The sequence below is a fragment of the Ostrinia nubilalis genome, chromosome 1, assembly GCF_963855985.1.
Source record: "Ostrinia nubilalis chromosome 1, ilOstNubi1.1, whole genome shotgun sequence".
In the NCBI taxonomy this organism is placed as follows: Eukaryota; Metazoa; Arthropoda; class Insecta; order Lepidoptera; family Crambidae; genus Ostrinia; species Ostrinia nubilalis.
In genome coordinates, this window is record NC_087088.1 from 15760473 (window position 1) to 16904390 (window position 1143918).

A 1143918-nucleotide genomic window follows, 5' to 3' on the forward strand; every position below is an offset into this window, starting at 1 on the left:
TACTTTGAACCAAAAAAAGCATATTCAATTTGCTACAGATGAGATAGACAAGTTTTTCTATAAATTGTATAGTTTTCGCGGCATCTGCTCTAGAAGGTCTGTAATATTGGAAATTTTATTTTTGTCTTACATGTTACCATCAGGAGAAAATCGACTAAATCAACATTGAGCAATTATTATAGACATGCGGGAGCATGTTAAGCCTAGTTCCAGCGAGGGGACTACACCGTGCGTATATTTAGACGAATCACTTTGAGCCACTTTTGAGTCCTCATCACTCAAAAACTACTGTGCATTAACACTTCAAATTTGGCTCATGTGTTGAGACTTACAAGATATACATCAGTTTCAAATTTCATAAATCTGCCTCAAACGGTTCTTTAGATATTGACGCCCAAAAATCTACATGTCTGACCTATAGACCAAATTCTAACCACTTCCAGATGACCTCGAAGGTTCAAATTTGGCATCCAAAAAGGTAGTTATGTAAATACAAAGGAACAAATAAAAAACCAGTAAATTTTAACATTTCACATGTGATAGATAGATAGTAGTGCTCTAAATATCGATTTTTGAACGTCAATACCTAAATAACCGTTTGAGCTATATTTATGAAATTTGAAGCTGATGTACATCTTGCAAGTCTCAATACATGAGCCAAATTTGAAGTGTTAATGCACAGTAGTTTTTGAATGATGAGGAGTCAAAAGTGGCTCTAATTGGTTCGTCTAAATATACGCACGGTGCAGTCCCCTCCCTGGAACTAGGCTTAACATGCTCCCGCATGTCTATAGTGTTTGCTCAATGTTGATTTAGTCGATTTTCTCCTGAAAGGAACATGTGAGACAACAATAAAATTTCCAATTTTACAGACCTTCTAGAGCAGATGCCGCAAAAACTATACAAGATATAGAAAAACTTGACTGTCTCACCTGTAGCAAATTGAATAAGCTTTTTTTGGTTCATAGTAGTCATGTCACTAGGACGCATAGTTTCCGAGGATTAAGCGAAAAACCGAAAAGTGGTACCTTTAAACCCCCCTCTCCCCGCCGGCTCACGGTGGGCTGATATTAGAGCTTCATAGACTTAGCGTCGCTCAAAAATCAAGTGCCTAATTTTGACAAAATAAATATGCCAATGTGTTCCTTTACCAAAAAGGAATATTTTATGTTATGTAACGTTTCTTGATAAAGTTATTATTTAATAAGTTATTGACAATTTCCTTTTTTTTTGTATGGAGCTCAACATTTATTTTTATTTTATTCGTTATTCTTAAGCTTTCTTAAGAAATTGACTTTTGTATTATGTAATGCAACATTTATGCTATGTTATCGCCAAGTGTCGCATTTCGGAAATCTTCGGAACATTGTCATTTTGGACTTTAAAATAAAAAAAATAAAAAATTGAAATAACTGCCAAATTTTGTAAAAATAACTACGCCAATGTGTTCCTTTGCCAAAAAGAAATATTTTTTGTTATGCAACTTTTCTTGATAAAGTTATTATTTAATAAGTTATTGACAATAATAACTTTTTTTTTGTATGGAGCTCAACATTTATTTTTATTTTATTCGTTATTCTTAAGCTTTCTTAAGAAATTGCTTTTTTTATTATGTAATGCATCATATAAGCTATATTATCACCAAGGGACGAATCCCGGAAACCCTCGGAACATTATCATTTTCGACTTTAAAATAAAAATAAAACGAAAAAAAATAACTGCAATGTTATGTACTTTCTTCCGTACTACCCTAACGAGGTGAAGAACTAAGCACGTTTTTTATAGTGGTGTTCCCAGGTGGCCTAATCCACTTGTAAGATTATTAAAATATGTTTTATGGAAATTAAGCCAGTGTGAAGTTAAGTTTATTGGTTATTCAGAGTCAGTTTCTGAACCGTGAAATAGGCTAATATCTGATCATCATTTAAATATAAATTGATCATTTATTAATTAACTTTTTGCTGCTGTTGATAAAACTTTGTGTTTTCTATACTACGTACTGATTTTCTATACTACGTGATGATTCTAGCGTTTTAGGGCAACTTGTAAGTGCCCAAATTAACGTTCGGTTTGATGTCTCCAGATAAAATGGATAAGGGAAAATAAGGTTTCTAGCTCCACTTTTTACTATCGACTCATTTCTTTTTCAAATTTATGAAGGAAACCCAATTTTTTTTATTCAAAATAAGCTGCATTTAATTATTGTCGACCTATTTTAATGTTATCAATGAAAAAACATAATGGACGCGGAAATTGAAAATTTAATAGATCGTAATTCTGGAAGCAAAACAATCTCGTAATAACTGATTCTCACTTGATAGATAGAAAAATAATATCGTTGATAAATGGCAGCTCTGCACAAGCAGCGATGTGATATTTGTAAAGCCATATCAAAAGAAATGAATAATTTAGACGTAATTGCCATCAAGAAAGGTTTTCAACACCACCAAAAAGTCCACTATATTAATGATCAATTTGATGTCTAGGCTGATACCGAGAAAGAAAGCTTTCCTTGTGTAGATTCAGAAAGTGTCTCTTGAGTCTAACCAATAAACTTAACTTCAAACTGGCTTAATTCCCATAAAACAAATATTATATTTTTGTAACCTTAGTAATCATGTGGATTAGGGCTCCTGGGAACACCACTATAAAAACGCGCTTAGTTCTTCACCTCGTTAGGGTAGTACGGAAGAAAGTACATAACATTGCAGTTTTCTTTTTTGTTTTTTTTTTATTTTAAAGTCGAAAATGACAATGTTCCGAGGGTTTCCGGGATTCGTCCCTTGGTGATAATATAGCGTATATGATGCATTACATAATAAAAAAAGCAATTTCTTAAGAAAGCTTAAGAATAACGAATAAAATAAAAATAAATGTTGAGCTCCATACAAAAAAAAGTAATTACTGTCAATAACTTATTAAATAATAACTTTATTATGAAAAGTTACATAACAAAAAATATTTCTTTTTGGCAAAGGAACACATTGGCGTAGTTATTTTTACAAAATTTGGCAGTTATTTCAATTTTTTATTTTTTTTATTTTAAAGTCCAAAATGACAATGTTCCGAAGATTTCCGAAATGCGACACTTGGCGATAACATAGCATAAATGTTGCATTACATAATACAAAAGTCAATTTCTTAAGAAAGCTTAAGAATAACGAATAAAATAAAAATAAATGTTGAGCTCCATACAAAAAAAAGGAAATTGTCAATAACTTATTAAATAATAACTTTATCAAGAAACGTTACATAACATAAAATATTCCTTTTTGGTAAAGGAACACATTGGCATATTTATTTTTTTTAAATTAGGCACTTGATTTTTGAGCGACGCTAAGTCTATGAAGCTCTAATATCAGCCCACCGTGCGGCTCAAGGGCTAAGGGCGGGGACTTTTGCTATGTTCACCACCTAACTAGGCTAAATAAAGTCCCGAGGTCAGAAATTGTGTTCCATGGTTTTCTCTCTACACCGTCGTTAAGGCATTCATTGACTGGACTATATCCTTAAACTTCAACTTGCAAATGATTTCCAAGAACTAAGATTACCTGTCATCTCAGTAAAAAAAACATAATGAATCATTTTCAAAGAACTCCTTAGATTTATTTCTAAAGAGGCCCAAACGTTTTTAAAAATATACATCTTTTTCATGATAATATTTTTCTTAATCATCACCTGAAATGCAAGTAAAAAAACATCGTTTGTCAAGCTGCACTGCCACAGGCATTGCTTGATTGATCACTTATGATTATGCACTGCGCGCCCTATAATAAGACATGTCAATCACGCGAACTGTCTCACACGCGGGATTTCTCATGGAAGAAGAATCAAGAAACAGTAGAGTAGAGTGCTACTACTAGTACTACTACCTATTAAATATGCTACATTCGATACGAAAAATAATAGGTATACCTAAATCATTACTATGTTCATTGACATTTCTGTTGGTTTACCTACATTTCATTTATAGTCAGATGAAGAGTGTTTACGCAAAGAAAGATGGTTCCAAATATAAACAACACCGCCAAAAGTTACGTGCGTTACGCGGAATATTAAGCAAGTCCAAATACAGAGTTTATGCTAATGCATGACCCACAGACTCGACACGCCTTTGTTTGTTAAGTAATCGGGAGGCTGCCGCTAGTGCTAAAATTACCACGCATTTCGTAGATAGAGAGAGTCGGCAATAAAATTATCGTGCGTTTTTAATCGAAAAAATGAAGCTAAAAGTAAACAAGGTATTAATAATGGTGCTGAAAGAGCGCCCGTTCAGTTCTGATCGCCTCATCAGACCCATTGTTATTTCCTTACACATTGTTTGTGTTATGGATGTAAATAATGATTTTTTCCAGTTATTTGTGATGGCGTTACATTGGTTCTAACATTTACGTCTCAAGACAAATCATCATCAAGGCAATATCGCAAAAAGATAGATGCCTCCTCCCCTATGACAAAAAATAATGTAATACGCTTTAATTTTGAAAAATTGGTTAAGCCTATGGAAAATTTAACTTAGAGGCTTATTCTACTATGAAAATTGCTACTCAGAGATGGACTGTTTGCACAATACTACGAAGATGTAAGCAAATGAACCCGCCGACTGTACTCGCACAATATTGTCACTTAGCAGAAACATTCGCCTCAGTAGAATATTTGCACAACACAGCTCTGAGCAAAGAATGTAGTAAACCGGTGGTGTTGCATACCGCATGCTCTATTACATACTTGCGGTATGCCTTCCGAATCCTTTGCGTAACGGCGTTGTTATTGTGCTGAGATTTAGCCTCGTCTAAAAAGGCGGTAATGCATCGCATCGACTAACGCCCGATTCCCATATTCAATCCTTGTCCAAATCCGGATTACAACTGTCAAATTGAATTCAGTTTTAGATTATATTTCCAAAATTTTCGATGCTTTTACACTTTAATATTGTTTAAATATACTAATAAACAATATAAAAATGTAAAAACATCAAAAACCGCAGATATTTTGGCCAAAAACATATTAAAATTTGACAGTTGACAATCCAAATCCGTATAATTTGGATTAGGATTGAATATAGAAATCCAGCATATGTCACTGACTGATTGACTGACTCACTTACTCATCACGAAATCTCAGAAACTACAGGTCTAAATTTTTTCCTTTTAGAACGTAGGGCGGCCGCTAGTACTTTAAGAAGTGCATTAATTATGGAGTTATTTAAATAGGGTAAATGCTACAGGCAACAGCCAATGACTCGCGTTCTCATAAGACTCATTTTTAGTGGGTAAGAGTACCCTTTTCGTAGAGACAGCCCCACATAATCCACTAGCCGCCCCCGCGGCTGGTGGGTACGCAATTTCATGCATTCTCCAGACAAGAAGAAAAGAAAGATAGGGACAGAACTAGATAGAGATTATAGGCAACTTCATATACTGGTTCGTGAACCAATGTCCGTATTTTCAAGCTCATCTGGCGCTCTAGTTTTATTCAATACTAGCTGTGCCCGCGACTTCGTACGCGTGAAAACCCGTTTTCGCAACATTTTTCATTGTTGCTCTGCTCCTATTGATCGTAGCGTGATATTGTATAGCTTATAGCCTTCCTCGATAAATGGGCTATCTAACACTGAAATAATTTTTCAAATCGGACCAGTAGTTTCGGAGATTAGCGTGTTCAAGTAAACAAACAAACAAACAAACTCTTCAGCTTTATAATATTAGTATAGATCTCAGGACATGTAGAGCTACAAAAAAATATATAACCTGATATAGGTTTCATGTTGAAACGTAGTGCTACGATTACTTTTACTACGATTTATAGAGTTCTTAAGAAAAAAATCGAATGACATGACGCGAAGTTCTCGCCTTTTTAACACTTTTTAACAATTAATTAATCCAAGTTATTTTTGCACTGGTAAAGCAAAACATGCAAATGTTGATGCACATGATATTAACAAGTAGGTATGTACCTACTACGCATGGACCAATGTGACGTGTAGTTCGTAGCAGACCTTCAGTCTACAATACATTTATGTCGTATTGTATCTTGTTTAGGCATCTAGTACCTAAGGATAATTGATTTTAAATTATCTAACCTATAGGTAGTACCTACCTAGACCTAGAGCTATTATCGTCTACACGTTCCTACGTAGTACTAACTAGTTTGACCTTTATTCTACGCCGACCAAACTTCTATAAACTACGTAAAATCACTTACAATCGGCCTTGGCATAGAGATAATTACTGTCCAACGTTGGTCAAGTTGACGATCGTTAATTTATTGAGAACTTAATCGACTTTCTGTTTTTTTAGGTATTTTATTAGGTACGTACCTACTTACTATTATTTTAATTAACAGGTACCTACATGCGAGTATGCGTCCGAATTTAGTAACTGACAAAGTAAAATTTTGTATTTGCCCGTTTTTTGTCTCCATTGAACATGAAAATATATTCAGGTATTGTTTTCCTACATTATTTTCACTTTAAAAAGTAAAGTATGGTTTAATTGTAAATGTCACTTCACATCAAACGTCAATGTCAATGTTATATTAATTTGACAGGAACCTTGAAGTTTGAAGAAGGTAAATGAAACACGCAGCAACAGATTTCAAACCTACATAGGATTTATTTTGAATGAAAACTTGACTCTACCAGCAATCGAACCAGTTTGCAATCTATCTTATCAAAAAATCATTCATTATTCACATAAGGTTCATATTATGAGAAATATTTTAATATTATTAAAATATTTTCATTCATAAATGCGACAAATAAAATATTATAATGCTATTCCATATATTATGCTAAATTATGCATTACTCGCTAGTCTCAACGGCTCTTCAGTTCTTCACGAATGCCATATTAAATCATATCATATAAATAATAATTGTATTTCCACTGTCGATTCATAATAAATAATATAATAAAAATATTATACCTGGCTTTCGTACTATCAGTACTCCAATATCTATTAGTCTAGCTCAATTAATACCATTGACAGCTAAAATAACAGAAATAGCTAATACTGAAAGAACTAAAATTCTTGGTACCACAACAGTTATACCTGAAGATGTCTCTATAGAAACTCCCGCATCCACAATAGAACTTTTCCATCCATCTTTAAGACCCTCCATCAATTTTCAAGAAATTTCCTCCGCTGAAGATGTAGATAAATTAAATACTAAGGAATATTGGCAAATTTATACAGATGGAAGCAGACACGATGACAGAGTAGGAGCCGCGTATGTTGTAATACATCCAAATAACGACTGTTCTATCAAAAAACTAAAACTCCACCATTACTGCTCAGTTTTCCAGGCCGAACTTTTTGCAATGGAAAAAGCTTGTAAATGGATCATCGACAACCAAGTCAAGCGCGCTATTATCTTTTCAGATTGTAAGTCCGGGCTCACCGAAATTTCTAATCCTAACACTCGAAATCAGATTGCTGTTAATATACACCACTTAATCCATAAAGCTCAAGTTGCACGATTAACCATCGAGTTTATATGGGTCAAGGCTCATGTAGGCATTGGTGGTAATGAGGCAGCTGACTTGGCTGCTAAGGCTGCGGCTTCATTAGAGACAATTCCCGATTTTAATAAAGTTCCCATAAGCTACATTAAACACAAAAATAAAATAATATCAGAACAGGAATCCAAAAAACTCTACTCTACACCAGATAATTGCGCGTACACTAAATCCTGGCTCCCTTCGTATGAAAATCTTATCGAGTTCATATCATATATCAAACCCTCCTTTTCTATTACTCAGTTACTCACAAACCACGGATACCATAAAGAATACCTCCACAGATTCAAGATTACTGACAATGACACATGTCCCTGTGATAATATAACCACCCAATCAATGTTGCATCTCGTTCAGGACTGCCCAAGATTTCAATCAACAAGACTTAGCCATAATATAAGTAGTTTGCCAAATTTACAACATCGACCCATTCAATTTCCAACAAATTATAACCAAGCAAGATTCCATAACAACATTTACCACCCACATTGAAAACATAGTTAGCAACCTAAAATCTTTCAACAATTAAAATTCTAAATCACGTAGGAGAGAGCAACGCGTAAACCGATAGCGCCGCGCTCTCTCTGAAATTAAAAATGCCCAAATTAAAAAAAAAAAAAAAACTACCTAGCAATGAAGTCCAATTAAATGCTTCCAATTTTGAACCAAAAATATACACGTTTACCTCAATATAGAGTGCATGACCTGATGATACCGTAGAATGGGGTTACTTTGAATCACGGGATGACTTTGATCGAAACTTCCATTTTGTATAAAATCACGAATTGCGTAAAACGAAACGCAGTTTGGTAGTTTTTTTTTTTAGATTAGTAACACTGAAGAACTGTCAATTCCTTTTTTGAGAACACGCGGGAAATTCGCCTATTATTTTAATTAAAAAAGGTTAATATAATGTTATTCTCTATTTATAGCTAAATAATTGTGTTGCAAAACTTCATGTGTACTTATTTAGGTGATAGTAAAATGAAATTTCTAGATATACTCCATCATGTGGCCTATGATCGATTATCCCATACAGTGCTTAATGTTTTTCTAACTTCAAAGATAATGGAATGACTTGAGTTTGTTTGATGCGGGGTGTCATTGATAGGGTATATGGTGCGAGATTGATCAAAAATGATCAAATTATCCCCAGAGACTATACTCCTCTTTAAATGGTAATATCCACTGGTAGTCGAAGGTTTCAAATTTTTGGAATATAAAAAAGAATTCAAATTGGTTCGCGATGATATATCTGAAATTAGGAGAAGTGAAATAATTAATCTACCTGCCAAAACCAAAGCCTTTTGCAATTCTGGATAGTAACGTTGAATGTGTCCAATTTTTTTTATATTGATATTGCAGAACTTGTATGACTTAAGTGAATTTATATGACTTTTCTTATTGTTTTGATGCATAAATTTAATATTATTGATTTTTTTAAGACAAATTATTTTTTAAATTTTATTTTGTAAAGTTTAACTATTTCTTAGTTCTTTTCGTTCGTAAAATCAATAAATAATACTGCTTGAATGCTAAAATTTTAATACCAACATTTTAGTAACGAAATACAGTTAATTATTTGATGACTTTTACTAGATCAAAGTTACCCCATATGACAAAAATGTCAATAACTATTTATCCCGTTGACGGATTTTGATTTTTTTAAATCTATTGGTATTATAATTGTGGTTACTTTCTATTTACGCAATAAAATCTGGGGGTATCAAAGTAACCCCATTCTTCTTTTAGCTTTGATCACATACTTTTTATTTTTTTTCTCAAAATTGAGCTATATTTTTTCATTTTTTATTACACGAATCGAGAGTACTATAAAAACCGATTATTAGACTTTTTTTGTATTTTTTTACACCCACAAATTTAAAAGATATGGACCTTAAAAGTTCAAAATTGGCCAAAGTAACCCCATTCTACGGTACCTATTTTATGTAAAATACTAGTGTTGACATACATACTTATAGCAAAACACGACTCTCACTTAGATTGTCTGACACAAAGGGAAAAGTGAAGGAAGGACGTCACTATTTCACGAACTCAATTGACTGGCTGGCTATCTATGTATTTATTTACTTCAAGCTAGATTCTGATTGTTTAATTTTCTGCCGATTAAAAACTAATTTGGTTTTCACGCCTTTAATGAAGTTTTTCTATAAGTTGTGTCGTGTTACAACAGTTAATTGCCTCTCGTCTCGTCTGTCTTATTCACACAATATCTATACTAATATTATAAAGCTGAAGAGTTTGTTTGTTTGTTTACTTGAACGCGCTAATCTCCGGAACTACTGGTCCGATTTGAAAAACTCTTTCAGTGTTAGATAGCCCATTTATCGAGGAAGGCTATAGGCTATACAACAGCACGCTACGATCAATGGGAGCAGAGCAATAATGATCAATATTGCGAAAACGGGTTTTCACGCGTACGAAGTCGCGGGCACAGCTAGTTGCTATTACTGCAGACAAAATACTATACCGGATCCAAGAGCCACACCACAAGTCATGGCCAAACTGCAAAAACTGTTACCTACAGTAAAACTCTTACGAATTTGCAACGGCCTTGGGATTCAAAAGAGATCCTTCAAGTCTGCCTACAAGAAAACGCAATAGTTAACCATATTTGCGAATTTCAATTTTAGCGCGAACATTCGCGATTCTCAATGACACTTGAGGTGTGGCAGTGATGTAAGGCGTTAGTTTTGTAAGCAAAACTAATGTAACCATCGCCTCTTGACAATAAAAAGTGAATTAATATTCATTGTGCTGCAAAATGTTACTTGTAAGCTGAGGATTGGCTGTACCCAGTAGCAAACTACCTAACAATAGGAGGTACTTTATCCGATGGACTTCAGAAACTCTACGTAGAGAAACTGGATTATGTCAACCTGTTACGGTTATTGTTGTTGATCTTTGGTTATTGTTCTTTCTTGATCTTATGAGTAACTAGCGGCCGCCCGCGACTTTATAAGCGTGGATCCCCTAAGGGTGGAGTTTCGTAAAGTCCGTTCTTAGTGAGCACCTACGTTCTAAAAGTAACCCCATGCAAAATTTGAGACTCCTAGCACTTGTATTTTCTGAGATTTTGTGATGAGTGAGTGAGTCAATCAGTGAGATGTTATTAAGGCAATTTTTTCTATCTTTACATCTTTTCATGTCTGAATACCATGCTAATCCCATTCATGCAGCTGTTGATAGCGCTTGCGTATGCCGAGCACGATCAAATTGATAATTCCAATGAAATTGCCCGTTTTATTGGCTGCGAAGTTATGTTTCTTGTGCTAATTTCTGTTTTTGTAACTTACGCACGTTCTATGCTGTTGCATGTGTTTGCGACGCATAAGTTGCAAGAAATATGAATTTAAGTTACACAAGATGTTGGTACCGTAACGCGTAATAACTGTCTAATTTTTTTTTAAAAGACGACTTTTCTTAATTAGTAATTTAACTAATTTACCTATATGTATGTAATCTTGCAACCAAAGAACTGATTTGTTCGGCATCTTTGCAAGTAAATAAATTAGTTAAAATTTACTTTTAAACAACTAAGTCCAAAGTGACAAAAACAGGTGATAAATGTATAAATAATCGATGATGTCATTTTAACGGCAGACAAATACTTAACGTATTCGTAGAATGGTGATACCTTGCAAAGTCTTCATCCGCATTTATGCGTATAATCAAATGTTTATGTCAAATGTTCTCACGGAACCGTAGCGCGTAGTTACGATTTCATTGGAACCTTTAAGTAGCTAGTTCATCAGTCCTATCTCAAATCCTTTGCTTGCGAAATCCCACCAATTACAATAGTCGCTATAATACACTAGTTTTTTCATAATTGACGTGTATTGGTGGGTAAGTTTGACGTAGTACCAGGCCTGTTCATCTCCGCGAGTTTACATCGAAAACAAAACACGCACGATGGCCCACCTACAGGATACTATTCAACAAGGCCTCACATACGAGCGAACATTGATTCACGCACGCGTATTCTTGTGTATGATGGAAGAAAATAAAGAAAATGGTGTACTAAATACTGTGCAGTATTTAACTGTCTAAATAATAATAAAAACACAGAATGTACTTTTTAGGTTGCCTCAAGACACTGAGAGGTAAATAAGTAGTTAATATTATTCATGATAATTCATGCTAAATCATGTATTTCCTCCGCCATTTTCCGCAGTTTGGCACCTCACGTCACATCATTTTACCGAAGTCAGCCCTATAGCTTCGGCGCAGTGCCGATCACTGACGTTTGTCAACAAAATAGTGCTTGACTCTTGAGACAGGCTAAATTACACCATATTGTTAATGACATTGAGCATACATTTTTTTAAATACCTTCGCGAAGTAAAACTTCTGTACGTAGTACTTATTATTATTCTGTGGTAGTACGTACGCCATTGACTTAATCGACAGTCATCATCATTATAATTTGTGGTCCTTCGACTTTATATTAGAGTGGGGCGTCGCGAAAAGGGCATTTCCCATATTTTGAACACATTGCACGCAAGGGCTGCGTTATGAGGTACAGTTGACTTCAAAAATAGTTGCACACTTTTTCCCACACAGTTTGAAACCGGTTTGAAATGGTCGCGTCATGTGTGGTCTCTCAACGGAATCTGTGGCAGAAACTTAAATGCAACTCAAAAGTAACTAGAAGTTGCAGTGTCGTTGCAATTGCGTTTCACCGTGTGTTTTGGGCCTAAGTCTAAATATACATATTTGTAACTCAAAGGTGACTGACTGACTGACTGACTGACTGACTGACTGACTGACTGACATAATAGTGATCTATCAACGCACAGCCCAAACCACTGGACGGATCGGGCTGAAATTTGGCATGCAGGTAGATGTTATTACGTAGGCATCCGCTAAGAAAGGATTTTACGAAACTCTACCCCTAAGGGGGTAAAACGGGATCCACACGTACGAAGTCGCAGGCGGCCGCTAGTTATTTATATGCCGACTGTACACTAATATATTGCGTGTGCTGCACCACTAGGTATACCCAATGATTATGGTAGACATTAGGTCGTATTTGGGATGATTTATTGACTCTGACAAAGTTGTTAGTACGCAGGGTTTTTCCCAATTTTTATGGGGACTGACTAATGTATGTATATTTTGTATATTATAAGTAGTATGTCAGGGCACGTAAATCATGTTGGAATATTTATTAATGGCCAAGGTTCGGTGTAGGTACCTACATCATAATTATGACAAGAAATAATTCAAAATGATAATTTGATAAAATATGAAAGATTTTTTCTTTGAATTTTCTTAATTAACATATCTGTGTTATCTCTTCTAATACCTTATTCGCAAATACATTTATGTAGAGTCACTTAACTGTTATGGTTAATTTACTTGTATTTTAATTCAACTAATAGGTCTACTTAGAATAGAACCTACCAATTAAAGTATTTATTTTACTAAAAATAAACTGAAAAGACTAGTTTCCCATCATACTTGACTTGCTTGACCCTCGTGCGCTCGCGCATCGAATCCGCGACACTTTGAAACCGCCGCTTCCATTGACCTCACTTGACCGCGCTGGCGTAACCAGCCCCTCTGTTACATCCGAAAGTTGCAAAAGTTTGCAAAATAGATATCACTTGACATACTCGTATATGCGAATAAGAATTTCCACCGAAGCGAAGAGAGGACATGTGTTTTTACAACACCTTAGATTTCGTAATTTTCTCATGTCACCTCTTCTCTCAGCTTTGAAACGGAAATCTTATTCATCATCATCAATTCAGCCATAGGACGTCCACTGCTGAACATAGGCCTCCCCCAATGATTTTCATAATGACCGCTGGTAGTGGCCTGCATCCAGCGCCTTCCTACTACCTTTATGAGGTCGTCGGTCCTCCTTGTGAGTGGACGTCCTATGCTGCGCTGTCCGGTACGGAAATCTGATTGGTTCTTATGATTATAAGAAGGAAAGATGATTATCTTTCCTCTCCGCTTTGATGGAAGCCAGGTCTAAAGGCAGTGTTGCCAGTCTTGCCAGTATGTGGCATCACCTGCGAAACATTTTCCTCGTCATCTGTCATAGCGTTTAATTAATCTGTAGCCGTGGGTTCTTGGCTTTATGTGCCTTGCTCATTGCCACTTCGATTAATTATAACTTAACTTGCTATCCTCTGGTGTAAGGCTATCTATGTCGACGACCTTAGTTCTTCTAAAATTTCGCAACGATCTCGTAAAGGAATCTAAACAAAACCTACGTAATACGAGTACCTAATAGCCTGAAAAACATTTTTACGATTAAAGTTATTAAATATCATCGTTACTAAGTTCAAAACGATTATGCAATTAGGACAAACATCAATATGCCGACCAAAGTGCTTATTGTTTGAGAGCACTTTTGGAGACACCATTTAGGACTACAATCGAAACGTCTATGCGACCTCCATATCAAATTGGCCAATTGTTTAATGTGTGCCAAACTCTAATTAAATGCAGTTACCTACCAGTTGGAAATTATATTGGTTATACGGTGTGTCAGTGCCTTTTTCCTGTGATGCGCATTTCGGCACACGTGCGGATTTGGGCCGCACGCGTGTAAAATCATGCTGCGCAGCTGGTTGCACGTAGGACAAATATTTCGTATTGTGTGCCGGCAGCCAATCCGCGTTCCGCTTACATGTAGCCCGCATAATAGGAAAAACATGATGTATGAAATAATTATATGTGGGCAGCCGAAATCCGTTTCACAGGGAAAAGGCATTTGTAATCAAATATATTTTTTTATGTTATCTCGAATCACAGTCAAAAGTTAAGACTCTCAAAAGTATTCGAATGTATTCCATGATAGGTCCTTTTATGTTTCAAGCTCTATTTTTACAGTATGATAATCAATTCTCACAGTAATGCTAGTTCTCATGTTCTCTACGATCGCCTTTACTGCAGTACTTAGTTAACGTTACTGCTATTACATTGTTATCCTTGCATCTAGTGTTTGGGTAGCCTAGTTTTGTTCACTTGCAGTTGGCAGGTTGGATTGGAAAATTTTTCTTAGGAAATGTAATTAATACTTCTTCTACTTATAGTGTCGACAACAAACCTACACAGTGTCAGCCCGAAACTTCGCTACAAGAGTGGCGTTGTCAGCAGCATTCATTAAATCCTGCATGCAGTTGCTCGGGCACTCACGGCACGACATCATGTGCTTCATCGACTGGGGAACAAAACCGCACCTGCACTCTATTTGGTTTGAGCCATCCAAGAATCCCCTGAATCTAATAGTTTAATAGTTGTTTCATTATGTAGAGTTTGTAGAACGTGATCGCTAACTTGTAGAACTTAAGATTGTTTTATTCATTTTTTTTTTCATTAGTCATTATCGACTACTGTTTAAAATAAACCATCCATAAAACCTCTATGTAATTACTAGAAAGGCAGTTAAATACAAAGGGCCTTGTAAATATTAACTTAAACAGCTGGTCGAGACGCGCACTATAAATATTTGATGCCACCACGTGGGAGTCACTTTGGGGTTGTCACGTAGAAAAACCTACACTCTTATTGCACATAAGTATAAGGTAGAAAATAAACATTGTTGGTGTCTTTCAATCGTCCTATACCGAAATCGATCGACATTTCCGTCTATTGACCTAGACTCACTACTGACATTAGGCGCGTCTTGTTTACTCTACTTTTAGGATTTGAATAGTGTTAATTAGCATATTTTATACATATTTGAATATATTAAGATGTCAAGATTAATACTTATCAGCTTATCTAGATTATACTTTGAGTTTTTATGGTTATTTACGTAGACCAAAAATGGTTTATGCTTTTGATGTATGATTTACTAGCTTTTGCCTGCGGCTTCACCCGCATGAAATTTATTTTGTCACAGATCGTCATAAATTATAGCCTATATGTTATTCTGGGTTATAAACAATAATACTGTAAAGTTTCATCAGAATCCGTTCAGTAGTTACTGCGTGAAAGAGTAACAAACATCCAGACATCCAAACTTTCGCATTTATAATATTAGTAGGAAGTCCCTGATAGCTGATCAGCGATCTTTAAGTTCAAAATTAAAGTGAAAATGCCGTATTTATCTGCTGCATGATAATTTTTAAATATTGCACGACGTCATCCTCTCATCGGCAATATAAAAAGCTAATAATAGTCTCACAGACTCGAAATTTTCACATTGACAGACCATAATCTTATATTCCAATATTTCATACTTAAAATGATTAATTTATTTATATGGCGATAACTTCAGTCCCTATAAAGTTTGGTAATACATGGAACACATAATTACAACCGCGAAGGCGTGTGTCCGCCGATTGTTCAAAACCTTTAACAATAAATCAGTCGGCTTTATTGTTGCCGCTCACCGCATCATCCACGCCGCCTTATCACAAAGGCACAAAGCTCAAAATTAATCGGATTCTCCCCTAAGCTGCTTAGAAATTCAAGCTGCATGAAACCAATTCCAGTGCACATAAAAACTATGGGCTATGCATGCTTGAGCCGTAGCTGGCAGCGGTGAGCTCGCAACTGTCATAACTACGGGTTAACTGCCGCAACTCGTATGCCAAACAAGTGAACAGTTAATAGTTTACAAGTTAAAATGTTAGTTAGTTAATATACGAGACTTATACTGCTCGAGTGACGACCACGAGCCGGAAACAGTGTGGGGGGCAGGGCAGGCCTCCCACTAGGTGGACCGACGATCTGATGAAGGTTGCGGGAGGTGCCTGGATGCGGGCGGCACAGGACCGGTCTTTGTGGACATCATTCGACTGAAAAGAAAGAACGAACTACATATACTGCTCGTATAATTCTTAGCTCTTATTATGTTTTCTTAAATGACGTCATCTAACTTTAAATTAATTGTAAAACCTGAAACACTTGCTAACTTACATAGTTTAATAAGTACCGTTCCTCTTTTTACCTGTATCATACGAACCACTATAGCACTAGTTCCTGCAAGTGTCCTATTAAAGCTACACTTAACGCCCGTATTCACAAACACTACTATGAGGTCTCACAGTGCGCGTGGACGCACAGGGTGACACACGAACCAATCACAGAGCTCTATTTAACGCCGTGCGTTCGATTTGCTGCTTCACTTATGCAAGTTTAGTTTGTGAAAACGGGTGTAAAACCTCACAAGTTGCTCTACCATAAGCGCCTGCGTTCGTACAGGCGTCATATAAGGCGTCGCACAGTATTGTGAGCTCGTTAAAGCGCCATAATGAGAAGCTAATTGAACACAAAAAGTCCAGCTCTCTGTGTGTTTAGTGTCTGTTTCTACGCATCATGTCAATCAATGTTTCCTCAATTTGATTTATTGACAGCCATTCTTGGTTTTTATTGGTGTATTTGTTGGCATCTTAAGCTTAATGATTTATAATCGTGTTTACGTAATGAGCGTTATTTATTATAGAAAGAATGTACTACATACTACATTATATTGAGAGCTATAACTTCTTATTCAAAATTACCAACGAAAATTCTTTCCAACTCTACATTTAGCTTATTTAGGACTAATGTTCTACAGTAATGTGTTCTGTGTAGTATTCTGCCTTTTCACAGTTAATTATCTATCTCAAATAATTATAACCATCATTAAGTATTGCATTAAGAATCATTTTAGAACACCTCTACATTTTTAACTCAAGCTTGAAGCTATTTAAACTGCCGTAAACGCGCCTCTAACGAAGGGCCAGTGGAATTTGGAGGTTATTTTAACTTTTCTAGTTCTCCCACGGCTTAACCCGTGGGCGCGTCCAGCTAAATATTTAGGTTCTCCTCCCACGCTGTTCTACATACCTTATACAGCATGCTAATGCAGCCATAAGCATCAGAATAACTGATTAATAGCCTTCGGTGTTGCGAATATTATGTTAAGCGGAATCGTTAAAACAGCCACAAATGAGCGGGGGCGAGTGCTATAGCGTTGACTCGCTTATACGACTATAAGTATTTTTAAAAAGCATTTTATTGCAACAGGAAATCGTATAGCTAATTTTATTTATTTATCCTGTCCAAATAGACATTAATGATTTAATTGCTAAGTCTTGAGCAAAACACAAAACGCACTAATAAAATTACATTTACTGCGTTCCATGTTCACTCGATTTTCATTTTTCATTGTAAAGCAAAGGAAGTTCTGAGTGTATCAAAGAAAGAGTTCGTTTGTAATGTTAATCGGCTTCGGCGTCCGTCGGAAGTTATTCTTTTGTGGTTTCGAATAAAAAGCGGCCATTAACGCATTGTCTAGTCGATTACTTACGGCAATAACGATAACAAAACGCTTTCAAAACGATTGACACGATTTTGCCTCAATATCCGCAGTCAGCACGTGTGTTTCGTGGAGCAATGAGTAGGCAATTATAAAAATACTAATAGCAGGTATACATTAAACTACTTAGATTCTTTTTAAAAGGTCTTTGCCTTTGGCTATCTCAAGCAGCGAATCCTTAGAATTTATTGAATTATGTTTCAATAAATTCTAAGGATGACATGAAGTCTTGTTAGGATTCCTATCAAGTTTTAATAACAGTATGGCATAAGACAAAGAGAAAATAAAAATGTAGAGACGATTTTTTTATGTTTAGGCAAGCGATACCACGACTTTTACAAGATTCTTTGAACTCTCTTTCGAAGCAGCTTTTTCTCTCAGTTCCTGAACGTTACACTGATACTGACCAACAAAGAGACTGACAAACAAGTATGCGGAATAGTGTTGTCGCTTTGGCGGAATAGTGTTGTCGCTTCGGCAGTAGGTACTGCGCAATGTTATTGTTACATTCACTTGTCAACCACCTCGAACTTTGCTGTCCTACACGATTGCTTTGTACTGACTGATTGTGTTGTTATCATCACCATACATAAGGAATGTTTTTAGCTGCATTTTCGATGAAAGTGTCGATGGTTCGGTCCCTGGCTAGGTCTTCGTGTAATATCCTATATTACAAATCAATTTATGTACGAGTATAATTAAATGGGTGAGTGTGACTAAATCATCAAACAGTTTCTAATGTGTCCAATTCACGTCGTCTAGTTCGTTTTTGTTGGCAACGAGTCTGGTGCAGGAAACCACGTCATATACCAGGAGGCGGTCACGCTGCAAAATTTATTTAATCGCTTCTCTGTACCGGCATTGCACGTTTACTAGCAACTGCGCAAGTGTTCCAAGCCACCGCATCTAAAGTTGGAAATACCTATCCCTATACCTTTACGCTTGTAACAGAAATATAAAACTTTTCATGCTTGTGCTACGAGCCCACGATACCTACATAGTGAAATGGGGTGTATGTGCATGATGCACATAATCCAGCTGGTAATTTTTACCGTAAATACAAATTAAAATTGCTGACAACTGTTAAAGCCTGGTCCGTGAGCACGTAGAATTTTTCCAATGACCCAAAGCTACCCATCCTTATCGCTCGCGCGTAATTATGTTGCTTTCGCGCTCGCACACTTACTGCGGGCGCCCGGCGCACAGTCGCGACAGCAATATAATTACGCGCGAGCGATAAGGATGGGTAGCTTGGGGTCATTGGTCAAAATTCTACGTGCTCACGGACCAGGCTTTAGAAACTGGTGCAAGATGTATTTCATCTGGCAAATTACACTTTACACGCCTACTATGGCAATAAAATCAACTTTATTATCACTTACTCTATTAAAGTTAGTTAGTCATATAATAAACTAAAAACGTCTATAATAACAAGTAGATGGCTTGTTATCAGTGCGATCGTGTTTCCTTAGCGCAAGGCGTGTCCAGTTAGGGTTGCCAGGTGTCCGGCTTTAGCTGGACATGGTTGGCTTTTTTACTGATGTGTCCGGCTAAATATGCTGTCCGGCTTTGGTTACGTCAGGTTAGGTTTTTTATGTGGCTGCAGGACCTTATGTGCTAACTTTTGAATGACGCAGTAGATACTGGCTAACACAGCAAACACAAAACGAGCACAAAAAAATAGCTAGTACACAAAAAATATTTTCCGCGAATTCAAGAAAATTCCGCCCATGAATGTCCGGCTTTTTGGGTAAAATGTCCGGCCAAATGAAGCACCTAGTCCGGCTTTTGTGTTTCTGGACCTGGCAACCCTATGTCCAGTACCGGCGTCGCGTGCTGGGTTCCACTCGGCCGCGCGCCTTGTGCAAGCGAGTGCAAGAACACGCGCCATTGTTGAGGCGCGAGCCAGTGCAGTCAAGAATTAAGACTGATGTATGGGCCGAGAATTCATCAGGCAAATGTTTGTGACCAACGTTTGTGGATGTTACCAATAAAATCGTTGGTTTGTTACTCCAAGTTTTGAATACTGAAAAATATTTCAGCAGTCAATGTTTTTCCTCACAAACATTCAATAAGACTAGACAAGTACACAATGATTGCATTGAGAAACATGATTCTTGTTGAATATGTATATGTAGGTACAAGTGGTAAATTGAACTTCTATCCAATCAATTCCAAAAATTCATGTGCTATGTGAGACTCTACCTTTTTGTTGCAAAACAAGCTTTTACAACTACATATTGTGACGACTAATCTCATAAATGATGACATCGAATAATGTTCTTAACTTCTGCAACCTCCCTTAAATTCTTTTCTGATCTTATCATTAATTCAATGTTTGTTTTAGGCACTTCGCCCCGTACCAGGATTATGATATTTTATTCAACTTTCAATTTTACTTTTGCTTTTGCACGAAACTGTCTGTTGTTGGGCAGCGGAGATCAATACTGGGCCTGGGAAGGACCGGGATTCCGGGAACACCCACGTTATCGACTCGGGCGCCCCTAGCTTTGCAGCGTTGATAGGGGTAGCCTATTGTTTGATGGCTAAATACTCGGATATAAGTGGGGGTGAAGTTTCAAAAATGCGGATCGATTCGGCGAACATCCGATGGTCGGGTGACTTATTTAACCTTTAACTACTGACGTGGGGGCCTCTCAGGCCTTGCAAAAGTCAAATTGTTGAATTTCTCCTCTCCCACGTGCACGACACACGCGAATCTTTTAGTACCTTCAAGTTTCATTGCACCGAGGCTGTCAACAACGGTTCACGTGATGGCACGCGCAATTTCAGTAGGTAAATTAATTTTAAAGTTTCTTGTGGGCCTCTCAGGCCCCCACCTCAGTATTGGCGTAACTTTTTTTGTCTATAGTTTTCATTTAGGTGTCGTCTTTTCTTGAAATAATTTGAAAAAATCTATAATATGGAGCCCACAGTACGTCGTCCGAGAGAAAGCGGTATCTCGGAAGTAAAAATAACCAGCATTTAACGAAAAATAGAAGAACAGTAGTTTTTGGCACGTATGGTAGGAAATGATAAGCCTGTACCTGTCTATCAAGATTTAAACGATGAAACCAAGTGCCATACATGTATTTTGAAGACTCAAATGCAATCTACATTTTAAAAATATGTATGGCTTCCTTCACTGAGCAAAGCAAGTTTATCCAGACTGTGTTTAATTCGCACTATTTGATGTGTGTAATTTTTTTCCCCCTTTTTCATATTAGGATTACTGATATATCATTAGCTAAAAAGACTATTGAAAATTAAGATTCTAAGTTGATTTGTTGAATTTATGAATATTTTTCATGACAACTTTGTAAATCATGATTTCATGAGATGTTTGCCAAAAAATGCTACATGTTTTCTAAATATTGAAATAATACGTACTTATTAACAAATAATTTACATAAAAATCGTTTTATTGTATTGAAATATAACCACTATTAATAATTATTAAATATAAAACCCTAAAAATATTATATATTTTTAAATATAAGCACACATATGTACGGGCCTCTCAGGCCCCCACGCCAGTGGTTACGTGAAATTAAATCCACCTCAGTAGCTAAAGGTTAACTACGTATCCTACCCCTCGCTTATTTCTTTATCCTGTGCTTGGAATTTGATCGTACTGGTATTTGATTTCTTTTCACCAAATTATGGAAATGTTAATCACTTAGTAGGTACCTACTATATGAATTAACTTTCTACTAAATATTAATGGATACTACCTTTTTCATTCACTTTCAAGTACTACTGAACCAATTAACCTGTCTGAAAGCTGTAAATCTCATCATGCGTCAGCTTTGATGTTTACATGCACATCCTGGGCGCTTAGAACACCCATGCGGATCATAATTGAATGCACGCCGCGCAGGACCGAGTGATTGTGACTTCCTGCGCGCGCGCAGCGAGTCGTCGACTCGTGTGCGGTGCCAAGTATCGCCCGATTCGATTCTGATGATAACATTCGATTCTTCGACTTCTGTTGACGACATTCGAGACACAGGTTTTGTCTGATGATTAAGGCAAAGGCCATTACTATAGCGCGGAATGTGCAATGTGCCAAGTATAGAGCAATGACTTTAAACAATGGCGGCCTGAAACTTAACCAAAATTAGACAGTATTTTTTTCCTCTTTAACTAAATTAACTTTCTATGTCCAACTTTGAAGGAAACTACTCAACCATGATTAGTGAGTTGACGGCCGCCACTCCGCAAGTGACCGTGTATTGATCGCGTCGGATCGTAATTGTGGCTTCCTGCGCGGACGCGATGACTGTTATACTCAGTGTCAAGTATGAATAGTCGTTTAAAATACAGTAGCATCTATAAATAGACTTCAATTTAGAAATTTTTCTTTTATGTAACCAATTGTAGAGATACGTTCTCGTTCAATCGATTCGTACTTGATGTTCAGTTATTTCCAATTCCTCGAATGCACGCATTGTTGTGATGTATTCAAACATCGAAAAGCAATATCGGATCTTTAGTATCCGATTCCAAGAGTCGCGTCACATCCCTATTGTACGCGCAGCAATGCCGTACTGTTACGAAAACAATGCGCTGTTACGCGAACCGCTGATTGTTCTTAAAGAAATTGATGGATTATTCTGTCGCAGCGGTGTGGGCACCACGCTGACTCTGCAATTTGAGAAAATGTGTTATTATTAACATGCTAAAGAATGAAAAACTGTAGTTTATCTCTCTATGTATAACTGCATCCCAAACCCATGAAGTCGGTGTGGGTAGAGGCGAAATCCTCATTCGCCTTTAATTCATTAGAGAGGGTTGTATACCTGAAATGAAGACTAAATTGCCTGATGAGGATGATGTATAAATGAAAACTGACACGATGTCAATTTTGTCATCTATTTCTCTGCAGAACGCTGAAACGCTCTTCTCTACAATCGTTTTCCAGGGTTATGCAGATTGGAAAAGTACAAGGAAAATCTTGACCAACTTTCATTAAATTATACCCTTTGCCCCCAGGATCCGACCGCAGACACCAGGCGAGGTGCTCGAAGGTTGCGGCGTGTGCGCACGAGCGGGGGGTGCCGCGGGGGACGGGGGGGTGGCGCTCGGCACCGAGCGGGCCTTCACCTTCGACTACGCCTTCGAGCCGTCGGCGGCGCAGCAGGATGTCTACGACACGTGCGTCAGGAAGCTGGTGGAGGCGGCCCTCGATGGCTACAACGCCACTGTACTCGCGTATGGACAGGTAAGTCTTTGTCTAGCTTGCTCTTTATACAAATCTGACTGGGCTAGGACGGGGGGGTGGCACTCGGCACCGAGCGGGCCTTCACCTTCGACTACGCCTTCGAGCCGTCGGCGGCGCAGCAGGACGTCTACGACACGTGCGTCAGGAAGCTGGTGGAGGCGGCCCTCGATGGCTACAACGCCACTGTACTCGCGTATGGACAAGTAAGTCTTTGTCTAGCTTGCTCTTTATAACAATCTGACTGGGCTAGGACGGGGGGGTGGCACTCGGCACCGAGCGGGCCTTCACCTTCGACTACGCCTTCGAGCCGTCGGCGGCGCAGCAGGATGTCTACGACACGAGCGTCAGGAAGCTGGTGGAGGCGGCCCTCGATGGCTACAACGCCACTGTACTCGCTTATGGACAAGTAAGTCTTGCTCTTTATAACAATCTGACTGGGGTACAGAACTGCAGATGCGGTCTATGGTGTAGCCAGCTTGCTCAAAAGATGCTTGTTCACTCGTTACTTGAAGGACTAGGCCAATTTGATAAGTCGAGTCGTTACTGAATGCTCTTAATACCAATCTCACTGGGGCTAAAAAACTGCAGATGCGATCTATAGTGTGGCCAGCTTGCCAAGAAGGCCTTACATCCATTTGTTAAGTAGAATAGCTCTTGATCATTTTATATCAGATTCCCCATTCGCAATTTTTCGCCATTCGCATCGGAGAGTGCGGAGTGGAGAAAGGGTTATAGGCATTGGGCATCGAACAGTTTTAACCAGTCCTGCTCTTAAGAATCTTATGCGTCCAATAGTCGCAAATTAAGCAAAACATAATTCCCTTATGTCCCTTGCTACATAAAGAATATCAGATAATTACTACCATCTGAGTCGAACGCACCATAATTGTGGTTATGACTTTCCTTTTGCTACGCCAACAATACTCTACCGAATATGTACCCTCATAGCATTCTTAATTCTTTGTTCCATAACACTGGGAGCCAATGTTGACCTCATTCGACTAAAAATATGTCTGCAACAGCTGTTCTATAACGATTCTCTAGGCTGGCAACATTGCAGCCTGTTGTTCTGGCACCATATACGGGTGGATATTCACCTAGACTGAAGGACCATTAGAACAAGAATGCGTTGTATTTAATCATAAGTCGGTAATCGCATAGGATATTATGCATTCGGTGCATAACACGCTTGAGCCGCAGAATCAAACATCCTTTTGTTGTTTGCATCTGAACTGGAATAACTACTAACTTGGATAATTTTGATGTTGAAGATACAAATCTTATAAGATCGCAATTGGAGAACGCATAGAAGTAGAAACGTCATAGTTCTTTAAAAAATTTAGTTATTATAACGAACCATTGTTAAAAGCAAATAAATCCTTATCTGTCACGCTAGTTCCTATCCTTTTCATCGTACCTATTTGTAGATGTTTGTTTATTTGAAGTGGGTATTACATCTGCACCGCACAGCAAACCGAATGTCCCTTTTCCATGTACCCTCAATTTGACGTCCTTCCACGATCTCACAAGATCATCATCGCTCCCCACGTCGCCGACACGCATTAGACACGATGGGCCGCTCTTTTATTTGTACGTTTGTGCTGGGAACGGATATGCGTCGTCCATGTTAGTTTGTAATGACAATTTTCCAAATGGTTGTTGAGAACAGAGGCATGTAAATAATTGACTACTTTGTATTAATAAATTGCCTGTTAATTCCTTAATTCCTGATAGAGACACGTTCAATATATTCCGCGAGAGTGAATAGGCAGATATTCACCATCCTAGACTGCATTTCACTTAACACCAGGTGTGATTGCTGTCAAATACCTGCTTTGTGATGCATAAAAAAAAGAAATTCCAAATTACGTTCTTCATTGTGTCATTTTTCAAACTTTATGAAACAAAAATGTGCGTGCGCGCTTAACAGTATTGCGTGTAAGTATAATTTACGCGTTTCTATGATACAATTACACACAAGGCGCTAACTTTACTACTAAAGGCGCTAAGTACGCCCAGTGCCATACTGCTAGCGTTATAAAGTTACGCCAGCGATCCGATTAAACACCGTGAAGGCCACCAGCTGACTTTAATTGCCCACCTACATGATCTTTGGCTTCTATTTCACACCAGTTGAAGAACACCTGGCTATTTATTTGCTTAATTAAATAATCTAAATGCAGCATTAAAGGCTTAGTGATTTAGAAAGATCTACTTGCGTGCCTTATTCCTCGACCATAGCAAAAATTGCAGTCGGTTTCTTGTGCAGTTTATTTTCTACCGGTTTGCATTTACCATTAGTAGTGTGATATGTTTACCACTATACGTAGTAGGTATACGTTTCCCAGTTAACAATCCTAAAATGGAATAAAATTTAATCACATACAGCAGTAGCGGCAATTATAAATCCTGTTTGATTGTTTATAGTATACAATACCTATCGTGTCAAAGGCGTGGTGTAACCTTTAATTAACATCTAATCGCAGTTACTTATAGAAGGAAACTTGCGTAAGAGCACTGACATGGGATTAATCTATAAGAGCCATAAAACTGTCTTCAGATGATATGTAAGAATATCGTTCAAAACATTTGAGTTCCAATTTATAAGAACGCCATTTCTTAAAGTAATTCTGCAACATACAAAAACTAATCACGTTGATAGAGGAAACAACCTGAGTACTTATCATAGATGAAGTCATGAAAATTACAGAAAGTTACGAGATTTTCTGAAATACACGAACTGAGGTCACGGGAGGTGCCTGGATGCAGGCTAGGGTTGCCAGATGGAAACTTACCAAATCCGGGACAATCCTACTAGGACAACGGTGTTGGGACTTGGCCATAGTAAAATATCTTGGTTTCTCAAATGATTTAATTTGTATTTTAAAAGAAAAATGCCATTTATTTTCAAATACACACTTTTATTAAATAAGTAATGTACGTCAACGTACATAATAGGACTCACAGGCAGACCAGCCGTGTCATTTGTTATTACATATATTAGTTTATTTTGACACAAAACTATTAGGTTTTCGGAAATCCGGGACGCGCAGGACCGGTCTTTGTGGAAATCCTTGGGGGAGGCCTTTGTTCAGCAGTGGACTTCATTTGGCTGAAACGATACGATACACGAAATGAGCAACTTGTGTAGGTACAACTTCATCAATCTCGTTCATGATACTCCATGCGTGATAGTGTCGCGTGGGCGTTTGACATTCCTCAAATATCACAGAAATTCGTGTTCTGAATGTCCAACGAAGCCAACTTGACCGAATGATGGTTAACGAGCCACGTATGCAGGTTCATGACCTGAGAGTGACATATCACCGCACATCGCGTGCCAGAAACTCCTTAGTACAGTACAGCGAAGGAACATAACTTTACGACTCTTAACGTCACGAAAATAGAGTTTACATGTCATTTCACTAGCAAATTTTTCCGTTGACTGTAACACCACAATTACCAAATTGCGCACTTAAAACATGAACTGGTAACTACCATTGTTCATGGAATAATTTCACATACGAAGCAATTATGTTTCTAACTAGTCATCCAAATTAAAGTTTCAGTACGCTAGACACGAAACTACCAGATATAAAGAATGTCTTATATTGCTTCAATAATATTGGAACTTATTGGAAGTAACACGGAAGTGCTTGAACTTTGAATGGTCCACAACATCTAATCAGCTCTAATTACCATTCAAATTAGTTATTTTTCGCTATAATTTAATTAAACGGAATCGACATTCTTGGCAATTAAATTTTATAAATATTGCCATAATTTCAATGTAAATGCCAACTAGTCACATTTTGGCGTACGTATTAAGTATTATTTTTGTCCAAATGTTGACCAGCAATAAACGTTTTTATTATTTCTATATGAAATGTTTTCGGGTTTTATTTTGTTAAAAAGAAATTGCAATATCTTATTAATGCCGGCTGCAGATCAAGGCATAAAAAACGAATTACACGTAATTTTTGCTGTCTCATTACAGTCATTCGGAATGAAGTGGAATGACTTTATGGCAGGCTCACGGGCAATTTGTCTCGGCTCAGTTTACTGCAGTGCCGCTACAGTCGTGTAAAAGTAATGCACTACATAAACATAACATGGGTACAACACAGTAGGTACTCTACCAACTCATAGCAAAAATAGTAAGAAGTTATAGCCCAAAGGTTAATAAAAATACTTACTTATTTAATGTTTGATAATAGAATAGTGCAAAGGGCTACCTATTTTAACTAAAATACTTGGCGACATATCATAATATGGCGGATTTACACTGCGCGGAAATTAGCCGAGTCAAGTCAAAAAAACAGTGGAGTGGGGATGAAATAAATTCATTTTTTATCCCCACCCCACTGTTTTTTTTACTTTTTCTTTTCTGTCTGCTACAATGTGATAAGTAATTCGAGGCATGTCTTCAAGCTTGAGTGTGAGAGGGCTTACCGAATTTAAGCAATTGCGGTAATGCAGAACCGTCCGCCCACTGCTTGTATCAAGTCGCCGTTGCAGATTATATTGTTAAACCAAACCGGCGAAATAAGGCGCTATTTTACAACCAATTAACCTCTGCAAAACTGCGTTATTTTCTTTTTGTTCTTTATTAAAAAGCCACATTATCTTCATGGGAAATTTGTTAATATTCTGAGATATTTTAATTACAGTTCAGTAAAAACCTGAAAAAAGTCATCAGTTCAATGAGCTCTTATTATTATTTTTTAACTTTCGGAAGGCTGTAAACCCAGCCGCAAAAACAGTCATTACTAGACGACATATCTCAGAATAGCTGGAAGAAGGCGACAATAACTTAGGAAAATAATACGCATGCTCAGAGCGTCTCTCCTTTGTTTGAAATCGGGACTCTACTTTGGAAGACCATCCATTAGTGGGATAAAACGTCGATGGCAGTGCGTCGAAGCTCTACATCAACTTTACTTTGTTAATTAATTAATGGCAAATACATTTATGAAGTTATGTTTAGTCACTAGCGCCAGTGACACGTAACCTTCCTCAAATCATTGAGTAATATTCATCTACAAACCTAATACAGCAAACACTATAGCACACTCGCAATCCAGTGCCCAAATTCCTGCACAGCCCACGCGGTTGTGTTTAAATGTGTACAAAAACGACTATCCAATGGCAGGCGATTATGATTTGCATGTAACCAACAATATAAAAGGTGACATGTATAAGGTGCGCGGGCGCAGCCGAGGTCCTGCGCGGCCCACGCGCTCATTCGGCCTCAAATTGCGATATTGCTAATTATTTTGTAACATCCGACTTATAAATATTTCCAATTAGCATCAAAAGCGTTAATCTACCGATATGGAAACTATAGAAAGGCTTTATGATAAAGAGACTGATGCATATTAAACCTTTATTGTAGTAAGATCATCTCCGAATCCATGTGCATATTCATAGCTATTGGTGTTTATAATGAGTGTTTTTTCTTAAATATAATAATTACTTCCATAAAAAAGTTTTTCATAATAAATAAAAGATATGAGCTGAGAGCGGCAATCGCAGACGGTAGAGCAATAACCCTGTAACTTTTTGCATAGAATCGAACAAAAAATTTAGCATCTTTCTATTTATATTGAACGATTATTTTTGTAGACTATTTAAAAGTCAAATTATTAAGAAGTCTATGCATGCATACACCATGTTCCTTTGCCGTCGCGTGCTTTATGATTATAAACGTGTACGCGCATTAAATAACCTTAAAACTAGTTAAAAATAACTCCTGCATAATTTATATTTAACTACTATGCAAATTCACGTTCAGCTCTATTAGATGTACGATGGAAGTATGTTTAAAATATTAGCATTTCAATTGCCGTCCATATTATGTATTTAATGGATCAAATAAGCAAACATATGGTCAATTTTAATGGTATTTATGCCACCTGTTTCTACAAGGTGTTTAATCAGCGATCTGATCTGTTATTATCCTTATGACCGCTAATTTACCTGCCAGATAAAAGTGAGCGTAATCTTAATTAACCATTAACAACATTTGAACTTTAAATCTAATCTTTTCATGACTATACCTAAATAGGTACTGGCCCATTTTTTGTCCTGAAGCAGTGGTTGGGTTAATACTGGGACGTGTAAAAGTGCTTTTTAAAAGCCTACTTGCATAAATAAATGAGTTTTATGAGTTTTTTACAAACTTGAATAGCAATCACTAAATATTTTTAACATATTGAAATTCATGTAAGGCACTTTATCTAGTAAGTAATTATACCTGTTGTACTTACACTAAAATAAGACGTAGCTAGTTTCTCTCGCGGAAAATCGCACAATGACGAAACATCAATCTCCTTTCGGAAGTCCGAATGCGGCAGGGGTCAACCGACCCAGTTGTAATGTGCAGTCACCTCGAGGTCGGAAACCGGCACCCGGCCATTAAGGCGGCCACGTAATTGGCTAGATTAGTGCAGCAGATCGGAGATGTGACGAATGGGGTTTTTGAACTACGCGACTGGACTAGTGCGGGGTAACAAGGTCGCGACGATAATGCAAATAATGTAACGTGCAAATCTACATAAAATGTGTAATTCTTTATCGGTAAATGTGCAAATGCATGATGCCATAAGGAAAAAAATATATCGAAAAATAAGAAGGTAGTAACCGTGATCACTGGTGAAATTAAGTGCAGATAGAATACTTAAGTAATATTCGTAATATTTATTCATTAAACTTACTTTTATATTCAGGAGAGAGATCATTATTCCTGTAATAATGTTATTTTGATCTTCATTATTTGATCTTGTGTCTCATGTCAAATTAAGTTCTTCTCAAGCAAGGAGTGAGTTTACATTTGTAGATGTTGGTCTAAGTAATATACTAATGTATTTTCTGGGATGATCTTTCTCACATCATGTATGTATGTCGTTCATTTGTGCGTGCAGAAAGTTTCGGCCTAGTTTCCAAAACATTTCGCCGGTCGTTGCCGAATGAGTGATTCACCTGAGCATCACTAGGAGTCCGTTTTAACGAGCTCCCACGAGCACAGACAAACCCTGTTGTCTAACTCGCACAGCGAACGGTACTATTCAATCGCGTAAACTTTCTACTCGTTATGGTAAACTGCCACTAACATTGAAACAGATAAATTAATTTATATACCGTGAAAGTGTTCCCTTGAAGCTTTGTAGAAGCGAAAGCATCGCGTCAACACGAATGCAACGTGTATAAATTGACGCTCTTCATTTGTTCAAATGTTTGACCCAACAATGTAAAACTTATCCAATACATGGCCAACATTCACTCAGTTATTCTGCTTCCTATTGGTTAAGCACAGATTATAAATAGCAATTAAACCTACAAAATACAATAGATTAATATTTATTTTGTCTTATTGCTCACACAAAATGTTTACAGTGATTAGATTATAACTGTTTGACAACATGCATCCAAAATAAAAAATAAACTGATAAGTGTCGTTATCTACAGTTTATAGTCATTAAATAACAATACTATGCATTATAGCGAAATATTTCAGGACTAGGTACCTATTTGAAAAGCTAACTCAAGTAACTAGAATTAACCGTATTCACAAACGATGTTTGCTTAAGTGAAGCAGCAAATCGAACGCACGTCGTTGAATAGAGCTCTGTGTATGGTTCGTGTGACACCCTGTGCGTTCACGCGCACTGTGAGACCTCATAGTAATGTTTGTGAATACGGACGTAAGACTATAAACTATCTCACTGAGCTGTTAGAAAGGGATAATTGAAAATGGAGAGAAGCAGAGGTGTTAAATTGAACGACTACCTTATAAAGCGCTATGGACAGATTACAGTATTTACTTAGAGCTTGCAGCTACATAGCGGTGATATTGAGTAAATTGAACACGTTTATTTTATGGACTTAAACTTAATGATGGAATAAGGAATTACTTTTAGAATTTCAATGAGGATATAGATAGTTCTTTTTTAAACTACGATCTAAAATAATATACGTCTAAAATATTAAGTAGAAAAACATAAAGAGAGCAATGATAAATTAATAGAAGTCAATTAACTGTTTTAGTGTCCAGTAAATTGACGTGTATTAATTGAAAGACTGATCCACAAGCGCATTAGCAGCAAACAGTCAATTATAGTGACAAATTGGCTGCAATACATTACCACAATAGTTACTCATTCTTCTGTTATCAATACACTTATCACCGGAAATCCGATACATTAGCCGATGCTACTAGTCATTTTGAACTACAAAGGCTTTGTAGACAATGAAGGAAAGGAGTTAAACGAATTCTAAAGAACAACGCTCCCTATTTAATGTTATGAATGCGAAAGTAACTTTTTGTTACGCACTGAACCGAATTTGATGAAATTTGGTATAGAGATAGTTTGAGACCCGGCAAAAGGACATACCTACGCTACCCTATTTTTTTATGCCGGTTTTTGACAGTCAAGATTTCACGCGGGCAAAAACTATTTAAGTATTTAGCAATACAATAATCCTACTAATATTATAAATGCGAAAGTTTGGATGTCTGGATGTTTGTTACTCTTTCACGCAAAAACTACTGAACGGATTTTGATGAAACTTTATTGTTTATAAACCAGAATAACATATAGGCTGTAATTTATGACGATCTGTGACAAACGAAATTTCACACGGGTGAAGCCGCGGGCAAAAGCTAGTTTTACTTAATTTGGTTTTATAACGAGGAAAAATTTCGCCAACGTCTATTTCTAAATGATATTTTTTGCGAATTGTATAATCAGTGATTTTATTGATTAGACGTGTTTGTTCAACGGTTTTTATAGTAACTCGTTTAGGAAACTGGATATCTGAATGGCGGTTTTTAACAGATACTATGCGTGTTTTATTAATTTACGCAAATTCCTTTTTAGGAATGCGAGGTCGATAAACACATACTTATAGTAATAAGATTTTTTGATATGTAAATATATCCACATACTTACTGGTGTTTCACTTCCAACTAAAAGAAACGCGGTTTAGACATAGAATAGCGACACACAACCCACCCATTATACTTACCTAGACATAATCAACAAAATTGTCACACTCCATCATTTGGCTTTAAAATATTAATGTATTTAATTATACCCTTCCTATGTTGTTATTTGTTTGCAATGAATTACTTAATAACAACTCGCTTAACTATTTTCTTTATGATTTGTAACTCAAATCGGAGGACTACCTTAGACATAGTGCAGCTATGCACTATCTTTAAAATATCGTATTCATCGGAATATAATCTCGGTAATAAAATCAGGCACCTAGACGATTTAGATTTCGTATGTTATCATTCCAATATCTTCATCGCAGATGACCTTGTAACAGTGTGACATGCATTGATGTAGTAGGTAATACATGGTAATACATCAAGCTAAAAACTCTGGCATGTGGTCATAATATAAAGTAATGTAGTCGTCGTGACTGAAACTAAAATGATTTAACACATAATAAGGATATTCACACGACTCTCAAGCTGGCCTTGCATATAATCAACACTCCAAATAGGATGTGACTGTTAAAGAACTGAAACTAGGGGCGGGAACATTTGCGAAATGTCTAGTTTACTCCAAGACTTGAATACCGCAACATTTTGCCAAACAGCAGTTATACTTACTTGGCGTTTAAAATAAAATTTATTGTTAATTCAAATGCAAAAGCAAAGGCCAGCTAATTATGAAAGCAGGACATTGTGATGCGACAAAAGCGGCGCCCATTAGAGCCGTATTAGCGCCGTTCGCTGTATAAGGGCGGCCGGCGCGAGCCTCTGATCTATATCGGCTGCAGCGCATGCCTTCAAGTTCCCGGTGCTAAGGAAACTTTACATTTGAAGCAGCTTTACAACGCTATCACGGATATTATGAAGTCGTTACTATAGCTCATAACTTACAGCTAGTGTCAAAGAAGAGAGAATCATCTGATTAAGTAATTCAGGAAGCCAGAAAACATAGTATCTCAAGGCATATAGAGAGCTGAAGACACTTTGGTTCACCATTTAAATCTTATTCGCAGTGTGGGGACCTACGCTAATCATGACCGAACGTTGTGGATTTATTAATACACCACCTTTAGGTTTAACGTTAAACATATCACAATGTCATAAGTAGGTACTTCCATTATGTAAACTTTGGTTACCGTTTCTAAATTTGTCGTGACGTCATTTCGGCGTGACGGCCGCTATCGCACGTGTGTACTCGCCACAAGCAGAGTTATTTGTCCGCGTTGACTCATTGCCTAGGCAAAGGCGCGCTTTGTGCAGCCTAGGTCAAGTCTGTGGCTTCCATAAACGACTTGACATGTTTTTGTCGAGCTTACTGTACGAAGCTGTTTGCCAACCGTTTTAACTATTTCCTGGAATGCAGCTTTAAGCGGTACAACAGTCATAACGTGAAATACAGACGCCGTGCGCCGTTTGTTATCATAATATTGGGATTTGTCAGCTATTAAAGAGTATTTATTGATTAACACCTCGATCGTATCTATATTTATTGCATTAATGGTAAATTTATAATTAAAACATAATGAAGCAATATTACGAATTATTTCTAATTATAAAAGATTCCTAGCTTTTATTTGATATCTTTTTCAAGTTTTTTGTCTAACAAATGCCACTTCGGATGATCTTTTAGTGACTTAACACAACAATAAAGTACATAAATAATATAATCGTTTCTCCATCCGAAACACGCGTCGTTCGATGCGCGGGCTCAATTTGCGTTGTCATTAAAATTAATTAGCTCTGTTTGATAATTGGGCGGCGTTTTCTTTTCACTTTCACGAGCTATTTTAGAAACCGATATAAAATATAGTGCTAGTATAGAAATATAGTCGTATCACAGTAGGCTAGTGGGCGTCGATAAGGTGTATCGACCGCTATCGAAGTGCTACTAGTGAGATTAGCACGGAGATGTGAATAACACTGATAATATTATTATTATTTAAATACGCAAATATTCAAGGAAACAAACGCATGCATGCACCTTCCTATTTGACTATTCTCATAATGAAGGCTTTGGTATAATTATATTGATCATGTATGATACCTATTCATTTTGGTATAACGCTATAATATTCACACAGCAGCTCAAATCTTTGGACTTATGTTACCTTTTAAATACTGTAGAATAAAAATAAGATAGAGTTGAACTTTTTAGTTGCATACTAAAGAAGAACGAAGCTGAATGCAATTGAGAATGTTACTAGGTATGCAAAATCACTTGAAACCTATGTTACAGTTAGGCTTTTACATTTACAAATACATTAGTTTTTATTTCATTCAAAAATACCCAGTAGTTATGATTTTATAGGCATTCAAAGTTCGCTTAAATATTGAGTCCCGCCGACGGTCACGTGACCCCGCGTGACGTACATTCACAGTATCCGCTCACTAGAAAACGGATATAAACATACTTAAATACATTTTTTTTTGTAAATACAAACTTATTATACATATTAACACCCAGACCCATCACAGAAATTAAAATTGAACCAAACCCAAATTTGATGCGATTGTGTCGTTTTATTGCGAATTACCTTCCAGCTCCATCATTAGACCCTGATTACTATATAGAATTAAAGTACTCGTCAATACAAAACGAACGAACCCAAACTCGATGGATTTAAGTCGTTTTATTATAGAGTTCCTATGGCCACCTTCCAGCTCCATCATCAGATCAGCTCCATGTCATCATAATATTGCATGGTCATCCAAATCACATGTGTTTGCGAAATTTCAGCTTAATCGGTTGCCTGGAAGTGGGTCTTAATTCAGCTTGCAAGATTCCACCCATACAAATATGAGCCAGTCACTGTAATATGACGTCACGCGCATAAAATGGCGGGCCGGCCGCCGCCCGCACTTTTAAAATTCAATATCTTGGAAACTAATTGACGTATCGAAATAATTCTTTCACGTGTATTTTTTATTTTTTACAGAGAATACAGAAAGCTAAAAAACAAAATTAGTGAACATTCTTCATTGTAAGCATAGATTTTAATGTTTCGGTTGGTTGAATTTCAATATTTAAACCAATTTGGACGGGACGATAATTCTATTACTGAGATTTAATATAATTCTTCTTAGGGCACGAGTCGGTTAAAATCTCTCATTTAGCCTCGGCCCTCGAGGCGACTCATCTTACTCCCTCAAAGAATAGAACTTGGTTTTGCACTATTATCTGTTGTACTAAGGTACACTTTTTGGTCACGTACCTAATCAAAGTACACAACACTAATAGAAGTTGCTTTGTGCGAGCAATTTAAATATAAAGGTCCGCTGTTACCTATATGGTCAGTGTGACATCACCCGCGAGTACCTGCACTATTTATCTGCGAGATTAGTGTGTGTATGTTCAGATAACAGTTTTGGCGCCTCACTTGTCATTGATAAAAGTAGTCCTTGGCTATCTTGTTTGTGATATTACTAAAGACAAAACCGTTTATGATGAACATGAGATTTTAGATAACAAAAAGCGTTATGCCACAAAATGTTATGCTCTAGGTCAGGGATGGCGAACCAATGGCACGCGTGCTATCAATGGCACTCGCCACAATATTTATGGCACGCCACCAATCACAAACTGTACTATAATATGAAAAAAAATAGTAAATAATGTGTTTAGATTATGGGCTATCGTATTTGCCCTCATCAATTAGTGCCACTGTAGAGTAAGGTCCTGTCACTTGTACGATACTACACCTCATTGATAGCATTAGGTGTTATTTTGATGGCACATCTATGACTACATCAAAAAATATTTAGAAAGGTGGCACGTTGATACATAAAGGTTCGCCATCCCTGCTCTAGGTTCTAACCTAGAGCATAACACATGCTGAGTGGCTGCGATTTTGGTTCAAATTAAACTAACTATGTATTTTATACTAATATTGTAGTCTAAGGATTTTGGATTAAATAAAAAATATTTCTTTCTTTCTTTGAATAATAAGTTATATTAATAATGATTCCGAAAAAAACACATCTTACCTAACGTATATCTAAGTAACAAGGTACATGTAGGTATTTACCACCTCTATCACCAGCGAAAGAGAACAAAGGCAATAAAAGCCAGTCAGCTCTTAATTGCTAATGTCGCGAACTCCCAATACATCACTTTGAATGTCATATACGAGAAGGTATTAAATGCTCGGTCGTCCTTATTGTATTACAATATTAAGCTGCTATACTCGTAGGTAAGGCAATAAGAGTTATAGTATACAGTATAATTTTTCAATTTAGATTACAAACCATCATATTGTACCTATGCTGTTACTTGTAATTCATATTGTAACTACGTCTAATAGCATAATAACAAATCAACGCTCTTATGTCATTGTCTATGAAATTCAAGGTGAGGAGGTAATTCTCGGCGCTATGGTGTCTCTATCATTTTGCACGGTGACATCAGTACGCAAACATTATCTATGCTCGCGCACCTTAACTCTACCTTGGTTTGGTCTGAGTGACACGTTAAAAGCGATTGGCATAAATTTATTATACGTGAATAGAGAACATTCTTTGCAACTACAGATCCAATAGTACTAAAATTATTTCACCAATAAGACGATATGTTAAATAACCAGCCATTGATTTATCATTTCAGGAGTATTTCATACATTTTCCGGTAGATACCTACATGAAGGCCCTTTATTAAAAGGGAAGGGAATGTTGCATCTCCGCGCACGTCGACTTTGATGCCGTCTTATTCCTTCATAATTAAACAAAATAAAACGGTCCTTAATTTAAAATTGCATAAAAATTGGGTACCTAATCGTATACAGCAGTGGACTATCGGCTAGTGGTCTTTCGGCTGAAACGAACGAACGAACGAACATTATTTGGTGGGAGTACAGTACAATATTTGAGTCAAATTGACTGAATTTAACAATAACTGACCGGTCATTTATGGTTTATGACAATCGTGACTGGTCAGATTCAGTCATTTTACATCTCTATGTTAGTGTATCAATTCTAGACCCAATTCACCTGTCACATATTTCAGTGACCCAAAGTATTTATCGCTTGTACCAGATCTAGTATTACGCCAGTATTAAGTCACAACACAAGCCAAACGGCCTGTAAACACGTTATTAGTAAAAATATCGTCCACCTTGACCTTGGCTCGTGTCAAGAAACAGTTAAATTTATTCGCATTCCATGTTATGTATTTAACGAATTGATTACTTCCCTGTGTATTCAAATGATTTAATACTTAAGCCCACCCATGCACTTAAAGGTTGTAGGAACAGGTATGGCCAAGGTTCATCGTCTTTGAGGGTCCACGCATTTTTATATCCATATCCGATATCTCGATTTCAGAAGATGCATCGTTAATTATGTATCATCACTGTTATGATCACTTTTATGATCGATTGGTCGATTTATGTCATAAGTTTAATACATAATTACCTAATAACCCTGTAACTACATACGTTTCAGAATTATTTCCTATATTTGACTAACATACATTCGCCGCAGTTTGTTAATAGGCGAGCAAAGACGCGTGCTGTGTCGTGTTTGCTGATTCAATTAGACGTTTGCATAATCGTGTAGAGTCAATCTTGTGATGTTGTATAATACGTGCATTATTTGTCGCAATAGCTACACTTCAGCATTTTGAAACGTAGAAAATGAGCACGATCCAACTAATAAACCCAATTAAGAAACTTGGCATTAGAAACTTAAAACGAGAAAGCCCAGCACCCAACGTTTCTAAAATAATTACTAATATATCAAAGACAGCAAAATAACCATCAGACCTACTTGACCTTTTTTATTTTCTAACAAATCACAAGGAGCTGGTTACGGGGCTATAATTTCCTATGGTTACGGCATGTCTAACTGTAACTGAAAGTGACAATTTCCGTGCCTGTGTTGCATGATTGATCTACCTTCCCCCCTCATCCTGAGAAATGGGACAATGTAGGTCAGTGGCACGCCCACCTGGGTCTTCCCTGTAGGTGTTTTCATATAAAACACGGATGGCTTGAAGGCCCCGGATATTATGTCAGCCAGTCTTCTAAAGTGAGGCAACAATCATGTCATCGAATGTCAATACATACATTTTCTAGTGTTTGATTTTGACAACAGTCAGAATGTATGGAAAAACTGAGCCAGTGCAGTTAGTCTAGTTCTGAAGTGCCTCACTTTTCTTGCGCTTACTCGTTGTTAGGTGTTATAGTTCTATTGATTTTGTCCAGCACAAAGCAGGTATTTGTTGGAATATTTGTATTTATAATCCTCAATAGGAATGAGATATTGCCACAGATCACCTAAGTTACTTAAATACGCTTTGATTTATTTTATCAGTGACCTACGTTGATATCAACAAAGGTCCATGTTGCTGGCTTATTTATTCACTATAACTAAAAAGGTACATGGGAATAATGCCGTTAAAATCTAGGTCAGTTAGGGCCGCGGCTGATGTGGGTCTTCCCAGTCAGCAGAACTTGTCAAACATAGTTAAAGAACTGACCAAAAGTTTGTGATAGGTAGCATTTGTTGTACCTTTACGTGATTAGTCTTTTGTTTGTTGTATCAATCGAAGAAGATTTCACTCGTGTCTACGATTTGAGATATATCCCTCTTGTACAGGCGTCTTGAACTTAGATTTTTATTCTTATAGACCTAGTTAACATCATAAAAGCAAAAGAAAACCTATGTTACCGTCATAGAACGCACGTGGAACTGTGTCATTTCCCAACAAGATGACGAAAGAAAGGAGAGTTGGTTGTGTGCTCAACAGAGGGCTCTACAAGGCACTCTACTCAAGATGTTCCCGTGGAGTTTATTCCTATGTAGTGCCTACAGAGGTGAAGACGTAGAGTCGTTACTTGAATTACGACAAAATAAAGTTTTCTACGAGTATAGTTTGTTAGGTGTATGACTGACCTTAATACTTTGACACGTTTATTTATTCCCAGTGGGGTAATTAACATCACTTTTATGAGCTGGCAAAACGCGACCTCCCATAGATTTTATTAGTCTATGACGTCACTAATAAAGTTTTCAATGTTACTACTAAAAATCTAATTTTACAGCAATTCCTGAAAGTCGGCCACAAAATAATTATATCTGTCACATTTCTCTAAAAAATCTTTTTTATAGCTTATTGCATTTAATATATCTATCTCTGATTAGTGTCGCTCGAGCGGCCACTCTCTCGGCACATTGTAGCGACTCAGTTCCAGTTATTAAATGGAAAATCTAGACAGCAGCTGTAATTCTATGCTTCTTGTATTTCTAACGCGATCGTATTCGTAACTCAGAGAAAGCCGCACATCACAAACCAAAACTAATTGCCAATTAGTCCTTGTTTATTTAATCTAAATTCGCGTTGCCATAACTTACGAGATAATTCATTACTTTATTGGCGTTAATGAAGTGAGAAAAATGCAATTACAATACCAGAGATAAAAGCTGTTTAAAAAGCAATTGAAAATAATGACCATTTTAAAGCAAATGTCGAAACCTCATAAAATTCATTTTATTTTTGCAAGAGGCTTTTAAAACGCACTTTTACACGTCCCAGTATTAACCCTACCACTGCTTCGGGACAATAAATGGGCCAGTGTTGAGAAGAAGCAGCACAAGAAAATCACACAAACATTGCTATGAGGTCTCAGTGCGCGTGGACGCACAGGGTGACACAATCACAGAGCTATATTCAACGCTGTGCGTTCGATTTGCTGCTTCACTTAAGCAAGTATCGTTTGTGAATACAGGCGTTAGTCACTATAAGCCCCAAGTGTACTAATATTACAGCATCCATCTCCTGCCGTGATATTTTAAGACGGCTCTCGTTATGAATCATCTGCCGCTAAAACTGTAACGGCAATAAAATTAAATGTCAAAGTTGATATGCTCCTTCAGTATGTCAGTCACGATTCGACGCGCGGCAGACCGACAGTCGCCCGGGGCACAGCTCAAATATAACAGTCTAATCATAACCACAATCATAACTATAATACTTACTAGAATTAATTAATTAGAGATTATTAAAAATAATTTTAGAACAATCTTTGTTAAAATAAAAAAATCGATAAATAAGGGCTGATATTTCAATAACTTTTAACTGTAGAATAAGTTTGGCATATTGACAGTTTCAGTATGGGAAATATGTGAAAAAGGACAAGTTTATTCTTCAGTTAAAAGTTAACTGATGATTGACAAATCAGCCCTAAGTCTAATTATGTATTTATTTTCCATACAAAGATACTTAAACGCTTAATCTTTTTCGTTTCTAATCGGATTTCAGTACTTATTTTACAGAAATTCTAGTATTTAACTAAAGTGTTTGTTTAATAATCATTTTATTTAGTTTTCATCCTCTTACTGTACTAGCTGATCTCTACCAACTACCGTCGCTTGTATATTTATGGCGTACATTGCTAATCCCTGCGCGTACGCAGAGCATCCGCGTTTATTTATTCGTTAAAGGTAATTAAGTACAACAGGATGACGCTCATTGTCGTTTGCAGACGTTCCTTCTTGGAACATGTTCTAAACGGATTAGTATTATTTGTGCATACTTATTTGATTACGCTATGGATATTGAAGGTAAAATGTAAAAGTTAATAGAAATATAATAAATAATAATCATAGGGGTACGCTATGAACCCGAATAAATAGATATTGTTACTAAACGCAATAAAGTAGGAAATTATATAACTATTGATCGTAAAATTATGTAAAGCGTGAAAACAAGTTATTACTTTAAGTACCTACTAAGATTACTTGTAGTTCTTAAGAAAATTCCAGACTCGGAATGATGAATACATTGTTAATGTTTTCATCGAGTTCATATCATCTTGGAATTACTTATTAGGTACGTTACACTGCAAGTTAATTTTTTTATTAAAAGTGACTCATCAAAAATTCAAAATCGCAAAAAAATGTAGATGAACATCATAATCGCTGAGAAAAAGTGCGCTTTCTAAGCACGTGAAGTATTAATTTGTAAACATGCAAGACGCGCACTTTCGGTTTTCTAATTATACGTAGTTGGGTTAGAATCACTCGATAATCTCCAGTGACGTGCAAAATCTCGAGTGCCCACGTTAGTGATTTTATCGAACGATAAAACTTCAGTTTTGATGCAGATAGTAGATAATTAAGGAATAAAAATGTATTCAAACTTACTTATGCCAAAATGACCATTATGATTTATTGGTTTTATTTCCTTGCTGATTTGTGAAACATCCAGGCTTACCGTAAATAATTAACCTCCAAGTTTTTCAGTACTAAATTACCTAATATGTATAACTACTCAGGTTATTTAGTATTTACTGTATATGAAATACAACAGTTTTAAAATTTAATTGGTTTTTACTTTAATAATTACACTAGAAGAAACAGAAGATAATTATCTAAAATAACCGTAATATTAAATCTCATTGCTCACATCTGCCCCTTATCTGTGTAATTATAATCCTAACTAAACTATCGCTGCAGTAAAAAATGCCGTGCCACTTACCTCGTTCAGTTACTAAACGTTGCACGTAATTGGCGACTCACTCAGACAATTGGATTATTGTACACCAGTAATGTCGGCAAAATAGTTGCGTCACACCGTGACACCCTTTGTGTACTTTTAAACGGGAAAGCTCTTGGTGTACGCTGACCTTTAGAGCCGTGCATGATGGAGTGAGCTTGCATAATACCTCCTTGGCTTGGATTAAAATAGGTACTTACTGATTAAAACGCTTCAGGTTTATTTGTATCTTTGTTACAATTTTGTCTTGAGGCAAAATTATTACTTTTGACTGTCTACCGGAACGTAACAGTAGGTTAGTACCTACCTAATCATTTTGTTCTAATTCCGCATAGTACTGTCCATATGTACAGTTAGACAACAGACAAACAAACGATTACTTTCTCATACAACAAGATAACATTACGCTATGCTGTTCTGCTTTAGAGAAACGGTCACGAGTTAGAAAGTGAATTCGGCAGTCCGGCGGGCGTGACCGTGGGAACTGGTGACGTCACTCTACCTAAACTGAAGCAGACGTTCTTATATTTTTTGGAGCAAGACACCTTTTTGCCGATGGAGTTTTGTAGAAGGCATTGCATTGTAACAAAGGTTAAATAAACCTGCCGAAAAGGTTAAAGCTTTTGGATAAAAATCATAAAGATATTGACTTAACCATTTATTTGTTACATCAACAAGAGTTTATTTATACTCACGTTTAAAACGCAATCAAAAGTCCATTGTGAAGTAACCAAAAATTGGTATCATCATCGTAAGTGTAAATTATTCTTCCAATATATTTTCGATCTGTAGATTCACTTTATTTTCACCAATTAAACACAACTCAAGTCTCTTGAAAAAATTATTTTTTTAAGATTATACCGGATAAATAAATTATAATTACATTAATTTCCTATTACCTGACATTTAAAACTATGAAGGAAATAATCGCGTGAGCGAATTTAGTAAGGATATCAGGTTTTTAACTTCCAGTGACATTTCGATTTAATCGCATTACACACATTTATGATAGTATTCACATTTGCGCAATCAAAATCAAATCGAAACCAACCATTAAATTAACTGTTTAGTACGAAAATTGGAGTTTAGTTTTTATCCAATTTTCGAAAACGGAAGTCTATAACTTTAAAAAAAAACCGACTTCAAATGCGTGAACACAAATAATACCTATTCAACAAAAAAATAATCGTTCAAATTGGTTTATAAACCGCGGAGATATTGCGTATAAAAAAGTTCATCCCCAATTTTCCACCCTTGGGGGTTGTTTTTTTTATTATTAAATTTAAATGGGACCACCCTTGAGGTATGTATTACCTATACGCCGAAAAAAGATTTGTTCAAATCGGTTCATAATTGGCCGAGTTATCGCGTAACAACATAGAGTTATTAACCAATCAGGAGTAGCAGCGCGCGTTTATTTCCATACAAAAAATTTCGCCATTTCCTGAGGGGGACGAGGTAATGACATTTGTGTAACAGCTGATGGCGCTGGGACACTATCGATATTTTTGTCGATGAGAATCATTGCTCTATGGTTCATAGTCTATGGTTTTTGTTTTAAATAATATGAATTAATTTATTATCATAAGGAAGATTCAATGTTTCAGATCTCTATTTACAGGAAAATACGCAGAAGTTTGGCATTTCTTCCTTAGCACCAATACGAATTGTGAAGTTTATGAGTTACATGAAAAAAAAACTAAAAAGCCATTTATTTATGCAAGTAGGGCTTTTAAAAAGCAATTTAAAACGTCCCAGTATTAACCCTACCACCATTACCCTACTACCCATGAAATAGGTACCTAATATTTATACAACGTGTAACCTTTTGATATCCCATTACTTTAAGGGTTTATTCTGTACATAAAAATAATTTATAATGTCCAAGAATCATGTGTCCCAAAATGCATATTTTCGAAGATAATATCATCATTTTTAGTTCTTAAAATGTCACCGCTATGACTGGTTTTTATAATTGCGACGTTTAAATAATTACACTAGTACATACCACAGTACAGTAAGTGTAACCGTTCCAATGCAATATGCGCTTTTATTTTGTAGGAGATAAACACGATTTTTAAGTCAACATGTCGTGAGGTTTATTTGTGTTCATAGTTTTCATTGATTAGTTAGATCATTCATAATTTAAAAGAAATGTAACGGTGTTTTACATAATAGTCGTATTTTTGGCGAATGAATTTGCATAAAAATTGAAAATGAAAAAGAAATAATGAATTGAAAAATATTAAACATGCCATTCGATCCTATTATGTGATCATAATGTGGCCCTAGAGTTATGGGATATCAAAAAGAAATATTTAATTATTTAACTATAAATGTTTAACTTCTGATTTGGTTAGTGAATTGGCTATTTCGAAGAATTTACTAGGAGATTTAAATCAGGAGATAACAATACTACAGTCCACACTAAAAAGAGAGGTCGGCCCACAGAGAGCGAGATAGAGATAAGTATAAGTAGGTATTTGACTCAAGTTTTTGTTCCAAGTCTGGCCTTCATTTTTATCTTTAGCTTCATGGGAGTGGAGTGGCGATGTGCAAATAAGGGAATCTGTTAAAAGTTACCGTAATCGGGGCTCAGATTGGTTATTCAAAAACTTTTCTGCTCTGCTCTGCCTTAGTGTAAACCGGACCTTAGAGGATGAACAGAAGGTGGTATTTGGAGTACATTTTAATTCTCTTTCAATATTCAATATTGAATTTCGACGTTGAGAAGGGTAGCTCAACGTCGAAATTCAACTTTAAAAGATGGTATGGAACTCTGTTTCAATTTTCTTTTGTTCGGTTTATACGTAAAATTATTTACAGGAGAGAAGTGTGACTCTTACATTTTTCTAACAATACATTTACCAAGTCGATGTCGATATCGATATTTCATATTGTGCTGTACCACACTAAAATTTCCGCTGGGTGGCCAGCGTATTGAAATAAAAATGTACACTTTTGGGTTACCAAACACTGACCGTTATGTAATAATGAAATAGGCAGATTCGACGAACATTGTTTTATTGTATTATTACAAACGTTTGGACATAGGATTTATTTACATTAATTAATTAGTATATTGACCAAATAAAAAAAAACAATTATTTTCCAAATACTTACTTCCTGCCAATAGGTAGGCAGTATCAAATTTTTAACATAGAATTTCGATTATATTCGTAAGTACACAATTCTTAAAAATATTACAAAATTAGGAATTTGTGCTTTCCAGTGGCAACACTTCTTGAAATTTAGTTTTTTGCAAATTTAGTGTATTAATTAATGTAAAATAAATAAAATAATATTTACTGATGGAAGGTAATATTGTCCTTTTCAAGATTTGAAGTTTCAGATCTCTTTTTACAATAAAATACACTGCAATTCACTATTTTTGTCTCAGCACGTTACTCATCAATAGCGACATTTGGAATATGTCATTGGTGGCGCTGCAACTAGTTTTTATAAACTGAGTGAACCACTGGTCTACTTACATTGCTAGAGGGGATTGCCTGTCAGTTCCACTCCTGGGTTAATAACTCTATGCGTAACAAACATAGAAATAAATAAATAAATAAATATCTTTGGACAATCTCACACAGCGCCATCTAGCCCCAAAGTAAGCAATTAATATGCTTGTGTTATGGGTGCTAGCTTAACGGATATACTACTTATATACTTTTTTTTTTAAATACATACATATTATACATAGTAACACCCAGACCCGTCACAGAAATTAAAATTCATCATTTCAATTTCTGCCCGGCCGGGAATCGAACCCGGGACCTCTCGGCATAGTAGTCCGTTCTGAACCACTACACCAAACGGGTCGAATTGAGAACCTCCTCCTTTTTTTGAAGTTGGTTGAAAATGGGGGCACGCTAGCGCCACCTGGGGGCGTTAACGAGGTAGCGACTACTTGATGTCGATCCGCCGGTATGAGAAGACGCTTAAAACTGCCATGCAGCTATTTCTGTTTATGATAAACGTGGTAATGAAAGGTGCTTTTGAGATTGAACTTGATACCTTTCAAATTGAACAAGGTACTATTTGAAACGCCCTCACGCACGGCTAAAATAGCACTCCGTGCTCAACATTTTGTAATAAGTCGCTATTTAGTGTTTAACAATAACATAATTATTAATAGTGTCTACAACATAAAGTAGTAGAGTATGCGCTTTAAAAGCATAGTAAGGCAGATTTCGTAAGAATAATTGAACTAATTTATGTAACTAGATTTTATATCATTACAAGTGTAAGACTGGTTGAGAGAAGATGGTTTAATAAACACCTCAGAAGAAGATCATCATTTGTATTGATTCATCCTCAAGACTCAACTTACTTCATGGCGACCCTGCCAGGATTAGATGACAAACAATTCAAATTACTAGAGTCATAATGATTTATTAACACCACTATTCCTCACACGAGCAACCATGACAACACTCATCAACCAGGTGCCACTAAGTAGGTTACGCCTACGCCCAGGGCGCGAGACCGTATGAATATGCACCGCCATAACGACAATCGGCCGACTTTTATAGACCAATAACACACCTGGCCTCAGGATTTTAGGTCAAAGTAATAAAAGGATAAATTGGTAACAGGCTCTTGTGTATTATTGGAATTTTAGCGTGGTAGAACTAAGTAACCAAGGAGCAAAGTAGTGAAATAAATATTGGATAGGATACCTAACTAGGTTTTTTTTAAACAAACTTAATAGAATTTCTGTGATCGTTCTAAATAACATATTTTATTTTCAACTAGCTTCAGCTAGCTGCTATTCCTTCGTTAATCATTTACGTAATAAAATACATCCCATCCCTTCTGGAAAAAGTTCAACACACACAGTGAAATAATTTTTCAAAATAGGTGCAATACTTAGTCCTGAAGATTACCACCACCACCCTTGCTATCTTTTAATTCGATGTAGATTAATGCTCTCAGAGATTATCATTTTGGCAAAACGTCCACTGTCTTTCAATGCAGATTAAATGCTTTCAATTTATCGATAAAATGCCGCTCATATTGTTTTTAATTCTGTTGCTCCAACGACTCTAACCAAATCCTTCTTTCCAGACGGGGTCAGGCAAAACTTACACCATGGGCAGCGGCTGGGAGGGCGAAGGCGACGGCGACGAAGACCGGCGCGGGATCATCCCGCGGGCGATCCGCGACCTCTTCGCCGGCGCCGACCAACGGGCCGAGGAGGCGCGCGCGCAGGGTCACCTCCCGCCAGAATTCTCCGTGCAGGCGCAGTTCATTGAGCTCTACAACGAAGACATTGTGGACCTACTCGACCCGGCTAAAGACCCGTTCGCTAAGGTAAATGATTTTTTTTAAGAATGTTAGCAATAGGGCGAGGGCGATGAGGACTCTGCGGGATCATCCTGCGGGCGATCCGCGACCTCTTCACCGGCGCCGACCAGCGGGCCGAGGAGGCGCGCGCGCAGGGTCACCTCCCGCCCGAATTCTCCGTGCAGGCGCAGTTCATTGAGCTCTACAACGAAGACATTGTGGACCTACTCGACCCGGCTAAGGACCCGTTCGCCAAGGTAATTTTCTTTTAAAGAATATTAGCAATAGAGCGAGGGTGATGAGGATCGGTGCGGGATCATCCCGCGGGCGATCCGCGACCTCTTCACCGGCGCCGACCAGGGAGCCGAGGAGGCGCGCGCGCAGGGTCACCTCCCGCCAGAATTCTCCGTGCAGGCGCAGTTCATTGAACTCTACAACGAAGACATTGTGGACCTGCTCGACCCGGCTAAAGACCCGTTCGCTAAGGTAAATGGTATTTTTTTAGAATATTAGCAATTTGTTAATACACTCTACTTACTGATAACGCCTCGTGGTAAGCTTAGGATTCACCACAATAGTCCAGCGGCGGAGTTCGAACCCGCGTTTCTCTACCTCTTTCGCTTTTGCTATTATGCGTGACGTGCTTAGATCCTTATCACGTCATAATAGCCGAGATTAACATAATGTTTCCGCGATATCTCTCCCGATGAAAACTACCTACAGCCACTAATTAGAGCCGTCGACCAACCATGCAAGAAAACAAACATCGTTGCCTAATTACAAGCACAATGTAAATGAATGCAGATGAATTAAAAAAGTACATTACTGATGCCCTCTACGCGCAAAAATTCCAGAGCGCATACACTCGGCGTCAAAAAAAAAAACGCACCACCCGTGACTAAAACTTTCAGGCGTATGTATCCCCACTTCCCACCAATATTGAAATCATTTGAAAATTTTGAAAGCCCAGTTCTAAACCTGATTTCATTACAGGAAAGGTTAGTACCCTAAAAATGGGTCTTTACAAGGATTCAGTATTGCTTCTTAAAGCGTCAGGTAGTTCCAATATTAGTAGAGCACTATGTTTGTGTTAGAGAACAATCTGTAAAGTTGTTGTCGTGGGAGGTGCGATTTTTTGATGCCGGGTGTATTTTCACGCGTATGATTTCGCTAGCTAATATAAGAAATATTAGACGTTTATTGATCGTCTGAACTTTAGTCGCGTTTTACGTACATTATCTGGTCCTCGCGTCACCAAGAAGAATGTTGCTGGCTCTTAAGAGTACATCTTCATCAGCCCTATTGCATCTAGTTCCATTGTGGCTCAAGGCTGTAGAAAATTAAGCCGTCACTGTGGGCGGGCAGTTTTAATTAACAGTAGTACGGCGGCCACTCGACCGTGGTATCGATGTACCTACCGACTGTCATTATGTCCTTTTACATTTTTGACTTGGGGAAGTAATCCATTGAGTTTTAATGCATTTTAACCTCAGGATTATCGTGTGTTGTTTAAATAAAAGGCCAAGTTTAATAAAAAGCTTAAGATCAGCGTTTATGTAATGTAAATTAAAACTTGGCATTTTGTCGAAGATGTCATGTTGTCCAACAAAATAAACAATACTTAATAAGAGTTATCATAATTCCGTTGAATATGTCGGTAGCACATTTCCACGACGAAACTATAACGAAACAACTTTAATATACATATCGGCGTTTACTTTCCCTTAAAGCAACGTTTTGTGGTGAGTGTGCTATCGGCGTAAGTCCACATATCTCAAGTGTCATATCCAACAGAGTCCACATATCTTAAATGTCATATTATTATCCAACAGGGCGCGTTAAGGATAACAGAAGACGGCTGCGGCGGCGTCCGCGTAGTAGGTGCTTCCATGCGGGCAGTCCGCAGCATCAAGGAAGCCCTCGGCGCCCTTCGCGCTGGAGCCCTAGCCCGGACTACGGCGGCCACCAACATGAACTCATCATCCTCACGATCCCACGCCGTCTTCACCCTGCTAATGAGGCAGAGGAGACTCGCTGCCGATCTGGAAGTCACCGAAAAGGAGGTCGACGCGGAAGCGCCGGAGCAGTTTGAAACGCTGACGGCCAAGTTCCACTTTGTTGATCTGGCCGGCTCTGAGAGACTTAAACGGACAGGTGATTTGACTGTTTACTTTGTACTAGCTAGAAATTTTGTGCGTGCGGAAATTATTCTCCAGTCCATTGTCATGTAGAGCTTGCACTTCAGTCTATCTATCCGAAATAAAGTGGACAGATTTTAATTTAGGTATTATATCCTATCAAACAAAGACATGATAGAACAATACAAAGAAACTGCACAAATATGCATGATTTAAATCTACCAATGAACATTTCAGTTAAACAAAGCAAGAAATCCTTCAATTTCATTTAATTACTCTGCAATTAATTATTCTGCAAGTGCAAACCGTATGCAAATCGCGTTACATTCGTTAGGAAATAAGATCTATAGCAGACTTTAAAAAACCTCTCACGATAAATAAATACTTTGAATGAGATGGCACTTCAGATGCAAACTGATTTGCAACAACAAGAGAATACTAACGTTCATACATTTGCATAATATTATGTCTATTGTAAACTTGGCCCACATAACTGCGTGCCTCATTTGCATAGCGCGCGCTACGCAAATAACAACCATGGCAATCAAAATAACAACAAACTTATGTTTGCATCAAGAAAGTTGTATGGAGTAATGATTGGGATAATGGTTCCTTTTTCTCCATACTTATTTTATGTAATACTATCTTGATACTCGTATTACATATTAATTTGGCTTTTAGGATTTCTGTTCTGGTATTTACAAGTTAATATTAATGTTGGAATTTTAAAATACCAGCACCGATACTTTTTGTGTAATCGTACGCTGATGCGATCTATCACAAAATGTCAAAAATCCTTTATAGATTTTGAACCATCAACTTTTGTTGACAGCAAGTTGTAGGTTAAGACCTGACTTTAAGTTACAACTCTGCTGTCGACAAGACATCATGCTGAATGATGTCCACCAGTTGGCGCCACTACTTTAACCACTAGCGAGTGAGGACCTTACTCTACCTGACTCCAACTGGTAAGGCCAAACACTCTTTTATTTAAGCTTTTTTTTATTTTATTTCAGGGGCCACCGGTGAGCGAGCCAAAGAGGGGATATCCATAAACTGCGGGCTCCTGGCGCTCGGGAACGTCATATCGGCCCTCGGAGACAAGTCGCGGAAAGTCCTGCACGTGCCCTACCGAGATTCCAAGCTGACGAGGCTGCTTCAAGACTCGCTCGGAGGTAATAACAGCAGAAACTGATCTCGAATTTTAGACGTGTTTTTGAAATTGATTTAAAGATAGAAACAGAAATAAATTATCAGATCCTCCATAATTTATATGGATAACTAGCAGCCGCCCGCGACTTCGTACGCGTGGATCCCGTTTTACCCGTCTTCATCTATCTTACGCGGTTTAGATTTTTTCATACAAATGTTTTTTCCCGCTAACTCCCGTTCCCGTAGGAATTTTGCAATATCCTGTTGTAACTAAGCTTTAAGTTTACTAAGGTACATGCATGCCAAATTTCAAGCGTCTAACTTAAGCGGTTTAGATTTTTCATACAAAAGGATTTTCCCGCTAATTCCCGTTACCGTGGAAATTTCGGGAATTCCTTTCTTAGTGCACCTCTACGGTACCTAAGCTACGTCCCTTCCAAATTTCAAGTACCTACGTTTAGCCGTTTAGGCTGTGCGTTAATATGTCAGTCAGTCAGTCAGTTTCTCCTTTTATATATTTAGATAATAATTAGAAATTATTACGTTGCAATTTTTTTAAATTTTGGGATCCATGAGAAAATCTACCAAAAATAAATGAAAGCAGCAAAACAGATTCTTGACTGGTTAAGCTTCACATAGACGATTTTTTGCGAACATTATGTTCTAGAGACTAAACAGCAGAAAACTTAACTCATACTCATTTTAATATAATTCAATCTAATTATTATCGTTACTAAGCTTGATAAAACTCGTATTTTCCTCAGGCAACAGCAACACAGTGATGATAGCGTGTGTGTCGCCAAGCGACAGGGATTTCATGGAGACGCTCAACACATTAAAGTACGCGAACCGAGCTCGGAACATCAAGAACAGATGCGTCGTCAACCAAGACCTCACGTCGCGCACCATCAACCAGCTGCGGCAAGAAGTGGCGCGGCTACAACTAGAGTTGGCAGAGTATAAACAGGTACGGGGAAACATCTTCTTCAGGTCATTTAGTCTTCATCATAGAGCAAGACTAATTTACCAGAGGCAACTGGAGGATAATGCTTCCCCACCGAGCTCGGAACATCAAGAACAGATGCGTGGTCAACCAGGACCTCACGTCGCGCACCATCAACCAGCTGCGGCAAGAAGTGGCGCGACAGCAACTGGAATTAGCAGAGTATAAACAGGTACAGGGAACTAACACAATCATCATGTCTGATCATTTAGTCTTCATCATAGAGCAAACTAATTTACCAGAGGCAACTGGAGAACAATGCTTCCTTACTGAGCGCGGAACATCAATTACAGATTCGTCGTCAACCAGAACCTCAGAAGTAGAGTTGGGAGTTCTCATCATCATCGTCAGGTTATTTAGTTCCGCCGCTAGATTAACAAGACCCACTCTTATTTTCCAGACGAAAATCATAATAATGTATTATTAAATGCTATAGAAATGTAAAATAAAAAACATTAAGCCTCCCCAACCAATCTGGAAAGGGAACGAAGGGAATCGTAGTATCCACCATATATGATTTTGTTATCATGAATAAGCGATACCGAATAAATATTTTTCTATTTTATAGGGTAAACGCGTGATATCAGAAAACGGCGAAGAAGGCTGGAGTGACGTGGTTCAAGAGAACGCGATTCTAACCGGCGAGGTGGAGGCGCTCCGCAGACGCGTGAAGGCCATGCAAGGCACCATCGAGCAGCTGTCGGCGCGGAACAGCGAGCTGGCCGCCGAGAAGGCGCTGGGCCACTGGGCGCCCAAGGACGCCAGCCCTGATGCCACGGACTGCTCGCTTACCGCCCTGGTCCAGGTCAGTTAGAGGAATAAGGCTGGAGCGCGTTGTGCGAGGAACCCCGAAGTGTAGGAGCTACGAAGACGTGAGAAGATGGTGCCTGACGCCTGAGACTGCTCGGTCTTCGCCCTGATCCAGGTCAGTCAGACGTGGTGCAAGAACGCGATCCTAACGGGCGAGGTGGAGGCGCTCCGCAGACGCGTGAAGGCCATGCAGGGCACCATCGAGCAGCTGTCGGCGCGGAACAGCGAGCTGGCCGCCGAGAAGGCGCTGGGCCACTGGGCGCCCAAGGACGCCAGCCCTGATGCCACGGACTGCTCGCTCACCGCCCAGTAGGCCTAAGATGCGCGCATCGACAATGACATGATATGATAAGACAATTTTCGATCACGTAGATAATTTTATCATTTTCCCTAACATGGGACCATCGATAGAAAAGTCTATCGACCGCTATCGCGTGATAACCGAATTGTTGCCATATTAAGAAAAAATTGCGTTATTATGTTGGCCAACCTTGAAATATTTTAGCTCATTCGTTCAATCTCGTTCATTTCTGCTACTAATTCGGCTAAAAACACATATCTTAAAGCAGTGAGAACGTCATTAAAAAAAAGTTATGTCAATTTTGTTGACATTACATGACTGCTTGATTGTATTTGTTTGTGTTTTTAAAATTGTATTTTTATGTTTCCAGTCTTATTTTTAATATTTCTAAAGTACGGAAAATATCAAACGAAGAGATAACCAAGTTAAAGAAAAACAATGAAGAATTCCTAATCATACCGATAGTATTAAAGAATGAAGTCTTCAAAATTAACAGAATAACCGAACTCCACTACCTACCCCATAATGCGAGGTTTACAGTAATTATTCAACTTACATGAAGCAGTCAGAAAGTTTATTGAGATTTGAGAAATAAAGTTACACTCATAAGTAGCAAAGTAAGTACCTAAAGTCTAAAATATTAGCTATACTCCGCAGATCTTGATTTTCATAAGTAACAGCACCGGAGAAAAGGAAAAATATCTTTATTCCTACAAATAAGCTTTCACCTTCTTTCCTATATTTATTTCACATAGTTCTTTCACCGTGTAATAATACTGTGATTAATATTTTGTATGTAAACTTAAAATACAAATAGGATTAAGTAAATGTTTCTATTTATGAACTGTTTATGTAATTGTAATATTTATAATTGTGTTTAAATAATATTCTTTCTTTTTTCAGACAGTGGATGAAGAAGTGTGGGATTATGAGTGATTATTTCATTCTAAAGCAGACATAATCAAGTCTTGCTCAATATCATGAAAATTTACAATAACAATCAGCAAGAAAAACTTCAAGGGTACTGGCTAGGCTAACCAATTCATGGAATTCTGTTTGTATTTGAAATTATAAATAGCTATTGTAAAACAAAAGTTTTCCAAATAAAGATTTTGTAAATAATGGTTGAATTATTTTGAAATTACACTGCAATAATGAATTTATTGCCTGCGTCCAGCGCCTTTCTGCTACCATTATGATGTCGTCGGTCCACCTTGTGGGTGGACGTCCCACGCTGCGTATTCCGGTACCCGGCCTCCACCCCAGAACCTTGCTGCCCCATCGGGCAACATGGAAAGCATTGGGGGAGGCCTAAGTTCAGCAGTGGACGTCCTATGGCTGAGATGATGATGAATTTATTATAATGGAATAAATTGTACAAGATTATCATCCTGTCACATTAAAGCCCTTAAAAAAGACCACATGGAGGAATTAGACTGATAGTAATGTGGAATGTATGTATGGTATCACCATCAAGTTATAAAATTAGTAAAATTCATTTATTCTCATTGTTATTATAGCAAGTTTGATTACACATCCCACCCAATGCTAATTTCTGACAATGACCTTGCCACTGTTTGATGTAGGTAGACACAAGAAGCTCGGTCACCACATTCCGCGCCATTTTCAATAATTTTACAAGATTATGTACAGATGACAGTAGGTACTTAAATCAAGCTAAACACTGTGGGGTATCTCACGACATTTGCAACTTAATATGTATTGTCTGATGTACTGTTGACTGCCTACCTAAGTAGGTAAGTAATGGTTATTTTACAAGGTAGGTAATGTAATAATTAATATGTGGGTGGGACTGTGGGAGCACTAAGATTTTGCAGCTAGCGATTATAAACTGTCGCAAGATTCGCCTCACACTGATAAACTCTTGAACTAGAACTCAATCTCCACCTAGAAGTAAAAGTATCACAAAGGTGCTAGATTCCTTTCTTTGAATTTTACTAGCCTCAAATTAGTCGTAAAATGTCATTTACCATTATAAATGATAAATAAATAGAGTTAAAGTAGCTTGCAAAAAAGTTAATCTCCTATCGTCTTGCTATCGTGGGCAAGGATCGAGGACGATAAAAACACCACATCCTATCCTATCGTGATGTCAAAATATGATATAGTTAGCGCTTCATGTTAGGGCTTGCCAGGTTTATCACAAAAAAAAAAACAAATCTATCACTATCACATTTTGACAGATGACATGATAATTTTCGGGGTGCCATGTTAGCGCCGGTAGATAAAACGATATAGTGACGTCAAAATCGATATAACGCCGCGATAGCAGTTTATCACGGCGCGCATCTTAGCCCTGCTGGTCCAGGTCAGTCAGAGGAAGAATGCTGGAGCGCGTTGTGCGAAAGAACACGATTCTAACAGGCGAGATGTAGGCTACTGACACGTGTGAGGACGCCAGCCCCGACGTCTGAGACTGCTTGCTTTACCTGGTCAAGGTCAGTCAGAGTCAGGACGAAAGCTGGCGCGCATTGTGCAAGAGAACGCAATCCTAACTAGTCACTCGCTCGCTAGTGGCTCGCCACACTGCTGGTGTGGTGGTGGCGTCAGCGTCGCGCTGTCACCGTCGCGTTAGTTGAGCGTGATTTCTAAAGCATTTTTAAGCTGACTGTCATCTACTCTTTTTTTGCTCTTTTAATGCTTTGCGCATACCTACTGGCCGATGGGGACTGTCAGTAGGTTATGTGGGACTCTCCGACGGTGTCCTCCGGGGCCATTGAAACGAAGCCGCAAGTTATTGTCCTAAAATTGGACATTCGTCCACGGCTCCGTCTCAAGCTACGGCTCGCTCTTGGGGCTTCGAGGGGAATGGTGGTTCCCCTCGGGTCCGCTAACGGCGCACTGGACACTGGTGCTTGGTCATGATCTTTACCAGCTGATTCTATTTGATCTCCTCTCACTCAGGGCTACGTGAGCGAGATAGAAGACTTGCGAGCACAGCTGATGGAAGCGACGGCTCTGTACGAGGCCAGCCGCCGCCGCGAGCAGATGGTGGGCCGCACGCGACACGACTCCGTGCACGATACGTCCTCCGTCATAGACGACGCCAAACGGGAGCTCTATAAGGTACAGTTGGGCTTCTTGTCAAGTGTTTGCTTTCATAGGTTGTGTCGGTAAAAGTATTTTTATGTAATTGATCTTTATTCTCATATATCATTAGCATTTAGTATCTTTAAGGTGTAGTCGAAGTGTTTCACTTTACGAGCTCCAATTACTTTTAAGTTTTTTTGCACTATTTTAAACAACTTTAAATTAAACTTGATAGGGGCATGTTTCTAACAGCAAATGCAAGCTATCGCACAGGATTTCAATTCGCATGTTCCATTTCAATGTCGTATTAGCAGTACATGTTGATTTATCATTTATAATGTAGACACTACCTACTGCTTTTTCTATTTATTTATATCAACCGACAGACAGTGGTGACTGAGTGTGTTGCGGCGCTTCTTCTCAGCACTTCCCAAATGTTAAATTAATAGAATTAGAAATTTTGACTTAGACTTTATCGATGCAGGAAAAAGAGCTTCTAGCCCGCAGCATGGGCGAGCTAGAATTCCAGCGCAAGCTCGAGATGAGCGAGAGCGTGACGAGCGAGCGCGACGAGCGGCCCATCGGCGAGCGCGAGCGCGCGGAAGGCGAGAGCGCCGACGACTCCGAGCCCTCCGACGACGACGACACCGACGCCGACGACGCCGAGACCAAAGGTGACTGCCGTAGATATAGAAGCTAGCTAAGCGAGCTAGAGTTCCAGCGCAAGCTCGAGATGAGCGAGAGCGTGACGAGCGAGCGCGACGAGCGCCGACGACACCGAGCCCTCCGACGACGACGACACCGACGCCGACGACGCCGAGACCAAAGGTGACTACCGTAGATACAGAGAGCTCCTAGCCCGCAGCATGGCGAGCTAGAGTTCCAGCGCAAGCTCGAGATGAGCGAGAGTGTGACGAGCGAGCGCGACGAGCGGCCCATCGGCGAGCGCGAGCGCGCGGAAGGCGAGAGTGCCGACGACTCCGAGCCTTCCGACGACGACGACACCGACGCCGACGACGCCGAGACCAAAGGTGACTGTCATAGATACAGAGAGCTCCTAGCCCGCAGCATGGCGAGCTAGTTCCAGCGCAAGCTCGAGATGAGCGAGAGCGTGACGAGCGAGCGCGACGAGCGCCGACGACACCGAGCCCTCCGACGACGACGACGCCGACGCCGAAGACGCCGAGACCAAAGGTGACTACCGTAGATACAGAGAGCTCCTAGCCCGCAGCATGGCGAAACTTCCTGCCCCGTACAACCAAACTGTGGAATGGACTGTCGTCTGCGGTGTTTCCGGATGGATACGACCTGCAAGCTTTCAAGAGGAGAGCGCATCTTCACCTTAAAGGCCGGCAACGCACCTGTAACGCCCCTGGGTCTGCGGGTGTCTATGGGCGACGGTAATCACTTACCATCAGGTGATCCGTCTGCTCGTTTGCCTCCTGTCACAAAAAAAAAAAAAGGCTAGAGTTCCAACACAAGCTCGAGATGAGCGAGAGCGTGACGAGCGAGCGCGACGAGCGGCCCATCGGCGAGCACGAGCGCGCGGAGGGCGAGAGCGCCGACGACTCCGAGCCCTCCGACGACGACGACACCGACGCCGACGACGCCGAGACCAAAGGTGACTACCGTAGATATAGAAGCTAGCTAAGCGAGCTAGAGTTCCAGCGCAAGCTCCAGATGAGCGAGAGCGTGACGAGCGAGCGCGACGAGCGCCGACAACGCCGAGACCTCCGACGACGACGACGCCGACGCCGAAGACGCCGAGACCAAAGGTCAGTGCCAACATCAATCTATCGAGGAGATAGCGAGTCGAGGAGCAGTCGAGTGTGAATTAATTCAGTGTTAGAAGCGCTAGTGTAGCGCGTCAATGAATATCAGTTCTTATCCTATAAACATGTTTAAAAAGTTGAACTGACTCCATTGAAAAAAGTTATCTGTTGTTATATTTTGATATGGTTAGTGAGCATGCTTATCCTGATAGCTTTCCGAATTGCCATTCCAAGATGCTTTTTTCTAATGTGAAGAACAGGTAGTCTCTTTATTTTCAAACTTTTATTACCAGACAGACAGAGATAGGTAACACATGATTTGACAACGTGCCTACTTTTATCTTATCCCAGGGCAACGCGACCTCACCGCTCAGCTGGCAGCCTTGAGCGAAGACATCGACACCAAAGCGCGGCTCATCGAACAGCTGGAAGTGTCGCAGCGCAGGCTCACCGCCCTAAGGCAGCACTACGAGCAGAGGCTCGACACCCTGCACCACCAGATCAAGGCCACCAACGACGAGAGGGATAAAGTTCTGGCGTCCTTAGGTATGTTATTGTAGTTAGGTATGTGTAAACGCGCTGGTATTCTTAGAGCGCTTTCACATTTAGGCGACTTTAGCAGCATGACAGACGCGCTGCCGATAATTTCATACTATGTGACAGCGGATGCATGCCTTCACATTATAAAAACGCCGCTGCCGCGCTGCTGTCGCGCTTCTCACGCCCTAATGTGAAAGCGGCCATAACGTTCCTTTTGTTTTAGTCCAGGTTTCCTCGTTTCAGAGCGAAGTAGAAAAGTGTTTTAAATAACCAATCAGAATTCATTATTTCCACATCTCTTCGCTCCGCTGCGGTGGAAATGGATCGCGCGGAGAAGAGAGAAGGGTCGTGCTGACTCATTTTTCTATAGAATTTGACAGCGGCGCCGAGCGGAGCTGTGCGGAGTGTGTTTTCCTTTCATAGATAGCAATAGAAAGAAGAAGAAAGAAAGAATCCTACTAGCTCCGTCGCACATCTCTCGTCTCCATTCCGCTCCGCCTTGATAGAAACCGGGTCTTAATTTCTTCTTTATTTTTCTTACATACGAAATTTCTAAAATCAAATCTGCACTTTCATTTTGTAGCAACGCAGGCATCCCCACCAAGTGAGAAACTGAAGCGCGTCAAAGACGAATATGAACGACGGGTCTCTGCGATGTCCCGCGAGCTGCGGCGGCTGCAGGCGGCGCAGCGCGAGCACACGCGGCTGCAGCGCTCGCAGCAGCACACCACGCAGCAGATCCTGGCCCTGAGGAGCGACCTCCAGAACATGAAGCGGGACAAGGTACTCCCCGCAGCAGTGTCCCGGTGCGATGTCCCGCGAGCTGCGGCGGCTGCAGGCGGCGCAGCGCGAGCACACGCGGCTGCAGCGCTCGCAGCAGCACACCACGCAGCAGATCCTGGCCCTGAGGAGCGACCTCCAGAACATGAAGCGGGACAAGGTACTCCCCGCAGCAGTGTCCCGGTGCGATGTCCCGCGAGCTGCGGCGGCTGCAGGCGGCGCAGCGCGAGCACACGCGGCTGCAGCGCTCGCAGCAGCACACCACGCAGCAGATCCTGGCCCTGAGGAGCGACCTCCAGAACATGAAGCGGGACAAGGTACTCCCCGCAGCAGTGTCCCGGTGCGATGTCCCGCGAGCTGCGGCGGCTGCAGGCGGCGCAGCGCGAGCACACGCGGCTGCAGCGCTCGCAGCAGCACACCACGCAGCAGATCCTGGCCCTGAGGAGCGACCTCCAGAACATGAAGCGGGACAAGGTACTCCCCGCAGCAGTGTCCCGGTGCGATGTCCCGCGAGCTGCGGCGGCTGCAGGCGGCGCAGCGCGAGCACACGCGGCTGCAGCGCTCGCAGCAGCACACCACGCAGCAGATCCTGGCCCTGAGGAGCGACCTCCAGAACATGAAGCGGGACAAGGTACTCCCCGCAGCAGTGTCCCGGTGCGATGTCCCGCGAGCTGCGGCGGCTGCAGGCGGCGCAGCGCGAGCACACGCGGCTGCAGCGCTCGCAGCAGCACACCACGCAGCAGATCCTGGCCCTGAGGAGCGACCTCCAGAACATGAAGCGGGACAAGGTACTCCCCGCAGCAGTGTCCCGGTGCGATGTCCCGCGAGCTGCGGCGGCTGCAGGCGGCGCAGCGCGAGCACACGCGGCTGCAGCGCTCGCAGCAGCACACCACGCAGCAGATCCTGGCCCTGAGGAGCGACCTCCAGAACATGAAGCGGGACAAGGTACTCCCCGCAGCAGTGTCCCGGTGCGATGTCCCGCGAGCTGCGGCGGCTGCAGGCGGCGCAGCGCGAGCACACGCGGCTGCAGCGCTCGCAGCAGCACACCACGCAGCAGATCCTGGCCCTGAGGAGCGACCTCCAGAACATGAAGCGGGACAAGGTACTCCCCGCAGCAGTGTCCCGGTGCGATGTCCCGCGAGCTGCGGCGGCTGCAGGCGGCGCAGCGCGAGCACACGCGGCTGCAGCGCTCGCAGCAGCACACCACGCAGCAGATCCTGGCCCTGAGGAGCGACCTCCAGAACATGAAGCGGGACAAGGTACTCCCCGCAGCAGTGTCCCGGTGCGATGTCCCGCGAGCTGCGGCGGCTGCAGGCGGCGCAGCGCGAGCACACGCGGCTGCAGCGCTCGCAGCAGCACACCACGCAGCAGATCCTGGCCCTGAGGAGCGACCTCCAGAACATGAAGCGGGACAAGGTACTCCCCGCAGCAGTGTCCCGGTGCGATGTCCCGCGAGCTGCGTTTAAAAGCCGAAAACCGTTAAAAAGAACATAATACCAGGCCTGTTTATCTCCGCGAGTTTACATCGAAAACAAAACACGCACGATGGCCCACCTACAGGATACGATTCGACAAGGCCTCACATACGAGCGAACATTGACTCACGCACGCGTATTCTTGTGTATGATAGAAGAAAATGGTGTACTAAATACAGTGCAGTATTTAACTGCCTAAATAATAATAAAAACACAGAATGTACTTTTTTAAGTTGCCTCAAGACACTGAGAGGTAAATAAGTAGTTAATATTATTCATGATAATTCATGCTAAATCATGTATTTCCTCCGCCATTTTCCGCAGTTTGGCACCTCACGTCACATCATTTTACCGAAGTCAGCCCTATAGCTTCGGCGCAGTGCCGATCACTGACGTTTGTCAACAAAATGGTGCTTGACTCTTGAGACAGGCTAAATTACACCATATTGTTAATGACATTGAGCATACATTTTTTTAAATACCTTCGCGAAGTAAAACTTCTGTACGTAGTACTTATTATTATTCTGTGATAATACTAACAGTATTTTCCAAACCGGTTTAGAGCTTTGCCCCGCAGCAGTGTCCCGGTGCGATGTCCCGCAAGCTGCGGCGGCTACAAGCGGCATAGACAATTCTATTCTAATTTAAATATTTTACAGGTCAAGTTGGTCCAAAGGATGCGAATGGAAGCGAAACGCCACGCGCAAGCTGAAGCCGCGAGAGCTAAGGAGGTAAGCATTCATCTTATGACAGTTGAATCTTATACAGTCATTATGTTTCTGTATTGTGCAGACTAACGACAGTCAGTAACTAGCACATTCTACGATACAACCACTTCCAGATTCATAAACAGCCTGATAGACAACTACTTTATCTGTCCTAGAATTTCATGTAACATTTTTTTACAGGTAGCGCAATTGCGAAAAGAATCAAGAAAGAACGCGAATTTGATCAGATCATTAGAAGCAGAAACGAGGCTGAAAGAACAGGTAAATGAAATAGTCTTAAAGTTTGCTAGTTAGGGACATTCATTCATTGTCAATCTGCACCAAAATATTAAATACAATGTTTTGTTTTTAAAGCTTTAAATAATGTTGTTATTTCCTAAGGTACTGAAACGCAAGCAAGAGGAAGTGTCGTTACTTAGGAGAGGCCACCGCGATAAGCTTAGCAGTCGCGCTGCGGGCAGATTGCATGGTACGTATTAATCAAACTTCGAAAAAACCATAACTATAATCTTCAGGTGTCAGACTCCATTGCAGGAGGAGGACTCTCCAATTAACTAGAGGAAAATGGAGGCCATTCTAATAAATTAGAGGCCTTTTCTGGCCAAACAATTTTGTAATGCCAAATGGGAAAGTACTCTTAAAATAATACTGTAGATAAAATGTTTTACTCAAAGAAAACATTCCTTTATTTTTGAAAAGAAACAGAACTGCATTCAAAGATCGTCAAAAGAAAGTCGATCGAAAGTCGCCTTTATGTCGTGTTGTCGTCATCTACCTACTCTACCGGAAACACCCGACAAATGGTAATATAAAAAAGTCCAGTTTTAAAATATAAATAATTTCAGATCGCAACCGCAAAAACAAAATGGCGCAATGCCGCGAGGCGTGGTCCAAGCTCGACTGCTGGGTGTCCCGCGTGTGCGCCGCGCGGACCACGCTCGCCGAATTGGAACACGCGCTCGAACAACAGCTGCGCCAGCGGGACAGCGCCACGAGGGCCGCGCGGGACACGCGCGACCCCGACAATGAGCAGCTGCTGCAGTACTTGCGGACTGCCATAGCTGACACGCAGACGCAGATCATGCAGATCGAGGTAGGTGATGAACCTTAAGGGTTTCACTATTAGGTTCATTATCACACAACTGGCTTGCGACCTAGTTAACAGCTGCGCCAGCGGGACAGCGCTACGAGGGCCGCGCGGGACACGCGCGATCCCGACAATGAGCAGCTGCTACAGTACTTGCGGACTGCTATAGCTGACACGCAGACGCAGATCATGCAGATCGAGGTAGGTGATGAACCTTAAGGGTTTCACTATTAGGTTCATTATCACACAACTGGCTTGCGACCTAGTTAACAGCTGCGCCAGCGGGACAGCGCTACGAGGGCCGCGCGGGACACGCGCGATCCCGACAATGAGCAGCTGCTACAGTACTTGCGGACTGCTATAGCTGACACGCAGACGCAGATCATGCAGATCGAGGTAGGTGATGAACCTTAAGGGTTGCACAATTAGGTTCATTATCACACAACTGGCTTGTGGCGTAGTCGACCACGCTATCAGACTAGGAACACGTGCTCGAACAACAGCTGCGCCAGCGGGACAGTGCTACGAGGGCCGCGCGGGACACGCGAGACCCTGACAATGAACAACTGCTGCAGTACCTGAGGACTGCTATAGCTGACACGCAGACGCAGATCATGCAGATCGAGGTAGGTGATGAACCTTAAGGGTTTCACTATTAGGTTCAATATCACACAACTGGCTTGTGACTTAGTAGACCATGCTCGCCGAGCTGGAACACGCGCTGGAACAACAGCTGCGCCAGCGGGACAGCGCTACGAGGGCCGCGCGGGACACGCGCGATCCCGACAATGAGCAGCTGCTACAGTACTTGCGGACTGCTATAGCTGACACGCAGACGCAGATCATGCAGATCGAGGTAGGTGATGAACCTTAAGGGTTTCACTATTAGGTTCAATATCACACAACTGGCTTGCGGCGTAGTCGACCACGCTAGCTGACTTAGAACACGCGCTGGAACAACAGCTGCGCCAGCGGGACAGCGCCACGAGGGCCGCGCGGGACGCGCGATCCCGACAATGAGCAGCTGCTACAGTACTTGCGGACTGCTATAGCTGATACGCAGACGCAGATCATGCAGATCGAGGTAGGTGATGAACCTTAAGGGTTTCACTATTAGGTTCAATATCACACAACTGGTATGCGACATAGTAGACGCGCTCGAACAACAGCTGCGACAGCGGGACAGCGCCACGAGGGCCGCACGGAACACGCGCGACCCCGACAATGAACAACTGCTGCAGTACCTGAGGACTGCTATAGCTGACACGCAGACGCAGATCATGCAGATCGAGGTAGGTGATGAACCTTAAGGGTTGCACTATTAGGTTCAATATCACACAACTGGTATGCGACATAGTAGACGCGCTCGAACAACAGCTGCGCCAGCGGGACAGTGCTACGAGGGCCGCGCGGGACACGCGCGACCCCGGCAATGAGCAGCTGCTACAGTACTTGCGGACTGCTATAGCTGACACGCAGACGCAGATTATGCAGATCGAGGTAGGTGATGAACCTTAATGGTTGCACTATTAGGTTCAATATCACACAACTGGCTTGCGGCGTAGTCGACCACGCTAGCTGACTTGGAACACGCGCTGGAACAACAGCTGCGCCAGCGGGACAGCGCTACGAGGGCCGCGCGGGACACGCGCGATCCCGACAATGAGCAGCTGCTACAGTACTTGCGGACTGCTATAGCTGACACGCAGACGCAGATCATGCAGATCGAGGTAATTTTCACAACTACATACATAGCCTGACTGATTATCAAGCTGAAGTGGTAATGGGCAGGGCATATAGTACGCAGAACTGACGGTCGAAGGGGCAGCAAGGTTCTGGAGCGGAGGTGGACGGACGACATCATAAAGGTAGCAGAAAGGCGCTGGATGCAGGCCGCCACCAACCGGCAATTATGGAGACCTATGTTCAGCAGTGGACGTCCTATGGCTGAAATGTAAAAAGTCGCCGGGGACGAGGGGCATAAGGGATCAACTATTTAGGGCCGGTGTTTTGAAATTTTAACAGTCACAACTGGCGGTCTGATCGTACCATAAAGTTAATATTCCTTCTGAATAGAGCAAAAACCATAAGCTATCAAACGAAACCGATTTTGGATGACACTGGATATCATTTGCGTAATCAAGCACTGAACCAATCACCACGTTTCTGAAGCACTATTTCTCTCAAACATCCACTCATTTCACTCACGTAAAATCAGAAAAATCTCAGAGCTCATATATTCAGCGTGCCAATAAGTGCTAAGGAACTGACGAATAGTTGCAAAAAACGGTTCTGTTTTTAGTAACGGCGACGGCATCACGCATCTCTTTTTATCACACGGTGTTGATACTAGCAGGCCTGTTCATCTCCGCGAGTTTACATCGAAAACAAAACACGCACGATGGCCCACCTACAGGATATTATTCGACAAGGCCTCACATACGAGCGAACATTGACTCACGCACGCGTATTCTTGTGTATGATGGAAGAAAATAAAGAAAATGGTGTACTAAATACTGTGCAGTATTTAACTGCCTACATAATAATAAAAACACAGAATGTACTTTTTTAAGTTGCCTCAAGACACTGAGAGGTAAATAAGTAGTTAATATTATTCATGATAATTCATGCTAAATCATGTATTTCCTCCGCCATTTTCCGCAGTTTGGCACCTCACGTCACATCATTTTACCGAAGTCAGCCCTATAGCTTCGGCGCAGTGCCGATCACTGACGTTTGTTAACAAAATGGTGCTTGACGCTTAAGACAGGCTAAATTACACCATATTGTTAATGACATTGAGCATACATTTTTTTAAATACCTTCGCGAAGTAAAACTTCTGTACGTAGTACTTATTATTATTCTGTGATACTAGTGACATCTCGCTCGCTCAGTTCTTTGTTGCTGTATTCCGCAACTTTATGAATCGTACATCGCGCATTCTCCCCAGGAGGAGAACGACGAGAACGAGCTGCCTCGACTACTGGAGCAGATCGAGTCTGTGGAGGCGGCGCGCTACGCGCTGGAGCGGCTGGCCGCGCTGGCTGCGACGCACGCGCACGACGCCGCGCGCGCGCGAGCCTTGCTGCAGCACACCGGCGCGCGACTCAAGGAGGTCAGCCCTAGACTAGAGATGTAAACTGACTGAATCTGACCGGGCACGATGGTCGAAAACCGGTAATAAACCGGTCATTTACTGTAAAATTCAGTCAATTTGACTCTAATATTACTGTACTGCCACCGAATAATGTATTTTAATTAGGTACCCAATTTCTACCTTACTATAGTTCGTTTCATCCACGAAGACGCGCGGGGTCGAGGTAAGCGGGGGGTGCGGGGAGTTTGATCCGACCAATCCGAGCGACATTGTTGGCATTGGCAGCGTTGCAATTGGATAGTTGTCCCTATGTGCACGCGCAAACTACAATGATGTCGCTCGGATTGGTCGGATCATGCTCCCCGCGCTTTCCTCGACCCCGCGCGTCTTCGTGGATAAAACGAACTATATCTATCTTCTATCTTACTATTATTATTATGATTAAGAATTCGATCGTGTCCCCCAGCTGGAAGAGAACTCGGAGCGCGCGGCGAGCGCCCTGCGCGCGGCCGGCGACCACAACCTCAACCCCTGGGCCGTGCCGCCGCACGCGCTGCACGCGCTGCTCGCGCACGTCTCCTCCGGCTCCTCCACGCGCGCCGTCTCGCCCACCGACAGGTGCGTGGCGCCGCTGGCGGGTCACACTACTGTAGCGTGTCCAGCTGGAGAGAACTCGGAGCGCGCGGCGAGCGCCCTGCGCGCGGCCGGCGACCACAACCTCAACCCCTGGGCCGTGCCGCCGCACGCGCTGCACGCGCTGCTCGCGCACGTCTCCTCCGGCTCCTCCACGCGCGCCGTCTCGCCCACCGACAGGTGCGTGGCGCCGCTGGCGGGTCACACTACTGTAGCGTGTCCAGCTGGAGAGAACTCGGAGCGCGCGGCGAGCGCCCTGCGCGCGGCCGGCGACCACAACCTCAACCCCTGGGCCGTGCCGCCGCACGCGCTGCACGCGCTGCTCGCGCACGTCTCCTCCGGCTCCTCCACGCGCGCCGTCTCGCCCACCGACAGGTGCGTGGCGCCGCTGGCGGGTCACACTACTGTAGCGTGTCCAGCTGGAGAGAACTCGGAGCGCGCGGCGAGCGCCCTGCGCGCGGCCGGCGACCACAACCTCAACCCCTGGGCCGTGCCGCCGCACGCGCTGCACGCGCTGCTCGCGCACGTCTCCTCCGGCTCCTCCACGCGCGCCGTCTCGCCCACCGACAGGTGCGTGGCGCCGCTGGCGGGTCACACTACTGTAGCGTCTCCAGCTGGAGAGAACTCGGAGCGCGCGGCGAGCGCCCTGCGCGCGGCCGGCGACCACAACCTCAACCCCTGGGCCGTGCCGCCGCACGCGCTGCACGCGCTGCTCGCGCACGTCTCCTCCGGCTCCTCCACGCGCGCCGTCTCGCCCACCGACAGGTGCGTGGCGCCGCTGGCGAGTCACAGGACGACTACGGTGGCGTCAGCTTAGCGACTGCAAATGTCTTTCACCATTCACTAATATTGTCTCTTACTAATATCATTCACTACTAGCGACTACTAGGACATGATTCTAGCTCCTCCACGCGCGTCGTCTCGCCCACTGGCAGTTTACTGACGCCGCTGGACAGGACTTTTTACTGTGACTCCATCACTCTAGTGACTGCGATTTATCGAATCCTCCCGCTCCTTTCTTGGCGCTCGCCAGTTGGCGCCACTGTCTGAGCCACTGGTGAGTGACACCGCTGGCGGGTCACAGGACTTAACAGTGGTGTCATCCTAGTCACCTCGGATCCTCCTCCTCCGTCCTCCAACCAATTGGCGCCACTGTCTTAGCTTTTAAGAACATAAATTGAACATTTAAAAAACATAAACCTACAAAAAACAGGCCTTTACGCCTGTTTCCCATATTCAATCCTTGTCCAAATCCGGATTTCAACTGTTTTTAATTCAGTTTTAGATTAAATATCCACAATTTTCGATACATTTACACTTTATTATTGTGAAAATAGTACTGCCTTGTCTTGCATAAAAAAAATATTTTAAACAATATGAAAATGTAAAAACCGCACACATTTTGGCCAAAAACATATTGAAAGACAGTTGACGGTCGGATTTGGATTAGGGTTGAATATAGAAAACCAGCAATAAGGCCTTTTCAAACCTGAGCGATATTCGCTGCCGCTGTGGGTAGAGGTACCTACATACCACGCGGGTTTCGCTCAGGTATTTAGTATCAAGTACCGCGGCTAGAGCGATTTCTCTGCCGCAGACGGTAGCGAATACCGCTTAGGTCTGAACAGTATTATTACCGCATACCCACTGGGTTTTCTCTGCCGCAGACGGTAGCGAATACCGCTTAGATCTGAACAGTATTATTACCGCATACCCACTGGGTTTTCTCTGCCGCAGACGGTAGCGAATACCGCTTAGGTCTGAACAGTATTATTACCGCATACCCACTGGGTTTTCTCTGCCGCAGACGGTAGTGAATACCGCTTAGGTCTGAACAGTATTATTACCGCATACCCACTGGGTTTTCTCTGCCGCAGACGGTAGCGAATACCGCTTAGGTCTGAAAAGTATTATTACCGCATACCCACTGGGTTTTCTCTGCCGCAGACGGTAGCGAATACCGCTTAGGTCTGAACAGTATTATTACCGCATACCCACTGGGTTTTCTCTGCCGCAGACGGTAGCGAATACCGCTTAGGTCTGAATAGGCCTTTAGTTGTAATTTGTAATGGTTGTTCTATAGCACGCTGCTGGAGTTGCGTCGGCAGCACACGAACGGCGTGCGCGAGGTTGCCACGGCGCCCGCCTCGCCGCCCGACGAGCCCGCGCCATTCCAGAGGAACACGTGAGTATACAATGTTATGATCCACACGACACAGCACCTTTGACGTGATACCACAGAATAATAATTAGTACAAAAAGTTTTCTTCGCGAATAGGGTTGCCAGGTCCTAAAACACAAAAGCCGGACTCTCATTTGGCCGGACATTTTACCCTAAAAGTCGGACATGTCACGGAGGGGGGGGTGCAATTATTGTCATAGCTTACGAGTGAATTCTATAATTCTATCATCATCGGTTGCCCAACATCCTGCGTGCGCTTGATATTATTCTGTAGCTCGACTTTCGCCTGGCGCGGCAACCACACAAAAAACCTTTAACAAAAGCCGGACAGGCCGGACAAGACAATTATTACCCGGACACGACCGTAAAAAGCCAAACATGTCCGGCTAAAGCCGGACACCTGGCAACCCTATTCGCGAAGGTATTTTAAAATGTATGCTCAATATCGAGTAACTTAGCTTGTCTCAAGAGTCGAGCACTGTTACGTTGACATACGTCAGTGATCGGCATTGCGCCGATGCCATAGGGCTGACTTCGGTAAATTTATATTTGATGTGCAGTGCCAAACTGCGCAAAATGACGGAAGAAATACATACTGTCTAAGAACTATTGTCGTAAATACCCGCATGTGCATTGCTGATACTGAATAAACTATTTGAATTTGAACACTGTTGGCAGCGTGCGACGCGGCTCAGTGCGACTTCGCGACCTCGGCGTGTACGGGCGCGACGACGACCCCATGACGCAGTCGCTGGTGGAGGCCACGCCCCCGCGGCCCGCGCCCCTCGCCCGCGTGCCCAGCGCGCCCGGCAGCCTGCGGTGAGTGTGACGTCACGCGCAGGCGCAGACATGACGCAGTCGCTGGTGGAGGCCACGCCCCCGCGGCCCGCGCCCCTCGCCCGCGTGCCCAGCGCGCCCGGCAGCCTGCGGTGAGTGTGACGTCACGCGCAGGACCAGACATGACGCAGTCGCTGCTGGAGATGACGAGATGCAAACGGGAATTTGGCTAACCAAACGGGCAGCGGATCCCTGATATTGGCCTCAGTCGCCTATTACAACGACTCTCAAAAAACTTCTAAGAGGAATAATGTTTTACTCGACAAAATGGCAGCGCACAAGTCATGCAAAGCCAATAACCAAAAAAAAAAAGAGTAATGGCAGGATATGTTTTGACGTGAGCCAAATGGCCATTGTGGGGGAGGTCTATGTTCAGCAGTGGACGTCCTATGGCTGAAAAGATGATGATGTTTGACATTGTTCACCGACGCCTAGCTTGTATTTTCAGAGGCCTAAGTCCTCTGGGGGGCACGGGGGCGCAGTCGCCGGTGTCCCCGCGGCGCGTGGCCGACAGCCCGCGCCTGCCGCGCCGCCAGATACCGCAGCCCGTGCATAAGCCCGCCTCCTTGTACGTATCACCATGTATGACACACTCATAAAGTTAATATTCCTTGGGAATAGAGCAACAAACACGAGCTGTCAAACGAAAACGATTTTGGATGACACTGGATGTCATTTGTGGGTCTAGTGTCAGGATTATTTCATTGTTTTGTACAATAAATCAATCACGGAATCAGTCACCACGTTTCTGAAGCACTATTTCTCACGATTTTACTTACGTAAAATCTGAAAATATCTCAGACTTCAAATTTTCAGCGTGCCAATAAGTGCTAACGAACTGTCAAATAGTTGCAAAAAACGGTTCTGTTTGACATCACGCGTCTCTTTTTATCACACAGTGTTGCTGCTAGTGACATCTCGCTCGCTCAGTTCTTTGTTGCTCTATTCCGCTAGGTATATTAACTTTATGGACACTACACTACGGACGCATTAGGATATCACACACCCATAGGAAACACTAGGGCGCATATGCCTACAGTAAATAGAAGTAGCACACGTTTGAAAAACAAACAAAATTCAATTACATATAGCTCGCAAAAAAAGCGCGAAAATCTGCTGTTGTGCTCAGTGCAACATTTAGACTGCTATAGGTTAAAAATAACGACACTCTAAAACCTCGCCTACAGAATATACTAGACTGAAAGAAGATAAAAGATTAGAAGCATACATAATAAGAAAGCCAATTGGGACACACAATACGTGCCTGCGTTAGAAACAACACAATTCAATATTCCTTTTTATTCACAAAACACTTCTCATTTTATCATACGAAATCAACAAATGAGAAACTGACACAACTTCAGTAGTTGAACACGATGCTATAAGCGCTCTTTCTTTATCTGAAAGTTCTAGAACACTTTATTATCTCTCTCTCTCTCTCTACTCTCTTCCCTCTCCCTTCCGCACCTCGGCGTCCACCGCGTATCTGCATGTACACAGCTTGGGTATAGTATACAGGGTGGCCAAAACAGTGAGGTCTAAAAGAAAAATTTAGATTCCTTACATCAAGGTGTACCTAAATCACCCCCATGTATATTATACGATTGTGCTTAGTTTAGGAGATAGAGTTAATTTTGTGATATTTTAAAATTTTATGACCTAGTAGGCTTTAAACATTTTTATCTTTTTTTTGGGTTGATTTTTTTCAGATTTCTTTTTTTCGACAGATTTGTTATGAATTGCAGATGTTTGAAAAAAATAATCACCTTCCTATCTTTGATTCAAGATACAAAAGTTTTGATAGAAACATTAAAATTATGCTTTTATCAGAACACTATCAAATTTTCAACTTAAAAGTTTAAGTAAAAAAAAGAACTTCCATAGGTCCAAAACCATTTTAAAAACTGCGCCGTTTCCTGAACATTCATAATAATACAAAAAAACATGTACTTAATAGGCCACTATTTCCTGTAATCGGTCCACTAAAGTGGTAAGTCGGAGATTTCGTTACATGTTTTTGACTTTCTTAGAGTGAATTAATATTGGGAATCCTCTAAGTTTACATTACGTAGAACAGATTTAAAGCAGTAACTGGACAGAACATGTTTTTATTCTCAACGAGGAAGCTCTTGCCCTTCATCACACCTGGTGGAAACTGATGATTAGGCTGAAGGTGGAAGGGAACTTCAACTACAGAGGAACTATGGCTTCCTACCTCCAAATGCCGGAATTAGGGCATGCATTATTCGTTCGATATTGGTATTCGAATATTTCGAATACTAAAATTTATGGTATTCGAATACTTCGAATAAAACGATTTTTTCGAATACTGCTATTTTCAATATAATGTAAATTAAAAGAAACACTTTTTTGTCTATAATCATTTTAATAAAGATCAATTTGCTTAATACAATCATCCAACTTCAATAACTACCTACTTGAAAAAAAAAACGCTGCTATCGAAGGTATTCGAAAAAATACTTTTCAAACGAATGAAGCCCCACATCGGTGATCTGATACTTGAACACCAATTTGGTTTCCGGGAAAGACACTCCACAACTGAACAGGTCCACAGAACCATAAACATCATCTCAGAAGCACTAGAAAAGAAACGATACTGCTCAGCTGCGTTCTTGGACATTAGTCAAGCCTTCGACAAGGTCTGGCATAAATAAAGGGCTCTTATACAAACTGAAACAGAACCTCCCATGTCCGTTCTACGAAATACTTAGGTCGTATTTGAAAGACAGATGCTTTGAAGTCAGATCTGGAGACTCTTGTTCTGCCCTATGCAATATAACGTCCGGTGTAGCCCAGGTTAGTGTCTTGGGGCCCGTGCTATACCTATTGTTTACCGCAGACCTGCCAACAACTGCAAATACATTCACAGGAACCTTTGCTGACGACAATTTAACAATGGCAACACACGACGATCACTCTCTCACTCTATCTCCAGGAAAGCCTGACGGAAATGGAGAAATGGTACCATTCATGGCGTATTAAAGCGAACGGAGAAAAATCTGTGCATGTTTATGTAACCTTCACTCTCAGAAGAAACTCCTGCCCACTGGTTAAACTTAATGGAGAAAGCATATTATAAGAGGTAGCAAAATGATGGTCTACATAACTATCCTTAAACCTATCTGGACCTACGGGATACAGTTGTGGGGAACAGCTGCCAACTCCAATCTCGACATAATCGAGCGTTTCCAGACAAAAGCCATACGTTTGATTTACCAAATCCCGTGGTATATCAGCAACAGGCTCATCTATCAGGACTTGCCATTGCCCACAGTCAGAGAGGAAATAAAGAGCCACACACTCCGCTACAAGCAAGGATAAACTTTCAAATTATCCAAACTCATCAGTCCAACAACTCATGACCATTGAAGGCTTCCTATTCAGCAGACTGCAAAGAGCTAGTGTCAGGAGTCTCCTTAGTAGATTCCAGGACAGTTGAGAAACCATGACCACTGAGGGCAACTGAGTCACTGGTCTCCTGCTGATTTACTACGAACAAAAAATCTCATTACAACAGGAGATAACTACACCATAACACTAGCACCATCGGAAACCATATGCCTAGCACTTTAACCTTTTTCGCGAATATTGGTTGGCACTTGAAGGGATATCTGCGATTGCGCGCACTTGTCCATTCATCTAACCTTACCGCTAACTTCTTGCCTGCAGTTTTAAGTTTTATTAAGTAGTTTGCGGTCAGATATTTTTACAAGTTTTTAATAGGAAAGACGTATTCGTATTGTTCGAAAAGACCGAATAATTATATAGATGCTATTCGAATAATAAATGTGGCGAATATCCGAATAATATGGATATCCGGATATCCGAATTGCATGCCCTAGCCGGAATACAGTAATGCTATTAACATTATTGTTTTAGTGACAGACTTAGGAAAATAGACTTGCTAGCCAGGCAGACTTAGATCAAACCCTACCACCAACCAAACCGAGCAGAAAATTTCACTTCCACTGGGAATCAAACCCGGGACCTCTGAAGCTTACCTCTTACCACTTGAAGACAGAGGCAGTTGTTACACTTTACTATTACTCTTGAAATACCTACTACAGTGAGAAGAAGAAGGAGGGATATTTGGTTTATGTTCATCAAAACTTACTTGAAATAACAATGTGTTCCGGAATTTGGAGGTAGGAAGCCATAGTTCCTTTGTAGTTGAAGTTCCCTTCCACCTTGAGCATAATCATCAGTTTCCACCAGGTGTGATGAAGGGCAAGAGCTTCCTCGTTGAGAATAAAACATGTTCTGTCCAGTTACTGCTTTAAATCTGTTCTACGTAATGTAAACTTAGAGGATTCCCAATATTAATTCACTCTAAGAAAGTCAAAAACATGTAACGAAATCTCTGACTTACCACTTTAGTGGACCGATTACAGGAAATAGTGGCCTATTAAGTACATGTTTTTTTGTATTATTATGAATGTTCAGGAAACGGCGCAGTTTTTAAAATGGTTTTGGACCTTTGGAAGTTCTTTTTTTTTACTTAAACTTTTAAGTTGAAAATTTGATAGTGTTCTGATAAAAGCATAAGTTTAATGTTTCTATCAAAACTTTTGTATCTTGAATCAAAGATAGGAAGGTGATTATTTTTTTCAAACATCTGCAATTCATAACAAATCTCTCGAAAAAAAGAAATCTGAAAAAAGTCAACCCAAAAAAAACATAAAAATGTTTTAAGCCTACTAGGTCATAAAATTTTAAAATATCACAAAATTAACTCTATCTCCTAAACTAAGCACAATCGTATAATATACATGGGGGTGATTTAGGTACACCTTGATGTAAGGAATCTAAATTTTTCTTTTAGACCTCACTGTTTTGGCCACCCTGTATGTATGTGCTACACAAGTAGTTGGCTAGTTGGGATGTAGTTAGATCTTTTTAATACATATTACTATTACTTGTCTATGCTTTTTCTTCTAACATCTTATGGCTAGCGATATTTTTAAGGTATCTTTTTCAATCAATCAAGAATAGACATCAACATCTGTAGGTGTTATTGATGCTCTTAACCTCAGTTAGCCATAAGGTTTTGATCAAGCAAGCACTTTATGATCTGCATGACACTTCACTTCAACTGATATTAAATCATAGACAAGTAAGATTTGCTGTGAACGTCTTACAAAAACATAAGTAATATTGATTTAAATAAAGTTTTCTTTGTAGTTTTGTGAAGCGTTTACAATATTGTAGTTTTGGGAAATAGTTTACTTTAATAGCTGGGTGATACATGTATAGATTGCGATATAAGAGCGCCACGTGTGCAATGCTAAGCGATTAAAAATCTGCTTTTAGTGTAGTGACGTAGGACTGTTACGTCATCATTTGAATAAAATACGTTATACGTGTAGAGAAGCTAAATCGGTTACTTGTTATAGAAATTTAATTCCTAATAGTCCTGTTTTTCAAGAATGAATTAATATTTTGTTAATGTTGATATGGACCTTATTTAATGTTGATATGGACTCAAGATCTTGCCATAAATAAAAGAAGTGAAAATTCTAAGTTTTGTTGACTGGGCCAATATAAACTACGCGTTCAACTTTCGTCCGATGATTGTCTCGCATTGCACACGTGGCCGCGGTGCGAGCGAGACCGGAGGGAGCGGTCGCTGCCGGACCGGCATTCTTATTGCAGATCTTAGCAACCGGCTGCTAGCACAATAGCAACGCGACTGCCACGCTAACTAATGACAGCGCCGCGTAGGCATGTTTCCTGCGTAAAAAATAAGAGTTTAAATTAGTTAATCAGTTAACTTGTCAAAAAACACTAGACACGTATTTTTCATTTTTACAAACTATTGAATATTAAAAGAGATAAAGCGCGCCAAAGTTCAAAAGAGGCCCGTGACGTCAAGGAGTACTTAAAAGTGGAGCACTTTGTGACGTAGCGAAACTTCAACTTATCATAACTTCGTAATTACTTGTTTGATTGACAAATACAAAAATGACTTACTTGACTTATGGTCCTATGTCCCCTAGATGGGGCAGAGGGCGTCCACAACAGTCCTCCATCTCGTTCGGTCTTGTGCTTCAAATACAAAAATACGTGTCCAATATTTTTTGATAATATAATTGATGGACTAAAAGTTTTTTTAGGAAACTAGCCTATTGCAGGTGGCGCTAGTTTCCGTACATTTTTTGCAGTCGCGATGCAATTGTCAAGCAACCGGTTGCTTAGATTCGTAATAACCCCGCGGTTGCTTGCAGCCTGCTGACTGATCTCAACATAGTCGAGGACTGACGTTCGATGACTGACATCTGACGTCGCGCCGGGCTGCGCTAGAGAATACTGGGGTTGCGGACGTACGTCGACGCTTGCCGTGGGTCAATGGAGACGATTGTACTTTGTTAGAAACTAACTTTAATTAACAACACTATCAAATTGAGCAGTGAACTTATATCCTTTAAAAATATCGAACAATCAATCTCGCATATTTTTTTAAACGCTTGTATTTTTTTTTTTCAATTATTATTTGAAGACGTTTCTCTCGAAATAATGATATGCTTTTGGCAATTCTCTATAGTTTATTATTTCTCTCCATTGACCTTACGTTTATAAATGAAGTAGCCTGTCCAATCGGTGTGCCAGTGAAGATATGCCGCCCCGCGCTGTATTTTATGTAGCCAATATAATATAAGCCTGTTGCCTAACTTTTGCCAAAAGTGTCAATTAATCTTTTAAAGATCTGCATCAAATGCTTCAAATTAATATTAAGTTATGTTATTTTAATAACCTTATTTAAAATAGCAGTGAATAAAGCAGTTTTTTCTTTTATTGTAGTAGATGTAAACAACAGTGAAGCCAGTGATTTTTAAATTTTATTTAATTAATTATCAAATAAAGAACAATAATAAAAAGACTAATCTAATCACTAATCGACCAAAGCTAAGAGAATATTATATGTCGGCTCGTCAGGGATTCGAACCTCAGATATTGTGGGCGAAATAGGGTATCATGCAATGAGAATGAGACTTGTGTTCGAACACTTTTAATAATCGTCAAACAGAGTTCAAAATCAGCTCTTAGTTCTTAGTACTACAATCTAGACTTCGTCGAGCGATAAAATAGGCACTAGGTGAAACGTGGGACAGTTCCGTGACGATGTCTTCTCTTGTCGGCGTCCGGAGCGAAAGTGAGTTCGATCCGTCCCGCCGTGACCGTTACGACTCTGTCAAAGCGCGCCAAAGCGGTGTTGCGCCGATTCGCCGCTAGGTGGCGCACTTGCGTTTCACTTTAGTGTCCGTACTCATGACCGTCTGCGACACGGCCATCCTGCGTGTCACACGTCCTCGTGTGATCATCTGAAAAAACCAAAAGAACAGCACAGTATCCGCTCGGCCAATCCTATTTCAAGCAACTTATGTGCTTTCACAAATGAGGAAACTAAACTTTCAGTACTACTAGATACTCTTTCTACAACTAGTTACTCTTTCTACAACTAGTTACTCTTTCTACAACTAGTTACTATATTCTATCCACTCTTCCAAATAAAAGCCGTCCAAATAAATGTCTAGTGTTTCTAACTAGTAACCATAGCTATCTATTAGAAACTACCTAGTTTTTAGGAATCCAATCACTACTATTCACAATTCCTAATAATTGCTACATTGAAGTCACTAAGACCATGTGGTAAATCATCATTACCAAAAATTACTTCAAAAATTGAATGAGTCCCAGGTATCACAATCGCGGTCCACATTTTGCTACCCTACCTCGGGAGCCTAAGTCAATCAACCAATGACTTTATGATCTTAGCTACACACTGCCAGATCCTACTGCACCACCCAGAACTATCGCACTATCGAATTCCCACGGACTACTCAGAGCAGATACCAGTTTCTAATAGGCTACGGCTACGGCATCCTGGTACAATCTCCGACCAAATAATTGAGAAACCTGTGCTTGTAATTAATTAGATGGAACTTAGTCATCCAACTCGTTTCCCTCACAATCTCAATAGGTACTGGGCCTTCAGGGGTCTTCCTAACACGATCATGTGAATACTCAATACACGTTTGTTAATTAGGGATCTTAAAACATAACGGTCACCATCACAGATTTCCATAATTTGAAACTAAGGTAGATGGGTTGACTCATTATAAAGTGGGTCAGACATGGCGGGAAAACTCGAAATATTAGTCTCTATTTGCAGTATAGACGTCTATTCCCACAATCAATTAGAATTTAATACGAAATAATCAACGATCAGTTAGATTTTAACGGATGACTATTCGGAAACGCGGCAGGTGCGATACAGCGAGACACGTACCACACGTACGCTACTATGTACCTAGCGATCGCTTGATACATTATCAAAACACAATAGAGATTAAGGTCCATCAAAACTCAATAAACTACATCATAATAACTAAGGTCACCAAAGCAGTAAACAATACTCTTCATCTCCATCCGATTGTTTCTTACACCATATTATCACAAACATGGGCTACCTCCATCCGGTACCCGAATACAACACATCATGGGCTACTTTCATCCAGTGCCCAAATAAAACACAATCATGGGCTACCTCCCTCCGGTACCCGAATACAAACAATCCGGTGGACACACAGCGATCGTTTACACCTCCCCGCCAAACGCATGCCATTCACAGTCATGGCCGCACTGCTACGGGAAATCAAGCCCGATTTACGCTTACGACTACGAATGCACGGGAGATGCAAGCAATCTGAGTGACTTGCATACTACGATACTGAGAAAAAGAACTTTAAAATAATTGAGCTTTGATCGACTAATCCTTCAACTGGTTTAAGGTCCATCTCCATATGAATGTAGGGGATTCATTATCATCCATGAAAAATCAATGTACCTCCATCAAGTACACTCATCTACCAAATACTTTATCTAGCATTTTTGTACTACATTAGACACGTCTACCTCAGGCATTCTAATTTCATTGCAATCCAATGTTCATAATTACACTACCAATCGCTACCATAATCACTGCTATTAAAACATGAAAGTAAACTAACTCAATTCTAATTATTTTCTAAAATCGACACTTGATACATTATCAACTCTAATAACATAGAAGTAGCCAGGGCTATGTAACATGATCATTAACTTCAACACTTCAATAATCTTAGTCACTAATAAATTCGTAGGACACTCGAGTATCTCCATATGCCACAGTAATCACCATTACTGAAACTGTACCATTAAGTACCATCACAACACTGTGTGCATCACCCACGGACTACACACTACGGTCTACCAAGACCACGTCCTCTGCCACCGTGTGCATCACTCACCGACTACACACCACGATTTACGGCTCAAGAGCAAACTCGAGTTCCCATTACAGAAAAATAATCATCATCACCACAACTGTGATCAGCATGTACCTCGACTTCAACTTTAGACTGGTACATAACCCTATGGCATTCTTCTCAATTGATCATGAATAGTAGGTACGCAAGTGCAAAGTGGCAAGGCTGCTACTTTCCTAAGATGAAATCTTATTTTAAGCTCACCGCCCGTATTCTACTAAACGAGTACCTACAAGGTAAACCGACAAGGAATTCAGGAAGTCTATTTAAGCAATTCTAATAGTTTTAGTCTATTTACATCCGTCACGTACGTCCGTATCGATAATATTCACATCAGTGGTGAACCTACCACCTAGGAACCAAATAATTTACAATAACATCTTCATTCAAGGTAAACTCAGCGGTCACGCGTGATTGAGCACGTGACGTAATTTATTGCATGTTCTTAACGGCCCCCTTTTTTTGATACCATTTGTACCACTGAGCCAAACCAAAAATTATTTTGAATTAAGATTAAATTATCACTCGATTGGACGTAATACTAATTGGCAAACAACTACCTTCTACCAGATGGTAAAACATGAAAATTCATCAACTGAAAACTACCTTTGTCCTATAAAACGTACTTTAACGAAAATACTAGAGAAAAGCCAAAAAGTACAAGTGCCTTTTAGTCAAATTTAAAGAAATCATCATGAATAGTAGGTATGTAAGTGCCACAACTTTGAAAGCCATCCCTGTGACTCTCAAAATGAGTGAATGTTATCCCTGTAACAATCACTAGTAATCATCCCTGTGATTACAATTGCAATTATCCCTGTAACTGCACAATACCCAAGTCATCCCTGTGACTATAGGTTTCAAAATAAAGTAATCATCCCTGTGACTACTATTGCAATTATCCCTGTAACTGCACACTACACCCCAAGTCATCCCTGTGACTATAGGTTTCAAAATAATGTAATCATCCCTGTGACTACATTACTAATCGCAATCATCCCTGTGATCACAATATCGTCATAAGTCGAAAGTCTATGGTCCGTCATCAAGTCAAAATTATGTAATCATCCCTGTGATTACATCACACATCGCAATCATCCCTGTGATTACGAACATAGTGGTAGTCATCCCTGTGACTATCACTCAGTGGCCTCTACATCACTAATATCATTACTCAAATCAACGTTATTACTAATCAATCGGCACTCGACTGATGGGCATTCCTCCAATTCGATCGTTAATCATTACACAACATTTAATGTATTCTGTGCTGACTACTTGTGTTTGACCTATACCGGTCATTACAGTAACATTATATGTCTGCCACTCAATCTTGGCGACAATATTTAACCAACAACAACAAGTATTCAGCAAAAGAATCAAATGAAAAACAATATCGCTCACCCTTGTGATCCAAAGTACTCGCGGGCAACCTCGTTCCGCGCCGCGCCGGTCCAGTGTCCTCCACTTAACCGCCGCCGCCGTCCATTGCTGTGAACTTGACCACCACCCCGCGCCAGTCCAATGCTGTGAGCTTGACCGCCGTCCTGCGCCGGTCCAACGCTGTGAGCTTGACCGCTGTCTCGCGCCGGTCCAACGCTGTGAACTTGACCGTCGCCCCGCGTCATCTATCCTGATTCTTCATTCTTCTGGCCAGTTATATTCCGGGCATACCCTCAGCTCGACTTTGACACCACTGTTCCGCCCTCAGCGCGGTACTAGCCCACCGGGTGAGACGACATTGGTCGAGGCCCAGTGAACGACCAGCGAGCGAGCGGTTCCTGGATGCCAAAGGAGCTTGCCGGTAGTAGGTATAGGTAGGTATGTTCTTATTTTGTTGGTCCAAAATAGCACGTCGCAAATGTTGGCCTCTTCATTAGTGTGTTGGTTCCAATATCGTTGAAAGTGATCTCAATTGCACGATTCGATCCCAATTCTGATGTCGGCTCGTCAGGGATTCGAACCTCAGATATTGTGGGCGAAATAGGGTATCATGCAATGAGAATGAGACTTGTGTTCGAACACTTTTAATAATCGTCAAACAGAGTTCAAAATCAGCTCTTAGTTCTTAGTACTACAATCTAGACTTCGTCGAGCGATAAAATAGGCACTAGGTGAAACGTGGGACAGTTCCGTGACGATGTCTTCTCTTGTCGGCGTCCGGAGCGAAAGTGAGTTCGATCCGTCCCGCCGTGACCGTTACGACTCTGTCAAAGCGCGCCAAAGCGGTGTTGCGCCGATTCGCCGCTAGGTGGCGCACTTGCGTTTCACTTTAGTGTCCGTACTCATGACCGTCTGCGACATATATAATAATGTATAAAAAATAGTTAGGATTAAATATGATGGGGTATTTTAGCTTTCAACGAATGGTATTTCAAAGATCACTTAGTGAAGAGATATAATTTATATTAGCTTTAGAATATCGCAGTAAACAAATGATATCTAGTTAATTTAGCATTTTTAATTGTGTAGCTGTTGTATTATTCGAAATGCATTTGGTTGTATAAGTAGTGAATGGTCACAATGTAAGTTGTAACGTAAGCTTTAACCGTAGCGTACGCTGTATATGGGTGTTTCTCTGCTATTTGGAAAATCGTCCATACAAGACTGTCCTGAAATAATTTTATTAAATGTTGAGAAATTTTGTTAACGAAATTCAGGGCAATAGTAATTTAAATACATATCTAAAAAAAGCCCACACATTTTCCCCTTAGTTTTTGAGTTATTGGCGATTTTTCGCAAAATTGCGACAGGGGACTGTTGCAACCACCCAGGGGAATGTATTATGGACAAAAACAATTAGTATTTTTCTTTGAGTAAACAAACTCTTTATTTTTCTTTGCCATTATAAAAATATGTAAGTTTTTGAAACAAAAAATATTATTATTAAAACAAATATTACTAATTTATAATGACTTTTCTTAAGCCTAATAACAGTAGCATTAAACTTAACGAACAATTAAGTTTTAAGACTTAAATTGTATGACACTAAAGTCAGTCTTTATAATAATCAAAAATGTAGTATCCTGCCTTTTAAAACAGAACCAAAAAAATACAGAAAGTAATAAACAAAAAACATTATTACTGCTAATTTTTGTTTTTTGACCCCGTTTCTGGTGAATGTAATATTGAAACGCTATTCTTGTTATTTCGTGTTGGGTCAGATGATCTTAAAGGCGCCTGATGTTCTTCTGCGAAATCTTCTGAATCAGATGTAGGTATTTTCCCTTCCGAAATTATTTGTTCATTATCATCATCATCATTATTTCAGCCATAGGACGTCCACTGCTGAACATAGGCCTCCCTCAAAGACTTCCATGTTGATCGATTCGTAGCGGCCTGCGTCCAGCGCCTTCCTACTACCTTTATAATGTCGTCGGTCCACCTTGTGTACCGTAAAACGCAGCGTGGGACGTCCACGCGGCCTCCACTACAGAACCTTGCTGCCGATGGGCCATCAGTTCTGCGTACTATGTGCCTTCCTATTGCCACTTCAGCTTGCTAATCCGTCGGGCTATGTCACCGACTTTAGTTCGTTTACGGATTTCCTCATTTCTGATTCGATCTCGTTAAGAAACACAAATTATTTATTATGTCTTCATGACTTTCTTTTTTGCACGAAACTTAGCACAGTGCTCCCTCCAAACCTTTTTTACAGCCTTATGCTCACGACAACTCATATCTTTAACTGATTTTATTTAAAGTTTTTCTTTTTTCTTCTTTTTTTCAATTTTTCTTTTAGGGTAATGTTTCAAGTCGATGATATCATAATGGCACAGCTATACGTTTTTGTTCTATAAATTCTTCTCATGTTTCGCGTAGCTTCTTTTTCGGTGAAATTTTGAGATAATACCTACTAAAAAGACGTTATTTTAGTGGTCAAAACCTAGGAAAACAGTAGTATGAACAGTCCCCTGTGGTATGAACAGTACCCTGTGCTATGAAATGACAGGGGAATGTTCGCCAGGGGAATGTTATTTTTACGTGAATACTTCATAAAACAATATAATTTAAAAACATTAAAATAAACGCAACTTATGTGGCTACATACTAGAAGATTAATTAATTTAAACAAATTGTCGTTATTAAAACTCTTAAAATAGTAAAAAAAAGGCTCACCAGGGGAATGTTTTCACTGATGGCCGAGACGCGTGGTTCACCAAATGACGCAGTAGTAGCATTAAACAAAATAGCGGCTGCCCACTAGCTACACAACTGAACAACCTTAACACCTATTGCGTTCCGTTTCGCGATCTAAGTGCTTTGCGCCAAAACTAAATATGACTTTAAACCGGTTTTTAAATTTTAACAGGGGAATGTTTTAATAATTTGAGGACAGCATTCTCAGAAGGATATTTTGATTAAAATTATATTGTAAACATTGTTTGTGATGTATTAAGATGCTAACTGTTATTGTTAATGTATTTGGATATTTTTTATTCAAATATCAACAGCAATATAATAAACATTTGTAACAATATGTGTAATTCTGGAAAAGGGACGTACCAGGGGACTGTGATTTGAGACGTTTGAGGTTATTTATTCGAATATTCCATGATTAAATTACTAAATATGCTATGTCATGCTAAGAATACCTAATTCTATGTCGGTATTGATACAAAAACCTCAGAAATTTTAAGGTTTACTACATAAATTTAGCTTGGGACAGCGATTTTCCATTTAGTGGAGAAATGCCCATATACGTAGGCTAATAAACTGTTTTGAGTAAGCTTGTGTTTGTCTGCAATCGTGGTTGCATCCCGCGTGCATGTGCACCTTATTTGTTACCTTATTTACAGCATGAGTTTTGTATTTTGGTTTGCCAAATGTGCTAATACAATATACAGTTGACTAACTTATCTGTGTTATTATGACAACTACAAATATATGTTAACGTGAAATTGTGAACTCCGTCAGTTTATAATTTAACGCGTTAGATTGTAATCTAACTACGTCAGATTATAATCTGACGGAATTCACAATTTTAACGTGACGGTATAAAAATGATTTGCGTAAAAATTGTCAACACAGATAAGTTACAACGATTGAAAACTAACATTGTGTTAAGTTTGTTTAATTTGAAATATTTATGATTTTGGAAGAATAATATAAACTAATAAAATAATTTACATAGTATTGCCCTTATAGATATTTTTGTGCGTAGAAAATAAGTGAAAAAAACCATTTTTCACAAAATAATTTGAATATAAATGAATATTAAAATTGAAAAAACAATGTGAGTATTTAATAAATAGTTATTTAGTTAGAGCGCATTAGATTTGCAAGAAGATAAGTAAGTACCTACAATATTTTTATATCTTTCCGTTTGCACCACTGCATGTTTTTTTCTAGTGTGCTAGCAACTCTAGAAATAGTTTTTTAGCTGCTTTTGCCAACCAGCCATTCCCTACACATTTCACCTAAGGTTAGGTTAGGTTAGGTTAGGTCACATGGGAAATTGGCAAATCTTGTCACAGTAACATTATTTTAAATTTTACAACATTTTCATCATATTCAGCCACCATAATAAACATTGAAATACATTAAAATGTTTAATCGATCAATCGTTCATAAATTTTTAAAGATACGAAATTTATTTATAACAAAACAGTAATACATTTTCGACCTACATAAAAAACTGACTGACAATTCATGAAGGATTCCATGTGTATGAAAATACTATTCAAACTAACCGCGCCATCTACAGCGTAAAGGCGAAAACATACTTAGCAAACATAATAAAACGTGTACCTTATTTGCAACCGATCACAATGTGTACGGCGAAAAAATTTACAAACTAAATTCTAAAAAATATATCTATACTACTTAATCAGTAAGTTGGAAAATATTTCCGACATCTTTTAAACGCGAAATTCTCAGTAATGTGCCGTTCTCGGGACTGTCTTAAGGTGGGAAATATTCCTGCTATCTTTAAGTCAAAATTTTCCGTTGTTTTTGGACCTTAAGACAAGGGAACAAGGGCCCTATTTTTTTATTTGCCCCAGGGCCCTTGGTTACCTAGCTACGCCACTGGGTGGGAACAATCCCAGTACCGTTTTATAGGCTCAAATCATTCCACCTCGATTGTCATATGTTTTCGCCTTGCCCGCCATTGTCGTGCCACGCTTCGCTAACGCGCGCCGCTAACGCAGAGAGGCCGCACGCACGCCGCCCGCGTCGCCCGGCGCGACGAGGCGCGCGCGGGACGACGACGTGTTTCTGCGACTCGCCGGCGCGCAAGACACGCTGCCGCAAGGTGCCGTCAGGGAAATGCCGCTCAAGGTACACTGTATTTTATTGCTCAGTTATTACAGTCTAATTAAAGTATTTTTCACCAATCATTTTCTATAGAGTATGTTGCATTAGGGCGGCGCTGCAATGAGCGTCGCTGCGCACACTGCACAGTTGCTTCGGTCATTTCAGCCGAAAGACGTCCACTGCTGGACAAAGGCCTCCTACAAGGTTTTCCACAATGAACGGTCCTGCGCTGCCCGCATCCAAGCACCTCTCGCGACCTTCATCAGATCGTCGGTCCACCTAGTGGGAGGTCTGCCCACGCTACGTCTTCCGGCTCGTGGTGGTCACATTAAAAAAGTTTCCTGACCCAGTGGCCATCAGCTCTACTAGCTATGTGCCCTGCCCACTGCCACTTGATTTTAACGTTTCTGCGGGCTATGTCAGTCACTCTGGTTCTCCTACGGATCTCCTCATTTCTGTTTCGATCACGCAGGAAAACTCCGAGCATAGCACGCTCCATCGCCCTTTGGGTGACCTTGAGCCTTCTTATGAGGCACAGTTGCTTACAAGAGAATATTTTGACGCGCAGTGCAAAGCGTAGCGCCGCGCAAATGCGGTCCGACCTTAAGAGCCTGTCCGGTAGACCTAGGCTTCGCGCCGCGATAAGATTTTATCGCGTCATTTTATCGATTTTACGCGATAAGCTCATACGTTTGCCGTCTAAAATCATCGATAAGATTTTGTCACGGTACGCGTCCTAGCCCCGTAGAGGACGCGTTTTTACTCGGGAGTTTTGAATCGTGCGATAGTGAGGTCCACGAGGTTCATACATTCTGTCCACATGCAGTCGCGCGTTTCGCCTAAGAATCTCAATGGCGCGGTTCAAAACGGACGAGTTAAATCGCGTCATCTGTGTGCTTAGTGCGAGTTTGCATTGAACATCATCGTTAACGAGTGCGTCAAAAAATCTATGAAGATTTTAGTTCTTGAAAGTATCCGCTAGTTGTCATTTTTTTACGCAGTCGCTAGCGAAGACGTTTGATCTAAACTCGTATTAAGCTCCCTGGACACGGCCTAAATGAGCTGTTGGCACAGGGTCGGCCGACGGCAGGCGGCGGCGGCGCGGGCTCGTCGTGGGTGCAGTGCACGCACGTGTGTGAGGGTCACGCGGGCGCGGCGCTGGCACTCGCCGCCACTACGCATCTGCTCTACAGCGGCGGAGTCGGTCAGTGCTAAGGCAGGGTATTCACCTGCCATGTAGCACGTAACGTAGCATGTAACGTAACCAACCTTCAAGTGAGTACGGCTCGTCCACGGTCATCGCGTATCTGGCTGCGAGCTCCTGGATCCTACTGCGAGCCGCCTTTGTGCTCGCAGTGATACCGCCACTCGGCGGGTCGCTGCGATCTCCTTGCGAACCACGCGTGAGCAGCTCGCAGCGGGCTCGTGCCTATGTATTCACTTGATACAGTATCTGATACATTACATGCTACACGGCTAGATGAGTACCCTGCTTAAGGAAACGGGTTTTTTCTATGTAATATTTAATGCAATAGGTATAGGTTAGTGTCTGTCACTCCCACTCGGCACGGGGCACGCCGAAAACCAGCGTCGTGACCTTCCTCATTGCACCGTGGGCCACGGCATATGCCGAGCGGGCATCGCTGTTGTGACAGGATGGCACTGCTCAGGGGGCGTAGTGTGAGTTTACGTCAAACGCAATCGATTTCGACTGCGTAAAAAAGTGACATTAAATGTATGACGGATTGTACAGCGCCCCTAGCGGAAACTTTCCAGAACTAAAATCTTTATATAATTTTTAAACGTGCCCGCTAGTGAAGACGTTTGCGTGAACTCACACTAAGCCCTCAGTTCACTTTCTCTTCTATTGTTATGCTTCTATTATTAAACCGGCAGACAGTGGTGACTGAGTATGTTGCGGCGCTTCTTCTCAGCACTTGCCAAATGTTTGTCTCGAAGCGCTGGTAGGGCAAAAAAAGAATGAGACATGTATAGGCTCCTTAAGAGCATTTGACGATTTGCAAGTACTAATTTAATTAGTCTAAACAAATAGAGATAATTTTTGACTTTTTGTGTTACCTCTGTCTTTTTATTTATCTTTTTTTTCTTTGTGCATGAAATGTTTCTTTCTAACACGCCTTGCAGACCGCTCGGTCCGCGGCTGGGATTTATCCGCCGGTACCGAGGCGTGGCGCGGCTGGTGCGGCGGCGCCGTGAGCGCGCTGGCGGCCGGCGAGGGCGGCGACGCGCGCCTCGTGCTGGCCGCCGCCGGCGCCGCCGTGCGACTGTATGACACGCGCAGCCGAACGCCTGTCTCTACCTTGTGGTCAGTAGCATAACTACTAAAGTCTAGTCGCGTTGCACGTAGAATTTTGTCCAATGACCCCAAGCTACCCATCCTTATCGCTCGCGCGTAATTATATTGCTGTCGCGACTGTGCGACGGGCGCCCGCAGTGAGTGTGCGAGCGCGACAGCAACATAATTACGTGCGAGCGACAAGGATGGGCAGCTTGGGGTCATTGGACGGGATTCTACGTGCTCACGGACCAGGCTTTACCAGAGTAAATACAAATGAGTAGGTCATCTTCATAGAAACGCCCGAGCGCGGTTTGTATGTGAGCGCGCCAATACGTATGCGGCGCGCAAGCACTGACAAAATTTAGAGTGGATTAGCGGTGAGTTGCCCCGAAGTTTGTCAGTTTGTGCGTGCGCGCCGCATACGTATTGGCGCGCGCTCACATACAAACCGCGCTCGGTGCGTTTCTATAAAGATGACCTACTCATTTGTATTTACTCTGTAACTACTAGTCCGGTCGCCGAGCACATAGAATTTCGTCCAATTACCCCAAGCCAATAATTACGCGCGAGCGATAAGGATGGGTGGGATTGGGGTCATTGGACGAAATTCTATCTGCTCGGCGACCGGACTTTAATAATACATGAATTGACAATAATTAAATTTATTTACATATTTATAGAAACCAACAGAGATACATAGAAAAGTAAGATTAATGATAATTAAAAGATTAATTGAATGTGCGTATTTTCATGAATGCTAAAATTCATGGTTAGCGAATTTCACAAAGCATTCACTACTTCATTTGTTATAGGTGTCACGAACTATTTGACGCATACTGTATAGTCGACGGCGCATAGGCTATGATTTTTTACAAATGGCACCAACACCACAATTTGTGACGTAGTAGTAAGACAATATAAAGCAATGTATCTAATATTTGAGAGTTCAGTAATAAATCATATTCAATACGAGTAACATCTTTAATTAGCCTCGTCCCGTCCCTTACAAATTACTTAATACTGGTGTCTGACGGGCCTCAGGTCGAGCGGCGTGAGCGGCGCGTGCCCGTCGAACCGCGGCGTGGGCGAGGTGGCGGTGACCGCGCTGGCGCTAGCGCACGCGCACCGCCTCTACACCGCCGCCGCCGACAAGCTGCGCCTGTGGGACCTGCGCATGTGAGTGCCTCCGAGCTCTAGCGACGTCACGCCCGTGACCTGACGGGCCTTAGGTCGTGCGGTACGAGCGAGGTGGCGGTGACGGCGCTGGTGCACGCGCACCGCCTCTACACCGCCGCCGCCGACAAGCTGCGCCTGTGGGACCTGCGCATGTGAGTGCCTCCGAGCTCTAGCGACATCACACTCGTGGCCTGACGGGCCTCAGGTTGAGCAGCGTGGTGGACGGCGCTGGCCTTAAAGTCTTTGTATAAAAATAAACAGTTGGAAATTATCGATTTTCTCAGCAATTTCTTCAGTCACGTTTTGACTCGCAAAATTTATCTATTGACTGTGTTAAATTGCGCATACCCTTTGCCCTCGCTGGCTAGCACGAAGTGTACTTTTTATGAGTTGTCAAGACGCAACTGTGTATCATCACATTCATTACCATTTTTCCCGCGACTGATTTTAAAACCGCGAACGGCGCGCGACAAAAAACCGTGCCATTTGTAGCCTATAGAATCAATACCGCGGTAACCGCGTGTGGGTTTCTATTATTATTTGGCAGACCGCGCTGTAGTAGTTCGAATTCTTTTTTTCTATTTCTGTTTCAAGGACAATATTTTCAAACTGTGAAAATCTTCGCCATATTCGCAGTTTTTATGCAGTGTGTACGTTTCGTGCAGTTTGTCGGCTTACCGCTTGCGGGAAAAAATCCTAGTGCTAACTCAGTCTTAAGTAGTATCTTGTGCGCGCAGGATGGAGTGCGTGTGCAAGGTGTGGTCGGGTCACGCGGCGGCCGTGATGTGTGTGGCACTGGGACGAGGCGCGGCGGGCGAGCGCGTCGCCACCGGCTCCAAGGACCACTACGTGCGCACGCTCGACATGCAGCCCGCCGACACCGGTATGTGACGTCACACCAGCTGGGGCGCGGCGCCACCGGCTCCAAGGACCACTACGTGCGCACGCTCGACATGCAGCCCGCCGACACCGGTATGTGACGTCACACCAGCTGGGGCGCGGCGCCACCGGCTCCAAGGACCACTACGTGCGCACGCTCGACATGCAGCCCGCCGACACCGGTATGTGACGTCACACCAGCTGGGGCGCGGCGCCACCGGCTCCAAGGACCACTACGTGCGCACGCTCGACATGCAGCCCGCCGACACCGGTATGTGACGTCACACCAGCTGGGGCGCGGCGCCACCGGCTCCAAGGACCACTACGTGCGCACGCTCGACATGCAGCCCGCCGACACCGGTATGTGACGTCACACCAGCTGGGGCGCGGCGCCACCGGCTCGAAGGACCACTACGTGCGCACGCTCGACATGCAGCCCGCCGACACCGGTATGTGACGTCACACCAGCTGGGGCGCGTCGCCACCGGCTCGAAGGACCACTACGTGCGCACGCTCGACATGCAGCCCGCCGACACCGGTATGTGACGTCACACCAGCTGGGGCGCGTCGCCACCGGCTCGAAGGACCACTACGTGCGCACGCTCGACATGCAGCCCGCCGACACCGGTATGTGACGTCACACCAGCTGGGGCGTGCCGACACCGGTATGTGACGTCACACCAGCTGGGGCGCGGCGCCACCGGCTCGAAGGACCACTACGTGCGCACGCTCGACATGCAGCCCGCCGACACCGGTATGTGACGTCACACCAGCTGGGGCCCGCCGACACCGGTATGTGACGTCACACCAGCTGGGGCGCGGCGCCACCGGCTCCAAGGACCACTACGTGCGCACGCTCGACATGCAGCCCGCCGACACCGGTATGTGACGTCACACCAGCTGGGGCGCGGCGCCACCGGCTCCAAGGACCACTACGTGCGCACGCTCGACATGCAGCCCGCCGACACCGGTATGTGACGTCACACCAGCTGGGGCGCGGCGCCACCGGCTCCAAGGACCACTACGTGCGCACGCTCGACATGCAGCCCGCCGACACCGGTATGTGACTATAGTCTGGTCTGTGAGCACGTAGAATTTTGTCCAATGACCCCAAGCTACCCATCCTTATCGCTCGCGCGTAATTATGTTGCGCTCACTGCGGGCGCCCGTCGCACAGTCGCGACAGCAATATAATTACGCGCGAGCGATAAGGAAGTAAGGTAGCTTGGGGTCATTGGACAAAATTCTACGTGTTCACAGACCGGGCTTTAGACACCAGCTGTCTGGCGTAACTATAGGCAGGGCTAGCAAAATACCACCGGCCCCCCCGACTTGAAGGGGCCCCTGGCCAAGTCTCTAATCGTACTTATATACGTAGGTAAACAGATGCGAAAACCTGGGTCAATTGAGATGACTGCTTTAGTCGAATCAATTCACCTGGGTGAAATGGTTCCGAGGTGATATGACGACACTAAATGGGTATATTTAGTGGATACTTTATCACCCAGGTAAACCAAGTGGAATAATCCTTCTAATTTAGCAAACGATCGAAAAGTGGCAAAAGAGGTCCCTAATTCGTTGTGTTATGAGCGGGCCTGCCATAGGACGTCCACTGCTGGATCAGTAACCAGTTTTTTGATATCCTACTATCCTACTAATATTATAAATGCGAAAGTTTGTGTGGATGTCTGGATGTCAACATGTTTGATACTCTTTCACGCAAAAACTACTGAACGGATTTTGATGAAACTTTACAGTCTTATTATTTATAACCCAGATTAACATATAGGCAATAATTTAGACCGATCTATGACGCTAAATTTCACACGGGTGAAGCCGCGGGCAAAAGCTAGTCTTGTATAGTTTATAAATGTCACCGTAATATTGTGAATTCCGTCAGATTATAATCTGACGTAGTTAGATTACAATCTAACCTAACCTAACCCACTGTTAGTTTACAATCTCACGCGTTATGTTATAAACTGACAGAGTTCACAATTTCACGTTGACATAAATAATCGAGTGAGATCTCTTCTCGTTTCCACCCTATATTGTATAAAAACGTGTTAAGTGGTGGTTAACCCTTTCTTACCGGCAGGCGCGTGGGAGGCCAGCAACCGGCGCCTGCTCGAGCCGCCGCACTACGACGGCGTGCAAGCGCTCGCGCTGCGAGGAGACGTGCTCTACAGCGCCTCGCGAGACTCCAGCCTCAAGCGCTGGACGCTCGCCGACCTGACCCTCACGCACGTGAGTACCGCGGCCACATCGCAGCAGCAGCGCTTCATCTCTGTGCGGATATTGACTGATTGAATTTGTGATATTACATTGCTAAAAAATAATATTCGTAAAACACCTCGCGCGACTTCAGCTTCAAGCGCTGGACGCTCACCGACCTCATCCTTTCGCACGTGAGTAACGTAGCGGCGCATCAATATGTGGAAGCTGCACTTATTGACTGATTGAATTTGTGATATCCTGACCATTGCTAAAAAGTAACTTTCGTAAAACACCTCACGCTACTCCAGCCTCAAGTGCTGGACGCTCGCCGACCTCACCCTCACGCACGTGAGTACCGCTGCGGTGCCGCATCTTTGTGTGGAAGCTGCACTTATTCACTCATTGAATTTGTGATACCTGACCATTTCTAAAAAGTAACTTACGTAAAACACCTCACGCGATCCAGTCTCAAGCACTGGACGCTCGCCTACCTGACCCTCACGCACGTGAGTACCGCAATGGCGCCGATTGTGTGGAAGCTGCACTTATAGACTGATTGAATTTGTGATATCTGACCATTGCTAAAAAGTAACTTTCGTAAAACGCCTTGCGCGACTCCAGCCTCAAGCGTTAGCATCGCGTCGACTTTTTGATAAAGCGCACGTGAGCATGTGCACTCGGCGTTGGTATAATCAGTGACCAGTAGGCCTAAGATGCGCGCCGCGATAAGAGTTTATCACGCCATGTTTAATACCATAAAGTAATAAAAAAGAAGAAAATGTCATGTCATCAACAGTGTCACGGGAGAATTGTTTTTTGTGAAACTAAATCAAAATAAAGGATATTTTATCATCAAATACATTGTTGGACTTTATTCATGGTCCTTCGAGCCGGATGATAATGATGAAGAAACTAGTGAGAAGTCAAAACGAAATCTTCAACCGAATTAACAAATCCAAAATAAATTTTGCCAAGTCTCCAAGTGTCAGAATAACAACTAGTTACATCGAAACAAAATTAGAAAATTTATCGGAATTGTGGCAAAACTTCAACAAAACTCACGATACAATTATTTGCGAAGTAAGCGATGCTGAGTACCAAGAATCGGAATATTTCACCGAGGATTTTTTCAGCAAGACTGAGGAATTATACACCGAATATAAGACCGAACTAAAAGAAAAATTGAAAAGGTGCATTCAGGTAGAAGTCAGACATCAGGAAACATCACAAAGTGAGGGGGAGCAAGTCAGAGTGCAGCTGCCCAAGATCTCCATACCCTGCTTTTCTGGAAAATATGCCGAATGGATCACATTTCGAGATCTTTTCTTGTCACTTGTCCACAACAACAGCTCCTTACAAAAGGTACAGAAACTTCATTACCTGAAAAGCTACCTAACTGGTGAAGCGGAACAGTTGGTGCGTCATCTACCAATTACAAGTGACAATTATTCTGTGTGTTGGAGCCTTTTGGAAAGTAGATTTAACAATAAGAAGTATGTAACTAATTGCATTTTAAAAAGGTTTTTCAGTCAAAAGAACATTGCTCAAGAAAATTCAACAGCGCTTAAAGAGTTGTTTGATACTACTAATGAATGTCTAAATGCATTAGCTAACACAGGTGTAAAAACTGAAAATTGGGACATCATTCTTATTTATATTTTGTCTTCAAAATTAGATAATGAATCTCGCAAACTGTGGGAAGCAAAAATTTGTGACCTTACCAATGATTTACCAACATTAAAGCAATTTTTAGATTTCATAGAACATCGCTTTAGGTCTCTCGAATTTTTGGATCCCAAAGTTATGAAAAGTACCCAGTCCCATCATGTAGTAGAGAACAGCCCTAGCAAAATATCGGTTTCTTGTTCATATTGTTCTGACAACAATCATAAACTTGGCAATTGTAAGGAATTCGCAAATGAAACACTATCAGCTCGCCGCAACTTTGTTCAAACCAACAATTTTTGTTTTAACTGCTTAGGCGCGAATCATTCGGTTATGACTTGTCGTTTGCCTACTAGATGTCGAATCTGCAATAAGAAGCATCACTCTTTATTGCATTCAACCAATAACAACGTACCATCCAACAATGTTCAAACAACACAATCAATTAACCCATCAAGAACCAATCATGTCGTTGCGACAACAGCAACAACATCTGATGACATTGACCAGCAAACCAACATTACCACTTGTTTCTCTAACAACAAGAGTCAAGTTCTTTTAGCAACCGCGTTGGTAAAAGCTGAAACAAACAATGGATCGTTCATAACACTTAGGTCTTTATTGGACCAGGGATCACAGGCCTCGTTCGTGACGGAGTCTGCAGTCCAATTACTTGGGCTGAAGAAAGTAGCAAACAAAAGTGTTATAACTGGGGTAGGGAGTGATTGTAGCTCATCAGTCAACTCTAAACATGTGGTTAACATCAAACTGCAATCTATCTACGATCCGAACTTCACAATTAGGGTGAAAGCTCACGTTCTTACCAAACTTACCACATTTCTTCCTGAACGACAGGTTGATTTGAAACTTTGGTCACACATGCCTGAAATGAAGTTGGCTGATCCAAAGTTTAATGTTCCAAACAAAATAGACTTGCTGTTAGGTGCAGAGGTGTATTGTCAGATATTATCTGAGGGACTAGTTAAGGGTCCAATAGGGTGTCCTATAGCTCAAAACACCAGACTCGGCTGGATATTATCTGGTCAAGTATCTGAAAGTAGTAAAACTGAACCAAGCTGTAGAAACATCATGACAACATTACACACTCAAGTTGTTGAAGAAGAGTTTGATCTTAAACGCTTTTGGGAAATAGAATCTGATCAGTGTCTTCTCGATAAACGTCACCACACACCTGAAGAACAAAAATGCGAAGAATTTTTCAAACAAACAACCACAAGAGACCCTTCTGGACGTTATATTGTGAAACTGCCATTTAAAGAAGAAAACCCGAACTGTAAATCAGGCAACTCGCGAGAAATAGCTGTAAGCAGATTTTTAATGCAAGAAAGACGATTATCAAAATCACCAAATCTCAAGGATCTCTATTCCGATGTTATTGCAGAGTATCTGGAGCTGGGTCACATGGAAAAAGTACCAAACGACGAGATCGACAAATCAGAAAGTGTGTACTTACCTCATCACGCAGTAGTGAAGCTCAATAGAACAACAACCAAACTGAGAGTCGTTTTTGACGCTTCATGTCGAGACAAGAATGGTGTATCTCTCAACAGCGAATTGTTGGTAGGCCCAAGGCTTCAATCAGATCTTCGTCATTTGGCGATGAGGTGGAGACTGCATCCTATTTGCTTGGTGAAGAATTTGAATTGAAATGAAGATATTGAACATCTGCGATTGTTGCGAGTCACTTTTGGCACTGCCTCAGCCCCATATCTTGCAGTCAGAGCATTGCATCAAGTCGCGTATGATGAAGGTAAACAGTTTCCATTGGCAGCAGAAAGAGTCCTAAATGATTTTTATGTGGATGATCTACTTACTGGATGTGACACAGTTCTGGAAGGAAAACAAATATTTCAACAAATGAATGAGTTACTAAGCAAAGGGGGATTTGAACTTCAAAAATGGTCAAGCAGTAATGAAACACTGTTAAAGGAAATAAGCAAGGATTCAGAAACAACAACAAGCAATTTGGTACTCAAAGTAGATGAAATTATCAAAATTCTTGGACTTACCTGGAATATGATACACTTCATCTCTGGAAAAGTGGACCTGCATGGTTAAAAAACATAACCATAGAACACGACAGAACGGACATGAAGGACGCGAACTTAGAAGAGAAAGAAAAGAAAGCTTACCATGTAACCAAGGAAAATCGACAAAACATCATCTGAAGCGAGTGATCGGCACAACCCTTACCTATGAAGAAATATCTACGTTGTTATACCAAATTGAAGCGTGTCTTAACTCAAGGCCGTTAACACAGATCAGTACCAATTCACAAGATCCAACACCTCTCACACCAGGTCATTTTATCATCGGTGAACCTTTAGTACTTGTGCCCGATAACAATTATGAAACGTCAACAATATCATCTTTGAAACGCTGGCAGCTAACTCAACAAATGTTCCAGGTCTTTTGGCGTAGGTGGTCAAACGAATATTTAACTCAGTTTTTGCAGCGGTACAAATGGGCAAATAAAACACCAGAGCCTAGAATTGGGGATGTAGTTTTAGTCAAAGAAGACGATCTTCCTCCTGCGAAGTGGTTAATGGGCATAATTATCGAAAAGCACAAAGGTTTGGACAACCTTACGAGAGTTGTTAGCATAAAATGTAGAGATACCATTATTAATAGGCCTGTTGTAAAATTGTGTGTTTTGCCAGTGGCTGAATAGAGCTATTTTATTTTTTATATCATGTTTAAGTGATGAGTTTTGTGGTTTTCGTTTTGGTTAACCACTTTGTGAACAATTAAGTTGTTAAGTTATCTTAGAATAATATCTTTGTATACCTATCCATTTATGAGGATAAACTCTAACTATTGTTTTGTCATCTAGTCACCATGATTTAACCAATTTAAATTTCTTATAATGTTTTGTTTTGTTTTTTACCTAATTATACAGTCCACTCTTTCGTTGGTGGTTAATCATGGTGGGCGGAATTATGACCATTCCGGTCATGGTGGGCGGAATGTTTAATACCATAAAGTAATAAAAAAGAAGAAAATGTCATGTCATCAACAGTGTCACGGGAGAATTGTTTTTTGTGAAACTAAATCAAAATAAAGGATATTTTATCATCAAATACATTGTTGGACTTTATTCACGCCATTTTATCGATTTTACGCCGTAAGCCATTTTTACTTATTTTACGCGTTAGTACCTACATTTGTGTCTAAAATTATAGATAAGATTTTATCACGGCGTGCATTCTAGCCCGGCTGAACATGAATAACTTTTATTGTCTCCAATAAATAAATTTTGAATTTGAATTTTCGTGATCGCATTCTTTTATACAAACGTAGCGGCGCTGTTTTTCCATACAAAAAAACTATCACAATACCGTTACGAGAACGATCATTCGCGCTCTCAAGGCAAAGTTTATTTATTTAGAAAGGTAAACCAACAGTACATGTATACTTACACTATTAAAAAGTACAGACATCACCTATTAAAGGCGTACACAACATGACAGATAATCCATTAACATAGTATAACCAGGCCTGTTCATCTCCGCGAGTTTACATCGAAAACAAAACACGCACGATGGCACCCTACAGGATTACTATTCGACAAGGCCTAAGACATACGAGCGAGCATTGACTCATGCACGCGTATTCTTGTGTATGATGGAAGAAAATAAAGAAAATGGTGTACTAAATACTGTGCAGTATTTAACTGCCTAAATAATAATAAAAACACAGAATGTACTTTTTTAAGTTGCCTGAAGACACTGAGAGGTAAATAAATAGTTAATATATTCATGATAATTCATGCTAAATCATGTATTTCCTCCGCCATTTTCCGCAGTTTGGCACCTCACGTCACATCATTTTACCGAAGTCAGCCCTATAGCTTCGGCGCAGTGCCGATCACTGACGTTTGTCAACAAAATGGTGCTTGACTCTTGAGACAGGCTAAATTACACCATATTGTTAATGACATTGAGCATATTTTTTTTTAAATACCTTCGCGAAGTAAAACTTCTGTACGTAGTACTTATTATTATTCTGTGGTATAGCTAACGTCACGATCGTTGCAGAGCGTGATGAACGCGCACAAAGGCTGGGTGACGGGCGTGTGCCTACTGGGCGCGGGTGAGGGCGAAGCGCTAGTGTCGTGCGGCCGGGACGCGGCGCTCCGGCTGTGGAGCCCGGGCCTGCGTGCTGCCGCGCCGCCCGCGCCGCTGCCGGACGCGCCGCACGCGCTGCGACCGCACCCCGACCCAAGGACTAGGACGCTCTACACCGCCGGCAAGTAAGTAAATAAATAAGGGCTGATTTTTCAATCGTCAGATATCTTTTAACTGAAGAATAAACTTGTCGCATTGACGTATTTCTCATACTGAAACTGTCAATGTGCCAAACTTATTCTTCAGCTAAAAGTTATCCGACGATTGAAAAATCAGCCCTAAATCTAATAAATAAATCTTTGGACAATTTCACACAGCGCCAGCTAGCCCCAAAGTAAGCAACTTAATGCTTGTGTTATGGGTGCTAGCTTAACGGATATACACTACTTATATACTTTTTTTTTTAATACATAAATATTATACATAGTCACACCCAGACCCGTCACAGAAATTAAAATTCTTCATTTCAATTTCTGCCCGGCCGGGAATCGAACCCGGGACCTCTCGGCATAGTAGTCCGTTCTGAACCACTACACCAAACGGCCGACTAAAGTACCGACAGAATGGGCCTTATTACGAAAAATTTAAGGACGAACTCTGGTTTAAAATGACATTTCCACGCTAAATGTCAATTTAAACCAGGGTTCAAATGAGAGGAATTTGTAATAAGAGGGAATAGGTCTAAAATAATAACGAGTCGTCGTAACGCGACGTTTATTAATGAGTTACATTTTGTTTTATTAATAAACGTCGCGTTAAGTCCCGTGTCTTAATATTTTAGTTAGCCGAAAGACTGGACCGAATTATACAGAAACACAGACGAATACGGTTGAGTGCTGTGACGTATTATTAAAACTTATGGACAATGACATGTATTAAAAAATACATGTTATCTTTTAAACTGCCTTATTTTGTTCAAGAATTGTATTTGTACCGTGGGTTAATGTGTGATGTGTTGCAGCGGCGGCGAGGTGCGCGCGTGGCGGCTGAGCGCCGAGTGAGCAGGTTGTGTCTCCGACGCTAAAGCCTGGTCCGTGAGCACGTAGAATTTTGTCCAATGACCCCAAGCTACCCATCCTTATCGCTCGCGCGTATTTATGTTGCGCGCTCGCACACTCACTGCGGGGGCCCGTCGCACAGTCGCGACAGCAATATAATTACGCGCGAGCGATAAGGATGGGTAGCTTGGGGTCATTGGATGAAATTCTACGTGCTCACGGACCAGGCTTTAGGCGAGCCTCTGTTACCCACTCTTATAACCCTGCTGCACGTCAGTGCCGTCTAATTTTCACACTCCCGCTACCACTTATAGAGAAAGCATTCCGCTGTTCACTTCGTTGTAATAATCTTCGTGTTTAGAAATGAAAAATTTGCTCCCAAAATTTTAACAATGAGGCTCGTCTAACTATTCGTAATCAACTAGTGCCCTATTCGAACACGCCTCTATCCCTGTCACTAAGCCGACGAACTCGCCTGATCTTAGCTTCCAAAGTTGCAAACTGTTTGACATGCAATATTCACGTATTTTCATTCTAGAATGGTACTAAACGTTGCGAGATTGTAACCAAGCAATTATCCCGTATTTGACTGACATTCGCTTGCAGCACGCGTCGCCGCCGCTTCACCGAGCCGCAGCGGGCAAAACGCTTCGTCCAGCGTTTATTGCTCGTGGTGTCTATGGCTTGCAGATGACTTAGTTTTAAAGGAATACAAAAAGTAATTTCAGCGGAGTAATATGTATTTACATATCAAAAAATTCTCACAAGGGCATTTCAGAACTTCCATCTGCAGGTCACGTGGACACTATATTTTCAAATGTTTTTCCTGTGTGCTTTTATGTTCCACTCATATGATTATCATCGTAGATGTCCAACCAAACTAACCTTGTAACATGAACTAACCGAGCTTTCCATGTAGTTCTCGTCGATCCCTCACATTGAGCTTTCGTTGTCGTTTGTAGCGTAGTGACTAACTCACGGGCACTATAACGGTGTCCTCGTGTTTTAATGTTTAACAGCTTTTTCTGTGCCATAATTCAATCATTCATCAAAAAGTACAGCGAGGTCTTCATCGAGGAGATCAGAGGTGGAATTGTGTAAAGCAATAGTTATCATTTGACAGTTCATAACATACGAATTATTCTGTCAAACGCTTTGTTTAACTGACTTTATCGTACGTTATGAACTGTCAAATGATTACGATTGCTTTACACAATACCACCTCTGCTCTCGGATCAATCACTTTATAGCAGTAGCAGTTTGAAGTCATCAGGAGGCGTTGAAGTCACTTACGTGCGATTTGTTGCAGCGACGGGCGCGTCCGTGCGTGGCGCATGCGCCTGCCGCGGTGACCGGCCGCGCCCGCGCCCGCCAGCCCGCGCGGCCCGCGCCGTGCTTGGCGGTGACCGCGGGGCCCGACCACCACGACGGACCACAAGCCACACACTACCGAAACCCCACATGAACCTCGTCCTGCGAATCCCCTTTATCACTGTTCGGATTGCACCGACTCGAGCCGTGTCCGCGACTGTTCGCAGGTCCTGGATCTGTCAATAGGCCGTATAGGCTGCGGCCTAGGGGCGGCAGATATCAGCTGACGCTTACTCGATTTCAGAAGATAAAAGTTAAATAAAGATCCAACCCCACCCTAGCCTACGGGCGGCAAAACTGTTGTTCGCGTGTCCCGCCCGGATCTCACAAAATTGCTCAATCGACGCATGCTTGCGAGCTCTGATTCGTTAATCGATGCATTCGCAACTACGATAGTATTCAATGTCACCTCAAATTAACGAGCGGCAGGTGAAGTATCTCATTAGATAGTTTAGGGCCTAAGTGTGACGTAGCGAGTTAATTCGTCTCCGACGAATGTTAGTTAAGGTGAATCGTAATTTGTAGATCGAAACTCACTCATTTTAAAATGTAGCCGAGTTCACGTATACTGCTAGATTCGCAACAAAGGCCTTCATACAGATAATAAGATGTTATATTCGACCGAGCTATCATTAGGTAAGAACATTATATTCTATGTATACAAATTAGACGATGTTAAGTCTGAATATTAGCTTAGCGGCTTTAGTTCCTGTGATTATTTGAGAATACCTAGTAGAACGATAGAGAGCCAATGCCTTATTGCCAAATTTTAATCATGCGCACAATTACTGTCTTTATCAGCTCCTCACTAGTGGACCATGTAAGACAACAATTTGTAAAAGACACATTTATTTCGTTACTTGTCTGAATTAGTATAACTTACTACTATCTATTATGTGCTAATAATACTGGATGTCTGTTACCACAAAAAAAAAAACAAGTATTAAGCCAGTTTACTAGGCATGGAAATGATTGCTATTTTTCATTCATTTTCATTCTATGAAATGATGATTTTTTTTCATATGATTTCACATGCGAAATTTCACAGGCAATGATTTTTATTCGCAGTGTTTTAATGTAGCTCTTTCATATAATGTGCTACTTTTAATTAAGTATGAATTATGATGAAGGATTGCTAATTAGCTAAAATATGAAATGTAACAATATCTGTTGTTGTATGTCGCACAACAAAAAACAAACAGTTTCACAGCACATCAATAACCGCGCGACTAGTGAAAATCATTCATTTCATCTGCCTGCTATCTAATGAAATCATACGAATGATGACAAGGAAATCTAAACCTTACACCTTTGAGTTTAAAGTTCATATTTAAAATGCCCAGTTTAGTCCGTCATCCGACATCTCTTGTCCTTTTCTAACACGCACATGATCAAATCATTCCTTCTTACTCGCTCGGTCGCTTCGCAGAGCTGCGCTCACGGACTTCGCTCGAATGAATGAATGAAATTCATGTGATTCGTGATTTCGTTGACTGTGAAATTATAGCAGTCTATGTGAAGTAAAATAGCAGGTGTGATTAATGAAATTCATTTCATATGATTTTTCATCTGCTATTCATGAAATGTTCCATGCCTACAGTTTACATTTAGGACTATACAACATTTAGAAAAAAAAAACAGATGAATAGCCACAGTAAACTGCAGTGTGAATGATGTATGAAATATTCCAATTTGGTAGTTTTTGAACATAGGTATTATTAGCACCCAGTAGTTAATATTAAAAAAAGACTTACTCGAACAGAAGCAATTAGAAGATACTGTGATTTTTATATATTTTTGTACATTCCTGTGCTACGGGTAGACGCCAGAATCATACATTCACATTTAGCTATACAGGACATAGGATATGATGGCAAAAATTTGAACAATATAGTCTGATCGCTGCCTATAATGTTGTTTTTTCAATTTCTTCTTTTTTCACTTCTCAATATTTTTGTTCTTCTGGTGTTCCAGACTTTGTTATTATTTGTTAATAATCAATAAATAAACAGGTTTAATAAAGCACTGTAATATCTTGTCAAGTTTTTGCCAACAGCTACCTTGTGTATATTTAATACCTTGTAGAGTTATATCGGTCGCGGTATTAATTGAATTGAATTTTTAAATCAACTAATGTCCAAATATTAACTTTTAGTTTTAAGTATAACATTATTATTAATCTACGAATTTTAGTGAAAATATTTTATACACTTGCGAGCAAAAGTATGGAATCACTTACATGAAGTTGTTTCCACGCGATCTTGTGTACTAACCAATTTGTTAGTAACAAAAAAAGTAGCACCATTTTAAAGATTAAACTTTTAACTTTAAATTGATACCAAATTCATTTAAATCACACCAGTATTTAAAAAGATATCCCGGCTGATGTGAAAAAGTAAGGAAAAAGGCATGTATCAACTGTTTGATACGTCGCGAGTTGCGGCCTATTTACCCCCCATAAAAGCAAGTGTTTTCGGATTTTTGCTTTCACACGTTGATCCATACACATCTCCGCTTCTTTTGACACTTTATCTGAGATTCTACACCTTCAGAAGCAGCATAAATCGTTGCACTATTGCAAGAAGGGCTCAGCCAGCGGGCTGTCGCACGTCAGCTCCACATAAGCCAGTCCTGGGTTTCGAAAGTTTTAAGACGCTTTCGGGATACCGGTGGCTTTATCCCGAGACCAAGTTCTGAACATTGCCGGTGCACATCGCAGAGGGAAAACCGTTTTTTCATGTCAACTTCTCTACGAAATCGTCATTTGACTGGTTTGAACGTCCAGCAAGAGCTCAGAAATGTTCGTAGGATAGCTGTTAGCAAGTGGACAGTTCGTCTAAGATATAAACAATAGAATTTGACTCCAAAAAGGCCTGCCACAGGCTTGAAACTGACGGCAGGTCACCGATAAGCAAGCTTTCAATTTGCTCCTACACATCTCGATGGGAAGTCGAGCAAGCCATCCCCATAAGCCAATGTTTTAGCGACCCAGCACTGCACAAATCGCTCCCCAGGCCGTCTATAGACCCGACCTCTTCGACTGCTGCACTGCAAAAACAGTCTGCATTCATCGGAGAACAAAACTCGCCTCCATTACTCGCCTTCCGAGTGCGAGCTAATTGAAAGCGTGCTTGTCGGTGACCTGCCGTCAGTTTCCAGCCTGTGGCAGGCCTATTTGGAGTCAAATTTTATTGCTCATATCTTAGACGAACTGTCCACTCGCTAACAGCTATCCTACGAACATTTCTGAGCTCTTGCTGGACGTCGATACCAGTCAAATGACGATTTCATAGAGAGGTTGACATGAAAAAACGGTCATCCCTCTGCGATGTGCACCGGTGCTGTTGAGAACTTGGTCTCGGGATAAAGCCAACAGTCTCCCAAAAGCGTCTTAAAACTTTCGAAACCCAGGACTGGCTTATGTGGAGCTGACGTGCGACAGCCCGCTGGCTGAGCCCTTCTTGCAACAGTGCAACGATTTGTGCTGCATCTGTAGGTGTAGAATCCCAGGTAAAGTGTCAAAAGAAGCCGAGATGTGTATGGATTAACGTGTGAACGCAAAAATCCGAAAACACGTGCTTTTATAGGGGGTAAATAGGCCGCAACTCGCGACGTATATCAAACAGTTGGTACATGTCTTTTTTCTTACGTCTTCACATCAGCCGGGATATCTTTTTAAATACCGGTGTGATTTAAATGAATTTGGTATCAATTTAAAGTTAAAAGTTTAATATTTAAAATGGTGCTACTTTTTTTGTTACTAACAAATTCGTTAGTACACAAGATCGCGTGGAAACAACTTCATGTAAGTGATTCCATACTTTTGCTCGCGAGTGTATTTGTTTTGTCCTTTCTGTTTTTATTCTTAGTATTACTATGTGTATCACTTCAGTATTAACACGCATACCTTCAAATAGTTTGTAGTAGAATAACGCGGTCACTTTAGCACTGATGTCATTAGGTACGGCTCGGTTAAGTTAAAGTCCAATCACTAGATAACTTTTAGAGGTAACAATACGTGAATTGCGCTGTTCTATTGACATCAGTGCTCTCGTTCCCGATCGTCAGGCTATGATGATGCTGGTAGCTTTATTAATAAACAAAGATGTTATCGTTGTTAATTTTGTCTCAAAATAATAATAAGCTTGAATCTAGTTAACGATAACGAATTATAAATAGAAGAGACGTGTTATTACTTCAGCGTTTTATTTAGAGTTCGTACGCCTAGTCAATATTATTCGGATTGCGTGTGTGACCACTGTTTGTAACTTTTATTCAAATTTATTATACTATAGTTGTTTCCATTGATCAATATGAAAATATGTTTAAAAATGCTTTCATTGAATTTTTATCATAATATTTGGAGCAAATGAAATTATTGTGAAACGTTTGAGATTAATTATTATCGTTTTGAGTGTCGTTTATTTTACGTAGTATCAAATTTTATTTTTTAATTAGGTATCAATAGTATCTTTTTTACACTGATGATGATATAACTTAAATACATTTTAATTAAAAATTTACGAGTCGTTTCATTTATTAATTCACTTCAGTTTTAGCGACAGCGCACACTGGGCGACAAGCAATTTAATTTCATATAATATTATTAGCTTGTAAAAAATTTACAAGTCGCGGCGTCTATAGTCTGGTCTGTAGTCTGTAGTGCGTCTATAGCACGTAGAATTGACTGATTGTCGCCCAGTGTGCGCTGTCGCTTAGGTATCGCTAGTGAACGTCGAGAGTAACTCGCAAGTCGTTTCCTCGTGGTCATACTAGTTTGTCATGAACTCGCACTTCACACGTCAATATAAAGGAGTCGGAGGCGAAGTAGCAAATTAAAAGACATCGTATCAGTCGACAGAATATATTTACAATGAACGCTGGCTCAACGTCGTTTCTCTCGGGCGGGCTCAGTACTTGTACTTAGCGTGCTTGGGATGTTTGCGGTGGTGGTGGGCGGGCGGCGTGGCGGGCGAGCGGCGCCGACGCTCCCGCTCCCGCGACCTCTCCCGCTCCCGCTCCCGCGAACGCTCCCTCTCCCGTGACCTCGAGCGAGACCGCGATTTTCTTTCGCTGAAATCCAATTGTAATATTAGAGCGCTTTCACATTAAGAGTATGCGCACACCGTTGATTTTTCGTCGGCCGACAGTTTAGTCGGGCAGTTGATCAGTATGGGCATGTATGGGAGTGCGCACACTGCGCCGATTCGATTTGGCCGATTCTTCATACAATTTGAAATCGGGCACAACTATCGGCCAACTAAAAATCAACGGTGTGGGCCTACTCTTAGGCGACTTTAGCAATGCGACAAATGCGCAACAGACGCGCTGCCAATAATACTCACTTCACTCCCTAATGTGAAAGCGGGAATGCTCATCTTAGTCTTATTAATAACTTGAGCTTTTTTTGAAGACTCGAGTCGTTTAAATAAAACTTAGAGCTTAAGTCCTTTAGAATTTTTTGTCTTTTGTAAAAGACTCGAGTCCTGCCAAGTATAACTTAGGACTGAATCTTTTAAAAAAACTCATGACAGTCCTCTAAATCCATAAATCAGTAAATACATATGGATGACGATATAAATAAAATCACCCATTTTTACCTATTATTTATATAATTTCCCTACTCAAATTATGACTCAGCTTAAAGAACTTAAAAGACTCAGAAGACTCGAAAGGACTCAGCCTCATGTGACTAACGAGCCCTAGTCTTGAAAATAGAATCGAGTTTCGAAATGAAGACAAAAGACTCGAGTTTCTTACAACTCTTGCTGCTATTGAATAACGAGATTGTTTAGAGTAGGCGCACACCGTTGATTTTTAGTTGGCCGATAGTTGTGCCCGATTTTAAATTGTATGAAGAATCGGCCCAATTAGAAGTAGAAATCGGGCACATGCCCATACTGATCAACTGCCCGACTAAACTATCGGCCGACGAAAAATCAACGGTAGTGCAAATCAAATTAAGAAATAAAGTAAGATAGGTATATTGTAACATAGATAAATATTCTAAAAAAGAAAGAAACATTAACAAACTTACCTATATCGAGATCTCTTTTCTCGTGGTGGCGATAATGAGGGCTCCCGAGATTTCTTTGATTTTTTTGATGATGTTCTGCAAAAAATAATATAGAACAATGGAGGTATGTCATGTAGCTTCATAGATTTTTTTAACGCGCTCACTAGTGACGACGTACTTTGATGTAAACTCACACTATGCAGCCCTCAGATCGATCATTTAGAGCGCTTGTAGACGTCCGTTTTTTTCACCGGATAACGGACCGTCAAAAAACGATATCCTTTGTTTGCTGTCAATTTTCTCGCCGGACCCATGTCCGATGCATGTGCACACGTTCATTATAAACCATACGCCACCGCGAATCCGGCAAAAAACACGGTCCGTTATCCGGTGAAAAAAACGGACGTCTACAAGCGCTCTCACGCGGACTGTCAGTGCGGATCGATTTGCACAGCCGATCTGTATGAACTGCTAGGGAGCGAAGCGGTTCCTCCGGACCGCATTACTCTAAAACGCTCCCTAGAAGTTCATACAGATTGGCCGTGCAGAGCGGGTCCTCACCGGACGGTCCGCGTGACCCTAAAACCAGCCATAATCCGAGAGGCAGGCAAGGCAGTACTGAACAAACAAGGCTGAAGAAGTAAGTAAATAAGGTTCGAATGATGGCAACATAAGGTTTATACAGTGTGGAATTTTGTAATGCCACCTGGCGGGAAAGTACTCTAAATACTGTCTATAGAAAAAATTACTGAAAGAAAACATTCCTTTATTTTTGAAAAGAAAGAGAACTGCATTCAAAGATTTTCGAAAATTTTTCGAAAATTCTCTACCATACCATACAATTTCCTGTAACTTAATTAAAATAATTTAAGATTTCTTGGTTTTCCTTTCATTTGATTTATCAAGTTTGTTATAGAGATTTCATGCTTATTAGAGATGGGCCGACTAGTCGGGAAAGCCGACTATTCGGCATCATTTGTAGTCGGCCGACTAGTGATGACTATTCGGCAAAATATGCCGATTATAATCGGCGCATTACAAAATTAAATATGTGAATGAAATAAAACTCATAATCACCATGAGAGATGGGTAAGTGCTAATAATCCGATTAATAGCAATTGGCTAGTAACGGATTAAAAGCAGTTATTAGCCATTAATAGCCAATAATAGCCGATTTCAGATGGTAACCCTGCTATTAATGTTATACTAATGATTAAACATATCCCTTCATAGTTTACAAATGTAGCACTTGAAATTTGGAAGGGACGTAGCTTAGGTACCGTAGAGGTGCATTAAGAAAGGAATACCCGAAATTCCCACGGGCACGGGAATTAGCGGGAAAATCCTTTTGTATGAAAAATCTAAACCGCTTAAGTTAGACGCTTGAAATTTGGCATGCAGGTACCTTAGTAAACTTAAAGCTTAGTTACAAGAGGATATTGCAAAATTCCCACGGAAACGGGAGTTAGCGGGAAAAAAACATTTGTATGAAAAAATCTAAACCACGTAAGATAGACGCTTGAAATTTGGCATGCAGGTACCTTAGTAAAGTCAAAGCTTAGTTACAAGAGGATATTGCAAAATTCCCACGGGAACGGGAGTTAGCGGGAAAAAACATTTGTATAAAAAAATCTAAACAACGTAAGATAGACGCTTGAAATTTGGCATGCAGGTACCTTAGTAAACTCAAAGCTTAGTTACAAGAGGATATTGCAAAATTCCCACGGGAACGGGAGTTAGCGGGAAAAAACATTTGTATGAAAAAAATCTAAACCGCGTAAGATAGATGTAGGGGCTAAAACGGGATCCACGCGTACGAAATCGCGGGCGGCCGCTAGTCTAAATATGTAAAAGGAGAAACTGACTGACTTAGTGACATATCAACGCACAGCCTAAACGGCTAAACATATGCACTTGAAATTTGGAAGGGACGTAGCTTAGGTACCGTAGAGGTGCACTAAGAAAGGAATTCCCGAAATTCATACGGGAACGGGAATTAGCGGGAAAATCCTTTGGTATGAAAAATCTAAACCGCTTAAGTTAGACGCTTGAAATGTGGCATGCAGGTACCTTAGTAAACTTAATGCTTAATTACAACAGAATATTGCAAAATTCCAACGGGAACGGGAATCAGCGGGAAAAAAAAATTATATGAAAAAATCTAAACCGCGTAAGATAGACGCTTGAAATTTGGCATGTAGGTACCTTAGTAAACTGAAAGCTTAGTTTCAACAAGGAATTCCCAAAATTCCAACGGGAACGGGAATTATCGGGAAAATCCTTTTGTATGAAAAATCTAAACCGCCTAAGTTAGACGCTTGAAATTTGGCATGCAGGTACCTTAGTAAACTTAAAGCTTAGTTACAACAGGATATTGCAAAATTCCCACGGAACGGGAGTTAGCGGGAAAAAACATTTGTATGAAAAAATCTAAACCGCGTAAGATAGATGAAGGGGGTAAAACGGGATCCACGCGTCGAAGTCGCGGGCGGCCGCTAGTACAGTATGAGTCTTGACTTGAGAAAGTGCATATATGAAAATAGGCGGAACTACTAAACCTATTTTTATCGATAAAAAAAGTCAAAAAATATCTGAGTTTTTATTATTTATTGACATTTTCTGGGTATTTTACGTATTTTTTTAGTATCGCCTGTTATTAAGCACTAGCGGCCGCCCGCGACTTCGTATGCGTGGATCCCGTTTTACCCCCTTCATCTATCTTACGCGGTTTAGATTTTGTCATACAAATGTTTTTTCCTAACTCCCGTTCCCGTGGGAATTATGGAAAATCCTGTTGTAACTAAGCTTTAAATTTACTAAGGTACCTGCATGCCAAATTTCAAGCGTCTAACTTAAGCGGTTTAGATTTTTCATACAAAAGCATTTTCCCGTTAATTCCCGTTCCCGTGGGAATTTCGGGAATTCCTTGTTGTAACTAAGCTTTCAGTTTACTAAGGTATCTATATGCCAAATTTCAAGCGTGTAACTTAAGCGGTTTACTTTTTTCATACAAAAGGATTTTCCAGCTAATTCCCAATACCGTGGGAATTTCGGGAATTCCTTGTTGTAACTAAGCTTTAAGTTTACTAATGTACCTACATGCCAAATTTCAAGCGTCTGACTTAAGTGGTTTAGATTTTTCATACAAAAGGATTTTCCCGCTAATTTCCGTTCCCTTGGGAATTTCGGGAATTCCTTGTTGTAACTAAGGTTTAAGTTCACTAATGTACCTACATGCCAAATTTCAAGCGTCTAACTTAAGCGGTTTAGATTTTTCATACAAAAGGATTTTCCCGCTAATTCCCGTTCCCTTGGTAATTTTGGTAATTCCTTTCTTAGTGCACCTCTACGGTATTTAAGCTACGTCCCTTCCAAATTTCAAGTGCCTACGTTTAGCCGTTTAGGCTGTGCGTTGATCTGTCACTAAGTCGGTCAGTTTCTCCTTTTATATATTTAGATTCTTTATAACTAGGTACAATGTCGTTTATATAAATTACATTGATGTTTTTTAATATTTTAGTTCTTTTTTGTTTCTTCGAGTAATATTTGATTTTAATGTTGATTTGATTTTAAAGGTGGAAGAAAAAACGTAAGAAACTATTAATAGCAGGGTTACTAGCCAATGGATGGCTAATAATGGCTATTAATAGATAATAATCAGTTATTATCCAAACTAGCTGGCTACAAACCCATCTCTAACCATGATAAATGAGGCGTTTATCTGAACCACCTTTGATTGCAAAAAATCAGTAAAAAGTGGTTTCACCTGATTTAAATTTTTGGCAATCAGTTTAAATTCATACAAAGTTAAGATTAGTTAAAATTACCAGGAAATCATCAAAAATGTGCAAAGTTTATGTAATTTGTCCATATAAAAATTAAGTACGGACAAGTAGGTATTAGAATGATCGGCATTGCCGATTAGTCGGCCGACTAATCGGCAATTTGAAAACCGATTAGTCGGCTAGTCGGTTAGTCGGCAAAGACCATAGTCGGCCCATCACTAATGCTTATACTTAACCCTAACGATCGATGCAATAAAAATACAGGGTGTAATTTTTAACAGATTTCAGTTGGTTCGAATCCCGGGTGTGGCAAGCAAATTTTTGGAAATCTTTGAATGCAGTTCTATTTCTTTTCAAAAATAAAGGAATGTTTTCTTTGAGAAAAAAAATCTATCCACAATATTAAGAGTACATTCCCTCCAGGTGGCATTACAAAATTCCACCCTGTATATCACTTACGAGTAGGCGTCGTCGTCCGGCGAGCGCCGGCGCGGTTCCGGCGAGTCGCGCGCCTCCGCCGCCGCCGCCGCCGCCGCCGCCGCCGCCGCATCCTTCGCCTCACGCGCCGCCTGCCGACATCAGAGTAGAGTACTCGTAAAAACGGAATCAAATCAAATAATTTATTTGTAAAACATAGGTACACATGTATAGGTAGTACATAAAAATGAGTAGAGATCTATGAGTGGCGTACAAATGGAGTACAAAATCTAGTGAGACCCGCTGGGGCCCAGTGGGGCCAGCTGGGATCTAGTGGGACCCTCTGGGGTCTAGTGAGACCCGCTGGGGTCTAGTGGGACCCGCTGGAGTCTAGTTGGGCCCGCTGGGGTCTAGTAGAACCCTCTGGGGCCTAGTGGCTCCCGCTGGGATCCTCTGGGGTCTAGTGGGACTCGCTAGGGACCTAGAACCCGCCGGAGGCAGAGGTGGGATGGGACCCACCTTCTTGATGAGCTTGCGGCGGTAGTGTTGCACTTGCTGCGTCGTGGGCAGGCCGGCGCCCGGGCGTACTTCATACCTCATCACAGGCGGACTGGGGCCTAGTGGGGCCCGCTAGAGTCCAGTAGGTTCTAGTGGGGCTCGCTGGAATCTAGTGGGACCCTCTGAAGTCTAGTAAAACCCTCTGGGGCCTAGTGGGGCCCGCTGGGATCCTCTGGGGCCTAGTGGGACCCACCTTTTTGATGAGCTTGCGGCGGTAGTGTTGCACCTGCTGGGTCGCGGCCAGGCCGGCGCGGCGCGGGCGAGCACCGGCCTCCAGCTCGTCGGCGTACTTCATACCTCATCACAGTGGGACCCGCTGGAGACTAGTGGGGCCCGCTAGGGTCCAGTAGGTTCTAGTGGGACCCACTGGGAGTCTAGTGGGACCCGCTGGGAGTCTAGTAGGGCCCGCTAGGGTCCAGTAAGTTCTAGTGGGACCAGCTGGGAGTATAGTGGGAATCGCCGAGAATCTAGTAGGACCCGCCAGGAGTCTAGTGGGACCCGCTGGGGTCTAATGGAACCCGCTGGAGTCTAGTGGGACCCTCTGAAGTCTAGTAAAACTCTCTGGGGCCTAGTGGCTCCCGCTGGGATCCTCTGGGGCCTAATGGGACTCGCTGGGTTCCTCAGGAACTCACCACCTTCTTCCCAGCCTCCAGCTCGTCGGCGTACTTCATACCTCATCACAGTGGTAATCGCTGGGGCCTAGTGGGGCCCTCTAGTGTCTAGTCCTGGGACCCACCTTCTTGATGAGCTTGCGGCGGTAGTGTTGCACTTGCTGGGTCGCGGCCAGGCCGGCGCGGCGCGGGCGGGCTCCGGCCTCCAGCTCGTCGGCGTACTTTATACCTCATCACAGTGGGACCCGCTGAAGCCTAGTGGGGCTCGCTGGAATCTAGTGGGACCCTCTGGGAGTCTAGTGATACCCGCTGGGGTCTAGTGGGGCCCGCTAGGGTCCAGTAGGTTTTAGTGGGACCCGCTGGGAGTCTAGTGGGGCCCGCTAGGGTCCAGTAGGTTCTAATGGGACCCGCTGGGAGTCTAGTGGGACCCGCTGGGGTCTAGTGGGACCTGCTGGAGTCTAGTGGGACCCGCTGGGGTCTAGTGGGGCTCGCTGGAATCTAGTGGGACCCGCTGGAGTCTAGTGGGACCCGCTGGAGTCTAGTGGGACCCGCTGGGTTCTAGTGGGACCCTCTGGGATCTAGTGGGACTCGCCGGGAGTCTAGTGGGACCCGCCAGGAGTCTAGTGGGACCCGCTGGGGTCTAATGAAACCCGCTGGAGTCTAGTAAGACCCGCCAGGAGTCTAGTTGGACCCGCTGGGGTCTACTGGGGCTCGCTGGAATCTAGTGGGACCCTCTGAAGTCTAGTAAAACCCTCTGGGGCCTAGTGGGGCCCGCTGGGGTCCTGGGACCCACCTTCTTGATGAGCTTGCGGCGGTAGTGCTGCACTTGCTGGGTCGCGGCCAGGCCGGCGCGGCGCGGGCGGGCGCCGGCCTCCAGCTCGTCGGCGTACTTCATACCTCATTACAGTCGGACTGGGGCCTAGTGGGGCCCGCTAGGGTCCAGTAGGTTCTAGTGGGACCCGCTGGGAGTCTAGTGGGACCCGCTGGGAGTCTAGTAGGGCCCGCTAGGGTCTAGTGGGACCCGCTGGGTTCTAGTGGGACCCTCTGGGATCTAGTGGGACTCGCCGGGAGTCTAGTGGGACCAGCCAGGAGTCTAGTGGGACCCGCTGGGGTCTAATGAAACCCGCTGGAGTCTAATGAAACCCGCTGGAGTCTAATGATACCCGCTGGAGTCTAGTAGGACCCGCTGGGGTCTAATGAAACCCGCTGGAGTCTAGTGGGACCCGCTGGGGTCTAGTGGAGCTCGCTGGGGCCTAGTGGGGACCGTTGGGATCTAGTGGGACTCGCCGGGAGTCTATTGGGACCCGCCAGGAGTCTAGTGGGCCCCGCTGGGGTCTAGTTGGACTCGCTGGGGTCTAGTAAAACCCTCTGGGGGCTAGTGGGGCCCGCTGGGCTTGATGAGCTTGCGGCGGTAGTGTTGCACTTGCTGCGTCGTGGCCAGGCCGGCGCCCGGGCGTACTTCATACCTCATCACAGTCGGACTGGGGCCTAGTGGGGCCCGCTAGAGTCCAGTAGGTTCTAGTGGGGCTCGCTGGAATCTAGTGGGACCCTCTGAAGTCTAGTAAAACCCTCTGGGGCCTAGTGGGGCCCTCTAGTGTCTAGTTGTGGGACCCACCTTCTTGATGAGCTTGCGGCGGTAGTGCTGCACCTGCTGGGTCGCGGCCAGGCCGGCGCGGCGCGGGCGAGCACCGGCCTCCAACTCGTCAGCGTACTTTAGCACGCGCACTTCGATCTCGCGCAGCGTCTCTCGCTTCAGCGACTGCTCCTCGCTGCGAACCAAGTTTCCGAGTTGCTTATATCGAGCCAGAGATAGGTGTGAATGGGGACTACGCCGTCTAAAGCCTGGTCCGTGAGCACGTAGAATTTTGTCCAATGCTAGCTTGGGGTAAGCTACCCATCCTTATCGCTCGCGCGTAATTATGTTGCTGTCGCGCTCGCACACTCACTGCGGGCGCCCGTCGCACAGTCGCGACAGCAATATAATTACGCGCGAGCGATAAGGATGGGTAGCTTGGGGTTATTGGACAAAATTCTACGTGCTCACGGACCAGGCTTTATTCACCGTCACAAATTACACGTCATTCATATTTAATTAAATTAACAGAACGAGATCAGACTAGTTATTCAAAACATTTCTCTGTTCCGCTCCGCCTCGGTAGAAACCGGACCTTAAGGACGTCGCACATTTATCAACCCGGAAAGGGATCGTAACCGTATCACCTCGAGGCGGTCAGTATTTTTTGTATGAAACTCCATATTTCGAGTTGATAATAAGTCTGCTATGAGCTTTAATTAAATATATGATACTCGGCGCAGACTCATGGCAGGCGGTGTCATAATAAAACAGTGCATATTACGCTTTCTCTCGCATTTACACTGGTTATCGGTGACGTAACAGAGGCAGGCATAGCGTTATTTAAAAGTAATAACAGGCCTGTTCATCTCCGCGAGTTTACATCGAAAACAAAACACGCACGATGGCCCACCTACAGGATACTATTCGACAAGGCCTCACACACGAGCGAACATTGACTCACGCACGCGTATTCTTGTGTATGATGGAAGAAAATAAAGAAACTGGTGTACTAAATACTGTGCAGTATTTAACTGCCTAAATAATAATAAAATCACAGAATGTACTTTTTTAAGTTGCCTCAAAATACTGAGAGGTAAATAAGTAGTTAATATTATTCATGATAATTCATGCTAAATCATGTATTTCGTCCGCCATTTTTCGCAGTTTGGCACCTCACGTCACATCATTTTACCGAAGTCAGCCCTATAGCTTCGGCGCAGTGCCGATCACTGACGTTTGTCAACAAAATGGTGCTTGACTCTTGAGACAGAATAAATTACACCATATTGTTAATGACATTGAGCATACATTTTTTTAAATACCTTCGCGAAGTAAAACTTCTGTACGTAGTACTTATTATTATTCTGTGGTAATAATTAATAAAATATATGCGAGTGTGCATCTCTGTTTCAAAAATTACTTATGGCTCCGCCTGCCACGAGTCTTAGGCCGTATACAGAAATAAAGCTGGAAATTTATAAGCGTTTACCGGCGGTAACCCGCGCAGGAAAATATATGAACGTGCGCCGATAAGTTTCAACACGCGCTGGTCAGCGCTGGACGCTCCCATTTAAAATGCCATTCAACTCGCTTCCTTTGTGAACGAAGCGCTTATAAGTTTCCAGCTTTCTTTCTGTATACGGCCTTTGCGTGGAGTATAAGAGTAGGCGCACACCGTTGATTTTTAGTTGGCCGATAGTTGTGCCCGATTTCAAATTGTATGAAGAATCGGCCAAATCGAATCGGCGTAGTGTGCGCACTCCCAAACATGCCCATACTGATCAACTGCCCGACTTAACTATCGGCCGATAAAAAATCAACGGTGTGCGCCTACTCTAAGGCCCTTTTCACACGTCCCGGTTGCCGGCTAACCGGCGCCGGGTATCCGGTGGTGAAGTGTATGGGCATGGTACGTAGCTTTCACATGTTCCGGCGTAATGAGGGCTATCGTTTTAGCGCTCACCAGTTAGCGCCACTGTAGAGTAAGGTCCTGTCAATCGCCAGGGGTGCCAACTGTTAAGTATAAAAACGATAGCCCTCATTGATTGGTGGTGTCAACATTGAATCGCAAAATGTGTTGGTAAGCGCATAACTCAATAACGCGTGGACCAATTTTACTAATTATTTTACGCGGGCGAAACCGTGGTCCGAAAGCTAGTTTTTTTAAAAGTCCAAGGATGGTTTTTAGGGCGAGAAAAATTCGAATAACTTCGGGGAAAACTCTAAAAACAGCTATTCTTAAATATACTAAAATGCTGCCATATTCCAAAATTCCATATACAGTGTGAGTCACGTTAAAGTGTACATATGAAAATAGATGAAACTAGACCTATTTTTATCGACAAAAAAGAGGTCAAAAATTTTTTGAGTTTTTTTTTAATTTTTTTATAGAATTTTTAGTCTTCTAATTACTTATTGTTTAGAAAACGTAATAACTTTTAAACTAAGCGGTATATCCTGATAAAATAAAAACAGTAATAATGCTAAATAACAGGCGATACTAAAAATATACATAAAATTCACAAAAAATGCCAACAAATAATAAAAAATGATACTTTTTGAAAAAAATCTGCTTATAAATTCGTGTTTTTTTGGTTATTTGATAAATTTCTCCAAAAAATGCCCCTATAACCGGTGGTTTTTATTACTTTGTATTATTCTCTATCGTATTACCTTTGTAAAACCAAAAATCGCATGTCTCTATCCCTATCACAACGATTGCAATGATCGTTTGAACAAAGGCCTGCCACAACATTATTCTCCGCTACAGGTAGAGACAATTTTAATTTTAACTAAAATGCTTATTTTACTTCGAAATCTTTTGTGTTTATTTGAAATCTAACTTGTCTTTATCAAAATTACAAATCTAGAGCCATTTTCAGTTTCGTTGTTAACGAAGCGTTGAATGGCGCGCCCGGAGTGGCTTAGTTCAAACGATCATAGCAAATGTTGTGATAGGGATAGAGACATGCGATTTTTGGTTTTACAAAGGTAATACGATAGAGAATAATACAAAGTAATAAAAACCACCTGTTATGGAGGCATTTTTTGGAGAAATTTATCAAATAACCAAAAAATCACGAAATTAAAAGCAGATTTTTTTCAAAAAATATCATTTTTTATTATTTGTTGGCATTTTTTGTGTATTTTATGTATTTTTTTAGTATTGCCTGTTATTTAGCATTATTACTGTTTTTATTTTATCAGGATATACCGCTTAGTTTAAAAGTTATTACGTTTTCTTTACAATAAGTAATTGGAAGAAAAAAAAATCTATAAAAAAATATTAAAAAATCTCAAAAAATTTTTGACCTCTTTTTTGTCGATAAAAATAGGTCTAGTTTCATCTATTTTCATATGTACACTTTAACGTGACTCACACTGTATTTTTGACAGAACGAAGTCAGTCGGGTCCGCTAAAGCCCGGTCTGTGAGCACGTAGAATTTTGTCCAATGACCCTAAGCTCATCCTTATCGCTCGAGCGTAATTATGTTGCTGTCGCGCTCGCACACTCACTGCGGGCGCCCGTCACACAGTCGCGACCGCAATATAATTACGCGCGAGCGATAAGGATGGGTAGCTTGGGGTCATTGGACAAATATAGTAAATTCATAACAGGACTAAAAAAGCTATTAACTACGAAATGCTATTACACCATAAAAGAATATTTAGACGATAAAATTCATTAGCGATGTACCTTAACTATAACTTTCTATAGGGTGTTAGGTAAATGGGTATATGAGCCGACACTAGCCCATGTTAACATATTATTATGCATATAAATGGTATGGTGAAGTCAGAAATTTGATATCATCTCTTTAATTTTTTAAATTTCATACAAAATAAAATTTATAAAATCCGATTTGTAAGAAAATTAAAACAATTAAAATGAAGATATCAATTTTCTGACTTCACCATACCATTTATATGGCCATGTTAACATGGGCTAGTGTCGGCTCATATACCCATTTACCTAACACCCTGTATATAAGATAAAAAGAAGCCTCATCTCTTATACATAGATTTTTAGTTTGCAGCGCCCAACAGGGTCCTTAATGATTTCCAAATATAATTATGTAACACCTAAATGTACTATTAAGGAAGCAATAAACATATTGAGTATTGAAATTTCTACGTGCTCACAGACCAGACTATAGTAATCAATAAAGATTTGTTACCTGTCGGTCTGCGCGGCGGAGATGGCGGGCGGCGGCGGCGGCGGCGCGGGCGGCGTGCGGCGTAATGTTGTGTTCGGGGTTGTGTTGTCGAGATATTTGTTTTTATTCGCAAACGAAATGTTTGAACAACGGCGACAATTTTATTTCGATTCAAATTTATTCCTAACGCTCGATTTATTGTGGGCAAAAGAAGGAGTGCGCTGCCCGCTCGTTGCCCGCTCAAGCGCCGCTGCCCGCTGCCGCGCCGCTGTTTTCGAGAACCGGTCTATTTGATTTTACGCATAAGATCCTGCCGCTCCCGCGCCGCCGCCCGCTAAACTCGAGGCTGAGGCCTTAAAACAATAAAGATTTGTTACCTGTCTGTCTGCGCGGCGGAGATGGCGGGCGGCGGCGGCGGCGCGGGAGCGGCAGGATCTTATGCGTAAAATCAAATAGACCGGTTCTCGAAAACAGCGGCGCCGGAGCGGGGCGGCAGCGGGCAACGAGCGGGCAGCGCACGCCGCGCGAGCTGCCCGCTTGTTTCGAGAACGGGTCTGCGTTGCCCGCCCCGCTCCCGCGCCGCCGCCGCTCCCGCCCCACTGCCCGCTAAACAACACTTCAGAAGATTAAAGCTTACATTTAAAGCTACGAGTATTACTACGAGGTTTCGCGTGTGTCTGCGTCCTCCTGGGGCATTCGATACCCCGGTCTGCGCATTCTCTACCAGGGAACGTTCGTTGCCACGCTTGTGTATGCTGCGGCGTGTTGGTATGAGCGGGTCAAAGTCCAGTCGGTAGGCGGGATTGTCCTGAGGGGGCAGAGGCCGGCACTCGTGCTGCTGACGAAGGCCTACCGGTCTGTCAGCACGGCCGCGCTCCCGGTCTTGGCCGGAGTGTTGCCCGCCGACCTCGAGGTGGAGTATGCTGGACGGACGGCTGTACTGAGGACGCGCCAGCTCGCGACCCTGGACGAGATGAGCAGTCGAAAACGCGATATACGGGATTCGGTGATCGTATTTTGGCAGCAGCGTTGGGAGCAGGAGACCAAAGGTCGTGAGCTCTATCAGTTCTTCCCGGAGGTGGCTGGTAGGCTCAGCATGCGCTGGGTCCAACCGGACTATGTGACCTCGCAGATACTCACTGGACACGGGTGCTTCAATAAAAGGCTGAGCGACATGAAGCTGCGAGAGGGGAGTATGTGTGAGTGCGGCGAGAGTGAGGAGGACAGGCACCACGTTCTGTGGTACTGTCCTCTGTATGAAGACCTGCGGTGGGAGATGCTGAGTGGGATAGCGCTCTCGGAGGGTTACGGTCCTGCGTGGTACCCCGATCTTGTCAGCTCGGAGGCGAACTTCGCGCGGCTGCGAGGTTTCGCGCACGCGTGGCATAGGAGGCGGAACGGACAGACGCCTAGCGGCCAGGCACCGGATGGTGCCAACGTGCCAGTAGAGTCCATGCCCCAGAAGGGGGAGAGTGGCAAGGGACAAATGGACAAAGATTAAAGAACTTGTAGAGAGTCAAGAATTGCGCGCGGTGGAGTGCAATCTGCCGTAGGCAGCCGCAATTCCGCGCGCATCTCCCGCGATTCGGCCAGTTATAACCGCAAGGTTGGCATGGCCATGGGTGGTGATGGTTTGGCCGCTAAACTCGAGGCTGAGGCCTTAAAACAATAAAGATTTGTTACCTGTCGGTCTGCGCGGCGGAGATGGCGGGCGGCGTGGGCTCCCGCGCCGCCGCCGCTCCCGCCCCGCTGCCCGCTAAACTCGAGGCTGAGGCCTTAAGTATAAAAACGAGCCCTCATTGGTTATAAAACATTTCTACGCTCCGCTCCGCCTTGGTGGAAACCTTAAAGGTAGCATTCGGATCATGACGACCGCGACTCGAGACCGCGACCAGCGACCGCGACCCACTGCTTTATATGAATTAATAGGAAGTGCTGACGGATGCAAGCAACCGAGTCGCGCGACGTGTGGGCGTGGCCTGCCGGCTACTTGCGTCGCGCGACTCGGTCGCTCACAAGGCAGTGCCGTGACGCGACAGATGCAAAATGGCCGTGTTTTCTTCGCACGAAGACGAAATTTTAATAGAATTAGTAAGTTTCGTATGGGTCGCACGACTCGTGTCGCGAAGATTCGTAAGTAGCTGTCGCCCCGCGACCTGCGACCGGTCGCCTGTCGCGGTCTCGGATGGTGGTCTCTCGTCGCGGTCGTTTTGATCCGAATTTGTTACCTGTCTGTCTGCGCGGCGGAGATGGCGGGCGGCGGCGGCGGCGGCGGCGCGGGCGGCGTGGGCTCGCGCGGCGGCGAGCGCCAGGCGGCCGGCTCCACGCTCTCCCAGCGGGACGGCACGAGCGCGCCCGCCGGCGAGCCGCCGCCCGAGCCGCCGCCGCTCCCGCCCCACTGCCCGCTAAACTCGTCGGAGGAATCGTGCTCGAGAGACCCGGACCTGCCTGGTACTCTGATCTCGTCTCTTCGGAGGCGAACTTCGCCCGGCTGCGCGAATTTGCGTACGGCTGGCATAGGAGGAGGATCGCTAGCGCTGCACGGCACCAGATGGTGTCATCCGTGGAGTGATCGTCAGGCCCCAGAAGGGGGAGAACTGTATCATAGGGACAAGGACGTAGATAAATAACTTGTAAGGATTCAAGAAGTGTGGCGCGGTGGAGTGCAATCTGCCCTAGGCAGCCGCAATTCCGCGCGCATCTCCCGCGATTCGGCCAGTTATAACCGCAAGGTTGGCATGGCCATGGGTGGTGGTGGGTTGGCCGCTAAACTCGAGGCTGAGGCCTTAAAAAAATAAAGATTTGTTACCTGTCGGTCTGAGCGGCGGAGATGGCGGGCGGCGGCGGCGGCGGCGGCGCGGGCGGCGTGGGCTCGCGCGGCGGCGAGCGGCGCCAGGCGGCCGGCTCCACGCTCTCCCAGCGGGACGGCACGAGCGCGCCCGCCGGCGGCATTTGTTACCTGTCTGTCTGCGCGGCGGAGATGGCGGGCGGCGTGGGCTCCCGCGCCGCCGCCGCTCCCGCCCCGCTGCCCGCTAAACTCGAGGCTTAGGCCTTAAGTATAAAAACGAGCCCTCATTGGTTATAAAACATTTCTACGCTCCGCTCCGCCTTGGTGGAAACCTTAAAGGTAGCATTCGGATCATGACGAAGTGCTGACGGATGCAAGCAACCGAGTCGCGCGACGTGTGGGCGTGGCCTGCCGGCTACTTGCGTCGCGCGACTCGGTCGCTCACAAGGCAGTGCCGTGACGCGACAGATGCAAAATGGCCGTGTTTTCTTCGCACGAAGACGAAATTTTAATAGAATTAGTAAGTTTCGTATGGGTCGCACGACTCGTGTCGCGAAGATTCGTAAGTAGCTGTCGCCCCGCGACCTGCGACCGGTCGCCTGTCGCGGTCTCGGATGGTGGTCTCTCGTCGCGGTCGTTTCGATCCGAATGTGTTACCTGTCTGTCTGCGCGGCGGAGATGGCGGGCGGCGGCGGCGGCGGCGGCGCGGGCGGCGTGGGCTCGCGCGGCGGCGAGCGGCGCCAGGCGGCCGGCTCCACGCTCTCCCAGCGGGACGGCACGAACGCGCCCGCCGGCGAGCCGCCGCCCGAGCCGCCCGAGCCGCCGTCCAGCGGCACGCCGTCGATGTCCTCGTCCACTGCGGTCGAAAGTCAATCATTAACTTCTATCAGAGTAAATACAAATAGGCTTGTATCCACAGTGAATAAATCTGCAGTATAAGATTGTATAACTATTAAGATAGTCATGTAATTAATGAAAAAAGAAACTACTTACAAAATAATAATTAAAGATTGTTTATATTTTTAGTAAATAAATTCGGAAAAAATGGCCCATAAGTCACGTGACAGCAAACACCAATCAGAAAGCGTTACGTCACGCCGTGCAAAACGTCAGTCAAATTGTCATTGCCATTGAGCCTAATAAGCAACCGCGACTGACCTGGCACGCCGTCGATGTCTGGGTCAGCCGGGCGCGGCGGGCAGCCGCCGGCCGGCCGCCGCCACCCTCTCACTCCTCTGACGACGACGACCGGCCGGCGGACACCAGGCCTGCAACGATGCGACTGACCTGACACGCCGTCGATGTCTGGGTCGGCTGGGCGCGGCGCGGGCGCGGCGGGCAGCCGCCGGCCGGCCGCCAACCGGCGCAGCGCGGCGCCGTCCAGCGGCCCGGCGCCGCCGCCGCCCTCCCACTCCTCGGACGACGACCGGCCGGCGGACACCGGGCCTGCAACGATGCGACTGACCTGGCACGCCGTCGATGTCTGGGTCAGCTAGTCGCGGCGCGGGCGCGGATGGCAGGCGCCGACCGGCCGCCAACCGGCGGAGCGCGGCGCCGTCCAGCGGCCCGGCGCCGCCGCCGCCCTCCCACTCCTCCGACGATGACGACCGGCCGGCGGACACCGGGCCTGAAACTATGTGACTGACCTGGCACGCCGTCGATGTCTGGGTCGGCCGGTCGCGGCGCGGGCGCGGCGGGCAGGCGCCGGCCGGCAGCCAACCGGCGCAACGCGGCGCCGTCCAGCGGCCCGGCGCCGCCGCCGCCCTCCCACTCCTCGGATGAAGACGACCGTGCCGGCGACGCCGCCGCCTCACCCGCGGCGCCGGCCGAGGCGGCGCTCTCCTAGGACGATACGGCGGGTCAAGTGAGTGACGGGACCGTAGGGTTGCCAGGTCCATAAGGTCCAAAAGCCGGACATGTGGTGGAATTAGTGTCATATCAGGAGTGAGTACTATCATCATTGGTCGGTTGCCTAACATCCTGATACGTGGGCTTGATATTAGCATTACTTTCGCCTGGAACGGTAGCCACATAAAATGCCTAACAATAGCCGGACAGGACGGACAAGCCAATATTTGGCCGGACAAGACCGTAAAAAGCCAAACATGCCCGGCTAAAGTCGGACACCTGGCAACCCTAGACGGAGGACAGGGTTTGTATGTATACAGGGTGTAATTTTTAACAGATTTTAGTTGGTTCAACTCCCAGGTGTGGCAGGCAAATTTTTGGAAATCTTTTAATGCAATTTTATTTCTTTTCAAAAATAAAGGAATGTTTTCTTAGAGTAAAATTTTCTATACAGTATGAAGAGTACTTTCCCTCCAGGTGGCATTACAAAATTCCACCCTGTATATGTTAGTCGAAACCACTTTTGACTGCAAAAATCAGTCAAAAGTAGTTTTGACCCTTGGTCAATATCTCTTTTGACTGATTTTTCCAGTCAAAAGTAGCCACTTTTGTTTGACTGCAAAAAAATAATTAAAATTCATACAAAGTTACTATAGTGAAAATTACTTAGATTTTGAGACTAACACAACACTGCACAGACTGTTTTTATTGCAATAAATAAATCTTCGTCATTGCCTGGCCGATTCCTATTTTATTTGGGGTCGGCCCTCCGTATCATGCGTCTCCGTCTTCAGTCCTGGGTCGTCTCGCTGTTTACTTGGGCCTCTTTACGGTCCTTATTTGCTACGGCCTTTATTTAATACTAGCTGTGCCTGCGACTTCGTACGCGTAAAAACTCGTTTTGGCAACATTTTTCATTGTTGCTCTGCTCCTATTACTCGTAGCATGATGGTATATAGCCTATAGCCTTCCTCGATATATGGGCTTTCTAACACTGAAATAATTTTGCAAATTGGACCAGTAGTTCCTGAGATTAGCGCGTTCAAGTAAACAAACAAACAAACTCTTCAGCTTTATAATATTAGTATAGATTGCGATAAATACATAATATTTAAACAAGGTCGGGCTCACCTTCTCCTGGCCGAGGAAGACGTCGTTGATGTGCAGCAGGAAGTCGGTGGGGTACACGGCCCAGTCGGCCCACGCCTGCAGCACGCGCGTGACGCGCGCGCGGAACCCCTCGCGCTGCAGCCGCGAGCCCAGCGCCTGCCACGCCGCGTGGCACGCACGCATTACGTCCGCCAGGCGCGGCTGGAAACTGGGAACATTCATTTTTGGATAGATCTATTCTGTTGCAGCCAAAACTACTTTTGACTGATTTTTGCAGTCAAAAGTGGTTTGCCCTTGCCTTGGTCAATATCACTTTTGACTGATTTGAACCTGTAATACTTCTTATCATATTTTTAAGAAATCTAGGTATTTGTCAGGCAAATATAAGTAAAATCATTACTTTGTTTGAAGTTTCAGAGTAAGCGCACACCGTTGATTTTTAGTTGGCCGATAGTTGTGCCCGATTTCAAATTGTATGAAGAATCGGCCAAATCGAATCGGCGTAGTGTGCGCACTCCCATACATGCCCATACTGATCAACAGCCCGACTAAACTATCGGCCGACGAAAAATCAACGGTGTGCGCCTACTCTTAATCAGGCGAAAGCACTTTTGACGGATCTTTGCAGTCAAAAATGGTTTTGACCGATCATGAGTGTTGACTGTAACAGATCGATACCATTTGTGAGAGCTCGTGAAGCACTTTTAGGCCCAGAACAGACTGTGAAATGCAACTGCAACGAAACTGCAACTTTGTGATGATTCTGATGAATGAAACTGAAACTGAAAGTTTCAAACTGGCCGCGTCATGTGTGGTCTCTCAATGGACGCTATGGCAGAAACTTAGATGCAACTCAAAAGTAACTAGCAGTATCGTTGCAGTTGCGTTTCACCGTCTGTTCTGGGCCTTAGGATCAATAAATCAGTTCTACGATATCTAATATTGTGTGGCTATACTAAATGTAAGCTGGAAACATTTAATAAGATCCAGTTTATTCTATACTCTATTATAGATACTCAGCGGGTACTCAGGTAAGTACTCACGCGCTGCGGAAGGCGCTGGCGTTGGTGAGCTTGGCGCCGGCGCTGTGCAGGATGTCGGACAGCAGGTAGAGGTGAGTGGTGGCGGGTACTCAGGTAATGAGTGGTGGCGGGTACTCAGGCACAGAATAATAATAAGTACTACGTACAGAAGTTTTACTTCGCGAAGGTATTTAAAAAAATGTATGCTCAATGTCATTAACAATATGGTGTAATTTATTCTGTCTCAAGAGTCAAGCACCATTTTGTTGACAAACGTCAGTGATCGGCACTGCGCCGAAGCTATAGGGCTGACTTCGGTAAAATGATGTGACGTGAGGTGCCAAACTGCGAAAAATGGCGGAGGAAATACATGATTTAGCATGAATAATATTAACTTCTTATTTACCTCTCAGTGTCTTGAGGCAACTTAATAAAGTACATTCTGTGTTTTTATTATTATTTAGGCAGTAAATGGTTTACTAAATACTGCACAGTATTTAGTAAACCATTTTCTTTATTTTCTTCCATCATACACAAGAATACGCGTGCGTGAGTCAATGTTCGCTCGTATGTGAGGCCTTGTCGAATAGTATCCTGTAGGTGGGCCATCGTGCGTGTTTTGTTTTCGATGTAAACTCGCGGAGATGAACAGGCCTGACTCAGGTAAGTACTCACGCGCTGCGGAAGGCGCTGGCGTTGGTGAGCTTGGCGCCGGCGTTGTGCAGGATGTCGGAGAGCAGGTAGAGCCGCGCGATGCGCTTGTGCGCCGCCGTCTGCTCGCCGCTAAGGGACTCGGCCAGACACGCCGCCACCTGCCACCGAAACCTTGATTTATTTTTTCTTTCTTCTTGATAAATACAAGGTGTCCCAGAATGGGTGAATCAAACTGATAGGGGAGGTAGTTCTACTAATGTACTATCCCTAAAAAATATAACAAAAAATAAAGCGCATAAGGACACATTTTTTAAGTCATGTTAGCGGTTTTGTTTTATTTCCTTAAATTCGTGTTTGGGCGACTATTAATGTGTAATAATGGTGGATTATTAACCATTAAGTGTTCGTGAACGTGCATGAGTGTGGGCGAGTGAAGCAAAACAGTGCATCGTGATTCTTCTGGTTCTCTCAAGTTGTCCATAGGAGGTCTCAGTAAAGCACCACAACTTTACTGAGACTCAAAGGGTGGGAAAGGGTATCATCTATCATCCTTCATTATATCATTACTTGATCAATGAGTATATAAGTATACTTGAAAATGGCACAAATCAACTCGACCTCGACGTGTATTGCCAACATCATCAAAAAAGAAGAAGAAGAAGGCTACTGCCATTGGCCTGTGATCGCGCCGGCGATGGCGGTTTGCACGCGTTGGTGTGGTTGAAGCATAAGTATTAGCGAGTGTAATGACGTCACCTCGCCGGCCGCCTCGGCGTGCTCGAGGCACCAGGCCATGGCGGCGCCCACGCTGGTGCGAGCCGGCGTCAGCCCGCGGATGAGCTCCTCCAGGCGGTCGCGCTGGCTGCAATGGTTACAATTTGGTTAAAAAAGTTTTGTAACACAAATTGGAAAGATCATAAATTATAAGTTATAACAAAAGTTAACAAAACGGCTATGTTTTGAAAATGGTTACAATGTTGTTATTTAATTTTTAGCAGTAAGAAGTATCTCAACTATGTAATTTGAAAAAATCGAACTGCCTAAGGCAGGATTCACATGGACCGGCGCGAGTCGGTGCGCAACGCATGCGCGCGTATACGCGCGTATCCGCTGGCATCAGCCAAGTATAGTGTCGCATCGCAGTTAGTCTAGTTTAATAACTCCTACTGTGTGGTAGGAGTTATAATTTTATTATAAAATGATGGAATGGGGTGTTATTCTCTTAGCAATCGCATCGGAAGAAAATGAAAATAACCAAAATAAAAAATCCGAGCGTATGCGACGGGAGCCGACTAGAGCCGACCGAAGCCGACGGCGGCTGAACGCAGTCGCTCGTGTTCCGAGGAATACGCTCGGAGCCGACCGGCTTCCGACGCATACTCGCGCATCCGTCCGGATTGAAATGTATCAGTTGTAAGCAATGACGACTCTAAGCACTGTTAATAAAATACTATTTTTTTACGGCCGTGTAAGTGCGCTCCGACGCGCGCCGGTCAATGAGAATCGTCCCTTAGGCGGGCTGGCCGTAACAGCGTATTACACTTGAAAATTTCGACAGGTTCATCCACTATCTAAGTAGCTCAGATGGAAGAGCAGTCGCCCGGCAAGCGAAAGGACGTGGGTTCAAATCCCGCTAAGAACTCACGGCGCAAATTTCACCCGCGCCCGCGGCGGTTGTGGAATTGCGGTTTTATTTCAAAACTCACGGGAGCGGTTATTTGCGCGGTTATTCTAAGAACTCACGGCGCGATATAAAATCTCGCCGCGCGCTAAGTCACTGGTACAAAATAGTCGCCCGCCGATCGGGAGCGGGACCCGCATACAACCGCGCCCGCTGCGTTCGAAAACCGCGTCGTGAGTTTGTGCATTAGTTTTTACATAAGTATCTGCATTCTATAGAAGCTGAGGGCGCGGGTGAAAATCGCGCCATGAGTTCTTAGCCTTAGGGAGTTCAATTTTTCAAGTTTTTGATATTGCTTGGGTTCCGCACGGTGTACGTACTTGTTGGAGAGCGTGCCGCGGATGTTGTCCTTGGCGTCGTCCTCGTCCACCAGCTCGTCCGGCATGCCCGCCGTGTACAGGTTCATGACCGGCGGCCGCCACACCGACCCGCCTGCAACAACGACGTAATATGACAATACACTATTTCACACCATGCCAGGCCTCCGTCACTCGCCTGTGCCGGCCGAGATAATTAACTACAGCGCGCGACAACTCCGAGTTGCAAATCAGTCGGGGCCGCCACGCCCCTGTGTACACACGCTCGGCCGATCATCGTCGAAATTAAGGTTTATTGTTTCAACAGCACTGGTTATTCTTCTTTTTAATGGAAAATCGTAATCATTAACTGTAGTAATTTAAATAATTAAAAAACACTTAATTTTTTAAATTATTTTGAAATACTTATCGACAAAAAATGTAGCAAAAAAAATATTTTAGCTAATAAAAACATTGACTTTACTTCACCGTATCTATTTATCGACACTACACCTTTTAAAACTGTTTGTCCAAATTTGAATTATCGCAACACTGAAGTTTATTGATAGGTACTTCGGAGATGACGAAAAATAAACACCACTAGATTAAAGTTTACCAATCGTAAATACAATAAATGTTTCTTAAAATTAAGTTTTTATTTATTTTACTTTGCTTATACAACCCTGACGCTTGAGCTGTGAGGTAGATCAATTCTGTATACAAAAAAATTGCGGTCTTGTGAGGGTAAGATGCGATTTCGAACGCACCAGGTGCGTTGGTAATAATAAATAAATAAATATCTTTGGACAATCTCACACAGCGCCATCTAGCCCCAAAGTAAGCAATTAATATGCTTGTGTTATGGGTGCTAGCTTAACGGATATACTACTTATATACTTTTTTTTTAAATACATACATATTATACATAGTAACACCCAGACCCGTCACAGAAATTAAAATTCATCATTTCAATTTCTGCCCGGCCGGGAATCGAACCCGGGACCTCTCGGCATAGTAGTCCGTTCTGAACCACTACACCAAACGGTCGACATTAATATTATTATTACAATCGACAGTAATTTTGCATTATTATTATTATTACCGTTAAAATGTCGGAATCTGATCCTGATCAAAGGAGTGCAATTTCTGTTGCTACTATTATGTATTCTGTGACCATTCCCCAATCATTCGAAATCACAACTTTTTTAAAGAGACACTAAGGCTGACATCACACGGACTGCACCACAACAACCGCACGCAGTCGCTATATTCAACTGCATGCAGTTGTCTGCTGACTTTCTCAAAGAGACAGGGTTCAAAATATAAAATCTATCATGAACTTTGTATGGGAGGTGTCCAAAGATTTTTCATATTATGTCGACCCACGTTTCTTTGAGCAAGTTGTTTAGTATCACAGTTTGAAGTCTCTTTGAGAAAATCAGCAGACAACTGCATGCAGTTGAATATAGCGACTTCGTGCGGTTGTTGTGTAGTCCGTGTGATGTCAGCCTAATGCTCGTTTTCACCGTCTAAGTGACCCCTATAGTAAAACTTATCAGAGAGCTTAGTGTGAGTTTACATCAAACGTCGTCACTAGTGACCGCGTAAAAGTTTAGTTTTTAACAAATATAATTAAATGAATGATGGATTGTACAGCGCCCCTAGCGAAAACTTTCTAGAACTAAAATTTTCAGGTGCAGCAGTAACAAAAACGTCACTATACCTTTGATCATGTGTATGTGTTGCCAGTGATGGTATATGTATCAGAAACGTGGTCGCTTACTATGGGCCTCATAAGAAGGCTCAAGGTCACCCAAAGGGCGATGGAGCGGGCTATGCTCGGAGTTTCCCTGCGTGATCGAATCAGAAATGAGGAGAATTTCTCGAGTGGCGACCACGGGCTGGAAGACGTAGCGTGGGCAGGCCTCCTACTAGGTGGACCGACGATCTGGTAAAGGTCGCGGGAAGAGCCTGGATGCGAGCAGCGCAGGACCGTTCATTGTGGAAAAGCTTGGGGGAGGCTTTTGTTCAGCAGTGGACGTCATTCGGCTGAAACGAACGAACCTTTGAACATGCGGAAGTCGTTGAGCGCCCACTGCTTTGGCGAGTCGCCTTGCAGCATGGAGTACAGCTTCCAGCGGTAATACACGTGCGCCGGCGACTGGTTCTCGAACAGGAACCGGAAGAACGGGTTGCTCATCTCCTTGTTCATGATGATGGCCTCGAACATCGGGCCTTCCCGGATCACGAACTCCACCATCCGGTGGATCAGCATCAGTATGTTTCTGGAAGGGATGCAGTATTTTGATAGTGTTTATAGTCTGGTCGCCGAGCACGTAGAATTTTGTCCAATGACCCCAAGCTAACCATCCCGACGGGCGCTCGGAGTGAGTGTGCGAGCGCGACAGCAATATAATTACGCGCGAGCGATAAGGATGGGTAGCTTGGGGTCATTGGACAAAATTCTACGTGCTCAGAGACCGGGCTTTACCAATCATTGCAAGGCGTAATCTACACTAATCTACACTAATATTATAAAGAGGTAATATTTGTACCTATTTTTGTATGTTTGTAATGAATAGGCTCAAAAACCACTGAACGGATTTTGATGAAACTTTACAGTATTATTGTTCATAATCTAGAATAACATATAGGCTATAATTTATGACGATCTGTGACAAACGAAATTTCACGCGTGTGAAGCCGCGGGCAAAAGCTAGTTATTTAATAATAAAACACACACATTAGTCTGCGGGCACGAAGCTGGCGACAGCGGAGCGATGGGCGGGACTACGCGACGCGGACCGGCGGCGATGAGGAATAGTATTGCGTATTGTGCTTTGTAACAAAATATTTTAAAGTATTGCGTCTAGCGCCATCGAGTGTTAAGTTGTGGAAACATGTTGACATAACTGGTTCTATCTATACTAATATTATAAAGAGGTAAAGTTTGTGTATTTGTTAAATTGTAAGGGGTAACCTCGGGATCTACTGAACCGATTTTAAAAATTGTTTCACCGATAGAAAGCCACATTATTGCCACAAAATATAACAGAAAGTAAACTCATGTATGTACCTCGCTTTGCATACCTCTCTCGCTCGCACGCTCGGCCGTCGCGCTAGGGTTGTCTTGTCATGTGTTGCGTTTATTTCGATAAGATAGAAAAATGTTACTCTTAATACTATGCAAGAAAGACAATAACAAATATCCACGTATACTTATTTATATTTAGTACGTTATTATAGTAATAGTTTGCAAACAAATACACGAGAAGGAAGTAGTATTTAGTTGAGTGACACTATTATCCATCCAACTAATATTATAAATGCGAAAGTTTGGATGTCTGGATGTTTGTTGCTCACTCACGCAAAAACTACTGAACGGATTTTGATGTAACTTTACAGTAATATTGTTTATAACCCTGAATAACATATAGGCTATAATTTATGACGATCTGTGACAAACTAAATTTCACGCGGGTGAAGCCGCGGGCAAAAGCTAGTTATCCAATAATTCCTAAAACCTCTCTAAAACAATTTGATATTCCTAATAATTGAGTTGGCTTTCAATTTCAATTGAAATTCAAATAAATAACTTACTTACCTCCCCGAATCAACTGGTAATTTAAAAAATGAAAATTCGGTATTTAATGATGAGTTTAAGCAACCAAATACCCAACAATTATAATACGACTTTTTCTGTTCACTCATTTTCGTCAATTTCGCAAAACAAAATAATATCACAGGCGGTTGACCGGCGCGTGACTCAAGCGAACCACAGCGAACGTGTGGCGAACGTCTGTCGCGCTCGCGCCACGTCGCGCTCGCATTCGTCCAAGACAGTCTTGCTAGAGCGGTGTCTATGTGTGCGTGGCTCGAGCGCGTTTAGTATGGAGTTTGTCTTCTGTTATATTTTGTGTTATTGCTGAGTGTCATAGGTTATATAAAATCCGAAAAATTCCACGCGGGCGAAGCTGCGGGCGGAAATCTACTTTAGCTAGTTAGCATTTAAAATTATTTCATAACTCTTACCTTTCTGTTGGCACCACAACTTTGACTATTGATTGAGATAAGATCTGCAAAGCAAGAAGATTTTTATAATTTTTGTAACAATAATAAGGACAAAAGTATCACATCAATTTTAACACTGTGAGTGACGTCTTGTCTCATTGTAATATAGGCTATTGCAACAAAAGATTATAGTCAGTTCAATATAATTAAAGCGTAGCATACCTGTTCATAATCTTTCCGGTCATCAGGATCACTGGGATAGTAGTCGCCGGGACGGACTCGCGGTATCTTAAAAAGTAGATTTAAATATTTAAGTACTTAAAATATTATATAGGTACAATAATTTTATTTCATCACTGATTTCGACTCATTTTGGACGAAAGTCAAACAAATATACATCCGTAAGCTATAGCAGACAGATACCTAGTATTATATTGATTTGAATGTCGCGTAACGTCACTATTGAGTAAAAAAAAACTTAACTACTCAAGCGTGACGTAACGCGCCATTTCAACTACATGTAGCACTGTTATTATTTAATTATGAAAGACAATAAAAAATATGAGTAATATTTTCTAATCTGTCTGACGGACAAATAAAATTGAAATAGTGTCATCTAAGCCTGGTCCGTGAGCACGTAGAATTTTGTCCAATGACCCCTAGCTACCCATTCTTATCGCTCGCGCGTAATTAAGGCGGTTATCACACTGCGCGACAGATTTAATCATTGTATGCAAGCACCTCAGTTTGTATAGAAAAAACGCGCGGCACTTCACACTGACAACGCGTCCGCGCGCGTGATTTCTTATATGAAAATCACGCGCTCCGCGGCGGAGCGCGGCGCAGTGTGATAACCGCCTATATTGCTGTCACGACTGTGCGACAGGCACCCGCAGTGAGTGTGCGACTGTGCGAGCGCGATAGCAACATAATTACGCGCGAGCGATAAGGATGGGTAGCTTGGGGTCATTGGACAAAATTCTACTCGCTATCGCTCAGACTATAGCCTATTGTGGGGTACCTTGTTGATGAGGTGCTTGGGCGGCTGCGCGTTGAAGGGCAGGCCGGAGGGCGGCGGCGGCTTGCACGGCTGCTGCAGCGCGGGCGGGATGTAGATGGGCACGGGCGGGATCACCACAGCCTTGCCCCAGCCCAGCTTCATCTCGTAGCTCATTATCTCTTTGCCTGCACGGTGCACGCCGAACCACACAATAATAAGAGTAGGCAAATGTTGGTTGGAGGGGCACCCGCTGAAAACCAGCGTCGTGGCACGCGTGGCTCGATTAATGCTGAGCGGGCGCATTTTTGGCACAAAATATGCGTGTAGTTTTAAGTCCCTTTGTTCTGTTTTTTTTTGTTTTCTTTTGTGTCAAATAAAGTTTTTCTTATTCTTATTCTTATTCTAGGCGCACACCGTTGATTTTTCGTCGGCCGATAGTTTAGTCAGGCTGTTGATCAGTATGGGCATGTATGGGAGTGCGCACACTACGCCGATTCGATTTGGCCGATTCTTCATACAATTTGAAATCGGGCACAACTATCGGCGAACTAAAAATCAACGGTGTGCGCCTACTCTAAGTACTACCAGGCCTGTTCATCTCCGCGAGTTTACATCGAAAACAAAACACGCACGATGGCCCCCTACAGGATTATTCGACAAGGCCTCACATACGAGCGAACATTGACTCACGCACGCGTATTCTTGTGTATGATGGAAAAAAATAAAGAAAATGGTGTACTAAATTCTGTTCAGTATTTAACTGCCTAAATAATAATAAAAACACAGAATGTACTTTTTTAAGTTGCCTCAAGACACTGAGAGGTAAATAAGTAGTTAATATTATTCATGAATTCATGCTAGCTAAATCATGTATTTCCTCCGCCATTTTCTGCAGTTTGGCACCTCACGTCACATCATTTTACCGAAGTCAGCCCTATAGCTTCGGCGCAGTACCGATCACTGACGTTTGTCAACAAAATGGTGCTTGACTCTTGAGACAAGCTAAATTACACCATATTATTAATGACATTGAGCATACATTTTTTAAATACCTTCGCGAAGTAAAACTTCTGTACATAGTACTTATTATTATTCTGTGGTACTACGTACACGCGAAGTAGAAAACGTAGCGTCTGCAGGCCTCCTACTAGGTGGACCGACGATCTGGTAAAGGTCGCGGGAAGAGCCTGGATGTGGACAGCGGAGGACCGTTCATTGTAGAAAACTTTGGGGGAGGCCTTTGTCCAGCATTGGACGTCATTTGGCTGAAACGAACGAACGAACTACGTACATTTTCTTCGAAGATTTTCCTCGCGAAGGTTTGAACGTTTCCTGCTAGGGGCGCTGTACAATCCGTCATACATTTGATGTCATTTTTGACGCGCTCACTAGTGAGCGCGTTTGATGTAAGCTCACACTAGGCCCTCCGTACCACTAAAACGTACTTCGCTAAATCGACCTTCGCCACTACGTTACGGGACCTGTTTGTACAGGGTGTCCCAGAATGGGTGAATGAAACTGCTAGGGGAGGTAGCTCTACTAATGTACTATCCCTAAAAAATATGAAAAAAAATAAAGCGCATAAGGACACAACATATTTTTTTTAAAGTGAAAATAAATCAGCTTTGCCTAAGTATCTGGCTATAATTGCTGCGTTTGGAGTTTATTTGTACTTTTTTCTTACTAATATTAATTGTACATGATCGCTTCGTCTATCTGTAAACAAACTTTTGAAAATAATGACTAGATTTCGAGTTTAGAGCACTTTGTTTAAAAAAATCCGAACCCAAAATTATTTTTTATTAGTAGAGCTACCTCCCCTAGCAGTTTGATTCACCCATTCTGGGACATCCTGTATAATAAATATACCGTTGATACAGCGCAGCGCCCGCTCGCCGTCCTTGCGGCTCATGAAGGCGACGAACCCGCAGTTGCGGCCGCGCGCCTTCTCCTCGTCGGAGCGCGGCCACATGATCTTGATGCTCGCCAGCGGCCCGTAGCGCCCGAATATCTCCATCAGCTGCTGCTCTGTTATCTGTAGCAAGGCAGCAGCACAAATACAGGGTGTTAGCTAAATGGGTATATGAGCCGACACTAGCCCATGTTAACATAGGCATATAAATGGCATGGTGAAGTCAGGAATTTGATATCATCATTTTTTTTTTCATACAAAATAAATTTTATAAAATCCGATTTGTATGAAAATTAAAATAATTAAAATGAAGATATCAATTTTCTGACTTCACCATACCATTTATATGCCCATGTTAACATGGACTAGTGTCGGCTCATATACCCATTTACCTAACACCCTGTATAGAGACTGTAAAATTAAAATTTACATTGACTCGCAAGAGGGCATGGACTCAGGCCCCTCTTTCCCACTGGGCACTTTGGGCACGTGCCCAGGGCCCCGCGACCGAGGGGGCCCCCGTCTGCTCGAAAGACCTTTCTCCATATGATAAGGGCCACCCTTGATCCTTAAGATCCCAGGGCCCCTAGTAGGTTAAAGACGGCCCTGCATGGACTTATAACGTTTAAACTATGTCTGGTCTGTGAGCACGCAGAATTTTGTCCAATGATCCCAAGCTACCCATCCTTATCGCGAAACGTCAGGCAAATACAGGTAATATTTTAATGTTACCTATCCACGTAACGCGTTAAAACCTAAAATAATTCAAAAATAAATGTGTTTATTATGGCTTACTCCACTATTCCCCATTGACAATCCCCGTCAACGTTAGCGCCAATGAGGGTTTTCGCGAATGAAAGATCCGCTAGATGGCGGGACGTGGATGTGGGGTCTGGCTGCTGCGTGATTGGTGGATTTTGACATATCTGTCAATGTCATGTCAAAAATAACCAATCATGCAGCATTTGGACCTCGGGTCTACGTATTGCCATCTGGCGGATTTTTCATTCGCGAAAACCCTCAATGGAGCTTATAATGTTAAAAATAAAATTCTAATATAACGGGGAATAGTGAACAAAAAGTTCACTAATCCCCGTTGACAATTCCCGAATAGTGGAACAAGCCTTTTTTATGTGGCCTCAAGAACAAACCTTGGGGTTCAAGTTGCCGAGATACAGGTTGGTGGTGTTGGGGTCGCCGGTGTCGTAGGAGCCGATGTCGGCGATGGCGTCGAGCGCGGGCTCAGGCGCCAGCCCGCCCGGCACGCGATCGCGAAGCACATTCTTGTACTTGTGGCGCTCCGAACGCTCCTCTTGGATTCTGGAAAGTTTAATTTAAAGAAAAGAAAGAAAGAAGAAAGAAAAAATGTTTATTTGGCACCAAATTTAACCTACACAATATTTAACTTATTATTCTAATACAAAACAAAAATTATATAAAATTTTAAAAATAATAATAATATTGGCACCAAATTGGGCTTCGCTCAGTAAAGGCAGTGACGGCGCAGAGCTCGTCACGGCGACTGGAATTCTGCCGAGTCCATTTGCAGAGGAAAAGAAGGCGCATAGCCTCAGCACACAGACAGCCGACAAATTATGTGTGACTCAATGACTCAATGACTCAATTACACTAGGCCTTCCCGCAACCTCGCCCGCGTATAACATCAGTAGGGGGCAGAATGTTAAGTACCGGTATTCTTACTTCAGCTTTTGCAAGTTTAATAAATATTTCTTGTATTTTACACGGAAAGTAAAAACGGTAGGGATAACTAATGCAAAACAGAATAGACCGACCACCCTGGGCATGTTGTTTAGTGCAGGTAGTTTTGCACGATTTACAGGTCAATAATAAGTTGCACAAATGAAACTTATGCTTTTTCAATATTAAACAGTTTCATTTGTGCTGCTTTTGCAATATTAAACAGTTACTAACTGGCCCAAAAAATAGCACCAATTTACAAAGCATCTGAATAAAATTAAAATTGATTAAGATTGAAGCCACGATATCCGAACGGTGAAGGGGTCGGACTGGCCGACTCGTGATCCGAGGAACGCGGGTTCGGTCCCCGCCGCCGTTCGACTATTATGGTGGTGACCTCACTCGTGATACAAGCATATTTAGCTTAGTACGATGGGCTAACGGGACTATTAGTAATTTGTGTAATTACTAGTAATCTTTATTAAAAAAAAAGTGATGTAAAGATCACATTTGACAAGTGATTTTGGGTGAAAAAAATTACCATCCTTAAATAATTTAATTAATACAGATTTTGTTGGTTACTATGCATTTCATTCATATTGCTTTACAAGTGGCACTTACTGACGAAGTTCCTCCTTGAACAGCTCAAGATTGCTTTTCTTCTTATCCTGACCCTTTTGCTTGGATCGCAGGCGGATCGGTGGCTCAGGGCGCGGCGCGAGGCTGCGAACTATGTCAGCCTCGGTCCCGCCACGCTTCTCATCCAGGCGGGACACTGGCTTGTACAGTTTACCACGCTCAGACGTATCTTCCTCTGCAAAATACACTCTGTGATATGATCATTTTCTTTGCTTTTGACCTAATAAGGACCAGAACACACGGTGAAACGCAACTGCAACGAAACGTCGTGTGGTCTCTCAACGGAATCTATGGCAGAAACTTAGATGCAACTCAAAAGTAACTAGAAGTTGCAGTTTCGTTGCAGTTGAATTTACGATGTGTTCTGGGTCTAACAGAAAGTAGACAGTAGTAGCATCAGAATCAACAGAACTGGGGCATAAAATTGATCTGAAAAAGAACTCGTACTCGTTTTCAAGTCAGCTTTTAAAAAGCACTTTTACTTTTTAAACAGTAAATATTAATATTTTCAACATTAAACTTTCTATTTACATTTCATTATTTTACTTTAAAAGCCAAATGAATAGTTACAACTTACTCCTTGCTCCTGCATCGTAGGTGCCAGCCTTTACCCAAACCTTCGATGCGGTGCTCGGTACTTCTTGAAAGGTTTCTACAAACTCCTTGAATACCTGACAACATAGTTAAGGTTAGATTGTTATTGTATTCTGCATATTACCATAGATACTCAAGAAAAAATATGACTATAGGTATTATCCAGAGAAAACAAGGCGACTATGTTTGTTGTATGGAAAAACAGCCCTTGTGTTTCTTCTTAACATTGAATGTTATCATGAATGCATTTGTTAGCAGCGTTTAATCGCCTGATAACAATGTTAGGGCCATGTAACAAGTTCACGCTTTATTATTATTTGTCTGTTTAGATAACTATACTTAACACCAATAATGTATTTCTGTAATGTAATATTGTCACACATGTTCTGTAAATAAAAATATCTTTACAATTTCATTTAATATTTACCAAAACCAAAATATATTAGGGTTAACGAAACAAATTACAGTATCATAAAATCAAAGTATCATAACCTCTTTATATTACTTACATGGGCAGCCGCTTCTTCCTCCTCCTTTTTTCGAAGATCTTCAAGCTCCTTCTTCGATAAATTTCTAGAACTCATTTTAGAGCAGGAAATTCTCGACGACGATATATTAACTCAAAAATATCATAATTCGCAGCACTTATTTACTGACTCGAAGGCCAAGGTTATGATCAGTTTTGATTAATTTATAAAATTATTAACATTTAAGTAAAAGCACTATGTTTTGTTGTTTCCAAGGTGTCCAAAATCAGTACTAAAGTGCAACAGAATAAACATATCCAAGACGAGAAACAGTTAAAAATAAAAGCGAAAACAACCACAACAAGAAATATCGTCGGCTGAAATGAATGACATTTTGTTTTTTAATTTTTAGTAATACGACCGCACCGGGCCGCACTGTTTTAGTCAGTTTTTTTCATGGAGGAGTAGTTTTTTTTGTGTTTAAAAATGGCTTCGTGCAGTTTGCACATAAAGCTTGTCTCACTCAAGTCATTCTCAAGTTTTATAGCCCGACCAGAATTTGATTATTGATGAATAATAAAATAAATCTAGCTCGATTGATGGTTTCTTTTAATTTATTTAAACCAGGTTACCTATAATAATATTTTTTCGTTAATTTATGAAAATATCAAATTAGCCCGTAATCCTGAATCCTGATACATACAGTTAGCCTACTAATTTAACACAGGTACGACTGTACTCAGTGTTGCACTATCAAATGCAATTGACGCGCCTCTATGCCAGGGTTTTTATGTTCCTGCCCCCCTAGACAAAACGCACTTTTTGATCGAATCGAAAATCGAATCCGTCAAAACTCCATACAAAAAAGGAGCTTTTCGACCACTTTGCGACTGGTTTGCGATTATAATTTGCACTTTGTCTAGACCCACTGGTCAGGCTATAAAAAAATGGTCAAAGAATCATTATTAGAAAAAAGTGCTACTATGCCGAGAGGTCGTGGGTTCGATTCCCGGCCGGGCAGAAATTGAAATGATGAATTTTAATTTTTGTGACGGATCTGGGTGTTATAAATGTTATGTATTTACAAAAAAAAATCTAGGTATGTTTATATCCGTAGTCTAGTACCCATTGTACGAGTTGTACAACCTTTGCTTAGTTTGGGACTAGAAGCGTAGTGTAAAATGTCCAAGGATATTAATTATTTATAATATTGCAGTCGGGTTGTGTTACATTCAGCCACATAATGCGTTTAGAAGCTACCTGCTACCTTTTCATTTAAATATCATACACAATATCTTGGAAAACCTTGGGGGAGGCCTTTGTCCAGCAGTGGACGTCATTTGGCTGAAAACGAACGAACGAACACAATATCTGTGTACACAAGTGTTAAGCTCCTCATGAGCTCTTCTATAAATACGGCTACTAATATTCGCTTTGTTCAAGTGTAAAATATTCCAAGTAAGTTAATAGAAAAAATAAAACACAGCTTTGATTAATATATATTTATTGAAAAAAGTAAACATCAAAAAGATTTTTCGATGTAAAATTAAAAAAGAAATGTGTAGTGCTGTTTTTGCATAGTCATGGTTGATGTCTGTTGTGTTGTTGTGCTGACAGTCGCCGTGTAGGCCCAATCAATTATGTATTTACAGTTCTAGCTATATTTATTTACAAAGTAGTACAGTCGGCCAGTTGTTGGGTTCTTCGTGCACTGAGCGCAATAAATAAACATAAATCTTGTGAAAAGTACAGTCAACAGCATAATGTTCTTGGATAAAATGACTGAATGTCATCAAGGAATAACTACTACGATACGCTTGTTGCAAGTAAAATTGTGTAAAAAATGATTTGGAACTGGTTCATTTTGCCCTCTAATTTACTGGTTTTTATTTAGAGTAGATCAAAACTATGGCTCGTATTACGAAGCATAACTCGATAAAATTTCAAACGAATCTTAAAACCCGATTCAATCACGAGGATAGGTTTTGGCGTTTGATTGGATGAACTAAAGTATTTATGCCAATCACAAGACAGAAACTATGACTGACTTGACATTGAAGTCTATTGTCGAGTGTGTATAATACGGGTTTTCATAATACGAGCATAACTGATTCTTTCGACATTCATGCAGTATTTAATTACTAGCACATTGTAAAATAACATAACAAATCCAGTAAACACAATACGAGTACTACACAAGTGTGTCTAGACAAGTGGCACATTTTGATCGAATCGAAAATGGAATCTGTTGTAACTCCATGCAAAAAAGGCCTTTCGACCATCTTTCGACATTACAACTGTCACATTTTGCCACTTGTCTAGAGGGTTACGCCCTCCCTCCAAAAATTACTTTTATGTCTGTTTTCACCATCAATGAGGGTTTTCGCGTATGAAAAATCCGCCAGATGGCAATACGTAGACGCGAGGTCCAAATGCTGCATGATTGGTTATTTTTGACATGACATTGACAGATATGTCAAAATCCATCAATCGCGCAGTCAGACCCCACATCCACGTCCCGCCATCTAGCGGATATTTCATTCGCGAAAACCCTCATTGATTGATTGTGAAAACGGGCATAAGTCGTTTGCGGGCAAATAACGGGCAAAAGGCGGATTAAAATGGATGCATTAACAACGTCAAGTTAAAATAAAAATTATCATTTGTATTTACAGCGCGAAAGAATACCCAGAGAACGATGACATTTTAGTCTCATAAAGTATTAACACAGGATTCTGTAAATTTCATTAGCTTCACCATCGTAAATTGTTACAATTCATTAGTTACATGTAACAACAAATTTAATTATATATTTAATCAATTATTACGTGGAATTATAGCTAAGCATTGCAAAAAAGACTCGGGCATATTACAGAACTTATAAACGAGTAAAAATAACGAGTTTCTGTAAAAGTAGCTATTCCATTTGGTTAAGCTACTGCCGGTTTGCATTACAATATCTGAATAAAAACAGAAAACATTTAAGATTTATGTAACAGTTGGTCTGTAACAATTGCCTCATGAGAATTTATTTTATCTCACAATATTTGACAAATATGTAAATATAAAATTTTCCTAACAACATTTTAAACGATTTTATTTAAGACTAGTACAAAGTATGTAAAGGCCCAATACTAACATCAAGGTATTATAATAATGAATAGAGTTGTTTGTGTACATTACATATTACCAAAAAACCTTACACCAAATAAATGTAGACGATCAACTGTGCAGCAAACAAATGTACACTCACAGAGTAATCTACGTTCAGAGTAAGTATATTAATCATAAGACCTTCGTGTACAACGCCACCGACAACGGACATGCATTTTTAGAGTGCTTCATTTACCATTCACCTTACAATACTTTGTATAGTGCAGTTACAAAATGTTATTCAGATTCAAAGCTGCAATTTCAAATTATGTACATCGTTTGCAAATGATTTTTGCAACTGACTGTACAAAAAAGAAGCTCTCGATAGAGGAAATTTCAAATGCCGTAAGGGTCGAATAAAATACGATAAGTTTTTGTCCCGTACGGCGTTTCAAACTTCGACCGTCGTTTATATTTACAAAGATAAATATGTATAAGTGTACAAATGTTTAAACTGTTATTTTGTACATCAAATTCAATGACATGGAGTACATAAAAATATTTCATCTGCAGATAAAAATCATTGAGAATGTGCGCAACTTTTTTATAAATATTTATACAATATTGCTTTAGATAATTTTCTATCGAGTTTAAAGGCCACAGGCGGAAGTTCTACTCGTATTATCTTCTCTGGTTACCTGTCATTCCTGCTTTTCCATCTTCATAGCTATACTAGTGTTATTCTGTTCGATTTCTATTATTTATAAAAAAATACCAACTCTTTACATGATCGCAACACAAAATGTCTTCTCCTACCTATGTAAGTATATGTTTTATCTATAATTTTCTAACAATATGTATTTTAATTAGGATGATAATACAGGCCTACTCTTGTATACGTCTACCAGTTCTTGAGTTGATTTTCCTTTGCTCAGTTTTCTTGTAAAAACTAAAGCCTGGTCCGTGAGCACGTAGAATTTTGTCCAATGACCCCAAGCTACCCATCCTTATCGCTCGCGCGTAATTATATTACTGTCGCGAGTGTCGCGACTGTGCGACAGGCGCCCGCAGTGAGTGTGCGAGCGCGACAGCAACATAATTACGCGCGAGCGATAAGGATGGGTAGCTTGGGGTCATTGGACAAAATTCTACGTGCTCACGGACCAGGCTTTAGTAGTTTATATTCTTTACTAAGACAAAATTAAATTTAAAAAATATTTTAGCCATTTTCTCTATGGGAACAACATCAAAATCTTTGATCTAAGGTTATTATTTAAAATAAAGCTTAATACTAACTGAAACAATAATGTAATAATTTTAATATTTGATAAGGAGAGGTGTGATTTTTTCTTGCAGTGGTGGACGGCCTAGCGTCTTATTCATACCTTTTATACGCATTAACAACAACTGTAGGTGACACGTATTTATTTACCTATTCCTGCATTCTCAAATATACAACAGTATAAAAAGGTGACTTATGGCACGCGGTATCTCTTTCTCGACATAGTATTTGTAAACCTCAACAATAAACCAGTTAAAATACACCGCTACCCTCAAAAGGAAATCAAAAATTACAGACGTACAAAAACAAGTTTATTCTATTAAATGCATGTTGCCGAATATATTGTACTATTTAATGACAAATCATCGCTCGCTCATGATTCAATAATAACATGTAAATATGCTAAATAAGTGAACTAATCTTGTACTCGTTTAATTTGATCAATAGACAACTATTAAAATAATTTTCACATACAATATACATTGAATATTATATAAAATTTTCATGTACGCTAACGTTTCGCGATCGCTCGACCGAACTCTGAAATCTGGGAGACGTTATAAAAATACTAATGGCAAGCATAGCATTCTAAATAGTCAATTACTCAATCTGAAAGCAGCTTGATGATGAATAGAACCGAAGTAAGCTTCAATAAGCAAAGATTCAAGCTTGCGATTGGTCAAATTACAAAATATCTGATCAACCACAGAGTCGGGTATTCGCTTTAATTTTGAGAACCTTTTCAGATCGGCCTATTCCACTTTGATCACCCATGTATAAGGTCTGGGTGATCAAAGTGGACTCCAGTTGAATTATTATTTTAGTTTCCTTTGATCACCTATAAATAAATCACAGCTCCACTGAACAGTAACATGTCCAATTGTTGTACTTACATATTTTGTTTTGTAACATTTTTGATGTTTTCTAAAAACCGCAACTAACAAATTGGACATTTATGTGACTATACAGAGGTGTAATTTATTTATAGGTGATCAAAGGAAACTAAAATAATAATTAAACTGGAGTGCACTTTGATCACCCAGATCTTATACATGGGTGATCAAAGGATACCAAACTGTCGCTGGAGTCCACTTTGATCACCTGGATGATCAATAGAATAGACCTTCAGACAGACTTCCCTCTTTCCCACTGGGCACTTTGGGCACGTGCCCAGGGCCCCGCGACCGAGGGGGCCCCAGTCTGCTCGAAAGACCCTTCTCCAGATGATAAGGGCCACCTTGATTCTTAAGACTAGGCGCAGACCACCGATTTTTAGTTAGCCGATAGTTGGGCCCGATTTTAATTTGTATGAAGAATCGGTCAAATCAAATACATGTCTGTACTGATCAACTGCCAGACGAAAAATCGATGGTCTGCGCCTAGGCTAAGTGCCCAGGGCCCCTAGTAGGTTAAAGACGGCCCTGCCTTCAGATCAGGAGCCTGCCTAGATTTTTCTAGATCATGTTTATAATGCTAGCGCCACCTATCGTCGCGTCCCCAGAAAGGAGAGTTCGAGAGTGCGGCCGCGAATCATAATATAGTGAAAGTCAAATCCTCTCAACAAGATACACTGTACAGGGATGCAGACTCGAGCAGGCGTGCGGCGACCGACCTCTCGCGGGACAGGTCTCGACTCGTTTGTGCTCGTCTTACTCTAGATCTAAAGCCGTCTCGCATGCAACTTTTATAAACCAAACTTTCGTATTCAAAGCTGTAGACGACAGCCGACAGCTTACAATAATAATGACAATACATTTATTTCCCATTGATTCGTTTCAGTCGCAGGAGAACCGGCTTTATTTGTGCATTGATTTGCAATATAATCAAAGAAATACGCTCATGAGCTTTTTGGTATACACTATTTTGTTTTACAAAACTTCACAAATGAAAATATACAATCGCAAGCCATAAAGCATTTTCACTTATGAACAAAAAATCGTATTGTACAGTTTTAATACTTTAATAAAATTAAACGGAAATTAAATTGTGAATGTTTGAATAAAAATGATATCATCAATGAAATTGAAGTATCAGTCGTATTGTGCTTATTTTATAAATTCACATTTACTTACAATTACCGAAAATTATATTGTACCGCTTTGTTTGCATGTTTAAGAAGTATTACGGAGCTGTGTCCCGCGGCGACTGGAGACTGCGGCTGGTACCAGTCCCTTCGATGTTTCTACCAGAGAAACAAAGTAACATTCCAATCCAATACTAAAAGAAAAACAAGGGAAAGCCAGGCATTGAAAAGTATTTGGAAATCATAAAGTTAATTCCGCTAACTTAGCAAGAAATTCGTCCAAGATCACATGATCTCCAATTTAACAATAATACGTGAACTTCAAGTAAGCTTATGAACGCTTTTTATTGTACTACAAATTAACTGCTGGTTCTACAAATTAAAAATATTATACAAATTATCTAAATGAAGTACGGCTGTAGCACTGCAATGCACCGCACTATTACAAGGTATAAATAAAAGCACTATCCGATTCGAAAAAGGGCGATTCTATTGCTAAAATATATGCATTTATGCATATGGGACATCGACATTTAAAAAAATATAATCACTTCCACACGGTTTATCGGTCAATATTAATGGTTTTTTTTTGTATCGATGTTGATCCTGTACAATAAATTATTGTATTTGAGTGCCAGAAACATCCCTTTTCAGATCGGAAGTTTCAAAGTTTTTTTTTATACATTTCAGCTGCATTTCATTCCCCTTGTCTATCACAAGTATACATTCCTGTAGGCCTAAGATGCGCGCCGTGAAGCAGTTATCACGCCATTTTATTGATTTTGCCCATACATTTTAACATCGATCAAAGTTATCACGGCGCGCATCTTAGAATAGGCGCACACCGTTGATTTTTAGTTCGCCGATAGTTGTGCCCGATTTTAAATTGTATAAAGAATCGGCCAAATCGAATCGGCGTAGTGTGCGCACTCCTATACATGCCCATACTGATCAACTGCCCGACTAAACTATCGGCCGACGAAAAATCAACGGTGTGCGCCTACTCTTCCTACTCTTAGGCCTACAGGTCGATGCTACTTTGTTTCTCTGAGTCGTAAGTTTCGTTTCGGAGCAATGTCACTGTCTACTGTCTGCCTCTGTTGTCCGCGCGGCGCTCAGGCGTCGGACTCGGCGCCCTTGAGCCGCAGCCGCGCGAAGTCCTCGAATATTATGTCGTCGTCCTGCTCTTGCCCGTTCTCATCTCTGTGGGGGAGAGAGATAGCACATTAGCTTATTTGCGCAATAAATATGCAAGGCTAGTATTGCATTCTAACATTTTTTTTAATTACAAATCTCAGAGCTCATATTTTCAGCGTGCCAATGAGTGCTAACGAAATGTCAAATAGTAAAAAATGGTTCTGTTTGACGAGACGGCGATCACACAGTCAGTGTTGCTGATAGTGACATCTCGCTCGCTCATCTTTGTTGCTCTATGCCGCTAGGTCTATTTAGTTATGGATTGTTTTTTTAAAGGGACGCGCGCTGGTAGCTAAGTACTATAGGCCGTATCAAGCGCTTAACGGCTATTACGGGTACTAACACATGAGCTATGATACTAATCGTCAGGGGCCAAGCCCGCCCTGGAAAAGAACCCTAGATACGCCAATACATAAGGCGCCCGATAACCCAACTAGAGGCAGGCCTGGCTCACTCCGCGCGGTACATCCGATAATTACCTACAGCGAAGCGCCCCGCCGGCGGGTATTATATCAGTCGAGTGTCACGCGCGCGCCCGTCAGGACGCTGGCGTGCGTTGTAGTATGATTATAATTCTATGATCGAAGTATTATTTAAAAATGGACATAAAGAGAAAGAAATATTGTGCGGCGTTCGGGTGTTTAAATTCGAAAAGAAATCTACCGGATTTATCTATTTTTTTCGCTTCCCAAAGATGCTGAAAGGTATGTTGGTCATGTAGGTAATCAATAATTCTTAGGATAATATAGGAACCTAACCTACCATGACTACTGTTCAGAATTCGTTCGTTCGTTTCAGCCAAATGACGTCCACTGCTATAAAGGCCTCTCCCAAGGTTTTCCATGATGAATGCATACTTACCTACATACGTACCTCATTACAAATATGTAGATTAATTATTTTTTCACTAGACAGCAACCCTAACAGCGTAAGAAGAGTTTAGAGGCACGCGATAGAAAGAGACAAAACTTGTAGGTGAATAAAATTGTAGGTACGTAGTGCTGTGCGAGCTGAATTCCACTGTATCGCGTCGTAACAAGACTCGCATTTATTTAAATCGTCTTGCGGAGTAATCCTTCTGTACCTGTACTATTACTTATTCTGTGCTAGAGGGTGTGGACCGAGGCCTACGGCGGGCTCACTCTAGTGAGCCCGGACTAAGGGTGCCACGCTTAACTAATGCAAGCGTCCGCACTGCGGCTTTTTCCCGCGTATACGTTTCGGGCGGTCTCGCGGTATGGCGGTTTACCGCTTGCGGGAAAAAACTGTAGTTCGGACTCAGCCTGGGCGGTACTGACGGGGTGCCTCCTCGTGGTGCACCCTGGGCAACGTCCGCGTGGTCTGTTCACGCGGGCGGCTAACTTCTCACCTGCGCGGCAGGTCTTGGTGGTCAGGTCACAATTGAGTGGGCCGGGGCCGGGGGCCGTCGAGGCATTTGCCCGGGCCACGATGCAGAGGACATCTTTAAAAACCGCTACAGTTGGGGGCTGGCGGGGCGTTTGCCCGGGCCCATTCTTTGGAGGGCCGCTCTCGGTACTTCTCTGATCAGCAGAGCTGACTGAGGGGTCCAGTTGTACACGGGCCGCGAGGAAAAAACCTCTTTAAAAAACCACTGGAGGAGGGGATTGTGGGTTCCCTCGAAGCCGGAGAGGCTCGCTCGTGAGCGAAACTGCGGACGAATGTCCAACTAGGACAATAGCTCGCAGCTCCGTTTCTTTGGGCTCTGGTGGAAACCGTCGGGTTTTAGTGGGTAGGCCCCGCCTTTAGTGGGTAGGCGGGGGAGTCCCACATAACCCACTGGCCGTCCCCATCGACCAGTGGGTATGCAGCATTTCCCGACGTAAAAAAAATGGGTGGTACTGACGGGTGCGGGTCGAGCTGGATGAGGTCGTGGTCGGCGGGCGCGGGGTCGGGCGCGGCGCGCGGCTCGTCGTCCGGCTTCGGGTGCATCAGGATGAACGGCAGCTCCGCGCTCAGGTCGCTGCAACATTCACAACACTATAATCCGACCGTTTTCAAGGCGAGAGCGAATACGCACTTAAAGTCGGATTCTTTAGAAATTTCCCTATATGTAAACAAATATGGCCAACTGACATTAAAACATTTATAATCTGTGCCCTAGTGAGGCGACAAAACCTCTCGTTAATCGCGGATTGAAATTATTGTAGTACTTACGTACCTACCTATAGAAAGAATTTATAATGCTTTATAAAGCAGTGCACTAAACAATTAGTAGTACATTCAATGAAGAAAAAATACATTGTTGATTAAGACCCTATTTAAATCTATTTAAATGCAATCAGTAATAAAAATGATTGAATAATTGAAATAAAATCGATTAAATTTACCGATTATTGTCTATGACTTACAGGTTACAACACTGATATGTCAGAGACAACATGGAGATAACACATAATTTTAAACTTCAAGTCAATTTGACAAGTCTCACAAATTTTCAACGTCCACATTATTTTGCTAAAATAATTTGTTTAAAGATTGATTCCAAACTTGTATAATCGTGAGAATAAAGTTGGTTTCATGGGCTTGTGAAATAATGTGTATGATATTATGAACACGTAAGTGATTATGGTGTTATTGTGTGCACAAGTGTTTGTTTACATTTGAGGAAATTTCTAAAGAATTTAGGTATAGGCGGTTTTAGAATCACGCTGACAGCTCGCTGATCGTCGGCGCTGACATATCAATATGTATGTAATGAGGGCTATCGTTTTAGCGCTCACCAGTTAGCGCCACTGTAGAGTAAGGTCCTGTCACTTGCTAGTAGCGAAGACAGTGGCACCAACTTGTGAGCGCTAAAGTGGTAGGAGGACTATCGCATTTGCACTTATCAAGATGGCGCCACTGTAGAGTAAGGTCTTGACAATCGCCAGGGGTGCCAACTGTTAAGTATAAAAACGATAGCCCTTATTAAAGGGAACGTTCCTGAGTGACGCTGATCGCTCGGCGCCGACGCTTCATACATTTCGGCTGTCAGCGCTGACGGTCAGCGTGCGTCAGCGTGACTCTAAAACCATCCTTACAGGGCAGATATGTAACATCCTAGACTGCATCTCACATAAAAATGTTTTTAAGTGCTTTTAAAAACCTACTTGCATAAATAAACGAGTTTTGACACAGGTGCGATTTCGGTCAAATACCTGCCTTGTCGTGCGTTAAAAAACAAAACAATCTATAATAATATTATAAAGCTGAAGAGTTTGTTTAGCTAACTCAGAAACTAAGGATCCGGGCGGAGCAGTAATAAAAATGTTGCGAAAAACGGAAAATTGTGTAAATAATTATTTGAATTAGGATTCGCGGGCACAACTAATTTACTAATAAGGGTCATAGCACATTTATCAACTACAAAACGTATGCCCACTGTAGGAGGAAGACAGACGAAATGGAGGATTTGACCCACACTTCCAGTGAGCTATGCTGGCTGGCGATGCCTTTTTAAACTTTATTCATACATAATTGACTTGATTAAATAATACGATACTCACCCTCCTAATGGACCGAGACAAAGTTTCACTTTCACCTTGTATTGAACTATGATACCTAGATTTTCACGTTGCGAAGGGTCAGCAATCCTGAAAAACACATCATCCAGTTATATTCAAAGCGTAATTATTTTTTTTTACAATATAAGGGCGCGTATACATAAAACGTCTAATTTTACAGGATCCTTTTTAACTGATCAGTCGCTACTGGAGGTAATATTCACAGTATTTACTTAAAGGACCGATTTTGCTTGATTTTGCTGCTCATTTTGTAGGATCAGTATTTTTTACTGGATTCGGAATACTGCTACTACTTTTGTTTGTCACCTGTCATCCGCTTTGCAATGGAGGGAAGTCGAACCTATATTTCGAACTCCTATGTTCTTCTGATTAATTTCGTTCCAAGGATCAATGACAGTTTATCTTTCCCCCGGAACAAACTTGACCTACCCTGGTTGGGTTTTTATTGGCGGTCAAGCTGTAGAATTAGATCCTGGCTACGCAGGAGTTGGGTTGGGAATAGTCCCGTTATCTGCCGGTTGATATAAATACACTCGCGAGCAAAAATATGGAATCACCCTATTTATTCCGAGCGATCATAAGAACTAAATGACTAATAGAAGTTCAATAAAAATGGTACCATTTTAAAGGTGATATTATAAGCTTAAAATTGATACCATAGATACATACAATACGTAGTCATTCAGTTCTTAAGACCGCTCGGAACACAAAGGGGTGATTCCATACTTTTGCTCGTAAGTTTAGAAGTAACGGCAGGCCTGTTCATCTCCGCGAGTTTACATCGAAAATAAAACACGCACGATGACCCACCTACAGGATACTATTCGACAAGGCCTCACATACGAGCGAACATTGACTCACGCACGTGTATTCTTGTGTGTGATGGAAGAAAATAAAGAAAATGGTGTACTAAATACTGTGCAGTATTTAATTGCCTAAATAATAATAAAAACACAGAATGTACTTTTTTAAGTTGCCTCAAGACACTAAGAGGTAAATAAGTAGTTAATATTATTCACGATAATTCATGCTAAATCATGTATTTCCTCCGCCATTTTCCGCAGTTTGGCACCTCACGTCACATCATTTTACCGAAGTCAGCCCTATAGCTTCGGCGCAGTGCCGATCACTGGTGTTTGTCAACAAAAAGGTGCTTGACTCTTGAGACAGGCTAAATTACACCATATTGTTAATGACATTGAGCATACATTTTTTTAAATACCTTCGCGAAGTAAAACTTCTGTACGTGGTACTTATTATTATTCTGTGGTAACGGTCCCGGGCTGGGTACTCACAGAGTGCTGGAGGCGAGGTTGGTGTCTTCGTGCTTGAGCTGTCCGTCGAGCGCCAGCCCCCACTTGTCCTTGTTGTTGGCGAGCAGCGGCGTCAGTGTGAACACCTTGCTCAGCGTGAAGCCTGGCCCGACGGGGCAGCCTTCCCTGTACGAATGCCACTTGTAATGAGGGCTCTCGGATTTATCCATCAACTTAATATACCCAGCGGAATAGAGCAACAAAGAACTGAGCGAGCAGATGTCACATCACTAGCAGCAACACTGTGTGATAAAAAAGATGCGTGAAATCGCATCGTCGTCGCGCGCGTCGCCGTCACGTCCAACAGAACCGTTTTTTGCAACTATTTGACAGTTCGTTAGCACTTATTGGCACGCTGAAATTTGTATAGATGACCTACGCTGAACTGTCCCACGAAACTCAATGACAGGGGGGCACTACCATCGTTCAACTATATGGTTTCCTCCAACATGGCAAAAATCGGAACCAGCGATCCGGTATTGACGGTGGCGCCCCACTGTCAATGTCATGGATAGGACAGTTCAGTATTTTGGAACTATACTCAGATTTTTTCACACACAAATGACATTCAGTGTCATCCAAAATCGGTTTCGTTTGACAGCTCGGGGTTGTTGCTATATTCCGAAGGAATATTAACTTTATGGTTGGCACTGTCACTGGTGAGTGACGGTAGAGCCTTCATATTAGAGGCTCGAGGGAGCACTGAAGTGGCGCCGGTCTTCATACAACTTCTAGAAGCGCAACAGCCACACATCTTTGTCATGGTAGTGGCACTGCAAATGCGCTTCTAGAAATTGTATGAAATCTATTGGCGCTAACTCACGCTAATTTTACGCCTCTACCTCCTTATTAATAAAAGTTACACCCTAGTTGAACTCTGGTTTAAATTGTCATTTAGTATGGAAATGTCATTTTAATCCAGTGTTCATCCCGGATGTAACTTCTTATTAATAAGGGGTTAAGAGTCACTGTATACGGAGGCGTAGCGTACGCTTGGTGCGAGTGCTATAGTTCTCTTACCGCTTCAGCGCTTACCAGTTAGCGCCGCTATTTTATCCACTTGAGTGACATTGGCTCCAACTGGTGAGTGCTGAAGCGATGGCCCTCTTTATTTATTTATTTATATTAGGAAGACCAACTTATACTTCTTCTTAGGGCTGATTTTTCAATCGTCAGATATTTTTTAACTAACGAATAACCTTGTCATTTTGACACATTTCCCATACTGAAACTGTCAATGTGCCAAACTTATTCTTCAGTTAAAAGTTATCCGACGATTGAAAAATCGGTCCTTAGTCTATTAAGTGGGCTGATCTGTTTGTTATCGAATAAGGGGAATCGATTTATGAAATGTTTGCTAAGTAGGTATAGTTAACAGGTGTTTTAAAATAATGTGGTTTGTGTGGAAAAAGAGAAAACAAATATGACACATAAAAGATGAACTAAAAATGTTAATAAAATAGGGAAAGGTTTAGAAACTCGTTATTTAAAAACGTAGGCTTATTATAAATAAATATGTAGGTATATTCACAACAAACTTATCAACAGTAGGATAAAATAAGCGATAATGGTTTTAATGGGATTAATTAGTAACAAGTTTTGCCATTGATACTGTCAAATGTCTATAATTAAAAACGGTAAAATGCAAGATAACTTGCCAGTATAGTTATTTAATTTTTAGCGTTAAGAGTCGTGGGTTCAATTCCCGCCTTAGGCAGTTCGATTTTTTCAAGTTATTTATAATTTTCAAACTTGCCAGTAGTTTTTGAGTTGAGATACCATAGAATCGATGGCTTATTTCTTTCCACTACTCAAACTCATGCGATTTAGTATGGGGAAACAAAAGATATCGACGTATGGTCGTGTAGTTTTTTATATTTCAGCACGAAAATTACCTAATATAAAGAAGTAGGGTAACTATAAAAGGGTCTTGTGGACAATTGTATGCAATCCATGCACTCACACGCAAACATTTACTTACAGCGATTGCATTTTTAAATTCTTACTGAACAGCTCAATGAAGGGGAATCTATACACTCTCTTCTTCGACATTGCCTCCCTGAATCAAAAACGATTTGTCAGCTTACAGCACCATGTCTGCGTGGGAACACGTTTCAAAGTAGGTAAAGGGAAAAATTGAAGATTAATGTTATTGCGGTTGAAATAAATAAGGAAAGGTGCAATAAATAAGTTATGTCATATAAATAATTCATGTATAAATAAAGATCATAAAATAGACTATTATGAACAAAAATAATTACTATTAAAGATGAGATAGACAGAGGCAAATGTCGGCCAGTAAACCAGTGATGCCCGTTTTCACAATCAATCCCTAAAATTTAAGTGACCCATAACACTAATTTTGTTTTCATAGGGGTCACTAAAAATTAGGGATTGATGGTGAAAACGGGTCATGAGTCTCCCGTTGTCCTAGGTGAGCGACGGAACACGACGTAATGAGACCAATGTCCAATACGTCACGTCATGTATGACACACGTCATGACACGACTACCTACGTAGGCCATTAATATACTCGTATACAACGAACTACTCGATATTTTAGCATCGGGCCGCGTTCGTCGTTCACCTATTAAGACAACGGATCGACACTATAGTCTGGGTCCGTAAGCACGTAGAATTTTGTCCAATGACCCCAAGCTACCCATCCTTATCGCTCGCGCGTAATTATGTTGCTATCGCGCTCGCACACTCACTGCGGGTGCCAGTCGCACAGTCGCGACAGCAATATAATTACGCGCGAGCGATAAGGATGGGTAGCTTGGGGTCATTGGACAAAATTCTACGTGCTCACGGACCAGGCTTTAGTTGTTACTGTTGTTAGCCGAGTGTGTCGGTATAAAGGCGCGCACTCACTCGCTCTCCGCCTCGGCGACGGTGCACTTGTACTGCGCGGTGGAGAACAGGCAGATGTCGGCGAACTGACGCACCGACACCTTGATGCGCTTCACCGACCGGTTGGAGTTGTTCGCTATGTGCACGTTCACTGCTATGTTCTCGCCGTGGTGATAAAGCTCCTAAATAAACAATATTATTTAAACATGCTGTTCCGTCTGATCTTACCTAAACATGTTATGTACTTTCGAACTGTATGTAATATCTCAGTGAGAGCGTCTCAAAAATTGCAACCATTATAACACTGTTTACTTATTTGATAGAAGGTATAAACTCGTGTGAAAGTACTTTCAAACATCAAAGACAAACACCAAAACCACTCGTCCATTATTCTTCCTATTAACCTGTTGCATGTCCTTTGGCCATACAGTTTGCAGACGGGCGTATTTTTGAGCCAATGAAATGGAGTCACGTCACGAGTAAAGCTCATAGCAGACTTATCAACTCGGAAAGGGATCAACACCGTATCGCCTTTCGCGAGCTGTCATCGCCTTTCGCGCGCTGTCAATCGCGAGGCGAGGCGTTTACGTTACGGTGCGGATAAGTGTGCGTCGCAGTATGGAGTTTCATACAAAGAAAACTGACCGCGTCGAGATGATACGGTTACGATCCCTTTCCGGGTTGATAAATGTGCGACGTCCTTTATTGTACTAAAATTGGACATTTGTCCGCGGCTCCGCAATTTCGAGACTAAACTGACCTTATCTAAGGAGGCTTCCAGGTACAGTTTGTTGGGGCTCATCATGAACTCTTTGGAGACCTCGACGGACGGCTGCTCTCCCTGCTTGCTTGGCGCGTACATAATCTTTCTGATAGCGAGCCGTACTGAATTTCTGGAAGGCAATGCAAAACATCATTAGTGTACAATGGGGTACAGACGTACAGTTGACTTCATCTGCCGTTTGGCAGTGACAGTAGTAAGACGCTTAAACGCTTTGCATTATGATCACTGGCAGGTATTTTGACATTTAAGATTTTGGACTGTAGCATGTTCAGAAAAGTAATTTAAGAACGTAAATAAAAATAAATAAAATAAAATAAAATAAATAAATAAAATAGGATCTTAACATCTTGTGACCTAGGTTGCCCGGTCCAATGACTCTTTTATCGGAAAAAGAAAAGAAAACAGGATTTTGGGACTTTGGCGGTAGAAACATTAAAGTAAATGTGAATACATATTAAAAAAACAATATGATTGTTTTTCACTTTGTCGCGGGAACATGCAAAAACGCGACACTTTGGTGTACTTTGATCACCCATGGATAAAAAGTCCACTTTGATTACCTACATGATCTTACCCATGGGTGATCAAAAGGACACCAAATTGTCGCCTGGTCACTTTGATCACCTGTGTGATCAATCTGTGCATGGGGCCCTTGGCGTATGGTTATTTTTCAGGGGGCCCCGGGACCATCTCCCTGAAGCAGCGCGAGGGTGGTGCGCTTACGGTCTTGGGCCCGGGCCCTTTCGGGTCGGGAGCCCGTGACATTTTGGCAGCACTGCCACCCTATAGTTACCCCACTGCAAAGTGGAATAGACTGCAGAAATTCGGGAGAACCCCGACAAATGTTAACAGCATTGTTGTGTTCCGGCAGTAAGAGGTAAGACAGCCAGTTCCTCCGTGGTTGAGGATTCCGGGTGAAGCTCGCTTCCACCTTCGGCCTGATCATTGATCATCACTTACCATAAGGTGAGATACAGGCCAAGAGCTTCCTCGTTGTGGATAATTTTTTTTTTCGAAGGGACGCGCGCTTGTAGCTTGAGGAGCTTTTCCAGCTTCACCGGGCAGAGTGGCGAGTACAGAAGGTACTCTAGCCGTTTGGCGATCGTCGGTCGCAGACCGACGTTCGCGATCGGGCCGTATCGAGCGCATAAGGCGCCCGATCGGTGGCGAACCCAACTAGAGGGTTGCCCACCGCGGTGTTGGACCAAAGTCCAGCCTACGGCGGGCTCACTCTAGTGGGCCCGATCGAGGGGGACTACGGACGCGGCCTGAGGGCGCCACGGTAGGCTCGGACCTCGGCTCAGGCCGTGTCCGGGGGACGGATAAGGGAGAACCGGCCCGGTACATGTCTGTGCCGTCCGAAATGGAAAGCAGGGCCTCGTACTCGCCGGCGAGTACGGTGTAACGAGCTACTGTGTTGTGGAGTAGTTGGCGTGCTTAAGGCAGTGATGTCTGTCTGTGTTAAGAAATTCGGTAATAGGATCGTCCGGGTCGTCTAGGACATGCCTAGGTCGTCGGTATTGGGCAGCGACATCTTTCTGGGGTGTATACGTGGCGGCGCTAACGATAAGAGGGTTCTTGTGGTTGATCGCTTTATCAAAGTAGCGGCGATCAACCGAGCCTACCTCTTGTGCGGCTTGTCATCCTGCGCGTCGGCCACGAACGCCTTGAGCTCGTAGTCGACACCGCACGGCTTGCCGGTGTCGCCGGGCGCCGGCTGCAGCGTGACCGACGCGGGGCAGTGCGGTGGCAGCTCGAAGTAGAACGGGTGCGCCGCCGGGCCCAGCTTGCGCACCAGCCGCTCTTGCAGTCGCGTGAGTGGCCGCTTCGATGTGTTCGTCGGTGGGTAAATCTGACGACAACGCAAACGCTCACGTTACAAGCGCAACCGGTGAATATACAGGGTGTTAGGTAATGGGTTTATAAGCCGACACTAGCCCATGTTAACATAATATGCATATAAATGGTATGAAGTCAGAAAATTAATATTATTTTAACTTTCATACAAATCTCATTTTATAAATTTAATTTTTTGACACCATTTTCCCCAATAATTCGAAATCTCAACTTTTTTTAAAAGACACTTCGTTCTTGTCTTAAATACTTAATTAATTTCAAATTACCTGTAAATTACCATTTTTGATTGCATTGTAATTGAAAAAAGTAGTTTAATTGAGTTGACAGAATAGTGACGTCACTTGCTTGTCAATACAAAATCTATGGGAGAGTCTCGTTTCGTTTTGACAGTTTGAAAAAATACGTCAATTGATTGGTGGTGTCAACACGTCTATTCTCCTTCTTTCTCTTATTTACACTTTTATGAAGATAATGTAGTACTTATTGTTATCTATACGGGTTTGCTGCAACTAGAACTTTTAGAACAATTACAAAAAGTTAATAAGTTGATAGATGCCTCAACAAGGTTGTCAGTTGGATCAATTGAAGATGATCTAGTTGTAGCAACAGGTCACTTTAAAAAAAGTTGATAAATTAAATGCTTCAACTAAGTTGTAATTTTTCTAAACTTAAGTTGCTATTCGTCAAATCGTCAATCAATTTAGCAGGAAATGGCATGTGGACTACATCAAGCATATGTAATTCATTATTACTTTAAGTTCTTCATCCTGTATTTATAATAAGTCTTCACCCTTACTATTATTATCTTATCAGTAATACAGTCTTGCAAAACATTATTAATAATTCATTGATATTTCACCTAATTGCACAGTGATTCGAGTAGAACAAGCTAGCTGGACAATATTATTTTTTTACTTTAATGGGTTTAATACACGCATTACTTACTTTTTTGTGCAATTTAAGATTAATTAGGCTTGTTATTATAATTATTATAGGTAAGTTTGAAAAAAAAAATTTTTTTTAGAAATAAAATATTTATTTCCTAAAATCAAGAAAAACAGACTTAAAAGGAAAGAAGAAACTAACTTAACAGTATAATAATAATTAGTCTTATGATGTATTAAGTGTTAAAGTATGAAATTCCCGTTTTTTATGGAGAATTTAATGAAAATCAATATTTCGATATAAACATTTTTGCGATTTTTATGGAACAAAGAATCTCAGTTTTTTTTTAATTTAGTGGGTAGACTGGGACAACATTAAGCTATCGGATATACTTTTTTTAAAATTGATACTTACCTGTAAAAAAAACATATTTTTGTAACGGGAAATAAACACCAACTTAGGACGAGCCATTTTGAAGATTTACTTTAAGTGGAAAAAAATTAACATAATTTTTTACGTGAATATAAGTCCTTTAAATAAAGTTTTAACTAAAAAGAGGATGATAATTATGGACATAGCTACCGTATAAAAGAAATTCTACACTAATTAATACTTAAGAGCCATTTCACAAAAATATTCCGCGCGAATTTAGCTACAAACTGTCAACGCAAAGACAAAAGAGTAAAAAGAACGCCGATATGGACAAAAAAATCTTGAGCCGTGACCGTATTAAGACTTGATATAAGTTATTAATTTTTAGGTAGAATAAGGTATTAAAACATGAATAATTAATATAAAATTTTAATCGAGTTTAGGTATTTAGTCTTTCAAAGATTTTTATATTTCGATTAATAAATGAAACACGTATAGGTATAATATGTAAAATATATATTATAGCCCGACCAGGAACATAAAAAGCCTCGCCATGTTGCGGAAAACTAATGGTACTAATTTCTTTTAATGGCAACAGTAACTGAAAACTTCATTGACATGTCACCTTGCATGTCAATAATAAACTGTCTATTGCTGTCAAAGTGTAAACAAACTTTATTTTAAATGTGTGCAATGGATTTGGGAATTAAATTGCTAAAAACTTTTTATAATCGTGAAAGAAAACTGGTTCACAATGTGTTAAATTATTTGTCTAAGAGAAGTACTAAGGGTTCGGACAATATTTTCATTGAATAATGTTTCCGACAAAGGTTGTCAAATTGACTGACATGTTTATCGTATAGTATAGTCCACTATGAAAATTAGCTGTGGTTTGTTTCAACTACCTATTTTAAAGATTTTTGTCACTTTGAAAGTGTTGAATTTTATGGAATTGGGAAAGAAGTACCGAGTTTGAAGCGTTCATGAGCAGACATTGCAGTTCAATATTCAAGTTCTGAATTTGATTATTGATGAATAATAAAATAAATCCTACTAGCTCGATTGATGGTTTCATTTAATTTATTTAGACCAAGTTACCTATATAATCTTTTTTCGTTAATTTATGAAAATATCAAATTAGCCCGTAATCCTGAATCCTGATACATAAAATTAGCCTATTAATTTAACACAGGTACGACTGTACTCAGTGTTGCTCTATCAAATGCAATTAACGCGCCTCTATGCCAGGGTTTTTATGTTCCTGGTCGGGCTATAAGTAAAAAATAAAGACAGTGACATAGTGAAAAAAAAATTTGCCCCCTTACAGCTCCATCATCGGACCCTGGATATCATTTAGGGACGAAGTATTCGTCAAAGCGAATCACACAAGCCCAAACTCCATAGGGTTCTATTGTTTTGTTACGGAGTTGCAATGGAGGTGGCCATTGCAACTCCTCCAGATCCATTATCAGACAGAGCTAAGAAATAAATAAATAAATAAATATTATTATTATTAAACAAATAACTAAAATAATTCATCTAACTATCTTAAATCTTACTAGTCTTACTAATATTATAAATACGAACGTTTGTGTGGATGTCTGGATGTTTGTTACTCTTTCACGCAAAAACTGCTGAACAGATTTTGATGAAACTTTACAGTACAGCAGTACTATCACTCGGGTCGGACGTTCCTATCGCAAAACCGTTGGTTCACTCAGTTCCGATACGACTCTAGTGCTGTGTGTAATAGGGATGATGACTGGGTAATGAAATCGAAATTCTGTTTAGTCCGTCGTTAGCCGTTTTATCTTTTTATTAGTATTCTTTCCATTAGTATTCTTAATAAACGTAGTCTTATCATCCTTACCGATTTCCCGCCTTTTGTATTTATCTGTGCACTAATATTACTATTTATGTATGTTTATCTAGACAATTTTATGCAGCTATTTTATTTATTTTACCAATGGTCCGTGACCCTCACTCGGCATGGGGCACACTGAAAACCAGCGCCGTGGCCTTCGTTACCGTGGGCCACGGCATATGCTGAGTGGGGTCCCGTTGCAGTGGGCATCTTGTTGGTGAATGGGTGGCACTGCTCAGTTTACTCTTGTTTTAATTTTTTTTTTCTTCTTTTATTATTATGTGCCACTGTCATGTCTATGTAATTGCCTGTATTTGTGTGATGTCCATTGTAATAAATGTATCTTTCTTTCTTTCTAATTACAGTATTGTATTGAGTTGAAATGTCGCGTGACGTCACTTTTGAGTAAAAATTCTACTCAAACGTGACGTATCGCGCCATTTCAACTCGATGTAGCACTGTTATTATTTAATAATGAAAGAAAATAAAAAATATGAGTAATATTTTCTAAATAACTGTCTGACGGACAAATAATTGAAATTTTGACATCTAGCCTATTATTCTCTACGAGTGGATTTAATTTTGCCTGAGACCTATGCCATGAACCCTGAACCAGAAGACCCTGTCGCCAGCGACAGCGACGCTTATCCATCCCTAGCATCGACCAGAATTTTATTGTGCGCATACTCTGGAGCATGCTACATACAACTGGCTGTCGAAGAAGCATAGATTTCCCTTGAGTCTACTCCCGCTACCATATGGCACTCCGCTAAAACTCGTGAGGGCGCCAACACTTGCTTTTGTATCGAAAATTAGTATGAGCAGCGCACGTAGTTGCTCTATGCAACCACGCTATTTTAAACCGTGGCCCCTAAGCATGAGATGGGAAACTGCACTCCCTTGAATTCTCTTGAATTTGATGGTGTTAGGGGAATCCTAGGAATGAATACATACCTACTTTCTAATGGAATTACCTCATCAATGTTACGTTTTCACTTGTTATTTTATTGCGATCTGTCCTTGATTTTTCAAACACGTGTCAAAATAAAAAAATAATTTAAATCAAAAACACTAAGGAATATTTAATTTTTTATTGATATCAACCTCGATGCAAGCACAGATTACAGAAACTAAAGGGAGATGTGACAAGGGGGCGGAGCCGGTGTCGCAACAATATGCCCAAAAACAGAACATATTGCTTGTGAAAGCAATAATGACAGCAGCGACGACATAATGTAAACAGTTTACATTGCTTGCATAGTACTAAAGATTATTCGAACATTAAATACTAATACCGCAGTGGATAATGAGCACATATTTTGACTTTGTGTGTGTGAATTCCTAATGCGACACTGAGTTTCGAACTCAGCGCATTACTAAGCATCTCTCTATAAAATATCTCTATGGAAGCAAGTTATCTCCAAAATAACATTCTACACCTATAGAACCTAGTCAGGTAATAATTTTAATAAAATACGAAGCACGTCATCTATCAATAGAATATAATATATTTTAGAAGTTAATAAATATGCATAAAATATAAAAACTTTAGTTAAATCATAGAATTTCTGAAAAACTAGTACTAAAATCGTACTGGAAACAAAAAAAAAATAATATGTTATTTATTAAACGTCCAATTTATTAAAGATTTTGGACTAAACTTTTTAAAAATATTTTATAGCCTACATAAAATACGAAAACATTTTGAATTCTAATCGTGAAATAATTTTTTTTCGGAGCCTATTGCCTCCAAACAAACAAATTAGTCCGTTTCAAACCACTACACCAAACGGCCGACTCGAAACAGGGACCACTCGGCATAGTATCAAATGTATTTGGTCGCCGTATAAATCACCGCTTCACGACACGAACGCACGTAAACGTCATGGCGGGAAAAGTGACACAGGTCCTGCCTTGACGGGCGCTCGCGCCATACTAATCGATGTCGGCTTGTGCATTGTAATTTATACTGATATTCACATCAATATTTTGACAAAGTGGTTACTAATATTAAAACAATAACTGTAGAAATCAATACTACAATGAATATTCTTCATTTTGGGATACTTTTATTGCAGTTATTGCTGTGTTTTTAAACTAAAAACCACGATCAAAATGTGACGTTAATCTTCAAATTTGCCAAATTATTTTTAGATTTTACTCAATAATGGTAATGAAATTCAAGAATCTATTTCATTAATGGACTACAAGAATATATGTTTGATGATTACTATATATTTTTAAGCTTATTATATGAGCATAAATAATAGATACAGGACTTTGAAATAGAGTCTGCGGCAATTTTTCCGTAAAATGGTTGTGGGAGATGGGGCACTGAGAATTAAGCAAAAGAGTTTTAGTAAATCCGTTTCATTAATGGTCAACACCAAGGATCGACCTATCTTTCGCAGTTATTAAATAATCTCTGGGTGTTGCTTAAGATAGTAATTCATGCTTCCAAAATCTTAGAAATTCGCACGAAAATGTAAAATGGCTCTTAAGAAAATATCTCAATTTCATACTTTAACCCTATCATTTACTTCACATTTCTTTCTCTTTACATTTTTCTGGACTTTCGTTTGCAGTTTTAATGACTTGCCAAGTTGCTGTGGCCAGCAGACATTTGCACTGCAGCTTCAGCAGCCGTTATTAGTTCTCAAGTACTTCTTGAGGAAATGAGGTCTAAAAGTCTTCTTCTTTTCGTCTTTTTGCTGGACTCGTCGAACTCCTTGAGTGGTCGTCCAGGTGTAGAATCTTTCGACGTGGAAGACTGAACTTTATAAACAGAAACATGTAACACTATGGCTCCGGGAATCCACTCAGTTTTGTTTTTCATGAAGCGTTCCCTGTTTTGCCGTATTTCGTCCATTGAAATGAAATTTAAATGCGACTAATGCTATTCTTCAACTCTCTTAGCGAATTTTCGTGATCCCAATACATCACATTTTGAAAATATAAATTGAAAAATCATGCTATTCTGGTCACTTTTCCAATGTTTTAACCATTCATCAAAAAACTTGATTTTTGATTAATCTGAAAAAATAAAATTGTTGTGCAAAAGTGTGCAAACTGAAACTGGTATATTTGAATACTAGAGGGTTACAGCTACAATATATATAAATTCCAGACTGGGGTCAAGTGGGGGCATACAACTTCTAGTCTTCCAAACTTAAAATTTAGAGAAAAATATAAAGGTCAACATTTCGCCATACTTTTTAAAACTATGTGCATTATTATGCACCTTATTGTATAGAAAATAAAAAGTACTTACCCTTATCTTCAAAATCCATCACACAAATATTTGGTCACCATAGTAAAAAATAATGTAAGGTGTTGTCGAAAGTCGAGCAAAATTAGGAATTTAAAATTACACTATCCTCATATCCTTACTTACCATGTTAATTACTCCCGACTAGCTAATTAACAAAGTATAAAATTGTGGAATCCTTAATAACTGGGATGTTGTTTATCGTTTTTTATAAACGATAATCAGAAATTCAACAATGACTTTTGTCCAGCTAGCTTGTTCTACACGAATCACAGTGAATTGGAACAAATATCGAAACTTTGATTGGCACATCCGGACTAAATAACAAATTGCAACGCAATAAATTATTAGACTAAATGCAATGTTATTGTTATTTTAATTATATTCATAATGCTATCACTTTTCCGCGATAAAATGTTTTAATTGTTCAAAATTATTAAACTTGCTTATTAATATTTGTGAATAAATTAATATGAATTACTGTTGAAAACTTCAGCTCAATTAAACTTTGGTTGTGAAATATAAACAAACATGTTTTGGCGCACAAAATAATTATTTATACAGGGTGTTAGGTAAATGGGTACCTATATGAGCCGACACTAGCCCATGTTAACATTATCATATAAATGGTATGGTGAAGTCAGAAAATTGATGGGTATATCCCATTTACCTAACACCCTGTATTATTGTGAAGGCTTCGAAGCAACCGCTGTCAAATAATTCCGATGCGAGAACTACTAAATCAAGGCAGTCTATGTATATTAAAAGGCTTTTGAATTAAAGGCGGCGGTTCGCGACGCGACCGTGACGGGACTCACGGGAGACCACAACCGACTTGATTTAGATATCTAACTCGTGTCTCTGCTTCGCTCGCGAATTTATTCTTTTTATACATTGTCTAAAATCAAGTAACAGTCGTGGTCCCGCTTCGGTCTCTTCGGTCGCTTGTCTCTATCGCGGCGTAAACTGCCTTAAGGTGGTGCTTCGCGTACATTGCCTAACGTCTAAAGCCCGGTCCGTGAGCACGTAGAATTTTGTCCAATGACCCCTAGCTACCCATCCTTATCGCTCGCGCGTAATTATATTGCTGTCGCGACTGTGCGACTGGCACCCGCAGTGAGTGTGCGAGCGCAATAGCAACATAATTACGCGCGAGCGATAAGGATGGGTAGCTAGGGGTCATTGGACAAAATTCTACGTGCTCACGGACCAGACTATACTACGTCTAGTAACAGTCTCCTGTCTCTGTCGCGGTGCGAACTGTCGCTTATACATTGTCTAAAGTCAAATAACGGTCGCGGGCTCCCGTTTCGGTCTCTTGTCTCGGTCGCATATCTCTGTCGCGACACACGCAAACCACAGTTACAGTCCGCGCAGTTTACACAGCGATAGAGACAAGCGATCGAAGAGACCGAGGCGGGACACCGCGACCGTTACTTGATTTATGCCGGTTTTCACCATCAATCCCTAATTTATAAGTGACCCCTATGGTAACACTTGACAGGAATTTTGTTTTCGTAGGGGTCAATTGATGGTGAAGACGGGCATTAGGTTTCTGTCTCGGTCTCGCACGCAAACTGTCGCTTATACACGTCTAGTAACGGTCTCCTGTCTCTGTCGTGGTGCGAACCGTCCCCTTTAATGCTTCAACCACATCAACGCGTGCAGATCGCCATCGCCGGCACGATCATAGGCTAATGACAGGTCGCGCGACCCATGACAGTCCACGCGACCTGTCATGATGGCGATCTGCACGCGTTGGTGTGGTTGAAGCTTTAGAAGCGAGGTCAGCGGTGTGATGACGTTTACCGTTTTCTTTGTTACCTGTTCGGCGGCCAGGTACAGGTCCTTGCGGAAGGTCAGCCCCAGCACGTCCAGGTCCTCGCGGCCGTACCTGAACGCGGCCAGCACGTGGCCGAAAACCTTCCTCTCCTTCACATACTCCGGGTCGATTAGTACCACGCCGTCTGCAATTCATATTTGACATCTGTATGTAAAAGGCAACAGGGTCAGCGCAGACCAGGTAAGGCATGGCGGGAAGACCAAGGAGAAAATAATTTAAACAAAGCCTATTTTTTATGCCCTACGGTAGAAATGATATGCCAAAGCCAAAATTAACGGTTAGCAAGCCCCGTCAAGCTGCCACGAGAGCTACTACTCCTGGTGGTGCCGCTCAATCCGTGGCATACGTCTGCGCTCATGCTTTGCAAACAGAACCACGCTTCGCCGCCCCAGATCTGCGCTGACTGAATGAGTTTTCCCAGTTTTAAAGATTTCACCCCCCTAATTTAAAAATAATAATATCTCAATGTAAATAACGTTTCGAAGGGAAACCCCATGTGAGAGAGTGAAAGCGTTCCACGATAATAATTAATTAATTAGATTCAGGTAATATTTAAGTTAAAGGGTAGGATGAATAAATTAAAAGGGAGAGATAATTCAGTTTACATAGTAACAAGCATCCATAGCAAAAGTTAAGATTTCAGCTGCCTTTTTAAGGAATCATGGTTGTACTTGTAACTTTAATGATCGAACTTCAAAGATTGTGTCAACTTTACATCGAGATAATGACAGAAATGAATAAAAAAGGTTATCATTCGTGGTATAAATTTCCCCCAATTGATCCCCCCCGGTTGTCCGCTCACCTTCCTTGATTATCGTGTAATCTTAAGACGAGAAAAGTCAAAGCCCGGGAAATTATCACCGGCGGAGACAGATGACAGGCGTTCGATAAAAAGTGGATTATGGCGGCTTAAGGCGGCCTCCGCGGAGCGTGCCCCAGAATAACGCCCGCCCTGTTTTTTCAAGGACCGTGACTATTTTCAATTGCTTATTTAAAATTATATTTCTAAGTAACATTTTTTTGGTGATTGATGAACTGTTCATTTCAAATTTAAAAGAAGAAATAATAAAAGTAGGCACTTCAAAGCTTATGGCGATAAGACCACCTAAATGGTGTATCTTTCGTGAATTTCTCTCTTTTCTTCACTGGTCTTGTGTGGTGTACAATAATAAGTGTGTTATTTTCTGTTCAGTTCACTCATAATTTGTCAACAAATTAATTAATTGCAAATAAGGCTCGTAAGGGCTGTGCACTAAAATAAGTCCTCTACCTACATAACAATAAATCTATTACAAATTAAAGTCACTATTACAGATTTTTCAATCTTTAAGTATTATAATTGATAAACTTACCAATCGGGTCTACATGTGTTATGTGGTCTACGAAGTCCCTCTTCCCTAAATATACTGTTATCTGCAAATTAAAAACAAAACTTTTATGTAACAAATTCATGTCAATTCTTCCATATAAATATTCTAGATTGAAGATAACACACAACCTATCTATAGAAACAATACAGGGTAAAATTAGATCGACAAAAACCATTTTGGACAATTCTTATAGTTGGCATTGTGTAGCTAACCTATCTATACGCCACCAAAGTTCGCGTGTGCGTGCGTGTCGAAACCATAAACGTAATGTAATTGAAAAAGTAACCGTGTAAACGGTGGTATTGTCATGAGGAAAAGTTAATTACTGCCTACCATTTTTAATTGCGGAGGTTTTTGTGGCAAAAAACAACAAATTGACTTTTTTTTGTAGGTCAGCCCAATTTGGAGATAAAAAAGAAATGTCTTCGAGAGATGCATCGACTAAGTGCACAAGTAATTTTATTTTATTTGGGTCGGGAGCGAGAAAAACCGAAATAAATTACTCACGGGTTTAATAAAAGTTTTAAAACAGGTCTATAAATTATATCACTGATAAATAAATCACGTTTTACAGGTTACTGACATTAACTGGGAAAAGAGTTTAGGCAATAGGGCCAAGTGTGCTTCCCCACGGTATGTCATAGGCAAGTGGGGGACTTAAATCGATCACGGATCTACGACTTTTTCTAACCAGGGCAAAAAATTTTAGTAGCGCCTATTTGAGATGCCTCTTAAAAGGTCGACACGCTCAAGATTTTGATGCGCGAGTCAGTTGTTTCGTACCAACTAGGTATCTGGTCAAATAATAGAATAACTTGTGCTTTACGATACGAGGCGCTAAGTGTTTTTTTTCTCAAAGCGCCCCCTTAGATAGAAGTCTTTAGTTAGTCCCTGGCGGATTACCTTTCCATTGGGCGAGCTCTTCTTGAAGACGCGCGTCGCCTGCCGCTGCTTGTTGCTGCCGGCGTCGTCCATCCTGCCGCCGCGGCCTCCGCTCCACTGCCGACCACAATTTATACATAAATATACAATTTATACTACAAACAGCACGCACTGCTACCAAGAGTTACAGGTTGGAGTAGGAAGATAAACCACATTGTGGCAGTTAAAGGCTTTGTCCGGATTCCCATAGTTCTTCCCACCAAGGCGATCGACGGAGCCGGGGTTATTTATGTCTCATCATTTTGATGAGGGGAGCCCCACATATAAAATGCATTAAATTGCATAGGAAAGACCGAGGAGAGTTGAAACAAAGGAGAGTTGAGACGTTGACGATTTTTTGGAACTTATTAACTACTAGCTTTCCGCCCGCGGCTTCGCCCGCGTGGACTACATAATATAGCCTATAGTAGACCCGCCTATTTTTTCCAAAATAAAATTTTGCCTATGTTACTCAAGGATAATGTAGATTTCGAATGGTGAAAGAATTTTTAAAAACGGTCCAGTAGTTTTTGAGCCTATTCATTACAACCAAACAAAGTTTTTTTTTATGCATAACAAGGCAGGTATTTGACCACAATCGCACCTGATGTTAAGTGGGATGCAGTCTAGGATGGTACATATCTACCCTGTAAGTGTCTATTCACTCTAGCCTTGAAGAGGCCCGGATAATAGTTTTCGGGAAAGACAGCAGCAGGCAACGAATTCCAGTCCCTAGCAGTTCGCATCATAAAAGAGTCATCGAAACGCTTAGTGCGAGCTGGTGGAATGTCAACAATATAGGGATGGTACGCTAACCTGCGTCTGGTTCCCCGATGATGGAAGGGGTGGAATTAATTCATGTAATTCTTTCGCACATTCTCCGAAGTTTTCCTCTTTATAATATTAGTGTAGACTAGCGAGCTCGTAACAGCGCGTGCTTTTTATTTCAAGTCTCGAGCTAACAAATTACTTGCTGTTGCGAGCTCTACAACTCTTCTCGGTCTCCCCTACCCACCCTGCAGGGACAGGGTAGATACTTATGCAACTTAATGCATTTTTTCCCCAAAAAAAAGGAAGATAAATCACAAATCGAGCAGAATGTCACAATCAAAAGGCTAAGTGCGGTTTTCGATTTATTTGCAAAACTAACTACACTCAACATCAAATAAACCGCACCTTCCGCGACGCGAACTTTAAAGATTTTCTTCTGACAAACGTATGGTACCCCAACAATATTGGTGTTATTTGAAAGCCCAATAAATATCCTTAAAGAAAAATACATTTCATTTCTAAATAAATGATTAACATATACCATAAATGTGACATGAAAATAGACCTCACTTTGGGCTCACCTCTGGGATCAATTAGACCAATTTTGATGGTTATAAAACCAAATAAAGATCTCACGTGTCCTCTTTAACAGATGGATAGCGATTAATCCTAACTTAACAGTTTTATAGTCATAAAAAATGGCTATAGCGTAACTACCTATTTTTTGAAGAAGTGACTCTGGATCCTTGTAAAGACACATTTTTGGGGTAAAAACCTTTCCTTTAATGAAATGAAGTTTAGAACTAGGCTTTCAAATGGTACCAATGTTGGTGGGAAGTGGGGATGCATACGTTTGATAAGTGCTTGTCGCGGGAGGTGCGACTTATTTGATGCCGAGTGTATGTAATATCAAATAATAAATTTACTCACGCGGGCCCTTGTGGGGCTCCAGGGTGCGCGCTACCGGCACAGTCTATCGCTGCGCAGCCGCACCGCCCTAGAACAACGGAAAAAACAATTTATTGACTGCGCTGACGGCCGATGACACATTGCTTAAATAAAATGTCAGTAGCAGTACAGAATACAGGATATTTCAGTTACTACTATTGATACACATTAATATCTTCTTCTTTTTTATGACGCATACCTTTTTGAATCCTTTTCATATTTAATACATTACTGAGCCTTTGACCTTCATTAATTACATTTTGATAGAGATACAAGGAAGTGAATATTGCGAAATTAAAACGCAAAAGTAGGCGTAACCTATTATCGCATCGTATTGAATGAAAGAGAGCTATAATATTACTGATACTTGTGCTGATATTGTAATAATATCATCGTACCTTTCAATGGTAACTTTTAATATGTAATTTGTTCTGTATCTATTGGTTCTCTACTACTATTAATATGCTTCGTTCTCAAGCACAAAAGTGTTCTACAGGGTGTTTGGCGCATCGTGTGCCAAAATGATTTGGCGGATAGAATGGGTCATTTCCTATATTTTCAGCCCCCATAACACGTTCCATGCCAGGCGGCTACTTTTTTATTAATTTTTTTAGTAATTTCACCAAAATACCCAAATCGCATCATTTAATTTCGATTTAAAAAAAACTACTAGGCGTAGCCTCAAAGTAAATATTTTGTTTTGACGTGCATTGATGTAGGGTTGCATCAAATCTAAATGTACTGGCAAATATGATCTAGTTTTTTTTAAATTCAGCTTTGAAGTTTTCCGAAAAGTTAAAAATGGACTGAACATTTAAGTTTACATGGATATAAAAAATAAATTAAAAGAGATAGCGATCTTCGGATTTTATCAAAACTTCTCTAGTCTATCCCCATTCAAACGGTATATTAATCTTGTTTAAATAATAACAACAACTTCACAAATTCCTTAAATTAGTGCATTGACTCTACTCGGACTGATTTGCGAAATTTGTGTTTATAGCCCCTTTTTGTGTGAATAGCACGTTAAACACCTAACAGGTAAAAATTATTTATCTTATGCAATGTAAAAACCTTTACCCCATCGTTTTTCAATGTGAATTTCTTGAAATTAAAGACGAAAATAATTATTTTGATCGTTTATTAATTATTACAAATTTTGTTCAAAATGTCCGCCTCGGCAACGTATACACTCACGACATGTTCTTCTAATTTTGACTGTTGTCGTATGCAGCCACATTTCTTTTTTTATTACTACAAAGGCGTTTTCTACTCGTGGATTGGAAGAGATGGCCCTATACAGTGGCCTGCATGTTCCCCAGACCTAATTCCGTCAGATTTTTACGTCTGGGGACGAGCTAAAGAACTGGTGTACGTAACGGATTCAAACATTAGAAGAACTACAACAACGAATAGAAAACGCCTTTGTAGTAATAAAAAGAGAAATGTGGCTGCATACGACAACAGTCGAAATTAGAAGAAGATGTCGTGAGTGTATATGTTGCCGAGGCGGACATTTTGAACAAAATATGAAATAATTAATAAACGATCAAAATAACTATTTTCGTCCTAAAATTCAAGAAATCCACATTGAAAAACGATAGGGTAAAGGTTTTTACATTGCATAAGATAAATAATTTTTACCTGTTAGGTGTTTAACGTGCTATTCACACAAAAAGGGGCTATAAACACAAATTTCGCAAATCAGTCCGAGTAGAGTCAATGCACTAATTTAAGGAATTTGTGAAGTTGTTGTTATTATTTAAACAAGATTAGTATACCGTTTGAATGGGGATAGACTAGAGAAGTTTTGATAAAATCCGAAGATCGCTATCTCTTTTAATATTTTTTTTATAGCCATGTATACTTAAATGTTCAGTCCATTTTTAACTTTTCGGAAAACTTCAAAGCTGAATTAAAAAAAAACTAGATCATATTTGCCAGTACATTTAGATTTGATGCAACCCTACATCAATGCACGTCAAAATAAAATATTTACTTTGAGGCTACGCCTAGTAGTTTTTTTTATAATCGAAATTAAATGATGCCTTTTGGGTATTTTGGTGAAATTACTAAAAAAATTAATAAAAAAAGTAGCCGCCTGGCATGGAACGTGTTATGGGGGCTGAAAATATAGGAAATGACCCATTCTATCCGCCAAATCATTTTGGCACACGATGCGCCAAACACCCTGTATAACATAATGATTTGCGTATGTATACTTATCAGTCAAAAATTTAGCTATTTTAATGGCTAAGTATTTATTTACTGTGATTCGAGCTTGGCACAGACTTCAAACAGATGGCGTAGGGAGAGTAAATATTGTTGTCTTTTGAATTTTGTGATTGAGATTTTTCACGCTATTTTATTTACTTTTTTATATTGTTATTTTTAGTTTATTTTAGTGCATGTAGGTAGGTGTATCAAACAAAAAATCTCTCTATTTATTAGTTTCTATTTAATAGGGTTTTAAAATGCGCTTTCACACGTCCCACTTCAAAAACAAGTAAAAACAACATTAACCTTAATCCCGAACAAGCACGTAGTTACCAAATAGTTATCCCGTAATTACGAAACTGCGAAGGCAAACATTGTTGCTTTGTTACGTTTCCTTTGACTTGTTGTGATAACATTTTTAATTAATCTACTGAGGGTGGATTCGACCAAACAAGAGTAAATATTAATCTCAGATAAAATCGTTCGTTATTCGACATTTTAACATATTTCCCATACTGAAACTGTCAATGTGTCAATTATAGGAGTTATTCTCGGATAAAAGTTTGATCGAATCGGGCCTAAGATGAATACCCGGCGATAAATATTGCACATCGACCTTTAGAAAGAGACAATCGGCTAACTTCGGTTTCGTAGAGCGTTATCACTGTCGCACTTGAACAACGACTGACAATGACGTTATGTCAAAGTGTAAACAAACTTTATTTTAAATGTGTGCAATTGATTTTGTGAATTAAATTGCTAAAAACTTTTTATAGTCGTGAAAGAAAAGTGGTTCACAATGTGTTAAAGTATTTGTCGAAGAGAAATACAGGGGTTCGGACAATATATTCATTGAATAATGTTTTGTCAATGACGTTTTGTCGAGTTTGTCAATCGTATAGGTAGTGTGCGACAGAGATAACGCTCTACGAGCCGAAATTAACCGATTGTCTCTTTCCAAAGGTCGATGTGCAATATTTATTGCCGGGTACTGTAAAATTACCAGCTGGGTTAGGAAGCGGGTCGTTATTATTTTAGTTAGACGACAAACGACGATTATCGCGATAAAAGCTTCTGATATAGTAAAAGCTTTACCATATTAATATATGAAAGCAACATTGTATGTGCTGATGTGAGCTGACATATAATAATTGGCGTGTTCCGTGTCGTGGACTCGGTGACATAGGACCGACTAATCGAATTCCGTCATTCCACTCGGCCTTGCGAACACCATAACTACGGCACCCCATGAGACGTTCCCTGCGTATAGCGGCGCAGTTGATTTTAATTAGATTACGATGTCTGACGTACAGTTACTGGTCTACTATAAGTAATGTATTTTTAAACTCTATCTAAATAATAACGAGGTAAAAAAGATAAATAGAGCTAGATATTCATCCATTTCACTAAGTACTCAGAAGCTTATTAAGAACTTCTGTGTTTGGAAATCTGCCTGGGCAACGCCAACCAATGTTAGATATTTCAGACAACTATCTGAAACTAAGCCTCATCATATTGCCAAACTAGTTAGGCCATAGGGAATTATACATATGTATATCCCCGTAGCCAAACTCTAATTAGGTACTGTACTAAAATTACAACCAGGTTGGTTCTGAGATTACAGTGGTGACTGAGTTTGTTGCGGCGCTTCTTCTCAGCACTTGCCAAATGTTGGTCTCGAAGCGCTGGTAGGGTAAAAAGATTATGAGACATGTAGAGGCTCCTTAAGAGCATATTTTATGACGATTTGTAAGAACTATTTATTAGTCTAAACAAATAAAGAAATTTTGACTTTGACTTTGATTAGTAGAGGCCTTATAAGACCAGGGGACGAAATTTCAAAAGTAGTTTTCTATTATAAGAGAATTTCACGATTTGCATATTTTTTTAAAGATCGTAATATTGTCTTAATTGTAGGTACCTATTTATCTAAATAGATATAACTCAAAGATGACTGACTGACGGACATAGTGATCTATCAACGCACAGCCCAAACCACTGGACGGATCGGGCTGAAATTTGGCATGCAGGTAGATGAATATAACGTAGGCATCCGCTAAGATAGGATTTTAAGAAACTCCACCCATAAGGGGGTAAAACGGGATCTACGCATACGAAGTCGCGGGCGGCCGCTAGTTTAAAATTACTTGAAGGACGACATGTAGACTTCAAAATAAATTACTGCTTGTGAGATTTTAGTTCTTGTATCCCAAATTACCAATCTCATTTGTATACTTGTGACGGTAGAAGCACAGAGTTTCCGCAGATATGACTAAATATATTTGCCCGTCTGTTTAGACGGAGCCCGCCAGCAAGCGACAGGGGCCCGGTAATCGGATTTCCGTCCAGGGCCTTGCGCCATTATTATTACTTATACGAGAGGAACCTCTATGAATGTATTGTACACAAGAATACCCTAATGGAATGAATGAACGCGGGTGTAATTATGATTTATTGGGTGACATATTATGTCTGAAAGTTACCTATATTCTGTACTGTTGTGCTGGTAGTGCCAACTGCCAAGTCCTTATACTTAATCATCTTAATTCTTCATTTTATTTTTCAATACATTACACTAATATTAGCTAAGGTACTAGTTTTCCGCCCGCGGCTTCGCCCGCATGGATTTTTTTCTGTTACAGGAAAACTTTATCGCGCGCCTCCCTAAAAACTATCCTATGTCCTTTTCCGGGACTCAAACTATCTCTATGCCAAATTTCATCAAAATCGGTTCAGTGGTTTAGGCGTGAAAGCAAGACAGAGTTACTTTCGCATTTATAATATTAGTAAAGATGTGCTATTCTGATGAAGGTACTAACTTTTTTCTGTGATGCGGATTACGGACTCTTTCGGATTTATTAGGTCCGCGTGCGTGTAAAATCAAGCTGCTGGTTGCACGCAGGACAAAGATAATCCGCATGCGGGTTGCCCACATTTAATTTTCATTATTTCATACATTAATGTTTTTCTTCTTACGCGGGCTACACGCACGCGGAAAGCGGATCGGCTGCGGCACACAATAGGGCGAAGTGGAAGTAGAAGTCATTGAAGTGATGATGATGAAGTTATACTTTACTATGTTAGAGTTGAATTACACAAGTTACTTTACATACGTTTTAAAAATAAACTATTCATTGCTGATCGAATCACGATAGTTAGTGAATAAATAATTGAATATAAATGGTTCAACCGATTATAGACTAAGAGCTAGTGAACGCCAGACCTACGTTATTTTATAAAGGCTGAAAGTTTGTCAGCGCATGCTCCCAACATAGCTAAGAACCATGGCCAAACATGAAGTTTGGGCTGTGGTGGCTTTGGCAGACAGACGGTGCTAAAGGTGTGTAAAATACCAACTTAATTACGTCAAAGTATAAAGGCTGATTTTTTGATATTTCCTTCAAAATGTTATTAGAAATGACGTCATTCATTGACAGACACCTACCATGGTGGCAGCCCTTAGCCAGACACCTTAAAGTTCATGAAAATGTAGTTCTACTTACGTCATACTATAAAAGCTGATATTTACATAAAATATTTGAACTATCATTTGATGAAGTTTCCTCATCAGCCAGACACTTCTGATGGTTCCTTCGCCTTGCCAGACAGCTTTTAGGGTGGCTGAAAGTGCGAACGCGAGGCACTATAAATATTGTTTATTGTACTTTTTCTTAAGTTACTCAAGTATTTGAGTCTGTAAATCATCGTCTCATGTTGATGAGCTGACGATGGAAGGTAAGTACAACTTCTTAAGGCTTAGGAGTTGGAGGACAATTCTTTAAGCAGTATAAATAAGTATAGTTTCTAAAGTTATTTGGGTGTTTGCATCGGCTAGTCATCATCCCATGTTGATGGAAGGTACAACTCCTTAACGCTTAGGAGTTGTAGGATAACTCACGTCATGCTCCCCGGCAGAACTACTTTTGATTTAACTAGTGTAAGTTTCTAAAAGAAATCTATGAAATTTCTATAAAATTATAGTCCTATTTAAAAAAAAAACGATGTCTCAGGTTTCGCCGTATTTTGTTATTGAAAGTGGTTGCGCTGCAAAGTATCCTTCCAGCGAAACCATCACTATATATCTATTACTATGCATAGTATAATCAAATTTATAGTATCAAATAATTCCATAACAATTCTATATTGAATTAGGACCCCCAAATCCTCACTAGAATTTATATACACGGAAAATATGGTGCCACAAATTTTCTCTTCGAAATAGTTGCTAAACGCCTAGAGTAAAGTTCTTAGCAACATTAGCATTAACATAGGTAATGCTAATGTTGCTAAGAACTTTACTCTAGGCAACTTTCAGAGGTAATCACTTTAAAATTAGGGATTACCTACCTAAGCCTTAAGGAGTTGTACTTACCTTCCATCATCAGCTCATCAACATATGATGATTTACAGACTCAAATACTTGAGTAACTTAAGAAAAAGTACAAAATACAATATTTATAGTGCCTCGCGTTCGCACTTTCAGCCGCCCTAAAAGCTGTCTGGCAAGGCGAAGGAACCATCAGAAGTGTCTGGCTGATGAGGAAATTTCATCAAATGATAGTTCAAATATTTTATGTAAATATCAGCTTTTATAGTATGACGTAAGTAGGACTATATTTTCATGAACTTAAGGTGTCTGGCTAAGGGCTTCCACCATGGTAGGTGTCTGTCAATGAATGATGTCATTTCTAATAACATTTTGAAGGAAATATAAAAAAAATCAGCCTTTATACTTTGACGTAATTAAGTTGGTATTTTACACACCTTTGGTACCGTCTGTCTGCCAAAGCCACCACGACCCAAACTTCATGTTTGGCCATGGTTCTTAGCTATGTTGGGAGCATGCGCTGACAAACTTTCAGCCTTTATAAAATAACGTAGGTCTGGCGTTCACTAGCTCTTAGTCTATTAGTAAGATTGGAAATTATCGAACGAATTGAGGTAGTAGAGGTTTGTCCAATAAAAATGTATTAGTTTTGTAGATAAGGCAAACGTAGAGAAAACAGCATATCCAGCTAAACATTGTGGCATCTTATACATTCTAATAGATAGTACTCTGCAACAAAAATGTGTCGGTCTGATGTGCTCGACAGCATAATATAAACAAAAATCCGGTGTCTTTGTTATCATTCCACTGTCTCGCTTATTCTGAAGACAATTAAGTTGACATCAACGTGTGTTCTAAGTTATGACATACCTAATAGGTCGCGCGTTTCTGATCGATCGAAATCGTAGTAATTAACGGGTTAAGGTATTACCATTCCATATACAGCAATCTAATTATGACTCACGATGTTGTATCAATAGGCATTCTAGCCTATAATTTAGCTTTGTCTATAATGTACAAAATCATAGAAGTTCATTCGACTAGCTAGAAGAATCACAATACAATTCTCCATTGAAGGGACGAGAGTGTGGGTAAAATAACCTCAAAAAGGTCTTGCACTTTCCGCCCAAGATAACTTTAATAACATTAACCCTTAATAATATTTATAACAGAATATCGAATACGAATGCGTACCCAGTGAGTGTTAAGTGTGGGGAGGTGGAAAATGCGGAGATTGCCTGTGGAAACGAAGTTGACACGAGCCGGGAATTTCTATAGCATTCCACGAAACATAATAACGTTTTTATTGAATCCACCTTGACGTCGTACATTTACGCTCGGATCGAATGAATTTCTTGGATACACAAAATATTTCGTACGACAAACATCACATGTCATACAAAAGATATTTAATAAAAGTTTACAACGCTCTTTCATAGAAAACCTCATTGTGAATTCACGTGACTCGTCGTAAATATAAATTCACGAGACGACTTTTGACGTTTTCAACGAGATACACACGACGAGGAAAATCTTTCCCGCCTTTCGTGTTACGTTTTAAGAGCTATCGCACTAATGAAATCGTTGAACATTTGGAAAAATTGTAGTGTTTCAAACATGAGACCGATGTTGCTGCATAATAAAACAACTTGGAATGCTTCTGAATGCAGGTCTTGCTTAAGGCATCAAGTAGTCATAATCCGGCACTGAATAAGTCAGCGGAATTTGGTGTTTTTTTAGGTCCAAATTTCTGGAATCTGGTGGAATTTTGCTTATGATCTAGCGCTTTAATAAAATCCGAGGTGGTAACACTGAGAAGGAAGGGTTTTGACAGACAGACAGAAAGTAATACTTTAAGGGTTCAATTTTTTCTTTTATAAGTATGGAATCGAACCCCAAAAACGACTACCGGAGTTCACAGAGCTAATAAAATAATAATTCGTTGGGCCTTTTCCATTCTCAGAAGTCAAATAGATTCTGGCCGAACCACTAGTTCCATACATGAATTTGTACTTCAGAACGCCAAGTTTTTAACCTGTTAGCCGCCAACCCACATCAAAAGCGGTGTCTCACACAATAAGGAAATAAACAAAGGCTTCTATTTTTAATTACATTTCTATTTTAAATGTAACTTTATGGTTATAGACAATCGTAAAAATACGCACAAAATAAAGAAAGCATTTGTTTATGTATTTTTACTAAAGAGCTGTTTCAATCTTCTATAGAACACGTAGCGTGGAGGGCACGCAGACGTTTGTCTTCTATAGAAGACTATGAGCATTAGGAAAAGATTTGCCTAAATAATTGATCCCTGGGGAAAACCAGTCTCTATCGAATGATTGAAACAGCTGTACCTATTTCTCTACTTTAAGTCAACTCTTACTGGAATGAGCTATACAGGAGCATTAGCTATGTAAAATCCTGAAAAATTGGAGACACTATGTTATTTATCATTTTCATCATAATTCATTGAGATTGGAGTGCGTGCAAAAACACTGTGACATTTTATGTAGTTGTTTGTGTTGTGATAATATAAGTAATTTTGTTGCGTTGTTGATGTGAATCAATGGGAAAGGTTTTCTGTGGATATTCGATGGTGGTCATCGCAGATAGGCTGCATCATACTCCATGTTGTATTAAGTAAATTTAGTAGGGAAATCTTTAGAAGATCGATCAGGCAATTGCAACTATCACTTAGAGATTTAAATTGCTTAAAAAGTTAGATTTCGAAAAAGTTTTAAGAATAAGTAGCTTACGAAGGATAAATCAGTAAGTATACCTTCAAACCCGCGCCCACAAGGCAACCGTCGAACGAAATATACGAAATGAGGGTTTCGCGACTCGCTGGTTCGTCGCAATTCGCGCTCCAGGAAAATATTTAATACATTTCAGAGTGATCGATTGGGCGGTAATGTAATAAATTATGAGGAAAGCGGTAAAATTACGCAAATTCCAATACCCAAATAGCAAAATAATTTATTGATAAAAATATCCTTTAAAAACATTTTTTTGAAACAGACGGCGCGTTTGACCAAATAGTTACTTCAAACATGTTTATTTAGCGGTTAGCGTAACATGTTTTTTTTTAAATAAAACACGTCTGCAATACCGCTTCAATAGACAAAAATATCTTCATCATATCGAGAATTTGACGATCGAATCATGTAACTATTGTCACATGATTCGATCGTCAAGTTCTCCATTATTTTGGGTCGTAAAACGTTACATGTCCATAAAATAATGTTTTAGTTACATTATATGATATAATCAGTCTCCATATCTGAAGCTCACAAGCACAACACAACAAAGCATGCGGCAGTATCGCATTACGCTAGTTATCGCATCGACCGAGTGCCCGGCGATAATGCGTGATATAATGCAGCCTCCAAGCCATGAGCGAAGCCGTTTCTGATGTGCCCCGCTCACAAATAGGTACCATCTCACCGGTATTTCACGGTCTTTTACGCGTCAAAGACCTGCTTTATATCACAGAAAATTTATTATTCTTCAAAATTCAATATGACAATTTAGATAAATAAAAAGTCGCTAATGAACTCTGTGTTAGTACAAGATTTCTTTACAGTTCAACCTTTTTATATGACTTCATTAGGTAGCGTAGTAACCCTACTCGTACAGGTGGGCATGCCTGTAACTTTTCCCGTGCGTTATTCGTGGAATCGATTGCATTAGAACAAATTGCTTGATCGTTACTCGTGTCCATCTATCATCCCAAACGGACTTCTCCCATGTAATATTTGAAAATGACAAGCACTTCATACCGACCGCGCTCGTGCTAAACGAATATCATGCTTGCTGGAAGGAAACCTACATACTACATCGATGTTGAAACTTGAAACGTCTAACCCTTTATTGCATATTCGCGTGAGAACGGCCAAAAGGTTGCCGACGAAAATAAGACAGCGAAATCGCATTACTGTGGCACAGAGCGTTGAATGAGCGATATGTACAGAGAGAACGCAGTGAACAGTAAACAGCACTATGTTTATGATGTTTGCCGTTCATTACCAGTGTTTACGAGCATAATGCGGGATTACTGCGCGGCCGATCCTAAACTGACGATAAACTGCGCGCGCCAGAATAAAAACTCTATAGGTAGCTAAGATTCACTGCCTTCGATACGACGCGGACGGCTGATTGACTTGCGGTTTGACGGAATATTATGCGGCCGGTGTGGTATGATGACCGCAAGTCAAGACAAATATTGTGGCGTCTATCCTAGCTACTTCGTTGTAAGAGCCAAAGCACACGATGCCCGGCACACATTTTTTTGTAAAACGACGAGGTGACGCAACGACACACATCGCTCCGATGGCGTCGTGTCGCCGCAACGCATCGTGTGATTTGGCTCTAAGATAACATTTCGTTATATTTATAACCCCACGCAATTTTTTAGATTATATTTAATGGCATAATTACGGTCTCTTATCTCAATTTAACGCACTGCTACCTGCGCGTGAAAAAGTTAACATTCTTAAATACCAACTCACCTTAACAAATCACAAAATCTAAAACAAAACGCATTTAATCTAAACTCTGATTTTTAATTCGACGGAATTTTGACATTTCAGAAGTGTTGCCAACATTGAAACATTCCCACTAAGAATGGAGAGCATTCTTACAAATTAAAAAATAATCCTTTCTTGAATTTAAGGTTTCACTTAAAAAGCTAAGGCTTAAAAATGTACTGATCATATCAAAATGGTTATTTGAATTTTCATTATCATATTTTTGAAGTTACAAAAAAAATTGGGAAATTATTTTTCTATTACTGGACTCCCTGGCCAATAGTCCATGGGTTACAAACCTTTTTTATGAAAATCCTTTTGTTAATAAAATCTTAGCTTCATAAAATAATCAATTTAACAAGATGCCAATTTTATAATCCTAGTTGATTATGATTATTGATGTGCCGTTCCCGAGAACGCTCTCTCAACTGAGAATATTCTCGGGAGCGTTCCCGGGAGCGTTCTCCTAAGTGAGAAAGGTTGAGAATCATGTTTATCACATGGAAATAAACAAACTTTCTTAAGTAAAATAGTATTAAATTAAGTCAATAGATAAGTGTATATTAAACAATACACTCTATTTGCAGTGAAAGGCTATATTCTCAGTGTTCCCGAGAATATTCTCGGGAACTTTCTCGGCAATATTCTTGGCAACTGCACCTTTATCATATTTTATTTTTTTCGTCGTGATATGTCGTTTTAATGATATGTAAGATGACAGAAATTTCTTTTTACACGTAATTAAATAATGTAACTGTCCATTTTTTCGTTTTTAACACGCTCTTATTAGGTCGTCGTGTATGTAACTAACTATGTAATGGAATCTTAGAATCTGAATTACACGCACTTCTAAGTATTGTATCATCATAAAACTTGGCAATTATATGTAGATAAGAAATGACAATACAATATTGTGGTACCAGCTGGTCTGATGATGGGACTGGAAGGTGGCCAAAAGAACTCCTAAACGAAACGGCGGAATCACATCGAGTTTGGGTTCATTGGATGTCTTTTCGAGATCTTTAAGTGCTAGATAATGTTCAGGGTCCTAATGATGGAGTCAGGAGGTAGCCATAGGAACTCCTAAACGAAACGGCGGAAACTCATCGAGTTTGGGTTCGTTGGATTTATCTTTACCAGCACTTTAATACTAGATGATGTCCAGGGTCCTGATGATTTTTGGCTTTTTAGTGCTGTTAGTAATTAAAAGCGTGTTATTAGTTTTTTAAACTATTCTTATTTGACATTAAGGGCATATTTCACAATCGCTTAGTAAGGGACTGTTTCGCCACTTCTGGATAAGTTGTGGATAGCCTGTCTGACGGATCATTTGACACATTTTTATAGAAAATAAGTGCTAGCTAGATTGATCTGACACTTAGAAGAATGGTAATACTCCTCTTCAAAAAAGGTGAGAAAACCTTGTTGAAGAATTATAGACCCAATTCGCTTCTGAGCCATGTCTAAAAGCTGTTTTCGATAGTCATTACGAATTGTCACGCTAGCAGGCTCGACAACTTTCAGCCCCCCGAACAAGCCAGTTTCCGAAAAGGCTTTAGTAACTACCATAATATACCATAATAATATACGCAACGGCAGATTATACGGAAGATCAAGGAATATAATCAGCCACTTTGCGTTTGTGAACTATGAGAAAGCCTTCGATTCGTTTGAAACATGGGCAGTACTTCAGTCTCTTCAACAGTGCCAAATTGACTATTCATCTATATATATAAAAATGAAACCCGTTTTCCGTTGTCACGACATAACATGAAAACGGCTTGACCGATTTGGCTGATTTTTTTTTTGTAGTTTTCTAATACTCTGTACAAGGTTTTTACGGAAAAAAATATATAGAAAATCTCTACGCTAAGGCGGTACGAAGTTCGCCGGGTCAGCTAGTACATTATAAAGTTGAAAGGCTTGTACAAACACGCCACAGTGACAGTCCGTTTTAAGATCAGGACCCGAAACCTATCCAGTTGCAGCGAGGGGTGAGACAGGGAGACGGCTGGAGCGGATTCAGCATAAATATCAACGGCGAGTACATCACCCAGACATCAGACGATATCGTAGTCATGGCTGAGATCGTGGAAGATCTAGGCACAATGCTCGATGGCCTCAACAGAGTCTCTTAACAAGTGGGTCTCAAAATGAACATGGACAAGATTTAAAAATCATGTCTAAAGACCGTGTTGCACCCACTCCTCTATAAGTTGGAGACTCTACACTCGAGGTTGTTGACAATAATGTATACCTGGGACAAACAGTCCAGTTAGGTAGGTCCAACTTCGAAAAAAAAGTCAATCATCGAATCCAGCTCGGCTGGGCAGCCTTTGGGAAGCTTTACGATATTTTTACGCGGCTTCTCCGTCGCGTAGCCACTCCGCTTTAATTCCACTTTGAATCCGCTTTGAATCCGCTTGCAATCCGCCAGGGTGGCAAGGGCCTTAGAACTCAGAGGCACACTGATGTTCAAATACCGTAGCCGAGTCCTAAAGCCGCGGTACGCGTTCGCCACGAAAAGAGTGAGCAAGACAGCAATATCTCACTCACACGTTTCATGCCTTGTTTATAACGACTAGTCTTAACGCCCAGTTAATAAAACATCGAAACATTACAGATAATATCACATATAAACAACAAAATTAAAATTAAAACTAAATGCATTCTGTCGAGAACACTGAGAATATTCCCGGGAGCGTTCTCGGTACTCGAGAATATTCTCACTGGGAATATTGCCGGGAACGAGAACTTTCTCAGCGGCACATCTCTAATTATGATGACGATAATGATGATTGATGATCAATACATATTTTCGTTTATGTTAATATGTTGTTTTACTGTGTTAAAAACACGTTTTTTTCTATTTAATTTCTAAAATGTACATAATAATTAGTGTACATTGAATTCACAAAACAAACAATAGTTCATTCTTGTAAGTTGTATTTGTTGAAATTTCATTTCATATTATTTATTATTAATTCAAAGCAAAAAAGGCTTATTACATCTGAATTGTCAAAAAATGACAGCTGTCAGAATTCCGTCGAATTAAAAATCGGACTATAAATTTAATTAAATCGTCAAGAATAGATAATAGTATTCTAATACCTATTAAGGCATTATAGACACCGTTTCAATGAGGCGCTCACAAACTGATACCTACATAGTAAATAAATATCTGATGTCGTTACACCAATGAGTCGCGAATTTCAAATAAGGGTGGATTCGACCAAACAAGAGTAAAATATTAATCTCAGAATAAATCGTCAGTTTTGACATATTTCCCATACTGAAACTGTCAATGTTCCAGTTATACCAGGAGTTTACTCGGATAAAAGTTTGGTCGAATCGGGCCTAATTCGTATATTTATTAGGTCTACATACCCAAAAAGCAGTTCACTGGGATTCATTTAACTTTGCGACAGTCCAAATAAAAGGAGAAGTCGGGGGAACAAAATCAGAGTTGTGTGAGACGTCGACCGGGTTTTGAATGGAACCAAAGAAATAATATTACGTGCACCATCCATCTCGGGTGTTGAAGGGAGGGGTCGCCAGGCGGGGTGTTTTCAACAACACTTCCTCTCTTTCATAGCAAACAAAGCTCTATTGAAGCGTAATTATGTCAATATTCCACACAATTAAGGATCTTTACGGATCTACGGACCACTTATTTGTAGAGCTCGGGATCTTTGTGTTCAAAGTTAATACGGTATAGATAGGATGTTAAAGGAATGGAAATCCGGGATTAATAAATGGTAATTGTTCTGAGAAAACGTAAGGCTTTTACTTGTAACTAATTAAATGATAGTTCAAATAAGCTTCGTTAATTTCTACAAACAAACAAAAGTAGTATTTGATTCAAATAAGCTTAGTTAATATTATTTCCCTATAGACAAGAAACAATTAGTGCTACAAGTATTATCGACAGGCATTGTTATAATTTCACTGTAGGACGGTACTAACTCTACGTGCGAAATTAATTGTTCTACATTGACATAGGATTCGACAAAGGTGCCTGTTTTTGAAAAGCTGGTTAATTAATTAGATACCAAAACAAGCCATTAAAAGAGAATTCTAAAGGCTTCGATAAACCTGTATACATAGACATACATACATAGAGCTTCTTCTTATTAGTGCCATTCATATTTGTTTAATTTATTTATTAATACACACATTCCCAGACTTAAATAACATGGCAAACACTTGGTGGGTGGATATCATGATGACCACACTCACGAGTAATCCATCGAATAACAGAAATCACTCTTATCCTGTATTACTTGTATTATACATCTACAGTAATACAAATAAGATCCGTAATTCTGTACCCCCAGTGAAAAGGGATCTAACTCGACTTAGATCAAAATTGACTTTATAACATAATGTGAATCTCTGAAAAATTAGCTATTTTTGTATCTAATCGGTATGTTTCTACGACGTATAGAAAAGAAAATAATTTTGTGCCAAATGATACAAGTAAGGCTTTGTGAAACAATTTTGAGTTTTCTTTCGTGTATATTGATACATGTCTACTTTTAACAAAGTGTACCGGAGGCTTCTTTCAATTTTTTATTGTGTCAAGAGGTACGACTCGTGTTACTACTTTTTACACGATTGAAGTTGTTCAGATTGAATTTGTGATTAACAATATAAGATGACTCATATTAATATACACAAAAAAAACTATGTATTGTATATGTTGGTTGGTGAAAAAGAATGTAACTTAATTTATATCACAAAAAGTAAAAGACAAATGATTATTTATTTTGTGTATAATGATTCAATTAGACTAATACCATTATCCACAAAAGTTTCGTACATGTGTAAAATGTTATCAGTTACTTAGATCAAAAACATTTGAAAATCGCAACTAATGATTTGGTTAATTATTTGGTGTAAAATGATATAACTTAGCCCAATTGTCAGATTAAAGGAAAACATAATGCGTAGTTTATAAATCAAAGAACTTTAGTTAATAGTTTTAATAAATAATGGTTAACATCTACTAGTAAAACATATAATTGAATTCATAGTGCCTAACGTTGTCAATAAAAGTACTTAATAAGTGCATTATAGAATTTACAAGAGCTCCAACTACCAGAACTCTTTATAAACAAAACTCATCACCTTAGACAATAAATTGAACTGGGCGAGTCATGTCGAGAACAAAATAAAAATGGCCTGTATAGCATTCCATCAGTGCAAGAGACTCATTGGTAGTAGATGAGGTCTCAACCCAAAGATAACACTGGCTCTACACGTCGGTTATATGGCCCTCTTACACAAAATATTATAGATCACTTGTGTGGTGGCACAGAACACAACTATCAGCAGCAAGATCAAAACTCCAAAGCCTGCAACGCCTAGTAAGCATAGCGGCCACTAGTTGTATGAGAACCACTCCATCGACATCACTTGAGTACCTTCTGAATCGCAGATCTTTAGACCTCATCATTCAGGAGGAAGCGCAAGCAGCCGCTCTAAGACTTAAAGGTAACAACGGCATATAGAAGCAAAACAAGGAGACAGGACATTCCACGATCCTGCACAAAACCCTAATAAAAGAAATACCTCTCACCGAGGCACCTATCGGCAGAATTCCCTGTGTTCACTCTTCGACTGAAGATATAATATCCAGCTTACAGCGGAAACGCAAGATTGCTCTGGAATCAATGAAGTTAGGATATTACACTGACGGCTCCAAAACCCAAAAAGGTACGGGAGCTGGTGTCTTCTCGAATTACCTAAATATACTAAGAATATCAACAACACTTGATAAACACAATACAATTTTCCAAGCAGATTGCAATCAGAGCAGCACAGGCGGTTGCAACCATAGACATCCGAGGTCTGAATATAAAAATAATCTCAGATAGTGCAAGCAATACAAAGCAACTTAATATACTACATTATAATACTTATATTGGAATGCCATGACGCGCTCCTAAGTCATTGCAGATGGAAATGGCGTTACCCTGCACTCCTGAAGTGGATCAAAGGACACAGTAACTCCTTGGGCAACGACGCAGCAGATGAACTGGCCAGAAGGGGATCGTACACGACGGTATTTGGTCCGGAACAATTATAATGCCGATACCATAAGCACAGATCAAGACCTGGCTGCGCTCCAAAATAGAAAAATAACACCACACAGAATGGAAAGATTGTGAAAGATGTAGGCAAACAAAAGATGCAGTTGTGGATATTATATCGAAAAAGTTAAAGACTCATAAGACTTAACAGGGACAACATCCGCAAGGTCCTAAGTGTAATAACAGGTATGTTAAACAAACACCTACACAGTATAGCTGTACAGACAGCCTGATGTGCAGAAGATGCATGGAGGCAGAAGAAAAACCACAGCACGTGCACAAGGAGTGCAGAAGCGTAGCAGATCAACAGGCTCAAATTCTCCAATCACCAGGGTCGCTGCAGAAGGCCTGTAGAGACCTAGATAGACTGCTGCTACCTGGGGGGATCTGGAGCGGTTGGAATAGGAAGATCAAATAGCGCACAATGGTCTAATCAAAAGGTTAAGTGCAATATTCGATTGCCCTGCAAAACTAACTACGTAAGTCCTTATGAATGGATACTATGTATAAAGTAAATAATTATGTAAATGGCATGTGTTGCTGGACTTTATCTGCTTAGCTCGCAAGTATAACATGTCTTGTTAATCATGTCTCTATTGATTTAAGAAGATTCCCGTCTTAGGCAGTTCGATTTTTTCAAGTTATTTATGATTTAAGAAGAGGCTGACAAGGGTGGCTAAATATCTTGCGCTGCTTCTTCTCAGCACTAACCTATTTATGTCCCAAAATAAAAGTAGGGTTCAAGTGATACTAGGACGTGTTAAAGGGCTTTTTAAAAGCCTCTTTGTTGAAAACAAATGCATTTTATGACTTTACTTTTATATTATCCTTCTGTAGCCAAAAAGCAATCAATATAGCTTGACATCATCATCTCTGGTCCAGAGTTTGATTCCAAATAATGTAATTGTAGAAAACAAACTTTTCTCTGTCTCCTGTCTAATTAGTTGATGTGAAACCATTGTTGTTTCTGGTCTTTATTACCCAATTGCTTCAACTAATACTTACTTTAAAATAGGAGATAATGTATGTGATTTAGGCCGATATCATTCATGGTATATGGTGTAATAATTAATAAAATAGTAGTTTCAGATCAGAATAAACATTTAAGGAGTAAATAATTAGAATCCACTCTAAAATTCTAGCCTTATTCCTTTACAATCGCCACTTATATCACTTTACACATAATTATTAGGATACTTAGATCGCTTTTATGTTAGTTAGATCAGTTTACACATTTTTTTTCTCATCACAAAATTGGTGTATATTGATATAAGTAGAAATTTTTGGACGATTTACCCTAAATAACCTGAAATAATGATTCCTCATAGTGTAATTACTAATGTTTGTTTTACAACTTTTTCTAAAATTAAAGAAACAAAAAAATATCAACAGAAATGGCGTAAAATGTATCACTTTACACTTGTTAGCGGGTGGTCAATTCAGTGTGGTGTAAAATGATTTATGTCCCATTACATCACTTTACACGAATGTAAAGTTGCCGTGCATGGCGATATAACTGGGTTTTTATTTAATTACGAAAAAACTACATGCTATATTTCCCAAACTGGCACACTGCCTAATTATATCTAACATTACCTTTCACCTAAAAAATATTTCACCAAGTTATCTCTAATAGCGACGAAGCAGGATTTTTTTTAACTTCAAATGCGATTTCCCAAAAATCACCATTTTCGACTTAACTCCGTTTTCACTGGGGGTACAGAATTATTAGCTCAGTGTTTATCTGATTTGAAACAGTCCCATCCAGTCACACCCCTACTCGTTAATCTGTATATTCTTACTTGTACATTGTTTCTTTATAATGAAACCTTCCTCTTGAATCTCTCTATCTGTTAAAAAAATCGCATCAAATTCAAAATCCGTTGCGTAATTTCAAAGATCTAAGCATATATAGGGACAGGCAGCGGAAAGCGACTTTATTTTATAATAATAACAAGCAATAAAATATTTTATACACAAGCCTATATCTAACAAAGTATAATGTTACTAAAGTCACAGTGTACAGTAGTTGCATCGCAGTTGAACGAGGTCTCAACTTCGCTCGTAATCGGATTATTATCGCCTGTTGTGTTTGCAATTTGCATCCCACATGTTTTAGTTAAGCACGTGTTGGAAAACTAAATGGTGTGCTCAAATTAACACTAAGTTCTTATCTTAATCTTATGCTATGGTTTTGACTTGACACATTGCACATTTGTTTTTTCTATGCCTCGGGGCTCGAGTTGGCCTTCTTATTTGTTTTTCTACGACATTAGTCATAGGATAATTAAATATAATGCACTTTTCTCGCACTGATACTAAAAGAATAACTTTAAAAGGTATTTTTTCGTGCTGTAAAAATCCTAATCGATGCAGAGGTTTCCCAGGACCCGCCCGAGTAAGAGTTTACTTTTTGCATAAAGCCGCTGGAATGGTAGATTTTTCGTTTTCCCTTAAATGCCAATGAAATGATAGGAAGGATTAATAACGTGACGCAAACCAAAATAGCATAATCAGGTGAGCAGGTTATATTCTAGGTCGCACAACGAGAGTTGAGGCCATCAACACAAGCAAAGATTTGTATCTGTCTGCAAAGTCAGAACCGTCCCAGCTATGTCATTTACAGGAGAACACTACTCAATACTGGGTACGCGTACGTTTCAGAATCGTTTAACTAACTACGAGTACGATTGTTGCGTTGACGTCTTGCGTATTCTGGCCTGTTTGTGGTTTCTGAATTCAAATATCACATCAGAGTATGAGTGTTCGCCTCAATTTTCATTGCGCGATCTATAATATTCATTTATCGTACCGATGTATGGCGTGATCGGCCAGTTCGAGTTGAGAGAAGCTCTTGCTGCCGTAGCTTGTTCAGGCGCACGAGTGTCTCGAGAGCCATCAGCCATCTAGCTCGCACGGTAACGAGCGCCTCCCTCTGTTACACGTGCCCGCCTCATACATATGTGACGAGCTGATGAATAATATCGGTGGGTTCACTTAAAACATTTCTAAACGAGCTGGTGCAGCATCGAACAGCCTTCGAACCGTACCTTAACCGCCTAAAAACCTTACCCCATCTTGAATAGAGGGCGAAACACTTACTCAGAAATTAGGACTCACTTTCAAGATTTTTACAAGTACCTACCACAGCATAGGGTTCATAGAATCCTACAAAGTTGGGAATATTTAATCCGTCAAAAAAATATACCTCAGTATTGTGTACTTAATATTAAATTGAAAATATTTGGAAACCAAAACACAACAGAAAGCTTTTTAAAGAATAAAAGACAAACTTCCTCCAACCTGCAAAACTAGTAGCACAAAGTGTGTTTACATGTAAAGTGTCAAAGTAGTGTCTGCACTCGGCAGAGTGAGAGGTCACGAGGCGCGTCAACGGGAGCGACCCAGGAATAGCGAGCTAGGAAATTAAACGTCTAAAGTGAACGCTTGTTTTGAAACCTTTCAACGGAGAAACCAGATAATTATGTTTTTTTTCCTTCTCAAAACAGGAAATACAGCTAAAGATATTAAATACGTAAAAGTAGCGTTTGCCGTAGCTTTTTTGAAGTGTTGTGGAGGAAATGTTAATAAATAGGTACCTACTCATATATTACACTTGATAGCCTGATTGATACCTATAAAGATAAATTTTTAAGTAGTTTAGTAGAGTCTAGTGCACAAGTTGTGGTTTTTACATCCCAGAAAATGATATTTGTGAATAAAGATAATTTATTTATTTATTATTATTTATTAGTTGACTCATTTCAGTGAACTTAACATACAATTGTGAGGTTTATTTATCGTCGTATCCAAATATGACGTCATCTGCGTTTACTGTCATCAGTTGTATAATAAATTATTATGATATACAAAACTCAATATTGCATTGGACGTGTGACGTCAGTGACGTGTCTCATATCGCGGGCAATCTGTTTTATGGCCGCTAAGTAGGTATAACGAACGGCCTATTTAGAACCAAGAGTTGAGGCGAATGTTTATTTATTTAAAGACTTTATTGCACACACAACAATGTTCCGTACAAAAAGGCGAGCTTAATGCCATACGTCATTCTCTACCAGCTGACCTTGAGCAAAACAGAGATATTGAGTAGGCGGTGCTAAAAAGCTACAAAAATGTACACAATATAATACATAAAATATTATAATATATATTTATACAAAATATATACATAAATACATACATATAAATTATATAAAATGGATGACGAGAGGTAAGGGAGGATAGGAGAGGATAAGGGAGAAAAGGAGAGAATAAGGGAGATCAAGACGACATGATGCGTTCAAGAAAATGTTTGCGCACAGAGTGTTTGAAAACAAACTTACTAGGAGCCTGCCTGATGTTCAGGTAATGTTTCAATACTGTTGGGACGCTACATCTTAATATTTTATTACTGTGCAAATAGTCAAAAGTGAGCATTGTTTGCAGCCCAGAAGTGCTCTAACAACCAGTCTGTCCAGTATTCTACACACTAAAATTATGATAATGTGTCACAGATTCACAATTTACAAAAAACTAGATCCCAACTATCGGCCAACTAAGTACCTATAAACAAACTATACTAATGCTGGTCTAAAGAATTAAAGTTGCCTCACTTTTCTTGCCGCTACTTTATTAAGTAATCTAATGGTTTTGAAAAAGTTTTTTTTCTCTGATTTCGAATCAAATTGGTAATGTTACATACCTGTTCCAAAAACATAGTTTGTGTACTGGAACTTTAATTACATAGAATTATAGAGCGCATACAATAGAAACTGTAATATCGCTAAGTGGATTCATACTTTGTATACGCTACGTGTGCCAATTGGTTAAAAGGAAACCAACAATGCACTCCCGCCAACATTGTCAGCGTTTTAAGCCGAAATTAAGCTCGGATGATCCTCCTTCCATTAAACTTGTCTTGAATGGTTCGTCTTCTCTTCCACGAGTCTTTCCAGAAGTAAGTTTATTTTGGGGATCATTTTTATATTTTCAGGATTTTTATATTACATGAACTGTAAACTGTCTGGAGAAAAGGACAGAGTCATAAATAATCGGGAAATGGATGTATATATACCGAAATACAATATTAGAGAGGAGGTAAGAAACGTTGGGTGGTAGCTGGCGGAGCGTAATCTGTTTACTGAAATCACACGCGCAAGTTCACCGGCGGATCAACCGCGTTACCGGCGTTCGGGGCTCACGTCTACGCCTCTAGATACGTACGTGTAACATACCCTACCTATAAATCTCGAATGATAATTCTCCAAACGTCAAACATACGTTAAGTAAATTTAAATTATATTGATGTAACTGTATGTTTCCCAAATATAAATAAATTAGCTTTCCGCCCGCGGCTTCGCCCGCATGGAATTTGGTCTGTCACAGAAAAACTTTATCGTGCGCGTCCCTGTTTCAAAAACCGGGATAAAAACTATCCTATGTCCTTTCCCGGGACTCAATGACAAATTTCATCAAAATATGTTCAGTGGTTTAGGCGTGAAAGAGAGACAGACAGACAGAGTTACTTTCGCATTTATAATATTAGTATAGATAAATACGTACGTATACACCTGTAACATGGTGTGTTCCGTCCGTTATAGCACTGCGAGTACTCAGTGCTCCACAGTTCACATCAGTGAGAGTAAAATTTGTATCACAAGATTTCCGACAAAACTCACATGGCCTATTAACCTCATTTGAAAGTTATTAATTAACAGGTCAACAGTGAACACGTAATGCAATAAGCGGACCAATGAAATCACCTAATAGCACTTGATAATGGTAGAATGAGTATTAGAGGCTCAAAAATTTACTAAGTAAAACGAACAGGATTAAAGGGAAAGAAATAAAAACAATTGTGCGCGTTGCACGCATAATTTGATTATTTATGGTCCACAGACACGAGTAGGTACGATGATGAAAATGTCTTGGGGCCGTTCTCACGAAATCCCCAGAGCAAATTTACCCAAAGTAATCTCGGAGACCATTCCAACAATTTAAATAATTCTTTGGAAGGCAAATAGATATTAAACTTAGGCGATAACGTTATAAGCACGAGCTTCTTGTTTAAAGGACGTTAGCTTTCTACTATTATAAAGGTATTCACTTACTACCGAATACAATAAATAATAAAATAGCTTTCCCTTGAATATGGCTGGGCGTTTATGACCTGTAATTTGCCAAGTTGAACTTTGTGATAGTTATTATGCTAATAGCATTGTGTTCGGCTGCATACTTATTTACTACTAGCTGCTGACCCGGCGAACTCTGTTCCGCCTTAAAGGCAGTAAATAAGCAAATTTTGACCTACCTTGGACTTACAACAAACATTTTAAAACCAAAATCAGCTCAATCGGCCCAGCCGTTCTCGAGTTCTAATCAGACTAACGAACAGAAATTCATTTTTATTTATATCTAGATAACGTCCAGAATCAGAACATTATGTAGGTATGTCATCAATAGTCATAGTAAATACAATGACATTGGTTGAAAATATTGTCGCATCAGCTGCGTAGCGGGCGGACGAGCGAATTAGTCACGGGACCGTGCCGTCGGCAGCGATATAATACGCGTCCGTCACGACGTCGATACGTATCCGCCCTTTTGATAGCCCGAGGCGGTGGAAGACGCATCGATGCTTAGTCTAAATCAGGGTTTCTCAAACAGGGGTACGCGTACCCCTAGGGGTACGCCATTCGAGGGCAAGGGGTACGCGACAACATTTACGTAATGGCGGCTCTATAACTGGAAGGCGCGCATGACCGACATGCATAGCGGCGCGCGCGCGACTGACTGAATTCGTAGCTCGCTCGCTCTCGCGCGACTCGCGCGCCCCGCCGCCCTCCCCCGCCGTTTACGAGTACTTACACTGTACTCCGTTTTTGATTCATTTGTTTTACTTTAATGTGTGAGCATATGCGCTTTTTTCGTTGACAGTAAAATAATAAAATAATAATAAAAATAAACTTTTTTAAAAACAAGCTTTTATTCTGAATTTCGAAAGCTTGTATCGCGCATGGAATTTATTCCTCTTTTTCTCTGTTTGCGCTACAAGCTTTCGAAATTCAGAATAAAAGCTTGTTTTTAAAAAAGTTTATTTTTATTATTATTTTATTTTACACTTTTTAGTTATATCTTAATCTCAGGACCCTGGACATTATCTAACACTAAAGTGCTCGAAAAGACAAATCCAACGAACCCAAACTCGATGAGTTTCCGCCGTTTTGTTTAGGAGTTCCTATGGCCACCTCCCGACTCCATCATCAGACCAGCTCAATGGTACTATAATATTGCATTGTCATCGTACTTACATAAGTATACCAAATTTCAGCTCAATCGGTTGAGGAGAACTGGTCTTAAATTCAGTTGCAAGATTTGTCCCACACATACTAACAAGTGAAGTCAATATAAAGCTTGTAAAAACAAAGTACTTTCAATACATTCACGCGGTTAGCTAGTTTTCAAAATGAATGAGTGGTTAAAAACTGGGTCATTACGCAGAAAATGTCCAAGTAATACATCCAGTTCGCAACCTGCACAAAGTACATTTACTCCAACTGCGTCTACTTCTGCTGAAAGTTCAGTTTTAAACGAAAATCCTGCGACATCGAGAGAACAAGAAAACACAACATCATCGACAAAAAAAAGGAAATATGACGAAGATTATCTGAAAATTGGATTTACGTGCAAAGAAGAATCTCAGTACCCAGAGCCACAGTGTGTAATATGTTCAGAAGTTCTCGCAAATAGCGTGATGAAGCCATCATTGCTGCGAAGACATTTGGAAACAAAACATCCGCAGTATGTAGACAAACCTATAGATTTTTTTGTTCGAAAAAAGAAAGAGTTGGATTCTTCGAAAAAGACTATGAAAACCGTTTTGGCTACTAACTCTGAATATTTACGTGCGTCTTTCCTTGTGGCATATAAAATTGCAAAGACTGGCAAGCCATACAATATTGCTGAAGAGTTGATTTTACCAGCAGCTAAAGATATGGTCAGTTGTGTATTGGGAGATAAATTTTCGAAATTGTTGGATAAAATACCACTTTCAAATGATACAGTTGCACGTCGCATTCATGAAATGGCACATGATGTTGAACATCAACTCGCGCAACGATTACAAAATAATTATTACGCGATTCAAGTTGATGAATCAACAGATATTAGTGGATTACCGAATTTACTTGGGTTTATTAGATATGTGTATAAAAATAAATGTGAAGAAGATTTTTTATTTTGTAAGACCTTGGAGTCTACTACGAAAGGAGAAGATATTTTTAACACTATTCATGATTTTATTGAAAAACATGGCATTGATTGGACAAAGTGCGTTGGCATATCCACTGACGGTGCAAAGGCCATGACAGGAAGGATATCTGGACTAATATCCAGGATTAAAAATCTCGCTCCTGAAGTCAAAAGTGTGCATTGTGCGTTGCACAGAGAAGCATTGGCGAGCAAGAAAATACCTGATGATTTAAAAACAGCGCTTTCAGAGGTCGTCAAAATAATCAATTACATAAAAGCGCGACCGCTAAATTCAAGACTTTTCGCATTATTATGCCGAGACATGGGTAGTGAACATGTTTCACTATTGCTACACTGTGAAGTTCGCTGGTTATCAAAAGGCAAGATATTAGCTCGGTTTGTTGAACTTCGTCACGAAATCTATATATTTTTGAAAGACAGTGACTTCAACCTTAAATTCCGATTTGAAGATGAAACATGGCTTGAAAGAGTAACTTATTTAGCTGACATTTTTTCTTGTCTCAATGAGACGAATGCTTCTATGCAAGGATCCACGTGCACTGTATTCACTGTGCACGACAAAATAAACGCACTTATAAAAAAAATAGAATTTTGGAAAACCTGCTTGAGATCAAATATCTTTGAATGTTTTCCTCTTTTGCATGAATTTATCACAACGAACGCCTTATCCGTGGATTCCGAAACGAAGGCTGAAATCGTTCTGCATCTTTCTCAGCTCTCCGACGAACTGAAAAGGTATTTTCCGGATATTGATAATGCTCAAGATGGCTGGATTCGTAACCCGTTTGCGGTTACGAACGAGAGCATAATATCTAGTTTGACTATCAAGCAACAGGAGTCATTAATAGAAATGTCCGCGGATGAAACTCTTCAAGCTGATTTCAAAACGTTGCCTTTGATAGATTTTTGGGCAGCTAGACAGTCAGAGTATTGCGAACTCTCACGCAAAGCGGTGAATTTCCTTTTACCCTTTGCTACAACATACTTATGTGAGAGTGGATTTTCACACCTGGTCATGATAAAAACTAAGTACAGAAATCGACTTGATGCCGAGTCAGAATTAAGGTTAAAATTGACCAAAATTACACCTACAATTGAATCCCTTTGCAACAAGAAACAAGCACATCCATCACATTAATATTAAAAATACATTTCTTTTGGCACTATGTTTCTTACCTTTTATTTCAAATAAAAACCTTATTTTCTTCAATAGTCAATTTTATTATTTCCTTGGGGGGGGGGGGGGGGGGGGGGGGGAGGCAATTAATGAGTTAGGGGTACGCTGTCACCTGGAAATTTTAACAGGGGTACGTGGTGCCAGAAGTTTGAGAAACCCTGGTCTAAATCGATTGTTGCGTACCATCTCCGACAATTTCTTGATGGCTAGCATGGATCGAGTCATCATAAAAGTCAATATCGACATCGAACATGGAATTGTTTATATTTATGTTGTTAGATTCCTTAAGAGAAGTATTCACCCAGTATGTGTTAATGCACAGTTTGTGAGTTAGAGTTGAGAATTAGAGCTAAGAGTGAAAAAAGTGCCAAAATTTCCCAGTTTTTCGAGCACCATCGGTAAACTTCTCTCAACGAACCAAACAACATAATATTAAAAACATGCGCGTTTGCAATGTTTGCCGTTAATTGTGTCGATATTGAAGGACTATCATAACATGGATTACATCCATGTTCAAATTAGAATCTTCTCTTGACAATGATGATGATGATCGCGATCATGATAGATTCAACGCGAGTGAATTTATGTTTTTGGAACCACAAACTACGCTTACGAAACAATGGAAATTGTATTAGAAATGCTCAACAGATATTGTTCGACGAGGCACGTGTTTGGACTGTGGACTCACTCCAAAGTGGAGGGCGCGCCCTGCCCTACGAGAGGAGCACGTGACCTAATAACGGTTAAATGGGAGTTGTCAAAAAACAAGAAGCCTCTTTTTTCAATAACCCTTATTTATTAATAACTTTTGCCTACGGCTTCACCCGCGTGAAATTAAATTTGTCACAGATCATTATAATTATTAGCCTATTTTACCTAAAATATGTTATTCTGATGTTTAAACAAATACTGTAAAGTCTTATAAAACCGGTCAGTAGTTTTTAAATGAAAAAGTAACAAACATGTTGACATCCACACAAACTTTCGTATTTATAAATATTTGTTTCTTTTTTTTTTCAGTTTAAAAAAACATATTCCTAGAAAGGTATAAAGTCAAACTAATTCAGGCATCCACGAAGACATTACCCAGAGACCTGGGTTTTAAATTATGCAATTTACGACTGTGCCGTTGTATCCCAGTTTAATTATGTTCTCGGGTTAAACACCGCACGAGGGATTTGTCATAGACGTAAACGGGAAAAGTAATCCAATTCTGTCAAACTGGTTTATTGAAACAAGGTAACAATGTTCCCAGCTTTAACTCACAGTTACAGTGGGTCTAGACAAAGTGCAAATTATAATCGCAAACCAGTCGAAAAGTGGTCGAAAAGCCCCTTTTTTGTATGGAGTTTTGACGGATTCGATTTTCGATTCGATCAAAAAGTGCGTTTTGTCTAGGGGTACAGGAGTAGGTAACACTGTCCTGACACCTGTCATCTGCACTTGAGATGAACTTTTGTAGCGTGTATTCTGTAGTGACAGTATTCACAATGGCGTGCCTATGCCGCCTAATAATGATACAGTAGGTGCTGTGTACAATAGACATGTTGACACCACCAATCAATTGACGTACTTTTTAAAACTGTCAAAACGAAACTCTCCCATAGATTTTGTATGGCACTACAAGCAAGTGACGTCACTATTTTGTCAACTCAATTAAACTACTTTTTTCAATTACAATGCGACCAAAAATCGTAATTTACAGTTAATTTAAAATTAATTAAGTTTTTAAGACCAGAATGAAGGGTATTTTTAAAAAAGTTGTGGTTTCGAATTATTGGGGTATGGTGTAAAACTGTCTATTAGAAGAGTTTTCGGAATTATCCACGAATATTTCGGTGATAAAATATCTAAGTTGGTCGAGTCTGATTAAGCCACGACAGGCGCCTATGCATGCAGCGTGATGCCAGAGATGTAAACTCCGTTGTGGAGATGATATCTTTAATCAAATGAAATTGCGACTAAAGCCTGGTCCGTGAGCACGTAGAATTTTGTCCAATGACCCCAAGCTACCCATCCTTATCGCTTGCGCGTAATTATGTTGCTGTCGCGCTCGCACACTCACTGCAGGCGCCCGTCGCACAGTCGCGACAGCAATACAATTACGCGCGAGCGATAAGGATGGGTTGCTTGGGGTCATTGGACAAAATTCTACGTGCTCACGGACCAGGCTTTACTGACCATATTTTCCGATTAGGTAAAGAGTTACAAGTTACAACAATCAATATTTGATTTAGAAGCCTCTCCAAAAGACAAAGAGCCCTATGAAATGTAAGTAATGTAACCCTGCGTACCATTCAAGAAAGTGGAATTTGCGTAGTAGTTCTATTTTGAGCTGGCTGGCGTCTATCTCCAGTATCTCGTAAGATATACTATATCCGGAAACGAGGTCAGTTTACAACAGGGCTTGGTTAGCTAAACATTCTCGGCGTTCCCACGCTCAGTCTGTGGCCGTATCCTTTATAGCAGTTAATTTGTTATACTAATAAATAGCCGCCATGAAACCAGTGTTGTGCAAATGCGCAGTGCATACCTACTGTGTATTCACAAAAATACATTGGACCGCAAAGAAAAAGGGTCGACCAGTTCTAAGAGGTGATTAGGAAAAAAAAGTAGTCCTTTGGGTAAAATGGGACGAACACGTTCGATATTCACGAACCAAACTATCAATTCTATTCAATCGAAAACGTTGCAAGTGGTCCATTAGATCAATAAGTTTGGGAGCCTCTTACTAAAGGTATTCTGTGTCTTACTTTAATTTCAATAAAAATATAGTCACAAATCAAGTACCCACCACCTTACTTTTATTATTATTTTTTCAAGCAACAATTTAATGTTTCCAGCTTCCAAACATTTGGTACCAAAGATGAGCCACATGGCACTCGTATCTTGATAATAACATAGCAAGTAAAGCCTAAAACCAATGTATTCCATTAATAATTTTCAATAAGAATGCAATTTACGAGTTACAAGAGCTTATTATTTTCTTAACACTTCTAACATTGTCCGTAGTGGCTTCCTTTATGAATGGAAGATGATAACATGGAATTTTCGGATAGATCCAATTTAATCTGTAACATATTATTGATACCGGTTCATTGAGCTCGCGAAGCACTTTCAGGATCAGTAAACAGTTTTTTGATACCTTGTGTAGTTCAGAAATAATCGAGCGAGATCATTTATCATTTCCATCCTGTATGTAGCATCTATACAGTTGTAATAGGTCTATGCTATTTCTATTTTGCAACAAAAATTTCCGAGGTGTTATTTGAGGCACGAGATAGTTTCGTAAAAGAAATTAATGGAGAATACCCTTGCTAGTGAATGGAGTGATTCTACGAAGGAACGCAATTGAATTATGTATTTGAAAATATCTCACGGCACCCACTCCTGAGACGTCAATTCCATCCGAACCTTTACTGCTTACATTTTAATCTACTTATTAATGGGATATTATAGTTATTTTGACCTTTAATTTCAAACACTATTTATGTATTATTACACAACAGCAATGGAATAATATTTTTTACCTGTATTTAGTAAGCACAGAACACAAGCTTAGCGGGCATTTGAAGTAAACGACACTTCAAATGCTCGCTAAGCTTGATGTGTTCTGCTTACTAAATACAGGTAGTACAGATACTAGCGACCCACCCCGGCTTCGCACGGTTGCAATGTTGATATGCATGTTTCCTCTTATACTTGAATCACTATATCTATTAAAAACCACATCAAAATCCGTTGCGTAGTTTTTAAGATCTAAGCATACAGCAAAGGGACAGACAGCGGAGAGCGACATTGTTTTATACATCATAAAAAATAAGAACTTCTTTTAATAAAAGTTTCGGCAAAACATTCAAAGACAAAGACATTTATTTGCAAAGAATAGGTTGATACAGATAGTATTGTAAATACAAAGTGCTCCATTCTGCTAAAATACAACATTAACATGCAAAATTTTTGTCCAGAAATTCCTGAACACTGTAAAAGCAGGAAGTGGTCAGGCATTCCCTAAGCTTTCTGGTCATTACTTTTACAGGACCTATTTTAAATCTTTCAGGAATTTTGTTATAAACCTTAATGCACATAGAATAGCAATTTTTATGACAAAGTGCGATTTTTGGGCAGAAGTCAAATATTAGTCTATTTGCTGACCTTGTGTTTCTCGGGTATACCTCAGTCAGCAGCACAGTTTTAAACAATTTTGGATGTTCATTCGCGATTGAATATAAAAGAAGAAAGTAACATCGCAACACAACCCTGAGTTGGCCCGAAATAAGTAGACATTGACAAAACATTTATAATTTAATTCGAGGACTGCAGTAATCTGGCAATTTTCCATTTCATGTTTCCTTAATGTCCAGGCCAATGAGGGTTTTCGCGATTGAAAAATCCGCCAGATGGCAATACGTAGACGCGAGGTCCAAATGATGCATGATTGGTTATTTTTGACATGACATTGACAGATATGTCAAAATCCACCAATCATGCAGCATTTGGACCTTGCGTCTACGTATTGCCATCTGGCGGATTTTTCAATCGCGAAAACCCTCATTACGCCGCGGCTCATGATTACTTATGATGTTAATTCATTTGGTCCTTTCGTAAGAATCAGAAAGACCAAGCAAAAACAAACTTTTATTTTTAAACAATGTTTGTCTTAAAAAGAAATGTCTCTTTTTACTTAATTTGAGAATGTTTTTGTCATACTTTGGTTTAATTACATTGGAAATTATTTAAAGTTTATGGCCATGATAATGTAGTCACCGGCTGCATATTTTCTCTATTAATGTAACAATTGATCACATTCGATTGACATAATCTTTGTAATTTTTTCATGGCGTAGCATATTTGTTACGGTAAATGTGATAAATTGAAAATTATGAATAATCGCCGGTTATTATGAATAATTAGCGACAGTCGAGGTAAAAGTGATAAATTAATCACATTTATCAGTGATTATTTAATAATGTAACCTTAATACTAACAAATATCATAAAAGAGAACAATAGAGAAATTTAATAAGCTGTAATGAATCAGAACAGAATATTATATTCGTGTGTATTAATTACAATTTTATTGTAGAGGTGCTAAAATATTTGCATGCGAAAATTCAATTTCAAAATTACCCGTAACGCTGTAACTGTAACAATGCCAATTTGCGTTAACTTTAATCAAAAACCAAGGCACGGTGTTCGTAGCAGCGCGAGCGGTGTAATTAAAGCCAACAATATACGCTACAAATGTCACCTACGCCGTAGCAGTTACTACGAACGACCCGGCCACAGGGCGGTTATAGAATTGCCCTACTTCCTCGCCAATGATTACAGTGTAATTTCACTTTCAGCGGGATTCCTTTAATGAGCGTATTCTTTATACATGGCCAACTTTATTTTCGCAGTAACATACTTTTCTTTTCGTTGCCGACGCGAGTGTGGGAAATGTCGAGAACGCGAACGTAAAGGCAAAATTATATTTCGTGATGTTATTTTTGTTGTTATTACATTCTTCGTGATTCGTCGGACCTCTCTCTCAAGTTAAAAGCAGGATAAAAGATATGACTTTTCTTGTGATTGAATTCAACGTAATAACGTATGCATGAATTCTGAATATTTTATGTTCTAAATCTATGTCAATATGTGCACATAAGTGTTACTACTAAGCTAAACGCTATCACTATAATGTATAAATACTGCTTATACAAAAAGTTATTAGCTTAAGGTACTTTTGATTCAGTAAGTATTTATTTACTTACTTTATTTTTTTATTTATGGCACAAAGTATAACAAACTTTTCAGATTAGTTTCAGTTTTAAGCTCTCTAAAATTAGATTACTATTTCTTTCCTCTTACTAAAGTTTGAGTGATTATTTACACGCCATCGTAGGTAATGTGTCTCGTTTTACCCTAATCACATATCAAGGGACAACAGGGATTTAAATTAATCATGAATGTAAGTATTGAAAATTTTACAGCTTTGTCTTTTATACTGATCAGTGTGCTTGTGTAATATGTCATATTATTATTATGAGTATTTGTATTTTTATATTTTTCCATTTTGCTCCAGATAAAAAGTGAAAAATATCAAACGATTTTTGAGTGAAGGAGTAAAATCAATCAACGAATTTCGAGTCATAACCTGAAAACTTTAAGGTGATATAGATCTCAAGTGAGGAAATTCGATTTCAGGCTCGCAAAACAGCAATATCCGGGAGAGCGGTGGTTTGTGTACCCGGCCGGAAGCGGCGAGGTTCCGACACCGGGTCTGCCTGGAGGGCTACTACGAAACGCTATTTACGTAAACTCTGATTTTTAATTCGACGGAATTTTGACATTTCAGAAGTGTTGTCAACATTGAAACATTCCCATTATGAATGGAGAGCATTTTCACAAATTAAAAAATAATCCTTTCTTGAATTTAAGGTTTCACTTGAAAAACTAAGGCTTAAAAATGTACTGATCATTTCAAAATGGTTATTTGAATTTTTATTATCATATTTTTGAAGTTACAAAAAAAGTTGGGAAATTATTTTTCTATTACTGAACTCCCTGGCCAATAATCCATGGGCTACAAACCTTTTTTATGAAAATCCTTATTTAATAAAATCTTAGCTTCATAAAATAACGAATTTAACAAGATGCCAATTTTATAATCCAAGTTGATTATGACGACGATAATGATTATTGATGATCAATACATATTTTCGTTTATGATAAATATGTTGTTTTACTGTGTTAAAACATGTTTTTTTCTATTTAATCTCTAAAATGTACATAATAATTAGTGTACATTGAATTGACAAAACAAACAATAGTTCATTCTTGTAAGTTGTACTTGATGAAATTTCATTTCATATTATTTATTAATAATTCAAAGCAAAAAAGGCTTATTACATCTGAATTGTCAAAAAATGACAGCTGTCAGAATTCCGTCGAATTAAAAATCGGACTATAGTTTCGGCTCTGTCTGTCACCGTCGCTCGTGCTAGCATCTCGCTTTGCGTGAGAGGGATGGCAATTGGCAACATTCGAAACTTCGGATAACGTTTTTCGGAGTAGCCCCGCTGGGCCGGCTCAATCAGCCGGGCGTTATTGCGAAGGGAACACTCAAGGTGTGTTATTTACTCCCGTATTAACAAACGATGCTTGCTTAAGTGAAACAGCAAATCGAACGCACTGCGTTGAATAGAGCAGTGATTGGTTCGTGTGTCATCCTGTGCGTCCACGAGCAATGTGAGACCTCATTTAATGTTTGTGAATACGGGCTTTATTTTCTGCTTGCTTTCCTTAAATTGAGTTGCACCACCTTACTTTAACCGTAACGATAACCCGTAAGATGGTGCAGCCCAGCCTTAGAAATGATAAATTATACACTGGACTGCAAAGAAAAAGGGTCGGTTAGGATCTTCAATATCTTCAAAAGTACCTGACCTATTTTTATGAAATACCATAAAAATACTAATCGCTTTTATTGTTAATGAAAAGTTTCAGGGACATACTTTCGATGATGTAAAAGATTTTCTAACCAGCCCTTTTTCTTTGAGGTCCAGTGTAGTGTAAAAAAAATGTCAATGATAAATCTGCCTGTATTCCTTTTTCAGAAAAGCTAGTGTTGTGTATTAATTTGATTCAATAGACTACATTATTGTGATTATGTGTTTTTAGAAATGGTTTAGTTTACACATAAAAAGCTCCTGCCGCCTGTTAGCGTTAATAAGGGCGTAGGATGTTGAAAAAGTAATTAACCTAATCAAGAAAGTATTGTGTAATTAGGACAGCTTCCGTTTCACTTTCAAGTTTGTACCCGTGTAAAACTTTATTGTTGAAAAATACCTAATTTAAGCCATAAGGGAGTAGCCCCAGGGCATGGTTTGGAATTCGTCCATCGCAGTATCTGATTAGGAAAAATGTTTTAATAAGAAATCAATCAACCGACGACCTGCTAAAGGAAGGCGCTGGATGCAGGCCGCTACGAACCGTGCGATGTGGAAGTCATTGGGGGAGGCCTATGTTCAGCAGTGGACGTCCTGTGGCTGAAATGATGATGCTGATGATGATGAAGAAATCAAGTGGTTTATGGTGTTGAGTGAAGTTGTGGGAAGAACCATGGTATTTGATGAAAAATTAAGGCTGAGTTGCACCACCTAACTGACTGTACTATAAAGATAACCGATGTTTTTTCATTTTTGTATGGAGTTTGACAGATTTTTGACGTTTGTTAAAGTATGATGGTGCAACCCACCCTAAATAACCACAAGAAGATCGGTAGCGCTACTTTGGTAACCTGGTGTGAAACGGGATCAAAATATCGATGCTCAAAAGTACTCGTTTATTCATAATCGGATTAGCAATACTCGTACGTCTTTCGCGCTCGGGCGGGCACTCTTCGACTCCTTCAGATTAATTTACTGTTTAATTACGCCGCTTATATTTAACATTGGGATTACGCAGCTACTACCGTTTCCGAGGGCGTTAATTACTTGTCGGTAAAACTTATTTTCGTGGAAATTAGGACGTGGTGTTTGAACAGATTTAGTTTCGATTTCGACGTCATCTTTCGATTTCAAAATTAGTTGTACAATGCTAACGAAAGTAAGGACGCGAGGCAAGGATATTGAATATTGAATACGATATAATCGTTGAAGAGAAGTGATTTATTTTACGCTCATTTTTAGGGTTCCTTACCTAAAGAGTATTTAAATTTAGGGTCCAGCAGGGTTAGAGACAAATTATAGAAAAAAAAACCCTACATTTCTTTCAGCACGTTATGCATAGCGAAAAAAATATATTTATCAAAATACCGTTATCGAGATTAGCGATAAAAATAAAATATCATTATCTCAAAGATATTGATGACACGTAGGAGCTACGGTCACAGCAATTTTTTTATTACCATTGGTTAGAGTTGAGTCCACTAAATGATGTACAGACACAATATCAAATTGAGACGTGTTCATTGTTTTGTTGCAAAATTAACAACCAATTAACACTACATTACATTCATGCCACTGTAAAGCTTTACGTGCCCGCGACAGGCAAGTGGCTGGTTTCCATGGCAATCTTTCTCGTTAACTAAGTGCGAGTTAAAAGGTCGCCCTGTAACGGTATAATTGAATCGCGTTCGCGAAGTACAGACGACGGCACGTCAAGTTAACCACTGTGGGTTCTTGTGCAGTTGTAATAGGGGCGAGTTTGCAACAAAAATGGGTAACCTGATGTGCCGTACCTACCCCGGGCTCTTCAAAATAATGATATTTATATGTAGGCGTAGCTCCCGCTCACCTCTGCGTAGGTGGTAAATGTGGTAATCCGACTGAAATATTAAATTATCAAGATTCCCGAGCTACTTTCGAGATTTTTCGTTAACACCAACACTATTCCAGGAAGGTTTTTAGGAATTCTAATGAATTCCTAAAACTTCTCATGAATTTCTCATAAAATCAAACTTAGATGTACATACTTATTCTATTTTGCAAAAGGAAAACTTTGCCTAAATATAGCGACCATGAACTCGACGAACCAAAATTGTAGACGTCCAATAGAAAATTAATTACGATTTTCCGAGATAATTTTGGTGTTATTTCACGTTAATCATTAGTAGGTAAGTAATGATTAACGTGAAATATAATAAGCATTAGAAAATATTAATCAAAAATTTTTGTTTGAATCTTTAAATGCCATGTTTTGTAATTTCAACTGTACATGACATAATGTACGACTGTTGTTGTTGTACATTCCGGTCAAGTTAACTACGCACCTGGCAGCCGTGACGTCACATCCACGCTCTGTTACGGGAACGGGGCGAACGCGGAGAGGTGTGCGGGTAAGAGGGAGGTGAAGCGCATTCAACGAGGTGCGCAGTTAGCTCTAACGGGTTGTACAGTAGAAGCTGGATCACACAGACACCGGTCCATAGTCCATACTAACACAATAACATGTCAACGGTGATTGATGGGGCCGCATGTGGCAAGTGGCAAGCATTACTCCAACAGTCATTTTAGGGTTCCGTACCAGCGTTGCCAGTTTTTTTTTTTCGCCAAGTCGGGACTTAGGTACTTTTTGAGTGAAAATAGCGGGATTCTTCCGTCAGAAGCGGGACATAGTAAAAAAACGTATATACTCAAAGGTTTTTAAATATTTATCTTTTTATTTGACTTAAAATTACGTTTACGTGACAATAGATAGCAAAAGTAGCCATAGAAAATGTATTTTAACAAAAAAATAATATTTTAAATTAGATTTACTCTATCGTTAAATTCGTCTTTAGAATAAAAAAATAAAAAAAAATATTCTTTAGAATAATATGGCGTTTCAAACAATAGTCTGGTGAAGTGAGTGTCTCTCTCCGAAAAGCGGGACCGAGCCTGTCCCGCATTTTTAAATTTGATTTAAAAATCGGGACGTCCCGCCAAAATCGGGACGTCTGGCAACGCTGTTCCGTACCCAAATGATAAAAAGAACCCTATTACTAAGACTCCACTGTCTGTTTGTTTGTCACCGCTAGCATAGCGCAACAGAACAGTGATAGCTAGATAGGTGAAATTTTCACATTTCTGTGACACTTGCGTGAAAAGAACATCCGTAATCTGTAAAATGTTCAAGGCTCAAGGCATGTTTCGTGGGCGTACTATGAGTGATCTCACGACACAGCTATCTCATGGACGTAAACAATTCGCCCAGTTGAACTATAACTAGAGAAGGCACAGAAGATCCAAAATAGCATGGACGACAACGCCGCGACGGCGTGGCATGGGAGTTTAAATTCGCATACGAAATCACGCAAACCGTATTGAATTCCTATGCCATCGGTGGTAACTCATGTGTGAATTTGAATTTTATTGCTAGCTAAAAGTACAATATTTCGTTGCGATACTCACTCTTAGCATGTATGTAGTCAAAATCTCATTACTTAAACGAGGTCCTTTCTTAAGATATATTTCGAGTAAAGGAACCAAAAATAATAAGCTCACAGTTTTGAAGTAGTCTTATTAATACACTAGAGTTTCAGGAAATCAAAAGGAGTTGTATAGGTCTGAAATTTTTGTATGTACAAGTACTTACTTAAGTAAGAGTTCTGAAATCTGATTAGATACACACAGACCTGCTAAGGCTTTGTTCTTACTGCGTCTGTTTTCATTGCACTTAAATAAAACCGTCGAGCCATGGAAAGAATTTGGAGGAAAAAGTTGGAAAAGACGAATTCTTCTATTTATTTGAAGTCTAGGAATGACGGTAACCTTTGAACTTTGAACCATGAATCGAGAACGCGTGCTATTTTAGACAAAGATTCAATTTACGGTTAGTAGAATAGAAATACAATAAAAAAAGTCATACTTAGTAGCATCAATTATACCGAATTATAAGTGTGATCTGTGATTTGTTTATCTGTAAAACAAGGATTAGATTTCTTTATGTATAATAATAATTCTGCGAGTTATTTGTGTATGTATGTATGTCTTCTTTTCAGCCAAATGACGTCCACTGCTGGACAAAGGCCTCCCCCAAGGTTTTCCACAATGAACGGTCCTGCGCTGCCCGCATCCAGGCTCTTCCCGCGACCTTTACCAGATCGTCGGTCCACCTAGTAGGAGGCCTGCTCACGCTACGTCTTCCAGCCCGTGGTCGCCACTCGAGAACTTTCCTGCCCCAACGGCCATCGTCTCTACGAGCTGTGCCCCGCCCACTGCCACTTGATTTTAGCAATTCTGCGAGCTATGTCGGTTACTTTGGTTCTCCTGCGGATCTCCTCATTTCTGATTCGTTCACGCAGGGAAACTCCGAGCATAGCCCGCTCCATCGCCCTTTGGGTGACCTTGAGCCTTCTTATGAGGCCCATAGTAAGTATGCCCATAGTTAGTAAGTATGTATGTACTTACGTTTTATCAGGCGGCTAGGCGGCGCGATGGGGCCGCTTTAGGTTCTCGCGTGATGAATTCATTCACCTGGAGACAAAGAAAAAAAATTAAATACTACAAATCTCTATGGTGCGTCAGAAAAAAAATCCTGAAACGTTCATAAATAATAATAAAATCAGATAATTGGTAAGACTCAAGAACCTATCTTCAACAGTTCAGGTAGTGAAACGAAACAAATAAACAATAATATTTACAATTTACAAGTAAAATACATTACGCTAAAATAAATAAGCATGAAATGTATTGTTTTGATTACCCTCATAATAACATAAAACCACATCCTATCTGTAAGTAGTAACACAGAATAATAATAAGTAGGGTAAACCACCCAATTATTGGCACTTTAAGCAGCTACTTCACAAAACCGGTAAAATTTACATGTAAAAATATGTTTTATCAAAGATAAAAACATTTATATTGGTCTTTTAATCTTTGCAGAATATTATAAAGTATTTATCATTAATAAATTAAATCATTTATTCAATATAGTGTACCTTTTAAAAAATTACCTCAAAATACCAGTTGTTGGCATAGCCAAACCTTTTATTGGCAGTGATAATTACCTATTATTGGCACTGTTCTCGCAAGACTGAAAAATAGCTGCTAGGTCTTATGTAGAGGTTTTAAAGAGATTCATGATAGAAATAAACAAAATAAAATCCTTTGTTAAAAGAAAAGTAACATTTTTTTTGTATAGGAACATACCATACCAGTTCAAACGCTTATATTTAAATATGGTTTTAAACTTTCCATAACCACTTTTATCAAATCTTCTTTTCTCTTCGGAAATCCTGTTTTGCTACTGATTTTTATTTTATCCAGTCAACAAAAAGCTGTTCTTCCTCGTCAGTTAAAACTGTGAACGGACCGGTCTTAGAGCGATGATCAGGATGTTTCAATCTGAATTGTATAGTAGACCGTGGCACCACTTTCAAAGCCTTTCACAGGCTTATTCCACTAATCCCTGTCAACGGGGATTAGTGAACTTTTTATTCATTAATCCCCGCTAACGTCAATGGAGCTTATAATGGGGATTAATGAACTAAAAAGTTCATTAATCCCCATTACTTTATTTTATTTTTCTTTATTCAGAAAACTACGTTAAAAAATAAAATACTAATGTAAGAATCATGTACCTTCTATTTATTATTGGATAACAACTCACTTATTGAATATTTTTATAATCAAATTTAATTAAATTTAAGCCTGATTACAAAGCTATTAATTTACACCATTTTTATCTTGTTACATTTTGGGCCAAATTTGTATGTAATCGTTTCCATCTTCTTTTAAATGATGAATGAGAAATAACGATTCAATATCCATAGTGCTTTTGGTTAATCAGGTAAGTGTTAATTTTTTTTAAGTATTGTAATCAGTCTTAAATTTAATTTAATTTGATAATAAAAATAATAAGTGAGTTCTTATCCAATAATAAATAGAAGGTACCTGATTCTTACATTAGTATTTTATTTTTAAAGTACTGGGGATTAATTAACTTTTTAGTTCATTAATCCCCATTATAAACTCCATTGGCGTTAACGGGGATTAATGAACAAAAAGTTCACTAATCCCGTTGACGGGGATTGTCAACGGGGATTAGTGGAATAAGACTTTGAAAGGCTTTGAAAGTGGCTAAAAAGATAATATTTTTTATTGGCACCTTTTTAACCAATGTTTGACACCCGTGCCAATAAATGGATTTTATCTAATTGGCAGTGGGCCAACATTTGGATTGGTGTATCCAAAACGTTAGAAAATATTTTAAATGCAATTTTAAACTCAATTTTGAGACAAACAATGTATAATTTTTAATAAACTCAAATTATTTTAAATACCCTTTTATTGGCATGTGTGCCAATAAAATGGATAAATAGATTTTACGCATACCAATTGTTGGCATACTACAAATAATTAAAAGTTGGCGGTTAAATTATAAAATAATGTTTTAAAAAGGCAGTTAATATATTCAATAATAAGACAAAATGATTATGTATAAGAACAACAAAATAGATTTGCATTTTTTAAAAAGATTATGATAGCTCTTACCTTAGTAAAAAACGAATATTTCGATTGTTTTATTCGCACAGGTCCCGGTTTGTCAAACAAATGGTTGAAGCGCCGCGATGTTTGAAAAAATAAAAAACGTGTGTAGCCAGTTGAGTAATAAATGATATTACTCTTCAATTTCTACCAAAAAATATAAGGTTTGGCTACAAAGAATCTTAATTTTCTTAAAAAACTGGAGCATGCCAATAAATTGGTAGAGTGCCAATGATTGGGTGGTTTACCCTACTACGTACAGAAGTTTTACTTCATGAAGGTATTTAAAAAAATTTAGGCTCAATGTCATTAACAATATGGTGTAATTTAGCCTGTCTCAAGAGTCAAGCACCATTTTGTTGACAAACGTCAGTGATCGGCACTGCGCCGAAGCTATAGGGCTGACTTCGGTAAAATGATGTGACGTGAGGTGCCAAACTGCGGAAAATGGCGGAGGAAATACATGATTTAGCATGAATTATCATGAATAATATTAACTACTTATTTGCCTCTCAGTGGCTTGAGGCAACTTAAAAAAGTACATTCTGTGTTTTTATTATTATTTAGGCAGTTAAATACTGCACAGTATTTAGTACACCATTTTCTTTATTTTCTTCCATCATACACAAGAATACGCGTGCGTGAGTCAATGTTCGCTCGTATGTGAGGCCTTGTCGAATAGTATCCTGTAGGTGGGCCATCGTGCGTGTTTTGTTTTCGATGTAAACTCGCGGAGATGAACAGGCCTGGTAGTAATGCATAATTTGTCATTCATACATTAGGTTTTTCTTTTTCGTAGGCTTATTGTTCAGGTACCCCGTTTGCGACACATTTTCAGCCCCCACCATAAGCATAACTCCGCCAGGGGACTTAGAAGATAGAATAGTCATATTGTGCAACAAATGAAGCCAATAAAACCTTTTGTAGAGTAAATCCGATTTTAATTATAATTCTACTGGCCTAACACGCGTGTACCTGAATTAAAGAATTACCCCTTGTGAGTTGGGCATATCATCATACATAATACATTTCAAATAAATAAAACTGTCTCTATCTCTTGTTTTAACACATGAAGACCAACATTATGTAATTAGGCAAACAAAACAAAATATTTGTATCACGTTTACAGCTCTTACGAGAGACGCAATCAACATTCCACGGCGATATAGGTCGGCACGTGAGCGCTACACCACGGATCGTTTTTGCGTCTTATTTCGGGTGCCTAATATTGGTTTCAACTCAACAATTTAAGTGTGTCAATTATGTAGTTACTTTACGAAATATTATTTACTTTCATTCATAACTTTAAAGATCCTGTCTCTACTCCGCAAATGTTCTCAATGTGACAGACTAACCGCTAGCAATACAGACTAAAACTTGGAGTAGTTTATTACACGTAGAATGTCTAAACTCAGACTTTTGTGAAAATAATCGCAACTGATTTATGTTGTTTTCTATACTCGTATTGTTAACTTGTTTAAATGGTGTAATTGGTACTACCGTTCTTCTGAATAGAACGTATTACCACAGAATAATAATAAGTACTACCACAGAATAATAATAAGTACTACGTACAGAAGTTTTACTTCGCGAAGGTATTTAAAAAAATGTATGCTCAATGTCATTAACAATATGGTGTAATTTAGCTTGTCTCAAGAGTCAAGCAAGTTTGTCAGAAGTTTTGTTGACAAACGCCAGTGATCGGTACTGCGCCGAAGCTATAGGGCTGACTTCGGTAAAATGATGTGACGTGAGGTGCCAATCTGCAGAAAATGGCGGAGGAAATACATGATTTAGCATGAATTATCATGAATAATATTAACTACTTATTTACCTCTCAGTGTCTTCAGGCAACTTAAAAAAGTACATTCTGTGATTTATTATAATTTAGGCAGTTAAATACTGCACAGTATTTAGTACACCATTTTCTTTATTTTTTTCCATCATACACAAGAATACGCGTGCGTGAGTCAATGTTCGCTCGTATGTGAGGCCTTGTCGAATAGTACTCTTGTAGGGGGCAATCGTGCGTGTTTTGTTTTCGATGTAAACTCGCGGAGATGAACAGGCCTGGTACTACGTACAGAAGTTTTACTTCGCGAAGGTATTTAAAAAAATGTATGCTCAATGTCATTAACAATATGGTGTAATTTAGCTTGTCTCAAGAGTCAAGCAAGTTTGTCAGAAGTTTTGTTGACAAACGTCAGTGATCGGTACTGCGCCGAAGCTATAGGGCTGACTTCGGTAAAATGATGTGACGTGAGGTGCCAATCTGCAGAAAATGGCGGAGGAAATACATGATTTAGCATGAATGGACAACACGCATAAGTTGTAATATTAAGTTAAATTATGACTTAATTTAAAGTTTAGATCACACACATTACACTAGTTTTTATTTCACCTCGATCCATCCAGTATTACCGAAGATAGAGCCTCGAGAAGTTTACGGACATTTTAAAATTTTCAAAAATTTCCAATATTCGCGCGTGACGTCACAACATGATTTTGCTGCCCCCGCACGTTAACCCATTTACCACTTTTTGTCTTTTTCCAACTAAAATAAAATTTTACCTAACTGACAACTGTTGTTAGTTGTCATCGTTCAATCACATTTCAAACTAGGCGTTAAAAAAGTAACCATTATTATGCCACCTATTGCCAATTTTGTGCACTATGAAGCCATTTTTACATTTATGCACTTAAATATAAATTTTCTGGAAAAATAACCAAGTTTGTGTCTCTGTGCTCAATAACGAGTAAATAGTCCAGTTATTTGTTAATTTTACTTGGAAAGTTTTCCGGAATTTTTGAAAATTGGTGAATAAATAGATTTAGCTATGTTCTTTCCGAATTTTGTGACCTCGTTTATAGACGCGCGCGCGCCCGCCTTACTGAAAAAAATCCGCCTTAAAAAGGTTTTTGACAACTACTTTTTTCATTTTATAATTTTTGGGACATAGACAAGCTAAGAAGCTTTGATAAATGTGATAAATTTCATGTAATATAAGTTAAATAGATTCAGAGTTGTGAAACAGTCAAATTAAGGTACCTGCTAAATTGCGAGTTCTTTTTTCTTTGATCATGGCAGGACACGCTGCCGGGTGTCCTAAATATGCTGAAGTATAAAAAAATTCGCGTTGCTGAAGTATACATTTTTTTTGTCTTGTTTGTTTCTACATTACATAATTGTATCCTACTAATATTATAAATGCGAAAGTTTGGATGTCTGGAAGTTTAAAATAAAGTAAAGTAATGTTTATTTCTCACCAATATAACAGATAATATTATGATAACAAACAATCAGGAAAAACAAAAAGTAAGAATGTTGGTGGGTTGATACCTGAACTAGGAAGATTCCTGTGTCTCAGGTTTGTTACTCTTTCACGCAAAAAGTACTCAACGGATTTTGTTGAAACTGTACAATATTATTGTTATGTTTGTAACCCAGATTAACATAATAGGCTATAATTTATGCCGATCTGTGACACTAAATTTCACGCGGGTGAAGCCGCAGGCAAAAGCTAGTCGTGAAATAAATAGGAAAGTTTAAGGTTCTGAAACGTGGTCGCTTACTATGGGCCTCATAAGAAGGCTCAAGGTCACCCAAAGGGTGATGGAGCGGGCTATGCTCGGGGTTTCCCTGCGTGATCGAATCAGAAATGAGGAGATCCGCAGGAGAACCAAAGTGACCGACATAGCGAGCAGAATTGCTAAAATCAAGTGGCAGTGGGCGGGACACATAGCTCGTAGAGACAGACAGAGTTGGGGCAGAAAATTTCTTGAGTGGCGACCACGGGCTGGAAGACGTAGCGTGGGCAGGCCTCCTACTAGGTGGACCGACGATCTGGTAAAGGTCGCGGGAAGAACCTGAATGCGGGCAGCGCAGGACTGTTCATTATGAAAAACCTATGGAAAACCCAAAGGCCTCTCGCCTTTGTCCAGCAGTGAACGTCATTTGGCTGTAACGACGAAATAGGAAAGAATGTAACTATCAAAAATCTTCTCTAAGGCAGCATTTTTCCAATTTCGCAACGAGCGCGGCAATCACACTTAACTAACAGAGAGCATAGCGAAATCTATTTTAATCACCAATTTTCAAAACTCCCGGAACACTTTCCAGGTAACCACGTTAATTTGTACCAAACGACTGGACTATAATTAAATTGATATAAAAATTTGGGTACATCTTCTCAAAAACAAAAGAACTGGTGCTAAAAGGGTTAAGTGACGTTTTGACATTTGTAGAGGACCTTGTAGAAGGGGAGGCTATGGTGCTGAATGTGGATTAACTCGAGTGTCATAGTAACTTATTAGACTGCTAAGCTTGATGATAAAAAGAAAAATATTTTATTCAATGTACATAGTCTGGTCATAAGTTCTGTCATATGATAATAACTTTTGAATTTTGAATGAAGGTTTCAAAAAAATTTCTTACTGAATTAGAATTAAAAAGAAAAAATGTGCGATAGTTCGAATTTTATTGTATGTGTAGTGGACGCATAAAGAAGTCCGAACTGCAGTTGTCACGTTGCATTGCTACGCGCCAAAGCAGATTTTCGTTGTGCTGAAAAAGTTTAGTTTATCTTTTCATTAATTGATAGGTATAGGTGTACCAGAATCTCATGGCAAACAAAAATATTGGAAAAGTGTGTCTTTCATAATATGGCAAATGTCTATGGCTTTATTGTCACCTGTCAAAGTAAATCAAGTGAACTGTCAGTCGCTGCAGAAATTTTGTAATCTCTTCATGCCTATTTGTTATTTTTGTGAAAAAGTCGAAAAAGCTCAAGCAAGTCATATTGTTTTCAATGTGTATTGTAAAATACGGCATAATTCAAAGTCAATCTTTGATTTTAAAGCGCGTCGTTGAGTTGACAGTAAGTTGGAGTGAAATTGGATACATTTAGTTTATTACCTAACTGCGTCAGAAGGAGGGTTTTTTTTAATATTATTCTTATAATAGCTGCTTTATCGGGGATTTCAGGTGTACGTACCTCACAAATTGGTGCAGAGGAATGGTGAAAATGTTATGACCATGTAAATAAAATTGAAAAAGATTTCATCAAGTAAGATGTAAGATAGAATAATTGAAATGGTGGAAGAGCAATTTATAATAAATACCTCTTTATCTTGATCATCTATTGAAGAAAAGTGGAATCCTTGGAATCGTTTTCTAGTTCTGAATGAAGTGATTAGTTATAAGTATGATACATAATAAAATTAGTTACATAAAGTAATATACGATTTACTTATTTTTCAAGGCATTTTCCTATTATTATTACTGACGGGATTGCTACCATGTACCTTAGTTTTGAGTTTACAATATTTCGGCACTGTTGCAAGCGCCATGGTCACGGAGTAACTGAAGAAATTAAAACCAGACATCGTTCAGATGTGCGTTCAAAAGACCTGAGATTTAAAAAAATCCCACGTTTTGTTTAAACAGTAAGCGAAAAAAAAGTGACTTGAAAATGGAATACAAAATGATAAGGTATGGTAAATGATAAGTCTTTATCAATGAAGAAGCAGAAGTTCAATTTCATGTGTCCTCCATCTAGGCTAGTTTCCATCGTCACTCAAAGTTTGGCTGCGGTCTCAAATTTGGGCTTAATTGAGGTATTTTTTGGGTGAGAGGCATAAGAACTAATGCCGTTTTATATCAAAAATTCATACTTAAAGGTAATCAACCAGGTACAAAGTATTTCCTTGTATGTTAGTCTGCCACTCTTTATTAAGTCCCGAAATCCCCGCTTCGGCTCCCCTACTAACCATTCTAACCATTGTACACAGATAATATCTTACATGCAGCTTTTCATGTTACTACGTCACATTTTCAAAATCCGCGCGGAAAATCGCTCCTAGCGGAAGAGCGCACTTTGAGCTTGAATATATATTTCAGTCATTTTTAAAGATATGAAAAAAGTAAAAATACAGTATTCATTCTAATTTTTTGTAGTTTTTTTTGGCATCTTCAACAAAAATTGTGCGCCATGTCCATTATCATGAATAATATTAACTACTTATTTACCTCTCAGTGTCTTGAGGCAACTTAAAAAAGTACATTCTGTGTTTTTATTATTATTTAGGCAGTTAAATACTGCACAGTATTTAGTACACCATTTTCTTTATTTTTTTCCATCATACACAAGAATACGCGTGCGTGAGTCAATGTTCGCTCGTATGTGAGGCCTTGTCGAATAGTACTCTTGTAGGGGGCAATCGTGCGTGTTTTGTTTTCGATGTAAACTCGCGGAGATGAACAGGCCTGGTATTACCACCAGTTAATAATTAAATTTACTGTTGCTAAAAACCTCGTATTACAGGAATCGGAACGTTTTAGCGCCACGCCCCACACTGGATCGAGCCCATACAAAGCGTTGGACATCGCTTCCTTACTCAGTGTTTTTAAAATAAAATGAGATTGCGTCAACGTAGTAACTTCAAATTTTTACAGTGTAAGGTTGACAAGTTTATCTTTCTAATGTGATAGATTTTACTTATTAGATGGCAATTAATATAAGTGAAAAAAAATCTTAAAATATAGTGATGAAAAACTTGTATTTATTGTTCAATTAAAAGCAAATACTCACTCATTTTGGTCTGTTTCCATATTTAAAGAGTAACATAGTCTAACAATACTCTAAATTTATTCTCATTAAGTGTTAAAATTATTAAAGAAATATTTTTGTAAACGCCTGATTTTTCATTGCACACAATCACTTTGTTCGATTTTGTCGAGCTTGTTTTCATATTCTGTTAACTGTTAGATACATAATCTAACAATACTCTAAATTTATTCTCATTAAGTGTTAAACTTATGAAAGAAATGTTTTTGCAAACGCCTGATTTTTCATTGCACACAATCACTTTGTTCGATTTTGTCGAGCTTGATTTTATATTCTGTTAGCTGTTAGATACATACTAATGCAATTTTATAGGGACTTAGCGGACTACAAAACTGACTCCAATCAACAGATTGCCTAAGCCAATCTACGTTTGTAGCTAAAAACTGGTGCTCATTATAATGACACTACTTCTTCTTGCGACAAACAATGTCAATGAAATTATTGTTTTTTTTTTATAGTTATCTGATAAATAAAATGTGTAACTCAGTACCTACCTAACACAATCATAAATGAAGAAAAAAATACATACAAAATGTATGTATGGTATGTACTAAATTCAACGACAATCTTTTGAGATGATGACAATATATGATTTTTTTACTATATCTGTTTTATAGTATTTCTTTATGTTCATAAAGTATTAACTACGTTAGTACTTACCTCTGTTTATCTGAAGAGAGTGTATGCGAAAACAGCTCTAGTATCCTAGCTAAAGAACTAGCGCGATCTTTCATCGTGGTTTTTAATAATGCATACAAATCTCTATTTGACTTGAGGTTTTTCATTTTAATGAGAATTTTTACTGAATTGCACACGATAAACAACTCATAAACCAAAATAAACATCTTTGGTTTACCTGACATTATTTTAGTGTAACGAATTTTACCTAAGTTAATTTTGCTATGCGGAAAAATGAGGCGCTTTTATTTAGTTTTTTGTGATTTTCTCGAAAATAGGGATGAATAAGGGTCTAAAAACTGAGTAATAATATCGCCCACGTTGTCATCTATCATCTCTCATTCATGGTTTGTTAAAGATCGCCCAAGATGTCAACTAAAACACGCAGTTTTCATTAAAAAAAATACCTTTTAAAAATACGTCAAAATAGCCAAGCTAGAAGTTTTTTAGGCACTCATTTTAACACACAGATTAAGATAAAGGTATAAGATAATACATTAATAAGTAATAACATAAAACCAGTGAACGAAATTGGATAAATTGACAATACAAACAGAAGTCAGAAAATCCATGATTTTGACTTTGTTCACTTTACGGTCGCACCACATAACTATGATAGTAGATCATGACTTGATATTAGTGATATTTGATAGAATGAAGTCTCATCTTTCAATTTATATGCAAATCAATCTTGTTTTAAGTAGTTGCATTTAAAGCACCATGTCCAACACCTTGTATGGGCTCGATCCACCGTGCGCCCCCGTGGAATCTTTAAAAAAAATCTGTAACTTTTTGCCGCTCTTATTCTTGACGATAACATGACAACATTTTGAAAAGAAAAACTACAAGTATTAAAAAAAGAGAAAAATCATGGGACAGTTTAACCATTTGAGAGTCGAGTGAAATTTTACCGCCATAATAGCATTCGTTATGGCAACAGATTGGATCAATAGAAATGTGTGCGGTGGGTGTTCGCCCCGCGTACGTTATTAGATCTTCATTACTTGTTACCGGTGCGATGGGCGGATGATACAGAAATTCTACAAGTATGGAGTTTCAAAGGTTATATATTTGGCAAATCTAATAGAATATCGCCTGAGTCACGAAACGAATAGATTTCGTTAAAAAACTACATACTGAAAAATCTGTTTTCCGTTTTTGTACCCGCGGAATATAGTTGTTGTCATGAACCAGTAACAAAAAGATGTTCATCATAACATTGAAACTATGACTTTGTAAATATTTTATGCTGCGTTTACACTGCGCGGAAATTAGCCAAGTCAAGTCAAAAAAACTGAGGAGTGGGGATGAATTATGAATGAATTTCATCCCCACTCCTCTGTTTTTTTGACTTGACTCGGCTAATTTCCGCATAATGTAAAAGCAGCATTATGTTTAGTTCACATAAAGAACTACAGTCTACATTTTATTTTATTTAAATTTTTATTAATTAATCCAAATGTAACATAGACTTTACGGTGTCTAGTCTTAGCACTCCCAGGGGGCAATGAAATTGAAACTAATGGTACCTTGACTTTGGGGTTCTCTGCGGAAATAAATAAGCAAGCCGATTTGTGTTGCCATGACACAGGTACGCGTGTGCATATACTTCTGTACTAATAAAATCCCTAGAGAGAAAACGTGCTCCGAGCTTTTTCATAACAAAACTATATTATTATCGTGTTCTTAATCCTGTTGTGTTTTTAATTCATTAGATCCTAAACAAAGTGGAAACACCAGTATTAACTCGAAGCAGTTCAGAGCTTAAGACTAAAAATCAAAGAAATTTTAAAATAACAAACTGTATTGTAAAATAACAACCTTGAGAAGATAACATTCAAAAATTTTTTCTCTGGCAAACAACACGTCAGAAATATAATACGTAACCCAGTTGTAACGTAACAGTGATAGGTACCATTTTACGGATATGATGTACGTCTTCAATAAGCATTTACTTACTACAAATATGTATGAGACTTCTCGCAAATAAAGGCATAGAAGTCTTTCAGAGGCCTATGGTATGCGTATGGCTTGCTATAATTTGACAGTAACTTGGGCAATCTACGAACAAACATGTTGCGCAAAACGAAACTGCATGCATCATAACAAAGTGGTGGCCTTGTTGACCTTCAAAATAACAAAGACGAACGTGTAACAAATTTTCATATTTAATTTTACACATATATTTTTTGCTGTATTTACAGCAATGATATTACAGAACTATAGATATGTTACGTTCATAGAAATTACTATTTTAATCCGTGCCGAGCTATTCCAAATTGCACACATTGACAAATGTAACTGATAAGTGAAACAAAAGATACGAAATAGCACGCAAATGAAAGAGATAGCTATAGTTTTAACGATTCTGCACTAACTAATCTATGTCCGCAGCGCACGCATCCTTATCGCTCTAACGTCAAAACAAGATCGCTTTCTCTTTCTTAACTTGAACATGGCGCATGGCGCGATGGCGTCTTGATTGTTTGCATAAATAATTGAAAATATAAATACTAAATAATTTTGCATAATCACATGTGGTAAGAGATCCCTTGTATTTTGTTTACTTTAGAGTCATAATTGGTACACACACGATGGCATTTTTTATTTATTTTGGTAAGAACACAGGAACTTACGGTGTGGCACGCACGCGATTGCGCACGACGCAGGCCACACGAAGACTAAACACAAGACGTCCCAATTGGGACGTATTTGAGTATTCACAGCGCGAGCGCTTATAACATATCTGCTTTTGTTTTTATATAATATCATTGATTTACAGTAAATTGAAAAGTATTTATTTATCAGGCCTAGAATGAAGCATATTTCTTAAGGTGAGTATAGATTAGGTGGAGCATTTACGTGTAACATAACAACGAGCCGCCCTATGATATGTTTTACTGTATCACCCTTTCACGAACCAAACGTCGTAAATTTTTCCTGTATTGAACCATTTGTAAGAACGTTACATTACATAGAAATGCTCGAGAAAATGCTCTAGTTTATACTAACCTTTATAGATGTTCATAGAATTGATTGTCTATCTATGGTGTTTCATCTACCCAATAGCTCAAGACAGCTTTTTGGCCCCCCTTTATGAAGATTTAATTTGTAACTTTCAGAAAGTGATACTTAGTCTTGTGGAACCCATAAACGTCACTCAACCATCCATGGTGGATTTGGGAAAAGCTCCCAACACATCCTCAGAAATGTTTCACCCAAACAAGGTAGAAGAGCGAGCAACTTGATGGTCGCCTAGTTGTTAGCTGTAAGAAGGGAAGGGCACTTGTATGTGGGGGCAACAATAGAAGATTCTGTAATAACACGCGCATTTCGTACACAAACTAAATAGTACGAGAGCCCACGACCAAAACCATGTCTCATAGCAATACGGCAAAAACCCTATAAAATCGTTAGATTGTATGATTCTGAACCCGACTAGGTGTGTAGTAACGGTCGAAAGTGTAGCAACTGCGTGGGAGGCCATTTCTGCTGTGTCAAAAAAAAAAGACAGTCGGTATTATAGCAATACGTCTGATAGTGAAAATGTACATAGATTTTATAATTGTATTACGAAAAAGTTTGTTTTCAGACAATTTGCGCGTAGCATATAGCCTGAGCGCATTTTTGAAAATGTCAACAAATTTAGCCGACCTGTATCATAGCAATACAGATAAATTTTTTTTTCAACTTTTCGTATTGCTGCCATGATTACCAAAAACCGGTTTTCAGACACTTTAAGTGTATCAAAAAGTTGTATGATAGAGAAGGTGCTACACTTAATTTGTCTGATATAAATTTTTTGCACATGTGGACAACTTATTTTATCATGTCCAACAATTTTCAGACATATTGCTATGATACCGATCGGTAAAATTTGTTAACATTTTCAAAACGGTCTCAAAATTTAATGCGTTCACATTTCCGTCTGAAAATTGTTTTGTTCGCATCAAATAACCAAAATTTACTAATAAAAAAGATTTTCAGACGTATTGCTATGAGACATTTTTTTTGTCTCATTTTTAATTTTTTTAAGTGATTTTACGGGTTTGCGCTACACCACTAACGTCTGAAAATAATGTTTCCGGTATCTCAGAACTATCATTCAACTACAGTCTGCAAATCAGACATATTGCTATGATGCAGTTCGGTAAAATTCTTTGACAATTTTGAAAATTCGGTCAGATCAAACGCTACGCGGAAAATGTCTGATATTGGTATTTTCGAGTTCAGGATAATCGTATCTATCGATTTGATGCGGTTTTGGCCGTATTGCTATGAGACAAAAATTTTGGTCGTGGGCTCTCGTACTAAAAATCATGGGTTTGTTACTTCCAAATATGAAAAAGCTCGTGAATGCCCTGGTAGATAATAATAATACCATGCTACTCGCACGTCGCACGTAAGGGAAATAATTAAAGAATGTGAAGGTCACCTATATTTTGCTTCAGAAACGTCTCTGAGCCTGGTGCGCCATAGATCTATGACAGCTAAAGGACTATGTAGTTACACGATGAATAATGCAAACGTCCGCGGGCCGACACTGGGCTGTATGTAATGCACGTAACATTCCGTAGGCCCTGACGAGCACTGACGCACCATAGAAACATACACGTGGCCATACTACAGGCATACAGTAGCGCATTGGTTCCCAAACTTATTTGAGACGCGCCCCCTTTCGACCATACAAAAAATTCCGCGCCCCACCCTCCTCTATTCAAGATTATTTAATGGTCGTATCGAGAAGTCTGGAATGCATTCTCTCAGCGGTCGCAGGTTTTTTATAATTAAGTACACAGATGGCCCGAGCCCCCCACTTTAGGAACCAATGCAGTACTTAGCGCATAACTGAGTTTGTTCTTGCGGTAGTGCAGAAGGCTGAAATTATCCTGAAGTGAGCGTCCAAAAGGGTGACAAATGGACAATACAATAACCCCTCAAGTGAACCTACTTGGAATGTAACTAAAGGGCTGCTTTATGGTGCAGTCCTGTTGTCCCCCCTGCTTGGCCCCCCTGGGGGAGCCAACAGGATTTCGAAATCCTGTTGTCCCCCCTGGCTAGGGGAGACAACAGGACTAGATTTTTAATCAATGATTTGAGGACTGTTGTCCCCCCTGGCAAAAAATATTTAAAAGCCATAAAATTTTATAACATAGGTATAAAAAGGACTGGAGTATCTGAATGAATGCCAAATTGCCAAACTGAATACCTAAACGTATGTCAAATAATAATTAATAATTAACATTTGGATAACGAAAAAAATATAAGTTCTTGGTACCGGTAGTAAGATTATTCTGCGGTACCGGTACTATTTTAGACTATTTCAAAATCTGCTTTACTTGCTTTTAACAGATCGTTATGAATTATCCCACGCCTAAACCATTGAACCGATTTTGATATTTAGATAGTTTTGAGTCTTGGGAAAAGTCGTTGGACAGTTTTTATCCCGGTTTTTGAAACAGTGATGCGCTCTATATTTTTTCTGTGACAGACAAAATTTTACACGGACAAAGCCGTAGGCAAAAGCTATAAAGTTTATTATCTACTGTAAAGTTTATCAAGTGTAAGTAAAAATCCGTTTAAAAGTTTTTACGTGAAAGAGTATCAAACATCCATGTACTCACAAACTTCCGCATTTACTTACGACATTAGTAGGTAGGATGCTAAAACTGAATAATTTTAAATTAATCATAATATTCAACAAATGACTTGCTCAGTGACAGTGATTCAACTAGCAGCCGCCCGCGATTTCGTCATATTATTTATTTTTTCTATCCTACATATTATTTTCTATCCTTTAATAAATAAATTCCGTTCTTAGTGGACGTCTACACCCTATAAGGAACCTACCTGCCAAATTTCAAGGTTGTAGGTGTTAGTTAATACCGGCCGGCACCAATACCTATCAAAATTGTAATTATTACCTACTTGACAAACATTTAGGTATTCAGTTTGGCAATTTGGCATTCAGTCAAATACCTACTTCAGTTTTTCATAAATTATGCTATAAAAATTTATGGCTTTTAAATATTTTTTGCCAGGGGGGACAACAGTCCTCAAATCATTTATTAAAAATCTAGTCCTGTTGTCTCCCCTAGCCAGGGGGGACAACAGGATTTCGAAATCCTGTTGGCTCCCCCAGGGGGGCCAAGCAGGGGGGACAACAGGACTGCACCTTTATTACTACATTACATTGTAGTCAGTTAGTAGGGGCGCCGTAATAAGGTGTCTGAAAAATATTTTGACTTTGTAAATCAAGTGGTTAAGTCTATTTTTGTTGCATTAAATGAGAAGAAGTACAGCACTACTTTTTTCAAGGTTTTATTAGTAACAAATTAATTACTAATGTCCCTGATAAACCTTTCAGCTGTCGACGGAGATTGGACTAGCGTTTCTTGATTCTTGAATCGGCAGTCCGATGCAATTGAAATTTGATACCACGCGCGCACGACTAAGATAGTAATAAATCATTTGTATCTCACACGTAATTATCCATATTCAGACAATGCTATGACGCTAACAACTCGTGCCATCCGTACCTCATGAATAATTTATTGAAATAAATATAGCTTAGCGCCTGCGTCACGGATGGACAATATTCACATGAGGGATAGGTTCAGTATACTCACGTGTCTGTCGCCGAGAAACAAGTGACACTCGGACCAGGCATTGAACACACGTTCACGGAGCGATGTAACTCCTCCATACAAATAACAAACGCCGGTTCTAAGGCCTTCCGACATTACAACTGTCACGTTTTGCCACTTGTCTGGGGGGCAGAAATGCAGAGAGTGCATCGCACTGCGGTTAGAAACATAATTTCACTATCCCGCTTATACTGGAAAGGACGTACGAATAACGAATCCCAGAAGAAGCGTAGAACGAACAAATAGCATCAAAGAAATAGCAACCGGATTTTGAAAAAAAAAAAAAAAAAAGATCGGCATTGTGCCTTGATTTAATGAAGATCTGTTAGGTATAAATTCGGATAAGGAGAAAGTTCAGACGATAGCACATCAGACTATACATTTTCGTTGCAAAGTCGCCCTTATCGCAACTACGTAAGATACCACAGTGCTTACGTTGACGTGCGGTCGACTGTACCTAAAAATTTCAACTCTTTCTGTATGTGGGCGAATTTACCGCCCAGTAGGCTAAGGCAGCAAATTCGGGGGTTATTTGTCTTGCGTAAAATATAAAGATGTACCTACCTATGTTTGATCGTACATGATTAGAAACTCAGACGAACAAGGATAATTGAATTACTAAAAATAGTGCATTTGCAGCAAATGAACAAACGCTTTTCAGGCTTGGTTGCCACAATAATCCAGTTCATAAAGAAACTCATCTTAAATGTCGCGTTAAGAACCGTATCTTTCTATTTTAGTTTGAAATGGAACGCGACCCTTTAAAATCATAAACCCAGTTCATATACTAAGAACCCACTACATCCAAGTCTACTGTGGACACATCGTGCTGCACATATCTGTGGAACAATGATAATTATCATGTCAACGCATGACGGCGATCTCGACTCCTGATAACTAAAGGCTATATTTCACCGGGACACCATGGCAGCGCAACCAGTCGCCGGCTACCAACAAAATGTATGCAGCTTTGCGCAACCAAACGGACACCAGGTGAGTAACTCTCTATAGAACTGCATACATTTTGTCGGTAGCCGCGACTGGTTTCGCCGCCATGGTGTCCTGGTGAAATATAGCCCTAAAGGTCTGTATTGACTCGACACTGTTTTATCAGCACATTATAGGTAGAATTTTATTGGAAAACCAGTTCAATGAAAACTTGTGTGGCAATTTATCTATGGTGAAGTATGGTGTATTGTACAATACTCCAGTCAATGAAGCATGATTATTGCATTTATTTGTGTGTAGATCATATCTTTTTTCAATGAGAAATTGTAGACCGTATTTGAATAGCCTTCGTATAAACGTAAATAAATGCTCAGATATTATAAGCCACAACAACACATACCTAATGCACACAATTTTACATACCAACTAAAAACCACATTTGGCTACTGAATTCATTATGGTATGGTAATCTGTAACATCTTAATCTTAAGAAAATGTTTGCCATAAAATATGTGATTTTAATCATAGTTTATCTATCTGTCATTGACAACTTTTTAACAATATAGGTAAGTTAATTAAAAAACGTTACTATATTTATTTGAAAGAAGCAACCTGTGAAACAATGCGGTTATTAGGTCTCAGTCGAGCTGGCATACCGTATGCATTAGTGTCATCAGAGTGTACTGTTGGGTGCAGGTACATACATCACTCAGTACCACAAATTAGTTAACCAGCTGATTACATAAACACCACGGAACCCCCGAGAACTCATGCAAAATTTCCACTCGTTGAGCCGACCCGAAACTTATAATGGTCACAGCCACAGCAAACTATAATTCCAAACAGATTTCCAGTATATTTCGTTCGTTCGTTCGTTTCAGCCAAATGACGTCCACTGCTGGACAAAGGCCTCCAAGGATTTCCACTAAGACCGGTTCTGCGCCGCTCACATCCAGGCACATCCCGCGACCTTCACCAGATCGTCGGTCCACTTAGTCCTACCTGCCCACGTTACGTCTTCCGGCTCGTGGTCGTCACTCAAAAACTTTCCTTGGCGTAGAGATAGTTTGAGTCCCGGGAAAGGACATAGGAAATTTTTTATGCCGGTTTTTTAAACAGGGAGCAGGGGCGCCACCCTTTAAGGTTTTTCTGTGACATAAAAATTTCACGCGAGCGAAGCCGCGGGCGGAAAGCTAGCATTATATAACATAATAGGTACGAAGTGGATAGCTAGGCTGGCTTATTCAGCGCTACACACTTTTAAACAAACATACTACACGCAAACATTCCAAGCAATAATTTACCTGCACTGTACGTGAATATGTGCGTTTACATACAAAGTGTCAGTGTGGGTGAATGCTTGCGTAACAGTGTGGTAACAGTAACACGGAGTCTTTTATTAACCTTATTGTGTGTCCATTATCGTACTTGTATCCTCGCGTATATTTACACATTTTTAGCCCTATTGCTATCGCTCATGAAAGCAGTTTGCGGTGTTAGCGCAGGGTTTCTCAAAGTCCCCCCGTCCTGGGGGGCCTGTCCTGGGGGGCCTGTAGGGCCCGCCGTGTAGGCGGGCAATCGCCGGGAGGGACTGTGGTAGTGAAGGCTTTGTCCTAGGGTTTCTGCTCGAGCCTTCTCGAACTCGAGAAAACTCGAGAAATTTGGCTTCATTCGAGACGAGAAAAAAATTACCGAAGCTCGAGAATTCTCGAGTTTCGATTTTGAAGCTTTAATATTCTTGAAAGCCTGTTTTCTTAGATAAAAGTAAGTTTTTAATTATTTAATAGGTTAACGATGCTTTTAGACTGGCCTAGTCTTCCTTTTTTAACTGATTTGATTTGCAATAATGATCTCAATCGAAACTAAGTAATAATGTTTATCTACGAGTATTATGCTATACCTATTTATTTAACTCTGACTGATTTAAAGACTGAAAAATTTGTTAACTATCTTTTAGGTTAGGTAGTCGTGCCTCCTCGTAAAATTCAAGTCGTTACCCTAAAGAAATTTTAAAAAATATTAAAAAGTAGCTTTAGTAAGTAAGTGTTTTTTTGTTTATAAAAAAAAACTATTTATCGTAATTTTGCTATTTGGACTTGTGTCCTTTGGAAAACAAGTGATTCAATAGGGATGTTTTCTGGGTCAAAAAGCAAGAGTTTTAATTAGTCCGTCAGTTAACTTATCAAAAAATACTCTACACGTATTTTTCACTTTTTCAAACTAACGAATTAAAGAGATAAAGCGCGCCAAAGTTCATAAGAAGAGGCCTGACGAGAGGGTGACGTCAATGCTTGCATAAAAGTGCCGCACGTTGTGACGTCGTGCGGAACTTCAACGCACCATAACTATGTAATTATTTGTTAGATTGACAAATAAAAATATATGTGTCTAATATTTTTTCATATTAAACATGACGGACTAAAAAAATTTTTTTAGGAATCTAGCCTATTGTAGCTCCAGATTTTTTATTGTTATTTATCCTTAAAGTACACGCGACTTTATGACTTTTGTTCCTTTGATTAATAACTAAGTTATGATTATTAGTTAATATGAATTATGAAAGAAGATTTCATTTTTTCTTTGTTTCCTTACCAAAATAGGTGGTACTAAATTCTAATATTGATTGTTGTGCATTAAAGTAGGTATATTAGATTAAAAAACCTGTGTTTTTATTAAATTTCTACCGATTTCAACAGTTTTAATTAAAAGACTCGAGACCCGAGAAAACTCGAGACTTTCGCCTCGAGAATTCCCGAAACTCGAGAAAAAAAATAGGTCGAGAAATCAGAAACCCTACTTTGTCCGGAATCCCACAGTTCCTTCCCACTTAAGGCGAATGACGGAGCACCGAGGTCTTTTAGTGGGTAATGTGGGTATGCCTTGTCCTTCTGATTTGGTGAGCCCTACATAACCTACCCTGTTCCCGTAGGGTAGGTATGCAATTCAATGCATTTTTCCCCGAAAAAAAAAAAAGGGTTTCTCAAAGTGGTGTACGCAAACCCGTTCGCCAATCGACGGTAGGTGGTAGGTAATGGTGGAAAAATTGACTCCATTGGCTACAAGAAAAAAATCACATTAATATTGTAACTAGGGTTTGTACCCGGGTAATCCCGGAACCGAAAGAACCGGGAAAACCCGGGTTTTTTCGACAGCTTAAGAACCGGGTTTTAAAAATTCAAAACCCGGTTCTTTCGGTACTTTCGGGTTTTGCATATTTATCTAAAAATCTGTTATAGGTATTAGGCATGAGTCGTAACAAGAACATTGCGAACGTATAGAGAACCTAAAGATATCAGATTAGCTACTAATAAAGATTACCTACTTATTGGTTTTGTATTTTGTTTTTTTTATGAGATAAGTAAATATTTTAAGCATTTTTCTTACAATTTTTAAAAATCACTGGCATATTTTTGTTTGCGCTTACGCTGCGACAGGTTATACAGAATGACGAGTATAACTTGCCACTATGCTTGGCGTTCGTAGACTATGAGAAGGTCTTCGATTCGTTCGGGTCTTGGGCAGTGCTTACAGTCTCTTCAGCGGTCCCGTATTGACTATCGGTATATCGAGGTGCTGAAGTGCTTGTACAAAAACGCCACCATGTCGGTCCGAGTACAGGAGCAGAGCACGAGGACGATTCCTCTGCAGTGAGGCGTTAGGCAGGGAGATGTTATATCTCCTAAACTGTTCACCACTGCATTGGAAGACGCTTTCAAACTCCTTGAATGGAAAGGATTCGGCATAAACATTAATGGCGAGTACATCACTCACCTTCGGTTTGCCCACGATACTGATTGTGGTCATGGCAGAATCGTTGTAAGATCTTGGCACAATGCTCAAAGACCTTAATCGAGTTTCCTAACAGGTAGGCCTGAGGATGAATATGGACAAAACAAAGCTTATGTCCAATGTCCATGTTGCGCCCTACCCAGTTTCGGTTGGGAGCTCAATCCTCGAGAATGTTGACGATCCAGCTAGGTAGGTCCAATTTCGAAAAGGGAGTCAATCGTCGAATCCAACTCGGCTAGGCAGCGTTCGGGTAACTACGCAACATCTTTTCATCCAAAATACCTCAGTGCCTGAGGACGAAAGTCTACAACCAATGTGTGTTACCAGTGAAGACTTATGGCTCGGAAACGTGGCCTCTCACTATAGGCCTTATACAGAAGCTCAAAGTTGCACAGCGTGCTATGGAGAGGGCTATGCTCGGTGTTTCTTTACGAGATCGAATCAGAAATGAGGAGATCCGTAAATGAACTAAAGTAGCGACTTTAGTTCAATTACGGATCTCCTCATTTCTATGTCAGCGGATTCAGCGGACATAGCCCGACGCGGACGCAGAACTGACGGCCGATGGGGCAGGAAGGTCCTGGAATGGAGGCCGCGTACCGGAAAACGCAGCGTGGAACGTCCACCCACAAGGTGGACCGACGACATCATAAAGGTAGCAGGGAAGCGCTGGACGCAGGCCGCTACCAATCGATCAACATGAAAAGCATTGGGGGAGGTTTATGTTCAGCAGTGGACGTCCTATCCTATGGTTTAAAATGAAATGATGATGATGATGATATTTTTGTGTGAGAGTTGGCAACACTCCTTCTCCTTTATTTGCTTTGCATCTGACAGTCAATATATAAATAGTCAAATATATCGATAAGTTGGATGAAAAAGACTGATTGTGGTACCTCAATTGAAAACTAATTATTTTACTTTTATTTTATTTTTGGGAGTAGAATTTAGTAAAAATAGAAAAATATTGTAAATCATGTTTGTTGATTATTCCTAGTCTATTCAAAGAAGTGTTATTTCAATAAAAAAAACATCATCAAAATATTGTTTTTTTGGAACCGAAAGAACCGAAAAAACCGGGGCTCCCGGTTCTTATGACCACCAGACCCGAAAAACCCGGTTCCTCAAACCAGAACCGATTCTGCATTCCCTAATTGTAACTGACATTTGGCACTTTATTTGGTACCTTTTATTGAAATTAAAACCATATTTTCCTTTCTTTTCTTCAATAGTAAATTTTAACAGGGGTTCGTGGAACCGAAAGTTTGAGAAACCCTGTTTTAGCGGTTCGCAGTACAACACGTTAAGTAAACAGGGCAGATGGCACCTAAGGGTGGCAGGTGCGCCCGCGCCAGTGCCAAGGTCCGCGAGAGAGCCTGGTGGGTTACTCTGAAAAACGTTATTCGAAGTTTCGAATGTTGGCACCCCTCTCACGCAAAGCGAGATGCCAGCATGTGTGACGGTGACAGATAGACCCGAAACTACGTAAACAGCGTTTCGGAGTAGCCCTGAGGGCTGAGTTTATATCAAAGGTCCTCACTAGTGAGCGCGTTAAGAAATAATTAGTTCTTGATAGTTTCCGTTAGGGGCGTCATTTTTTTACTCGCTCACTAGTGTGGACGTTTGATTTAAACGCCTTTGCTATGCTGAACGGCAGCAAGCTCGACTCTAACGGCTGTTCTGTGCTGTGAATTGTGATCGTCGTCGCCGTCAATTCGCCTCCGTCCGACTCTAGCATCTACTTACACACACATGTATGTAATGTAGTGCAATAGTATCTTTAGGAGGGCGATATGTTTACCATCTTGTGGACTCTTGTCTTCATACAAGTGTAATTACCTAACTCAATAACCAACCAGTTAATTCCTATCGAAACTAATGATTGTTAAAAAGAACTTCAATGAATATAATAATATGTATAACAGGATCAGCAACGTTACAATAATACCAAACCATTGAGTCAATCATTATTTAATAATGAATGACGCAGGTTGTGGCTTAACTACAAAAAGTATCAAGTTATCATAGGAGGAAAGCCACGTTATTTCCTGGTTTATAATTAGCATAGATGGTTTACTACATAGTAAAATACCAGTATTGTTTGAATAATATAACGCAGTCTTAGCAATTGGTTCATAATCAGCTAGAGACAATAGTGTAAGTAAACACTATTGAAATATTCACTAAACTAGCCTAACCAAAGTAAATAGGAATCTACCTAGGTTTTTATTGTTAGAAAAACGGAGAAAAAAACAATGTATGTTACCCTTTTCTGCTATCCTTTCTTCAAATCCTTAAAAATTCACTTCTTCTTCTTCTTCTTTTCAGCCAAATGACGTCCACTGCTGGACAAAGGCCTCCCCCAAGGTTTTCCACAATGAACGGTCCTGTGCTGCCCGCATCCAGGCTCTTCCCGCGACCTTTACCAGATCGTCGGTCCACCTAGTAGGAGGCCTGCCCACGCTACGTCTTCCAGCCCGTGGTCGCCACTCGAGAACTTTCCTGCCCCAACGGCCATCGTCTCTACGAGCTATGTGCCCCGCCCACATAAAAATTCACATTCACAACAAAAAAAAGAAGGACACAAACAATATCATCTTTTATTCTTAGAATTTGAAGCATAATTTATTTATTTAAAATTATTTGAAAATGTATTTACTTACTGTTATAAAATAGTGTAATAGGTAAAGTGGTTAATAATTATTCGTCATAAGACCGAAGATGTTAAAAACAACTCCCGCCCGCGTCACGAGTTCGCTGAAGTGAACGCAAAACGAGGTTACTAGTAGTTAGGTACTTCTTCAAAGAAAAACAAATGAGTTGCCGACAAACCCCTTTTCATTATTTATTAAGGTTTAAAATTTCACAGAAAAGTTTTCAGCGTAAAGGTCGCTCATGAGTGCCCACACGTAAAAGTTTGTCCGGCTATACCTTACACAATCTTTCGGTCAATGTTTAAACTTTTTGACTTTGATTTTTTTAAGGTAAGTAATTCGTGAAACGTTTGATAACTTACATAAATATTTGATTTCGTTGATACGATAATGTCGAAGACGATATCGACGCTTTTTGCAATTTTTCGTACAGCCGACCAACGCGTCATAGAAATAACTTTTAAAAAAAATAAAACCGACTTCAAATGCGTGAACACAAAAAAAAAACTAAAAATTAAAAATATTGCGTATAAAAAAGTTCATCCCCAATTTTCCACCCTTGGGGGTGAAATATTTTCTTCAAATTCGCATGAAACCACCCTTTTGATAATACCTATTCAACAAAAAAATTATCGTTCAAATTGATTTATAATCGGCGGAGATATTGCGTATAAAAAAGTTCATCCCCAATTTTCCACCCTTGGGGGTTGTTTTTTCTATTATTAAATTTAAATGGGACCACCCTTGAGGTATTACCTATACGCCGAAAAAAGATTTGTTCAAATCGGTTCATAATTGGCGGAGTTATCGCGTAACAAACATAGAAAAAAAAAAAAACATACGGGTCGAATTGAGAACCTCCTCCTTTTTTGAAGTCGGTTGACAAAGCTGGCTACCAGATACATGGTAAATGCCTAGTATCTAAACATATCACATCTATCCTGGGGAAACCACCGAAGCCGCGACGCGGTCAATGACGTGAATTGAACGATTGCCCATAGCATGTCTACGGTAGAACTCATTTCAGTTTATAACCACGTCAAATAGATCACCGATCAGATATTCCATCGATCAAATATTCTTGGAAAGCTTATTATGGTTGGCACAGAACTCGTAAAATAAACAATGGTTCGAATGTAATTCCAAATTCTATGGAGTTCTTTAACGCGCGAGCTCGCCGCTTGACGTCACCGACCGAGTGAGCACACGCTTATCTGTTTTCGGTTGAGAGCGCATTCTTCATAGCACTCTACTCCATTGTATATTTATAGGATAGGTACGATATCAGGAAGGCACCAAGGTCGATTTGTAACACATTACTGATTTTGGCAATGGCGATGATTAAAGGTAGCAAAGAGCAATAGCGGTCGACGTAGGATTGAATGAAGTTTAGATACGATGAAACCCGCCGGAACGGAAAACGTCGCTCATGCATACTTGATGACCCGCAGTTGAGGCTCCCCTCTTTTCGACTGAGAGAGATCGGGACCCACGAGTCATGGACCGTTGCGTTACCAATGGCTTTGCTACTAGGTGCTAGTCACCGTACCTACCAACTAAAATACATTTCAGAACTTGAAACGTTTCGACTTTAATTACCACAACTCACGAAGAGACCAAATAACTCGGGAATTAATGCAGAATGTGAACATGAGTCGACAGTATCGGCCATCTGGTATTCGTAGTGGCTGATTCTTCGACATTAGATCGTTTTGTGATTATTGGCATTCGTAAGGGTCTTGATTGTTAAATTTTCACGGTACGGGTTCGTGGTTTTCAATTAGAAACACGTTGGACCATAAAAGCCTTGTAAAATCGGGATATCTCGGAAGTATTTTGATTCGAGTTACGAACAAACACGCTATTTTAACGTTTTCGGCGCCAGATGGCAAAAGCAAATAAAAAGCTGAATTTAAACAAGAGTCGTTTCGTTTTGTTTTGTGAGGCGTCCATCTCGCATGTTGATACTCGCTACAGCCAGGTCGTAAAGTCAGATCAAAGGTCCCGCACAATGGGAGTGACGCGGCACGTGGCCAGGCTTCTCGCTATCAAAGGAGCTCAAAAGGCCACCAGGTTGTTAGGCTGTCGGGTCACTTTTCTTACTCAGTGAGCCTCGTTTTCCGCTTTCTTTCATCGAGGATAAATAATGACTTCAGTTTTATTCACGCTTCGTTTATTATCTATATCATGTCCTTTAAAAGGAAATGTGAATAATTATTTAACTCGGCATTTGGTATATTTTTAGGCCTTAAGAAAGTATTATAAAATAATTAATACAGGTTTTATGAAGTTAATTTTAATAATAAGTAGGACAAAAATTAGGCAACAAACAGCTCTACGAAAAAGATATCGTTTTCAAGTTTGGACCCCCGAGACATGTTTAATACTTGGCAATAATTTAATAAACGACTCGACATGACGGTATCTTAATCTACTAAGTAGAAGATTATGATCTCGAGGCGCTGAAGTGAGGCAACACGGGTGGGTTGGCGGAAAACACTCAAAAAATAATCTATAGCGACAAGAGAAAATCGCTTTGAAAAATAACGTTTCAATACGTTTAAGAACAAAATAAGATAGTTTTACTTGACATGATTATTATCAATAACACGTCGGTTTATATTTCAATGCAAGTTATAGTATTGTCTCATGCAAAGCACAAATCCTTTACTATCAACATGCATGACTAATCATTCGATAAAATCTTTACTGGAACTTAACGATTGAGTGAGTCAAGGTAAGATAGGCAGGCCGGCTTAGGCGCATCTGATTCACCAGATTTTTCAATATATTTTGACTTTTAACATATTATTGCAAGTCGACTTTCTTAGTAATCAGTTTGCTTTTATTGAGAAGTATCTTCATCACAGGCGTTTTAACTATATGTATTTTATTTTTTATAAAGTAAAGTATCAGTAAAGAAAAATGTTGCAAAAACGGGGCATATTCAAACTATTTTCACGCGTACGAAGTCGCGGGCACAGTAGTATTGAACATAATATGAATAGAATGATTGTTTGTGTAATTGTACAACTTATTGAAGTTCAAGTTAGTTATTACGCAGGCAGATCTGAGCAGATTCTTTAAAGGGATCGTGTAAGTACTCAGTTGACTTAATATTCCTGACACACGCATTCGATGAGTAAGTGACTTGTAATGCAACAGCAAAGGCGTGTGCGCCACAGGCAATAAACATATTACACCGTTTGTAAATTATAAATAGCTGGAAAAAATCGAACTGCCTAAGGCGGGAATCGAACTCACGATCTTTCGCTTGCCGGGTGACTGCTCTTCCAAGCTATTTACAATGAGATGCAACTCTTACATAACGCTAAAAAATTAAATACTAGGTATTATTCTATTCTTTAAAATGTACTACATTACTGGTAAGTGGTAATAGACGGCGGCGAGTCGTATTTGACGTCAGCATTTTACGAACCAAGGTAAAACGTACTAAAGGACGTGCGATGCTTACCAGTTCCCTTGTGTATTGAGGCCAGGCCTATGTGTAAAAATACACCGTTTGGTAAAGTTATTACATTTTTAAGAAGCTTGTTACGCAAATAAATGTAGTTGGGACCGTATCTTGCAGGTAACTGCACTTATTAAATTAATGCCGTTCGTCAATTTCCCAATGAAAATACACATAGCAAAATGGTTTTATTACAATGATATTAGACCTAAAATATTATGTAATTCCACTTTGCATGTCATGCCAGTATCCTAGATTTTACAGTTACGAGTAGTTCATGCTACATTGGAAAGCTATACAACTATACATAGGACTGTGTAGGTAGGTACTAGCGTTCGTTCCGAATGTTACATACACTACTTAACACAATGATTTAGGAGACCGGCACGGCTAGGGTTGCCAGGTGTCCGGCTTTAGCCGAACATGTTTGGCTTTTTACGGTCTTGTCCGGCCAAATATTGGCTTGTCCGGCCGGTCCGGCTTTTGTTAGGCTTTTTGTTTGGTTGCCGCACCAGGCGAAAGTCGAAGCGCACGCATCAGGATGTTGGGCAACTGATGATGATCGTACTCACTCGTGTCGTGACTATGACCCCCTGTCACATGTCCGGCTTTTAGGGTAAAATGTCCGGCCAAATGAAGCACAGAGTCCGGCTTTTGTTTTTGGACCTGGCAACCCTAGGCACGGCAGCTTCAGGTGTGTACCTACGATGCGACCCTTGTTAAAGAACGAGATTGAAAACGAAATTGCTGTAACAACGGTCAATAGGCGTTTAGGCCTTCGATATTTTTGATTTATTCGCACGGACGGATTTTAGTAATGTTGTTTCGTCGTTGTTACGTTCATGCGCGTGCCAGACCAGCTGGATCTAAAATACGTATAAATGGATGATGATGAAAAAAAATACGCTCATCTTCCTCATTAAAAACAGCGAGCCGACCGCGCAGCCGCCGCTGTCAGCCCTATCGCGACCGCCGAGCGTAGGTAGTTAGGTACGCAAAGTGAAGTAGGGTAAGTGCGCTAGTTTTCGTCCAATTATCGGAGTTGCCAACTTTGTGATGCGAAATGAATATCTTAAAATTAGCGATGTAACGATACCGATACCGATATATCGGCCGATATAATCGGCAGGCCGATATATCGGCATCGCCGATTTAAATACAGCCGATACACAGTTTGAAAAGCGCGCGAAAAGAACGACGCGCTCGCGGCTACGTTGCCACTCCGTCTCAGAGGGGGGCGGGCGGGGCGAAGGACGCGCCCGGCAACGCGGTTAACGGTCGACACTCGTCAGCGTTTGCTTAGTTTTGGCACAGCGTTGTTATATTTTTCGGCAAATTTACGTCTCGTCGCCGCTATTCATGATTTTGTCTGTTTTTGAGTGAAGTGAGGACTATAATACAGTTACGTACGATAAATAAAATGGCGACTCCTTTAAAACATAGAAGTAGCATCTGGAATCATTTTCAAATAAAACAGGATGATGACACAAAAGCGAATTGTTTATATTGCAATGTCAGCGTTTCTCGTGGTAGCAAAGTAGTTTCGTCGAAGGGCTTCACGACATCTAACATGTGGACACACGTGAAGCGCTATCACGAAAAGGAGTTGGAAAAAGACACCCCAGGTACCTCAAGCGCCGACGGTGGTCCGCCACCTAAAAAACAAGCTACTTTGGAGCACATTTTGGAAAAAAGTGTCATGTATGATACCGATGACCCTAGGGCAAAAGCGATCACGCAAACAATAGCTGAACAAATATGTGTAGACATGGAGCCGTTTGACTTAGTAAATAAACTGGGGTTTCAACGCACTATTAAGCAGTTTTGCCCGAAATACAAAATGGTTTCCCGTCCCCATATTTCGGAAAATGTAATACCAGACATGTACTGCCGTGTAAGAACCAAAATAATGGAACTTTTGCATGAACTTCCGCACATCACTATCACGACTGACTTATGGACTAGCGATGCTTCTTCGTCCGTTAACGACTTTATAAGTGTGACTGCTCACGGACTTGATAAAAAATTTGAGTTGAAGAACTACTACCTAGAAGTATTTCCTTTTGAAGGCGAAAATCATAGCGCTGAAAACATAGCTCAAAACTTACGTCAATTATTTCAAGATTGGCACATCAGCGAACGGGTACGTGCTGTAGTGACAGATAATGCACCGAATATGGGGCTTGCTGTAACACTAGTGGGAGTTCAACGTATCAGATGTATGGCGCACTCTTTACAATTAGTGCTGAAGGATGCGTTTTTTGAAGAGAAAATAAATGCCATGATTACAAAGGCGAGATCTATTATTGGCCACTTCAGTCATTCAACGTCAGGTCGCAAAATCCTAACAGAAATGCAAAAATCTCATAACGTTCCTTGTCACGTTCTCATTCAGGATGTCGTTACTCGCTGGGATTCAACCCTTCATGCACTTAGAAGACTTTTAGAGCAACGAGTTGCAATTCAAGCTTCTTTGCCTCATGTGAAATGTAGAACTGAATTGTCTACAGAAGAATGGCTATTGATGGAACAAGTTGTTTCGACTTTGAATTATTTTGAAGAAGCTACAAAATCTATAAGTGAAGAATCTGCTTGCTTATCTGACGCTATACCTCTTATTAACAGTTTGCGAAAAATTTTAAAACAGATCAAAAATAATCAAGAGACCGCGGACGACAGTTACAGCCCAGAATATTATAATTTTGTAGAGATTTTGATAGCTGGAATAAATGACAGATTTGATTATCTAGAGAGTGAGGAAACTTTTATTTTATCAACAACACTAGATCCGCGCTATAAATTGCGTACGTTCTTTCTACAATCCACAACCATTGAGGCGAAAAGAATACTTACCTCCTTAATTGCAAACGGGGATACACATGTTCCTGTAGAGCGTGTAGAGTCACAAAAAAAGCAAGATGAGACTTTCTCAGGTATCTGGAGTAGAGGTGGGCGCCGATATAAAATTGGCTGGCGGCGGCGCGCCGACTTTTTGACCTCGGCGGCGGCGGCGTCGGCGGCGTGACCTTGTTTGACCTTTGTTCATTAGGTTTTTTTTTTAATTTGCATTTTTAGTATCTGTCGTCAAGACTAATCAGGTGACTTGCAGTTGGTTGGGGTTTGAGCCACTAAAACAGTGGTTTACCTTAGTAAATTAGCTCTCTTGATCATAGATACTTTGATATTTGGATAGCGGGTTTGGCTGAGATCAGGTTCTCGTGTATTTCCTAAAACATGTATTTTTGAGCTCTTTGGAGGCACATAGTTAATGTTGGATTGGACTGTCGGTGGAATATTATATTCAGTGCTGTTTTATTTATATTTATGGTCTTTCCATGTCATCCTACGGTCCAGGATTTTAATGCAGGTTGATTGCAGCAATGTGTCGAGGTCTAGATTGGCCGGAGGATAAGTTTCACGTCTTAAATGATAATATGGTGAGACTTCGGGGCTTGATTACATGCGCCACTTGGTCAGCCAAGCAGCTGACTTTGCAACAGTCTTGTAGATCACAGTTACATTTGAGGAAGGCCGCAGCTTTCTGGTGTTTGGGCTACTTTACTAGTAGATGTTATAGAGTATCGGGCCAAATATAGAGTCCTGGGGTACTCCAGCTCTGCAGCTAAAAAGAGAAGATTTTGTAACCGATTTGATTTAAAACTGTCTGTCACTGAGATAAGAATCCATCAGCAGGTAGTAGAAGTGTGCTAAAAGGTACCTTTTAATTTAATAGAGTAGTTAGTCCTTTATGATAAACCCAGCTGAAGCCGCAGCGAAAGCAGACGTACAGGATTCTTTATTTTCCAAACATTGTACTGATTTTAGTTGGTATGGTTTTTGCTAATTTATGTTCGGGTATACTATATTACATGGGTCATACTTAGGCAAGGGATTATACGAGCAAGAATGATCCTTTTCCATAATTTTAACAATACAATATCAATAGGGATCAATCTTCTACTTTGAACTTGAGGAGGGTAAGCGGAAACATGGCGGTCAACTCCTCAGATAGTCAAGTACAAGGATGTCCAGAAGCAGCATACGAAAAGATACTAAATGAGCCCTCTCAAATCACAATGGGAAGGTTTGGCAGCACAGCACCTAGAATGGCGGGAGATTGTGTTGTGTAGAGGCGAGTCCGCGAATTCAACGAGCAGCGCACAACTGAACTCGACGCAAAACGCGATGATGTAAATTCCGTCCATCTGCCGCCATTCACTATAATTATGTTGGCAGCGGGTAATTACTCTCAATTTGCGAGGAATTTGCCGCGAAGATCGGCTATGTAAGCCATCTTCGGGCGCACCAGCGCCGCTAAGACAGCTAAGTCGAAGTGGTCACCATGACCTAAATCGGTTGGATGAACCATCATCATCAGTAGAAATCAAAGGCAGGCATAGCTGCAAGTCTCAGATCAAATCCAATGCTTGATCTTATTTTTTTGATTGAATTGTGGATTGTTTGGATTATCCGTGTCAATGGGTTTAAATAAACCGGCTTGTCATGTAGCCAAGGTCTGAGATTTTTCTTGTCAGTTCGCACTCATGTGTTACCGGACCTAATAAGCGGAGAACACTTTGAGGGAGGTACTTGGTTGCCTTCCAGAGGTTGTGGTTCCCATTTGCATTCCGAGACATATTTGCCAATCTCTGTGTGAGTGATTCGCTTAAAGTATAGTCCAATAGTGTGGGTTGTCTGCCAGACGAAGGCGGGGATTTTTTTCTTAACAGCAAGAGGGACCGGCGCCTCTCAATTATTTACTAGACCAAGCAGCAACTTGAATAATGTACTTGATTAATTGTTAATATAGTTAGTATTAAGTTATTCAATCAATGTATTAGTATATCAACGGAATTAAGTTCGCCTTGTGTACCAATTTATAGGCATTAAAGAATAAATAGTATAGTTAGTTCTTCTGTTATATGGTTTACTGATGGGTCAAAAATGGGCCTTTGGCGTGTATAGAGAGCAGCCGAAGCTTAGGCTATCTTAAATCCTGGGTAAATTTGCCTCTATCTTTCAGGCAGAACCATTATTGAATGTGCGGAAGCTAACCTGCGAAAAAATTATGCCAACCACATAATTTACTTACATTAACTCAGACAGTAAGGCCGCGCTGATGGCCTTAAACTCAAACTTAATGACCTCAAAGTTGGTAGAAAACTGCATGAGTCGACTAAATACCCTAGAAAAACGTAACAGAGTAACGCTGAGATGGGTTCTAGGTCACGCGGGAATCGTGGACAATGAAAATGCCGACGAACTGGCCAGAACGGGTGCGGAGGGAACACAATATGGTCCAGAACCCTTTTGTGGCATTCCCAAGTCTCGCTCGAATGACCTTGAAGAACATCTATCTAAACAAATCCTTTAAGGCATGGTCAGACACGCCAAGATTAACTCATTCCAAAGCTCTCATAAAAGCCTATGACCGAAAATGCTCTAAGCAGATCATAGGACTGAGTAGGATCAAAATGCGCATCTTAGTTCGAGCCTTCACTGGACACTGCAGCTTAAACAAGCACTTGTCCACTATAGCACTGTCCGAATCAAGAACGTGCAGGATGTGCTAAGAGGCAGATGAAACGCCACTACACATTCTCACGGACTGCGGACCTTTGATGCACAAGCGGAGCTTACACCTGGGCAAATACATCCTAAGCCCACAAGATGTAAAACATATCGCCCCCCAAAAGATACTGTAATTTCTAATAGATGCAGGACTCGGAGGCGAACTGTAAGGAAAATAGCGGCGATCACAATAGATCTGTCCGGTCGCAGTGATACTAGGACTTTATTGAACTAGAATAGCCGCTCAAATCAATAAAAAAATAGTTCTTCTGCGTTCGAAACACAAATTAGTACAGTATAGGAGAGGAATAAATTGCAAATAGTTTGTACAGTATCAGTATCGGCGCGCCGACAGCTGGTCGTCGGCGGCGGCGGCGTGAAAAAATTCGCGGCGGCGGCGGCGCGCCGGCGTGGCGCCCACCTCTAATCTGGAGTGCTTGTGACAGTTTGATTAAAGAAGCAGAAGAGGAGGAACCTTTATCAAACATGTCTAGTCATCCTGAGCAAGAAGAGGTGGAATCTTATACGAGATGTCCAAATATTCCAATGAAACAAGATCCAAAGAACTATTGGAGCAATGAAGATAAATACCCAAAATTGAAAATGCTTGCACAAAAATATTTATCTTACCCAATGAGCTCAGTTGCCTCAGAACGTCTTTTTTCAACTGCAGGCCTCATACAAAATGATTTGCGCAACAGATTGTCTGCTAGTAATTTGAATAAACTTTGTTTCCTTAACAAAAATCTTCCTAAAGTGAACTTTGATTATTAATATTGATTTACTTTTGATTTGACTCCTTGATAAATATTACCCAAATAAATGTTGATTTGATATTTCACCTTTTTTTCATTATTTTTAATTTCCATTTTTGCCACACTTTACAGATGGAGTGTCTATTTATTCTATGTAACATAAGTAAGTTTTATGCATATAAAGTACATCATTCATTATTTACTGGGTGTATTTACTACTAAGCCATCGATATCGGTATCGGTATCGCCGATTATTTTCCTCGATAATCGGTATCGGTATCGTATCGGCAAATTCATGTATCGTTACATCCCTACTTAAAATACCCTTACTCATATGTATCATATGTCATTTTAGTCCTTATATAGTCTACTTTACGTTAATATTATATGACAATAAGTAAATACCACGGGTTTTTTTTATAAAAAATATTTTATGCAAAAGAGGCGATTTCACTAGTTTTCGTCCAAAAAAATCAGTTTTCGTCCTAGTGTACGCTAGTTTTCGACCACTGTGTAGAAAAAAGGGTGCAGTTGAATTATTAACTTAAAAACAATTCTACAATACAGTAACCATGGATTGTGGTATATCATTTGAAAGGTAATTTTGTCATTTGAAATGATATCAAAAAGATTTAAATAAGTTTCTTACCTAAATTTAGGAAAATATTTCAATAGGTCGAAGGACAAATGGACGAAAACTAATCTACAGGAATAGCTAATTTTGGTTTTCGTCCACCCCAGTGCTTGCTCATGACGTCATGGACGAAAACACAACAACGTTTAAAGCTGTTTTTTGTTTTCGTCCACATCTTTTTAACGGTTTTTATGGGTTTATCACTGTTAAAAAGTGGACGTAAACTAAAATGTTTAATGTAATAGCAATAAAGATCATATTGGAAGAAAAAACATTGTATTTTGTAGGTCCATTGAAGTAAAATGATTATTAAAAATATTAACTAGGTAGGTGTCAGGGTTTCCGTCCACGTGGACGAAAACCAAAATCTTGCAAAATTGTTATGCTAGTATTAGTCCACTTAATTATCTAAGATTTCTGTACAAAGACTTTAATAAACCCTTAAAATAGTGTTTATTATGCTAATAATTAGACATATGTGCCAAAAACATTACGTAAAGTAGCTAAAACAGTAATTAAACATACCATGAAAGTTCCCTACCGGCACGTTTTTTTTCTAACTTGACGACGTTTTCCATTCACCTGTGTGCAGCAGCAACTTCCGTAGATTTTTTTGGAGTTATTACTTGTCAAATTACATTTTCATGCAGGCAGAACTGTTACTTAGATATTATAGATTGTAACAAGTCCAAACTTGCACGGAAAGTTAGGTTTGTATTCTAATTTTCCGTATTTGTTTGTGGCAAGTCGGTCAAATGGACGAAAACAGGAGCTGGACGGAAAACCGGCGCAATTACCCTACTAGATACAGCCAGCGTCAAGTAGTTAATGATGCCCAAAGTAACCAATAAGTTCGCAACACGTCTTTGTTACAATGAGGATCAGTACTGTTGTAGAAAATTCAATAAAACTAGTATCTACGTAATGTATAATAATCTTTAAGACAAAAGAAAGATATATATCTTTTTGAATTATCCAAATCGGACCATTACTTACGAAGATATTAAGTATTAAACATAGGCCGTTTTTGCCGCTAAAAGTCAACGGACGCAGGGCCGCGTGACGTCATTATATCCGAATCGAGCGCAGCCGGCGTACTATTGGGATGGAAAATATTTTTTTCCAGCTAAACTATCAGTTTTAGAAAAAAACTTTTCATAACATTTATTCATCAAAATAAAGTAACCTATCGACCAGTAATTTTTAAAAATAAAAATTGTGAAAAATAAGTATCGCTATGTCCAAAAACCACATTTTAATAGGATTCGTTGCAATGCGGAGACGCGGTTGGGGTCAGTGTAACTTAATGATTGTTTGTATTGAAGATAATAATACATAATATGATGCTAATATCCAGTTTCTGGCCGGGGAGGGGGGGGTGGGGGATAAGTCATACCCAGCTTATAGCCTGGGGGGAGGGGCAAGCCTTACCCAGCTTCTGGCCTTGGTGGGAGGGGGGGAGAGGCAAGTCATACCCAGTTTCTGGCCTGGGGGGGGGGGGGGGGGTAAGGCATACTCAGCTTCTGGCCGAGGGGGAGTCATACTTAGCTTATGCTTATGGGCTGGGGGGAGGGGCTAGCCTTACCCATCTTCTGGCCTGGGGAGGGGGGGTCAAGTCATACCTAGTTTCTGGCATTTCTGGCATGGGGTGGTGTCATACCCAGCTTCTGGCCGAAGGGGAGTCATATCCAGCTTATGCTTATGGCCTGGGGGGAGGGGCAAGCCTTACCCAGCTTCTGGCCTGGGGGGAGGGGGGGTCAAGTCATACCCAGTTTCTGCCCTGGGGGGGGGGGGTATGTAATACCCAGCTTCTGGCCGAGGGGGAGTCATAACCAGCTTATGCTTATGGGCTGGGGGGAGGGGCTAGCCTTACCCAGCTTCTGGCCTGGGGGGAGGGGGGGGGGGGGGTCAAGTCATACCCAGTTTCTGGCATGGGGGGGTGTCATACCCAGCTGCTTCTGGCCGAATGGGAGTCATATCCAGCTTATGCTTATGGCCTAGGGGGAGGGGGAGGGGTCAAGTCATACCCAGTTTCGGGGGGGGGGGGGTAAATCATACCCAACTTCTGGCCGAGGGGGAAGACATGCCCAGCTTATGACCTGGGGAGAGGAGGGGGGCGGGGAGTCATACCCAGCTTCTAGGCTAAGATTAAATAGATTTCCAGGAGGGAGCACCTGTCCTTTCCTGCAGCAGCTGGCCCGCCCATGGGAACGGCGAATAGATAGGTAGGTACGTAGGTTTAACTCAGAAAAACTAAATAACAGGTAGGTATTGCGTGTACATCGAAATGATCTTCATAGCAATGTCTTGTAGCCTAGGCAGAGTGTATCTGCCTCAGCTATACCTTATTGTTAGAAGTAAATAAATTAATACTTATACATTTTTATATTTTACTTGGAAGAAGATATGACTAACAACACTTATGAACACTTTATTTGAATAAATCGCCAAATATACCACCGCGGAGACCCCAATCGCGTCTCTGCGTTCCATTGAATCGTATGAGCGTATGGATTTTTTGCGTTATATTTCACAATTTCTATTTTTAAAAATTACCTATCGATAGCTTACTTTATTCTGATGAATAAATGTCATTACAAGTTTTTCTCTAAAACTGATAGTTTGGCTAGAAAAAAATATTTTCTATCCACGCAGTACGCCGGCAGCGTTCGGATCGGATATAGTGACGTCATCGTCCCCGCGCCGGGCGGTCAGTGAACTTTTTTAGTAATTTGGCCATAACTTCGTCAATTTTTGTCGTAGAACAAAAATTTTTGGACTGTGTATTAAGGATTTCTTAGCCCTATAAATCTGCATTCACAGCTAAAAATCGAAATGATCCTCATTGGAATAAGGTTGTGTTGTCAACTTTTTTGCCACTTTGGGCGTCGCGAACGATATGACGCTGACTGTACATACATACATGAGTTTGTATCCTGTTCATTTCTAATTTAGAAAGAAAGAAAGAAAGAATAATTTATTAGGCACATAAAAAAAAAAAACAATAAATCAGCACAATAAAATAAAAATTAAAAATAACAATAATAATACTTAATAGTTAATAAGTCTACGAAGGCGAGTGTAAAAATGACGCCCACTCAGTAATATATCCAGCCAGCTAGATGCATGGCTGGACACTGATTTTCAGTGGACGCCTTGGGCTTATGGGCATGCTGCATTTGCAATTTGTGGCTGGGGCGTCACAAATAGTGTGCTGGCGTGGTTGGAATCCTTGTAACGGTGCGGCTTAACCCACAGTCCCACACCTATTCGTACAAGTGTGTATTACATTATTCTTTCTATGGTAGGTACGGACGTACGTAACGCACCAAGTAGGACAAATATTGTAAATAAAAATAAGTAAGAGCGTTTTTGGTGTGCAATTACATATTGAATCTAGCGCAGTGGTTCTTAACCTTTAAGTCACGAGGGACCGTTTTACCAAATTTCTGTCTTGTTAGGGACCACTTTTTTTTTCAAAATCCTATGAAAGCGGAGGTCGATCTCTCGCTCAATGCGCGCCGTTTGCATTGTGTTGACTCGACTCATCACGTCACGTCACTTGTTTATTACGATGTCTTCATGGACCACTTGGAATGCCTCCAGAGACCACCAGTGGTCCGCGGACCACCGGTTAAGAACCACTGATCTAGGGTAAAGAGGTAGGGGCTCTGTGAAGTGAAGGATCTGGGGCAGGCAAAAAAATTGTTTGCATTGATTAACTTTACAAAATGATGTGTTATTTTCTACTATCTAAAATGTATTACATTGTATTTATTATTATAATTCATACCTGATGTATGTTTATTACCTAAAGAAGCAGTTTAAGGGATTATGAATTAGACTGGTATTTAAGGCATAAATTAAAAAAAGATCTACTTCTTCGTAAGTAGTTAACATAATAAATAAGTTCATAATGTTAAACTAAATAATCAATAAGTAATAACTTGATAAAAGCTAAAAAGTGAAAGAAATTCCATAATAAATTCTACTACCTACTAGTCCTACTAGTATTTTCAATACGAAAATTTGTGTAGACGTATGTTTTTTACTCTTTCACACAAAAACTACTGAACGGATTTTGATGAGTTAACAGTATTATTGTTAGACATATAGGCTACAATCTGGGTAATAGCCAATTATTAAATTAAGATGAAATGCCTGTAGCACTAAAAAAATAGGTCTGTGGGTATATTATCTTCCTACAAAATAAGGAATGTTTTCCTGTCGCCTAGACAAAGTTGCAAACGAGACGAATTGATAACAATAATTCCGAAATCGCTACGTGAAGCCACAAAATAGAAGCGATTTCAACTGTTACTAGTGTTACTTTGTCTAGGCCCTAGGCTCTTGTACAATACCGCACATGCACGTTATTTATCACAAAACTGATATGATTACAAAGGAAATAAAAAAATCTGCAATATGATAAATATTCAAGGGAGACGCTTGGTGGATAGACGTATGTAGATAATACACAATAAAAAAAATACAGAACCTGTTGTTTTTAGTATGCATTTTTATCTAACACATGTATGTAATTTTATGATTGTACTTACAGTTACGAAAGCAATCGTAGATTCTGGTAGCTTTTATTTATCAAAACTCCACCATTCAACACAGCATTGTTGCACTACTAAGCAAAATACAGTAGGTAAAATTAAGAACTGATCACTGTAACAACTAATTTCGATACACAGAGACTATAATAAAAAGTCAACCTCTACACTAAACCACGGTATCAAAAGATATATTGAGGAAAAGTTTATTATCCACAAATTCAAATCAGATGTATCTCAACTCTACAATCTAATTCCATCCAAGATAAAATAGTCCACCACACACCACCACCATTATTGCGCATGCATTTACTTTATTCCTCGCATCCGGTCACTTTTGAAATGACAGCTGAAAATCAGTGTTACCAGAAAAAAGATAAAAAATACTACCAAAAACCAGGCTTAAAAGTCGGGTATATAGACATTGCATTCACAGGTAAAAAAGTATTTTGATTATTTTGCATCTGTATTTTAAAAAAAATCATGATTGTCAACAAACAAATCTGTCAACAAACTGACGTGTACTTGGAAATTGAAACAAATATTGTGGAAAAAAGCGTTGATAAATGGTATTCGACTTTTAAGAAAAACATTAAAACATGCCTGAAACAGACACACCTCTCCGTAACCGGGGAGCATCCAGAGATGAAGCTGCAGAGACGAACGGAGATGGTGATACTCCGCCCCAAGTGTCTGAACGTGAAGCATATTTCCAGGCTTTAAGATTATGGATCCAGCAGGCTCAGTTGCATCAGAATATATCTACATGCTTTCCATATTATATGATGACATTCCAAGGAGGTCAGAATAATCCGACAAACGTACCTCTGTTGAACAATAACTATCAGTTTCAAGGGCAGCAGTTCCCCTTTCAAGTGCCTAATTTGCCGCGAAATGTTCCTGCACCTCAAGCCCAAAATGAACCGGTCACTGCTGCAGAAGGTTTGTTAATCCCATCAAAGCATATTTGTTTGGTTGATGCATAAATCTACATTTCATTATGTAGGTTGACTGCTCCAAATAAAACTTGGTTAACTTGCGTAACCAAGGTTTCTGTTTTCATAAACTTAATCAATTTACACAAGTTACATGTCTATACATTTTGCCCTCTTAAAAATGATATCAATTATTAACAATTACAATAAATTGTTTTATTTCAGTTATTGCTCGTAATGGAGGATTTGAATATGTTATACCTGCTCTTTATAAGCGGTTTTTGGCTGAATTTATAGATTTCATGCTGCTATTTATCTTAAAGTTGGTGGTCACCTTTGTGGCTGTGGATATGTTTGAATTAATGTAAGTACCTGAGTTAAACAACCTCTTTCTTTTTGTATGTATCTTGAGTCATTAAACACTGAGACACAAGACACAATATAAATTTTATTGTTCTATGCTCATTGGTGAGCTGCATGGCATTTAACATGTTAAATTTATTAACATTGCTGTGTAACACTCATGCCCGTATCTGGCTAGCATGTAGATAGCTCAACATAAAACAAAATAAAAATTCAGTATTATTACATTTTCAGTGACTTGGAGAAGTTTGATTTTTACAAGTTTAGTGAACATTATGATGACTATAAGTTCGCTATAGAGTTGACATCAGAGATCCTAGTTCTTGAAATCATATATAGGAGTATGGTTTGCATATTTGAGGTAAGCTTTCATTAACTGATCTATTTTAAAATCGCAAAAGTTACTTTTATATGATTAAAACACCATGAAGCAACCAAAATGTTTGTGTTTGTTAGGAACAAAAAAAAGGACAATAGCATTTTAGAATCATTCCAATGGTCCTACAGATAAACTTTTAAAAAGTTATTTGACATTATTCCATCTGCCAGAAAATGATTTTAGCATTAAGTTCACCCTTAGTACTCTATTTGTGCAATATCGTTTTTAAATTAGACATTAATTATTGCAGGCGATATGCTTGAGTGGAACTGGAAGGTTAGGGCGCACGGGCGGCGCCACTCCGGGCAAAGCTTTGATGGGTCTGCGCGTGGTCAGTGCCTCAGCAGTCGTACCCGTGGAAAACCGCCCCAAGGAAACCGTGCTCATATACCCAGGCCAGACTCTTACATTTGCTGTGGCACTTGCCAGATCTCTCATGAAGAACTTTTTGATCTCTCTCCTATTCCCTCTATGTGTTGTGCTCTTTGTTTTCCGTCACAATAGAACGGGGTACGATCTTCTATGCGGTGTTATAGTTGTTGAAGAAAATATGTTCCCACCTAGAAGGTTTGCTCCTTAAACTATTTTCCATTGCTATGTAGGCTGAAGTATTTTTAAGCGGACAGATATTCAACTCGGTAGAACATTAATAATGCTATGCCCAACAGAAGTTATAAAATATTAGTAATTGTATATTGACTACATTTATAACAGTTTTGTTTTTTAATGGTTTATATTTTGTCTATAAAGTTTTTTGATTGATTAACCATTTGCTAGAATTCACGTAAGTAATTAATTTTGTACATTATTTTATGATTTGCAAAAAGTGAAAAATTAAATGTTATTATACTGACATGAAATAAAAATGATATTTGTGAGATTTAGGATACAAATAAACATTAAGTGCCATCATCATTTTGTTCTGAGCTATACATTGTTTAACTAGGTATGTTGTTTATCAGAAGTGCAGAAATAAAAATCAAGAAAAATATAGGTACATAATAATATGTATATGTTGACATACTATATGCATCTTCCCGAAAGTGGCACGCGTATAGCACGTCACGATTTTTTAACACTAGATATTAAATTAAAATAGCTTTCGTAAATATCTTATAACCTATACATCTTAGATTTAATCTAAGCTATACATATAATTAATTTGTATTATGGCTAATCACTTATGAGTGAATCAAAAATATTACTCTAGCTATTCTAGACACTTTGTAAAATGCATAAATTCTAAATTACAGCACAGCATGCAATCAATAAATAAACATAATTATTACTAAAGTACAAAAAATATGTATTTAAATTATACTTTTTTAACTTTTTGCTCATATCAAATCTATGCCTTCATCAAATCTTTTTTATTTTATACTAGTAGACCCAGCGAACTTCATACTGCCATTTTTTTCATTATAGTAAGTTTTGTTCTTTTAGTTTTCTCGCAGTTTAAACCTTTTACTACGACACACATTTCAAAAGCAAATAGCCGTTCCGAGGCGAGACTAATAGAGTAAGAGCTAGTGAACGCCAGACCTACGTCATTTTATAAAAGCTGAAAGTTTGTCAGCGTATGCTCCCAATATATTGGATATCCTATAGGATAGAATGTTGGTAAATCATGAAGTTTGGGTCATCGTGGCTTTGGCAGCTGTCCAAAAAAAACTGTCTGGCAAGGAGTTGGAACTGTCAAAACTGTCTGGCTGATGAGGAAACTACTTCTAATTATTGCCCAAATATTATATACAAGTTGTTAGGTAAATGGGTATATGAGCCGACACTAGCCCATGTCAACGTATGCATATAAATGGTATGGCGAAGTCAGAAAATTGATTTCATCATTTTAATTTTCATACAAATCTGATTTTATAAATTTTATTTTGTATGAACATTTAAAAATTAAAATGATGTTATCAAATTTCTGACTTCACCATACCATTTATATGACCATGTTAACATGGGCTAGTGTCGGCTCATATACCCATTTACCTAACACTCTGTATAAAAATCAGCTGATTATTCAATAGACTGTAATTCTTCTTACGTTATACCAAAAAATCTGATTTTTATGCATAATATTTGGACAATGATTAGAAGTGGTTTCCACATCAGCCTGATAGTTTTGACAGTTCCAACTCCTTGCCAGACAGTTTTTTTTGGATAGCTGCCAAAGCCAAGATGACCCAAACTTCATGATTTACCAACATTCTATCCTATATTGGGAGCATACGCTGACAAACTTTCAGCTTTTATAAAATGACGTAGGTCTGGCGTTCACTAGCTCTTAGTCTATAATGAACAGCAATTCATTTTTATATAATATACCACTTTACTGTATTTTATTTTATACTTTCTTTTCTTTGCAAGGTAGGTAAATGATCATGTTTTTTTTTTAAATGTGTGTGTTGAGCATGATACAGAAACTAAATAACTCTGGGAATTAGCATTACGGTTATAAGGTAGAGAGAGTGAGGTGTGATGAGGTAGAGTGCTTAGAAATAGCATCAAGAGGTATCGATATTTACCCCTTTTTCTTTATATACATACCTACATATCTTCATACAATAGCTGAAAGAAAGTTGAGTTCTTCCGAAGTCAAGCGTAGGTATTGCATTAGACAGGCAGTGAAAAACAAAATTGTTTTTACAGTTATTTATTAGATTCGTCAAAGAAGTTTTTGTTATTCAAAAGGGGTGACGAAAGAATTGTGATATTGATACTGACTATTAAATGTTTTATTATTATACCTAAACACTGTTTTATTTAAATAAATAATTTAATTTCAATGTTTCAACGGCGTGCACATTGAGGCGTGCATCGGTTGCCCGCCGCGGGTTACACGCGCGCGGTAATTTTCGAAATCGAACCGCGCCCGCGCGATCTTTACCGGACGCCCATAAACCCGGTTTCTACCAAGGCAGAGCGGAGCAGAGAAGTTTTTTTAATTACCAATCAGATTCAGAATTTGACAGCGGTGCGGGGAAGAGCGGAGCGATGTGTAGATCAATTTAACAGCCACGCACAGCACAGCTCACACATCTTTCGTCTTGGTGGAAATAGCGGCAAGCTTCACCCACATCTCCTCTCGTCTCCGCACTGCTTCGCCTTGGTGGAAACCGGGCCTTACGGTTGTCTTGAATACCACATCAGTTTTTCTTAGCTCAAACCAAGGTGACCTAATCGCAATTTTTATTTATTTTGCTACCAAAATGTTTCGATTTTCATGGTAAGCAAAATTAATGCAACGGCTATTAAAACGACAATATATTTTTGTGCTCTGTGAATTTATTTTTATTATGGCAACATGGTTTTTCGTTCAGAAATGAAATTTGTCACAACTGTGTCAAATTTGAAAAAATCATGAAATCTATTTTATTTATTCAGTTAAATAAATAATCAACCAATAATTAAGTTAGGTAAAGAAGATTACTGTTTATTAAGTTCTTCTAATTACATTTTTACATAAAACATATTTTTGCTGAGTTGGCTTGCGAGACGCGCCGTCAGTCTGCCGTAACGTGGCGGCGCTGCGCTCGTGTGTGTGCAGCAGGAGTGGCTTCGAACTGTCATTGTTCATGTAGTTTTCTGTGATAAGATTTTTACTGTGAAATTATAGTTTAGCAAATTAATTTACAAGTTCACAATGTCTGCATCTGGCGAATTCGGCAACCCATTACGCAAGTTCAAGCTGGTTTTCCTCGGGGAACAAAGCGGTAAGTTCAAGCAAATTATTGTTCCTTCATCCATCGTACATTTTTAATACATAGTTTCGAATTTACGGTATGTAGGTATAGATTCGTCTAGACTTTTTCGAATTACTGACCTACATTGGCCCGGGGAGGCAAGGTACATCAATGTTATTGCAGAATAAAAAGTGTACCTGGGATCGTAATGTCTGGCTTTCTGATCGAATTTTGCACCAGTGATGTAGGTTACATTCTCTAGGTAGGTACTTAATGAGCGTTGAACCGTCTCTAAATGGTTCTCACGCATCATACGGCCCCATACCCGTTACCAATCGAGTTTTTTGATCAGACATTTCAACTTGGAAACAGACACTGACTTGCTCATTTTTCTTTTCAGTGGGGAAGACTTCACTCATCACTAGGTTCATGTATGATAGCTTTGATAACACTTACCAGGTGAGCCAACAGCAATGATTCAAAAAAATTGTAAGTATTAATTTCATTTTGTGAGGTCACTAATGTGAGGTAAATGACCTGTCAAACTATGACATCACACTATGTTAGTCATAGGGTCAACACTATGTTGCTTATATGTTTATGCTAATGTTTTAATTTCAATTATGAAATCAGAATTTGTTGTTATTTTCTCTCAGTTGTTATTTTAAAATTAACAATACAATGGTAAAATGGGCACTAAATGTGCTGTTTTCTTATCTCATTATGGTTTCCAAGATTTGTTAAAGAAAATTGAAATGACCACTAAATATTTGGATTTATGAAATAGCATTTACAAGAAGCTTAATTGCTCCAAGTATTGCCTAATGTAACTGGTTAATTGTTAAATTTAGTAAACTTGAAGTATTTTAAACTACATTAAATTAGGTATATAGTTAGTTGTATATTTTAGTTTTGTAACATAAGATTTTGATAAAACTATGGCCAATAAGTTGACGGAGACCTTTGTTCAGCAGTGGACGTCCTGTGGCTGAAATGATGATGAGGGTCATTAAGTAAAAGTTACTATATTAATATTTGTCCTTTTAGCCTATTTTCCACCACTAAAGAGGAATGAACGACTTGTATGTCTTTATGTAGACAAAGTAGGATTGCTTTTCCACCAAGAAAGAGTTTGGAAGTATTGATCTGATGAGCAAGCTCATTTTTACTATTTTTGCCCTCTGTGAATTACCTACTTGACTCTTTGTTGGTGAAAAGAATGTATGTACTTTTGTATTGCGAGGTAAACGGAGTCATTAATTAGCTCCTCAAACCTGCTTGTGTCTTAGGATTCACCTGCCTTGAGGTAAAAACATATCTTCCTATCAGCCTTGAAACTCACTGTCAGTCATAGAATATTATTATCTATTATCCAGTGCTAGACTTTTCTAGGTTGTCAAATCAATCTAATAATTATTATGAATAATGTACTCTTTGATGACTAAAATTTTGATAAGTTATTTGAAAGATTATATTAAATCTAATTGGAACAATTATCTATGATTGAAATAACTTATTGGAATATGAATTGCAAAGTGTATTTACTTGCTGATGTAACATCAGATTAGAAATTAATAAAGGAACATTTTAACTTAATTACTAAAATTCTTTGACAAACTGTAAAAAGACAGATATACAGGGTGTTAGGTAAATGGGTATATGAGCCGACACTAGCCCATGTTAACATGGTCATATAAATGGTATGGTGAAGTCAGAAAATTGATATCTTCATTTTATTTATTTTAATTTTCATACAAATCGGATTTTATAAAATTTATTTTGTATGAAAATTAAAAAAATTAAAATGATATCAAATTTCTGACTTCACCATACCTTTTGTATGACCATGTTAACATGGGCTACTGTCGGCTCATATACCCATTTACCTAACACCCTGTATAATGTTATGACCACTGTCTGATATTAGTAGCTACATATTTTGGATCCCAAAACAATTATAGTTATCATAGGACATAAGTGGTGCTATGGAGAGGTCATAATGATAGTGCCAATAAAATAATGTAATAATTTTGTGAACAGGCAACAATTGGTATTGACTTCTTGTCGAAGACTATGTACCTGGAAGACCGTACCGTGCGGCTGCAGCTTTGGGACACGGCCGGCCAGGAGCGGTTCCGCTCACTCATCCCATCGTACATCAGAGACTCCACCGTTGCGGTTGTTGTGTATGACATTACAAGTAAGCAATCTTTTATGCTATGCTTCTAATGGTGCTCCCACATTGCATGTTAGAAAATGTTTAGTAAAATTAGTAAACATTTAATCACAAATGTTTTAATGTTAGAAAATGTTTAGTATCATTAGTTAACAAATTATAACAAAATTAAACATGTGTCTGCGGCACTATATTTTCCTCTAGCTTTAAGCGTTTGGCGCATCCAATAAGAGCGGTTCTTCTTTTTTAAACTAAAAATGAAAGCTATTCCAATGAGCAAATCCTCTTCCATTTTCGTGTAGACGCCCTCAGAACGCTAACCAAACTGCGAGCCAATACCAGATTTAAATGTTATAAAATGTTAGTAAACATTTTCTATTAGTGTAGGAGCATAAGAGGGTTATAACATGTAACAGTTCCTAACAAAATTTAACAATTGACAACATTTGTTTGTAAATGTTTTTATGTTAGAAAATGTTTACAATCATTTTCTGATGGCAATGGGGAGCACCATAACAATACACATACATGAAATATAAAAAGTTATAACCACCATACAATACGTCATATACTACAGACTATCCACTATAGCACTGTATTTACTGATAGGCAGTAATGTAAGTAAGTGTAAGCTTAGCCGCAGACCACAGACTTTTTGTCGGCCGATAGTTGGGTCGGGCTGTTAATCAGTGTGGACATGCATGGAAGTGCGCACATTACACCGATTTGTTATCGGCCGATTCTTCATACAAATTAGAATAGCCCACTATCGGCCAACTAAAAGTCGGTGGTCTGCACCTAGGCTATATGTGTTTGATGTTATTAAAAAATTAAAAATTAAAAACCAGCTAGCATCGCATTGCATAAAGGACCTGTTCAACGATACCTAAACGATGTCGTCCAGTCGTAGACGATGAAAAAAAAACGTCCCCACTTTACATGTTAGCCCAAAAAATTAATATTTTTCATAATTTTATTCTACCACTTTGTAGGCGTGATTGATCACATGCCTCCACAATATTACAGCTCTCTAATGCGAACGCCAAACAATCTCTAAGCAAAACCTCGGATGGACAGAGCAGGACATGACGAAACTGTAAAAGGTGTGTGTATTGAGCAAAGTTGAAAAAAAATTTGCACCTAATCATGTTTCCTGCCAAAAGTCTGATGAAATTGAAACTGATGATTTACGGTTCATAAAACTTCGTTCCGATCAGCTTTATTTCTGTGAAATTAAAATGGTTTAACAGTAAAGTAGTCAAGTTCCAGTTCTTTCGGGAATGCCATTACTTTTAGTTCCTTGTATATTCGATATTGAACTCGATCGGTCTTCGAAGAATAGAGAAACTTCTCTAAAGGTTCACAGGAAAACTTATCACGTGATTGAAGTTTTCTCTAGTAAAAATGGGTGGCGGCAAATGCCCCCTTATCGCGGACACCCCCTAGATCTAGAATGCCCCCAAAAGTTGCGCCCCGCCGGGAATGATTGGCCTAACTTGAACCCGACGTGACGTTGAACGCCGTTGACCGACTAGCGGAGCAGCTTAGCCTTTTCATACTTGAATATTTAATAAAGATCGTGCCTCTGGTGACGCGGTCTCAACCTCTCCATAATTTCTGTTCATGTTTTTAGAATGAATTAAACAGAAGGAACCTTTCTGTGTTCATCTATACTTTGAAGGCTGTCTGTGCTCTAGATATTATTTAAAGGTACTACAATTTAACTTTTCGCTTCTAATAAACTGAGGTCCACGTCTCTTGGCACAACAAGTCGCCTATGCCATGACTGCGCTTACCGTCAATTATGGTCGTGCGTGAATTCATCTCTGGTTTGCGAAGTAATATACCTATCATATTATGTTTAATACACAGTTGCGGGTAAATAAAAATGAATAAAGATAACATAAAGCTGAATTGATCGTGAAAAGTAATGTAGGTACAGACGCTAAGCAAAAACCATTTATTGGGCTGGGCATAGATTACGAAAATAAAAAAGAAAGACTTTGTAGAACGGTGCTGGTTACAGCATGATTGGTTGCCGCTGCAGACGTCTGAAGCGCTGAAAGTGTGCCAATGGCCTCGCGGCCACTTTGCGAAGGTTACGATATAAGTAATGCGTAATTTTATACTAAATCGCGTAATGAGACACCGGTGCCACGCAGCCACGCCGCGGCGCCGCAGACCCGGCGAATCCTCTCCAGAGAAAACGGACGGGTATCGGAGAGTCGTCGGAGTATAATCGCTTGCGTTTGTTTGTTACGCAAACATTCCTTCGCGATACAGAATTTTTTGTGATCACGCGAATAGAATACTAGCCAGACAATAGCTTCATTAGGTATAATAATCTGGATGGAAACGAACGCTAGCGCAACGGATGATCGCAAATCCTGCCAAGCCTGGTAGGTACTGATTCTTAAACAATCCTAATTCCTATGGGAAATGATTAATCACAATTGATTATAGCAGAGCTTCCCAAACTATGCGTCGTTGTGACGCCCTAGGACCACAGTGTGTATTTTTTTTATATTGAGTAGGTATGGCATACCGATATCTGGGTCCCGTTTAGACGACGAACGAAAATCAGCTTTTTGACAAATCCGTATCGCGGTATCGTATTGACAGCTAGTTCAAACGAAGTTGAAACGTAAACGGAGCGCGACTGCACCTTTACGTAAAGCTGTCAGAAAGCTTATTTTTCTCAAACGCTAGTCAAACGCTTCACAAACATTTGCTGTGTTTTAGTAATTTTAGTTAAAAAAATAAGGTGTCCGGACTCCGGACTTTAATGGAAAGTGCATAAATCTGTTTAGTCTTTGTTAGCGCGTGAACTTTACTGTGATACCGAATTGCACATCAGCTGGAATGACATTGGAGCGCGATTGGGGATGATGTGCGAATGAATTGGAGACATTAAAATGAATGCAATCGGGGGCCTGTTCTTTGTGTAGTAGGTAGTTGCCAGAGAAACAGCTAACTAAACAAATACAAAATTCAAAATAGCCTTTCATTGTTATGAAAATAACCAAAATGCCCTTCAGTATCTAGGTTTCCATTGAGCAATTAAGTTATTTATTATCCTTGTTGTATTTAATAATCGTTCTTGCACATTTTCAGTATTTATCTGATACTACTTACATAAATACATGATTAATCTAGTAGGTAAAGATGCTAAGTAAAAAGGGAGTCGCCCATCTGACCTTATTATACCCACAACACTTGCTGTGCCCGCTACATCATACGCGTGAAAATAGTTTGAATAGTTTTCCCGTTTACAACATTTTTCTTTACTGTTTCGCCCCTATTGGGTGTAGGGTGATGTATAGCCTAAGGCCTTCCTTTATAAATGGTCCAACACAAAAATATTTTTTCAAGCCGGACCAGTAGTTCCTGATATTATTAAATTTCTGTGCTTTTAAGCGATTTTGTGAAAAATATTATTGGCAGGCAACTAATTGCTCATAAAATAGGCCCTCTTAATTGATATTTTTGTCCGTGGTGAATATCTTTTCGTAGAGGTTATTAAACCTTTGTTTGTCATCTGTCATTCGCTTTGGAATGGAGGGAAGTCGAACCTTAACTTCGAATTCTTCCTATGTTCTTCTGATTAATTTCGTTGCGGGTCCAATGACAGTTAACTTTCCCCCGGGATAGATACTTGAATTTGACCTTCATTGGTTGTGTTTTTATGGCGGTCAAGCTGTAGATCCTGGCTACACAGGAGTTGCAGCCGTGGGAACGAGAGGTGGGAATAGTCCCGTCAGTTCCTGATATTAGCGCGTTATACCACAGAATAAGTAATAGTACCATGGTTATACCTACCCTACCTAAGATAAGATGCCAATGTTTAGTTTAGCGACATGTCGTCTTCAAATGGTTACTTATTTAAGGTTGCTTTCGTTACACCTTCGGCCGGAAGGATGACTGGTTGGAATCTACCAGTGGCAATAATGAGCGCGTTAATACCACGCACGAAAGTCAACTTATATCTCGTGTGCGTGCAATAAATATTAATGAAAATCACAACGAAATGTATTGCTGGATTTGTGCATTGGCTAGTTTTTGGATGAACATATTTTCATGATAATCTAGTTTTCGTCAATTTTGGCATGTTAGACACCAAGACTGTCGCTATCCCCCGGAAACCAAGTATAATTTCGAAATAAAAAATAGGTAGGTATAGTGTGTACACGTATATGCGCATAACGATAGTGTAATGCTATCAAAACTTTTGAATAAACGAACAGTAGCGAGCCACCACACACATGGTAAGCTCACTCGCTTTCGTGAATTGCAAATTGTGGGCACATTAAACCGCGGTTTGTTTGAGTTTGACAGCGAATATCTACTGCCAAAGACAACGAATTATAATTATTTATAGTTCGTTTTATATTCGATCTTGCAGGTTTACGGGTAAGATCGATTGTAAGATCCTTTCGAATGAGTTTTCCAACCTTTACGACTTTATACACCCATATAAGGGGTACTTGCAGGTCTCAGTGTGATTGAAGTTAAAGTAGGTTGAATAGTTGGGATGACATTTTCACGTACAGACAGTCGAAAGGACACCAGTAGGCCTAAGATGCGCCCCGCGATAAGCGGTTATCACGCCATTTTATCGATTTTCCCCATACATTTTGAAGTCGATAAAAGTTATCACGGCGCGCATCTTAGACCTACAAGACTACATTTTTGTTGCAAAACTGTTCCTATTATAACAACCTCTACCTTGTTGTTTTGTCGTCTGTACCTACAATGAGGCCCGGTTTTCACCAAGGCGAAGCTTTCATTAACCAATCAGATTTAATTATTTCCACATCTCTACTCCACTTTGCTTCGGTGGAAATGGATCGCGAGAAGAGATAAATGTCGCGCGTACTCATTTTTCTATAGAATTTGAAAGCGCGAAGCGGAGCTGTGCGGAGTGGTGTTTTCCTTTCACGGACAGTAATAGACTGACAGCTGATAGCTACGCACACAGCTCTCATATCTATCGTCTCAGCTCTTCTCCGCTCCGTTTTGGTGGAAATAGTCTGCCAGCTTCGCTGCACATCTCTCGTCTTCGCTCTGCTCCGCCTTGGTGCAAATCGGTCCAGAGTAACAAAGAGTACAATATTGGCTTAACATTTATCCGGTTTTTTTTACGTTCGAACTTTATCTGCCCTCCAGTTCGCCATTGGGGTCGGAGAAATAGTTTGTAGAGAAGTCGTTGCCTTAACCCTGGTACACATTTAAATCTGTTTGCTTGGCCAACAGCCTTGCAATCCCGCCGCCGGTAAATATTAGCCTCCACCCACCCATTCCATTCGACCATCGGAGCCTTAAATTGTGTAACTTCGGATACTAAATTAAATTAAAAGTTCTGACCCGAAAACTTTTCTTTTAATCAAATCAAATCAAATCAAATATAATTTATTTGCATTAAATAGGGTTTCACAAAGTGGGTGTTATTACATTTTTAAGTTATTGTACTTATGCCTATTTAGCCATACTTAATTACAGCATGCAAATTTTAAATTTTGTCCTACATTAATTAATTAAAATTATAATTTATTTTATTATAATGTCTTATTTTTAAGAAAATCTCCTATGGAGTAAAAACATTCCTCTATTAGCCACTTCCTCAACTCCATTCGAAATCTATTAAAAGGGAGTAACTTTATTCTCTCAGGAATCTTGTTAAATATTTTAATGGCCATCACATAACCATTATTATTAAACCGGATTGTTTTTGGTAAAATTTCTAAAGTAAGCTTGTTGGGGTTTCTCAAACTTCGGCTCGTTTTGTCTTTTGACTGTTGAAACAAGTGTATATTTTGTTTTACAAATTTTCCCATTTCTAATATATAGATACATGGAAGCGGCAAAATGTTCAACGACTTAAAGAAAGGTCTACAAGAAACGTCCGGTGCTATGTTACAAATGGCTCGTATGCATCTTTTTTGTGCAACAAATACTTTATTTATATTGGTACCGTTACCCCAGGTTATGATCCCATATCTAATCGCAGATTCTACATAAGCGAAGTATGCGGTGATAGCCGTCTTTTTACTTGCTATTTTTGTCAGGCGGTATAGAGCAAACACAAACTTATTTACTCTTTCGAAGACACTATCTATTTGGTCTTTCCATGTGAATTTTGTATCCATGATGATACCCAAGAACTTCACACTGTTAGCGCACGTTATATTTTCGCCCATTATATTAAAATTAATAGATTGATTTATAAAATTATTGAAATTAATTATATTTGTTTTATTAAGATTGATTTGTAAATTATTTTTATTTAGCCAATTTATTATAGATGTCATGGTATTAACTATGTCGGTTTTGTGTTTTTCGAGTGTACAGTCTTTTTCACTGGAAACAATAAGTGAAATGTCGTCAGCAAATAATGTGAATTTATATTTTGAAATATTAATAATGTCGTTTATGTACAAGAGAAACAATAATGGACCAAGAATACTTCCTTGGGGTACTCCATTTCTGTTATATGTGAAGCAGGATCTGTAGGTCTGTGTAGTGTGTCTAACGTTCACCTGTTCTATTTCGACGCATTGCAATCTGTTTTCCAAGTATGACTTTAGCCAATCGTGAGCAGGTCCTCTTATTCCATTGACCTCCAATTTGTCAAGTAATTGTTTATGTGAGACTCGATCAAATGCTTTTGACATGTCAAGGAAAATTACCGATGTATATTTTTTGTCATTAACATTTTTTAAAATATCATCAACCAAGCCAAAGACTGCCTGTATTGTTGATTTATTTTTTTGGAAACCAAACTGGTTTTCATTGATCACATTAAATTTCTTGAAAAAGGACGTAATTTGTTCATGAACAACCTTTTCAAAAACTTTGGAAAATATTGAAATTAATGTCACGGGTCTGAAATTGTCAATGTTAATGTTATCACCCTTTTTTTTAATTGGTTTTACAATTGCCATTTTTAGTTTTTCTGGGAAGATTCCATGCTCCATTGACAGATTAACTAAATGCGTTAGCAGAGGACTTAATTCCTCTTTGCACGATTTCAAAACGAAAAGGAAGAGTATAATAGGTATGTGGTTGGCAGTTGCAATTTCCTTAATTTTCCTGTGGCTGCTGAGTCTGGTTTTCAGCCTCTATACATACTTTCAGAGAAATTTTTCGACAAGACAAAATCAATAATATTGTAGGCTACTTGTTGAGTTCGCCTCCCACCCTCGGTGCGCTGCCACACCACCCCCTCATGAATTTTTAGGTCTGTTTCAGAATTCTCATATGCTCCAATACCTAGGTATGGAAGTACACGTTTGTGATAAATCGCTTAATTCAACTCTTACAATGTCTCACAGATTCGCTTTATTTTGACAACTAGTTAAAAGCTTTTGTATTTTAATTCAATTAATTCAATACTACATATTTTTTTCTTTATCTCAACCGATAAATAGTTTCTAGCACTTAATCATTGTGAATTATGGCTTAAGTCTTATGCGATTATTGGAAATCCGATGATTGTCATTGTTGTTCGTTCAGACGGGACCTGTCTGCGCAATATGACTCCTACTTATGATAATTTTGGTGTTTAACACTGCAGTACACGCGCCCCTTTTTTTACACCAATACACGCGCGGCCTGCTCTGGTAAGCCAATTTAAAATCACTGTAAATCAGGTTGTAAGCAATTTATAAATAAAATTACTATGTGAATAATAAAAGTGTTAATTATAGTTCTTTTATAATCAAAGTTTCTTTATAAAACTCTTTGGGATCAAACATTATAAACGGATTTAAAATTTGTAAATTTTTTGGACCAAAATTGCACTCTAAGATCCATGAAAGCAAAAAAATTATTTACTGAAAAAATATGATTCCTTTTTTATCTTTCATATAATTCAAGACTTTCTACTACCTGGTACATGGGGTAAATCCATTTTTTGCAAGTCTTCCATATTTTTTTTGTCGAGTGATTTCGGAATTTTGAGTAGACCCGCAGTTTTGACGGCCAATTTTAGAAAAATGCGTAGACGCTAGCGACCCAAGCTTTACTGCCTTATTGACAAATTTAGTAAACGAGGCTTTCCTGGAAAGCCAGCTCTCTGGCGCAAGTTTTTAAAAAGTTATAGCGTAAAATGTTACCCTGGTCTACTATAGTAGGCCACGCGTGTACTCTAGTGTTAAAAGGATGTCATTCATTCCATTATTAATAAAATTACATTTTGGCTATAGCTATTAGACTGACACAGCACAACACACAGCTAAAAAAAAAACTACTGAACAGATTACGGTGACAGGCACGCAGATAGATGAGAGGCATCCGCTGAGAAGAAAGAAGCTTTCAAAATTCACCCCCGAAGGGATGAAACGGGGGTCCAAAGTTTGAGAAAATATTATGCGAGTGAAGTCGTGAACAAAAGCTGGTCTTATTTCATTCGTACACGAAAGAGAAAACGGTATGCTCTACAGCAGAGGTCTCCAAACTTTGAAGCCTTGGGGCCATAATATTTTTTTCAGTATGTTGCAAGGGCCTTAAATTTTTCTGCCCACCTATACAAACATAGGCTTTTGTTGAATTTCAATTACTGTCGCGGGCCGGATTGATGGCAGTGGCGGGCCGGATATGGCCCGCGGGCCGTAGTTGGAGACCCCTGCTCTACAGCTTTGTTTTGTTTAACTGATGCTGTTCGAAAAGCGTTTTAGTGAAGTTATATGGTTTATTTCAGTTGTGGCTAATTTGATGACGTAACTCGTATCCGAGTGGTCGTTTTCGTTTCAAATCACTTGGCGTCCACGCGGCAACTAGGCCGTTGAATAGTAATCGCGTATTTTTCAAAACAGTAAACAGATTAATATTCAGTATTCATATTATCGCTGAAGATAACGCGATAAACCCTCATAATTGCTCATAAAACCAGCGACATAACAAACGAGTTTGGATTCTGATAGTAAACGAAAACGAGTTAGAAATTCGATTTTCCGTTTGGCCTCGAGAACGTTTATTCGCTGGATTGCCAACGATTATAAAGACTTCTAGATTGAATGCAGTTATTACTGTTTTCCGAGATGCAATTTAGGATTTGCTATCGGAATAAATTATTAGGAATCTGTACTTAAAAAGACAAAGAAACACTTCAAAATTAATTTGTTTTCCATATTTCTGCAAATATGTGGAGTTGTGGACTACTATGCCATAGGTCGGTTCGATTCCCGCACAGTACAAAAATTTTTTTGCATGAACATATTTTTTGTATTTGTGTTTTCTATCTATAATTATGTTATATATTTATAAAGTATTTAAGTATGTTTATATCCGTTGTCTGGTATCCAATAAATTTAATAACATGTAACACATCTGCCACGTTTTACGTTTGGTTCACGTCCACAAATTCCACGATGCAATGTTTTGTGTCCAGATGCAAACTCATTCCACCAGACGTCGAAGTGGATCGACGACGTGCGCACGGAGCGCGGCTCGGACGTGATCATCATGCTGGTAGGCAACAAGACCGACCTGTCGGACAAGCGGCAGGTGTCCACCGAGGACGGCGACCGCAAGGCCAAGGAGCTCAACGTCATGTTCATCGAGACCAGCGCCAAGGCCGGCTACAACGTCAAACAGGTATATATCGCGCAACGGGAGAAAAAAAAAAAAAAAAAATATCTCCAGGTCACCTAGATACATTCCATAGCAGCTGTAATAGACATTTTGGTACATACAGTTACCAATTTTGGTGATAAATAGGCATTTTGTATTAGTTTTTGTATAACGCCTGAACAAAAACAAAGGGTAATATTTTGGTGTTAAACATAGATTTCGAATATAAAAAATATATAATTTAACTAATTAAGACATGACAAAAAAACTGAGGTATGTCTCGTTTCTGTCGGGTCTGGGTTTTTTTTATATGGGGCGTGACCGTTCTTCTTTTTTTAGTTGGTGTTAAGTATGGATAGCAGAAGAGTATTTTTATAAGTTTATTTAGATCTTTGTAGTTCCTGTAAGTAACTCGCGGGCGTTGTGTTGCAGCTGTTCCGGCGAGTGGCGGCGGCGCTGCCCGGCATGGACTCGGCCGAGAGCAAGCCTCCCGAAGACAGTATCCTTTTCACCTGACACTAACACTTTCGCCATTCCATTGCTACGTCGTACACGCCCCGAGAATAGTCTCATCTAAACTAAAAGTCGAAAAATGCAGAAACATATTAAATAAGAAATATTCGTGGTTTATACTGATGATGAAAATGCATGCAGGATCCTTCCGTGACACTATTTTTGGGACGCCGTGTATGTAGTGTATGTATTTATCCAATAACACATCGGGGCCATTCGGTAAAAACTGCGCGCACTAATATTGACTGTGTGTACGTTTTGCGCGATTCAACGTTTAGACCTCATTAGTCAGTCGTATGTTTATTATACGTATCGCTTGAGTCGTTATTAATTACTTAGAAACTTGATTCCGCAAAGTCGATTAAAAAAATAATTGACATATATGTTGTTTTAAATATTTTTACCGTCGGATTTATTTGGCGAGCAGTATACATTTTCACAAATAATATAGTGGACGGTGACGTCAACGTCACGCTTGCGGTTTAGCGTTCGATCTCACTTCGGTGCGTGCGCGCAGCGCGCTTTGACGCGAGGCCACATAACAGTCGCCGCCGGTATTATACTTTTAAAGATATGCACATTGACTAAATTAATTTGTCGTTTACCTGGCAAATTAACTGTCTATTTAACTATCAATCGATAATATATTGGTGAAATTTTTTCGATAAAAGTGATTAAGTAACAACAATTGCTGCGATTGCTAATATTATTATGTTTAGAAACATTTATACAACGCGTAGAAAATTGTCTTTCTCTTTGTTTTTCCACGATAGCATGTCAATTTGCGGAGCATAGAGTGCTGTTAAACGAATTTCGAAATTTATAAAATGAATAAATGGCGTCGTAGTGGTATTATTTTTATATACACATAGGCGACACGCTATCGATCGCATCGCGCACATATGGACACTTAATATACGTAATTATTTGTATGTATTGTACACGTCATCCTGCTAGTTTTGTTCCGTTGTCAGTTCGCGGTGTGTTGCGATATTAACCACTGGTGTGACGTCATTAACGGTTTGATTTCTCGTGTGAAGTTAGCTACAGAATTTACGAAAATTAAAAAAAAAGAAAACATATTATAATGATTTTATTAGTGTACTTGACGTGATACGGAATTAATACTTTTTCAGTGTGTGTGAACCAACCATAATGTATGTAGCTAATTTCCCACGATGACATTATGTGATTTAAATTTAACTGGTGATCTCCTCCGGATCCGGTTTGGTGGCGGTGTAGTTCTGCTAACACGTGTGTTGTGAGTAAAGTTACGTTACTAATGCTTGTAGTGCCGGCGAGGCCCGCTGCGTGGCCGTCGCTGGTCGCGCGAGTCGCTGCCGAGTGCTCCCATAAGGGCTATATTTCACCGGGACAACATGGCGGCGCAACCAGTCGCCGCTACCAACAAAATGTATACAGCTCTATAGAGAGTTAATTACCTGGTGTCCGTTTGGTTGCGCAAAGCTGTATACATTTTGTTGGTAGCGGCGACTGGTTGCGCCGCCATGGTGTCCCGGTGAAATATAGCCCTAAGGCTCGGCGCAAGTGGGCCACCCACCACAGCCACCGGTGGCCAGCGACGGCGACTTAACAAACTTTTTAATATATTTTGTATAGTGGCGAGTCGCGGACACTACTGTAGCGAGTGGCCGCCACCGGATACACGTGTGAGGCGCGTCTATACAAAATATATTAATAAAAAGTGTGCTAAATCGCCGTCGCTGGCCACCGGTGGCTGTGGTCGGTGGCCCATTTGTGCCGAGCCTAAGGGCGGATTGCCCGCGTCGCGCGACTTACCGCTACGGCCTCACAAACGAAGGCCCCGGTCATTTGCTTACAGCGGAATACAGCTTTAAGTGTCGTTACTTAATTCAATTGAATGTTTTGTTGCATCTAACATGGTGTGTAACATATTAAAGTGATATAACATCATAATAAACCTACTTTACGTACGCGAACATAGTCAAACAAAAAAAAAATCTTTTAACACAACGTTCCGTTACTCTCCTATGTCGTTTTTATCATAAAGTACATATTTGTACTACAAAGAAACATGGTGCCTTAAATCTAAAAAGCATAAGCATAGTTTTAGTAACAAAATATTACAAGTTTACACATTTAATACATGCATGTAAACAGGCGTACAATAAAATCAATAAAATGCTTCCATATTCCTTCCTTTCTTCTTATTGAAACCACAGCTCTGCCACATGAATATCATTCAACCGAGGAACGAAAAGTTACGAAAATTATGTCAACCGTAATGGGGACCGTAATGGTTGGCTAATTGAACCACGAATTTCAAAATAAACTTGCATTAATTACATTTACAAGCGTTGTTCTGACAATGGCAAAACATAAAATGTCATTTTAATCCAGTGTTCATCCTAGGTATAACTTTTTATTAATAAGGGGGTATGACTACTACCGCCGACCATCAAATTGACAATCCCTAGAAACAGTGTCAGGAATGGACAAGTTTCTAATATTTTTCTTTTAATAAAACTTAAGAATATAAGTAAAACTAATAATAATGGTGAAAGAATCATGAAAATATCTCTACAAATACAAAAGTTACAGGGCCCTAAAGATGCGCATAACAAAATTCGCGCCATTTTGATTCGAAGTAGTCACGACAGTCATTCGAAGTACAAACAGTAAATCACCCCTGGTCCAAATGCAAATCCTGCTGATGACAAACCCATTTTTTTTTAAATCTAGTAGTTTTTAATTTTTCAGCCAGGGTCACTCAAGATTCTTAGTAAAATTGTGTAACCTTTTTTGACATATCCAAGACCTGACCATGTTTAAAAAGAAAAAGAAGACTGACATTGTGATTGAAACTTGAACAGGTGGCCTGACATCACGGCACCGCCTATTTTTAAACTTATGGCAAAACTGAACGCAAAAATCAAGAACCCTGTCGTGGCTAAACGCAATCCGCGAGAGCCATAAAGAAGAAAAAAAAAAAGTTCCACGCGAAAATATGGAGGTAATTTAAATAATACATTTCTCAGCCATTTCTTGATGGATTTCAAAAATAACTTCACCGGCTTATTATTTTTGGTCTATATTTTAATCCCATTCAGTGAAATCTATTGTTTTCAACATCATGAAAGTTGTCCATTGAAAAACCAAACCTCTATAAAAAATCCCTTTACAAGCATTTAGCTATTTTTATATGCATAGGAGAGTTTCTGGAGCGCTGAAAAAAAGTATTTTATGCATTCTTAAGCCCGGGTCTTACATGAATCACGATATAACACCTAGACGCTGTTTCGCTAATGCTGTGTAGACGTTGACGGCTTGTGTTTTGTTTTAGTTATGTCTACTGTTAGTATTGAACATGAAATTAATTGCTCATTATATTATAATAAATAAACTATAAATTAACGTTGCCGCATTGTCGTGAAATTATAAATGTATTTATGTTTGTTTTGTCTTCTATAATTACAACAAAACGCATAGCTTTGATAAAATTTATAGCAATATCATTTTTATGTTGCATTTTTATATCACTTAAATATCGCACTCAACATACACGATAGCTAAACAGCATAAATTCCCAGCCGCTTTTTATAATGAAGTATTTTATTGTAAATACGAATATACAGGGTGTCCCGTAATGTAACGTCAAGCCGGAACTGGGTGTTGGGGCAAGTTGTGCTGGTTATCAGAAAAATATAAAAAAAAATCTATGTGGCATATTTTAAAAATAATAGGCATTTAAAAAAAATCAATAAATTCTACTCCAGGTGACGGTCCTTTTGCTCGTGTTGCCACAAATCTTCACTTTTTTTTAAAATTTTTTTTGTTATGTAACCCTGAATAATGCTTCTCTAAATTGTTATCAAAATTACAAAACCAGCTGCTCCAGCTTGGATGAAAAAAATACATTCTTCTCAAAAACAATTTCAAAATAAAAAATTTTGCCTAGTTTAAACTGACTGTACTGAAAAAAAAATGTACTACGCGAGTGTGGCAAGTGACGTCATAATTTGGCACATTTAGTAAGGATTCCAAAATGGTATAACACTTGGTAAATCTTTGCTATAATTGTCGACAATTTTTGGATTTTTGGAAATAGTCCCGTTTTTAACTTTATTTACCTTGGTTAAAAATTATTATTATAATGTGCCCAAAATTCAAGTTTCTGTGACTGACTACCGTACAGTCAGTCACAGAAACTTTTGTCACCATGACAGTTATTAGTAGTTGACATACTGTGACAAAAGTCACCCGTGCGCGCGCGCCTTTACTACCTGCTCTGCCTGCACTTGTACTTGGTAACAGGGATAATAAGGATATGAAGTTTCGGTTATGGATACGGTTACGTATATTAGAATAATATTATACCGGTTTCGGTTACGGTCACGGATATGAAATCATTTCAGATTATCCGAAAGTCTCGGATAATTTCGGTTACGGAATTATTAGAATTTCAAAAATGTAGGTATAATATAAATAGCAAGATGCTGCGTGAGCGTGACCCACATAGCTACTTTATGTACCAACTAAGATGACACCTATGTATGATAAAGGTAAAACAGGCTGGCATATGAGATGGTACCAGCGAATGCCAGACAAGTTGGTAACAAATATTAAGATTTAAGGTACAATTCCAAGACGGGCCGCAGACCGCAAACTGCAACCGCAAACTGCAAAACTATGAAATCGGCAGCGCGGCATTGCAGCTGCGGCGTGTATACTGCAAATTTCATAGAGTTTTGCAGTTTGGCCTTTATCCGAAACTATACGTAACTTTTGAATCAGTTTCGGTTACGGTTATGGACATTTTTTTATTTCGGATATCCGATAGTTTCGGTTACGGCCCTCTCCGTCCCGCTCATACCTTTTAAAATGGCTTCTCCACCTCACTTAAGCCAGAAACTTGAATTTTGGGCACATTAGAATAATAATTTTAACCAAGGTAGATAAAGTTAAAAACGGGATTATTTCCAAAAAACCAAAAATTGTCGACAATTACAGCAAAAATTTACGAAGTGTTATACCATTTTGGAATCCTTACTAAATGCGCCAAATTATGACGTCACTTGCCACACTCGCGTAGTACATTTTTTTTCATTACAGTCAGTTTAAACTAGGCAAAATTTTTATTTTGAAATTTTTTTTGGGAATAATGTATTTTTTCATCCAAGCTGGAGCAGCTGGTTTTGTAATTTTGATAACAATTTAGAGAAGCATTATTCAGGGTTACATAACAAAAAAAAAATTGGAAAAAGTGAAGATTTGTGGCAACACGAGTAAAAGGACCGTCACCTGGAGTACAATTTTTAGATTTTTTTTAAATGCCTATTATTTTGAAAATGTGCCACATAGATTTTTTTTTATATTTTTCTGATAACCAGCACAACTTGCCTCAACACCCAGTTCCGGCTTGACGTTACATTACGGGACACCCTGTATAACTACTTACGCTTTCTAATGTAATAAATGAGTCCGCTCTGTAAATCATTCACACGGTTCCCGGTTCGGTCTCAGAGTACACAATTCCGAGTGACGTTTTGTGTTTAAAATAAAAAAATAAATTAAAAATTGGGTATTTGACACTATTCGCCAATGATTCTAAAGAACATATTTTTAATAACGCTTAATTCTCGTTTTAAAAACTCTATTAATTTTAAATCAACTGTAAATTAAGATTTAGTAATCGATAAAAAAATGCAATATAGTTACATCATCGGTTTGTATTGCCGTACAAAATCTACGGGAGAGTCGTTTTGACACTTGACAGTTAAGTAGGCTAGATGACAAAATTTCAATTATTTGTCCGTCAGACAGATAATTAGAAAATATTACTCATATATTTTATTTTCTTTCATAATTAAATAATAACAGTGCTACATCGAGTTGAAATGGCGCGATACGTCACGCTTGAGTAGAATTTTTACTCAAAAGTGACGTCACGCGACATTTCAACTCAATATAATACTGTAATTATTGGATTATGGAAAAAAATAAAAAATACGAGTCTAATATTTTCTAATTATCTGTCTGACGGACTAAATAGAATTTCGATTTAATTACCCAGTCATCATCCCTGTTCATAAAAAGTATAAGCGTCAAATACCCAATTGGAAGTCAAAGATTTACCGATCGGGCTCGCGTGCTTCGTCAGAGCGGGCGTCGTCAGTGGAGTGCCTTTCGTTTCCTTAATGCAGCGCGTGCTCAGTGCATGAGGTGATCCTGCGACAGGCGCCCGGAGACAGCAAGGAGCCCGACGGCGGTTGCGCCTGCTAGCCGGTCCCCGCCACCGCCACCGCCACCGCCGCCACCGAAACAACGCAGCGACACATCCAAAAACTTAGATCAAAACATACAGGGGAGATACGGCATAAGCTTCTCGTTATGTGACGCTCAAATGACGTTCTAGGATATTTTGTTTTACTTTTAAAAGGTAAACGAACTAAAAAACGAAATCAAAGTTCACGGGCATCACTTTTCATTATTTATAAATACAATAAAACTTGCAATATCCACTCACTGACACTGACATTCGCCATGTTGTCAGGGGCTTGTTAGCACATGCCGGATCTTCCCTTTGGTTATGTTTCTCCCCAACCGACATTGTAAATCGGAATACGTAGGGTTTTAATTACGTTGCCGCGTTATATGGAAAAGCTCAATTTGATAACAAGCTTTATTTAAAAGTCGTGAAAGTCGAAATAGCCCTAGTGGATAGTGTTGGTACGTATAGAGTAGACAAACTACATATTCCGATAATAACCTCTGGCTGCTTAAAGCTGGATATATTGATTTTTAAACTCTTAGGCTGAGTTGCACCACCTAACTTCAACCGTATCTAATAACGATAACCGGTGTAATTTGTATTGAGTTTGACAGATTTTTGACGTTTGTCAAAGTTAAACTATGTTGGTGCAACCCAGCCTTAAATTATGTTAGCAACGAAGAAAAGGCTGTCGTACGTTTTGTGGCGTGGCCTGTACATTATATTCTAATATACAAAATAAGTTATAACGCCCGTTGACGTGGTGGTGGTTCAGTAAAACTCGTTAGGATACAACGACGTTGCGACAGATCGCAAACCACAAAAGTCACCGCTAGGCTTTATCGTATCTTTGTTGCTTACAACTTTGATATATTTCAGAAAAGGGGCAATGAAATCTTCTGGGTGTTTTAACCTAAAAAGACGGTATTCAGAAAATGAGACATAATTTGGTACTTATTTGACCACTATTGTTGGTAGCCGGTCGTCGCGGCGCGGTTTGGACGTGTAATAATCTGCTTTTGTGTGTCTTTACAGTGATATTAGATTTAGTGTTAATCTGTGTAGTTCTCTAGTTAACACATTTCCGTCGACTTTGAATTAAACTACCTACTACTTTTGTGTGGTCCGACAATTTTTTATCCATATTATCTTATTCGTGCATACTATTTTTGATTGTGTTCGAATTTTCTCTTTGGAGCAAATATACTCGTACATCTATTAATCAATTTTTGATTAATTTATGTCAGCCTACTTAAATGTAAAAAAGAACCGCTCGGATCGGATCACAAATACATATAGTCGTACGTGTTAAACAAGTTCGCTTTATGTACACAAAAGCACGATTACATTCGCTTTAGAGGATCGAGATATTTTGGAATCGTGTTAAGTGATATATTCTATCGAAATGTATATTAAATAAGTCAATTAAGACTGAAACTTCATGTGGCGCCCTCTGTCGGTCAAAATCAATATACAGTTTTATGTCATTGACTTAATGGCTCTGTTACCGTGTTTTTCCGTAATGTCTTAGGAGTTTAATCCTCACAAAACACCGAAAAACTGTATGAATGTGTAAATCTACACAATTCGAGCCAGTCCAAGATCGACCGTCGATATGTAAGAGTGGCATAACATGAGGTAGAGTTGATTGCACTTGGCAAGTGACTAAACTTGACCTTTTTTATTATAATAAACTGTACGTTCTGATGCATTACTATCAGCAACTTATGCACTTCGCTCACTGTGCGGTCAGTGGCATACCGCAGCCGCATTCCCCTTTACCATATTTTTTCTATTCCCTTGCCAATCATTAAGGCCATAATACTCGTGTAATGAGTTGTTCGTGTTATTTTATCGAAAGTACATAGGTGCATGGGTGCCCATCATCGCAATATTTTGACATTTACGGAACTATGTTCCGACACTTCTCAGACGGGGCTCGTGCTTGGGTTTCGTGTGATATACTAGTAACTAAAGCCTGGTCCGTGAGCACGTAGAATCCTGTCCAATGACCCCAAGCTGCCCATCCTTGTCGCTCGCACGTAACTATGTTGCTGTCGCGCTCGCACACTCACTGCGGGCGCGCGTCGCACACTCACTGCGGGCGCGCGTCGCACACTCACTGCGGGCGCGCGTCGCACAGTCGCGACAGCAATATAATTACGCGCGAGCGATAAGGATGGGTAGCTTGGGGTCATTGGACGGGATTCTACGTGCTCACGGACCAGGCTTTAGTAACACTATTGCTAGGTGCGGTTTTAGGTCTGCTTTTGTATAGCATTTTCTAAATGTTTGATTTACATATTATTATTCTATCGAAACAAATCTATCATATTCGCAGAAGCTTAAAAATGTTATCATATTAATAAAGGAATTAACTTATGTAAATTTAATTTAGAGAATGCTGTACATAACCAGAAGTATAGTTAAGTGAACGTGCAGTGACTCTGCCACGGTGTAAGCTTGCAGACACGTCAAAGAATGGGCTGTTTACTTCTTTTAAAGAGGCTCTGATGTGGATGTAAATATGTTTGTAAAACCTGATTGTTTAGATATTTAACAAAAACAAATAACAAGGGACATTAAAAACCCGGGGAAGGGAATTTTTAGTGTCCTCATATCACCTGGGTGGGTCGGACCCATTTCACTCGACTTATTCCATCTTCCAAGTATATTGATTCGACTAAAGCGTTCGCCTTTGTTCACCTAGGAATTGATGCACCTAGGTGAACAAATGCGACTTTCTCATTAAACATGGGGACTTTAATCACCCTTAAAAAGCATGTAAGAGATTTTCAAATAAACAGACAGCTTAATATTTAAATTAGTTTAATGTTAATCACTCAATAAAATTTGTATTCTTATTTGTTACAGGAAATAAAAAATAGTTTAACAATTTTATACCTCGTAGTGATTCAACTGGTGACACTTTGAAACATGTTTAATGTCATATTTTTAATTGTATGGCACATTATATGGCTCACAAATAAAGTCTTAATAGTTTTTTAGCAAGTATTATGTTATCTGTTAATTAGAAAGCTTTTATTAGTATGCTTCATGTGGGTGATGATGAATGTCCACAAGATTAATAAAAAAAGTCGAATCAGTTCATTTGGGTGATATCACCTGGGCCACTAAAAAATAAACATCCACTTTCTTTACCCAGGTGAACAAAGTGGAATTATTAATAATATACATAACATTTCAAATAAACTTTGATGGTAATTCGATTGTGAAACTTGTCAAAATTTAAACTTGACCACAATATTGACACTATTAATTTTACTATAATTATTGCGCAGTGGCAGAGCTTGGCAGCGCTGTGTAGCGAAGCATTGTCCACATTAGTTGATTGAAATCAAATGATTTTCGGACACGTATCTTGAGATTTCCTGATGTTCATGCAATCGCAACGTTGCCGAAACAAATGTGCCCTAATGTGGACGAGGCTTAACCCTATGTTGTATTGTATATAGCGCTTGACCGCGGGACGTTTCACGTACCTAATAAATTTAATGTAAAAATCCATCAAGTTATTGAAATTCAAGAGGCCATTATTTTCTCTTTATTTTTTATTCAAAATTTTGGGTCCTTGAAACGTCACCCGAAATGAAAATTACAACTGTGTAATATGATGTAATTAATTATATAATTTTAATTAAGTGTCTCTGAAACCTGCCGCGGTCCTTGTACGATAGTAACTATTATTTATTTACTTAGTGCTTAAGAGTGAAATCTTATCTGTCGTAAATACCTACTTATTAGTGAGTTTATCACTGCTAGCTTACATTACGATATAACAGGACGTTCATGCAGACAGTTTATTGAGAGTTTGCCGATTTAGATAATGAAGAAAAACTGGTATAGTTGAATGTTATCTAAATTGTAAACATTTTGAGTAGGCGCACACCGTTGATTTTTCGTCGGCCGATAGTTTAGTCGGGCAGTTGATCAGTATGGGCATGTATGGGATTGCGCACACTACGCCGATTCGATTTGGCCGATTCTTCATACAATTTAAAATCGGGCACAACTATCGGCCAACTAAAAATCAACGGTGTGCGCCTACTCTTGAATAAACGAGATCTGACCACGGTTTTTAAACTATCATTCCTTATTATGCTTTGTTAACAATATTTTACGAGAGCGATTTACACGTTATGAAATGAATTAGCGTATATCCTCAGTTATAGTTGATATTTGTGAAATAATTATTATTGTAATGCTTATTTAAATAAATTATTTTTATAAGTAAATGTTAAGGTTTATATAACTTTTTATTCCATGGTATATTGCAATAAAATGTATGCAGCTTTGTTATTTAGTAAATACGACTATCATAAACAGGAGAAGTTTTAAATAAACACACACCAGTTTTTTTTCGAATCATCAGTTGTATGTTCCATAATTATGGTAGAAAATAATTAATGAATAAACAAAAAAGCCAATATCCTTTATTTCTTTAAGTGAAATATCGATTTTGAATTGATAAATTACTATAGTACGCATTGTATCATAGCATGGAACATAGAATTGGTAAAAATAAAAACTGAATTATCTATTATTTTAAAATTGTGACTTTCTTATAATTTGTAAATATCACGCTGATATCATTCGGAATAAAACCATTAAAACACTAATTAATATTGTGTTATTTTAAGTTTCGCTGTTTTAATTTGGACACGACATACCATGACTAAAACCACAGAATAATAATAAGTACTACGTACAGAAGTTTTACTTCGCGAAGGTATTTAAAAAAATGTATGCTTAATGTCATTAACAATATGGTGTAATTTAGCCTGTCTCAAGAGTTTTGTTGACAAACGTCAGTGATCGGCACTGCGCCGAAGCTATAGGGCTGACTTCGGTAAAATGATGTGACGTGAGGTGCCAAACTGCGGAAAATGGCGGAGGAAATACATGATTTAGCATGAATTATCATGAATAATATTAACTACTTATTTACCTTGAGGCAACTTAAAAAAGTACATTCTGTGTTTTTGTTATTATTTAGGCAGTTAAATACTGCACAGTATTTAGTACACCATTTTCTTTATTTTCTTCCATCATACACAAGAATACGCGTGCGTGAGTCAATGTTCGCTCGTATGTGAGGCCTAGTCGAATAGTATCCTGTAGGTGGGCCATCGTGCGTGTTTTGTTTTCGATGTAAACTCGCGGAGATGAACAGGCCTGCTTAAACCTAAAACAATCTAAGGCTTAGTTGAACCATCTACTTTAACCGTAACTACAACGATGACCGGTGTTTTTGTATGGAGTTTGATAGATTTTTGACGTTTGTTAAAGTTAAAGTAAGAGGGTGCAACCCAGCCTAAGTAAGTAGTAATATTGAAGAGCTTGGCCTCCAGGTTATATCAAATTCAAATTCATTTATTTCACAGAAATACATGCCATTAGATGTTAGTACATAATCAATTTCGTTACAGTGTTTTTTTCCAAGCTTGACAGGATTCCGGGCAGGTTTTAATGAGTCAAGTGTCAGAAAGACTGATTGTATTGGCCAAACATTCTTTTAATAAATTCTGTTTAAGATTTCGCAACAAACAACCCTGTAGAGTCTGGCTGTCTACTGGAGCGGAGCAGATAGGATAGATGGCAAATCTTTAACCTATGGAATTGTTTGAAACACCGCTCACGGAGCGGCCGTCTGTGCGCTTTCCTATTGGCTGCCGCTTCACTGGACAGGCAGCCTGGCGATGTAAATGCTGTCATGTCACACCTAAGCATCAGGGACGTAGCTACCATGTCAATGTTACGGGGCCTCCAAGCTACTGTTGCTTCCAGTAGGCAACTTAGGGGCTTCGCGTGAAGGTTAATTCTTTCTGAATAAAAATGTTTCCGTTGATCCCTTTCTAATGACCTTTTTAGATGAAAGTGCCCCCAACAAATTTTGGTACAGCGCCCATTTAAGGCACGCTATGCTACTGCTAAAATATACTTATTTACAAAAAAGATCATGGAGTCTGAATCAGATAGGCAAGAGGGCCAAATCAACGAAGGGGTTTGCCCAATCCATTTCATGTTTGGGAGTACATCCATCAATAAAATCATACAGGTTTCCCTTGTCCTACCTACCAGCTAGTATCTATAGTCTATAGTTGATTATTAGCATTCAAAATACGTTTTTGTGGAACAACTATCATTTAAGACAAGGTTGAAGGTTGCCGCAGTCTCAGGTTCAAAACATACATCGTATCATAACAAATCAAAAAGTTGACATTTGCGTGGGTACTACAAGTAGCTTTGGAATCGGCGTGCTTTAAGGTTCGGCCAAACCAACGCGTGCTGCCCGCTTGCGCGATGGCGATCGCTATCAGTAGGATTCCCATCCCGCACGCGGGCTGCACACGTTGGTGGTTTGGTCAAACCAATGTACTATGTATTGTCACAGAATAATAATAAGTACTACGTACAGAAGTTTTACTTCGCGAAGGTAATTAAAAAAATGTATGCTCAATGTCATTAACAATATGGTGTAATTTAGCCTGTCTCAAGAGTCAAGCACCATTTTGTTAACAAACGTCAGTGATCGGCACTGCGCCGAAGCTATAGGGTTGACTTCGGTAAAATGATGTGACGTGAGGTGCCAAACTGCGGAAAATGGCGGAGGAAATACATGATTTAGCATGAATTATCATGAATAATATTAACTACTTATTTACCTCTCAGTGTCTTGAGGCAACTTAAAAAAGTACATTCTGTGTTTTTATTATTATTTAGGCAGTTAAATACTGCACAGTATTTAGTACACCATTTTCTTTATTTTCTTCCATCATACACAAGAATACGCGTGCGTGAGTCAATGTTCGCTCGTATGTGAGGCCTTGTCGAATAGTATCCTGTAGGTGGGCCATCGTGCGTGTTTTGTTTTCGATGTAAACTCGCGGAGATGAACAGGCCTGGTATTATACTTAAAAACCATCCTCTTGAATCATTCATATCCATTTTAAAAAAATACGGCATCAAAATGCGTAGTTTAAAGATTGAAGCATACTTAGGTACATAAGGATAGATAACGAAAAGCGGCTGTTTTATACTACGTAATATAAAGCCTACTTTTAATTTCTTTTACATATACGAATAAGTTATAGTGTATCTATAGGTTTCTAAGAGATCCAGGAAGCTTAAAGTATGAAACAGTTGGCCCAATTTGATCCGTAAATCATATAGGAATTCGTGTACACATGTAGCTAGGTATAGGCTGGAAATTTCTACTCCGACAAACGTTACTTCGACATTACGTTACTCCGACACTACTGAATATCGACATGACTTTACTTCGACACTACACTACTCCGACAAAGGATATACGCTTTTGTAGGTAGGAATGGATTTAGGCGCAAAATGACAAATCCATAAAAATCCTAAACCTAACCTAACCTAAAACCTAACGAATACTTTATTTTATTAACTCAGCGGTTAAACTAATCAACAAAATTTAATTTAACGGAATAAAAATATCATAAATTAATTTTTTTTATGGATTTCACATTTTGCGCTTTTGACATTTTGCGCCTAAATCGTTTTTAATTTCAAAACGATGAGCATGCCATAACGAGAACGATGTTTATTCGTGCGTATAGTGTGTACTATCGGAAACAGTGTTAACTGCCCATTGCCGGTCATGTCGTCTCGTTCTATCGCAAAGACCATTTAAAGAGAGCGAGAGCAAGAACGGAAATGGATAGCTAACACTGGCACTGTGGCCGTGTGTACATAGCGTATCGATTTTGATGGTTGGGTTCCTTAACTCGCAGCACAGCCGTGGACCTGCAGACGCAGGCGCCGCTGGGCGCGGAACAGGAGGGCGGCGAGGGCGGCTGCGTGTGCTGAGCCCGCCCCACGAGGATCACTCTTCCCAACTAGCAATATTCGTTGTCATAGGTTATTCGTCCGCGACGACAGCGCACGCGAGAGCCCAGCACGAGTTTGTTTGCGATACGACGCGGCACGTCAACGCTCCATACAAAAACGCGTCAGCGATACCGAGTATCGATTAAAACTCGCACTGGGCACTCCGACCACGGTCCGGCGTGCAATATTGTAGCTTTCACGCTAACTTGAACCGATTTTACTTAGTTGATAATAATCCCAGGATGGCCTTTCGTACACCGCTCAAAGGCTGACTTCTATTGTGTATGTTTAGTTTAGAGTATCAATAAGAGATTGGTGTCAATCGAATCAAACGCACATTTAATGAGAACAACTGTGTGCTCGGAAGGGCGGAAAGGAAAGTGCAGACTGAGGGGTGACCCTAAGTGTGCGTTTTCAGAGATTCAGGCCTTAGGGCCTTTAGTTATAACTCGGGGCCTTTACACACGGTAATTGGTATAGCGACGGTTTAACTGCTCACCGCGCGGCAAGTGGCATCGATCCACTACGAATTACGATAACTATACTATAACTTTCCGTAAAGTCAGCGTGTGTAAAGTCCTTACTGAGGGCGAAGTACTGGACGAAGCGCAATTTATATAGTATTATAGGGTCACACCCAGCAGATCATCTGTGGCCAGCGTAGATTGGACCCAAAAGTCCCTACATTTGCAACAAAAAAAAAACAAAAATAATGTAGGTAACTTTATAATGTTCAAATTCAAAACATAAATAAAATCTCCATTAGATCTGCACAATGTCTGCTTGATGTGACCTTCATAGCTTGAATTTTATACTTACCTGTTTAATTGTCGAATGTAGTTCATAGCTTGTCGTTGCAGCCTTATGTAATAGAAAAGATTCTTGTATTATTATTATTGAAACGACGATAAATGTGATCTGCTGTGTTTGAATTATAGTGGTACCTATGCAAAAATGTTTGTAATTCCGACAACTTTTTCATTAATAAAATTGATTTATAAATTGTGTGAAGAAGCTTTATGCTTGATTCATTAGAATAAAAATGGGTGCCAGCTTTTTGAAGAGGTCATCAAATTATACATATACAATACAGGGTTATTAATTGTAAAACACCTGTAACTTTGCAGCAATAGATAGCTGAATAGTGGGTACATCCATTGAAGTAATATTATAACTCAATGGGTACATCAACATTTGTTCTACGAGTTTAAAAGCCTGGTCCGTGAGCACGTAGAATTTTGTCCAATGACCCCAAGCTACCCTTCCTTATCGCTCGCGCGTAATAATGTTGCTGTCGCGCTCGCACACTCACTGCGGGCGCGCGTCGCACAGTCGCGATAGCAATATAATTACGCGCGAGCGATAAGGATGGGTAGCTTGGGGTCATTGGACAAAATTCTACGTGCTCACGGACCAGGCTTTAACATAACTATATCAATACATAACAAAGAAAACCTATTAGGTACTTATATCAAAAACATTTTTCAAGTTTTCATAGTAGGTACTATGGGTCACAGTTCCAGCTACCCATTTCCGGTCATGTCGTCTCGTTTTATCGCAAGGAATCACCATTTGATGAGAGCGAGAGAAAAACGGAAATGGGTAGGTAGCTGGAATCGGTACCTACACTTCTACAGTCGGGATATTTGTTAGTCCTATCCTATCTCATTCAACGACGAAATAACGATGTGATGCTCATTTTGTTTAACATAAGTGTTGGCGATTTTCATTAGAGCGATCAATTAATACTTATTTATTTCAATAGGTTAGTTTCCTTAAATATAACTTTTAGTCCGTCAATTATATTATCAAAAAATATTGGACTCGTATTTTTTTTATTTGTCAATCCAACAAGTAATTACGAAGTTATGATGCGTTGAAGTTCCTCGTGACATCACAAAGTGCTACACTTTTACGTCATGGGCCTTTTCTTTTGAACTTTGACTTATTTTGAAAAAGTCAAAGTTTAAATTTTCATTATTTTGAAAAAGTTAAAAATACCTTTCGAGTATTATTTGATAAGTTAACCGACTGACTAATTCAAACTCTTGCTTTATTACCCAGGAAACATCCCTATTGTATGAAAAAAATACTAACAAATTTTCAAATCGTAGAACAAAATGTTATTTTATGTTATTGCCTGTGATGTTAGGTATTTAGTCCTGGGAGATTACTGGTGTTTTACAATTAACCCTGTAATTACTTAGATAAAGTATAGGTACTTCCTGCACAATGTTAATGCGGCTCAATTTTATCATGGATTTGTCATGGCTTTGGAACTTATTACGGTGGACTTTAAAGCTTTCTAAATGATTTTTTATAAAACGACACTGGACAAAGACCAAACTACTTATGTATTTAATTAAATTGTTTTAAACTTAAAAATATTTTTATTAATGTACTTATGTGTTGATAATATTTTGGCTAAAGGTGTCAATAGAAAATTTTACCACAAACTAGCAAGCGCTCTTTTTTCGAGCTTTAACTCTTTGCTTGGTTTATTTTAACGAATTTAAGAAAACAGCACACATCTACGTCTGGTGAGTGAGAGAGTTAATCGCTTTTATCCAAATCATTGCTGCCTCAGTACCTCTACGAAGGCTTTTAGTGGCTTTAATAATTTCAGGAGCAACAAAATAAACTGCGCGATTTCAGCGAAGACGACGTTGTCCATCAGTACATACAAATAGTGTCATTCACGAAGACGCGCCCCACACCGTACGTTCTATTCGTTTATCCCAACTAATATTATAAATGCGAAAGTAACTCTGTCTGTCTGTCTGTCTGTTACGCTTTTGATGAAATTTACCTCGCAACCGATTTTGATGAAATTTGGCATAGAGATAGTTTGAGTCCCGGGAAAGAACATAGGATAGTTTTTATCCCGGTTTTTGAAACAGGGACGCGCGCGATAAAGTTTTTCTGTGACAGACAAAATTCCACGCGGGCGAAGCCGCGGGCGGAAAGCTAGTAGTTAATGTATGCATGCTTCCTCTAAGGTTTGTGTATCCATGAGTGCACATGCACCAAATGCACACTACAATAATACAAAAAAGATTCCGTGGAGGGTTATTAACGGGAAGCATGCTTGATGTGTATTAGTAATTATTTAATAGACTAGTATACAATTCTCTGTCTTAAGAGCCATTTCACAAAAAAGTTCCGCGCGAATTTAGGTACAAACTGTCAACGCAACGTAAAAAGAGTAAAAAGAACGCCGAAATGGACAAAAAAATCTTGAGCCGTGACCGTATTAAGACTTGATATAAGTTATTAATATTAAGGTAGAATAAGGTATTAAAACTTGATAAATTAATTTAAAATTTTAATAGAGTTTATGTAATATTTCAAAAAATTTTATATTTCGATTAATAATAATGAAACACGAATAGGTATAATATGTAAAATATATATTAAGTACAAAATAAAGACAGTCACATAGTGAAAAAAAAATGCCCTCTTACAGCTCTATCATCGGACCCTGGATATCATTTAGGGACGAAGTATTCGTCAAGGCGAATCACACAAGCCCCAACTCCATGGGGTTCTATTGTTTTGTTACGGAGTTGCAATGGAGGTGGCCATTGCAACTCCTCCAGATCCATTATTAGACAGAGCTAAGAAATAAATAAATAAATAATAATAATTATTATTAAACAAATAACTAAAATATTTCATCTAACTATCTTACTTCTTACTAATAGTATAAATACGAAAGTTTGAATGGATGTCTGGATGTTTGTTACTCTTTCACGCAAAAACTACTGAACAGATTTTGATGAAACTTTACAGTACAGCACAGCAGTACTAGGCAGTCTGTGTTCAACTATCACTCGGGTCGGACGTTCCTATCGCAAAACCGCTGGTTCACTCAGTCCGATACGACTCTAGTGCTGTGTGTAATTATTCTCGTGAATACACTGAGTTTATTAATTTCTACGAGTGGATTTCATTTTGCCTGAGACCTACGCCATGAACCCTGACCAAGAAGACCCTGTCGCCAGCGACAGCGACACTTATCCATCCCTAGCGTTGACCAGAATTGTGCGCATACTCTGGAGCATGCTACATACAACTGGCCGTCGGAGAAGCATAGATTTCCCTTAAGTCTACTCCCGCTACCATATGGCACTCCGCTAAAACTCGTGAGGGCGCTAACACTTGCTTTTGTATCGAAAATTTGTATGAGCAGCGCACGTGGTTGCCCGTTGTAGGCTCTATGCAACCACGCTATTTTAAACCGTGGCCCCTAAGCATGAGATGGGAAACTGCACTCTCTTGAATTATCTTTAATTTGATGGTATTAGGGGAATCCTAGGAACGAATACAGACTTTACAATGGAATCTCCTCATCAATGTTGAGACATTGCGAGTTGCAATGTTACGTTTTCTTGCAATCTGACCTTGATTTTTCAAACACGTGTCAAAATAAAAAAATAATTTAAATCAAAAGCTCTAAGGAATATTTAATTGACATCAATTTCGAAGCAAGCACAGATCACAGAAACTTAAGGGAGATGTGACAAGAGGGGGCGGCCCCTTGAGCCTTGAGCCGGTGTCGCAACAATATGCCCAAAAACAGAACATATTGCTTGTGAAAGCAATGATGACAGCAGCGACGTCATAATGTAAACAGTTTACATTGCTTGCATAGTACTAAAGATTATTCGAACGTTAAATACTAATACCAGAGTGGATAATGAGCACATATTTTGATTTCTTTGTGTGTGTGAATTTCTAATGCGACACTGAGTTTCAAACTCAGCGCATTACTTAGCTAGCATCTCTCTCTATAGAAGCAAGTTATCTCCAAAATAACATTCTACACCTTTTTAACCTAGTCAGGTAATAATTTTATTAAAATACGAAGCACTTCATCTATTAATAGGATATAAAATATATTTTAGAAGCTAATAAATTAATTATGCATAAAATATAAATGTTACGGTAAATATGATAAATGTGAAAATTATGAATAATCGCCGGTTATTATGAATAATTACCTCATGATTTGGTAAATGTGATTAATATGAGATCATTTATGTGTGTATAAATCTAAAAAGGGCCACCCCCGCCGCTCCTTAACTTATTTTTCACTTTAAATCAAAACAATGTTTTATAGGCATTATGGGAAAGTAACGTAACGCAAAAAACAGTCCAAACTCACTATGCCAAATTATATTAATAAATGATATCAAAACGTTCAAAATGTGAGGCTGTACATGAGCGCTGTACACGAGCCGGTGTCTCTTTTATGATATTTGTTAGTATTAAGATTACATGATAAAATAATCACTGATAAATGTGATTAATTTATCACTTTTACCTCGCCTGTCGGTAATTATTCATAATAACCAGCGATTATTCATAATTTTCAATTTATCACATTAACCGTAACAGATAAGTATACCACTTACATACTTTTTTTAATAATTTATTTATTAAAATAAATTCATACATAATATACATAGTTACACCCAGACCCGTCAAAAAAATTCATCCTTTCAGTTTCTGCTCGGCCGGGAATCGAACCCGGGACCTCTCGGCATATTAGTCTGTTTCGAACCACTACACCAAACGGCCGACTTGAAACAGGGACCTCTCGGCATAGTATCAAATGTATTTGGTCGCCGTATAAATCACCGTTTCACGACACGAACGCACGTAAACGTCATGGCGGGAAAAGTGACACAGGTCCTGCCTTGACGGGCGCTCGCGCCATACTAATCGATGTCGGCTTGCGTATTGTAATTTATACTGATATTCACATCAATATTTTGACAAAGTGGTTACTAATTTTTAAACAATAACTGTAGAAATCTATTCTACAATGCATATTCTTTATTTTGGGATACTTTTATTGCAGTTATTGCTGTGTTTTTAAACCAAAAACCACGATCAAAATGTGACGTTAATCTTCAAATTTGCCAAATTATTTTTAAATTTTACTCAATAATGGTAGTGAAATTCAAGAATCCATTTCATTAATGGACAACAAGAATATATGTCCGATGATTACTATATATTTTTAAGCTTATTGTATGAGCATAAATAATAGATACAGGACTTTGAAATTGAGTCTGCGGCAATTTTTCCGTAAAATGGTTGTGGGAGATGGGGCACTGAGAATTAAGCAAAAGAGTTTTAGTAAATCCGTTTCATTAATGGTCAACACTAAGGATTGACCTATCTTTCGCAGTTACTCAATAATATCTGGGTGTTGCTTAAGATAGTAATTCATGCTTCCAAAATCTTAGAAATTCGCACGAAAATGTAAAATGGCTCTTAAGACAAAAGTCTTTGACCAGTGTGTGATGCCAGTGATGGTATATCGATCTGAAACGTGGTCGTTTACTACCTCATAAGAAGGCTCAAGGTCACCCAAAGGGCGATAGAGCGGGCTATGCTCGGAGTTTCCTTGCGTGATCGAAACAGAAATGAGGAGATCCGCAGGAGAACCAAAGTGACCGACATAGCTCGCAGAATTGCTAAAATCAAGTGGCAGTGGGCGGGGCACATAGCTCGTAGAGACGATGGCCGTTGGGGCAGAAAAGTTTTGAGTGGCGACCATGAGCCGGAAGACGTAGCGTGAGCAGGCCTCCTACCTACTAAAGCCTGGTCCGTGAGCACGTAGAATTTTGTCCAATGACCCCAAGCTACCCATCCTTATCGCTCGCGCGTAATTATATTGCTGTCGCGACTGTGCGACGGGCGGCGCCTGCAGTGAGTGTGCGAGCGCGACAGCAACATAATTACGCGCGAGCGATAAGGATGGGTAGCTTGCATAGCTGGGCACCGTTAATCAAATAGTTAACTTCGTTAATCGTTAAACCGTTAATAAAAAAATTAACTTCGTTAAACGTTAAAACGTTACATTTCGCAAGATTTAACGCAAGTTAACGTTAATCGTTAATCCGTTAACACATGATAATAAAACGAAAAAAATAATTGTATGCATGGTTAAAATAATTTCGAAAGCTTGTATCGCGCTGTCGCGCATGGAATTTATTCCTCTTTTATGTTTGTGCTACAAGCTTTCGTAATTATTTGAACCTTGCAAGAGTACAATTATTTTTTTCGTTTTAGTACAACTGCATTTCAGAATAAAAGCTAGTTTTTAAGGAAGTTTTTTAATTATTATAATTTTATTTTACACTTTTTAGGGTTCCGTAGCCAAATGGCAAAAAACGGAACCCTTATAGATTCGTCATGTCTGTCTGTCCGTCCGTATGTCATAGCCATTTTTTTCCGAAACTAAGATCTATAGGTAGGTACTGTTGAAACTTGGTAGGTAGATGTATTCTGTGAACCCCATTAAGATTTTGATGCAAAAATAAAAAAATAAAATATTGGGCCTCCCCATACTTAGTGTACTTAGTGTACAGGTACACTAATGTGTTTGATGACAAAATTTTTTTTTTCATCATACACATACGTGTGGGATGGATGGATAGATAGGCCACCAAAAATGATATCGAGGTTTCTAAAATATATTTTTTTCTAAACCGAATAGTTTGCGTGACAGACGCTTCCAAAGTGGAAAAAAAGTTGGTCCCCCCCTCTCTAACTTCTAAAATAAGAAAATGAAAAATCTAAAAAAAACATAAGATGTACATTACTATAAAAACTACCATGAAAATTGTTATCATTACTATGAAAATTGTTTTGAACGAGATCTAGTAAGTAGTTTTTTTAATACCTCGTAAATCGTAAACCGCTTATTACCGCGTAATCTTTCATACAAATAACTTAAATTAAAAAAATATATATTTCATAAATCAATGGTACGGAACCCTTTGTGCGTGAGTCCGACACGCACTTGGCCGGTTTTTAGTAGTATCTCAATCTCAGAGCCTTGGTTCAATTACAATACAATTTAGCACCAAAGTGCTCGAAAAGACAAATCCAGCAAACCCAAACTCGATAAGTTTCCACCGTTTCGTTTAGGAATTCCTATGGCCACCTCCTGATTCCATCATCAGGACCCTGGACATCATTTAGTACTAAAGTGCTCGAAAAGACAAATCCAACGAACCCAAATTCGATGCGATGCCGCCGTTGCGTCTTTCCGTTCTATACATGGCCCGCCGTTTCATTTAGGAGTTTCTATGGCCACCTTATGACTCCATCATCAGACCAGCTCAATGGTACCATAACATTGCATTGTCATCGTACTTACATAAGTATACCAAATTTCAGCTCAATCGGTTAAGGAAAACTGGTCTTAAATTCAGTTGCAAGAGTTATCCCACACATACTAGCAAGTGTCGTTAGTGATCTGGTTACAAATACTGTTGTTTTGGGTTCTGGAAGTTCTGGAAGCCCGAACGTACCTACTTGTCAGAACGCGTTTTTCAGCGTGCCTGCTGTATCTTTTTGGTAAATAGTAGGTACTGGATTAACGATTAACGGACTTAGGATAATTTAACGGAAGTTAACGAGTCCGTTAACATTTTTTAAAGTTAACTTAAAAGTTAATCCGTTAATAGAAATGTTAACTTCGTTAATTAACGATTAACGGATTAACGAGTTAATGCCCAGCTATGGTAGCTTGGGATCATTGGACAAAATTCTACGTGCTCACGGACCAGGCTTTAGGTGGACCGACGATTTGGTGAAGGTCGCGGGAGGTGCCTGGATGCGAGCGGCGCAGGACCGGTCTTTGTAGAAATCCTTGAGGAAGGCCTTTGTCCAGCAGTGGATGTCTTTCGGCTGAAACGAACGAAAAACCGTGGGCCGGGTCCACCCCAGAATGGTCTAGTGCCCACCCCAGGATGTTGGTTGATAATTCGTACGCCTTTACACGTTTTGACACTGGTTTTGTTTCATATTTTGTGCTAGCTAGTTGCTAATTCTTGATTCTAGAAATATTTAGGTTAGTCAACACGAAACGTCGCGTCGCGCTTATACATTTATACGTTCATGCTTATACATTCAAAATAAATTTTATAAAATCCGATTTGTATGAAAATTAAAATAATTAAAATGAAGATATCAATTTTCTGACTTCACCATACCATTTATATGCCCATGTTAACATGGGCTAGTGTTGGCTCATATACCCATTTACCTAACACCCTGTATAATATTCAGTCAACATTGTTGATAAATGCATTTTGTAATTTAACAAGATGGTCAATAAAATAAATTGGTAGGTAGGTACACACTGTACCTGGTTTTTTTTAATTTAAGTTGTTCTCGTGAGTTTGTTTCGCGAGTGACAACACGAGCAAAAGGAGGGTAGGTAGTGCCTGATTCTTACTAAACATGTAAATAAATACCCGTATTTAAGCTTAATAAACACCTACCTACTTAACTCTTAGCTTTAATTTCAGATAAATAGTACCTACATTGAAATATTGATTGACATGAACGGTAAGTGTCCACGTATAGTCTTCAAAAATAAATCAAATTGGTTATACAATTAATACTAATAGGGGAAATTGTCGTCAAGAATATTTTTTAATTGTTTAAGAAGAGGGATTAGAAAGATTTTTGACTAAATAAGTTTAAAAAGATAAGTTATCAATCATACGATTTATTTATAAATTAGATTTTCTTCCTATCTAAAATGTGTTTGTTAATTTTATTTTATCATTGTTTTTAATAAATTCATTTTGATTTATTAATTGGGTCTTATTGCACATTCTCATTTGCTGTTTCTGATTTGAACACCTTTGCGATAAGTTTATTTATTTCTTTTAAGTAGGTAGGTATGTGTATGTTACATAAGTTATGTGTGTGTAAACAAAGGATCAAGTTCAATGATATTATATAAAAACAAAAGCAGATATGTTATAAGCGCTCGCGCTGTGAATACTCAAATACGTCCCAATTGGGACGTCTTGTGTTTAGTCTTCGTGTGGCCTGGGTCGTGCGCAATCGCGTGCGTACCACACCGTAAGTTCCTGTGTTCTTACCAAAATAAATAAAAAATGCCATCGTGTGTGTTTCGAAAGTGTACCAATTATGACTCTAAAGTAAACAAAATACAAGGGATCTCTTACCACATGTGATTATGCAAAATTATTTAGTATTTATATTTTCAATTATTTAAGCAAACAATCAAGACGCCATCGCGCCATGCGCCATGTTCAAGTTAAGAAAGAGAAAGCGATCTTGTTTTGACGTTAGAGCGATAAAGATGCGTGCGCTTCGTACATAGATAATTTGGTGCAGAATCGTTAAAACTATAGCTATCTCTTTCATTTGCGTGCTATTTCGTATCTTTTGTTTCACTTATCAGTTACATTCGTCAATGTGTGCAATTTGGAATAGCTCGGCACGGATTAAAATCGTAATTTGTATGAACGTAACATATCTATAGTTCTGTAATATCATTGATCAAGTTGATATTTCTATAAATATGGGTTCCAAAACACAAACTTTTGGAGTACGGACAATACGGACATGCCTAGGGAATGACGTTTTGGGTCATTTAAAAGGAATTTAAGATGTTTTAAAAATAGTTTTAAAAATATAAATGGGTGATGAATAAAACACATTGCGACAATGATATTATAGAACTATAGATATGTTACGTTCATAGAAATTACGATTTGAATCCGTGCCGAGCTATTCCAAATTGCACACATTGACAAATGTAACTGATAAGTGAAACAAAAGATACGAAATAGCACGCAAATGAAAGAGATAGCTATAGTTTTAACGATTCTGCACTAACTAATCTATGTCCGCAGCGCACGCATCCTTATCGCTCTAACGTCAAAACAAGATCGCTTTCTCTTTCTTAACTTGAACATGGCGCATGGCGTCTTGATTGTTTGCATAAATAATTGAAAATATAAATACTAAATAATTTTGCATAATCACATGTGGTAAGAGATCCCTTGTATTTTGTTTACTTTAGAGTCATAATTGGTACACTTTCGAAACACACACGATGGCATTTTTTATTTATTTTGGTAAGAACACAGGAACTTACGGTGTGGTACGCACGCGATTGCGCACGACGCAGGCCACACGAAGACTAAACACAAGACGTCCCAATTGGGACGTATTTGAGTATTCACAGCGCGAGCGCTTATAACATATCTGCTTTTGTTTTTATATAATATCATTGCATTGCGAGCTGTTATTTAACAATTTTGAAATAAAATATTAACAAATATTCCATGTGAAATGTGGCGCGGACTAAGAGTTGACATATTATTATTTTTGTGGAATGACCCATACTGCCGCACAATTTATAAACGCAGTAAGTACCACTTACTGCATTTATGATTGTTTTGAATATTCTGAATCCTGACATCGCGATCTATAAGAATCAAAGACCCGTTTTTTTCTATCTATCTTAGAACGGAAGATACATATTATCATAAACGCAGTAAAGAGCAGATTGTAGGTTTCTTCACATACTATGTTAGCAGTAAGAGCACATAATAACTTAATATTACGTGAATACTCGCGCTTACTTAATTTGCTACACAGTAATAGTGCAGTATGTGCCAATTACATCATTCTTATTATGTTTCTACAATTGTTAAGTTCACCTTGCACATAGTATATGTGCAGTAATTCCACTTAAACACACACTGATATTATGTTTCCATAGGAAAAACAGATGACTTGTACTTAATATTAATGCAGTAATTACAATTATACTGCGTACATACTAAGGATTGTCAGAGTGCTGCCTAGGTGTTAACATGTTATGAACGCAGTGGCTGACTCTTACGTTATTGGAAGAAGTTGAAAACCTGTCCAAATGACAAATCTAGCCGAAGACCCAAGAGCTAGATTGACCCGACACTATACCGAAGATATCCCGGACGTGTCTGTACGAGATTAGAATGGCTCTCAAACAGCTGAAAAACAACAAGGCACCGGGCGATGATGGAATCACGGCTGAGCTTCTGAAATCAGGCGGAACGCCGGTACTAAGGGCTCTTTAGAAGCTATTCGATTCCGTCATCCTTGAGGGAAAAACGCCTACGGCATGGCACAGAAGTGTGGTGATACTCTTCTTCAAAAAAGGCAACAAAACCTTGTTGAAGAATTAATTTTATACCCATCTCACTTCTGATTCTGTTTTTGAGAGTCATCATGAATGGTTTCACGCGACATCTAGCCTCCCGAACAAATCGGTTTCCGATAAGGCTTTAGTACGATAGACCACATACTTATCTATGGCAGAAAACTGAGGAGAATAATCAGCAACTTTGTCTGGCATTTGTGGTCTATGAGAAAGACTTCTCTCTTCAAGCTACAGTCTCTCCAACGGTGCCAAATTTACTATAGATATAATCGTTGAATGGCTTGTACGAATAGGCCACAATGTCAGTCCGTCTCCGGGATCAGGACTCCAGTTGCAGCGAGGGGTCAGACAGGGAGATGTCATATTTCTAAAACTGTTCACTACCACTGTGGAAGATGTTTTCAAGCTTCTGGACTGGAGCGGATTGGGCATAAATATCATCAGCGAGTACATCACCCATCTTTGATTCGCGGACGATATCGTAGTCATGACTGAGAACGTGGAGGATCTCAGCTCAATCCTCGATTGCCTCAATAGAGCCTCTCGACAAATGGGTCTTTAACGGACAAGACAAAAATCATGTCAAATGCCGTGCTGTACCCACTCCTCTGAAGGTTGGAGACACTATGAGTTGTCTGATGGCCGCTGGGGCAGGAAAGTTCTTGAGTGGCGACCATGAGCTGGAAGACGCAGCTTGGGCAAGCCTCACACTAGGTGGACCGATGATCTGGTGAAGGTTGCGTCAGGTGCCTGTATGCGAGCGGCACAGGACCGGTCTTTGTGGAAATCCTTGGGGGAGGCCGTTGTCCAGCAGTGGACGTCTTTCGGCTGAAACGAACGACCGAGTCTTTATTTTATTAGATTGGTATATTTAAGATCTAAAAGTGGGTGCCATATCTTAATTTTTGATTGAATAACAAGCGATCTCAGCAATTATTTTGTAATACTTGTTTCATTTACCCCTTGGTCATTTGGGAAAGTTCAACATGAAAGCGTTATTGGCTTATGATAAGCGCAGTATAATTGTATTATTACTGCGCATTTAAAGTTTTGATAAATTATTTTGATTCACACTCCCACTCATAAATGCAGTAAGTTGTGAAGATACGGCGCATATATTACGTTGTAAGAACTAAAATTTAAATCAATCATTTAACACATGTACCGTAAGTAACGAAAACTACTGATAAACGCAGTAAGGAACAATCATACTGCATTCATGGGTAGTAAGTATCGAACGAAATCTTAGTTAATCCATAACATAAACAGTTTTTTAATAATTTTAAATACAAAATATTAATTAAAATACAAAAACCTCATATCAAAATAAACTTTGAGTTTAGCTCTATAAGCCCATATATTTTTTTTTACAAATATTTGCGTAACTAATTGTAGACACCCCAAAATAAAATTTCAACTTTGATCGCGTTTTTCTCGAAACTGTTCACGTGTTACTTACTGCGTTTATAAATTGTGCGGCAGCATAATTATGTTGATTGAATTCGTTAAGCATTCCAAGCAGTGTCACTAGGTACTTCTCACTGGTAGAGTTTTAATGGCGGACAAGCTTTAGATACTGCTTGGTTATTATGCATTAGTTGCAGTGGTGTGATTAGTCCCGTATTTTTTTACTTTTTATTTATTTTCTTCTAAGTTTCCACCGATAAGTTACTTACTGTGACGATGTTTGTTCGGTGCTTCTTTTCAGTTCCCTCCAAATCTTCCAATAAGCACTATACCTAAGCTAATCTATGCAAAGCTTCTTGGGTAGGATTAAAATGCATAATCAACTTCTTTAGAACAGGGAGGGAAAAATGAAATAATAAAATTATTTGGTTATCTAGGTTTCCTTTACTCGCATAGATCTAACGCCCGTATTCACAAACATTACTATGAGGTCTCATAGTGCGCGTAGACGCACAGGGTCACACATGAACCAATCACAAAGCTCTATTAGACGCTGTGCGTTCGATTGGCTGCTTCACTTTAAGCAAGCATCGTTTGTGAATACCGGCGTAAGAATGTTAGTTACAAAGATTTTTAATGGTTTTGTTTGAAAAATAGAATAGACATGAATACACATACATACATAAAACAAACGGTCAACATTATAGAACCAGTCAAAAGAATGATAATTAAAATTAAAATTAATCGGGACAGTTACTTGGCGGCGCTGCAGCAGCAAAAAGGTCCCCGTCTCAGCATGTGTCAAGTGCATAGATAAATCTAAATAAGTAAAATCTTAACTTGTTTGCTTGCAATAAAATAAAATACTTAGTAGGTACTACTTGCTATTTGGAAGTGGAATGCCCAAGTCCCTAGCAGTTAGCAAAATCGGGTTCTTGTAATCGGTAAGTATGTTGTTGATTCTCTGTAAACAAAAAGGTTGTGATGAGCATCAATGTTCATCAAATGCTGTGATGCGATCCACCGGCATGCATTAGGGACTAGGGTAATAATGTAAATATGATTTTGAAAATTATTCATAATTACCGATCATTACTAATAATGCCTCATGATTTGGTAAATTGTAAATCATTTTTGTATGTAAAATATTAAAAGGGCAATTTAGTAGGTACCAAGGCTGAGTTGCACCACCCAAATTTGACCGTAACTATGACGATAACCGGTGTTTTTTGAGTGGAGTTTGTCGTCTCTGTGTAGTAAGATGATGTTGCAACCCAGCCTAAGGTTACAGTATATCACCGATAAATGTGATTAAGTTAACCTCGTAAGTCCTGTGTTTTTTCAATAGCAGTATTCATATCTGCCGGATGTACTATACCAAGTACAAACTAAGAAATGTGCTTCAGACCGAGATAAAATATTGACGGTTTTACATAGTTTTTTAAGTGTTACATTATGTTTTGTATTTTTTACTGTAAGTTTAGCATCTTTAGCACCTGTTTTAAAAGAAAAATATTGAAAGTAGTTTGTACTCCTGTAAGTACGTTAGGCATTTTATACAGTGTAAAAAATAATATAATTAAGATAAAGTTTTTATTTAAGTATTAAAAATAAATCATATTTTTCTTCTAAACGTCACTTAAGTAAGCAATAATTATAAAATTCAGTGTTTAATCAAAATTATTTGGCCTTAGCGTTTTATATGGAGGATTTCACCAAAATTAATTTTTCCATACTAATATTTTTGTGATTTTTTAAAGAGTCATGAATTCAAATTTTATGAAATTTTGTAGGTAGATTGTAACAACATTAAACTATAAAAAAAATTAAGACATATTTTTGAAAATTGGTATCTGTATAAAAATATATTTATTTTTGTTTAATGGAAACGGACGACAATTAGGACGAGCTGTCTTTGAAGATTAAATTCTAATTTAAAAAATAAAATTAAGCTTAACATTTTATACGTAAAAGTAAGCCCTTGAAGTATATTTTCAAATAAAAAAAGAATGATGGACATAGCTATACTATGAAAGAAATTACATAGTAATGAACTTCAAAGAAAAAAAAACGCTAATTTTATACCTAATACAACTTTCATACAATTATTTGTGTAACAAACGCCTAACGTACTATATCAAGTACAAATTATTTTGACCGATCATAAACCTCCTAAAATACAAAGTTTCTTTTTAAATTTTGTTTAATTTACAAAAACTATAATTTATATTTACAGATACATTTAAAAAACAAGACAAAAAACAAAAGATTACTTTGATATAAACAGATAAACTACCCTCGTGCGCCGGCCGGCAATCCGACCGCGTGACCATTTTGAGAAAAATTGACACTGACAATGACAGTTGACGTTACCTGTCTAACATGGCGGAATTGACCATAGAGTATTGAATGAGTATGGTCGTATCATTTTTGCCATTGTAAAAAAACAACCCGGTAAATGGGGAAAGAAAAATTTGTACTTGGGTAAGTACATTAGGCAGTTACGCTTGCTATGAAATTTAAATGTCAGGTCTGAACTACTATGCTTAGTATGTACTTGTACAAGTACGCGGGGACTTACGAGGTTAAATATTACTTTTATCTTGACTTTCGCCGAAAGTCTTTAGAACAACGACCGGTTATTATGAATAATTTTCAATTTATCACTATTACCGTAACATATACACAAACATAACTAAACTCCGAAAGATGTAATACGTACAGATATTAATTCGTCGTAATATTCATCGTCCTCCTCGACGCGGCCACCCTGCCGATGCCTTTTGAAGGCTTGGGTAGCTTCATTTTTAGCCGTTTTGTGATACCCGTCGATCAAGAGCCATGATTCTATTAACCTGGCGGGCAACAGTATCACCGAAAGTGGCTTCAGGAACCCCGGCAAGCCCGCGGTGTTGACGTCCATGACAGCACGGTACTCCGCGCATCCACTGCGTATAGCGGCTTCATTGATTTCCTCGTTCATTTCTTTTATCTGTTCGAAGTGCTCGGTCATCGCCTGAAAGTGGAAGTGGTATTTGAGAAAAACTAATTCCATCATTTGAGTTTAGTGGGATGGTCATGAATTAGTGATTAGGAACAAGGAATAAGATGGATAATAGTGGTAGACGATGAGTATTCCGTATTACCTGTTCAATGTTTCCCAAGTATCTATCGTAACCTTCCTCCTTGCCGGCTGTTCTTCGCTCATGGTACATCGCGATAGCCTCCTTCCTCACATTTTTTTCCTTTTTTTTTAACTCTGACGATGGTAAACACTTCATTTGAGTCCCGAATACCTCCAACATGCCATCTTTGTAGCGCCCTATCACTGCGACTACGACTGCTTCGGTGTTTGTATCGTTTATTTGAACAAATTTCTTGAATTGTTCTCTAATATTCTGAAAATTGTTTAAATAAAAATTACATTCAGTACCTAGGTACTAAGAATGGATTACATCTTTTATGCTATGTTTAGCTGCAAAAGCTGTTAATTAACTTTCCTTAGAAGTGTTAGGAGAATCAACAAGACAAACACGCATACTTCTATGGAAATAAATCATCTGAAAATAGATTAATGAGCGAGGATCCAAGAGTGTCGTCTAAATGAAGGCAGCAACGGCATGCATTATGGAATAGCTTAGTTCAACATTTTAGTAATTGTTTCACGTGTTTCTTACCTTCTCCAATCGTTCCACGAAACTATCATCTGACTGCCGTTCAGAACCAGCATTTCGCTTGCCCCAAAAAAAGTTTATGGCGTCTTCACGCGCTGATTCATGGATGCGATTCAGGCGCAAGGTGCTCACGCAGCAATGGGCAACAACATGTCTGTCCATCTCGCTAACGTACTTGTCGAAGGCTTCAGTAAGATAACCATTATTGTTCAGTTCATTGAAATGGACCATTTGAGCGTAGCGCGCTTTCAAATCCTGTTAACAAGAATTAGGTAAAATGCTACTAAACTCCTCATCAGCGACTGTGCATAAAGTACATTTCTGTTATCGATTGTCCTAGGTGGTAAAACGTACGTTATCTGGTTGTCTGGTACCGTGTTGAATGCACTTTTTGCAACACCTTACCATAGACCTTACTTCTGGCGCTCTGTTAACTTACCTACTCTTAACTTCGCGTAAGATTGTAATGATGAACCAAGCCATTGAAAAAAAGTGTATAATTAGACAATGCAGCTATAATTCTTCCTGTAGGTAGGTATGTGTAATGTGTGTATCAAGATAAGTAGATGGTCATAGTAAGATTTGCAATAGGTTCGTGCTTACAGAAATACCTTATGCAGTTGTGTTGTTTCTTTGTCTTTGCCATCGGTGCAGAGTTTGTCCTTGAATTCTTCGACTACGGCGGCCACTGCGGCGCTGTGCGCGGCGTGTAGGGCCCCGACGCTCACGCACAGGCGTTCTGCTGGAGTTCCCTTCAGAAGCAACTCCGTGTATCTATCCATTGCTTCGTCGAATGCCTTGCTCAACTTCGCCTCGTTAATTGCGGTGAAGTCACGCAAACGACTGTCGAATTCCTGGACAAATAAATAAAACATACGCTCGATGTTGGTAGGTAAGTAGTTACATGTTTTTTTACCACTGTGTTCATTTGATTCCTTAAATAAAAACGTTGCTCGACTGACGGCACGCATGCAGATCCAGAGCAGACGCAGGAGATCCAGAAACTTTCAATATGACTTACGCCCATATTCACAAACGATGCTTGCGCGAAGCAGCAAATCGTACCTACTTTCCTATTTTCATTCAAGCATGCGATCACTTAGGTACCCACCACCATTAAGTTTGCTATAGCCTGGTCGATGTTCTGGCGACTCCCCATGATCCTCCGGGCGGTGAAGAGTTCGCGGGCCGCGGCGACGGCCTGCGCGTGGCTGCGGTACACGGCCGCCGGCGCCATCGCTCGCGAGCCCGCACACTCCTCCACGCCTCGAGCATACTCCGCGCGCGCCGCCTCCGTAGCGAGCAGGAGACCAGCCTCCGCGGTCGCCTGCAGCACCAATACAAGGGATTACTTTAAGGCCGAGGAGAAACTAAGCAAATAAAGTCTTGGCCCGCGAGATAACCACGTAATATGGGTCGCGATCGTTGTCCCGATAGTTGCCTCGGCGAACGGTATTAACGAAGAGCTTCGATCAACATCTTAAGAAGTCTCGCTGGATGAATGGCTCTTGAGCCAACCTGAGTCCCGACCCTTTGCTCAAAAACAAAAGGCGGTAATATTACATGCGCGTTACGATGTCGCTTTTACTTAATGTGCCGATATTGACTTGACTACGACGGCTAACTTGCCGTTCAAACAACTGAATTTTAATTTTATTATTTGGTTAATCAAGTTTATTACATTCTGCAATGTCCTAAAATATAAATAAGTACCTACACAAAGCGGTTTTATTCTACGTGTTATCCCAGATTGGATAACACGTAGAATCAAACAACCACACTAACTAAGTGTGGTATCATTGGACAATAAAATTTGGACATAGGTTACTTAGATGATATTAATGACCTGCACTATCGTGGCGGGCGTGGGCATGTCGCCGCCATTGAACACGTCCATGTAGCGCTTGAAGTAGACGACGAACTCCTGCGCAGTCAGCGTCTGGCCGTTGATACGCTTGGGAACCAGGCGGTTGGGCGCCAGCACGAGTGGCACGAACTCCAGTAAACACGCTTTGAACTCAGTTCGGAGATCTAAATAGACAGTTTGCAGTTTGAACATGACTTAATTATGTTGTGCATAAGTGTGCATGTAGTAAAGTAGATCCTACTACTACCCGTTCGCGCTAAGTTTGCCGGTCCGTGGAATGCGCGTCCCTTCCCCCAACTGCGATTAAACGCAATTAGTTAGTGATTAAACGCAATTAATGTGTTTTATTTTACGCAAAAGCACAATATTTATCAGCAGTAATAAATAAAAAATATTTTTAAATATAGTTTGATAAAGTTATAGACGATTCCCTTCGAGTGACGTCATATCGCCAGCGGCAAACTGAAAGCGAACGGATAGTACTTCTATTTAATGAATTATAAAATTAAGCAATGGTAGGTACCTACCAAATGTCGACATCATTTTATTTCAAAATTTAAAGCAAGTGGGAAAAAGGATATCACTATCACGCACGAGACCATTCATATCCTACCTCTTGTTCTCACTGCTGCAACCCTGTGTTGGCCTTGGCAAGATCTAAAGTTTAATCGTCAATCAAAGTCAATCTAGAGAAGGCCAGGTCAGTATTAGCAGCACAGTCTTTTATTTAAGTAGGTACCTACTTAAGAAAGAAAGAAAGATAAAATATTTATTTGGTACTAAATGATACACGTTGACATTACAAAGCAAAAATAATAAAATTGTTGTACCAAATTGGTCTCTGCTACTTACTTACTTCATGATTTGTAACGTTTGACTCGAGCTATTGTATGAATAATTTATTAATTTTTGTATTGGTTTCCTATCTATTAAATTATGTGTGGTCAACGTTCATTTTTGCATTCTTAAATATTCTAATGCGATATTAGACCACCGCAGTTGAGCGATTAATTTTGCATTTTGTATGCTAGTAGAAATACTCGTACATATAGCTAGCTACATACATATATAAGTACATAGGTACATTATTGTGTACTTTTTGGTAACTATTTAGGTACGTCTAGATATTGACAAACGAACAAAATGGTGACAAATTGGAATAATGAATTTCCCAATAAAATGTTATAGTAACTAGAAAGGAGATCATCGTAAAAGGAAGTAAGGGTAGCATTGAGAGTAAATTAACCCAGTGAGGCTGTGAGGCCCCCGCGAAATTTATTTAAATTATTACGAAAGCAAAAATTATTAACTATGTTGTTAGGTAGGTACTTTGGGGAAGCCCGAGTTTTGAGAAAGTCTAAAAAAATCCTGAAAGGTTTAAATAAATTTATAAATATCCTTGGACATTTTACACTGCGCCGCTAGCCCCAAACTAAGCAAAGCTTGTACTATGGGTACTAGACAACGGATATAAACATACTTAAATACTTTTTTTTTGTAAATACATACACATTATACATAGAAAACACCCTGACACGTCACAGAAATTAAAATTCATCATTTCAATTTCTGCCCGGCCGGGAATCGAACCCGGGACCTCTCGGCATAGTAGTCCGTTCTGAACCACTACACCAAACGGCCGACAACGTGCTAGGTACTCACCAGCCAAGGTTCCTTTGAAGTTCTTATCGGAGACGTTGAAGCCAGGGTGAGCCATCAGGAAGCAGTCGATATCTTGAAAACAAGACCGCAGGTGTTGCCGAATCTCTTGCAGCTGCGCAGGCTGATCAGGCTTGATCTAGAGTCAGGTAGCAGGTGTTATAATCATCATCATCATCATCATTTTCAGCCATTGGACGTTCAAAGGAATTTTCACTAGTTAGGTATAATACATGAGTTAAATTACTATTACTCTCAAACTAATTGATATATCTTAACCGCTATAGTTTTTCTTAAAAGTTCATGAAAAGCAGTAGGTATCATTAGGAATTTTTTCAGATTTCCCCTACCCTAAAAAAAATTTTTACAGTAGGTACCTAGCTCCCCTACATGTAAAGTGGGGATGAATTTTTTTTCAGCTTCTACCCCATCGTGTAGGGATATCGTTGGATAGGTCTTTTAAAATGACTTAGGTAGGGGTTTCTAAAACTATTTTTCCATTTAGGGATCTGTTTGCAAATTATTAAAGTTTAAAGTGCCAATTTTTGTTCGAGTAGGGCCACCCCCCCCCCCTCTAAAAACTAAACTGTTGGTTTGAAAAATCGGAAAAATTCGTAATTATTCTGCTTTTCATGAACTTTCAAGGAAAACTATAACGGTTAAGATTAAGATACATCAGTCAGTTTAAGGCTGAGGTGCACCACTTAGTTTACCTTTGACAGTTAATTTAACGATAACCGGTGCTTTTTGTTTGTATGGAGTTTGACAGATTTTTGACGTTTGTCAAAGTTCAAGTAAGATGGTGCAACCCACCCTAAGAGTAATAGTCATTTGACTATGTACAGGGTGGCCCAGAAGAAAGTTCACTTTTGAAAATTCAAGGAAACGAAAACTGTTCATTTTTGTAGAATTGTAACTATTGCAATTTAACCCTTCATTTGGCAGTGATGCTTTTAAGCAACAACTATTAAAACACGAGATGCCGTTACAAGACTGACAGTTTTATTTTTTAATATTATAGACCACAGACAAAATCATAGAGCATCAATCTAAACTCTAAAGTATACTATGGAATGGAGATGTTATAGTATCTAACAATGTATTTTGATAATATTCTAACACCTCCACTTATCAAAATAATATCAACTAAGTAAACAAACTAAATAACATCTCTTTAGCATTAACACTTAACTTGAAAAAGTTAACATTTTAAACAATACTTTTCAGACCTAATTTCTTAACAAAAATATTGTGCTTAGTGCTAGGTAAACCTTTTGTCAAAAGGTCAGCTGGCATTTCAGAAGTTGACAGATATACAATTTTGACTATATTATTGGCAACGGTCTCTCTCACAAAATGATGACGTATGTCAATATGTTTTGTTCTCCGGTGGAACAAAGGATTCTCTGTCAATTTTTGAGCGCCCTGATTGTCATTGTACAGAGTTATAGTATAATTACAGCTAATTATTTCAGACAGTAAATTCTTTAAGTAGATAGCTTCCTTACAGGCCTCCGATATTGCCATATACTCACTTTCTGTGCTTGACAATGCTACAGTTTGTTGTTTTTTACATTCATATGATATTACAGCTCCTGACAATATAAAACAGAAACCTGTATAGGATTTCCTACCAATATTATTAGAGCCCCAGTCAGCATCTACAAAGCCCATCAAATTATTATCATCTTTGGTATACATCAATCCATAAGACTTGGTTTTCTTTAAGTACTTTAATATACGCTTTGCATGTCTCCAATGGACTTCTGTGAAACAATTGTTGAATTGGCTTAAATAACTGACACTAAAACTGATATCTGGGCGTGTTAAAACTGACAAATACATTAGGCTTCCCAAGAGTTGCTGATAAGGAAACTGTTTCTCAATATTATCAGACTTATCTAATTTTAAGTTATATTCTATTGGTGTGTCAATACCATTGCAATCTGACATATTAAATTTCATTAAAATATCATTAACAAACTGTTCCTGATCCAATGAAATACTACCATCTTTATATGTCCTAACTCTCATGCCCAAACAATTTTTTACTTGCCCTAAATCTTTTATTTTGAAATTTGACATTAAATCTTTCTTTAATTTATCAGTCATAGAGCTACTATTTGAAAAAATAAAAAAATCATCAACAAACACTGTGACAAAAATTTGTTCCTTATTTTCCTTTTTACTGTACAAGCATGGTTCTAATTTTGACTTTACATATCCTAATGCTAGTAAACAATCATTAAGTCTTTGGTTCCAGGCTCTTGCGGATTGCTTTAATCCGTATATAGCACGTTTCAATTTAAGAACAGTATTACTTTTACAATTTAAATTAGGTGGAACCTGCATATAAACATTCTCATTTAGACAACCATTTAGAAACGCAGTTGTTACATCAAGATGGGTTATTTTAAAATTCAATTTAACACTTAATGCAAATAACAATCGCAAAGTAGAGTATCTTAGAACAGGAGAGTATGTTTCATTAAAGTCTACTCCTTCTTTCTGGGTGAAGCCCTTTGCTACTAAGCGAGCTCTATATCTCACCTTGTTATCACTTTCAAATTTCTTTTTGAATACCCACTTGCATTGAACAACTCTGTCTGCTTCCTTTTCATCCACTAGTTCCCAAGCCTGGTTTTCTTCAAAAGCTTTGAGCTCTTGCTCCATTGCCTGTTTCCACATCTCTCTGTCGGGTCCCTTAATCGCCTCCTCATATGTTATTTCACCATCATAGGACTTCTGCTTATCAGTGATACTGAGATTTGAAAATCCATACCTCTCTACTGGTTTTCTTAAGCGTTTGCTTGGTAAATCAGGTACTTCTATCGTCCTTGGATCATCATCTTCTTCACATAATGTATGGTATGAGTCTTCTGACGTTAAGCTCGAATTAGAGGTGTCAGGAATGTAGCTTTGGTCGTTCAGGTCTAAAACTGTTCTGTCATCATGTGATTCATCCTCCACTGATTGTGAATCTTCCTGTTCATCAGTCATTTCTTGCACTATCATCTGAGTATTATCTGAGATGTCTTCTTTTTCCAGAATAGTCACATCTCTGCTCATAGTTATCTGCCTTGTTTCTGAGTTGTATAATCTGTATCCTTTAATGTTATCTGGATAACCAACCAAGATGTATTTGACTGCCTTTCTATCCCACTTAAGTCTCTTTTCCTTTGGCACATGCACCATGACAGAACTACCAAACACTCTAACGTGGCTCAGGTCGGGCTTTCTGCCTGTCCATTTCTCGAATGGCGTCTTATCTCCTAGTCCTGAAGCTGGCGACCTATTTCTTAGGTAAGCTGCCGTATTTACTGCTTCAGCCCAATATTGTTTGCCTAATTTAGCCTCGAAGAGTAAGCATTTAGCACGTTCAACCAATGTTCTGTTGAGGCGCTCGGAGAGGCCATTTTGTTCTGGGGTGTAGGGAATGGTTTTTTGATGAACTATCCCTTCAGACTTCAGATAATTTTCCATCTCCTTCGAACAAAATTCTCCTCCATTGTCCGTTCTCAGTACTTTAATTTTGTTTCCGGTTTGATTTTCAACTAACCTTTTATATTCCTTAAAGTACTGCAATACTTGATTCTTCTCTTTCAAGAAATATACACTTGACATTCGACTGGCATCATCCACAAAAAGAAGAAAGTATTTTGCCTGACCGATAGATTTGGTCTCCATAGGCCCACACAAATCTGAGTGCACAACCTCTAATAGTGTTTCACTTCTATGATTGCCTGATGGAAAAGGTAAGCGAGTCTGCTTGCCTTCGCAACATACTTCACAGTTGGATTTCTGGATGTTCGCTTTATCATTGTAGGATACACCCTCCACTGCACCATTCTTCATTTTTTCTAAATCAGCACTATTGATATGGCCAAGTCGCCTATGCCACAGTCTTGAACCCGGTGTGTTTACTGCCGAAGCTGCGAACCCCTCTGACTTCACTGTGTTTAGTTTGTATACTCCATTATATAAACTTGCTACTCCAATCAGTTTATTCTGTCTATTGCGGATGTTGCAACAATTCTTCTCAAATGACACTGTATTTCCATTAGCTATCAGTTGGCTAACAGATAACAGATTGGTTGTGAGGTTTGGAACGCACAACACATTTCTTACAGGAATGTCAAACTGATTTTCATTCACACATGTAGTCACCCGTGTATCGCCGGCACACATAACTGGCATAGATGTTTTATTCGCCGCAACTATTTCCTTTATCGTGTGTTTTCGTTTGTTCAATAAACTTTCTGTGTTCGCTGTCATATGGGTACTCGCACCTGAATCGATATACCAATCTTCTGTACTGAATTCTCCATGAAGAAAAGCCACACTGTGTTAGGATATAGAATTTTATCATGAGATGACATGTTGCTGGCAGGTTTTATTTTAAAAGTAAACAGCAATAGAAGGAAGTTTGAAAATAATGACAGGTGTAGAAAAGCGAGAAAATGTGACATTGTATCATTGTATTATTGAATTTCGATAGATTCAGTTGTAAATGTTTTAATATTTAATATGTAATAGATTTTGATAATATTTTAATAATAAAGTGTGTGTGAGTATTGAAGTGGCGTTATTATGATTGAATAACCTCCCAGGAGTTGTGTGGAGAGGCACACTCCTCGAACAGGTTATGGGCCCAGCGTACGTACCCAGAGGGCTGTAAGAATTATCTCTTGAATAAGAAGAATGAAAGATCTATCCTGATTTTGTTTTTGGAAATTTTAAAACAACAATATGTCGGAAGAAAATTTTAAATTATCAACGTTATCAAAAGGAGAAGACTATACAAACTGGAAGAAGAAATTGATATTGTTATTGACAGCGAAAGATATAGATTGTGTTTTGGAAAATAATGCTGAGAGCAATAAGGATTTTAACAGAAAGGATGCAAAAGCAAGATACATCATAATAAGCTCATTATGTGATAAATTTGTTGTATATGCATTGAATTGCAATACAACAAAAGAAATTTTACAAAAATTTGACACATTATTTCTAGGACATGAAGATACACAGATTTGTCAACTTTTGGAACAATTTTACAAATTCAAATTTTCAAATTCGGATTTGATGATTGACATAGCAGAAATTGAAAATCAAGCAATAAAATTAAGAAATTTGGGTTACAGCATAGACGAAAAACAAATCATGATTAAAATTTTATCAAGCTTACCAGAAAAATTTGCCTTTTTTAGAACTGCGTGGGAGTCAACCCAAACTTCGGAAAAATCACTAATAAATCTACTATCAAGAATAAATCTAGAACTTACTATGCGAAAAGAAAATCAAAATCTAAATTTGGAAAAACCTGAAATGACGCCATCTACGTCAGGAATAGAAACAAATGACAACGCATTTTTAGTCAAGAGTTGTTTTCAATGTGGCAAGAAAGGACACATTGCCAAGTATTGTCGGCAGAATATGAATGCAAATCGTGGATGGAAAAATAATAACCTGCAATGCTTCAGATGTCTGAAGTTCGGACACAAACATACGGAGTGCAGTCAACAAACGAACTGTATGTACTGCAAGCATAATTCCCACTACACGAAATTCTGTCTACAGCAACATCAGCATGTGAGTAATTTCATTCCTTTAAAAACAACTGTGGACTTCATCCTGGATTCAGGAACCAGTAGTCATATTGTTACGTCTGAAAACTATCTGAATGACAAAGAAGACATAAATTATAGAATTATGACTGCTGATGGAAACATACATCCAGTTAACACCATGGGAAATATTTATACAGACAATATTAATTTTAAGAATGTTTTATGTGTACCCCAACTTAAAAAGAATTTATTATCTGTGTCTAAATTAGCTGATGATAATTATATTGTTAAATTTTACAGAAATAAATGCCAAATCATGGATCAGAACTCTGAGTGTAAGCAGACAGGAGTTCGCAGAGAGGATGGCCTTTATTATGTGAAACTGCCAATGGACATGTCAAAGTCAGTCGTGCATTCGAGGTCAGACAAAACATTCCATAATAAAGGCTTCTGGCATCGTGCATTAGGTCATGTACCTATAAACAAGACTAAAGACCTTGTTTTAGGTATAGATAGAAACTTAGTAGATGACGTAGACATCTGCGAAGTCTGCATACAATCTAAGCTTTGTAGAAAACCTTTTAAAACTGTTAGATATAGAGCTACTAAACCTTTAGAAATTATTCACAGTGATATTTGTGGTCCTATTGGAAAGGAAACATGGGATGGCTACAAATATTTTATTACATTTTTAGATGATTATACACATTTTGTTAAAGTATTTCTTCTTAAAAACAAGAGCGAAGCTTTTTCTAAAATTTTAAACTTTATCAATTTGGCGGAAAATCATTTTAACACAACAGTTAAAACATTCAGATGTGATAATGGTGGAGAATACACCAGTAACCAATTTAAAACTTATTGTATTTCCAAAGGTATTAATATTGATTATACAATGGACAACACGCATAAGTTGTAATATTAAGTTAAATTATAACTTAATTTAAAGTTTAGATCACACACATTACACTAGTTTTTATTTCACCTCAATCCATCCAGTATTACCGAAGATAGAGCCTCGAGAAGTTTACGGACTTTTTAAAATTTTCAAAAATTTCCAATATTCGCGCGTGACGTCACAACATGATTTTGCAGCCCCCGCACGTTAACCCATTTACCACTTTTTGTCTTTTTCCAACTAAAATAAAATTTTACCTAACTGACAACTGTTGTTAGTTGTCATCGTTCAATCACATTTCAAACTAGGCGCTAAAAAATTAACCATTATTATGCCACCTATTGCCAATTTTGTGCACTATGAAGCCATTTTTACATTTATGCACTTAAATATAAATTTTCTGGAAAAATAACCAAGTTTGTTTCTCTGTGCTCGAGTAAATATTCAGTTATTTGTTAATTTTACTTGGAAAGTTTTCCGGAATTTTTGAAAATTGGTGAATAAATAGATTTCGCTATGTTCTTTCCGAATTTTGTGACCTCGTTCATAGCCGTGTGCGCGCCCGCCTTATTGAAAAAAATCCGCCTTAAAAAAGGTTTTTGACAACTACTTTTTTCATTTTATAATTTTTGGGACATAGACAAGCTAAGAAGCTTTGATAAATGTAATAAATTTCATGTAATGTAAGTTAAATAGATTTAGAGTTGTGAAACAGTCAAATTAATGTACCTGCTAAATTGCGAGTTTTTTTTTCTTTGATCATGGCAGGACACGCTGCCGGGTGTCCTAAATATGCTGAAGTATAAAAAAATTCGCGTTGCTGAAGTATACATTTTTTTTGTCTTGTTTGTTTCTACATTACATAATTGTATCCTACTAATATTATAAATGCGAAAGTTTGGATGTCTGGAAGTTTAAAATAAAGTAAAGTAATGTTTATTTCTCACCAACATAACAGATAATACTATGATAACAAACAATCAGGAAAAACAAAAAGTAAGAATGTTGGTGGGTTGATACCTGAACTAGGAAGATTCCTGTGTCTCAGGTTTGTTACTCTTTCACGCAAAAAGTACTCAACGGATTTTGTTGAAACTGTACAATATTATTGTTTGTAACCCAGATTAACATATAGGCTATAATTTATGCCGATTTGTGACACTAAATTTCACGCGGGTGAAGCCGCAGGCAAAAGCTGAAAGAAATGAGGAGATCCGCAGGAGAACCAAAGTGACCGACATAGCTCGCAGAATTGCTAAAATCAAGTGGCAGTGGGCGGGACACATAGCTCGTAGAGACGATGGCCATTGGGGCAGAAAATTTCTTGAGTGGCGACCACGGGCTGGAAGACGTAGCGTGGGCAGGCCTCCTACTAGGTGGACCGACGATCTGGTAAAGGTCGCGGGAAGAACCTGAATGCGGGCAGCGCAGGACTGTTCATTATGAAAAACCTATGGAAAACCCAAAGGCCTCTCGCCTTTGTCCAGCAGTGGACGTCATTTGGCTGTAACGACGAAATAGGAAAGAGTGTTACTATCAAAAATCTTCTCTAAGGCAGCATTTTTCCAATTTCGCAACGAGCGCGGCAATCACACTTAACTAACAGACTAACAGAGAGCATAGCGAAATCTATTTTAATCACCAATTTTCAAAACTCCCGGAACACTTTCCAGGTAACCACGTTAATTTGTACCAAACGACTGGACTATAATTTAGTTGATGTAAAAATTTGGGTACATCTTCTCAAAAACAAAAGAACTGGTGCTAAAAGGGTTAAATGACGTTTAGACATTTGTAAAGGGCCTTGTAGAAGGGGAGGCTATGGTGCTGAATGTGGATTAACTCGAGTGTCGTAGTAACTTATAAGGCTGCTAAGCTTGATGATAAAAAAAAATATTTTATTCAATGTACATAGTCTGGTCATAAGTTCTGTCATATGATAATAACTTTTGAATTTTGAATGAAGGTTTCAAAAACATTTTTTACTGAATTAGAATTAAAAAGAAAAAATGTGCGATAGTTCGAATTTTATTGTATGTGTAGTGGACGCATAAAGAAGTCCGAACTGCAGTTGTCACGTTGCATTGCTACGCGCCAAAGCAGATTTTCGTTGTGCTGAAAAAATTTAGTTTATCTTTTCATTAAATGATAGGTAAGTATAGGTGTACCAGAATCTTATGGCAAACAAAAATATTGGAAAAGTGTGTCTTTCATAATATGGCAAATGTCTATGGCTTTATTGTCACTTGTCAAAGTAAATCAAGTGGACTGTCAGTCGCTGCAGAAATTTTGTAATCTCTTCATGCCTATTTGTTATTTTTGTGAAAAAGATGAAAAAGTTCAAGCAAGTCATATTGTTTTTTATTGTAAAATAAGGCATAATTCAAGGTCAATCTTTGATTTTAAAGCGCGTCGTTGAGTTGACAGTAAGTTGGAGTGAAATTTGATATATTTAGTTTATTACCTAACTGCGTCAGAAGGAGGGTTTTTTAAAATATTATTCTTATAATAGCTGCTTTATCGGGGGTTTCAGGTGTACCTCACAAATTGGTGCAGAGGAATGGTGAAAATGTTATGACCATGTAAATAAAATTGAAAAAGATTTCATCAAGTAAGATAGAATAATTGAAATGCTGGAAGAGCAATTTAAAATAAATACCTCTTTATCTTGATCACCTATTGAAGTAAAGTGGAATCCTTGGAATCGTTTTCTAGTTCTGAATGAAGTGATTAGTTATAAGTATGATACATAATAAAATTAGTTACATAAAGTAGTATACGATTTACTTATTTTTCAAGACATTTTCCTATTATTATTACTTACGGGATTGCTACCATGTACCTTATTTCTGAGTTTCCAATATTTCGGCACTGTTGCAAGCGCCATGGTCACGGAGTAACTGAAGAAATTAAAACCAGACATCGTTCAGATGTGCGTTCAAAAGACCTGAGATTTAAAAAAATCCCACGTTTTGTTTAAACAGTAAGCGAAAAAAAAGTGACTTGAAAATGGAATACAAAATGATAAGGTATGGTAAATGATAAGTCTTTATCAATGAAAGACATTTTCATGTGTCCTCCATCTAGGCTAGTTTCCATAGTCACTCAAAGTTTGGCTGCGGTCTCAAATTTGGGCTTAATTGAGGTATTTTTTGGGTGAGAGGCATAAGAACTAATGCCGTTTTATATCAGAAATTCATACTTAGAGGTACTCAACCAGGTACAAAGTATTTCCTTGTATGTTAGTCTGCCACTCTTTAGTAAGTCCCGAAATCCCCGCTTCGGCTCCCCTACTAACCATTCTAACCATTGTACACAGATAATATCTTACATGCAGCTTTTCATGTTACTACGTCACATTTTCAAAATCCGCGCGGAAAATCGCTCCTAGCGGAAGAGCGCACTTTGAGCTTGAATATTTCAGTCATTTTTAAAGATATCAAAAAAGTAAAAATACAGTATTCATTCTAATTTTTTGTAGTTTTTTTTGGCATCTTCAACAAAAATTGTGCGCCATGTCCATTCCGTATACTCCTCAACTGAATGGTAAAGCTGAACGGTTAAATAGGTCCTTAATGGAACGAACAAGAGCTTTACTCTTTGATATGCAGCTACCACATGAACTATGGGGTGAAGCGGTTTTAACTTCTGCTTATTTATTAAACAGATGTTCAAACACAGTAAACATTAAAACACCGGCGGAGATGTGGTTTAATAGAATACCAAATTTAAAACACTTAAATATTTTCGGATCATTAACATACTTTAAAAATAATTTTCAGTTAAATAAACTTGACTCAAGAAGCAGTAAAGGGCTTTTAGTAGGTTATACTAATAACGGATATAAAATATGGGATCCTTTACATTTTAAAATCTATTATTCAAGAGATGTAACGTTTAATAATAGTAAGAGTGATGTTAGTGAGTTTTTAAAAACGTGTTATAGGGAAGTGAGACAAAGTGATTTAAATAATTTATTTAAAGAAATTAGTGTTGATATTAGTGATGAAGTTATTAATGGTGATATTAATAGTGATATTAATGGTGATATTAATGGTGATATTAATGGTGATATTAATGGTGATACTTGTGATGAAGTTATAAGCGGTGGTGTTGGTAATGAGGAAGTTAATGAAGATATTAGAAATGGTGTTGAAGATAATGGTGTTTATGAAGAAAGAGTTACTGATGTTTTTGAAGATAGAGTTGAAGATGTTGAAGTTGATGGTGGAAATACTGAGAATATTGAAGATTGTATTGAAGAAAATATAAATTTGAGAGGGGAGGTTAGAGAAGACTCAGCTGTTGAAGACAGTGATGGTTTAAGGATTTTACCAAATAGAGAGAGGAGATTACCTTCTAGGCTAATGGATTATGATTTAGAGAGTTCGTTCTTAACTTTTACGGAAGTTTTGAGTAGTGTTGATAAAGATTTATGGAAGAAAGCAATTGATGTAGAAAAAGAATCTTTAGAGAAGAATAAAACATGGGAAATTGTAGAAAGGCAGGAAGCAGGAAATAGAAAAATAATATCAAGTAAATGGATTTTTACAATAAAGCCTGGTGGAAGATATAAGGCTAGATTAGTGGCAAGAGGTTTTTTACAAAAGTATAACATTGATTATAAAGAAACATATAGTCCAGTGGTAAACACAACAAGTGTTAGATTGTTGTTGGCTATTGCAGCTCAACAAGGGTTTAAAATAAAGCAGTTCGACGTGAAAACAGCATTTTTATATGGGGAATTAAATGAAGATATTTTTATGGAGATACCCTTAGGATACAACATAAAGGACAAAGAAAATAAGGTGTGTAAATTAAAGAAAAGTTTGTACGGGTTGAAGCAAGCGCCACTTATGTGGAATAAGAGGTTGACGGAATTTTTGAAGAAATTGGGATTGATACAAATGAAATTAGATCCATGTGTGTTTCATAATAAAAATAAAAATATATACTTAGCAATTTACGTAGATGATGGTATTTTAATTGGTAAGGATGAAATATGTTTAAATAAAATAATAAATCAATTAGAAACGGAATTTGAAATGCGGAAATTTGATAAAACTGAAAAGTTTATAGGTTTTGATGTGTTAATTGAAGAAAATTTTATAAAAATTTTTCAGGAAAGTTATATAAATCAACTTTTAGATAAATTTAAATACAAAAGCTTAAAAGATAGTAGTCATCCAGATATTTTGATAGATACACATCAAGAGGGGAAAGGTGGTGATGATGATGTGCATCGTTATAGGCAATTAATCGGCTCGTTGTTGTATTTAGTGAACAAAACAAGATTAGATCTGTCGTTTCATGTTGGTTATTGTAGTAGACATCAGGAACATCCCAATTTGAATGATTTTGCAAATATTAAAAACATTTTTAGATATATTAAAAATACAGTTAGCAGTGGTATAAAATATGTTCGTGGTAGCGATCTAAGTTTAAAAGCATATTGTGATGCAGACTTTGCAGGTGATCCTGATACTAGGAAGAGCACGACTGGTTTTGTAGTGTTTTATGGTGGTGGTCCAATTCACTGGTGTTCTCGCAAACAGTCAGTAACTGCTTTGTCTAGTACTGAGGCTGAATATATATCTGCAGCCGAGTGTATAAAAGATCTGCTTTACATTCAGAGTCTGATTCATGAGTTGACAGGCGAGTTACCAAAAACACAATTGTTTGTTGATAATCAATCAGCAATAGTTTTGATTAAAAACGGAATCTTAAATAGGAGGAGCAAGCACATTGATGTGAAATACCATTTTATTAAGGAGAAATTAGATAAAAATTTATTAGAAATTTATTATTGTCCTACTAAAGACAATTTGGCTGATATTTTAACTAAACCACTGGATAGAACAAAGTTTTTGAGACTTAGACAATGTATAGTGAGTGATACATAGTGGACATTTGTGATGTGACGAATTATGTAGGTTTATTAGAATATAAGGTTTTTGGGAGTTAACTTGAAATTTTAATTTTAAGTTAGTTATGTAAGGTGTTTAGGTTAATTAATTCAAAAGTATATTTGTTGTATGGGTGTATTGGGTAAGTTAGTTAAGTTGGGTTTTAAGGAGTAGATAGGTAGTTGTTATGATTATATAAAGATAAAATTCAGAGGGGATGTTAGGATATAGAATTTTATCATGAGATGACATGTTGCTGGCAGGTTTTATTTTAAAAGTAAACAGCAATAGAAGGAAGTTTGAAAATAATGACAGGTGTAGAAAAGCGAGAAAATGTGACATTGTATCATTGTATTATTGAATTTCGATAGATTCAGTTGTAAATGTTTTAATATTTAATATGTAATAGATTTTGATAATATTTTAATAATAAAGTGTGTGTGAGTATTGAAGTGGCGTTATTATGATTGAATAACCTCCCAGGAGTTGTGTGGAGAGGCACACTCCTCGAACACACTGAAGGCACCTGCTTCCTTGACTTTTGATTCAGGACATTGGTTTTTATAGTGTCCGAATTTTTTGCATCTATAGCACTTTATTTGTTTACTTCCCGAACCCGATGACATTGACGTATTTTGATTTGACTTTGACGTTTGTCTTTGCTTAGAGTGCACAGTGTTGCCAACTTTCGGTCGACGATTCATCCAAAACGCTGTTTCTGGTCCACTGCTGCCAACATCAGAGGACATATCCAATAGTTTCGTTTTTATGACGTCAGCGCTTACCGCCAAACCTGAGTGTTCGATCGCCATGATCATTGGCTCGAACTTTTCGGGTAGACCGGCCAAAAGTAATGATGCTATCCATTCTTCACTAATCTCGAAGCCCGTTCCCTTCAATCTTTGCGCGGTTTCTACTACTTGTGACACATAGCTGGTCATGGATTCACTGGTTTCTAACCGGATGGAAATTAATGTCCGTAATAAGCTGATTCTTCGAGTGAACCCGGTGTCATCAAAAAGTTGCTTCAATTTTTTCCACAACGCGTCAACCGTTTTCTCAGTCTTTATATGCACGAATAACGATGGATCGATGGTCATAACTAGCTTGGCTTTAGCTTTTGCTTGCTCACTGTCACTCAAATCCGATGAAATATTGTCCAAATCAACGCCTTCTAACACCATAAAGTTTTTCACGGCGAACGCCCAATCATCAAAATTTTCTCGCCCCTTCAATTTTGGGACATTAACTATGTAACCGGACGACATTTTTAACGAAAACACTTGATAAACTTTAGTAATTCTTGGAAAATAGCGGGACTGGGCCCATAACCTATTAAAACACGAGATGCCGTTACAAGACTGACATGACAGTTTTATTTTTTAATATTATAGACCACAGACAAAATCATAGAGCATCAATCTAAACTCTAAAGTATACTATGGAATGGAGATGTTATAGTATCTAACAATGTATTTTGATAATATTCTAACAATTTGAATATTTCTACAGCACCAAATAATAAGTTTTGTGCAAATCATTCGATTTTGTTACAAAGCTTAGTTCAGCAAAACACTAGTAAATCGGTCGTCGACTGAGTTTTGAGTGATTTCATATCCATATTTCTGTCAGACGCCAAGATGACGCGCAATGAGAATAACAAAGACGGAAGTTTTATGATTTTGTACTATTTTATCATCTCTAATTATTTTTGTTTTGTCCAAATTTAATTCATAATAAATCAAACTAATCATATAAAGCAATATTTGGCGTAGAAACTGTGTTTTCTAATACATGACATGCTTCCGAACCTCGATGTTGCCTAGAAGCAACAGTGCCAAACATCTAACAAAATAGGTTGACCTTTTTGTTAATACAAAAGAGTGTCAATACACAATAAATCAATCATGTATTACATGAATAATGATATAGAGATGGTATAGTAATTACTTTTGATGCAATTACGGACCCTGTCGGGCACAGCATTTTAGGAGAGAGGAAGAATTTGCTGTCTGTCTCTGTGTTGTTTGTCTTCACACTTATACCGCTGAACTGATTTAAATGATAAACACATTTTTCTTGCGTTGAAGTCAACAACTATAGCAGATAACGGTACAGTCCTATCAACTTAAGCTGAGAATTGCATTTGTGTGAGTGATCGCCAAAAGTACCGTTAGTAAAACACATACAAATAAAGTTAATGTTTTATTAAAAGGAAGTCTATAAAACACTTGCTACCAATTGGGCCGATGTAACGACACTTGACACATCCTTTTAAATAAATAAATAAATAAAAACAGGTCCTCGCTCAGCATATGCCAAGGCACGAAGTACCTCGACGCTGATATTCTGCGAGCACCGTTTATAGAGAGGGCGTCCAGCCAGCCTTACAAAATACAACAAAAAGACAAACTTTATAAAATTACAAAATAAAAACAGACTAAAAACTTTTCGTTCACACCTTTAAAATACGTATTCAATTTGCATAAAATTTCTTTCACTTGGCTGCTTAATGGATTTCGTACAGGAAATTCACTTACAGTAGGAGTCATTTCACTAATATTTGGAAAACAATTACATAAAATTACACGTATCTGCTACCAGTACCGGGGGTGAAGTGAAGTATGTGAGCGACAAGGAAGCGGTGCGTGGCGGACGCGCCGCGCTTCAGGCCGCTTGCTATAATAAACCATGCGCGGGACGCGCCGCGCTTCAAGCCGATTGCCACTCTAAACTATCGGTGTGCACTCACACAAATGCAATTCTCAGCTTAAGTTGAGAGGACTGTTAACATACCAGTTTCAGAAGCTAAAGAGAAAATAAAAAGCCAACCTTGGCTCGGCATATTGATCGTGAAGTATGATGACATACGTCATCTATCAAATGTTGGAGAAAAAGGTCACTATCGACTTTGCGAAAATGGCCAAAAAAAAGTTTAATGCATAAAATGTGAAATACGATTGACTTTTTTAAGATTTTCATATAAAAAAATTAATTCTATAATATATCTCAATGTTTTATTTAAGTACCCCTATTTGGCAATGTGGTAAATAAGCAACAATCGTTTTTCGCGAAAATACCAACCAAATATTTTTTTTACTATTTTTCTTAACTTAATTTGATAGTAACAATTAGGTCTAAATAGATTTTATTGAAAAAATCAAACAATTTGTGTCTTGCCAAATGAAGGGTTAAAGGAAATTTAGTGCAATTTATTTTAAAATTTACTTTCTTTCATAAATTTTATCGTACATGTGATTCCCTTGACGTTTACAACATTCGGTCAACATACATCGAAATTTTGGAAAACTTTCGTTAGAGTTACCTCGAAATGGATTCAGGATGGATGAATGCTGCAGAGTTTTTGGATTATTAGAGTATACTCTGCTCATAAGGTAACCCCACAAAAAGAAGTCTGCTGGAATGAGATTAGCGCTTCTTAGAGGCAGTGAGATTTCACCCCTGCTTAATTGGTTTGTTGCATTGAAAGGATGATTAATTTTTGAGAGCGCTATACTGGTAGGCTGAAAAGCTTTTTGATTTCAAAGCTGCAAGATTCGCAAGGCTATGACCGGAGCACTTGGTTTCATCAAGATGGGGCTACGTGTCACACTTCAAATGAGAGCATTTAGATGGTAAGGGACATGTTCCCACAAAAAAATAATTTCAGGCAGGGGTGACATCTCCTGGCCCCCAGGAAGCCCTGATCTCATTCCAGAAAATTGTTTTTTGTGGTGTTACATTAAGAATAGAGTGTACTTTTATAATCCAACAACCATGCAGCAACTGAGGCTGAGCATTCGGAAAAAAATTGAAAATAGGTTTTGAGGTAATTCTAACGAACGCATTTCAAGATTTTGATGTATGTTGATCGAATGTTGTAAGCGTCAAGGAAATCTCCTGGGCGATGTAATTAAATAAAGTTAAATTTAAAAATAAATTGCATTAAATTTCCTTTAAATTGCAATAGTAAAAGTTCTATAAAAATTTACAGTTTTCGTTTCCTTGAATTTTCAAAAGTGAACTTTCTTCTGGGCCACCCTGTATTATAAAATTTCTTAACCAGTAAAAATCCTTAGAAGAAAATATTAAAAGTGCCTTTAGATGAAGTAATTGCATGCTTCTGAAATATATTGTGTTAACGACGGACAACTACGGAACCCTACACTGCGCGTGGCACGACACGCACTTGGCCAATTTTTATTTTATCTTTATTTCTATAAAATAATGGTTCAAGTAACTTACTTGTAAGACTTTATCCAGCAGACGTCTGCCGCCCTGGGCCCCAAATTCTTGGTCAGAGGTAAACATCCAGTCTCTGACAAGAAATTTTAATTGTTGGAACGGCGGGCCACCGTCGTCGTTGAGCACCAGCCGTGCGTACTCGGTGAATAACTACAAAAGCCAATAAATTTATATAAGTAGGTACGCCATATTTTATTCGTATTCGTCCGTCAGTTTTTCTTTGTTAACTAAACTTAATAATAATATGCTATGCTACATAAAGTATTAAAGAGTAGGTATGATCGCTTTCTCATAATATTTCTACATCCCAAAATAAATTAGTATTCTAATTTTTTTCGGATATTGTGATCGTTTTAATAGGACAGCTAAGTATCTTAGGGGGCGTCCATTAATTACGTAAGACGTTTAGGGGGGGGGGGGAGGGGGTCAAGAAAAACCTCACTAAATCTCACGTAGGGGAGAGGGGGCACGTAGGGCATGAAAAAACTGGGTTATTTTAAATTAAAAAAATATATATATTTTAAGATGATAATGATAAATTATTCAATTTTTTATATTAAACCGTCTAAACAATAAAGAAATTAGAAGAAACGGTTTTTTATATTAAATCCTAATCGAAGCATAGGATAACCCATTTACATTGCAAATATTTTATGTATTTTAAGAATCTCACGTGAGATTGTGAGGAGGGGGAGGGGGTCTGGAAAAATCTCACCAAATCTCACCAAGGGGGGCGGGGGGGTTGAAAAATCGAAATTATCTCACGTAATTAATGGACGCCCCCTTATTATGCAAGTAGGCGTAGGCGTATTTTTCTCGCTCTGCATTGTTCCTTGAGTCAATTAATTCGGATAGCCCTAGCGTTGCTCTACCTCTGGGCTTCAGCTGCTTCAGCTTGCCACTACTTTTAGGGGCATCCTGTATAAAAGCTTAACCACTCACTGATTAATCACGAAATCTCAGAAACTATAACACGTACTTAAAATTGGACAGGTAGGTTCCCTAAAAGGTGTACCTAGACATCCGCAAAGAACGTAACGTAAAACAAAAAAAAAACAGGGTCCACGCGTACGAAGTCGCGGGCGGCCGTCAGTAATTAAAATAAGCTAAAAAATGTTAATCAAATGACAGTGATATTATGGTAAAAGATGACATATAAGACAAGGAAAATCAATAAAACATAATGTAAGGTAAATACTTTTTCCTACTAACATGGTTTAGGAGGCAATTTTTTTGAAAACGTAATGAATTTATTACAGAAAACTTTTTTTATACATTTCGTTGCTGGGTTTATTTACATATAAAATAAAGTTTTTACTTAAGAACTTTTGGTGATATACATTTTGGTTTCTCGCTATGACTGAGTGCAAAGAGAAAGGTTTTGTCACCTGCAGATGTTGGAGGTCGTCGCCACCGAGGTTGCTCTTGATGTTATAGATCTGCACCGAGGAGAGCAGCGTGGACAGCGCGAAGATGGTGGTGGACTCACGCATGGTGCTCTCGTTGTCGAAGGTGCCCTGCGTGTCCATGAGCACCACGGCCACCTACAGAGCATACCCAAAATTCTTTCAACGTTCCTGCTTAAATCTGGTTAGTCAAGAATCAAGCACATTAGGTCCAATACGATGATAACAAATAATATTTCAGTAAGAATAATGAATTCGGATTCAATGCAGGATTAAATCTGCATTCTGTATTCAGTTGAACTGGTTGAACTTTCATTGGAAACATTCATTGGAAACTTTGCTGACTTCTGTCTTATTTTTTGTGTGATTATTTGTCTGTGTAAGTACCTATCTAAATTGTTTATTTCCCTAATATAAAGAAATAAATTAATAAATAAAACTGCCTCAGTGGTCTAGTGGTAGACCACCTGCTTCAGACGATTTTTCTGTTCGGTTTGGTAGGTGGTAGGACTTGTACTAAGTCCACCCTAAGTCTGTTGCCATAATAACAATGTTAACAGCATTATTGTGTTCCGGCAGTTAGAGGTAAGATAGCCAGTTCCTCCGTGGTTGAGGATGCCGGGTGAAGCTCGCTTCTACCTTCGGTTGATCATCACTTACCATCAGGTCAGATACAGACCAAGAGCATCCTCGTTGTGGATAAAAAAAAACTGCAGGAAAAAGCTCAGTTTAAAAAAATGTAATTCTTTTACGAAATAAGTATACTGCAAACCGCAAAAATAACCCTTTTCGGGGCCCCCACCACTCTTAAACATAGGTAGGAAAGTCAGATTGGGCAACAAACGAAGCCAATAAATAAAACAATAAAACCTTGTACGAATAGTTCCGTTAGAGTAGGCGCACGCCGTTGATTTTTCGTCGGCCGATAGTTTAGTCGGGCAGTTGATCAGTATGGGCATGTAGATATGGGAGTGCGCACACTACGCCGATTCGATTTGGCCGATTCTTCATACAATTTAAAATCGGGCACAACTATCGGCCAACTAAAAATCAACGGTGTGCGCCTTACTCTTACTGGCCTGTAAGGTATTATGGAGGATGTTGGTAGGCTGAGTTATCAACCCGGAAAGGGATCAACACCGTATCGCCTTTACTTTATAGCGGGCGGATAAATGTGCGTTTGCAGTACGGAGTTTCATAAAAAGAATAGTTGACGCCTCGAGTTGATACGTTTACGAGTACGACCCCTTTCTGGGTTGAGAAATGTGCTACGTCCTTCGCCTTTTAATAAGAATTATGCTGATTTTTAAGCCCGACGACCTGATAAAGGTAGCAGGAAGGCGCTGGATGCAGGCCGCTACCAACCGTGCGATGCGGAAGTCATTGGGGAGAACTATGTTCAACAGTTTTTTTTTATGTGACAGGAGGCAAACGAGCAAACGGATCACCTGATGGTAAGTGATTACCGTCGCCCATCTGTCGGAAACACCGCAGACGACAGTCCATTCCACAGTTTAAACAGTGGACGTCCTGTGGCTGAAATGATGATGATGCAGATTTTTTTTATTTGGTGCACAAATCAGAGAGAGAGAGAGAGAGACAGATTTTAACAAACGTAACCTTTTCTCCAGTAGATAGAGTCATTTCGAAAGGGCGGGACCAAATGTGGATGCCGATGGTGTTCCGCTCGGAGCCCGTGCGCCAGCCGAAGCCCTCCAGCGGCTCTTGCTCGCCGCCCAGCCACGCGCCCGACCGCCGCTCAGCGTCCTGCCAACAACCATCAACTACACTGGTCATCAAAAAAATCAACCCTCCCGTGACAAGCACTTTCAAACGTATGCATCCCCACTTCCCACCAATATTGGCTGGCACCATTTAAAAGCCTAGTTCTAAACTTCAAATAGCACCAATATTGTTGGGGCACCATGATTGTGTCAGTAGATACGAGTTTTCCTGTAAAACGTAGGTGGGCCGATTTTTGTGATGACCAGTATATTAGCGCTTAGGTTCCCAAACTTATTTAGGAAGCGTCCTCTTTCGATCATACAAAAAAATCCGCGCCCCCCTCCTCCAGTCAAGATTATTTATTGGTCGTATCGAGCAGTCTGGAATGCATTCTCTCAGCGGTCGCAGGTTTTTAATACTTAGTACACAGATGGCCCGCGCCCCCCTATAAAGGTCTTTGCGCGCCCCCCACTTTGGGAACCAATGCGAGCGTATTTTTTTCCTTGACATGAAATGACCAGGGGGGGGGGGCGGGGCTCATGAGTACCAGAGTAAATAAAAATGAGTAGGTCATCGTCATAGAAACGCACCGAGCGCGGTTTGTATGTGAGCGGGGATTAGCGGTGAGTTGCGCTGAATTTTGTCAGTGTGTGCGTGCGCGCCGCATACGTGTTGGCGCGCTCACAAACAAACCGCGCCTGACCGAAACGCGAAAGATGACCTACTCATTTGTATTTACTCTGTTAGTACCTTATTTCAAACCAACTATTCTGTGGGGAGGAGGGGGGGAGGGCGCACCCCGGCCCCCCTATACGCGCATGAAAGGCCTTCAAATGTTCAACTTACATTGCTTTTAATTGCAGCTGTTCGTTGAAATTGAATCACTCGCACTCACCGAGGCGTTGAGGTAGCGCAGGAAGAAATCGAGCAGGAAGGACTTGCCGCCGCGGAAGGCGCCGGCCACGCTGAGCACCGCCACGGGCAGCGCGCGCAGCTCCGGCGTCAGCAGCGCGCGCAGCGCCGCCTCGTCCAGCGCGAACGAGCGGTCGCTGTTCACGTCCACCACCTGCAGGCTGCGCCCCAACTCAACCATACTCCTCCTGGACAGAACAAACGAAGTTCCCCTTAAGAACAATGGTAACAGCATTTGGAGGGAAGATATAGCCAGTGCCAGTACCTCAGTAATTGAGGATTTCGGGTTATTTCGGCCTCGTCTTCACTTTCCATCAGGTGAAATGTAGGCCAACAGCTTCACTTCGCTGGTCGCTGTTCACGTCCACCACTTGCAGGCTGCGCCCCATGTTGTTGTCCATTTTGTTGCTGCTTCGAAAGTTACGGTCAGATACCACTTAATGCATCGTACCTACATAATTATTCGCCAATGTTTGTTACAGTAGAGATAAAAATAATAATAACCTATAGGTACCTTACACTATTTTAAATTGAGTTGTTGTTGGCCCATGTCAACGGCCCTACTCCTCCTGGACAGACCAAACGAAGTTCCCCTTAAGAACAATGGTAACAGACACAGTGCCACACTAGTGGTCTAAATTGAATAAAATATTTTCGTTTTTTTATTTTTTTTATATGTATAGCCAGTACCTCAGTAGATGAGGATTTCGGGCTAAGCACACTTGCTATTTCGGCCTAGTCGTCTTCACTTTTTACCCTCATTTCTTCACCTCCGCTGTGGTTTAAAAAATAAACTTACATTATTTTATAACATTCCATGAGTACTGACAGAAGTAGGTAGGTATTTTTTGGATAAATAAACAATGCAGTCAGTCAGCTATTGTTATGCTATTCGCACTCAATAAAGTACTGCTACCCGGTCGAGTTAACTGCGCACCAGGCGGCCGTGACGTCACATCAACCTTCTTGGTTCTGATACGGAACGGGGCGAACGCGGGGAGGTTTGCGGGTAAATAAATAATAATAAATAAATATTTTTCTATACGGGTTGTATATACGGGTTGTATCTACTTATCTATCTTATAGCTTCTACTATTATAACCACAGATATTGCCGGCGATATCTACTTCCAAATCGGCTTCGAAAATGTCTCGGCGTTGCTAATTTGTTCAGGGGTAAATATTAGATAATAAGGAATTAGGTATTTTGAAATACAGCGTTAAAAAAAATGGTACCTACTTACCTTTACTGCCCCGCCTTTAAAACAGATGAGACTGTAAAACTTGCAAATAGGTAGGTAGATGGTCAACGTTCCTAAGATTATAATACTTTTAGAATGTTATAATAATTAATAATTTTTGTGCTACAGCGACCAACTTCTGCGAATGCGCGGATGTGCTTGCAACTTGCGGCACACTGCAAGATAACTCGCTGGCCAAATGAATGACCCCAGTGGATCGGCACGACAAAAAAGTGGACATAGGGATATTAGAGGAAAATCGATTTTTAAATCCCCAATCGGTAGTCCTTTCATCTCAATTCTCTCAATCGATGTCCTCAATCATCATAATAACTATGTATGTAGTGTGTTGGGTTTTAGTTTTTTAATACTTGTAATGAAAAAAAAATGGTTACATAGTAACTGTTGAGCCTTACGTAATGGAAGCCAAGCCGTTATTACGTTGCTGGTTTTGTAGTTGCAATATGGGTAGCTTAAGAACAATAGAAGCAAACAAAGGTGGAAAAATATAGCATTTGGGCGGTTTGTTAATTTGACTTCTTTATTTTCTGTAGTTCCATTTATGTATGAACTTATCTGTCACTTGCTGCTTATTTATTATTAAGTGTATTCTGTATTTTTCTTTTATAGTGAATATGTATTTTTTTAGAAAAAAATATCTAAAACCTTAAATCATAAAAATCCCTATGTCTACTTTTTGCGGTTTCGATCCACTGTGCAACAGCACGGTACCAGTCAGATAAAACTGTTAAGTACCTATTGCTACGTCATTCGTACACATGTATAGTAAGGTTCTTTTTGCGATGTTCAGTGCCGTAATAAGGGATTAATTTACTTACCTTCTTATCTTGTTTGTTTTTTTCTGGATGGACCGGAGCGCGCGATATGGCTCATGTATGGCAGATAATGTGAACTTACTGTGGAAGTCATGTGTCAAATTGTTTTCATAGAATTCCATGAATTCCATACTAAAGTGAAGAGATAATTTTAAGTAAATACGTTAAAATTTGCGATATGAAACTTACTCACTAAAATAACTTCTTGAATTATTTATTTCATATTATTACTATTAATTGTTACTTTCATAACTATTGTATGCCTTCAAGGCGGAACGCAGCCGATCTATATCCATTTATAATTTGACAACCTATGTACCTGTGGTTCACAATAAACGTATTTTGAATTTGAATTTGAATTAAAAATAATTCAGGTATCCATAAAGTAGGAAAGCATTTTTCCCTCAACCATTATAAGAGTATCTTTAACTTCCTACTCTTAACATTAACACAGTAGTTTTATTTCATTATGCCAGAAATATAAATATGAGCTTATCTACTGTGCCAGAACTTCACTGAAAACAGACAGTTGTTCTTTTCTTAATACGGCCCAGAGTCAGTTTAGCAAATTGATTGTCGGGAATTCCCCTTGAGATAATGTTCACCCATGCACTATGGATTGAAAATGTAAATTTTAGACATAGTGATTTTTTTCACAATTTGTATTTGAAAATACATACCTATGCTATCTATGGGTTACGTTATTCTGATAAACATTTTTATCTAAAAATGATAGTTTGGTTGGAACAAAATATATTTTTCCTTTTCGTTGTACACCAATGAAACAAAAAGTGATCAATTTCGACTAAGTTTTGACAAATCTTGCATAAAACTACTTGAGCTTATTCTAAGGCTTGCTGACTATCCTAATCTATCAACGCGCGCCTAAAATTGCCCGTTTAGAAGTATGGTTTCGAAAAAAAAGTAAAAAAAGAGAAAGTAAATAAAAAGAGTCACTAGATCTGTCAAGACTTAGTCACAATCGACCACTTTCTGCAACACAATAGCCATAGAGGAGTAAAAGAAGAAGAATACCACTTTCTGTTTCATTCCATACAACGAAAAACGTAAATATTTTTTCCAATCAAGTATCAGTTTTAGAGAAAAACGTTTGATCACATTTGTTCATCAGAGTAACGAAAAAGTAAAATAATTACTATGTCCAAAATTTGCATTTCCGATCCATAGTGCGGCAGACTACGACTTTGCTCAAGGACATCAAATTATTTTTGAACAGCGAGTCATAACTCTTACGCTTTCTTAGTATTTGCCAATGTTATAGATAAGATAAAAATTATAGAATAATTTAGCACTGAGAAGAACGAAAGGCTGAGTGAAATGCATTTAGAAGGTCATTTTAGATATTAAAATACCTACTTAGGTGTTTAATATCGTCATACAAAATAGGTATAACATCATAATATTTTACTAGTAAGTTTACATTCTGCAATGATATCCACTATGCATGATGTCGTACTTATCTACGTACCATTTCAGACGAAAAAGTGATAAGGAATTATGTATATTATGTATAAATAAACTTATAACTACAAGTACGAAATTGATCGGAAGTGGCTTGGTTGGTGGCCTTGGTGCAGCCGGATTGGGAACTCGTATTTTATTTTATTTTTAAATCAAAAAAATTAAGCATCGAACTTATAAAGATAGTTTGAAAATGTTTGTTAAATGACTTCAAAGAAAAAAAAATTCTAGCAATAAGCTCTCGTTATTTTTTAATAAACCGTAACACCAGATTTACGTAACGCTACGTTCAAATAAGTACCTAACTTATCTCTTTCAGTTTCATGTCCCACCCCTTAAGAGAATTGAACCGTTGTGGTCGAAAGTTCTGCCACAAAATGTTCAGTGGGTCTAGACAAAGTGAACAATATTATAATCGCAAACCAATCGAAAAGTGGTTTTTTGTATGAAGCTTTGACGGATTCGATCAAAAAATGCAACTTGTCTGTCTAGGGGCGCTGCACGGAGCATTAAACCATTAGTAGGATAATAATAATGATTCACGACTTATTTGAGTGATATTGAACATACATGTAAACATATTAAATTAATCTAGCTGGAAAATCCATGTTTGCGGCGCGGCGGCGTTCCTGATAAAATAAACATTGTTTGCAAATAGAATTCCTGGAAGGTCGTCTCAAAGTGCGGCTAACTAAACCAACGCGTGCAGCGTGCGTGCTCGATGGCGATGGCTTGGCTGAAACTAAGTAGTAAAACAATGCCCAATTTGCAAATACAAATTAGGTATTAATAATCCCGTTAACCCCTCGTGGTAAGGTACGAGTGAGTTCACACACAATAGTCAAGCGGTAAAAGTATTCGAACCCGCGTCCTCGAATCACGAGTCGGCCAGTCCGACTCCTTCACCGTTCGGCTATCGTGGCTTCAAAGGTTCATCAGGTTTATCTTCGCCGTTGGAAATAATTGACATATTTATTATGTTCAGTTTGGAAAAACCGAGTCTGGAAATTCCATAATCTTTAACCTTCTGGATAAGAAATGAGAGCACATCTGTCTGAGTATAGTAAAGTCTGCAAACAATAGCGCTCTTAATTTATTACATACATGCAGTGTGAGGTACGTCGTACGTATTTAAGTAGGTAGGTACCTATATTCCAATTATTTATAATTTTATACCATCATTACCAACGTAGGTACATTTCTTGCGCAGTTGGGCCTGGAAAACTATAGAAAATTTTAGAATCAGTCATTTCGAGAAAAGTCATTCCTAGACTAAATGGCGCACCGTGTGAAACGCATAATGTAGGTAGGTACGTACTTATTATGAGTACCTATATCTAAAATAATAACCAGGTTCCTATTAGGAGTAGGTACCTAGGTACGTAACCTAATGCAAATTGTGATAACTGATAATAGGTAGGTCGGTTACCTTTTTATTGTAGTGGAATCTTCCATTATACCTAGCTTATAAATTACTTTGTATGGTAGATAAAATCAATGTTCCTACCTAACTATTTTTTCAGCAACGTTGCCAAGTGGTATGATCTGGCGCCGCACTGTGGATAGACCCCAAACAAACGCCCGGACATGACTTTATGCGTGGGATTAGGTATTATCGTAATAACTTATGAACGCTTTGACAGAAATCCATGTTTTTTTTGTAGTATTGAAAAAAAAACTAGCAACAAGTAAATCCTATTACCTAATAAATAATGAATTGTTTTTGTGTTAATTTTATTGTTCTAAAATATTCACGTACATCCATTTCTTACATTTTAACTTATCATGTAATTTTGCAAACTATACATATGAATCAGTTATAATTTGTCAACCGAAAGTTCAAAATAAAAGATAATAAAATTTATTCTTTAGTGCCTGATTTTCTTTCATTTGTTTTGCTCATACTTTATTTTGGTCGATGTCACAAGCTTTCCTAGGGGGTCGAACCACAGTGCGCCGTGCTATAAGCGTTATAGAAATATCGCTTAAGTCTAAAATTAACGCGTGCCATTTTGCACTTTATTTGTAAACGTTTTAAGTGTAAAATGTTATACGTCCAATTTTAGTCTTAAGGCGTTATTGCTAACTCAACGCCGTTAGCTTTGCACAGTTGTACAACATACTTTATTAGTTATTCATTTCAGGCGAACGTAGTCGCAGTGTGGCGGTTTGAGATCCAGTAGGTAACTGGTGTACACTATTGAAAACTGTAAGTGATTGTAAATTGTATTCTTACCTTTTAAAGTGATTAATCTAGTCATGGACAGTTCATCTATTTGGCAGACATCGTGCATGTTTTATGGTATTTGATTTAATTTATTCATATTTTAGTAAACATAATGTCAGTTAGTGATTTTAAAATTTTCGGGATAAATTAATATGAAAATGAATTAGTTTGAAATGTGCTCTATCTATACTATAATATTATGTAGGTATTTATATTGAGATAATTGTGAATCTGCTGATAAGACTGATATACCTACCTACCTAACTAATATAATGTAGAGTGATAGATAAGCCACTTCACGCCAGGCAATTTGAGAATTAAGTAGGTAGGTAAGTGAGTGTTGCACTTCCCAAGGTTCTAAATTGTCGATTAAAATCCCTATAATTATATAATTATAATACCTGCTTGCTTACACGCACACTACGTTCAAATTGTGATTAGAAAAATGAAAATACTAAATACAGTTTTAAGTAAGTATGTAATCAGATACTACTATTAACTACTATAGGTGCCAGTAGGTACCTATTAAGGTTTAATTATGAAAGAAATGTGAATTGTTTTCAAAATGCTGGTTTTAGGTAGGTATGCTAATTTGTGATAACAAAGAGTTGTGTCGTTGAGCACCGTGCATATTCGTTGGCACGAAGCAGACAAACATACGCGGCCTTGACCATGACCACCAAGCTAATCCGAGATCTTAACCGTGATCCATACCGTCTATATTTGCATGCAGCAGAGTGGCGCTCACAGTTATTTCAACTAACAAGCTAAGATTTGACTACCAAGCTATTAGAATAAATCTAACTATTATTGTCAAGAGTGGGCGAGTCGAATAGAACTTTGTATTGATACTCAGAACTTCAGATGAATTTTGGGTATTTCTCATCGCCACGGTTCTCATCGTCACCTTCGTGGCGAATTTTATTTCTAACTTATTTCAACTTTTTGTAAACAAAAATTGTAGCGCTTGATGTGAAGATTATATTCTCAGTAAATCAGTCAAATAGTGAGTCTCGTTTGGAAGCTTTAACGTTTTGAATTTTTTGATGCCACGAAAGTGATTCTGTAGGGGAGAGGGGGGCAGCTTTGAACAATTTTCATAGTTTATTAAATATCTTCTAAATTTGACTGATTTCATTAATTTTTTCTTCCTAGATAGAGGTCATGGTTATCACACAACAAAATAATGATGTTCTTCTTAATTATTCATGAACGCTTTTTAAGATATTCAGATTTTTGCACAGACCTGTAAATGTTCAAAACTGCCCCGTAGTCGGGGCAGCCTTGAACACGCCTGGGGCAGTTTTGAATTAGTATTTTTTTCAACGAAATAAAACTGAATATTTATGAATGTGTATTTTTTAAATAATTAATAAACAAAATTCTAAATGATCAGTGTCATTTGGGATCAATTTAACATGTTTATTTTATTTTAAATCACTCTGTACAAAGTAACATAAACTTAGGGATATTATTAAAAAAAAGTAAATATAAGATATATCAATTAATTAAATACTAATAAACTTTCTGTTTAATGACACATCAAAGACAAAACTGCATAATTTTAAAAATATCCATCAACTACTAAAACTAGCTTTTGCCCGGACTTCACCCAGCTTGAAATTTTATCTGTTACAGTAAAGCAATCTGCTTATTTTTTATGTAAGAACCTTCTACGAAGTATTAGAAAACTTAAAGTTTCATAATACCACTGAAAAAAGAAAATTGATAAAGTTCAAAGGTGCCCCAACCATTTCGTTCAAAGCTGCCCCATGGGTATATTTCCAGAAAAAAACAGAAATTTCATAACGGAACATACTTTTATGTTGCAATTTCTTATCAAATCTTCATTGAAACTATTTAAACTTCCATATAGTAAACAAACCACTCACTATTTTATAAAACTACGTCCACAAAAACCTTAGAACCAAAATAAAAAAGTGCGAAACTGGCAGTCAAAAATAAAAAAGCACTTTTACCGGTTAACCTACAGTTAAATATTAAAAATGAGATGTGACAGCTATGCGCATCAGTGCTGGCAATATAAATTATGATTTATACCATTGTAGCCTAAACCAGTGATTTTTAAATTCATTTGTTCTAAGCTGCCCCTGTCCAAAGCTGCCCCCCTCTCCCCTACTTGACAGCACTAATTTTTTCAAACTTTACTACTGTAAATGACTCTTAAGTGTATATAAAACATATATTTTGTCTTATTTTCATAGATAAATAGCAATAACATAATATATATCTTAGGTACCTACTTAAATACAAGATAAAATTTTACCGATTAGGTCACCTACTAAGTTACAAGATTCTACGCAATTGGTTTTAAGGGTGACACTGGTGGCATTCTGAAATGCTAAAGAAGCAAAAAACGGATTATCAGTACCTCAATGAAAAATAACTCTAACTGATTATCAGTCCCTCAACAAAAATATATCTTTTATTTAGGCCAGAGGGCCTCGTATTTTTGTTGTACAACTTTTAACTCAAACTTCAGATTAAAGAAGAACGGTCATCTGTGACCCAGACAGTGAAACAAGACATACCTCAGTTTTTTTGTCATGTCTTAATTAGTAAAATTATATATTTTTTATATTCGAAATCTATGTATAACACCAAAATATTACCCTTTGTTTTTGTTCAGGCGTTATACAAAAACTAATACAAAATGCCTATTTATCACCAAAATTGGTAAATGTATGTACCTAAATGTCTATTACAGCTGCTATGGAATGTATCTAGGTGACCTGGAGATACAGCCGGATTATACAGGGTGGAAACGAGAAGTTACAAAATCCAAAAATTCAATGTTACCAGCTTCCATAATCTGTAACCTATTATTGGTACCATTTGAAAGAGCTCGTGAAGAACTTTCAGAATCAGTAACTAGTTTTTCGATATCTTGTATAGTTTAGAAATAATCGAGTGAGATCACTTATCGTTCCATATGTATAACCACCCTGTATAATCCGGCTATATCTCCAGGTCACCTAGATACATTCCATAGCAGCTGTAATAGACATTTAGGTACATACATTTACCAATTTTGGTGATAAATAGGCATTTTTTATTAGTTTTTGTATAACGCCAGAACAAAAACAAAGGGTAATATTTTGGTGTTATACATAGATTTCGAATATAAAAAATATATAATTTTACTAATTAAGACATGACAAAAAAACTGCGGTATGTCTCGTTTCTGTCGGGTCTGGGTTTTTTTTTGTATGGGGCGTGACCGTTCTTCTTTATCTCACAAACAGATACACAGTCACGTCATATACAGACATACATACAGTCATACAGACAGACAACAAAAATACGAGGCCCTTATTTATTTATTTATTGATGTACTGATCTCTACTTTACCACGTATAATTATTATTATTAAAATATTGTAAAAACATAAACACCAGTCACTATATTTTAAAATAAACCAAAGCAAGAAATCACTTTCGTGGCCTAAAATCACCTTCGTGTATAAAACACCACGAAGGTGATGCCACGAAGGTGACGAAAATTTTAGTTTTTTATGAATTATCCTTAAATTTGAATTTAACGGTTCAAGTCGAATACTACACAAATAAGTCTAACATGTTAAGAGCCATTTCACAAAAATATTCCGCGCGAATTTAGGTAAAAGCTGTCAACGCAACGTCAAAAGAGTAAAAAGAACGCTGAAATGGACAAAAAAATCTTGAGCCGTGACCGCATTAAGACTTGATTTAAGTTATAAATTTTAAGGTAGAATGAGGTATTCAAACTTGATAAATTAATTTAAATTTTTAATAGAGTTTATTAAGTCTTTTATATTTCGATTCATAATGAAACACGAATAGGTATAATATGTAAAATATATATTAAGTACAAAATAAAGACAGTCACATAGTGAAAAAAAATCTGCCCCCTTACAGCTCCATCATCGGACCCTGGATACGAATAATGAAACACGAATAGGTATAATATGTAAAATATATATTAAGTACAAAATAAAGACAGTCACATAGTGAAAAAAAAATCTGCCCCCTTACAGCTCCATCATCGGACCCTGGATACGAAATATTCGTCAAGGCGAATCACACAAGCCCAAACTCCATAGGGTTCTATTGTTTTGTTACGGAGGTGGCCATTGCATCTCCTCCAGATCCATTATCAGACAGAGCTAAGAAATAAATAAATAAATATTATTATAAGTAAACAAATAACTAAAATAATTCATCTTACTATCTTACTTCTTACTAGTCTTACTAATATTATAAATACGGAAGTTTGTGTGGATGTCTGGATGTTTGTTACACTTTCACGCAAAAACTACTGAACAGATTTTGATGAAACTTTACAGTACAGTACAGCAGTACTAGGCAGTCTGTGTTCAACTATCACTCGGGTCGGACGTTCCTATCGCAAGACCTTTGGTTCACTCAGTTCCGATACGACTCTAGTGCTGTGTGTAATTATTATTATTAGTGCTGTGTGTAGTGGATTTCATTTTGCCTGAGACTTACGCCATGAACCCTGAACCAGAAGACCCTGTCGCCAGCGACAGCGACGCTCATCCATCCCTGGCGTCGACCAGAATAACAATGTATAGGCTATAAAATTTAATCTAAACACTAAATTTTAGTCTTATGTTTTTTTGAGGAGGAGCCTGACTCTCGTTACACAGGTTAACCTTATACGAGAGCGGCACATATCTTGTAATTGTAAAGTGTTTATTTAATAAAAAGTATTTTCATTTTTATTTTCATTTTATAATTTATGACGATCTGTGACAAACTAATTTTCAAGCGGGTGAAGCCGCGGGCAATACTACATATTTCATACTTTTTGCCCGCGACTTTCTGCGATGAAGTGGAAAATGGTTCTAATAGAATTAAAATATTCTAAGAAAATTAATTTTGTTAAATGATTATATTTTTTGATATAAAATCTACAAATTATTATGTTTAAATATTTGAATACTTACAAAATTATGAGATCTTTCTAAAACAAAATTAAAACACTACACCTGCCGCAGATTTCTTTGTAAACAATGTTTTTTTGTTTTTCCTTCAGGTGCTAAAATCACCAGGCTATTGTGTGCGCATACTCTGGAGTATTCCACATACAACTGGTCGTCGGAGAAGCATAGATTTCCTTTAAGTCTACTCCCGCCACCATATGGAACTCTTCTAAAACTCGTGAGGGCGCCAACACTTGCTTTTGTATCGAAAATTAGTATGAGCAGCTGCGCACGCGGTTGCCCGTTGCAGGCTCTATGCAACCACACTGTTTTAAACCGTGGTCCCTAAGCATGAGATGGGAAACTGCACTCTCTTGAATTCCCTTGAATTTAATGGTGTTAGGGGAATCCTAGGAATGAATACAGACTTTCCAATGAAATCTCCTCATCAATATTGCGAAATTGCGAGTTGCAATGCAATGTTACGTTTTCACTTGTTATTTTATTGTAATCTGACCTTGATTTTTCAAACACGTGTCAAAATAAAAAAACCGGCCAAGTGCGAGTCGGACTCGCGCACCGAGGGTTCCGTACAAACCTGCAAGGTTTACAAAGTTCGTTCATTACGACAATCGAGTCATAACTATGGTATTTTTATTGCAAAATGAAATTCATAACATTACAATGGGGAAAGATGGAGGAGCATAAATTTAAGACAAAGATCTCTTTATCGTTTAAGTAATCCTTTATTTTATAGTATTTGATATGAATTTCAACTTGATAGCTCTACGCGTTCATGAGGAAAAAAGTAATAAGTTTATATTTATTAAAAAATGTATATTTTGTAATGTAACAAAAATTTAAGGTTTTCGGAATTTTTCATTTATGTGTGCTATAAAACGTTGCTTCATGCCAAATTTCAAGATTCTAGGTCGACTGGAAGTACCCTTTAGGTTTTGATTCCCTTGCGAGTACTTGCGAGTTTCAAAATATGCAGCTTAAATTGCTGTTTCTTTTGATTGCGTTGACATAGAAGTTTGATTTTGTTACAGCTTAAAGGTATTATAGACCTGAGTATTTGGTATGAATTTCAATTTAATACCTCTACGCGTTTATGAGGAAATGGGTAGTAAGTTTAAAATTATTTAAAAAATATATATTATGTGATGTAACTAAAAATTTATGGTTTTCGTAATTTTTCCTTTATCTCAATCAAGATTCTGAGTTCACGGGAAGCACCCTGTAGGTTTTGATTCCCTTGCAAGTGTCGAAAATTTGCGGCATAAACGGCTGTATCTTTTGATTGCGTTGGCTTAGAAGTTTGATTTTTTCACAGCTTCAAGGGACAGTAGACCTGAGTAATTGATATAAATTTCAGCTTCATACCTCCACGCGTTCCTGAGAAAAAGGGTCTTGACAGACGGACGGACAGACGGACAACAAAGTGATCCTATAAGGGTTCCGTTTTTTCCTTTTGAGGTACGGAACCCTAAAAAATAATTTAAATCAAAAGTGCTAAGGAATATTTCATTGATATCAACTCAGAAACAAGCACAGATCACAGAAACTAAAGGGAAATGTGACAAGGGACAAATTGGAACATATTGCTTGTGAAAGCAATGATGACAGTAGCGACGTCATTATGTAAACAGTTTATATTGCTTGCATAGTACTAAAGATTATTCGAACGTTGAATACTGATACCGTAGTGGATAATGAGCACACAATTTGATTTCTTTGTGTGTGTGAATTTCTAATACGACACTGAGTTTCGAACTCAGCGCATTACTTAGCATCTCTCTATATTTCTATGGAACCAAGTTATCTCCAAAATAACATTCCACACCTTTTTAACCTAGTCAGGTAATAATTTTAATAAAATACGAAGCACGTCATCTATCAATAGGATATAATGTATATTTTAGAAGTTAATAAATTATGCATAAAATATAAACACTTTAGAAGTTTAGTTAAATCGTAGAATTTCTGAAAAACAAGTACTAAAATCGTACTGAAAAAAAAGTATTAATAATATGTTATCTAATTTATTTATTAAACGTCGAATTTTATCAAAGATTTTGGACTAAAGTTTTTGAAAATATTTTATAGCCTACATAGAAAAAAATTAGGATTCTAAATCGTGAAAGAATTTTTTTCGGAGCCTATTGCCTCCAAACAAACAATTAAATCTTTCCTCTTTTATTAGTATAGATTTAACAACAAAGCTTTCTCGAAACAAAACGCTTCTTTTTCTTCTTCACGAAACAAAACTCAAAGCGGATAAATAAATAAACAAATCTTTGGACAATTTCACAGCGCCATCTAGTCCAAAAGTAGGCAACCAATATGCTTGTGTTAAGGGTGCTAGCATAATGGATAATAATATACTTTTTTATAATTTATTTATTAAATTAAATACATGGTACCTACATTTATACATAGTTACACCCAGATCCGTCAAAGAAATTAAAATTCATCATTTCAATTTCTGCTCGGCCGGCCGACTCGAAACAGCCTCTCGGCATAGTATCAAATGTATTTGGTCGCCGTACAAATCAACGCTTCACGACACGAACGCACGTAAACGTCACGGCGGGAAAAATGACACAGGTCCTGCCTTGACGGGCGCTCGCGCCATACTAATCGATGTCGGCTTGCGCATTGTAATTTATACTGATATTCACATCAATATTTTGACAAAGTGGTTACTAATATTTAAACAATAACTGTAGAAATCAATTCTACAATGAATATTCTTTATTTTGGGATACTTTTATTGCAGTTATTGCTGTGTTTTTAAACCAAAAACCACGATCAAAATGTGACGTTAATCTTCAAATTTGCCAAATTATTTTTAGATTTTACTCAATAATGGTAATGAAATTCAAGAATCTATTTCATTAATGGACTACAAGAATATATGTCCAATGATTACTATATATTTTTAAGCTTATTATATGAGCATAAATAATAGATACAGGACTTTGAAAATGAGTCTGCGGCAATTTTTCCGTAAAATGGTTGTGGGAGATGGGGCACTGTGAATTGAGCAAAAGAGTTTTAGTAAATCCGTTTCATTAAAGGTCAACACCAAGGATTGACCTATCTTTCGCAGTTATTAAATAATATCTGGGTGTTGCTTAAGATAGTAATTCATGCTTCCAAAATCTTAGAAATTCGCACGAAAATGTAAAATGGCTCTTAAGTTTTCAATGGCGAAGTTTCAATTAAATTGTTTAAAGTTTAGAGGTAGAAAATATTGTTCAAGCAAGCGACGGTATGTCTATGGACAATCACAAAAAGCTACGTATTTCTTTCGCAGAGTGACGATCGACCTATCTCACCTCCCCAATGGTCGAAGCTTGACTGACGTTAACCGAATAGAACGCTATGATTGGTTGCTGGTGTTCGGTTTAACGGCAATCTTGTATTATTACTCAAAATTTTAGGTACCTAAAATCGTGTGACCAACGTATTTCGCTTTCTCAATTCAAAATAATTATAAGAATATATTTTTTTTACTATTGTGTGGAAAGTATATTTAATTACGATGATTTTAGTATATGCTACACACAAATTGAATGAAAATTGTGAATGCAGTAACCAAATGTTTCATTGCAACCGAAGGTGTGACACGATGAGAACGCGAAAAATGACCCCGTTTTTTATCGTTTCATGTGATTTTTTCGTATTATTTTTGCTTCTATTACGATAAAATTTATTTTGTATGTAGCTAAATAGATATTTTATCATCTGATTTCAAAGGTATTGTTCTAACTTATACCGTTTATGAACTATTATTGTGTGACCATCAAATTTGAGTGTAAATGAGAAGTACCCTTTTATTTTTAGCTCAACAAAAAAAAAGAATTAAAATGTCTGCAATTTCCTGGAGTTATGCATAGACGCCACGTCAAGTCAAACATTGTATAATGTACTTACATTAATTAAATTATTTAAAACTTTAATGCCAAATAAATTAATTTATGAACGATAACTTAGTAGATAGGTAGACCTCAAGGTGGACCGAATTCTGAAAGTAGCGGGAATCACCTGAATGTGGACAGCCCAAGCTCGGCCGTTGCGGTAATTCTTGGTGAGTGGTGACTGGTGAGGGGTTGATTGAACGAAGAGTAGTCTACTATGAGAATAAACTAGGTTACTATGAGAATGAAATATGTACCTATTAAGTACTTCGACACTATGAAATAGTAGGTGAATCAATTGAGTTGGGAGCAACAAGTGACCACAAAACCTACAACCCGGTCGAATTAACTACGCTGCGCACCTGGCTGTCGTGACGTCGGTCGGACCTACACATTATTTGAATTGCCATACGAAAATCTAAAAATCGTGTTTTGACAGCTCGTCATGAAAAAATGTATGTGTTTTGTCACACGTTTGTATTAATTTCTAGCAAATTATTTTGAAGTACTGCCATGTCTGCCATGCGTTTATGACGAATTTACATTCAATTTATAGAACTTATAAAAGTGTGAAATCGACTTTGTGGCAATTCGACAACAACTCAATTTAAAATAGTGTAAGGTGCCTACCTATTGGTTATTATTTTATCTCTACTGTAACAAACATTGGCGAATAATTATGTTCGATGCATTAAGTGGTATCTGACCGTAACTTTCAAAGCAGCAACAAAATGGACTACAACATGGGGCGCAGCCTGCAAGTGGTGGACGTGAACAGCGACCAGCGAAGTGAAGCTGTTGGCCTGCATTTCACCTGATGGAAAGTGAAGACGAGGCCGAAATAACCCGAAATCCTCAATTACTGAGGTACTGGCACTGGCTAATCTTCCCTCCAAATGCTGTTACCATTGTTCTTAAGGGGAAGTTCGTTTGTTCTGTCCAGGAGGAGTATGGTTGAGTTGGGGCGCAGCCTGCAGGTGGTGGACGTGAACAGCGACCGCTCGTTCGCGCTGGACGAGGCGGCGCTGCGCGCGCTGCTGACGCCGGAGCTGCGCGCGCTGCCCGTGGCGGTGCTCAGCGTGGCCGGCGCCTTCCGCGGCGGCAAGTCCTTCCTGCTCGACTTCTTCCTGCGCTACCTCAACGCCTCGGTGAGTGCTCATCGCCGTGCCGTGGCGCGCTGGCGTGGAGCTCGCTCCAGTTTCATAAATAATAATATTATTATACAGAATGTATAATATAACCCCAAAACCCCAACGCGTTTTCCCTACTTAAACTAAATCCGTACGTATCCATCGCACTAAATAATTTAATTTACACGTGTTTTCATGCGATGGCCAAGTCAATAATTTATGTAAAACGTTAAAGATTTCCTGGCCTGGACTTGGTATTACATGGATCTCACAACTTTTTACCGTAGAACAACTGAGTTGCGAGACTTGGTTTTTTTGACAAGTATTGTTTTTGATGGGATCTCATTTCTTTTTGTATTTTGTAAACAGTTCTACTTTTTTCCTTTTCGGTACCTTCTACTTATTGTATGTATATCTAACCAGCAACGAATTTTCTTAAAGACCTCTCTCTGACTTATGAAATTTTCTCATTTTTGTAGGTAGCCTTCCGTTTTCTCTTTTCCGGTTCTACTTCTTGAGCTGAAAACTGGACCGAAATTGAAAAATGTTACTCGACTTGGCGGGGACACTACCGTGTGCCTTTATATTTAATTTTATATGATATTACAAACTTATTTAGGTAAGTAGTTAAATATTTATTAAAACTGGACCGAAATTGAAAAATTTTGCTAGACTTAGCGGTTGCACTACCGTGCCCCCAAATATTTTAGTTTTTCCTTGATTCATACACCAAACACTACTTATATTCCAAATTTGAAGTTTCTAGGTCTGCTAGAAGTGCCTTAGAATTTGATGATCGGTGAGTCAGTCAGTCAGTCAGTGAGTGACAAAATTAAGAAACTTTGACCCGTTATAATTCTTAAACTACTGGTTCAAATTGAATGAAATTTGAAATATACCGTGTCTTTACAATGCCTGCATGGATACTGAAAATTCAGTCTTCTAGTTTTATCCACAACCACAACGATGATACAGGGGGTCGAAAATGGCCTGAATTGCTTCGAGAAAAGGATGGTACGGCCGTGCCGCTTTTTTGCTCGACTTGGAGAGAGATTTCTTTAATGTGTACGTGCTATCGAATTGTTTTGGCAGGACGCGGAGCGGCGGTCGGGCGCATGGCTGGGCGGCGAGCGGGAACCGCTCACGGGCTTCGGCTGGCGCGCGAGCCTCGACCGGTGCACCACCGGCATCCACATCTGGTCGCGCATGTTCCCGATGACTCTCTCCAACGGGGAACAGGTAAAACAATGGCGGCTGAGTTCGAGAATAAACAATCAAGAAACGGCTACAGATCTGTCCAAGCTGATACAGCGAATGATAGGCACCTATCACGACTCACCGTATCTATACTAATAAATATTATAAATCTGAAGAGAATTCGCCTCGTACTTGGGCCGCACGTTCGGCGTCACTGCTGAAGTTGATTGACCTGGAAGAATCCTGTTGACGACTCTCCATTCTTACCTCAACTTTGGCACCCACGACGAGAAAGGAAAAGACAAAAGAGCGACGCCTCGCACCAGTGATTCGTCGCATTTTAAATATTGCGCACGCGTGGTGGGCATCCAACCAGTGGCGACAACAAATTTCAAATTCGCATTATCAAACTCCATTTTGAAAAAATAAAACTTAATTCTTTGTCGTTGGTAGTGGTGGAACATCCCACGCTGCATTTCCGGTACGCGGCCTCCACTCCAGAACCTAGCTGCCCCATCGGCCGTCAGTTCTGCGTACTATGTGCCCTGCCCATTGCCACTTCAGCTTGCTAATCCGTCGGGCTATGTCAGCGACTTTCGTTCATTTACGGTTCACCACATTTCTGATTCGATCTCGTAAAGAAACACAAGGCACAAGATGAACCGACGACATCATAAAGGTAGCAGGAAGGTGACTGGTGGACGCAGGCCGCTACCAACCGGTCAACATGGAAATTATTGGAGAAGGCCAATGTTCAGCAGTGGACGTCCTATGGCTGAAATGATGAGGAATAATAATCTTTGGTTTTGTTTGTATTCAATTTTGAACTTGAAAAATTCCCGCTTGACACTTTTTATTTTCGCCGTAAACTAAGAGCACGGTAGAGACCACGCGACGTCAATATAATTATACTCGTATGCATCGGTGATTCCCGGTTTGGTGTAGGTAAGTAATGCCGCAAGATCGGTGTTGCTCCTACATTCAGGCTACCTTATCGGCCATTAAATTGCACGTTGCGGGGCAGGTGGCCGTGGTGCTCATGGACACGCAGGGCACCTTCGACAACGAGAGCACCATAGGCGAGTGCACCACCATCTTCGCGCTGTCCACGCTGCTCTCCTCGGTGCAGATCTACAACATCAAGGGAGACCTCGGGGGAGATAACCTCCAACATCTGCAGGTGATCATTATTAAATAAGGACTAAAAATATACAATAAAGTATTAGTTAATCTAATTTGAAACTACTCTTTATCTTGATTGTTTCTGCTCTTTCAACAGTATTTTACAGCGATCGCACGGCTGGTGCAGGACAATGACGCTGGATATCCGTTCCAACATTTGAAATTTCTTATCCGAGACTGGACTAGTGACGTAGTCAACTACCCGCACGGCGCAGAAGGTGGCCGACGCCTGATTGAGAGGGTCTTGCAAGTACGTTATTACAATCATCTTGGGAGAAATTCTTACAATTTCTTTTGGATCCGAAGTAACAGCCCATTAAAATCATTCTCGTGTATAGGTAATCGTCAACCAAATTTGACCGTTATGATTTTGCTCATCATGAGATTTTATTTTAATTAAAGTTCCTAACCCTCGAGTAGGTCTTTGTAGGTTGTTGGCTCTGACCTACTTTTTTGGACTTACTATTATATTCCTTCTGTACCTACTTTATGTACGCGTGGAAAAACTTTATCATATAAATAAGGGTATGAAAAATAGTTTACGTCCTATTCTCAGACCTATTGAATCCTATACCTACATTACACACCACATAAGAATCGGTCAAGCCGTTTCGGAGAAGTCTAACTACAAACGTTGTATCACGAAAATTGTATTATATTAGAGAGATAGGCCTTTTTTACCTAAGAAAATGGCCTATATACCTACCGTGGGGGACGGCAGGTTTTGTGGGGCTCGAACCCACTAAAAACCTGGGGTGTTCCCTCTGCCGCATAGTGGTCGGCTCCTTGGGTAACTAGAAACGACCAAGGGTGACCAAGGCACCTTCCGCGGACGTATCACCCTACACGGGGGGACCCAACACGCCCCACTTAATGGGGGGCCGTTAGAGATAGGCCTACTAACATTTTAAGAAACAGTTTTCGTTATACAGGTTAGGCCTGAGCAACCGCCTCAGCTCCAAGAACTCCGGCGCGATTTGCGATCTTGCTTCGAAAATATAGACTGCTTCCTCATGGCTCATCCAGGCTACAATGTCGGTACACAGGGCTTTCAAGGTTGCTTAGCAGGTAGGTGTTAATTTCTCTGGACTTCATCATCATCATCATCAACAGCCCTTTACAGTCCACTGCTGGACTATGAGCCTCCTCCACTATAGTGGAGGGTTTTGCCATAATCTCCACGCTAGGCAGGCGGGTTGGAGATCGCAGTTCTCTGGACTTACGTGCTTCTAATCCACTTGAAAATGTTCCGTATAACACAGTGGTTCTTAACCTCTAAGTCATGAGGGACCATTTTACCAAATTTCTGTCTTGTCAGGGACCACCTTATAATCATAATCGGTCAAAAGTAAACCAGTTTGATTGCAAAAATCAGTTAAAAGTGGTTTTGACTAAGGCGTGCAAGTGCACTTCGTGGACCACTTGGAATGCCTCCAGGGACCACCAGTGGTCCGCGGACCACCGGTTAAGAACCACTGGTGTAACAGATGAACCCAATAAAAACTCATGTCGGCTACCGAGACTTAAGTAGGTATTGTCTATTCCTTACCGAGCATACAAATCGAATAATTATAATTGTTTGCTCAACTGCGGAGGTCTAGTAGTAGCATGCTGAATTTTAATGTAGATACTAAAGCTATTTGATTGAGTATGCGATGGCTTAGTTACTGTTACTGTAGATGTTTCTGAATGATTACAGGCGAGTTCACACGACCGCATGCTGACACCTTTGTGCTGATTTCAGACCTTCAGCCAGAGTTTAGGACGTGCTTGTTGGAGTTGGTGCCTCTGGTGTTAGCGCCCAACCGTCTCGTGGTCAAGCGTATCGGTGGCCAGAAGGTGACGGCGGACGAGTTCATCCATTACTTCAAGAATTACATGGACTTGTTCAACAGCGGCAACCTGCCTGAGCCCGCTACGATACTCCAGGTCAGCACTACAACAGGCTATAAAACAACAATGTTGCGCTGAAAGACCGAAAACGATCATTAGATCAGAGACGAAAAAACAGCTTACAAAAAGTCATAACGTGTTGTGGTCAGTGTTTTAAACTGTAAACGTTCACATCGCGAAATTCGTGTCATGGTTTTTAAAAGCGCTTAAGATGCGTTGTGGCAATGAATAAAAGTAATGAAGTGTTTTGAGCCCAACTTGGTGTAGGTGAGAATCCAAAACAGTTGAAGGGACTTTGATGATTATGGGAGGGGTGCCAAAAATGAAACAACTTAAAAGTAAGAACCCGTTGTATTTGCAGGCGGCCGCTGAGACGGGTCTCCTGCTCGCTACGGAGGCGGCGCGCGCGGAGTTCGCGAATCACATGGAGCAGTGCGCGGGCGCGCGTCCGATGGCGCCGGCAGCCGTGCGCCGCATCCACGCGCAGGCCGTCGCCGCGGCCCGCGAACTCTTCACCGCCAGGAGGCTCATGGGGAATCGCCAGAACATCGACCAGGCTCTGGCAAGAATCACGACGGTACGTACATTGATAACTTCACAGTTTGAAGGCTGGAAGGTTAAGGTTTGAATTAAAATTATTGAAATAAAGTATCGTTCATCCACGATAAGATCATCATACGTTGCGTGTTGTAAACCTAATAGGGGGACTGGTATAAAAAAAAAAATGATGATCAAGATGATAATTATTAAGAAGTAATGCAGTATGAGTAGATGCAAAGAAATATATGATGCAAATGACCATCTTTGACTTGCTTTATACATATTATTATTTCCACAAGCAATAGACCTTTAGAAGACAGAAGAAGAATTTTTTTACATAAATTCTATTTAGATTTCAATTTTATTTTCTCAATTTCTTGAGCTGCGTGCAGCCAGGGTATTCAGGGATGCACGTTAAGATTTAACTGGCCAAGGTAAAATTGAGAATTTATTTAATACACACATGTAGAATTTAAGACAGTTGTTAAGGCTACTGACGGATCCTAAAGCTTACGCTGCCTTGCTAAAGCTGTTGTGTTCGTGTCCAGGAGTTCGAAGGTCGTCTGCAAGATTTTATCACAATAAACGAGGCGAATATGGGAAAGGCGTACAACGAAGCAGTAAATCAGTACGTGGAGCTGGTGCTAGGGACCACGGCCGAGACGCGCCTGTGCGTCGGCCCTGCGGCCCTGGAGGACGCCCATAACGCCGCATACGCCACCGTTGTTCAAGGCTTCAAGGACATGTTCGAAGTCACCAGCAGTGACAATGAGACAAAGCAGCTGATAAGGGTATTCACTTACTTATCGATTTTATTTACACATAAAATTACAGTCTTTTTAAGAATATAAAAAATCCTTTTGCCTCATTGTTTGCCATTATAATATTTTAAAACAAAACTTCCGACCGACCGCACCTTCTTCCACACTATTAGTTTCTAAGGATGATTCAATCCAAGGTAGTTACTAATGATTGATTTGTTTTGCCCAGGATATAAACGCGCGTTATACTAGCTTGGTGCAGATCAACGAAATGAACAACAGCGGCCATCTGTCTGGAGCAGTCAATGAGTACGTGTCCGAAATGAATCGGCAAACCGAGGGCCAACCCTGCATGAGCACCTCTTTGCTGAATGCTAAGCATGCCTCGGCGCTTCAAGCTGCTATGGACTTCTTTAAGAGCAAACGGAACCACAGCTCTGATTCGTCTCATTGTGATAGTTATTTGGAACGCTTGGAGAGGGTAATTATATTGATTGAATTCTTTATTTTACTATAAAATTGGTTTCATTCTCATGCTGCTCTTGTATTTTAGGACATAGTAAATAACCAATTGGTGAATTATGTTCGACTGAATAAAGCTAACACTGCAGCAGTCGTGATGGCGGTGGTATCGAATTACAAAGACCGCATGGCTCAAGTGTTCGGCATGCACATGAAGTGTGTACCGCCAAGGAAGTTCGTAGAAAAAGAAAGAGACGTGAGGGTGCAGACCAGAAAGATGTATCAGGAAAAAATTGAAGTTGCTGAAGGTGAACCTGATAGCCATTGGGTGGAAATCGAAAGGGTAACTCTACTACTATTTTTGTATATTAATTTTGTAATTATATACCTACCTACATTTATTATACACAACATGTGCGAGTTCATAAATGAGGAAATGAGCGCTGAGCATTACATGTTGAAGAGCTTTCAGTGTTTGCACTATTACTAATTGTATTACTAAGCCATAATTTGACTTTTCAGTTTTTTGATTCTGAATCTCAATAATGCAAGTAGGTACTTACATACTCCGTACTTATTACCTACAATCTGAAAAATCTCACGCGTCACGATCTTAATCGTCCTAGAAACGTGACAGAACGCGGCTTATTTAAATTGTGCTAGACGTAGGTGTCGTTAAAAGATTACCCACTTGTAATAAGTACCACTACAGATAATTAATAGATACTAGTACCACTACCACTAAGTACGCACAATTGATCATTATTAACAAACTTGTTTCCAGACGATTGACCAGCACTGCGCACAGGTACAAGAAAACAACGTGGAGTTGAACATAGGCGCTGTTAATGCCGCGATTGAGCAGTATCGTAAACTCATGGACAACAAGACTGAGCCCTACCCGGCGCTGCTACGTTGGGTGCTGTCGCCGGCGCGGCTGATACAGCTGTCGTTGGACCTGCGGCGCTACCACCAGGCCTCCAAGACCGAGGCCATCGCCGTCTTCAAGGCCCGCCGTCGCGATGAGCTTATCGAACCAAATGACTACTACTATGAAGATTTAAAGGCCGTGCGTATTCTCCTTAAATCAACTCGTATTATTATCTGAATTTAGGTCTGTGCGCATTGCAGTAGGGAGTTTCATACAAAGAATACTGAGGGCTCAGTGGGAGTTTTCATCAAATGTCACTAGACTCACTAGACAAGTGAGCGCGTAAAAATTTACGGATTGTACAGCGCCCCTAGCGGGAGCTTTCAAAAACTAAAATTTTCTATTTTTTTAACGCGCTCACTAGTGAGGACGTTTTATTTAAACTCACTCTAAGCCCTCTGAACGGTTCGATTTGACACGGTTACGATCCCTTTCAGAGTTTGTAAATTGTACTTTGTCCATCACAATAGGTAAGTAATTAATTATGTATTAGGGTGAATATCAACAAAATCGTTTTTTGCCTAATTCCGGTGGCGAATTTTAATTTCCACTTTCCAAAACTTTTTTGTGGCAGAAATAATAGTAAATAACTTGTATTATTCAATGATATGGTAGAGATCAAAATATTATTAATACTTCTCGAGATATGTCAATTTGAAATTATCAAGAGCCACCGAAATGGTATTTGAGCCACCGGAATTAAGAACCAATCCACCGAAATTTATTTATACAGCGGACTTCGGAATGTTACGGATGATTGTCTCAAATTACTTATTTATTTGTAATCAATTAAGTATTATTATCCAGTAAAGATGTTTATAATTAAAAACAATATTCAGGCCTGTGTTGTGACCCTAAAAAGCATCAAATCTTCCCACGTGAGTCGTAATAGCCGACTAAGGAATCAAAATACTGGAGGGTGGGCTGCAGCATCTTTCCGGGTATTATACTACCATACTGGAACTACCAACCAGCCTGTTAAGCATGGTGATAACGGCAAAATCCCTCCATAGAGAACAAATCCAAAACTTTCTGGCTCTAGCCGCCAACAGCCCCGTTATTCTAGAGTCATCACAAAGACATCATACATGACCCTCAAACCCAGAAACCAACTCTAGTCCCGGGAGGGCGACCAACTGCCCCAGGTTGGTGTTAGGTTTATCTTCCATAAGTAAAAATATTGGTCCAAGCTAGCCAAGTTTTCATGATGGTATCATACCTATCCTATACTCAGAATTACGCAACTAATTATTCGCTAAAGACCATGCGAACTGGAGATTAAGTATGAAGATATTTCTAGATCTATACCAGCTACTGAACTAACACATTACATATTTGTGACAGGGTAATTTAACGGAAAACTATGCAAACCTAGCGACAATGAGCTAGATGAAAGTAGTACAATTAAGAAACGGAGGACTAAATCCAGCCAGCCTCATAGAGAGAGAAGGCCTAGCAAAAGATGCCAGAACTGTAAAAGCGTACTGAGCTGCACCCTAATAGTACTGCAAAAATCAAAATGTAGTAATCATTTTTAGACGAACAGGCAATTTAATCACATTTGCATTCTCCGATCACCACACAGCTTATGACCGCAGTCTATGAAGGAACACTATCTGCGGTTGCGATCCTCATCAGTGAGGGACCGAGGAAGAAGAAGAAGTCATCACCGAAATAGAAGAATGCCGAATAAAAGATGCTCAAAAGCTGTCGACTGATGAAGCCTAATCCACGACCAGTGCCAATCCAGCTCCAAAGCCCCACGAATTTTCATCTCGAGTGGCAGAATAGATTGCAACCTACGAGACTAGGGAAATTTTAGCTGTTTCAGGACTATTCTCATCTGTTTTTAAGATTCTGCTTAGTATCGATGTATAAATAGCTATCCAAGTCCTCACGCTGATACAAAGTGTATTATAGAGACGATTTTTTATAATAAATCGAAAGTATGTATTTGCGAGGACCAAATTGAATATAACAAAATGAATAACGAGGATAGCAGAACCATTTTGGTAAATGCCTAAGCTGCTAGGAGAGATTAAGAAGCACTACTTGTAATTAGACTGATTCCGACACTTTAGCGAAGATATCCTAGACTTTAGCTTGAGTGAGATTAGAATGCCCTATTAAAAACAACAAGGTATGTACCAGGAAATAATTAAATCACAACTGAGCTTATGAAATCTGATGGAATGCTAGTACTAAAGTTCTCTTAAATACCACCATGTTTATTGGTCGATAAACCAAAAAATAAGACATGGTGGTGGTGCTAGAGACTGGAATGGAATGGACTTTGGCGATGGTCCAGAGTCAGGTGAGGCAGCTTTTTCCTGAAACATGACACTCTCGCTATCCAACATCCAGTCTCCCAGACAACCTCATTTTCGAAAAGACGTTCGTAATACTACGTATACATATTTAATGCTGCGTCAAATTATGCAGAAGACTGAGGACTATAATCAGGCATTATTATTGGCCTTTTTGTACCTTCTTCGATTCGGTCAAGACCTGGGCTGTGCTACAGTCTCTTTAATGGCGTCAAATTGACTGTCGATACATGCAACTTCTGAAGTATTTGTATGAAAACTTCATCATATCAGCCCTCCCCCAAGATCAAAACTCTAAACTAATCTGATTGCTGCGAGGGTTCAGAGTTGGAGACACCATAATCTCTTAAAGTCTTCACTACCTCCCACTTAGAGGTTTTCAAGCTTCTGAGCTAGACCGAGCTCAGTATCAAGATACGGCGAGTACATCACACAACTTCGATTCACTGACGATATTGTAGTTATGACTGAGACCTTAGTAGACCTAGGTACAATGCTCCAGAGCCAATAAGACCAATTCCGGCAATAGATTCGCCACCGGAGCCACCGAAATTGCGCCACCGGAATTGAAAAACTGTTACAAAATTCAAATTATAAAGAAAACTAATTCTGATCAATAATTTCTGTATGCAGATACAACAAAACACCAAACTTTAATCATGTTAAAGAATCGTTTAGCATCTAAGTAAGTAGCTTTCACTCATACACTTGCCAGCGAAATTGAAAAATTTTGTATTCCTGTGCCGCTGATACAAATATTTACGGGTCTGCTGGAAAAACAATACCACACGTCGCAAGTCTTTATAGCCCGATCAGGAGGACACAGTTGAGTGATGCAGGGAAGAAGAACTCTACGTCTCTCAAAGCTTCTTTGGAGAAGTAAGAGAGTGTCGAAATTGAGATAATGTAATTGCTTTTTTTCGTGGGACAGTTTTGAAAGGCTATTTAAAACACTTAAAATATGAAATATCATATTTCTTTCATATCATTTGGAAGTCTTATTTAATGTATTTTATGGCTATATTTTTAAATTACTAGAATACCCGAGAAAGAAGGAATAACACAATTTATGAGTAGAAATAGAGTTAGGACGCGCCACCGCTATTAGATTTTGGGTCTTTGAAAATTTTTTTAGTACATAAAATAACTACCTATTGTCCTGAAGACTTTGCTATCATGTAAAACGCTGTATAAACTATACATATACAGAAAAAAAAATCATCGCTCTAGTTACATTTCTCCCATCGATTCTCAGCTCCGCCGCGTAAAAAACGTGTTTGGGATATTCACCCATTAATAAATGCTTGACGTGTCTGAACTAACTGTAGACTTGAGTTAGATCTTTTTGTAGGCTTGTTAACCAATCAGAACTTTCAAATGCATTGACATATTAAACTAAATAATAAAGTGTTTGAAGATTCTGAACAAAAACCGGCGGTAAAAAGGCACTTGACGAATCGAAACCATTTTCTGAGTAACTTAGTTGGTTCGATAGAAACATTTCTTTCTTTAAAACAGGATCGATTAGAGTTCCAAAATGTAGAAAAAAATTACGTCTAAGTATTAGGTCCATGCGTGATGTGTAAAGTTTTATGTTAATATTTTTATTTAGTAACTTTATTTTGTTTTCAGAAAATCATCGAACTTCATAAGCGCTACAAGAACCCGCTCCAAATAATGGCTATTGAACTAAGCAACCCCTTGTTAGGACATGATGTTATGTCAGGGTTAAATAATGATGACAGTGATGACTGATATAGATCCAAAATACTGACTATCTGTCCTATCTGTGACATTGACAGCGGGGCGTCACCGTCAATACCGGATCGCTGGTTCCGATTTTTGCCATGTTGGAAACTATACAGGTTGGAATTTTGTAATGCCACCTGAAGGGAAAGTACCTACTCTTAATATAGTAGATAGACATTTTTTCTCAAAGAAAACATTCTTTTGTTTTTTAAAAGAAACAGAACTGCATTCAAAGATTTCCAAAAATTTGCTTGCCACATCCGGAATTCGAACCAACTAAAATCTGTTAAAAATTACACCCTGTATTTTTATTGCATCGATCGTTAGGGTTAAGTATAAGGATGAAATCTCTCTAACAATCTTGATAAATCAAATGAAAGGAAAACCATGAAATCTTAAATGATTTTAATTATGTACAGGAAATTGTATGGTATGGTAGAGAATTTTCGAAAAAAAATCGAAAATCTTTGAATGCAGTTCTCTTTTTCTCTCTTTCAGTAACATTTTTTATCTACAGTATTAAGAGTAGGTACCTTTCCCACCAGGTGGCATTACAAAATTCTACCCTGTATAGTTGAACGATGGTGGCGTCCCCCTGTCAATGAGTTTGGTGGGACAGTTCAATTTAGGTCATCTATACGAGTTACATAACCAAACCACATATCACTTCATGCGTGCCTGAAAATTATATACCTATATTTTATTACTCTTATGTAATTAGGTAACTTGATAAATAATAACAATGTTATACTAATTTTTATATTACCTAATATACTAACTTTAGAATATACATGTTAGAAATAAGTTTGTATTAAGTAAAATCTGTGGTAAAATGTTTGAACATGACAATTAATTTAACCGCAGCCAAAACCCTTCTCTAGGTAAAGACGGTTTATTGTAAAGGCTGCTTCATTATTTCAAGCTCAATTACGTACGTTTATAGCATACCTACCTACTCTTAAAAGGTGCTATTCCGAATAAACCGAGGTGCTATTGCAACTGCCTACAGACAGCACTTGAAGAAGTCCAGCAAGTGACAAGTGTTGTCTACCTCCATGAGTGCTGCCGTTTCTTTGACGGGAATTGTCAACAGGGAATAGTGGAATAAGCCGAAGAAGTCGCCGGCACAGCTAGTTTCTTATGTACTTACAGACCAGAGCCTCAATTACGGTAATTTTTAACCTCTCCAATCCAGACGCGCTTCTTCGATTCTGCGATACGATTGGTCAAAACAGCGTACGAACAGCGTAGGTACGTCAGCTGTATTGGAGACGTTAAAAATTACCGTAATCGGGGCTTAGTAAGTCAGTACTGCAGTTGCGGCCGACTTCAAGTAACCGCTGCAGTGGTGCACGTGCCGTCGGTATAATAATTACAAAAGTAAATCAGCCTTTAATTGCCAAAAATGGTACAGTGATCATAAAGTCGATCTTTACCCTATCTGTATGAACATTTCAGATAGTAAATACATACATATAGGTAGGTAAGCAAAACATTTGTGTATCGTCAAATGAAATGAAAAACGATGCATTAGAGATAACATTTTGTATTTTGTAAGTTTTTTTATGGCGTTGAAACATTTTTAAATTTTATATAACACTGTAGGTAACTACTCGTACATGGAAAGGATAACACTAACTGAGCTTATAAATCCTACACACGGTCACACTGTTAACTATCCATTTCCGTTTTTGCTCTCGCTCTCATCAAATGGTGATTCTTTGCGATAGGACGAGACGACATGACAGGCAATGGTAAGGTAAGGTAGTTAACACTGTTGCCGTTGGTACAACCCGACCGGGCTAACTGCGCACTCTGACTACTTGCCCGCGTTCGCCCCGTCCGTACCGGGTAAGAGTAGGCGCACACCGTTGATTTTTCGTCGGCCGATAGTTATTTAGTCGGGCAGTTGATCAGTATGGGCATGTATGGGAGTGCGCACACTACGCCGATTCGATTTGGCCGATTCTTCATACAATTTAAAATCGGGCACAACTATCGGCCAACTAAATATCAACGGTGTGCGCCTACTAACAGAGATGTGACGTCACTGCTGCCAGGTGCGCACTGCGCAGGTAACTCGACCGGGTTGCAAGTCCAGCGCAGCGAGCAGTTGCATTGCTTGCATGTCTTGCATATTATTTTGTACTGCATGCCTCGCAAGGAACGGTTGTCACTTCTTTACAATAAAATCATAACCAAATATGACGTACAGAGTGTTCTACTAATTGAAGTTGAAGAATGTTAGCCAATATGAGTAATAAAGTTACCTAAATTTTCGCATACAATCAACAACTTAGTAGGTACTTTAGTGTTGACATAAATTCAAATGCATAATTATTTACAAATCCTCAATTCGTACCTAAAGTACGGCGGCCAACGAGAAGCGATACCAAATGTAAACAAACCCTGTCATTGTCATTTGGAATAGTAGGGGTGGGTTGCACCACCTATCTTTAACGGTATTCTATGACGATAACCGGTGCCTTTGTATAGAATTTGACAGATTTTTGACGTTTGTCAAAGTTAAATTAAGATGGTGCAACCCAACCTAAGGGTTTGACTTTGACATATTTTGGCGGGAGAACGAGACATTAACACAACTAAACAAGATGGGAAGAGACAGAATAGATTGTCAATTCTAATCGAAAGTCGAATCGGCCTTTTGTATCGCTTCTCGTTGGCCGTACTTTACCTACGTAGAGGAGTGAAAAGTCAGTAAAGTAGTACAAAATGTGTGTGGATATTGGCTAGAAGAACAATTGAGACTTCTCTTTCTATGATCTGAGATTGAGACGTACATATACCTATCTTTGTGTATGAGTTTTGAGTTATCACAGTTTTGAACGTTGTCACGGTAGGTACACTTCTTCGGCGTCAAGGATGTTCACTTGTTAATAATAATAACGTGGGCTATAAATTAACTTAAAGATGAACTACGACTGAACCGTTCCACCCGTGACATTGACAGGGGGCGCCACCGTCATACCGGATCGCTGGTTCCGATTTATACCACGTAAGAAAACACTGAAATGTCATTTGCAGGAGGACGTTGCCATCAATGCCGGCTTATTATTTCCGATCTATGCCATTTGACGTTTCAAAATCATTCAACTAAGGCTGGGTTGCACTGCACCATCTTACTTTGGCTTTAACAAACGTCAAAAATCTGTCAAACTACATACAAAAAACCCCGGTCATCGTTATAGTTACGGTTAAAGTTAGATGGTGCATCTCAGACATTACACGTGCCACGTTCGTACATGACACGTGGAAAGGCGCTTTAAAAAGCCTTTTTGCAGAAGATAAAAGACCAATTACAGTTTCACCAATAGTTATTAATTATATTAAGGTTTCACTAAAAATTGTTTCACGAGTATGAGGGAAAAATCATACGATATTATTAATGAACTCTGAAATAAAAATCCCTGATAGCCTGATTATTATTAGAATTTAAATATTTATCGGCCGTTTGGTGTAGTGGTTCGAAACGGACTACTATTCCGGAGGTATAGGGTTCGATTCCCGTACAGTACAAACATTTGTGTGCATGAACATATTTGTTTGTATTGGACTGGGTGTTCTCTATGTATAATAAGTATGTATTTACAAAAAAAAAATATTTAAGTATGTTTATATCCGTTGTCTTAGTACCCATAGTACAAGCTTTGCTTAGTTTGGGACTAGAAGCGCAGTGTAAAATGTCTAATGATATTTATTTATTTATAAAAGAACCTTATCTGGCTAACTATAATATCTAACTCTGAAACTAGCAGGAACTGAAACTGAATGAATATTTAAATAGGGTGTATACCTAGCAGGTTATTTACTTATAATAAAGTATACCTACTCGTACAATATTTCTCGCCGAGACGTTAAAAAGTCGAAAGATAAAATATAGTAAAATTGTGTACTCGTATACAGGGTGTTAGGTAAATGGGTATATGAGCCGACACTAGCCCATGTTAACATGGTCATATAAAGGTATGGTGAAGTCAGAAATTTGATATCATCATTTTAATTTTTTTAATTTTCATACAAAATAAATTTTATAAAATCCGATTTGTATGAAAATTACAATAATTAAAATGAAGATATCAATTTTCTGACTTCACCATACCATTTATATGACCATGTTAACATGGGCTAGTGTCGGCTCATATACCCATTTACCTAACCCCTGTATAGGCATTCAATATGTAGGTATATTATTACGTGAATTGAATGAATTGTGAGAAAAAAGAAGTTAGCACTGCTTTAGGAATGGCACGATTTGGTATTCACAATGGTTAACTACCTACTACCTATACATATTATACATACCTACTTATTATAACAACGCGCAACGGTCCTTAATGTTATTACTGCATAAATTGGTAAAAAATTCCAGAAATCTTTAAAATTATTGTACCTATTACCTACTATTATTAACACTAAATATGAGCCGGGATTAAAGCTTATTAAGTAGGTATTATACATAATTTTAGCTTATCGCCATAATTTCAAACTGGAAGTTCGTATTACGTAATACCTATAATATGGCACTATGCTAATTTTATTCTCTGGTTTTTCGAACGACTGATTTGTTATCATTAAAACAAGGTATGGTTTTAATTATTTAAACTGTAAACCTAAGTGTGTTTTTAATATCGCGGATTTCATTATCACGTAATGCGTGAATTACGACAAACAATAGGTAGGTACTACTCAATACATAAAGGTAGGTACCTACATAGGTACAGCGTGGAGGAGCGATTCAGAATCAGTAACAAAAATCTTTCGTTTTTTTATAGTTAATCAATTATTTTTATCAGCTGCGCGCGGTTTTAAATTTGGCACACATAGATAATTTAATTTACTTCGTTCCTAGACAAAAATACGGAAGTACATACCTACAGTTAACTGCAAAGCATACTGAAAATTAATTCGCGGTTGCCCATATCATATCTTAAGTTTTAAATGACAAATTGCAGGTGTCACGCATGCGTGGCAAACCCGCGTCCATGATGACCACACGATATTAAAAACATCCTAAGGAATACGTTGATATAATATTAACCGGGGATTGTGGACTTGAACAAGGTACTTTTCTGATGAACTAAAAAAATATTTGTTTTTCTCATTTCTTCGCTTTTGACGAAAGCTTTAAAATAAAAAAAGAAGGCCGGGCTTTATTTTAAAAATCTGTACGAAAAACCAGATGTAGAGTATAGTAGGCTTAATAATTAAAAGTAAAACTAAATCTAATTAACAGGTACAAATAACATTTCGTTTTATTTTTGGCTAAAATTTTCCACTATTTGGTCCACATACAATATAGTCAATAGGGTTCACTTCATGATGACAACTACGTAGTAATTAATTTTAAAACTTTCACAATAACAACGTATGTACATTTTGTCGAGAAAGTAATTTTAAATTCTATCTAATTAAATTTAGACATTATAATAATGTAGGTATATTATTATAAAATTTTATACAAGATCAAAGGAAAAAGTGGAGCCGGGCGGTGCAACTCGTACGCATGCAATCTTGCAAACAACCGACCAAGTGCGAGTCGAACTCGTGCACGAAGGGTTCCGTACGACAATCTATACTAATATTATAAATGCGAAAGTAACTCTGTCTGTCTGTCTCTCTTTCACGCCTTAACCACTGAACTGATTTTAATGAAATTTGGCATAGAGGTAGTTTGAGTCCCGGGAAAGGACATAGGATAGTTTTTATCCCGGTTTTTGAAACAGGAACGCGCCTGATAAAGTTTTTCTGTGACAGACAAAATTCCACGCGGGCGAAGCCGCGGGCGGAAAGCTAGTTTTGTTATAATAATATTGAGTAAAAAATGGCAAAAAACTACGTCTTTTTTTATGGGAGTTTTTATACAATACATTAAAATAAATCACGTGGTCTCTTTGTTAAGTAGGTATTTCATTGTAAAAGTAAAGTAGCAATAAAAGCTAATAATTACAAGATTGTAAAATATTTTCATACTACGCTTAAAACGTTAGAACATTACTGTATTTATTGTAGTTGCTTATCAACATTAAATAGTAAGTTGTAATTGAAATATTTTCCAAAATACTCATAATTATTCGTTGGCATGTAAGTTAATTAAATTATTTTTTCAGTCTATGTGATGTATGATGCCACAGTGGTTAGGTCAGTTAAAGCGACAGGATAAGAACGAGAAATATTCTTATTAAAACTACTAATTTTTTACTTACATAGATACATATCTAAATAGGTATCTATACTAATCATAACTTTGTTGGTTTTCGACGCGAACCAGTTAACAACGGCGCGCGCGCGCGGTTCACTTTTGTCACCGTGAGAGTATAATATGTATATGTCTCGCTTTTTCTATTTAATTTTGTAAAGGTGTAAAAGAAACGGATATACTTTATTATCACGGATACTCGTAATACTGTCACGGCGACAAAAAAAGTCACCCGTGCGCGCACCTTACGTTAAGCGTTTAGGGTAAGATATTGTTTATTTTTACAAAAGAATTATAATTATACTGTGTTTCTTCTTCTAAAACACCACTGATAAGTTTGTTCTGTCGACAGCACATCATACTACACACTTTTGTTACAAAATAGCAGCTTACTTACAAGTCTTACAACCACAATATGATGCCACAGAGGTTAGCTTCATGTGCCATTGCCTGTGTAAAAGAATTGTCATTGCGAAATTATTATTATTATTATCTTATGCCCGTATTTACAAACATTACTATGAGGTCTCACAGTGCGCGTGGACGCACAGGGTGACACACGAACCAATCACAGAGCTCTATTCAACGCTGTGCGTTCGATTTGCTGCTTCACTTAAGCAAGCATCGTTTGTGAATACGGGCATTAGTCCATCTGCGTGCACTATAATAGTCAGACACTTTGGCATATAAACGTCACTAGCGTCGAGTACGGTCCCTCCGTAGGTTTCGTTTGACAAACGATGAGCTCGAAGGAGTTCCGATCACATTCGGGATGTGCACTAATTAGTTTCGATGTCGACGAGTTTAGACGTCGAAGAGCAGCGCAATGTTGTGCTGCGAGGCGCGTCGCTAGTAATGGTCGGGCGGCGTGTGGGGGTGTGGTCGGTAGGGCCGGTAGGTGCCGCTGCCGTAGGCGCTGTCGTCGGACGGCAGGGCGCCACGCCGTGCCCCTGCGCCCAAGCCAGTGCCCACGCCGGCGCCCATACTGGCGCTGCCCGCGCCCGAGCTGTATACCGACTCTCGCCGCTCCGACACTGCTGCACCTGGGAAACAATCATTAGTTCAATTTACATGGGATGATAAATGATATAGTCAATCGAAACCGAAACACTCTTTTTGAGCTCTCACAACGCCTAATCTCGTGAGAGTTTGCAAAGCTTCAGCCAAACTAATGCTTCAACCACACCAACGCGACAACAAACAATTTTTTATTTATTTTATTAGTAGATCGCCATCGCCGGCGCGTGATCAAAGGCCAATGACATGTCGCGCTATTAACTGTCTTAAGTCGCGATCTGTACGCGTTGGTGTGGTTGAAACTTCGCGTGCAGATCGCGTCGGCGATGGCGATCACCGCGCGTGCATAGGCCAATTGTCTTGTCATTTTCAAAAGTTAAACGCGTGATGTACGTACACTGGTTTAATAGCAATACTTATTCTGAGTTACACCATACATTTAACCGTAAGGTCAACGGAGGCGAGTGCGACAGTAGGGTTATTACGAATTTACGACTTACAAATATTGAGAACAATATAAGCTTTTCGTTAAAGCGCCATGATGTTGAATAACACACGTCTACGCTACCGTGCTGTTTTACAACTCCGTACGTAGCTTCTACTTCTACCGTTTGGTCAGTAGCGAGTAGTTTAGTTACTAAAGCCTTGATCACACATACCGAGTAAACGGGCGAGACAGTGAAATGTTTACTCGGTCGAGACGAGACAGTGATGTAAGCGAGTAGCTGTTCATACGGGTTCTGAAATTAGCACAGTCAGTTTATTTCTATTGAGACTTTTCTTTTTCTCTAATCTGTGGACGTGACGTCAATCATTTGACCGAGTGGCGAGTGGCGAGGAGACAGTTTACGTAACGGCACAGAATAAGTAATAGTACAGGTACAGAAGGATTACTCCACAAGACGATTTAAATAAATGCGAGTCTTGCTACGACGCGATACAGTGGAATTTAGCTCGCACAGCACTAAGTACCTACAATTTTATTCACCTACAAGTTTTGTCTCTTTCTATCGCGTGCCTCTGAACTCTTCTTACGCTGTTAGGGTTGCTGTCTAGTAGTGTCTAGTAAAAAAATAATTAATCTACTTATTTGTAATGAGGTACGTATGTAGGTAAGTACACATTGATTATGGAAAACCTTGGGAGAGGCCTTTGTCCAGCAGTGGACGTCATTTTTGACTGAAACGAACGAACGCATTCTGAGCAGTAGTCATGGTAGGTTAGGTTCCTATACTATCCTAAGAATTATTGATTACCTACATGGCCAACATACCTTTCAGCATCTTTGGGAAGCGAAAAAAAAGATAAATCCGGTAGATTTCTTTTCGAATTTAAACACCCGAACGCCGCACAATAATATTTCTTTCTCTTTATGTCCATTTTTAAATAATACTTCGATCATAGAATTAGGTACTACAACGCACGCCAGCGTCCTGACGGGCGCGCGCGTGACACTCGACTGATATAATACCCGCCGGCGGGGCGCTTCGCTGTAGGTAATTATCGGATGTACCGCGCGGAGTGAGCCAGGCCTGGTAACGGGAGCGTTTCGAGCTACTGTCTCGTCGCTTTGCTCAGCCGATCACTCTGCGCTATGTTCATACGCACCGAGTACTCAACCGAGAGCACTGTCTCGCCCGATTACTCGGTACGTGTGATCAAGGCTTAAAGGCGAGTGACTACTAAATTACTCATAAGACTTAATGAATACTGACCAGCGGGCCCTGGGCGCGCGCCGTAGGCTGGGTCGCGCTGCGCGTTGTGCGCATTCTGGTTGTGCGCGAGGTGCGCGTGCGCATGCGGCCGCAGCAGCAGCGACTGCGCCGGCGCCAGCGCGCCCGCCGTCGCCGTCGCCGCAGTCGCCGCCGTCGCCGCGCTGCCTTTACTATACACTGATTGGGACCTGCAATAGAGATGATTTCAAGGTAAAAAAACAGTTCGATTTAGTCCGTCCAGCTTATCTAACAATAGCTTTCCGCCCGCGGCTTCGCCCGCAAGCAATTTTGTCTGTCACAGAAAAACTTTATCGCGCGCGTTCCTGTTTCAAATACCGGGATAAAAACTATCCTATGTCCTTTCCCGGGACTCAAACTATATCTATGACAAATTTCATCAAAATCGGTTCAGTGGTTTAGGCGCGAAAGCAAGACAGACAGACAGACAGAGGTACTTTCGCATTTTTAATAGTATAGATTAAATGTTTGCAACAAACTCACTCACTTTGCAAACAGTATTTTTTTAATAGACTTTCTAGAACAATTTAACTTTAACATGATTCATTAAGTTAGGTTCTAAAACGAACCTAAACGAAGTTCCGGTTGTCATGACATCTAAGCGGTTTTTTAGGTAAGTTAGATTCTGAAACGAACATAACTGTAACCAGGCCTGGCTCACTCCGCGCGGTGCATCCGATAATTACCTACAGCGAAGCGCCCCGCCGGCGGGTATTATATCAGTCGAGTGTCACGCGCGCGCCCGTCGGGACTTGATGTTTTGCCTTTAATAAATAATTTCTTTTGAATACAATTTATGATGTTTTAAGAATTTTATCGTTAAAATATTAACTATTACCTTTTCGTGTAGGTAAATGAAACGGAAGAGTAACATCGATACACCAAATTACGACAAGCTAGTTATTTTACCATAATGCATAGGCACCCCAACAATATTCAGTAAAAAATAAATTATTGCCAAAGTACAGCGAGTAACATTAGATTAAGTTTGTGCAAAGCCAAATACAAATATGATTTTTGGGTGACGACGCCTCTCGTTCTAGGATGTAGCCGTTTCGTGTTTGCGTAGTAAGTAGGTAGGTATGATGTCATTCTTTCTTCTGTGATAGTAGGTATGTTTAATTTATTTGTCTTATGTTAAAATAGGTATGAATGAAGACATTGTATTAAAATAAGTACTTTTTATCCTAAGTAGGTATATTTAAAATGTTATTTTTACAAAGGTAAAATTACACTAATACTTACCTACATACGTACCTCATTAAAAATACCTAAGTAGATTAATTCTATTTTTTCACTAGACAGCATAGCAACCCTAACAGCGTAAGAAGAGTTCAGAGGCACGCGATAGAAAGAGACAAAACTTGTAGGTGAATAAAATTGTAGGTACGTAGTGCTGTGCGAGCTGAATTCCACTGTATCGCGTCGTAGCAAGACTCGCATTTATTTAAATCGTCTTGCGGAGTAATCCTTCTGTACCTGTACTATTACTTATTCTGTGCTGTAACCTGATAAATATGTAAACTTTAGCTTGCTTTCGGCAAGGACACGTTTGCTAACTTCAATAGTGACTCTTTTCATGCGCTTACAATTCTATTTTCGGCCAAATGCCCGCAATTGATACTCAAATTGATAGATACCTAAGAAGAGCGCCTTTTTTTGGAAAATGGCCTATCCACTAGAGATGAGACGTATTTACTAGAACAGGTCCACACACTAGGTATTTTACAGTACTAGGCGGCACCTATTCCATTTTAAAAAATACTTGATCCACCTAGTATTTTATAAATTACACGATTTCCGACCCTACCCTGAAAGTAATAGAGGTTATTATTGCGTAATCCGTAATCGTGTATTACGCGCACCTAGTATTTCTCGCTAACCTTATGTGCGAACGTAGAGATTCACTCCGTCTCTGTCTGACCAAACAAATTTGAGCGCGACGAAGCAAACGCACACAAACGTAGTCAAACCATATTCATGTAAATAAGAAAAAAGTATGTAAATATTTTTATGAAATTGATATCTTTTAAATACGCCAACTTTTAAGTTGACAGTCCAAAGCCTGTTGAAGTATGAAGGGAGGAATTATATTATTATTCAATTTCAAATTGCATTATTCATACTACGGTTGTATCTTTTCAAAGAAAATTGTATTTTAAAGTCATATTACTTGGATTAGTCCGCACTAGTCGCGTCAAGTATGCTAAATTACTACGTACTAGGTGGAACAGGTATTTGGATCGAGTATTAATAAATACTTGGAATAGGTGCACCTAGTATCAAATTTACCTAGTATAACCCATCTCTACTATCCACAGTCCATACGTATCGCCGGGGGAACGGCAGGTGAGGCTCGAACCCACTAAAAACCTGGGGTGTCCCCTCTGTCGCATAGTGGTCGGCAGGGTCGTCGTGGGTCGGCGTCTTGGGTACTAGAAACGACCAAGGCGCCTTCCGCGGGACGTCCCGCTCTACACGGCGGGACATAAGAAGGTCGGGACAATAGGGCTAAGAAGAGCGCCTAAGCTGGCCTAAGCTATGGCCGGCTTTTACCCGTGGTCCCCCCAACATGTCCCCCTGGTGGGTCCACGGGTAATTTTTTTTACCCGTTGTCCCACCGTTCTGAACTGTGTTTGCCAGTGGGTCTACGGGTAATTTATTTTAACCATGGTCCCACCCGCACTAAGTGGCAAACTAGGAATTAAGTCTTATAAATCTATGGTGCCGTACCTACCTTTAATTATTTTCTATAATTAATTATAGATTTTTTATAGTATTATACTTGACTTATGGTCCTATGTCCCCTAGATGGGGCAGAGGGCGTCCACAACAGTCCTCCATCGCGTTCGGTCTTGAGCTATGTGTTTGATCTCGCTCCAAGTCTTGCCGATCTTCTTCGCCTCGTCTGCCACAGTGCGCCGCCAAGTTTGGATAGTATTATAGATACCTACCTAGGTAACATGCAATGTTTGTCACTTAGTGCGGTGGGACCATGGTTAAAATAAATTACCCGTAGACCCACTGGCAAACACTGTTCAGAACGGTGGGACAACGGGTAAAAAAAATTACCCGTGGACCCACCAGGGGGACATGTTGGGGGGACCACGGGTAAAAGCCGGCTTAAGCAAGCTCAAAAGTAGAGGCTCGTGAGAGAGTAAGTGAAGTCACTATGCCTACGTGGTAAAACGCGGAACTTCAACGCAAATTATCCAATATTTGATTGACAAATAAATCTAAATAAGCCCAATATTTTTTGATGCTATAGGTAATAAACTGGCGGACTAAATGGTGTCTTTTAGGAAACTAGCCTACGTATGAAACAAGTTTTCTTATTCATTTAGAACTCTACATTTATCAGAACTTGCAGCTTGCATCTTTTGGTAGGTAGTAGGTAAACCTTCATTTGGTGTAGGTATTGTGTGGCGACGCTGAAAAGATTTCTCAGAACTGAATCGCTGTACTCAAGTAGAGATTCAGTAGTAGAGAAGTAGAGATTTGAACCGGCAAATTCGATATTTAGTTGTAGTACGGGTATAAGTTTAAATAGAGTTTTTTGAGCATCAGTTTTGTAACATTGTTGCGTCGCATTCACGGGGTTTTATCGGTTTCATAATACACAATCCGGTTAAACACTGATGAATACGAGTAAGAACAATATGGTATCTTAAAACCATAATGTAGCATGCTGAAGTAAACCTGACATTTGGAGCAATAACAATGGTCTAAAGAATGAATAAACACAAAAAATAAACACGCGAATCCACCACCTTCACAAAACACATGCTATGCAATCAATCGAAGTAAAAAGCTAATAAGGGTTCCCTGTCAGGACCACGGAACCCTAAAAAGGGACGAAAAGGAAAAATAGAGACTTTAGGACTTTACCGATTCCTACACTGGTCGAATTCACACGCGCCCGCCACATGCTACAGTACCCGGCAATAAATATTGCACATCGACCTTTGGAAAGAGAATCGGTTAATTTCGGCTCGTAGAGCGTTATCTCTGTCGCACACTACCTACACGATTGACAAAACGTCATTGACAAAACATTATTTAATAAAAATATTGTCCGAACCATTAGTAGGTATTTCTCTTCGTCAAATATTTCACTTTCCGCAAATCAAAGGCACTAACGGCCTCCTTAATACGCCGACCAGCTCGATGCTACCATAATATTGTATTGTATCTTTTCATGATGATACAAGAATTGGAAGTGTGTAGATTCCATTCGTAGTTCGTTACGTACACGACGACCTAATAAAAGCGTGTTAAAAAGATAATGATAACGGAGCACTGCGGTTAGTTAGCTAGCCTTATGATTGGGCCATTGTGCGCGATTTGTGGTTTATCTTCCTACTCCAACCACCCCAGATCCCCCCAGAAGGCGAGCAGCCCGTCTAGGCTGCTGCAGGCCTCCTGTAGCGACGATGGTGATCGAAGAAATTGAGCCCGTTGTTCTTCCACGCTACTGCACTCCATGAGCACATGCTGCGGTGCGCTGCGGTATTATAACACTGTCATAATTACGTGCAGCATGCCGGGCCGTCGGCTGACCTGTGCAGCGGGTGGCGCGCGGGCGGCGGCGAGCGGCAGTACAGCGACTTGGTGCCGGAGTAGAGCGGCTCCGCGGTGTCAGGGCGTGGCGCCGCCGCCGCGCAGTACGTGGCCGCGTGCCGGTAGTGGTGCGGGAAAGCCGGTTTGTCCAGCTCGTCGAGGTCCCGCGGCGACGACGCGCGCGATCCGGCGCCGGTACGAGGCCTCCGCGAGCCCCATTCGTGCAGGAGCGCGCTGGCGACGCCGCCGCCCACGCCGCCCACCCAGCACACCCAGTGGCTGTCCCAGCGCGACAGCACGAACGACGGGCCCAGCGAGCGCGCGGGGTTCAGCGAGGGCATCTGGAAGTGTGATGAGAATATAAATAAATAAATAAATATCCTTGGACATTTTTACAAGCCCCAAACTAAGCAAAGCTTGTACTATGGGTACTAGACAACGGATATAAATATACATAGAAAACACCCAGACCCGTCACAGAAACTAAAATTCATCATTAATTTTAATTTCTGCCCGGCCGGGAATCGAACCCGGGATCTCTCGGCATAGTAATCCGTTCTAAACCACTACACCAAACGGCCGACGATTATGATTAAAGATATGATGATAAGAAATTATGATTATGATTAAAGGCACCTTAATAAAAACATATTAAAAGCACCATAATGAAAAAGGGCTACTATAAAGATGATGATAAAAATGTTTGGAATGTTTTTAAAGGTTCAGCCAAATCAACGCGATCACACGCAAACAGCCGCGTGCAGCGATGGCGATCAAACTTAAGGTTCGGCCAAATCAACGCGATCACACGCGATCAGCCGGCGTGACCGAAGTCGGTTTGACCGAAGCTTAACTTCCTAATTCGCATCAATACTTATGACTATAATTTGTATATTTTAAAGACTATAAACCCTTGAAAAGGAGGCTGACAATAGTGACTGAGTTTCTTGCGCTGCTTCTTCTTAGCACTGGCCCATTTATTATCCCGAATCAGTGATAGGGTTAATACTGTGACGTGTAAAAGTGCTTTTTAAAAGCCTCTTTGCAAAAATAAATGAGTGTTTTTATTCATCCGGCCGATTCCGGCCATGGCGACCACTTCGACTCATAGCTGTCTTGGCGGCCGCGGCGATGGTGCGCTCGAAGATGGTTCATCCTACAATGCGTAGTTACAGTTGTGTTCTAACTTTTCCAAGCATTTCCCTTTATTATTACCTATTCGTTGACTGGCCTATTGTTCATAATAAAATAATACGATTAAATAGTAAGTTAGTTGAAACGGAACGCGAATGTTTAAAATCTTATAAAAGAAGTCTAAGTAGTTCAAGCTTGAACTAGGTATATTTTTTGAGGAACATACATGTTGAAGCTGAAACGTTAAATGTTGGTTACTTGTAAAACCTATGGCTGAGTTATTTTGTAAAAATAAAAATAATTGTTGTTCTTTATCCTGGTATGGTACCAAAAACATATTTGATTTTAATATTCATTTACGGAGCCATTGATACTTTGCGGAAATTGGATCGCGGGCAGGTAAGCCTACTAAGTTCGAGATGTTATTGTTATTTTTGCGCATACATTTCTAATTTAAAGCCGTCTGGAGTAATACGTATATTATATGAAAACATAAAGGAATGCTTCGTGATACGCACAAGTGTATTGGACTTTGTACAATTCCTATTCAGAGCAGGGAGTGGAACGGAAGCGAGCGTGCACAAAAACGGCATTGGGACGAAGGTCCTGCAATTACTCCACAATGGTGCCTACCTGGCGGCTACCTGAGCCCTTTGTTAAGTCCTCACCATAGAGATATTATCCAAATAATGTAACTAGATCTCGCTCTATGCTGGAGCTCATTATTATAGGGGTCCTTAAAATTGTTGATTTCCTAAGGGGTCCTAACACAAAAGGTTAAGAAACGCTGATTTAGATGGAAGTCGCAAGCAAAAGCTAGTGTATACTCACAGAGAACGATGACCGTTGGAGCAGAAAATTTCTCGAGTGGCGACCACGGGCTGGAAGACGTAGCGTGGGCAGGCCTCCTACTAGGTGGACCGACGATCTGGTAAAGGTCGCGGAAAGAGCCTGGAAGCGGGCAGCGCAGGACCGTGCATTGTGGAAAACCTTGGGGGAGGCCTTTGTCCAACAGTGGACGTCATTTGGCTGAAACGAACGAACGAACGAACTCACAGAGACGAGGCTGGCAGCAGTGTAGGCGGCGCCGAGGAGGGCGGGCGCCGCGCCGGTCCAGCGGCGCCGCATGGCCGCGAAATAGGCGGCGGTGACCAGCGCCGACAGCACTAGCTCGGCGCCCAGCCGCTCCCACGCCGCCGCGCCCGCGCCGGGAAGCGCCGCCGACAGGCTGCCGGCGTAGCCCGGCACGCTCACCCTGGAACCAACAAAACATATCTCACTTATATTTTTTAAGGTTTAAGAGTTGCATTCGATTTATCTCGAAGTCATCTCAAACTTCATTATCTAATTGTGGTTAAGAAACTCGATTGGATTTGAAAGAAAAACAAATCCTGGAATACCAAATGTTGATTTTACAAAAGCCTCCGGCGGCGCGGCGCTTCTTCTCAGCACTTTCCAAATGTTGGTCTCGAAGCGCTGGTAGGGTAAAAAGATTATCAGGCATATAGTGAAGTTTAATTGGTAACTCTATATGTGTTATAGAATGCTGTTTGTTTTCCTAACAATAAAATAAAATAAAATAAAATAAAATAGAGGCTCCTTAAGAGCAAAATATTTGACGATTTGTAAGCACTATGGTACCTATTTAATGTGACAAATATTTCGTTAATTTTATTAAAAAAATAAGTATAAATTGTGGCATAAATACTTAAGGGTTGCGGTGGACACAACTATTTTTAGGCAGGACCGGCGACTCGGCGCGTGTCAGGGTATTTTTGTGGCGCGGTCGATAACTTGTACCCTGACCTGACCATATTTAGACGTAACTTAATTATTCTTTAATTACAAAGAAATGCTAACTTAGGAAAGTAATTACAAGTAGGTATAATAACTGTGTAGTAATGTGCACATACATTTTCTTTCTTGACTTGATATAAAAATGTTTTTTACAACTGCAATTTTGAAAATTCTAATTCGTTATAATAATAATTTACATACCTACTAATACAATAAAATTCCTAAGAAAATGATCTCGGTAGACCACACAATAATTGAGAATGTTACTACTATGCAAAATCACTTGAAACCTATGTTACAGTTAGGCTTTTACATTTACAAATACATTAGTTTTTATTTCATTTAAAAATACCCAGTAGTTATGATTTTATAGGCATTCAAAGTTCGCTTAAACATTGAGTCCCGCCGACGGTCACGTGACCCCGCGTGACGTACATTCACAGTGTCCGCTCACTAGAAAACGGATATAAACATACTTAAATAATTTTTTTTTTGTAAATACAAACTTATTTATACATATTTACACCTAGACCCATCACAGAAATTAAAATTGAACCAAACCCAAACTTGATGCGATTGTGTCGTTTTATTGCGAATTACCTTCCAGCTCCATCATTAGACCCTGATTACTATATAGAATTAAAGTACTCATCAATACAAAACGAACGAGCCCAAACTCGATGGATTTAAGTCGTTTTATTATAGAGTACCTATGGCCACCTTCCAGCTCCATCATCAGATCAGCTCCATGTCATCATAATATTGCATGGTCATCCAAATCACATGTGTTTGCGAAATTTCAGCTTAATCGGTTGCCTGGAAGTGGGTCTTAATTCAGCTTGCAAGATTCCACCCATACAAATATGAGCCAGTCACTGTAATATGACGTCACGCGCATAAAATGGCGGGCCGGCCGCCGGCCGCACTTTTAAAATTCAGTATCTTGGAAACTAATTGACGTATCGAAATAATTCTTTCACGTGTATTTTTTATTTTTAACAGAGAATACAGAAAGCTAAAAAACAAAATTAGTGAACATTCTTCAAAAAAGATGGGGCAACATGGAAAGCAGTGGGGGAGGCCTATGTTCAGCAGTGGACGTCCTATGGCTAAGATGATGATGATGAAATAGAAAAAAGGATGTAGGTATTCAGGTGTATTTTATGAGTTTTCTAGTATCCCAGAATCCCCAGCAATGAGTCTTCTCGCTACGAACTACTTACATATAGCGTGTTACATAACTAATATCTATAAATGTATAAGTATGGTATGTATGTAGGTACTTATAAATTATAAATTATAATGCATGAATGTACGAGTATGGATACCAACAACAATCGCTTTGATTGTCACCGAACTCTGGTTCTAACGGATACAAGACGTTTTCATTCAGTTGTCGGCGTTCAATAGCTATTGTGAGCATTGTGGCATTTGTGGCCAACTTCTCTATAACGTCACTGCATTATCTCTTACCTACACTACACACACAAGCACGACTGAAACTTAACTCTGTTGAGTAGATATCTACCTAGGTAGGTATAGGTATACCTACTTAGTTCTTGCAACTCACGAAGGCGAGTGAGCTTCACTTGTGTGTGTACGTGCACATGCACATAACGATAGTGTAACGGCATTCCTAAGCTTACAAAATCACTATTTTTAACGGAATGCATTGCAGTAGATGTAATAGACTGTTCAAGCCTTATTCTGGACTTGAGAAAAATATGACGACGTAATCCAGGTTTCGCGATCGAAACTGCCGCTTGATATTTGTCCGTTTGTGAACACGACGCCATTATTTTTTTTGTGGATGTGGACCATACAATGCGATAGGAACAGGCACGAAGTATATCTGAATGGGTAGCCTCTTCATAATGTACTGATGGCAACCAGCGTTCCTAGAGCCGATCTCATTATGCCGGTGAAAGGACTGCGGGCGTATACATTATGGAGGCCTTAATTAAACTTTTATCAATGAAATAAATGAAAGGCCACTGTCTTTCAAAGCAAGCGGGAAGGAAATGAGGCGGTCCTATTATAAGGCGTTTGATTTTGTACATAAGAAAACTGGAATACGAATAAATACAGGTAACACTACATAGATTTTGTTTTGAGTTAAGTACCTTCTGGATTTTAAATATTAACAATACGTTTTTAAAAGTAAAAACATGTTTAATCTCAAAGTTCATTTACGAATTAAATGAATAACCTTCTTACCTACTTGAATACTACTACCTAATTAAATTTCAATAGATTACTGACTTATTTTTACCTATAGTCGCTACAGGATCTAGCTAGGTAGGTAGGGTAAGTGCGCTAGTTTTCGTCCAATTATCGGAGTTGCCAACTTTGTGATGCGAAATGAATATCTTAAAATACCCTTACTCATATGTATCATATGTCATTTTAGTCCTTATATAGTCTACTTTACGTTAATATTATAAGTAAATACCACGGGTTTTTTTATAAAAAATATTTTATGCAAAAGAGGCGATTTCACTAGTTTTCGTCCAAAAAAATCAGTTTTCGCCCTAGTGTACGCTAGTTTTCGACCACTGTGTAGAAAAAAGGGTGCAGTTGAATTATTAATTTAAAACCAATTCTACAATACAGTAACTATGGATTGTGGTATATCATTTGAAAGGTAATTTTGTTAGCTTTCAAATGATATCAAAAAGATTTAAATAAGTTTCTTACCTAAATTTAGGAAAATATTTCAATAGGTCGAAGAACAAATGGACGAAAACTAATCTACAGGAATAGCTTATTTTGGTTTTCGTCCACCCCAGTGCTTGCTCATGACGTCATGGACGGAAACACAACAACGTTTAAAGCTGTTTTTTGTTTTCGTCCACATCTTTTTAACGGTTTTTATGGGTTTATCACTGTTAAACAGTGGACGTAAACTAAAATGTTTAATGTAATAGCAATAAAGATCATATTGGAAGAAAAAACATTGTATTTTGTAGATCCATTGAAGTAAAATGATTATTAAAAATATTAACTAGGTGTCAGGGTTTCCGTCCACGTGGACGAAAACCAAAATCTTGCAAAATTGTTATGCTAGTATTAGTATACTTAATTATCTAAGATTTCTATACAAAAACTTTAATAAAACCCTTAAAATAGTGTTTATTATGCTAATAATTAGACATCCGTGCCAAAAACATTAAGTAAAGTAGCTAAAACAGTAATTAAACATACCATGAAAGTTCCCTACCGGCACGTTTTTTTTCTAACTTGACGACGTTTTTCATTCACCTGTGTGCAGCAGCAACTTCCGTAGATTTTTTTGGAGTTATTACTTGACAAATTACATTTTCATGCAGGCAGAACTGTTACTTAGATATTAAAGATTGTAACAAGTCCAAACTTGCACGCAAAGTTAGGTTTGTATTCTAATTTTCCGTATTTGTTTGTGGCAAGTCGGTGAAATGGACGAAAACAGGAGCTGGACGGAAAACCGGCGCAATTACCCTACAACATGTAATAATTGAAATGTTTATTATTATTTCAACTGATGATAAAATGATTAAACCAATTAGGTAACTACATTACTTTAAAAGTTTATTTGCATGGTAAAACACACGTGTTTGATTTTTACATATCAAATGAGTTAATCCCATTCTAACGTTCTTCTAACGTTGCCTTTTGTAAAGCGATTACGAGGGGCGTATTTAAATCACGAATAGATAGTTCCAATTGGCACAGTGTAAGTTTGGTAACAGAAGGGTCACTTTGCAACTATAGTCTGATTTGAATTCCACTGAATTTTGACATTTCAGAAGTGTTGCCAACATTGAAACATTTCCATTAAGAATGGAGAGCATTTTCACTAATTAAAAAATAAATATCTCTTGAATTTAAGGTTTCAATTTCTATTTAATCTCTAAAATGTACATAATAATTAGTGTACATTGAATTCACAAAACAAACAATAATTCATTCTTGTAAGTTGTACTTGATGTAATATCATTTCATATTTTTTATTAATAATTCAAAGTAAAAAATACTTATTACATGTGAATTGTCAAAAAATGAAAGCTCTCAGAATTCCGCCGAATTAAAAATCGGACTTCAGTTCACGAAATGGGAATTTAAATTCAATGGAAATGCGACTATTCCCACTTAACCACTTGTCGTTCTCACCGCAACTATAAGTACCTACCTAGTTAAGACCATTTTACAAGTATAATATTATTCATTAGGTATCTACTAAGTCCATTAAGGATTCATTTTCGATTTACCACAAAGTCGATTCGTCGCGAATAAAAGCATGGTGTAAATTGTTCACACTTGTATTAATTTATAGCAAGTATTTTGGAGCCTACATATTGCTTTACATTTATGTTACTTTCAATGTATGGAATTAAAACTGCCCGTTTTACGTTAAAAACAGACTCCTTCGAATATAAATCAAGAAATGAATCATTTAGTTTTTGAGAGAGAGAAATTAAATGACACATTTTTTATTTATAGGTAGGTTTATTATATGAGTAGGACAACATTAATCAAAAGTCAAAAAGCGTCCTTTTAAGATACATTATTTATTATAATGATAAATGTTTATGTATGGGGCCCCATGGGGCTACTGAAGCTTCCTCTGTTGGTACATCATTTGGTAAAAACGATTACACAATAGCAAATGTTTTTAACATTCGGGGAAAATAAGCGCTGATCCCAACTTGCGATAGTTAAAATAATCGGTAGAGAAAGCACACGTGTACCCGGTGAGCTATAAGGTATTACTTTTTTTTTAGCAAAAAAGGGTGTTTGTTTGCGCTGGGTTCATATTTGCATCATTTGCTTTACGGGACTATTCTCACCTCTCGTTCCCACCACTGCAACTCCTGTGTAGCCAGAATCTACAGCTTGACCGCCACAAAAACGCAATCAATGAAGGTCAAGTTTGTCAAGAGGGAAAGTTAAACTGTCATTGGACCCGCAACGAAATTAATCAGAAGAATCTGTGTTCTTCGGATAAAGGAGTTCGAAATTAAGGTTCGACTTCCCTCCATTGCAAAGCGGATGACAGGTGACAAACAAAGGTTTAACACTTTTAAGAAAAGATTATGCACCACGGGCAATAAATATCAATTAAGGGCGCCTATATTATGAGCAATTAGCAACTACCTGCCAATAATATTTTTCACAAAATCGCTTAAAAGCACGGAAATTTTTCTTTGTCGCGACAAGATCGGTGTAATAAATTGCGGTAACAGATGTATGTTGTATTGAATTAAGCATTATATCAGGTTTATGTTTCCAAAGATCACACTCCCACAAGATATGATAGGCAGACTGCTCATGACTGACATCATCAGTGGAACACTCGCAAAAAGGAGACGGAACTAGTTTGAATTCGTGAAGTTTATGTTTAAAGTTGCCATGCCCCGTCGAGCAATGGTCGATTTCTAATCATCGCCTAGTTTAGACGTTCGCGTACATTCGGGAAGAATTTATATAAGTGACGTCCTTTGACTGACGTATCCCATCTTTTATGCCATTCATTAAGTACTTCCTCTTCAACGACGTCTCGGGAATCAAATAATCGGCTTATTTTAGAACGATCGCGGCTATTTAAGAAATCGGAGGTTATATTTTCCCTTGATGCGAAGTACATAGCCGCACGCTTTTGTACCTCTAAGTCGACCGGCAGTACACCAGCCAGGACTGGCAGAGCCTCCGTGCTCACAGTTCTGTAAGCTTTGCAAAGAAAAATCAATGCAAGGCGTTGACTTTGGAGTAGTTTCCGTCGAGCGTTGCATCATTTGCTTGTAATTGACAACAATCTATGTAATATCTATACTTCTATACTAATATTATAAATGCGAAAGTAACTCTGTCCTCATGTCTGTCTCGCTTTCACGCCTAAACCACTGAACCGATTTTAATGAAATTTGGCATAGATTATAGTTTTTGTCCCGGGAAAGGACATAGGATAGTTTTTATCCCGGTTTTTGAAACTGGGACGCCGCGATAAAGTTTTTCTGTGACAGACAAAATTCCACGCGGGCGAAGCCGCGGGCGGAAAGCTAGTAGGTTTATATTCAAACAAATGATTTGTGGTGCCGAACTGAGATCGAATAATCACATTTTATCAACCTGAAAACGGATCGTAACCGTATCAACTCGAGGCGGTAAGTATTAAAATAAATATTCTTTGTTATATAAATATATTTTTTTATAACTCCGTACTGCTGCAACGCACACTTATCCGTACCGTAACGTAAACGGATCGCCTCGGTTGACCGCACGGTGAAAGGCGATATTTACTGTGCATTTCCAGGTTGATAAGTGTGCTATGACCTTTATGATGCACAGCGATATACTAATAATTTAGTGTGTTTGGTTTCTCGAGCACATACATTATCACATAATGACACGCGAGATATTAATATGGGCGTTTCACATCGACAGATGATATGCATAATTTATGCAGGGTCAAGTGTGGCACGAGTGAGGGGCTGCGACCGCGAACATTCGCACCTTATGTCACGATGACCGCACTGTTTGTCCCTCCGCCGCTGTCAGATTCGGCCATTTGTACGCTCGAGGAACAATGCGCGGATTAGCGAAGCCATTGTCTGCTTTCACATAAAAATATGGTTGGAGATGTGATAAAAAAATTACCAAATTAATACCTAACCAATACTAACCATGTTTGCGTTTGTTTTTAGCTGAGGTTAGGATAATATTACGATAAATGCAAAAGTTTCGGTTGATGATGGATGTTTGTTTGTTACTTTTTCACGCGAAAACTACAGAATGGATTTTGATGATGATTTTGTTTAAACATCAGTATCTTGGTGTGGCCGTGGGCAATTTCATATTTATAGCATATTTAAGACCTACTGTCCACTGACCGTCATTTGACGATTGCATGCACACCACGTCATGACGAACGCAAGATGACTGGTAGGATATGCCCAGTGGATAGTTTTATTTTTTACGTGGACAGTAGGCCTTTGTTTTAAAAAAAGTTTTTTACGTTTTCCACAATAATCTCTTTGTATAAATAGGTGGATCTTTACATAACTAATAATATTATGGTGGTGCCGTTTTAAATAGATAATTAAATTATAATTTAACGAGAACTAATTTTTTGGTATAAATTATGAGTACAGCTACCTACACAGCTGTGGCACAAGCTGTGGTCTCTTGTCTAGTTTACTAGTCAGGTAACGTTTTGTTAATGATTACGAACACGTTGTTCTACTAAAGAGGTACTCTGTTGGTGATAAAACTTGATTGTTCAGGATAAATAATTATCTAGTTATTATATTTATGAGTATTACTATTTTAAAATAACTTGCATAAATCGAACTGCCTAAGGTGAGAATCGAACCCACGACCTTTCGCTTGCCGATCGAGAGGCAACTCTTAAAGCCAGAAAATAATACTGTTTGTTTTTAATAGATGTTTCAAGTCATCCAAAAGCGACAGATTTTTAAGCTCACTAAAACGACAGCAAGAACCCGATAACAAATCATTTGATCAGCCCTCGCAGTTAACGAGCGAACAATTACTTTTAATTTACGGTTGCGTTTTTTAAAGTGCCCCAATATGGGCCCTCGACCCACAGTGCATTCAACTCGACCCTTTAACACCGCGCGACATTTGTTAAAAAACGAGGGTATCTATTACTGTTTCTAAAAATTCAATTGTGCTCAAGTGCCACTTGTGGAACCATAGTTTTTCAATCTCAAAACATTTGAGCCAACCCTATTTGGGCGGCATAGAGATCATTTTGATTCAACGCGACTTTTAAATATGTAGTTAGCCCAAGTACAAAGGGGACAGTAGCATCCAGTAGGCTCGCTACCGACCACCGAAATAAATAAACTAATGATGTGTTGGTTGTGTTTAAAAATATTTGGTTAATAATATCAACTTTTTTAAATGTATCTTTGTCTTGTCAGCAGTAAGGAATTCACCAAATCCACCAATAGTGTCAACTGCCCAATTTATAGCACGATGATCAAAATGCTGGAGAACCTTCGGTACTTCGCTCCACTATGGCGACTGATACACGATGGGACACGAGTGCATTAAATTTTAATGTTCCGTTGATTTGCTATTCAGGTTTGAGCACTGCACGCTTAAATATGTATTAAATTTTAATTTCAAATCTATTAACATTATTACGAAATTATCCGCGACAAAAGCTATTTCTAATTTTATTATTCAATAATGATGAGTGTCTGTTGTATACATATAAATAAAATAAATAAGCTAATTAGCTAACTCCTAATTTTAGGTCACATTTTTGTTGGAATATTGTTGTCATCTTTGCATGCTCTTTGTATGTAAAGAAAAGCATCTCATTTGATGAAGAACTAACATTGTTCTAAGCGCCGTCCTTTTAATATGGAAGCTGTAAAAATTTGAATTTTCGGATAGGTCCAGTTTATTCTGTAACATAATAATGATACCGTTTGATAGAGCTCGTGAAGCACTTGCAGGATCAGTAACCAGTGTTTCCATATATTCATCAATATCCAAAGAAAAAACCTTATAAATCTTGATTCCAGCTTGCAGAATAATTATTAAAAACCTGCTTAATGAAACTAAAGCTACATAAGGTAAAGCGCATCGTATTTGTCTATCAGTCAAATTACCACCTCATATTCGAGATAGCGTGAATACGCGTTCCAATTTTCCACCACATTGCCTGATCCATCCATCAAATACCTCAAAGCTAGGGTAAGGAGACCCTTTTGTGGGCTTTATGGGATTATAGCAATGGCGAATGTGATCAACTGTGCGGTAAAGTTGGGAGATATGATGTGCCTTTTTGATACGTTACTAAAAATAACTTTTCAGTAGCAATGATTACCAAATAGATCATCGTCATCATCATCATCATCTCAACCATAGGCCTCCCCCAATCCTTTCCATGTTACCCGGTTGGTAGCGGCCTGCGTCCAGCGCTAAGACCAAATAGATACAACGTTTGAATGTTTTAGGATTTTGTGTAATAACAATTATTAAGATAACACTTAAAAATTAATCCCATATTGTCACGGCATCACGCGTAAACGTGGGGTTTCTAGGATGGCTCAAACTTGGAATGCAAGTGTAGTTGTGTTCCCCAGCCGATGACGCACATGATGACGTGGCCTGCGTGCCCAAACAACTGCACTGCACGCAGGAAGAATTATGTACCTATAATGAAAGCTTTGGTTCTCCTGCGGATCTCCTCATTTCTGATTCGATCACGCAGGGAAACTCCGAGCATAGCCCGCTCCATCGCCCTTTGGGTGACCTTGAGCCTTCTTATGAGGCCCATAGTAAGCGACCACGTCTCAGCTCCGTATACCATCACTGGCAACACACATTGGTCGAATACTTTCGACTTGAGACACTGCGGTATTTCGGACGTGAGTATATGGCGAAGCTTCCCGAACGCTGCCCATCCGAGTTGGATTCGACGATTGACCTCTTTCTCGAAGTTGGATCTACCTAACTGGACTGTTTGTCCCAGGTATACATAATTGTCAACAACTTCGAGTGTAGAGTCTCCAACCTTTAGAGGAGTGGGTGCAACACGGACATTAGACATGATTTTTGTCTTGTCCATGTTCATTCTGAGGCCCACTTGTTGAGAGGCTCTACTGAGTACAAGTAACCGACATAGCTCGCAGAATTGCTAAAATCAAGTGGCAGTGGGCGGGGCACATAGCTCGTAGAGACGATGGCCGTTGGGGCAGGAAAGTTCTCGAGTGGCGACCACGGGCTGGAAGACGTAGCGTGGGCAGACCTCCTACTAGGTGGACCGACGATCTGGTGAAGGTCGCGGGAAGAGCCTGGATGCGGGCAGCGCAGGACCGTTCATTGTGGAAAACCTTGGGGGAGGCCTTTGTCCAGCAGTGGACGTCATTTGGCTGAAAACGAATGAAAGCTACAACGCCACTCTTGTAGCGGAGTTTTGGGCGGACATTGTATAGGGGTGTTGTCGACACGACGCGAAGAAGAAGACGCGTAAACGACTGGACCGATTTTCTAAATATTTTTTGTTGTAGGTACCTTTTTGTTATTGTCAGGAGATAGTTCTTATGTAAGAAAAATTAAGAAAGTTGCGCGGAAAATCAAAGAAATTGAGTACTAACCATAACCATTTAATTTTCTTTATTGAATTATTTTTATTGAACAATCTGACACAGAGGAAGTTGTATCATGAGTATTAGGATAGAAGTGGGAGCCTCAAGCAAACCTTGTAAGTTAATACAAGGACTGTACCAAGTTTTAAATGAATCAGGCGAGTCCTGCGTGCGACCCGCATGGCTTAATCAACAATTATTACTTAAAATACGCTTAATTGAGACATCCGCAAAGTATGAATCAATATTTATTGAGCTCACAGACCTCAAAGTTTTGCTGATTAGGGACATTTCAATGAAATTGCATGTCAGGGACATGCAATTTCGTGAGCGAATCGAAATTTTAATTCTTTTAAAGTATTTTTGTATGTTTAGGACAAATCTTGCGAGCTGAATTAGACATCACAATTGATTTGAGTTGAAATTTTGCATACCTACACATATAATTCGAGCGACAATGCAATTTAATGATATCATGGAGCTTGTCTGAAGTATTTTAGTATTTTATTCTCTGAGCATTTAAATGAAATCTTGATTTTTTAAATACATAACCAATTAATTCAATACATAAAGCCAAATGGTGTAATTTACCAGTCGTATCGCGGGAAGCGATCTCTGAAATGTTTTAAAAGAAACTTCTTATGCGCAAAAACAATGCCCCTGCTAGATCGACAAAACCGCACTAGAGCCGTAATTCATTAATGAAAACAAAGAAAACTCCAGAGCGGGCCGGGTCACCTAATTTCCTGAGGCATCCCAACAAATGGATTAAGTTCCGTATGAATTACCGCGCAGAGGAACAAGTATGCGCGGGAGTACGCTATACATCACGCCGGACCGCGGTAAGGGGGCGTCCATTAATTACGTGAGACGTTTAGGGGGGGGGAGGGGGTCAAGAAAAACCTCACTAAATCTCACGTAGGGGAGAGGGGGGATCTTGACAAATATCACGTAATTTTTTTCAGCAAGAAAAAGAGTCAAATTGCGAAAAAACTGGGTTATTTTAAATCAAAAATAAATATTTTTAATATTAAAAAATATTAAAATTAAATCCTAATCGAACCATTTACATTGAAAAAATATATTTTAAGAAATCTCACGTGAGATTGTGGGGAGGGGAAAAATCTCACCAAATCTCACCAAGGGGAGCGGGGGTTGAAAAATTGCCAAAATTGTCTCACGTAATTAATGTTCGGTTTCAAATGCACGTACGGACGACGACGGTATTAAGTTTACTAAGTAATTTAATTAGGTAATATTTTCCATCAAAAATGTCCCCCAGCCGTACGATACGCCCAGCTAGACGACAAATGGCTTTAAATTTTGAATGAAAAATATAAACAATTTCAAGTCCTACTTACATAAGAAAATGTTCTTGCATTTTCGATGACTAGAAACAAAAACTAATCCATTCTGGTGCACGGAAAGAAAAATAAAAATTACCAGGAACCAAGTAATTTGCAAGGATCCAGTGAAAATACAATTTTGTTGATTCTGGCTCCAGCGGGCTGAGTAAACAACGTCTTAAATTAAACCCCATAGCTTTTTCCTTAGTGGGATTATTTTGCTCGTCCACCTATTATTTACGCACCGCCATCTAAGACGATATTGCAGTAGATTCTTATGAACACGAGAGTGTACATACTCGTAGGTAGATAGTACATACGATAACTAATGGTAATTGGTTTCGGTGGGTACATCTAAATACACCTGCTCAGATAAGCCTGGATCAAACCCCCGGAAAATAAGACGTCGTTATCAAAATCGGAGATCCGCCCTATAAAATAACCTTAGATAATACGCAACGAACCATCATAACGTACGCAAATAACACCATATGCCCACCGAGGCTAACTAAATAATAAGCCACAGACATACGTAATAAAATCGCATTGTGCGCGGAATACGGTACGAAGACTGCAGCTGTCGTATTCCGTTCGCGTAGAGTGCAAATTGCGAGGAGAGGTTGGGTGATAGTTTATTGTTTTGATTATTGGTGTGATCGAGAGCATCTCACGCCGCGCTGACATGTGGCGAAGGGGTAACGTGTGGTTTGTCCCGTGTGCATAGGGCACAGGTCGCGCCCGCCACCCGCGGCGCCCTAACTGCACTTTTTGCGAAAGGATTATGATATATTTATAGCGCAAAAATACTTGATGTCTCCATTCCGAGTGTTATTGTACCCCAACTGTCGTTTATTGTAATCGTTTTCGCATCATGTATTCAGCCAAAAATATACGAAGATTAAATGCATTGTGAGTGAAAACATTCTCCGTGTAGCGCGAGTAATCCGTTTATATTTTTCCCAGAAGAAATCTATACGTTGGCACACAGTTGCAGTATTAGTCATAATGTATGAATATCTATCTATTTCTCGGAGCCATGGCAATGTAGGTAGCTCCATACACAAAGTTTACTTTACTTGATTACATTTTATATATTTTTTCTTTCTTCAAAGGCAAAGGAGTATACCTACCTACTACTTTTATTAAGTAGAGAGAGGCAGGTAAAACGGGGCAGTTTTCTTTAAAATATCCTGTGAATTTTCTGAGTCAACATTTTTATGTTATAAAAGCTTTTCCCGGTATGTCAAGAAGTTTTCCTTGGAAGTGGGCGAGTCCATTGAATAAATATCACGGGCTATAACTCTGCACTCTTTGTCTCGGCCTGAGGGAGACCCTCCGACACACAGGGCCAGTATATTGTAGGGCTCCTCGCCGTAACGCTGTCAAAGCAACGTTAATAGATATCTCAAGCGGGCAGGGCGCGAAGGCGAAATATTGAATGGCAGCTCATTTCCTCTTTGGGAATCGAAAAAAGTGGTGATACGGTTGAATATTTGAGGGCAATGTCAATTAATTGTGAGGTCGTACAGCGTTAGAATAATAGACAGTAATTTGGTTGGTGTAATAAATCAAGAGCTCGGTCGTCCGCCGCGGGGCCGGGCTAACCGCAACAGCTTCGGTACCGCAGTACCGCTGCGATCGGCGCGTTTGGTCTGCAGCACAGAGCATGGAATCGTCGCGCGCCGCCCGCTCGGCGCGCGACGATTCCATGCTCTGTGGTCTGCAGGCTTAGAGGTGTACAAACAATGAATTAATGACAATGAATATTTTAGGATTTAACTGTTTCGTTTGGGTAACTTATTCACACGGGTTATAGTATTATTAGTCAAAAACTTGATGATTTTGATAACTGCAAAATTCAGTCAAAAGTGTTTTTTAAAATATTTTATGGATTTCAAAGCTACTCAATTTTACGGCAAATGAAAAGCGAACTGGATTTTTGTACCGACCAATGAAATGTGTTTTAAAGAATTCGTGTTATAGAATCATTCGTTATTGGAGTCAAATTCTCACCGTGTGAATCTTTTGAACTTACATATTATTTCAGTGATAATGATAAAGTTGTTGGCATAGCTGGGCATTAACTCGTTAATCCCTTAATCGTTAATTAACGAAGTTAACATTTCTATTAACGGATTAACTTTTAAGTTAACTTTAAAAAATGTTAACGGACTCGTTAACTTCCGTTAAATTATCCTAAGTCCGTTAATCGTTAATCCAGTACCTACTATTTACCAAAAAGATACAGCAGGCACGCTGAAAAACGCGTTCTGACAAATACGTTCGGGCTCCCAGTACTTCCAGAACCCAAAACAACAGTTTTTGTAACCTTCACTAACGACACTGTCTTGTTAGTATGTGCGGGACAACTCTTGCAACTGAATTTAAGACCTTTCCTGAACCGATTGAGCTGGGTATACTTATGTAAGTAGGTACGATGACAATGCAACGTTATGGTACCATTGAGCTGGTCTGATGATGGAGTCATGAGGTGGCCATAGGAACTCCTAAATGAAACGGCAGCATCGCATCGAATTTGGGTTCGTTGGATTTCTTTTCGAGCACTTTAGTACTAGATGATGTCCAGGGTCCTGATGATGGAGTCAGGAGGTGGTCATAGGAATTCATAAACGAAACGGTGGAAACTTATAAGAGTTTGGGTTTTCTGGATTAATTGTCTTTTCGAGCACTTTGGTGCTAAATTGTATTGTAATTGAACCAAGGCTCTGAGATTGAGATACTACTAAAAAGTGTTTTAAACTTTGTTAAAAACAAGCTTTTATTCTGAAATGCAGTTGTACTAAAACGAAAAAAATAATTGTACTTAAGCAAGGTTCAAATAATTTCGAAAGCTTGTAGCGCAAACATAAAAGAGGAATAAATTCCATGCGCGATACAAGCTTTCGAAATAACCTAACCGAACCTTGCATACAATTATTTTTTCGTTTTACTATCATGTGTTAACGGATTAACGATTAACGTTAACTTGCGAAATGTAACGTTTTAACGTTTAACGAAGTTAATTTTTTTATTAACGGTTTAACGATTAACGAAGTTAACTATTTGATTAACGGTTCCCAGCTATGGTTGTTGGAAAGGCATCTTTCAAGCAACTTAAACTTTGTGATAACTGCTTTGTCTGCGTTAACGTAAACATACAGTCTGACAGTTCAGCAAAGTCTGGACTAAATAAAACAAGAAACGGGATTTCATTAACATTTCACTAAGTTGTTATTTAGATCAAAGAGAGTGACTGCTCTATCTTGGGCTTGAAAAGACATTGCTGAAGTACCTATAGGTACTAAGGTACTCGTAATTCTCGTTAAGTAATATGCAGCTAGGTACTACTTTATGGACGTGTGTTGTCGAGATTTTTTGCCGGGGACGGCCATCCCGGCCTACGTCCGTTAATCAGTTGGCTGATAGACTGTGTGTATGTTTTAGATTTTGTTACATAATTTTTTTGTTTAAGGTTTTTCAAAATTTTGTAAGTACTTAGGTACAACCTTCCTGACTCCTTTCCTGCATTAGAAGACGGAAAGATCACGTCATAATTACCAAAAAGATCCAGTGTGAATATTGATTTTCGTAGCGGAAAAAATCTGAACACTTCGTAGCGTAGTAGTCGTACTCCTACGACTACGACGTAGTAGCTACTACTAGCTAGGTACTACGAAAAGCATTAGATTTTAACGTAAGTTGAATAAAAAGGTAAAAGCCGGGTCCAAACGGGTGTAATGCGTAATGGAATGTATCGTGTAATGTAATGGGAATAGTATGGACAGCACTTTTTACATGTATGCTCGTAGTGCCGTCCACACGCAGAATTCGTGTTACATTTTCATTACCCATCTAAACCCGGCCTTAAATGAACTGTTTTTTTTTTAAACAACTTTTAAATAGTCTGATATGATAACCTCTTACAATGTGAATGTGTGTTACTACACTACACACACTGCACTATTTGCTTAATTGAAACATCACCCAGATTTTTATACAGATCAAAGTAGTACTGCTATAACACCACTCCGTAGGTAAGTTAAGGTTAAGTAACCATACAATGCCGTGTATGTTACACACTTGTGAAACTTTCATAATAAACGTGCTAGTTCAATTCTCGCAGCATGTGCCGGGTTAATGGGGCTCTAGTCCGGAGTTGATGCTGCAGCCAATTTGCTCGTCGGGAGTTTGGCCCACTGACTTATTTGGGCCACATTAGACCCACTAGTGATGTTACTGTGTAAGTGTTGTTAGTTTGGGACAGAATTTCGATGGAATATTTACGGTTGCACAATTGTTTTAGCACATAAATCTCCAAAGAAATTAAAAAAAAAAAGGAAACAATGTAGGGATCTACACAAGAATCAACAGGACTAACAAGCTGACAAAGGATATAAGGGCAAATCTGAATGACGAAATAGATTTACGACATTACTATTAATAATCATAAATTTATTAAACCAAAGGAGTGTCAAAATAATACTACATTGGTACATTTTGTCATTCGATTTTCCGAATTTGAAATCGGGACAACTCGACAAGGGTAACAGCTCTAGTTGCTAGAGCTGTTAATATTGTTAGAGGTGTTTCCAACTTTCTAGCGCATCTGATGTTTGCAGTTTCCATGAAATAGTTGCTTTGCTCTCATTCTAATTGCTTACGAACAGTATTTTGTAAACGGAGAGCTAAATTCTAATTACCAAACTTCATATAGGTACGTTCGAGTAATTTACTCTTGGAATTTTTAATCACCATTCTATGTTATACGGAAGGACTGTTTATCCAAAATATATGAATTATATTTTTCCGATTGCTATCGGATCTGGCATTAAAAAAAAAACTTGGTAAGTACAGTCTACAGAAAATCTAGTGACCTAATAAGAGTTTTCCCAGTCGATTATCGCTCGGGCACGCCACAAAGATGCGGCGCGGCGGACGGAGGGCCATCAGTGTCGCAAGTTGTGATGTATTGCGCTCCGCGAACCGCAAGCCTACTTCATTGTTACTTGCTGTAAACACCAAGGTATAACAAAAACTAAGGCTGGGTTGCATCACCTAACTTTGACCGTAACTATAACGATAACCGGTGCTTTTTGTACGGAGTTTGGCAGATTTTTGACGTTTGTCAAAGTTAAAGTGAGATGGTGCAACTCAGCCTAAGATTAAAATGTTGTTTTGGTTATTCACAATTTTCATAAAGAACATGAATTCAAATGGAATAGATTACGAGCTTTTTCATCATTACGTTTTCGGGCCGAGTTTCGTCACTACGTCACTACGTCACTACGTCACTACGTCACTACGTCACTACGTCACTACGTCACTACGTCACTACGTCACTACGTCACTACGTCACTACCGCGCACCCTCGCCTTTGCTCAGTCGCGATAAAAACTTTTACGGCTCTGAATATTTTACACGAAGAGCGGTACAAAGTTTTTATATTAAGAATGAGCTTACACGCAGCCATCACAAACTTTTTCAAGAAAAATAGCCGTGCTAAACCGGCTTAAATTAATAAAACCAGTGTTTGACTACGGTAGTGCCCTCTAAACTTTTCTCTCGCAACAAGCATTGTTTTATTTTAATTTTTACCTACTCAATATAATATTAGTCTTAATGTCATCTTACATACTTTTTACTGAAGAATTTTAGAATAGAAGTGAATAGAAATTATTTATCAAACTGAGTCTTATTAATTATTATGTTCAGTTTTTATTTAGTACCTACGCCTGTTTCCCATATTCAATCTTTGTCCAAAATCGGATTTCAACTGTCAAATTTCTGTAACACATTTGTTTGTAATTCCTAAAATAAATAAATAATTACGTTTACACTTTAATATTGTATAGGTAAATACTTACCCCCTTACTAATAAAAAGTTACACAGTTGTTGATCACTGTTTTAAAATGACATTTCCATACTAAACGTCACTTTAAAACACTGATCACCGAGCGTGTAAGTTTTATTAGTAAGGGGGTTAATCTTAAAAACAATATGAAATGTAAAAAGATCGAAAACCGCAGATATTTTGACCAAAAACATATTTGACAGTCGACGGACGGATTTGGATTAAGATTGAATATATTAGAAAACCAGCATTAAGGCGATTAGAGTCCTCAATGACCTTGAGCGTTTGACCTTCACGCTTCGCACAACACCCGCGCACCCCGCACGAAAACTCCGATTTGACACCGATCAAAAATACACGGGCATAGGTAGGTACAGAATAGAAGCTCTTTCTTCATACATTACTGCCTATTATTTTAAACTTGAATTGATGAACCTTGATTTCGATGTCATTCAACCCAGGCGCAAGTGATCGCCCGAAATGTTCTAAACTAGCGCACCGTATAGTAAGGTATTTATATTTAACAAAAATTACAAATCCATGAACATTTTGTATGGGATAATATTTTTTATTTTATTTCATTTAGCTTACAATGTATGTTGTGTGTAAAGTATGTTTGTTCAGGTGGAATTTTGCAAGCTGAATTAGTTAGACCCATTTCCTGACGACAACCGATTGAGTTAAAATTTCGGATACACATGCAATTCGGATGACAATGCAATATTATGATGACATGGAGCTGATCTGATGATAGAGCTGGAAAGTCAGTGACCCCATAGGAACTCCGGAATAAAACGACTCCATAGAGTTGAGGCTCGTTTGATTTGTATTTATTTATTTACATTAGGGTTTACATAGTTACGGTAAACTACTTTACAAATCACGAGTACCTACTTCAATTCTATATGTAAACAGGGTCTGATGATGGAGCTGGAATGTGGCCATAAGAATTCTTCGAATTATTACGAGCTACATTAAAGAAAAACGATGCTACTACGCCGTAGTAAATTCCGCATCATAAATACTAAAATGCTTAAATTAAAATTAAAAGAAAAACATTCTTTATAAAACAAGGTTTTGTATGCTCTAAAAAGAATAGAATAAAAAATAAAGATTCTATCATTACCTACTCAATTTATATGACTAAAAGCTCGTCGCGAGATTTACTTGTGTAAACAAAAATACATTCATAACGTAACTTAATTTTAAAGTAAATCTAAAAAAAACACGGATAGGTAAATAATAGGTAACATCTACAAGAACTTACCTAAATCTCGTAACAAGCTTTTAGTCAGATAAATTGCGTAAGGACAGAATCTAGGTATATAATAGAAAAAGACACGTTCCAAATTAGTGAAGGAATGTTAGATAGATACTTACATCACTGCATTCATTTTCAAAGCTCTCATGGCCGCATATTTCATCGAACCATTTTTTCGATGCATTTTCATAAACTCAATCAGATGTCGTTATTTATGTCGGTATATATGCGTGAAATAAAGACTTTGAATTACGTATTATTGCATACTTATCATCTTTTATCTGAGCTTTTATCTCAAGAATAAAATTGTCATTTTGACAAAATATTTCCCATACGGAGACTTTCAATAGGCCAATTTTATTCTCCATTTAAAAGTTTCGATGCATTCAAAAATCATAAAATAACTATAAAAATAAGGTTCATAGTAACCAACGAAAAAACAGATCAGGTTCCTAAGTCAACGCGCATATATTTTTGGGTTCCGAACCTCAAAAGGAAACAACTAATTAATTATTTAACCCTTATAAGATTACTCTGTTATTCGTCCGTCTGTCTGTCAAGACCCTTTTTTTCATATGTATAGATAACAGCACTTAACATAAAAAAGGGTAGTATTTAAACGAGTGACTGTAAATTTATGTTGTAAGTGTCAAAAATAATTAATGTGGCCTAAAGAAATACTAAGTGAGCGACTGAGTGCGAGTGACGAAAAATCAAAAGAACAGCAACTTACAAAAAAAAATTGAGTTCCTTAAAATACAAAATGAGAAGCTTCATAATATTTGAGCGACCTAATATTTGATTGAGTGTCAACGTTAGGTCCTGCATTTTTTTCAATATTTGGCAAATGCTTTTTTTATACTGAGCGGTATTTTTAACTTTAATGAAGTGTTTCGAATGCAAAAACTACTTTGAAAAATACTATTATGAGCAGCGTATTATGAGCCCACATTTAAATAAAAAATGATCTTATGAAATAAATATTTGACGGAACACTATTCTAGTAGCGAAAAAAATAAATCATTAAAATTTAAGGGTAGGTAATCAAATGAAACAATGTATTACGAAAAATGAAATAAATTTGTATTTTCTTAAATCGAATCAACAAAAAAAAACAAAATAAAATAAGTCGCTTCTGTCAACCCAAAAAAAAGTAATCTTATTAATAAGGTTCATTGATTGGTACCTATGAGGATTGAGGAGCTCTACCTACTCATCGTCACTGTATGATAAGTGCTGGCTTGGACTTAGCGGGCCGGCCTCGTTTTCTTTTTTGTCCAATAGGTATCAGTTTTGCTTCCAGTGGCGGTGTTGTTAGTTTGAGCCGAATTGCTAGACTCAAAACGTGTTTGCATACATATTTTGTTAAAAATTCGGGACAGTCGCCCCGCCCCCATTCGAATTCGCGCGCTGTAACAATCTGTAGTTTTCATTAATAAAGCGTATCAAAATAAAAAACATGAGACCTCAAATATAATATCAGTAACCAATAATCATTAATAAAGCATCTCACAAAACTTTGCTTAGAATTAACTTTTTTGTAGTTCGTTCAGTAAAACCTCAATTAGAAAAATCTAATGAATCTTCATATTAAAGTTGCCCTCTCTGTATTTCTAGTCGCTCACTTAGTAATTTAGTCGCCCGGATAGTATTTTTATGTCTGAAATGTAATAATCAAAACCCACATTTTGTAAGCTCGTTCTGGATTTTATTATTGATCAATATTCGTCGTTAGTTTGGTTATTTTTTCGCTTACTCAAATTCATACCGCTCAAGGTATTAAAACAGTATGCCATCATCAGTCGCAAAGTTTTTTTTTAGTCGCTCGTTTTATAATTCCCCCATAGAAAATATGGTCTCAATGTCGACTTTCAGTAGCAACAACAGGGTCAACAACAACAAAAGCATGAAATAAATTAATTTTCACTAAAAATTAAAACCAACTCCAAAACAAATTACCAAACCGTAGGCTGCCAGTGCTACCACCGACTCCGAAAATATCAATCATGGTATAAATTTGACCTAGTAAATAAATAACGGAATATATTTTCTACTTTTACTTATCTAGTGCAGTTTGTTTTGGAGTCGATTTTTTTACACTAATAGATTCTATTTAGGTAGATAATAGCGTCCAAGCATGCCTTAATTCAATCGTATCGTCTGACTGAACGTACTCTATGAACAACTCTGACATAAAATATATTGTCAAACAAAGGCTGGGTTGCACCATCTTATTTTAAGTTTGACAAAAGTCAAATATCTGTCAAACTCCATACAAAAAAACACCGGTTATCGCCAAAGCTACGGTCAAAGTTAGGTCACGTCAGGTGGTGCAACTGAGCCAAAGAAAAAATTCATTTTGATCGCTAATGTCAGTTTGCAGCGAGTAACACAACCTCCCCGTCTGAAGGCCAGCGGCCGACTGCCGCCCGCACCCCGCGAAGGCCCCCTCAACAGCAAAACGTTCGGAATTTATCAAAAGTAAAATTTATGAATGAAAGTAATGTTCGATTGAAAAACGCAACGTGTCATTTAAAGATTAAAGAATTCTTAATCTATTCGTGCAAAAATCTTTAAAATTAACATAGCCGTTTGGGAGGAGTAGGGAATTGAAGTAAAAAATCGATGTCCCGTATTTATTTTTTTAATCCACAACAAAGAGACGTAGGAAAAATTCAAACGTGTCAAATGTAGTCCTTGAACTGTTGTATAACATATTTTTTTTTCAACTATTTCTGTCCAGCAGTAAAAGAGGAGTAGGCTTTACAAAATGACCATTTTACGCGGATTGAGGACACTAATCGCCTTAATCACTTTGAAATGTGACCCGGCGAACTTACCTGTTAGGGCGGGCGCAACAGACCCTTTTTTTTGTCAATTTATTCCACACCGCTTGTGCAGGTGATGGCACTTTTTTCCACATTCCAAAGTATTACTAATTTTAGAGATAGACGACAAAAACTGTAATATGCCGGTGCGGTTAGGGTTGCCAGGTCCAAAAACACAAAAGCCGGACTCGGTGCCATGCAATAGTATCATTGGTGAGTACTATCATATATCATCTTCGAATCGGTAGCACGCATTCGCAGTAGTTCTGATACACGCATGTGTGCTTTTGACTGGGCGCGGCAGCCACATAAAAAGCCTAACAAAAGCCGGATATTTTTTGGCCGGACAAGTCCCTAAAAAGCCGGACACCTGGCAACCCTACGTGCGGTATTTAGCGGAAGACGAGTCGATTCAAGGACCGCACAAAATGGAAATTACAATATTCGTAAATATCTGATGAGCCTTAGGCGTACATCTTGCGGTCGGTTTACCTGGCTGTCTACCACGACCTCTACATTAAAATTATACCTCTAATCTATATTACATTAAAGATAATTAGCGACTTATGAAATAGTTTTAATACATTTATTTATCACCAATACAACCCACATAAATTGACTTATACTTATGCACCTACATAATTAGCTAAAGCTTATTTCTTTCTTAACTTACCACGGTCCTTAATTATTTCTAAAAGAAAATACTTCTAAGCTTAAAACTAGGACAAGATAGGAAATGGAACAGAATATCTTGGATATAATCTCTTTAGTAAAAACTAGTGCTTGGGTGGAAAGGATAGCGGAGCCCGATGTCGGCATGAAATGTACCCGCGAAGGGTTGCGGGTGCTGACAGGCGCGCTGCAATCAGGGTTGCCATCTCTAAAATTTGACAACCAAGACAAGACCCGTGAAAACCCGGATTTTAGAGTCCAGAACCCGGTCACGTCAACCAGTTTTATTAAAACTTTATCCGGTCACCCGTCATCGGCCTAAGAATGAAATTTTTAAACCCTGCCCAGACGCCCTCTAAGCTAAGACAAATCCGGGGAAACCCGCACGAATGGCAACCCTAGCTGCAATCGATGCCAGGCCGAGCCACGGGCGACGAGCGGGTAAGGGCATTTTAGTATTGGAGACGTGAATAGAGACGTGTCTAGGATCAAGTTTTTGGTTCGTAGTCTAACTCAACCAACCTTTGCTATTAGGTACCCAAATGATTGAATATCAACGCGTTTTTTTAACATGTAGTATCTTTTCAATGTATCAATCAAATCAGTAGCCCGATTTAAAACACATAGGTATAACGTCAACTGATCCCGCGGGATAGTTGATATTTTTTTTTTTTATGTGATAGGAGGCAAACGAGCAGACGGATCACCTATATATTTAAGTATAATAATGTAACTTTTGAGGTAGTCGTTGTATAATTGCTATTAAAGGTTTTTCTTAGCTTTAGCCTGTTTCTTCGCATCACCGAGCATATTATAGCTCTACATCATAAAATATCTTTTGCCTCGGGCCACATGGATACATAAGAGTATTGCTGGTGACAGCGGCTTACACCCCAATCACAGCCAAAGATAAAAATGAAGGACGTTTGTGAATGAACAGCGTCACGTATATTCCAAATCGTAATATGAACTAATGGAAAATTGAAACTTAGGGAATAGCGTAACTAATAATCGTGACTTTGAATGCTTTGAGAACGATATTGTTGGGTACTCGTATTCTTATGATTTTGAAAACATATTACCTATGTAGGTATTAAAACCAGCTAGTGACCGACCGAATATTCGTTTTCGTGTTCGGCAATTATCGGCCAAAAATGGACATTCGGCTATATTATCGTTTTCGGCCATAAACTAGCCGAAGCTACGCCCAAGCCGAATATTAGAAATACGTGAATAAGATGGTGATGTATAACGTTCGGATATCTTTGGAGTGAATCGGGTGCACTCATGGTTCCAAGCAGACTTGAACGGACATGGTATTAACAATTTAAGATTATGCACCATTTCGCCGGACAAGCGTTAAAAAAGCATCCCTAACCATTTCATGTTGCCAACCCTAGCCCCGTGAAATGAAACTTTACTCGTTTATTTAGAGCTAGCTACGATTTACACAGTTCGATAAAATTGGGAAATCCAAAATTCCCAAGGACCAAAAATCTCACGCTGCAGGCGAGGGGTACCTAATTTGGGTAGAAAAAACATCATAAACTAATAGAACTGAGTACATAGCCCGTTGAAATGTTTATTTATATACAGTGTGAGTCACGATAAAGTGCACATAAAATATGAAAATAGGTGAAATTAGACTTATTTTCAAAAAAGAGGTAAAATATTTTTTAAGTTTTTTTTAAAAAAATATATAGTTTTTTTTTCCTTCCAATGGACAACACGCATAAGTTGTAATATTAAGTTAAATTACGACTTAATTTAAAGTTTAGATCACACACATTACACTAGTTTTTATTTCACCTCAATCCATCCAGTATTACCGAAGATAGAGCCTCGAGAAGTTTACGGACATTTTAAAATTTTCAAAAATTTCCAATATTCGCGAGTGACGTCACAACATGATTTTGCAGCCCCCGCACGTTAACCCATTTACCACTTTTTGTCTTTTTCCAACTAAAATAAAATTTTACCTAACTGACAACTGTTGTTAGTTGTCATCGTTCAATCACATTTCAAACTAGGCGCTAAAAAAGTAACCATTATTATGCCACCTATTGCCAATTTTGTGCACTATGAAGCCATTTTTACATTTATGCACTTAAATATAAATTTTCTGGAATAATAACCAAGTTTGTGTCTCTGTGCTCAATAACGAGTAAATAGTCCAGTTATTTGTTAATTTTACTTGGAAAGTTTTCCGGAATTTTTGAAAATTGGTGAATAAATAGATTTCGCTATGTTCTTTCCGAATTTTGTGACCTCGTTTAATGTACCTGCTAAATTGCGAGTTCTTTTTTCTTTGATCATGGCAGGACACGCTGCCGGGTGTCCTAAATATGCTGAAGTATAAAAAAAATTCGCGTTGCTGAAGTATACATTTTTTTTGTCTTGTTTGTTTCTACATTACATAATTGTATCCTACTAATATTATAAATGCGAAAGTTTGGATGTCTGGAAGTTTAAAATAAAGTAAAGTAATGTTTATTTGTCACCAACATAACAGATAATATTCATAAGATAAAAAACAATCAGGAAAAACAAAAAGTAAGAATGTTGGTGGGTTGATACCTGAACTAGGAAGATTCCTGTGTCTCAGGTTTGTTACTCTTTCACGCAAAAAGTGACCGACATAGCACGCAGAATTGCTAAAATCAAGTGGCAGTGGGCGGGACACATAGCTCGTAGAGACGATGGTCATTGGGGCAGAAAATTTCTTGAGTGGCGACCACGGCACGGGCTGGAAGACGTAGCGTGGGCAGGCCTCCTACTAGGTGGACCGACGATCTGGTAAAGGTCGCGAGAAGTACCTGAATGCGGGCAGCGCAGGACTTTTTATTATGAAAAACCCATGGAAAACCCAAAGGCCTCTCGCCTTTGTCCAGCAGTGGACGTCATTTGGCTGTAACGACAAAATAGGAAAGAATGTAATTATCAAAAATCTTCTCTAAGGCAGCATTTTTCCAATTTCGCAACGAGTGCGGCAATCACACTTAACTAACAGACTAACAGAGAGCACAGTGAAATCTATTTTAATCACCAATTTTCAAAACTCCCGGAACACTTTCCAGGTAACCACGTTAATTTGTACCAAACGACTGGACTATAATTTAATTGATCTAAAAATTTGGGTAGATCTTCTCAAAAACAAAAGAACTGGTGCTAAAAGGGTTAAGTGACGTTTTGACATTTGTAGAGGGCCTTGTAGAAGGGGAGGCTATGGTGCTGAATGTGGATTAACTCGAGTGTCATAGTAACTTATTAGGCTGCTAAGCTTGATGATAAAACGAAAAATATTTTATTCAATGTACATAGTCTGGTCATAAGTTCTGTCATATGATAATAACTTTTGAATTTTGAATGAAGGTTTCAAAAACATTTTTTACTGAATTAGAATAAAAAAGAAAAAATGTGCGATAGTTCGAATTTTATTGTATGGGTAGTGGACGCATAAAGAACTGCAGTTGTCACGTTGCATTGGTGCGGCTACGCGCCAAAGCAGATTTTCGTTGTGCTGAAAAAATTTAGTTTATCTTTTCATTTAATGATAGGTATAGGTGTACCAGAATCTCATGGCAAACAAAAATATTGGAAAAGTGTGTCTCTCATAATGGCAAATGTCTATGGCTTTATTGTCACCTGTCAAAGTAAATCAAGTGAACTGTCAGTCGCTGCAGAAATTTTGTAATCTCTTCATGCCTATTTGTTATTTTTGTGAAAAAGTCAAAAAAGCTCAAGCAAGTCATATTGTTTTCAATGTGTATTGTAAAATAAGGCATAATTCAAAGTCAATCTTTGATTTTAAAGCGCGTCGTTGAGTTGACAATAAGTTGGAGTGAAATTTGATACATTTAGTTTATTACCTAACTGCGTCAGAAGGAGGTTTTATTTAAATATTATTCTTATAATAGCTGCTTTATTGGGGGTTTCAGGTGTACCTCACAAATTGGTGCAGAGGAATGGTGAAAATGTTATGACCATGTAAATAAAATTGAAAAAGTTTTCATCAAGCAAGATGGAATAATTGAAATGCTGGAAGAGCAATTTACAATAAATACCTCTTTATCTTGATCATCTATTTAAGAAAAGTGGAATCCTTGGAATCTTTTTCTAGTTCTGAATGAAGTGATTAGTTATAAGTATAATACATAATAAAATTAGTTACATAAAGTAATATACGATTTACTAATTTTTCAAGATATTTTCCTATTATTATTAAGATAAGATAAGATAAGAAAAACTTTATTTGACACAAAAAGAAAAAAGAAAAAATAGAACACTGAAAAAATAAAAAATAGAATATTACTGATGGGATTGCTACCATGTACCTTAGTTTTGAGTTTCTGATATTTCGGCACTGTTGCAAGCGCCATGGTCACGGAGTAACTGAAGAAATTAAAACCAGACATCGTTTAGATGTGCGTTCAAAAGACCTGAGATTTTAAAAAATCCCACGTTTTGTTTAAACAGTAAGCGAAAAAAAGTGACTTGAAAATGGAATACAAAATGATAAGGTATGGTAAATGATAAGTCTTTATCAATGAAGAAGCAGAAGTTCAATTTCATGTGTCCTCCATCTAGGCTAGTTTCCATCGTCACTCAAGGTTTGGCTGCGGTCTCAAATTTGGGCTTAATTGAGGTATTTTTCGGGTGAGAGGCATAAGAACTAATGCCGTTTTATATCAAAAATTCATACTTAGAGGTAGTCAACCAGGTACAAAGTATTTCCTTGTATGTTAGTCTACCACTCTTTAGTAAGTCCCGAAATCCCCGCTTCGGCTCCCCTACTAACCATTCTAACCATTGTACACAGATAATATCTTACATGCAGCTTTTCATGTTACTACGTCACATTTTCAAAATCCGCGCGGAAAATCGCTCCTAGCGGAAGAGCGCACTTTGAGCTTGAATATTTCAGTCATTTTTAAAGATATCAAAAAAGTAAAAATACAGTATTCATTCTAATTTTTTGTAGTTTTTTTTGGCATCTTCAACAAAAATTGTGCGCCATGTCCATTACTTATTGTAAAGAAAACGTAAAAACTTTTAAACTAAGCGGTATTTCCTGATAAAATAAAAACCGTAATAATGCTAAATAACAGGCGATACTAAAAAATACATAAAATACACAAAAAATGCCAACAAATAATAAAAAATTATACATTTTGAGAAAAATCTGCATTTTAATTCGTGTTTTTTTCGTTATTTGATAAATTTCTCCAAAAAATGCCCCTATAACAGATGGTTTTTATTACTTTTCATTATTCTCTATCGTATTACCTTTGTAAAACCAAAAATCACATATCTCTATCCCTATCACAACGTTTGCAATGATCGTTTGAACAAAGGCCTGCCACCACATTATTCTCCGCTACAGGTAGAGACAATTTTAATTTTAACTAAAATGCTTATTTTACTTCAAAATCTAACTTGTCTTTATCAAAATTACAAATCTTGAGCCACTTTCAGTTTCGTTGTTAACGAATCGTTGAATGGCACGCCCGAAGAGGCTTAGTTCAAACGATCATAGCAAATGTTGTGATACTTTACTCAAAGTATTCTGAAACACATGAAAGTAAATAATTTCATGAGTTAAATATGTAATTCTCCTATAGTTAAGCTTTCTAGCCAGAACAAAAGAACTCTATGTTGAGTGATATGACCGAGAGAGTTTAACAATAAGTAACAGCGGACGCACCATAATCGAAGCATTTGGAAGAAAATAACAAAAGGAGACGAATTGGCCAATCAGTTCCAAAGAACTATCCCATTTTTACGCTCTCCCTTCTACTTATTTACCTTCATTTTTTGTCCTGGAAAACATACACGAATGGTCTCATTTAAGAAAGTGGCGGATATTAATCTTTACAAAAACGATTCTAGAAATGTTCATTTCAAGTCGGTAAAAACAAAAGTGATAAAAAGGAACAAACTAAAATTGAGCGAGGTTTGTAACAGGTATTTTAATAGCAAATGTTCAAGAAAATACCAGACTACGAACCTGTGGAATAACTGAATAAATGAAACATCTTTTCATACTTGCACAAGTAAAAATATGAGCATTTCGTTCACCCCGTTTTGTGTATATTAAAAAAGTCGGGAGGCTGAAAGGCATGTCAGGCTGAAAGGACGACAGCCCTCCTGGCCTAGATTCAGCCATCGCTGCCAGGATGTGTTTCTACTCGCAATTATGATGTTACCATGTACTCAGGCTGTACATTTTTTTTGGTAAAATCACACTTTACAACGAAGAAAGAAGTCCTGAGTTAAACTTGATTGTCTGTATTTTTTTAGTTTATTATTATAACTAAATCAACAAATTATTATTATAAATAAACAGTTAAGTCAGTTTTGTAATATTAAAAAATAATGTCTGTTATTTATGATTCTTAATCGGTGATTTTATTAAAGTATTGAATAAAATACCACAATCTGTGTTTCAATTTAGATTCATATTGAGTAGGTAGGATTTAGTAGTAGGATATTTAATAATAATAATTTTATCACTTACTAAACCCCTTCAAAACACTCCAAAAACGTACCTGAAACAAAATAAATAAAATATTTAAATCATTAGCCAAGTATTGATTGATGAGTAATTTTAAATACACTTTGTTTCTCATTTATATTACATACTTACATATCAGAATTATCAGTCTGAAAACTGTGCAAAAATATACATTAATCCACTATTTCAAAGCCTTCAAAAATAAAAGCCCGTTTAACGAACCAATAAGCATAAGGTAGTTAAGTACTGAAAACACGAGTTTTCTCGATTCTTGATAATGTCGTGTGAAATAATAAAGTACCAATCAAAGGTCTTCTTAACAAAATTGTTGCTTGAGATTTTACTGAGTTTTAAGTGTCGTTTTTAATTTGGGTCATCACAGAAGCAAACTTTAATAGATTAATCACAATCGTTTGATGCATTTAACTCATTTAAGTTCTGCGATACAAATTATTGGGGTATGAATTTTCTCTTTATGCCTTTCAAGTAAAATACATAACAAGATTCAATTCATGAAATAATTTATTAAAAAAACATTGATCATTACCGGAAGAAAAAATATGAAAAATTCCAACATTTAGCTTGTTCCAAGGGCCAAGTCGCTGGAAGGCTCCTTGGGGTAAATATACAGGGTGTTAGCTAAATGGGTATATGAGCCGACACTAGCCCATGTTAACATATGCATATAAATGGTATGCTGAAGTCACAAATTTGATATCATCATTTTAATTTTTTAAATGTTCATACAAAATAAAATTTTAAGAATCTGATTTGTATGAAAATTAAAATAATTAAAATGATGATATCAATTTTCTGACTTCACCATACCATTTATATGCATATGTTAACCTGGGCTAGTGTCGGCTCATATACCCATTTACCTAACACCCTGTATAAGATTAAAAAGGGTTTTTCCACAAAAGAGAAAGAAGGTCAGGGGATTTGTAAAAGCTGTAGTCACCAGAAAGTTTCCAACGAGGTTCGACGCGATTAAGAAGCCGCAATCAGACTTTGACCGATTAAGGCATGCCTTTAAAAAAATCACAGAGGTATAGCTAAAAAGGCGTTTTACGTTTAGACTAGCGGCCGCCCGCGACTTCGTATGCGTGGATCCCGTTTTATCGCCTTAGGGGTGGATTTTCGTAAAATCCTTTCTTAGCGGATGCCTACGTCATAACATCTACCTGCATGCCAAATTTCAGCCCGATCTGTCCAGTGGTTTGGGCTGTGCGTTGATAGATCACTATGTCGTCAGTCAGTCACCTTTGAGTTATAAGTATATAAGAAGATTAGTCTCTATCAATGCGCCGCCCTAGAGAAAAGTATTATAGTGTAGAGAATTGTAGGTATATGCCAACCCATACAAGAAGGTGTTTGCTCGTCAGGTCTTTTATCAATCAAACATTCGTTCAGCGTTTCAGCCAAATGAATCCACTGTTGGACAAAGGCCACCCCCAAGGATCTCCATAACGACCGATCCCGCGCTACCAGCATCCAGATTTTACCAGCGATATTCACCAGACTAGGTGGACTGACGCCTAATTGGGGGCCTGCCCACGCTACGTCTTCTCGCTTCCGGCCCGTGTTACTACTTTACCTGAATTGTTTACAAATGTTGATTTGTATGAAGAATCGGCCGATACTAAGGTAGAAGACGAACGAACGAAGAACGAAGGTAGAAGTACTACTGACGCTGGGGTAGCACTATTGAAACACGTCTTTGATGCTTGGGAGAGTAAAAAGGACGCTGTTGGTATTTTCTGTGATCTTTCAAAAGCGTTTGATTGTGTAGACCACCAAACCTTACTAAACAAATTGCGACATTATGGTGTTTCGAATAAGTCACTTGATCTGCTGAACTCGTATCTCACAGGCAGAAAACAAAAAGTTTGTATTAACGGAACTGAGTCTTCTGGAGCACCTCTTACTATGGGTGTGCCGCAGGGATCAATATTGGGACCTTTGCTATTTCTTATTTACATTAATGACCTTCCTTACTTTGTAAAAGATCTGTGTGATATTGTGTTATTTGCTGATGACACATCTCTCATTTTCAAAGTTGATAGAGGTAAAGTAAATTTTGACGATATTAATAACACACTCTCACAGGTTCTACATTGGTTCACTGTTAACAACTTATTGTTAAATGCAAACAAAACTAAGTGCATTAAATTTACCTTACCTAATGTGAGGCAGGTTTCCACGCAATTGATGGTGAAGAAAGAACCATTAAATAGCATAAATTCCACAACATTCCTGGGAATCACTTTAGATGCTAAACTTCAATGGGGTCCTCATATTGAAACTTTGTCAAAAAGGCTCAGTTCGGCTGCTTTTGCAGTGAGAAAGATAAGGCAATTAACTGACATTGAAACGGCAAGGCTAGTATATTTTAGCTATTTTCATAGTATAATGTCATACGGCATATTGTTGTGGGGCTCAGCCGCGGACATTGAAACTGTGTTTGTTCTGCAGAAGAGAGCAGTGCGGGCCATTTATAACCTTGGACCCCGATTTTCCTTGAAAGATTTTTTTAAGGAAATAAACATACTGACAGTAGCTTCACAGTTCATTTATGAAAACCTTTTATATGTCCGCAAAAATATAGAGCAATTCACGAAAAAGAGCGATTTGCATAACTTTAATACAAGAAACAAAAATAAACTTGCCGTTCCAAATTTCAGATTGCATAAGATTGGTAATTCATTTATGGGAAAATGTATTAAATTCTTTAATAAATTACCACAAACTGTTGTAGAACTACCCATTCATAAATTCAAAGCACATATTAAAAGTACCTTAATGAAAAAGGGCTACTATAAAGTCGATGATTATTTAAAAGATAAAAATGTTTGGGATACGTTACTGCCTAGCTCGCATAAATATTTATAACTTTGTACATTTTAAAGCATGTAAACCTTTGAAAAAGAGGCTGACAATAGTGACTGAGTTTCTTGCGCTGCTTCTTCTCAGCACTGGCCCATTTATTGTCCTGAAGCAGTGGTAGGGTTAATACTGGGACGTGTAAAAGTGCTTTTTTTAAGCCTATTTACAGAAATAAATGAGTTTTTAATGAGTTTTAATACCAAATGTGTGCACTTCCATACATCTCCAGTAAAGTGCACACCGTTAGTTCAGCAAAGTTAATCCAACTATCGGTACTAAAAGTGGGTGGTCTGCGCCTACCCAGTAGCGGCGTAAGGGGGGGGCGGTGGGGGCGGTCCGCCCCGGGTGCCAAGCATCAGGGGGTGACAAAATCGCGCAGATTAGTACTCACTGACGCATCTGCATGGCAAGGACGGTCGTGATGTCATGACAGGGGGGGTGCCATTCTGGGGTACCTTAGGCTATAATTTATATTATGATGACGGGGGGGGGGGGGGGGGGGGTGCCGCCCCGGGTGCCAACCTATGCTACGCCGCCACTGCGCCTACCTACGTGTTCGCCTCAAACTTTGTTGAGCGGCGTATAATGCGCCAGTCACTCCTTTCTTAGGCAAACAAACAACGCCATGGCAGAGTCATCATCATGTCCAAAGCAATATCCAATGTAATCCTAGGAGAATCAATTGATTTACGGCAGTACAGTCCAGCACAAATTATTATCTTGCTAGATTTTTTTCGATTACCTATTTTTAGTTGTGTTGTAACTGCTCTCTCATTAGAAAAAAAAGTGCAATCCACTTTCTGTAGTAGGTAATATTGAAATCATTATAGGTACTTACATAGAACCTGCAACTTTTTGGAAGTCGGTTAAAAGGAAAACTATTAACAAATATAGCTTATTATTTTTTTACTTGACTAGTTATAATTATTTTTGAAATAATACAATTTGAAATTCGATTAAGTTATAATGTTAGTGTGTAACCGACTGTACGCATATCGATACCAATTTGCTAACGTGGCAGAACTTCATGGCAAGGAAATTTCGCATAGTGGGTGTTTCACGGTGAATTTGAGTCGGATTTATTGACTCTTTGGGACATATTGTTGGAAAAGATAATACAACTTTGAGATGCCATTTTATAATAAAACTAGCTTTCCGCCCGCGGCTTCGCCCGCGTGGAATTTTGTCTGTCACAGAAAAACTTTATCGCGCGCGTCCCTGTTTCAAAAACCGGGATAAAAACTATCCTATGTTCTTTCCCGGGACTCAAACTATCTCTATGCCAAATTTCATCAAAATCGGTTGCGAGGTTTAAGCGGGAAAGCGTAACAGACAGACAGACAGACAGACAGACAGACAGACAGACAGACAGAGTTACTTTCGCATTTATAATATTAGTTGGGATGTGTTATAATAATAGATTCCATGTTAAAAAGTTAATACATTACAATAGCAGGTGCATTAACGCAGTGCAGTGAGTGAAATTATAGCAATTATATCCGTGACGTCATCATAACCACAGATTACACGCTGGTATTCATAAGAAAAAAAAATTGATGCAGAATGCCTGTCGCGCAGCATCTGCCGATCTGACTTACAGATGATAGCCGCTTTTTATTTTTACAACATGAAAAATTATGGCTGATACTCGTAAGAATGTCGCAGCGAAGAGAAAAGACGAGTGCCTTATTCATACGGGTTCGGTACAAAAGAAATATTCGGTTTTATTACAAAAAAAAATAAACAGACGTTAAACACGTGTTCAAAATGACAGGTTCGACCAAACCAACGTGTGCAGCCCGCGTGCACGATGGCGATCTTACTGATTTCTACTGATCGCCATCGCCATCGCGCACGCGGGTTGCACGCGTTGTTTTGGTCAAACCTTAAACCATTTTTTTTTTATTTCCAAGCGACACCACTCCGCCTGCGTAGATTTATCAACATCGTGGCGCTTCACCGCCATGGCGCCGCTACATACCGCTTATTCCTCCATTAAGGAGGATTCGACGCCAACTTTTACTAATGACGGCAAAATGTTCTTACTTGACAATTCAGGAGTTGTACTAACGACATTAAATTAAAGGCCCGCAACTGCTCCAAGAACTGTGCTTACCATAAAATGTATGATAGATTGTACACTGTACAGCGGTTACTTTTGCCGCACTCTCTCACATCACTCACTGATTAATCACGAAATCTCAGAAACTAGGTACCTATAACACCTACAATCTTGAATTTGGCAAGTAGATTCTTTATAAGGTGTAGACATCCGCTAAGAACGGATTTTACGAAACTCCACGGATAGGGTTGCCAGGTCCAAAATCACAAAAGCCGGACTTTGTGCTTCATTTGGCCGGACATGTGACGGGGGGGGGGGGGGGGGGGTGCAAATAGTGTCAGCTCATGAGTGAGTACTATCATCATCGGTTGCTAACCAACATCCCGACGCGTGCGCTTCATATGATTCTGTGGGTCGACTTTCGCCTGGCGCGGCAACCAAATAAAAAGCCTAACAAAAGCCGGACAGGCCGGACAAGGCAATATTTGGCCGGACAAGTCCCTAAAAACCCAAACATGTCCGGCTAAAGCCGGACGCCAGGCAACCCTATCCACGGATCCACGCGTAGAAGTCGCAAGCGGTTGCTAGTCTATACAGGGTGACAGGGATACTCTTCCTAGCTATTACTTGAAAGGGAATACGAGATCATTAGCAAAAAATTATCTCCAGTGAAAATTTTGAAAATAATTAGGCGAAACTCCCAAAGACACTGCCTCTATAATTATTTTTATTCGCTACCTAAAAGTTAAGGTAATCATCCCCTTATAGTACGTTTGCAAAATTACATAAAACTAGCGACAGCTGAAACATGTCTGCCGCAAGCAAACTTGAATTACATTGTGCTTAGTTAAATAAGTTTCATCCTGTTTTGCATATCTTAAAAGTTAGAAGGTGACAAAAAAGTAATCACGTCAAATACTTTTTCAGATTACATTTCTTACATTTCACTGTAAATGCTGTAATATTTTCCATGAACGCATAAAAACATGAAATTATTAAGTCTTATAATTATGACATGGATTACAGATTACACGATTGTTCTCTCAAAATAATAAATCCAACTGACTACTGTGCTTTGAAATATTTAATGTAGGTAGATATTATACAAAAAAAAAACGAATAACGTAGGCACTGGCTGGGTCCGGAAACAAACCTTTGGCCAGGGCTATCTGTCTGTTGCCTAATAAATTTTATTTAATAATGACTTAAAGTGTAATAAACAAATGATCCCTAATTTTTCAGCTTACAGAAAAGTATCAATTTCAATGTTTACAGTGGAAGTAATTCATTTCATCCCTGGTTCACTGGACTTAATTTGTTACTGATGACCTCTATAATCCCTTTCAAGGAATAGGTCGACTATCCCTGTCACCCTGTATTATGAAGATGCTTAACATTCTTCGATTAACAATACAAACTAGATATCGGGTCAGCACAAAAATTACGTTATATGCGAAATAGAAACAACGCAATTGAGAAGTGATTTCTTATTTAATTAACGCTAACTCATAGTTACCGGATTGTAGATGGGAATTTTTAAAACTATAAAATATGAAATTAAATTGGTTATGTCAGACGAAAAAAGAGATTACCATAAAAAAATCACCTCTAAAATGCGCTCCTATTTCCCGAAACGGAATTTTGCGTTGACCCGAATCTAGTTGGTATTGTTTATCGAAGTTGACAGCCCTGTCAAACAGTGGTAGTAGCGTTAAAAATTCACGGCCCAACCTCAGGGGCTGTTACACGTAATTTTCGAATGGCGCGTTTGCCGCGCGCCTTCCATAATTTAAACATCGATACTGCGCAAATTAACTCCATTATTATTAAGGCCAATCATTTAATTAACAAAGTTCTTCTTAAAAACCATCTTCAGAATAGATCCAGAGATTATAGCGAGTGGAGGAGCTGGCAACTTAGGTCGTTGGTATAGAGTCGTTAATGCCACAAAAATGTAGTCTGATGAGCTTATAAAAGTCAAGAATGATTGTTGAAATATTTATTTGATTAAACTAAATTCTTGGCATTTTAATTTGATATTTTTTAGAAATTGAAATTTTATTACCTACTTTAATAGGATCAGACCAAACCAACGCGTGCAGATCGCCTTCGCCGACGCGATCATAGGCCAATGACAGGTCGCGCGTCCTGTCATAGGTCGTGCTTTCGTTCGTTTCAGCCAAATGACGTCCACTGCTGGACAAAGGCCTCCCCAAGGATTTCCACAAGGATTCCGCTCCTGCGCTGCTCGCATCCAAGCTCTTCCCGCGACCTTCACCAGATCGTCGGTCCACCTAGTCGCGCTTTACGATTCTAATAAAAACTTATAATAAAAGTACCTACGCAAGACGGCAAGTCTTGGTTGGATTACCGCGGTAACTGAACGGTCTCGATTCTATCTACGTTTTTAGGGTTCCGAAGTCCTGAACCCTTATAGTTTCGATATGTCTGTCTGCCTGTCTGTTTGTCTGTCCGAGGTTTTGCTTGGAAACTGTTGACAGTAGAGAGCGGTAATTTTGTGGAGGTATGCCGACAAAATGGTAAAATAAAATTTTGAAAAAAAAAAAAAATTATAGGGTAGCTCCCCTACACGTAAGTGGGGATGAATGTTTTTTTCTTCTTCTACCCCATCGTGTGGGGTATCGTTGGATAGGTCTTTTAAAATAGCTTAGGGGTTTCTAAGACTATTTTTCCATTTAGGGATCTGTTTGCAAATTAATAAAGTTTAAAGTGCCAATTTTTGTTCGAGTAGGGCGTCCCCCCCCTCTAAAAACTAAACTGTTAGCTTGAAAAATTTGGAAAAAATCGTAATAATACTGCTCATGAACTTTCAAGGAAAACTATAACGGTTAAGATACATCAGTTAGTTTTAGAGTAATAGTCATTTAACTCATGTATTACTTAACTTACTTAACTTATACTTAACTAGTAAAAATTCCTTAGAAGAAAATATTAAAAGTGACTTTAGATGAAGTAATTGCTTGCTTCTGAAATATATTGTGTTACGACGGACAACTACGGAACCCTACACTGCGCGTGGCACGACACGCACTTAGCCAATTTTTATTGTACTCTGCAGCGTAATTTAAACGATCCCGAATTCCCGACCTAACCCCAGATGCTTGGGCCATAACTGCGCGAAAGAATTGATAGCGCTGTTCGCCTAATTACGGTATAGATTTGTGAATTCCATAAAATAAATAAGTTATGTACCTATTAAGTATGAGATTGGTGCTTCAAAAACAAAAACCGAAACATGTACTGTGTATGTTAAAAAGTTAACTAACAACTGTATCACGCTTGTAAGCACTTCCAGCCCCAACGTTTATTATTTTTGTATAGTTTCTTCACACCTGAAGTAAACATGCGTTGTTTGCTATCTCAAAATTCTCACACGAGAAAGTGGTCATACGCCGAATGCTCTAATACCCAGATAACGACATTTGTAAATACGAGTTAATATGTAAACCCAAACGATATCGCGGTAGCAGGCGAGCGTAGGTGTGGGTGTATATTCCCATGGCATGCAGTGCACTAACGCCCGTATTCACAAACATTACTATGAGGTCTCACAGTGCACGTGAACGAAGAAGACTAAGACTAGGCGCAGACCGCCGATTTTTAGTTGGCCGATAGTTAAGCCCGATTTGAATTTGTATGAAGAATCGGCCAAATCAACGGTGTAATGTGCGCACTTCCATACATGCTCATACTGATCAACTGCCCGACAAAACTATCGGCCGACGAAAAATCGATGTTCTGCGCCTAGGCTAAAGCTCATAGCAGACTTATCAAATCGGAAAGGAATCAACAGTGCATCGCCTTTCGCGAGCTGTCATCGCCTTCGAGCACTGTCAACCGCGACGATACGTTTACGTTGCGATGCGGATGTGAGTTTCATACAAAGAATAAGTACTGACCGCCTCGAGTTGATACGGTTACGAATTATGATCCCTTTCTGGGTTGATAAGTGTGCTACGTCCATAAGTAAGTAATACCTAAGTTAATAGGACAGCGAAAAACCGATAGGGTTAGCGCATGAGTTGCGGTTTTTTAATATTATTTTTAATGCAGAACAACGCGGGATCGATTTTCCGCAAACCACTCCAGCTCCTTCCTTACGTATATAGAGTCAATATTGACAAAATAGTGTGATTAAAATTCCAATTATCTGTTTGATATTAAGGCTTGGTATTTCTGCTAAAGTAGGTATTTCGCGCTGTCAAAATCTGCGCGCGCAATACTTCGCCGAAGACAGCGCGCCAAAGAGCTCTCGCGGCTACACAGTATAAAAATACGCAGTTGGTTAGGTTAGGTTGACTTCCTTCCGTTCAAGCGTCACACTCACAGCACTTTCTAATACAAATCAAAATATCCAAGTGATACAAATTAAAACAACTTTCAGAATTTTTGGGAATATATTTTAGAATCGAATAAATATAAAATATAACTGCCAAAGTAAACACGGTTCAAAGAGGCGTGGCGTCACCCAACCTTCCGGAAGTTCCACGCCGGCCAAAAGAATTTCAAGATTACGTCACCCGAACTATCGGTAGGTCCTCGGGAGCTTGAGCGATTGGAAAAACATTTTATGATCAGTTACTCATAGTAGCGATTATTTAGAGCTTGGATAATAAATTATAGTTGTTGCAATTCACGAAACTTTGCATGTGGTACATTAATCAGTACACGCATCAATTTCGTTCAGTCTTTTTGTTTATTAATAAATAAAAATATCATACTAAAATAGCATACATACACTCGGCATCAAATAAATCGCACCTCCCGCGACAAGCACTTATCAAACGTATGCATCCCCATTTCCCACCAACATTGGTACCATTTGAAAGCCTAGTTCTAAACTTCATTTCATTAAAGGAAAGGTTTTTACCCCAAAAATGTGTCTTTACAAGGATCCAGAGTCACTTCTTCAAAAAATAGGTAGTTACGCTATAGCCATTTTTTATGACTATAAAACTGTTAAGTTGGGATTAATCGCTATCCATCTGTTAAAGAGGACACATGAGATCTTTATTTGGTTTTATAACCATAAAAATTGGTCTAATTGATCCCAGAGGTGAGCCCAAAGTGAGGTCTATTTTCAAGTCACATTTATGGTAAATGTTAATCATTTATTTAGAAATGAAATGTATTTTTCTTTAAGGATATTTATTGGACTTTCAAATAACACCAATATTGTTGGGGTACCATGATTGTGTCAGAAGAAAATCTTTAAAGTTCGCGTCGCGGAAGGTGCTGTTTATTTGATGTTGAGTGTATTTGTTTGTATTGGTCTGGGTCTTCCATAATTTATGTATAACGTATGTACGGGGCTCTGTATCGAAAATCACTATGAGCATCACACGCGGTTACCTGCCGCAGGCACCCGCTCTGAACACTCATGGGAGTTTATGCAGAGGTCGCTAGAGTTTGACTTTGAGCTTTGTTTATAGTCATTACGAAGCAGATTTTGATGGGAAACTGCACTGTCTTGAATTCGAAAGGGTAATTTGACGGTGTTAGGAGGGGAATTCTAGGAATAAATGCAGAGCCTCCTCATTGAGATTGAGACATTTCAATTTGAGATTTCACTTGACATTGATTGCAATCTGACATGGAGTTATCAAACACTTGTAAAAATAAAAAGTAATTAAATCAAAAGCATCTTCAACAAAAATTGTGCGCCATGTCCATTATAAATAAACTAGCTTTCCGCCCGCCGCTTCGCCTGCGTAGAATTTTTCGGTTTTTATATAACCTTTTACACTCAGATATAATGTGGCTTTCTATTGGTGAAAGATTTTTTAAAATGGGTTCAGCAGATCCCGAGATTACCCCTTACAATTTAACAAATATACAAACACACAAACTTTACCTCTATATAAATTGGATAAAGATGGGTAATTTGAAACCCTATTTTGTTTTATTCTTTTTTTTATTTTAAATATTTCACAATCCAAACTAATATTTACTGTAAGTAAATGCTAAATAGTAAATATTAGTTTGGATTGTTAAATATCCTATCCTACTAATATTATAAAGGCGAAAGTTTGGATGTCATGATGTCTGGATGTCTGGATGTTTGTTACTCTTTCACGCAAAAACTACTGAAAGGATTTTGTTGAAACTTTACAGTATTATTGTTTATAACCCAGATTAACATATAGGCTAACTTATGACGATATGTGACAAATAAATTTCAATAAATAAATAAGACGTGTAAAAAGCGCCATCTACCTATCGTCATTGGTTAAAATCTACAGCGCTTGACAAATTACTGTATGACGTTCGTAAATATTCATTCGGGGGAAGCCGTGAAACGCCATCTATTAACATGATATCTAACGGGGGTAAAACGAGGTCCACGCGAACGAAGTCGCGGGCGGCCGCTAGTTTATAATAGGTAGCTTTCCCTCCTCAACCTTATTGGTATTCCATGTATGTGTCTTTTAATTGATTTCTGTTAAACATTTCATGTAAAATTTTTCCAGTTATAACTCCATTTACATCTGCATCTGTAAACAAGGGTTCATGTTCTCCAGCCCAGATGCCGAGTAAACAGAATCGTCTTTCAGTGACGTGCAGCTGCCCCTATATTTGACCCACTGACCTAATTTTTTATTATTTATTTGTATCAGTGTGCTCTTCTAATAGGTGTAAGACGATTGTATGTAGGTACTATTAATATGTAATTTTAACTCATTGGTTTTGTCTCATATTTAAGGAATTTACTATGTATCATGAGTAGAGTTTTCGTTTAAAAGGATGCGAACGATTTAAATTTCAATAGGTAAACAACATTGATAATTCTTAATTATCAAATATTTTAGCTTTCTCCAGTAACACTGATATTATTATACTGTGACTCATCAAAGTCATCATTGTCAAAAATATTGACAAATCGCGAACTGTCACGTCCAAAAAACTGACACGCGTCCGTCCTCCGTAAGCGCCACCGCGCGACTGATTGAGATTGTCCAAGCCGTCATGGACGATTTTTTCCACATTTTTTAACATAGTAACTAAATAAGACGCAATATAAAAATTCCATCCGTTAAAAGCCCTCAAGTTATTTCTGAACTTTAGTTTAGTAAAAGATTTAGAATCTCAAATCGCTTATTTTAAAAATAAAACCATAATTAGAAAACGAATAGAGGTAACTTTGGGAATTTATTCTATCGAGTCAACTTCATCAAATCGTGTTTCCATCCGTTAATAGCCCTAGAAAATATCCTCAACTATGCCCAATAAAAAGCTTAGCCTTTAATTTTACTGTTTAGTACCTCAAAAATGAAAAATGAAAACCTCATTTTCGCCATTTTCTCTGCTACCCGGCCTTAATGAAATTTCATAGCTCAATCAAGACTGGGGCAATTAATTAAAATACGCCCGAGTACAAAGTTACACTTGAAACTTGACACAGCGCCTCCCACACATTTAATTAATAGTTTCATGCCGCTATGGTCTATTGGTTACGGTTCCTTCTTGGTCCAGAAAGCCTGGGTTTGAGTCCCTTATGGGACATACAAGGTGTGTTTTCTCAGCTTTCCATTTTTTCAGTGTCTTAATCAGACTACATAGAGACAACCGAAGCATAAAAATAAAATATTTCAATTCGGCTTCGGATCATCATTTTAAAGCTTCAGCCTTCAGCGCGTCCTGGTGGCCTATGCATGAGCAGTGACCGCCATCGCCGACTCGATCAGCACGCGTTGGTTTGGCTGAAGTTTAATTCAAGCGAACATGTCTAACAAACCAACCAGGGAATCATCGAACACTGCTTTGTCTTACAGGAAATGAACAGGACCAAAGGTTCATAGATTAGAAAAAAACAAGCTACTAATGATTCAAGCACAACAACGCGTGCAGATCGCCATCGGCGCGATCACGGCGCGATCATAGGGAAATGACAGCTCGCGTGAACTGTCATGGGTCGCGCGACCTGTCATTCTCTGTCAAGATCTGCTCGCGTTGATGTGGTTGAAGCTTACTAAGTACCTAATTCATAAATTAATCGAGTAATCCCAATAAATCCAGTATTTCAGTCCACCCATATCGAGTATGCCAATAATACAATGACGATATGCAATTCACCGGGTAACCGGCCAATATTGATCCTAGAGGCGTTAACTGGAACAGTTACCAAGCAGAATACCAAATAGCTACCTATCGAATGTGTTATTTGTAACGCTCATGCAAGGCTATTATTTGTACCCACCACCTACCTATAAATAATTCACATGTAATATTTTGCGGTTTTGTATAGATTTACGGACTTTAATTTTGTGATAAAAATTTAAATTTGTATGTTGATCATTCCTATACTTAAGCATTATGAAATACAAGAGTCAATTCCGTTTCTGCGGTAAGTCACAACATCATAATGATGGGTTCAATTCCTGTCTTAAACACAAAGTAGGTAAAAGTTTAAATGTAAAATTTTGTAGCGTTCTCGCATCTCAAAAAAAATCTATACTAATATTATAAAGCTGAAGAGTTTGTTTGTTTGTTTCTTTACTTGAACGCGCTAATCTCAGGAACTACTGGTCCGAATTAAAAAAATTCGTTCGGTGTTAGAAAGCCCATTTATCAAGGAAGGCTGGCTATATACCATCACGCTACGAGTAATAGACGCAGAGCAACAATGAAAAATGTTGCAAAAACGGGTTTTCACGCGTACGAAGTCGCGGGCACTGCTAGTTTTAAATAAACTTGAAAATTTTGAATCCATCTAGGCAATTCGATTGTTTCAAGTTATAAAAAAAAGATAACTATTTAGTTTCCAAGTTTTCCCAGGACATTGCTGGCTTAGAAATGCTAGTTAGGAAATCAGGACGATGTATCCTAATTTTTTTTTGTAAAAAATTGAGTCCATACTTCTGATGGCACATCAATAAGTCATGAGATCGAGTAATGTCAGACACAAATGAAAAAGAGCACATACCTACTATTAGGAAGCAGAAGAAGAACATAAGTTCTAATATATAAGCTAAAAGAAATCTACACAGGCTGAGATTTCTTAGATTTTACAATTATAAAAGATACTTACTTAGGTACTAATGCGCAATAAAAATTGAAGAAAAAAACGTCACTTACGGATTCCATAGTAAAAAAGACAACATAATGCCACTTATTGCCTTCAAAATGCCAACAAATGAAGCCCGCACAGAATTGTTGGCATCATGCCTACATTAAATGTCGTTGCTCGTACTAAAGCTTTGTGCTTTTACAAATAAAACTGCTACAAATCGTTGTCACCATTATTACGAGACTTTTTAATTTGTTTAATTGTAATTTTTTAACAGATTTCATTATAAAACGTGATAATACTTTAAAGCGAACTTCAACCCAAATGGGCTCGATTGCAAAAACAGTAAAATGTACTTTGATTAAAAATTAAGGTAAGATTTATTTTAAAACCAATATATGCAAGTAAGTTCAGAAGCAATACTTCAACATAACTTAGACATGGGCCTAAGTTATAAAGCGTTATTTTAAAACACTACGATCCAAACCTACGCGCAACATTCTGTACCTCAAGCATGAACAACTTTCGTCTTCGAATCGTTTGCGTATTCGACAAAATTTGATACTCAATCTTCGAATTAAACGATAACGTGACAATTTTGATTCTAAAAATAAGTTTCGTGCAATCACATCTCATACTAAGTTCACTTTACGACACGTTCACAAGGGCGCTGTTGTAGTTTTCGTACTAAATCTTTTGATAGCGATTCGAATACGCAAACGATTCGAACTCGAAAGCTTTTCATGCTAGTCGTACAGTTGGGCGCGGACGCGTTAAGCCACCTTAAAAGACTTTCGGTGTAATTAACTTTATGTAACACAAATGCCTTGTATCTTTCGAGTTAATCTCGTTTTGTTCATTTGTGGGCCGGAGTCGGCAGCAGTAATAAAGAAATATGACCACTATAAGGATCCGTCTACGTGCCTCAGTGCGGCAACCAGTTGGCAGGAGGAATCGATGTCATAAATCGCTGGGATAAATACCAATACACCACAATAGTTAATTAAGAAACTTTAGGCGTTATGTTCCTTAGGTTAGGCCAAATTAAGACAGGTTAAATTCATGAATTAATGTAGTTTTAATTAAGATCCGAGTCCAAAAAAATCGGATTCTGATTAAAGCAGCGCGAAAACAGCTTAATATCTTTAATCGGCTTATTTTTATAAATTCGTTTGGGACACACAAGGTTTATTCAAGTCTGCATCATAACCAAACTGAGTGTGTGCATTTCTATTTTGTGGTGTGTGTAAGATTGATTCACATGCATCAGGTACATCGGAACGGATCAATCTAAATAAAACCTTACAACGTTAACAAGTAATAATAAATTGGTAGTCGCCAGTGTATCAGTTGCTAACGGCGTGTGCGCAAGTGGCCAGACAACGGTTGGTACGGGCGAGTCTATTTGCTTGCGAGCGTGAGAACGCGCTCTCTAGGGACCACTAGAGGAGATTACAGTTGTTCATTATTTCAGCCCTGTGAGAATCTCGTGATAGCTGTTATTTTTTGTTATAAGGATGTATAAATGTAGAGTAAACGTTTCTGTGAGGTGCGTTAAACTTGTTCGGTTGGGAGATTAAAAAAAAAGCGATAGAATCTCTCGCTCAATCTAACTCAGGCAGAGTCACTATCTGGTCCAGATTAAATATAGAAAAGACTTTGAGTTCATTGAGTTGTCAATTTTACTGCCTTTTTACCCGACTGCGCCAGAAGGAACCCTCCTTCTGACGCAGTCGGGTAAAAAGGCAGTAAAATTAAAGGCAGTAGTAAACATAACCCTATGTTTACTACTATTATTGTTGGATAGAGCCCCTATAAAAACACCTACACGAAGAAAGAATCAGATCATAGGTTACCTACTTTTTCAGCTGTTATAAATCAAAATATTTTTATTAAAACATCAATCAATACGAGGACCATGTTTGGTTTCCTGAAAAAGCAATGACGCCCAAAAAAACAATTCTCTTTTGTGATGTAAACAAAACATTTCTGTGCCCTGCGGTTACCGACTTTATCATTATTTTGCCGATTCAATAAATACGAGGCAAAGTAACTGTATCTCTTTACACGAATGACTATAGTTTTCGATTACTAAAACTAGACTAGGAACTAGTAAAATCATTATAAAACCAGGCAAGGGCAAGTCGGACTCGCGCACCGAGGGTTCCGTCCTCCGCAACAAACTTGTAGATTAGATAGAATGTAAATAAATAGTTTTTCCCTGAAATTAACGTTGTCGAGCAAAAACGGCAAATAAATTTCGAGCAAAAGAATTTTACTATTAATTTTATAAAACTATTTTTTTTTTCGCGAATGGATGTGCGTCCATATATTTGAAATACCTTAGTAGACTCTGTAATAAATCTAAAGCCGTTTAGGGTACGGTACGTAAGGGTAAGTTTTTAGCAACCAACACATCGCTCGGAGACGATTCACAAGTCACAACTCGAGCAAACTCCATCTCAGGTGTGGCGGGGTGAGAAAATCGAGATATTTCCACTAAATTAAGCTCGATAGACGCGAGTTCTGAAACGGAGGAGAAAACTTAATTAATAATTTAAAGCTTGAATAAAACAACAGCTCAGTAGCGTTTTCTTTGCTCGCTTCTCGTATTTAGGTTTCGACCAAAAATTATTATCCCTTAGAAGGATAGTCCTTCCTCCTGCCAAGGGCACAATTTGTTCATCTCCCAAAGTGCCGATTAGAGAGAGACCGGTTTCAAAAACATTTCGAACCTGACATAACTAGAATAATGACCTTAAACAACATGGAATGCAATAAAGATATTTAACTATTGAAAATGTAACACTAGAAAGTAGCCTACAATCCAACATTATATTTTAGATCTTTTTGAGATGATCTTTTTAGGTACCTAATCGAAGAAAGAAATCAAAGTTTTCTTTATTTTTGTAGACTATTTTTTATAATTTGATACAAATTGATTGTACAAATCGGCACGAGATTCTCCCCCTATGACGCGTGACGCCGCCATCCATACGCGGAGTCAGTTTAGATAAGTAAGTAGATACGTTTATTTATTATGTACAGAAAATGCTTATATTATACTACTTTTTCAATTGCATCAGAGTTCTAACGCTAAAAATACTCAGCTTTAATTTCGTTTACTAGTTTCACCCTTTCTAAAACTTTATGAGGTTGTTAAAACTTGAAGCATGTCTATTAAGGGTAGAGCGGCGTTGAGCGAAGACCCTGCAGGAGTTGCAGGTCTACTCTGAAACGCTGTTAACGTAATTTCGAATCTATCTGGCATCGTCACTCATGCTGGCGTTTCGCTTTGCGTTAGAGAGATGGCAACTTGGAAACATTCGAAACTTCGGATAACGTTTTTTAGAGTAACCCCGCTTTTTATTGCGAGTGCTCTATCTGTGTTATATTCAGCATAACCTTTCCTTTTAGTAAACGTATTTTAGTGTCAAGATGTAGTCATTTTCATTTTAAATGAGTATGATATTTCCTCAAGGGATGTTAGCTTTCCAGAAGATTAAATACCCACAATTAAGTGCGGAGTTTTTAAAAACTTTTGCTTGTAGCACTAACTGGCTATTACAGGTCAGGGTAAAGAGGGCACTATTATATCTAACGGTTTTAACTTTTAAGTCAACTACTTAGCTGGCGATTCTGGGGTGGGGGTGGGGGTAAAGGGGTGGAAATAGTTCCTAGAACAATGGGTCGCAAACGTCCCCAGCATGCGGGTATCACGCATGATGATAAGAGACAGATTTATCGCTCTAGATACGGGAAAATATTGCCCGGATGAAATATTGCTTTACGTATTATTATAATGCCGAGAATATTGCCGTCAAGATGCTAAAGGGGCTTTGATAGCCTGTAAGTCACATTAAAAAGGTACCTACCTAAAATATTCTTGATTTATCTGAGATTTCAAGCCACGATGTTGTTCTTATCCTAATTTAAATCCTATCGTTTGCTCTTCCATCATCATCTTTTCATTATTTTAGTATCTCACTGTCTATCTAAGAACTATTAAAAAATGAATGATTGTTACGTTAGTGTTTGTCTTACAGAACAATAAATAAACACTCGTAGTGTAGGTATAAATTATAATCATCATCATAAAAGTCACTGATAACCAACTGATATATTGCACGGGATACGTAAAAATATTGCAGCGATAAAATACAGCCAGGTAAATCATTTTAATCGACAGAGATTGGTGCAATGAGTTATGTCAACAGCAATCCACGGTATTTTAAATTGCAAACGAGTTTACGGATTGTTGAATCACCATGTAAATGCGATTGGAGAGAAAATGCAATCGGTTATGTAGAGTCACTTTGGGAAGGCAATCATGTGCCTGCCTCGAAAGCTTGACTTGAAGTCATGATATCAAAATGTCACAATTGCCTTGTCAATTCAAAAGTAAAAATATTCAGAAAAAAAATAGGATTCTAATGGTGAAAGAATTTTTCAAATCGGTCCAGTAGTTTCCAAACCCCTGAGTAAGAAACCAAGAATTAAGATACTCACATAATAAATAGGTGGCATTAATTATTCTGTGGTCCAACACCGATACAATCTAAGTTGGAGGCACCGCTAGGACACCCCCGAAATTCCAGCAAAGGCTCATACAATACAGGCCGTATTACAAAGCTCATTCCCTAAAACCACGTATCTGGCGCTTTTGGCTGCAAAGATGTTGATAAAAAATGCCGAAAAAAGTACACGATAAGTCTTATTCTAGGTAATTTATAAGCTTCAGCATATTTTAAACTTATATCAAAAACTAATATCCAGTACCTTTTGCCGTAAGGTTTTCAAACATTAATACTCGTACATCCTCCTCAAGCTTTTATTTTTATGTAGCTGTGAAAGTTAAAAGAGTATAAAAATGATTCAAATTCAAGATTGAAGAATCACTTGAAGCTTAGATGTAGTCTGATCAGGATTAATAACAAATACAATTATTGTGTCGAGCACACACTGATATAGCTCCATCGCATTCACGGCCATCTGCTGGCGGCCGCTCATGGCGTAATGGGCAGCCATGTATCGATCACTGCACTCGTCAGCCGACAATAACTATTCCATATTAGTGCTAGCGACTTCGTACGCGTGAAAATAGTTTGAATAATATTTCCCGTTTTTGCAACATTTTCTTTAGTGTTCCGCCCCTATTGCCTGTAGGGTGATGTTATATAGCCTAACGCCTTCCTCGATAAATAGGCCAACCAATACAAAAATATATTTTCAAATCGAAATAGTAGTTCCTGAGAATAACGCGTTCAAGCAAACAAACGAACTCTTCAGCTTTATAATAATATTACCTATAGATTTGTAGCGTAAAATCCTTTGTGTGCTGATTGCTGATCTATAACTGAATGTCCGATACAAATGATGACAGCATCTCGCTGACAGAAACAATCATTTTGCATAATTAGGGGGCGTCCATTAATTACATGAGACAATTTTGGCAATGTTTCAACCCCCCCGCCCCCCTTGGTGAGATTTGGTGAGATTTTTCTAGACCCCCTCCCCACAATCTCACGTGAGATTTCTTAAAATATTTGCAATGAAAATGGGTCTAAAATCTATGCTTCGATTAGGATTTAATATAAAAAAACAAATAATTTATCAATATCATCTAAAAATATATTTATTTTTTTTAATTTAAAATAACCCAGTTTTCTCGCAATTTGATCCTTTTTTTTGCTCAAAAAAATTACGTGATATTTGTTGAAACCCCCCTCTCCCCTACGTGAGATTTAGTGAGGTTTTTCTTGACCCCCCCCCCCCCCCCAAACGTCTCACGTAATTAATGGACGCCCCCTTATACAGGGTGACAGGGAAACTCGACCTATTTCTTGAAAGGGATTAAGAGAAATTAAGTCCAGTGATCCCTAATTTTTCAACTTTCAGAAAAATTTGGTGTATTTTTCTGTCATTCTTCAAAATGCGAGTTTTTCTCATTTGGGTCATGAAACAAAGCAAAAATCCTAGAGTAGGTAGATGGTAAGCGTTTTTATAGTACAACTGTTATGAAAAACCTGAAAAACAGCTGAGTAATGTTTCGGGGCTTTGTATCCAGAGCTATGCAAAATAACTGCACACTGTAGCCAGAACCACAGTAAAAAAGAAGCGGTAACCTAAGTTACTTTAGATATACTGTTACTGTAAAAATGTAGTTATGTCGTTGGGCACATGGAATGTCAAAAAAGATAGAGATAAGTGAAAAATGCTTCACACATAGAAGAACTAGTATAAAGTTATTAAGAACTAATTATTAATGTTAAATCCACAACCTATTTGTCTTGAGTCAGTAAAGTAAAATGACACTCAAGCAATCACTTTCACTATCCCTAGGCTAAAATTAAACAGTTGCACAAATCTTGGCTTAGCTACTCCAAAATTTTCGTTATAACATTCCGAATTCCGCTGTATAAATACATTTCCGTGGATTGGTTCTTAATTCCGGTGGCTCAAATAAAATTTCAGTGGCTCTGGACAATTTCAAATTATTATAAATCGAGAAATATTAATAATATTTTGATCTCTACCATAATATCAGTGAATAATACAAGTCATTTACTATTATTTCTGTCACAAAAAAGTTTTGGAAAGTGGAAAATTGAAATTCGCCACCGGAATTAGGCAAAAAACGAGTTTGTTGATATTCACCCTCATACTATGGATGCTACAAGGGAGCACAGTAGAATTCCCTGCCGAAATATAATTAGTCAAAACAAAGTTTACGTTGTAGACAGTTTGTTTGTTATCTCGGTTCGCAAACTGAGTTCACTGCGAACGTGTCAGCTCTGCAGCACGAACAAATATCATTAGGCACTACAAGTACAGCGTGATATAAAAAATTCAGCAAACAGGAGACACTTTTGCTGGAATATTTTAGGTAGGTACTAACTAGGTACAGATTTTAAAAGGCGGGTTGCTAAAATCTATTTTAAATTTTTTACGAGGCGATGTTTCTTTAGTTATTTTGAACTTTATTATTAATACAACAAGACCGCAATCATGCGGTGTGTAATTTAACTGCAATATTCTGCAGTATATTAACGCAGTCCAGAACAACGTAATAATTCAATCGTAATCCCACTGTCAATATCGTCTGAAAATGTCAGGTCTGTTCTAAAACGAACAGTTTCATGTTATAGTAAGTTCGGTTACCACCTGAAAAACGAATCACAGCCAGGCAATATCGACGAATCTTATGTTACTAACTTGGGATACAGCTACCTATGATTCTATACAATCTGAAATTAATAAAAATATCTTGACCAAAGAATAAATGAAACTTTCAAATATGTAAGGCTAGGTACGCACGAATGAACCACTAACGAACACTGTGCTCGTTAAAATGTTCGTAGCGATCCAAAAAACTTTATATGAACGGTATACGTAGTTCGCGTCCGTGTTAGTTACGAGTATGTTAATTTGCGTTCACGTATGTAAGAACATTATTCGTGCTCGCGATGTTGTGTTCCCAGCTTTAGAAACAATTCAATGTACCTAGTTCAAACGAACAAATTCTCTTAGAGCCACGCAGCACACACTACTTTTAGCATCAGCGATCGGCGATTTATCCGCTTTTAAAAGAAGCTGAATGCAGCGACCACTTGTTCCACACACCGCGCACAAAAACTCCAAACGCGGCGATTGAGTCGCTTTTCGGAAGCTCGACCGCAACCGCAGCGACAGCAGTCGCTAAAACGCCCGACTGCGATACATTAAGGCTGGGTTGCACCATCTTACTTTAACTTTGACAAACGCCAAAAAAGTGTCAAATTCCATACAAAAATCACCGGTTATCGTCAAAGTTACGGTCAAAATTACGTGGTGCAACTCAGCCTAAGTCGTGAAATCGCGATGCTGCATCGATACAGTCGCAATCACCTATTCCCTATACTTAAAGTAGCATAAATATAATGTGTGCTGTGGCTCATAATGCTCCTTACCTGCGAACTAAAACAAATCATTCCATTAGTTAGGCGATCTCGCTCTTTCAATAAAAGGGGGTGGAATGGAATCACCCACCTGTACTGCAGACGGAATTTAGTGATGTGCCCAGTAATCCGGGTTACGCTACGCACCCCGACGAGGTATAAAAATAAAATGGGGAGGGTATTTTTGTCCAGAAAATGTATTAGTTATTCGAAAATTGCGAATACCTATTTATTTTTAAACCATTATTCCGCTACTGTTAAACTTGAAAGTAGATTAAGGTAAGTACAATAATTAAGTTATGGTATTTGTATGGTATGATACATATTAATGAAATGCACCATCTGAATCGATTTAGATTTCTCCATCCTTTCATTCCTATCATTTGTATGATGCGAACTCCGCGATCAGTAAATAAAAATAAAATCGTCGACACACCACTAGGTCCCCCTTATTTCCCCCCAAACGTCGTGCAGCATATTTAGCGCCGCAATTACCGTGGAAACTGACGAGCTCTTCATTGCCAGCCCAGCAAATTGCGGGAATAACCCGTCAAGGATTCGAGCAGATTTGCTTTGGGTCGCCACTTATATGGCATTTGTATGATGACCACCAATATTTAAAGCCATCAATTACTTTCTGAGAAAACCTGTAACGGCAGCCAAAGTCACAAAAGTAGGTACTTTCACAATGTAACGTAAACTGTAAATCATAATGGGAACATTCAATTTTTTTGTATAATCTTACTACTATAACAATTTTATTATTGTTTAGAACGAAGCTTTTATTAGGTATAAAATAGGATCTACTCCGATTTCTACCTCGACGCCGCACCTGCCATTTTAGTCGCAACGTCGATTAATAAATGGTCGGGAATAATGACGGCTTAGCACAAAATCTATTTTCTGTTTTGGGGAACTAAATAAGTTTTAGGCTGAATTTCGTGTTTGTAGAAAATAATAGATTCAGATACATATCAGAAGGTTTTTTATCCACAACAAAGAAGCGCCTACATTTCACTGATGACCAGGCCAAAGGTGGAAGCGAGCTTCACCCACAAACGCAACCACAGAGGAACTCCATCTTTCAATTCAATCAGTAATAATATTATGATTGATAAAGTATGTAAAATTATTTTTTCTAAGATTTTCTGGGGCGGGCACTAGACCATTCTAGGTTCAAAAGGAGCTTTTATATGATGTCTCAGTATTACTTTAATCCGACCTCTGCTTCGGGATGTAATGGACCAGTAGTGTGCTGTGAAGAAGCAGCGCAAGAAAGTCACCATTGCTGCATTGTTAACCACTTTTTCAAGGGTCAATTCATTAGGCAGAGTTGCACCACCTTACTTTAACCGTAACAATAACAATAACCGGTGCTCTTTGTATGGAGTTTGACAGATTTTTGTTTGTCAAAGTTAAAGTAAGATGGTTCAGCCTTAAACAATACATTAGGTACTTATAAGATAAGATAAAATTAAATGTATTGACAACCGTTAGTAATAAAGAGATAAATATAAAACGTCAGCACATTTGTGAGCATTCAAAGTTCACATCCACGTATGTTGCGCTTGCGATTCATTTTTTATATCTCGTTTTATCATATGAGTTACGATATAATACCTGTTTATGCAAAGCCTGCTCTACAAACCCGGGGTTTAAAGGTATTAAATTTATACACGTGCAAGCTTATACCAGCACGCTCAATAATATTGCCACAGGCTGAGTTGGACCACCTTTGAACAGTAACTATAACGATCACCGGTGATTTTTGTATGGAGTTTGACAGAATTTTGATGTTTGTTAAAGTTAAAGTAAGATGATGCAACCCAGCCTAAAGGTTATTTGTGTAGGCATTGTTAGTATTAGTGGTATTAGTACTAGTATTTGGCCTTTACTTTACTTATTTTGAATATGTACCTAAGTATCTAAGCACGTGGTAATGAACAGCAAGTTTTCCGAGTCAACTATTTGAATTAAATGTAAAACTGGTGGGTGGAATGGGTAAAATCATAGTGAATTTGTTCCTAGTTTCGTATAGTAGGACTCAAAATTCGTTGTAATTACCTGATTTATCAAAAGTAGGCATTCCCATTTTATTTCAATCTTCAAAAGGACGCGTAAAACCGTGACGGTCTGATTGTCAGACTATAGTGGTTTATTATTACCCACTTTGAATTTAACAAACGTAAAAAATCTGTCAAACTCCATAAAAAACACTGGTTATCATCATAGTTACGGTCAAAGTTAGGTGGTGCAACTCCGCCCAAGTCATTAAGTCGGACACTGAGTTTTGATATGCACATCCAGCACATCAGATTTTACATTTTATTGTAAAAAATATTACCTACTACCTACAACTAAATAAGGTTTACCTTGACATTATGCCGTTGATGGCTTGATAAAGGTATGAAATAATTAAAGCGTGATGGATGACTCTACAAAATTCAAAATCGGGTATTTCTTGAATGCTTTTGGGGAGGAACTTTCTGGAAAGGTAGATGTAACAAAACATTATTGTATCGTTATTTTCTTCCCGAGTTAAGAGCGTTAACAAAAGTGGGGAAAATGGCTGTGAAATAATGAATTTGTGTGCATCGATCAATGTCGAGAGATATCACATTACGAACGAGTCGGCTGCTATCAATCAAGCATTAATTTATACTGGATTTGCTTTCAGAACAGAAGTCTGTTTAGTTTAGATATACATATTGCACCTATATTGGGCTTTTCTAATTTTCTTTTTATTTTTTTATTTATTTCTTTCTTATTTAATGTGACCCTTTTTCTTAAGAATTATTTTTGTTTTTTTTTTTGGGTGAAAGAAAACTCACAACGCATTGTGGACACTATCAAAGGTCTACATCACAATTAAAAGGATTGAGAGCAATATAGTAGAAGCCTTCCCTTTGACAACCATGCCGACAAGTGTTCAACATTGCCATGGTATTTTTCATTGTCACATCGCATCAAGAATTCGTGAGCGTCAAATAGGTATTCCTAAAAATCTATTGCTGTTGCGTAACGTAAGCCTCAAGCCTCCCCAGCAAGGCACGATAGAGACAACTTGGACTGGAAATACCAAAAATCATCGATTCATAGTCCCCTGATTCCTTTTCCAAAACATAACCGATTTAAGAACTTTTTTACAAATATGTATTATTATCTGTATTGTGCGGGGATCACAGAAAGTCAGGTATGTAGTTCTTCACTAGTTCTAGTTATGTGGCGGAGATTGAATCCGCAACCTCTGGCGTAGTGGTTCGTGTCCACTAAGCCAGGCCGCTGTCTAATAACTAAACGGGCACGATTTCTAGCACTGTTATTAATAATAGAAAAATACCTTGAGACAACTGGCGATGCGAGTCTAACAAAAACTACCTACTATAAGAGATGTCATTTCCTTTTGATATGGACCCTTTAGTACCTTTGTGAGCGATAATGAACCGTACGTATTGACGGTAGAGTTGAATTTAAATTAAAAAATTAAGGATACACGTGTCAAAGCTGTCTGCACGTGCGTTGCGCTCGCGCACCATCTGCCGAACAAAGTTCACTGCACTGCACATGGCCTGAGAAGCCATGATGAAAAACAAAAACCAATTTTTAACATTTTCGTTTAATTATTATTTTAGGATACCTCGACGTCATAGATGATTTAAGAGGTTTACGGAGAGAAAATGGGGAGCGGATGGACGATAAGAAAGTAATTATAGCAACCCTTGATAAGACTCGTTAAGATCGTCATCTATATTGGTCATTATTTTTATGGATATCTACTTAAAATTATAGAAAATTATTATTTTTAAAAAGTACAATCGAAAGGCACGGCCTTTTCATCGAGTCATATTTTCTACAGGCAGCGTATGCCTCATCATGGCTTTTTCGCTTTATGTCGGTAGTGATGTGTAATATTTTATGTGTTATGAAAAAATTACAAGTGTTTTTTAAACCTGAGCATCATTGTAGAATTCTGGTTTTGATCACAGTTAAGTAAAGAGTAAACTAACTTTTAAATCGTAGAACACCCAATAGAATTCTTTTGCCTTTATAAAAGACATCCTTTTGTGACCGTGAGGCAAAGGAGTAAAGGACCCAACCCAACATAAGAGCACTTGAGAGAAGCAAATACGTATTTAACTAAATGGGCCGACTAGTAGGTAGGTATTTGTGTGTCGAGATAAATTGTAGAATTCTTCAAGATCGCAGGGACCGTTTCTAGGGCAAACACATTTTAATCTCGTCCCCTTTCAATCACCATCCAATGATAAAGTCAAACAGGACACTGTTTATTCCTAAAAAAAGTTTTCAAGTTGAGTAAAAATTCCGGGTGAGAGTTATGAAAGCGATAGAGACTGGAATCAATTTGGAAATACGAAGTACTGTGTATGCAAATGGACGAGGATTTAAACTAGGTATTGAGTCAGCTGTTAAGTTAAGAAATATAAGGTCAACGTTTGAATCTTTATGTTTTATAGATTTTTGGAAACCTACTCGTACCAATCGGTACAGTACATACAAAACATTTGTTTCATATGTCAATTTACTGGTGCTTATAGGTTGATAGGAATGTTAATCAGGTACAGTGTCTGGTATTGTTTTGTTTTGTTTTTAAAATCTATTTGAAGCTAAGGAGGACTATAATTCATTGCCTGCGAACGTTCCAGGCAGCTCTGGCGGAATAAGCGCTCATTATAAGCACCTTGTCCTGCATCAGACATGAGTTGATCCTATAAGCGGCCGCTATTTTAAACGCAGGGGTGCCATATAGTAGTTAGGACAAAAAAAATCATAATTGTCCAAAATTAAATCAGACCGATGTAGGCTATCAATATGCTAATGTTTTTTACAAAATTACTACATTGACCTCAATCTACACTTTGTAGGTACTTACACCATTTTATTAATTTAGTAATTATTAAAATTCTATGTACAGTCGACAGCACATCAAGCTATACATTTTCGTTGCAATGTCGCCCCTATCGCAACTACGTAAGATACCACAGTGTTTACGTTGACGTGCTGTTGACCGTACTATATTTTTAGTGATTTTTTTTATTTATTTATTTTATTTTTATTTTTATTGGGCTATCAACATGAGATACAGTATTTAACACAATAAAAAAATTAAGCCAAATGTTCATTACTATTTAATGCCATTCAGAAACCATTTAATTGCAGTAACCACTTTACCGCTTTTATATGGTATACGGGGTATTGCTGCGCTATCAAGTCGTCAGCAGCAGTATGGGTCTGCGGGTGTCTATGGGCGACGGTAATCACTAACCATCAGGTGATCCGTCTGCTCGTTTGCCTCCTATCACATAAAAAAAAAAAAAAAAACATATTAACAAAGTTACGTGCACCCTGCTCGTGGCGCTGATATGACATAATTATCCCGGATTCCCTTAAAACAGGGAAGGGACAAAGCTTGGTATTCACTAACGTGAGCGTATTTACAAGTCGCCGCACGTCATCATACTTTTTGCGTACACAAAGCGTCAATTTCACTTTTTTATTTTTTTATAGGCAGTAGTGCAGTACTACTTTCCCATAAAATATTAATCTCTATGGGCCTCCCTATGTATAATGTGGTCCCAACTAAAAAGTAAAGAAGTAAAAATTGCCTTGAGCAGTTAACTCCTGTTGGGCGTCATAATCTTGCGACGTGTCGCGGTTTATTTTCCTCTAATGAATTTGAGGCACAATACCCGAGAGTTCGTAACTATTAAATAACTGTAACACTGTCTAAGTTCTCACAAACATGTTCCAAGAACGAGCTGTGAACTTAATTAGAACCGAATGTGAGCTGAAATAATATTATACCATATGCCGACCTAATAAACTATAAGTTTCGGAACACGAAACTTAAAGTCTACTATACGCTGGATAAACCAATCTGAGCACAGTCTGACTAGCATTATACTATACACTATACAGTTCTGAAAAGATTACTTAAGCCCGATTTACACTACAATAAGTACAGTAGCGAGTTAAGAAATCAGTCACTTAAGTACCTAATGAGTAGTAAGTTGTAAGTAGTGTCCAAAACGTAGGCGAGTGAGTAGTCATAAGTCGCAGTCTACTTTATGGACTGTACTAAACTCGCCCGTCTACAACCGGCACAAATACCGGCCAGTTAAGTTGGCGGGGTGCGAGAGAAGCGAGAGAGGGGACTACTTCGCACTAGACTCGCCGAAAAATAGTATCGCGATCTATTTAACTACATAATCAACAACTTTTGCCGTTCAAACGACAATATCGACCTAACCCGTCGATGACGTAACAAGTTAACTCGCCACTGTACTTATTGAAGTGTAAATCGGGCTAAGCCTTTAAAAATATACTTGTTTGTTTGTAAAGGATAAGGTAAGGACCTCTGATATCTACAGCTGGTCGTAATCTTATAAACTTTAATGGGTTAGCTTCTACAACGTACTCGTAATGTCCAAGTTAGTATTTGTGGTTTTTTTTTTGTGGCAGGTATTTGACTGCAATCGCACAGTCTAGGATACAGTCTGTGACAAGTAAATATAGGCTTTCAAATACAGCGCGAATAAAAAGATCATTCTGTTCTGTCTCATCTTTTAGATTGTTAACCGAAGTGGGGCTTGGTTATTAGACTGCGTGAGTTATTTTTTAAGACAAAGTCACTTTAAGCTTTCTATTTGTTTTATTACCTATAATATTATCTTTAAAAAATGAACTGTTGGACAGCCCTACAGAGCACGGGCTCATTTCAATTTTTAATTCGCTAACAGTGAAGGTCCGGCCACAGTACTCGTATCATCATCGCACACAGACGTCTACGCCATATTGCGAATTTTCGACAGTATAAAGGTAGCATTCGGATCAAGACGACCGCGACGCGAGACCGCGACTCGAGACCGCGACCGGCGACCGGTCGCAGGTCGCAGGGCGACAGCTACTTACGAATCTTCGCGACACGAGTCGTGCGACCCATACGAAACTCAGTATGTTTGCAGTTACTAAACTAAACGGTTGTATTCCATCCATCTGTAAACAATAAAAATAAGTACCTTTTCTAATAAAAATATGTATCATTTGAACTTACTTGTTTTATTTAATGCTTTTCCAATTTTTTCCCAAATATTGTCTCTCACAGTATTATCTTTATAAGCTTGAAGTCTCGTATCGAATACAGGTGCGTTTTTACTTACTAATTCTATTAAAATTTCGTCTTCGTGCAAAGAAAACACGGCCATTTTGCATCTGTCGCGCCACGGCACTGCCTTGTGAGCGACCGAGTCGCGCGACGCAAGTAGCCGGCAGGCCACGCCCACACGTCGCGCGACTCGGTCGCTTGCATCCGTCAGCACTTCCTATTAATTCATATAAAGCAGTGGGTCGCGGTCGCCGGTCGCGGTCTCGAGTCGCGGTCTCGCGTCGCGGTCGTCTTGATCCGAATGCTACCTTAACAGGGTAAGGGGCCGTTCAAGTATTACGTAAGCAGATTTCTTACCATTTTTTACCCCCCCGCCCCCCTTGTCATCAAAAGTAAGCAAAGCACTGACCCCCTCCCCCTATGCTTACGTAAACATTTTTAGTTATAAATGTTTTTAAATTGTCATTTTTAAAATAGTAAAATTCATGAAAATATTAGATTTCACTGATACACATAGAGTAAGGGACAAAAAAATATAATCAGAAATAAAGAACATAACAAACATAATTGCATTAATTATGCATCAACGTAAACACAAATGATAACTTTCAATAACAATACCTACGTTTAGTATCAATATCTAAACAAAACACGCGCGCGGGAGGCCGGCCTCGTGTATAATAATATAGGCCAGTAGAATTAGATGTTAAATCGGAAATAATTCTTACAAAAGATTTTATTGCTTTAATGGCTTCATTGGTTGCCCATTAAGACTCTCCTAGGTTTTCGACTTCGACGGAGTTGTGCTTAAGTGGTGGAGGCCCCCGAAAGGGGCGCTTTTTAGGTTTTCCGGTTATACCGCGTAAAGGACTTACCCTATCGAAAAGTGGTCTTCCTGACAGTTGAAGGGCATTTAATCCTGCATTAAATAAGTCCAAATTCATATGTTTTGGACAAACCGTTCTCGTGCAAATGTTCGGCAAAGTAGAAAATATGTGTATAATTAATGACCCTCTCCACGTCCAATAGCTCGTCACCCGTAGGCTCCCAAGCCTTGTGAAGGGTCGCCTTAACCAGCGTATCCCTGTCAAAGCTCACGAGTTGGATTCGCTTATCCTTGTTCGTCCCAGCCGTTCCTTAACTGCGGTTGCTGCACCTCTTCCTGCCACTCTCCTGAACGACTGTGTTACCTAATGTGGCTGCCCCTCTTCCTTATACCCTCCTGTACGATTGCATTGCTTAGCCATATGCCTGGTCCAAGGTTCGACGCAACAAAATCAATTTCGTTCGCGTGAAAATAGTTTAAATTCTATTTTCCGTGCTTGCAACATTTTTCATTACTGCTTCGCCTCTATTAGTCGTAGAGTGATTGTGTATATCCTATAGCCTTCCTCAATTTATGAGCTATTCAACACAAAAATAATTATTTCAACCAAACTAGTAATTCTTGAGATTAGCGCATTCAAACAAACAAACAAAAAACTCTTCAGCGTTTTAATATGAACTTGTTGTTGATTTTTAGCGTCGAACCTTAGACCAGGCATACGGCTAGGCAACGTAGTCGTGCAGGAGGATACAAGGAAGAGGGGCAGCCACAGTAGGTAACACAGAGTCGTTCAGGCGAGTGCCGCAGTTAAGGAACGGCTGGGACGAACAAGGATAGGCGCATCCAGCTCGTAAGCCTTGATAGGGTTACACTGATTAAGGCGACCCTTTACAAGGCTTGGGAGCCTACGGGTGACGAGTTATTGGACGTGGAGAGGGTCATTAATTTTACACATATTTTCTACTTTGCCGAACATTTGCACGAGAACGGTTTGTCCAAAACATATGAATTTGATCTTATTTAATGCAGGATTAAATGCCCTTCAACTTTCAGGAAGACCACTTTTCGGAAAACCGAAAAACCGCCCCTTTCGTGGGCCCCCACCACTTAGGCACAACTCCGTCGAAGTCGAAAACCTAGGAGAGTCTTTATGGGCAACTAATGAAGCCATTAAAGCACTAAAATCTTTAATAGGAATTATTTCTGTGTTTAATTCTACTGGCCTAATATGCGGACTACGACTCTCAAATTTCAATGGGCAGTGTCGGCACGAGAGGTTATTATTAGACAAGTGAATAGCGCACGGTAATTTCCCTAATCAGTTCTCAAAGCATGAACGCATAAAATATGTATTACTAGCTTTCCGCCCGCGGCTTCGCCCGCGTGGAATTTTGTCTGTCACAGAAAAACTTTATCGCGCGCGTCCCTGTTTCAAAAACCGGGATAAAAACTATCCTATGTTCTTTCCCGGGACTCAAACTATCTCTATGCCAAATTTCATCAAAATCGGTTGCGAGGTTTAAGCGGGAAAGCGTAACAGACAGACAGACAGACAGAGTTACTTTCGCATTTATAATATTAAGTTGGGATTTGCGGGAATCCCCGAAAAAACGTAAATAACTAACGATGACGTAATCATCATCTAGACCCCCCTACCCCCCATGTCATCCAAAATAAGTAAAACAGAGACCCCCCCACCCCCCCTTGGTGCTTACGTAATACTTGAACGGCCCCTAAACACTGTGACACCTTAAGTCGTTGCAATAGATGCTATTTTACAACAAAAATATACAGGATGAATTAAAAATCATCTACTCATGATGCATAGTACATCCCACAAAATATGAGACATCTCCAATGAGATTTTTGTCTTTATTTTTACTATTTTAGTGTGCTAGTGTTAAGATTTTAAAGCGATTGCACAGATAACATTACATCAGACAGAATATACATTTTTTTTGCAAAATAACACCTAGGTAATATACATCAAAATAACATGACATTCCACAGTGTAAAGCTTGATGTGCTGTCGGCTGTACAAGTTTTGTTACTCATGGCATTAGTCACATATTTGGGGAGTAAACATTGGCATCATGAGTGAGTAGAGTCTTTATTTTAAAAGGATGCCAACAATCAATTTCACCCTGTATAGTTAGTCTGATGTATTGTTATTGCTGTACATCCACGAAATACGTTTTAATTCTAACAGCAATTATGACAGGGCTAACGTTACCCTGTTTGCACACAAACATTTTAATATGCGAAGAGCGTCTCGGGACGAGTTCGGGTGAGCAAACCTACATCCCTCAAAAACAGTTTTTAAGGGTAGACATTAATTTTGTTGGAGTTTGAATTATCTCGGTACAAATAAAAATATGTTTTATTTCCTTGAAAAATAGTTCAAGGAAGCGTCCAAAGGAAATCTAATTTCATGTGGGTATACATTCTCATGGAATGAGAAAAATATCAGCCCAATTGAACATCGAGTGCCTAACATTACTTTAAGACACATTCTATCGGCACCTGCCACGATCGTAGTGTTGCAGATTGCCTTTCTCCGCCTTGTTATGTATACTGATGCATATTCATTAATATTCCAAACAGTTGGCCAGTTTCCTGCCTTCCACAACGGTACCCCACCATCGTCAATCACCACAAATCTGAATCTCCCTCTGCAAAACACTCCCACTTCTCCCAAAAGAATTAAAATTTCCTCAGCTATACAGTGTGAGTCACGTTAAAGTGTACATATGAAAATAGATGAAACTAGACCTATTTTTATCGACAAAAAAGAGGTCAAAAAATTTTTGAGATTTTTTTTTAATTTTTTATAGAATTTTTTTTCTTCCAATTACGTATTGTAAAGAAAACGTAATAACTTTTAAACTAAGCGGTATATCCTGATAAAATAAAAACAGTGATAATGCTAAATAACAGGCGATACTAAAAAAATACATAAAATACACAAAAATTGCCAACAAATAATAAAAAATGATACTTTTTGAAAAAAATCTGCTTAAAAATTCGTGTTTTTTTGGTTATTTGATCAATTTCTCCAAAAAATGCCCCCTAAGTGGTTTTTATTGTTTTGTATTATTCTCTATCGTATTACCTCTGTAAAACCAAAAATTGCATGTCTCTATCCCTATCACAACATTTGCTATGATAGTTTGAACAAAGGCCTACCACAACATTATTCTCCTCTACATGTAGGGACAATTTTAATTTTAACTAAAATGCTTATTTTACTTCGAAATCTTTTGTTTTTACTTGAAATCTAACTTGTCTTTATCAAAATTACAAATCTAGAGCCATTTTCAGTTTCGTTGTTAGCGAAGCGTTGAATAGCGCGCCCGGAGAGGCTTAGTTCAAACGATCATAGCAAATGTTGTGATAGGGATAGAGACATGCGATTTTTGGTTTTACAAAGGTAATACGATAGAGAATAATTCAAAGTAATAAAAACCACCTTTTATAGGGGCATTTAATTTTTTTGGGGAAATTTATCAAATAACCAAAAAAACACGAATTTTTAAGCAGATTTTTTTCAAAAAGTATCGTATTTTATTATTTGTTGGCATTTTCTGAGTATTTTATGTATTTTTTTTAGTATCGTCTGTTATTTAGCATTATTACTGTTTTTATTTTATCAGGATATACCTCTTAGTTTAAAAGTTATTACGTTTTCTTTACATTAAGTACTTGAAAGAAAAAAAATCTATAAAAAAAAATTTAAAAAATTTTTGACTACTTTTTTGTCGATAAAAATAGGTCTAGTTTCATCTATTTTCATATGTACACTTTAACGTGACTCACACTGTATTTCCAAGAGAAGTTCAATAATAAAGTTGCAACTCGGAGAAAGTTTGGAACGACGATCCGCTAACAACAGAGCGAACTGAATTGCAATATTGCACACACATGTTAACTTCTTGAAATATCTACGTAGTTAGGTAGTTCACGTTCAGAAAGATATAAAATAACAACAATGAAGAAAAGTTTGGTAAGATGCCAGTGCGTAAAATATATTGCATACTTAATTAAAATGTGCCATAATGTGTGCAAAAATTTTTTTTTTGACGATTATTAAATAAATCTACATTATTTACTTAATTTTAATAACATTTTTTATGTATTCAGTAGTTTATGAGCCAGTAAAACTATTGGGTGTGTGTGTCAAATCCTCCAATTACCTGTGGTGCTTCTGCGGTGGAGGCTAAATGTCATAATGTTGATAATTTATTATTAATTGTATCAAACAAAATTAGCTGTAGATTGCTGACAATAATTAGTGCTAATTACATAAATATTATTTCAGATCATAATTTTACTTTAAAGGAATTTAGATTCGCAAATGTATTGAAATTGATTTGGACAGTCAAAAGGTTTTCCAACTAAAGGACAATTTTGACCTTTTAATCACTTCCCGACCTTTGATTCCAACGAATGATTAATGGTTAAGGAGTAATATTATACAGCTAAAATTAATTGGCTGTCGTGCCAGAGTTCCCAAATGAAAGCGTTCAATAAAGATACGTTTTTATAGTAAAAGTATTTATCAAAATGTTGCCGTCAAAAACTAAGCTATGAATATTTGAGTTGAGCAATACTGGGCCGTGTACCTGCGCCTATTGTAAAGATGCCTTTTATAAGCTGTCGTTGCAATACATTACAGCCTATGAGACCGGCACAAAAGTTCTATACAATATCTCACAATATACATCCCGATTGTCTGTGCGTCCCTTTGTCGCCAAAATGTTACCTGCACGTCAGTCGAATCACCGGCAGGTGGTGGAAATAGCCACAATGCTCTACTATACATGCCCGATCGATTTATCGAAAGGACTCTTGCCTACAGCCTCAATGCCTTCTAGTTAACCGAATTAACAATGTCACATAGAATTATTTGCGTTTTTACAAATAAATATATAGGACTTAGGTACTAAATGTAGTTTAGTTTGTAGTATACAATTTAAGTTTCCAGCCTATTTACATCTCTAAAATATATCACATTAAGTTACTTTTTGAGTCATCCGAATAGGCAAGAACTCTTTTACTCTGTAATTGCCTTTGTAGCACGCACTGTTGAATACAGCTCGTTTACATTCCGCCATGTTTTCCCGCGCTTTCTCACATTTTCCGAATTTGCCAGCTGAGAAATTAGTGCGGGTTTTCGCCATGTCAACAGCGAAATGAGAGAAATACAAGAATAATTTATCTTTACGTGTGTACCTGTCTAATCAGCTAGGGCTCCGTATTCTCATTAGGAATAATATTTCATTCGTTTTGGGACAGTGCCTTGGGGAGCCTTAATTGACATTGTAATGTATTTAAAAAAATATGTAAAAATAGAAATTACAAATTCCGGAATAGATGAAATGCAGTCATTGGAATGACAATATAGCATCTATCCAAACTTTACCTGGGATAGATATAGGTCTAAACAAGCCAGGTTCTAGCTCAAAACATTATTTTTGAAAAAATTATAACTTTAAAAATGTAGTTACTTCCCCCTAGTGGTAGAGACTCTTACAGGCTACGGAAGACCAGCATCGGGGCGTCTTTTGGCACCACGACATGTCATACTGATTGCTAAGAGTGGTGCCTTTTCAGTTTTCACTGAATAAACTATTTATTTCTTTTACTATCTTCAATGGGGTTAGTTACCCCACAGATAATATGATACTAGTGTTCCCCTATGCACCAGTACCGCTATGCACCACTCATAAAATAACAAAGATGTGGTAGCCGTGGTAGTTAGGACTTCTTGGCGGGAAAGCGAAACGTCATGTTAGCAGTTTTGTTTTGTTCGACTTTAGACGACTATTAATATGTAATATTAACCATTAAACCTTCGTGAACGTGCATGAGTGTGGGCAAATGAAACAAAACAGTGCACGGCGATTCTTCGGATTCTCTCAAGTAGTCCAATAAGAAGTGTCAGTAAAGTACCACAACTTTACTGAGACTCAAAGGGTGGGAAGGGGTATCATCTATCATTCTTCATTATATCATTAACCCAAGTCCCATCCCACTTGGTCCCATTTTGTAACTCGTCTCATTTAAAACTTGAAAATGGCTGGCACAAATCAAGTCGACCTCGACGTGTATTGCCAACATCAAAAAAGAAGAAGAATTTGGTGCATACCTAAGCGACACTTTTTGTAGGTATTAGGTATTATAAGAGTGGTGCATAGCGGATCTAACCCCTGCAATGTTTGTAAATAGATTCAATAAACGAGCAAAATGTGCACACACTTTGCACCTGCAGAGACCTCCGAAAGTGGGTCAAATTAATCAGGTTAAAAATAAAAATTGCGCAGTTCAGGTTTCACTGACCAAAGAAATGAGAATGTGAGTGACGTCAGATTCTGATTCTGATTTCTGATTCTTTAAAATTGTACTTTTTTATTTAATTCTTCATATTGTTCTGTTCTTTTTACCTTCCGTCATTGCTATGTCCTAGTAAATTGTTAAATACCGTTAAAATAAAATAACAAATGTTTAACTACACCTAAGGTATCAATAAACTTTGGGTAAATATGTGTTATAGTAATGGAGGATCTCGTAGGTTAGAGAAAATAGCACCTGGTAATTGTAGCCTGTCCGTTCGGTCATGATGGGCAATATGGGCATTGGTGGAATTCCTTTCAAAACAACATGATTTAATGTAGAACCATGTGGGTAAGTTCCAAACTCTGCTATTAAGTTTTCTTTACTAATAGGCCAATAGAGAGCAAACATTTTTTTTTTTGCTTCAACAACTGGTGAATATTCAAGTCAAGTCTAAAAGTTGGCAGAAGATGGTTATGACACTTTCGTGAAAACATAATAAACTTTTTCATAAAATAGACCAAAGTTGATATCAATCTGTAAGAACAATATCACTTCGATATAGTAGGTAACCCCATAATACCTAACTTCACCACTTAGGTACTGTAATGTTATACGAATTTGCATAACATTACCATGCAAATTGCTAATTATCTTTTTCATGAGTCGCAAAGTTTGCTAACACATCTGACGGCCGAATACTGAAACGCCATTTAAATATTTGACGGCTTCTCAAATAGTTAAGCAGCTCCTAAACTTACATTTCGCATACTCAAAACAATATCTGAGCAGTTCTCAATTTTTAAGCACCTCTCAAATTAAGTTGCACTCAAACGCCACTTAAATGAATTTTCGCATACTGAAACGCCATTCAACGCTAAGCATTACTCAAACAACTGTCAAATCGTCTTAAGCAGCTGTTAAATTTGAGAGTGCTTGCGCGGTATCTTAAATCCTATTCTTATACCTAAATTGACCTAAATAGTTGTAAATAATGTGTGTCATCGTTCTCATTTCTTTCGAGCCTCGAGGAAATACCTAGATCTAATCGCAGGAACGCAATAAGGCTGAACGCTATTGAAAAATATTATTATAATGACATGCAATTCCGAGCGAGGTTCCGCGTCTCTAAAGAAACGGTGTTGTTTCTGGTTTCATAATTTGGAAGCTCTTTGAAACCCCTCACCAAATGCCATACAACCAGTGGACCAAATACTTATTAGGAACCCTACTGTTCTACGCAACGGGAAGTTATGAACGTGTACTAGGTGATATCTTCCACATCTAACAGCCAACTGTGCATCGTATAGTGCACGAAGTAACAACCAAAATAGCTGCTATGAAATCGCTTTACATAAACATGCCTATTTCTGAGGATTAAGGGGACATCGCATAGCAGCATTTCCAAGAGTTGTTGATTTGTCAATTTGATGCTCTGTCAGTCAACAATGATACATGTCAATTGTGGTTACGTTTCGGTCCACGATCGCCACTTAATAGATTTCAACAATAAAAAGTATCACATTTAAAATTATTTTTTTAATTAAATAAAAATGCAAGCATTAATTTTTTTATATGATAAAACGAGATTTATATATAATAGAAACTAAAAATAAATTGTTCTATGTTAAGTTGATTGAGTATATTTCCATAAAAGACAATACATAACCAAACGATGCTGCGTGTAATGGATAAAAGACGTAAAGTTATCATTTGTGTAAATGAAAACATACTTTTTTTGGTAAATGTTGCCATTATGTAAACATTTGAGAGCTGCTTAGCTGATCACGGCTTCAAATCCGTTAAGTAGCGTTTGAGAATACCATTTAAAATTGAAGGATACTTAAATTTAGGAGCCCGTCAGCTGAGTGACAGATTTGAGTAGTGTTTCAGTATTCGGCCGTGAGAGCTCCAATTAAACTAAGTTACTTATGTTACTTCAGCCTCCATGAGCTTCGCCACGAACTTGTTATCTCGGCTGCACACTCAAAGGCGCCAAACACTATCAAGGCACAACTTGATGCGTCAACATTACGTCAACTCGGCTATAAAATTAGTATTACTATCGGATAAACATGACAGGAATTGACTTTGAGCTGCTGGGAGGGTATCATCCGGAAACTAGTTCAAGAACATTTTTTTTAGTTAAATGCACGTTAAACTCTACCGGCAGACTCCTGTAATATGTACCTCTCGAACTCTGAGATGCTTCTTTCTACGGACATTTTAACGGCTCAGTGGTGCTTTAGTTGGGGTAGCCTGGGCGCAGACCACCGACTTTTAGTTGGCCGAGAGTGCGCACAGTCTGCGTCTAGGCTTTTAATATTACAGGCCAATAAAAATATGATAAATATTCAACAATAAAAATATGATTAAATAACTTTCATTTCATCACTGGGAATTGATCCAATATCATAAATATTACTATCGAACATGCCATTGTATTTGACTACCTGTCAGTATGTTTGAACATGTCCAATTGATATCATCGCTCTGGGATGTGTGTGACCCGGGATGATAAAACATAGAAGGAGCTCGTCCTATTATGGGACTTTGCTTAGTAGCTTGGACGTCCTTTTCAGAATTCAAACATAAGATTTCACCTACTAAATATTTATGCATCGCGTCCAACGCGAAATTTAATTGTACATATTGTCGTGGGTCGTCACTTCGTGTGGTCACATGAGTAAAAAAACTCACGTGATGTGGTATTTCCTATGTTAAAGCACTGACTAAGTCCATGCTTTATAATCGTCTCATTAAGTCGTCCCACATTATTACGTACACGATGATTTCATACACGTTTTTCCGTTCCGCATGCGTGTAACCTGCGTAATAGGAACCACGGACCAGACCAGAACTTATGCTTCTATGCTTTTGTAAGAACATACAAATATATACGTAAATAAAGGTACGTTGTGATTTTTCCCTCGATTATTGAATAGTTTGCAGAACCAATCGGAAATTGCTATTGAATTATTCTATTTTTTTCAACGAGTACGACTGTACGATGTAAAATATTATGTGGAATAAAAAGGTAGAGAATCAGGTTCTCTGATCTATTTGATTTTTATAAATGGGACTTGACTTATAATTTATCGTATTAACTCAATACTTTGATGTTAATATTTAGGAACGGACATCATACTAACAAATGTACATAAAGTAAAGGGCAGAGTACTCCCGGGAACAGTAGACGTAAATTAATTTATGGGGGAGCAACAACGGGAAACATGGCTGAAACTTGATTAATGAAGAGCATTTCTTGGAGTTAGGAATAGAATAATTGTGGGCCAAATTAATTGCAGGCCTACCATCTGGTCGTGATGTTAGCACAATACATCCTATCTTTTAAGATAAAAAATAAAACACAGTATTAACGTTACATTTAATTTTTTGTGCTAAAATTCAGTAAACGCATCATACTTAATATTGTGTTAGGAGATTGTACCTACTTCACCGTCGTCTTCCGTAGATTGTTCAGTCAACGATCATACTAAATAAAACAAAACTGAAATAGCTCAGCACAATTTATGCGAACCATTATTAAAATATGGCGAATAGGCAGTCGGTTCTTCAGTCCGGAGACTGTAATTTCTTAAGAAAGTTACTTTGACTCCTCTCGGCCCATCTCGAATTTAATTTCATTAAAGCTGTCTTCGTTTTAAATTGTAGATTACGACACTTCAGCTTGTCTCTTTGCATACTCCCAATGCCAGAAGCATTTACAGTCACATTGGGGTCTATTGTTCCTATCCCGCTAGGACATTTTCTTTTTTACAGGAGCGGAAAGACAATAAGTTTTTTCTTGGAACCACAAGATTGCCTGAAAAATATACGAGTGTGCAGCTTTTATTAAAAAATTATGACGTGGCCTTTTTTTCCTAAACTTTTTGAATTATTTGATCAAAATAACATGGTTGGAATACTCGTCATTTGGTAAAGTAAAGTGTTTATTTATTTATTAGGTAGGTACACCAACAAAGTCACATACATAATACAGTTCATACATTTTAACATGGTTTAACACATGATGCGTATATGACCTCAATTACAGGTACCTATACACAGCATTTCTTTTTGCAATGTTAGGGAACATAAACACTAGAAAACTTTATATCCTTTCGGTGCTTTATATTATAAAGGATTTAGTAATTGTTCATTTTGTTCGGTGCCTAAGTCGTTCAGAATACAGGCTTGAGTTTTGACATAAATTTAAAGTATTGCAATGTTTAATCCGAATTTTAATTTTCGAGTCATTCCCAAGTTGTTCGGTGAAAAAATAAACATAACGCACATAATGTTACATTTCAGCAATACGAGTGTTACTATCTTAATTTAATTTATTTCGCTTTCATATCCCTTGTCCTAGGCTGAAGAAAGTTAAATGTATTTATTGTCAAAGAAAGGTTTGTTTGCAAATAAGTTTAGTAATGGTTCGCTGGTGAATTCCATTTTCTTTATTTTACGGAAAAGAAAGACATTCTTATAAACCTAAACCGAACAAGGTTGGACCCATGTGAAAATAGACTGCTTTAAAAACAGTTTAGATTAAAGAGTGAAAATAAAAAGCTCCAAGTGCACAACTTTCAACTTTTTTTAAAGGAACATTTTTCCCCGACTGCGCCATGCAGTTATTACGAAAAGGCTTAATTACTATAAAACTTAGATAAACCACTCAGTCGTAACATTAGTAATTTAATTTGTGACTCAGTTATCTAAACCTGATACGGTGATTCCTAATCTAGACAATTTGTATGCAGTAAATTCGTAACTTCCTCGACACACTTCACCTTAATCAAATTGATTTAATTTTGAATCTCTACCATGGAGCTTAAAGTTATTAGTGTTAACTAGCGGCCGCCCGCGACTTCGTACGCGTGGATCCCGTTTTAGCCCTTTCTTCTATCTTACGCGGTATAGATTTTTTCATACAAATGTTTTTTTCCCGCTAACTCCCGTTCCCGTAGGAATTTTGCAATATCCTGTTGTAACTAAGCTTTAAGTTTACTAAGGTACCTGCATGCCAAATTTCAAGCGTCTAACTTAAGCGGTTTAGATTTTTCATACAAAAGGATTTTCCCGCTAATTCCCGTTCCCGTGGGAATTCCTAAGTATACTATAACCTGCCCAGGAGTATGAAGAATAATTGTACCAAGTTTCGTTAAAATCCGTCGAGTAGTTTTTGTTTCTATAAGGAACATACAGACAGACAGACAAAAATTTTACTGATTGCATTTTTGGCATCAGTATCGATCACTAATCACCCCCTGATAGTTATTTTGAAAATATGTTTCATGTACAGAATTGAACTCTCTACAGATTTATTATAAGTATAGATAGGCTTAGTCCACGAATGCGAGCCGTGCCACGAGCAGTGCAATGCGGAGCACTTAGTTACGTATTCCACAATCATAATTGTAGTTCGCAACTCTACCAAACTATTCAGCAGAGTACAGTTGGAGTCAAAAATTTAATTATCAGCTGCTTTAAGAGTAAGAGTGCCAAAATGCTGCTGCATTTTCACGCATAAAGAACTTGTGTCATGTGAGATATCGATATTAGTACGTACTGAGTCTTCCAGTGACTTGGCCCATTTTAGCTTTGTTAAACATTTTTTCTTCCAGTAACTGGGCCCACCTTCAATGTTTTTATGAATAAATTAAACACCAAATCAACAAAAATCTACTCTACAATTCTAAACTTGGTCCGTGGAGCCAGCTAAAAGTGGGCCAAGTCACTGGAAGACTCTGGCACTGTCATAAGATCTAGGGCCGTCACTGATAGTATTGAAGTAGGTAATGATATTTTTGAGACTGATTGTACATGACGAGCCTGCGGCAGATACCCAACTGCTGAGTGCAAAATGTATGCTCCTGTTAGTTTACTGTCGGAATAATAGCTTCATTAGGAGTGTACTCTGAAATCCTTCTTAACTAAATATGCAGCCGATATTAAAACTCCCCATTAATAAGTAGAATTGAATTACTGTCGGGTCGAACATTTTGCCATCCTGCCTTAATGAAAAAAATGAAAACGAATTCACCTGATGGTGGGTTATCATCTATGATTATTCATAACATCATTTACATAGTTAAATTTAGGGTAATTATTAAGAAAAATAAAAACTGAAGATCTGGCTGTATGTATGGCAGAACATTCTGGGGTGGGCGGGCACGGAATCTCCAGCTCCAGCCTCCACACTAAAGAGCAGTCGCCCGGCAAGCGAATCATAGGTTCGATTCTCACCTTAGTCAGTTCGATTTTTTCAAGTTATATATAATTTAGGAAAAAAATGAACTTACCCATAGACAGCGGCCGCGCCCGCGATGGCGCCGCCGCATTGCGCCGCAACGTACAGCGCCGCACGCAGCGGCGACACGCGTCGGCGCACGCATAGCGCCACCGACACCCCCGGGCTCACGTGTGCTCCTGCAACAAACCACACTTTCAACCCTCTTCTTGTCGTGTCGACAACAAACCTACATAGTCATCATCATCATCATTTCAGCAATAGGACGTCCACTGCTGAACATAGGCCTCCCGTAATGATTTCCACCATAGAGATATAGACAAATGCTAACTAATGCGCTGAGTCCGAAACTCACGCCCTCACACATTACCTACACCACACCTCTCACATTACTCTGAGGTCTCACAGTGCGCGTGGACGCACAGAGTGACACACAGGGTGAACACGAACCAATCACAGAGCCATAGCTGGGCATTAACTCGTTAATCCGTTAATCGTTAATTAACGAAGTTAACATTTCTATTAACGGATTAACTTTTAAGTTAACTTTAAAAAATGTTAACGGACTCGTTAACTTCCGTTAAATTATCCTAAGTCCGTTAATCGTTAATCCAGTACCTACTATTTACCAAAAAAATACAGCAGGCACGCTGAAAAACGCTAGAAAAACGCATTCTGACAAGTACGTTCGGGCTTCCAGAACTGCCAGAACCCATAACAACAGTTTTTGTAACCAGATCACAACGACACCTTGTTAGTATGTGTGGGACAACTCTTGCAACTGAATTTAAGACCAGTTTTCCTCAACCGATTGAGCTGAAATTTGGTATACTTATGTAAGTACGATGACAATGCAATGTTATGTTATGGTACCATTGAGCTGGTCTGATGATGGAGTCATGAGGTGGCCATAGGAACTCTTAAATAATACGGTGGCATCACATCGAATTTGGGTTCCTTGGATTTGTCTTTTCGAGCACTTTAGTACTAGATGATTGATGTCCAGGGTCCTGATGATGGAGTCAGGAGGTGGCCATAGGAATTCCTAAACGAAACGGTGGAAACTTATCGAGTTTGGGTTTGCTGGATTTGTCTCTTCGAGCACTTTGGTGCTAAATTGTATTGTAATAGAACCAAGGCTCTGAGATTGAGATCCTACTAAAAAGTGTAAAATAAAATTATAATAATTAAAAAAAAAACAAGCTTTTATTCTTAAATGCAGTTGTACTAAAACGAAAAAAATAATCGTACTTATGCAAGGTTCAAATAATTTCGAAAGCTTGTAGCTTGTTGTAAAGAGGAATAAATTCCATGCGCGATACAAGCTTTCGAAATTATTTGAACCTTGCATACAATTGTTTTTTTCGTTTTATTATCATGTGTTAACGGATTAACGATTAACGTTAACTTGCGTTAAATCTTGCGAAATGTAACGTTTTAACGTTTAACGAAGTTAATTTTTTTATTAACGGTTTAACGATTAACGAAGTTAACTATTTGATTAACGGTGCCCAGCTATGCACAGAGCTCTATTTAATTAAAGTGTCGCATTAGAAATTTACACACACAAAGTAATCAAAATATGTGCTCATTATCCACTGCGGTATCAGTACTTAACGTTCGAAGAATTTTTAGTACTACGCAAGCAATGTAAACTGTTTATATTATGACGTCGCTGCTGTCATCATTGCCTTCACGAGAGTCACGAGCAATGTGTTCTTTTTGGGCATACTTATTGCTGCGACACCGGCCCCGCCCCCTTTCATATCTCCCTTAAGTTTAGTTTCTGTGATCTGTGATTTCCACAAAGGCCGGTTGGTAGTGGCCTTCATCCAGCGCCTTCCCGCTACCTTTATGAGGTCGTCGGTCCACCTTGTGGGTTGCTACGCTCCCGACGAACACATAACCGTTTTAATCGTGAATAAAACATTTCCTAAATGCCGTTCTCATTTCCCAAGTAAAACGTTTTATCAGCGTTTCGCTGAAGACTGAAGGGTTTACATTACAAGCCTGACTAAGTCCTCCTAATGAATTCTTTCCGACTCAGCCCGATAATCTCTTCCCACTTCGTTTATCAACCGCCTCGCTTCTGGGAATGTTTCATTAAGTACGCTACTTACTTTGACGCTTTACGAAACGTAGAGTTAAGGGATTCAGCTGCTGGTAATCCAGGATATAAAATAATCCCCGGTACATTTCGTACTGTAATATGTACTAAATCACAATTTTATACAATTATAAGTGTGAGAAAAGACGAGGAAGCTCTATGCTCGAACTCGAAATTATATGACCAACTTCTAGAACTTATTGTACCTATCATATTTTATGTCATCGATTAGACTGACATTTAACCCATTTAGGCCCAGAACAGGACGGTGAAACGCAACTGCAACGAAACTGCGTTACTTTTGAGTTGCATCTAAATTTCTGCCATAGCGTCCGTTGAGAGACCACACATGATGCGACCAGTTTGAAACTTTCAGTTTCAGTTTCATTCATCAGAATCATCAGAAAGTTGCAATTTCGTTGCAGTTGCGTTTCACCGTCTGTTCTAAGCCTTAGGCTCAATTCGAACAAACTTTTATCCGAGAATAAATCTCCGAGAAGATTCGGTATGGGAAATATTATGTCAAAATGACGTATAAGTGACGATTTATTATGAGATTAATATTTACTCTTGTTTGGTTCCACCCTTACTGATTTTTTAAATCTTATGGCATTGGCGTAACTAGTCTGGTAGTCTTCACCAAATACATACGCGTACTTAGTACCGTAATATTAATCAGTGAGGAGAATTTATCAAATTTCTTAGAAGCGTACGGTCTACATCTGAATGGCACAAGATCCAAAAACAGCAAAACATTCCCCAAAGGTTGCAATTCACCAAAGCTCTTAACGACGGGGTTGTTTTTTTCCGAAAATCAGGTAGCAAGTATAATAGGTTGCCTCCGATTAGAATTACAATCGGCCGAGGAAAGGTGGGGCTCTACCGCTACGCGTTTCCTGATTACAACATGTTCTACCAATAACATAAGTTCTATTATAAACTCTACACGTATTTATGGCACATGGCAATAATTTGTTTTATAAAAACATTTTTTTTAATATTTTTTATGAAAAAAAACCTCATAAAACTCATTTATTTAAATGCAAGTAGGTAGACTTATAAAAAGCACTTTTACACGTCCCAGTATTAACCCTACCACTGCTTCAGGACAATAAATGGGCCAGTGCTGAGAAGAAGCAGCGCAAGAAACTCAGATATATTGTCAGCCTCTTCTTCAAGGGTTTACAGACTTTAAAATATACATAGTTATACATATTTATGCGAGCTAGGCAGTTTTAAGCATCCCAAGCATTTTTGTCTTTTTTAATAATCATCGACTTTATAGTAGCCTTTTTTCATTAAGGTACTTTTTATATGTGCTTTGAATTTATGAATGGGCAGTTCTCAACAGTTTGTGGTAATTTCAGAACCACAGTCAGAAAAGTAAATTATGCCTGAAAATACAAAATTTATTAAACAGTACCTAATTAAGTAAACTTTATGGTGTAGATAAACCAGTAATAAGCTTCAAAATGAAACTCAATCCTGCAAAACAAACAATAATGTTGCCTTTATTAAAAACTATAAACGCTACATAACACTTAATTACGTCCGTAATTGGTTCACGTTCGTAATATTAAGCTGAATGAAAAAAGAACCTTGTTGCAAATAAGTATATTAATTATACGAGCAAGTAGGTACCTTGCTTAAATAAAACTTCAAACTTTCTGACTGCTCATTTTAAACACTTTCTTAACCATAACGGTTCCTTACTCGTAATTTATTTAAAAAAAAAGAAAAAAGCTACTTTTACTTCTACATGATTATCTCAAATAATAGTATTTAGCAGTAGGTACAAACAACTCCCAAATGTTGACATTTAAACAACTTAGGCTGAGTTGCACCACCTAACTTTAACGGTAACTATGACGATAACCGGTGCTTTTTGTATGAAGTTTGACAGATTTTTGACGTTTGTCAAAGTAAAATTATGATGGTGCAACCCAGCCTTAAAATTCCAGGACTTGTATTATACATATTATCTGTGTTCCAGGTTTCCGATATCTGATTGTTAATGCATCGCTAAAGGGGTTAAAAATAAGAACCGTCATTCATTGTCCGAACTAAAATAAAGTAAATTGTCTGGCGACATAGTAACCTAGTGTTGACATTCCGAATCTAGGCAGACGACTAAATTATTAATACGACCCTCAAATGCCATCCGTTGTTAATAGTATCCACTTAAATCAGTGTTTATATAAGAATACCTTATGTCATAGAGTTACAGTAGTTTATTGCTCTATGGTGAACCCTTATCGGATTCACATCAGAAAAAGCAACGCCCGTAAGTAAGTAGGTAACATGAAATCCCAGAAAACCGATGACACGACCTCTTACATTTTAGAGTGGGTTCAATAAGTCAATAACGATAAGCTGCATTCTTATTTGATGATAATATATTTTTTACTTTACACTTTAATAATTTTTTGTTAGATAAAGTCTAAGGCTGGGTTGCACCAATTTACTTTAACTTTGACAAACGTCAAAAATCTGTCAAACTCCATACAAAAAGCACCGGTTATTGTCAATGTTACCGTTAAAATAAGGTGGTGCAACTCAGCCTTAGGATTGATTGAGACTTTGACTTTAACGAGAATCACTTACAAACTAGGTAGTAACTTACCGAAAGTAGCGAAGACTTTTTGTTGTTGTACCTACATTTCAGTTCTTTTCCTAATCTTTCTCGAAGATATCGTTTTCTTAATATAAGGCGAGTTATCATTTATTCAGTTTCGAGGGCTCGTTGTCTGAAACGACTCTCAAACTCGATTCAAATTCAAGTTAGATTCAAACTTGTGATTGGTTAAATTAAAAGCTAGCCATATCTGGTTTCTCAGGAGAAATGAATGTGATGAATCGGATTTAGAACATAATATTAGAATACGAGTATTAAAAGTAACAACTCTACATTGTCAGGATTTTCCCATCCTAGAAAATCTTTGCAATTTTACATACTAATCACCCCTGTGTTTCAGGAGTCAGTTCCTCCCCTTAAAGAATCTATCAAAGGTGAAAAACTATACCTCAACATTTTAAAATAAGTTTTTAAGTTTTAAATTAAATTAGCACTAAAGAATTACTGTGATAAAAACTGTTAGAAGTGACATTTACTTAAAGGTAATACTTTTTGTCAATCGTCATCATTTCAGCAGACATCACAGAACGCCCACAGCTGAACATAGCCCTCCCCCAATGTCCCAATTTTGGTCAATAATAAACTGTAAAGTTAAAGTGGAATTAACTGAGGGACGCTCGAACCTGATTCTCAAACAGCCCGACGAGCACAGAATTGCAGTAATTTACAAAATAACACGACTACAACTGGAGTGCTTAATTAGTTTGTTTACCCACGTTTAATTACTGTCCTGGGGTAAAGTGGTACATCAGTCATATTGTACCTATATACAGCTGTAGAACTCAGGTTAAGTAGAAAATAGCTCTAAGCAATATGAATAAACGAAAGAAATTTCGATTTTTATAGGGGTCTTTTTAGATTCAACGAGTCGTGACAGGGACGAATGCATTACTTAATTTATAGAAAGGCCGTTTCAATAGAAGTATGTTCTCGTATTCAATTAAAAAAAACCGGCCAAGTGCGAGTCGGGCTCGCACACCGAGGGTTCCGCCGTACAAACGTAGCGGTTTACAATTTATGACGTATTAAATCAAATTACTTACTTGATTCCGTTGCGAGTAGTGGCGAATTTCAAAATATGCGGTATGATTATTTTTTATTTATTTATTTTTCCTATATTTGCATTATAGGTAGGTACCTACCTACCTCAGCGTTTTGAATTTTTGCGTTGATTTAGAATTTCTCACAGTTTAGAGGCAATTAGATTTAAGAAGTGTTTGATATGAATTTCAACTTTAATATCTCTACGCGTTCATGTGAAAAAGGGTAGGTAGTAAGTTTATAATTATTAAAAAAAATATTTTATGTCATGTAAGCAAAAATAATATTTTAAATTTTATATAACTTCAAATTTATCATTTTCGCAATTTTTCCTTTATCTGTACTATATAACGTTGCTTCGTGCCGAATTTCAAGTTTCTGAGTTCACAGGAAGTACCTTGTAGGTTTTGATTCCCTAGCGTGTGACGGAAATTCGTCTAAGGTGTCGGTATAAACTGCTGTATCTTTTGATCGCGTTAACTTAGAAGTTTGATTTTTTTACTTCTTAAAGGGACAATAGATCTAGGTATTGGGTATAAATTTCAATTTGATACCTTTATTCGTTCGTGAGAAATAAGGTAGTAAGTTTCATTTTATTAAAATATTTTTATTATATTATATAACTAAAAAAATGTAATTTTCGCAATTTTTCCTATATTTGCATTATATGACAATGCTTTATGCCAAATTTCAAGATTCTGAGTTTACGGGAAGTATCCTGTAGGTTTTGATTCCTTTGCGAGTGTCGAAAATTTGTTGAAAATATCGACATAATCGGCTGTATCTTTTGATTGGCTTGGCTTAGAAGTTTGATATTTTCACAGCTTAAAGGGACAATAGACCTGAGTATTTCATGTGAATTTCAGCTTGATACGTTCACGCGTTCTTGAGATAAAGGGTCTTGACAGACGGACGGACGGACAACAAAGTGATCCTATAAGGGTTCCGTTTTTTCCTTTTGAGGTACGGAACCCTAAAAAGAACGTAATAACACGCTATTTAACTCAAGGAAGATCTAATCATCTCATCTACGCTGAATGTCTCAACTAATGAGGTTATGTCCGTAATATCCACTCGGTAGAAGAGGAACAAATTACTAATTTAATTACACAACTCTATGTATAAGGATGTTTACTCTGATACTTATGGAGGGATTCCTTTTCGTCTTAATATTTTTCTTCTTTCGAGAATCACCTGAAAAAACAGCGCTGTAGATGATATGTTATTTCTTATTCCAAAAAATACAACTCCTAACTACTTATTTGACTTGATTATTGAGCTGAAAACACATTGATTTTCTAACATTATAATACGAGTACCTACTTATTTGTATGCCCAAAACTTTTGCCAGAACCGTTATTCAGCTTTATGGTTGATTGGCAGTTGCTAAGATAGTTGCGACTCTATCGTCCTGGGGTTCTGCGGTTTTGCGCAGCATATTAAAGTGTTACAAAACTGTAATAGGTTTAGTAAGTGGTTGCCCCTGGTAAAAATCTTAAGTCATAACGTTGTGAAAAATGTACAAATAAAGGCGATTTTTTCGAAAGTGGGAGAGTTTTATCGTTATAAAATTTTATTTTGCTATTTAATAAAATAACATGTAACTTAAAAAATAAATTTTGTCGGATTTTTTTACTTGATGTGACCAGAATGATCCACTTATGTTGCCTCACTTTTCTTGCGCTTACTATTATCCTGCTACATCACCTTTAAAGAAGATTAAAAACAAAGGTACTAAATTAAGTATCAAAATATTGTGCCCACTGAATTGAACATTAGTATAACCACAGATAATATAATACTAGTATAACGAAGCGAGCTATATTAACATGCATCGATTAAAACTGGACCCACATTAGTCAGCTACGAGCGGGGTTACAAGCTGTTAGAGAAAATTAGGGCGAATGGAATGTGCGGGAATTTTAGAATGTAATTTCTAGCGGAGTTAATACAGCCAGCTTAGCTTTTACAAAGCTTTACTTCTCATACCTACCTAGTTACTGTACTAACATATTATCTATCCACTTCAATAAAATTGAACAAAAATTAATACCTACCGGGCTTTTATTTTTAGCTCTCTGCGCTTCGAACAAACATTTGACAATGTAGGTGTTAGGTCAGTAATGAACTGATTTCTTGTCAAACAAACTCAGTCCAAAATAATCGTTTGAACCACTCTACCAAAGCAAACAAGTTACCAATACGAGCTGCCGTGAGAAAAAATTGAAATAAACATTATTTATCTCATATTTGTCATCCTATCTTTACTTTGAAAGGCCAAAATATAGAATTTATTTATTTATTTTAAGATAAGATAAGTAAGTTTTACGATTAAATCAAGTTTACGTGAACCGACTCTACATTTAAAAGCAAAATTAATCACAAAGGTAAAACCTTTACAAGCTTTTATTTTCACCTGTCTCGATTGCGGTATTGAATTTGACCCACTTCTTCAGAGTTCGATTGAGTTGTAATTTTGATACTTGCCATCTTTGGTAAAATCAAAAAGTTATAGCGCAAATCAATATTTAAGGTGACAAGAAGAATAGCATGCAGAAACGTAAGAAAATCAATTGTGTCAAAGCGCACGCGAACACAAAAGTGAAAATTAACGCTCTACATGATTTATTTTATTCTTTAAATGATTCATATAAAAAACTGCGTTAATATTTTAAAACCCTATGAAGGGGACTTTAAATATTTAATATCGCATCAATAAATTTCGCATCGGTCATACGGTCACCCTAAGTGGGCCGAAAATTAGTTCAATTGTAGCCCGAGGCGACATCGCGCGAACACCTCTTGTCATTTTTATTATCGGATAATTTAAACTGTCATTGTGACATTGCCGCCATTGTGGCATCGGGAAGGAAAGGGTGAACGCACGTGCTCCCTCGATTATTTTAATGCGCTTAATGTACCGTGGTTTTTTCATTATATCTATGACGAAGAGATGAGCTTTAAATAAATATTTGGGGCTGCAGAATTTAGTTATAGTTACATTATTTTATTTAAACACTTGTTAGATCAGATGGCTGATAAAGATCATAGGTGGCCAACGTTCGATTGTACCCTTGGATTGCAGGTGGCTTTAAGCGCATGTAACACAATCCATCAGTTAAATGCGTATAAAGATAAAGAAGTATACAGGGTGGAAACGATAAGTGATCTCACTCGATTATTTCTAAACTATACAAGATATTGAAAAACTGGTTACTGATCCTGAAAGTGCTTGATGAGCTCTTTCAAACGGTACCAATAATCGGTTACAGAATAAACTGGAACTATCCGAAAATACAATGTTTCCAGCTTCCATACATTTGGTAAAGTTACTAAATATTAAAAACTACACAAGATATCGAAAAACTTGTTACTGATCCTAAAAGTGCTTCACGAGCTCTATCCAACGGTATCAACAATATCTTACAGAATAAATTGGATCTATCCGAAAATTCAATGTTTCGATCTTCCATACATTTAGTACTATCAGAGTTATGGAACTCATCTCTTGATAATATTATAGCAAAGTAAAGCCTAAAACTAATGTTTTCCATAAATAATTTTAAACAAAATGCAAGTTACTAGTAGTAGTAGTTAGTTTAAGTTTATTTAACCGACTTTTTAAGTTTATTATTTAACAAAAAATAAATTACACTTCTAATATTGTGTGGTTGTCATACATTTAGTATGAAAGCTAGAAACATTGAATTTTCGGATAGTTCCAGTTTATTCTGTAACCAATTATTGGTACCGTTTGAAAGAGCTCGTGAAGCACTTTCAGGATCAGTAATCAGTTTTTAAATATCTTGTATAGTTTAGAAATAATCGAGTGAGATCACTTATCGTTTCCACCCTGTATATGTAATTTAAAGATAAGTTCAAGTCTTGTTACAATCCTACTAATATTACGAGTATAAATACGCAAGTAGGGATGTCTGAATGTCTGGATGTCATGTTTGTTACTCTTTCACGCAAAAACTACTGAACAGATTTTGATGAAACTTTACAGTATTATTCTTTATAACCCAGAATAACATAGGTATAGGCTATCATTTATGACGATCTATGACAAACTAAATTTCACGCGGGTGAAGCCGCAGTGAAAACAATGTGCTGATTGTAAAAACCTCCTAAATTGTAAACGGCTACAACTTGTTACTTTATTTTAAATTCTCACATTAAACCGACTGCCAGATTTAATATTGCACCATGCGTGAACCGCAAAAGGTGCTTGAAACGTGGAAAAAAACGCGGCCTCCGCCGCAGCCGGCGACCCTCGTTAAAAAGGAACGTAATTGTGAACATCTGCCCGCGCGTAACTCGTAACTCATCCGCGGCTGCTATCAACTGGAAATATATTACCATACTTAGATATTACGCAGCTCTGGGGTTAATTGGGATACACTCTAATCCACGCGTGACTCTATCACCCGATTACATACCCGTTTCACTTGGCTGTAAGCAAGCTGCTTTTGCCTTTTCACCTAAAAATCATCTTTCTTCCGTTTCCTAACCTTACGGAAGTAAAATCATAAGCAAATTATAGTACTTTTCAGTACCTACTTACATACGAGTAGTTTTTTTTAAAGTAATTTACCTAATATGATGAACTTAAAGCCCAATAAAATGCTGATGTCTGATGAATAATTAAAAAGTTATATTTAACTTTATATCTTGCACGCCGAAATTCGATAAAAGTTGAACGAAAAATTATATTAAACATAAATAATTTTAATATACCCATACACCTGTCTTTTTATTATTCTTTGAAAAGCTTTTAGTGTTTCTTATTTTATTTGTATCCTTTAAAAAATACTACTGTGTTTATTTAAGCCTGCCTACATAGGTACTATAGGTACATAAATAGGCATGACGTCGGTCGTAAGACTTTATCGCTCATCTATTCCAATTCGTTTCCCACGGGTAGAGCTTTTTGTTTACGTGCCCTATTGTATATGTACTGTGTAAAGAGCACTGACAGCAAGCAGCTTGCCGCTTTTTTCGTATGGTGGGTGGGTGTACCTAGAAATGATACTTTTTTCGTCTTTTTGCCATTCCTTTGCAGCCTCTGCATCACCTTCTTTTATTGTACTCGTAGGTGAGTATTGTAAGGAATGAATAATATTGGCGTAGATATCTAGTTGGTTCTTTTTCAGGGGGTTTTTTAATCTTCTACTCGTAGCAGCCCAAGGAAACTTTTAGCTAAGTTTATTTACTTATTTGGTAGGGACTACAAAATGGTAGAGTCTGTGTTTTATTACCTAGAACAACATTGGAAAAAAAAGTTTTTATGGGTACTAATATTATGTTTATCTGTGGTAGTACTTACCAGAAATATTGGCAAAGCACAAAGTCAAAGTTGCGATGGCACAGCCCGAAGCTAGAGCGGTGGCCAAAGACACAGCTGAGGCCGAGGCGCCGACGCCGGCGCCGCCAGCCGCACCGCACACTATGAACACGTACAGGAACGAAGCCGCGCACTCCGCCACCACTGCCTTCCACAAAGACAAGGTCCTCACTTCCATCCTCGCCGGCACCCGCCCGGGCAACGCGTCATTCGTGTTCGCATTACTACGTAAACACTCCAACTTTTCAAACAACGTTACAATATGCTGTTCCAAATGGTCATCTGGTATCGAAAAGGTTTGCTCACCCATTGTGAAAAAAAAATAACACTAATTTTAAAAAAATCCCGGCAGCATCACGAAAAGAAAAAAAGTTAAAAAACAAAAGTAATTTCCGGAATGGAATTCGCGCGCGAAAGTAGAGACTGCGTTCGAAAACGACCTCCAACGAGCCACCCACGCGACCGGACGACGCGATCGCTGTGAGCCGGAGTGAATGAACAGGGATTGAATGGGCGTCGAGCGGGGGCGCCGCACACATCCCGACTATCCCGGCCCGACTCCCGACACTTGTTACACCCCGCCCCCGGACCTGCACTTCGCGAGGGTGTAATCAATTCACCAGCTCGCCGAGCATCACAATAGCACTTAATTAGATAAACATTATCGCGTTGCATTTTTGTGTTGTTAAAAAACTGGCTCATTGCCGAAATAATACTTATTTGCATCTGGTTACATTTAAATGAAATTATCTGCGCCTGTGCCATATGGGATTTCCAATTACTGTTCAAGCATTTGCTGCCGAAATCGTTAAAAAAAAATAGAATGGCATTTGAGTTATCTGCAAACCAACGTAAAAGCAAACTCCGGCGAATAATCTCAGTCTCAGCAACTGTCATCTAAGCTCCTAAGTTCTCTTTTAAATAGTAAAGTGATTCAAAGGTATTTTTGTAACACCTGTGATAGAGTGTGCCCGAAGCACGACTCGGTTAGTAATCGTTTTCCATAAAAAAGCTTAAAGCGTTTTCATTCGTGACGTGAACTTGTTATTTGGTCGTGCTCCGGGTACTTACTGATTATGGAATTCAATTATTGATTAATCTGCTAAATGTCGATGTTAAATTTCTCTGCAGAAAATGCATAATTACTTATATCATTAATTTCGTAAACTTCAGTAAACAAAGTGCAGTGATCATAGCAGCGACGGAGAATTATAGCTATAAATAAAGACATAGGCGTTAGTACTCACTCAATACTCAGATTACGTTATTTGCTTCCCGCAGCGTTTTATAGTGTATTTTAGGTGTATAATAATAAGTGACTGACTATAATACCTAGTTTAATTCAATATCAACCCTTGTATTTTAATCTATACCACGCGGCTCTCCACTATTTATGCCTAAAGCGTACCCTCTGTTTCTTTGGACACATTACGCGGTCTCCAAGGCATTGTTTGGAGAAACAAATTATCTTGGGACAAATGGAAGGCAGACGTGTTCGACCCAGGAACGAGATGGTCAGACGCGATGAGAAGGACGGCGGGCGGAAGCCTGCATCGTGCGGTCCACACAGATTATGACCGTAGTCTGTGGAGGAACACTATAATGTGGTCACGATCCTCATCAGTGAGAGACCGAGGAAGAAGAATAGGAATTTTAATCGAAAATCATTTATTCAGTTTTTGAAACATTTTTTCATTCATAGATGCTCAAGGTTCGGCCAAACCAACTCTTTCAACCCAACTTAGGTCTCCAGCGCGGGTTTTTTGTACACAATCAATAAATACATGTCCACATTCAAAATTAATTTTTTTTGCGGCTTAATGTTGACCCAGCTTTCTGAATATCGACTGGAGAGAACTGGGAGACAACATTCTCAGGCGCGGATCCACCGTTGTGGGCACTGTGGGCATGCCCACAACCATAATTTGCTTGTTTTAATTTATTATGATCTATTGATAAAATCGATAGGCTTATGATAAAAATGGCTCACTGATGAGCCTTTAAAAAATCGAGCGTGATTGAGCGTGAGTTAGTACTCCAATCCAACTCTCACTTTGCTAATTTTTGGTGGCTGTGCCCACAACCTTTTTTGAGGGCTGGATTCGCGCCTGAACATTCTAAGCCTGGAGACCTGGAAACCGTCCTGTGAATATGCTATGAAATAACGTTATAACGGTACTACTTGTTGTGTGTGGGTCCTTAAAACCATAAACTATTGCATTCAATGACAGTTATGTTGACAGCTTGAAAATAAAGCGCCCTCTGTCACAGAAATTGTAAAACTAATCATAATGGTGGTGATTGTCGTGAAAATTGACTGAGCTTTTCTGTTTTTGTTTGATTTTATATTAATTAGTGTAATTTGTATTGTTTAATTAGTGCAGTGGCCGCGGCCATAACATGCTCTCTTATGTCGGGTTTAGCTAAAACGCCTGTTTCGGCTGAGGAGGGTGGAAATTTGTGTAGAAAACGTTCCCTTCCTACCAACGATCAGTGTAATAATAAAAGATCAAAATCGGACGATATGAGTGCTAACGAGAAGAAATCGAACTTTTCGATGCTTACCCCGAACTCCAACGGGACCGTCACGACGATGATGAATAAGCCGGGGGCGACGGCGAAGAAGCTAGTGATAAAGAATTTCAAAAGTGTGTTTACGCTTTTCTTGTCGTCATGTCATTCTTATAACCTAAATGTCATCTAGAAGGTAATAGTGTGTTCTTCGCAGGTAAACCGAATCTTCCGGAAAACTACCAAGAGACGACATGGAGCAAGCTAAGAGAGGCGGTGATCGCCATCCAGACTTCCAAGGCCATCGCCTACTCCTTGGAAGAGTTGTACCAGGCGGTCGAGAATATGTGCAGCCATAAGGTAAACAAACCTATCCAGTAAGATTACCATTCATCTTGTGTCGTAAGTCACTATTATTGATATTTACTTTGTGCAGTTCAAATTAGAATATAATTAGAATATTGTAGATTACACCGGTCAACAAAAAAAAAATTTTTTTTTGCGCATGGATTTTACTTATTATATTCTGATTATATAAGTAAATTTATATAAAAAAGTGCGATTACAAATCGAAAATATTTGCTTTTTAAGAAGTTATAGCGATTTGAATTTTCCATCTTCATAGTAGAATGTCTCTAAAGATGCACGTCCCATTCTCATTGGGATATATTTATAAATAATTATGGGGGCTTATTCGCAAGAACAAGGGGCACGCTTTCATCAAAATATAGTGAGATTTGAGAGACGATGTTACCAAGGCCAGTATACTGAAAGCATGATAGGGTTAGATTTTTATGCGAAAAATCTTCTATGGAACATGACAGGAAATTAGAACTTTTCATTTTTAATAAATATTAGGACTCTATTTTAAATCTTCTCTTGTGAGAATGAATCTTAAATGGATGTTTGGTATGTTTTAATAATTAGAAAGAATGAAAGAAAGAAAGAAAAAAATATATTTGGCAACAAATTGAATCATCTCTATGTTCATGTTTCATACATTCATTGATATGAATTTTTCTATTTTTTACACATAAAAGCAAATTCAGAACAATTTTTTGTTGTTATTCTTAATTCTAGGTCATAAAGCAATAAAAATAAGCTATGCATAACCCGTGCGCAAAAATGCTGTAGACAGTTGTTATTTTTATTATAGTACATTAACACATTTAACTCAGTGTCAATCAAGAAAAACATTTATTTGAGCTTAGAATATCAGGTAAACAAATCTGCCGTGCTAGCGATATCAGCAGAAATTCATTTTTTAACAATTTTTGCTAAAATTGAGTTTATATTAACGTAGAATCAGCAAAATTTAGAATTACTGTTGATATACTGTCTTCAGGAACCTAGCCGATATGAGAAGAAGAGAGAGAGAATTCAAAAATACAGGCTTTAGATACCATGCCAAAATACAACTATTGTAACTTTCAGATGGCATCACAACTGTATGTGAATCTGACAAACCTGGTAGAAGCTCACGTGAAAGCGAACATCGAACAGTTCCTCTCCGAGAGCATGGACCGGCAGGTGTTCCTCAAGAGGATGGATGACTGCTGGCGGGCACACTGCCGCCAGATGATCATGATCCGCAGCATCTTCCTCTACCTAGACCGAACTTATGTGCTACAGAACCCTAGCATACATTCTATATGGTATGAAATAATAATACCTATCTGTAGTACGGTTTCAGACAGTATTACATGACATTTTATAGTAAATACTGTCTGAAAAGATATTGTTATTTATTTTAAATAATACAGTTCAATCATTACAACAATATACATTTTAGCCAAGCCAATTATATGTATAGAACTTAATAAATCTTCTGTATAGTTTTGCAATTCTGATGATGGAGGAGGCTTTTACCCAAATGAGGCCACAATCAAATACTTACAGATTAATTAAATAAAACTTAATTGTTGATTGTAAAGCTATAATAATAATAAAATAGTTTTGCAATTCACGAAGGCGAGTGAGCTTTACATGTGTGGTGGCTCGCTACTGTTCGTTTTTCAAAAGTTTTGATACACATTACACTATTGTTATATGCATGTACACATACACACACAAGTAAAGCTCACTCGCTTTGTGAGTTGCAAGAACTATAATGATTTATTGATAACATTTTCGTTTCGTCACCGCGTGCAGACGCTGCATAGATTGCCGTGGCCAACGACACGATGTCGTCCAGCCTTTGGGTTCATCTTCTAACATAGGCCTCCTTTTCAACCATCTACTGTCACTTTACCTTACCACACATGTCACTTTACCTTATTTGACTACTAGCTTTCCGCCCGCGGCTTCCCCCGCGTGGAATTTGTCTGTCACAGGAAAACTGGAAAACTTCATCGCGCGCGTCCCTGTTTCAAAAACCGGAATAAAAACTATCCTATGTCCTTTCCCGGGACTCAAACTATCTCTGCCATATGCCAAATTTAATTAAAATCAGTTCAGTGGTTGAGGCGTGAAAGCGAGACAGACAGACAGACAGAGTTACTTTCGCATTTATAATATGTATTAGTATAGATAAATTCCTTGATTGCAGGGATATGGGTCTGGACCTGTTCCGGCACCACATAGCCATGAACACGCTTGTGCAGACCCGCACAGTTGATGGGCTGCTTCTGCTCATAGAGAAGGAGCGAGGTGGGGACGCAGTGGACCGATCACTGCTCAAGAGCTTACTGAGAATGTTGTCCGATCTCCAGATCTACCAGGACGCTTTTGAACACAAGTAACGTTTATTTTATTTTTGCTTTTGAAAATTTTTAAATTATGCCCCAACAGTATTTAAAAGCATAACAAAAATAAAGAAAAATACTGATGTCCTGTGAAAATTCGAAAAATTACGTTTAATTTAGTATAAATTATGATGAAGTTTTTAACAAAACAGTATTATTCCAAATACAAAAAATTCTAGCAATGTTTTATTACATTTATAAGGTGTTCAGAAATCATTTCTAGATGATAAATGTCGGTCCACCTAGTGGGAGGCTTGCCCACGCTACGTCTTCCAACCTGTGGTCGCCACTCGAGAACTTTTGCCACAACGGTACTACTGGTACCTGGTAAAGGTCGCGTGAATAGCCTGGATGCGGGCAGCGCAGGGCCGTTCATTGTGGAAAACCTTGGGGGAGGCCTTTGTCCAGCAGTGGGCGTCATTTGGCTGAAACGAACGAACGATGATAAATGTAGGCACAATATTAAATGTTTCTTCGTAGGTTCCTGTTAGCAACAGAGCGTTTGTACGCAGCAGAAGGCCAAAGACTAATGCGCGAGCTGCCGGTACCGCAATACTTGGCGCATGTCGAGAAGCGGCTCAGAGAAGAGAACGAGAGACTTTTGCACTACTTGGACCACTCTACCAAGTAAGTCAATGAAAAATATTAGAATTAGAGCAGGCGCACACCGTTGATTTTTCGTCGGCCGATAGTTTAGTCGGGCAGTTGATCAGTATGGGCATGTATGGGAGTGCACACACTACGCCGATTCGATTTGGCCAATTCTTCATTTTTTTTTTTTTTTTTTTTTTTTTTTTTTTTTTTTTTTTTATATATTAAATAATGCAATCTGTCTCCTTTATGGACATTTAGCAATATGTGTAATAAATGGTCATCTTTTGTGGTCCAGGTCCAATGACAAGGCCACGTCAATATAAAAGGACAGATTCGCACATGTCCCTGTCCTGCTTGAAATTTGCCGTATTAGGTATTATTGACACAAATCTAGAGGCGTTCTTCTTTTCAGTCTTGAGAATACCACTCTCGGTTTCATCAGCTCCACTGCAAGCTCGTTTACGTGGTTTAGAATACGGTCTCTGTATTTAGGCATAACTTTTAATATCTCTTCCTTTACTGTGGGAATTCCTAAGTCATGGTGTAACCTCTCATTGGTTATGTACCAGGGCGAGCCAGTTATAATTCTCAGAAGCTTCGATTGAAATCTTTGCAATATCTCTAAGTTGGAATTTGCTGCAGTGCCCCACAGCTGGATACCATAGGTCCAAGTCGGCTTCATAATGCACTTATATATGAGAAGTTTGTTTTCTAGAGATAACTTTGAATTTCTGTTTAGCAGCCAGTAGTACTTTCTGAGTTGTACGCCGAGTGCTTTGCGCTTAGTGAATATATGTTTTTTCCATGTAAGTCGTCTATCCAAGTACAGTCCAAGATATTTAGCTTCCTCGGCCTGTGGTACTACAACATTATTTAAGGTAACAGGTGGGCAAGACTCTTTCCTCAGCGTATAGGTGACATGGACCGACTTAGTTTCATTTGCTCGAATTCGCCATTTCTTAAGCCAAGCCGAGATGCTGTCCAGGCTTATTTGCAGAAGATCAGAAGCTTTAGTGGCCACTTTGTCAACGGCGAGAATAGCCGTATCATCAGCAAAGGATTCTATGAAGAATTCCTTTGCTGAATTCTTCATAGAATTTAAAATCGGGCACAACTATCGGCCAACTAAAAATCAACAGTGTGTACGCCTACTTAGTGTATTGTTTCTGTAAGAAAGTTGTTTTATTTGAGCATAGGATCAGCAGTGCCGTAACTAGCCTTTTATGCGCCCGGTGCGAGAAATATAAAAAAATGTAACCTTTTTGAATAAAAAGTAACCTTCTACGGGGTTGCGGAGCGATTGTGTAAGGTTGATCATGGATGGAAAATGAATACAATCATCAATCATTTAACTAAATTCGAAATTTTGACCACTCCATGAAGACCAAAAAGTGACCGGTCGTGTATAAAAACGTTTCATGGATTTGCGTTTCACTATCGAAAAACATTGGCTAAAACTCATTTTTTATAACAAATAATAAATCAAATTCATGTTTAAATGCAGTTTATGACATAATTTTTAAATTGTCACTATTAATATTTTTTACTGAATAACCTGTAAAAGTTAATTCTACAATTTCTGAAAAATCACCTAAAAGTAACTTTTTCATTAGTGTAACCTAAAAGTAACCAATGCAGTTCAAAAGTAACCTTCTGGCAACACTGCGGCTATCTGAATGCGTGATTCTCGATGTATCGGGGAATCCCCGAACATTGGGTGGGACGGCGCGGCAGAATGGAACGTTTGTGAATCGTTTAGTTTTGTAAGTCATCCTTTTCACTCTTGTCGAACGATGAATTTTCTATCTATCTCTCGCACGCTAGTGCGTCAGTAACGCCGCACGTAGTTAATGAATAAAATCAAAGATAAAGGGAGGACCAATGAATGTGGCTGACAGCAATGACAGCGTAACGTGAACTATATGTACATCTCCTCAGCTAGATTGACAGATTTGCTTAGAACTTCTAAGTTAGAAGTGGCGCCCTCCAAATGAATATAGACAGAAATTGTCTCATAGTTACGGTATAGGTACTTTTGTTTGTGTATGTAATATTGCGAGCAAGACAAGGTGGATTTATATTTGTCTGATGTGTCGTGACTTGACGCGTCAGAACTGTATCGGTTCCATACATAAGCCATCACAACACAACACGTTACGCACTAGTGTGAACGTTACCATCCTACTAATATTATAAACGCGAAAGTTTGTATGGATGATGGATGGATGTTTGTTACTCTTTCACGCAAAAACTACTGAATGGATTTTAATGAAACTTTACAATAATATAGCTTATACATCAGAATAACACATAGGCTACAATTTATAAACATATTGTTCGAAATACTAATCCTGCGCAGACGAAGTCGCGGGCACCAGCTAGTACTAAATGTATGAAACCGATACCGTTCTGACGCGTCACGTTACGACACATCAGACAAATATAAAACCACCTTTACAAGTGTTGTTGTTTCAAGATCGCTTGAAAAATAGGTAAATGGGTATATGAGCCGACACTAGCCCATGTTAACATGGTCATATAAATGGTATAGTGAAGTCAGAAAATTGATATCTTAATTTTTTATTATTTTAATTTTCATACAAATCAGATTTTATAAAATTTATTTTGCATGAAAATTAAAAAAATCAAAATGATGATAAATATCAAATTTCTGACTTCACCATACCATTTATATGACCATGTTAACATGGGCTAGTGTCGGCTCATATACGCGCGTCTACACCATATTCGCAATAAAACAAAATGTACCTACTAACTACCATGCATGAAACAAAACTAGATACTGGTCTGGTCATTTCTGCGCCCCTCCAGGGTCTGCGCCCTGTGCCTGGGCACCGCTGGCACCGCCCTAGTTACGGCACTGAGGATCAGTCCTTTTTTATCATCCACAAATGGTTCGCCTTCTATTTGTTATAGTCGAAATTCATAAGTGGTTTATTAAAATATCCCATTATGCACGTGTGCTATAGTCTATTCAGCGTAAGAAAGTGATTATGACACTTCTATTTAGGGAGGCGCTTATTTTAAACCTAATCGATATTTTTTAGAATCGAGAATATTTTCCTAAGAAATCTAATTGACTTTTTATTTGTTTGATTTTTAATTTTATCTACGAAAAATCAAAATTATATCTACGAATTTTAATTATCTGGATATGGAATACGTTGTTACTCAATAAATCACAAAGAATTAAATATTATGCATTTTATTCAATAAAAACAACAAATAACAATGACAAACAACTCGTGGAGAAATCCGACCCGTTCACCGTTCGGCTATCGTGGCTTCTAAGGATATTTTCTGAACACGCCTCGTATATTATTCTGCGTTACAGATGGCAGCTGATCCACTGCGTAGAGCGGCAGCTGCTGAGCGAGCACCTAACGGGAATACTGAGCAAAGGACTGGAGGCGCTAATGGACGGGCCGCGGCTGGCCGACCTCACCACGCTCTACGCGCTGTTCAGCCGCGTCAAGGACGGCCTGGCGGAACTCTGCAACCACCTCAACGCGTACATCAAGGTGCGTCACTGACGACACAGACGACTGAGCAAGGGGCTCGTTAGCGACGTCGACCAAGGAAATACGCTAATTTATTAATTAGAATTGATTAGCAACGTTAACAGTCTGAGAATGTTGTAAAATAATCAATTAGAGTCGATTAGATATAAATAACATTTCATCTCTTTCTCACATTATCTGTCATCTCGCTTGCACAAAAATTACTCTTCGACATACTTCTGGAATATTCGAGAGAAAAAGAAACAGGACGGCAACATCGGACCTCTCGCTTCGAACATTCCAGAACTATGGTCCAGAACATGAGAGACAGAGACAGGAATATCGGGAGAGAAAGGGATGGATATAGCCCGGGGCCCTATAAATACGGAGCGAGGCGCTCCGGGAGACAAGTTGAGTTTAAGGTGCGTCACTGCCGACACTGACGAGCGACTGAACAAGGGCTGGAGGCAGGCCCCTCTTTCCCTTTGGGCACGTGCCCAGGGCCCCGTGACCGAAGGGGCCCCTGTCTACTCAAAAGACCTTTCTCCAGACGATATAGGCCCCCCTTGATCCTTAAGTGCCCAGGGCCCCTAGTAGGTTAAAGACGGCCCTGGCTGGAGGCGCTGATGGACGGGCCGCGGCTGGCCGACCTCACCACGCTCTACGTGCTGTTCAGCCGCGTCAAGGACGGCCTGGCGGAGCTGTGCAACCACCTCAACGCGTATATCAAGGTGCGTCACTGCTGACACTGACGAGCGACTGAGCAAGGGGCTCGTTAGCGACGTCGACCAAGGAAATACGCTAATTTATTAATTAGAATTGATTAGCAACGTTAACAGTCTGAGAATGTTGTAAAATAATCAATTAGAGTCGATTAGATATAAATAACATTCCATCTCTTTCTCACATTATCTGTCATCTCGCTTGCACATAAATTACTCTTCCACATACTTCTGGAATATTCGAGAGAAAAAGAAACAGGACGGCAACATCGGACCTCTCGCTTCGAACATTCCAGAACTATGGTCCAGAACATGAGAGACAGAGACAGGAATATCGGGAGAGAAAGGGATGGATATAGCCCGGGGCCCTATAAATACGGAGCGAGGCGCTCCGGGAGACAAGTTGAGTTTAAGGTGCGTCACTGCCGACACTGACGAGCGACTGAGCAAGGGCTGGAGGCAGGCCCCTCTTTCCCACTGGGCACTTTGGCCCCGCGACCGAAGGGGCCCCTGTCTAAAAAGACCTTTCCCCAGATGATATAGGCCCCCCTTGATCCTTAAGTGCCCAGGAACCCTAGTAGGTTAAAGACGGCCCTGGCTGATGGACGGGCCGCGGTTGGCCGACCTCACCACGCTGTAAGCGCTGTTCAGCCGCGTCAAGGACGGCCTGGCGGAACTCTGCAACCACCTCAACGCGTATATCAAGGTGCGTCACTGCTGACACTGACGAGCGACTGAGCAAGGTCTGGAGGCGCTGATGGACGGGCCGCGGCTGGCCGACCTCACCACCAGAGTAAAGGCGGCCTATTCAGACCTAAGCGGTATTCGCTACCGTCTGCGGCAGAGAAAACCCAGTGGGTATGCGGTAATAATACTGTTCAGACCTAAGCGGTATTCGCTACTGCGTGGTATGTACCTCTACCCACAGCGGCAGCGAATATCGCTCAGGTCGCTCTAGCCGCGATACTTGATACTAAATACCTGAGCGAAATCCGCGCGGTATGTACCTCTACCCACAGCGGCAGCGAATATCGCTCAGGTTTGAATAGGCCTTTAATACAAATGAGTAGGTTATCTTCAAAGAAACGCACCGAGCGCGGTTTGTATGTGAGCGCGCCAATACGTATGCGGCGCGCACGCACACACTGACAAAATTCGGCGCAACTCCCACGATAAATTAACAGCCGCGTCAAGGACGGCCTGGCGGAGCTATGCAACCACCTCAACGCGTACATCAAGGTGCGTCACAGCTGACACTGACGACTGAGCAAGGGCTGGAGGCGCTGATGGACGGGCCGCGGCTGGCCGACCTCACCACCAGAGTAAAGGCCTATTCAGACCTAAGCGGTATTCGCTACCGTCTGCGGCAGAGAAAACCCAGTGGGTATGCGGTAATAATACTGTTCAGACCTAAGCGGTATTCGCTACCGCGTAGTATGGACCTCTACCCACAGCGGCAGCGAATATCGCTCAGGTCGCTCTAGCCGCGATACTTGATACTAAATACCTGAGCGAAACCCGCGCGGTATGTACCTCTACCCACAGCGGCAGCGAATATCGCTCAGGTTTGAATAGGCCTTTAATACAAATGAGTAGGTCATCTTCATAGAAACGCACCGAGCGCGGTTTGTATGTGAGCGCGCCAATACGTATGCACATGACAAAATTCGGCGCAACTCCCCGCTAATCCACGATAAATTAACAGCCGCGTCAAGGACGGCCTGGCGGAGCTGTGCAACCACCTCAACGCGTACATCAAGGTGCGTCACTGCTGACACTGACGGGCGACTGAGCAAGGGCTGGAGGCAGGCCCCTCTTTCCCACTGGGCACTTTGGCCCCGCGACCGAAGGGGCCCCTGTCTAAAAAGACCTTTCTCCAGATGATATAGGCCCCCCTTGATCCTTAAGTGCCCAGGGCCCCTAGTAGGTTCAAGACGGCCCTGGCTGATGGACGGGCCGCGGCTGGCCGACCTCACCACGCTGTACGCGCTGTTCAGCCGCGTCAAGAACGGCCTGGCGGAGCTGTGCAATCATCTCAACGCGTACATCAAGGTGCGTCACTCAGTAGCGGCGTAAGGTCCGCCCCGGGTGCCAAGCACTAGGGGGTGCCTTTGGACTTATCCCGGGTGCCAACCCATGCTAAGCCGCCACTAGCGTCACTGCCGACACTGATGGACGGGCCGCGGTTGGCCGACCTCACCATCAGAGTAAAGGCGGCCTATTCAGACCTAAGCGGTATTCGCTACCGTCTGCGGCAGAGAAAACCCAGTGGGTATGCGGTAATAATACTGTTCAGACCTAAGCGGTATTCGCTACTGCGTGGTATGTACCTCTACCCACAGCGGCAGCGAATATCGCTCAGGTCGCTCTAGCCGCGATACTTGATACTATATACCTGAGCGAAACCCGCGCGGTATGTACCTCTACCCACAGCGACAGCGAATATCGCTCAGGTTTGAATAGGCCTTTAATACAAATGAGTAGGTCATCTTCATAGAAACGCACCGAGCGCGGTTTGTATGTGAGCGCGCCAATACGTATGCGGCGCGCACGCACACACTGACAAAATTCGGCGCAACTCCCCGCTAATCCACGCATAAATTAACAGCCGCGTCAAGGACGGCCTTTTTTTTTTTTTTTTTTTCGGGGAAAAAATGCGTTGAATCGCATACCTACCCTGCGGGGACAGGGTAGGTTATGTGGGGCTCACCAAGTCAGAAGGACGAGGCATACCCACTAAAAAGACCCCGGTGCTGGCGGAACTTTGCAACCACCTCAACGCGTACATCAAGGTGCGTCACCTGCCGACAGAGCACTGGGGCTGAAGGCGCTGATGACGTCACCTCGGTAGTCTGATGGTCGCTCCGTAGCCAGGTGGCGCAAGGCCAACCCTAAGTGAGCTGCCACACTGGCGGATTACAAGCATTTTCAAAGCGGAGCGAGGACGCTGCGTGTTCGCGGCGAACACGTCGTGGATTCTCAACGTCTCCGCCTTGTATCCGCCGCGAAATCGTCGCGTCGCCGGTCCGCTTTGAAAACGTAATCCGCCAGTGTGGCAGGGCCCTTAATGTCATATCTCACTCACACAAGCATGGTACGCGTTCACCTGCACGAGCCTAAGACTGTGTGCTTAGAACGAATTTTTTGAGTGTTCGAAGTGTGGTAAAGGTAAGACCGTCTAAAATGTGCTCTTCAGCTCCGTCAAGGACGACCTGGCGGATTTCTGCAACCACCTTAACGCGTACATCAAGGTGCGTCTCCTCGGTTGTCCAGACAACAATAAACAGCTTCCAGAAACTTAATCAACTAGCGATAACACAGGCAATATGTACCGTTAATAATAACCACTACTATATGGTGTACTGTTTCAAAGATAGTCAATTTCATACTATGCGAATTGCCTTTATAAGGAGCAATGAGATTACTTTGCTCGCGCTAGTTATCTCCGCACAGCGCCATCTATTGATAGGCTCAGGTAATTTACTTATAAACACTCCTCGTTCGTACACGGTACACAAAAATTTTGTACAGCATGGAAATGCGCGCGCGTCCCTCTATTCTGACGTTTCTAGTGTGACATTGACATTATGTCAATGTCACTGTGACAGCAGCTCATTGGCTATAAGATTAGGCGCACACCGTTGATTTTTAGTTGGCCGATAGTTGTGCCCGATTTTAAATTGTATGAAGAATCGGCCAAATCGAATCGGCGTAGTGTGCGCACTCCCATACATGCCCATACTGATCAACTGCCCGACTAAACTATCGGCCGACGAAAAATCAACGGTGTGCGCCTACTCTAACGATACCGTTATTTTAACGTTGTAGATTTTTCACAATGAACAGTTTGTTCACACTTTTTTTTTTCTCCAGAAAAAAGGTCGCACGATAGTGATCGAGCCGGAGCGCGACAAGACGATGGTTCCGGAGCTTCTGGAATTCAAGGAGCAGCTGGACCACGTGGTGTCTTCGTGCTTCCAGCGCAACGAGAAGTTCACGTACTCCGTGCGTGAGGCTTTCGAGCACTTCATCAACCAACGCCAGAACAAGCCCGCGGAGCTCATCGGTGAGTGACGTACCTGTAGCCCAATTCACGTATTTTGAAACAGTCAAAATGTAGTTAACTTTTAGAAGTCGTCCTATTGAAAAACAGTCCGAAGTCCGATTTTACGTGTCATTTAAATAAAACGATTACTCAATAGGATCGCAACTCAGTTATTTTTCACTTGACGTTTAATCACTGGCAACAAACTTCAAACTTTTCCACTCCTTTATTGAAACCGAGCCTTAAAGGTGTGTTTGTCTAAATAAAACATGTATTTGTAAATCGGCAGCCAAATTCGTGGACGTCAAACTCCGGGCCGGTAACAAGGAAGCGACAGAGGAGGAGCTGGAACGACTGTTAGACAAGATCATGGTTCTGTTCCGCTTCATCCACGGCAAGGACGTGTTCGAGGCGTTTTACAAGAAAGACCTGGCCAAAAGGCTGTTGGTCGGCAAGTCGGCTTCCGTGGACGCAGAGAAGTCCATGCTTAGCAAGCTCAAGCAGGAGTGCGGCGGCGGCTTCACCTGCAAGCTAGAAGGCATGTTCAAGGACATGGAGCTGTCTAAGGACATCAACATCACTTACAAACAGGTCGGTCTTGTAAAGTTAATCATGTGTATGTAGTGTGTTGAGTATGAGTAGTGAAACGGGCAGTCAACAGTGTCTAGTCTGCTGGCCTTGTCCGGCATAACTTGTGCCTAGTGGTTGATTTTGAGTCTGCATAGGCTGGTATTGGAAACTGCCTTGCTGCGTGGGCACTTCCGGCATTGCTGGTTTTTTCTTAGTCACACGGTCTCTTCACAAACTAAAGTTAATATATTTTTAACACAACTGTCTATTTATTATTAAATGTTCTCGGGGTCACCAATGTAAAGTTAATCGTGTGTATGTAGTGTGTTGAGTATGAGTAGGGATACGGGCAGTCAAAACAAATATTAATTTCATACTGATTTATTACGCACAAGTAAAATGTTGCAATAAAATAAAGTAGGTCATCATACCTAAGTTCATTGACAGCTAGACGCTACAGTCTCTTGTTTATCTTTGTAGAATAGAACAGAATATTTATTTCAGTAAAAATATGCTGGTTGTGGTTGATTGACACCAACGCGTGCAGATTGCCATCGCCGGCGCGATCATAGGCCAATGACAGGTCGCGTGGACTGTCAAGGGTCGCGCGACCTGTCATTGGCCTATGATCGCACCTTCGATGGCAATCTGCAGGCGTTGGTGTGGTTGAAGCTTTACGAGCAAAAGTATGGAATCACTCCCTTGCATGGACGTACCCAGAAGATGTCACAGAACATGTATGAACTCCCCTGAAAGGGCTACAGTCGCTTTGAAGGAGCTAAGTGCTTGTTCACGTAGGCACGCGCGGGCGCGGGCGCGGGCGCGGGCGCGGGTAACGTCGCGAGCTCGTGTTCATATTGACGACCAGGCGTTCGCGCGATTGTGACGTATTGTCAGAGGTCGAATTATGGACGACGATCTTTTATTTTTAACCGAAAATTCATACCTAAAGTGGGAGATGCTAAAAATTAGAATTGGTGTGCACGAGATTAATGAAGAAAGAGAACGGTATGGTGAATTTCATACTTTATATCGTAATTTGAGAGAATCCTTCAAGGTTTTTTGGATATACCAGGATGAGTGTCAACTGTTTTGATTACATACTGGATTCAATAAGGAGTGATATTTCAAAAGTAGACACAAATTTTCATAAAAGTATAAAGCCCGAAGAAAGACTATTTGTAACTATAAGGTGAGTTTAAAAAAAAAATTTTCTTAGTAAATAATTTATAATTTTCAATCAAAATCAAATTCAAACAAGGTTCCTCTTTATTATTTAATTTAATTAATATTATCGTCATCAACTAAACAACATTTCTGTTCATATGATGACTGTGTTTACTTTGCCAAATAGGAGTTCTAGCCTGAATAGCACTAATAAACTCTTCTGTATTGAACGACATGATAAAAACGTGCTATCGTTTCTAGCGACAAGATCAAACTGGTTGAACTTACCTGACGTCGTGAGTGAAACGCGCGCGCCGCCGCTAGTTTGACATGAACACACACAAACATCTTCACGCGTTGAAATTACCGCGAGCGCTCCGCGCGCGCCAGTCGCTAGCTTGCCCGCTAGTTAGACCGCACGTGCGTTTCGTACGTGAACACTTGGAATCACTACATATGTTTGATATTTCGTCACCGCGCCCGCGCCCGCGCCCGCGAGTCAACGTGTGCAAGCACTAAGTCAAACTTGACCTAAAGACTTACCCCCTCCTGAGCTGGGTATGACATATAGATTTTTTGTTAGATCCAGTTCATTCTGTAACCTGTTATTGATACTCAATACTCAATATTTTATTGCATCCATTATGTACTTAAAATACTACTGTTTGTAAGAGCTCGTGAAGCACTTTCAGGATCAGTGACCAATTTTTCGATATCTTGTATAGTTTAGAAATACGTTTCCACCGTGTATAGGTTGAGCATAAACGAAATGAATTCGTTCACACCCCCGGTAGACATTGTTGCCGAAAGCAAGTGGGATATTAAGAACCGTTCGTTCACCCCTGTAGATATTATTGCCGAAAGCGAGCGGGTTCATTCCGTTCACTTGCGCTTCGTGCGTTCTCTAGCAAGAGCTAAAAATTAGTGTTCTGCCCTTTTTAAACGACTTCAAAAAAGGAGGAGGTAGTGTTTATACAGTAGCGGCGTAAGGGGGGGGGGCGGTAGGGGCGGTCCGCCTCGGGTGCCAAGCATCAAGGGGTGACACAAGTCGCGCGTAGATTAGTACTCACTGGCACATCTGCATGGCAAATCTGCGGTCTATGTCATGATACGAGAGGGGGGGGGATTGTCTTTCAATCTTCGAATCGGTAGGTAACCCCATCCTGGGGGGTACCAGGGGGTGCCTTAGGGCTATATTTCACCGGGACACCATGGCGGCGCAACCAGTCGCCGGCTACCAACAAAATGTATACAGCTCTATGAAGAGTTACTCACCTGGTGTCCGTTTGGTTGCGCAAAGCTGCATACATTTTGTTGGTAGCGGCGACTGTTTGCGCCGCCATGGTGTCCCGGTGAAATCTCGTATCATGACATAGACCGCAGATTTGCCATGCAGATGTGCCAGGGTGATCAAATCAAATCAAATCAAATTAGTTTATTGCAATTGTAGGTACATATCATACATTGATGGATCTTAAATTTAAACGTAAAATTGTTCAGCTACAATTTGCCAAGCAGATGGCGTGCAATATACATATAAATGGTTACTTTATACTAATACCTGTTCATTTTATAATTTTACATGCAAACATTTAATTTTTATGATCACATTTTTAAATTGTCCAGGAGGAATTCGTTAATGGAGTAGTATGCCTTCTCAACCAGAAAGTGAAATAATGCATTTTTAAAGGAAATTAATTATTCTTTATTTCTTATGTTGTCCGGAAACTTATTGAAAATACGTGGTGCCATGCCCGTGACATTTTTCGTGAACAAAGCAGTCTTATGTGTTTTCGAGCATATTTTGTTTTTATGACGTTTACTATTTAATGTCTCATGACACAATGTCAAATTATTATCCACCCAAAGACCTAGGAACTTTGTTTTGTCGGTTTCTTCTATTTTTGTGTGTGATCGCCAATCCATGCTACGTCGCCACTGTGTTTATACTCCGCCTCGGTTGCAGCACCTGGCGGCGTCTCAAGAAGGCGGCGGCCTGGAGTTGTCCGTGTACATCCTCACCATGGGCTTCTGGCCCACGTACCCGCCCGTCGACGTGCGCCTGCCCGCCCACCTCACGCGCCACCAGGACCACTTCAGCAAGTTCTACCTCGCCAAGCACTCCGGCCGCAAGCTGCAGTGGCAGGCCACGCTCGGACACTGCGTGCTGCGCGCGCACTTTACGCAGGTGAGACGGCCCGCCGGCCCCCCGGCCCCCCGGCCCCCCGGCCCCCCGGCCCCCCGGCCCGCCGGCCCGCCGCAGTGGCAGGCCACGCTCGGCCACTGCGTGCTGCGCGCGCACTTCACGCAGGTGAGCCCGGCCCCCGGCCCCCCGGCCCCCCGGCCCGCCGGCCCCCCGGCCCGCCGACCCCCCGGCCCGCCGCAGTGGCAGGCCACGCTCGGCCACTGCGTGCTGCGCGCGCACTTCACGCAGGTGAGCCCGGCCCCCGGCCCCCCGGCCCGCCGACCCCCCGGCCCGCCGCAGTGGCAGGCCACGCTCGGCCACTGCGTGCTGCGCGCGCACTTCACGCAGGTGAGCCCGGCCCCCGGCCCCCCGGCCCGCCGACCCCCCGGCCCGCCGCAGTGGCAGGCCACGCTCGGCCACTGCGTGCTGCGCGCGCACTTCACGCAGGTGAGCCCGGCCCCCGGCCCCCCGGCCCGCCGACCCCCCGGCCCGCCGCAGTGGCAGGCCACGCTCGGCCACTGCGTGCTGCGCGCGCACTTCACGCAGGTGAGCCCGGCCCCCGGCCCCCCGGCCCGCCGACCCCCCGGCCCGCCGCAGTGGCAGGCCACGCTCGGCCACTGCGTGCTGCGCGCGCACTTCACGCAGGTGAGCCCGGCCCCCGGCCCCCCGGCCCGCCGACCCCCCGGCCCGCCGCAGTGGCAGGCCACGCTCGGCCACTGCGTGCTGCGCGCGCACTTCACGCAGGTGAGCCCGGCCCCCCGGCCCCCCGCAGTGGCAGGCCACGCTCGGCCACTGTGGACCCCCACGACGAGACACCCGGGCCCTAGCGCGCCCCCGGACCCCTGTGGTGAGCTCCACTGGACCCCCGGCCCCTCGCGCGTCGCTCTGCTTACATTACAGCAGTGGGTACAGTATACTCGATGCGCTACCTAGCCATGCCACTACGTAACATTGTACTCCACTATTAACTATTTACTGGTACCTAAATAGTTATTTTTCAACTTCTAATTTTAATAACAACGTAGTTTCATTCATCATCAACAGCCCTTTACAGTCCACTACTGGACTATGAGCCTCCTCCACTATAGTGGAGGGTTTTGCCATAATCCCCACGCTTGGCAGGCGGGTTGGAGATCGTAGTATAAAAGATTGATGTTTGTCAGAGAGCGCTGCTGCCCGTTCTCTGTTTGATGTGTAGTCCCTAAGTCGCCTCTTACGACACCCGTGGGAAGAGTAGGGGTTGGTGACAAATGTATTCTACTCTGCCGTCACCACACGGCATTAGTAGGGCGGTAGTTTCATTGTCGTCGTCAAATTACTCTTTTTCAGGAGCTATTTTGTATCGCAAATTATGTAAACCCTTACCAAGTCCCAGTCATATTTTTTTAATAATATCAACAAAAAATTACCAAAAAGTGACACATTAAAATTTGTGCTTTCCGTTACAGGGTAATAAAGAATTACAGGTGTCGCTGTTCCAAGCGTTAGTCCTGTTACTGTTCAACGACGGAGACAACCTTTCCTTCGAAGACATTAGAGCTAATACCAATATTGAGGTAAGATATTTTTTAATTTCATTGTTTAATATAGATAGTAAATGAATTTGAATAATCTTTACACAATTTTTTTAGGATAGCTGCCAAAGTCACGATGACCCAAAGATCATGGGTTCACCAGCATTCTAACCTATATTGGGAGCATACGCTGACCAACTTTCAGCTTTTATAAAATGACGTAGGTCTGGCGTTCACTAGCTCTTAGTCTATGTCTGTATTTACAGAAAAATAGTTTATATCCGTTGTCTAGTACCCATAGTACAAGCTTTGCTTATTTTGGGACTAGAGGCGCAGTGTAAAATGTCCAAGGATATTTATTTATATCGTGGGTCAAATCACGAAAACGCCTATCTAACAAAATGGCGATATTAGCTAAGCGTTCACATGTCGGTATCGTACGCATCGGACGTATCGCACGCAACGGATCGTAGTATTATTTATATAGAAACTCATATAAGTGCGTCCACCTATCCGCATCGTACGCATCGCACATCGACAATGCCGACACCTATGCTCCGAGAGGCAACTTTTGCGATGCCTGCCGATGACGTCCATACGTAATGCCGATCAGTGGACGCAGTGCGGCGCTCGCTCTGCATTTCAATAAATACCTTAAACACACAGCAAGCCTTTCTTCTGGTCCTATAGCCTCCCTGTATGTAGTATTCTGTCTCAGTAAATGTGGTTTCAGGATGTCAACAAGATAATTGAATTTATCTTGCGACATACGAAAATATTGGAAGATCTTTGTGTCATCGTTTAACAAATCAGGAAATAGGGTGTGATATCCTCCATGTTCCGATCTCTTCTTGAATATGTGGTGTACCCAGATACTATGTTTTCTTTTGTTGGCTTTTTTTCCAAATCTTCCTCTTCTGCTAACAAACAAGCTACAACTACAAATTGTTCTTCATCGCTTTCCTCCATTCTCACAGAGTCCACACGTGCGTTCACTATGAAAATCTGAATGAACTGGCATCGTCAATCCGTATGCTGGTACTCACCGTCGGTAATCCGTACGCTGCCGGTACAGTGGACGCACTGTGAAACATTTATCCGTTTTGTACGATGCGTCCGATACCGACATGTGGACGCTTAGCTTTAGAGTTAAACACACCATGTTATTAAAAAACGAGCATTTTATGACCTCACAAAAGATCGTAGCTGAATTCTTATTCAGGGAGCCAGTTAAAAAGGGCCGGAAATGCATTTTCCATACTTCAAATCTTTGAATGTCGCTCCTGTAAAATTTATAAAAATCAGTTGCGTTTTTTCGTGATTCCACCCACGGTATACAAATACAAATAATTTATTGAATTTAAGACATACGTTAACATTTACACTTGTATACCTTAACTAATACAGAAACAACAAAAAACGGTGAACATTTTTGTTGTCTATCGTCAACACCGACAATGTCACTCGTACGTCCCTTCAACGGAGCAGCGGTCGGGCGTCATAGAAAAACGAGCGTTAATAGTAGTGTTGAACGGGTCATAATGGCATGTGTCGGTGCCAACGGCCAGCATTGACCACTAAAACTAGGGACTTTTTTTTAAGTTACATTAAGTGGTACACAATGTACTAGTACCTAAACTAGGCCGAGCCTGTATTTTAGGTACCAGTTCCTTTCCAATGTTTGTCCTTGTACTAATCTTTATGTATTATGCGAGAAGCGTAGATAATATTCATTTATCCCCATTCCTACTATCCAAGCTATACAAGAATAAAGTTATCAAAGAAAAAGAAATATGTATTTGTAACTTCGCCAGGCGGGCGAGTTGCGGCGCACTCTGCAGTCGCTCGCGTGCGGCAAGGCGCGCGTGCTTTCGAAGGCGCCGCGCGGGCGCGAGGTGGCCGACGGCGACGTGTTCGCCTTCAACGCGGACTTCACCAACAAGCTGTTCCGCATCAAGATCAACCAGATACAGATGAAGGAGACGGTCAGTGCACACCATAAAGTTCATATACCTAGCGGAATAGGCTACTAAACCTTTGTTTGTCACCTATCATCCGCTTTGCAATGGAGGAAGAACCTTATTCGAACTCCTCCTATGTTCTTCTGATTAATTTTGTTGCGGGTCCAATGACAGTTTAACTTTCCCCCGGGACGAACTTGACCTTCACTGGTTGGGTTTTTATTGGCGGTCAAACTGTACATCCTGACTACACAGCAGTTGCAGCGGTTGGGAATGAGAGGTGGGATTGGGAATAGTTCCGAAGCGGAATAGAGCAACAAAGGACTGAGCGAGCGAGATGTCACTAGCAGCAACACTGTGATAAAAGGAGACACGTGTAGGCCAAGATGTGCGCCGCGATAAGTGGTTATCACGCCATTTTATCGATTTTGCCCATACATTTTGACGTCGATAAAAGTTATCACGGCGCGCATCTTAGGCCTACTGATGCCGACGCCGTCACGTCAAACAGAACCGATTCTTGCAAATATTTGACAGTTCGGAGGCACTTATTGACACTGAAAATTTAAACTCTGAGATATTTTCAGATTTTACGCGAGTGAAATCGTGGATGTTTATGAGAAATAGTGCTTCAGAAACGTGGTGACTGGTTCAGTAATTGATTTATTGTACAAAACAGTGAAATAATCCTGACACACAAAACTTGTGTGATATCATATAATGATATCCAGTGTCATCCAAAATCGGTTTCGTTTGATAGCTCGTGGTTGTTGCTCTATTCCGAAGGAATAATGTGTGTGTATGCAAATAAATGATTTATCTATCTATATTTTCCAGAGCGAGGAACAAAAGGCGACCGAGGAACGCGTGTTCCAAGACCGGCAGTACCAGATCGACGCCGCCATAGTGCGAGTCATGAAGATGCGCAAGGCGCTGTCCCACAACCTGCTCATCTCCGAACTGTACAACCAGCTCAAGTTCCCCGTCAAGGTGCGTGTGCGAGCAGGGTTTTGACGCAGAACGTCATCAAAAATGTTATCGCGAAAATTTGGTCACTTTCTCAAAAAATACTTTCGCAGAATGTCATTCACAAAGAAGAACGGTCATCTGTGACCCAGGCCCGACAGAAACGAGACATACCTCAGTTTTTTTGTCATGTCTTAATTAGTTAAATTATATATTTTTTATATTCGAAATCTATGTATAACACCAAAATATTACTCTTTGTTTTTGTTCAGGCGTCATACAAAAACTAATACAAAATGCCTATTTATCACCAAAATTGGTAAATGTATGTACCTAAATGTCTATTACAGCTGCTATGGAATGTATCTAGGTGACCTGGAGATACAGCCGGATTATACAGGGTGGAAACGATAAGTGATCTCACTCGATTATTTCTAAACTATACAAGATATCGAAAAACTAGTTACTGATTCTGAAAGTGCTTCACGAGCTCTTTCAAATGGTACCAATAATAGGTTACAGATTATGGAAGCTGGTAACATTGAATTTTTGGATTTTGTAACTTCTCGTTTCCACCCTGTATAATCCGGCTGTATCTCCAGGTCACCTAGATACATTCCATAGCAGCTGTAATAGACATTTAGGTACATACATTTACCAATTTTGGTGATAAATAGGCATTTTGTATTAGTTTTTGTATGACGCCTGAACAAAAACAAAGGGTAATATTTTGGTGTTATACATAGATTTCGAATATAAAAAATATATAATTTAACTTATTAAGACATGACAAAAAAACTGAGGTATGTCTCGTTTCTGTCGGGTCTGGGTTTTTTTGTATGGGGCGTGACCGTTCTTCTTTTATTCCTGTATATTTTTTGAACAGTAATAATATTGTGAATGACATTCTGCGAAAGTGACCAAATTATTTGCGATGACATTTTGCGAATATCTGCGTTAAAATTGCTCGCAGGTTCGTTTCCCAGCCGGGACACGCCAGCTTTGATCGCTACGGCATTGCAACAACTATAATTACAATAATACATTTTGTCCTCCAGCCGGCCGACCTCAAAAAGCGGATCGAGTCGCTGATAGACCGCGACTACATGGAGCGCGACCGCGACAACCCCAACCAGTACAACTACGTCGCCTAATGAAGCCCCGCCCCCTACTCTGTTACCTATGCTCTACTAATAAACGGCTATCAGACATACTGCTATTTGATTCGAATCGATGTATTTATATATTAAAGTATGTACTTTATTGGTATGTATAGCGGAAGCGTGCGTGCAATTTTGAAACTTACACCGTTGGTTTTCACGGCGAAAATGTATGCAGGTTTTTGTATGAAGCTAATATGGGGAGACAATGTGATGTTGATTAGCTGCGACCACACCATACGATCCGACGCGCGCTGTCACGAGACCCTACTAGGCCCTATGCACGATCCGATGCGAGTCCGCGCGAATCGCGATCAAAGCGTGGATCGTCTGGCGTGGACCCGGCTATCGATTGATATCTAGCGATTTTGGAACATCACTACACTAAAAACGCACTATACGAACCTCAAAACGAATGTTAATATTCATATTGTGAGAATAAAATATACTTGTCAATGGTGAAATGAATACAAGTAAAAAGAGACTTATTTGCGAATTATTCTTAACTCTTTTTCTACTCTATTCGAAAAGACAAAGGCAATGTATTGTGACTTCATTGTATAAGAATTAAAAATGACTACCTTTTATTAAATACTACAAGTTAATTTAACCACATCTCTCTAGTTTATTCAGTAATGCTGTTGTTCCAACTGTATGTATGTAAAATAAAATATACCAAACTTGCGTCTTTGTGTGGGTAACGAACAAATCCTTATAAGCCGTTTAAATATAGGAAATAGTAATCAAAAGACAAAGTTTTAGTTATTGCATTGTTATGATTTACAATCATAAGCTTTGTCATCATTAGAAATTTTAAAATAATTCAAATCATAACTTTGTTTACCAAAATGGCGTCTTATAACATAGACATACACAGTTGATGAAACATGGCAGAAGTCGCAAATTAATTTCCTTCACATAATAAATAGTTACGCTCTAGTAATATAACGTGTGATATTAGGAAACGGCCGCCCTCCAGAATTTGGCTGAAATATTATTTGCTTACTTTTGATGTTTGAATGTCTTCTTTTGATGCAATATCATTCCCGTTTGTGTAAAAAATAAAAATGACTCCACACAAAATTTAATTTTATGTGCAGTTGTTTTCAATATTTATTATTTTAGCAGAATTTCTTTATAAAATATATTTATTTGTGACGCCTTAGTAAGTCAGTAATAAAATACGAGTGATATGCGTAAATTTTATGTTTCTAATGATATAATTGCTAATAAGAGGTAATTTCAAATAATATTGTTTTTTTTTTGCACTGCAGTTACAAGAATGTGAAGTTTTCCACTCGAGTGTCCTGTATGTTATGCCTTAAAAACATATTTTCAGCTTCCAGACATATTTAAGAAAATGTCTATAATTTTTACGAGCAGTCGTCCTGGAGGGGTCACCAATTAAAACTATTTATAATTTTCAATCATTGTTTTATTTTGAACGTCTACGAAATAAATAATAAAAACATTTATTTACACTAAAAGATCTTTTGGTAAGGAGGGTATTCACTCGGTGCGTTCACTGTGCGAGATCTTCCAGCAAGCAATCTTTCGCAAACAGTTCAGAAAGCCAGTAAATCTAGCTATTAGAATTCTGCCTAGTATGATACTCGAAATGCGAATGCTTCCAAGTGAATATCCTTCTTAAAACATAACTATACAATGAGCAACTATTTGATCTAGGAACACACGCCTCCTCTTAGAGGAATATTTCGTGACTCCCTTTAACCATACTTTTACTAATCGCTGGTTGAAACAAGGAAGTCTCTTTTACATTTTATGATCATACAGTCGGCGTCAAATAGTTCGAAACACCCGAAGTAGCCAATATGTTACCAACACGTCTGTTACATTGGAATAAGATTGTTGTCCACTTTGGGTGTCACTGACTTTTTGACGCTGACTGTACAATGAAGCAAACCCTCAAAGACAATATTTACAATCTGTACAAGTTTAATCGACTATTTTATTGCTGATCACTAGCTAGATAAAAGGCAGTGTAAAATTAGTTTGAGAATCTCTTTGTACCAACTTTCATTACTGTACTTCTATGAAGTTAGATTGTGATATAAAGAACCTTCGGAATCATAAGCAGTAGTTCTAAAAATGACTACTTGATCTCGGCTATGCACAGCAAAAAACATTGCCTATTTAATCATCAAATTGCACTTCTGTTATTTACCCCGTTTTAGCACCAAGGAATACACATTTTTATATGTCAACCGTTGACAACAAATGATAATATATTCGAGCACATGTTCTGCACCAAAAGATTATACTAATAGGCATAAAAAGGCTTCTAACAACTATTATATTTAATTACAGTTTTGGAAGGCGTCATCGATGTCCGCCATTCTGCAAAGGCTGAAAATAATTTAGCCCATTTCTGAAAATCACTTCACTTGTCTATAAAACCGAGATGTTGTTCTTCTAAAAAATACCCCTCATTCCTTTCCTGTGTCGCGCCATGCCATTCTGGTCCTTAGCATTAAGACTTAAGGTCTTCTGTGTTCACTTGTTGATGACCTTGAGCACGGTGTCGAGGTGGTCCTTATGGTAGTCCAGCTCTTCAGCCAGCGCGCTCGCCAGCGAGTTCGGAGTTATTTCTGTGCCCAAGTAATCAGTCAGCAACGCCTGGTAAATAAAACAATGAGAAATACATCATTTTGGAAAACTTAAAGAACAAGTGAAAAGATTACGGAAGTTCATTAAGGCTGGGTTACACCATCTTACTTTAACTTTGACAAACGTCAAAAGTCTGTCAAACTCCATATAAAAAACGCCGGTTATCGTTATAGTTACGGTCAAAGTTAGGTGATGCAACTCAGCCTGGGGCCGTTCAAGTATTACGCAAGCACAAATTTCTCTGTTTTGCTTATTTTGAATGACATGGGGGGTAAGGGGGTCTAGATGATGATTACGTCATCGTTAGTTATTTACGTTTTTTCGGGGATTCCCGCAAATAATACATATGCGTAGGCACTCGCTTTGAGAACTGATTAGGGGAACTACCGCAACATTAGGGAAATTACCGTGCGCTATTCACTTGTCTAATAATTTACTCTCGTGCCGACACTGCCCATTGAAATTTGAGAGTCGTAGTCCGCATATTAATTTATTATACGCGAGGCCGGCCTCCCGCGCGCGTGTTTTGTTTGGATACTAAACGTATTGTAAGCATTGAAAGTTATCATTTGTGTTTATGTTGATGCATAATTGATGCAATTATGTTTGTTATGTTCTTTATTTCTGATTATATTTTTTTGTCCCTTACTCTATGTGTATCAGTTAAACCTAATATTTTCATGAATTTTCCTATTTTAAAAATTACAATATAAAAAAAAATTATAACTAAAAATGTTTACGTAAGCATAGGGGGAGGGGGTAAGTGCATTGCTTACTTTTGATGACAAGGGGGGCGGGGGGGTAAAAAATGGTAAGAAATCTGCTTACGTAATACTTGAACGGCCCCCCTTACCTTAATGACGGTTTTAATTGGTGCTATTTTTGTTTGAAAAATGAATGGCTGTCCAATGTATAAAGGCTGTACAAAGAATAGAGCAACAACCACGAGCTGTCAAACGAAACCGGTAAGATGTCACTGATGTCATTTGTGTGTCAATTGTCACTACAATTTATCAATCACTGAACCAGTCACCACGTTTCTGAAGCACTATTTCTCATAAACATCCACGATTTCATTCACGTGAAATTGGAAAAAATCTCAAGAGTTCAAATTTTCAGCGTGCCAATAAGTGCTAACGAACTGTTAAATAGTTGCAAAAAACGGTTCTGTTTTGGTTCTGTCACGTCGCATCACGCATCTCATTTTATCACACAGTGTTGCTGCTAGCACAGAATAATAATAAGTACTACGTACAGAAATTTTACTTCACGAAGGTATTTAAAAAAATGTATGCTCAATGTCATTAACAATATGGTGTAATTTAGCCTGTCTCAAGAGTCAAGCACCATTTTGTTGACAAACGTCAGTGATCGGCACTGCGCCGAAGCTATAGGGCTGACTTCGGTAAAATGATGTGACGTGAGGTGCCAAACTGCGGAAAGTGGCGGCGGAAATACATGATTTAGCATGAATTATCATGAATAATATTAACTACTTATTTACCTCTCAGTGTCTTGAGGCAGCTTAAAAAAGTACATTCTGTGTTTTTATTATTATTTAGTTAGGCAGTTAAATACTGCACAGTATTTAGTACACGATTTTTTTTATTTTCTTCCATCATACACAGGAATACGCGTGCGTGAGTCAATGTTCGCTCGTATGTGAGGCCTTGTCGAATAGTATCCTGTAGGTGGGCCATCGTGCGTGTTTTGTTTTCGATGTAAACTCGTGGAGATGAACAGGCCTGCTGCTAGTGACATTGCTCGCTCAGTCCTTTGTTGCTCTATTCCGCTAAAGTCTGTTCGCCGAGAGTTGATAAAAAAAATTAAATATCAGAGGTTCTAAACTCATTATAAATTGCGGCCCGCTAATTATTTTTGTCGATATAATGAAAAAGTTGGTAGATTATTTGGCCTGGCCTTTTTTTTTTGGCCTGGATTCTCGGCTCGGTTACAATTTAATTTTGGACTACCATTTATAAGAATGTTCTAAAAATACCAATTATCTACTAAACGATTTCGCACTACTAAATCATCGTTCTCTTTGCCTCAAATCTACCAAAAAAGTAGAAATCTACTAAAAGTGGTCACGCTGTGGCCGCCGCCGCCCGCCGGCCGGGGCGCTTGACGACAGCTGCGTGGCTCGTACCATGGTACTCAGTGCGCGTTGTGACAAACGACGCCCGCCATACGGAATGCGATAATTAAGCGACAGTCGCTATTGCAAGACATTTCATAATATTTATCAACTCTCGGCGAACAGACTATAGGCAGGCCTGTTCATCTCCGCGAGTTTACATTGAAAACAAAACACGCACGATGGCCCACCTACAGGACACTATTCGACAAGGCCTCACATACGAGCGAACATTGACTGACGCACGCGTATTCTTGTGTATGATGGAAGAAAATAAAGAAAATGGTGTACTAAATACTGTGCAGTATTTAACTGCCTAAATAATAATAAAAACACAGAATGTACTTTTTTAAGTTGCCTCAAGACACTGGGAGGTAAATAAGTAGTTAATATTATTCATGATAATTCATGCTAAATCATGTATTTCCTCCGCCATTTTCCGCAGTTTGGCACCTCACGTCACATCATTTTACCGAAGTCAGCCCTATAGCTTCGGCGCAGTGCCGATCACTAACGTTTGTCAACAAAATGGTGCTTGACTCTTGAGACAGGCTAAATTACACCATATTGTTAATGACATTGAGCATACATTTGTTTAAATACCTTCGCGAAGTAAAACTTCTGTACGTAGTACTTATTATTATTCTGTGCTATAGGTATATTAACTTATGGACTACCTTCGGCGGCACGGCGCCCCCGTGTCGCAGCACGCCGCGTCGCAACGCGTCTCCTGCGGCCCGCGACAGCGGCTCGGGCTCGAAGTTCCGTTTCCACACGCTCCAGGCGCACGCGCGCGATATTAGGTATGAATAGTACTTCGCCCCGTAGCCGATAAGGTGGCTGAAGCGGTGCTGCCACGCCTGCGGGAAATAACACCTAGTGTTAACATTTTTGCAATATTTATTTGAGCACAAACATAAATACTTTTTACTAAGACCTATTTAGAGCGAAAATGTATTGCTTAAATTTTTTTTTTTTTGCTATTTTTACATATATCAACATCAATAGAAGGTTGAGTTGCACCACCAAACTTTGATCGTATCTATAACGATAACTGGTGATTTTTGTATGGAGTTTGACAGATTTATGTCGTTTGTTATAGTCAAAGTAAGATGGTGCAACCCAGCCTTTTTAGTGAACGCCAGACCTACGTCATTTTATAAACGTTGAAAATTTGTCAGCGTATGGTATATAGGTAAGAATGATGGTGCATCATGAAGTTTGGGTCATCGTTAGCTTTGGCACCCTCAAAAGACTGTCTGGCAAGGAGTTGGAAATTAAGCCAAGAGGTGAAGAGGTCGGACTGGCCGACTCGTGAACCGGGGAACGCGGGTTCGGTTCCCGCCGCCGCTCGACTATTGTTGTGAGCTCACTCGTGATACAAGCATAATAGGCTAGTTTCCTAAAAAAATTTTTTTAGTCCGTCATGTTTAATATCAAAAAATATTGGACACATATATTTTTATTTGTCAATCTAACAAATAATTACATAGTTATGGTGCGTTGAAGTTCCGCACGACGTCACAACGTGCGGCACTTTTATGCACGCATTGACGTCACGGGCCTCTTCTTATGAACTTTGGCGCGCTTTATCTCTTTAAATTTTCATTAGTTTGAAAAAGTGAAAAATACATGTAGAGTATTTTTTGATAAGTTAACTGACGGACTAATTAAAACTCTTGCTTTTTGACCCAGGAAACATCCCTTTGAGTTAAGTACGAGGGGCTAACGGGAGTATTAGTAATTTGTGTAATAACAAATTACTTATAATAAGAACTGTCTACACATAAAAATCAGGCCAAGTGGCAAGCTCAGCTTAGCCAAGCACGTTACCGTGTTGGGCACGTAGGGCAGGCCGTAGTACTGGCGCTGCACGTCGCGCAGCACGTCGGTGGTGCGCGCGCCGCTCGACGCGCCCGGCCCGTGGTAGCGCTGGTCCAGCGCAGAGTAGAACACCTGCGCAGGAATACATACAGGGTGTTACAATCAAAATTTTCTTTATTTGTTTAGACTAATTAAATTAGTACTTGCTGTTGGAATTGTCTTCGTAAACGCAATAAAATTGACAAGCTCTGTAAATGTTAGCTGTCAAACTTGTCACTTTCTCTTTCATATCTCCAATTGTACGATATGTACTGTGCTCTGATTGTTTTCAATAAATCCACGCAAATCCACAAAATAGTTTCTTTTTTATGTCCATAATCCATCACTTGCAAATCGTCAAATGCTCTTAAGGAGCCTATACATGTCTCATTCTTTTTTTGCCCTACCAGCGCTTCGAGACAAACATTTGGCAAGTGCTGAGAAGAAGCGCCGCAACAGACTCAGTCACCACTGTCTGCCGGTTTAAAAATATAAAAAAGTAGGAAGTTACAATACATTCAGAAGCAAGTTACTTATTACCACCCGCTCCCGTTGATAGAAGGTGGCCTTTAAGACTTGCCTTGCTGACTTGCTTAAAGGTGGCCTTTGTTTTTCATCCTTGCCATATTCACAGATAAAAGTAGGGAACGTTACCTATTGTTTTAGATAAACAAGAGACTCCCGCAAAGAAAGCGCACTGAGTTTTTAGTAAAAGTTTTGCAGTACAAATTGATATAAACCAATTTTGTCCTGCACATGTCAACAGGCGCAATCGGAATAAACAGTGTTTTAGGACATTGTTTTTTTTACTGATTTGTGTTCAGTGTCATTCATATAGTTACCCTTGTAAATATGGCAAGAATGCAAAGTAACACCGTGTATAAAACTATCTGTACCCGCTACTTCGTACGCGTGGACCCCGTTTTACTCCTTAAGGGTGGAGTTTTGTTAAATCTGTTCGTAGTGGATGTCTACATCCTATTAACAAGTCCTGAGTTCAGGATACGTCTATCGGGATTGGCGGTATAAATTCGCCGGGTCAGCTAGTTTATCGAGTCGGAAATAGCGTGATCGAATCAGAAATGAGGAGACCCGCAGGAGAACCAAAGTAACCGACATAGCTCGCAGAATTTTTAAAATCAAGTGGCAGTGGGCGGGGCACATAGCTCGTAGAGACGATGGCCGTTGGGGCAGGAAAGTTCTCGAGTGGCGAGCACGGGCTGGAAGACGTAGCGTGGGCAGGCCTTCTACTAGGTGGACCGACGATCTGGTAAAGGTCGCGGGAAGAGCCTGAATGCGGGCAGCGCAGGACCGTTCATTATGGAAAACCTTGGGGGAGGCCTTTGTCCAGCAGTGGACGTCATTTGGCTGAAACGAAACGAAACAGCTAGTTTAACAATGAATCTTTTACCTGTAACTGCATCTCGCTGGCGCCGAACAAGTACTTGGAGGCGCAGAGCCGGTGCAGCATGTCGTCGGGCATCGGCTCGCGCGTCTGGAAGTGCCGCGCGAAGCGACGCAGCACCTGCCCAACAGAGGCTCAATGAGCGCACTTATAAACGTGAGGCCCAGTGGAAAACTAAGGCGGAGCGGAACCGAGATGTGTTTTGTAGATTCGTTAGATGCATTTTCCGATATTTTCAACCGACTTCAAAAAAGAAGGAGGTTCTCAATTCGACCCGTATGTTTTTTTTTTCTATGTTTGTTACGCGATAACTCCGCCAATTATGAACCGATTTGAACAAATCTTTTTTCGGCGTATAGGTAATACCTCAAGGGTGGTCCCATTTAAATTTAATAATAGAAAAAACAACCCCCAAGGGTGGAAAATTGGGGATGAACTTTTTTATACGCAATATCTCCGCCGATTATAAATCAATTTGAACGATTATTTTTTTGTTGAATAGGTATTATCAAAAGGGTGGTTTCATGCGAATTTGAAGAAAATATTTCACCCCCAATAGTCCAGTCAATGAATGCCTTAACGACGGTGTAGAGAGAAATCCGTGGAACACAATTTCTGACCTCGGGACTTTATTTAGCCTAGCTAGGTGGTAAACATAGCAAAAGTCCCCGCCCTTAGCCCTTGAGCCGGCGGGGAGAGGGGGGTTTAAAGGTACCACTTTTCGGTTTTTCGCTTAATTCTCGGAAACTATGCGTCCTAGTGACATGACTACTATGAACCAAAAAAAGCTTATTCAATTTGCTACAGGTGAGACCGTCAAGTTTTTCTATATCTTGTATAGTTTTTACGGCATCTGCTCTAGAAGATCTTTAAAATTGGAAATTTTATTGTTGTCTTACATGTTCCTTTCAGGAGAAAATCGACTAAATCAACATTGAGCAAACACTATAGACATGCGGGAGCATGTTAGTTCCAGGGAGGGGACTGCACCGTGCGTATATATAGACGAACCAATTAGAGCCACTTTTGACTCCTCATCATTCAAAAACTGCTGTGCATTAACACTTCAAATTTGGCTCAAGTATTGAGACTTGCAAGATATACGTCAGCTTCAAATTTCATAAATATACCTCAAACGGTTAATTAGGTATTGACGTTCAAAAATCGATATTTAGAGCAATAAAATATATCTATCACATTGTGAAATGTTAAAATTTACTGGTTTTTTATTTGTTCATAAGTATTTACATAACTACCTTTCTGGATGCCAAATTTGAACCTTCGAGGTCATCTGGAAGTGGTTAGAATTTGGTCTGTAGGTCAGACATGTAGATTTTTGGACGTCAATATCTAAAGAACCGTTTGAGGTATATTTATGAAATTTGAAGCTGATGAATATCTTGCAAGTCTCAACACATGAGCCAAATTTGAAGTGTTAACGCACAGTAGTTTTTGAGTGATGAGGAGTCAAAAGTGGCTCAAAGTGGTTCGTCTAAATATACGCACGGTGCAGTCCCCTCCCTGGAACTAGGCTTAACATGCTCCCGCATGTCTAGAATGATTGCTCAATGTTGATTTAGTCGATTTTCTCCTGATGGAAACATGTAAGACAAAAATAAAATTTCCAATATTACAGACCTTCTAGAGCAGATGCCGCGAAAACTATACAATTTATAGAAAAACTTGTCTATCTCACCTGTAGGAAATTGAATATGCTTTTTTTGGTTCAAAGTAGTCATGTCACTAGGACGCATAGTTTCCGAGGATTAAGCGAAAAACCGAAAAGTGGCACCTTTAAACCCCCCTCTTCCCGCCGGCTCAAGGGCTAAGGGCGGGGACTTTTGCTATGTTCACCTCCTAACTAGTCTAAATAAAGTCCTGAAGTCAGAAATTGTGTTCTACAGTTTTCCATCTATAATGCTTTATTGACTGGACTACAAGGGTGGAAAATTGGGGATGAACTTTTTTATACGCAGCCAATATCTCCGCCGATTATGAACCAATTTGAACGATTATTTTTTTGTTGAATAGGTATTATCAAAAGGGTGGTTTCATGCGAATTTGAAGAAAATATTTCACCCCCAAGGGCAGAACTTTTTTTTAATATTTAGTTTTTTTTTGTGTTCACGCATTTGAAGTCGGTTTTTTTTTTTTTTTTAAAGTTATTATTTTATTGTAAAAAAATTCCGAACGCTTTTCCCGGGATTTTTTTAAAAGCACGCTAAATTTCGTAGTCGTTCATTTTACTTGTGGCAAAACTTCTTATTCGTTTGTTGTGAGTCTATTTGCAATTTAGAATAGTTTTTTTAAATGTTTATTTTGTCGATACTATATCAGGTTTGTCTACAGTGAAAAAAGTCGATCGGAATTTTTTAAACAAATCGTTTTGAATAACCAATCAGATTTCCTATTTCCGCATCTCCTTTCCGCTCCGTTTCGGTGAAAATGGATTGGGCTGAGAAGAGAGGAAATGTGTCGAGCGGATTTGTAGAAATAGAATTTGACAGGGGCGAGAATGGTGCCGTAGGTAGTACCCCTGTACTACTAATCACAAAATGTGATTTTTTTTTATTAATATAAAAAAATCATGATTTTTTCCATCCTGCGTGGGTACCTGCGGGCTGCCGGCGAAGCACTCCATGAGCACGCTGGGCAGCTCGGCGAGGTCGGTGGGGCAGCGCGTGCCGGCCACGTGCTGGTGGCGTGGACCCCGCTATAGTCTGGTCCGTGAGCACGTAGAATTTTGTCCAATGACCCCAAGCTACCCATCCTTATCGCTCGCGCGTAATTATGTTGCTATCGCGCTCGCACACTCACTGCGGGTGCCAGTCGCACAGTCGCGACAGCAATATAATGAGGGCTATCGTTTTTATACTTAACAGTTGGCACCCCTGGCGATTGACAGGACCTTACTCTACAGTGGCGCCATCTTGATGAGTGCAAATGCGATAGTCCTCCTACCACTTTCGCGCTCACCAGCTGGCGCCACTGTCTTCGCTACTAGCAAGTGACAGGACCTTACTCTACAGTGGCGCTAACTGGTGAGCGCTAAAACGATAGCCCTCATTACGCGCGAGCGATAAGGATGGGTGGCTAGGGGTCATTGGACAAAATTCTACGTGCTCACAGACCGGGCTTTAGCGGGGTCCATGACCGGGCTTTAGTATACCTGCGGGCTGCCGGCGAAGCACTCCATGAGCACGCTGGGCAGCTCGGCGAGGTCGGTGGGGCAGCGCGTGCCGGCCACGTGCTGGTGGCGCGGACCCCGCTATAGTCTGGTCCGTGAGCACGTAGAATTTTGTCCAATGACCCCTAGCTACCCATCCTTATCGCTCGCGCGTAATTATATTGCTGTCGCGACTGTGGGATGGGCGCCCGCAGTGAGTGTGCGAGCGCGACAGCAACATAATTGGGGTCATTGGACAAAATTCTACGTGCTCACGGACCGGGCTTTAGTATACCTGTGGGCTGCCGGCGAAACACTCCATGAGCACGCTAGGCAGCTCGGCGAGGTCGATGGGGCACGGGGCTATTCCCACCTCTCGTTCCCATCACTGCAACTCCTGTGTAGCCAGGATCTACAGCTTGACCGCCATAAAAACCCAACCAATGAAGGTCAAGGTCAAGTTTGTCCCGGGGGAAAGTTAAACTGTCATTGGACCCGCAACGAAATTAATCAGAACATGGGAGGAGTTCGAAATAAAGGTTCGACTTCCCTCCATTGCAAAGCGGATAACAGGTGACAAACAAAGGTTTAAAACCTTCTAGTGCAGGAAAGAAAAACAAAAAACAAATATGCTACATACATAATATGTATAGTATACCTGCGGGCTGCCGGCGAAGCACTCCATGAGCACGCTGGGCAGCTCTGCGAGGTCGGTGGGGCAGCGCGTGCCGGCCACGTGCTGGTGGCATGGAGTCCGCTATAGTCTGGTCCGGGAGCACGTAGAATTTTGTCCAATGACCCCTAGCTACCCATCCTTATCGCTCGCGCGTAATTATATTGCTGTCGCGACTGTGCGACGGGCGCCCGCAGTGAGTGTGCGAGCGCGACAGCAACATAATTACGCGCGAGCGATAAGGATGGGTAGCTAGGGGTCATTGGACAAAATTCTACGTGCTCACGGACCAAAGGTTTAAAACCTTCTAGTGCAGGAAAGAAAAACAAAAAACAAATATGCTACATACATATACAGGGTGTTAAGTAAATGGGTATATGAGCCGACACTAGCCCATGTTAACATGGTCATATAAATGGTATGGTGAAGTCAGAAAATTGATATCTTAATTTTAATTATTTTAATTTTCATACAAGTCGGATTTTATAAAAAATATTTTGTATGAAAATTATAAAAATTAAAATGATAATATCAAATTTCTGACTTCACCATACCATTTATATGCCCATGTTAATATGGGCTAGTGTCGGCTCATATACCCATTTACCTAACACCCTGTATAGTATACCTGCGGGCTGCCGGCGAAACACTCCATGAGCACGCTAGGCAGCTCGGCGAGGTCGGTAGGGCAGCGCGTGCCGGCCACGTGCTGGTGGCATGGACTCCGCTATGCTGCCGATATGCCGCGGCTATATTGCTGTTGCGACGGGCGCCCGCAGTGAGTGTGCGAGCGCGACAGCAACATAATTACGCGCGAGCGATAAGAATGGGTAGCTTGGGGTCATTGGACAAAATTCTACGTGCTCACGGACCGGGCTTTAGTATACCTGCGGGCAGCCGGCGAAGCACTCCATGAGGACGCTAGGCAGTTCGGCGAGGTCGGTGGGGCAGCGCGTGTATAGCGAGGGGGCCGGGGTGGCATAGACCCCGCTATAGTCTGGTCCGGGAGCACGTAGAATTTTGTCCAATGACCCCAAGCTACCCATCCTTATTGCTCGCGCGTAATTATGTTGCTGTCGCGCTCGCACACTCACTGCAGGTGCCAGTCGCACAGTCGCGACAGCAATATAATGAGGGCTATCGTTTTTATACTTAACAGTTGGCACCCCTGGCGATTGACAGGACCTTACTCTACAGTGGCGCCATCTTGATGAGTGCAAATGCGATAGTCCTCCTACCACTTTCGCGCTCACCAGCTGGCGCCACTATCTTCGCTACTAGCAAGTGACAGGACCTTACTCTACAGTGGCGCCAACTGGTGAGCGCTAAAACGATAGCCCTCATTACGCGCGAGCGATAAGGATGGGTGGCTAGGGGTCATTGGACAAAATTCTACGTGCTCACAGACCGGGCTTTAGCGGGCTTTAGTATACCTGCGGGCTGCCGGCGAAGCACTCCATGAGGACGCTGGGCAGCTCGGCGAGGTCGGTGGGGCAGCGCGTGCCGGCCACGTGCTGGTGGCGTGGACCCCGCTATAGTCTGGTCCGTGAGCGCGTAGAATTTTGTCCAATGACCCCTAGCTACCCATCCTTATCGCTCGCGCGTAAATATTGCTGTCGCGACTGTGGGATGGGCGGCCGCAGTGAGTGTGCGAGCGCGACAGCAACATAATTACGCGCGAGCGATAAGGATGGGTAGCTAGGGGTCATTGGACAAAATTCTACGTGCTCACGGACCAAAGGTTGAAAACCTTCTAGTGCAGGAAAGAAAAACAAAAAACAAATATGCTACATACATATACAGGGTGTTAAGTAAATGGGTATATGAGCCGACACTAGCCCATGTTAACATGGTCATATAAATGGTATGGTGAAGTCAGAAAATTGATATCTTAATTTTAATTATTTTAATTTTCATACAAGTCGGATTTTATAAAAAATATTTTGTATGAAAATTATAAAAATTAAAATGATAATATCAAATTTCTGACTTCACCATACCATTTATATGCCCATGTTAACATGGGCTAGTGTCGGCTCATATACCCATTTACCTAACACCCTGTATAGTATACCTGCGGGCTGCCGGCGAAGCACTCCATGAGGACGCTGGGCAGCTCGGCGAGGTCGGTGGGGCAGCGCGTGCCGGCCACGTGCTGGTGGCGCGCGCGGCCGAGCATGCTGTGCAGCGCGTGGAATTTTGTCCAATGACCCCAGACTACCCATCCTTATCGCTCGCGCGTAAATATTGCTGTCGCGACTGTGGGATGGGCGGCCGCAGTGAGTGTGCGAACGCGACAGCAACATAATTACGCGCGAGCGATAAGGATGGGTAGCTAGGGGTCATTGGACAAAATTCTACGTGCTCACGGATCCATGACCGGGCTTTAGTATACCTGCGGGCTGCCGGCGAAGCACTCCATGAGGACGCTAGGCAGCTCGGCGAGGTCGGTGGGGCAGCGCGTGCCGGCCACGTGCTGGTGGCGCGCGCGGCCGAGCATGCTGTGCAGCGCGTGGCCCGCCTCGTGGAACAGGTTGTCCACGGCGCCGGCAGACAACAGAGCGGGGCCCGAGCGGTGCCCGCCGCTTAGGGACAACATCACCACCACTATCGGGTTCTGCGGAAGAACGGTTATAATAATAATAATAAATCATTTATTTGCCAGAATACGGTTACAAATGGTTATAAAAAGAGTGTATGATTCAAAGATGCGTGATGCCGTCGCCGACACGTCAAACAAAACTGTTTTTACAATTATTTCACATTTCAGAGGCACTGAGTGGCACGTTGAAAATATGAACTCTGAGACATTTTCAGATTTTACATGAGTGAAATCGTGGGTGTTTATGAGAAATAGTACTTCAGAAACGTGGTGACTAGTTCAGCTATTGATCTATTGTACAAAACAGTGAAATAATCCTGACACTGACACACAAACGATATCCAGTGTCATCCAAAATCGGTTTCGTTTTACAGCTCGTAGTTGTTGCTTTGTTCCGGAGGAATATTAACTTTACGGTAAAAACTCGCGCGGGCGCGTGCGCTACTCATACTGATTTTTGATAGTTTTAGCGGAGGTCCTCAGATCGCGCAGCGAGAGTTGAGACGATCAACACAAAGTTTTGTATCTATAAATGTATACGCTCGCCGTGCTGACGTCTTGCTCAATGTTCCACAAAATTGTTACCCTTATACTTACTTACTAAAAATAAGTTTATAAGATAATCTTATTTTTTCGAGGCACACTTACTTTACACACTTTTAAACTATTGAGACATATAGCCTCCGAAAAGCTGCTCAACCGGATTTATGTGGCACTAGCGCAGTCCGTTCTAACTTACTGTCTAACTGTTTGGGGTGGGGCTCTAAAAACAAAATTTTTAGATGTGGAACGTGCTCAAAGAGCACTATTAAAGGTAATGTATTTTAAAAAGCGTAGATTTTCAACAGAGGCTTTATACTCTATAGCGGACTTACTTACTATTCGAAAACTTTACATTCTACACTCCGTAATAAAAACACACAAGTTATTGATTTTCGATCCCAACACACAACAAAAACGAAGACGTCACAAGGTGGCCACTAGTAGGCAGATACACTCACAATTTGCTAAAAGTCAATTTTTCTTTCTGTCATCATTCTTGTACAATCGTATAAACGAAATCTTAGACATCTACCCTATGTCATGCAGGGAAATTAAGACTTTGGTAACATCCTGGCTAAAAACCTTAGATTATACAGAGACCGAACTACTACTCAAATCTGGATAAATTCTCATTGTTTTACCTACCTCAGGATTTGGATATTTACAACTACAACTTAAACTATAATATTCTAAATTTTTATACAATCAAATATTTTCTCTTTATAATATTGGTGTGGATAATTACTGCGGATTCACTACTGTTTCTCTTTTCATGTATTAAACTTTAGCATGTATCAATTGTTAGTAGCAATCATTTTGTAGTTACGGAAGAGTGGCTCCTTCTGACACAGGTGCAAATGCACTTAAAAGAATGAGTCAACCTTTGTTTTTAGTTATAAGAAACTTTGGTACTGAAATAAAGTTATTTATTATTATTTATTATTATTATTACTATCTAATGACTACGGACACCACGGTACACCGTTTGCGGAACTGCAACTTGCAAAATTCACCTATCCATACCAAGAAAAGTGGATCTAAATGATGAAAAAAATATCACTTACAAACAGAGCACAATAATCATTAGAAGTACCTGGTACGAGCCATCGGGCAGCTGCTTCCCGCCCTGGATGGTGAAGTGGCACTCCTGGTGCGGCTTGCCGGGCCGCTCGTACAGGTCGCAGTAGATGTGCCCCAGCGGGCCCTCGCGCTCGTGCACCACGGCTAAAGTCCGGTCGCCGAGCACTTAGAATTTCGTCCAATGACCCCAAGCTACCCATCCTTATCGCTCGCACGTAATTATATTGCTTTCGCGACTGTGCGACGGGCGGCCGCAGCGAGTGTACGAGCGCGACAGCAATGGTAGCTTGGGGTCATTGGACGAAATTCTACGTACTCGGCGACTGACCGGACTATAGTACTCGTCGGGCGACCACGACTCGTCTGCAACAATCATTGTACCTGGTACGAGCCGTCGGGCAGCTGCTTCCCGCCCTGGATGGTGAAGTGGCAGTCCTGGTGCGGCTTACCGGGCCGCTCGTACAGGTCGCAGTAGATGTGTCCCAGCAGGCCTTCGCTCTCGTGAACTACTGCCAGCTTGTACACGTCGGGCGACCACGACTCGCCTGCAACAATACAGGGTTCGTTGCAATGAGGGTTTTCGCGAATGAAAGATCCGCTAGATGGCGAGACGTGGATGTGGGGTCTGACTGCTGCGTGATTGGTGGATTTTGACATATCTGTCAATGTCATGTCAAAAATCCAGCATGCAGCATTTGGACCTCGCGTCTACGTATTGCCATCTGGCGGATTTTTCATTCGCGAAAACCCTCATTGGAAATGGGCAATCCAGCTCAGGACTGTCGTGTGAACACACTTACTCGTAAAGCGGCGATTCGCGCTGCGTCAGAGACGAAAGACCACGACCGTTACTTGACTTCATTGGTCAGAATGGTGTGGTGACCCAGGATGTTGGGCTACCGATTTGAAGATGATAGTTCATACTATGAAGTAAACTAACTCATGAGCTATGATACTAATCGCTCTCTCGTCATATGCCATTGCCAGACCTCCCCGGAAAAAAAAACCCTAGATACGCCAATGGCAACAATACGACGGGACAAACTTGGTCTTCTTATTGGCGGTCAAGCTGTACATCCTGGCTACACAGAAGTTGCAGCGACGGGAACGAGGTGGGAATAGTTTTTGTTTTGAAACAATACGACTGAGAATACACACGGGATCTAGTAATGCAGTATCCTAAACTGGACTGTCCTGTGAACACACATTGTTTTTGATATTCGAATTACTTTGAACTTATCAGTTTTATGTGGGACATAATTAAACTCAATTGAAATATCTACCACAGAATAATAATAATAAGTACTACGTACAGAAGTTTTACTTCGCGAAGGTATTAAAAAAAATGTATGCTCAATGTCATTAACAATATGGTGTAATTTAGCCTGTCTCAAGAGTCAAGCACCATTTTGTTGACAAACGTCAGTGATCGGCACTGCGCCGAAGCTATAGGGCTGACTTCGGTAAAATGATGTGACGTGAGGTGCCAAACTGCGAAAAATGGCGGAGGAAATACATGATTTAGCATGAATTATCATGAATAATATTAACTACTTATTTACCTCTCAGTGTCTTGAGGCAACTTAAAAAGTACATTCTGTGTTTTTATTATTATTTAGGCAGTTAAATACTGCACAGTATTTAGTACACTATTTTCTTTATTTTCTTCCATCATACACAAGAATACGCGTGCGTGAGTCAATGTTCGCTCGTATGTGAGGCCTTGTCGAGTAGTATCCTGTAGGTGGGCCATCGTGCGTGTTTTGTTTTCGATGTAAACTCGCGGAGATGAATAGGCCTGTATCTACAGACAGACAATGGCCCATTTCTTCTAATTTTCTTAATCGTTGCAACACTGTACAATAAAAAATTTTGATAATCAAATGACTTACCAGGCAACATCTCTTCAGAAACCAAGCTGATTCCATACAACTCCTGGCACAGCATATTCAGGCCTTCCATACACCCGCCCAGCGAGAAGTAAGGACTGAAGTCCGAGTTAGCCACATTTAGCAGCTGTGTTTTAGCCTTATGCGTGAAGTATGGTGTGTCCCAGCACATAAGAGTGTCCTGATAAGGCGTCTCTTTCCTTTTCATTTTGAGCATAGCATCGAAGTCAATTCTGGCGCGATCGTAGAGATTGTCAGACAGTATATCGAGGAACTGGCGCACGTTTGACGCGGTTTCCATCGTACTAGCTTTTATTGCTCTGAAAAAATCATTTTACGTTTGTAGTCAAGGAAGTTTGTAATTGATAGAATCTAAAGAGGGTTAACATGTTTGTCAATATGGTGAAAACAAATATTTACATCAGTTATCATACTTTTAATAAATTTCATAAGCAATATACCTGCTCCAGGTGACCCCTTAAAGTAAACATGACTTGTTTGTATATAATCTATTTATAGTTTCTGATAAACATAGACATCTCAGATATTAAAATATTATGTACTTTTATAAATATTACAACTCTCATCATAGCATTTATAATTAAAACACTGTAATGTCTCTTTGTATCTTAGTAAAATTCACATTATGTGAAGTTGACAGCACATCAAGTCATTTTAATTATTGTCTAAGGCAAATTTTAAAATCGCGCTGACCGCTCACTGATCGTCGGCGGTGACAGATCATGTATGTAATTATAGGAAACGCGCCAACGCTTCATAATTCAAATTGTTTATTTATGCAAAAATGTTCAGCAGTGGACGTCCTATGGTTGAAATGATGATGATGATGCAAAAAGGCAAAGAGCATTTTTACACGTCTCAACTTGGGACTCCCAACCCTACTAATCTAAATCATATGGGCCGGTGCTAAGAAGAAGCATCGCAAGAAACTCAAGTCAGTATTGTCATACATTTCGGTTGTGATGGTCAGCGTGCTACAGCGCGATTCTAAAGGCTTGGGCAGACCAAACGCGGGGCAGTAGCAGCGCAGTTTGAATGCGGGCCCGCGCAAGTTGTAATACAAGAAACTCTTTGAAGTGTGTCACACCAAATTTGAACGCGGGCCCGCGCTCCAACCGCTCCGCACTGCAACTGCCGAACGACAAACCAGGCGGCGCGGGAGCGGGACAGAAGCGGTACGAACGCGGGCCCGCGCTGTTGTATTACAATGGCGGCCATATTAGAATGACTCACCGGAGGCAGGGCGGTAGCAGCGCGTTGAAAGCGGTTTTCGAATATTGAATTTTTTTACAACGTTGCAACTGCTTTGAAACTGCCGCTGCCTTCAGTGTGCCTACTGCCGCGCTGCAACTACCCGCACTGCTTCTGACCCGCATTGGAAGCCTTTAAACCAGCCTAACACTACTAACCTGTCGGCGTAGCACTGGAAGCCGCAGACGGCCGCCAACTCCAGGCGAGCATCCAGGGTGGTGGTGAGCAGGCGGTCCTGGGCCGCGTCGGGCGCCAGGTACAGGCGGTAGGCCGCCTCGCGCGCCGCCGCCTCGCCGCACTCTGCGTAAACGCCGCTCACTATTATGTTGTCGCCTTCTGTGCTGAAACTGTAACAAGGCAAATACTACTAATCTATACTAATACTAGCTTTCCGCCCGCAGCTTCGCCCGCGTGGAATTTTGTCTGTCACAGAAAAACAATATCGCGCGCGTATTTGCTCACCGTTTAGACCTACCCTGGACTACGACAAACATTTTAAAACCAAAATCAGCTCAATCGGCCCAGCCGTTCTCGAGTTTTAATCAGACTAACGAACATCAATTCATTTTTATTTATTAATAAATATATAGATAGATAGATAGATAGATATAGATTATAAAGCTGAAGAGTTTGTTTGTTTGTTTACTTGAACACGCTAATATCAGGAACTACTGGTCCGATTTGAAAAATTCTTTCAGTGTTAGATAGCCCATTTATCGAGGAAGGCTATAGGCTATACAACATCACGCTACGATCAATAGGAGCAGAGCAATAATGAAAAAGATTGCGAAAACGGGTTTTCACGCGTACGAAGTCGCGGGCACAGCTAGTATATCTATAAAAGCGAAAGGTCACTGACTCACTCACTCATCTCGAAATCTCAGAAAGTACAAGTGCTAGGAGTCTCGAATTTTGCATGGGGGTTCCTTTTAGAACGTAGGTGCTCACTAAGACGGGAATTTGTAAAATTTAGCCCCTAAAGGGGTAAAACAGGCTCCACGCGTACGAAGTCGCGGGTGGCCGCTGGTATTATTAAAAAAAACAAATTGTTAAAGAAAGTACTGGAAACAACTGGGAATACACGAAAGAATAAGCGACAGCGCACACTGGGCGACAGGCGACAGCGACAGCTCGGCGATTTGACGCCTATTCTTGTCAATTTCATATAGTATTTTGGTTTCAACTACACATTGGAATGTTTTTTTTCAACTACCCACAATAGAATAGAATGTAAATAAATAGTGAAACTTACAACTGCCTGATATTAGCAGGTACAACCTGCCTATTCACCTTCCTAGGCTTAGCAGCTCCAGCCATGAACCTCTGTCCAGTTTGCAGGATCAAGTCATTGAGAGCGACGACTCTTTTCCTCGGGCCCTCTTCCAGTTGGATGCCACTCTGTTCAAAGTCAAAGAGGAACAGTTCTGCGAGGTGCTGGTCGCCTGATGTGCCCCGTTGGACTGAGTCACGAAGTGCTTCGTATAAACCCTTGTGTGTGTTTAACCTGTGGGCAATTAATTATCTGTTATTTTGCACTCAGATCTTTCAAAATCAAATCAAATCAAAAATATTTTATTCAATTTAGACCACTGGTGGCACTTATGAACGTCAAAATATAGTAAATAAAAAAAGGTAGCCCTTATGGGGCACTTTACATGTCTCCTTATCTTTTGGGCCCTACCAGAGCTTCGAGACTAACATATGGCAAGTGCTGAGAAGAAATGCCGGAACAAACTCACTTTGATTAATGAAGTGGTATTAGTTTATATCAAGAGGATGTTAAACTATGTAACTAAAAATCAAAGATGAGATTGTAGTCTTTTGATATGTCTTCATTCAAAATTGTATATTTGGTTAATAGCAATAAAGAACAACCATGCAATGTGGAAGTAATTGGGGGAGGCCTATGTTCAGAAATGGACGTCCTGTGGCTGAAATGATGACGATGAATAAAGAACAATTCAGCATTGGCCCATTTATTGTCCTGAAGCAGTGGTAGGGTTAATACTGGGATGTGTAAAAGTGCTTTTTTAAAGCCTACTTACAGAAATAAATGAGTTTTACTGAGTTTTATTTGCAAATATTGAAAAACACTCACTTTTCAACTACACCACTAACGCTTATGCAGGCTTCCTCAGCAGCAGCTGCAAAGTGAGACTGTGGGTGCGCGATCCTGACGAACTCGGCCAAATCCGCCACTTTGCACAGAGTATCGGACAACTCATCGAAGATCTCCACCATAGGCCGTGTGGGGTTCGAAGTAGCTTCTTCAATCAAGCGGTCTGTGGTTGCGATGGCCTGGTCTCTTAGGGTATAGAATCCTTCAAAACTGGTGAGTTCTGGCTTATTGAAAAGACCCTAGGAGGACAGAAAATTATTAAATTGCAACACTTTTACATGACCTAGTTTCATTTACTCATTATTTACAGACTATTTTCAGGACAAATTATTTAACCTGCCTAAGAGCTTTTTTGTATTATAACACAAAAACATGATATAGAATACATATAACACTTTCTTTTACATGTTATTTTAATTATTTATTTCTTACCGTCCTTTCTCTCAGTGTGTCAAAAATTGGTCTAGATGTGGGTCTGGTGTTGAAGGCTGTGGCCAGAGGCGACCAAGTGGTGACGCCGCGGCCCGGCTTGCGGCGCCGCGCGTGTCTCAGCACCCCTATAGGCTTCAGTAACTTCATAGTAGCCTAAACGATAAAAAAAAACAGTTATTGCTAAGTGAAAGGGTTAAGCAGCGATGATAGGAATATCTAAAGGAGTACAAAATTTAAATTAAAATAAATTGTGATCCTTCCTTGAAAGTTTATAAGGGATGAACAGTTTTTCGGTTCCAAGATAACTACTCCGAATTATTACGAAATGTGATTACTTATTACACTATAAAGTAAAAATATTTTTGAACTGCTGATGGCTTACCAAATATGAAACAAAAAGTTATAACACAAACAAATCAACCAAAAGGGCGGATTTAGTTATTTTTATCAAAACAAAATTAAAATTCTCTTTCACATCTGCGTGTTCTTATCATTTTTTTGACAACTACGACCAAAGACTTCTTCTTCTTCTTCTTTTATTTTGGCCACAACTTGGTTTTGAGAACCACGATTTCGCCAATGTCACGTAATCAGCTTTGACAAAGTTTACAGGGTTTTTAAAATTCAAAAATGTATAAGTTTAAAATGTTAAGCTAAATTATTTGTGTGAGTACCTTAAACAAAAAAGACATCACAAATTGAGACAACACAAATATATACATAATACCGATTAAAGTAAATGGAAGAAAGAGGGTAGGAAGGAGGAAGGTTGGGAGGGGAAAAATAATTTGGATTACCTACAAACGAATTTTGCGGGATTGGATAAATTTTGATAACTATTTTATAAAAGCGGGGGATTCATTGAGTTTAATAAACATTTAATATTAGTAGGGCGAGGGACGCTTTCAGGGAGGAAATCTAATAAGGAGGAACCTACGTTTGGACAGTTGAAGAAAATATGATTAGTATTACCTTCGTCTAAGCCACATTCACACAAGGAACTATCCTTTATGTGCATCTTCGCTAAGTGAACCGGAGTACACGCATGACCAATTCGCAACCGACATATAATAGAGACAGTACTTTTAGGTAAGTGTTTATATTTAAAAAACCATGGTCTAGGGGGAATATCCTTCTGAATGTCTGCGTAATATTTGCCAGCCAACCTTTTTGAGTTGTCCCAATGTATTCTCCACGATTTATAGAGATGGGCTTGGGAGAGAGATGCAGCATCGTGAGAAAATAAAGAATAATGCTCCAGTGAACCGAAGGTTATGGCATGTTTAGCACATGAGTCTACAGATTCGTTACCCGGGATTCCTCTGTGACTAGGAATCCAAGCCAATACTACATTGGGGTATTTCGCCAAAAATGGTCAATTTTGCCTAATTTCCTTGGCACGAATTTTATTTTTGTTTTTAACTATTTTTAGTTTCCCATTGCATTAAATAGTAAAAACTAAGCTAATATATCTAGAAGGGGTGTCATAATTCGTTTTAGAAACAAAGTTATGAGGTCATAAATTTTTGGTAGCCAAGGAAATTATTATAAATATTTTTTTCTCTAAGTTTTCTTCTGTGGTTTGCTTTTTTTTGTTCGACCTATTTTTGTGTACTTTCGCAAGCAAACATGCCAATGAATATTATATCATTACGACCTTTTTACACAACTAAGGAAGATAAATGCAGTAGATTGAGTTAAAAGTTAAAAACAAGTTTTTCTATAACTATTCTGATACCTATTTCTTAAAATGTAAATTTTAAACTTATTCCAATAAAGAAATACTCAAAATTTGACTTTACACCGAATTATTAATGGTCTTTTATAATTTCCTAGGTCATTTTATGCCACGGAAAACAAGGAAATTAGGACCAAAGAAATTAGATTTATGCCTAAAAGACACCACAGACAAAAACCTATTTACCCTATGCATTTACTATTTAAATCATGGGTTTACCCCCACAGACACTACATTTGTGTAAATAAACAATAAAATTAATCCATTGTTTAGTTGCAAAAAACCGTCCAAAGAAATTGACTTTTTAGTAAACAAAAACCCAAGGAGGGACCTATTTATGCGATTTGTCGCGAAACTGATCAACGACGTACTGTCCTGCCTCAATGGCCTCTTGGGACGAAATGGCCGAGTGTAGTGGTGCAGTGCGTTACATTCTAAGTTTTTTCGTTTCGTTACAACAATGGTCGAAACGAAGACCCAGGGAAATTATACTTTTGACCTGGACAAGAACTTAACTTCACTTTATTTTCTTCCTATAAGTATTTGACATTTAAAGTTTTTATTTTCCGATAGCCAAACGTTTCTCAAATGTAAAGAGAGTGCTATTAGAATTAAATTACGCTTCAATTTGTTATAATGAGCCTTCATTTTGGCAAACAACAGTAATGGACATAACAAGGAAATTATAAAAACGACTTTTGATTAAGTTTTTCTACGGTATTATTTGTAGTTTCTGCTATTGTAATAGCAAAAACAAATAAAACTTTTGATCAACTTTCCCATAAAAATAGTTTTATACAGATAGATATAAAAAAACATGTGTTCGCCTGCCTGGACACAGAAAATTTACTGTTTCGGCGAAATACCCATTGATATCTTTCAAACGGCAATCGAAAAGGGCTTGTCTTATTTTTAGAACGGTGGGAAATTTTACTTTAGATTTGAAAGGGTTAGCCAGAATTGATTGGAGACAACTAAGGGAGTCCGAGAAAATTAAAACATTATTTAGTGAATGAGATTTCGCATAAAGTATGGCTTCTAGAATTGCTATTGCTTCACCGGTGAAAACCGATGTAACAGGGGGACATTTAAAACTAAGTGCGACTTTGTACACAGGTATCCACACTGCTGCGCCGACACAGCCGTCATCAACGAGCTTGGACGCATCTGTGTACATCGTGAGCCAGCCCTGCCAGTGTTCAGCCAAAATATTTCTGAATTCTTGAGGAGCTGTAGGAGAGTCTTTTGAAATACCAAAATTAAGGAGGTTGAAATACTAATGATTCGAAGCTGTTGGAGAAGAGGGGGGAAATATCAATTTTAGTAATGGGACACGGGAGACGACCAAATTTCTGGAGGCTTAGGAGAATGCAGGGAGTTTTTTGAGAAGATGATGGATTATTAGTAGAGGAGAGAAACTCGAGTTTTTCTATAAGAGGATGGAAAGCATTCTGAGCAACCTTAACGAAGAAGCGGTCGCTGAGATATTGTCTACGTAAATAGAGGGGAGGGTCAACGCACTCAACTTGTAACGCGTTTATAGGCGATGATTTCATGGCTCCCAAAATTATACGTAGGCACTTTGACTGACTTTTGGATAATTTATCGAGGGGAACTTTATTGCAAGGGTCCAGGAGAAAAGACGCGTAGTCAAAATGACTGCGAACAATGGCGTTGTAAAGAAGCTTTTGAGAGTAGGGATGAGCCCCCCACCAAGTGCCAGAGAGGGCGCGTATAACGTTGATTCCTTCTTCCGCCTTTTTAAGGATGTAGTTAAAATGAGCGACACCTGTTAGTCTAGTATCTAGGATCAGACCCAAGAATTTGACCTGGTTACAGCTGGGAATAGGATCACCGTCTAAGTATACCTCGATGTCTGGAATGTGCCGTTTCCGAGTGAAAGTAACGCAACAGCATTTCGGCACAGAGATGGATAGGCCGTGAGTCGTCATCCAGTCGCCGAGGTAGTTCAGAGCGGCATTAAGACGTGTGTTTGCCTGATCTATTGATTTAGATGTAATGTAAAGAGCAATATCATCGGCGTACTGTAGGATATTGCAGAAGGAATCCACAGCTTGGTCAAGGTCGTAGGTGTATATGTTGTAAAGAAGTGGGCTGAGCACGGATCCTTGGGGTAGACCCTTCCAGAGTAGACGGGGCGGGGATGTGATATTTTGACATTTAATTGAAACAGATCTTGCCATTAATGAGTTACAGATGAAACGAACCAACTTCTCCGAGCCACTCAGATGTAGCAATTTTTGCCTGAGTACTGGAAGTAGGACGTTATCGTAAGCAGAAGAAATGTCCAAAAAAATTCCCACTAGGTATTCCTTATTTTTGAATGCCAATCTGATGTCAGTAGTTAAGATGCTTAGGCTGTCCAGAGTAGGGATTGCAAATATTCGATAGTTTTCTATTTCGAATATTCGAATATTTTTTCAGTGATATTCGAATACTTAAAAAAAAATAAAAATTACTTAAATTTCAATGTTTTTATTGCTGGTTTTATTGCTTTAGGAACTATTTAACAACATAGTTTTTAAAACAGTTATAAAATTCTCATCATCATCATCATTTCAGCCATAGGCCTCCCCCAATGACTTCCACAATGACTGGTTGGCAGCGGCCTGTATCCAGCGCCTTCCCGCTACCTATATGAGGTCTTTGGTCCACCTTTGTGGGTGGACGTCCCACGCTGCGCTTTTTGGTATGTGGCCTCCACTCCAGAACCTTGCTGCCCCATCGGCCATCATTTCAGCGTACTATGTGATTTGCCCATTGCCACTTCAGCTTGCTGATCCGTCGGCTATGTCAGCGTCTTTAGTTCGTTTACGGATCTCCTCGTTTCTGATTCGATCTCTTAAAGAAACACTGAGCATAGCCCTCCCCATAGCACACTGTGCAATTTTGAGCTTATTTATAAGGCCTATTGTAAGAGGCCACGTTTCTGAGCCGTGTGCCATCACTGGTAAAGGTAACACACACTGATTGAAGAATTTCATCTTAGTCACTGAGGTATTTTGGACGGAAAGATGTTGCATAGTTAGATTTACCTTTTTCTCGAAATTTAATCTCCTAGCCGAATCGTTTGTCACGAGGAAGACATACTTGTCAACAGAATCGAGCTCCAACCGAAACATGGACGTTGGACCTAAACTTCGTTTTGTCACAATAACGTCAATACAATATCGTCGGCAAACCGAAGCTGAGTGTTGTATTCGCTATTGAAAGGTAATTATGCCGAATCCTTTCCATTCAAAGAGCTTGAAAGCGTCTTCCAATGCAGCGGTCAACGGTTTCGGAGATATCCCTACCTCACGCCTCGCCGCAGAGGTATTGTACTGTACTCGGACCGACATGGTAGCGTTTCTGTACAGGCATTTCAGCACCTCGATAAACCGATAGTCGGAGAGATTGCAGCACTGCTTATGTCTCGATCGAAACAAAGGCCGTCTCATAGTCCAAAAAGAGCACTACCACGCTTCTATCCCATGCCTCTGGTGTTGTGCCATGGAGTAAGACCGCCGTCTTCAGCATCAGTCAGCTGACTTTGCTCAATAGAGTTGTCTCTTTCAAATTATTTGGAACCGTGGTTTCCCGCTCTATCGCCTCTTTTATACTATTTGTATCAAAGTTGCGAATAATAAAAATATGATTGAAAAAACAAACAAAGAAAACTCAACTGCGTAAAAATGAACAGAAAAGATAGAAACAAGACAACTTAGTGTTCACAAATGCATTCGGAAGCAACAATGACTAGTTCTTTTAGTTGGTGATATGTATTTAAAACACTAAGTTGTCTTCTTTCTATCTTTTCTGTTTATTTTTGTAATATTCGAATATTCGAATACATGTTAATTTACTATTCGAATATTAATTTGAAATTAAAATTCGAATATTCGAATATTCGAATATTCGATTGCAATCCCTAGTCCAGAGTACTTAGACCTTTGCGAAAACCAAATTGAGACTTCGCCAGAATACCGCGAGACTCCACGAACCATTCTAGACGGTTTCTAATCATATGTTCCATGATTTTTAGAAGGGCAGAGGATAAGGCAATAGGGCGGTAGGAACTATATTCCAAAGGGTCCTTCCCTGGCTTCGGTATAGGAATTACAATTTGTTCCTTCCAAGAGTCAGGGGTGATTCCCTGGTCAAAAAAATTGTTTATTAGTTGCAGGAAGTAAGATTTAGCTCTGAGGGAGGAATTAACTAAAAACGAATATGGCAATCCATCGGCTCCAGGGGATGAATCAGAGAGGCCGCTTAATGCAGACAGGAGTTCATCAACAGTGAAAGGGGAATCTAAAATGCCAGTTGAAGCAATGGGCACAAAGGAGGAGGATGGGAAACAATCCATATAGGGAACAAAGGGAGGGGCTAATTTGTCAGCAAAGTCATCCAACCAAACAGAGGGATCATTTGAGGCGGGATTGGATGTTGAAAGGGATTGACGGTACCTTCTTATCTGTTTCCAAACCACAGAAGAGGGAGTCCTAGGTGACATAGACTCACAAAAATTAAACCATCCTAACTTTTTTTTTTTTGATAAAAACTTCTTTGTCTGGGCAGCTGTCTGCTGATAGTGCAGCCCCCCTAGACAAAACGCACTTTTTGATCGAATCGAAAATCGAATCCGTCAAAACTCCATACAAAAAAGGGGCTTTTCGACCACTTATCGACTGGTTTGCGATTATAATTTGCACTTTGTCTAGACCCACAGGTAGTTCTCCATAGTCATAGATCTATTATATTGTTTTTCGGCCTGCTTACGTCTGAGAACAATGGCTGAACATTCTGCGTCCCACCACGGAGGGGAGATCTTTTGAGTGGGTTTTTTTTGTGGAAAGTGTTCATCTGCTGACGACCGAAGGATGTTTGTAAAATTTTCGTATACTGAAATAGGATTTAAAGGAGTAATTATAGGGAGGGAGTCTAGTTTGTTATCTACCGATACGGAAAAAGCTGACCAGTCAGCGTTATTTAATTTGTATCTTAGTAGAGGAGGGGATTGGACTGTTGGGGATGATTTGTTAGGGATAGTGATCAAAATAGGGAAGTGGTCGCTGCCGAAAGTACTTTTTAAAACACTCCAAGAAAGCAGAGACATAAGATTGGGGGAACAAAAGGATACATCCACCGCGGTGGCCGGATTCTGAGATGGGGAGCATCTTCTAGTCGGGCAGCCATTGTTCAGAACGCATAGGTTAAGGTCGTCTAAAAGGTCTAGAAGTAAGGAACCTGGAGAATCCGTATGATATGAGCCCCAAGCGGTGTTATGGGAATTAAGATCGCCCAAGACAAGAACGGGAGGTGGAAGAGCTAGAATAACTAAACGAAGTTCATTGAGACTAGAGATGGGTTTCCACCCGGGTAAAAACCCACATGAGGGTAAAAACCCAATAAAAACCCGTTTCATTCCACCCGTGGGTGTTTACACCGGGTGAAAACGAATAATTTTATAATTATTTCAATTGGTATCTTTTCTTTATTTTTATTGAATTTTTCTCATTTAAGTTTATTGATTAATAAGTAATAAGTCAAATTTAACACTAATATTCATTTATATCGTGGCCAAATCGTAAAATTGATCACGTTATGATGATGTGACCAATCCCAACTAATATTATAAATGCGAAAGTAACTCTGTCTGTCTGTCTGTCTGTTACGCTTTCCCGCTTAAACCTCGCAACCGATTTTGATGAAATTTGGCATAGAGATAGTTTGAGTCCCGGGAAAGAACAAGGATAGTTTTTATCCCGGTTTTTGAAACAGGGACGCGCGCGATAAAGTTTTTCTGTGACAGACAAAATTCCACGCGGGCGAAGCCGCGGGCGGAAAGCTAGTTATTTTATAAAATGGTGTTATTTCAAGAATTGTTGAACCGATATAGAAGAAATTTAGTAGGAACACAATAATTTGTGATCATGGCAAGGACATGGAGGGGGGGGGGGGGGGATGCCAAAGATGCCAAACTCTCTCTTTGATGACATTACGGTATAAAGTTACAAATAACAACACCAACTACAAAGTACTTCTGCTTAAAAACTTGAAATCGAACCGCCCTTCCGCCACTGTAACGCATTGTAACGTTTTTCAAGACCTCCTCTCCCCCCAGATTGCATTACGTAACACTAGAACGCCCCCTTAGCAACAAATACCACTTCTCACTTTAAAAAAACGCTATTTTTGTTTTCACCCACCAGAATGGGTGGTAATGGGTAAAAACCGGGTTTTTACCCAAATCACCCAGTTTTAACCCAATCGGGTGAAATGGGTTTTTACCCACTACCCATCTCTAATTGAGACAGGATGAGTTAGGGCGGGGAATGTAGACGGATAGGATGGATAGGTCGAAAATTCGCACGGCCACGACATTAATGTCCTGGCTATGCGAGGGAAGAGGGAGTTGGGAATAGGAAAGGGAGCGCCTTATGAGGAAGGCGCTTCCTGCGTATCCATCATTTCTATCGTCACGGAGACATGAATAGCCAGACACACGAAAGTGCGATTCCGGAACTAGCCAGGTCTCCGAGACAGCTAGGAACGATGGAGAATATTTATTAATTAAATAGGAGATTTCATGTTTTTTCCGTCTAATGCTCTGGCAGTTCCACTGGACCGCCTGGATAGCCATTGTTGTTAGATAATTGAGAGATTTGGAAGAGTTTGTGGGCTACGTTGGACGGTATGTTATTTTTGTGTTGGGAAACAATCTGAAGGATAAGGGTTAGGACGAGGTCTAAAAGACCCTCGTCAGCTAACGGTGATGATTGAGGGTTGTTATTAAGGGCACAACCATTAGGGAGGCTAGAGGCACAATTGCCTATTATGGCCTGGTGCGCCTGTCTATCGTAACCTTTCCCTAAGGGCACGTGAGGGCGGGGAGAACGAGTAATGGTTTTCTTGTAGGAAAGAGGGAGGTGAGATGCTTGAGAATGGGAGGGTTGTGATGATGAGGGAAGAGGTTGAGGTGATGGGGATTTCGTGATGTCGGCATAAGACCTACGAGTTGCTGGGTACAGGGCCGAGGCCTCGGCGTAGGATATATTGTCTTGCGACATAGCAATTTTTATGGTTTTTTGTCTTGAGTGCTCTGGACAGGATTTGCTAAGCGCAAAGTGGGGTCCTGAGCAATGAATACAAGTTGCCTTTTCCTCTGTTACATCGCAACTGTCCGCTGAGTGGGGTTGTGTGCATCGGAAACATCTTGCCTTCGACCTGCATTGGGCTTTGACGTGGCCAAAGCGGCAGCAGTTGAGGCACTGGATGGTAGGAAGCTGATATGTTTCAACTGGGATGGAGTTGTGAAATAAGAAAACTCGTTTTGGCAAGACCTGTCCCTTAAACGTCACCACCACCGATTGAGTGGGGACCCAGGTCGCTTGTCCGTCTGTGGTCACTTTTCTGTTTAGGCGGCGAGCTTTAAGTAGGATGCCACATCCGTCAGGAATCGTCAGTGAATCCGCAAGTTCTTCCATTGGAAGATCAGAGGGAATTTGTTTGATAAGGCCCATACGGGTCACGTTGTACGTTGGGATTGTAGCTGAATACTTGCAGAGAGATAAGACCTCATTACTCAGGAATTTGTTTGCTGCACTAGCAGAGGAAAACTCGACTGAGATTCTATTTCTCCCAATTTTCTTTATGCCGTCGTTGATGACATCAGTGATTTTGTGGGTAACCAAGAACTTTCCAAATCTAATTGGTTGGATATATGTTGGGGCATTCGGCTCGGATTCGATACGGGACACGTGAACAATAAAAGGACCTTTGTCCAGGTCACTGTAGATTTTTGGGGAAATCACGAGGGATGGGTGCGTGTACACCGGTTGGCTACTTGGGGAAGACAATGGAGCAGAAGGGTTGTTGGAACGCTTAGCGGGCTCTGAAAGAACCTCCGTATCCAGACGGCGTTTTGTCGCGGCTTGGGAAAACAATGGCTGTGAGACTTCCATTGGAAAGGAAGCCGGGTCCGGAGGGTCCGGGGGGTCGGGAGGAGTTAATTCCATGTTACTTACGGTTTTACTAAATAAATCCGTCACCTGTTTTTACTTATTGAAAATAACTAAGCTTAAAATTAAATTTTTGTGATAAACTGAACGTTAAGCCTTTGATTTTTCCACTGAAACACCTGAAACACGTGTTGCCACTGTCACATGCGGCGAGCGAAAACCGACCAAAGACTACGACAAAACAGATGACAAAAATGACAGCATCAAGGCAGCAGCCCATGGAGATAGGAATATCAATGAGAGCCACACCACACGCACACTGCACAGTGGTTTCAATACTCAAGCGTGACTCAAGCTCAATACATATTTTGGATGTCGATTTGTCCGCGCTAGGCTGTGTTTATGTTACGGTTAATGTGATAAATTGAAAATTATTAATAATAACCGGTAATTATGAATAATTACCGACAGTCGCGGTAAAAGTGATGAATTAATCACATTTAACAGTGATTATTTAATAATTCAACCTTAGTACTAACAAATTTCTTAAAAGAGAACAACATCTTGTGTACGTGCTCGTGTACAGCCAAACTTTTGAACGTTTTGATATCATATATTAATATAATTTGGCATAATGAGTTTGGAATGTTTCTTGCATAATATTACTTTTCCATGATGCCTATAACATAATGTTTTGATTAAAAGTGAAAAATAGGTTAAGGTGCGGCGGGGGTGGCCCTTGGGCCACCCCTAAGCCGCCTATTTAGTTTTATACACACATAAATGACCTCATATTAATCACATTAACCAAATCATGCGGTAATTATTCATAATAACCGGCGATTATTCATAATTTTCACATTTATCACTTTGACCGTAACATTTATACCCAAAAGATGAGTAACAATAGAGGTTTCCAAATGAGTAAAAGTCTCATGGTCTAACTAAGGTAAAAGTATACTTTTTACCTTTCTTCTTCACATGGATTTGTGGAGATTTGGAATCCAAAAGGACTTCATAAACAACAAACGGCATGTTTTTGTGATTCAGATAGTTTAAAATCTCTAAAGCCGTCGCATCTCTCTCTCCTAATTTCCTCTTCTCACTCAACAAAAATCGACTCTAATGAGTATTGCCAATAACAAAAATTAAGAAAATATTTTTAATCTGTAATTAAGCAGCTGTTAAATATGTCAAAAATGACAATAAAATTGAGTGAAGTGAATGCACAGTGAATGCGTCAAATTGTTGAATCGAAAATGCCACAGATATGGAAAATGCAATCAATGCAGAACGTAAATTGCAGTTTATAATAATCCATGTGCATTTAATTTGTATGTGCAATAAATCATATTTGATCATGTAGTACTAGTGTATAGTGAAATTGTCAAATTCTCGTGTAAGCACAAGTTTGTGTAACTTTATTATAGTCGTAAACAATGGTGAGTTAAATTTGTTGAGAATGCACGTTGTATTCGGAGTTGGCGCGCTATTTTTCGGTTGCGGTGTTTATTGTTGTTGTTTTTGTGGTTCTGTAGTCTACCCCACCGCCGCCGCAACCGCGCCGTTCCGCAGGTGAGGGCAAGAAGACCACCCCGCCGACGTCAAGTATTGTGACCAGAAATGGTGCTCGCAAGGCTAAGATACAAACTCGGGCTATGTCAGCAGGGGCCAAGGTAAACGGAACTTTAAGTTTTCTTTGTTTATTGTTTTAAACTTTCATGGTCACTAAAAGAAATTAAGGTAGGTACATGTTAATTATTCTTCGTTTATGCATTATTTAGCAATTATTGGTAAATAGTTTTAATTTATTTTTGGATTTTTTTTCTTATAAAATAAAAACCCTCTGACCGATAAAGTTATTAAATAAATGAATAAATTGCTTACTCATTTCAAAATAATGTATGCCCTAAGTACCTACCTAATTTAAAAAATGAACTTATTAAATGAAATGGTGATGCCATTTCAAGTAAGTAAATAAACAAGGAAAAAAATTAATTTAAGAAATTCATTTGATAATATTCAAATATTCACACAAGGAAAGTCACTCATTGTAACTAGTGAATGGTATCTTACAAATTAGGTATTTAGATCTTACGTAACATCTACAAGTCTTTACGCTTTGTTTGCCTTCTTATCTCTGATTATGGTCGACACGTTTTTCGTTATCTAAGTATTGACAGATACTTTCAACTGTATATTCCAGCCGTCTGCCTCTGTGCTTGCAGCGAAAAAGAAGGCTCTGCAGAAGAAAAAACAGACTGTGGACACTGTGATTCGAGACCATTATCAAATTGTAAGTTTTTAATCTTTTTTATACTATTTAATTTAACCTTTGTCAAGTCAATTCAAATCAGTATTATTTGTGATACACAGGTAAAGAGTTCTTAAGTATGATAGCTGGCCATTGCTCTGATTTTTTTCTCTTGTTTTTTGTATCTGGGGGCACGGCAGTGCCCCCACCAAGTCGAGCAAAAAAGCGGCACGGCCGTACCATCCTTTTCTCGAAGCAATTCAGGCCATTTTCGACTGCCTGTAACTTCGTTGTGGATAAAACTAGAAGGCTGAATTTTCAGTATCCATGCAGGCATTGTGAAGACACGGTATATTTCAAATTTCATTCAATTTGAACCAGTAGTTTAAGAATTATAACGGGTCAAAGTTACTTAATTTTGTCACTCACTGACTGACTCACTGACTCACCGATCATCAAAATTCTAAGGCACTTCTAGCAGACCTAGAAGCTTCAAATTTGGAATATAAGTAGTGTTTGGTGTATGAATCAAGGAAAAACTAAAATATTTGGGGGCACGGTAGTGCAACCGCCAAGTCGAGTAAAATTTTTCAATTTCGGTCCAGTTTTCTAGATACATAACTGCTGTCTACAAAATACAAAAAGAAATGAGATTTGGGGGCACGGTAGTGCAACCGCCAAGTCGAGTAAAATTTTTCAATTTCGGTCCAGTTTTCTAGATACATAACTGCTGTCTACAAAATACAAAAAGAAATGAGATCCCATCAAAAACAATACTTGTCAAAAAAACCAAGTCTCGCAACTCAGTTGTTCTACAGTAAACTAAATAATTATATATATGCACTAAATAATTTAATTTACACGTGTTTTCATGCGATGGCCAAGTCAATATATTTATGTAAAACGTTAAAGATTTCCTGGCCTGGACTTGGTATTACATGGATCTCACAACTTTTTACCGTAAAACAACTGAGTTGCGAGACTTGGTTTTTTTGACAAGTATTGTTTTTGATGGGATACATTTTTAATCTACTCCACTATAATATAATAGCTTACTGGTATTATAGTGTTATGTAAGTAACTTAAATTTAAGAATGATACACATAAATTTATTATACGTCACTTTATAAATAAAATAAATAAATAGCATATTTTCTGAATGAAGTAATTTCAATAACGTCAGATTCCTTTATGAATGATAATTTTACAGGCCATGGAATCTAAAAACAAAGTGAAGGGGCCAACAGGCTTTGTTACGGAGCCTCGAATGGCTGAGCACCGGTGTCTGTGGGACGAAAACTACCCTGAGTGCCCTGAGAGGTTAATACGTGTGATTGACAGGTATGTAGACAGTAGAATATTTTTATGACATTCACTTGTAAACGAGATAAACCATGTACACACGACAGCATATCAGATTACCCATTTTTGTTGCAAACTCGCCCCTATTACAACTGCACAAGAACCCACAGTGGTTATAGTGACGTGCCGTCGTCTGTACAATGTAATTACTACTGCAATAAAACTTATCTTGGGCCTTCATTTAACTGTAACACTATACTGAAATATAGAACATTTAAAATTTTAATACCTGCTTGCTACAATAATATAAATGATAACAATAAATAGTTTTTCTGTGTATATTAATTACCAGACCAGACACTTGTGTAACATGTTAATACGTTGTTACTGTTACAACTAACAAACTACATCATTATTATAAAAAATACAGATAACATGTAATGGAAAGTCGTATCGTCGCCACCATGTCATATTTTACCATATAATTTATTTATTTAATCTTTATTTCTGATTAAATCATCATGAGGTTGTAAATCATATTAAAAAGACAATATAAGATGTAAAAAGATACCAGAAGCACTTTTCTAACCCTAGCTAGCCCAATTGGGTATTTGACACCATTTCCCAGGAATTCTAAAGCACAACTTTTTTAAAAAGACACTTCTTTCTGGTCTTAAAAACTTAATTAATTTTTAATTACCTGTAAAATACGATTTTTGGTTGCATTAAAATTGAAAAAAGTATTTTCATTGAGTTGATAAAATTGTGACGTCACATGCTAGTATTGCCATACAAAATCTATGGGAGAGTGTCGTTTTGACAGTTTTAAAAAGTACGTCAATTGATTGGTGGTGTCAAATTCCCTATTCAAAATTAATTTATAAGTTTCCTTGCCTACTCTACTGTTCCAGGTGTAAAGAACTGAACCTCATAGAACAATGCAAAGAATTTCCGCCCCGAGCCGCAGATAAAGAAGAATTAAACATTCTGCATTCTCCTAGTGTGTTTGAGATGCTTGAGACCACCCACCAGAACAACAATCTCGAATATTTGGAAGACCTGTCTTCTAAATACGATGCCATCTACATACATCCTGTGAGTATTTTTATTTAGAAGTTTCTGCTACACAATTTTATTATGCAATTAAAAATACTAAAAATATAAATTACAAATATAATTTAGATTTTATAATATCACAAATGATTGAGTATCTTACGCTGCTTCTTCTAAGCACTGGCCCGTATTGTCCCGAAGCAGTGGTAGGGTAATACTGGGATGTTTAAAAGTGTTTTTTAACCTTTAACTATGGACGTCGGGTCTCAGAGGCCTTTCCGATTTCTCGGTTTAAACACCTTCCCGCCACATGCTGCTCTCGACCATCTCAGTAGCTTCAGTTTTAGCTGTGTTTGGACCGAGGAGGCATAAAATCGCATCTTCCGGCACTTATTACGTGAGTAATAACCATCCAAAATTTTGTCCGGGCCTGAGAGACCCGATGACTATAATTTCCATACAAACATACTTGTATGGATGTGACTTGTCAACTATTTTTTTGTATATTATATTATTATAATATTAAGTAAATTGCTCTAGTTTAAGAATACTTAATAGCAGAAAGTATCTGAGTACATCAGGTATATTATTAGCCCAACTATCTAAAGAACATTTCAGGAGTAAGGTATTACTTGTAGACGATTCTTCTTTTGAGTTTAGATGTCTTAGAATTCACCATTGCTGCAGATTCCGATTCTGAATGGTGTACATTTTGTCTATTAAAGCTCTCAAAGAAAGATAACACATGCCTGTAGAGATAATTTGTTTTTAGTGTTCTAGGCCACTGTGTATAACTTTAGTAACTTTAACCCTTGTCAAAATTTTTAATTTATGTCCTTTAGAAATTTTGTTCATGTTTTTATGTTACATGGTTATTAATTAGCAAGGAAAAAAATATTACTTTCATTTATTAATAATCGACTGTAATCAAGGAGCCTATATGTGATGGCAAGTCAATTAACACTGAAAATTGTCTAAGTTTTTTAAATTTGCAAAAAAGTAATTAAATGATGGTTAAAATTTGATTACATTTACCACTAAATCCTTTATTAATGGTTATTAGATATATATCAACTCTTTAATAAATTCAAATTAATTCAGATATGAAAATAAGAAGAATTTTAGATAGGGGTCTGTGAGACCCGACGTCCATGGGAGTGTGATTATTTTTTCACGTCCATAGTTAAAGGTTAAAAGCCTACTTGCAAAAATGAAATGAGTTTTATGAGTTCTCTAAACTTTTTATAAAGGTAAAGCCGATAACGGCTTCCTGCAACTTTCTACGCGTGGATCACGTTTTACCCCCTTAGGCCCAGAACACACGGTGAAACGCAACTGCAACTTCTAGTTACTTTTGAGTTGCATCTAAGTTTCTGCCATAGATTCCGTTGAGAGACCAGACATGACGCGACCAGTTTGACCAGTTCAAACCGGTTTCTTGCCTTAGGGGTTTAATTTTGCAAAATTCCGTCTTAGTGAGCATCTACGTTCTAAAAGGAACCCCCATGCAAATTTAGAGTCTCAGAAATGTGAGAACTAGAAAGTGCTAGGCACTTGCAGTTTCTGATATTTCGTGATGAGTGAGTCAGTCAGTGACCTTTCGCTTTTATAATAATAATAAATCTTTGGACAATTTCACACAGCGCCAGCTAGCCCCAAAGTAAGCAACTTAATGCTTGTGTTATGGGTGTTAGCTTAACGGATATACTATTTATATACTTTTTTTTTAAATACATAAATATTATACATAGTCACACCCAGACCCGGTCACAGAAATTAAAATTCATCATTTCAATTTCTGCCCGGCCGGGAATCGAACCCGGGACCTCTCGGCATAGTAGTCCGTTCTGAACCACTACACCAAACGGCCGACGATTTTATAGTTGTTCTGTTTTTAGAGCACTCACTCACTAGCCCTAATGGCCGCGGGCTCGACCATAGACATGGTGGACCGCATCGTGTCGGGCGCGGTCCAGAACGGCGCGGCGCTCGTGCGGCCGCCGGGACACCACGCCATGGCGGCCGAGCCCTGCGGCTACTGCTTCTACAACAACGTTGCGTTGGCTGCCAGGCACGCCATAGACAAGCGCGGGCTGAACAGGTAATAACGTCTAAAGACCGGTCGCGCGTAATTATGTTGCTGTCGCGCTCGCACACTCACTGCGGGCGCCCGTCGCACAGTCGCGACAGCAATATAATTACGCGCGAGCGATAAGGATGGGTAGCTTGGGGTCATTGGACAAAATTCTACGTGCTCACAGACCAGACTATAGCTAGGAGCGCCATGTGACAAGAGAACTCGCCCATAATATTAAGCACTCACAAGTGGCGGCGGGCTGGATCTTCGACACCTCGAAGCCAATTTTAGGACAATGACTCTCGGCTCCGTTTCAATGGCTCCAGATGACACCGTCGGGATTTAGTGAAAGCCCCGCCCTTCTGGAGAGAGTCCGACATAACCTACTAGCCGTCCCCATCGACGGTAAAATAGAAAGGGCTCGACCATCGATACAGTGGATCAGAACGGCGCGGCGCTCGTGCGGACGCCGGGACACCACGCCATGGCGGCCGAGCCCTGCGGCTACTGCTTCTACAACAACGTTGCGTTGGCTGCGAGGCACGCCATAGACAAGCGCGGGCTGAACAGGTACTAACGTCTAAAGCCCGGTCGCGCGTAATTATGTTGCTGTCGCGCTCGCACCCTCACTGCGGGCGCCCGTCGCACAGTCGCGACAGCAATATAATAACGCGCGAGCGATAAGGATGGGTAGCTTGGGGTCATTGGACAAAATTCTACGTGCTCGCTCACAGACACGTATACTATAGCTAGGAGCGCCATGTGACAAGAGAACTTCCATAATATTAAGTACTCACAAGTGGCGGCGGGCTGGATCATCGACACCTCGGATCCAATTTTAGGACAATACGGGACTATTCCCACCTCTCGTTCCCACCACTGCAACTCCTGTGTAGCCAGGATCTACAGCTTGACCGCCACAAAAACCCAACCAATGAAGGTCAAGTTTGTCCCGGGGGAAAGTTAAACTGTCATTGGACCCGCAACGAAATTAATCAGAAGAACATAGGAGGAGTTCGAAATTAAGGTTCGACTTCCCTCCATTGCAAAGCGGATGACAGGTGACAAACAAAGGTTTAAAACCTTTAAGAAAAAGATCAATTTAGGACAATGACTCGCGGCTCCGTTTCAATGGCTCCGGAGGATACCGTCGGGTTATAGTGAAAGCCCCGCCCTTCTGAGGAGACATCCACATCATAACCCATTGGCCTTTCCCATCGGCATTCACGAGCTAGACCTATTCGCGGTGAGCTCGACTATTGAGGTTGAAGCCGAATGGCTCGCTCAATAGCAATCCGTAGACTGAGACGGAGCCGCGGGTGAATATCCTAGTATAACATATCTCTCTCATAGACAATATAGCTTGCCTGCTACTTATCGGCTCAGAGTCATGTAATATGTTCATAAAAATGTTTGTTTGCAGGATACTGATTGTGGACTGGGATGTCCACCATGGACAAGCGACGCAACAGATGTTCTATGATGACCCCAGGTAAGATCCTCAACCTGTAGACTTTAAAACTTCTTAGTGAGTGACGTACAAGCTTCTTCACCAATTATAAAAAACACACCATGGAAATTAGAAAAAATAACCGTGTGGTGCGCTTGATGGCGATACAGTAGCTTCTTGTAACAGTCAGCCCTATCGCATCGGCACAGTACCGGTCACTGACATAGTCAAACAAAACGGTGCTCAACTTTGAGACAAGCTAAATTACACCGTATTGTTGACGATATTGAGTTCGTTTCAGCCGAAAGACGTTCACTGCTGGACAAAGGCCTCCCCCAAAGATTTCCACAAAGACCGGTCCTGCGCCGCTCGCATCCACGCACCTCCTGCGACCTTCACTAGATCGTCGGTCCGCCTAGTGGGAGCCTAGGCCTGCCCACGCTACGTCATCCGGCTCGTGGTCGCCACTCGAGAACTTTCCTGCCCCAGCGGCCATCAGCTCTACGAGCTATGTGCCCCGCCCACTGCCACTTGATTTAAAAGGGATTCTGCGGGCTATGTCGGTCACTCTGGTTCTCTTACGGATCTATTCATTTCTGATTCGATCACGCAGGGACTTCTGATCTGAGCCATGATGACGATATTGAGTAGACATTTTTTAAATACCTTCACCAAGAAAACTTTCTGTACATGTAATTATTATTCTGTAGTACCATTGTAAAGTAACCTTCATACAGGGTGGTGTATTTCTCCATCCACCGCTACGAACACGGCGCGTTCTGGCCCAACCTGCGGCAGTCGGACTTTCACTACGTAGGCAGCGGGCGCGGCGCCGGTACCACCTTCAATGTGCCGCTCAATAAGACTGGCATGCACGACGGGGACTACCTGGCCATATGGCACCAGCTACTGCTGCCTATGGCATTCGAGGTGACTTTGAAATTCAATTTGAAGATGCAAATTTGAAAAATATTGTATTAATAACAATACCAAGACCAACTGACGATCGTTCTTTCTTCCTTTTTTGTTTTAATCTAAGAGGAAGCCAATGTTAAGCACTGAACGAGTGAGTCGTTATTCAAGTTTTAAAGATTGTGTTGGTCGTTAGTAACTTAACAAATAAAATTCAGTTTATTTATTTACTATTTTCCTTTCGATTTATTCTAAGGTCACGTTCAGAGGATGAGCGCTTAACGCGCGTTTACATCTACATGTATTTTATTCTCGGAGTGCGCACGCGCGTTGATCGCTCATCATCGGAACGTGGTCTTAGTTAGGCTGATTATACAAAACTTGTGTTTTTTAAATGTCATAGATGGAGCATTATTTTTATTTCTCTATCAGTGGGCTGAGTGTGAGTTTACAACTTAAGCTCACTAGTGAGCGCGTTTAAAAAATGTATGAAAATTTTTGTTTTTGATAGTTTCCCGCTAGGGGTGCTGTATATCCGTCATACATTTAATGTCATTTTTTGACGCGCTCACTAGTGAGCGCGTTTGAAAAAAACTCACACTCAGCCCTCAGTATAAACAAAAACTCAATGACATCTTTTTTCCCAACTTCAGTATCAACCAGAGCTGATACTGGTATCAGCGGGATACGACGCTGCCATTGGCTGTCCAGAGGTACTATATCCTTCTCTTTTACTGTAGCTATATCCGTCTCTTTCAGTTCTCGCCCGAACTGGTAATCGTGTCGGCTGGCTACGACGCCGCGTTAGGTGATGAAAAGGTGGGATAAAGTGTGATGAAAATAACTGCTTTTTCACTCAGTCGCATATACATTTGACCGCATGGAGAAGTCACGCATTGTCAAGAAAACATACTTGAATCGCTGATTGTTCCTTTTTTGTGGCGTAGAGTGGCGAGTTACCAAACTTTTCATTAATTATTTTTCTTGATTGACTTGCTAGTTCCTTATTTGTTGGGTTACAGTATTTTGCTTGCTAGTTTTTGCTTGTGCCAAATATCTCATAAGGTTGAAAGGTTCATGGGCTTAATGTTTCTCTCGATGCACTGATGGAAAAAAGACATGAGATAATAGGTTCCTTATGAGCAAAATTTTACTTAATTGTAAGTACTAAAACATTTACGGGACTATTCCCATCTCTTATTCCTAGTTCGCTACAATTTCTGTGTAACTAAGAACTACAGTTTACTGTCAATTAGACACAATTAGTGAAGTCCAAGTAGTCATAAATCTACTCAAATAAAGACAAGATTTTGATAACCACCCAGGGTGAAATTGAAGTGTCCCCGGCGTCTTACGCGACGCTGACCCATCTCTTGATGTCGATATGCACGGCGGTGTCCTTACGGGAATATTCCCATCTCTAATAGCCTCATTTTCAAAAAAATCTTCTATACAAACTCCCATTCTGTATAAAAAAATAAGACAATTTTGATTTTAAAAACTCCCAGGGCGAAATGGAAGTGTCCCCGGCGTGTTACGCGACGCTGACGCACCTCTTGATGTCGGTGTGCCCGGCGGTGTGCGTGTTGCTAGAAGGCTGGTACTGTGTGCCGTCCCTGGCTGAGGGCGCGGCGCTCACTCTGCTCGGCCATCTCTAATAGTCCCGTTTAAAAAAAATTCTTATTCTTTAAGAAACAATAACACAATTTGGATCTTAAAAACTCCCAGGGCGAAATGGAAGTGTCCCCGGCGTGCTACGCGACGCTGACGCATCTCTTGATGTCGGTGTGCCCGGCGGTGTGTGTGGTACTAGAAGGCGGGTACTGTGTGCCGTCTCTGGCTGAGGGCGCGGCGCTCACGCTGCGCACTCTGTTTGGCCATCTCTAATAGTCCCATTTTCAAAAAAATCTTATTCTTTAAAAAAAATGAGACAATTTTGATTTTTAAAAACTCCCTGGGCGAAATGGAAGTGTCCCCGGCGTGTTACGCGACTCTGACGCATCTCTTGATGTCGGTGTGCCCGGCGGTCTGCTTACGGGTCTATTCCCATCTCTAATAGTCCCATTTTCAAAAAATCTTCTATACAAACTCCCATTCTGTAAAAAGAATAAGCCAATTTTGATCTTAAAAACTCCCAGGGCGAAATGGAAGTGTCCCCGGCGTGTTACGTGACTCTGACGCATCTCTTGATGTCGGTGTGCCCGGCGGTGTGCGTAGTACTAGAAGGCGGGTACTGTGTGCCGTCCCTGGCTGAGGGCGCGGCGCTCACGCTGCGCACTCTGTTTGGCCATCTCTAATAGTCCCATTTTAAAAAAAAATCATATTCTTTAAAAAAAATTAGACAATTTTGATTTTAAAAAACTCCCAGGGCGAAATGGAAGTGTCCCCGGCGTGCTACGCGACGCTGACGCATCTCTTGATGTCGGTGTGCCCGGCGGTGTGCGTGGTGCTAGAAGGCGGGTACTGTGTGCCGTCCCTGGCTGAGGGCGCGGCGCTCACGCTGCGTACTCTGTTTGGTCATCTCTAATAGTCCCATTTTAAAAAAAAACATATTCTTTAAAAAAAATGACACAATTTTGATCTTAAAAACTCCCAGGGCGAAATGGAAGTGTCCCCGGCGTGCTACGCGACTCTGACACATCTCTTGATGTCGGTGTGCCCGGCGGTGTGCGTAGTGCTAGAAGGCGGGTACTGTGTGCCGTCCCTGGCTGAGGGCGCGGCGCTCACGCTGCATACTCTGTTTGGCCATCTCTAATAGTCCTATTTAGTGTCCGACCGAAACTAGTTTTACGACCGAAACCGAAACCGAAAACGAATTTCGGCAACGGTGTCTATTTCGGCCGAAACCGAAACCGAAACTTCCTTACAAGGCTCATATTTTGAGGGAAAAATAAAGAAAACGTTATTATAATCAGTCAGTCTTTATTGTTTTCTCTTTAAATTGCATTAAAATTGAACTTATAAAGCGCCTTTTTACTCTAAAAGGTATCAAATTATGTATTAAAAAGAAAAAGAAGGATTTATAGTCTAGAATTTTTTTAATTACTCGCAATATTCAGGACATCTACATAACCCGTCCCATGATCGGGTCTTTTACCTTAATAATTTCTCAAAACAAAATTGGTAGTACGTAAGTTAGTATCTACTGTACTTTCCACTTGGATACCTTGGTGATAAATACTAAAATGAACTTTGAAACTCTGAATCCATAATATTATCACCATGAAGCACTATAGTCATTACTAACTACCTAACTAATGTTTGTTTACGTACTATAGCATTTGCGAACCAAAAAAAAATTATAGGTTATATTAAACTTGATTATACTTTTGTCAGTCATATTGTTTTTTTTTTTTTATATTTACTACCTGCTCTTATGTTATAACGACATAAAACGAGATAAAATTTGCCAAATTCAAAATAAATCACTCGAAAACTCGCCACCACAACAAAACAAAACTAACAGCAAACAAATAAACAAACAAGCGAGCGAATCACGACATTGGCTCATCGGATTCATTCACTCATTCAACGCGCCGAACATGAGCGATAACAGCGTGGAAACTCCCGATTGCACATTCGGTTTCGGTCGTAGTTTCGGCAAGTTTGCCGCCGAAAACGAAACTAAACCGAAACTGGTGTTTTTACCGAAACTCAACCGAAAACGAAACCGAAACCGAACATTCGGTCGGACACTAGTCCTATTGAAAAAAGTATGTATTCTTTAAAAAAAAATGAGACAATTTTGATTTTAAAAACTCCCAGGGCGAAATGGAAGTGTCCCCGGCGTGTTACGCGACGCTGACCCATCTCTTGATGTCGATATGCACGGCGGTCTGCTTACGGGACTATTCCCATCTCTAATAGCCTCATTTTCAAAAAAATCTTCTATACAAACCTCCATTCTTTAAAAACAATAACACAATTTGCAATTTGCGTGGCGCTCACGCTGCGTACTCTGCTCGGCCATCTCTAATAGTCCCATTAAAAAAATGATATTTCTTAAAAAACAATAAGCCAATTTTGATTTTAAAAACTCCCAGGGCGAAATGGAAGTGTCCCCGGCGTGTTACGCGACTCTGACGCACCTCTTGATGTCGGTGTGCCCGGCGGTGTGTGTGGTGTTAGAAGGCGGGTACTGCGTGCCGTCCCTGGCTGAAGGCGCGGCGCTCACGCTGCGTACTCTGCTCAGCCATCTCTAATAGTCCCATTTTCAAAAAAATCTTATTCTTTAAAAAAAAATGAGACAATTTTGATTTTGAAAACTCCCAGGGCGAAATGGAAGTGTCCCCGGCGTGCTACGCGACGCTGACGCATCTCTTGATGTCGGTGTGCCCGGCGGTGTGCGTGGTACTAGAAGGCGGGTACTGCGTGCCGTCTCTGGCTGAGGGCGCGGCGCTCACGCTGCGTACTCTGTTTGGCCATCTCTAATAGTCCCATTAAAAAAAAAAACATATTCTTTAAAAAAAAATGAGACAATTTTGATTTTAAAAAACTCCCAGGGCGAAATGGAAGTGTCCCCGGCGTGCTACGCGACGCTGACGCATCTCTTGATGTCGATATGCCCGGCGGTGTGCGTAGTACTAGAAGGCGGGTACTGTGTGCCGTCCCTGGCTGAAGGCGCAGCGCTCACGCTGCGTACTCTGCTCGGACAACCGCCGCCGGCTCTGGCGCCCGAACCACCTAGCGACGAGTGAGTATGGAGTATTTTTTTTATTTATTAACACCAACAAGACATACCCCTCCTGTAAATGAAAAAACAAGAACTACTAAAGCCTAGTCCGTGAGCACGTAGAATTTTGTCCAATGACCCCAAGCTACCCATCGTTATCGCTCGCACACTCACTGCGGGCGCCCGTCGCACAGTCGCGACAGCAATATAATTACGCGCGAGCGATAAGGATGGGTAGCTTAGGGTCATTGGACAAAATTCTACGTGCTCACGGACCAGGCTTTAGCTTCCTTAGGTTATTTTTTTAAATAATTGGTAAATTGTATTGCACCAAGTCCCGTTAGCCCCTCGTATTAAATACTTGTGTTATGAGAGGGCTTACCACAATAGTCGAGCGGCGGCGGGGTTCGAACTCTTCCTCGGATGTCGAGTCAGCTAGTCCGACCCCTTCACCGTACGACTATCGTGGCTTCACATTACAACCAGGGATGTTATGGATATCGGTAACCGTAACCGAAACTTTCGGATATCCGAAATAAAAAAATATCCGAAACCGTAACCGATTAAAAAGTTTTGGATGTAGGCAGTTTAAATTGTTTTTTGTATAGCATTATAATATTTAATATTTTCAATATAAAAATAAACTTCGAAAAAAAGTGCATTCACGCTTTTTAGTACAATAAGTCTCAACTGACACTATATATTTTCCCATGTTAAGCGTAAATATTTTTCCTACTAGTTATACTTATTAGCTGATCCAAATAACTTTAGAAACTATACTTATTTATTATAATTGTTACAGTCAAAACTCAAAAGATCGTTAGTCAAAATTACTAGGAAATCATTAAAAACAATTGTAAAGCGTAGCATTTGTGTGATTTATGCATACAAAACATACATACACTCGAAAAAACACAACAGTCGGGTAATAATGACACCTTATGGTACTACAGTAAGGTGACTCCTTTACTCATCTAGCTTTTTCATTGTTCAAATTTGTATGATGACTATCCTAACTTAATTAGGTAATACGTTATTAATTTATAGTATGTTTTCATTTTGTTAGATCTTCTTTTAATTATCTTTTACCTGACAAATACCTAGTTTCGTCAAATATGAAAAATAATAAAAAGCATCATTACTTTACCCGATGTGGATAGATGTCTTCATTTTTTTATGTACAAATCACATAAACGTTACACTCTAAAATAGTTTTATTACATATTTTTGATGATTTTTTAGTTCTTTCGTTTGTTCTAAACGCACATACTTAAATACAATAAGAAACGGCTATAAAATTTACCTACTCAGTTGTTTTAATATCCTCTCTGTAGATTTTTAAAATATTTGTTTAGATAATCTAAGGGCGTAAAGGACAAATTATTTAGACTTTGGTATGAAAATTTGGGTTGTATAGGACAATATATTATACTACATGTACATTATACGCCCAAAAATTTGTGTTTACTTGTTCTTTACTACCATGCTAACTGTACTAAAAAATCAAATGGTATTTACATCCCAATTTTCACTATGAATTAATCTGTTTAGCTTATCAAATATGATGGGTCGTAAAGGCACTTTTTTTTGAGAATTTCGACAAACTAAATTATACAGATCGATAGAGAATTAAATTCTGAGTACAACTGTATAAAAAACTCATTTTCGGTATTTTGTCCTTTACGACCTTTGAGCCCAGAGGTATCGATTTGGCTCGTGATTCGTTAGGAAATAGTCAACATCAAACTATAACAAATAAAATAAAGTTTAATCATGTATCTTCTCTTGTCAAATGTACCGTTTTTCTACTAACTTACTAAGTTAATAAAATGTCACATTTGCCACTTACGCCAACACAGATTTAGAAAAGATTGCACCTCGCGGAGCGCCCCGCACAACTGACAAATAAGCCGTTGTTATGCGCGGAAGCGGGGGGAACGTAGCAAGTGGTACAATGACACTGAACGCCCTTTCTCGACAAATAGTAAAACTAACGCCGTGCCGTTTTACCACTTTATAAATTATACACTCTTAAACACTTAGGCCGTAAAAACTCAATTTCGCTTTTTTTGTAAATGTGCCATTATACTGCTAGGTGAGCGATATGTAAAGGTATATGTAAAGGCATAACAGCCTGATTTACCTTTGTAATGCCATCTAGTATCAATTTTATTACTTTTTATTCTATGTAAAGTGTGCGGCCATGAATGAACCGTGTTGGACAACTCTTGCAAATTGCATTCTAAAGCAAAGATATCCGTAACCGTAACCGAAACTTTCGGATATCTGAAATAAAAAATATCCGTAACCGTAACCGAAACCGGTATAATATAATTCCTATATCCGTAACCGTATCCATAACCGAAACTACATACTTATCCATAACATCCCTAATTACAACCAAATACAAATAAATATTCATGAAATTCCTTACAGCATCCGTGAATCGATTCTCAACTGTATATACGCGCACAAACCGTACTGGCGTTGCTACAACTACCAGCCCACGTACAGCATAGATGAGTCGGTGCCCAACGTGTGTGACCGAGCGAAACAGAAGCATACGGTCTCGGTGAGGTGGGAGGGAGACGAGACGAGGCCTGACAGGTTCGCCACGAGAGACTGCTACCCGTTGCAGGACAACGAGACCAAGAAAAGGATTATGGAGAAGCTTAACAGGTTAAGGCTAGGTAATATAAACTTGTTACAATAGTTTTAAGGTTCTTTTTAGCAATGATCTCTTGAAAGTAACTAAGAATCGTCATGATACTCATGATTTAGAATTAGATCTTCATTTGTCATTCAATAAAAGCTTGTTTTATTACACACTAGCGGCCGCCCGCGACTTCGTACGCGTGGATCCTGTTTTACCCCCTTTTCCCGAATTTTCTTTGCTATAAACCTCACGGAGCCCGAGACCTTTCCAACGAATGCAAAACCGTGGAAATCGGTTCGTGCGTTCTGGAGTTATAGCGTCAGGGAGGAAAACCCGACTTATTTTTATATTAATCCTGTTCCAATTACTAATTTTAAATTGCAAAAACAAATACAATTCCAAAGTTTCCCTATTCCCTAAAAGGGATGGATACTGCTTGAATTCTCAGGCTAAGATGGAGTATTCAGCGTGATTGTACAATATCATGATATTATTTGATTAAGATTTTCATATTTTCTTTTATTTCAGTGACAGATTTGACGTTGCCACAACACGCTGTAGGGTATATTTACGACCAAGCCATGCTGAAACACAAAAATATTTGTGAACCGTAAGTATTATATTATATTTTTGAAAAAACAACTTGTTACGTTGAAAATATTATAAAGTTAACAATCAAATTGCAACCATACGCCTACAACACTAAAGTCCATTTCAGCGGCCACGTGGAATGTCCGGAGCGTATAATGAGGATACACGAGCGGCACCGGGACTTCGGGCTGTTGGAGCGGTTACACCACATACAGGCGCGGGCCGCGACAGACGAAGAGATACTGGCTGTCCACACGAGGAACCATCTCAATAGGTAATCTTATTAAGCGTCTTCCAAAAATGAGGTTCAAAACCCTTGGTCGTTAATGTATATTAGCGTCGACGCTGCGTGGGCGCTGGCAAGACGACGACGCTCGAATAACGCTTGTGAAGGCCTTATTACAGAACTCAATTTGTAAACCGAATCGGAAAACTGTATACATATTAAAATAATAATATGATTCTAGATTTGATTTCTTTAAACCAGTTTCAACTTTGCTCTGATTGAGTTCTACTATCCGTTCGCGATAAGTTTGCCGCTGGCGATATGACGTCACTCGAAGGAAAGCGTCTATAACTTTAGCAAACTATATTGAAAATATTTTCTATTTATTAATATTGATAAAAATTGTGTATTTGCGTAAAATAAAACACTCAATTGCGTTTAATCACTAAATTATTTACGTTTAATCGCGGTTGGAGGAGGGGACGCGCATTCCACGGACCGGCAAACTTAGCGCGAACGGGTAGTATGGTGCTTATGGTCTCAATGAGCTACCAACATTCATTGGTTAATATTAGCGATTACACATGTAAACCTTGAACTTGTGATATTTTATAGACTGGATAAAGATCGAGAAATATATATTTTCTTAAATAAATCAAGTCTAATATCAATAACGCTGTTGTCTTAATACATAAATAACTTATTATTTGTTATGTATTTCAGGCTCAAGGAATTATCATCGACAAAACTAAGAGATCTGAACAGCCAAAAGGAGGCATTTGACTCGGTGTATTTCCACCCGGAGTCTCTGGAGAGCGCTTCGGTAGCCATGGGGTGCGTTTTACAGGTAACTCATTTCTGATACTATCATTTCGTTATCTTAATTGTTAATTTAAAAATCAGTATAATTGCTTTTTCAAGGCGACAGTGAATAGGTAGGTATGTTGTTAAGACCTTGTCCTGTAAAAAAAAAATCCGTTTTCTGACGTGCTGAATGCTGATGTCGTGCCACTGCCGCGCCGACAAGTCGGAAAACGGCCTTAGTTGAAGTAGATTGTAGACTGCATTTTATTGATGCATAACAAGACAGGTATTTGACCACAATCGCACCTGATGTTAAGTGGGATGCAATCTAGGATGGATTAGGAAGGATTTTGCACTTCTCTTCCTTTCAAGAAACCTTGCCTCACTTTGATCTACTTCTGAAAGTTGTCGGTTTTTGCTCCCGAGTAGGGCTTCAGTGCTCCGAAGTATAAACACGAAGCGCACGAAGCCATAATCTAAGAAACATACTTTGTAGGTTATATTGTTGGTATGGCTCAATCTTCTACAGGGTGATTGGAACTGAACCCGCCATAGCTAATACGCGTATAGAGGAGGTTATTTGCTAATTATTGAACCTTACTTTCTATGACTAAAGTTTTATAGTTTAGGAGATATTATGTCAATTTTTATACTTTTTTCAGATTTTTCCGAAGATCATTGGCAATCCATTATCACCATTAGCTTTTTTTTTAAATCGAATTCGAACTTTAATTTTTTATCGTGGTTTGTACTTTTGTTAAACTTTGGCGGCTCGTGGCTAGTTATTCAATCATTATCTGGATCTGAAATTTATTTTATTTAACTAAAGGTTTATTCGATATTATTATCAAATAAAAAAATCTGTTAAAATCATGCGAGAAAAAAATTTAAGCAGTTTTTCTCCTAAACTATAGAAAGTAAGGTTCAATCATTAGCAAATGACCTCCTCTATACGCGTATTAGCTATGGCGGGTTCAGTTCCAGTCACCCTGTATAATATAAAAATAAAAATGAATCGCAAAATGTGTTGGTAAGCGCATAACTCAACAACGCCTGGACCAATTTTGCCAATCCTTTTTTTTTAATGTTTGTTGAAATCCAAGGATGGTTTTTACGGCGAGAAAAATTCGAATAATTTCCGGGAAAACCCCGGGCGAAGCCACGAGCGGGAAAACCCTAAAAATAGCTCTTTTTTACGCGGGCGAAGCCGCGGTCGGAAAGCTAGTAAATAAAAAAATAAAAAAAACCATACGCGTCCCCAGATGGTAGACGCGGTGTTAGGAGGCACGTGTGGGGCAGGTACGTGCGTGGTGCGCCCGCCGGGACACCACGCCGACGCCGACCTGCCCAGCGGGTTCTGTCTGCTAAACGCCGCCGCCGCCGCCGCCGCCTACGCCGTACAAGCTCACGGTCTGACACGCGTCATGATCCTCGACTGGGACGTGCACCACGGGAACGGGACGCAGAGGATCACGTACCGGGACGACAAGGTTAGTGGTGGCTTCACAACTGCCAATGAGCCTCCTAGCGGGTTCTGTCTGCTCAACGCCGCCGCCGCCGCCGCCGCCTACGCCGTACAAGCTCACGGTCTGACACGCGTCATGATCCTCGACTGGGACGTGCACCACGGGAACGGGACGCAGAGGATCACGTACCGGGACGACAAGGTTAGTGGTGGCTTCACAACTGCCAATGAGCCTCCTAGCGGGTTCTGTCTGCTCAACGCCGCCGCCGCCGCCGCCGCCTACGCCGTACAAGCTCACGGTCTGACACGCGTCATGATCCTCGACTGGGACGTGCACCACGGGAACGGGACGCAGAGGATCACGTACCGGGACGACAAGGTTAGTGGTGGCTTCACAACTGCCAATGAGCCTCCTAGCGGGTTCTGTCTGCTCAACGCCGCCGCCGCCGCCGCCGCCTACGCCGTACAAGCTCACGGTCTGACACGCGTCATGATCCTCGACTGGGACGTGCACCACGGGAACGGGACGCAGAGGATCACGTACCGGGACGACAAGGTTAGTGGTGGCTTCACAACTGCCAATGAGCCTCCTAGCGGGTTCTGTCTGCTCAACGCCGCCGCCGCCGCCGCCGCCTACGCCGTACAAGCTCACGGTCTGACACGCGTCATGATCCTCGACTGGGACGTGCACCACGGGAACGGGACGCAGAGGATCACGTACCGGGACGACAAGGTTAGTGGTGGCTTCACAACTGCCAATGAGCCTCCTAGCGGGTTCTGTCTGCTCAACGCCGCCGCCGCCGCCGCCGCCTACGCCGTACAAGCTCACGGTCTGACACGCGTCATGATCCTCGACTGGGACGTGCACCACGGGAACGGGACGCAGAGGATCACGTACCGGGACGACAAGGTTAGTGGTGGCTTCACAACTGCCAATGAGCCTCCTAGCGGGTTCTGTCTGCTCAACGCCGCCGCCGCCGCCGCCGCCTACGCCGTACAAGCTCACGGTCTGACACGCGTCATGATCCTCGACTGGGACGTGCACCACGGGAACGGGACGCAGAGGATCACGTACCGGGACGACAAGGTTAGTGGTGGCTTCACAACTGCCAATGAGCCTCCTAGCGGGTTCTGTCTGCTCAACGCCGCCGCCGCCGCCGCCGCCTACGCCGTACAAGCTCACGGTCTGACACGCGTCATGATCCTCGACTGGGACGTGCACCACGGGAACGGGACGCAGAGGATCACGTACCGGGACGACAAGGTTAGTGGTGGCTTCACAACTGCCAATGAGCCTCCTAGCGGGTTCTGTCTGCTCAACGCCGCCGCCGCCGCCGCCGCCTACGCCGTACAAGCTCACGGTCTGACACGCGTCATGATCCTCGACTGGGACGTGCACCACGGGAACGGGACGCAGAGGATCACGTACCGGGACGACAAGGTTAGTGGTGGCTTCACAACTGCCAATGAGCCTCCTAGCGGGTTCTGTCTGCTCAACGCCGCCGCCGCCGCCGCCGCCTACGCCGTACAAGCTCACGGTCTGACACGCGTCATGATCCTCGACTGGGACGTGCACCACGGGAACGGGACGCAGAGGATCACGTACCGGGACGACAAGGTTAGTGGTGGCTTCACAACTGCCAATGAGCCTCCTAGCGGGTTCTGTCTGCTCAACGCCGCCGCCGCCGCCGCCGCCTACGCCGTACAAGCTCACGGTCTGACACGCGTCATGATCCTCGACTGGGACGTGCACCACGGGAACGGGACGCAGAGGATCACGTACCGGGACGACAAGGTTAGTGGTGGCTTCACAACTGCCAATGAGCCTCCTAGCGGGTTCTGTCTGCTCAACGCCGCCGCCGCCGCCGCCGCCTACGCCGTACAAGCTCACGGTCTGACACGCGTCATGATCCTCGACTGGGACGTGCACCACGGGAACGGGACGCAGAGGATCACGTACCGGGACGACAAGGTTAGTGGTGGCTTCACAACTGCCAATGAGCCTCCTAGCGGGTTCTGTCTGCTCAACGCCACCGCCGCCGCCTACGCCATACAAGCTCATGGCCTGACCCGCGTCATGATCCTAGACTGGGACGTGCATCACGGGAATGGGACGCAGCGGATCACGTACCGGGACGACAAGGTTAGTGGCTCCACAACTAAATAGAGTGGCTTTGAGTCGCCCAGCGGCTTCTGTCTGCTTAACGCCGCCGCCGCCTACGCCGTCCAAGCTCATGGCCTGACACGCGTCATGATCTTAGACTGGGACGTGCATCATGGCAACGGGACGCAGCGGATCACGTACCGGGACGACAAGGTTAGTGGTGGCTTCACAACTGGCATGAGCCTCCCAATGGCTTCTGTCTACTCAACGTCGCCGCCGCCGCCTACGCCGTACAAGCTCACGGTCTGACACGCGTCATGATCTTAGACTGGGACGTGCATCACGGGAACGGGACGCAGCGGATCACGTACCGGGACGATAAGGTTAGTGGCGCCTAAACCACACAGATGAGAAGATTCCCGATGGCTTTTGTCTGCTCAACGCCGCCGCCGCCGCCGCCTACGCCGTACAAGCTCACGGTCTGACACGCGTCATGATCTTAGACTGGGACGTGCACCACGGGAACGGGACGCAGCGGATCACGTACCGGGACGACAAGGTTAGTGGTGGCTTCACAACTGGCAATGAGGCTCCCAATGGCTTCTGTCTGCTCAACGCCGTCGCCGCCGCCGCCTACGCAGTACAAGCTCACGGCCTGACCCGCGTCATGATACTAGACTGGGACGTGCATCATGGCAACGGGACGCAGCGGATCACGTACCGGGACGACAAGGTCAGTTCAGTAGCTCAACAATGGATGTGAGACTCCCGGTATCTTTTGCCTGCTCCACAATGCCGCATGACAACCAATAGAAGAATAAAAAGTTAAAGTATTTATTTGCAAAGAATATGACAGAGCTAAATCATTTCACTAAATCAGAAATTGGACTATAAGACCCCCGTAGACACTTTATGTCGACCGATAGTTAAGTCGGGTTAGTGATCAGTATCAGCATCGAAGTCCGCACAATACACCGATTTCTCATATAAACTACAAGCCGACTCAACTATCGGCCAACTAAAAGACTGCAGGATGCAGGGTGTCTAATAATCGGATATTATTACCACTTCATCTTTATTCCATACTCATTAAATGTACCTTGTGATCTAAAGTCCGGTCGCCGAGCAGATAGAATTTCGTGCAATGACCCCAAGCTACCTATCCTGCTATCCTAAGGCGCGAGCGATAAGGATGGGTAGCTTGGGGTCATTGTACGAGTACATTGCCACTTAGCAGCCTACTTATTGAATGCCGTTGTGTGACGTCAGATCCTGTACGTGTCCATCCACCGCTACGACAACGGCTCGTTCTTCCCGCACTCGACCGACGCTGACTACACCGCGGTGGGTGAAGGTCGCGGGGAGGGGTTCAATATCAACATACCCTGGAATAAGGTGAGCGGTTCCCTTTAAATAGTCTAATGTAATAGGCTAGTTTTCTAAAAAAAAACTTTTAGTCCGTCAATAATATCAAAAAATATTGAACACGTATATTTTTATTTGTCAATCAAACAAGTAATTATTATTACGAAGTTATGGTGCTTTGAAGTTCCTCGTGACGTCAGTAAGTGCTATACTTTCTGACTTCAGCACTTCTAGATGTCACGGGCCTCTTCCTTTGCACTTTAGGGGGCATTCATCATCATCATCATTTCAGCCACAGGACGTCCACTGCTGAACATAGGCCTCCCCCAATGACTTCCACATCGCACGGTTGGTAGCGGCCTGCATCCAGCGCCTTCCCTTATCTCTTATTATCTCTTTCGATTTTCATTAGTTTGAAAAAGTGAAAAATATGTGTCGAGTATTTTTTGATAATTTAACTGACGGACTAATTCAAACTCTTGCTTTTTTACCTAGGAAACATCCCTATTTATTAAAACTTTGTAAACCTTTAAAAAAAGAGGCAAAAAAAGTGACTTGAGTTTCTTGCGCTGCTTTTTCTCAGCATAGCTCTCGGTTGATTATAGGAAACCGGCCTTAATCAAGACGCAAAACAGATTACAATTGACACAGATTGTACAGCACATAAACTTAAGAGCTAAATTGTAACCTAACAACATGCATCCTATTTGTTAATTAATGTGTTTTTTTTTCGAAAATCTTTGAATGCAGTTCTCATTCTTTTCAAAAATAAAGGAATGTTTTTTTTGTAGTAAAATTTTCTATCTACAGTATTAAGAGTACTTTCACATGGTGGCATTACAAAAGAGAATGCCGGAAATTGGCGTCTTTTTTTTTTCGCGCGGCCATCGATCAAACCTAGTTTTTTGATTACAAAATAGTGTAATAAAGCAAACTTACTATGGCATGTATACCTCTAAACTCAGTCTGAACTGAGTGACGAGCATTAGAAGTTTGATGATTTTACATACTAGATTTGCTTTTTGCGCGCAAGTTTTGTAAGAAATTGCAACAAAATAGTGACATTGTACGTGTACGTGTAAACAAACAATGCCATCCATTAAAGGCTCCAGACATCAGTATGGAGCAGAATCAGCGCAATAAAAAAATAGCGCAATATTTTGTTACAATTTCTTACAAAACTTGCGCGCAAAAAGCAAAGCTTGTATGTGAAATCATCAAACTTCTAATGCTCGTAACACAGTGCAGACTGAGTTTAGAGGTATACAAGCCATAGTAAGTTTGGTTTATTACACTATTTTGTAATCAAAAAACAAAGTTTGGTCGATGGCCGCGCGAAAAAGAAAAGACGCCACCTTTCATACAAAATCTGGCATTGCCATTTCCACCCTGTATATAACTCCGTGCGTTCCGCTTGCAGCGCGGCATGGGCGACGCGGAGTACCTGGCGGCGCTGTCGGCGGTGGTGCTGCCGGTGGCGGCGGAGTTCCGGCCGCAGCTGCTGCTGGTCTCCGCCGGCTTCGACGCCTGCGTCGGCGACCCGCTCGGAGGTACTGTGCGCCTTGTGTGCGAGCAATAAGTACCTGGCGGCGGTGGCGCTGCCGGTGGCGGCGGAGTTCCGGCCGCAGCTGCTGCTGGTCTCCGCCGGCTTCGACGCCTGCGTCGGCGACCCGCTCGGAGGTACTGTGCGCCTTGTGTGCGAGCAATAAGTACCTGGCGGCGGTGGCGCTGCCGGTGGCGGCGGAGTTCCGGCCGCAGCTGCTGCTGGTCTCCGCCGGCTTCGACGCCTGCGTCGGCGACCCGCTCGGAGGTACTGTGCGCCTTGTGTGCGAGCAATAAGTACCTGGCGGCGGTGGCGCTGCCGGTGGCGGCGGAGTTCCGGCCGCAGCTGCTGCTGGTCTCCGCCGGCTTCGACGCCTGCGTCGGCGACCCGCTCGGAGGTACTGTGCGCCTTGTGTGCGAGCAATAAGTACCTGGCGGCGGTGGCGCTGCCGGTGGCGGCGGAGTTCCGGCCGCAGCTGCTGCTGGTCTCCGCCGGCTTCGACGCCTGCGTCGGCGACCCGCTCGGAGGTACTGTGCGCCTTGTGTGCGAGCAATAAGTACCTGGCGGCGGTGGCGCTGCCGGTGGCGGCGGAGTTCCGGCCGCAGCTGCTGCTGGTCTCCGCCGGCTTCGACGCCTGCGTCGGCGACCCGCTCGGAGGTACTGTGCGCCTTGTGTGCGAGCAATAAGTACCTGGCGGCGGTGGCGCTGCCGGTGGCGGCGGAGTTCCGGCCGCAGCTGCTGCTGGTCTCCGCCGGCTTCGACGCCTGCGTCGGCGACCCGCTCGGAGGTACTGTGCGCCTTGTGTGCGAGCAATAAGTACCTGGCGGCGGTGGCGCTGCCGGTGGCGGCGGAGTTCCGGCCGCAGCTGCTGCTGGTCTCCGCCGGCTTCGACGCCTGCGTCGGCGACCCGCTCGGAGGTACTGTGCGCCTTGTGTGCGAGCAATAAGTACCTGGCGGCGGTGGCGCTGCCGGTGGCGGCGGAGTTCCGGCCGCAGCTGCTGCTGGTCTCCGCCGGCTTCGACGCCTGCGTCGGCGACCCGCTCGGAGGTACTGTGCGCCTTGTGTGCGAGCAATAAGTACCTGGCGGCGGTGGCGCTGCCGGTGGCGGCGGAGTTCCGGCCGCAGCTGCTGCTGGTCTCCGCCGGCTTCGACGCCTGCGTCGGCGACCCGCTCGGAGGTACTGTGCGCCTTGTGTGCGAGCAATAAGTACCTGGCGGCGGTGGCGCTGCCGGTGGCGGCGGAGTTCCGGCCGCAGCTGCTGCTGGTCTCCGCCGGCTTCGACGCCTGCGTCGGCGACCCGCTCGGAGGTACTGTGCGCCTTGTGCAAGAGCAATAAGAGCTGTTTTCCAATAACCAAAGTTTTATATAGTGGTGTTGTACAGTTAACACGTCAGGCTATACAGGGTGGAAACGATAAGTGATCTCATTAAATTATTTCTAAACTACACAAGATATCGACAAACTGATTACTGATCCTAAAGTGCTTCACGAGCTCTTTCAAACGATATCAGTAATAGGTTACAGAATTAACTGAATCTATCCAAAAATTCGCGTGGGCGGGGCACATAGCTCGTAGAGACGATGGCCGTTGGGGCAGGAAAGTTCTCGAGTGGCGACCACGGGCTGGAAGACGTAGCGTGGGCAGGCCTCCTACTAGGTGGACCGACGATCTGGTAAAGGTCGCGGGAAGAGCCTGGATGCGGGCAGCGCAGGACCGTTCATTGTGGAAAACCTTGGGGGAGGCCTTTGTCCAGCAGTGGACGTCATTTGGCTGAAAAGAAGAAGAAGAAAGATCCAAAAATTCAATTTTGTCAGCCTCCATACTAAATGTATGCCACTATGCTAGCCACACAATATTAGAAGTGTTATTTTTTTATTTTAAATAATAAACACTTAAAATTAACTCGTAAATTGCATTCTTATTTATAATTATTCATGGAAAACATTTGTTTTAGGCTTTACTTGCTATAATATTATCAAGACATGAGTGCCATGACTGTGGCAGTAGTAAATGTATGGATGCTGGAAACATTGAATTTTCGGATAGATTCAGTTTATTTTATACAGTTTTTGGATATCTTGTATAGTTTTTAATATTATGTGGTTTTACTAAATGTATGGAGGCTGGAAACATTGAATTTTCAGATAGATCCAGTTTATTTTATAACCTATAATTGGTACCGTTGGATAGAGCTCGTGAAGCACTTTCAGGATCAGTAACCAGTTTTTGGATATCTTGTATAGTTTAGAAATAATCGAGTGAGATCACTTATCGTTTCCATCCTGTATACAACGATATAAGATGCTACCATGTTTATTTAGATACGAACGACAGGTTTGTATGTACATTTATTTATACATATTATTAAACTTTTTGCAGTCAATAATATTCCAAACAGATACCAGAATAGATGGTTTAGAGATTGCAACCCGATATGTTTTTCAACCCGGCTGGATCGGGTTGCGTATATAGAAATACTACTCCGCTAGCAAAGACGAATGGAATTAGTATGTCCTAACTATAAACACGCGTAAATACTACTCCAATACGTCTCAGAGAGGGATCTGGGTGCCTAAAAAGGCACCGGGCTCGGGTAACGTTTGTTTCAATTCAATAATATTTTGACGGTTATTCTTGATATTAATACCGCCCATTGACATCTGCAACACCCAAGTCGCTCGTTCATTAATGATTCTCTACATGGTTTCCCCAGGTTGCAAAGTGTCCCCGGAATGCTACGGGCGCATGACGCATCTCCTGCGGTCCGTAGCCGGCGGCCGCGTCATCCTGTGCCTCGAGGGCGGCTACAACGTCACCAGCATCGCCTACGCTATGACGCTCTGCACCAAGGCCCTGCTCGGCGACCCCATCCACCACCACCACGACCCAAAACCCACCGTGCACTGGTCGGCTGTAGAATCCATCAACAACGTCATCAACACCCACAAAAAATACTGGAAGAATCTCAAATTTCAACTCGCTTTACCCATCGAAAACGTCCTCCCCGAACCCCACCCGTCCCGAGGATTAACGATCACAGATCACAACGAATCTCACGAGAAATTAGCCGAATTATCCTTGGCCAGCTCCCTCGATGAATCCAAGTCGAAGAGCCAGTTGGATGCGTCTTTAGAAATCAACATGGCAAATCTGAGCATAGACAGGCCGAAGTGCGAGGACGGTATCCACTGCGGGACGGATGACGAGGACAACGGTCCTGACGGTTCCAAAAACAAAACTGACGCTGGCGACAAAGAAACCGCGCAGTGTAGTAAAAAACAAAAGAAGTCGCACCATGAAGAAAAAGAAGTTGAAGGGAGTTCGAGTAAAAAAGAGAGCGAGGGAGGTTCGAGCAAAAAGGATGAGCAAAAAACGACGCTAGTGGATTATTTGGCTGAGAACATGCAGGCTATAGTTGATGGGGAGATGTTCGCAGTGATTCCTCTGCCGTGGTGCCCGCATTTGGAGACGATGTACGCCATTCCCGGCGACGTGAAGTTCGAGCAAGGCGTGAAATGCGTGGACTGCGACGAGACCGCCGAGAACTGGGTGTGTCTGCATTGTTTTGTTGTAAGTATACTTTTTATGATTGATATCATGCTATATGGGCTTCTGTGAATTTTCAAAGTTATAGTACCGTACCGTAACGTTATAGTTTAACGCCCGTATTCACAAACATCACTAAGAGGTCTCCCAGTGCGCCAAACGCACAGGGTGACACACGAACCAATCACAGAGCTCCATTCAACGCTGTGCGTTCGTTTGTGAATACGGGCGTAAGTTAATTTTGGAGTAATTTTATTCATTAGTTATTTTATAGTTAGAAATAAAAAATATCTTCTAGAAGTAATTAGTAATTTAATGGTCTTCACGAGTAATAAGTGGTGGACATATTTTAACATTCATGTTGGAATGACTAAAATTTCTCACACAAAAGGCTCAGTTGGGTCCATGTTTTTGGAGTCTGTTTTTTTTTTCGTTAAAATTATCAAAGTTTCAATTTGTTCCAATTCGTTTACAATACGCCTTTCATCTCTACACAGACCGCGTGCGGGCGAAGCGTCAACGCACACATGCAAGCGCACTACCGGTCCTGCTCGCACCCGCTAGTGCTGTCTCTGCTCGACCTCTCAGTGTGGTGCAACGAATGCGATGCGTACGTCGACCACGAGCTGCTATACGATGCGAAGAACAACGCGCACCGATGCAAGTTCGGAGAAGATATGCCCTGGTGCTACAAAAGCGACACCCTCCATCTCAGTTAAGGCCTATAGGACTGTCTCCCATGTTTCCACGATAATTTGAACTTTATTCACTTATCATAAGGTCTAAAACCAATTAAAATATTCAATATTATGCCCTATAGAGAATTAATTTACACTAGTTTGAAAACGTCTGAGGGTGGATTCGACCAAACAAGTAAATATTAATCTCAGAATAAATTGTCAGTTATTTGACACTGACATATTTCCCATACTGAAACTGTCAATGTGCCAGTTATACCAGGAGTTATTCTCGGATAAAAGTTTGGTCGAATCGAGCCTTACTCGTAATCGACGTCTAGAGCTCTAGTTGATATACACGCATTTAAATTATTCAAATATTTTGGCAGCTTTCCGCGCGCTATTTTGTTATTCGTGCCAAATGTTATTCTTACACGTTTTCGTGTATAATGAAATAATACTTTAGTGTTGATACGATATTAACAATGAATGGTAGATTCAGGAAAATAAATAAATACAGCAGCACACAACCCGGTATATTTGCGATACCTGAAGTATCCATAGTTTAAGATTTGATCCTTTGGTGCTATATCAAGATTCCTTTGCATTTGATTTATTTAAATACTTACACTACTAAACTACTTTGGTAGCTTAGCCTAATGAACTAACAATAGTATTTTGATAATACATTGAAGAAAAATTTCATTATTTAACTGATACTGATTTGATTTAAATACAAATCCATAGCCATTTAAAAAAATAATTGCTAATCACATTACATATAAATACTTGTGTTTATTTTTATTGTTTAATTAGAGTAAAAGATAATAACTGGACGTAATATTTGATGTGATACTAATAAATAACGTAAGAGTAGAATCTGTTTAGGATATCAAAGTACTTGCTTATAAATATTACAAATCGACCTTCTTTCAATATGGGACGTAAAGTTATTTTCCAGTTTGAATCTGAATCTATCTGAAAATTGACCCAAGAATTTTGGGATTGAAAGAGATCAACTTTCTAATCAGCATACCACTCAACTAAAATGTAGTTTAAGGCTGAGTTACTCCACCTTATTTTAACCGTGACTTCTGAACCATAACCATGTTTTGTTGTTGATGGAGTTTGACAGACTTGACGTTTGTTATACAGTGTGAGTCACGTTAAAGTGTACATATGAAAACAGATGAAACTAGACCTATTTTTATCGACAAAAAAGAGGTCAAAAAATGTTTGAGATTTTTTTTTAATTTTTTATAGAATTTTTCTTCCTCCAATTACTTATTGTAAAGAAAACGTAATAACTTTTAAACTAAGCGGTATATCCTGATAAAATAAAAACAGTAATAATGCTAAATAACAGGCGATACTAAAAAAATACATAAAATACCCTCAAAATGCCAACAAATAATAAAAAAAGATACTTTTTGAAAAAAATCTGCTTAAAAATTCGTATTTTTTTGGTTATTTGATAAATTTCTCCAAAAAATGCCCCATTAACAGGTGGTTTTTATTACTTTTTATTATTCTCCATCGTATTACTTTTGTAAAACCAAAAATCGCATGTCTCTATCCCTATCACAACGTTTGCAATGATCGTTTGAACAAAGCCTCTACGGGCGCGCCATTCAACGCTTTGTTAACAACGAAACTGAAAATGGCTCTAGATTTGTAATTTTGATAAAGACAAGTTATATTTCAAATAAAAACAAAAGATTTCGAAGTAAAATAAGCATTTTAGTTAAAATTAAAATTGTCTCTACCTGTAGCGGAGAATAATGTTGTTGCAGGCTTTTGTTCAAACGATCATAGCAAATGTTGTGATAGGGATAGAGACATGCGATTTTTGGTTTTACAAAGATAATACGATAGAGAATAATACAAAGTAATAAAAACCACCTATTATAGGGGCATTTTTTGGAGAAATTTATCAAATAACCAAAAAAACACGAATTTAAAAGAAGATTTTTTTCAAAAAGTATCATTTTTTATTATTTCTTGGCATTTTTTGTGGATTTTATGTATTTTTTTAGTATCGCCTGTTATTTAACATTATTACTGTTTTTATTTTATCAGGATATACCGCTCAGTTTAAAAGTTATTACGTTTTCTTTACAATAAGTAATTGGAGGAAGAAAAATTCTATAAAAAATTAAAAAAAAATCTCAAACATTTTTTGACCTCTTTTTTGTCGATAAAAATAGGTCTAGTTTCATCTGTTTTCATATGTACACTTTAACGTGACTCACACTGTATAGTTTAAATAGTGTGCGTCAGAACCGCGGGTGGGGTATCATGAAATCGAATGAAACATATTCTGGTATTTAGTAGTGTTTTACTATTATTTGATAGCGAAGATAAAAATTTTAGTACTTATCTATAAACAAAATTAAACGAAAAACAAAGTTCCACCGCCAACCTGACGCACTGTGATTCGTGTAGAACAAGCTAGCTGGACAAAAGTCATTGTTGAATTTCTGATTATCGTTTATAAAAAACGATAAACAACATCCCAGACATTAAGGATTCCACAATTTTTTACTTTGTTAATTACCTAGTCGTGAGTAATTAACATGGTAAGTGAGGATATGAGGATAGTGTAATTTTTAATTCCTAATTTTGCTCGACTTTCGACAACACCTGACATTATTTTTTACTATGGTGACCAAATATTTGTGTGATGGATTTTGAAGATAAGGGTAAGTACTTTTTATTTTCTGTACAATAAGGTGCATAATAATGCACATAGTTTTAAAAAGTATGGCGAAATGTTGACCTTTATATTTTTCTCAAAATTTTATGTTTGGAAGACTAGAAGTTGTATGCCCCCACTTGACCCCAGTCTGGAATTTATATATATTGTAGCTGTAACCCTCTAGTATTCAAATATACCAGTTTCAGTTTGCACACTTTTGCACAACAATTTTATTTTTTCAGATAAATAAAAAATCAAGTTTTTTGATTAATGATTAAAACATTGAAAAAGTGACCGGAATAGCATGATTTTTAATTTATATTCTCAAAATGTGATGTATTGGGATCACGAAAATTCGCTGAGAGAGTTGAAGAAGCATCAGTCGCATTTCAATTTCATTTCAATGGACGAAATACGGCAAAACAGGGAACGCTTCATGAAAAACAAAACTGAGTGGATTCCCGGAGCCATAGTGTTAATGTTTCTGTTCATAAAGTTCAGTCTTCCACGTCGAAAGATTCTACACCTGGACGACCACTCAAGGAGTTCGACGAGTCCAGCAAAAAGACGAAAAGAAGAAGACTTTTAGACCTCATTTCCTCAAGAAGTACTTGAGAACTGATATTGGCTGCTGAAGCTGCAGCGCAAATGTCTGCTGGCCACAGCAACTCGGCAAGTCATTAATGTTGTCACAGTCTACCCACTAAATTAAAAAAAACTGAGATTCTTTGTTCCATATAAATCGCAAAAATGTTTATATCGAAAAATTGATTTTCATTAAATTCTCCATAAAAAACGGGAATTTCATACTTTACCACCTAATACATCATAAGACCAATTATTATTATACTGTAAAGTTAGTTTCCTCTTTCCTTTTTAGTCTGTTTCTCTTGATTTTAGGAAATAAATATTTTATTACCAAAAAAAATTTTTTTTTCAAACCTACCTAAAATAATTATAATAACAAGCCTAATTAATCTTAAATTGCACAAAAAAGTAAGTAATGCGTGTATTAAACCCATTAAAGTAAAAAAATAATATTGTCCAGCTAGCTTGTTCTACTCGAATCACTGTGTGACGTCAGGATGGCGGGTGGGTAGTTGAACGGTGTACAATACTTAGAAACTGTGAATGCCAATTTTTAGTATCTCTTTATTAAATAAATAAAATAATGTTAATTCTTATCTACGCCTTTTTATTTACTTGTGAAATATATTTTTTTCAATGTCGGAAGCCATACAATTTTTTTTTGTTTGGTTTCAAAAGTTCTCTGATTAAAACAGCATTAAACGATAAATGAGGTGCACTGATATTTAATACATATCTACAAGTATTGCATAGTAGAGTAAAAAGATTTAGTAGTTCTACTAAATACAAGATGAAATGACAAGATGAAATGATTAACAAAGTCCGCCGCCGTCCATTGTGACATCAAGTTGGCGGGTGGAAATAAAACGGTGTAAAATGCATAAAGACTATAGATGTTAACTTATTATAATAGTCCTTTGGTAACTACTTACATTTATTTTAAAATTATAACTTTTAACATCTTTAAATATTATTTATTTCATTATTTTTAATAACCATTCTGTGCGCCCACATGTTAAGAGTCGCGGCTTAGATTAAATTATGGATTGTAATTTGTACTTAAATATGACTGACTTGTTTTGTGAGCCTTAAATAAATAAATAATAAACCCTTGTTCCACATACTTTATGGAATGAGATCTAGTTGACGGGAAGGATGATCGGGATCACATTCTTTTTTAGCCATGGAACATTTCTCTCGACAGAGTAAGAGCAATGAGAATGAGAAAATGTTTAAAATTACTGCGTTTCATCTTTTTAAGCTATTATTTAGGTACTTACCTACTTACTAGTAAACATTTACATAGAAGTTCCTCAGAGCAGGGGGCGTAGTGTGAGTTTATGACAAACGCATTCGATGTCGACTGCAAAAGTAACAATAAACGTATGACAGCGAACCTAGCGGAAACTTTCAAGAACTAAAATCTTCTTTGATGTTAACTCACACTAAGTCGTCAGATGAGAATTCCTATCAAGACTGTAAATTATAGTTAGAAATATTGTCGGATATAATAATATTATAGTTAATTTAGAGATGATTATGAATAAATTATGTAAACAGCAGTTGTTTTATTTAAATATTTATAAATTGAGGAACTTCTATGTAAATGTTTACTAGTAAGTAGGTAAGTACCGAAATAATAGCTTAAAAAGATGAAACGCAGTAATTTTAAACATTTTCTCATTCTCATTGCTCTTACTCTGTCGAGAGAAATGTTCCATGGCTAAAAAAGAATGTGATCCCGATCATCCTTCCCGTCAACTAGATCTCATACCATAAAGTATGTGGAACAAGGGTTTATTATTTATTTATTTAAGGCTCACAAAACAAGTTAGTCATATTTAAGTACAAATTACAATCCATAATTTAATCTAAGCCGCGACTCTTAACATGTGGGCGCACAGAATGGTTATTAAAAATAATGAAATAAATAATATTTAAAGATGTTAAAAGTTATAATTTTAAAATAAATGTAAGTAGTTACCAAAGGACTATTATAATAAGTTAACATCTATAGTCTTTATGCATTTTACACCGTTTTATTTCCACCCGCCAACTTGATGTCAGAATGGACGGCGGCGAACTTTGTTAATCGTTTCATCTTGTATTTAGTAGAACTACTAAATCTTTTTACTCTACTATGCAATACTTGTAGATATGTATTAAATATCAGTGCACCTCATTTATCGTTTAATGCTGTTTTAATCAGAGAACTTTTGAATCTAAACAAAAAAAAAAATATATGGCTTCCGACATTGAAAAAAATATATTTCACAAGTAAATAAAAAGGCGTAGATAAGAATTAACATTATTTTATTTATTTAATGAAGAGATACTAAAAATTGGCATTTACAGTTTCTAAGTATTGTACACCGTTCAACTACCCACCCGCCATCCTGACGTCAGGTTGGCGGTGGAACTTTGTTTTTCGTTTAATTTTGTTTATAGATAAGTACTAAAATTTTTATCTTCGCTATCAAATAATAGTAAAACACTACTAAATACCAGAATATGTTTCATTCGCTTTCATGATACCCCACCCGCGGTTCTGACGCACACGTTTAAATAAGATGGTGCAACCCAGCCTAAGAGAGTAATTTTACAAAAGAATTTGATTTTGAAGACTAAATTGAAAATACACTAGGTCGATGTGTGTTTTTAAGCAATATTTGTAGCTGTTAAATAAAAAATACTAATAAATAAAATAACGACCGTATTCATAAAAGAAAAAGAAACCACCTATCAAAATGTGTACGAATGGTTTCACATAAGTAGTACCCTCTGAAGTTTGGTTACGGTCCAGCTTCAACTGACGTTCGAGACTTTGTAAATTGCATTTATCAAATAATTATGTACATATCTACGTTTGTGCGATGCTGATACTTTAATATAATTACACACAAAAATAAGTATTTGGCACCTAGCTAATTAAAAAGAAAAAATGTTTAAAGCTGTACGAGCACACTCGATATTCGACGTAAGGGAACTATCCCCTACAAAAGCCACTGATTTAAATAGCGTTTAGAGGATTAAGCATGCGTGGAACGTAACCCTTCCCACCACTACGAATCCTTTATGTCAGAGTACAGAAATGAGAATAGTCTCGAGAGAAAGCAAAATGTACGAGGAGTTCGAAGTAAAATAATATGCCATCTCGTACACTAATAAATCAGAGACACTGGTCCCATTTATTTGCACAAATTAAGCTCGTTGTAACTTACAATTTTAATAATTATAATCGTTTCCACATTGATTGACAATCATAGAATATAAATCTTCAAATTTTGACGTATTTTTATTTGTTGATGAAGGACCGTGAGTGTCCTTGCGCATAATTGAGGCCATAAAACATTAATGACTATTCTAAACTTATTTTGAAATTCGTATTCGAATACAGAGTTCGATAGCGGTTTGCTATGTAATGTGCATCATCCATTTTTAACTTTCGGTGAAAATAAAAATATTGTAAATACATTTTATGTGTGTAAATGTAAATATTCCTTCATATACTTGTGAATTTATTTATTATTTTATACAAGTTATTTTTCTGACGACTCCTTCCAGGTGGAACAACAATTTAAATTACCCACTGTTACATACGTATTCTAAAGACGGCAATAGACAAGTAATACTTGTCATACAATTTACTCTTTGGTTAATGAATTTTCAATTTATAGCCTGACCAGGAACATAAAAACCCTGGCATAGAGGCGCGTCAATTGCATTTGATAGTGCAACACTGAGTACAGTCGTACCTGTGTTAAATTAATAGGCCAACTTTATGTACCAGGATTCAGGATTACGGGTTAATTTGATATTTTCATAAATTAACGAAAACATATTATTATAGGTAACCTGGTTTAAATAAATTAAATGAAACCACCAATCGAGCAAATAGGATTTATTTTATTATTCATCAATAATCAAATTCAGAACTTGAATATTCAACTGCAATGTCTGCTCATGAACGCTTCAAACTAGGTACTTCTTTCCCAATTCCATAAAATTCAACACTCAGAAAGTGACAAAAAATTTTAGAATAGGTAGTTGAAACAAACCACAGCTAATTTTCATAGTGGACTGTACTATACGATAAACATGTCAGTCAATTTGACAACCTTTGTCGGAAACATTATTCAATGAAAATATTGTCCGAACCCTTAGTATTTCTCTTCGACAAATATTTTAACACATTGTGAACCACTTTTCTTTCACGACTATAAAAAGATTTTAGCAATTTAATTCACAAAATCAGTTGCGTACATTTAAAATAAAGTTTGTTTACACTTTGACAGCAATAGACTGACATGCAAGGTGACATGTCAATGAAGTTTTCAGTTACTGTTGCCATTAAAAGAAATTAGTACCATTAGTTTTCCGCAACATGGCGAGGGTTTTTATGTTCCTGGTCGGGCTATACATTTAAACATATTAGTTAATTAATTATGTTTGTAAGATTGATGTACAACTTATTAAAAATTGATACAAATATCATTGGTATACTAAGATAAAGAGGTAATTAATAACTTATAATATTTGCTAATTATGTAACAGTATTTTAGATAAGTCGTATAAAATTTTATCAATACAAGAATAAAAGGAATTTACTTTGTAATGAATTGTACTAGTAAAGATATTTAATTAACATCTCATATTTTTGGAATCATCTAATTTAATTAAATATGTAATTGTAATGTATAACGGACTGTGTAGGTTTTTAAAGTAACTATGAAGAGTTGTATGGCGAAAAAGTGCTCATGTTTCAACTGTAGAAACTAATACGGTTAACAAACAATCACCAATTAACAACATAAATATTTAATAAAAATCTCATAGACTAATGATGTGTTTTATTGTCCTAAAGTTTTTACCTGGCTTGCCTACCCAAGTATCCATAAATCCAGCATAAAAAGGCGAATGGAGAGAAAAATAATGTACTCACGCTCTTATAAATCTTATCTTGTGCAGGGCCACGTCTAGGCTTAATGCAGGTCGGTTGTGCTTCCTTATACCTTAATTCCCTATCATCTGCTCCTTTAAATCTAATCAGTGTAATACTGGTAATAAAGCACCGACCAGTTGGACTCGTATTGTGGGAATTACAAGTCTATAGGTACTCAGTAAAAGCACTCATTAAATAGCCTGCAGTTGGCAAATATAGGTTCTTTTTTTTAAGCTTGAATTTATTTTGGTCGAATTTTGAGTTAAGTTCATAAATGGGAATATTTTATGTAAGCGCCATCTAGTTGCAAGAGAAGTTACTACAATAACAAGTAAACACGATTTTTGAGTTTGAGTTCTGTAGTGCTGATTTTGATTAATTTTGTCTAACTAAACTAGGAAAAAATACTTTTATCTAATAAAGTTTGCTTTTGTAGCAACTAGAACGAAATTTCAAATTTTAAGAAAATCGAATAATTCTAATTCAATCAAATGCGAAAACAAGAGATATAACTTTAATTTATGTGTTAATCACTTTTATTTACAAAAAACAATAAAGATAAACGTCAAAATACTTAAAATGAAACAGAAAGAAGCTTTAAAAATGAAGATTTTTTTTGTTTTTCTTCTGTTTATGTAGGAACTTTCACGTATTAGACTCCAAATGTCACCCATCATGTTTTCATTATATTGTCCTTGATAATGTTGTTCAAAATTCATCACATCTTGATGAAACCGTTCTCCTTGCTCTTCTGAATATGCCCCTAAGGCCCAGAACAGACGGTGAAACGCAACTGCAACGAAACTGAAACTGCTAGTTACTTTTGAGTTGCATCTAAGTTTCTGCCATAGCGTCCGTAGAGAGACCACACATGACGCGACCAGTTTGAAACTTTCAGTTTTAGTTTCATTCATCAGAAAGTTGCAGTTTCATTGCAGTTGCGTTTCACCGTTTGTTCTGGGCCTAAGTTATCTTTAAACTCTTCTAAGTGAGCATCTAGCATATGTACTTTAAGGGACATTCTGCAACCCATGAGTTTGAAACTATTAAGCATATTAGAAATTAGATCTTTATAGTTTGCAGCTTTTTTATAGCCAAGAAATCCATGGATTACTGCTTTAAGACTGAGCCACGATTGTTTTTCGTGGGCGTTCAGTTACTCTGGGAATTTTTCACTGGCCATTATTTTTTTAATTTATGGACCGACGAAAATACCAGCTTTAACTTTTTCATTGTAAAATGCACAAAAGCAAACTTTATTTGCAATGCATAGAGCCTCTGGGTACTTTTAGATGTAGACAATCAGAAAATATCAATTAAATAACAAACTCAAAAAAAAGTTTTTTTTTGTTGACTTGTGTAATCAGCCATGATTGCCCATGATTATGTTCCTGTATTCAATTAATAATACTATTTTTGATACAGTCGCACACACAGATATGGATAGATGCAGCATGTGTCAAAAATTGTATGAAGCCGAGCGTGCCACTTTTTAAACGTCATTAGTGTCATTTTAGCGAATTTTAGTGATTGCCGCAACGTAAAAGTAATCGTATCATCGTACTGCATTCGCAAAGTCATCGAAAGATATCGTGTGACTCGATTCGAAAATTAATTAATTCCGATAAAACTGATAATTTGTTAAATACAAAACCAAAAACATCTTTATTTACCTTTTTAAAATAAAGTAATTCTTACAAATTGTCAAATCTCGTTATTTTTTTTACCCTACCAGCGTTTCAAGACATAAATTTGTCAAGTGCATGAATACATGGATCAGTGTGTGTCTTATTGTTATGAGTAAGTACGGTTCCTTGGGATCGGTATGAGTGCACCACATACAGGGACCATGGTTTTAACTCTTAAGAGTACATCGCAGGATATGTATTAAAAACAATGCTACTTTATACTTCTTCTACTGCTACCTACTGTATTCTAATTAATTATTTGCTACTTGTGCTGTTAATTACAATTCTCAATCCGTAAATAATAATATCTTCTTTCTACCGTGTTCGTACTACTGTTCTCGTAAAATCATCGTAACCGATTGTTGAAATCGGATTACATGAACATCACTCGACCATGTATGTCCATTTGGACATATCGGAATGGCACGCTTTGACGATCAACTTGCTGTATCTACTCTAATCCATATCTGTGGTCGCACATAAGTTTGTCAATGTCAGTGTCAAAACTAGAAACTAGCTGTCAAAATCAAATTGTCAACAAAATGGAAAAGGAGTGGTGGTGGTTGTTATCAATTTTATCACAATAGATAACCAATAAAAGCCTTTTGTTGTGTACTTGAACAGCGATAAAGGGCGCGGAGATAATATGTTTTTAAAAACAGATATACTCAAAGCGATTTCATTCAGAAGCCATGTAAAGTTACCGCTGTCGTATTGGTTGCTGGTTGCTCTTCGATTTGCTCTCACATTATTACCTCAGCGCGGCTACATACATCCAGATGAATTCTTCCAGAATGTTGAAGTTATGGCTGGTAAGTTATTTATACAAATTTATTGAGTCCAGAAGTCTTAATTAAATTATTGTAGGTCACCTTTTTGGCTTCTACATCAGAAATATCGACTTTTGATGAGCAATACCAAGTTTATTATTATTAATTAAACTATTTTGTATATTTCAGGAGACATCCTCACGGTGGAAGTCGCTCGGACCTGGGAATTCAATCCCAAGTTTCCGATTAGAAATATATTTGTACCAAAAATGATATTGGGCCCACCGCTCCACTTAATCCGTGTGGCAAATCCATACACAAAAGGATATTTGAACATAGATCTGAAAACCCCCTATTATTTGCTAGTCATCCCACGAATCTTTATTTGTCTTCTTTCTCTTATAAACGACTATTGTTTATACAGAATTTGTGTGGTATATGGACAAAATTTTAGAAATCGACTAAAAATATTTGCTAGCTCCTATGTTGTTTTTGTTTATTGCTGTAGAAGCTTTTCGAACACTTTTGAAATGATGTTCTTTTCAATGTTACTGCTGATTGTTGCGGAATGCATGTTCAAATCTGATAAAATAATATATCATGATGAGTTTCTCCGGGAAAAATATAAAGAGGCTAAATCTGCTGTAGAAAAAGTTAAACTATTTAAACTATCAACGCATTTACCAGAGCATTCTTTAAATCATGTGGTATTTCTTTCCACATTAGTAACAATTGGAATATTCAACCGTCCAACCTTTGTTGGTTTTGCATTCCCGCCTATATTTTTTTGGCTCCATAGAGGACTAGGCTCCAAGGTTGTAGGCTTTAAGGATTTTCATTACCGGATATTTATGCTTATTATATGTAGCATTCCAACTGTTGTAATTTTGATAATTGTAGATTCAAGTTACTATGGGTATCTTACAATGGCAGATATAGAGTCGCTTAAAATATCATGGGACAATTGGGTTGTTACTCCATTAAACTTCTTGAGATATAATTCTGACATGGGGAACCTGAACCAGCATGGACTCCATCCGCGATGGCTGCACCTGGCTGTGAATATACCGTTGCTGTTCAACGTCCTGGGTATACTGGCTATCTTCACACTAGCAGGACATGCATACAGGTAAATAATAATATACAAATCATTCATACTCACAATGGCTCAAGGTAAACACTTTCATCTAGTGTAGTTATACATGTGATATAGAACAAAAATTTATTCATGCCTTTCAACTATGGGTACTATTTTCGTTAAATTAATGAAGTAGTAGAATCTGATCTGAATCTTTGCAATCTTCCAGATTCATAAGAGGCCAGTACAGCAAGCTGCCTAGAATCCAGAGCATCACAGGGCTGATGCTGTTCTCCCTGATCACTCCAGTGGCTCTGCTCTCACTGTTCCCCCACCAAGAGGCGCGCTTCATCATTCCGGTCCTCGTGCCCTTGGTATATCTCTTCGGGAACCACCTACACGGCAACGAGAGCGACGGACCGCAACGCAGAAAACTGAAGAATTTTCTGCGCTACAGCTGGTATACCTTTAACATAATACTTACAGTTTTCTTCGGATTCGTTCACCAGGGAGGGTTATACCCCTTTACCAACAATCTTCATCGCGAAATAAAACGCACATACGGAACTCACACGCATGTTATCACAACACACAGCTACAGCATACCGACGTTTCTACTTCAACTGGAAAGTACTACAAAAGTGTTTAAAGACAAAACAACTGGACATAAGTACAGACTTGCTCCAACAACATTTTTATACAAATATGGCTCGATGCCGATGGATGAGCTTTTTACAAAAATAGACGAAGTTTTAACAGAAGCAGAGATGATGCTACATAAATATAAGAAAAAATATAGGTTTTACGTGGTTTCTCCTTGTGCACTGGAGAGACGAATACTAGAGACTGCCAGTAATTACTACTACATTGACATCGCGGAAGAATTTTCGCACTACCCACATTTTTGCACCGAGGCGCTACCCGCTTTTCCCAGTAATCGGGATCAATTTTGTTTAGAAAATAGTTTGATGCGTAAAAATGTGTCTCATGTTTTAGATCTGACTATGTACGAGAGATTTGCTTGTTATTTGGAAAAGTTTTGCCTTAAAGTTTATAGAGTTAGCCCAGCGAAAAACCACCCTTAGCGAATATGATAGAAGTTTACTTTTGTCAATTTTACTAAATATTTCGTTAAGCAATACTACATAGCATATTATTATTTTAAACATGTGTATACAATATACGTAAAAATTTAAAATTAATATTACAGTACAAAGCTAGGATGAAAAGATAATACATATTAATGAACCTCGGCCGTAATCACTATTATACCATACAATTAATTAGTTTACTACGTATGGTGTAGGTATGATAAATATGCTATAAATCTTGCTGCTTATCTTTTGGTGACAAATAAATCATAGGCACCTACTAACGTAACGTGTTTAGTGTGTAGCTTGTCTAAAATTACCATTTTGTTTGAATTGTTGTATAGTTACTCATTTAATTTTATATTTTGATTGCTCAATAATGTCGTTATAGATCTGTATGTTATAATATTTATAGTATCGGTCAAAGACGTTTTTTATTTTAACAGCGCTCGCGCATGAGCGACTTTTGTCACCGTGGCAGAATGTCTCTTAAATTACATGCTCTCTGTGACGTCTCTCTTTTTCTCTTTATAAAGGTGTAATGAAACAAATATACTTGTACTATCACGGATAATAATGCTACGGCGACAAATTTACCCGTGCGCGCGTGCCTTTAACTGTTTTATTTTAGGGTATCATCACCGTCCAATGCCTTTAAAAGACATCACAAAATGTTTTATTTATTCTTTGTACCAGTGTTTATTGTGTTATAACTATTATAGATTAAGTTGATATTATTCTTATTTGTTAAGTTGTGAGCTTTATTGGCAGCTTTAATTTTGAGATATAATTATTACGTCACAATTATCACTTAAACCAGTGTTTTTAAAATATCTATATTTTAAGCATTTGCCAAACAGAGCAACGTTCTACCACTGTAGTCTTGTACCGTGTTTGTAGCCAACTCAAACCACAAAACAGAAGGTAGGCATTATTTCTTGATTTAATTTAACAAAACTTGTTCAAATTGTATTCAAATCGTTTAGATTGCAGCAGGTCATAATCATGATGATTGGTTGTGTATTATGTAAAATTAATATGATACTCCCAGTTGAGAAGAGTTAACTTGTAAATAAATATTTCACCAAATCATTACTATAAAACAGGACTCGTTGCTAACGCTTATCGACTCAATGAGCTTGCATAATTATAAACAAAATGTCATTAATTATTAAATGCATTTTTATCATAACTGTGTTTTATTAGATAAGTTATTTTTTACTATTTATTTAATACTATCCAGTATCAGTAGAGAGTAGAAGTAGAAGCGTTTTAGGAATTAATAGGCTTTTAATTTTTGTAACGTGTCTAAGGCGCGCAGGTGCATTCAGATGAGAGCTTTCAGAAAGTTGATTTTCTTCCTTCTCCAAAGAAAGCGTGGTTTTACGTCCTTTCTATTTTGAATTAACGATGGATAAATCGGTATTTTATTATGTATTCTGTGCCTTAGACTTGACAGACGTTCAAATAGCCTCATAGCCTGACCAGGGTACGGAAACTTCCATACTACGATCAAACTTGCTTCCAAACAGCGACTTCAGTCGATAAATTCCAATACTTTTTTTTTTTTTTCTTCTTTATGGCTCTCGCGGATTGCGTTTAGCCACGACGGGGTTCTTGATTTTTGCGTTCAGTTTTGCCATAAGTTTTGCGGACATTGCGTTTAGACAGGGTGGGATTGGGTTAAAGTTAAAAGGTAGGGAAACGAATCAATTACGGAAGGAAACGGAACAAAGGATGGTTTTCATAGGATCAATTTAGGTGTGATATAAGTACAAAATAATAAAAATAAAATAATATTTACATAAGTACAATATACATTACTATTTACAATTTTATATTATTATGGGTAATAAATTCGGCTAGGATATTATAAACAAGTGATGGATGTAGGAAAAGGAATTTTAATGGCTAAAAGAGAACTAATAAAAGAGGAACGATCATATAGGCAACAGTAAAAAAATATGTGATTTAAGTCTCCGACGCCAGAACCACAAGTGCACGAATCATAATCAAGTACATGAATTTTAGCCAAGTGTGCTGGAGTGCACACGTGACCAAGTCGCATTCTAGTTAAAATGGTAGTAACTGTTTTGGAAAGATTAATTTTAACAAACCATGGTTTACAAAGGATGGATGGTTGAATGAGCTTGTAATGTTTCCCCTTAGATTGGCTAGTGAACTCCCAATTCTCATCCCAGGCAGATTTGAGATAAGCTTTGGGAAGGGCTGCCGTTAAGTCATGGCAATAATTTGTGTACGGATGTATATCTCCACACTCAACCGCTTCATTGGCCAGCTTATCAGCTTTATCATTTCCTGGAATATTGGTATGACTAGGAATCCACGCAAAATTAATTAAATGACTGTTAAGACTACATTTGTGAAGTAATTTCCTGCATTCTGTAATAATAGGATAATTAGTATTGTTCTTGAATGGAAATTTATGTAATGCCTGCAAAGCACTTTTAGAGTCACAAAATATTACAGTTGTGTTTAATTTCATAAGGAGAGCATACTCTAAAGCCTTAAACAGTCCAAAACATTCTCCTGTAAAGACTGATGATTCTGGACGGAGTTTTATTTTCTGGACAATATGATATTGTTTATGGTATGCGCCAACGCCAACATGACCCGTTGGAGAGTGCTTAGATGCATCGCAATAGATATGATGCCAATCGCCCCAGTGTTCGTCTACGATCTGATTGAACTTAATGTTAGCATTGTAGTCATCCTTATGTATGTCTAGGTTGAAATGAATTGTCGGAGTAAGAATAAGGGATTCAAAATTTACAGAAAATATCGGAAGAAAGGAGGTTCTTGGATTGATATAAATTTACGAAAACTAATAATCACACAAGGAGGAGATTTACGTGACCAATAAGAGGAAGTATCAATTAAATCATTAAGTCTGTTGAGTTTGCTATATATAGGATGGTCAGCAAATTGAAGTACACGGAAAAGATACTTGTCACATAAATATTGGCGGCGTAATTTCAATGGGGGCTCAACACATTCAGCTTGCAAGGCATTGATTGGACTCGATTTCATAGCACCAGCTATAATCCTTAGCGCTTTAGATTGAATCGCATCCAATTTACTTAAACCAACTAAATTACAAGGCTCTAGATAGAAACTGCCATAGTCAAGTACACTTCTTATAATAGCATTGTATAAAAGTCTTAATGACGCTGGGTGAGCACCCCACCAGACTCCAGAAACACATCTTAAAATATTTAAAAGCTTTTCAGATTTTGCAGCAATGCTATAACAATGAGGAAGCAATACTTTTTAACTACCCTAAAACGCTTTAGATGTCGCTGCTCCTGTTTCCTTCATATTTTCATTTTTTTCTTAATTAAAATATATTTCAGAATATTGTTAATTACAATGTGAAAACTTTTTTTAAAATGAAATTAATTTGTTTTAATTTAAAACTGAACGGTGACATTTTTTGTTATAATTTACATAATAGAGTAGTAGAAATTACTATTTAACATATGGCAACTTTGTTTTTCCTCCAAAATGGCCGGTGTTGTTTTTGTTAGGTTGAATGCATTCTTGTTTTCTTAGCCATCGTTTATGAGTTCTGTGGCCCTATTAAAGTATTGAAGAGTCGAGTCAAATTCAAATTCATTCCTTCGTACCTGCTGCTGTTCTGGTTCATCGGAGTTTTGTTCGTTCCTTCGTGAATCGCGAAGAAACTTTCTGTTATGTTCACAAGTGATCTGAGTTTTCTCAAAGTGCAAATGCTTTTTTAGTGTTGTTGAAAACTTTGCGAAAAGACGCTTTTGGTGTATAATATTATGTGTGTTCATAAATAAAGTAAAATTATTAAATTGAAAAGTTTTTGTTTATTTGCATTTCCATGTGCAATGTAGAATTTTTCCAAATCCATTGTTTTGAAAATAATACAATACGTACACCATAAAGATAAATACTTTCAAAATAATGGATTTGAAAAAATTCTACATTGTACATCAAAAAAACAATAATTCTTTGAAGGTTATGAGGGCCTATGTGTGCGTGAACTGTGTGTATGTGTGCGTGGACTTTATGTATGTATGTGTGCGTGGACTATGTATGTATGTGAGCGTTACGTACGTAGGTTAAGTACAGGGAATTTAACACCAGGCTGTCAATTAGTAGGTTCAAAAATTTGACAGAGAGGGTTCTCTATTTCCTATGTATTACTTTTCTCTATGAGCCTGACAGTGTGTTGACTAGACATACTCTCTAATCTGTGGTGTTGACATTGACAGAAAGAATGATAAAAAGTTTATAGTTTCTTACTGATAATCCTGTTTTTACAAATTTTAATTAATTTCTAACTTTATATTAGTACAAAATGTTATCACAAAAAGAAACTATCAAGAGGACCTTGAAAATGTCATTACAAGTGATACAAAATTACGACTGGCTCTTAGACTTATATGTTTTGGTAAGAAAACAATCACAACTTTTAATATCCATTTTAAGTCCTCATGGATGGCTACAGAAGTACCTACGTATTTAAAAATTCAAATAATTAAAACTCAGGTGTAAATTTGTATTCACTCAAAATCAATATTGCTAATAAGTTCTTTCTTCTATTACAGGACTACTTTGTTGATCAACACTGGGAAAAGCTACCATTAACGTGGCGTGAAGCTTTCTACAATATGGATCCTCAAATTTTAGGCAATATAATAGATGGAAACTTTTCCAATACAGTTCTACCTTTGTCATTTTTAGCATTAATGAAGACAGTTCAGTGTTTGACTATTACAAGGCAGAGTTTAGACAAATGTGCAAAGAAAAAGTTAAGAGAAATTTCTGTTGATACATGCGGTGGCCATCCAAGGCTTGCAAATCTATTTCTGAAGCATGTAAAGTTAAAAAAGAGGCATGAAATTAGTTTAATGGCAGAAGTTGTTTATCATACAGCCAGTCAAACTAACTGTAATGGTGTCCTTGATTTTGGTTCTGGTTTGGGGCACCTAGTGAGAGTTTTGGGGTACAAGTACAATCTGTATGCGGCAGGGATAGAGAGCCAGACACAACTGACTGAAGAAGCTAGGTCTGTACTACTACCAAGGTTCTGTGGTATGTATAATGTAACAATTTGTGAGATAATTTGTTACTACGGACTGTTCTATGTATCAATTACTCACAAACTCTGTTTGCAAAATGAAAAATACAGTTGTAATTTTTTGATTTTCAGAAAACTTGATTTAGAATTGGAATATACTGCAAGCAAACATTTATCTATAGAAAGTATGGATAATTTGAAGAGACCAACTCACTACAACATGACACTATCTTGTCACAGTCAGCTTTTGGAAATGCAATTACCGGATTCTATGAATAAATATGGGTTAGTAGGTCTGCATCCATGTGGGGACCTCGGTCCTTTGCTGTTGAAGCACTTTATTAAATGCGAAAGTTCTAAGTTTATATGTCTTGTTGGCTGCTGCTTCATGAAACTAACATCAGAAGGATACCCTATGAGTGAATATGTCAAAGGGTTGGACAGTGGCCTGTCATACCCTAGCAGAGAGATAGCTTGCCATGCTATTGAGGTCTATTGTGACAGGTTGAAGAAAGGGGACTATGAGGATTTAAAGGTGATTTTTTAAACTTTATTGTGGGTCTAGCTAGACAAAGTGCACTTTAAAATCGTAACCCAGTCGAAAGATGATCGAAAGGCCCTTTTATTGTATGAAGTTTTGACGAATTCGATTTTCGATTCGATCAAATAGTGCTACTTGTCTAGGGGGGCTGTACATTTTGTTGATTTTATATGTTTTGACAAATATTGTATGACATTATGATTTGTAGATACATGCCTTCAGAGCAGCCTTGGAGAGGATATTAGTAGGAATCAATCCTGCACTCAAGCATGCTCCAGTTAGGAGTATAAAGCATTCAGACTCTTTGACGTTTGAAAGGTATGGTTGGTTGCTAACTTAACCAGCAGAAATATTATTTGGATTGTTTATGTTTGAAATTAAATTGCTTGCAAATTGTTAAATTAGTAAAGCAAGTCAATAGCTTAAAAATAATGTCTGATTTATAGTGTTTTTCCAATGTACCCAAGAGTAACTGACACCTTAGATTATTATAAACTTGTGGGTCAAACTTCTAATCTAGTCTACTGACTAGTGTCTTGGGCTAGCCTAGCATACTTGAGAATTTGTGTCTTGGTATTCATAAATCAATTATCGAATGACAGATACTGCAGCTTGGCGTTTGAAAGGCTCCAGTTGCCCCTTCCCTCTTGCGAGGCGGTTTGGGCGCGCGCGCGTGACGATTTGAGCCAATGGCGGCGCGTGGTCATCGTGTACACGCTGCGACTTGCGCTTGCGCCGCTCGTCGAAACTGTCATCTTGTTGGACCGGATGCTGTACGTTTTGGAACAAGGTATCAAGTCAATCTTCTATTGTTTAAGCTGCATTTGGGCAAGACCAAAAACCCCAATTGATTTTCAATTTGGAGTAAAGTGATCTGATCAGTTACAAAATCGATGGAAGTCATATTTAAAGCATGTCAATTGACTGGTGTTGTCAACTCCTTGCCTTGCCTTTAGGACTTAGTGTCCATAGTTTTTTAAGGTTTATAAAAATGCTAAGCTCATTGGAGAAACATTTAATAAAGGACAAAAATAAACACATCTATACACATTCAATAATGTACTATACATTTTTACAGACAATAAGACAAACATTGATTGATATTTAACATGAACATGACATCTTCCTAGGCCACACTTCTATCTATTCACACCCTATGAAGGAAATCAATCAAAATCATTAAAATAATATTTCTCTTGATTGATTTCCTCCAAATTATTCTTAACTTGACTAGACATTTATTTGGCACTGTTATTTTTAAAATAAATAATACTTATCATGTCATAATTTATATGAATTGAGTTGAAACATTATTAACTGATAAAGTCTAAAAGGCTCTTCTTACGTAAATACCGGATGAATTACTGGGTAGTTAAATTATTATGGGAACTTTTAACAATTTTAGGTTTTTTATACTTACAATGACATGTGCAATTAGTTAAGAATGTGCTATCTTTATATCGAATATTAAAGTATTATTACGTTGTTTACAGGTCTATCGTGCGAAATTCAGCCTGTGTTCGATCCTAAGATATCTCCCAGAAACCACATAATGATTGCGAGAAGAACATGAGAGATTTTTGTTATGTTATAATTAGGGTTTCTGCTCGAGCTTTCTCGAACTCGAGAAAACTCGAGAAATTTGGCTTCATTCGAGACGAGAAAAAAATTACCGGAGCTCGAGAATTCTCGAGTTTCGATTTTGAAGCTTTAATATTCTTGAAAGCCTATTTTCTTAGACAAAAGTAAGATTTTAATTATTTAATAGGTTAATGTTGCGTTTAGACTGGCCTAGTCTTTCCTTTTTTTAACTAATTTGATTTGCAAGTAATGATCTTAATCGAAACTAATAATGATCACCTACGAGTATGCTATATTTTATTATGTTTGTATAACTGACTGATTTAAAGACTGAAAATTTTTTGTTAACTATCTGTTAGTTTAGGTACTCGTAAATACGTTTATTCAAGTCGTTATCTTTAAGTTTAAACATTTATTTAAATGTTTTTTTTTGTTTGTAAATGCAGGTTTATTATCGTAATTTTTCAATTAATTTGGACTTGTGTTCTTTGGAAAACAAGTGATTCAATTGGAGCTCCAGATATTTATGGTTATTAATCCTTAAAGTACACGCGACCTTATGACTTTTGTCCCTTTAGTTAATTACTAAGTTATAATTATCCTACTAATATTATAAATGCGAAAGTTTGTGTGGATGTCTGGATGTTTGTTACTCTTTCACGCAAAAACTACTGAACGGATTTTGTTGAAACTTTACAGTATCATTGATTATAACCCAGACACATTATAACATTAATAAAAACCCGTGTTTTTATTAAATTTCAACCGATTTCAACAGTTTTAATTAAAAGACTCGAGACCCGAGAAAACTCGAGACTTTGGCCTCGAGAATTCCCGAAACTCGAGAAAAAAAATAAGTCGAGAAATCAGAAACCCTAGTTATAATACAATACTCGTATGTTATTATTTTAAAATATATCTACAATCGTTTTCATTAAAGACCGTGTTTGTATTTAGAATACCTCATCATGTAAGTAAATAAAGAAATAACAAAGTATGTATACAATTAACAACAAATTAATATAACAACACAGATCACTTTAACTACCTAACTACATTTCATATAAATACATACATAAATCGTCCAACAAAAACAAATTTACAAAAATATTTCAGACCTAGATTTATTAGGATAGCTTAGTAACTATATTTACACAGGTACCTATGTAAATAATGCCTTGTTCATCAAGTGTTGTGATTGTTGCTAACTGCTTTCAGTGGTTGTTTCAAAATGCAGTCATGAAATTATTTATAGCAATGTCCAAATCACAAAATGCGTCGAAGCTTAGCTGATCACCACACACGAAGCATTAGCAAATGCTTTATCTTATAACTGTCTCAGTTTTCATAAACGTTACATTTTGTTTCAATCTTTTGTGACTAGAAAATTTCCTTTTTTTGTGACTAGTTACAAAAAAAACGTTTTACAACTAAAAGTTTGCATCTGATGGATGTGATTAATGTTGCTTACATTAGGCGCTCGTACATAATATCGTCTTCACTGTCACGGTCTTCTGCAATGAGGCTTGTATCTGTTAATGCCTGCATTGTTTTCAAACTGTAAATCGCTAGTAACACGATCACTTGGTCGTCGGCGCAGTGTCTACTGCGATTGAGCATCAATAGCGCGCAATGACGCAGTCGCCTGTGGCTGTAGGGTCTTGGGAGTACTTGAGGATCTGTAGTAATGTCACAGTATATATATGAGCTGTAATGTGGTGTTTTAGCGCTAGTCTTTAGACATACTCTCTAATCTGTGGCGCTAGTAGCGCGGTCTTGCGTTCGCGGGCGGTGTTGCGCAATCACGCAGTCGCCAGTGGGATCTTGCTTGGGTAATAAGTACTTGAGGCCTGTATTTTAACTGTACTGGCTGCAGTGTTTAGCGCTAGATCACGCGGTCGGGGGCTGTGCCTACTGCTAACGCAACGGCGCAGTCTCCAGTCGCGTAAGAAGTTGATGTCTGTATCAGAAACTCTAGTGGCTGCAAAGTGAGTTCAGGCTAGTAGCGCGATCACACGAGGCACGGTCGCCAGTCACGTCTTGAGCAGTAGTTGAATACTTAGTTGATGCCTGTATCAAAAAATGTGACTGCATGCAAAGTATTTGAGCGCTAGTAGCGCTATTACGCTGTCGCCAGTCACGTCTTGAGCAGTAGTTGACTTAGTTGACGCCTGTATCATACTGTAGTGGCTGCAAAGTTCACGCTAGTAGCGCGATCACGCGGTCGGGGGCAGTGTCTGCTGCGATTGAGCGACAATAGCGCAATAACGCAGGTTTTGGGCAGTATTTGAGGGACTAGTAGCGCGATCACGCAGAGCTTGGTCACCAGTCACGTCTTGAGCAGTAATTGAATACTTAGTGGATGCCTGTATCAAGAAATGTAGTGACTGCATGCAAAGTATTTGAGCGCTAGTAGCGCTATTACGTTGTCGCCAGTCACGTCTTGAGCAGTAGTTGACTAGTTGACGCCTGTATCATTCTATAGTGGCTGCAAAGTTCGTGCTAGTAGCGCGATCACGCGGTCGGGGGCAGTGTCTGCTGCGATTGAGCTCAACAACGCAACGAAGCAGTTGCCAGTCGCGTCAGAAGTTGATGTCTGTATCAGAAACTGTAGTGGCTGCAAAGTTCGCGCTAGTAGCGCGATCACGCGGGGCACGGTCGCCAGTCACGTCTTGAGCAGTAGTTGAATACTTAGTTGATGCCTGTATCAAGAAATGTAGTGACTACATGCAAAGTATTTGAGCGCTAGTAGCGCTATTACACTGTCGCCAGTCACGTCTTGAGCAGTAGTTGACTAGTTGACGCCTATATCATACCGTAGTGGCTGCAAAGTTCACGCTAGTAGCCCGATCACGCGGTCGGGGGCAGTCTGCTGCGATTGAGCTCAATAGCGCAGCGACGCAATCGCTAGTCGCGTCAGAAGTTGATGTCTGTATCAGGAACTGTAGTGGATGCAAAGTGAGTTCATGCTAGTAGCGCGATCACGCGGAGCTTGGTCACCAATCGCGTCTTTGGGCAAAAGTTGACTAGTTGATGCCTGTATCATACTTTAGTGGCTGCAAAGTTCACGCGATCACGCGGTCGGGGGCAGTGTTGCATTGAGCTCAATAGTGCAACAACGCAGTCGTGTCAGAAGTTGATGTCTGTATCATACTGTAGTGGCTGCAAAGTGAGTTCGCGCTAGTAGCGCGATCACGCGGTGGCGGGCGGGGTGTGTGGCGCGGGCCGCTGGTGAGGCAGCATGGGCGCGGGCTCGTCGTCGGAGTCGTCGGAGTGCACGCGCGTGAAGCGCCGGCGCTCCAGCAAGCGGCGCAGCTTGAACTCACCCCGACCGTACTCCCAGCGCCGTCGCGGCATGCTTTTGCGACCTACGGTACAAGATACACTGCGGTGTAAAGGACGTCGCACTTTATCAACCCGGAAAGGGATCGTAACCGTAAACTCGAGGCGGTCAGTATTCTTTGTACGAAGCTCCATACTACAACGCTCACTTTGCACCGTAACGTAAACGCATCGCCTCGCAATTGACGGCGCGCGAAAGGCGATACGGTGTTGATCTCTTTCCGAGTTGATAAGTCTGCTATGAGCTTTACTCCGAAAAACATCCGATGTTTCAAATTTTGCCATCCCTCTCACGCAGTGCGAAATGCCGGCATGAGTGACGGACAACGGTGACAGAGTAGACCCGAAACAACGTTTCGTTTCGGAATAGCGCCCTGTTGAAATTTTATGAGCAATTACACTTGTGAGAGCTTAGTGCGAGCATAATTAATTTAATAACGCGAGTTTTCACATTGATACCTTACGGTACGGTTTGTACGATGACGGTTTGTAAATAATCAAAGAGCTTCAGCATATCATTATCGTCAAGTCACTCAGTCTCCACTGCAGGAGCAAGATGAAGAAAACAATGGATTTGGGCCCACACTCCCCAGGCTGGCCAAATATCAGAATATAGGCGAAGCTGCACGAAGTCTAATAACTTGATTATAATTGAAAATTGATAAAATACTTTTATGATCAAAATTCTGAACAGAATTTGATTACAAATTAGCACTTCATGAAGTAATTAGCCTTTTAAAAGTCTACCTATAGAACACAAGCTAAATAACCATTCGACATGCATAAATAGCTACTTGCTACTCAATTTAAATGTGCAATAAATTGGAAGGTGCCAAAACTTACCGAATGGGGTGCATGCGGGTGCAACAAAATAAACAGACAAGAAGCTGCTCCAATAAATATATTTGTATAAATATTCTTAGCTCGCATCACTAAGTCTAAGTACATAATCACAGTAAAGCACAACAAAATAAATAATGGATCACATAAAATAAGATTTATGGACAAAATAATAATTCAAGACTTGGGATCTATCAGAGTGGCGTTTTTGTTTTTGCCAGTGCTTTAAGTAGATTAATTTGTTTACTTAAGTGTTTGCGTCTTACCAGGCGCGGATCCAGCCCTCAAAAAAGGTTGTGCCACCAAAAATTTGCAAAGTGAGACTTGGATCTACTACATGCCCGGACATACAAACATGCCTATCGATCTTATCAATAGATCATAATTAAAACAAGCAAATTAGGGTTGTGGGCATGCCCACAGTGCCCACAACGGTGGATCCGCGCCTGCGTCTTACAAGACACGTTATAGAATTCGTGTATTAAAAAACGCTAATCTGAGAGATCCTTTTAAATCTACTCTTAAATATTGTGCTACATAGGCATTCTGACGATAAGATAAAATTTGCTCAGTGCATATGCATCATGATATTTTTAAATTAAGCTTACTGCGCACATGACAAATAATAACCAACCAAAATTATGAAAAGTATTTGAGATGTCAGTAGATAAGGATACATTACATTAGTTTACAATGGCTGTGTTTTATTTTTACCTAAAAAGCATATTAATTAACTTACTTCATACATTCTAAATAAAAAAGTGGGAAAATTTTCGATCTTGTATTGCAATACGAAAATTGCATGGAAAGTAATCACAAACTATTTCAGATCCAAAGTAGAGATTATTTTGGATTGGAGAGTGAGTTAAATAGGTAAATACTGCATTCTCGGTTCTTTCAGTAATTATTATTTATCATAATATAATGTATAAATTAATAAATGCATTACATTACACAAGTAATAATAAATAATAGATATCCTATAATAAAATTCATAGTCCTCATTATTTACTAAAACCAACTTAAAATATAATTATAAAAATAATATTGCAAACAAAAATATTACGGCATGAGATTTTCGGGGCTACTTAACGGAGTTTCTCTCTACAATCTATCCCTGTCTATTACATAAATCGAGATGCATGGGCGATAGAGACAGATATAGGGAAACGGTATTAAGTAGAAACCCAGATGAGATACTTATTGTAGATTCCAAAAAACAATGTGATATTAAAAATAATTATTATGATAAGATGAATAGAATTTAATCTCATTCGTTCGACCTTAATGATAATGTGATGTGATGATATGTATAAGCAAATTAAACATAAAATAATTTTAAACAATAATGTAAATTTTTATAGCCACGCTAGCCGAACGGTGAAGGGGTCGGACTGGCCGACTCGTCATCCAAGGAACGCGGGTTCGAACTCCGCTGACGTTCGACTATTATGGTGAGCCCACTCGTGATACATTTTAGCTTAGATGAGGGCTAACGGGACTATTAGTAATTTGTGTAAAAACAAATTACAAATATTCTTCAAAAAAGTACTTATTATACTATACGGGTGACCTATTAACTGAATATACCTAGAGTACAAAGTAAATAAAAATAAAATGTTATTTGTACAGTCGGTGTCACTATGATCAGGTGTCAATGATCGGAATAACCTATTTGACTCGACCTTAATGTCAAAATTAAAGTGATATGATACTAAAATAAATATAATAATTTGCACACTAAGTAACCTTAGTACTAACTTTGTACCTACTTTAAACAAATAAAATACGATGTCATATCAGATCAATGATAATAAAATTCAGGTGGCACTTAACACCAGCCGATATTTGTCCCGAAGTGGTGGCAGGGCAAGTTATATTTGGGACGTGTATTGTGGTGAACCCACTCGTAACACAATCATATTTAGCTTTGCACGAGGGTTAACGGGATTAGTAATTTGTGCAATACTAATTATTAATATTAGTGTAGTGTTAAGATTCGCCGCTAGCGCCGCCATTAGCGCGGCTGCCGCACTCACGCGTTACATTCTTACTGCATAGCGATAAGAGCCGAACGGTGAAGATGTCGGACTAGCTGACTTGAAATCCGAGCTTATTTATAGATCGTTTCATCCACGAAGACGCGCCCCACCAATTTTTTTGGTCGAGGGAAGCACAGAATGCGGGGAGTTCGATTCGAGCAATCCGAGCGTCATTATTGTAGTGTACGTGTGCACTCATGTATAATTTAGTGTGTACCGATAACACATTAGTGGAAGAATGGTGGGGCGCGTCTTCGTGGATGAAACGATCTACAGCTAGAACGAGGGTCAATGGGACTGGTTTGTAAAAACAAGCTTTTAAAGAATTCGAATTTGTAGTGTTAAGATTCTAACAGCGCCTGCTGGCGCTGCGCGACTTACCGCGGTTGCGAGAAGAACTTGTGGATGAATTTGGTGAAATACGTAATATTGCTAATATTCTTTTAAAAACAGGCCTCTAAAGAATTCGAATTTGTTGTCGTGTGTGTTAAGATTCTAGGCTTTTAAAAAATTCGAGTGGGTCATCGTATCATCGTATACATGGTGCAGTACTAAGATTCGAGCAGCGCCTGCTTGTCGCTGCGCGGTCCCTTACCGCGGTTGCGCGCCCGCAGCAGCGCCAGCGCCGCCAGCGCCAGCAGCGCCGCCGCCGCCGCGCCGCCCGCGTTAATTCTTACTACATAATAGTGATAATGGCCGAAGAAGAACTTGTGAATGACACACTCGTAACACAGGCATATTTAGCTAGCACGAGGGTTAACGGGACTGGTTTGTAAAAATAAGCTTTTAAACAATTGGAACGTGTCATCGTATACATAGTGTAGTACTAAGATTCGAGCAGCGCCTGCTTGTCGCTGCGCGGTCCCTTACCGCGGTTGCGCGCTCGCAGCAGCGCCAGCGCCGCCAGAGTGTTTAAGCTTATTACAAAGCGACATAGCCGTACGGTGAAAGTGTCGGACTGGCCGACGTGATATCCGAGATAGGTACGCTGTTTCAGATTACGCCGCCGCTGAATATCGTGGTGAACATGGTGAATTCGTATTATACAAATTACATAAAATAAACTAAACGAAAGCTTCTAAAGAATTGGAATGTGTCATCGCATAGATAGTGCAGTGCTAAGATTCGAGCAGCGCCTGCTTGTCGCTGCGCGGTCCCTTACCGCGGTTGCGCGCCCGCAGCAGCGCCAGCGCCGCCAGTGCTAGCCCACGCGTTTATTCTTATTACATAATAGTGATAAGGGCCGAAGAAGGACTTATGGATGATGATCGAACTTCGTGAAATACAAATTACTAATATTCTTTTGAAAACAGGCCAGGCAATTAGAATGTCGTGTAGTGTTAAGATTCTAGCAGCGCCTGCTTGTCGCTGCGCGGTCCCTTACCGCGGTTGCGCGCTCGCAGCAGCGCCAGCGCCGCCAGCGCCAGCAGCGCCGCCGCCGCCGCGGCCGCCACGCCCACGCGTTTATTCTTACTACATAATAGTGATAAGGGCCGAAGAAGGACTTATGGATGATGATCGAACTTCGTGAAATACAAATTACTAATATTCTTTTAAAAACAGGTCTATAACTTCGAACATAAAGAATTCGAATGTGTCGTCGCGTAATGTTATGATTCGAGCAGCGCCTGCTTGTCGCTGCGTCTGCCCTTACCGCGGTTGCGTGCGCGCAGCGCCAGCGCCGCCAGGGCGTTTATTCTTACTACACAGCTACAATAGCCGAACGCTGATGGTGTCGTACTGGCCGACGTGAGATCCGAGATAGGTACGCTGTTTCAGATTACGCCGCCGCTGAACTATCGTGGTGAACATGGTGAATTCGTATCATACAAATTACATAAAATAAACTAACCGAAAGCTTCTAAAGAATTCGAATGTGTCATCGTCTACATAGTGCAGTACTAAGATTCTAGCAGCGCCTGCTTGTCGCTGCGCGGTCCCTTACCGCGGTTGCGCGCTCGCAGCAGCGCCAGCGCCGCCAGCGCCAGCAGCGCCGCCGCCGCCGCGCCGCCCACGTTAATTCTTACTACATAATAGCGATAAGAGCCGAAGAAAAACTTGTGGATGATGATCGAACTTGGTGAAAACACAAATTACTAATATTCTTTTAAACACATGCCTCTAAAGAATTCGAATGTGTCATCGCATAGATAGTGCGGTACTAAGATGAATGCGGTAATAAGAAGCGCCTGCTTGTAGCTGCGCGGCTTGCCGCGGTTGCGCGCTTATTCTTAGCGACATAGCCGGACGGTGAAGGCTCGGTGAATTTGTACCATAAAAATTACAAATAAAATTATAAAAGGCTTCTAAAGAATTCGAATGTGTCGTCGCGTAATGTTAAGATTCTAGCAGCGCCTGCTTGTCGCTGCGTCTGCCCTTACCGCGGTTGCGCGCCCGCAGCAGCGCCAGCGCCGCCAGCGCCAGCAGCGCCGCGCCGCCCGCGCCCCAGCGCCACGCCCACGCGCTTATTCTTACTAAAGCCTGGTCCGTGAGCACGTAGAATCCCGTCCAACCCCAAGCTTGCACACTCACTGCGGGCGCCCCTCGTATACATTATAGCGATAAGGGCCAAAGAAGAACTTGTGGATGATGAACTTGGTGAAATATAAATTGCTAATATTATTTTAAACACATGCCTCTAAAGAATTCGAATGTGTCATCGCATAGATAGTGCGGTACTAAGATGAATGCGGTAATAAGAAGCGCCTGCTTGTAGCTGCGCGGCTTGCCGCGGTTGCGCGCTTATTCTTAGCGACATAGCCGGACGGTGAAGGCTCGGTGAATTTGTACCATAAAAATTACAAATAAAATTATAAAAGGGTTCTAAAGAATTCGAATGTGTCGTCGCGTAATGTTAAGATTCGAGCAGCGCCTGCTTGTCGCTGCGCGGTCCCTTACCGCGGTTGCGCGCTCGCAGCAGCGCCAGCGCCAGCAGCGCCGCTTATTCTTACTACATAATAGCGATACGAGCCGAAGAAAAACTTGTGGATGATGATCGAACTTCGTGAAATACAAATTACTAATAATAATATTCTTTTGAAAACAGGCCAGAAAATTAAAATGTGTCGTGTAGTGTTACGATTCGAGCAGCGCCTGCTTGTCTACTACAAAGCGACAATCGACATAGCCGAACGCTGACGGTGAAGATGTCGGACTGGCCGACATGAGATCCGACGCTGTTTCAGATCCCGCTGCCGTTGAACTATAGTGGTGAAGTTGGTGAATTTGTGCGATACAAAAAAACAGGCCTCTAAAGAATTGGAATGTGTCGTCGTGCGGTACTAAGATTCAAGCAGCGCCAGCTTATCGCTGCACCTGCCCTTACCGCGGTTGCGCGCTCGCAGCAGCGCCAGCGCCGCCAGCACCAGCAGCGCCGCCGCCGCCGCGGCCGCCGCGCTTATTCTTACTACATAATAGCGATAATGGCCGAAGAACTTATGGATGACACACTCGTAACACAGGCATATTTAGCTAGCACGAGGGTCAACGGGACTGGTTTGTAAAAATAAGCTTTTAAACAATTGAGAATGTTACTAGGTATGCAAAATCACTTGAAACCTATGTTACAGTTAAGCTTTTACATTTACAAATACATTAGTTTTTATTTCATTCAAAAATACCCAGTAGTTATGATTTTATAGGCATTCAAAGTTCGCTTAAATATTGAGTCCCGCCGACGGTCACGTGACCCCGTGTGACGTACATTCACAGCGTCCGCTCACTAGAAAACGGATATAAACATACTTAAATATTTTTTTTTTGTAAATACAAACTTATTATACATATTAACACCCAGACCCATCACAGAAATTAAAATTGAACCAAACCCAAACTTGATGCGATTGTGTCGTTTTATTGCGAATTACCTTCCAGCTCCATCATTAGACCCCGATTACTATATAGAATTAAAATACTCATCAATACAAAACGAACGAGCCCAAACTCGATGCATTTAAGTCGTTTTATTATAGAGTTCCTATGGCCACCTTCCAGCTCCATCATTAGATCAGCTCCATGTCATCATAATATTGCATGGTCATCCAAATCACATGTGTTTGCGAAATTTCAGCTTAATCGGTTGCCTGGAAGTGGGCCTTAATTCAGTTTGCAAGATTCCACCCATACAAATATGAGCCAGTCGTTGTAATATGACGTCACGCGCATAAAATGGCGGGCCGGCCGCCGCCCGCACTTTTAAAATTCAATATCTTGGAAACTAATTAACGTATCGAAATAATTCTTTCACGTGTATTTTTTATTTTTAACAGAGAATACAGAAAGCTAAAAAACAAAATTAGTGAACATTCTTCATTGGAACGTGTCATCGTATACATAGTGTAGTACTAAGATTCGAGCAGCGCCTGCTTGTCACTGCGCGGTCCCGGCATTTATTCTTAGCGACATAGCCGTACGGTGAAAGTGCCGGACTGGCCGACGTGAGATCCGAGATAGGTACGCTGTTTCAGATTACGCCGCCGCTGAACTATCGTGGTGAACATGGTGAATTCATATCATACAAATTACATAAAATAAACTAAACGAAGGCTTCTAAAGAATTGGAATGTGTCATCGTCTACATAGTGCAGTACTAAGATTCTAGCAGCGCCTGCTTGTCGCGGCGCGGTCCCTTACCGCGGTTGCGCGCTCGTAGCAGCGCCAGCGCCGCCAGCGCCAGCAGCGCCACGCCCACGCGTTTATTCTTACTACATAATAGCGATAAGAGCCGAAGAAAAACTTGTGGATGATGAACTTGGTGAAATACAAATTACTATTCTTTTAAACACATGCCTCTAAAGAATTCGAATGTGTCGCCGTATAGTACTATGATTCGAGCAGCGCCTGCTTGTCGCTGCGCGGTCCCTTACCGCGGTTGCGCGCCCGTAGCAGCGCCAGCGCCGCCAGAGTGTTTAAGCTTATTATACTATCGTGGTGAACATGGTGAATTCGTATTATACAAATTACATAAAATAAACTAAACGAAGGCTTCTAAAGAATTGGAATATGTCATCGCATAGATAGTGCTACTAAGATTCTAGCAGCGCCTGCTTGTCGCGGCGCGGTCCCTTACCGCGGTTGCGCGCCCGCAGCAGCGCCAGCGCCGCCAGCGCCAGCAGCGCCGCCGCCGCCGCGGCCGCCGCGCCGCCCGCGCCCCAGCGCCACGCCCACGCGCTTATTCTTACTACTGGTCCGTGAGCACGTAGAATCCCGTCCAATGACCCCAAGCTCGCACACTCACTGCGGGCGCCCGTCGCACAGTCGCGACAGCAACATAATTACGCGCGAGCGATAGGGATGGGTAGCTTGGGGTCATTGGACGGGATTCTACGTGCTCACGGACCAGGCTTTACATAATAGCGATAAGAGCCGAAGAAAAACATGTGGATGATGAACTTGGTGAATACAAATGACTAAGTAATTTTTAAGTGTGCGCAATAAAGTTTTAAATAAATAAATAATATTCTTTTAAATACATGCCTCTAAAGAATTCGAATTTGTTGTCGTGTGTGTTAAGATTCTAGGTTTTTAAACAATACGATGACGTATTCATAGTGCAGTACTTACCGCGGTTACGCGCTCGCAGCAGCGCCAGCGCCGCCAGCGCCAGCAGCGCCGCACGGTGGTCCCGATTTAATAAAACATGGACATTGATGCTAGAAGCACGAAAATTTTTTTGATGGTTACTGCTATGATAACTAATAAGGCAAAAAAATATTACAATCCTACGACGTCTATTTCGTAGTAAAAAAAATTATATACATATTTTTTGTATGGAAGAAATTACGTTTCTGTAAATTTTTCGAAATTCTTAAACGATGTCAAGATGCCGATCACACATGTTATAAAACAAGTGATTCTGAGTATTTCATGCGAAGATACTTGTCACTTATCTCTGCGTACTTTTGAGTTATCGAGGGTTGAAAAATCGATTTTTTATATTAAATATTTCCACGAAAAATTGCCAAAATTACAATATGGTGTATAAGGGACACCTTTGATGACACATAACAACGACTCGCACTCGCGCGCGCTCGTATGCATCAGCTTTTAATAAAATAAAATAAAAAATTAACGGAAATACTTAATACAACGTTGTATGTATAGGTCCGCTGGCCGTCAAAAAGTAGCTTATACGAGAGGTTGCCCAATTTACAATATGTCCATCATTGATAACTCACACAAATATCATCTCTCTCTGAAGGATAACAAGTTTTTTTTGTTTCCAGAAGCTTTTGATAGGATGGAAGCTCATAAATACTCTCTGAAGTGAGAATGAATCTCAAATTGCGATATTGCCATTTTGACAAATTACATGATGTAACTAGCGCTAACGTTTATCTTCAGGTAGACACAGTTTTAAGTTAAAAGATTGTCTACTATTTCACACTGTTTTTCGTTTTGGAACAGTTCTTTGATTATAGGTAGTCGCTAATTTCGTTTTGTTAGACTCTTTCGGTTTAGCACATTAAGCGTAAACTAATTCCTCCTCAGAATGATCTAAAAGTGTTAGAGAGCGCCTCTTCTACTGCAGAAGAAGAATTTTGCATAAATCTTCAAAAGGCTTTTTATTTATACCAGAAGTCGATGGTTGCACATCTACTTCCGCAGTCTCATCAACTGGAGCGTCTTCCTCGGTGTTAACGTTGTCTATGCGTTGTGTTAACTCGGTAAAAAAACATTTTTTAAATCTATATTTTTACATTTCGGCCAGACCATTTCAGACTAAAATGACGAACGTATTGGCATTGAATTGTCTTCCGAAGATTTGAGTAATTATCAAATCATTAAATCGTAATTTTACAAGAAATATATCAAAGAAGATATGGTCTGCTTCCAGCAGAGCCCAAAAGACATTTTTGCACCAGAATTCGCATTGGCTAGACTCTGAAATTGTCTGGCCGTAAAAATATAGATTTAAACAATGTTTTTTACCGAGTTAACACAACGCATAGACAACGTTAATACTGAGGAAGACGCTCCAGTTGATGAGACTGCGGAAGTAGATGTGCAACCATCGACTTTTAGTATAAATAAAAAACCTTTTGAAGATTTATGCAAAATTCTTCTTCTGCAGAAGAAGAGGCGCTCTCTAACACTTTTAGATCATTCTGAGGAGGAATTAGTTTACGCTTTATGTGCTAAACTGAAAGAGTCTAACAAAACGAAATTAGCGACTACCTATAATCAAAGAACTGTTCCAAAACGAAGAACAGTGTGAAATAGTAGACAATCTTTTAACTTAAAACTGTGTCTACCTGAAGATAAACGTTAGCGCTAGTTACATCATGTAATTTGTCAAAATGGCAATATCGCAATTTGAGATTCATTCTCGGTTCAGAGAGTATTTATGGCCTTCCATCCTATCAAGAGCTTCTGGAAACATAAAAAAACTTGTTATCCTTCAGAGAGAAACGATATTTGTGTGAGTTATCAATGATGGACATATTGTAAATTGGGCAACCTCTCGTATAAGCTACTTTTTGACGGCCAGCGGACCTATACATACAACGTTGTATTAAGTGTTTCCTTTAATTTAATTTTTTATTTTAGTATAAGTTGATGCATACGAGCGCGCGCGAGTGCGAGTCGTTGTTATGTGTCATCAAATGTGTCCCTTATACACCATATTGTAATTCTGACAATTTTTCGTGGAAATATTTAATATAAAAAAATCGATTTTTCAACCCTCGATAACTCAAAAGTACGCAGAGGTAAGTGACAAGTATCTTCGCATGAAATACTCAGAATCACTTGTTTTATAACATGTGTGATCGGCATCTTGACATCGTTAAAGAATTTCGAAAAATTGACAGAAACGTAATTTCTTCCATACAAAAAATATGTATATATTTTTTTTTACTACGAAATTGACGTCGTAGGATTGTAATATTTTTTTGCCTTATTAGTTATCATAGCAGTAACCATCAAAAAAATTTTCGTGCCTCTAGCATCAATGTCCATGTTTTATTAAATCGGGACCACTGTGCGCCGCCGCCGCCGCGCCGCCCGCGCCCCAGCGCCACGCCCACGCGTTTATTCTTACTACATTATAGCGATAAGGGCCAAAGAAGAACTTGTGGATGATGATCGAACTTCGTGAAATACAAATTACTAATATTCTTTTGAAAACAGGCCAGGAAATTAGAATGTGTCGTGTAGTGTTACGATTCGAGCAGCGCCTGCTTGTCTACTACAAAGCGACATAGCCGAACGCTGACGGTGAAGATGTCGGACTGGCCGACATGAGATCCGACGCTGTTTCAGATCACGCTGCCGTTGAACTATAGTGGTGAAGTTGGTGAATTTGTGCGATACAAAAAAACAGGGCTCTAAAGAATTTGAATGTGTCGTCGTATAGTACTATGATTCGAGCAGCGCCTGCTTGTCGCTGCGCGGTCCCTTACCGCGGTTGCGCGCTCGTAGCAGCGCCAGCGCCGCCAGCGCCAGCAGCGCCGCCGCCGCCGCGGCCGCCGCGCCGCCCGCGCCCCAGCGCCACGCCCACGCGCTTATTCTTACTAAAGCCTGGTCCGTGAGCACGTAGAATCCCGTCCAATGACCCCAAGCTCGCACACTCACTGCGGGCGCGCGTCGCACAGTCGCGACAGCAACATAATTACGCGCGAGCGATAGGGATGGGTAGCTTGGGGTCATTGGACGGGATTCTACGTGCTCACGGACCAGGCTTTACATAATAGCGATAAGAGCCGAAGAAAAACTTGTGGATGATGAACTTGGTGAATACAAATGACTAAGTAACTTTTAAGTGTAAGCAATAAACTTTTAAATAAATAAATAATATTCTTTTAAAAACAGGCCTCTAAAGAATTCTAATTTGTTGTCGTGTGTGTTAAGATTCTAGGTTTTTAAACAATACGATGACGTATTCATAGTGCAGTACTAAGATTCGAGCAGCGCCTGCTTGTCGCTGCACCTGCCCTTACCGCGGTTGCGCGCCCGCAGCAGCGCCAGCGCCGCCAGCGCCAGCAGCGCCGCCGCCGCCCGCGCCCACGCGCTTATAATAGCGATAAGGGCCGAAGAAGGACTTGTGGATGATGAACTTGGTGAAATATAAATTGCTAATATTCTTTTAAACACATGCCTCTAAAGAATTGGAATGTGTTATCGTATAAATAGTGCAGTACTAAGATTCGAGCAGCGCCTGCTTGTCGCTGCGCGTTTATTCTTACTACATAATAGTGATAAGGGCCGAAGAAGGACTTATGGATGATGATCGAACTTCGTGAAATACAAATTACTATTATTCTTTTAAAAACAGGTCTATAACTTCGAACATAAAGAATTCGAATGTGTCGTCGCGTAATGTTAAGATTCTAGCAGCGCCTGCTTATCGCTGCGCGGTCCCTTACCGCGGTTGCGCGCCCGCAGCAGCGCCAGCGCGGCCAGTGCTAGCAGCGCCGCCGCCGCGCTTATTCTTACTACATAATAGCGATAATGGCCGAAGAACTTATGGATGACACACTCGTAACACAGGCATATTTAGCTAACACGAGGGTCAACGGGACTGGTTTGTAAAAATAAGCTTTTAAGGAATTGGAATGTGTCGTCACGTAATGTTAAGATTCGAGCAGCGCTCGTGAACTCGGGACGTTGTGTAGAGGCTTGGGGGGCGTCATTTACTAGGAGGACTCTTAGACACCGACTGAGCACTCGACACTCGACTACAAATGGGGGCGCTAAAAAGAATTTATTCTCAAAGTGGGCAGTAGACAAAATGAGTTTGGGAACCGCTGCTCTAAAGAATTGGAACGTGTTATCGTATACATAAGAGTGTAGTGCTAAGATTCTAGCAGCGCCTGCTTGTCGCTGCGCGGTCCCTTACCGCGGTTGCGCGCCCGCAGCAGCGCCAGCGCCGCCAGCGCCAGCAGCGCCGCCGCCGCCGCGGCCGCCGCGCCGCCCGCGCCCCAGCGCCACGCCCACGCGTCCGCCTCCGCCGCCGACAACGCGCTGCGACTGCTCACCTCTGCAACAAGGCGACGCCAAAAACAAACCTATATACCTGGTGTACCTAATAAATAAATAAATAAATAAATATAGTAAATATAGTGTACCTAATAAATAAATAAATAAATAAATATAGTAAACAGCCTGAAAGATTTTAATAAATGAACACCCACAAAATCTCCATCGCAATGAGGGCTATCGTTTTTATACTTAACAGTTGGCACCCCTGGCGATTGACAGGACCTTACTCTACAGTGGCGCCATCTTGATGAGTGCAAATGCGATAGTCCTACCACTTTAGCGCTCACCAGTTGGTGCCACTGTCTTCGCGACTAGCAAGTGACAGGACCTTATTCTACAGTGGCGCTAACTGGTGAGCGCTAAAACGATAGCCCTCATTGGAGTAAACCGTTAGCACCAGTTGCAAGTGCATTTCAGTAGCACTAATATAAAAAAAAACGTCAGAAACATCTTTAAGGCTGAGTTGCACCACCTAACTTTAAGTCTACGCGATTTCTTGACGTTTGTCAAAGTTAAAGTAAGATAGCAACCCAGCCTATTTGTTAGACTACTAGCGGCCCGTTCCGACTTCGCACGGGTAGATATAGGAATTTCGTCGTAGAATTTCGGGTAGCTTGGGGTCATTGGACGAAATTCTACGTGCTCGGCGACCGGGCTAATCTAACAAACAATAAAAAATAAACGTATTTATATATTGACTTTATTGACTTTTTGGCATACTAAATAAAAATACACATCTTTCCTCTACCTATTACTAATATTATTATTATAAACAGGAAAGACTTGTATTTTACGAAGTACGACTACGGAGCCAACTCCGAAACTACGACGGATTTTAAAAATTATTTCACCATTATAATCATATTTTTTTTCTGAGTTCATTGTACCTAATATCTACCAAAATAGAAGTATAGATTAAAATACCTGTGATAGTTACAAATTAAAAAATAGTTTAGGAAGCATTTAGATATTTTATGAACATATATCACCAGTGCCGTATTATCCATAAGGCACTTTAGGCCAGTGCCTAGGGGCCCACTATGACCGGGGGCCCAGCACTCCCGATTAAAAAATGAAAAAAAAAACAAAGATTATTTTTATGCAACAAAACTAAAACCACCTCAAAACTTCGCCTTATTTTGGTTTACACATTCAATCGTCATATTTCGATATTGTGGAACTTAATTCATTTTCGTAACGTTTAGGCCAGTAGAATTAGATTTTAAATCGGAAATAATTCCTACAAAAGATTTTATTGTTTTAATGGCTTCATTTGTTGCCTATTAATACTATCCTAGGTTTTCGACTTCGGCGGAGTTGTGCTTAAGTGGTGGGGCCCCTCGAAAGGGCCATTTTTGCGGTTTTACTGTTATACCGCGTAAAGGCCTTATAACTTTTTTTTGTACTGTTCTAAAACTGATCTTCATGACGGTTGAAAGACATTCAATCCTGCATTGAATAATCTGTGAATGCAGTTCTTTTTCTTTTCAAAAATAAAGGAATGTTTTCTTTGTGTAAGTATTAAGAGTACTTTCCCTCCAGGTGGCATTACAAAATTCCACCCTGTATAAGACCAAATTCATATGTTTTGGACAAACTGTTCTCGTGCTTGCTTATCTCCGACAAAGTAGAAAATATACGTATAATTAATGACCCTCTCTACGTCCAATTGCTCGTCACCCGCAGGGTCCCAAACCTTGAAAAGGGCCGCCTTAACCAGCGTATCCCTGTCAAGCCTCACGAGTTGGATTTACCTATCCTTGTCCCTCCTTCATCCTTAACTACGGTTGCTGCACCTCTTCTCTGTACTCTCCTGTACGACTCTGTGTTATCTACTATGGCTGCCCCTCTTCCTTGCACCCTACTGCACGACTGCGTTGCCTAGCCGTACGCCTGGTCCGAGGTTCGACGCTACAAAATCAACTTCGTACGCGTGAAAATAGTTTGAATACTATTTCCCATGCTTGCAACAATTTTCTTTACTGCTTCGTCCCTATCAGTCGTAGCGTGATCGTAATATATCCTACAGCCTTTCTCAATTTACGAGCTATCCCACACAAAAATAATTATTTAAATCAAACCAGTAAGTTTCTGAGATTGGCGCGTTCAAACAAACTAACAAACAAACTCTTCAGCGTTTTAATATGAACCAGTTGTCGTTGATTTTTGGAGTCGAACCTTGGACTAGCTGTAAGACTTGGCAACGCAGTCGTGCAGGAGGGTGCAAGGAAGAGGGGCAACCACAGTAGATAACACAAAGTCGTTCAAGAGAGTGCAAAGAAGAGGTGCAGCAACCGTAGTAAAGGAACGGCTGGGATGAATAAGGATAGACGAATCCAACTCGCGAGGCTTGACAGGAATATGCTGGTTAAGGTGGCCCTTTTCAAGGCTTTGAAGCTTGCGGGTGACGAGCCATTTGTCGTAGAGAGGGTCATTAATTATACGTATATTTTCTACTTTGTTGAAGATAGGCACGGGAACGGTTTGTCCAAAATATATGAATTTGGTATTATTCAATGCAGAATTAAATGCCCTTCAATCGTCATGAAGATCAGTTTTCGATACTGCAAGTCCTTTACACGGTATATCCGTAAAACCGCAAAAAATTCCCACCACTTAAGCACACCTCCGTCAAAGTCGAAAACCTAGGATAGTCTTAAAGAGCAACAAATGAAGCCATCCTACGAGTACTAATATTATAAATGCGAAAGTTTGGATGTCTGGATGTTTGTTACTCTTTCACGCAAAAACTACTCAACGGATTTTTATGAAACTTTAAAGTATTATTGTTTTAAACCCAGAATAACATATGCTATAATTTATGACGATCTGTGACAAAGGAAATTTCACGCGGGTGAAGTCGCGGGCAAAAGCTAGTTAAAACAATAAAACCTTTTGTAACAATTATTTCCGATTTGATTGATTTTTATGTCTTACTCTACTGGCCTAGTTGGCATTACTGCTTTGGTTTACATGACTATAATGTACATTTTAATTTTTTATGTTAGTTTTATAAAAATATGCAAGATTTTCCTATTCTTTGTTTCATTTTTAAATTACTCCGATACTTCGTCCTGTAGATTGTGGCGAAAGTCTTTTCACTGAAGGACTAGGGGCGTATACCTTTGCAATGTGATGACTGAAGCCTGTTGTTGATGATGATGGTACCTTCATTCTATTTCGTAATGTAGACAGTATACATTTCCAAATTGCGTTGTTGTGGTATGAAAAAGGGGGGGCCCGAAACGAGCTGTGCCTAGGGGCCCCGAGAAGCTTAATCCGGCCCTGTATATCACAATCTTTTTACGAGACCAATCTTTTGCAAGTGCGGAGAAGAAACGACGCAACAAACAAACTCAATCACTACTGCCTGTCTAGTGCAGCGACATACAACCGTTATGGGTAGGTATAGATCTGTGTCTATAATTTTTAATTGCAAATTCTGTAATTCAAAAGTAAATCTGTCTGTGTTACTTTGAAAAGCTTGCCCCTGAACGAATTTAGATGGAATCTTAACTTGTACATAATTTGATGTCTCGTGTGTTATTTGAATAGAGAGTGCTTACACATGTAAGTAATATGAATTATATTTTTATTTCCTATATTTTTTAATAACGAGTGTACCTACAATCTGCTTGTATCAATGGGGATAGATGACAAATGAAAATTATGGGAACATAAAATATTAAAATAAACAAACACAAATGAGCAAAATTTTATTTGGGAATGAATTAAACCATAACATTTATTACATAAATTTCAATTTATCAGTTAAAAGCGCATAGTTTATTATATGAATCTAGGTTCCACCCTCAAGCCCTATACATATAATCTAATGAATATTCTTAATCCGGGAACTAAAAAGATTATGTTTTCAACATAGACTTGTAGGCCTAGGATGTGCGCCACGATAAACTTATATCGATTTTACGCGATAAGTCCATACGTTTGTCGTCATCCATCGATATGATTTTATCACGGCGCGCATCTTAGCTCGGCTGTAGGCCTAAGACGCGATAAAATCTTCTATCTATCGATAATTTTAGGCGACAAAAATGTATGTGCATATCGCGTAAAAGTTAAAAGACAAAAAAAAATCGTGCCGCGTATTCTAAGGCCTGCTGACTGGTTAAAATCACTTACCGACCGTCGCCGTCGGTTTCACCGCCACCTTCGCGTGAGTGACGTCAGCCGCTTTCTGGATGGTATCATCGACGAACTTGTGCACCCTGTACGGATTGATTTCGGCGACGTAGACCGCGCCGCCGTCCGGCGTGGCGACCACGTCGTGCGGGTTGTGGAGCCCGCCGTCCGGCGCGAAGGTGCCGGACAGTGCGCCGGACGTGAAGTCGATGACGTAGCCCCGGACGGGCACCGGGGATGTGCCGTACGGACCGTTCACCACGTAGAGGCGGCCACCTGTGTACATTTTGTTGTTTGTATCTTGGTCTTGGTGATCAGTTTAACATTAGAACAATTTTTGGGCATTAAGCTTGAAAGCTTTGATATGAATGAATGAATACCTAGTTTTTAAAGAAATCCTAAGTAAATACACAAGTTCAACTCAACATAGGTAATGTCGAGTGGACGCCTGGGACTGAACTACCGACTCATAAATCGGCATCGACGCCGTGACCGATGGGTTGTCGCCATAATCAACTAGCCCAGTGGTGGACTTAATTGGCGATCAATATAGGCCGCAATGCTGAGCGGATGCCATTTTGGTTCAAACATGTACAAATACTTTGAACTGTAAAATTGTAATAATTGTTTTGGACCAAATAAATTTCTTTCTTTCTTTCTATAGGAGTGTAGTGTCACGCACCCTGCGCCGGCGAGAAGCCGACGCTGAAGAGCCGCGAGCCGATGAGCCAGGAAGCGAAGTTGTGTGCGAATGTGCCGTTGTCGCTGCGGAAGCAGTCGAAGTGATGTGACATCGCGCCGGCCGCTATAGGAGTGTAGTGTCACGCACCCTGCGCCGGCGAGTAGGCGACGCTGAAGAGCCGCGAGCCGATGAGCCAGCTGGCGAAGTTGTGTGCGAATGTGCCGTTGTCGCCGCGGAAGCAGTCGAAGTGATGTGACATCGCACCGGCCGCTACAGGAGTGTAGTGTCACGCACCTTGCGCCGGCGAGTAGGCGACGCTGAAGAACCGTGAGCCGATGAGCCAGGAAGCGAAGTTGTGTGCGAATGTGCCGTTGTCGCTGCGGAAGCAGTCGAAGTGATGTGACATGTGGCCGCTATAGGAGTGTAGTGTCACGCACCCTGCGCCGGCGAGTAGGCGACGCTGAAGTCGCGAGCCGATGAGCCAGCTGGCGAAGTTGTGTGCGAATGTGCCGTTGTCGCTGCGGAAGCAGTCGAAGTGATGTGACATCGCGCCGGCCGCTATAGGAGTGTAGTGTCACGCACCCTGCGCCAGCGAGTAGGCGACGCTGAAGAGCCGCGAGCCGATGAGCCAGGAAACGAAGTTGTGCGCGAATGTGCCTTTGTCGCTGCGGAAGCTGTCGAAGTGATGTGACATCGCGCCGGCCGCTATAGGAGTGTAGTGTCACGCACCCTGCGCCGGCGAGTAGGCGACGCTGAAGAGCCGCGAGCCGATGAGCCAGGAAGCGAAGTTGTGTGCGAATGTGCCGTTGTCGCTGCGGAAGCAGTCGAAGTGATGTGACATCGCGCCGGCCGCTATAGGAGTGTAGTGTCACGCACCCTGCGCCGGCGAGTAGGCGACGCTGAAGAGCCGCGAGCCGATGAGCCAGGAAGCGAAGTTGTGTGCGAATGTGCCGTTGTCGCTGCGGAAGCAGTCGAAGTGATGTGACATCGCGCCGGCCGCTATAGGAGTGTAGTGTCACGCACCCTGCGCCGGCGAGTAGGCGACGCTGAAGAGCCGCGAGCCGATGAGCCAGGAAGCGAAGGTGTGTGCGAATGTGCCGTTGTCGCTGCGGAAGCAGTCGAAGTGATGTGACATCGCGCCGGCCGCTATAGGAGTGTAGTGTCACGCACCCTGCGCCGGCGAGTAGGCGACGCTGAAGAGCCGCGAGCCGATGAGCCAGGAAGCGAAGTTGTGTGCGAATGTGCCGTTGTCGCTGCGGAAGCAGTCGAAGTGATGAGACATCGCGCCGGCCGCTATAGGAGTGTAGTGTCACGCACCCTGCGCCGGCGAGTAGGCGACGCTGAAGAGCCGCGAGCCGATGAGCCAGCTGGCGAAGTTGTGTGCGAATGTGCCGTTGTCGCTGCGGAAGCGGTCGAAGTGATGTGACATCGCGCCGGCCGCTATAGGAGTGTAGTGTCACGCACCCTGCGCCGGCGAGTAGGCGACGCTGAAGAGCCGCGAGCCGATGAGCCAGGAAGCGAAGTTGTGTGCAAATGTGCCGTTGTCGCTTCGGAAGCAGGCCACGCGGCCGCGCTCGCGGTCGGCGGCGCACAGCAGCCCGCGGTCTTCGGCCAGAGTCAACGCGTGAGGCACGTTGAACACGAAGTTGTCTCTGCCGTGAGCTACGTGAGCAAAAAAAATTATTTTTATTTTATTCCTCACTTAACTAAGAAGTTGGGGGAGGCCTATATTCAGGGGGCTAAAGCCTTGGGCAGACCAAACGCAGGGCAGTAGCAGCGCAGTTTGAATGCAGGCCCGCGCAAGTTGTAATACAAGAAACTCTTTGAAGTATGTCACACCTAATTTGAACGCGGGCCCGCGCTCCAACCGCGCCGCACTGCAACTGCCGAAATACAAACGAGGCGGCGCGGCGCGAACGCAGGCCCGCGCTGTTGTATTACTATTGTGTTACATTATGGTGATGCAAATAAATATCTATCTATCTACTATGGCGGCCATATTAGCATGACACACCGGACGCAGGGCGGTAGAAGCGCGTTGAAAGCGGTTTTCGAATATTTAAATTTTTGACAACCGCCCGCGTTGCAACTGCTTTGAAACTGCGCTGCTTTCAGTGTGCCTCAGCCGCGCTGCAACTGACCCGCACTGCTTCTGACCCGCGTTTGGTCTGTGGAAGCCTTTAGTGTGAATCTACATCAAAAGTATTCGATATCGATTGCGCAAAAAACGACATTAAATGTATGACGGATTGTATAGCGTCCCTAGTGGATACTTTCAAGAACTAAAATCATCATAGATTTTTTTAACGCACTCGATTTCCAATACGTTTGATGTAAACTCACACTACGCCTCCAGTGAGTCTCGGCCTTCGATAAAAATTTCGGTCCAGTCTGTTCTACGCCATGGAGATCGGGCAGGTCCTTAGCCACTTCGTTCCTTCGCCGTTACGTGTAATACAAATACGATCACTGTTTCGCTACTGAAGATAAATCATATCTCAGGAAAATATCACTTAATGTATGTATTTTATCTGGGGCAGGTCAATAATTTGCATATTATTATGTGTCTAAGACATAATCGGAAATTACTTAAATTGTTTTGATTACCTAATACAACCTAGATATTTGTCTCCAAGTTTTTACATTACATAAGAATTAAGAACAGTTGTATCAAATTAATAGCTGTGCTCGCGACTTCGTTCGCGTGAAAACCCTTTTTTCGCAACATTTTTCATTGTTGCTCTGCTCCTATTCATCGTAGCGTGATGTTATAATATAGCCTTCCTCGATAAATGGACTATCTAACACTGAAATAATTTTTCAAATCGGACCAGTAGTTCCTGAGATTAGCGCGTTCAAGTAAACAAACAAACAAACAAAATCTTCAGCTTTATAATATTATAAGTATAGAAGTATAGATTTTACCTTTCCCCCACTGCAGTATGATTTCCCCTTTAGGGGAGTACTTCAGTATCCTGTGGTTACAGTAGCCATCAGCCACGAAGAAGTCACCGTTAGACATCACAGCCACCGAGGTCGGCTTGCAGAAGTGCTGGTCGTCATTTCCAGGGATGAATCTATGAAGAAATAGGGCAGGTCTGCATTAAACCCTTATTTGGATACGTAGATGTTGATTACTGTGGATGGTTTCTATTCTATAAGCATGTATTTGATGGTGTCTGTCACTGCTCATGGATAAATTCAATAAAAGTTTTGTATTTAAAAATGTACAAGCTTCATCGAGCAGCCTTAACCAGGCTCTGGTATCCACAGAGCCCACATCAATTTTAACTTTATGCTGTAAAGATACTGTTGAATACCAATGACTTTTTAATGGTTCTAGCTTATACAAATATTAACTCTGACGTAACCATAATAATTACACTCATACAATATCTTAATTATTTTTCCTTATTCAATAAATATCATAGAGTAAGGTAAGACTTACTTCTCGCCCAATACAAGTGCGGGTTTCTGCCTCTGATCAGGTGTGAATTTGAACACTTGGTGCATAGCCACATCCGTCAGCCACACATTGCCTTCTCTGTCCACAGTTATACCATGAGGTATGTAAAACCTGGAAATTATGTAAAGAAATTAGAAAAATATGAAATAATCTTTGAAAATACAGTTAGAAAAACAACTAATATTTTTTAGATTGCACATAGCTTTGTTACAGGCACAGGCAATTCAATGCAGAGCTGATCAGAAGAGTAGCATGAAGCAAAGGTTTGAAGTCAGAAGATTGAGGTGCATCTTTGGTATTGAGATCTGAAATGAGCTAAACTCTTCACTGTTATCATAAAGATACAAGTTGTTAATTAAACACTCAAAATAACATAAAAAAGAAATAAAAATGTAACTCATGTTATGGGTCTATGTCTATATTATGTAAGTACCTTTGTATACTAACATGGAGCAATAAAGAATTTGAATAACTCTTAACTAATGAATAAATAATACTTACAGGTTCTCTCCCCATGAGTCAATCAACTCTCCAGTGTCATTGAACTTTAGAATTGTAGGTCTTGAAATAGGAGGCTCGCCTATACCCTGATAAACATTTCGAGGTGTAAATGTCCGTTCGTCCCAAACATTGTTGTCTCGATGGAACACCAGCAGGTGTCCATCCGTGTCTAGAGCCAGCCCAGACACCTGACCCATTTGGACTGATGGATCCGGCCAGTCTTTTACCCATTTTGGCGCTAAAAATGAAAAGTTATTTAAGTTATTATATCATGAAATTTTCATGTGCTTCTGGAAAATGTGTAAATTATTTTTTCATAACTAACAGATAGTCAATAAATGTTTTCAATTAATTTTTATGCCAGAAAACCAAACAAACATGTGAATATGCATAAAATAATTGAAATTTGTTTAAGATTACATTACTATTTACATCCCAACTAATATTATAAATGCGAAAGTAACTCTGTCTGTCTGTCTGTCTGTTACGCTTTCCCGCTTAAACCTCGCAACCGATTTTGATGAAATTTGGCATAGAGATAGTTTGAGTCCCGGGAAAGAACATAGGATAGTTTTTATCCCGGTTTTTGAAACAGGGACGCGCGCGATAAAGTTTTTCTGTGACAGACAAAATTCCACGCGGGCGAAGCCGCGGGCGGAAAGCTAGTTATTTTATATTTTTCCAAGCAATGATTGCATAAACTTTTTCAAAGTTTGCTTTTGTACTTAACATTGTGTTGGTAGTTCGTTCTCTCGGCGTAAATACAAAAACTAATATTTACTCACTGTGTTCAAGCCTCTGTAATGCTGCATTTACTTTAGAATCCAATGACTGTGCGTCAAAAAAGTTGTTTCCGTAATAACCATCTTCTGGATACTGTACCTGAGTAATTAATAAAATTATTCAACGCTTTCCCAACGTTTTTAGAAAATATTTACTGATAAAAAAACACTTACTCTACGCGCACAAGTGTATTCTATAGAGGACCACGACACGACAAGCAATTTAATTATTTGTACAAAAACGCTTGAGCTTTTCATTCTTCAAGTGAAAAAAAGCTTGCGAATTGGTTATTGATCGACGATTCGCGTGGCTAACTGATGTAATTAATGATTTTATTTAGATCAACAAGTATTCCCCCGCTTATCAATTTTTATCACGATGACGTTTGCTTGATGACGTATCACGCTCGGTGAACGAGTGATGCGAAAAGTTTAATGACAGTGTAGGGTTGGGACATTAATAACGGTAACGTTATAGCAAATTGAACAACTGACACGAACCCCAACCCAACATGGGAATGAGATTTCCACTTTTTTCAGGAGTATGTAGCCAATCGTTTTGAGGCATTGTACAAACGATAGAACATCAAGCGAAACATTGCGGCATCTTATTTAGTTGTGATAGAATAATGGATAGGTATTGTTTTGCAACATGATTGCAGTCTGATGATGTGCTCTTCCTGTAATAACCATGTCTATGTTTAACCACGATGTTCCAAGATTGGATGTATCATTATGGAAAAAAAAGGAAAATACTTAGGGTTCTGTTTAAATGAAATTACGTTGTAGATGCTTTACACTAAGAAGTTTTATTTAATTCACATGCACATTGAAGTGCTATTACACATGACCGGCAAGTGAGAAAAACATAAATCGCCCACAATGTGGGATTATACATAGATAACTCGCCAGTACGTCGCCGCGGTCGCAGACTCGAAAGTCCCACCGCATAATAAAGTGCTTTCATCTTATTCTTAATTTTATACATGGCCCAGGAATACCTGAGCTTGATGATGAATCTTCCTCACTTTTTTCAAGGTTTTAGAAGAAATCTGCCCTCTCATAGTACATGAACTGATGTAGCTATGTAATTTTCTGCACAACTCTCCTCGCTGCTTCTTGAGGATTGCATCCGCTGGCCGCGTTTTTATTAACTTTTTGTGACAGAGGGCCAGCTCCCCGATCACGGAATTTGCATTTTTGGAATGAGCGTTGTTAATAGTAACAAAATTGCCACCTTCATTTACATTTGTCTCGGAATTAGGACCAGTTTGAGGAGGCCCCGTCAAGCCTCTCCTACTTTTCTTCCTTTTCTTTACACCAACTTGTGGCTTCTGCATCTTATTTTTTTTCGGTTTCAATTGTTTTTTGGTTACATAATACTTTTTCAGGAGCTCGGCGTAGTCGTTTCTGGGGATAGCAGTGAAAATAGTATGATAATGTTGCCCTATCACTTTGCGTAAGTCTATCGAAACATTCTTCTGCCTGAAGTTCGTTACTTTCTCATGAAGCGATTGAAGCTCGTTCAAATGTTTCGGTCCGTCGGCGAGGCCTGCCTGGCCCAAAAGGACCATGTTCAGTTTCTTGAGCATTTCATTGATGTGGGTTCGGTTGTTGCTCAACTGTGTAGCGCTGACAGATTTCTGCTTGAGAAGTAACTCATGTCGGTTTTGTAAGTAGTTCAACTCGTTCCAAATGGCTTTGGGATCTCCCAGATCGTCGTTGAGAGATTCGAACGCTTTGGTCAGTTTACGAAGCAGGTTATTTCGGTTCTTGGGTATGTTATTCTGAGGATTTTCATCAATGTCGTGCGCGATTTCCTCCTCGATATCAGAATTAAAATTTTCTTTGTTGGAGCCGTGATTCAACCACCCCCTGAGTTCCGTGTGGAAAGCCTCCTGATCGGCGATTTTCCCCCTGATGTTCAGGAACGAAGCGATTTCAGCGTTCTGCATGGTGATGTTGCACTTCCGCAAGTTCTCCTCGAGCCAGGCCGCGCCGTCGGGCGCCTTGAGCCGCGCGACGATCTCGTCGGAGACGGCGATGCGCGCGGACGTGACGACGTCGCTGGTGTCGGTGACCTCGTTGTCCTGGATGATGTGCCCGCGCTTGTCGCGATTCACCGACGACGCGATCGGAATGAAATCGGGCGCGGGCTCGGCGGTCTTCTCCTTCGGGGGTTCGACGGTCTTCGGCGTTTTGGGGTCGTCCTGATTCTTGCTCTGGGAGTTTTTTCTGGGGCGCTCGTCGTTTTTTTCGGGTGTTTCGGTGATATCGGTGACCGTCATGTTCTTCTTTTTGTTGAGGTGCGTCTCGTGGACGGTGGGGGACTTGGAGTGGCGTTTGTTTTTGTTTTCGGTCCGCGGGGGAGGGTGGGGCTGGGGCGGGTAGACGGGGCGGTAGAGCGCCACGTAGGGCGAGTTGATGGGCAGGCCGGAGAAGGGCAGCGTGAGGCGGCAGGAGTGCACGAGGTGACCGCGCCGCGTGCAGCCGCTGCAGTACAGCTGGTGGTTCTTCTTCAGCTGGCGGTTCTCCACCAGCGGCATGTTGGTGTCGAGCTGGGGATAGAGCAAGGTTGACATGAATATGCAAGAATGACGCAATTTTTAAAGACTCGCGTAAGTAAATGTATAATTTCATTGTTGATGCTGTATTCTAGCACGATTAAAGTCATTGATCTTTATGTGATTAAATTCAGCCAACTGGATATCAAATCCAGCTAATGAGACGAGGCAATTCAAGGAGTTACTAAACTATGACGACGCTTTTATGAAAGACAGCCACATGCTTTCCACTCTTCAAACAAAATATGCACATTTTTCGAATGCATTTTAAATACTGAAATTATTACCACTCTTTCTGAAATAGTTGATTTAGGAGCTTTTACATTTGTCTAGTTCTACTTATATTGAGGAGATCCGTAGGAGAACCAGAGTGACTGACATAGCCCGCAGAATCGCTAAAATCAAGTGGCAGTGGGCGGGGTACATAGCTCGTAGAGCTGATGGCCGCTGGGGCAGAAAAGTTCTTGAGTGGCGACCACGAGCCGCAAGACGTAGCGTGGGCAGGCCTCCCACTAGGTGGACCGACGATCTGGTGAAGGTCGCGGGAGGTGCCTGGATGCGAGGGGCGCAGGACCGGTCTTTGAGGAAATCTTTGGGGGAGGCCTTTGTCCAGCAGTGGACGTTCGGCTGAAACGAACGAACTTATACTATTTTCCTTGAGCACAACTCCACAAGCTTTCTACTCACCGTGTTGTGGTACCGGCGCCACACGTCAGGACAATGGCTGGCGGGGTGGCCGGCCTGGCCGCACTCGGCGCACGTCACGCGGCCCCACGACGCGCAGTTACGGCACATCGTCGAGTACATGTGGTTGGGCGAGCCGCACTGCCAACATATTGCATAAAACCATTATAACGGGACTTCCCACCGCTGCAACTCCTGTGTAACCAGTATCTACAGCTCGATCAAAACCCAACCAGCGAAGGTCAAGTTTGTTCCGGAGAAAGTTACTGTCATTGGACCCGCAACATTAATCAGAAGAAAGAAAGAAAGAAAAACATTTATTTGGTTCCAACTTAAAATATAACACACAGAATCAGATAACAAAAAACAGATACAAGTTAGAACCAAAACTGGCCACCGCTCAGCATGTGTCATGCTCTGGAGTGGTAAATAAAACCCAGAACACGACGCTGTTATTCTGCGGTGACCATTTTAGAGAGAGCTGGGCAAACATGAGACAATACACAAAAACAAACAAAAGAGAAAATACAATATTAAAAGAAAGAAAAAAAAAAGTAAATGGATTATGCCCAACATTATCCGTCATGACGCTGACAGGAGGGCGCCACCATTACGTACGGGTTTTGCAAAATGCACAGGTTCACCGCCATCAACAAAGAAGAAGAAGTTGTTGTTTATGACATTTGCAAGAACATAAAACCAATAAAGTGGATCAACGCAGCTAAGGCCTTGTTCAGACACGCGCGGTAACCGCGCGGCTGGGCTGTCTCAGGCTGGAAGCTGGCAGGCTATTTCCTCCAAAGCGGAGCGGAGAAGAGCGGAGACGAGAGAAGTGTGAGCTGTGCATAATTCGCCGCGCCACCGCTGTCAAATTTTATAGAAAAACAAATGCGCCCGACACTTTTCCGCTTGATCGTTTCCAACGAAGCGAAGCAAAGTGGATATGTGCTATTTGCATCTGATTGGTTATTCAAAAAACTTCTCTGCTCCGATCCGCCTTTGTGGATAAAAGGCCTAACTACTTTCAATTTATATCTCTATTGTTTAGGATTCCGGGTGAATTAAATTCAATTTCATTTACGAATATTCGAAAAGTTTTGAACAGCAGTTGGGTCGCTAGAAATCTCGCCCAGGGCGCTGGTAGTTCTAAAATCGACACTGGAAGTATGACAATAGAGTCGAACTCACATTGACACAGATCTTGCTCGGGCATCGCGGCTCGTAGTGGCCGGTGTTGCCGCACATGAAGCACACCGGCGGCTTCATGCGGCAGTTGTCGTCGCGGTGACCTGGCCGGTTGCAGTAGTTGCATCTGCAATCAATTACCGACCCAATCCATTTAGTGATGAGGACCTAATTTCTTTGTACTTTGAACTTCCAGGGTGCTACTGTATAAAAAATATTTTCCTGGCCCATCTGGGCGAATGCGATGAACATCATTGAATAAAGCGTAGTAATGGTATACTGGAATAGGGATATGATATGAAATAAACATAATTTTAGTACTACTATGTTATTGTACTCTATGTCATTTAAAAAATATATTAGGTCGTTATAGCTGACAAAATTATATTTAACTTGTTTTTCTCACAAATCCCATAATAATAGATTTATAAGTAATTAACTAACATAAATTATTGCGTTAAATTACTTACGTTATTTTTCTCTTTGACAAAGCTGGCATTCTGTCTTTGGGGTCTATTACCCACAAACTCTTGTCTCCTGAAATAATTAGACAAATATTTTTATTAACAAAGTAATTACTGATTATAATTAAATGAATATAACGTAATCACAAGACTACTTTCCATTTACTAATTGCAATTTTAATGGCAAAATTACTAATGACCAGACGTAAATGAATTCCAACTTACGTGACATGTATTTTTGTATCTCCCGATGATTGAAATCCTCTCCACCCCAGCTTTCATTGTAGAATTTTTCCATTTCAGCTCGTAGAGTTGTAAGAGAGTACCGTCTACGTTTGCATACTGTGTCCTTGCCCTTAAGATTGTCAAAGTCGAGGTTATCAAATAATATTTGTGGGACTTTGGTAGATCCAAGTTTAGGAGCATTATAGGACCATTCCTCATTATTCGGCTCTTGGAATCCTGATACATTTGCCATAATAATGTTATCATCAGTTATGCCTGTGCTGTCCAGAGTCATAAACTGCTCACTGTCAGTTAGATCCACAATAGAATTTGCAGTAGTGTAGGGCAGACTTGTGTCACTTTGCTTGGTGTTATTTGTTTCGTTTTTGTCTTGTTGCTTGTCTGAAACACTACTATCTGAATTTTCAGTGGCCTTTCCAGACACAGATTTGCTTTTGTTAACATTTTCAGAATAGCTTGAATCTGATTCATAAACATCAGCACTTGGTAGACTTTTCTCTGTGACAACATATGTTCCCTTGCCCGTCTCTATTACGGACTGATTGCTGTCTGAATCGTATACATCTGCACTTGGTACACTCTTCTCTGACACAGTGTACGACTTTGTCTTTTGTTTTTTATTCTTAGCTTTGCTTTTAGGTGTTGCAAAGCATGTTTCTGGTGTGGTGGTAGAGGTTTTATCTGCAGCCGCAGGCACAGGAGTAGAAGTGGCAGCCTCTTTGGATTTCTTCTTTTTCTTCTTCTTAGAAGGGGTGGCTTGTCCGAGTAGGTCAGATCCGTGAAGGCTAAAGTCAAAGCTGTGGTTGTCAGTATGCCGAGAGGATATATTCAAAGCTATGCAGTCACTCCGGATGAATTCATCAGACACAGAAGACACGACAGATGGGACAGGGCTCGCTGACACTGCTCTGTCAGCTGTAGGAGCATTATTTTCTGGTGCTGTATTGTTTTTCTTATTTGTATTGGATGAAGTTTCAGGTTGTGAGACAATGCAGACTTCGTCTTCATCAGAGCTTTCAATAGTGATGGTCGGTTTAGGCGGCAGCTCTACTTCAATAACCTCATCTTCATCGCTACTTTCAAGTTCAACACTGTACGGTTCCACTTCCAGTATTTCAATGGTTTTTTTTACGATCTGCGGCGGTGATTGAAAGAGTGACAGATCGATAGATGATGTTGGTTCCATACATTTCTCTTGCTTGGGTTTTGTGTTGTTATTAGTGTTTGTTGTTGTGGGGTTTCTGTTTGCGGGAGGCGGCGCGGTTTCTTTGGACGCGGTCTTTTGGTGCTGGGTGGAGTAGTCGGCGCTGGTGCGCCAATAACGGCGCACGGTGCTCCGAGGTGCATTCTCGATAAAACGTGCAGCGTCATTTTGTCTGTCAGTGCTTACATTCCCTTGCGTCTGCGTCTCGTCCACATGATGCAGCATAGCATACAGCCTCTCCTCTAGCTCATGTTCGTTAGGCTCCTGAAAACCACACGATTACAAAATTACCATGCAACACCAACACTTTATTGTGACACAACAAAAATATGGGTAACCTAGAACTCACCTCTTCCATGTTTCCGCAGTAAATTTAAACAAAGCAGAATTTTACGCGAAATTAACATAATCGTAATTGGTATATAGAGCCAATATTAGAGTGCTGAATACATTACAAGTAACTAAAAAAAGGATTTAATAATTACGGACACGTCCATCACTCCATCTCGAAACTAAAACCTATCACATTTGACAGTTTACTTTTTAATTTAATGTTCGTAGTAGGGAAGTCGCTCATATCGGTATTTTTAATCGGTAGTTTCTTCTTCTTTTTTGATGATGTTGGCAATACACGTCGAGGTCGACTTGATTTGTGCCATTTTCAAGTATTTATGTGATACGAGTTACAAAAATTAAATGAGATCAAGTAATGATATAATGGATGATAGATGATACCCCTTCCCACCCTTTGAGTCTCAGTAAAGTTGTGGTGCTTTACTGAGACCTCCTATGGACAACTTGAGAGAACCCGAAGAATCACGATGCACTGTTTTGCTTCACTTGCCCACACTCATGCACATTCACGAACACTCAATGGTTAATAATCCAACATTATTACACATTAATAGTCGCCTAAACACGAATTTGAGGAAATAAAACAAAACCGCTAACATGACGCTTCAGATTCCCGCCAAGAAGTCAATCGGTAGTTTAAACTAAGGCTAGTGTACAAAGCATCCAAAGGCGCTGTAGTCGCGCTAGTAGCAGATTATTGCAGATTGATTTCAAAATAATTGATACTCATGAAATAACAGAAAAATTGCATTTTAATTTGGTTTGATTTTATCAAAAATCGTCAGAATAGTGCAACATTCTCCTGTTGCTAAAATTTGACGACATAAAACCAGTAGGCGTTCTACTGCTGCAGATACCTTAGATTTAGAGAATCTGACACCGAGTACACGTGGCAGGTATCGAAGATCGATTATCATACATTTTAAATTGTGTTATTAATCATTGATTTATTTTGTTTTTCAATAAGGTTTTTATGTATTGTAAGTCTTTATAAAAACTATTTACTGCTCAGTGTCCTGTAAAAACTTATTCATCATCATCATCATCATTTCAGCCATAGGACGTCCACTGCTGAACATAGGCCTCCCCCAATGCTTTCCATGTTGATCGATTGGTGTTCTTATCGAACATCTCGATTGTTTTATTTACGGAGTAGTTAAGTAGTTTGGATCTAGGAGGGAAAGGAATAAAAACAATATATCATAACAAAAATAATTATTATTTTATTCTAGAAACTTATACACAATAATGTCTACAATATTGTAGGTAGGTGTAATCGGTGTGGTGTTTTCATGGAAAGAAGGTACTTAAATATTTATTTAATGAGCCCGTCACCTGCAAGATTCGTTGCATTTATTTAATTTCTGCATGTAAAAAAACCTTCTCCAATGATCTTGGTAAAGTCTTTCGGATTCTTTTTCATGGTAGGTGTTTAAAGTATCTTTTATTGTGAATATAACTGGTTATGACTGGTAACTGGCTATGAGGTAGATCAAGTGGCGATCTTCAACCATCGGCCGACGTATTCTCCAGCTTTGTTAGCTGCATTTCTGTAAAAGAAAATGGGACAATGAGTCAGTAGATTTATAGGCTAATAATTTCCTTCACATGGCGACAAAAGTTTGTAACCATTGTGTAATAATTACACTACAATTAAAATTACACTGTAATTTATTAATAGTAAAGTATTTTTTTATTGATGAGACTTTAATACCACCTTATAGAGAATCTAGAGGCAAGTGTAGCGTCACCGCTAAATAGCAGTGCGTCCGTCACACGTTCAGCCGCCGCCGCAGCGCTGTCGCATCGGCCTACCCACACCGCTTCGCAACGTGCACTGAAATTAGAAAAAGCTTATTTTAAACTTGCTTCTACCCACAGCTTCACTCGTAGATTAATCAGACTGGTTTAGGAAGGGTGTGAGTGATGCTCCTTGCGTAATCTAACCCCCTTACTAATAAAACTTACACGCTCGTTGAACAGTGTTTTAAATTGACGTTTAGTATGGAAATGTCATTTTAAAACAGTGTTCAACAACTGTTAACTTTTTGTTAGTAAGGGTTAGTTATTATAATATTAAAAAAGAAAATGAGATGTATGTAACTTAGAAAAGTTGGAATAAGTCCTTTTTAAATAGATGTGTACAATGTTAGTTTAATGCGTCATTGCATTAGATTTATAACCAGGTGCTGCATTTTTTTTCTTCGCATTTTTGTTCACATAATCAAGAACTTTCTAGGTCTTCAGTAGATTTTTCATACGTTTTAGCGACGTGATGGAGGTTCGCTCTAAGAACCGTGTCGAACGCGTCTTCAGCGCCGCTCGCGCTTGCCACTGCGCCCGCGCATGCCCAGGCCACGCACCCGCCGCGCGATACTAGCGCCGACAGGCCTTCAAGCAACTGAAATTACAAGCATCATAAAGATAAAACGCTTAGGAGTTGGACGATAATTCTTTACATATTATTTAGGTAGGTATGTACACACAGTTGTATTATTTCAGGTATTTAAGATGAGCTGATGATGAAAGGTCAAACTTCATAAGTTAGGAGTTAGATGATACTTTTTAGTTGCCGATATTTAAAGTAAAAAAAATGCTATTATCCGCTGCGCCCGCGCACGCCCACGCCACGCAGCCGCCGCGCGACACTAGCGCCGACAGGCCTTCAAGAAAGCTCAGCTACACTACACCAGCTCTTGCCTCTGCTCAATAAGACGGAGATTGGTGGATTTTTAGTGGGTAGGCCCCTCCCTTCTGGAGGAGAGAGCCCCACATAACCCGTCGCCTTACCACAACGGCGGGTATGCAACTCAATGCATTTTTACCACCTAAAATTAAAAATTAAAAAAAAAGGTACCGAAATACAAGTCGGGCTTTACACTGTTTGAGCTAGGGTCCTACTGACTGATTACTACCTACCTACTGAGTTCCTAATCCGTGTCACTCGGCTGGTCAAGTATTATTTACCTATCTTAGGTAGGCTACCTATTATTACGTATGGACTAGGAAGTAAAGCCATACCTACTCGAACGCAGGTACAAAGTCCATAGTATGTATAGGCATTTAAGCCGTTGAACCTTTATTACACCAATTAGCGAAACTGCGCGAAATGTGACTAATAAATCTGCGGTATTTAATCAATTTCCTTAGTTAAAATATAGTTAGGTGGGCACGTATTGAACATTGTACCTATTTAGGTATCATTTATCTAATGGCTCCGCTTTATGGTTATTTTTGTTAAGATTTGTTATATTTTTATTAATTTGTCATGTTTATATCACGAATGATGATGATGAATCACCTTTAAATTATGGTATACATCTTCACTGACTAATTTCGCCATTCCCTGTAGTCCTCCCAACTTCGGCTGCGAGAAAGCACCGACCACGACCAAAGCGTCAACCTTTAAAAATAAAATAATAAACATGAAATTAATTAAGAATAAAAAATTCTGGTTTACCCTGAAATAACGTTTCAATTTATTAGTCTTTAATATCTAGACGACCTAGTAACGTCGCAGCGAAATGAATAACCTTGTTATACAGAATACAGTTTTTTTTATTTCTGTGCAGGTCAATTTAAAAAGCAATAAAATAAATTGGTTTGCATTTTGGTTTAGTGAGAATTCCTGACAAAATTCTTGTTTGATAACAAGGATGTAGGTGTATGTTTCTCCGAGGCCAGGATCATAATTATAGGAAGAAGTTCGAAGCAATGACATAAAAACATCTTAGGTTCGAAGTCGAAGCTAGGGATCGACCGCCCTCCACTGCAAAGCGGAGGATTCTGGCTGCATTTCCTTGCTGGATAAAGCCTGGTCCGTGAGCACGTAGAATCCCGTCCAAAGACCCCAAGCTGCCCATCCTTGTCGCTCGCACGTAATTATGTTGCTGTCGCGCTCGCACACTCACTGCGGGCGCGCGTCGCACAGTCGCGACAGCAATATAATTACGCGCGAGCGATAAGGATGGATAGCTTGGGGTCATTGGACGGGATTCTACGTGCTCACGGACCAGGCTTTAGCTAGGTATTGCGCAATTTATACTTAAATAATAGATAATGCGTAGGTGAATAATAAAAATATCTTATAGGATACCTTTGTTTCGCTTATGTTGTCACTCGGATAGCTCGCAGAGATCGCTGCGCTCGCGTCGCTCGACAAGCGGCGAACCATCTCGTCGCTCGCGGTGTGGACGTAGCAGCCGCGCAATTCCAGCTGTGTCTTCAACTCTTTGCCTAATTCGTTTGTAGAGTTTGTTAACTGGAAACGAGAAAAATGAAAATTATTATAATAACGTTATTGAACAAAAAAGTACAATTGTACTCGGTAGGTAGGTTTGCTTTATAGAGCAGTTTTTCCTGTTGTTTTTGTAAATTGATAGGTAAAGTAAGGAAAATGATGACTGACAAATCTTCCTTTTTATATTTTTACCATTGGTGTGTACTTTTGACTTTTGAGTTACCTTTTGAGTAGAGCAGTACCTACTTAAAATACTGTCGTTTACACTTAGTTTTCCGAAAGAAGAAACGAATCGAGCATTTAGGTTAATATCACCACAATTGCGTGGTGGTTGCTATTAAATATACGAGTAGCTAAAGACAGATATTATTTTATTTTACGACTGACCCTGTCCCTGTTGCATGCATTGTGGGCAATACCTACACTGATGACGCCTAAATTGAAGTTTCTATGTGATATGAAATCTCATTTGCTTCTGGTATATTAGAGAGGGTCGTGCGTAGTGCAGACTAAATGACCTGTTGATACCTAGATTCATCTGAAGTTAGGATACTTACCAAGACACTCCGGACTGGCCTCCGTGTCCTCTTGAGCCGCGCCACCTTCTTCCTCGCGGAGTAGGCAAGGAGGGCCGAGGCAAGCAGCAGGGAACCTCCAGTTGGCTAACAGGCGCCAGACAGCGTCGCTCCCTCCACCATCAGTTCTATCTAGCGTTACTATTACAGTTCCATACCAAGACACTCCGGACTGGCCTCCGTGTCCTCTTGAGCCGGGCCACCTTCTTCCTCGCGGAGTAAACGAGGAGGGCCGAGGTGGCAAGCAGCAGGGAACCGTCCAGTTGGCCAACAGGCACCACGCCAGCGACGCTCCCTCCACCATCAGTTCTATCTAGCGTTACTATACAGTTCCTTACCAAGACACTCCGGACTGGCCTCCGTGTCCTCTTGAGCCGGGCCACCTCCATCCTCGCGGAGTAGGCGAGGAGGGCCGAGGTGGAAAGCAACAGGGAACCGTCCAGTTGGCCAACAGGCACCACGCCAGCGACGCTCCCTCCACCATCAGTTATATCTAGCGTTAATATTACAGTTCCTTACCAAGATACTCCGGACTGGCCTCCGTGTCCTCTTGAGCCGAGCCACCTTCTTCCTCGCGGAGTAAGCGAGGAGGGCCGAGGTGGCAAGCAGCAGGGTACCGTCCAGTTGGCTGACAGGCGTCACGCCAGTGTCGCTTCCTCCACCATCAGTTCTATCTAGCGTTACTATTACAGTTCCTTACCAAGATACTCCGGACTGGCCTCCGTGTCCTCTTGAGCCGGGCCACCTTCTTCCTCGCGGAGTAGGCGAAGAGCACCGAGGTGACAAGCAGCAGGGAACCGTCCAGTTGGCCAACAGGAGCCAGGCCACGTCGCTCCCTCCACCATCAGTTCTATCTAACGTTACTATTACAGTTCCTTACTAAGACACTCCGGACTGGCCTCCGTGTCCTCTTGAGCCTGGCCACCTTCTTCCTCGCGGAGTAGGCGATAAGGGCCGAGGCAAGCAGCAGGGAACCGTCCAGTTCGCCAACAGGCACCACGCCGGCGACGCTCACTTCACCATCAGTTCTATCTAGCGTTACTATTACAGTTCCTTACCAAGATACTCCGGACTGGCCTCCGTGTCCTCTTGAGTCGGGCCACTTTCTTCCTCGCGGAGTAGGCGAGGAGGGCCGAGGTGGCAAGCAGCAGGGAGCCGCCCTCCAGCGTGGCCAAAAGGCGCCATGCTAGCGACGCGCCACCCTCCACCATCTCTCCCATTGTGACCTGGGAGAATGAAAACCTTCGGTGTATTAGCTGTACCTACTGACACTATTTCTTGATACACAAAAGATAAAAAGTTAAGAAAAGCTACGGAAACATTGTTTCGTTTCACTCGGGTTACCCACGCCATATCGAATGACAAATGATCGAAAACCAAATTATCGAACGCCACCTTTTAAAAATGTAGCCTATGTATGACTACATGGTTTTCTGGGGGCACGGCAGTGCCCCCACCAAGTCGAGTATTTCATTTATCGGTGAAATATTAATTCGACGAAATAAGCATCATGTTGGTTTTTTGTTCCGATCAATGGTTTTAGATTTTACAAAGTCAATAAAGACACATGATTAAAGCTATAAAATGTGATATCATCAAGGTACTACGAGTACCTAGGTATCATCTTGATAAGGACATTGGCAATAAATATTTCCATTATTAACCTAACAAGTGTTTAAACCTGTATGTGCATGTAGAGACAATTATGCGTTATGTGCTATTTTGTAGGTACTAGTTATATTTATAAGTACCAGCAGAGTACCAGGGATTATGTAATCATTTGTTTACATGACTATGATATGGTCTTTGATTTAATTATAATACTTAAGTAGGTACTTTTTTGTATGTGAATGTATAATCCTGTTAATGAACGTCCATATCAATAAGGTATTATGTCATCGATATTTGAGTTTCGTATTGTTTCGGGTTCACTGGGCCAAAGTTCAATCAAAGTAACTGGTAAACACTCGTATAAACAAAGTTTCTTGTAATACAGGTAGGTCCTAGGTACTAATATAAGTTAAGAGCGTTTTCTTATTTATTTACCTACTTATCTGTACTTCATATCAGTGTTGACCTTCCTATTTGACATACTGACATTGATGCTTGTAGTTTAAGGGGTTAAGACTCTGTCAAATCAAATCAAAATTATGTTTAGAACAATGGTGGCTGGTTTTACAACTGTATTTGTGGTTAAAACAAATTATTATGCAAATACCTAAGTGTCTCTGAATACACGCAACCTTCAATCAAAAGTTGAACAAAGTGTTCAGCATTGAAGGAATTTTTCAGTATAAAAGTAGTTAGTTAAAAGTATAACTGAAATCAAATGGCAGGACACATTTATAGCTCGTAGAGATGATGGCCGCTGGGAGAAAAAAGTTCTTGAGTGGCGACCATGAGCCGGAAGACTTAGTGTGGGCAGGCCTCCCACTAGGTGGACCGACGATCTGGTGAAGGTCGCGGGAGGTGCCTGGATGCGGGCGGCGCAGGACCGGTCGTAGTGGAAATCTTTGGGGGAGGCCTTTGTCCAGCAGTGGACATCATTTGGCCGATACGAACGAACGAAGTTAGTCGTAGTTCGCGTGACATAAGCATTGAAGATTATCCACCGGCCCTTTAAAGTGAGTAGGCACGTTAAGGAAAATATCTTGCAGACAGTTATTATGCGATGTTTAGTGGATAATCGCTAATTAGAAATCACATTTACGAAGAACCTTGGTATCATATAAACCTTATGCATTAAGCATACCTAAATGCTACATAAAGACCGCCTTTTATCAAAACCGTAGAGTAGACGTGCATTTAAATGCATAATACGGAGTATTTGCTAAAAAAAAACTAAGTTAAGAATTACATAATTGTTATGAGGCAATTTTAAAACTTATTCTTTGATCACTAAGCATCATCAATGATTTTACAAAAAGAAAAAAGATCTAAAGTATATCTCCTGCGATCTATATTATATTTTATACCTAGACAATTCCATTGAACAATTACGATATCCTGCTTAATTAACTAAGAAATACTTAGCTAGCAATTAATCTACTTACTGCTTTATCGATTAATGTTTTTTAAAGCGCTACAAGTAAAAAATTAGCTGCAATTTATGAAAATATCTATAATTTCCAATTATATTGCCTTATAGGTAATTAACCGATAAATAATGAATGATTTATCTTGCTATCTATGATCGACATATACTATCCGGTTCCTGTCCTACTGGACTACTAGCCAGAGGTCGCGGGTTCGGTTCCTGCATCATACAAAAACTATGCAGAACAATTTATTCAGTGGCCTAATTCACGTATTTTGTCAGTCAAGATCTCGCTGACGTTCAGAAGTCGTCCCATTGAAAAACAGTTCTAAATCCGTATTCACAAGCAAGGGTCATTTCGATATAACGATTACTCGATAGAATTGCATTCAGCGATTTGTTGTCGTTGAAGTTTTGTTACGTGAATAAGTCTACAGGTATTTGACCACAATCGCACCTGATGTTAAGTGGGATTCAGTCTAGGACACCCTGCTGTAAGTGAAGTGCTAGGTATTTGTGTTGATGTACATTAATATCTTGTATTTACAAAAGAAATATCTTATTTTTATAAATATCCGTTGTCTGGTATTCATCTATAGGGCCCGAAGTTTATTACATAACCACTGTCGAACTATTTAATTTGCTTATTTGTGTTATGAGTTACGCAATGTTGTTGACTGCGCGTATTTTACATAAGTTTATAATAAACTGAACTAATGAGAACATAACTGACCCTACCTTGACACTGTTTGTGAACTTGACTCGTGATCGACCTCAGAGTAAAGTAAATAGACGACGAACTTGAAGCAAATAAAAGATGCAGGTGCTAATAAAGGCGCGCGCGCACACGTTACTTTTGTCACCGTGACAATGAGGATCATTTCGATTTTTAGCTGTGAATGCAGATTTATAGGTCTAAGAAATCCTTAATATACAGTCCAAAAATTTTTGTTCTACGACGAAAATTGACGAAGTTATGGCCAAATTACTAAAAAAGTTCACTGACCGCCCGGCGCGGGACCGATGACGTCACTATATCCGATCCGAACGCTGCCGGCGTACTGCGTGGATAGAAAATATTTTTTTCTAGCCAAACTATCAGTTTTAGAGAAAAACTTGTTATGACATTTATTCATCAGAATAAAGTAAGCTATCGATAGGTAATTTTTTAAAATAGAACTTGTGAAAAATATCGCAAAAAATCCATACGCTCATACGATTCAATGGAACGCGGAGACGCGATTAGGGTCTCCGAGGTGGTATATTTGGCGATTTATTCAAATAAAGTGTTCATAAGTGTTGTTAGAGTCATATCTTCGTCCAAGTAAAATATAAAAATGTATAAATATTAATTTATTTACTTCTAACAATAAGTATAGCTGAGGCAGATACACTCTGCCTAGGCTACAAGACATTGCTATGAAGATCATTTCGATGTACACGCAATACCTGTTATTTAGTTTTTCTGAGTTAAACCTACGTACCTACCTATCTATTCGCCGTTCCCATGGGCGGGCCAGCTGCTCCCTCCTGGAAATCTATTTAATCTTAGCCTAGAAGCTGGGTATGACTCCCCCGCCCCTCTCCTTTCCCCAGGTCATAAGCTGGGCATGACTTCCCCCTCAGCCAGAAGTCGGGTCTGATTTACCCCCCCCCCCCCAGGCCAGAAACTGGGTATGACTTGACCCCTCCCCCTCCCCCCAGGAAAGAAAGAAGCTGGGTAAGGCTTGCCCCTCCCCCCAGGCCATAAGCTGGGCATGACTTCCCCCTCGGCCAGAAGTCGGGTATGATTTACACCCCCCCCCCCCCCCCCCCCCTAGGCCAGAACCAGAAACTGGTTATGACTTGAGCCCCCCCCCTCCCCCCAGGCCAGAAGCATAAGCTAGGTATGATGACATGATGACTTGATGACTCCCCCTCGGCCAGAAGCTGGGTATGACTAACCCCCCCCCCCCCCCCTAGGCCAGAAACTGGGTATTAGCACTCATATTATGTATTATTATGTTCAATACAAACAATCATAAAGTTACACTCGCCCTAACCGCGTCTCCGCATTCCATCGAATCCTATAAAAATGTGGTTTTTGGACATAGCGATACTTATTTTTCACAATTTTTATTTTTAAAAATTACTGGTCGATAGGTTACTTTATTTTGATGAATAAATGTTATTAAAAGTTTTTTTCTAAAACTGATAGTTTAGCTGGAAAAAAATATTTTCCATCCCAATAGTACGCCGGCTGCGCTCGATTCGGATACAGTGACGTCACGCGGCCCTGCGTACGTTGACTTCGAGCGGCAAAAACGGCCTATGTTTATTACTTAATATCTTCGTAAGTAATGGTCCGATTTGGATAATTCAAAAAGATATATCTTTCTTATGTCTTAAAGATTAACGTAGATGCCAGTTTTATTGAATTTTCTACAACAGTACTGATCCTCATTGTCTCTCTAGATAAGAATAAGGCCCGCCATACATGGGCAGCTCGAGCAGTTAGCCAATGATAAACATACACGGACCGCTCGAGCAGTTGCAACTGCTCGAGCGGTTCGTGTATGTGCGTCCATAGAACTCTGCAGTTCACTGTGCAGTCGCAGCTTGAAGCTATCGACCCTGACTGCTTCAAGCGCTCCGTGTATTGCCGGCCTAAGTACTACATTGTCTAAGTTTAAGTTATCTTAATCGTGATTGTATAGTCCTAAAAGAATCTAGATTACGTTTTTTTAGTGTCTTTGTACAACCCTGAAGATTTCACGTCACTTGAAGACATTTTCACGCATTTCCTAGGTAAGCTCCCTCTGTGCATAGATCTGCATTCGTAGGGAGAGATTGTTATGAAGGACAATTCGTTATTTTCTAGAATAACAGTAGTTAATTCCCTTCTATTGAATCACTTTTAGTGTAATAAAAAATTGAAATAATGTTCGGCCACATAAATGCTCTACACATCAAAAATAATTAAGAAAACCTGTCATGACCAAATGACCATACCTTATATTGCTCACTGTGTGACTGTTATTTTGACTCAACCTTGCTATAGTTTATCTTGAATGTATCTGGGTTTTAAGATGACAAATGTAAATACTTTAAATGTTAATATTACTCCATGTTGCAAAGATTACACAAACTAAAAAAATATTAGTCAAACGAGTACATAAAGGTGGTCGTAAAATGTGATTTCTAGATTAAACAGAGGTTGCTTTTATGCAACTTCTACAATGACATCAAGTGCATGCAATACTTGTGTTAAAACAGGTAAATCTTCTGATTACTTAATTATCACAAGTCAGAATTCACGAAGTCTATGAATAAGACTTCGTGAATTTAAGTAATAGTGGTAATAGGCAAGTTTCCTAAAAAATTTTTTTTAGTCCGTCATGTTTAATATCAAAAAATATTGGACACATATATTTTTATTTGTCAATCTAACAAATAATTACATAGTTATGGTGCGTTGAAGTTCCGCGCGACGTCACAAAGTGCAGCACTTTTATGTACTCATTGACGTCACGGGCCTCTTCTTATGAACTTTGGCGCGCTTTATCTCTTTAAATTTTCATTAGTTTGAAAAAGTGAAAAATACGTGTAGAGTATTTTTTGATAAGTTAACTGACGGACTAATTAAAACTCTTGCTTTTTGACCCAGGAAACATCCCTATTTCTTTCAATATAAAGCAACTGATAATAGATATTGATTAAAATTGCAAACAAAAACTCGAATACTTTAGTTCACTACTTAAAATCTAACTGAAATACCAGTGTAATTTGGAATTTTAATCAATATCTATTTTAATCAGTAGTAGTACTTGATACTTAAAGAAATTACTTAATTGATAAAATCAATTAGTATAAATTCTGCGTATTTAGAAGGAAAACAAATAATTATGAAAAATCATACAAGTTTCAAATGTAGGAACTGACTCGTTGATGTCTTTTTGTCGCGAGTTTGCTGATAAGTAATAATATGTATGTTTTAATTAAGAAATCACAGTTGTTAAGTTTTGCTATAAACGGGTAAGGACGGTCGCGTTCAATCCAAGTTAAAAAATAATTCCTGGTCAGAATAAAAAGGAGACGAGGCCTAGGAAATGATAACTAGTTTCCTCAAATCCCACACAACAGTCTTTATTAATTTTACAAGCCAAATGTACTATGGGTCGCAGTACCAGCTACCCCTCTCCGGTCATGTCGTCTCATTCTATCGCAAAAAATCTCACTTTGATGAGAGCGAGAGAAAAAACCAAATGGATAGCTGGAACTGTGGCCTACTGTAAAATGTACAGTACACCCCGCTTGAACTTCGGTAATGATTTAAACAATAAGGTCATCTTACTACAAGCTATGAGTAACATTGACACTGAACTTTCCTTATAAAATTTGAGTATACATATATGGAGAGTGAATGTTGACGTCATAGACGTACAGAGATGCGAATTTTAGCAACAAATACAGCCGGCGCGACTGCAATGTGACTTAAGAGCGACATGACTTTTCCATTGAAAATTAGATTAGAGTGTACCAGTGATGGCCAAGAGGTCGACCGCGGTCTACCGGTCGATATATCATATTTTATCATAGGTTTTATTTACCTATAATAACATGTAAATCGTTTTACCTAATCAAAATAATTGTAACAATCAGTCTTTAAAATAACTCTACTCTCTATACATTTAACTAACTACAAATAAAAGTTTTAATTATAAAAGTTTTAAGTATTTTTAACAAAAAATTAAATACATTATTTTAAATAGCGTCAAACATGCATGGTTTTCGTTGACTGTACTTGGTGCAAAAGCCGAAAAAAGTATGATATTAAATTTATTTTAATCGGGGACTTCAACCACGGGTGCGTCGAATACTGGGGGACTCGGCCACGGACCCATATTTTCGAGCATGAAGCCTGGTCCGTGAGCAGTAGTAGGGTGTTCTATTCTACGTGCTCACTGAGCACGTAGAATTTTGTCCAATGACCCCAAGCTACCCATCCTTATCGCTCGCGTGTAATTATGTTGCTGTCGCGCTCGCATACTCACTGCGGGCGCCCGCGCGCCCGTCGCACAGTCGTGACAGCAATATAATTACGCGCGAGCGATAAGGATGGGTAGCTTGGGGTCATTGGACAAAATTCTACGCGCTCACGGACCAGGCTTTAGTAGACCTCACATGTCAAAAGTTTGGCCGAGTACGAGTATAATAGCGTAGTGCATGTGTGTAAGCGTCTTCACAGCACTTGCCACATGTTGGTCTCGAAGCGCTGGTAGGAGGGCAAAAAGATTATGAGACATGTAGAGGCTCCTTAAGAGCAAAACTTTTTCTTTAAATATTTGTCGATTTGTAACAAATAAATAAATTTTGACTTTAACTTTGTGTTCCAGTAGTTTACTGTGCTGTTGCTAGATGAAAACGTAGCACGATGCCTACGCGCGGACAGTAGTCGAAAACTGAGTAATACCAAAGGTATTTTCTGTGCATAATCGCTAATCTCCGCAAAACGACGTTTCAAATGATAGACCGAGTACGTTAATAGCTGGCAGAGGCTCAATCAGGTGCACAATGCAATTCGCGTGCACCGATGCAGGCGCATAATGATGGGCAATCGGAGTTATTAATCGCTTGCCTTGGAATCGGGTGGTGTTTAACGAAGTACTTCTGTGTAACTGACAATCTTTGCGATACTCGGCTAAATAATACGATTTTGATGCGATTAGGTTACTTGTAAGTTGTTCTTGGTAGTGCATTTACTAACCAATTTTGTTTTCTCAATATCTTCTAAATCTAAATATATATAAGTCAAAGGTGACTGACTGACTGACTGACATCGTGATCTATCAACGCACAGTCCAAACCACTGGACGGATCTGGCTGAAATTTGGCATGCAGGTAGATGTTATGACGTAGGCATCCGCTAAGAAAGGATTTTACTAAACTCCACCCCTAAGGGGGTAAAACGGGATCCACGCGTACGTAGTCGCGGGCGGCTGCTAGTTGATCCACTTGTATCATATTAATGGTTTAGTAAAGGCGTTGGTTAGTTCGAAACGTCACAGACGTTTGGAAGACGATTCTCTTGTAAACCACCAAGGTGGAGCGAAGTAGAGCACAAAGAGCATAAAAGAGTAAGAGACGGCACTCCATAGATATTTTTTGAGCTCACGCACACATATGCATTTTAGAGAACGACCCGCAAATCTTTACCAACCGCACAAACTACAGGCGGAGCCAAAGAGCATAAAAGAGTAAGAGACGGCACTCCATAGATATTTTTTGAGCTCACGCACACATATGCATTTTAGAGAACGACCCGCAAATCTTTACCAACCGCACAAACTACAGGCGGAGCTACCAACATAATGCCTTATTTTCTGACAGTTTTAGTGACGTTCGTAATAACTTATCGATTATCGATACTTTGCTAGGGTTGTAATTGCATATCGATATCTAGTATAGGAACTTTCAATATTTTAATGATTACTATTTTTATTTTATACTATGTGTAAGTAAAACGAAGTTTTGTAACGTAAATTATTTATTTCGAAATAAAATAGGTATATTACAATAAGTATTGAACATGACATAGCAGTTGTAGGCATGAGGAATTATTGAATATTATAACAAAGTACAGAAATGATAATTTTTTAAACTTTTAGTTTCACAACTTTTTCTAAGAAAAAATAGGATTTTTATTTATAAACATCTTTAATTTTCTTATCAGCTGATCGAACCTCAGCCTCAAGATTACTTTTCAATGCTTTGTTGCTGTGCTTTTTTACTTTTGTCAGCAAAATTGTTTTCACTTTTTACGAAGCTGTCATTAATGATTTTACAACTTTTTCTTAGAAAAAGGTAACTTAATATTTTAATCATCTTATCATAAATTTATTTTTCCTTGTGACTTTTTTTTGTTATTCTGCACTACATCCTTTACTAACGATGTCAGCACTTCCGAATCTAACTTGTCTAAATTCACTCTTGACTTCGCTATATTCCTTATTGTTTTTTTTTCATTTTGTAACTGTCGCCAAAACCTCTTCTCTTTAATTGTAAATGTTGATGAAGTGTCTGTAATAAAAACATTTCCATTAGTAAAAAAAACAACATTAAAGCAAATTGAATTGAATCATCATCAACAGCCCTTTACAGTCCACTGCTGGACTATGAGCCTCCTCCACTATAGTAGAGAGTTTTGCCATAATCTCCACGCTTGGCAGGCGGGTTGGAGATCGCAGTTTAAAAGATTGATGTTTTTCAGAGAGCGCTGCTGCCTATTCTCTGTTTAATGTGTAGTCCCTAAGTCGCCTCTTACGACACCCGCGGGAAGAGTAGGGGTTGGTGACAAATGTATTCTACTCTGCCGTTACCACACGGCGTAAATTGAATTGAATATTGGTTAATTAATCAGCAATTTTACTTAGTTTTTTAAATTAGGTATGTTATTATCTTACCTTTCATTTCAATGTTTTTCTTAGGTCTTTTATAACTGTGGACTAATATTTCTGCCTGTGCATCTTGATGGCAAATGTTTTTATCATCTGAAATATTATAAATATGCTAATTAGTTTAAAATTTATTTAGTTGTTTTATGAAACATATTATTTCCAAATCAATCAATCATTATCAAGTTTTAAAAAAATGCAAAGACAGGATAATGATAGCTCTTCTCATAAAATATGAAGCGTGGGCCCACCTTCAATAACAATGACATAATATTAAATTAAAGGCATTTAGAGGTTTTAATGTTCTGCATTCTGGATGCGGTCTGCGGGTATGTCAAGACAATCTGTAAGTGGTCGTGATATTAAGGCAATCAGTCACGTGTGCTTTGCGTACTTTGTTCGTATCCGCACAGTCAAATCGCATTAATATAAAATGTACAGAGACCTAGAATGTTGTACATATAAGTTCATTTTGACCTGACTGCAGACTGCAGAACGCATCCAGGGTGGCATTCTTTAGTTTGAGGGAAGGCATATTTTAGAAGGTAAATAATTAGTTTGTACACTTACCATGAGTAATGGGTTTATAGGTCATATGTTCTGGTGCATTGGAAGTAGAAGGAAGAGGTTCAAAAGTTGTTTTCACAGAAATACCAGAATCTGGTATATCCACAGCTCCCAAACATGTTGAATTTAGTTGTTTAGTTGTAGTTGTAAGGGGAACTGAAAGCAGATAATGAAATGTGAATTGGGTAATAAAATGTCATGTTCTTACCCAACTTTAGGGTACAATCAGTCTAGTACATGTCTAGCTCACATTAAAAATTACTAGCTTATAAATATTATTAAACTAGCTGACCTGGCTAATTAATGTAGATTGCCTAAAATTTTTCAAATTGGTCCGGTAGTTTTTTTGAAGAATTTGTATTACACAAATTACTAACTCAACACCTCATTCTAAGCTAAATTGTGTTACGAATGGGTTTACTACAATATTCAAGCTGTGGGGTTCTAACCCGCACTTTAGGCTATCTTGGCTTCGAGTTACGGAGCCGATCAAATACAAACAAACAATTAAATATTTCCTCTTTATAATATTAGTATAATTATAGATAAACATACCTCGTTCAACTGGATTTGACTTCTTTGGAATGCAATATGAATGATCATAAAGAACTGTAACAAAGTATACATAGATTTATAATTAATAATTGAAATTATATATTATTTATTGATAAGCATACAACACATGTTTGTGGTTACAAAGAAAGAACCTTGTTAAATTGCATTCGGTTGGTTTGTTTTGGAAACCAAAGAAAATTAATTTAGACATCTAAATAATTCAGAAAAATTGATAGATAGTAAATTACATTTAAAAAAAATAATTGAAGTCATCATCATACCTGTCTTGAGGTTTTCTTTATTGGAGTCTTTTACATGAAGAGGAAACTCTGTCAAAACTTCATCTGGCAAGATGGGATTGCTCAATTCCAGTGTTGGAATAGCTGAGTTCTTCAGCCGAGTTCCTTTGGCATTGAAGGATTCAGGAGTGAAGTGCCCACCACAAACAAACTTAAGTTGGTGTAACTTTTCAATAGGTACATATGCTAAGTCTTCTATGCCAGCATTTTTAACCCACATTCGACAACTGAAATAAGAAATACCTATTATAAAAGAAAAAGAATAACAAACTGAAATTTATTCATTAACTAATTTCTTTTAGTATTGTTATGTAATTCATTTACAGAGTACGAAACAAAATACTGAAATTAAAAATTGGTTATGGTTATTTACTGTATGATTAAAAATATTAATCCCAGCCTTTAAGTTTACACAATCAGTAAAATTATCTTGTAATAAATGACTGAAACTTACCGGTCAGAATCCAGAGGAAACCTACTCAAAAGTAAGGGTGATCCACGACTTCGCCTCTTATTACATATAACGCACTTCTTGTTGTTTCTACTCTCCATTGTCAGTAGAAGCCTAAAATGAAATAGGTACTAATTAAACAAAGCCTATAATTTCTCTCCAACCAGTGTCAATGCCCTGGTTCATGCATTTACCAATTTTGAAAGTACATTTACATTTTCATCACATAGGGTTGTTTTTAATGAAAAATAGATTTGTAATAGATCTAATATTTCAAGTAAGTAGATAACGTACCCATTAAACAGAAAAGTAAATAAGAGTTTAAACTTCTGTAGAAGTTGAAACACAGCTTATTTAAAAGAGTCTCTATCTCACAAAAAACAAAACACTGAACAGCAAACTTTATCACGCCCGATACGGAGGAACTTAATCAACTCAACGTAAACGACAGAAAAGTTTATTTACAGTAATATTGCACCAAATCTGAGAAAATAACTTCACACGAATCAATTCGCCGGTTTAAAAACTCAAACTCAATTGACTGACATTTTTTTTTCATTTGTCAAACTAACAATTCTACCAACATAAGGACACTAACAATTATTTTTAGTATGGTGGTATTGATCCGCGGGTTCCCCTGCTATAGTGAAATCAATCCAAAATGCACTTTATTGCTTAAGAGATAAGGTTGTATATCAATTGCTACATATAGAGACTAGTTTTTGTATGAGAAGTGTCTACCCACTGGGCGGAGCTACCAACATAATGCCTTATTTTCTGACAGTATTAGTGACGTTCGTAATAACTTATCGATTATCGATACTTTGCTAGGGTTGTAATTGCATATCGATATCTAGTATAGGAACCTTCAATATTTTAATGATTACTATTTTTATTTTATACTATGTGTAAGTAAAACGAAGTTTTGTAACGTAAATTATTTATTTCGAAATAAAATAGGTATATTACAATAAGTATTGAACATGACATAGCAGTTGTAGGCATGAGGAATTATTGAAAATTATAACAAAGTACAGAAATGATAATTTTGTAAACTTTTATTTTCACAACTTTTTCTAAGAAAAAATAGGATTTTTATTTATAAACATCTTTAATTTTCTTATCAGCTGATCGAACCTCAGCCCTAAGATTACTTTTCAATGCTTTGTTGCTGTGCTTTTTTACTTTTGTCAGCAAAATTGTTTTCACTTTTTATGAGGCTGTCATTAATGATTTTACAACTTTTTCTTAGAAAAAGGTAACTTAATATTTTAAACATCTTATCATAAATTTATTTATTATGTTGTTGACATTTAAACCAACTAAAATTACAATTTGTACTCAACATTAAGAAAATGAATTTTCCAACATTTTCCATATATATCTGGTCGGCAATATGGTCATGATAAAATTGTTTAGCTTCATTTACGGTGGTACATAATTGAATTGTTGGATAAACGAGACTTTTTTTATCATGCCACCATTCGCGAAGAGATATTTATATGCATACAAATCATTGTCAACAGGAGTTTTCACGCTCAAACACTCTTCACAAATTAAACAAGAACTGTTCTGTAATAGTTTGGCAGCTAAATACCCGCTTACATATACTACTGGTTGGTTTTCAAGGCTACACAAATTTTCAATGGGCTGTTCTAAGTTTTCAGGGTCCGGGATAGACAACACAGGATAAAATTCAGTGTCTGTGGAATCTTGAACATTAATTTTTATTTCTGTTGTTTTTAAATTAGTTTTTAAAATGTCTTTATATTCCAGCATATGTTTATTGTTGTCTGCTTCACAATTAGCACTTCTGCTATGAGGCACTTTCAGCCCAGTAACCATGCTTGTTTTAAGCGCTGCAGTAAAGTGCGTGATAGTGGGATTTCTATTGGTTACACTGTGTTGCCTAATGATTCCAAATAAGTTTTCCAGAGAGTCTTGGTTAAACTGTCTAAGGTTCATATATTTAAACCCTTCATTCTTTAACTTTTCCCAAATATCGTTTAAGGATTTGATAGATATTTGATATCCCTTTACGCATTTAACATTTTTTAGTATCGTGTTTTCTGCTGTTATAAATTTTATGGTTTTTAACTTATCAGTATAAAAGGTCCAAGACTCAATGTGATTACTTGATGTGGAAACATTTTCCCGGATCCCTTTCTTTACGTCATTTAAAGATGATGGACCATTTGTACAATCAAATAGTTTATCTAACTGTTCAATCACAAATGCTGTATCATTGCAATCAGAAACTTCTTTCCATGCCATCATTTTTAAAATAGCTGCCACGGTATTACTCAGAGCATGCGCAGCATACTTCACCCTCATCTTAGTTTTGAATGTTGGATTTACAATGGTACTATTCAGTTTTTTAATATTTAAAAAATTTCTGTTGTGTTCTTCTGCAACTACCTTCGCTATATTCCTTATTGTTTTTTTTTTGCATTTTGTAACTGTCGCCAAAGCCTCTTCTCTTTAATTGTAAATGTTGATGAAGTGTCTGTAATAAAAACATTTCCATTAGTAAAAAAAAACAACATTAAAGCAAATTGAATTGAATATTGGTTTATTAACGTAAATGCGCCTATTACCGCCAGTTTAAGCTGACTTCGGATAAACGTTAGAAAAATAGATGTAAGACGTGGTGATAGAAAAGACACTTTAATTTATTTATAACAATGATGAAGTAATCTTTGAATTCAAGTAGTAACAATGAGTATTCAATCACACAATAATTAATAAATAGCAATTTAATCTGAAAAAGCAGTTGTTTCTATTACCGACCTATAGACGAGGTGTATTTCTATTAACGTTTTTTCTGTTTCTATTACCGACCGCTAAGAATATTGCTCTTCAATTGGGTATATTCCAAAGGGCACGGGTTCGAATCCCGCTCAGAGGCTCGGGAACCACTAGATTGTTTCAAGTAAAATTTATTTTGCTTTTAGTTTTAGTTAAATTTGTTTTTTTTTTTTCAAGTTATTTTTTATTTATTTTTTTATTATTAAAAGAGAAAAGGCACGCTTCTCGAAAATAAATAAATAATCAAGCAAAAATAGTAGAATAATAAATTCCTCTATTATACACTGATTACGCGGTACTCGGTGTCCTAGTGAGTAGTGGGGGTCATTATTTAAACTATATTTGAGTTTTAATAAAATTTAATTTTCATTTAATATTTTACTTTTATTTTTAATTTGACTAACTATAATTTTTTATTAGTTTTTGACTTATGTTTTTGATTTTAATTATTGTGTGTAATTGTGTATTTTAATTTAAACTATGGACAATTGGACACTGTCTGTATAATTATTTTAAATAATTTTTTTATTATTCAAAAGATCTTAAAAAGTTACATAGCAGTTGTGATAACGCATGATTGGTTTGGTGTCATGTCATAAATGTTAGTTATATACAAAATACAGGCTTATAAGTCTTCGCAGGTGGCGTTATAGTTATGAGGCGGTAATAGAATTAAGTATGAATATTACTTTATTCTATTAGCGACCGTAAAAAAAAACAGTAACTAGCTAAAATATCTACTTTAATGAAGACATGATCAGTGAAGTATCATTTTTATAAGGTTTTATTTTATATCAAATAGGTACTAATTAGAATTTAACAGGTTTTTATAAAATCTATTGTCATACATTATTAGAGATATTCTTTTATGTTCATTGCAGTTTTATGCCAAACCTATGACAATTAACGTATGGCGTTAATTGATTTAACTATGTGAAATATTATTATGAATCGATCAAGACAACAAAATGGAGGTTAAATGCGTAATTAAAGATAAAGATACTAAAATAAAAAAACATTATCAAAATTCTAACAACGCCATGGGTCGTTATTAGGAACCAAATTATGAAAAGTGTTTCTATTACCGCCCTTATTTAAAATTGTATTTAAGCCACAAAAAGACAGCGAGAGGGCTATATTGAGGGTTTATTAAGGAAACTAAAGTACGAATTAATACTGTTATGCAAAAAAATGTTGGTATACTCATTTTAAATGTGTTAAAATCGCTAGTTAATAACAAGGTGCACCTTAAGTAGCTGGGAGCGCGTCAGTATGAAAAGTGCGTCCGTTGCGGGTGCGTCCCATTTAATGTCAAATAACTCCGTTTACTGGTTATTTACGAACACAAACTTTAATCGTTTTGATAGTCAATAGACATATCTAGATATTTTTTAGGTAACGTGTTTTCTGTAACCTGTTATTATGTCTTTTATGAAAGAAAGAAAAATAGGGCGGTAATAGGATACAAATTTTGGGGGGTCGTTAATAGGCGCACTTACGTTAATCAGCAATTTTACTTAGTTTTTTAAATTAGGTATGTTTTATCTTACCTTTCATTTCAATGTTTTTCTTAGGTCTTTTATAACTGTGGACTAATATTTCTGCCTGTGCATCTTGATGGCAAATGTTTTTATCATCTGAAATATTATAAATATGCAAATTAGTTTAAAATTTATTTTGTTGTTTTATGAAACATATTATTTCCAAATCAATCAATCATTATCAAGTTTTAAAAAAATGCAAAGACAGGATAATGATAGCTCTTCTCATAAAATATGAAGCGTGGGCCCACCTTCAATAACAATGACATAATATTAAATTAAAGGCATTTAGAGGTTTTAATGTTCTGCATTCTGGATGCGGTCTGCGGGTATGTCAAGACAATCTGTAAGTGGTCGTGATAAGGCAATCAGTCACGTGTGCTTTGCGTTCTTTGTTCGTATCCGCACGGTCAAATCTCATTAATATAAAATGTACAGAAACCTAGAATGTTGTACATATAAGTTCATTTTGACCTGACTGCAGACTGCAGAACGCATCCAGGGTGGCATTCTTTAGTTTGAGGGAAGGCATATTTTAGAAGGTAAATAATTAGTTTGTACACTTACCATGAGTAATGGGTTTATAGGTCATATGTTCTGGTGCATTGGAAGTAGAAGGAAGAGGTTCAAAAGTTGTTTTCGCAGAAATACCAGAATCTGGTATATCCACAGCTCCCAAACATGTTGAATTTAGTTGTTTGGTTGTAGTTGTAAGGGGAACTGAAAGCAGATAATGAAATGTGAATTGGGTAATAAAATGTCATGTTCTTACCCAACTTTAGGGTACAATCAGTCTAGTACATGTCTTGCTCACATTAAAAATTACTAGCTTATAAATATTATTAAACTAGCTGACCTGGCTAATTAATGTAGATTGCCTAAAATTTTTCAAATTGGTCCGGTACTTTTTTTGAAGAATTTGTATTACACAAATTACTAAAGTCCCTCTAACTCAACACACATTCTAAGCTAAATTGTGTTACGAGTGGGTTTACTACAATATTCAAGCTGTGGGGTTCTAACCCGCACTTTAGGCTATCTTGGCTCGAGTTACGGAGCCGATCAAATACAAACAAACAATTAAATATTTCCTTTTTATATTATTAGTATAATTTTAGATAAACATACCTCGTTCAACTGGATTTGACTTCTTTGGAATGCAATATGAATGATCATAAAGAACTGTAACAAAGTATAGATATAATTAATAATTGAAATTATATATTATTTATTGATAAGCATACAACACATGTTTGTGGTTACAAAGAAAGAACCTTGTTAAATTGCATTCGGTTGGTTTGTTTTGGAAACCAAAGAAAATTAATTAAGACATCTAAATAATTCAGAAAAATTGATAGATAGTAAATTAAATTAAAAAAAAATAATTGAAGTCATCATCATACCTGTCTTGAGGTTTTCTTTATTGGAGTCTTTTACATGAAGAGGAAACTCTGTCAAAACTTCATCTGGCAAGATGGGATTGCTCAATTCCAGTGTTGGAATAGCTGAGTTCTTCAGCCGAGCTCCTTTGGCATTGAAGGATTCAGGAGTGAAGTGCCCACCACAAACAAACTTCAGTTGGTGTAACTTTTCAATAGGTACATATGCTAAGTCTTCTAAGCCAGCATTTTTAACCCACATTCGACAACTGAAATAAGAAATACCTATTAGAAAAGAAAAAGAATAACAAACTGAAATTTATTCATCAACTAATTTCTTTTAGTATTGTTATGCAATTCATTTGCAGAGTACGAAACAAAATACTGAAATTAAAAATTGGTTATGGTTATTTACTGTATGATTAAAAATATTAATCCCAGCCTTTAAGTTTACACAATCAGTAAAATTATCTTGTAATAAATGAGTGTTATTAGAAACTCACCGGTCAGAATCCAGAGGAAACCTACTCAAAAGTAAGGGTGATCCACCACGACTTCGCCTCTTATTACAAATAACGCACTTCTTGTTGTTTCTACTCTCCATTATCAGTAGAAGCCTAAAATGAAATAGGTATTAATTAAACAAAGCCTATAATTTCTCTCCAACCAGTGTCAATGCCCTGGTTCATGCATTTACCAGTTTTGAAAGTACATTTACATTTTCATCACATAGGGTTGTTTTTAATGAAAAATAGATTTGTAATAGATGTAATATTTCAAGTAAGTAGATAACATACCCATTAAACAGAAAAGTAAATAAGAGTTTAAACTTCTGTAGAAGTTGAAACACAGCTTATTTAAAAGAGTCTCTATCTCACAAAAAACATAACACTGAACAGCAAACTTTATCACGCCCGATACGGAGGAACTTAATCAACTCAACGTAAACGACAGAAAAGTTTATTTACAGTAATATTGCACCAAATCTGAGAAAATAACTTCACACGAATCAATTTGCCGGTTAAAAACTCAAACTCAATTGACAGACATTTTTTTTCATTTGTCAAACTAACAATACTACCAACATAAGGACACTAACAATTATTTTTAGTATGGTGGTATTGATCCGCGGGTTCCCCTGCTATAGTAAAATCAATCCAAAATGCACTTTATTGCTTAAGGGATAAGGTTGTATATCAATTGCTACATATAGAGACTAGTTTTTGTATGAGAAGTGTCTACCCACTGGTAGAGCAGATAAGTTTTTTGAATAACCAATCTGATTTTCTGGTTTCCTGAATAATAATTTTACGACTTGGTGGAAATAGGGCCTAAAATTGGCAATGATGCTCATCAAAATGAACTTTTTAACTGTAAGAACATACTCGTAAGAAGAAGAGAAATTCTCAAATAAGTTTGTTCGTGTTAATTAACTCAATATTGCAACATCTAAGTAGCCAAAATAACGTCTTGAAAGGAAGGAAATTGCGTACTTTAGAGTTTGTCGTAAGAATTAATAAATTTTATTTTAATTAGCGTTTCTCTGTAACGATACATTATGTCAGACTATAAAAATATTATGCCGGTTTATACAACCTTGACCGAGAATCAAATTTAAAAAAACATGTCGCCCATACACGTGTATTTACACGTGTTTTTTGCCAATTTGGTGACCCTGGTGCAATAACAGAATGCACGAGAACCTTCCAATATCCTCGGTTTGATCGACATTTTGCAATGTTTTGCATATCCTATAAAAATTGATAACATGTTGAGCTATTTTTGACCTTATTAAAATTCATCTACGTTTAAATTAAGGTTTATTAGTTATTTAATTAAATTATAAATAACTTGAATAAATTGTAAATAACCTTAGGCAGTTCGATATTTTCAAGTTATTTATAATTTTCAAATTCTAATGTGTTTTGGTATATACCTTCTGAATAGAAAAGAAAGAGTTATGTAAAGAATATTAGAAACTAAATATTGTAGATAATTATGCAGTAAAGAAAACCCGGCCAAGTGCGAGTCGAACTCGTGCACCGAGAATTCCATACAAACTTGTAGGCATGTAAACAGTTTGTTTCTGAAATTAAGATTTTCAAGTATAACAACATAAAAAGTATTAAAAATCTCTTTAGCTTGTGCCAATGATGCCATTTCATGCGATAACCCCATGTCACGGTTAACTCAATTCAAAATTTAGACCGCCATTCGTTGCATTTAAAGACCTATTTTTTATGATTTAACTAAAATGTACAGTTTTTAGATTTTTCGATATAGGCACTTGTAATATAAAACTGTATTACTTGTTTACCTTTCACAGTTCTAGGTCAACGGAATATACCCTATATTTGATTCCCTTGAGAGTAAGTATCGAAATATACGTTTTTTGCGCGTAAAAAATCGTATTTTTTATGTTATCTTAAGAAATATAAAATTTTCCACAAATTCTGTTGATGCGCGATGATCACACCACTTTGAACCGGTTAATTTAAAATTCAATTATAAAGTTATGAAATTGTGGTAGGTCAGTTATCTATACTAAAATTATAAATGCGAAAGTAAATCTGTCTGACTGTCTTGCTTTCACGCCTAAACCACTGAACCGATTTTAATGAAATTTGGCATAGAGATAGTTTGAGTCCCGGGAAAGGACATAGGATATTTTTTATCCCGGTTTTTGAAACAGGGACGCGCGCGATATTGTTTTTCTGTTACAGACAAAATTCCACGCGGGCGAAGCCGCGGGCGGAAAGCTAGTTGGTTATATGATTAGTTACATGATATTTCACCATAACGTTATTCTCAGTATGCCCATATAATATGACCTTCATAATTTGTTTAGCTTTCATTATTCAAATTAAAAATAGCTGTAGTCTATTTTTGTAGAGCCTGTTTTTTTGTGAACGGAAGCTGGGCTATGTGCGAATAAGATTTCATACAAAATAAGCACATACACATAGTTGAATAATAACAATTGCATTTTTATATGAAAATCGGGATTGCTACGTAACGTATGGCATTATACTATGACGTCGGTCGTCGGTGCCATATTCAGTGTTATAAAGGGCGCTTTCAAATTAGGCGTTATGAAACGGACTTTTAGTCGTCCGTTTGCAGTACCACAAACGGAAAATCGTATGACAACAGCTTTGGAATAAAAATTACAACAATTAACGGTTAGTGTGCAGTCTTGCAAACGCACGACTAACGTCTGTTTCAAGCCGACTAATTTGAAAGCGCCTAAAGTAAATTATGTTATTATTTTATCTGAACAAAATATCAATAAATATTTTTAGGGTTCACTGAAATACATAAATAAGTGATGACAATTAAAATTATGTCAAGTGAAAATTAACAACACTATCTTAAGGCTAAAATGGCTATGCATTCGTTATGCTTGCTAATTTTCCTACGAATTAATTGCGGGTGGTATAAAAACCCTCCATTTTCATTGGACAATGGGTGGAAACTCTCGTGACAAGTATTGTTTTATTGTTTCCTTTGTCCGTGTCCTGTTTCTCAGGATGTATGTACTATTATAAGTTACTTGTTGATGTTTTTGTACTAAGTGTGGAGGGAACCTAAATGCATGTTATTAAGACACAGGGCATATGAAAGTTCTGTTGTCTTATTGGGACCACCAAAACGAGTTATATATACATAATATTGCAAGTTAAAATTCAAATCATAACTAGAAATACATTATCATCATTATTGTCAAGTGGTTATTTATTTTTTGTTTGTTTGTTGTAAGAGATCTAGGAGGCTCTATCGCAACACTATTCACTATGATTCATTTAATATAATTTTCATATACTCTAAAACATTTGAGCGTCAGGGCTTCAATAACTTACCTTCTTGATACTTCATGACTAAAACGCATTAAACCAATATTATTGTTTTTATATGAGTGACCTAGTTAGATTTGTAATATGTATGTAATTTTATATGCAAATCCGTTTTTCCAACGTCTTGCCATACATTACACAACTAGCTATTTATACATTATATCGATTTAATTTGGCCCAAACCTTTGCTGTTTCCACATTTGAGCAATAAAAAAGGCAATTTTGATATCTAATCGCCCTTCGTTGGGCAACGCTTAGAAAGGTCAGAGGCTTTGTAGGTTAAGGGCCTGTGAAACAATGGTAATTTACGCTTAATAATAATATTTAGACAACGTTACTAAACAATACAACTTGCGCATAGTTCTTGCTTTCTAAATAGTGCTTAGACTCTTTCTGCAACAATTTTAGTAGTTACTGGTATTTGTTCAAATGTTTCAAATTACCTACTAATATTTCCTTTAACCCTTCTTCACAAAACGGAACAAGTAAACTGACTCACGTCAGTCTATAACTTTATAACACCCCTCTTTTAGTCTTTCAAAGTAACTTTTAACACAATAAATAAATTAATTTAAAACGGTTCTTGGACACTTTGAAACCTTGGTTGGCAATATGTCGTGAGTGCACATAATGCGCGCGGTCCATTAGTATTTATTTGCATTGCATAACTCTACATATTTATATAGTTGGTTTAAAGGCTAATTTACATCGAAAACAAAGATTTCATTATTTCGTAAGAGATGGCTCACCTATTTAGGGTTTCGTAGTCCTGACAAGGAACCCTATCTAACCCTACTGAAAATATTCTAACATTTCAACATTCCAGATTTGTAAGTGGTAATTAAAGAAGAAAGATTTGATTTATTTGTTTGTCTACACTATATATATACAGGGTGTTTGGCGCATCGTGTGCCAAAATGATTTGGCGGATAGAATGGGTCATTTCCTATATTTTCAGCCCCCATAACACGTTCCATGCCAGGCGGCTACTTTTATATTAATTTTTTTAGTAATTTCACCAAAATACCCAAATCGCATCATTTAATTTCGATTTAAAAAAAAACTACTAGGCGTAGCCTCAAAGTAAATATTTTGTTTTGACGTGCATTGATGTAGGGTTGCATCAAATCTAAATTTACTGGCAAATATCATCTAGTTTTTTTTTTATTCAGCTTTGAAGTTTTCCGAAAAGTTAAAAATGGACTGAACATTTAAGTTTACATGGCTATAAAAAAATTTATAAAAGAGATAGCGATCTTCGGATTTTATCAAAACTTCTCTAGTCTATCCCCATTTAAACGGTATACTAATCTTGTTTAAATAATAACAATAACTTCACAAATTCCTTAAATTAGTGCATTGACTCTACTCGGACTGATTTGCGAAATTTGTGTTTATAGCCCCTTTTGTGTGAATAGCACGTTATTAAAAACACCTAACAGGTAAAAATTATTTATCTTATGCAATGTAAAAACCTTTTCCCTTTCGTTTTTCAATGAGGATTTCTTGAAATTAAAGACGAAAATAATTATTTTGATCGTTTATTAATTATTACAAATTTTGTTCAAAATGTCCGCCTCGGCAACGTATACACTCACGACATCTTCTTCTAATTTCGACTGTTGTCGTATGCAGCCACATTTCTCTTTTTATTACTACAAAGGCGTTTTCTATTCGTTGTTGTAGTTCTTCTATTGTTTGAATCCGTTACGTACACCAGTTCTTTAGCTCGTCCTCAGACGTAAAAATCTAACGGAATTAGGTCTGGGGAACGTGCAGGCCACTGTAAAGGGCCATCTCTTCCAATCCACGAGTAGAAAACGCCTTTGTAGTAATAAAAAGAGAAATGTGGCTGCATACGACAACAGTCAAAATTAGAAGAAGATGTCATGAGTGTATACCTACGTTGCCGAGACGGTCATTTTGAACAAAATTTGTAATAATTAATAAACGATCAAAATAATTATTTTCGTCTTTAATTTCAAGAAATCCACATTGAAAAACGAAAGGGAAAAGGTTTTTACATTGCATAAGATAAGTAATTTTTACCTGTTAGGTGTTTAACGTGCTATTCACACAAAAAGGGGCTATAAACACAAATTTCGCAAATCAGTCCGATTAGATTCAATTCACTAATTTAAGGAATTTGTGAAGTTATTGTTGTTATTTAAACAAGATTAGTGTACCGTTTAAATGGGGATAGACTAGAGAAGTTTTGATAAAATCCGAAGATCGCTATCTCTTTTATTTATTTTTTTATAGCCATGTAAACTTAAATGTTCAGTCCATTTTTAACTTTTCGGAAAACTTCAAAGCTGTATTTAAAAAAAACTAGATGATATTTGTCAGTAAATTAAGATTTGATGCAACCCTACATCAATGCACGTCAAAACAAAATATTTACTTTGAGGCTACGCCTAGTAGTTTTTTTTTAAATCGAAATTAAATGATGCGATTTGGGTATTTTGGTGAAATTACTAAAAAAAATAATATAAAAGTAGCCGCCTGGCATAGAACGTGTTATGGGGGCTGAAAATATAGGAAATGACCCATTCTATCCACCAAATCATTTTGGCACACGATGCGCCAAACACCCTGTATATTATAAAGAGGAAAACTTTGTTTGTTTGTTTGTTTGGTTGTAATGAATAGGCTCAAAAACTACTAGACCGTTTTTAAAAATTCTTTCACCATTTGAAAGCTACATTATCCACGAGTAACATAGGCTAAATTTTATTTTGGAAATATATAGGGTTCCGTAAAATATGTAGATAATGTAGTCCACGCGCGAAGCCGCGAGCGGAAAGCTAGTATTGAATAAAGTTCTGGACCGTTTTGAAAAACTCTTTCACTGTTAGAATTCTACATTATCCCTAATAGACATTATAGGCTATATATTCATAAATACATTCTATAACAGATCGAAATTAACGTGGGTAAAAACTAATACCTAAAAAAGTCTATACTTATTCACTCTAGGTGAAGCCAGGGCGGGCGGCCTAGTATTATGTACTGGACCAATTTTATTTGAACTTAGAATACAAATAATTGATAAGTTACTTATCATAAGTAACCTTGTTATTGATTGATTTATCTAGGTCGTATTCCTAGGACTTCAACTTTAGTTAATAGCAGACCACTTCATTCAGGTCAAAGGCAATATAAAACACCGGGTTTCGGAAGTTGGTAATACACGTAAATACACACTGGCTCGTTAATATTGACATAACACCGGAATAGCAACTTTATTATACAACTTGGGGACCTTCATTCAATTTTTTGACCTTCCTGTGGTCACAGCTGTTAATCTTGTTTACTAAAAACTTACGTGCTTAAGACTTTTACACAGTATGAGACAAGGTTGTCACATTTCTAAATAGTTTGGGCGAGTGAATTATGTAACCACGAGTATATTTATTTATAGAGGCCGTGTTCGTGATATTTTAAATGACTCGCATTTGGAAATATTTTAGTGGTTAAGGTAATAAATCTATACTTAGAGCCGATTTGTTTGTTTATTTGGTTTGAACGCGCTAATCTAAGGAACTACTGGTCCGAATTGAAAAAATATTTTTGTGTTGGATAGTTTACTTAGGAAGGCCAAGAATAACGCTACGGCAAAAATGTTGCGAAAACGGAAAACACAATTCAAACAATTTTCACGCGTACAAAGTTGCGGGCGAAGCTAGGTGTTTTCTAATTTTTTAACATCGGCATTCCAAGATGTGCAGATTGCAGTCTCACACATGGTGTTTCTTTGGCTAAACTCAACTTAAAACTGCGTTATAAACACCAGAAGTAACTGTAACGACCTTTTAATTATAAGATCCATTTTAAAGTGCGTGTATCAAATGATTAAAGGGCCAATTTATAATAGTAGTTCACCTTGAGGGCCTGGACCGACGGACCTTACGATATTAGGGTCCGATCAATGACGTTAAAGTGAGAATTGCGTCACTTCTCGTGATCTTGGTCTCTGTTCTTGGAACTTTAGGCCTCAGCCTCGAATTTAGCGGGCAGCGGCGCGGAAGCGGCGGCGGCGCGGGCAACGCAGACCCGTTCTCGAAACAAGCGGGCAGCTCGCGCGGCGCTTTAGCGGCGAAGTGTTGTGTTCGGGGTTGTGTTGTCGAGATATTTGTTTTTATTCGCCAATGAAATGTCTGAACAACGGCGACAATTTTATTCCTAACGCTCGATTTATTGTGGGCAAAAGAAGGAGTGCGCTGCCCGCTCGTTGCCCGCTCCCGCGCCGCTGCCCGCTCCTTGCCCGCTCCCGCGCCGCTGTTTTCGAGAACCGGTCTATTTGATTTTACGCATAAGATCCTGCCGCTCCCGCGCCGCTACCGCCGCCGCCCCGCTGCCCGCTAAATTCGAGGCTGAGGCCTAAACTGTAGCTATTTATAGCACTAGCTATAGCCGGCGGTTTCGCCCGCGTGAAATTTTTTCTGTCACAGAAAAGCTTTATTGCGTCCCGTCCCTGTTTCAAAAATCAGGTAAAATCTATCCAATGTCCTTTCCCGGGACTCAAACTATTTCTATGCCTTTCATCAAAATCATTACAGTGGTTTAGGCGTTAAAGCGGGACAGACAGAGTTACTTTCGCATTTATAATATTAGTAGGAATTGACCTTAGCTTTGGGTTCAAAGTTCGCTCCAAATAATTATAAGCTTTGGATCCAACTTGGCTATTTTTACATATTTCTGCGACCCACGCCTGAATATGATTGGACTCAAACATTTTGACTATTGATTGAATATCCTATACAGTGTGAGTCACGTTAAAGTGTACATATGAAATTAGGTGAAACTAGACCTATTTTTATCGACAAAAAAGAGGTCAAAAAATTTCTGTTTTTTTTTATTTTTTGTAGAATTTTTTTTCTTCCAATTACTTATTGTAAAGAAAACGTAATAACTTTTAAACTAAGAGGTACATCCTGATAAAATAAAAACAGTAATAATGCTAAATAATAGGCAATACTAAAAAAATACATAAAATACTCAGAAAATGCCAACAAATAATAAAAAATGATACTTTTTGAAAAAAAAAAAACAGCATTTAATTTCGTGTTTTTTTGGTTATTTGATAAATTTCTCCAAAAAATGACCCCATAATAGGTAGTTTTTATTACTTTGTATTATTTTCTATCGTATTATCTTTGTAAAACCAAAAATCGCATGTCTCTATCCCTATCACAACATTTGCTATGATCGTTTGAACATAGGCCTGCCACAACATTATTCTCCGCTACAGGTAGAGACAATTTTAATTTTAACTAAAATGCTTATTTTACTTCGAAATCTTTTGTTTTTATTTGAAATCTAACTTGTCTTTATCAAAATTACAAATCTAGAGCCATTTTCAGTTTCGTTGTTAACGAAGCGTTGAATGGCGCGCCCGGAGAGGCTTAGTTCAAACGATCATTGCAAACGTTGTGATAGGGATAGAGACATGCGATTTTTGGTTTTACAAAGGTAATACTATAGACAATACATAATACAAAGTAATAAAAACCACCTGTTATTGGGGCATTTTTTGGAGAAATTTATCAAATAACAAAAAAAACACGAATTTAAAAGCAGATTTTTTTCAAAAAGTATATTTTTTTATTATTTGTTGGCATTTTCTGAGGGTAGTTTATGTATTTTTTTTGTATTTTCTGTTATTTAGCATTACAACTGTTTTTATTTTATCAGGATATACTTCTTAGTTTAAAAAGTTATGACGTTTTCTTTACAATTAGTAATTGGAAGAAAAAAAACTCTATATTTTTTTTAAATCTAAAAAAAATTGTATCCTCTTTTTTGTCGATAAAAATAGGTCTAGTTTCACCTAATTTCATATGTACACTTTATCGTGACTCACACTGTATATTGTTGAGTGGTATAGTAGGTATCTGTATTTGTTTATTTATTATTTGAAAAAGATACACCAACGACATATAATCTTGTATTGATGTAAATATACATCCATTGTTTAATCGTTGCCTTATTTCCAAATTTTTATTTAACATACTAAAGTAGATTTACTACAACAGAGTAGGCATACGCACAAAGCACAAACCTTTTAACTTAAGGCTAAAAATTGGCAAATAATCCTTGCCATTATTTATTTATGTTAACTTTTCTTCGCCTTTGTTGTCATTACGCGTTTGCACAGCTTCAGCCACATACATAAGTCAAATATGACCTCTTCTTAAGAACATTCTGCATTCGACAATTGAGAAAAAATGCCCAACATATAATATAAACTAATATAACTAACTATTGTGACAATATACATACCAATTTCCCAAAGATAGCATAGGTAAGGGTTTTTCAGATGACCATAACGCGGCGCTAGTAAAGTCGCATAATTATTTAGGAGATCTCATCTCTGACATTTGCTCCTAACGGGACATCCTACCATGATAGCTTTATAATCCGGTTATCGTATAAAAAAACTAAAATATACATAACTGTAAAATATACGTCGCTGCAGCTGGTTTAATTAAAGCAAGGTAGAGCTTGCTCAGAAAAATTAGTTTTACAATAACCGATAAATCGATTGTCTTTAGAAAACATCTATAAAACTGTTGTGTTAAAATATAAATAATTAGTTTTTTATCATGCAGAAATTAAGTTCCATTCTGTATTTTTATAAATACCAAAAATGTAAAAAACCTTGAACTTGTTTGTCTGCCAAAATTCAGACCCTGCCGGTAACAAAGGTGAATAAACTCTAACAAGCGAGAACTTCCAGATTTGAAAGGATTATGGCATTTGAAGGCAGAGTTTTTTTTTTATATTATGTTCACAAATATTTTGGGAAGAACAAATGTACCTATATAAAACGGACTATCGTCGCTGTCAGTTCAAAAGGATGTATGTTATACCAGTAGGTTTTCAGGAGACACTGTATATTTTTTTAAATTTGGATTGACATACGTCCTTTTGAACTGACAGCAACGCTATGTTATATTGCTTTGGCCATTTGAGACTATAAATAGATTTGTAATACGGTATTTAAGTAGCCCAATAATTTCTTAACTGAGTGTCGTAACTTGCCGGCAATAGGTAATCTCATTTTGTCGATCTTATAAGAGTACCCAGTTGCGGGGTTTTGAAACACAACCATAGACAAAAATAAATGAAAAATGATCGCATTTTAATAGTTGTTTTGTGATTTAATGAATAAACTTTCATGAACCTCATTTTGTATCTGGCTAATTTAATAAGAAAAAAAAGACAAAAATGTAGTTAACTATTTGTTTATTTTTCTATGAAAATGTTAGCTAAATTTTCAGCAAGTAAAAACTTTTTTTAATTATATTTTATCATGCTTACTGGCCACTAAATTATTAAATTAAATTAAATAATTATTTATTTCAATCACATTGGGATCATATTAGTTCAGGTTAGTTTACATTCAAATTAAATTAAAACAAAGAACAAATTAATAAGTTTCTTTTTTTTATAGGCTGCATAAAAAGGACCATTTGAAGCGGTCTGGGAGAGCGAAACCATTAAGCTTCGGCCCAAAAACTTAAAATAAACGAGTGGGTATTGCATAGTCCAATAACCTCACAGAGGACACCAGATATGATAATTAGATAATGGGTACAGGTCATTTCAACAATAAAAATATTTGTTGTGCAAAAAGTTAAGCACTATAGCGAATAATACAGCTTTTTATGAGTTTTAAAGTAATTCTATTATGGTGTGATTAATGACAATAATTACAGGGACAAAATGGTTGGCGACGCTGTTTTTGCAATTCATACGTAAGTAGTACAATTTGAAATAATGATGACAATGCGAGTTAATAGCCTATTTTCCTCTAGTACGAGCCCTGACGCATAGTTCATGATACCTATTTTGTAAAAATAGTTTACGTAATGTTAGCCATGCCAGGATAAACAAAGGATCTATCAACCGATGAGTTAACAGAACTATCGGTAGCTAATCTATAATCGTATAAGTATTTTCATCATCATCATCATCATTTCAGCCATAGGACGTCCACTGCTGATCATAGGCCTCCCCCAATAATTTCCACGATTCCCCAAACTATAGTAATGTTAAAGTTTACTATAAATATATTGGCCCGATAACAGCAAAATTAACGTGGTGTCACAATTAACTTTGGAAGCACACCAATTGGGCAAACTAGCACAATGACTAGGGAGAAATCTAACCCGGGACCTCGTGTGCTCAAGGCGATTACAACCGTTTTATTAACCGTATTAATACTTTTGTTTTATGTTGCAACAAGAATTACAAGAAAATGCACAAATGAATATACATAAATTATGATGCAGTTAGTTAGATACCTATGCGCTTGCTTTGTTGCAAATGAAATGAAAATAAAGCGGGTTACACGCGATGTGGGTAAATAGTTGTAGGTAGATTAGTTAATCTGCAAAACTAACTAGATAAAATTGTGCAAATAAAAATTAGAATTTAGGTGTCGTTTTAATACATTAAAATTTAAAAGGACCTTTTTAGCGAGTTTCACTAATATGATTTATCTGAACTTTTATGGACATAAAACGGAGAAGTTTTCCTTGTCAAAATTTTCTGATGAAAAACGGCCAATTGCCTATTAACACAGCATACCTGCACCTGCATCGCAATAATCTAGATTGGGGAATGTCAAAGACCGGTCATGATGGCTCATCATCATTGCAATGCCACATGTCAACAAAAAATACTCGTATGTAAACAAGTACACTGGATCGCAAATAAGAAGGGTCGGTTAAAAAAATCTTCAATAGTACCTATACTAGCTAAGAAATAAAAAGTTTTCATTAATTTAGTCTTTTTTCATTAAGTTAGGTCACCTGACCTTACGATACAGATTTTATAACCAGACCGGCGTTAGATTGAAATACAATTACTTTGTAGAATGGGAACTATTACTTGCTCCACATAATTTATAAAGCCTTTCCTTTGCCGATATTATTGTAAATTGCCAATGGGTTAAAGCCATACTTTACTATAAATTGTTAGCGATAATTTAACGATACCCTGCACTATGATTAATGTAATTGTAGCAATTGTAATGTAATGTATATTATTACAGGTGTGGTGATGTTTGCAAAATTGTTTAATCTAAGTATATTACATAGTTATTTACCTTGATGTATGTAGTTATTTACTAAAGTAAGCGCTAAAGCAACTTGCAACAAAAAGACATCAACGCGTCACCATCCTCAATTCTTAATTAACAAAAAAAAAAGTACATTTTTGGAACAAGATTTTAAGGATCTCTTAAGATGTTGTGGAAAATTAAAAACAAAATGTCAGCAGACACATTTATAGAATTGAATCACAAGATATTCTAAAAAGTGTGGAAAGATCCGAATACAAATAAATATAAAGGCGTGAGACCCATGTGATGACGTGAAACGGGCGAAGTCAATATCCGGAGATGAGTATTGTGTACAATTTAAACATAATAATGTATTAATCACCAGCGGTGACTAAGGACAGTTTAAAAGGTTTTGATAAATAGCTGTCTCTTTTAAGTATTTCTAGTTTTCTTTGTGGTGCACAATAAAGTATGTACACTATTTTTACAAAAGTTTTGTCCTAGTAACTGTTTAGTCCAAGGAAATAAATAAATTAGTATAAACTTTAACCTTGTATTGTTAATCTGTTTCCGTTCTTCTATTTTGGGCACAAACTCTACACTTCACAAGTTCCAAGTACATAGTTAACAAAAGGAAAATGTACACAGGATAAGGAAAACTTGAAGGTGATGTCATCAACCCTATATTTTACCTTTTGGTACACCCGACCATTGACAACAATAATCGTGAAAACATCAAAACACATAAAAATGACAAGTTTGGCAAACTTGAATACAAATTGAAATTAAAAAGGCAGCCCGCCCTTTCCTTTAAAAAAGACACTTTTTATGTAATGGTTATTAACAGTATTTTACATATAGCAATGATCAATAAGGGTAAGGAATAAATCATCAACGAATTTTTTATATTATTATTTTTGATCTCAAAAAATAGGCTCTAATATAGGAAGGATCTTCCCTTCCTAATAATCACTGGCTACAAGCAAATTGAATTATGTTTATGAAACATTAAACTAAGTACATTGTACATTATTTGTATAACATTTCATTACTTGTTTTTTTTAAGTATTCTATACGATGATCATGTAAAGGAGATATTATACGATGACCATGTATAGGACGTATACAATCTACATAAATAGCTACGTTAAAGCAATTAACAGACGCATAACTTATTTTATTACCTTGGTTTAAGTACTTAAAGTGTATTTTATGAGGCCACCGAAGCATTTTTAGCTTAAAACCGTAAAAGAAAAATATTACTTTTTATTCTATTCTATTCTATTAAGAAGAAAAGAAAAACTATAGGAACATTACTATTTAAAGTAAACGTTAAAGCCGCGAAGTTTAAATGAGTGAATAGGAGTGACCACAACAAGATATTATTGAATTAAATTGCAATTGGTTATTATTATAAACGTATTACATTATACAGTGGCAAGAATTCGATTTAATGTAATCTGTTCCAGAAACATAAATAAGAATAATATTGCATAAAGGTGTGATTTTGAAAAACATGATCTTATTCTTTAAAAGGTTGTGTTTATTGTGCTGAATTGCCGTTATACCAGCATGTTTCACATTAAACCAGAATGGTCAATCTATTTAAAGAAAAACTGCAACAAACCTTATGTCAATGAACCTCCAAAACCTGCTACACACTGACCAGTATTATTTGAACGATTTTGCTGTAGATTGTCATTTTTTTTAATCACACACGAACCAGAGAGAACTAGAATGCATAAAACAGTGACACTGGCATGTAATACTTAAAATTCGAATTCGTAATTTAAAAACACAGTCGGTTACTGCATTGCGTGCGTTCGGAAACGCGCGCGGTTCGCTACTCACTAGCGTTCGCGTGCGGAACAACATTTTCTTTTCATTGACAACTAGGTACACTACAGCCACTCACCTTGATTTTCTAGATCGTCAGTAAAATTTGTGCCGGTTAAATTTATTTGTGTATTTAGGTAATTTAACTATAAGTTTAAAGTGTTAATTAGGTAAGTTAAAGAGCTACTGTGCTCTTTTCATTTCCATATCTCTAGAGTAGAGACGTTTTTCTTTGACCTAATAGAAACTGCACGAAGTAATTTATTATTAAGAAAGACTTGATTAAGTAAATACAAATAAACAACACTTAATAATTTATAATTTTGAAATAGTAGTAGGTAGTATAGTAGGTAATTAAACTATTTTGTGAAAGTAGGATATTAAATGTTTATAACTTCCAATACAGCTCTACTCATAATAATTGTTTTTAAAGTAACTGTTGCGTACATCGGTACATCCCTTTCTTTTACAATGATGAAAAACCATATGTTGTCAACATGATGATGTGTGTGTTTATGTATAAACTAGCGGCCGCCTGCGACTTCGTACGCGTGGATCCCGTTTTACCCCCTTAGAGTAGGCGCACACCGTTGATTTTTAGTTGGCCGATAGTTGTGTCCGATTTTAATTTGTATGAAGAATCGGCCAAATTGAATCGGCGTAGTGTGCGCACTCCCATACATGCCCATACTGATCAACTGCCCGACTAAACTATCGGCCGACGAAAAATCAACGGTGTGCGCCTACTCTTAGGGGCGGAGTTTCGTAAAATCCTTTCTTAGCGGATGCCTACATAATCTACCTGCATGTCTTTCAGCCCGATCCGTCCAGTGGTTTGGGCTGTGCGTTGATAGATCACTATGTCAGTCAGTCAGTCATAAAATCATAATGGCCGGTGTGTAGAGCCGTGAAAGAGCTTATTCCCAAAGGTCCAAGTCCACGACTCTATTTTTCTCCTTTTTCCACTGGGTCCATGAAATTTTAAAATTAATTTTTATTTTATTTTATTTTATTTGAAAGAAAATGCTTTTCTGTTTTTAATGACGTGGAACCCGTGGACCCGTTGGAAATCAAAGTATGAACTTACATTCTTGGAAAACAATAAAGCTGTGGACCTTTGGGAATAAGCCGGTGAAAGACAATAGTTCGACAATTTCATTAATAAAATTAAACAAGTTAAATAATATCATCATTTCAGTCATAGGACGTCCACTGCTGAACATAGGCTTCCCCCAATGATTTCCACAATGGCCGGTTGGTGGCGGCCTAAATAATAATAAGAATGCATTTAATAATAATATACCTACCTACAATAATAAACATGGAAAATTTGGTTTGGTACTTAATTTAGATACCTACGTATGTCTTTGTCAGGCTCAAAGCAAAAACCTTTGACTTATTGTTATTCATTTGACTTGCCTCTTACAGAAATAATCATTTATGTTAAATACGAGTATACCTACCTATGCTATGTGAAATAATAAGCTTTGTGCGCATATAGTATTAAATTATCCTTTCAATGACTATAATGTACATTTATTGCTTTTAATTTTGTGATGAATTAAGCTTATGTAATTAAATATCCTTGGACATAATATCATACTTATATTCTTCATTTTTGGTATTCGTAGTTACTAATAGACAAAAACCTCACTCAACCCCAGAGCACAATACTAATTGCATGTACCATGAGGTATGTATTAGACAGTTTTAATTTGGACACTGTCTCTTAGCTCAAGTTTAAGGACCAACTCTACCTTGACCCTCGCGTTCCACGAAACTTGTGTACATGTACCAATGAGGATACTAAGTCCCATCAACTCGCTCTTTATCAGGGCCGGATCGTGAATTTGTGGGGCCCTGGGCTGAAACTACTTGGAGGCTATCTTAGTACTCAACTAATAGCCATGCCAAAAAACTGTTTCTAGGATAATAATATATCCCACCAAAAACATTCTGTAAAAAACTAGCCAAGTCTCGATGGAGCTGCTTGTTTATCTCTAAAAAGTAATGAAATCTAGACAAAGTCGCGCCAAGTCTATGGTTCCTTACTGCGATTTCTTTATTATTATAGTTAATGTTGTGTGACTTGGCCGTTGAACAATCTTTATTAAGATAATCATACAATAAGTATTATTGAAATACGCAGCTTTATTAAGCCTACAATTGACTGGTTATTGAATCAACGTTTTCCATGTGGCAATTTTCCATCGCCAATGGGTAGCGGTTCTGGCGACAGATTGGTGCAATGGTGTCATGGATTACCTGGTTTTGTACCCTTCAACGGCCAAGTCACACAACATTAACTATAATAATAAAGAAATCGCAGTAAGGAACCATAGACTTGGCGCGACTTTGTCTAGATTTCATTACTTTTTAGAGATAAACAAGCAGCTCCATCGAGACTTGGCTAGTTTTTTACAGAATGTTTTTGGTGGGATTTCACTTCTTTTTGTAGAAAGTGGCAAAATTATTTAACGTCGTCGTTTTATCGAAATTTTTTACGATATTAAACACAAATAAACTCAACGACCTTTAAAATGGACAACGAATCAGAATTGTTTTAATAACATAACCCTAGCGAACCTTACAATATAATAAACGAAATCAACGAAATGCAAATTACACAACATTCAACTTAATCGACGGGGGGCTCTAGAAAGGAAAAATATCTGGACACCGCTTGCTAGTGCTAGCGCCATCTAGCGGTGAGCGATACAGGCGAATACCACGGTGCCAGAGTAGTATTTATTATGAATGTGGTGTTACTCCAGATCTTCGATTTTCCTAGTTTTTATAGTTTTCCCTTTATGTGGCCATTAAACCCTAACTCTGTACCAAATTTCAGCTCTCTGAGTTTATGGGAAGTACTAGTTCTATTTTGATGATTATCAGTGAGTGAGTGTCGTAAATGCGAAACTTAGCTTTCGCTTAACTTCGGAACTAGATGACCAACAGACTTGAAATTTTGGATTTTAAGTACGTGATTATAGCTTACTAGATGACGAAAATTTCTGCGTTCTGGTCTTATCCAGAGGTTCTCAAATAGGGGCCTGAAAATGCGGCGAAATGGTTCCAGTAAAGGATGGTACGGCAGTGTTTGCTTCGCGCTCGACTTGGCGGGGGCACTGCCGTGCCCCCAGATTATTCTTCATATATTTTTTATTGCACAAAAAACATTAATATTACTTAAATCTACGCAAGTATTAGTTGTACAAAAGGCGACCTTATTGCTGGGTAGCAATCTCTTCCAGGTAACCTTTGGGTCAGAGAGAAACCGAAATAGAGATGTAACTACATTGTATAAAACAGTGATTTTCAACCTTTTTCATGACACGACCCCCCTAGTATAAAAAAATATTTGGCGAACCCCCGAGCGTTCGCTTTTTTTTCATGCATTTCATCATTCATTTATAATGTTACAAAGATGTTTGTAGGGACCGAATACTCTTCTTCTTCTTCTTGTCGTGTCGACAACAAACCTGCACAGCGTCGGCCGAAAACTCCGCCACGACAATGGCGTTGTCAGTAGCCTTCATTAAATTTTCCTGCGTGCAGTTGTTTGGGCACGCAGGGCAGGACATCATGTGCTTCGTCGTCTGGGGAACAAAACAACACCTGCACTCCAAGTTTGAGCCATCCAAGAATCCCCACCTGAACAGATTGTCCTTACTACGGCCGACCTGCGTCCGAAGTCTATTTAAAGACTTCCAGGTAGGTCAGGGGAGCTCATGTCCAGATGGAGAACTCTCAGACACAGGGACAAAAGGGCAGGGGGGAACACCTCTCTCGCGTCATAACCTGCATCTCTCTTTTGACCGATCGTCATGAAGGAGAGGGGACACACTTTTTAGCCTTTGAAGCACGTATGACTCCGTAGTCATAATTAAAAAGTGGGTGCCGTGTGTCACCCAGCATGGCCAATTTCTCGGAAGAGGCTGCTACGGGCGCTATTCCAGCCACCGGATACAGCATTTGTGCCGGTGTCGGTTTTAAGCAACCAATCAATCGGCAGGTTTCTTTCAATGCTATATCTACTAGCTTGGCATGGACTGAGCGGCTCCATACAGCGCTCGCATATTCGCCTGCTGAGAAGGAAAGCGCCAAACCAGTGCACCGCAGAACAGCGGGCGAAGCTCCCCATTTAGTGGAAACAAGTAGGCGCAAGAGGCCGTTTCTAGAATGCACCTTCTGCTTGATATTTTGGCAGTTTCTCTTAAAAGTCAATGACCTAACCAGAAAGACACCCAGATACTTGGGAAAGTCGGTATGCTCAATGGGTACCCCACGCCATTGGATGATGAGTTTTTGACCCGCCTCTATTGCGCTGGTGGAATACGCAACTTTGGGTCTTGGTAGGATTTGGCCTCAAGGAATTAGCCTCATAGTACCTACTCTCAAACGACCGAATACTTAAATCCATACAATATTTTAATGCATTTGCATAATTAGATTTCGGATAAATCTGTCTTTATAACTAGCATTTTTTACTGAGGCACCTAGTTGGTTTTTACGACCTCTCGCGACCCCCGTATAGAGTCCTCCTGGGGGGTCGCGAAGCCACAGGTTGAAAAACACTGGTATAAAAGAAAATAAAAAACAACAAAATAATTTTATTTATTTACCTAATAGTAAAAGAAATTATAATTTATAAATTAACCTTTCTACATTTTTGTGCTGCAAATTCTTTTATTTGGTAAACTTTTTAACGTGAATTTTAATTTTATTTCACGATTCAACAGTTCCCACCTATGGGTCGAAGCAGAAAAGAAAACGTATATTTGTTACACTACTCCAAAAAAGTTTACAATTTCGGTTGCAACGTTAACAGATTCTACACCAACTAGATTAAGGGAATGCGCAGCACATGGCAGTTCATGGCACATAATCCGCGGTGTTATTTTTTTGTTTTAGTAGTGCTTGTACACCATTGTAGTGACCCGCCATATTGGCAACGTGGTCATAAGGTTGCCCTCTACAATTACTCAGTAGTAATCCATTTTTTTCTATAAAGTCTTGTAAAATATTAAATAAATGTATGACCACAGAATAATAATAAGTACTACGTACAGAAGTTTTACTTCGCGAAGGTATTTAAAAAAATGTATGCTCAATGTCATTAACAATATAATTTAGCCTGTCTCAAGAGTCAAGCACCATTTTGTTGACAAACGTCAGTGATCGGCACTGCGCCGAAGCTATAGGGGCCGACTTCGGTAAAATGATGTGACGTGAGGTGCCAAACTGCGGAAAATGGCGGAGGAAATACATGATTTAGCATGAATTATCTATTATATAAAAGAAAGTCGTGTTAGTTACTCCACTTATAACTCAAGAACGGCTGAACCGATTTAGCTGAAAATTGTCAGGGAGATAGTTTAGAGCCAGGAGAAGGACATAGGATACTTTTTATCCCGTTATTTATTGCCATTAAGGCGGAACAAAGTTCGCCGGGTCAGCTAGTTATTTATAATATTAACTACTTATTTACCTCTCAGTGTCTAGAGGCAACTTAAAAAAGTACATTCTGTGTTTTTATTATTATTTAGGCAATTAAATACTGCACAGTATTTAGTAGGTACACCATTTTCTTTATTTTCTTCCATCATACACATGAATACGCGTGCGTGAGTCAATGTTCGATCGTATGTGAAGCCTTGTCGAATAGTATCATGTAGGTGGGCCATCGTGCGTGTTTTGTTTTCGATGTAAACTCGCGGAGATGAACAGGCCTGGTATGACTACTAATTTTAATAAAGGCTAAGTACACATCTTTCATATAATATGGCCTACTTTTTAGCGGGATCTGGGGGCCCCTTGTAACCCCGGGGCCCTGGGCTGCAGCCCAATCAGCCCATAGGTAGATCCGGCCCTGCTCTTTATCATTCAGCCATAGTAATGATTAAGGCTAAGTACGGCAGTCTACCGCTGGACCATAGTATTAGAATGAGTATGCTGGAAGCACGAAAGCACGATTTCCCGATTTTTCATCCAGCTGGGCTAGGATGCACGCCATGATATACTTTATCGACGTCAAAATCAACGGGCAAAATCGATAAATGGCGTAGTACGTTTTTCGCGATGCGCATCCTAGGTCTACGGCTGGTTTTAGTGTCACGACGGCGTCTTTCCGTTCTATACATAGCCAGAACGCAAGGGTGTGAAACTTATCGAGTATAGTTTGGAGATGACTTTTTTTACTAAGCTCCTCCAAACTATACACCACCAGTACGCATATGCTGCGTACTGCTCGCGTATACTTTGTAGTGACTTAGGTCAATTATCTTACTCCAAAATATACATCGCCAGTACGCATACGGACTAATCATGTACTTATGTATTGTAATAAGTGCGTGATTACAATTTATACGCGAGTAGGTAGTTGCATGCTAGTCATTTTGTCTTATTGACCTCTCTTTCTATTACATATTAATTCATATCTGCGTGTCTACTTTAAACATTGAATCATCTTTCGACACGTATTCTGCCATAGAAAAGATATTTGTTTTGGGGCTGATATTTAATTTTCACCAATTCTCGAATAACTCTTAAATTAAGAATTATGTAGGTATGGAAATATTATTATGTCAAAATGATTTTGTTCTTGAGATAAAAGTTAATAAATAAAATAAATAATAAATAAATATCCTTAGACATTTTACACTGCGCTTCTAGTCCCAAACTAAGCAAAGCTTGTACATAATAATAATACTAAGTATTAAACATACATACTTAAATACTTTTTTTTTGTAAATACATACTTACTATACATAGAAAACACCCAGTCCAATACAAACAAATATGTTCATGCACACAAATGTTTGTAGGCTGTGCGGGAATCGAACCCGCTCCCTCCGGAATAGTAGTCCGTTTCGAACCACTACACCAAACGGCCGATAATACAAACCTAGCATTTAAAGTCTCGCATAATGTATTAATAATGCACGTTGAACTTTCTTATCTCACTCTCTCTCATTTTAAATGAATTTATGATTACACTAATAGTTGTTATTTAATTTGAAATCTACCTAATCAATTTAATTTCAAAAACCACTTACAATAGTGTTAAAAATCTAGATTTATTATAGATTCAGTAAAATAATAATATTTTATGTAATAATATCGAATAAATGTAATTTTAAATATAATTCCATATTTTACTAAATCAATATCAACTAAACACACTAGTCAAGTGTAAGTGGTGTAGTAGAAACTAATCGAGTATAGTTTGGATATGACTTTTTTACTAAGCTCTTCCAAACTATACACGATCAGTACGCAAAATTCGTGTATAGTTTGGAGTCACAGATTTACAAATGGGCACTACAAAATATACACGAGCAGTTTCCTATGGGTGCGTTCTGGCCATGTATAGAACGGAAAGACGCGTCACGACGCGGACCGTCCCGGTGCGGACCCGCTCCGCACGGCCAATATGTATGAACTTCTAGGGAGCGCTTTAGAGTAATGCGGTCCGGAACTCCGGAGGAACCGCTCCGCTCCCTAGCAGTTCATACAGATCGGCTATGCGGAGCGATCCGCACTGACAGTCCGCGTGACACTAAAACCAGCCTACAGGCACCAAACGAAACCACAATGAAAGAAAAAAGTATGAAACTATCCTAAATTTTACTTCATTATTCAATTACACAGTAATGGTTGATTATAATTATTGTAACTTTGTTGTGCTCACCCAGTAAGTATACAATAAAATTCTGATTCTGAATAATATTATGCCTCAAGTAGGTACCCTAGACTAGACTACAGGTGGATTGCACAGGTTGTTGCCTGCCCAGACTAGTTTTGTTAGTCAACCTGAAGTGACTATATACGAGCATAGTTACCGCTGTTACGTTATCCGAAGAATTAATTAGGTGCTGGCATTTCCTAGTTCAGGGATTACTTACTTTTGGCTAATATTTAATGATTTAGCTCAAAGGTCCGATGCCGAAATCTTTGGGCTGTCGATTCGAGAAGTAGGTAAGTATAGCTCTATGCTCACTCGATTAATGGTAAACTTTTTGTTACTTAAGTTTTAAAAAGTAAATGATAAACGTTAATAATAATTTCTCTTGTCTCTACATTATATCGGACTCAAAAGTATAGCATTACTGCTTTATACTCGTATTGTCTTCTCGCGTCACGGCATGATTTTACAGGTAACCATTTTAGTGCTTTACCATCTACGAGTTGTCAAAGAAGTAAGATTACTTTTCGTATGTTCCAGAAAAGGTTGCTGTGCCCTAACTGGCTCCACATTGATCTGCTTGAATTGTAAGACCTAAATGCTAATGCTAGTGGTGAAGCAATAAAGTATTGAGTATTTATCTATGTACCTATGTCTATTGGCACAGTTTTTTTTTTCTCTTACCTTTAACTCATTGTTTATGTATTATTTTGTGTTATTGTTGTTTTTTTTCTGTATTGTGTCTTTTAATGTGTCAATAACTATTCTGTTTATGAAGGATGAGTTTGACACTTTGAAATCTTTAAAATAACATCTCAAGAACTGCCATTCAAAAAAGTTGTAACGGCACGGCAATTTAGGCGATCTTATCACTAGGAAGCGATCTCATTATGCCTACCGTTTTTATATTAAGTTTTGTTTATGGTTTGGTACAGAATGACCAATTTAAAAAAAATTCGTTCTGTTTTCCTCTCCTACCAGTTGGATTTGTGCAAAAACATGGATTTGTTCGTCTTCGTAATGTTATATTTTAAAATAGTAGCTGAAAATGTTATCAATTCCTGGTGTAGGCTGTATCCAGTGGTATTCCGAACCTGTCTCCACTAGCAGGACCGTAGTTACGCGCGTTACGTAACCCTCGTTGGGTAACGCTAAAATGTATGAAACAGTTAACAAATAGAGGATATGGCCACAATCCGGGTGGATTGCTTTACAGCCGCTTAGTGATAGGGTACTAATGTTGCTGTTTGTTAATAAATGGCCTTAGAATACATTGTAGTTCGTAGAAACAAAAATGTATTCAGAAAAACACAGCAACCATTTCATTGTATCATTAATTTAGATTAATTTTTAGCAGTCATAGTGTTTTTGGTACTTCATAACTTAGAAACATTTTGATAGGCGACGCGATTGTGTGTCATTAGAATGAAAACACGTCCAAAAAATTTACAACGCGACGGTGAGACCAACAAAATTATAGTTAGGAAATCGCCCTCTCTAAAGTGTCCCAAAACGTGATTACATTGCAAATACCCACAAAAAAGACCTAAACTGAATCAACGCTGTTTCGTAGATGTCAAGAAGTCTCGCAACTCATAGACGATAGACGTGGATCGGTGGAAGCAGTACAAATCGTGTTCCGCTGCTTGCGACACCGACTGCTGCGCTTCGTGCTCTCACTTGGATGGACCCGGTTAATTGATACTTTAGCCTGATGGAAGCTTCTCGATGGCATGGCAACAGTTAAGAAAGACGATGCAAGGACCATGACCATGAATCTATCAGTGGAAATTTTAGATTGAGGTGGTAATCACTAGTATAACGACATACAAGACCACGCGATTGACGACGGTTCATACCATATAGTATGTATCCATCCACTAAAGATAGGAATTGCATTAAATTAATTTTTTACCCAACATGCGCCATGATGAATGAAAGATCATACTTATGAATAGAATATGTATTTTTCTAATATCTATCTTAGTAGATAAGTATCTTTTCATATAGGCAAGTTAAAACTTCAATTCAAAAACCGAGCAAGAGTTATATTACAACCTAACTCTACCATCGCGCTCTTTCAGGCCTGTCATTGATCTAACTATTGAAATCATCACAGGCTTGAATTTAAACTCAGCTTATCGTTTTATTTTGGATAGGTACGGGCCTTAGTGTAGCCCCAATGCAATTTTAAGTAGACATTAGCCAAGTTATAAATGTATAACTAACAAAATTACCTTTTACGACCTTCACAGATTTTCTTCGCGACGGGGGCGATTACAAAAACTGCGTTTTCATTGTTTGTCAACGTTCGTAGATCCAGGCATAAAAATTACCAGAGCACGCTAGATATAAAAACGTATCACGTGAACTTTAACCAAAGGTATTACAGTTCATTTTCCCAAAGAATGTGCGGCTATTTTGTTACTGACTGCACGTGGTAGGTATAATGATAATAACACCGTGATTATCTAAGTTACTCATCTCATCTTAATGGCAGCGATTGTCATCTCGTGTACAACAATACCCTATAACATTTTTTTATACATATTTTGTTTTAGTTCTGTATATTCGTCTGAATCAGGTCACCCAAAGGGCGATGGAGCGGGCCATGCTTGGAGTTTCCCTGCGTGATCGAATCAGAAATGAGGAGATCCGCAGGAGAACCAAAGTGACCGACATAGCTCGCAGAATTGCTAAAATCAAGTGGCAGTGGGCGGGGCACATAGCTCGTAGAGACAATGGCCGTTGGGGCAGAAAAGTTCTCGAGTGGCGACCACGGGCTGGAAGACGTAGCGTGGGCAGGCCTCCTACTAGGTGGACCGACGATCTGGTAAAGGTCGCGGGAAGAGCCTGGATGCGGGCAGCGCAGGACCGTGCATTGTGGAAAACCTTGGAGGAGGCCTTTGTCCAGCAGTGGACGTCATTTGGCTGAAACGAACGAACGAACGAACGATATTCGTCTGAATTAGTTATACCATACAGTATTCCTTAAAACAAGTTAGAATTTTAATATAGGTAAATAGATTAGATACATAATGCGAAGAAAATCGGCAAGACTTGAAGCGAGATCAAACGCGAAGTTCAAGACCGAACGCGATGGAGGATTGTTGTGGACGCTCTCTGTCCCATATAGAGGACATAGGACATTAATGCCTGTTTTCACTCAATCCCTAATTTTTAATTGACCCCTATGGTAAGGTAAAACATAACATGAATTTTATTTTCAAGGGGTCACTTAAAAATTAGGGGTTGATGGTGAAAACGGGCATAAGTCAGTCAAAAATTATAAAACGCAGCGCATCATCATCATCATCAGGTCATTTATTCTCCATAGGAAGAGCACACTCTGTCTGATTTACCATTTGGATTTGGCCTCTACCCCAAATTGGCCAGATGGGAAGGTCCGTTTGTCCTTAACACCTTTTACGACATCCTCGGGAAGAGTGGGTGTGGTTCTAATCTACTCTGTCAGCACTTCGCCGCATAATACTGAAGCTCATTCTTCTTCTTCTTTTTTGATGATGTTGGCAATACACGTCGAGGTCGACTTGATTTGTGCCATTTTCAAGTATTTATGTGATACGAGTTACAAAATGAGATCAAGTAATGATATAATGAAGGATGATAGATGATACCTCTATGGACAACTTGAGAGAACCAGAAGAATCACGATGCACTGTTCTGCTTCACTCGCCCACACTCATGCACGTTCACGAACACTTAATGGTTAATAATCCACCATTATTACACATTAATAGTCGCCCAAACACGAATTTGAGGGAATAAAACAAAACCGCTAACATGGACGCTTCAGATTCCCGCCAAGAAATCCCTGAAGCTCATTAGTAGCAGACTTATCAACATGGAAAGGGATCAACACCGTATCGCCTTTCGCGGGCTGTCATCGCTTTTCGCGCGCTGTCAATCGCGAGGCGAGGCGTTCAAGTTGTGCGTTGCAGTATGGAGTTTTATACAAAGAATACTGACCGCCTCGAGTTGATACGGTTACGATCCCTTTCCGGGTTGATAAGTATGCTACATCCTTAAATCACCTTATCACATAAGTATGCGTTTTTAAAACAAGAAACACACGGGCAATGTATGCTAACAAATCGTCACTTGACACCGATATGGGCCAATGCAAAATCTTAATGAAGTGCGAAGTTTGGTCAGTGACATAATGTTGACACTCGTCTGACAATGCGGTGCGTGCGGTGCAAGGTGAAATACGTACTCGTAGACTTGAAATGCTGTAAATGTACCTAACCTTAAACAATGTTTCAAGACTTGTCAACAAACAAAATTATTCGTGTTAAATACCTGACGCTGGCTTTATACAAATGAAAGAAAAGGATCTTTAGATTTTTTTTAGATATTTATTTGTTGGTTGGTGGTATTAACTAATTAATTTTTCTGATTTTCACCAAACATTAAAACGGATATTCTGGATATACCAAAAATTTGCCCTAAGTAAAGTAGAATTCGAACCTGGATTCCAACAGGTGGTTATCTAAGTATGGTACTTATAAATAGTATACTTAAATATTGTTACTTATCTAATTTAGTAGTCAAACACCTTATCCCCTAGTTCTACATTACTACTATCATTAGGAATTTTGTCACTGGTATGTCACAGTCAGAAAGCACTTTGCGAAACTATGCTTAGGCTGAGTTGCACCATCAAATTTTAACAGTAACTATAATGATAACCGGTGTTTTTTGTATGGAGTTTGACAGATATTTGACATTTGCTAAAGCCAAATTAAGATTGTACAACCCAGCCTTAGACGCAGAACACATAATCTTAGCAAAGAAATAGAGCGTTAACACGCAAGGGAAAATATAGCGTTGCGTCCTAGGATGATAACACAGCAATTTGGGAAACCACAAGATGGCTATTGCTTAGTGCGAATTTGCAAGAAAACTGCAATAATTTGGTTACAGAGCCAGATGGTTAATTGTTGGCAAATAGTTTACGATATACAAAATGACATTTTAATATCAAGATACGTTTATAATGTCATACAAATAGAGTGCACGCACACCTGATGTTGTATTCGACAACCTTGCAAACATCCCTTCTAATTACCAACCTGTCACAAATATCATTTATACCATTCCTATGTTTGACAGAACAACTTAATTAAAGCTTGACTGCATGGCTGCCAACAAATGAATGGATGAATGGAACCCGAAAGACCGTAGCCAATTAAAACTCACCAAATAAATGAAAGTGTTTACATAATTAAGTCGGTACGTTTAAAAAGTTTTTTGGTGGCATATGTGAGGTCTGCTCTATGCTGTGGTAGTCTGTAGTAGAGAAGGCTTTGTCCGGAATCCCACAGTTCCCTCCCACTTATGGCGAGTGACGGAGCACGGCGGTCTTTTTAGTGGGTACGCCTCATCCTTCTGAATTAAACGGAACTATTCCCACCTCTCGATCCCACCGCTGCAACTCCTGTGTAGCCATTATCCACAAGCTTGACCGCCACTAAAAAGCCAACCAGTGAAGGTCAAGTTTGTGCCGGGGGACAGTTAAACTGTCATTGGACCCGCAATTAAATTAATCAGAAGAACACAGGAGGAGTTCGAAGTTAAGGCTCCATTGAAAAGCGGATGACAGGTGACAAACAAAGGTTTAGTTACATTTATGAAAAGATATGCACCACGGATTAAACATCAATTTATTAAGAGGATCTTTCTGACTTGATGAGCCCCATGTAACCTACCCTGATCCCACAGGGTAGGTTATGCAATTTAATGCATTTTTCGCCGTAAAACAAAGGCCAGGTCTGCTGCCTGTTTGTTATTAAACTGTTAAGTAATCAAATCTTACACAGGTCGCACTTGACCTACTTCCCGATGCTTAATTGATGAAGGCAAAGGCTAAAAATAGAAACTTTCCTTTTTTTAGATCAATAACATCTTATGTGTTCATTGATGATTTTTTTACCTGAGATTTTATTATTATTTAGTCGTTTTATTTATTGCTGCATTGCTCATCTAGTTTTAATGTTTGGCAAACTTATTAGAGAACGCGAATCATGATGACTTATATTGTTGTTAAAAACGTATATTTTTGTATTAATTAACAAAAAAGAACTGCAAAAACCATTCATACTTTGATAACTAAAGACAAAATAGAGCAATAGTGGTTATAAAGATGTATAGATAGCACATTTCAATGTACCTAGTACATAATACATACTTGCTCAACCAAGCCTTGATGGGCATGTCGATAAATTACTCATACATACCTAGTACGCGAGTTCATAAATATGATGAATAATGATTTTATCATAGCGTTAGGTATCGTAATAATATTGCAAGTTAAATAAAAGCTTGTAAAAATAAAACATAACAGCCTATGTAGCAAGGTGAGTGGAAAAAAACAAGATCACTTAGAAAAGAATTGGCCAGCAGTGTGACTGTGACCGAGAACGGAAAAAGCTCAGAAGAATCACGCAAACACTTTGAATACTCGGTATTTGTATGGGGACAACGTTTTGAAGGAACGTTAACGTTTTAAGATTATTCGATGCTTTTGTGGAAAGCTACACGCTTCATTGAAAAGCTAAGGATGGCGATTAGGAGTGGAAATCAGCCACCAAAGTAACAAAGTAAAGAGGAGAGATGTTTTTGAATTTACCATTCGGATTTAGTTATTTCCACATCACGTCTCTCAACTTCGGTTCAGAAATCTAATTGGTTATTGAAACACATATTATCCTTTCCTCTCTTTTTCTTTCCGCTTTGGCGAAACCGGGCCTTTTTCCTTGGTTTTCACTGATTTAACTTTGAGCCTTTGAGCATAACCTAGTTGTTCCTCCTTACAGTGAATAATAAGATTTTTTTTTAAATGGGTATTATTAACTGTGACAGATATAGGTAGCTAGGTATGTTAAATTCGTACCAGATTCGGCTTATTCCACTATTCCCCGTTGACAATCGCCAATTGGATTGAACTAAAAAGTTCATTAATCCCCATTATAAGCTCCAATTGGCGATAACGGGGATTACTTAGTGAACAATAAGTCACAAGTTTTAAGGGGATTGTCAACGGGGAATAGTGGAATAAGCCCCAGATTCTAATGACCGATCATTTCTACGTATGTTTCGTTCACCTTCTAACGTTCAAATAAAGTGGTGGAAGTTTGTCAGTGGAATTGCGATTGCCAAAATATACGCCCAGTGGGTTACTATGTGGATTGCAACACTTTAGGCAATTATATCGTATATTTTGTAGTTGGTTATTATTTCCATGTTTTATTTAGATTTTGTAACTATGTTACATTAGCTTTTTGCGCGACCCTCTCTCTCCATTATATGCCCATTCTGTAACTCTTCTTATAGGTATTCTTCTGAAGTTTGCGGTTTCCAAAAGACCAAGTCAACAACCTTCAGTGGTTAGGCTTTATTGGGGGCCAAACTGTAGATCCTGCTTTACAGGAGGTTTAGTCCTGCAGTGGTGGGAGGGAACGAGAGGTAGGTATGATTAGTCCCGTGGCCGTTCTGGAATTACCCAGGTCGAAAATATTATCTATAATTGGTCCCTCCCTAACATACCCACTAAAAAAACTCAAGATCAGTCTAAAGTACAGTACGATATGGTCAAGGCCTACCATGATGCTTTAATGGTAAGATCTGTGGTAAGATTATGATCGAGGTATAATAATAATAATGTTACAGAGGTCCTGTGTTAGACCCAGAGGAGCCGGGTTCGATTCCCAATGCGGGCAAAAAAAAAATAGGATGGCCAGTTCCACTTGGTTGAGGATACCGGCCGGGTGAAGCTCGCTTCCAGCTAATGATCATCAATTTCCGTCATTTGAGATGAAGGCGTAGAGGATCCTCGTAGTAAAAAATGTAAATACGACGTATTTACCTATTACCCAGCAAAGGTTTTTGCTTTTAACTAAAAGTAGTCAGTACATTTACAAATTACTGGTTAGTTTACAAAAATGTTAAGCAAAAACAGTTTTTATTTATCATGGTTCATATTATACCTACCTACATGATGTTTTTGCGCTGATTTTAAACCATTGCTTAACGTAATTATTTTTTGTTAGTAGTATTGATGCGATCATTATGGTTTTAAAGTTATTTAATTTATTCACATTATTGCCAGTAATAAATCTTTGTGAGGAATACATTGTTCGATTATCTTAATAAGATAAAATTTTAAATAAATTGGCATTAGATAAAAAAAGTATTATTTTTTTATAGATGAATCACACAGGTGCTGCCATCTAGTCGTCGTGTTATTCACTAGAGCTATGGTAGCTTAGTTCATCAAAATGTCAACAGATGTCGTTACTAATAGGAAAAATTATTCTTTCTGTATCAAAACAAAAAGCTAAATAAAAGCTTTAGTAGGTATTTAGAGTAGGTATTTATAGAAAAATAAACTATTCCACCAGACAAAGCGGGAGAAGGCATATTGTTGAAATAAAAAGAAGATGGGCATAACTTCTTTGTTTAGAAGAAAATTTATTTAAATGCATTATTGTAATAATAATTCATTAAACAATTGATAATATTTGAAGTACCTACTTCATACAATAAAATACATTTGAAGTAACATTACATTGAGTTTTTAAAAAAATTATGAAGGAAACATGTTGTATGTGTAATTTTGAAACATAAGATTGTTTTTAAATTCACTGTTACAGTACCATGAAATCTAACTTACATTATTTATAAAGAATCAATATTTCTACTTAAAGTACTACAGACCGCGCCAGCAATGATAGACATTAAGCTTTTTATGGCTCCACTACATAAAAACAACTTTGATTACCAAGCGAAATAATATTTATTTAGATCTTTATAAATCTATACAAATAAAAATGAATTGATGTTCGTTAGTCGGATTAAAGCTCGAGAACAGCTGGGCCGATTGAGCTGATTTTGGTTTTAAAATGTTTGTCGTAGTCCAGGGTAGGTCTAAACGGTGAGCAAATACGCGCGCGATATTGTTTTTCTGTGACAGACAAAATTCCACGCGGGCGAAGCCGCAGGCGGAAAGCTAGTAAATGATAAGTTTGGTTTAGGGCTTTTAAGTAGGTAAAGTAGGGTAATGGCAAGTGACCTACCTTAAAAATTACCTGGAATGATAAAGAATGAATGTGGAGTGGGCATAATTATGTTTTAATTTTTTAAACATTAATATTACAGAATCAAATCATTTCATGAACTACTTTACTTCATTAGATTAAGGTACAATTTTAATTCCTATGTGATGTCACGCACTTACCAATGTAAACAATCACTTTAATATTTAACTAATGAGAATTCATACATCAACAATGGATAGAGACACATCTCACATACATTAATATTGATGACAAAGATCCAATGTATTCTAGTCTAAGAAATACACAAAACTTCGGCAAAAACAGTGACAATTTTTGACATACATATTCCAGTTCATGCAAAACATTACCTAAATAAACTACTCCTTCGTCAGTCTTGATCATTTGTCTCCTTCCCACTTGTGCTCTCATCAGTGCTGTACTCTTCACTCGATTGCTCGCTGGACTCCTCGTCAGACAGATCGCCTTTTGCCGCCTTTTTCGCCATCATCTCTTTAAACTGCCTCACGGTTATCTTTCTAGGCATTATTTCCCGTAAAAAATCTAACGTATCGTCTTCTTGCACCACTTCTGCAATGTGTTTGTACTCCAAGAAGTTGTTCTTACTATTTTTAAATGCTCTCTTAGCTAAATCCGTTACGAAGAGTTCCTGGAAACAACTCGTAATTATTGAAAAAATCTAGGGTCATTTAAAAATGGATGTGTTTAAGCAGTGAAAACATGTAAATAGAGAATACAGATCGTAATAGACGAGTTAAATGCAAACCAATTAGTTTTTAGTAACGAAAACATCAACTAAAAGGTTAGGTTATGTTTGGCCAAAAAACACTTACTGTGACTTTGGTAACTAAATATAAAGGTTCAGGACCAACAGCTTCAACATCTGGAGAACTTTTCATAATAGTTTTCACTCTGGATAATGGTAAATGCAAGTCTTTTTCAACTTTCGGCGTCGACATCGTGAATTTCTATTGTTTACGTTTTTGAAATGACATCAACCCCCAGTGTTGCCAGTCGGGTCTAGTCAGAAATTACCAGAAATATTAAAAAAAGTAACCTTTTTGAACAAAAAGTAACCTTCATACGGGGGGGGGGGGGGGGGGTGCGGAGCGATGATTGTGTAAGGTTGTTCATGGATGGAAAATGAATACAATTGATCATCATCATCATTTTTAACAAATAATAAATCATATTCAAGTTTAAATGCACTTTATGACATAATTTTTAAATTGTCACTATTAATATTTTATACTGAATAACCTGTAAAGTTAATTCTACAATTTCTGAAAAATCACCTAAAAGTAACCTTTTCATTAGTGTAACCTAAAAGTAACCACAGCAGTTCAAAAGTAACCTAAAAGGTTACAAAAGTAACCTTCTGGCAACACTGTCAACCCCCGTCAAATCAAAACAAAACGTCAATTTTTGACAGCTTGAAGTGATGTGACAATTTGATAAACTGCTACTTAAGAGCGTTTACGCCGATTGGCGCAAAAACAGTACTTTTTCAACTCGTTACAATCATTAACCAGTAATATTACAAATATGTTATAGGCATAAATAGTTAGGCAATTTCGTCGTCTAAATAGTTAATTGAGAAAATATTGCGATTAGTTTAGTATTTAAGAATTCTATCAAGATAAGTCCACACAGGTTTTGTAAATTTCCACTTTAGCGTCAGTTTACAAGCTGAATTTTTTATAAAAATACTGTGAAAACGATTTAACAAACATTTATATCCTATAGCATAGATCCTTGGGCAAATAGTTATCTGAGAAAATTTTTAGATTTAAGCATTTTACAATAAGAAATCACAAATTAAAAAAACGTGAAATACCCAAAAATCAAAGTGATTTTTACACCATTATTCTTCTTTAATTCAACATAAAAATAGCTTAATATAATAAAATAACATCTTCTTTAAAATATTTACTTTGAAAAGATATATAATTCATTGTTATTGTTTTGCTATAAACATTTGGAAACTATTAAAAAACGCCGCGCGCGAATCATTTCCAATGACGCCCCTTGAAACGCCGCGCTTCGCGTAAACGCTCTTAATACTTCATGGCTAGTATTTATCACGTACAATATTTTTGTTACAATACAAGTAGGTAATACAACTTATTTATTCTTTTTGATGCTATTTGATTGTGATTCCATAAATCATTATAGGTAGCAAATGACACAATTATTTGCATTTTTAATCATCTTTTGAAACATCTTGCTTGATTCGTGTCTCTGACTGACTTATCATTCATCTATTCCCAAAAATCTAATTTTCGTCAAAAACACTCAGGTAAATTATTGGTGTTTGCAATATAATTAATATAAATAAATAGTAACTGCTATTATCTAACAGCCCCCCTACATAAGTTGATCAAGTTGCACTTTTTGATCGAATTGAAAATCGAATCAGTCATAACTCCATACAAAAAAAAGGCCTTTCGAGTGGTTAATATGGTTTGCTATTATTTATAATGTGCACTTTGTCTAGCTAGACGCACATAGAGATGGGTTTCCACCCGGGTAAAAACCCACATGAGGGTAAAAAAAACCCAATAAAAACCCGTTTCATTCCACCCGTGGGTGTTTACACCGGGTGAAAACAAATAATTTTATAATTATTTCAATTGGTATCTTTTCTTTATTTTTATAGAATTTTTGTCATTTAAGTTTATTGATTAATAAGTAATAAGTCAAATTTAACACTAATATGCATTTATATCGTGGCCAAATCGTAAAATTAATCACGTTATGATGATGTGACCAATTATTTTATAAAATGGTGTTATTTCAAGAATCGTTGAACCGATTTAGAAGAAATTTAGTAGGAACACAATAATTTGTGATCATGGCAAGGACATGGAGGGGGGGGGGGGGGGGGGGGGGGTGCCAAAGATGCCAAATTCTCTCTTTGATGACATTACGGTATAAAGTTACAAATAACAACACCAACTACCAAGTACTTCTGCTTAAAAACTTGAAATCGAACCACCCTTCCGCCACTGTAACGCATTGTAACGTTTTTCAAGACCTCCTCTCCCCCCAGATTGCATTACGAAGGGTGGTTCGATTTCAAGTTTTTAAGCAGAAGTACTTGGTAGTTGGTGTTGTTATTTGTAACTTTATACCGTAATGTCATCAAAGAGAGAATTTGGCATCTTTGGCACCCCCCCCCCCCCCCCCCCCCTCCATGTCCTTGCCATGATCACAAATTATTGTGTTCCTACTAAATTTCTTCTAAATCGGTTCAACGATTCTTGAAATAACACCATTTTATAAAATAATTGGTCACATCATCATAACGTGATCAATTTTACGATTTGGCCACGATATAAATGCATATTAGTGTTAAATTTGACTTATTACTTATTAATCAATAAACTTAAATGACAAAAATTCTATAAAAATAAAGAAAAGATACCAATTGAAATAATTATAAAATTATTTGTTTTCACCCGGTGTAAACACCCACGGGTGGAATGAAACGGGTTTTTATTGGGTTTTTACCCTCATGTGGGTTTTTACCCGGGTGGAAACCCATCTCTAGTTTTAACCCAATCGGGTGAAATGGGTTTTTACCCACTACCCATCTCTAGACGCACAGAAGAAGCGTTTTCTAAACTTTGACGCAAAGCTTTCCACAGATGGCGCTAGCGGTGGTCCGAGCGGAAACCCCAATGTTAAGTGACACGTGATTGAAGATATTATTTATAACAGTGAAATATATCATGTGATACTTATTGGTGTCCAGCAATATAAACAGGATGTGCGTCGATTGTTTTGCAGATTCACCAAAGATTTAAATAAAAATAGGATCTAATGTAATGAATAGGACAGTCCATTACTTTAGGTTTAATCCTTGATGTAGGATGTTCATGTAATTAAATGAATATGAAAATTATGTATCACACCCAGTATAAATTATTTATTGTAGGTGCTCTAGATTTGAAATACTTGTATACTGAGTTTTGAATACCTACTCTTCTGTCTGTGTCTACAGGATCGGACTTTAGGAACAAGGGGATTAGGTTTCTACAAAATAATAAACCGTATTGGTCTTAATGCTAGCTGTCTTTATTTTCCATTTCCTTATAGAAAATACTTTTACGAAAACAGTATAATATAGGGCCGCCTGCGTGCCCGGGCGCGCGGAGCGCCTGACTAGTCCGCCGACCCTCCCATCCGATACTTGAACTCCTTACATGAAACGATAAATAATACAAAAAATACTGATAGCGCGAGATCGAAAGACTCCTTACAACGACTTCTCGATTTTGATCAGTTCAGCGATTCCGTCGTACATTTCCTTGACGGCCTCGTACTCGGTGAGTCCCATGCGGCGTTTGTTGGAGATGTCATACACGCCGCCCTCGGCTTCGGTGTGCTCGCCGCGGGTGCCGCGCACCTGCAAGTGGTACTTCGACGCCACCTCCTCCAGCTTGGCCTTGTCGGCAGCCAGCTTGGGAAGCTTGATGTGCACCGACGCACGCACGGTCGTGCCCAGGTTGGTCGGGCAGAAGGTCAGGAAACCCAGCCGGTCGTTGTGCGAGAACGGGATCCTCTTCTCGATATCATTGACGGCGGTCACCAGCCTCTTGTACACCTGCTTCAGGTCGCCGCCCATCTGCATCGAGATCAGACGCAGGTGGTCCTCCTCGTTGCACCACACCAGGAAGGTCTTGTTCTCGTTGTGGTAGATGCCGCGGCCGGTGGGCCAGAAGCGGCAGGCGTTGGCGGCCTGCAGGAAGCGGTCGCCCTCCTTGAAGAGGAAGTGGTCGTCGATGAGCTGCTGCTGGGTCTCCTTGGACATGCCGGTGAGCGGGTAGAAGGTGCCCTTGAGCTCGCCCTCGAGGCCGGAGAGGGTGGAGGAGACTTTGTCTTCCATCTCCTTGTACTGGGCCTCGGTCAGGCAGGGGTTGAAGGGGTAGCCCTCCATGGAGCGGCCGCAACGAACGCGAGTGGAGACCACGAACTCGGAGGCGGGGTCCAGGTTGCCGAGGGTCTCGACGTCTCCCCAGTTCTTGGCGGGGTGCTTGTCTGTCTTCTTGAAGCCGTTGTGGTAGTCCTCGATGATGGGGTCGAACAGGTCGGCGAAGACTACGTACGCCTCAGCGTCGGGGGCGTAGATTCCGACACCAGAGTCCAAGTTCTCAACACCTGAAAGATGATAAACGAATCGGTCATTATAAAGTTTCTTGGGGAACCGTTTAAATTATTTTTTGTTTAATGAAATTCATTTGAGCTCATTGTTCTAATATAAACTTATCTAATGAAACAATTGTCTGAATTTCAGATAACAAGTCTTATCAAAAATTGATAAATAATGGACTGTAGCCGGTATCTAGATTTTATCATAATTTAATATCTATGCCAATTTGTTGCTTATTTTATCTTTTAAATGTTATGTAAAATATATTTACCCGACTGGATGCAGTCTAAGAGCGTCGAGCCGAAGGAGGTCTTCTTGTTCTTGAGAGCATCGAAGACTTCCCTGGTCAGGTACTTCTTCAGCAGTGACTTGGAGTCAGAGGCGGCCAGCTTGCTGAAGCCAGCCTCCAACTTCTCGAGGGTTGCGGCGTCCACCATTGCTGCGGCTTTCCTGCAAATAAATCGGCTTATGTTACACAACATTTTGACAATTATGTAAACTGCACTAAACCTAATTATTAACTAGTTCTAACGCTTTTAGAGCTGCACATGTTGCTCGGGTACACATTTTCCTCGAAAGAATGAAAGTTTTCTTTCTTCTTGCAATAAACAAAAAATTTTCAAAACTCGACAAAATCGCGGCGGTTTCGTTCGATTACGTCAACGGTCAATATTTTTTTTAAATGAAAAAAATAGGGACGTACCCTTCACTCCCTGAATCGAGTTGTGGAGTCGACGAACTAAATAAATAAAAACAAAAAAATAAACTAAAATTTGAAACATTCGATTCAATGTTTTCCTAATAATTAAAAAATCATTTATGGAAAAAGCAATTAGAAAATTGACGGTACTTTATAATTTGATAAAGAAAATTGAAACAACTAAATTTAAAAAAAAAGACACTTATGCAAGAAACTAATTCACAAACCTCTTGATGAGGTAATATGCAAGAACAGCGCCACCGCAAACGACCACTGGGATTGTTACTTTGAGTTTATAATTCATAGTAAATGTATTGCAAATGCCACTTGTTAGGGGTACGGGAGGATTTTACAGCTATAGCTAAGGAGGGTGCTTCGCGGACTGTCTGGTTCTGGGATTATTTTCGAACACACCCAAGAATTCACTTGAATTTGTGGTGGAATTACGTAATTTAGCCAGAGGTCGCCTTGACCGACACGCGCAAGTCGAACGGATGTGTCAGCTCACTGCGCACCGGTGCTGTTTCACAGAGCGCAGCCGTACCTCCCACTCGCTAGCAGTGAACGAACGTGTTATCGCGAGTTTCTTGTTACTTATTTCCAATAACTTGTATTCGAGAAGGTGCTGCAATAATAATTAGCCATCGTCGGATTACGGTATCCACTTATCGTTCCACGAATGATACCGAACATGATAACGTACCTATAGGTACCAGCATGAATGCAAAACACCGGTATAGAAAATCACTAAAATGCATTCATGGCGATTGTACTTAATAATTTTACAAGACCAAGGGTAGGATACTCTAAAACCAAATTGAATGAATTCACCGCACAAAATTAGGCACACTATTTTCACATATTAATTTTAATCTCGGTGTACTGAGATAATACTGAGATCACGAATTTAAATCTATTCCTAATGCGATAGCACTCTAATCATACCTACATAATAATTGAGGTAAAATATAAAAACTTACTAAAATATTTGGACGAGGTAGGTATTACTAAAAATGTGGTTTGTAATTTTTGAATAAGATAAGTCATAAGATGGGTAACACACAAAGTTTTAGCTACAATAAGCGGTTTAAGAGGTCATAATCAAGTAATTTATGCATTCGACACGCGAGATAAATGCCGGCCGCAGACAATACGCACCCGTCGGCATCCTCTGCCGGTTTGTTTTCCTTGTTTTCTTTCGTTGCACAGCCACCCATTTTCACAAATACGATTTATATTTATCTAGCCCCTAAAACATGCACTAAATCACGAAAAACTACTGCAAATAAATAAAAGGAATGGAGAATACTAAATGCAATGATGGAATGATATTTTGTCCAAATGAATGTATCGGAGCCGGGAGTGGTGAGGGCGAGGGTCGGGCCGATCGATGCGCGGCACGCAGCACGCACGCCTCACGCTTCCCGCCCTTCGGGAACCGCTTTAAAACTTTTCGGAGGGAAACTTCCCTCGGCTAGCGCTACCGGTTACCTTAGCGGGCGAAGTTTGAATGTTGCACCTATTTCTTCCACTAACCACTGATAAGGTGAAATGCACCACTTAACGTTATCTTTCACATCTCGAATGGTTTACGTTGTCACACATCAAATAGAAAACCGATTGGAAAAGTGACAGGGGCACGACAGCGGCGGTAGATACGTATGTGCTTCGACGGTAGATTAAAATTGAAAGTGGCCGAGGCTTACCTGGCACTTGAACAACCGTCAGAGTCGACTGCGAGGTGCAGAATGGTCTGAGAGCCGGAGCGCTCGTAGCGTTAAGCCCGCGTCGCCCCGCGCCCGCACCGCAGCCCTTCCTCTGCCAACCTTGGCCTTGCCGTGATGCTCGCCTGGCCGGCAAACTGCCCGCCAGTTTTTCACATCGACTTTGGATTTTGACTATCATCAAAGTGCTATTTCAAATGAAGCCGATCCAAGGATTATTGCTATGCAGTTAATTACTAAACCTGGCACGACTGCATAGATATTGATCACAGTCACAGGAATAATCATATTAATTGTCATTGTTCACACTCAGCACCGATAATGTAATAATTTACATAGGTAGGTATAGAAAATTATCGCTCGTTAGTTGATTATTGGTTTTAAAAACTATAGGTTAATTTTCAATATCTTTGAAATTGATTACATTTTATTAAGTTATGATTTATTATATTATACTAATTTATCAAATATAAAATTCCCATATTGTGAAAACATAATATTTAGTTTTATAAAAACTATAGGTAAGTGTAGTATTTTTATAATTCTTAAGTTTTAGAAATTCCTGATAATATTTATTTATTTTTTGAATCATAATCGATTGTTTTCGATTAATTTACACGCGTCGCAACGTTATAGGATTTTTGGTGGGAAAATTTAAAATTAGAGTGTTGCTGGTTCTTTTTTCTGTCTGGATCAGGGCCAAGACCGCATCAACGTAAGCCGTATCACGACGATGCCAATGTCAAGTTTGTTATTTTTCACTTTCATTGCATAACTCTGGCTGCCCTGAACCATTTTTTGATATGGCCTGCTTATCCATAATGATAATTGTCTATTTTCATAGCGATGTTTTACTTTGTGTAACTAAAAATAAATGGGTCATATTTTATCTAATCGTTGTATTTACATAATTTAGATTTACAGACTTCATAATTACAGCAGGCGAGTCGGTACAGCATAATATTTGATTGTTGCGTCCTAACTACTTGAGCCTTGTTGGAATGGATTCTTAAATTATTATTCTTATTTATTGTACCTAAGTAGGTTATTAGAAGCAAAGGCCCGAACTAAGTGCCCTTATTGCACCAAAGAGACAAGCTTTATATGGAGTTTAAAGACCTAGGTATGTGAAAATCATTTATTGACTTCTCTACAACTTGAAAGGTGAATTTTACCATCCTTGGTTAAAACCTCAGATCATAGAAGGTCCCTTCTATGATCTGAGGTTAAAACTGTTTAGGTTTAGCCAAAATTTTGTTTCAAGGGGTTGAATGGCACATCGACCTAATTTCTTTGAATTAAAAAGTAAAAGCCGTGCTTGGCACGCGTAGGGTTGCCCTTGGCCGGGTTCGTCCTTGCCCTCGTCAGGGTTGCGTGGCGACGAGTACCTACATAAGAGGGAAACCATAAAAACGCTCCGGGCAACCCCGCTTGACGGTGTAACGACCTGTGAACTTGAACTTGCCAGATGTAGACAGTTTAATGTGGCTTGTGACCCAATAAAAAGGATAGGAAGACCGTCATGCGTGAACCGCTGGAGGCTCGAAAAAAGATTTATTTTCTATTCTTTGATTAATGTTGGCATGGTTCTGCTTCAAAGTCTAAAATACATAATAACCTGTCTTCTGCAATCGGGAGAAATACCTACCTACGTTTTGAGGGTCTCATCAATCATGGTCGGTATTTAACTGCTAGACTTACCGTTTACTAGGCCAAACTTAATACCATGATTATAAGTATAAGTAGGTAGGGCTGGTATTAATTCTTTTCAATCTTCTGTCGCCGTTTTCCAGCTCAGCGATGCATGAAAATGGCTCCATATCTGCGATCCCCAGCATCACAATACAGAACAATAAAGTAGTCTTACTGAATGATAATAAAGGAAATTAATTTTAAACCTAACAGCATGCTCATTTGGTTAAACTTGCTCTCAATGATTCACCGATGAATTGTGTACCTAGGTACTTCTACTAAGTAAGTAGGTATAGCTGCTGCAAAATAATACAGAGCTTGTTTTTTAGATTAGAATATGGACCACTATTTACCTACTACACAATTACAAAATAAGGATGTCTTGTAGCATTTGGGGTTCTTTACATGACACATCATTTTGAGACAAACGTGCGGTAATTCTAAGAAGACGCTGGTACCTACAAACGCAGTCACTTTACCGGATTACTACGAGTATGTAAAAAGAAATAAATGAATGACTTTGCTCAAATGAAAATACCTACTTTGTTCTCAGGTCTGAGTTATTTTCACCGTGATGTTTTGTTGAGTGGACCTACTGCTCAACTACGTCTTTAACGATATTTATTATTGGCTCCACGTTAACAAAAACCGGTCGTGGGAGTGTGCGGGCCTTGGCAATGACAGCGCGGCCTTCGGCTAGCGGATCGCGTATGAAATTAAGTGCGAATCGCGAAGTGGTTGCGAAAACGTTCGGCTGGGTTAATGGGAATTACAAATCTCTGTTAAATACATAAGGCTAGATCATCAATAGCCCTTAATGTATTGACAAAAAGACAAAAGCAGTAACGGTCAGAGGTAATAGGATTTATAATAAACTCTCAGAGGTGGTAGTAGGTACAGGTGAGCGAGTTCCAACTTTGGAATATGAGAAAAACAACTTTAAGTCTACAAAAAATGATGGTTTTTAGATAAGCCAAGCACGAATTCCGATAAAAATCTACAGCAGTGCTGCGCCGGTAATTAATCCTAACTTAGGCCCGATTCAACCAAAATTTTATCCGAGAATAACTCCTGGTATAAAACTAGCACATTGACAGTTTCAGTATCAAAACTGACGATTTATTCTGAGATTAATATTTACTCTTGTTTGGTCGAATCCATCCTTAGGCTGGGTTGCACCATTACTTTAACTTTGACAAACCTCAGAAGTATGTCAAAATCCATACAAAAAACACCGGTTATCGTTAAAGTTACGGTCAAAGTTAGGTGGTGCAACCCAGCCTTAGATAGGTAGGTTTATAGTAGATTAGAACTGTATTAGAGACAAATCTCCCACTTTGATGACGTCGGTTATCGTAGTGCCATTATTTAGTGCCTGTCACTGCGAAGCAAGGGAGCTCCCGCGCTTTCCGGCGATTTTGTCATAAATTTCACTTAAGAGAGCACTAGAAACGAAGTTACAATACTTACAATCAAACAAGTTATTTTTGTTGTAAGCTGAGTTATTTTCAGAGCTAAGAACAGGAGCTTAGCTATTCTACTAACTGTACACTAGAAGTTAATTTTAATGATAAATGATACAATACCGAAATATGTAACAAAGTTCAATTGAGAGAAAATTTATAAAATAGCAGTCCTCAATGACAATAACCTTTACAAGGCAAACTTCTTGCTTTACATATTAGAATATGAGTGAGTCATCATCATAGCTAAGTAAGTATAAGTTGGAGCGGATGATGCAAAATATTCAAAATATTAGGTAAGTAAATTATGGTCCGACATAATGTAGTCGGTTTAATAGTGTTTTGTAATCACGAAATATTGATTAAATTACTAGGGCAGCCCCCTGGACTTGCCTAATCACAAATCAAAGTGTAAATCTAAAAGGTATTTAACTTTTGAAAAAACCCCGTAGTAAGCAAGCACTAAAATCTCTGACCTAAAAAATCTAACTTGCGAGGCGCCAGAAGCTTGGTATGTCTTAGAAAAAGTGATAAAAATACGATCATAAAAGCTCCTTACCTTAGAAGTTTCGTTTAACTTTGTTGCGTTAGAATTTTGAGATTTTTATCGCCAGGGAGAACCCTCTAATAAGCTACCGCGACCGCCTTGATTTCGAATGGTAGGTACAAGGTCTTCGGACCATATCTTGAAACTACTGCTAATGATGATGATAGTGAATTAGTTATTGTTTCATTCGACAACTCAGTCATATTGTCAAGCGCATGTTAATACTAATACCAGCTTTCATCTAGATTATTTATGCCTAGTAGGACGAAGAAACGACGCATTATACCAGGAACAAAGAACGCTATTACACGGTCCACAGGAGCGCGTTATGGTTTCAATGATGAATGCTGTGTCTACCAGTGTTGGCCTTTCATTATTGCAAAGATATTTAAATTACGGATGTTGTGATCGGTTTTAAATTGAATAAGATCTCTCCTTTAACGTTACATTATCCGGAAAAGTATGTAGATATCGGTAGGTAAAGCTTTTTTGCTAAAGACCAAACTCCTTGCATTTGAAGACGCGGGCATAAGCTAGTCATAAGTAGGTATCGACATTTGAAAATAGATATAATTCCTAAACTAAATTTCGCGCGTATACTGAAATGGATTACGCGAAACAATACAATTTCCAAAAATGCCTTCAGTGCCACACCCAAATCGCTATTTTCGTCCACTTTCGTCTCGCACTTCATTCACTTTTCTCATTCACCGGGGCATCGTTGGCCTCTTGGAAGGCTGGCCTTGCTCACCATAGATAGCCTTGTTACGTCACGGATGGTCGCAATGTCATTGTCACGGGAGGCCGGGCCACCCACAACATGGCCGGCTGCCGAAAGACCTCGCCAGAGTTCGGTTCAAGGCAACTCGGGACAACTTGCCAGATGCTCTGGAGAGCTTCGCCAAACAAAAAAGAACGGCGTGGGTATTTTTGGGGTTCCGTAAAAGAACTATAGATAAATCGTAACGACCATGACGACTGTCAAGAAAGAGTATTATATGGCCTGGGAAGAAGAAAAGAACTGGAAATGACGCAACTTTTGTAAGACAGGGGAAAAAATGGCGCGTTTTGGGGAAGACCGATATCCAGCAGTGGATGGCTCTGTCTGAATGATGATGATAATAACGTAAAATCACTCCGCAACGCAACACGTTGGTCCACGCAATTTTCTAAGAGTTGGTACCTACATAAGAATAAATTCATTTTTCTATTTTAAATGTGCTCTGACTGAATCAGACAATGCCTCACTATGTATGTCATTAAATAGGGAAACAGTTACTTGTTTACTAGTAAGTCCCCGCCATAAACAGTACATAATAATTACCATTCATAACAAATAAATTTAGTTAATTTACTCGTAGCTTTAGTATTGCGTACACTTGAATCCTAACTTTCCTGCTACTCCAACTGAATGAGTCCATTCACGCTCGTGACTCAAGCCAACGAACCTGTTTACGAGTTCCACGTATGATGACTATGGAATCATTAAGTAATTAATCATGACCTACAGTCGTCAGTCGTACAACGAACTGATTATTATACCAAACATATATGTTATAGAGAACTCAGTATTGCAACGCAAAGGAAAAATTAAGGAAGGCAGATATTTTCATATGATTTCTAAAAACAATAAGTAGCTACCATTATTAAGGCTCCCTTGCATCATACTTAACAGCTGATAGAAACAGAACGATTTTTAATTTGATTTAACAATGTTCATACAAATGTCCCTAACCATATTCAATGAAATCTAATGATTAATTTTATCTTGACAGTTCGGCGATAGTGAATCACCTGCCTAATATGATTTTGCCCGCCTGAAACGAAACGATTTATCACAAAAAGGATAAAAAAAACTCACCGACTGATGACAACGTTCAGAGACAGGCCCACGAGTAGCGAAATTGTTACGACATAGTACAACCGTGCCCATCTTCTTGAAATCACTTTAAAAACCCATGAAAACATTGTGGAAGCTTCACGATCGAGATTGCCATGTCCATGTTGTCGAGATTATCCTTATCAAAAGATAAAGGCAGGTACAAGGCAGGACTTATCAAAGTAGCGAATGACAATTTTTATCAATCCGACGGTACATTTGTAGTTTTCTAACGATTTCGCAATGTTCCATCACTATACAATTCTTATCACTGTGAATCACAATAGGCTAGATGACAAAATTTCAATTATTAGTCCGTCAGACAGATAATTAGAAAATATTAGACTCATATTTTTTATTTTCTTTCATAATTAAATAATAACAGTGCTACATCGAGTTGAAATGGCGCGATACGTCACGCTTGAGTAGAATTTTTACTCAAAACTGACGTCACGCGACATTTCAACTCGATATAATACTGTAATAAATTATTCGATTATGGAAAAAATAAAAAAATATGAGTCTAATATTTTCTAATTATCTGTCTTACGGACTAAATAGAATTTCGATTTCATTACCCAGTCATCATCCTTATTCATTTGTGATCAATATGATGAGATGCTTTACAATGTGCCAGTCTCGAGTTGCAATCCATTAATTTTCTTCCTACCCACATTATGTATTGGGTCGTTTCATTTTCCACCGAGACCACAGAATAAGTAATAGTATAATGACAAATCCCTCTCATTCATAAACTGACGCTGAAATGAGAGAACGACAGATTCTAATTAATTTTATTAATGCTTGGGAGACATTTTAATATTTATTATGATCACTTTTTTTAATTGTATAAATAAACCAAAATATTTACATTTAAATTATCCATTCAATCAGCAATACAAAGTTTTACTTAAAAGCTTTCAAAAATACAAAAGGGAAAGTATACTCGAAAACACCCCTAAATATAGGTACGGAAATAACATCTGATAAGTAGTAATTATAGTAGGAAATAGCAGTCAATCAATAAATAATTATTGTAATAAACGTTAAAAAAGATGACATAATACGAGATGTTCGTTTCATCGATTTGCTGCTTTCGATATAAACGGTATTGGAATCGCGTGAGCCATTGACCATCCTTCGATTTTCAGTTCACCAATCTGCGACACTGTGCCTCATCTACTCCTAAAATCTATAATATAAAAATGAATCGCAAAATGTGTTGGTAAGCGCATTACTAAACTACGGACCAATTTTACCAATTCTTTTTTTTAATGTTCGTTGAAGTTCAAGGATGGTTTTTACGGCGAGAAAAAATCTAATAATTTCTGAGCAAAATTCAACCCCTAAGGAGGTAAAACGGGGTTCCACACGTAAGAAGTCGCGGGCGGCCGCTAGTATTAGATAAAAAGCCACGTAAGACAAATAGCTTAGCAACACTTTGAAATTTCAATTGACTACAAACAAGTGGCGACAATTATTATCTAATCGCGGCTACCTTTATCTTGACGCCTTTTGCAAACTGGTGCACTAAGGTGTTGACTGATAATGTTAAGGACGGTGAACGGCCCACTAATAATGACTTATTTAGTTATATCAGCAGAAATCTGAAGCAAAAATAGAAGGAAGGTCACCTAAGATGCCATACCAAACCTCTAAAGTCAAGCTAAACACTAAACGGATTGATGCAGACCAGCTGGCAGGATACAAAAGGCCCTACAAAGGTTGGAGTCAGCCCTCGATTGATGGCTCTTATTGATGAAGAACGGTATACGGTACTTAAATTAGAAATTTATGGCACGTAAACCATGAGAAACTTAATGCCATATGTCATTCTCTCCCAGCAACCTTTGGGCCAAGCAGATAACAAACAGGTTAGGATGTAACTCCCCTGTCCTCCCGCTGAAAATCAACTCCGAGGCAGTGCGTGCACGCATGTCTCGCTCGACTAATATGTATAGTTTCAATTTCTTAGTTCACTATTTCGTTTTTGTGTCAAATAAAGATTTTCTTATCTTATCTAACTGGTAATCCAGCTTTATCCAGATCAGGTGATCTATTGCAGTAGGATGGACAATCAACGGGGCTCCGCGGGGCACATCCGTCATCGCTTGAATTGCGCAGTACTACGCTTTTGAGACAAAAATACTGCTATTCATGTAAAGAAATGATTTATAACTTCATTAGCGCAATCATCTTCAATGAAACTTATGACACGATTGTCGTAGTTTTAGGTGTGGACATGTGTGGCCATAGAAATGAGTCCATTCCTATTTTCTTGAAGTTAAATAGTAAGTCTCAGTTTCATTCAAATGTGTAATTTTGGAAGAAAATCAAATATTAATCAGTTTCAAATAAGGACATTTCTTCAAACTTTCACAAGTAAAAGAAGTTTGGTAAGTGCAACATCAAGATTTATTTCATTATGTATATGATAAAGTCAATAAAAAAAGTTTTTTTTTTCATTTTAGCTCTTCTGTTCTTTATTTCTTCTTCCTTGCTGTATTTTCTAGATGAAGTAGGGACTTAAGTCCAATTTAGATTGAGCTCCTAAAATGCATTGTAGTATTAGCTCTTGCTGTGCTGACCGTCCATCCGAAGACTTTCTTGTCTCCTGTGAAAACGATAATAAGTATGTATTACTATGATAAAAACCACTATATTTTCAAATGCATTTGTTTTCACAAAAACTGTAAAAAAACAATGAAATCGTTTTTAAATAAATTAGCATTATTCCTTTTGATTTATTTTAATATTCATTACTCTCGTTGTGTGATAAAAGGCACCCACAACAGGGCAGTGATTTACTATAGTCCTCGAGTATTCTAACTAGGATATATGAGGACAGGCAGGAAATTAGCGTCTCGAAGCCTGGCTTACGAAGCAATTGTTGAATTGTCTTGGTCATAAAACTGTTCCTTGCAGGACGCCGCGATATTGCACGGTCCGTTGGTAGAATGCACTAATGCGTTAAATCCTTCGATGCAATTATGGATTGACAGCCATTAAGCATTGTAAGTGCTCAGTTATCTTTTAGACAAGGCAGCTGCGTTTAAATCTTCAAAGAAATATTATCGTGAGCCGATCACAGATCTTTATAATGAAGTGAAAGAGATGTTTGTGAATACGCGCGCGTATATAGACTAACATTCGTAACTACTGATTTTAAGAACTTGTGTCTTGTGCTTTTCATCGAAAATTATATAAATAGCTGGAAACCTAGAGGTCAGGAGTGACGGGCTCGCGTCCAAAACAAAAAGCACATTGCAAGTACATTTCGGTGCACTCGCTTAGGAAGTGCCGTGCTTATAGAATAGCAATCGCCGCGACATCCGAGCGCTGTAATAGGAGGCGTGACTCAGCGGCCGACGACCCGAGTCCGACTCCACACTACCACGGAAATTGACATGCCATTAAAATGTGATTAAAATGCTTCACATGTAATGAGAGTGGTGGAGCCGGCCGTTTGGAAACGATGGCTGCAGATTTTAAAGTGAGGTGATCTTGACATACTCGTAAGCATACTGTATGCGGCACATGTTACAGAGAAGTTTTGAATCTGATTCTGATTGAAGTTTGGGAAATGGGAATACAGTGAGTACAATATTTTAATAAGAATTTAGTTACTGGTAAGAATGGTGCTTTGAAACAAGATGAGTTTGGTCAGTTTAGAATTAGATATTTCTTGAAAATGCGTCTGAATGTGATTTGGATGTAATAATAAATTATGATGGTTGTTAAAATGTTGAGTAGTAGTTTGATCTACTAGACAAGAACGCTTTAATTTATAGGTCAAAATTACATAATGGATCATTTAACCAAAATCATGAAATAAGTAATACTGAAATTTTACAACGCATGTTTTCGACGATAGAGCAGACTTCATTGTAATTTTATTTATGGAAGTGCTAAATTAGGAGCAAAACATAATGTAGGTAACTAGCCCAAATTTGTGTTCGTGCCAAATATCTCCTCCATTATCACAAGGAATCTTAGCAGTGTTTATAAACAATCATTATGCAACCATTTTCATTAGGGGCAAACTACAAGGTCGTATTTAAAAGGAAAATGTTCGGAGGCAATTCATACTCAAACTTAACAAAAGCTACTTAGTGAGATGTAATTGTAACTGTACCAACATGATTTTATGTTGATTGGTTAGTTTGTATGGCATTTACCTACGAAATCCTTATGAAATCATACAAGGTCAAATTTCCTACGTGCAGTTGTTAAGCTACGATTTAAAATTTGGCGAAGTCTAATAACGTCGTATTTGTTAATTTTATACTAAAAATCTTTATCAATTCAAATTATTCTTGTTTCCAAGTGCAATGGAACCACGCCGTCTCCAAACCGCATTCTGCATCTGGGCGGGGAAAGGCTGTAAGTCGCGGCGGCCGAGTTTCGCGGAATCCGATTCTGTCCGGGCCTTGTCGCAGAAAATTGCCTATTCGCTTTTGACAATGAATAAGCCTATTGAAATTTATTGATTCCTTTGAGAGCAGGCATTTAGGGTTCTGTGGATTTATGAAGCCAGTTCTATGGAAATGATCAAAGATCTAAGCTGCCATACCATGTAATGTAGTATGTATGTAAAACGTATTTGTAATATGTAAGCAGGTTCAAAGAAAAGTAAAAGGATAACAATAAATAATTAATTGGAAATGTCATTTGTATTGCTATTAGGACTCTCGTATCATTAAGCTTGTAGGCAATTGATCGTAACTAGATTTTTGTGTGCTTTCAGAATTATTATATTCTGCTACATATGCCATGATCTACTTTAGATTATCATTATCAACGGCATTTCCTCAGTGATTTTTACACCGACATCGGAAAGTACTTATAAGGCTTCAGTATTTAACGGCTGATTGAAAAATCCACTTTCAATGCCTTCTTGGATCATAATGCTGTTGAAAGGGATTTCATACTTAGAATCCTTTTTATAATGAAGGTCTTATCTCAGAATTGCTTTATTGATTTATTTCAGAACAACTTTTAGTTAAATCTAAAAGTTGTCGCCTTCTTACTATTGTTTATACTTTTACTGTCCACTGCTATCTTTTCGAGTGCAATTTATTTCCAAGAAGATAAGTAATGGTTCATTGCATGGCCCAGGTTGGTTATTGGTTGCTATTTCGTTTCGTTTCTACCTCAGTATGATCTGAGGTTCCTACTTATTATACCTAGTGATAACTAGGAAGAAGTTCGGAGATGTAGCGAGTCTGAGTTCTGCGATATAACAAACTCTTTTGTCAAAATATTTACCTACAGTATTTTTTTTTTCAGAAGCGTTTTTTAACAAACTTACGTTACGGAACCATCAGTATGTTCACACTCGACTGCGTTTCATACAAAAACCCTATCAGTCACGGGTGGTAGACTCGATTAACTTCTATCTACAATGGATTGCAGTTAAATTGCATTTTTAGTAGCTGATTTTATGATATGAGATTTGACTTCCGATTTAAAATATTATTTTCATTATTTAAAAGTAAATTTTCATTTTGCAAAATCATTCCACAGAATCTTAAGCTTTGGCGCAGATCACCGATTTTTAGTTGGTCGATAGTTGGGCCCGATTTTAATTTGTATGAAGAATCGGCCGATACCAAATCGGTGTAATGTGCACACTTTCATACATCTCCATACTTATTAAGAGCCCGCCCGACAACTATCGGCCAACTAAAAGTCGGTGGTCTGCGCTTAGGATAGGCATATATTGATTTCTATGTCAAAATATTTGGCGTAAAATTAATATGGAGTGATTTCATAACATGTTAACTCCAAAGTAAAACAAACAGTTTCCATAGTGTTTAACTCCTAGCAAACCCACTACAATATACAAAAACGTGCTTGAAAATATTGCGAGCCATAATTTTTCATAGCCTATAGAGCGCTGTGGGCAAAATAGATCATCGTATTCGTAACATTGTTTATTCTGCGGCCGCGCCTCTTCTCATGCGCGTGCGTCACTGGTGGCTATAGTCGTAACTATGTTACATTATTCTATGGAAGCAGCTTGTTTATGAGTTACTATACTAACAAGACTGGACAATTGGACAAAATCATGGTGATTTACCAATGGTTCAGAACTTCCACGCGAATAGACAGAGGTGTAATAAAACTGATGAAAATCTAACACATTGTTCTAGGAGCATAAAATTAGCTTGTTTTGTTCCATTGGAAAAGCCGATGATAAGAAAATGTAGGGGTTTTGAGAAGTTTCATTTCAGTTATTTTTATGATAGCAGTAATTATCTTGTTGTTTCGGTGGACTTAACAAAATCTGGCGTTATTTATACTATTTTCCATTCTACATAATAGCTTGACGCCACAGAGCATGGAATCGACGATTCCATGCTCTGTGCTTGACGCGATCACGCAAGGTTCTACATCGTCGCTTCTACCAGAATTCTTTATCGTCAATGTAGTATTCTTCCCATTTGTGAAAATCATAATCAGCTATGCAAAACCGAATTAGTTGCATTACATACGTTTGCCATTTGCGAAAGAAGCAGATCTGTTTACGTATCAGCTACTTCAGATACTACAGCAGCTATTTGGATTATACCCTCAGATCATAGAAGGGATCTTTTTTATGCATAACAAGGCGGGTATTTGACCGCAATCGCACCTGGTGTTAAGTTAGATGCAGTCTAGGATGGTACATATCTGTCTTGTAAGTGCCTATTCACTCTCGCCTTAAGAAGCATCTAAGCCAGTGGCTCCCAAAGTTGTCTGGGCTACGACTCATCTAATACAAGTCCCCAAACTCGGGACCCACTTAAGGAAATTTAAACGTTACCAATATGCCTAAATAAAGGACTCGGATCTGTAGGGTGGTGTGTCGTTCTACAGGCAGGGCCCACTCAATGTTCGCTCGCGACCTACCTACTGGGTCGCGACCCATAGTTTGGGGAACCCTGATCTAAGCAGACAATACCTACCAACAGCTGTTGGTTACAGAGGCGGCGGCGGCGGTGGCGGCGGCGGCGGTTGCGGGGCCGCCGCCGGCGCCTTAGCCGCCTCCGCTGCGCGCTGCGCTTCCATCGCCTGCACGTATTCCGGGCTTGGCATGTAGCCCCTGCAACAAAAGGTTCGTTTCAGCCAAATGACGTCCAGTGCTGGACAAAGGCATCCTCCAAGAATTTCCAAAACGACCGGTCCTGCGCGGCAACAAAAGGATGCCCACTCAAAAATGCAACAAAACAGTTCTGTCCCATCATCATCCCAGCCACAGGGCGTCCACTGGTGAACATAGGCCTTCCCCAATGATTTCCAGATTGGCCGATAGGTCAGCAAGGTTCTGGAGAGTCCACGTACAGTCAGCCTCAAATAATTTGTGACACCCAAAGTAGACAAAACAGTTCGCAACACGTCTTGGAAAAAGGTGTGTGGTCAATTTGACCACTTTGGGAGTCACGAACTATTTGACGCTGACTGTACCAGCAACCGCAGCGTTGGACGTCCACCCACAATGTCAGATGACTCTATAAAGGTAGCAGGTATGCGCAGTTTGCAGACCGCTACCAACCGGCTAATCTGGAGTTCTGTCTATCAGTCCATCAATCTCTTTAGGTTTAAAGTGATAATAGGAGTTTTGGCAGAGGAGAATTAATAATTTTCAATCTTTTCAGATATCTTTTGTAAAAGGTGAAGAAGAATGCAAACACCAGCACTCAGCAGGCTTCCCAACTTTTTTGCCCAGCGTGGGGGGGGAGTGTAGGCCGAATCCAACATCTTCTGGTATTATTTTTTTTCATTTATTTAGTAAATAAAATTACAGACAATTTGTTTTGACGGCATTCAGGAAACCACTAAGAAACCATTAGAGAAGGTTGTGAGTACTCCTGCAGTGAAGGAAGACTAATAAATAATTAATGTCCTAATGTTGATGTGGTAATTCACTCCAATCACGTTTCTACCATGGTGACACGCCGACACGCCGTGCGATTTTTAGGAACAGTCACCAATGGGGAAAATGAATTTATACGTATTATTCATATACCTAAGTAGGTATTTATTAATTCAATGAGACAAATATTTCGGTATTGCATACGAATAGTTCGTAGAAATTCATAACCTGAGCAATATTACCTATGCGCATAACAATAGTAACTACGAGTACAAGCTCATCAACAGGTATAAATAAGACAGGCAGGAAAAAATATTTGTTGGTAGATCTGTTCCTATTTAGGGACGAAATTAAAAATAAAACTCGAGAAACAAACTGAAATTGAAAAAGAAAAAACACCTCTTATGGACTTGTCAGCAAGTTTTTTTTCACGAACGAAAATTGTTTTAATATTGAAAACTCTCAGAAATTAACAACACATTTTTATTGTAAAAAATCAAACATGAATGACAGATGACATTGACATTCAGTTCCTAAACCATAAATAAAACACCTTCCCCCCGAAATTACAAATCTAATCGGTTAGGTGGTTTTACTACCCTGCCACTTCTAGTACAATAATTATTATCATAGACAACATCTCTTGGTGGAGATACCCGAGCAGGGGATGAAATCATTGGATCAGAATTCAGTGTAGTATTGTCTTCTGTAGCCCTGGAATCATCATTATAATAACTTGTCTTAAATTGCTTAGTGTTTGAAAAAGATTTTTTTAAATGATTTGTAGTTCTACGGATTGGAAAGCTCCCATCTCTTTCCACCCAGTATGACCTAGGCTCTTTACATTTCTTTACAATTTTACCCTTTTTCCAATATTCATCCTTTCCTGTACGATATACCACTTCATCACCAATATTAAATTTAACCTCTTTTTTTCTGACTGACCTATCAAATTTAGATTTATTTATAGACTGCTTCAAGATTAACAATTTGTGTATATTTTTAATAACAACAGGCTCCAATGCTTTTTCAGTAATTGGTACAAGTGTTCTCATGGTTCGACTATTTAATATTTGTGATGGAGATACTACCATTCCAGCCAAAGGTGCATTGTTATATGACATTACATATTCTCTATAGTCCACACTATCCTCTGCAGCTTTCTTTAAGATATTCTTGCTAATGTCTACTGCTTTTTCAGCCATACCATTGCTTCTAGGATAATGAGGACTACTTGTAGTTAAACATATGTCCTTACTTTTAAAATAATCTAAACATTCTTTTGAGTTAAACGGATTATTGTCAGACACAATTTCAACAGGAAAACCAAATCGAGAAAAAATTTCAATGAATCCTGATATTACAGATTTTGCTGACTTGTCAGGCAAAGGAATAAGTTCAAGCCAGTGTGATAAATAGTCGACAACAACAAGATAAGGTTTCTTAGCAAATTCCAATATATCAGCACCTATTTTACTAAATCTTAATTTAGGTATTTTGTGTGGTAACAATGGTTCATGACAATTTCTAGATCTAAACTTTTCACATGTGTGACATTGCATAACATATTGATATATTTCTTGGGACATTTTTGGCCAATAAAACAGTTTCCTACTCCTGTTCAAGCATTTTCCAATACCAATATGGCCTTCATGTATTAATTTTACTACATCAGATCTGAGATTTTTAGGTACAATGATTTTGTCCTCAAGAAACGCAAACCCTGATTGAAAGTATATGCTATTCCTCAATTTATAGTATGGTTGACAATCAGCAGGAACTTTGTTTTCCTCTGGCCATCCCTCATGATAATATTTACATAGTAATGAAAGTGTTTCATCATTATTAGTTTCTTTTCTAAACAATAATTTTCTTTCAGGCGACATGGGCAAGTGTATGGACACAGAGTGCACAATTTGCAACATTTCTTTATCATGTTCAGTAACACTTAAATTATTTCTAGATAACATATCTGCAAAATGTATAAATTTACCTGGAACATAATAAACATTTAAATTGTAATTTAACAACTTTAATCGCAACCTCTTTAATCTAGGGGATCCAATTTTGGAAATATATTTAGACATAATTGAAACAATTGGTTTGTGATCTGTTTGTACATCTACATTTAGGCCATATATGTATCTATGAAACTTTTTTACAGCAAATGTAATAGCTAATAGCTCTTTCTCCGTTTGACTATAGTTAACTTCTGATTGGTTCATTGATCTTGAGGCACATGCTACTAGTTTTAATACATCTTTATCACTTTGGAATAAGCAGCATCCGAGGCCATCTTTAGAAGCATCACATTGTAAAATTATTTTTTTATTAGGTTCAAATGGACAAAGAGCAGGGGCACTACTTACTTTTAACTTAAGTTCTTCAAAAGCTTTCTTGTGATTAGGTAACCATATGAATTCACAATCCTTTTTCAATAATTTGCATAAAGGTGACATCAGACTGGCCATCTCAGGAACATATCTACGAACATAATTAAATGATCCTAAAATTTGCCGCAACTCATCTTTATTAGTGGGTTCTTTTAAATTTACTAGAGATTCTACCCTATCCCTATCCATAGACATACCATGTTTATTAAAAATTTGTCCAACATATTTGACTTCCGACTGCTTGTATTGTAACTTATCTTTATTAAACACAATATTTAGATCTTTTGCTTTATTTATAACACTTGCAAGTGCAGTATCATGCTCTGAAGCAGTACTTCCCATCACTAAAATATCATCGGCCCAAACCACTACATTTGGCAGGTCTCCGAAGTGATTTTCGAGCACATCTTGGAACATTTCTGGTGCATTCATCAAACCAAATGGTAAAACTAAATATCTATACACCCCAAATGGAGTAGCAAAGCAACATTTCCAAGAAGACGCTTCAGTGAGTTTCAGATGATGAAACCCTTCCTTTAAATCAAGAACAGTAAAAAATTTCTTTCCTTTAAGTTTGAATGCTAAATCTTCCAAAGTGGGCAACATTTTAGGCTTTTTTACAATCAACTTATTTAAATCTGAAGGATCAAGACATAATCTTACATTTCCATTTGGCTTTTCCACAATGACTACCCTATTGACACAAGCATCACTTTGCATATTCTCTACCTTTACAATAGCATTTCTTTCTTGCAATCTCAACAATTCAGCTTTTAATGGTGCAAGCATACTATTTGGAAGCCTTGGCGAAGGGTGACAAATTTGATCATCTGTATTTTTAACAGGAAACTCAAATACTCCCGGCAACCTACCTACCCCTTCAAAAACTTCTATATTTTCCTTAATAAATTTCTCTTTATCTTTATTTATTTCCACATTATTTATGCGCTTAATTAAATTTAAAGCTATGCATCCTGATAATCCCAACAACACATTACTACAATCCAGTACTATAAAATTCTCATAACACTCAAAATTTTTAAATTTGCATCGTAAACTTATCATCCCATTAGGTTTTACCTTTTCACCAGCAAAAGATTCAATTTTCAAATTACATTCCCTTAACTTTAAATTTAAATTTGTATTTATTCTATTAAAAACTTTAATTGGCATGACACTCACATCTGCTCCCGAGTCCAGCTTACATTGAACACTATGTCCCTCAATTTCTATATTTTCAGACCAGGCCTTCTTTTCACCACATTTTGACTGAACAGCTCTACAATACGCACCTTCATCCGAATCAGACTCCTCACATTTGACTTCCTGTACCTTTTTCTTAACTCTGCAACTGGCTGCAAAATGGTTCTCCAGCCCACATTTGTTACATTTTTTTCCAAAAGCAGGGCATGCACGTGGTCCATGTCTTGTCTGGCAGCGTCTGCAGCTAAACTCCTTATATTTTACACCTTGTTGGTCCCTTACTTTTCTGGATTTTATTGTATCCACTAGTAAGGTGGGGTTCATTTCCTTTACTTGTAGTTTGCTCATTTCACTTGTTCGGCACATGTTTGCAGCTTTATCCAACGTCAAGTCCTCACATCTTAACATACTTTCCTGTAGGCTGTGATCCTGGATCCCTTGTACAATCCTATCTCGCAATAATTGATCTTCTGTAGATTCTAAACATTTGTCATTATATCCACACTTGCCTATTAATTCCCTCAGGCTAGTATAAAATGATTCAAATGATTCTCCAACTTCCTGTTTTCTTTCATTGAATTTAAATCGCTCAAATACCGGATTACTTTTGGGATTCACATATTTGTCGATTTCAGACACAATTTTGTCGTAACTTCGTCTCTCCTCGTCCGATAATTTAAAGGTTAGGATGACTTTGGTAGACTCCGGACCCATCATGTTTCGCAACAATGACAGTTTAATTTTGTCTGAAGCTCCATCTTGATTAGTTGCTATCAGATAGTCCTCGAACAAACATTTCCAATAGTTCCAATCATTAGCTGATTGCGAAGAGCGAATGTCGAAATTTGGAGGCAATTTCACTGACGCCGACGACGACTCCATGATATTTAACAGGACACTTTCAGTAGAAAACAATATTTTCGCATCCAATCACACTTTAGGATCGTTTCACAACGGCTGCGCCATGTTTTAATATTGAAAACTCTCAGAAATTAACAACACATTTTTATTGTAAAAAATCAAACATGAATGACAGATGACATTGACATTCAGTTCCTAAACCATAAATAAAACAAAAATCAGAGCGAAAAAGCTACAAAATCAACTATTGCGAATCTAAAAACAACATTCAAACATCTATTTGTCCGAAATACATTTGTCATTGAACTTGACTGGTCGCGTAATTCGTCATGAAGGCAACCCAACGCGCTGTAACGAGTGATGTGTAAGTAAATTAGCACCTCGCGTAGACGTGCGAATAAACACGCTAACAAGTAGGTAGGTAAAATGTAGCAGACTTACATTGGTATGAGTAAAACTGAAAAAGTACTGTCTGAAAAAATAGAAGCACAGTGTCAGGAGAGCTATCCTCGGAAATGATACCGAACACCCCATGTACCTCATCAGCGCAACCACGACCACTCTGACGTGCCCGACTACGAAGACAGAGAAAAATAGTAGGTACCTAAGAAAGGAGAAATAATATATATACAGTGTGAGTCACGTTAAAGTGTACATATGATAATATGTGAAACTAGACCTATTTTTGTCGATAAAAAAGAGGTCAAAAAATTTTTGAGATTTTTTTTTAATTTTTTATAGAATTTTTTTTCTCCCAATTACTTATTGTAAAGAAAACGTAATAACTTTTAAACTAAGCGGTATATCCTGATAAAATAAAAACAGTAATAATGCTAAATAACAGGCGATACTAAAAAAATACATGAAATACCTAGAAAATGCTAACAAATAATAAAAAATGATACTTTTTGAAAAAAATCTGCTTAAAAATTCGTATTTTTTTGGTTATTTGATAAATTTCTCCAAAAAATGCCCCTATAACAGGTAGTTTTTATTACTTTGTATTATTCTCTATCGTATTACTTTTGTAAAACCAAAAATTGCATGTCTCTATCCCTATCACAACGTTTGCAATGATCGTTTGAACTAAGCCTTTCCGGGCGCGCCATTCAACGCTTCGTTAACAACGGAACTGAAAGTGACTCTAGATTTGTAATTTTGATAAAGACAAGTTAGATTTTAAATAAAAACAAAAGATTTCGAAGTAAAATAAGCATTTGAGTTAAAATTAAAATTGTCTTTACCTGTAGCGGAGAAAAATGTGGTGGCAGGCCTTTGTTCAAACGATCATAGCAAATGTTGTGATAGGGATAGAGACATGTGATTTTTAGTTTTACAAAAGTAATACGATAGAGAATAATAAAAAGTAATAAAAACCATCTGTTATAGGGGCATTTTTTGGAGAAATTTATCAAATAACCAAAAAAATACGAATTTTTAATCAGTTTTTTTTTCAAAAAGCATCATTTTTTATTATTTGTTGGCATTTTTTGTGTATTTTTTGTATTGTTTTAGTATTGCCTGTTATTTAGCATTATTACTGTTTTTATTTTATCAGGATATACCGCTTAGTTTAAAAGTTATTACGTTTTCTTTACAATAAGTAATTGGAAGAAAAAAAATTCTATAAAAAATTTAAAAAAAATCTCAAAATTTTTTTGACCTCTTTTTTGTCGATAAAAATAGGTCTAGTTTCATCTATTTTCATATGTACACTTTAACGTGACTCACACTGTATACAGGGTGACTGGAACTGAACCCGCCATAGCTAATACGCGTATAGAGGAGGTCATTTGCTAATTATTGAACCTCACTTTCTATAACTAAAGTTTTATAGTTTAGAAGATATGTCAATTTTTATACTTTTTTCAGATTTTTCCGAAATTTGACCTAAAGACTGCTTAATTTTTTTTTCTCGCAATGTTTTAATCGATTTTTTTATTTGATACTAATATCGAATAAACCTTTAGTCAAATAAAATAAATTTCAGACCTAGATAATGATTCAATAACTTAACTAGTTAGTTAGTCGAGCCGCCAAAGTTCAACAAAAGTACAAACCACGATAAAATATTCAAGATCGAATTCGATTTAAAAAAAAACTAATGGTGATAATGGATTGCCAATGATCTTAAAAATATCTCTAGCTTCTCTTCTTTCCAATGATATATCACACGTAGTAATTAGATATTGAAATTTATTAAAAATTCAAAGTTTTTGGAAGAAAATGGAGTAATAATACGAAAATTATCCATACAAAGTTTCTTCAAACATCTCATATTTTCTGCTATACTCCTTTTCATAACTATTTTTGTGTGTTTTTTGAAAAATTAATTTAAAAATAATAATCACATTATGAAGAAAAGAGTTTAAAAAAAAATCAAAATCAAGTTTGTATGGATAATTTTTGTATTATTACTCCATTTTCTTCCATAAACTTTGATTTTTTGACAAATTTCAATATCTAATTACAACGTGTGATATATCATTGGAAAGAAGAGAAGCTAGAGATATTTTTAAGATTATTGGCAATACATTATCACCATTAATTTTTGTTTCAATCGAATTCGAAGTAGAATTTTTTATCGTGGTTTGTACTTTTGTTAGACTTTAACGGCTCGTAACTAGCTATTCAATCATTATCTGGATCAGAAATTTATTTTATTTGAATAAAGACATATTCGATATTAATATCAAATAAAAAAACTGTCGAAATCACGCGAGAAAAAAAAATTAAGCAGTTTTTAGGTCTAATTTCGGAAAAATCTGAAAAAAGTATAAAAATTGACATATCTCCTAAACTATAAAACTTTAGCCATAGAAAGTAAGGTTCAATAATTAGCAAATAACCTCCTCTATACGCGTATTAGCTATGGCGGGTTCAGTTCCAGTCACCCTGTATATATATATAATCTTATCTTATCTTTAATCTAATAAGATTATATATAAAATAATCTTTTTCTGATTAACTGAAAAATAGAGAACTTCAAAATGTATTCTCTTATGTGCTGATGATTTATTCACATTAGGCTCGAGTTATTAAGTTATCGCTATCATCATCTATTAATGAGTAGAGAAAAAGCTAACTTTCAGATTATTTTCATTGGTGTATGAGATTAAAGAATAAAATAGTAAATGTGTTTCAATTTCAAAATAGAGAAAAAGAAATCATACTTACCAATAAAACGAAGTCAAGATGACAGACAACCCTGCTCAATATTATCTGTAATATCCTTAGTTTCAGTAGGCATGGCTATTGGAAATTAGATCACATGAAACGATTCTTAAGGACTAAATGATTTTTCAGTTTATTGTTACATTCGACGTGAATTCAGCTGACATAATATATCGTTTATGTAGTCTTGTTGATCTCAATGCAGCGGGCATATGGTAATAATGCATAACAGACGGAGTCGTATTCATTATTTTTATGTTATTGTCGCCAATTCTCCTTCGGATATCTGTTTACGTTGAACAATGTCAAGTTGGTTTTAGAGAAATCAAATAATTAAATATTCATCGTCATCATTTTTTCAGCCACAGGATCACCCACAAGGTTGACTGACAACCTCATATAGGTAACAGGAAGGTGCTGGATGCAGGCCGCTATCAACCGGGCGATGTGGAAATCATTGTGGGAAGCCTATGTCCAGCAGTGGACGCCCTATGGCTGAAATTAAATATTGTAAATCCCTTATTAAGTATTGATTCTAGACTTAACGTTGACGTGACGTTCATCCGTTATCATTATTTGCCTGCCTCACTTCATTACTGGATGTAGGTATCTCCCAAGTCCCAAAATAGACGCTGCACCTGGCCCTCAGCTATTCTGTCTTAAAACTATCAACAATCGACTCGCCATCATTCCTTCCTAATTCATCATTCGTTCGTTCGTTTCAGCCGAAAGACGTCCACCGCTGGACAAAGGCCTCCCCCAAGGATTTCCAGAAAGACCGGTCCTGTGCCGCTCGCATCCAGGCACCTCCCGCGACCTTCACCTTCATCAATTCATCATACATTTAATTTTCGTTTCTCCAGAATCATGATTCCCTGGCATAGCATAGGACTTTTTATTAACAAAAACATATTTTCTAATAAAAACTCAATAATTTAATACTAAAATCATAAAGGACATTACAAAACCGCTCACAAGAGCTTACAAACGCTAAAAAGTATAAATATAAAGTTAAAAAATGTATGTAATAATCAGCACTCTTCTCCATCACCACCAGCCGGATCAGTAGGATCAGTTTCCTCAAAGATGTCTACATCAGAGGTTGCAGGCTCAGGACTGGCGGGTCCAGGACTCGCTGGTTCGGGACTCGCTGGTTCAGGACTCGCTGGATTAGGACTTGGCACTGGAGATTCATCCTTCGCTGGAGCAATGGTTACTAAAGGAGTATCAGGTTCTAGACAAACATCGTTTGACGTTTTAGATCCCTTAGCTGACGACGTATTCGTTTGCGTCTCTTCGTCTGTATCGCGATGAGATTTCCATTCTCTGAAAAGAAAATACAGATAAATAATAATAGTGACGTCTTATTTTAAATTGGAAGATTAAAAAAAAAACAAAATCGGCATTAAAATAAAAATAATCAAAACAAATAAAAATAAACCATACCGTAAAAACATTGGACCACAGATTCATGTTGTTTTCTCGGGAGAGGAGGTGCCGTGATAAAAATATACTGTTTACAATGAGAAAACGTATTTTATAATGCCAAATGGCATTGGCAGTAAGCATAATGTAGTAATCCACTCCGCAGGCCGTAGCGTTATTTTATTGCTAGAACAGTTTGATAAAATCAGTTGTTAAACAGAAACTCTAGACTTGAGCATACTTCAAATTGAAAGATTTTAAATTCAATAGTAAATGTGAAGAATAACGACGTAAAATAAGAAATTGATACATAAACGAATCTTCCAGAAAAAATATACGAGTGCAACGAATGATATACATAAATGTCAATAGGTGATGCTCTTAACTATAGGTACTTAGTGTTAATTTTAAAAAGCGACTCCGGACTTTAAAGCTCCTCAAATTTTGCGCTAACTGGCTTAAATGTGCCTACCAAAAATATATTTCTTAAGCCATAAATAATATACTCGTATTATTTCTAATTATCTTCGTTATCTCTTTGAGGAAATGAATATACTGCCTCATACGTAGCTAGAATTACAGATTCTTATACCATATTACACAAATTGGCTGATCTGTCTGCGCTCGCGGCTGCGTCCTAGCGACTAACTATTATCTCATTTTGAAGTCCGTTACAGTTGGATATTGTCCAATTTGAATATGAGTCGAGATTTCGAGAACCATTGTGCGTAGATAATGATAATGCGATGCCCGACGGAACCAGACCAAAGCGATTTGCTTTTCTAATATTGGCCGGCTTCATGTCAGTTCGTCCGATATTGTTTTCGTGTTTTCCGCCATGATTTCGATTAGTGTTTGCTTGTGACTTTGAAACTGTTAGCTATTGAGCGTTATTTGTTTGCAATATTGAAGTACGGAAAATTTTATACGTATATTTGTAAATGATGCGTATTTTTTCAGGTTTTAAAATCAGTATTGGTTCTGTTAGGTGTAAGGTCGTTTCAACATTCTTGTGTGAATCAGATGTTTTGATTCAGGGCAACAGGTCACTTTGAAGTAGGATATTTCTGTTATTCGTTCGATATCGTATATCATTTCATCAATAGTTCAAGTTTCAACAATAGTAAGCAGAGCTCAATAATTTCTGAAGCAATTCCAATGTTTTATCCCTGCTGAGCATTTTGCGTGGGTGGACAGCGCAAGTCCTGTAGCCCCTATCCAGCGCTCTAACTTTGCTAAATTACCTGGGTTAAAACTGCGAGCCTCGGCATTGAATCTAAGGTACAGTCAGCTACAAAAATCCCTATACATATTGAAATTGCAAAATAAATGTTTTATAACTGTCAAAATTTTGAAATAGGCTTTGACAGCATAACGTTGAATAAATATCAAACAGAAGACAAAGCAATGAACAGTATTTTAAAAGGAGAACCTGTGGCGGCTACAGCTGCACAATGTTTCGGTGACGCGGAATAATAATATTGAGGGATGGTAAGTAGTTACAGAGAAATCTGAAAGATAAGAAAGAAACGTAGTCAAAAATGATTTATATGCAGTAGACTGTAGCAACATTAAATCAGCTCAGAACATCTCTGGAGCCAGCACCCACGTAGCAACAGCAACTGCATCGCTGAAATAACTCCTGCTGGATGCGTAACGAATGATAATATTGCATTGTGCAATGTTTAACCATGCGATGTATTGATGGGATTTGTACGAGTCTCAGTATTTGTACTGGATATATGTAACGCTATACAATATTTGCAGTCAAATCGTAAATAAAGACACATCAAGGAAAAATATTGACGAGATAGGCATAGAAGATGGTAACCTAACAACAAATTGGAAGTACCAAATATGACCCTCCGATAATAAGCTGTTCGTAATGTGAATTTAACATAGAAAAGAAACCCTGAATTTTTATTCGTAAACGTAAGGGAGATAGTAAAACAAAACCAAACGTCAAATTGATGACATGGTCTGGATTGGAACAGATTATCTCGCATAAAGCTGAAGGCTGAATCTATGCTGCAGATTAGAGACGAGTGACGACAATAGAAGAAGATTTATTTTAAAACTTATGTGCAAAAAAGGTAAAACAAAACCTACAGAGAAGTTGCTATGCTATGTGCCTATGTTGTAATACACGAATAATTGTCGAATCTATACTCTATACTAACATTATAAATGCGAAAGTAACTCTGTCTGTCTCGTTTTCACGCTTAAACCACTGAACCAATTTTGATGAAATTTGGTATAGAGATAGTTTGAGTTTTGAGTCCCGGGAAAGGACATAGGATAGTTTTTATCCCGGTTTTTTGAAACAGGGACGCGCGCGATAAAGTTTTTCAATGACAGACAAAATTCCACGCAGGCGAAGCCGCGGGCGGAAAGCTAGTATACTCAATAATTTGTTGCATCCATAACGTTACAAAGGGTGGTAATAGTCGACATAGTCTGGATTGAAACAGGTCATGTCGCCTAATCGCCTATAACGTTGAAGCTATGCTGCAGAATACAGGCGAGTGACGGCGTGCGTCTGGGCTCGCTGGCGTGCGCCCAACGGTCGCGGTCGCGATGCCGTTCCGGCTGCCGTGGCTATTACGTAAGGCCATCGCGGTCAATTACTATGAATAAAGAGCCCTGTAGGTCTAGACAAGTGGCAATTTGCAGGTCTAATGGCAAGTTTGGATCGAATCAAAAATCGAATCCGTTCACGGAGCGATGTAACTCCATACAAAAAAAAACGCTGGAGCTTAAGGCCTTTTGACATTACAATACAACTGTCACATTTTGCCACTTGTCTAGGGGGGCTGACAACTGTTGTGATGGAGAATAAGACTTCCTTAGAGAAATGACACTGCAAGGGAAGGAAAGGAAAGAATCTCAAGATGTTTTTTTATGAAATTAGTAAAGATAGTTTATGCCAGCTTCATGAAAAAAGCAGTTCTTAAGATTCTTTCCTTCCTTAGTCTTTAAGACTAAACGAACTAGGTACGAATATTTATTGCAAGATTCAACCTTCACTCTAATATCCCTGTAGTTCAGTTCTTTTTAAAATTCCGCTTGAATTGGATTGGTTAACGGTAAAATTGAAATTCCAGTGGCTTAAAAGTTTGTTAGCGACTATGGAAAGACCAGTCGCGATCAGCAATGTTGTCTCGAGTGTCGTACCATTCGAATGTCGATGGATGTTTGTTTACCTTATTTTATTTAACGTGCAGTGTTTATTTTCCGTTCAGAAATAAGTCGACTGGATACGTCCTTTGATTTCGCAAACAGTGATACGCGTAGGCAATTAAATTAAAAACCTCATGATGAAACTGAAGTTTTATCCTTACATGAAATAAGGTGCCTTATTTGTCGGCAAAAGTCAAAGTAAAAATTTCTTTATTTGCATAGACTAATATAATAAATAGTATTTACAAATCGTCAAATATTTTGCTCATAAGGAGCCTCTACATGTCTCATAATCTTTTTACCCTACCAGCGCTTCGAGACAAACATTTGGCAAGTGCTGAGAAGAAGCGCCACAACAACCTAGTCTGACCAACTCAGTCACTCAGTCAAAGTATTGACTATTATAATTACCGATGAATATGGACCAAACCGATATTAAATGGAAAACCTTAGTGAACATTACTTTGTAAATTTTTTTCACAAATTATTTCTTGGGTAAATAGGCTTAGGAGATTGAAATACAGATAAAGATGGACGTGCATCTGATGCTAAGGGTGCTAATTACTTTTAATTTGAACTGGTAAGTTAGCACCACCACTTGTAGCTTTGACGTTGTGGTCCCCTCGCTAAATCCGGGGCGACGCGCGCGCATCTATTTGCGTGCAGTGCAACAACCCCACACCCGTGACATTACTACACTAATACACTCGCATAATGATCGTGTTTGTCTTCTAATCTTCAGTATTTATTATGTTTATTACAGTCAGTCACAATTGGTGTTTGCCAAAACGCTATTTCGTCGATTTTTATTGGCTCGTCTGTGATTCAATAGTCATTTCAACTGAGGAAGATCTTATAGTGCATAATGTATCTGACGTATGCAGCTATTTCGTTTGAAGTTCGTCACTCTTTCGTTGTGGACCCAATGATGCCCAAAGTAATCTGCATAGAGTTTAAGATTACTTAGCATTACTTGGCAATGTATTCCGTCACTTCTCCCAGGAAAGATTTATCTTTGGATAATCTATCTATACGAGTATATATAAAAATGAAACCCGTTTTCCGTTGTCACGACATAACATGAAAACGGCTTGACCGATTTGGCTGATTTTTTTTTTGTAGTTTTCTAATACTCTGTACAAGGTTTTTACGGAAAAAAATATAAAGAAAATCTCTACGCTAAGGCGGTACGAAGTTCGCCGGGTCAGCTAGTATTGGATAAAATAGTAGACTTCAATCAAGAGAAAAATCAAGAACCTTTTAAAAGAATAAAATCCTAGAAAGATTCGAGACGCGTAGGAATTATCTGATCAACACAGACTAATGAGAATTTCAAATTCTGCTGCACAAAGTATTTTTTTAATATTTGGAAATATAATGGCAATCCCCAAGGACTTCTCTGGCAAATAGCAATTAATCCCAATATTCCGATCGTTGCTTGAACGGCGAGAGCGGCCCACTCACAGCACCCACCGGTAAATCAGCGCCGGACGAGCTAACGAATGCATTGTGCATCCGCCCACTGGCTCCAGGATTACTGAATAGCGACGGGAATATTCCGGGACTAGTGAAACAAGAAATCCATGAACAAAAACTAGAGACACCCGGTATGCACATTGAAATGGCAGTAAGTGATGCCGAAGTTGATGATCATGATGGTTTATCATCATCGCAATTGTTGTAGACTGCTAGATGTAAGCGTACAGCGCTATCAAGCCCGATCTCCAGCTTTTTTCAACCAGATTTTTTTTTCATCTTCTAGAAATGACCAGTCCTTCAAATACTTAGGGGGTTGCCCTAAACTACGATTGCCGAGATGTGCTCAGTAAGAAGCCACCTTATCCTACTAGTCCAAATGCTGCTAAAGGCATTTTCCAATAGGTATAGAATTGATATTTGTAGGTAGGGGAGACCTAGGAGAGTTGTGACAGAGGTGAGTTGTGACAAGGACAATTTCTCCTTACTTAATATAGTTAGAAAGCTGGTAAAAACGCTTGTTTGTCGCTTTTAAGACGCTCTTCTTGACTAAGTACCTGCGGGCGGCGCAAGAGGCACGGTTACGTAAATATGACGTCTGTGTACAAAAAAATGCGAAAAGTAAGTTTTTCTTCAAAATTTTATTTCAATTTATATCATGTTTTAGTATATGTGCACTGTTCTGTTATTTTTTCTCAAGTTGCATGGTTATTCAGGTCTCGAAATGTAGCACTGCTTTTTTGTGTGCGCATCGTGTTTAGAAAATAAAAAATATTATTCGAACCAAGTCGTCATTTTAAACACCTGGGAGAGTTGTGACAGGCTGTCACAACTCTCCTAGCTTACTTAATTTTTCTGATAGGCCATTTCCACGACGTTTTTAGATGTTTTTTAGTAGGTTCATAATTTGTATAAATAATTGCATGCTGTTACTGTTTTGATTCAGAATACCTAATAACTATACATGAAAACCATATAGAGGAACTGCTTGCTAGAGCCGAAATCTAGGACGTGGCTTATGAAGTGATTAGGTTAAAGGGTTAAAGATTAAGATAATATGCTGCGACCTCTTACAATCTAAACTTGTCAAGATATATTAAGAAGAAAGAGGCTTATCAAGTAAATCCAAAAGGCGAAGCTCCGTCTATGGATTATACCACCGCGACTATTTTATTTTTACAGAAGAGGAAGAAATAATTATATTAAGTGACTATTATTAGTTAAAAAAATAATTTTAAAAAAATCCAGTGTCGTGGGAGAACAATGAAAGCTGAATGAAAGGAGAAATGTGGCTCAATCTGTGTAACGAAATCCTATAACACAGATAATAACTATTTGTTTTAATTAGTACTAAGGGATGATTAAAGTACTTTTTTGCTAAAAAATCATATTTGTTTGAGTATAATAGTATTTTTATATCTAATAGATGAAATACAATGCTGTCACAACTCACCTCGGTACCTGTCACAACTTACCTCGGTGCTAGGAGAGTTGTGACAGAGGGAGTGGTCTAAGATTCTGGTGATTTTCTTAGAAACCCTAATACTTTACTTAACTTTGGTGATTGTTTTGAAAACAGAAGGAACGGCGCTTCATTAATTTATATGATTCATAGCTGTGGAATGTTTTTTGACCGAGATATGGCCCCTAAAGTAAAAATTGTCACAACTCTCCTAGGTCTCCCCTATGTCTTGTGATACGGTGCTACTTAAGAAAATGAGTTTTGTAGTTTTCATGAAAAGTAGCAAAATATTCATATACAAAATTTTGCAAAGAGGATAAAAGCAATTTAGTCACTATAACTATAATTACTCATTCTGTGCTATAATAAACCTTCCAATTCACATGTCACTAGTTGTAGAATAATTCCCTCGCCTTTTGTATCGTCTAGATAATGAATCGGACCGGGAAACGGCGAATTTGTCCTCGTTTAGTACTCAAAGCAGTCTAGATCGCCTAGAACATGTCTCTTAAACCTTATGCCATCTAGTTAGGGCATGTTTTGTAATGAGCTTATGCGCGTTGAGCTGAATGTATTTTCTTACGTTCCTCGTCTCAGACTATCTGGTATGCAATCTGCAATAGTATAAAGAGAACCAACAATAAACAATGATTAGAAGCTTGCTCGTATTTCAAAATATGTAATATAAATAGAATTATTCTTTATGAAAACAATGATTTAGTTTTAAATCCGTAAAACGATTAAGAAAAGCTTGATCCTGGCCAAGAGCAGCAGAACATTTGGTCTGTTTCAGTATCTATGTACTGATAAAAAATATATCTGAGACCTGATTGTGGCTATCTTCAAGTGTCTGATGTAAAATCCGAATCTTTTGGTTATACTGATAGAAATTTTTTGGAAAAAAAAAGTTGTTAGCCTGACGAAGTTGCGCGCATTAGAGGAGTTTAATCGATAACAAGCATGCGCAAAACTAAGGTTAGTTTTAGAATCGCGCTGTCGCCGAGCGATCAGCGTCACTCAGGAACGTTTCCTTTAATATAAATAATTACACGCATATGTATTGATTTGTCAGCGCCGACGACCAGCAAGCGGTCAGCGTGATTCTAAAACCCGCCTAAGTATTTAGTGCATATGACCTGTCTGTTCTCAAAGTTTCTGTTGATCTGGAGTACGGGAAGTGCATAGACGCTTGTTTCCTTTCGAGCCCTTTGTAACGACTGAATGCCATTACAGCGAGCCGATTTCCTTTGCTTCATCAATTTGAACTGGACGTACAAGAAATATTGTACTAACATCTGTCAATTTGATCTTATACCGTCTCATTTGCCCAGCGGCTTAAGTTTTTTCCTCTGCTGGTCTAGTTGAGCTGGGTTCAGTTTAAGAGAATGCTCTTGATGTAGAATCTTTAAAGATACTTAAGTAAATACATACCTAGATAGTTCACCTAAATTCTGAATATATTCTTCAAACATTGCCTATGTCACGTCTGTACAATGCAGATAATACTAAACCGCTACGTGTGGCACTATCATGATTCGTAAGATAAATGCTGACTTCACCTGGCATTATTCTTGATAATGTTCTATTCACTAATGAAATAAGTGTTTTCGTGTGATCGATGATAAAGGATTTGCGCATAGAACATGCGTCAGATTTATCAGTTTCCTAAATTGTGATAATATCTAAAATGAAATAATGCGTCAAAAAATATTATGCTGATTATACAGGGTGTTAGGTAAATGGGTATACTTTACTCTTTGTGGGTATATGAGCCGACACTAGCCCATGTTAACATGGGCATATAAATGTATGGTGAAGTCAGAAAATTGATATCTTCATTTAAATTTTCATACAAATCAGATTTTATTAAAATAATTAAAATGATGATATCAAAGTTTTGACTTCACCATACCATTTATATGCCCGCCCATGTTAACATGGGCTAGTGTCGGCTCATATACCCATTTACCTAACACCCTGTATAAAACGTTTCCGTAGATAATTTTATTAGAAATAGATTTCAGAGCTAAATATTTTTTATTAGTGATGTTTCAAATATTTCACGGTTGCGCGTATGGGAAATAAATACAGTTACAAATACTACTGTATTAAAAGTTAAACTATGCTTAAGTTGTTTGAACTACTTATTAATCTCAATAATAATCTGTTTTCACACCAACAATAAAAGGGTTGTTTCGGCAGTAGCAAGTAGAATTATTAGCTGGTTAGCTATTAAAACGTAAACTAACAAGCGTGTCGGTATTTTTAAGTCGTCCAATTATGACTTGGCATCTGCACTGACACACAACTGACAGCTGAAGTTTGAGGAAATACCACAAAAAATAATAAAGGCATATTTCATGGATTCCAAGTGTTTACGAGCTAACCGTGGGGTCTGATTCTGAGAATTTTCACTATAAGTCAAATAGGTCATGTCATTTCATACTTCGTCGTTGAAAAAAAACATAACCCTCCTTCTGGTGGAGTCGGTTAAAAAGACAAGGAACTGGCACATTCAATAGTTGTCCAACTTGGGTTCAATAATGAAAATAAGCCAATATTTTTGAAACTTTGTTCATTTTCGTTTCATAAAGGAAGCGGTAGACAAACTGACGTTAATCGGAATCGGGCCCAGCAAACGCGTGACAAGGGAAGTCGCCTATCCCTGCGGCACTTCGTTATAAATACAATCAGGGACCAAAGTCTGTAACTATTTTTCAACTGCTGATGTTAGTTACGCAAATGAATTAGCGGAAAATGCGTAACATATTCCAAGACGTCAACAATCATTTGTCTGTCCGACTGTCCAAGATGTCTAGTTTAGAAATAAGGACTGCAGTTTTTCAATGTGTAGATCTTTCTTACTGAATTAGTAGCAAGTTTAGAGGCAAAATTCTTCAAGAGCGGTACATTGGGCATTTTAAAAAGTTCAAAATGTCATCGCTCGTTCGTAAGTGGCGGTTCATAATGATGAGCTTACGGTCGGTCTACTGCTAGGTGTGTACTTTAATATGTATCATCCAAGGAACTTCTAAGTGAAGTCCGATCATTAATTATGAGATAGGTAGTAATTAGAGTTTACAGAAGACCACACCACCTGAATTCTTTAGGGACTCTCTATTATTATTTTCAACATGCCAAAAGTGTTGTGTTTTATTTGAAGCTTGGGAAAAGGAAGATTTCACTTATAATATAATAATAATTACGAGAATGGTCGTTAAACAGATTCCTCAGTTTATGATTCAGCCAGTTCATTCGCCTAGTCATAAGGAAGCATTTCTATTCGCGAGAGTTTATTTTAGCGCAGGGCTGGACAAAGAGGACTAACGGCGCATCGGCTGCCCATCTATGGCGTGAGGGATCTGTCCCGGAATAGTTTGTCCCTTCAGGGTTGGCAAAAGCTAGTTATTATTTAATACCAAAATACGCCAAAAGTTTCCAAAATATGCTTATGAGTAAATAAATAATCTAGTCTTGTTCTTCTCGGTTCAATTGTAAATTTTCAAAAACTGATCAGCGATTACCCCCACTGTGATTGGAATCCCGTAGCCACGGTTTTAGCCATCAGGCAAGACGATCGGCCATTCTTTGCATTACATATAAAATTAGTAATTTAAAAATTCCATGGCTTTGCATGGCATGAGCAATAGAGAGCACTACTAACGTGCTGTCTTTGTCTGGGTGTCCACGGAAGACCAGCATCGTATTACTGAGATGCAACAAAACCATGCTGAGTACCTTTTCAGAATCGCTTTGTTTGATTTATGTGTGTTTGATGATACTGAATAAATATTTAATTATTTGATAAGGTTCTGGAGTGGAAGCCGCGTACCGGAAAACGCAGCGTGGGACGTCCATTCACAAGGTGGACCGACGACATCATTAAGGTAGCAGGAAGGCGCTGGACGCAGGCCGCTACCAACCGGGCAGCATGGAAAGCATTGGGGGAGGCCTATGTTTAGCAGTGGACGTCCTATGGCTGAGATGATGATGATGATGAATAAATATTTTATCTATTCTATTCTAATTTCTCCAACGGCCAGCCCTGCTGCACCGCAATGCAAATAAAGTCAAAGCCCACCGCTGCGCGTGCGCACGCTTTTAGAACATCGCGGAGTTTACCGATTCGGCTGTTGCCATGCGGCTTGTCAACGCGGTGCGTTGCTTTATTTACGGATTTAAAATTACCGCACTAAGATACCTTGGCTTCTTAAATGGTGATCAGATTACTGTAATCTGTAAATATTTTATTGCAAAATCTCGGATTAACAAAATATACCTTGTAGGTACCATTTCGTAGAAAAATTAAAGAGACGTTAAATAATATGCGGATGAATATGTAGGTATTAGCAAATTAGCATTCACCTGTACTATTACTTATTCTGTGCATTCAGTTACCTATACATACATCCTTGAAGAACATAAATTACAGCAAATGTATAAAAGTTTCATTGGTGTTATTTTTATTTTTTAGCAGTAAATTGATTGATTTAGACCTACTGTATTTATTATCTTGCAGATTGCATTGGATTTAGGTGCACGAACTAACTTTCTACTTTGTCCATAAGTGCACGATTTCAAGAATAACCAATCGATATATCCCAAGGACACTAAGTATTAATACGTTAGCAACTTTGTCTACAAAAGGGACACGTGTGCGATCCCATCAGAATAAAACGTATGGAGTTTTTCAGTCAGAAATAGCATATTGTCGTGAAGAGGGCTTCGCAAGGTCAGACGGATTAGCGTGTTGTTACGATGTTGACACATTTTTATGTGCAACGAAGTAACTAAATCGTTCATCTGAAATGATTTCATATTAATCCTAACAGTTATTGCTTTTGCATTAAGGTTTTATCCACAGCTCTTGGCCTGCATCTCACCTGATGGAAACAACAGAAAGTGACGATCAGGCCGAAGGAAGCGAGCTTCAACCAAAATCCTAGACCACAAAGGAACTGCTTTCAACTGCCGGAACATAATATATACAACATAATTGTTGTTATGGTATAGAACACGCCTTACAGGCAATCAATTTGTATGTTTTTTCACCACTCACATAACAAAATTCATATCCGACCACTCAACCACAAAATATAACTCAACTGTTAGGTAGGTATAGTTTCCAACACATTTTTCCGACTACATTTTTCTTGCAAAATTACTTTTATCACAAGTTCATAAGATATGGCTTTGTAGTTTTTCGCTGCATGTGCTGTCATTCGATTATGTATTGACAGATCACTTATCAATCACCAATCACAATTTAACTCAACAACTCGTCTAATCATTGCTGAATTGCAGATCCTTAATAGAAACCATCTCAGGGTCAAAGCACAAAGCCAGCTAAGTGGTTCAGCAGCCACAAAAGCGATGCATCGTCACGCCTGCTGGCGTTTCCCATGGCTGGGTAAGGAGTGGCAAGTACTCAACTTTACTCGTAATCCAACCATGAATTGCTAAACTGATTTAACTATGCTTTGGGTAGAAAAGTATGTAAAATTACATTCATTCAATCGGCTGGAAATGAAGTTAGCCAACAAGAAGACTTCAGGATATTTTAAATCATGGTAACATCAATCATGAGGACATTAAATATAAGAAGGAAACAGATGTAAAGTAGTTCTCTTTACTAGGGAACGCATAATAGTCATCAGCGAAGGGTTTTTGCATAGATTGTCGTCTGAACTTAAATTAAAAAAAAAGACAGGCTGAAAAGGGTCTGGGACATGTTTATTGATAAGTTCACAATATATCTTACGGATGAGCATCATACTCGTTATAAGTATAATGAGAACATTATATGAAGGAGCGATCACGTTAGTTTCTAACTACAATGCCTGATAAGGGAGCTATAAATTATATTAAGTGGCCGATTATGCTTAGCGGGAGCAATAAAAATAATGGTCGCATTATAAGGTACGATCATAGCATACTAGACTACTATACTGACACTGACTGATGCGAATTCAGCCCACTTCGTGTTAGCCCTTCATACGGCAGTGCAGTGGGAATTTATTCCCACTGTATTTTGAATTTTGTTCAATTGTTTTAAGGTCCATAAACAATGAAAAATTGGGACTTACGCCTTTTAAAGGCTTAAGAACCTCATCAAGAACTGATTTCTTATAGCCACTTTCAACTCCATTCCATAACTCTTTTAGTCTTGCGAACCCTCTCCTTGGTCCCATTTGTCTCTGAAACTTGAAACTATATGCATGAAAACTGTTGCATTTATAAAATCAGTTATAACTGACTGTTCTTAACGGATCAAAATACAAGAGTGCCACTCTTGCTTTATTACAATGTCCGTTATCCTGATCAACATTAACTACTTGACCACGCATTAGCTGACCTGCCCCCGGTTGATCAAAGGGAGTCAATTCAATTGATTTTTGCTCAGCGAGATAACTGGCAATTATCCAATTGACTCAATCGAGCCAAAGGAATTGCATTGCCAAAATTCATGAGACGAATGTGACAGACTGACGCAGTGCTAATGAGGTTTAGGAAAGATTCGATGAGAATTCAAACAAACAATCGTTTTAATTGTTTTGTTATTTGTCTGGAGGCGTGAAGACAATGACACATGTCTCGGGAATTATTTTGTTTATGGTCTAACTCTAAAAGACCTACTTTTACAAGCTGTATGTAAAATTATTTGGTGCCTTAGAAGTATCAATGTCTATACTTAATAGAAAATTAGGATGGTCTGTATTCCTGAATCTGAGTCGACCCCTAAATATGAATCTACACTCAAAATTGATGCAAGCCTGAGATTGGACTCAATAGTTTTTGATATTAGATGAATATTAAAGCCTAAAACTATTTTTGAATTTGAATTGGGATTTGATCGTGGATTATACATATTTGGCCTAGGACTAAATAAGAAAATGTATCTCTCTTCAAATGATTAAGAAGATTATTATTGTTATCCAGTTGAACAGATAGGCACTCAAATTCAAACTCAAAACGTTTATTGCATGTCACATTGTATTACAATTTATATGTTCAATTTCTCAGAATTTGAAAAGAAAAATACCTAATGCAAAGATTATTCAGGAACATGTTTGAGTATTCAATGAAATATGTATGTAGACAAACGCAGACCGTGCTAGCAGACACAACAGAATGTTCCATAACAAACGCGCATTTATGAATCATAAAGTGACGGCATACAAAGTACTGACAGTTACAATTATAGACTTGTTGTGTAACTCGCCACTTGAACACAAAATGTGTTGTGATGGATAAAAAAAATTGATACCAATTTGTATCATGATGACACGGAAAGTGACCTGAATGATTATTCATGTTTTAAATCTTCAAGCGTCAAAACCAGCGTCAGTAAAGCAACCGTTGGGCTGGTGGTTTGCATACCTGATTCTTTGTCCAGCCAGGAGGAAATTCAGGTTCAATTGCTGCTGGACACAAATAATTACGGTGATTTAAATTGTAGATAATCTGCAAAAGTGGGTTAATCCTAACCTTGCTCAGCAGACTAAGAAGGATTAGGATTAAGAAATCCAATTGGTTGGTATCTGTGAGGTTTCCCATTAATTGGTATACTTCGAGAAGGTTTAAGAAACATACTCAAAAGTAGGAACTGGAAGACGTAGCGTGGGCAGGCCTCCTACTAGGTGGACCGACGATCTCGTAAAGGTCGCGGGAAGAGCCTGGATGCGGGCAGCGCAGGACCGTGCATTGTGAAAAACCTTGGAGGAGGCCTTTGTCCAGCAGTGGACGTCATTTGGCTGAAACGAACGAACGAACGAACGCAAAAGTATGAAATTCGTAATGTGGACGGATAATGCTATAAATATTCATAGTTATCGTAGTGTCAATAGATTAACGTAAGTACAGCAACAGCACAACTAAAATATTGTTGTAAAAACAGACGCTACGGTGATTAGCTTGGTTAACGTATTTGGACAAGTGTCAACATCTCATAAGATACAGAAATCTGATTTAAAGACCAGGCGCATATCAAAGTTATAAGTTGGCGGATCAAGAGACCCCAGTCAAATAACATTACGTAGGCAGCGAATAGTTAAGGGCCAAGTCAGATCTGGTTAGTGACGCGTCTGCGCACTTAACTCCTCACACAGTGACCCCAACCAGACGCCGGATGCGGCGCGAATGTCTGCCGGAGTCACTGACTCATGCGCAGCGCCTATTCGTTGTAATTTGAAATCATAATTATGAAACAAGGACTTCTTGGAGTAAAAATACAGGATGTCATTTAAATCGTTAGCATCCTTATAAACTAAGAAATTTAGTACACAATTTAATTCTTGTACAGACGACAGCACATCAAACTTAACACTGTGTAGAGTCCTAGTTTAAAAGAATGCCAACGATTTAAATGTCACCCTGTATACACAGACAGAATTAATGTATCCTATTAATATCAAGCAAGGACTACCTACTTCTTGGTGGAAAAAATAAAGAAATACACTGAGAAATAATCTACCTATCGCTTGAAGTGCGCATTTAGCACATTACCATCGGAAAGACAAGATGATTTGCGATGTTATTGAAAGATCTAAAATTTAAATTGTAGCTTGACCGACTGATTTTAGGAAACGCATGCATAACTAAACGAAGACGTCTATAAAAAACTGGTTGTAGGTACACGAAGAATGAAGTTTTGGGGGATATTTCTGCAATCTGCAACTGTTAGGTACATGATGTGTTTTTTGAAATCCTAATTATGAGACAAGGACTTCTTCTTGGTGGAAAATATGAAGAAATACACTCTACCGAAATAATGTACCTATCGCTTGATGTGCGCATTTAGTATTAGTAGCACATTCATTACCATCGGGACGACAAGATGATTTGCGATGTTTTTGAAAGATCTAAAATTTAAATTGTATAGCTTGACTGACTGACTCTAGGAAACGTACCTAATGCATTGCTAAGCGAAGAAGTCTTTATAAAATCTACTTGTACGCGACGTATGAGGTGCAGTGCAGGTTGTAACTGGTGCACACTTTGTGTTTTTGTTGATCAAATACATAAAAGATAATAATAGCTGTAAGACATAAACCTGCAATGTAATTGTTTGTTCTCCCAACTAAAAAGAAAAAAAAAAGACTAAAAAATAGTAACAATGGAAAAATACCAAGTCCTCAAAAGTGAAAAAGTGTGACTCAGTGAGTGACAATGTCAGAATGTCGAGAACTGAGTCACATTGACAATCAAGGCCACGATCAGATTAGACTAACTGGGGTTTAGATAATCTAGATCTGAAGACTGCTGAACCTATCTTATGTGTATCATTTATCTCTGTCAATAAAGACACCTACGGTATTTTGAAACTACTTTCTTTTACGTTTTGGCTCAGATTTAGACCTGTAATACGGCTTTCTGAAGAAACCTATCTCAGGCTCCAGTCTCTCACACACAAGGTAGCATAATAAAAAAGAATAAGGCATGTAAATTCTTCAAATCTCGCGACAATTTTAACTAATCTACTTTTGTTTTTGTGTTAGAGTAAGTAATGTTTCCTACTAGGTGGACCGACGATCTGGTAAAGGTCGCAGGAAGAGCCTGGATGCGGGCAGCGTAGGACTGTGCATTGTGGAAAACCTTGGAGGAGGCCTTTGTCCAGCAGTGGACGTCATTTGGCTGAAACGAAGTTATGTTTCTATGTTTCGAAATCGTTTTCTTATTCTCTCAATTATTTGTCTTTATCATGTTTTGTATAGCAAATCTTTGTTTTTATTCGATGTATCGATGCGCGGTGTAAAATCCTCGTTGTATTCTATTTCTTGGTCCACATCTGCAATAAAACTTGGAGTTAACGAGGAAGTAGGAATCTCGGAGGAGCGTTCGGCATGCCAGCCAATTTTGTAACGCGGTAAACAATTTTGCGCATTTCCATTCAACCGGGTTTTTATCTAAGAGACAATGCAAATCTCTAAAAACGAGTCCAGTGCTAGTGAATTATTTTTTCAAATATGTAAGAAGATTCTTCGTTCACATGAGAATAATCTTTTGTAAACATAATTTGCACAGAATCTCTTTCCAACATTACAAGCAGTATTTGTTTGAAACAAAGCAAAAACAGAAAAGCTTCAATTTCTTCTGGATTTCTTAAGAGAAAAATACTATTGCAATAACCTTTAATTTAATATTTCACTGCATTGCATTGACTTCTAGTACAATACAATACAAAGTATCTGTTGGTATCTTGCGTGTAAAGTGTAGAGATGTTTTTAGCCTAAGTAGCACCACTTTAACCGTAATTATAACCATAATCGGTGTTTTTGAATGGAGTTCGATAGACTTTTTACATTTGTTATAGTTTAAATAAGATGGTACAAGCCGAAATTTAAACTTTATAGATATAGGAAAACGAGACATGGGATGTCCACCCACAAGGTGGACCGACGACATTAAAAAGGTAAGAGGAAGGCTGGATGCAAGCCGCTACCAAACGGGCGATATGGGAATCATTGGGGGAGGCCTATGTCCTGTGATTGAAATGATGATGATGAACTAACGTCATTTACGGACTACAGTGGAAACGAGTCGACAAATAAAGCAAATTACCGTGTATTTTGGCACCGAATCGTCTCCCGCACCAACCGACCGCATCAAAGAGGAAGCATAGAGCGGCACTAAGTAATTATTATCATTATGATTTATCCATTTAAAACAGAAATGTAAATAAACAAATGACTACTCATTATAATGTTGTTACGACTAGTTCTACGAATTTTTTTTAAACAAAGAATATTAGTAATTTATTTTTGCTCAAATTACAATTAGGCCTAAGCTAAATATGCACGAGTGGGATCACCAGAATAGTGAGCTTCAGCAGGGTTCGATCCCGCGTTCCTCAGATAACCAGTCGGCCAGTCCGACACTCCGACTCCGACCTCTTCAGCGTTAGAATATCGTGGCTACTAAACTCTACTTTTAGTAATTCATCATCTTTTTTAAGTGATTGATTGTTTGGCCAGGTTGTATGTATACAAATTGATACTTACCCACCTACTTCTTATTTTAGATTAATTAGCTTGCTTGCTTAAGTGAAGCTGCAAATCGAACGCACAGCGTTGAATAGAGCTCTGTGATTGGTTCGTGTGTCACCCTCTGTGTCCAGGCCTCAGAACATAGAAGGGTCCCGTCTATGATCTGAGGTCCAGGCGCTGTGAGACCTCATAGTAATGTTTGTAAATACGGGCGAAAGTGTTTTAAGCTACGAAATTGAAGTCGTGAAATCTTCAGATTTTAATTGTAATTGCAGACAATGAAACCTGACACTCGTTGACTCGGAAAGTGGAGACAAAGGCTTTCTAATATAACTGCTTTAAGTAATAGGAGCAGAGCGCAGAAATTAATTTGGAAAGTTCAAAAAACAATGATATCGAATTTTTTTGTTGACCGAGAAAAGAGCCTTGTATCTCTATACTTAGAACTAGGTACCTAAGTTTTTTTAAATATTTCAAGCTATGGGTGGCATGACATGCCTCAAGAAATTTAATCCCAATTATATTCAGCTGAAGCGATTTAGTAACAATTTTTCACGCAACGTAACGTGTAGTAGTGACGGTTGTGTTCATAGCGATGGTGACATTTTGCATGGCAAAATCGCTACCTTTTCATCACAGATTCTATTGTAACTAATGTTAACTGACAAGTTCGTACTCCTGTCTCACTTGCCATTGCGTTTTATCTAAGACTAGTTATTTAAGACGAATCTGCTCGTTAGGTTAGGTTAGGTTAGGTTAAAATTAGGCTAAAATTCCTATTATCACGAAAAGTCCCTCGATAATTCGGAGCTGTATATTTAATGTAAAAATGTAATCTGTAATGCTCACTCAACACAACTACTGCGACACAGGCCTGCGAGCCTAGTGCAGAAGCTTAATTAATAATTAATGATTAGTATAGGTCTTCTAGCGCTTAACTAAGTGCCTGAGGTATGATATGAGAACGGCACGGGCGGGTATTTTGAGACGTCGAACACATCAGCGAGACTTTATTTCTTTCAGATTTGTATGCTCTCTCCCCCCCCCCCCCATACCTCAGGGCTATGAAGAACACAGATCACAGAAACTAAAGGGAGTGACAAGGGGGCGTGGGCGATGTCGAGCAATATGCCCAAAAACAGAACACATTGCTGCAGACGTCATAATGTAAATAGTTTACATTGCTTGCGTAGTCTAAAGATTATTCGAACGTTGAGTACTGATACCGCAGTGGATAATGAGCACATATTTTGATTACTTTGTGTGTGTTTCGAACTCAGCGCATTAGTTGGCATCTCTCTATATCTCTATGGTGAAGACAGACAAACGGACTTTACCTCTTAATAATAGTTAAAACTGTAGCTACGAACGATGTATGTATATTGATGTTAATTAAACATGCACCCGCATGATGCACAGGCCTCGTTAACAGCACGTGATAGTAAAGTTTAAAATTATTGTTTATACAATTCATAAGGATAGGGGCTGATATTCTGAGCTAATGTTCAATAACCTAATTTTATAAATGGGAAAATAGCTCTACCTATTAGATGTTTATTTGTTAAGTTTTCAGTTTTCAGGCCTAGGCTTCTGAATTTTTGATGGATTTTTGTATGAAGATTGAAGAATAACCAATAATGGTCACAAAAACTTAAGGAAAACTTAAAAATGTCAAGTTAGTAACATGGACGTTTATATTTATACTGTAAGTTAAAAGAGTATAAAGTGTTTCAGAATAGGTTTTACGACTGAGATGTGAAGCGTGAACAAAATCTGTGACAGTCTGAAATTCAGATTTTCATGTATTTCTTTTTTAATGCTTTTACTGTAATCCATATTTAATTTTACCTTTGATAAAAGAAACAAATAATAAGTACCTACATTGCAACAATCGAGAGATATTTAGCGAGCTTACTGAGAATAACTCTTTTCATATGAATGCAAGGGATTTACAGTTATTTTTAGCTCATGCTAGTTTAAAATCTCTCGAACCATTAAATAAAACTTGTTTTTTAAACAATCGAAATCTCTAGAAATAGCGTTATATACGCATAGAACATTGTATAATGAAGGGACAACTGGGTACGGTAGGTATGAGATATTTTTAGCTAAGAAGTTAAGGTCAGGTAAGATCACGCAAACAAATCTGATGGTACGCTGGGATTTTATTAGATTTGACGTAAGCAATAATTACTTTTAACACGGTAAAGTGATAAACGCACTTAGGTGATAGTGTATGTAAAAGAAGCTTAACTAAATAATTTGGCAAGTTTGACAAACAAGAGACAAAAATAAAAAAATAGTCGAATAGTGGTAGATCTATTGCAAGCCAATTACCGAGGCACTTGTTAGAAATGCAATTAAAAAAGCCTAAAGTGATGAGTGAGAGTCTAGCGCTTTTTTAAATAGAATAGAATAAAAATAATTTATTTGACACAGAGACAACAAAATGTATACCGGCCAGCTAAGAGCTCGAATGTCGACTGATTTTCATGCTCATCGTCACAAACTTTTTTTCTGAAAGCAGCATGAAGTTATATTCTCTCCCCGATAACCTTCGAAAGGCAATAAATTATCCGGTAGGACTCCCCAACATTTCCACTCAAATAGACTATTGCTACGAAAATGCTGCCGGAAAAAATATCTAAGAAAATATTTTCAGGAACGACATATCTTTTAGATACAGGGCATATGGATACTAGAATGATTCTCGGAGGTCATATGAGTAAGCTAAATCGGTAAAAGCAACTAATCGGCGATATTAATTTTTATTGAAAGCTACGAAAAAATATTTCCATTCCTTTTCAATTTTCATCTTAATAATACATAATTATTACTTATTATGTGGGTAGAGCTGTAGACAGAACTTCACGGGGAGGTGGTGATAGTCAAGATACATTGTTCTTTAAAGATCATTCAACATAGCAACGGAAAAAATAAGGTTTTACTCTTTATTCTCTGAGTAACAAACCATCCAAGGTGAAAAGACAATAGGCTATAAAAACTCTTTATAATTATGAACATGGGATTTTTTATAGCTGCATGAATGAATTATATCCGATGAAAGTTGAAATTATACACTCAGTGTATATTTAATTTAAAGATCTGAACTACTTTTTGTATACCCTCTCCAACCTATCTGGCTAGCGTGGCGAGTGTAGGGCAAACTTTTTATTTTTATTTTTTATTTATTTAATAACAATCTTAGCTCTAACATTACAGGTACAACTCTCCATTTGCCTCTAGTAAATTAGAGAGGGGTTGTGCTCCTGCAGTGGAAACTAAATGAACGGATCTGATGTTGAGGATGTGTTCAGATTTGACTGAATCAAACGCAGCCAAAAAGTCTGAACTTATGCAACTGATGTCAGCAGCATTTGAACTATTTACATGTTACTGGTAAGATACGTTCAAAAAGGATCAACTCCAATCAATAGAATAGGTAGGGTAAGTGCGCTAGTTTTCGTCCAATTATCGGAGTTGCCAACTTTGTGATGCGAAATGAATATCTTAAAATACCCTTACTCATATGTGTCATACGTCATTTTAGTCCTTATATTTTATTTTATTTTTATTTTATTTTATTTAGGATAACAAACAATTGTACAATTCAGATTATGCAGTAAAGTTATACATCGACATTTAGTTATTGTACAACCCGCACCGCTATCCCCATCTTACAAACATGCTTTGCCTCTTTGCACCACTAGCTGATCTATGGAAATGAACAGAACAATCAGTGGAGCCCACGGCCACGGATACCTCTATTCATTCCCACAAATCATTTAAATTGGAATTTTCCAAGTGAACAGAGTTATTTATATAAACAGTCAGACAGTTAACACAGCATAATAATATTTTATAACAATATTCTGATTTAAACAATGAATTTAATTTAATTAAATGAGATCTATCAGTTTTACTATTGAAAATCCACTAAGTTTACTGTTCAAAATCGATGGCTCCTACGTATAAAGGCGAAACTGCCGCTTACGCCTTTTTCCAATTATTTAAGCAATGATTTCATTTTGCTCTAATCTATAACGTCAGTAAGAAAAAAAAATTTTTTTTCCATTAGATACAAAATAAAATTTTAGGCAAATAGGCGTATGTGCAAAACTACGCCACGTATAAAGCCCAATCATACGATTCGTCAATCTATACGAGTAGTTGCTTACATAAATATATATTTTTTATAATCCAAATCTTAAATAAAGCCATGAAAATATTTAGCAAATTGTTTTATTTATAAATTATGACACATTATACAGTTATTTAATTTTTAGCGTTGAGTCGCATCTCAAACTAAATTGAAAATTATAAATAACTTGAAAAAATCGAACTGCCTAAGGCATCGTGGGTTCAATTCCCGCCTTAGGCAGTTCGATTTTTTCAAGTTATTTATAATTTTTAAAAATATGACACATTATGTTAAAAGATCTAACTAAATCTCGAGCACAGTATATGGGCGTATTTGCGTTAAAACGTAATAACGATACATTAAACAACTTTTTCTAACTGATTTATTATTGATATAGCACATGATAACAATTAAAATAATTACATGCATAAATAAAGAGAGTAATCTCTTAAAATATTATATTTACGTTGTCATTTAAGTCTCTTTACGTTGAACAATATACATGAAATTATAGAAATGTGACGACGTAAAAGGGCAATGCGTAAAATCTCAAAATATATAAGAAAAATATAAAAATTGATAACAGCAGTAGCAAAAGCATTACATGTTAAGGCTAAATGTGAAATTTCATTAAATTCGTTTTAGTAGGTCAGAAGATATGACCCAAAAATATGGTTCTGGCCACTAAAATGGCTCTCCTGTAAAATTTACTTTTTTCACTTACGCCAGTATACGTAGGAGCCATCGAAATCTGAGTACTAAATTTAACAAAATTATAAAATTATAAATTTTACAATCCTTAGGTTCAATTCAGGTAGCTAAGTATATTAAATTAAGACATAAATTCCTCCAATTTAAGACGTACTTCCTTTTTAAAAGCTATTGGCGTAAGTTTAAACAAATCTATATCTGCAAAATATGTATTGTATGACTCCATAAGACGATGAAGTGGGGCACGCTTTCCGGCATTAGTTCGACATGATCTGGGCATAAATAAACGATGTACATGAGTGTCACGGATACGTTGAGACCGGCTAGGGACGCGATAATGCAATTGATTAGTTAGTTCATTACAGTCAAGTTTATTTTGACAAATATTAAACAATACACCTTGGTCTAAAGAATGTCTCCTAGCCTCGAGCGACGCGAGTGAGAACTTCTGCAACAGTACTTCATAAGAGGACTTCGCATGAAAACATTTGTAATTAGTAGTTTTAAGGAATTTGCGTTGCACACGTTCTAACTGATCTACATATTTAGCGTAGAGAGGGTTCCAGATGACACTTGCATATTCCAACTGAGACCTGACCAGTGATCTATATAAAAGAAGATAGGTTGATGCCTTTTTAAAGTTACTGCTAGCTCTTACAACAAAGCCAAACATCTGGAATGCCTTACTCACAACAGTAGAAATATGAACATCAAAATGTAGCTTAGAATCGATAAGCAGGCCTAGATCCTTTATAATAGAAACATTTTCTAGGCCAGTGTAACACAATTGATAGTTAAAGTTGATGGTTGACCTTTTTTTTGTAAAGGTTATGGTTTTGCATTTAGCGAGACTTAGGTGCAGCTTATTACTAGCACAGTACGCAGACAGACGGTCCAAGTCCTCTTGAAGCTTTTCGCAGTCACGTATGGATTCAATTCTCCTATAAACCTTGAGGTCGTCAGCGTAGAGTACAAATTGAGAATTTCTGAAGCACATATCTATGTCATTTACAAACAAAACAAACAAAAATGGTCCTAGGATTGAGCCTTGAGCCACTCCAGACGTGACATTCAGCTGATTAGAGGAGTAACCATTTATTACCACTTTCTGAGTTCTATTCTCAATATATGACAGGAACCAGCGAAGCAGATTTCCACGTATTCCATTGTAAGCAATCTTTTGTAGTAAGATGCGGTGGTCCACCTTATCGAAAGCTTTACAGAAATCTGTGTAAACCGCATCTACTTGTGTTCTTTTGTCCATACTTTCAAACAAAAAGTTAGTATAAATCAAAAGGTTGCTTACAGTGGAGCGACCCTTCACAAAACCATGCTGCTGGGGGATGATAAGATTGTGAATTTGCGGATAAACAACATTATGAACCAGCTTTTCGAGTACCTTTGTTAGTGTCGATAGAAGAGAAATAGGGCGATAATTTACAGGGTGTTTCTTGTAAGGTGTCAAGCCGAAGGCAGGTGATAGGTGAGGACTAGACCTATCGATTTCACCCCCATGTATGTTCTACGATTTTTCGTAGTTTAGAAGTTATCGTTAATTTTGTGATTTTTTCAAATTTCATGACCTAGTAGGCTTTAAATTTTTTTATCTTTTTCTTGGGTTGACTTTTCTCAGATTTCTTTTTTTTGACAGATTCCCTATTAATTGCAGATGTTTGAAAAAAATAATCACTTTCCTATCTTTGATGCAAGATACAAAATTTTTGCTAGAAACATAAAAAATATGCTTTTAGCGGAACATTCTAAAATTTTTAACTTCAAAGTTTGAAAAAAAAAAAGAACTTCCATATGTCCAAAATAATTTTTAAAACTGCGTAGTTTTCTGAACTTTCATAATAACACAAAAAAACATGTACTTAATAGGCCATTATTTTCTGTAATCGCTCCACTAAAGTGGTAAGTCGGAGATTCCGTTACTTGTTTTTGACTTTCTTAGGACTAAGTAATGTTTGCAATTCCCTAAGTTTACGTTACGTAGAACACATTTAGAGACAATAACTGACCAGAACATTTTTTTATCCACAACGAGGAAGCTCTTGCCCTTCATCTGGTCATGATCTGGTAACTAGTATACAACAAGGAATATGAAAATATTGATGAACTGAGGACAAAGCTGACTGAAGCACAAAACCACATTAGAATGCAAGAAGAAGCATTTGTAACGAAGAATTTTTTGCGTCGTTGTCGAATGTGCATTCAGGTCAACGGCGGACATTTTGAACATTTACTTTAAATTTAATCATTACACCCTTTTTTGCTATCTCTCTCACTCACACACACACACACACACAAACTCTTTCCCTTTCTGTCACACTAATAGGTAGGTATTTCGAATTTAATCGTAAAGTAACAATCACCACTGTGGTCTAGTGGTAAGACCACCTATTTAGGACAGCCAATTCCTCTGTGGTTTAGGATTCCGGGTGAAGCTCGCTGATCATCCATCAGTTTCCATCAGGTCAGATGAAGGGCAAGAGCTTCCTCGTTGTGGATAAAAAAATGTTTTGGTCAGTTATTGTCTCTAAATGTGTTCTACGTAACGTAAACTTAGGGAATTGCAAACATTACTTAGTCCTAAGAAAGTCAAAAACAAGTAACGGAATCTCCGACTTACCACTTTAGTGGAGCGATTACAGAAAATAATGGCCTATTAAGTACATGTTTTTTTGTGTTATTATGAAAGTTCAGAAAACTGCGCAGTTTTTAAAATTATTTTGGACATATGGAAATTCTTTTTTTTTTTTCAAACTTTTAAGTTGAAAATTTTAGAATGTTCCGCTAAAAGCATATTTTTTATGTTTCTAGCAAAAATTTTGTATCTTGCATCAAAGATAGGAAGGTGGTTATTTTTTTTCAAACATCTGCAATTAATAGGGAATCTGTCAAAAAAAAGAAATCTGAGAAAAGTCAACCCAAAAAAAAGATTAAAAAATTTAAAGTCTACTAGGTCATGAAATTTGAAAAAATCACAAAACTAACGATAATTTCTAAACTACGAAAAATCGTAGAACATACATGGGGGTGAAATCGATAGGTCTAGTCCTCACCTATCACCTGCCTTCGGCTTGACACCTTACAAGAAACACCCTGTATAGTCTACTTTACGTTAATATTATATGACAATAAGTAAATACCACGGGTTTTTTTATAAAAAATATTTTATGCAAAAGAGGCGATTTCACTAGTTTTCGTCCAAAAAAATCAGTTTTCGCCCTAGTGTACGCTAGTTTTCGACCACTGTGTAGAAAAAAGGGTGCAGTTGAATTATTAACTTAAAACCAATTCTACAATACAGTAACTATGGATTGTGGTATATCATTTGAAAGGTAATTTTGTTAGCTTTCAAATGATATCAAAAAGATTTAAATAAGTTTCTTACCTAAATTTAGGAAAATATTGCAATAGGTCGAAGGACAAATGGACGAAAACTAATCTACAGGAATAGCTAATTTTGGTTTTCGTCCACCCCAGTGCTTGCTCATGACGTCATGGACGAAAACACAACAACGTTTAAAGCTGTTTTTTGTTTTCGTCCACATCTTTTTAACGGTTTTTATGGGTTTATCACTGTTAAAAAGTGGACGCAAACTAAAATGTTTAATGTAATAGCAATAAAGATCATATTGAAAGAAAAAACATTGTATTTTGTAGGTCCATTGAAGTAAAATGATTATTAAAAATATTAACTAGGTGTCAGGGTTTCCGTCCACGTGGACGAAAACCAAAATCTTGCAAAATTGTTATGCTAGTATTAGTCCACTTAATTATCTAAGATTTCTATACAAAAACTTTACTAAACCCTTAAAATAGTGTTTATTATGCTAATAATTAGACATACGTGCCAAAAACATTATGTAAAGTAGCTAAAACAGTAATTAAACATACCTTGAAAGTTCCCTACCGGCATGTTTTTTTCTAACTTTACGACGTTTTCCATTCACCTGTGTGCAGCAGTAACTTCCGTAGATTTTTTTGGAGTTTTTACTTGTCAAATCGATGGCTCCTACGTATAAGGGCGAAACTGCCGCTTACGCCGTTTTCCAATTATTTTAACAATGATTTCATTTTGCTCTAATCTATAACGTCAGTAAGAAAAAAAATTTTTTTTCTCCCTTAGATACAAAATAAAATTTTAGGCAAATAGGCGTATGTGCAAAACGACGCCACGTATAAAGCCCAATCATACGATTCGTCAATCTATACGAGTAGTTGCTTACATAAATATATATTTTTTATAATCCAAATCTTAAATAAAGCCATGAAAATATTTAGCAAATTGTTTTATTTATAAATTACTAGCTTTCCGCCCGCGGCTTCGCCCGCGTGGAATTTTGTCTGTCACAGAAAAACTTTATCGCGCGCGTCCCTGTTTCAAAAACCGGGATAAAAACTATCCTATGTTCTTTCCCGGGACTCAAACTATCTCTATGCCAAATTTCATCAAAATCGGTTGCGAGGTTTAAGCGGGAAAGCGTAACAGACAGACAGACAGACAGAGTTACTTTCGCATTTATAATATTATTAGTTGGGATGACACATTATATAGTTATTTAATTTTTAGCGTTAAGAGTCGCATCTCAAACTAATTTAAAAATTATAAATAACTTGAAAAAATCGAACTGCCTAAGGCATCGTGGGTTCAATTCCCGCCTTAGGCAGTTCGATTTTTTCAAGTTATTTATAATTTTTTAAAATATGACACATTATGTTAAAAGACCTAACTAAATCTCGAGCACAGTATATGGGCGTATTTGCGTTAAAACGTAATAACGATACATTAAACAACTTTTTCTAACTGATTTATATTGATATAAGCACATGATAAGAATTAAAATAATTACATGCATAAATAAAGAGAGTAATCGCTTAAAATATTATATTTACGTTGTCATTTAAGTCTCTTTACGTTGAACAATATACATGAAATTATAGAAATATGACGACGTAAAAGGGCAATGCGTAAAATCTCAAAATATATAAGAAAAATATAAAAATTGATAACAGCAGTAGCAAAAGCATTACATGTTAAGGCTAAATGTGAAATTTCATTAAATTCGTTTTAGTAGGTCAGAAGATATGACCCAAAAATATGGTTCTGGCCACTTAAATGGCTCTCCTGTAAAATCTATTTTTTTCACTTACGCCAGTATACGTAGGAGCCATCGAAATTACATTTTCATGCAGGCAGAACTGTTACTTAGATATTATAGATTGTAACAAGTCCAAACTTGCACGGAAAGTTAGGTTTGTATTCTAATTTTCCGTATTTGTTTGTGGCAAGTCGGTCAAATGGACGAAAACAGGAGCTGGACGGAAAACCGGCGCAATTACCCTACTCCAAAGAAACGCAAAGCTTTGACTAGTACCAGCCGAGAAACGTACCTACCTATATCGGCGCACGCGCATTCCCGCGGGTCATAAACACGGCGCGGTGGAAAGCGCTGGACCCGCGCCAGGGCAACAGATAGCGTTGGTAACTGTTATTGAAACGCTAGTAGGTACCTAATCAGAGCCCCGATTACGGTAATTTTTAACGTCTCCAATCCAGACGCGTTTCTGATTCTGCAATACGATTGGTCAAAACAGCTGACGTACGCCAGCGTAAACAGCGTACGTCAGCTGTTTTGACCAATCGTATCGCAGAATCGATGAAGCGTGTCTGGATTGTAGACGTTAAAAGTTACCGTAATCGGGGCTCTGTTCACCAAATTGTAATCGGAGAAAGGGCAAGGACTCAAATCCCATGAATTCAAATCAAATCAAATCATTTATTCGTTATTATTTATTTATTTATTATCAAATTATTTATTTATTAATCTATGACAACTTCGCGATAGAAGATGCGATCAAAGAGTCCTGATTCACGAATAGAGAGATGAAAGTAGCGGGGAGAGCCTAAAAATCAGTATAATGAAAATGAACGTCATATGACGATTAGTTTTGTGACATCACCTTTTGTCTTCTATCTATGGGGACTGAAAGTACAACACACGCCATATCCTAGCTACCTCTGACACGATTTAGTTTAGTTAATCAGAACAAAATATTTTTCCTTTTCAGCTGATTTCAAGGCTATGATGACCTAATTTGTATGATTAAGACAAATGAAAAATGCATATTAAGGTACCTACTATTGTATGTCCCACTGGGAAATGAAACACAGAACCTTCGAGTCTAGTTTTACTTTAGTCGCATTGCACAATGCATATATTAGCTTTTCCGCCAAACAGTGTCTCAGTGACGCTACTACCAAATCGTCATCGCGTCACTATCAAAATATCAGTGCATCAAGCGAAATTTTCCGCCAACGATTTGCCGTTCGTTATCTGTACATACGTGACTAGTGGATGCACGTATAGTCGCTTGCGGAAGGTCGGCGTATCGACCGAGTTGCGTAACTGGGTAGTACTGGGAACTGTGTCAGCTGCTAAATGTCAGCTGCTTTAATTGAGGACTCCGCAGGGACGTATTGTGGGCCCTAACGACCGTAATGAGCTGACGGAACAAAAGGGTAACAGTGTCATCAGAAACATGGCACAAAAGGACTTCTTTTGTAACTATGGACTCTTGTTTTCAGTATTAGGAAGCGGCTACTGCAGGTTTGTAACGAATGGGAAACTTTGCAAGAATGCATGTCTATTATTATGTGTTTTCAAACTCAAAAACGATTTATCTTAACATCATTGACTACCTCAAGAATTGTGTTTTATTTAAAAACAACCTATTGCCTACCCACTAATAAATCTAATGCATTGTCATTGCATTACATCTTGACAGTTTATTAGCCCAATATCATTTCAATAATTCTTATTGGCTGCGGCTCAAATTTTAAAATACCGAGTCAAGATCGAGAATCTACAGGGCAATGAAAAAGCTGAATATAAGTATGTGTTTCATTTAATTTTAAAACCTAAGGCCCGTTTTACTTGATTTATGTTGTCGATATGAATTTGGTGGTTCATTTTGACAATGACCCTATTAAAATTGCCTAAACATGCAAACAAATAGCGGAAATATATCCAAACACAATACGAGTGCCGGCTCGTACCAAACGCGAAGGTCGCAATGCCGCGCTCGGGAGAACACCCGCAGGGTCCCAACTCACCCCCATTTTTAAAAGGGGGGAACCCCCTCTTACATAACGGCTTCAGCGTGACCTAGATTTGGAGTACTAAGTGGGGGCTAAAGCTGCTGAGGTCTGAAACTTTTTGCAAGTTTAAAATTAATTACATTTGTTGATAGCATTTAATTGCTAAAATTGAAATATGTAGTTGATGAACCGATGAACTTGGCTCAAGCACAGAGCTGGAACTGGCTGTAGGAAAACTCCTGACACGCGCAGGAGCGGACTGCATTTGACTGTTTTAATGTTTTGCCAAAAGGTTTTTCCAACCCACAATTTGTCATTTTTTGCCTAATCGTACTTAATGATCGCTATGTACTTATCTACGCATCGCTATTTCCAAATGTCTATTACATAAGGCGATATGTTCATACATATACAGCCACATTCGTATAAGCTACCCTACCCGCAGCTAGCCCCCACTATTTGGGAAAGGGAGACCACCTCCCGTTATGCAACCGCTCTAGCTTGAACGAATGGCCTAGATTCTGATGCGCTAAAGGAGTTAATTCAGGAATTAAATACTAATAAAACTTGCAAAAACCTGAATTTGAACAAGTAAGGTGTAACCCAAGTAGATAAAGTGCGAAATGAGCAAATTACATGAAGTTTTAAGGACGCATCTATTTTTTTTTGTGACAGGAAGCAAATGAGCAGACGAATCACCTGATGGTAAGTGATTACCGTGGCCCATAGACACCCGTAGTCCCAGGGGCGTTACCTATTGCATTTCTCTTTTCTCTTCATTGTCTTTGTACTTTTTTATAGTTGTCAAATAAATAATTTTTCTTTCTTTCTTTCTATTGCAGAAAAACTCGGTGAAAATGGTGTGGTCGTGTCATGAGACGAAGACCATGTCGTAAAACAGGCCTTAGCACTGCCAGATAATAAGAAAGGTAGAGGACGCCCACTGGCCACCTGGCGGCCCACGGTGGCCAAGGTCTTAGAGCGAGCAAAGACAAATATTTCGACAACCCAGGAGAGACAGTTCTGGCTTGGCGCCTCAGAACAAGGAAAGCCGACCCCAAATAAAGAGAAAAAGGGCTAGAGAAAAGAACATTGGAAAATTGTAGGTTCTTTTACTTCCACGCGGCTCGAGTGTAATTTCAAACTCCCATTCTCAAAAAGATGGAAGGGGTCCATTTAGTTACGTAACGTTTTCAGCATGACCTAGATCTAGATTCTGAGTGCTTGCAGTGGCTAGCTTGGTTATATAACTTGCTCAACTGCAGCAAGGAGAGGAATGTTTTCAATTTCTGTATGAATTCAATGTGACAATAGAAAGGACTAGAGTTAGCTTTCAATCCTGAGTGAATGAATTGAACTTAAAGAAAACCAAGTCACTGATGATTACTAGTAAAAAAGCTATTAATGTGGTAGTTTGAGACATTTTATGATGACTCTACTATCACAAAAGTTCCTTATTTCTCCGTAAAGTAGTAGGTAACCCTACCAAAACTGAACGGTTCGCGTGCGTAATCAAAATATTTACAACTTCCGAATTCTTCGCGTTGAAATGTTCGTGTTTTGCTTCAGGTCTCGTAATACTGGTAACACTATTTTAGTTAGCTGACTGATGGTATACATAGATGAATAGTTTCCGACGGTAATGGAACTCGTGAAATAAATAAGATTAAATTTTTGTTTGGACTGAAATAAAAATGTTTTGGATGCTTTAATCAGATCCATGGGAATTATAATACGACGAAAAAAAACTGGCCACTCTTCACAGATACCTAGGGAAATACAGAAACATGGTCGCTAAAAACTTTTTGTAATGGCAACCTTTAATGACATTTTCGTTTTTCCAGCTGCAAACATTTTATTACGTGTTTCAAGTATAAAACAAAAAAGCAATAATTACCATAATTTGAATGAAATATTTCCAATAGCCCTTAAACTTTTTATTGGCGAATTCCATAATTCGCATGGACGTAGTTTCACTGATGTTTTGTAGAACTATTAGCTGTATAATATACAGCCTATTAAATGTTATTAATAAATAAATAATAATTTAATAACTTACGCGTAATAACCGTAGGCGATGGCGGCGTACCATAGGAAGAAGATGATCATTTTGCTCGAACCTAAAACAAATACAATGTTACAGAAATGTTACTTTACTATCAATATAAAAGAAAAAACACACAACTTCATTGGTATAAGCCGAAGCGTTAAATTTTCAGGCTTACAATAATCTTAATCAAAACACCAAATTGTAATTTTATCAATATTGTTCATAGCAAAGATGCATAATGATGAATAGGTGCTTTTGAGCAGTACCTAGGCGTTACATCGAAAATAAGATAAAATTATCGCTTACTAGCGATAAGACGCTTTTAATTGTGCGGTTTCGATTTGTTTTTTTGGGATTTGTGTGGTGTTCTATTCAATCATCATCATCATCATTTCAGCCACAGGACGTCCACTGCTGAACATAGGTCTCCCCCAATGACTTCCACATCGCACGATTGGTAACAACCTGCATCCAGCGCCTTTCTGCTACCTTTATCAGGTCGTCGGTCCACGGTTCGGTCGGTTCTATTCAATAGAAATCTTCACCAATGGAAAATAATTCAAGTCTACGATTAAATTGTACATATTTCATAGAGACGTTACCGCAAGGTGCTTTTGTGTGCTTTATTGGTGTGTATGCAAAGGCAAAATTATGTAAAAATATCACTTTTAAACGTACTCACGGATACCCAAACATCATTATTAGTTTGGCGTGTCTTGATTTTCACAAACAATTTGTATTATTGATAAACTACACATTTTTGATCATGTGTAGTGCTATTTTTTTATTAAAATATTGACATGATTTCTATTTTGATTCAACGTCTTTGATGTCAAGCAACATGACGTTAGCATGACTTTGAGAAGTTTCTTGATGAAACTTTTTTAACTGTTTTTGGTATGCATTATGATTGTCATGCAGTTTTTTTCCTTTGCTTTTTTTGTGATATAAAAAGTGGGCACTTCTTTAGGTATTTTTTATTTCCAATCACTGATTTTACGATTGATAAATGTGCACCGCATCTATCCAGGCATTTTATCGATATTAGACGATTAATCCATACATTTATCGTCTAAAAAAGACCGATGATATAATTATGTCGTGGAGCGTATCCTAGGCCAGCTGTCGGAGTAATGTTACCCGCAGCAAAAACTTTTACCTATCGGGTCTACGTCTAGGCCAGCGGTTCCCAAACTTATTTAGTCTACTGCCCACTTTGAGAATAAATTATTTTTTAGCGCCCCCCATTTTTGTAGTCAAGAGTCGAGCTCAGTCGGTGTCTAAGAGTCCTCCTAGTAGATGACGCCTCCCAAGCCTCTACACCACGTCCCGATTTTTTTCTGGGTCTCTTACCGCCCCCCTTTAAGCCTGCAGCGCCCACAAGGGGGCGTTATCGCCCACTTTGGGAAAGACTGGTCTAGGCTCAAGCTAGTCCTAGATTTACCTTATAAAATAAATTCACCGTTAAGCGTTCGGCTGAAAAGTCTCTTATCAATTATCACGTTAGGTACAGCTTTTACACGATAGAAGAGCTAACTTTTGTATAGCGTTTGCTAAATATCGGCAGCCATTGCGTAATTTATATGAAAACTGCTTACCTTTTGTATAATTTCGAATATTTTTAGAGATTCCCAGAGATTTAACAATTTATGTCATACAGAAAAATCTATATGGTCGTGGATATAAGGTTTTAAAATAGTATTTTAATATTATTGCCTTGATTTACACACTAACACCAAAATTCAAGAGTGATTCTGTACTTACATATAAAAACTGGAAAAAAGATTTTATTTTCTTTAGATTTATAAAAATAATTTGAATTATATCCTAAAATTAGGAGAACTTTGATGGGGGCACATCGTAAATCCGAAAATAAAAAGATTATGTTTTTAATAACGTGTAATATAAACAGTTCTATAATTACAATATTATATCAAAATATATTAAAACTACAAAATACCATAAATATTTACAATATAGTAAACATTGCGATTTTTGAGCAAACTAACAGTACAGTAAATATTTGCGACTTTACTCCTTTATATTATTTACAAACTATCATTGTATGAATTTCATCCTAATATAAATTGCAGAATAGAGTATTTATAATCACATCTTTTGCTTTTACACATACATAGCTTATCTTAAGAATATTGTGGAATATTAAAATTTTGGTAACTCGTTAGTTTATTTTATTTGACGGTAAAAATGTTTTTATGTATAACATGCCCATAGCCCAAGTATAAGGCCCAGAACACAAGGTGAAACGCAACTGCAACGAAACTGCAACTACTAGTTACTTTTGAGTTGCATCTAAGTTTCTGCCATAGCGTCCGTTGAGAGATCGCACACAATATGACTTATATGACGCGACCAGTTTGAAACGCGTTGCAAGTGACGTTTTATAAAATGACTCAACTTTTGAAGTTGTAGCTGTTTAACTTTAGAATCGATAGAGAAACGCTCTAGTATTCTTAATAACGTATGTATTGCGATTGTATAGCTGTAGCTGCCGTTACAAACAGCAGCGCAATCGCTGCCACGATAGCATATCTGGAATAAGTCACCGTTTAATGGAAATTGCCTATCACAAGCACATAAGGGCACAGTGTTTAGTCGATGTTGTCTGTGCAACACATCAAGAGGCGTAGACATTAGGTATCGGCTTAATTGTGAGCAAAATAAGGGCTACCGTATTTGTGCTTACTAGTTGGCAACACTGGTGAGATAGAGCTTCAACCTCACCAACGCGTGCAGAGGTGGAATTGTGTAAAGCAATCGTAATCATTTGACAGTTCATAACGTACGATAAAGTCAGATAAACAAAGCGTTTGACAGAATAATCGTACGTTATGAACTGTCAAATGATTACGATTGCTTTACACAATTCCACCTCAGATCGCCATTGCCGGCTAGTGTGTAAACACACAAGTCCAGTAATGCAGGATTTATTCATTTATACTTTAATGCCAAAATTTTAACATTAGGCGAACTTAATGCCATTAAACCATAAGGATTGCCGCGTGAAAGGTCCTAAGTGGCGCCAACTAGTGAGCAAATACGGTAGCCTTGATCTGTTGAACTGTGTTTACATCATGAGGTCAGAAGGCGGTGGCGAAGCCCTGGCGCTGCTGAGACACGTACACGCGGCGGCACTCCATGTCGTCCGCCGGCCGGTTGTAGGCCTGCCACACTGGTGTCCCGATGAACAGCCGCTTCACTTTGATGTGGTTCTGGAACATAGATAATATAGATTTACCATCATCATCAGGTCACTGCAAGCATGAGCATGACCCTTTTTTAATTAAGCAAACGGAAGATTCTACATACACTCGTCACTTGATTTCAGGTAGGCCGTTATCAGTAAATCAATCATATAGGCCATATGTATACATAGGAGGCGCGCAGCGATAAGCTTCTAACGCGGCTGGCCAATTATACACTTACTTAAATATTAGATAAATCATCATCATCGGGTCGTTCAGTCTTCACTGCAAGCACGACACGACACTTCCAAATTTATCAAGAGGCAAATGGAGATCATTGCAGAGCCTTCTGGCAGTTAGACTACTAGAGTGCGCGCCAGATAAGTCTGCCCGCGACGGGTGGCGCTTCGCGTGCTTGACTAATGTTGCCAGTTATGGGAAATAAATTTCCGTTCACAGACAAAATAGGAGATGAGAAAAAATCTAACTAGTTAGAATGAACTACAAATAAAAAATTTGTACAAATTATAGTCAAGGATAGTTCTAAAATATACATAATAAAGGATTAAATAAAAAATTGAAAAATACCCCACTAATACGTACAGGTAAAGATATTGTAGTATAATATGCTTTTCATCAAGTGTTTTAATTGAAAAAAAAAAACAACATTAAATACTTCTCAAAATCATTTATTGAGTATCTAGCAGTACTTATAAATTTTGTATAATTATGGTCCTCCAGTGGGTTAATGCCTTCCATTATATTACTTTCTGAGTCTACAGACATTTCGTCGTCAGAAGAGTCTAAGCTTTCATCGTCACTTGTAGGATCAATTATAAATTTGTCGAGTTCTATATCCATAAGTCTGTCGGATTCGAAATATTTGTCTTCGATTTTCTCCACGTGTTGACACACGTTAATCCATTCCATCGTTGTAACAGTGTTGAATGCTGCTTCAGTTATTGAGGATATTTCGCTTGTGGTTTGACTCACATTTTTCTCTGCAATACGTCTTTTGACTAAAGCCCATATTTTTTCAATCGGATTTAAATCGCAGTGATATGGAGGTAGCTGCACGACCTCATGTCCATGTTGATTTAATAGATGTTCGACTTCATATACTGGGTCTCCTTTGGTTTTTTTAATTAATAAGTACAACTGTGGTTTCGTCCAGTAATCTTCAAACGGAATACTATTATTTAATAGCCATTCTTGCATTTCTGCTTTTAAATTACTCATTGTAGGTGCTTTGTTCAATTGTGTGCAATGATATGATGCATTATCCATTACCACGATGCAGTTAAGTGGCAAGTTCGGAATGATTTTTTCAGTCATCCATTTAATGAAATTTTTTGCATTCATGTCGTCATGATAGTCGCTTGATTTTGATTGGGATTTAAACAGCAGAAGCCCATTTTCGACAAATCCTGTTTTTCCGCCCGCGTGAGCTATAATCCATCTTGTCCCGGCACTATCCGAAGTCAAAACACCTGGTTCTTCATTGGATTGCCAACATTTTTGTAGGTGATAGGAAGCATGGATGTATGTTTCGTCAAGATATATGACAGGACGCTTTTCTTCCAAACGGTTTTTACGCATCCTCAAAATAAATTTGGCTCTCCAAGCTGCAATGTCATACCGTTCCATCAATAATTTTCGTTTGGACTGGCACTTTTTATACTTGTACCCCATGCTTCTTAAAACACGTCTTAAAGTTGTTTTGCTGTATTTAAAATCAATATCAGATTTCAGCGCGAGCCATAGCTTATGAATAGTCGGAATTTCCTTTTTGACGACATAAAATGTATGTATCATGTGCCTTATAGCACATTTGTCAAAATCGTCTATTTCCAAAAAACTCTTCCGGTCTCTATTTTTTCCTGGAGTTACAATTTTCGAATTCGAAGCTTCAGCTAAATTACTTTCTCGAGTAATTTGAGTGACAGTGCGTTCAGAAATACCTAAAACGAACAAATATTATATTATGATTATTTGAAAAACTTAAAATACAAAAATTACCCCACACGAAAGCAAAATACCATGCGATGGTCACCCCAAAATTTACCTGTCAAGAAAGCAGTCCGTGCCCGTACTTTGCAAAATGGTATAATTGGCCCCTTATTGTCCCGTTCTGCTTCACAAGAACGTTTCACCTTCAAAACAATCTCTCTGCCGGCACTTTTAATAACTTTTGGCATGATAATTGGTAAATTTGATCACTGAAAACTAATAAAAACGCAAGACACCCCTTCACGCTCACTACACCCGACGTAAACAACAACATGGCGGCCTGCGATTAGTTCCGATTTTGGCCACGCGCAGACTTAACTGGCGCGCACTCTATCTGAGATCCACAGCTACGATTGGTTATTATATCTAATCAAAAAGTATTCCAGTAAGTACCATAGATCACTGTAGATATTGGTCCAATATCTACAAACAGTATGCATCACCAATGTCTATAAGAGTCAATTATTTTTGTAACTATTCTTGTTAAAAAAAAGAAAGGTGAGAGTGAATAGGCACTTACAGGGCAGATTATGTACCATCCTAGACTGCATCCCACTCAACACCAGGTGCGATTGTGGTCAAATACCTGCCTTGTTATGTTATTTCCAATGCTATTTCTTATTACTATTTTAAATGTACCTTGGTGTCAAGAGTGAACCGATGGTAGATGGCTTTAGGCAGCACCACCAGGTCGCCCGGAGTCACCAGGATGCGGATCCACTGGTCTTTGTTGTCGCGCACGTCGAAGTACCCGGAGCCTTCCAGGACGAACCTGGAATGATATTTTGGAAGCTTTAATTTATGCATTGGCAGGGCACATCGTACGCAGAATTGACGGCCGATGGGGGTGGAGACCTTGTACCGGAAAACGCAGAGACGTCCACCTACAAGGTGGACCGACGATCTTATAAAGGTAGCAGAGAGACGCTGGGTGCAGGCCCCTACCAACCGGGCGATGGGGAAAACATCGTAGGTCTATATTCAGTAGTGGACGTTGTCTGGCTGAAATTATGATCATGATAGTGATAAATTTATGCAGACTATGGTGGATTCCAGACAATAATGCGAAAGTCATTGTCTCGTCCTGAACTCCTGATCAGTGCTTTGGCATACAAAAGGTTAATTAAAGACTGTGATGTAAGGTTTTATACAGACATGAAGAGGCTCAAGGAATCTAACAATTCTATTGCAATGTGTCCTGCTCCATTTCATTATGTAACATCTAATGTACCACATTCTGCAAATAAAGAATTTGAATTTGCATTCCTATACAAATGAGGAGAAATAAATAAAGTTATTAGAATAGAATAGAATAGTTTAGACTAATTATTTCCATTCTTTTGCAATTGGGTTTTGTAACACTCACCTAAAAGTAGATGTTATTAGTTTAAATGTTTCTTGAATAGAATTTAGCACCTCCTACTTTAAAAGTAATTTATTTTTGAGGATTTTTTTATAAAGCCCCTTTACAAATCCCATCAATGTTAACTATAGCTTCAGGACGACACATTGTGTAAATGAAATAATTTCAATAATCGGGACTTTTCTAACTGTTTACCTGATTTCTTCATCAGTGTGAATATGTTCGGTGTAGAATGACTTGAGTTTCTCTTCGTATGCTTGCCCGAAGCATTCCTTGGAGCACACCAGCTCATCTTCGTAGGTGTAGCCTCGGTCCTTCTTGATTTTGTCGAACACACCATCTGTAGCGTAGGTGTCCACATTCAGCTGGAATCACAAAATTAGAACTTTTATGAACGAATTTGGATGGATTTTGGCAATTGATTTTTATTATTTTTTATAGCTAAAAAGCAATTAAAAAAGGAAAAAGAAAATACAATGTTTGTATTTATGCCACATTATATTAATGCCACAATATGATAACAAAACATTCAAAAGTTTGGCTGTACACGAGCATGTACACAAGATGTTGTTCTCTTTTATGAAATTTGTTAGTACTAAGGTTGAATTATCAAATAATCACTGTTAGATGTGATTAATTTATCACTTTTACCGCGACTGTCGGTAATTATTCATAATAACCGGTTATTATTAATAATTTTCAATTTATCACATTAACCGTAACATATACACAACTCTATCTTCGCTATGGGCACAGATAATATAATACTAGTCTATGGGTTTCTGGAAAGATTGAGAATATTCCTAGGGATTAGACTACCTAAAATTGTGACATAAACTTTTCCTGCTTGAGTGACTGTCTGTCTATAAAAACCAATTAGCTTTTTAAGGAAAATGCTCACTTGAAAATAAAGGAAAACATGCTAGACAACAATATTCTGTACCTATAACTCTAGACTTGGTTTATGATAAAATATTTTGAGATTTTCCTCATCAGATTAATAAACATATTCGCTCATAGATACATTTTCATTAGACCTTATTCTTATATGGACAGTTAGTACCTCTTAACAGTGAAGAAAAAATAGGAAATAAAAAATAACTTAATAAGTGATTATTCTATTCTGCATAAGTGTTGTAGTTTAAGTCCTATCAATCCTAGTTAAATACCTTTATCGAAGTAACTAGACAATGAATAAAACATAAGCACACTAAAATTTTGTTCTAGAAAAGATAACATAACCCTTAAACTGCGGAATATAAAAACTGTCAATCTGAGGCAACATAATATGTCTGGCTACGCAGTCGAGGGTCTAAGAGAGTTATAGAAAATCAGCGATGTTAAATACTTTGAATATACAGGGTGGCTGGTAATAAGTGCACACCATAATAAGGGATTATAAGTAAAGGATATTTGCAATAAATGTAATTATGATTATGCATAAAAAATACATCCTATGAATTATTTTAATTTAATATTGACAAATCATAAGACACTATAATGCTATAATCCCATACACCCATACGTAATCATATGCTCACTCATTAAAGGTCACCCTGTATAATATTCAATTTAATAATAATTTGTAAACAATCGTGATAACGTGAGAAGAGGATTGATAAGTAATAACAAGTCATTGTTCGACGTATAATAGTCGATAATATAAAGGAACACGAGTTAAATTGTAGAAATACGGATTGGAAGGAAATTACCTAAGTTAAACCTTGTTTTTCTTATTGCTAAAAGGAAACTAACATGTTATTGAACAACAATAAACTTACGACGAATATTTCCACACCGGTTTTCTTGTACAATTCGTCGAGAGAGATGAACTCTGGTGGGTTCCTGTGGTGCTCTAAGCGTTGATCACTTGTCTCGTCGTCCATATACCACGCCTTGTTCATGTTGAACTTTTTTAAAGGTATTTAAAAACTAAATAAATTCTTGCGAAACTACGCAACGCAATCGCACGCAAATCGCAATAAAACTTTTTGACATTGACAACCAACTGTCAATGTCAAAAAACTAGTTGCCAGATTGCAATTATGACTTTACCCCATATTTTAATTTGGACTACCCAATCACAGATGGCGCTTTTGTAGTCTAAGCATTTTTTTATGATTTTTTTTTCAAGTTGTAACTTTGTAAGTTTTGGTACGCGCTCTCTCATTTAATCGTTTTACTGTTGCTTAGGTCTTAGTGAATTTATTTTAGAGATATCACTGATTAGTTTAAAAAGGTGAAAATTTTACTTTCGTGTCAAAACCAAATGAATAATGTTACATTGAATGAAAAGTAACTTGTGTATTACATAAAACTAATAATGGACATGAATTTATTTAGTTTTTTAAATTGTTACTTATTTATGTTTGTTACAACTTAGTCTCAGAATTCCTACACCTTGGGGAAATTTTGTTATACAGGGTGTTTGGCGCATCGTGTGCCAAAATGATTTGGCGGATAGAATGGGTCATTTCCTATATTTTCAGCCCCCATAACACGTTCCATGCCAGGCATACCCAAATCGCATCATTTAATTTCGATTAAAAAAAAAACTACTAGGCGCAGCCCTAAAGTAAATATTTTGTTTTGACGTGCATTAATGTAGGGTTGCATCAAATCTAAATTTACTGGCAAATATCATCTAGTTTTTTTAAAATTCAGCTTTGAAGTTTTCAGAAAAGTTAAAAATGGACTGAACATTTAAGTTTACATGGGTATAATTTTCTTTTTTAAAAGAGATAGCGATCTTCGGATTTTATCAAAACTTCTCTAGTCTATCCTCATTCAAACGGTATACTAATCTTGTTTAAATAATAACAACAACTTCACAAATTCCTTAAATTAGTGCATTGACTCTACTCGGACTGATTTGCGAAATTTGTGTTTATAGCCCCTTTATGTGTGAATAGCACGTTTAACACCTACAGGTAAAAATTATTTATCTTATGCAATGTAAAAACCTTTTCCAAACGTTTTTCAATGTGGATTTCTTGAATTTAAAGACGAAAATAATTATTTTGATCGTTTATTAATTATTACAAATTTTGTTCAAAATGGCCTCGGCAACGTATACACTCACGACATCTTCTTCTAATTTTCTCTTTTTATTACTACAAAGGCGTTTTCTACTCGTGGATTGGAAGAGATGGCCCTATACAGTGGCCTACACTTTCCCCAGACCTAACTCCGTTCGATTTTTACGTCTGGGGACAAGCTAAAGAACTGGTGTACGTAACGGATTCAAACAATAGAAAAACTACAACGAATAGAAAACGCCTTATTAGTAATAAAAAGAGAAATTTGTCTGCATACGACAACAGTCGAAATTAGAAGAAGATGTCTTGAGTGTATACGTTGCCGAGGCGGACATTTTGAACAAAATTTGTAATAATTAATAAACGATCAAAATAATTATTTTCGTCTTTAATTTCAAGAAATCCACATTGAAAAACGATAGGGAAAAGGTTTTTACATTGCATAAGATAAATCATTTTTACCTGTTAGGTGTTCTACGTGCTATTCACACAAAAAGGAGCTATAAACACAAATTTCGCAAATCAGTCCGAGTAGAGTCAATGCACTAATTTAAGGAATTTGTGAAGTTGTTGTTATTATTTAAACAAGATTAGTATACCGTTTGAATGAGGATAGACTAGAGAAGTTTTGATAAAATCCGTAGATCGCTATCTCTTTTAAAAAAGAAAATTATACCCATGTAAACTTAAATGTTCAGTCCATTTTTAACTTTTCGGAAAACTTCAAAGCTGAATTTTAAAAAAACTAGATGATATTTGCCAATAAATTTAGATTTGATGCAACCCTACATTAATGCACGTCAAAACAAAATATTTACTTTAGGGCTGCGCCTAGTAGTTTTTTTTTAAATCGAAATTAAATGATGCGATTTGGGTATTTTGGTGAAATTACTAAAAAAATTAATTTAAAAGTAGCCGCCTGGTATGGAACGTGTTATGGGGGCTGAAAATATAGGAAATGACCCATTCTATCCGCCAAATCATTTTGGCACACGATGCGCCAAACACCCTGTATAGTAACCCTTGAAAATGCTCGAGATCGGCCCGCGATTTTTGAAAAAGGCAACAAGAGTTAGCTGAGCCTTTCGGGAGTCTTTGGGGTTTACTCCTCAGAATCCTCAGATTGTGACCTTATTCAAAAATGTTCCAGGTATTTAGTACTATTGTATTCTACCACATCCTTCACTTGGATTCGAAGTAACAAAATTGAAATTCCGTTTTTATTGGAGGATTGAAAAGGAATCCGTAACCGCACGTACATAGGTACTTATTACAACTGTCTACAGCATTTTTGCGCACGGGTTATGCATAGCTTATTTTTATTGCTTTAATACCTAGAAATAAGAATTACAACAAAAAATTGTTCTGAATTTGCTTTTATGTGTAAAAAATAGAAAAATTCATATAAATGAATGTATGAAACATGAACATAGAGATGATTTAATTTGTTGCCAAATATTTTTTTTTCTTTCTTTCTTCCATTCTTTCTAATTATTAAAACATACCAAACATCCATTTAAGATTCATTCTCACAAGAGAAAATTTAAAATAGAGTCCAAATATTTATTAAAAATGTAAAGTTCTAATCTCCTCTCATGTTCCATAGAAGATTTTTCTCATAAAAATCTAACCCTATGACGCTTTCAGTATACTGGCCTTGGTAACGTCGTCTTTCAAATCCCACTATATTTTGATGAAAGCGTGCCCCTTGTTCTTGCGAATAAGCGCCCATAATTATCTTTAAATATATCCCAATGAGAATGTGACGTGCATCTTTAGAGACATTTTACTATGAAGATGGAAAATTCAAATCGCTATAACTTCTTAAAAAGCAAATATTTTCGATTTGTAATCGCACTTTTTTATATAAATTTGCTTATATAATCAGAATATAATAAGTAAAATCCATGCGCAAAAAAAAAATTTTTTTTTGTTGACCGGTGTTATGTATGTTTTGGATGTAGGTAAATAAAAATTCAGGTTTGCAAGTAAAAATAGATTTAATACCATTAATAATAATCTAGATTATTACAATACTAATCTGTTTCACAAACCAAGTACATTAATTTTACTCTTACGAAGGTAATTGGGGGTTTCTTTGTCTACACTTTTTACACAAAATATCTTTGCCTAGCACCGGAAATATTTTAAGTAATATTACGGAAAATTAATTATGGCCACTTAAAAAAAGTTTTTGAATTTGCATCTTATAGGTAGTAGACTGGTTACAAATATTATTTTAAATTTCTTAAAGATCATACACTATCTAAATTGATATGACAATTTTGTAAGAAGCTAGTTTCCTTGGAAAAGTCTGCATGTGAATGATGATGAGGAAAACGATGGTTGCTAATAAATCATTATTTCGATAGATCAGTAGCGGCGTAAGGGGGGGGCGGTGGGGGCGGTCCGCCCCGGGTGCCAAGCATCAGGGGGTGACTAAAGTCGCGCAGATTAGTACTCACTGGCGCGCATCTGCATGGCAAGTCTACGGTCTATATCATGATACGGGGGGGGGTGTCTTTCAATCTTCGAATCGGGTAGGTAACCCCAAAATCCTAGGGGGTGCCTTAAGACTTATGACGGGGGGGGGGGGGGGGGGGGGGAGGGGGTTGTGATCGCCCCGAGTGCCAACTCATGCTACGCCGCCACTGCGATAGATAGGTATTCTTGATATTTAAGTCTGCGATTTTAGAACGTAAAACATGCGTAAAACCATAGCAACTTTAAAGTATTTAGTTAGTTTAGAGTAAGAGTAGTTTTAGATAAAGCAATAACTTAGCAAATAAGTGTGTACTAATATTAAAATTACATAGAAGTTTAATGTATAATTTTCGAAATATAACCACAGACTTAAATATTTCAGGTGTAGGTAAATTAACCCTGTAAATTGAGGACATAAAATTCACACATTTTGTCACTTTGAAAATCCCGACAATGATCATTCCGAATTGTACTCACATCTTAGGTAGATAATAGGTATTTTATTATTTTACATACTTGAAGAAGAAATTTAAGACAGATCTATTAAGACTTGAAGATTTTAGAATTATTCGTAGATATTTAAATATTTTTTACATTTCTCATGGTAACCATCATTAAGATGGTTGCAGTTCTTTTGATTTTAAAAGTGCAAAGTATTAATTAAGATACACAAGTAAATCTCTTATTTATAAATACATACTTATTATAATTTTAAACAATACTTTACATTACTTTGGGCAGATAAATAGGTACAATAGTATTTAAATAAAAATAGTTAAGTATGGCTTAAGATGAAGAAAATCTGCCGAAGTCTCAATACTCGTATTGAACTTTGTATGTTATTATCATATACATTTAATACATTATTCGTGAAACAGATAAAATTAAATTTTCAAACAATAAAGCTGTAAATGCAACAAAATCATTCTCAAGAAATAAAATCAATGGACGGAAGTCGAAATCACGAAGCCAATTACAAATCATTAAATAACATTCTGAGAAAATCGTTGATCATCGAAAATGACAATAATAAAATCAACGTCTTGTTCTTCTCCAACATAAAATCTTTACTATCTTTAAACAAATCAATCACAAAAAAAAATAATTGTGTATTTCATCATTGCAGTGGAAATAAAGGAACAACAGATTCACGTATACACGTATTTATATGATGTTTTTTTACCACTTGGTGATTAACGCATTAAGATTTATTGTAATTTTTCACACATAACCTACCTTAATTTGTTTTGTCAAAAAATCGCATTATTTTAAAACATTAGTTTATTTACAATACAACCCAGTAAGTACAATTTTTAATAAGTTATTATTATTTGAAAAAAAAAAAAAAAACATGTTAGAGTACGCAAGTATTCTAGTTGTCATCTTCAGGCCTGTATTTATCATCAAATAAATCTTTGTGTTTTAAAATCATATTCACATACTTGTGACTTGACTTGTGGCTGGTATGAAAACGTGGAGAGGCAAGAACATAATAAGGCAAAGAAATCATGAGTCATGTAAAGGCTCCTAGAGCAAGATACTTTCACAATTTGGTACTGGGTACTAATTATTCAGTGGTACTAATTCAATTAGTCCACACAAATAAAGATGTCTTTTGATTTTACACATTCGGCCCGTCTCATGCAAATATACGCCCCTCACATGTCCGATACATGCCCCATGCTTGCATATCTTTGCTACGCGAGATTTGGTAGTAGGTACTAATTGAGAATGTTACTAGGTATGCAAAATCACTTGAAACCTATGTTACAGTTAAGCTTTTACATTTACAAATACATTAGTTTTTATTTCATTCAAAAATACCCAGTAGTTATGATTTTATAGGCATTCAAAGTTCGCTTAAATATTGAGTCCCGCCGACGGTCACGTGACCCCGTGTGACGTACATTCACAGCGTCCGCTCACTAGAAAACGGATATAAACATACTTAAATATTTTTTTTTTGTAAATACAAACTTATTATACATATTAACACCCAGACCCATCACAGAAATTAAAATTGAACCAAACCCAAACTTGATGCGATTGTGTCGTTTTATTGCGAATTACCTTCCAGCTCCATCATTAGACCCCGATTACTATATAGAATTAAAATACTCATCAATACAAAACGAACGAGCCCAAACTCGATGCATTTAAGTCGTTTTATTATAGAGTTCCTATGGCCACCTTCCAGCTCCATCATCAGATCAGCTCCATGTCATCATAATATTGCATGGTCATCCAAATCACATGTGTTTGCGAAATTTCAGCTTAATCGGTTGCCTGGAAGTGGGTCTTAATTCAGTTTGCAAGATTCCACCCATACAAATATGAGCCAGTCGTTGTAATATGACGTCACGCGCATAAAATGGCGGGCCGGCCGCCGCCCGCACTTTTAAAATTCAATATCTTGGAAACTAATTGACGTATCGAAATAATTCTTTCACGTGTATTTTTTATTTTTAACAGAGAATACAGAAAGCTAAAAAACAAAATTAGTGAACATTCTTCATTATTCAGTGGTACTAATTCAATTAGTCCACACAAATAAAGATTATTTCTTTTGATTTCGCGCATTCGCCCGCCTCATAGAAATGACGTACGCCTCTTACATGTCCGATACATGCCCCATGCTTGCACTTTGCTACGCGAGAGATTTGGTAGTAGGTACTAATTATTCTGTGGTACTAATTCAAAAAATAAAGATATGTTTGCAAATGTCATACGCCTCTTACATGTCCCATACACGCCCCATGCCTTTATATCTTTGCTATGTGAAATAAAAAAATGTGCTATACCTTTAACAAGAAAATCCTGGATTTATTAAAATATGATTGATACACAATGAGATCACATCATCACCTACTATCAATTTTACTGGTATAAAAAAGAAAACTAAAAATAATCTGCCCCACAAATTAACTTCCCATAAAGCTGAGGCAGAAATGATAAAATTAATGTGCAGCAATAAAAAAACGCATAAAAACTTAAATCTAAAAAGAAAATTATCACAACAATCATGTATTTACAAGTTCGCATATTAAAATAGTGTCAAATCATTTCACTCTAAGATAAATTAGTAAGAATTACATTAATTAATTATTATTATTAAAATGTATCATCAAAATATTTTATAATCTTTACCCTCTAAATATCTTACTGTTGATTGCATTCATCTGCGTCTTTAATTAAAACAATTAATATTCTTTAAATTAATACTTTCATCTAATCAAGACAAATATTATTTATTGTAATTTAACTTTTAAAGTTAAATACTTTATAATATAAAACATTGATATTGTCACGAAAACAATATTCATGTTGGGCAAGTCCATTCTAAACAAATCCCTGATAGGTGGTAATATTAAATTTTATAAAATCACTGAAAAGACGAAATAATAAATTATTATTTGGTCATTTTCAAGACGAAAAATTCAAATATTATTATATTTTTACTATGTAATAGGCCGGTATTACAATTAATATTGCGTAGATACTTCTCAAAGTACCTTCAAACCTACTTAGTAGATACACATTAAATTACGAAGTCAAAATCTTCATTCTAATCCATTTACAGTAAACACCGAGAGAATTCCGCACCAGAGTCTTGATCTAAATCTAGAAAGATTATTTAAATATTAATATTGTTACAAAATGGATTATGTCAAAACTAAATCAGACTGAACCTTTTATTTATTTCCATTCCATCTGTAACGAACCATTTCCAAAAGAATAACACCTAATGACGTAAATATCAGGTTTAAATAATCTTACAAAGCTCATTAATTTTCCTCAAGAAATTCAAGTAGAATTTCAACAATGCAAGACATTAAACCTGCGGGTCTAGACAAAGTGCAAATTATAATCGCAAACCAGTCGCAAAGTGGTCGAAAAGCCCCTTTTTTGTATGGAGTTTTGACGGATTCGATTTTCGATTCGATCAAAAAGTGCGTTTTGTCTAGGGGGGCTGAGATGGTTCACGTCATATCCTGACGTTTATTCTCTTTGGTCATATTTTAGAATAATAATAAATCTAGATTCAAGACTCCGAATTGGAAATTCAAACTATTAGTCGAAAACACGGATGGCTACACAACGGAGTTACTAACACTACAGTTTCGTGTGTTTCACTGTGTCTGTCCAGTAGTTCTGAATGGTCATGGCCTCTAAGGAGTTCAGGAACGAGTCGTTGTCAAGGCTGTACATCTCCTCGGAGTTGTCCTGGAAAAGAAAAGAGAAAAGAAGATCAGGTGATGAAAGAGACAAGCGTAACGAGTCTTTTATGAATCTAAATCAGGTGAGATGTCAAGAGCTTCCTCGTTGTGAATAAAAAAAGTAAGTAAAGGATGCGGGCAGCGCAGTACGGGTCGGTCGTTATGGAAATCCTTGGGGAAGGCCTTTGTTCAACAGTGGACGTCATTGGGCTGAAACGAACGAACGAACAAAGCTATTACGAGATAAAGTAAATCAGATGGAGCGAGATCAAGCGAGAAGCTCTAGACCGAACGAGATGGAGGACTGTTGTGGACGCCCTCTGCCCCATCTAGGGGACATAGGACCATAAGTCAAGTCAAGATGGAGCAAATCAACGTGTATTTTGTAGGTACTATTTTTATATTTAAAGTAAGCACCAAAACCTCAATCACTCGCCCTATATCACGCAAGAAATGCTTATCGCAAGTCATCGGTGTATCGTTAGATACTCTACAAATAAATACAAGAAATCGGCAAAACATGTTTCTAACGTAATCTCTTTCGGGCGTGACGACTATATTTATATCTGTCACCGTAAAATTGTGAATTCCGTCAGATTACAATCTGACGTAGTTAAATTACAATCTAACCTAACCTAACCCACTGTTAGTTTACAATCTAACGCGTTATATTATAAACTGACAGAGTTCACAATTTCACGTTGACATATCCAATCATAAATCGCAATGTAATGACAGGACCCTGCTAGCATGATGACAGGACTTGTATTGCAAAAACAGCACAACAAGTTCACACTTTGTTACGTCTCGAAAATAGCTATTTCTTATTAGGTACGTGTTATTGGTCAGAGTTTTGCAGCAGTAGTTTTTAATAGTAAGTATGTACCTAATTGTCTACAGTATTTATTGCCTAAATGTAACTTAATCTTTGATTCAAATGATACAAAATACTCACCCGAATAGTACTGTCGTCAAGATATCCACTCGAGTCCGGATTGGAGCACTTGTCATTCAATGTTTGAGGTTTGTTCAGGTACCGTCGCCTGTACAGGACGAACGCTGTGCTGCCAGCGAGCGCTGCTAGGACAAGCGCAGCGAACGATATGCCAGCAATGGCTCCCATGTCCATGTCACCTTCCCCAGGGTCCTTTATCCTCCGGGAAGACTCAACGTTAGGCGGAATACGCGTCTGCACGAACGCAGTCTCAAGAGACAGAGGTTTCTCGGTCACTATCCTGCTCTCCGAAGCGCCTTCGAGACTCGTATCGTCTTTGACGAAATCAAGTCTCGTCAAATTGCGTTTCTTTGAAGTAAACGTTGCATTCTGCTCTTCGGTTGCATTCGATGAGACCACAGTAGCGTTGGTTACGGTGACGTTACTTGGAGTGGAAGTATCATTAAAAGTCAGGTCCGAAGCGTTGGTTGGTATCCATTGTATGGACGGGTGGGCGATTTCTACTGTTGAATTGTCAGTTGTGACATTAGCCGTGTCGAGTTCTTTGTCGGTTTGGTTGGTGCTGGTGTTGAGGGCGGGTGTTTTGGCGGTGGTGAGGGAGGGGGTCTTCGTGTAGTACATGGCCCGGCCCTGCCGGTCCATTTGTCTTCTAAGGTCGGTCTCTACGTCTGTGGTTATATGCTGAAGCTCTTCTGATTGGGGCGCAGCTAGGGCTCGGCCGCTGCTCTCTGGAAATAAGAAAAGAAGTCTTGAATATGAGAGGTACTTTCCATTTATTGGACAACGACTTAGTAAGTACTTTATTTTTTGTAGCAGCTCATAATATCCAATATGGCCTAACTAGAATTTGAACTCTATGCTTTCACGTCGACGCGTTAAAGTATAAAATACAATAGACACATAATAAGAGGAAAATCTTCACGATTCAGTAAAGACTGAACGATGCATAATACAACAGGTTGCATTGCATATGCTGGGATTTGCATAAGTGACCTGAAGCCGGCTACAAGGTTGTATGAAAGACGTAGAGTTCAGACGAGTTATCGTGAACTGGGACACCATTTATAAAGTACTAGCTATCCGCCTGCGGCTTCGCCCGCGTGGAATTTTGTCTGTCACAGACAACTTTATCGCGCGCGTCCCTGTTTCGAAAACCGGGACAAAAACTATCCTATGTCCTTTCCTGGGACTCAAACTATCTCTATGCCAAATTTAAAGCCACTTTGCCAAAGGTTCAGTGATTTAGGCGTGAAAGAGAGACAGACAGAGTTACTTTCGCATTAATAATATTAGTATAGATAAACAAAATACCAATTTATTGTAATGATACAGACTTTTATGAATTTAGTGTTCTGAAACAATATAAAAACATATTTTTATGGAGAGTCACATGAATTCGTGAATTAGAAAATACTTTTTAAGGGCGTCCCGCGTCGCTACAAAGTATGGAATACTCGTATAGTGATTGACAATACGTCACAAACATTTATGCTTTGTAAAAAAGGGGTTCAGTGTTCTGTATTGTCTTTGCGTGTATTTTAAATTCATGAAACGGCAGCGGCTTGTCATCAACATGAATACGCGAAGTGATAGTTGAACAATGTCGTCAAATACAAACTCAATTGGATCATGAAAATAACGCTTCATTTAGTATGAATAAATTAAAATGATAGATTGAATAGTTGCATTAATATTGGTCTAAGAAACACATCAGTTATGAGCGCTGGTTCTCCGAGAATTTGACCACATTATGACTTGGAACGGTAGTGGCGGAGGTGGTAAAGTTAATGTTTGAAAAGTTATATTGGTGTGTGTAAACATGGAGCTATTTACTAAAAGTTTTTCTACCTTCAGAATACTGGCATTTGACATACCTAACTTTTGCCATTAACTTATAGTTAGTAATATTTAATTAATAGAGCCAAAAAACTAAAATTTAAACACAGAGTTTCAAACCATCCCTTTTCCAATCACTCAGCTTACATACCTACTTTATTTACCAATAATGACCCTTCCCCTGGCTGGCCCAACGCTGTGTGACGTTTATTTGGCATGAGACAAGGATGTGACAATAGCGATTCATTAGGGATCACCATTAATTTTCCGCTTCAACTACGCAGCGCCCGTGGGACGCAAAACGATGATTTAATTTGTCCAGCGTGGCGGGAAAATTTTCAGCGAAACATGCGCTGTACGAGTCCATTACAGAATTTATGTGTTACGTAACGTCAATGAACGTGAACAAAACAATTGTGTAACGCAAATACATTTAATGTAACACATTTTTTATTACAAGTAAACCGGTACAAAAGAATGCCGGTTAAATTATTAGATTATTAGATAAAGTGATTAGTGATTTAGAATAATCAGTAAAAAAGTTTATTCAACAATTAATGCACTAGTTAATTGTAGGTAAATTGGAAATTAGTTAACTGTTCGACATTTTAAAAATTAATAAAAGTTAATAATAAGAAAATATAAATAGATAGGTACATGACTTATTAAATGTAACGCGTAACAAATTGTATAATAGTTATTTAATTTTTAGCGTTAAGAGTCGCATCTCAAACTTATTTGAAAATTATAAATAACTTGAAAAAATCGAACTGCCTAAGGCGGGAAAATTGTATAATATCTTTAAGAAAATATTTATATCGGATGTTAGGGGTAAGATAAACTTGTTATATTGATGAAAATACTCGGTGTTACAGCTTAGATGGTTGAAATTTCGACATTTTACGTTATCTCCGTAATTCTATTTATTTTTCTCCTTAATTAATTCACAAGGGAAATATCGTATTAGGTAGAGATTTGAGTTAAAGCCTTACATGGTGGTAGTAAACACTTTTCAGTAACAACCATTTTTGGAACATAATTATTTGTAAGAATATTTAAATAATAAGCGTTACTTTAGTAAGTAAACGAGGCAGATTTATTTTATTTTATTATTAAGCAGAAATATAATTTTTAACAAGTCAATTAAAATTAAATAGAATTATATAAAAAGCGCGTTAAAACGTTTTTAAAGAATACAAATAAACACTAAAAATAATCATATTTAGCTACTATAATAAAGTAGCCCGATTCTTACATCAATAAATAAGTAGGCTGAGTAAATTATTTACACGTTTTTCGGTTAAGTATCGATTTATAATTTCGTCGTCTATCATTCTGTTGGAAATTACAACTTGTGAACGCACGCAAGTCACTCGTAGTTTATTTTAGCTTCTAATTATATTGACTGCATACTTTATTGTTTATATATACTTAAATATTATGTGATAAATTATGTATAAGCAATTTAGTAATAAGGCTATTGTGTAAGAATTGATATACTCGTACGTTTTTGCAGGTAGTTTCAGAGTGCGAATTGAATTTTATTGAATGCTCCTCCTTCGGTTCAATTATTATTCGAGTCAACAATTTTCACATACAAGCGCTTTTAAAAATATCCTGGAGAGACAGTTGAAAGATACGAGTATAAGTAAAACCAATAATTACTGCAATACCTTTGTATTCAGATCAGACAGTATTAAAATCTTCAGGGGGCTTAGTGTGAGTTTACACTTTACATCAAACGTCTTCATTAGTGAAAAAAAGGACATTAAATGTATGACGGATTGTACAGCGACCCTAGCGGATACTTTCAAGAACTAAAATCTTCATAGATTTTTTTAACGCGCTCACTAGTGACGAAGTTTGAATATGTAAGCTCACACTAAGCCCTCAGTTTAGTCTGTCTGTATCTGTACAGACATAGCCTCCACAAACAAGATATACCTACGCCATTAAGGTACATGTAAAATCAGTTGACTACAGGATACACAAGCACACCCTGTAGTAGGTATACCGACTGAAGTGAAAGTGGTCACATTTTTTAAATGAATCAGCATAATTTGCGTCCATTATGATTAGGTTTTCATCCACCACTAGTTCCCTTTCCTGTTGCGTGCTGTATGTTATATTTCGTAATCCGATCGAGGCGAGTCAGGGTGACCACGCGACTGGGGAAAATCGGGAAAATTTCAGGAATTACTTTGGGTGAGAGCAAAAAAGAAATTAATATTGTTTTAACGTAAAAATGCTGACAAAAACATGAACCCGATTAAAAATACCTGGCGGGTTTATTGAAAATACTAGGTGTTTATGAACTCTATGAGCAATCTTTACAGCATATTTTTGATAGACTATGGCAGCTACGCCCAGGCACAGGGCACCAGATCTAGGAGGGGCGTAGAAATGAGTAGACTGGAAACATAAAGTAAGGTGCAGTTAACGTATCTTGCTCTGGGTGGAAATAAGGCCATAATAAACAGCATGAACATTTAGATTTTGTTATAAATTACTTAAAGGACCTATGCCAACTTCATAATGGTCTAAGATCGTCGATGCTTCAATCATTAAAAAATTATGCTCAAATTCAAATTGTTTATTGCATGTCAGTAGTCACATGCTCCAAGTAAAAATGTTTGTTATGTCCGTGAAACCAAGGAATACATGGCCACACTCCCGGCCGCGAAGTGAACCGCTGAAGCCATGCATTATGTAAGCCCATTTGGTTCAGTGGCCTGAAACCGAACGCTTACGGGCACCGGTACAAGGTGTTTTATGAACTGATAAATTCGCTCAAAACCAACGAATTGAGCTTGGAAATAAATAATGAAAGGAAAAGTTTATGCCGTTATAAAAATTAGCTATTAATAATGGTATTACGGTAGTGTTTGTAAGCTGTGTAGTCCCAGTAGAGCAGAATTAGTCCACCGCCACTTATCCCGTGGATGTTGCAAGTTGCAACTTGTGTCCCTTGATCACCCATGGATAAGATGACCTAGGTGATCAAAGTGGACTTCTCTCGTATCCATGGGTGATCAAAGGACACCAAAGTGTCGCTAGGTGATCAAAGTGGAATAGACCCATTTGTCCCCCAGTGAATGCAAGTATTTATTGCGTCAAATTGACACACGACAACTGCATCCAGAAGACGTCCTGGGCCACCGTACTCAATAATCATTATTAAACATTATGAAGAGTTATGCATGTCTAACGTGTAACAACATGATACACATTACTGCAAGCAAGAAGTTAATTAAGGCAGTTATTCGACTATAAGTGGATTTCAGCGTGCGAATAATCGCTGGATGGAGTCTTCTTGTTAATTAAATTCTCGTTAAATATTAATTGGTGTTAACAATGATTGCGGTTCTTTAAAAACCACTTTGTTACATGATCAAAAGATAAAAGATAGGTAAGTTTTGCTCGTTTGCCTCCTATCACATAAAAAAAAAAAAAAAAGTAAATAAATGTTCATATACTTAACGAATTTCCCTCCAATCTCTATTTATCACCTTTTTCTTTGGTTTTAACATTTTTTTACGTTATACGTACTTACGCATAAATAGCTTTTTGCAAATGGATATATTCTAAGATATTCTCTGTGAGCGGAACATAGTGATACCTCTGTAACATGTTACCATTTTACCTACCTATGCTTCACAAGAAACAAAGATTTTTGTATTTGGAACGACTTTAAAAACTACCCTTTCCCATCACTTACAGAGCTCTGACGTAACACGTATCACGGTGACTACCTGACTACGCAATCGCGTGAAAGCCCTCCCTCGATTAAGATCGTACAGTCAGCGTCAAATAGTTCCGAAACACCCAAAGAGGTAAAAAAGTTGACAACACAACCTTATTGCAATGAGGGCTATCGTTTTAGCGCTCACCAGTTAGCGCCACTGTAGAGTAAGGTCCTGTCACTTGCTAGTAGCGAAGACAGTGGGCGCCAACTTGTGAGCGCTAAAGTGGTAGGAGCTGACTATCGCATTTGCACTCATCAAGATGGCGCCACTATAGAGTAAGGTCCTGTCAATCGCCAGGGGTGCCAACTGTTAAGTGTAAAAACAATAGCCCTCATTGTAACAAAGACGTGTTGCGAACTTTTTGGCTACTTTGGGTGTCACGAACTATTTGTCACAGACTGTACTATACGATAAGCGAAGGGAGTGTGTAGTTGGCCGAAAATAACCTTACACACTACGCATTGTTTAGAAAACATTTCGAGTTAGGCCCAGAACAGACGGTGAAACACAACTGCAACGAAACTGCAACTGCTAGTTACTTTTGAGTTGCATCTAAGTTTCTGCCATAGCGTCCGTTGAGAGACCACACATGACGCGACCGGTTTGAAACTTTCAGTTTCAGTTTCATTCATCAGAATCATCAGAAAGTTGCAGTTTCGTTGCAGTTGCGTTTCACCGTCTGTTCTGGGCCTTACAGTTAAGTTTGCAAGCAAAAAAGGTTTGTTCTTCGAAATACAACATCGCTTTTCCGATTATGAGTGGCGAAAGAAAACATTTTTGGTTTCTAAACATGATTTTAGGAAGGCCAAAGTAATGTAATAAATAAAAATTGCTTTGTTATTTTTTGTAACATTAATGTTTTATAAATTAAAAACACATCTTTAATATTTCAGTTAGGTAACATAACACAATATCTAGAATCTAGACTAGATAATATTTTGTAACTTTAGTTAGGTACCTATGTAAGTACCGTGGCCATGTTTTCATACAAATATTTTCCAAACACGGTAAACACGTGGCGTTGTAACATTATATTTGTTTTGAGGATAATAATAATAATAATAATAATAAGCCCCGCAGGGAAGCTTTGTGGCGAGCTGTTGGTGAGTAGCGACACCACGGGGCCAGTTGTTAACCCGAGTGCTCCCGAGAGTCGGTCAAGACCCTCGTCTTCGGCTTGCCGAAGTGGAATCCGAGAGGGTCTGCAGGACTTTCACCTCTGGCTTGCCTTAACCGGCCGGCCAGAGTGGAGCCGCTAGAGCTATATGCTCCAGGGGTGGAAGTGTTAAAGGGCATAACGCCGCGAGTAACCTCGGAGAAAGCGCAGCACACCTCTCTACACCCCTGAGCTGGCAGACGCCAATGTTGCCCCTCAGTCCGGTCTATACGACCCATGACGCCAGGGGGGGCCCATTTAGTCGCTGGCTAGTCACCGCCTGCCATTTTTTCAGTCCGAGACTATGAACCAGGCAGGTGACCCGTAGTCTCCATCCATAGCCCAGTAACCAGTCCATCCATCCTTCATCCATAACCCTAGTCCATTCTCCAATAACTGCAATAGCTCCTGTGCACAGGCTGGGGCTGGTCTCTGGCTACATCCCATGATATAGTCAGAGACTAGATCCAGCATGTGCACCACTTTCACTTTTGTCGATTATTTTGCGCTTAAAACGGCCTCTACGTGTTGGATCTGTATCCCCACGCAAGCCTTATAAAGGACCGGGCCACTTTTGACCCGTGAGCTCCAAAGCGTACAAACATAATAATAATAATAATCATTTATTTGCCTTAAATAGGTAGTTACAGAGTAGTTCTTATTTGATTAGATATAATGTTACTTAAGACCTATTTAGTCATAGACTATGACATGCAAATATACAGAATGGTTACAGAGTGAGAAAATTAAATTTAATGTCAATTATGATTAGTCAATAAATCCATGCATCAACTATATTATCCATACAACATTCAAGTTATCCTTTGTACTTTAAGAATTCATCCACTGAATAAAACGTATTTTTTATAAGCCACTCTCGTAGAACTTTTCCAAACCGGGATTTTGGGAGCAGTTTAATGTGTTTAGGTATCTGGTTATAGATCGTGATACACATGGCATAACAATTTTTTTTATAACGCGTTGTTTTTGGTATCGTGTCTAGTACTAGTCTATCTGGGTTTCGAAGTTGCCGGTTTGTTTGATCTTTTGCCTTTAAGAACATTTCTTGGTGTAAGTTTACGAACTTTCCTACCTCGAAGATATAGAGGCATGGTAGAGGAAGTATATTCAAAAGTCTGAAATACGGTTTGCAAGAAACGTCTGGGGCTATATGGCATATTGCACGTATGCAAGCTTTTTGGGCAATAAAAACTTTCCTGCTATCCGTACCGTTTCCCCACAAAAGTAAGCCATATCTTAGCACCGATTCCACGTATGCAAAGTACGTAGTTAGCGCCGTGCTCTTACATGCCACGATTGATAACTTATACAGAGCGTATGCAAAGCTATTTAATTTATTGCACACCTTTTCTGTTTGCTCTTTCCAATTAAATTTGTTGTCAATAATTAAACCTAAAAATGTCACGCATTCCGCATTCTTGAGAAATTGTCCGTTAAATGTAATGTCAATTTTATTGAATTTAAAATTATTGAAGTTAATTAAATTTGTTTTTGATAAATTGATTTTTAAATTATTATTTTGAAGCCAGTTAGTCAATAATGTCAATGTGTCACTAATATCTGTTTTATGTTGTTCGATAGAATGCTCTGCATCAGATGTCACTACTATAGAAATATCGTCCGCAAACAGGATCGTCTTGTGCTTTGTAATGTTGACAATATCGTTTATGTAAAGCAAAAAAAGCAATGGCGAGATAATTCCACCCTGTGGGACACCGTATTTGATTTTTTTGTAGTCAGATCTGACAGTCGTGTTGCTATTTAGATTAAGATAGTCGATTTCCACGCATTGATACCTATCTTTTATATATGTGTATAGCCACTGGTACGCGGGTCCCCTAATACCACAGGTTATTACAAGGTTAGGTAAAGGACAGAGAGACACGCATATTATGACTATGTCAGTTCAGAATATTTAATAATGTGTACTTACCTACTCATTCCGTTTAACTGGACAAATTAGTAATTAATTTTTTTTTAATGAGTGCTATTGATATGCACCTGCAATTGGAGCTAGTGGAGTACTCCAATTGCAGTGCGGTGATTTAGTTTGTGATTTTTATTGTTGTAATGTGTTGGCTGCTTATGTTTGGTTGAATTCTTTTAAATTATCGACTATATTGGTAATGTAGGCTTTAAAACTTTTTGCTGTATCTTCTTTTCTGATTATTTCTGAGAGATTGTATGGATCGATGTTTAACAAACGGGATATCATTTCATGATTATATCGGGCTGAAGCAAATCTAGGGCACTGTGTTAAAAGGTGTTTCCAAGTCTGTGGAGTCTGGTCATCGCAGGGACAGCGAACTATGTACCTATTCATCTCGAATTTTCTAAACAAGATTTAACTTTTCTTTTGTGTAGAGCCAGGCGGACTTAGAACAAGCCCTACCACCAACAAAACCGAAGGGGAAATCTGCCCCCACTGGGAATCGATCTCTGGACCACTGGTGGGTCTGAAGCAGGTGGTCTTACTACTACCACTAGAAAACAGAGGCGGTTAAAGGTCATTAGCAGACTTATCAACTCGGAAAGGGATCAACAACACCGTAATGTATCGCCTTTCGCGCGCTTTCAACCGCGAGGCGAGCCGTTTATGTTACGGTGTGGATAAGTGTGCGTTGCAGTATGGAGTTTCATACAAAGAATACTGACCGCTTCGAGTTGATACGGTTACGATCCCTTTCCGAGTTGATAAGTGTGCTATGTCCATAAATGTGCCGTGCGTGTAAGGAGGGTAAGTCCGAAGCCATATTTTAATCGGCCTACGTCACACGGTGCCAGTGGGGCAACAATGAGCTATAAATGTGCCAAGGTTAATGCCGTTACGGGCATAAATAACACCGCAAGCGCATTACGCGGCATGTAGTTTATGTCATTATGACAGTCGAAGCATAGATCGATCTATTGACGTAATAGATGTCACAATCTAGACTAATATTAAAAATATGAAAGTAATTCTGTCGGTTGTTCATACTTAAACTACCTACTGAAGTCTGAACTAGTTTTGGTTAACTTTGGGATCTTAGAGTAAGACTTGGACTGTATGGTCACATTATGAGAAGACCAGGATCATGTAAAATTACCTCTTTATCGCCACAAAAAAGAGGGGAACCTCAACCACCTGGATGACTAATGTCCAGAAGGACATGAAAGTTGGGATTCCATGAACAAGACGTTAACCCATGTCGTTTACTTCGCGTAAAAACAGCTCTTACTAAAAAATGGAACTCGCCCCCTCAAAAAACAACTCTTACAATGGGGAAGAAATGTTAATGCAAAAGTAATTTAACTTTAAACAAAGTCAATTTAAGGTTTAAGTTAATAAAACTTGCAACTTTTAAAAGAACTTACCACCTTGGGACGCGGTGTGAAATGCCCCTAAGAACATAAAATTTTACTCGTAAAACGATTTGGTGTACAGACAGTATAATACCACAAAATACAGAGGCTATTAATTTAACTATGGGGGCAAAACGTCCCTAGAGCGCGTGAAATATTGTCAGTAAAAAAAGAAATTAACGCTATCTACGCACACTATCCTTTACTTATTTGCCTGATATTTCGAGGTGCGTAATAATCTTAGTCATAGGCTGCTCTGACACACTCGTGTTTTTCAAATTATATCCAGTCACTTTACTAAAGCTGGGTTGCATCATCTTACTTTGACTTTAACAAACGTCAAAAATCTGTCATACTCCACACAAAAAGCACCGGTTATCGTTATAGTTACAGGTAAAGTTAGCAGTTAGGTTTAGGTGCAACTCAGCCTTAGTGATATTAGGGTTATATCAACTGTCACTGTTACTAATCTCACCACCCATGGAAAGTTTGCACGGTATGTGGGATCACACCACTAGAAGAACTGGGTCTCCGGCGTCTTCGTTAAAACAAACCAAACAATCAGAAGTAGGTTCTTAGAGATCTTGAGTACGGGGCATCACTAACGGCTATGGGCGTTCTGGCAGTAAGTGTACTGTCTGAACTTGGTCGTACTGTAATGCAGTCTGTACCTGTACAGTGATAGAGCTAAACTTCAGTATAGCCAGCGAGTCGTCGACCCCGTGGCCTTACCTTAAATATCACATGAAAGGGTTTAGACTACAGCCCATCAAAGGCATCACCTAATTAATTGAGAACACAGGATATCAATATCAGCGATGGGCGCAGTTATTATTGCTTCAAGAAATTCTTCCGCGTTCTGGCACTGTACTATCTCAACTCGGTCGTACTGTAATGCTGTCTGTACCTGTACGTACAGTGATAGAGCAGCTACACTTCAGTGTTGCCAGCGAGTCGTCGACCCCGTGGCCTTACCTTAAATATCACATGAAAGGGTTTGGACTATAGCCCAAAAAAGGCCGTATTCTGGCCGAGGCCATTCTGTCGCGGTTGCCTTTCCAAATCAATAAAGCTTTTGAAGCGAAATGAAAGTACGGACGTGTGATAGAGCTATTTTGCAAAGCAAGCGTCTAGTCTGTTATGCTGATGCTTAATTTAGTTTGTTCTATTTTTTTCCTTGAAAAATATGTTTAATATTAATTTCTATTTATTTCCATAAAGCGGATAATAGTGTTATTTTCTGTGTGATAAACATAAGTACAATTACAGGAAATTGCTTTCTTCTCAGTTGTTTTGGTACAAAACAAATTCAAAAAGAGTTTATCATATTGTTTAATATTACTTAACATTACAGTATTATTCAGTTTGCGCGATTCAAACGTCATTGTTACCAAAGGCTATGCGGGTTAGGTTTTTATAAAACACTAAAACTATCCGTACTTATTATTTTCCCTACAAACAAACAGTAATTAAAATGTGAACAGCGTATATTTTAAGGTCTATGTAAACCAGGAAGAAAATAAGGCCGACATCGTTGACCCAGCGGGACGTGTTTTTACATTTTTTTAATGCAACAAGGCTGGCATTTGACCGCAATCGCACCTGGTGTTAAGTGAGATGCAGTCTAGGATGGTAGAATAGAATAGTTTTTTATTTGAAAGAAAGGTATACAAGCAGGCAATACATAGGTACATGATGAAAGAGATACACAAATGGACAGATAGCTGCTTGTGCCCCTCTGACAAAAAGACACCCGCTCAGCATACATCAACAAGACCGCACCAGGGCTTGTCTCGAAACAGATTTTCAGCGGGGGCTCTCTGTTGTCAGCAGGGGGGCGCAATGTACAGGAAGAGAAGAAAAAAATATCGCAAACATAAAAGAGTAAAACAAACAAAAAAGCACCATAAAAATTAAATGTTATACCATAACAATGGTACATATCTGCCCTGTAAGTGCCTATTCACTCTCGCCTTGAAAAGGCCCGGATTATAGTGTTCGGGAAAGAGAGCAGCAGGCAGCGAATTCCAGTCCCTGGCTGTTCGCATAATCATATGAAATTCTTCTGCCTTAGGTTGAGTTGAACCCGCAACGATCTCTCAAATGTCACGGAGGGGCGCCCTTTAGCGAATGCCTGTCGAAACAATGAATGTGCCACGAAATGTACCTCCTGAAATATCAGCTAGTACAGCACAACTTTAATTTCTATCTATAGCTCTTAGCTGTGTATGTTTGAGGGCTGCTTTTTTTGGGCAGACTTTTGTTCAAGTAAGTTTTATTTAACAAAACTAGAGCTGATTACATATTTCATCACTGGAATGCATCATTTCAGCCAAAAGAGTAGAATATCGTTTTATATGTAGTGTAGTAGTTAGCGTTTAAATTAATTAAATAAATGCAACCAAAATGGTGTCAACTTAACTTGAACCACGGCGCGTAAACCATTGACATGCTGGTTTTCAGTGAGAACCATTATTCGTTGATTCTTTGCTTCAAATAATTTAATGTGTGATTGAATTCAATATAAAATATTTACGATACCAATACCAAACATAAATATTTCAGTCACAATAGTTCCCGGCTGACCCGGCTCCCAGTATCCCGTCTGCCCACGCCTTAAGCCGCCCACGGGAAGTTCTATTCCCGGAACCGGTCGTAAAGGCTTAACAGCCGGACCAAGGCTGATCTGCGGGTACTCACAACCTTATCCTAAATCCTTATTATACAAGTTTCGAATGTATCCATCTCTCTCACGCACTCCGAGATACCAGCATGAGCGACAGAGATAGAGACGAACTTCGTGTAAGTAGCATGAGAATAGTCTTACTGGTCAGATGTTCAATTATACTTGCAGAGGTACACTGGTTCTAGTTAATCTTAAGAACAATAAGGAATACAAAATACATGTACAGAGAAAATCCTTAGTGAGATTTGCTCAATGCTAATCATTCAGATATTATGGTTGGTGGATCCAAGATGTTTCGAAGTGAGTTATTATTATCCTATTATTATGTTATTTCAATTAAATGAATCATGTTATCTATTTTTAGTGTGGAAGCAGCCAAGCATTCACATAAGAGTAATAAATAAAAATAATAATTTACCTGTAACTTTTGTCAGTACTCGTATAATTTTGTGAAAAGTGTACACTTTCCAACTTTTCCAAGGATAACAGGAAGGATCAGAGATCAGGAGCAAATGGTATTTTTATGCTATTTTCTATGTATGTTCATTCTTTCATTGTTTGTCTTCAAATGAGGCTCAACTTTTTATGTGCAATTTATTATTATTACGATGTTATTTATACAAAGAGAACGTAACAATAGATTTACGCAGATCTATTTATCTTTTGTTTCTTGGTCGTACATTGCTTTAATGTGTTTTTTTTTCTTTTAATAGAATAGGTTATTATAGCGAAAGATATTTCTAGCCTTTTAATGGGCCGTAATGAGATATCGACCTTTAACGTTGTTAAAATTGGTTATTAAAAGTAAAAATAGAGAGAAAGCCTCATACAAAAATTGAAACTCAAGCATAAACGACTCCTCAAGTCCATTATAATTTGTCGAATTTCTATATTTAGACCAACAAACTTATGTTTTAGAAAGAAAGAAACATTTATTACGATGAACATCACTTAGTTAAGGACAGAGAACGTATACGGAAAAAATAGACAGAAATAGCACATAAATATTACAAAGAAATAAAGTGAACTGAGCAGTGCTATCCCGTCGCAACAGCGATGCCCATCGCAATGGGACTCCACTCAGCATATGCCGTGGCTCACAGTGGGGAAGGCCACGACGCTGGTTTTCAGTGTGCCCCATGCCGAGTGGAAGTCACGGACACTAACATAAACTGCATAATAATATCAACAAGACCTATGTTTTTCCGTAGGTTTGTACTTGTACTTGAGTCATTTTACCAAGTGTTAGGTGCTTGCTTAACCAGAACACTGGCGTTATGTATTTATTTTTAAGTTGGATCAACGGATTATTCTATTAAGACGATCGCTTACCTCTGGCCACGAAACGTACCTTCAGTATGGCTTCGGCTTAGGTATTGCTAATAAATACCAAAACAGCTGAGTATACGTTCAAACACCTTGAAACAAACGCACTGTTTATTTCTGATTTCTGAGAGAGAATAATTAAGTAGGTAGATATTCAATTAAAAGAAAATCCACGATGCTCCTTTAACAATATTGTCTTAACGAAACGAGTACCTAATAAACATTTTGGTAATGAAAATTTGTTTTGATTTAAAATACAAAGTTGATAGAGTCAATATTGACAGAGTTTAGTAAATTTTATAACAGGCATCAGTAATAATAATTATCATTAGTGAATGTGATACTATGTCATTGCATTCAATTATTTTTTATATTAATTATAATAAAAATACACTGATACAAGAAAAAGCATTGAACAGCTCTTATTTTTAAATGATCTTTTTTATTTACTTATGTAGTGGTTAAAAGTCACAAGGTTATTTATTTTCTGCACGTTAATCACCAATAGATACCCGGATAACATTACGGGACTTAGGCAGGGTTGCACCATCTTACTTTAACTTTGACAAACGTCAAAAATCTGTCAAAATCCATAAAAAAAGCACCGGTTATCGACAAAGTTACGTAGGTGGTGCAACTCTTTGATAATATTAGTTAACTGCTAACCGTTAGCATAGTTATGTTATCCTTGCAAAGTGCAACCAGCATATCCTTGTTAATTGACACGACGGCGAGCGTGTTAATCAAACGAATGCACTAATTATGACAATTACACTCTGGGATCCTCATTAGTGTTGCAATTATGACCTTCGTTACGTTTCATGCCGTGGAATATTTTAGTATTAGACTAGCTATAGTTAAAGCAATAATTTAGTTAAAACAACCACTCTAAGGAAACAAGTGCAGAAATGTCATAGGAGGAATAAATTTTATAAAATCCGATTTGTATGAAAATTAAAATAATTAAAATGAAGATATCAATTTTCTGACTTCACCATACCATTTATATGCCCATGTTAACATGGGCTAGTGTCGGCTCATATACCCATTTACCTAACACCCTGTAGAACCTTGGAGTACACCTCGTTTTGCAGTGAAATATTTTGGTGTTAGAATAACTATAGTTTAAAGCAAAAATAAGATCATTTAGGTAAAAACAATAACGCTAAGGAGACACGTGCAGAAATGACATAAGAGGAACAATGACGGTCCCATTATAGAGCCTTGGAGTACGCCTCGGTGAATCTGAGTGGTATAGCCTTGGAAAAGGCTGAGGCATTTTATAAGTAGGGTTACCATCAAAAATAAAAAGTACACAATAAAAATCTACACGTTTGAAAATAGTTCAGAAAATAAGTCACAAAACTGAGAAATAATGACACAGCGTTTGTTTATACGTTCCATCTTACGGTAAAAAAATCAACACCGAGAACAAACAGTTGGTTACCCTAGCTAAAAGAGGATATAGACTTGAGCTAAGATTCCTAACATTGCTAATAGGTGAACGGAGATGGATTCACGATAGTTCCTCTTCGACATTTATAGACCGTTCAGGCATGTAGGTATGGCATGTATTAAGAATTTAATTGTAGATTATACTCTATTAATACGAAGCAATAGTTAAAAAAAACTCTATTAATACGAAGCAATAGTTGAAAAAAAAACTGATGAAAGACATAATTATGTATTTGTTTCAGCCAAATGACTATGTCTTCCGGCCCGTGATCGCCACTCGAGAACTTTTCTGCCCTAGCGGCCATCAGAATTTATGTGTTATTTATGTTTATTTTCTTATATTTACTTATTCCGTTCATGTCGTAGCAAAATCCATTTCCTTACAAGGAACTCCCAGTTAAGTAAATTTAACGAGACTCGTTTAAAACGTGACCTTTAAAGTGGTTCATTATTCAACCAACTGCGAACCCTTCCGAATGTACTTGGGAAAATGGATATTCGCCTTTTAGAGCCTTTTATTTTGTTTACGCTGGGATATTGCCCCTTTTGAGGATTTACAAGCGAAATTAATTTTTAGATACTTTGCCTGACCCCGGCTTATTAAAACGCGGATTCTACGAAAAGAGGAGGTTTTCATGGAATTCATAAAAGCCTCAACAAAAACGAATAATTTGAAATTCTGAGAAATTATACCTTGTAATTGCATGAAGCCCTTGATATCATGGATGTTTAAAATATAATTTGACGTGAGATATTATTTCATTCTATTTATGACTATCAACAATACGACCCCTTCAAAGAGACTAGCCAGAATTATACTTAATCAGATAGGTTTTTAATAATATTTAAATTACATTTGTATTTAAAAAAAATAGTTGATAGATTAAGTTGTGTGTGAACAAGCAATATTCATATCATCATTCAATAACGTAGGCTTAGCCTAGGCGCAGACCACCGATTTTTTGTCGGCCGATAGTTGAGCCGGGCTGTTAATCTGTATGGAGATGTATGAAAGTACACACTACTAAGTGTACTGTAAAGTACTGTTATCGGTAGATTCTTCGTACAAATAAGAATCGGGCCCAACTATCGGCCAACTAAAAGTTGGTGGTCTGCGTCTAGTCTAAAAATTCAAACACATAATAAATTCGAATGTCAAATGTGAAATTAGATCTAACGAGATCCACGGTATCGTGAACATTTATCAAAGATATATTGAAAGGTTTCCGATCCTTTGGGATCTAAGATTCGTAGGATAAAAGATAAGAGATCAACATTTTTTATCTTTCGATTGAACTTTAGATATTTCTCCCAAGGGTTTCTATTGATATATTCGGAAAGTAACTTACATTATTCAGTAGATACGAATACTGAAACAGTCATGAAAGTTCGGAATGAAACATTGAAAATAAGAACTTAATTAGAACAAGTTGTAATGTTACTTTATAAAGTTAAACTAGCTGTGCCCGCGACTTGGTACGCGTGGAAACCCGTTTTCGCAACATTTTTCATTGTTGCTCTGCTCCTATTGATCGTAGCGTGATGTTGTATGCCTATAACCTTTCTCGATAAATCGGCTATCTAAGACTGAAAGAATTTTTCAAATCGGACCAGTAGTTCCGGAGATTAGCGCGTTCAAGTAAACAAACAAACAAACTCTTCAGCTTTATAATATTAGTATAGATAGTATAGATTAGTATGTAAGACGAATCTCCTATCCAACGATCTTATTATCAAGTTAATAAACTTAGTTTAGTAGAGGAGGACGATTCGATTCTCGATTATAAAGTGACAGACAACCATAAAAGTAAAGTATTTGTACTTTTGACAAACCTCAAACACCTACCTAGTTTGTCATAGTGTAAGTAAATGATACAACGTGAGTCAAGATGAGTGAGATGTTAGTGTCATATTAGAACAAAGATACAGCTGAATATATTTACAGTACATACCTACATAGAAACGATAAAACATACATATTTACATGTGTAGGACTTCGTGAGCGAAGATTTACTGATTTGATGAAATAGCTGTGTGCTCTGGAATGTCTTCCATCTATACTCGTACTACATTACATTATTTATTATACAATACAGTATTCAGCATCATCATTATCATTTCAGCCACAGGACGTCCACTGCTGAACATAGGCCTCCCCCAATGACTTCCACATCGCACGGTTGGTAGCGGCCTGCATCCAGCACCTTCCTGCTACCTTTGTCAGGTCGTCGGTCCACCATGTGGGTGGACGTCTCACGTTGTATTATATTCAAGGAAATGTACTATAAAATATGAAAGTAAGGCACTGTCAAAGTTATTTAGGTTAGTTAATGCTTACACGATTTATTCCCACTAATTATATGCGATAGTTACTCTGTCTGTTGTCTGTTACGCTTTCACGTCTAAGCCACTGAACCGATTTTGATAACATTTGATATTTGAGTACCGGTAAAGGACATAGATTTTATCTTGGTTTTTGAAACAGGGACGTTTGTAATAGTTTTTCTGTGACAGACAAAATCTCACGCGACCTAAGTTGTCTATTTTATTGGTTTATTAGCGTTAAATAAAACCATTTAGATTTTAATTGTGAAGACGATAATGCTAACCTCATTGAAACAATCTCAATTAATATAAAATTGTTTTTTTCAGCAAGTTATTAATATTAATTATTCTCGCCCGCAACTATATCGAGGCGCTTTGTTAAAATCATAAGAAAAATTGCTAATTAATATTATTATACCTTATTTTAACACCTTGACGGTCTAGTGGACATGATCTATACTAATAATTATAAAGCTAGTTTGTTTGCTTGAACGCGTTAATCTCAGGAACTAAGTACTGGTCCGATTTGAAAAAAAAACTAAAACCCAACTACGACAAAAAACGACGCTGAAAAAGTATAAAACAAGATTTCCAGAATACTGAACTGAACAAAGTTGCTAATGTAGTTGCATAGTAATTTTCATGTTTGGAAAACCGCAGTCACACGTTCTCAAAGTTCTACGGTAGGTAGGTATATGTAACGTGTGACTACGCCTTTCCAAACATGAAAATTACTATGCAACTACATTAGCAACTTTGTTCAGTTCAGTATTCTGAAAATCTTGTTTTATACTTTTTCAGCGTCGTTTTTTGTCGTAGTTGGGTTTTAGTTTTTTTACTTTTTTATTATTTGTACTATTTTGGTGTTAAAGTGTATTTGTGGCGCATAATATTAACAAAAGTTAAATTGATGAACTAATAAGTAGTAAAGAAGCTATGGACGAAAAGATGTGAATTATATGCAATCAGCCCATGAATACAGGTAAAGTCACAAGCAAATGCTAGTAATATAAGTATAGTCAAAATGTACAAGTAAAGCGCTTTCAAATGATACCAAACACGGCATATTTGTCTTAACTTTATTTTTTTTATCTGTATGTTTTGTCCGCTAGAGGGCGCCACATTAGATTTTGTGAAACCCCATATAGCCTATAACCAGCGGACAATTAAGACGCTTCTAATGATATGTCATTTGTCGAATTCTGATAAGTAGTTTAGAAGTTACGAGGGAACAGATGAACATACATACATACATACATAGCCTGTCAAAATCATAACCCTCCTTTTGCTTTGCCGTAGTCGGGTAAAAATTATCTTTGTGTTGGACAGCCCATTTGACGAGGAAGGCTTTAGGCTTATAACATCACCCCACAACCAATAGGGGCGGAGCAGTAAAGAAATGTGTGTTTACTCACCGAGCAACATGAGCAGCGATGTGACCCAGAACCAGTGCATCCACCAGTGCAGTGTCATGACGGCAGCGTTGTGGCGACCGTTGTAGAGCCGACCTGGAACAATAATGATTAAACTACGATAAGTCATTTATGCATTTTAATGCTTAATACGTTTAACAAACTAAATAAATTGTTAGTTTTTGGAACTTTTTTGGAGTCAGTTAAAAATTACCTGTTGGTAGGACCAGTCAGACTCACTCTTGTAAAAATTATGTTAATTTGATTGTCCTATTTGTCAGTAAATCGGTTTAGAAATCTTGGCGTAAGCGGTGTACATGTTACGGTTAATGTGATAAATTGAAAATTATTAATAATAACCGGTTATTATGAATAATTACCGACAGTCGCGGTAAAAGTGATAAATTAATCACATTTAACAGTGATTATTTAATAATTCAACCTTAGTACTAACAAATTTCTTAAAAGAGAACAATATCTTGTGTACGTGCTCGTGTACAGCCAAACTTTTGAACGTTTTGATATCATAATTATTAATATAATTTGGCATAATGAGTTTGGAATGTTTCTTGCATAATATTACTTTTCCATGATGCCTATAACATAATGTTTTGATTTAAAGTGAAAAATAGGTTAAGGTGCGGCGGAGGTGGCCCTTGGGCCACCCCTAAGCCGCCTATTTAGTTTTATACACACATAAATGACCTCAAATTAATCACATTAACCAAATCATGCGGTAATTATTCATAATAACCGGCGATTATTCATAATTTTCACATTTATCACTTTGACCGTAACATACATACATAGAAAAAAAAACAACCGAATTAAGAACCTCCTCCTTTTGTTGGTTAAAAATGAGCTATGCTAAATCTGGCTGATTCTTTTTAGAGTAGGCGCACACCGTTGATTTTTCGTCGGCCGATAGTTTGGTCGGGCAGTTGATCAGTATGGGCATGTATGGGAGTGCGCACACTATGCCGATTCGATTTGGCCGATTCTTCATACAAATTAAAATCGGGCACAACTATCGGCCAACTAAAAATCAACGGTGTGCGCTTACTCTTAGGGTCAAATAAATTATCAGTTCTTCGTTTTCTCGAATCAGGCTGCTTAAACTTATCATAAACCGCATAGAGTTTGGGGCCGCAACAGTAATGCAGTCTAGGATTCTACGAATGATGGGGCATATCCAATAAACTTTTGTTATTGTGTGTTGGTAGCAAGTGAGTTAAGTATGTACTGTACATAACCCTGATGTCAGCCTTAGAGCCGCCATAGGCATCTAGAACATGATCTTTCAAGCACGTCACTTCTTGGACCATCAGGTTGATTTAAGTCTCCTACCTACTCTTACCAAAGTGATTTTATATAAGTTATAATAAATAAAGACCTAAAATTTAACCATAATTGTCATCCTTATTTCATTTAGAGCGTCTTATTGTCAATATTACACATTTTCAGTTAGTCCCGAAATAAAATTACAAAAAATATCCCACTAAAGCCCACCAGCCTATAAAAAGGTCAGGGGCCTCTCTTCCCACCCTTCCCCTCTTATTTCAGTTGATTCAATTGCGCACTATTGATTCTGGGAATAAAATGGAATTCCCGGAAACAATTGTGCCATTCAGTTTCAGGAAGCACGAAACATAAAACAAAGGCTCTATTTTGCGAATTATCGTTGGAAACTATTTATTAATATTATTACAGAAATAGGGCATTGGAAATTTCAAAGGAAAACGTTTAATGTCGGATTGCTTAAATTTTTGAAATGATTTCACAGACACATCTCAGTAGGTACATTGTTTTTCCTGCACTAATTGTGTTACCTACCTATTTGTAATTACGTCAGTAAGCCTTTTTATGATCATGAAGATAATTTTAGTAAACGTTAATAAATACCAATTCAAACAGTTAAAATCAACAAAGCTCTTTTAACGAAGAAAAAACACGAGCGAGCACTTAACTATGCGCTGACTAAACAATTTATTATACGAGTAAATTATATTGCGATTATGTTTTCGCACCTTTTTAATGAGTTGATTAACATTTTACATCACTTAATTTGTATTAAATAATAATTAATACGTGTTCATGCCAGTTTTATACTAAAATCCATTCAGTATTTGACTGATGTTTGAGTGACTGTTGTAAACGTGTAACATGAATGTGTTTGTACAAAATGATATTGAGATAAAACTTGAATGAAAAACTGAAATTGTTTGGAGAGTCCGCGCTGAATAAATTGGCTTACAAACAAATACAGTCAAATAATAAGACCAAAATATCGCTCTCTATTATTATAAAGTAAAGTAATTTGATTGAATGTTGAAATAATTTTGACTCTATTGTTCAGTGTATAAATCTGTTTTCAATATTCGTTTCATAGATTTAATTAAACGTATTCGTATTCACGAGCTTTCTAAGCTCTATTGACGTGGTCCGTAATGAAATATCCGTTCGCTAACAACCTATTTACCCACTCAAGTTGAATATTCCCATATTTCAGGGTCTTGGGGATGAGCACCCTGCATTTGAATGAGGAATGAGGCACGCTCGTTTGGCTCTGTCACTTCACAAGAGCGGGGTAATTCGAGGGAAAATTACAAGGGACGAAGCGCGTTGAACAAGACTGACGGCATTAGTGACGCTGTGAAGTGTTGCCATTTCTTTTGAACAATAACTAAAACATGGAAAAATAACATACAAAGAGGTTACCTAGCATTAGTAGGAATTTTAGTGACAGATTTTGATATTGTTATAATTATTTAAAATTGAGAACAACTGGTATGGAGAGATAAATATATTTTAATTCTTTATCTCTCTCATTATGAGTATTGTACGAGTATGCCCATTTTGTAAATGTATGTGCCCATTTTTTGCTTGTTTTAATTAACCAATACATGATATTTATTATTAAAAACAGCCTGAAGACATGGGAGGTTCGTAAGTCCAAAGTCTAAAATTTTTACGATTGGCAATACTGAATAAGAGGCTTGAGATTGAAGTAATTGGACTGGGAATGGATGTTTAGCATGCCTAAGCCGATTTACTTCAAAACATCGGAATTGAAAGGGAAAATAAGTTATTTTAATATAAAAATACAGCCTTGGAGATATCTATAAATAACATATTCTGTAAGCGTAGATTCTACAATATTATTTTAGGTAAATAGTTGGTTTAGATTCTATGTTTTATGGGCTTATATTACGGTCCCTTGCTTCTTGGGTAATTCACAGGAAAATTACAGAGCTAAGCAGCGAATGATAGTGTCGCTTATGTAGTGGGCAGCCATGCAAGCTTTGAGCTATGACATGTGGATATTGTATGGTCAGCAAAAAGGAATAAAGGAATATGAACGTTTAGATAGGGTCAGATAAGTAAATAATATAATCTTCTTCTTTTCGTCTCGACAACAAACCTACACAGTGTCAGCCCAAAACTCCGCCACAAGAGTGGCGTTGTCAGCAGCACTCATCAAATCCTTCTGAGTGCAGTTGCTTGGGCACTCAGGGCACGACACGACAGTGTGCCTCATCGACTGGGGAACAAAATCGCACCTGCATTAATGTTTAAGCCATCCAAGAATCCCCACCTGACCAGATTGTCCTTACTACGGCCAACCTGCGTCCGAAGTCTATTTAAATATAATAAAAAAATATAAATAAATCTTACAGAATATTTAAAATGCCTAGTTCGAGTTCGATTTCCCAAATAGTTATACACGGGTCGGATACCCGGCAATTAGTTATCTATTTCATTTTGTAAAGTTAATTAATTGAATCCATCTACAAAAATAAACGAGCCAGGATTAACTTGTTACTTAACAGCATCCAAACAATTAGTTTGTAAGAAATTTAATCAAGTGTACGAAGTTACCTGAGTAGTTGTCTCAGTATTAGAATACTTTAGTATTCACGTTAATTTCGCTGAGGAAACTTTTATATTAAAATAACGAGTCGGAGCTGGAATATTTGTGTTTCAGCTTTTTCATTAACCAAAATAACTTTTTACTGATGATTATGGTTCAGTGGTCAGGGTTTGGGCTCTCTCGAGTTGGGGATTTCATTCAATTTCGTTGAAATGAAAATTGACTTGATCAAAATGTGGGACTTCTATTTGTCCAGTTACGCCTACGTTAGTTTAATATTTTTTCCATTTGTATAGGTCTTGCCCTATGGAGCAGACACTTATAGCATTTTTTCTGTTTGTTCGACAGTTTAAATTGAAAGACTGTGTAATAGAAATGATTCGATATCCTGGCAGGCAATCGATCTGAACTGCACTGCACTCAGGAAGATTTGATGAATGCTGCTGACAACGCCACTCTTGTGGCGGAGTTTTGGGCTGACACTGTGTAGGTTTGTTGTCGACACGAAAAGAAGAAGATCGATCTGAAACACTAAAAACTCTTTTCGGAACGAACCCAACGGGCATTTACTCTACAGACCGTGAAAATGGCCCTAGTTCGATAAAACACCGAATTGACGGCGCTTGGACACGAAACCACTTCGGTGTTATTCCCTAACGCAGTTTACGTATTTTCCGGTCTGCCTGTCACTGTCTATCATGCTGCCATCTTGCTTTGCGTGATAAGGATGGATGCATTCGATACTGTGTATAAAGTTTGGAGAATACCGAATACCCACCTGACACGAAAGGTATAAACATATACAGGTATATCATGGTGTTACGCTGACTAAAACTTTTCTCGGTGGTTTTCGTCTCTACACGTTTTTTAAATTTTATTTTCAGCCTTTCTGGATTTCACATTTTTGTTATTAAAGCACAGTTTTGAATTCCGAATTTTTAGGATTTTCGCGACTGTTTTTCAGGAACTATTGAATTACCTTTTCGTTATTTATTTAATTTCTCTTTTTCTACCTAAGTAAGCACTATTTTTAAAACTTAGTTTGTAAATTATGCGAGTGTTGTGTGCAGTGTTGTTGACCCCTCATATTTAGGTTTAACCCCAAAATACGTTGAATCACCATTCCTTTGTCAGAGCCCGATGGCCGCGCCTTTTGGGTGTGCGCATACGCATCGTTCGATACGCTCCATGCGTTCCCGACGTTGCGGCCTGCAGTGTACGGTATAATCTAGGAGCGTCGAGCGGTGCGTATTACAAAACGAAGCATAGATTGAGGTTTTCGATTGGTTAAACTTTATTATTTAGACCAATCACAGGACAAAACCTAATTTCTGAGATTGAATCGAGTTTTAATGTTTTAATAGGAGTGTTATCCATATTATTATATTTAGCTGCTCTTCTAACTTCAAGTATATTGTAAGAATATGTAAACAACACCATTATAGCTCAAAATCAATCGAATATTGGAAATAAATTACTTAGGTACCTACCTAACTTACTATATTGTCTTGAGCCTTATTCTGAGGCGCTGTCAGCATTGTGCGAGTTGAATTTGCTCTTAATTGTGTAGTTATTGATTTTCTTCCTTCTTTGTTACCGAGTTTTTTTTTGTTTTTGTGGAATAATATTAAAAGGATCTGCGAAGACTACCTTTAAGTACCTATATCGTTGCTGATTTATTTTGTGGCCTTCAACAAGACAACTAATAATTAGCTGAAACAAACTTCTTTACATTATACATTACTGAATACGCTTCAAGCGTTCCAGAACTGTCTCCGGTGAACGGAACCTAATCCTTTCTACTGTCACATAACAATCGCAGGAAACATTCGATTCGATAAACAAGGATAACACCGATGGATGCTTGTTTCCCGGTAATTTCATTGACGTGTCTATTTGGACGCGATGTGTGTGGTTTTTTTGGCCGACTTTACATAGCAGGAGGGCTATGCTCGGTGTTTCTTTACGAGATCGAATCAGAAATGAGGAGATCCGAAAAATGAACTAAAGTCTGCTCTGCCCACATCCACGTACTTCCAGCGACCTTCACCAGATCATCTTTTAACTTATATTATAATTAAAATCTTTACACCATGGATGGATGGAAACATGAAATGCCGGATCGTCTTATGGTCATAAAAAAATTGTAAATACAACACGCAATCATTTTAAGTATTTATTATTGTAGGTATTTAAAAGTCCTTAAAAGAAGGTCATGATGACACATCAAGAGGCCTCGAAGTTACTTGACAAATCACGACCAATGGACATTCAAATTAACTTTATCCTTACGACAGACATAAAACTTTGTAATACTTTGAATTTAGGTACTTATAGATTGTATTTTAATTTCCTTTTTAAAGAACTACCACAGAAGTTAGAAACAGCTTAATCGAACATCGTGATGTGCAGGGATTTTTATGATACAATCTTGCAATGTTTATAAATTGCAACTGATTCATTTGAGTTCATTTGAGTACAATTACACAATGAGCCTAAAATAGGGAATAGAATTACACGGAAAGAAGGCCGTCTTTTGAGCTGCTACAGTGAGTAAGAACGAAGTAAGCGCCAATAAAGTGTGTCTGTAGTAGACATCCAAGTAATAACTGCGATATAAAAAGAAATATTGAACAGAAAAATCAAAAGATCCTTCCATTACTTATTTGCTCTTCGAGAGCAAACTAAACATGACACGTGCAATAAGAATAAACAAGCCAACTAATAACATTTGTGACATCAAAGGGAAATTCGGAGAGGCGACGTCAAACGCGTCTCAAACGTACATTTCTTTGAGGGCCGGGTTTCTTCATGTCGGTGGAGTGGTTAGTGTTGTTTGTTTACCTAATTTTTACTTTTAGGCACTTTTTAACTAAACCTTTCGTGAGTAACAGATTGGCTTTTAGAGAGTAAAAAGCTTTCTAAGCTTCATGAATAGTCTTGAAGGTCACGTTTTTTTATCTCTACCGTGACGTGATTAACGTATCAAGAATATTTATTTGACACTTCATATTCATCTTCATCATCTGTCATAGGACGTCCACTGCTGAACATAGGCCTCCCCAATGCTTTCTATGTTGCCCGGTTGGTATTTGACTCTTATATCTCACATATTTTTATTTCAGAACTCGCACATCACTAACGCAGAATATGCGGATTCTATTTCCCTGTCTTTGACATTATGAAGAGTTGTATGCAACCCGAAGTAGGCCACAACCTTTTGTTCTCGAAATAAGGAATAGTTCACGAATGCAAGAACATTAACAAATTGCGCGTGTGCACGATCACGATATGATAAAGGTTGAAAGCAAAAGTTAAAGTGTATTTTAGATTTTAGTTTATACTAAACTTGTACTACGTGAAATTTAGTGTCACAGATCGGCATAAATAAATAATAATAAATAATTAACTTTTAAAAAAAATAAAACCGACTTCAAATGCGTGAACACAAAAAAAAACTAAAAATTAAAAATATTGCGTATAAAAAAGTTCATCCCCAATTTTCCACCCTTGGGGGTGAAATATTTTCTTCAAATTCGCATGAAACCACCCTTTTGATAATACCTATTCAACAAAAAAATAATCGTTCAAATTGATTTATAATCGGCGGAGATATTGCGTATAAAAAAGTTCATCCCCAATTTTCCACCCTTGGGGGTTGTTTTTTCTATTATTAAATTTAAATGGGACCACCCTTGAGGTATTACCTATACACCGAAAAAAGATTTGTTCAAATCGGTTCATAATTGGCGGAGTTATCGCGTAACAAACATAGAAAAAAAAAACATACGGGTCGAATTGAGAACCTCCTCCTTTTTTGAAGTCGGTTGCAAATAATAATATAAAGAGTAACAAACATCCAGACGTCCAGACATCCAAACTTTCGCATTTATAATATTAGTAGGATATTAGTAGTATAGTAGGATACTCAGACTGGGTTATTTCATCTTACTTTAACTTTGACAAACGTTAAAAATCTGTCAAACTCCATACAAAAAGCACCGGTTATCATTATAGTTATGGTCAAAGTCAGGTGGTGCAACTCAGCCTTACTGTTTAACGCGGTAGCATACTAAGTCAATCAACAAGTAACATTGTACTATACACATAATACAAAAACTAGTAAAACTTGTCTGGTCTTGACGTACTTATTTGGTTTTATCTTGATGACTAATCAGTGTTGAAAGTGTTGATTCACGCACAATTTTTTTAACCGCTATCACAAACGTTCTTTGATTTGAAAAAAAGCGAGAGTTATGATTTTTGACGTTCCATCAGAGGCTTGAAGGACTAATCCCTTTAACGCCGTTTACGTAGTTTCGGGTCTATCTACCGCTGTCACTCATACTGGCATATCGCTTTACGTGAAAAGGATGGAAATACAAAACTTCAGACAACGTCCTTGGGAGAGTAGTCCAGTAACATTGGACTACAAGTGGCTCAAATGAATGAAGTCTTAATGCCAATGTGAGTCTTACAAAAGCTGTCACAAGCACAGAGGGTGAAGTTTCATTGCCACGAACGGACTCGATGTTCATAATAAAGTTTGGGGCCCAACTAGTTGAATTTGGCGCCCAACTAGTTGTGGTCGGTCGTAATGTTTGTTCTCGCTGGATGTCCCGTTTCAGATGCTATTATTATGCAAAGTTATAAAACTTTTGGACTCTACGGAGTCTATTAAAGTACTGTACATTCAATGGTGTAGTAATGTGGTGTAGTATTAGCACTACAGTGTTTAGCTAGACGTAGGTAATTTTAAACAACAGTAAATTTTTCTAATAAGGCAAACTTGATGGTATGGCATAAGGCATTCTCTACCAGTTCATTATTGGGCTAAGCAGATAAAAAGTACATTCTAAATAACTGACCAGTAAATAGATAGCTCGCGTACTTACTTATGTCAAAACCACATAAAATTAAAACTCATTTTTCCTACGGCATCTAAATTAAAATGAAATTTGTATGTTTCATGTAATCATGAAAGTTAAGTTGGATTTTTACCATAAAAACATAGTAAGGGCGACTATTTGTGTGAGTATGACAATACCCGTAGATATGTGAGGCGCGTCAGCGAGAACAATCGCTGGCTTGCTTTCACACAGCCAACGTATTTTCAGCAGTAGGAAAATGCCAGGACTATTGTTTGGGGGCTGAAAACAGGCTTCACACTTTACATAACATATACTTTAGTGGTTAATTTAGGTGGTCAGCATTGCATTCAATAATTTAATTTACAGCCGTTGTACACCCATGGAAAAATTCCAAATAGGTTGACAGTTAAACCTGATGCGAGTTTACAAAAGGAGAAAGCAAATACATATACCAATATCATCAGATACTTATTGGTAGCTTGATATCAATCGTAGGCGAAGTACAGATAGCAAACCTCTTTTTTGGAATGTGATCCTTTGAACTCAAACATATAATTTTTTTTTACCCGACCGCGCCAGTCGAGGGTTATTTATCCTCATAAAGGAGGTCGTTCATTTAAATGAACAGTTACAGCTTTAACTTGTAAATCAAACGTATTCTAATGCATCGCACACGTTCAAAATTAACGGTTCCCGGATGCGAATACGAAGAAGCTTCGTGGAATCATTGACTACAAAGTACAGGGCCGAACTAAGATGCACAGGGCTCTAACATACGCAAGTAAAAAGGCTATAATAGCCTTTAACCGCAGAAGTATTGGACCAAGTGTTGTACATTGTTCTCATTGAATACTGACTGTGTACGAGCAAAATTTTATTAATGCAAATTGTATCGCCAAATTTCTCACAATTGCACATGAACAATGAGTCGTTAAGATAAAACGTCACAAGTATGCATCAACCCTCGAGCACTTCTTGTGATGATCATAAAGCACACGCACTGAGGGACTCACAAAATACAATTGTTATTATGAAATATAGTATTTTCGGGACTAAATGAATAGTGATGGCATTTTTAGGTTACTCAGAGCAAAAGAAAGTCACAATGTTCTTTTGTATTTCCACAGAGAACACAACGTATTTAATTCCCAATACAATCAGCTGTGTTTTAAGTGTATGTGGCATTATGTAGTGTTAAAATATTAAGAGGGCTCCAATTCTTTTTTTGTCCCAGGAAAATTGATCCACCGCGCCCGTCAATAAGGGGACACATTAAGGGGCTCCTAGATAAGGACCCGCCTCTATACCTAGCCCGGGCCTGCCCTCATCTTGTCTTGTATCCTAGATGTGTAATCACTTCGTGGAAGAGTTTATTGCTCGTATGCCGGGTTTGCAATTATCCCGCTGGCCAGTGTCCAGGGATTAATAAGGTTGCTAGTTTCTGCACAAAAATCTCCCGAGATAAGTACAGTCACAGCAATCTGTGCCTTTCGTCCAATAGTTGAAGTTTTTTTTTATCTGCAATGATCAAGCTGATCTTAGGAGGATAGAAGTCATTCTAGATAGTTGTTTTCTTTTTTCTTTTAATAGGCATAAAAATGGGTTTGCTCGTTCTATTCAGCCAAATGACGCCCACTGCTGGACAAAGGCCCCCAAAGATTTCCACAACAACCGGCACTTTCCGCAACCTTTACCAGATCGTCGGTCCACCTAGTGGGGGTCTATTATTGTAGACGTACTTATAATTTCTAGTGTCCCCGAAACTAAATTCTAAAAATTTGCGCAGCATATTTATATCCTGGAGGCTTTGTGAATTTACAGTCATCCGTCCCTTTTGCAGTTCATCGAGTTAAAACTACCGACTCAGACAATTTGTAATGCTAATGTGGCAACTTATTTAACTGTCACAAGTGGGTAATTTACCTGAGGATATGAAAAGAGACAGTGGTTCATCTTGTATGGTAGTTTAATTAGTTACTCATTTAACTCAATAATTACAGTGCTCAAACTAGGAACAAGATCTTCAAACTAGGTAATTTAATATTGAAACAGCAGAGGAAGATATGAATGAAGTCTATTTATGCCACTAGGCTTCCAAAAAGCGCTTTTACACGTTCCATTAAAACTCTACTAATGTTAAAAATGTGTGCGAGGAAGAGTGGAAAATTATAATTATTTTTCTCAAGGTAAAAGTTGTATATTAAACTAAAGGGTCCTTTCGTTTTTCGCTACAGAGCTAGAATTCTTAAATTCCTTTAGCTCTTCCTTCTGTCTTCGGGATCTTGACATTGGGCTCCTTTTGTGCATAGAAATAAATATTTATCTCAGGTAAACAGCTAGAGAATGGTTGTCCGTGCTGTCACTTTAAGTGATTAATTTTGTAGCGGGTCCAATATCAGTGTAACTTTCTCCCGCGACAAACTTGGCCTTCACCGGTTGAGTTTTTGTTGGCGGTTAAGCTGTAGATCCTGACTACACAGGAGTTGTGGCAATGGGATCGAGAGGTGGGAATAGTCCCGTGTCAAAATAATCTCACTATAGTACGTAAATATACATATACCTACATAGTCCCGATCGAGCAAAAGAGTACTTTTTAACCCCCGTTGCAAAAAGAGGGGGTGTAATCTACCACAGTACTTACCCATAAGTTTCTGATATAGTTTGGTAAAACACAAAACAATTGAATTACTTACCGACTAAAGCTCAGTCTATGGGTTTACCGCGGGATCATCGGTGACAATCCCGTTTAGGTTATCTGGAGACAAATAAAACTCAAATTAATACTTAAATAAAAACTGAAATAAGTCTAGATATTTTATGAATCTATCTATATTTATAACAGCGAAAGGTCACTGATCACGAAATCTCAGAAACTACAAGTGCTAGGAGTCTCAAATTTTGCATGGTGGTTCCTTTTAGAACGTAGGTGCTCACTAACGAAACTCCACTCCTAAGGGGGTAAAACGGGTTCCACGCGTACAAAGTCGCGGGCGGCTGCTAGTTCTTCATATAGATAGGAAATAGAATGTCTACCTATGTTTATGTCTACACTATGGTTTATGCAACATTGTCTATCACCGTACCGTACATCTGACGTTACACCATAATTGTAAGTGATTAAGTGCCTTAATGATAGAGGTATATAACAAAAAATCTAGATTAATATAGAAAGAAAGAAAGAAAGAAACATTTATTGCCATGGACATCACAAAAGACAATAGAGGTAAAATGAAAAAAAAAAAAAGCAAATAAGACAGAGGTGACATAAAACATACAATGAATGAATGAATAAACTAAGCAGTGCCACCCTGTCGCACAGCGATGCCCATCGCAATGGGACCCCACTCAGCATATGCCGTGGCCCCCGGTGAGGGAAGCCACGACGCTGGTTTTCAGTGTGCCCCATGCCGAGTGAGAGTCACGGACACTAACCTATACTGCATAAAATATACATACATAAATAATAATAATAGTGCGCGTATAAATTTTAAATGTATATACAGACGTAGTAGAAAATAATAATATACGATATAGACGAAGTAGAAAAGATGTGATAAGATATTTATTTATAAATAAAAAGATAATATTTAAAAAACAAAACTGTGTGTGTGTACATAATAATAATAATAAATTGTAATGTATTAAAGTGCGAAGTAAATATCTATTGCAGAACAACCTTACGTAAGATATGATTTACTACAAAAGCACATATCCGTGTATAATACTTAATTTGTTTGCTTTTTTCATTGTACCATTGATAGGGATCTATAATTCGAAAAGTTCTAACAAAGTGCTGAAGTTTTAGAAAAGTTGTGATAAATATGACCCAAAAACAATGAAACATTGCTTGTTTTAGGGATCGTGTAAGTTTTTTTTAATGTAAATAAGTAATAGCGTAAAGCCCGAAAAAGTTCAAATGGAAGGTCAAAGCACAGGTCAAAGTCTGATCGTATAGTCAGAGTCAAAAAGTTGATAACACAACCTGACATGTTGTGGACTTAGAGTAGGCGCACACCGTTGATTTTTCGTCGGCCGATAGTTTAATCGGGCTGTTGATCAGTATGGGCATGTATGGGAGTGCGCACACTACGCCGATTCGATTTGGCCGATTCTTCATACAATTTGAAATCGGGCACAACTATCGGCCAACTAAAAATCAACGGTGTGCGCCTACTCTTATTGGCTACTTTGCGTGTCATGAACTATTTGACGCTGACTGTCAGGCGGTAATTTGGGCGTTCCAACAAACCCCTTCCTTCATCTCGACTTTCGATTGGTTCTGGAAAGGTGCGTGACTGATAGTCAATTGTTTAGCTGTTTTAACTTTTTTGATAGTGATTTGATTGATATCGCTATCATTTATCCATTAGTCTAATGGAACTATTAATATTAATTGTTTGGATATATTGATTTCTTTCTTTGTTTATTATTATCAAAAAGAGTCACAATCAAGATTCAAGATTCCAAGATTGATCGAAATTCACTCTTCCAGGATTTTCCCGTAAGCAGGACATTTCAACCGCAAAATTAGATAATAATATAATTTATGATAGAGCAGCTTAATATGATAATATAATTTATGATGTTCAACGAAATTATCCGAAGCAAAACACTAGTTAATTAGTCAGTGCCATAAGAGGCCATTAGCAACTGCCGAGTGTGCAGACGTTAATTATGAGCGCTAAGCTCTAAGCCAACTGGCCCAGCGAGGATCACACCATACAAATATTGGGCGTGCGCAAATATTGTAGGATTGCGGTCATCTCGCCGACTTGTATTTGCGAAGCACATGGGCTCTCAAACTAAGCGAAAAAGGTTTTTTTTATTGAATGATATGTATTAAGTTAATTTGTTAAGAAACTGAATGAATCTTTCAACTGTGGCAGATGTTTTCTATATAGTTTTTTTTCAGGAAAATCCGGCATCCCATCCCAACTAATATTATAAATGCGAAAGTAACTCTGTCTGTCTGTCTGTCTGTCTGTCTGTTACGCTTTCCCGCTTAAACCTCGCAACCGATTTTGATGAAATTTGGCATAGAGATAGTTTGAGTCCCGGGAAAGAACATAGGATAGTTTTTATCCCGGTTTTTGAAACAGGGACGCGCGCGATAAAGTTTTTCTGTGACAGACAAAATTCCACGCGGGCGAAGCCGCGGGCGGAAAGCTAGTTAGCCATAATTTAGAGGTGAAATTGTGTCAAAGAATTGATGTTACCGACAATGTGATGATGATTCATGTAACACTTATTTTTGTTAACATAGATGTACGGGTATACTAACGCATTAATTAAAACTACAACTAAGATCCTTTGCATTATGCAGACATTTGGTTAAATTGAGAAAAAAATACCAACCGAATTGAGAACCTCCTCCTTTTGATGAAGTCGGTTAAAAATGTATAAGGCACTACCAAAATACAATACAATACCAAATCTCATGCGAGACATAAACGTTAATTTTTTAAGAGTAGGTATACTGTAATGTTTTCATTTCATTCCATTCAGTTCAAATTAACGATTTTTAAGTACTCATACATAAATATTCAACTTATATTTTGATAGTCCCTTTTAATTTGCTAGCATACAAAAGTTTTGGAAACGCTTGCGCATGTTAAATATTCAGTCAATCTGAGAGTACCCTGGAGGTCTCGAGCGTCAACTCGAGGATTTTTAATATTAACGGCTGCAGACCTTCATAAAGCAGCTGCTCGTAAACTGGAGACGAGGACAAATTGAGAGAGTGCTTACGACCTCCTTTTATGGGGGATGATTAGACCGATAGTAAGCTTAAGTGAGAGACACTTGACATAAAAAGGCACCTGAGTACCCTGAAGCTAGCTTGAAGGGACTTTAAAATTAGGTTTACTACTTGTCCTAATGTCATTACATTCCATGTTATTTAAAAAAGCGAATCGTTTTCTTCGTTTCGATAGATGTACATTGAGTGTTTCATTGCGACGATAAATTAAGTTCCTATCTTCGAGACAATGACCATATTATTAACACTTTGGATGCCACGAGGCTCACCGGTGTCTCGGCGTTCAACAACGACATTAAGTTTTATAGAATATCTTGCAAAATATCCCAACTATCCCAACTAATATTATAAATGCGAAAGTAACTCTGTCTGTCTGTCTGTCTGTCTGTCTGTTACGCTTTCCCGCTTAAACCTCGCAACCGATTTTGATGAAATTTGGCATAGAGATAGTTTGAGTCCCGGGAAAGAACATAGGATAGTTTTTATCCCGGTTTTTGAAACAGGGACGCGCGCGATAAAGTTTTTCTGTGACAGACAAAATTCCACGCGGGCGAAGCCGCGGGCGGAAAGCTAGTATCAAATACGTTGCAAAAACTAAAATAATTGGAATGGATACTATTTAATGGAAAGATCATCAACTTTTTATGCACATTGTCAGCTGGCATTCTTTGCCGACGGATGCTGCGCTCTAGCACACGAGCATTGCTATATTTATCGTTATCTTAGTTTCACCTGCCCTCCGCCACAACGTAACTAGGCTACAAACAGTAAAACTCATAAAACTCATTTATTTTTGCAAATAGGCTTTTAAAAAGCACTTTTACACGTCCCAATATTAACCCTACCACTGCTTCGGGACAATAAATGGGCCAGTGCTGAGAAGAAGCAGCGCAAGAAACTCAGTCACTATTGTGATCACATACAGCAGTGTTGAATTTTTAGCACTGTCTACTATACTAAGGACCGACGACCACATAAAAGTAGCAGGAAAGCGCTGGATGCAAGCCGCTACCAACCGGTCATTATGGAAATAATTTGGACTATGTTCAGCAGTGGACGTCCTATGGCTGAAATTATGATGATGATACTAGGTTTTTTAATTAGTAGTAGGTAACTAGTCATTTGATACGGTATTTTGGTTCCCCAGGGTCCCCATGGACGCTATTGTACCTGTGGCCCAAAATCACAACTTCGGAATGTTTTTTCTTCATAATTTTCGTGACAGTTTAACGCATACTGCGTGCAGCTAGTAATACATTATTGCTAATTTGAAGCAACTTTACTTATTGTATCTCTGTTGTATTTTTAACATTGGTCCAGTTAGGCTGGTTATGTTTAAACCGTTTAATTTTCACCTGCCAGCGGTAGTAGTTTAACTGCAGGGTTTTCGCAGTCTGATAGGTCAGGTACACTTTCGAAGTAAAGAATAATGATGCTTAGTTTCTAACTTACAGCTTTAGAGTAAATTCAATTAAATTAAAAATCTTTTGCGAGAACTACAATAAAAATTAAACGAGTCGGATTTCAAATCATATTGTTAAACGCTGTTAAATAGTAGATAAAATAAGTAAATAAGATAACACCTAATCTATCAAAGTTTGGTAACGTGAAAAGGAGTGATCTAACCGAACCCAGATGAGTCAGGGTGACGATGACCGTCAATGAGTCATTGTGACTACATACCTACATCTGCATCTTAACTTTTAGTTAAGGCAAAAGATAGCCTACGAGTTGCTTTTTGCCAAGAATGGTGAACAACATAATCTATGGCGGATAACAATTTGTGAGAGTCGTCAGTGGCGGCGTAGCATGGCTTGGCACCCGGAGTGAGCACCCCCCCCCCCCCAGGATCTTTGTTACCGATTCGAAGATGAAAGATGTTACTACGAATCAGCTATAAAATGATACGAATCGCACCCCCCCGTATCCTGCATGATCTTTGTCATGCAGATGCGCCAGTGAGTACAATCTGCGCGACTTTTGGCACCCCCTGATGCTTGGCACCCGGGGTGGACCACCCCCGCCGCTCCCCCCATACGCCGCTTCTGAGAGTCGTTTTGTAATTCCGACCTCCTAAGAAAGAAATTAATAGGTACTATACCAATATGATTTATACATTATTATTGACGCTATTTATTTTGACATTTAATTGACATTAATTCTATTTGTATTATTAATTTATTTGGACATGATGTGTATTTCTTTCTTATTAATACTGCAATTGTTTATTATTAATAAGAAAATATATTGAAAATTTGCCATGTAATGAACATTATGAATAAATTTCTTATTCTTATTCTTATTCATAATATAATATGAACAAGATAGGGCACTAGTCAGCACTACGCAAATATTGGCTCTAAACAGACTTCCTTCTCAACATTTTCAAATATTACACACCTCTAGTGACTAACAAATGTTTTAGTATGCACTACGAGTATTAGCGTAGGCTAACAAACTTATTGTTTGAAGACACTTGTTAGTATTTTATATCTCAAAGGTAAAAAAACCATTAAAACCTCTGAAGGCGCAAGATGTTAATTATAATGCTCCATCCTTTATTTCTACTAGTTGCCATTGACCACCGGGGTGCTAAACGCCACTTACTGTATTTAGGTGGCAATTTTGAAGGGGGTAGATGGGATTATAGGTGCTCTATGAAGTCTTTTATCAAAAATATCAAAGTTTCACCACAGCGAAATATAATTTCGACACTACAAAGTGCCTACTAATTCAATTAACCGTTCAATGTCATTGGAAAGAGCCTTTGAAAAAAGTTCAGATGCAAGAAGGTTACTTCAGAACCTATAATTTTAATTTTACGCCACTGAAGCGTTTCATTTCGCAAAGAGCTTAAGTATGAAAATATTGCAATGCAATTTTAGTAATGATACAAATTAGAATAGCTACTCTAGTGCTTTAATAATTTTCATGGAAAATATTGTTGCCTAGTACAGTCGTCAGAATAGACATTTTGTTAACAACAAACATCTCTATTACATCCACATCAGATATTGTGTTTAGCCTAACTAACATAGAGATCCTGCCAATTTAAAGCGAGGTATAGACTAGCAATAAAACTTGCTGAAGTTGACTTCTGCAAGCTGTTTACAACTGTTTAAATAGCTGTGGCATGCCAACTTCTGCAAGATTTACACAGTGGTGGAAGTCAACTTTTAATTTTTCTTGCTAGTCTAAACCTCGCTTAAGTTTCGTGGCAAGTAAAGGCAGTTTTCGGTACGTGGTCTCCTACTTATTTGAAAAATGTCATTTCACTGGGTCTCCATTGAAGTAAAATCGCTGCCCAGCACCAAATTGAAAACCCTTTCCTTACAACTAAGCGCTGAATCATGGCCATCAATACACGGGGTCACCTTTCAAGATCGGCCACTAATAATTTATTTACTATACATATATTTCGTAAAATGCAAAGTTCGTAGCGAAAGTCTTTCAAATGGACCCTCGCCCTTTTATGTACAGACGACAGCACGTCAAGTTGAGCATCTTATGTGATCGTGATAAGTGCTATTTTTCAAATGTATAGCCAACTAACCTTTATGAATCTTTAAGCCTTGTTCGCACTAGTCGAGTAATTCAGTAAAGTAACTCGCCTTTAGTAACTACACTACACACTGACCAAAAAATAGTTATTACTTTGGTCGAGTACAGTTTACTAGTAATTAGTAGTTTTTCTATGAACTCGAATAAATAGCCCGGTTCGGTTTCGTTTAGCCGGTGAGCGAGTGAGCAGGGACGCGTGATGGGGGATGCTACTTGCCTGTCAATTAACGAAATGGATTTACTTGACTAAATGATTTACGCCCGTATTCACAAACATTACTATAAGCTCGCACAGTGCGCGTGGACGCACAGGGTGACACACGAACCAATCACAGAGCTCTATTCAACGCTGTGCGTTCAATTCGCTGCTTCACTTAAGTAAGCATCGTTTGTGAATACGGGCGTTAGTAACCTACTTGACTAAATTTTTGGTGTTCGAACACGTTTAGCTACTAAATTATTCGCCACTCGACTAAACTCAATGGGCTTTATTACAAAAAAGTTAAACCCGGGACGAACTCTGGTTTAAAATGACATTTCCATACTAAGGATGAGTTTCACCATCTTACTTTAACTTTGACAAACGTCAAAAATCTGTCAATCTCCATACAAATAACACCGGTTATCGTTATAGTTACGGTCATAGTTAGGTGGTGCAACTCATCCTAAATGTCAAACTGAGTCTAACTTTTTGTGATAAGGGGGAACTAGTGCAAACAAGGCTTCACTAACGACGTTCGCCCAAAAATGGCTTTTGGATCATGATAGAAAGAAATCTCGGCTAAAATAGAAAATCACTGACCCGAAAACCGATTACGCCTTTGTCGACCGTGGGCAGAACATTAGGAACTTGCAAAAGAGCTTTATGTTCAAACTAGCTTTCCGCCTGCGGCTTCGCCCGCGTGGAATTTTGTCTGTGACAGAAAAACCCGGGACTCAAACTATCTATGGCAAATTTCATCAAAATCGGTTCAGTGGTTTAGGCGTGAAAGCGACACAGACAGACAGAGTTACTTTCGTATTTATAATATTAGTATAAATAATGGGATTAAAGATGGCCAGCGGGCAGGCGCCATGATGGATACTTCGATCGTTATGAAAATAAATATCGATTTGCAATGCATTGATGTAGGTATGATTTTTCTATGATGGACCCACCACCTTTTGAATTTCATAATTAAATACATAGTGCTAAGATTTTGGGTCTACATCTGGGTGTCATAACAAGCAAACCAGGCGTGAGCAACATTGGAGCTATGATGAGACCATATAATAGGTATATCTTTAAACCGGCGGACTGGTCAATCCAAGTTATTCAAATTTATTAATGCGAGTCATTTCTACTAGTACCTATTTAAGTATCTTAATTTGTAAGTCTAGATATTAGCACGTTACTACCTTGTTTAATATGCCACGCAATTTTGTATACCCATTCTTATAAGATACATCACACAAGAATGCGTGGTAAATTCAGTGAACTGTGGTGCGATTGTCTAAGGCAATCGTATTCATTTGACAGTTCATAACGTACGTTATGATGTGTCAAACGGCTAATTCTAATTGTGTAAGGAGTTCATAAAACGATAACGATATGATAACGATTTGATCGTAATTTTATACGATGAGTGAATGATGAATATGATTTTGACAGAAAATTCGAATTGTCTAAGTTTCATGAGCCCATTGCTAATGTCAAATGATTGCGGTGACTCGTAACTCATGATAATCGTATAAATTCTCATAGAGGTGTAATTCTATCCTCGTCCTCGTATGCAATTAATTTATTTCTTTGAAAGATAAAGTGTGGTAAGCGGTGAGTGCTTGGTGTTAATGGAAATAAGTTTTAGTGAGACACAAGAGTTCTTTTTCATCAACAACTATAGCACTAAAAGCTGAGTTACACGTGTTAAGTAGATAAGTGTTTTTCACTTAATTTTACGTGATTAAATTGCATCTACTTAAAACACAAGCACAATCTAAATTTTGACTTGAAACTTACTACTAAGTTTTGTACTATACTACTACGCAATTAATTACTTAAAATTAAGTTAATAAAGTAGTTAGGTAGGTACCTACTTATCTACTTAACACGTTTTAATCAGCCTTAACCCACAATACTGCCAAAGTGGTAGGGTAAAGTTACGTTGGGACATGTAAAAGTGCCCTGTGTGGGCTTATTTACAGGAATAAATGACTAATAAAATAAAGAAAACTGTTTAAATATACACGTCTTTTTATTTAAATTCTTTACACAGACACAGACAGCTATAAGTACTTCTTTTGTGGTCAGCCTTCGTCTCTTTACAAACTAAGTTTTCATTTTAAATATAATACTATGGGTACTTTAATCACAGCATTCTTGAAAACTTAGTTTTTTTTGGAACAATCAACAAGATATAAAATAACCATGAAAAATCAACAGCCTCCCTACTCATTTTACATCATTTTTTTCTAACAAATAATTATGCAATAAAATGTATTGTTTTAAACTTTTATGGTTACTAAAATAATAATCATTAATACACTTCGAAGAGTTCCAACACTAGTAGATGGTAGGACAGGTGCAGGCGCTGTAGAACAAGATGAGAGCTGCAATGACAAACAAAATAACATGTTAGCTGCTAGCTAGGATATAGCAACAACACATATCTATTATCCTACTAATATTATAAATGCGAAAGTTTGGATGTCATAATGTCTGGATGTTTGTTACTCTTTCACGCCAAAACTACTGAACGGATTTTGTGTAAACTTAACAGTATTATTGTTTGTAACCTAGATTAACACACAGTCTATAATTTATGACAATCTGTGACAAACTAAATTTTAAGCGGGTGAAGCCGCTGGCAAAAGCTACTAAAAATACCTTCATTATTTGTGCAACATAAATCATACTGTTCATACATAATAATAATATAAACAAACATTATCATATTCCATTATTTAACTTACATATTTTAGAGTAGCAGTAGCAGCAACTGGAGTATTCTCCACCTGGGTGTGGGTAATTATTGGAAGAGTTCCAACACTGGTAGATGGTGGGACAAGTGCAAGTGCTGTAGAGCAAGACGAGAGCTGCAATGAGAAACAAAAAAAACATGTTAGCTGCTAGCTAGAATGTGGCTGAAAAATTGTGATAAATCTTAGTCACTGTTTTTTTTATGCATAACGAGGCAGGTATTTGACCACAATCGCACCAAGTGTTAAGTGGGATGCAGTCTAGGATGGTACATATCTGCGCTGTAAGTGCCTATTCACTCTCGCCTTGTAAACACCCGGATTATAGTCTTCGGGAAAGACAGCAGCAGGCAACAAATTCCAGTCCCTAGCTGTTCGCATTATAAGAGTCATAATAATGTCATGTTGTGTAAGTATGTTGAACAGTTTATTGGTTAATGTCAATAAAATAGGCCTTACCGTTTTCCAGGCTTGCACCTCTTTAGACGTCCCATCCCCAATCTTGTTTAGTGCCCAGGACGTGTTGCGCCAGAACTCAAGTCAAGGAACCCTCATCACACGACCACGCGCTGTTACTACATTATTTAGCTGGGTCTCCATCTGGCGTGGGCAATTATTCTTGCCTTTGGCACTGAAAATGAAATTGATTATTTGATATGAAGAAACCAAAGTTACAGGAGTAGTTATTGAAACTTGGGTTGTTTTCATTTTTGATAGAATGCCTTAATTTAGTGTAATAATCTATACTTACTTGTGTTTATAAACAAATTTAACATAATTCAAAAACTTCGTAAAAGTTTTTCAAGTTTTTTGACACTTGACAGATAACACTTGTCATTCACAGAACATAGATTAAAATACTACTTCTCAAAACACTTATTTATGTATAATATATTAAATGTGAGATTAAGTTCGCCTTAGGTTAAAATTTTGGCATTAAAGTATAAATAAATAAAAAGAAGTAAGCATTTCACGTCGTTTTTCGTAGTCCATTAACGCCACCTATTGTAGAGTAGTATTCAACTTAGCCTGCCTAGCCTTAAAGTATGTATGCCACCTGGGGGCGGGTAGTGGAACTCGTATTTCATTCGTTCTATGCGTTTGGTTATATGATTTGCAGAGGTAAATTTTTAATTCGAATTCAATGTTTTTATGAATAAAAGTATGTTATTAAGGTGCAATCATAAAATTTTATTAAAAAAAACTGCATTTGAACATGGATTTCATTTGTTATTTGTTAAAAAATAATGAGTTTTAGCGAATGTTTTTCATTAATAAAACGCAAATCCATGAAACGATTATATACGACCGGTCACTTTTCGGTCTTCATGGAATGGACAAAATTACACAATTCGAATTTAGATATACGATCGATGATCAATTGTATTCATTGTCCATCCATGAACAACTTTACACAATCGCACCTCTGCTCCTGAATCGATTGTACCTACTACTACTATTTCTATTTATTTATATAAACCGGCACACTATGGAGCGAAATTGCGATTTATGGACATAGCGATTTTTTTCACAATTTCTATTTGAAAAAAATACCTATCGATAGGTTACGTTATTCTGATGAATAAATGGTGCACAAGTTTTTCTCTAAAACCAATAGTTTGACTGGAAAAAAATATTTTCCATTTTCGTTGTATGGAATGAAACATAAAGTGGTCGATTTCGACTAAGCCTTGACAGATCTTGCTTTGAAACTACTTGGGCCTTGTTCTATGGCTAGTTGACTGTAATCCTACGCTATCAGCGCGCATCCAAAGTTGCCCGTTCACAAGTTATGAGGTTCTGAAAAATAAATAAAAAGTAAGTAAAAGTGACTTTTTTTGGAATATCTTTTAAGATTTAACAAAAATATAAAGATTTTATACGTTAATAATGTAAATTAACCTTAAATTACTGCTAAAAACACATTTTAATAAACTTAAAAGGAATGAAATCAGCGATTTTTTTTTCACAATTTCTGTTTAAAAAAAATACCTATCGATAGGGTATGTTATTCTGATGAATAAATATTATGAACGTTTTTCTCTAAAACCAATAGTTTGGCTGGAAAAAAATATTTTCCATTTTTGTTGTATGGAATGAAACATAAAGTGGTCGATTTCGACTAAGCCTTGACAGATTTTGCTTTGAAACTACTTGAACCTTGTTCTATGGCTTGTTGACTATAATCCTGCACTAACAGCGCGCGCCCATAGTTGCCCGTTCAGAAGTTATGAGGTTCCAAAAAATGAAAATTAAAGTAAGTAAAAGTATCTTTTTTTTGGGTATAAATCTTTAAAGATTCAACTAAAACATGAAAATTATTTACTTTAGTAATGTAATTAACCTTTCTCTTGTCGTCTTATCTAAAGAAAAGTCAATTTTACTTACTTTAATTTTCATTTTTCGGAACCTCATAACTTCTGAACGGGCAACTTTGTGCGCGCGCTGTTAGTCTAGGATTATAGTCAACAAGCCATAGAACAAGGCTCAAGTAGTTTCAAAGCAAAATCTGTCAAGGCTTAGTCGAAATCGACCACTTTATGTTTCATTCCATACAACGAAAATGGAAAATATTTTTTTCCAGCCAAACTATTGGTTTTAGAGAAAAACGTTCATAATATTTATTCATCAGAATAACATACCCTATCGATAGGTATTTTTTTTAAACAGAAATTGTGAAAAAAAAAATCGCTGATTTAATTCCTTTTAAGTTTATTAAAATGTGTTTTTAGCAGTAATTTAAAGTTAATTTACATTATTAACGTATAAAATCTTTATATTTTTGTTAAATCTTTAAAGATATTCCAAAAAAAAGTCACTTTTACTTACTTTTTATTTATTTTTCAGAACCTCATAACTTGTGAACGGGCAACTTTGGATGCGCGCTGATAGCGTAGGATTACAGTCAACAAGCCATAGAACAAGGCCCAAGTAGTTTCAAAGCAAGATCTGTCAAGGCTTAGTCGAAATCGACCACTTTATGTTTCATTCCATACAACGAAAATGGAAAATATTTTTTTCCAGTCAAACTATTGGTTTTAGAGAAAAACTTGTGCACCATTTATTCATCAGAATAACGTAACCTATCGATAGGTATTTTTTTCAAATAGAAATTGTGAAAAAAATCGCTATGTCCATAGATCGCAATTTCGCTCCATAGTGCGGCAGACAGTGGTGACTAAGTTTGTTGCGGCGCTTCTTCTCAGCACTTGCCAAATGTTTGTCTCGAAGCGCTGGTAGGGCAAAAAAGAATGAGGCATGTATAGGCTCCTTAAGAGCATTTGACGATTTGCAAGTACTAATTTAATTAGTCTAAAGATAATTCTGATTTTGACTTTTTTGATTTTGGTAAGAGCACTTATCAGATCGTAGGAGCTTTTTAGAATTTTGTTGTAGAGATTTTGAACAATAAATAAATAAGCCGCTCAAACCTTTCTTATTTTTAAAGAGAATAAAAAAGGAGGACTAAAACACTCGTTGAAATATCTTTCAACTAGGTAAGTACCTACCTTTTACAACATTTACGAATAAAAGATATAAAATTTTTTTGATCTTAAATGAATATGACTGTGTTGTATGTATTGTATTATAGTTAAAATCTCTTCTCCACTTCCTAATCCTACTCAGTGCACCAATAAGTTCGCGTTCTACAAAACCTGACCTTCAATTAAGCCGTCAACCCATTGGGACTATTGTTCTCTTAAAACCAGCTCTTTGTTGTTGATGATGATGGATGTAGGTCTTGACAAACGTACCGAATACAGGACAATGCTGTTTTTGTCCTTGTTTAGTCGCTTAAATCAGACGGTGACGGCGACATCAGCATCTGTTTTAATTTCGACATGATGAAAGCCACTATTAATGTGCGATTCTTCCACACCCTAAAATTTTGAAATATACGTGTTTTCTTCAAACTTTAATAAAGATAAACGTGGCGAAAGTAAGGCAAATCCTTCGTTTGCATCTGATAGAGAAGGTCCTGCTGCTCCTGCATTAGATAATTAATGTTCTGATGATGATTATGAGCCTAGTATTCGATGTTTTGTAAATTTTCATTAGAATAACAAATCTCACAATTCTCTTTTTATATTTGTGCCGGTGCAGCAAGTCTTTTAGCGACTGACTACGGAACGCATTATCAGTGGCTATAGAATTATCCCGTGCTACGTGATATGGACTACCACATGAGATAGTTTAGGCAATAGGTACTTTTACAGCAGCCTAGGCCTAAACTAATCCCCGCTAGCAAGGCATCTCAGAACATATTAACCATTTGTTTTCTATTTGTATATTTCTTGGCCTGAAATGGGTCAAGACCGACCGCAGTGATGGAAAGCACACCTCGACGCGACTGTGTCATGCGGCCAGCTCCGGTTACAGTGCGTCAATGTAACGTCACATTCCCACATTATGTTCTACCAATTATGGTTAATTAACCGTTATATTATTATCATATTAATTATTAAATAAAGGACTATTTTCCTTAAGGATTACTACTAAAATTTTATTAAGTAAGGTATAGAAATAAAACAGGCCAAACCATTTTTGTTCAATTTTGGTGCTGAGGAGGTTTGACCTAGAAGGGGGATTATAATAATATGGACCTTCTTTCGTAAGAAATCTTGAAGTTGGTGAAAAAGAGAGCAAGTTTGTAATTTTCAGGATGAGTTGCACCACGTAACTTTAACCGTAACTATAACGATAACCGGTGTTTTTATGGAGTCAGACAGATTTTTGTCGTTTGTTTAAGTAAGTTAGTGCTACCTAGCCTTAATGTTTTTCAATTTCATACAAGTGAGGCGCAATAAAAAGGTTCTGTGTTCTTAAAAGGTGGACGAAGCCGTGGGCAGATGTTAATAATACCATATTTACATAAATTTACACACATGTATTAGCAAAATAGCTTCTGTATCGGGACCTACTTAAGACCTCGAGAGGTCACAGAACTAGGCAGACGAACCGGTCCGCGCATCCTAAGACCGAATGACCATAACGTTACGTGGTGCGCCCACGCCGCGGTCGTTTGATGCAATCTTCAAGGTGGCGGTAATAACATGTGCCAATGTTATTTATCAAGTGTGTGCTTTAGTTTCAATGAGTATTATAAGAGAGCTTGTGTCATCATAATCAGATCATTTACTATGAAATAAGTCTAAGTAAGTAACCAGATCAAATAGTAATTACAATTAGGATAATCAAAGAAATAAAGAAAACTAGTACGTTTTAAATTTAGCAACAGTTAATCAGTCGGCAGTATTTGCTAAATCCAAGTTACTAAGCTCTACAATTTGAACTTAGTTTTAGTTTTATACGCAAAATCCGAATTGAGTGAAGAATTCAGTCAAAAAGCAATAGTACTTTTTGCTCAAGTGGTTGTAAAAACAGAACCAAATCGATTCAAGTTTTTACGATTTTCTTTTACTACTACTATCTTTAGATGAAACGAGCTGCTCATGACTCTGAGTTAAAGGATTTTGAAGCAAATAAAATTGAAATATTTTACGTACTATCATTTTTTCCTCACACATTATTAAGTATAATGATTATAATAATGGTCATTATATCGAGTTTATACATAATAAGTTGTAGGAGGGTGGGTTCCTCCGCGACAAAAAAGGGCAGAATTGTAGTATCAGTAGTAATCGTAGACAATGCCACGTTCCGCATTGACCTTCGCTCTACACGTGCTGCCTTAAATCGAATGAAATAAAGTAGCCATAGTTCCTTGGAAGAAACTGACAAAGCCACTTTTGCAAATTATTCGAGAACTTTTCAGATACGGAGTGCAAAACAGGTTCACTGAGCAAAAAAATAATAACGGGGTGACTTTTAAAATCGAGTTTATTTACTTTATAAACATTATAAAAGCTGAAAGAAATATGAAAATTAATTAATTCATTTATTAGGAAGCAACACCAAAGGACAATGACCAAAAGTGGTCCAAATGTCCACCACTAATGAGACCTATATTGGCTTATAGTCCATTAAATAGAGATTAACTTTCAGTATGGGACGAAAAAAAAATAAGCTGTCAGTAAAAAGTTATGACTGTTTGAAAAATTGTAGTAGTTTACGCGCTAATCTCAGGAACTACTGGTCCGATTTGAATAATTATTTTTGGTATGGATAGCCCATTTATTAAGGATGGTTTTAGGATAAATAACATCACCCTACAACCAATAGGGGCAGAGCAGTTAAGACAAATGTTGTAAAAATGGGAAATATTATTCAACCTATTTTCACGCGTACAAAGTCGTAGGCACAGCTAGTATAATATTTAATAAAATTCATCTATAACACCGCTCCACATGCGACATGACATAACAATGCGTAGATTAGTCCAAAATGTGCAATGGATCTGAATGATATCAAGAACATTTTTCGGATAAAAAGGTAAAAAACAGACTTTTCATTCAGTCATAACTTTTTACTGACAGCATATTTTTGATTGCGGTTTGGTTATAATTAATCAGTATTTAATAGACTATTTTACTACATAGGTCTCGTTAGTGGTGGACATTTGGACCACACTCCATACATTTTTGGTCATTGTCCTTTATTAGAAAAATAGAAAAGTCCACAGATGGACTTTTCTACAGTAATTATTTTAATATTAATTTGAACAATCTAACCCCGAGGGTCGCACAATATTGATAGGGTTTTTCCTCATATTCTAGACTCGATTCTGAATATAAGGTTTCTTTTTGGCTCGGTTTTTTACAACCTGTTTAACATTATCAGAGTTTCCACACCATTGAGGTCCGATGTTGACCTCATTTAATGGGAACATAATTAAGAGGAGCGAAGATTCTCTCCTCAGCTGTTTTATTTAGTCGAGTGTCATCGCCGTGCCACTTTATTGTTCCGATGTCGGGACAAGAGCTTTGGTGGCTTTTGTCGATAGACAATAAAAATGGCACGAAAATGCTAACAAAAATGGGATTGTGAAGCTGGGCTGATTGGCGCTAGGCTTTTGTTTGTAGACCGTAATTATTAAAACGACGAGATTGACAATGGTGTGATAACAAAAGGCACAAAAGGTATATAATGTATACTACATAACATGTTAGTAGGTATACAAAAGGTGTTTGGCAAGATGGCACGATGGCAGTGCGAAGTTTCCAGAAGATTCAGTCAGTTCTTTTACTCGTACTGTATTTTTTTTAGTAATAAAAAGTCCCGTTAACCCCTCGTTAAGCTAAATAAATGCTTGTGTCACGCACGAGGGGGTTTATCACAACAGCCTAGCTAGCGGCTGAGTTTAATGTTTTGAACCAGCGTTCCTAGGATTTCGAGTCGGCCAGGGCCCCAATTACGCTAAAAATTTTCATGTTCAACGTGCCCGGACGTCAGCTGTTTTGACAAATCCGTATCGAAGAAATCGAAGAAGCGCGTCTGTATTGGAGACGTTAAAAATTAGCGTAATCGGGGCACAGTCCGACACCTTCACCGTTAGCTATTCTCGCCTATAAGTTTTCAAGATAGCCTCGTACAGAAATTACATAATTTCGCTAATTATCTTGGCAACACTAAGTCAGGGGTACGTAACCATTCCATGTCATTAAAGTTAGAGGACGATAAGCTGTATGTTAATGAGCATTATCAGCCTTCCGGTCGGGTGAGGCGCTGAATACCATTAAACACTTCCATAGACAATTAGAGACAGTAATTGAAACGTTTGTTGGAGTTTATTACAGGTCTTTATTGTAAGAGAATAGTTAAATAACGAGTGTTAAGTATTTTCTAGTTTCTTTTGAAAATAATGTAATGACGCAAGCTGTTGCAGGATCGAATTGAGTGGAGGCTAATGCCAGTGTAATGAGCACAAGCATTTTTACTTGGAGTCATGCAAATTAACGCTTATCTAGTCACCGAATTAGGATAATACAAGTTCAGTTTAGTTTTGGGCTTACAGTAGTTTAAGCACAATTTACTTTTTGTAATATCAAGATTTGCCTATTAGAATATTGCTATCAATGGCATTACGGGGAGCTAATGTAAAGTTCCATCTGGTGAACCCAACGATTTGCGCGTACGCACTCCTAGATCATAGCTGCATTGGACGCAGCTGAGTAGTTCCAGCCCGATCGTTGATCCGTTACTCTAACGAAAAAACAAACATCCACCCAGACCGTTCCGTTGCGAATCGATCGAAATGATCTTCGCTTTTTATTACGGATGAAGGCACATCAACTAAAAACTGTCATGTTTTATGTGGTGGTATAAGAGAGGTTTTGCAAAAAACACGTGCAATCTACGAGCTGGCAGTTGTACGTTCCTAACAGAAAAATAATATTATGCCTTATTATTATCCGGGTTCACTTTATCGTTTATCCGTTTCCCAAGGCCAGTGAAAATTAGTCATTCCGCCGATCAGCGGGACAAGGGCGTCATCGCAAAAACAGTTAATTGCATATCACGTTTCGCTGTGAGGCAACATTTTCCGGCTCAGTGGTGTTCTCGAAACGGAATTGATAGCCCCGAAAATAAAGCAGTAAAATCAACACTATCAAATACACTTGATATATGAGTTTGCGCAAATTTATTTCAGTCTAAGCCGAAATATACCTACAAAAGTAATGACTGATAGTCGGACGTAGGTGCAGAAAAGTTCTCGAGTTCTCGACCACGAACCGAAAAATGGGACCACTTGGTGGACCTACGATTGATCTAGTGAAGGTCGCGAGAAGCATCTGGTTCTGGATGCAGGCAGCGCAGGACCGATCTTTGTGGAAATCCTTGAGGATGGTGGAGGTCCATCATCAGCAGTGGACACTGGACATCCTTTAGTCGAAACAAAATAAAAACTGATTGAACAAGTTAGGCAATGACTGGAGGAAAAAATCGAGAGATCGTGATCTTTAGCGCTCTTTAGAAGTGGCTTACGTCTAGTATTGGATTTTAATTGGCTGCAGAGGGGATGAGTATAAACTGTCATTTCACAAAGCACAATTTGCTATATAGGCGCTGCTAAATAGTCATCCATCGCGCGCCCTTGTTAGCTCAGTGTTCTAAATTCTCAGGGCCAAGAATCCGATTATGTTTCACATGTTTGATGTAGAAATACAGAGTGATGTGACGTTTTGGTCTGTGTCGCTAGTTTTCATCATAGCTAAAAGAACAAACAGGTGGTACTTATGTTATGATCTTGGCGAAACAAGAATCATTGCAAATTGCAATGCTGAGATCTTGAGAATGTGTCTCAAGACAATGACTCAACAGTTTCGCTTGCACGAATCGAATTTAATGTTCGATTCGAAGAATGCTTATAAGAAGATACATTTTACTGTACTTTTGAACCCGTACGTTCAAAGATGTAAATATTGAAATGTCGCATGTTCTACTTCTCATAAAGGTATAATTATTGCTTTAACGAAAACGAGATAGTAGAGTAAAATGATGTTTTAGGCTTCTAAAAAACTAACAATAATGACTCAGCCAAGAAAAAAATCTGGAACGTGTAAAATAACTTCTTAATAACTGCAAAAATAAATGAATTGGGTATGTTGTATTTATTAATTTCTTTACAGCAATGTGTTTCAAACACATCCGCTGAACGATTGCGTCTAACTTATCTTGCTTTATTTAATTCAAGGGCTCAAGTTTCTGACCTTTTTGTTCAACGAGACAGAACATATTCTTATTTTGTATGTGTGCCTGTGACTGGTCATTGACCTTGCATTTAGTTTGAAAGCGTTAGAATCTATAGCTCTAACGTTTAACTAAGTCAGTGCCTGAGGTATGGAAGCGGCACGGGAGGGTTTCTGTAACGTCAAACGTCAGCGAGACTTCAAATCTCCTTCAGATTTATATGCTCGTCACAATGGAGAAGTTTCGTGATGTTGAAAACATTAGATTTCACTGAATAGGATTAAAATATAGACCAAAACTAAAAAGGCGGTGAAGTTATTTTTAAAATCCATCAAGAAATGGCTGAGAAATCAATTATTTAATTTACCTCCACATTTTCGCGTGGAACTTACACATAGGCGGTGCCGTGACGTCGGGCCACCTGTTCAAGTTTCAATCACAATGCTTACCACCCCTAACGCATTGTCGAGAATAACACTATAATGTCAAAGTCTTCTTTTTCTTTTTATATATGGTCAGGTCTTGGATATGTCAAAAAAGTTACACAATTTTACTAAGAAAGAATCTTGAGTGACCCTGGCTGAAAAATTAAAAACTACTACATTTTTAAAAAAAATTGGATCTGTCAACAGCACTGGACCAGCCCCCCTAAACAAAACGCACTTTTTGATCGAATCGAAAATCGAATCCGTCAAATTCCATACAAAAAAGGGGCTTTTCGACCACTTTTCGACTGGTTTGCGATTATAATGGCACTTTGTCTAGACCCACAGGGGTGATTAACTGTAAACTCCGTATGACTATCGTGGCTACACCGATCAAAATGGCACGAATATTTGTCATGCGCAACTTAAGACCCGGTAACTTTTGTATTTGTAGAGATATTTTCATGATTCTTTCACAAATATTATTAGTTTTACTTTTATTTTCGAGTTTTATTAAAAGAAAAAAATTGGAAACTTGTCCATTGTCAATGTCACAACTACTATGCCGTTCCTACGCCTCAGGCACTGACTGAGACCTGAGTTAAGCACTAGATCTATAGTAATCTAGCTCAAACGTATTTGGGATTGCCAAAACAGTCTCGAGATAATGCGCAGTATAGCACTTCGTCAGCAATTTGCAAAGCAAATGTTTGCATGTGGAATATCGTTAAGGCGATTAGTGTCCTCAATCCGCGTGAAATGGTCATTTTGTAAAGCCTACTCCTCTTTTACTGCTGGACAGAAATAGTTGAAAAAAAAAAATGTTATACAACAGTTCAAGGACTACATTTGACACGTTTGAATTTTTCCTATGTCTCTTTGTTGTGGATTAAAAAAATAAATACGGGACATAGATTTTTTACTTCAATTCCCTACTCCTCCCAAACGGCTATGTTAATTCTAAAGATTTTTGCACGAATAGATTAAGAATTCTTTAATCTTTAAATGACACGTTGCGTTTTTCAATCGAACATTACTTTCATTCATAAATTTTACTTTTGATAAATTCCGAACGTTTTGCTGTTGAGGGGGCCTTCGCGGGGTGCGGGCGGCAGTCGGCCGCTGGCCTTCAGACGGGGAGGTTGTGTCACTCGCTGCAAACTGACATTAGCGATCAAAATGAATTTTTTCTTTGGCTGAGTTGCACCACCTGACGTGACCTAACTTTGACCGTAGCTTTGGCGATAACCGGTGTTTTTTTGTATGGAGTTTGACAGATATTTGACTTTTGTCAAATTTAAAATAAGATGGTGCAACCCAGCCTTTGTTTGACAATATATTTTATGTTAGAGTTGTTCATAGAGTACGTTCAGTCAGACGATACGATTGAATTAAGGCATGCTTGGACGCTATTATCTAGGTACCTAAATAGAATCTATTAGTGTAAAAAAATCGACTCCAAAACAAACTGCACTAGATAAGTAAAAGTAGAAAATATATTCCGTTATTTATTTACTAGGTCAAATTTATACCATGATTAATATTTTCGGAGTCGGTGGCAGCACTGGCAGCCTACGGTTTGGTAATTTGTTTTGGAGTTGGTTTTAATTTTTAGTGAAAATTAATTTATTTCATGCTTTTGTTGTTGTTGACCCTGTTGTTGCTACTGAAAGTCGACATAACGGAACGCAATAAGGCTGAACGCTATTGAAAAATATTATTATAATGACATGCAATTCCGAGCGAGGTTCCGCGTCTCAAAAGAAACGGTGTTGTTTCTGGGTGCGTGACAGTTTATATAAGTTTATATGATATAAATTCATTTCAATAACGTTCATATTGTATAATAAACGTATGTTATAATAACACTTGATATAATTTTTTAACATATAATGTTTACTTCATATAATAAATCATTTTTAATAATATCATTTCAGATACCAATCACAACGCATAAAGACATTTGATATAAACCTTACTTAATCTAAGACTCATTTGATGTAATTTTGTTTAATATAAATATTATTTCACATAACCATTACTTGTAATAAATATTATTTGTTATACTCTTTAATTGATATAATTTCTGATAGATATAACTTTAAGTATGTTCTTTTTTAGCTTGACATATAAATGACTTTAGTGACAAAAACGAATCGCCGTAAAACCGTCTCCACGTAGTCTTGTCTGCCCTACCCCTAGAGTGTAATTTAGAAGCGCGTAGGCACGGAGGGGCGAGGCGGCCCGCGGGCTGAGGAGCAGGTGGCTGGAAGCGAGGCGCCGCGGCTGAGGCTGGCCGGCGAAGCCGGCCAGCAAGCCGAAGACGCGGTGTCGAGCGAAAGCCATCTGCGACGATTAGCACGCGAGGGACCGCCAGAGCCCCGCAGTGCCGGAGCCGTGACAGAAGTCTCAAGTTTTTAGTCAAATTTGCATGCTGCATGCCTGCATGCCTGCATGCCTGCTTGCTTGCCTGCTTGCCTGCTTGCTTGCTTGCTTGCTTGCCTGCTTGCTTGCTTGCTTGCTTGCTTGCCTGCTTGCTTGCTTGCTCGCTTGCTTGCTTGCTGCATGCAATGCTTATTATAACAAATGAACTTTATATAAAATTATTTATTGTTATATGATTTAAGTGTTATAGGAAAAGAATTTTATCTCATTTGATTGTTCGACCTTTTATTTTTATATGATTTGAATGTTATTTGTTTTAAATAGTATACATTGTAAGTTTTATAGAAAATATTCATTATATCAAACCATTTTATATCAGTTAATAGTTATTTGTCTTAAAATTATTCGTTTTAAAATTATATTATTCGTTTATTATAGTAAATAATTATTATATTAAACGATTTTATATAATTTGATGTTATATCCTCTAAGTATTATATGATATGTAGTTATATCATACATTACACACCCGTTGTTTCTGGATTCATAATTTGAAAGCTCTTTGAAACACCTCACCAAACGCCATACAACCAGTGGACCAAATACTTATTATAACCCTACGGTTCTACGCAACTGGAAGTTATGAACGTGTACTAGGTGATTCTTCCACATCGAACAGCCAACTGTGCATCGTATAGTGCACAAAGTAACAACCAAAATAGCTGCTATGAAATCGCTTTACATAAACAGGCCTATTTCTGAGGAATATGGGGACATCGCAAATGGGTTTAAGCTATATAGTTCCAAAATACTGAACTGTCCTATCAATGACATTGACAGTGGGGCGCCACCGTCAATACCGGATCGCTGGTTCCGATTTTTGCCATGTTGGAAACCATTTAGTTTAACGATGGTAGCGCCCCCCTGTCATTGAGTTTGGTGGGACAGTTCAGCGTGGGTCATCTATAGCAGCATTTCGAAGAGTTGTTGATTTGTCAATTTGATGCTCTGTCAACAATGATAAATGTCAATTGTGGTTACGTTTCGGTCCACGATCGCCACTTAATAGATTTCAACAATAAAAAGTATCACCTTTAAATATTTTTTTTAAATTAAATAAAAATGCAAGCATTAATTTTTTTATATAATAAAACGAGATTTATATATAATACAAACTAAAAATAAACTGTTCTATGTTAATTTGATTGAGTATATGTCCATAAAAGACAATACATAACCAAATGATGCTGCGTGTAATGTATAAAAAACGTAAAGTCATCATTTGTGTAAATTATGAAAACATACTTTTTTTTTGTAAATGTTGCCATTATGTAAACATTTGAGAGCTGCTTAGCTGATCACGGCTTCAAATCCGTTGAGTAGCGTTTGAGAATACCATTTAAAATTGAAGGATACTTAAATTTAGGAGCCCGTCAGCTGAGTGAAAGATTTGAGTAGTGTTTCAGTATTCGGCCGTAACTAATTCAGCTTGCAAAATTCCACCCGAACAAACATAGTTTACACACAACATACATTTTAAGCTAAATAAAATAAAATAAAAAATATTATCCCATACAAAATGTTCATGGATTTGGAATTTTTGTTAAATATAAATACCTTACTATACGGTGCGCTAGTTTAGAACATTTCGGGCGATCACTTGCGCCTGGGTTGAATGACATCGACATCAAGGTTCATCAATTCAAGTTTAAAATAATAGGCAGTAATGTATGAAGAAAGAGCTTCTATTCTGTACCTACCTATGCCCGTGTATTTTTGATCGGTGTCTAATCGGAGTTTTCGTGCGGGGTGCGCGGGTGTTGTGCGAAGCGTGAAGGTCAAACGCTCAAGGTCATTGAGGACTCTAATCGCCTGAAGCTAATGATGCACTCTTGCAAAGAGCGCAGTACGTTACATGCATAATCAAAATTCTGATATGTCGCAAGATTTCATGTTACCAGGAATCCGGATTTATTTTTAAATACTAAATTGGGGACATAAACCATTAGTATGAGCTGTTTTTAAGGATCATTAGATATTAAAAGTAAATGCAAATACGTCAGACAGTAGGATCTATGACTCACCCCCAATAGGGATGTTTCCTGGGTCAAAAAGCAAGAGTTTTAATTAGTCCGTCAGTTAACTTATCAAAAAATACTCTACACGTATTTTTCACTTTTTCAAACTAATGAAAATTTTAAGAGATAAAGCGCGCCAAAGTTCATAAGAAGAGGCCCGTGACGTCAATGCGTGCATAAAAGTGCCGCACGTTGTGACGTCGTGCGGAACTTCAACGCACCATAACTATGTAATTATTTGTTAGATTGACAAATAAAAATATGTGTCCAATATTTTTTCATATTAAACATTACAGACTAATTTTTTTAGAAAACTAGCCTATTATGTAGTAGCTTGGGCCATACTCTACCAAGTGCGGTTTAGTAGAGACGTGGGTGTAAAGTAAGTGGACAACCTTTCAGTCAGGTCTTATCAAACCATGAAAGGCCTCTGACTAGCCTTAACGACCACCAGTGATTAGCCGAGACCAATTTTGAAGGTTACTTTGGTTCTCCTGCGGATCTCCTCATTTCTGATTCGATCACGCAGGGAGACTCCGAGCATAGCCCGCTCCATCGCCCTTTGGGTGACCTTGAGCCTTCTTATGAGGCCCATAGTAAGCGACCACGTCTCAGATCCGTATACCATCACTGGCAACACGCATAACAACAGCAGCGCATAATAACAGTAACCGACATAGCTGGCAGAATTGCTAAAATCAAGTGGCAGTGGGCGGGGCACATAGCTCGTAGAGACGATGGCCGTTGGGGCAGGAAAGTTCTCGAGTGGCGACCACGGGCTGGAAGACGTAGCGTGGGCAGGCCTCCTACTAGGTGGACCGACGATCTGGTAAAGGTCGCGGGAAGAGCCTGGATGCGGGCAGCGCAGGACCGTTCATTGTGGAAAACCTTGGGGGAGGCCTTTGTCCAGCAGTGGACGTCATTTGGCTGAAACGAAGACGAAGACGAAGAATTTGGAAGGGCCTTCCGAAGCAAGGAGATATTAGATAGATCCTGCTGCTGTATTTCCTGAACAATATAATCCGGGCGTTTTCAAGGCGAGACTGAATAGGCACTTACAGGGCAGATATGTACCATCCTAGACTGCATCTCACTTAACACCAGGTGCGATTGCGGTCAAATACCTGCCTTGTCCAGCATTAAAAAAAATGGTTCTTCTTCTTAAAAAGTCCAATAAAATGGTCGGAGTGGTTATACATACAGCATAGTTTAAGGATATGTTTAACGTTTTAAGGATTCCGAAGCCGTGGATAAAATTGAGCCCCTGGCCATTAGACGCGAATTTAGAGATCAATTTCTTTTATATAAAATCATAAATAGTATTGTTGACTCGCCCTATTTATTGAGTAAATTGTCTTTCAGGTGTTCTAGACCTAACGCAAGACACAGAAAAACTTTTATGACGGCACTATGTAGGACTAATTATAGAAATAACTGTTTTGTCATTAGAGCCTGCAAAAAGTATGACAGTGATTATGGTCACGTTGACATATTTCACGAGAGGCCTATGCGGTTCCGTGGTCTAATAAAGGCATAAAATGTGTATTAATACACCTTAAAAATAAGATTTGCGCATGGTTTTAAATGTTCAAGTTAGATAATTAAGTATTGTGAATCTGTCTTTTCAATTTTAAATTATCAGTGAAAACTCATAGGCTTGTGTAAGACTTGTTATTTTTATTCTACATGTATCATAATATAAGCTGTATGTTTTCCTAATAAAGAAAAAAAAATAGTACAATCAGCGTCAATAGTTCGTGACACTCAAAGTCGCCAAAGAGTTAACAACACAACCTTATTTCAATTGTAACAAAGACGTGTTACGCTACTTTAGTCTTGAACTATTGGACGCTGACTGTGCCTACCTATCTTGATTTTGGTGAACCAGCAAAGCGTAGTAAATCTTCTAAATATATAAAAGGAGAAACTGACTGACAGATCAACGCACAGCCTAAACGGCTAAACGTAGGCACTTGAAATTTGGCAGGGACGTAGCTTAGGTACCGTAGAGGTGCACTAAGAAAGGAATTCTCGAAATTCCCCCGGGAACGGGAATTAGCGGGAAAATCCTTTTGTATGAAAAATCTAAATCGCGTAAGATAGACCCTTGAAATTTGGCATGCAGGTATCTTAGTAAACTTAAAGCTTAGTTACAACAGGATATTGCAAAATTCCCACGGGAACGGGAGTTAGCGGGAAAAAACATTTGTATGAAAAAATCTAAACCGCGTGAGACATGTAGATGAAGGGGGTGAAACGGGATCTACGCGTACGAAGTCGCGGGCGGCAGCTAGTTGAGTATAAGTACGTAAGGTCAGGTATACACTTAACAAACAATAATGCTCTTGTAAAGGCATAGAGTTCACTTCTTACAAAACTTTTAAAATGTACCCATTATGTCCGCGCTTTTCTTTAGTCACCAACTTCAGGAGAATGGAGTTTCTTGACTAACTTCAGAGTCGAAGTAGGCTGTAACTTTGAAGACTTACAGGTACATTAGCCAGAAGGATATCTTAGACTTGTCATGCTCACTAAAATGTCTCTGGGGTAGTGGCGTGTGAGGCGGGTCGTTACATTCCCTATAATATGGTCGAGTGAAGCGATGGCTGGTTCACACGTCATGTCTGTGAACAGGCGCTGCCTTCGGGGACTGGTCAAGGAAAGATATACCTGACATAAAATATATATGTATCAAAACGCAACAATTAACCTAGAAATTAGCACGGCACCAAATAAATATATTCAAAACTGCCACGCGGTCTCGTGCTAGATGGGCGTCTTAAAGGCCACTTTCTAACAACGGGAGCGCGTGGTAAGTAACTTGCTTCTGAATGTATTGTAACTTCCTACTTTTTTATATTTTTAAACCGGCAGGCAGTGGTGACTGAGTTTGTTGCGGCGCTTCTTCTCAGCACTTGCCAAATGTTTGTCTCGAAGCGCTGGTAGGGCAAAAAAAGAATGAGACATGTATAGGCTCCTTAAGAGCATTTGACGATTTGCAAGAACTAATTTAATTAGTCTAAACAAATAAAGAAAATTTTGATTTTTGATTTTGACATTGTTATTAAAGTATAGATAATTAACTTTAAAAAAAAATAAAACCGACTTCAAATGCGTGAACACAAAAAAAAACTAAAAATTAAAAATATTGCGTATAAAAAAGTTCATCTCCAATTTTCCACCCTTGGGGATGAAATATTTTCTTCAAATTCGCATGAAACCACCCTTTTGATAATACCTATTCAACAAAAAAATAATCGTTCAAATTGATTTATAATCGGCGGAGATATTGCGTATAAAAAAGTTCATCCCCAATTTTCCACCCTTGGGGGTTGTTTTTTCTATTATTAAATTTAAATGGGACCACCCTTGAGGTATTACCTATACGCCGAAAAAAGATTTGTTCAAATCGGTTCATAATTGGCGGAGTTATCGCGTAACAAACATAGAAAAAAAAAAAACATACGGGTCGAATTGAGAACCTCCTCCTTTTTTGAAGTCGGTTGAAAAGGTAAGCCTAGCCACAGACTACAGACTTTTTGTCGGCCGATAGTTGGATCAGGCTGTTCGTTTCAGCCAAATGACGTCCATTTCTGGACAAAGGCCTCCCCCAAAGTTTCCACAATGAACAGTCCTGCGCTTCCCGCATCCAGGCTCTTCCCTGGCTATTAATCAGTATGAAAGTGCGCACATTGGTATCTGGCGATTCTTCATACAAATTAGAGTCGGGCCCAATTATCGGCCAACAAAAAGTATGTGGTCTGCGGGGTACCTAAATGTTTTTCTTTAAACTTAATTTAAAACTGGCAGTAATGGTCAGTAAATTGCGCGCGCGCATTTGCGTGTTACTTGTGTTTGTTATGTTAATACATGAGTAATCCATTTGTTACCTACCTGCGGTATACATATATTAGTGTATTTATAACTGTAATAACATATTTTCCTCTAACTAAAATAGACGGTTGCGAATAACTAAATTCAATAATGTTATTTAATAACTGAATGTTTATTAGCAAGTCCATGAAAATAATATGAAACGCATTGTGATAATTACTAGAAGTTATAAAGCGCATAATTATCATTAGATCTAAGAAATAGCACAATAGATTCTACGAAAGAGTTTACGTTAAAGGAATAAGAAAATCGGTTATAGTCGGAAAATAAGAAAAGCACGGGACGTCCACTGCTGAACATGAAAAAGTCAAAGCGCTTTATAACAGCCTTATTGCAAAAAACTGATTCCTAGATTGGCCGGTTGGAAATGGCCTGCATCTCGTATGTCTCTCTAAGATATTTCTTTCACCAATCTAACGACTTAAGCCCCACAGATATTCTTGCAACCTAAGGCTGAGTCGGAGTTGCACCATCTTATTTTGACTTTAACATTCGTCAAAAATATGTCAAACTCCATACAAAAAGCACCGGTTATTGTTAAAGTTACGGTCAAAGTAAGTTGGTGCAACTAAGCCTAAGATTTTCAGACAAGCGTTTGTTTAGTATTCATCAGTCGTACAGACAGACTTCAGGACTCGCTTGCCGAAGCCTCCCTTAGACCTTCACCCCTCCTCACCCCAAATCAAGTAGGGGTGCGATTCAGGGTACAGACGAGCTAACTCCTGTATCTTATTTGGTTGTAATAAGTGCGATATCGCAACATAAATGTCAACTGATGTGCTGTACTGTACGTTCACATCTTAACCGCGTTTAACGTTCTTGACTGTTCATTTCGGTAATTTATGAGTTCTGAGGTTCTAACAGAGCACAATCATGCGTTTTAATAATAAAAAGGAATGAGAACTCAAAGAACCCGAAATTTAAATGAAAATAATCAAGAAGCACGCAGGGAGATTTTTTTTATCCTTTACGAGGAAGCTCTTGGCCTGTATCTCACCTGATGGTAAGTGACGATCAGGCCGAAGGTGGAAGTGGGCTTCACCCGGAATCCTCAACCACGAAGGAACTGATTTAATTAATGCTACTGACAACGCCACTCTTGTAGCGGAGTTTTGGACTGTGATTGTAGAGGTTTGTTGTCGACACGACAAGAAGAAGAATGGAGAAGCCACGATAGCCAAACGGTGAAGATATCGGATTGACCCAATCGTGATCCGAGGAACGCGGGTTCGATCCCCGACGCCCGACTATTGTGGTGAGCTCACTAGTGTAACACAAGCGAGTATAGCTGACCACGAGGGATTAATGGTTAATTCTTTAAAAAAACTTGGGAAAGGTTTTTGCAATTATTTAAACAATAAGTAATTTAAGTTTTTATTATAGTCGATTATCGTAGTATGAAATGGCGAATATTTCTACCAAATATTACTTGCTGAAACGTAACATTTAATCAGTTGGTTCTATTTCGTTCACGTAATCACACTTTAACGCCTGACAGCATATCAAGCCAATCAACAAAAATCTCATGTAGTTGTAATAGATATTATATTACAAAAAAAATATGTAATCTGATGCGCCGTTGACTGTAATTACATGAAATCAATCATAACAGTAAAATAAATTTTATGAGGCGCGAACTAATTACTTTATTTTTTAATTAACAACCTTTGATTTAGCACGGCCTGTTCCGGACGTGTCTGTCTATGGGTAATCAAACTTAAAATTGTATAATTGTGTAAATACCTAATTAGAATTTTAACACTGATGACTACGTAATATTACGTGTAATGGAATACGTTTATTCGCTTCGATATTGTTCCTTTAGTTTAAAACAATGTAACCATAGTTTTTGCTTTGAAAATCACAAAATTAGGTTGAAAAAAATACACACTTGCCCCCTAGATAAAGTATACAATACAATAGATTCAATTTCGTAATCGTTTAGCTACTTTTTTCGCTCTACAAAAAGCTCGTGAAAATCAAACTTTCACGAATGTTGTGCTTATCCGGAGGGCGATTTTTGTAGGTGACGTAACGAAACGATTACTACATCGACTGTTACTTTGTCTACAAACACTACACATCATAACGCCGCTCCATAATATTCAATCTAGTAGTAAAGTTTTTTTTTTAATTTTAGATTTACAGACCAATTGTTTTTAAATTGGGGTATCTCCTCAAGTCATTACTACTATTAAACATGTCTGACGCCTATAGACAATAGAACTGTTGAATGGCCCTTAACATTCAAGGGTGGGACGAAAGAACAATTTCCTTAGAGTTTAGACAAAGACTGGTCAATGTCAGGCATTGTCTGCAACTCGGTCAGCCTTGGGCTTCGCAGTTTTGGCAAAAAAGAGCGACTCAAATTAAAATTTAAGGGTCAAGAGACAAGTTTTTGAATCATTAGAATGAATTCAATGGGTATACGAATTAGTTTACTACACCATTATAAACCCAAAGGGCGATGGAGCGGGCTTTGCTCGGAGTTTCCCTGCGTGATCGAATCAGAAATGACGAGATCCGCAGGAGAACCAAAGTGACCGACATAGCTCGCAGAATTGCTAAAATCAAGTGGCAGTGGGCGGGACACATAGCTCGTAGTGACGATGGCCGTTGGGACAGAAAAGTTCTCGAGTGGCGACCACGGGCTGGAAGACGTAGCGTGGGCAGGCCTCCTACTAGGTGGACCGACGATCTGATAAAGGTCGCGGGAAGAGCCTGGATGCGGGCAGCGCAGGACAGTGCATTGTGTAAAACCTTGGAGGAGGCCTTTGTCCAGCATTGGACGTCATTTGGCTGAAACGAACCAACGAAATTTTATAAAAAAACTCAATCAGTTTTTTAATTGGGTAATAGTTAGTTGCTCTGGTAAATTAATTACGAAGCCAGATTCCAGACCTTCTTTATATATTTTTTTTTCAAAGTAACAAAATCTGCGAAATTCAGGCAGTCTTCACTGTGTAAAAATAAACCGAGTTTCGAGACAAGTATAAAGTTATTCCAAATTGCATCTAATTTGTTGATTAGTGTTAAGCCTAACGACCTACTACAAACAAAGTTATGAGAAAACTTATAATTAATTAATATCCACGACATGTGACTGCAGTAGTTAATTAATATCCAGTTATATTCGCACGGTGAACACGTTCTGGATGGAGATTCACGTTATTTTTAATTTAATTTGGAAAATTGCTTTTCTTACTTATGTAACGGTACTTTGCAACTTCTGAGAGAATAAATTGGATTGTGTATCGGAAATTTAATTGGGTAGGTACATGTTTGGATTCGTTCTTTCTGCTATAGATTGTCAAAAAGCTTTTCAAACTTTTTTTAACAATAATATTATTAGATTTAGTGACAAGTTTTGGGGTGATAAATGCTTGTTACCTACTCTCGTAGAAGAGAAATATCGTAGAGTAAAAATTAATCAACATTTAAAGAAGGATTTATTGAAATTAAGGGTTTTGTCCTTCGCATGATTCGAATGCACAATCAAAGCTGAAATTCTCTGGTACGTGAATCGCTCAGCTAGACAGCCGTCGACGGCACATCAAGATTAAAACCATGGAATCTTAATGGAGCTGTAATAAATTCGTTTTTGCAATGAAAACGTATAGTCTGATGTGCTGTCTGTACTAGCGAAGGCAATATTAGTTTGTGGACAGAACAGTTTATATTTGGCAATGGTTCAACGCACTTCTAGCCATGTCAACGACTCTACACTACTCTACATAATAATATACATATCTCATACAGCTGTTACTATTACAATTTGTATGGCTTTGTATGCGATGCTTATCTCATTCACAAAAGAGTTGTGATCAGCGTTTGTTTGTTGTCAGTTTTGTTACGAGTTCTGAATGATGACCGTTAATGCGGTTACGAAAAGGACTTTTGTGACGGAATTGTTTTGATATTAGAATTTATTCTGCCAAAACTTACGGCTTAATATTTGGCAGAATAAATTAAATTTTTGGCATAGAGATAGATTGAATATTACTGAACATATTATAAATGAAAGATAGAGGCTCTACAATACCGTACAGTTTGAAAATAATAAAGCTTCAAAGGACCACCCTTATTTTATAAAAAGTCCATTATTTTTCGTTTTTGGGATAGGAATACGTAATAAATTTTGGTAAGAGATAAAATGCTTTTGTTAAGACGATATATGAGATCTTACATCTTTCAAGTCATATGTACTATAATAATCTAAGCAAGTAGGCAAAGCCGAGGTCACAAGCTAGTATTACGTCAGAACTTTTCAATAACAACGCGTTAAAACTCTACCACTTGTAGATTATAATAATTAGATTAATTTATTAATATTCATGTTCCATTAATAAGCGGCTATTCTGTAATAAAAATATTAATCCGGCTTCATTCATTAACTAATTACGTACGATCGTCGCAAAATGAATGACGTCTTCAGTCTTAGCTTAGTTAGGCTGTGTTGCACCATCTTACTTTAACTAATAACTAATGTCAAACTTCATACAAACACCGATTATAATTATAGTTACGGTTATAATAATATGGTGCAACTCAATTTTGATTTGTGAATCTAGTCGAAACATAATTACAGCACTATCACTGATCGGGTTGAGTCACTAGTCTTTATAAAAACTACTTTTTGCGTTGAAATCGAAAAGAGGTCTCGATACCTTACAATTATAGCTCAATATTGAACCTATAATTTTAAATATTAAAGTTTACTTTCCAACGATCTACATCATCAATGTATATTTTTTGTTAAGATCGAACTTGCATTGGTATTGTTGAGTTGTAAAAAATGCTCCACAATTGAGGTCAAAGTTTTATCATTCAGTTGATTAAAAATTCAATAGAAAAATGAAAAGTAATTATGTCAGTAGGTCTGTTGTGCTGCGCGCACGCATTAAAGTTAGTGATGTGCGGTATGATTAGAAGAAACGTCGATAAATTTATCATGACTGCGAAATGCCACTCAGGATTTTCTTCTATGATTGTATTGTGTAAAATAAAATGGGTTACTAAATTAGACTTGTTGATTAATTGTAATCTCTATCCACTATGCGGATAACTGTTATTGACATAAGAGTTTCAAACTAGCTTTAATTAAGTAAATATATTTGTTTAAAGTTGTAGTTATCTATACTTCTATACTAATATAAATGCGAAAGTAACTCTATCTGTCTGTCTGTCTTGCTTCCACGCCTAAACCACTGAACCGATTTTGATTGACATTGGGAACTTTAATATGAGAAAATGCCCCACGGCGGACAAAGATGAAACGTATTTTATTTCAAAGCTTTATACTTGTAGGTATATTCACTTAAAGCGCTATGTTGTGAGATATGGGAATTCTGAGATATGACGAGTCTAAGTTGAAAATATATTTGTCTAAAATGATTTGATATTTTTACATGTTATGTTGTTTGGCATTGCAGAGTAACCAATAAAAGTAAATAAAATAATATAAATAAATAAAAAATGTAAATAAAATAATATAAATAAATAAAATATTATAAATACTTAAATTAATATTAGACAACATCTCATATATTACTCCAACCCAAAATAAGTAGCTAAGGCATTTGTGTTATGGAAATCGGGAACGACGAACCACAACACACCCAAACCAGAGACAATGTGAAAAGATTGTTTTCTATATTGTCCCGGCCGGGAATCGAACCCGGGACCTCAGGATTGGCCCGGCACACCTTGAAACCCGGTGTGTGCGCCTCTCCGGCACGGAGGTCGTCAAAAATGTTACCTAAATGTAAAATAAAATAAAATATTAAAACTTCATTTTCTCAATATTCCCATATAAGAGAGAAAAAAAAATGCACGAAAATTCATTGGATATTAGTATGTATCATCTGTGATAGGTTTCGTTTGTGTCCGCTACTTTTCGAAAAGTGGGGCAAAAAGTTCCCAATGTCATTTGGCATAGAGATAGTTTGAGTCCCGGGAAAGGACATAGGATAGTTTTTATCCCGGTTTTTGAAACAGGGACGCGCGCGATAAAGTTTTTCTGTGACACAAAATTCCACACGGGCGGAAAGCTAGTTCCAAATAAATAAAAAACATTCATTTTTACGTATGTTAATATTATTTTCACTATATCGACATCGACACGGACAAGCCACGGCGCCGTTTGTAACAGCTGCAGCAGTTACATTCGAAACGGTTTTTACTTTTCATTTCGCTTCCACAACTAGCCGTACAATATGCCATAAACTTTTTATGTTTATATCAAATGAAATCACGGAGAAACGAATGCAGTTAACATCAATTTTGCCGGTATTTTTTTCTTTCATCTATCAATTTCATGTTGTTTTAGCGAGGTATTGAAAAAATTATCGCACTGTTTTGTAGAAATACGACTATTGAATAAATAAACGATGTTCTATGAAGATTTTTATTGATGTACGAGTTAATGCCTATTGAGTTATATTTGATTGCTTTTTTTGTGAGCAGCAAAGATAATTTAAAGCTTTACTGTTTATTTTAAGAATAGGCACTTTTAATTTTGTTTTCAGACTCCAGTCTAGAAAACCAACGTTAAAAATTCTGTTCATATGAAATTCAGATTTGTACTTAATTTACATGCCAAAACATAAATTACTCTTGTAGAACCCAAAATTAAAGCACACTTCTAAAGAAAACAGAATAAATTAACCGTAACATTTCAACACCACTTCATATGTAATTTTAAAATAATTACCGAATAAAGCCAGGATAGAGGAACTAATTACTTGCACCTATTAACATGCAAAATATGTAAATAGATAAGATATAAGCGATAAGAGTGAATAATGTGTTAGATAACCAGATGTAACGTTATGTATTTTTATCAAGCCTACCTATATTAACTACGAGGAAAGCTCTACTGTCCACTCTACAGCTAAGCCATTTTTTTTACATATTCCACTTTGAGCACCTTCTCAATAGCACCTTACGAATAGCACTGGAACGTGGAATTATATTTATTTTTATATCGATAGGTGCTCTAAGTGGAATAGGCCTGTTAATATTCGTGCAGTGCAGGTGCAGGTATTTATTTGGGCGGGTGCTCAAAAAAATGCGTCAATTTTTTATTTCTATTTAGTGTATTGTCGTACTGCGTTTCTTGGGGATCCAAAAACAGTTATTCTTTCTCCCGAGACAAGTACCTACCTAAGTTCTATACCATCATTGGTGGAAATTCATAAAAGCTTTACAATTTAATTAAATAAATAAATACTTTCTTAAAAAGGAAAAAAAATCTACAAGCCAGGTCAAAACCCATCACGGAATAAAACATAGGAAATGTTCCAAGGCCCACTGCAGTTAACTGCCAAACCAATATAACTTGACCTGTGGTTGAATGAAACTCGCAAAGTTCCAGGGTTCAGGTAGAGTACGATTTTCCCGTTACCAAGATCCTTTCTCAGGCAGTTGAAGAAATATTGGAATTCCATTTAACACCCACATTATTTCAGAAACTGTGGGCGATTTTGGCTCTTATACTTGAGGTAATAAAAGTGAAGTTTCCACAATAAACGTAGGTACATTAAAGTAACATGTAATCCCACAAAGGAACCGTTAAGATGTTAGGTGTGTGTTGCCATTAGTGAAAATTAGATAGAAACTTGAATGCAATAAGTTAAACAACTCCTAAGTTAGGTCGGTGAAGGCAATAAAGCATGTAATTAATTAAACCGAAAACAAAATTAAGTTTATTCTGTTTACGTTTAATAAGGGACGTTTCAAAATACCCTAAGTATCAGAATCAGGACATAGCTACTGAAATGTAAGAGCTGACCACCTGCTTCATTGACACTTATTAATTTTATAAGCGAGATCAGCTCTACAGTTCACCGCATTTTCAGGTCTATATTAAGCTTTAAAACCTTTTCCCACACAAAATCAGTTATTTTCTCTAAAAATCCGCATGAAATTCACGCACCCTTCGCTCCATAACCACATTTCTAGGAACAAAAGGCTCAACGGCTTTGAATGAATACTGTGAGACTCGCGTTAAGGCACCCTACACATAAATTTTCACTAAACCTTCACACAGGATTATTCCCACCAACAACTCCTATATAGGGTGTCCCTTTAAGTGTAGATCACACAGGATTATTCGAACCAGCAACTCCAATACAGGGTGTTCCTTTAAGTATGGATCCAAAAAAAGGATTGACTCTACTGCTCAAATGCAATAACTTTCCAACAGAAGCAATATCTAATAGGAACACCCTGTATAACCAGGATCCAAAGCTTAAACGCCAATAAAACCCAGCCAGAGAAGTTGAGTCAGTCCCGTGGGAAAATTAACCCGTAACGAAATTAATCACTGGAAATTAGGAAGCTAAGAAAGTAACGATCGAACTTAATCTGTATCCATATTAACTTGGACAAATGGCTTCCCACTCAATGAAAAAAAAACCTAGTTGCAACTATTGCCGTAAAGAAGCTGGGACGTGTAAAAGCGCTTTTTAAAAGCCTATTTACAGAAAATAAATAACTTTTATCACTTTAACTATTATTATTAATCAATATTTGCTTTTTAAACAAGATAAAAGAAGCTTCTGACTATACAAAACACCTATTCGTTGTTTTGTTTACGCGCAGAACACTTCTTGTTTCGATGATTTGTGTGTTATTTGGCCTTCGATTCTCCAGAACTACTGGAGAGTTTAATGCTTCAATACGACTATTATCGAACAGTAGAACGCTGAGTGGTACGAACGATACTCTTAGCTCTTGTAAGCTAACTTAGCTAAGTTATAACTAGGTTGGAAAAGTTTTATCTGTAGCACTCATAGAGTAAGTAAGAACTGGTTACACCAAACAAGTTCTTAAAAGTGTCAGATAGAGTTTTGTTACACATACATTTATTAGATTTTTTACTTCGGTTACTGCTATTGGGAATAGGTATTGTGAATGAATAGAATGTCTGCTAACAGATTTTCTTCCAAACGCATGAAAACGTCAAGCGCATTCCTGTTACTTATAGACACCCCGCAAACTGCCGACTTTTGTCGGCCGATAGTTTGGTGAGGTTGTTATATATGAGCATGTATGGAAGTGCACACATTAGAACGACTTGGTATCGGCCGATTCCTTATACAAATTGAAGCTGACCCAACAATCGGCCGACGTCTTAGATTAGATTAAATTAGAAATGTAACCATATTCAGATAGTAAGTGTTTAATATGTGAAATACATAATAATATGTTACATAGTGACGATGTAAAATCTCAGTTTTATTTCTGGCTGTGAAAAATAATAAAACTAAAGACACTAAACATCAAACAAAAATAAGATTAAACCCATTTATGTTTTTTTTTTTAAATAAGCAGCAGGAAATTATTCATGTTGATTTTGATATTCAAAACCTGTCCATAATTGAATCCAAGGTTATGCCAGGCTATCTCTTATTTCTTGTTTGAATAAAAAATAAAAATCAAAACGAGTAAAAATAAAATAAGTAGGTAGAATAGGTGTTGACAGTTGATGTTTGAAAATTTAAAAAGAAATACATATTTTAAAAAAAAGTATGAATAATAAGTAAAATTTTATAAAAAAAAATAAAACCGACTCCAAAAAACCTACACTAAAACGTAGAAAAATAATTACTAATTACCTACTTATTTATTAGGACGAATTATTAATATTTATGTAGGTATACCATGATTGATACTTCTGGAGTCGGTGCTAAGATTATGAAACATGTAAAGTTTGCCTGCACCGACTCCAAAAGTATCAATCATGGTATACCTACATAAATATTAATAATTCATCCTAATAAATAAGTAGGTAATTAGTAATTATTTTTCTACGTTTTAGTGTAGGTTTTTTGGAGTCGGTTTTATTTTTTTTTATAAAATTTTACTTATTTCTTGCTTTTTAGTTAACTAATTATTACCTTGATGTTACCACTGAAGGTAGGCAGTACACTGAGACCAAAAAAAATTGGTTCATAATCGGCGGAGATATTGCGTATAAAAAAGTTCATCCCCAATTTTCCACCCTTGGGGGTGAAATATTTTCTTCATATTCGCATGAAACCACCCTTTTGATAATACCTATTCAACAAAAAAATAATCGTTCAAATTGGTTTATAATCGGCGGAGATATTGCGTATAAAAAAGTTCATCCCCAATTTTCCACCCTTGGGGGTTGTTTTTTTTATTATTAAATTTAAATGGGACCACCCTTGAGGTATTACCTATACGCCGAAAAAAGATTTGTTCAAATCGGTTCATAATTGGCGGAGTTATCGCGTAACAAACATAGAAAAAAAAAAAAAACATACGGGTCGAATTGAGAACCTCCTCCTTTTTTGAAGTCGGTTGAAAAAATAGAGAAATAGAGTAGGTACCTAGATTATCATCATGTCATTATGATGTGAACCATATGAAAAAGATAGATGATTTCTATTCACGTGAAGGTTTTCATTAAAAATCCTGCTAAACGCATAGCAAAGCTCAGCCATAATTTACCTATGCATGCTATTTAAGAGCTTTGGCTAGAGCAAGCAAACTGCAGCGTCATTAAGAACAAGCAATTTAAATTCAATCTAAGGCATATTTTTTCCAAGAATTATACTGTACTTGTCTCTTGTGAATTTATTGCAAACTAAAAGTTGAATCATCATTGTATTAGTAAGACTTTAAAAATGAATTTCAAAATCAAAAGTCCTGCATTACCTTTGTTATCTCCGTCAAATCCGGAAAATTGCAACTCTCCTTTGAAATCCCACACACAAAAAATCACAAAAACAGTTGTATGGCGTTCAATCCATCCAATAATGCACTAATACGATTGCAAATGTAACAGAATCACATAGAGCGTAGGCAGCGTGCGGTGGGTTCGCGCGCCAAACCGCGACTGCCTCAATCGAGTCTGACAGGTTTACAGGCGTACCACCTTGTCCGAGCATAACAGACTACTCGATGTACATTACTGCTTTATTTCTATAGTTTGTTAAAGAGCCGAAAGTAAAACAACAATGGATAACCGACAACGAGATGTAGACTTCATCTCAGCCGCGAACAGCGGAAAGCGAAATGATAAGTAATTGCTGTTTGTCTAATATTGAGAAACGATTTAATTGCAACGCACGGAAGTGCACTAGACATGATTATAACTTATTAGGTTGAAGCAGATAAAAAGATAACGAAGCAGGTTAATAGTAATAGAACAAAATTGCATTTAATAATGGCACAGACAGATACAGACTTCCGACAGCTATTAATTTCTCTATTTTTTAAAACAGTGTAAACCGCAGGACCCTCGGAATCCATTTATTTTTCGGAATAAATACGCACAAGTATCACAACTCGTTCTCGGTTCGAATTGCGAGGCCGCCATCAAAGATGGCGTCCTTTTTTTTACGACATCGTAAAGTATCGAGTGACAGAATATCTCGTGATTATTTAAATAAATAATTAAGTTATTATAAACAAATAATTAAATTGATTTACAAGTAATAATTTTAGTTTAGTGCATTGAACAATATTTCTGTGATAAAATATCGAGTGAAATATAATATCGATTAAAATACTAATTGATTTAAAAATAAATAACTTGAAATCTTAACAGTCGGCCATCCTGAGCTGGTGTCCGTCCCGGACACGATTACTTATATGACCTTAGAACTAAAGTTATATTGTGCAATTATTTAGGCGCATCTACAGTGCCTATTATTCAGAATCTGTAACTTCAAAAACACACACACATATATATATATATATATAAATAATATATATATATTTAAATATAAAAAAAAATGGTGAGAGTCGCTGTGATACGCCTAAGCAATCGCAGTAATCAATATCTAGTACTATATGGACAATAAATACAATATTATTATGTAGATTCAGTATGAAATCAAAATAAAAAAACAGACAAGTCAGTAAACCTCTCGGCCATCCTGCTAATTCATGAATGTCCTCATTCGAAACAAACATGAATAAATTATTTTCCCAGATAGTTACAACAAAACAATCCGAAATGTAAATTTTCGGTCATCACTCGACGTTTATTCGGTCATCACTCGACGTTTATTTGCTTCGCATCTTCGATCCACATTTGGACACCGCTTACGCGTCGTGTGTTACGGTCTGACTTCAAATATCGATTCCTTACGCGTCTGGTCGCCGCTTGCACACTGTGTGCTACGACCTCACTCCAGGTAGCTGATGATAATATTCTGGGCGCCGCTTGCATACATTGTGCTACGACCTCACTCCAGATAGCTAAATGATGATCTTCTGGGCGCCGCTTGCACACTATGTGCTACGACCTCACTCCAGATAAGTAAATGATGATATTCTGGGCGCCGCTTGCACACAATGTGCTACGACCTCACTCCAGATAAGTAATTGATGATATTCTGGGCGCCGCTTGCACACTATGTACTACGACCTCACTCCAGATAATTTTATGTTCACTGTCTGGGCGCCGCTTGCACAATTATGTGCTACGACCTCACTCCAGGTAAATAGTTAATGAAAACTCACCGAGTAGCGCCTTTATCTGAGAAGCGCTTCGTTGCTCAATCTGCACAATTGTAAGTGCTCACTGGATTCACTTTGTGGTAGCCCATATGACGGGGACAGACATACCCCGTCACGAAGAGTTCACTTTTATAGTGAGGAGAGGAAAGTGGATAAGATGAGTGAGGGATAGTGGAAAAGTTAGGTTTAAAAGATAACTAGGATAAATGATAAGATCTCAATGCTCGCATCTGCCCTTGGGTATTATATGATTCCCTCTCACTAAATCAACTAATCGGTCAAATGATATTTTATTTTACACAATCTTTTACTTTATTTTAATCGCTTTATATTTGCTTTATATAATATGTATATACATCGTCATTATACTATTCAAAATCATGATTTAATCACTTTCACCATAGTCACTCTCAGATTCAGATTCTGTGAATCTAACCCAGGGTTTAAGTTTATCTACCGAAAACACATTTTTGTATTTCTTTTTAGAATATCCGTCCACACTACTAATCTCGTAGCGATCGTGATCAAAAACTGCCGTCACTTTAAACGGGCCACTGTAAGCTGGGACTAGTTTATTACTTTCACCGGGAGTTCTGGTACTTTTAAGTGCCATAACTAAATCACCAACTTTATATACTTTTGCTTTGCATCTTTTCTTGTCGTACCGCTTTTTCATATTATGTTGTTGTTTTTCTAAGTTTGCGACGGCCTCATCTCTAGTTTGAGCTAAACTTTCAGCTGAAACCTTAGCAGTTTGGTCAATTTCGTGTAAATGACCTTCAACAGTGTTTACAGTGTTTTTACCAAAAATGATTTCACTTGGGGTTTTACCAGTGCTCTGATTGATGGTGTTATTAAGGCTCCATTGTACCTTAGTAACCTGTACGTCCCAGTCCTTATCATCATCACCGTGGCAGAGTGCTATGAGAGACGCTAAAATTGAGCGATTGTACCGCTCAATTTGTCCGTTAGCACGCGGTGTGGCGACTGCATTAAGAGTGTGTTTTGTCCCCACTGAGTCTATGTACTCTTTAAATTCCTTTGATGTAAAACTTGTACCTCGATCTGATATTAGATGTTGTGGAGTGCCAAACAAGCCGAATATGTCTCTGAGAACTGCAATTGTCGTTTTGCTTTTAGTATTCTTAACAGCTCGCAGAATTATAAATTTCGTAAAACTGTCAATAACACCAAGAATGTAGGTGTTACCTCGTTTACTTTTGATGAACGGCCCTAAATGATCCATGTGTAAACACTGAAAAGGAGTACGGGGCTTAGGTATTGGGTGTAACAATCCTTGACCCTTACCTCCAGGTTGCTTTGCATGTGCACATGGTATACACGCTCGCACGTATTTTTTCACAAATTGCGACATTCTAGGGAACCAATAGTCACGCCTTATTTTCTCGAGAGTTTTTGTATAGGAAAAGTGTCCAGCCTCGTCGTGACACTGTTGACAAATTTTCCACCTCGCTTCCTTTGGAACTGCCCATCTCAAGTTACCTTCGATCTTCCTATATATTTTTCCTTCTTTAAGCTCGTAGTTTTCCCTGATGTCCTTTGCTTCCTGACTTTTAGTATCAAGAACGGCCTTAATATGACATAGTCTTGGATCACTCATTTGAACCGATTGTAGCCAGTGTACTTCTTCTACCTGCATTATCCTTGCATCGTTAGGTATTCCAACTATTGTACTCTCTGGAATGGAGTTTCGACTTAGCGCATCGGCATGTGCTAATTGTGAACCTGGTCGATACTCGATAGTGAACGTAAACTCCTGTACCAAGAGCCACCAACGTGCTATCCTAGGGATTAAATCCCTTTTGGTCAAAGTTGTGCGAAGTGCATTACAATCCGTAATCACCTTAAAGGTGATGCCAATTAGGTATACCCTGAACCTATTAAGGGAGGCGACAACGGCAAGAGTTTCAAGTTCATATGAGTGAAAGTGTTGTTCGTCTGCCGTTGTCTGCCTACTGAAATAGGCTACAGGTCTCAAGGGTGACTTTTCATCAGGGCGCTGCATCAGAATACCAGCCAATCCCATTGAACTGGCATCCGTGTGGAGCTCTGTCTCATAATTAGGGTTATAGATGGCCAACACTGGACGGGTTGTTAGTATCTCCTTAAGTTTCGTAAAAGCATCTATTTGGTCTGTACCCCACACCCAAGGCACATTAGCTTTTGTCAACATGGTAAGAGGCCTGGCCAGTGTAGCAAAACCAGGTACGAACCTCCTGAAAAAGCTACAAAGGCCGACAAACTGTCGTATTTCGTGTACGTTCTGCGGTGCTTTAAACCCAACAACTGCCGCTATCTTTTTCTGACCGGGTTTTACGCCCTCATTGGATATTTCGAAACCGAGATATTCTATAGATTTTCTAAAGAAGTTGCACTTAGACAAGTTCAAAGTGAGATTAGCCTCTTTCAGTAAATCCAGAACTAAGCTCAGTTTCTCCATTCCATCATCTATAGTTTTGGATGCTATTATAATATCATCCATGTATGCTAATACCCCAGGAATATTCTGTCTCTTCAACAGATTTAGAATGAGCCTCTGGAATACGGCTGGTGCATTTGTCAGATGCTTGGATTCCTCAGAGACTGGTATCTGGTGATACCCAGATGTGAGGTCAAGAGTTGTGAAGAAAACCTGACCAGAAAGGCTGTCAATCTGATCATCGATCAGTGGCATGGGAAACTTTTCCTTGACAGTCTTTCTGTTCAAGGCCCTATAATCGACGCATAGCCTCGTGTCGCCGTTTTTCTTTGCAACTAGTAGTATTGGGCTGGCATACTCAGACCGAGACTCGCGAATAATCCCATTTGCCAGCATACTACTTACAATCGTATTCACCTTTTCGCGTTCGGAGAACGAAAGTCTATACGGCCTGTATGTTACCGGTTCTGAGTCCTTTACCTTTATGTGCATTTCAGTATCCGACGTTCTACCTAACTCCTCCAACGAGAATGCAAAACATTCGCGCCGTGAGTTAAGTAAATCACACAGTTGATTTTTCACGTCTAGTCCTAAATCACTATCATTGTTCAGTTGGTCAATGGTAATGGATTCAGTAGGGGAATCTTCCGATATAGAGTTAATACTAATATTAAGAGTTGATAACGAGGGACCTTGTGGTAGTTGTTCACACGACAGCATAATTGCTCGAGCTATAAGAGTACCTTTTGATAGTTCAAAAGGATTCGCACTAAATCCCATTATTATGACCATACCCTTTCCGTTCTCAACGGAGTACACCCCTGGTAATATCATGTACTCTTTGTTTTCTTTCATGCAAGTGTCCGTAGAGATGTAAATTGAGCCCGTAACGGGCGACGCAATGGAAACTTTTATTTCTTTCACTCCAGCTACCTCTACATTTTCTAAATTTGTCACTGAGAGTTTCTCCTTACCTATCAGCTGATCTTTATAAAATATCAAAGCCTCGTCAGTTTTGTAAGCACGGACCAGTGGCAGCTCGGTTAGTGACTGTCCAACGAGAACATCAGCTGGCAGCATGGTGGCTTCCACTAAGTAAGCATCCACCTGTTCATCTAGACTATCTAATGCTATTTGAATCGTGATTCTACCAAGCGGGACGATAGGACGACTCGCAAAACCTTTTAATGTTGGTAAATTACTCTTATCTATGGGTAAATTTAGCCGTGATGCATAATCTTCCCTTATTAATGTGCATTGACTGCCTAAATCAATAAATGATGTCATCTTTTGCCCACACACAGTAATTTGTTTGAAATATTTTTTATTACCGCTTTCAGTATGAATAATATTTAAGACCCGTTTTTCACCTATCAATCCAGAGGGCGTACCACGCGGGCGAGCCGTTCCCGTCTCGGTACGTCCCCGACAATCTTTATCGACATGTCCAAATAACCGGCATTTTTGGCACTTCAGAACCTCCTTAGGACACTTAGTAACGATATGGCCCGGTTCACCACAATTGAAACAAGTTACCGAAGTTCCTTTTCTATTATTAGGGTCTGAAGTCCGCTTCGTTATTTCGCCTTGATCTCTATACGCAGTGAACGTCTTTCTTGGAACATCGGCTAATTTACTAGAAATATTCCTAAAATACTTTAAGACGCCTTCGGGTTCCTGTATATTTCCTCCCTGAACATTCATCCTGACATTCGGATCAAATATGCCGTGGGTCAAGCAATCTACTGCTTGCTTTCCTTTCAGTTTGCAGCGGTTTATTAACGCAATTTTGTCGAAGTAATATTCTTCGAGCGTCTCATTACGTCTTGTCTTTCGTGCCAACATGTCCGACAGAAGGTCACCGTAATTCTGTTCGCAAGGGAACGCGCTGATTAGTTTGTCCTGCCACTCGGACCATGTAAATTTTACACTTGTGAGCCCATCATACCACCGCTTAGCCAAACCCTTAAGTTTAGGCAAAGCGTAGAATATGATTTGCCTATCTGACCATCCATAAACTTGAGCAGATTCATTGATTTTGGCTAGCCAATCCTTCATAGTTTGTGATTTTGCTTGGGGATCGAAATCGGGTATAACATTCTGAGCACCTTGTAGTCCAGTACCAGAATTCCCGGAATTGTTGCGATCGTGCAACGCATTAACTAATTTTTCCAGTAGGGACTTCTCTGTGGATGTTTCAGAATCACGAGAGCAGTGAGAACGGTGAGTCGATCGGTGACGTGATTCAGGAGACGAAGAATAAGAGTGTCTACGGTGACGCGATGAAGAATATGTTCTCCTACGTTTGGTATGCGTACGCAGCGTTTTATTAGAATCGCTGCTAGAGGATCTGCTACTTTCCTTGGAATGCGAACGGTTTCGATTACGTTTTGACTTTAAATGTGAGCGCCGTTGGCTAGAGTCTTGATTACGCTGACGCGAAAACGACTGACTGCGACTTTTGTTACGTCTGTGCCGTTTAGTGAACTTAGATTTGGGGGATCTACTTCTCGAAGGTCTCGAGAAGGAAGACTCTCGAGAATGAGATCTGCGTCTTGAAAATCGTACCCGGGATGATTTACCTATGCGCGAAGGTTCACCACCCCTACATGGAAGCAGTGGTGATGGTGATACCCTGGGCGTCTGAGATCTAGGAGAATTTCCAACATGTGTTGGGGTAGTGTCGGGATTCATGTTAGATACTTTAAGGAAAAGGAATATTCAAGGAAAGTGAACGGACAGCTGAAAATTCACAATTGTTTCAATATGATCTATGATGGAAGCCAAAAATGAGAAAAGCATACACACACAAAAAAAAACATCAAATGAAACATTCCATTCACTCTCAGTAATGATAGCCATAGTAGGAATAGCGGTAAAAACTGTGTTATATTGAAGAAAAAGAAATATTTCGCAATAAAAAATCAATGTTATGCATATAGAGGTGCATGTTTGTAGCTCCTAATTTTCCTTTGTGTACATTAAATGACGTAATACCATTCATATTAATAAGTACATCCAATTACCAAAAAGAAGAAAATACTCAGAAAACATTTTTATGCGATTGACGGTTGTGAATTGTGTTTATGAACTCACTTACATTGCATAATTCAGTATAATTTACTTTATAATATAATATGTATTGAATACCAAGTTCTGTTAAATGTTTTAGTTGCACTGAATTTCATATTTTATTATTTCCATAAAAGTAGGTACCGCAGGGTTGAAAAAAAAAACCATTTCTTTTAAATTGCATAAAACAAACCGTCCAAAATGCTTCAAACATGGTGTTCCTTTTGTTTTTCAGGTTTCTTTTTTTTACTTAGGTCGGATAGATAGATAAAAATATTTAAAACTAAAGGCAATACCCATAGTCTAATAAACTACTTTATTTCAACGGCCAATGAAGTTCTTTCCTATCCCGATAGGGTTGACTTTACCGGAGGGGATTTTGAAGTTAATCAATTTGAATGTCTTGCTTTTTACTATTTCATATCATTATTAGTTCTATGACTGATAATACCTCATAAAATAACACATATGAATTAAGAACCACCTCCTTTTTTTTTAAAGTCTGTTATAATATTAACTCCAGAACACAAAAAAAAAACATGCACTTTCACAACAATAGTATAACCCAAATTATTTTTTGTCAAAGCAACCAAACAAGTCATAAAATGTTGATTCATCTCTATTTATTTCCATTCATTCGTGATGAAAAGTAGTTTCAAATCTATGTCTTTAAGCACTAAAACACTGTTCCATTTCAAAATGCTTTAAACAGTGTTTTAAACATGTGTTTTAAAGCAACTTGTCCCAAACATGCCAACCCAGGACCGCACACCATTAAACCAAAACATTGTTGGATGTCACGAAAATGGAATATTTACCATTGTCACTGTACTATGTTTATCATCATATTTGACTACCACTCAGGCAGGTAATTTTCATGTTAATCAAGTATTCACAAGTGTATCAGATGTTTATGAAAATCAGATCGAAAAAAAATCGTTCAAATACTTACCAGGTTTCCGCACGTTTTACCTTTTTAGTCACAGTAATACTTATTATTTAACCATAAATATGCTTAGATTCTTCCACTTCTGAACTTTTAAAACAGTGTAAACCGCAGGACCCTCGGAATCCATTTATTTTTCGGAATAAATACGCACAAGTATCACAACTCGTTCTCGGTTCGAATTGCGAGGCCGCCATCAAAGATGGCGTCCTTTTTTTTACGACATCGTAAAGTATCGAGTGACAGAATATCTCGTGATTATTTAAATAAATAATTAAGTTATTATAAACAAATAATTAAATTGATTTACAAGTAATAATTTTAGTTTAGTGCATTGAACAATATTTCTGTGATAAAATATCGAGTGAAATATAATATCGATTAAAATACTAATTGATTTAAAAATAAATAACTTGAAATCTTAACATATTAAATCAAAATTTGCATAATGTTCAACATTTTTGCATAACGTTTGAAATGGTACGTTAAATAAAATTTATTGCTGTATTAGCAAAACGATAATAGCTTTTGGTGCACGTTATTTGGGTGAAGAGGGGATACATTTTAAAGGGGCGCGAAGTTTTTTGGCGCTAACTCTATGCGGTGTCCGTGACCTCGCCCCGACAACCTTCGGCGAACATGCGCGCCTGGTAGCGGCGTGTTTGCCAATGGGACAACTAAATAAACAAAAGGTAAAAAATATGGTAGAACAGAAAAACTAAGGGCTAGTTTCAACTGCTCCTGATAAAGTTTTCAATAGTTTTTGAAACATTAATAGTATTTTAGCAAAATTCCTGCTAAACCCTCCAGCTATTCTAAACATTATTCTTGTGTAAGGTGTGTGTTCACCATAATAGTCCAGCGATCGACGAGAATAAAACTACCGACGACTCGAATCTGCAGTCCGAAGCCGACTTCGTTAGGTGTTGTCTATCTATTCTGCTCTCAATAGTTAGGAACATACTAACTGCCAGATATCTCTACCGATACGAAATGATATAAGTTCGAATTTATCTGACAGACAAGTTCCTAATATCAGGGCTCGAACTTAAAAGCAAGTGGTGAAATATAAACAGTAACAAAGCTTTTATGCGATAATTTTTCAATTGTCTAACTCAGTAATCGAAAAGCAAACGGCTTTTTCTATCAAAAGGGTCACGTAATCACGTTTTGGGGCAAAGTGTGTACATGTACAGTCTAATAAATCCTGGCGTGCAAAATTCTCAATTCGCCCGTGAATGAAAGGCCTGTCAAAACAAGTTGCCGAGCCTTGCAAGGGCTAAAAATTCCCAATAAAGCTTTTTGGGATTTAGAAACGTGTCCATTTAGATTTTAAATGTCCCTTTCCTATTCGTAGAGGAAAAGGTCCGGTATTTTCAAGACTCGTAAGAGGAAAAATTGAGGACGTTTCACTATGTTAATTGAAGTTCTATTTGCGTTGGTTAATTCGCCACTTTTTGTCACGGCATCTAACAAAGGCCCGACGGTTTTCGCATACTAATCGCGTCTCGTACAATTTGGAAAGCAATTTAACTCCTCCCAACTTTTACAAATTAGCTAACCCAAGTGTTCTTTTTGTCTGCAGGTCTAAATTTTCACGGTTTCAACACGATGTTTATTCAGCCTGAGGGTAGTAAGACACGTAATAAGGTATACATACTAGCTTTTGTTAGTGGCTTTGATGCGTTCGGAAGATAGATGTTTACGTGTGCAATGATTTAATTTTGTATTTCATGTCTGTCAATCTACTGTAACCCTTTTGCAAAATGTACCTATACCAAAATTCATCATGATTGGTTCAGTAGTGAGTAACAGACTTAAAGACAGAGTCACTTTCGCAATCATAATAGGTAAATTGCTGAAAATAACAAGCAACATAATTCAGGGTTTCGTAAGCGAACGAAATCAAAGGGTATACCGACTTGGGAGGACTTAGTAGAGTATTGTGGAGGGAGAAAACATACTTTTACGTCATTTTTATGGAGCATTATTTCACTTAGATATCACTCCATTATAATATATTTACTAATGCGTATCACGGATCTAGAACTAAACTCACAACATATGGGCTGGTACTGAGAAGAAGGGGCGGAAGAAACTCAGTTTTTATTATCAAATTATTTTCTTATGTCCTTCATTATGCAAATGTTTTCTTTTTCACAAAATGTTCAGCCTCGTTCAAGTGTTTTGCAAAATATCTTATCGACTACCTTCATTATTGTTTCTCTTGCAAACCTATTTACCCAATAAAGCCATTCAATTGCCGTCCCTCTTCATTTCCACTTTTTGCCGTGTCTTGCCGAGTCAAATAGCTCTGAAAGGCTATTCCATTTTCATACCTTTTTATTTCATATTTACAGAGAGGAATTATTTGTTTTGGCAGATGAAACCTGAACAAGCATTTTGTATATGATGGGGATTATTGATGTAGCTTGTCTTATCAAACTCTGGCTTTAAAATTTGACTTTTATGAACGAAATCTCATTTCAATAAAGATTGGCACTTTTTGGCTGCGTTTCATGGACAGATTCAGAGACGGATAAAGATTTTTCATCCTGAGGCAAAGTCTTACATAAGCTTTGCCTGATTAATAGCATTTCGATAAAATTAAAAGAAGTGCGTCACACGAATGAAATGATCAATGATCGTAAAGCAGGATCAGGCGATGCGCTGAACGATCTCTATACGATTTTAGACATTTGAATATATTATGTCAAGTTATTCATTTCATTTCATCAACTGCATGTCCTAAACAGCCAGGATTTACAACTATAATAACAAAGCATTTATTTCTTTCACAATCCAATAATACAGTGAAACACAAATTGCTATGTACTATTTGAACAGGGTAAGATTGTGAGAGAGCTGGAGTCTGAACTAGGCGAGAAGCCTGTACTACAGAGCGCCAGACTCTCCTCTCTCGATAATGGCCGGAGCACATAGAATTTATTATTGTCATTTTAAAACTAGACAAAAAACTAGACGAGTATTGAAAGAGAGTGTGTATAAGGTGAAATGTAAGTGATGTGAGAGTGAGTGTAATGTGAGTGTGATTGTATGTGAGTGAGTGTGCGTGAGTGTCAATACCAACCAACTGCCCATATTACAATTACCTAATTGGATGAAGCAGGTTTTCCGTTTCAGCATACGTCAAGGGTTGCAAGTAATTTGAGACCTTGTACTTACAATATTTTTTTGGCAAGGAGTGGAGAACTAGATCACATACTTCTTGCATCGCACGTGCTGCAGGGACCCTGTTATCTGTACCAGCAAAGTGAAGGCCCATGGTAGCTATCAAACCGTCGAACGGTTTCAAGGATGATGAATAAAACATATCACCGCACCAGCAGTCTGCGTACCGGACCGCGAGCTCCCCGTTCGTTTCACTGTTCCTCTATTTACTTCCTATTAATTAACTCCAGTTAATGATACCGCATTGTTCATGCTCAGTTTCGGATCGTCCAAACTCGCACGGTTCTACGATCTACCTTAACCATTTGTTTGGTAACTTTTAACGACCGATTGGATAACCCTACATCAGGGATGGCGAACCAATGGCCACAATACCTATTCAGCCACCAATCACGAAATTCACTATAAAATAGTAATTAATGTGTTATGAATAAGGGCGATCGTCTTTGCCCTCATCAGTTAGTTCCACTGGGACCACTGGTAGAGTTAAGTCCTTCGTCAGTGGCGCCACTTGTACACTCTTCATTGATAGCATTACGTGTTATTTGATGGCACGTCTATGACTACATCAAACATTTTTTTAGAAAAGTGGCACGTCGATACATAAAAGTTCGCCATCCCTGCCCTACAGTGTCTGCGTGTGTAGAGTACACACGATCTGAAATGTCAGCGAATAACGAATAATCCGTATTTACTACGCTTCAATGCGTGGGTAATTTTAAATTTTTACCGTGACGCTTTTAGGGTGTAGTAGCTATGTTAACGCTTTCGAATACGTGGGCCGTTTTGTGATTATGGTCCCCATAGGCTTGAAATAACCTGGTGTTATGTAGGCGATGATTGATGATGATTTAAACTGAAGTACACTCCTTTTCAAGGCGAGAGTGAAGAGCAAGAGAAAAAAGTGAGAGTCACTTACAGGGCAGGTATGTACTTTCCTAGACTGCATCTCATTTAACATCAAGTGCGATTGCGGTCAAATATCAACCTTGTCCTGCATAAAAAAATACTCAGTGACTCATATGCTTTAGGAAGTTGTAATGAGCTATAACTGTGGACAGTTGTCTATGTACTTATTAGGAGAGAATTTGTCTATGTCTGCAAACTAATGATAATCCAACTGGTAAACATCCTACGGAATCAAATCGAGATCAAGCTAAATGTTCCACGCGCGTTAGTATTGGTATCAAGCCTAAAGCAATAGATAATGGATTATACGTTGTGTTAAAAACGATGGTGGACTGTATTATAGAGAGGCCTGCCGGTGGTGATTGTGGTATGCCACTAGAATCAAGGAAACTCCAAAAAAGGGCCAAAACAGTAGGTATATTGCAGCTTTGCAGCTCAAAACATTAACACGAGAGTACAAAAAGCAACTTCAAAAACTCAAAAAACAATATTAAAAAAAAGTAAAAAACCATAAACAATTATCAAAAAGGATTGCTGGCCAAACTGCCAGCAACATCCTCCACCCCCCTGGCAGAGCCGATTTAGTCAGGAGGGGGACTGGATGGTAGTTTGACCAGCTTGGTGACTGGTCGCCGCAGAATTCCGCCGGGAGTGGTGACCTCTGTGACGCGGATTATTCCGTCCTTGCCGGGGTGGACCGCAGATATTCTGCCTCGAGGCCATGCTCCCCGCGGGAGATTACCGTCCGCGATAAGGACGAGGTCACCAACTCGGAAATTCTGCGACGAAGAACCTTTGGGCGACCTTCTAGGAGCGATTAGAGGAAGGTACTCTTTGACCCAACGCTGCCAAAATAGTTCAGCGAGGCGTTGAGACTTCCTCCAATCACTCCTACTGAGCAGGTCCCCGGCATCAGTCTTGATGGGATGATACGGTGACGATGAACCGATGAGAAAATGAAACGGCGTTAGTGATTCGGGAGCGTGAGGTTCGCTGGACGCGTGGGTAAGCGGTCTGCTGTTCACCAGTGCTTCTGCTTCATGAAGAGCGGTGCATAGAAGCTCGTCTTTGGGCACTTGCTCTGCCAGCATGGCTTTCAGCGCCGTCTTCACTGTTCGAACCATCCGTTCCCACGCTCCCCCCATATTAGGAGCTGAAGGGGGTATGAACTGCCAGGAAATATGTTGGTTAGCACATTCGTCTCCGAAACACTGCTGGTAGCTTGCAAGAAGTAGATTATTAGCCCCAACGAAGGCAGTCCCATTATCTGACAATATCTTGCATGGGGTACCTTTTCGAGCGACAAATCGTCGCAGGCACATGACTGCAGCGTCCGCTGAGAGGCTGTGTACAATCTCCAGATGAATGGCTCGGGTAGTAAGACACGTGAAGAGGGCAACGTATCTTTTTTCTCGTCGTCTTCCCACTGCGACTATCATCGGCCCCATGTAGTCTAGTCCCACAAATGTAAATGGGCGCCGATGATGAGCCAGACGCTCCGGCGGCAAGTCTCCCATCGGTGGTGGAACCGGACTCGCGCGACGAATTGTGCAGATAGTACAACGCAGAGCTATGGAGCGGATTGTGTTTCGCAGTCGCAAAATCCAGTAACGTTGGCGTATCTCGTTCACCACAAGTTCATTCAGTCCGTGAGCAGCTTTTTTATGATAGTGTGTTACAAGGAGGCGAGCGGTGTGGTGACGACCATCCAATATTATCGGTCTCTTAGTGAACGAGGGCATATCAGGCGTGGCAGAGACTCTTCCGTTCATTCGGAGTAGGCCTTCAGAATCGAGCGTGGGAGTCAAACGAAGAAGACGGCTGCTTCTGTTGACTGCTTGACGTCGGCGAATCGACCTCAATTCTTCTGAGAAGGACTCTTCTTGACATTGACGAATGATGTGAACCTCTGCCGTGTATAAATCCTCGTCGCTGAGCAATGGTAGAGACGATAATGAATGCGCTGGATGACTATTATGAGCGCGCGAGGATGAAGAGAAACGTGTAGCCAAATTATGTGACCCCAATTTTGAATTTATGCGATTGCGGAGGATTTTGATATACTGATGCGCGCGGGCGGTTGCACGCACCATCCGCAACCAACTGCTAAATCGCGAAGGGTCCGCCGCCAATGTAAACGAAATAGGCGTTGGCGTGTGAGAAATTTTGATCGTCTAAGGCATGAATGTGTATGTACTCTGCCTTAAACTCCCGTCCGAAATCATTCTGAGTTAAACTAACGGGTGGCAAAGTCTCCGAGGGCCAAGTTTCTTGACTCTTAAGGAGGAAACTAGGACCGTTAACCCATCGAGAGGAGACTGCAGAACTCATTCGAGTAGCTTCGTCCGCGACGTTTAAACTAGTCGGAACCCAGGTGCGTGCAACCGCCCGCGCGCATCAGTATATCAAAAAAAAAAAAAAGTAAAAAACCATAAACAATTATCAAAAAGGATTGCTGGCCAAACTGCCAGCAACACGTTGTTATGCTGTAATAATACACGTTGTTTGTGTAGGTACTCGTATAGTCGCTTGCTAGTCAGCTATACACTTTTAATAATAGCACTTCATCCATGATGGCATAGACAATATATTGCATATTATTATTATACTCGTACATGTAGTACTTACAAATCGTCAAATACGAAAATGAAAGACTTGTGAAAAACACTTTAAAGTTTTGCTCTTATGGAGCCTTTACTTGTCTCATAATCTTTTTGCCCTACCAGCGCTTCGAGACCAATATTTGGCAAGTGCTGAGAAGAAGCGCCGCAACAAACTCAGTCACTACTACCACTACTGTCTGCCGGTCGTATATGAAAACGGAATATAAAAATCAAAAGTCAATAATTGATTAATTAAAGCCCAACACAAAAGAACGCTTTCAACAATTGCACATGGATGACCCTCGCCATTTACATGTAAGACAATAGGAAAAGAAAGCGAATTCAACTTAACTTCAATGGGCGAACCTAAATTGCCATCACGTATAGAACAACGGAGGTCCGCTTGGAACGGCTGACTTACTTTGGTTATTTGAATACATGAAGGACGGAAAAGGGTTAACTGGTTTCTAGCATTCCAGATTATTAAGTGGTTTACCGAATCAGTAAGTTTTTTGAAATATTGCAAAGATCCCGGTCGAATTGAGAATTATGATTTCGTTCGAAAAGCCCTTATTAAAAATTACTTAAAAAACATAATACGCCTCAATGACTCAGTATCGCTTGACGTACTGCATCGTTAATTAAAGTCAAAGTAAGTTCAACTCACGATTATCATGCCTTTTAGTAAACTTATAATACAATAACTTTTATTAATTTGCCCTATTACTTGAACTTCAAAGTCATAGTGTGGCATATTTAGTAAGCATATCAGATACTGAGCAGATATTTCCTTAGCCTGATTCTTTCGAAATTACCAATACTGATATCCGAATCTTTGCGCCCATTGAGACATCAGCTCCACTTATTTAGTTAAAAATAACTCTTAATCAGGTCACGCTCGACTGAGAACGGAACAGTTTGCGCCAATGGAAGCAGGCAATTTTGTAAATCGATTATGGTAAAAATCGAATCAAATAGAGATTATACTTTTTCAGTATTCTCTACATTATTTCGAACTCCTCCTATGTTCTTCTGATTAATTTCTTTGCCGGTCCAATGACATTTAAACTTTCCCCCGGGACAAACTTGACCTTCACTGGTTGGGTTTATATTGGTGGTCAAACTGTAGATCCTGGCTACACAGAAGTTGCAGTGGTGGGAACGAGAGGTGGGAATAGTCCCGTATACTCTACAGTACTTCACTTTACAATCAAAGAGTGGTTTACAGGGTGGTGACCTATCGGAATCCTGAACCACGGAGGAACTGGATATCTTACCTCCAACTGCTGGAACACAACAATGCTGTTAACATTGTTGTTATGGCGACAGACTTAGGTAAGATGGTAGTAGCTAGCCAGGCGGACTTTTTTTATGATATTCAGCTGTTATTTATTCAATTTGTTACAAAAATTGCAAATTACGTTTCTATTGGTGCAGAACATAGGTACACGTTGATATCAGTTGAAACAATCGATTATTCCATCACCACGTGCGTGGACTTTCCAGATTACTGGATTGTTGGAACGACTGTACAATCTACCTACAGCACTCGACTGTAATTTTTGTTGCAATATAGTACCTGTTACAACGTTGTAAGGCATCGCAGTTTTTGTTTGATGTCCGTCGTTTTTATTTTTCGTAGAAAAAGATATGACTAAAGCTCAGCTTGTTCTATTTAAAAAGTATTGGATAGTTAAAGATGGATGATAAGTGGGGAATGAACAGAATAAAAATCAAGTGAAAAACATTTTCTGGGCTGGTGCTACAGTTGACCGACTCCCCCAAAATAATAGCGCAAGAAGCTCATTTATGACTAATCTAAGAAACAAGTGATGACAAAACGGAAAGTGTTGAAGAAATATAAATTTATTTCTATTCTAAAATAAACAGAACATTTACGGTGAAATAGAAAGAAAATCTGTAGTATAATAGAAAGAAAAATCTATGGAAATATTTTTCCAAGTTGTTATCAGAAGAGATAAGTTGATTATAAACAAACGAATGCAATTATAACTAAGCAGGATCAGATCATCCTATTAAAAGACGATCAAGATAGACAGTTACATTGAATCACTTCTAGCGAAAATGAAGCTATCGTCATAAAATACTGAAATTACTGAACACTTGTGGAAGTAAAAAGTTAATATCATGTTGTGTGTAAACTAAACACACGGAACAACAGCATACCGAACATTGATTGCTTTTAGTTTTTGCATTCGTAAAAACCACACAAAATCATTATGAATTTGGAGTCACAGGTGTAAACGCACGGACATATCATGCATTATGCATGAGCGGAAGAACGGGGCTGCTCTAATTGTTTTCTTTCACTTTTATTTACATTTTACATGCTTTTCAAGTTTCAAAAACCTACATGGACTGATTGGCCTACATGAACATTAGTTGAACTTGCCCCCCAATGTGTTTCATCATCTTGAGCTCTATGACTTGAAGACGAAAGACTCCACCATGGTTAAGTAATCTTAACTTAGCCATACTTATAGCGGAACGGGACATCGGATGTGATACCATAAAATGTGTAAAGCTCCTAAATATATCTAGCAAATCGCACAAGGTATCGGGATTCGGGATTAATCCCCTATCCCTCCACTGCAACTCCTGTATAGCCAGTATCTAAATTAAGGGTTCATTCTCCACAAAAGGTCCGCGAAGGTTGTATTGTAATCGACAAACAGATAGTCATAATATTAACTGTAACTGCAACTGTCCGTGGTGTATATTTTTTCATAAAGGTTACTAAACCTTTGTTTGTCACCTGTTATCCGCTTTGCAATGGAGGGAAGTCGAACCTTAACTTCGAAATCCTATGTTCTTCTGATTAATTTCGTTGCGGGTCCAATGACCGTTTAACTTTCCCCCAGGACAAAGTTGACCTTCACTGGTTTGGTTTTTATTGGCGGTCAAGCTGTAGATCCTGGCTACACAGGAGTTGCAGCGGTGGGAACAAGAGGTGGGAATAGTCCCGTTGTACATTATTTTTTGCTTACCTTAGTTAGTTTAGCTGGCGTGGTGCCGCAATGAACGCTTGATTACGCTTGTCTAATAGTATGTATGGAAGTTACGAGTGTATTAGATCAATGCAGACTTGAAGTAACCCATTTTTTCAACAGTATCAACGATTCGCTATAACTTGTGTAACACCGGTGTTATATGAGCGTTGTGTATTTACAGTGCGGCCGTAAGTATCGTTTCCGTTTTGCATAATATTTCCGTTCGACACATTTTGTTTTATTTTTTCGATCATTTTATATTGAACCGCCATTTGATCCGGTTTGTGATATCTTGTACAACACTCGCCTTAGATTTCTTCAGTTTGATTAGCTATTGACAGCTTATTATTTAAATTATAATGAGTAATAAGATTAAGACATGGATAGGATGTTGTAATTATAAGCAACGAAAATAGCAAGGGTATTTATTATTATAACAAACAACTGCACAAAAGCAGCTCAAGTACCGAACTTAATTTTAAAGATAAATAATTTAAAAAAAAACATGAAGTAATTTTTCTTGCAATGTGGCACAACTGGGATATGCCCAGAATTAGTAGAAATAGCTTTATTAAAGGACAAAATTTACATCGCAAAATTATTTTCGTATGTTCTCTACCAGTCTTTATTACTGACCTAGACGTCTTAAATAGAACCTAGTCGTGTTGACTTGGAAGTAGCCGAGATCAAGCAAATACAAGTTCGCGTGATATATCTTCAGCCAAAAACTAAGTAAAAAGTAGGCAATAAAATAGCCGCAGTATTAATAACATGGTCGTCAATGAACGTCCCAGATTGGCTTCTCACGCCGCAGATTGCTCCATTCATCACTCGTTATCTTTACGAGTTCTGCCATGGTTACTGTTAATGCTGAATCACTTTGTAGTTTTGATGAACTTCGGTCACTAAATGGCACTTATAGTTGAAGACGTTCAAAGCATATCATATCATTTGATTGGAGGAAATCAAATAGGATATCATTTGATGTGTTGATTTCAAAAAACAGTACTGCAAGCGAGGATAGTCAATGGGTACACAATTTATAGAGAAACAGCGTATGGATGACTCTTAAAAGGCAATTTATACACCACTGGATATACATTAAAATTTAATACTGGCTATGGTATGTGGATATTGTTCAGGTTACTTATTGATGTGGAGTTTGTAGAGCATCGTGTGGCAGAGAGAAAGATGCGCCAAAAAAGAAATAAGGAACTCTCATAACTTAGGGCCAACGTTCACACGTGCGTCTACCTCTATCGGCAATAATAACACAGTGCGCACGCGCCCAAACGGAAAGTGAACTGTGTGAAGTGTGTCGCGGCCATTGTGTCAATGCGCATCTCTATCTGACGTCACGTTGCGTAAAGCTGCCCACGAAATGGAGTGTAGATCGGAATAGAGCTTTTTCGAATCAGGGGGGCTACTCTGAAACGCCGCTGTTTACATAGTTTCTCCTGTCACCGTCGCTCATGCTGGCATCTCTCTTCGTGTGAGAGGGATGGCAACATTCGAAACTTCGGATGACTTTTTCGGAGTAACCCTACAGTTTTGTAATAATTTACGTAAATTGTTCCAGCGAACACACCAATTATCTAGCTTTAAAACTAGTCAAAACTTGGTATGGCGATTAGTTAAATATTATTACATGCATACTTGAATATACATATTGGTTGGTTGTTAAGTGTTTTCAATCGTGAAAAATTATGCATACTTTGTGAAGATATCAAGAAAATAAAAGCTATGAAAACACTTTGAAGACGTGTTCCAACCCAAAAGCCTACCTAAAATAATATGCAGCAGGAGTTTGGGATTCCTAAAGCTAATATTTGTTCGCGTGAAAGAACATTCGGCATCAGAGAGTGGAGGAAAATTTTATTCACTTACGATTTTGAAGCTGATGAATTTAGATCTGAAACAAAGATAAAATATAATTAAACATACAAAAAAAAACAACCGAATTGAGAACCTCCTCCTTTTGTTGAAGTCGGTTAAAAATAGTGTGAACAAGGTGGCAATTTAAGAAATATATTTTATGTCAGGTATTTCTTTCCTTGACCAGTCCCCGAAGGCAGCGCCTGTTCACAGACATGACGTGTGAGCCAGCCATCGCTTCACTCGACCATATTATAGGGAATGTAACGACCCTCCTCACACCCCAGTGACATTTTAGGGAGCATGACAAGTCTAAGATATAAGAGTATTTCTGAAATAATCTGATTTTGTGTGAAGCACTTTAAAGACTGGTAATTGAAAGTAAATCAACATTACGAATGCCCCAAAAGGAACTTGTTGGTAAAGAGAAGTAAGCGTTTATTAACAAAGATCGTTTGGGCTCAAATTGCTTAGGGATAAGTTGGTTCTTTGAGTTGAAACTCAAATACCAAGAGATCTGAATCGCCTCTAAGGGCTCTTTTCCACGGAAAAATTCAGTTTTTGGCAGGTATTGTTATTTGTAGGATCCCGTTTTTCATACTAAAAATTCACACGATCATCCCATTTTCGGTGTCCCGAAAAAAACAGATCTTTTACATTTTCGAATTCGGATTTGTCGTTAAACAAACAGGACCACTGAAAACAGGGTCCAGTTTAATTACAGGTATTGTTTAAAGATCCCACTAGCAACTTCCTGAATACATTGTTTGCAATCACCCGTACCGCAAAAAACCGTAACAGCTGCAAATAACGGGATACTGTCATTCGCAAGTCCAGTTTTGCAGGATTCAGTAATACAGGGTCCCGCAAATCTGAAATGGCCCTAAACCCGCGTTAATGCGGGAATTTATTAGACGGAGATATTACGGCGGGAATTCCTTAGCTTGGATCTTTGATATTTAATTTGCGTAAAGAGAGGTTATAGAAAAATCTTGTATTTATGGCAGGGATTTTACTAAAGAGCTGTCTTTGGAAGTAATTGGAAACACACTTTTGAAAGTAATATAAAAATAGCTAGGAAAAGTTTTAATTCACCTTCTAGTTTAGTTTGTATTTTTTGTAGCCTACATTTTATGACCTACATTCACGCTCGTTATATTTTATTTCTGTTGAAAAGTTTGATATGTTGACAAGACTAATGGGCGTCTAGGTACGTGAATATCATACTAATAAGCATGTAACTGAATTCAAGGTAAAATTATTCATATTTATAAAAGGTAGCTTACATTGCGTTCCATTTACAAGTACCGATGGATGGTAGGTAGTGAGTGATCTTTTTCTACAATGGTGTTTTATTATCGCTCCCAATGACTAATCTTAACAGGTGATCCGTCTGCTCGTTTGCCTCCTGTCACATAAAAAAATAAACTTCCTCTAGTTGTAGATGCACCAAAAAATCAAATTAATCAAGGGTTCCCAAAAATATTGGGACTTCCCAAGGGCATCACAGTAAAAAAAGTTTAGGAAGCCCTGAACTGACTGAATTACGGAGAATTATACAACGGTAGAAGTAGATAACAATCAGAGATGTCACAACAGCAACTAGTTTATGGCACGAATTCTGCCGCCTATGGTATTTCTGCAAGAACACAAAGATGTACACAAAGATGTTCACGAAGCTAACATCACGCTTTCGCCTGCAACGCGGTATAGAAATCACGACTCCACGATCTAACTGTCATGCTTGCTTATTCCAATTCTGAGCGTGAATTTAAAAATAGATTAAGCAATAAAAAGATAATTGAAAAAAACTTTGCAAATAAATTTTCAAATAGAAAGCCCAATAAAAATATTGAGTGAATTTTCTGTGGTATAGGGTAATAGAGTACCTTTTTTGTTTAGGTGCTTGATTAACGGTTCAGTGAAAGTTTTAAATAGCTTTGTATGATCATTATTAGTATCCATTTATTAATGTGTTCCTGTTTAGATTTATTAAATTACCATACAGATGAATTAGGTAACAACCAAAATATTGCAAATGCGAAAAAAACTTCCATAATGGTGACGACCGTAAAGTGACGGATAAGTCTACAGCTTTGTAATGCAAGACGATTTGGCTGCCAGTTTAGTAAGACCTGCACCACTGGTCTCGCTTGCAGACGACACAGCTTGTCAAAGAAAGGCAACGCAAAACATTGGGGGTCCAAGTAAATTGGGTGTCAAAGGCCGACACACCGGACGGCAGACAATGTCAAGGCAAGGTAGCTGACACCCCAATAGGGATTGAATCAGCTTGTAGAATGCGCGCCGTGATAAAATTTTATCGATGATTTCAGACAACAAATGCATGGGGTAGAATGACGCGATAAAAGCTTGTCGCGGCACACATCCTAAGCCTACAGAATCTGTTGACCGAATTTTTGACAAAAGAACTTTGGATAAACATAGCTTTTCACATTTTCAATTGCACTTCATAAACAGTCAGCAGGCTTTACAAAGTAAATTATCCTACATTTATTTTCTTCCCAAATTGTAATTCCAATGTCGAATGTATATGAACTGCGAGTAAACGATTTTCGATACATTTGTCTTCATCTTTGGAAGGCTTTATTTATAGTTCGCGTTACTTATTGCTTACTTAATCGTGCCAATAATCTAACACAACTTTATTGGTAAAGTAACCTTGGAACAAATTAAAATTATGGCACAAACAACTCTCTTCCTGTTTTCAGCACGATTTTTATGTTCTTGCAATGATACTTAACACAGAACAATAAAATTGTAACGTTTTAATGTCAGCAGCACGTAATTGCATTATGGTAACGTACTTGCGTGTTATGACGCTTTGTAATAAACCTCTAAAGAACAAAATTGGCTTACGATTTAGGCCCATTTTCTAGAAAAGATACAAAGCGGTGACGATACCTTAACGCTTTTATAGCTAAGCTGAGGGATCGGTTAGTGTCTTACGCCCGTAGGTATTCACAAACATTACTATGAGGTCTCACAGTGCGCATGGACGTACAGGATGAGACACCACGATCCAAAATCACAGAGCTCTATTCAACGCTGTGCGTTCGATTTGCGAACATGAAACTGAAGCACATTTAAGTAAGCATCGTTTGTGAATACAGGCGTTAGACCCAACTAGCATAATTGTAAACGTTATTTAATAAATAAATAATATTTATTAACCTCTAGTAACCTAGTTCATACTTATGATAGTACAATCCTCTTGGATCATTAGCTTGTCTACAAATATTTATCTTGCTACGACTACGAGCTTAGGTTATAGGTGGATACATAGGCTATGTAAGTATTCCTGTAAAGTTCCAAAGCAATTTTCATATTTCTCGTCGATTTTCATTTCTCTCTTAAACTTCGTTAGAAATGTGGATTGGGTTTATCCTTGTGAATTAAATTGAATACGTGGATAAGTGGGTAAAAACGAATTTTGATGATTACGGAGAACGGAATATAATAAGATTTTCATCTTTTCGTCCATGTTACTTGAGTACTTGAATTATTTAACCGTGAAGGTCGATTTTTTCTGAAGCATCCTCTAAATTATAAGAGTTTTTGGGAGTTTCTAATAAAGTTACTTATTAAAAATATTTGAACATCTAATTCAAATTTAATGTGAGAGACGGCTTTTAGTAACATCGTCATGGTTAATATCTTAATACAAGTAGACACAAGGAAAATAATAAGCTTGTAAATTATTTGTTGTGAATAACCTTTCTCACTATCCCTAATTTCCTACATTACCTACTTACTATCCTATTAATATTTAATTCGGAAGGTTTTGAAGATGTATGGATGGATCAGAATTAAGAATAGGCCACTAATTCAAATTAGAACGATCTTTGTAAGTCGATGTTTCAGCTGACCCAAAAAGAAAACATTGTTACGTACTTTCGGGTCTACTGTTGTCACCGTCGTTCATGCTGGCATCTCGCTTTGTATAACAGGGATGGCAACATTCGAAACTTCGGATAACGTTTTTCGAAGCTTGCAGAACTACTACGGCCGGTCTTTTTGCTCTGCGTGAAGCAAGCAGCATGACTAATGCTAGGTAATTGCTTGGCTTCCGCGCACGGCTGATCGGGCCGAGTCAAGGACGTCCGACATTCACCACTATCTTGAGACTTGAGTTGAGAGCAAACCAATATTGATAAAGTTGGACCCGGAAAGGTGACGAAGGTGCTGAGAATAAATAATGTTAAAGCAACTTTAGTAAATCCAAATGAATCAGAATTATGAATGAGACAAGATATTGATGGTCAAATACACGGGACTCACGTTAAGCTGGCTAAATTCTTTAAAATACAGACAATAATCAGTTACCCCCTTACTAATAAAACTTACACGCTCGTTGAACAGTGTTTTAAAGTGACGTTTAGTATGGAAATGTCATTTTAAAACATTGTTCAACAACTGTGTAACTTTTTATTAGTGTATTAACATAGTTTTAACTAAATGTTAGGAAGGAGGCACAGAAAGTTCTGATAGAGTCTAGGGATAAGTGGAAATTGCTCCACCGATAAAGCTCTAATAAAATTATGAATGAATCCCGTTTTATACGCCCGTATCGTAGGTACTAATATTTATTCTATGACCTGACTTATTTTCTCCTTCAGCCAGGCTACGCGCTACTTCGTAGATTACGCGATGTTCTCAGCAAATATGTATTCAAATAAGTTTTTGCAAATACATAAGTAGGTATAACGCAAGTCGTGATTATTGCCGACGCAATGCGAGGTTAGACAATGTGAGACTTGTCACATAAGTCGCAGTGTTCACACACATTACAAACATAATCTTGCGTTTTGAAACCTTTTAGGGAAAGGTGACCTAAATTGTACAAAGTACCTAGATTTTTATACTAGTTTCTGCTCGCGTGGTTTTTAACCTACCTACTTATCATATAAAGGTTCTATAGCACGCGCAATGCGATCAAAAACTGTTTGTTTATTGCTCACAAAACAAAGTTGTTAAATAAGTACTGAATGATGATCGAAAGAGGTTTCCCTCGGAAACTTTAATCCCCTGTTTCAAAACAATACTTATTTTAGCGTTGTAATATCCTATGGTGTATCTCTAAAACATACAGAACTTTTAGTTATTTATGGATCTAAAAGCTACATTTTCAATCTACTACTTTACTTACTTAACTTATTAAAAGCAGATTAGTTTACCAGAGTTGGTATTCAACAGGCAGGTGACTTTTTCCGCGAGTAATTTCAGCGTGGAAAATTACAATGACACTTTTTAATTAATATTTTCCTCCACAGTTTTGCCTGACCCAAATACTTTAACCTCGGGATTTTATTTCACATTCAAAATGTTGAATTTGACACGTGAATTTGTGACTAACACGATTTCACGTGCGAGATGAATAATTGTAGTGAAACACGTAAAATCGAATTTTTGGCACAATTTCAAGACAGTTCATCGACATTTTCTGAAAGTGATAGTCAGTATTGGTTACGCCTGTGAAAGTGTATTAACTTCTTAGGCTGGGTTGCACCATCTTAGTTTAACTTTGACAAACGTGAAAAATCTGTCAACTCCATACAAAAACACCGGTTATCGTTATAGTTACTGTCAAAGTTAGGTGGTGCAACTCAGCCATAATGTATTGCCTGTATTTTGCTTGTTTTGACTTTGCAATAGGACATAGAAAAATCGCGTGTTTTATGTCAAATGCTTCACTGGGCTCTATCTACGCTGATGATGAAAAAAGCATAGAAGTATAGCGATATTTTGGCGCCTTTTTCCATGTTCAGTGATTTTTATAAAAATGCATTGGATAAGGCTCGATCTTTTCATTAAATCATTGTTATCTATGTTATTACTTATTTCGTTCACAGTCGCTGCGTTAAAAGTTCTTCTAAACTTGAAGGCTGTAACGTAACTCTAGACGTCGTAACACAGCCTTTGTTTGTTTTTTTTTTATTTAAACTGTTACGCAACTTTTGAATCCTATTGCAGGGGCCAGAAGAAAAATTTCCCATTCATCCCCCAAAAATAAAAAGTTTCTAAGCATTCTATCTGAAATCGAGTAAAATAAAAAGCAAGTAGAGTTGTTGTACCTATATGTATTGAATGTATTAAAATAGGCAGTTTATTTTCTTTTAGGTAACTTTTCGGGTCATGCCTAGTAGTATGATAAATTAGCGACAAATTACTTTAAAATAGAGGGGGCGATGACCTTAGCTAGCAAAAAAGCCTAATGAAAAGAGTTCTTAAGCTACTCGTAGTCTTAGGTAATCAGTGCTTAAGCGCCTCTTGGCTTGCTATGTCCTGCAGTGGTCTATACATATTATGTACTTTAGGTATTTACTCTAAAAAGGGGCATACATAAATAATTTGAATTTAATTTTGATTTTAGATGGTAGATGGTACGTTTGGCACGTGTAAACTGTCCTTTACTTACAAACGACGCGTGGGCGAGGACAAAGTTTATGTCTGGGTACGCAACGCGAACTGAATTACTTATTAAGTCTTTAGGGACAGTTTAAATTTAATTATTATACCACCACTACGTAGGTAGGATTAGCAAGCTGAAGTGGCAATGCAAAAGTGGAACGAAGAACTGACGGCCGATGGGGCAGCAAGGTTCTGGAGTGGAGGCCACGTACCGGAAAACGCAGCGAGGACCGACGACATGCGCTGGATGCAGGCCGCTACCAACCGGTCAATATGGAAATAATTGAGGGAGGCCTATGTTCAGCAGTGGACATCCTACAGTTGAAATTTATGATTATGATGACGTAGGTAAGCCCAGTCAACGGGTGGTCGCACTTCGTCGCAAAACATCAATTGCGCACAACTGTAATTATCTTAGATATTACAACAGGCAAGTTATGAGGCGTAATTAGTTGTGCTATTAGGTCGTTAACTACACGAATGCTCGTTCTTACGTGAGAAAACAAGTAACAATCCGTAGAGAAACATTTAAAGAAGTATTAGAGATTCAACACGAGGTAATTGAAAAAGGCTCTCTATTTACGTGTGAACTGTGACATTGGAACAAGTAGATCGATCGATCTTTTTTGTTGGCACAGGAAGAAGATACTGTATTACATGAGCATATATTTACTGTCTGGAGTAAGTTGGCAATAAGCGAAGACCCTGAAAGACGCGAGTTTACACACTTTTATTGAGAGCCAAGTTTGATTTCAACCGAATTGAATATTCAATACCGGATAATAGAATTTCGATCAAACATTCGGTGTATTTGCACTGCAATTTGTATACCCTCATAACTTTTTTTACTCTCTTTTTTACATTTTTGTGCAACCTATGTGTAGGTAACCCCACAAAATAGAAATAAAATAAAGTAACAATGGTTTCTTTTATTATTTTTCATATAACAAGAATTGCATACAAACTAACTCTGCGTCTGCTTAGTAGTTAGATATCTACTGCAGCCTGGTGAAGGCTCTATTTATAACACCCGCATATTTTGTAAATCAATCAATAACAAATAAAATATGCTAATCATGGTTGATAGGAAATGATAAACTACATAAAATATACATAATATAAAACGAACGGATTATCTACGAGTTCATGTATTTAGAGATAAAAACTTTGTTGTCTTTGATAAAACTATTGAACATAGGAATAAGATACGAGTAAACTCCCATTTTCATTAAAACAGTGCTAAAAGTGAATATCTATCTTCATTTACCTATCACTTTTTTTGCACAACGAGGCTCGATGCTCTTGGCCTGCATATTCTGACAATTGTTTCAGATATAACGGTGGTAGTAGGACTTTAAACGCTTAAAAATGGGTAGGTTTTAAATGTTGTTATGTACCATTAAAATCTAAACAAGAGGATTTATCGTCTAAAGTGCACATAGACAAGTTATTTAACTTAAAAACACAGGTAGTTTCCTATCCTACACCTTTATAATAAAGGTATAGTAGAACTTTTAGGTGTACTTGAGTTAAAAGTGTACTAGATGTTATGAATAAGAGACGAAAAAATTGGTAGATTCTTACTTCCTAAATGTTATTAAATTACGCACCACTAAGTGCCTCCTAAGAGGTTGATTTTGATTTGGAACCATCTTAAGTACACAGAGACAAGTTATTTCACTTAACAACCCAAGTAGAGTTTCCTCTCCTTTATGGTTCGACTGCGAGACGGAGGTAGGTAATGTTTTGGCGGCGTCATCTTCAGAGCGTGACGCGGCTTGAACAAGACTGTCGTAGATAGAGGAAAATATTAGAGAATCTTCAAAGTAACTAGAGGTATATACGATAGTTTATACTTTACTGTCTCAACTAACGGAACTCCAGAAAACAAAGGACAAAGTCATAGACATGACAAAGACAAAGTTGGACAAAGGCCCCAAGGATGACCATAACGAACAGTCTTGCAAAGCCAGGTTTCTCGCAACATTCACCAGTTCTTTGGACGTTGATCCACTTAGGTGCACACTATTTCTTTCTCCATCTACTAAGAAGTGTTGCCAAGATCAGCTCAGCTCTAGAAGGATCTAATGTGAAATTAAACCTGCGTTTCACACGTTTCTAAAATTTAAGGGAATGAGGGGTTAACAATAAAGGGTCGATAGCGTTTTAAGCCCAATGAAGTATTTTTTAGTAGTAGGCTTTTTCGATAATGGGTACGTTGCCAAAATGGTTTTGATTCAAATTCGATGTCCTGACTATAATTCCGTCCATGAAGACAATTTTCCTAAAGTACAATAACCAGTTCCATAATGTAGCTGCAACATGAGTAACTACTGCCATTACTCGGCGCGTGACGGACAGACAACTGTTCCCCGGCATCATTAATTGTTGCCACAGTTTGTTGTCTGTATGGACGACAGCACATCAACCTAAACATTGCTGCATCTTATGCTTAGTTGTAATAAGAGTGATTTAACAATAAAAATGTATAGTATGATGTGCTGTCATCTGTACATCACAGCCGGCTAGCGGACATAATTATTTTATTATACCACTGACACTAACCAGCCCACCTTTATTTGTTTAGCTAGCCTAGAACACTAACTCTATTTTCCTCTGTTGGATCTGGATTTCTTCACTATTCTAATTACTGGCGTTATCCCAAACATTTTAGTAGAAAAAATCAGTCCTGTGTTCAATTTACGAACGACATAATAATAGTAACGTAAGTAGTAGTCTTGCAATTTGTGAATAAATAAATAAAAAGGGCACAGAACAGAACCAATATTTAAAGTCCCTTGATACAATGATACAACAAACAGAAAAGTGTGCATCCGGGGATCTGGGGGCACGGCAGTGCCCCCACCAAGTCGAACAAAAAAGCGGCACGGCCGTACCATCCTTTTCTCGAAGCAATCCAGGCCATTTTCGACTGCCTGTAACTTCGTTGTGGATAAAACTAGAAGGCTGAATTTTCATTAGCTATGCAGGCATTGTAAAGACACGGTATATCTAAAATTTCATTCAATTTGAACCAGTAGTTTAAGAATTATAACGGGTCAAAGTTACTTAATTTTGTCACTCACTGACTCACCGATCATCAAAACTCTAAGGCACTTCTAGCAGACCTAGAAGCTTCAAATTTGGAATATAAGTAGTGTTTGGTGTATGAATCAAGGAAAAACTAAAATATTTGGGGGCACGGTAGTGCAACCGCCAAGTCGAGTAAAAATTTTCAATTTCGGTCCAGTTTTCTAGATACATAACTGCTGTCTACAAAATACAAAAAGAAATGAGATTTGGGGGCACGGTAGTGCAACCGCCAAGTCGAGTAAAATTTTTCAATTTCGGTCCAGTTTTCTAGATACATAACTGCTGTCTACAAAATACAAAAAGAAATGAGATCCCATCAAAAACAATACTTGTCAAAAAAACCAAGTCTCGCAACTCAGTTGTTCTACGGTAAAAAGTTGTGAGATCCATGTAATACCAAGTCCAGGCCAGGAAATCTTTAACGTTTTACATAAATTATTGACTTGGCCATCGCACTAAATAATTTAATTTACACGTGTTTTCATGCGATGGCCAAGTCAATAGTTTTTTTGACAAGTATTGTTTTTGATGGTTTCCTTTTACAATATTGATTGATGATTAAACACCTACAAAAGGAACGAAGCCCATAAAATTCCTGATTAATGGCTAGCAAAGCAACGATAATGAATCACCGACGAATCGACCGAAGCAAGGAATATCTCTTGAGGTCGAAAGACTTTATGTGATTGATAAAATATTGCAAAGTTTATGTTATTCTGTAGCTAATGTTATCACTGTATAATATGATAGAGCGCCAATAGTTTTGCATTTTTAATGACATTTTCACACACAACATTCAATTGATTCTCTAAATCACACGTTAGAATAGTGATCGCTACATTAATCTCATTTAACAGATTGAGAGATAAGTCAGGATCAATGCCAATTTAAACAGATTTACATAAGCTAGAAGTGTACTTAATTTCAATAATCTTGACAGCACAATGTTTCTTAGTTTGCCCTGACATATTTAAAAGCGTAGAGCCCGCGTTAGCAGCCTCTAAGAACAATAAGGTGATCAAGAGATTTTCTCGTACGGACTTCATCTTAGGTCTACACTACAGAGTTATCCATTTACTTATGAACGGGAATGGTGTCTTAGAAGGACAGTCAGCTACGGTTACCTGTATCTTTTCTGACGCTAATGAATGAGTACCTAACAAATATCGAACTAGAGTAACAAACTTATAGCCCAAAAGGCTTATGTATGGAGGGCTGGTAAGCCTCAATTGTTCCAAGGTTTTGAATAAATGTTCTACAAACTATAATATAGGCTGATAATGCTCCTAGTTACCTACTCTTTTTAATTTGCTGTTTTATTGCTGCGATAAACGTCTTGTTAAAACATGGCGGATTAATGTAGCGTCGTGGACATCTATAGATTGAACTTGTCAAAAACATTAGGAAGTCCTTTGCTAGCCAGTTCCATAATACCCTAGGACCAAAATAAATTCACTACATTAATCTCAATTTCAACCTATCCCTTTGGTTTTATTCGCCGAATTCTCGGCATATACTGGCCCGAGAAAAATCTCCAACGACGATCTATTGGAACGATGCCACGAAATTCCGATCGACCAGCAGATCAAGCGCCGCGCAGGTGGAACTGGATTGGCCACACTCTCCGAAGGGATCTAGATCACATCCCCAAGCAGGCTCTGGATTGGAACCCCTAAGGAAAACACAAACGCGGTCGCCCCAAGCAAACTTGAAACTTGGCGGCGCACTGTAACAGACGAGGCGAAGAAAATCGGCAAGACCTGCAGTGAGATCAAACGCGAAGCTCAAGACCGAACGCGATGGAGGACTGTTGTGGAACTTGTGGACGCCCTCTGCCCCATCTAGGGGACAAAGGACCTTAAGTCTAAGTAAGTCTTTGGTTTTATTGTCAGTCTTGCTGTAGATCTTGACTGGTCATACGATCACAATGATGACTGATGCGTAACTAAGAGACGACGGTCGGTCAATAGACAAATAAATATTCAAGCAATTCATAGATATATTCTGGATGTCAGAGAAACACATTTGCACAGCTGACTGTATTACGTGTGCGAACATGTGAGTTGATTAAAGCCTTATCTCTGGGTATTGGTAGGATCGGCGATGACCTACGATACGGCTTATGGTCTGGGAACGACCGTGTGACACATTGTTGCTTTTTTCCGTAATTGCTGGTAGGATAGAATTGTGTGTAAAATAATTAGGTACTAAGTTCCAAGTGTCCAAGTGTAGTTAATTAGGTATTTAGAAGTGATTAGGAAAAGCCTTGTAGGCATATGAGTTAGATGCCATTGTTTTCAATGTTTTTAATATTAAAAATCTCACCTCATTCTTTAACGGTCAAATTGTGTCCAAAAGGAAGTTTCGTTATTTTAATAAAATAATATTCTGTTAAATGTCATGAATATTTCACCATATTTTAGTAACAAGTCTAAAACTAATAAATTAATATAAAATTATAAAAGAGTGTCTGATTATTCCAGGTTTCTGGACTGTAGAATCAAGTACCTTTTAAACATTTACTCTATGCCTAAAATAAGGTTTAATCCCAAGCAAAACAAAGCATGAAAAGCTATTTGTTCTGACCGAAATCAAAAAGTTTTGACAGCGGTTTCAGAACTCGTTTACCATAATGAGCTCATTACAGGAGTTGAAACAATATTCCTCCATTACAAAACATGGCGTATTTGCCAGCAGTACCTACAAATCGTATTAAATCCCAAAATAGGCTTTAGGAGCTTAAGGCTTGGTATTTCTGCTAAAGTAGGTATTTCGCGCTGTCAAAATCTGCGCGCGCAATACTTCGCCGAAGACAGCGCGCCAAAGAGCTCTCGCGGCTACACAGTATAGAAATACCAGTTGGTTAGGTTAGGTTGACTTCCTTCCGTTCAAGCGTCACACTCACAGCACTTTCTAATACAAATCATATCCAAGTGATACAAATTAAAACAACTTTCAGAATTTTTGGGAATATATTTTAGAATCGAATAAATATAAAATATAACTGCCAAAGTAAACACGGTTCAAAGAAGCGTGGCGTCACCCGACCTTCCGGAATTTTCAAGATTACGTCACCCGACCTATCGTTAGGTCCTCGGGAGCTTGAGCGATCGGAAAAACATTTTATGATCAGTTACAATAAGTAGCGATTATTTAGAGCTTGGATAATAAATTATAGTTGTTGCAATTCACGAAACTTTGCATGTGGTTAATTACATTAATCAGTACACGCATCAATTTTGTTCAGTCTTTTTTGTTTATTAATAAATAAAAATATCATACTAAAATTGCATACATATTTTTTTGTATTGGTCTGGGTGTTTTCTTTCCATAATTTATGTATAACGTATGTACGGGGCTCTGTATTGAAAATAACTATGAGCATCACACGCGGTTACCTGCCGCAGGCACCCGCTCTGAGCACTCATGGGAGTTTATGCAGAGGTCGCTAGAGTTTGACTTTGAGCTTTGTTTATAGTCATTACGAAGCAGATTTTGATGGGAAACTGCACTGTCTTGAATTCGAAAGGGTAATTTGACGGTGTTAGGGGAATTCTAGGAATAAATGCAGAGCCTCCTCATTGAAATTGAGACATTTCAATTTGAGATTTCACTTGACATTGATTGCAATCTGACATGGAGTTTTCAAACACTTGTAAAAATAAAAAGTAATTAAATCAAAAGCAGTAAGACTCCCAAAATAACTTTCTACCCCTTTTACACGTTTGTCATAAATTATAATATTAAGGAATTGTTAAGCAAAATTTCAAGTAGATTGAACCAAATAATCACTGTCCCATACAAACTTTGCCCCCTTATTTCACCCCCTTCATTTCTTGACCCCATTTCGGAAAATCGGATGCCTACGTCATACAAAGAACACACCTTCCAACTTTCAGGTCTCTACGATATCCGTCAGTCATTTAGGACTAAGCATTTTTATTAGTTGTCCAATACTCTATCGTTCCAGGTATGTCATTGACAGGAGGGCGCTACTATCTTAATGGGTTATTTATTAGTCCCAACTTTATACCACTTGACATTTCAGAATCGTTTGACTTTAGATACCTAAGCGATTTGATATTCAGAGTCCCTTAATGAAATCAAGTTCTAAAATAACTTGAGGTGTTGTACCCGATCAAGCTTTTCATTGCAGGACAGTTAAATAGTTTTATTATTAGTTTCTTCTTTAAGTCTTGATTTGTCAGAGTAGGTAAAGGCTCCATGAGAGCAAAATTTAGCTTTATAATAGTTTTTAATTTTTTTCTTGAAATATTTGACGCCTTGTAATCTCTCGTTAATATAGGTCCACACAAATAATGTTTGACTTCGACTTTAATAATTATGCTCTTACATAATTAGAATAATATAAGAATAAGAATTTTTCGGTTTTTATATAAGGTGTTATTTTTTTAACTGATCATATTTTACCAACACATCCTATTACCCCCTATTGGGTTAGTAGTAGTTTCGCACGATTTTCCTTTGCACGAATATGCGAAACGTCCCCTTTCAATAATAATTTTTTTTTAGTAGGCGTTTCGCCCGGATGTTTTAGAAGTATTAAAATCGCGTGCGAATCGACTCTTTTTTGAACTAGTAGTATGCGATTACTAGTTCTCAAAGGGGTCGATTCGCACCCGTTCGATTGTGAAAACCAAACTAATATATTTACTGTAAGTAAATGCTAAATAGTAAATATTAGTTTGGATTGTGAATATCCTATCCTACTATAATATTATAAAGGCGAAAGTTCGGATGTCTGGATGTCATGATGTCTGGATGTTTGTTACTCTTTCACGCAAAAATTACTGTACGGATTTTGTTGAAACTTTATAGTATTATTGTTTATAACCCAGATTAACATATAGGCTAACTTATGACGATATGTGACAAATAAATTTCAATAAATAAATAAGACGTGTCTAAAAAGCGAACTCTACCTATCGTCATTGGTTAAAATCTACAGCGCTGGACAAACTACTGTATGACGTTCGTAAATATTCATTCGGGGGAAGCCGTGAAACGCCATCTATCAACATGATATCTAACGGGGGTAAAACGAGGTCCACGCGAACGAAGTCGCGGGCGGCCGCTAGTTTATAATAGGTAGCTTTCCCTCCGCAACCTTATTGGTATTCCATGTATGTGTCTTTTAACTGATTTCTGTTAAACATTTCATGTAAAATTTGTCCAGTTATAACTCCATTTACATCTGCATCTGTAAACAAGGGTTCATGTTCTCCAGCCCAGATGCCGAGTAAACAGAATCGTCTTTCAGTGACGTGCAGCTGCCCCTATATTTGACCCTCTGACCTAATTTTTTATTATTTATTTGTATCAGTGTGCTCTTCTAATAAGTGTAAGACGATTGTATGTAGGTACTATTAATATGTAATTTTAACTCATTGGTTTTGTCTCATATTTAAGGAATTTACTATGTATCATGAGTAGAGTCTTCGTTTAAAAGGATGCGAACGATTTAAATTTCAATAGGTAGACAAAATTGATAATTCTTAATTATCAAATATTTTAGCTTTCTCCAGTAACACTGATATTATTATACTGTGACTCATCAAAGTCATCATTGTCAAAAATATTGACAAATCGCGAACTGTCACGTCCAAAAAACTGACACGCGTCCGTCCTCCGTAAGCGCCACCGCGCGACTGATTGAGATTGTCCAAGCCGTCATGGACGATTTTTTCCACATTTTTTAACATAGTAACTAAATAAGACGCAATATAAAAATTCCATCCGTTAAAAGCCCTCAAGTTATTTCTGAACTTTAGTTTAGTAAAAGATTTAGAATCTCAAATCGCTTTTTTTAAAAATAAAACCATAATTAGAAAACGAATAGAGGTAACTTTGGGAATTTATTCTATCGAGTCAACTTCATCAAATCGTGTTTCCATCCGTTAATAGCCCTAGAAAATATCCTCAACTATGCCCAATAAAAATCTTAGCCTTTAATTTTACTGTTTAGTACCTCAAAAATGAAAAATGAAAACCTCATTTTCGCCATTTTCTCTGCTACCCGGCCTTAAGCGAGAAAACTTTTCGTAGTCTTGAATAAATTATTAAGCGGAGAGCAAACAGCTGCGTTTTCTATGAACGGATGAACCCAAAGAAGGCTTTTGTTGAAGTTGTGGCTTTATTCAATATCAAATGCTAATTATTACAAGAATATCAATGTGCGAAAATGGACTTGAATAGGTATTTTGAAATTGTTTAGTTAAATCAATATTATAAAACTTCAGCACAGATTTAAGCCACATTTCGGGTGAATTTCTATTTCTTGAAGCTGTTCTTCATTTATTATACGTACCTACATAGCTTCAATTTTATAACACTTAAGTTAACAGTAAAAAAAAACAATCTTCAGTTGACAAGCGAACATAAACATAGTAATAGTACGAGAGCCCACGACCAAAATTTTTGTCTCATAGCAATACGGCCAAAACCGCATCAAATCGATAGATACGATTATCCTGAACTCGAAAATACCAATATCAGACATTTTCCGCGTAGCGTTTGATCTGACCAAATTTTCAAAATTGTCAAAGAATTTTACCGAACTGCATCATAGCAATATGTCTGATTTGCAGACTGTAGTTGAATGATAGTTCTGAGATACCGGAAACATTATTTTCAGACGTTAGTGGTGTAGCGCAAACCCGTAAAATCACTTAAAAAAATTAAAAATGAGACAAAAAAAATTTCTCATAGCAATACGTCTGAAAATCTTTTTTATTAGTAAATTTTGGTTATTTGATGCGAACAAAACAATTTTCAGACGGAAATGTGAACACATTAAATTTTGAGACCGTTTTGAAAATGTTAACAAATTTTACCGATCGGTATCATAGCAATATGTCTGAAAATTGTTGGACATGATAAAATAAGTTGTCCACATGTGCAAAAAATGTATATCAGACAAATTAAGTGTATCACCTTCTCTGTCATACAACTTTTTGATACACTTAAAGTGTCTGAAAACAGGTTTTTGGTAATCATGGCAGCAATACGAAAAGGTGAAAAAAAAATTTATCCGTATTGCTATGATACAGGTCGGCTAAATTTGTTGACATTTTCAAAAATGCGCACAGGCTATATGCTACGCGCAAAATGTCTGAAAACAAACTTTTTCGTAATACAATTATAAAATCTATGTACATTTTCACTATCAGACGTATTGCTATAATACCGACTGTCTTTTTTTTTTGACACAGCAGAAATGGCCTCCCACGCAGTTGCTACACTTTCGACCGTTACTACACACCTAGTCGGGTTCAGAATCATACAATCTAACGATTTTATAGAGTTTTTGCCGTATTGCTATGAGACATGGTTTTGGTCGTGGGCTCTCGTACTATAAAGGAAGTCTGAGAAAGTTTTTAATGAAACTCCCATTTCAAGTTCCCTTGGAATTATTTCCAAAGAGGTCTGGATTTTATTTGTTTCCAGAGTCAATGAACTCGGAGTGAATTGGCAAGATTTATTGTTTCTGCTCACACTTTATTTTATACTAGCATTTGCTCGCGGCTTTTCTCACGAGGATTTCATTTCACGGATTTTGTCTTATATCGTCTCCCAGACCATTTATTAGTTAACAGAGACCTCTCAGTAAAAATTGGGCTATTAAACAAGGTGTGAAAAAATTGTTATGAGCAAATCATTCAAGATTCAATAAAATGAAAATAAGACAACACAGTAAAAACTAATATTATACTTTCAACAGGTAATTCAACTAACTAACTACAAAAGTTAAAGTTAATAGTCATGTAATTATCGTCGCTTTTCAAAGCTTTACAACTTCGATACAAAGATCTCAACAAAAAGCAAACTTCAATTCTTAGAAAATCATAACTTTCAGAAATACCGTAAAAGTAAAAGCTCGGAAACCTTAATAACTCCTTTTATGAAACCAACTATAAAAACATAGATCAATTTTACAACCGTACAGATTTAGCAAAGTTTGCATACAAATTATACAATAATGGATACGTGTAACATTGGCTAGTTAACAAATTGAACGCTAGTAAAAAGTAATTGAGCACGTAAGCAATAATTTTAGGGTTTATAGGAAAACGAAATGAATTCAGAGCACGTAGTGAACTGGAGAAACACGGCAAAGTCCTGTGTGCTAATAACGTTAGAAAACTAATACAAAGTTAGACTAGTTTTCACCACAAATCTTGCGCTACTCTGTATACTCGTATTGTCAGTCTTTTCAACAAAATCATTAATGATGGAGGAAAGAAACCATGACTCTAATGAGCTGGGGCAATCGGACCAAGGCTGGTTCCACCTTAAAGGTCTAATCCAACTAGTACCTAAAGCGTGACACAAAGTATTCAACTTTGCCAAGAGTGAACAAACAAACTGTCATTTACGCATTACTTAACGCGCTTTCGAAATCAGAGTTAATTTCGTTGTTTGTTGAGGCTTCCATCATAAAATAGGTTCCAGATCAATGGTCACTGAATCCAGATAGGCAAACAGTTACGTGACAGGTCGTTAAAACGCTTTTGTGCTACGTATTACGCATGCAATGATTTACAGCTATTTTACAATCAAATTTACAACTATTACAAAGATAATTGGACTTGAATTCGGATCACTAGTTTTGTTGATTGACCTGTAAGTCATATAGAGCAAGAACTCGTGAACCCCAGACTTCCGTTATTTTATAAAAGCTGAACTGAAAGTTTGTCAACGCATGCTAGATACTTCCTAACACCGAGGGAATGGGAGCATGCGCTGACAAACTTTCAGCTTGTACAAAATGACGAAGGCCTGGGTCCACGAACTCGTCTAATAGCCTCTGGTTCTAGTAAAGGTTTTCTAAGCCTTCAGGCATAGACTTTGCATGGATTGTACATGGAGCGAGTGAATATTATAGGCATTTTCAAGACAAGTTTGTTTTATAACATTTACTTTCTCTGGATTAGATTGCGATCAAGAACATGTCCACTTTCAATCGTTATAACAAATGCAAAACTGGTGCCCTGCAATGCAAAGTTTTCCTCGCCTGTCGGAGCTAATTGAACTAAGAAGGAATGGCTCCATGTTCATACTAATACAGAGGCCAAACTCATGGCGTTTGTTACAAATTCATATGGCACTGCTTCACTACCAAATCGTTTCGAAATTGTGTCATTGTGACCACTTTTTGTCTCCAAATTACACCTATTTTCGTAATGGCCCGGTAATGAGGCATTGTCTAAGATTACGTGGACAATACCAGTCATCTTGGGCTTCGCGATCGCCATCTTGGCTCTTCGTCTCGAGACAATCCTCATTGTTTCATGTCCAAAGTTACGGAGGAACTTGGAAACAAAAGATACTTGAATGCGTATTTTGTTTCGGCAATCATTAATCGGAATTATTCGGAATCTTTTGCCTTTTGCTGTATTAACCTTCTTTCAACGATTGTTTTGAGACAAATGACCAGTTTTAGATAGCAAAGGTGTCAAGTCCAGTCTGACATTTATAATGGTTAGGCATTGTTAACAATAACATTAAGAAGAGGTATAATTTTTTTTCAGTGTGGGCATAGAAATGTAATAACCGCAGCATTTCAAGCAAAAGCGCACTGTTAATGACTCTACCTATACGTTTATCAATTTGGATTTAAAGAGCTTACACTTAACATCTTGTCGAAATTCTTTTGTGTTTGATTAACCCAAATTTAGCAATCCTTGTCATCCAAGTCACAACACAATACACTAGTACGATATTATGAATTCATCTTCTCATCGCGTAGAGTGCTCAGTAAGCTATTTGTCAGATGTGTAAAGCCAAGCGATCGTGCAGTTGACACTTCAGCAGATGTAATAATAACCGAGTTGGTTCACCTCACTGCGGTCGCTGATGCGTCACTGAAATGGAAACCCGCAAGGCGTACGTCATCATCCCCAATAGCTGTCATTTGCATGATATTCCTTTTTATAGGAGAAACATAACCGACAACAAGTCCCACTTTATCAATGAACAAAATGTTTGCAAGATTTTCAGGATTTCAAGAATATTAATTGTATAATGGCTTTGAAGCACACTAGTTTCGCCAATTGCAATGTCGAGTGTTTATAGAGACACGATGGACAGTGGTTCAAGAATATTGAGATCGTAATTATACTGAAGTTTTTGCAATGCTCTGACTGTCATAAGCACTGAACAGAACAAATTAGAAACAACGAAGTGTAAAAGGTCTTTGCCCGGAATGTCCGGAGTTGCTTTGCTCCAGTGCAGCTCTTTGGAGTAAATCTAAGGCTGAGTTGCACTTGCACCATCTTACTTTAACTTTAACAAATATCTAAAGTCTGTCAAACTCCATACAAAAAACACCGGTTATAGTTACGGTTAAAGTAAGATCGTTCAGGTGCAACTCAGCCTTACGCCCGTATTCACAAACGATGCTTGCTTAAGTGAAGCAGCAAATCGAACGCACAGCATTGAATACAGCTCCGTGATTGGTTCGTGTGTCACCCTGTGCGTTGACGCGCACTGTGAGACCTCATAGTAATGTTTGTGAATACTGGCGTTAGAGTACGAGCACAGATTACTTTATAGTGACTAGTATGTACGAGTAAAATGCCTGGTAAGTTTCCCAAAAGTTCCACCAACTTCGAGTCCGTGTTAAACTTTTTCGCATTAGTTCCTAGTGCATCAAAACAAAGCGGCCGTGACCGCACCTAAGTGGTGGTGGAAACTAGGTCGTCCCACATACGCTCTCGCCAAACTTTGCAGGAAAAATTTAAACTACGAGTATTAGACCGGCACATGAGACCAAACCGAACCATATCACAACTTCACGCTGGGTACACTCCCAATTTTATGCGCATTCATTAACTTAAAAAACTAAATTCAAGAAGCGTTAATTAAGTAACTTTGGCACTCTTGTTTCGAAGACTATGTAGATGATATGAGAATTATTGTGCCTTGATTGATTACTTTTTTTTTTACTCCCAGCTGTCTTACTCTTCGGAATCAGTGTTTACTTTGGACTAGGAGGTAATAAACATCCCACTTATTTCTGTCAAGGTCTTTCCTCTTGTTTTTTTTTTAATCAGGCGACATCAACTGTAGGTACACCTTTTCCTTTGAAGAAACTGAGAGCCTAGTTTGTAATTCATTACGCCCTACCTACGGAATCCCAACTAATATTATCCCAACTAATAATATTATAAATGCGAAAGTAACTCTGTCTGTCTGTCTGTCTGTTACGCTTTCCCGCTTAAACCTCGCAACCGATTTTGATGAAATTTGGCATAGAGATAGTTTGAGTCCCGGGAAAGAACATAGGATAGTTTTTATCCCGGTTTTTGAAACAGGGACGCGCGCGATAAAGTTTTTCTGTGACAGACAAAATTCCACGCGGGCGAAGCCGCGGGCGGAAAGCTAGTACTTAATAATTTGTAGGCTACTAGCTCTGTAGGTAATAATAAATTCAGTAAAAGAATTGAAATAATTGTTCGTCCATGAAAGGAATTTGAAAAGTTAGGCTCTTTCGACGCAAGTTTTTGAGAATTTCGCAAATCATTCAAGACCAAGTATCTTCCAATCCTCCTATTTCTTCTACCCATTCTAATCTTATGCAGTTCCTGTAAAGCTAAGAATCATTTTAAATAGGCAACATGATGTCTTCATTACGATGCTTTTACCCTTTATAAGGTTCTAGGTGCGCGTGGTATTTAGGCCATAGACCGCAGCCGTATTGAAACTATAAGCTATAGGTTTGAATAGCTATGTTCCGGCAGCTGCATAGTGTAGCCCTAAGTGCTCCACTGGTCAGACAGGTAAAGCCACGAAGGTCCTTGAACCTTTCGATAGGCTGCTATGCCCAGATTGAGCTTATTATATTGGCAGAATGTATTTAATCGGAAAAACTAGATTGAGGTTGTTATAAAAACTAGATTCAATTTCAGAAAAAGATTTTGTCCTGTGATTGGTATTTTATTAATTTAGGACTCATCCTACCGAAAGCTTCAATCTATTCTTCAAATTGAGTAACTTAAAGGTTTTAAGGATCGTTCTATTGATCATATATGTCTAGGCGTATCGTATCGTATCGTATCGTTTCAGCCAAATGACGTCCACTGCTGGACAAAGGCCTCCCCCAAGGTTTTCCACAATGAACGGTCCTGCGCTGCCCGCAGGACGCTGTCTAGGCGTATGTTTGTCCAAATTGAAAATTTTTAAGGTGCAAAGAATGTTATCCCTTTCCCTCAATATGTGAGTTTGTAGGACTATCTTACTCTTCGTAATGGAATGCGCAAAGTTCCCATTATTAGACTTGCTATTTCTTTAGTTCTAATAACTGTGGTGTATTTATTGTATCACACATAACTATCTATCAAACCGATGTCTAGTCGCAAACACCGAGCAAAGCCTGCAATATCGCAACAAGATACCACCATTCATTCACGCATTATGCGTCCTTGACTCCTATGAGATTCGAATCTTCAATTTCTAGCGAAAAATTCGCATTAGTGCTGAAAGTACGCGCTGAACCACGCGACTACTTTATTTTATAGCTTAGCTAGACGTAAATCAACTCCATAACATTTATAGTTATTCCTATGTATAAGATAACAGTTTACTAGTTCTATCAAAATCTGTTCAGTACTGTAATTCAGTAGGATTATGTAGTACAGTAACTTTTAGTAGAAATTAAAAGGCTATAGGTACATCCTATTAATACAAGTATGCAAGCATTATAATTATGAACATACTTAATGATTTCAATGTATTTACATGTCTTGCACTTTACTTGAGTTTTAGAGTAGGCGCACACCGTTGATTTTTCGTCGGCCGATAGTTTAGTCGGGCAGTTGATCAGTATGGGCATGTATGGGAGTGCGCACACTACGCCGATTCGATTTGGCCGATTCTTCATACAATTTAAAATCGGGCACAACTATTGTCCAACTAAAAATCAACGGTGTGCGCCTACTCTTACCCTCTTTCCTCTAATAAATAAATAATGTTTATCGGTACTTTCCCTCTTCTATTTAAGGTCTCGAAATAATGAACAGTAAAATAGTGATTTTAAAAGTCTTTTTCTGTGGGGTGTCTCAGTCCCAGGGCAACCTACCCTTACCAAGTTTTTAAAAAGTTTTTTTTATATTACTTGATTTCTAGACATCACTAAAAGAAACCAAAGATTACAATAAATATGTTATCGCTTAATTTAGGTCATGAGATTTTTATAAGAAAAAATAAATTATAGTATTTACAAATTGCTAAAACATTCTTTTAAAAAAAAATACATGGTCTCTTCAATAGAAGCTTTATTTTGTTAATAAGTTACTTTTCATGGATTTTGTGGAGGTAAGTCTTCTAGTGATGGCAAAAGGTTTTTACAATAGTTTGTTTATCTTGCCAGTTCAAACAGTTGGCCATAATCTTGACTGTTTTCTACTTGGCAAAGAAAGTTACTTGAATTTGGTGTTCTAGGTGCTTCTTAGGTCTTTGGTACTTTAGTGACACTGGAGGTTAGTTTGATCTAGAAAATCCTGAAACTGCAAAATATCATCTTTACATAAAATTGTTATTTTTACAAATAGTCCAATGCAAAAGACCTTTTTACAGTTCGTTCATTCGTTTCAGCCAAATGACGTCCACTGCTGGACAAAGGCCTCCCCCAAGGTTTTCCACAATGAACGGTCCTGCGCTGCCCGCATTCAGGCTCTTTCTTTTCTTCTTTTTACAATATTGCTGGTGATATAAATGTTATTATAACAGCATGTTTTCAATACATACATTTATAGGTCAGACATATAAATAAAGGCGATATTTTAAACTTTGGTTTATAGTTTTTAGATAACTAATTAAGTCATGAATTAGTTTACGACTCAATAATCTTAGTGAGGCATTACAGTGACTAACTTTAATTGAAATGGAGTTTAATATGTCTTTTGATCAAATATTCACAGAGATTAGATATTGACATTGGCAAGAAATGATTATAAATTATTGTGAAATAATACAAGGCTAATATCAGCTAGGATTATCTTAGAGATCATAATAAATATAACTCAAAGGTGACTGACTGACTGTCATAGTGATCTATCAACGCACTGGACGGATCAGGCTGAAATTTGGCATGCAGGTAGATGTTATGACGTAGGCATCCGCTAAGAAAGGATTTTACGAAACTCCACCGCTAAGGGGGTAAAAAGAGATCCACGCGTACGAAGTCGCGGGCGGCCGCTAGTTTGAAATAAAGTTTATGTGACTTAATATAAAAATATACCATGTGGGTGGTAACAGTACCTAATTAGAAGCTAATAATTTTACTAAGATTTATATTGAATTTATGGTATTGATTGATTAATAATAAATAAGTAATAATATCAGGCTTAGGTACATTTATAAAACCTTTAAAAATAACTTATCACCAAAAAATCCGTGAATGAAATTCAAAAACAAATCATGGTAGCTTTGAATTGAATCATAACACCACACGTCTTGTTTATTTTAAATAAGAAAATCTAAACAGATAATACAAAATTGAACAGCTTGCGTGGTGATGTTCACCATAAATACTCACCAGTTTTCCCCAAATTTGTCAGGAACAAGACACTTCCAATCGTTTTTTAACTGTATCACAATATCCAGAACGCACTTTATTAATGTGTTTATGTTTTTATCGATTTATTTCCAAGTTATTCCATTAAACAAACACAAAGAAACCACCACCAAACACGAAACCTTTCTGACGTTTGTTGATGACACTTGGCTTTGGCTGACAGCTGGTCAGTCAGTTTATCCCATGAAGCTACAGATAAAAATGGAGGCCAGACTCCCAATACCTACTTGAAGCACAAACTAAGTATCAGTATCTCGCTCTCTGTGGGCAGACTTGCTCTTTCTAAATAAACAAAAAATATAAAATTGCTCAAATTCAATGAAACCAATGTAAAATCTTTATTTCTTGACATAGGTATCATTAAAAATGATAAGTGTAGTTACTGGTAAAACGTTTTAGGAAGAAATTACTGTAAAAAATGTGAAAAATGTTTACAATGATCCAATGTCGGAAATCACGAAATAAACACTTACGCGTGGAATCTTATGTCACTTCCAGGACAGCACGTACTACCGCAACCACGCACTACAAAATTTTGCACCAATTCTTGTGATAAAACAATGATTATTTCCTGTAAACAATCTCAAACGAAATTAACTGCTTAATAAAAAACAAAATAGTAAACAACCGCCATGATGGGCCGGATTGGGCCGATGTTGCCACATGGTACCGATTACCCAGGAATTGGGATTGTAATTCCCTGATTCGCCAACACATAAAGCCTAAATGGCCGACAATTTTGTGATTTTTTATTTAACTAGGTAATCTTAGTTTCAAATATTAATTATTTATTTGTTTAACTTCTGATTTGGTTAGTGTATTGGCTATTTCGAAGAATTTACAAGGAGATTTAAATCAGAAGATAGCAATACTACAGTTCACACTAAAAAGAGAGGTAGGGCCGCAGAGAGCGAGATAGATATTTTAATAAATAAATAATAAATAAATATCCTTAGACATTTTACACTGCGCTTCTAGTCCCAAACTAAGCAAAGCTTGTACTATGGGTACTAGACAACGGATATAAACATACTTAAATACTTTTTTTGTAAATACATACTTATTATACATAGAAAACACCCAGTCCAATACAAACAAATATGTTCATGCACACAAATGTTTGTACTGTGCGGGAATCGAACCCGCTACCTCCGGTATAGTAGTCCGTTTCGAACCACTACACCAAACGGCCGACTTAGTATATAAGTAGGTATTTGACTCAAGTTTTGTTCCAAACTCTGCCCTCCATTTTTATCTGTAGCTTCATGGTTTATCCATATCTGTGGTCAGTTTGGAGTTTTTGACATTGTTGACAACACGATAGCGTTTTGTTCACAGATATGGATTAGAGTAGATACAGCAAGTTGCTAGTCAAAGCGTGCCATTCCGATATGTCCAAATGGACATACATGGTCGAGTGATGTTCATGTAATCCGATTACAACAATCGGATACGATGATTTTACGAGGACAGTAGTACGAACACGGTAGAGAGAAGAAATTATTTACGGCTTGAGAATTGTAATTAACAGCAACGAGTAACAAATATGTAATTATAGCCTGACCAGGAACATAAAAACCCTGGCATAGAGGCGCGTCAATTGCATTTGATAGTGCAACACTGAGTACAGTCGTACTTGTGTTAAATGAATAGGCTAACTTTATGTATCAGGATTTAGGATTACGGGCTAATTTGATATTTTCATAAATTAACGAAAAAATATTATTATAGGTAACCTGGTTTAAATAAATTAAATGAAACCATCAATCGAGCTGGTAGGATTTATTTTATTATTCATCAATAATCAAATTCAGAACTTGAATATTCAACTGCAATGTCTGCTCATGAACGCTTCAAACTCGGTACTTCTTTCCCAATTCCATAAAATTCAACACTTAGAAAGTGACAAAATTTTTAAAATAGGTAGTTGAAACAAACCACAGCTAATTTTCATTGTGGACTATACTATACGATAAACATGTCAGTCAATTTGACAACCTTTGTCGTAAACATTATTCAATTAAAATATTGTCCGAACCCTTAGTATTTCTCTTCGACAAATACTTTAACACATTGTGAACCACTTTTCTTTCACGACTATAAAAATATTTTAGCAATTTAATTCATAAAACCAATTGCGCACATTTAAAATAAAGTTTGTTTACACTTTGACAGCAATAGACTGACATGCAAGATGACATGTCAATGAAGTTTTCAGTTACTGTTGCCATTAAAAGAAATTAGTACCATTAGTTTTCCGCAATATGGCGAGGGTTTTTATGTTCCTGGTCGGGCTATAATTAGAATAAAGTAGCAGTAGAAGAATTATAAAACAAGTTAGATCAGTGATCGCGGAAGACAGAGTGCACTGTATAACGTCGAAATATACAAATCAAGAAGTTAGGTCAGTGATCGCAGTATATAGCCTGACCAGGAACATAAAAACCCTGGCATAGAGGCGCGTCAATTGCATTTGATAGTGCAACACTGAGTACAGTCGTACCTGTGTTAAATTAATAGGCTAACTTTATGTATCAGGATTCAGGATTACGGGCTAATTTGATATTTTCATAAATTAACGAAAAAATATTATTATAGGTAACCTGATTTAAATAAATTAAATGAAACCATCAATCGAGCTAGTAGATTTATTTTATTATTCATCAATAATCAAATTCAGAACTTGAATATTCAACTGCAATATCTGCTCATGAACGCTTCAAACTCGGTACTTCTTTCCCAATCTCATAAAATTCAACACTTAGAAAGTGACAAAATTTTTAAAATAGGTAGTTGAAACAAATCACAGCTAATTTTCATAGTGGACTGTACTATACGATAAACATGTCAGTCAATTTGACAACCTTTGTCGGAAACATTATTCAATGAAAATATTGTCCGAACCCTTAGTATTTCTCTTCGACAAATACTTTAACACATTGTGAACCACTTTTCTTTCACGACTATAAAAATATTTTAGCAATTTAATTCATAAAACCAATTGCGCACATTTAAAATAAAGTTTGTTTACACTTTGACAGCAATAGACTGACATGCAAGGTGACATGTCAATGAAGTTTACAGTTACTGTTGCCATTAAAAGAAATTAGTACCATTAGTTTTCCACAACATGGCGAGGGTTTTTATGTTCCTGGTCAGGCTATACACTATTACTAGTCTATGTATACGACGGCCGAGATTTTGTCGTTTAGAAATATCTTCAAAACTGACTTCAAACCTGACTTAGCTTTATGAAAGAAAACGTATTGGCAAAACTACGCATTTTTACATTTATTAAAAATAAAAAGCTTGAATAAAATAGTCTTTATTTTATGAAACTAGGTCATTTACTTACTAGGATATTTAAAAGTATGGAATTAAGTATGAATTACTAGTAGTACTATTTAACATAATGGAATAACGATCATTACTTTCATAAACATTAGGCACAACAAAAATATTATTTGCAAATTGATAATGTAGAATTGTAGAATAACGTCTACCGCTACAAAATTATTTTAATCCACAGTCAGACTAGCTATAAATTTAACAAAATATCAGTTTTATCGGAATTAATTAATTTTTGAATCGAGTCACACGATATCATTCGATGACATTGCGAATGCAGTACGATGATACGATTACTTTTACGTTGCGGCAATCACTAAAATTCGCTAAAATGACACTAATGACGTTTAAAAAGTGGCACGCTCGGCTTCATACAATTTTTGACACATGCTGCATCTATCCATATCTGTGGTTTTGTTGCTGACGATGAACTGAATACTTTCAGAATAATTTGATATTTCTATATTTAATACAATATTGTGAATAATTTTCTAAGTTTCTAAATAAGTACCTAGATCTATAAAATAATTTTTTCAACAAGACTAAAACATTGAGTGATGATTTAACGCCATCTATGCTTTAGTCGATGTACTTTAAAATGACGAATATGAGTGTTTTATAAAAATCCTGTAAGATGGCTCTTACTCCTCGTAACTTGTATAAACTTTTTTAAACAATGTTATTGGTAATTAATTTTGCCAGGCAGTACTGGCTGGGCCATATTCAAATTCTTAGGACCGATCACTAGGTACCTAGGTACATAGCAACTTGACCTTGCCCATGTCAGGGGAAAAGGTAAGCTGTTGGTAACTGAAGTAAACAATAAAAATAACTTAGTTAAAATGACTATCCCCCACCTAATTAACTATGCCACGGTAATACTATCTATACAGTATTCCAACTCGGCCATATTTTTGAAATAAATGTCAACAGCCCCGCGGTACGTCACGGTATGACAACATGCGATAGGGCTGCTCACCTACAGTACCCACTCTAATTACATCTGTCTACTTGGAATTTTTCTGTCTAGTTTTGTGATTGTAATTTTTTTTTATTTAGACAAACAAAATACTTTGTGAATGGAATAGGATAAATATGCGTGTTGTTTTGTGATTAGTAGATTTAATTAAAAAAAAATACTAAAATAATTTTGAATCTACTAATCATAATGAGTACTTAATGACCAGTTACTTTAATTTCAGGCGGGCGAAATCGTTGGCAAAAGCTGGTTTTATACAATATGTAATTTTCATTTCAAATCAAACTGACTGAAAATGACCATTTCTGACAGTTAATGACTAGTTATTGACAAATTTGACCGTTTAAAACGGTCAGTCAAATTCAATCACCTTAGTCATTTTCAACACTAGGCCATCGACGTCCGTTCGGCACATTCGCGACACCCCTAACTTTTGGATCTCGACCACGTCCCTAGATTTGAAATTCGAAGGAAAGCTCGCGTTTCGTCGGTTTATATGAAGTTACAATACTGTATGATATTATTATCGTGACTATGCCTCCGTTTGGTTAGCACGACAATGTATTTACTATAGGACAGATAGATAGGTTTAAAATCATCGAAAGCTAAAATCTCAATAAATTGCTGTTATGATTAATTCATTCATAAATAACTTAATATTAACCTACATAATTATATATTAATAAATCTAGAAATAACAAAACCTTGAGGTAATTATTTTATAATTTGGTTGGCTAACCTTTACGCAACAGTCCCGTTAGCCCCTCGTGTTAAGCTAAATAAGCTTGTGTTACGAGTGGGCTCACCACAATAGTTTCTAGGATTCAAGGTTAAGAACAAATTCTTGACAGTAGAGTTCTATACGATACCACTCTCTACCTATATTATGGATGCAAGCCTTACGTACGACTACCAGATTAAGTATGTGTCGGTAAAATTATGTTCTATGTGACTACAATCAGTCTAGAAATCTAAATATGCTTATTATGAACTAGCTTTCCGCCCGCGGCTTCGCCCGCGTGGAATTTTGTCTGTCACAGAAAAACTTTATCGCGCGCGTCCCTGTTTCAAAAACCGGGATAAAAACTATCCTATGTTCTTTCCCGGGACTCAAACTATCTCTATGCCAAATTTCATCAAAATCGGTTGCGAGGTTTAAGCGGGAAAGCGTAACAGACAGACAGACAGACAGACAGACAGAGTTACTTTCGCATTTATAATATTATATAGTTGGGATGCGTATATTTATGTTTGCGGAGGCGCGGTCTTACGATGTCTTGTGCACGTCACAAACTGTCGCCAACAAAAAATTCGATACCACCGAAAATGGTATCCAGGCAACGGTCGCAAAGTAGTTGCAGTCGATATGTTGTACGCATCCAACATAACTAAGTCATATGTTCGCATTTGTATAGTGTAGTGGCATAAATCACGAGTAAGTACGATATTGTTGTTCCTTTCTAATGTCTTGTCCGGGTGAGTTTATGGCACAGGCCTAAAGGGTGGTTAGACAAAGCTTTGGATCAATTTGTGGCGCCCAACGTGGTGGGCCTGTCATGACTTGTGTTTTTCGTAGCTTTTGCTTTTTACTGTCTTTATGTTGCTTAGTCGTCGTATTTTTTAAATTTTCATGTAGGTGCCTATTTAAAATTTACTTCATGTTTGGCTACTTTCACAGTTTTATTTAGGTTTCATTTCGACCCGAAGAAGTACGAGATAATAATAATAAAATTAATTATTCTTTAATTTATTGTATGTATTATTATTGTACAGTCGCGGAATGAAAAGATTCGTCACCTTAGTGTCGGTTTTCGCTTGCACTAGGTACTGTAAGAGTCAAACCTGCCAACATAACAGTGCAAGAAACAGTGCTGCTAACATTTAAATAAATATGACGTTTGCTAATGAATAAGGTTTTGCTTGTTTATTTTTCTATCCAGACAGTGCAATGCAATGATGACATTGACCAATTGACAATAGTTTTTTTTATTTAATAGAAATAATAATGACAGGTTGAACCAACAAGAAGGTTTTAGGTGGTTTTAGTTTATAAATCTAATCTTCTTGACAAGATAAATCGTCAAACAACTCTGATCTGAATAATTTTGAACTTTACTGACGAACAGTTTTTAAAGATTACTTTCTCTAACTCGAGATTATTCTGTAACATAGTTTCAAAAGGTAATATGTGCTCGCGATTCGTTGAAGGAATCAATTTGAAAACTAACGAACCTTTTCATTCCGTGACTGTACATCGTAGTTGCATGTTCGAATGTTCCGGCTTCTTGATTTTACTAATAAATAGAATAATAATGTCTCGATTTGTAATGTTGTGTGCACTTGTCATTGGCGCTGCAACATGTCTTATTGCACTTTGTTCTCCGACTGTTAGATTAAAGTTTTTAAATAACGTGCTTTACAATTTTCCATTATAACATACTGAACAACTAGCTAAGTTTTTAAGGTACCGTTACTTTATTAGGCTCTTTAATACCTACTCTATAAGTGTCTGTACACTCGTGCTAAAACTTCGTAGATACTACAACTTAGGCCTATAGTAAATAAGTAGGTAGGTACTTACATAAAGTCCAATCCCGACTGATATGACAAAATAGTGGAATAAAAAGCCACAGTTTTTATTTGCTCGTAAGTTTTCGTGACCCGAATTCTTACAAAACGTGCCTTCGGCTTTGACTGTAATATTTTCGATACATTTCTAGCATTTACAAAATTTTCTGGCTAAAAAGTGAACATATTGCCTACATGTCCCATATCTTACGAACGTGGTCGCGTGTTTCAGAGGTTAATTAAATTCTTATGCGAACTCCAACAATGTTTGCCGGCATGCATACGTAGGTACCTACATAGAGCCTTAATGATTGTAGGTTTATGCTAGAAAAGGCTGAATATTGAAGCAGTTAGATGCCTACTACGGTTCCTACATAATAATAGGCGAACTTCATACGCCCGTATTCACAAACATTACTATGAGGCCTCACAGTGCTCGTGGATGCACAGGGTCACACACGAACCAATTACAGAGCTCTATTCAACGCTGTGTGTTCGATTTGCTGCTTTACTTAAGCAAGCATTGTTTACGAATATGGGCTATGTATCTTTTGCTTGAAATGTGTAGTTGTTTGTGAGTGAGTCTCTAGGTTTTTTAACTGCAATTTATACATTCAGCTCCCATCGTTTAAGGTACGGAATTGCTTGCTGATGGCAGCTACTCAGTCTGATTACTTTGTCAGTTTAATTACATAATGAGGGAAGCATGAGTAAGAATTTCAGCAATTTTTCCAATTTTGAAAAATATTTCACAATTTAATTTGTGAGTTACTATTTCACGAACGAAAAATTATGAAAACTAAACAAAAAGTTTAAATTGAAAACAAAAAAGTTCTAATTGAAAACGAAAAGTTTTAGCCGAGATATTAAAATAACTTGACTTTAGGGAGGACTTACTATATTGACAATTTGTAAATTTTTGGTCGTGCAGGGGTGATTACCATATCCATTAGATTTTAAATCGCTGTGTATAATTTCAAACAGTTTATGACATCTGAGACGCCATAAATTCCCTGATTAACATCTTCAGCATGCACTTAACCAATAACGTGGGCTGTTTACGGGCCCCCACATTGCGTGAACGTCTCACCAACTTCCAAAACTCATAATATAACAGATGCTTGGAGGCTAGTTACGGTAGAACTCACCAAAAGAAGATTACATGTATTGTAGTAGGTATGAAGCGAAATACCTACCACTCACTGATTAGTCACGAAATCTCAGAAACACCAAAGTTGTAAGGCCTTATTGGGTGTAGGATTTTACGAAACTCTACCCCTAAGGGGAGACCTCGGGAGGTGCAAATAACTAACTCTATCTTGCCGTAAAATTTTTCAAACTATCTTGGTGGGACAAATGCACCGCGATATCGACCTACCAGTCCTTTAAAGGCAGTGGGCATTTATTTCGTTCGTTCGTTTCAGCCGAAAGACGTCCACTGCTGGACAAAGGCCTCCCCCAAGGATTTCCACAAAGACCGGTCCTGCGCCGGTCACATCCAGGCACCTCCCGCGGCCTTCACCAGATCGTCGGTCCACCTAGTGGAAGGCCTGCCCACGCCACGTCTTCCAGTTCGTGGTCGCCACTCAAGAACTTTCTTGCCCCAGCGGCCATCAGCTCTACGAGCTATGTGCCCTGCCCACTGCCACTTGATTTTAGCTATTCTGCGGGCTATGTCAGTCACTTTGGTTCACCTACGGCATTTATTTAGTTCACTCAAACAAGGAGGGGTAAAGTGAACTAAATGGATAAGAGAAACTTGCCCTGACAAATCGCGATGGCGCTCACAAAACTAATTAGTGTGGAAACTTAATGAACTTTGTATTCTCCTCGTACCTCGCACTACCTGGCCTAACGTCGATTAGCAGCTCGATAAGTAACTTGTGTCTAACCATCGGCTAATTGCCAAGTTTCTGAAATAATGACTGCCTACACCGTGCACCAGTTTTAGCTGATTAACTTGGATTCAAAGTTATGTAGTGCACCAGATTATAGGCTAGAATAACCTTATTTAAACATCCACCTTTTTAAAGGATTTATCAAAGAATGTATCGGTACAACCAAATTCTTAAGGTTTATGAATTTTACCAGCACTACTTACTACTACTACTTCTTATATTGCTGTTTATGAAGTAGGTACCTAAGTACTCGTATATAAATGGTTTCGCTAGTAGATATAATTATGTTCATTTAAGTTTTTGAAGTATTCAACGCTGAACATTTTTACCAAGCTTTAATTTCCAGCAAGAGCACTCCAAGCCTAGCAATGTTTTAATCTTGTATTGTGCCTATATCATGTATTGTGTATTGTGCCAAATAAATAATATTCTATTCTATTCTATTCTATTCAATGGCTCCCCATCAAACTATCTAAACAAGTCTTCGTCGTCCGAAGAATTATATTCTCGAAGTTCTTCTAATGCACTTATAAGTATATTGGTTGGTTTCAGAAGCCAAATAAAAATTTGGTACAACTATTTCTGAAACTCTTTTTCTACAGGTCATGGCAACCGACAAGCAGCTGAGTATGGCAGCGAGCGCCATAGCGTTACGTGGCGTCCGTCTTTTTCTCAGTGCGGGCCGTAACGCCGTGGAGCGTCGAGCCCAGCCGCCTGCGGAACCAGCCAAGCACAGAGCTAAGCCGAAGCCCGTGGTCCCAGGGGCCAGGCCTCCGCAGAAGGTCTTTGATATGCTGGCTAGAACTTCTAAATTCAACAAGTAAGTAGACTAAGGAAATGGAGAAACTGGACGAACCCACCTCTCTTTTCCATCACTGCAACTCCTGTATAGCCAAGATCTTCAGCTTCGCCTCCAATATATAAATAAATAAATAATAGCTTTATTTCTATTAAGTAGTACAGACTTAACATTTTCAGCGGCTTCTGCACTAAGCTCACGCTTGTATCGCAGCTGCCAAATAATAACACAACTCTAAAAGTAAATTACAGTAGCAGTCGGACAAACAGTTTTACTTTTAAGCTAGTGGCAAAATGATATGTAAGGTAATATTAAACAGTCAATTAAATACTATTTTGATAACAATTACATTATAGGAAATTGAAATTTAGATTTTTTTTTTTTACATTTTTACAAAATTGGAATGTACGGTTTCAATTAAAAATCTTAATTAAAATTTGTAATAGGAAGGTGTGTGTGTGTGTGTGCGTGTGTGTGTGTGTGTGTGTGTGTGTGTGTGTGTGTGTGTGTGTGTGTGTGTGTGCGCGCGCGCGCGTGTGTGTGTGCCTGTACGTGTGCGTGTGTGGTGTGTATGGGTGTGTGTGCGTGTCAAAGGAGGATTAGGTTAGAATATCTTCGGTCTCAGCATAATCTTGTGTTTTTAACCAAGTTTCAATCAAACGTTTGGCCTCATACGTAGTAGATCCCTTTATATTTACTTTTCGACAGATGGCATTATATATCCGGGGTAAGAGATTCTGCGGTTGACGTTTTGCGAAGGAGGTTTGAATTGTTGGAACGGGATATTTATAAACACGTCTCTTCAACATTTGTTCGTAGTCTGGCGATTTTAGAGCGATACTGTGTGTCGCGGTTGCAGCTCTTAGAATGTAAAGTTGTCTGACGCGTAGAACGTTACATTCAATGAATCCAACCAGTGAAGGAACTGGAGAAATAAAAGGCAAAACCAAAAAAAAAAAACATTTAGCTGTGTAGAATCACAAAAAGCTTTTAAAGATCTTGGGTGGGTACTTGGAAGCAACTGAATACAACAGCAAACGCAATAACATGCATGGCATCCGTGTCTTTTACTGTGCTAATATCAAAGCTGTGGTGAATTTTGGGTCTAGAATATCTCTACACATTTTACAAAAATGTGAGAGACATTTCTAACTTACCACTATTGTAGTTTACGTAGATTTTTGAAAGTCAGGAACATTTTGACCCACCGTAAAATAAAGAACATATTATTATTAGCTTACAATATTTCGTTTTTCCATTTCCTGGTCTAGTCACACAAATAACAGCAAATCCACGATTTTTCTCTATACTTAGCTAAACTAACAACTTTACATCACTCACACTCTTTAAAATGTAGAGTCTACATTTCTTACAAGAGCTTTTTCCATCACTGCCACTGCCTATGCCAATGCTTTCGGTTTTGTACAGTACTGAATGACTGAACAGAATTTTATTAAACGTTTCTTTAGCATTATAAAAAGCATTTTCAAAAGGCTGACAGCAATGCTATTATGATAACATAATATAAATATATTCAGTAGTCTTTAAAAAATGCATAATTATGCATATAAAATAATGACAAACTTTGTAACATCTGGACTCCGAAATCCGATAGCGACATTGGGCCCGATACTTGTCAGAAGAAGGCCTTGTAAACTACCTGGTAAAAAATATGTAAATAAATAGTCCGTAAATTATTTACGGACTATTTATTTACATATTTTTTAAATTGACCATAAAATAACAAATTATATTAATTTTGTTGCGGGTCCAATGGCAGTTTAACTTTCCCTCGGGACAAACTTGGCCTCCACTGGTTGTGTTTTTATTGGCGGTCAAGCTGTAGATCCTGGCTACACAGGAGTTGCAGTGGCAAAGAGAGATGGGGATAGTCCCGTTAATAATATTAGCGTACTCGTACATTATGTAGTCCAAAGCTCCTGACGCAGAGGACAGGGCCTACCACTTCTGCCTTTATTATGGGAAAGATATGAAGCCACAGGTTTGGGCGGGCGGCAGTGCTACCGGGGCGGCCTCGCGCGCCTGTCGACATGACTAACAAAAAGCTCAAGGAAAAAACGCTAGACACTTTGTATAGGAACACGCATTTCACCAAGTAAGTTCGGTTCGGAACTAGTTGCAATATGAAGGTGGATTAGTTTTGTGGATTATTTATATGAAATGAAGAAATTAGTTGCATTGATGTTAAATTTATTACGAGTAAATAAGGGACTTTAATTAATGAAATCAAAAACTAGTTGAAATACTTACATAGTTGTGATTCTACAAACTCTACATTTTATGAAAATGATAAATACTCTTTTAAGAAATCGTCTGCAGTGATACTATACTATACACACATTTATAGTAAAAACAAGTATCCGAGTCGCCTTACCGAAAGTTTAAAGTTTTAAAATTCGTGTACAAGCACGGTTATTACTTTATCTTGCATGTGAATTGTGGACGTTTGTTAGTCGTATACCTCGAAATCAAAAAATCCTTGTAGCTTTTCACCTATTCGCATTTCGCCGCGATATCAAAATTTCTGAATAGATTTTTATTCTTGTAGTATAATTTTTGATCGCTAATTACAATTGTCTAAAAAATTCATAGTAGATTTACTTTCCTGCCTGTGTCGGCTTAATAAATAGGCTATTGATATTACATGCTACATCAAAATTTGCTACTGTTGTAAAAATCTGTTAAAAATATATGCTAGTAACAAAATATACTACCGATATTACAGGCTACAACAAAAAACGCTACCACGGTGAAATGCGAATAGGTGAAAAGCTACAAGGATTTTTTTTATTTCGAGGTATACGACTAACAAACGATTGTGGAAGAAACACTTTATACTTACTACGACCCTCGGTTTGTCATCGAACAATGTGCTGAAAACTTACAAACTTTGACACCTTACAACATAAATTACTGAAGTCGAACATTATACTTACATACCTATTTATTATATTTACTGTGAAAGTAGTTATCTACATTTAAATTGACTCAATACACACACCGTCTTAGAAGTAGTGATTTCAAAACAGAAGTTCATAACCTGGACCTTTCGTGAAATATTTGTGGAAATGAATTCAATTCGAAATATAAATGTGCAAAATATTATCTAATTATAGTCGTCCTATTAAATAAATAAAAATAAAATAATTAATTACTGCACAGGCATGAGTTGGAGGCTCTGTACGCGATGTACCGGCGGCTGGTGACGGCCGCCCAGGGGATCTTGCCGCCCACCGCCATAGGACAACCGCCCGCAAAAGTCGATGTAAGTTTCCATAAGTTTTCATTATTAAAAGGATGTTAAAATTAAACTACCAGTAATACGAACTACGGATTTCTTTATGAGGAAAGTTTTCTGTTTAGACACTTGTATTTATGTCTTCATATTTCTAAATTCTAACTCCTATTACATTCTTGTAACTACTCGTAGATACTCGTAGGTACTGAGAATATAGCAGCATGCCACGGTATAACCTTGCACCATCAGCTTCAGCTTATAACCATTGCATAGCGAAGTTAATTTCACAGTTTTCTAAACCAATATTAAACAAGTTCTATGCAGATTCGTGCTGTTTCCGACGGAGCCTTAAAAGTATACGTTTTATGAGCCTTGTTGGCAACACAATACTTTCATAATATCGCTCTGAGACCCATAAAATGAGCTATTACAAAAACTACCTTAGATTTATAATCTTTACATGACGTGAACGGTATGCCTAGATTTATATTTACGGTAAGGAAATTACTGATTCACTTTAAATTAGTTTCCTGAACAATAACATGTTTAGAGTCGACTATAAAAAAACTTTAAATGGTAACATTACCAGCGCCTATTTTCCTTTTGTTGCCTTGAAACTTACTGTTCCCATTCATGCTTCAGTTTAGTCATAAATTATTGTGATTTGTAAAAATGGTTGATGTATTGTCCCCCATTGATTTTCAATATGATTAACATGTTTGGTACAGGCATATTAGGCATAGCACATAACTATGTAAGATTTCTGCAGTAGGTAGTGGTGGTGCGGAAGAAGGGGTCTAATTGTTGTACAATAATGCAGTAGCGGCGTAAGGGGGGGGGGGGGGGGGGGCGGACAGCCCCGGGTGCCAAGCATCAGGGGGTGACACAAGTCGCGCAGATTGGTACTCACTGGCGCATTTGCATGGCAAGTCTGCGGTCTATATCATGAAACGGTGGGGGGGGGGGGTGTCGGTAGTTAAAGGTAAAACCCCAAAATCCTGGGGGGGTACCAGGGGGTGCCTTAGGACTTATGACGAGGGGGGAGGGGGGGGGTGTGATCGCCCCGGGTGCCACCCCATGCTACGCCGCCACTGCAATAATGTGAGAACTATGTTACGTCACAGGTCACTAAAATCATAAAAAATCATTCGCACCGCTCTACTACCGCAGGGACCTACTTACTCAGGTGCTACACCTGTTCTATAACTAACTATGGCTATCTATACAGTGTGTTAGTAAATGGGGTGCATATAAATGGTATGATGAAGTCAGAAAATTTTAGAAATGTTATTTTTTATGAAAATTTAAAAAAATGATGATATCAATATTCTGACTTTACCATACCATTTATATGCATATGTTAACATGGGCTAGTGTCGGCTTATAACCCCATTTACCTAACACCCTGTATACAAGTCATATTATAGATTTCTTTCGTATGAATTTGTGGAAGCTACGCGAACATGTCACGGAAAAGAAACGTGGAAAAACGACAATAAATCAAGCGTTCGCTACATTCGCATCGCTCCGCAGCGATCCAAAGTATTATGTATACGTATTTATATTGATTGTCCCTGGAAAGATTAGAATGGATGCCTCCAAATATGTTCCCAACATGATGCGAACGCACGCGAGCGAAGATATGAGTTGGCTGGTGATATATTGCGTTGCTAGTGCGGTTAGGTAACGGACAGGTGGGACGGAACTGTTAATGGGACGGTACAAATTGGGACATCGCAGTTATGGATATTTTGCATGGAATGAAAAGACTGACCTTTTTATTATAATTTCACTACACATTTAATACAAATAAGGGGTCGATACTATAAAGACAAAGAAACGACCAGAAATCTTCGATGGCGACAAACAATTAACATCATAGCTATTATTCAATCTGACACGATACCGAGTGGTAACTAGTTTGTTATATTTGTCTTGGCCATGACTGTCTTATAGTACTCGTAGTCGAAATTTGGCGAAAAGTAATTTAGACAAACGGAAGAATACCACTCGTAGTATATTGGAGACCACTTATCGATAAATAAATAATGTTATTAAGAATATTTGGCACAACTTTTCTTTATGGGACAACATCGGGACGTTCCTACTAAATGACACAGGGAACAGCTCTAACTGATCCAGTGATATACAGTATGATAACTTCCAAAGCGCATAAACAAAATGAAGGGAATAATCGCTGATAAAACTTGAAATGGGGAATTTGAAACACCGCATCACGACACGGCACACTCGTATTAGGGCACTGATACGTAATTTTGGGCAATGAAATGCTAATAGGTTTTGTTCATGACACTGCTCGTGTCAGAGAGTTTCGATCTATTTGTCTTCAGAATAGGTACTACTACGGGAAATACATAGGGACTAATAATAAACTGAAAGTTCGTTCGTTTCAGCCAAATGACGTCCACTGCTGGACAAAGGCACAAGGCCGCAAGGATTTCCATAACGAACGGTCCTGCGTTGCCCGCATCCAGGCTCTTCCCGCTTTTTCAGAAACTGAAGTATGTGAAAGAAAATGGATACGCCACCCTAGTTAATCTTTAATGATTGAATGATTCTATCATGATTTTACATAAAAAATACTGAGTTGTGTTATTAAGCGAACATGCATGAAATAATCAAACAGGGCACATAGCTCGTAGAGCTGACGGCCGCAGGGGCAGGAAAGTTCTTGAGTGGCAACCACGAGCCGGAAGACGTAGCGTGGGCAAGCCTCCCACTAGGTGGACCGACGCTCTGGTGATGGTCGCGGGAGGCGCCTGGATGCGAGCGGCGCAGGACCGGTCTTTGTGGAAATCCTTGGGGGAGGCCTTTGTCCAGCAGTGGACATCTTTCGGCTGTCAAATGTAATCAAACTTTAGACAGGTGGAGCTCTTCACTGTTATCGTCTAAGTTTTATTTTAGCCAAATTAGTTTTACTTGTATGTACCTACTTACTACTAAACTAGGGCAAGCTTCCCAAAAAATTCAAAATTAAAATTGTGTCACAGGCGTGAGCCAATTTTTATTATGATTTTTTGTGACCTACTGAAGTCTGTTTTGTTTTCAGGGTATAGACCAAGGCACTTTCCGCGATGTGATGCACAACACCTTCGACATGATCACGGAAGAGGCCATCTTGGAAAGAATATGGATCACATGGGACCGCGGGGCGAGTGGTGGGGAGGGCGCCCTAAAGTTCGAGGCATGGGTGCGCGGATTGAGCGTACTCCTCAGAGGGACAGAGGAGGAGCGGAGGAACCACTGCTTCGCTGTGTACGACCTGAATGCTGATGGATATATTACCAGGGATGAGATGTTCGTGCTGCTGAAGTGAGTATCGTAAATTCCTTGCCTGTGAGGTAGCTTTGAAACCAGCCAAGTGGAGTCTCCCATAGGAAAGGCACAAAGCCCTCGTTATGATCACCGAGTAGCCATCTTGGAACGGGTATGGATCACGTGGGACCTTTGAGGGCGCCCTAAAGTTTGAGGCGTGGGTGCACGGGCTGAGCGTACAACTCAGAGGGACTGAGGAGGAGTAAAGGAACCACTGTTTTGCTGTCAACTTAAATGCTGATGGGTAAATCACGAGGGATGAGATGTTCGTGCTGCTGAAGTGAGTATCGTAGATTCCTAGCTTGTGAAGTAGCTTTTAAACCGGCCAAGTGCGAATCTGGCACAGAAAAGGCACAATATCTTCGACATGTAGGAGACCATCTTGAAAAGAGTATGGATCACATGGGACCGCGGGGCGAGCGGTGGGGAGGGCGCCCTGAAGTTTGAAGCATGGGTGCGCGGGCTGAGCGTACTACTAAGAGGGACTGAGGAGGAACGAAGGAACCACTGCTTCGCTGTGTACGACCTGAATGCTGATGGATATATTACCAGGGATGAGATGTTCGTGCTACTGAAGTGAGTATCGTAGATTCCTAGCTTGTGAAATAACTTGAGACCGGCCAAGTCCAAGTCTCGCACAGGAAAGTTTTCATGGTCCATTCCATTGTAGCTCTACGAGATTGAATCTACTTTACGTCTTGCACGACACGACAGACATTAGAGGTATAGGTACTAGTTAATATGTTCACGTCGGTATTCTTTCGGTGAAAATACCTAAAAATATCTCTGGTCATAATAATAACAATGCAAAGTCTTAAATATCCTTGAAACTCTTGTCGTTACCACTTCCACTGTGGCTTGTTTCAGGAACTCCCTCCTCAAACAGCCAGGAGACGAAGACCCAGACGAAGGTGTACGGGATCTGGTTGAGCTGGTCCTCAGGAAGATGGACGTCGATAAGGACGGACGAGTGTCTCCTGAAGACTACAAGTGGGTATACTTACTTTCGTTCATTATTATTGGGTTTGTTATTTAACCAATTACTAACCAGGCAGGATATTATGATGGTGATGGATCATTATTTGTATTGCACAAATAACGAATACATAGTCCCATTATCCCCTCCTCGTGGTTTGCTAATTATTCTTGGGTTGCCAGTGGGTTCACCAGGAGAATCGAGCGGCGGGGGCTTCGAACCCATGTTTCTTGGATCTCGTGTCAGCCAGTCCGACACTTCATCCTTCGGCTATTGTCGATTAAACTGACTGAAGGAAGATGACGATTTTCGTTACTTCAGTATATTGTATCGTTTTATTTCAGAGATGCTGTAGAACAAGAACCGCTGCTGTTAGAAGCATTCGGCCAGTGTCTTCCATCAAGGCGTCACGCCCTTGCTTTCCTGAAAACTTTGAACCCTAAGCCCAAGGACTTACGGTCCTGAATTGATAATCTAAAGTTTTAATTGAAGTCGGTGAAACGTCATTTTCATTTCATAATCCATCGCTAATGAAATTTAAATAGGGTCATATCGCATGTTCGCGTCCACCTATTTATTAAATAATTGATATCAAACATGTAAATAATTATGTGGATAACATGCATCTAGCATTCTTATGTTGTCGAATTAGCCTTGAATTTAGAGATAAGCGTTAATTAGTTTACCAACTTACGATAATAGTAATTAATTGTAAAATAATATTATGTAAGTATGAAACTGTAGCGGATAAAGTGAAGGTTAATAAAACTACGCCTTTTTACAATATAATTTATTTTATAACTTATAAAAACTTGAATAAACTGTTTCAATGTTGAAAAAGTACTATCACCTACATAAACATAGTCGTACTAAATATTTTATATCAAAAATAAGATACAAGAAGACACACAAATAAAATGCATCCATAATAACACCCTATTTTATAGGTAGGTAGTAGGATTACTTACATTTCTATCACAGGAGTAACCTACGATCTTTGGCAGTAGATATTATTATTACATATGATTTGATTAGATGGTAACCAGATTTGTGATATTTTTACAAGCTAGTAATTAGTTATCTGTTTTTTATTGTTTAAGTGCTCTACTGTTTTATCAGAGTTTAGGTTATGCCAGGACCTAAAAAACACAAATACCTACACACACATAATATACTCAGTAAAAAATACCCTAGTTTCTACAGTGATACCAGCAGGACAACTTATAGGTATTTAATCTAGATTAATAATAGGTAACTGTCAGTTTGTCATAACTACCTCCAGGATCTAGTCGTGAGGATCCAGGCCAGTGGCGACGAAGTCATTTATGGCCCGTAAAGCTTTGTAGGGCAGCAAACGGAAGATGAACTGAAAAAAAAAAAAAAACATTTTTTTAAAAGAAATTTACAACTAGGTACACTTTCCATCACACTTAGACTAGGCGCAGACCACCGATTTTTAGTTGGCCGATAGTTGTGCCCGATTTTAAATTGTATGAAGAATCGGCCAAATCGAATCGGTGTAATGTGCGCACTTCCATACATGCCCATACTGATCAACTGCCCGACTAAACTATCGGCCGACGAAAAATCGATGGTCTGCGCCTAGGCTTAACATGCAACTCGCCAATATTACTTAGCTTTACTCCAAGACCAACCTATAAAATATGATAACTTTCACACTCACCCTAGTAACGTAATAGAGATCAGTAGGAACGGAGATCTCTGTAAGTTCCCTCCTGATGGCGTCCACGATCAGATCGGCAGCGAACTCCTTTTCCACCATATTGAGCTTGGCGAAGCGAGCTCGGGGTTTCTGGCACAGACCCGTGTTCACCATGGTAGGGTAGATTGTGGTGAATTTGATCTAGGGGAATAAAGAAGATATGTTGAGACATTATGGCGAAGTAACAAGGCAAATAGCCTGCAGGTCATAGAGTAGACAAAATATGAATTCTGTGACACTATTTTCGAACTCGAGGACAATTATTGTCTAAATAGGTAAGTAGTTACTAAATACTTTGCTAATCATACTCGTTATAATAGCAGTAAGCAAGATCTCTTTATTAAAATTTATCTTCCTGATCTAGGTGACCATGTTTTTAATCGGTTCTATCTACGAGACATAATACTTAGTCTTGACGGAAACCCACGTCCAGGATCTAGATCCAAAAACTTGTCTAATTCGTCTTACATACAAAAAACCATTTACTTGAAATATCTTCATGCCACTTCACCTTCATACAAGTCTTCAGAGCCTGCTTAATTGAAACCACTATATCTTGACGTTATCTCTGCTATGTATACAATTTCATCTTGAATGTTATTGGTCGGAGTCTATAGCCGGTAAGAGGCTGCTATAACAAATTTAAACTACTATACGGGACTATTCCCACCTCTCGTTCCTACCGCTGCAACTCCTGCTGCTCCTGTGTAGCCAGGATCCACAGCTTGACCGCCAATAAAAAAACGACTATAGGCACAGATGAAACTTACCCCATCCGAAGCTCTAGTCTTATCCTCGTGCAGCTCCATAGCCAGCGCCTCCATGATACCCCGGACGGCGAACTTGGTGCCGCAGTAAGGCACGATGTTGCGGAAGCCCATCAGCCCAGCCATGGACGACATGACCACGAGATGGCCTTTGTTGTTCTCCAACATTGTGGGAAGGAAGGCTTGCATGGTCTGAAAGGTTTGGAGAATATCAGTAATGCATTTATTTATAGTTATTCGACAGTCTACTGTGACAGAATTATTATTACTGACGAGATTGCTACCATGTACCTATATGTAAATTAACATTAAATAATTAATTAAAAAATTAAGGTACATGTAGCAATCCCGTTCATCATCATCATCATCATCAACAGCCCTTTACAGTCCACTGCTGGACTATGAGCCTCCTCCACTATAGTGGAGGGTTTTGCCATAATCTCCACGCTAGGCAGGCGGGTTGGAGATCGCAGTTTAAAAGATTGATGTTTTTCAGAGAGCGCTGCTGCCCATTCTCTGTTTGATGTGTAGTCCCTAAGTCGCCTCTTACGACACCCGCGGGAAGAGTAGGGGTTGGTGACAAATGTATTCTACTCTGCCGTCACCACACGGCTTCCCGTTAGTAATAATAATTATGTTAGTGACCTTGAAAGTTTAAAACAATATACTGTGACAGAAACGAGTATTTAGTAGGCGATTGTATCAGCATCACTGAAATTATCTACAGTTTTCAGTGTATTTCAACTTGTCACTAATAAAGATTTATTGAGAACATCACGCTATCCCAACCTGTTTGACCTGTGTGTGAGGAGTTTAGGCCAAATTCATTCTATTTGGCTCTAATACTTTTTTAGGAAACGGTCATGCTCCTGCAGTGGAGTAAACAACCTGATGCTGATGATGTATGAATATTGGAGAAATTTGCTGTATCACACATTATAGGGTAAGTAAGCTTGGTGGTTCAAAGCTATTGGATGTAAACTGAGCCTTACCCATAGAACTCCATGGACGTTGATGTCATACATCGACCGGATTTCTTTCTCGGAGTGCCTCAGGAGAGGCTTGCAGGGCATGATACCAGCGTTGTTGAGGAGTATGGTCACATCCCCGACCTCTTTCTGGACCTTCTCTGCCAGTTTGAAGACAGCGTCACGGTTCGTGATGTCGCATCTGTAATCAATCGTTTAGTATTAAGTTATAGCAAATTTATTTAAAAACACAACGTTACTGTGAATAGGTACAGTCGACAGCAAATCAGACTATACATTTGCGTTGCAAAGTCGCCACTATCGCAACTACGTAAGATACCAGCACAGTGTTTACGTTGACGTGCTGTCGACTGTACATGAATTCTTAATAATGTCGTACCTAGTAGATTTTTTCTGAGCATATTTAGAAATGAGTAGGTATGTTGTTTCTAGGCATATAATTTTTAACTGTTTTCATTATGATTTTTTCAGGCCTTGGACTGTCAAGTGAATACAATACTAGGGGGCTTTATTACAAAAAGTTAAACGGGCGTTGAACACTTCTTTAAAGGCCGTAGCACATTTATCAGGGTTACCTACACCATATCGAATTACAAATGATCGAAAATCAAAATATCGAACACGTTTCATTGAACGATCAGTACCTCTAGTAGGAAAAACTTTCGAGTTCGTTTCGTTGCGTATTCAAAGTGTCATCGAAAAATTTTGTATGAAAAATTAAACAGCGCCCCCTATATTATAGCCGCCCGGGGGCGCTGTTTAATTTTTCATACAAAATTTTTCGATGACACTTTGAATACGCAACGAAACGAACTCGAAAGTTTTTCCTACTAGAGGTACTGAATATCGAACGATCTAAATATCGAACGTACAGAACATCGAATTTACAAATGATCGAACGATCAAAATATCGAATGATTAAAATATCGAAAAATCAATATAGAGGTTTCAATTAAATGTCGTACGATTTTATGTCATACCCTATTAAAGGGTATTCAAAAGTGGGAAATAAATAAAATGTGTTTAAGAATTTATGTTTTATTTACATTAATCGTATCCCTTTCCGAGTTCATTGACATTTAGTAGGTATGGAAATATGTTTTTAACACCAGAAATGTTTAAAAAACGCAGGAAAAATTTAAGTTGTAAAGACTCACTGATAATGGAAGGCCTTCCCCTTCTCCTCCTTGATCATCTTGGCGGTCTCCTCGTTGGAGGCAGGGTTGACGTCCACACAGACCACCGTCGCGCCGAGCCGGCCGAACCGCAGCGCCACCTCGCGGCCCATGCCATGACCGGCTCCTGTGATCTGGGGGAATGTTAAATAACCAAATGATTCATCATCTTCATCAATTCAGCAAAAGGACGTTTACTGCTGAATATAAGTGAGGGGTGCCAAACCATGACAGGGGTGACAGGGAATAAAATTTGTGGCGACACGAAAACTGTGCTTTTTTTTTCAATTAAAATTATTTTCCTCTCCCCTATTTAGTTCGCTTGACTGAGTTGCGCACCATCATATTTTAACTTTAACAAAATCAAAAATCTGTCATATACCATACAAAAACACCGGTTATTGTTATTTAAATAGTTACGGTTTCATGGTTCGATTTAACGGAGATAAAATTATAATTACAGTGATTGTTATAAAATACATACCTATTACATATATTCATTAAAATTTACGGACTGCTGGTCACTATAATGAACGAAAATATTTGTAATTATTATTTATAATATGTTTTTGTCATCAAGATAGGTATAGAGCAGTATTAGATTTCAATACACATCCAAGGAAAGAAGGGAGGAATACCGAGACTGAGGAACTGACTTCTCTCAATGAGGGCTATCGTTTTTATACTTAACAGTTGGCACCCCTGGCGATTGACAGGACCTACTCTACAGTGGCGCCATCTTGATGAGTGCAAATGCGATAGTCCTCCTACAACTTTAGTACTCACCAGTTGGTGCCACTGTCTTCGCTACTAGCAAGTGACAGGACCTTACTCTACAGTGGCGCAAACTGGTGAGCACTAAAACGATAGCCCTCATTATAAAATAGGAATAGATCTATGTATATCTGCCTTTATAAACGCCTTCCAGTCCAGGCATAAGCGTCTATCGAAAAATCAAATACCATAAAATCTACGTTTCATTACGCAAGTGATTAGATAGCAATTTCACTAGCTAGATTACTGTGAAAACTTGCGTTTTCATGTAATCGGTGGATGTGCTTATTACCTGAGATAATGAATTCTAAATAACTTTAATGAGCAAAGGTCGTGGACTTTAACCACTGACTGCATTGCCTTGGTTACCGTTTATCTTTGTAACCTAACTATCCTATTAGCGTTTGCTCTGCTACTAGATCAGGGTTTCTTAAACTTACGGCTCCACGAACCCCTGTTAGTTGTCAGGTGACAGCGAACCCCATAACTAGCTAACTAACACCTTCAAATAAAATAATAAAATTGACTATTGAAGAAAATAATGTTTTAATTTCAATAAAAAGTACCATTTAAAGTGCCAAAGAAAGGTGTGTTTGTTTCTTTTCGCAAATGGAGTAAATTTTGGACAATTTTATCCGTAATTTCTAAGTTGCCACCATTACGTACCTAAATCTTGTCGTGAATCCCCTGCTGTCGAATGGTGAACCCCTAGGGGTTCGCGTACCCCATTTTGGGAAACCCTGTACTAGATGAGAACTTCTTGGCCGAAGGTGGCCTATGTTTAGGTGATATTAATAGGCAAGTAACTAAGTAGGTATTCTATTTACTGATTTAATTTCATAGGTATTATAATAAATAAGGGGTGTAAAGAATAGCTTAGCGCCCAAACATTTCAGTAAACACTTTTTACGTCAGTTAGTTAATTAGTTCCTCCCATACCTACATAGGTACGATACTTAGTAATAAAATTTAATGAATACTAGTAGGTAAGTTAATTTGCTTGTATGACTACACATGCAAATTAAGGTTTTCTGTTGTCATAAGCCAGACATGTTTGTAAGTTCATGTAAAACTGTACGTAAATAAACACGTGTATAGGAACTACTACCTAATTCATTGAACTTAAGAAGGTTTAAGCAATTAAATTAAAAATTTGCACGTGACTGTACTTATTTTGACATGCCTAATTAATAAAATTTAATTAAAATAAATTAAATTTTCGATAAGTATAAAATAAATATTATATTTTAAAGTAAACTCAAGATTTGTACCAAGAAGATGAGTTGTTGTCATGAGTTTAAAAACTTTGTTTTTAACCAACTTTAAAAAGGAGGAGGTTCTCAACTCGTCTGTACCTACCTACGTTTTGAATTTTGACTGGGTAATGATATCGAAATTCTATTTAGTCCGTCAGATAAATAATAAAAAAATATTGGATACGTGTTTTTTTTTTTTTTCATAATCTAATAATTACGTTTAAATTGAATTGAAATGTCGCGTGACGTCACTTCAAAGTAAAAATCTACATAGGCGTGACGTTACGCGCCATTTCAACTCGATGTAGAACTGTTATCTTTCATAAAAGAAAATAAAAAATACGAGTCCAATATTATTACTTCTGTACATTATCCACTCGCACCCAATTTATGAAAGAAAACTTACGAAAATAATGTCCTCGGTGACATCTTTAGGCTCTGGCGGGATGAAGAACAGGTAGATGGCCTTCAAGGTCTCATAGTTCATCACGATGAGGGTCCATAGGAACTCCAGCACCAGCCTCACGGCTACGATCACCAACGGCTCCTCTGCCCTGGGGAAGAATGTAATATTTTCATTAAAATACTCATTCACATCAAGGTTCTGGAGTGGAGGAAGAGTCCCGGAAAACGCAGCGTGGGAATTCCACCCACAGGGTGGACCGACGACATCATAAATGTAGCAGGAAAGCGCTAGACGCAGGCCGCTACCAACCGGGCAACATGGAAAGCATTGGGGGAGGCCTATGTTCAGCAGTGGACATCCTATGCTGAGATGACGACTCATTCACATTATGATGGTAAAAAAAATTTCAAATTCAAAATACGTTTATTGTCATCCACAGGTTAAATGTAAACAGATTAACCTACATACTCATAGGTTGTCAAATTTTAATGGGTGTAGATCGGCTGCGTTTCGCCTTGAAGGCATACAATAGTGCCTAATTCTAGGGTTAAAGTTTAGACTGAAGAAGGCTAGGTGCAAACATAATTATTCAACATTTTTGAATACTTTTTTGTACAAGATTTGAGCTAAACAAGGAGGTAGGTACTTAGTTTAAAATATTATTAAGTAGATACTTAATTATATTATTTCTATAACTATAGTAACAAAAAATATCCTATCAGATATCAGGTGTATCTATCAGGTTTGAAATAATTTATTATGAAGATATTTTTCAATTAGGTACCAAAAAAAAATCTAACATGTAGGGAGGCGATGGTTTTCGTGGATTATAGATTTTTTTTCTGTGTGGTCGTAGACTAACTTATCTTTTATCTCAAAAATAGGGTAAAATAGCGAATGAAATCTCTTGTGTGTGCCATAAAATTTTGAAACGCACAATTTCATGTAAGGTTATAAAAACAAGTTTTTGCCTCTGGCCATAAATATTTCATGTAACAAAATCCTTGCAGTCCCAGACTAGTTGTAAAAAATACGAATTAATTATTATTGTTATCTCATTATCATTACAACTTATTTCAGTGTTTAGCTTCAGTATTTAACTCATGGAATATTTTGCTTAATTTAGACATTTATTGAATCCATTGTATTCATTTCCTAGAATCACTAATTAGCTGTCATGTTTTTTTTTAGTTAAAAATGAATATTTGTTCTTCAAAATATTAATTATTATTGATTTATACTAAACTTTGGTTGATATTAATTATCTATAACATAATAATAATAAAAGTGTTATAACATAACACTTTTTTATGGATATCTTTACAAGCGTAAAGTGAGTGTCTCATAAAATCAGCAAAAATAACCACAGCGTGATTATAAGGTAATTGCGATGTTACATTCACAAGAATATCTTTTAATTTCATAACTTGTTATTGTTCCCAAGTACGTACTGCTACCTTGACCTAGTTCACAACTATTTACCTACATTTTATGTCACTGATCACCGACTGAAACTCACAGTGCGTCCTTCCCGTCACTTCAGTGGAGACTGAGCAATCTAGTATGAACACAATGATTAAATCTGTAACTGGCCCTCTGCCAATGTTTGCAATTCGAACAAACATGTTATCTTATTCATTCATCTAATCATCTGTAGGCTTTCAAGGCTATGAAAATTCATGAAAAATCATACAATTACATTGTTTTCCTTTTTTTGCAGCAGCAAAAGGTAGGATTAAACCGCAATCACACCTGATGTTGAGTATACATAGATGCAGTCTAATGCAGGGTTTCCCAATTTTTTTTTGCCAAGGAACCCTAATTGATTATACTTTTCCTAGCGGAACCCCCGTACTACTCCGCCCGCACGCCCTGCCCCTCCCTTGTGCGTTAACAAGTCGGTGCGAGCGAACAACGTCGGTCACGAAACGTGGGATAATATTTTTTACGGAACCCTTGCGGCCTTTCCACGGAACCCCAGGGTTCCGCGGACCACCATTCGGGAACCGCTGGTCTAATGTATAACGTTTCGTTTCAGCCAAATGACCACTGCTGGACAAAGACCTCCCCTAAGGATTTCCATAACGAACGACCGACCCTGCGCCACCCGCATTCAGGCATACATATTATCTGCCCAGTAAATTCGCTCGCTCCTTGAAGAGCCCAGATCATACTGTTTCGGAATGATATAAAAGTGAAATTCCAGTCCCTAGCTGTTCGTATTATAAAAGAGTTAACGAAACACTTATTTTCGGCAGCTGGCATTTAATTAAATACTACTTTTACATCATGTCCCATAGCATTATGTACACAAGTGTACAACCTTTATAAATGTCACCTACACTAAAGTACATACACGTGCCCTACTATACTACACGAATAGATAGACCTATCCTGTTTATCTAATCATAATTAATGAAAATAATTAATTATTACGTAAATAACGTGTTAGATTATCGAGTAATTTACTCGTACTAGTTGCTAACAGAAAATATTAAAAAACAGTAACTAGTTTAAACCTTAATTAAATCTAATGTTTGCCTTCTTCATGCAGACTAAGTAAGTAAGTATTAATAATATACAATAATACTGCGTCCTTAGGAAGGTTATGAATTACACTGTAAAACTGAAGAGTTTGTTTGTATGGCTGAACGCGTTTCAAAAAATATTTGTGTTGGATAGCTTATTTATCGAGGAAGACTAAGGCTATCACGCTACGAATGCTACGATTAATAGGAGCAGATATAATAAAAAATGTTCTAAAAATGGGAAAAAATATCCAAACTATACAGGGTGTTAGGTAAATGGGTATATGAGCCGACACTAGCCCATGTTAACATGGTCATATAAATGGTATAGTGGAGTCAGAAATTTGATATCATTATTTAAATTTTTTAAATTTTCATACAAAATAAATTTTATAAAATCCGATTTATATGAAAATTAAAATAATTAAAATGAAGATATCAATTTTCTGACTATATACCATTTATATGACCATGTTAACATGGGCTAGTGTCGGCTCATATACCCATTTACCTAACACCCTGTATATTTTCACGCGTACGAAGTCGCGTTCACAGTTAGTTACTGACCTTCATTCAATTAAGTAGCCCCTGAAATTAAAGTTTATCTATCGGTGTGTGTATTTCAGGTGCCATTGAACCAGTTTTGAGGATATCAGTATTTTGTGGACTTGATAATGCACACCTTGCGGTTATAAACTAGTTTATTATAATAAATAAATAATTAAATAATTCCTTCAGGAAGATGTATTGCGAAAAAAACACTTCTTATTTCAGTCACCGCTGTTTATGAACTTGAGTAGTTCGAAGAACTGGTGAGAACATCCACTCATTCTTTTCTACGTCTTTAATCTTCCTTATGTACCTAACTAAAATCTTTGGTTTCAATAATTAACTTTTTAAAAAAATAAAACCGACTTCAAATGCGTGAACACAAAAAAAAACTAAAAATTGAAAAAATTGCGTATTAAAAAGTTCATCCCCAATTTTCCACCCTTGGGGGTGAAATATTTTCTTCAAATTCGCATGAAACCACCCTTTTGATAATACCTATTCAACAAAAAAATAATCGTTCAAATTGATTTATAATCGGCGGAGATATTGCGTATAAAAAAGTTCATCCCCAATTTTCCACCCTTGGGGGTTGTTTTTTCTATTATTAAATTTAAATGGGACCACCCTTGAGGTATTACCTATACGCCGAAAAAAGATTTGTTCAAATCGGTTCATAATTGGCGGAGTTATCGCGTAACAAACATAGAAAAAAAAAAAAAAAAAAAACATACGGGTCGAATTGAGAACCTCCTCCTTTTTTGAAGTCGGTTGAAAAGCTGAAGGAATTCACGAATGTACTTAAAGAATATAACTTTCTACATAGGACTTACCTACTTATTTATCTATTAAATTAAAGTTCGAGTTTTGCATTACCAGCAGAATATCTTTTTCATAACCGTGAATTTCAAGGATGGATAATAATACTGAGCTACTAGGTACATTATAAACAAGTGAAATGAGGCATCAATCTATTGTTTCTTATCTCAATATAAAATCGATTGCTGTTGTACCGGCCGGCGCATTAGATAAACAATAAATTTCGTTTTTTGCAATAGCAATCCACGATTACTTGTCTATTTACCTTTATTTATTTTTAGTTATTCCCTCTAACCTCTCTCTCAGTCTTAGCTAAATTGAATTCAGTAGCTATTTAATGAAATTATGCTAAATTGAATACTCACATATTATTTAAGTAAGCACAACGCCGCAATCCCTCACAAACTGCCTTGGGGTATCCAGCCAGTTCGTATATAATCAACACAGGTAGGTACGATAACAGATTGATAACAAAATCGCTTGCAGATTATTTCAGGTAAGTACAGGTAATGAAACTTTGAACTCGAAACATCGATGTTATATCCACTCAGAGAAGAAACGCAAAATCTACCCAAAGTTTTGAACAATTAAAATTGTTTTGTTTGTGTAAGTTTTCACGAATACAATTGGAGAACAAAAACCTACTAATGAATATTGATAAGATATAACAAGACAGCACTTCACAAGGATGTTGCTTGTACTCGTAAGGTATTTTCAATATGACTGCACAAGCCAGAAAGATAAAAGATGCACTATAATACCTACTTGTGACTGGGTATAGCATTGAGATAATGCCATGATATCAGTGTTTGTTTTATACATACACTCATTATACAACACAATTTTAATATCCATAGCCATTATCTCAGATGATTATCTAGAACACAAATAGCTATAGAATTATTTTAATAGAATCACTCAATATTCAATTTTTAATCCGTTGACTTTAGTTAATATAAAAAAAATAGTGATAATATAAATAATAACTTTTTTTGTTTTTTGGGTTGGACTGTCCCATGAAGCGCGCAGGGCGCCACGCAGTAATAACAAATATTAGTGTTCGACTCTGCGTCATTCGTTTATTTTTCACACCCGTCGTTATCATGTTTCGGATATTCATATTCGAAAAATCTTCACCTACCTACATGATAGGACACAACGTTTAACCTTTATGACAGGTGTTTTTTTACACAATATGTAGGTACCTATGTTATAAATGTGTGTATCTACCAGGTGAATGCATTTATGTTTGTTAAAAGATATTTTATGCCTTTTCTCGCACAACATCACGATTTTATTATCCATTCTGTAATAAAAAATAGGATTTTTTTATGACAAAAGTACCTACTGTTTAATTTTGTTTATTGTCTAGTTTTTTTAGGCAAACACTTGGTTTTGGGACTATTTTTATATTTATTAACCGAAACGATCCGTGAAATCATATTTTATAATTTGTTACAATAAAAATTAACTATAACAAAAAAACTATTAAAGTTTTAGATTATTTATTGTAGTGTCCATAACATCTTGTGGATATCGCAACCGCAAAGTGTTTACAAAGTGATCCTATCGCAGAATAATTTATCAGGCGCTATGTTTTACTTACTTTTGATAATTTTGACAACTTATCAAACAAGAAAAGGCTGAACAAATTGTTATATTATGTAGATAGCTCGTATATTCCAAAGATATGAAATTTGGAAATAAAAGCCTGCAACATCCCAACTAAAATGAGAAAATGCAACGAGTTTTTCAGTTAGTGTATCTGTAGGAATCGAACTCAGAATCTCCAGTAAAGAAAACTTACTCATTAAATCGCAGATGATTTTTGAATTCCCATCCACCTACCATCGTTCGTTTGTTTCAGCCAAATGATGTCCACTGTTGGGCAAAGGCCTTCAAGGAACATAATTGGAACTGACTCAGATACTGTATACTGTATACCTGTATTATCATGACATTTTGTTCTGCAAATAAACTTATTTGATTTGATTTGATTTGAAGGATTTCCACAATGACCGGTCCTGCGCTGCCCGCATTCATTGCTTCCCACGACCTTCACCAGATCGTCGGTCCACCATATTGTGTCTAGACATTTTGTTGCAATGCGTGTTTCTCAAATGGGCTTCTTTCCTGATAGTTGGTCACCTTGTGCGACTACGCAGATTCAATTCCGCAATTATTGGCCAACTTTCTCGTTGTTTGTTTGTGTGGTAAAACGAGAAATTTCTTATTAACGCTGGAAAAATACCAAGGATTTGTTTTAATTTTGTGGACAGAGTTTTAAATTAAGGACAAGGTTTTGAAAGCTTTTACTCGTACCTAAGTAAGCTTTTTAGTCCCTTTTGACTCTGTTATCGAGATCAATACTGACACTAATTCTTATGAGGTGCATAGGTTTTTTAGGTTTAGTCCCAACTAATATTATAAATGCGAAAGTAACTCTGTCTGTCTGTCTGTCTGTCTGTCTGTCTGTCTGTCTGTCTGTCTGTTACGCTTTCCCGCTTAAACCTCGCAACCGATTTTGATGAAATTTGGCATAGAGATAGTTTGAGTCCCGGGAAAGAACATAGGATAGTTTTTATCCCGGTTTTTGAAACAAGGACGCGCGCGATAAAGTTTTTCTGTGACAGACAAAATTCCACGCGGGCGAAGCCGCGGGCGGAAAGCTAGTTGTTTATATAGTCATAGTTTCTGTTTGTGAACTGTTTGTTTACTAATTTAAAAAACTGACCACATCTAGCATTTGATTGCAAACAAACCTCAGTGGTTTATGCCAATGCAATAAATTGTAATAATGTTTAAGAACTTCCTTTGTAAAATTCATAGTTTCTGTTTGCGATCATGCCTCCGTCACAAATAGTAAATTAATAATCTTTACATGTAACATACCTAAACTGTACATCTTATATGCGTGAATATGTGGGGCTAATGCCCCAGAGTATATTGACCTCTCGCCATTTAAACACATACCTACAATATTTTCTTACCTAAACCACAGAATAATAATCAGTACTACCAACTAGGAATCCACATCTGATACTGCTAGTAGGTACAGTCAGCATCGAATAGCTCGTGACATAAAAAGTTCGTAACACGTCTTGTATTATAAAGTTATCACTCCACGCGATTTTCCGCAACAAATCCCGTGGAGTGATAATTTTATAGTAAAAACTAGCTTAAGCCCGCGGCTTCACCCGTGTGAAATTTAGTGCCACATATTAGCATAAATTATAGCCTATATGTTAATTTGGGTTACAAATAATAGTTTCAACCAAATCCGTTCAGTAGTTTTTGCGTGAAAGAGTAACAAACATCCACACAAACTTTCACCTTTATAATATTAATAGGATTCAACTTCTTGTGTATTCAACTTTTTGGCCACCTTAACTTCGAACACCTGTGTTCTTCTGATTAATTTCGTTGCGGATCCAATGACCGTTTAACTTTCCCCCGGGACAAACTTGACCTTCACTGCTTGGGTTACTGGCGATCAAGCTGTAAATCCTGGCGAGGTTTCCGGCTACTGGGACCGCAATTAACTGGGACCGCGGTCCCAGTCGCTGGATACATAAAAATTTAATATTTTCTTCCAGCGACTAGGACCACTCATAGATATTTCAAAAAAATATATATTTCAAGCCAAAATCGGTACAGTACTAAAATTCATGAGTGGTCCCGGTCGCCGGAAGAAAATTATTTAATTTTTACGGATCTGGCGATTGGGACCGCGGTCCTAGTTAATTGCGGTCCCAGTCGCCGGAATCCTCATCTTGGCTATACAGGAGTTGCAGTAAGAACAAGAGGTGAGAATAGTCCCGTACTACGTAGCTTAATGGTCTATATTGGCTAATACATTTCCAAGTAGTTACTATAATCAAGGCAACCATGGTTTGTGAGTGGATAATGTTATTTCTCCATACAATTTATAGCAAACGCAACCGCGCTATATTTGGCAACACTTAGCATGGACAACACTGCCAGCAATACCACCACGCCTTCAACACGACAAGAATGCGATTGCAGCAATAGTTAAGTATATTTGTATCGTTAAATAAATCCTCTCTTATCATCTATTTTTTTATCTCTTCAATCTCATCATCATCATTTCAGTTTCAAGACTTTCCAGTTGAATATAGGCCTCTCCTAATAATCTTCTCTATCTTCAATCTACTTAGTTACCAAATGAAAAAAATGTTTTGTATTCCATTCGACGAATTTGTAGCCAATGAAAGCAGGGGTAAAAAATACAGGAGTTTGTGTTGACACCTAAAAATTAAATGAAAATGCATTGTTTTATTCAGCGACACAAAACAACATCAAGTAAATGAAATAAAACTAAAACTGCAGTATCATTCCGAAGTGTCGCAGGGACACCACGACGCTGGTCTTCTGTAGATATCTCGAAGAGCAAGAGGCTACTGCTATGACGTAGCAATACTACTCCGGTTGGAAGGGTTTCAAAATATTACACCTATTGCTTTTTTGAAATATTTGATTTCCACATAAAATAAATGGGTGAATGGTAGGTAAGGCAATCCTGACTCTATGAACCTAGGGAAAATGAGCAGTAAACGTAAAAACGATGTTGTCTCTGAAATTCATGAATGACAATCCTTAGCTATATCTATAGCTACTTAAATTTACAATAGCTGCTCGGTTTGAGATAATAATCTTTTATAAAGTCATTATGCAAAAATAGCAAGACACGCAATACAGTAATCCTCGCTGCAGTTTGTATAAAGTTGTGATACGTCTTGCTCCATAGATGGCGCAAGGGTGTTGCAACGTGGATCATCGGACAGAACTACCACATTGATACCGTGAAAGTAGTTGTGGCTGGGTGATATGCTTTTGAGATATTGGATGTAACTTTTGATCGGAAACTTTTTTTGGAAAATTATATTTAGGCCAGACTCGTTTGTGGTTTGTTTGTTGTAATCACATACCTAAATATAAAAATATTGTCAGAGTCCAAAATGATCATAATGCTACACAGGCTTAAAACCCTGAAAGAATAAGAAAAAAGAAAAATAGAGGCCAATCAACTTTTCTTTTTGTTTTTTAGTTTAGTTACTCATTAATGTTCTGATAATAACAGGTTAGGTAATGCATCCCACGTGATAGAGGAAGATAGAACTTAGCGTCTGGTGCGTCTGGCCTAGTAAATACTATCACCAGATATTGTCTGGTGATAGTTTTTACTCGCGTACTCAACAAATAAGGCCACTATTCCACTGGCATATTGCGAGTGTAGGCGGTTTTCAAATACCTACGCTTGACAGCAACAAAGCTGCGCGCTCGACGACATTTCGATTCTTCAGCATCAAACCAGAAGGATCTATACTGCTATATTTGTCGTCGGTGGATGACTTTATTGAATAGAAATATATTTTATTAAACTGTTATCGTAAGATATACCTTTTTTTTTGTCGGGAAATGCTTTGCGCATACCCACTGGTCTATGGGGACGGCCAGTGGGATATGTGGGACTCTCCCCGCCTACCCACTATAGGCGGGGTCTACCCACTAAAACCCGACAGTTTCCACCAGAGCCCAAAGAAACGGAGCCGCGAGTTATTGTCCTGGTTGGACATTCGTCCGCAGCTCCGTCTCAGGCTAGAGGCTCGCTCACGAGAGCCTCTAGCCTGAGGCGCCGTAGCGGGTTACGGTCTGCTCTATGCCGCTGCTCGGTCAGCTCTGCTGATCAGAGAAGTACCGAGAGCGGCCCTCCAAAGAATGGGCTCGGGCAAACGCCCCGCCACCAGCCCCCACCTGTGGGGGTTTTTAAAGTGTCCCCTGCATCGTGGCCCGGGCAAATGCTTCGACTGCCCCCGGCCCACTCAATTGTGGGTTACGGGTTTCCCGGCAGGCCCGCCGAGTTGACGAGACCTACCGCGCAGGTGAGAGGTTAGCCGCCCGCGTGAACAGACCACGCGGACGTTGCCCAGGGTGCACCACGAGGAGGTCCCTCACCATCGCACCCCATCGTAAGATATACCTACTTAGGCCCGATTCGACCAAACTTTTATCCGAGAATAACTCCGTATAACTGGCACATTGACAGGTTTAGTATGGGAAATATGTCAAAACTGACGATTATTCTGAGATTAATATTTACTCTTGTTTGGTCGAATCCACCCTTAGAATATCTAACTAGGTTTTAAATTAAGGTAGACTTTTGTAAGAGGCAATAAACATGACTGTCCATTTCTAATCAATTAAATGTCACCACTCATGGAACAAAGGTCAGTTGATGTTTATGAATAATCATTTTTATTTTTATCTAATCTTTACTGAATTCAGTGATAAATCGGTAGCCAATATTAATTTTAACCTAAAAGGTACAATAATAACTATGAAATCGGAAAACAGTGAACAATATTAAGTATATTTACCAATACGGCTGCGTGTGCGCAGAAATTGAGGCGACCTTGGACTGGAAAGCGCTGTTCGTGCGCCCGCGGCCTTGCCTCCGCGCATCGCACGCACTCAATTGAACTTATAATCTCATATGACGTACTCTAGCATTACTACGTAAAGTGCTTTGGGAATTCAATCTACACTTATCTTTGCACATATTTAACAGTACAGTACATATTTAACGCCTTCACGCCTAAACAACTGAACCGATTTCGATAAAATTTGGTAAAGATATAGTTTAAGTCCCCGGGCAGGACATCGGATAGTTTTTATCCCGGTTTTGAAAACAGAAATGCGCGCGATAAAGTTTTTTTGTGATCTAATAAACAATATTTCACGCGGGCGAAGCCGTAGGCAAAAGCTAGTTAGTTTGAAATAAGTGCTCTTATCTTAACGAAGCCTGTTAAGACTTATTTTTTGAATCGTAGCTCTGTTACGAACATGGTAAACGAAAGTTCTAGCGGGTAGGTAGAGTAGAGAGTTCATAAATTGAGTCTTACCCAAGTCAATGAGTCACAAATGGTTAAACACACTTTATTTAATACTCTGTATTTTTTATTAATAACAGGGATAGAGTCCTTTTATATCTGAATTTCAGGACAAGTAAGTAGTTAACCCATTATAGACTAGCGGTCCCATATGGTACCACTTTTTTGTGTGTTTTAATTTGGCTCTATACATTAACACGAGAAAAGATGCAGTGCTCTGATTGATGCAAGTCGTAGCCAATAGATATGGTCTATGCTTCTAGGAATAAAAATTGACAGTTATTCTTTTCAGTTGTGTGTAATTGATGATTGAAGTGAGCGCATCAAAATTTTCTCATAAAAATTGACGCGCCATTCAAGTAAGTGATCATATTTTTTTTGTGTGATAGTGAAATACTGATTTTGTTACAATCTTGTATACTCCATAAGTGCTTTTATTGTGAAATGGTGTAAAATTACGTCGATAGGTAATGATAATGGGAAATATTGTATGTCAAAATTACTGGTACCGTACGGTACCGCTAGCCGCTTACCGTGTCTTTTTAATTATTTTATGATTTTTAGTTTTTACTGTATTTATTGGGAAGTATGTGATATATTCAATGGTATATAAGGTATACAGCAAGATAAAGTAAAATAGTTACCTATACATTACAAAACCATGGGTTTTTATTTATTTTAGATGTAACTTACACGAAACATTATCAGTTTTGGAGGACGATGAAGGTCCCAAGACGAAGCAGATATTTATAGAATGAACTTGGGATAATTGCAACTCTCGAACAATATTAGAGTATAGAAAATGTTACGTGGGGCTAAGTGCAGCGTGCAATGCCAAGCTCCATTCCAAATTTTTGAATATTCAAAGATAAAAATGAATATTGCTTACCCAATATACAGTTTTTTTTACATTTAATATCACTTCTGTTATTGGCTTGTATATTAATACATATTATAATAATAATAAAATACATAATTTACCCTATTTTTATAAAGTCCATGATAAAGTTATGTTTTAACTGACTGACACGGTAAGAGGCTAGCGGTACCATATGGTACCAGCATTTTTTTTCTAGATTACAGGTCGGATAATTTTTTTAATGCTTGTATAGCATTATGTAGACCATAATTATGAACATATTTCAAAAAAACAAAAATCTGTCACTTTAAGAAAACTCAGTCTATAATGGGTTAACTTACTACTTATCGTCATGGATAAATAATACCAGTACTATCATATTAAATCTGTACTTATTATCGTAAAATGATTAGAATATTTCAGTAAAAAAATACTGTCATGGATCAAAGGTCAATAAATATTTTATAAATGACATGACTTTTTAATAATTATTATTATAAAACCTAGTAAAACCATCTAATCTATGACACAATCAATGATTATTATAATCGGATAAACTTTTTGAATTTCCTTTTTGAAAAACTTTTTGGATTTGCTATCATTAAAAAACAAATATACCAATATTTGTTTTTTTATTGATAGCGTTCCCCAAATCCTTTGAGCAATTCAGCCGTCCGCATCTCTAAATCTTCGGGAATCAAACTCGGAACTGTGTCTGTGGAGTCGTCAAACACTTAGGCTGAGCAGCACCACCTAACTTTGACCGTAACTATGACGATAACCGGTGTATTTTGTATGGAGTTTGACAGATTTTTGACGTTTGTCAAAGTTAAAGTAAGATGGTGCAACCCAGTCTTACGCCCGTATTTACAAACAATGCTTGCTTAAGTGAAGCAGCAAATCGAATGCACAGCGTTGAATTAGAGCTCTGTGATTGGTTTGAATGTCACCCTGTGCGTCCATGCGCACTGTGAGACCTAATAGAAATGTTTGTGAATACGGGCGTTAGTCATTCATTGCGTCTCTCTGTGAAAGGAAGAACGGACTGCATGCGAAATGAACGACTTCCTCAGTCTAGTTAGGAAAGTGCTCTACGCACCGACTCGTGCGCAGAAGGTCAATCATTTGCACATAGAGATAGAAAAGTAAAGTTCAGACAGAGAAAATCATTTCCCTTTTTTAAAGTAAATCTATGTAATCATGTTTACATAACTAAATATTCTTTTAATTATTTATGATCATCAAATTAGTCTCGTACACTAATGAACGTGACTCTACCATTGGAAAAACTGGCTTCCAGCAAGATAGCCACGCCGTCCTGTCCCTTTTAATATTTTTTTAATATTTATAGCATCGGATTTCAGTTTGACACACGCTGTATAAATTATACCCTATTACTCATTTTTATACAATGATTAATTAATTAAATATTAATTACTAAACTAAACAATATGATGACTGTAAATACGTCTCTCGTTGTCATATTGAAAACGAACGTGATTTCCTTTATTTCCTATCCCTTCTTGTTATTATTTTATACTCGTATTAGAAGTTTTCAAATAAAAGGGAAAAGTGTGTGAGAAAAAGTCAACATCTTTAGAAAAAAATCTCAAAAAGTATCTCTCATAAATATCGCCAAAAGAATTGATCAATTAGTTTTTTAGTTGACCAAAGCGGGACAACTCAATGAATCCATTGAGTGAGTTTATAGAGCCAATTATTTTCTAGAAACCACTGGACAAGCGTTCTCCTGTCTGCGGGAGCAATCATAGTGATATACACATCACAGCGTTGAATAGAGATCTGTGATTGGTTCGTGTCGCCCTGTGCGTCCACGCGCACTGTGAGAACTCATAGTATTGTTTGTGAATACGGGCGTTAGTCTCCTACGTGATACATGTTATCTGTAGCGATACTACAGAGTAGATAAATAGTTACCATTCATTAGAACGTGACTGAACTCTTACTTATCGTTTTTGATATCTTTTAGATAAATAAAAGATACAACTTATGCTGACAATCTATTTATAGATTTCGCAATTGATTCTTAAGTTTTGACAGCTGATGAGCTGACTCGACGCAGTGGTTGAGAACTCAGCTAACTTACAATTAGGCAGAACTCGCAGGTTCGATTCCCGCAAAGGATGATGGGCACTTTTCTATGGAATCTGGGCGTAAAACCAACAGAAATGTAACTACTATTATTTGTTAGGACTTAATATCAGAAATATATTTTCATATAAATAACTACCTAAAACTCCCGGGTTTGCTTGGAAATTGACATAATGTGTAATAGTAATAGGTGCTTTATTGCGCAAACAAAAAATATTATTAATTAATATACTTATCTACTTACATTTTGAACACATTAGTTATTTATCCATTATTATGTCCAACAGTTCAGGAGTGGGGCCAACAAATGGTATATTTAAACCATGTTCTACATTATATGCGTAGGACCATACCTAGGTACCATTTAGAGAAATGACATGAACACAGTCATGTTTCAATGGGATTTCTACCAGTTGTTGTGTTGTCGCATAATCGAACACGGATCGATTATTAATCGATATTGCCAAATAACGATTTATCGATTAACAATTCGATTAATCGATTTTATTGATTACTATCATTTGATTGTTAATTCAATTCCTTATTTTCAGCAATGTAATCGATTATTGCAATCGAATAATCGGTTATGATTTATTCGGTATACATGCTTACTAAATCTATAGAATCGATAGTAAGATATGATACAATACTCTCAATATGATCGATAAAAGCAATCTAATTGACCTAATACTATTTTTATTACCCTAGTGTGATGTGAAATACTATGGAAACTTTGCATATTCAACGACCTCTATCTCCGTATCCCCGAGTATTTCAGGATTGTTGTTATACTATGAAATGAAGTACTAGTATTAAGCTTTAATTAAGTATACTTTTTGTTTCTGTTGGTTTAACGCCCAATATGCCCATCATCCTTTGTATCTGTTTTGCCTAGTAAGTGCAGTTAACCATAGCATAGCATAAGTGTAGTTAAGTTTGGTTGAAACTGGCACTTTAAAATTAATTTAAGTTACCCTGAAAAACCGAATCAAGAGCTATGAGAAAAATTTACACATTTAATTAATTTACCAAAGTTTCTTTTGTATTTTATTATTGGGGCATTTTCATTTTGATTTCCGGGATGAGAACCCGTGACTTTAGATTAAACAGTAGATTAAATTTTATAATTAATATTTCACAAATTTACACGTTACGAATTCTAAGAATATTATAATTTTTCCTTAAAGAGTGGGCAGTAGATACTTAGGCAAGCAGGTAAATAATAATATTATGCTGTTATTACTGCTTAAACAAAACTGGGGCAATGCTGAGGCTTGGTCGTGCTGAGGTACAATATATTAAGGACTTAATATAGTTTTTAAGATCTTAGGAAAAAGGAGAGCTTGCTCTTTGCTTGAATTTGTGCACAAAATTTTAAAACACTATTTCTAATCTTTAATTATTTTAGTTTTTCATTTCTTTTTGACGCTTATAACTTTCAAAAAGTACTTTTAGAAATTGTTATTTAGTGAAATGATGACATGATGAAAGTCAATGCTGATTTCATTTTTTATTTTCAATCTTCAAGATGCACTGAAGGAGCCAATAAGATGTGCACTGCAGTGGGTCTAGACAAAGTGCAAATTATAATCGCAAACCAGTCGAAAAGTGGTCGAAAAGCCTCTTTTTTGTATGGAGTTTTGACGGATTCGATTTTCGATTCGATCAAAAAGTGCGTTTTGTCTAAGGGGGCAGGTTTAAAGTTAATAGTATGGGAAACGTGTGCTCTATTTGTTTTTTCTACTTATGTCTATGTCTACAGATCGGTCTACGACTTTATTGATCATTTAGTTTCATTCACAAGTCGGTCTGCGGCTGCCTTCAGTGGAATATTTCGGACCTTGAATAATAATAGACTAAGAGCTATAGTGAACGCCAGACCTACGTTATTTTATAAAAGATGAAAGTTTGTCAGCGTTATGCTCCTAATATAGGTTAAAATGTTGGTGCATCATGAAGTTTGGCTTTGGCAGCTATCCTAAAAAATTGTCTGGCAACGAGTTGGGACAGTCAAAACTATCTGGCTATTGAGGAAACAATTTCTCATCATTGCCCAAACTTTATGATGCACCAACATTGAACCTTTATTGGGAGCATACGCTGACAAACTTTCAGCTTTTATAAAATGACGTAGATCTGGCGTTCACTAGCTCTTAGTCTATAACCCAATTCGTTTTCCGAACATCAGATCGCGGCAGACAGGCTGTTTAGTTCGACTGTCTTTGCGTCTCGCGCGGACGCGTCGAAAGCGCGCGAAACGCGTTCCCGCGCTCGAAGTTTAAGACAAGTTTTTTTTTTCAAGTTGCAGATTGTTTTTTGTAAGTATCTGTGATGCCAGTGTTATTACACGTCTTTAAAAAAAAAGAGTAAAGTATTTAAAACTTGTGAAATGAAATAAGACTGAAGAGGTGAAATGCCGAGAGAAACCAAATCATTTTTAACAAAAAAACACATGAATGGAAAATTAAAAATATAATAGATATTGTTATTGGAAACTATCATTTAGTTTCTGATCCGAGGCTCATTTCAATATTTTCAAAAACGCTTAATCTCACGTTTTTATATTATTTTTACGAATTTTATAACAACAAACACGTTATTAGAATAAATAAAATAAAATAAAAGTTATTTATAACGAATAATCAGCTAAAAAGCAATGAAACCACTCATAATCAATATTGCTAACAAACTTAACTGAACTTCCGGATCCGGTCCGGTACTCTATAATAGGATAAGTAATTACCTATTAACTTTTATTTTTTTGTACAATTTATTAGAACTGTTTTTGTTAATTGAATAAAATCAACAACAATATTAAACTCCATTTGTTCTATGTAATGGAAAAAAAACAGATAAATTAAAAAATATTATATATACTTGCGAGATAACCTTATTAGTACAAAATAGTTACTATCCTTTAGATTAGATAAAATTATTGAATTTCAAAACGAATTTACAATTATTTATTGAAGAGCCATATCTGAAAATTTGAAAAATTGCCGAATTTTTTTTATTTTCGACAAAACTTGGATAATTCATTCAGATTCAACCTTTTTCAGACTAAACAATGGCGACAACAAGAGATAAGAATGGCGTGAATGAAAACCTGATGACGAAAGCTCCATGGTACGTACTCAAATCAAATCAAATCAAGTCGAATCTCTTACGGTTTCATGATATTTATGAACTATGATTGTATAATATAAACTTATGTCCGTTTTCGGTGAAAACGGGCATAAGTTACCTACTTATTAAGATCACTCACACTTTATGTTCTAAGTAAGTCGGGCCTTACAAAGAACTTTTTAACGGGTAATAAGCAAATTGACTCTTAACACTATAAATACCTTTATTTATTTTAGAAATTTTCCCCAAAACAAAGAAAGTCCACGATAGCTTATATTGACGAAGTGAGAGGCCTGCATTTTGCAATGTCAAGGTCAGCCCGGTGCGGCCGGTTTGGTAACATACATATTCATATTTACTATGTATGTCATTTAACGTACCTACGTAGTAAGTAGCGTATTTGATTAATATCACACGTCCGAAGTGGAAGTACTCGTAGGTAGTCAAAATTACATTATTTAGGGTCCCGTGCCTCAAAAGAAAGAAATTAACGGAACATAGGATTTTTTAGGACTACTATTCCGGAGGTAGCGGGTTCGATTCCCGCACAGTACAAACATTTGTGTGCATGAACATATTTGTTTGTATTGGACTGGGTGTTTTATATGTGTAATAGGTATGTATTTACAAAAAAAAAAGTATCTGTTGTCTAGTACACATAGTACAAGCTTTGCTTAGTTTGGGACTAGAAGCGCAGTGTAAAATGACTTGATGAATGAATTTATTATTTACTAGCTTTCCGCCCGCGTGGAATTTTGTCTTTCACAGAAAAACGTTATCACGCGCGTCCCTGTTTCGAAAACCGAGATAAAAACTATCCTATGTCCTTTCCCGGGACTCAAACTATCTTTATGCCAAATTTCATCAAAATCGGTTCAGTGGTTTTGGCGTGAAAGAGAGACAGACAGACAGAGAGACAGAGTTACTTTCGCATTTATAATATTAGTATAGATAGTATGGACTAGTATAGATATAGATTATTTATTTTATTTGTTGTCAATCTGTCAAAGACCCTTTATCTCGGGAACGCGTTGATGCACTTGAGGTGTTAAGTTAAAATTAAATCATACACATCAGGTCTACAGACCCTTGAAGCTGTGAAAAAATCAAACTTCAACACTAATGTGAAAACGGAACCCTGGGTGTGCGAGTCCGACTCGCACTTGGTCGGTTTTTAAATTACATTATAGGTAGGGTGAGTGCACCAGTCCCACACCACGAACCAGTAGTACACCATTTCTAATTTCACATCAAAATATTAACAATCTGTCGAATTTGCTGCCACTTTTGTTACGTTTGGTAGCACTGCCGTACTTCTACCAATCATCTATACTTATAATAAATCTGTAGAGGTCAATTCTGTACATGAAATATATTTTCAAAATAACTATCAGGGGGTGATTAGTGATCGATACTGATACCAAAAATGCAATCAGTAAAATTTTTGTCTGTCTGTCTGTTTGTCTGTCTGTCTGTATGTTCCTTATAGAAACAAAAACTAGGTACTCGACGGATTTTAACGAAACTTGGTACAATTATTCTTCCTGGGCAGGTTATAGTATACCTACTTAGGAATTCCCACGGGAACGGGAATTAGAAGGGAAAATCCTTTTGTATGAAAAATCTAAACCGCTTAAGTTAGACGCTTGAAATTTGGCACCTTAGTAAACTTAAAGCTTAGTTACAACAGGATATTGTAAAATTCCCACGGGAACGGGAGTTAGCGGGAAAAAACATTTGTATGAAAAAAATCTTAACCGCGTAAGATAGATAAAGGGGGTAAAACGGGATCCACGCGTACGAAGTCGCGGGCGGCCGCTAGCTAGTTAGTCATAAATAAAAGCGACAAACACGACTTGGTATGATCTGGTCAACCTTAGGTACATTGCGACTTTCCACATTGATTGTTAAATAAAAATAAACCTTACAGCTATTAAGAAAATTGGAATAAGCTACTTGATTCTATGATAGACAAGGAGTAGTTAATTCTTTTTGCAATGATTGTTGTAATAATTGAGTCACAATATCAAAATTACTTTTAAAATGTCGCTTATTCGGTTTGTTACTGGTACACCCACCCTATATTAATTACGAAAAACGAAATAAATTCCAATAACTTTGTAATTAATGTGGATGTGATAAACTCTGACTCTATCATAATAATGATTTTTTACTGATTTTCATACTGTGCCGCTTTATAAAACACGTAAAGACGACGGCACGTCAACGTAACCACTGTGGGTTCTTGTGCAGTTGTAATAGGGGCGAGTTTGCAACAAAAATGGGTAGCATGATGTGCTGTCGTGTATACATACAAAATTAAACATATTATAAAAAAGCGTACCTACGTACATAAACATGTTTTATACCTCATAAACGAGACGTGTTTTATAAACCTAATTGCTGAGATACCTGCCAAAGTTACATTACGATCTCACATAAAGTTTTTACAAAGGAAAATAACTTCGTTTTCCTGACAAACTGGTTCGGCCATTGCTTAAAGTGCTGGCAACCTTGCCTTTGTCCGAGACCGGGTTGTTTCCACTCTATGTCGTTTTATTTTATACATTTTGAGGCTACCACTAAGGCTGGGTTGCACCATCTTACTTTAATTTTAACAAACGTCAAAAATGTGTCAAACTCCATACAAAAAACACCAGTTAATGTTCAATCAAAATCATATCACGTTTATCGGCACTAGGCTTCCTCAAATAAAACGACACTAGACTGTATTTATTTACAGAAACAACATATTGTATGTATAAAATAAACGACGATCTGTTACTAAGCTAAGGAATCGCTATTTGTCTACTTCGTTTAAGAAATTATCAAAATTATCATAGACCCAAAAAACAAGGGTCTGGCTATTATTTTGATAGTCGGCATTGTTACCTTTTTATAAGTCTGGATATCACTTTTTATTTAATTAATGAGGCTCAAGGTCACCCAAAGGGCGATGGAGCGGGCCATACTTGGAGTTTCCCTGCGTGATCGAATCAGAAATGAGGAGATCCGCAGGAGAACCAAAGTGACCGACATAGCTCGCAGAATTGCTAAAATCAAGTGGCAGTGGGCGGGGCACATAACTCGTAGAGACGATGGCCGTTGGGGCAGAAAAGTTCTTGAGTGGCGACCACGGACTGGAAGACGTAGCGTGGGCAGGCCTCCTACTAGGTGGACCGACGATCTGGTAAAGGTCGCGGGAAGAGCCTGGATGCGGGCAGCGCAGGACCGTGCATTGTGGAAAACCTTGGAGGAGGCCTATGTCCAGCAGTGGACGTCACTTGGCTGAAACGAACGAGTATCTCTCCCAAGCTCAACATTGAGGCTAGCCGGCCTAAATCATATAAGTACATGGTGTTGGTTCCAAGTTCCAAACTATTTTGTTGGTGCCAAATGAAAGTATATAGTAAAACGCAGTTATAAAGCAAGTCATAATAATAATACGTCCCAGGCATAGGTCTGAATAATTAAAATCAATTGATTTCAGGCGACGCGTATAACTGTGAAACAATGCACATGTTTATTTATTATTACTAGCTTTCCGCCCGCGGCTTCACCCGCGTGGAATTTTGTCTGTCACAGAAAAACTTTATCGCGCGCGTCCCTGTCTAAAATACCGGGATAAAAACTATCCTATGTCCTTTCCCGGGACTCAAACTATGCCAAATTTTACCAAAATCGGTTTAGTGGTTAAGGCGTGAAAGCAAGACAGACAGACAGAGTTACTTTCGTATTTATAATATTAGTATGAAAGCTTAGATGAATGTAGGTACCTATGTACCTATGTACCTACAGTCGTCAGGATAACAGAAAAAACATTTTTGTTGGAGAATAACATTTAGCACCTCGTTATGATGATAGAGCTAAACTCTATTTGATATAAGTACTGTAGAACCTTCCTGAAAATTGGGCAGCTGTTACAAACATAATATATTATTTGTAACTAGCTTTCTGCCCGCGGCTTCGCCCGCGTGGTATTTTGTCTGTCACAGAAAAACAATATCGCGCGCGTATTTGCTCACCGTTTAGACCTACCCTGGACTACGACAAACATTTTAAAACCAAAATCAGCTCAATCGGCCCAGCCGTTCTCGAGTTATAATCAGGCTAACGAACATCAATTCATTTTTATTTATACATATAGATAGATTTGGTCGAATTCCCTCTATAGAAGTTTCTAGAGAAATCAATTAGTTATTAGTTAGGAACATACTCGAGATTTGTTGTTTTTCGTACTTATCAACGAGTTCAGTGACCTATCCGAATTGTGATTGTGACGCTTCCTGTTCAATACAAAATATATTTCTCATACAAAACTGGCGATAACGTTATCACACAAAATATTCCATCCAGTGTATCCAATTGTGTAGAGCCAAATCCATTTTTATACTCATAAATCTCTACATTTACGACAGATTCGGTTTGGAGATAGCTTCGCCACGTCTCTAGTTACGTGTCTAGGGTTGCCAGGTGTCCGGCTTTTTACGGTTTTGTCCGGCCAAATATTGGCTTGTCCGGCCTGTCCGGCTTTGGTTAGGCTTTTTATGTGGCTGCTGCGCCAGGCGAAAGTGGAACTACAAAATAATATCAAGCGCACGCATCAGGATGTTAAGCAACCGATGATGATAGTACTCACTATAGCTCTATGACACTAATTGCACCCCCCCCCCCCGTGACATGTCCGGCTTTTAGGGTAAAATCTCCGCCCAAATGAAGCACAGAGTCCGGCTTTTGTGTTTTTGGACCTGGCAACCCTATACGTGTCTTTATCGATTCAAAATCGATACCTAACAAATGTTATAATTCCACAACAGTAGTATGTGAATTAATTTTGTCGAAACGAAATAAATCGTAGACGAATAAAATTAACACTCATCATAAAGGATTATTGAAACAACAATTAATCATTAATTTGTTTCAGAGCACCAACCATTTTAAAAACGTTGATCAGCTATAACTCTCTAATTTTCGTATTTAGAAGTCCACTAAGTAAGTATTGCAATTAGCATGGCCGTGGCAAGCTATACTATACTAATATTATAAATGCAAAAGTAACTCTGTCTATCTGTCTGTCTTGCTTTCACGCCTAAAACACGGAACCGATTTTGATGAAATTTGGCATAGAGATAGTTTTTAGTCCCGGGAAAGGACATAGGATAGTTTTTATCCCGGTTTTTTGAAACAATGAAGCGCGCGATAAAGTTTTTCTGTGACAGTCAAAATTCCACGCGGGCGAAGCTAGTTTATTTATAAATATCTTTTTTTTTTAGAGTTTTAGATGTCTTTGATCTCTTATTATAAGATTCAACAATCGATCGATCCTTAATTAGTTAATTACCTATAATTTAACACGAAACTCACGCGAGTGACACACATTTTAAAACCACATTTCTTTTCTGCTCACGTATTGCCTCGTTGTAAACCAAAAAGCATCTCTAATTCGCGTAAAGGAAGGAACTGTTCCTGATTAAGCGCAGTTTAGGTGCGCGTCTTACGCAACGTGCGCACGCGCGGCACATTGACCTTACGCGTACGTGTCGACGCTGACATTGACTTTTTGATTTAAATAAGTGGACCTGCCGCTAAGATTCTAGGTTTTCATACAAATGTCTTTATTTATTTTGACCAAGATTTGGCAGCTATGAACGTCATAAAATTATTTAAAAAATTGGCCAAGTGCGTTTCGTGCCACGCGCAGTGTAGGGTTCCGTAGTTGTCCATCGTTACCACAATACAGGGTGACTGGAACTGAACCCGCCATAGCTAATACGCGTATAGAGGAGGTCATTTGCTAATTATTGAACCCTACTTTCTATGACTAAAGTTTTATAGTTTAGGAGATATGTCAATTTTTATACTTTTTTCAGATTTTTCCGAAATTTGACCTAAAAACTGCTTCAATTTTTTTTCACGCATGATTTTAGCTGATTTTTTAATTTGACACTAATATCGAATAAACCTTTAGTCAAATAAAATAACTTTCAGATCTAGATAATGATTCAATAACTAGTTACGAACCGCCAAAGTTCAACAAAAGTACAAACCACGATAAAAAAATCAAGTTCGAATTCGATTTAAAAAAAAACTAATGGTGATAATGGATTGCCAATGATCTTAAAAATATCTCTACCTTCTCTTCTTTCCAATAATATATCACACGTAGTAATTAGATATTTAAATTTATTAAAAATTCAAAGTTTATGGAAGAAAATGGAGTAATACCTAATACGAAAATTATCCATACAAAGTTTCTTCTAACATCTCATATTTTCTGGTATACTCCTTTTCATAACTATTTTTGTTTTTTGAAAAAAAATAATTTAAAATAATAATCACATTATGAAGAAAAGAGTTAAAAAAAAATCAAAATCAACTTTGTATTAAATAATTTTTGTATTATTACTCCATTTTCTTCCATAAAGTTTGAATTTTTGACAAATTTCAATATCTAATTACTACGTGTGATATATCATTGGAAAGAAAAGAAGGTAGAGATATTTTTAAGATCATTGGCAATCCATTATCACCATTAGTTTTTTTAAATCGAATTCGAGCTTGAATTTTTTATCGGACGAATTTTATTCTACAGTTTTGTCAGCGTGATTAATATACATACCTTCACAAAATTACAGCTCTCTAGTGCCAGTAGTTTCTAAGCAAAACCTCGGACAGACAGACAGACAAACATATCGAAACTATAAGGGTTCCTTGTCAGGACTACGGAACCCTAAAAAGAAGGGGCTCATAACAACCCGTGTCTCCGTATCTTTTGGGCCCTACAGCGTTTGGAGACTATAGTAAATGTCCGACGTGGTGAGTAGGTATATCTATTCTTGAAGGTTTCTGTTACCTATACCTATGTTTGTCACCTGTCATCCTGGGCTGCCAACCTGTCATCCATCATTGCACTGGATGGAAGTCAATCCTCAATTTCGACTCCTTCTTTGCCTTCTGTCTGATTAACTTTGTTGCGGGTCCGATGACAGTTTAACTTTACCCCCGACCCAAAACTTGTACCCTGTAGGCTGAGTGTGAGTTTACAACAAACAAACTGTACTGTTTACAAAATGTATGAAAATTTTAGTTTTTCAAAGTTTCCCGCTAGGGGCGCCGTACAATCCGTCATACATTTAATGTCATTTTTTGACGCGCTCACTAGTAAGCGCGTTTGAAAAAAACTCACACTCAGCCCTCTGCTTTCAGGGTTCCGAGAGGAAGAGGGGAGGCTTTAGTCCTTTACATGAAACGAATGTCGCTATGTGGACTTTCTATGTTTGCCGTAAGTAACGCGTCATGAACGTTTTTATAAAAACCATCATAACACAAGTGTCACGAAGTGAATGTTTGAATAGTGACCACGTGTTAGGTTTGAACTGTTTTTTCGCACGTTTTTTCGGTCTTTGAGCGTAAAGTAGGAACTTTAACGACTAAGTTTAAAAAACATTTTAATCGCTTCAAACACCTAAAAGATGATGCAACCTTGATGGAGTGTAGATTAGATTAATATGTTAATTTCAAAATAATGGTTTTAATATTTTACTCTGTTTTGTCCACATAATTTTAACCATCAAGCGTCATCATCACAAATACTTGGCAATATCCTGGTTTAAAAGTCATTATTAATTTTTAACGTCATAAGTTCATGTAAATAAAAAAAAAACACTAAATTCCAAGGACAATAATCGTCTATAGACTTTGGCAAAATATTTGCTGAATAGGCGCGATTACATGTAGTCAACATTGATTTAAAATTCAGTAAACGTACATACTAAATCAAAAGCTGGAATTTAAATAGGCCTGAGTGTAGAGTAATTCCAGTTAAAAATTCTTATTCATACAAGAATGGGGTAATTTCTATTTCTGATACTGAACTGAACTGCTCCTGAATCAAATGTACCTACTACAGCTTTTTCTATTTATATATTAACCGGCAGACAGTGGTGACTGAGTTTGTTGCGGCGCTTCTTCTCAGCACTTGCCAAATTTTGGTCTCGAAGTGCTGGTAGGGTAAAAAGATTAGACATGTAGAGGCTCCTTAAGAGCAAAATATTTGACAATTTGTAAGTACTATTTAATAGTCTATCTATACAAATAAAGAAATTTTGACTTTGATAAAGATTAATATTTTATTCGTATCGTAATTTTTCCTAATGAGAAAATTTTATTTTCTCAGCGTTTAATTTTCCAAAATCAGCTAAGCTCGAGAAGGGCAGAGCCTACCCTTCTCGAGCTTTAGCAATACCAACGAACCTTGCAGAAAATACTTAGTTCAACTTCAACTATTACCTTCAGCTACTTAAATAAGAAAGAAAACTTGACAATCTTAGTGTTTGCCTAAAAATTCATGCAAAATTACTATGTAGGCACAGTCAATAGCAAATCAAATTTTGTAACACTTCTTGTTTGTGCTGAACAAACTCCGTGGTTACTGTGCAGCTCTGGCTTTGACTCAATAAGGCTGGGTTGCACCATCTTACTTTGATTTCAAACGTCAAAAATCTCCATACAAAATACACCGGTTATCGTTATAGTCACGGTTAAAGTTAGGTGGTGCAACTCAGCCTTAAATTTGACTGACCGTAATTTACAGTCAAATAGGTCAAAAACGGTCATTTTCGGTCAATTTGATTTCAGTAATACTCGTAGTTTAATACTTTTTTATGTTTTTCTTAGACTTTGTTAATGATTCTTGAGTTTTTATTTAGTAAAATCCAGCTGTGATTCGTAGATATTATTAGTTACAATAATATTATATTATAATTTCAGTACGTTTCACGAAATGTACGTTAAATATATTTTACCTACTGACCTGTATACCTTAACGTAATTAGGCAAACGAGGATTACCACCTAACTGCTCATGCGCATGCACCATTGCACGCACACGTTACCAAGTACAGTCGACAGCACATTAAGCTATACATTTTCGTTGCAAAGTCGCCCCTATCGCAACTACGTAAGATACCACAGTGTTTACGTTGACGTGCTGTTGACCGTACATATTATATGACACAGCGGTTTTATTAACAACTAGCTTTCCGCCCGCGGCTTCGCCCGCGTGGAATTTTGTCTGTCACAGAAAAACTTTATCGCGCGCGTCCCTGTTTCAAAAACCGGGATAAAAACTATCCTATGTTCTTTCCCGGGACTCAAACTATCTCTATGCCAAATTTCATCAAAATCGGTTGCGAGGTTTAAGCGGGAAAGCGTAACAGACAGACAGACAGACAGAGTTACTTTCGCATTTATAATATTAGTTGGGATGTTTCGAAGTAAAAAACTAACTTTACAAAGTATTCAAAATCACCACCGTTTTTTTAGTAGTATCTACCTATGTATACAACGCACAGAGCATCTGATCAAATAATTTTGGGCTACCTTTTGTCACTAGAAACTTGAGAGTGAAAAATTATTTCTAAGAAATAAAGTGAAAATGAGAGTTCCTGTAAGGGCCTGAAATTCATATTCGAACGGTTGAACCTGCCAAAAGCTTTGTCAAAAATAACTGAACATTGCATAATTTATAACTGTCAAACATTTGGTTAGGAATATACCGTCTTGAAGTGACAAAGTTGTTAGGATGTATTGTCACAATAATACGTGGTTTAAATCTTCACATTATCCGCGGAATCTTAGAGCGCGTTAGTTTTATCAGTTTTATTCACAATACAATTAGCTCATACAAGTAGTATCGGAACGAGCACACGGGCAGGAAACTCGGGCCGCATCCATAGTGGAGTAGATGCACAATTTTCAACATGCATCCGTTGGTGTTGCGCAACACCAAACTGCATAGAGCCGCTGCAACGCGCACTAGTGAAAGTCTGTTCAAACGCGTTGCCCGCGCGCACCAACTTTTGTAGGTAACAAAAGTTGACGACTGATCAGTCCTATATTTTCACTTTATGTAAAAGTGACAAGTACCGGACACTGTGACGATGTGGTTTAACGTCGCCTTCGTCGGGAAGAATGGGCGGAAGAAAAATTTGTTGTTCTTCAAGTGAGTATAGTTAGGCTTAGTTGCACGACCTAACTTTAACCGTAACTATATCGATAACCAAAGTCAATTTATGAAAAGCAAATTGTACATCGAAACATTTTGCGGCTTCATAAATTTTCAGTTAATGTTAGATTAAATTATAAGTAACTACATAATTAATTATTTTACAATAGTAAGGTACTTGATACAAATAAGGCCTACGTTCTAATAAGGCCTATACAGCAGAAAACACAGATATATAAATCCTACCGGGATAATACTTCAAGGACACGTACTCATATGCCCTATAACCCAGTAGAGAGCAAAAGCGTCCCGATCCACGATCCCAGCACCAATTGGCACGCGTTCTTCTAAGGTGGTGGGTGATTTCGTGCTCCCTTATAAAAATCCGGCGATTTCAACTTAAGTTTTTGGTAAAAATGATGCCGTTTTAGATTAAGCTTTTCTTAGTAATCGTTTCTAAATATTTCTTACTAGCTAAAAATAACCTTAATTTGTACTACTGGCTATAGATGCATTGTTTGTACATTTTTAAAGACAACAAGAGCGAGATGTCTAATAAGGCCTAGGCCTTATTTCAGCATGGTAGGCCATATTAGATACTTATGTCAACACCTGATTACGGACAAATTCATTAAACTAAATGAGTCAAAGAGTAACAAAATATTTATTTAATAAGAATGTTACTAACAACACAGAAAAGAAAAAGAAAACAGTGTCAAAAAACATAACAAAACCTGTAAAAAAACAAATAAAATATAAAACCAATAAAAAATAAGAAAAAAAAAAGCCGTATGTATAAATCTAAAGGAAAGGAGAATAAAATTTGGTATTATCATGCCTGTCTCGAAGACCAAGTAGCAGATATGCGACCATAAAGGACTGCTTTAGGTGGTATCACAAAGATTGTGTAGGAGTTCGTAAAGATGATTCAGAAGCCTTTTTATGCCCTGGTTCTAACAAAAAATTAGATCTCATTTTGTTTACAAAAATTCAAGACTAAATGATGTTCCTAAACTGATTTATTTGAAAGGTTTTATGTGTAGGCCTTATTCGAACACGGTGTTTTAATAAGCCCTATACAAAAAAATAATATTGTTTGTTTTTGATATTTTCTTTGATAATATATGTAAGGAATCATTACTTTGTTACTATGAATATTTAATTTTATCTATAATTTATGTATAATTCTTAATAAGTGGAATTTAAGTTTATCTAGAGATGTACAGTATATTTCTGTTTACTTGGTATGTAAAATTTTGATAACGCAAACAAATCGACGTGTTTAATGTTATGAGACCGCATTTTGTTTAATACAATCACAATTTTACGGTCTAGAGGCATTTAAATCACATAGGCCTTATTCCGTGTAGGTGATTTAATAAAGCCAAAATCAGTGGTTTCGTAATTTGCTTATTTTGAATAGATTTAGTTAAAAATTGTGTTATTTTTTGTAATATTGCTAAAATTAAAGGATGGAAGAAGTTAATTAACCTTGATTTTGTTGATTGGCGTTAATATTTATTGAAATATAAGCATTTAAAGTTAGGTAGGCCTTATTTGTATCAAGTACCTTAGATCTGACAACTGAAAAACATTAAATTACTCAAATTAATGATTAAGTACCTACCTATCAAACATTAACGATTTTGATTTGCTGTGCAAACCTAACTATAGTGATTTTTTATTAATACTGAAATACAAATACACGTAGCAATATTATAGTTATATGATGCAACTAATGTATTGTGTAATTTATGTATTAGTAGCGTGCGAGTTACAAATAAATATTGGTGTAACCTATACTCATGATATTTATCCATTTACGACACAAAAATACCCGATTTAGAAGATGTAGAGTCAAATGTTTAATAACTACTTATAATTCAGATTTGCTCATATTTTTTGGGTTCTTATAGAAACTTTCAGCCTGATATCTTTTTCCATGTGTCAATACTCGTAATAGCTCTATATCAAAGTTGGTTCAGGGGATCTTGCATTAAACGTAACAAAGAGTAAAACGTAACATTCGTCTTGATTACTGAAAAACAAACGAATTAAATTTTATTTTGTTTAATAAAAATTTAAATCTTTTAAATTAAAATCATTGTAGCACTATGATGATGTTACATGGCAAGTATTCCAATACAATCGCACGTAACTAGCGCTGAAGCCGAACGTTCGACGGATCGACTCGTGCGCAATGAAGAGGCGTGAACATTGCACGAACCCTACGCGTCACAGAAAAAGTACACAGTTAATTTGCACCTTACGTATGAAGAAATAGAGGTCAGACAATAATAAAATTCTGCTGTACGTATGCCTTGACTCCAATAACTTTCATGCAGCTAGCTAGGATACTCGAAGGTTGTTTTTTTATGCAAGGGCGGTCAATGTTGTTCTGTCCAGTTTTTTAAAACAGGATTCAGTCCCTAGACATGATTTTCTGTGTCACGAATGAGTAACATTCGTTCTAGTTTGACTTGGTGGTCACTTCAATACTTGAGCTCTAAATAGAACTACAAAACAGTAAATTAGCATGCCAGTTAATGCCCAAAAACAATCGTTATTAATAAATTTTTTAGCGAATAGAGTCGCTCTCAAACTAAATTTTAAATAAACAACTTGGAAAAAATCGTTCGATTTATTCAAGTTGTTTATTTAAAACACATAAACAATGTTCTGCTATCTACCTACTTGCTTGCGAGATAAAGGCATGCTAGTTAGCGTAACCTATACGCATGACGTTATTGGCACGTACTAAGAACTGGTATGCAAGAATTGAAACCAAAATCATAAGGAGAAAAGTGTGTCAACAGAGAAGGGGGATCCATGCAAAAAATGCAATTGAGAATACATTAGGTCTTGATATGTACACATTAATTTATTTAATTTCGATTATGAAAGTCTACGTTCGATGAGGAAATAATCCTTGGACGGGCAAAGTGCGCTATTTTAGTAATATTGTTATGCAAATTTTATTAAAGTGACCACAATTAAAGGTAAAGAAGGAATTTGAATGATAATAAGGTGAATCAATTTACTGTCGATGGATTTTTCCATTTATTTATTTTTATTACACGAGTAGACTAGCTGTGCCCGCGACTTCGTACGTGAAAATAGTTTGAATAATATTTCCCGTTTTCGCAACATTTTTCTTTACTGCTCCGCCCCTATTGTCTGTTCTTATGGCATGTAGCCTTCCTCGATAAATGTGCTGGGCTATTCAACACAAAAATATTTTTTCAAATCAGACCAATATTTTCTGAGATTAGCGCCTTCAAGTAAACAAACAAACTCTTCAGCTTTATAATATTAGTAAGTAAGAACGTTGCAATGCGATTGATTAAATAATGCTGAAATATTGAATTGTGTAGAAAATGACTATGGTAGGTATCTAGTGGTTACCAAACCACACTACCACAATACTACATACCTAAATAAGTATTTGCTCATAAACATCTTTGTGGTCTTCCCTAAGTACCTTGATCCTTAAGTTTTGCTAAACAGTACCTACTTACCTAACTGTTCCACAAGATCATTTACCTGAGAAACAGTTACGGCACACCAGGAAGCCGACTCGTTGGGCAACCTAAGCCAAGTCTATCTTTATAGCGCGATCAGAAGTGACATATTAATATTGACTAACATAATATTAGTATGGGCATCTTGTGCCATCGACATTATTTGTTCAATTCTAGTAGCACATCTTCGCTTAGGTATTTTTAAATTACAAATTCTTTGATTTCCTCTTCATACGTCACAGGTACATTACATACAGTTGCTGTATTTGGATTTTGGATGTCTACAAAACCTCCTGTTTTTAATCATTATCAAATTATTTTTACACCTGAAAGAAACGTTGGTGACCTGAGATTTTGATTCAAGAATTGAATCTCAAGTTACATTAATTATAAAATGATAAAGATTTCCAGGAACACTAGCTTTTCTCGTTATCATTCGCAGATCTTACATTTTGGTTCAAAAATTGAATGTCAACTTACATTCATTATGAAATGAGAAATATTCTCGGAATAGGTTTTCTCGACGTCATTCCCAGATATTATGTTAACCCAAAGAGGTAGCTTAGGGTAAGTAATCTTCACCATCAATGAATCTACTACAAAATTTGAAATCAGTTTTACGTAGTATCGAGGGTCCACTCTATTACACACTTTTAATAATTGCTAAAAATAATTCATTTTTTTTGTAATTATGTAGAGTCTATAAAATAAATAGTGCGTGCAGCGGAATTCATGCCCCAGCAACACCAACGTGTTACGTCACTGCTAAGATGAATTGCTTGTTGAGCTATGATTAAAATTTATTAAAAAATAATTAATAATTATATTCAGGAGGAATAATTAAATTTAATTTTAATAATTTGACCTACGAAAGTATTATCATCACCAAATCCACAATCTCACACTCGGACTTCGAAACGCGCGTTTTGTCATAAAGGAGGAAATGTCGGTTAGTTAAGTGTTAATTATTTTATTATGATCTTAACTTTTACGTTAGTCAATTAAGGCTGGGTTGCACCATTTTACTTTAACTTTGACAAATGTCAAACGTCTGTCAAACTCCATACAAAAAAAAATGGTTATGGATTTTCAGAATGTTTTCAAGAACCGAACCGTAATTACAGAATTGCTTTGTGGTACAATTTGGTATCGTTAAAGAACTAATTTAAATTACAGTAAAGTTAGGTGGTGCAACTCAGCCTAAGTAAGTAAATAGGTACTTGGAACAAATCAATTCCTTCATAAATGTGATTTACCAAATAATAAATTAACAAGTAACAACAATGTAGGCTAAACAAAACACTGTCACGTTAAGGAAACTGGCATAATCAACGCGATTGCCTGTTTAACATGACATCAGTAAGCTATTAGTGCTTATTAAAGTGCCTGTAATCATGTCTTATAATGGCTGGTTGTACATATGACCTTCATTTTTAGCGGTGGTCATACTCATGACCATACAGAAACTCTACCGTGGTCACTTACATGTACCTATAGTGCTTCAGAGTGCATGACTTCGGACACGGTACATTACTTTAGATGTGTACATTGTTGTACATATTATTGAATTAAAACATTCTTAAATAACGTTTGTTAAATTTATCTCCAAAAGACCTATCATAGCTACGAATAAGTAAGGCTGACAAATAAGTGAGTCTATTTACTTACACAATATTATTATTTTCCAAAAAATGGAAAATAAACAAATTAAAGGGAAAACATCTGGGCAATGTTTTCTGGCATGGGCATGTGTTGCACACATTAGTAACTTGGAATCCTATCTTTTAACAATAGCATAATAATTTATTGATTTTATGAACAAACTTAACAGTAGACAAGATGGTTTATGTGCATATTAAATACATTACTCTTTCATGTTAGAAAATTATCCTTTGTGTAAAAATTTTACACTATATTCTAGAGGCTTTAACCTCAACCTTGTGCTATTTAATTGAAAAAGGCAATATTTACCTATAAGAAACTATTCTTCTACCAATTCATGCGTTCGGGCCATGCATTAGCGCATATCCGCAGGATGCTTGATACTTATGTAATATGCGCCGGCGCGGCTCTATCAACGTAGCCTTGGCTACTTCATTGATGAACTAATTTCATTTTGAGACTAGGTACTGCTAATTTGTTGGGCAAATGCTTTCCGAAACATCCACCAGAACATCAAAAAATTTTTCAAATTAATTTCGTAAATTCGGTAGCTTTGTTTATGGGAAGATTATGATAATGTTTTAATAGAGCTAAGTACTATCTAATTATGTATCTGCTTGTTTTTGGGATAATATTGAAATTCGAAGGATTTATGTTGAATCATGGAACTGAAAATCAGTTTTTGCATTTGCAGTTTTGAAAAATTTTTCATTCTATGTTTGGGATATTAACAAATGGTTTTTCTTTCATTAGCATTACCATAAGAAGAGAGCATAGCTACGCAAACGCGCGCAACGCAAGCATGCAATGTCGCAAACTGTTGCCCAAAGCGTTTTGAAACGCACAAATATGTTTATAAACACTGCGATTGCAGACTTGACTGTCATTTAGAATATACTACTTGATGCTCGAATGATCCTTGATATTGCAACATTTGCAACAATCGTCTAAATTAGCCAAACAAGACGAGCAAAAATGTTTATGTATAGTGAGTGCAATTTTTTTTTATTTTTATTTTTTTAGTGCTAAATAGTTCAGTACTTAGGCCCTTTCTAGCCAGGGTGCTTAAAATACTATATGTCCCTAATATTTATAGCTTGCCCTACCACCACTTCGAGACATAATTTATGGGCTGGTGCTGAGAAGAAGTGGCAGAAGAAACTCAGTCACTTTTGTCAGCCTCTAAATACCACCTTATTCCAACAAAGACATGTTGTGAACGTTTTGGCTTCTTTGGGTGTCATGAATTGTACCTAACAACACTTAGCGCATACATACTAAGACAGATACCCAATTTTAGCCTCCTAAAATGGAAACTTCCATTAAAATAAATTTATTCTCAAACCTGACATAATAAAATGTTTTCCTGTAGTTAGAATACGATGTCATATTATTAGTTTCTGAGAAACTACACAATACACATTTTTTATCGTTTTATTTTGTTTCTTCTACTCCTAATAGTTTTTTAATGTATGAAAACATTTACTTTTCTACTTTTTGACTCATACATCTAGGAAAAACTGTGATATCCTAGTCATTATGATATCGATTAGTAATATGGTATCATAAATAGTACGAGTAGTATCTAGGGGGTAAAAGAGTGCTATTCAACGGCTATGCAACATTATTTTAATAAGTTGTACTTAGAGTTTGTGAAGTTACTGCAAGCAGTTAGAAGTTAAGCTCTACATGAGATGTGAAATTTCACAGTCCAAACAAAATGGTCTTGTCTTGGCAGCATTTTACATGAAAATATTATTAGCAGGATTATCGTTAAAGGTAAATAAAGAAATAGCTATTTTATCAGCAAGTAGCCCCACTACATAAGTTCTCTCATATTGCATATTAGCCTACTCCGTGGCAGTTTGGGATAAATAATTATATCCTCTTGTAAAAAACATGACAAACCAGTTGGACTTCAAAAAGTAAACACAGACCGTGATAATCATGAACTGGTTTGAGTGCAATAAGAACTTGTTATAAAGTAGCAAGACCAAAGGTCTTTATTTTATCGGTGTCTATAATCTTCGTGCAAATAAATATTTGAATTTGTTTGTCGGTTTGTGTATTCTTGACTTCACGTTTCAGTAAGAGAGTTGATGTCTCTTAACTCGGACGTTTGATTCTCAGATGGGTCATAAAATCACAGTATTTGTTACCAGTAAGATTAAGTAATAATAACATACTACTTAGTAAGGAGTTATGGAAAATAAGTTAGTTTTTGTCTGGTTTCTCTAAGTTTTCATTTTTCAATTTTCATTTTCATAAGAAGAAGCGATAATTTTCTCATGAAAACAAGTAAACCCACGGGCAAAGGAAAGTCCTTTTATACCAGTTTGTTTATATTTGGATTTAAACTAATATTGCTCTATCACGATACAAAAGTTTTATCAAAATTGGCTAAATATATGGTTTAGACGTGAAAAGAGACAGACAGATTACAAAATATTCCTCAACATTCAATCCTCCCCTTTTTGAAACCCGCTCGCTCCTAAAGCGACTGTCAAGATGACCAGCTGTCTGACCTTGAAGTCTAAAGATGATGGTTTCGAAAGTAACCGCAATTAATCGAATCGATAAAACAATTTAGTCTCCGACTTCGATAATTAAAGACGTAAATGGCATACAATTATAATGCGCCAGGAAACCATGAAAGGAATTTTATGCTATACCATCTTCGTCATTTCTTATGGAAATGGAAATTATAATTTTTCACTTTTCTATGTAACTGAAGTGAGGGCCATGTCAGTATGTAAAACTAGAATGACTTTCAGCTAAAATAGGATTTCATATAGATGACCCACGCTGAACTGTCCCACCAAACTCAATGACAGGGGGGCGCTACCATCGTTCAACTATATGGTTTCCAACATGGTAAAAATCGGAGGCAGCGATCCGGTATTGACGGTGGTGCCCCACTGTCAATGTCATGGATAGACCGTTCAGCCCCCTTAGACAAAACGCACTTTTTGATCGAATCGAAAATCGAATCCGTCAAAACTCCATACAAAAAAGGGGCTTTTCGACCACTTTTCGACTGGTTTGCGATTATAATTTGCACTTGTCTAGACCCACTGTATTTTGGAACTATAGCAGACGCGATTTGATTTTTTTTAATTGACACTTGGTAGATAACGAACTTCTATGTGTTAGAGCTCGCATATAGTACAAAATAAACTCAAACATGACTCCAAGATTCCAACTACAACGCAAACAAAGCCAATAATATTGTTAAAATTTTAATTTTTGGACCAAACATAGTCCTGATGCAAGTCTTAAATGCATTCAAATTTGAGCTTGTTTACGGCGTAAAGTTGACCTTGTGTGAAAGATGATTGTGCCATGCTCGAGTTACACGGCTAAGTTCAAACCTGATCCGTCGTGTCACGGCCGCCGTGTGCGACTGGTTGCGTTTGTAGCGAACAAGACAGGACAAGTTGAGCCATTTGAAGATGGGTGGATAGAGACATGATGACTGCTAATGTAAACAGTGCGAAATGATTGGCAAGATAGATAAAATGGCAACACCGCGCAATTTTTGGATGATAGATGATGCTATTTTTAAAATTCTTGCAAAATCCACTCACTCACCTAATGTTGTAATATCTGTGCTGTAGACAAAACAGTATTTCATATTGGTAACCCGTTTCCCATCGCCAAAGTGGAATGAACAAGAGATGCCTAGCGGAGCGGTTTCCATGTACCGCTCATCGCTACATATGCAGCAGCATTCGAAACTACGTAGGGGACCCTTGATTTGGGCTTGGATTTTGATATAACATCCATTCATCAACCAATCCCAATTGCGAGATCACAATTCCCTGTCTGTGCGCCTTCACCTATTTTTTTACGTAATCAATCGCACCTAAAAGTGCGCTTGAAAGTGGAAATACGGGACTATTCCCACCTCTCGTGCCCACCACTGCAACTCCTGTGTAGCCAGGATCTACAGCTTGACCGCCACAAAAACCCAACCAATGAAGGTCAAGTTTGTCCCGGGGGAAAGTTAAACTGTCATTGGACCCGCAACGAAATTAATCAGAAGAACATAGGAGGAGTTCGAAATTAAGGTTCGACTTCCCTCCATTGCAAAGCGGATGACAGGTGACAAACAAAGGTTTAAAACCTTTGAGAAAAGATTATGCGCCACGGACAATAAATATCAATTAAGGGGGCCTATCTTATGAGCAATTAGCGACTACCTGCTAATAATATTTTTTTCACAAAATCGCTTAAAAAAAATAAATATTGAAAGTGGAAATAACACTACCTCCTCCATTAACATAAGAGTGAGTTTAGTTTGCTTCTAGCCTTGTACTAATTCTCAACTTTTTGCCTGCAGGACGGACGAGCGCGGCATCGGCATGAAGGTGTACAACTTCGTGTCGGTGGCCCTCGAGATCGCGGTTCTGTACGTAAAGATGACGGCCATGTGGATCTTCTGCGTCTACCAGTTCTTCTTCCCCAAGGAGCCTAAGAGCATCAAAGGCGAGATCGTACTGGTAAGTCTTTTATCTTCCTGGCAGGGATGGATTTGATACTCCTTCACGCAAATACTGGTTGATGGATTTTGATGAAACTTTACTGCATTATGAGAGAGAGAGACATGCGCGCGTTATAGACTTTATAATATGACAGACCGAAATACATAGGGGTGAAGCCGTAGACGAAAACTAGTAGCTTAGTCATCAGAATAACGCATACTTTAATGGCAATGGGCGGGTCACAAAGCACGCAGAACGTAATGTTCTGGAATAGAGGCCACATACCGGCAAGCGCAGAGTAGAATGTCCACCTACATGGTGGCAGAAAGGCACCAGACGCTGCCAACCGGCCAATTTGGAATCATTCGGGGATACTTATGTTATTCTCTTATGAATTACTTCACTTACATTAAAAGAACTTTAAAAAAAAAATGTTCAGCAGTGGACGTCCTGTAGCTGCAATTATGATGATGATAATAATACTTATTCCAGATCACAGGAGCTGGCCACGGCATGGGCAAAGAGACCGCGATCCGCCTGGGCGGCCTTGGAGCTACGGTGGTCTGCGTGGACATCAACCCTCGCGGCAACCAGGACACCGTCAACATCATACAGGGGAACAAGGGAAAAGCGCACAGATACGAGTGAGAATCATTCACGTTATGTCCATTGTTTTAAAAGCCTATTATTTGCTTACAGAGTAGGTACAGCAGCGGCAAATAGTTCGTGTCACCCAAAGTAGCCAAAAAGTTCGCGACACGTCTTTATTGCAATGAGGGCTATCGTTTTATACTTAACAGTTGGCACCCCTGGCGATTGACAGGACCTTACTCTACAGTGGCGCCATCTTGATGAGTGCAAATGCGATAGTCCTCCTACCACTTTCGCGCTCACCAGTTGGTGCCACTGTCTTCGCTACTAGCAAGTGACAGGACCTTACTCTACAGTGGCGCTAACTGGTGAGCGCCACTGTAGAGTAAGGTCGCCCTAATTGGAATAAGGTTGAGTTGTTAACTTTTTGGCCACTTTGGGTATCACGAACTTTTTGACGCTGACTGTACCTAACTAGGCAGATTTTAAAAGTTAATACCAACCGAACTAGGCGTTTATTATTTGATATGGAATTAGCAGAGCGTGACGTTAAATATCACGCGCGGCGTGTTGTTTTAACATGTTAAGTGACGTCACGAGATTTAGAATATCGATTCAAAATGTTTTGAGAATTAAAAGATCAGGTGCAGATTGTTTATTGTGGTCAAAAATCATGCATGCAAACAGAATTTTAATTTATTTAATAATTCATAGGCATAAGTTCTATACCTAAAACTAGGGTTAGGGTTCAGTTCAGTAATGGTAGAGTCACGTAGCACAGATTACTAATAAGTTACTACGTCACGTAGGTACTGATAAGTAGAGGGATGGGTGTATTCAACAATCGCGTTTAACTGCCCTAGCCGACAAGGTCCGTCCTTTTCATGCTCCGACTTTGTTTTATTATCTCCAAGTGTGAAGTCACAGACCGCGACGCCATCAACGCCCTGGCCGACAAGATCCGTCCTTTTCATGCTTAGGTTTTGTTTTATTGTCTCCAGGTGTGACGTCACAGACCGCGACGTCATCAACGTCTTAGCAGATAAGATCCGTCGTTTTAATGCTCAGACTTTGTTTTATTATCTCCAAGTGTGAAGTCACAGACCGCGACGCCATCAACGCCCTGGCCGACAAGAACCGTCCTTATCATGCTTAGGTTTTGTTTTATTATCTCCAGGTGTGACGTTACCGACCGCGACGCCATCAACACCCTGACCGACAAGGTCCGTCTTTTTCATGTTCAGACTTTGTTTTATTATCTCCAGGTGTGACGTCACAGACCGCGACGCCATCAACGCCCTGGCCGACAAGGTCCGTCAGAGGAGGTCCCGTAGTTTCTTTTCATGCTTACGTTTTGTTTTATTGTGTCTCCAGGTGTGACGTCACAGATCGCGACGTCATCAACGTCTTAGCAGATAAGATCCGTCGTTTTAATGCTCAGACTTTGTTTTATTATCTCCAAGTGTGAAGTCACAGACCGCGACGCCATCAACGTCTTAGCAGATAAGATCCGTCCTTTTCATGCTCAGACTTTGTTTTATTGTCTCCAGGTGTGACGTCACAGACCGCGACGCTATCAACGCCCTGGCCGACAAGATCCGTCCTTTTCATGCTTAGGTTTTGTTTTATTGTCTCCAGGTGTGACGTCACAGACCGCGACGTCATCAACGTCTTAGCAGATAAGATCCGTCCTTTTCATGCTTAGGTTTTGTTTTATTGTCTCCAGGTGTGACGTCACAGACCGCGACGCCATCAACGCCCTGGCCGAAAAGGTGCGTCGGGAGGTGGGTGAGGTCACGATGCTGGTCAACAACGCCGGCATCATGCCCTGCAAGCCGATCCTTGAAACCTCCGAGAAGGAGATCAGGGCGTTGTTTGATGTCAACATTCTGGCTCACTTATGGGTAAGATCTTAAGACGTATTTCGTAACATGACATGTTTGCATAACATTAGCACCTGAGGGTAGGCAGATTTACTGACAGGATTGACGAATCATGGAGATTGTTGCTAGAATTGTTATCTACTAGCGATTTTTTGCTGAAATACAACATAAGCATATATTTCATTTTTTTTAAATACGATAAGTTTCTTGGTCCAAAAAGTTAAGCATGAAAATTAAGTAAGTAGTATTTGAACAGAAAATCACCCTCTTTTGGGCCTTATGTCAATGAATGGTTTTTTAACTGCCTCACCGAAGGTACCGGTACAACGGTCAAAGCCGTCTTAACAACAGTTTTATGTCCACGTAGCTAAGTATATTTTAATTGACTCTATTTTAGGAGTTTTGCGACTAAGAAAACACCTTTTTTCTTGTACCTTAAATAAGCATCCATGGTTTTTATCCCTTCAGCTCCTCCAAGCCTTCCTCCCGCATATGATGGAAACCAACCACGGGCACATCATCGCCATGTCATCCATGGCTGGTGTGGTCGGACTCCGAAACCTCGTGCCGTACTGCGCCACCAAGTTCGCGGTCAGAGGACTCATGGAGGCTCTGCACGAAGAACTGAGGGAGGATGCCAGGGATTTTAGTGGGGTGAGTTTTTCTTGACTGTTTCCATAACATGTGTGTAGGAAATTCTTATGGTTTGAATTCCTCCTAATATGTTGTGTTCATCTGATTAATTGTTAACTTTGAACTGTTAAAAATATCGGTGAAAATATTAAGTAACATGAAAACGCTTTTTTGAAACCTAATGTAATTAAATCATACACTGTCGTTAAAACATCAAAACTAATTATAACAGACGCATAAGTCTGTAATGTAATTCTACATTAGCATTGTGGCGAAGTGTCCTTTTTTTCGGAATGTCTATCGAAACTCGTAGCCGTAAAGCAATATAGCAGCGAGCCCAAAGAAATGGCGACGTGAGTGAACGCAGAGACATACGCCCGTATTCACAAACATTACTATGAGGTCTCACAGTGCGCGTGGACGCACAGGGTAACAAACGAACCAATCACAGAGCTCTATTCAACTCTGTGCGTTCAATTTTCTGCTTCACTTAAGCAAGTATTGTTTGTGAATACGGGTGTTAGTTTCATTGTCATTAACAGTGGGATAAGTGGTTCCAGACAGCGTTATAGTAAATCTTAACACACATTAATTGTTGTTCGGAAACGGTGATGAAACGGTGCTTTGGAAAATGGGACGTGTAAAAGCAGTTCAGGCCTTATTTTCAGAAAATATAAGACTGTTAACCTTTCGCCTTCAGATCAAGTTGACAGTGATCTGCCCCTACATCGTGGACACGGGTCTGTGCAAGAACCCTCGCATCAAGTTCCCGGGGCTGCTGAAGATCCTCTCCCCCGCCCAGGCTGCTGAGAAGATCGTGGATGCTGTCCAGCGCGACTATGACGAGATTACCATCCCCAGCTCGCTTTACTACATCAACATGGTGAGTTAACGATCCCGACGTTAATAACACCAACGGAATTGAGAACCTCCTCCTTTTTGAAGTCGTTTAAAAATGTGCAAAAATTGGCCAAGTGCGTGTCGTCACTCGTGCCACGCGCAGTGTCGGGTTCCGTAGTTGTCCGTTCTTACCACAATATATTTCAGAAGCAAGCAATTACTTCATCTAAAGTCACTTTTCATATTTTCTTCTAAGGAATTTTTACTGGTTAATACATGAGTCAAATGACTATTACTCTTAAACTAAGTGATCTATCTTAACCGCTATAGTTTTCCTTGAAAGTTCATGAAAAGCAGTATCATTACGATTTTTTCCAGATTTTTCAAGCCAACAGTTTACGTTTTTAGAGGGGGGGGACTACCGTTATGTCGACATACCTCCACAAAATTACAGCTCTCTAGTGCCAGTTGTTTCTAAGCAAAACCTCGGACAGACAGACAGACATATCGAAACTATAAGGGTTCCTTGTCAGGACTACGGAACCCTAAAAAGTAGTTATATCGAACTCTTTGTTATACAAGGTACGATTGACGCCTACCTTCCTTACCACCGCCTTTTGCATTTTTTTACTGATACCCGTTAACCCCTCGTACTAAGCTAAATATTTACTTGTGTTACAAGTAGGGTTGCCAGGCGTCCGGCTTTAGCCGGACATGTTTGGTTTTTAACGGTCTTGTCCGGCCTGTCTGCTTTTGTTAGGCTTTTTATTTGGCCTGCTGCGCCAGGCGAAAGTCGAGCCACAGAATAATATAACGCGCACGCATCAGTACCTCTAGTAGGAAAAACTTTCGAGTTCGTTTCGTTGCGTATTCAAAGTGTCATCGAAAAATTTTGTATGAAAAATTAAACAGCGCCCCCTATATTATAGCCGCCCTTAATTTTTGATACAAAATTTTTCGATGACACTTTGAATACGCAACGAAACGAACTCGAAAGTTTTTCGTACTAGAGGTACAGGATGTTATGTTGGGCAACCGATAATACGATGACAGTACTCACTCGTGAGCTATGACACTAATTGCACCAATTTACAAGTGGATTCACCACATTATTCGAACGTCGGCAGGCTTCGGACCAGCAGCGTTCTTAGGATCGCGAGTCGGCCAATCCGACACCTCTACCGTTCGGCTATTGTAGATTTAAAGTTTCAGCCACTAGTGAACATAGCTGGAAACCTGATTTCCATAATGACCGGTTGGTAGCGGCCTGAATCCAGCGCATTTCTGCTATAGTTTTATGTATTTAGAAGATCTAACTCCATGCTTTATTGTTTCCAGTGGTGCAGAACCATGCCCAGACGAGTGTCACTGTACCTAAAGGACTTTTTGGACTCGGGCCTGGATGCGGACTAACATTGACACGTTATGTACAGTCAGCACTATTGGTAGACGGCAACACAGGTACAGTCAGGCGGATAAAATTCTTAAACACTATTATAACTGGAATTAAAATATAACAGACTACATTTAAAATAGAATTTCATATCGAAAATTTCATAACTGAAATAAGTTTTACCCGTAATTTATATTATGAATATCTAGTTTCATTGCAATTTTATAACTTGACTGTACCTCTGTATAACCTAGCCAGTAAACTAATTTTGCTGACTCTATAATAATAATATTATTACTATGAAATAAGGACTTCAGCTGACTCAATTTTTATACTATAATTTTATTTTTATCTATAATGAAAATATAATATAGTAACATGTGTATAATATACATAATAATATGTATAAATAAATTACAATTTGTAATTTCGGTATGTTGTTATTAACAAAAAAGCTCTACATTAAAATAAATAGTATAATAATATGAAATAAAGATATTGATACTGCAATTTTTTGAGTGATTATTTGTTAAAACGTGAATATAAATGTGTGTAATGTTTTTTTTTCACAAATCATGTAAATAACAATAGATTATCACGTTTTATTATTGGAATTGTGAATAAACGTGTGTATAATAGTTTTTTAAGCCAAAATGTGCCTGGAATACCAACAATGGATGTTCGCGAGTCAACCATATTGTTACTTTTAAGTCTCTTTTTAGATACTTTATAAGTTACCACCAAATAAGTTGTATAATAGTAGAGTCGCCGTAAAGTCCGGTTTTTAATTTGTTTAAATGTCAATTAATTGATAAATAACTCCAGTTATTCTTAGGACCAGTTAAAGTTGAATCTCACAATTATTTAATAAATTCATATTTTTTTATAATTTAATTTTTAGATAACGTTTCAAAAACCTTATTAAAAACCGGACGATAGTCAGTTGTGGACCCTTTTACTTGGAAATGAACTGTGAGGAACAGTTTTGCATAGAAAATAGTATTAAACTATTTAAATATAACTTAACTTTCCTTCAGTTTAATTAATCGCATTTTTTTTTAACGTTTTGATCAATAAAACTTTTTCAAGGCAGGGTCCATGAAAATAGGTTATATCCATTTATACAAACCCACCCTAGCCTATGTCTGGCCTTTGTTTCAATATTTGACATATTTTAATGATTACAGTTAAAACATGTCAATGTAGGTGAAACAATTTATATACAAAACATCCTATTATAAATTTCTGCCCAGTTTAATAAATATTAATTTGATGACAAGTAAAAACATTTTCTTGCCTCAACAATTACTACTACTATTGTAAATAAAAGTACAACGCAAAAAAAATACTTCATTAATTTTTAATTATTACCTACCTACTATATTTTTATGTGTATAAGTTTACATAAATATTTTATACTTTTAGTATTGGACAGGTTGTCGACACCTGTAACTTGACTTAGATTGGCTGGCATAGCATCAGATACCTATTCACTTTGACGAATAAAATTAATTTCAGAAATATCTTACAATAATAATATAATAAGTTTATATAATAAGTTTATATTGTATTTGTTCTAGTATCTGACAGTAACAAAAAAAAGGCGTCTATTTATAATACATTTTTTCGGCAACCTGACAAACATAAACCTTCTGTTTATTTTAAGAAAAGAATACACGTAAAGCTAAAAGCTGGTAGGTATTTAAGTAAACAGATAGATTTGTATAAATTATATATTTTTAATTTATATGTGCCATCTATAATGGAATCAGAGACAAGTGACCACAGTTTACTTTTTATTATAACCTTTTAAATACGTTTAGAATTTGTAAGTGTTATTTAGAAAATGTTATTATTAGGTTGTGATTGTGATGTTAGTTAAGGTTGTTTATTAAGAAAAAATTGACTGGGTTTTAACTTACTTAATGACATTAAAAAATTTAACTTAGTAGCACGTTGTTTTATTACTACATTTACCTACTTTCATTTCAACGTAGCACTGAGAAAACGAATATAATAAAAACAGGTTTGCTAGTGTTTTCTATTTATTTATATAGACAGATCAGTTTAACATAATACACTTTACACAGTCTCCTACACATGCTTAGAAGATATAATTTGCCTACATTTCGTCTAATTACATTTTAACAACAGCTTTCACAGTAAACGAAAGAAATAACTATTTTTGCAGTTATAATAAAATTATACTTAAGTATCCTTGTATAAAACGCGTATACATACTTTATGCTTAAATACAATGTTTGAAGGAGGCAGCACATAGTTAAAATGGAGCTTATGTAATAATACTTAATATGGAAGAATTCAAGAATAGTATAGTATGCTATTACTAAAATTATGTTACATTTTGTGTCATTCTGTTTTTAAACAGACTTATAATTTTTTACGTTTATTTATCATCTTAGTGTCTAATTCAATTTTACAACTTAATTTTGTGTTCAAGATCTGTGTGTTTTATTACAATATAAGTACAGTCGCACATTAAACTGTTTGGTAAGTGTGCTTTATATTATGTGTATAAATGTAATATTAACTGTCATTAAATCTAAGTTATGTAGGTTACAATAAAACGAAGGCTATGACAATATTGGATTCATTCTTGGCAATAAAGCGAGCTTTAGCATACTTATTATTTTAAGTAGATATTTTGCTATGTACCTATTTTACTGTGGAGTATTTCTTTAGGTTATAATTTTACAGACATCGACTATTTATGAAAATATTATGTTGATGATGATTGATGGCAGGTTCTGTCTTTTTTACCCGATTGGGTGATATTAAAGTATAGTAGAGTATTGTGTTTATTAGGTATTGAGTTCAAGCATGAAAATAATAATAATACTAGTTATTATCAGGGATTTTTTTTTCATTTCATCATCTAAATAACAAGCTACAACATACCTATACATTTTGAGAATAGCTGCTACTCTCTACAAAATCTACAACATATACTTATACATTATTTGATTAGTAATTGACGTCACACATACTCATTATAGGTACATATTAAATAAAATATTTATATATTTTTTATGTTAGAGAATAACCCAGCGCTGCAGCGTACAGTACGTCCCAATTTTCTAAAAAAAAAAAATGTAGTTCTAAATATACTTACTATATTAATTTATATTTTACTTATACATAATTATGTTTTTTAAAAGGAAACAAAAAAATACGTGAGAGTTTTAAAGTTATTAAAATATTTAACTTGTTTTTTGAGTCAATATCCGAACTAAAACAAATGCGAATTTTCCTACTTTATTCAAATTTAAGAAATGGATGAAAAAGTCGACTTAATAGGTATTTATCAAATACAAATACTTATAATAATTAATATTATTGACTATTAAGCACTTATACTATTTATTCGCGCCATAATTATAAGTCCCCACTACAAGAAAAATATTGCATCTTCGATATAGTTCCTTTGCGTCTGGTCCGCACATCCACTCTAATTCATACTCAAGTACCTTACTTCTTAGCCTCTGACTTTTCATATTTTACATTTACCTACCTTAATAAAATATATTTTATTAATTTATTAATTAACGCAAAAGCTCAGATATTTTTGCGGAAAATACGACTTCTGTCGTAGGTCTACAATGTTATTATACATATTCTGTAGGTCTACGTAAACGTCATTTTTCTCGTACATTAATGCTTATTTGCATGCACTCCGATAAAAATATAATTTAACCTTTCTTAAAAGTTATTTAATTAATTATTAATAATATTATTATTATACATTCTACTCATGTTTTATCAATCAGTGTCAATAACAATAAAATTCCTTAAAATTATCGTTTTAAAATACATAATAATATTACATCCGAAGATCAACTAAAAATATTTAACCTACGCCCAACTTAACGAGGAGGAGGTCCCAAAATCGCCAACTGAAATCAGTTCTAAATAAAAAACTTATTCAGTATGAGATTAAGATGATATTATTATATGTTTCGTTGTTGGAACTTTAATTAATATTTTGTTTAATTTAGGTGTCAGACACCCCCCCCCCCCTCCCTATCAACCCTTTAAATTAAAACTTATGCTAAGTGTAACACTTTGTGTTACTTAAATTGTCACTACTTTTGGGTAACCATGACTACATTTTCCTTGTATACAGGGTTATTAGTAATTCGAAGGGATTTTATTTAAGGATGTCTTGTAATTAATTAAAATAATTTAAAAATAAGGTTTTTGTGTAAAAGACCTATCCATAGGTCTTATCTGTAAATGAACCATAAAGTATAGGATTTTTATGATTTTAAATCCGAACAATAATTTATATCTTCAAATTGCTCGACAAAGGTGGTTTTAAAAATACTCTTCCATACTTACGAAGTTAGAAATCTGAAATGAACGCATTGAATTACTAGCAACCCTATATAATATAATTACATTATCTCTACCTTCCATGATGTAGACTGTAGAGAACACCATTATAAAAATAATGTTGGTTAAATACATATTATAACAGAAAAAGAAAATGGGCGTTACTGCTATTAAGCTTATAATGCATTATGTTTTATATAAAAATCTTGAAAACAACTGAAAATGATATTCGATATGGATAGCTCCAAGACTGTAGGTACAGATTTTGTTCGGATTTTCATACTAGGCAGCCTGAACTAATATCAGTTTGTACGAGTATATCCATGGTAAGTATGTAGTAAGATATTTGTAACAAAACCTTCTTGTTTGCTAAAATTAATATTTTTATGTCCCTTGATAATATCCTAATAATCTTTACAGTAATTTTAGATAACTACTTTCCTTATTATTCTAACTAATTCTATTAAAGGTCGCGCCGCCTTAGGTCTGCTTCGTCACTGTGCGCCCCGTCATGTTCTCTTAGAAGAAACAGTCTACTGTCACCAAGTAATGCAAAAGTAGTCGAAGTAATGTTCAAAATTATCATTGCTGGTGTTAAAATGTGAAAAAAAAAACTTTTCTTATAATTTCAATTTTATAATTTTTGCGAATTCAGTAAAAAAAAAAATCAATCTTTTCAGTCTAGCTTACTTGTTGCAACTTGTGTTGTAACAAGTAAGCTAGACTGAAAAGTTTGATGATAGAGTCGCAATTAAGACTGTTTAAAAGAAGCGACAGTAGCCCATTGTGTCAGTGTCAATCGAGAAACGGTGAATCCACTCGTAACTTAGGCATTTTACCTAACCACAAGGGGTTATTGGAGACTAGGTATTAGAAAATATTTGTACTCGTATTTACAAATTATATTATTGTTACTACTATCACAGAATAATAATAAGTACTACGTACAGAAGCTTTACTTCGCGAAGGTATTTAAAAAAATGTATGCTCAATGTCATTAGCAATATGGTGTAATTTAGCTTGTCTCAAGTGTCAAGCACCATTTTGTTGACAAACGTCAGTGATTGGTTGCGCCGAAGCCATAGGGCTGACTTCGGTAAAATAATGAGTGACGTGAGGTGCCAAACTGCAGAAAATGGCGGAGGAAATACATGATTAAGCATGAATTATGAATAATTTTAACCACTTATTTACCTCTTAGTGTCTTCAGGCAACTTAAAAAAAATCTGTGTTTTTATTATTATTTAGGCAGTTAAATACTGCACAGTATTTAGTACACTATTTCCTTTATTTTTTTCTATCATAATTATACAAGCGTGCGTGAGTCAATGATCGCTCGTATGTGAGGCCTTGTCGAATAGTAATCCTGTAGGGTGCCATCGTGCTTGTTTTGTTTTCGATGTAAACTCGCGGAGATGAACAGGCCTGCTACTATTCAAAACTTGACGAAGCAAACTCTTCCTTCTAAAAGCTGATGACGGTTTATGTACAAATAGAGCGCTTCTTATTAAATACAATAATAACTACTCTCTTAAATTATTAAATGCAATCTTAATATCACTCTGATACGTACAAATCATGTCATGATTATTTTACTATAGCTGACAACTAACATTCACTTATTTTCTATGGAATTTCCAATGCTATATTAATACATACATATACATATAACATATATAAATATTTAAGTAACTAATATAATATGTCTTTTAATGCTCTATGTCGCTGCCTCACACTTACTTATTACTAACATTTAGAAGAGTACATTTTATGAAATTACCTTAAAATATATCAACGTCTTTAAGATGTTGGTAGTTGCGATCCCAGTACCCGCCGTTGTACAGCCAGTCCTCCTGCTTCGTGTAGGGATTTGTGCCTTGGCTGAACCACCTGGGAATCAGATTAATGGTGTTTTCAGTGGTTCTAAAACTACCAAACTAAAGATTTCTATACACAAGCAGGCTATCGTTCTAAGAAGACGTCAGATAGTAGGGCTTTGCCACATCATGCCTCATATTGGAACACAGTGTATATGGTTCCGCCAATTTTTCGATTTATAAGTAATATTTGGGACTCATAAAAGTGTCCTTCAAACACAACACAAATATTGTAAGCACCCGTTACTCAGATTTGTTTATGTACCCTGGTACTCAGGTATAAGGTACCATGGTACTCAGGTTTTAAGGTACCCTGGTACTCAGGAATAAGTACCCTGGTACCTACTCAGGTATAAGTACCCTGGTACTCAGGTATAAGTACCCTGGTACTCAATTACATTTAAGTACCCTGTCACTGAGGTGTAATTAAGTCCCCTGGCACTACAATCTCATCCGGGCTCTTTTTGAGAGCCTTCCAAGCGGTCCGCTGCTTCTCCTTCAGCCGGGTCTTTTCGGCAGCAGCCGCGTCGATCTCGCCCTGTTCCAACAGCCTGACGTCGGGCCGCAGCCGGCTGTCCGTCGGGCAGAGCTGGCCTTTTATATCCCGCCAGAATGTTGCTCATGCTAAACTCACCTTTGTGTCTATGCACTAAAGTTTCAAATGGCACCTACGTCTTAGATGGATGTATATTTACGTACCCTGGTACTCAGGTATAAGTGCCCTGGTACTCAGGTGAGTACTTATACCTATAAGTACCCTGTCACTCAGGTATATTTAAGTCCCCTGGCCCTACAATCTCACCTTGGCTGCCACCCATCCGGGCTCTTCTTCAGAGCCTTCCTAGCGGTCCGCTGCTTCTCCTCCAGCCGGGTCTTCTCAGCAGCAGCTGCGTCGATCTCGCCCTGTTCCAACAGCCTGACGTCGGGCCGCAGCCGGCTGTCCGTCGGGCAGAGCTGGCCTTTCATATCCCGTTCTAGTTCGTTGAGGGACATGGCGAACTCCGTGAATTGGTAGTACTGGGGATTGAAAAGATATTGAGTGTTTTTATAAATTGCTTGACGTGTCTCTCTAGCTGGTTGGATTTTTATTGGTGGTTAAGCTGAAGATCCTAGCTACACAGGAGTGGCGTTACTTAGTTTCTTTTTAAAATTAACAAAATTTACCTAAGTACTGTTTGATATACTAATTTGTATTAATTGATGCAAATTTAAAAGAATAGGAACAGGGATAACTTACTTGTGCGCTATTCGTAGGCCTGGGCCGCGCCTCCCAAAGCGTGACCGACCCTGGAATGTCGATATTGAACGAGTCGTCAGGTTTGGGCACCTCGTCCGTGTTTTCTGGTTCGTCATTCTGAAAATTATATTAGGCTGATTTTAGTATCTAGAAAGATCTTTGTTTTTAAAGTCAGTCGAACGAAAGTAACAGTCTCATAGTCAGAATGTTTTTTCGAGGGCGTCACAGCTCCTGCTAAACTTAATTTAGTTTTTGTGCACTTAAGTTATAAATAGGACTTACGTCTTGAATGGACATGGAGCGCAGGGCTCCCACCTTTAAGATGTTGAGTTTAGCGAGCACTTTCTTGGGCGTGTGCGAAGGTGTCTGCCCCGTGGCCTTATCACCGCGCTTCTTGATCCACTTCTCTAACTAAACTCATCTTTCTTTCTGAACACTTAAGTTACAAATGGCACTTTCATCTTGAATGGACATGGAGCGCAGGGCTCCGACCTTGAAGCTGTTGAGCTTGGCGAGCACTTTCTTAGGTGTGTGCGAGGGCGTCTGCCCCGTGGCTTCATCACCGCGCTCCTTGACCCACTGCTCAGTCTAAACTTACCCTTGTTTCTATACACTAAAGTTTCAAATGGCACTTACGTCTTGGATGGACATGGAGCGCAGGGCTCCCACCTTGAAGCTGTTAAGCTTGGCCAGCACCTTCTTGGGCGTGTGAGAAGGTGTCTGCCCCGTGGCTTCATCGCCGCGCTCCTTGGCCCACTGCTCGTGAGCCGCCGCGCTGCAGCACTTGATGTACTCCGTCCACTTGCCGTATAGGAAGCGCAGCCGCTTTTTGCTTGAAAAAGAAAAGAACAGCTTAAAAGTCCATTTGCTATTACGAGTAGAGTTCCCGCCCGCCTAGTTTAGTAAATGTTGTCCATGCAATACGAGTACCTATACTAATAGGGTAATAATAAATGTGTTGTGTGTGTGCCTAGAGAAGTCGCGTTTAGTCGATATTTTTTTATTTATTTATTTATTAATAGGTACAGTTACAGTACATAGAATACTACTTATTTAGTAAAAAAATACAGCTACAAATCACTTACAAATCTATGGACCAATTACAACTGCACACAACTATGCCTAATAACTTAGTGCTTAGATAAAACAACAAAAACTAATGTTAGCTACAACAACAACTAATCCACCAATCTAATCAGCATTTCTTAATTTATTTTTATTATCATCTATACTAATATACAGTGTGTCCGGGCATGTAGTGATCAAACTTTAAGGGCGTAATCTATGGACAATTTTATCGGTGAAAATACTTTAAATTTGGGGCTTGACCCATTTCTCGCATATTTACAAGGATTTAAGTTTTTAATTTTAAGTTTTCACCTCTTCCTTCAAAAGCAAGTGATAGCGTGGGTAGTTTAACATTAATAAGCAAAAATTTTATTACATGCGATAGCCAATAAAATTCTCTATTAGTAAAAGTAGAAAACAGATACAAGTTTCATACATTTTAAGGGTGTAAGAATGGATTTAATTAGAAATAAACATGATTTTTTTCACATCTTTTTCAGTTATTTCCCAACACAAGAAAAACCAGGTCGTTAAGGTATGTTTTATTTGCATTTTATTATTAGTATTTGAGCTATTCTACAAAACGAATGTAAATTTATTAGTCTACGTCTATTAGTTTCGACGTAATTGTTGAACAAAGATACCCCTTCCCAGCGGTTTCCATAGCGCACGCGACATGCGAAAATGCACTGCCTGAAAGAATCACACAACCTATTCCGATTACTATGTAAACCGCTGGGAATGGGTATCTATGTTCAACAATTATGTCGAAACTAATAGACGTAGACTAATAAATTTACATTCGTTTTGTAGAATGGCTCAAATACTAATAATACAATGCAAATAAAACATACCTTAACGACCTGGTTTTTCTTGTGTTGGGATAGGATAACTGAAAAAGGTGTGAAAAAAAAACATGTTTATTTCTAATTAAATCCATTCTTACTCCCTTAAAATGTATGAAACTTGTGTCTGTTTTCTAATTCTACTAAAAGATAATTTTATTGGCTATCGCATGATATAAAATATTTGCTTATTAATGTTAAGTTACCCACGCTATCACTTGTTTTTGAAGGAAGAGGTGAAAACTTAAAATTAAAAACTTAAATATTTGTAAATATGCGAGAAATGGGTCAAGCCCCAAATTTAAAGTATTTTCACCGATAAAATTGTCCATAGATTTCGCCCTTAAAGTTTGATCACTACATGCCCGGACACACTGTATAATATATAGGGGAGACTGGCCCAAAGCGGGCACCTTAAGGTAAAGTAGGAAAAAAACACACAGAATAAGCAAAACGGAATAAGTTTTTATCGTGATCAGTTACTACATTTATTGTAGTTTGACATGGCGTTTTCAAATCATTCATTTGTCTAATATATAAAAAGTAGGCACTCAAATACGAAACACTATCACTTGCTCACTTTGCCCGAGGGGGTGGCCTAAAGCGAGCACCGGCACACGGGCAAAACGGGCATGCAGAGGGTAATAGTTTTTTTTTTATTTTTACTATATAATTTTGACCTTTGAATAATAAGGAATGTCTCTATTCAAACACAGAATGAGAGTCATACTTTCTGTATTGCGAAAAAATAGATTCTAGACATAAAAAATCATCAAATAACATAAAAATTAAAACATAAAACTAATCAGAAGGAACTCTCTTTGAATAATGCAGTCTTGAATCATTATCTTCTAGTATTTTGAAGCTTTTGAGCTGAAGTATTACAGCTTCACTTCAAGAACCTTGTTGTGATTTTCTTTTATATTTATTTACCATCTAAAAAGTTAAATAATAAGAGATTGATGTCGACGCTAAAGTCTGTTTTTTTGCTTGTCCAATATTGTAAACAATCTTAATATTCCTTTTTAACGAAATAATTCGTTTTAAAATAAGATAAACACAAAGCTCACAACCTATTATGTAGGTAAGTCATCGTTGAACGCCGATATCTTTTCAAATCATTTAATTTATTAATTTTTTTCACTGATATTACTTTAAACGTTGTAAAAAGATTGTTTAGGTACATTGTTCGACTAGCAAATAAAAACGGACTATACCTACACGATAAATATAGAGGACTAACAATAAAAGCAAGTTAGTTTATATGGCTATGAAGAGGGTAAAGTGAGCATGCTCATTTTGCCCTGCTCACTTTGCCTTTTGCGCCACACCACGTTTCATAAAACATAAACTATATTTCCTTTTTAATAATTTTCAAGGAAATATCCTTAAAACACGGTTAAGTAGGTGCAACACATTACGCATACATTGATAATAACGTACGTCACTCAGTTTAATCCAAAACACAACGAACATACCTTTGTTTTTTCAAATAAAATTGACGAATTTAGTTTATCGCTGTCCACGCGTGGTGTTGTCACTCGGAGGTGGCGTACACGACTTCTGCGGGAGCGGCGGGGCGGGGGGATAACGTTAACAAGACAAGACAACAAGTCGAGCAAATGAGTGTAAGTTCAGAGGGGGGTGCCCGCTTTAGGCGGAGTGCCCGCTTTGGGCCAGTCTCCCCTAGCTGAAGAGTTTGTTTGTTTGTTTGTTTGTTTACTTGAACGCGCTAATCTCCGGAACTACTAGTCCGATTTGAAAAAAATCTTTCAGCGTTGGATAGCCCATTTATCGAGGAAGGCTATTATAGGCTATACAACATCACGCTACGATCAATATGAGCAGAGCAACAATGAAAAATGTTGCGAAAACAGGTTTTCACGCGTACGAAGTCGCGGGCACAGCTAGTCGCTAAATATAACTAAATAAATAAAAAGTCAATCTGTCTTAAATTACATTCACAATACAAAATGTTGTTTATTTTTAACAAAATATCGTTATTAAAACATTCATTCTGTACTCAAGTTCTCTCATGTATTTCAATTCCCCTGCCACAGGCACGTTAAGCGCAAACTTTACAGTCAGCTTTTGGCGGCGCGCCACGCGCCAGTCCCTCAGACCACTTTCATTCTCGTCGACCAAATAACACTACTATGACCCATATAGTTTACGTTCATTGGAATATGATGGACATGGATTTTGTGTTTTCCGTATACGAAATAAACTAAATTATGTGGCTGGTCTTTTGAAATCTCTGTTCTATGGTGTAAGTTGTGTGTAATCTTATAAGCAATCTTAAAGGCCTACATAGACTACACTGATAGTCTCAATCAGAAAACAGAACACCTGTATTTTTGGAAATATAACAATGTCACATGGAGCTGAGTGAGAGACTTAACCCTTAAAGTATCAGGGAAACCATACAATAAAAATAAATATCCAGATTCCAGACTGATTATTCAGGATTCAAAAAGTTAAGGCTGGCTTATATCGATTAATATACGCTATATCTATGTCCTTTATTTTTAAGTCCATATGAACCAGGGCTACAAACTTATTCCTAATACACAAACCTGTGGCTATCATCAATAATTTATCTTGAAACGACTAGCTTTAAATGCAAATATAATAATATTATGAAAATGCAATCCGCCCGCCGCAATATTCTGCAGTTCGGTTCGTGCAGAGCACTCTCAACACAGAGTCAATAAAGTTGGGGGTAGATAGCGCCTGCAGTGGACAGATATAATATGCAATAATTTCCGCTTTCAGAAATATTTTCAGCTTTTGGTGGACAATTCATTTTCTGAAAACTGCTATGACACATGATTTTATGTAAACTCGCTGTTAATGAGCGAGTTATACGAGTAAACAAAGATAAAACCTTATAGTTTCGAACTGATCCTATTCTGTTCCAATATGGAGGAGAGACCAAAGACGCTTGTACTCCTTTCTGGGACAAAACTTGGCCTTCACTGACCCATCCAGATCGGGCAGTAGGTTACACGAGAGTTGCACCAGTGGAAACGATAAGTGGGGTTGTCCCCACACATCGTTTCCACTGGTCGTCGAACTGGCAAAAGAATGCAAAGTAGATTTAACAGACACTATTCTTTTAACTTACTTAGAGTCGGAAATGAAGCCATCGACGCGGTGTAGGTCCCGGTTGTTAAAGCCAGCCGGCTTGAACCTTGAGTCCCACACCGCTTTGTCACACCACCTTCATGGCACGTACTGCTAGTTTACACCTTATTTCAACTTACTTAGAGTCGGAAATGAAGCCATCGACGCGGTGCAGTTCCCGGTTGTTGAAGCCGGCCGGCTTGAAGTTGAGGCTGGCCTTCAGTACCGCGCCGCCGTGGCACACACTTCCATGGCCCGTGCTGCTAGTTTACACCTTATTCCAACTTACTTAGAGTCGGAAATGAAGCCATCAACGCGGTGCAGGTCCCGGTTGTTGAAGCCGGCCGGCTTGAAGTTGAGGCTGGCCTTCAGTCCCGGGCCGCCGTGGCACACCACCTCCATGGGCCCGTACTGCTAGTTTACACCTTATTCCAACTTACTTAGAGTCGGAAATAAAGCCATCGACGCGGTGCAGGTCCCGGTTGTTGAAGCCGGCCGGCTTGAAGTTGAGGCTGGCCTTCAATCCCGCGCCGCCGTGGCACACCACCTCCATGGCCCGTGCTGCTAGTTTACACCTTATTCCAACTTACTTAGAGTCGGAAATGAAGCCATCGACGCGGTGCAGGTCCCGGTTGTTGAAGCCGGCCGGCTTGAAGTTGAGACTAGCCTTGAGGCCGACGCCGCCGTGGCACACACCTCCCTCCATGGCCCGTGCTGCTAGTTTATACCTTATTCGAACTTACTTAGAGTCGGAAATGAAGCCATCAACACGGTGCAGGTCCCGGTTGTTGAAGCCGGCCGGCTTGAAGTTGAGGCTGGCCTTCAATCCCGCGCCGCCGTGTCACACCACCTCCATGGCCCGTGCTGCTAGTTTACACCTTATTTCAACTTACTTAGAGTCGGAAATGAAGCCATCAACGCGGTGCAGGTCCCGGTTGTTGAAGCCGGCCGGCTTGAAGTTGAGGCTGGCCTTCAGTCCCGCGCCGCCGCGGCGTGGCACACACTTCCATGGCCCGTGCTGCTAGTTTATACCCTATTCGAACTTACTTAGAGTCGGAAATGAAGCCATCGACGCGGTGTAGGTCCCGGTTGTTGAAGCCGGCCGGCTTGAAGTTGAGGCTAGCCTTCAGTCCCGCGCCGCCGTGGCACACCACCTCCATGGGCCCGTACTGCTAGTTTATACCTTATTCCAACTTACTTAGAGTCGGAAATGAAGCCATCGACGCGGTGCAGGTCCCGGTTGTTGAAGCCGGCCGGCTTGAAGTTGAGGCTGGCCTTTAGTCACACCACATCCATAGGCCCGTACTGCTAGTTTATACCTTATTCGAACTTACTTAGAGTCGGAAATAAAGCCATCGACGCGGTGCAGGTCCCGGTTGTTGAAGCCAGCCGGCTTGAAGTTGAGGCTGGCCTTCAGTCCCGCACCGCCGTGGCACACCACCTCCATGGGCCCGTACTGTTCGATCCACAGTTTGCCCACGATCACATTGTGCACGCAGCAGTTGACGTTCGTCCAGGTGTAGGCTTCTCCCCACCTGTTGAATAATCATGAGGGTTTTCGCGAATGAAAGATCCGCTAGATGGCGGGACTTGGATGTGGGGTCTGACTGCTGCGTGATTGGTGGATTTTGACATATCTGTCAATGTCATGTCAAAAATAACCAATCATGCAGCATTTGGACCTCGCGTCTACGTATTGCCATCTGGCGGATTTTTCATTCGCGAAAACCCTAATTTACTGCAGACACAAGGAATATATTTTTTCTTAAAATGAATTACATTGCTTGATGATTTCTCTTTACTTGTAGAGTATTTAGATTGTCTCCTCTACCTGTAAGTACTTTTCATATTATTTCAGGCCTAACGTCCGTATTTACAAACGAATCGAACGCACAGCGTTAAATAGAGCTCTGTGATTGGTTCATGTGTCACCCTGTGCGTCCACGCGCACTGTGAGACCTCATAGTAATGTTTGTGAATACGGACGGAAATCACCAGCAACTCTTCTTTATAATATTCTAGAATTCAAACATACTTTTCTCTTAGTTATTTAATTTTTAGCGTTAAGAGTCGCATCTCAAACTAATTTGAAAATTATAAATAACTTGAAAAAATCGAACTGCTTAAGGCGGAAATTGAACCCACGACCTTCCGCTTGCAATTCAATTCAATTCCCGCCTTAGGCAGTTCGATTTTTTCAAGTTATTTATAATTTTTAAAATACTTTTCTCTTGACACTCACCTCGGCAGCTCAACGGTGACATGCCCTTTAGGCTGTATCTCGACGCTCTTGCCGCAGAACTTGAGCTTTGGATGCACCGAGCCGTGGAACACGAAGTGCGGGCTGTCCGCGTGGAATGCAGACACCGGCGGGTGATGAGACACCTGGGTAGATTAAAATAATAATAATCATCATCACTACTCCAACACGAGATAGCAGGAAACCATACGAAGAGCTGTATTCACCTCTAAAATTGATATGGACGCCTCAACATCACTACGACCGCTCTGCCAAGAGCAAAAAGACTAAGAAGAAGATCATCATCATGACATTTGGTCTCCGTTCCAGTAGGACGATCCTGTCTAATTTACCAGAGGCAAATGCAGGATTTAGACTACACTCCCTGCGTTGGACAGTCGGGTTGGGAATGCTTTACGCATACCTCCAATGACCGGTAAGACACCTAAATGATGAACAAAAATTTGGTTTTCAGGTTCAGACGTGGAAACGAGACGCTAACATAAGAGCTATATTAGCTGGCGTTGATATTTCTAAGCTACATCATAAAATGAACCAGTCGCAGTTCACTTAGGTACTCATCAATTATGAGAATGAAACAAGCCCAAATAACCAAATATCTTTATGTATTTTTGATTGTGTCAGAATCAGAAGTGCTTCTTCAAATGAACAATAGGCAAAATGTTCTATACTAGCACTTTTCGCTCTAATAACACTTTTTTGGCACGACTTTAACTCTGAACACTGGTTAACATCTTGGCATTTTTCCAAATTACAAATGTTCGATTTGTACCAATAAATACCAGTCACCTGGTAAGCCGTTCTCGTTTTTCGAACTGTCAAGAAAAATAAAAGCAAATAAATTCAAGGCGAATCCCGGACTATCTGCTACTTCACTCGCTATTTAACAAAGGACCATTAGGGAAATCTAGCCCCAATTGCTAACATACATAGCTAAAATTGAAACATGAATAATTGAACATGCACTTTTACTCCCGTTGCACTGCGGCGGGGAAACAATGTCGATGTTGCTCGTGATTAAATTCCTATTCAAGCACTACCGCATTCACTGTGGGATCTATTATTAAGTATCTAGCATGTATTCTGATTTGAAGAGCGATAGCGAATCTCTTTCTCTTCAAACTAAGAAAATGAAACGAAATAAAAAAGCGATCATCAAGTGTTCCTATCTCGTAGAGAATGGATTGAACAGTTAACCTATGCCAAGAGCTTTAAAAACGCCATTTTTTCTTCCTCGAAAAGTCTTGATCTTCATTGGTTGGGTTTTTATTGACGGTCTGTAGATCCTGGCTACACAGTAGTTGCAGTGGTGGAAACGAGAGGTGGGAATAGTCCCGTCCTCAACAAGTCTCATTATATTAACTACTGACCAAAATCAACATATTTCTAACCTGCTCGCAAACTGCTCTAAACTCCTGACGCTCCAGCTCGTAGGTCTCTCCCAGCAGTGGGTTGAAGGGCTTGCCCAGCCGCTCCCAGTTCGAAGCTAACGCACTCACGGCAAACGCTGTGAAAATAATCATACATTACTGATGATTACATTGATATTACTTATTATCTGTTACATAGACGGAAATTTTACAATATTGCAAAAAAGTTTCAATATCGTTTTATTCGTTAAGAACTAAGGACGTCCGCTTCTGTAAATACCTTACTCAAAGATTTTCACAACGATCTGCAATGCTCTGCCTACATCATGTGCTTCCCGTGACTTTTATCAGATGATCGGTCCACCGAATCGGCCTGCTTTATCTTATTAACACAGTAGGTTTGTTTAAAAACGCACACGGCCACGCGACGCTGGCCACTAAGAAATATTTTCTTTTTTCATCGCCCAATGTCGATGTTCTTTTGTTTTGATTTCGCACAACGTTTTATCGTATCTTGAGTACCTATTCCTTTTACACTCACAAAACACAACATTATGGCCGTTACACGCCGTTTAAAAAAACGTGAATAGGCAAAACAAAAGAACATCGATATTGGGCGATGAAAAAGAATGTAGTTTTTTTCTTGGTGACCAGCGCGCGCGGCCTTTAGGCCGTGTTCAATTAAACGGACCTACTGTGTTTACTTGTTATTGTGACATGCGTTGTTTCAAACTAACTGAAGGAAACAACCATAAAAGTTAACTTTATTTGTTTTGTTCGCCAAACTTGAACTGTATCCCTGCGATAACGATGTCAAACTTGGACCAAGTGCGATTATAGAGTTAGACCCATGTAAGAAACCCGCCAAGTTTTATTTTATGTTTTTATAGTTTATTGTTGCGTAGACCGTATAATATTCGTAGTCCTTCTTAATAAGTTCATACTTTTGATGACCTCATTTTATGGGACGTGGACCTTTGTAGAATTTTCTTAGATAGATAAAGTTTTATAATCATAATTCAACTGATTCCACCATAACATTTTTAAGAGTACTTTCTGGACATCGGGTGTAAATATCTATGCTAGACCTGTAATGGGAGAATCCAGGAGTTTTACCAATGCAGCGTCGACAGTGCCAGTGGTCTGAATTTCTTTACAAAACTTTTAGTAATCTGAAGGTTGTTTGCCCACTGGGAAGTCTCAATATAAATCTTTTGTTTCTTATTTTAAAGCTTCCTACAGCTTAAAAGTTCCTTTATAAGTAAAGGTTCCTGTCTTGAATTCCATTTTGTATATGTATAGTAGAGTCAAACTTCGCACGCCAACAAAATTACCTCCCAATCCGCTAAAGGTCTGACCTTCCTCGAATTAGTTAGTGAGCAATCTAATTCCAATAGGCTCTTTGATGATTATGGTTAATTTGGACCACTATTCCCCTTACCCTGCCATTTGAAGTTAGTTTATTAGGTGTTTTGATGTTTGATGAATGTTGTTGGGGAAATATTTTCAATGCTTTTCTAATTTCCGTTCATTAGTCATGAAAGATTAAGTTCAGAAAATAATGAGAAAAAATGTATTTTATGTCAAAGATAAGCTATTTTGGTTTGAAAAATAATAGCTAAATAGTAATCTCATCAGATAAAATGTTTAGGAATCCCAACAACGAAACTGGTAACAAATGTAGGACGCAAAATTAGTCGAAGGAAATTCATTCTCTAATCATTCGGTCCATTTTTTGCATCTCTGGCCTAACTGCAAAAGAAAAATTTACATTAAATTGAACACCACCGGTATGGTGATCTTGAAGCGTAGTCCTATGGCTGGTAATGATGATGAAGCAGTTGCTTAAATGCAATATACTCCATCCTGGCCACAGGGTCTGTCAGCTCCGAAGCCATCCTCAGCAGATGCGCGTACTCCAGATACTCCAGCATCCTCTGGAGGAAGGACAGCGGCTTGTTGAACACCACCGGCATGGGGATCTTGGAGCGGAGTCGTATGGCTGATAACGATGATGAAGCAGTTGCTTACCAGCAATATACCTACTCCATCCTGGCCACAGGGTCTGTCTGTTCCGACGCCATCCTCAGCAGATGCGCGTACTCCAGATACTTCAACATCCTCTAGAGGAAGGACAGCGGTTCGTTGAACACCACCGGCATGGTGATCTTGGAGCGGAGTCCTATGGCTGATAATGATGATGAAGCAGTTGCTTACCAGCAATATACTCCATCCTGGCCACAGGGTCCGTCTGTTCCGACGCCATCCTCAGCAGATGCGCGTATTCCAGATACTCCAGCATCCTCTGGAGGAAGGACAGCGGCTCGTTGAACACCACCGGCATGGTGATCTTGGACAGCTCCTTCCCGACGCAGTTCTTCAGCACCGACCAGAGGGAGAAGTCGCCGCGACTGAATTGGGCCACTGGTAGAGATGTCCTGGGGACAAAGGGAACTAAGATTAGATGATAGTCCTACAATATTCATACATCTTAGTAGTAGGAGCACAGACTAATGTAGTAGTATGATAGTCAATACTACCATGGATTTTAATATACTACAATAGATTGAAATTCATTTACGGCCTCTTTCTTCACGGTCCTATAGCTCAGAATTTAGAAAACTCGAAAAAATGTAGGTACATTATCTAACTGAGTAGGTATAACACTTACTGTTTCATACATTTTCCTTCTACATAGAAGACATAAATCACATGTACAAATATCTATATCCACAAAAACTTCGGTATTCCATTAACCTTTAGAAGTTGCTATTCCATTAAATCAGGATTCATAATAGATGATATAATAACGTTCGACTTTTGTGTTGACCTTCAACGTTCAGCATGCACGAGTAATAACGACAATCACACCCCGTGGAGTCCTGCAAGGAGCCGTCCTTGGCCCATTTCTTTGGGTCGATATTTTCCCCTGGATTCCCCATTCACCCGTATACTTGATGCATATCTTTTTATTTCAGCACCCCCGAGAACTACCCTTTTACGCTTTCCTGATATTCTTAATATTTTTTTGATTAAGTCATCTCCTCCTTTTATCTTTCTTGATTCTGCTGCCAAAATAGTAATTTTTGAACCATACTTTTAACTTGCCAATTTTCAGCCTAAAGTTGTAGCTGATTACGTAAGTTACCTCTTCCAAAATATTTAGCTAAAGCGACCATATTTTAATTTGAACACAAATATCACCTTGTTAAGTGATTACTAAACGACCTAATCCATTAACTGATTAGTAAATAACCAGCTCGTTAAATGATTATTAACTGCTGATTGGTTTACATAAGCCTAATTAACCACTCCGGTAAAATTAATTTAATCATAGTGTAGTTAATACAGCAATTAAGAACTGATTAATTACTCTAGAAGTGCCTACTATCTCCAAGAATTCTCTTTTTTTTTCATAGTTTGTTTGACGCTTTTTTGGTGAATGGTTCAGAGAGCTGAATTTTAAAGAGAAATCTTTATGGTTTCAATTCAATCAGAAGTATGCAAAGTGGTTTCAAATTGTTTTTAAATACAGTCATATTCATTAATAATAGAGAGACGTCGAAAAGCGCTTTAAAAAGGTTAATTTGGTCAGCTACTTTCCCTGGTTAGCCCTGACTTTCTCCAATCAAATTGCAAAATGATTTCTCCGATGTAAATCCAATTAGTGCTGGTACTTCGTATAAGCCTGGGGCAGACGTAATGCAATAACTTCTGCAGATTGGATGGGAGTAGGCTTCGACTTAATTTCACCCCCACCCGCGCTGGGGTATGGGCGTAATGAGGGGAAGCAGGTGTTTAATCCCTGTGTGCCATCAACAAATACGTTCAGCCTTGGACGTTGATTAATTAGGTAAGGTATACAAGAGGAAATGGAGCATCGTAAGTACCAAAAAGGTACCGAACGAAGCTACTTGATGTGACATTCTTGTAAAAATTAACAAAATATGAAGACTCAAAAGATGAACATTGTCGTAGCCAAAAATGTCGCAGATTTAGCTCTCATTAACATCCGTCTCTTTCTCAAAGAGTTTCTCATGAAAGAAAGAGCAAGGCAATTTGAAGCGTCATTATAAAAAATCTTACTGAAAATGATAATTTTAACAATAAGCTTAATCATGCGAAATACGCCCGAATACCTGTATTACATACTACGCTTACGCTTTTGCCCGCGGCTTCACCCGCGTGAAATTTAGTTTGTCTCATATCGTCATAAATTATAGCCTATAGTTATGTTATTCTGGGTTATAAACAATAATACTGTAAAGTTTCATCAAAATACGTTCAGTAGTTTTTGCGTGAAAGAGTAACAAACATCCACACAAACTTTCGCATTTATAATATTATTTTATTTTATTTTATTTATTTGGGAAATCAACGGCGATACATTATGGTAATATTATACATTAGTATTGAATAAAACTTACAGCTAATTACAGATTTCCACAGAATATCATATTGAGTTGGAAATGTCGAATCGTTTAGATAACCACATCACCACATAACTATAAATTAAAAATAATAAAATAAACTATGCTGACACTAAAACATTAAAACATTAAAACATTACATTAGTAGGACTAATTAACAAACAACCTAACAATTTTACAATTCAATTTAATCATTCTTAAATACTTAGTAAGTAACGCTATTTAAAGCTTCTTGTCTAAAAATCTACATTAAATAATGTAACCATTATTTTATGTAATTTCAATTATGTGGTACGAGTACCTATTTAACTTAATAGCGGTAACTTGAGTGTGTTTTGATGTTTCAGATCAACCCTCTTGAAAGGTGACTCATTCAGTAACGAGAGGGAAGATTACAACCGCCCCTTTCATGCCCCTCGAAGTTCAAGAGCGGAAACGGATGTCTCAAGTAGGGCCACCACACAGTTTCAGTAAGCCGGATTTGGCAAGACAAGAAATATTCGTAAAATAGATGATGACTTTAACTTTATCTACTCAATCAATGCTTTATTTTTTTTAATATGAAAAGATCTTTAGTTGTCATTGCTTTTTAGTTGCATTCTGTTATAATTAAGGTATGATTTTGAAAGCGTGGATAATGGGTGGATGATTTGCTCCTTTTTTTACGCAGAAACTATGTAGTTCAGTTTTTTAAACTTTACAATGTTTAAGTACCTCAATCAGAGTAGGTACCATATTTTAATAGCCTTACTATTTGTGAGTGTAGACATGAGTTAGGTTATTCGTAAATGAACATGAAGTTGAATAAATATTAATTAATCTCTACATACCTATTTCCGTCCGCACCGAGGACTTATTTATGGAGCTTATCAAAATATGGCCCCGGATCTGTCATAAATCATTTTGGCGCTGCCTCAGAAAATCGATTGCCGCCAGATGCTGCAAACAGGACTCGTCCTTGAATGCTGCAAAATAGGGGGTTCCCAATCCCGCTGTCGGCTTTTTGGGTCACGGCCGCGGCGTCACCTTGAAAGCGTGAGATCGCAGCTACCCTCCGGATGATGAGGGTTTCCCGAAAAGCGTGCAAACAGTTAATTGTTGCAAGCTTAATCCAGAATCCACCTTTCGGGATTAGGCTTATGAGCCGTTTTCCCTTTGAGCTAAGCCATGTATTTTGTTAACAGCTACCTATCTTTTTTTCAGTGACCAGTAAATTGATTTATGTAACTTACAATACACTAAAAGACAATCTGGATCTTCCTATAGTACTATTGAGCATTATTATGACTTGGATTTATTTCAATTATTTTTAAGTAGCTTTTTAATTCAATTATTTTGTAGGGAACCCATGAAGGATTCCACGATTCTATCAGCTTCAGTTTTCACCAGTCCACGGCACTTCCCCTCTAATTTTGTTCCCTATAGAGAGTAAATGGGGAAGATCCTTAAGAGAGAAGCTTTTTTTAATTCAATAATTTTGTAGGGAAGGGCCTAAGGCTTTCTTGATTCTATCAGCTTCAGTTTTCACCCATTCTTGGGACTTCCCCTTTAATTATGTGCCCTTTAGAGAGTAAATGGGGTCGGAAGATGGCTAAAAGAGAAGCTTATTAATTCAATTATTTTGTAAGTAACCCATGAAAGTTTCCTTGATTCTTTCAGCTTCAGTTTTCACCCGTCCACGGCACTTCCCCTCTAATTCTGTTCCCTATAGAGAGTAAATGGGGAAGATGCTTAAGAGATTTGAGAGAGAGAAGATTTTTTTAATTCTATAATTTTGTAAGGAAGGACATAAGGCTTTCTTGATTTTATCAGCTTCAGTTTTCACCCCTCCATGGAACTTTCCCTCTAATTCTATGCTCTTTAGAGAGTAAATGGGATCGAAACATGGCTAAAAGTGAAGCTTTTTTTAATTCAATATTTTTGTAGGGAAGGACATGAAGGCTTTTTTGATTCTTTCAGCTTCAGTTTTCACCCCTCTAAGGGACTTCCCCTCTAATTCTATGCTCTTTAGAGAGTAAATGGGATCGAAACATGGCTAAAAGGGAAGCTTTTCTTAACCCTTTAACTGGTATAGAGAAAAATATTTTTCATTAGTTATGTACCTCATGTTTTCTCAATAAAGTTCAAAATATGGTGGCAACAATTCTGCCACTACCAGTTAAAGGTTTAGGTTCAATAATTTTGTAGGGAAGGACATGAAGGCTTTCTTGATTCTATCTCCAGTTTTCACCACTGTACGGGACTTCCCCTTGTCTGTTTGCAAAGCACTAGTCCCGCCCGCGACGAGGCTTATTTGCCCTCGTCTTTGTCTGGGTACTTTGCAAATGTTTGCGTTTCTCGTCCGTGCGTTGTCACAATTTAATATGGACGTTGAGCTCTGGAGATTTAGCATTTGACAGTCAGTACAAATACTAATTAAGCTTAGGAACTTAATTTAGGCCTACTGCCGATTTAGAACAGGTGACGACAGAATATTTCCATTGCTAAATATACATAGGTACTTGTCCTTCCTTCGCTACTACATAATAGTGTGATATTAATTAAGGTCCTGCATTCTTGATCTTTTCAAGTGTTTTCATCAAGTAGGTTCTTCGTTTATAAGTAAAATTTTCTGTAAAAGACATGCAGCCTCAAGGGATCATTTGATGTGTCAATGGAACCCTAAAGACAAGAACAGAATTATATTGGAGATGGTTTCTTTAAAAATCTTAAACTCAAAGTCAATAATGGCTGCCTTTGTAACTGTAATCCTAGGCCTTTTGAGTAAGATTAAGCTTTTGATAATCTCGAGTTTAAAGTCCAGAGTAAAAAGATAATATTGTGGGGTGTACTCGCGATCAAGGTCGGCCGGATCAATACCGTCGCTGGGGCGGGATAGGGTGACCAGCGGTCTGAATAACGGGGGACTCGCACCAACTCACACCACAGCGGTTCGCACCACGAAAAGTACCTAATAGACTCTGCAGCGCTCATATTGGAAGTAAAGGGTGACTCACACGAACTCACACCATTAAAGAGAAGGTATTTTAAGATTTGAAATCTGTGTGGAGCTTATTCGCCGTGGATCTACAGATGTTTACTCTACAATTAAAAGACAGAATTAGCAACCATAATAGTAAAGTAGTTAAAACTAAACTGTTATAGGCCTGCAGAGCGATCTTGTTCTTACTAAGGCTGGGTTGCACAATCCTACTTTTACTATGACAAACGTTAAAAATATGTCAAACTCCAATCGGTTATCGCTAAAGTAACGGTTAAAGTTCGGTGATGCAAGTCTGCAGCCTAAGTAAGCCAAATTACAAACTTATAAGTCGCACACCCCTGTAATTACCCGTGAAGCTAGACGTCCTAAAGTACCTCTTTTCGCTCTCAAGTACTTAATTCTCAGTCCCACGCACCTCAGTTCTGCCTACTAGGCTCTTTCTTAGATGACTTCAGATCTAAAGACTTCACATAGAATTAGTACCAATATTTCAACTAAGTACATAGTATAATTAATCACATTCTGGTTTTGTTGATGTTGTTGATGACTTCAATTCTCAGATCTCCTCATTTGTAATTCCATTCTGAACGCAAACGCTTTTTTATTATTTTCCCATTTGAATCTCTCTGATGTTGATACGTAGTATTTGTACTGTGTAGGGTGTACCCGCGTTCAAGGGCGCGGGACGGATCAATACACGCTCCCGGGACCGGGACCGGGAATGAGTTGCAACGCGGCTCTGCTGATGTACGACCTGTATTTATGCTTTCTACCCACGCTTCTCTCTAAACAAAGATGTCTGTCTTCCCCTGGGTTTTAATTTTATGAAAAGAAACTTTAGGGTCTGGAGATAAGATTGTCTTTTGTCTAACGAGTAAAATAAGGGACAACAGAAAATTTAATAAAATGAAAGACAGAGTAATTTTTTATGCACAGGTTAATCAGTCAGGTTTTGTTAGGTAACAATATGTAGGTAGGTACTGCGATTGGCTGAAATGTTACGTTTTCTTATTTATTTTCATTTGTTTATTTATAATTACCTATAGAAACCAACAGCGATACATTGAAAATGTTAGTTATTAGATTTAGATTCATTCACTCATTATTTCTATTCAGTTAAATATACCTACAGTTAAACACAAAATGATTAACTTTAAGAAAGTATATACTTGAGCACCTACTCAGAGCTTTTATAACGTTGCGTTGAGCTTACAACAAAGTCCTAACTTTTGTACTTGTCAGCTTGCAAAATACTAATTTAAAAGTTAAAAAGTGTTTCACACAAGTGCTTAAAAGCTGTGCAATCAAGGAAAGACTGTCAAAACAAGGTAATGAAGACCCGATGTTATTTAATTAAATCAAGAGAATTTCATAACTTGCTCTTAAGAACTGGGAAAACCACTGGCTATAGTTTATTAAAGAAAAGTCATTTATTCATTAAGCTGCAGAACGTAGAAACTGCACTAAATAAGAGTTATGAATAATACAAAGGGGTAGTCACTAAGTTAATTGAATTCATTGTCCGATGCCAGGTCTTAATTTATTTCATTGCAGAACTATTTGGAGAACAACGATTCTCTTATGGAATTTTGAAGTACCTATACAAGCACAGCTTAGTTTGTGGCTTAGTGCAGCAGCCGCTAGATAAACTACTGATAAACTGTAATTCTTTTGTTGGCAAATAAAATACTTTTTACTTTTACTTTTTTTTTTAAATACAAATTCAAATATCGTCATTCAAATTCAAATTATTTGTTAGTATGTAGGCCCTTGCACTTATAGGTACTCGTCTCAGCATAGCTTGCCCTACTACAACTTCATGACAACATATTAGGCTGATGCTGAGAATACCTAAGTAGAAACTCAGTCACGTTTTCGTTTCAGAATGAGAATCGTATAAAATAGTTTAAAAAGCTTTAAAGTCATGCTGATACTAATTAGCCATTACTTTGTTGAAAAAGTCAAGCCTCACATAAATCAGGTTATTAATATTTTTTCCAAGCTCAAATAACCATGTCAATCAAATTTATCAAAATTCAGAATTACTTACTTAATCAAATCAAAATAATGATGAGCTACCCACGTCACTCGTAGACATAAAGTAATCAATAAGAGGCTTTCAGGCTTACACAAGTCTAGCTGATATGGCACCAAAGTATCAACTTTTATCAGTCTCACAATTTAGGTCACTATCTGTTTCACGTAATATGATTCTGGCATAGGGTCAGAAATTGTTCGTGTACGAAATCAATAATCAGTTTAACCTTGTTTGGGGCCCAAATTCTCATCCCTTTTTAGATATTCGGAAAACCTTTCATGTGAAAAGCCTCTGGGTCAGGAAATTAGAGTGTTTTTTCACGCTATGCCGGACCTTTTCTACGTAGGCTACTTGGGCGGGCGGTTTGGGCGGGCGTGCTAGATCATGCGCGATTATAGCAAACTAGCGGCCGCCCGCGACTTCGTACGCGTGGATCCCGTTTTACCCCCTTCATCTATCTTACGCGGTTTAGATTTTTTCATACAAATGATTTTTTCCGCTAACTCCCGTTCCCGTGGGAATTTTGCAATATCCTGTTGTAACTAAGCTTTAAGTTTACTAAGGTATCTGCATGCCGAATTTCAAGCGTCTAACTTAAGCGGTTCAGATTTTTCATACAAAACGATTTTCCCGCTAATTCCCATTCCCGTGGGAATTCCTAAGTATCCTATAACCTGCCCAGGAGTATGAAGAATAATTGTACCAAGTTTCGTTAAAATCCGTCGAGTAGTTTTTGTTTCTATAAGGAACATACAGACAGACAGACAGACAGACAGACAGACAAAAATTTTACTGATTGCATTTTTGGCATCAGTATCGATCACTAATCACCCCCTGATAGTTATTTTGAAAATATATTTCATGTACAGAATTGACCTCTCTACAGATTTATTATAAGTATAGATAAAGGCTTTTTTCTAGGAAGGACAACAATAAAACTCATTCCTATGGATAGAGAAGGAATTTTTATTAGTTGCTAATTTTATCCCGTGTTTTGTCACGAGAATTTTGTTTTGTCACAGTACAAGACTTGATAGTGTTGATAACATGCGAAAGCAGTTTATTTTTACCAAAAATTACCTACAATAATATTATGTTGAGTTTTATAAGCCTACTTAATCCCTTAAAACTTCAAAAAGTCAAAATTCATCAAATCTTTTGTACCTAGGTACTACTACACTACTTTAAACTTTTAGCTACATAAACTACTGGATACCTACAACATAATGTAAGTACGCCATGGGTATTGGAGGGAAAGACTGATACAACATCAATATTAGCTTAATTTCCTAAGTTGTATGAAATCATTGAAATACGAATTTTGATGCTACAATAAACACGATTCTCATAATATTATGATCAAGTTTTAATACCTGGAAAATTATTTCTGTATTTCAAATAATACCCGAACCATATTATTTTTCCAGGAAAGCTTCCGTCAAAGACGCTTTCGTTTTCAAATGTAATCACAAAAAATGTGGAATATGCTTTTACGAAAAAAGCTCCTTTCAGCTCAGCGAGAAGGAAACAATGGATAAATGGTGCCTTTGTTCATCGACCAGTTTAAGGAATGAATTTTTTTATTTGGGAACAATTTTGCAAGATTTATCACCCTATTCTTTATTATTGCCTTTTTATATTTTTTCTACTTTTAGTGGTTTCCGAAACGAAGGCACACTAATAGTACCAGCTAGCCTAACAAAGGTAGTGAGATTTAAAATACCTATTTCCGAAAATATAAACAGTTCTTTCAAAGGGTGCAACATTTTCATTTTATGATAGCTCAAAAGAAAACGACAGTAAATATCATAAAGTACATATTACAACGTAACGACAGTAAAGAATATCTGACTCTGATAGCACTCGATGTCCCAATACGATAAAACGACTCTGCGTGCGGGGAGAATGGGGACAAACGACCAGACCTTGAGAATACGAGATGAATACCTCAGCAAGACCGCGGGACGCGGCCAATATCGGACTAAAAAATATTCGACGCAAAAATAAAAAACTTCGCCTGAGGGTGGAGTGGGGAGTAATTACGTCCTTTGGAGTTTTAACGAGAGGGGGTATCGTTGGAATCGTGATCGAATTGTGTCCGGAATGACTAACGATTTCCATTGTTTGCTCTCTGAGGTAAAACAAAAAAGAGTTTTCTTTTACGTTTTCAAGTTATGGACATTAAAGGAATATTTTCCGAACTTTTCTTTGTGTTAGCGCGTATTTTAGTTTCTGAACTATTATTGAACAGACAAATAAGTTAGGTAATTGCTGTGTAATGTAATTGGTTTGTCTGGGCCATATAGATAGTTGAATCTTTATATTTTACTAGCTGACCCGGCGAACTTCGTACCGCCTTAGCGTAGAGATTTTCTTTATATTTTTTTCCGTAAAAACCTTGTGCAGAGTATTAGAAAACTACAAAAAAAAAATCAGCCAAATCGGTCAAGCCGTTTTCATGTTATGTCGTGACAACGGAAAACGGGTTTCATTTTTATATACAGGGTGTCCCGTAATGTAACGTCAAGCCGGAACTGGGTGTTGAGGCAAGTTGTGCTGGTTATCAGAAAAATATAAAAAAAAATCTATGTGGCATATTTTAAAAATAATAGGCATTTAAAAAAAATCAAAAAATTCTACTCCAGGTGACGGTCCTTTTGCTCGTGTTGCCACAAATCTTCACTTTTTCCAAATTTTTTTTTTGTTATGTAACCCTGAATAATGCTTCTCTAAATTGTTATCAAAATTACAAAACCAGCTGCTCTAGCTTGGATGAAAAAAATACATTATTCCCAAAAAAATTTTCAAAATAAAAATTTTGCCTAGTTTAAACGGACTGTACTGAAAAAAAAATGTACTACGCGAGTGTGGCAAGTGACGTCATAATTTGGCGCATTTAGTAAGGATTCCAAAATGGTATAACACTTGGTAAATTTTTGCTGTAATTGTCGACAAATTTTGGTTTTTTGGAAATAGTCCCATTTTTAACTTATCTACCTTGGTTAAAAATTATTATTCTAATGTGCCCAAAATTCAAGTTTCTATGACTAACTACCGTACAGTCAGTCACAGAAACTTTTGTCACCATGACAGTAATTAGTAGTTGACATACTGTGACAAAAGTCACCCGTGCGCGCGCGCCTTTACTACCTGCTCTGCCTGCACTTGTACTTGGTAACAGGGATAATAAGGATATGAAGTTTCGGTTATGGATACGGTTACGGATATTAGAATAATATTATACCGGTTTCGGTTACGGTCACGGATATGAAATCATTTCAGATTATCCGAAAGTCTCGGATAATTTCGGTTACGAAATTATTAGAATTTCAAAAATGTAGGTATAATACAAATAGCAAGATGCTGCGTGAGCGTGACCCACATAGCTACTTTATGTACCAACTAAGACGACACCTATGTATGATAAAGGTAAAACAGGCTGGCATATTGATGGTGCCAGCGAATGCCAGACAAGTTGGTAGGTAACAAATATTAAGATTTAAGGTAGGTACAATTCCAAGACGGGCCGCAGACCGCAAACTGCAACCGCAAACTGCAAAACTATGAAATCGGCAGCGCGGCATTGCAGCTGCGGCGTGTATACTGCAGATTTCATAGAGTTTTGCAGTTTGGAATTGTACCCTTAAGACTCCGCCTTTATCCGAAACTATCCGTAACTTTTGAATCAGTTTCGGTTACGGTTATGGATATTTTTTTATTTCGGATATCCGATAGTTTCGGTTACGGTTACGGATATCCATAACATCCCTGCTTGGTAAGATGGCCCTCTCCGTCCCGCTCATATCTTTTAAAATGGCTTCTCCACCTCACTTAAGCCAGAAACTTGAATTTTGGGCACATTAGAATAATATTTTTAACCAAGGTAGATAAAGTTAAAAACGCTATTATTTCCAATAAACAAAAATTGTCGACAATTACAGCTAGATTTTACAAAGTGTTATACCATTTTGGAATCCTTACTAAATGCGCCAAATTATGACGTCACTTGCCACACTCGCGTAGTACATTTTTTTTTCAGTACAGTCCGTTTAAACTAGGCAAAATTTTTATTTTGAAATTTTTTTTGGGAATAATGTATTTTTTTCATCCAAGTTGAAGCAGCTGGTTTTGTATTTTTGATAACAATTTAGAGAAGCATTATTCAGGGTTACATAACAAAAAAAAAATTTGGAAAAAGTGAAGATTTGTGGCAACACGAGCAAAAGGACCGTCACCTGGAGTAGAATTTTTTGATTTTTTTTAAATGCCTATTATTTTTAAAATATGCCACATAGATTTTTTTTTATATTTTTCTGATAACCAGCACAACTTGCCTCAACACCCAGTTCCGGCTTGACGTTACATTACGGGACACCCTGTATATAGATTGAAGAATTTCTTTAATTATGAGGCCTAAATAAATGTTACAATAATTTAGAATACTCCGTTCTCATAATATTTTGTATTTTGGTTTGTAATTACAACCCCATAGAACTCCCATTGCTCCGTAATTTCAGTAATACTGCCTTAACAGCCTCGCTTTAAACTAAAATATGCGTCTGAACTGAATTAATTTTTTTAAGCTGCAAACTTATTTAAACACACTACAACTTTAATATTACACATACACGGTACTGCTGAGCTGCTAAAACACTAGTGAAAATAGCTTATAACTTTACACACGGCACAGAAGATTCTGAAGAAGAAATAAACCTACCAAGAAGATTGCATTTTCTTTGTATACTTGTACACTAGTGTCTAATTTGAATAATTGAAGACTAAATTAAGATACTAATGACTAACATTGATCATGGTCTTATTTTACAAGAAATATATAACTAATATTGAGCCTATTCTGAATATAAAATATGCTGACTTTATAATAAAGTTGTATCAATTAACACAGCCAAAGTTTAATTAAAACACGTTTAGAGCCATTCTAAAAGTTCTACCCACAATTATATTCCCAGTATTAGGTTTCTGGAGAAACGCCTGAATAATGGATTAGAATTGTAGCAGCGTGGGAGTCCTACGAATTCAAGGCAAATGCTCTCGAATTCCCTATTAAAATTTTAAGAAATATTTCCAGACATATTTCAAGAATAATTTCACAGACAAGTAATGAACCACTAAAGTTTGGAAGCAAAGAAATTTAAAGTGCCTATTTGATCAAACAAATCTTCCTAATTACAAATGAATGGCTTTTAATAAAAAAATATTGCGAGGCAAATTCAATGAAAAGCAATATTTCACACGGAATCAGAACACAATAATAATAAATTCGAGTAATGTTAGTAAGTAGAGCAATATCTGAACTTGAGTTTCTGGAGAAATGTTCCAGCAAATAAATAATTGTAGACTTTCCAATTGTGCGACAGATGTCGCGACTAGAGGTTGCAATCGAATATTCGAATATTCGAATATTCGAATTTAGATTCCAAATTTAATATTCGAATAGTAAATTAACATGTATTCGAATATTCGAATATTACATAAATAAACAAAAAAGATAGAACGAAGACAACTTAGTGTTTGCAAATGTGGTCGGAGACATCAAATACACAGCAGATACACGCAGAACTAGTCATTGATGCTTCCGACTTCATTGGTGAACACTAAGTTGTCTTCCGAAACCAAGGTTCCAAATTACCTGAAAGAGACAACTTTATTACTAACGATGCTGAAGACGGCGGACGGTAACGTCAACAAAAGCCGAGGTTCTGGGTGAGATCGAAAAGATTTATGGACAGCTACATACCTACAAACCTGTTAATAACTCAGCAACAGATGCAAGAGCTAAGCTAACGCGGCACTACACCAAAGACATCCCGTATATCAGCTTATACGAGATTAGGAAGGCTCTCAAACAGCTAAAGAATAACAAGGCACCGGGTGATGACGGAATAACCTGGGAGCTTGTGAACGCGGGTGGAACACCGAAACTCGTTCTGTCTTACTCTAAGGAACAACGCCAGAGGCATGGGATAGAAGCGTGGTGATGCTTTTCTTAGACTATGAGAAGGCCCTTGATCGATCGATACTTAGGCAGTGCTGCAGTCTCTTCAGCGGTGCCGTATTGACTATCGGTATATCGAGATGCTGAAATGCCTGTACAGAAACGCTACCATGTCGAGCCGAGTACAGGAGCAGAGCACAAGGGCGATTCCTCTGCAGCGAGGCGTGAGGCAGAGAGATGTTATATCTCCAAAACCGTTGACCGCTGCTTGGAAGACGCTTTCAAGCTCCTTGAATGGAAAGGATTAGGCATAATTACCTTTCAATAGCGAATACATCACTCAGCTTCGGTTTGCTGACGAAATTGTGGTCATGGCAGAATCGCTTGAAGACCTCGGCACAATGCTCGAAGACCTTAATCGAGTCTCTCAACAGGCAGGCCTTCGGATGAACGTGGACAAAACGAAGCTTAGGTCTAACGTTCATGTTTCGGTTGGAGCTCGATTCTCGAGACTGTTGACAAGTATGTCTTTCTCTGACAAACGATTCGGCTAGGTAGATTAAATTTCGAGAAAAAGGTAAATCGTCGAATCCAACTCGGCTAGGCAGCGTTCGGGAAACTATACAACATCTTTTCGTCCAAAATACCTCAGTGCCTAAAGACGAAATTCTTCGATCAGTGTGTATTACCTCTACCAGTGATGACACACGGCTCAGAAACGTGGCCTCTTACAATAGGCCTTAAAAATAAGCTCAAAATTGCACAGCGTGCTATGGGGAGGGCTATACTCAGTGTTTTTTTACGAGATCGAATTAGAAATGAGGAGATCCGTAACCGAACTAAAGTCGCTGACATAGACCGACGGATAAGCAAGCTGAAGTGGCAATGGGCAGATCAAATAGTACGCTGAAATGATGGCCGACGGGGCACCAAGGTTCTGGAGTGGAGGCCACGTACTAAAAAGCGCAGCGTGGGACCACCCACAAAGGTGGACCGAAGACCTCATATAGGTAGCGGGAAGGCGCTGGATACAGGCCGCTGCCAACCAGTCATTATGGAAGTCATTGGGCCAGGCCTTTGTTCAGCAGTGGACGTCCTATGGCTGAAATGATGATGATGATGAGAATTTTATAACTGTTTTAAAAACTATATTCTTAAATAGTTAAATTAATATAGTTCCTAAAGCAATAAAACCAGCAATAAAACATTGATAATTTAAGTACTTTTTAATTTTTTTGAAAGTATTCGAATATTCGAATAATATTCGAATATCACTGAAAAAATATTCGAATATTCGAAATAGAAAACTATCGAATATTTGCAATCCCTAGTCGCGACTCTCGGCATTTGCATCGTCTTAATTCAGCTCTGAAAGAAAATTAATTTAAGAATCTGAATGTAAGAAATATTGTAACAATAACAAAGCTACGTTTGTTCTTCCATATATGCCCAGAGGCACGAAAACGACCAAATGGTACAAGTTCTCTTGCGATGCCTTTAAAAGAAACTGTAAATATGCCAAATTACATAAAAATCTGAGATTAAAATAGTTTTGGGCATATGAAAAGTTAAGTGAAACCTTATCCGTTACTAATATTAGTTTTCGAATAACATTTTTGGCAACGGCTCTATTCTGAAATTTTCGGTGCGCAAGTCACGTTTAGGGAAGCCTTAGTTTGTATTTCACGTGCTACAAAAGCAATGATCCAAAAATAGATTCTCCATCATTGGGTCGGATTGCGATACCTCATTAACCACGCTTCCCGCTGTCTCTCACCTGCGGACGTGTGATTATTTATAACCTATATTCGTAGTGAAAACCAGAAATTATGAACCTATTTTATTACATCTGTAGATAGATGTTTACAGGTCTTTCTTGTTTGGGTTTTCTTTTTCACTTATTTTAAAGAATGATCTTGTCTAACCACAGAAAATAACTTCAAGATGGACCAACAACCTCGTAAAGGTAGCAGAAAGGCACTGCATGCAGGCCGCTACCAACCAGTCAATATGTAAAATTATTGGGGGAAGCCTATGTTCAGACTGAAAGAATGATGATGATGAATCACAGAAAAAGCATTGTGTTTAAATAAAATGTCAATTAATTTGCCAAAATCCATGATTGAAATTAGCTTTAGATAGTGTTAGAGCAGCAAAACAAAGATTATCATCATTTAGTTTTGTACAATTATAACACAAAATAAGCCAAGTAAGAACTAACAACTTGTCTAGCAGGGAAAAGCTAGTCAGGACAAGTTTGATCGCAGATAGGCGGTATTTTCACATCTCATTAGGCAGAGCACCCTTGGCTTTGTCTCTCTGGGACACGTAATTAAAACTTCGCCTGTGTTCGACATCACAACAGCAGTAATGAAGGCGATAGAATAATGTGGTACCCTCATTTAATTTTCATGGACTCCTTTGTTTCGTTAGAATGGTATTGTGTTTGTATATTTGTCAATTTTATCGATACAATTTGTACCTATATCGTTAATTTGTCAACTTGTCTGTGAACACTTCTTGAGGATTTACGATACTCGTGAGATACTTAATAATATTGAGGATTGGGAGTTCGAATTGCGTCATCTGCTGAACTAAGTATTAATGAGAGGTTAGAACTACCAACCGGGCAATAGCAGAGGAAGTCCTGTGGCTGAAATGTTCTTTAATAACAGAAAAATACCTGTTATACACAAACTACCTGTATTCCTAGAGAAAGAAAATCATCTAAGTACAATCACAAAAATAGAGGTACAGTTAAAAATTAGAACAGTTACCTGAATGTAAAAATCTGGTCAGCATTATCTTCCATCTTACACCTCCACTCCTCCGGCGCAGATCCTTCGCGCCTCCCCACTCGTGGCGGCTTCCGAACTGTTCCGAATATTCCCGAAGTGAGCCCGAACGAATGTCTGATTACACTAGTTTACACTTCTGTGTGCGATATTACTTTACTATTTGGTTTCCATCCTCTTCATATGTTACGGCTAGGAAAATAAACGGTTTCTTATGAGAAAGTGTTAATATAAAATTAACTGAAACGGTTGTCCAATTTTGCCCGACCTCCTCTACAAAAGCAAAACTGAGTTGAAAACACAAACTGAGTTTCAACTGTTACTGTATAATTATACAAATGTGTGTCTATTTCCTTTTGTTTTTGTTATACTTTGCTCAATCCTCTCTGCTTATTCAAATATTGCATTAAATTCCGTACGATCCTAATGTTTGATAAAGCAAAATAACCAATTTTTTTGCCAATATGATTAAACGAATCTCGGTTCCCAACTCAATTCAGAATTCGCTTAATCCACCATCCCACATGTTGACAAAGTTATATCAGCGTTGTTGACAGCAATAATAATCACACGATTATTCTTGTCACTAACGGAGGATTACCCAAACCTAATGTGATGTCCATTCAATTAGGCCCCAGATTTGTTAGAGCGAAAGTGTAGGTATTAAATATGTGATTAATTTATTAATGGAAAATATTTATAGAAGTATTCGGGATTTTGCATCAAATAAATTAATCATTTTCTTATTTAACTTCATGGAACACCTTAATTTGACTCTATCTCACATACCCAAAGTTACACACGTAGACAGAATCAAAGTCAAAATAAATTCGTAGTACACAAAGTAACTAATTGAATCAGTCAATTTAAGTAACTTTTAATCAATACGTCCTTATTATTTATGTACACACGACAGTACATCCATTTTTGCTACCCATTTTTGTTGCAAACTCACCCCTATTACAACTGCACAAGAACCCGCAGTGGTTACGTTGACATGCCGTCGTCTGTACCTAATGTGACCCAATTTGCCCCGGTCCACTCCCACAAATGAAATAGCGCCCAAATGCGAGCTATTTAAAACAGTGTCCTCTGATTGGACGGACATGCTCATCCAATCGCAATTTGCACGGAATATTATCCGAAGCGAGAGCTTTATTCGACCGCTGTCAACAGAATCTGCCGCACCTGTACCAGCTTTTAACCTCAGTTGATACGGAGTAGGTTTACAAAATACTTGAAAATTAGTTTAAAACCACAGTTGGCCTACATACAGCTCCGAATTACGAGAAAATTAGTTTACTTATTTCCGCAGTTAGATAGAGTAGTTGACCGACAAGGACAACCGAAACGTCGTTTGCTAGTGCCATCAGAGGTTGCCATTGAAAAAACATAATTTGGTTAGAATCTCTCCTACAGAGCTCTACTTTTTTAGTAGTAAATAGGTGTGACATATCGAAAATAAACTTATGCAAAGCCATGTGTAGTATTTAGAAGACCTATATAGGTAGGCTTGTTGCTGATGAACATCCAACTATGTTAGAGTGAAGACTTGTCAGAAGCTGGATGCGACAAGCCAAAGACCGAAGACCCCAATTGTGGGAGATCTTTGTCCATTTGATCTGTGTCCGGTCGCCGAGCACGTAGAATTTCGTCCAATGACCCCAAGCTACCTATCCTTATCGCTCGCGCGTAATTACGATATATTGCTGTCGCGACTGTGTGACGGGCGGCAGCAGTGAGTGTACGAGCGACCGGACTTTAGATAATTTTATTGAATGCCAGAAAAAAATTATGTTGAAATGTTTCATTGGCAATCTTTATATCCAGATCCAATAGATAGATTTTTCTCGTTTCAATTGTTTTAGAGTAGGTAGGTACTATTATATCTTTAGCCCAATATAATTGAGCCTTCCAGGCTGTTTTCGTTTCATTACAAAAGTTTGTTCCTGTAATAGCCGCGCGAATGTTTGAGTTACCCATAAATCGTGTAGGCTGTAGATGAATAAATTACGACGAATTACCTAAGTAAACGTTTGTCTACAATGTGGCTTTTTGATGAGTTCTGCTAAGCTTGATTTACAAGGTACTACCTAAAATCAACATGGTAAGATATTATGTCATTGTATTATATGTTATTACCAAGAGTGTTTTTTATACACAACGAGGAAGTTCTTGGCCTGTATCTCACCTGATGGTAAGTGATGATCAGGCCGAAGGTGGAAGCGAGCTTCACCCGGAATCCTCAACCACGGAGGAACTGGCTATCTTACCTCTAACTACCGGAACACAACAATGCTGTTAACATTGTTGTTATGGCGACAGACTTAGGCAAGATGGTGGTAGCTAGATGTTACCCTATTAGCCAGAATGTGTATTGTGTGTGTAGATTCAGACGACTCTGTAGATATAGTTTTATAAACAAATGTTACTAAATTTATCAATTACCCGATTTGTCAGTTTACGGGATTATTGGAACCTCTCATTACCACCACTACTGCATAGGATCTACAGATCCTGGATAGGTATTAATTAATATAAGTACGCAGTAGGTAAGTAAATGTATTCAATAAAGTTGTCAGCGAATAAAGTTATCCCAGAGGACAATACTTAGTTAGCGTTAAACATTTCTACCCCAACGCATGGTATCTAACATACTTGTCGACTGTTCCGGATATCTCACCACAGTGAAGACAAAACGTAGTAGGTCTACTTTTGGTAAAACTGGTCACATCCCGTTAGTTAAAGTGACGTAGGACTAGGAACATCCACAAGACCGTGTGTGCGAAATCATAAAATTCATTGTAAACTGTCATTTTTTTGGATATACGTCAGCTCAACTAGTCAGTTTACCTGATGTCGAGCTTAACATAATCTGGTTGTGTTTTAATTCGCAGTCTAGTTGTGTATCTAGATCCTGGCTACCCTGGAGTTACATTTATAAAAATAAATGTGAGATAAAACAGCACTTTTTAGATTTCATGTAACTCCTGGTTGCGTAATGTCGAGATGACCTACTGCACCAATTTACACTATGTACATGTTATTATTCAGTAGCCGTCCAGCACACTCAACCGCCTCCCCAGAGCTCAGGAAACCCCCTCTAACACGGGTAAGGATAACTTAGTTGAGCAAGAAATGTTGACGCCGGAATAAAGAAATGGAGAACTGGTTTTTATATACTGTACCTTGAGGTAATATTACGTGTAAATAAATATAAATGATTTATGTAGTGGTGAGTTGACTGTATTTTATTTTGTTTGAGCATTTTTCTGATTTATTATCAGTTTGTATAATGTCTACATAGATGTCATAGTAGGGCGGGGCGGGTCACTATTGATTCAGACTATTGTTAATGTAGGTATTTCGATCATTTGACATTTCTTTCACTCCTTGACCTTTTGATGGCTATTTTTAAACGATTCTCCTTAAGTTTTCTTTTGTATGTATATTACTCTCATGTAGACACAATGATGTAGAGAAACCACATCAAATAGGTAGGTACCTACCTAATCTTCATATTTGCTACTCTACAATTTTCAGACACACTAAGTAGAAAAGATTTTAGAATTTATATTATGCTACCTTAACCTAGAAACTTAGATTAATAAAACCTAGATAGATAGTCAGTGCACGAAAGGTGAGGCAGCTTTTAGTAAGCCAGAATGGCTTACCCGTAAACGTCACATGAACTGTCAAAGTGAAAAATTGGTAAACACGTCCGACGAATTTTAATTAAATAAGACGGTTTGGGCTGTAAAAGGGTGTCTAAATACATCAGAAAAAGGAAAGAAAGTGACCAGTGTTACATTTCATAAGTAAGTACTACAATTCGACGCGTATTTTGCTTGAATTTGGCTTTCAAAAATTAAATACGGGAATGATACCAGTAACAAGAAAATTTATTTCCCAATTGTTCGCCCTACAAATACACTTCCTTTTTTATGAAATCGAGACTTTTAAGTCGATTTATCTTATTGTAATTAAGTAGGTTCTTTGAATTCAATAAATAAGTAAGTACATGATGCGTTTTGTTTTTGTTAATTATAAAATAATTAAAAACGTATTAAAAATTTCCCTACTTTCGGGAAAATCGCCTTCACTGTCTACACTCCCCAACAAAATTGACACTAATGACATAAGATTTTTGCCTCACTCTTGACGAAGCGTTTGTATGAAGACTATCCATCTAGGTTTTATTAATCTAAGCCTAGAAATACTTCATCAATGCAATTCATGAATTAATCGTTTGTAAGCTGTTGGTAGCCGACACGACGTAAGAATTCAATTACTTTCAATTCAATTACTAAGCAGATTGAAATTCACAACAACTACGTGGATTTACACCTGAAAGAATCTTTACAGGTGTGGCCGGATCTACCATATGGCTTTTTGGGCTTCAGCCCAGCGCCCCGTGGATTCTAGGGGCCCTCGGCTAAGTCAAGTCAAATATTTTACTGTCTCATTTTTTCTATACTTTTAGTAATTAGGTGGGCTAAGTAGTATTAGCCCAGGGCCCCCTAAACTCACGGTCCGGCCCGACTTACAGGTGACTTTTTTACCCGACAGCGCAAAAGGTAGGGTTTTCTTTCCTGGTTTAACCGTGCGTCTGCCATCCATAACTCCCGGAACCAGCATCCAGCAATGATTGACGAGTGAACCTGGCAGACTACCCTCACTACCCCCTGGCAGCGCGCCAACTGACCCAGACCGGTCGATACGGCCGGCGGCACCGGCATTGTACGGTTGACAGGTGAAAATACACATTATACACGAAATATGTCGGTAACTTCGTCATCTTTAAGGTTGTGGGTATTTTGAAGCTGAATTTTCAGGAGACAAAATCAAAAATATGTTATAAAATAACTGGCAGTCTAATTGTGTTAATCTTGACCCTACTCTACTCTGGATAGAAATCCTTCTAAGTTTTTTAGATAGACTATATAGGAAAATATTAATGTTTTTAACTTTCAGCAGCCAAATAAGGAATGTTTCAGAATAGTGGACATTTTACGACTGTGTTTTTAAGAAGCAGTATAATACAGTAACTTACCGTAACAGTAAGTACTTGTTAGTAGATACGGGAGAATGAATATACATCCTACTAATATTATAAATGCGAAAGTTTGGATGTCTGGATGTTTGTTACTCTTTCACGCAAAAACTACTGAACGGATTTTGATGAAACTTTACAGTATTATTGTTTATAACCCAGAATAACATATAGGGTATATCTGTGACAAACTAAATTTCACGCGGGTGAAGCCGCGGGCAAAAGCTAGTTGATTAATAAAAACTACAAACACAGAACAATAACTCGCTAACAAATTCTCCAGTACATAAATCATTTTTGGTTATCATTTATCATCTCTACGAATTGTGTTAAAACACATAAAAATAACTCTTATGAAAAATATAATAAATCACTCCTGACAGTTATGTACTAATAGGTACACAGTAGGTATACAGTCTGCTAATACCATTTAGATAAATTACTATGAATAGTGTTGTGGAAGTGTACTCGAGTCAGTTCATAATATGTAGGTAAGTAACATCTATTCAAGTTATGTTTATCTGAGACATTAACGTATGTATTGGGACGGGTAGGTAAGTACAAGTGCCTTGAAAAGGATTTGAATTCGAATAACAAGCACCTACGGCATTTAAATTCATTTGATAAAATATTAAAATATGAAATTGTTAATAATTTTTTTATGATTTCACCAAACATTTCGTCCAATCACAGACGGTTTGTCCCATTTTGCCGAATACCAGGCTTTACGAAATCAATGATAAGTCTATTGTAGCAAGGGCGTCCCTTGTCAATCCCTGGCTTGACTGTTTTGATGACCTTGAGACCCTTAAGTCTACAAGGTATGGACTTAATACAATAAAGGTCACGAAAGGTTATAATAATCTACCAAATGAAAAAGAAATTGTATCAACCCTTTTGAGTGACTACCATTTATAACTTTACAGTGAATGAAAAGTTGAAACTTTTCAGAACATGTTTTTCCTTATTTTTAGAGAGAATCTATACCTACTTAATATTATAAATGCGAAAGTAACTCTGTCTGTCTCTGTCTTGCTTTCACGCCTAAACCACTGAACCGATTATGATGAAATTTGGCATAATAGTTTGAGTCCCGCCCGGGCAAGGACATAGGATAGTTTTTATCCCGGTTTTTGGAACAGGGACGCGCGCGATAAAGTTTTTCTGTGACAGACAATATTCCACGCGGGCGAAGCCGCAGGCGGAAAGCTAGTAAAAATATAAATCTGTACAAACTGGAACTGAAAGAGCTGAAGTCTCGCGACGAAATGTAGAGTCAATGTGATTATTAGGCCTTATTTATATTATTTTCTCAATAATATTAATCACTAATAAAAAGACTGCGAATGGTTGTGGTCATTTTTGGGAGAGGCTTTGTTCAGCAGTGGACAAAAGAAGTCAAAAGACTCAAATACTCATCACATTAGTAAGTGAAACCTTCTGAAAACCTCATAGTTTAGTGTTCCAATTGAATAACTTGTTTTAGCCATAACGAATAAATGCAATAGAATTGAAATACTGAGCAGAAAATATTGATAAAGTACTAGTTTGCCAGTCTGTCGTGTTGCATTGCAGTAAAAATAATGCAGAGTGAAGGAAAATTCAATGTATAACGTGGCAAGGACTCGATTTTAGTTAGTAGAGTTATTTAGAATGCTTAGGAAAGGCTAGAATTTCAAGTTTCGTGATGAGACTTAATTTAAAAAATATATCTTAATAAATTATCATTATTCGAGGCCATTTTGTCGCCTACTTTTTTTTCTACGAGGTGAAAAGTGGCCTAAAACTATCACTTTTTGTCTAGGGTTGGATTCTCTGAATAGAAAAGCTGTTTTAAAAGCAAACTCGACAGAAAAACATATTTTTATAGTAAAAAGTCTGTAGAGTAAGTTTTACAGGAAAAGTTTCAGAAAAAAGAATTTTATTCCTCGTCTTCATTGAGCCATTTGAAAATACGGGGTTGATAATCTCTTTACAGAGCAAAGCTTTTATCCAAGTATTTTGGTTCAGAAATAAAGCTCCAGCTGAAATATGAAGCTGGGTGTTTAAGAAAAACGAAGCAATCGGGATAGTCAAGTCGACAGACAGCACATCAAGCTGTACATTTTTGTTGCAATTTTGTTCGTTCGTGTCAGCCGAAAGACGTCCACTCACTGCTGGACAAAGGCCTCCCCCAAGGCGACCTTCACCAGATCGTCAGTCCACCTAGTGGGAAGCCTGCCCACGCTACGTCTTCCGGCTCGTGGTCGCCACTCAAGAACTTTCCTGCCCCAGCGGCCATCAGCTCTAGGAGCTATGTGCCCCGCCCACTGCCACTTGATTTTAGCGATGCTATTATATTTAGGGCAATGTCAGTCACTCTGGTTCTCCTACGGATCTCCTCATTTCTGATTCGATCACGCAGGGAGACTCCGAGCATAGCACGCTCCATCGCCCTTTGCAATCTAGTAGGTACTTATATTTTAATAATACAACTACTTAAGTTGATACGGTGTTTACTTTTGTTTATCTACTCGATTGGTTATGTAGAGTTTTCGAAACAGAATTTACTTAGCTGGAGTTAAAAACGTATAATTTAATCTTATTCCAGTATTTAATTTTTATAACTAGAGTTCCTTTTAGTACTAGCTGCAGGTACTAAAACCTATTCGTACTAAATTTATTAAAATCGTAACGTTTATATTAATGTGATTAATCAGCACTTATTAAATGAACCCATTGGCGTCGTGTCATGGCGTGATTTACAGACATTTATTGGGCCGAAACTGAGAGTGAATTGGACCGATGCCATTTATATTGAGCCTAGAATATATCTTGCCAAATAGGGAATTAGTCTAGCCACATTTTGATCGTGGTTAAACACGGTTGCCTTTAGTTAAGTTTAAACAGATTGTTTATTAGAAACTGACAGACTTCTCATTCGCTCGCTTTTTAAAGTTATATTCGTGTAAAACCTGTGCAAAACCTTGTTAAAATTAACTCAAGAAACTTAAAACTAAATTGCACATTTGCCTTGGCGTAAATTAAGCTGTTCTAATGTGTGGTTAAGCTAGCGGTAGCCTTGTCAGTAGTTTGTCTTGTCAGTAAGGCTACACAATTTTCCTGCAAAAAAGATTAACTACACACCATTGAGTTGAGTACAGCTACAGCAAAAAAAAGAATTTTCTTGTTGTATATAAATAGAACCTCTTTCTTCTTTGTTAACCGGTTATGAACATTATACTTTTATTGTGTAGTTACACAAGTACTAGTTTTCTGAAAAAAAAATAGAAAAACAGTTTCAAATGAGCCTAACTTGATGGAACACCCCCACCTGTTATTTGTTTTAATAGTACAGGAACTACTAATACGTCGTTTTTTCAATGTATTGAAATGTTTTCAGTTGAACCTTACTGAAGCACATGAATGTTTTAGTAAAGTTTAGCTCTACGTTAACATTTTTATTAAATAAAATGTAAGCTTTGGGTCTAAAAAACATAATTAGCATAGTCATTTCAACCACATCAGCATCACAAACAAGACCGCATAGCACAGGTTTACATAACTGTCCTTTGAAAACACGCAAATGAGCCAAATTAAAAACATTTCGAGCGAAAACATTTAAGAGGAACGACAAACGCGAGTGCTCTCAAAGACTGGAATTACTTTCAAGTTTGAATTAGAATACTGTGCGAAATAACGGTTCATTTCTTTTAATTTATTTTTTAATAAGAGAAATAGGAATCGCTCAAAAACGTTTTCATAAAATAGGTGTTCAAACATTGATTGATTTAAGTAATAATAAGTTGGAGTTTGAAAATGAAGCTAGAGTCTAACATAGCGTTTTTCGGTTTATTTTCCCAAGATCCCCCGATATACTCGTACGTAGATACATAGTTCTAAAATGTCTGGTTGGGTATTACATTAGCACTTAAGGCTTATAAATTTTTGCTGTAAAATAGCTTCTATAACAACTACATAAGGTATCCCAGTGTCTGTCTTGAAATGATATCATCTGTACGTACGAGTACAAGTCCATCCATCTTGTTAACTACCTCTCAAGCTGTCGCGACGTCGAGAAATACACTGGCATTTACTCAAATATACCCTTTCTTTTACCCTCTGAAATTGTGATAGGTGATACCTAAAGTTGCTGTTTGGCTCTTTTGTAAATATTTAACAAAATTCACCGAAAAGGTTTTTTTACTAACTAGGACTCAAACCGTCACAAAATATCATCCCAGTCTTAGTGATAAAATTGAATGTTTTCTATCTTGTATCAATACAAGTATCAAACAGTAGCATATTATCATAAAGTTATTTTCTAAATTTAGATCTGATAAGAAGAATTTATAGATTTAATAACTGAGAAGTTCAGTAAGAAAAGACCTTTAGTTACTGAAGTACTGAACTGTACTGAAAAATACAGCGGAAACTTGGGTTTCCAACATATTCTGAACACTACAAATTATTCTCATTTCTCAAAGCTGGGAAGTGGCATTGAGGAATATTCAAATAAGTATTTCATTTCCAAGAACTTCAAAATTGACGTTATTTCTAGGAATAAGTTTTTCCTCATTTTCTCTTACTTAAGACAATTTTCTTCTCGATTACTAGAATATTTCAGCAAATCATTAACAGAAAACGAGGTCAAACTAGATGACCTTCCACACGCCTGAAGACCTTAAAACGAGGGTAGAGCTCGTCAATGACGCTAGTACTGCTCAATAATGGAAAACGAGACGAGAATCTTTAATTTGTTGTACGGTGAAAAAAATATTCCATATAATGTGGCATAGAGAAAATGAGAGCTATTATGAATACGTGCTCGCGTTTTCAATTGACTCAGAATCTGCGCGGAAAACAAAAACCATTAGTATAATAGACTATTACGTAGTTAAGAGCTGAACTCAAAGAGGGTATACTTTTTATATGAGTATGCAAAATGGCATGTGGAGGATCATCTAATTAAGTGCCTGGTTTAACAAATTACGTGCCGTCAGAAAAACTTTGTTGTAGTTAAAAGGCTTTATTTTAAACGTTTTCTTAAAAATGTTCACAAGCGAAAACCCTCCCTTGCGGAATTTAATAAAATTTTAAATAAACAACTTGAAAAAATCGACCTGCCTAAGACGCGAATCGAACCCACAACCTTTTGCTGCGCTCTTCCAACTGAGCTACTTACTTAGACACTTATTTTAACAAAATTGATGCGCTTCTACCTTTTTTAAGATAATTTTAAAAACGCTTAAACTGTTTATCTAAAAGGATTATTAAATTCTCCTCTCCACGTGTCCCACAACTTCTGGACCTGACCTAACCTTCCTAAACAAACGAAATAATCTTAAAATAATCCACCCGACCGTACTGCGACCTTGGGAAGGGCTTAGGAGACCCGACGTTTAGACTCACGCTGTTCTTAAGTACAGATTTAACTTTAGGGGCCAACAGGCACCAGGTGTTGGGATCCCGTCCCAGTATCAATAATTCATCGAAGATTTTGTCTTTTATTTGAATTTTGCCAAAGTATTTGATATACAATAAAACGAGAGCTCTCGAACTGTAGTTTAGTTGGACTTCGAAAGAGATCCAGGCTTCTTTAGGTAAATGGTGGTCGTCAGGCAGAACAATATCGCCATAATAAAGTTGATATGCTAGCGACTCTACATAAATTGGATTTGTTAGACAACAATACCTTTATTCAGTCTCTCAATCTCAGAAACGTCGTCGTAAAAAGTTCGGTAAAAGAATTTCAATATACGAGTAATAATCGAGACCATCCGTCTATGTCACTTTTGCCATTATTGAAGGGCGAGACCGATAAAGTTGGCTAGATTTTTTTTACATGAATACGATTTTATATGAGAAAGAAATATTTTACTGAAATGAAAAAAGCGTTCCTAAGGCCTCAGCCTCGAACTTAGCGGGCAGCGGGGCGGGAGCGGCGGCGGCGCGGGAGCGGGGCGGGCAACGCAGACCCGTTCTCGAAACAAGCGGGCAGCTCGCGCGGCGCTTTAGCGGCGAAGTGTTGTGTTCGGGGTTGTGTTGTCGAGATATTTGTTTTTATTCGCAAACGAAATGTCTGAACAACGGCGACAATTTTATTTCGATTCAAATTTATTCCTAACGCTCGATTTATTGTGGGCAAAACAAGGAGTGCGCTGCCCGCTCGTTGCCCGCTCCCTCGCCGCTGCCCGCTCGTTGCCCGCTGCCGCCCCGCTGTTTTCGAGAACCGGTCTATTTGATTTTACGCATAACATCCTGCCGCTCCCGCGCCGCCGCCGCCGCCGCCCCGCTGCCCGCTAAGTTCGAGGCTGAGGCCTAACAATTGTGCGTGTGACACGTGTAAGTTACGATTTTCTCCAAAATCACACTTATTTATTTAACGAACGTACTTTACAATCATTAATGATCACATTATCCCTCCAATGACAAGGAATAAAACTTTGTAGTCCAGTAGAATTAGATTTTAAATCGGAAATAATTCCTACAAAAGATTTTATTGCTTTAATGGCTTCATTGGTTGCCCATTAAGACTCTCCTAGGTTTTCGACTTCGACGGAGTTGTGCTTAAGTGGTGGGGGCCCCCGAAAGGGGCGCTTTTTCGGTTTTCCTGTTATACCGTGTAAAGGACTTACCCTATCGTAAAGTGGTCTTCCTGACGGTTGAAGGGAATTTAATCCTGCATTAAATAAGACCAAATTCATATGTTTTGGACAAACCGTTCTCGTGCAAATGTTCGGCAAAGTAGAAAATATGTGTATAATTAATGACCCTCTCCACGTCCAATAGCTCGTCACCCGTAAGTTCCCAAGCCATGTATAAGGGTCGCCTTAACCAGCGTATCCCTGTCAAGGCTCACGAGTTGGATTCGCTTATCCTTGTTCGTCCCAACCGTTCCTTAACTGCGGTTGCAGCACCTCTCCCTGGCACTCTCCTGAACGACTCTGTGTTACCTAATGTGGCTGCCCCTCTCCTAATATGCCTGGTCCAAGGTTAGACGCCACAAAATCAACTTCGTACGCGTGAAAATAGTTTAAATACTATTTTCCGTGCTTGCAACATTTTTCTTTACTGCTTCGCCTCTATTAGTCGTACAGTGATTAAATATTATATCCTATAGCCTTTCTCAATTTATGAGCTATTTAACGCAAAAATAATTATTTCAATTAAAGTAGTAATTCTTGAGATTAGCGCGTTCAAACAAACAAACAAAAAACTCTTCAGCGTTTTAATATGAACTACAACAATTGTTGATTTTTGGCGTCGAACCTTAGACCAGGCATACGGCTAGGCAATGTAGTCGTGCAGGAGGATACAAGGAAGAGGGGCAGCCACAGTAGGTAACACAGAGTCGTTCAGGTAAGTGCCAGGAAGAGGTGCAGCAACCGCAGTTAAGGAACGGCTGGAATGAACAAGGATAGGCGCATCCAGCTCGTAAGCCTTGATAGGGTTACACTGGTTGAGGCGCTCCTTTTCAAGACTTGGAAGCCTACGGGTAACGAGCCATTGGACGTGGAGAGGGTCATTAATTATACGCACATTTTCTACTTTGCCGAACATTTGCACGAGAACGGTTTGTTCAAAACATATGAATTTGGTCTTATTTGATGCAGGATTAAATGCCCTTCAACCGTCAGGAAGACCACTTTTCGATAGGGTAAGTCCTTTACGCGGTATAACCGGAAAACCGAAAAAGCGCCCCTTTCGGGGGCCCCCACCACTTAAGCACAACTCCGTCGAAGTCGAAAACTTAGGACAGTCTTTATGGGCAACTAATGAAGCCATTAAAGCACTAAAATCGTTAGTAGGAATTATTTCCGATTTTACTCATTTTTGTGTTTAATTCTACTGGCCTATTGATGATATAATCATTATGCCATCAGCAACGCGTAGAAGCATGAAATCAGACAAAGATGTTTTATGTTATGTTGATCTATCAATTATATCCCAAACGATATAAGTTTAACACTCATGAGCCTAAAGGATCAGGTATTTCCTTGCCTATATTATGTGCTAAGTAATCTTCCTCTACTTTACGAAGAATATTTAACTGGAAAACCCGCATTAACGAAAGCTCTAGATGGCTCTCATTTCTCGAGGGGCTCAAGTTTGACCCTGTATAAATTATGACACTAAGTACAGCTCAAGTCGAGATTTCCATCTTGAGTGAGCGCGATGTTAAGATTAGATAAGTGTTGATGGAATATTCTACCGTTATTTTTGTTGCTACAGTATCTGAAGAATATATTAACTATGTAATCTCATCATCATTTCAGCCACAGAGCGTCCACTGCTGAACATAGGCCTCCCCCAATCCATAATGACTATGTAATCTATTTAGGATTTATTACTGGGCAATCTATAGCATGTTTCAGTAAATAAACATTGTCTAATATCAATTACTGCAGTTGTTTCTTCATTACATAAGTTAGGTCTAAGTGAAAGATTCTATTGAAGTTGCCAACTTCTTAAGAAGATTAAAACCCAGACTAGAGTTAAGTAGAAAGTGTTTCCATCCAAAGTTTACTTACCTCACTTCACTTATGTAAAAAGTATAACTATAATATTTTCTAATCCAAACATTTGTACCGGAGACGACATGTAATTCTTTTGTTTTCCTCATTTCCCCTTCGAACAACATAATCCCACAAACGGTAATAAGTACGTCATTATTCCCTTTAGCGTTTGGTGATTTTGGGTATTACCCGAAAACCGATAAACGTTACTCTATTTCCTTTGCCAAGAATATCGAAGTTCCTAAAGACGATTGTGTTCCACAACGCCAATGCGAACGAATAAAAGGCGAAATAAAATTTGATTGAGCGAAATAAAATAGCGTCATTTGGGAAATGCTTTCTCGAACAAGAGCGAGTCTTGTACCTATATACCGACTTTACATCTTATGTAACAATCTGGAGGGTAATACATTCCGAGTGAGTTGTGGGAGGGAATCATGTTCGCGCAGATTTTATGATGCTTTATAACCCTCACTGCTTGTATCTTATGTAGGTATATCTGTGTAGAGTTAGATGTATGGTAGTTAAATAAATAATTTGATTTAGTAATGTTGGAATCCGACCGCACTCCTCAGGTGCAAAGACCTGTAAATTCTGACAATCCGCGCTAGCAAGACTGCTTGGACGAAGTTTGGACGAAGATTATCAATTTCTTTACATTATCAGAACATGTAGTCTCCATCTACTGCAGGAGCACGAGCACGATCCTCTCTATATGCTGGCTAGACTGGGCTATGCCTGCCGGGCTAGGATGCGCGCCGTGACAAATTTTTACCGACAATTTTAAACGACAAATGTATGGGTTTATCGCGTAAAATCGATAAAATGGCGTGATTAACGCTTTACCACGCCACGGCGCGCATCCTAGGCCTAGAGCTTTCACTCAGTCGATATTATTGCGGCTCAACCAGGTGCATTCAGAAAAATGATATTGCTCACATTGCAGGACAGTACTATTTGAACCAACACAAATTTATAAGTACACTACCTCTCAACGAAATGTGTAATGATTTTGTTTAATAACTCTGTGGTAAACGGTGTTGGTGACAAATGGACACTTACTATTGTAATGTATACTTATTTGTATAATTTCTTGTTTGTCACTGTTTGTTTACCCCAATAAAAAAAAAATACAGGTGTTCGCATATCTGTCGCTATTGAAGAGTGGTAGCCCTATTCTACTCTAACAAATCACACAACCACACGAAATCATTATCCCGACTTATTAAGTCAATAGAGCGTGCCTCCGCATTCAGTAGCAAAATATAATATCTATTTGCTCCCTGCGGCAAGTTAAGTCACGCCGGCCCGAAATACCTACATTAGCGTAATAAAACGGCTATTATTCAAATAGAGCTAGACGATGGAACAAAAGAGAACGGCACTTAATTTGGAAGCTACGAGTAACTCCGCGGTTTCGCCAGATTTAATACTGGAGCAAGAATAACCACAAAAGGGACAAGTAGGTAAGTAAGTAGGCACAGAAACTCCCACAAATTGACTCTCACTTTAACCAAATTTTGAGCCAAAGAAGTAATGTTTTCCTGAAAAAGAGAGAAGATATTTTTCGCGGACGCGAAGTTTCGTAATTAATTTCTTGCATTTCAAAGATCTCCAGAATGTAAAAGCTTTTAAAAAGAGTACAATGAAACACTCAGTACAAACTAGAGTGACTCAACATGATTGTGGAAGAGCTATGGAACGTTATGGTTTTCTAAAAAGGGACAAGACTTTTTTTGCGGACTAGACTAGACTGTTGTATAAAATTGTTGCTTGGTAGTGGAAGTAGACACCTGCAGATCTCTAATATGTCGAAGGTGTATAAAGCTTTGAATGCAATTCAAGCTCTTATAACAAAAATAAGATTATGTCCATAATAGCCTACCTTAATTTCGTCCTTCTCTATTAAGTATATTATTGAGTCTACAAAGCTTTAGTTCAAGCCAAACTTATAAACAAGAAATTGCTGATCAAATGCGTTTCTCAATTCTCCCCACTAATCCTAAGTTTCACCCCCCATCTGCTAAGTAAACCTACGTTCTCGTATTTCGCTCGTGCTATTACCAAGTCACGTTGACTTTCACAAGTTAGTTGAATAAGCTGAAGTTTAACTTTGGATCTACCTACTACGTAGAAAGTTTATAATGAAACGATGTACCTACCTACCTTTGTTAGCTAATTAACTAACTATTTTATACTTTAACTTGATGCTGTATTTTGTGCTGTAAATGCTGCGCAATTCATGCATAATCATGAAGCTTATAAACTATGTTACCTAAATTGCATATCGTCCCTATAGATCCAGTTCTTATTATTACAAAAATCACGAAACTAATATGTCTACCTACTGAAAAAGTAAGATAAAATAAGTTACAAGTATAGCCTGACCAGGAACATAAAAACCTTGGCATAGAGGCGCGTCAGTTGCATTTGATAGTGCAACACTGAGTACAGTCGTACGGCGTACCTGTGTTAAATTAATAGACTTACTTTATGTATCAGGATTCAGAATTACGGGCTAATTTGTTATTTTCATAAATTAACGAAAAAATATTATTATAGGTAACCTGGTTTAAATAAATAAAATGAAACCATTAATCGAGCTAGTACGATTTATTTTATTATTCATCAATAATCAAATTCAGAACTTGAATATTCAACTGCAATGTCTGCTCATGAACGCTTCAAACTCGGTACTTCTTTCCCAATTCCATAAAATTCAACACTTAGAAAGTGACAAAAATCTTTAAAATAGGTAGTTGAAACAAACCACAGCTAATTTTCATAGTGGACTGTACTATACGATAAACATGTCAGTCAATTTGACAACCTTTGTCGGAAACATTATTCAATGAAAATATTGTCCGAACCCTTAGTATTTCTCTTCGACAAATACTTTGACACAATGCAAACCACTTTTCTTTCACGACTATAAAAAGATTTTAGCAATTTAATTCACAAAATCAATTGCGCACATTTAAAATAAAGTTTGTTTACACTTTGACAGCAATAGACTGACATGCAAGGTGACATGTCAATGAAGTTTTCAGTTACTGTTGCCATTAAAAGAAATTAGTACCATTAGTTTTCCGCAACATGGCGAGGGTTTTTATGTTCCTGGTCAGGCTATATAAAGGTCCAAAAGTGCGCATCTGTGTACATGGGAATAATTTTAGTCAACTGCTTTTACAGAGAGTCAAGTCATAATTTATAGATAGGGATGTCATTGATCCGCAGCAGGCAGACCATACGCATCAAGCTTCGGCAATACCGAACGTTCTAGATGGGATAGCAATCTGAATGCAAATGGCCGACCAGTCGGCAACATTCGTTGATTTGGAACTGGATACACACGATGTCGGCTTGCAGAGTGCCTTCTAGAGAGCCGTATTGTAGCAAATATAAGGAAGACATTTTCAGCCATAGACGTCATGGGAATTATGAAAGGTTCTCGCTGGCATACCGAGTTTTATACCTACTACCTACTGACTGTGTTAATGATAAACATAAGTACCTACATAACCACAGTAGATATCTTACTATTATACCTACATCCAGAGTGATTGATTTGAAAGCCTGTGGGGCGTGTTATGACGGGCTATTGTGTGGGCAACAGTTCGGTGTATTCAAGCTCAACCAATATGGGCAAAACGAAAAACCTTTGAAGATTACCAGATACGTTTTCTTTTTTGCTGGGCTATAATAGCCAGTGTACCAACTGGACTATGGATTATTAATTAGACAATATTATTAATTACTTAATGCCTGGATCAAAGTAAAAACCTTAAATCAACAAAATTAATCCGAGAAAGCTTCAACTACTTAAACTAGGCAAAAGTATTCTTGGATATATAAACTGAATAAATTATACACGAATGAGGCTGGTGACCCAAAGCCTACTCCTTCGTAAATGATCAAAAACCGTTCTTGAGCAGAATATTCGATTGACCTGACAATCAGCCAAGTCAAAAAATAAATTAATAATTAATTACAGTAATTGAGTTCAATATTCTTTGAATTTTATCAATTACGTGCCAAACTGTCCATGAAAACGTCTGAAAACTCAAATATTAACGTCACGTTTTAACAATTTAAGTCTAATTATGGTGTAAATCACGCTACGCCAACGTTGAGCCGAACGCGATCGAAAGTGACTCACCATTCATGTCGTCTGAACCGAACGAATAAGAAAACTGCAGTAATTTTTAACTCTTTACTAAACCTTATATTTTATTCGTATTACATAACCAGAGAAATAATGTTATGTAGGCGTGAGTATACTGCGTCTGTTTCTTGAACTAATTTATACCTGTAGCCTACCTAAACTACATAACGGATTTTGCGGTATCAGCAGGTGTTACGGCACCGTAATACTTGTTGAAATATATGGCAGGATTTGTCTCTATCCCCGGTATCAACGCTAATATCTTTTATACGTCTTATGAGTTTTATCCCACTTGGAAAAAGCCTTCTGGAAGTTTTCCGATAGTATTGTTTCTGGAAGTTTCGAATGTTTAGATTTTTGTTGTAAATGTTACGGTTAATGTGATAAATTGAAAATTATTAATAATAACCGGTTATTATGAATAATTACAGACAGTCGCGGTAAAAGTGATAAATTAATCACATTTAACAGTGATTATTTAATAATTCAACCTTAGTACTAACAAATTTCATAAAAGAGAACAACATCTTGTGTACGTGCTCGTGTACAGCCAAACTTTTGAACGTTTTGATATCATATATAAATATAATTTGGCATAATGAGTTTGGAATGTTTCTTGCATAATATTACTTTTCCATGATGCCTATAACATAATGTTTTGATTTAAAGTGAAAAATAGGTTAAGGTGCGGCGGGGGTGGCCCTTGGGCCACCCCTAAGCCGCCTATTTAGTTTTATACACACATAAATGACCTCATATTAATCACATTTACCAAATCATGCGGTAATTATTCATAATAACCGGCGATTATTCATAATTTTCACATTTATCACTTTGACCGTAACATAAATATTGAATTGATTTGAACCGACCGAGAAGATTGAGCAAAGCATTTGTGCTTAGTGAGTGTAATATCAATTTCATCATAATAGTCATGTGGAGGAGAGACATCTACAGTTAACAACTGTGCCAAAAATGCATAGCTACAAACCAGATCAGTCTGATTGCGATCAAGTTACTCCATATGCATTTATTGGTGTCTGTAGCCATGTTTCGTATTTGAACAGTCGTGTGTGATGCCAGTGAAAGCAATTATGTAATCCGGTCCACTCACGATTAGATCGGGCTTTTCATGTGTGGGCGAGACGCGGGCGCTACGCAGACGTGTGGTCGCGGCGACGGCTGCGGCGCAACTGGCGGGCGGCCGAGACCGAGCGACGCTGCCCCCTCCCCTACGTCCCGCGCCGCCGCAAAAAGGCAAGTTGGCGCCCAACGTGGTTTCAAACGTTAACGCGATGTTTGAGAATTACACCAATTACATGTTGTTGGGATGGTCCGATGGAAATTGCCGTTAGTGCCTCTCGTATTTTAATTGAGTTACGTGAGAGCTTAACCTTTTAGATTTTTCATTTTACGCGTCCTGGTTTTTGATTGGCAGGATTTGTACGGAATTAGGTTTTAAATACAGCCTTTTTTAGAAATATATCACATTGTTTTATTAATGTTTTAATACATTTTTTATTATGAAATTTGAATTAAACATCGACGGCAGAGAAACAGATTTTGATCTCTAATTTCTGGTGCGGGCCTTGAACGCCTTCATCACCAATTAGTTTGAGTATCTTCATTTTTCCCACAAAGGAAAAGATTCACAGATTTTGATTTTTCACAAGCTTCGCAAACATAGTCTAAGTAAATAGCTATATGTAACCGCTCAATCTGTAGGTTTACTCATACTCGCTCTCCTTTAAAATAATATACAGGGTTTAAGTCCACATAAAGTTTATAAATCCGCACCGGATTTACTCGTAGATTAGCTCACGCATTCAGAGCACGCGCTGTGTGCCACGTAAGCAGGTCACTTAAAGGAGACTGGAACGCGTTTACTAAGTTGAACCTTTCAAGGGTCACGCACACCCTTTATTATGAATCTAGGCGGTTCCATATTCAAAGCGTATGAAATATTAAATTCGGGTTTAATAATTCGACAGCACATCAAACTACACAATTTTGTTGCAACATCACACCTATTACAACTTACATAAGGCTTAAATTTAGCTGAGTGGCAAGTTGAACCCAACATGCGAAATGTTATCGAATTTGGGGCCAAATAGTTTTCACATCATGAAAAAATTAATATTGACAAAACTAAATTCTGTATCTACAAAATAAATGACAAACATCGAAAATAATAAAAACGAAAAATAAATTAAAATGCATTTATTTATACATAAACGAAATTAAAGTCAAATTCTACTTACAATATGTTTGTAACAATGGCAAATGTCCGTCACAACCATACAACTGGGAACTCGCCTTTCTCTTATTATAACTCCAATACGCATATCTTATACGTTTTGTTCGCATATTGTGTCCATACTGTATGGCTGGTTTTAAGATCGCGCTGACCGCTCGCTGATCGTCGGCGCTGACAGATCAATTTGTATGTAATTGAAGGGAACGTTCCTGAGTGACGCTGATCGCTCGGCGCCGACGCTTCATACATTTCGGCAGTCAGCGCTGACGGTCAGCGTGCGTCAGCGTGACTCTAAAACCAGCCTATCCCCTGTTAAACAGAGAACTGGCCCAAAAGAAGAGGCCAAAAATTTAAGGCGTGGTCATTCAGCGTCAAATAGTTTGTGACACCCAAAGAAGCCAAAAAGTTCGCAACACGTCTTTGTTCCAACGGAATAAGGTTGTATTATCAACTTTTTGTCCACTTTAGGTGTCATGAACTACTTGACCCTAATTTGAGCTATGGCGGATATTTGCCACAAAAATTATAATTCTACAATAAAATGATATACAATAATATAAAATCATAATTATCACAATCAGTTACTTGCACACTCATCTCAGGTACTTCGTTTCCTTTTTCCTTTATCAAGATCTCACCATTTTTTAATAGTCTATTACTATTTTAATACTAAATTATTTTTTATACATAAATGCATATAATAATGTTGGTTCCATTAAAAGTGGAATGAAAGATGAAATAAAAAGAAACAAGCAATAATCTTTTAATACTAAATTACATTTTATACATAAATGCATAATATAATATTGTTGGTTCCATTAAAAGTGGAATGAAAGATGAAATAAAAAGAAAAAAGTAATAATTATACTCAAATAAGTATAAACTAAAGAAAAATCTAAGCAAGCACTTAGATTTTGAATAAGAAGTCAAATACAATCAAGTCACTTGTAACACAAAATTAAATAATAACAAAAAAGACAAAACAATACGATCACAATTTTGTACATCCGAGGCTATGTAAATGCATCTTTTATAATTTTTAGTTTTGACTAAAATACTTTTGCTTGTAAATACTGCAGACTCCTCAATTTTGACTGCTATAAATACCAAATAAATAAGTTTCTGAGATTCTTGTTTTATTAGATTTAATGTTCCATAGATTTATGATACCATTTTTAAGTCGTTAATCATTAAGAAAATTATACAAAACCACAACTTCTTTTCGCAGCAAGTCGCTGACTTTCTAGCATCATTCTAAATGTACAGCACACAATAATTCTACTGACACATGCTTGAGAGAGACACCGATATCCAAAAGCTGAACTTTTGTAGAGCGTTGTCTCTTTCATCCATGTATTATAAAAAGTATAAAGTTTGTGCTATGCTATTTTAAACTTTATGTATTTCGTATATTGTGCAGAAATTGTGCATAATTTGGCGAACCCATACTGACCCTATACAATCGCCTAAAGTGACCATTGAGAACTGAAACAAAAATAAATTGGAACATTTGAATAAAATAAAATCATTAATTTGAAAGTAAAATATAAGGAAAAATAAATAAAAACGAATGTTTAAAAAGGCATAATATGTGATCAAGTGAAAACTATTTAAATTCTGGAATTCATTATCCCGTGACGCACAAACTGAACGAAGATAAATAGTGATTTTACTAATTTTAGTGAAATTATTAGACTTCCGTTCGTTCAAATGTACTCCAAATGTAATCCATGTCATTTTCAATTGTTGATCTAAAACCTGTCACCACAGTTTCACACATGGAAACCGAATTATCGGAGGCAAGATAATGACAATGTGCGCTACAGATGTGTCAGTCAGTATTGTTAACAAAGACGTGCTAAAGTCAAATAACAATGAAGCCACTTCAGTTTAGCTGCATTTGGTAAGCTGAAATAATAAATTACCTGTAGTCGGCTTGCTGAAATGCCGCGCGATTCAAAGCTGGTGTCACGGAACACGGGTTCCCTGGTATCACCGTCCATTATCGTGAAGTGTAACAGCTGTCCACGCTACAGACTCGCCTTGATGTAAAGGTGCGCGTCTGTTCGAACATAAAGCCGGTGTCACACGCAAACAACTCTAGGCGTGCAAACTACCACTGTACACTTACCTCAGCTCGGTGGACTTGCTGCTTGTTGTAGGGACGGGCATTTAGAGTAACGCGTGCGCGCGTACCTAGAGGTGTGTCATGCCCAGTACGACATTGAGAGGTCGCAAAGCCATTGTCACACCCCGGAGCGTGACAGCTGCCGTGGCAATTCTCAGACACTCACCTGAGCTTGGTGGCCTTGCTGTAGGGCCGGACGTTTCTCTGCGAGTGTGTCACGCCAATACGACGCCACTTTGGGAGCCCATAAAGCCGGTGTCACAAGTCATTAACTCTAAGCGTCTAAACTGTCTCAGTTTGGTAGACTTGCTATAGCAATTCGGCCGGCCTTATAAGGCCGGACGTTTCTCTGTGTCACGTCAATACGACGCCACTGGGTGGCCATAAAGCCCGTGTCAAACAGTCACAGATTAATCAGTAGCACTGTCAACGCACCAACCGTGCGATGTGGAAGTCATAGGGGGAGGCCTATGTCCAGCAGTGGACGTTCTCTGGCTGATATGATGATGATTGTCAATGGTATTCCTCACACACTCACCTGAGCTTGGCGGCCTTGCTGTAGGGCCGCGCGTTGCGGTACACGTGTCCGCCCTGCGACACCAGCGTGCCGCGCGAGCTGGCCGGGCTCACGGCTGTATGCAGCGACTGCGGGGAGCCTGATGAACCGACGCCCGACCTGGACTACACTGGTAGTCACTCACCTGAGCTTGGCGGCCTTGCTGTAGGGCCGCGCGTTGCGGTACACGTGTCCGCCCTGCGACACCAGCGTGCCGCGCGAGCTGGCCGGGCTCACGGCTGTATGCAGCGACTGCGGGGAGCCTGATGAACCGACGCCCGACCTGGACTACACTGGTAGTCACTCACCTGAGCTTGGCGGCCTTGCTGTAGGGCCGCGCGTTGCGGTACACGTGTCCGCCCTGCGACACCAGCGTGCCGCGCGAGCTGGCCGGGCTCACGGCTGTATGCAGCGACTGCGGGGAGCCCGATGAACCGACGCCCGACCTGGACTACACTGGTAGTCACTCACCTGAGCTTGGCGGCCTTGCTGTAGGGCCGCGCGTTGCGGTACACGTGTCCGCCCTGCGACACCAGCGTGCCGCGCGAGCTGGCCGGGCTCACGGCTGTATGCAGCGACTGCGGGGAGCCCGATGAACCGACGCCCGACCTGGACTACACTGGTAGTCACTCACCTGAGCTTGGCGGCCTTGCTGTAGGGCCGCGCGTTGCGGTACACGTGTCCGCCCTGCGACACCAGCGTGCCGCGCGAGCTGGCCGGGCTCACGGCTGTATGCAGCGACTGCGGGGAGCCCGATGAACCGACGCCCGACCTGGACTACACTGGTAGTCACTCACCTGAGCTTGGCGGCCTTGCTGTAGGGCCGCGCGTTGCGGTACACGTGTCCGCCCTGCGACACCAGCGTGCCGCGCGAGCTGGCCGGGCTCACGGCTGTATGCAGCGACTGCGGGGAGCCCGATGAACCGACGCCCGACCTGGACTACACTGGTAGTCACTCACCTGAGCTTGGCGGCCTTGCTGTAGGGCCGCGCGTTGCGGTACACGTGTCCGCCCTGCGACACCAGCGTGCCGCGCGAGCTGGCCGGACTAACGGCCGTGTGCCCGACCTGATGAACCGACGCCCGACCTGGACTACACTGGTAGTCACTCACCTGAGCTTGGCGGCCTTGCTGTAGGGCCGCGCGTTGCGGTACACGTGTCCGCCCTGCGACACCAGCGTGCCGCGCGAGCTGGCCGGACTAACGGCCGTGTGCCCGACCTGATGAACCGACGCCCGACCTGGACTACACTGGTAGTCACTCACCTGAGCTTGGCGGCCTTGCTGTAGGGCCGCGCGTTGCGGTACACGTGTCCGCCCTGCGACACCAGCGTGCCGCGCGAGCTGGCCGGGCTCACGGCTGTATGCAGCGACTGCGGGGAGCCCGATGAACCGACGCCCGACCTGGACTACACTGGTAGTCACCTGAGCTTGGCGGCCTTGCTGTAGGGCCGCGCGTTGCGGTACACGTGTCCGCCCTGCGACACCAGCGTGCCGCGCGAGCTGGCCGGGCTCACGGCTGTATGCAGCGACTGCGGGGAGCCCGATGAACCGACGCCCGACCTGGACTACACTGGTAGTCACTCACCTGAGCTTGGCGGCCTTGCTGTAGGGCCGCGCGTTGCGGTACACGTGTCCGCCCTGCGACACCAGCGTGCCGCGCGAGCTGGCCGGGCTCACGGCTGTATGCAGCGACTGCGGGGAGCCTGATGAACCGACGCCCGACCTGGACTACACTGGTAGTCACCTGAGCTTGGCGGCCTTGCTGTAGGGCCGCGCGTTGCGGTACACGTGTCCGCCCTGCGACACCAGCGTGCCGCGCGAGCTGGCCGGGCTCACGGCTGTATGCAGCGACTGCGGGGAGCCCGATGAACCGACGCCCGACCTGGACTACACTGGTAGTCACCTGAGCTTGGCGGCCTTGCTGTAGGGCCGCGCGTTGCGGTACACGTGTCCGCCCTGCGACACCAGCGTGCCGCGCGAGCTGGCCGGGCTCACGGCTGTATGCAGCGACTGCGGGGAGCCCGATGAACCGACGCCCGACCTGGACTACACTGGTAGTCACTCACCTGAGCTTGGCGGCCTTGCTGTAGGGCCGCGCGTTGCGGTACACGTGTCCGCCCTGCGACACCAGCGTGCCGCGCGAGCTGGCCGGGCTCACGGCTGTATGCAGCGACTGCGGGGAGCCCGATGAACCGACGCCCGACCTGGACTACACTGGTAGTCACTCACCTGAGCTTGGCGGCCTTGCTGTAGGGCCGCGCGTTGCGGTACACGTGTCCGCCCTGCGACACCAGCGTGCCGCGCGAGCTGGCCGGGCTCACGGCTGTATGCAGCGACTGCGGGGAGCCCGATGAACCGACGCCCGACCTGGACTACACTGGTAGTCACTCACCTGAGCTTGGCGGCCTTGCTGTAGGGCCGCGCGTTGCGGTACACGTGTCCGCCCTGCGACACCAGCGTGCCGCGCGAGCTGGCCGGGCTCACGGCTGTATGCAGCGACTGCGGGGAGCCCGATGAACCGACGCCCGACCTGGACTACACTGGTAGTCACTCACCTGAGCTTGGCGGCCTTGCTGTAGGGCCGCGCGTTGCGGTACACGTGTCCGCCCTGCGACACCAGCGTGCCGCGCGAGCTGGCCGGGCTCACGGCTGTATGCAGCGACTGCGGGGAGCCCGATGAACCGACGCCCGACCTGGACTACACTGGTAGTCACTCACCTGAGCTTGGCGGCCTTGCTGTAGGGCCGCGCGTTGCGGTACACGTGTCCGCCCTGCGACACCAGCGTGCCGCGCGAGCTGGCCGGGCTCACGGCTGTATGCAGCGACTGCGGGGAGCCCGATGAACCGACGCCCGACCTGGACTACACTGGTAGTCACTCACCTGAGCTTGGCGGCCTTGCTGTAGGGCCGCGCGTTGCGGTACACGTGTCCGCCCTGCGACACCAGCGTGCCGCGCGAGCTGGCCGGGCTCACGGCTGTATGCAGCGACTGCGGGGAGCCCGATGAACCGACGCCCGACCTGGACTACACTGGTAGTCACTCACCTGAGCTTGGCGGCCTTGCTGTAGGGCCGCGCGTTGCGGTACACGTGTCCGCCCTGCGACACCAGCGTGCCGCGCGAGCTGGCCGGGCTCACGGCTGTATGCAGCGACTGCGGGGAGCCCGATGACACCGATGCTCGACGAGGGAAGCCGCGGGCTTCGTTAGTTGGGGTCACGTCACCTGATATCAGAGAACCATTTTTAAGGACTTCCGATAAAACTTAGCCTCGCGCGATTGCGCGTTGCGCGTGCGCTGCTCATACTAATTTTCAATACAGAGGAACGAGTTTACAGAGGAACAATTTAGCGGAGGCCTTGAGCAATGCCATGAGTGTAGGTAGTAGTAGGCGTCTGGCAAATTAAAGAAGCCGACGATCTAGTGAAGCTCGCGGAAAGCGCCTGGATGCGGGAGCGTAGGATCAGTTGTTGTGGAAATCCTTTGAAGAGACTTATATCGTATTGAACGTCATTTGGCTGAAACGTTGAAAGCGTCCTCCTCCTATGGAGACTAAGTCGGCGTAGTCGCTGTTCCTGTGTGATTTTGTATAGTGCGGTAGCGGCGTTTTTACAATGTGAAGGCAGACATCTGCTGTCACATGTAGTACGAAATTGTCCCGCTGTGACGTACCGGCCGGGCTGCCGACGGGCCCAGCGGGCTCGACAGCCCCGCCGTCACCAGCGTGTCGTCAGAGTGCGACCTGCAGGACACTATAGTCTAGTCTGCGAGCACGTAGAATTTTGTCCTATGACCCCAAGTTACCCATCCTTATCACTCGTGCTCGCACACTCACTGCGGGCGCCCGTCGCACAGTCGCAACAGCAATATAATTACGCGCGAGCGGTAAGGATGGGTAGCTTGGGGTCAATGGACAAAATTCTACGTGCTCACAGACCGGGATTTAGGTGGGAACGAGAGGTGGGAACAGTCCCGCTGTGACGTACCAGCTGGGCTGCTGAAAGGCGACCGGCGCATGAGGTCCCACCGTCACCAGCGTGTCGTCGGAGTGCGACCTGTAAGACACTATAGTCTGGTCTGCGAGCACGTAGAATTTTGTCCGATGACCCCAAGTTACCCATCCTTATCACTCGTGCTCGCACACTCACTGCGGGCGCCCGTCGCACAGTCGCGACAGCAATATAATTACGAGAGAGCGATAAGGATGGGTAGCTTGGGGTCATTGGACAAAATTCTACGTGCTCACAGGCCGGGCTTTAGGTGGGAGCGAAAGGTGGGAACAGTCCCGCTGTGACGTACCGGCCGGGCTGCCGACGGGCCCAGCGGGCTCGACAGCCCCGCCGTCACCAGCGTGTCGTCAGAGTGCGACCTGCAGGACACTATAGTCTGGTCTGCGAGTACGTAGAATTTTGTCCAATGACCCCAAGCTACCCATCCTTATCGCTCGCGCTCGCACACTCACTGCGGGCGTCCGTCGCACAGTCGCGACAGCAATATAATGACGCGCGAGCGATAAGGATGGGTAGCTCGGGGTCATTGGACAAAATTCTACGTGCTCACAGATCCAGATTTAGGTGGGAGCGAGAGGTGGGAACAGTCCCGCTGTGACGTACCGGCCGGGCTGCCGAAAGGCGACCGGCGCATGAGGTCCCACCGTCACCAGCGTGTCGTCGGAGTGCGACCTGCAGGACACTATAGTCTGGTCTGCGAGCACGTAGAATTTTGTCCGATGACCCCAAGCTACTCATCCTTATCGCTCGTGTTCGCACACTCACTGCGGGCGCCCGTCGCACAGTCGCGACAGCAATATAATTACGCGCGAGCGATAAGGATTGGTAGCTTGGGGTCATTGGACAAAATTCTACGTGCTCACGGACCGGGATTTAGGTGGGAGCGAGAGGTGGGAACAGTCCCGCTGTGACGTACCAGCCGGGCTGCCGAAAGGCGACCGGCGCATGAGGCCCCGCCGTCACCAGCGAGTCGTCCGAGTGCGACCTGCAGGACTAGTCTGGTCTGCGAGCACGTAGAATTTTGTCCGATGACCCCAAGCTACCCATCCTTATCGCTCGCGCGTAATTATATTGCTGTCGCGACTGTGCGACGGGTGCCCGCAGTGAGTGTGCGAGCGCGACAGCAACATAATTAGACTTTAGGTGGGAGCGAGAGGTGGGAACAGTCCCGCTGTGACGTACCGGCCGGGCTGCCGACGGGCGTGTGGCGCGTGAGGTCAGGGCTGCTGCCCCACGGGCTCAGCGCGCCCAGCGGGCTTGACAGCCCTGCCGTCACCAGCGTGTCGTCGTCCGAGTCCGACCCTGGAGGAAACAACTTGTTTGAAAACCATAAAGTTTATACACCTGCTTCAGACGCAGAGGTCCCGGGTTCGATTCCCAATGGGGGCAGATTTTTCTGTTCGGTTTGGTTGGTGGTAAGACTTGTTCCAAGTCCGTCTGGCTAGCTACCACCATCTTACCTAAGTCTGTCGCCTTAACAACAATGTCAACAGCATTGTTGTGTTCCGGCAGTTAGAGGTAAGATAGCCAGTTCCGTGGTTGAGGATTCCGGGTGAAGCTCGCTTCCACCTTCGGCCTGATCATCACTTACCATCAGGTGAGATACAGGCCAAGAGCTTCCTTGTTGTGGATAAAAAAAAAGGTGTGGTTTTGTAAAACAACGCCCATCTCTGGGGTGGTAGTACACATGACAGTAATGACAGGAAAAATATAAATACAATTTTAACTATTACTTTAATTTTAAAAAACCTTATTCAAACATCTCCCAAAACTTTCGATACAGCGCTTGTTACCGCCCGCACCACCCCCGCGTACCCCGCTACACCACCGAGCACATGCCGCCGCCCCGGGAGAGCAGGGGGACTGTTCGATAATAAAAACCATATTCCAGATTTCATGTATTATTCCATGAAAATTTAAAATATATTTTTTTATTGTATGTTGTAGTGTCGTGTATACTGTATACTACCACTCCTGAGACGGGTGTTGTTTTACAAAACCACACCCTATATACCTAGCGGAATAGAGCAACAAAGAACTGAGCGAGCGAGATTCAATAGCAGCAACACTGTGTGATAAAGATTCGAGATGCCGTCGCCGCCACGTCAAAGAGAACCGTTTTTTGCAACTATTTGACAGTTCATTAGCACTTATTGGCACACTGAAAATATGAGCTCTGAGATTTTTTTAGATTTTACGTGAGTGAAAATGGTGGATGTTTTCACAAAAAAATGGTAAGTGTGATAGTTATTAATGTTATAAAAAATATACCTTCAAATACGTCGAAGAAGTTTTCTTTGGAGTCATTCTGTGCCATAGATGACTTTTTTTTCCTTTTGCTCTACAAAAAAAGAAACAATTTTACAGTAAATTCTGTAGATTACCTAGAAATTGAATATTATATGCAAAACTGACCCATCCGTTATTATTACCGAAAGTGATTAATAATGAATAATTCGATTACCTTGGTGAGTTCTTCAGCCACGGACATTTCCAAGGCATGGTGTGTCCGCGCGAGTGCCGCTAACGCTTCTTCCAATACCCGGTTGCGTTCAATCTGCGACACAAATCGAATCTTCTATTGTTAACGGTTACAACTACTGGAAATGACTGAAAAAAGTCGCAATAAACGAATGAATGACCCACTATCATTATCAGTAAACTTAAGAGTTAGGCGTTAAAATTGAAAATCCCGAGCATAACTAATGAACATTAGTTCAGTAACTGGCGCGAGACTGGAAATTGTGCCTCAGCGCACTGAATAATATCACATGCTTGGCGCCTACGCATTTTGAGGAACTGCGTTAGCATAGCACGCAGTGAACCGTTTCGATGCAAATCCGCAGCGCGCACCTCTATTGAGTGTGAAGTGAACTGGCCCATGTATAATGTGTATAGCTTCAGGTTACAACACTTCAGGGTCCTAGATATGACATTGACAAGTGGGCGCTAATATCATACTGGGTTGACAGTTGCGATTATTGCCACATTGGAGAGCACTGAAATGTCCCATAAAATTATGACTTTTATACAGGAGGGCACTCCCTACCATCAATGAGGGTTTTCGCGTATGAAAGATCCGCTAGATGTCGGGACGTGGATGTGGGATCTGAATCTGACTGCTGCGTGATTGGTGGATTTTGACGTATCTGTCAATGTCATGTTAAAAATAATAACTAATCATGCAGCATTTGGACCGCGCGTCTACGTATTGCCATCTGGCGGATTTTTTATACGGGAAAACCCTCATTAGACTGGTTTGTCAAAAATAGTATATTTGTTAGTTTTCAGAAGGTCAACTACGCAAATAAAGTTTTATTACCTCTCTGTTGAGACGAGCGGCGTCGGCGTCACGCGCCTGTGCAACTAGTGCGGCGCAGTGGCGCAGCGCTGCCAGCGCTTCAGCGCCAGAGCCGCAAGCATGTTGGAAGCGCTGCAGAACACATTGACATTACTTTCGAAAGCACGTTGATCGTACAAATGGCAACCATAAATCGATATTGAACCCTATGCTTGGGGCATAAATATCAAAATTCATTAGGAAATATGTGTTTTTTAACAAGGGTGTTTTTCTTTTCTTACATTCTTCTGGAATGTTTTAATTGCAGTTTTTGACGGTTTTCCAATTTCGCGAAAAGGACTTAAAATATCGAATCCTATGTAAATCTTTTTTTTATGCAAGACAAGGCAGGTATTTGACCGCAATCGCACCTGGTGTTAAGTGAGATGCAGTCTAGGATCTAGAATCGATGTTTGAACTACAGATAAAACTATTTGAACGGGACAAGCTTCACTACAATTTCAACACTGTAGCTTGTTTCTGCCACTTGGTTATGAATCTAATTTAGATTGTTTTAAATACGAGCCTACAAATATATCGAATCCCAGTATGTCTCAGTCTGAAATCGATGTTTGAACTACAGATAAAACTATTTCAAAGGGACAAGCTTCACTACATTTTCAACACTGCTGCTTGTTGCGGCCACTTGTATAATTCTAATTTAGCTTGTTTCAGCATACGAGTCTATATCAAATATTTCTCACCATATACGCAGAGTGGTGCAGCGAATTTCCTACCGACACGCTCTTGTCCAGTGCCGTCAAAATGGCGGAACACTCCCGTAGTTGCGTTTCCAGTAAGGCCAGGCTATTGGTCGCTGCGGTCAGCGCGTCTTGCATTGAGCCTGTAACAGAAATTATAATCTTTGACATCTAGCTACGTGTGGGAAAGGTAAAAAACACGGGACTATATAAAACTCGACCAATGTGTGTTGCCAGTGATGGTATACGGAGCTGAGACGTGGTCGCTTACTATGGGCCTCATAAGAAGGCTCAAGGTCACCCAAAGGGCGATGGAGCGGGCTATGCTCGGAGTTTCCCTGCGTGATCGAATCAGAAATGAGGAGATCCGCAGGAGAACCAAAGTAACCGACATAGCTCGCAGAATTGTTAAAATCAAGTGGCAGTGGGCGGGGCACATAGCTCGTAGAGACGATGGCCGTTGGGGCAGAAAAGTTCTCGAGTGGCGACCACGGGCTGGAAGACGTAGCGTGGGCAGGCCTCCTACTAGGTGGACCGACGATCTGGTGAAGGTCGCGGGAAGAGCCTGGATGCGGGCAGCGCAGGACCGTTCATTGTGGAAAACCTTGGGGGAGGCCTTTGTCCAGCAGTGGACGTCATTTGGCTGAAAACGAAACGAACGAATATAAAACATATTTTGGCTGCTCCGGGGATTTACTCCTTTAGAGAAGAGTGACATTTACATAATATACAGGCTGAATTTGGGTTAGTCCCAACCACCCCGGTGGCTCTGTCCCGTCAACGGGGTGGATGGGAAAAAGTGTAGAGTGGAATCGAGGATACTCAATACTTTATTGTATTTCACAGGATTAGGGAATAATTAATGTTTATGTGGTGTAAAAAGTTTTTTAAAACTTTATTATTTTACTCATGAACCATATTCTAATTGAAATAAAGCTTACCTAAAGGTTTGCACTCATCCTCCAAGTCTTCGGTAGCCTCACGGGCCGCGTCGGGCGAGGCGCCGGCCCACAGGTAGTGGCCTGAATACGCGATGTGCTCGTTGAATGCCGTTATCCACGACTGGAGAGCAAAGGAATTTTCATATGAGTTTATTTTGTGTTTAAATGTTTCAATGGTAGCAAATAAGTACAGACGACGGCACGTCAACGTAACCACTATGTGTTCTTGTGCAGTTGTAATAGAGGCGAGTTTGCAACAAAAATGGGTAGCCTGATGTGCTGTCGTGTGTACATTAGCATTATATCAAAATCAAAATTTTTATTCAGTTTAGACCACAAGTGGCACTTATGAACGTCAAAATGTAGTAAAAAATTAAAAAATAAAAGGTAGCCCTTATGGGGCACTTTACATGTCTCCTTATCTTTTGGGCCCTACCAGCGCTTCGAGACAAACATATGGCAAGTGCTGAGAAGAAACGCCGGAACAAACTATCTTATTGATATTATATCCCTGTGGTGAAATCAGCATCAAAGCCGGGCTGGCCATTTGGCGACGGCCAGTGGGTTATGTGAGACTCGAATCCCCCGCCAGAAGTGCCGTCCACAAGACGCCCCGTCCACTAAGGCCTCAGCCTCGAGTTTAACGAGCAGCGGGGCGGGAGCGGGGGCGGCGCGGGAGCGGCAGGATCTTATGCGTAAAATCAAATAGACTGGTTCTCGAAAACAGCGGCGCGGCAGCGGGCAACGAGCGGGCAGCGGCGCGGGAGCGGGCAACGAGCGGGCAGCGCACTCCTTCTTTTGCCCACAATAAATCGAGCGTTAGGAATAAATTTGAATCGAAATAAAATTGTCGCCGTTGTTCAGACATTTCGTTTGCGAATAAAAACAAATATCTCGACAACACAACCCCGAACACAACAATTCGCCGCTAAAGCGCCGCGCGAGCTGCCCGCTTGTTTCGAGAACGGGTCTGCGATGCCCGCCCCGCTCCCGCGCCGCTGCCCGCTAAACTCGAGGCTGAGGCCTAAAACCCGACGGAGCCATTGAAACGGAGCCGCGATTTATAGGTTATATTGTTCATTCGTCCACGGCTCCGTTTCAGTTGTTATAATATAAAGTAATATTATTTTGTCTAGCTTAGCTAGCTAGGTCAGCTTGGCTCCGTCTAGTACCGTCAGCAACTTGCAATGTAAACTGACGTCAACCTGTCTAGCAGCAGTGACGTTCTCCCCCTGCACGGCGAGGCGGTGCGTGTCTCCGTCGCTGAGGCTGATCACGATGAGCGCGGGTTCGGTATCCGGCGCGGTCAGCTTGGCTCCGTCTCGTACCGTCAGCAACTTGCAATATAAACTGACGTCAACCTGTCTAGCAGCAGTGACGTTCTCCCCCTGCACGGCGAGGCGGTGCGTGTCTCCGTCGCTGAGGCTGATCACGATGAGCGCGGGTTCGGTATCCGGCGCGGTCAGCTTGGCTCCGTCTCGTACCGTCAGCAACTTGCAATATAAACTGACGTCAACCTGTCTAGCAGCAGTGACGTTCTCCCCCTGCACGGCGAGGCGGTGCGTGTCTCCGTCGCTGAGGCTGATCACGATGAGCGCGGGTTCGGTATCCGGCGCGGTCAGCTTGGCTCCGTCTCGTACCGTCAGCAACTTGCAATATAAACTGACGTCAACCTGTCTAGCAGCAGTGACGTTCTCCCCCTGCACGGCGAGGCGGTGCGTGTCTCCGTCGCTGAGGCTGATCACGATGAGCGCGGGTTCGGTATCCGGCGCGGTCAGCTTGGCTCCGTCTCGTACCGTCAGCAACTTGCAATATAAACTGACGTCAACCTGTCTAGCAGCAGTGACGTTCTCCCCCTGCACGGCGAGGCGGTGCGTGTCTCCGTCACTGAGGCTGATCACGATGAGCGCGGGTTCGGTATCCGGCGCGGTCAGCTTGGCTCCGTCTAAGTAGCTGCGGCTTCGGCAGCGACCGCCTTCCCTGGCGCCTTCGGCCCGGGAACCGTAGTAGAGGAGCACTCCGCGTTGGAGAACCGCCTGTGTGATAAGGGAATAGAGTTGAAGTTTTGGCGTAAAATTTAAAGTAACCGAAGTTTTGTGACTTATGAATGTTCGAAATAACTATAAGTTACCTGCCCCCCTAGACAAAACGCACTTTTTGATCGAATCGAAAATCGAATCCATCAAAACTCCATACAAAAAAGGCGCTTTTCGACCACTTTTCGACTGGTTTGCGATTATAATTTGCACTTTGTCTAGACCCACTGGGCCCAATGTAAACAAAACAAAGCATTGATCGGTTGCTCTCCCAATCAGTGAACATTCTTCACCTAAAATAGTTGATGGCGATAATTTGTAGTAGGTATGTAATTGAAATTGGAATCAATATGGCAGAATGCTGAATGCAGACCGCTATCAACCGGTCAATTTAAAAATCATTGGGGGAGATCTATTTTCAGCAGTGGACGTCCTGTGGCTGAAATGTTGATGATGGAAGAAAAATATTTCGTCAAATAGCTACGTCTTTTTACGTCAGCAGTTTTACATTACTGCCAAGCCAAACCAATTTAAACATAAAGATTATTAGCTTTAAAATTGCTTTTCTCACCCAGACCGGTCGCCAACCGAGGAACCGTGATCGCTTGAGCAGCGGGCCCTCAAAGCGGGCTGCTGTGCGCTGCAACCGCTGCACTGGTCTCACGTTGAGAACTTCCCGCACGTCGTTGTCTTTGGATATCTCTATGGCTAACTGGCCTGTAGACAAAATTGAATATTATCATTGCAGTATTAAAGTAGCTTTTTCGACTTTTAGAACTAGAACTTCTGTACAGCCAGGATCGTCAATTTGGTCTCTAATGGAACACAAGCAGTGAAGTTTGAGGGATAGCGATGTCCATATATCTAATGGTTGTGTCATCACCATTCATCCCCCGTTTTGCTTTCAAACTCTTCCTATATTTTCTAATTAATTTCTAGTATAAGTTGCGATTTCCTAGGACTTCAGAAGACATAAGATTTAAATTTTGGTTGTGGGAAACAATAAATGATTTTTCATTATAAGCTTGAAAAACATATTGTATTTTAAACAGCTGCTGGCTTGAAACCCAAATGGCAAATAAAATCTCAACAGGATCAACCATGTCATGAGTAAAATATCTGATTAGAAATGCCTAATTTCGGTGGAAACAATGACAATATTATCTTCTAACGTGTGGTCCACTCACCGCAGTTGTTCCTAAGCGTGGTATCGACGCCATTTTGCAGCAAGAGCACGGCGAGTCGTGTATAATGACCTCTATACGTCGCGCAATGCAGGCACGAGTTCCTTATTCACTTGCATATTTCCGTCCCCATCACTTTGATGGTTGGCAATCCACAACTGTGCATTTCTCTAGAAACTTCCTGCCCCGCAAAACCAAACTGTGGAATGGACTGTCGTCTGTGATCAGCATCAAGAAAAGAGCGTACTCATATCTCAAAGGACCGCAATGCATCGGTAACTCTTGGGGCTGGGCGACAGTAATCACTTACCATTAGGTGATCCCTTGCCTCGTTTGCCACCTAAAAAAACTATAGACATTATCATCTTTTATCTTATACTCTACTCACCGCAGTTGTTCCTGAGAGTAGTATCGACACCATTTTGCAGCAGGAGTACAGCCAGCCTTGTGTGGCCCCTATATGCGGCGCAGTGCAGGCACGAGTTGCCTTGCGCGTCCACGCAGTTGATGTTTGGGGGGTTGGGGCTGCTTAGCTGAAGGAAAACAAAATTGAAAATATAAATTTTTTCATTGTTAGTTCCAGCTCGCATTCGAAGTTCTGTAATGAAGGGCTAGGGCTCGCATTTAAAAAAAAAAACTCATAAAACTCATTTATTTTTGCAAATAGGCTTTTAAAAAGCACTTTTAGACGTCCCAATATTAACCCTACCACTGCTTCGGGACAATATATGGGCCAGTGCTGAGAAGCAGCGCAAGAAACTCAGTCACTATTGTCAGCCTCAATAGTGTAATTTGGGGAACCATTTTCACTAGTCGTTTGGTAATGATGACTGCAGAGGCGAGGTAACTTTTTTTTTATCATGCGCGGCCCTAAATAAGATAAGTGCGAGCTTACTTTGCCAGTTACTTGGGACTCTTGAAGATTGTTTTTGAGTAGAAGCACAGAATAATAATAAGTACTACGTACAGAAGTTTTACTTCGCGAAGGTATTTAAAAAAATGTATGCTCAATGTCATTAACAATATGGTGTAATTTAGCTTGTCTCAAGAGTCAAGCAAGTTTGTCAGAAGTTTTGTTGACAAACGTCAGTGATCGGTACTGCGCCGAAGCTATAGGGCTGACTTCGGTAAAATGATGTGACGTGAGGTGCCAATCTGCAGAAAATGGCGGAGGAAATACATGATTTAGCATGAATTATCATGAATAATATTAACTACTTATTTACCTCTCAGTGTCTTCAGGCAACTTAAAAAAGTACATTCTGTGTTTTTATTATTATTTAGGCAGTTAAATACTGCACAGTATTTAGTACACCATTTTCTTTATTTTTTTCCATCATACACAAGAATACGCGTGCGTGAGTCAATGTTCGCTCGTATGTGAGGCCTTGTCGAATAGTACTCTTGTAGGGGGCAATCGTGCGTGTTTTGTTTTCGATGTAAACTCGCGGAGATGAACAGGCCTGGTAGAAGTCCCAGCAAGTAGTTCAAGGATAGGAAACTGTGTCTATTAATCACAATCTAATTATAACAACCGGCCCTCAACTCACCAGTTCCTGCCCCGCTGCCTTCTTGGCTGCTGTCAGCAGCCGTTGCTCTCTCAAGCCTCTCAACCCGCTGCGGTGCGTCGATATGCCGCCTGACGTCACGTGATCGGCACATGTCACCCTTAGTCCAGCCCTCGACTTACCAATTCTTGTATCTCCTCAATCTTTCCTTCCTTGGCTGCTGTCAACAGCCGATGCTCTCTCGAGCTTCTACGCGCACCGTGTCGCATCAACCAAGCGACGAACGTAATGTGATCTAAAATGTCCTCTTTAGTCCGACCCCTGACTCACCGATTCCTGTATCTCCTGCATCCGCCCCTCTTTGGTTGCTGTCAACAGCCGCTGCTCTCTGTCAAGCCATCTGACGTCACGTGATCGGCACATGACACCCTTAGTCTAGCCATCAACTCACCGATTCCTGTATCTCCTCAATCCGCCCCTCCTTGGCTGCTGTCAACAGCCGCTGCTCTCTGTCAAGCCACCTGACGTCACGTGACCTGCAAATATAGCCACAGTCCGCCCCTCGACTCACCAATTCCTGTATCTCCTCAATCTTTCCTTCCTTGGCCGCTGTCAACAGCCGCTGCTCTCTGTCAAGCCATCTGACGTCACGTGACCTGCACATGTAGCCGCAGTCCAATTTCTGTATTTCCTCAATCCGCCCCTGTTTGGCCGCTGTCAACAGTTGCTGCTCTCTCTCGAGCCTCTCCACGCACTGTGCTGCATCAACCAAGTGACGAACGTCACGTGATAAGCACTTGTCACCCTTAATCCAGCCCTCAACTCACTAACTCTTGTATCTCCTCAAACTGCCCCTCTTTGGCCGCTGTCAACAGCCGCTGCTCTCGCTCAAGCCTCTCTGCCCGCTGCGCCGCGTCGAACAGGCGCCTGACGTCACGTGACTGGACACATGTAGCCGTAGTCCAACCCTCGACTCACCAATTCCTGTATCTCCTCAATCCGCCCCTCCTTGGCTGCTGTCAACAGCCGCTGCTCTCTCGAGCTTCTACGCGCACCGTGTCGCATCACCCAAGTGACGAACGTCATGTGATCTAAAATGTCCTCTTTAGTCCGACCCCTGACTCACCGATTCCTGTATCTCCTCAATCTTTCCTTCCTTGGCCGCTGTCAACAGCCGCTGCTCTCTGTCAAGCCATCTGACGTCACGTGACCTGCACATGTAGCCGCAATCCGACATTCGACTCACCAATTCTTGTATCTCCTCAATCTTTCCTTCCTTGGCCGCAATCAGTAGCCGCTGCTCTCTGTCAAGCAGCCTGACGTCACGTGATCTGCACATGTAGCCGTAGTCCGACCCCTGACTCACCAATTCCTGTATCTCCTCAATCCGCCCCTCCTTAGCTGCTGTCAACAGCCGATGCTCTCTCGAACTTCTACGCGCACCGTGTCGCATCAACCAAGTGACGAACGTCATGTGATCTAAAATGTCCCCCTTAGTCCGACCCCTGACTCACCGATTCCTGTATCTCCTCAATCCGCCCCTCTTTGGCTGCTGTCAACAGCCGCTGCTCTCTGTCAAGCCATCTGACGTCACGTGACCTGCACATGTAGCCGCAGTCCAACCCTCGACTCACCAATTCCTGTATCTCCTCAATCTTTCCTTCCTTGGCCGCTGTCAACAGCCGCTGCTCTCTGTCAAGCCATCTGACGTCACGTGATCTGCACATGTAGCCGTAGTCCAACCCTCGACTCACCAATTCCTGTATCTCCTCAATCTTTCCTTCCTTGGCCGCTGTCAACAGCCGATGCTCTCTCGCGCTTCTACGCGCACCGTGTCGCATCAACCAAGCGACGAACGTCATGTGATCTAAAATGTCCCCCTTAGTCCGACCCCTGACTCACCGATTCTTGTATCTCCTCAATCCGCCCCTCTTTGGCCGCTGTCAACAGCCGCTACTCTCTGTCAAGCCATCTGACGTCACGTGATCTGCACATGTAGCCGTAGTTTAACCCTCGACTCACCAATTCCTGTATCTCCTCAATCTTTCCTTCCTTGGCCGCTGTCAACAGCCGCTGCTCTCTCTCAAGCCTCTCTGCACGCTGCGCCGCGTCGACCAGCCGCCTGACGTCACGCGATCGGCACATGTCGCCCGCAGTCCGGCCCTCGCCGTTCATGATGTGGACGTCCGCTTTGTATTTTAGGAGGAGGATCACTAGCTCCTAAAGGAATTTGTTTTGATATAAGTAACTAGCAATATGTGTGCAAAACACTATGATATAGATTAGCATTTACAAAAATTATGTGTCAAACTACATATTCATAATCTAGTTATGTACACATGTGTATAAGCATGATCATATCTCAACTGACAATTGACGAAAGTTATAAAAAATGTCCTAACTTTAAAGGCGATGTGTAGGTTAATAGATTTATGTGACCAGCTAGCTAGGTAGTCAACAAAATACGATATGAGAACAAAGGAGATGAAAAGTACATAGTTTTTTAAGTGCCATGTGTAGATATTTTGACTTACCTCATTTCCAGTAAAGCATGCTTTATGCAACGGTGTGTCTCCTGTGTCATTGATTGCATCTACGTTTGCACCGGCCTCCATGAGAGCCCTCACCACTTCCACATGGCCAAAATACGATGCCAAGTGTAGCGGAGACCATCCTAAGTTGCTTTTGTTTTTGCCTGGTGAAATAAAGTTATTTAGAGTAAAAACTAGATTGCATTATGTGAACATTGTGAACAAAGACAAATGAAAGAGCTAATTAAAAAACATAATCACATAGTCCAGTCATTATAGTAAGTTCACCTCGGAATTCGAGATACCCAGCTATAAGTCTGTAAATACGTGTATATTGACACCCTAAAAGTTGTCTCAAAACCTACATATGGTAGGGTGTAAGCAACTATTAAATTTCAAGGTCAACAGTCACAAAAATCGGTTTTTTGCGCTTTTTTTAGAAATATCTCATTTCCTGTGGGTTTTTTGCTATTTGTATTTATTATCAATATTGTAGAATACTAAATTCTCTACAAATTTTGTTTCAAAACTTTTTTATACGGTGAACCGTTTTCGAGATAGAGGGCGGAGAGCGCGCCGTCACTGCATCACTTCAGGTCTACTTAAGCGGTTTAGATTGTTCATACAAAAGGATTTTCCCGCTAATTCCTGTGGGAATTTCGGGAATTCCTTGTTGTAACTAAGCTTTGAGTTTACTAAGGTACCTACATGCCAAATTTCAAGCGTCTAACTTCCGTTAAGCGTTTAGATTTTTCATACAAAAGGATTTTCCCGCTAATTCCTGTTCCCGTGGGAATTCCTAAGTATACTATAACCTGCCCAGGTGTATGAAGAATAATTGTACCAAGTTTCGTTAAAATCCGTCGAGTAGTTTTTGTTTCTATAAGGATCATACAGACGGACAGAATTCTATACATGAAATATATTTTCAAAATAACTATCAGGGGGTGATTAGTGATCGATACTGATGCCAAAAATGCAATCAGTAAAATTTTTGTCTCTGTCTGTCCGTCTGTATGTTCCTTATAGAAACAAAAACTACTCGACGGATTTTAACGAAACTTGGTACAATTATTCTTCATACACCTGGGCAGGTTATAGTTTACTTAGGAATTCCCACGGGAACAGGAATTAGCGGGAAAATCCTTTTGTATGAAAAATCTAAACGCTTAACGGAAGTTAGACGCTTGAAATTTGGCATGTAGGTACCTTAGTAAACTTAAAGCTTATTTACAACAAGTAATTACCGAAATTCCCACGGGAATTAGCGGGAAAATCCTTTTGTATGAAAAACCTAAACTGCTTAAGTTGACCTGAAGTGATGCAGTGACCGCGCGCTCTCCACCCTCTATCTCGAAAACGGTTCACCGTATAAAAAAAATTTTTAAACAAAATTTGTAGAGAATTTAGTATTCTACAATATTGATAATAAATACAAATAGCAAAAAACCCATAGGAAATGAGATATTTCCAAAAAAACGCAAAAAACCGATTTTTGTGACCTTTGACCTTAAAATTTAATAGTTGCTTACACCCTACCATATGTAGGTTTTGAGACAACTTTTAGGGTGTCAATATACAAGTATTTACAGACTTACAGCTGGGTATCTCTAATTCCGAGATTCTTACCTAATTTAAGCTTAAATGACTGGACTACACAAGCATTCTTACTAAAAGCTAATATTATTTAGCAACTAGCTGACCCGGCGAACTCTGTTCCGCCTTAAAGGCAATAAATAAGCCATCGCAATTTTTCCTTATTTGCTCACCGTTTAGACCTACCCTGGACTACGACAAACATTTTAAAACCAAAATCAGCTCAATCGGCCCAGCCGTTCTCGAGTTTTAAACAGACTAACGAACATCAATTCATTTTTATTTAATAGATTTAGGTTTTTATTATAGGTCACTTTGTGTTTACACAGTTGCGAGCCAAGTAAAATTATATAGCAAACGTTTTCTTAATGGTCTAGAATTCCAGATAACATACAAAAACATGAATATAAATATCATTGTGTATTATGACTAATGCCTGCGAGCTTAGCAATAATACATTTACTGTACCTACGTATATTTATAGAATAGCTTATAAATATGTAAGTAATGTAATTAATTATTAAAGGCACATTTTCTATGAAGCTGGTTTTCAGAAAAGATTCCTTATCAAATAGAAATAGGTACCTTTGCAATTTATGTCCATTGTCAACTTCCCTTCACGATTGGCCTCCAGCAGAGCCTTGACGATAGACAGCTCTCCATGCCTGGCTGAGTAGAGGAGAGACTCCTGGATCTCAACAGTAGCAGCCTCCGAATGGATATCCATGGTTGATGGCAAAATATACTCTAGCGCGAACACTAAGCTTGATCAGACCATTGATACACAAGATATCGGGTGTCAGCTGTCGTAAATAATTTGTCACACACTCCAGTGAACCGTGAAATTCTAAAATATTCCAATAATTTTCTGAATGAATAATATTTAGCCGCAGCCCCTTAGTCACCTTTTTGACAACTGCCAAAGATATGATAATAGTTAGGTTAGGCTAAACTAAAACTTAGCATGAAAATGACGTGAAAATCTAGCTTGATCTCTGGAGCTCCTCGTTTATCTTGTGCTTAAAACACAAGAGCTTAAGCCAACATGCTTGATTTCCCCTGCCAACCAGGATAAAACTCTGTTAAAACGCTGGATAAGTGTTTTTTGTTTTTAAGTTTTTTTTTACAGAGCTGTGTTGTATCCAGTAATTTATTGTATCTCGGTAAACATTTTCTTATTACTACTTTTCAAAATGGACCCTAAGCCACGCTCACAAGGGCTATTTCGTTCTATCAATGTCACTTTTAGCTGTCAAAAACATCTGTTTTTGACCGTTTCTCTCTTTCTCGTTCATTTCAGTTTGTTTACTTGCTTTGCTTTGCTTGTATTTTATTCAAAATACCTATTGATCTTAAACTATGGAAGAAGGTGATATTCAGAAATGTTGTCGAATATGTCTAGACATGGAAAGTGATCATGTATCAATTCTTGGAGACCCGACGATCCATTTGCACCTGAAATCTTGCCTCGACCTACGAGTGGTTCCCAATGACCAGCTTCCTACTGCTATTTGTGGGACCTGTGTGAGCCAATTGAAGGATTTTTACAACTTCCAACTTAACGCCCGCTGCTCCCAGGACTGGCTCGAGTCTGCAGTCCAGGAAAAAGCCAAAAAATCCACAGAAACAAAAACGCCCATTCAGCCATTACCTGACTCTGAATACAACTCTGACTCTCTTTTAGAGTTCTTAAATAACACTGCAAATATAGAAGAATACCTCAACAACTTGGGCAAGGAAGATATTCCTTCCATAGTCAATTTATTAGATAGAAATGAAAATTCAATGGCTGCTGCCAAAGTTAAAGCGCCGACACCAAAGAAAAAAGACACAGTCGCCATCATAAAGAAAGCCGATTTGAAAATGGAGATAGATATCCTGGATTCGGATATTGATGTGGTAAAAGAGTTACTCATGAAAGAGACTGAGCCTAAAGTTAAATGCACAAACTTAAATCAGAACTCAAAAGTTCAAATCAGAATGTTAGATAGGAATAATTTGGTTTGCTTTGCCTGTGAAGTGAAGTTTGATAGTGTTCATAAACTGACTCAACATTTGAGCACCTGCGATGCTGCGTCTCGCATGTGTGTTCACTGTAACCAGCTCTTTGATTCGAAACAGAAGATGCAACAACACTATGCGACCCATAGTAGTGCATTTCCCTTGACATGCAACTGTGGAAAGCAGTTCCCAAGCAAGGAGAAATTAAACCAGCACCATAAGACATGCCATGTTGATTATGGTGCTGCCATGGGGTGCAGCTATAGGTGTAAGGAGTGTGGAGAAATATTTAGAGAAAGGTACCTATGTATTTTTTATAAAATAATTATTACATGATCTGTGTAAATAATTATTTTATTTTATAACTTAAGTCCAAGAGAAAGTATGGATTTGCTCAGAATTTCGAACTTTATTGCCTGGTCATAAGGTCCAAAATCTTAAATTGTTTATGAGTAAAAATAAACAAACTACCCTCTCAAAAAATGCAACACTCATAGAGTAGGCCTTCCAATGAGGGCCTTATGTGTAAAAATATTGTTTTCTTTTGGTGCAATCAACTTAATCACAGTATTATTTTAGGTACCAGCTCTACCACCATGCCAAAGAGCATGTCTTAAAAGCAGAGGAGAGAATCTGTGATATTTGTGGACATACATTTATTGGGAGTGAAGCTTTGGCCAAACATAGAAAGGAGGAACACAAAACATCAGACAACTTGCTGTATAGGTATGTAAAAGCACTTTTCTATAGTTTCAGCTGGTCAGCTAGGCAGCTAAAAAATTAAGGATTTTTTGAATCGGAAGATGTGAAGGTCACAGAAGAGTTACATGCACATAGACTATGTTTAATGCCCAAAGATAATCTTAAAAGATTGAAAACCTGTATAGAAATTTCTGTATTTGCTACTTTTGAAATCATTTTTGAAGTCATACAATACTTCATTATATTATTTCAGGTGCAAAGTATGCAGTTTCACATCAGCAGACCATAAAGAAACATACCTTCATGTAAAGACCCACACGTCAAAACAAGGTGTACCCAGAAGGCATTTGTGTGAATCATGTGGCAAAAGCTTTGCCACTCCGTCTTCACTGTTACGTCACTCTCTACAGCATGAGAAGCTGAAAGAGCACACATGTAACATTTGTTGCAAACGATTTGCTGACGAAAAGGCCAGAGATGAACATGCTACAGAACATAACAAATATATTATATGTGAACGATGTGGTCAGACAGTGAATGATGTTACCATGTCAACTCATAAATGTATATAAAATAATATGAAACTTGTGATGCTGAAGACTCCTGAAATATATCTGTAAGTTCAATATCTTGTTTCTTTTATTCATCAATGATAATTTACTAAGGCTGAGTTGCACCACCTAACTTTGACCGTAACTATAATAGTGCGTCCACACTGGGCGAATGGGCTCGCGCGGCAAACTCGGCATCTTGCTCACTCAAGAGTAGGGTGAGCAGGATGTCGAGTTTGCCGCGCGAGCCCGTTCGCCCAGCGTGGACGCACCGCACCATAACGATAACCGGTGTTTTTGTATGGAGTTTGACAAATTTTTGACGTTTGTCAAAGTTAAAGTAAGATGGTGCACCCCAGCCTAAGTACCTAGCAAAACTGTTTTTCTATGAGACGGTTACCGTGTATTTTGCCGCTTCATTGGCGCCAACTGATCAATGCTGAAGCTATGGAAAGGAAGCAGCAGGAAGGAGGCATTTACCAAGTTGGCGCCACTGGCGAGAAAGTTGGCGAGTGCAAAGCAAAATAGAAAATTAAAAGCAAAGTAATGTTAAACATAGTTTACTAAAACAATTCACACCTAAAGTTTTAAACTACAAACAAATAATGTAAACTTCTCATAAGATAACTTTTCAATACATTTCTACTTTGCTGTTAACAAAAACAAAACCAGGCTCTATGGCCAAAGTTGAAGAAGTCTGTGAAGATGACCCTTATGCGGTACGGCATAAGGTTGTTGAGCTCGATGAGACACCTCATGAACGACGGTATACTGATGCTCTTGCGGTTTTTGCGGATTCCTGCAACAATAAGGGTTGAAATTTTAAGGTGCTTCTGTTTTGAAGTGTAAAAAAGTTCATACTTGAATACGTTACGACGTGTTTCAGATACAAAAGCGTCACAATCTATGACGATGCCCAGGGCCGTCTTTAATAGGTTACGCTACTAAGGGCCCTGGGCACTTAAAGATCTTACAAGGACCCTTATCATCTGGAAAAAGGACTTTTGAGCAGATGGGGGCACTGCAGTGGGCACGTGCCCAATATGCACAGTAGGAAAGAGGGGCATGACGATGTCATTGGGAATAGAGGCAGTGCCTTATATGGAACACGAACCTTTACACGACATTTCGCTTAACTGACCTTTAGATTTCCACACAGCATTATTGAAACCTACCATCAATGATGATCTTGGCTGCTTCCTTAGCTGTAATTTCCGAGTACAGAGAAGTGAAGCGATGGGTAGGTGGCGGATACAGCCCCGTCGAGACTGTGGCCAGGTACACAGACGTGATGTTGATGTTCTTGGTCCACGTGTCTAGCCTCAACTCCTCGGTTATGGAGTCCATTAGACCTGGACACAAATAAAAGTTACCTATTTGTCTTACAAAGAGTATGAACCGATTTTTGGTATCGACATAACTACCTAGTGCAAAAATGTTGGGGGCAACAAAATTTCTGATCCTAGCTTATGTATGGAACTTCACGAAGTGGAATCAGCATCTATCATGATGTGATAACCTGAATACAGTCAGCGCTGTACTAACTAAACCACACGAGACCGCCGTTAAATAACATCCTGTGTGGTCTAGTGGTTAGACCACCTGCTTCAGACGCAGAGGTCCCGGGTTCGATTCCCAGTGGGGGCAGAATTTTCTGTTCGGTTTGGTTGGTGGTAGGGCTTGTTCCAAGTCCGCCTGGCTAGCTACCACCATCTTACCTAAGTCTGTCGCCATAACAACAATGTTAACAGCATTGTTGTGTTCCGGCTGTTAGAGGTAAGATAGCCAGTTCCTCTGTGGTTGAAAATTCCGGGTGAAGCTCGCTTCCACCTTCGGCCTGATCATCACTTGCCATCAGGTGAGATACTGGCCAAGAGCTTCCTCGTTGTGGATAAAAAAAAAATATGCACCTCATTACAGTTCAGCGCCGTTCAAATGCGATCAGACCTTTATGTAAATGTAGGCTTGATATAAGATGAAGTTCCTACCTCTAAGACCAAACTTGGCAGCGCAGTACGGAATCATATCGGCGCACGGCATCAAGCCAGCGCTGGAATTGATCGCGACGATGTGCCCGTGCCGCCTCTCAATCATACTCGGTAGGAAGGCTTGTATTATCTGGAAAGGTTTTCGTGTTACAATTGAGAAAAGCGATATAATTTCACGTGCCAACAAAGTACGACGCTTTTGCGCATGGTATACCAATGGAAAGCTTGAAAAGACCTTTATAAAATTACAAAGCGGTATTCAACAGAACTCCCACCAAACTAGGCGACTGCGCTTTCTGGACTTCTTAAGACCTCACAGTCTATAGGTATTCACTGGCCGTTGGGGTCTTGGGGACCGCTCATGGGTTATGTGGGATTTTGTCCGCATGCGCACTGCTAAGAAGGACACCTTCTCCCGCGCTGTTATATCCACGATATAGCCGAAGTAGAATAACTACCCAACGGTTATATCCTTACCCAGAAATGCGCCAGCAGATTGATGTCAATGATCCTGGCGATGGACTCCGGTCGCAGGTGGTTAAGCGGAGCATAGGTCAGAGCGCCCGCGTTGCTGATGACCATAGACACGTCGGTCAGCTGGCGGCGCATGCGCGCTGCTAACGAGGACACCTGCTCCCGCGCTGTGATATCCACGGTGTAGCCAAAGCACTGAAAAGGTGTTTATTAATCTTTATAGGTACCAACCAACCAATAAACCAATTTAGAAACCAACTAGCGGCCGCCCGCGACTTCGTACGCGTGGATCACGTTTTACCCCCTTAGGGGTAGAGTTTCGTAAAATCCTTTCTTAGCTGATGCCTACGTCATAACATCTATTTCCAAATGAATAGATGAAGAGAACTCAGCCATTGAGTCGATCCAATCAGGACATCCTTCGCCTATTAGTCGTTCATGAAATATGACACCAGGATAGAAACCGGAGTTGCTACACTCAATAGGCTCGCTTTACTCCTGGTTCAAATACGGTATTAACTTTTAATACTTTAAAAGTTTAAACTATCAATACGTCTTATGACAGGCGACTACGGGCCGGAAGACGTAGCGTGGGCAGGCCTGTGAAGAGCCTGGATTCGAGCAGCGTAGGTCCGATCGTTATGGAACTGCTTGGGGGAGGACTTTGACCAGCAGTGGACGTCATTAGGCTGAAACGAATGAAGATCTTATGAAGGTAGTAGGTAGGTTAACTAACATCGCCGTCTTTACTGCGGATTTCATCGATGACGGAATTGTTGCGGCGCGCGTCGCTGTCCCAGCAGATGACGGTAGCCCCGAGGTCTGCGAACTGTATGGCCAGCTCCCGCCCAACACCATTACCAGCTCCGGTGATCTAACATAAACAAACGTTGTAGTATAAGCGAGTACATAATATTGTAAGTGCCACTGACCACGGCGCGTAGTTTTGTTTGTATGTAAGCTGCAAGCAGACGTAAGTAGGTACATCAAGCGTACAATATGGTACAATGACGAATACGCTTCTAGAACGTTACGCCGCAGCGCCAGGGACATTTGATGCTTATAGAATTTCTGGCGGCCCGGTGATTTTGCGCACCATAGATTTGTTACTTTCCTAGTTAAAGCTGAGTTATATAAAGTCTCATATGCCTAAGAATCAAGAACTATGAATAAAAAACTAATAGGTAGCTTACCAACACAGTTTCCCCGTGCAAGCTTTTCATAGCTGGCGGAATTAGCACCCTGAACACTGCCATAGCACAAGTAGAGCACAGCTTCACGACCAGCACCAGGGTATCCAAGGCCCACAGGGGGGCAGAAGACAGCCCACCACTGCCCCACCACGGCAGAATCCACACCTCCTGCAGTGCCCTGAACTTTCGTGCTGCGCCCCCTATGGAACGAACGAATATGTTTCGCCTATACATAATAATTAAAGGTAAATTCTATAAAATACGGTTGCTCATGTTTGACAGGTTTGAATGACAAGTGATGGTGACATGATTAGCAAGTGGGATTTTGAAATTGGAAGGAGTTGCTTGAGCTAAAAGGAGGTAAAAACTGATTAAAACTTTTTATAGTTTTGGTGTCTGGTTGACTTGACATTTATTAAATGTCATAACTTTTTGAAAGTTTGTGAATTTTTGATTTATTGATACGACTTGGATTTTTATTTATTTCCATATTCCATAACCAGCACATCTGAAACATGGCGAAACCACTTCAAAAGGAGAGGGAGAATCGGTCTGCTGATAAAAAGGACTTGACCTTCCACCCGTATACTATAACTCCTGAGAGTGCCCACACTTCGATTTTGCTCTTGGAATCAGCAGAACCCGAGATACTATGCCAGGTAAACATTTACTAACTTCTTAGCTAAATGGCTAAGTAAATTATGTCGCTCTCACTGCCCTTGTTGCACTTGTAATTGCTCAGCCTGTCTATTGTCTCAGCATTGTCAGCATCGTCGTGTTATGTAACAAAAAATAATCACTTGGTCTTTCAACAACTGTAACATTACCAGGAATGAAAATCTTACCGACGTTTCTTCAAGAAATTCTGGTTTAGTCAAGACATTTTCTTAAATCAGTCCAACAGATGCTCGAATCGAACTTCGTAACCATAAAACCACAAATCAGTATCTTTACTACAAACCTATGCACTTGGAAATCGAACTTCTTTTCACTGGTTTTCACTAATCCTCTCGTAGACTCTCCGAGCGATCACCAAGTTCTCCGCGCAAGACATGGCGAACCGCAACGTCCTATTCAACTTGAACGCGATCCGCTACATCCTGCCCCACGTGGAGCACCCCGAGCTGAACATCAAGCGGTTCGCGCTGAAGGCTCTGGCGCAGCTGTGCCAGCTGCCGAGGGGCCCGGAGCAGGTGCTAGCCAATTCACAGAACCTGAGAAAGATCGCGTTTATGCTCGTCAAGGTATCATTTAAATTCTTGAGACTTACGGATTAGCAAGCTGAAGTGGCAATGGGTAGGGCACGTAGTTCGCAGAACTGACGGCTGATGGGGCAGCAAGGTTCTAGAGTGGAGGCCACGTACCGGAGAGCGCAGCGTAGGACGTCTACCCACAAGGTGGACCGACGTCCTCATAATGGTAGCAGGAAGGCACTGGATGCAGGCCGCCACCGACCGGCCATTGTAGAAATCATTAGAGGAGGCCTATGTTCAGCAGTGGACGTCCTATAGCTAAAACGATGATGGTGATGAATCATGCTGTGACTATTGCTACCACAACGTCCTGTCAACCTGAACGCGATCCGCTACATCCTGTCGCACGTGGAGCACCCCGAGCTGAACATCAAGCGGTTCGCGCTGAAGGCTCTGGCGCAGCTGTGCCAGCTGCCGAGGGGCCCGGAGCAGGTGCTGGCCAACTCGCAGAACCTGAGGAAGATCGCGTTTATGCTCGTCAAGGTAACATTTAAATTCTTGAGACTTTCGGATTAGCAAGCTGAAGTGGCAATGGGCAGGGCACGTAGTACGCAGAACTGACGGTCGATGGGGCAGCAAGGTTCTGGAGCGGAGGCCACGTACCGGAAAGCGCAGCGTAGGACGTCCACCCACAAGGTGGACTGACCTCATAATGGTAGCAGGAAGGCGCTGGATGCAGGCCGCCACCAACCGGCCATTGTGGAAATCATTAGAAGAGGTCTATGTTCAGCACTGGACGTCCTATGACAAAAATGAGGATGAAGCGTGCTGTGAATGCTACCGCAACGTGCTATTCAACTTGAACGCGATCCGCTACATCCTGCCCCACGTGGAGCACCCCGAGCTGAACATCAAGCGGTTCGCGCTGAAGGCTCTGGCGCAGCTGTGCCAGCTGCCGAGGGGCCCGGAGCAGGTGCTGGCCAACTCGCAGAACCTGAGGAAGATCGCGTTTATGCTCGTCAAGGTATCATTTAAATTCTTGAGACTTACGGATTAGCAAGCTGAGGTGGCAATGGGTACGGCACGTAGTACGGAGAACTGACGGCCGATGGAGCAGCAAGGTTCTGGAGTGAAGGCCACGTACCGGAGAGCGCAGCGTAGGACGTCCACCCACAAGGTAGACCGACGTCCTCATAATGGTAGCAGGAAGGCACTGGATGCAGGCCGCCACCAACCGGCCATTGTGGAAATCATTGGGGGGAGGCCTATGTTCAGCACTGGACGTCCTATGACAAAAATGAGGATGAAGCGTGCTGTGAATGCTACCGCAACGTGCTATTCAACTTGAACGCGATCCGCTACATCCTGCCCCACGTGGAGCACCCCGAGCTGAACATCAAGCGGTTCGCGCTGAAGGCTCTGGCGCAGCTGTGCCAGCTGCCGAGGGGCCCAGAGCAAGTGCTGGCCAACTCGCAGAACCTGAGGAAGATCGCGTTTATGCTCGTCAAGGTATTAATTTAAACAGAACAGCCTTCTTTGATTTTAAAATGGGCAGACACATTTCTATTGGTCTTCGTCGCTTATGATTTGATTCTCTCCTATGCTGACGTCGATTACATAAATCAGCCGATTGTAAGAATACTTGTGGAGTCTCCGTAAATGTTATAATGTAAATGCCATTCACTATAACTATGTTGGCGGCGTGCTCAGATGCCCTTAATGTGCGAGGGGGTTTGATGCGAAAATAGGCTACGTAAGCCATCTTCGGGCACACCAGCGCCGCCAAGACAACTAGGAGTCGGAGTGGTCGCCATGGCCGAAATCGGTCGGATGGATCATCATCATCATCATCATCAATGTAAATGCCTGCACCCAGCGCTTTCCTGCTACCTTTATAAGGTCTCCGGTCCACCTCGTTCAACGTCCTACGTTTCGCTTTCCGGTACGTGGCCTCCACTCCAGAACCTTGCTGCCCCATCAGTTGTCGATTCTGCGTACTATGTGCCCTACCTATTGCCACATCAGCTAAGTAATCTGTGACTTTAGTTCGTTTACGGATCTCCTCATTTCTGATTTCTCGTAATGAAACACTGACATTATTTGGTTACAGATGGAAGATGTATTTGTCTTGGAATTCGCGTCGTTAGTCCTTTCGGAGCTGACCAGAGAACCACTTGGCTGCGAACAGCTGGTCTCCGCAAACATTCTGAGCAGTCTCTTTTCAAGAATGAAAAACAGCTTAGATCCTGATGTCCAGAAGAACTGTCTACAGGTATTGTCTTCTTTTTAGGCTTCAAAAACTGTTTTCTAGCACATACTCGAAAACTACAATACGAGTACTAGGGCTATTGCTTACTTATACGACTCTGGCTTGACGCCCGCGATATATGCGTTGGGAATATAATGAAACCTATTGAACGTAGGAGCTGAAGTATACCCAGACACTTACTGCTTGCACTGTGTTGAAAAATAAAATCTATCGAACGTAGGAGCTGAAATATACCCAGACACTTATTGCTTGCATTAGTCAGCCAGTATACTTAAAAGACTAAGGGCGCCTTCAAATTCAGTGGCGCTACTGCAGCGCTTCCTCACGCCTCTCATTTGAAGGCGCCCTAATGTTACTGGTTCTTGAAAAAAGTTTCCAGCTATCTGTCATGTATCCTTCGTTCGTTTCAGTCCAAATGACGTCCACTGCTGGACGTCGTTATGGCAAGTCTTGGGGGTCTTGGGGTCTTTGTCCAGCATGTATCGCTTTCGAATAATTAAAGGTTGCTGCACTGCCTCAGAGATCTGAGGCCTATGAGTTTCCTAATGACCTCCCTCATAGTTTATTAGAGTTTATAAGAAATAAAAAAATATCCTTGGACATTTTGCACTGCGCTTCTAGTCCCAAACTAAGCAAAGCTTGTACTATGGGTACTAGACAACGGATTTAAACATACTTAAATACTTTTTTTTTGTAAATACATACATATTATACATTGTCATAGAAAACACCCAGTCCAATACAAACAAATATGTTCATGCACACAAATGTTTGTAGTGTGCGGGAATCAAACCCGCAATCTCCGGAATAGTAGTCCGTTTCGAACCACTACACCAAACGGCCGACACGAAAGTGATTTAGTTCTTATTTTTCTCCCAGACCCTCAGCAACCTTCTAGACGACCCAGTTTGCGCGTCCGAAGTGACCAAGAACCAGCAGTTCAGCTGGCCGTCTCTCCTGGCGTTGATGCAGAGCAAGTACCTGGCCATACAACACGCGGCGCTGCGGACGGTGGACCAGCTCATCTGCCGGTATAAGGACCAAGTGGTGCAGAGGACTTTTAGGGCGTCTACCGGGGTTTTGGACCTGTGCGATATTTTGGAGGTGATTTTTTTTGTGGGCGATTTTTAGCAGCAGTTCAATAATCATTTAGTTATCACACTTTTTCAGTCTCAATTTGCGTTTGGTAAATTACAGAGGGTCATGCTTCTACAGTGTAGACCAAATCAATACCGTGATGAGGATGATGTGATATATTGTTAATTACGATAAAATGAAAGAAGACGTAGATATGTAGTGGACCGTATCTGTCCGTACTTTTGTTTGAGTTAAGTTCCTAAATATTTTTTTAAACCTTTCATCTTTAGAGCGACTTTACAGCGCGACAAACGCGCGATAGGCGCAACTGCGTTTTCATAATGTGAAGTCAGGCATCTGCTGCTGCCGCGCTAATGTCGCGCTTTTAACGTCCTAATGTGAAAGAGGTCCTATTATTTACAAAAATTGGCGCTTTGACTGCATTTATTAATTATCATATTTCTTCCGCCGCCAGTCTTACGAGTTCCGAGACGTCCACACCCAAGTGTTAGGAGTATTACGCAACTACGTGGAGACCGAAGAGAATGCTGCCCACTTGTACCAGTCGGGCTGCATCCTCCGACTGCTGGCTTACCTGGAGATGGCGCTGCCGGCTATGAAGCCACACTGCCTTGCTGTGCTGACTAAGATGTCTTTCACTTCTAACGGGAGAGATGTAAGTAGTCAATGTAATAATGTATAGATCGTTTCATCCACGAAGACGCGCCCCACCATTCTTCCTCTAATGTTTGAGTGTTATCGGTACACGCTAAATCATCCATGACTGCACATTACAATAATGACGCTCGGATTGCTCGGTTCAAACTCCCCGCACCCCGCGCTTCCCTCGTCCAAAAATTGGTGGGTCGCATTTTCGTGGATGAAACGAACTATACCTAATAATCTTGAATTGAAAACAGTCTTGTCTTGCCCGTTATTCACATTAAATATTGCTATAATGCCTAATAATTTGGATTAACTTTTTTCTCAAATCATTTTTATTCACACTTCCGCTCTGATACAGCTGCCTGCGTTACAAGTCCCATAATTAATCAATTTAAATCATCTCCGTTCAAAAATCCATCATAATTTGGTAGAATCTGATTAACTGGCTTTTTTCCGCGGCGTCTTTCGCGTTAAATTTTGGACCCCCGTTGCATCTCATTTCCCTAATGGTGATTTTAGAAAATTTTTTCTTTACGTCATAATAACTATCCGAGTGTCAAGTTTCAGCACATCCGTTCAGCAGTTTCATCAATCATTCAATCAGTATTATTTGTCCTATTACGAATACAGATACCCTATTTATTTTCTCTACAGGCTCTCTACCAAACCGGCACGGACTTGGTGTTCTGCCACCAGCTGCTCAGTTCCAACGTGGAACTACTTGCGGATGCTGCCATGGGCGTCGCTAACATGACTAAACTGCTGCCTGCTGCTGTCAGGATGTCTGACACCAACATCATTGAGGCTTTGTGCGGTAAGGAATAAGGTTGTTTTTTGACTGTCGAGAGAGGACATATCGTCAGTTGCAGGTTCACTTGGGGTAACTGACAAAATACGGTTTTTGAGTTAAATATACAGTTTTTCTTAGTTTTTTCTGCTCTTTCGAATGGTATACGTAAAAAAATTCTAGCTTTAAAAAAATTACAATTACACGGACATTTTCAGGTGTGAACTTTTCAGATTTCCTTCACAATTTTGGTGTAACTAACATTTTAATAATTTTACCAGGTTGAATTGGTGTATCTGTAATAATGTAAAAATTTTGCTACAAAACTTTGCAATTACACTGATTTGCTAAGGTTTATAACATGAAATAAAATAGGAATTTAGAAAGTTTTAAGGCATATTACATTATTATTATACCAGCAGTATCAGTTATAAAAGTTAAAGTTAGCTCAACAAAAAAAATAATTGAAATTGAGCAACTATCCAGCCAACTAGGCGTCACTGCGCGTTCCTAACATTAACCTGTTGTTACTCTGTTACTTTTACTGTTGTAGTACTCATGACCTTAATTCAACATTGCTATAAAGAGGTGGGAAATTAAATCCATTTTGTTTTCAGTTTAAGTTGCCCCGTAGAGATAAATACGGTATTGGTAAGTCAAAGCTTAAAAAAATATTGAAATTACTTAATTTCACAGTAATACTTTAGTTATTTCAATATTTCTGTCTTAAAAAATTAAATACACATATTTTCTTGATTTTCATGGCTTTTTTTAACATTTTTTAATGAATAAAATAAAAGTTACTTCTAATAAAATTTAAAAAAAATTCAAGAAAACGACAAAATGTTATTTTTTTCATGAATTCTCTTATTTTTTAATACTTTTACATAAATTATACAGCAACTAAGTAAACAAAACCCGGCAAATACATCAAATTATTTAAATTTGGGCAGTACTTACACCAATTTGACCTATGTTTTTTCCAAAAGTATGGTGTAAAATTAGTGTAACTGTCAAAAGTACAAAAATACATTGGTGTAACTGCAATTTATTTCCTTAACTAAGACATATTAGATAATTCTTTTTATTTAATCTAAAACCGCGTAGAATTCTAAGCATTTCTGTAAAAACAGATCTAAAAAAGGTTAAATAAGAAAAAAGTTATGTCCGATTTAAGACGAAAAAAACTTTAAACGGCTCTACTGAAAAACTGTATTTTGTCAGTTACCCCAAGTGAACCTGCAACTGACGATATTAACATCATTCATTGAGACTTTGTGCAGTAAGGAATAAGGTTCATTATAGTTTGTCGAAAAAGAGAACGTGACCATGGGCGTCGCCAACATGACCAAGCTGCTGCCTGCTGCTGTGAGGATGTCGGACACCAACATCATTGAGGCTTTGTGCGGTAAGGAATAAGGTTCATTATAGTTTGTCGAAAGAGAGAACGCGGCCATGGATGTCGCCAACATGACGAAGCTGCTGCCGGCTGCTGTTAGAATGTCCGATACCAACATCATTGAGGCTCTGTGCGGTAAGGAATAAGGTTGTTTTTCAATTGTTGAGAGAAAGGGAGATGTGCGGTGTTAGTGTAGTGTATTAAAGCTTTTTCCCGTAAAGGACAAGGTTTTTTTCGATTATCAAACGAGAGAAGGCGGCCATGGGCGTCGCCAACATGACCAAGCTACTGCCGGCCGCTGTGAGGATGTCCGACACCAACATCATTGAGGCTTTGTGCGGTAAGGAATAAGGTCGTTTTTCGATTGTCAAGAGATGGAGATGTCTGGGTGTTGGATGCAAACAATATTGAGGGTTTGTACGAGAAGAAATAGGGCTCTTTTTCGATTGTCAATATAGATCATTTTCCATATGTCTATGATCCATCCCAGCTTCCCTGTTGCACTCCATTGTAAGTATTTATGTAACTACATAATGTTGCGTTTGAGACCCGATGTTTTCAATTCTCTACTGGTTAAGAAACTAAATGGATCGTTAAAGTTTTTAGAAAATTGTGGGTTAAATTCCTACTTAAAGCAATCTAGTTTTTCAAGCTTTTAAAAGCTTAATTATATTGCTGTCGCGACTGTGCGACGGGCGCCCGCAGTGAGTGTGCGAGTGCGATAGCAACATAATTATGCGCGAGCGATAAGGATGGGTAGCTTGGGGTCATTGGACAAAATTCTACGTGCTTACAGACCAGACTATAATAACGTTAAATTGTTGCTTCAGCTATCCTCGGCGACGACGCTGCAGTCTGGTTCTACATTCGCATGAACTCGCTGCGAGCACTGGCTGAGCTGTGCCGCATCATCCCGAAAGCTGCCTTCAGCCTGGTGGAGCCGAAGACCTTCGCGTCTCTAAGAAACATTAACAAGAAGTGTGAGTACTGAGATAGATTTAACACTTTTGTACACCACAAAAAAGGAGACAAATACACACAAAAAAGACGGCAAAATGAGCTTCTTTTAACTATTGAACTGCCAAAAGTGCCCACGCTCAATAGTAAAATCCAATTTCTTTGAATGCTTATCACCACGTACAGAAAACGCCATCTATTGGCATGAGGATCTTTTTAAATAATGTGTGATAAGTCGTAATGCAGTAAATTTCACTGCTTTCACTGAGTGAAAGATTTCTATTTCATATGTTTCTAACTGTTCATGTTCGTCAAACATTTAACCTGTTGTTCAGTGTAGATTCTCGTCTAGGTCGATTCATACCTTTTCTCTATTTTCTCTTGTCTTAGACGATTATCGCGCTCCGACGCGGTCCGCGTGGCTACATATAAAGAATCCCGCGCGCAGACGCGTTGTCAGTGTGTTGTGCCGCGCGTGTTTTCTATACAAACTGAGGTACTTGCATACAATGATTAAATCTGTCGTCCCGCGTACCGCGGCGGAGCGCGGTGCAGTGTGATAATCGCCTTAAAGAGGTTCATTTGATTTGTCTGACCATCTAAATGCTGTGGTTTGCAGTCAAGGACAACCCGATAGAGGCGCAGCGGCTGGCCGTGCAGTGCTACATCAATCTGCAGAATTACCACGTCAGCACCAAGGCCATGCTCAACCCGGAGTTCATGCAGGAGTTGCTCAACATATTGCAGGTAGATACCTACTTCTATAGTCTGGTCTGTGAGCACGTAGAATTTTGTCAAAATTACCTTACCTATACACCCACGAAGTTTGTCTAATCTTCCGCCAAACATCCTGTATTGTGGATTTCAAAATATTGTTGTATCGTTTCAAAATAGTGTTTATTGTTATTCAGCTTTGAAATTGCGTATAGTAATTGCGTATAGTCTGGTCCGGGAGCACGTAGAATTTTGTCCAATGACCCCAAGCTACCCATCCTTATCGCTCGCGCGTAATTATGTTGCTGTCGCGCTCGCGCACTCACTGCGGGCGCCCGTCGCACAGTCGCGACAGCAATATACTTAGTCGGGTCATAAGTTCTGTCACATGTTTATAGTGAAATAATTTATACTAAATTTGTTTTTACGGTATCACTTATATACCAATTGAAAGGTACTAAAACAAAGATTTTATGCTTATAAAAATAATTTAAAATTTTCCTCGCAATTATGAATACAAGGGTTCAAACTGCGTGGTCAGTGGTCTCTAGAAACACGAGCGAGTTTCGTATCAATATCGGCGGCTGGTTTAATACAGGATGCCTTGAGGGACTTCAAATCAGTATGAGGCATAGAGCAGGCCTTCCTCTCCAAATGTTGCTATATTTTGTAATCCAACGGATTAAAGTCTGGACTGGATGAGGGCCAGACTTCGTGCCGGCTGAGGTCAATTTTACGCCCTACGAGCGGGTTTTGCGCGCTTTTCGCTCTATGAGCTGGCTCAGAATCCTGCTGGAACTCCTAGTGTTTGTGATTGGGCATGATATGTGAAAAAGGTTCCATAAACTTTGTGAAAACTGAATTTTGATACAGAAAGGCATTCGTTTTTATGCCTTTCATGCAAAAAATACCTCAAAAAAGCCCAAATTTGAGACATGTTACCAAACCTTTAGTGACGATAAAAGCTGGCCTAGCTGGACAGCCGAAATTAAGCTGGTGCTTCTTCATTGATGTACGCATCCAACTTATTATTTTGTTTTTTTGTAACTCTCCTCCATGGTAAAAAAAAAACATTCGAAAAATTTTTTTCAAAGTACTTTTTTCCCGCGTACCGCTTAAGCAAAACGTGAGATTTCTTCACTCTCAGGTCTTTTAAACGCGCATCCAAGTGATTTTTTATTTTTATTCAAAAAGTTTGAAGCCTTGAGTCTTCATAAATATCAATTTCACCCTGGTTCTGCTTAAGCCTACCTCCAGGGCAGGCAAAGTCTGCTAACGCATGGGATTTTTTTGAGTTCGCGCCTTCGCAGCTTTTAACGCTGCTGGAGTCCTAACCGTGCAAGAACAATTACTTTTGTTTTGTGTCTTCTACACTTAAAACTTCATTATATCGTTTGATGAAACGATAAACGTAAAATAGATATTTAATTAAATTTTTTCAGCACATTGAAAATCTGCTTTTTCGCGTAACCGCACCAATGCAGCGTGACAACTGCTGTTCGGTCTTCTTTATGCGTCCACTACATATTTAAAAACAAATAAAATTCAAAACAGTGCACATTTTTAATTTCGTTAAATATTCTAAATTCTAATTCAATAAATATTTTTGAGACCTTCATTCAAAATTCAATAGTTATGATCATGTGACAGAACTTATGACCAGACTAGGTAATTACGCGCGAGCGATAAGGATGGGTAGCTTGGGGTCATTGGACATAATTCTACGTGCTCACAGACTGGGCTTTAGAAGGTAAAGATGAGATGGAGGTAGAAGTTTCGTATCGTACAATGAAACGGTCGATTTTACTGCGCACCTGATTGCCGTGACGTCACATCGACTCTTTGGGCAAGGTGTACGGGTAAATGGAAGAGAGAGTCGCACTCCAGCAGGGTGCGCAGTTAACTCGATCGGGTTGCACTTAGGCTATTTATGTGTTTCATCGATAAGTTTACTCAGAAACTATAAATAAATACCCAACTTCTTTATAACTAACCGTGTGAAGAATACGAAAGAATTTAGGATTTAAATCGAAATAGGTAGGTAGTTTCTTCGTAAATTGCATTTATACTCGTATCTAAATTATAGTTAAGTATGCCCTTTTTTCAAAAATATAGCTTAATTACGTTTACTGTATGTGAAATTTAATGAAAAATCAAAGGTTCCAAATTGCTAAAACGAACCTTTTTATCTACTTTACAGCGGATCGATATCAACCTGAAGATCATGACCTGCACAGTTCTCAGCGGACTGATGGCAGAGGACATGGCCAAAGAGCTGTTCACGTCTCGCAAGGGCGAAGAGGTAATTTGTGGCTAATTTTATAATTAATTTTATAAGTTAATATTATAATGCCCATTTTCACCATCAATCCCTAATTTTTAAGTGACCCCTATGTAAACAAAATATCTGTTATTTGTTACCATAGGGGTCACTTAAAATTAGGTATTGATGGTGAAAACGGGCATAGTTGACTTTTTCCGAAAATACTTACGCCATTTGAAATTTTAATTGAAGGTTACTTACTTGTTGAATTCATGCCTTAAGACTCTGGCACATACAAGCACACATATTTACAGCTATCAATGCTCATATGTAGCAGCTACTGAAACTATAAGCAGCGCTCACGTCGCAATGCAGTTCAGCTGGATCAGTGTCAGCTTAACTATTCCTTGGCTTGACAGTGACAGATTGCCAGATTTGTGTCAGATGTAAACAGGTGTCGGGAATAAGATGACCCAAACTGAACTGTCCCACCAAACTCATTGACAGACGGGCGCCACCATCGTTCAACAATATAGTTTCCAACATGACAAAAATCGGAACCAGCGATTCGGTATTGACGGTGGCGCCCCACTGTCAATGTCACGGATAGGACAGTTCGGTATATTGGGTCTTTATGAGAGTTACAGTGGCTCTGCGCGAGAGTTTATAAAGTAGCGAAAGCGCTTCAAAGTCAGTAATTCCTCAGGCGGTATCCAACAACCTCAGCATAGAGCACATCGGTCTCCGCACAGCGCTGTGCACGCTCATAGCTTGCAGCGTCACCGACGACGGTGCTGACGTCTACTTGGAACTAGGGACCATACACTAGTAAGATTATTAATTTAAAACCAGTGGCGGATTTACCAATAGGCCAAGTAGGCCAGTGCCTAGGGCGGCAGATTTAGAGGGGCGGCAAATTTAGCAAATTTTTTTTTACAGGAAAAAAAATAAATAATTATACGTATACCTACACAATCCATATATAAATGAACGATTAAAAAACGCACTGTAATATACACCGTGTTACTTTGCATTCTTGCCATATTCACAGAGATAATAGTAGGTAACAATACCTATTATTTAAGATAAACTAGAGACTCCCATAAAGAAAGTACACTAAGATTTTAGTAAATTTGGTTTTTCAGTACAAATTGGAATAAACCAATTTTGTCACGCACGTTCTACAGGTGCAAGTGGAATAAACCTAGTGGGCGTGGCCTAGTTCTTAATTTTATGGCTTTGGGTACCAGCCTTTTTATCCAGTCATAATAACTATTTTATAGCCTGACCAGGAACATAAAAACCCTCGCCATGTTGCGGAAAACTAATGGTACTAATTTCTTTTAATGGCAACAGTAACTGAAAACTTCATTATAATGTCACCTTGCATGTCAGTTTATTGCTGTCATAGTGTAAACAAACTTTATTTTAAATGTACGCAATTGATTTTGTGAATAAATTGCTAAAATCTTTTTATAGTCGTGAAAGAAAAGTGGTTCACAATGTGTTAAAGTATTTTTCGAAGAGAAATACTAAGGGTTCGGACAATATTTTCATTGAATAATGTTTCCGACAAAGGTTGTCAAATTGACTGACATGTTTATCGTATAGTACAGTCAACTATGAAAATTAGCTGTGGTTTGTTTCAACTACCTATTTTAAAGTTTTTTGTCACTTTTTAAGTGTTGAATTTTATGGAATTGGGAAAGAAGTACCGAGTTTGAAGCGTTCTTAGCAGACATTGCAGTTGAATATTCAAGTTCTGAATTTTATTATTGATGAATAATAAAATAAATCCTACTAGCTCGATTGATGGTTTCATTTAATTTATTTAAACCAGGTTACCTATAATAATATTTTTTCGTTAATTTATGAAAATATCAAATTAGCCCGTAATTCTGAATCCTGATACATAAAGTTAGCCTATTAATTTAACACAGGTACGACTGTACTCAGTGTTGCACTATCAAATGCAATTGACGCGCCTCTATGCCAGGGTTTTTATGTTCCTGGTCAGGCTATAAAATACTCTTCAGTTGATTTCAGATTTTCCTTTCTACTTTTACGGGCTTAGGACCGTCAAAAATACGTAATAATTATTAGGGTTTCAATTAATTTACAACATTGTACCCTATTTTTACAAATTAATAAATTAAGTATGAAATGAAATCACCTTATTCACGATTAATTATTTATTCATAAGTTCCTACTTACAAAGTTTACGTACTACGAAGCAAGTGTTCAAAGTGTCCTCCGTTCTGATGAAGGCACAGTCTAGCACGGCGAAGCGTAGGTTTTTCGCTTTAGTTTTTGCAACACATAAACGTTTTGTATCACAGTTTCACTAAAACAATCCTTTCATGTAATGCGTTTACACTGTTTATCTCTTCTGCGCATACCAGTCGTTTCAAGTCACTCCAAAAATTCCATTGGTGTCAGGTCCGAGGATCGTGGTGGCCAAGCTACTGGACCCCTCGTCCAATCCACTGTTCACCAAACGTATTATTCGCGCACTTGACGTCCTTATTGTGGGGGAGCACCATCCTGCTGGTAGTAGAGCATTTGGTGTAACGCTAAGGGTACGTCATCAAGCATTTCGTCTAAGACGTCTTGCAGACACTCCAAGCACCATTTTGATTAAATTATTCGTTGTTTGAATACACTTCAGTCATTTTTGTATTATTTATAACGTGATTTGTGTTTGATGGATTTCTCAGTTTTTTACAAGTGTCAAAAAGACATTTTAAAGACAATAGATTGCAATAGATATTTAAAAATACAATAAAAAGTAAAAAAGTCTCCATCGCCATCGCCAACAAGTGATGTGCATGCGTTACGATAATTAGTGGTGTGTTTAACAGATTGTCGATAAAATAAAATACTCAAGATTAAAAAAAAAATTTTCGGGTATTATTTTTTTACGGATTTGTGTTCAGTATCAGTAATATAGTAACCTCTGTAAATATGGCAAGAATGCAAAGTAACACCCTGTATACTTAGGTAGTTATGTGATTATGAATTTTAAAATATTCCAATAGCGTTTCAATAAAAATAAAATAAAAAACTCTTAAGTAGGTAACATAGGATCTTCGGAGCCTATCGAGCACCATCTCTCCACAACTTCGTGTATATTGTTTTACAGGGTAGCCCAGAAGAAAATTCACTTTTGAAAATTCAAGGAAAAGAAAACTGTACATTTTTGTAGAACTTAAGCTATTGCAATTTAAAGGAAATTTAGTGCAATTTATTTTAAAATTTACTATCTTTTATAAATTTTATCGTACATGTGATTCCCTTGACGTTTACAACATTCGGTCAACATTAACATACATCAACATTTTGGAAAACTTTCGTAAGCGCTGAAGCACACGACGCCGCTACCGCGCCGCCGCCGCGCCGTCGCCGCGCCTTTGCACTGTTTATACGCGCCGCGTGAACACCGCTGCCGCCGCTTACTCGGTGCGTATGAACAGTGTAGCGGCGCGGCGACGGCGCGGCGGCGGCGCGGCGACGGCGCGGCGGCGGCGCGGTGGCAGCGTCGTGTGCAGGAGCCCTTAGAGTTACCTCAAAATGGATTCAGGATGGCTGAATGCTGCAGAGTTTATGGATTATTAGAGTATACTCTGCTCATAAGGTAACCTCACAAAAAGAAGTCTGCTGGAATGAGATTAGCGCTTCTTAGAGGCAGTGAGATTTCACCACTGCTTAATTGGTTTGTTGCATTGAAAGGATGATTAATTTTGGGAGCGCTATACTGTAGTACGAGAGCCCACGACCAAAATTTTTGTCTCATAGCAATACGGCCAAAACCGCATCAAATCGATAGATACGATTATCCTGAACTCGAAAATACCAATATCAGACATTTTCCGCGTAGCGTTTGATCTGACCGAATTTTCAAAATTGTCAAAGAATTTTACCGAACTGCATCATAGCAATATGTCTGATTTGCAGACTGTAGTTGAATGATAGTTCTGAGATACCGGAAACATTATTTTCAGACGTTAGTGGTGTAGCGCAAACCCGTAAAATCACTTAAAAAAATTAAAAATGAGACAAAAAAAATGTCTCATAGCAATACGTCTGAAAATCTTTTTTATTAGTAAATTTTGGTTATTTGATGCGAACAAAACAATTTTCAGACGGAAATGTGAACGCATTAAATTTTGAGACCGTTTCGAAAATGTTAACAAATTTTACCGATCGGTATCATAGCAATATGTCTGAAAATTGTTGGACATGATAAAATAAGTTGTCCACATGTGCAAAAAATTTATATCAGACAAATTAAGTGTAGCACCTTCTCTATCATACAACTTTTTGATACACTTAAAGTGTCTGAAAACAGGTTTTTGGTAATCATGGCAGCAATACGAAAAGTTAAAAAAAATAATTATCCGTATTGCTATGATACAGGTCGGCTAAATTTGTTGACATTTTCAAAAATGCGCACAGGCTATATGCTACGCGCAAAATGTCTGAAAACAAACTTTTTCGTAATACAATTATAAAATCTATGTACATTTTCACTATCAGACGTATTGCTATAATACCGACTGTCTTTTTTTTTTGACACAGCAGAAATGGCCTCCCACTCAGTTGCTACACTTTCGACCGTTACTACACACCTAGTCGGGTTCAGAATCATACAATCTAACGATTTTATAGGGTTTTTGCCGTATTGCTATGACACATGGTTTTGGTCGTGGGCTCTCGTACTACTGGTAGGCTGAAAAGCTTTTTGATTTCAAATCTGCAAGATTTGCAAGGTTATGACCGGAGCACTTGGTTTTATCAAGATGGGGCTACGTGTCACACTTCAACTGAGAGCATTTAGATGGTAAGAGACATGTTCCCACAAAAAAATTATTTCAGGCAGGGGTGACATCTCCTGGTCACCAGGAAGCCCTGATCTCACTCCAGAAAATTATTTTTTGTGGTGTTACATTAAGAATAGAGTATACTTTTATAATCCAACAACCATGCAGCAACTGAAGCTGAGCATTCGGCAAAAAATTGAAAATAGGTTTCAAAGTAATTCTGACGAACGCATTCCAAGATTTTGATGTATGTTGATCGAATGTTGTAACCGCCAAGGAAATCTCCTGGGCGATGTAATTTAATAAAGGTAAATTTAAAAATAAATTGCATTAAATTTCCTTTAAATTGCAATAGTTAAAGTTCTATAAAGTTTTCGTCTCCTTGAATTTTCAAAAGTTAATTTTCTTCTGGGCCACCCTGTATTACCAAGCCTTGGCCTTTCTGTTTACCTTTAAGTAGTTCTTAGCTAATTATACTGGATATAGCACTTCGCATGGCTCTGTGCACATTCAGGTGAGAAGCTTTTCTTGCTTAAAACGGGTTAAAAACTATCTACGATCTACTTTAAGTCAAGAAAAGCTTATAGGCCAGTAGAATTAAACACAAAAATGAATTAAATCGGATATAATTCCTACTAAAGATTTTATTGCTTTAATGGCCATTAGTTGCCCATAAAGACTCTCCTAGGTTTTCGACTTAGACGGAGTTGTGCTTAAGTGGTGGGGCCCCCCGAAAGGGGCGCTTTTTCGGTTTTCCGGTTATACCGCGTAAAGGACTTACCCTATCGAAAAGTGGTCTTCCTGAAGGTTAAAGGGCATTTAATCCTGCATTAAATAAGACCAAATTCATATGTTTTGAACAAACCGTTCTCGTGCAAATGTTCGGCAAAGCAGAAAATATGTGTATAATTTAATGACCCTCTCCACGTCCAATGACTCATTACCCGCAGGCTTCCAAGTCTTGAAAAGGAGCGCCTCCACCAGTGTAACCCTATCAAGGCTTACGAGCTGGATGCGCCTATCCTTGTTCGTCCCAGCCGTTCCTTAACTGCGGGTTCTGCACCTCTTCCTGGCACTCACCTGAACGACTCTGTGTTACCTACTGTGGCTGCCCCTCTTCCTTGTACCCTCCTGTACGATTGCATTGCTTAGGTATACGCTGGTTAAGGCGACCCTTTACAAGGCTTGGGAGCCTACGGGTAATTTCAAAAGTCAGTAGGTAGGGGCGGCAAAAATTGAATGGCCTACTAGCGGCAAATTTGTAAATCCGCCACTGTTTAAAACCTTATTGTACATAATATAACATACCTACTATACATATGCGAATTTAATGCCTTATAGGCATTATTTTTCAGTCAACCTTTGGGTTTTGCCGATTAAAGCAGTTGGTGCATAAACGATTGCTATTTTGTATTGTCATTGGTTGCCGGTCAATTACGAGGGTGCTAGTTTCGACACAATGTCATAATAATCGTAAATGCAGCGAGTTCTAACTAGTCGCATTCGCGTTGCTATTGTAGGTACCTACAATAAAATTAGCAACGGTTGTAATAACCCTGGTGTAAAGGTGCCTTCAAATTAGAAGCGTGAAGAAACGCTACAGTAGCGTGCTTGCCGTACCACTACTACTTTTTATACAATTTCTAGAAGCGTCACTATACCGTGACAAATGCAAACGGCAGTGGCGCTGTAACTGCGCTTCCTCACGCCTCTAGTTTGAAGGCGTCCTAAGTCTTCATTACCTACTACAAGCGTTTGACATAATCTCAATATCTCATGACTTTACAGCATGGTGGGTAATCGGCTGGCTCGCTACGTGGTAGGCGCGTGGGAACCGGCGTTGGAGGCCATTTTCCGGCGCCACCCCGCTGCCCAGCTGGCATACACCGGCCGCCTCGACATCAACGACTTCACGCAGGTATGAAGGCCTACCCATTGGGTGGAGCGTAGTGTCTTACCGAGCAGGGCCGTCCCGACCGCAAACGATGTCATAGTCATCTCTAGTGCCCAAACGCCGACCACTAAGCGACAGAGGGAAAACCATAGATGTTTAGTGGGTTCGAGCCTCACGTTACCTGCTGCCCCTGCAATAAGTGTGGACTGGCCATTTTCCCGGGTCAAAAATAGGTATGAGGGCCTACGCTTAAATTTGCTCGAAGTACACGCAGCAGGTACCTATTAATGCACATAAATGCACGCCCGCCCCCTGCCACGTTTATGGAAACCCATCACACGCATGCGCTGCTCATACTATTAATCAATACAGACTCGCCTGCGCTCGTTTCAGCGGAGGCCCTTAGGGCTCTGTCCAACCTTTATACAGGGTGTTAGGTAAATGGGTATATGAGCCGACACTAGCCCATGTTAACATGGTCATATAAATGGTATGGTGAAGTCAGAAAATTGATATCTTCATTTTAATTATTTTAATTTTCATACAAAACGGATTTAATAAAATTAGTTTTGTTTTGTTTAGTTTAACTATAAAGTTTATTAACTCATTCCAGGAAGGTTTCTACGTGCAGAAGCGTCTAGGCGAGTCGTTCCCGACGATCCAGGCGCTCATGGAGCAGAAGCCTCCGCACAGGGACCCCGTGTTCATCTGCATGTTCCACCAGCCGCCCTTCGACGTCGCCTCCGGGTTGGACATCAGATCGCCTCGTGAGTTTACACGATCCGGCTCGAAGGACCATTATTTATAGTAGCGTGACATAAAAAAGCCACCGCACAGGGACCCCGTGTTCATCTGCATGTTCCACCAGCCGCCCTTCGACGTCGCTTCCGGGCTAGACATCAGATCGCCTCGTGAGTGATCCGGTTCGAAGGACCATTATTTATAGTAGTGTAACAAAGAAGCCACCACACAGGGACCCGTTTTCATCTGCATGTTCCACCAACCGCCCTTCGATGTCGCCTCCGGGCTGGACATCAGATCGCCTCGTGAGTTTATACGATCCGGCTCGAAGGACCATTATTTAAAGAACTAAAATAACTGAGATATAAATTCTTGATGTGAGCTGCCAATGTGGAAAAGTACCGAGTTCAAAAACTAATTTATTTATTAAATATTTTTCCATGATTTCTGATATATTGTAGATAAGTGACATCACTTTATATGCGAATGACCTTATTTGTCAAACGCGTCGACTATCGTAAATGCGGTAGCCCACAATACATATTAGAACTAGTGCCTCTGCCCTCTAGTTCACCTGGTAGTGTCCGACCGAAACTAGTTTTACGACCGAAACCGAAACCGAAAACGAATTTCGGCAACGGTGTCTATTTCGGCCGAAACCGAAACCGAAACCGAAACTTCCTTACAAGGCTCATATTTTGAGGGAAAAATAAAGAAAACGTTATTTTAATCAGTCAGTCTTTATTGTTTTCTCTTAAAATTGCATTAAAATTGAACTTATAAAGCGCCTTTTTACTCTAAAAGGTGTCAAATTATGTATTAAAAAAGAAAAAAAAAGGATTTATAGTCTAGATTTTTTTAATTACTCGCAATATTCAGGACATCTACTCTACATAACCCGTCCCATGGTCGGGTCTTTTACCTTAATAATTTTTCAAAACAAAATTGGTAGTACGTAAGTTACTATCTACTGTACTTGCCACTTGGATACCTTGGTGATAAATACTAAAATGAACTTTGAAACTCTGAATCCACCATGAAATGCACTATAGTCATTACTAACTACCTAACTAATGTTTGTTTACGTATAGCATTTGCGAACCAAAAAAAATATTTATAGGTTAGATTAAACTTGATTATACATAGGTACTTTTATCAGTGATATTGAATTTTTTTTTTATGTTTACTACCCGCTCTTATGTTATAACGACATAAAACGAGATAAAACTTACCAAATTCAAAATAAATCACTCGAAAACTTGCCACCACAACAAAACAAAACTAACAGCAAACAAACAAGCGAGCGAATCACGACATTGGCTCTGATCGGATTCATTCACTCATTTAACGCGCCGAACATGACCGATAACAGCGCGGAAACTCCCGAATGCACATTCGGTTTCGGTCGTAGTTTCGGCAAGTTTGCCGCCGAAAACGAAACTAAACCGAAACTCGTGTTTTTACCGAAACTCAACCGAAAACGAAACCGAAACCGAACATTCGGTCGGACACTATCACCTGGACTTGACGTCAGTCGATGCCATCTTTGTATAGATGACCTAAATGAACTGTCCCACCAAACTCATTGACAAGGGGATGCCACCATCGTTCAACTATAAGTTTCTATAAGTAAAACGAGTCAGTTGCTGACTTACGACTGTCTTTTATTTTTCTTTTTTTTAATTACTATATACTATTTTGATATACATACTTTCCAACACCCCCACTATATCAAAATAGCAAATAATCTAAATATCTATTACACTATACATTTACAATCTCACAGTCTATACAAACACAAAACTAGGAAATAATAATTAAATTTACTTTTATCAAAACAATACCAAGTGCTTGCATAAACTCATTGTAACAACCTATCAATTCACATTACAAATTTTGCAAATATATAGCCTCTCTCTACATGCTTCTGACAAAGCCATGTACTCTGCCTCACAGCTACTGAGAGTTTCTCTGCAGTTCTTTGCTTTTTACTTTAGAACATCTCAAACAATAACTTTTGTTTTTTAACAAATACTCTAAAATTCTCTTTGCATAATTCCAATGCAATCCTGAATAATTTAGTATTACATTCAGTTTTCTTTTTAAATAACCATTTGCACTGTACTACTCTAGCGCCATCTGGAGCATCGACAATCTCCCAAACTTGGTTGTCGTCAAATGACTGCAGCTCTTCCGCCATCGCCTGCAACCACTGTTGCTTCCTAGGACCACTGACAGCTTCAGCATAAGTCATGCTATCTTCTCCTATAGACGTAGTACGCAAATTTGCACAACCATACCTTTCTGGATTTTTTCTTTGCCTTTTCTTTGGTTCTTTACAGTCTGGCTTATCTTTACACCCACTGGAACTCAACTGAACAAAAGAGTATTCTGGATTCACCGCAGATTCCTCCAGCAACTCCCCCACTGAATCTGTGGTCTCTACTGGAACAGTAACAGCTTCTACCAATCCACAGCTCTTCATCTTGTTCATGTCCGTGCTCTTAATATGACCAAACCGTCTGTGCCATGTGACTCCACCGACTGTTGTCAATAAGCAATTCTGTGCTTTTACTCTCACCTTATATACTCCATCAACCAGATCAGCTACTGCAACCAACTTGTTCAGTCTGTTCTTTACGAGACATTTATTCGGCTTAAATACGACGCTGTTCCCGTTTTTAATCAACTCGCTCACCGACAAGAGGTTAGTCGTGAGACTTGGTACGCACAACGCATTCTTCACAGTTATGTCGTAATTGCAACTTGTCGTTATTTCTATGTCACCTGAACATAAAACAGGAATTTTCATCTTATTGGCAACGATGATCTCTGGTAAACTTGATGAGTATTGAGGATTTTTCAGCCAACATTCATTCGGTGTCATGTGCATACTTGCACCAGAGTCGATATAAAAATCACTTTTACTAAAACCTCCACTGAGAAATACAACGTTGAAAGCATTATTCTGTTTCGTAGTTTCTGTTTTCTCCTCTAAAAGTGGACACTGGTTACGGTAATGACCAATTTCTCTGCAACGATAACAAATTATTGTTTTCGTGTTGTTGATATTTCCTGACTTTGACGTACTGGTTGTCTGTCCGCCATGTTTGCTAGTGCTGTTCTGTTTAGCCGGTTTTTTCTGCCATTTCGCTGCTAATGCCGAGCTACGTTCCGTTTCACTTAGATCCACTTCCATATCAAGTAATTTCGACTTGATCGAGTCCGCGGTTATTTGAATCCCGGAGTGCTCTATCGCCATTATCATAGGCATGAATCGCTCAGGTAAACCAGCAAGTAACAATGAACCAACCCATTCATCATTTATAGCGAATCCTGTTCCGCTTAAACGTTGAGACGTTTCAACTATTTGTGTCACATAATTCGTCATATTTTCACAGCTTTCCAACCTTATAGAAATCAGGTGACGAAGCAACGTTATTCTCCGTGAAAATCCTGAATCGTCGAACAAAGAACGTAGTTTTGTCCACAATTCCTTCGCGGTCGTTGTATCCTTTATGTGCACAAATAATGATTCAATGAATCAATCGTCAAAATCATTTTTGCTCGAGTCTTTGCATCTGCCGCTTCTGCGACTGCACCCGTTCCTTCTTGCTTTAGGTACTTCTCTGCACCCTCCAGAACTAGCAAGTTCTCCACTGCGAACGCCCAATCGTCGAAATTTTCGCGACCTTTTAACTTTGGCACGTTAGCGAGATAACTAGAACTCATTTTAACTGACTCAACACGAAAAATACTACAAAACTATTTTTTCACTTAAAATGGGTCTGGGCCCATAACCTATAAGTAAAACGAGTCAGTTGCTGACTTACGACTGTCTTTTATTTTTCTTTTTTTTAATTACTATATACTATTTTGATATACATACCACAGATAATATAATACTAGTACAGATGCATCATCCCATACTCGAAATGTGGCCGACCTAAGTCTTGAAACTGCTCGGGCCCGCTTGGTTTCTTAGTGGTGATAACAGATCGCGCTAGTGTGCCGCAGCGGACTTGACCATCGTCCCGCGGTTTGCGACCCGCTAATGCTTTCTATTCTAGCAACTTGAGTGGAGTATTTATTTGGCGTGCTATGTCAAAAGATGGCGCTAAAGCCAATAAGTTTACTGCTTTGTTTATGAAGACATGTAAATAAGCAAAAAACAGATTAGAGACACTATTGAAAATTTCGGCATGGTATAATAATGTTCAAGTAGCACAATGATCACAGCCGACGCTCAATATCCAGCACCATGGGTTCGTATCCCGCTTCAAATTATCATCATAAAACTCTAATTTGTTTTATTTTATTAGGTATATAAAACAGGACAATATCGAAACATGCAGTAATAAAGGTAGAGATATCAATAAAAAACTTATTTTTTTCGTAAAAATATTCAGAAATAATTATTATGTAAAAAAAACATAACCCTCCTTCTGGAGCAGTCAAGTAAATAAATATCAAATGAACTGTTCGTAAAAAATACAAAATCTAGTTTTAGTTTTTCGTACTCGTATCCTTAGATTAATAAGGTTTTATTAATCTAAGCTCGTATCGTAGTTTATTCAAAAATATGCCTACATTTTAATCGACTTGCACAAACAGGTTTAAGATTTAGGATTATCTGTGATTTAGGTTTAGGTTTTTTGTTGCATTCGTTTGCGCGTCACTCGCGAAAATAATAGCACCTACCTATTTATTTACGAGTAATAATACCGTGCTAGCACAAAATATACCTAGGTAGCAAAATATTATTTACTTATTTAATTATTATTTTACTGATGTTTTATTCCTTCTCTCTCTCTATTTATCGTCGCCGAATACGTAGAATTTCGTCCAATTACACCATGCTACCGATCCTTATCACTCGCGCGTAATTGTATTGCTGTCGCGCTCGCTCACTCACTGTGGACGGCCCGTCCCCGTCGTATTACTTTGCTCTGTGGGGCTCGGCGGCGCGCGACCGGACTATAGCATCATTTTCGATTCACTTACACGTGCTGCGTGAATGGCTGGCATGCATACCTATTAAGTGTATTGACGTTACTGGGATCGGGAGTAGCCCCAATGGATGGGTACCTGCCTACCAAGCTTGTTTTCATTTAGCGCGCGACACTGGTCTTTTTAAATAAGTAGGTAGATAAGATTAATAATTCATAAATTAATCGTGTGCGTTACATCAGCGACATGGTGACGCTGGTCGGGATGTGCTTATGTGGAGGGGTTGGTGCTTTGTATCCTGTAAATGTGTCGAGAGTCTACCATTTGTACCCGGTAAGGTTGCGGAGTACTTAATTGGTGAAAATGGGATTCCGCTGCGGTGATGCTTGAAAACGTTACTGCAGCAGCGACATGATTATTGCCTATTAGCCTTGGCCAGATTTAAGGTGTTTCAATAGGTGGCTTGTATTTGGGGTTACCTACGCCATATCGAATGACAAATGATCGAAAATCAAAATATCGAACACGTTTCATCGAACGATCAAAATATATATCGAATGCTCAAAATATCGAACGTTCAGAATATCGAACCATCAAAATATCGAACGATCAAAATATCGAACGATCAAAATATCGAAAGTCGATATAGACGTTTTTATTAAATTTCATCACGCATCATTTCTGAACTTTCCTTTTTGGGACAGGCTAGGCTTATAATAGGTCCCCACGGACATTATTCTCAAAATTTATAAACTTGAAGAAATGATGCATGATGAAATTTAATAAAAACGTCTATATCGACTTTCGATATTTTGATCGTTCGATATTTTGATGGTTCGATATTCTGAACGTTCGATATTTTGAGCATTCGATATTTTGATCGTTCGATATTTTGATCGGTCGATGAAACGTATTCGATATTTTGATTTTTGATCATTTGTCATTCGATATGGCGTAGGTTGTATTGCCTTTCCATGGTCAAGCAGCGACGTTTGAGCCCCCCGTGGTAACGTTTTGGGGATTTCCATTTCTTCGAACGACTTTATTTATTTATTTACTTATTTAAGGCTCACAAAACAAGTTACAGTCATATTTAGGCACAGATAATAATCCATAGATTAATCTAAACCGCAACTCTTAACTCTTAACATGATGTCGAATATTATCCCTTTCTATTGAAGACGCTAAATAACCTTATTAACTGAAGTATAAGTTGGTCCTTAATTTCACACTAAAACTTTTCTTCGTAAGTACCTACCTTAACGTTAAACATGGTAAGGCTTACGATTTGGCTTTTTATAATATGTCTTCACTATTGACAAATTAACATTGGAAACTTTTTTGGCTTATGAATAAACTAAAGTTTTCCTGTACCTATATGTAATATAAAAGCTGTATGTTTCTTTCATTAAATAAATAATAAATATATTTAAAGAGATTGGCTTGGTTGGTTGGGCACAAATGTCGCTGCTAGACCATGGAAAGGCTCAAATATAAGCTACTTATTGAAAAAAATTAATCTGGCTAAGGCTAATGGGTAAAAATAATGTGGCTGCAGTAACGTTTTCAAGCATTACTGCAACGGACTCTTATTTTCTTCAATTACTCCGAAATCTTATTGGGCAAAAATGCTAGATTCTCGGCACATTTACAGGATTTAAGGCTCTACCTTTTCCATGACATAAGCACATCTTGATCAGCGTCACCATATCGTCGCTTGCCTCTCTAACTGACGTAACTGACATTTTGCAAAATTTTCAGGCGATTAGATAGATCGATTCGTCTTGCGAAATTAATTAAGATGGTGTAGATAACTCAGTTTCGAAAAAAATTTCAGATATGTCACCTAGAGAGGCAAGCGACGATATCTCTGAGTTAACGCACACGAATGAATCTGCATTTTGATTTTAAATAAGTGAAATACAACTTGATGCAGACTGACATGTATTTGGGAGAGAACTTGCTTAAGGATAATTACCTACTGTCTACCGTAACATTCGCTGCCTGCCGCTCGCGCACCCTGCTTCTACTTTCAATGACGCCAATCCAATGGGCCGCGCGGTCGCGTCTCGGCATGGCCAGCTACAGCTAGTAGGTATGGAGCGTGCGAGTGAGACAGCAAAGCTCTCACTTTGTTTATGTTGTGGCCGAATTTAATAATTAACAATGGAATTAAACAGGGGATTAACAATGGGTTCACTTTAATAGGTACTAGGTAAAGATTTTTTTTATTTGCTATACATCTTAAAATAAATTAAATGAGTAAAAAAAACATTAACTGCACCTCTGCACCGCACCTACCTACTAACAGCTCTCTGCGTGGCTGAAACGTTGACTGGCGGATAATGCTCTTAACATTATGAACAAAAGGTGGACCTTAAACATTATTATGGGCAATACAGTTTATAACCGACTACACCAGAAAAAGGGTTATGTTTTTCCAGTGTATGTAGGTCTTTAGATTAAGATTCGTCTTAATTATTATTGTGAGTGACACTGGGTAGGTTATCATAATTGGAAGGAAAACAATCGAACCTTTTATAGCCACGATAGCCGAACGGTGAAGGGGTCGGAGTGGCCGACTCGAGATCCGGGGAACGCGGGTTCGAATCCCACCGCCGCTCGACTATTGTGGTGAGCCCACTTGTAACACAAGCTCATTTAGTTTAACACGAGGGGCTAATGGGACTATTGGTAATATTTGGAATACAAATTGCTAATAATCTTAAAAAAAATCAATATTGTCGATTTTAGGCGCCACAATGCACAATGTTAGACAAATTATAGCCGAACTTTTGTAATGCTAATTTGTGTTTCTTTCATTTTTATTTGAATGTAGATTTTTTTTTTTTGCATTTTACAAGAAATATGACAATTAATAAAACAATAATTTGTTGCAAAACCAAACCTATTTTAGTATTTTTATAAGTGACGAAATAAAACAGCAGCGATGAGCGCCATCTATTACATCATTTGTAACTAAATGCTACTTCTACAGCGCTGCAAAAACGATTGTTTAAGACTTCAGTTTTTACTAATGATAAAATTTTATTATATGAAGAAATATTGTTTAATTGAATCATTCACTGTGTTTAAATGAACAAATTAATGTGTAAAACATTTTTTCATTATTGTTTACTGAGCATTAGTGACTTTTTACAAACGTCTTCAGAAATTCGATACTTATGTCGCCATCTAGTGAGATTGATTGGGAATGATTCAAGATTTATAGGCATCGGGTTCCCGTGTACATACTTTCCAACAGTTTCCAACATGGCAAAAATCAGAACCAGCGATCCGGTATTGACGGTGGCGCCCCGCTGTCAATGTCACGGATAGGACAGTTCAGGATATAGCGTCAGCGTATACTGCATTTGTTTATTAGACAAAACACAGTAGGTCGCGCGTCACGACTGACGCACATCTTGTTAGTATATAAGCAGTTAATAATTAATAAACTACGCTCTTGATTATCGCACACGCATCCAGCTGTTGTTCTCCCAAAATTGCGATTTCCGTGACTATATGCCTCTTGAAATTTCAATCGGTGATAACCGCTTGTGGAAGGCCGATTGAAATGTGCAATCACGGAGAATCACGTCGGGGTCACCAATTTGGCTCCTGAGCAGGGAGACGACAAATGAAACAGCTGGATGCGTGTGCGATAATCAAGAGCGTAGTTTATTAATTATTAACTGCTTATATACTAATAAGATGTGCGTCAGTCGTGACGCGCGACCTACTGTGTTTTGTCTAATAAACAAATGCAGTATACGCTGACGCTACAAGTATATTGGGTCTATAAAAACGTTTTACTTCACAGACCACCAATCGGAGTCGAAGCTGGGAATGAGTTCTTCTCGTCTCCGCGTGCCGCTACTGCCTGACGACCATAACTTGCGCTCCTATCTGCTCAAGCTGAGGATCTGGTTTGGGGACCCGTGAGTTATCAAACTATCACATAGGCTTCTTTACTCTGACACTGAGCTTTAAAATTTATAGTAATTCAAAGGATAAAAAAATGAAGCAAAATAAATTCGTAGGAGCGCTTGTTTTCTAGCTATGGCAATGAAATGTTTGCTTTGCATGGAAGAAATATGTAGATTAACTCTGATAATATCTGATTTTGCCCGCGAAAGATCAAATTCATAACATGGCACTGCTTATACATTATTATCCATATGGAAGGATCTTTTAATTTATGCGCACCACGAAGGACCATATTTTATTTATCAATATGTTTTTTTTTCAGAGCTAAATCGCTTCATTACTTTGAAATTGAAAATGCTCACTACGAAGTTAGGTGGGTTTGTTTGTTATTATTACGTATTTAATTTTTTTTTCACTGTTTGTTTCCCTAATAATGTAAAAAAAAATGAAGAGCATCATTTTGAGTAGTACATTATCTTTGTTTCCCTAAAAACAGATATCGCGACAAATGCGAGGAAGTGTCATCTTCGTTGAAGCAACGCGCCACTTTGTTGGGCGAGTTCGTAGCGGAGCAGATGAGTGGATTATCGCAGGAAAGGGACTGTTCCGTGGCCAGTGTCGACCTGCATCTGCAGGATATCATGGTAAGAACATCTTCTATAAGTGTGGGCTGTAGTAAGCTCTTCTATTCTTTAGCTATGAGCGAGTATTATCCAGTGCCGTATTATCCATAAGGCACTTTAGGCCAGTGCCTAGGGGCCCACTATGACCAGGGGCCCAGCACTCCCCGATTAAAAAATACAAAAAAAAAATGTTAAAGATTATTTTTTTGCAACAAAACCACCTCAAAACTTCGCCTTATTTTGGTTTACACATTCAATCGTCATATTTCTATATTATTGTGTCATGTAACGTTGGCATTACATTAAGGCTTTGGTTTACATGACAGGTCGACGGTCGACGCCCTTCAGAGGCTAAAAAGCCTCACTGCGGAGGCTAGGGAGAGGGGTGAGGGTGTGTTGGCTGTATCATTCGATATAGCCAACGCTTTCAATACCATCCCTCATTCCACAATACTGTAGGCACTTCAACATCACAGAGTGCCTCAGTACCTTCGAGCGCTGCTGGCCGATTACTTACGGGACCGCGAAGTCCTTTATGTTAACAGAGACGGCCAGCTCAAACGGCGCGGCGTAGCCAGCGGGGTTCTGCAGGGTTCGGTGCTCGGTTCACTCTTGTGGAACCTAGGCTTCAACTGGCTCCTCCGGGGCGTCCTTCTTCTTCTTCGGCCCACATGAGTGTCATATGCTATGCGGATGACACTCTGGTCACTGCCCGGGGAAGACATTTGGGGCCGCGGCACGGCTGGCGGCGGCGGGCGGCACATTAGTCGCTCGCAGAATACGGCACCTCGGCCTGAAAGTCGCGCTGGAGAAGACTGAGGCCCTCTTCTTTCCGGGGCCTCGCCAGCGCGCCCCTCCCGACGCCCACATTGTGGTTAAGGACGTTAGGATTGACGTCAAAGGCCAGATGAAATATCTGGGCTTCACTCTTGACGGGAGGTGGCATTTTAGCCCGCACTTCAACGGGCTAGCGCCACGCCTCCTCAAGGCAGCCGGCGCACTGAGTTGGCTCCTCCCGAATTCGGGAGGGCCACAAACGAGGTGTCGTCGACTTTATGCCGGCTTTCTGAGGAGCATGGCGCTGTATGGCGCCTCAATTTGGGCGGACGCACTCAACAAGAGGGAGAATGCTGCCCTTCTGCGCAGACCCCAGCGGGCCATAGCGCAAAGGGTCCCAAGGACCTACCGCACGGTAGGGCACGCTGCGGCGTGTGTCCTTGCTGGTACTCCTCCTTGGGAGCTAGAAGCTGGGGTCTTGTATGTCATCTATCATTGGATGGCAGACCAGAAGGCGCGTGGAAAGCGCCCAGCCCCGGAGCGGCGCGGCGCCGCACAGTGTTGCCGGTTCATAGTAAGTAACGGACAAAATTATTTTCGATTTGAACTTAGTACCTTATGTCAGGTTTGTATAGAATATAACTATATCTAATAGAAAAATACGTTTTTTAATTTTGAAATTGGTACAGATTTTAGTACAAACTTGGAACAAAAATGAATGCAAAATATCATCTAACTTCAGCTTAATAATTAGGGTTTGTGGCTTTCCATAGCTCGATAGGCTTATATCATCCAAATGTATTTCTTGGGGCACCTTTGTAATGACGTTAAGTATGTTACCATGTGTAATTGACCGCTTGTTTACAGGAACTTGATCCAATTCTCAAACAGCGTCTCGGAAAAATTCTTAGTTTTGAGAATCGCAAAAAACGGCGCCGGTAGTATGTCGTAGCAAAATTTGTTTTTACAACATGAAAATATAATATCTGAGGATAATTTCTAACAATATTTCGTTACGGAAAGTAATGGAAAGTATGTACTTTCAGCCTTGTGAGTATAATTTTTAAGGTAGTTTTCAATCACTTATTTTGTTAATTTTTATTAAATAAATAGGCTTAAGTTATACTTATAAACACAAGTACATTTTCTAAAAGACAGTACCTTGAACTCTAGAACCCATATTTTTTATCGTGTAAATATTGTCAATTGACAAAACAGTGCCTAAATGAATAAAGCAATATTTTTGTTCCAAGGAAACCTTGTTATCGGACGCCCTACTTTGACCAGTCATATTTTCATTTCTGTTAGGAATCTATCTTCAGTATTTTGCATTTTCACGACACACATATTCAGTTTGAATAATAGGTAATCAATTTTCGTTTACGTTCAGTTTCCAAAATTTGGTTTTTGTCCGGCCGTGGCAACACTGTGCGCCGTCAGGCAGGAAGAGCGCGAGATCATGATCGACCGCTGGAAGAAAGACATGACTCGCGCGCAGTTTGGCCGCCGCACTCTGGACGCCATTGGTCCTGTTCTGGACTAATGGTTGGAACGACCGCACGGGTGCCTCACGTTCCGTCTGGCACAGGTGCTGACCGGGCATGGCTGCTTCGATTCGTACCTGCACATAGAATCGGGTGAGAGGAATCCCCGCTGTGCCACAAATGCGGCGCGGCGGATGACACGGTGCAGCACACCCTCGCGGTCTGCACAGGCTGGGAGGAGCAGCGCCGTGTCCTCACTGCGGTCGTGGGCCGGGATCTTTCGCTTCCGAGCCTGGTCAACGCCATACTGGGAAGTGAAGGATGCTGGAAGGCGGTCGCCTCCTTTTACGAAGAGGTCATGCTTCAGAAGGAGGCAGCGGAGCGTGAACGGGAGAGCGATCCTCTCGCCTCATAGCTCCGCAGGCGGAGAAGGGGGTGGAGAAGGCCGTTGTACGACCGTTCTACTCTGCCCCAGGTGGCCCGATCCTCTCGCCTCATAGCTCCGCAGGCGGAGAAGGGGGTGGAGAAGGCCGTTGTACGACCGTTCTACTCTGCCCCAGGTGGCGGCCAGCAGGCCGGGGGTGCGGGGGCACCCTTGTCACCTCCGTCTGACGGGAATGGCTTGGCGTTTCGGGCCATTCCCGTCGGATCCCCACAAGGGGGGCGTGTAGGGTCCGCCGTGTAGGTGAGCTGTCGTCAGTGGTGGTGTCGCGGAAGTCTAAGGCTACGGCCGGATACTCGCGATACCCCCACTTGGGCGATGACAGAACGCCGCGGAGGTTTTAGTGGGTATACCCCGTCCTTTTCAGGACGGAGCAGCGCCCTTTTTAGGGCGCCGGGAGTCCCACACACCACCCTGTCCCCCGGCAGTGGTGTCGGTGCGCAAAGCATTTCCTCCGCGACAAAAAAAAATGGGGGGCCCGAAACGAGCTGTGCCTAGGGGCCCCGAGATGGTTAATCCGGCCCTGGTATTATCGATACCTTGCATTCAAATCCCTGCTACTCCTTTATAACCAGGATTTACGAAGTTGTTGCGAAGTACAGGGCACTTCATCTATCAGGACCTTTCGCTCATCTCTGATCAGTTCCCGGAGAATTTCTCATATAATCAAGTTTCAAGGTCTGAGTCACCAGTAATTTAGGTTTGGATATGATATTTAAATAGTAACACCAGAGTTGGCTTTTCAAAAATATCACAGTTTTTAACCTGAATATTCTTCTCTTATGTTCTGATTAAATTCGTTGCGAGTCAATGACAGTTTAACTTTCCCCCGGGAAAAACTTGACCTTCGGTTCCTGTAGATCCTGGCTACACAGGAGATGCAGCGGTGGGAACGAGAGGTGGGAATAGTCCCGTAACCTGTTGCATTCGGTACAAAAGTACGAGTATCATTTTTATGACAGGTACATTCAGGGGGCGTAGTGTGAGTTTACGTCAAACGCATTCGATGTCGTCTGCGTAAAAAAGTGTCATTAAATGTATGACGGATTGTACAGCGCCCCTAGCGGAAACTTTCAAGAACTAAACTCTTCATATATTTTTTTAACGCACTCGCTAGTCGACGTTTGATGCAAACTCACACTAATCCTTCAGGTTTAGGACGTTTGTATTTTTCTCCCAGAACGAGCTGAATTCCTGCGTGATAGGAATCGGCTGGGTTCGCTGCGGCGGCGCGCTCGAGCGGGCGATCCTATACAAGGCGCTGGCCGACCGCGTGGGGCTGCCATGCGCTCTGCGCCGCGCCGGCAGCGCGCACGCCTGGTGCGAGATCGCTGTGGCTGAGCTGGAGCCGGTAAGGAGCGTTTTAGGAGCTTGAAGGCATCTTTCATTGCAGCAGGGAATAGTTCCGGAGATATTACACCTCCCTGCCTAACGCTTTGCGGCAGAGGAATCACGTGGTCATGTACTCGGCTCGACATCGCCGTGGCTGAGCTGGAGTCGGCGAGAAATATTCCAGGAGCTTGAAAGCATTTTCTAATGCAGTGGAGAGATACCCTGCCTTACGCCTCGCTAAGAGGAATCGCCTGCTCTTGTATTCGGAATGACATGGTGGTGACTGGTGACATTGCAGCGTGAACTTATAAAGGTTGTGGAAAGGCGCCGGGTGCAAGTTTCTAGTCTGGAAATCTATGGGGCCGGCCTGTGTCTAGAAGTGGGCGTCCTGTGCCATAAATGATGATGATAATCATCGGCTGGGTTCGCTGCGGCGGCGCGCTCGAACGGGCGATCCTATACAAGGCGCTGGCCGACCGCGTGGAGCTGCCGTGCGCTTTGCGCCGCGCCGGCAGCGCGCACGCCTGGTGCGAGATCGCCGTGGCTGAGTTGGAGCCGGTGAGAAACAGTTATTACATCATTCAGACAGTTCAGGAGCTTCAAAGGATCTTCTATAGTAGCAGGGAATAGTTCCGGAGATATTACACCTCCCTGCCTAACGCTTTGCGGCAGAGGAATCGCCCGTCATGTACTCGGACTGACATGGTGGTGACATTGCAGCTTGAACTTATAAAGGTTGCGGAAAGGCGCTGGGCGCTTAGGGCGCTAACCGGGCAATCTGTAAGAACGCTTTGATATTTAGGCGACTTAGCAGCGCGACAATCGCGCAACAGATGCGCTGCCGATAATTTCATACTATATGACAGCGGATACATGTCTTCACATTATAAAAACGCCGCTGCCGCCCTACTGTCGCGCTTCTCACGCCCTAATGTGAAAGCGGCCTAAGTCATTAGGGGAAGTCTTGTGTCCAGCAGTAGGCGACCTGTGCCATAAATGATGATGATGGTCATCGGCTGGGTGCGCTGCGGCGGCGCGCTCGAACGGGCGATCCTATACAAGGCGCTGGCCGACCGCGTGGGGCTGCCGTGCGCTCTGCGCCGCGCCGGCAGCGCGCACGCCTGGTGCGAGATCGCTGTGGCTGAGCTGGAGCCGGTAAGGAGCGTTTTAGGAGCTTGCGTCTTCTAATGCAGTTGGGAGATATCCTGCCTTATTGCTGAGGAATCGCGTAGTCATGTACTCGGCCCAACATGCTTGCGACATTCATTAAAGGTTACAGAAAGGCGCTGGATGCAGGGCGCTATCAACGGTCCGATCGTAAAGGCTTGTTACCAGCACTAGGCGCTCTGTGCCATAAATGATGATGATAGTCATCGGCTGTGTGCGAGATCGCCGTGGCCGAGCTGGAGATGGTAAGATACGATATTACGTCATTTAGACAGTTCAGGAGCTTGCATCTTCCAGGGCAGCGGTGAACAGTTCCGGAGATATTACACCTTGCTTTACGCCTCGCTGCAGAGGAATCGCCTGCTCATACTCTGCCTGGCATGCTTGCGACATTACCGACTCAGGTTGGAATAAGACAGAGGAACTTATAAAGGTTGCAAAAAGGCACTGGATGCTAGTAACTTCCAATCTGGGAATCATTGGGAGCGGCTTGTGTCTAGCAGTGGGCGTCTTGTAGCTGAAATGATGATGTGAGTCATATTACCTGCCTAAACTCGTGTGTGATCATCGGCTGGGTGTGCCGAGTTATACAAGGCGCTGGCCGACCGCGTGGGGCTGCCGTGCGCTTTGCGCCGCGCCGGCAGCGCGCACGCCTGGTGCGAGATAGCGGTGGCTGAGCTGGAGCCGGTAAGGAAGAACTAAGACATTTCCAGGAGCATGAAGGCATCTTCCGATGCAGCAGTGAACAGTTCCGGAGATATTACACTTCCCTGCCTAACGCTTCGCTGCAAAGGAATCGCCTGCTCATACGTATACTCAGCCCGACATGCTTGCGACATCACCGGCAAGAGCAGCGTTTATGGTCACCTGATGCAGGCCGCTACCAACCGTCCAGTCTAGAAATCAATGGGGGAGGCTTGTGTCCAGCAATGGGCGTTCTTTGGCTGAAATGATGATGATGATGATGAAACATCTATTGCGTAAGCTCCTGCGCAATATTCGGCCGTCCTATACAAGGCGCTGGCCGACCGCGTGGGGCTGCCGTGCGCTCTGCGCCGCGCCGGCAGCGCGCACGCCTGGTGCGAGATAGCGGTGGCTGAGCTGGAGCCGGTGAGGAGGGTTTTAGGAGCATGAAGGTATCTTCCAATGCAGACAGTGAACAGTTCCGGAGATATTACACTTCCCTGCCTAACGCTTTGCGGCAGAGGAATCGCCGCACGCCGGGTGCAAGTCGCTACCAACCGTCCAATCTGAAAGTCATTGGGGAAGGCTTGTGTCCAGCACTTGGCGATCGCCGTGGCTGAGCTGGAGTCGGCGAGAAATATTCCAGGAGCTTGAAAGCATCTTCTAATGCAGTGGGGAGATACCCTGCCTTACGCCTCGCTACAGAGGAATCGCCTGCTCTTGTATTCGGACTGACATGGTAGTGACATTGCAGCGTCAACTTATAAAGGTTGTGGAAAGGCGCCGGGTGCAAGTTTCTAGTCTGGAAATCTATGGGGCCGGCCTGTGTCTAGAAGTGGGCGTCCTGTGCCATAAATGATGATGATAATCATCGGCTGGGTTCGCTGCGGCGGCGCGCTCGAGCGGGCGATCCTATACAAGGCGCTGGCCGACCGCGTGGGGCTGCCGTGCGCTCTGCGCCGCGCACGCCTGGTGCGAGATCGCCGTGGCTGAGCTGGAGCCGGTAAGATACGATATTACGTCATTTAGACAGTTCAGGAGCTTCAAAGGATCTTCTATAGCAGCAGGGAAAAGTTCCGGATATATTACACCTCCCTGGCTAACGCTTTGCGGCTGAGGAATCGCCCGTCATGTACTCGGACTGACATGGTGGTGACATTGCAGTATGAACTTATAAAGGTTGCGGGATGGCGATAGACAGTCTGGAAATCAATGGGGGAGGCTTGTGCTCGTGAGGAAGAATTAAGACATTTGCAGGAGCTTGAAGCATCTTCAAATGCAGCAGGGAATAGTTCCGGAGATATTATTACACCTCCCTGCCTGACGCTTCATTGCGACATTCTTTCCAGCAACGCAGCGTGACCTTAAGGATTGCGGGAAGGTGCTGGATGCAGGCCGCTACCAACCACCCTATCTGAAAATCATTGGGGGAGGCTTGTGTCCAGCAATGGGTGTCCTATTGCTAAAATGATGACGATGATGAAACATCTATTGCGTAAGCTCCTGCGCAATATTCGGCCGTCCTATACAAGGCGCTGGCCGACCGCGTGGGGCTGCCGTGCGCTCTGCGCCGCGCCGGCAGCTCGCACGCCTGGTGCGAGATAGCGGTGGCTGAGTTGGAGCCGGTGAGGAACGAATATTTAGAGCTAGACCATTACAGGAGCTTAGTTAGTTAGTTAGTTAGTTTTGCAGGGCAATCGAATACCGCACTTAGCCTCCTGATTGGGCCATTGTGCGCGATTTGTGGTTTATCTTCCTACTCCAACCACCCCAGATCCCCCGAGAAGGCGAGCAGCCCGTCTAGGCTGCTGCAGGCCTCCATTACAGGAGCTTGAAAGCATCTCCTAATGCAGCTGGAAATAATTCCGGAGATACACCTCCCTGCCTAACGCTATGCGGCAGAGGAATCACGTGGTCATGTACTCGGCTCGACATCGCCGTGGCTGAGCTGGAGTCGGCGAGAAATATTCCAGGAGCTTGAAAGCATCTTCTAATGCAGTGGAGAGATACCCTGCCTTACGCCTCGCTAATAGGAATCGCCTGCTCTTGTATTCGGACTGACATGGTAGTGACATTGCAGCGTCAACTTATAAAGGTTGTGGAGAGGCGCCGGGTGCAAGTCTCTAGTCTGGAAATCAATGGAGGCGGCCTGTGTCTAGAAGTGGGCGTCCTGTGACTTAATCAATGATGATGATCATCGGCTGGGTTCGCTGCGGCGGCGCGCTCGAACGGGCGATCCTATACAAGGCGCTGGCCGACCGCGTGGGGCTGCCGTGCGCTCTGCGCCGCGCCGGCAGCGCGCACGCCTGGTGCGAGATCGCGGTGGCTGAGCTGGAGCCGGTGAGGAACGTTTCAGGAGCTTGCATCTCTAATGCAGTTGGGAGATATCCTGCCTCATTGCTGAGGAATCGCGTAGTCATGTACTCGGCCCAACATGCTTGCGACATTCATTAAAGGTTACAGAAAGGCGCTGGATGCAGGGCGCTATCAACGGTCCGATCGTGAAGGCTTGTATCCAGCACTAGGCGCCCTGTGCCATAAATGATGATGATAGTCATCGGCTGTGTGCGAGATCGCCGTGGCTGAGCTGGAGATGGTAAGATACGATATTACGTCATTTAGACAGTTCAGGAGCTTGCATCTTCCAGGGCAGCGGTGAACAGTTCCGGAGATATTACACCTTGCTTTACGCCTCGCTGCAGAGGAATCGCCTGCTCATACTCTGCCTGGCATGCTTGCGACATTACCGACTCAGCTTGGAATAAGACAGAGGAACTTATAAAGGTTGCAGAAAGGCGCTGGATGCTAGTAACTTCCAATCTGGGAGTCATTAGGAGCGGCTTGTGTCTAGCAGTGGGCGTCCTGTAGCTGAAATGATGAGTCATATTACCTGCCTGAACTCGTGTGTGATCATCGGCTGGGTGCGCCGAGCTATACAAGGCGCTGGCCGACCGCGTGGGGCTGCCGTGCGCTCTGCGCCGCGCCGGCAGCGCGCACGCCTGGTGCGAGATAGCGGTGGCTGAGCTGGAGCCGGTGAGGAGCGTTTTAGGAGCATGAAGGCATCTTCCAATGCAGACAGTGAACAGTTCCGGAGATATTACACTTCCCTGCCTAACGCTTTGCGGCAGAGGAATCGCCGCACGCCGGGTGCAAGTCGCTACCAACCGTCCAATCTGAAAGTCATTGGGGAAGGCTTGTGTCCAGCACTTGGCGATCGCCGTGGCCGAGCTGGAGCCGGTGAGGAACATTCCAGGAGCTTGAAAGCATCTCCAAATGCAGCTGGGAATAATTCCGGAGATACACCTCCCTGCCTAACGCTATGCGGCAGAGGAATCACGTGGTCATGTACTCGGCTCGAAATCGCCGTGGCTGAGCTGGAGTCGGCGAGAAATATTCCAGGAGCTTGAAAGCATCTTCTAATGCAGTGGAGAGATACCCTGCCTTACGCCTCGCTACAGAGGAATCGCCTGCTTTTGTATTCGGACTGACATGGTGGTGACATTGCAGCGTGAACTTATAAAGGTTATGGAAAGGCGCCGGGTGCAAGTCTCTAGTCTGGAAATCAATGGAGGCGGCCTGTGTCTAGAAGTGGGCGTCCTGTAATCAATGATGATGATCATCGGCTGGGTTCGCTGCGGCGGCGCGCTCGAACGGGCGATCCTATACAAGGCGCTGGCCGACCGCGTGGGGCTGCCGTGCGCTCTGCGCCGCGCCGGCAGCGCGCACGCCTGGTGCGAGATCGCTGTGGCTGAGCTGGAGCCGGTGAGGAACGAATATTTAGAGCTAGACCATTACAGGAGCTTAGTTAGTTAGTTTTGCAGGGCAATCGAATACCGCACTTAGCCTCCTGATTGGGCCATTGTGCGCGATTTGTGGTTTATCTTCCTACTCCAACCACCCCAGATCCCCCCAGAAGGCGAGCAGCCCGTCTAGGCTGCTGCAGGCCTCCATTACAGGAGCTTGAAAGCATCTCCAAATGCAGCTGGGAATAATTCCGGAGATACACCTCCCTGCCTAACGCTATGCGGCAGAGGAATCACGTGGTCATGTACTCGGCTCGACATCGCCGTGGCTGAGCTGGAGTCGGCGAGAAATATTTCAGGAGCTTGAAAGCATCTTCTAATGCAGTGGAGAGATACCCTGCCTTACGCCTCGCTAAGAGGAATCGCCTGCTCTTGTACTCGGACTGACATGGTAGTGACATTGCAGCGTCAACTTATAAAGGTTGTGGAAAGGCGCCGGGTGCAAGTCTCTAGTCTGGAAATCAATGGAGGCGGCCTGTGTCTAGAAGTGGGCGTCCTGTGCCTTAAATTAAAGGGGCTACCGTGCGCTTTGCGCCGCGCCGGCAGCGCGCACGCCTGGTGCGAGATCGCCGTGGCTGAACTGGAGCCGGTGAGGAACAAATAAGACATTCCCAGGAGTTCCAGGTGCTTGAAAACATCTTTCAATGCAGCGGCTCCTGCCATAAGCCTCACGGTAGAGCAGTCTTTCCCAAAGTGGGCGATAACGCCCCCTTGTGGGCGCTGCAGGCTTAAAGGGGGGCGGTAAGAGACCCAGAAAAAAATCGGGACGTTGTGTAGAGGCTTGGGAGGCGTCATCTATTAGGAGGACTCTTAGACACCGACTGAGCTCGACTCTTGACTACAAAAATGGGGGGCGCTAAAAAATAATTTATTCTCAAATTGGACAGTAGACTAAATAAGTTTGGAAACCGCTGCGGTAGAGGGATCACCTGCTCATGTACTAAGACCGCGTGGGGCTGCCGTGCGCTCTGCGCCGCGCCGGCAGCGCGCACGCCTGGTGCGAGATCGCCGTGGCTGAGTTGGAGCCGGTGAGGAACATTCCAGGAGCTTGAAGGCATCTTCCAATGCATCGGTGAACAGTTCCGGAGATATTACACCTCCCTGCCTGACGCTTCATTGCGACATTCTTTCTAGCAAGCGCAGCGTGACTTAAGGGTTGCGGGAAGGCGCTGGATGCAGACAGCTGCCAACCTTCCAGTCTGGAAATCATTGGGGAAGGCTTGTGTCCAGCAATGGGTGTCCTATTGCTAAAATAATGATGATGATGAAACACTATTGTTATAATAGTATTCGGTAAAAATAATATTCGGCCGTCCTATACAAGGCGCTGGCCGACCGCGTGGGGCTGCCGTGCGGTCTGCGCCGCGTCGGCAGCGCGCACGCCTGGTGCGAGATAGCGGTGGCTGAGCTGGAGCCGGTGAGGACTAATTATTACGTCATTTAGACAGTTCAGGAACTTGAAAGAATCTTCTAATGCAGCAGGGAATAGTTCCGGAGATATTACACCTCCCTGCATAACGCTTCGCTGCAGAGGAATCGCCTGCTCATGTACTCCGACTGACATGGTGGTGACATTGCAGCTTGAACTTATAAAGGTTGCGGAAAGGCGCGCAGGCTACTAACCGGGCAGTCTGGAAATCAATGGGGGAGGCTTGTGTCCATGAGGGAGAATTAAGACATTTGCAGGAGCTTGAAGCATCTTCAAATGCAGCAGGGAATAGTTCCGGAGATATTATACTTCCCTGCCAGACGCTTCATGCATGCTTGCGACATTCATGAAGCAAGCAAGCAGCAAGCGCAGCGTGACCCGAAGGGTTGCGGAAAGACGCCGGGTGCAAGTCGCTACCAACCGTCCAATCTGAAAGTCATTGGGGAAGGCTGTGTCAAGCACTAGGCGCCCTGTGCCATAAATGATGATGATAAATCATCGGCTGGGTGCGCTGCGGCGGCGCGCTGGAGCGGGCGATCCTATACAAGGCGCTGGCCGACCGCGTGGGGCTGCCGTGCGCTCTGCGCCGCGCCGGCAGCTCGCACGCCTGGTGCGAGATAGCGGTGGCTGAGTTGGAGCCGGTAAGGGAGAATTAAGACATTTCCAGGAGCTTGAGTCTTCCAATGCAGCGGTGAACAGTTCCGGAGATATTACACCTCCCTGCCTAACGCTTCGCTGCAAAGGAATCGCCTGCTCATACATATACTCAGCCCGACATGCTGGCGACATCGCCGGCAAGAGCAGCGTTTATGGTCACCTTTATGGTCAAAGGCTGCGGAAAGGCGCTGGATGCAGGCTGCTACCAACTGTCCAGTCTAGAAATCAATAGGGAAGGCCTGTGTCCAGCACTAATAAATGATGATACCGGCGCTGCGCCGCGCCAGCAGCGCGCTTGAACCTGAACAGTTCCGGAGATATTACACCTCCCTGCCTGACGCTTCATTGCGACATTCTTTCCAGCAACGCAGCGTGACCTTAAGGATTGTGGGAAGGATGCAGGCCGCTACCAACCGTCCAGTCTGGATATCATTGGGGAAGGCTTGTGTCCAGCAATGAGTGTCCTATTGCTAAAATGATGATGATGATGAAACATCTATTGCGTAAGCTCCTGCGCAATATTCGGCCGTCCTATACAAGGCGCTGGCCGACCGCGTGGGGCTGCCGTGCGCTCTGCGCCGCGCCGGCAGCGCGCACGCCTGGTGCGAGATTGCTGTGGCTGAGCTGGAGCCGGTGAGGACTAATTATTACGTCATTTAGACAGTTCAGGAGCTTGAAAGGATCTTCTAATGCAGCAGGGAATAGTTCCGGAGATATTACACCTCCCTGCCTAACGCTTTGCGGCAAAGGAATCGCCTGTACTCGGACCGACATTGTGGTGTCACTCTGGCTAGCGCAGCGTATGACGTCTACTTATAAGGTGGACAAATGACCTTGTGAAGGTTGCAGAAAGGCGCTGGATGCGCAGGCTACTAACCGGGCAATCTGGAAATCATTGGGAGAGGCCTATATTCAGCAATGAATTCGTGTGTACCACAGTTCTGTGGAGCGTTTTGTACGCTTATGAATTACATGAATTATTATGAATTACAAATCTAAGATCATGAAGTGTCATAAATCACATCAAAGTAATTTCTTCCCGTATCAAAATACATAACCCTTTACTTTAACAAGCCTAACATGATCAAAGTAATTGTTTTTGGACCTTAAGACAAGCGAATTAGGTACAAAATATGGTGAAAACTAATTTCCACTGCTTTACAAAGAGTTAACTATCTTCTCATCTTTCTTTCTCAGGGCCAGCACCTAGACCAAGTAGAGAACTACCCAGCCGGTCTTCTCCGCGCCAACTACGTAGTGGACCTGATGGAGGCGCCGGGGCGGCTGCTGCCCCGCGGCGGGCACGAGGCGGCGCGCGTGTGCGGGCCCGCCTGCGCGCCGCCCTACACCGCGCACCAGCTGCCCGACGTCTGCCGCTGCGAGAACTGATAGACTAGTGCCTGTGGTCTACTGCTTCAAGACGTATTGTGAGTGGCTAACCCATCGTTTACATCTGCGAAGCTGGCCTGGACTTACCCCCTCATTAACACTAAAAGACTGCTGTCACCCTGCCCTACACCGCTGTCAAGCTGCCCGATAGAGCTCGAAGACTGTAGCAACTGCCGAGCTTATTCTAGTGACTACAAACTGCCCCAATGCCGCTGCTGTATTATCTGCTCAACTTGTGTGATTTCACCAAGCTGCCGCTGTGAAAGAGAACTGATAGACACTACAGTGCCTGTGGTCTACTCCTATAAAATCTGATAGTATTGTATGTGACTCACTCTATACCGTTACAAAGCTGCCGGGACTTCCCCCCTCCCTATCACTACACGAGATTACTGGCACCCTGCCCTACACCACTGCGAAGCTGATCACAAAAGTGCCTGAGGAGTGTCCCTGTCAGATCTGATTGTACTTTGTCTTTCCCTTTCTTCTACATTGAGCAAACCGCCCGAAGTATCTCGCTGTGAGAACTACCAGCCGGCCTCCTCCGCGCCAACTACGTAGTGGAGCTGGTGGAGGCGCCGGGGCGGCTGCTGCCCCGCGGCGGGCACGAGGCGGCGCGCGTGTGCGGGCCCGCCTGCGCGCCGCCCTACACCGCGCACCAGCTGCCCGACGTCTGCCGCTGCGAGAACTGATAGAGACAAGTGCTTGTGATATACTACTGTAAGATCTTATTGTACTGTAGCATAACGCTGCAAAGCTGTCCGGACTTCCCCCCTCTCTAAACTACATAAAAAATTACTGGCACCCCGCCCTACACCGCGCACAAGCTGCCTGAAGTGTGCCGCTGCGAGAACTGATAGACTACAAAGTGCCCGAGGTGTGCCGCTATAAGATGTTATCTCATTTCCTACTGCTGCGAAGCTGACTGGACTTCTCCCCTCACTAACATTACAGTAAAGATTGCTGTCACCTTGCCCTACACCGCTGTCAAGCTGCCCGATAGAGCCCGAAGACTGTAGCAACTGCAGAGCTGATTCTAATTACACAAACTGCCCCAATGCTGCTGCTGTGTAAACTGCTCAACTTGTGTGATTTCACCAAGCTGCCCGAGGTCTCCCGCTGTGAAAGATAACTGATAGAGACTACAGTGCCTGTGGTCTACTCCTGTAAAATCTGATAGTATTGTATGTGGCTAACTCCATACCGTTGCTAAAAGCTACCATGACTTAATTCCCCCCTCCCTATCACTATACAAGATTACTGGCACCCTGCCCTACACCACTGTGAAGCTGCTCGAAGTCTGACGTTGTGAAATCTATGTGCCTGAGGAGTGTCCCTGTCAGATCTGATTGTACTTTGTCTTCCCTCTTCTTCTACTCTGAGCAAACCGCCCGTAGTATCTCGCTATGAGAACTACCAGCCGGCCTCCTCCGCGCCAACTACGTAGTGGAGCTGGTGGAGGCGCCGGGGCGGCTGCTGCCCCGCGGCGGGCACGAGGCGGCGCGCGTGTGCGGGCCCGCCTGCGCGCCGCCCTACACCGCGCACCAGCTGCCCGACGTCTGCCGCTGCGAGAACTGATAGAGAATACAATCTGCCGAGGTTAGCCGTTGTGAGACTGAGAGACTATAAAATGTCCGACGAGTGCCCCTGAAAGATCTGAATTGTGTTGCGTGCGACTTCCCCTTCCTCTACTCTGAGCAAACTGCTTGAAGTTTATCGCTGCGAAGCTGCCCAGACTCGCCCTCCTTGATAATATTACAAAAGATTGCTGTCACCCTGCCATACACCGCTGCCAAGCTACTCAAGGTCTCCCGCTGTGAGAACTGATAGAGACAAGTCCCTGAGGTTAGCTAATAGCTATTATGAGACTCAGAACTGATTGTGTGTGACTAACCCACCTCATACCTGATAAGCTGCCCAGATTTCCGAGCTCCCTAATGTTACAATAAAGATTATTGACTCCCTATTTTACACCGCTGCCAAGCTGCCCGAGGTATGCCGCTGCGAGAACTGATAGACTACACAGTGCCCAAGGAGTGTCCCTGTAAGATCTTATTGTAATGCGTGTGGCAAGCTCACTTCCTACTGCTGCGAAGATGCCCGCATTTCCCCCTCCCTAAATCTCACTGATAGACCACATACTGCCCAAGGAGTCTCTGTAAGATCCTATTGTAATGAGTGTGGCTAGCTCACTTCCTACTGCTGGAAAGCTACCTGGACTTCCTCTTCTCACTACACCAAAGATTGCTGTTACCCCTGCCTTACATCGCTGTCAAGCTGCCCAATAGAGACTACAAACAGCCCGAAGTCTGTAGCAACAGCAGAGCTGATTCTAGTGACTACAAACTGCCCCAATGCTGCTACACCGCGCACAAGCTGCCTGACGTCTGCCGCTGCGAGAACTGATAGACTATCAAGTGCCTGTGGTCTACTGCTGTATAATTCTATCGTAATGAGTGTGGCTAGCTTACTTCCTACTGCTGCGAAGATGCCCGCATTTCACAAAAGATTGTTGGCACCCTGCTCTACACCGCTGTCAAGCTGCCCGAGGTGAGATTACAAAGCGCCTGAGGTATTATATTGACTACAAACTGCCTCGATTTTGCTGCTGATGACTTGTTTGCGACTACACCTTCCGTTACTGTCTATTGGATCGACTTGTGACTGCCGCGCTCCCTCCCCCTATACAGTCGGCAACCCGTCTCGAGATCTTGCCACTGTAATAACGAATAGACTTATGTGACTACAGACTAGCCTTTGGCTTTGCTGCCATTATGTCTGTCCTTAGTCTTTATCATGCGCGCAGACATTGTTTCTTACAATAAAATGTTTTTTGTGTATTCTTTACTAGAGAAATGAGTCCATGCAAACTTTCATCCACTATTTAGGTTACCCCTTGCAATTATTATTAATTTCTTGCCTTCATGTTTCTAGTAAGTAGAACAACTCAAGCCCTTCGTGAATCATCACAACGAAAAGTTGAGTTTTTGGGAGGGTATATTTTTAATTTATTATTTTATTGTGATATAATGCTAGTGATTACATTCTGTGATATTATGTATATTTTATGAAATATAAAGAAATAAAATTACTCTTCTGTGTAAAAAATAATTTTATTTAGATAAACTCAAGGCAGTTTTCGTTCCGTTCGTCACAATACTTTTCACAATAAATAGTTATTTTCCATATAAATCTTACATCAAGGCACGTTTTACGAATACACACAAATTGCACTGAAAATGGACGGACAGACAATCACAAACATTCAAGTAAACTTATACATACTTAACTAAGACGGAGATATATTCACATGTTTAGGAATTGCATTCAAAGTTTATCTTACGTATTTAACATGCAAAAAAAATAGAAGCTGCCTTCATTATGTATAATTATGCATTTAAAACATGCATAAATCCAGTCTTGATTGTGCTTCTTAAAAATATGTTATTAATAACACTCGACGGCACATCAAGCGTTACAGGTGAATTACAATTGTTGCTCTTATTTTGTAAGAAATAAGGGCGATTATTTCTGTGTCCATGCAAATATTCTCCTATAAACTGTACACATTTTATTTATGACTAATTTCTAAATATTACACAATGTCGATACTTTATAGGTAACTTGTTCAAAGCAATAACGCTATAAAAGTAACAAAATACACTTCTTATAAAATCCCGTACTTAGTACGGGACTATACGTTTTTTGTAACATATTTTAGTATCAATGAAAAACAAAAGTATAATTATTTCTCCACAAACGCGTAAACGTCTTTTCATTCCATTGAGATCTAACAACTAATATTTAAAATTAGTTGGAATGAACATTGTAGTGATACTTGTAAGGATAAGTTTTAATATTATTAATTTAAAAAAGGAATGTAAATTAAGGTAAATAGAAGCAAAAAATAAGTAGTGTAGAATAAAATTATAAATGTCTAAATTAAAATCAGTCTAAAATGTAAAAATGTTAATGGCCACTGTAAAATAGCTGTCACAATACCTATAAATAAAAGAAGATGCCATAAATTGAAGAATTCATATTCTATACCTAAATTAAAAAATAAAGTTTAAAAGCTATAAAAGTAATTGCCATATTTATACTTAATACTAAGCGGTGGTGGATTTAATAACTGAATAGTGTCAAAGTATTATATTTAATACATTTTGTTGTCATTATATTGTAGTCACTGATTGCTCACACCCAAATGAATTCCAAGCAATTTCCAAAAAAATCTATCTGAAGTTGATTAACAAAACGGGAAATCATTTCTTCTCGTGAAGATAACTTGTTTAGTGATGTGTTTCTAAAATTAGTGATGTGATGACATTATCAAAACCGATTCATAAAGGAAGATTCCGTGTTCCATGCATTGTTTATGATGCCCGAAAAAAGTTTATTTTTATTACACGCACTGGTTACTCACAACTTCTAGTTTTTATTGGCGAACCGATGCATACCCGAGCCGTGATACATTTTTTTATCCAGCCAGGCTATTATGCGCGCCATGATAAATCTTATCGACGATTTTAGACGACAAAGGCTAATGCAAAATCAATTAATAGTTCTTGCAACTCTCAAAGGCGAGTGAGATTTACTTGTGTGTGAACGTGTACATATGCACATAACTTTAGTGTGTAAGGCTGGTTTTAGTGTCACGCGGACCGTCCGGTGCGGACCCGCTCCGCACGGCCAATCTGTATGAACTTCTAGGGAGCGTTTTAGAGTAATGCGGTCCGGAGGAACCGCTCGCTCCCTAGCAGTACATACAGATCGGCTGTGTGGAGCGATCCGCACTGACAGTCCGCGTGACACTAAAACCAGCCTTATGTCTATCAAAACTTTTGAAAAAACGAACAGTAGCATGCCACCACACATGTAAAGCTCACTCGCCTTCGTGATTTGCAACAACTATAAATACCGTTTTAAAGTTTAGCGTGACGCGCATCCTAGGCCTGTTGAACTACTTATCTAATGAGGGCTATCGTTTTAGCGCTCACCAGTTAGCGCCACTGTAGAGTAAGGTCCTGTCACTTGCTAGTAGCGAAGACAGTGGCACCATCTGGTGAGTGCTAAAGTGGTAGGAGGACTATCGCATTTGCACTCATCAAGATGGCGCCACTGTAGAGTAAGGTCCTGTCAATCGCCAGGAGTGCCAACTGTTAAGTATAAAAATGATAGCCCTCATTGTATACTCCGAAATGTTAGTAAGACCCATGCAGTATTCATACAGTGGTTTGCGGGACGCCTGCGACCATTTGCGTGCGGGATCGCGCCCTGGGCAGAGGCTCCGGGGCGCGGGACACCACGCTTTCCTTCAGCGAGAGCGCCGAGCCCGTGGAGGCTTGGGAATCCGGCCGCGATTGCACCGTTTGGGCCTGGCTCGCCTGGAATAATGATGAATCTATTATACACCACTAAATTTTTATCACCGAAAAAAAAAATTCTGGGTAATGAGTTATTGATACTGATCCTATTTATGCAAAAAAAAAAGTTAAATAAAGCTACTCAAAATTTCATCCCAAAATTGGTAATATTTGGACACACGCGTCGCTAGCAATATTTACGCTCAACGCGGCAACGCAAGGCCGCCCGTTACTATGGAGAGAGATGCGACGTTGCCGGCCCGACGCGACGCTTCCTAAAGGCGGCGGTGTACGTTTGTTGTGCGGCGGCCATTATCACCCGCGGCCCCGCGCCGCCGTCTCGCTCGCTCGGCCGCCGGCCGCGGTCAGTTGCGGTTGCGCGCGCGCGAGCTCTTGATCGGTCGTGAACTGTCTTGTTAACATTGTATCAATCAAGTCAATAGTGTCGTGCAATTATTACGTTGTCTTACCAATTCACCTCACGTGAATACGTGTTAATGATACGTGCATTATTATTCTTGGCCGGAGAAATTGTGTAGTGCGGTTTTGCGACTGTACCGAGACAGCCACACTTCAGCACGATGCAGGGTGCTTATCAAAGCATTGAATTTTGCCGGTCCTAAGGCCGATCCTAAGCCCGGGTAAGTATGAAGGGAAAGTTGAATTATTTTATTATTTTACCTAAGCGCCTACTAAAACCACCATCTAAAACTGTTCGCACCACTCAGCTGTTATGGCGGATCTTAAATTCACGAACTACGAACGACGCGCGATCTCAATTGGAGTTACACAGTAGGTATTATTATTAACTAGTGTTAAAAACTCACAGAAATACAACGTGACGTATTACGTAATTACTAAATTACTGTTTTCGTCCTTTGCCCTGCGTTTAATTACAATTCTAATTACCTACTTGAAATGTTGCAATAAAAATAGCCTAAGATAGGTAGCTAAGTAATACATTATTATTATTCTGTGATGATAACACTGAAAGCCGCTGTTTTGGCAGATCTTTGAATTACAAATTTCTTTTAAAGTCGTAGTAGCCTCGTAACGACACATTGGTGTGTATTCGTAACGTATTCACAGTAGGTAGGTATTTCATTGTATTATTAACTTACAATTAGTGTTAACAGTCAGAATACCACGTAAAGAAGTACGTAAGTGTAATGAAACACTTATTAGAACTCAAAATTACTTGAAATGTTGCATTAAAATGGTCTAAGTTAGTAATAATAACACTGGAAGCGTGGTCAAGGCGTGAGCGAGACAGACAGATCAATGTGCGAGCGCGTACGACTACTCTACTGAATGAACGAGCAGCGGAGTGGCCCAGCTGTGACGAGTAAAATAGGGACTAAAGAAAATTTAATAAAAACATTAACTTTATAAAAATTTAAAAATTTTTTTACTTTATAATTTTCACACATTTCTACATAACCTGTTAAAATTTTTCCGGTGATAAAAAAGTAGTGGTGTATAGAATCGCTAGAATCAAGTGGCAGTGGGCGGGGCACATAGCTCGAAGAGCTAATGGCCGCTGGGGCAGGAAAGTTCTTGAGTGGCGACCACGAGCGAGCCGGAAGACGTAGCGTGGGCAGGCCTCCCACTAGGTGGACCGACGATCTGGTGAAGGTCGCGGGAAGTGCCTGGATGCGAGCGGCGCAAGACCGGTCTTTACGGAAATCCTTGGGGGGAGGCCCTTGTCTAGCAGTGGACGTCTTTCGGCTGAAACGAACGAACGATTAGATAGGGCCATCTACGAAGACACATTACAATAATTTCGCGACTAACGCTCGGATCAAACTCCCCGCACCCCGAGTTTCCTTCGACCAAAATTGGTGGGGCGCGTCTTCGCGGATGGCACTATCTATACCTTGCTTAGCTGACAAAAAAAAATGCATTTGAAATCCGTTTCTGATCCATTTCAGGGTTGATAGGAGAAAACAGGGAATTGCAATAGTAGGAAAAAGTGATGGGATTAGTCCCGGTGTTAATTTTACTCTCAAATACCATCGATATAATATCTTATCTTCGCTGTAGTATCGATTAATATACGTGTTGTTGACCACCATCAATCCATTGACGTACTTTTTAAAACTGTTAAAACGAGATTCCCATAGAAGTATGTATGGCAATACAAGCAAGTGACGTCACTATTTTTAACTACTTTTTTCAATTAAAATGTTTGCTTTTTGGTCTTAATCAACAGGTAATTAAAATTAATTAAGTTTCTAAGAACAGAATGAAGTGTCTTTTTAAAAAAGTTGTGATTTCAAATTATTGAGGAATGGTGTCAAATAGTCTATTATGAGCACACTTACCGCTCTGCTTAAAGTCTGCGGAGTAGGCGGGCGCTTCACAGGCACGTCCCGATACTCGTAGATGTTGTCTCGGGAACGCGAGTTGTTCTCGATTCCGACATTTTCGCTCTCGGGCACCATAAATATGTCGTCGCTGTAGTATCGATCCGTTTCCCTGTGATAGAAAGGCAGTAATTTAATGTTATGATTTCGTACTTTATTTGTTTCGTTGCTGTGATGAATTTCAAGAAAGTTTTTAATATATTATTCAACAATGAGATGATTGTCAAGTGGATTGGCAGCAGAATAAATATTACGTACAGTCAGCGTCAAATACTTCATTCATTTTGCAAGTAGGCTTCTAAAACACAGTGCTATTACTTTAACTCTACCACTGCTTCAGGACAATAAATGGACCAGTGCTGAGAAGAAGCAGCGCAAGAAACTCATTCATGTCTTTATTATAATTGGAATAAACCTGTGATGTCTATTTTTTGTTGGGGTGTCACGAATTATTTCACGCTGGCTGTAATCTGATATAAACAAAAAACAAAAATTTATCTGACCACTGACGAACGCTACGCCCAAGTCAGCGACTTAAGATCACGTTAACATCAAACTCACAACGAGCACAAATTCTACAATGAAGCAACTACAGTCCTCACCCACGTATGCAAAGAAAGCGATAATATACGGCATATACAATACATAAACGACACAAAAGCTGTAATGTAATATTCATGAGGGTTTTCGCGAATGAAAGATCCGCTAGATGGCGGGACGTGGATGTGGGGTCTGACTGCTGCGTGATTGGTGGATTTTGACATGTCTGTCAATGTCATGTCAAAAATAACCAATCATGCAGCATTTGGACCTCGCGTCTACGTATTGCCATCTGGCGGATTTTTCATTCGCGAAAACCCTCATTGGTGGTTAATGCAAGCGGAAGTGTTAATATTTGTTAATGTCACCTACGCAGCTGGAACCATTTTCCATTTCGGAGGCGCAGCCCTGTTAAAGATAGAGCTTGATTTAGAATACCACTTGTTAGTAAAATAATAGTTAGTTGAAAAATGAACCTTAATGACTTGTCATAAGAACACAAGAGAGAAATTAAGTATTCACTGGCATATGAGTGACGTAAGACGGTTTAGTATTTCAGAGATGAAAACATATGCAGTTAGACTAGGCGCAGACCACCGATTTTTAGTTGGCCGATAGTTGTGCCCGATTTTAAATTGTATGAAGAATCGGCCAAATCAATTCAGTGTAATGTGCGCACTTCCATACATGCCCATACTGATCAACTGCCCGACTAAACTATCGGCCGACGAAAAATCGATGGTCTGCGCCTATTCTTAGGGTTCGCGCGTACGGGTGACTTGTCGTCGTAACTGTTTCGTCACTCATACCAAGTCCATGGAGAAGAAACTTTTTTGTCACCTCCATAGATGTTTCACCAGTGCGCGCGAGGGTTAGTCAAAACCATTTAAATATTATTTCTCGAATGACAAATCAATAGAAAGAGACCATGTACCTACCTTTTGGCGTTTCTCCACAGCATACAGCATACGACTAGCAGTACGATGAGGATGAGGCAGAAACTCGACACCGACCAGAATGCTATCTGCAGCGGCTGCTTCGGCTCCCACCAGAACTGTTGGGAAAAAATCAACAGTTTAGGATTGACATACTATTCATCAGCGCTACGACGTCGGAGTTAAACGCCGTCGCTGCTCCGAAACGCTGTTTACTTATTTTCGGGTCTATCTGTCACCGTCGCTCATGTTGGCATTTTGTGTTGTGTGAGAAAGATGGCAATATTCGAAACTAAGGATGTTTTTCGGAGTAACCCTGCAGATCTAAAAGGCCAACTCGAAGTGTCGTGGCACGTTGCGAAGCGATATCATGTCATGTAGACTTCATGATCTTCAAAACGATGCTGTGTCGTAGCACGACGCTACGACGTATCGTGTTCATGTGTAACTCTTCTTTGTTAAAGGACAAACGCAACAACGCCATGCGCCGCGAAATATCAAGTAGTCTGTGTATAATACCTATTTATTTATTTGGTTTTCACAAATAGTGGTCTACGTAGTCACTTAAGACACACGGCGTGTGAAATATTGATCGCATTACGTCATATAGCGCCGCGTCGTTTCATGTCGCGACCCGTCGCTCATGTGCTCGCTGTAAAATGCGTGAAAATATTTACGAAGATTTTAGTTCTTGAAAGTAGCCGCTAGGGGCGCTTTACAATAGCGCTAGCGAGCACAGCTAATGTAAACTCATGGTAAGCACACTGGTGAGAGTTCTTACCTCAGTGATGGGTGGGTAAGTAGGCACCAGCCTGCCGATGACAGTGGGCAGGTACACGGTCCAAAAGGCGAGCTCGAAAGGCCGCGAAATTATCAAGTAGTCGGTGTATAATAGTAGCCTAAGTAGTCGCGTAGGACACAGATTGATCGCATTACGTCGCTTCGCTTCATCTCACCTCTCGTCGCTCTTAGGTCAATGTATGTGAGCACTTACCTCAGTGATGGGCGGGTAAGTAGGCACCAGTCGCCCGATGACAGTGGGCAGGTACACGGTCCAGAAGGCGAGCTCGGTCTGGCGGTAGTTGAGCTGGATGCTGGAGTTGAAGGTGGTGTTGAGGTTGAGGTAGCGCAGCTGACCCGCCTTGGCCAGCTCGAAGTGCACGCCGAGGATGCGAGAGCGGGTTGGGTTGCTGGAAGATAGAAGAAAGACGTTAGATTCTTACTTTTAACATAATCTTAACTTTTTTTTTATAGAGATTATTAGTTATTTTATTTTTTACACAAATTACTAATACTCCCGTTAGCCCCTCGTACTAAGCTAAATATGCTTATATCACAAGTGAGCTCACCACAATAGTCGAGCGGCGGCGGGGACTGAACCCGCGTTCCCCGGTTCACGAGTCGGCCAGTCCGACCTCTTCACCGTTCGGTTATCGTGGCTTCAACTAATACTAATTCGGAGTGCGAATTTTTGCTAAATTAAAAACTTAATTGCTTTTACTTTAATTTAGTAACATGATTTGACAACTGCGGGATTACTCTAAAAAACGTTATCCAAAGAGATGTGCGCGACGACAGATAGATCCGAAACTATGTAAACAGAGTTTCGCTAATGTCTTCGACGACATAGTTTGTTCTCAATCTAAAGTCCGGTCGCCGAGCACATAGAATAGGCTAGTTTCCTAAAAAAATTTTTTTAGTCCGTCATGTTTAATATCAAAAAATATTGGAAACATATATTTTTATTTGTCAATCTAACAAATAATTACATAGTTATGGTGCGTTGAAGTTCCGCACGACGTCACAACGTGCGGCACTTTTATGCACGCATTGACGTTACGGGCCTCTTCTTATGAACTTTGGCGTGCTTTATCTCTTTAAATTTTCATTAGTTTGAAAAAGTGAAAAATACGTGTAGAGTATTTTTTTGATAACTTAACTGACGGACTAATTAAAACTCTTGCTTTTTGACCCAGGAAACATCCCTATTTCGTACAATGATCCCAAGCTACCCATCTTTATCGCTCGCCCGTAATTGTATTGGTGTCGCACTCGCACACTCACTGCGGCCGCCCGTCGCACTGCTCGGCGACCGGATCTTATACGATTGCCTATACATGTTTTGTTGCAAAATAACGCCTGTTACAAACATAGGATGTCGTAACTTGTCGTGTCGTCGCCTTTAGACTAGGCGCAGACCACCGATTTTTAGTTGGCCGATAGTTGGGCCTGATTTTAATTTGTATGAAGAATCGGCCAAATCAAATCGGTGTAATGTGCGCACTTCCATACATGTCCATACTGATCAACTGCCCGACTAAACTATCGGCCGACGAAAAATCGATGGTCTGCGCCTAGGCTTACGTAACAATGACAATATTATGAAAACGTCAAAAGAAAAAAAAATAAACTCACCCGAATCTCGCAAAGTCCGAATACGCCTTCATAAAGAAGTGGCTCATATTCCTATCATTGGGCGTCCACTGTTGCCTGTCGATTCTCATCTTTACCGGGAAGAACTCTTGGTCCATAAACGGGGCTCCAGTTAAGAAGGTGTGTTCTGTATCGTGGGCATATTGACGCCATTCTGGCCAACGATAGGCCTCCACTGTGGTGTTTAGGACATACATGTAGACTGGTATGTTTTGCTCGAGCAATAGTTTGACCATTTTGTCGGTTGGCGCGCGGTAGAGAAAGTCGGATAGGAGCTGTGAAAGAAACGGAGTAGGTTAGCATTTCGTTATTGTTGCCACAATATGATCAAACCGTTTATTTGCAATTTTCCCAGGGTATTTCAAATGTGGTTAATATTAATTTTATTAATAGATCTAAAAATTCAAGCATCTCAACTAAGATTTCAAGATTTTTTTTACACTAATCTCAATCATCGATATAATGTATTCATCCTAATAGAACGAATCCTATAACATTTTGTTAAAATGTTCAAAGCATTATTGTGTTTTGGTATTTGGAGGAAAAATATCCAGTTCATCGGTGGTTGACGATTCCGGGTGAAGCCCGTTTTCACTTTCATCAGGGAACTTTCCCTTTGTGCTTCCCCTGTTAAAGGGCCTGTATCAGAAGAGACCTATTGTAAAAATCCTATTTACATATTAAAGGCCTATTCAAACCTGAGCGATATTCGCTGCCGCTGTGGGTAGAGGTACATACCGCGCGGGTTTCGCTTAGGTATTTAGTATCAAGTACCGCGGTAATACCGCTTAGGTCTGAACAGTATTATTACCGCATACCCACTGGGTTTTCTCTGCCGCAGACGGTAGCGAATACCGCTTAGGTCTGAATAGGCCTTAACACTTACGTGTATGTACTGGTCGCGTATAGCGCTGACGTTGTGCGGCTCAGGATGGTACGTGTACATGTATCGGACTGCCTCGTACACGCCGCGAGGATTCAGCGTGTAGTTGTAGCGGAGCACCAACTCCGCCACCTTCTGATTGAACCAGTCTTCGGTGATCTGGTACGACGGCGCGAGGGAATCGTTGTTGTCTGTGTACAAAGCTCAGAGTTTAGTTTTCAAGGTTTAGAACAGGGTTTCCCAATTTTTTTTTGCCAAGGAACCCTAATTGATTATACTTTTCCTAGCGGAACCCCCGTACTACTCCGCCCTCACGCCCTGCCCCTCCCTTGTGCGTAAACAAGTCGGTGCGAGCGAACAACGTCGGTCACGAAACGTGGGATAATATTTTTTACGGGACCCTTGCGGCCTTTCCACGGAACCCCAGGGTTCCGCGGACCACCATTCGGGAACCGCTGGTTTAGAAAATAAAAAAGTAAAAAAAAGGTAAAAAGTATTTCATGTACAATTTATTCTCGCGGTCTCTGCACTAAGCTAGAAAGCTTGTGTCGCAGTGGCCAAATAGAAATGGTGGTAAGAGACAAAAAGGTCTATGACTCAGTGATTGCAGGAGACCCACAAACCCTGTCATTCTGCCATAAGCAACATATAAAGAGGGAGTTCTGCCTCGTTTTTTAGAATACATAATTAAATTGCCGTGACTTTGCCAGATATCTTAAATCAACTAGTTAATTTTATTTTTGCCATATCTAGCCTAATTGGCTATAGCAAAAGTAAACTTTGAAATACTTTTTATGATTAGGAAAATAACGATCCGAAAGAGACTTGAATAGATCGTAGACTGAAAATCGATTCATTTTTCAATAGTATTTTGGATCAGTCCAGTTTTTGACTGTACATAATGTAATGTCCATAGACTATAAATAAATCTGAGGGGATTTTTGTGTATCTTAAGTCTTCGAAAGAGTACTATAGATCGTTTCGTCCACGAAGACGCGCCCCACCAATTATTGCTTGAGGTACGGAGAGTTTGATCCGAGCAATCCGAGCTTTATTATTGTAGTGTGCGTGTGCACTCGTGGATGATTTAACGTGTACCGATAACACTCAAACATTAGCGTAAGAATGATGGGGCGCGTCTTCGTGGATGAAACGATTTATAAGCACTAGCTTGTGATAAGTATCCTTCCTTACAAATAAAGTATGCCGCCTCCTGCGTGGTGACGCCAGTCATATACTGTAGCGCAGGATTGTAGCTGTGGGGATTGCTGTCGCGCTCGCACCCTCACTGCGGGCGCCCGTCGCACAGTCGCGACAGCAATATAATTACGCGCGAGCGATAAGGATGGGTAGCTTGGGGTCATTGGACAAAATTCTACGTGCTCACGGACCAGGCTTTACCAGGCCTGTTCATCTCCGCGAGTTTACATCGAAAACAAAACACGCACGATGGCCCACCTACAGGATACTATTCGACAAGGCCTCACATACGAGCGAACATTGACTCACGCACGCGTATTCTTGTGTATGATGGAAGAAAATAAAGAAAATGGTGTACTAGATACTGTGCAGTATTTAACTGCCTAAATAATAATAAAAACACAGAATATACTTTTTTAAGTTGCCTCAAGACACTGAGAGGTAAATAAGTAGTTAATATTATTCATGATAATTCATGCTAAATCATGTATTTCCTCCGCCATTTTCCGCAGTTTGGCACCTCACGTCACATCATTTTACGAAGTCAGCCCTATAGCTTCGGCGCAGTGCCGATCACTGACGTTTGTCAACAAAATGGTGCTTGACTCTTGAGACAGGCTAAATTACACCATATTGTTAATGACATTGAGCATTCATTTTTTTAAATACCTTCGCGAAGTAAAACTTCTGTACGTAGTACTTATAATTATTCTGTGGCTTTACTCACAGATGAAGTAGGCCGCCTCCTGCGTGGTGACGCCAGTCATATACTGTAGCGCGGGGTTGTACTGGCGGAGCTTCAGCTGTGGGGATTGCTGTCGCGCTCGCACCCTCACTGCGGGCGCCCGTCGCACAGTCGCGACAGCAATACAGGGTGTTAGGTAAATGGGTATATGAGCCGACACTAGCCCATGTTAACATGGTCATATAAATGGTATGGTGAAGTTAGAAATTTGATATCATCATTTTAATTTTTTTAATTTTCATACAAAAAAAAATGATAAAATCCGATTTGTATGAAAATTAAAATAATTAAAATGAAGATATCAATTTTCTGACTTCACCATACCATTTATATGCATATGTTAACATGGGCTAGTGTCGGCTCATATACCCATTTACCTAACACCCTGTATAATGACGCGCGAGCGATAAGGATGGGTAGCTTGGGGTCATTGGACAAAATTCTACGTGCTCACGGACCAGGCTTTACTCACAGATGAAGTAGGCCGCCTCCTGCGTAGTGACGCCAGTCATATACTGTAGCGCAGGGTTGTACTGGCGGAGGCGTAGCAGCTGCTCGGGCATGGTGTCGAGGAGCCGCCAGTCGCGCTGCCGCCAACCCTCGTACCACTCGTCGCCGGGGAACGTGAAGTTCCGCTCGAAGACTGGACCCCAGGGGATGAAGCCTACTTGCGGCTGTGGAGATTGTTGATTTGTATTATTAAACTCAAAATGCAGGCGAGCATTCTACCACTGAACCACCGATGCCTGTCATCCGCTTTGCAACGGAGGGAAGTCGAACCTTAACTTCGAACTCCTATGTTCTGATTAATTTCGTTGCGGGTCCAATGACAGTTTAACTTTCCCCCGGGACTAACTTGACCTTCATTGGTTGGGTTTTTATGGCGGTCAAGCTGTAGATCCTGGCTACATAAGAGTTGCAGTGGTGGGAACGAGAGTCCCGTCTCATAGACGAAACTCAAAATGCAAGTCCAGGGAGAGATTTCTGGATCTATACAGACTTCAATCTATTTAATGAGTCATCATCATCATCTCAGCCATAAGACCTCCACTGCTGAACATAGGCCTCCCCCAATGCTTTCCGTGACGGCAGAACTGACGGCCGATGGGGCAGCAAGGTTCTGGAGTGGAGGCTGCGTACCGAAAAACGCAGCGTGGGACGTCCACCAACAAGGTGGACCGACGACATCATAAAGGTAGCAGGAAGGCGCTGGACGCAGGCCGCTACCAACCGGGCAATATTTTAATATGTAGGTACCTACTTGAAAATTCTAAAATTCATCAGTCGCATAAAGGGACCCAAAATATAACAGAAATGAAAGACTTATTCAAATAGTCAAAATGGAAGAGAACTTTTCTATTAGCACCTAGTCTGCCAGTGCTGACTCACTCTGTCAGCACCCAATCCTATGACGCTAACCTACTCTAAAAACGGATTTGAAGCCCTACCTGAAATTCAGCATTTCCCAGCTCATAGAAACTCCTTCCTTGGCGGAGGCAGTTGACCAGCTTCCACGACGAGTCTATAGGGCAGCCCAGCAGCCTTCCGAATACCAGTGACGTGTTCTGCACGCGGAACTTGTCTTCGATCATCGCCCAGTCTGCTAACGCTGACCCACTCTGTGAATAAATTAAACAATTTAAAAAAATGTTTATTGTGATTGCCATTCACCAAAGAATTTGCGCTGTTCAAATCAAATTAAATCAAAAATATTTTAATCAGTTTAGACCAATCAGCACTTATGATTGCGACATTTGTTCCTGATCCTGGCGATCAGTCTCTAGACTGCGACGCTACGGCTAGAAAAGGTGATAGAAGTCCGGTCACCATTAAATTCTTGGTAAACCGTGGGTGTTTAAGTCAACGACGAGCGTGACATAATGCAAGCGCGACGAACCAATGGCATTCATCACTTGCGGCTTATGTACCACTTCGCGTTCTTGTCGCTGACGTAGAAATAGCTTAAGCGACACTGGCTAAGGGCCTGACTGACCTGTGTGTGCTATTATCCTGGTGACCAGATCCCTAGTCTGCGGCGCCACTGCCAATATCCCAGCAGAGGCGGCGCCGGCACCCGGTCCAAACAGAGTGATAGACGCCCGATCCCCATTGAAGTCTTGCTAAAGCGTGGCTACTAAGTGACACCTAGCTAAGGAACACTGACCTGTGCTATAATCCTGGTGACGAGGTCTCTAGTCTGCGGCGCCACAGCCAGTATGCCAGCAGAGGCAGCGCCGGCACCCGGTCCAAACAGCGTTATAGACGCCCGGTCCCCATTAAATGCTCCGATGTTGTCGTGGATCCAACGGAGGGCCATCGCCTGGTCGAGGATCCCGTAGTTCCCTGGAGAGTTCTCATCGGCAGTTGAGAGGAAACCTACGAAGAAACATACAAAGTTGTACTATGACTAAAAAGTAGACAAAATTGGTTATTCTGCCGTAAAGCATGATGCGGCGATGTACTGGTAGGAGATATGAGCAAAAATGGGATAACGAATGACCATGCTGCTGTTAATTAATAATAATAATAAATCTTTGGACAATTTCACACAGCGCCAGCTAGCCTCAAAGTAAGCAACGTATTTGCTTGTTATGGGTGCTAGCTTAACGAATATACTACATACTTTAATTGAATGCTAATAATTGGGTACACAGAACTACTGAGCAATATTGCCGAAGAATTATTCGACTTAATAAAATCAAGAAAAGCACATCGAAGACGAAGGTATAGGGAACTTTTCACTACAACATAGAAAACGACACAAAGAGTTAAAAGAAGATATTATTATTTACGTATTACATCAAAATAACTAACAAGCATGCGTAAAAAGGTCGAAATACTGCTAAACATCACATTAACATCTATAAATTATAATTATCATTAGCGTTAGATTTTACCTTCCTTTTTAGGATTGGCTACAGACCTTAGAAAAAATATTTTATAATAATACATTATAGACAGCAAAATGGTACAGAATTAGACTTATTTTAACAGCTAATATAAAGATTAATTGCAGAAATTACACAAAATTATTATTAGTGAACAACAATGAGGAGTCTAAAAAAATAATCATCCAGTCCATATAACATTAACATACATAATAAGAAAAATTCAGAATAGTATATGTACGCGCCAGCATTAAAACCTCATACATTTCAAACTCATGTCACACTATTCTATCACTCATTCTGACAGTCCTTTTCCTATCCTCTCCCTCCCACCTTCAGTCTCGCTCTCGCATCGCAACGCGCCGCTTCGCCTACCTATCTGGGCGTTAATTACTAAATAAGTATCCAAAATAAACCAATTCAAATAAACCCAAATCGCGCGCTAAACTCATCTCAATAAAAAGTCAAGTGTTTGTGAAAGTGAAAGAAGAACCAAGCTTGGACCGTCCTGTGGAGTCTGCTCAATCGAAGGTATCCCATCCCGCTCCTATCCCAATCTCCTACAACTCCTTTCTGGTCCTACCGAGCCGCATGGTTCATTTCCTATCCTTTACACTTACAGAAAATCACAACTACACATTTTCACGCATCCGTCATTTTGACAACCCTCTAGAAAATTCTAGAAAATTCGCTCGTGACACATTCTTTCTGGAAAGTTCGATTCGTTTGACATTTGGCACATTCTAGAAATTGCTATTCACTCAAACGTCAACTCGTTGTTTGTAAACACGTATATTTTTTAAATTCAATCTTTTAAAATTTTATTTCAATTCAATTTCAAATTCGCTTACATACGCTACGCATTTTATTTTCCTACTGGATTATAAATAAATACGCACAACTCAACTCATTTTTAACGCTAGCTCTCGTGCGTGTGTTTGCTCACCTACAATACAATGGAGGGAGTAAAACGCAAAATTAATTTGCTTGAAGCTAAAAAAGAAGCGCTTTTTCAGAGGGTTCAGGAACTATACGACCTCAGCCTAAAGGTCTCCGACCCTCAGATTGAACAAATTTTCATGTCTCGCATGCATTCGATTGAAAAAACAAGATCGGATTTTCTTGATACTATTGACGAACTTAATTTGTGTTATATGAAAAATGATGAGGAACTCAAACCTACATTTGCCGCACTCAACTCGTTTGACGATTTGTACTGTAACATCCTTTCGGTGCAAAGCTCCATCGCACAACTAAAGGCCAACACAGAGCGACGCAAACAGGATTTCGTAAAAAAATTACCGCCTTTAGAACTAGTCTCTTTCGACGGAGCCCCTTCTAAGTGGCCCGTTTTCTACCAAAATTTTAAAACGCTTATTCATGAGAACACTGGTTTGTCTCCAGGTGAAAAGGCTCAATACCTTATAGGAAAACTTTCCGGAAAAGCACTTACAATTTGTTCGGGTATTCCACCGACTGGTGAGAACTATTACATAATTTGGAACAACCTATTAGAAAAATACCAAGACATAAGAGTACAAGCCTCTATGTATTTGGAACAATTAATAAACTTCAAATCGCAATCTTTAGATGAATTTTTGGAACAGTATTGCTCAGCTGAAGCTGCCTTACGACGTTTACAGATTGATGACCTTTCCGATTTCATTTTGACTCATATTGCTCTCAGTAAATTAGACAAAGACACTCTAAATTTATTTGAACAATCCATTAAGCACGTAAAAATGCCTACGTTTAATGATCTCAAGACTTTTATAAAAGAACAGAATAAAATCCATGCTTTACGCTTATGTTTTACGCAGAATAAGCCGTACGTTAATAATAAAACGAATTTCGCATCGCAGTCTAAAAACTCGAAACCGACACAGTCGTTTGTTTCTAATACAGCTTCTGGAGTAAAACCCAATCAACATTACTTTCAATCTCAACCGAATTCGCAAGGCTCATACACTCCATCCGCTGTACGCAAGAATTGTCAACTTTGTAAGACGGAACCTGAACATGCCCTGTTCAAATGCAGTTATTTTCGCTCGAAAAATGCGCCAACTCGCTACTCTTTAGTGAAAAAATGTAACTTTTGCCTCAATTGTTTGGGCTTTCATAATGTTAAATATTGCAGATCTCAAAATCGTTGCTCAGTTTGCCAACGTAAACATCACACTCTTATTCATATAGATAACTTTAACGTGAATAGACCTATGACGTCACAACAGCTGACTTGCAGCGCGACGCTTTCGCCGACCGACGCGTCCATGTCCGCGCCCGGTCCGGTCACGCCGCCGTTGCAATCGATGCCAACCAACAATGTATCTCTCTCTGCAGTCACGCCGTCGATCGCTGATGAATCTAGTACCACGGTCTTATTACCCACCGCGTCAGTGTATACTTATGACAATAATAAGACGTGTCAAAAATTACGCGTGTTTCTAGACACAGGTTCGATGAGCAACTTTATCACAAATAAATGTTGTGCGCGACTGAACTTAAAAGTCAATCCGCTACCTACCACTATTAAGGGGATAGGTCAATCTGCAAGTGTGTCGCTAGGATATGTATCTTTCACAATTGCCTCACGCTTTGATCCCAGGTGTAAATACACAATAAACGCACGCGTCATTGATACAATAACCGATTATTTACCTAATGTAAGGGTTGACATAACCCAGTTATCGCATTTACAAGGTCTTCCTATGGCTGATGACAGCTTCGATATCCCTGCTGAAATCGATTGTTTGTTAGGCAATGAGATATTCCCGCTTCTTTTAGGTAGTAATAAAATAACTTCACCACAATCCTCTGTCATCGCCATCGAAACCACGCTCGGATATCTCGCTATGGGACGCGCTCAGTGCTACTCAGCTCCTTCACGCAATGATAATAAAGCATTCTTTTGCAATGTAGACTCGCACTCATTAGAATCACTCACGCAACGCTTTTGGGAGCTTGAAAGTGTACCTACTAAGAGACACATCAGCCCTGACGAGGAAATATGTGAAAACATTTTCCAATCAACTCATTCTCGCGACGACTCTGGGACTTATACAGTTTCTTTGCCATTTAAACTCGACCCATCAGAACTCGGCGATTCTTACTTTACTGCTAGGCGTCGCTTCTATAACTTAGAGAAAAAGTTAGACTCAACTCCAGGCTTACGCACTAACTATAATGAAAATATTCAAGACTGTATCGATCGCGGTTTTCTGTCAAAAGTCGAAAACGCATCGAATTCAGAGGAAAATACTCCAAATTATTATATACCTCATCATGCAGTATATCGACCAGATAAACTCACTTCAAAAACTCGAGTCGTTTTAGATGCAAGTTGTAAAACAACCTCTGGAAAGTCGTTAAATGATGTTCTTTACACTGGCCCAAACTTACAAAGTAATATTTTTGATCTTTTAATTAACTTACGCATTTTCTCAGTCGCTTTATCTGCTGATATTGAAAAGATGTATTTCTGTGTAAAGCTTGATCAAAATCACCACCCGTTTCAACGCATATTATTTCGATTTGATCCTGAATCACCGATTGATACTTATCAATACAATAGGGTTTCTTTTAGCGTTTCTAGCTCGCCTTACCTCGCTATGCGTGTCGTTCGCCAACTCGCTGAGGACGAGCGCGCGAATTATCCTATCGCCGCGTCTGAAGCTCAATCCTGTATGTATATGGACGATTATGTCTCATCGATGGACGGGTTAGAAAAAGCTGAACAATCTTACCATCAAATGGTTAAGATGTTCATGGCCGGGGGGTTTAAAATGGTTAAGTGGATCTCGAACAACCCTGAGCTTATAAATAAGATTCCCGATTCGCATAAAAATCCACAGCTCGTCGATTTTGACACTGACTCAGAAATTACGACAAAAATCATAGGCATGCAGTGGCAACCTAATGATGACGTTTTTCTTTACAAAATTAACTCTACTAACTCTGACCAATGCACCAAACGCACGATTCTCTCCGCAACCGCTAGATTATTCGACCCTTTGGGTTTGCTAGGCCCTGTGACAGCGTTTCTCAAACTCTTAATTCAAGAATGCTGGCAGCGCGAACTTGAATGGGATCAGCCAGTTCCAGACTCAATAAAAAATAAATGGAATCGGTTTGATAGTGAGATTAACAATTTATCGCAATTAAAAATATCTCGTCATATAGGAATCACCGCGGGTTGTCACGTCACTATCATGGGCTTCGCGGACGCCAGCGAAGTATGCTACGGAGCTGTAGTTTATGTGCGCGTGAGCTCTGATGCAGATTCACCCGGTGAAGTCTTTCTTATCGCATCCAAATCGCGCGTCGCGCCTTTAAAGAAAATATCTCTTGCGCGGCTTGAACTGTGCGCAGCGCTGCTCTTAACAAATCTTTTATTATCGGTTCGCGATAGTATAGAGAATCGTTATGCTGTTAACTCAATTTACGCATTTTCAGACTCGACTGTCACTCTCACGTGGATACATTCTCCCGCGTACAAATTTCACACATTTGTTGCGAATAGAATTACTGAAATTAATTCGAAACTCAACGCAAAAATTTGGCATCATGTTAATGGAAATGAAAATCCTGCAGATGTAATATCGCGACCTGTAACTCCTAAAGCATTATTAAATCAATTAAATTGGTTTCACTCTCCTCAATGGACAGCTCAGCCAATCTCGCAATGGCCTATCGAGCCATTTCAAGTTTCATCTAACAGTGTTCGACTGGAAGAGAAAACTATCGCTCTTGTTTCAGAGACAAGCTCTCAATCGAACTCTCACCCTTTCGATCGATTAATTGATCGCATTTCCACGTACCCAAAATTATTACGCGCTACTGTGTACGTGTTACGCTTCGCTAAAATACTACGTTCAAACGGAGTGGTTACATCCTCTGATTTAGAACTCGCTGAACTCTATTTAGTACGCCATATACAGGCACTATTTTTTACTCAAGATATGCACGCAATTAAAAATAATAAACCCTTTAACAAATCGCTTCTTAAACTTAACCCTTTCATTGACTCTGATAATATACTTCGTGTCGGAGGTCGACTCACTCACTCTCAACTCAACTATGGACAAAAGCATCCAATCATTCTATCGCCTAAACATCGCTTCACTCAACTTTTAGTTGATTACTTTCATGTATGTAATTTACATACTGGTCCTTCACTTCTACTCAGTCTGCTTAGACAGAAATTTTGGATACTTTCCGCACGTAACTTAGTACGTCAAAGAGTGCATCAATGCAATATCTGTTTTCGTTTAAACCCTAAATCTACAAACCCTCTTATGGGCGACTTGCCATCATTTCGCGTTTCAGAAGCTAAAGCCTTTGTTTATACATCGGTCGATTATGCAGGTCCCTTCTTTATTACTCACATTCGCCGCAGAGGTGTTAAAAGCCAGAAGGCTTATATTTGTTTATTTTGCTGTCTTACAACTAAGGCTCTACACATAGAGTTAGTTTCAGACTTAAGCTCTGTTCTATTTCTCGCCGCTTTTCGTCGATTCATTTGTAGAAGAGGCCCCGTTTCCATGATATATAGCGACGGAGGTACTAACTTCATTGGCGCTAAACGCAAGCTTGACGAAATTTACGCTCTTTTGGAATCTGACTCTCACAAAAATTATTTAAGTTCACATTTGGCTGAACAACGCATTAAGTTTCTTCATAGTCCACCATATGGTCCGCACTTTAACGGCATCACGGAGATAAATGTTCGTTATGTAAAAACGCATCTTTATAAAGTTATTGGTCTTCAAGTGTTAACATACGAAGAGTTCAACACTGTACTTGTACAAATAGAAGGCTTATTGAATAGTAGACCATTGTGTGTTCTTAGCTCTGACCCATCTGATATATCCGCTCTCACTCCCAATCACTTTCTCAATATAACTCCACTGAAATTCTTACCAGTAGAGAATGTCTCTGATATTTCTGACAATCGGTTAACGCGTTATCAGTTAGTCAATAAATTAGTGCAAAGCTTTTGGCGTCGCTGGAGTCAGGAGTATTTAACTTCTCTACAACGCCGTGAAAAGTGGAATACGGTGACCAAACCGATAGATGTGGGCTCTGTTGTTGTTATAAAAGATGACAATGCGCATCCTCTTTGTTGGCCATTGGGTGTGGTTGTGGAAGTATATCCCGGAAAGGACAAAATCATTCGCACCTTAAAGATTCGCACTGCAACCGGTATTTATGTTCGGCCTGTAGTTAGAGTTTGTCCTCTTCCTTTACAGTAACTCAAATAATGTTCTTAACTTTATTTTTTCTTAACTTTAATTTAACTCAACTTTAATTTGAATTTAACTCAACTTTAACGCTTATTTAACTCAAATTTAACTCGTTTAGTTCTCTCTAACGCATGCTTTTTTGCGTTTTTAACTTTATTTTTTTTTACAAACGCTACTCAATCTAGAGGAAGACCTCTAGGCCGGGGGAGTTGTACGCGCCAGCATTAAAACCTCATACATTTCAAACTCATGTCACACTATTCTATCACTCATTCTGACAGTCCTTTTCCTATCCTCTCCCTCCCACCTTCAGTCTCGCTCTCGCATCGCAACGCGCCGCTTCGCCTACCTATCTGGGCGTTAATTACTAAATAAGTATCCAAAATAAACCAATTCAAATAAACCCAAATCGCGCGCTAAACTCATCTCAATAAAAAGTCAAGTGTTTGTGAAAGTGAAAGAAGAACCAAGCTTGGACCGTCCTGTGGAGTCTGCTCAATCGAAGGTATCCCATCCCGCTCCTATCCCAATCTCCTACAGTATATTATATTAAGAACGAAAATTCACATTGTCCAAAATACAGTAGTCTCTTTTTATACATAGTTTAATCAATTTATATAAAAAGCAAACCAGTTTTAGTTTTTTAAAATAGGATAAAGTTTCACATAAAATTTGAGAATTATAGGAAATACAAAATCCACAGAGACACACAAGGACTAAAAGAGCATGACCATAAATTAATATTTAAAATATGTATTTTTTGAAATTTATTTTCCATTCTTCTTCCGCCTCATTCGATCGTGATGAATGGGTGCCACTCACTAATCAACTTCATACTCACTCATTGCAGAGAAGGATGAAATTGACGAGCGAACGACACCAAATTAGAGAAGACCGCAGCTTTTTCCTTTTCTTTCAAACTTCAATTATTATCTTGAAATCCAGTTCCCCCAGCTTCTTTTGAATTCCGACATAAAAATACTTGAGAGTTATTACAAAACTAAATATAATAATTATCATCTAAAGCCTGGTCCGTGAGCACGTAGAATCCCGTCCAATGACCCCAAGCTGCCCATCCTTGTCGCTCGCACGTAATTATGTTGCTGTCGCGCTCGCACACTCACTTTTGTCCAATGACCCCAAGCTACCCATCCTTATCGCTCGCGCGTAATTATGTTGCTATCGCGCTCGCACACTCACTGCGGGTGCCAGTCGCACAGTCGCGACAGCAATATAATTACGCGCGAGCGATAAAGATGGGTAGCTTGGGGTCATTGGACGGGATTGTACGTGCTCACGGACTAGGCTTTAGCATCATTACTGCACAGAGTGCGCGGTAGCTGCCACAGCGTACTGAAGGAGATAGCCGATAGTGGGGATTGTCCACTGATCGGCCACATGCTCAGCAGGACGAGGTCGGTTTTAGAAATAAGATACTAACATTAGCCTAAGTTTTTACTAACATTTATGGATCTCTGTTATCTGAATTAAATACTTTTTATTTTATTTTATTATTTATTTATTATAACTATAGCTAAGTAGCACAGAGACGAACAGATTTAACATTTTGAACTGTTAATGTGGTGCCGACGACCTCACAAAGGTAGCAGGAGGCCGCAAACAACCGGTCGATATCTAAATCATTGGAGGAGCAGGCCTATTGTTCAGCAGTGGACGACGTCCTGTGGCTGATTTGATGATGATGATGATGATGATGATGAAACGTGGTGCTGTTTTGATGCACGCTGAGCGGGTGATTCGCACCCGTGCTCATTAAATTATTACTGGTAATAATGTAAATTACTGGAGGTCAGGAGACACTGGCGGTAAATTACATCTGGCTGCGACGTGATGAACGGGCGCTGCGCACCTAGCGTCTTCAGAAACATTTAGGTTGTCGATTTAATTAATCTAATTAATTAAACCGATATGAGTCTGAAGACGAGAGGCGAGCAACGCCATCTTGGAGATGCTTCAACAAGTTCTTGTTACTTCTTTCTTCTTTAAATTCCACAAACAACAAACGACGTGTTACAAGAATAACTACAAAACATTTCAGTTATTAGTCCCGTTGAACATAATACTTACACAGATAATGTGTAAGTGTAGAAGTAAAATATCTAGGTAGGTATAGAAACAATACATTGTCGAAAAGTATATTTTATATTTCAATTAGCATGCATGGTGACTTAGTCCATGATGAAAGGGAGTGACGCACCCATCTTTTTCTAAGAATATAGATTTTGCAAACCGCCTCTAATAAAAAGAGAGGCGAGCAACACCATATTGATTTTTCTACTTTTCTTTTCTTCTGGTTTCTTTTTTTTAACATAAAAACAATATCCACAGAGTAAAACATAAATAATGACATCCTTTATTGTAAATAAGAAAACATCACATGTATGTATATTGCTGAAATACATCCATATTTTAGAATGTGAATTTTACACTATTTCTACTATAATAAACACTCGAAAACTCGTAAAAACCTGAGCGCGGTGTTAGAACCTGTGTATAGATTTATTAATTATTATGTATTATTTGCTATACTTTTGTATGTGAAAGTGTACACCACAAGCATAGTATTAATAACAAATCAATTAACACATTTCTTTACGAGATCGAATTAGAAATGACGAGTTCCATATACGAACTAAAGTAACTGACATAGCCCGACGGATTAGCAAGCTGAAATGGCAATTGAAACATAGTAAAATCATACCATTATTTAAAGCAGGAGACAAAAGTGACCCATCCAACTTTAGACCTATATCGATACTACCTGCGCTCAGTAAAATATTTGAAAAAATTATTTTCAATCAACTACTGTCTCATTTTAACTTAAATAAACTGTTTCATGAAAAACAATATGGGTTCACAAAAGGGAAAAGTACGACCGATGCAGGGGTTGCTCTTATCAAACACATTTTCGATGCTTGGCAGGAGAAAAAGGATGCTATTGGTATATTTTGTGACTTATCGAAGGCGTTTGACTGTGTTGATCATCAAACTCTGTTATTTAAGCTAGAACATTATGGCGTATCAGGCAAGGCCTTAAGCCTATTACACTCTTACCTCTCAGACAGATTACAAAAAGTAAATATTCACGGAACTAACTCTTCGGGCGCCCCCCTAAAAATGGGAGTGCCCCAAGGCTCAATACTGGGACCATTGCTCTTTCTGATTTATATAAATGATCTACCTTTTTATTCAAAGGACCTTTGTGACATAGTATTATTTGCTGATGACACTTCTTTAATTTTTAAAACTGACAGGCGTCAGGAAATATTTGACGACGTGAATAATGCTCTTTCCAAAGTATTAGACTGGTTTACAACTAATAATTTGCTATTAAACGCAAAAAAAACTAAATGTTTAAAATTCACTATGCCTAATGTCAAACAAGTTAATACTAATATTACAGTAAATAATGAACGCATTGAACTGATAAACTCTACTGTCTTTCTAGGTATTACCCTAGACTGTAAATTACAATGGGGCCCCCATATTGCTGCCTTGGCGGGAAGACTTAGTTCAGCTGCCTTTGCGGTGAGAAAGATCAGAAACTTGACTGATGTTGAAACAGCAAGGCTTGTATATTTTAGTTATTTTCATAGTATTATGTCTTATGGTCTTTTACTGTGGGGCTCAGCAGCAGACATAGAATCAATTTTCATTTTACAGAAAAGAGCTGTTCGGGCAATATACGGTCTTAAACCACGTGACTCGCTTAGAGAAGTTTTTAAAGAAATCAATATATTGACTGTGGCTTCGCAATACATATTTGATAACATTATGTATGTCCGTAAACATATACATTTATTTACTAAGAAAAGTGACGTCCACTCATTTAACACGAGACATAAGAATAAACTTGCTGTTCCATCATTTAGGTTGCATAAGATAGGTAATTCATTCTTGGGGAAATGTATTACCATATTTAACAAAATACCACACAACCTTGTCGAATTGCCAATAAACAAATTTAAGATACATATAAAAAATACCCTTATGTCCAAAGGGTACTACAAGGTTCGAGACTATATTGATGACAAGGATGCGTGGTTAGTTCAGTCTGCACATATTTGATGTACTTAAATTTGACTATTCTTACCGTTAGATAATTCCTGGCAATAAGTGGTGACTGAGTTTGTTCCGGCGTTTCTTCTCAGCACTTGCCATATGTTTGTCTCGAAGCGCTGGTAGGGCCCAAAAGATAAGGAGACATGTAAAGTGCCCCATAAGGGCTACCTTTTCTTTTTTTATTATTTTCTATTGACGTTCATAAGTGCCACTTGTGGTCTAAACTGAATAAATATTTTTTGATTTTGATTTTGATTTTGATTTTGAATTAGCAGGGCACATAGTACGCAGAACTGACGGCCGATGGGGCAGCAAGGTTCTGGAGTGGAGGCCGCGTACCGGAAAACGCAACGACAGACGACTTGATAAAGGTAGCAGGGAAGCGCTTGACGCAGGCCACTACCAATCGATCAACATGGAAAACATTGGGGGAGGCCTATGTTCAGCAGTGGACATCCTATGGCTGAAATGATGATGATGATGATGATGATAATACATACCTAAAGCGCCCAGCCTGTAGTTGATTGACACGACGACGACGTCATAGAAGGCAGCTAGCATGTGGCCGGGGAATAGGTTGGAAGCGCCCGATGAGAACTGTCCTCCGTGGATGTAGACCATCACGGCGTACTTCTGAGCCGTCGACCCCGTCTCAGTCTGTGGATGAAAAACGGCGAATAAGTGTTTGATTTTCTTAACAAACAGGATGGCGCTATATGCAGGCTGCTACTAAACGGGTTTGGTTTTGGTTTGGACGCCCTCTGCCCCATCTAGGGCCTTAAGTCAAGTAAGACTAAACGCGTAATCTAGAAGTCATTGGGGAAGGCCTATGTTCAGCAGTGGATGTTCTGTGGCTGAAATGATAATGATGGCTTAACAGCCTGCTAATAATCACTAATGGCTGGGTCTAGAATTAAGACTGTAACTTATGGATATTAAAAAAAATCAGACTAAAGATCATCCTCAAATATTTTCTACTGCAGGACCATAATATGACTCTCTTCAATTTACCAGAGGCAAATGGAGGATTTGACATATACTTACTGCTCACGTTGGCTAGACCAATGAGCTGATGTTAGCATTTTTCTCTCTTAGACTTAGTTAGTGGGGGTTGTCCTACTATAAACAGACTAAAAGCCCACTTTGACTTCATTTTATTATCGTGAATTACTACAGTCATCTATTCACACGAAAAATTAAAATAACAATTACAGTGTCCTTAGAAATGTAGGCCACATATTATTATTCCCAACAATGGTATTACATCACTGCAGACAATTCGTCCCTGGTGAAATGAGCGCATCTGATAAATGCTTAGAATTATAATGTCATTTGTACTAATAAATCTGTAGAGTTTGTTTGTTTGAACGCGCTAACTCTGGAACTACTACTGGTCCGTTTTGAAAATTTATTTTTGTGTTGGATAGCCCATTTATCCAGGAAGGCTTTAGGCTCATCACCCTACAGCCTACAGATAATACTTAGGGGCGGAGCAGTAAAGAAAAATGTTGCAAAAACGGGAAATATTATTCAAACTATTTTCGCGCGTACGAAGTCGCGGGCACAGCTAGTTTTGAATATGCGTAATACCTCAGGGTTAGGTTACGCAAAATTATATTCGCAACCGGTGGCAAACATTCTGTGTAGTTACTTTGATTTGAAAGTAGGCAATGATTACCCAATTGCATAAATGCACCACAGGCACCTGATATAATGAGTTACCCACCTTCAGGTGATTGTTCTATTGTCCGTCATTTAATTTATTTCCATATATGGTGGGGAATTTAAAATGGGGTTGACAAATTGGTTGCATACAATCATACTTTTTATTCACTTAAGGAATATTATGACTGGAGGGATTATTCTGATTATTATAAGTAGAAACTAAGTAAATAATTAATAACAAATTGACTTGTATAAAACATTTGCATGCTAGTTCAAGTCTGGTGAATGTGTTCTGCTCTATCTTATTCTGTAACATCTAATGTACCACATTCTGCAAATAAATAATTTTCACTTTACTTCATAACACAAATCATTAAACTTATGTTTTTGTAGTAAAATTGCTATCATAACAAATACGTGAGATGGCACATGTGTTTTTCTTTATATTCGCATAGTCACTGGTAGATCGTATTATTTTAAACTAGCTGACCCGGCGAACTCTGTTCCGCCTTAAAGGCAGTAAATAAGAAACTTTTGACCGTTTAGAGCTACCCTGGACTACAACAAACATTTTAAAACCAAAATCAGCTCAATCGGCCCAGCCGTTCTCGAGTTATAATCAGACTAACGAACAGCAATTAATTTTTATTTTATAGAAGATCTTTGTTTGTAAAGAAACAACTCACTGTTGAAACGCGGCCTTCGCAGATAATAACTGCATTTTTAAAGATTACAAATCACGAAAGTAAACATTTTTATCGTACGCGAGGAAGCTATAAAACAATACACTGACTCATATAAAACTATCACAGTTCATTGACTCACTAATGATTCATTAATTAAGCCAAAGTTAATCTAATTGCAAAATTGCTTGTGAAGGTGAAGCAAAACTGACCTCTGATGCGTAGACATAAGGTCACAGGGGTTACTTGTTCAATCGATCGAGCTTGCGCGGTTGCGGCACCGTAAAGAAACAAAGATGCCGCTATTAATAGACCTGTTGAAGTTTATTCAGGATTTTATTACAGGACTAGCGGCCGCCCGCGACTTCGTGCGCGTGGATCTCGTTTTACCCCCCCTTCATCTATCTTACGCGGTTCAGATTTTTTCATACAAATGTTTTTTCCCGCTAACTCCCGTTCCCGTGAGATTTTTGCAATATCCTGTTGTAACTAAGCTTTAAGTTTACTAAGGTACCTGCATGCCAAATTTCAAGAGTCTATCTTATGCGGTTTAGATTTTTTCATACAAATGTTTTTTCCCGCTAACTCCCGTTCCCGTGGGAATTTTGCAATATCCTGTTGCAACTAAGCTTTAAGTTTACTAAGGTACCTGCATGCCAAATTTCAAGAGTATATCTTACGCGGTTTAGATTTTTTCATACAAATGTTTTTTCCCACTAACTCCCGTTCCCATGGGAATTTTGCAATATCCTGTTGTAACTAAGCTTTAAGTTTACTAAGGTACCTGCATGCCAAATTTCAAGCGTCTAACTTAAGCGGTTTAGATTTTTCGTACAAAAGGATTTTCCCGCTAATTCCCGTTCCCGTGGGAATTCCTAAGTATCCTATAACCTGCCCAGGAGTATGAAGAATAATTGTACCAAGTTTCGTTAAAATCCGTCAAGTGGTTTTTGTTTCTATAAGGAACATACAGACAGACAGACAGACAGACAAAAATTTTACTGATTGCATTTTTGGCATCAGTATCGATCACTAATCACCCCCTGATAGTTATTTTGAAAATATATTTCATGTACAGAATTGACCTCTCTACAGATTTATTATAAGTATAGATAGATAGTAATTTTCGAAGTTTTGTATAAAGTAAACTGAACATTTCCATGACATCTAATTTCTTTAGTAACCTAGGTGGATGTAAATATTTCAAATGAATATGAGGGGGTCAAAAGAGGCTCCAAATGGTTTGTGCTGCTCACCAGTTCTGTTACTTGAACTTGGCAAGACACGCTACCGTGTATCTAGATTCTAGATAATTTTAAAATTAATAAAACCCTTTGACAAGGACGCTAACAGGCGATAGGACCCTATAGTAAAAACTTCAACAAATAAATATTCAAAATCATGAAGGCGAGACCAACACGTAAACCTTTAGCGTTGCGCTGTCTCTATACTCACTCTCATCATCATCAGTACTGTTGATAATTATCTGATAATTATCATGAAGCGTAATTATCTTGATAATTTCGAACCCTGTCTATGTGAATAGAGCTCTGTGATTGATTCATGTGTCCCTGTGTCCACACGCACTGTAAGACCTCATTGTAATGTTTGTAAATATGGGTGTAATTTACCAGAGGCATAAGGGAAGAACTGGCCTGATGATTGCATACTTCCTTAGCCTCTGAACTTTGTGCTGAACTATTAAAAATCAAATATAATTATAAACTAATCTACTTACATTAGGTGAGAATATATTCAAGTAGAGGCAGTCTTCGTCCATGTCTCGGATGCCTTTGGTGGCACCGGTGAACCGGGTTGGCTGGGGGCAGGCCGGGCCCCAGTCCACTGCTTGCATTAGCTGCCAGCCGGGGTGTTGACGGGGCGGCTAAACAAAGGATATTATTATTAGCATTTATGTAAATCAAAAGTGGACTTACTATGAAGGGGGAAAATTTGTATGACGAAAATTTCTGCGTTCTGGTCTTGGGCGGTTATCACACTGCGCCGCGCTCCGCCGCGGAGCGCGGGGCGACAGATTTAATATTTGTATGCAAGTACCTCAGTTTGTATAGAAAACACGAGCGGCACTTCACACTGACAACGCGTCCGCGCGCGTGATTTTTTATATGAATATATAACCGCCTTATCCAGAGGTTCTCAAATAGGGGAATAAAAATGTGGTGGAATGGTTCCAGTAAAGGATGATACGGCAGTGTTTGCTTCGCGCTCGACTTGGCGTCCCAGATTAAAGATATCTCAAACATATTTGCAATTTCATAGTCAAATTACACATTTTTGGCTAAAATAGTTTGTACCATAAGTCTCAGAATAAAATAGATGGATAGGCAGGGCTTCTTGTTATTGTTATGGAACCCTGAAAAGCTAGTTGTCTACAAACTCTTGATGGATATAAGTCCAGTAACTATTTAGTTTGTGAGTTGTGTAAATCTTGCTATTTATTAATCGTGTGAATTAATTCAAAACTTATTATTTCAGTAATTAATCAAATTCTTTTAATTCAAAATTACCTTAAATCTGCCTTCCAGAACAGGTGGCCTGGCGTATGGTATACCGAGGAACACCGACACTTCTCCCTGTATCCTCTCCACAGGTGTCAACCAAGGTCTGTACCCCGAATTGGGATCTGGGTTGTCATATAAATATACCTAAAGAAAAAAACAAATGTCTTAGTACAGTAGAATCCCGATTATCCGGATCAATTAAAACCAGGGGTGTTCCGGATAATCGAAAATCCGGATAATCGATTTCAAAGTAAAATCAAACAATAATTAACTTTTTACGATAGAAAGAGTTTTCAATACGTAATTTAGAGTATTTTAGAGTCTAAAAATCTAAATTTTAGACTATTGGATGAATCCATTTCTTTTAACAATGAACTAAGACTAAGTCCATACCGTGTTACGGTGACGGCGCCTTCAGTTTGTATGGGTCCAGACCCTAAATCGGTAATTAGAAACTGTAAATAATGAGTCCGGATAATCGGATATCCGGATAATCGAAGTCCGGATAATCGAGATTCTACTGTACTGAATATTGAGTTGGAGTCCAGGGAAATTCATGTTGAATTATCGTAACAAGTTATTTAATAATAACATTTAATGTTTTTGAGTTTGTGAGTGGCTATGCAGATTTTAAAGTCAAATTCCAATTTAAATTCTTTAGTAGTATGCAGGCCTTTTTCAGAGCACATAATAATATACAAGTCCCAATATAGCTTGCTATGACAACAATTAAATGTAAATTATGTAAAGTTTAAAAATACTTACTTTAAATCCTTGCACTTGTCCGAAGTTGGTAGTGACGAATATATCTCTCTTGAGCTGCCGCGAGTCTCGCCTCTCCCGACCTTGCAGGTCTTCTCTCCATCCCCCGAGCACACCAGGGAACAATGCATCAGGGTTGTTCGGGTCACGGTTCTGTTAGTTGAGATAAAAATGTAAATTTACTACTTTTTTACAGAATTTTCTGTTAATAAAATATTAAAGAATTAATGTGACATCTTTACACTTGCTTATATCAACAAAAATTAATGTAAGAGTGTAGCATTGACATCATTATACTTACAGTATTAAACTTGTATTGATCATCCAGGGGATTGGGATTGAGTGGGTTGTAAGGCAGAGGGTTGTATGGGAATCCGCCCGGCTGATTTATATTCGGGTTGTATGGATTGTACCGTGTCGGATCAGTCCCGTATCGTCTATTATTGAACACGTAAGTTCTGTAATCTGTGTCCCCGGGATTCGGCCGGCGTTGAGCGCGATTTGGGTCATATTCCTTATTGTATTCGCCATATTGACCATTATACAGATCCTTATTTGATTGGCACTGCACATAAACACTTAGGCACAAAGTCAGAACAATGTTTTTGAACATTTTCACATCACAGACGACGTTACGGTCCGTTTGAGAAAATTATCTTGCATGAATCACCATACTTAAACTTCACAAGTATCGCAAAGTTATTGGAGGATATTATGAATTACTATACACTTGAACTATCAATTAATTTATACTTGCACTGTAATTGTGATGTAAAACACTTTTTCTATAAGAATTCAATAAGAAAATCGGTATGGGAACAACAATGGAAGCAGACACTACGAGACAGGTACGATGCGAGGTGAATTATCACTGAAGCCCTATTTTTTAACGAGTACAATGTCACGAAACGCGTGAGGGCTTATCTATTTAATTCACAGAATTATCAGTCTCAAACAAAGTGTGGCAACGCCCACGAAAAGCAGTTTTTGTTTATCGATTCGTTTCAAGCAAGCAAGATTGTGCGCGATCGCAACGCCACCTACTGCTCACAAATGAAATCGATCGATAGGGTTTAGGTGTCAAAACTATCACGGTTTGACTTCCAGTGAATTAATCCCAACTATTAAAATCGAATAATGAGGATCAGTACTGTTGTAGAAAATTCAATAAAACTAGTATCTACGTTAATCTTTAAGACATAAGAAAGATATATCTTTTTGAATTATCCAAATCGGACCATTACGATAGTGGAAATATCAATTACTGTAAGGGACAAAACACGACTTTTCAGGAGAGCCAAAAAACGATTTTTTTTTTCTTTATACTTCAATATCTTTTTATGTGATGTTACGATTTAAATAGTTTCTATGGCAAAGTTTCTTAGAATTTTCTGTTCTTTCATAATATAAACGCCAAATTTTCGAAAAATGGGTAGTTTAAAAGATAGCATGTCCCTTACATTAAAAAAACGAGCTTGACTGTACCTTACAATGTTGAAATTTCACAGTATGGAATGTCATGTATGTTGTAAGGTACATTTAAGAATAAACACGACAGTAATATTATTGTAACTTGACAATTTTAACATTGAAACCTGATGTAAGTAGAGGTTGCATTCGAGTATTCATTAACAAAACGAAGAGAAGAGATAGAAACAAGACAACTTAGTGTTCACAAATGCAGTTGGAGGCATCAAATACACATTACCAACAAAACATTTAGTCACTGATGATGCCTACGTCTGCATTTGTGAACAAGTTGTCTTGTTTCTATCTTTTTCTGTTCATTTTTACGCAGTTAGGTTTTTTTTTTCAATCATCGTTCGTTCGTTTTAGCCGAATGACGTCCACTGCTGGACAAAGGTCTTCCCCCAAGGATTTCCACAACAACCGGTCCTGCGCCGCCCGCATCCAGGCACCTCCTACAACCTTCACCAGATCGTCGGTCGACCTAGTGGGGGTCTGCAGCACATTACGTCTTCCAGCTCGTGGTCGCCACTCAAGAATTTTTCTGCCCCAGCGGCTATCAGCTTTGCAAGCTACGAGCTCCATCCACTGCCACTTGATTTTAGCGATTCTGCGGACTATGTCAGTCACTTTGGTTCTCCTGCGGATCACGTCATTTCTGGTTCAATCACTACGAGCATAGCACGCTCCATCGCCTTTGACCTTGAGTCTTCTTATGAGGCCCACAGTAAGCGACCACGTCTCAGATCCATATGTTATCAAAGACTTTTGTCTTGAGACAGTGCGATATTTCAGACGTGAGAATATCACGAAGCTTCCTGAACGTTGCCAGCCGAGTTGGATTCGACGATTGACCTCTTCCTCGAAGTTAGACCTACCTAAAGCTGGTTTTAGTGTCACGCAGACCGTCAGTGCGGATCGCTCCGCACAGCCAATCTGTATGAACTGATAGGGAGCGAGCGATTCCTGCGGACCGCATTACTCTAAAACGCTTCCTCGAAGTTTACAGATCGGCTGTGTGAAGCGGATCCGCACTGGACGGTCCGCGTGACACTATAACCAGCCTAACTGGACTGTTTGTACTAGGTATATAAGTGTCAACAACTGCCGAGTGTAGAGTATCCAACCTTTAGAGGAGTGGGTGCAACACGGACATTTGACATGATTTTGTCTTGTCCATGTTTCATTTTAAGACCCCCTTGTTGAGAGGCTCGACTCAGGCCATTGTGCATTGTGCCTAGATCTTCCACGGTCTCAGCCATGGCTATGATATCGTTTGCGAATCGAAGGTGGGTTATTTACTCACCGTTGATATTTATGCCGAATCCGTTACAGTCCAGAAACAGTTTCGGAGTTTTCAGTTCCCCCTGTCTGCTGCTGCAACTGGTTTCGAGTCTTGATCCTGGAGACGGAACGACATTGTGGCGTTTTCGTACAAGCCTTTCAACATTTCGATGTATCGATATAGGTAGTCAATTTGACACCGTTGGAGAAACTGTAGTAGGTACTGCCCAGGTCTCGATCGAAGCTTTCTCATAGTCCACAAACGCCAGGCAAAGTGACTGACTATACTCCTCGGTCTTCTGTATAATCTGCCGTGGCGTATGTATGTGGTGTACTAAAGCGATTGAGAGGCTGGAAGTCATCGAGCTTACGAGCGAGACGATTCGTAATGACTCTCGAAAACAGCTTGTAGACATGGCTCGGAAGTGAGATGGGTCTATAATTCTTCAACAAGGTTTTGTCGCCTTTTTTGAAGAAGAGTGTCACCACACTTCTGTGCCATACCGTAGGCGTTTTTCCTTCGAGGATGACGGAATTGAACAGCTTCTGAAGAGCCTTCAGCCCCTCGGTCAAAAACCCAACTGTGTAAAAATGAACAGAAAAAAAGATAGAAACAAGACAACTTAGTGTTCATAAGTGCAGTAGGAGTTGGAGGCATTAAATGCATATCACCACCAAAAAAAGTAATTGATATCCTATATGCATATTAACGTAAGGGCCTAATTATAATAAATCAAAAAATTTTAAATGAAGTAAGGTTCAATGAGTTCAAAAGTTAAAACCAACAGTTTAGGGTAAGGGCTGAATTGTATTATTAAAAGGAATTTACGTCCTTTAAATCATTTGTTTCCCCAAAAGTCGTATTCAGACGACTAAAAATGTTTAAGGTAAGGGACATTTTTTTAAAGATATCAACATTTCAAGTATACCAATCGATAGAGCCGAAAATTCTGAATGCGTTGGTATATATAACTCATTTTGGCCAAAATGTCCCTTACATTAATTGATACTTCCACTATCGATTACTTACGAAGATATTAAGTAATAAACATAGGCCGTTTTTGCCGCTAAAAGTCAACTTACGCACGGCCGCGTGACGTCACTATATCCGAATCGAGCGCAGCCGGCGTACTATTGGGATGGAAAATATTTTTTTCCGGCTAAACTATCAGTTTTAGAAAAAAACTTTTAATAACATTTATTCTTCAAAATAAAGTAACCTATAGGCCAGTAGAATTAAACACAAAAATTGATTAAATCGGAAATAATTCCTACAAAAGATTTTTTTGCTTTAATGGCTTCATTGGTTGCCCATTAACCCATTCCTCCCCACTGTCCTATTTTTAAGACACCATATTCAACATTTTTTTTAAACGTCTTAGGTTGTTTATTTTTATTGTTTCTGACAAAATTCGTATTCTTGCACTGTTTTTCTGATAAAATATATTTTTTATGCGGCAAAAAGGGTATCCATTATTTTAATGTAATTTTTTCAAAATGTCATCTTTGTTGCCTCAAAAAGAATCATCATTTTCTGATTTTATATACCATAATATAAAAAACTTACCAACTCCAATTTACATAAAACTGATTCTTAGACCTCTACCAAATATATAAAAAAATAAAACGTAAACAAAACATAATTTAAAAACTTTTGGTAATCTCTCAAAATGAGCCGTACTATAAATATGACACCGGGAACATGTGTATACAATTTGCCGCGCAAGCATGTTCGGACCTGCAACGCTAAGCATTTGTTCAAACGTGTCAATTGTTTGTTTCTTACGGGTCTTTTGTTTAAGTTAGTCGAATGGTTTCTGCCGAACACATTACATGTCGTGACACGGTTGTGATTTATCTAACGAACTAGAGTTATAAAATAAATAGTGATTACTTATAAGGTTGTGGAAAGGTGAGTAAAAATATTTTAAATTTGTTCTTTATCAAATAATGTACCCTATTAGTTGTTGGATAAACATGTAGTGTAAGCTCTGTATTTTTTATTCTTTATAGATCATGGATCCAGTAAGAAAAAAGTATAAAAAAGCTTTGAAGGTGTCCGAAATCACAGACTATCTTCAATATATAGAAAACTGTAGTGATGAGGAGTTGGACGACATTGAAGTAGCCATATTACCTCCGGACGAAGTGGATGAAATGACTGACATGGAAGAAGGTCCTGACGACGATATGGGAGTTGTACCAGTTTCAGATGTAGCTGGTCAAGTGGAATTTTCATGTACAATCGACAACATCGAGGAAGGTCATAGTACTCCGTCCACGTCTCGGACAAGCAAGACAGTCACTTGGCGTAAGTGTAATCCAGTATATTCTGAAATTCAGCCGGAATCTAATACAGCAAAACAATGTTTGGAAAATATGATTACGGAGTTGGACGGAAAATCAGCGATAGAAATATTCGAAACCTTGTTATGTGATGAGATTTTAGAATATATTGTGCAAGAAACGGTAAACTACGCCAAACATTATAAAAATGATTTGATCTTCAATCTAACGGTAAATGAGTTAAAAGTGTTTATAGGCATTTTGTTTTTTTCGTCGTACCATCACTTGCCTCAAAGTAAACTATATTGGTGTAGAGATGAAGATGTACACGTTCCATTTGTTGAACGAGCAATGTCTCGTAATCGTTTTGATAAAATTAAATCCTATTTACATTTCAATGACAACTCAAAAATTGATTGTACTGACAAAGCTTTCAAAATACGCCCATTTATCGATAAAGCTAATGAATCCTTCCAAAAGTTTGGAATATTTGAATCCAATTTAGCTGTTGATGAAATGATCGTCAAATACTTTGGTCACCATGGGATCAAACAATTTATAAAAGGTAAACCAGTGAGGTTTGGCTACAAACTTTGGGCACTGTGTGGAGTCAGCGGATATTGCTATAACTTTTCGCTTTATACAGGCAAGGAAGCTCAAATCTCCGATGGTACTGGTGATGGCTTGGGTTCAAGAGTGGTGAAAAAGTTGCTTGCAGTATGTACAGATCCCAGCGCACATGTAGTTTACTTTGATAACTTTTTTAGCAGCATGCAATTGTTAATCGATTTGAAATCTCAAGGATTCAGAGCTACAGGGACAGTCAGAGACAATAGGACTAAGAAATGTCCTATCATGACTAAACAAGAAATGAAAAAGAAAGACCGAGGATTTTCGGATCATCGTTTCGATAAAAGTAACGAAATATTGTGCGTGAAATGGCATGACAACAATGTAGTATGTCTTTTGACCAATTTTGATACTGTAGAACCTTTTGTGAAAACTAATAGGTACTCGAAGACAGAGAAAGCAAAAGTAGCCGTGAATCAGCCAAAGCTTATTCATAATTATAATAAAAACATGGGAGGAGTGGATAAACATGATTGGCTTATTTCTAAATATCCGATCCGTTTCAGAGGCAAAAAATGGTATTGGCCTCTAGTCATTCGTGTTTTAGACATGTCCCTAGTGAATGCATGGATAATTTACAATGAGGTAAATAAAGATGAGACCATCCCTCTGCTAGATTTCAGGCGTAGGGTTTGTTTTTCTTGGATGAAGAAATCGGAAGGCAAGGCTAGCAAACCTACATTAGGTACATCAGAACGCCTTTTACAACCTGTCAGGTTTGACAATATTGGTCACTATATGACGAAGAGAGACAAACAGAGGCGTTGCCAGGGACAAGGTTGTAAAAAAAAACCTCTTACTTTTTGTTCTAAATGTGAAAAAACACTCTGCAGTGATTGTTTTATACCCTACCATACAAAATAAGTTCCTAAAACTGTATGTTTAAAACTGTTTTATAGTAAAATTTTCAAATAAAACTAAATTTCTTATAACTGTTAACTTTTATTTTTTCTGATCACATGTCCCCGCTGTCATATTTATAGGACAGGCTGACTCAGCACTAAAGGTACTATTTTTTTTATTTTTTTGCTCGTATTATTTTTTCTTAGCGTATTATGAACTTAGTTTCAAGATTTGATAAAAAAATTCCAAAGTTTTCGATGCTTGGGAAGTAATGGGTTAAGATTCTCCTAAGTTTTCGACTTCGACGGAGTTGTGCTTAAGTGGTGGGGGCCCCCGAAAGGGGCGTTTTTTCGGTTTTCCGGTTATACCGCGTAAAGGACTTACCCTATCGAAAAGTGGTCTTCATGACGGTTAAAGGGCACTTAATCCTGCATTGAATAAGACCAAATTCATATGTTTTGGACAAACCGTTCTCGCGCTAAAGTTCGGCAAAGTAGAAAATATACGTATAATTAATGACCCTCTCCACGTCCAATGGCTTGTTACCCACATGCTTCCAAGCCTTGTAAAGGGTCGCCTTAACCAGTGTAACCCTAACAAGGCTCACGAGTTTGATTCACTTATCCTTGTTCGTCCCAGCCGTTCCTTAACTGCGGTTGCTGCACCTCTTCCTGGCACTCTCCTGAACGACTCTGTGTTACCTAATGTAGCTGCCCCTCTTCCTTGTACCCTCCTGTACGATTTCATTGCTTAGCCATATGCCTGGTCCAAGGTTCGACGCCACAAAATCAACTTCGTACGAGTGAAAATAGTTTAAATACTATTTCCCGTGCTTGCAACATTTTTCTTTACTGCTTCGCCTCTATTAGTCGTAGAGTGATTGTATATATCCTATAGCCTTCCTCAATGTATGAGCTATTCAACACAAAAATAATGATTTCAATCAAACTAGTGATTCTTAAGATTAGCGCGTTCAAACAAACAAACAAAAAACTCTTCAGCGTTTTAATATGAACTTGTTGTTGTTGATTTTTGGCGTCGAACCTTAGACCAGGCATACGGCTAGGCAACGTAGTCATGCAGGAGGATACAAGAAAGAAGGGCAGCCACAGTAGGTAACACAGAGTCGTTCAGGAGAGTGTCAGGAAGAGGTGCAGCAACCGCAGTTAAGGAACGGCTGGGACGAACAAGGATAAGCGAATCAAACTCGTGAGCCTTGTTAGGGTTACACTGGTTAAGGCGACCCTTTACAAGGCTTGGAAGCCTGTGGGTAACAAACCATTGGACGTGGAGAGGGTCATTAATTATACGTATATTTTCTACTTTGCCAAACTTTAGCGCGAGAACGGTTTGTCCAAAACATATGAATTTGGTCTTATTCAATGCAGGATTAAGTGCCCTTCAACCGTCATGAAGACCACTTTTTGATAGGGTAAGTCCTTTACGCGGTATAACCGGAAAACCGAAAAAATGCCCCTTTCGGGGGCCCCCACCACTTAAGCACAACTCCGTCGAAGTCGAAAACTTAGGAGAGTCTTAATGGGCAACCAATGAAGCCATTAAAACAATAAAATCTTTTGTAGGAATTATTTCCGATTTAAAAGCTAATTCTACTGGACTACTATCGACCAGTAATTTTAAAAAATAAAAATTGTGAAAAATAAGTATTGCTATGTCCAAAAACCACATTTTCATAGGATTCGATAAATCATACCCAACTTCTGGCTGAGGGGGAAGTCATGCCCAGCTTATGACCTGGGGAGAGGAGAGGGGCGGGGTAGTCATACCCAGCTTCTAGGCTAAGATTAAATAGATTTCCAGCACGGAGCGGCTGTCCTTTCCTGCAGCAGCTGGCCCGCCCATGGGAACGGCGAATAGATAGGTAGGTGCGTAGGTTTAACTCAGAAAAACCAAATAACAGGTATTGCGTGTACATCGAAATGATTTTCATAGCAATGTCTTGTAGCCTAGGCAGAGTGTATCTGCCTCAGCTATACCTTATTGCTAGAAGTAAATAAATTAATACTTATACATTTTTATATTTTACTTGGAAGAAGATATGACTCTAACAACACTTATGAACACTTTATTTGAATAAATCGCCAAATATACCACCGCGGAGACCCCAATTGCGTCTCTGCGTGCCATTGAATCGTATGAGCGTATGGATTTTTTGCGTTATTTTTCACAATTTCTATTTTTAAAAATTACTTATCGATAGCTTACTTTATTCTGATGAATAAATGTCATTACAAGTTTTTCTCTAAAACTGATAATTTGGCTAGAAAAAAATATTTTCTATCCACGCAGTACGCCGGCAGCGTTCGGATCGGATATAATGACGTCATCGTCCCCGCGCCGGGCGGTCAGTGAACTTTTTTAGTAATTTGGCCATAACTTCGTCAATTTTTGTCGTAGAACAAAAATTTTTGCACTGTGTATTAAGGATTTCTTAGCCCTATAAATCTGCATTCACAGCTAAAAATCGAAATGATCCTCATTATGTATATCGCTGGTTCCGATTTTTGTCATGTTGGAAACCATATTAGTTGAACGATAATAGCAGATAATAGCGCCCCCCTGTCATTGAGTTTGGTGGGACAGTTCAACGTGGGTCATCTATGACTACTTCCGTCCGCTTTTTTTATAGGTCCATGAATGTCAGTGATGTTGTAACTTGCACGCTTCAGACCTACAGAAACGGTGCCGGAAGTAGGTACCTAGCGTAGCGTAGTAATTTTGTTGAAGTTTTAATAAAATAAATTTAACGCGTCTACTGTTTTTATTCGATCTTTTTGAAGTCAAAACATCAACCTCGCTTCCTACACCTTATTAATTTTTTATAGCAATTTGTTACTTGCCCTTGCGTTGCCAATATAGTTATAGAAGACGCACGTCGCAAGGCTTCTCTGATTTTTATTATATTTATTGTCATAGGCTGTTCGTTATGTCCTTAGAGTACACCAAAATCGTAATAAAAGTAATATTGTAACATGTAAGTACACTAATATTAATTTAAAAGACTATAAAATATACAATTAGAATAACAGAGGCCTATAATAATAATACTAATAATTGGCGCCCAACGTGGTACGTGGTGGTACTTAAACTTTTGTTTTTATTGAATTCAGCATAGGTACATACGTACATATACTAAACTTGAGTAAGCGTGTGGTAGTAGATGTAATACTTATTACATCATATTATGTACAAAAGGTTTAATGGAGACGTTAAATTTAATCCCCTAATGGCGTGTACAAAATCTAAATATTCCACAGTATCCGAGGCCATCCATAATGTTAATCGCCTGGGAGTAATTATAGAGATTGAACAGGCGCGTGGCCCGTGGGCCGAACACTGCAACGCCTTTGCCCGCTTTTGAAAGCAATGGCCGACCCGACTTTGGCGGGAACTCGACGTGCACTCTAGTTAATTGAGCGGGAAAATTATGAAAGGGTAAATCAACAAATATTTTTAGATGTTATTTTTAAATAAACAGTAGTAGTTAGCTTCGGTCTAGTTACTTATGACGATGACCTGAGGTGGAATTGTGTAAAGCAATCGTTATCTTTGACAGTTCATAACGTACGATAAAGTCAGTTAAACAAAGTGTTTGACAGAATAATCGTACGTTATGAACTGTCAAATGATAACGATTGCTTTACACAATTCCACCTCTGAGCCTGATGCAGTCTGGAAATCTCATCCCCCCATCCTCGTAAAAGCGATCGTTACTAGGTAGGTAGAGCATTTTTAGGTAAAACGGCATTATAATGCCTACTTGTCTTAATAATGATCCGTTTTACTTATCGAATCTAGCACTAACTAAAATGTTCCAAACTTCCGAGCTTATTATGCAGTCTCAAATCCATATAACCTCACCGCAATATCCCGAAACTACCTGCCAATTTTGAATGGACAAGACGATCAATTCCCATCACAATCCAATGCCATTCCGTGTGTAAACACGGGCACGGACAATGCAGCGGGGTCCATCCGGGCTGTTTGCGTTGGAGGCCGACTGATTAGCTCCCCATTGTCTGCTCGGCTGGTATGATTTCGGAATTAAGCGAGATATCTTTGGCTCGTATTATTAACGCCCTAGATCAGCGTTGTATGTTCTATTTGTTCCACGGACCCCTTAAGAAGTCAAACACAATTTTAAGAACCCCCTTAATTAAAAAAAGCCGTAATAGAATCTGATTACGAGAATTTGTGGCCTTTATTTATAACTAGCTGTGCCCGCGACTTCGTCCGCGTGGAATAATGACTTTGGGTAGGCACTTTTAATAATTTAGTCTAATTATTTTACAAATAGCTTTTGCCCGCGACTTCGTCCGTGGAGAAGTCGAAAACGTTCTCATACGATTATTTTTAAATGTTGTAACGTTATTATCTAAATGTTTGAATACTTTTAAAATATAAAAATCAGGTTAAATAAACATGAAAATATTTTTTTCTTATATTTTATGAATATGCAGCTCGGCCTTTGATCCGGTGAAAGTTACTCGGTGGTATTATTTTTTTACAACGAAATCGAAAACTACACCTACCGCAGTATTATTGGTAAACTTTTTTTTATATTTTCCTACGGGTGCTAGAATTACCAAGCTTCCAGCATGCCACTGGCCGTGGGAGAAGGAGCTTTTCCTCAAGACTACTCCCACTACCTCAAGGGCCTCCGCCAAAACTCGCGCGAAAATGAGTTTATGTATTATACAGCGCAAGCAGGTGCCCGCGGCATGACTTTCATGCATTACTATGCATTGTTGGGCGAGCGCACGCAGCGGGCACCCACTCCGAGGTTAAGTGGAGGCCCCTAGAGTATGGTAGTCGTTAACATGACGTCATGATTGTAAAAAAATGCACTAATGAGTAATTAATATCAACTTTGAAGCAAATCACCACTAAAATAACTTTCTACCCCTTTTTAACATAGTTAGGGGGTGCATTTCACTAAAATACGAAACACGTCTTCCATTAATTCTGTTATAGAATGCTTATGCAAAATTTTAAGTAGATTGGACGAAGGAATCTCGTTATTTCATACAAACTTTGCCCCTCCTTTTTACCTCCTTAGGGGTAGAATTTTGGAAAATCCTTTCTTATCAGATGCTTACGTCATACAAAGAACACACCGTCCAAGTTTCAGGTCTTTACGATCAGCGGTTTAGGCTGTGCATTGATCCATCAGTAGCGCGCGTAGTACTTGATCATTATTTTGCTGCGATGTGATTTTAAAACTGCGATATCTCCTAAGATATTTATTGAAATCGAATGGTGTAAAGGGCAAGAATGTTTAAAATTAAATACTTGTGGTGAATAATTTATTTATTTGGATAAGGATTAATATCATGTTTATAAAAACACCTTCGCAAATAATGCATTATTTTAAAACAGATTTTTTTTGCATAAAAATCGTTACTATGAGCCAACCTTAAAAGATAGACATATGCTACCGCGGACTTTTTTAAAGAACTTTTAAAGGGGAACAATCCTGTCATACATGATTTTTGCGAAACTTTAACCGTTTACGCAGCGTCAGCTCTCAAAAGGAAAAAATTCACTGATTTGAAATATTCTTGATTGGTGCTCCGCTCCTATTGGTCTTAGCGTGATGATAAATAGCCTAAAGCCTTCAGGAACTAACGGGCTATCCAACACAAAAAGAATTTTTTCAAATCGGTCCAGTAGTTCCTGAGATTAGCGCGTTCAACCAAACAAACAAACAAACAAACAAACAAACTCTTCAGCTTTATAATATTAGTATAGATTGTTAAATAGTCTAAGGCTGCGTAGGTACTCCCATATACATAATTATGTATGCTCGTGTACTTCCAGGGGTCCGGCCGGACGCGCGGACCACAGGTTAAGAAACACTGCTCTAGACAAAAAAGATTTACTCGTGTACTCACACAATTTAGAGCATTGGTTCCCAAACTTATTTGAGACGCGCCCTCGACCATACTAAAAAGGTTTTTGCGCCTTCCCTGGGGGGTGCGCCCCCCACTTTGGGAACCAATGGCTTAGAGTTATTTATTTATTTATTTATTTATTTATTAAGGTACAGCAACAGATTGCAAATCATGGCTTAAAAATAAAGTACATTGAACAAAGATTAACAATTAATTTGCACTCCGATTGTAGCTGAACACAACATTCGTTTTAGTCTAGCTTTGATTTATGTGATGTGATTTATCGAATTTCTACAACATTTATCTAAGCAGGTACTTTTATAGTTAGCTTGACCTAGACCAGTGGTTCTTAACCGGTGGTCCGCGGAACACTGGTGGTCCCTGGAGGCATTCCAAGTGGTCCACGAAGACATCGTAATAAACAAGTGACGTGACGTGTTGAGTGGAGCCAACGCAACGCCGTCGAGTAAAAAAAATAAGTGGTCCCTGACGAGACAAAAATTTGGTAAAATGGTCCCTCGTGACTTAAACGTTAAGAACCACTGACCTAGACCAATCACAGGCCTGAGTCCATTCTAGAGTCTAACTAAAGTAGATTCGTAATTAGGTTTGGTTTTGTTAATACGGGTCTAAAGTTTATTCTGTTTATAAACCATTGCCCATTGCTATTACATGGCAATACCTACCTATACATGGGCTTGTAATCACATATTTGTCACATAGTAGCGCTACAGCTGCTATTCATTCTTTATCGCGGCGTATCTATTGCTTGATATAGCATTATGTATTGGAACTTGGATAGCACTTAATGTAAGGCACGACGCACACTAATACTTCTTCTTCTTCTTCTTCTTTTATTTTGGCGACGGCTTGGTTTTGAGAACCATGATTTCGCCAATGTCACGTAAACAGCTTTGACAAAGTTACAGGGTTTTAAGTTTAAGAGAAAAAAAAAGGAAAATATTTAATTTTTTAACAATAAGCGAAATTATTTGTGTGAGTACCTAAAACAAAACAAAAAAGACGTCACAAATTGAGACAACACAAATATATACATAATACAGGGGTTAAAATAGTTGGGAGAAGGAGGGTAGGATGGGAGATTGGGAGGGGAAAAATAATTTTGATTATACCTACAAGCGAATTTTTCGGGATTGGATAAATTTTGATAATTGTTTTAAAAGCGGAGGATTCATGGAGTTTAGTAAACATTTAATATTAGTAGGGCGAGGGACGCTGTCAGGGAGGAAATCTAATAAGGAGGAACCTATGTTTGGACAATTAAAAAAAATATGATTGGTTGTGCCTTCGTCTAAGCCACATTCGCACAAGGAACTATCCTTTATATGCATCTTCGCTAGGTGAACCGGAGTACACGCATGACCAATTCGCAACCGACATATAATTGAAACAGAGCTTTTAGGAAGGTGTTTGTATTTAAAAAACCAAGGTCTAGGGGGAATATCTTTTTGAATATCTGCATAATATTTGCCAGCCAACCTTTTTGAGTTATCCCAATGAGTTCTCCACGATTTATAGAGATGGGCTTGAGAGAGAGATGCAGCATCGTGTGAGAATAAAAAGTAGTGCTCTAGTGAACCAAAGGATATGGCATGTTTAGCACATGAGTCGACAGATTCATTACCTGGGATTCCTCTGTGACTAGGGATCCAAGCCAATACTATGTTGATATCCTTCAGTCGACAATCGAAAAGGGCTTGTCTTATTTTTAGAACTGTGGGAAATTTTACTTTGCATTTGAAAGGGTTAGCCAAAATTGATTGTAGGCAACTAAGGGAGTCCGAGAAGATTAAAACGTTATTTAACGAATGGGATTTCACATAAAGTATGGCTTCTAAGATAGCTGTAGCTTCACCGGTGAAAACCGATGTAACCGGGGGACATTTAAAGCTAAGTGCGACTTTGTACACAGGTATCCACACTGCGGCGCCGACACAGCCGTCATCAGCGAGCTTGGACGCATCTGTGTACATCGTGAGCCATCCTTGCCAGTGTTCGGACAGAATATTTCTGAATTCTTGAGGAGCTGTAGGAGAGTCTTTTGAAATACCAAAATTTAGAATAATAGGGGGTTGAAATATTAAGGATTCGAAGCTGTTTGAGAAGAGGGGGAAAGTAGTAATTTTAGTAATGGGACATGGGAGACGGCCAAATTTTTGGAAGCTTAGCAGAATGCAAGGGGTTTTTTGAGAAGATGATGGATTATTAGGAGAGGAGAGAAGCTCAAGTTTTTCTAAAAGAGGGTGGGAAGCATTCTGAGCGACCTTGACAAAGAAACGGTCGCTGAGGTATTGCCTACGTAAATAGAGGGGAGGGTCAACGCACTCAACTTGTAACGCGTTTATAGGCGAAGATTTCATGGCTCCCAAAATAATACGTAAGCACTTTGACTGGCTTTTAGCTAATTTATCGAGGGGAACTTTATTGCAAGGGTCTAGAAGAAAAGACGCGTAATCAAAGTGGCTGCGAACGATGGCGTTATAAAGAAGCTTTTGGGAGTAGGGGTGGGCCCCCCACCAAGTGCCAGAAAGGGCGCGAATTACATTGATTCCTTTTTCTGCTTTCTTAAGGATGTAGGTAAAGTGAGCGACACCTGATAATCTAGTATCCAGGATCAGACCTAAGAATTTGACCTGGTTGCAGTTAGGAATAGGATCACCGTTTAAAGATACCTCGATATCTGGAATGTGCCGTTTCCGGGTGAAAATAACACAACAACATTTCGGCACAGAGATGGATAGGCCGTGAGCAGTCATCCAGTCGCCGAGATAGTTAAGAGCAGCACTAAGGCGTGTGTTTGCCTCATCTATCGATTTAGATGTAATGTAAAGGGCAATATCATCGGCGTACTGTAGAATGTTGCAGAAGGAATTCACAGTTTGGTCAAGGTCGTAGGTGTATAAGTTATAAAGAAGTGGGCTGAGCACCGATCCTTGAGGTAGACCCTTCCAGAGTAGACGTGGCGGGGATGTGATATTTTGGCATTTAATTGAGACAGATCTTGCCATTAGAGAGTTACTGATGAAACGAACCAACTTCTCCGAGCCACTCAGATGTAGCAGTTTTTGCCTGAGCACTGGAAGTAAGACGTTATCGTAAGCGGAAGAAATGTCCAAAAAAATTCCCACCAGGAATTCCTTATTTGTAAATGCCAGTCTGATATCGGTAGTAAGTATGCTTAGGCTGTCCAGAGTACTAAGACCTTTGCGAAAACCAAATTGAGACTTCGCCAGAATACCGCGAGACTCCATAAACCATTCTAGTCGGTTTCGAATCATGTGTTCCATGATTTTTAGAAGGGCAGAGGATAGGGCGATAGGGCGGTAGGAGCTATGTTCCAAGGGGTCTTTCCCTGGCTTCGGTATAGGAATGACGATTTGTTCCTTCCAAGAGTCAGGAACGATACCCTGGTCAAAAAAGTTGTTAATTAGTTGTAGGAAGAAAGATTTAGCTCGAAGGGAGGAATTAATTAAAAACGAATATGGCAATCCGTCGGCTCCAGGGGAAGAATCAGAGAGGCCACTTAATGCGGACAGGAGTTCATCAACGGTAAAGAGGGAGTCTAAAATACCAGTTGGGGCGATGGGAACAAGGGGAGAGGATGGGAAGCAATCTATATATGGAACAAAGGGAGGGGCTAATTTGTCAGCAAATTTATCCAGCCAAACAGAGGGATCATTAGAGGGAGAGTTGGATGCTGAAAGGGATTGACGGTACCTTTTTATCTGTTTCCATACCACAGAAGACGGAGTCCTAGGGGACAAAGACTCACAAAAGTTAATCCATCCTAACTTTTTCTTTTTGGATAAAAATTTCTTTGTCTGGGCAGCTATCTGCTGATAGTGTAGGTAGTTCTCCATAGTCATAGACCTATTATATTGCTTTTCGGCCTCCTTACGTTTAAGAATAATGGCTGAACATTCTGCATCCCACCACGGAGGGGAGATCTTTTGAATAGGTTTTTTTTGGGGGAAATGTTCATCTGCAGACGACCGAAGGATATTTGTAAAGGATTCGTATACTAAAATAGGGTTTAAAGGAGTAATTAAAGGGAGGGAATCTAATTTGTTATCCACCGATACGGAGAAAGCTGACCAATCGGCGTTCTTTAATTTGTATCTCAGTAAAGGAGGGGGTCGGGCTGTTGGGGATGATTTGTTAGGGATGGTGATCAAAATAGGGAAGTGGTCGCTGCCGAAAGTACTTTTCAGAACATTCCAGGAAAGCAGAGACATAAGGTTGGGGGAGCAAAAAGACACATCCACAGCGGAAACTGGGTTCTGAGATGGGGAACATCTTCTAGTCGGGCAGCCATTGTTCAGTACGCATAGGTTAAGGTCGTCTAAAAGGTCTAGAAGTAAGGAACCTGGAGAGTCCGTATGGTATGAGCCCCATGCGGTATTATGGGCATTAAGGTCACCTAGGACAAGGACGGGAGAAGGGAGAGCTAAAATAGCTGAACGCAGTTCATTAAGAGAGGATGAGTTAGGGCGGGGGATATATACGGATAGAATGGAAAGGTCGAAAATTCTCACAGCCACGACATTGATGTCTTGGCTGTGTGAGGGAAGAGGGATTTGGGAATAGGAAAGGGAACGCCTTACAAGAAAGGCGCTTCCTGCGTATCCGTCGTTTCTATCATCACGGAGACATGAGTAGCCAGACACACGGAAGTGTGATTCCGGTACAAGCCAGGTCTCCGAGACGGCTAGAAACGACGGGGAATATTTATTGATTAAGTAGGATAATTCATGTTTCTTCCGTCTAATGCTCTGGCAGTTCCACTGGACCGCCTGGATTGCCATTATTGTTGGATAACTGAGAGATTTGGAAAAGTTTGTGGGCAACGTTGGACGGTATATTATTTTTGTGCTGGGTAACAATCTGTAGGATGAGAGTTAGGACGAGGTCTAATAGACTCTCGTCGGCTAACGGCGATGATGAAGAGTTGTTGGTATTAATGGCACAACCATTAGGGAGGCTAGACGCACAATTGCCAATAATGGCTTGGTGTGCCTGCCTGTCATAACCTTTTCCTAATGGCGCGTGAGAGCGGGGGGTGCGGGAAATGGTTTTTTTGTAGGAGAGAGGGAGGTGAGATGAATGCGGATGAAGTGGTTGGGATGGAGAGGATATAGGTTGTGAGGAAGGAGACTTGGTGATGTCGGCATAAGACTTACGAGTTGTTGGGTACAGGGACGAAGCCTCAGCGTAGGAAATATTATCTTGAGACATGGCTATTTTTATTGCTTTTTGTCTGGAGTGCTCAGGACAGGATTTGTTGAGTGCGAAGTGCGGGCCAGTGCAGTGAATGCAGGTGGCCTTTTCCTCCGTAACATCACAGCTATCCGCGGAGTGAGGTTGCGTGCATCGAAAACATCTTGCCTTCGACCTGCATTGGGCTTTGACATGGCCAAAGCGGCAGCAGTTGAGGCACTGAATGGTGGGGAGCTGATATGTCTCGACTGGTATAGAATTGTGGAACAAAAACACCCTTTTTGGCAAGACCTGTCCTTTAAATGTCACAACCACCGATTGAGTAGGGACCCAGGACGCCTGACCATCTGTGGTCACTTTTCTATTTAAACGGCGGGCTTTCAGAAGGATGCCACATCCATCAGGGATCGTCAACGACTCTGCAAGTTCTTCCATTGGAAGGTCAGAAGGGATTTGTTTAATAAGGCCCATGCGGGTCACATTATAAGTGGGGATAGTAGCAGAGTACTTACAAAGTGATAAAACCTCACTATTCAAAAATTTGTTCGCCGCACTGGCAGAGGAGAACTCTACGGAGATTCGGTTCCTGCCGATTTTTTTAACACCGTCATTGATGACGTCAGAGATTTTGTTGGTGACCAAAAATTTTCCAAATCGTATTGGTTGGATGAAGGTTGGGGAATTAGGCTCGGATTCAATGCGTGAAACATGAACCAAGAAAGGGCCTTTGTCAAGGTCAGTATATGTTTTAGGAGCAATAACTAAGGATGGGTGCGTGTACACCGGTTGACTGCTTGGGGATGTCATTGGAGCAGAAGGGTTATTGGATCTCTTAGCGGGCTCTGCGATAACCTCCGTATCTAGGCGGCGCTTTGTCGCGGCTTGTGAAAAAAGCGGTTGAGAGATGTCCATTGGGAGGGAAGCCGGGTCCGGAGGGTCCGGGGGTTCAGGAGGGGTTAAATCCATTATACTTACGGTTTACCCGATAAGACCGTCACCTGTATTTACTTATTAAAAATAACTAAGCTTAGAATTAAGTTATTTGCTTAAAATGAACGCTAAAGCTTTGATTTATCACTGAAAACACCGAAAACACCTGAAACACGTGTTGCCACTGTCACATGCGGCGAGCCAGTCCCACACTAATACTTACTAAAGACCTAAAAATTAAAAAATACGGTTACCTTCATCTTACTGTTAAAAATTATCTAGGTAGGTACTTACCTTTATTCTCTCGTATTTCCCTTTTACTTGCGGCGGGAAGGAACATTCTTCACGCAAGGTTAACCACTTTACTTGCTTGCTAAAAGAAAATAAGCGTAAAATTGCATATTTTATTCTCGCAACAAGGTAATAAGTGGATACGCAAAAACTCAGAACGCAAAAGATTTCAGCCAAACTTCAGAGAAAAGATATTAGAATGGATTCAGTAGCCTCATTTTTCTTTCTTAACTCGGATTAGGTTTACAGGACATTAAATTACAACTTGCATTTTAATTGAAAAATAGTTTTTATGCTAATACCTAATAGGAATTAGGTAAGATGATTACAATCACCTAAAAGCAATACTAGGGTAATAAATTAGATCGTGTAAATCGATATTGATACGGTATTTCTTATCGATAAAATTAAGAGTTATGTACCAGTAAAAGTATCTCTATCAAAAACGCCACCATGTCGGTCCGAGTACAGGAGCAGAGCACGGGGGCGATTCCATTGCAGCGAGGCGTTAGGCAGGGAGATGTTATATCTCCGAAACTGTTCACCGCTGCATTGGAAGACGCTTTCAAACTCCTGGAATGGAAAGGATTCGGCATAAACATTAATGGCGAGTACATCACTCACCTTCGGTTTGCCGACGATATTGTACCTAGTCATGGCAGAATCGTTGGAAGATCTTGGCACAATGCTCGAAGACCTTAATCGAGTTTCCCAACAGGTAGGCCTGAGGATGAACATGGACAAAACGAAGCTTATGTCGAATGTCCATGTTACGCCCTACCCAGTTTCAGTTGGGAGCTCAATTCTCGAGATTGTCGACAAGTATGTCTACCTCGGACAAACGATCCAGCTAGGTAGGTCCAATTTCGAGAAGGAGGTCAATCGTCGAATCCAACTCGGCTGGGCAGCGTTCGGGAAACTACGCAACATCTTTTCGTCCAAAATACCTCAATGCCTGAAGACTAGAGTGTATAACCAATGTGTGTTACCAGTGATAACTTATGGCTCGGAAACGTGGCCTCTCACTATAGGCCTTATACAGAAGCTCAAAGTTGCACAGCGTGCTATGGAGAGGGCTATGCTTGGTGTTTCTTTGCGAGATCGAATCAGAAATGAGGAGATCCGTAAACGAACCAAAGTCGCTATGTCAGCGACGGATTAGCAAGCTGAAGTGGCAATGGGCAGGGCACATAGTACGCAGAACTGACGGCCGATGGGGCAGAAAGGTTCTGGAATGGAGGCCGCGTACCGGAAAACGCAGCGTGGGACGTCCACCTACAAGGTGGACCGACGACATCGTAAAGGTAGCAGGGAAGCGCTGGACGCAGACCGCTGCCAATCGATCAACATGGAAAGCATTGGGGGAGGCCTATGTTCAGCAGTGGACGTCCTATGGCTGAAATGATGATGATGATGATGATGAAAAGTATCTAGGAATCAATAGAACATGCAGTAAATGGAAAGAACCTTCTATGTCTCGTTGCCCTGTGGTTAAAATGGGAGACGAAAAAGTTTGGAGTGCCTGTCTTGGCGAAACGTCAGATAACAAAAGAAATTACTTCAGTATTAAGTAAACATACTTAGGTACTTATTTATAATTAAATTTAGTTACTCCCAATAAAACCCAGATAGATTAGAAATACTAAGTATAGGTACCTACTATGTTTTGTCAAATGCCTAAATAATGAGATTTTATTTCGAAAACATTGTAACTAGTATTAAAATGATAATTACCTACCTACAATGCTAATCTGTTTAATTATATAAACAAGCGTTTTAATTACTTCCATATGCGGCGAAGTGTTTGTTTTGCTTGCTTTTATTAATTTCGGTGTATTGCTGCTCGTGTGAGATTATAAAATCGGAACAAGCGATGTTCAGGAAGTTTCAGTCCGTATCACAAAACGACATTATCACGATTTAATCTCAGTAAATAGGTTTAGTACCTACTGTCATTAGTCTAATTATTAAAATTAAACTACTTTACATATTTAATGTCAACTACACAATATTTCACTAGTGCCTAGGAAATATTCCGTAGTTGGCATTCAATGTGTTAATAAAAAGCCTCAATTTGAAATTCATGAAATAGACTAACTAGTTTTCTAGAAGTATCACTTTTCATATTAGGGCGCGCAATTTAGACAACACGAAACGTCTAAATTGAAAACGCCCTTATACTCATGAAGACCTATTGACCTGCTCTTTCTGTCGCACCCTACATTGTCTTTTTATAATCGGTATAGACGGTAATCACTTACCATCAGCAATCCGTCTGCTCGTTTGCCTCCTGTCACATAAAAAAAATGTATTTTTAAGATTACGGTAAAAAATATCTGTTTAAAGAAAAAAAATAATCCTTAAATTCACGCACAAATGCACCCGCCTTTGCACGCGCCTTGAAAAGTCAGGTTTCAGGCACAAAGAGGGTCTCTATTGTTGCGCTTACCTTTAGTAGCTCCCTCTATAAGGCGTTTGTTAATGCCCGGGTCTTTCCTTATGGGCCTGGATAATGGGCACACGAATAATGTCAAAAGGCAGGTCGGGGATCAGGTTCCTCGTTTTGTGTGGCGTATCAGTTGATGGAATGTTGTTTTATCTGTGCAAAATTTTTGGCGGGAGAAAAACAAGGAGATCTACTGTCTTTTAAAAAATACTCAAAAAACAAGTGCCAGTCGATGAGCATGAGGCTTAATTAAGCCTTTTTTCCAACGAGCCAGTGTCACATTCTATCTTTTCCAACCAGCCAGCATCACAAAGCTTAAATTAAGTTATCTACGCGTTTTCATCTAACGTACCGTTAACTTAAATCGTTGGACTTGACTGTATTTAAATACCTACCGTTCTATTGATTTGAGCCTATGTAAGTAATAATTTCTTATCTGATATCATACTTACGTATCGTATCGTATCCAAGATCGGGCTAAAAATCCTTATTAGCCCTAAAATGTATGCATGCATGCATATCAAATCTTAAAAGCTTTCAGAGTAATTATGTAAATTTTATTCACATTCAAATAGCTTTCAAGTGAACTCAGTGCCAAATCTTTTCACAGACATGAAGTTTAAAAGCCCTGTCCCCCCGTACTTAAGACGAATACTTACTATTTGTTGAGATACGCACAAACTCGTCTAAACTCGAGAGTTGAATCCCTTTCACGGCCTCCACGCTGGAGGGACGCTGTTTATTATTAAAATCATTCTGAAGTGGGACACAGGGCAAAAAAATGTAGTAGCTTCGTTAATATTTTTATTAACATAACATTTTATTTTACATACATTGTTATAGTTCTATTTTCAGCTCTAACGCGATTAACTAAATGAGTTTAGTCGCCGACAAACCCCGAGACAAACTTGTCTTTCACTGGTTGCGGTTTTCAATGGCGGTCTAGCTGTAGGTATAGTCTGGTCTGTGAGCACGTAGAATTTTGTTCAATGACCCCAAGCTACCCATCCTTATCGCTCGCGCGTAATTATGTTGCTATCACGCTCGCACACTCACTGCGGGTGCCAGTCGCACAATCGCGACAGCAATATAATTACGCGCGAGCGATAAGGATAGGTAGCTAGGGGTCATTGGACAAAATTCTACGTGCTCACAGACCGGGCTTTAGATACTGTAAGTCAAGCTGTACTTAGGTAGATCCTGCAAGTAAAGCTGTAGAGCAGTCTTTCCCAAAGTAGGCGATAACGCCCCCTTGTGGGCGCTGCAGGCTTAAAGGGGGGCGGTAAGAGACCAAGAAAAAAAATCGGGACGTTGTGTAGAGGCTTGGGAGGCGTCATCTTATAGGAGGACTCTTAGACACCGACTGAGCTCGACTCCTGACTACAAAAATGGGGGGCGCTAAAAATAATTTATTCTCAAAGTGGGCAGTAGACTAAATAAGTTTGGGAACCGCTGCTGTAGAGCGATGGGAATGGTCTCGTCATTATTCGTATTTTTATTAGAGATATGCTACTGCCACTTACTATACTATGTACCGAGGGGCCCTGCTGAACTTAGAGGGTCCTCAGCTAATCTGTCAAGTTATTGTCTGAGCGCGCCTTGTCGCGGCCTGTTCCGCAAGTTTTGATAATGACAAGTTCGCTTCAATCTCGGCAAAGAGGTGATCTGCTTGTTTAAAAATAACTTTTCACTTCAGTCAATGTATTATTTACTTCTTACTTAAAACCTAAATGAACCCGTGATAGATATAATGTGTAGGTAGGTACTTAACTCACTTCAGAATATTGAGCTTTTGAACTTTCAATTTTATATTGAATAAAATAAAAGACCAAAGCGATAGCAACTTTGAAAACATAATAAGCTAGGTACTATCAGAGAATATTCAGTCTGTTCGCATTTCTGTTGAATTTCAGAACGAGATTTCAAAATGAACAATTTGGCAGACACTAAGACCCAGAATTATTAAGTTTCTTTCCAAATGAAAGCCTTCCTAAAATGTAGTGTTCCAGATGTTTGTAAGCTACTAGCCGATTCAGAATTTATTACTTCCAATATCATTCCCTTACAGAAGCTCGTTATAATCGGAAGAATTTATTTCATTTTAGTATCACAAGTTCAGAGAAAACATACGGTTTGATACCTTGAGGCGGTCACGTTTCGCGTTTGTATCTTCTTTTTAACAATACTCTCAGGCTTTACATTTCAGCATGACATCTCAATGTGTTCTCCGAAACATGGAATCATTTTTTTCAAACAATATAAGCCTGAGCTTTGAAATAATAAGTATTATAGCCCGACCAGTGGGTCTAGACAAAGTGCAAATTATAATCGCAAACCAGTCGAAAAGTGGTCGAAAAGCCCCTTTTTTGTATGGAGTTTTGACGGATTCGATTTTCGATTCGATCAAAAAGTGCGTTTTGTCTAGGGGGGCAGTGGGTCTAGTCAAAACGCACTTTAAAATCGCAAACCCATCGCAAACCGGTCGCAAACAAATAAACAAATCGCAAAAGAGGTCGATAACAAAAAAGGCTTAGTCAAACGGCAAAAAATCGAATCGCAAAGCCCTACCTATCGATAATCGAAAGACTGGATTGAAATTTCCCATACAAAGGCTTAGCCAACATGCATTTAAGACTCAATCAAAATCGAATCGAATCGCAACACCCGCCATTTTCATTGCGATTACTAAAACCCCGGTGATATAGTAGGGAATTTAGTGCAATGATTTGTATGGAGACCCCTCCACTTTGGTATAGAAGGCTCATTTTTGCACCAGTTGTTCTTTGGGTGCTCCTGAGTAGATTTCCGTCGGTAGACATCGGGAGCCCCCCCTGTGGTAGCAGGGGGAGGGGGGGCAAGTTTCCTTCTGCCGCGCTTCACTTTAAGGCCCATATCTTCAAAACTATAGGTATTAGGGCAAGTGTGGTGTCATTTTCGGATAATTAAAGGATGGCGAATTCATTTCTAGAACAAACTTTTTGCCTTTTCATACAAAAAAATAGAAATATTGAGAAAAATTCACAAAAACCAAAAAGTATTTTTTTAAATAAACGTCGTTTACTTTTAAACCATTGGAGATAATCTAATAAAAAAAATATGTACTGAAAGCTACATTTACCAGGATTATAAATATATACCATTGTATGGTACTTTTTTCGAAAAAAGTAGGTGAAAAAAATTTTTTCTTCAGGACACAGCGGGCGAATTTTACTGCGCGTAGGAAAAAAATATTTATTTTATCCATGAAGTCATACTATTTGGTTCATAAGCAAGTAAGGATTAGTATTTTAGAATTTATTTATAGTTCCTGGCACATCAAGCTAATATGATTTGTATTTTTTCTTCAATTAATTTTGAACTCTATGTGTAAGACATAAGGTTGAAAATAGCTTAAATACATTTTAATATTGAAAATATCATAAGAAGAAAGCACTAAATAAAGATCTTGAATTTGTCTTAACGTCTACTGATAATTATTATTTTAATTAACACTTATTTCTACATACTATTGTACCAGTGATTTAGCGGAAAGGTAAGTGTGAGGAAAGTGAGGATTGATAATCATAGTACGGAAGATTATTTTTAGCACAAAGGCTTCGGCTGTGACCATTATAGTTGTTTGTTCAGACAGCACCAGCTTCTGCACTACTTCTTGCACTTACATCTCACCATTTTCAGGCAAGCTTCGGCAGCTACGGGCAAATCGGTCCATGTAGGCTTCATGTTGCTATTGACTCTGGTCCACCCCCAACCAGTCGGGTAAAGGGAAGACTGAGTCGGTTGCTTGCAACTGACCCTATACGTGAACCCCTTGATATACTGCCAGTAGCCAATGCTGATACAAAGCTGTCTGGGTTATTTTATGTAGGGCCACACCTAAGCGTAGTCCACAGCGAGCCATTAGGATCTTTATTCTCCCTTTTTTATTCCTTATTCATCCAAAAAAATCCTATCCATTAGTTAGGTGAATTAAGCGTCTGAGTGAAAGCCAGCTAATAGTATTCTGATGTAGGATATGCTGACACAAGCAGACACATCCTTACAGTATTAAGTGTTTCATGGACCCCACATGTATTCCAAATGCTCGAGAGCTTCTGTTGTTAGGCCCATTTTGTGGGACATGTGGTTTGTTCCCAGTTTGCGTACCTGTAATTGCTTGGGCTTACCTTTGATGAGTTTTCTCTATGACCCTGTATTTCCCTTTAGGAATGATTTGGAGAGGCTTATATCGCGTTGAAGCTTTCCCATTCAGCCCTGTGCTTCTTGGATATGGCCATATTATGGCCATGAGGTATGCTTTTAGATAAAGATACTATCAGTTCTGACCCAATAGGTATCGTCTCTGACCCTTGTCTCGCTAGACTGTCGGCTCTCTCATTGCATTCGATCCTTGTATGTCCAGGTATCCCACATCAGGTACACTTTGTCATGCCTTCCGAGTTTGTTCATCTTTAAGATTGCATCTAGAATAATTCTAGACTCAACCTTCACTGAATCGATGGCTTTTTTTGAGTGCTGCCTGGCTGTGGCTCAGGATGTAAATATTGCGTTTTTTACACCCCTGTTTTTTAGTGCACACATAAGTAATTATAGCGTAGAATTCAGCTTGAAATACTGTAGCAAACCTCCTTAAACGTTTACTGTGTTCGTGTTTACAGTAGACGCCCGCTCCCGTTCCCAAGGCCATCTTGGCTTGGAGCTGTCAGTAAACCAGATTAGGCTGTTCTGTTGGGATTTTGGTCCTCTTGTCTAGTCGTCCCTTGTTAAAGATCTATCCACTTATTAGCTCAATTCACTGTTTTCTTTTCACTTATCATATTAATCCACTGGTATTGTTTTAGATCAAGTACCTCCTACTATTACTACATGCTTGACTATGAACGAGTGCTGTAAGTGCCCACAAACCTAGGCAGTATATCAAGGGAAGTAATCATGTCTTTATGATTTTTTCAAGTTATTTAAAATTTAGTAGGTATATCAAGGGGTTCGCGTATAGGGTCATTTGCAAGCAACCGACTCAGTCTTCCCTTTACCCGACTGGTTGGGGGTGGACCAGAGTCGATAGCAACATGGAGCCTACATGGACCGATTTGCCCGTAGCTGCCGAAGCTTGCCTGGAAATGCTGAGATGTAAGTGCAAGAAGTAGTGCAAAAGCTGGTGCTGTCTGAACAAACAACTATAATGGTCACAACCGTAGCCTTTGTGCTAAAAATAATCTCCCGTACTATGATTATCAATCCTCACTTTCCTCACACTTACCTTTCCGCTAAATCACTGGTACAATAGCATGTAGAAATAAGTGTTAATTAAAATAATAATAATCATTAGACGTTAAGACAAATTAAAGTTCTTTATTTAGTGCTTTCTTCTTATGATATTTTCAATATTAAAATGTATTTAAGCTATTTTCAACCTTATGTCTTACACATAGAGTTCAAAATTAATTGAAGAAAAAATACAAATCATGTTAGCTTGATGTGCCAGGAACTATAAATAAATTCTAAAATATTAATCCTTGCTTGCTTATGAACCAAATAGTATGAATTCATGGATAAAATGAATATTTTTTTCCTACGCGCAGTAAAATTCGCCCGCTGTGTCCTGAAGAAAAAATTTTTTTCACCTACTTTTTTCGAAAAAAGTACCATACAATGGTATATATTTATAATCCTGGTAAATGTAGCTTTCAGTACATATTTTTTTTATTAGATTATCTCCAATGGTTTAAAAGTAAACGACGTTTATTTAAAAAAATACTTTTTGGTTTTTGTGAATTTTTCTCAATATTTCTATTTTTTTGTATGAAAAGGCAAAAAGTTTGTTCTAGAAATGAATTCGCCATCCTTTAATTATCCGAAAATGACACCACACTTGCCCTAACCCTTTCGGACCGGCGCTTAAACTAGAAATAAATTTGTTATTTTGAATATGAATTTTAGGTAATTTGGGGCCGCAGATTACGAATCTGCTATAATTTTCCAGATTTTCCGCCGCCATCTTGGAAAATTCGTATACCAACAATTGTATCAAACTGGGCCCTTCACTTCCCACGTACAATTGTGAGGGTCAAAATTGTAAGGGTTTTGGTAATTTTATCAATGGCATGTATTCCGAAAAATGTATTTATAACCAGAAAAGAACAAACAGGTTTCATTTTTATATCAGTATTTGCCATTTAATATTGATTTGTGTTCAAAACCATCTGTTTCATGAGCTCAACAGTAAATAAAGCGCTCGAAATATTCCTATGGAGTTTTAATATCTCCTGGATCATGAACAGCATCTCCTGGAAGATGTTGACGATTGAAGGGCTTCGTCTGCCATGCTGCTTGCATACTCAGAGGTATGTATCGTCATGAATGTCTGAGCCTTCATTAGAAGAAGACGAGTAGTCCATCTGAAGTAGCCGAAACTAGCTTTTGTCGTTGTCGTCGCTCTCATCCCCAGATGCATTGAGCATCTCTGCGATAGTAGTGTCGTTTAAAATCGGAAACATGGTGCGGAAACCAAGAAAAATATATAATTATGAGAAACTAAAAATACGCATAAGGTATTGTAAGGCCCACGTCGATACAATTGTGTCAGTAAAGTTCGTTATGCCGTTACGCCAAAGCCTTTGCTTACAAGTAGTCACTGTTATCATAAAAAGATGCTATTTTTAACTATTTGTCTAATCAATAACTTGTATATTACTACAATTACAAAATAAAACCATAGTAGGTACTTTCTTTCGCCAAGTCGGGGAGCGCAATCAGTCATGAACTGTGCAGGTTGTAACCTGCTCACCAACTGCGCTTTGGACAAAATTTGCACGGGAGGTGAAAGAACGCATCCCGCACAATCGTACGATACTCAGCCCATCCACTTCCGATGTAAGACTAATGAGATATTCTCGATTTTGTAACCCGCACAATTGTATTGGAGCGGTCCGAAAGGGCTAATACCTATAGTTTTGAAGATATGGGCCTTAAAGTGAAGCGCGGCAGAAGGAAACTTGCCCCCCCTCCCCCTGCTACCACAGGGGGGGCTCCCGATGTCTACCGACGGAAATCTACTCAGGAGCACCCAAAGAACAACTGGTGCAAAAATGAGCCTTCTATACCAAAGTGGAGGGGTTCTTGCACTAAATTCCCTACTAATAAGCTTGGATTCGATCGAAAACCAATAGGGTGAGTTGCACCACCTAACTTTAAACGTAACTATGACGTTAACCGGTGTTTTTTGTATGGAGTTTGACAGATTTTAGACATTTGTCAAAGTTAAACTAAGATGGTGCAACCCACCCTAAGGCTGTTTTGACAAATCCGTATCGTGATGTCGTTTTGACAGCTAGTTTGACAGCGAAGCATAGACGTAAACAGAGAGCAGCGGGTCTAGTCAAAACGCACTTTAAAATCGTAAACCCATCGCAAACCAGTCGCAAACAAACAAACAAATCACAAAAGAGGTCGATAACAAAAAAGGCTTAGTCAAACGGCAAAAAATCGAATCGCAAAGCCCTACCTATCGATAATCGAAAGACTGGATTGAAATTTCCCATACAAAGGCTTAGCCAACATGCATTTAAGACTCAATCAAAATCGAATCGAATCGCAACACCCGCCATTTTCATTGCGATTACTTAAACCCCGGTGATAAGCTTCGATTATATCGAAAACCAATAGGGTGAATTGCACCACCTAACTTTGACCGTAACTATGACGTTAACCGGTGTTTTTTGTATGGAGTTTGACAGATTTTAGACGTTTGTCAAAGTTAAACTAAGATGGTGCAACCCACCCTAAGGCTGTTTTGACAAATCCGTATCGCGATGTCGTTTTGACAGCTAATTTGACAGCGAAGCATAGACGTAAACAGAGAGCAGAAAGAAGGAAGAAACTAATTTAAAAAAAAAGCTAAAAAAAGTAAAAACAATCGCAAAGTCATAGACATTTTTTAACTTTTATTCGATTTTGAATGAACTTTTATGTCGCCGCGTCGTTGGTGGTTCAATGTGCATTTTGGCTGCCATTTTCCGATCGAATCGAATTACTGGTGACGCGGCGACTGACATTAGTGAAAACTTCCTATTGGTTTGCGATGGCATTTTGACTAGACCCACAGAAAGAAGGAAGAAACTAATTTAAAAAAAAAAGCTAGAAAAAGTAAAAACAATCGCAAAGTCATAGACATTTTTTAACTTTTATTCGATTTTGAATGAACTTTTATATCGCCGCGTCGTTGGTGGTTCAATGTGCATTTTGGCTGCCATTTTCCGATCGAATCGAATCACTGGTGACGCGGCGACTGACATTAGTGAAAACTTCCCATTGGTTTGCGATGGCATTTTGACTAGACCCACAGGAACATAAAAACCCTCGCCATGTTGCGGAAAACTAATGGTACTAATTTCTTTTAATGGCAACAGTAACTGAAAACTTCATTGACATGTCACCTTGCATGTCAGTCTATTGCTGTCAAAGTGTAAACAAACTTTATTTTAAATGTGCGCAATTGATTTTGTGAATTAAATTGCTAAAATCTTTTTATAGTCGTGAAAGAAAAGTGGTTCACAATGTGTTAAAGTATTTGTCGAAGAAAAATACTAAGGGTTCGGACAATATTTTCATTGAATAATGTTTCCGACAAAGGTTGTCAAATTGACTGACATGTTTATCGTATAGTACAGTCCACTATGAAAATGAGCTGTGGTTTATTTCAACTACCTATTTTAAAGTTTTTTGTCACTTCGTAAGTGTTGAATTTTATGGAATTGGGAAAGAAGTACCGAGTTTGAAGCGTTCATGAGCAGACATTGCAGTTGAATAATCAAGTTCTGAATTTGATTATTGATGAATAATAAAATAAGTCCTACTAGCTCGATTGAGGGTTTCATTTAATTTATTTAAACCAGGTTACCTATAATAATATTCTTTCGTTAATTTATGAAAATATCAAATTAGCCCGTAATCCTGAATCCCGATACATAAAGTTAGCCTATTAATTTAACACAGGTACGACTGTACTCAGTGTTGCACTATCAAATGCAATTGACGCGCCTCTATGCCAGGGTTTTTATGTCCCTGGTCAGGCTATAAGTACATTATTTTTTCACTATGGATGTCCCACCTGAAAATTAGCGTTAAACATCTAGATCACGGAAAGGTTTAAAATTTAATTTGATCATCATCCTCATCCGTGAGTGTTGCATATCAAGAAGAGGATTCAATTGATTTCACTTTCTAGGAAAAATTAAAACGACAAAATAAAAAACAGCGGGAAGTACCTGGATACGGGCAGCGCAGGACCGGTCGTTATGGAAATCCTTGGGGGATGCCTTTGACTTTGTCCAGTAGTGGACGTCTTTGGTTGAAATGTACGAACCAACGAAATAACATCATTGATCATACTTTCTGCTAAAAGCAGTAGGTAAAGCCTGGTCCGTGAGCACGTAGAATCCCGTCCAATGACCCCAAGCTACCCATCCTTATCGCTCGCGCGCAGTGGCGGCGTAAGGCGTAGGCGACGTGGGCCACCGCCTACGGCCTCGCGGAACAAGGGGCCTCGCGCATCAAAAATTTTGAAAAAATTTATACAAGGTGGAGATGACAATATCACAATAAATGCAAACATTGACTATTAAATATAAATTCTTGATAGCTAAACAATGTAGGTAGTTAAAAAAAAATATTTTTTTCCAAACAAATTCAGCCATAACCAGACACAAAATTAAGCAACAACACGGTTTTAAGTGACGAACATTATTCTTTGGCGCAATATTCCTTTAAAAATAATCACTGAATCAAGAAATCAGAAACTGTCAATGAATAGACCGTTGACCCGTTTTTTTTTTTTTTATAAAATCCGTCTTCAGGTCGCCACAGAACAAGGCCTCGCGAAATCTGTCTTGCTCACATCAAATTTAGGTCTTGCCCCGCCACTGCTCGCGCGTAATTATTTGCTGTTGCAACTGTGCGACGCGTGTCCGCAGTGAGTGTGCGAGCGCGACAGCAACATAATTACGTGCGAGCGACAAGGACGGGATTCTACGTGCTAACCATGAAGCTACAGATAAAAATGGAGGCCAGACTCCCAATACCTACTTGAAGCACAAACTAAGTATCAGTATCTCGCTCTCTGTGGGCAGACTTGCTCTTTCTAAATAAACAAAAAATATAAAATTGCTCAAATTCAATGAAACCAATGTAAAATCTTTATTTCTTGACATAGGTATCATTAAAAATGATAAGTGTAGTTACTGGTAAAACGTTTTAGGAAGAAATTACTGTAAAAAATGTGAAAAATGTTTACAATGATCCAATGTCGGAAATCACGAAATAAACACTTACGCGTGGAATCTTATGTCACTTCCAGGACAGCACGTACTACCGCAACCACGCACTACAAAATTTTGCACCAATTCTTGTGATAAAACAATGATTATTTCCTGTAAACAATCTCAAACGAAATTAACTGCTTAATAAACAATATAGTAAACAACCGCCATGATGGGCCGGATTGGGCCGATGTTGCCACATGGTACCGATTACCCAGGAATTGGGATTGTAATTCCCTGATTCGCCAACACATTAAGCCTAAATGGCCGACAATTTTGTGATTTTTTATTTAACTAGGTAATCTTAGTTTCAAATATTAATTATTTATTTGTTTAACTTCTGATTTGGTTAGTGAATTGGCTATTTCGAAGAATTTACAAGGAGATTTAAATCAGAAGATAGCAATACTACAGTTCACACTAAAAAGAGAGGTAAGGCCGCAGAGAGCGAGATAGATATAAGTAGGTATTTGACTCAAGTTTTGTTCCAAACTCTGCCCTCCATTTTTATCTGTAGCTTCATGGTGCTAACGGACCAGGCTTTAGTTACGCACGTTTTGTGTGGCGCCATTGAAAAATCCGCCAGATGGCAATACGTAGACGCGAGGTCCAAATGCTGCATGATTGGTTATTTTGACATGACATTGACAGATATGTCAAAATCCACCAATCACGCAGCAGTCCGACCCCACATCCACGTCCCGCCATCTAGTGGATCTTTCATTCGCGAAAACCCTCATCTTGCGAACTTTTTGGATGTCTTGTGTTACGAACTACTTTTTGACGCTGACTGTACGAGTGTGTCATCAAGATTCTGGAGCGCGATTGCAATTTCAATCAAACCCTAAAATATGTCATTATCTACCTTCGGAATGTCTGAGCCACAGTTTCGCTTTACATTTTCCCAAAAAAACTGGGTCATGCTCCCAAGCAGTGAAGGGGAAGCCGTCTTGTAACAGAAGTTAACTCTTTAACGGCCACACAAATTTTCATTTTTCTGAACCTTAATATAAAGTAATAGGGTTCAAAATATGCCCAGTGCTACCCAGTCTTATAAAGGCTTAACCGGAGGTTTGAAGTTTAGTATCGGCTTTTCTCTACGGAGGAGGTGAAAAGTATAACAAAGGGACAGAACAGGGATAATGATATTATAAAATAGACTTAAAAAGGTTTGTAAAAGAATCGACAAATATATATAATTATGGTATTTCCTATGCCTGAATGGTGCACACTTTTCAACATGGTGTGTGACACTTTTTGTTTTATTTTTTAAATTTTATATCACAGGAGGCAAACGAGCAGACGGATCACCTGATATGGTAAGTGATTACTGTCGCCCATAGACACCGTAGCTAGTCTTTAAGGTATACGCTCTCTTCTCGAAAGTTTCTAGGTCGTATCGGTCGTACACTTGTATGATCCCCTGGGCATGGAAAATAATCTGCTATTTTACACATAAAATAATACAAAAAAAAAATTCACTTACGTAGCATTTAAAATTGGCAGTTTCCCCGCAGCTGTCTGAAAAAGTCTGGCACACATGCTTTTTAATATCGTCGCATAAGAGGGTAGTTCAAATACTCAGTTGAGTGACACTCAAACATTTTTGACTGCACTCAGATGGAAGCTGCAACTCAAGCAATTCAGCAATAGAACTGGCAATAAAGTTGGAAACCAGGTAAAAGACGGTGCAATCCTGGAATCGCAACGTCATGGAATGCGCTTGGAATGTACGGTATTGGCCAAATAACAGATCGGGTTGCTGTGAACCTACAATGCACTTGCAGGTTAACCCTTTCACTTCTGCCTGCCTAAGCTCTAACATAACTTAGGTTAGTTCCTAAGAATGAGTTTTCTTAGTAGTTAAGAAATTACATTATCATTTCGATAACAAATGACCTTAATCGTAGTTGCAAAGGCTTCTAAGGCCCGATTCGACCAAACTTTTATCCGAGAATAACTCCTGGTATAACTGACACATTGACAGTTTCAGTATGGGAAATATGTCAAAACTGACGATTTTTTCTGACATTAATATTTATTTACTCTTGTTTGGTCGGTATCAAAATTATTTTTATTGCACAAATCCATCACAAATCAAAATTGAAATCAAACACATTTTTGCCATTTAGGCGGTTATCACACTGCGCCGCGCACCGCCGCGGAGCGCGTGATTTTCATATAAAAAATCACGCGCGCGGACGCGTTGTCAGTGTGAAGTGCCGCGCGTGTTTTCTATACAAACTGAGGTACCTACTTGCATACAATTATTAAATCTGTCGCCCCACGCTCCGCGGCGGAGCGCGGCGCAGTGTGATAACCGCCTTAGGATCTTATTGAGTGAATAATTGTTGAGTAAGTATGTAGCTCCCATTACGATCATTAAGCTTTCAAGTAATTTTCATTCGAGTTGTGATATTTGAACATTTATTAGATCTCGACGCAAGTATGGCCCAATTGGTTTATCCCTAAAAATAGAACTACATAGCTTCAGGAATCGTATCTCGAACTGCATAGCTGACCCGTAGTATTGTCATTCGTAGCAACTAGACCGATGTGCTATTATCCGATCTGTGCTACGGCACAAAATAGGAGCTACGGCTTAGGCATTCGTAGAAGTACGGGGAGCCGTAGCATTGTCATTCTTAGCAGCTACGCCCCTACGAGCTACGGAGCTCGTAGCATTCCGTTACAAGCTCGTAGATGTCTGTAGCAATGTAATTGTAGTTACGCCCGTATTCACAAACGATGCTTGCTTAAGTGAATAGAGCTCTGTGATTGGTTCGTGTGTCACTCTGTGCGTCCACGCACACTCTGAGACCTCATAGTAATGTTTAATACGGGCGTTAGTCTCTTAACGGGTCTGTTTCTTTGTATTTTATAGTAATTTTAGTTTTAAGCTTATTTAGCCACAACTGAGTAATTAATATAAATTTTATTGATCAGAAATAATTTTATTGCTAAATCTACAACATTTGACCGCTTCTGGCTGTGATGCTGCTGCTATCGGCACCTGGAAATAGAAATACAAATAAGATACACATTAAGGCCTTGTCCAGAAGGGCGAATTCGCCGCAAATGTCTTCGCGTGAACACGAGCATATGTATCACTAAATTTACGCACAAATTTTCAACTCGCGCGTGTCTTGTGGACGCAATGTATTGGCTGCTAGTATCTCGCCAAACGTGCGTATGATTCTACGCGCGTAGGATTCGAGTCATACATACGCTCGTGTTCGCATGAAGACATTCGCGGCGAATTCGCCCTCCTGGACAAGGCATAAGTTGACTTACTGTTGCCGCAACGATGCGCCGCCTCAACTGCAAGTATGTACAATGTACCTGTAAAAAGAGAAATTTATATGTACCTCAGTTCATAAATTAACTGCATGACTACAAAATTGACATTTAGCACAAAAAACTATGATTGAGTCTAAAATAAAACTCATTCCTAAGAAGGGTGTCGAAGTCGTTATTATGTACAACAGCCTCCTCAATTTAAGAAGTAAACTCCCATTCTGTCGAACGCAGATACGCGCCATAAGGGACACGTGATGGGCCATAAACCAGAACGGCCCAAAGCTATGAAGGTTGGAGATTTATCGAAAGTTATCATTGAACGCGTTATGTCAGCGGAAACTTTTGATGGGATTCTGTAGGTAAAGTCGTAAGTCTAAGAGCAGATCCGTGCTGTATTTTATGAATGAGATAAACAATAACCTGGTAAGGGTTTTATAGTGAGTTGAGATTTATTTAAAGTCTTTCCCGAAGACTATAATCCGAGCCTTTTCAAGGCGAGAGTGAATAGGCACTTACAGGGCAGATATGAACCATCCTATACTGCTTCCCACTTAACACCAGGTGCGATTATGGCTTAATAAGTACTTGCCTTGTTATGCATAAAAAAGTTAATAAAATTAGAAAGTAGAAAAAGGGATAGAAAGAACTCTTTGGAGAATGCCACAGCGAGAGACTCTCTCTAGATTGTTTACATCAAGCGCTCTCCCATAATTAGGCAATCGGTTTATCATGTTACCATTTCTCTAAAATACTTTATTTCATCCACATTCTTCATGGTGTTTTACACAATATATCGTCAGTGAAGTTTTTTAAGTCCTGTTAGCCCCTCGTTCTTAGCTAAATATGCTTGTGTCACGAGTGAGCTCACCACAACAGTCGAGCGGCGGCGGGGACCGAACCCGCGTTCCCCGGATCACGAGTCGGCCATTCCGACCCCTTCACCGTTCGGCTATCGTGGCTTTTCACCGTACGGCTATGTGTTACTGGAGAATGGTCGGAAAAAAGCACACATTAAAATGTTAAAACCGTAAAATTTTTTTACCAACTGTTAGAACTTCACTGACGGTATGTAGAATCGTACCAAGTGTTGTGAATGCTTATTCTAAAACGTTTGTTTTTATTTGTATAGAGAACAATAGTGTCTAGACAAACCTAAAGAGGATTTTAGGACGCTATTTGGATCAAATATGTAATTGCTCAATAATGAATAATAAATAAAAATAAATAAATAAAATAAATAAATAATTATAATAATATCTATTTGCTGCGTTATAATTTTAGGTAGGTATATGAGTAAACGTGTCAAACTCAACGTGCAGTAACTGATACAAATAAAGATCCAAGACAATCTAACTAATCGCTGTGACCTGCATCCCATCGGCCCCCTCCCCGTAACTGATCTCAAATTGGGGCATATAAAACATTGTAATACGTCCCCAATGCCTAATGTGTAAGAAAGAAGTGGGCCATAATCTTCGAGATTTATGCTGGCAGCACGAATTTATTCCACCGCCTTTCAATAACTTCGGGAATGTTCCCGCTTCAGAGTTATGGGGTCTCCAAGACCTGCAGATATACGGGGTCTTTTGTTATAGCAGTTGAAAGTATTTATTTTCGAGAAAGCGATATGTTAGAGTAGATCAACGCCACGCTATTTCAGTTTGTATTGTTTGTAAAAATAGGCCCGATATTACTACTTGATTCAAGTAACATACGACATTCATCATCATCATCATTTCAGCCATAGGACGTCCACTGCTGAACATAGGCCTCCCCCAATGATTTTCCATTTTAATTTATTGGTAGCGTGCAGAGCGCCTTCCTGCTACCTTTATGATGTCGTAATGAACATACGACATTTTTTTATAATATTAGTGAGTTGCTCCCTATATTTATTTATCTAAGTTAATCGAATATTAATAATTAAGTTATTTACTTTTATTGGCTCCCGGCAAAAATTTGTTTACTCTTCATAAATTGATTGAGGCCTTTATTCAATTGAGATGACATGTCATCGTTTAATATTACTTGTTCAACACAAAATGTGAAACATCTCAAGTGGTTTAATAACAAGTATGTTTTGTAAACAACTGAAGTGAAGAGATAAAGCATTGTAACCAAACATCGTAAATTACATCCTGAAACCTTCGATTCGGATTCACTACAAAGCCTTCATTAAAGTTGCTGAAACCACAATAGAAGTGGTATGAACAGTGGTATCATAATAAATGGCACGAAAGCATTTAAAAATTATTTCGTGTTTGTATTTAAAATTGTGTTTTTAAGCAATAAATAAATGAATAATTAAAAATTGGTACATAAAACTTTTGGAAGATAACAATAATTGTTGTTCTGATTGTGCGATCTGGAGCCTAAACTAGGGCCACCCTGTATTTCAGGCCTCCAGGCCCACTTGCGGATCAAAATAAGATCTACGTGCCTATGCGTAAGTTTTTATGGCGCGCGTGTATACGTTGTTATGTCAGTTTTGGTATGTGTGTGTGTGTATGTGTGCGTGGGCGCGTGTGTGCGTGTGTGTATGTGTGTGTGTATGTGGGCGCGTGTGTGCGTTTGTGTGAGTAACATTAGTTGTGTTGGAAATAATAATAATTACATCAAATAATAATCATAAATTGTATTTTACATATTACAGGCAGGGCTGCTCTAAACATTATTTCCATGAAGTGACATTATTTTTGTTTAGTACAGATTGCTTGTTTCGCTACGTAGGCGTTGTTAGCCCTACTGCAATTTTCTCTATCTAGCTAAAACCCAACACGAGATGCCCCAAAAGATACGAACTACATTACAAAGACAATGGCTTCATTAATACACCCCTTCAATTGTACTGATTAACAATTGGGTGCTTACAAATTTTTAAAACCCTCTTCTAACTCTTGCTTATCTTTTTGGACTCTACCAAATTGAAGTTCTTTTAGTGTTCCGTATTGAAATTGTAAAAAAAAAAATTAATAAATATTCAAACCTATTTTATACACTCGACAGCGCCTACTTCAAACTACAATTTTGTCCCTTATAGCGATGTACTCGTAGTATCCGTTACGACTAATGATGTCTACAAAGCATCATGGAGTGTCAGATCCAGTAAAAATGACTATATCATCTATAGTCATGCAAACAAGTACCTACCTATAATGAATTAATATAATATGAAAGAAAATGGCCTAAGCATTAACTCTGTCAATTGTATATTTTGGTGCAAGAAAGAATAAATAACTAATGAAAAGTATATTGTACGGAATACTGTTTCTCGAAGTTCAGTAAAACTTGACCAGATTTTCCTTTTAAAAGAACTTCATTCCAAATTAGCACTTACAAAGTACGCCTTTCGGATTATAATTTCTTTGAATACTATTCGTCAGTGTGATATCCATGTCTTTGAAAGTTAGGCTCTTAAAGTAAGTTCGTGAAATGAAATTTGGAAAGTACTTTTTCGACAATTAAGACGGTTTGCTGGCGGGACTTCTAGTGATTTCTTGCTTTGAAATATTAAGGTAGTTAATTTTTAAGTGATATTTACTTCTAAAGTAATCGTCGTGAGTCGCTAATGGTGAATTATAATAACCCTAATTTAAATTCAAACATTTAATGAAAACAGTAGTACATAGGAAGGAACACAAAATTAATAATAGAACATTCCAACACCTTACTTATGTTGGCACCTGAAAAAAACAATTGAGCTATAAAGTATGGTCCTACAATCAAATACCTATCTTTCACGTACCTAATATGGGTTAGTAATGTGTTTTAATGCCACAAACTCGAAATACCTTTTTGTTTTTACTCGAAATACCTAATATAAGGCTCCGTTGCACATCCTTACTTAAACTATAACCATAACGGGTAGTTTTTGTATAGAGTACCTATGACAGACTCTTGATGTTTGTTACAGTTATGGTGCAACTATTTAATTTTTGCAAAAAGCGCTGCTCTTTAAAGCAATTTTGAAAATATCATCTCAAGAGCCGATAATTTAAGCGTTTGCGTGACATTTGAATAAAACAGATGTTACAGGTTGAAGTGGCGAGTAATTGGGACGGAAGTCTCGACAGTTGTTGTAGCCCCATTAGTAGACCCCGGCTATAGGCCGACTGACTGGAAATGATACTTTTAAGATGATACTTTCTTTACAGTTTTACTTCATTTTGAAAAAAAATAATGTTTTTAGTAATGAGGTAAGTAGTTAATGGGGTTTTTTCACATTAACAACTTGGCGATTGGTTGGCGATTTAGTTTCTGAAAGCAATGCTTCGGAAACTTTGGCAAGTTTTTCAGTAAAGTACGGCCAACTAGCAGCGATACAAAAGGTCGATACGACTGTCGAGTTGACAATATATTCTGTCTCTTCCCATCTTGTGTATATTTTGTCGTAATGTCTCGTTCTCCCGCCAAAATATGTCAAAGTCAGACGGGTTCACCCATGAAATTGGGTTTGTTTACATTTGGTATCGCTTCTCGTTGGCCGTAGTTTAGGTAAGCATATTTTAGCTTGGTAGCAGTGAAGTCCCTTGCCAAAGTTAGGTTTTGTTTTATTACGAGTTTTAAAAAATCCTTCAACCCTATTACCTGCTTCAAAGCATTCTTATTTAGTTTTTTTCTCATTCCTAAGACTGTCTTTGACGCGATAGAGAAAAATGTAATGCTTTTAAAACAGTATTAATAGGGTTGCCTTTTCCACAGTCTATTCATCCTCGTGGCACTGCCTGCGTCCGCGCCAATTAGTCGATGACTCGATAAAATAACCAAATTAATATCGACATTCGCGTGACGCCGGTAAAGGCATTAACCACTTATCGCGCGGTCGGTTAACTGAATTTTCGTCGGTTAGAATTTGAAAGTTTTAACTTTCAACGTACCTACATTTTGCGAAAGGATCGTTTTAAATTGTTTTGGATTAGTCGCGATCTAAGGGTAAGCGGTCGAGACACTAAAATTATTTATCGATTTTTTTCTTTTTCGACGTATTACTCGTATTGAATAGAATAGAATAGAATAGAATAGAATAGAATAGAATAGAATAGAATAGAATAGAATAGAATAGAATAGAATAGAATAGAATAGAATAGAATAGAATAGAATAGAATAGAATAGAATAGAATAGAATAGAATAGAATAGAATAGAATAGAATAGAATAGAATAGAATAGAATAGAATAGAATAGAATAGAATAGAATAGAATAGAATAGAATAGAATAGAATAGAATAGAATAGAATAGAATAGAATAGAATAGAATAGAATAGAATAGAATAGAATAGAATAGAATAGAATAGAATAGAATAGAATAGAATAGAATAGAATAGAATAGAATAGAATAGAATAGAATAGAATAGAATAGAATAGAATAGAATAGAATAGAATAGAATAGAATAGAATAGAATAGAATAGAATAGAATAGAATAGAATAGAATAGAATAGAATAGAATAGAATAGAATAGAATAGAATAGAATAGAATAGAATAGAATAGAATAGAATAGAATAGAATAGAATAGAATAGAATAGAATAGAATAGAATAGAATAGAATAGAATAGAATAGAATAGAATAGAATAGAATAGAATAGAATAGAATAGAATAGAATAGAATAGAATAGAATAGAATAGAATAGAATAGAATAGAATAGAATAGAATAGAATAGAATAGAATAGAATAGAATAGAATAGAATAGAATAGAATAGAATAGAATAGAAAACTTTTTATTTGCAAGAAAGGTATACAAGCAGGTAAGACATAGATTAAAACAGAGAGAAATAAACAAGTGGACAATTAACTGCTTGTGCCCCCTCTGACAAAAAGGCACCCGCTCAGCGTACATCAAGACCGCCAGGGCTTGTCTTGAAACTGATTTTCAGCGGCCCTGTCATTGCCATTGTCGAATAGAATTGAAAGAATGAAAGATTTTTTTTATTTAGTCCGAAATCCTTATACTACACCCTAGCTACTACTTACATAGTTTGTTTAATTTGAACCAAAATGGCTGCCACTCTGTGTGTGTTATGCTCTAGGCTCTAGGTTAGGGGATCTAGAGTAATTAAAACAATTCGTTATATTGTGTTCAGATATTAGGAATTAACTTAGGATTGAAAAGATATTACTCTCTACTGACTTCGTAAAGGTATTAACGACGTATTTAAGTTCTGCAATTAGAACTATGTACAATAACTCACTGTAAAATCTACCAAGCAGTGCAAATAGGTACTCCTTCAAGTACTTTGTTACCAAGCTACTAAGTTAGACAAGTTTAGTGACCTACAACACTAGCTTAAACACTTCGCACCCTAGTAATTCTAGAGTACGTTCACATTATACGTTTTAAAGTTACCCCGTAACCCAGTTTGCTGATACCATCGTGGTAAGTGTTTGAGGAGGCTTATTTATTGCCCCGTTTAACCACGAGGTATAACACAACCGCGGTAGAAAGAACCAGCTAGAATATTGTGGTGGACTACTAGTGCGGACGCGTTATAGCAGAGCTGACGTGTTGGTTCCCATATTAAATGCTCACTGTCTTTGGTTATCTCTACTTAAGCATTTAATAAGTACCTTTGTCACATTCACTTTGCACTAAAGAGTAATGAATCCTTAATTTAGAACTCCTCTTAAGTTAGGTATGCTCTTCTAATTAATTTCATTGCGGGCCCAATCGTCTTAAAACTGTTTGCTCATTAAGCCATCAGTTTCATGGAGCCATTCCTGATGTCTAAGTTAGCTTTAGTCTTAAACTTTAAACAAATCCATTATTACCATCAACACAGCTTCAGGAGCTGAGTTTACTGTGCAGTCCGCTTCAACTTTTAATAAAAGCAAAATGCACACTAAAATGACATCACTAAAGTCACACTTAACTTTGAGCTCCGCTATAAGCTCCGCTATAAGCTCCGCTATAAGCTCCGCTATAAGCTCCGCTAGAACGCGCGTGTTGTCTGTCGTCTAAGAGCTCTAGTTACCGTGGTTGCATGTAGCACATGGAGTCATGCCTGATGTCTAATTTAGCTTTAGTCTTACACCCAAAACAAACCCGTTATCATAAATACGACTTCAGGAGCTGAGTTTACTGTGCAGTCTGCTTCACCTTTTAATAAAAGCAAAATGCACACTAAAATCACATCAACTAAAATAACGCGCGTCTTTGAACTCCATTCTAAGCTCCGCTAGAGTGCGTGTGTTGTCTGTTGTCTAAGAGCTCTAGTTACCGTGGTTGCATGTAGCACATAGAGTCATGCCTTATGTCTAATTTAGCTTTAGTCTTACAGCACAAACAAACCCGTTATTACCATAAATACGACTTCAGGAGCTGAGTTTACTGTGCAGTCCGCTTCATCTTTCAATAAAAGCAAAATGCACACTAAAATCACATCACTAAAGTCACGCGCGACTTTGCGCTCCGCTCTAAGCTCCGCTAGCGCGTGTGTTGTCTGTTGTTTAAGAGCTCTAGTTACCGTGGTTGCATGTAGCACATGGAGTCATGCCTGATGTCTAATTTAGCTTTAGTCTCACAGCACAAACAAACCCGTTATTACCATAAATACGACTTCAGGAGCTGAGTTTACTGTGCAGTCCGCTTCATTTTTCAATAAAAGCAAAATGCACACTAAAATCACATCACTAAAGTCACGCTCGACTGTGAGCTCCGCTATAAGTTCCGCTAGCGCGCGTGTTGTCTGTTCTCTAAGAGCTCAAGTTACCGTGGTTGCATGTAGCACTCCGGAGATTTATTCCCGTAGATAAGTCGGAACAACACAAAGGTGGCAGCGAACTTTTGTAGCAATATTGTCAGTTTCGTTTAACAAATTGTGCATCGACTGGGAGATAGCTCGTTTATTGGCGTGTTTGGAATATATTGAGATTGGGAAACTGAGACGTGAAATCAAAGTTTTTTGTTAGTTTCGCCGAAGTTATTACGTAGTCAGATATTACTTAGGTAACGTGGCAGCTTTTAAAAAGTTATATATTCTTGTACTTAGGTTATATTTAGCTTCACTGGTAAAGCTTTCTTTTAAATCTATATCTATAAAAGCGAAAGGTGACTGACTGACTCACTCACTCACTCATCACGAAATCACAAAAACTACAAGTGCTAGGAGTCTAAAATTTTGCATGGGGGTTCCATTTAGAACGTAGGTGCTCACTAGGACGGGATTTTGTTAAATTCAACCCAAGCGCGTACGGAATCGCTAGTCCAAATGGTGGTTGGTAGATTTTAAAAACTTTATAGCAGTGGACGTCATTTGGCTGAAAACGATAGGCACACCCAAGTAAAGTCAGGACAGTCACTAGTGTAGCGGTTTCGTGATTGGTTAAACACAATACAAATGAATCGTCCAACAAACGGCCCGTAATTGATTCTTCAGAGCGGCAACAGATTTATCTGCTGCCCTCACTTTTTGGATTAGGGTTCAGTTTTAGCCACTGATGAACTAATTGAATAATGTACAATAGAGAGAATACTCTTCTGCTAAAAATTACAACCTTATCTAAGTACCTTCGTAACGTGCTATTCATATTAACCCATCAAACCCCAAGCGGACGCTTAAGACCGCGTAACAACATTTCAATTGTGTCTCGACTTCCGGGGCTTGAAGGATTAAGTCATACTGGCACTTACCATAAGACAACATTTCACTTCATTTTCACTGAATGGAAGACAATTTGTAGTTAGTTCCTAGCTATTTAAAGGAGTTTCAGTGGTGTGAAAGAGTTTTAGGATTAGTCAATTCTAGTTAAGACAAACTTCAAGAGGTTTAATTTTTTTCTGGTTCCCTGTTTCATGATTCAAAATTAGAATCAAAATGTTCATTTGCGTTAATGGCTTCATCTATTTCTATAGTTTTTTTTATCCACAACGAGGAAGCTCTTGGCCTCTTAGTTTGCGACTAAAAACCCTCGATGTAATAATGTTGACTCATTTATTGTTGAGTTCATATGTTACATTTGAAAATCTAATTACCAATACAATATGGAACCTTTTAAAACTCACGCTCGGCCCTTGACCGCGAGTATCTCTGAGTTCCCCACCCACTTCGCAATAATTGTTCGTTCCACTGTTTGTTTGTAAGTCATCAGTTATTATTTGGACAGACCGAGCCAACAGTTTTGTGCTTCAGCGGTTTTTTGTTATTGCACAGCTTTTTGATACGTCAGTCAAACGTCAGGTTAAATATATCAAAACGAGTACGAAAGAACAACGGGATGAGTCAATTAAATATTAACCTCGTCTTATCACGTGCAAAAATATTTTTCCACTTTTCATAAGATTCCTCTTATGGGCATTAATTCTTCAAGAACGCATAATACTTTCTTACGTCCGTACTCACAAACGATGCTTGCTTAAACGAAACAGCAAATCGAACACACAGCGTTGAATAGAGCTCTGTGATTGGTTCGCACTGTGAGACCTAATACTAATGTTTGTGAATACGGGCGTTAGACTATCAATAAATACTTGAGGAAGATAAAATGACTATCCATGTCCAACAAAATACACTCTCGCAAAATGCATCTCAATAAATCGGTTACAATTATAACAAATACCTTTTATTCCTACTTCACCCCGTTCCTCACTACTTCACCATGATTCAAGCACCCTCAAATCCAGTTATTAAGTGCTCCCTTCCAAACGGAAATCACCAACCTTTGAGTACGAAAAATTATATCGGCTCACGTTCATAAGGCCCCAAAGCCGCGGGTCTCAACCTGGAGTGCCCTTAAGTCCCTAAAAACAAGGAAAACCAAAACTGATGACCTTAAAACCGGCTATTTTTCGTCTATTAACCATATAACTCAATAGCGGGCGGGCCGGAGGGCTTAGTTCAGTCCATCTATCTCGATTATTACGAGGCTCGGTAAGCCCGGTATACTTTATGGCACTAGGAAGATATGAATTTTACGCCCGTGCGTTCGTGTCAGCGTTCAAAACCGTTTATTACATAGATTAAAGTTTCAAGTTGAATTTTAACTCTAAAGACAGATAAGATTTCTTAAAATTCTACTTTCAGCATATTTTTGACTAACACTTTAATTTACCGAATAAACAAGTCAATCAAATTATGTTTTAATAAAAAAAAATAGAGCCTTATTACAAAAAAGTTAAACACACGTTGAACATTGCTTTAAAATGTCATTTCCTAAGACCACATTTAAACAAGTGTTTAATATTCGTTTAACTTTACAAAAAGTTAGTATAAGCCTCATCATTTTTTAATTCTTCTACTTTTACCTACTTTTTTCATTTATTTTTCACAATAATTGACAAGAAATAGCGTAAACATCTAACAAAACAGCATGTTAGCCATGTTTTAGATACTCCAACATAATGGAAAACAATGATAAACAGCACAGCCAATCTCTAAGAAATAATGAGCCCCTGCTTTAATGAACGGAATAAAAACCCGATGTTATGAATTCATAAAGCGCTTCGAGGCTATTTCATTTGGCCGGGCTTATTTCTTTGCGTTTGAAATACACGGGTGTTGTTTCGCAAGTTTTCTCCTCAGTTTCTTATAAGTTTGCTGTAAAGTAAGATAATGACGGGTATTGTGATAATTATTTACTCATATCGTAGTACCGTAGTACTGTCTTTATGTCGGTTTAAGTAACTTATTTAGGTTTCAAGTACATTGATTTTTTTATTTCACAAACCGGACCTAAGCAAGATTATATCTGTAATGGTTTCTCACTCACTCTCTAATCTTCTTCATACCTACATAATGTGGTAGTACCAGTAGTTGCAAGAAGAAAGCCTAATATTAACATATAATAATTTATTTAAAATCTGTGTTCTATCTGGAAATCGAAACATTGAAGTTGAACGATATCTATCCAAATGTCGATCCCTGTTCATTTCAAAAGTTAGGTACATGTTGGTGACGCAGAAAACCCGCTCATGATACACCCTCGTATGTCCCACTCACTTTATTTCGCTCAGGCCCGTTTTACATCTGTCAAAACTTCAGACGTGTTTACTCGGCACATAAACAGGTACGCTTAATGCCTCAGCCATGTGCTCGGGGAAGTGTTCGCTGAACGGGATACGGCTTTCTTTGGGAAACTTGGAAATTAAATCTTAACGGACTTACTTAGGGGAAATTCCAATACATTTGGTAATTACTTTTAAACTTTCGCGATGAATTATTTTATAACTTACACCCTGAATGGGTAGGTACTTACTGTTTTTGTTAATTCGGGACTACACGCTCAGTGTAATCTGATCGAAATTTCGGGAAATAATAATATTTACTTATTACCTAAACAAAGCGCTAATTCCCAAATCAGCATTTAATAATGTCGAACCTTAATTTCGAACTCCTCCTATGTTCTTCTGATTAATTTCCTTGCGGGTCCAATGACAGTTTAACTTTCCCCCGGGACAAACTTGACCTTCATTGGTTGGGTTTTTGTGGCGGTCAAGCTGTAGATCCTGGCTACACAGGAGTTTCAGTGGTGGGAACGAGAGGTGGGAATAGTCCCGTATATAATAATGTTTTAATAGAGTTGAAATATAAAGCTTTGCGAGCTAACAAACAGTATTAGGTACGTGAATTTATCATAAATTAAAATTATGAAACACATATTATATCCCTTGACTTTCAGCTTAAACAAGGAATTTTGTAATTGTTTAATTCAGTCCAGATGATGTTCGGCAAGATTTTTTATTTAGAGTCCCTTTTATAGATACATATTATATCTGACAATGCCATGCTTTAGGAATACTTATTAACTACACGATTTTCCCAGATATTTCAGCAGAGCTACCTTCTTCCTAAAACTCGTTTGGGCGAACTTAGTTTACGTTTATTTTTACCAGAGACGCCGAACTTGCCAAATAGCGAAAAGTGCCGAACTGACCGAGAAAAACAACACGTTTTCACGATGGTATCTAGGGTTAAAGACAGTTTTCATTAAAAACCATAAAGTTAGTCACTAAGATGAGAAAAAAAAAACACATGGCCTATGTAGGTATTTTACAAATTGTCCAGCAGTTATGTAATTTTGCGGGAATCGCCTATTAAAAACCTACTTAAATAGGTTACACAATTTTATTTTTGCATACGTATAGGCAACTTTTATCAAATTATATTAACTCTTAACGCCTCTTCTAGCATTTCAAACAAATTATTAGTATAATCAAATTACGGAAAACTTCAATTTATATCATTTATTGTACGGAAAAGTAAGCTAAACAAATGTTAAACTGTAGTCGAGTATTGTTTGTATAGAAAATAAGTATAAGTGTTTTAAAATACATAATACACTATTTTCTGTCTGTGTTCATTGTCTAGTAAGTAAAGCTTGCCCTCGTTTCCAGCCCAGATCTGCAAGGTGAAACGAACCTGCAGCTGCCCTCAATAATTCTACAGCTCTTCGCTCCAACGAACCAATTCTAGTTCAAATTGATTTTCTTGCAACAGGTACTCTATTTCGAAATTCGATTTTGAATCGACACTATTTGTCTCCGTCTCTTAAACTAGGGTGACTGAGAGATACAGATGAAATGGAAGTAAGTAAATTGTTTTACAGAGTAGACCCCCAAGAATGGCTCTACAATGTGAAGCTTTTCTGTGAAAATTGTATTATCAATTTACTTTTTCTAGTATGATAAACTATAGAAGTGGGGTCATTATGCAGAAGCAAATTCTATTGTCGTGATTAAAAAAGTTCGCCTCCTATCTTTAAGGACGTTTAAATTATAGATAGGTAGGTACGAGTAATCCAACGTATAGCAAGTAATAAAAATCTATTATCTATATTTACAAAAAACACTTAAATGTTCCGGAAACCACGGCACGTACCGGAAAGCGCAGTGTGGGACGTCCACCCTCAAGGTGGACCGACGACCTCATAAAGGCAGCGGGAAGGCGCTAAATGCAGGCCGCCACCAACCGTCCATTGTGGAAATCATTGGGGAAGGCCTATGTTCAGCAGTGGACGTCCTATGGCTGAAATGATGATGATAACTTAAATAGTTTGTGAATTTAGGTAAATTAAATCGAATTTTATTATTTTCTTTCAGCTTACTCGAACACAGCTACAGAATCTACTCGTATATTGCAATTAGTTTTGTACTGAAACAGTATTGAAATGAAACCATCGACAAAACGCTTCGTACATTTTGCGAATGCACGCTAAAATCGGTACGCCTGCCTTTAACACTTTTACACGTTCAGCCATCGAATGAATATTAAAGATGGCTCTTTGGCTATCACATAGAGCGCCTTCGTAAATATGTATTAGATGGCGCCAAACCGTTATTTGGCGCGAGAATTTTTGTTGTTTTGTTGCTAAAAGCAACGTAAAGGGAAGAGGTTATATGAAAAAAGCAATATACCAGGAAGTAATCAAGTGCTGTCACTTGATTACTTCCTGGTAAATTGCTTTTTGGCACTGTTGCCACTATGTTTGGTGCAGATCCGATAAAAAGTAAAAAAAAGGTGTTTTTCAAGTAGATACTACGTCGCGTCGTGGCAATTTAAGTATGGATACTCAAAACTTTGCAGTATCCATACTTAAATACAATAATATGAAAGCAACGATATACCTAATTAATGAACCGACGAACTTGGCAGTGGATAGATGAAAAAAGCAGCAGATTTTGCTTTATGGTGCTCTTATAGAAGGCTTACGTTACGTACGACCATGAAAACTTAAAAAATGAAGTAAAGCAACTTGCAATAGGAATCACTACATATAAAACAAAGTCGCTTTCCTGTCTGTCTGTCCTTATGTATGCTTAGATATTTAAAGCTACGCAACGGATTTTGATGTGGTTTTTTTTAATAGATAGAGTGATTAAACGGAACGGTTATATGTATGTATACTCAGCACCCGCGTGAAGCCGGGTTGGGTCGCTAGTAACTTATACTTGAAAGCATCCTATTTAGTTACAAATGGGGTCTAGTAGAGTTAAATAGAAAATTGCATCCAAACATGCTGTTAAATAAATATAGCAAGCTAAATATTTCAGCGGACGCTGCAGCGTGTTGCAGACAGCTAAAAATGAGCAGCCCGCTTCCATCAAATGGCTTGTCCGTTCTAGTGGTATTGCGCAGATGTTTCAAGTTTCATTTTGACCTATTTTCTTCTAGCTACCTATATGTGTATTCTATTTGTTTTCTTCTTCGATTTCATGAAGAATTTTACCTAAAGTCACGCAGTAATTAGCAGTATAGCTTAGTGTGAAATAGCTAGAGTGGCATGGCCTAATAAAGCTGGTGTAGTATGAGGTGACCGTCAAATAGTATGAAAACGAAAAAATATTAACTTGCCTAATAGGTAGAAATCTACGACTAGACATAAGCTACTTCACTGCCACCAATGTTCTTGAGATTTCGTCCAAAAAAATAAAGCAAGTTAACAGTCAACAGCCTCCTGCAGAGTGTCGCGGCGAGGTTGGACGTGGACAGTGCCATCATGCAGCACTGGACACGCGTCCATCTTACTAAAGACACCAAATTGTCGTTCGTTAATTGTGTTTAGGTTACTGTGTGATTTACTAACCATAGTTTATAAGACCTTTGTTACTAACACTTTTATGGGCTATGCCTGAAATAAATACCTTTTATTTATTTATTTATTTATTTATTTAAAGTGACAGTCGGCCTCCTTGATGGACCATCTAAATCTATCTAAATACATATAACTCAAAGGTGACTGACTGACTGACTGACATAGTGATCTATCAACGCACAGCCCAAACCACTGGACGGATCGGGCTGAAATTTGGCACGCAGGTAGATGTTATGTCGTAGGCATCAGCTAAGAAAGGATTTTACGAAACTCCACCCCTAAGGGGGTAAAACGGGATCTACACGTACGAAGTCGCGGGGCGGCCCGCTAGTCATTTATATTTTGCAATAACAGGCCAGAATATGTTACGCATGATAATAACTAGTCCTCGCGGAACTAGAGGTATAAAACAAGTCATCATCAAAGAAAGTTCGTTAAGTTTCAGTATGAGTGCTGAAGCCCGAACTCCTTGCATTATGTTAACCACTAGCCCCAGTAAAACTTGTCTACCCACTAGTGGCAATTGCGCTCGCGGGCTCTATTATGTTTACACCGGGATCGTAGAGCAGGTGAATACAGAAGACTTGCTGTATGCTGAGTTGCACCACCTAACTTTGACCGTAAGTATAACGATGACCGATGTTTTGTATGGAGTTTAACAGATTTTTGACGTTTGTTACAGTCAAAGTTAAGATGGTGCAACCCAGCCGTAAGCAAATCGTTAATCGGTTATTGAAATATTTTTGTTTACCTGTATACGAGTGGGTTCACTACAATTTATATAGTACAGCAGCGGCGCGACGGGGTTCAAATTCGCGTTCCTTGAACAAATTACACCTGACCGACAAAAATTTGGTTATATTGATTATCCAGTAGAAAAAATACGTTGCGGAACACAACTCTATGTATGTAGTGTGATTCGAGTTCAGTCAGGGTTCATTATTGCACGGTTACTAAAATTTCATCTATGTGGCATACATATAAATTACTACGTGTTAATAAAACGATATGCACTCAGTTATAATAAGGTGGCATTTATTTACACAGTAACTAGTTACTTATATTATGTGGCACCATAAGTGTGCCTTCTGTTCATATTTTATTTTGAGTGACACCGTTCACACAAGCTTGAGAGCCGTTTCCTTACTAATTTCCATTTCTCCGAATGTGGGCTGCGGTTCGCGGGAAGTGCGCGCGAACTGATCCCGCGCGAATGCTCGCCGGCGCTTTACAAAATTAGCCATCTTTCCTAAAGTTACGTGTAGCTTAGGAGCTAGGGTGCACTGAAACCACTGTGTAAACGAGCTATAAAGACACTATATCTGTAAAAGCGAAAGGTCACTGACTGACTGACACACTCACTCATCACAAAATCTCAGAAACTACAAGTGCTAGGAGTCTCGAATTTTGCACAAAGACGAGATTTTGCAAAATTCTACCCTTAGGTATGGGAGTACAACGGGATCCACGCGTACGAGTCGCGGGCAGCCGCTAGTAGCAAATAAGTGCTGCCCTACACTCATTAAGGCTAAAGGCCAGTGTAGCAGTGTAGAAGTTTCGGGGAGAATCAAAGAGGATTGTGATACATAGGTATTTTTAAACCATTAAAAATCTAATGCGCATGCAAAATCACACAAATCATATTTAAAGGATTATTATCAGCATAGAGATGAATGGTGCAAGGGATATTCTAATTTCGAAATGAGAAACTGAAGCTCTGTTTTGGATGGATTCATAAATTCATATTGATTTAGATTCGAGAGCATTTATCACCATTTTGTTAGTCTAATTAAACCTCCTAACAGTTTAAGCTTCCAGCGGTAGGTACTGATAATAGCCAGATTAAGTGGTGTGGTCTCTATTCTTACATTACTTTTTACATCGTGTTAAGTGTGCACTTGTGTAATCAGTCTCTCGGACTACAAGGCATGGCGCCGCAGTTACAAAGTTTCTTCGCCAGTTTGTAAGAAGCAGCTGCGACTCGGATATTGTACGTTATGTTCAGATATACGGATATTGTTCATACCTATACGCGGTTCACAGCAAATTGGCACTTATTCTCGAAAACACTTTGGAGAGAATATGCAGTTTTGAAACTTGCAGCAAAATAGAGTGCGGCCTTTCGCTGGTTTTCATGAAGCACGGATTATATTCGCAAATATTTTTGGTTTCTTAGACGATAATACCTAAGGTCTATTTTTAGTATTCTTGGCCAGGATTGTCATAACAGAAATTTCAGTGAGAAAAGTGCATTGAGCTGTTGTTACGCTACAGTTGGAGCTTCTCTTTTTTTAAGCAAAATGCTTATTTCTTTACCTTCGAATTCTCAGAAAAATTGTGTGAAGACTGAAGACCCTTAAATATGTGGGACCTTATTTTGAAGCTCTTTTTAGTAGGTACAACAGACAGAAAAGTTTGGGACTTTATTTTAAAGAGCTCTTTTTGGTACAAGAGTCGAAATAAGCCGTTGTATTTTACAAGTATGGATGTTTGCTACCGTATCATTCAAAAACTACTTGAAGAATGTTGATGAAGCATTGCAATGTATTATCACAGTTCTTTATCTACCTTATATGTATCAGGATCTCTGTACGGTTCAAATCGCGGGTAAAAGTTAGTTTCCTTTTATGAAAATCATAATAGTACCTAAACATAAGCCTGGGGTAGCATTTAAGTTCTGTAAAGTCTGGAAGCCCTAAGTAAAACTTTACACCCTCGATACATCACTCATGTCCGTTTGACCTTGAAGAAGCTTCAAGTTGTTAGTGACAACATCTTAGGCTGGGTTGCACCATCTTACTTTAACTTTAACAAACGACAAAAATCTGTCAAACTCCATACAAAAAACGCCTGTTATCGTTATAGTCACGCTCAAAGTTGGGTGGTGCAACAGCCTTGAACGTGAAGTTTTCTCTACCTACCCTTTCTCACAAACAAAATCAGCTGAGTAATCTGCGTAGAGCGCGTCTGTCTGCCGTAAATACCGAACTTTTATCGCCAACAAAGTCCCGCTTCAGTGGCGTAGCTAGGTAACCAAGGGCCCTGGGGCAAAAAAAATGGGGCCCCACTGCAATCTAAACTATAGTCTGGTCCGTGAGCACGTAGAATTTTGTCCAATGACCCCAAGCTACCCATCTTTATCGCTCGCGCGTAAATTATGTTGCTATCGCGCTCGCAAACTCACTGCGGCAGCAATATAATTACGCGCGAGCGATAAGGATTGGTAACTAGGGGTCATTGGACAAAATTCTACGTACACACGGACCGGGCTTTAGTTAGGTTTTTGTTGATGAATAATAAAACGCACATATCGCTATCCGTCGGTACAACACTGCCAACCCACAGAAATAATTTAGGGAAACTCCCTAGTTATAACTTTCAATTTGTCTCTATTTATTTATTTTGAAAATGGGAGAAGTTTTCAAAGTTCAGTTCAATTGAGATTTTCTGGTAATGATTCGGGGGCCCCCTGAGTTTGGGGGCCCCGGGGCACTGCCCCGCCTAGACCCTTAGTAGCTACGCCCCTGTCCTGCATGTCTTGTGTTGCCAGCTCAGCAACGTTATTTATGAACTTTAATATTTCATGTCTAGGGCAACGCCGTTTAAATGTTACGCAAATGCGGCGCTGTAAAAATCAACTGTCACCAACAATATCTTATGGATTTAATGTTTGTTGAACTGATTGATAAGAAATATATTTTATTGCTCGTGATCCGATTAATTACGTCAATCTGATTGGAACAGGCACTAATATTAGTTAACGATACCTATTCAAGTATGAATTCACTCTAAAATATAGAGACACAAACTTGCGATTGATTGAATTCAGATTAAGTTTCAATAGTTTTTAGAGTATCTTTTCAGGTTACATTAGTCTTAGAATAAACGCCCATAGCAGCAAGCAGGCTCACTCGGTGTACAGACGATCTCGAGAAGGTCGCGGGAGCACCTGGATGCGAACAGCGCTGTTCGGTTTTTGTAGAAATTCTTGGACGTTCAGCAGTGGATGTTATTTAGTTGAAACGAATAAATGAAAGGCCCATTTATGATGAAATGTCACTGAAATGTGAATCTAGTCTCAAGAATAGATTCTAGTCTTCATTACTTTTAATACAGGCATAAAATAAGACCTATCATCAATACGCCTGCGTGGTAGCACGATTCAAATCACCCCATAATTGTGGAGAGGTCCTCCCTCAGCAATACAACCCGTTCTATTTGAACACTCCATATTCATCACACACAGCCCTCCTCCGAGTGCCCTCGACGACCGTTGCCCTCCCTGAGGACTCGTAATGATACTCATAAATTAAACATGCGAGAAATAGACTTCAAACTGTTGAGCTTCAAAGATAAATACGCGAGGTATGTCTGAGGAAAGTACCTCGAAGATGTAAAAATATCTCGTGAAATCTTGGTTCCGTTTGCATAAATTAGATATTTTCCAAGAAACGTTTTAGGTAATCATTATTTACAATTTCGGAAAACCTCTAAGTACTTCGTTATATTTCACTATCTTGAATTATCTTTGAATATTTATATCCTTTGTATTAGCTTTTATGATTCTTCTTCTTCCTTGCATCCTCGGTCCCTCACTGATGAGGATCGCGAGCACATTAGTGTTCCTCCACAGACTGCGAACGTTTTAATTCTTATTTTGAATTTCGGAAAAAATATTTCACTATTTTGAAGTCTCTTTGAATATACGAAATTCAAGCTTTTATGACAAAAAAGATAATTTTAGGTCCTCTCTGTGTGCACTTAAGTAATACTTAGGTAATTTTAGTAAAAAAACATTTTGAAAACTAAAATTCTAATTCATTACAGGTACTGCTTCCAGGTTGTTAAAGGCTTAAACTCGGGATAAAATGAAAAAAAAAAAACCCTCAGATTAAACAAACAACTCCAAATTATTTTCAGTTAAGCTTTAACTACATCATCAAATGATACAAAACCAGTACTATCATGTTTGTTATTTTAGTTTAATCTCATTACAAACTATCTTCATTTAAATACGAGTTTATTATGTTCTATTTATATTCTAACCAAAATGTTATCTGGGCTAGTAAATGTGCTCGAATTTAATATGAATCTCATGAGTACCTACTATTGAATTGAAATAGAATCTAAATCACCACAGTAAAGCGATCTATACTAATATTATTAAGAGGAAAGATTTGATTGTTTGTTTGTATTGAATAGGCTTCGAAACTATAGGACCGATTAATTTGAAAAACTCTTTCACCATTAGAATCCAACATTATCTTAAATATATAAAAGGAGAAACTGACTGACTGACTGACAGATCAACGCACAGCCTAAACGGCTAAACGTAGGCACTTGAAATTTGGCAGGGACGTAGCTTAGGTACCGTAGAGGTGCACTAAGAAAGGAATTCCCGAAATTCCCACGGGAACGGGAATTAGCGGGAAAATCCTTTTGTATGAAAAATCTAAACCGCTTAAGTTAGACGCTTGAAATTTGGCATGCAGGTACCTTAGTAAACTTAAAGCTTAGTTACAACAGGATATTGCAAAATTCCCACGGGAACGGGAGTTAGGGGGAAAAAACATTTGTATGAAAAAATCTAAACCGCGTAAGATAGATGAAGGGGGTAAAACGGGATTTACGCGTACGAAGTCGCGGGCGGCCGCTAGTTTCTAATAAACATAGACGGTACGAAGTTCGCCGATTAATAATAAATAAAAACCAATCAATGATAAATACAAAACGCAGAACGGTCACACGATTTAAAGAGCAATCAAAAGATAATTTGTGCCGATTACCCACGAATAAGTTCCGCGGTGGAACAGCTGTAATGATCGCTCGCATTCACTAAATCTGATAAATGGGTAAGTAATGCTTTGCCGCAATTAGCCGGCTTGCATGCGATTTAATTCGAGCAAAGACTTGCCGCAATTGGCAAACAATATTAACGCAGAATCGTCTGTGAATATTAGGGAAATATCTTTAGTGCCTAATTGATTGCAGGTTATGTATTATCTGCTAGCAGCTAGTAAGTTATTATGCATGTTATATAATACCTACATTTATAAATAACTTAGTTTTATAGATATTCCGATGTTAATCCCTTAAGAAGCGTCTAACTTTGCGTTTACTAGCTTTTTGTACATTAATATTAATAGACTTGCGTTTACGGCTGCACTCTTACGGTCTTATTCATAATCATTTTTCACATTTTATCAAATGCTTATTAGAGGTTTATAAAACGTTTGATAAAAATTGTTATTCATAATCGTCATTTAGCGCTAAAATCCTCTTTTATCTGTGTGATAAGTTATCGAGAGCTCGGGCCTTGTTTAAAGCTCTAATAAACCTATTTTAACCTAACTTTTATAAATGTCATTTCATATGAATGTCACTTCGTTGGTTTATTTATTCAAAATATCCTTGCTGTGATCCTTGCTTGTGAAAATGAATGCTATAAATGCAATTGTGCATTTAGCCAATAATGCCGACCCAGCGCGACGTAGAAAGCTCTACCGCCAACGAAGCAACCCATTCGATTTGCGGGACCTAAATTTTAAAATAAAATATAGGTTCAATAAGGACACAGTGCGCACCATCATAGATTTGGTGGAAGATGATCTGGTTCAGAGCGCTAGAGGTGGTGGCACGTGTCCTGAACTGCAAGTTTTAGTGGCCATAAGATGTTGGGGACGTCGTGAGGTAAGCACAAAAAAGTGTTTTATTTTATCCCTTTGTCGTGGCTGCTATAATTATTTTCATACATTTTCAGGTACAAGATGATGCTGGTGACCTCCATGGCCTAAGTCAGCCGACAGTGAGCCGGATATGCGCCAGAGTCGCGCATGCAATCGCGAATAAGGCAAATTCCTTCATCAAAATGCCTATCACTATAGGAGAGCAGGAAAGAATTAGTGCCAAATTTAGAGCAATTAAAAATTTTCCTGGGGTGATAGGAGCCATAGATTGCACCCACATTAAAATTAAAAAAACCGGAGGTGACATGGCCCAGTACTATATTAATAGAAAAGGCTATTATTCCCTGAATGTTCAGGTAAAATATATTTTGATTTTATACAGTTTACAACAGAGAAAGATTTGTTTTAATAATGTCTATAATTTTTACTTTGTATGATCTAAATTTTAGCAACATTCAACACTATATTATTGGATGGATTACCTACAGGATACTGTTTTTTTTATTTTAGGTTGTCTGTGATGCTGACCTCAAAATAATGGATATAGTGGCTAGATGGCGAGGCAGTACACATGACAGTCGAATTTTTATGGAGAGCAATATAAAACAACGATTTGAGGATAGGCAGTTTAGAGGACGCCTTATTGGCGATTCGGGCTACCCTCTTCTGCCATATCTATTTACACCTATTTTAAGGCCTAGTCGTCCAGAAGAAGAAGCATACAATAATGCTCACATCTCAACTAGGAACACTGTTGAAAGGTGTTTTGGGGTGTGGAAGCAGCGGTTCCAATGCCTACTCCATGGCTTACCAGTAAGCCTCCAAAATGGAAAAGCTGTGATCATAGCATTGGCTGTATTACATAATATAGCCATTGATATGAATGACACATTGTTAGGTAAATGTTATCAATTTGACTGTACATAAGGAATACAAATCTTTATGACAAAATGTTGACAAATTCATAATATTTTTCAGAACAACATATGGAGCAGGTCCCTGTAACTCCGCAACTTTCGACGGAGAACAGTGTTCACGACAACCGACCTTCATTGTTGAGGCGTAGGTCGCAGTTGATACTACAAAATTTTATAAATCAACATTTTTGAATGGTACTAAAATACATTTTGATAAATTCCAACGATTTACTTTTATGTAATGTCATTTGAGTTCATGAAAATGTTGTATTTTAATTTTTCAGATACTGTTCCTGGCATCTTAATGAAAATAAAAAGAATATTTGATTGAAAAATACCTGTATTTCAATTTTCAGTCCAATTTGTTACTATCACAAAAACAAAACCTGTAGTTCTCTTTAAAAAAGCAATTATTCTGCAAAAATTCAAAACAAATTACTTTATATCACTAATTTAAGTACAATTAGTTTCAACAAACTTACTTATTAAAAATCACAGTTCAATTCTTTAAAACAAAGAAATTGCTTAAGTATAAACGTTTCTATTCGGAGGTTATCAACCTTCTACATTTAAAACAAAATAACCATAATTTACACTATTATTATAAAGGCGAATGTTTGTGACTAGGCATATGTGTATTTACTTTATATCACTAATTTAAGTACAATTATTAAACTTACTTACTAAAAATCACAGTTCAATTCTTATAAACAAATAAATTGCTAAAACAGATAGATTATATAGTCTCGAATAACATATAGGCTTCTTTTTATCCTGGAAAAATGCACAGATCCTGTAGGTTACAGAAATAGTAGTCTACGCAGGCGGAGTCGTGGGCAACAGCTAGTTAATAGTAATCTCAAACTCTTATTAAGTTATGACTAGTAAACATATTCATAGCCGTCTAAATATATTGCAGAAACACAATCAAAATGCGGATTGGAACTGCATAAAATACAAATTAAAAACAAACAGAAGTAAGGGAGGAACTAACTTATTATTTAGAATCTGTTAGTACTTGAAAAACTTTAACATCAAAAGACTTATTATTCTTTATTAATGTGAGTGTAATATTTAAGTTTTTCCTGTAATAATTGATGCTCAAGATCCAAGTTTCTCCCTTTCTTCCGTTCGTTTTCCATTTGAACTTCATGCAGTTCAATCCGGCATTTTGATTCTGTTTCTGCAATTTCGGAAATCCTAACTTTGCTTAAATCAATTAAGCCTTCTTTGTTTAACAGTTTCCTTTTTTTTTTGATTGCTGGTGCTTTAAAATTAGGTTTTGCTTTATTTTCTTTTGCCTCTACTTTTTTATTTTCTTTATCTTCCAATATGCCTCTAGTAGTACAAGCATGTGTATCTTCTATTTCTTCATCAAGTACCACCAATTCATATTGGATTTCTTCATTATTTATCAATTCCTGATCTTGCGTATTTTGAGTTGATTCCTCCTCTTGAATGTTAATTAATTCACTTTTATTTGAGTCCGAGTCAAATCTGTTAACATCGACTACAAATTCATTGGGCAACCAAGATGCTATATCATCAGCCCTATCGTCAGGCACTGATAATGGTGGACCACCGCCAGTTTTAATTTGAGCCTGCCTAGCAATGGTCTTGTCTTTCTTCGCACTGATTTTTATGAGGCTCCATTGCGATTTTAACTGGGTAATGGAGCGGTTCATACCAGCGCACATTGAATTAAACCTGAAAAAGAAATGACAGGATTTTGAATTACAGGTAAAGGCAAAATTTTATATTGAAGGCAGAAATCAAAAGATGTACCAACGTTGTTTGTAAATCAGCCCAAGCCGCAACCTTCCGTTTATTCGTGTTAGTGTCTGTATTTTTATTTTCGATTGCATTTACTCTTTCTTTCACCAACTCTTTCAGCAAATACTGAAAAGCAAACACTAGGCGTCAAACATAAATAAAACCATGCTACAAAAATTAGTAGGCACTTTATCAGGCTAAAAATAAGTACTACCTTATCTTCCTCCAACCAGTTTTCTGATCGTTGCCTTTTAGGCGGTCTGTTCTCCTTCGTCATGGACATAATTAGTATCCGATGTAACTAGCCGGGTCGTCGTAAGAGCTTATTGCAGAGTACAGGGTAAGAGGTACAGAATCCAGAACATACAATCCCAAGTTTTATAAAAGTTTGATAAAACTTGGGAGTTGATCGAAAAAACCGAAAACTTTATTAAATTTTCGTGCCAAATGTCAATGTCAGTAAGTAAAACGTCACAGCTGCCAATTTTTTGTTTTTTTTTTCTGCGATTTGTCTATGATTTTACATGGTCCATCAAGTTAAATCACCAAAAAAGCTGTTTTCGTTCATTCTTTTTGTATAGTCTGTGGAAAGAAAATATTAAACTCTGTTTTAGCTATCAAAGGTTTATAAACGATTATGAATAACGTTTTTTATCAGAGGTTTATAAGAGTGTTTTAAGCCTATCAAACGTTTTAGCTAATGTAGGTTTTAAACCTATATTAGCATTTTATTATGAATAAGACCGTTATTATTTAATTTACTTACATCTACATATTAGGTGGATTCAATGGCATCTTTTAGGATTCGTTTACAGTTAGTTTTGTGAATAGTTTTTTTTCTCGTGTGTTGTCTTCACTGAAAACAATATAATATAGGTACCTACCAGCACGGTAATAATATCATACAGTATTGTAACTTCATATAAACAGACGAAACGAGAACTTTCTTTCGAAATTCAAATCTTGGTATGCGCTCGGTATGCAAAAGTCGGGGGTGTCGCGAATGTGCCGAATGGACGTCGGTGGCCAAGTGTTAAAAATGACAAAACTGATTGAATTTGACTGACCGTCATTTACGGTCAAATTGGTCAAAAACTAGTCAAATTGTCATTTTCAGTCAGTATGATTTGAAATGAAAATTATATTGTATCAAACCAGCTTTTGTCCACGACTTCGCCCGCCCGAAATTAAAGTAACAGATCATTATGATTATTAAAGTTTCGAAATTATTTAAGTAGTTTTTACTAAATTAAATCTACTAATCAAACATTTTCAATCTATTCCATTCCCAAAGTAATTTGTTTGTCTAACTAAATAAAAAAATACAATCGCAAAACTATATAGAAATTCTAAGTAGGCAGATGTAATTAAACTGGGTACTGTAGGTGGGCAGCCCTATCGCATGTTGTCATACTGTGACGTACCGCGCGACTGTTGACATTTATTTCAAAAATATGGCCGAGTTGGAATACTGTATAGATAGTATTACCGTGCTACCAGTGTTCTAACTAATGACCTAGTTCTCTCTCTACTAATTCAACAAGCTATCCATCGAAGGTACAAAAGACACTATATTTTGCTTACTTCTGTTTATTATTCTTTGACATCAGGGCGAATGCGGTCTAAGCATTAGCGCATAAGCTTTTTGCTATTGGTTCACTGGACATTTTACCGAGTCCGAGGTTATTATGTGTAATGATTTATTTGTACGTAGCCAATGGGAAATGCTATTTTTTAATTCATATTTCCCTTTGAACCAAGCGAAATAATTGAAATTGTTTCAACCGTAGTAACCGTACCCAGTCCCCTACGTATGCATGTGTGGATTTCATCTTTATGCTGAGAAACTGAATATTTTTTTTTTACAAAATCAATCATTTGGTAAAAAATTACCTCATGTTGTCAGCAATTAGTGATATTTTCTTTCTCCTTTTTGGAATGCGATTTTTTATTATTATTCCATGGCTAATGATTATGTTATCTGTGCTATTTTTAAGGACGCCCGCCAGGCGATGTGGAAATTATTGGTAGAGTGAACGTCCTCTGGCTCAAATGATGATGATGATTGATAAGATTTAATAATATGTTGAATTCATATAATAGAGTGCACTTTATTATGGCTGAAAACAAAAGATAGGTATATTAAGATATAATAGTTAATTATGAGAATATAGTAAGTAACATTTCTTCAAGAAACTTAACGCTACAATCGTAAATTAAAATGAAAACGGGTTTTCAACAAAAAATGGATTTTCACAAGAAACGTTGTGTAATAATTAGCCTCCCCTTCCGAAATGAGGAAATTAAATTGTAAATTCCTTTTATTTAGGTTCGTTAATTTTGTCCCGAGGGAGTTTGTATTGTAATACCCCATCTTGGGTTTATACTACGAGAAATTTTCCTGTAACAAATGGCAGTATTATAGTAGGGTGAATTTGTATTAGTGAATACTTAAGGTTTCGCCGAACATATTATACCTACTTTTATTAAGTGTCGAATAAAGATTGTATTCATAATAATTTTGCAATACATCTGTTTTACAATTACAGTTTTTACAGTACATTTTACAATATAGATTTTTTTTTACCTATCGCAATATGTAGTTATGTATATGTCACCGTAAAATTGTGAATTCCGTCAGATTATAATCTGACGTAGTTAAATTACAATCTAACCTAACCTAACCCACTGTTAGTTTACAATCTAACGCGTTATATTATAAACTGACAAAGTTTACAATTTCACGTTGACATATACAAGTCACAAACAATGTACCTAATGTAAAATTCTAAATATTATGTTACAAAGATATTTTTATCATTTCTTCCGTTGTCTTTATTTTGATATTTAATTTATAATGCTTTTATATAAATCTAAGATAAGTTAAGAAACTTCAAGTTTCCATAACAAATGAATTATCTGATTAATAATGATTAATGACCAATCTTGAAGTCGATATTACCTAATTAATCCATGTTAATAAAATACATTACTAATGTATGTTCCAATATTCCTAGATATAATACATTCAAACGATTCTAATCTAGTGCAAACCAATTTTTGTTTTTAATCTAATAATAAATCACATAATATTAGGTAATAGTAAGGAGATTTTCAAAGAAATGTAACAATGCGAGTACACCTCAATGGACATCAAGCTTCACGCTGTAGCATTATAACAATGGTAAAAAGGTTACTATTTTTTAACAAAATTACTGATGTACCTATGTGGCAACTGTCTCACGTATAAGTTATACAATTAACTATGCTTCGTGTTTGATCAACGGTCGTGTGTCTTTGAACATTGCATGAGAGTCGAGGAAACGTTTGAAACTCATTTAATTAATGTGAATTTTGCACTATTCAAACAACTCCAGAATCGCTGGGGAAGTTAGAGAATGTAACCATGGAAGAAAAATAAAGAAAATCAACGTGATTTAAATTAACCCTAGAGACATTGGTAACAGAGTTACCGGCCTTAACACTACAGTACACGCGCCCCTTATTTTACACCAATACACGCGCGGCCTACTCTGGTAAGCCATTTTAAAATCACTGTAAATCAGTTTGTAAGCAATTTATGAATAAAATTACTATGTAAATAATAAAAGTGTTTATTATAGTTCTTTTATAATCAACGTTTCTTTATAAAACTATTTAGGATCAAACAATATAAACGGATTTAAAATTTGTAAATTTTTTGGACCAAAATTGCACTCTGAGATCCATGTTAGCGAAAAAATTATTTACTGAAAAAATATGATTTGTTTTTTATCTTTCATAGTATTCAAGACTTTCTACTGCCTGGTACATGGGGTAAATCCATTTTTTGCAAGTCTTCCATATTTTTTTTGTCGAGTGATTTCGGGCTTTTGAGTGGACCCGCAGTTTTGACGGCCAATTTTAGAAAAATGCGCAGACGCTAGCGACCCAAGCTTTACTGGCTTATTGACAAATTTAGTAAACGAGGCTTTCTTGGAATGACAGCTCTCTGGCGCAAGTTTTTAAAAAGTTATAGCGTAAAATGTTACCCTGGTCTACTATAGTAGGCCACGCGTGTACTCTAGTGTTAAACTAAATAGATCATGTGCTGTTATGAGTTCATACGAACACATAAAATACATAATGTAGCTGTTATAATAATAGAAACATACAGGAGCTGGAATAGGTCGCTACCAACTGGTTAGTCTGGAAATCATTCGGGGAGACCTATATTCAGCAGTAGGCTGTGGCTAAAATGATGATGATAACTAATAAATTATATGAGTCTTGATCGATATGCTCATGTTCATCAAACTTGCATATAATCTTCGGACATGTGAAATTTGAAATCGCAACCAATTGCATTTGAAAAGGATCTATATGCTTGCAATAAGTGACAATTCATTGTTTATAACATCGGATCTACTACAATCGCGGACGTGTCTAATCTAAAGCAGTAAATTGAGGGCTTATCAGTGATGGATTAATGGATAATAAAAGATTATCTGCAATTAATTATCCTTGTCGAGAAGTGATAATAATTCATATAAAATGCATAGCAGACGCCATTTCAGCATAGTTTGGTAATAACCAACAAAAACAGGTATGTTGATAAACTTAATTCTTTAGTAGCATTAAATTCTTGATTCAGATCATTTGCAATAAAGTTTTAGAAAATCTATTAGTATCAAATTCTTGACTAAAATCATCTGGAATAGTCTTAGAAAATCTTAAAATAATAGCCTTATAGTTCTTCTTTCCCTTGTTTGTAATTTTTTAATTATTTTGCAGCAGACATGAAGTTCCTATTAATCGCTGCTGCCGTAGTCGCCGTTGCTGTGGCAGGCCCCACTCGGTTCCTGCCGATCCATGTTGGCCCCGCCATCGTAGAAGACCAGTTCGCGCCCATTCACATTGGCCCCGCCGTCATCCCCGACGGACAATACCAACCTATCCATGTTGGACCTGCTATAATTGAAGAACCTAGCATCGTACCTTCCCCTATTATTATCGATGATGGACACATCGTGCCTTCCCCTGTGATCGTCGACGATGGACCCATCGTGCCTTCTCCTGTCATCATTGATGATGGACCCATCGTGCCCTCCCCCGTCATCGTCGACGATGGTGAGTTCCACCCAATCAATGTTGAGCCAGTCATCGTCGAAACCCCCGCTGAGAGCCCCACCAGTGCTCCTCTGGTGCAGATCATCTTGAACATCAACACCGCCCAGATTGCCCCTGGTCAAGCTATCAGCATCGAAGGAGCTGAGCCCGTTGTTCCTGGACCCATCACCATTGTCGGCCAGCCTGAAGTAGTCCCTGGACCCATCTCCATCGTCGACCAGCCTGCAGTGGTTCCTGGACCCATCACCATCGTTGACCAGCCTGAAGTGGTTCCTGGACCCATCACCATCGTCGACCAGCCTGCGGTGGTTCCTGAATCTATCACCATTGTAGACCAGTCTCCAGTGGTCCCTGCACCCATCACCATCGTTGACCAGCCTGCAGTGGTCCCTGCACCCATCACCATCGTTGACCAGCCTGCAGTGATTCCTGCACCCATCACCATCGTCGACCAGCCTGAAGTGGTCCCTGGACCCATCACCATCGTCGACCAGCCTGCAGTGGTCCCTGGACCCATCACCATCGTCGACCAGCCTGCAGTGGTTCCTGCACCCATCACCATCGTCGACCAGCCTGCAGTGGTTCCTGGACCCATCACCATCGTCGACCAGCCTGCAGTGGTTCCTGCACCCATCACCATCGTCGACCAGCCTGCAGTGGTCCCTGGACCCATCACCATCGTCGACCAGCCTGCAGTGGTCCCTGCACCCATCACCATCGTCGACCAGCCTGCAGTGGTTCCTGCACCCATCACCATCGTCGACCAGCCTGCAGTGGTTCCTGGACCTATCACCATCGTCAACCAGCCTGCAGTGGTCCCTGAACCTATCAACATTGTTGACCAGCCCAGCCCTGTCATCATAGTGGACGCTTAAGATCTGTATGGGTCAGGTAGTAAATAAAATTATACTTAACTCTCACATCTGATGGTTTTTTTTGTTGGATCCCCAAAAACGTCTAACCGAAGTTTATAGTCTTAATTTTCAACAACACAAAGGAATAGATTTACATAATAATTTGGATAGACTTCCAAAAACCATGCATACTACCGTTATAATACCAGGTATAGACTATAGGAAAGACAACTACCACATTCATAAAAATAATGTCAGAACAAAGCTTCGTTCTGGCAGCTAGTTACAAGAACCGAAGCAGATAATTTTCTCAATAAATCAGACCTAGACAAACAGCCCACTTCCATAAGCTCTTTAATCTCTTTCCTATTACGGCAAGTACAGAACAATAAATATCTGACAAAATGCGCATCTCTATAAATAACAAGGATGGAGTAATTGACACTAAGTCGTTATTAAGCCAGGGCAATATAGAGGATGTACAAACTGGGCGTTCTAGACGCGAGTTCGAACTCTCTTCCAACTACAAGATGTTGTATTTAGTTGTTTTTGTAGCTTAAAATGAAGCTAGAAGTTGCTAGCTTAGACTCTAACAGACAAGTATGTCATGATTGTCAAGCGAAAGATTTGAGAGATGTTTACATGGTAAAATATGAAGTTCATTATTTTATCCAATAATTCGAATCGACGCACATACATTGATTGAAGTCACTGTCATTGGTTAATCTACAGGTGTTAGGTAAATGGGTATATGAGCCGACACTAGCCCATGTTAACATGGTCATATAAATGGTATGGTGAAGTCAGAAAATTGATATCTTCATTTTAATTATTATAATTTTCATACAAATCGGATTTAATAAAATTTATTATGTATGAAAATTAAAAAAAATAAAATGATGATATCAAATTTCTGACTTCACCATACCATTTATATGACCATGTTAACATGGGCTAGTGTCGGCTCATATACCCATTTACCTAACACCCTGTATATTAATATTATAAATGCGAAAGTAACTCGTCTGTTTGTCTCACTTTCACGCCTAAACCACTGAACCCATTTTGATGAAATTTGGCATAGAGATAGTTTGAGTCCCCGGGAAAGGACATTTATTAGAATAGTTTTTATCCCGGTTTTTGAAACAGAGACGCGCGCGATAAAGTTTTTCTGTGACAGACAAAAATCCACGCGGGCGAAGCCGCGGGCGGAAAGCTATTATATAAATCACAAAATATGCTAATGTTAGAATATAAATGAGCTTCAAACTAAGATACGTATTATACTGGTCACTAGTTCTCGAAATGGAAGATAATTTTTATACCATCCCTCGACCCCATAGTACTGGAAAAGTGCGTGCCAAAACGCCGAATCTGTAAATACCCTTAAGCCTCTTACGTAGTACAAAATAATGGTTTCGTACGCGTAATCGCATTACTGGAAACACACTCGAATTGTGCTCGTATAGGATAATTGTAATGGGAATTTGGCGCGTTTTGAACGCGGTGTAAACTTAAATACCGTAATTTAGGGGGCCTTTGTTCTTAACGTCCTATGTTTATACTGCGAAATGCTGTCAATAACCTTTTGATGGCAAAACTATGAAGCGAAATGGAAGCTATAGGGATGAAATGGTTAGTAATTTCACGGAATGCATTAATTACAATGTAACGCGCTATGCAGAAACATGTTTCTTTCTTTTCAAAAATTAAAGGAATATTTTCTTCGAGTAAAATTTTCTATCTTCAGGTGGCATTACAAAATTTCACCCTGTATATACCTATGCATTATAGATAGATAACACTTTATTTTACACCACACATAACAAGGAAAAAAAGGAACAAATACACAAAAGAGACGTTAACATGTTAGTTTTGGAAATAATTCCACGTTAAGATTTAGGTTGTTACAAAAACTCCCAAATTAAGCAGAACTTGACGTGTTATTAGGTATGTAGATATAATCACGACTAAGACTACGACAACTATAAGTATAAAAGTAGGCGCACACCGTTGATTTTTAGTTGGCTGATAGTTGTGCCCGATTTCAAATTGTATGAAGAATCGGCCAAATTGAACCGGCGTAGTGTGCGCACTCCCATACATGCCCATACTGATCAACTGCCCGACTAAACTATCGGCCGACGAAAAATCAACGGTGTGCGCCTACTCTAACAAATAAACGTAATTTCAGATAAGTAACATACTTGTGAATCCTTTAACTTCTGCCAGCAAAGTTATGCCTGGACCAAGCTATCTTCCAAAAATATCTTAAACTGTGATTTATTAGGTACAATTTCTTAAAAACAGTTCAAAATGAAGGATCGTTTGTTCGATCTACTTAATGGAGTGGGTCGAGTCAAATTAAAGAAACGACAAAATTAGGTTGCGATGGAATCGCTTCTTTTTATAGTAATGAAGTTATTTAATATCCTGAAGAACGGCGCTCTGAAACCTTTTGAGTGGCAGCAACTGAACGTACCTGCTTTATGAAATGTGATTTTTCTTAAAACTAATTTTAAAATATTATTTTGCATAGAAATCTAATATTCAAGAATGTTACGGAGTAAGTTTTATTGCTGGAAAAAGCTTGTTTATTTTACAAAAACACTAACTAAACTAAATCACAGATACACCACTATCTTATGTCAATCAGTAATTTACTGTAAAAAGTTAACAATAAACATCAGCAAAATGATTAGTGTTGACGTTTTTTACAACAAACACAATTTTTTTCACATTTTGATCTAGCCTTGGCTAGAATCTAAAGACTCGTCGTTTTGTCCAATCTCCTGAAAAGTTGCTAAAATTACTTAAGTACGTGGTGATGGTGGTGGACCGGTCTATGTGGAAATCCTTGGGGGAGGCCTTTGTCCAGCAGTGTACGTCTTTCGGCTGAAACGAACGAACGAACGAACGAACGAACGTGGTGATTACACAACGATAAGTCACTTAATTAGCTTGCAGACATTTGGCATCTGAAGTGTGTTTCGTCCCTATCTCACCCAGCCTACTCTAAATGCTCTCCTGAAAAAATATCCGGGCCATTTGTTTATTTTATGGCCAATCAGCTGTACACAGGAACTTTCCGCCGCAACTATATTAATTTAACGTTTGTTTATGCGCCGTGTCGTTTGTTTTATTGCTTAGATCGTCCCGGCCTCAGCCGCTGATTAAACACACGCTTGCAGGGACCGCTGCCATATTGCGGCACGCCCAAGTTTTAAGCTGAAGAGAAATGTTAATATTATTAACCCTTCCTACAGACTGAATTGACGACCGATCAGCAAGGTTCTGGAGTGGAGGCCAAGTACCGGAAAGCACAGCGTAGGACGTCCACTCAGAAGGTGGACCGACGACCTCATAAAGGTAGCAGGAAGGCGCTGGATGCAGGCTGCCACCTACCTACCGGCCACTGTGTAAATCATTGGGGGAGGCCTATGTTCAGCAGTGGTCGACCTATGGCTGAAATGATGATGATGATGAACCCTTCCTACAGCAATACAATACAATACAGTATCATCAAGCCATGTCCACTGCAGGGTAACAACTCTACCGTTTTTATTAGAGGCAAATGGAGGTTTCAGCCTACACTCTCCACGTGTCCAGTTGTTCTTCAGTCGCATCAACTTTTATGACATCCATGCGTAGTGTGGAAGTGGTTAGGCTTACTGCCATACTGTTGGTCTGATGTTCAAGCACTTTTATATGACGTAGACCTACATATTTCATTCTACATTTTCTACATTTCGATAAAATCCTAAAACAGGATGTCGCCATACCTCAAGGTAAACGCGAAGATCAAATAAACTTAGCCTCGAACTGCACTCGAGTGCAGCGAATCGAAGGGAAGTTCAAACGGGCTGAAATGGGACGCTCTGTCCCAGGGGACGTAAGATATTGAGTCATGCGCTGTACGCGTGTCACCTGCTTTGAAGCATCTAACACCGTTTGTAGGGAAAATGCCTTTGCGAAAAACCCAAGGTACAAGCACATGGAGAGATACCAAGAGCTTCCTCGTTGTGTATAAAAAAAGGGCAAACGCTAAGAGTGTTGCCAATGTTGAATTGCTTAAACTAACTGGTTCCATCGAGAAGTTTTGTCTTGTAGGATGATGACCAGTATAATCAACCCAAAGTTGGGTTAACTTACAACAATAATAACGAATATAGAAGCGAGTCTACATTACTGCCTACTTAACGCGTTTACCGTCTTTTTAGATCGCTCTCGGTCATCCCCATTTCCATTCCCAGCCAGAAAGATTACAGTCATCAAACACGTGAGGTGTTAATAATGTCCCGTTTTTTTCAAATTTCCCAAACTGCGAACATTCAAACCGAAATGTTCCCTATTTACCTTGCACCAAACACGCATGTATGGCACAGTGGCCGATATGCGCCCAGTTTTAATCGCAACGAATAATGAACGGCTGCGCACGGCTGCGGTCTTAGAACAAACCTCGCATATTAAAAACGACGCAAGGAGCGCCAACGGAATTAATTCGGACTACTTTTTAATTACGCAAAGGCAAAGGAATAAGAACGTGCTAATTTTGCTGGAGGATGCAGGGTAATTTCGAAGGAAATTTGTAGCTGCACGACAAAGTGAACAAGTGTTTCAACATTTAACAAAATTGGTGTGTTAGGTTTGCCAACTGGCGATAAAAATATTCTTATAGGCATACTTTTTAGAAGAACTTCGTGTAAGTATTGGTAAATTAAGTTGGCTACAAGCTAGAATCAATTTTATTGTTTTGAAGGGGTTCAATCGAGCCATATGTGAAGCGTCTAGTCTTCATGCAATTTTCCCTATCCAAAGATAAGTTATTTTTGAAGTAACCTTATAATCCACAACGCTGATCCTACGCTTACCTTAGCCAGGCGCTTCGAGCAAAAAAACCTGTGTGTACTGTACATAGGTACTAAAGTATGCGTTAAAATATGTAAAATGATTTCCCTATCTTGTTCACATGACGTTATCTCGTATGACCACCTCGCCGTAGCCGGCGGTAAATAGGTGTTATTACAGCGCTGACATGTGACACTAGCACATAGTTGGCGAACATAGTTGGGAGGGAAGCGAGTTTCAGAAGTTTTGAGTGTAAACGCTACTTGTATAATGACGTGAGATAACCTCAGATGGATATTAAAGCGTTGTTGCGAAAGATTTAATAATATAATCTTTTGTCATCATCTTTGCATAGTTTTTTCTGCAAGTACAGCATTGGCACACAAAGGGTTCATCACAACACAATGAATGGATGAAGTGGCTAAAATTTAAAAAGACAATAATATTATTATTATCATCATCATTTCAGCCACAGAACGTCTACTGCTGAACATAGGCCTCTCCCAAAGATACATCCTAACTCTGTTTACTATTACCAATACCTTCACTGCTGAACACATAGGCCTCTCCAAAAAATATGATTCTAAATCTGTTTTACTCGTATCTGTTACGTTTTCACACTAAAACACTGAAAAATGTTGAAATAGACAGAGATTGGATAGAGAGAGAGATAGAGATAGGTAGACAGGAGCTTTTGTCCTTTTTCTGTAAAAATAATTTATAGTTAGGTGAAATAGGGGATGAAAAGTCATATAGGATACCAATAATTTCCTAATATGAAAATAATTTACAGGTAAGTAGAGACGCGCAATAAAAAGCCTTTCTCTGACACTTATAAAGCCGTAGTCAGAAGCATTATTTAACCACTTCATTGGGTAGGCATTAAGGACGTCGCACATTTATCAACCCGGAAAGGGATGGTAACCGTATCAACTCGAGGCGGTCAGTATTCTTTGTATGAAACTCCATACTGCAACGCACACTTATTCGCACCGTAACGTAAACGCCTCGCCTCGCGATTGACAGTGCGCGAAAGGCGATGACAGCTCGCAAAAGGCGATACGGTGTTGATCCCTTTTCGAATTGATATATCTGCTATGACCTTTATATATCTGTGTCGTATGTATTAGCATAGTTGCGCGGTGTCAGCCACGGTATGGCGGTCGCCGCCGCAAATGCCTCGTCTGCCGGCGGCCGGCTTGGAATGTTGCTACATACCACGTTGCCCTAAGTGTATTAGTAGGTAAATAGGTATTTACTATTGTTAGCTAGCAATGTCAAACTCAGTCCGTTTTTGGTAATGTATTAAATGTAATCGCAATATTATGACAAAACTAGAGCTAGGTAGATAGAAAAAAAAAAAAAGTATATTTTATTGACACTTACTACGATTGTTACAAGTTGGGGAAATTCCATGTATTCTAGGGAAATTCTAGGTAGATAAACCAAAGATTGGCTATATCAGGCTATAACCCTGTTGCTAGGGAAGGGCAAAGGTGCGTACATAGACTATGTAAAACAAACAAATAACACGTTATAAAATGTAGATAGTATGTAGTATAAAAAGCTGTAAGACTTGTAACTTGTAAGTATGGATGACGTGTGCTTCACTAAGGCTCAGCCTGAGTGGCATCATCTTACTTTGATTGTAACAAACGTCGAAAACCTGTCAAACTCCATAAAAAATACATCGGTTATCGTTTAAAGTCACGGTTAAAGTTAGGTGGTGTAACCTTAGGCTGAGTTTAACCGTGACGATAACGGTAGCCGGTGCTTTTTATATGGAGTTTGACAGATTTTTGACGTTTGTTAAAGATGGTGCAACTCAGCCTAAGGCTACTAAAATGTATCTGAAGGTAGCTGAACCCCTTGAAACATTATGTTGCACTATTTCTTGAAATTCAACACAAAAAAACTCATTACACATTTCCAGCACAAAAAATGTATGTCTTAACCTCTCAGCCCTCTCAGGCTACAAGCGAATAGAATAACTCAACAGGCTCTGCCTATTATTCCTCGACAGATGAGGTTTGCCGTTCGATTCCCATCTAAATCCAATCCGCTCTGCTTTTAACAGCTGAATTTACATTGCACCTGTGTTGGAATTGGAGTGCTTGATGGAAAAAATATATAGAGGAGACTGGACAAGCACGTGCCAGGACAAGCCTATGGAGTTCCGTAGAAATAATTATTTAACCGATCTGGTTCCATAAAGGACTCTACGCACCAAGCCCGCTTGGTGTCGTTATTTCAAAAGAATCATGTCGACGAGACGACTTGTCCTATGACCTATCTTCTATGACTTTGGCAACATATCAAAAGTACAAATTACTGCTATCTTTATTTATGTTTAGCTTATATTTTAATATCCGTGATGTACCATGTGTGCATACGATCCTATAATCAGTTTTTGAATGAACAATAAATTGATTAGGTACTATACAGGGTGGAATTTTGTAATGTCACCTGGAGGGAAAGTACAAAATTCTACCCTGTATATCTTATCAACCAATTCTCGCCCATATTTAAATAATAACTTGAGGAAGCGTAGCAAAGAGAAAATACGTGCAAATCACATTTCTCAAATTGCTCCGTTTCAGTGGAAACGCACCCTTAATTTGAAAACGGTAATGATTGCAATCAGATGACTTTCTCACTCTCGAATAAAATAAATTGTCATTGGACTCAGTACGGTGCCCTAAAACGTGAAATTCGACGCGGGGAAGCGTTTAAATTTTTCTGGTCGAAAGCCAGCGAGGCTCCCAGTGCCCATCATGATGAATGAAAGGCGATTTTTTTGTTTGGCTAATCAACTTGAAAGCAATAGCTTTTGATTTAATAGAAACCACCGTATAACGAATGGGATTTCGTGAGGTTTTCGCTTCGGATCCGTTTACATTTTGATTAAACTTTCGTATCACGTTTCGGTTTTTGCGAAGCCAATTAATAGTTTGTGATGCTTTTTCTATTTTGATTTGATAGTTAGATCTTTATTAACTAAAGAGAGCTTATTCAGTCAACATTACGTGATATCAACACACTTTTCTTAGGCTTAAAATGTCCTCTACAAAAAGATGTCGTCGGAGAAATCTCCCTTCGTTTTTAAAGAAAACCTTTTCAGGAGGGTAGTTAAAAACCCCTAACTTACAATTAAAAGGCACTAAGTGTGTTTCGTTGAAAGAAGCCTGCCTAATTAACCTGCTTTCCTCTAAGTAAAGGAATCTCAGGGCGAATGGACGGCCTGCGAAAAGTAACAATCATGATGGGTCTTCATTACAGACCACTTATAGAATAGACTCATAACTGTCTGCTACACATTTCTTTCAAGGATAGCTGGAAACTTAATTTTATTTCCTTTCGGGAATGTTACTTGAAACACAATCGATCTTATGGGTTGTAACTTAGAGTTGAGATCTATTTTATGAATAACATTAATTTGGTTTATTGTTTTTTTCCATTCTTATGTTAGCCGCTACGTTAACGCTCTGCTTCACACAGCTGGTTAGAGAGTGTAGTAGATAATAAAATTGATGATAGCTGTCAAATTGTTTGATGGAAATACCTATCCTATCTGTAATCCCCTCGAGATGAGAACTTTATTTTTTGCACTAAAACAACTGGAACCTATAGGAACTATAAATTGGTAGTAAAATAGTATAGTTTTCGATAAATTGCAAAATTAGTTAATGTGACGTCTGTGCAGATATTTATTCTATGCCCTTCATTAAGGCCTAGACACACTTCGCTCTCAGCGTTTCTCTGAAAAGTTTGCGCGAAAGATTTCATGTAAATCTTTGGGAGAAACTGAAGAAACGGAAAAGGTAGTCTTTTCAAGTTGAAAAAATACCCTGAAGCCAATGGTGCATAATTAACTAGTAATGTTTATTTGAAATATTTATGAATTTTTATGAAATCTGATAACATGATAAAATAATAAATTCCGAACGAATAGCGTTGAATAGAGCTTCGTGATTGGTACGTGTGTCACCCTGTGCGTCCACGCGCACTTTGGGACCTCATAGTAATGTTTGTTTATACGGGCGTATAAGACTACGATGGGATACAGTCATTGTATCTTATCAAGTATCCGCGAATCGAGACACAAAAGAAGTCAATTGTTACCGTTGTTGCCGTGGACTGTGGAAGCCTTTAGGGTTTGATGGACTACAGTACGTATAACCTTCGCGTTGTCTAAACCAAAATAATATGCGGTTAATGTCACAGCGACTGGTAACACTAAATAAAAACTTTTCCTTTTCAAAGAAAAACCTAACACGGTCTTAATGACTCAACCTAACATTATTTCAGCGCGGCCAAAAAACAAAATGCCGCGACAAAACACAGGGTGAGTTACGCAAAATAATTCCACCTGATTTACGGGTTTGTTTGCGAGGGCTAATGGTTTAAAAATTAAAAAGGGTCCGCCTGAGCTCGCCGGATTTATCGGTTAATTTGCAAAATGTCTCACGGCACTCGTTACGATTGATTTTATTTCTGGGACAACTGTATTTGGGGTTGTAGGATTTGGAAGCATTAGGTGCTTACTTAGTTTTATTTGGAGATGTTTCGGGGCACGTTAGCAAGTTACAAGTACCTACTTACCTATTGCGATAATGAGAGGTTCACCCACGGTCTTGTAGAATAAATTTTATCTTTGAAATAGACATTGCACGTAGATACCACATTCATCTGGAATACTGTAGGTAAAGACGAGTCGACTGCTCATCATTCCAAATATTGAAATATGTAATATGTATGTTTTTTTTTTGTCTACGACGTCGAAAACCACGCATGTTAACATTAGACTTGATTAGACTAATTTTTTGATGGGATCAGACTTTACCTCGACGAGTTTCCAACTATGTACTGCAACTGACGTTGTAGTCTGACAACTTAGGTTGAGTTGCATTACCTAACTTTAACCGAAACAATAACGATAACCGTTAACGAATTTTTTGTATGATGCTTGACAGATTTTTGATGTTTGTTAAAGTTATAATAAGATGGTGCAACCCAGCCTTATACTTTAGGAGGATGCTGCGGCGTTTTACTTAAAAAATAATTGATGTCATTGTTTCATTGTTCCCTTAACCGAGTAATGAAATAGACGATGATATAACCCGCATACCGAACCATAATAACAAAATTACGAAGAGTTCCCGCTAGTGTGGTACAAAAACTTTTTGTCTATGGATTGAAGTATCGAGTCCAGACGATAGCGTGTCCTAAAATAATATCGATAGTGCTACAAAAACAACACTAACATACTATCATGATTTATACTTGTTTACCATACCTTTAAGCATTAGTTTCAAATTACACTGCCTGCTACCTGCAATCAAAATTCCCCAGTAAGAAACCAAAAATTACAAAGAAACGCTTGCGACATACAGTACCTATGTAAAAATACATTAAAAAGAGATTGTAAGTATTCATTTATATTATCCTCCGTTTCCGACACGCACTTGACAGGTTTACCGCCCTACAAATCTGGGGGCACGGCAGTGCCCCCGCCAAGTCGAGCGCGAAGCAAACACTGCCGTACCATCCTTTACTGGAACCATTTCGCCGCATTTTCAGGCCCCTATTTGAGAACCTCTGGATAAGACCAGAACGCAGAAATTTTCGTCATCTAGTAAGCTATAATAACATACTTAAAATCCAAAATTTCAAGTCTGTAGGTCATTTAGTTCCGAAGTTAAGCGAAAGCAAAGTTTCGCATTTACGACACTCACTCACTCACTGATGATCATCAAAATAGAACTAGTACTTCCCATAAACTCAGAGAGCTGAAATTTGGTACAGAGTTAGGGTTTAATGGCCACATAAAGGGAAAACTATAAAAACTAGGAAAATCGAAGATCTGGAGTAACACCACATTCATAATCAATACTACTCCGGCACCGTGGTGTTCGCCTGTATCGCTCACCGCTAGATGGCGCTAGCACTAGCAAGCGGTGTCCAGATTTTTTTCCTTTCTAGAGCCCCCCGTCGATTAAGTTGAATGTTGTGTAATTTGCATTTCGTTGATTTCGTTTATAAAATAAGGTTCGCTAAGGTTATGTTATTAAGACAATTCTGATTCGTTGTCCATTTTAAAGGTCGTTGAGTTTATTTGTGTTTAATATCGTAAAAAAATGTCGATAAAATGACGACGTTAAATAATTTTGCCACTTTCTACAAAAAGAAGTGAAATCCCACCAAAAACATTTTGTAAAAAACTAGCCAAGTCTCGATGGAGCTGCTTGTTTATCTCTAAAAAGTAATGAAATCTAGACAAAGTCGTGCCAAGTCTATGGTTCCTTACTGCGATTTCTTTATTATTATAGTTAATGTTGTGTGACTTGGCCGTTGAACAATCTTTATTATGATAATCATACATAAGTATTATTGAAATACGCAGCTTTATTAAACCTATAATTGACTGGTTATTGTTGAATCAATGTTTTCCAAGTGGCAATTTTCCATCGTCAATGGGTAGCGGTTCTGGCGACAGATTGGTGCAATGGTGTTATGGAGCACCTGGTTTTGTCACCCTTCAACGGCCAAGTCACACAACATTAACTATAATAATAAAGAAATCGCAGTAAGGAACCATAGACTTGGCACGACTTTGTCTAGATTTCATTACTTTTTAGAGATAAACAAGCAGCTCCATCGAGACTTGGCTAGTTTTTTACAAAATGTTTTTGGTGGGATTAGGCTTGAACAATTTAAAAAGGTTTTCAAAATTAATGTCCATATCCCCAAAACTCTATCGACGTTCATACCCAACACTGGCCCACGCTGGTACCAACCGTAATTTCCCCTTGGTGCAAACTTGCGGGATGTTTTTATTAGCTTTTGAAGGAAACTCTGCTTCAGTTAACGTATACGTTGGCATATGAATTGCTGGCGTTTGCTCGCATTCTGCACGCTTGGAGATAGGCCTGTCAAAATATTGTGTACTTCATGAGAATCGAATTCATTCTTTAGGAGAATTCACCCTTATTTTTTTCAATCTGGAGAGATATTTTTGATGCATTTGAATTCTTGTTCCCTATGAAATTATACAAATAAATTAATGCATTATTTACGTATGCGAGTTTTACCTACTTCTAATCATCGATATCAACAATGTACATATTATTGCATAATATTATTTTGTTTGTGCATTTGTGGTAACCTTCAATTATACACACAGTAGGAAAACACGCTTGGCAGTGTTTAATTTTTCGCGTCTGTTAGAGCCAAATTAGACCTAAGGTTTCAACTGTTCTGTGAAGAACAGAATAGTCAGTCTTATTAGTCATTAATTCGTTGCAATATCGTTAAAATTATAAGTCTATACAAAGCTAATTTATCTATACTTATAATAAATCTGTAGATAGGTCAATTCTGTACATGAAATATATTTTCAAAATAACTATCAGGGGATGATTAGATTAGTGATCGATACTGATGTCAAAAATGCAATCAGTAAAATTTTGGCTGTCTGTCTGTCTGTCTGTCTGTCTGTCGGTATGTTCCTTATAGAAACAAAAACTACTCGAAGGATTTTAACGAAACTTGGAACAATTATTCTTCATACCCCTGGGCAGGTTATAGTATACTTAGGAATTCCCATGGGAACGGGAATCAGCAGGAAAATTCTTTTGTATGAAAAATCTAAACCGCTTAAGTTAGACGCTTGAAATTTGGCATGCAGGTACCTTAGTAAACTTAAAGCTTAGTTACAACAGGATATTGCAAAATTCCCACGGAAACGGGAGTTAGAGGGGAAAAACATTTGTATGAAAAAAATCTAAACCGCGTAAGATAGATGAAGGGGGTAAAACGGGATCCACGCGTACGAAGTCGCGGGCGGCCGTTAGTCCAGAATAAATCTGTCAGGAATCGCTCCAATATTTATAGAGTCCAATAATCTAACCACTCCGCGTATAATGTGCAAGATAATACCCCACTATTATTCCCAAAGCAAGTTCAGTTTTGATTCCACAAACCGTGGTGGAGTACGAATACCAGATTATCTGTTAGTTAATGTTAATCCATTGTTATCTTTCAGATCCCAGTGAATCTGATATCGCGAGCGCGGTCAATGCCGAGATAAAAGTAAAACGTAATGTTTTGCAATTTTCGGTACTGTTATGGTTTTGAAATATTTCAGTAAATAAATGTTGCCACGAATTGTTTATCAAACTATGACGTACAGGTAAGTAGAACGGTTATAAGCGTCAATGTTTTTTAATGTATTGTTGTTTTTATTCAGAGTCAATTTAATTTAAAGCTTTTATTAGGGTCAGTAAGATCATGATTTTCAACAACGTACAGTCAGCGTCAAATAATTCTTGAAAGTGTCAAAAATATAACAGCAAAATTTTATTCCAAAATTCCAATTGCAACACAACAAAGAAGTGTTGCGATTGCGAACTTTTTGGCTACTTAGGGTGTACCAACTATTTGATACTGATTGTACCTAGGTAGGTATAATTTGATACTGATGTTACCTGTGTTCTGTAGATTAAATAACCCTTAGTAAAAGCTAGTTTGCTATCAGTTAAGATGAACTTTCATATAAGCTTAAAAGACATAACCCTTAGTAAAAGCTAGCTTTCTAACAGTTAACCTGGGTTTTCATATAAGCTAAAAGGACTCACACAATCTTGAGTTATCAATAAAGTTGGTAGATTTTCCGCTGATATCATAAAATATTATAATATCAATGTTAGCAGTGGAAAATCAACTCTAGAGTCAAGGTTGTGATCGCTCGCTAAGATAAACAGCGGTTCTATTCTCCCGAACTTGATTCAAAATATTAGTTTTGGATCAATTCCTTCAAACCACCAACAATTTGCAATTTAATACATCTGCTGTTTGCTTTTGGAGGTTACGTTGGAAAGTTTTCGGGAATCGGAAATTCGACCTGATAGTTCCATTTTTCTTTCGAAGAATAACACAATATCCTAACTAACATAAAAGTAACCTAGAAATAAGCATTTCATGCTATTGATTTTTGTTAAAACAAAAATATGATCTCCATTTTAAATAAACAACTTCAAAAAATCGAACTGCCTAAGACAGGACTCGAACCCACGACCTTCTGCTTGCCGGGCGACTGTTCTTCCAACTGATCTACTTGTCTCCATACTTGTCTTGCTTATTAAATAATATCCGCTAATTGTGAAATGACGCGACGAATGAAAAAATGACGAATTTTAATAATAAATAATAAGTAAGGCATAAAAACGTGGGACGTCCACCCACAAGGTAGACCGATGACATCATAAAGGTAGCAGGGAAGCGCTGGACGCAGGCCGCTACCAATCGATCAACATGGAAAGCATTGGGGGAGGACTGTGTTCATCATTGGACGTCCTATGGCTGAAATGATGATAATGACGATGAAGGCATAAACTAACTATGTCTGAGTTTAAATGGACATTGAGCGTTGTTTCGAAATACTCTATTTTAGAATCGTATTCGTCCATCGAGATTCCAACTCCATTTAAATGAGACATCTCGATCAGTCCATCAATTTGAAACTTCACTTTATTTACAGTCCCCTTTCGTGGCACTAAGTTATTTATTTTGACTTTCATCGCGACACAGAACAGCACTTAAATGTAATTTAATTCAATTTGTAGAGAAACTGCATTTCATGCTTGTTAGCTTATACTAGTGCTGGCGAACTGATACATATTCCTAGATGAAGGTATTGATAATTTAATTATTATGTAACTATTATCTCTTTACTTAGTACAGAAGAGCAGAAAATTATTAGAAAAAGAAGACTGAAACGAGATTTATCAGGAAAACTTAAATATCATGACCCATTTATGACCCTTAACAATAAGTCAACATTCACCATGTTATGAAATTTCTGTAAATTGGATTTTTACCAAAATATCTAAAATGTTTACTAACTGGCCTTTGACCAAATGGTTTTATTTTCAGTAGGTAAATTCTTATTTTGTGTCTTGTTAGGACAAAAGTAATACATGTTACGGTTACTGCGTAATGTTCTTCACTTTTCATTCAACGATTGGATTATATGCAAAACTATATTTTGTCCACCCTTATTTTTCTACGGATCTAATTTCTGGTTTATCGATATCTAGAGTGCCGTCGATACCAGCCTTGAAACATCACTAACTTGCATACTAGATATAATTGGAAGCATTTGCAAACGAATTCATAGAAATGCTTGTTAAACAAACATTTCAGTAGACCAAAGCTTTTAGTAATAAGTGTTTGTTTAAAGCAGTTAATTTTCCTCCAAGGATTACGTTTCCGACACCACCCACTTAATTAGTGGTAGTTTTGAATAATTACTAATTGTAACCTTCTTAAGACAGGAATGTGGTGGAAAAGTGAATGTTAAAAGGCTTGAGGTTATGCAGTTAACAGTTTTAGCTTATTTTATCTAATAACTCAAAGGTGATTTGACTGACTGACTGACTGATGTAGTGATCTATCAACGCACAGCCCAAACCACTGGACGGATTGGGCTGTGGCATACAGGTAGATGTTATGACGTAGGCATCCGCTAAGAAAGGATTTTACGAAACTCCACCCATAAGGGGGTAAAACGGGATCCACGCGTACGAAGTCGCGGGCGGCTGCTAGTCTATCTATAGTATAAAATGGTTAGATATTTTGTCAATCTTTTCAGATGAACTAAATCTACCACCCCAATCCTGCAGGGCGGCTAGTGCGCTCACTGAGCTGCATCGACAAACAACGGTCGTCAAACAGATCTCCGATCAGCCTTGTTTATTTACTGGCAACCCTATTGGCCCGGCTTACCAGGGCTGTCACGTGAGTGTGAGAATATGTAAAAAAATATATGGCTTGTGTGGGTCGAAATATATCCTAAAACTAATTTTCGGGTCCGTTTTTACAAGGAAGACGGTCGATGTCTTTTATATCTGATACTTCGGTGTCAGAATTAAAGAGTCCTGGAGAGCCTTGAGCTACAGAGCATTGAAGTCAAGTTCAACGTGAGGTAAATCGGGGAAGAATTGTAATAATTTAATGTAGGTAATTGTTTTTTAAATGAACATTATAGGAAAACAAAACTGAATTCCACTTTTCGAACAATCATGATCAGATCATTCATCATTGTTTCAGTGCCTGCTGAACTGACCACTGTTTTCCAGATAGCCATAACGTAGATCCGATCAGTGATACCATACGTATACCACTGTGGTATAAATTAATTCTTTGCCGCACCAATAAACTTGCAGGCAACTGCGCTGGAAGCACAAACATCGACGGCAAACAGATCGCCGCTCCGGACGCTTGTTTATTCACGGCAACCCTGCCGGAGCCGCTTAGCAGGGCTGTCACGGCCTTGTCAGCGAGGAGATTTAGCATTTTTACTTTTTTAACGGGAGTTACATTTGTTTTTTACTTTTTTAACGGGACTAGTTGCATTTCTTCACGATTTTTGTTTGTAGTTCCGCGTGCACATGTTGTTACACAATATTTTCTCTATGTGTCGCCACGTGTAAACCAAATCAAAAAACATCTGGGAAATTAGAGAGTCGTGCTACAGTGGAGATTAAATGACATGATGATGATGCAAAGTTACTTATTTACACCATTTGAGAACCAAACTCAGGATTTCGACTTAAAAGGATTTCGTCTGTGTGAAAGAAAACTCCAGTGTTATTAAGTAACTAATCATTTGTTATGTGTTTATCAGCGTCTAGTCTTAATATACCTACGTAATGGTTTATAATTCCAAAAATATATTTCATTCATCGTCAAAGATTAGAGTATGTTTTTGGTTTTATCATATCGTTCTTGGTCTAATACTTTTTTATACAGTGTTTTGAAGTTACAAATTAAATTAACGGTAATATTAAACATTTCATGTCTTAACTGTTGCAGTGACAAAACATGAGTTTTGCTAGTGACCCAATATCGAATGTTCAGCACTCTACACCCACGGCTGCTTCTGCAAACACACTCTCAACCTGTTTATTTACAGTCAACCCTATTGATGGGGTTTCATAGGGCTGCCAATCTGTATAACTAATTTGTCACCGAGAAAACAAACAGTATTGTCATAAGAATATTACGTATAAATATTTCTTATTGAATGAAATTGATACTCAAATTACTTTTCGTAAATCTATTTTTGGTTCAGGACTAATAATTTTAACGTAGAGACCGATTGAAACTTAGAAATCGTTTGTCGCAAGAAAAATTTAAAAAGAAGAAGTAAATGCAAGTTAGTATTGGGAACACGGTCAGAAGCTAAGTGAGCGAAGTTTAATTATTTTAAATTAAAACGACAATTATAAAGCAACCGCCTCTGTGGGCTAGTAACCGCCTCTGTGGTCTAGTGGTAAGACCACCTACTTCAGACGCAGAGGTCCCGGGTTTGATTCCCAGTGGGTGCAGATTTTTCTGTTCGGTTTGGTTGGTGGTAGGGCTTGTTCATAGTCCGCCTGGCTAGCTTGGTAGCTAGCCAGGCGGACTATGGTAGGTAAGATGGTGGTCCATCTTACCTAAGTCTGTCGCCATAACAATAATGTTAACAGCATTGTTGTGTTCCGGCAGTTAGAGGTAAGATAGCCAGTTCCTCCGTAGTTGAGGATTCCGAGTGAAGGTCGCTTCCACCTTCGGCCTGATCATCACTTACCATCAAGTGAGATAATAATAGGCTAAGAGCTTCCTCGTTGTGGATAAATTTTTTTTTTTAAATATTACTACTCATACTTCTTTACCAAGTATACTATTTTAACGTTAAAGAGCTTTGCAGTGTTGATTTCTTTTGTGTTTTATGGGTGCGCCAAAGTTCACCTAAATTTTCAACTCCGAAAATTGGAAGTCCGAAAATGTTCTACCTAAAATTTTTCATCCTAACAATCACAATTCCTAACTACTCTGTCTCTAATGTTCATAATTCCGAATCATTCAACTTCATAATGTCATTAGCAATAAACATCTATTATACTTTTATTTGTTCTCCTAGATTTTCTAAACATAACCATATTTTACACTATTATTTAAAGTCAAATCTTTTTTGTTTAGATTTCTTTCTTTGACGATATTTAAAGTTCAAGTTTGTTGGCATTAGCACGTATACTTGAGTCCCGCTCTAGTCATTCAGTCAAGTTCCAGAAACGAATCGGCCCTATTCATAATTATTGGTTTAGGTTAGGTTAGAACTGTGACCATAACGCACGAGCCGAGCGAAGCCAGAGTCCCGCTCCAGTCATTCAGTCAAGTTCCAGAAACGAATCGGTCCTATTCATAACTATTGGTTTAGGTTAGGTTAGAACTGTGACCATAACGCACGAGCCGAGCGAGCGAAGCCAGAGTCCCGCTCCAGTCATTCAGTCAAGTTCCAGAAACGAATCGGTCCTATTCATAATTATTGGTTTAGGTTAGGTTAGAACTGTGACCATAACGCACGAGCCGAGCGTGCGAAGCCAGAGTCCCGCCCCAGTCATTCAGTCAAGTTCCAGAAACGAATCGGTCCTATTCATAATTATTGGTTTAGGTTAGGTTAGAACTGTGACCATAACGCACGAGCCGAGCGAGCGAAGCCAGAGTCCCGCTCCAGTTATTCAGTCAAGTTCCAGAAACGAATCGGTCTATTCATTATTATTGGTTTAGGTTAGGTTAGTACTGTGGCCTTACGTTTCATTCGCGAAGAACGTACTTCTGTACGTAGTATTTATTATTATTCTATGGTATGAGTGAAAATATTATGGTAATGTTTAGGGATAAAAGTGTTATGATAAAAAACAGTAGGAGTTTAAATATATTTACATAAATGATATTATTAATTACTATTTTCGGAAACATGAGTGTTATTAACATCGCCGGTAGCACTACAAATAGTATGAATGAAAACTTTAGGATGAAAAATTTTAGGAAGAGTGATCATTCGGATTTAAAATCGTTAGGAAGAACAATTTCGGGTAAATAACTTTAGGTGAGCCAATATGGACCCGTGTTTTATTCCTCACTGAGTTGAAGCCGGGAACATTGTTCTCAAGTGTGGAATAAATAAATAGCCACATAGCCGCGACAATTTAAGCACACGACAACTTTACTTGGACTTAGCTTAAAACTGGTACAATCAGGAACGTATACCTAACCAAAGTGAAATTAATTTTATTCCTCGAGTTTAAAACTGTTGTTGATTTCGAACTCATTCATACATAGGTAACTAGGTACTGAGGCAGCTGAACAAGCATGTAGCCACCTTATATGTGCTGTTGACTATACTGAATTAATTACGGGAGACTATGGTGGAATCTTTATTTGGCTGATTAAAGAAATAAAATGTCGGCAAGGAAAAAACATGAGGTGAGAAATGAGTATGAAATAGTGGTTCTTCCACGTTAACTTAAGTACCGTCGACAAAACGTCAGATTATATTTTTTTGTTGCAAAGTATCATTTGTAATTATGTTGCAACTAAAAATATGCTAGTGTTAAGCTTGATATGACGTCTGTACATAAAGCATTAAAAAGTATCATTTGTTTCCACGAATAATTTTGTGTGGGACTGTACAAACTGCAGCCCGACCACAAGTCTCGCATTGTACTCGTCTGGGAGGTCCTTAATCTTGCGTTAGAGTGAATTACTCTCCTTGACAACTTTACTGGACCGACGTTAGTACAGTAGTACATAACAATATACACTTTTGATAGACGGTGAAGAGATAAAGAATATGGTTCAGATTGGAATAGTAGGTTCCTAATACAGCTTCCTGTAGGTGCATTTCAATGTACAATCACAAAACAGTTATATTGAGATAATTTTTAGTTAGTCTGCTAAATTATGTTTCAAATGTAACATGTAAATTGTCGACAAAGTGTTTGAGATTCTAAAGTTTCTAAAATAAAAAAACAAGATTCAACCTATCTTCTGACCTATTTCCTATCGAAAATCGTAAGAAAATTTATATTTTTTCTGTCTTTAGCTGTAGAATTGATAAGTCGCCAGGAGATGTTATGTTGATGAATTGGTAGATAAAGAATCATACTTCAGAAAATTACAGCGACTGATTTGAGTACGCTCTAAGCTGTAATACTTCGTTAGTATGCAAGTAAAGAGAGATAAAAATGGCACAACCAAACCAATAAAATTCCAACCGACCCTCAGACATAAAACTGATTTCCTGATCCAATTACAAAGCGAGCCATTTGTGCAAGTTATGTATTCTGTGATCAGCCCGCGCATATCATCGGCGTAAAAATTCAATTTTCGTCTGATCATAGCACAATAACACTAAAAGTTAACCAGGGTCGACATACATCACGGGGATGCGTAAAGTGGAACACTTCGTGGGAGCTTCCTTCTTTCTTCATTTTATTTTGCGAAATAAAATGAAGAAAGAGGAACCTGGAAGACTAACACAAACCATGTTTAAAAATAGGCAATTTGTGTGTTTGCCACAACCAAACAAGATGGTTTTGGAAACCAATAGTGATCAGAGTTACAATAATGCCTTTACTCGCAACTAAAATTAATCTTCTAACTCCCAACCTTCGGTACCATGTTGCTGTACTTGGACCAGTCATTTCAAAAATTATAACACCAGTTATCTTGTCTATAGACATAGCCTTTACGCGTCCTTTCCTGAAGATATGTAAATTAAGAGAACGCCTCAGGTGTAGAGCGCGCGCCTCCCATTATTGCTCTAGACTAAGAGCAGTGTGCTTACCATGAGTTTACGTTAGGTGTGCTCGCTAGCGAATACGTAAAAAAAAATATGAAGATTTTATTTCTTGAAAGTAGCCGCTAGGGGCGCTGCCCAGCCCAATATGTCATACATTTATTGTCATTTTTTACGCAGTCGTTAGCGAGCACACCTGACGTAAACTCATGGTAAGTACACTGGTGAACGCCAGACCTACGTCATTTTATAAAAGCTGAAAGTTTGTCAGCGTATGCTCCCAATGTAGGATAGAATGTTGGTGAATCATGAAGTTTGGGTCATCGTGGCTTTGGCAGCTATCCTAAAAAAACTGTCTGGCAAGGAGTTGGAACTGTCAAAACTGTCTGGCTGATGTGGAAACAACTTCTAATCATTGCCCAAATATAATACATAAAAATCTGATTTTATGGTAAATAAAATGACGTAAGTCTGGCGTTCACTAGCTCTTAGTCTACTCCTTTCGACTGCTCGGAAATACGCGGTGATAAATGGATTAGGCTGTTGTCTTAAAATTATAAAGGTAGGTAGAACGAGACAATATTTACTCGTATTGATGATTTTTGAGAGGAATGAAAATATTGACTTTTCTGAGCCGGGTTAGCTGACACACTACGCAATTTATTTTTATAGTAGGTAGTAGGGCAATAACGTAGCAAGCATGTTGATAAGTGATGTTTCGTTGCTGCATGTCTAACAAAAAAATGCAGGATCCATGGCTTAAAAAAATAAGTTACATTATCATCAGATCTTCATTGTTGAGCGAATACTATCCATAATGCCACTAAGCATGATTCTAACTAAAATAATTTTTCAGTAGATATCGTTTGTTCATATGACTCTAGTTTGCCATAAAACAATTTCCATGATGATTCCAAGACTTGGACAACTTCCTCGATGGTCCCCATAATATCGTCTATTAATTTCGCTCGGTTTACATTTGTTTAATGTTAAACTCCAATCATTAAACTTTATAATAATATTGCTTTTATAAGATTTTAAACTTTCGCGTTCCATTTCAATTAAAATAGTAAGACACGGGTCTTAACGCGACGTTTATTAATGAGTTACATTAAGTACTCACGGCTTGACGTTTCACAAGACGTGGTCGGTCACAAGCAGACTGGCGGTTCGCGGCGTCGCGACGTCCGTTCGGGCGGGCTTGAAGATTTTTAACTACCCTCATATTGTCATTTGTTACACTACCACTAGTGATGTTACCACGACACACAACACTCACAGTGTACAACATAAACGTCGCGTTAAGACCCGTGTCTTACTGTTTTAATATTGCTTTTCATAACCATGAAAGCCAATTACACCAAATTATATGTAGACAGTACAATTTTATGGCATGCCTAAAGTTTAATATGTCGTTACATAGCGCACCTGCCGCTAACGCGCGATATTGCTTCGAAAGAGTTTTAATATCGCTTCTCTACTTTTATCGCTTATGCCCCTGAGTTGGTGCATGTTTTATAATAACGCGGTTTTGTTCGCTACATAAGTAGCGAATCGTTTAGTTGCAATATTACGTACTTACAATACATGTTTAATGGGCCTAAGACACTGTAGACAAAGTCTCACTCATCCGTGTCTGATTCAAATTCGTGATGTGAAGTACATACTTAAGTCACTTTGCCTTAGAGACCTTGATTTCCATGACATACCAGATGGCGGCTTTTCTTCCTTGTAAGACGCTAAACTAATTTTAAAAACTACTTACAATACTTAACAGACTTATTGAACTACTTAACTGAAAATAATCCAATTATGCTGAATTGCAAAACCATAGTGTTAAATAACATAACCCTCCTTCTGGCGCAGTCGAGTAAAAAGATAATACGGCCAAACAGGACCACTTTACATACTCATGCGTTACCATACCACATCTTTATTACTCTGAATGTAGGTAAATAGCATTTATGTGAAGCTAAAGCAGATGAAATAAAATGCAGAGAAACTCTGATTACCTAGCTGCTTTTACATTTCTATTACAAATACGGAAAGTATTCCAAGAAAGACGCGTTTGAGCCCCGCCGCGTGGGTCGCGTCGGTCACGTCGTCAGAAACTGAATTAAAAGTTCTCAGAAGGAACATGATTTCAAATATGTTTCGTAACACCGCTGGGAAAGTTGACATAACTCTACTTTTGAGGGTTTTGCGAAATAACTAGAATTGCGGCGGCGAAAATATTGAAAATTGCGTATTATGAGGCGAGTGAGGCACATCAAGCTTTTTAATATTGCAGCATTCTTTGAAGATGTAATATAACAAAAATGTGATGACTTATAGTTCCTACTGTCGACTATGCAACCTTCTCTATAATAGTTACTTTATAGGTAATTTTAAGACTCTTGAGGGTTGGATTTAGGCAATAATTTTATTTCAATTAATGAGGATTGTTTCAATAAACAATCCTCCAATCCAATTGAAATAAGATTAAACTCTACACCAATGTGTGGAGGTGACGAAATTACTCAAATGAAACTATATTTTTCAAGTCAGCAACATCATGCATGACCCTTAATTTATTATTTCATCTGACTTTGGTATTTAAACATCACATTGCCATAATTAGAAATCTTTAGGTACTTGTAACGAGTACATAAATCTGAAACTTCACTTTATTTTTGTTTTGCAATCTCAAAAATATCAACTTTTTGAGTTGACGCCACTTGTTAAATGGTAGACAGTAGCTGCTGAAGGACAACCCGCTTAAAAAAAAGCCAGTCATCTTTTCGGCGGTCGGAAATCAAAGCGCCCTACGTCATTTCTTCCAATTTACCCACTTTGTCATTTTACAAAGTTTGTCACATGGCCGTTGCTATTCTGATGGCCGATAAATAAAAATGATTCTTCAAATATTTCTTCTCTATTCAATTTCAAGATGACTAATATTTTTTACTTTTAGCATTTCTGGTGTACCTACTCCATCCACGTTGACTGAAAAAGTTACATAAAAGTTTGATATTTTGTGAAAATGAAGTAAGTATCATAACTAGACCGACTCTATGTGCCCTAATTTTAAGAACAAAATACAATAATAAAAAAAAAAGTGAAATGCAGAATTGCGACGAATAAACATCGATAAATCGATGCTACTTTGTAGAATGCTGATGCCGTGTTGTTACAAAATCTATCAGAAAGTTCTTGGCTCTGCGCTTAAATCTGCGAACATTCAACCGATAGCAAAATCTTATATTTTTTTGAAATTACAATTATTTTCTCGACTGTCCGGATACAACCCGTCCGTTGCAGTCCGGTCACGTGCCGGCCGTGCCGGTGACGTGCTCTAATGAGCCCTGCTAAGTCACCAGCCTCCAGTAATTACTTCATGACGCTTAAGGGTTAATTGGAGAGACACCGGCCGTTCCGTATGAATATGTAAAACGTAATAAACTTCATCTAGATTACGGCGTTTAGAATTGGACGTGCTTTACACTGTCTACTTTATCTTTATTTGATACTAGGCTATGCCCGTGGCTTCGCTCGAGTGAATTTTGGTCTATCACTGAAAGACTTATGCCCGTTTTCACCATTAATCCCTAATTTTAAAGTTTTTGTTTTCAAAGGGGTCACTTAAAAAAAGGATTGATGATGAAAACGGGCAAAGACGCGCGTATGCCCCTCTGAAAAATCCTATCCTATTTTTTCAAGGCTGATGGGCTATTGTCTGTAGAACTTATCTTAGATTTGTATTATTTCTTAAGTTATTTATATTATCCTACTATTTTATCCAATGTTTATAGTTCGGAAAGCGTGCATTTAGCGGGTAAAAGGTAAAAAAATAAATAACATTAAATGATAGAGCAATATAATTGAGCAGGAAGTGGAAATTTTGAGACGAAAAAACTGCCGAGTCGGTCTTGTGAAGGAAAAGTATAGAAGGAACTATGTTGCTTATTAATAATTATTATTTAGTCAATTTAACATACAAAATGTACCTTTCTGATATAGGTATATCATGAGGCTTTATCTACAAGTGATAATAAACTGAACACCTTTAGTGTAATGGAAAAACGAGATTGAAAGAAAGAAATAAACATTATAATGGACTTCACACGACAACAAAAAGTACATAATACATAATTACCTTAAAGTAGCAAAAAGGTAATAAATAAGTAAGAGCACCGAGCAGTGCCACATATTCGCAATAGCGATGCCCATTGCAATGGAAGCCCACTCAGAATTGCGTTTAAATAATGAAAATAAGTTGAAAACTAGAAATGGATTAAGCTAGAAGCTGTTTCTATCCTTTTTTATTCGCTTGCTGCTGTAAGTAAAAGGGGAAAGTCGATTATGGAATTTTCGGGCATATTTAACACAGTGCCGGACTGCGCCCGCTTTGATGTTTTGTAATACTTTATGGAACCGCCCTTGTGTTCTAGAAAATTCTATTGGAAATGAGGGCTACAAAATAAAATACAATAACGGCGGTTAAGGAAGTGCTGGACGCAGGCCGCTACCAATCGATCAACACGGAAAGCATTGGGGGAGGCCTATGTTCAGCAGTGAACGTCCTATGGCTGAAATGATGATGATGATGATGATGAACGGTGGTTTATATGGTTTGGTTATAATGATAGTAAGAAAGTTAATTTCAATATGTTTTTCGCAAAGACCCTACGATATGCACCGTATGCTCTCAACTAAGACTTTCTGGGCAATATTCATCATTATGGCTCAAGTTCAGTAAAGAAACTTCCCAAAATGCTTAAATTAAATGTTCCAGAATTCCAAGGTCGTCATTCCAAGTCGGTAAAGTCGTCCGAAAACGACCGAAGCCAGTGTCCGAATTAATTACGACCCGATATCTGCCTGCTAGAGTTATTAGACCCGTTCCTTAACCCTTCCCTCGCTAAGGGTCTCTCGAACCCGTTCGGGAAATAACGCAAAATGGAGGTAATTTTTGTTGTGCTATGCTCTAAAAGTATAAACGATTTAACAGTAGCAATATGTGTATTTTACAAAAATACACACATATTATAAGCGACCCTGTATGTAACATACAATATGTATATTTATTGGAATTTTGTACCCTGTTTGTAATTTGGAACGTGTAGAATAGGTCTAAAAGGGAATATCAGAGCTATTCTACGTGTTAGAAATATAAATTATTATGATATTAAGTTTATAATAATATATAATAAAAAAGTGACGGATTATAAAGAGAGTTATGCCATTGTTCAGTTATTCTCCTTAAGGATAAGACCGTAATCATTATTCCTACTTATTCTGTGATTTAGAAATTCGACCCGAATTGTATTCATTATCTTTGAAATAAGCTAAGTACAAACACAAAATTGAACAATAAATATGATGGGTAGGTATCTCATCAAAGAAAATTATTTTGTTTACGGGCCCATTAGACCCATTAGCCTCAGCGAGGGTTTATCGGCAACCTCGGGTATTATAAAGAAGCCAAGAAGTTAACTTTTTCAAATTACAGACAGATGCTATCTGCTCTTAATGGAATATAATTACGAAAGGGGTTTCGGTAACTAACCCTTTGGAAGCTCCTGTAAGAATTGGATTTTGTGTTTTATGTTTGCTTTTGGAGAAACCGTACATTTAGAATGTAACAATTTTAATCAAAACAACTCGAGAACTCTCACTCAAACTTAAAGTTTTAACCTTTGAATTTTTGAGACAAGAAGATCATAATTATCAAAATAGAGAGTGTATTTGGTACTTTTAAATTAATATTAAAGTAATCTTAAGTGAATTTTAACAAAATTAAAACCAATCCCCAAAAATCTAAAACAAGTTTGAACATTTTTTCAAATCGGTAGGTAAATATCGAAATTCTGCGTAAATGGCGAAAAAATAAATAGTCAATTGAGTACCTCCTCTTTTAAGACGGTTAAAATTGCAAAACATACAGATCCAGTACTTACAAACATTTCCACAGAAAGTTGTGCATTTAGCGCTCTGCAATCAGGAAATTAAAGAAAACTCTTGAAAAATTAGTGCTGATAGTTTTCATTCCACTTAGAAATTTAACGTTTTCACACTTTTCTTAAAAGCCCGAAGCTTTCAGCAGGTGCCAGTTTCGTTTCGAGCAAAAGCTCGGAATTAATAAGTTCCCTTTGATCTTCAGCAAATAAGAAAATGATATTAAAATTCTTGGGGAGTTGGTTGCGATGAAATTTGAGTGCTTAGGTACTTCCTTTGATATTAAATAACTAAATTGTTCTTACAGTCACAATTATCTAGTTCTAAACTGCGCAGAAATTATTAAAATAGTAATTAGTATAGTAACATTCGATTTGTATGTATAAATCATGCATTAGGTATCTAAAGTCCACGACTCTGGTATCTATTTATCTCTATATCCTGAACTCTATAATCCGGGGCTTTTCAAGGCGAGAGTGAATAGGCACTTACAGGGAAGATAATTATGTAAATACCATCCTAGACTGCATCTCACTTAACACCAGGTGCGATTGTGATAAAATACCTACCTTGTCTTGCATAAAAAAAATGCTAGCTGGCTCATGCTCTATGTACAAATATTTGTTCTGTATGAGATTCGAATTCATAATTATAATAAAAATGACCATCGTCGTCAATCAAGGTTCACTTTTCATTGAAGGTTTTTACAATTATAATAGTTTTGTTATACAAAATTAAATTCATCTAGTGCTTCTAGATTTCAGATTGGCTTAGTTATTAATGTATATCACAATAAAAATGTTCTTCAGTTGCAAATAAATCAAGTTGAAACAAATTGTTTCAAACAATTATTGATACATATTATTATTGAATCAAATAAATTATCATATCAATAAACACAATATAAACCAAACAATGCAACCGATGCATTTCGCATGATCCGTATGACCACCCCTTAATTGTACCGCAACCAAATGCAATCATATTAAAATGAGGATCGCTTATAATAGCTGCAGACTGATAAAATAAATGAACCCCGACGCGAAACGAGGAAGTGGACTGAACAACTGTTTAAACAGCTAGCCGTAGTGGTATTGGTCCGATGTTGAAATGTTTTGGCCTTACTATTGGCACAGAAATCAAGTTAAGCACTGCGGAATCTTAGAGCGCTTTCACATTTAGGCGATTTAGCAGCGCGACAAACGCGCGGCAGACGCGCTGCCGAAAATTTCATACTACACTCGACATCAAATAAATCGCACCTCCCGCGACAAGCATTTTCAAACGTATGCATCCCCACTTCCCACCAATATTGGCACCATTTAAAAGCCTAGTTCTAACCTTCATTTCATTAAAGGAAAGGGTTTTACCTCAAAAATGTGTCTTTAGAAGGATCCAGAGTGACTTCTTCAAAGGATAGGTAGTTACGCTTGAGCCAATTTTTATGGCTATAAAACAGTTAAATTGGGATTAATCGCTATTCATCTGTTAAAGAGGACACGTGAGATCATTATTTGGTTTTATAACCACAAAAATTGGTCTACTTGTTCCCAGAGGTGAGCCCCAAGTGAGGTATTTTTTCAAGTCACATTTATGGTATATGTTAATTATTTATTAAGAAATTAAATGTGTTTTCCTTTAAGGATATTTATTGGGCTTTCAAATAACACCAATATTGTTGGGGCACCATGATTGTGTCGGAAGAAAATCGTTAAAGTTCGCGTCGCGGAAGTTGCGGTTTATTTGATGTTGAGTATACATATGTGACAGCGGATGCCTCCCTTCACATTACAAAAACGCCGCTGCCGCGCTGCCGTCGCGCTACTAACGCCCTAATGTGAAAGCGCTCTTAGGTCTTACGGAATGAAGGTCATTACACACTTATCAACTCGGAAAGAGATCAACACCGTATCGCATTTCACGAGCTGTCATTGTCTTTCGCGAGCTGTCATCGCCTTTCGTACTGTCAACCGCGAGGCGAGGCGTTTACGTTACGGTGCGGATAAGCGGATAAGTGTGCGTTGCAGTATGGAGTTTAATACAAAGAATACTGACCGCCTCGAGTTGGTATGGTCACGATCCCTTTCGGGGTTGATAAGTGTGCTACTTCGTAAGTGGTATTTAGCAAAAATAAATGTATCTAATGTGCGAACATAACGAAAACTAATAAAACCTAGAACGAACCTAGAAGAACCTTAGCTTCAAATTCCTCCATTATATTTTGAGTGATAGAGTTAATTTAAGAAAAGTTATAAGAAAAATATCTCTCTACATCTAGAGTTTCTAAACAAAATGGAGTCTTTAGAAAAGTAATGAATCCTTATACACTTAACAATACTTTAAAACTTTCACATCTGAAACACTTGTAGTACGGTTTATTCGGACCTCCAAACATACACCGCACGATGATTTACAGTCTCGCCCGAATTAAAACAAAAATTATGAACCGATCCGCATTCATTTGTTAAATCTCTTATTTTCGTAAATGGTTTTCGTTCCATTTTTCCTTTTTTCGTTAAATGCACCCATAAATTTTGCGTCGCGTGTTTCGAATGTCACACTCTCAATAAATGTAAATGTAAATGAATGGACATTAAATGAATATATTCTTCACGTCGTGCGGATGATCGGAGTTCATTTGTTTTTCGGGGTAATGGTCGCGCTGGTCACTGGACCAAATTAAGACTTAAGTACAGAACGAATACTAGATTCAAATCTCAAGATTGCAGCTTCAATAGTTCAATGGCCCTGACCCTGATACTTTGTAATAGAGACGAATGAAAAAAATCTAGTGAAATAGGTAGAAAATATTATGTTTTTTTTGTCGATAAGTAACGCTAAAACAATTTTAAACTCATCTTTTTTCTAAATCTATAATTTTTTTCGCTATTTACTTTATTTAGGTAACGTAGCATGGTCATAATACCAGCTTCAAAAAATATGGAAAAGGGAAGGCTAATCACTTACTACAACTGATTGGGCGTGTATTCTCTACATAAGACTGCTCGTTATTTACTGCTTACATCACTTTTGACATTGACAAACTAATTCTCTTGTTGGGGGATGTCCAAAAGTTTGTCCGTAAAGGAGCTCGTCCACCTAAAGTTTCCATGAAGTACATTAGAACGATTTCATTAATTCGTGTAACATTTTTTTAGCTATGATTCGAGTATTACTTACTTACTAGAAAAGGTTTTCGAAAAAAAACTTAGGAATACAAAATGTGCGGTTTGTTAAAAACTACCAAATAATCATTGCATATCGGCAACGCCTATACTATATTTATTACAGTTACAATTTTATACTTGTAAAAAAAAATACAGTCGCCTGAAAGACACTTTTATTCTTTAAAGACACTTTTATTCTTTAAAGACACTTATATTACTCATTGAATTCGTATTACCCTAAACGCAAAATGCTTACATTATTTCTATTATAGTTGATGAGGCTTAAGCTTTATTGAGTTTAAGAAGTCACGATACCCGAAAAGTTAAAAAAAGTGAATTTTAACATCTTTTTATTTCATCGAATTTGGGTTAATGTTAGTTCACCATTAGGGCTATATTTCACCGGGACACCATGGCGGCGCAACCAGTCGCCGCTACCAACAAAATGTATAGAGCTTTGCGCAACCAAGCGGACACCAGGTGAGTTACTCTCTATAGAGCTGTATACATTTTGTTGGTAGCCGGCGACTGGTTGCGCCGCCATGTTGTCCCGGTGAAATATAGCCCTTAAAGTATTTGCGTACCCTTAGACCTTGTACCTACGTCATATCATTATTCTAGCACGCGTACCGGTTGCGTTCCACGTACAGATTTATCTTCGAGTCGCGTGGGTCGCCGGAACTTCGATAGGGATAGGGTTGGAGATTTACTCGTACAGTATCTTGAAGGGGTGGCGTGGTACTCGTATTTTGTACGATAGAGGCAATAAATATGTACGCACATTTTTCTACTAGGCTGTACTTAAGGGCTACGATGCGAGTATTAACTTTTTAAGTGAAATCTTTAAATTATACCACTTCTATCTATCTATCAGCTTTCAACATTTGATAGAGATAGGCATAATGCCAATAAACAGCATCATCACCATTCTACACTACAGGAGCACGAGCCTCTTAAAATCAGAGGTAAATAGGAACAAAATGTTTACCTTTCATTTCAATTCCAAGTTGAAAAACTATTTGCCTACTTTCTGACTAAGCATAACTTTTGTAGTTTTCATATAAGATAAAGTTTAGTTTTCTTCCTTTTAATTCCATTCCCTAAAAAAGGGCGACCGTGAATTTTATTGGCAATCAATTTAAAAAAAAACTTGATAACGAGTCGTCGAACTCAAAACGAATCTTATGTCTTTAATACCTCTAGATACTTTAAGTAAAACAACTACCTTTCCGCCCGCGGCTTTTCCCGCGTAGAATTTTGTCTGTGACAGAAAAACTTTATCACGCGCGTCCCTTTTTTAAAAACCGGGATAAAAACTATCCAATGTCCTTTCTCGGGACTCGGATCTCTATGCCAAATTTAATCAAAATCGGTGAAAGCCACACAGACAGACAGAGTTACTTTCGCATTTATAATATTAGTATAGATAGTTTTGTTTATGGCGCTCATTTACCAACCCTATCTGAGCAGGTGCTCAGGTGACTGAGTCCCGACATGACAGCGTAATTGAGTGGATAAAATAACAAACTGTCAATTCCACGGAGTGGGATTGTCTAAGATACACCTCGTTTGTTCCAGGTGGATTGTTTTAAACAACAAACGGGATGGCACTTCAAGCAAGAGACTATAGCATCTTATCTAGGTGTATTTAAGTGCTATTTTGCAAAAAAAAATATGAATGAGTAGCGAAATGTGTCGCAAAAAAGTTAGAGACAATATAAATTAAATACAGTGAGAGAGAGGTATGTTACAAAGATTTTGCGCATAGCTTTCAAGGCCGAAATTACGGTCAAAATTCAATTACCTGTTACCCATATAAATTAGACCGTAATACATTTCAATCAATAGCCCAATCTAGATCAAAGTTCATAAAAATTGCTTAGGCATAGAGTTGCAGCACCTATTAACTCTGACAAACGTCAAAAATCTGTCAAACTCCATACAAATGGCACCTGTTGAGGATAAAATTTTAGCAGCATAATAACATAACAAATAGAGAGAATTACATTCCTATTTACAACAACTAAGTAGGTACACAATGACAACATTAATATGTATAGATTGCTCATACAAAGGTAGGTAGGTACTAACAATAACAATTAGACTAATTAATCAGCTTCAAACTAAATAGACTGTAATATAAATAGGATCTATATCCGATAACATACATTAGTTACCGTTCTACGTTAATAACCGATCTTAAGTACCCAATACACGCTCCGCTCTTCGCAGCTGATAAATAGGTACGATAGAAACAATTCGATTGTCTAAACATTATAAGATAGCAAGTTCACAAAACGTCAAAGCCCCCGTCAAGTTAATCCCGGGGGTTGAAATCATCCCATTAGCTCGCGACTGTTTCGTTATCGTCAATCGATCGGGTTCAACCCGGTTAATTACAGACAGACCTCATTAAAGCAATTAGTGCTGTGCACGTTTTGTGATGAGAAGCAAGCTAGACGACAAGACGGAACGTGACTGCGTTAGTTTTGAGAACAAGAGCTTGATAATTCGGAAAATTACAGGTTAATACAAACAAATTACCTAATTACGAGAAAATGACTGTATTGCAATAATTTTGATTAATAGAAATAAGTATCTTATAGAAATACGGCTATCTATTATGAATCTTATGAGTCATTTTCATATTCTTCCTCCATTTGCCTCTGGTAAATTAGAGACTCCTACAGTCGAGATCGAATTGGATAATGATAAAATCTTCGTTTTCTATCGTGTACATTTTGTGAGATATAGAGGTCACAAGAGTTTCCGACTTAAGAGGTGATAAAACGAAAAAGACCTAATAACAAGGAGGTAGTTGTATTATACATTCATATGTACCATCCTAGACTGCATCCCACTTAACATCAGGTGCGATTGTACTTAGTCAAATACCTGCCTTGTTATGCATAAAAAAAATCAAACATAAGTTTTTAATCACTTACTCGTATCGTTAGTTATGAAGTGTTTGAATGGCCTAATAGCTAGTAGAACCACGAATGTGTTTTATTTCTATAAATTTGTCTAGCTTTTATTTTATTTTTTATTTAGAGTTATTCGATCTAGGCTTTTGTAACGTTGTA

The 1143918-nt window shown here is 39.0% G+C and overlaps 32 protein-coding genes and 8 long non-coding RNA genes across 56 annotated transcripts; 16 read left to right on the forward strand and 24 right to left on the reverse strand.

Moving 5' to 3' along the window:
* The first annotated feature begins 46854 nt into the window (after window positions 1–46854).
* LOC135076810 (kinesin-like protein KIF21B) lies at window positions 46855–97379 on the forward strand. Its single transcript, XM_063971261.1, is given in 28 exon segments — window positions 46855–46872; window positions 46955–47080; window positions 47112–47309; window positions 48656–48977; window positions 49978–50136; window positions 50878–51080; window positions 51685–51921; window positions 55153–55314; window positions 55763–55952; window positions 57402–57596; window positions 58174–58373; window positions 60505–60576; window positions 60754–60834; window positions 60955–61042; window positions 61419–61666; window positions 64612–64776; window positions 65225–66156; window positions 67475–67576; window positions 68252–68392; window positions 68859–68978; window positions 83889–84018; window positions 85069–85198; window positions 86140–86320; window positions 87335–87475; window positions 88207–88352; window positions 90447–90595; window positions 96289–96503; window positions 97340–97379. Coding segments are annotated over 28 exon segments (5091 nt in total).
* Window positions 52231–53349, forward strand: LOC135074030 (uncharacterized). The gene is made up of 2 exons (XR_010257736.1): window positions 52231–52844; window positions 53131–53349. It is a non-coding gene; the product is annotated as an uncharacterized LOC135074030 (long non-coding RNA).
* Window positions 97380–103597: 6218 nt separating the features above from the next.
* On the reverse strand, window positions 103598–109091 carry LOC135076304 (uncharacterized). The gene is made up of 3 exons (XR_010258242.1): window positions 109008–109091; window positions 104785–104859; window positions 103598–103820 (listed from the first exon to the last, which is right to left on the reverse strand). It is a non-coding gene; the product is annotated as an uncharacterized LOC135076304 (long non-coding RNA).
* Window positions 109092–111719: 2628 nt separating this feature from the next.
* On the reverse strand, window positions 111720–135995 carry LOC135076819 (U2 snRNP-associated SURP motif-containing protein). The gene is made up of 17 exons (XM_063971273.1): window positions 135631–135995; window positions 135105–135198; window positions 134510–134702; window positions 133342–133510; window positions 132148–132313; window positions 130300–130463; window positions 129501–129566; window positions 129300–129343; window positions 127332–127552; window positions 125292–125403; window positions 124047–124152; window positions 123312–123448; window positions 121636–121822; window positions 120377–120498; window positions 118678–118779; window positions 118097–118405; window positions 111720–111903 (listed from the first exon to the last, which is right to left on the reverse strand). Exons 1-17 carry the CDS (start codon window positions 135703–135705, stop codon window positions 111726–111728), a joined length of 2445 nt encoding a protein of 814 aa, XP_063827343.1. The 5' UTR covers window positions 135706–135995; the 3' UTR covers window positions 111720–111725.
* A 1080-nt stretch (window positions 135996–137075) lies between these two features.
* Window positions 137076–242987, reverse strand: LOC135074046 (beta-arrestin-1). 3 transcript variants are annotated; one of them, XM_063968358.1, is made up of 14 exons: window positions 242661–242987; window positions 204246–204311; window positions 165740–165806; window positions 164021–164116; window positions 163100–163160; window positions 161729–161871; window positions 153284–153510; window positions 151635–151767; window positions 150896–151056; window positions 150002–150079; window positions 148003–148146; window positions 146690–146776; window positions 145048–145164; window positions 137076–143189 (listed from the first exon to the last, which is right to left on the reverse strand). In XM_063968358.1, exons 4-14 carry the CDS (start codon window positions 164090–164092, stop codon window positions 143102–143104), a joined length of 1311 nt encoding a protein of 436 aa, XP_063824428.1. In that variant the 5' UTR covers window positions 164093–164116; window positions 165740–165806; window positions 204246–204311; window positions 242661–242987; the 3' UTR covers window positions 137076–143101. The 3 variants fall into 3 exon arrangements, with proteins under 3 accessions (XP_063824428.1, XP_063824441.1, XP_063824433.1); XM_063968371.1 differs by lacking the exon at window positions 150002–150079; XM_063968363.1 differs by lacking the exon at window positions 150002–150079 and having other exon boundaries at window positions 161714–161871.
* A 168-nt stretch (window positions 242988–243155) lies between these two features.
* Window positions 243156–247095, forward strand: LOC135074180 (protein FAM8A1). The gene is made up of 4 exons (XM_063968484.1): window positions 243156–243602; window positions 243821–243959; window positions 244193–244319; window positions 244588–247095. Exons 1-4 carry the CDS (start codon window positions 243260–243262, stop codon window positions 244915–244917), a joined length of 939 nt encoding a protein of 312 aa, XP_063824554.1. The 5' UTR covers window positions 243156–243259; the 3' UTR covers window positions 244918–247095.
* Window positions 247096–247749: 654 nt separating this feature from the next.
* LOC135074190 (ras-related protein Rab6) lies at window positions 247750–275565 on the forward strand. Of its 2 annotated transcripts, none has more exons than XM_063968490.1 (6): window positions 247750–248056; window positions 248427–248485; window positions 250067–250226; window positions 259591–259796; window positions 260205–260271; window positions 274325–275565. In XM_063968490.1, exons 1-6 carry the CDS (start codon window positions 247987–247989, stop codon window positions 274393–274395), a joined length of 633 nt encoding a protein of 210 aa, XP_063824560.1. In that variant the 5' UTR covers window positions 247750–247986; the 3' UTR covers window positions 274396–275565. The 2 variants fall into 2 exon arrangements, with proteins under 2 accessions (XP_063824560.1, XP_063824568.1); XM_063968498.1 differs by lacking the exon at window positions 274325–275565 and adding an exon at window positions 266482–267677 and having other exon boundaries at window positions 247753–248056.
* On the reverse strand, window positions 269934–272873 carry LOC135074216 (uncharacterized). The gene is made up of 2 exons (XR_010257777.1): window positions 271745–272873; window positions 269934–271234 (listed from the first exon to the last, which is right to left on the reverse strand). It is a non-coding gene; the product is annotated as an uncharacterized LOC135074216 (long non-coding RNA).
* Window positions 275566–288242: 12677 nt separating the features above from the next.
* On the reverse strand, window positions 288243–317115 carry LOC135074141 (atlastin-like). 3 transcript variants are annotated; one of them, XM_063968457.1, is made up of 13 exons: window positions 316927–317115; window positions 315667–315871; window positions 314667–314813; window positions 313029–313184; window positions 311641–311790; window positions 295025–295160; window positions 293342–293526; window positions 292607–292822; window positions 292107–292349; window positions 291499–291750; window positions 290968–291219; window positions 290544–290837; window positions 288243–288785 (listed from the first exon to the last, which is right to left on the reverse strand). In XM_063968457.1, exons 2-13 carry the CDS (start codon window positions 315862–315864, stop codon window positions 288699–288701), a joined length of 2316 nt encoding a protein of 771 aa, XP_063824527.1. In that variant the 5' UTR covers window positions 315865–315871; window positions 316927–317115; the 3' UTR covers window positions 288243–288698. The 3 variants fall into 3 exon arrangements, with proteins under 3 accessions (XP_063824527.1, XP_063824532.1, XP_063824519.1); XM_063968462.1 differs by having other exon boundaries at window positions 316923–317115; XM_063968449.1 differs by lacking the exon at window positions 316927–317115 and adding an exon at window positions 315949–316089.
* A 4264-nt stretch (window positions 317116–321379) lies between these two features.
* On the forward strand, window positions 321380–344723 carry LOC135074129 (atlastin-like). 2 transcript variants are annotated; one of them, XM_063968437.1, is made up of 13 exons: window positions 321380–321450; window positions 331283–331487; window positions 332562–332708; window positions 333691–333846; window positions 333946–334098; window positions 334781–334916; window positions 335593–335777; window positions 336103–336318; window positions 336830–337072; window positions 337272–337523; window positions 337596–337847; window positions 338289–338573; window positions 342395–344723. In XM_063968437.1, exons 2-13 carry the CDS (start codon window positions 331290–331292, stop codon window positions 342515–342517), a joined length of 2346 nt encoding a protein of 781 aa, XP_063824507.1. In that variant the 5' UTR covers window positions 321380–321450; window positions 331283–331289; the 3' UTR covers window positions 342518–344723. The 2 variants fall into 2 exon arrangements, with proteins under 2 accessions (XP_063824507.1, XP_063824503.1); XM_063968433.1 differs by lacking the exon at window positions 321380–321450 and adding an exon at window positions 331142–331206.
* Window positions 344724–347758: 3035 nt separating this feature from the next.
* On the reverse strand, window positions 347759–441640 carry LOC135074168 (neurogenic protein big brain). The gene is made up of 6 exons (XM_063968475.1): window positions 441106–441640; window positions 430046–430172; window positions 358229–358427; window positions 356039–356379; window positions 351461–351648; window positions 347759–349771 (listed from the first exon to the last, which is right to left on the reverse strand). The coding sequence occupies exons 1-6, from the start codon at window positions 441431–441433 to the stop codon at window positions 349578–349580; spliced, it is 1377 nt and encodes a 458-aa protein (XP_063824545.1). The 5' UTR covers window positions 441434–441640; the 3' UTR covers window positions 347759–349577.
* A 1759-nt stretch (window positions 441641–443399) lies between these two features.
* Window positions 443400–466210, forward strand: LOC135074161 (cullin-4A). Its single transcript, XM_063968468.1, has 13 exons — window positions 443400–443771; window positions 443852–443994; window positions 445069–445289; window positions 446183–446371; window positions 446859–447005; window positions 450328–450514; window positions 455089–455281; window positions 455550–455851; window positions 458964–459185; window positions 460631–460738; window positions 462511–462681; window positions 463495–463647; window positions 464682–466210. Exons 1-13 carry the CDS (start codon window positions 443534–443536, stop codon window positions 464775–464777), a joined length of 2370 nt encoding a protein of 789 aa, XP_063824538.1. The 5' UTR covers window positions 443400–443533; the 3' UTR covers window positions 464778–466210.
* LOC135074204 (mitochondrial intermediate peptidase) lies at window positions 466197–487098 on the reverse strand. The gene is made up of 12 exons (XM_063968508.1): window positions 486975–487098; window positions 486593–486745; window positions 486140–486399; window positions 485294–485545; window positions 484200–484388; window positions 482773–483089; window positions 481262–481425; window positions 479051–479272; window positions 472823–472936; window positions 471382–471504; window positions 470226–470408; window positions 466197–467420 (listed from the first exon to the last, which is right to left on the reverse strand). The coding sequence occupies exons 2-12, from the start codon at window positions 486737–486739 to the stop codon at window positions 467298–467300; spliced, it is 2094 nt and encodes a 697-aa protein (XP_063824578.1). The 5' UTR covers window positions 486740–486745; window positions 486975–487098; the 3' UTR covers window positions 466197–467297.
* Window positions 487099–497567: 10469 nt separating this feature from the next.
* On the forward strand, window positions 497568–525794 carry LOC135074110 (histone deacetylase 6). The gene is made up of 20 exons (XM_063968420.1): window positions 497568–497733; window positions 497830–497967; window positions 498498–498587; window positions 499756–499886; window positions 500759–500942; window positions 502799–503001; window positions 504401–504469; window positions 505165–505357; window positions 505993–506052; window positions 506099–506158; window positions 509842–510032; window positions 512448–512701; window positions 513196–513277; window positions 513386–513532; window positions 514208–514331; window positions 515551–517725; window positions 519127–519252; window positions 520643–520772; window positions 523480–524336; window positions 524810–525794. Exons 1-20 carry the CDS (start codon window positions 497731–497733, stop codon window positions 525029–525031), a joined length of 5439 nt encoding a protein of 1812 aa, XP_063824490.1. The 5' UTR covers window positions 497568–497730; the 3' UTR covers window positions 525032–525794.
* Window positions 525795–535446: 9652 nt separating this feature from the next.
* On the forward strand, window positions 535447–538386 carry LOC135076312 (GPI mannosyltransferase 4). The gene is made up of 3 exons (XM_063970795.1): window positions 535447–535717; window positions 535865–536804; window positions 536983–538386. The coding sequence occupies exons 1-3, from the start codon at window positions 535552–535554 to the stop codon at window positions 537836–537838; spliced, it is 1962 nt and encodes a 653-aa protein (XP_063826865.1). The 5' UTR covers window positions 535447–535551; the 3' UTR covers window positions 537839–538386.
* Window positions 538387–542112: 3726 nt separating this feature from the next.
* LOC135076321 (methyltransferase-like protein 25B) lies at window positions 542113–545045 on the forward strand. Its single transcript, XM_063970808.1, has 6 exons — window positions 542113–542285; window positions 542443–542903; window positions 543048–543450; window positions 543665–543774; window positions 544059–544246; window positions 544950–545045. Exons 1-6 carry the CDS (start codon window positions 542193–542195, stop codon window positions 545027–545029), a joined length of 1335 nt encoding a protein of 444 aa, XP_063826878.1. The 5' UTR covers window positions 542113–542192; the 3' UTR covers window positions 545030–545045.
* An 11240-nt stretch (window positions 545046–556285) lies between these two features.
* On the reverse strand, window positions 556286–571221 carry LOC135071812 (peptidyl-alpha-hydroxyglycine alpha-amidating lyase 1-like). Its single transcript, XM_063965676.1, has 13 exons — window positions 570991–571221; window positions 570820–570916; window positions 570035–570272; window positions 569516–569644; window positions 568993–569144; window positions 567532–567729; window positions 565386–565661; window positions 561100–561240; window positions 560627–560695; window positions 560201–560335; window positions 559621–559774; window positions 556824–556912; window positions 556286–556440 (listed from the first exon to the last, which is right to left on the reverse strand). Exons 1-13 carry the CDS (start codon window positions 571072–571074, stop codon window positions 556286–556288), a joined length of 1917 nt encoding a protein of 638 aa, XP_063821746.1. The 5' UTR covers window positions 571075–571221.
* A 378-nt stretch (window positions 571222–571599) lies between these two features.
* On the reverse strand, window positions 571600–577687 carry LOC135074119 (uncharacterized). Its single transcript, XM_063968427.1, has 6 exons — window positions 577513–577687; window positions 575939–577427; window positions 575720–575786; window positions 575253–575376; window positions 574068–574205; window positions 571600–573374 (listed from the first exon to the last, which is right to left on the reverse strand). The coding sequence occupies exons 1-6, from the start codon at window positions 577519–577521 to the stop codon at window positions 571797–571799; spliced, it is 3405 nt and encodes a 1134-aa protein (XP_063824497.1). The 5' UTR covers window positions 577522–577687; the 3' UTR covers window positions 571600–571796.
* Window positions 577688–578717: 1030 nt separating this feature from the next.
* On the reverse strand, window positions 578718–582741 carry LOC135076332 (uncharacterized). The gene is made up of 6 exons (XM_063970819.1): window positions 582491–582741; window positions 581614–581778; window positions 580819–580920; window positions 579779–579918; window positions 579235–579354; window positions 578718–579067 (listed from the first exon to the last, which is right to left on the reverse strand). The coding sequence occupies exons 1-6, from the start codon at window positions 582719–582721 to the stop codon at window positions 579010–579012; spliced, it is 816 nt and encodes a 271-aa protein (XP_063826889.1). The 5' UTR covers window positions 582722–582741; the 3' UTR covers window positions 578718–579009.
* A 7849-nt stretch (window positions 582742–590590) lies between these two features.
* On the reverse strand, window positions 590591–594706 carry LOC135076822 (uncharacterized). Its single transcript, XM_063971288.1, has 7 exons — window positions 594678–594706; window positions 594206–594450; window positions 593925–593978; window positions 593373–593525; window positions 592812–592898; window positions 592349–592428; window positions 590591–590623 (listed from the first exon to the last, which is right to left on the reverse strand). The coding sequence occupies exons 2-7, from the start codon at window positions 594441–594443 to the stop codon at window positions 590591–590593; spliced, it is 645 nt and encodes a 214-aa protein (XP_063827358.1). The 5' UTR covers window positions 594444–594450; window positions 594678–594706.
* LOC135076337 (THAP domain-containing protein 5-like) lies at window positions 591884–601646 on the reverse strand. 2 transcript variants are annotated; one of them, XM_063970838.1, is made up of 7 exons: window positions 600906–601646; window positions 600427–600671; window positions 600152–600205; window positions 599591–599743; window positions 599033–599119; window positions 597093–597180; window positions 591884–592342 (listed from the first exon to the last, which is right to left on the reverse strand). In XM_063970838.1, exons 1-6 carry the CDS (start codon window positions 601004–601006, stop codon window positions 597107–597109), a joined length of 714 nt encoding a protein of 237 aa, XP_063826908.1. In that variant the 5' UTR covers window positions 601007–601646; the 3' UTR covers window positions 591884–592342; window positions 597093–597106. The 2 variants fall into 2 exon arrangements, with proteins under 2 accessions (XP_063826908.1, XP_063826901.1); XM_063970831.1 differs by lacking the exon at window positions 591884–592342 and having other exon boundaries at window positions 595615–597180.
* A 30241-nt stretch (window positions 601647–631887) lies between these two features.
* Window positions 631888–632947, reverse strand: LOC135076352 (chromatin accessibility complex 16kD protein). 2 transcript variants are annotated; one of them, XM_063970858.1, is made up of 3 exons: window positions 632784–632947; window positions 632301–632599; window positions 631888–631962 (listed from the first exon to the last, which is right to left on the reverse strand). In XM_063970858.1, exons 1-2 carry the CDS (start codon window positions 632907–632909, stop codon window positions 632321–632323), a joined length of 405 nt encoding a protein of 134 aa, XP_063826928.1. In that variant the 5' UTR covers window positions 632910–632947; the 3' UTR covers window positions 631888–631962; window positions 632301–632320. The 2 variants fall into 2 exon arrangements, with proteins under 2 accessions (XP_063826928.1, XP_063826919.1); XM_063970849.1 differs by having other exon boundaries at window positions 631894–632599.
* A 3061-nt stretch (window positions 632948–636008) lies between these two features.
* On the reverse strand, window positions 636009–639622 carry LOC135074222 (arginine kinase). Of its 3 annotated transcripts, none has more exons than XM_063968532.1 (3): window positions 639512–639622; window positions 637377–637555; window positions 636009–637113 (listed from the first exon to the last, which is right to left on the reverse strand). In XM_063968532.1, exons 2-3 carry the CDS (start codon window positions 637540–637542, stop codon window positions 636212–636214), a joined length of 1068 nt encoding a protein of 355 aa, XP_063824602.1. In that variant the 5' UTR covers window positions 637543–637555; window positions 639512–639622; the 3' UTR covers window positions 636009–636211. The 3 variants fall into 3 exon arrangements, with proteins under 3 accessions (XP_063824602.1, XP_063824595.1, XP_063824589.1); XM_063968525.1 differs by lacking the exon at window positions 639512–639622 and adding an exon at window positions 638964–639286; XM_063968519.1 differs by lacking the exon at window positions 639512–639622 and adding an exon at window positions 638033–638352.
* Window positions 639623–647502: 7880 nt separating this feature from the next.
* On the reverse strand, window positions 647503–701710 carry LOC135074395 (acireductone dioxygenase). Of its 3 annotated transcripts, XR_010257828.1 has the most exons (7): window positions 701498–701710; window positions 699912–700081; window positions 698993–699125; window positions 696230–696370; window positions 693147–693207; window positions 652061–652197; window positions 647503–647724 (listed from the first exon to the last, which is right to left on the reverse strand). XR_010257828.1 is itself a non-coding variant. In XM_063968675.1 (4 exons), the coding sequence occupies exons 1-4, from the start codon at window positions 701618–701620 to the stop codon at window positions 696239–696241; spliced, it is 558 nt and encodes a 185-aa protein (XP_063824745.1). In that variant the 5' UTR covers window positions 701621–701710; the 3' UTR covers window positions 696070–696238. The 3 variants fall into 3 exon arrangements, 1 of the variants encoding a protein (XP_063824745.1); XR_010257827.1 differs by lacking the exons at window positions 647503–647724; window positions 652061–652197 and adding an exon at window positions 661541–661925; XM_063968675.1 differs by lacking the exons at window positions 647503–647724; window positions 652061–652197; window positions 693147–693207 and having other exon boundaries at window positions 696070–696370.
* On the reverse strand, window positions 697017–698667 carry LOC135074456 (uncharacterized). The gene is made up of 2 exons (XR_010257850.1): window positions 698409–698667; window positions 697017–698304 (listed from the first exon to the last, which is right to left on the reverse strand). It is a non-coding gene; the product is annotated as an uncharacterized LOC135074456 (long non-coding RNA).
* A 3031-nt stretch (window positions 701711–704741) lies between the features above and the next one.
* On the forward strand, window positions 704742–706567 carry LOC135074438 (uncharacterized). The gene is made up of 2 exons (XR_010257840.1): window positions 704742–705130; window positions 705419–706567. It is a non-coding gene; the product is annotated as an uncharacterized LOC135074438 (long non-coding RNA).
* LOC135074385 (uncharacterized) lies at window positions 705409–741214 on the reverse strand. Its single transcript, XM_063968664.1, has 4 exons — window positions 741151–741214; window positions 729719–729811; window positions 710411–711138; window positions 705409–709462 (listed from the first exon to the last, which is right to left on the reverse strand). Exons 2-4 carry the CDS (start codon window positions 729774–729776, stop codon window positions 709352–709354), a joined length of 897 nt encoding a protein of 298 aa, XP_063824734.1. The 5' UTR covers window positions 729777–729811; window positions 741151–741214; the 3' UTR covers window positions 705409–709351.
* Window positions 741215–749250: 8036 nt separating this feature from the next.
* On the reverse strand, window positions 749251–752160 carry LOC135076369 (uncharacterized). 2 transcript variants are annotated; one of them, XR_010258251.1, is made up of 4 exons: window positions 751486–752160; window positions 751194–751365; window positions 750729–750851; window positions 749251–750365 (listed from the first exon to the last, which is right to left on the reverse strand). It is a non-coding gene; the product is annotated as an uncharacterized LOC135076369 (long non-coding RNA). The 2 variants fall into 2 exon arrangements; XR_010258250.1 differs by having other exon boundaries at window positions 751194–752160.
* An 86053-nt stretch (window positions 752161–838213) lies between these two features.
* LOC135076828 (calaxin-like) lies at window positions 838214–841720 on the forward strand. The gene is made up of 4 exons (XM_063971299.1): window positions 838214–838303; window positions 839696–839958; window positions 840829–840951; window positions 841282–841720. Exons 1-4 carry the CDS (start codon window positions 838214–838216, stop codon window positions 841400–841402), a joined length of 597 nt encoding a protein of 198 aa, XP_063827369.1. The 3' UTR covers window positions 841403–841720.
* LOC135074373 (epidermal retinol dehydrogenase 2-like) lies at window positions 841713–852454 on the reverse strand. 2 transcript variants are annotated; one of them, XM_063968644.1, is made up of 7 exons: window positions 852289–852454; window positions 848028–848175; window positions 845574–845725; window positions 844420–844597; window positions 843431–843619; window positions 842622–842801; window positions 841713–842303 (listed from the first exon to the last, which is right to left on the reverse strand). In XM_063968644.1, coding segments are annotated over exons 1-7 (930 nt in total). In that variant the 5' UTR covers window positions 852291–852454; the 3' UTR covers window positions 841713–842222. The 2 variants fall into 2 exon arrangements, with proteins under 2 accessions (XP_063824714.1, XP_063824721.1); XM_063968651.1 differs by lacking the exon at window positions 852289–852454 and adding an exon at window positions 849514–849533.
* An 11545-nt stretch (window positions 852455–863999) lies between these two features.
* On the forward strand, window positions 864000–891894 carry LOC135074355 (short-chain dehydrogenase/reductase family 16C member 6-like). Of its 3 annotated transcripts, XM_063968631.1 has the most exons (9): window positions 864000–864123; window positions 864865–864931; window positions 884462–884621; window positions 885096–885247; window positions 886460–886505; window positions 886967–887098; window positions 887546–887731; window positions 888411–888593; window positions 889889–891894. In XM_063968631.1, the coding sequence occupies exons 2-9, from the start codon at window positions 864873–864875 to the stop codon at window positions 889961–889963; spliced, it is 993 nt and encodes a 330-aa protein (XP_063824701.1). In that variant the 5' UTR covers window positions 864000–864123; window positions 864865–864872; the 3' UTR covers window positions 889964–891894. The 3 variants fall into 3 exon arrangements, with proteins under 3 accessions (XP_063824701.1, XP_063824685.1, XP_063824692.1); XM_063968615.1 differs by lacking the exons at window positions 864000–864123; window positions 864865–864931 and adding an exon at window positions 874750–874933; XM_063968622.1 differs by lacking the exons at window positions 864000–864123; window positions 864865–864931; window positions 886460–886505 and adding an exon at window positions 874750–874933 and having other exon boundaries at window positions 886921–887098.
* Window positions 891895–895636: 3742 nt separating this feature from the next.
* Window positions 895637–943171, reverse strand: LOC135076381 (oxysterol-binding protein-related protein 1). Its single transcript, XM_063970875.1, has 10 exons — window positions 942989–943171; window positions 924264–924473; window positions 908297–908517; window positions 906101–906216; window positions 904692–904834; window positions 903784–903984; window positions 898047–898242; window positions 897411–897527; window positions 896976–897190; window positions 895637–896186 (listed from the first exon to the last, which is right to left on the reverse strand). Exons 2-10 carry the CDS (start codon window positions 924296–924298, stop codon window positions 896078–896080), a joined length of 1353 nt encoding a protein of 450 aa, XP_063826945.1. The 5' UTR covers window positions 924299–924473; window positions 942989–943171; the 3' UTR covers window positions 895637–896077.
* A 1031-nt stretch (window positions 943172–944202) lies between these two features.
* LOC135074450 (uncharacterized) lies at window positions 944203–948667 on the reverse strand. The gene is made up of 2 exons (XR_010257844.1): window positions 946921–948667; window positions 944203–945739 (listed from the first exon to the last, which is right to left on the reverse strand). It is a non-coding gene; the product is annotated as an uncharacterized LOC135074450 (long non-coding RNA).
* A 22-nt stretch (window positions 948668–948689) lies between these two features.
* On the reverse strand, window positions 948690–965692 carry LOC135074428 (oxysterol-binding protein-related protein 1-like). The gene is made up of 12 exons (XM_063968723.1): window positions 965369–965692; window positions 963191–963351; window positions 962679–962876; window positions 959537–959681; window positions 958536–958681; window positions 955929–956049; window positions 954991–955130; window positions 954269–954379; window positions 953411–953503; window positions 953218–953287; window positions 952129–952248; window positions 948690–950161 (listed from the first exon to the last, which is right to left on the reverse strand). The coding sequence occupies exons 1-12, from the start codon at window positions 965508–965510 to the stop codon at window positions 949980–949982; spliced, it is 1629 nt and encodes a 542-aa protein (XP_063824793.1). The 5' UTR covers window positions 965511–965692; the 3' UTR covers window positions 948690–949979.
* A 1035-nt stretch (window positions 965693–966727) lies between these two features.
* On the forward strand, window positions 966728–968112 carry LOC135076390 (uncharacterized). Its single transcript, XR_010258253.1, has 3 exons — window positions 966728–967083; window positions 967364–967510; window positions 967740–968112. It is a non-coding gene; the product is annotated as an uncharacterized LOC135076390 (long non-coding RNA).
* Window positions 968113–968581: 469 nt separating this feature from the next.
* Window positions 968582–971992, reverse strand: LOC135076399 (17-beta-hydroxysteroid dehydrogenase 13-like). The gene is made up of 6 exons (XM_063970888.1): window positions 971693–971992; window positions 971236–971373; window positions 970503–970694; window positions 970026–970155; window positions 969213–969389; window positions 968582–968836 (listed from the first exon to the last, which is right to left on the reverse strand). Exons 1-6 carry the CDS (start codon window positions 971924–971926, stop codon window positions 968691–968693), a joined length of 1017 nt encoding a protein of 338 aa, XP_063826958.1. The 5' UTR covers window positions 971927–971992; the 3' UTR covers window positions 968582–968690.
* A 214-nt stretch (window positions 971993–972206) lies between these two features.
* On the forward strand, window positions 972207–1013831 carry LOC135071896 (uncharacterized). The gene is made up of 18 exons (XM_063965797.1): window positions 972207–972351; window positions 972709–972936; window positions 974996–975157; window positions 976034–976258; window positions 976707–976907; window positions 977552–977711; window positions 979914–980063; window positions 980660–980787; window positions 982955–983056; window positions 983724–983845; window positions 989626–989755; window positions 990345–990498; window positions 999246–999363; window positions 999675–999725; window positions 999849–999996; window positions 1003859–1004029; window positions 1012948–1013128; window positions 1013674–1013831. Exons 1-18 carry the CDS (start codon window positions 972208–972210, stop codon window positions 1013829–1013831), a joined length of 2733 nt encoding a protein of 910 aa, XP_063821867.1. The 5' UTR covers window position 972207.
* Window positions 1013832–1016233: 2402 nt separating this feature from the next.
* On the reverse strand, window positions 1016234–1047482 carry LOC135074422 (cholinesterase). Its single transcript, XM_063968713.1, has 15 exons — window positions 1046754–1047482; window positions 1046456–1046605; window positions 1045697–1045834; window positions 1044907–1045053; window positions 1041321–1041477; window positions 1029772–1029983; window positions 1029056–1029226; window positions 1028080–1028281; window positions 1025666–1025853; window positions 1024762–1025054; window positions 1023341–1023536; window positions 1022350–1022465; window positions 1021784–1021819; window positions 1020830–1020983; window positions 1016234–1018526 (listed from the first exon to the last, which is right to left on the reverse strand). Exons 1-15 carry the CDS (start codon window positions 1047063–1047065, stop codon window positions 1018365–1018367), a joined length of 2634 nt encoding a protein of 877 aa, XP_063824783.1. The 5' UTR covers window positions 1047066–1047482; the 3' UTR covers window positions 1016234–1018364.
* Window positions 1047483–1102092: 54610 nt separating this feature from the next.
* LOC135076415 (putative nuclease HARBI1) lies at window positions 1102093–1103857 on the forward strand. Its single transcript, XM_063970889.1, has 5 exons — window positions 1102093–1102609; window positions 1102680–1102961; window positions 1103116–1103503; window positions 1103584–1103717; window positions 1103807–1103857. The coding sequence occupies exons 1-4, from the start codon at window positions 1102355–1102357 to the stop codon at window positions 1103712–1103714; spliced, it is 1056 nt and encodes a 351-aa protein (XP_063826959.1). The 5' UTR covers window positions 1102093–1102354; the 3' UTR covers window positions 1103715–1103717; window positions 1103807–1103857.
* A 5959-nt stretch (window positions 1103858–1109816) lies between these two features.
* LOC135076428 (saposin-like protein 11) lies at window positions 1109817–1111322 on the forward strand. Its single transcript, XM_063970898.1, has 2 exons — window positions 1109817–1109880; window positions 1110069–1111322. The coding sequence occupies exon 2, from the start codon at window positions 1110074–1110076 to the stop codon at window positions 1111277–1111279; it is 1206 nt and encodes a 401-aa protein (XP_063826968.1). The 5' UTR covers window positions 1109817–1109880; window positions 1110069–1110073; the 3' UTR covers window positions 1111280–1111322.
* The last annotated feature ends 32596 nt before the right edge of the window (window positions 1111323–1143918 follow it).

What these genes read in the sequence shown, in the direction of transcription:
- LOC135076819 (XM_063971273.1), bottom strand. Translation starts at nt 135,705, where the DNA reads ATGAGTTCTAGAAATTTATCGAAGAAGGAGCTTGAAGATCTTCGAAAA. An exon ending in AGGAAGAAGCGGCTGCCCAT is followed by an intron (nt 135,199 to 135,630) that starts GTAAGTAATATA and finishes CTATGTTGTCAG; the next exon opens with GTATTCAAGGAGTTTGTAGA. An exon ending in CGACTTCCGCATGTTCAAAG is followed by an intron (nt 125,404 to 127,331) that starts GTTCGTTCGTTT and finishes TCGTTGTTGCAG; the next exon opens with GCGGGTCGGTGTGGCGGCCG.
- LOC135074046 (XM_063968358.1), bottom strand. Translation starts at nt 164,092, where the DNA reads ATGGACGACGCCGGCAGCAACAAGCAGCGGCAGGCGACGCGCGTCTTC. An exon ending in AGAGCTCGCCCAATGGAAAG is followed by an intron (nt 163,161 to 164,020) that starts GTAATCCGCCAG and finishes TTTAATTTGCAG; the next exon opens with ATAACAGTATATTTAGGGAA. An exon ending in AACCTCGCCTCCAGCACTCT is followed by an intron (nt 146,777 to 148,002) that starts GTGAGTACCCAG and finishes TGTGTTTTTCAG; the next exon opens with GATTGCTGACCCTTCGCAAC.
- LOC135074180 (XM_063968484.1), top strand. Translation starts at nt 243,260, where the DNA reads ATGCCTGAAACAGACACACCTCTCCGTAACCGGGGAGCATCCAGAGAT. An exon ending in GTGGATATGTTTGAATTAAT is followed by an intron (nt 243,960 to 244,192) that starts GTAAGTACCTGA and finishes TTACATTTTCAG; the next exon opens with TGACTTGGAGAAGTTTGATT. An exon ending in GTATGGTTTGCATATTTGAG is followed by an intron (nt 244,320 to 244,587) that starts GTAAGCTTTCAT and finishes TAATTATTGCAG; the next exon opens with GCGATATGCTTGAGTGGAAC.
- LOC135074190 (XM_063968490.1), top strand. Translation starts at nt 247,987, where the DNA reads ATGTCTGCATCTGGCGAATTCGGCAACCCATTACGCAAGTTCAAGCTG. An exon ending in GCTTTGATAACACTTACCAG is followed by an intron (nt 248,486 to 250,066) that starts GTGAGCCAACAG and finishes TTTTGTGAACAG; the next exon opens with GCAACAATTGGTATTGACTT. An exon ending in TGTTGTGTATGACATTACAA is followed by an intron (nt 250,227 to 259,590) that starts GTAAGCAATCTT and finishes TTTTGTGTCCAG; the next exon opens with ATGCAAACTCATTCCACCAG.
- LOC135074141 (XM_063968449.1), bottom strand. Translation starts at nt 315,998, where the DNA reads ATGGAAAGTGAAGACGAGGCCGAAATAACCCGAAATCCTCAATTACTG. An exon ending in CGAAATCCTCAATTACTGAG is followed by an intron (nt 315,872 to 315,948) that starts GTACTGGCACTG and finishes TGTTCTGTCCAG; the next exon opens with GAGGAGTATGGTTGAGTTGG. An exon ending in ACGACCTCCAACATCTGCAG is followed by an intron (nt 311,791 to 313,028) that starts GTGACAAAACCT and finishes TGGCTTTTGTAG; the next exon opens with TTATTCACCGAGTACGCACG.
- LOC135074129 (XM_063968433.1), top strand. Translation starts at nt 331,157, where the DNA reads ATGGAAAGTGAAGACGAGGCCGAAATAACCCGAAATCCTCAATTACTG. An exon ending in CTCTGGCAAGAATCACGACG is followed by an intron (nt 336,319 to 336,829) that starts GTACGTACATTG and finishes GTTCGTGTCCAG; the next exon opens with GAGTTCGAAGGTCGTCTGCA. An exon ending in ACTATGAAGATTTAAAGGCC is followed by an intron (nt 338,574 to 342,394) that starts GTGCGTATTCTC and finishes TTTTGTTTTCAG; the next exon opens with AAAATCATCGAACTTCATAA.
- LOC135074168 (XM_063968475.1), bottom strand. Translation starts at nt 441,433, where the DNA reads ATGGGTGAGCAAACCTTTTCGATACCAGATGACCATTTGGAACAGCAT. An exon ending in GTGCTTTGCCAATATTTCTG is followed by an intron (nt 430,173 to 441,105) that starts GTAAGTACTACC and finishes GGTTTGTTGCAG; the next exon opens with GAGCACACGTGAGCCCGGGG. An exon ending in GCGCGCCACCCGCTGCACAG is followed by an intron (nt 351,649 to 356,038) that starts GTCAGCCGACGG and finishes TCTCTATTGCAG; the next exon opens with GTCCCAATCAGTGTATAGTA.
- LOC135074161 (XM_063968468.1), top strand. Translation starts at nt 443,534, where the DNA reads ATGTCGGGTTTAGCTAAAACGCCTGTTTCGGCTGAGGAGGGTGGAAAT. An exon ending in CAGGACGCTTTTGAACACAA is followed by an intron (nt 446,372 to 446,858) that starts GTAACGTTTATT and finishes GTTTCTTCGTAG; the next exon opens with GTTCCTGTTAGCAACAGAGC. An exon ending in AGCTCAAGTTCCCCGTCAAG is followed by an intron (nt 463,648 to 464,681) that starts GTGCGTGTGCGA and finishes TTTGTCCTCCAG; the next exon opens with CCGGCCGACCTCAAAAAGCG.
- LOC135074204 (XM_063968508.1), bottom strand. Translation starts at nt 486,739, where the DNA reads ATGAAGTTACTGAAGCCTATAGGGGTGCTGAGACACGCGCGGCGCCGC. An exon ending in TTCTGAAGAGATGTTGCCTG is followed by an intron (nt 481,426 to 482,772) that starts GTAAGTCATTTG and finishes GTATTGTTGCAG; the next exon opens with GCGAGTCGTGGTCGCCCGAC. An exon ending in GGGGCGCCGTGCCGCCGAAG is followed by an intron (nt 467,421 to 470,225) that starts GTAGTCCATAAG and finishes TTTATTTACCAG; the next exon opens with GCGTTGCTGACTGATTACTT.
- LOC135074110 (XM_063968420.1), top strand. An exon ending in TTAATACGTGTGATTGACAG is followed by an intron (nt 499,887 to 500,758) that starts GTATGTAGACAG and finishes CTACTGTTCCAG; the next exon opens with GTGTAAAGAACTGAACCTCA. An exon ending in CGTCGGCGACCCGCTCGGAG is followed by an intron (nt 520,773 to 523,479) that starts GTACTGTGCGCC and finishes TGGTTTCCCCAG; the next exon opens with GTTGCAAAGTGTCCCCGGAA.
- LOC135076312 (XM_063970795.1), top strand. Translation starts at nt 535,552, where the DNA reads ATGTTTTTAAAAACAGATATACTCAAAGCGATTTCATTCAGAAGCCAT. An exon ending in GAATGTTGAAGTTATGGCTG is followed by an intron (nt 535,718 to 535,864) that starts GTAAGTTATTTA and finishes TGTATATTTCAG; the next exon opens with GAGACATCCTCACGGTGGAA. An exon ending in CTAGCAGGACATGCATACAG is followed by an intron (nt 536,805 to 536,982) that starts GTAAATAATAAT and finishes GCAATCTTCCAG; the next exon opens with ATTCATAAGAGGCCAGTACA.
- LOC135076321 (XM_063970808.1), top strand. Translation starts at nt 542,193, where the DNA reads ATGTTATCACAAAAAGAAACTATCAAGAGGACCTTGAAAATGTCATTA. An exon ending in TCTTAGACTTATATGTTTTG is followed by an intron (nt 542,286 to 542,442) that starts GTAAGAAAACAA and finishes CTTCTATTACAG; the next exon opens with GACTACTTTGTTGATCAACA. An exon ending in GCTGTACGTTTTGGAACAAG is followed by an intron (nt 544,247 to 544,949) that starts GTATCAAGTCAA and finishes CGTTGTTTACAG; the next exon opens with GTCTATCGTGCGAAATTCAG.
- LOC135071812 (XM_063965676.1), bottom strand. Translation starts at nt 571,074, where the DNA reads ATGAAAAGCTCAAGCGTTTTTGTACAAATAATTAAATTGCTTGTCGTG. An exon ending in ATTACAGAGGCTTGAACACA is followed by an intron (nt 570,273 to 570,819) that starts GTGAGTAAATAT and finishes TTTCATTTTTAG; the next exon opens with CGCCAAAATGGGTAAAAGAC. An exon ending in GCTGCGGGCGCGCAACCGCG is followed by an intron (nt 560,336 to 560,626) that starts GTAAGGGACCGC and finishes AAAGAATATTAG; the next exon opens with CAATTTATATTTCACCAAGT.
- LOC135074119 (XM_063968427.1), bottom strand. An exon ending in TTGTCAAAGAGAAAAATAAC is followed by an intron (nt 575,377 to 575,719) that starts GTAAGTAATTTA and finishes AATTGATTGCAG; the next exon opens with ATGCAACTACTGCAACCGGC. An exon ending in CGAGCAAGATCTGTGTCAAT is followed by an intron (nt 574,206 to 575,252) that starts GTGAGTTCGACT and finishes ATATGTTGGCAG; the next exon opens with TGCGGCTCGCCCAACCACAT.
- LOC135076332 (XM_063970819.1), bottom strand. Translation starts at nt 582,721, where the DNA reads ATGGAGGTGGCCCGGCTCAAGAGGACACGGAGGCCAGTCCGGAGTGTC. An exon ending in GGCCAGTCCGGAGTGTCTTG is followed by an intron (nt 581,779 to 582,490) that starts GTATGGAACTGT and finishes TCTCGTTTCCAG; the next exon opens with TTAACAAACTCTACAAACGA. An exon ending in ACAACATAAGCGAAACAAAG is followed by an intron (nt 580,921 to 581,613) that starts GTATCCTATAAG and finishes TTATTTTTAAAG; the next exon opens with GTTGACGCTTTGGTCGTGGT.
- LOC135076822 (XM_063971288.1), bottom strand. Translation starts at nt 594,443, where the DNA reads ATGTGGGTTAAAAATGCTGGCATAGAAGACTTAGCATATGTACCTATT. An exon ending in TAAAGAAAACCTCAAGACAG is followed by an intron (nt 593,979 to 594,205) that starts GTATGATGATGA and finishes ACTTTGTTACAG; the next exon opens with TTCTTTATGATCATTCATAT. An exon ending in AAAAAACAATAAGGAATATA is followed by an intron (nt 590,624 to 592,348) that starts GCGAAGTCAAGA and finishes CCCTCCTACCAG; the next exon opens with CGCTTCGAGACCAACATGTG.
- LOC135076337 (XM_063970838.1), bottom strand. Translation starts at nt 601,006, where the DNA reads ATGGAGAGTAGAAACAACAAGAAGTGCGTTATTTGTAATAAGAGGCGA. An exon ending in TAAAGAAAACCTCAAGACAG is followed by an intron (nt 600,206 to 600,426) that starts GTATGATGATGA and finishes ACTTTGTTACAG; the next exon opens with TTCTTTATGATCATTCATAT. An exon ending in GTCAAATCCAGTTGAACGAG is followed by an intron (nt 599,744 to 600,151) that starts GTATGTTTATCT and finishes ATCTGCTTTCAG; the next exon opens with TTCCCCTTACAACTACAACC.
- LOC135076352 (XM_063970858.1), bottom strand. Translation starts at nt 632,909, where the DNA reads ATGTCGACGCCGAAAGTTGAAAAAGACTTGCATTTACCATTATCCAGA. An exon ending in ATTTAGTTACCAAAGTCACA is followed by an intron (nt 632,600 to 632,783) that starts GTAAGTGTTTTT and finishes AGTTGTTTCCAG; the next exon opens with GAACTCTTCGTAACGGATTT.
- LOC135074222 (XM_063968519.1), bottom strand. Translation starts at nt 638,109, where the DNA reads ATGAATTATAAACTCAAAGTAACAATCCCAGTGGTCGTTTGCGGTGGC. An exon ending in GCATATTACCTCATCAAGAG is followed by an intron (nt 637,556 to 638,032) that starts GTTTGTGAATTA and finishes ATTTATTTGCAG; the next exon opens with GAAAGCCGCAGCAATGGTGG. An exon ending in CTTAGACTGCATCCAGTCGG is followed by an intron (nt 637,114 to 637,376) that starts GTAAATATATTT and finishes ATCATCTTTCAG; the next exon opens with GTGTTGAGAACTTGGACTCT.
- LOC135074395 (XM_063968675.1), bottom strand. Translation starts at nt 701,620, where the DNA reads ATGAACAAGGCGTGGTATATGGACGACGAGACAAGTGATCAACGCTTA. An exon ending in CCGGTGTGGAAATATTCGTC is followed by an intron (nt 700,082 to 701,497) that starts GTAAGTTTATTG and finishes TTGTGATTCCAG; the next exon opens with CTGAATGTGGACACCTACGC. An exon ending in CACACTGATGAAGAAATCAG is followed by an intron (nt 699,126 to 699,911) that starts GTAAACAGTTAG and finishes ATATCATTCCAG; the next exon opens with GTTCGTCCTGGAAGGCTCCG.
- LOC135074385 (XM_063968664.1), bottom strand. Translation starts at nt 729,776, where the DNA reads ATGACACTGCACTGGTGGATGCACTGGTTCTGGGTCACATCGCTGCTC. An exon ending in ATCGCTGCTCATGTTGCTCG is followed by an intron (nt 711,139 to 729,718) that starts GTGAGTAAACAC and finishes TCTTATTTCCAG; the next exon opens with AGAGCAGCGGCCGAGCCCTA. An exon ending in TTGACGACAGTACTATTCGG is followed by an intron (nt 709,463 to 710,410) that starts GTGAGTATTTTG and finishes TTTCTTTTCCAG; the next exon opens with GACAACTCCGAGGAGATGTA.
- LOC135076828 (XM_063971299.1), top strand. Translation starts at nt 838,214, where the DNA reads ATGGATGCCTCCAAATATGTTCCCAACATGATGCGAACGCACGCGAGC. An exon ending in TATATTGCGTTGCTAGTGCG is followed by an intron (nt 838,304 to 839,695) that starts GTTAGGTAACGG and finishes TTTTGTTTTCAG; the next exon opens with GGTATAGACCAAGGCACTTT. An exon ending in GTGTCTCCTGAAGACTACAA is followed by an intron (nt 840,952 to 841,281) that starts GTGGGTATACTT and finishes GTTTTATTTCAG; the next exon opens with AGATGCTGTAGAACAAGAAC.
- LOC135074373 (XM_063968644.1), bottom strand. An exon ending in ACGTCCATGGAGTTCTATGG is followed by an intron (nt 843,620 to 844,419) that starts GTAAGGCTCAGT and finishes CAAACCTTTCAG; the next exon opens with ACCATGCAAGCCTTCCTTCC. An exon ending in ATCTCTATTACGTTACTAGG is followed by an intron (nt 842,304 to 842,621) that starts GTGAGTGTGAAA and finishes TTTTTTTTTCAG; the next exon opens with TTCATCTTCCGTTTGCTGCC.
- LOC135074355 (XM_063968615.1), top strand. Translation starts at nt 874,872, where the DNA reads ATGTGGTTTAACGTCGCCTTCGTCGGGAAGAATGGGCGGAAGAAAAAT. An exon ending in AAAAATTTGTTGTTCTTCAA is followed by an intron (nt 874,934 to 884,461) that starts GTGAGTATAGTT and finishes TTTTGCCTGCAG; the next exon opens with GACGGACGAGCGCGGCATCG. An exon ending in TCAAAGGCGAGATCGTACTG is followed by an intron (nt 884,622 to 885,095) that starts GTAAGTCTTTTA and finishes TACTTATTCCAG; the next exon opens with ATCACAGGAGCTGGCCACGG.
- LOC135076381 (XM_063970875.1), bottom strand. Translation starts at nt 924,298, where the DNA reads ATGGAAGATAATGCTGACCAGATTTTTACATTCAG. An exon ending in GTCACCGTTGAGCTGCCGAG is followed by an intron (nt 903,985 to 904,691) that starts GTGAGTGTCAAG and finishes ATTATTCAACAG; the next exon opens with GTGGGGAGAAGCCTACACCT. An exon ending in GGCTTTATTTCCGACTCTAA is followed by an intron (nt 898,243 to 903,783) that starts GTAAGTTCGAAT and finishes TTCTTTTTCAAG; the next exon opens with CAAAAAGCGGCTGCGCTTCC.
- LOC135074428 (XM_063968723.1), bottom strand. Translation starts at nt 965,510, where the DNA reads ATGGATATCCATTCGGAGGCTGCTACTGTTGAGATCCAGGAGTCTCTC. An exon ending in AATGGACATAAATTGCAAAG is followed by an intron (nt 963,352 to 965,368) that starts GTACCTATTTCT and finishes TTATTTCACCAG; the next exon opens with GCAAAAACAAAAGCAACTTA. An exon ending in GCCCGTCGGCAGCCCGGCCG is followed by an intron (nt 950,162 to 952,128) that starts GTACGTCACAGC and finishes CTCTGATATCAG; the next exon opens with GTGACGTGACCCCAACTAAC.
- LOC135076399 (XM_063970888.1), bottom strand. Translation starts at nt 971,926, where the DNA reads ATGTATAGGCGAAACATATTCGTTCGTTCCATAGGGGGCGCAGCACGA. An exon ending in TGCACGGGGAAACTGTGTTG is followed by an intron (nt 971,374 to 971,692) that starts GTAAGCTACCTA and finishes TGTTTATGTTAG; the next exon opens with ATCACCGGAGCTGGTAATGG. An exon ending in AGCCAAGATCATCATTGATG is followed by an intron (nt 968,837 to 969,212) that starts GTAGGTTTCAAT and finishes TTATTGTTGCAG; the next exon opens with GAATCCGCAAAAACCGCAAG.
- LOC135071896 (XM_063965797.1), top strand. Translation starts at nt 972,208, where the DNA reads ATGGCGAAACCACTTCAAAAGGAGAGGGAGAATCGGTCTGCTGATAAA. An exon ending in GTTGGACATCAGATCGCCTC is followed by an intron (nt 990,499 to 999,245) that starts GTGAGTTTACAC and finishes TTTACTTCACAG; the next exon opens with ACCACCAATCGGAGTCGAAG. An exon ending in AGGATCTGGTTTGGGGACCC is followed by an intron (nt 999,364 to 999,674) that starts GTGAGTTATCAA and finishes TTTTTTTTTCAG; the next exon opens with AGCTAAATCGCTTCATTACT.
- LOC135074422 (XM_063968713.1), bottom strand. Translation starts at nt 1,047,065, where the DNA reads ATGTTCAAAAACATTGTTCTGACTTTGTGCCTAAGTGTTTATGTGCAG. An exon ending in TGGGAAATGCTGAATTTCAG is followed by an intron (nt 1,028,282 to 1,029,055) that starts GTAGGGCTTCAA and finishes CAATCTCCACAG; the next exon opens with CCGCAAGTAGGCTTCATCCC. An exon ending in TCGGACTTTGCGAGATTCGG is followed by an intron (nt 1,023,537 to 1,024,761) that starts GTGAGTTTATTT and finishes TCTATCTTCCAG; the next exon opens with CAACCCAACCCGCTCTCGCA.
- LOC135076415 (XM_063970889.1), top strand. Translation starts at nt 1,102,355, where the DNA reads ATGAATGCTATAAATGCAATTGTGCATTTAGCCAATAATGCCGACCCA. An exon ending in GATGTTGGGGACGTCGTGAG is followed by an intron (nt 1,102,610 to 1,102,679) that starts GTAAGCACAAAA and finishes ATACATTTTCAG; the next exon opens with GTACAAGATGATGCTGGTGA. An exon ending in TATGAATGACACATTGTTAG is followed by an intron (nt 1,103,504 to 1,103,583) that starts GTAAATGTTATC and finishes AATATTTTTCAG; the next exon opens with AACAACATATGGAGCAGGTC.
- LOC135076428 (XM_063970898.1), top strand. Translation starts at nt 1,110,074, where the DNA reads ATGAAGTTCCTATTAATCGCTGCTGCCGTAGTCGCCGTTGCTGTGGCA.